The sequence below is a fragment of the Oryctolagus cuniculus genome, chromosome 2 (assembly GCF_051225735.1).
Source record: "Oryctolagus cuniculus isolate XC-2025 breed Fujian yellow rabbit chromosome 2, ASM5122573v1, whole genome shotgun sequence".
Classification (NCBI taxonomy): Eukaryota; Metazoa; Chordata; class Mammalia; order Lagomorpha; family Leporidae; genus Oryctolagus; species Oryctolagus cuniculus.
This window is the reverse complement of record NC_142868.1, coordinates 113,309,117-114,462,549: the sequence shown is the minus strand read 5'-3', so window position 1 is coordinate 114,462,549 and position 1,153,433 is coordinate 113,309,117. Positions and strand designations below refer to the sequence as shown.

Below are 1,153,433 nucleotides of genomic sequence, written 5' to 3'. Positions count from 1 at the left end.
AGGATATTTCCTGCTTTTGGCACATTACAGCCCCTAGGACATTAAGTTCACTGTATTTTTTTAAAAGATTCACAAGTCACTATAAAGTGAAGCTAGGATTAGGAATGACTGAAGTAATGAGACAATTAACAAATGTTATTTTTCTTATTGCTTGCCTCACATTTCAATCTGCACCGTAAGGAAGCAGATTTGACATGTGACAATATTGTGATTATCTTCCTGCCTGCAGATGTTACATTATTCCAATATTAACTCAATCCATGAATCACAGGATTATTTGGAATAAGGTCTACTATTGAAGAACACCTTGCATAATTTTTATTTTATAGGAACTGCACAATTATTACTTATTTATACTTAAATATTTTAATTGCATGTTTATCAGACAATTCTAAAGGTTGCTTATTTCTACAAACTGTTAAAACTGAAACATTAAGGAGCACCTAAATAAACTAGTCTGATGCTGTTTATAAAATATATTCTGCTTTTTTAATCCTATAATTACATAGATATCCTTTTTCCAAACTATAAAACATGTGTATTCCTCATAAAATTAAGGAATACTATTTCTACTAGAAAATTTACTGAAAGAAAGAAATTGATACACTTCATATTTTGTCAGTAATACAAAGTACCTCAAAAAAATCTGTAGAAAATATAATTAAAGTTTTATTTTGGTGCAAAAATACTGAAAATCATGGCTACAAGTGGTCTTTAAAAAGTTCATCAAAAATACATTTTTTTTGACAGGCAGAGTGGACAGTGAGAGCGAGCGAGCCAGAGAGAAAGGTCTTCCTTCCATTGGTTCACCCCCCAAATGGCCGATCCGAAGGCAGGAGCTAGGTGCTTTTCCTGGTCTCCCATGGGGTGCAGGGCCCAAGCACTTGGGCCATCCTCCACTGCACTCCCTGGCCACAGCAGAGAGCTGGCCTGGAAGAGGGGCAACCGGGACAGAATCCGGCGCCCCAGCCAGGACTAGAACCCGGTGTGCCGGCGCCACAAGGTGGAGGATTAGCCTAGTGAGCCGCGGCGCCGGCCCCAAAAATACATATTATGAAAAACTATGCATAGATTTAAAAAATGTTTTACATCAAAATAAGCATCTTTCAATTCCATTTTTCATGAACTTCTTTAAGTACCTTCACATCAGATGGCTGGGTGGATGAATTGCTGCCATCTACAAGGGAGACCTTGATTGAGCTCTGGGCTCTTGGCCTTGGCCTGGCCCAGCTCTAGGTGTTTTGGGCATTTGGGAGAATGAACTAGTAGATGAAAGAAATCTCTCCATCTCTCTGCCTTTAAAATAAAACTTAATAAAAGAATTTGGGGAGCTGAGAAGATTCTATATAAGGGCACAGCAAGGACTTATGAGGAAATATGTAGAAAAGGAGGAAATAGCAGATTCTTATGAGACTGATTTTTGAAATATATTTTAATAAATACCTGGATGCATAATTTCAAATAAGTTTTGAAGCATTTAAAAGTGATGAGAAACCCAAAGGCTTCCATTCATATTCTTTTTTCTTCTGCATCTTCAAGGTGAGTCATTTATAACCACAGTGGCCAGTATTCTTACAAAATGTCACGTAGACATTTTCTTTACATTATTAACATTTTTAGTTGATTCCATCTAAGTTTTTAGTAGCTAATACTACCAGAACATACACTTAGTTAACTCATTATGCATGTTGTTGCTAAATTATAAGAGGAATGAACCCTAACTGTCATAATCTAAAGATCAAAAATGTAACACGTGTTCTTTTTGAAATTTTAGCTTATGAACTTCAAATGGCACGCCATGCAAATGCTTTGCTTCTACTCTCAACAGAAAGTTGGATGACAGTTTAGATAAGCCAAAAACAAGACTAACGCCATCTTAGTGGTGCTTGAACTTCAAAATAGGATGTTTATACCAGGGATTCTGGATTTAACAATTTTCTGTTACACACTGTTGCTTCAACAGGAGTGTATGTTTTGTACTGACATGACACCTGGAAGCTGAAAGCTCTTTTTCAGGTGATTTGTCATCTAAGAAAGACTATGCTTGTTATAGTTTTTATATTGAGTTTGCATTAAGTAGTCTCTACTACATCAATGGGCTACTGAATATTTATAATTACATGATTAGAAAAAAAAATAATTACATGATTAGACTTTTATTTAAAACAAAAAATGTTCTTGAATATTATTACAAGCAATATTTTCTTTCAAGTTTTAACATAGAGGAGATCTGAAGTTTCCTTGGCCTTTGGATAATATTGGCCATATTTACCACATACTTTTCTTTTTAAATAGTCTGTAATTGATAGCACAAGTATAGCATATTTTTAATCAAGCATGAAGATATTTTCTTACATACATCTGTTCCTCTCATGCTGCTCTCCTTACATACTGCCCTGTACAGATGTGTTAAGTGCATATGACAAGTGACACTCAGCTCTTGGTCAGCTCTTCCACATGGACAGACTAAAATCAATGTTGTGATGACCTACTGCTAAGAATATGGAGGTCCCCAGAAAAGGTTAATTTTGTATATATATATCAATATATCATTTAATATTAGCAAGAACAACATTTTGGCATCTTATCCTTAAAATACATGTAAAAGGGTATCTTATTTTAAATTTTTCATTTTTAACCAATCTGTAAGGGACTATATTAAACTAGACGAGTAAACCTGAAGGTTTTCAAAAATGAAACTAAAGTGAATCTGCAGCATGAAATTATAGTAAAGCATCAGTGTGTAAATGATTAAATATGACTTAAATCAGGGCACTGTCCTACACACTATAGTCATACTGAAAAGTGACTAGATAAAATGAGAAATTATCTACATCATATGAATACTATTCATAACAGAATTTGTTTCTTTTATTAAAATGGCAAGAATACAAATAGCTTATATCAGTAAAATACAGTAGCATTCAGGCTCTAATATCAACATTAAATAAAAGCCTATGGACAGATAAGCAATTTAGGAAATTTTAAGAGGGGAAAAAAGGGAAACATCACTGAACTTGTTATTCCAGATTACAGACAGCTGCCACAGGCAAAAAATATAATTAAATGGCAATTAAGTTGATTGTAGTACTTTACTGTTTTAAAGAAAACTTATTCAAAATACAGATTTTTGAAAGTCTTACATTCTTGACAGATGTATCATCACCTACCTTTCTAAAAATAGCAGGAGTAAACACAATGTAGAAAATGTATGTTTATTAGTCTTTGAGTGGTACAACAGTATGGATTTAAAACCCTGACACACTCCTACTTTCTGCTGCTTTGAAGTCAGATTATGGCATGGAATTTATATCAGGTTGGTTCCAAAATGGAATATTGGGTCCCAGGCCAGTACTGGTAAACTGTGCCTATTTTGGCACAACTTCTTCAGCCATGAAAGCATAAATCACAATGAAAAAAAAAATCTAACCAACCAATTATTTGAGATACTAAGAAAGGAAAGGACATCAGTTTTGTAAAAACACTTTTCCCTCTTTTTTTTAAGTTTCTTTATTTACTCTGGATAGTTAACAAAACAGTGTTCAATAGTGAAGTAAGCAGATTTTACACTCACTATTACTGTATGGATAGAAAGAGCCATACACTTTTGTTTTATAAGTCATCTCGGATCACTGCGGCATGGCACATGAGAACAGATTCAGAGGCACAAAGTTAATAAAAACATTTAACACCATCACGTGTTCAAAAGATAAATGCAATCATATAGCAAAAAAATCAGTTTGTAACTTTGACTCTTCCAAGGATGTGAAGAATCTTTTCGCGTGTCAGAAATCTCTGTAGCAAAGATTCCTATGAGAGATAAAAATTATGCAGATTAATATTTTAATTTAACATTAACAATTTAATTTAACTGTTTCAGCATGTATAAAAATATATATTCTAACATTACTTTCACAACATTTAAGATTTCCCTCTAGCTTCTGTGAAGGGTATGATGTATTTTTTTCTACTCAGTTTTCACAGACTGTGGTACATGCATACTATGGAATGCTATTCACCAATAAAAGGAATGAACTAGTACTATATACAACTTGGGATGGATCTCATTATGAGAAATGAAAAGAGCCAATCCCAAAATGTTACATACACTATAGGAGTCCATTCACATAACATTCTCAAGATTACCAAAATAAAGAGAGAATAAATTTAGAGTTTGCCAAGGGATTGAGGAGCAAGCAGAGGGCTGCAAGGGATAGAGTCTACCAAGGGGTTTCAGGAGGGAGTGAGTTCTTTGCTGTCGATGGAAAAATTCAATAAGATACAAACCTCCATAAATACCATAAGCAGTTTTGTTTAAAAAGAGAGAATTAACCAAATATCACGTTACACGCAATAATAATAACAGAGTTGCAACCAAACGTAATAGTCACATAAATAATGTGAAAGATTTTAACTCATCTACCTTAAAAAGAGCATTTCAAAATGTCTCAAAGTAAATTCCAAATCCATACTGCATACATAAGAGATAGGCTTAAAACAAAACAGCTAAAAATAAAGATATTTACCAGGCAAATGGAGACAAAAGGAAAACAGGAGTTGCAACTCCAATGTAGTACCACTCCCTCTGCCCTCCAAATTTAAATGCATTAAGAAAAGGATACAGTATAAAATCTATGTTCCACAATGAAGAATGCAGTTCAAAATACCTATGCAACAAATAAAACAGCAAACCACCTATAGAAAACAAAATTAGAGATGCAAGTGGCATTGTGGCCTAGCAAGTTAAGCTGCTGCTTGTGATGTTGGCATCCTGTATTGAAGTGCCAGTTCCAGTCCTGGCTGCACTGCTTCTGATCCAGCTCCCTGCTGATGCTCCCGGGAAAGGAGCTGAAGATAGCCCAAATATGTGGGCCTCTACACCTCCCATGGGAGACCTGGATGGAGCTCTGGATCCCTGGCTTCAGTCTGGCCCAGTCCCAGTTACTGTCATTTGAGAAGTGAACTAGTGGATGGAAGATCTCTATCTTTCTCTCTCTATCATTCTGCCTTTCAAATTAACAAATAAATATTTTTCAACAAAGCAGAAGAAATAAAAACCTACAAATAACTGGAGACTTTAAAATGCTCTTAGTTTAAAACAGGCCAAGTGGATAAAAATTAAGCAATGATATAATAGATCTACAGAAAATCAAAAAGGTAAATCTTTTGGAAATATATTGGCTACTACTCCAATAAGAAGAGGCACATCTTCTTAAATGTATGTGAACTTTTCACAAAGCACAAAGAAAATATGAGTAGGTTCCACAAAACAGAAACACAATAGATAATATTCCTTAGTCACATGTAGTAAGACTAGAAATTAACAATGAAACTAAAACAAAACAAAAAGCCCTTCAAAATGCAAATTAAATATTTCCTATCAAACAACTCAGGTAAAAGTGAAACTATAAATAGAAATTACAGCATCTGAAAAGAATGAGAAGAAAATTATTATGTATCCAGACCTTTGGGATCTATTTAAAGCAGTGATCAGAGGAAAATTCATAGATCTAAACACTTATATCAATAAAATAAAAGAAGAACAAAGAATTAATTAAATTCTCCAACTGAAAAAGCCAGGAAAAACACAACAAATTAGAAGATAGGACAAGGGAGGAAATAATTTTAAAAAATTAGTAAGAGAAACAGGTGACCAAATCAAAATCCTGGTTCTCCGGTAGGCATCTGGCCTAACAGTTAAGTTGCCAGTTTAGATAGGCCTCATATCGGAGTGCCTTGGTTCCATAGCCAGCTTTACTCTTGATTGCAGCTTCCTGCTAACGCAGATCCTGGGAAGCAGTGAAGATGGCTCAAGTAATTGGATTCCTGTCAATCACTCGGGAGACCTGGATTGAGTCCCACGGTCCCAGCTTCAACCCCAGCTATGGCTGTTGCAGGCATTTGGGAGCTCTCTTTCTCGGTCTCTGTGTTTCTTTCTGCTTCTGAAATATTTTTTGAAGGATTTTTATCTTTACTTAGTATAGAGTTGATCTGTATATAAAGATAATTAAAAATGAATCTTAGTGAAGAATGGGATGGGAGAGGGAGTAGGAGGTGGGACAGGAGTAGGGGTGGGAGGGTGGGTATGGGGGGAAGAACCCCTATATTCCAAAAGTTGTACCTATGAAATTTATATTTATTAAATAAAAGCTTTCTTTAAAAAATATTTTTTTAAAAATCCTGGTTCTTTGATGCAATGAACAAAGTAAGCAAAGAACTAACTAATATAATGAGGAAAAAAAGTAGAGGGTGGCACATGGAGACCTGGAAGAAGCTCCAGGCCTGGCTTTGGATCAGCCCAGCTCTGGCTGTTGCAGCCATTTAGGGACTGAGCCAGCGGATATGAGACCTTTCTCTCTCTCTGCCTCTGTCTTTCTATAATTCTGCCTTTCAAATAAATAAAATCTTAAAAAAAAAAAAAGTAGAAGGTAGAACACAAATACACAAATAAAAAATGGTAACAGGAATGTAACTGTTGATAAAGAAGAAATTTAAAAATTCACAAATACTACATTGGTCACTCTCGTACAAATAAATTTGAAAACCTAGAAACAATAAATAATTCTTTAAGCCTATACAGACAGAGAGCTTTAAGAGATCAGTTTTTAAAGAAGAAAAATCAAGTTATCAAGGAAGGCACTCCACAAAAATGAAACAAGGCGACTCAGTTTCATACATGAGTTCAACTAAATCTTCAGAAACCAGATAGCTTCAAAGCAATGCAAATTGTTTTAAAGGATAGAAAACACAATTCAAGACACAGAAACAGAAGAAGACAGAAAGCCACCTCTTTTTGCAGATAACATACTTAGAAAAATCTAGAGAGTCAAAAACAAAACTTAGGCCGGCGCCGCGGCTCACTAGGCTAATCCTCCACCTAGCGGCGCCGGCACACCAGGTTCTAGTCCCGGTTGGGGCGCCGGATTCTGTCCCAGTTGCCCCTCTTCCAGGCCAGCTCTCTGCTGTGGCCAGGGAGTGCAGTGGAGGATGGCCCAGGTGCTTGGGCCCTGCACCCCATGGGAGACCAGGAAAAGCACCTGGCTCCTGGCTCCTGCCATCGGATCAGCACGGTGCGCCGGCCGCAGCGCGCCGGCTGCGGCGGCCATTGGAGGGTGAACCAACGGCAAAGGAAGACCTTTCTCTCTGTCTCTCTCTCTCTCACTGTCCACTCTGCCTGTTAAGAAATAAAAAAAAAAAAAAAAAAAAAACTTAATGAGACAATAAAAGAATTTAGTGAGGTAGCATGATGAAAAATTAACATACAAAAATAAATAGTGGGGCTGGCACTGTGGCACAGCAGGTAAAGCCACTGCTTGCAGTGGCAGCATCCCATATGGGCACCAGTTTGAGTCCCAGCTGCTCCACTTCTGATCCAGCTCTCTGCTATGGTCTGGGAAAGCAGCAGAGGATGGCCAAGTGCTTTGGCCCCTGCACCTGCATGGGAGACCTGGAAGAAACTCCTGGCTCCTGGCTTTGGATTGCTCAGCTCCAGCCATTGCGGCCATTTGGGGAGTGAACCATCAGGTAGAAGATGGAAGACTTTTCTCTCTCTCTGCCTCTGCCTCTCTGTAACTCTACCTTTCAAATAAATAAATAAATCTTGAAAAAATAGCATTTTCTGAAGATATAACAAATGAAACAGACATCTATAATAGCAACATAAAAGATAAAAATATTTAGGTATAAACTTAATAAAAAATGTTCAAAACCAATGTAAAGAAAACTACAAGAAATTCCTGAAAAGACACAAAAGTTAATTTGAACAAATTGATTAGGACATCTCAACATAATCAAGATGTCAGTTCTTCCCAAGTTAACTCATAAGTTTAGTGTGATCCTAATAAAAATTCCAATGGGATTTTTAAAAACAGAGCTAGACAAGTTGATTCTAAAGTTCATATGAAAAATAAAACTCCCAGGAAAATATAAACACTTGAAAAGAAGAACTGTTAAAGTGAACTAGCCCATTGCTGTGCTGGAGTTGGCTTACCACTGACGGTAAATACTTAAGGATTTTAGGACCTAGTTGTTAAATCATTGATGGCTTGAACTGGCCAGAGTGGGAGTATTTACACCACAGAGAATGGCAGGTGCTACAGATCAGAGCTTTGCCCTCCTCCCCGTTGAAGCACTTGTTCACCAGTGCACCTCTGGACTAGCCCTGCAAAAAGAAACGAAACAACAAAAACCTACCATGAAGCTTCCATAATCTAAACGGTGTAGGGCTGGCACATGATTATGCAGATCAATGGAACAGAAAGTCCAGAAAGACACTTGAATCACCAGATCAGAGAGCTTGTAATGAATGGTCCTGGGACAACTGGATAATCATTTGGAAAAAGATAAATTTAGATATATTCCTCAAACCGTACATAAACTCCAAAAGGATCAGAAACCAGAATATAAAAAGTTCTCTCTTGGGGCTGGTGCTGTGGCATAGTGGGTAAAGCTGCTGCCTGCAGAACCAGTATCCCATATGGGCGCCAATTCGAGTCCTAATTGTTTCACTTCTAATCCAGCTCTCTGCCATGACCTGGGAAAGCAGTGGAAGATGGTCCTTGGGACCGTGTACCCACATGGGACACCTGGAAGAAGCTCCTGGCTCCTGGCTTCAGATCGGCACAGCTCCAGCCGTTGCAGCCATTTGAGAAGTGAACCAGCAGATGGAAGACCTCTCTTTTCTCCCTCTCTCTGCCTCTGCCTCTCTGTAACTCTTCCTTTCAAATAAATAAATCTTTTTTAAAAAGTCTCTCTCCATGTGTCTCTCTGCCTTTCAAACAAAATACAAATAAATAAATACACATGTGTAAAACAGGAAAACTGTATAAATACTGAAAGAAAACAGTGAATTCCTTAATTATCTAGATACAGAGATTTTCTAACTATGAATAGAAATCTATATGTATTAAAGGAAAAGATTTTAAAATTTGATTACATAAAAATAACTTTCACATGGAAAAAACAGTACAGGTAAAGTCAAAATAGAAGTGACAAAAATGGGAAAAAATATTTGTGGCCTGTATCACTGCTGAATATTTCAAATTTATTCTAAAATTTTTTAACAAAAGGATCAAAACTATTAGAAAAATAGTAAAGAAGAAATGAACAGATAATTTTTTAAAAAGACACAAAAATAGCCCTTAAACCTATAAAGACATTCAGCTTCACTCATAATAAGAGAAACTGAAATTAAAAGTACACTGAAATACTATTTCTCACCTTCCATACTGGCACAAATTCAAAAGCTTAAGAGTACATTCTGCTGGTAAGGTTGTGGGGAAACAGGCACTCTCGCATATTGCTGGAGGAAATGCAAAATAGAGAGGCATTTGGCACTATCTAACGAAACTATACATGGGTTTACCCCTTGATCTAGCAATCCTACTTCTAGGAATTTACTCTGATAATATTTCTACAACTATATGAAGATTATTAATTACAGTCTTCTTTATAATCGCAAATTGTTATAAACTACTTAGGAGAGTGGTTAAATAACTATGGTACATCCACACAGTGGAATAGGCTGCTGTCAAAAGGAATAAAGAGAATCTCTATGAATCATTATGGAATAACTTATAGGATATATTAAGCAGGAAAAACATAGTGCAAATAAGCATCTATAGGGGGCAGGCCAGTGTTGTGGCACAGTGAGTAAAGCCACCACCTGTGATGCTGGTTTGAGACCCGGCTGCTCCACTTCCAATCCAGCTCCTTGCTGATATGCCTGGAAAAAGCAGTAGAGGATGGCCCAAATACCCATGTGAGACATCTACCATCTACCCACGTGAGAGACACAGAGGAAGCTCCTGGCTCCTGGCTTCAGCCTGGCCCAACCCTGGGTATTGTGGCCATAAAGCAGTGGATGGAAGATCTTTCTTTCTCTCTCTCTCCCTCTTTCCCTGTAACTCTGACTTTTAAAGCAAATAATTAAATCTTTAAAAAAAGCAGTAGCATCTAAAATATGCTACTTTTGCATAAGAAAAGAAAAATTTTAAAAAACATGTGCTTATCATTACCATAAAATTATTTTTATGTCAACATATCTTGGTAACCATGTTTAAGTACCACTATTAATATTGGACTGTTCCAATATTCATATTGAGTTCCCTTACTCTCAAATACTCCCTGAAAATATTGCTATATGGTTCCAAGAGGATCGACTCTTATACTGACTTACTCTTCTAATGATCGATCCAGGCCTCGGTCAGGAGATCGATGGTGAACACGTTCTGGTGAATGACATTTTGCGTTTGGCTTCATTGTAGAACTCAGATGATAAGCATTACTTGAGTAATTTTGGCGGCGAAGTTCTTGTACAGCCCTTTCCCTAAAGCAAAATAATGGTGCTTGTAATTGTAATATCCAGTGACCATTATCAAAGCTCATAAAACCGTAACTCAATTCATACCTTAAATTCAAACCCTCAGGAAAGCAGTTCAACCTACTGTTGTACCCAACAAACAATGTTTCCCAGACTGAAAGTGGCCATAGAAATAAACTTACCTTTCAAATCGCTCTGTCCCTAATTGTCTTTTGGTAATGTCTAAATCAGCTTCCAATTGCGTTACGACATTTCTGAACTGGGCCACGTCTCTACTCTGGATGGCCCTGTGCAAAACAAGATAGGAGTGGTTGCTGATTAAACTTAAGATAAGGCTATGACCCCTAGTCATAGGAATGGTTTCTCAGTTTGAGTTAATGTCACACTGATTTTTACAGAGAGATTTTATTAGTACTTCTAAAATTTGCCGATTTCAGATATCCAGAATGTACAAAGTTGCCTATTTGAAAGGCCTAAGCAATTCCAGCCTAACCACTCAATTGGTTAAACCTTCTCTATTTTCCTATATATAGATAGGATAATATATATTATCTATTTACTGCAAATTAGTTTTATAAAAGTACTTGGAAATATTATATAAGTGTTTAGTAGCATGATCAAGCAGCTAACACGGGGATTCATAAGCACAATAATTAATATGGTCTGCCTTATATGTACTTATATATAGAATGAAAAAAAATTTTTTTTGACAGGCAGAGTGGACAGTGAGAGAGAGAGACAGAGAGAAAGGTCTTCCTTTGCTGTTGGTTCACCCTCCAATGGCCGCCGCTGCCGGAGCGCTGTGGCTGGCGAACCATGCTGATCCGATGGCAGGAGCCAGGTACTTATCCTGGTCTCCCATGGGGTGCAGGGCCCAAGCACTTGGGCCAACCTCCACTGCACTCCCTGGCCACAGCAGAGAGCTGGCCTGGAAGAGGGGCAACCAGGACAGAATCTGGCGCCCCGACCGGGACTAGAACCCAGTGTGCCGGCGCCGCAAGGCGAAGGATTAGCCTAGTGAGCCGCGGCACTGGCCAGAATGAAATTTATATACATACAGTTAGAAACAAAAACTCTTCAACTTAACAGGATCTTCCTTAAGGGTAAACGAGGCCTCAAAACCCTGTAATAAGGTACAACTTCATAAGGAGACTGATGAGAGATGAAGGCTGCTGGCACAGAACATTCTGCCCTCTGGGCCTGCTATCAGGACAGCAGCACAGACTGCTGAAATGTTAACTCAGGGACTGAGAGCACAAGTTCATCATGCTAACCATCTCTTAGTGATAGTACTCATCAGCCAGGTACAGAGTGTCCCTCCTGGCGCGGGAGTTTTGGCATCCTTCACAAAAGTGGATTTCTACCTACCAGCTTGAGAAAGTGATCCTGCAGAACCAGCTGAAAGAACCACAACAGCCCAGCTCCAGGAACCAAAAGGAGTGGCTCAGTCATGGCTACCATGACCTGAAAGCAGTTTCAGAAGGAAACTGGTCCTGAGTCTGCAGCCTTAGGGGCTTCTAGGAGTGACTGGTGTCTGAGGTCACAATCTCTGTCCTTTGCAAGGTCTCAGGCATGGACGTGAGGGCAGAGCAAAAAAGTATTATGGATGGGACAAATAAGGACAGAAGCTAAGAGTCTGCCTCAGTTTTTTTTCTTTTTAAAAAATTTTATTTAATACAAGTTTCATGTATTTCCTATGTACAGATTTAGGAACACATAGATGATTCCCACCCTCTCCTCCCTCCCGCCAACGCTCCAACCCTTCTTTCTCCTCCCTCTCCCATTCCCATTCTTTATTTGTACAAAGACCTATTTTCAGTTTCTGTGAGGTGACCAAGTTTAATCATAAAATGTTTATAATCAAATAGGTATTTCCACCCATTCCTCAGCCAGGGGTCTTCTAATAAAGTACTAGTGAAGCTAGGGGTTACAAACACAACCCCAAATCATGTTCTGGGGAAGTGAGTGTAGTTCTTCCAATAGCCTCGGGAACATAAAGAAATACTAGGTGAAAAATGGAAAGACTAGATAGCAATGGCAGAAGGGTCCAGACATGTAAAACTCTGCTGGTTTCAGAGTGCTTAATTGCTTTTCTAATCTGATTATATTTTTAAAGGCAGTATTTTAGATCTGACATTCTATGATATCCAAAACTCTGATGGAAACAATGAATAGAGACTGCTAAACTCAAATTTATATAAAACAAAATAAAAATGAATACTAAGTCTTAGGCAAATCATAGTATTTCTGAACCCAGGTTAATTAATGGCAAATCATGGGAATGAAATTCTCTACATTGTAGCTTTAAAATTGTAATCGATAAATGCACCAGAAAATTAAAAACACGACTTTCTGTTATTATATTGCTAAACAACTCACATTTTATTTTCTGCCAAACAAAGGTGTTCCTTAAGAAGCTGAATTTCAGATTCTTTTTCTTGTAGTGCTATCTGAGACTGATACTCTTTGTCTCGGTTGGCCACCAGCAAAGCTTCTAGATTCTGCATGGAGATCCTCTCATTTGTCATTTGACTCCTGAGGAGTTCTATTTCAGAACGAGCAGAATCTAACTCATTCTCCATCTGTATAACAATATGAAGACATCTACACTTATCCCCATTCATTCATGTAACTGGTATATTATCAGGAATTCATAAAAATTGTTGTATCATGTTATAAACTGATAAATCACTTAATGAAATTTTATCTGCCTTCTTACCAAATACACACACCACACATACATGTATAATATCACTTTCTCCATCTCTCAGCTCCTATCACAAAATTCATTAAGTAAAGGCATATTAACCCCAACTGTAACCAATTTCCATTCCTAGCTTCTATATTTATGTTATGTTTCTACAAGGCTGACAGGCTGACATGGTGATCTCTGTGACTTTGCCCTGAGCTAGGTGAGTTCCAAACACCTATCTGAAGGAATGTACTGCACTCTAAGTTAAGGAATATAAGGAGGAATGGCACATTTGCTCTCTTGTGTAAACCTGTGAAGAGCTTCCTTTCTGAAGGTTATTTTGAGTCTAAATTATACTCTGTAAGCCACATGTTTCTTCAAATGGAGAAAGACCAGTCATTATCATTTGGAAAAAGTTATTCCATACCTCAAAATATATATTATAATAAATTCTACATGCATAAAAAATTTAAATGTGAAAGGCTTAAAATTCCAGTAAAGAAAATGAGTAAAAATGAAATTACAGGAGGTGGGAGTGGATAGGTATATAGTAGAACTAAGATACAACACAAAAATCTTAAAAATTTGATCAAATATTTTAAGTCAATAGAAACATGACCAAAATTTGAAAGAAAATAGCTGTAATAAATAAACACAGTACATAGTTAATATCTTTACTAATATGAAGAATACAGACAAGTTGATGAGAAATATCAACTAATTATACGAAATTTATGATATACAATGAAATGGAAAAAAATGATCCTTACTAGTAATACAAAAAATACAAATTAAAATAAGGTGCTATTTCTTGTACAGAGTTTCTTCTCTAGTAACTACTGACATTTTGGGTTGGTTAATTACTTGGTGTGAGGGACTACCTTACGCATGATAGGATAGTTGGCTATATTCCTGGTTTCTTCCCTCTTGATTCCACTAGGATTCCCTATCCTAGTCAGGACAATCAAAAACGTATCAAGACATTGCTAAGGCTGGCGCCGCGGCTCAATAGGCTAATCCTCCGCCTTGCAGTGCCGGCACACCGGGTTCTAGTCCCGGTTGGGGCACTGGATTCTGTCCCGGTTGGCCCTCTTCCAGGCCAGCTCTCTGCTGTGGCCCGGGAGTGCAGTGGAGGATGGCCCAAGTGCTTGGGCCCTGCACACCATGGGAGACCAGGATAAGTACCTGGCTCCTGGCTTCGGATCAGCGCAGTGCGCCGGCCTTGGAGGCCATTGGAGGGTGAACCAACAGCAAAAAGGAAGACCTTTCTCGATGTCTCTCTCTCTCTCTCACTGTCCACTCTGCCTGTAAAAAATAAATAAATAAATATCTACTGGGAAGCAAAAATACTCCATGGTTGAACCGGTGACACTTTTCTAATCTATCAAACTGGCAAATATTTTTAGCTTGTGTTGGACGAACACTAAGCTGTGCAATGGCGATGCCATATTTTCTAGCAGCAGTACAAAATGGAGCATGACTTTTTTTGGTAACAGTTTCATAATAACTCAATGTTTTTTTTTTAACATATTGAAAGAGCTGTGTAATCATTGTAACTATCTAATGTTAAGAACTTTTTCATCATTCACCCAAAAACCTTAGCACCCATTAGCAGCTACTTTGCCCTACCCTCCCTGGTCCTAGGCAATCCCTAACTTACTTTTTCTCTCTGTGACTTGTCTTATTCTGCAAATTTCAAACAAATGGAATCAAATACTGTTTGTGTGATCTTTCTGTGGCTGGTTTTCCTCATTTAGCATAATGGTTTCAAGAGTCATCAATGTTTTAGCAGATATCAGTGTTTCGCTTTGTCACTTTTATCATCTAATAATATCCCATTGCACAGATGTACCAGACATTCATTCATGAGACAGGAACATTTTATACTTTTAGAGGATTATAAATAGTTCTGCCATGAACATTTGTGTAAAGTTTTTCTTTTTTAACATTTTTTTTCATTAATTTGAAAGGCAGAATGGTAGCAAAAAAAAAGCAAGATCCTCCATCTGCTGGCTCACTCCACAAATGCCCACAAGAGTCTGAAGCCAGGAGCCATGTGGGTGGCAGGAAACAACGTGTTTGGGTCATCATCCACTGCTTTCCCAGGCACTTCAGCAGCAAGCTGGATCTGGGAGCACAGGAACCCGGCCTCAAACCAGCACTCCAACATGGGACCCGGCATCCCTAGCAGCAGCTTCACTTGCTGGCCACAACCCCATCCCCATACACAAGTGTCAAGTGTTCATTTCTCTTAGAAAAATATGAGTGGACTTCCTGGGGTCCATGGTAATCCTATTTTTAACATTCTGAGGAACTGCGAAAAACGTTTTCCAAAGTGATTTCACTATTTTATATTCCTACCAGCAATGAATGAGGGATCCACTTTCTCCCCATCTTAGTACTTTTATTTCATGACTTTCTGACTACAGAACACTAGTTTTTGTGAAATGGTATGGTTTTGATCTGCATTTCTCTTATCATTAATGACACTGAACAGCATTACATGTCCTTATTGTTTATTTATATGTCTTCTATAGAGAAAAATTAAGTTGTGGGAGTTCTGAATAAACTTTGGATACAAATCTCTAATCTGATGTATGATTCACACATGTTCTCTCCCATTCTGTGCATTGTCTTTTCAGTTTCTGGATGGTTTCTTTTGCAGCATAAAAAGGGTTTTTTTTAAAAAATTCATTTAGATGAAGTACCTTTATTTTTTTCTTTTCTTGCTTGAGATTATGATATGTATCTGGGAAAGTACTGCCTAACCCAAAGTCACTAAGATGTACTGGTTCTTACTTGCAGGCCTATGCTTCATTTCAAGTTAATCATTGCTATGGTATGAGGTAGGGATCCAACTTAATTAGTTTCCATATAGATACATATTTATCCCTGCACCATTTGTTGACAATACTACCCTTTCCTAGTGAACTGTCATAGCATCAGCTTTGTGAAACCATTTGTTCATAAATGTAAAAGAACCATTCTGTTCCACTATCATCATCATCTTCTTCTTCTTCTGACAGGCAGAGTTAGAGAGAGAGAGAGAAAGGTCGTCCTTCCATTGGTTCACCCCCTCAAATGGCTGCTACAGCCGGCACTGCACAGATCCGAAGCCAGGAGCCAGGTGCTTCCTCCTGGTCTCCCCTGCGGGTGCAGGGCCCAAGGACCTGGGGCATCCTCCACTGCCTTCCTGGGCCACAGCAGAGAGCTGGACTGGAAGAGGAGCAACCGGGACAGAATCCGGTGCCCCGACCGGGACTAGAACCCGGGGTGCTGGCGCCACAGGCGGAGGATTAGCCTAATGAGCCACGGCGCCGGCCTCCACTATCTTCTATGTCTTTCCTTATGCTATCTTGGTTAGCATAATTTTGCAGCCAGGTTTGAAATCAGGAAATGTGAGTCCCCTGACTTTGTGCTTCTTTTTAAAGATTGTTTTGGTATTCTGGGTCATTTGCGTTTCCATATGAATTTTAGACCACCTTGTCAATTTCACAACAGTGGACTCTGAGAGGCATTATATTAAATTTGTAGATGAATCTGGGGAGTATTGCCATCTTAATCATGAAAATTGTTATGACACATTAACATAGGATATCTTTCCATTTATATGAGGGTCCTTTAACATATTCATGAAAAAATGGAATTAAAAATATGAAGGGGAGGTGGTGTTGTGGTGTAGTGGGTTAAGCCACCACCAGCATCCCATATGGGTGCTGGTTCAAGTCCCAGCTACTCCACTTCTGATCCAGTTCCCTGCCGATATGCCTGGGAAAGCAGTGGAAAACGGCCCAAGTGCTTGGGCCCCTGTACCCACAGAGACCCAGAAGAAGCTCCTGGCTCCTGGCTTCGGACTGCTACAGCTGTGGCCATTGTGGTCATCATGCAGTGAACCAGTGGATGGAGGATCTCTCTGTCTCTCCCTCTCTCTCTAACTCTTTCCAAATAAAATAAATAAATCTTTAAAAAAATATGAAGGGGTAGGCATTTGGCTTGGCAGGTAAGCCAACAGTTAGGACATCCGTGTCTGACATAGGAGAACCTGGATCAAATTTCTGGCTCTGGCTCCTGATTCTAGCTTTCTACTAAACTAGCTCCTGGGAAGAAGTAGTGATGGCTCAAGTAGTTGAATTCTCCTTGCATTTGTCCCCCGCCCCCAGCTCTTGTGGGAATTTGAGGGGTAAACCAGCAAATGGGAGTTCAATGTTTCTCTCTACCTCAAGAAATAATTTTCTTTTAAAGTACAGGTTTATTTTAGTGTACAAAAGTTTTGCATGGGAGCTGGCACTGTGGCATAGTAGGCTAAGCATCCTCCTGCAGTGCTGGCATCCCATATGGGTGCTGGTTCGTGTCCCAGATGCTCCACTTCCAATCTAGCTCTCTGCTAGTAGCCTGGGAAATCAGTAGAAGATGGCTCAAGTGCTTGGACTCCTGTACCCGCATGGGACACCCAGAAGAAGCTCCTGGTTCCTGGCTTTGGATTGCCCTGGCTCTATCCACTGTGGACATTAGGGGAGTGAACCAGAAGATGAAAGACCTTTCTTTCTATCTCTCCCTCTCAAAAACTTTACAAAAAGTTTTTCATAATATGTAGAAAATGGTTAAGATGTGTATTATAAAAAAATTAAGCATGGATTGCAAAAATTCTTACTTGCCAAAATACATTCATATTTTTAATTCCATTTTTAATGAACTTTTTGAAGTACCTGCATATGGGTGTTCTTTAATTTCTTTTGACAATATTTTGTAGTTTCTATAAGTTTTGTACTTATTTTGTTATGTTTATTCCTAAGTATGTTGTCTTCTTCTGATGCTACCCTGTTTAGTGCAATTCTATTTGATAGCTTTCTTCATCAACTGCATGGAATTGTAATTCAAGGCCTGGTTCAAAGGCTGTTTGGATTTTTCCTTCTTCCGTGAATGCATTCTAATTGAATGTATTGTGCAATTTCTATATACTTGTGAATTTCCCAAGTTTTCTTTTTACTAATTTCTAACAATTGCACTGTGGTGCAAATACTGTGGAGAAAATAGTTAGATTTCAATCCTTTTGAATCTATTGAGGCTTGTTTTATCGTCTGTTCTGGAGGATCTTCCATATACAATTGAGAAGATTTTCTACTTATTGGCAGAGTGCTTTACAGATTTATGTTAAGCTGGTGAGGATGGATTAGTTAATTAGCTTGACAGAATCTATTCACAATGTAAACATAAATCAAAGTATTACAGGACAGGCATCTAGCATGGCGGTTAAGATGCCACACTGGCAGGGGATGGTGGTGCAGCAGGTTAAGACCCTGTTTATGATGCCGGCATCCCATATCAGAGTGCTTGTTCAAGTCCCGGCTATGCCGCTTCCAATTCAGCTTCTTACTAATGTATTTGGGAAGGCAGTAAAAGATGGCCTAAGTATTTGAGTCCCTCTCATCTATGTGGGAAATCAAATTAGAGTTCTTGGCTCCTGGCTTTGGCCCTGCCAAGTCCTGGTAGTTGTGGGCATTTGAGGAGTAAATCAGTGGATGGAAAAATCTTTTTTAGGTCTCTCCCTCTCTCTGCCACTCTGCTTCTCAGATAAATAAACAAATCTTAAAAAAAAAAAAAAAACAAGCCACGTGTGGAGTGGCCATTGTGATGCACCGGATGAAGCCATCATTTGGATTATGTGCATTCCATACTGAGTGTCTAGGATTGAGTCCCACCTCTGCTTTCTGATCCAGTTTCTGCCAATTGGGCCTAGGAGGCAGCAGATGATGAGTATTTGAGTCCCCGCTTCCCAAGTGGGAGACCTGGATAGAGTACCTGGAGCCTGGCTTCAGCTTGGCACAGCCCTGACTGTTGCAAGCATTTGGGGAATGAACCAGCAGGTGGAAGATCTCTCTCTCTTTAAAAAGATGCCACATGGTACTTCCACATTCCATATGAAAGTGCCTAGATTTGAGTCCCAGCTCCACTCCTGATTCCAGCTTCCTGCTAACGCATACCCTGTGAGGCAGCACAAGTAATCATCCTTACAGAAGACCCAAATTGAGTTCCTGGCTCTGACTTCAGCCTGTCCTTGTCCTGGTTATTGTGTACATTTGGAAAGTGAACCAGTAGATAAGAAATCTTTCTCTCTCCCACTTCTCCTTTTCAAATAAAATATATAAATATTTTAAAATCACAATTATTTTTAATTAAAAATAAAAGGCAGGGGAACAGCACTGTGGCATAGCAGATATACATCAATTCATCTTATAATTGAAAGTCAGTACCTTGTGACCACCAGTTTCTCTCTTCTTCTACCCTACAGACCCTGGTCACCACCATTCTACTCTCTGAAAAACTTATGCTAGCAGGCATAGTTTTGAGACAAATCTCTGAGACTTGCTCTGTCCCCAAGAGGGCTGCTCTCAGCTGTCTCTGTCTGCAGTTCTCTATTAAACTTATAGGAGGTTTATTGCTTCATTTCTTATTGTCACAAATCTACTAGCTTCCTCTTAAGTACTACTTTTTGAAAATTCTATGTCTATGCTAAAATTTTCATTTATGGGACTCCTATGAATATAATACAAAATGTGATACAAGCTTTATGCAACAAAATATTTTCCATCTTGTTTTATGTGCAAATAAGAAGCATGAAAACATTTATGCAAAAATGGCAAAAAGTAGGACAATCAGTACTAATATACTATTATTGCAAACATGCAATAAAATAAAAAAAGTCTGCACAGGGAAAGAAAAGAGCAAGAAGGAAATGTAACAAAATGCCTACAGCAATAGAAAGATCCTCATTCTAGTTTTAGGTTATGAAATCTCCTGTAGCCTAAGATGATGATTATAATTTTTAAAATCCTTTGCTTCATTCAAAAAATACATATATGTCTCCAAAGCATTTTTCAAATTTTCATAAGGAAATCATTGGTAAGTATTAATTAAAGGATGTTAAAGGAAGAATATTTGGAACTCATGATGTCAAAATCCTCTTGAGGAGAGTTAGTTAATTAAGCATATGAAGTATATTTATGATTTTAAAGATAGAAAACTAACACATGGGTGAATTGTGAACCTGTATGTATATTACAACCCAATAAATATATTTTTAAAAAGAAAATCAAACAGTTATGACTAAAAACATTTCTAGAATTCCTTATGTTATTGTATTAAGTCATTATGAATGAAGACAGAAATTTAGATCTTTTGTCCTTAATTTTTCCTTTCTCAATTAGAATTATTGGAGTGGTTCCAGGGATGAAAAGCTGGACCCATGTTCAAAAATCGATCAATGTAACCTATCATATCAACATGCTAAAGAAGAAAAATCATATGATCATGTCAATATGTATAGAAAAAGTACTTAGCAAAAATTCAAAAGCCATCAATTCAAAAGCATATCAATCAAGATAAAATCTTTAAGAAATACAGAGATAGAGAAGAACACCCTCAACTTGATAAAAAGAAACTACACATCACTACAGACATGAGTATACTAATTAAATGACACTGAAAATTGTCCTCTTATACTGGGAAGAAGGCAACAGGTTCACTTTTTTTTTTTAACCACTATTATTCAACCTAGTACTAAAGCACTCAACAGCATACAAAGATAAGAACAAGCAAACAGGGACCAGCACTGTGGCACAGCGGGTAAAGCTGCTGCCTTCAGTGCCAGCATCCCATATGAGCGCCGGTTCAAGTCCCTGCTGCTCCACTTCCAATCTAGCTCTCTGCTATGGCCTGGGAAAGCAGTAGAAGATGGCCCAAGTCCTTGGCTCCCTGTACCCACGTGAGAGACCCGAAAGAAGCTCCAGGCTCCTGGCTTTGGATCGGCCCAGCTCCAGCCATTGTGGCCATTTGGGGAGTGAATCAGCGGATGGAAGACCTCTCTCTCTCTCTCTCTGTAACTCTATGTCTCAAATAAATAAATAAATAAATCTTTGAAAAACAAACAAACAACCATACAGATTGGAACAGAATAACAGGGTTGTCTACAGAGAAAAACCCAAGAAATCTGCCTAAAACTTGTAGATCTAGTGAGTTTGGCAAGATCACAGGATATAATATAAATATGCAAAATTTGATAGTATTTCTATATTCTGGCAATGAACACACTGACAGTAGGATTAAAGCTAGAATACCATTTAAAATAACTCAAAAAAGAAGAGATACTTTGCATTTTGTTGGTGTAAATTTCATAAAACAAGTACAGAACTTGCATGCTGAAAGTTATACAAGGTTAATACAAGAACTTGGCTGGCACCGCAGCTCACTAGGCTAATCCTCCATCTGCGGCACCAGCACTCCGGGTTCTAGTCCTGGATGGGGCGCCGGTTCTGTCCCGGTTGCTCCTCTTCCAGTCCAGCTCTCTGCTGTGGCCCAGGAAGGCAATGGAGGATGGCCTAAGTGCTTGGGCCCTGCACCCGCATGGGAGACCAGGAGGAAGCACTTGGCTCCTGGCTTCAGATTGGCACAACGCGCCGGCCGTAGTGGCCATTTGAGGGGGTGAACCAATGGAAGGAAGACCTTTCTCCCTGTCTGTCTCTCTCTCACTGTCTGTCTCTGCCTGTCAAAAAAAAAAAAAAAAAAAAAAAAAAAAAAAAAAAAAAAAAACCAAAAACAAACAAAAAAAAAACCTAAAATACAAGAACTCAAAGAAAATCTAAATAAGAGGCTGGCGCTCTAACACAGTAGGTAAAGCTACCATTTGCAGTGCCGGCATCCCATATGGGCACTGGGTTGAGATCCAGCTGTTCCACTTCTTATCCAGCTCTCTGCTATGGCCTGGGAAAGCAGCAGAAGACGGCCCAAGTCCTTGGGCCCCTGCACCCATGTGGGAGACTGGGAAGAAGCTCCTGGCTCCTGACTTCAGATTGGCCCAGCTCCAGCTGCTGCAGCCATTTGGGGAGTGAATCAGAGGGTGGAAAATCTCTTTCTCTCTCTGCCTATGCCTCTCTGTAACTCTGCCTTTCAAATGAATGAATACATCTTTTTAAAAAAGAAAATGAAAATCTAAATAAAATACAACTTATTCATGGATTAGAAACCTCAACATGGTAAATATGTCAAGTCTCTCCACATTGTTTCACAGGTTTAATGCAATTCTTATTTTAAAAACCTCGGCTGGCACGCGGCTCACTAGGCTAATCCTCCGCCTAGCGGCGCCGGCACACCGGGTTCTAGTCCCGGTCGGGGCACCGGATTCTGTCCTGGTTACCCCTCTTCCAAGCCAGCTCTCTGCTATGGCCCGGGAGTGCAGTGGAGGACTGCCCAAGTGCTTGGGCCCTGCACCCCATGGGAGACCAGGAGAAGCACCTGGCTCGCGGCTTCGGATCAGTGCAGTGCGCCGGTGACAGCGCACCAGCCGCGGCGGCCATTGGAGGGTGAACCAATGGCAAAGGAAGACCTTTCTCTCTCTCACTGTCCACTCTGCCTGTCAAAAAAAAAAAATCAATTTAAATATAGAAAGATAGCTTTTTCAATAAGTGGTATTTGAGCAAATGGATAACCATAGGCAAAAAAAAAAAAAAAAAAAAAAAAGAAAGAAAGAAAAAAAAGTGAACTTTGGCCTAAACCTCACTCCTTATGAAGAAATTAACTCAAAAGGAATGATGGAATAAAAATAGAACTATAGGGGCCAGCATTGTGACACAGCAGGTAAAGCTACTACCTGCAATGCCAGCATCCCATATGGGTGTCAATTAGTGTTCCGGAGCCTCCACTTCTCATGCAGCTCTGGGCTCAGGCACCTGGGAAAAGCACTGGAAGACTGCCCAGTGCTTGGCCTCCTGCATCCATGTGAGAGACCGGAATAAAGTTCCTGGCTCCTGGCTTTGGCCTGGCCCAGCTCTGGCCATTGTGGCCACTTGGGGAGTGAACCAGTAGATGAAAAGATATCCCTCTCTCTCTTTAACTCTGTAACTCTCTCTCTCTGTAACTCTCTCTTACTGTAACTTTGCCTTGCATATAAATAAATAAATATCTAAAAAAAAAGAATTACAGCTAAAAGTATGATCCATAAAAGAAAAATTAATATATTAGAATTAATCAAAATTTGAAACTTCTGATCTGAGAAAGATCTTGTTAAGAGAAGAGAAGCTATAAGCTACAAAAGTGAGAAGATATATTTTCAAACCACGAATCTAATAAAGGACTGGTATCGAGAATAAAGAACTCTATAGTGAAAACGTTAAAGAAGCAAACAATCCAATGAGAACATGAACAAAATACATAAGGAGACATTTCACCAAAGATTTACAATTGGTAAAAACCACAAAAAAAGAATTTCAGCATCAATAGTCATTAGGAAAATGTATATTAAAACCATCATGATTAGCACTACACCCATATCAGAATGGTTAAAATAAAAAAACAGAACACCAAATGCTGGCAAGAATCTCGAAAAACTCGATTACTCACATATTGTTGGTGGGAATGCAAATTGGTATAGACACTCAGGAAAACAGTTATGCACTTCCTAGAAAAACTAATCATGAAACTGACACATGATACCAAAACCATGCTCCTAGGCATCTACAGAGAACTGAAGACCTAAACTCATACAAAAACCTGTACACAAGTGTTAACAGTACCCTCATTGGTTATGCTACTGTGGGGAGCAACCTGGACTAGACTAAGTTACTGGAATTAAGACTTATTCTATGCATCTGCTCTCCCACAATATGGCGCTGGGAGAGGAGAAAACAGCTTCTACACAGCTGCCTCCAGTTCAACCAATAAACACCAGGACCTGCTCCTGATTGGAGGAGAGCAGCGTACTCGGCGTGTGGGCAGCCGAGTTGGGATTGGCGGAAAGGACTATAAAGGAGGAGAGAGACAACATGCACCAGGAACATCTAAGGGGAACATCTGAAGGAACACCTGAGCAGCCCCCGAGAGAGCCGGCCGGCGGTGTGCCGCTCCCCCGCGGAAGTGGGGAAAGTGGCCAGGGGGAACCGCCCTTCCACGGAGGTGGAAGGGTCGGTAGCCAACCCAGGAAGAACCAGCAGCAAACCCGGGGAGGGCCGAGCAGACAAAAGAACAGCGCAGGGTCCTGTGTCGTTCCTCCACGAAGAGGGGGAGCAACATAATGGTGCCGTGACTCGGATATGAAGCCTAGGCAGGGTTTAGTGTCGCTCCTCCACGAAGAGGGGGAGTGACAGCTACAAAACTGAAAAAAAAAAAAAAAAACACACACAGATGTTCTTCAAAGGGTGAATGGTTAAACAAACTGTATTACACAAATAGTATGGAGCACTACTACTCAGCAATAAAAAGGAATGGACTATGTCAGAGAAAACAGCCTGGATGGATCTCTAGAGAATTATGTTGAGTGAAAAAAAAATCCAATCCCGAAGGGTTACATATTGTATGATTCCATTTATATAACACCCTTGAACTGACAAAATTACAGAATTGGAGAATAGATTAATGATGTTCTACATCTTACTCGCATCAATGTTCCTATCCTGGTTTTGGTGTTAGACTGTATCACCATCAGTGGGAACCAAGTAAAGGCTACACAAGATGTATCTGTTTTATTTCTTAAATAGGATGCAAATCTACCATTATCTTGAAGTCAAAAGTTTAATTCAGAAAAAAATGAGTGCTTCCCATATGCATATAGTAAAGCTAAAGAAACAGAAAAGTAAATAGGATGGTTCTAGCACCTAAGATTGCAGCTAATTGAGGATATAAAAACATATACACAAATAACTAAATTCCAAGACAAGAAAGGATTAATATAAGGAATATTTTGAAGTACTATGGAAATAAATAAACTATGAAACATGGAGTAAAAAAATTTCAAACTTTTAAAATTAGTATAAATTGTCAAGCTTTATATATAGTTATGTTAAAGACAATGACTTTAAAACCTTAAGAATATTATTAGAATATACCCTACTTGGTCATAGTGTATTGTCTGTACCAGCTTTGGTATGATAGCTTATGGTATTACACCTTTATATTGCTTTAGTTATTATAACAACATGTGATACTTTACTAATTTGAAAACATCAAGTAAAAAACAAGGAAATATTGTTTGGTTTTTAGAGTGAACATTTTTAATGAGTCACTTACATCACTAAAACATTCTTACTGAAATAAAAAATAATTCAAGGAAGGATCTGAGAAATTTGGCATATACCACTTCATTAAAACATTAATCATGGAATCTTACAGAAACAAGCCAGACATGTTATTCTCAAATGCATCATCAAACAATAGACTAACAAAATTAGAAATCTGATAAGGCTTGGTAACAACAGAAAACTAAATAATATCAAAATTTTCTGATATTTTAATTACACTGTATGTATATCCACCTCTCTAGCCATGTTCTCCCACGCATGCCACAGTTGCCATTATAAATTACTTATCATTCACTCAAGAATCCACACACATATCCATGTATGCCTAAATTGTTGTTCCCCTTGAATAGGATGCCTCATGCCTAGAGTTCAGTAGTACCTCTTTGAGACCCTCTCCCTGATACCCCTAAACTGAACAGGAATTTCTTCTATAAAACCTTAAGTATCTGTTGTTACTAGAACATTCATCTCTAAATATTTGTATGTAAATGCTGAGAGATCCTTGAGGACAGCAGCCTGTATCTTTGTGAATACTAAGTCAGGCACAAAGTAGATATAATCAATTGAATTACAGCTGAAAAGAATTCAGCCAGTTTGTAAATAAAGCTAGCTTTTAAAAGAATATCAGGGGCTGGCTCTGTGGCACAGTGGGTTAAAGCCCTGGCCTGCAGCACCAGCATCCCATATAGGCATTGGTTCTAGTCCCAGATGCCCCACTTCTGATTCAGCTCTGCTGTGGCCTAGGAAGGCAGTGGAAGATGGCAGAAATCCTTGGGCCCCTGCACCCACGTGGGAGACCCAGAAGAAGCTCTAGGCTCCTGGCTTTGGATCGGTTCAGCTCTGGCTGTTGCATTCACTTGAGGAATGAACCAACAGATGGAAGACCTCTCTCTCTCTCTCTGGCTGTACCTCTCTCTGTAACGCTTTCAAATTAAAAATGGGGACGTGCTGTGGCATAGCAGGATACACTGCCACTTGTAGCACAGTCTTCCATATGGGCGCTGGTTTGAGTCCCAGCTGCTTCACTTCTGATCCAGCTCCCTGCTAATGTACCTGGGAAAGCAGAGAGGATGGCCCAAGTGATTGGTCCCCTGCACCCACGTGGAAGACCTTGAAGAATCTCCCAGCTCCTGTTTTAACTTGGCTCCTACTTCAGCCTGGCCCAGCCTTGGCCTCTGTGGCCATTTAGGGAGTGAAACAGCAGATGAAGACTTACTCTCTTTCTCTCTCTCTCTAACTCTGCCTTTCAAATAAACAAAATATAAATCTTACAAAAAAAGAATGTCACTAAGGTTATAAACCAGCTGAATTAACCTCAAATTCACGGTTCTTTGCTGATTGTGATGTCAATGTTTCCTATAATTATTCTGGCTGAAAGTAAATGTAAGCATTACATGTTCAGAGGAAAACTTCCTGTTATATTTTTGGATTGCTTGCAAGATAGCTGTCATAAATTAATTTTTGGACTTAAAAAATAAAATCTAAAGTTGAAATACATGACTTGATGCAATATTTTATTTTAAAAAGGAACTTTTCTCTAAAATTATAGTAACTTTATAGAAATAGCCATTTTAAAAGACTTTTTAAAAATATTTTACATACCATTTCTATTTCTTGGTCTTTAGCAACCAGCTGTCGATTCAGAAGTTCTTTGCTAGAGTCAAGTTTAATACAGAGTTCCCTTGTGGAAGACAAATCTGCAAGGGCAGATACTTTTTCAAACTGAACTTTCTGAAGCTCCTCTTCCATCTTTACAACTGACTTGTGTAAGGTTGAAATCTGGGACTTGTAAGATCTTTCTGCATTTAGGTGCTGCAAGGACGAGATTTTATGGACATGTATATAAAAACTTGAAATAAACCACAACATGGAAAAAAAAAAGTAGGGTAAATCTTAATGAGAATATACTTAGACTGTTAGAAGCTTTAGATGGTACAGGTGGCTCAAAACACTCTGGGAAAGATAAATTCCAGCCTCAAATTTATTTCAATAAAATTAATGAGTAGTAGGGTAGTCAAATGATCATTCTTTTAAATGTATGTAGGAAAAAACCTTTTCCTATTTCAAATACGTTTAGTTTAAAATTCTATCTATACTTGCTACAATTTCAATGATTCTAAAATACAAATGTTGCTGTTGTTGCTAAAGAGAAATGCTAGCCACTGTTTTGTTCACAACATTTCTTTTTCAATTTTTGATTGGTATGTTGATATCAATCATAATATCATAAGATGAGATCCATAAATTCTCTAGCACTTCATTAATACGCTAAGAGAGAAAAAACTCTGAACAAGTATAAATTAAACACGCATACAGTCATGAGAAATATAAGCGTTTTAAAAAACCATGAGACTCAAGCTACACAAATGTTTTCAAATGTTAAAGGTGACTCCACTCCTCCCCTTTTCAAGAAAAATGTCATATGTAAGCGCACTGCCACCTACAGAGAAGTATTTGTTTGCTATAATGTGAAGATAACAGAACGGAGAGACAAAGACATTTAGGTGCTTTTACAAGTATAAAGCACTAAAAATTGCTGTTAGTGGAAATTATTTGGCGGCAATTCAGTCCTACCTTTCTCTGCCTTTCCTTCTCTTTCTTCCTCACTCATCTTTTTACTGTTTCATACCAACCTTCTATCCATCCATCCACCCATCCATCTACCCACCTGTCCAATATTTCTTGCATATATTCTATGTTCTAGTCTCTGTGCCTCAACATATATTTAATGGTAAGCAAAATGGTCTCTGATCTCATGAAATCTCCAGACTACTGGGGAAGTCATGCATCAATCAAATCAAGAAGCAGATGAACATAAACAAATATTAAGAAAATATTTTTGGAGGAAGAGTATATAAAAAGGAAATTGACCTAGACTGAGAGAGTCCAGGAAGTCAGGAAAGACTTTCTTGAGTAAAGCATACTTGAGCCAAGAAGTGAACAGTAAGTAGAGATGAACTGTGCTGAGGAGGGAGCTTTTCAAGTGGGAAGAATACTATACACAAAGGCACTGTGGCAACAAGAAGAACGACATGCTTTAATCACTGAGAGAAGGCTAGTGTGTCTGGAGCCTAGAATGTGAAGAAAAAAATGATATGAGATACAGTTGCAAAGATACAGAAAACATACAGGACAAAGCCTAGTAATGCATGTTAAAATTTTGATCTTTATTTTGTTGGGTTTTCCATGAAAACCCACTAAAAGATTTTAAATAGGGAGGTGATTTGATGATGTTTGTGTTTTGAAATGATTACTCTAGGCCGGCACCATGGCTTAACAGGCTAATCCTCAGCCTGTGGCACTGGCACACCAGCTTCTAGTCCTGGTTGGGGCACCGGATTCTGTCCCGGTTGTTCCTCTTCCAGTCCAACTCTCTGCTGTGGCCCAGGAGGGCAGTGGAGAATGGCCCGAGTGCTTGGGCCCTGCACCCGCAGGGGAAACCAGGAGGAAGTACCTGGCTCCTGGTTCAGATCGGCGCAGTGCACCAGCCGTAGCAGCCATTTAGGGGGTGAACCAACAGAAGGAAGACCTTTCTCTCTGTCTCTCTCTCTCACTGTCTAACTCTGCCTGTCAAAAAATATATGAAGTCTTAAGTATTTTATTATAGCAAAGAAAAACAGATTAACGTAGAAGCAATTTCAAGACAAAAAGGATAAGATCCACACACACACACACACACACATAAATAAAACCACATTGATTTAAAAAAGAATTGAATATAACTTCTGGAAAGAAAAGTAGTCATTGGAATTAAAAACACAACATATCAAAGAATATACTAATAAAACTAAACAGAGGAAGAATAAACTAGAAGATTAATCATAGGGCTGGCGCTGTGGCCTAATAGGCTAAGCCTCTACCTGTGGCGCTGGTGCCCATTCATGTCCTGGCTGCTCCTCTTCTGATGCAGCTCTCTGCTATAGCCTGGGAAAGCACTGAAGGATGGCTCAAATATTTGGGCCCCTGCACCCGTGTGGGAGACCCAGAAGAAGCTCCTGGCTCTGGGCTTTGGATGGGCCTGCAGCCATTTGGGGGGTGAACTAGTGGATGGAAAACCTTTCTCTCTGCCACTCCCTCTCTCTTTCTGTAACTCTACCTCTCAAATAAATAAATAAAATCTTTTTTAAAAAGGAAGACTAATAATAACACATAGAAACTATGAGAAAATGATTAATAAAACATGGGAACCAGAAGGAGAAGATTCCAAAAGTATAAGAGTTGAGGGAGATAGAATGAATTTGGAAGCAGCAGTAGTTAAATAAATAATATCTGAAAAATTTTTATAACTGATAAAAAGCATGACAGCTATGAAAAGGAGCATAAAACCAAAACCAGAAAAGCAAGTCAATACCTAGATTAAAATAGTGAAACTGAAAACAAAGGGGGAAGAATGGATTGTAAAGTGAACAAATGACAAAAGACAGATTTATAAATAACTATAATGAAAACAGACTTTCAACCAAAAAAATGACAAAAAAAAAATACTGCAATGGTACCAACAAAAAATTAACTTCTAACCTAGAGTTCTTTACTCAGCAAAACCATAAGTAAACTCATTTTCAGAGGTTAAATAAACTGATTTTCAGAGAGAGATTGAGAATATTAATTCACAGATCTTTGCTAAAAGGAAGTAATTTGAGGAAAGGAAACTGAATTAGAGGGAAGAAACAGAATGCAGGAAGCAATGACGAGCAAAGACTGTATAAACATATGGATAGATACAGATCAGCACTGACTGGAACACATTAGGATGCATTTGTGGGTGACATAAAAAAACAAGGTAGAACTAAAACAGTATACAACAGAGTGCTGTGCTCGTTATTCAAATAGTCTTGGTCCCTGTATTATTTAGAAAGAGTGTTGGAGGTATCAGTGATAGAATTTTGCTACAAATATGTTTATTAAAATTTTAACTTCTAAAATAATAAGGAATAAGAACTTCAAAGTCAGTGAGCATTGGAGTAGAAAGTGTATAAAGAACAAAAGCACATAGGACAGAATAGAAAGAAGCATAATATCACGGTAAATAGAAAACATTAAATGACTGGGTAATAATAAGTCTAAATATGATAGTAATATAAATAAATACAAGCAGATTAAACTTAACAGTTAATAGAAGGACATTCTCAATTTAAATTTTTTAGATAAATCCATATGACATTTATTATTAGAGATAAATAGTTGACAATAAAAAGCATTTTTTAAAAGATACGTCATACTTCTGCTTCAGGTCATGACAGGGTAACTGGGACAGAATGTATCATCCCACTGGAAATAACTAGAAAACTGGTTTCAGGAGAGAGAGAGAGAGAGAGAGAGAGAGAGAGAGAAGAAGTGGTGCAAGATGGCAGTTGAAGAAGACACTATTCACACACCGAGCTACTTTCACAGAGACAAGGGCTAGAGACCACAGTTTGTTATAATAATAAGCAAAGACATACTGAAGAAGGAAGGAAGAAAGAGTTACATGTGTCACTCCTATATCAGCTCCAAGGAGTACACAGACTAAGTCTCTGAACCCTCTTTAAGCAGGTGGACAAGAGACCACAGTAACCACCCCTTCCCCCCAACTTCCAGCAGACAGCAGAGCAAGACTCTGCCTGCTGTGAGTTCAGCAGAAAGTGAGCGCAGGACACTGCCTTGAACCTCAGTGCCAGTCCTGCTGCAATGAGACTCAGCACGACCTAAAGCTCAAAGGCCTGTATCCCCAGGACAGTGCTTACAAAGGAAGATTCTAGATCTGCCCAGCATCAGCTAGAGACCTGCACTCAGATGAGAGGGACTGGTTTAAGCCTGTACCACAGTTTTGTGCAGGCCTGACATGTACTTCCGAGACTGCTCAGGGCCTGGTGATGGCAAGATCCAGGTATCACACTGAGTATTAGTCTGGGCAACCAAGCACTGCCTCTACCACCCATCCCCTCTCAGAAGGAGCCTCTATACCAGCCCAGCATAAGATGAAGACCTATACCCTTGTGGCAACCCTCCCCCAACCTTGGACAGACAGTGAAGAGCAAGACTCCAGCTAGTGAGGAGTAGCACAGGAGCGTGTCTTAGACTTCAATGTCAGGCTGGTAAAACCCAACCCTGGGAAGATTTCATGTTGCCATCTATAGGTCAGTGCCTACAAAAGGAACCTCTGGACCTGCCCCAGTGCAAAGTTGGATACCCAAGGCCTTAGTAGATTAGATTTATATCCTGACCAGCATTATATATGGTAGGCTGCAGTGGCCCCAAACCCTAAGTCCACTTTGGCAGGAGGCAGCCCATAGCAACTTGAGCCTTGGCCCTACCCCATGCCATTCTGGTTTTGGCATGCTGTGGGCTCTGGGTACTATTGTGGCACTGAAGGCCACAGAACTGCTCACTCAATTCCTATCCCCACTCTCAGGCAACACAACTCAGAGAGAATAATTTTCCACTTGGGAGAAGAAATGGTAGGTGAGTGCCAAGACATTTCACAAAATCCTAGGACTATGGGCCTCAGCAGACTATAATATAGTTGCAGGATACAAAATCAACACACAAAAATCAGTAACATTTTCATGTACCAATAAAGAACTTACTAACAGAAATTATAAGAGCAATCCCATTCTTCAGAGCTACAAGAATAAAAGAATATATTGGAATAAATTTAAGCATGGATGCAAAAGATTTCCACAATCAAAAGTATAAAACACTAAAGAAAGAAATTGAAGAAGACACTAAAAAGAAAAAAATGAAATATTCCCCCATGTTCATGGATTGGAAGAATTAATATTGAAATGTCCTTACTATCCAAAGCAATTTACAGATTCAACACAATTCCTGTGAAAATGCTAATGACATTCTTTTCAGAATTAGAAAAAAATCCTAAAATTCATAAAGAAGCAAAAAAGATTCTGAATAATCAAAGCATTATTTTCTTAAACATTTTTGTTATTTTTATTTATTTTAAATAACATATGTTATTGCATATGTGCCCACACATGCACACACACACACAATCAGACAGAGACGATCAGAGCTCTTCCATTCACTAGTTCAATACCCAAGTGCCAGCAACATTCAGGGCTGGGCCTCACCAAAACCAAGAGCTGAGAACTCAATTCTGATTTCCCAAATGGATGGAAGGGACCCAACCACTTAAGCTATTATCTGATGCCTCCAAGGTTATTCATTAGCAGGAAGCTAGAATTAGGAGTGGAGCCAGAACTTCAACTGAAGCACTCTGATATGGGAAGTGGGCATCCCAAATGACATCTTAACCATGTCACCAAATACCTGCACTAGTCAAAACAATCTTGAACAAAAAGAACAAATCTGGGGGCAATAAAATACAGACATACTAAAGAGCCATTATAACCAAAATAGCAAATTAGAATAAAAACAGGGGTCTGTGCAATTGGCCAGGGCCCGCGCGAGCCTGCGAGCGAAGTGCGGCGGCCACAGAGGGCGATGGACCGGGCCGTGACCGCAGCCTCTCCCATGAGCCTTCCCTCGCCCTGGCGGGGTCAGCGCAGACCCACGAGAGGCGGCGACGGCCTTGGCAAGCTGTTTTTCTCCAGACTAGTATATATAGAACATCCTGGAATCCACCATGAATGGACAGTTGGACCTGAGTGGAAAGCTAATCATCAAAGCTCAACACGGGGAGGATATTCGACGAATTCCCATTCAAAATGAAGATATTACTTATGATGAATTAGTGCTAATGATGCAATGAGTTTTCCGAGGAAAACTTCTGAGTAATGATGAAGTTACAATAAAGTATAAAGATGAAGATGGAGATCTTATAACAATTTTTGATAGTTCTGACCTTTCCTTTGCAATTCAGTGTAGTGGGATACTGAAGCTGACATTGTTTGTTAACGATCAAACCAGACCCCTTGAATCAAGTCAGGTGAAATACCTCCTTCGAGAACTGATCGAGCTTCGAAATAAAGTGAATTGCTTATTGGACAGCTTGGAGCCACCTGGAGAGCCAGGACCTTCCACCAGTATTCCTGAAAATGGTACTGTGGATGGTAGGGAAGAAACCTACTGCTGGGAAACAGTCTACTCAGGGTAGGGCAGCAAGCATGTCAGCTTTTGACCCTTTGAAAAACCAAGATGAAATCAATAAAAATGTTATGTCAGCATTTGGCTTAACAGATGATCAGGTTTCAGGACCACCAAGTGCTCCTGCGAAAGATCCATCAGGCACTCCTGACAGCATTGCTTCCTCTCCTCAGCAGCTCACCCACCAGTTCAGCCGCAGCAGCCACCGCACACGGGAGCTCAGACACAAGCAGGTCAGACCGAAGGCCAGCTGTACCAACAGCACCAGCACCAGGCTGGTTATGGTGCGCAGCAGCCGCAGGCCCCACCTCAGCCACCTCAGCAGTATGGTGTGCAGTATTCAGCCAGTTATAGTCAGCAGACTGGACCCCAGCAGCCTCAGCAGTTCCGGGGATATGGCCAACAACCAACTTCCCAGGCGCCAGCTCCTGCCTTTTCTGGTCAGCCTCAACCAACAACTGCCTGCTCAACCGCCACAGCAGTACCAGGCGAGCAGTTATCCTCCACAAACGTACACTACCCCAGGGTCTCAGCCTACCAATTACACTGTGGCTCCTGCCTGTCAACCTGGAATGGCTCCAAGCCAACCTGGGGCCTATCAACCAAGACCAGGCTTTACTTCACCCCCTGGAGGTACCGCTGCCCCTCCTACAAGTGGGCCCAACCCTTATGTACGTTCTCGTCCTCCCTTTGGTCAGAGCTATGTCCAACCTGGACCTGGTTATCGATAAGGAGGCTCAGCTACACTGATGAATGTAGCTGATTGCTATCCCAAAAGACTCCAATACTATTTTATTTTAATTTGTATTGAAGTTCAGAAATTTAAAAAAGCAGAGCATTTTTTATAATTGAAGTATAAATTTTTTATAATTGAAGTATAAATTGCTGGAATATAAAACAAGACCAAAATCAAAGTTTTTTCTTTCCCTGCTTAAAAAATGTAGCAGCTTCCTAGTTATTTTGGAACACTATTCTTACATGTATGTAAAGTGATTGACCTTCTAGCTTCTCTTGTCCAGAGGATATTAAAATGCTGGGTTGAGATGTAGCCATCTTACTTGGCTTTTTACTAATAACTTGATGTACTTAAAGGTAGAGCCCTTTGAAAAAAATTAGATATTATGTATAAATGTAACATTGTAAGGTTAATAAAGATGATTGAATCAAAAAGAATAAAAACAGACATATGGACCAAAAGAATAGAGGTCCCAGAAATTAACCCATGCATCTAAAGTCAACTAATTCTTGACCAACTTGCCAAAAACATGTACTGAACAAAGTACAGTCTCTTCAATAAATGGAGTTAGGAAAATGAGATATTCATATGTATAAGACCAGACCATAGTTAGAAGTGATAAATTTTAGAGCACTACAGCACAGTGGGGCAACTAATAATTCACAGAAATGTATTATATACTGTATAAAGAACTGGAAGAGAGGTGTTGGTAGGTTCCAAACACAAAGAAAATGAAATGTTAATCAGTTTACATCATATGCATGTGTTGAAATATTGTACTGTGCCCCATAAAAATGTGTAGGGATTACATGTTTAATCAAAACAATTTTAGGGGCTGCTATTGTGGCACAGCAGGTTAAGCCAGAGCCTGCAGTGTCGGTATCCCACATTGGAATGCAGTTTCCAGTCCCAGCTGCTCCACTTCTGATCCAGCTCCCTGTTAATATGCCTGGGAAAGCAGCAGATTATTGAAGTACTTGGGTCCCTGCTACCCACGTTGGAGACCTGGATGGAGATCCAGGCTTTTAGCTTCAGTTTGGCCCAGCCCAGGTTATTGTGGCCATTTGGGGAGTAAACCAACAAATGGAAGATCTCTCTCTATTTCTCTGTTGTTCTGCATTTCAAATGAAATAAATAGTTAAAAAAATTAACTGTTTTCATTGTTATTTTTATAATTATTTTCAAAAATCTAAGATTTCAAGTCAAAATTTGTATTAAAAATTCTAAAATTTAACTTATTTGAAAGATGGAGAGGGAGAGAGGGACTCTACTTGAGCCATCACCTACTGCCTCCCAAAATGAACGTTTGCAGGAAGCTGGAATTGGGAGCACAGCTAGGACTTGAATCCATGCATTCCAGTAGGAGATGTGGGTGTCCCAAGTGGCATCTTAACCACTGTGCCAAACACTTACCCCCAAAACTATTTTTTTTTTGGTAGGACTTGCTCAACAGCATCTGAGGATGCTCATTACCCTGCATCCTCCCTCAATCCCTGAAATTATGGATATCTGCAGCAATTGATCCTTGGGACTGATGACCACCATTACATGTGTGTGTTTAATTAACCTAGGAATGTTATATGCATAAATTTAGTTTTTCAGTTAATTAATGATCCCCCCTCTCCATTTTAAAGGCATCAAAAGAAAACAATTGCTTTCAGACATTGACAACACACACCTGTGATCTTTGCAAGAAGGAAAACAAACGAGATAAACCCTATGACCATCCCAACTTTCCAAATGGAGACACTTCCCAGATTGGTTCAGGGAAGGAAACTCCAGTCAGAGCATAGTCATTTTGCTGAGTTGAGGAGACAGAGAGGTGTCTGATATTTGTGTGGTAGAGTTTCAGAAGCGAAGGACCTACACAAAGACCTCCAGAAATTTGCCAGCAATTTTCTTGAGTCTGATGCCATAAATGTATAGTGTCAAGCTCCAGAAAATTGGAAAACAAGCAATCAGGGAGTTACAAGATAAACAATCCTGTAGCTCACAGAGTTGGGGATGATGAGAGTTTGAATCTGCTCTGCAGAGTGAGTAAGGCCAACCTTGGGATGGGCCTTCAACAGAGACCCCAGAAGGATTACATCTAAACTATGCCTACCAAAAAGGCTACTTTACATGCTCTATCAAACCTTCAAAATTATCTGAAAATATTAATTGATTTGTAAATAACTTGTCTAACACTCTGTAAAGGAAGACAGAAAAACTAGCATTCAACAAAAAATGATTCACAATGTCTACTACTCAATTTTTAAAACACCAGGCATGCAAAGGAATAGGAAACAGCATCTACAACTAGAATAAAAATCAGCCAACAGTAAACAGGTATAAAAAAATGACAAATGACGGCATGAACAGAGAGAGCTTCAAAACAGCTATTATCTAGATAAAAGGAAGTTAAAGGTTTCTGAAATCAAATAAATTACCTTGTTTCTATAAATAACTAAAAATGGACAAAAAATAGAAGGGAAAGTCTGTTTTCAAATGGTGGGTAGCAGATGGTACAGAACTATGATACCTGAGTGAAGGAAAACCAGCAAGAGAACTCCTGGCTGCCACAGCATCTTGCCTAGACACAAATTCTAGATCATGAAGAAGGGACAATAAACCAAAATCAACCCAAAGATCTCACTAAGTTTAAAAGAAAAGAGCAGGGCCCGACACTGAGGTGTAATGGGTAAAGGCACCATCTGCAGTGCCAGCCTCCCATATGGGCCCTGGTTAAAGTTCTGGCTGCTCCACTTCTGATCCAGCTCTCTGCTATGGCCTGGGACAGCAGTAGAAGATGGCCCAAGTGCTCGGGCTCCTATACCCACGTGGGAGACCCGGAAGAAGCTCCTGGCTCCTGGCTTCAGATCCGCCCAGCTCTGGCCATTGCAGCTATTTGAGAAATGAACCAGAAAATGGGAGACTTTCTCTCTCTCTCTCCCTCTCTCTCTCCCTTCCTCTCTCCCTCTCTCTTTCTCTCTCCTCTATGCCTCTGCCTCTCTGTAACTCTGCCTTTAAATAAAATAAATAAATCTTAAAAAAGAAAAAGAGCAGAGCAGAATTTGGGGAAGGTGAAGTGGATAGAATTTGTGGAGCAAAAATTGAAGAGAGGTGGAAGCTATGCAGAGAAAGAGTAACAGAAATCTGCACACATATAGGTGAAACTCTGAGGCCAACCAAAACAACTTTCTAAGAAAGAACAATTATCAAAAACTAAACAAACAAAACAAAACAACAAAACCTGTAAGCCAAACAATTCCCACATTTCATACAGGCCCAGGAACTACTGAAAATCCCTTCAGCCACAATAAGGACACTTTGACACTGCACTGAATACACAGGGCATTCAAAAGAGACATAGGAAACATCACACTTCACAAGCTGGGATGCATTGGCCCTAGAAAAGAGAACTAAAAAACAATCCCAGAGTTGTAAAACATTCCTCCAAAGTATTAAATGGCCTGTAAGCAACTTAACAGTTTGTTCAAGATAAAACCTAATATTTTAAAATCTAGCACTTGGCCAGCGCCGCGGCTCACTAGGCTAATCCTCTGCTGCGGTGCTGGCACCCCGGGTTCTAGTCCTGGTCAGGGTGCCCGATTCTGTCCCGGTTGCCCCTCTTCCAGGCCAGCTCTCTGCTGTGGCCCGGGAGTGCAGTGGAGGATGGCCCAGGTGCTTGGGCCCTGCACCCGCATGGGAGACCAGGAGAAGCACCTGGCTCCTGGCTTCGGATCAGCGAGGTGTGCCGGCCACATCACACCAGCCACAGCAGCCATTGGAGGGTGAACCAACGGAAAAGGAAGACCTTTCTCTCTCTCTCTCTCACTGTCCACTCTGCCTATCAATAATAATAATAATAATAATAATCTAGCACTGAATGACGTAAAACTAACAACATCTAAAATCCCACCTGAAATTAAGATGGGCTCAAATATAGAAATATCAGACTCGGGGCCAGCACTGTGGTGTAGCGGGTTAAAGTCCTGGCCTGCAGTACTGGCATCCCATATGGGCACCAGTTCTAGTTCAGGCTGCTCCACTTCTGATCCAGCTCTCTGCTATGGTCTGGGAAAGCAGTAGAAGGTGGCCTAAGTCCTTGGGCCCCTGTGCCACGTTGGAGACCTGCGTGGAAGAAGCTCCTGGCTTCAGATCAGTGCAGCTCCAGCCATTGTGGCCATCTGGGGAGTGAACCAGTGGATAGAAGACCTCTCTCTCTGTCTCTCTTTCTGTCTCTACCTCTCTCTGTAATTATGTCTTTCAAATAAATAAATCTTTAAAAAAATAAATATAAGGCTTATAATTGAGAAAAAAGTCAATAGATTTAGAATCAGACATGGCAGACATGATGGAATTAGGAAACAGAGATTAAAATAATTATTATAAATATACTCAGTATGTCCAAGGATTTAAAGAGAAAAATAAAAATGAGTGGTAAAAAATACTAAAAAGGGCCGGTGCCACAGCTCACTAGGCTAATCCTCCACCTTGCGGTGCCGGCACACCGGGTTCTAGTCCAGGTCAGGGCGCCGGATTCTGTCCCGGTTGCCCCTCTTCCAGGCCAGCTCTCTGCTATGGCCAGGGAGTGCAGTGGAGGATGGCCCAGGTGCTTGGGCCCTGCACCCCATGGGAGACCAGGAAAAGCACCTGGCTCCTGGTTCCTGCCATCGGATCAGCGCGGTGCGCCGGCTGCAGCGGCGGCCATTGGAGGGTGAACCAACGGCAAAGGAAGACCTTTCTCTCTCTCTCTCTCTCTCTCACTGTCCACTCTGCCTGTCAAAAATTAAAAAAAAAAAAAAAAAAAAGGCTTATAATTGAGAAAAAAGTCAATAGATTTAGAATCAGACATGGCAGACATGATGGAATTAGGAAACAGAGATTAAAATAATTATTATAAATATACTCAGTATGTCCAAGGATTTAAAGAGAAAAATAAAAATGAGTGGTAAAAAATACTAAAAAGGGCCGGTGCCACAGCTCACTAGGCTAATCCTCCACCTTGCGGTGCCGGCACACCGGGTTCTAGTCCCGGTCGGGGCGCCGGATTCTGTCCCAGTTGCCCCTCTTCCAGGCCAGCTCTCTGCTGTGGCCAGGGAGTGCAGTGGAGAATGGCCCAAGTCCTTGGGTCCTGCACCCCATGGGAGACCAGGATAAGCAACTGGCTCCTGCCATCGGATCAGCGCGGTGCGCCGGCCGCAGTGCGCTGGCCACAGCAGCCATTGGAGGGTGAACCAACGGCAAAAGGAAGACCTTTCTCTCTCTCTCTCTCTCTCTCACTATCCACTCTGCCTGTAAAAAAAAAAAAAAAAAAAAAAAAAAAAAAAAAAAAAAACACTAAAATGATCCAAAAGGAATTTTTTATTTTGGGGGGGTTTTTTAAAATTAAAAAAAAAATTTAGACTATTTATTTATTTTAGACTTTTTTTTAAAAAAGATATATTCATCTATTTTAAAAGAGTTACAAAGAGAGGGAGAGATCTACTATTCACTGGTTCACTCCCCAAAGGGGTATAACAGCCAGCACTGGGCAAGGTTGAAGCCAGGAGCAAGGAGCTTCATCCAGGTCTCCCAAGGCCATTAGCAGGGAGCTGGATCAGAAGTCGAGCAGCTGGGATGTGAATTAGTGCTCACATGCAAAGCTGATGTCCCAGGAGGTGGCTTTACAGGCTACACCACTCTGCTGGCCCCGTTCTTTAGGTAATGAAATTTTGGTTTGAGATTAGTTTAATTCTTCTTTAATGTTCAGTAGAATTAACCAGTAAATCCATCTTGACCTGGTCTTTTCTTCATGAGAAGTCTTAAAATTGCTAATTAATTTCTTTGTTGGTATAAGTCTATTAAATTATAGGTCTATTAAACTCTATCTGGGAGTTCCAAGCTCCTGGATTCAGCTTGCCCAGAGCCTGGATGTTGTGGGCATTTGGAGGGTCTCTCTCTCTCTCTCTTACAAATAGATGAAAACAAGCAATTTAAAAATACAATAAAAAAATAAAGAAGGGGCTGGAGTCAGGGTGTAGTGGGGAAAGCCACCACCTGTAATGCCAGCTTCCCATATGGGTGCTGGTTCATCTTCCGGCTGCTCTACTTCAGATCTATCTCCCTTCTAATGGCCTGGGAAGAACAGAGGAAGATGGATATATGACCTAGGTGTTTGGGCCCCTGCCATCTACATGAGAGATCCAGATAAAGCTCCTGGCTCCAAGCTTCTGGTTGGCCCAGTGATGGCTGTTGCAGCCATCACAGGAGTGAACCAGCAAATGGTCTATCTGTCCTCCCTATCAAAGGTGACTCTTTCAAATAAAAAATAAATCTTTACAAAAACACACACCGATGATCTCAAAAGACAGTCGTAAATACAAATGTAAAAATCTTCAACAAGGGGCAGGTATTGTGGCATAATGGATTAAGCTGCCGTCTTCAATGGTGACATCCATATAGGCACTAGTTTGAGTCCTGGCTGCTCCACTTCTGATCCAGCTCCCTGCTAATGGCCTGGGAAAAACAGTGTAAGCCAAACTTGCAGGTGCAATCTGCCACCTGCAATGCTGGCATCCCATAAGGGTGCCAGTTGAGGGTCCTAGCTGCTTTACTTCCAATCCAGCTCCCGGATAGTGTGCCTGTGAAAGCGGTGGAAGATGGCTCAAGTCCTTGGGCCCCTGTACCCATGTTGGAGACCTGGAAGAACCTTGGGCCCTGGAACCCACATGGAAGACCTGGAAGAAGCTCCTGGCTCCGTTGTGAACCAGTAGATCTCTCTCTCTCTCTCTCTTTCTCTCTCCCTTTTTCTGTGTAACTCTAATTTTCAAATAAATCTTTAAAATTTTTCAACAAAATATTAGCAGTCTAATAATTATTTCTTTAAAAGACAATATTCTTATATCGTGACCCACTAGGGTTTATCTGAGGGGTACATTTTAAATATCAATGTATTATCCAAGTTGATAGACTAAAAGAAAATTATCAGCACAATAGAAACAGAAAAAGTATTTGATAAAATTCTATCTCCATTCATGATAAAAGTCCCAAGAAAATCTTGAATGAGAAGGGGATTTTTTAAAGAGATTTATTGTATTTATTGGAAAGAGTTACAAAGAGAGGTAGAGATGGAAAGAGTCTTCCATCCACTTGTTCACTCCCCAGATGGCCTCAACAGTTGGAGCTGAGTGGATCTGAAGCCAGGAGCCAGGAGTTTCTTGTGGTACAGGGACACAAGGACTTGGGCCATCTTCTACTGCTTTCCCAGGCTATCAGCAGGTAGCCGGATCAGAAATAGTGCAGCCGAAACTTGAATGGGCGACCATATGGGATACTGGCACTGCAGGCTTCAACCTGCTGCACCACAGCACTGCTCCCACCACACTCTTTTTTTTTTTTTTTTTTACAGTAACACTTATTTAAAAGATTTATTTGAAAGGTAGAGTGGCACAGAGAGAGGGAAAGACAGACTGAGATCTTTGCTGATTCACTCCCCAGATGGGTACAACAGCCAGCCCTGGGCCATGCTGAAGCAAGAAACTCCATCCAGGTTTCTCATGTGGGTGGCAAGAGCCAAGCACATGGGCTAATTTCCTCTGCCTTCCCAGGTGCATTAGCAGGGAGCTGGATAGGAAGCTGAGCAGCTGGAACTTGAACTGGTGCCCATATGTGATGTTGGCATCCCAAGCAGCAGCTTGACCCACTGCACCACAATGCCTGCCCCTCTGTTTAGTTTTTTTTTTTTTTAAGATTTATTTGGAAAGTCAGAGTTGCAGAGAAGAAGGAGAAGGGAATATTTTAACCTGAAAAAATGTCTCTACAAAAAAATCTGCAGCTAACATCATACTCAGTTGAAATACTGAATATTATTTCCTGTGACTATAAATGAAAGAAACACATCGACTCTCACCAATTTTATTCAATATTCATACTTGAAGTACTGGGTAGAATTAAAAGCCATTCAACTGGAAAAGAAGAAGGAAAACTATCTTCATATGCACAGAACATGATTGTATACATAGAAAATCCTTGCAAAGTCTGCTAGAAGTAAAATATTGAATTTAAGCAATGAAACAGAATAAAAACTCAGAAAATTTCATTCTATTTCTACATATAGGCTACCAGAAACATAATGTAAAATTTAATATAGTTTACAATGGTATTTTAAAAGCTCATGTGATAGATGAGATAAATTTAATAATATAAACTCAAACACACATACATATTATATATAATATATATTAATTTCATAAACTGAAATGTATAAAGATTGTTGAAAAAATAAAAGACAAAGGAGTTGGTTTTGTGATGTAGTGGGTAAAGCTGCCACCTGCAATGCTGGCATCCCATAAGGGTGCCAGTTGAGGGTCCCAGCTGCTTTACTTCCAATCCAGCTCCCGGAAGTGTGCCTGTGAAAGCGGTGGAAGATGGCTCAAGTCCTTGGGCCCCTGTACCCATGTTGGAGACCTGGAAGAAGTTTCTGGCTCCTGGTTTTAGACTGGCCCAGCTCTGAGTGTTGTGGCCATTTGAGTAGTGAACCAGCAGATGGGCGATTCTCTCTCTCTCTCCCTCCCTTCCTCCCTCCCTCTCTCTTTCCCCCTCTCTCCATCTCTCCTTCCTTCCTTCTCTGTCTCTTCCTCTGTGTCTAACTTTGCCTTTCAAATAAATAAACACATTTTTTAAAAAAGAAATAAGACTAACTGATATAAAGAAATGGGTGGATGTACCCTGTTGACAAGATTGGAAGACTCAAGACTGTTAAAATCTCAACTTTCTCCATATGGTTCTTTACATTCAAAACAATGCTAATCAAACCACAAGTAGTTTTTTTCTGTAGAAAATGGTAGGCTCGGGGCTCATTTGGTTAATCCTCCGCCTGCTGCACCAGCATCCCATATGGGTGCCGGGTTCTAGTCCCGGTTACTCCTCTTCCAGTCTAGTTCTCTGCTGTGGCCCGGGAGGGCAGTGGAGGATGGCCCAAGTGCTTGGGTCCCTGCCCAAGGGGACCGCATGGGAGACTGGGAGGAAGAAAATGGTAGGCTCATTCTAAATTTATATTGAAATACAGAGAATCAGTAATAGCCAAGCATATTGAGGAAGAACATATTTAGAGGACTAATGCTGACAGGAGCAAGTAGGTAGCTAGCAAAGAGGAGTTGAGATTTGATAGTACTATTGTGGTGTAGCTGCAACAGCTTTGCCCAGCTCATGCAGCAGCCCCAGCCAACTCATAGTTTGCAGTATAGATAGCCAGGCCTACTCTATCCAAATCCCCTTTCCAAAGCACTAATTGCCCAACTCCTTTCTATGTACCACTCCAAATCAGATGTGTCCTACCGTGTCTGAAAGGCTCATGAGAGAATGTTCTGGGTGTGGGAAACTGGAATATTTGCAAGGAATGTTCCCACCTGAAAAGCTTGCATGGAACCTACCCTCAAGGAAAAGGGCTATGAAAAAGGAATTACCCTCAGCTCTGAAAGGAGAGAAGGTCTCCCAGGTCCCTCATGTCCTTATTTGAAGACTGACCAGGCTGAGAACTCAGGGGGCTTCCACAACCCATTTAAAGATCACACTCCTGGAGCCCCAGCTGATCTTGTATGTCGCAGGTAACAATACCAATTTTCCAATGAATATGGGAACCACTTACTCTTTTCTAAATTTCCACATGGAGCCCCATCCCCAAAGAGCTGTGTAATCACAAAAGTTGATGGTAAGCCCCACTTTCGAAAATGTGCTTCTGGTTTGCCAGATAGAAGACATCCTTTTTTTTACAACTTGAACAGAAAAAACACAAGAAGTATCCAAAGTCCTACTAAAAGAAAAAATCCCATGTGTTGGGCTCCAGAAGTCCTTTTGATATGATAACAGCTCCTCCCTTGTCTCTAAAATAACTCAACAGATAACCACTGCTTTAGGAATCTCCTACCATCTCCATACCTCTATTCCTGCTGACAGTATAAAAGCAGTACTTCTTCTCTCTTTTGTTTATATCTCTTCCTTGAATTCCTTCTTGGAACAGAGAGAAGAATATGGACCAAGCTCACCCAGGGATCACCCCCATAACAATATTAATTCATTTCAAGACTTGCTATAAAGATATATTAATCAAGATATTGGTACTGGCTAAGTATAGACATATAATACATCCACAGAATAGAAGAGAATGCAGAAGTAGACCTACATATGTAAGAGGTTTCCAAAGGTTCACGGAAACGCAGAATTAAAAGCACACCCTTTCCATGACTTCTGAAGACCTCTTGTATATAATCATTTTATTTTTGCCAAAGGTTATTAGATAATTTACTGGTAGGAGGATGATTTTTTAAACAAATTTTACCAGACAACTTGATATCCACATGAGAAAAAGTAAACTTTGATCCTTATATACACACAAATATTAATTCAAAATGTATAACAATCTAGATATAAAATCTAAAAGTATAAAATTCCTAAAATAAAGTCTATGTATCTTTGTATTCAAAGATTTATGAGACAGGACATACAAGTACAAAGTATAAAATAAATTAGGCTCACTCTGTGGGTAGCGGGTGAAGCTGCTGCTTGTAGTGCCAGCATCCCATGCAGGCACTGGTTTGAGTCCCGGCTGCTCCATTTCCCATCCAACTCTGCTATGACCTAGAAAACCAATGGAGGATGGTCCAGGTCCTTGGGCCCCTGCACCCATGTAGGAGACCCAGAGGAAACTCCTGGCTCCTGGCTTCAGTTCAGTGCAGTTCTGGTCATTGCAGCCATCTGGGGAGTGAACCACTGGATGGAGGACCTCTCTCTCTGTCTCTCTCTGTCTCTCTCTCTGCCTCTCTGTAACTCTGCCTTTCAAATAAATAAATCTTTAAAAAATTGATAAATATAAAATAATGGATAAATTTGACTTTACCAAATTTAAAACTTCTCTTAGAAAGACTAAAAATAAAAAGGTGAACCAATGACTGGAAGAAAATATACAAAATACAAATACTTGACAAATAAACATTCATTGTATTTTTAAAAAATTCCTACAACTGGCCGGCGCCGTGGCTCAATAGGCTAATCCTCCACCTTGCGGTGCCGGCACACCGGGTTCTAGTCCCGGTCGGGGCGCCTGATTCTGTCCCGGTTGCCCCTCTTCCAGGCCAGCTCTCTGCTATGGCCCGGGAGTGTAGTGGAGGATGACCCAAGTCCTTGGGTCCTGCACCCACATGGGAGACCAGGAGAAGCACCTGGCTCCTGCCTTCGGATCAGCGCGATGCACCAGCCGCAGCACATTGGCCGCGGCGGCCATTGGAGGGTGAACCAACGGAAAAGGAAGACCTTTCTCTCTGTCTCTCTCTCTCACTGTCCACTCTGTCTGTCAAAAAAAAAAAAAATTCCTACAACTTAGGAACTAGACAACAAACATCCCAATAAAAATATGGGCAACAGATCTCAATGGACACTTCACCAAAAAGCATAGAATAGTGACCAATAAGCACGCTCAACATCAGTAGTCATGAGGGATATGCAAACTAAAACAACAAAGCCATAAGCCTACATACTTATTAACAATGCCAAGCACGGGAGAAGATATGGAACAACTAGAACTATCAAATAATGCCACAGGAAAGTGAACAGTGGTACAACAACTTCAGAAAACAATTTGTCAGTTTCTTTCAAAGTATACTTAACCATACAATCTAACAATTCCACTTCTAGTTATTCAAGAAAGATGAAAATGTATGTGCACATCAAGACTTCAATACAATGTTCACAGAAATTTTATTCCTAATAGCCAAAAATTAAAAACGACTTGTTATGGGCTAAATTGTGCCCTCTCCTCCCAACAATCTCAAATTAATATGTTGAAGCCCTATACCCCAGTATGGCTGTATTTGGAGACAGGATGATTTAAGAGATAACTAAGGTTAAATGGAGTCACCAGGGTAGGGGCTAATCTGATTTACTTCTTTGTAAGAAGAGGCAAGGATTCACATGCACCAGAGTAAAGGACACTGGAAAAGGCAGTCATTTATGGATTAAGGTACCAGGCCCCAGCAGAAATCAAACATGTTGGCACTGTGATCATGGAACTCCAGCCTCCAAAACTATCAGAAAATTTATTATTATTATTATTTAAAGCATCAGTCTGTGTTTTGACAGCATCTCATTTGGATGCCAGTTCAAATGCTGGCTGCTCCACTTCCATTCCAGATCCCTGCTATGGCCTAGGAAAGCAGCAGAGGATGGTCCAAGCGCTTGGGCCCCTGCAGCCATGTGGAGAGACTGAGAAGAAGCCTCTGGCCCCTGCCTTCAGCCTGGCCCAGCCTTAGTTGTTGTGGCCATTTGGGGAGTGAAACAGTGGATGAAAGAGCTCTCTCTCTCTCTCTCTCTCCCCCTTTGTTTCTGTCACTCTGCCTTTCAAATAAATACAATAAAGTTTATTTTTAAAATGTCGTTATGAACTTAAGTGATATTTAAAACTGACTGAAAGGGCTGGTGTTGTGGCACAGCAGATTAAGTGGCTACCTGAGACACCAGCATCCAGTATCAGAGCATGGGTTCAACACCCAGCTGCTCTGCTACTTCCTTATTTTCACTTTATTTATTTGAAAGGCAGAGTTACAGAGAGAGAAGGAGAGACACAGAGGGACAGGTCCTCCATTTGCTAGTTTATTCCCACAAAAGGCCACAACAGTCAGAACTGGGCCAGGCTGAAGCCAGGAGCCAGGAACCAGGAGCTTCCTCCAGGTCTCCCACGTGGGTGCCAGGGCCAAACACTTGGTCCATCCTTCATTGCCTTCCCTGATGCATCAGCAGGAAGCTAGACCAGAAGTGGAGCAGCCAGGACTCAAACCAGTACCATTTTGGCATGCTGGTGTGGCAGTCACCCTCTATGCCACAATGTCAATGCCCAGCTGCTCTGCTTCCGATCCAGTTCTTTGATAATATGCCTAGGAAAGCAGTGAAAGACTGGTCCCTGCTACACACATGAGAGACCAGAATGGAGTTCTTAGCTTGGACTTGGCCCAGCCCTAGCCATTTGGCAAGTGAACCAGTGGATGAAAAATTCATTCATTCATTCATTCTCTCTCTCCCTCTCCCTCTCTCTCTCCCTCTCTCTCTCTCTTTATTTTGGTAACTGCCTGTCAAATAAATAAGCAAATCTTTAAAAAACAAAGCAATGAGACAAAAGCATTACATCAAAACTTGTGGACTGCAGACAAAGAAATAGATAGAAATTTCCAGCCTTAAAAGCACATAAAAAAAAGAAAGAAAATCACGTAATGTGATGAATTTATTCTAAAATCATTTGAGAGAATTTAGTAAGGATCAAGCACAATCAAAATAATTTTGGAGATCATTAATTATCTCAGATAAAAGGAGTTAATATAAAAATACAGAAGCTACAAGAGTGCATGATGCATGGACATTTATTTTTATAATAAAGCAAACTGATAAGTGAAGAAAAGATGATGGATATCCATCGACAAAAAGAAAAATTATATCTCCACTTTAAATTGCAGACATCAATCTAAAGTGGATTAAAGATCTAAATGCCCTCAACAGTCCAAGTTCACACCACAGATAACCGAGGAAGGCACTGACCACTGGAGAACCCTGCGCCCTTGCAAACTCTGAGACCAATCTGAGGAGGCACTGAGTTATCAAACCACTGCATTGTCCTAGAGAAATTCCAGACTACGTATTGTACCCTCTTCACTTCTGAGGCTCTAGGGTTCTTTTTTTTTTTTTTTTTTGACAGGCAGAGTGGACAGTGAGAGAGAGAGACAGAGAGGCTCTAGGGTTCTTGCCACACAGAGCCATCTTGGTTCCTTGCCCACCCACTACCCTCCAGCCCTGGGAAGAACAGGAGCTGCATATCCTGAATGGTTCAGCCTGCAAAGACTCCCAGAAAACAATCAGGCAGCCCCACATCCCCACTCTTGGTGCCAGGGAACAGTCAGGCAACCCTGATCTACTGCTGCCCTGGAATCTGTCAGATAGCCTGGTCTATGAACACTTGGCTCTAGAAAACAACTAGGCAACCAGTCTTGAATGGCTAGTCACAGAGGCCCAGAATAGCCTACAAGCCATTCTGCTCACCCATCCACGACCCTTGGAAATAGTCTGTAGCCTTTTCTGAATGGTTTGGCCTGCTGAGGTCCTCAAGAAACATATGGGCAGTCCTATTCAGCCTGCTGTGATCCCAAGAAGCAGCTGAGCAGCCCATTCACAGATGATTGCCCTACTGAGGCCCTGAGAAGCAGGTGCTTGGCCCCTCCAACCCACCCTTCATCCCAGGAAGCAATTGGACAGATTTTTTTGTTTAATGTTTCTACATCCATTTTCATTTTTTCTTACTTGATCATGACAGCATTAGAGAGATATCTGTAGGTTTAGATGTGGTCATAACCTCAAGTTTTATATACATTAATATCTTTAATAGTCCATAATAATAGCTTTCATCTGCCTTTTAATTCAGCAGTTATACAGAAAATTGCTTCTTTCACAATTTCCAAATGAATTTTCCTTAAAACTGAGTGGTTGGAGAATTTGACCAGTGAATTTGAAATTGATTTTTAAATTTTCTATGATTCTTAAGAGGACACAAGGTACCCATGGCCCTGGGAAGCAACCAGGCAACCAGTCCTGAGCAGCTCAGCCTACAGAGGCCCAAGAAATGAGACAAGCCACCCTCCGTGACTGGTCATGATCTCGGGGGGAGCTAAGCAGCCTTTTCCTGAACATCTGAATCTGTCAAGGCCCCTGGGAAGCAACTGGAAATTCTCATAGGTCCTCCTGTTTTTGTAGCCTATAAAGTTTGAAACTAATACTAATCTTATGATAATAATCAAATTCTATATATCCATATTAACTCAATCCTTTTTCTACTTTATATGTGAAAGCCCAAAGGAATCTAATAGATCTAGTACAACATTGTGTTATTGATGATTTCTCATGGTGCTTTAAACACCCTTTGCATTACAGATTTCAATACATTTCATCACTATCAAATTGTATCTTTTATCATTGTTAAATTTTTTCCTATTAAATATTTTACTTAATAAAATGAAAGTAATAAAGGTTATTCTGGTTGTAGGATAGATAAGAGATTACAGAAGAACAAAACAGATATAAGAAGAATGATTAGAAAAATAGGTGGTGGAGCTCCAAGATGGTGGAATAGGGAGGGAGCACACTGATAGTCTGGGAAAAGACAGTTTAATAAAAGTGGAGATACTGTAGGTTCAGGAAAGAGTTAGGGAAAAAACAGCAGAGGAAACTCTTCCGGAACCAGTGGGACATGGTGGACCTACGTGGAGGGCATGGGTGCCCACGGCTCGGGACCCCAGCCACCAAATCTTCGCACCAGTGCTGGAAAGGGAGGTGAGGTGAAACCTCAGTAGCCCGAGACACTGGCAGGAAAATGGAAGGAAGAGTCTAGAGGGAACGAGGCTTGAAGCCCCATGGGGAAAGTTCACCAGCCTAACTAGAGGAGAGAAAAAAAATAAATAAATAAAAGGGACTGGTACGGACACGATTCTCTCTCTCCACTCACCTTACAAAGGCAAGCAAGACAAAGAGCAGGCGCCATTTTGGACATATGTAAAAGCTGTGCCTGCCATCAGCCAAGCAGAAAAACCTGACTCTAATGGGGAGAAATAACAAGAGGTTAGGACCTAGTGAATGTGTGGAGCTAATGAACTGAGACTGTGAAAAAAAAAATCGAGAGTGTGTGAGAGGACTCACGGAGTACCGGAGATGTGAGTACTCTCCGGAGACACCACAATCTCGGTAACCTTGGCAACCCGGTGGGAGATTGCAGGGGAGTTTGAGCTTACACTGAAGACTGCACAAATCCTTTGTGAGGTCCTTGGGACAGAGCAGACGAATATTATACCCACAGCAGCCAGAGCTCAGACACTGACTGCCTTCAACTCTGCTCAGCTGTGCGGATTTACTTCCCTTCTGAATAAAAAGAGAGAGAGAAAGAGAGAGAGAGAGAGAGAGAGAGAGAGAGAGATTTACCATGTCTAATCTGGTGTGTCACCATTGGCACAACCTTAACCCTGAAGAACCGAACAGAGCTTGCTGGTCACACCCTTCACAAGCCTCTAAGGATCCATCAAAAGCAGACAGTCCACTTAATCTAGGGTCATAGTATAACTAGAAAAACCACTACAGTGAAGAAACCAAAGAATATCTCCACAGTGCCAAGCAACAAACGCAGAAACCGAGAAAACAAGAACAAGGAAGACATTATGATGCCCCCAAATGAACAAGACACTCCAATTCAAGATTATGAAGATGATGAGACAGAAGAAATGCAAGATATGGATTTCAAAAAATTTATGATAAGAACATCTAGAAGTTATCAAAAACAAATTCTTGAACTACAGAAAGCCTTACTGGACAGGATAGAAAATCTCTCTCGTGAAAATAAAATCTTAAGGAGGAATCAAAATGAAATGAAGAAACTAGTAGAACATGAAACTGTGATAGTGAAGAGAAATCAAAATGAAATGAAGAATTCAATAGATCAAATGACAAATGCATTAGAGAGCCTTAAAAACAAAGTGAGTGAAGCAGAAGAGAGAATATCAGACTTAGAAGACAGAGCACAGGAAAGTATACAGTCAAACCAAAAAAAGAAGAGGAAATTAGAAATCTAAAAAAAATATTGTCAGGAATCTACAGGATACTATTAAAAAACCCAACATTCGGGTTCTAGGAGGTCCTGAAGACATGGAGAGGGAGAAAGGATTAGAAGGCCTTTTTAGTGAGATATTAGCAGAAAACTTCCGGGGTTTGGAGAAGGATAGAGATATCGTAGTACAGGAAGTTCATAGAACCCCTAATAAACATGACCAAAAGAGATCCTCACCACGACACGTGGTAATTAAACTTACCACAGTGAAACATAAAGAAAAGATCCTAAAATGTACAAGAGAGAAACGTCAGATTACTCTCAGAGGATTGCCAATGAGACTCACAGCACACTTCTCATCAGAAACCCTACAGGCTAGGAGGGAATGGCAAGATATAGCCCAGGTACAAAGAGAGAAAAACTGCCAGCCCAGAATATTATATCCTGCAAAGCTCTCATTTGTGAATGAAGGTGAAATAAAGACCTTTCATAGCAAACAGAAATTGAAAGAATTTGTCGCCACTCGTCCAGTCCTATAAAAGATGCTTAAATATGTATTACACGGCCGGCGCCGCGGTTCACTAGGCTAATCCTCTGCCTTGCAACGCTAGCACACCGGGTTCTAGTCCCGGTCGGGGTGCCAGATTCTGTCCCAGTTGCCCCTCTTCCAGGCCAGCTCTCTGCTGTGGCCAGGGAGGGCAGTGGAGGTTGGCCCAAGTGCTTGGGCCCTGCACCCCATGGGAGACCAGGATAAGTACCTGGCTCCTGGCTTCAGATCAGCGCAGTGCGCCGGCCGCAGCACACTGACCACGGCGGCCATTGGAGGGTGAACCAACGGCAAAGGAAGACTTTTCTCTCTGTCTCTCTCTCTCACTGTCCACTCTGCCTGTCAAAAAAAAAAAAAAAAAAAAAAGATGTATTACACACAGAAACATGGCCATCAATATGAAAGAAGGTAAAGGAATAAAACCTCACAGTAAAAGATCCCAGGAAGTTCAAAGCATATATTAGAAAATATCTTTGGGAAAATGGCAGGGCAAAGTTACTACTTATCAATAGTCACATTGAACACTAATGGACTCAACTCTCCAGTTCAAAGACACAGAATGGCTGAATGGATTAAGGAACAAAACCCATCTATTTGCTGCTTACAAGAAACACATCTTTCCAACAAAGATTCATGCAGACTGAATGTGAAAGGTTGGAAAAAGATATTCCATGCCAACAGAAACCAAAAAAAAAAAAAAAAAAAAAAAAAAAAAAAAAAAAAGCTGGCGTAGCCTTATTAATGTGTTAAATTATTATTTAACACAAAAACTGTTAAGAGAGACAAAGAGGGGCACTATATAATGATTAAGGGTTCAATTCAACAGGAAGTTGTAACTATTATAAATGTATATGCACCTAATTACAGGGCACCGGTTTATTTAAAAGATATGTTAAGGGACTTAAAGGGAGACTTAGACTCCAATACAATAGTACTGGGGGACTTCAACACTCCACTCTCAGAAACAGATCAACCGGACAGAAGATCAACAAGGAAACAGCAGATTTAATCAACACTGTAGCCCAAATGTATCTAACAGATATCTACAGAACTTTCAATCCTTCCTCTAATGATTTTACATTCTTCTCAGCAGTGCATGGAACCTACTCTAGGACTGACCACATACTAGGCCATAAAGCAAGTCTCAGCAAATTCAAAAGAATTAGCATCATACCGTGAAGCTTCTCAGTCCACAGTGGAATGAAGCTGGAAATTAGCAACTCATGAATCCCTAGAGCATATGCAAACACATGGAGGCTGAACAACATGCTCCTGAATGAACACTGGGTCATTCAAGAAATCAAAAGAGAAATCAGAAATTTTCTGGAAGTAAATGAGGATAACAACACAACATATCAAAACTTATGGGATACAGCAAAAGCAGTGTTAAGAGAAAAGTTGATAGCAATAGGTGCCTACATCAAGAAATTGGAAAGGCACCAAATAAATGAGCTTTTAATGCATCTCAAGGTTCTAGAAAAAATGCAGCAAACCAGACCCAAATCTAGTAGGAGAAGAGAAATAATTAAAATCAGAGGAGAAATCAACAGAATTGAATCAAAAAAACATTACAAAAAATCAGCCAAACGAAGAGCTGGTTTTTTGAAAAAATAAACAAAATCAACACCCCATTGGCCCAACTAACTAAAAAAAGAAGAGAAAAGACCCAAATCAATAAAATCAGAGATGAAAAAGGAAACGTAACGACACCACAGAAATAAAAAGAATCATCAGAAATTACTACAAGGACTTAAATGCCAGCAAACAGGGAAACCTATCAGAAATGGATAGATTCCTGGACACATGCAACCTACCTAAATTGAACCATGAAGACATAGAAAACCTAAACAGACCCATAACTGAGACAGAAATTGAAACAGTAATAAAGGTTCTCCCAACAAAGAAAAGCCCAGGACCAGATGGATTCACAGCTGAATTCTACCAGACATTTAAATAACTAACTCCAATTCTTCTCAAACTATTCAGAACAATTGAAAGAGAGGGAATCCTCCCAAATTCTTTCTATGAAGCCAGCATCACCTTAATCCCTAAGCCGGAGAAAGAAAATTACAGACCAATATCCCTGATGAACATAGACACAAAAATCCTCAATAAAATTCTGGCCAATAGAATGCAACAACACATCAGAAAGATCATCCACCCAGACCAAGTGGGATTTATCCCTGGTATGCAGGGATGATTCAATGTTCGCAAATCAATCAATGTGATTCACCACATTAACAGACTGCAGAAGAAAAACCATATGATTATCTCAATAGATGCAGAGAAAGCATTTGATAAAATACAACAATGATGAAAACTCTAAGCAAATTGGGTACAGAAGGAACATTCCTCAATACAATCAAAGCAATTTATGAAAAACCCACGGCAAGCATCCTACTGAATGGGGGAAAGTTGGAAGCATTTCCACTGAGATCTGGTACCAGACAGGGATACCCACTCTCACCACTGCTATTCAATAGAGTTCTGGAAGTTTTAGCCAGAGCCATCACACAAGAAAAAGAAATTAAAGGAATACAAATTGGAAAGGAAGAAGTCAAACTATCCCTCTTTGCAGATGATATGATACCTTATTTAGGAGATCCAAAGAACTCTACTAAGAGATTACTGGAACTCATAGAAGAGTATGGCAAAGTAGCAGGATATAAAATGAATGCACAAAAATCAACAGCCTTTGTATACACAGGCAATGCCATGGCTGAGAAAGAACTTTTAAGATCAATCCCATTCACAATAGCTACAAAAACAATTAAATACTTTGGAATAAACTTAACCAAGGACGTTAAAGATCTCTATGATGAGAATTACAAAATATTTAAGAAAGAAGTAGAAGAGGATTCCAAAAAACGGAAAAATCTCCCATGCTCATGGATTGGAAGAATCAATATCATCAAAATGTCCATTCTCCCAAAAGCAATTTATAGATTCAATGCGATGCCAATCAAAATATCAAAGACATTCTTCTCAGATCTGGAAAAAAATGATGCTGAAATTCATATTGAGACACAGGAGACCTCAAATAGCTAAAGCAATTTTGTACAACAAAAACAAAGCTGGAGGCATCACAATACCAGATTTCAGGACATACCACAGGGCAGGTGTAATCAAAACAGCATGGTACTGGTACAGAAACAGATGGATAAACCAATGGAACAGAATAGAAACACCAAAAATCAATCCAAACATCTATAGCCAACTTATATTTGATCAAGGATCTAAAACCAAGTCCTGGAGTAAGGACAGTCTATTCAATAAATGGTGCTGGGAAAACTGGATTTCCATGTGCAGAAGCATGAAGCAAGACCCCTACCTTTCACCTTACACAAAATCCACTTAACATGGATTAAAGATCTAAATCTCACCCAACACCATTAAATTATTAGAGAACATTGGAGAAACCCTGCAAGATATAGGCACCGGCAAAGACTTCTTGGAAAAGACCCCAGAAGCACAGGCAGTCAAACCCAAAATTAACAATTAGGATTGCATCAAACTGAGAAGTTTTGGTACTGCAAAAGAAACAGTCAGGAAAGTGAAGAGGCAACCGACAGAATGGGAAAAAATATTTGCAAACTATGCAACTGATAAAGCATTAATAACCAGAATCTACAAAGAAATCAAGAAACTCCACAAAATCAAAACAAACAACCCACTTAAGAAATGGGCCAAGGGCCTCAACAGACATTTTTTAAAAGAGGAAATCCAAATGGCCAACAGACACATGAAAAAATGTTCAATATCACTAGCCATCAGGGAAATGCAAATCAAGACCACAATGAGGTTTCACCTCACCCCGGTTAGAATGGCTCACATACAGAAATCTACCAACAACAAATGCTGGCTGAGGATGTAGGGAAAAAGGGACACTAACCCACTGTTGGTGGGAATGCAAACTGGTAAAGCCACTATGGAAGTCAGTCTGGAGATTCCTCAGAAACCTGAATATAACCCTACCATACAACCCAGCCATCGCACTCCTTGGAATTTACCCAAAGGAAATTAAATTGGCAAACAAAAAAGCTGTCTGCACCTTAATGTTTATTGCAGCTCAATTCACAATAGCTAAGACCTGGAATCAACCTAAATGCCCATCGACAGTAGACTGGATAAAGAAATTATGGGACATGTACTCTATAGAATACAGCAGTCAAAAACAATGAAATCTGGTCATTTGCAACAAAATGGAGGAATCTGGAACACATCATGCTGAGTGAAATAAGCCAGTCCCAAAGGGACAAATATCATATGTTCTCCCTGATTGGTGACAACTAACCGAGAACCAAAAAGGAAACCTGTTGAAGTGAAATGGACACTATGAGAAACAGTGACTTGATCAGCCCTTGTCCTGACTGTTGATGAACAACTTAATACTTTATCCCTTTTATTATTTTTTGTTCTACTTAATACTATTGGTTGAACTCTGTACTTAACACACAATTATGCTTAGGTGTTTTCATTTAACTGAAAAGTGATCCCTGTTAAATATAAGAGTGGGAATAAGAGAGGGAGGAGATATAAAATTTGGGACATACTCAATCTGACTTGCCCCAAATGGTAGAGTTAGAAACGTGCCAGGGGATTCCAATTCAATCCCATCAAGGTGGCATGTACCAATGCCATCTCACTATTCCAAGTGGTCAATTTTAGTTCACAACTGATCATACTGATAGGTCTAAGAGTCAAAGGGATCACATAAACAAGACGAGTGTCTGCTAATACTAACTGATAAAATTAAGAAGGAGAGAATGATCCAACATGGGAAGTGGGATACACAGCAGACTCATAGAATGGCAGATGTCCTAAACAGCACTCTGGCCTCAGAATCAGCCACTAAGGCATACAGTTCTGGCTGAAGAGCCCATGAGAGTACTTTAGGCATGGAAAGCCAAGACACCCTGTCAAAAAAAAAAAAAAAAAAAAGGACCTAAATGAAAGATCTCCGCGAGTGAGATCCCAGTGGAAAGAACGGGCCATCAAAGGAGATACCTTTCTCTGAAGGGAGGAGAGAACTTCCACTTTGACTATGACCTTGTCTAAACAAGATAAGAGTCGGAGAACTCAAAAGGCTTCCATAGCCTTGGTAACTCACGACAAGAGCTTAGGGTGATTACTGATGCCATAAACAAGAGTGTCAATTTGTTAAGTCAACAATAGGAGTCACTGTGCACTTACTCCTCATGTAGGATCTCTGTCCTTAATGAGCTGTACATTGTGATTTAATGCTATAACTAGTACTCAAAGAGTATTTTACACTTTGTGTTTCTGTGTGGGTGCAAACTGTTGAAAGCTTTACTTAATATATGCTAAATTTATCTTCTGTATATAAAGATAATTGAAAATGAATCTTGATGCGAATGGAATGGGAGAGGGAGCAGGAGATGGGAAGGTTGCAGGTGGGAAAGAAGTTATGGGGAGGGGGAAGCCATTGTAATCCATAAACAGTACTTTGGAAATTTATATTTATTAAATAAAAGTTAAAGAATGATTAATAGGCTATAAATCACAGTATATTTAAATAATTTAATTGCCTATTTATATATTTCATTTTTGGAAGACCAACAAAACTCTTCTTAATATGATACAGGATGTATTATACATATATTTTCCCAGACTTACTTGCTCAACTTCTCTGTTGAGGGAATCTACTTTTTCTTTTAATCTGTTACCCTCTGCCTCAGCAGTGATAAGTTCCAACTTAAGGGTATTGTTGTCCGCCTCTAATTGACGGGACTTATTTTCCCAGCTTTCAGCATCTTCATTGGCTTTTCGAAGTTGGTCCATCATTTGCCGATTCTCAGATTCCTAAAAAGTAAACCTTAGGTGTTACTTTAAAACTTTCAAAATGTTCAATATATGACATAAATCAAACATTTTCCAGGTAATTGGGAATTCACCTGCCATGTGCAGCATTTATAATATAAACTTCTGGAAACCCATCCTTACTCTAAGTTTAGAAAACTGGTTATCCTGCTATTTACAAAAGGGAATGAGACCAGGACCTTCCCTGCTTCCTGAGTCACATTCATCTTGCTAATAAATTACTCTTCTCTTTAGGACCTGAATGAATACATTCTTATATTTCCTCTGTTCAAACTAAATTTTTCATTGCTTTCATTTCCCATAAGTCTGTTTACTACTTGCTAGTCTGGTTTCTACACCAGACTAGTATTCCCTAGTTCCAGACCACTTCATTGGGTTGTACTGGCTCCAGACTTTACCACTGCTTGCATATCTTTTACAAATTTACTTATTTTCTTATTTATTTATTTATTTTTGAGAGAGAGTGTGTGTTATCCAGTGTTTTACTCCCCCAAATACCTTCAGTGGCTGGGATTGAGCTTGGTCTAAAGCAGGGAGCCAGAAAATCCACATGGGTCTCCCATATGGGAGGCAGGGATCAAACTTCTTGAGCCATCAGCACTGCCCCTACTGTCCACATCAACAGGAAGCAAGAGTCAGGAGTTGGAGCTAGGAACTCCCACGTGGGCCATCAGTGTTCCAATCGGTATCCTAACTTCTAGGCTAAATGCCCACTACATTCTTGTGTATCTTTCATGTCAATTTCTGATAATTCTCCTGGCTTGGCACATTCCCTGTGTCATTTCTGTCTTTCAATCAGAGCTCCAGTCTTAATTTCCTTTATCATGTACTGTTGCATGATTCACTCTTCCTGCTCTTCTAGTAACTTACCTGAAATTGTTCAGATGCAAAATACCCCACTAGTCATAAACAGTATGCACAAATCACAAATATACATTCATGTATAAATTGGGCACACAATACAGAATCAGATTTTTAAAACTTTTTAAGTTCTATTATAAGTAGACTGACTAAAGCAGGATCTTATTTCTACAGGGAAAAATTCAACTCTACAAACAATATACTGAGTCATATGCATTATGCTTTTTAAAATATTTACTTATTTATTTTAGAAGAGAGGAAAGAAGAAAAGAGAAGAAGAAAGAAAAATAGGAGAGATGTCTCATCATTCCCCAAATGCCCACAGTAGCTGGGACTGAGCCAGGCTGAAGCCAGGAGTCAGGAACTACATCCGGGTCTCCCAAATCGGAGGCATGGACTCAACTATCTGAATCATCACTGCTCTGTCCTACAGTCTGCATTAGCAGGAGGCTGGAGTCAGAAGACTGAGCCAGGGGCTTGAACAGCATTCTGGTAAGCGATGCAGTCATCCCAAATGGCAGCTTAACCTGCCATGCCACTAACCTGATTCAGAAGGCTTATGGAGTGATACATTATTTACTGCAATTTGGTCATTTCATTTAGCCCAGTTTTTCTGACAGGGAAATGTTCGATTTATTAACAGATAAAGTAGAAAGAGCTCTCTTGCAAGTTGGCCATATATCATAATACTAGAATATGCTTTTAAAAAATATAGCCCAATAGGTGTGGATGTTCAATCTAGTGATTAAGACACCAATGTCCCATATCCAAGTGCCTGGTTTGAGTCCCAGCTACTTTGTGCTTCCAATCTAGCTTCCAGATAACATGCCTGGGAGGCAACAGATTATGGTCCAAGTATGGGGGCTCCTGTCACCCTCTTAGAAGACCTGGATGGAGTTCCTGGTTCCTGGCTCCCAGTTTCAGCCTGCCTTAGCCTGGCTGATGTGGGAGTAAATTAGTGGATGGAAGATTGGTACCTCTTTCTGTCTCTCTCTCTCTCTCTCTCTAATAAATGAATCTTTTTTAAAAGATGTTTTATAGTCTTACAATTATGATTAGTAAGAGACTGGTTGAAATTCAGTGAATATTGGGGCTGGCGCTGTGGCACAACAGGTTAATGCCCTGGCCTGAAGCACCGGCATCCCATATGGGAGCCAGTTCAAGACTGGGCTGCTCCACTTCCAATCCAGCTCTCTGCTATGGCCTGGGAAAGCAGCAGAGAATGGCCCAAGTCCTTGGACCCCTGCACCCGCGTGGGAGACCTGGAAGAAGCTCCTGGCTCCTGGCTTCGGATAGGCGCAGCTCCAGCCGTTGTGGCCAACTGGTGAGTGAACCATTGGATGGAAGATCTCTCTTTCTCTCTGCCTTTCCTCTCTCTGTGTAACTCTGACTTTCAAATAAAATAAATAATCTTTAAAAAAAAAAAAAAAGAAGAAGAAATTCAGTGAATATTGCCACCTTGTGGCCTCTAATGTGAAAGAGCTTCGCCAAGTCTGTCAAATTTATATACTAAACTACTTTACTAGCTTTTAAGATTCAGATAATCCAAATGTTCCAGCAGGAATATGATGTATGGTTTCCCTGATTGTACTAAAACAGTTGGTTACAGAGTGTGTACTTGGGATTTTGTGGTACAATATACATTAGCTGAATTTTACTCTCATCAACCTTTCTCTTTTTTAACTCTGTTGTACTTATTGTCTATGTCACTCTCTTTGAACTGCCTTTCATTTCAGCTTTATGTAGTGTGGTGTGGAGGTCCTGCCTCCTCAGTAATGCCATGTATTTCATGAGGATAGGAACCACTAATAGCATTTAGTTTTGTGACCAGGTAACATGTGGCTCAGAGCAAAAAAAGATTACCATAAAATATCTCATGTCCTTCAACTACTCGGTGCCTCTCTCTCTTGGCAACCAGAGCCCATATTACTTCCCTTCTGAATGTTGCCCTTGAGGCTAGGACAGCGCAGATAACATCATAAAGAACATGAAAGAATTCTTGGGTATTCTCTGTGCTGTTTTTCAGAATCTCTTACTGTATGGTGCCAATCCCATCCTTTACAAGGCCCCCTCTGGCTGCCCACAGGCTCACTGCAAACACTCTACCTCTCTCAATTAGAGTCCTTTGCACTTTTTGCTTCAATTAGTGTTACAGCCTCCCTAACTGCTCCCCCTCATTCTCCTTGTTACCCTTCTGACTTATTCTCCCTAACATTTCCAGCATAATCTTTATAACTATTTTTTTCTAAAAGGCAATTCTCAAATAACTTCTGTGCTTAAGTTTAATGAAAGCTTTCACTTTAATGAAAAACGAAGTTTTAAGAAGGCCCTTCTTATTGCTCTCTTACCACCCACCCACACACTCCACTGTAGCTACAGGAACTGTACTCCCCTCTCCACCCCTCACATCTTCGCTCATGCTATTCCCACTTCTTGGGGAGCCACTCTGTTTCCACCGATCTTCATTTCTGGCACCTCAGCACCTAGCATACTGCAGTGTGAGTGAATGAAGTACCCCACACTACTTGATGGCCTTTCCCTATCAAAATGGACCTGTGATTCATTCTCTCCAGGCGGGTGTCTAGACTCATCAAGTGTTGTAAAGTCCAATCTCAAAAACAAATTCATGCCAGATGCTTTAGAGAAGCTTGATGTATAATGTCTAAAAATATAATTCTAGCTTCTAAAAGCTCCAATTCCTAAAGGTAAACTTTCAGGTAATATGACTGACAGACTAGAGAGACAAGGGAATTGTCTAACACAGGCTGAAAGCTTATGTTGTTTCAGATATTCACTTATTTATTTCTGACCTAATTCAGAATAGATTTAGATGGTTCTTTGTGCTCAGTCTTTTGCATACTGTATCTCTTGGGGCTGGCGCTGTGGCGCATCAAGTTAAAGCCCTGGCCTGAAGCGCCGGCATCCCACGTAGGTGCTGGTTCTAGTCCTGGCTGGTCCTCTTCCAATCCGGCATTCTGCTATGGCCTGGGAGAGCAGTAGAAGATGGCCTAAGTCCGTGGGAGACCTGGAGGAAGCTCCTGGCTCCTGGCTTCAGATTGGTGCAGCTCTGGCTGTTGGCGGCCAGTTGGGGAGTGAGCCAGAGGATGGAAGACCTCTCTCTCTGTCTCTCTCTCTCTTTCTGAAAATCTGTCTTTAAATAAATAAATAAATCTTTAAAAAATGAAACTTTAAAAATTATTTAAATACTGTATCTCATTTACTTGGATGTTCTTCCCAATTACACATGGAAAATGGAGACTCAGAGGAATTGCATAGCCCAGGTAAGTCCATGTCATTAGTGAGAAGAGGAACCATGTCTGTCTGAATCCCAGGGCTCCATCCTTTTACATATTACACTGAGGCATCTTAAAATCAAGAAGTATATGAAGCAACCTGCTTTGCCTGCATAACTCTGCTGTCTTACTGCCTCAAAGTATAGATCGTAATTTTGAAGTCCTTACAATCTCTTATTCCTGAAAGCCCTTAATAGTCGTATGTATACTATCAATAAACGCTTAAAATGTTTGTAAGGACAGGCATTTAATGCAATGGTTAAGACACTTCTTGCGGTATTTGCAACCCATATTGGAATACTTGGATTCGTCTTGGCTTTCCACCTCTGATTCTAGTTTCCTTGCTACTCTGGATGGAAGCAGTTGATGGCTCAAGAACTTGGGTCCCTGCCACCAACATGGGAAATCTGGATTGAGTTTCAGGCCTCTGGCTTCAGCCTGGCCCTGCCTCAGCTGCTGCAGAGATTTGGGAAGCAAATCAGTAGATAGAAGGTGTCTCTCTCTTCCAAATAAAATGTTTTAAAAAATTTAAAAAGATATGTTTGTGAATTGATACTACATGATACATTAAACAATAAACAGTTTGGAAGGAAACTATTCCCATTAATGGTTGAAGTTGTATGTAGGTAATACCATACCATAAAAATCCACCTGTACTATTTTAGATATTTTACGTAATGAACACATCTAATATTCTTTGCCAGGTTGTTTCTTCCAGGGTTGCCACACACGCACCCACACTTATTTGGAATCATCTGATGTCACATACATAAGTCTGGTCCACTGTTCACTAACAGACAATTGCAGAGAAGAGCCATCTGCTCTATGGTCCTAAGAAACAGATGGCTCCCTAACAGGGTGACCAGTCCTGATCTTCTACACAGTCAGGCAGAGTCTCTTCTGTTAGAGATCTGTAATAGAAAACTCCATTTTCAAATATAAGTGAGGCAAGTCAATTCTGACCCTTTGTCCTTCAATCAGTTTGGAAGATTTTGACTGTCTAGTTTGGCTGAGTAGCAAAGTAAAAGGGGAATATTCTTCTTTATTTTAATTTTTATTTATTTGAAAGCAGACACAAAGAGACAGAGACAGAAATACAGAGATCTTCCATCCACTGCTTCATTCCTCAAATACTCTGGGGCTGGGTCAGGCAGAAGTCAGCAGCTGGGAACCTAATTCAGGTCTCTCACGTAAGTGGCAGAAACCCAATTACTTGAATAATCACCTGCTGCCTCCTAAGGTGTGCATTAGCAAGAAGCTGGAGTCATAAGTGTGGAAGAGCTGGGACTGGAACGAGGCACTCTGAAACGGGATTGCAGACATCCTTGTCATCTTAACCAATGCACCAAATGCTTGACCCACATTCTTAAGCATTTCTGGACACTGGGGACATTCTAAATATACAGTTAATACACCATTGTCAAAACAAATATAAGATATGTATTAAAAGAAAACCTGATTCAACTGTCTTAATGAGTATAATTGATTACTAAATTAACTCTTATGAAATCTCTTGGGTATCATGAGCAAAGAGAAAAAACTGTATACATACTTCAGACTTCAATATATTCTTCAGCTTATTAACCTCCAAATTAGTATCTTGGACCTTCTGCTTTATGTCATTAAGCTCATTGTGAGTATCATTCAATTTTTTGGACAGTGCCTATGGTGAAAAAAAGACAGCTAGATTTGACTATAAAATATTTAAAAATTCCTATATGTTAAGATATCATAAATATTTTTAAAATATATGCTACAAGTATAACACTTTTTTAAGGTTCTAAAAGTTTTTATCATCACTTGTTGATTTATTTAAATACTGGCCCCTCAGTAAGGGAAGTACTTCTTAAATGTTTAGAACAAATCTTTTATGTCTCCATTCCTTCTTTTAATATTTAATACTTAGGTCTGAGAATTTCATTTAGAAATTGCATCTAGGTTTTCCTATAAAATAAAATGAGGGCTGTGCCTAGGAAATAACTGCATTCTTGGAGAACGAAACCCTTGGAACATGTGTACCTGGTTTTCTTGTTTAGCTTTAGCAAACTGTTCTTGGAGATTGTCATTGTCATGAGCCAAGATATCTCTTTCCCTGGCAATTTGGGCCAGCTCATCATTTGTTTCATCCAATTGTCGGCGCATTCTGGAAATGTCTTGTTCACACATAATTAGGGCTTCAGTAGACTGTCTATTCCACAAATCAAATAGCACATAAGAAGAGACATTTTACTGAAACAGAATAACAAATTCTCACAAGACAGAAGATGGACAGTTAGCATGAAAACATTTGAGGAGGTTTTTAATATATGTAAGTGCACAGGAATAAATTCTGCTGATACAGTACATTCCAATCTATGTTGCCATCATCTCACTATGAAGAGGGTACTAAATATACATAGCAGTCAACAACTTGCTATGCAGTTCAAAACTTTTGACACTCAAGGATAGGAAGACCTTCATCCCACCTATAGATGGAATGGCTCCGTTTCCTTTACAGAGTCCTCTTCCTCTGTCTCTTAAAAATCAACATTTTTGGCCAGCGCCATGGCTCACTTGGCTAATCCTCCGCCTGCGGTGCCGGCACCCCAGGGTTCTAGTCCTGGTTGTTCCTCTTCCAGTCCGGCTCTCTGAGTGTGGCCCAGGAGGGCAGAGGAGGATGGCCCAAGTGCTTGGGTGCCTGCACCCGCATGGGAGACTGGGAGTACCCGGCTCCTGGCTTCAGATCGGTGCAGCGCCGGCCATAGCAGCCATTAGGGGAGTGAATCAACAGAAGGAAGACCTCTCTCTCTCTCTCTCACTGTCTATAACTCTCTGTCTCTCTCTCTCACTGTCTAAGGCTGCCTGGCAAAAAATAAAAAAAAAAAATCTACATTTATCAGAACTCAAATCTTAGCCTCCTGGTTCTCACTCTGGCCCTTCTCTGATCAGATTGCATTCATGTTCGTAATTCCTAACCCCATCTATACCCAGATGACTCCGATGTCATTGTCTGCAGCCTTAGCCCCTCTGTTAGACTCCGGACTCAAATTTAACTATAACTGCTTACTTGACAGGTTTTCAGCAAGTGTCAAAGGCTCCTCAAATTCAGAGGTAAAACTATCTTTCTCGGCTGGCACCACGGCTCACTAGGCTAATCCTCCACCTGTGGCGCCGGCACCCGGGGTTCTAGTCCCGGTTAGGGCGCTGGATTCTGTCCCGGTTGTTCCTCTTCCAGTCCAGCTCTCTGCTGTGGCCCAGGAAGGCAGCGGAGGATGGCCCAAGGCCCTGCACTCGCATGGGAGACCAGGAGGAAGCACCTGGCTCCTGGCTTTGGATCGGCGCAGCGCACCCGTCGTAGCGGCTATTTGGGGGGTGAACCAACGGAAGGAAGACCTTTCTCTCTGTCTCTCACTGTCTAACTCTGCTTGTCCAAAAAACAAAACAAAACAAACAAAAAAAAAACCACAACTATCTTTCTTATTATGTTTCTGTCCTGTTCAGTATTCATCCCCATTCAGAAACACGACATTGTCCTAGAGTCTCTCCTACATAAGACCTTTGTCATCCCTAAACCCCAATTTACCAATAGCTCTTCTGCCTGGGCAGTCTCTTCAGAATTCTTTAATGATTTTTTATTGTCCAAAGGATAAAATCAAGACTCATTTTTCTGTAACATAGGCCTCTGTCTGCTTAGCCTCTCCTCCCTTGTAATTTAAGAGGCTCTTGAACAAATCTGTAGTTCTCTGTGGTTCTTTGCCTTTCTTTCTACTTTGAAATTCTTCAGTCTTTTATGTCCCTAAATAGATTTAGGTTTTCTTTTTCTTTTTTTATGCTTTATTTATTTATAGATTGGGGATTTTTTTGAATATTAGAGAGTTATTGCTTTATACCTCACACTATACCTCTTGTTTTTTACTATCTTTGTACCTAATATAGTATTCTGCCTCCAGTAAATTCTCAAATATTTGTTGAATGAATGATTTACCTTGATGCTTGCTCCATCTCAGCAATGATATTCTTCATGCCTGAAATGGTCTTTTCCTTGAAAAGTAATATAAGTATTACATTAAAAATTTATCTTCAACTTATTTTTTTAAAAACTGGATGAATAAAAAAATTCTCCTCCACTTTTGATTTCAATCTGATTTTAAACATTTATTGTCCTATTCTTCTTTTCTATACTTTAAATTTAGCATGTAAGTATGAATATTTGCATGTGGTAAAAACAATAGGTTATGCTCACGGACACGAAGCCTTCACTCAGATGTACTGATGTAAGATCAGTGTATCAAATATTTTGATAAAAGATGTTTTGTTGGGACAGGGAACAGGAAAGAAAACAGGAAGAGGGGAGAGAAAGTAGGTGGGAGGGCATGTATAGTGGGAAGAATTACTATGTTCCTGGAGTTGTATTTATGAAATGGGTGCAAACAAGTAAAAAAAAAAAACAAAAGATGTTTTGTGAATCATCCAACAACGCAAGAACCCCATAAGCCACTGTTTTTAGGCAAATTGACAGATTGGTACTACAGTGTCCTACCCTGGTAACAGGACAGATGTGCTTCCTTACCCTCTTCACGTTAAAAAGCTAGAGAAGTGAATGATGCATAACTAAAATTAGCTCTTAAAAATAACTTTCATCAGTTATATTCTTTATATTAGTCAGCAATAACATCTTCAAATAGCTGCTCCATGGAAGCACTCACAAACAGTATACTATTAATATTTTCAAGTTTTAGTTAATAAGGAGATAAAATTTGGTGTAGAAAAAAAGGTATAAGGCAGTAAACTATTTACATTCTCCTTTTGCCAAGATCTTGTGAGGGAGTAGAATTAGTGGAGTCGGTCAATGTTGAAGAGTTTGGATATCTTAGTATCTTCACTACCATTGTCATATCACCTTTTAAAACTTGAACTGAGCCTGAATTAGTCTAAGCCATAAGCAAACATTTACAGCTAACCTTAAGCCTAAAAAACAGTAGAGAAATCATTTTTTCACTAAATAATGACTAGATTTTACCCTGCTCTTTGAATTTTCAAACCCTGAATAACCAGGTAAAAAGATGAAAAATCAAAATTATATTTCTCAGTTCTGCTTCTGTCTTTTTACGGGCAGAATTTGTTTTTTGTGTGTGCCCACTACCTTCCTTTATCCATGTATTTCTTTCCAGGGTATTTTTAGCTATTCTTTCTCACCGTGTTTTCTGATAGGATGGTGGAAATTCCACACCTGGTAGTAATGGATATTGGAGTATAGCTAAAATACCCACTTACAAAACCAGTTACACTCCTTTAAGAAGGACAAGCCAGTGGAGGAAAAACCCAAAACCAAAATATCTCATAAAGCAGAATGTTTACATATTGAATTGAAACATAAATTAATATATTTTTAAACAAATTCTGAAGGATGAAGTGAATTTTTAGTGGCTCTAAAAATGTATTACCTGATTAAGTTTAAAATATACTTTAAATGCCTAAAAGTAATTATTTCTTTATCAATAAAAGTGCACCTTGAAAGTAAGACTCTCTAGGAAGATTGCAAAGTATCCAGGACAACAAAATTAATGGACAGAATTCAATAATATATCTTCTTAGTCTATTTTTCTCTTAATATGCCCCTGGTACCATTTCTCAAATTTACCATCATGAAACATTCCCATACAACCTCAGAATGCTTGTCCAACTGGGGATATATATTCAAGTTAACTGTTTAAATTCAGCCTGGACAGGATGGTCATAAATGTATTCAGAAAAAATTAACTGAAATTTTACACAAACAATTCTGGCTCATCTTCCTCAAAATTCTATGGACATGCTGCTGAGTTTTCTAACTGTAATTGACAGCAAGCAGTAAAACATATTCCAAAGCTATGGTGAGCAGAAAAATTTCACCTCATTCACTATACCTTATCACACCATACCATTTGCCATACCAATTTATTTCTATACTCTCTATAATCAATTGTAAAGTAGTACTACTTTTCCCTGAAGGGCATTTGTTAGTTCAGCTCTGAGATATTACAGAAGATACATGCTCTTTTGACTTTCTAACACTGTTTTAAAAGTTGTTTTCCCGTCAGAGGGTGGATGTATTCATTTATGCAAAGTCTTTGTGAGCTGGACTGAAACAGTATTCCTGCTGCAAGAAAGACACTGTCGGTACAGAGCAGAACGAAGGCAGCATTCATGTACTAGATATGGCAGGGGGAAGTGAGATTCAAAAGGATGTGAAGAATTACTTAGTGCTAGTGTTTTAAACAGAAATCATACTTAATTCAAAAATGTTTTTAAGATAAGGAGAAGCAAAATTCTACCTAAAAATCATAAAATTTCAAAAATAATCAATGAGCCTTATTAACAAGTTAGCTAGTATTTACTATCTCATACCTTTGATGACTTTCAGTTAGGCCCATGATACCAAATCTATTAGCCTCAATTTAATTTCCTCTCCAAATCTAAAAGTCAAAATCCTATGAATATTTTACCTGTATGTACCAAAGACAGTTCAGACTTAGAATGCCAATAATCTTCCTTGCTATACCTGTTTTCCTATGTTTAGAAACTATCCATGTAGTTTCCTAAATCGACATCTTGTCAATTTTACTTCTTTAATAGATCTATTTCTTTCTTTCTCTGATTCTGCCACCTTTCTGATACATGTCTCATCACTGTTCTCTTAACTGGTGTCATTGTCACTATTTTCATTTGCCTATCAGCCATCTTTAGGTGGATTTACAAGTAAAAATATATTTGATCTATAATAAAAATCTGATGTTAACATTTAATTTGCATTATTTCAAAGACCCTCCTCTGTATTCATAATAAAGTCTACACTCCACATCACATGTATTTTTATGATGTTTTTCTATCTCATCTCTTTTGTTCTTCTGTACAATCTTCTCTGCAATCTAATCTCTGGCCATACTAAACTATCAGGTAGTATTGCTGAATTCTCTCATGAAAGCCACTGGACTCTTATGTTAGCTGCTTGACCTGTCTGGATCACATTTCTCACTGTCCTCTCCCCTTAAAACTTTTCCTGGTTAATTTGTAGTCATTTTCCAGGGCATTACTTTCTGGAAGGCTTCCTCTCCTGATTAGTTCTAGGGCTGATCCCATTCAGGTGTGCTTCCGCCAAGCCCTAACAACACACTGTGCACATGTCTATCACAGCAGCATCTTCATTTATCTCTCCCCATTATACCACAGGTCCACTCACCCTCAGTTTGTAATATAATATCTAAAGCACGTCAAGAGGTGCTCATAAATGGATGGAAATCAATAGTTGGTTTCCACAGAGTGGATAAAGATTTTATTCCAATGATGCTGCCTTTGCCAAGAGATTTGTGAAAAACAGGTTTGGAATTGCCTTCAGAATCAGTGTATGAACTAGAAAAGAAACACCCTGTTAGAAACACCCTTTCTTTTACAAGCGAAAGGAAGGAAGGAAGGAAGGGAGAGAAAAGGAAGGAAGGAAGGAAGGAAGGAAGGAAGGAAGGAAGGAAGGAAGGAAGGAGAGAGAGAAAGGAAGGAAGGAAGGAAGAGAAAGAGAGAATGAAAGAAAGAGAATGAAAGAAAGAGAATGAGAGAAAGAGAGAGAGAGAGAAAGAAAGAGAAAGAAAGAGAAAGAAAGAGAAGGAAGGAAGGAAGGAAGGAAGGAAAAAAGGAAAGAAGGAAAGAAGGAAAGAAGGAAGGAGAGAGAAAGAGAATCCATGTGATATATTCTCAAAAGCAGAGGATAGTGTAGAATGTGTTTCTAGTTCTGAACAGAATCAGAAAGGCAGTTTCAATGGAATAAACATATTGCCTTCCAAGTTGACTACATGAAAATGTTTTTAAGAAGTAATCACTCTTGAGCCGCCGCCGCGGCTCACTAGGCTAATCCTCCACCTTGCGGCGCCGGCACACCGGGTTCTAGTCCCGGTCGGGGAGCCGGATTCTGTCCCGGTTGCCCCTCTTCCAGGCCAGCTCTCTGCTGTGGCCAGAGAGTACAGTGGAGGATGGCCTAAGTGCTTGGGCCCTGCACCCCATGGGAGACCAGGAGAAGTACCTGGCTCCTGCCATCAGATCAGCGCGGTGCGCCGGCTGCAGCGCGCCGGCCGCGGCAGCCATTGGAGGGTGAACCAACGGCAAAGGAAGACCTTTCTCTCTGTCTCTCTCTCTCTCACTGTCCACTCTGCCTGTCAAAAAAAAAAAAAAAAAAAAGTAATCACTTTTGCTACTTTATTGTCATGCTTTACATTTTGATATTAGAATTGGTAATTATCAGTGAATGGTAGTCAATGATTCATCATAGAAAATGTTGCCTAGTGGATTTGCACACATATTTCTAAGACTGCCTTAAAATACTCTTAAGTAAGATTTAAAATTTTCAGCTCTCTAAAAAAGACTGAGAAAATCCTACTGTTTTATTCAGATTTGAGCTCTTTTAGGCCAGTTTATAAACATTTAAATATTTCACTTAAACATTTCTTATAAACCACAGGTCTCAGAACATACTTTCATTGCCAAACTTTCTCCAAGGGATGCAATATTCTCAGATTTTTTATCCAAACATGCTTGCAGGCATTCCTTTTCTTTAGCCATATCATTGAGAGTTGCACCAAGAATGCTGATTTCTTCTCGTTGTGCAATACTTTGCCTCGTAAAATTATCTAAATATGTAATCATAAAGATGTAGTTTTAATCAAGACAAAACTTTTTTTTCCAGTGCAAGCAGATTTAAATACTTTTCCAAATGGATTCTCCCATATGATACTCAACAATTAAAAACAACAATACTATATTCCGAATAATGGCTTTAGAGGACAGTGGTTGGGGTTCCCATGTGATGTGCTGGAGTACCTGGATTCAACACTTGGCCCTACTCCCGACTCGAGCTTCCTGCTGATGCAGATTGTGGGAGGCAGCCATAATGGCTCAAGAAAGTGAGTTCCTGGGGCCAGCTCCGTGGCACAGCAGGTTAATCCTCTGCCTGTGGTGCTGGCATCCCATATGAGCGCCAGTTCTAGTCCCGGCTGCCCCTCTTCCAAAATCCAGCTCTCTGCTGTGGCCTGGGAAAGCAGTAGAAGATGGCCCAACTCCTTGGGTCCCTGCACTCGCATGGGAGACCAGGAAGAATCACCTGGCTCCTGGCTTCAGATCGGCACAGCTCTGGGGAGTGAACCAACGGAAGGAAGAGTTTTCTCTCTGTCTCTCCCTCTCACTGTCTGTAACTCTACCTCTCAAATAAATAAAATCCTAAAAAAAAAAAGAAAAAAGAAAAAAAGAAAGCGAGTTCCTGCCATCCATGTGGGAGACCTGGTTTGGGTTCCCAGTTTCCAGCTTTGGTCTGAGCCAAGAGCTGTTGCTGCCATTTGGGGAGTGAAACAGTGATTGGGAGCTCTCTCCCTCTCTGTCTCTCAAATAGATAAATAATTTTTAAAATTCTACCTTTAAAAAGAAAAAGATGGCTTTTTTGTGATTAAAAAAGCTACAATGAGTCATAAAGTTCAAAATGACTCATAAATGTTAAAGCACAATTTAGGCCGGCGCTGCAACTCACTAGGCTAATCCTCCACCTTGCGGCGCCAGCACACCAGGTTCTAGTCCCGGTCGGGGCGCCGGATTCTGTCCCGGTTGCCCCTCTTCCAGGCCAGCATTCTGCTGTGGCCAGGGAGTGCAGTGGAGGCTGGCCCAAGTGCTTGGGCCCTGCACCCCATAGGAGAACAGGAGAAGCACCTGGCTCCTGCCATCGGATCAGCGCAGTGCACTGACCGCAGCGCGCCAGCCGCGGCGGCCATTGGAGGGTGAACCAACGGCAAAGGAAGACCTTTCTCTCTGTCTCTCTCTCTCACTGTCCACTCTGCCTGTCAAAAAATAAAAAAAGAAAAGAAAAAAAAAAGCACAATTTATACCTATGAATTATGATAGCAAATGGAAACTCTTAATCACAAGTTCTCAAAGTAGATTTACATGTGTGGCAGGGGGAAGATGGGCAGATGAAGTAGGTAGAATATCAAAATGATCTGTGGGCTTTACCACCCTAATTTCCTCTATGCTCCCTCTAGCCTAGAATGACTATTGTATGTAAAGTTAGTCAATAACAGAATGTAATATTCAAGCAAGTAATCTTCAGAGTCAAATGTCTTCTAACAGTCTGATTTTTCTAAAGTAACATTACAAAAAATTCTATTAAAAAACCATCCAGGAAACCTGAATCAACTCGTGAGTACTCTGGCAAGCCTATGTCCATATTGAGGTCTAACTGGTTGGTAAAGAACAGTGGTTTTCAAACTGTGGTTTTTAAACAAATATCAACATCACCTGGGAAGGCAAATCCTTAGGCCCCTACCCCAGACTCACTGAATCAGAAATTCTTGAGGGGATGCACAGCAATTTATTTTGAACTCCCTCCCCCACAGTGATTCTAATGTACAATAAGGCTTAACAATCAGTGGTCTTGGGACTGGTGCTGTGGCACAGCGGGTTAACGCCCTGGCCTGAAGCGCTGGCATCCCATATGGGCGCCGGTTCTAGTCCTGGCTGCTCCTCTTCCAATCCAGCTCTCTGCTGTGGCCTGGGAAAGCAGTAGAAGATGGCCCAAGTCCTTGGACCCCTGCACCCACATGGGAGACCCAGAAAAAGCTCCTGGCTCCTGGCTTCGGATCGGCGCAGCTCCAGCCATTGCAGTCATCTGGAGAGTGAACCAGTGGATGAAAGACCTCTCTCTCTGTCTCTACCTCTCTATGTAGCTCTTTCAAAAAAAAAAAAAAAAAAAAAAAGAATCAGTGGTCTAGACCAGAGGTACTAACGTATCAGAATTACCCAGGGAAATTGGTAAAGATAAAAAAGTCTGGTCCCATCCTACTTCACAACTCTGGCTCCGGGGATCCTTGTTAGCTGTCCAGGTAATTCTGACACACGCCAAAGTTTAAGGGCCACTGGCCAAGAGCACTGTAAGAAGGCCCATACTTCTAGGTTAATCCCCACCAAAGGCATCTAGCCGCAGTACTTAAAGAAGTAATATCACAATCATAATGCCAACAGTAGGCTCTAAATAGTACTTGACAGTGCATCGTATCTCTTTTTGCAGGCAATACTGCCCTCATTATAAAATATATGTTTCAGATGTTCTTATATCTGAATTCATTCCTGTTAGCAATCAATCACTAAAATAGCTTAGCAGTGGCAATTTAAAAAACAAAATCCACCTCACATTCCACTCGAGCTACCACTCTATTTTCTTGCAACCCTTTAATAGCCAAACTTCCGTTCAGTATCCATTTCATTTCCCATTCATTCCTCAATCTACTCTATCTTCCACAGCCAACCCTCCATTCAAACTTTTTTTGTTTCTTATCAGAACTTCCAATGTGCTAAATACAATGCATATTTCTGTACCCTCATCTTATTTCATTCTCAAAAGTGTCTGACAATTGATCTCTGTAAAATACTTTCTTGCCTTCCAAAACACTCACTTCTGGGTTTTCTTCCTACGTCTTTGGTCTCTTCTTACCCAGTTCTGGATCCTCTTCTCCCTCATTCTTTATATTTTCTCAAGGTGATTTCATGGTTTTAAAATATCAAATATAGGGGCCGGAGTTGTGGTGTAGAAGGTTAAGCCTCCACCTGCATCCTATATTGGCACCAGTTTGTGTCCCGGCTGCTCCACTTCCGATCCAGCTCCCTGCTAATGCTCCTGGGAGAGCAGCAGAAGGTGGCCCAAGTGCTTGGACTCCTGTACCCACGTGGGAAACCTAGATGAGGCTCCTGAGTCCTGGCTTTGGCCTGGCCTAGCCCCTGGCTATTGTGGCCATTTGGGGAGTGAACCAGTGGATGGAAGATTTCTCTCTCTCTCTCTCTCTCTCTCTCTGTAGTTCTGCCTTTCAAATATATAAATTTTCTGCAAAAAAATCATTTATACGCTTATGTGTCCCTAAGAGATATCTTTGGTGTGGACTTATTTTCTGAAGCACAAACTTATATATTCAACTGCTTACCTTACATTTTTACTTAAATTTAAAATATAAAAAAAAGAATTCTCCTTCGATATTACTTTTACATTCCTTTTAAGATATTTCCTGTATTCATAAATAGCAGTTCCATCTACCTAATGATTTGTGTCAGACATTTTTGAACTTAAATAGCAGATTTTTTTTTTTTTTATTTTTATTTTTTGACAGGCAGAGTGGACAGTGAGAGAGAGAGACAGAGAGAAAGGTCTTCCTTTGCCGTTGGTTCACCCTCCAATGGCCGCCGCGGCCGGCGCGCTGCAGCCGGCGCGCTGCAGCCAGCGCACCGCGCTGATCCAATGGCAGGAGCCAGGTGCTTTTCCTGGTCTCCCATGCGGGTCAGGGCCCAAGCACTTGGGCCATCCTCCACTGCACTCCCTGGCCACAGCAGAGAGCTGGCCTGGAAGAGGGGCAACCGGGACAGAATCCGGCGCCCCGACCGGGACTAGAACCTGGTGTGCTGGCGCCGCAAGGTGGAGGATTAGCCTAGTGAGTCGCGGCGCCGGCTAAATAGCAGATGTTAAAAGTACTTCCTGTGCTCTAAAATAGGTTCTTTTATAGCCCTGACAAAATTTTACCTTAAAGGAAGATTAAGCTATGACCAAATTTTATTAGATCACTGGTAAGAAACTAGGAGACTTCATAAAAGTAATTTTCTCTATAAACCCAATATCACAGGCACAGCCAAACATATGTATACTTTTCCTAGAACTAATATAGATGCACTGTGTTTTACTACAATAGCTATGAACAAGCTATAATATCATTCAAAAAATTATAAATTTAAAAGTAATCATTATAATTTTACAGTGTTGCCCCTTTGTCTAGCTATTTTCTTTACTGATAAATTTTAAATAATTAACAAGTATCTGTGGTCCTAAATCTAAGTTAAAAAATTATATTACAAAAAATTTATTCATAAACTTTCAAGTGAAGTACTTGTTTCCAACTTTATTTATATTATAACTGAAGAAAAGAAAATGTATTTTCCTACTAGTCTTAAGCAAAAATAAATGTAACATAAGAAGGAAAAACACTCACCAATTTTTTCATCCAAGCACATAATTTTCTCCTGAGTAAGTTGTAGCTCATATTTTTTCTTAGCAAGGTGTCGCTGAGTATCAGAAAGATCTTTTTCTGTGTTTTCATATAAAAGTCTGCAAATATTTTAATAAAGCTAATTCTGAAATTTTTATGTTAACTTTTAGTGTATCTAAACATAAAAACTTCCAAGGATATTAATATACCTTTCCCTCTTTTTAATGTTTTCATTTTAAAATCAGACAACAGGAAATTTGGAAAACAAATGTTTAAAAGGGATCCTTAATCTACCACTCCAACATCAGTTACTATTAGCAGTTTTTTTGCTATACACATTTTAGAGTTACCATACTATAAATTTACATTTTTAACCTTCATTCCATCATTAATTTTAGTATTAATAATATAGCCCTCTAAATCATTAATTTCTGGCTTAAAACATTACATGACTGAGAGCAATCTACTTTTAAGCAGATGTAACCATTTAACTATTCCCCTATTATTAGATATTCAGGGTTCATTTTACTTTTTCACTTTTATTAATCTCTGTAATTAACAGAATTCCATTAATTCCACAAATGCTTATTAAGTGGCTAGTATGTACCTAGGACTAGGTGTTGAGGAAGCTGTGGTGAACCAGGTTGGTATTGGCACAATACTCATGAAGTTCATCGTTAAGACAAGTAAACAGAATTCAATTTCTGGAAACATAGAAGACTAAACAATCTGAACATTCTCTCACCATAAAAACCATACTGAATAAAAACATAATCATCCTTCTAAATGTACAGCAAAACTTGTATGGATTTGCACATAAATCCCCTTACAAATCAGACTAAGATTGTGAACTGATGTTAAATAGCTAGGATGGGGGTCTGTCTGTCTCAGTAACCTAGGTTTTTTATGCTTTCACTCAGAAGCATAATGTGAGGCCTTGCAGCACAAGGAATAGAAATAAAATGTCACACATAAAATGACTTAAGGCTACACTGTTAGTGGAAAGGCCAGACCTTTTAAATTGTTGCTAGCCTCAGAGAAATAAAAAGTACCCCCCCCCAGAATCATTAAACTTAAATAAAAAAATCAAAATAAAATTTGGTTCCAGGTTGTTCACATAATTTAAAACACTTGACCTGCACTCAACCCAGGCACAGGACTAAATCCCAGTTAAATGCCTTTAAAAATGATGTCACAATTCAAAATTACAAAATACACTAAGAAATGATAACACCTGGAGTAAAAGGTACATGGACTTCTTTGCATACTTCTGTGACTTCCTATGAATTAGCAAATAATTTAAAGTACTGAAAACAAATTTCCAAATCTGAGACAGGTCTTGTTGTGCAGCAGGTTAAGCAGCTGCGTGGGATACCCAAATCCAAATCAGAGTGACTGGATTTAGTCCCGGCTACTCTGCACTTCAGATCTAGCTACTGCTGATGTTCCTGGGAGGCCACAGATAGAGCCCAAGTACTTGGTTTCCTGACCCTGCACAGGTGAGACCCAGGTGGAATTCCTGGCTCCTGGCTTTGGCTATCTGGGGAGTGAACCAGAGGATGGAAAGTAACTTCTCTGTCTCTCCCTCTGTCACTCTGCTTTTCAAATAAATAATCATTTAAAAAATTTTTTAGATCCATGTACAACTAAACCAATTAAATCAAATTCTCTGGGAGCAGGAATTAGGCATCAGTGTTTTTTTGTTTGTTTGTTTGTTTGTTTTTTTTTAAGCCCCTTGTTTGATTCCATTATGCAGCCAAAGTTGTTAAGGTATGCCTCCTAACATCACTTCACCCAGGAGGGCAAAAGGTGAAAAACTTGTAACAGAGAAGGTGTTACATGAGGTAAAAGTCATTGTGGTTTTATGGCATCTGGGTCACTGCCTCCTCAGGACTGTTCTATCCATATACATTGGCAAAACCTTTCGGTATACACTGTGGCTACTCTTCTGCTGTTAAACTGCATTACCAGTATTTTCTAAAACAACAATAAAATCCCTGAAGAACACTGCAGAACCACTTAATTAGAAAAAAAGAAAATGGAAAACTATATGCATTATCAGAAGTCATTAAATCAGTTCATTAAATCATTGATTTAAAAAATAACTTCTGCAGCCAAGCAAGCGGAACAGGCTCCTTTCCATGCAGAGGCCTAGTGTGCAGTGGCTGTAAAGAGCAACCTTGTAGTAAGTGTATGAAGCCTGTTGCTTGTACTTGCTACCCTAAGTTTAGAACCCTTGGAGACAGCCCCTTTCAATGAACCTTCATGAGTCTTGCCTTGTGCTGCCTCCAATCTAGGTTCTACATAGGTTTGTGGGGAGCTTTTAGAAAGCCCCAGGGCATGGTGGCCAGAGCTCACATTGGCTAAGTCATTATGTTCATCCAAACTAAGCTGCAGATCAAGGAACGTACAACTGAAGCCTTGTGCAGGAGCAAGTTCAAGTGTCCAGGCTACCAGAAGATCCACATCTCAAAGAAGTGGGGCTTTACCAACATTAATTAGGGTGGATTTGGAGACACTGTGGCTGAAAAGTGGCTCCCGATGGCTGCAGGTTCAAATACATCCTCAGTCACGGTCCCTTTGGCAAGTTATGGCTTCTGCACGGATAAGGGCTTACACTGTGCTGTCCCCTTCTTAACCATGTCACCCAATAAATCCTGCTTCCTGTCCAAAAATCAGTAACTAAATCCTAAAACAGGCATTCAAGAAAGAGAAACTTTAGAAATAGTTTCTGGTAGCTTCTCTTGCAGAAACTTGCGACTCTAATGTCAGAAAACAGATGTAAAACATCCTTCAAGACGTATTTATAAATTGCTTTCACCAAATCCCAAAGGGGAAGCTCTTTTCCATGCTCATGTTTGGGCTTACAACCAGTATCTTTGTGTAGCCCGGGTAGCAGGTGTTTGTCACTACAGTGACAGAAAGCAGATCAGTAGTTGGTTGGAACTAGGGAATGCCAATCAGCAAAAGGGCACTAGGGAGCCCTGTGGAGTGCTGGAAATGTCCTACCTTAATTGTGGCAGTAGTTACTTGGGTGTAAACATTTGTCAGAAATCACTGCACTATTCTCTTAAAATGGCTATATAGTATTGTATGTAAATCACACACCAATAAAGCTGGTTAAAGATAACGAAGATAAAATAAGTGCAAGATTCATTATAAAGCTACAGTAATCAAGATATATTATGGTACTGTATAAAAACAGAGAAATAGATCAATAGAAACAGACTCTATAAATAAAATCAAACTTATTAAATTTATTCATTTTCAAGAAAGGTGTGAAAGGTATCTATTCAATAGGGAAAAGAAAATCTTTCAAATAAATGTTCATGGAAAAACTAAATATTCATACAGAAAAAAATGAACCATGGCCCCTATCATACCTCAAATCAAAAATAATTCAAGAAGTATCATAACCTACAGTAGCCTCTAGAAATTTTAAGCCTCTGGAAAATATGTAGTATTTCAAAAAACTTAGCATCAGCAAAGACTTTCCAAGATAGTAAAAATTACAAACTATTTAAAAAGACATTAAAAACAACTTATCAGAACTAAAAACTTCTCATTAAAAAAAAAAAACAAGACAATCAAAAACATAAAGCAAGCCACAGACTGGGAAAAAACTGATAACACATGTTTCAGAAAAAGGGCTCCTATCTACAAAAATTTCTACAAATAAAAGATAAGCAAACAAAAAATCACAGAATAATTGAACATAAAGTTCACAAAAGACATACAAATGGCACACCAAAAGGCACCAAACATTCGCAATCAATAAAATACAGATTAAAACCACAAAGAAATAACACTTGATATCCAATAGAATGGGTAGAATCAGAGAATGACAACAGCTAATGTTGGCAAGGATGTGAGGCAAATGAAACACACAACCTATCTCAAGTTGGGTTCTGTAACAGACTTAAGAATTAGATAATATATAGTATGTGGGGGCCGGTGCTGTGGTGTAGCGGGTAAAGCCGCCACCTGAGTGCTGACATCCCATATGGGAGCCGGTTTGAGTCCCAGCTGCTCCACTTCACTTCCGATCCAGCTCTCTGCTCTGGCCTGGGAAAGCAGTGGAAGATGGCCCAAGTCCTGGGCCTCTGCACCTGCATGGAAGACCTGGAGGAAGTTCCTGGATCCTGGCTCCAGATCAGCACAGCTCTGGCCGTTGAGGCCAATTGGGGAGTGAACCAGCGGATGGAAGACCTCTCTCTCTCTCTCTTTCTCTGTCTCTCTCCTTTTCTTTCTGTGTAACTCGGCTTTCAAATTAATTAATTAAATATATATATATATATATATATATATATATATAGTATGTGAGAGACCATTTTCTCAGTTACCTTAAGAAGAGTACAAAGCTAGTACCAGAAATCTAGAATCACAGAGAGATGGTAATTGGTAATTTATTACATACAATGGATACTTTAGTGGATTAGGCTCTCTCAGAGTCCCTACTATGAAGGGCTGCATTATACACTTTTATTGGGACTGTAAAATCATACAATCACCATGGAAAACATTTTGGTCATTTTTTTTTTGACAGGTAGAGTTATAGACAGTGAGAGAGAGAGAGAGAGAGAGAGAGAGAGGTCTTCCTTCCATTGGTTCACTCCCCAAATGGCCGCTAGAGCCGGCACTGCACCAATCCGAAGCCAGGAGCCAGGTGCTTCCTCCTGGTCTCCCATGCAGGTGCAGGGCCCAAGCACTTAGGCCATCCTCCACTGCCCTCCCGGGACACAGCAGAGAGCTGGACTGGAAGAGGAGCAACCGGGACTAGAACCCAGTGCCCATATGGGATGCTGGCACTGCAAGCAGAGGATCAACCAAACAAGCCACGGCGCCGGCCCCCCGGTCAATTCTTATGAAGTTAAACATGTACTTATTATGCAATCCAGCATTTCCACTCTGATTAACAGAATAGAAAAATACAACTACAAAAAAGTACAAAAAATTTACAGTGGTCTTAATCCTTATAGCCAAAATGGGTAATTAACCCAAATATCCATCAACAGGAGAATGAATACACAGGTAAGGTATATCTATACTATGGGATATGTTTTAGAAATTAAAAAGAGATTGAAACTTGTATGAGTAATGAGACAGATGACTCCAAAATATACCATGTAGTGGGTAAAAAAAAAAAAAAAAAAAAAAAAGAAGCCAGCCTAAAAAAGTACATTGCATCATCCATATACTAAGTCCTGGTTTCACAGCTGTATAGGAACACAAAAGCGACTACAGAAGCTGAGCATGCAAAACGATTAATCAACAATGGGGAAAACTGTTTTTACATCACCTTTATAAATTATTGTCAAGGGGCAGGCATTTGGCCTAGTGGTTAAGACACTATTTAAAGTAGCCATAATCTGGGGCTGGTGCTGTGGCATAGCGGTTTAAGCTGCTGCCTGCAGTGTCAGCATCCCATATGGATGATGGTTGATCCCAGCTGCTCCACTTCTGATCCAGCTCCCTGCTTATGTGCCTGGGAGAGCAGTGAAAGATGACTGAAGTGTGTGGGCCCCTGCACCCATGTGGAGATGCAGATAAAGCTCCTGGCTTTGGCCTGGCCCAGTCCTGGCTGTTGCAGTCATATGGGGAGTGAACCAGCAGATGGAAGATTCTCTCTCTCTCTCTCTCTCTCTCTCTCTCTCTAATTCTTTCAAATAAGTAAATAAATCTTAGAAAAAATAAAGTACCCATATCTTATACTGGAGTACCTGGGTTCAGTGCCCAGCTCCAGCTTCTGATTCCAGCTTCCTTCTGATATAACCCCTGGGAGGCAGTGGTGATAGCAAGTAGCTGGGTCCTTGTCACTCATAGGGGAGACCTGGATTGAATTCCCAACTCCCAACTTCAGCCTGGCACAGCCCAGCCCAGCCAAGCCCCAGTGTTGTCAGGCATCTGGAGAGTGAACAGCAGGTGAGAACTCTCTCTCCGTTTCTCTCTCAAATAAATAAAAAACTTAAGTTAAAAATAAAATTATTGTCAAAACAGGGCAAGTAAGCATCTTTTCTACACCTTGGCCAACTTTATATGCTTTTCTAAGTTTGGATCAGCTTCCATGTTATATCCTTTATGCTTTCCACATCATTAAATATCCACGAGAGTTCCTTTATTTTGATGTTTTGCCAGTGTCACTTGCTTTAGACCAAGGGTGGGGAATGTGTGGCCTGGGGCACATAGGCCCATAAAATCACATTGGTCTAGCCTGCCAAGGCAACTGCAGGGGACACTCAAAATTCAATCAATCTATAGCAGGCTAATTTTCAAACTGATAATTTTATATGGCCTGTGAATGATGTTATAAATATCTAAGTGGCCCTCAGAACAAAAAAGTTTCCCCACCCCTGCTCTAGACCACCTTCATCCTGTGTGTTGCAATCACTTTATTCATTTATGTTGATAAGGTTGCCTTTACTAAGTTCCCTTGACTGCATAACTAGAATCTCTTGACTGACAGCAGAGTCTACAATCCCATGGTCAGATATTTCTTCCAAAATACATTTACTGATTCAAATTTTACTTCCAGTATTATGACTTTTTGTTTATTATATTTTCATCATTGATGACCAACTGCCTCTTTAAAATATACATTTTATAAAATGTAGTGCCTGTTTATCATTGGGAGACTAAGAGGCACTGTAATAACATGCTTTGCTGTTGTACATGAATTGAATAACACGTGTCATTGAACAATCACCAAAGTATTTTGAAAGAAATGATGTGACTGGTCATTGTTCATGATCTACAGCTGTTATTCAATTAGTGATTTATGGTCTGAAAAACTAGAGGTTAAGTTTGTACTTCATTTAGTTACTCAATTTTACTGTGGTAAACAAAATATGAACTGTATGGATGGTGAAACTGATTTAGTTTACCTAAACCCTGTTAACCAAATTCATGCACAGAGAAGTCATGAAAAGTGAGGACTGCCTTAAATGCAATCCAAATAGAGGCAAAATTAATCAATCATAAGTGTTAGGAAATGGAAAGGAAAGGAACTGACAATAAAGGGGAAAGGAAAATAAGGTAATCATTTGGAGGAAAGGAAATGTTTTCTCTCAAGTGGTGGTTAAAGATACATAGAACTATCTGACTCATCAAATTGATCACATTTTATTGTATATTCTTAATCTAAAATATATAAGAGAATTTAAAAAGTAAAACAGAAAAAATTATAACAAATTCTGTAAAGTATTCTGATTGAAAAAAAAAAGACTCAGGGTCACTCAAAGGTGATGAGATAAAGGGATGCAAAAGATGAACGTATTAAGTAAACCTAAACAAATATTGACCAAGCAAACAATAACAGAATCTTAAGTTTATATGCATACATTTAGACATCCATAGGCAAACATCTGCCTTATTAAAATAGAGGACAATGGTGGTTGAGAAGGAGTTAAATGGAGTTCACAATCTAAGGTATTTGTAATCTCTCAGGTAATTATTAAAATAATAATTAAAAAGTTTATAACTTTTACGCTGATTTTTAAGCTGACAGAAAGCAATTGAATGGGGGTTGGTGCTGTGGTATAATGGATAAAGCTGCCATCTGCAGTGCCGCCATCCCATATGGGCGTCAGTTCAAGACCCAGCTGCTCCAATCAAGCTCTTTGCTATAGCCTGGGAAAGCAGTAGAAGATGGCCCACGTGCTTAGGCCCTTGCACCCACATGGGGGACCTGGAAGAAGCTCCTGGCTCCTGACTTTGTATGGGCCCAGCTCCAGCCTTTGTGGCCATTTGGGGAGTGAACCATTGATTGGAAGATCTCTCTCTCTCTCTCTCTCTCTCTCTTTCTGCCTCTGCCTCACTGTAACTCTACCTTTCAAATAAATAAATAAAACTTAAAAAGAAAAAAAGAAAGCAAATGAATGATTTTTTAAAAACCCTATCAGTCTTAAAGAAGGCAAGGAAGGGGAAATAAAGAATCATATAATAAAGAGTAATAATAAGAAGCATATATTGTTAAACTATAAAAATCACAAAATAAAATGAATATAAATGGAACAAATGATCAAGTTAAAATCAGAGGGGTCAATTTGGGTTAAAAATACTTAGCCACAGGCTGGCTGTGGCATAGCAGGTAAAGCTGCCACCTGCAGTGCCAGCATTAATATGGGTACTGGTTCAAGTCCCAGCTGCTCCACTTCATATACAGCTCTCTGCTATGGCCTGGTAAAGCAGTACAAGATGGCCCAAGTCCTTGGGCCCCTGCGCCCACGTGGGAGACCTGGAAGAAGCTCCTGGCTTCAGATTGGCTCAGCTCTGGCCATTGCAGCTAATTGAGGAGTGAACCAGTGGATGAAAGATACCCCCCCCCATAACTCTTTCAAATAAATAAAATCTTAAAAAAAAAACTTATCTATATACTATTTTTGAATGAAATCTAAAGCATAAGGATACCAAAAGGGATGACAACGGAGAAACAGTAAACATTTTTCATGGATATCATTACCAAAAGTAATCTGATAAAGCTATGTTGATATCAGGTAAAGGAGAACGTAAAAACATGATTTGTCACTTAGTAATATAAAAATTATAGGGGCTGGTTTAATGGGGTGGCAGGTTAAGCTGTTGCTTGCAATGCCAGCATCCCATATGGGCACAGGTTCGTTTCCTAACTGCTCTACTTCTGATCCAGCTCCCTGCTAATGGCTTGGGAAAAGCAGCAGAAGATGGCCCAAGTGCTTGCACCCCTGCTTCCCTGCTAGGAGACCTGGAAGAAGCTCCTGGCTCCTGGCTTAGGCCTGGCCCAATGCTGGCCATTGCGACCATCTAGAGAATGAACCAGTGGATGAAAGAACTCTCTCTCTCTCTCTCTTTTATCTTACCCTCTCTAACTCTGACTTTCAAATAAATATCTAAATTTACATATACATAGTAATTTATGTGCACTCTCAAAAAACAGAAAGAAAAAATTGACCATACAAGGATAGTAAAACAACAATCACAGTGGAAAAATTCAACATACTTATGTTGTACATTTATAATGGTATGTATATATAAAGCATATAGAAAATGTAGCATGAATATAGAATATCTGAATAAGATAATTACAAAACTCATCTCACAAATATAAAACACCACATCCAACTGTTTCAGAACGTAAAATTTCTATAAGTTACATAAAACATTGCCAGGGCTGGCGCCGTGGCTCACTTGGCTAATCCTCCACCTGAGGCACTGGCACCCTGGGGTTCTAGTCCCGGTCGGGGCGCCGGATTCTGTCCCAGTTGCTCCTCTTCCAGTCCAGCTCCCTGCTGTGGCCAGGGAGTGCAGTGGAGGATGGCCCAGGTCCTTGGGCCCTGCACCCACATGGGAGACCAGGAGGAAGCACCTGGCTCCTGGCTTCGGATCGGCGCAACGCAACGGCCATAGCGGCCACTTCAGTGGTGAACCAACAGAGAAAGGAAGACCTTTCTCTCTGTCTCTCTCTCACTGTCTAACTCTGCCTGTCAAAAAAAAAAAAAAAAATTGCCAGAAACTGGCCATAAAGTATAGGTCAACAAATGTCAGAAATATGAAATTTCTAAGAGTATATTTTTCAAAAACAATGTATTAAGTAAGAAATCAATCACAAATAGTAACTGGAAATTTATTGTGGCTTTGAACATTTAAAATAACACATGTAAATAATGTTCCAAATAAGAAATCATAACAGAAATTATAAATGTTTTATAAAGAAATTAGTATATTTCAAAGCTTGTAAATATCAAAAGAAGTATTTTGAGGAAAATTTATGGCTTTACATGGTTATATTCGGAAAAGAAGACATTAGGGAAAAAACGAAATCTAAGGAAAATAAATGAAAGAAAATAACAAAAATAAGAATAAAAGTTAGTGAAATAATAAAACAAGTTGTAGCAACAACCAAAAAAAAAAAAGCAAACATTTAGTCCCTTGAAATGACTAATAATAATCACCAATTCCAGACTACAAAAATAGGAAATTATTAGAGATTCGGTGGACATTAAGATTTTCACAGAATATTACAAATAGCATTATGCTAAACATTTAAAAATGTTTAGACAAAACAAATGGCATAAGAAGATTCTAACTGCTCTATTTTGTAAAATAAAAACTTCCGTTAAAAAGAAGAGAGGTGCAAGCGTTTGACCTAGCCATTCAGCCCACATCCAGTACTGCAGCATCTGGGTTTGAGACCCAGCTCTGCTCCCAATTCCTTCTTCCGGCTAATGCACACCCTGGGAAGCAGTAGGTGATGTGACAAGCAGTTAGGAGATCTGGTTACACTTCCGGTTTCAGAGAGCCATCTCCATGTCTCTTGTCCCTCTCTCTCCCTTTCTCACTCTCATATTCTCTCTCTGCCTCACAAATGCTTTAAAAGAAGTATTTTAATTTCTAATGAAAGCTCAGTTCTTAAAAAAAAAAAAGAAAGAAAGAAAATAGAGACCCAGGAGTTCACTAATACAACTTTCGGCTTATACAAACTTCCAAGTAACAAAAGACAAAATGAAGAGGAATGAATCAGAAAGAAAGCTATATTACCTTTATAAGAAAATCTGATAAAGAAGCCATAAGACAAATTATAAATCATAATTATAAAAAGAGATGAAAATATCCTTAACAAATTATTAGTTAATTTGGCTCAGTAATAAATAACAGGTATACTATGCCTTGACAAATTTGTATTTACTCTAAACTGTAAGGTTGGTTTAGTATCACAATAGTCACTATAATCCTACATTTTAATAGAATAAGAGAAAAATAAAGCTACCATTTCAAAATATAAACAAAAATAGATCATATGATCATTGTAAATATGTATAATTTTTAACATCAGGGCAAACTAGGAATAGAAGAAATACAGATGTTTACCAAAAAAAACTACAACAAATATATTTAAAAAGTTGAAACCTTGGAATACAGAACAAAATGAAAATGCCCACTAACAACATTTTGGTACACTACTAAGCCAAATCCAATGTAACAAAACAGGAAAAAGAAGTAAAATGTACAAAGGATTAGAAAGGCAGAAAAAAATTAATACTATTTGCAGATGGCATGAATATATGGAGCATAAATGAAGAGAATCATCTAAAGATAAGTTATTGAAATCACTGAGGTAAGTTATTGAAATTATCAAAAATTTAATGACTATTGGATACCAAACCAAAATACAAAAACCAATTTTATATAACAGTCACAAACAAAAAAAATTAACATAGTGTCAAAATACTGAGTACCTATGAACCTAATAAAATGAAAGCAAGACTGCTACACAAAAAAACTAGGAGAATTATTGAAAGAAATTAAAGAACATATAAATATAAGAAGAGATATACAATGTTTATGATCTAGAAGACTCAGAGTATAAAAATATAAATTCTTCCAAAGTTCACTTGTGGATTTAACTCAATGACAATCAAATCTTCCTAAGAGTTTTTTCTACTCCCTCCCCTGTGGAGTTTGACTAATTCACTCTAAAGTTCATATGGAAATTGGAAATGCAAAGGGCCAACAACAGCTAAGATTTTCTTATTGAACAACAATGTGGGCCGGCGTCACGGCTCACTTGGCTATCTTGCCTGTAGCACTGGCACCCCGAGTTCTAGTCCCAATTGGGGCACCAGATTCTGTCCCAGTTGCTCCTCTTCCAGTCCACTCTGCTGTGGCCCCGGAGGACAGTGGTGGATGGCCTAAGTGCTTGGGCTCTGCACCCGCATGGGAGACCAGGGGGAAGCACCTGACTCCTGGCTTCGCGCAGGCCGCAACACGCCGGCTGTAGCGGCCACTTATGGGGTGAACCAACGGAAAAAGGAAGACCTTTCTCTCTGTCTCTCTCTCTCACTGTCTAACTCTGCCTGTCGAGAGAGAGAGAGAGAGAGAGAGAGAGAGAGAACAATGTGGACTTGTCTTAATAAATACACCACTTACTACACACTTAATTAGAAGAGTTCTGTAAAATACAAATCAGATTATTGAGTCTAGCAACAGGAACATCTAATGAGTGAGAAAAATGGCTTTGCAGAGCAGTAGAGAAAAGGATAATCTCACAATATACTGCTGGAAAAACTGAGTAGCCATATATACAAAAATAAAACAGTATGTGACCACTGCCTCACAGCATATACAAAAGTAATTCTGGGTGAATTTCAGATATAAAAATGAAGATTATGCAGGAAAATACCTTCATGACATTAAGGTACAAAAATATTTCCTAAGTAAAACACAAACAAAAAACCATAAACTAAATGGGAAAGACTGATAAAGCTGATTATACAAGTAACTTCTGTTAATCAAAAGACTTTTAATTTTTTTTTATTTACTGTTTATTTGAAAGGCAGAGAGACAAAGACAGAGAGAAGTCTTCCATCTGTTGGTTCATTCTCCTAATGTCCACAATAGCGGGGGTTGGGCCAAGCTGGAGCCAAGAGCCTGAACTGAATCCAGGTCTCCTATGTGGGTGGCAGGAACCCAGGTACTTGGACATGCTGTTGCCTAGGGTGTGCATTAACAGGGAGCTGGAATTGGAAGCACAGTTGGGACTTTAAGCAGGCACTTCAGTATGGGATGTGGGCATCCCAACCAGCATCTTTTTAATTTTATTTTTTTTTTGACAGGCAGAGTGGACAGTGAGAGAGAGAGACAGAGAGAAAGGTCTTCCTTTGCCGTTGGTTCACCCTCCAATGGCCGCCGTGGCCGGCGCGCTGCGGCCGGCGCACCGCGCTGATCCGATGGCAGGAGCCAGGAGCCAGGTGCTTTTCCTGGTCTCCCATGGGGTGCAGGGCCCAAGCACTTGGGCCATCCTCCACTGCACTCCCTGGCCACAGCAGAGAGCTAGCCTGGAAGAGGGGCAACCGGGACAGAATCCGGCACCCCGACCGGGACTAGAACCCGGTGTGCCGGCGCCACTAGGCGGAGGATTAGCCTACTGAGCCGCGGCGCTGGCCCCCAACCAGCATCTTAACCACTGCTCCAAACACCATCCTCGAGAAACACTTTAAAGAGAGCAAAACAGACAAGTCAAGGAGAGAGAGAGAAGTTACAATCTGCAGGTATCCAGAATATATAAATTACCATAGAACATAAAGCACACTGTCTTCACCTTCTACAATTTCAAAAAGATAGGTATGTGGAGAAAGAATATGAATGAACACTTTACAGAACAATACAACCACATGGTGAATAAATACACTGAAAGGTGCTCAACCTGATCAGCAATACAAAGCATAAACCAAACCATTTGGCCTGCATACATGGGTGGCAAAATTATAAAGGAAAGGAAGGGAGAGGTAGTCATAAAAGTCAGAATGGTGATTACTTCTGTGGATGTTAAGTATCATGTGATTAAGTGCAGGCATAAGGGACTTATAAAGTGACTAAACCACTGCATTTCTTAAACTGAGAAAGGGATTTCACATTATAATAATTCATTGCTGCTCCTCCGCACACGGAGGAGCCGCACCGGACCGGACGCTTGTTGTTCCCCTTTTTTACAAGTCTTTTCTATAGTAAAGTAAGAATAAGTAAACAGCGAACTCCCAAAGCAAGAATGAGTAGAGAGAAATGAGAAAGAACGAAGCAACGAACTTCCCCGCGAATTCTCCAATGCACCCTCCAACCAACCCACACCACCATGCCGTCTCTCTCCTCCTGTATAGTCCTCTCCACCAATCCGTGCTCTGCTACCCACACGCTGAGCACGCTGCTCTCCTCCAATCAGGAGCAGGTCCTGCTGTTTATTGATTGAACTGGAGGCAGCTGTGTAGAAGCTGTTTCCTCCTCTCCCAGCGCCATATTGTGGGAGAGCAGATGCATAGAACAAGTCTTAATTCGAGTAACAGTCTAATCCGAGTTGCTCCCCACAATTCATTAAGGTATTCAGGTATACAATTATCATCTCCATTGTGTATATGTGTGTTAACTAAACTATTTTCATAAAAGCAGTGAAATAAATCACCAAGGAAAATAGAAATTTAAAAATAAGGAGTATTTATATATTAAAAGATGTAATAAAAGAAAAAACTTAAAATAGTTATCACAAATATGATAAAATTTAACCATTTTCAATACATCTTCTCTAAAAATACACTCAAATTCATTTAAATATCAATTACCTATCAGAAAAAATGATTTCAATAACTATATAAATGAAAAATTAATACATTTTTTTAAATCTTCAATTTCATTTTTTTAAGGTTTATTTGTTTTGAAAGTCAACATTACAGAGCAGAAGAGGCAGAGAGACAGAGATCTTCCATCCACTGGCTCACTCCAGATGGCCGCAAAAGCCAATTCTGGGCCAGGCCAAAGCCAGGAGCCAAGAGTTCCATCCAGGTCTCCCATGTAGATGGCAGGGCCCCAAACACTTGGGCCTTCTTCCACTGCCTTTCCCAGACCAATAGCAGGGAGCTAGATTGGAAGTACAGCAGAAAGGATGCAAACCTGTGCCCATATGGGATGCCATCATTGCAGGTGGCAGTTTAACCTGCTATGCCACAAAGTTCATCACCCTCAATTTCATAATTAAAGTGATTTAAAATGAGATTTTCCGGGGCAGGCACTGTGGCACAGCAGATTAAGCCACCTCCTGCAGGTGGCCCAAGCACCATGGCTCCTGTCTTCACCCTGGCCCAGTGCTGGTCATTGCGGCCATCTGGGGAGTGAACCAGCAGATAGAAGATCTCTTTCTTTGTTTCTCTGTCTCTCTCTGTAACTCTGCCTTTCAAATAAATAAATAATTTTTTTAAAAAACTAAATTAGAAAGTTTTTTATATTTATCTATTTTTTAAATTTCATTTGAAAGGCAGAGAGACAGAGGTCTCTGATCAATCTCTGGTTCACTCCCCAGATACCTGCACCAGACAAGGCAAGCTATGAGCCTGGAATTCCACCTGAGCCTCCATGTGGTTGGCAGGGAAATAAGCACTTGAGTCATTACCTGCTGCTTCCCAGAAGTAGCCCAGACTTGAATCAAACACTCCAATATGAGACGTGGGCGTCCTAAATGGCGATTTAATGACTGCACCAAATACCCACCTTTTTTTAAAAGGTTAATATTAATGCTCCTAAAGACCTAACAAAACTTGCCTTCTTATTTAAAATTTTTTTAATTGATAAATATTTCTTGAAAGGTAATACAGAAATAAAGGATGTAAAGTTTTTTAAGTACACCTCTACTTTTAGGAATCAATACAAAGAAAAATAAGTAGAACAGAAAAAGCAACAATTATCTATTCATCTAACAACAGAATGGTTCAGATAAAAATTACAGTTCAGTTAGCTAAAGTAAAAAAGTTATATGCCCACCTCAGTAAGTACAGAAAGAGAATTTGACAAAGTACAACATCCAATCCTAAAAACAATCTCTAAGTAAACTAGGAACTGAAGGTAATTTTTTCAACTTAATAGAAGACATCCATAAAAAAATCTATAACTAACATCATACTGTGTGTTTATAGTATGAATGCTTCCATGTTAAGATCTAGAATAAGACAAGCTTGTCCACTTCTTCACTATCCCTATTCAACATTGTACTAGATATTCTACCCAGGATAAAAAAGAAAAGCAGACCAGCATTATGGTATAGCAGGTTAAGGTGGTACCTGAGATGCCAGTAACCTGTATGGGTGCTGGTTTGAGTCCTGGCTGCTTTACTTCCAGTCCAGCTCCCTACTAATGTGGCTGGGAAAGCAGCGGGAGATGGCCCAAGTGCTTAGGGCCCTGCCACCACATGCGAGATGCAGATGAAGCTGCTAGCTCTTGGCTTCAGCCTGGCACAGCTAAAGCCACTGTGGTCATTTGAGGAGTGAGCCAGCAAAGGAAGATCTCTCTTTCTCTCTCTCTCCTTTTCCTTCTTCCTCTCTCTCTGCAACTCTGCCCCTCACATAAAGTATCTTAAAAAAAAAAAAAAAGGCAAGAAAAGGAGTGAAAAAGGCATCCAGACTAAATAAATAAAATTGTCCTTATTTATTTTCAGATGACATAATTGTCTATGTAGAAAAGTCAATGAATCTATAAAAAGTCTACAAGAAGCAAAAAGTAAACTTAGCAAGATCATAGAGCAGATCAATATATATAAATCAATATATACAATGAATACATAAAAAAATCAATTGTAGGATTTCCTGTTTTATCCCAAACGTGTAAAGAGCTTGCAATCCATCACTTTCATTCAAAACAAAGGTGAACAAACTGAAAATAAAAGATTTTCTTGGACACATCAGGGAACTGAGTTTCAGAGCAAACTGCCACCCCAAAATTTGAAAATAAAGGCAAGTACAGATGGTCACAGCCAAGATCTATTTGTAGGGTAATCTCAACTAAAATCCTGCCAAGCTATTTTGCAGACATTGACAAAGTAAATTCTAAAGTATATGAGAAGGCAAAAGACTCAGAATGGACAACAATGTTATTAACAAAGAAGATAATGTTAGAGGACTCATCATATTACCTGGTTTCAAGACTCAGAAGATTTTGTTGTTGTTGTTCAAGAGACAAACACAGACAGCGACAGAGCATCCATCTACTAGTTCACTGCCCAACAGAACTGGGGTGGACTGAAGCTGTAAACCAGGAAACTCAATCTAGATATATCATGAAGATGGCAGGAATCCAACCACTTGAGCCATCACCTGCTGTCTTCCAGCATTACCAGGAAGCTAGAATCAAAGCCAGAGCTGGGACCCAAACCCAGGAAAGCAGGCATCTTTAAATGGCATCATATCCTCTAGGCCAAATGCCCACCCCTGCTTTCAAGACTTACTATCAAGTTACAATAATCAAGACAGCATGATTTGGCAAAAGAAAAACAGACAAATGGAGCAGAATAGAGAGCTGAGAAAGAGACCCAAACATGTATAGGTAAGTGATCTTTGATAAAGGAGCAAAGGCAATTCAATGCAGAAAGAATAGCCTTTCAGCAAATGGTGAGGGAACAATTTGAGGCTGCTCATATACTAATTAGTGAACACAGACTTCACAACTTTACAAAAATTAAGTCAGACTGAATCACTGATCTTAGATGGAAAATGTGAAACTATTTCACTTTTAGAAGAAAACAAAAGAGAAAACTATCCACGCCTTTGGGTTTAGTGATATGTTTTTAAGTACAACATCAAAAGCACAATCCATGGAAGAAAAAATTGACAAGTTGGGCTTTATTAAAATGACAGATTTCTGCTCTGTAAAACACATGGTAAAAAGAAAGCAAAGACAAGGCATACATTGGGAAGATATATTTACAGAATAGATGTCTGATAAGAAAATGTATCAAAAATATACAAAGAATTCTTAAACAATAAGTACTTGTAAATAAATAATTAAAATAAACAAAAGATTTAAATAAAAGCTTACCAAGGAAGATATGCAAAAGAACTTCAAAAAGTTCATGGAACCATGGAGTTTAAAAATAAGTGTACTTTATTGCAAAAATTTGAAATGCACATATCTCTTTTTTTGGAATATACATTGTCCACAAATTTTCTGAAGACCCCTTGTCCAAATGGAAAATAAGTATATGAAAAAATGCTTCACATCATGTGTTATCTGGGAATTGCAATCATAACAATGCATCAGTTCACATTTATTATAATAGCTAAAAAAGATATCAAATCTTAGAAAGGATGTGGAGCTTGAGCAGGAATGCAAAATGTTCTGGTCACTTTGGAAAGAGTTTAGCAGTCTCTTATAAAATTAAATATAGTATTACTACTTGTATATGATCCTGCAATTGTGGTCCAGGTAGTTAATGAACTGATTTGAAAATTTATGTCCACACAAAAACCTGCATGTGAAAGTTCATAGTGTCTTTATTCATAATCACCAAAAACATGGAGTCAAACAAGATATCCTTCAATAAGTAAAGGATAAACAAAATGTAGTATATCTATACAGTGAACTACTACCCAGTGATAAGAGGAAATGAGTTATTAAGGTACAAAAGACACGGATGAACCTTAGATACACACTGCTTAGTAAAAGAAGCAAATATGAAAGGTCTACTTAATAGATGATTCCAAGTCTATAACATTTTGGAAAAGGCAAACACTACCTCAGCAAGGTGATCAATATAAAAACCAACAGTAATAAATCATATTGACCATATGTACTCTTGATACATATGTACCCTAAAATGGCAGTTTATCTCTGCGAACTTCTCCTAGAAACATATTACTGCAATCTAATCATGAGAAAAACATCAGATAAAACCCAATTGAGAGACGTTCTACAAAATACCTGATCAGTACTCTTCACAATTGTCAAGGTCATCAAAAACAAGGAAAGTCTGAGACTGTCATAGCCAAGAGAAGCCTAAGGAGACATGACAACTAAATATAATGTGGTATCCTGGATGGGACCCTGGAACAGAAAAAGGACATTAGGAAAAAACTAAGGAAATCTGCATAAGCATGGACTTTTGTCAATAATAATGTATTAGTATAGATTCACTAATTATAATAAAGGTACCACACTAATGTAAGATGCTAATGCTAGAGGAAATTAGATGTGAGGTGTGCATGAACTCTATACAATCTTCACACTATTTATATACACCTAAAACTGTTCTAAGATCGTTTTTAATTGAATTTTTATATGCTAAAAATAAACACTCAGAAATTGAAACATAAAACTCCATTACAACAGCATCAAAGAATATGAAACACATAAGGATAAATCTGACAAAAGATGTACAAGATCTGTACCCTGAAGACTACAAAACACTACTAAGGCAAATTAAAGGTCTAACTACATGGAGAGATGGAAGACAATTTTGTTACCATTTCTCCACAATATCAAATTCTCAAGGTTTGGGTTTTTTTTTTTTTTTTTTTTTTTTTTTTTTTTTTTAGTATCCTGATTTTTTGTGTGGGTGAAGTTGATTCTAAAATTTAATGAAAAGCAAAAGAACTGGATTAGCCAAAACAACTTAAAAAAACTAGAAAAAAAGATGAAAGATTAACACTATATAATAAGATTCTAAAAAAACTAAGGTAATTAAGATTGTAAAGACTCAAAATACATAAATAGATTCATAGAATAAAATAGATCAATCAAGAAATATACCCATAGAGATCAACAAAATTGGCTAACCTTTTCCTAGATTGAGAAATAATTACCCTATGAAAGAAAAGCTAATCTACAGGCCTTGCAGTTCCTGATTTCAAAGCATCTTACACAGCTACAATGATGGAACAGTCTAGTATGGACAAAAAAAAATATGGACCAATGGAATAGAAAAGAGAGTGCTAAAATAAACCACACGTATCTGGTCAAATGATTTTCAACACGGTATCAAAACTACATAACAGGATAAGGAGAGTCACTTCAATAAATGGTGCTGGGAATTCACTCACAAAAAAATTAAACTGTACCTTTATATTATACTATACACAAAAATCTACTCAAATGGATAATCAAAATATTACCTGAAACTATAAAATTCCTAGGGGAAAAAAAAGGATAAAGTTTCATTATATTGGTTTTGGCAATGATTTCTTGAATATGAGACCAAAAGCATTGGCAGGCAGAAAAAAGTCAAATGAGAATATATAAAACTAAAAATTTCTGGACAAAAAAAGTAAACAATCAACAGACTAAAACCCATGGGGCAAGCATTTAGCCTTGTGGCTGGAATGGTAATTAAGATACCTGCATGCTATATTGGAGTCCTGGGGTTAATACCTGGCTCCAGATTCTGACTCCAGCTTCCTGTTAATGTAGACCCTGGGAGACAACAGTGTTGGCTCAAACTAAGTAAGAGTTCCTTCCACATATGTGGTAGAGCTGGACTGAGTTCCCAGCTCCAGCTTTGGCCTGCCCCAGTGCTGGCCAATACAGGTGTTTGAGGAGTCAATCAGTGGCTGAGAGCTCTCTCTCAAATAAATGTCTCTTAAAAGACAATCACGGGGCCGGCGTTGTGGTGTGGCAGGTAAAGCTGCCACTTGCAATGCCTGCATCCCATATGGGCTCCAGTTTGTGCCTTAGCTGCTCCACTTCCGATCCAGTTCCCTAGTAATGGTCTGGTAAAAGCAGTGGAAGATGGCCCAAGTGCTTGGACTCCTACTTCTCATGTGGGAGACCTGGATAAAACTCCTAGCTCCTGACTTTAGCCTGACGCAACCCCAGCTGTTGTGGCCATTTCAGGGGTGAACCATGGGATGGAAGACCTCTCTCTCTCTCCCTTTCTGTAAATCTTTCAAATAAACAAATAATTTTTTTAAAAAAATAAAGGCGGCCGGCGCCGGGGCTCACTAGGCTAATCCTCCGCCTAGCGGCGCTGGCACACCGGGTTCTAGTCCCGGTCGGGGAGCCGGATTCTGTCCCGGTTGCCCCTCTTCCAGGCCAGCTCTCTGCTGTGGCCCAGGAGTGCAGTGGAGGATGGCCCAAGTGCTTGGGCCCTGCACCCCATGGGAGACCAGGAGAAGCACCTGGCTCCTGCCTTCGGATCAGGGCGGTGCGCCGGCTGGAGCGCGCCGGCCATTGGAGGGTGAACCAACGGCAAAGGAAGACCTTTCTCTCTGTCTCTCTCTCTCTCTGTCCACTCTGCCTGTCAAAATAAAAAAAAAATAAATAAAGGCAATCTACAAAATTAGAGAAAAATTCACAAAATACGTATCTAATAAAGGATTAATACTCAAAATACATAAAGAATCTATATAACTCAATAATAAACAAAACATGGGCAAAAGACTCGAATAGGCATTTCTCCAAAGAAGCCATATTCATACAAATGACCAACAGGTACATGAAAAGATGCTGAACAGCACCAATTATCAAGGAAATGCAAATCAAAACCACAATGAGGTAACTGGTTAGAATGGCCATTATAAAAATAAAAGACAAAACCCCCATCAAGACAGAAAATAAGAAAATAAAGGTTTAAAAGGATACGGAGGAAAATGTAACCCTTATGTGCTGCTGCTGGGAAAGCTGCCACTGAAAACAGTATGAAATCTCAAAACATTAAAAATAGGAAGTGTGACATTAGTAAGATGGCAGAAGAAATACCAGCCTTCATTCCTCAACATACACACACAAAAAAAAAACAACTGGCTATCCATGAAAAAAATACATTCCAACGAAACTGTAGGGGCCAATTAAGAATGTGCAGCAGGGCTGGTGCTGTGGTACAGTGGCATAGTGGGTAAAGTCACCAGCATCCCAAATAGGTTCCAGTTTGAGTGCTGGCTGCTCCACTTCCGACCCGTGGGCCCTAGGGTGATGTGTCTAGGAGGGCAGCAGAGGATGGCCCAGGTAGCTGGGCCCCTGCCACTCAGGTGGGAGACTCTGAAGAAGCTCCTGGCTCCTGGCCTTGGCCTGGCTCGGCCCTGACCATTGCAGCTATCTGGGGAGTGAACAAGTAGATGGAAGATTCTCTCTCTGTTCCTTCCTCTCTGTCTTTCTGTAACTGTGTTGTTCAAAATAAATAAATAAATAAATCTTTAAAAAAAAAAAAAAGTGTAGCGACAGAGTGGAGAGGAAAGAAAGGAAGGAAGGAAAAGAATGAAAAAAGAACAGCTAAGAAAAGATTGCTGGAGAGCTCAGCACACTTGAGACAACCAGAGGTCACTAGGAACAAATAAAACAGGAGCTATCAGTATCAAACGCACGGTGAATGCCACTGTGATCCTTAGCAGGCTGCTCTACAGAGGGCATTGGCAGTTTTTACCACTAAGGTAACCAACAGTCACCCTTGCCACAGGCCCCTCGGAGATGAAGAAGTTGCTCTGCCCTTACCTCCAAGGAGTCAGTATCGTTCTGTCCTGGAACCAGGTCCACTACCATCCCAAACCTGCATGTGTCCTACACAGTGGAGCCATGACTGCTCCATGCATGCCCATACATCAAATATCAAAGCCATATGACTATGGTCTAGCCCCATCCTAGGGTCCAGAGCCATGGACACTCTGTGTATGCTTGCACTATGGACCATGGTGCCACAACTGCTACTTGTGCATCCATTCTTCAGACATGGGAGGCACCAACCTGGCAAGCTAGAAGGCACCTAGGCCACAAAGCCACTGTCATCATATCTGTGACTACTTTCCAAACCCCAATCCCTCAGCCATTCTACAAATGCCAGCACTATGGACATTGGGGCCATTGCTGCAGCAGATGTCCCACGCCCCTCCCCAGAGCAATGGTAGCCTCTCTAGAGCATACCTGTGCTCTAGAGATCCTGTCACTGAAGCCATTCCATAACAGTCTGTTCACAGGACATCAATGTCACAACAAATATCTTTAGTTAAAATTTCCACCACAGGAGAAAAAGAGATCAGAAGAACCCTAACAGTCTTTGCCATCAAAGACCACAATAACTTTTGCACCGGAGCAGACATCCACAGACTTGGTTGCTTGAAGATCACAATCTCTGCTGATTCCAAACTCAGCTGAAAGAAATGTATGAGACTATGCTGCTGTGCTCTCCCTAGAGACTGAACCACTGCACTGTATCCAAATAGTGCCCTTTCACTCACTCACCTGTAGTTGAAGATCTTTCCCCACTGACACTAGGCCATAAAGCATCTGGTAGAAGTGACTGATTATTCCATTAAATGCGCAGACATTAATACAAGGCAACAACAAACAGAAAAAAAAAGCCAGAAAAATATGACACCACCAAAGGAAAACAAGAATTTCCCAGTAACTGATCCCAAAGAAATGGATTCTATGGACTGTTGGATAAAGAACTTGAAATAATAATTTTAAGAAAGCCAAGTCACAGAGAACATAGCTAATTTAGCAAAATTAGGAAACAACACAAAACAAAAACAAAATTTTCAACAGAGAGATAGAAATGATTTTTAAAAAAGGAATCAAATAGAAATTCTGGAGTTGAAAAAACACAATGAATGAAATGAAAAATGCAATGATTCATTGTTTGAGAAAAGTAACCCTGAAGTCAGTGCTGACACTGACAATGTTTCCAAAGGTCACATTTGCAATATCCATCAAACTTGCACTGGTAAAATTGGTAAAATGCTTGGTCATATGTGTAAGGTTCATTGTTTCTAAGACATCTGAACTTTGTAAGATGTCAAGAGTATTTCATCCCAAAATAGCCACCTTAGCATAAGGATTATTTTGAGTTCCATCAGCCTATGTGTAATACTATACTTACTGGTCACTTTAAGTCTGGCATAAAGAAAACAGTAAATTACCTAAGATCTCATAACCTTTTCTTAGAATTTCAAAAAAATTTTCTTACATGATGAACACTGGGGACTCATTATGACTTCAGTAAATAGTACCTTATCATTGCTTGCTGTGAATATTGCTTTTGAAAATCATACCTTTTAATTCCATTCTGGGCTTTTCTGTCTAAATGAGGCCCTCCCATAAAACTGTTTAATAATCCCAAGAATTCTTTTTCTCCTTCTTTAGTGTAAGTAAGTCCCTGAGACTGACTTAATTCTAAATGACCTATTCTTTGTGAATCCCAATCTTTGAAATTTTTGTAAATATTATGCACAGCCAAAAAGAAAAGAAAAGAAAAATGCAATGATGAAGCAGAAAAATGTCAGCTGAAAATTATCAGAGAGGAAAACAGAAAACCCACAGGACTTATGGGCTATGGTCAAGAGAGCCAATATTCATATTATGGGAATATAAGGAAAAGGGGCAGAAAGCATATTTAAAGAAATAATGGATAAAAGCTTCCCAAATCTGGGGAAAAATATAAACATCTAAGTATATGAAGCTCAAAGGTTTCCAATCAGTTTCAAATCAAAGACTTTTTGAAGACATAATATAATGAAACTGTTATAAAATCAAGACAAAGGGAAAATCTTGAATGCCCAAAGAGTAGTTTCCTCACATTCTTATAAAAGGGAATCTCCATATGGCTCTCAGTGGATTTCTCAGCAGAAAACTTTACATGCTGGGAGAAAACTGGATAATACATTCAAAGTGCTGAAAGTATAACAAAACCTGCTAACCAAGAATACTTTACCTGACATGACTGTCCTTCAGAAATGATGGAGAGATCAATCTTTCCCAGACAATCACAAGCTGAGAGAGTTCATCACACTAGACCTGCCTTACAAGAAATGCTAAAGGGAGTTCTTTGAGCTGAAATGAAAGGATGCTAATTAGTAAGATGAAAACATATTAAAATATAAAACTCACTGGAAAAAATAAATAAATGAGAGGACTTGATTTTCATTGAAAATGGTATTAAAAGATAAAAGTAAAAAAACTTAGGCTTTATTTCTCAACATAAGCTCAATCAAGTTGAAGATACTTTTGTAAGCAAGGATATCAGCCATTTAGTCTGTCACTAAAGAAATGAGAGTCCTAGAAATTTAACTATGTTAATGTAGTCTTTTGACATTACTAACTGAACAAAAATGGGTGCTTTTTAAAGGTATTTTTAAAGGGCTGTCATTGTGGCATAGCAGGTAAAGCCACCAACTAAGACAATGGCATCCCATATGGGTGCTAGTTTGTGTCCTGCCTGCTCCACTTCTGATCCAGCTCCCTGCTAATGGCCTGGGAAAGGAAGAAAGAAACTGGATCCTTATCTTACATCATACACAAAAAGTCAACTCAAAATGATTTTAAAAATTAAATATAAGACTTAGAACTATAAAACTCCCAGAAGAAAAAAGGGGAAAGTGCCATGACATTGGCTACAATTTTTTTAAATATGACACTGAAGGCACAGGCAACAAAAGCAGAAAACAGAAGAATGGCATCAGAGGGATGGGTGCTGTAGTACAGTAGTAAAGTTACTGCTTGGTACACCCACATCCCATATTGGAGTGCCTGGGTACAAACTTCTACTTCTGCTTCCAATCCAAATTCCTGCTACTACACCCTGGAGTAGTAGGCAATAGCTCAAGTACTTAGGGGCTCCTGCCACCCATGTGGGAGACCTGAATGTTCCAGTCTTCTGGGTTTAGCCTGGTCCAGCCCTTCCTGTTGCAGGCATTTGGGGAGCAAATCAGCAGATACAAGATTTTTCTTTCTCTCTCTCTCTCTTTTCCCAACCTCCTCCTTCTCCTTTGTCCCACTGTCACTGTCACTCTCACTCTGGCTTTCAAATAAATAAAACCTAAAAAAAAGAAAAATGGCACCACATAAAAATAAAAAGTTTCTGCACAGCCGGGGAAACAATCAATAAAAAGAAAAGGCAACTTACAAAATGGGAGAAAACATTTTTAAACTGGGTATCTGATAAGAAGTTAATATCTAAAGTATATAAAAATTCGTACAGCTTAATAGCAAAAGAACAACAAAAACCACAACAAATAACCCAATTAATAAATGGGCAAAGGACCTAAACAGACATTTTTCCTAGGAAGACTCACACGTGGCCAACAAGTATATGAAAAGATGCTCAACAATGCTAACCATCAGGGAAATATCCTTATACATGTGAGAATGGCAGTTTTCTTATTGAGAAGATAAAAGATAATAAGTGTTGACAAGGATACAGAGAAAAGAAAACACATTTGCACACTTGGTAGAAGTGTAACTTGGTATTGCTACTATGGAAAACAGTACGCACGCTCCTCAAAAAATTAAAGCAACTATATGATCTAGCAAACCCAATTCTGGGTATAAATATCAAAATGAAATAAAATTACTATATCAAAGACCCAATTCATTGCATCATTATTCACAATAGCCAAGACAGGGGAACAGCACAAATGTCAAGAAATAAATGGATAAAGAAGTGGATACAAGGAGTCTTCAAAAAATTCACAGAGGGTAGGTGGTTAATACACCTGTATTCCATATTGGAATGCCTGGGTTTTCTGCCTAGTTCTACTTCCAGTTCCAGCATCCTGCTAATGTACACCCTGGAAAGCAGCAGGTTCAAGCAGTTGGGTCACCTGCATGGGAGACCTGGATTGAGTTCCCAGCTCTGGCTTCAACTTGACCCAGTTTTCACTAAAGACATTTGGGGAGTGAATCAGTAGACAAGAGATACCTTTCTCTTCCTTTCAAATAATTAAACAAATAATTTTAAAATTTTCTCTTTAAAAGACACTATTAAGAAAATAAAAAGGCAAGGCATTCACGGGAGAAAATAACTGCAAACATAGATATGGCAAAGACTTATACACAGAATATAGAAAGAACTTCCACAATTTACCAATAAAAACAACTCATTATAATCACATAAAAGATTTGAGCAGACATGTAGCTAAAGGAGATAAATGGATGACAAATAAGAAAATGAAGATGTGCAAAATTATTAGTCAATAGGGAAAGGCAAATCAAAACAAGAATATATACCTATTAGAATGGCTAAAATTAAAAAGGCACTACATAACAAATGTTGGGGATGATAACTACTGAAACACTTCATGCACTGCTAGTGCAAATGTAAAATAAAAGTGTACAGACACTTTTGAAAGCAATTTAATGGTTTCTTCAAAAGTAAAACACAAATATCTATCATATGACTCAGCCATCATACTCCTAGGAATTAATCCAAGAGAAATAAAAGCATATGTCCACACAAAGACTTGTATGGAAATGTTCTTAGCAGCTTTATTTGTTATGGCCAAAGATGGGAAACAATCCAAAAGCCTATGGGTATATCTATATAATAGAATACTAGTCAGTAATCAAAAAGAATGAAATACTGATTACACACAACAGCAAGAAAAAATTTCAAAGTAATTATGATGAAGGTACACAGCCCCACAAAAGCATACATACTGTATGTTTTCACTCTCTTAAAATTTTAAAAATCCAAACAAATCTCTGACAGAAAGCAAATCACCAATTGTCTGGCAACGACAGGCGGGGGAGAGATAACAGAGGAACATAAGGACACTTCTGAGAATAGTAGAGAATATGCTCACTAAATTGATTGTGGTGATGGTTTTACAGGTGCATATATATGCCCAAACTTACTAGCTGAACACATGAAGTATGTCCAGTGTACTGTGTGTGCACTGATTATACTTCAATGAAACTGTTAAGACAAATTTATATACAAAACCCTAAATTATAACATATCTATCCATTAGAATATTTTTAAAGACTACTAGAATGCCTTTAAAGAGATTGTAATGACATGGAGAAATGCTTATGGCAAATAATTAAATGAAATTGACCAAATATAAAACTATATAAGGGTGATCTCAATTCTCCCCAGATTATGGAATCATGAGTAATTTAAATTCTCTCCCTACTTTTTTTTGTATTCCAAGGTTTTCTTTGTTGTCATATGTTTTATAATTTGCTTAATTTTTCCCAGGCTTAAAACACTCTTATAAGCAGGAAATTTTAAAATAAGTGAAAGGAATGAGTTTGAGTAACCATCTGTCCTGACAACTGATTCTAACCTATGTACTATGAGAAGATCAAAGAGAGACTTTGGGAGTTTGTATGCAAACCAAGTATTATCTGTAAATTTAATAATATACTTCTAAAGCATATGAACTCTTTCCAATATCCACCAATGCACTGAAATTCAGATATGCTCAACTTTTAGAACCTCTATTTCTCATATTAACAGATCTAAAGTAAAACTAGGAATGCAGAGATCTTCAAAAATGTATTCTCCCATACTTATCATCTGTAGGCATCTTTGGTATTTCTTCAGCTAGTATACCAAGTATATAGAAATGGCTAAGAACAATACTTGGCATTCAATTAACAGAAGCTCCATCCTTTTTCTCTAAGACTTTTAATTATAAGCTAAAGTACCCTTTTTCTAAGCTACTGTCCCATCTGTGCTTTCTTATTCTGTTAATATCCCAGAACAGAATTTAAGTTATAAAGGTACATTAAACAACCAAATACCAAAGCCAAATATGCTGTTTACTCAGAGGGCTTCGTAAAAGTTATTTTGGGGGCTGGCATTGTGGCATAGTGTATAAAGCCTCCACCTGCAATGGCTGGCACCCCATATGGGAGCCAATTCCTGTCCCGGCTACTCCACTTCAGTCAGTCTCCCTGCTAATGGTTCGGGAAAAGCAGCAAAGCATGGCCCACGTGCTTGGGCCCCTGCTACCCACGTGGATTCTGGCTTTGGTCTGGCCCAGCCCTAGCCATTTGTGGCCATCTTAGGAGTGAACCAGCAGATGGGAGACTTCTCTGTTTCTCCCTACTCTCTGTAACTCTTTCAAATAAATAAGTCTTTTTTTTTTTAATTATTTTGGTTAAACTTCAAGGCTTTTGCAAAGGAAGGTTAAAATTACTGCAAGTATAACTTTTAGCTACGTGTGGCATTACCAGTCTGACTGATTTTGGTGACATCGTTCAATGTGTGTTGAGGGTTCTAAAACTTCAAAACAGTCCTCTCAGAAATTAAAGTCAACAGCAATTTAATTTTCATTATAAAATATACAACAAAAATCAGAGTTATTACCTATAGAGTGAACTGTTAGTTGTTTAAAGGTCATTTAGTTTACCTCAAAGAATTATTCTCTGCTTTTTGTCTGCCAAGTTCACTTTCAGTATCCATTGCCTTTCTTGCTAGTGATTTCATTTCTTTTTCCACAGTAGTTATGGTTTCCTTCATCAAAGTCATATTTGACATTTGCTCCATACGTTCATCATCAAGCTATATTAAGTAGAATGACAAGGTTACTGCCATCACTAAAATGCCTTAGGTATGCTCCTGAAGAGACACATTCCCTCTGTGCAAACTGGTTTATGTCAAGATTTACAGGATGAGATGATCAGTTAGACCTGAATGGAAGGTTTTATGGACAAGGTATTACGTAGTAGAAACAAGAACAAGCCACTTAAATTCTTTTCTATAAAGCACATTATAGTATATCAGTCTGTATTTTTCGATCTTGTTCAACTAAACTATAGCATACGAGTCCTATCTGCAAAAGGATTTCTTAATTGTTGTCCAATGTTAATAGCCTACACATATAAAATGAGAGTATGAAAATAAAAATTATGGGCCAGCATTGTGGTATAGCAGGTTAAGCCAGTGCCTACAATACCAGCATCCCTCATGGGTGCCAGTTCCAGTCCTGGATGTTCCACTTCTGATCCAGCTCCCTGCTAATTGCCTGGGAAAAGAAGTGAGGATGTGGTCTAAGTGCTTAGACCCTACACCTACATGGGAGACCTGGAGGAGGCTCTTGGCTTCTGCCTAGCCCAGCCCCTTCCATTGCAGCATCTGAGAATAATGGAAGTGGATGCAAAATATCTCTCTCTCTCTCTCTCTCTCTCTCTCTCTCCACCCCTCCCTCCCTCCCACTCTCCCTCTTTGTCTCTCTCTATTTCTTTCAAATAAATGAAAATAAATCTTAAAAAAAAAGAAAAGTGGCCGGCACCGCGGCTCACTAGGCTAATCCTTTGCCTGCGGTGCTGGGTTCTGTCCCGGTCGGGGCGCCGGGTTCTGTCCTCAGTTGCTCCTCTTCCAGGCCAGCTCTCTGCTGTGGCCCGGGAGGGCAGTGGAGGATGGCCCAAGTGCCTGGGCCCTGTACCCGCATGGGAGACCAGGAGGAAGCACCTGGCTCCTGGCTTCAGATTGGCACAGCGTCAGCCATAGCGACCATTTTGGGGATGAACCAACAGAAGGAAGACCTTTCTCTCTGTCTCTCTTGCTCTCACTATCTAACTCTGCTTTTCAAAAAAAAAAAAAAAAAAAAAAAAAAAAGAAAAAAAGAAAAAAGAAAGAAAGAAAGAAAAAGAAAAAAATGTTTCTTTTTCTAGTGTTTTTTCTTCATTATAACAAAATGCTACATTTTGGGGAGTGAACCATTTGTCTGTAACTATACCTATCAAATAAATAAATAAAATCTTGAAAAAATAGGTTAGGGTCAGAGCAATTTTTTTACATTATGAACTGTGCACTCCAGCTCCTCTATCCTTTGTTCCAGGTGAGCCTTCTCATTAAATGCTGTCTCCTGGGCAATCTGTTTACAAAACAAAAACAAAACAAATCCTTTCAATGACAGTGCACCTGTGCTTCATATATATTAATACAGGTAAGATGCTTTCATACCTTTAGCCTTTCCCTCAGACTATCTCGTTCTGTGGTCATTCTTCGTAAATCTGTGAAGGCTACATCTCTTTCAGTCTCTACTCGCCGTAGAATAGCATGCGCTGTTGTGGATTTAGGAGATTTACAGCTTTTCATCATTTCTCGTCGAAGTCGGGCTATTTCCTCTTGTGCCTATTATTTAAATACATAGAAGAATTCAGTTTCATAAGCCTTAAGACAAACATAAATGTAGCTATCTTATATTTACCCTGTTAAAAGGCAAACTTATATAAATATGCATGTAGAAGAGTAATGGTATTTTTATTTTTAAATGAGTCTATATAAATAAAACGAATGTATTTAAGTAGAAATTCACTTTATAATATCTTGGCCAAAAATTTAAAATAAAATTAACTCGGAGTCAGTGCACCAGAAAATGTTTCACTAAGAAATTTATTTATTTAACATATTCTATTAATATATTTTAAAGCATAAATTTGAATTCAATACAATTGAAAGAGACTATTGTTTTGATGAATATCAACATGTTTTGGGGGCCGGCGCTGTAAGTGGGTAAAGCCACTGCCTGCAGTGCCAGCATTCCATATGGGTGCTGGTTCGAGTCTCGCTGCTTCACTTCCAACCCAGCTCTCTGCTATGACCTGGGAAAGCAGTAGAAGATGGCCCAAGTCCTTGGGCCCCTGCACCCACATGGAAGACTCAGAAGAAGCTCCTGGCTCCTGGCTTTGGATCGGCCCAGCTCCAGCCGCTGAAGTCAGTTGAGGAGTGAACCAGCAGATGGTAGACCTCTCTCTCTCTCTCTCTCTCTCTCTCTCTCTCTCAATGCCTCTCCTTCTTTCTCCATGTAACTCTTTCAAATAAATAAATAAATCTTTAAAAAAAAAAACATAGTGTTTCAATCTTTCTCTATTAAAAAAATGCAAATGTCATTCCCAAGTCTTGGCAACTAATGGAGTTGGATTGGAAGTGGAACAGCTGGGACTCAAACTGGTGCTCATATGACAGCAGCTGGAACTCAAAAAGGTGCTCATATGGGATATCAGTGTCACAGGCGGCAGCTTAAACCACTGCGCCACAATGCAGGCCCGGGTATGTGTTTTTTTAATTCCCAAACCCTTACTGTTTCACCTTGAAATCACAATGCCCTATCATTTAACACTTTCCCATTTGTCATTCTGAAAATTAGATTATATTTATACATGTATATGATCTTTGTGGAGGTATGGAAATACATGTGTGTACTCATACATTCACTATATTGTAAACATATTACATGTCATTAAGAGCATCTTAAGAACAAAAGCAATCCCCAAATGTTATATTAATTTGACTGACAGGTTTAAGAACTCTAATGGAGCTTAAAAAGGATTCCATATCTCTAGGATTATTACTTACATAATTTTCTTACTCATAAGTAAGCTTACTTGTTCATAAAGAAGGAAGGTCTTGTCTCTCTCAGAGGTAAGAACTTTGACATTACCCTGAATTTCTGCCAAATGACGCTCATATTTTTCCAGCATGCATTTAAGTTCTTCACGATCTCTTGTTGTTGACTTCAAAAGCTCTACATCACAATTTGCACCCTGCAATTATTATATAAGACATTTGAAATGCTTCTTTGACATAGGGCACTAATAAAAAGGTGCTACCGATAGCAATACACATCTCTACCAAGCAAACATGATGATATAAAGAAAGGAAGTGATAAAGACAAAGCCACAAAATCATCTCTTTTAAACAGCTTCATCCTAAATTGCTCCGCATTATCTGATTTACCTCCCAACTATTAACTATGCTGAGGATAAAGAACTAATTACAGGTAGTCTACTACAGCCATCAGAGACCTCGCTCTCCAAACCTCAACTCATATCAAATTAAAATGAATTATTTCCAGATTAGGTAAATCAAAGAATAAGAGTAGTATGTGAACAACAAACTCCAAAGTATTTATAAGTTTCTAAAACCTACCCGGGAAGATGGTGATGGGCGTCTCGGACTTTTAGATCTACTTCTGATCATCTTTCTCAAATTTTGTGCTTCACTCCTGTAGTAATCTCTGTCTGCTTCTAAAGTCTTGACAAAGGAATCAAGTCTGGAAGGAGATTTATTTTGTGCTTTTTCAGTCTCTAAAATTATCTTCCCAAAGAAGAAAAAAATCAGGTCATTATTTTAAGCTAAACTATAGTGTCCTTTTCTAAATGAAAGCTTTAATTTTTAATGGTATCCTTAAAAATATTAAATTTGGGAGTGGTAGTGCTGTGGCATAGCTGGTTAGGCTGCTGCCTACAGTGCTGACATCCCATTTGGGGGTGAGTTCAAGTCCCGGCTGCTCCACCTCTGATCCACCTCTCTGCTAATGTACCTGGGAAAGCAGCAAGGGATGACCCAAGTGCTTGAGCTCCTGCACCCATATGGGAAACTCAGAAGAAACTCTTGGCTCCTGGCTTTGGCTTGGTCCAGCCACAGCTGTGGTGGGCATTTGGGGAGTGGATCAGAGGATGAAAGACCTCTTTCTCTGTAACTTTGCTTTTCAGATAAATAAAATAAATCTTTAAAAAATACATTAAATTTGGTACTTTAAAGATAGAAAAATTTAAAAATACCTTGGCCAGCGCCACGGCTCACTAGGCTAATCCTCCATCTGCGGCACCAGCACTCCGGGTTCTAGTTCCAGTCGGGGCGCCGGGTTCTGTCCCAGTTGTTCCTCTTCCAGGCCAGCTCTCTGCTGTGGCCTGGGAAGGCAGTGGAGGATGGCCCAAGTGCTTGGGCCCTGCACGCGCATGGGAGACCAGGAGGAAGCACCTGGCTCCTGGCTTTGGATTGGCGCAGCACACAGGTCGCAACGTGCTGGCCGTGGCGGCCACTTCGGGGGTGAACCAACGGAAAAAAGAAGACCTTTCTCTCTGTCTCTCTCTCTCACTGTCTAGCTCTGCCTGTCAAAAAAAAAAAAAAAAATTAAAAAAAAATACCCCATAATTAGTTTTTGAAAAGCAGTTAGATGCCTTTCCTTTCCAGCATTTCTGGATGTGCTATATTTTTATTTAATTGAAAGCATCCCTAAATCCACTGAATAATTTTTAAGAAAAAATGGTTAAAAAACATTGATTGCCCAGAAATATCTGCCAACAGATTCCAAATCCCAGAAATGGAATTAATTTGTTTTAGGAAAACTTGTGTGCTATTATTAAAGCATCTGTTAAAATGTGTAAATTCTATTCAATTATTGTTCAATGAATGAATGAATGAATGAAATACTGGGTATTCCTTACTTACACATGCACTTTCAAGTGCATTCCCATGAATTTCAACCAAATTTGATATGTTTAGAAACATTTCTTGAACAACTCTGTTACCAATATGGAAGAAAACTACAGATTCTTTCAAAAAGTGTTTTAAGTATTTTAAATGATAAGACTGAAATGTTTAAGTACAATAGTTTTCATTTCAAGTTGCTGGATAAATAAAATGCATTACTTGGAATTAAGTAACAAAAATTAATGGCTTTAAAATATTACTAAGGGCAATGAAAGTTCATGTGTAGGCAAATACACCTTACATTTTGAGAATTAGCTCTTTCAGGGTCATTATTTTAAATCAAGAAACAGCTAAATGCATTAATAAAACCAAACAAAAATTGTTCTTTCCTTCCAGGAAAGAAAGTAGTGATGAAATGGAGCATGAAAAGCATCAGTCTGACAGACAGCCTGAGCTGTGAGTACTGATTTAAGAAAACAAAAGGTATGAGAGACAAAACATACATGTAATTTTTGTAGCTTACTAACCAGATACAAATGATTCTTTAACATTCACTTTTAAAAAAATGTACTTACAGATCTAAGCTTTTTTATAGTATCTTCCAATACTATTATGTTATTTTGCTGGCAAATGAGTTCAATCTAAAAATCAAGCAAAACAGTACATGTTACTTATATTAAAGATGTTTAAACTGATTTAACTGAAAGGAGAGCATATGAAAAAAAAACAAGACACTTACAAACATGAAGGTAGTAAATATTTTTAAGAAGAAAATAACCTACCTCTTATGTTGACCTACATTTAATGGTAAAAGAATCTACCATGAAATACAGCATTCCTTTAAATTATGCACTATTTTGCATAAAATATTAATTGACTATATTTTTTCAAACTATGCCCCACAAATGGTAATAAAATTTTAATACCAATTGTAATTCTAAAGATGGAAATATAGAAGTGATAAGAATGGTTGATGGGGCCGGCGCTGTGGTGCAGTGGGTTAATGCTCTGGCCTAAAGTGCCAGCATCCCATATGGGTGCTGGTTCGAGACCCAGCTGCTCCACTTTTGATCCAGTTCTCTGCTATGGCCTGGGAAAGCAGTAGAAGGTGGCCCAAGTCCTTGGGCCCCTGCACCCGCATGGGAGACCCGGAAAAATGACTTGGCTCCTGGCTTCGGATTGGCGCAGCTCCGGCAGTTGCAGCCATCTGGGGAGTGAAACAGCAGACAGAAGACCTTTCTCTCTCTCTGCCTCTCCTCTCTCTGTGTAACTCTGACTTTCAAATAAATAAAATAAATCTTTAAAAAAAAAAAAGAATGGTTGAAATAAAAGTTTTCCCAAGTTATCTCAATCATAATATACTAATTTCTCCTCTGAACTGCTTTAAATAGTTTATTTCAATCCAACCCAGAAAATATGGTTGAGTCAATTTTATGACATTGAACTTTCCCAGTCTTAAGGTGTATCTACCTGTAGACCTATATTTAGAATATGACTGCACTGTAAGTTCCTAAAGGCTGATAAGTTTTTATGCAAAGCAGTAAAGCTCTTTGCTAAAAATTAGCATAGTAACTTAATAAATGTATTTTTAAATTCGCCAACCATGTCCTCATTATATTAAAATAAAATTTGCCCTGATAATGCCTGCTAGAGTTTGAATTTGAATTTTCTGGTTTTACTGTTCTCCATTTATTTTTTACACCAAGGTTCTTGTCTAGGATGTCTCTGGTAATGACATTTAAGCTCATGAAGCATTAACGGATTCTAAAGTTTGCAATATAAGCTAATGTATAATTTTAAACAAATAATTTTCAATGTTTTAACTATGTAGACTCTAAAAAGACATGGGTGTATTTTGAATAACACGTGAAGATTTCCATACTAAATTAAGAATAAAAATTCACCCGGCAAAACAAGTATCTAGTATGACACATTCTCCTGAAAGTGTATATATACGCATCCTAGATATAGACAAAACAATATATAAACAGAAGAAGATAGATTATGTCTAGGTGTCAAGGTATGATTGTGATAGATGTTATTTTTCATTATACTTTCCTATATAGACTGAAATTCTTTTTTTTTTTTTTTTTTTTTTGACAGGCAGAGTGGACAGTGAGAGAGAGAGACAGACAGAAAGGTCTTCCTTTGCCGTTGGTTCACCCTCCAATGGCCGCCGCGGCCGGCGCGCTGCAGCCGGGGCACCGCGCTGATCCGATGGCAGGAGCCAGGAGCCAGGTGCTTTTCCTGGTCTCCCATGGGGTGCAGGGCCCAAGCACCTGGGCCATCCTCTACTGCACTCCTGGCCACAGCAGAGAGCTGGCCTGGAAGAGGGGCAACCGGGACAGAATCCGGCGCCCCGACCGGGACTAGAACCCGGTGTGCCGGCGCCGCTAGGCGGAGGATTAGCCTAGTGAGCCGCGGCGCCGGCCCTGAAATTCTTATAATTAAACATGTATTATTTTTATCATGATAAAAAATAATGCTAATCTTACTCTTAAAAATAAAATTATAACTGGCTCAAGTGAAAACATGCTATCTAGTGTTTTGATTTATTTGACAGTTATTCCACAAATGCATAGAGGTCATGTACCTATCTGAGGTTGGTGATTTCTTCATTTCAGGACATTCTACCCACCCAAAGGACCTAGTACTCTTTTGTCTCATCTTTTTTTTAAAGATTTTATTTATTTATTTGAGAGGTAGAGTTACAGACAGTGAGAAGGACAGATGGAGAGAAAGGTCTTCCTTCCATTGGTTCCCCCCCAAATGGCCGCAATGGCCAGAGCTGCGCTGATCTGAAGCCAGGAGCCAGGAGCTCCCAGTCTCTCACGTGGGTGCAGGGGTCCAAGCATTTAAACCATCTTTACTGCTTTCCTAGGCCATAGCAGAGAGCTGGATTGAAAGAGGAGCAGCCAGGACTAGGACCAGCACCCATATGGAATGCCAGCGCCACAGGCAGAAGATTAATCTATTACGCCACAGCGTCGGCCCCATTGTCTCATCCTTATTAAGTTTCTCATGTCTTTCCTGAATTGGAAATACAATCTCTATTCATAAATAGCTGCTGCCCACCTCTTCCTCAAATGGTTTTCTAGTTATTGAATACACCCAACATTCCACATTCTAATTGGATATCTATTTCCTACAAATATTCTTTTCTAAGTCAGGCAGAATTTCCACCTGCAAATTTAGTCTATTCAGTTTTAGGTAAATCCTAGCTCTTATATTTCGGAAGTTTTCCATTCCTGACATTCTTCCTTTCGACAGCAGAAAATTCACCCTGATATAGTAGCATTCATTCTTTCTCTTGAAGACAGATCCTAAGAAGCCTTTAGAACTGAGAAGCTCACTGGAATTCAGCCAACTATGCTTCCCTCTGTCTAGGAAGGAGTTCAATTATTTTTAATTTGAAGAGGAAAATAAGACATTAAAAATCTCTTCAATATAGTAATTTTTATAATTAAGACAAAAACTAAGCTCAATTTTCCACCAAATAATGAATAAAGGATAACTATTCATAGAGACAATAATAATACAAACAAAAAATTTGTTGAGAAATGTTTTCAATATCCAAGCTACTTCTAAATGTTCTTCAAATATTTTATTAACGGGGCCGGCGCTGTGGCTCACTTGGTTAATCCTCTGCCTGCGGCGCCGGCAATCCCTTATGGGCACCAGGTTCTAGTCCCGGTTGCTCCTCTTCCAGTCCAGCTCTCCGCTGTGGCCCGGGAGGGCAGTGGAAGGAAGGCCCAAGTGTTTGAGCTCCTGCACCCATGTGGGAGACCAGGAGGAAGCACCTTGCTTTGGATCACCACAGCGCCGTCCGTAGCGGCTATTTGGGGGGGGGGGGGGTGAACCAGCGGAAGGAAGACCTTTCTCTCTGTCTCTCTGTCTCTCTCACTGTCTAACTCTGCCTGTCAAATAAAAAAATTTTAGTAACAACCATTAAAAGATAAATAATTCACAAGGTGAAAAATAAACTACTCAAGCAGTTCTCCTAAACACTCTTCAAGCCAATACTGCTGGAGAAGCTCTCATCCTTAAAGCAATAAGCTTTGCGTATTTAAACTTTCTATTATTTGTTTGCTAATTTAGATTTATTCATCCTTCATGAGTGTAAATAAGTGAGGTCACTGAGTAAAAACACAACGCTCTAGAGTTCATCACCTGGGCTCTTATATTTCAACTTACTCTAACAAATAATGCCTTCATTAACATGTTCTTAGCCCTATCATTTATTGAATTAAATGCTTTATTAAATGCCACAGGCTTATTATTACTATTATTATTAATATATTTATCTGAGAGACCAAGAGAAACAGAAAGAAAGAGAGCATCCATCCACTAGTTCACTTTCCAAATGCCTGCAACAGCCCAGCTGGGCTGAAGCTAGGATCTGAAAAACTCAACCCAGGTCTCCCATGTGGGCAGCAAGAGCCTACCACTTCAGTCCTCACCTTTGCCTCCCAGGGTCTGCATTAGCTGGAGTCAAGGGCCAGAGCTAGAAATCAAACACAGGCACTCTGATATGGGACACAGGTATTCTAATAGGTGTCTTACTGCTAGGCCAAACATCTGCTCCTACCACAGGAATCTTGGTCCATTAAAAAGATGTTTAAGAAATGACATTTAGGGGGTGGGAATTGTGGAATAGCAGGTGGGTCACTGCTTGGGATGCTTGCATCCCATACTTCAGTGCCTGTTCAAGTCCCGGCACTTCTGCTTCCGATCCAGCTCCATCCTAATGCATCCTGGGAGGCAGCATCAGATGGGGAGAAAATATTTACAAGTTGCTTAGGTGACAAAAGGTTAATATACAGAATATATACCAGAAATCAAAGAACTCAACAACAAAAAATACAGCTAAGAAATGAGCAAAGGATCTGAATAGATAATTCTCAAAAGAAGAAATACTAGCGGCTAATAAATACACGAAAAAATGCTCAGCATCACCAGCCATTAGGAAAACGCAAATCAAAATCACAAGGCACTATCACCTCATCCCTATTAGAACGGCTACTATCAAAAAGAAAGTAATAGGACTGGCATTGTGGCACAGCAGGTAAAGTCCCCGCCTGCAATACTGGCATTTCCTGTCCCGGCTGCTCCACTTCTGATCCATCTCTCTGCTAATGGCCTAGGAAAAGCAGCAGAAGATGGCCCAAGTATTTGGGCCACTGCCACCCATATGGAGACCTGGACGAAGCTCCTGGTTCCTGGCTTTGGCCTGGCCCAGCTTTGGCCATTGTGGCCATTTTGGGAGTGAACCAGTGGATGGAAGATATCTCTGTCTCTTGCTCTCTCTCTCTCTCTTTCAAATAAATAAATAAATCTTTTTTTTTTTTTTTTTTTTTTTTTTTTTTTTTTTTTTTGGACAGGCAGAGTGGACAGTGAGAGAGAGAGAGAGAGACAGAGAGAAAGGTCTTCCTTTACCATTGGTTCACCCTCCAATGGCTGCCACGGCCGGCACGCTGCGGCTGGCGCACCGCACCAATCTGAAGCCAGGAGCCAGGTGCTTCTCCTGGTCTCCCATGCGGGTGCAGGGCCCAAGCACTTGGGCCATCCTCCACTGCACTCCCTGGCTAGAGCAGAGAGCTGGCCTGGAAGAGGAGCAACCGGGACAGAATCCGGCGCCCTGACTGGGACTAGAACCCGGTGTGCCAGCACCACAGGCAGAGGATTAGCTTATTGAGCTGCGGTGCTGGCAATAAATCTTTCAAAAAAGAAAGTAATAAGTGCTGTGGAGGATATGGAGAAAGGAGAACTCTTGTACAATGTTAGTGGGAATCCAAATTAGTACAGCTACTATGGGAGGCAGTATAGAGATTTTTTTTAAAACTAGAAATACAACTGCCACACGGGGGCCACTGCTGTGGCACAGTGGGTTAAGTTGCCACCTGCAGTACCAGCATCCTGTTAGGAGCCAGTTTGAGCTCTGCCTGCTCCACTTCCGATCCAGCTGTCTGCTAACATGCCAGGGAAAGCAGTAGAGGATGGCCCAAGTGCTTGGGTCCCTGTACCCTCATGGGAGACCAGGAAGAAGCTCCTGGTTCCTAGCTTCAGACCTGTCCTGCTTCAGACATTATGGCCACTTGGGGAGTGAACCAGCGGATGGAAGATCTCCCCCCCCCCCCGACTTTCAAATAATCAAATAAACCTTAAAAAAACAAAAAAGCAAACCTCAATCAGAATAGTGACTAGTAAGGGGCTGGTGGTGGCAGTGGTGGGGAAGGGGTTGGGGTGGGAATAGAGAGGAAATTAGGACAATAGGAACCAAGTCATAGTTAGATCTTTTCCTCCTCTTCTAATCCAGCTCTCTGCTATGGCCTGGGAAAGCAGTAGAACATGGCCTAAGTGCTTGGACCCTGTACCCGCGTGGGAGACCCGGAAGAAGCTCCTAGCTCCTGGCTTCCAATCAGCACAGCTTTGGCCGTTGTGGCCAATTGGGGAATGAACCATCAGATGGAGGACCTCTCTCTCTTTCTCTCTCTCTCTCTCTCTCTCTCTGCCTCTCCTTCTCTCTCTGTGTAACTCTGCCTTTCAAATAAAAATAAATAAATAAAAAGATAAGCAAGGTGATTATTTAAAAATAAATAAATAGATAGATAGATAGATAGATAGGCATTCGGCAAAGTGTTAAACTGCTGCTTGGGAAACCTGCGCCCCGTATTGGAATTTTGGTTTGAGTCCTGGTACCTCTATTTCTGACCCAGCTTCCAGCTAATCTGCACGCTGGGAGGCAGCAGATGGTGGTTCAAGTGCTTGGGAACCAGCCACCCACTTAGGCAGCCCAAGCGGTGACCCAATCACTAGGTCAAATTCTTGCCTCAGGTAATGAAGCAGAGCAGGACCCAAACCAAGGCACTGAGCTAACCAGATGGGGGTGCCCTAAGGGGCACCTTACGTGCTGCACCAAATATCTGGCCTGCCCTGGGAATTTTTGACCAAAAAATTTTAAATAAATAAAATATAACACAATCTAACCCTCAGAACACTTAAATAAAATGTCACATCTGAAAAGCTTCCAAATGATGTAAGAATTTCTTTTCTAATATATTTAATAATTACATGATATTTAAAGCAGAATTAAAATCCTGATCAGTAGTACCTTTGCTTCTTCAAGTTCCTTGTCAGCAATATTCACCACAAAATTCTTCTCTTTTTCTAGTTGCTGTGCTAGTTGGTCAATTTTAATCAATTCTTTACAAAGGTGCTCATTGTGGCTGGTTAAGTCGTCTACTTGACTGCTTACCACCTCTTTACTATCCAAGAGTTTCCTAACATATTCTTCTAAGCCATGATTTGTCTGTGTGAGGTCTTCAATCTGTTGTAATCAGAAAGAAAAAAAAATCACATTAAAAGATTCCCTCAACTTACTTCTGATGAGAGCAACTAGGTCATTGGAATCAGGGAGATTTGCTTGCCAGACAAGGAGACTTAACTGTACACCTTTATGTACCTTCTGAATATTGTAGCATATAAATATATTTATAAATATACATGAAGAATGAACATTTCAAATTTTAATACTTTTATATTTCCATATAATTCACAATTTATTTTTTAAAATAAGATTGTAACAATAGTATCAATAGTAACTATTGATTTCTAACCGAACTATTAGGAAAATGGCCAAATACTTTTATCTTCAACAAGTACATCTTGATCTTAAATTTAATTTTTTAAATTTATTTGACAGGTAGAGTTATAGACAGTGAGCGAGAGAGACAGAGAGAAAGGTCTTCCTTTCGTTGGTTCACTCCCCAAATGGCCACTACGGCCGGCACTGCGCGGATTTGAAGCCAAGAGCCAGATGCTTCCTCCTGGTCTCCCATGTGGGTGCAGGGGCCCAAGCACTTAGGCCATCCTCCACTGCCCTCCCAGGCCACAGCAGGGAGCTGAACTAGAAGAGGAGCAACTGGGACTAGAACTTGGCACTTAAATTTAATTTTAATGATTAACATCACGAAGAGTTCCTTAGAATTACATCTCTAATTTTGGTTATCAAAATATGTTAGCTCTTAAAGTTCATTTGAATGTATCAATAACTTACTTGACTAAACTAAATACCAAATCAATCAAGTATTTGCTGACTAATGTGGAGGACCACAGCTTTCCTTCCCAGCCCACTATCAAACCATCAACGGATGAAGAAAAGGGCCTTTCCTATCACGAAGGTATTCAAATGCCTTTAAAGAAAAAAAAAAAAACACACACATTAGACCTACTGAATAATAATTGCACGATTACATCAGGAACTATATTAAATTCCAAAGATTGCTTTGGTACCTGCCCTCAGAGAATTTTGTTTTCTTAAAGAAACACAAATGTATAATAACACAAACAGCTATGAGATAAAGTGGTGGCAAAAATACTTTTCCACAGTGTTCGTCTTTCATTGTGTATTTAATAAAAATTTAAATACTGTTTGGCATTCTGAAGAAGATACCAAACAAAAAACCCAGGAGAAATTGTCTGGAAGAAGCATCTCAAATTCCTAAACCCTTGATCTCTAGTTTCTAACACTGTTCTTGCCCTTTTCAAATAATATAAAGACACTTTCCCCAAAACTACCAAAATCAATGTTTTCTTTAAAAATGTAAAGTTTATCTATAATTTGACACTATAATAGGAATACCCTAGAGGTCATAAATTGTTTTTAACCAAATATGTTACAATGCGACTTACTCTACCCAATAAATACACACCAAGAAGCATGGTAAAAGTAATTAGTTTAATCCAATCCTTGCTTTGGCATTTTTGTATGGCACACTACTTACAAAACTCAAAAGAAAATTATCAAAGCCAGAAATAAGAAAGAATTTGAAGGAATTTTTAAAAACAGGGAAACTATAAATGCCCTATTTCATTAGTAGAGTCTTACCAAAACAATACTTCTACTCTCTTCTCTTTGGCCTTCTCCCATATGGGGCTAAAAAAGCTTTCAAAAATGCAAATTTGAGGTCACTCCCTTAACTTCATAGTCTATTATCATATGAAGACTTTTAAAAATGACATTTGTAATCCCAGCCTACTTATCCGTCCAGCCTAACCTCTCACTGTTCCAAATACATACCTAAGCTCCAGACACACTGTAAGAAACAATCTAAACTCATTTAAAAATTTATTTTAGGGAAATTATTTAATTGTTATATACTATATATTCAGAACCTTCTTTATGAGACTCCTCATGGAAAATCTTTGCTCAGACATCAGTTTCAGGGAAATACTTTTTTTGGTTTGTTTTTAAATATTTACCTTTATCTACATGATAGGTGATGATAAAGAGAAAGTGATCTTCCATCTGCTGGTTCACTCTCTGAATGCCTGGCCAGGGCTGGACCGAGTCAAAGTCAGGAGCACAGAACTCCACCTGGGTCTTCCAGGTGGATGGCAGGGGCCCAAGCACTTCAGTCATCCCCTGCTAGCTCCCAGGATGCCTCAGCAGGAAGCTGGATCAGAAGCACAGCAGCTGGGCTCTGAACCAGCACAACAGAGGATGCAGACATCCCAAGAGATGGCTGTGCCACAACCACTTCCCTGAAAATACTTCTTTTGCGTTCCCATTTTTTACCCTAATCACCATGAGTTACTTAATACATCCTTTTGGCCTCTGCCTTGAATTAATTTTATAGCTGAATCTGCAGCCCAACTCGAGTAACTTCTACAGAAATTGTGTGCAATGATCTGTTTGTTATTCTCATCCCACACTTCTACTAAGTTTGTTTTTCCCTATCCTAACAACTACAGGATGTGGGATGAACAGATAAATTTCAATTTATCTATCTACATTTTTTGTTTTTAGCTTCTACTATGCTACAGTTCTCAGCAGACACTAATAATGATGCTTGTTAACCTTCCACTACACCAGGAAAGGTTAAATGCTTCTCCTTTTCCATACAAGGGGTCTTCAAAGAGTTCATGGAAAATGCACATTATTTAAAAAAAAAAGCTATGCAAGGATTTAAAAACTTTTGCACAAAAATATATTTATCTTTTAATCCCATGTACCATAAACTCTTTGAATTGCCCTTGTACATACTCCCAAAGCCTGTTAAACGGCTTAATCTGAGTATTTTATGATATATTAAAATTATTTATTCAGGGGCCAGCGCTGTGGCACAATAGGCTAAGCATCTTCCTGTAGCACCAGCATCCCATGAAGGCGCAGGTTTGTGTCTCAGCTGCTCGTCTTCAGATCCAGCTCTCTGCTATGGCCTGGGAAAGATGACCCAATTGCTTGGGCCCCTGCACTCATGTGGGAGACTCAGAGGAGGCTTCTGGCTCCTGGGTTCAGATCAGCTCAGCTCGGGCCATTGGACCAGTGGATGGAAGACCAATTTTGAGATAAATTTTTTTTTTTTTAAATCATCTGTTCAGGGGTCAGTGTTGTGGCGCAGTGGGTTAAGCCATGGTTTGTAGCTTCAACATCCCATATGAGAGTTCCAGTTCCAGTCCTGGCTGCTCTGCTTCTGATCTAGTTTCCTGTTAATGTGCCTGGGAGAGGAGTGGATGACGGTCCTTGTATTTAGGTCTCTACCACCCATGTGGGAGACCAGGATGGAGTTTCTGGCTCTGGCTTCAGCCTGGCCCAGACCTGGCCTTTGCCACTATCTGGGGAGTGAACCAGTGGATGGCAGATCTCTTTCTCTCTCTCCCCATCACTCTGCCTTTCATATGAATGAATGAATGAATGAATGAATCTTTTAGAAAATCTCTTGTTCATTTCCCTATCCTTTCCAGTAAATTCTAAGCAACTTAAGGGATCACATCTCTCATCTATCAATGTAAGTCTGATTTCTATATCCTTTATTATACATCTTACACATAATGTTCAAGTTACATAAACAGATAATGAACCAATAAATGAACACTCCCTTCACCTCTGACAGCAAATCCATTTTTATTCCACTCTAAGGCAAAAGTACTTTAGATGAGGCCATATACAGTAATAGAAAGGATGTGGGCTTTGGATTTTAGCAGTTAGGCTTAACTCCTGTTGTATCTCTTTACTAGTGACATAACCTTGGGCAATTTACTATACTTTCTGGATCCTAGGAAATGCATCAGACTTCAGAAAAAATAAATGGGAAACTTTGGAGTCTCATTTGTTAAATGGAGAGAACACTTACAATTTGCAGGGTCGTAGTTAGAGATTATAAAATCTCAAGTAAAATTACTGGCAGGTAATAGGTACTCAAAATTAAGTTTTTTTAAGAAAAAAGCTTTTAGTTTTAAATAACTAAAGGCTCACATGCAAATTAATAGTTGCATCTTAAATACAGTACAGTATCTATTGCACTATAATTGCAATAATTGTGTGTATATTTTTCTATATAATTTTCTCACATGTGCAGATTGCTCTACCACCTGGAGATACAGAACTGTTCCATCACCACAAAGATAACCCTCTTAGCACCCCTGTATATTACAACCTCTCTTTCCCCATTACAACTTTTTAAAAAAGATTTATTTATTTATCTATTTATTTGAGAAGCAGAATTACAGAGAGAGGAGAAAGAGAGAGAGGTCTTCCATCTGCTGGTTTACTCCCCAGATGGCTGCAAAGGCTGGAGCTGCGCCAATCTGAAGCCAGGAGCCAAGAGCTTCTTCTGGCTCTCCCACCTGGGTGCAGGGGCCCAAGAACTTGGGCCATTTCCACTACTTTCCCAGACCATTAGCACGGAGTTGGATCTGAAGTGGAGCAGCCGGGATTCAAACTAGTGCCCATATGGGATGCTGGTGCTGCAGGCAAAAACTTAGCCTACTATACCAAAGCACTGGGCCCCCATGACAACTCTTAATAATCATTATCTGTGTAATTTTGTCGTTTTGAGAATATGTAAATAAACCCTTCAGTATGTGATTTTTTTTTTTTAATTTTTGACAGGCAGAGTGGACAGTGAGAGAGAGAGACAGAAAGGTCTTCCTTTACCCTTGGTTCACCCCCCAATGGCCGCTGATCCGAAGTCGGGAGCCAGGTGCTTCTCCTGGTCTCCCATGCTGTTGCAGGGCCCAAGCACTTGAGCCATCCTCCACTGCACTCCCGGGCCACAGCAGAGAGCTGGCCTGGAAGAGGGGCACTCAGGACAGAATCTAGTCCCTGACCGGGACTAGAACCCGGTGTGCCAGCACCGCAGGTGGAGAATTAGTCTATTGAGCCGTGGCGCTGGCCAAGTATGTGATCTTTTGAGATTGCCTTTTCTCACTCAGCACAGTGCCCTTGAGACCCCCACAAGTTGTTACATGGACCAACAATTCATTCATCTTTATTGCTGAGTAATATCTCCTATCTTCAACTATTCTCAGAGAAGACAAAACTTTGGTTGATTCCAGTTTTGGACTAAAACAAAGCTGCTATGAAAAAACGGTGCACAGTTTTCTCTGGAATAAATGCCTAAGAGTGTAATCATTGTGTTTTATGGTATATCTATGTTTAGTCTCATGAAAACGATTGCCAAACTACTTTCCAGAGTGGCTGTATAATTTACCATTCCTAGCAGGAATGTATAGGTAATCCAGTTTCTTCACAGCCTCGCCAGTATTTGGTATTTTTGCCAATTTTTAGTTATTCTTATTTAGTTGTTCTTATTTAGCTGTATTGCTATTTCATCATAGTCTTAATGTATATTTATCTGATGTTTGCAGAGAATCTCTATCATGTCAACCACACATCATTCGGTGAAGTATCTCTCCAAGCCTTATGCTAATTTTCAAATTGTACTGCTTTCTTTTTACTGTAGAATTTCGAGAGTTCTTCATATAAAATTCTTCAAGTTTTTCAGCACACATGGTTTGTAGCTTATTTTTTTCATCATTTTATCAGGAACTTTTGCAGAGCAAGACATAAATTTTGAAAAAGCTCAAGTTATCAATTTTTTCTTTTATGAATCATGCTTGTGAAGAACTCTGTCCTGAAAATTTTCTCCTTTGTTACCTTCTAGAAGTCGCACAATTTCATACTTAAATGACCCATTTTGAGTTAATTTTTGTATGAGGTATGAGGTGGCAGTAGAGGTTCAATTTTTTGCTGCTAAAACATCCAATTGCTCCATTACTGTTTATTAAGACCTCTTTTTTCCCATGAATTGAGTCTGCTTATGTCAAGAAAAAAAAAAAAAGCATCCAGCTCATGTATAAGACTATCTTTGAATTCTTTGTTCTGTACCACTGATCTATGTCTACCCCTCCCAAGTAGCAATGATTCTTGATTTCTATAGTTACATACAATAAGAGTTGAAATCAGGGAGAACCAGTCTTTATTCTTTGTTTTCAAAGTCATTTTGCTGGGGTTTTGACGGTTAATGCACCAAACCTCAAATTAAAATCTCTACTATGTTGATGCTACAATCCATGACTCTGATTCTCTCTCTTCATTTGTGTAGGTCTTCTGTGGTTTCTATCACTAGTATTTGTTTTGCTAGATTTAAATCTTTCAATTTCATTTTCTATTTGAATAGCAATAAATGATACTGTATTTAAAATTTTATTTCCATTTGTATCTAATACACAGGAATACAATGTTTATCTTGTATATTGCAATCCTGATGAACTCATTAATTCTAGTTTTTTTTTTTTTTTTTTTTTTTTTTTTTTTGACAGGCAGAGTGGACAGTGAGAGAGAGAGACAGAGAGAGAAAGGTCTTCCTTTGCCGTTGGTTCACCCTCCAATGGCCGCCGCTGCAGCCGGCGCACCGTGCTGATCCGATGGCAGGAGCCAGGATCCAGGTGCTTTTCCTGGTCTCCCATGGGGTGCAGGGGCCAAGCACCTGGGCCATCCTCCACTGCACTCCCTGGCCATAGCAGAGAGCTGGCCTGGAAGAGGGGCAACCGGGACAGAATCCGGCGCCCCAACCGGGACTAGAACCCGGTGTGCCGGCGCCGCAAGGTGGAGGATTGGCCTATTGAGCCACGGCGCCGGCTCATTAATTCTAGTTTTTGCATTGTAGATTTTGTATGATTTTTAAGTCAATAATGTCATCTGCAAATGGGCAGTTTTACTGCTTCAATTTAGGTCTATATGCCTTTCAATCTTTCAACCAAATTGCATAATCATATTTGAAGTAACTCCTGATAAACATATAACTAGGTCATTTTTTAAAATGTGCTTCTAATTATATTACTTGCTTTGTTTTTCCAACTTTTTTTTTTAAAGATTTATTTATTTATTTGAAAGTCAGAGTTACACAGAGAGAGGAGAGGCAGAGAGAGAGGTCTTCCATCTGATGGTTCACTCCCCAGTTGGCCACAATGGCTGGAGCTGTGCCGATCTGAAGCCAGAATCCAGGAGCTTTTTCTGGGTCTCCCAGGTGGGTGCAGGGGCCCAAGGACTTGGGCCATCTTCCACTGTTTTCCCAGGCCATAGCAGACAGCTGGATCGGAAGTGGAGGAGCCAGGTCTTGAACCAGCACCCATATTGGATGCTAGCACTTCCGGCAAGGGCGTTAACCCACTGTGCCACAGTGCCAGTCTCTAGGTCATGTTTTTTAAATCTACTCTGTCAATCTGTGCCTTTTAACTGCTGTATTGATTATATTTGATGTCATTATTTACGTATTTAGGCTTAATGTTTTTTTCTCTTCTGTTCTGCTTTTTCCTTTTTGTGGGTTATTTTAACAATTTTTAGAAACTCATTTTGATTTATCTTAGGGATTTTAAGTTATCTCTTTGTGTGTCTTTTATAATAGCTGCTCTAGGCATTACTTGATATACATATAACTTATCACAACCTATGTTTTACCAGTTCAAGGGTATGAACCTTGCTTCCACTCATCTCTACTAATAAAATAACCATATTAAATATTTCCTCCCTATATATTAAGAATCACTCTGGTCAAACATATTAAAAACTAAAAACAATTTTTTTGCATTTACCCATATTTTCTCTATATTATATATGTTGTTCATTCTTTCTTATTGAAGTGTTCCAAGATTCCTTCTTTCATCATGGTCAGCAAAATCTTTTTTTTCTTTTAGAGTAGCTCTGCTGACCAACAAATTCCGTTTTCCCCATTTTACAATGTCTTGATTTTCTTCTCATTCCTCAAAGATTCTTTTTCTGGATATAGAATACAGGGTTGATAGTTTTTTTCCTAGAACTTGAAAAATGTTGCATCACTTCCTTCTTACTGCTGCAATTTCAGATGAAAAATTATGTGTGTTTTTAAAAGTATCCTTTCTCTCTGGTTACTTTCAGGATTTTTTGTCTTGAGTTTTCAGAAATCTGATTATGAAGTGTCAGGATGTATTTCGCTGGGCAACTCCTGTTAGGTGTTCACTCACTTTTTAAATCTCTTTTACATCTTTCGTGCCAAACATGAGGAATTTCAGCTATCAATTCTTCCAATATTTTTTCAGACCACTCTGTCACTTTTTTTTAAGATTTATTTATTTATTGGAAAGAGTTACACAGAGAGAAGGAGAGGCAGAGAGAGAGGTCTTCCATCCACTGGTTCACTCCCCAGTTGGCCACAATGGCCAGAGTTGGGCTGATCCGAAGCCAGGAGCTAGGAGCTTCTTCTGGGTCTCACACACGGGTGCAAGGGCCCAAGGACTCGGGCCATCTTCTACTGCCTTCCCAGCCCATAGCAGAGAGCTGGATCGGAAGTGGAGCAGCCAGGACTTGAATCAGTGTTCATATGGGATGCCGGCACAGAAGACAACACTTTTACTGCTATGCTGCAGTGCCCACCCTTGTCACTTCTTTCTGGAATTCCAGTGAGTCAGATGTTAGAGTGGGTTTTTTTAAGATATTTATTTATTTGAAAGGCAGGGCAACAGAGAGGGAAAGACAGAAAGAGATCTTCCATCAGCTGGTTCACTCTCCCAAGTGGTTGCAATAGCCAGGGCTGGGCCAGGCCAAAGCCAAGAGCCAGGAACTTTATTGGGGGCCAAGCACTTGGTGCAGGGTGCAGGGGCCCAAGCACTTGGGCCATCTTGCGCTGCGTTCCCAACTGCATTAGCAGGGATCAGAAATGGAGCAGCCAAGACCCAAACAGGCACTCATACAAGATCCAGAATTGCAAGTGGGAGCTTAACCCACTTTACCACAATGTTGGCCCCCAAATGTTAGATCTTTTTGTTATAGTTTCAGCTGTTCCTGAGGCTCCAGTCACACTTTTTTCAACCTATTTTCTCTCTGGTGTTCAGATTAAATAATTCTGTTATCCTAGTCTAATGTTTACTGATTCAATTCCTCTACCTTTCATTCCATTGTTTCAGAACACTGAGTTTTTATTACTGTAAATGTTTTTAGCAATAAAATATAAAATTTACCATCTTAACCATAATTAAGTGTACTATTCAGTGGCATTAAGTATGTTCAGTGTGTGCAACCATCACCACCATCAGTTCCCAGAATTTTCATCATCCCCTTGGGCCGCTGCCTGCAGTGCCGGCATCCCATATGGGCGCTGGTTCAAGTTCCGGCTGCTCCTCTTCCAATCCAGCTCTCTGCTGTGGCCTGGGAAAGCAGTAGAAGATGGCCCACATCCTTGGGCCCCTGCACCCACGTGTCAGACCTGGAAGAAGCTCCTGGCTTCCAGCTTCGGATCAGTGCAGCTCCAGCCATTGTAGCCAACTGAGTAGTGAACCAGCAGATGAAAGATCTCTTTCTGTGTAACTCAAATAAATAAATAAATCTTAAAAAAAACCTCTACTTATTTAATACTAACTTTGTATGAATCTCTCTATTCTAGGTACAAGTAGAATCAGTTTTTGTCCTTTTGTGTCTAGCTTATTTTACTAAGCATGTTTTCAAGGTTCATTCATGTACCAGAAGGTTTTTTTTTTTTTTTTTTTTTTTTTTTATTTGAGAGGCAGAGTTACAGGATGGGGGAGGGATGAGAAAGAGTGTCTTCCATTTGCTGGTTCACTCCCCACATGCCCGCAATGGCTGGAGCTGGGCCTATCCAAAGCCAGGAACCAGGAGCTTCTTCTGGGTCTCACACGTGGGTGCAGGGGCTCAAGCACTTGGACTATCCTCCACTGCTTTCCCAGGCCATTAGCAGGTAGTTGGATTGGAAGTGGAGCAGCTGGGACACAAACTGGCACTTGTTTTAAGATGCTGGCACTAGAGATGGAGGCTTAACCTACTATACCACAGCACCAGCCCCAGGTCATTTATTCTTAAGGCTAATATTCCATTGTATTACATACCACGTTTATTCATTCATTTACTAATGTACACTTGGATTGTTTTCACCTTTTGGCTGTTGTGGACAATGCTGCTATGAACATCTCTGTGTAAGTGTCTGAGCCCCTGCTTTCAATTCTTTAGGGGATCTAAGAGTGAAATAGCTGGGTCATATGGTTATTCAATCTTTTTTTTTTTTTTTTAATTTATTTATCTGAAAGGTACAGTTACAGAGGGACAGAGAGAGGTCTTCCATCCGCTGGTTCACATACCAGATGGCTGCAATGACCAGAGCTGCGCCAATTCAAAGCCAGGAGCCAGGAGCTTCTTCTGGGTCTCCCATGCAGGTGCAGGGGACCAAGGGCTTGGGCCATCTTCTACTGCTTTCCCAGGCCATAGCAAAGAGCTGGATCAGAAGTGAAGCAGCTAGGACTTGAACTGGCACCCATATGGTATGCTGACACTGCCGACTGGGTCTTTAACCTGCTGCGCCACAGTGTCAGCTCCTGGTTATTCAAGCTTTAACATTTTGAGGAACCACCAAAACTGCTGCATCATTTTACATTCCCTCAAGCAACACAGAAGTCTCTTTATATTCTTTGTCCCCACTCATTTTATTATATTGATAATAGCCATCCTAATGATTATGAAGTGGTATCTCATTGTGGTTATGATTCACATGATGGTGAGTATCTTTTCATTTACTTGGTGGTCATTTGTATACTTTCTTTGGAGAAATTGTCCATTCAACCCTTGGTCCAATTTTGAATTAGATTGCTTTTTTTTAAAGATTTACTTGAAAGGCAGAGAGAAAGAGGGAGAGATAGAGAGAGATCTTCCATCCACTGGTTCACTCTCCAAATGCCCACAACAGCCAGGGTTAGGCCCAACAAGAGCCAGGAGCCCAGAACTTTCTTGGGTCTCCCATGTGGGTTCCCAAGTACTTGGGCCATCACCTGTTGCCTCCCAATGAATTAGCAGGAAGCTGAGTCAGAAACACAGACTAGCTAGGACTTGATCCAGGCACATAAGTCACCATGCCATAACACCTGCCTGTTTTCTTTCTTGGTTGAGTAGTAGATGTTTTATATCCTGGATATTAAGTTCTAACCAAATATATGAGTTGGAAATATTTTCTGCCATGTTATTTTTAATAGACTTTTTTAAAGAGAAGTTTATAGAAAAACTTGTCAGAAAGTCCAGTTCCCACATAAACTCTTTCCCTACAGTTTCTCCTATTAGATCTTATGTTACATTTGCTACAACAGTGTGTCCCTTTTATTTGCACCTTTTGCTACAAATAAACACTGATACATTATTAATATTATTATTATTATTGACAGGCAGAGTGGACAGTGAGAGAGAGACAGAGAAGAAGGTCTTCCTTTACCCTTGGTTCATCCTCCAATGGCCGCTGCGGCCGGCGCACCGTGCTGATCTGAAGCCAGCAGCCAGGTGCTTCTCCTGGTCTCCCATGCGGGTGCAGGGCCCAAGCAGAGAGCTGGCCTGGAAGAGGGGCAACTGGGACAGAATCCGGAGCCCGGACCAGGACTAGAACCCGGGTGCCAGCACTGCAGATGGAGGATTAGCCTACCGAACCGCAGCGATGGCCAATGATACATTATTAATGTTCACAGTTCAGAGGAGGCTTCACTCTTGGTAGACCTTATGGGTTGTGATGAAGGTGGAATGACATGCTAACTATAAACAAATACTGATACATTATTAATGTGAACAGTCCCCAGGAGACTTCACTCCTGGTAGACCTTGTGGGTTGTGAGGAAGGTGGAATGACATGCTAACTATAAACAAATCCTGATAGATTATTAATGTGAACAGTCCCCAGGAGACTTCACTCCTGGTAGACCTTATGGGTTGTGATGAAGGTGGAATGACATGCTAACTATAAACAAATCCTGATAGATTATTAATGTGAACAGTCCCCAGGAGACTTCACTCCTGGTAGACCTTGTGGGTTGTGAAGGTGGAATGGCATGCTAACTATCAGTGTGTCATACTGATAGCTTCACTGCCCTAAAAGTTGCTCTACTTGGTGTACTCATTCCTTCCATCTCCCAAATCCCTGAAAGCTACTGCTCCTTTTTTAGTTTCTATGGTTTTGTTTTGTTAGAATGTCACATAAATGGAATCACATAGAGTGAAGGCTTTTCACATTTTCTTTGACCTACTTAATGCTTTCAAGGTTATTTCATGCCTTTTTTTTCGCTTCATAGTTGATTTCTTCTTATCACTTATACTTTCCATTGTATAAAAGTTATCAAAGTTTGTTTATTCATTCACCTACTATTGAAGGATATCTTGACTACTTTCAGGTTTTTGCAATTGTGATAAAGCTGCTAGAAATATGTGTGTCAAGATTTTTTATGTGAGCCAATTGTCATTTTAGTTCTAAAATTCCCATTTTGTTCTTTATAACTTTAATTTCTTGGCTGAGACTTTCTATTTTGCTCTTTTGTTTCAAGCATGCCCATAATTATTTATTAAGCATTTTTTTATGACTGTTTTAAAATCTTCAACAGATAAAACTTTTTTTTAAAGATTTATTTGTTTATTTGAAAGAGTTACATAGAGAGAGGAGAGGCAGAGAGAGAGAGGGAGGTCTTCCATCTGCTGTTTCACTCCCCAATTGGCTGCAATGGCCGGAGCTGCGCCAATCCGAAGCCAGGAGCCAAGAGCTTCTTCCAGGTCTCCCATGTGGGTGAAGGGCTATCTTCTACTGCTTCCCCAGGCCATAGCAGAGAGCTGGATCGGAGGTGGAGCAGCCAGGACTCGAACTGGCACCCCTACGGGATGCTGGCACTGCAGGTGGTGGCTTTACCCACTACTCCACAGTGCAGACCACCAGATAACTGTTAACATCTGTTTCATTTCTCATATTTGCCTGATTTGTCTTTTCTCATATTTCTTATTATTGGGATGAGTGAATTTTTAATTGAGACCTATTGAGACTGTAAGACTGTGATCTTTTACTTTAGCTGGCCTCTTTTAATATTCCTTTCACTAGAAAAGGAAGACACTGCCTCATCAGTGCTAGGAAAGGGTACAAGTACAGTTTCTCTACCCAACCTCAGCTGACACCTGAGGAGGGCCAGGCTCCTAGGTACTCCTAGACAGGGGTGGGAGATCAGGTTCCCTCTAGGCCTCTGTTGTTACCACCAGAGCTGGGAGGAACAAAGGCTCCTCCTTAGGGTTCCTCCTGTGTCTATCACTGACATCATGAGTATGCGGCTTTGCTACTGCTGAGAGATGGCCAGTGTCCTGACTCTGCACCAGGTCTCCTCTCACACCATCCCAAGGAGGAGGAGGCTACCTCTTCCTGCAGGATAGGGAAGGATGTCCTGCCTCCCCATGTGGTCTCCACTTGGCATCGCCTACTGAGGACTTCAGTACTCAGCCCACAAAGGGGAGAGGGAACAGGAAGGCTTGGGAACCTCTGTCAGACCCTGGCAAGGGTACAAGCGTAGGCACAAGCACAGGCTTTCCACTTGTCCTGTGCTGGCAGGAATGGGGCTGTAGTTTTTTCTATGGTCTTTGTGTGGACAGGGCAGTTATTAGACATTGTCTAAATGTCATCTGCCTTGCTAGACAGCCCATTTCCTGGTCCTTTGGCCAGATAAGAATGGTTTTTCTAAGGTCTGTTTTTTCTGCACTCATTGTCATTTCCATTTGCCAGTTTTTCCTGCACCCTGTCTGAGACATATAGGGAAAAAGAAAATCCAGGAACTCAGTAGCATGTGTCCTGATGTCCCTCTACTTTTAGAGCATTCTTTTGTTTATTTTATATATAAAGTTCAGAGTGAGTTTTTAGGTGTATTTAGCAAAAGAAAGAAGTCTACTCCATTCCAAAGTTGTAATCTCTTTCACAGGCTTTATTAACAGTTATACCACATTAGACATCCTGAGAACAGGAACAACACTGAACTTGGGAGTTTAGAGAACTAGGTCCAAATCTCAGCTAACCTGGGAGTTCAGACAGATCCTAGCTGTCACTCATTCGCTGAATATCACAATTACTTAACCTACTGGAACTTCAGCTTCATGTCTATAAATGGAAATACCATCACTGTTTCAAAAGGTTCCTGAAAGCATCTGATTCACAAGTTGGCACAAAGTTTGCATTCACTCACTCTGAACCTGTTTATCCAAAAGGTTAAGATAAAAATTGAATGGTTTAGATTTAAATGAGCTGTGAATTAATAATTATTTATTCTATATCTTGTTTTATTCTTAAACATCTTTATTAATTTTTATTTACTTGAAAGGCAGGGCAACAGAGACAGAGACAAAGAGACTTCTTCCACCCACCAGTTCACTTCTGAAATGCCCAGCCAGCGCTGGGCCAGGCAAAAGCCAGGAGTCTGGAACTCCATCCAGGTCTCCCACACAGGTGCCACCCAAGTATTTGAGCCATCATCTGCTGTTTCTCAGGGTGCACACTAACAAGAAGCTGGATTGGAAGTGGAGTGGGAACTCAAACTCAGGCATTCCAACATGAGATGTGGTACCCCATGTTGCCTTTTTTTTTTTTTTTTTAATTAATTTATTTTTTTCTTGACAGGCAGAGTGGATAGTGAGAGAGAGAGAGACAGAGAGAAAGGTCTTCCTTTTGCCGTTGGTTCACCCTCCAATGGCTGCCACGGCTGGTGTGCTGCGGCCAGCGCACTGCACTGATCCGAAGGCAGGAACCAGGTGCTTCCTCCTGGTCTCCCATGTGGATGCAGGGCCCAAGCACTTGGGCCATCCTCCACTGCCTTCCCTGGCCACAGCAGAGAGCTGGCCTGGAAGAGGGGCAACCAGGACAGAATCCGGCGCCCCGACCGGGACTAGAACCCGGTGTGCCGGCGCCGCTAGGTGGAGGATTAGCCTATTGAGCCGCGGCACCGGCCCCATGTTACTTCTTAACCTCTGCCAAATGCCCACCCTGTCCATCTTGTTTTAAAGTAGGCTCCAATTCAAATTCAGAAAAATACATATGTAAACTAAAGGTAAACCTGTAATTTTAGTGTAGAGATGAATCTGTCTTGGTTTCTCACTTCTTGTTCTAGCTGCAGAGTCTTCTGGTATTTTTCAGCTTCAGAAACTGGAGCCCCTAGACCAAAATCATGTTCTTTGGTGGTAACCTAGTGGAAAGAATGGACAACAATGCACAAGCATTCAGTTAAAAACAGCTCTATGATTTTTTTCAGATCAATAAATTTTTAAAATAACATTATTAAATATGTTGTTTAGAACCATTTCCCACCAGCTAGGAGGATTAAAATTTCGTTACAAAATTTTGTGTTTTCCAAATATCAAACTATGACATTGAACATGCTTTTCAAAGAAGATATGCCCTGCCCTAATTCCCTTGTAATCACTATTCGAAGTAAACCCAGGTTGGTGGTAAATTAAATAGTCAATTTCTAGGCTTCTGTTGTCTGGTATAGTAGACATCAGCTACACATTTGCAGTTGCTATTGTATACTTAACAAAGGTTTGCTACCCATATAGTAAACGCTGATTTCCAGGAAATGTAATTTGCATAAATAAAAAAAAAAGAAATGAAACACTATAATATTCTTAAACAACTCTGGTGGCAGTGTGAATGGATACAATATTTATGGAGAACAAGTGTATACAAAAAATCTACTAATGGGCTGGCGCAGTGGCATAGCAGGTAAAGCTGCCACCTGCAGTGCTGGTACGGGCGCCAGTTTGAATCCTGGTTGCTCCACCTCCGATCCAGATTCCTGTTAATGCATCTGGGAAAGCAGCAGCAGATGGCCCAAATGCTTGGGCCTCTGCCACCCATGTGGGAGACCCAAAGGAAGCTCCTGGCTCCTGACTTTGGACCGGCCCAGCTTTGGCTATTGAGGTTATTTGTGGAATGAACCAGCGGATGGAAGGTCACTATCTCTTTCTTCCACCCCCTCTCTCTAACTCTGCCTTTCAAATAAGTAAATAAATCTTTTTAAAAATCTATTAACATTACAAATGCACATATGGCCTCTGTCCAAATAATCCGACTTCTGGGAATTTATCCTACAGATACGTTTGCCAATGTGCAACATTACAAACGTGAAAGACGTTTTATTATACATAATACTCTGCGTTGTGCTTTTTACCTGACAGTGTATCCTGGTGATTTTGCATATTAGCAAAATAACTTCTTTCTCTCAATCAAAGTTGCCATTATGTTGAGAAAGTAAGAGTTTGTTACGAACTTCCTATATATTTCCAGTGAACACAGCTGTTTTCTCCAAGATCTCAGGGAATTACTGGATCAGGATCACGCAAACAACTAACCTAAACTTGTACTCTGTGCAACCCAGCACTTAACACAGGCTGGCAGATTTACTTCCCTTTTTTCCTTTGTCTAAACAAGACAAAAACCTGCTTTTCTGTTCTTCATTCTCAAAGTTACTAGACATTTGGAGCATTAGCTTTCAGAGTACTTGAAATTATCAATTATTTAGGCTTTTATGGACTATATAAAAACCTTTACTATCATTTCTTAAATATTTTCTGTTGAAAAAATGTGTTCCCAGTTGTAAACATTTGACTTAGAATAACAGAATGACTCCTCCACTGTATTTTTCAAATTTTAGTGGATAAACGAAATCACCTGGGAATCACTTAAATGCAGAACCTTAGTCACTGTAGACCTGAGATTCTGCATTTCTGAAAAACTGCTGGGCAATCCCCATTTGTCTGTACAAGGACTACACTCAAAAGCAAACATCTATTCACTTAAAGTCTAAACCTATCAAACATTCAGAGTTCATAATTTGATCCCTTCCCATTTCTCCACACTTACCTCCTAAAACACTTCTAGTAACACATTAAATACTATTCTACACACTTTTAAACAGATTTATTTATTTGAAAGGCAGAGTTACAGAGAGGCAGAGGGAGAGAGATAGGGAGAGGTCTTCTTCCTGCTGGTTCACTCCTCACCCAAATGGCTGCAACGGCCAGAACTGGGCTGATCCGAAGCCAGGAGCCTGGAGCTTCTTCCAGGTCTCCCACGGGGGTGCAGGGGCCTAGGGACTTGGGCCATCTTCTACTGCTTTCCTAGGCCATCAGCAGTGAGATGGATGAAGTGGAGCAGCCGGGACTTGAACTGGCACCCATATGAGATGCTGGCACTGCAGGCAGTGGCTTTACTCACTACTCCACAGCACCAGTCCCTGTTCTACACATTCTTTTTTTTTTTTTTTTTGCCACGAGGTGTGTTTTATTTTCAGTAATCATACAAATAATTTTCTATAATATCCCAGGGCAAACCGGATAAATTTGGCAGTCCGATTGGGGGAGGGTCCCCTCGGAGACCCACAGGCCGGTGGCGGCGGCGCGGAGTGCCCAGGGTTCACAGTGCAGCTTGTGGCTCGCGTCCATCTTGCAGGTGGGTCATCTTCCACATCACGACTTGGGGTCTCCAAGATGACGGGGGTGGGGACTCCTCCAAGCTCTTAGGAAATTTCACTCCGTTTCTCCTGCTCAATGGTCTCTTTGGTCGGCAGGGTGTTCTTCTCCTGCGTCTCCGTCTTCTTCAGCTTGGCCTTATCGAAGCTGGCGATCTCCCCCATGTCCGGCTTGTCTGCCATTTTCTTAAACCCGCGGCGTCTCGCTCCGGTTCCCGGTTGCTGGAGATCCCACTCGCGTCGCTGCAGCAAGAGACCTCTACACATTCTTGATTCACTCAAAAGCACTTTACCTTTTACTCATAAGCCTTGCACTCACTCCTTTCTCCATTTAACTAAAGACACTTACAAGACTCAGCTTGACTGCCTTTCTCCAGATTTTCTGTCTTCTCCAAAGCATGATTATGTCTCCATTGAGACTTCTATATATACTGGCCACAAAATAATATAGCTATTTTTCTGTATGTATTCTTCACACTGTTGTTAGACTATTAAAAACAAGAAATATCCAAAAGCTCTCTGTATCTCCACTAGCCTGCCAAGTTTATAAATAATAGGAAGGTGTTAATAGAAATTTATGGAGGTTGCTAATGCAGTATGCCAGGAGAACTCTCTCCTCTAGCTCCTTCTGGCTGCCCCTTCTCATCCTCAGCTCTTTAGCTGCAATGTCAGAGGGTCTTCCTGCACTTCTTACCTAAAGTAGCCTTTCTCCCAGTCACTGGCTCATCAGGCTATCTGCACTTACCACTACCTGATATTATACCATTTACTTGCTCATTTCTTTATTGTCTGTCTCCCCCAATTAGAACATAAACTTGGGAGATGAAGGCTCTTTTCTGGTTATATCCTTAAAGCCTGAAAACTGCCCAGTATGAACTTGGGACTTAATAAAACACTTTCAAGACCACACACTTTAATTCAAGCAAATCCGTTTCAGTGATAGGTGTGGGTTAGAAGCAGCTTTGAAGAGGATTAATGAATAAAGGAACTGTAAAGAAAAGGAAACAGGGAACATAGGGAACATAGACTTCTTTCAGGAAGCATGCCTGTAGGAGCAAGAAAAGTAGAGAAAAAATCGGGGGCAGACGAATGCTGTGCCAGGTCCTTTCAAGAGTAGACACACTCATTTCTTAATTCTCTTTATATCAAGGACCCCTTTCAGAATCAAATAAAAGCCCTGAGTCCACTCCTCAGGAAAATGCATATTGTGCACACAAAACTTTACAATTTGGACAAGGTGGGGACAGTTCTAGAACTCCCTTAGGTCCTTGCATAATCTTATGACCTCAGGTAATGAAACCCTACAGTATTTTTTTTTCTGAAGATTTTACTTATTTATTTGAAAGAGTTACAGAGAGAGAGAAGGAGAAACAGAGAGATATTCCATCTGCTGGCTCACTCCCCAAACTGCCATAATGGCCAGGGCTGAGACAGACTGAAGCCAGGAGCTTTATCTGGGTGTCTCACATGAATGGCAGCTGTCCAAACAGTTGGGCCATCTTTCACTGCTTTTAACAGGCCATTAGCAGGGAGCTGGATCAGAAATGGAGCAGCTGGAACATGAACCAGCACCCATATGGGATGCTGGCCTCACAGACAGTACTTTTACTTATTATACCACAACACCGCCCCAGCCCTAGAGTATTAAAAAAAAAATATTCCTAAGACACAGTTAATGTTGACTGACAGAAAGACAGCTGGTTACTAACCTAATTAATATGGGTAGTGTAAAATGACAAAGAAAGACAGCTAAGGAGATCCAGGTAGTGTGCACTAGCAAGTATAAGTGACAATTTAAAAAAGGGACAGAAATCTGACAAAGTTCCTATCTGCTAGAATTTTAATTTTCCAGTGAGATAAGAGGTACTGAAAAATACCATCAATGTTGAGCAAAACATGAGACACATATGGGTCCAACAATGTCTACTGAATATTCTGACAGGCTAATAGAGACTACCAGAGTACTTTCACATGGGATTCTTCAATCATATTCCACAAAAGCTCAACTAGGATTGAATTTGTTTTCTTTTTTAAAAATTCTTTGCAGAGGCTGGTGTTGTGGAGTAACAGGTAAAACTGCCACCTGCAACACTGGCATCCTAAATGGACATCAGTTTGTGTCCCAGCTGCTCCACTTATAATCCAGCTCCCTGCCAACGGTCTGGGAAAGCAGAAGATGGCCAAAGTGTTTGGACCCCTGCATTCACATGGGAGATCAGGATGAAGCTCTTGGCTTTGGTCTGGCTCAGCCCTGGCCGTTGGGGCCATCTGGGGAGTGAACCACTGGATGGAAGGTCTCTCTCTCACTCAATCATTCTTTTAAATAATAAATCTTTTTTTTTTAATGATCTCCAGAAGTTTTTAGACTTATACACACTCTGAAGTAGAAATAGCCTTACTAACAGAAAGATGTGGAAAACCACACAGAATTTTTATATATAATTTTGACTCCTTTTATTTACAATAAACATAATTGAATAAATGTTTTGGGAATTCACGTCAGACAAAACAGTAAAGCCCCACTGTTCAATCCTTCTTAAGAAGAAGAACCTCCCTGGTCATTCCATCCAAACCCAAGCTCCTCTCTTTTCCACAATCCACACATAAGTGTAAAGAAATAACTTGTCTTTTCAAAGAAGCATAAAAAATGGCCACAGGAGAAATAATGTTTATCAAGACCTCTTGGAAACACAAAAAGGAATTACCAGGAAACAGACAGAGTATGAAGCCACAGCCAGGCCAGGCTTATTCAGAAGAATAAAGCCAGGGAGGGGCTCACTCCCAGGTGAACACACAGCAGAGAGAGCCCCTTCCCTTACAGACTAGCAGTTTATATAGTACAAAGTGGCAAAGAGGGCTTGGGGTCTGAGATACAGGGAGAGCTTGAGCTAGTTCTAAAGGTCCTGAGAGATTACGGTGTGAACTGGGAGGGGTCTGGGCTGAGGCTGGGCTGCTGAACCGAGGGAGGGGAAGGGAGAGAGTTTGGGAGGAGCGGGGCGAGCTCAGCCTGATAGCTGGACTCTTCAGATAGTGGAGTGTCCAGCAGTCCAGGCAGGGCAGGGCTGATCACAGCAGGGCGGGCTGTATTAGCAGGGCAGAGACAAGGGGGCTCGCTTGCTGTTATGTAGCTGAGACGTCAACATGGATCTAAGGCTTTTTGTCCTTGCTCCATCAGGGATTACACAGTTGTTTTCAAGAAGCTCTTCTGGGCTACAAGAATTTATTAACATAAAAGACTGATGTTAATAGCTTAACAAAAATAATTACTTTGCTAATGAGCTCACTTCGAAAGGTTATCCTGAAATACATGTATGAAAAGTTCATTGCAGTGTCATTCATCATTGCCAAAAACTGTAAAAACCTTAATGTCCACCAACAGTGCAGTATTTAAACTGTAATACACCCTTACAACAGAACATAGAACACTAGCCAGCAAACCAACTACAAGCAACAGCAAGAATACCTAAATACAATTCTATTTATATAAAGTTTAAAAAAAAAGGCAAACTAAACTCCCATGTTCACATATATAGTTTCAAACTGTAAGGAAAAATCCTATTAGAAGTTGAGATAGTTGCTACCTGTGGGGAGAGAAAGGGATGGATGATCTGAAGAGGATGAACAGTGACACCTGCTCCGATTGCCTCTGCGTACGGAGACTTTAAAAACCAAGCATCCTAAAGCAAACTGCTTCAAACAACTGAAAAAGACAGAAAGGAGAGCCCAACCAGTCTGGATACCTGATTATACTCCAGACAACAAGCAGTGACTTTTTTTTCTTTTTTCAGAAAGTTAACAGTTGTGATATATTTTGAAAGCCACCATTAAGTATTGCCTCAGGGTTTAATGTAAATTTAATAATAAATTAATAAAGTAAATTTCCCACTGATTAGGACTCAGGGATTGGGTTACAGATTACTTAAAATACAATTAAGAATTGGCCGGCGCCGCGGCTCACTAGGCTAATCCTCCGCCTGCAGCGCCGGCACCCCCGGTTCTAGTCCCGGATTCTAGCGCCGGATTCTGTCCCGATTGCTCCTCTTCCAGTCCAGCTCTCTGCTGTGGCCAGGGAGTGCAGTGGAGGATGGCCCAGGTGCTTGGGTCCTGCACCCCATGGGAGACCAGGAGGAAGCACCTGGCTCCTGGCTTCGGATCCGCGCAGTGCTGGCCGGCCGTAGCGGCCATTTGGGGAGTGAGCCAACGGAAGGAAGACCTCTCTCTCTGTCTATAACACTACCTGTCAAATAAATTAAAAAAAAAAAAAAAGGGCTGACAATCAGCAGAGGAAGTTTAAAGCATCGGATGTCGTGGTATACAAGCGCTGGAACTCTGTCCGACATGCAAAACTTCCTAAAGCCGCAATCCTTGACTTTATCTGACGGGCAAAAAAAACCCCCACACAAGTGTATCCCTGTGCATTTCAGTGTCAGGTCCCTGATCAACCAGGCTCAAGGATCTTTTCCGAACACAGCCCTGCTACCCTGCCTTCGCTGTAGTTTCTCCTGAAATTATACGAGGATTTCATGCAAATGCCTGCTACGGTCTCGGCCCCCGATTCCCTAAGTCTATGGAGACTCTGAAGAGAGACTGAGAGCCAGGCTGAACCTCCCCATCTCTCGCCTTCCAAATTCCTCAGCTCCGCTACAGAGTTCCCAAACAAAACCGCGTCCCCAACAACGGAGCGGGGAGCGACAGGAGGCGGGGCGGTCACCATAGGGACTAGGCTCCCAAGGCCGGACAACACGGACCCCGCCGCTCCGTCCGCTCCGGCCCCTCACCGCGGCTCGGGCAGCGAGGACCCTCCTCAGGTCGCCCGCAGCCCCCACGCCGACCACTCCCACCCTCCCGCGGCCGGGGCCTTCAAGCCCAGGAGAGCCCACCCCGCCACCCCGGCGCATCCTCCGTGCTTCTACCTGGCGCTCCGGGTCCCTCCTCGGGCTCCTGGGCCCCGCGTCCTCCGCGGAGCTCATCCCGGCGACTGCCGGGCTTCGGCCTCCGCCGGCGAGCCGGGGCCCTCCCCGCCTCCATCCTCCGCCCCTGTCCCCGCCCTTCCCACACCCCCAGTCGACCTGGCCCCGCCCCGGCGGAGTCGGAGGAGGGAGGGGACCCGGCGGCAAGCGGGCGGGGGCGGTTAGCGCCGGCCGGAGCCGCCCTCGGCCCCGCCCTCACGCTCTGTACCTGGGGCGGGCTCGTCTTCCACCTCAGCGGCGCCTTGGCTCCGCTTCCGTCCCACGCGCCTCCGGTCCCCGTGCGCACGCGTACCTGGCTCGACCCTCCCTCTCGACAGGACTACAGCCGTGCGCGCGCGCACCTACGCACGTAGCGTCGCGTACATCCACCTGCCCGCCGTACAGGGCGCCGAGGAGAGGCGTCTCTCTGGCCCATCCGCGCCGCGCAGGCGCACGCCCACGCAGCGCCCAGCTCCCGGCCCGAGCGTCCCGTCTCCTAGTAACCAGCCGCGAGACTTCTTTCCGTACCCGCGGCCCGGGCCGGTCGCACCTGGCGGGAACGCGCATGCGCAGGCGCCTCCGCTCCCTCTGGGACACCTGCTGCTTGGTGGCGGTGTCTTTGTGCTAGTTGGCCCCGGGAGCCGGAATCGTCTGGGACCTGAGTTCGGCGAGCCCATTACTCCTCAGAGCTGCTGTTGGCGCAGCCGCTGCCGCAGCCGACGGGGCCGGTTTCCAGGAAGCCTACCAGGTGGGGTTCTTCTTCGGCCTCGGGGAGTGAGGCGACCAGGCCTCGGTCAGCGCTGTGCCGCCGAGGCTGGGTTGATTTGGGAAGTGGCAAAACAAGCAGTGAAAACCCTGGTTCCTGCCCACTATTTCTTCTGCACATGCTGGTGCTTCGCCAGACCCCATTTCCGGAAAACCGGTGATGTTTAACGAAGAAAACGAAAAGATGTACAATCTCACTTCATATTTAATACTGGATCGTTTTCTGTTTAATACTATTTAAACTTTTTTATCTGGGAGCCTCTGGTCGGAGCTCACTCAGTAACTTAACCTTTTGTCGTCTTTTTGGCCATCCAAGTGCGTGAAAATGAACATGACCTTGAGGTTGGTAAATTAGATTTTTAGTGAAGAATGAGACTGGCGTGATTCTGCCAGTTTTTTAAGGGCCCAGCTTGAATAGGAATATTTCTTACTATTTAGTATGTCATCTTTCTTAAACAACCCAAGAACTTCTGAACCTCAGCGCTGACTTCATCCCCTTGCATTTTTCTACAGTTGAATTACAGATACTCGGTTTTTACAGCAGTCCTCTGATGCCCTAGATGTAATATACACCTGTGCGTTTTGAAAGTAAGATTTGTTTAAGGAGACAATTCCTGGTGAGTACTCTTCCCCCATCACACACACACACACACACACACACACAAACATAAAAAGGATAAGCAATTTTTAGGTTCAAACAGTTTCTTCATAAAAGTCCCTTATTTTTTCAGCTTCTTGTTGTTTTCATAGGGTGTTTGTGCCATAGTCTCATATATTGTATTTTATTTTCAGATACCATTTTTAAAGTATAACGACACTAGAAAGTTAAACTGAGTGTCTCTTTTATTGTTTTTTTAAATGTTCATTTGAGAGGAAACAAGGGAGAGAGAGGGATCCTATCTGCTCATTTACTCCCCCAAGTGCCCACAGCCACTGGGGACTAAGCTGGTGGCCAGGAACCCAGTCGGAAATGAGACATGAGTATCCCAGCTACCCATGAGACAATTGCCAACTGCTGCCTTTTATTTTCAGGTAAACATCTCAGAAGACCCAAGGAACACATTTGTCCTGAAATATAATTATACATAAGTGATAAAATAAGTGACAAAGAAGCAGTGCATTCTCAGAAATCGTTCTGAAAAATTATGTTCTGGGAATAAATGGATAATCTCATGGCGTCTTCAGATAACTGAAATTAGTTTGAATATAGGAATCTTGTTACCTAGCATTATTGAAAACTAATAAGAAAAATGTACTGTATAGAATTAAAAATGTGGAGAGGAGAGGATTATTAATAAAGTAGGTAGGAAAGTAATTCTATTAGGAAATGAGTGACAAAAGTTTAGGCAATGAAATATGCCATCTAGATATTCCTGAAAGTTCTATGGGAAGAATGTGGGAAAAAGATCATTTTCAGGTCAAACAGAGCATACAGATCTTCCTTTGTTTTTCCGTAGAGGACTCTTAACTTCCCTAACCTGGGAGGGAAATCCCTTCCCTCTATGGAATCCCAGAGAGTGGTGAGTGCTCCATCCTCCCCCACGTAAACCTTATTTAGTACTCTTGCTATCTCTTGATTCAGACACCTTCTGTCTCATTATAAGTTTTGGATTTTCTAGTGCCTTAGTTTCTCCATCATTTCATAAACTTCACTAAAAACCAGCTGTTTTGCCTTTTTTGTTTTTTCCTGGTCCCTTCCAAGAAAAGAAGGAAAAAAAAAACTAGCATTCCACAGCCTACTGATGCTGTTTTTTTTTTTTTTTTTAAGATTTATTTATTTATTTGAAAGAGTTACACAGAGAGAAGGAGAGGAAGAGGTAGAGGTAGAAAGAGAGAGAGGTCTTCCATCTGCTAGTTCACACCCCACTTGGCTGCAACGGCTGGAGCTGTGCCAGTCCAAAGCCAAGAGCCAGGAGCTCCGGGTCTCCCACGTGGGTGCAGGGGCCCAAGGACTTGGACCATCTTCTACTGCTTTCCAGGCCACAGCAGAGAGTGGCATAGGAAGCGGAGCAGCCAGGATTTGAACTGCACCCATATGGGATGCCGGCACTGCAGGCTTTACCTGCCAGCCACAGCGCCACTCTGTTCATTTTTAATTAGTTATTGTTTTAACAGATTCATTTGCTTATTTGAAAGGCAGAGTTAGAGAAAAAAAGAACTTCTATCTGCTAGTTCACTCCCTATATGACTGCAATGCCTGGGACTTGGCAAGGCCGGAGCCAAGAGCCTGGAACTCCAGCCATGTCTTCCTTGTGGGTGCCAGGGGCCCAAGCACTTGGGTTGTCTTCCGTTGCTTTCCCAGGCACATTAGCAGGGAGCTGGATTGGAAGTGGAGCAGCCAGAACTCAAACCGGTGCCCATATGGGATGCCAGCACTACAGGTGGCAGCTTTACCCACTATGCTGCAGCAACAGCCCTGTGGGTTGTACTTTTATGCTTCTTTTCATGCCTTCTGAGTTTTGATTGATTTTGAAAGAGTGAAGATTTTGCACTTTTGGATGCTATAGGATTGTTTTTGTTTTTTCCTTTAAAAATATTTGGCTTTCAGTAGAAGATGGTCCAAGTTCCTGGGCCCCTGCACCCACGTGGGAGACCCAGAAGCTCCTGGCTCCTGGCCTTGGATCCGCATAGCTCTAGCTGTTGTGGCCATCTGGAGAGTGAACCAGCAGATGGAAGACCTTTCTATCTTTCTGCCTCTGCCTCTCTGTAACCTTTCAAATAAATAAATATATTTTTTTAAAAAAAGGGAAAAAAATAAATATTTGGTTTTCTGGGGCCGGCGCTGTATATCAGCAGGTTAAAGCCCCAGCCTGCAGTGCCGGCATCTGGTTTGAGTACCGGCTGCTCCACCTCTGATCCAGCTCTCTGCTATGACCTGGGAAAGCAGTAGAAGATGGCCCAAGTCCTTGGACCCCTGCACCTGCGTGGGAGACCCTGAAGAAGCTCCTGGCTTTGAATCGGCACATCATCTGGGGAGTGAACCAGCAGATGGAAGACCTCTCTTTCTCTCTGCCTCTTCCTTTCTATAACTCTGCTTTTCAAATAAATGATTAAAAAAATTGGCTTTCTTCTGAGATGCAGTAAGTTTATTTGGAAAACTTAGATCTGTACTATCTCAAACGGAAGCCACTAGCTACATGTGGTTGTCTGAATTTATAGTAATGAAATAAAGTTTTTAAAATCATTTCCTCAGATGTACTATCTATATTTCAAATTCCGAAACCATATTTGGCAACTGGCTACCATATGGAATGGTGTAGATACAGAATATTTCCCTCGCTAGAGAAAGCTCTATTGCATAGTGCTATTTAGAGTCTCGCTTTTAAGGTTTATCATCAACTCCAGTATAATGTCTGGGGCAATTTTGCCTTTTTACTGAGCTGCTGCCTACATCAACATCAGAAGATCATTGTTCCATGTGTTTTGTCTGTTGTTATTTTTAAGATGTTTAAAGCATGAGGATAAATGTGGTCCCCATTCCTCCACTATGGATGGAAGCAGACGTCTTCCCCCATTCATAGCCGCAGGTCCCATGTCACTAGTTATCCCCAACTTCGAAGCGTTTGCAATGCAAAAATTGTTTCCAGCTGAGGAAACCAAGCACAAAGACCTTGAAACAGGAGAGGGTTTGGCACAGCACACAGTTGAGGAACAGCAATGAGTGCTGGCAGGAGCTCTGGCTGCTCCACTTCTGTCCCAGCTTCCTGATAATGTGTCTGGGAAAGCAGTGGAGATGGCCCAAGGACTTGGGTTCCTGCCACCCACGTGGGAGTCCTGGATGGAATTCCAGGCCCCTGGCTTCAGCCTGGCTCAGCCCTGGCTTGTTGCAGCCATTTGGGGAGTTAGCCACCAGATGGAAGATCTCTTTCTCTGCTTTTATTGCTCTCTGTTACTCTGCCTTTACAAATAAATAAATCTTAAAAAAAAAAAAAAAAGGAGGGGGGGAGATTCATTGGTAAATTGGGCATGGAACTCAAAGACAGGAGTTGGAATGACTCCTCCAGCAGTGTCCAAAGTTTCCTGTCCTCCTGTAGTCTTTTGAATACTTGATACTGTTTACCCTTGTAAAGTCCACCATTCTGGTGGCAGTACATTTGCATTTGTGTGATTTTTGCTAAATAGGAATATCTCTTTAATATGCTCATTATCTACTTGGAGTTCCCTACCCAGTGAATTATGTCTTTATATTCTTTGTCCAGTTTTCTACTAACTTTTCTTTTTTCCTTGTTGACTTTAAGTTCTTTTTTATATTTAGGTCTTGTTCAAGAAATCCTTCACCTGAAGGTAACAAATATATTTTCCTACATTTTCTTCTATTGCATTTACAGTCCTGCCTTTCATATTTAAATCTTTAATGCACTTGGACTCCACTTTTATATATATATATATATTTATATATATATATATTTATATTTATATATATATATATATATATATATGACAGGGATCTTTGCTTTACTTTTGTCCACATAATGAGCCAGTGGTCATAACATTGTCATACTAAGTCTGTTCTCTCTCCTTTGCCTAACAGTGCCGCCTGTGTCATATGTGAAGTTCCTGAACATAACCAAGTTCAAGTTGCAGTTCTGTCCTGTTTTATGGGTTTAACTGCACCTGACTAGTTGTGTTACTTTGGCTTTGTAACATATCTGTTAAGGCAAGTAGGCAAGTTTCTTTGTTCTTTTTGTCCAAATTGATGTAGCCTTTCTATTTAAAAAAAAAAAAAAAAAGCTTATTTATTTGAAAGGCAGAGTTACGGGGCTGGAGCGGGGCGGGGGGGGGAGGTGGGAGACAGAGAGAAAAAGATCTTCCATCTGCTGGTTCACTCCTCAAATGGCCTCAACAGCCGGAGTTGGGCCAATCTGAAGCTAGAAGCCAGGATCCAGGAGCTTCTTCCAGGTCTCCCACATGGGTGCAGGTGCCCAATTACGTGGGCCATCTTGACTGCTTTCCCAGGCACATTAGCAGGCAGCTAGACCAGAAGTAAGCACTGCAGTACAATGTCAACCCTGATTTAGCTTCTTATATTCTTTTATTCTTCCATGTACATTTAAGACTTCATGAATGGCAAGCAGGCCAAAGAAGCCCCATTAGACTTTTTCTTCCTGCAAGCCCTCTGGATTCTGGGGGAGGTAAGGTGAGATAATCCGCAGTGCCAAATCTTACCTACTTGGTTCCTCTTCAATCACACTATTAGATTGAAGTTTAATGTACAAACTGATAATTATGTCATTATTAGTTTACATTTGTTGCTTTCAGACACAGTATGACTGTAGAATTTGTTAGTGTTTTTTCAAACTGTTTTCCAATTTTGACATTTTGAAAGGCTTTAAACTTACAGAAATGTAACAAGAATAATATGCTTAGTTTTTTACTCTTTACTTCCTAGATTCAACAATTGTTAATATTTGGCATATTTTACTTTCTCTCTGTATTTGTCTTCCTATCAGTGTGTCTATTGCTAAACCACTTGAAAACAAGCTCAGATCTGATCCTTCACCCTTATTTCAGCATGTTTTTCCTAAGACCAAGGACATTCACCAGAACGTGAATAGAGTGGTCACATTGCAACATTATTATCTAAGAAACCCTCCATATCTAAGTTCTGAAATTGTTCAAGCAGTGACTTTATAGTACATTCTCCACCACCAACCTCAATTCAGGATCGTCCATTGCATTTGGAAGTCCTGCATTTTTATTATCCTTGAATCTGAAACAGTTCCTCTGCTTTTCTTACTTTCATGTTATTGATACTATAAAACAGATACAGGCATTTTGTTTAATAGACTGTCAATTTGGATTTCTTTGTTTTTTCATGAGTAGATTCAGATTATGCATTTTTGACAGGATGTTTTCTTTGTAATTTGTGGGGAGCAACCCGGACTAGACTGAGTTACTGGAATTAAGACTTATTCTATGCATCTGCTCTCCCACAATATGGCGCTGGGAGAGAAGTAAACAGCTTCTGCACAGCTGCCTCCAGTTCAGCCAATAAACTGTAGGACTTGCTCCTGATTGGAGGAGAGCAGCGTACTCGGCGTGTGGGCAGCCGAGTTGGGATTGGCGGAGGAGGACTATAAAGGAGGAGAGAGACGGCATGCACCAGGAACATCTAAGGGGAACATCTAGCTGAAGGAACACCTGTGCAGCCCCCGAGAGGAGCCGGCCGGCGGTGTGCCGCTCCCCTGCGGAAGTGGGGAATGTGGCCAGGGGGAACTGCCCTTCCACGGAGGTGGAAGGGATAGTAGCCAACCCGGGAAGAACCAGCAGCAAACCCGGGGAGGGCCGAGCAGACAAAAGAACAGCGCAGGGTCCTGTGTCGTTCCTCCACGAAGAGGGGGAGCGACAGTAATTAAAGAAGAAAAACCATAGAATAGAACAAAGCCAGTTTTATTAATTTGAAGGTAGTACTGGATATTACTTTGGTGAGGAAGAAAAATCCATCTTGACGTTACAAATCTAAGAAACAAGTGTACCTACGTTTTAGAATTTCATCAGAGACATTTACAAAATTAGTGAAATTGTATTTGATTCCCACAAAGCCAAATCATTACTATTTATCTAATTGTTAACATTTGTACAACTACAGTATTTAGAATACTACAATAGGCTAGATTAAACATCGGTATTCCATTATAGAAATGGATAAACAGGATTTCAAGATAATTAGGGCTTGAAGGGTATGGAATTGTAAACTATGTGAATTAATGGTAAAACTAGTACTCAAACATTTGAAAACAAGTTTTTTATACTTTGTGTATCTGTGTGGGTGCAAACTGTTGAAATCTTTACTTAGTATATACCAAATTGATCTTCTGTATATAAAGATAATTGAAAATGAATGTTGATGAAGAATGGGATGGGAGAGGGAGTGGGAGATAGGATGCTTGCTTGCGGGTGGGAGGGAGGTTATGGGGGGAAAAGACACTATAATCCAAAAGTTGTACTTTTGAAATTTATATTTATTAAATAAAAGTTTTTAAAAAAGAGAAATAAAATTTACATTAAAAAAAAACATTAGAGGGGCCAGCACTGCGTCACAGCAAGTAAAGCTGCCTCCTGCAGTGCCAGCATACAATATGGGCGCCGGTTCAAGTCCCTGATGCTCCACTTCTGACCCAGCTCTCTGCTATGGCCTGGGAAAGCAGTAGAAGATGGCCCAAGTCCTTGGGCCCCTGCGCTCATGTGGGAGACCTGGAAGAAGCTTCTGGCTCCTGGTTTCTGACTGATGCAACTGCGGCCATTGCGGCCATCTGGGGAGTGAACCAGCGGATGGAAGACCTCTCTCTTTCTCTCTCTATGTCTCTGCCTCTCTGTAATGCTGCCTTTCAAATAAGTAAAAATCTTAAAAAACATTATAGTAGCTAACTGTTAAAGCAAATATTCTAGCAAGTAGGTGAATGCCTTCATTCATAGCTGTGGAGTGTGCTTCAGATCTCAGCACCTTTGGTAGATTAGTATTCTGCAATAAGAACTGGGCTTCCTTGGGCCAGCATTGTGGCGTATCTGTTAAAGCCAATTTCTGCAGTGCCAGCATCCCATTTGGATGCCAATTCAAGTCCTGGCTGCTCCACTTCCAATCCAGCTCCCTACTAACGTGCCTGGGAAAGCAGCAGAGGATGGCCCAAGTGCTTGGGCCCCTGTACCCATGCCAGAGATCCAGGTGAAGCTCCTGCCTCCTGGATTCTGCTTAACACAGCCTTGGCTATTGCAGCCCTTTGGGGAGTGAACCAGAAGATGGAAGATCTCCCTTTCTCTGTAACTCTGCCTTTCAAATAAATAAAAATAAACCCTGTTAAAGAAAGAAAAAGAATTGGGCTTTCTCAAATATATTGTGCCATGAGTCCCTCCCCTTCTACCATCTTGGTCAACTCTTCCTAGAAAATTCCTGCCTGCCTTTCAAAGCCGCACCCTGACCTAGGCCCCCACTCCTTTGGGAAACTTTTTAAGGCCTCACTCAATGTTGCCTGCTCTCTACTATTAATAAATAGGGCATTCTTAATACCAAATACCATATCTTTATTGGACTTTTTTTTTTTCTTGCAGAATACCTAGCAGGGCCTGTGGTAATTATTTCTATAACCTAGTAATAATTAATTACACGTTTTTACTAACAAGATTGAAGGACAATTATAAGAAGTTCTATTTTTAGAAAGGCAACCAAACATAAAATTAGGCAAATCTCCTTTTAAAAAGAATTTCAGTGAGAATGTATAGAGCAAGTGCTCCCCCGAATATGTAAATGCTGAAGTGTGGAAGGCAATTTTATTCTGTGAATTTTTGTTATGACATTTTATCCAAACATTAACATAAAATTGATTGAAATTCCTATTGTATTCACTTGTTTCCTGTATTTTTTTTTCAGTAATAAAGCTGAAGAAACATTTCCACAACTTAAAAAGGTGCCTGCGAACCACTGTGGTATCTGTTCAGCAGTCCCAATGGGATTTTCACTCAGTAAATCTGTCACTCAGGTAACTGCTATGCATACTGATTCAAAAATGGATGACCACTTAATACAGGGGACTGAGAAAACGAAGTTGGGACCTGTGACTCAGTTATTTCAGAACACCAAGAAAATAAGGTTTGAAGATACAAACCAAGCCAACTTTTCAAGGAATGAAGGGACTGGCACAGGATATCTTTCAGAGAAAGCCTTGGGTTCAGTGGTATATGTTAAAGAAAGTGATGGAATAGAAATGACAGATGTGGAATGAAGTAATTTCTACATACTAACACAGAAACCAAAATCGCTTTTGAAAGAGGGGGTGTTGAATGAGAACTGAACTTTATTCAGGAAAGTTGACAAAATGAAGGAAGAATATTTATTTTTCACTATTTATGAGCCATCTTAGACTGCATTTTTTGATGATGTGTATTCAAAAGGCAGTTGCTTTAAGGAGAAAAAACCTTCCAAAATTTAAAACAGGTTTCTCTGGTAGTATATTCTATCCTTATTAAAAAAAAACAGAGTTTTTCAGTAAGAATATTTGAATGGCATCAACATTCACTGTATTTCTTTAGCAAGTGTTATTTTTTTTAAAGTGTGCAAGCAATTTGACTTCAGTATTTCACATGCTGTTTGGTGGACCAGTTCTGTATGTGACATTTCCAATTTGGGATTTTGCTTTGAGGTACTTTACCTTCCTACATTTTCCATTTCTATTCTGTATAAGATCACTGCAGACGAACTCTGCAAAAGACAGGCTAATTGTGTATCTTCAGAAAGAAGCATATCACATTTCACACTTTCCTTTTAAAGCTGTTATTTTCCTCACATTGAAATAATTTCAGTTATAAAATACTCTTTCCAATTGTAATGGTTTATCTTGCAGATGTTACCATTGTATACCACCAATATTTAATTTAAAAAACACAGTGTTTAAAAAAATGTTGAATATATTGGTTATTAAAATGTCTTGTGTGGAACAGCAATATTGTTAGATGAAATTAAAGCCATTTTTTTAACTGGACTATGGCCTGTAATTGTATTATATATGTTTTGAACATCTTCCTGTACTTTATTGATGCTGAACTGTGTAACCTCCTTAATAGTCATAACAAACGAAAAGGAAAAGAAATCTTCATTTGGGGGAGTCAGTATTTTATAAATCAGAAAAATACTGAGGAAATATATTTGTAGGTAGTAGTGGGCCTAGAGGAGGAAAAAAATGTTGAATGGAACACAAGCCAATAAGACCATGCTTTGTGTCGTTTACAGAACATCAATTTTTAGAAGAGAAAAATAGAAAAAACATACAAGTCTTTCATTGGCATATCTGCCCTGGCACTGTGCTTTGTGCTGGAGATAAGCAGTGAGTAAGCAGCCACGGCCTTCACAGCACTGTCCACCAGAGAAGACAAAAACATTACAGACTAACTGCAGAAGATAAAACTGACGTGCCTGGGAGAAAAACTGAAGCATTTAGAGAGAAATAATAGGAGGCACAACACATAAACTCGATTTTAATTGTGAGAACTAGGAAGGCTAGTTCTCACAATGTCTCTGAGGACATGACATTTATAGTTTTTGCATTGACATGCTTGTCCAAGTAGATTATGACAAGAGTCCAGGAGAACTTGGCAGATGTGGTGATGGTTGGGAAGTGGAAAGTAAGGAAGAAGAAAGGGTTTCTAGCAAGAAAGGGCAACACACGAAAATCCCCTGAGGGGAAGAGAGAATTCAGGTGCACGGATTTCGGACATCCTAGGTTTCTAAAGTAGTTATATATATGAACTAAAAAATATTTTGGGGGGCCTGCATGGTGGCTCAGTTGGTTAATCCTCCGCCTGCAGCGCCGGCATCCCATTTGGGTGCCGGGTTATAGTCCCGGCTGCTCCTCTTCCAGTCCAGCTCTCTGGTGTGGCCTGAGAAGGCAGTGGAGGATGGCCCAAGTGCTTGGACCCTGCACCCACATGGGAGACTAGGAGGAAGCACCTGGCTCCTGGCTTCGGATCCGTGCAGTGCCGGCCGTGGTGGCCATTTGGGGGGTGAACCAATGGAAGGAAGACCTTTCTCTCTGTCTCTCTCTCTCACTAACTCTGCCTGTCAAAAAAAAAAAAAAATGTGAAGTTGTATTCAGATGTGGTATTTATAAAGCCATAGGAATGAGGGAGATTGTTTAAGGAGAACACACAGTGTGAGATAAAAACCGAAACGGTTAGCAGCTGATGAGAACAGGAACAGCTGAGCGCTGAGGATTTGGCAATGGGGCTGGAGAAAAACCGGGGCAGGTGAACGTCAAGGTCACCCACAGGAGTCTTGCCAGGTAGAGGCCGTGAGCCGAGAGGTTAGATGAAGAACAGTGAAAGTCCGTTGGATCTGCCAACACGATGTCACCAGTGACCTGGGTCAGAAGCACTTCCGCTGGGACAGTGAGGCAAAAGCCATTTTAGAGCAGATTTGGAAGTGGGGAAGTAGAAGCAGCTCTGCTTTGAAGGGAGTGGAAGGATGAAGGTGGAAGAAGTGAGGACTGTTGAGATGAGACAGGGTACGCGTGTCTGAGTGTCACAGAGAGGCGAAGAGGTAGGAGAGGGAGTAAGAATAACCAAGGGACAGAAGCCTTAGAGGAGGGAGAAAGGCAGGGGACCCTTAACACCACCTCAGAAGACAATAGGGGCCGGGTACGGGGCGGGGGAGAGCCATCTTGATTTCCAAAGAAATGGCATTTCGCAGGGATATAAGCAGAGTAACAGTATTACGTGGTTATTTCAAATAGGAAAATGCCTATGGGAATTAAATTCTGGACACTAATCCCACGTGCATGATGCAAGACCGACTCTGGGTGACTGTTCACAGGTGTAATGATAAATGAGGGGTCACTGGGTCTTCACCGTAGCTCTATAGGACACCCTGGTCAGATGCAGTATTGGCACCACCAAGTGGTGAACCTTGATCACTTCTTACTCCAAGAGGCAAGACTTGTGTTCCACTGTCACTGAAAAAGAAGGTTTACTAAACTCTATGGGCCCATTACCCGACCCCTTCTCTCTGGGCTGGCTTTGTTGTTGCTTTGGCAAACAATGCAGCTGAAGGGCTGCTGCTAAGGCTCTGCCCAACCAGCCCAGTGCAGCCAGCCCTGGCCTAGGGAAGCCCGGGGAGAAGCTCTGGTGATACCAGCAGAGGAATCACCCAACCTGCCACATGATTGCTAGAGACCATAAGTCCTTGTAAGCCACTAATGTTGGTGGCAGTTTGTTAAGGCATGCAATAGTGAGTTGAAACTATGACCATGCTACCTTAGCAGCTGGGGGGATTTCCTGCCAAATGGTATGAGGGACACCCTAAACAAAGATCGCTAGGGGATGGCGCTGTGGCGCAGTGGGTTAAAGCCCCAGCCTGCAGCGTCGACACCCCCTGTGAGTCCCGCCTGCTGCACTTCCCATCCGGCTCGGCTCCCTGCTAGTGCGCTCAAGTCCTTGGGCCCCTGCATCCGCGTGGGAGACCCGGAAGAAGCTCCTGGCTCCTGGCTTCGGATGGTTCAGCTCCGGCCGTTATGGCCATTTGGGAAGTGAACCAGCGGATGGAAGATTCATTCTATTTACCTCTCTCTAACTCCATCTGTGAAATAAATAAAATAAACCTTAAGCAAAAAATCACTAGCCTCGGGGTGCGTTTTCCGCTCCACTCCATCCTACTTATTGCTATCTCTATATTGCGAATGCCTACGTTTATTCCTCCAAATGCAATTTCTTCCCAAGCCGATATGAGTGAGCTTCTTCACCTGTCAAGGGGAGTTAACCTGCCGTCTGGACAGTGGGAAGGCGATATGAAAGACCAGGGCGATACCTGCAGGGTCAGTGCTCGGGATGGGGTGAGAGACCCCTGCCCGACGGCCCTGGGTTTCCGGCGCCTCCCCCTGAGCTCGCTCCACCACACCACACAACACCGGCTTCTCCCACCTTCGCCTCCGGCTGGCGGTTAACTCCGAGCCGTCACGCACAGAACTCTCATTTGAACTGGGGATTTGTGACTTTTGTATTTTATTCCCATGTGTCCTGCGTCCCTGGGTGGGCTTGGCCCTCCCACAAGTGCCCTTGGAAGCCCTACGGGAGCCCCGGGCCCCAAGACCCCGGAAAGCCAAAGGGAGCACGGGCGCGCTCCGGGGACAGCCCCGCTTCCGCCGGCACTTCCGGCAGTCAGGCCTTGCGAGCGGTGGGGCGGGCCCTCGGGGGGCGGGCCCAGGCTAGACTCCGCCCCTGGGCGGAGCCGACAGGAGACCCAGGCCGGGCCCGACTGGGACGCCGGGAGCTCGCAGTCAGACGCGTCCTCGTCCCGCAATAACCCGTGAGAACACACAAGAAGCCCGGGACGCGACCGGAAGCAGCCGGTAAGTGAAACCGGAAGCAGATCTCCCGGGCTTTGGCGGGAGACCTGGGCCCCGGGTGCGTGCGCGGGTTTCCTCCCGCCGGAGGCACGGACCCGGAGACCTTGAGGGTGGGTCCCGCGTGCTGGCCGCCCGAGGCTCGCCGCAGCGTGAGCTCGGGGGTCTGTGGTTTGCCCTCCGCGCTTGGAACGACCTGATTTTCCCTGTTAGGAATGGTTGATCCTAAATCCAGTTAAGGAGGGTCTACAGCGTAAAACGTGCTAGCTGCTAGCTGCGTGCACGCCCGCAGAGAGCCTAGAGGCGCAGTAAAACAGGCGCACTCCCGGGATGAGATGCCGGATAGGTTGTGAATTCTCAGAGACGCAGCAAAATCATGGGGTCTTTGTGAAGCAGCTTGGCCTGCCTAGAAACATAGATAGCACTGTGCTTTGCTGTTTGGTGATAGAAAAGCGTGTTTGGCAGTGCGAAGCGGTAGCGAAGTGTCCCCAAGAACACAGCAATAAGAATGCCTTCCTAGGGGGTCTGGCGTTTGGCCTAGCGATTAAGGTGCCATGGCCGGTAAGACCCCCACGTCCGTTATTGGGGTACCTGGGATCCATTCCCCCGTTCGGCGCCCCCCTGACTCCAGCTTCCTGCCAGTGCCCACCTTGGGAGTCAGCAGGTGGGTTCCTGACTGCCCAGCCTGGTCATTGCCAGACTTTAGGGGGTGACCCAGCCAGTGGAAGAGAGCGCTGTCGCTGGCTCTCCCTCCCTCTCTCAAATAAATAAAATCAACCCCTCAAAGAGAAAACTGTAAAAACAAAACAGAGTATAGGGAAAGCAGAGATATGCAAAATGGCTTCAAACAAAGTATTACCAGGCATTCGAAGGCTTGACTAGATCCCAACAGCTAAAGAAAGGCCGTGTTGGGGCCAGCGTTTTGGCATAGGGAGTAAAGCGGCTGCCTTCGATGCCGGCATCCCATGTGGGCACTGGTTCTGATCCAGCGCCCTGCTGATGGCCTGGGAAAAGAAGTGGAACATGGCCCGAGTGTCCAAGCCTCTGCCATCCACGTGGAAAACCCCGGGTGAAGCCCCTGGCTTGAGCCTGGCCCAGCCCTGGCCATTGTGGCTATCAGGGGAGTAAACCAGCGATGGAAGACCTCTTTCTCTGTGTCTCCTCTGCTCTCTGTAACTCTGCCTTTCAAATAAATAAACAAATCTTAAAAAAAAAAAAAAAAAAGGAGAGAAGGAAAGGTGTACCCATCCCAGAAAAATCTAAGGAAACAGATATCTTGGTTTAACTCTCCAGACCCGGGTGTGGACATGATCTCCTCTGGTCCCCTCCAATCAGATATTGAAAGAGTAGAACTTAACCCTTTTGTTCTGATTGTATGTTCACCAGGTACGTTTGGGACAAATTGGTTTATCGGTATTCCCGCAGCCAGTAGCTGCGCAGGCTGATCTGAGTATCTGGCTGGTAGTCCGTAGTTCTCTTGGAAAATTGCATTCAGAGTTTGTGGAGCAACCCCTTTGTACTTTTTCTTACTTTTTTGTGTGACCCTTTCTAATTCTTCAGGGCTCAGTTAAAATGTTACATCCCCAGGCCTATTTATGGGTTCACATGTTCAGTTGCCTTGAAAACTGCTGGGCCAATAATAGGTACTCCCTCTAACTCCTCCATGGTTGCTCCCCTGTCAGCTTTTTAATGAGGGCCGTTGTATAACAACCCTACTCAGAACTCCAACCCAGTTCCTTCAGAGTACACATTTCCAGTCCTCGCCCTTTCCCTCCTCTGCTTTTTATTTTCACTTTTAATTGACCCAGTGATGAGTACCAAGTGCCAAGAACAATGCCTGTCAGGTAATAGATGCACAGTTTGTTAAATTCATTCCTCTGTTGTCTCATTCACACTGTACACATAATACCTAAATGAATAGAGATATTTTGAGCACTATTAAAAGACATGAATTACGGCCGGTGCCGCGGCTCACTTGGCTAATCCTCCGCCTGTGGCACCAGCACCCCAGGTTCTAGTCCCGGTTGGGGCCCCAGATTCTGTCCCAGTTGTTCCTCTTCCAGTCCAGCTCTCTGCTGTGGCCTGGGAAGGCAGTGGAGGATGGCCCAAGTGCTTGGGCCCTGCACCCGCATGGGAGACCAGGAGGAAGCACCTGGCTCCTGGCTTCGGATCGGCGCAGCACCGGCCGTAGTGGCCATTGGGGGGGCGGGGGTGAACAAACAGAAAAGAAAGACCTTTCTCTCTGTCTCTCTCTCTCACTGTCTAACTCTGCCTGTCAAAAAAAAAAAAAAAAAGACATGAATTAGATTAATATGTGATCCACAATGCATGAATTGAATTAATCCTGGAACCCCAACAAGATCATGTTTTTGGCTAATATATTGTGAACTGCAGTTAATTTGTCAAGGCAGATGTCAATTTGATGTGTCTTAGGAATTCTTGTACACTTGAGGAAAAGCTTGTTATACGACAGGAACAGTATGATCAGAATGAAGATGAGAAGGGAGGAAGCCTATAATATAATATAATGACAGTTAACATAGTGTATTTCATGTTTGCCAGACATGGATACTTTGTGCATTTTATTTTGATTTTTTAAAGATTTATTTGAAAGAGTTACAGAGAGAGGAGAGTCAGAGAGAGAGAGAAGTCTTCTATCCAATGGTTCGCTCCCCAATTGGCCGCAATGGCCAGAGCTGCGCCGATCCAAAGCCAGGAGCCAGGAGCTTCTTCTGGGTCTCCGATGCAGCACAGGGGCCCAAGGACTTGGGCCATCTTCTACTGCTTTCCCAGACCATAGCAAAGAGCTGGATGGGAAGTGGAGCAGCCGGGACTCGAACCAGTACCCATATGGGATGCTGGCGCTTCAGGCCAGGGTGTTAACCCTCTGCACCACAGTACTGGCTAACTCTGTGCATTTTAACACATTTAATTCTCAAGCATTCTGTGAAGTCTGAGGCATTTAAAGCAAGTAGAAGTTAATCACTTGCCTAAGGTTATTTAGTGCTAAGTGGCAGAGCCAGGATTAAAATTTTAAGCTCTTCAGTAATTTGCTATCCTGCTACAGGCTGCATTCGCAGACTAGTGTGAGAGCCTTAGCCTTAGGGAAGAATGTGCACAAGGTCTTTGAGGGTCTCCATTATAAACACCATCCAGCTTAGTAGCATCTACCACTCCTCTTTGTTACTGTTGCTCCCTTGGATCCCAGTGAAAGACTCCTTGGTGCGGGCAGAGGCTGCCTCCCTATCTGCACTTTGGATTCCAACACCATCACTTTTTCAGAGACCTGCCTCCACCAAGGTTGTCCTCTCATCTTCCATCTCTCCTACCGGGATCTAAACATACTCGGGTCTCTTATGTCGTAAGTCTTCTCCTAACTGCACATACCACTGCTGACTACTGCCCTAGATTTCCCACCTCACAGCTAGGATACACTCGCTCTCCACTGTGGGCTTCCCATTTGCCACAGCACATCTGGTTTTGGCCAAGATCACGAATAACCTTGATGCTGTTCATGCTAATAGATCTTTCCACTCCTTATCGTATTTGATCTGTTTTCAGCATTTGGCTCTGTTGCCCCTCTTGTTTCCTTGAAGCTTCCACAGTACCATATGCCTCCCTCATGCTTCTGTGGGTGAAGTTCAATTATTTCTCAAGGATTATTGTTTCCACAAGGATTTTAAGGCTTATCTTAATCTGACCTCTTCTATCTCTTTATCCCTTGCAACTCCCCAATTCTTGCAGTCATATATACTAGAGCGACTGGGATCAAATTCTTTGTATGAGTTCTGTCTCTTTTTCTTTTTCTTTTTCTTTTTTTGACCTTCTTTTCTTGAAGGCACTTTGATCCCTCTTTCTTGTAATATTTAGAAAGCAGAGACGGAGATAGAACTCTTCTATTTGCTGGTCCACTCCCAAATGCCAGTGACAGCCAGGGTGGGCCAAGCTAAAGACCGGAGCCCAGAACTCTGTCTGGATCGCCCCTGTGGGTAGCAGAAAACCAAGTCTTGAACCATCACCTGCTGCCTCCCAGGGTGGCTATCAGCAGATGCTGGATCAGAAGTGGAGTAGCCAAGACTCCAGCTCGACACTCCAATATGAGATGTGGCCATCCCAAGTGGGGACTTGTCTATTGTGCCAAACACCATTCCCTTCTCTCCCTCCCTCCCTCCCTCTCTCCCCCCTCACCCTGGTTCAGATCCTTGTTATCTTCAGCCTTGACAACTGCATTAGTCTACTAGCTGCTCTCCCTACTTCTAGTCTATCCTTTCTCTAACATGTTGTCAACCTGCAGCAGCAGGCTTATTTAATGGCCGACTTAACACTTTCCTGCTTAAAACATTTGTGAAGGTAATAGCTACTGTTCAGTCCAAATGTTACAGATTAGAAGAAATTTTCTTGTCCTCTCCTCTGTCCCCTTCCTGCTTTGTGCCTAGTAGGCATTCCTTAAATATTTGTTGGAGGAATTCAAATAGAACCAAGAATGATGAGACTTACCAAAGAAATGCAATCTGGATGCAGGGACTTCCTGGGATGGTGTAGCCAGAGGCTTCAGTGGAGTTAGAAGACTGATAATATAACTCTGTCCCTTAGGAAGGTGTCCCTAGAAGATGCCTTACTATTGGATGACTCTTGCCTTTGCCTGGAATAACCTCTGTGTGTATGTGTGTGCGTGCATGCGTATACACACACATATGGCCTGAAATAAAGTGGGTATATACTAAAATGTTAAATTTTGATCCTCTCCAGGTGGTGCGATTATGGATTCTTTTATTTTCTGTATTTTACTTATCAGTATCTTCTCATTTTTCTCAATGAACTTGTATTACTTGTGAATTCAAAATAATTTGCTTAGGTTTGATGGAGTGGGCATTTAGTCACGATGCTTGCATCCCACATCAGAGTATCTGGGTTTGACTCCTGACTTCAGCTTCTGACTCCAGCTTCCTGCCAGTGCAGTCCTGCCTCCTGGGAGGCAGCGGTGATGCCTCAAGTAATGAGGTTGCCTTCACCCCCATAGGAGACCTGGGTTGCATTCACAGTTTTGGCCCTGGCCCAGCCTGAGCCTATGCCTATGCAGGCACTTGGAAAGTGAACCAACAAATGGGAGCTAGCCCTCCCCGAACCCCTGCTTCTACCTCTCGAATAAAGAAATACTTTAAAATGATTTGGAGCAGGCCGGCGCTGCGGCTCACTAGGCTAATCCTCTGCCTTGCGGCACCGGCACACCAGGTTCTAGTCCCGGTCAGGGTGCTGGATTCTGTCCCGGTTGCCCCTCTTCCAGGCCAGCTCTCTGCTGTGGCCCGGGAGTGCAGTGGAGGATGGCCCAAGTGCTTGGGCCCTGCACCCACATGGGAGACCAGGAGAAGCACCTGGCTCCTGGCTTCGGATCAGCGCAGTGCGCCAGCTGCAGTGCGCTGGCCATTGGAGGGTAAACCAACGGCAAAAGGAAGACCTTTCTCTCTGTCTCTCTCACTGTCCACTCTGCCTGTCAAAAAAAAAAAAAAAAAAAAAAGATTTGGAGCAGGCATTTGGCCTAGTAGTTAAGATGCCAGCCAAGATGCTTACGGCTCACATCAGACTTTCTGGGTTCGACACCTGGCTCCCACTCCTGACTCTGGCTTCCTGATAATGTGCACCCTGAGAGGAAGCAATGTTGGCTCAAGAATTGAGTTTCTGGTACCCAGCTCTGGCTTCAGCCATCGCAGGCATTTGGAAAATGAACTAGTGAATGGAAGCTCTCTCTCTCTCTCTCTCTCTCTCTCTCTCTCTGTGCCTCTCAAAAGTAACAATAATAATAATAAATTTTCTCAGCTCTGAGATTTAGTACATAATGTATATGCTGTAGACTTACTGCTTGAAAACTATGTCAACTGAAATTATTTGGAGTTTGCTCTATTTACTTTTTTTTTTTTTTTTTACAGGCAGAGGGGACAGTGGGAGAGAGAGAGACAGGGAGAAAGGTCTTCCTTTACTGTTGGTTCACCCTCCAATGGCCACTGTGGCCGGTGTGCTGCGGCCGGCGCACTGCGCTGATCCGAAGCCAGGAGCCAGGTGCTTCTCCTGGTCTCCCATGGGGTGCAGGGCCCAAGCACTTGGGCCATCCTCCACTGCACTCCCGGGCCACAGCAGAGAGCTGGACCGGAGGAGGGGCGACCGGGACTAGAACCCAGAGTGCCGGCGCCGCAGGTGGAGGATTAGCCTATCAAGCCGCAGCGCCAGGACTGAACAGTAGCTATTACCTTCACAAATGTTTTAAGCAGGAAAGTGTTAAGTCGGCCATTAAATAAGCCTGCTGCTGCAGGTTGACAACATGTTAGAGAAAGGATAGACTAGAAGTAGGGAGAGCAGCTAGTAGACTAATGCAGTTGTCAAGGCTGAAGATAACAAGGATCTGAACCAGGGTGAGGGGGGAGAGAGGGAGGGAGGGAGAGAAGGGAATGGTGTTTGGCACAATAGACAAGTCCCCACTTGGGATGGCCACATCTCACATTGGAGTGTCGAGCCTGGAGTCTTGGCTACTCCACTTCTGATCCAGCATCTGCTGATAGCCACCCTGGGAGGCAGCAGGTGATGGTTCAAGACTTGGTTTTCTGCTACCCACAGGGGCGATCCAGACAGAGTTCTGGGCTCCGGTCTTTAGCTTGGCCCACCCTGGCTGTCACTGGCATTTGGGAGTGGACCAGCAAATAGAAGAGTTCTATCTCCGTCTCTGCCTTCTAAATATTACAAGAAAGAGGGATCAAATAGTACTTTCAGTACTGTGTTGTAGAGTTGCAGAGGACTAAGAATAAAGCTAAAAGGCATGAGAAGCAACTGAACTGGATACTTCAGAGAATTAGGTGTGTTTGGAATAAATAACCAATAATTGATAGTGAGAAAAGAGAATTTAATTTTCCTTGAATTTACTGGTTTGTATTCCATTTTTCAGAGCATGCGGACTCCATTTTCAATGAAGAATTGCCTCCAGTTACTTTGTAACCACAAGGTCCCAGTAGCTGGCTTTAAAACCACAGTAAAAAGTGGACTCATTTTACAGTCAGTTTCCAATGACGTTTATCAAAATCTGGCTGTGGAAGACTGGATCCATGACCATGTGAATCTAGAAGGCAAGCCGATTCTTTTCTTTTGGAGAAATTCTCCCTCTGTTGTAATTGGTAGGCATCAGAATCCTTGGCAGGAATGTAATCTGAATCTGATGAGAGAAGGAGGTATAAAACTGGCTCGGAGAAGAAGTGGAGGAGGAGCAGTCTACCATGATATGGGTAATATCAACTTGACTTTCTTTACAACCAAAAACAGGTATGATAGAATGAAAAATCTGACATTGGTTGTGAGAGCTCTGAATGCCATCCAACCCCAGCTGGATGTGCAGGCTACCAAAAGGTTTGACCTTTTACTCGATGGACAGTTTAAAATCTCAGGAACAGCCTCTAAGATCGGCCGGGTGACTGCCTATCACCATTGCACTTTATTATGTTGTACTGATAGGACCGCCTTATCTTCTTTGCTGAAGAGCCCTTACCAGGGGATCAAGACCAATGCCACCACTAGCATACCTTCCGTGGTAAAGAATCTTTTTGAAAAAGATCCAACTCTGACCTGTGAAGTGGTGATGAATGCCATTGCTGCAGAGTATGCTGCCTACCATCAACTTGATAATCACATTACCCTAATAAACCCAGCAGACGAGACACTGTTTCCTGGAATAAATAGCAAAGCCAAAGAGCTACAAACTTGGGAATGGATATATGGCAAAACTCCAAAGTTTAGTATAAACACTTCCTTTAATGTGTTGTATAAACACTCACACCTAGAAATTAAAGTATTCATAGACATAAAGAATGGCAGAATTGAAATCTGCAGTATTGAAGCACCTGATCATTGGTTGCCACTGGAAATATGTGACAAATTAAATTCAAATTTTATTGGCAGCAAGTTTTGCCCAATTGAAACTACCATGCTAACAAATATATTACTTAGAACATGTCCAGAAGACCATGAACTGCACAGTAAATGGAATATGCTCTGTGAAAAAATTAAAGGAATAATGTGATTCCTACATTTCTTAATACCATTTCAATGAGAAAATAAAAATTCCCAATGCATGTTTTGTGTCTGCTTTGAAAAACGAGAGAGTGCTTACTCTCCCAGTAACTCCCATTTGAAATGATCACCAATCCTTGTCCATTTCCTACCGTCTTCTAGAATACTCTTTCTTTCTTCACTGATTTAATACCTGGCACATATTTATATTCAAGCTTCTTCCTCATTTATTGACCTCGAGATGGGAACCATGTTAGACACTCTGAACTCTGAATTTGTTTTTTGCTTTTTTATTTCTAAGGATTATAACCCAGGCTTCTATTTTTCTTAAACTCTAAAATTCTCCCTTTTAGTTACACAGTTGACCCTCAGTATCCATGAAAGATTGGTTCCAGCACACCTGAAGGATACCAAAATTTGTGGATGACTGAGTTCCTTAAAGAAATGGCATGGTGAGGCCGGTGCCATGGCTCACTTGGTTAATCCTTCGCCTGCGGCACCAGCATCCCATATGGGCGCCAGGTTCTAGTCCTGGTTGCTCCTCTTTCAGTCCAGCTCTCTGCTGTGGCCCGGGAGTGCAGTGGAGTTTGGCCCAAGTGCTTGGGCCCCTGCACCCACATGGGAAACCAGGAAGAAGCACCTGGCTTCTGGCTTTGGACCGGTGCAGAGTCGGCCGTAGCAGTTATCTGGGGAGTGAACCAACGGAAGGAAGACCTTTCTCTCTGTCTCAAAAAATGGCATGGTGATGGCATATATCCTTTATGCGTATCTTCCCATATATTGTAAATCATCTCTAGAATGCAATGTAAAAGCTAGGTAGATAGCTGTTATACTGTATTGTTTAGAGCATAATGACAAGGACAAATGCCTAGACAAGTTCAGTAGGGATGCATTCCCTCCCCCCAATATTTTTTATCCCTCGTTGACTGAATCTGCAAATATTGGGGACTAAGTAGGTTTCATTGTCTTCATTCTCCCACTAAACGAAACCTACTGCTCTGTAAGATTAAAGAAGAGCCCTAACTCTTGCTTCACTTCCCTTCATATTCCAATCAGAATTACTGCAAGAATACTGTACTTTCTTACCTGTATTCTTTTACTTCTCTCCCTTCACCTCCTACTCACAGCCACATTTGCTGAATCCAAACACCTGTACCTAAATGTCAAGCAATGCTGGGGGGCGTGGGGATTATGTAATCACACATGTTAGTCCAATTTCATATCTTCTTGCTGTTAGTGTCATTCGGTTTGTCTCTGGTACACTCCCTCTTTCTTAAGAGGGATTATTGTTTCCACCGGTCTCCCACTCAGATTTCCACGAATCTCACCTTGTCCTAAACTTTCATTCCTAATTTGAGAGTTGCATGCAGTAAGAGTCCCTGTGGCCTCCATGCTTTCTACTTCAACATTTCTCATGCAGTCTCAGAAGTACCTTCTTTCCTTAATGCTGTCCTAATTGTACGCTGGATTCTGTTCTCTCCTGCTTGTGTTTGGACTTGCACTATCAATTTGTATTTTGTGTATCACATTTTCCCCTCTGTTCCTTTTTACTGTATCATTAACCATAGTTAGTGAACATACATCTCGGTCTCAGAACTCTCCTGCTTAAGACCCTTTCTCTCCATCTCTTCATTGCAAAAACTTGTAAGAGGAACAGGTGTTTGGCTTAGTGATGAAGACGCCTGCATCCTTTATTAGAGTATCTGGGTTCAAGTCCCAGCTCTGCTCCCAATTTCACCTTCCTGCTATGCGCATCCTGGGATGGCTCAGGTAGTTGGGTCCCTGCCACCTTGTAGGAGACCTGGATTGAGTTCTCAGTTTGGCTTTGGCCCCAGTGGAGAGCTGTTGCGGGCATTTGGGTACTGAACCAGTAGGCAGCAGCTCTGTCTCGCAAATAAGTAAAAACAAAAAATATCATTCTTGACCATTTCCTGTCTCTACAGTTCATTCATTCACTATGTTTATTTCAGAGTGGCTTCTATATGCCAGATATTACACTAGTCACTGGATGTTCATGAGTGTGTGTGTGTATTATATATATATATTGTAGCTTTTTCTTTATAGTGGGCCAGGTAAGTCTAGTGTTAGGTCTCCTTTGTCATCTGATTTGTAAGTTAATTTAGGGAGAACTGAAACTAACTTTTCCCTTTCAGGATATAATTTGTCTTTCCAGTTGCTCTGGTTTGCCTTTACATCTTTTCATAAAGCTTTTAAATATCCACGTAATTCTTGCACATCTCTTGATATATTTAAACTTGTACTTGGTAGCCTTCTGGTACTTTAATTTGATCTGGAGATAAAATTGCAAATATCTAAAATAATGGATAGTACACAGACTCACTTTCTTAAACGCCACTATCTCTTAGCTAGGATTTTTAAAGAAGTTGGATAAAAGTTGATTTCACAGGGCTGTGAATTACTCTCTATAGTGACAGATTCAAATGGCTTATAAATCAAATTGTTATTTTTAACAGGAAAAAGATAAAGAGGTCTACCACAGTTGTCCCCTGAATGAAAAGCCACTCCACCTGGCAATGGGTACTGGCAAGACAGGCTGGGGAACTGTGCAGAAGGGAACTTTTGATGGAGTTAAACACTTGTCCAATTGGGGCTGGAGCCATAGGGCAGCAGGTTAGGCTGCCATCTGCAGAGCCAGCATCCCATATGGGCATCAGTCTGAGTCCCAGCTGCTCCACTGCGATACAGCTCCCTGCTAATGTACCTGGGAAAGCAGCAGAGGGTGGCCCCCTGCTAGGACCCCTGCACCTACATGAGACCCAGTGGGTCTCCTGGCTTCAGCCTGGTCCAGCCCTGGTTGTTATGGCCCTCTGGGGAGTGAACCAGCAGATGGAAGATCTCTCTCCTCTCTCAGTCTTCCCTTCTCTCACTTTAACTCTTTCAAATAAAATAATCTTAAAGCAACCAAAAAAAAAAAAAAAAAACCAAAAAACTTGTCCAAGAGTTCTCCAGACACCCTTAATTTCCAGATAATCTTAGAAAAACTAGTTGGGTCTATTTTTCAGATTCAGCCTTATCAGCAACTGAACTTGAAAATATCAAAGAAAAACATCAGGAAATTTCCTGGAAGCCCTTCCTGTCTTTGAATGCCAATTCAAATACCTGTTGGACACAAAGACTAAACATAAACCCAGTGTCCCAGGCTGCCCAGGACCCCTGTCTAACCTTGTTCCAGTGGCCTTTACCTGGCTTTGGTCCACCACACTGTTGAATACTCTCTGCAAAACTGGTACTTCAGCTTTCCCTTAGGGACTTTGGCTTTGTTCTTTAAGCTTGTGGGCTGCCCCCTGCCGCCAGGATGCTTTCCCTCTTCCTGACCGTCTCCATGAGTCCTAATCTTTGTCCCTAGTCGCTCTACCAGCATCTGGATGGATTAATCCAGTGGATTCTGAGCTTCAAGGGTTTGCCAAAGGGAATGAGGGGCAAAATGCATCTGCATAACTGAGTCGATGTGCCTGTCTAGAGTCAGGTTCAAATTGAATGGAGTCATCCATATCAGACAACTGAACACTGGCGATTCTGCCAACGACAGTTAATTTAATCATAAAATTAATGTTGTGGTGTTTTGGTCTGGTTATTGGACTCCCAATGTCCACCTTTTAAAAATGTTTATTTTTTTATCTATTTGAACAGGCACGAGAGAGAGAAAAAATAGAGAGGGATCTTCCACCTACTCGTTTAACTCTCCAAATGCTTTCAACAGCCATGGCTGGGAGAAGCCAAAGCCAGGAGCCTGTAACTCCACAGGGGTATCCTACATGGGTGGCAGGAACCTAAGCACTTGGGCTATCACCTGCTGCCTCCCAAGATGATTAGCAGGATGGATGGGAAGCAGAGCAGCTAGGACTCGGGCTGCCACTCTGGTGTGGGATATGGACATCCAAGCAGTGGTTTAACCCACTAAGCCACAACATCTGCCTCCCATCTGTCTCTTAAGAGCACTCTAATCCAGGATAATTTTCCCTTTTCAGGGTCAAGATTAATATCTTCTTGATACCCACTTACTGTTTGTGCAATTATTTGCCAAAAAGTAAGAGAAAAACTGATGAAATGTTTAAATTGGCTGTGTGACCTGAAAAGAAACACTGTACTATGAATCTACTGAGAATAATATTCACAGAAGTACTCAGGAGTTCCTTCAAGTGAACAATGCAGCCGTAAATTACTAGAAATAGAGTTTATTGTTACATTCATACATTATAAAAGTCATCTGTTCAAATAAAAAAATAAAATCCAATAATCACTGGCTAAGGTTTGACCCAGAAGTTCAGGTACTGGAAATCTGGTCCCCACTGCAGCAGTGCTGGGCGATGACTGGGTTGCAGAGGCTCCTTTGTGATAATGGGTTATGGGCTGTTGCTGGTGTGGTGTGTTGTAGTAGCGAGCTCTCTCTGGCCAGAGATGCCACGGCCATGTTAATATGCAGGAAGGAGGCCTCCATCAAATGCCGGCACCTTGCTCTTGGACTTTGCAGCCTCCAGAATCATGAGCTAAATAAATCTCAATTCTTTATAAATTACCCAGTCTGGTATTTGGTTGTAGCAACAGAAAATAGACTAAGACATCACTTAGAGCAGAAACATATAAGGCTGCTACCCATCATATTTTTTTTGTGTGGGTGGTATGAAAAATATCCACTGTTGTTTCATGACATGGTCTTAAATCAAAATCACAATATCCAAGGGAAAAACGACCCTAAGAAGAGAAAAAAAAAAAGATACTGTTAAAAATGATATGAAAACAACACTATATATATACTCATAAGATTATATCCTACCTGTGGTTTCTTAAAATAATCAAGTCCCCTTCCAATCTTAATCATCCATCCATTGTTGAACCTATGGAAATTAGTATATAGCATTACACTGAAGACATTTAAATCAGACAATTATTCAAGCTATAGTGTATTAACTCTCAGCAAAATTTCCCACTGTTTCCTCCAGTGGCAGGAATTGCATCAAATCTGGAGTTAATCAGGGCCTCTGCATAGAATGAAACAAAACGGCCATCCTGTAGAAACAATCACTTGGTCTGATTAACTGGTAAAAAAAATTAACAATTAAATCAAAACTGACTCTTGAATTCAGCTTGTTGGTTAAAAGTCTCCCTGTCCTGCTGACGAGTGCAAGTGTGTTTAGGGGGACTGCTGGTGGTGCTCAGAGGCTCTCCTACTTGGATCTGGGGGAGGTGAGGAAGAGCCCTGGGCCTTGACCTCCACTTAAGCAAGTGGCTGCACTTGCATCTGCTTCGTTTATTTAGGTTCTGCTTAAGTTTTCACGGGTGGGCATTTGGCCTAGTGGTTAAGATGCAGGTTAGGATGCCAGTGTCCCTCATTAGAGTACCTATGTTTAATGCAAGCCTCTAGCTCCGGAGTCCAGCTTCCTGCTAATGTGAACCTGGGAGAAGGCAGTAATGGATCAAGGCATTGGGCCCTGCCACCCACATGGGAGACCTGCTTTGAGTTCCTGGCTGCTTGCTTCAGTAACTCCCCTGCCTATTTCAGGCACTGGGGAGTGAACCAGAGGATGAGAGTTACTCTCTCTCTCTCTGCCTCTAAAATAAATAATTTTTAAACAAGTTTTCATTAAAACCAAGGATGATATTGCCATAAACATATGAAAACCCTGCTAAAATAACTGTGTATGCTCTTTTCTTACAGACCCACAAACTACCAGGATATTTAATATCCAATAAGAAGTAAAACCACATTGAGTAAATATTAATTTCACTAGAAAATGAATTATTCCAACATAACATTACATAGAGAGTTGAACAGACAAGAAACTACTCATCTTTCTCACATGACACAGAACATGTAAATTTTATTCTACTAGGAAATATTAAATGCACACAAAGAACAGTTATTCAAGTATTTTCTCCTCAAGAAGTTACTCCAATTATTCAAATTTTCAATATTTAAAAATAGTAACATGCAATCATAAAACATTAACAGAAATTTAAAAATTAAAATATTGCACACCAACCTAATTTCTCGGTCATGTATTGAAGAAGAATATTCTACTTCCAACAATACTCCATGGTTCCTGAGTGACTCTTTTATTTCTTTTAGGCCACTACTTTGCTGCATGTTCCCAATGCCCTGTTAACAGCGAGAGTTAAATTTTTTGCCTGAATTATTAATGTATTTCTAAAGCTGTACTGTGTATATCATATGCAGATTACAATGGGAAGTTTCTATACTAGTTTCAATGTCTATTAATTCAAAGAAGCAATGAAGGAATGTGAAGCAGCTTATAAAACAACTGTCTTAATGAAAATAATTGCTCTCTTCTAATGTAAACATAACTCTCCTGTCTCCTTACATGTATTTTAGTGCTGATGTCTAGTCATCCACGTGGGGCTGCCTATGTCTTGAATTAATCCTAGAAACCATAATTACTTAGATTCATTCCTATTTAAGTTAAAATCGAGATGCCTGCTATGCTGCTATCACCCATATATAAAACTGGAAAAGAGACAAAGTTGTTGGGACCAGTATTGTGGCGCAGCGTGTTAACCCACTTGTGATGCCGGCATCCCCTACTGAGCACCAGCTTCAGTCCTTGTTACTCCACTTCCAGTTCAGCTCCCTGCTAATGCTCCAGGGAAGGCAACAGAAGACGGCCCAAGTACGTGGGTCCCTGCCACCCACGTGGAAGACGGGGATGTTCTTGGCTCTTGGCTTCAGCCCAGCCCAGACCTGGTTGTTGTGGCTATTTGGAGAGTGAACCAGTAGAAAGAAGATCTCTCTGTCTCCCTCTCTGTCAGTCTGCCTTTCAAATAAATCTTTTAAAAAAGAGAGACAAAATTGTCAGTAGTGCAGAGTGATCACCTCCTAGAAAATCCAACAGAGTAAATTGGTAAACTATTTGAACTAATAAGAGAGTTTAGCAAAGTGACCAGATAGAAACATCTTAAAATTCAGTACTTTTTTTTTTTTTTCAAAATGTGTTATACCTATCGTTAGATAATAAAATAAGGGGCCAGTGCTGTGGTGCAGCAGGTAAAGCCACCGCCTGCAGTGCCGGCATCCCATATGGGTGCCAGTGTGAGTCTCAGCTGCTCTACTTCCAATCCAGCTCTGCTATGGCCTGGGAAAGCAGTAGAAGATGGCCCAAGAGCTTGGGCCCCTGCACCCACTTGGGAGACCCGGAAGAAGCTCCTGGCTCACAGCTTCGGATCAGTCCAGCTCTGGCCTCTGTGGCCAATTCGGGACTGAACTAGCAGATGGAAGACCTCTCTGTCTCTGCCTCCCTGTAACTCTGCCTTTCAAATAAATAAATCAATCTTAAAAAAAAAAAGATAATAAATTAAGTCCCAATAAATAGATGAGCAGATCAAGCTAGAACACTGTACCCAGGTTTTCCTAGACTAGACTACATCTCATAACAGAACAACGGTAGTAAGTTAAGACAGAGTAAGTGTTTTTAGATGCTTACCTCATCCAGAGAGGTGAGAAGATGAATAGTTTTTACTTTACATGGTCTCTTAATAAGCATCTCACAAAATCGAAGGAAGTTATATAGCTGAAAAATATTAAGATAGATTATCAGTAACTCGTATATTTAAAATATTTCAGGGGCCAGCGTTGTGGCACAGTGACTTCTGAGGCCCTCTGAAACGTGGGCATCCCACGCCCATGTCCTGGCTGCTCCACTTCCAGTCAGTTCTCTGCTAATGACCTGGGAAAAGTAGCAAGGATGACCCAAGTACTTGGGCCCCTGTCATCCACATGGGAGACCTGGATGGAGTTCCAGGCTCCTAGATTTTGGCTTGGCCTAGAAGATCTCCCTCTGTCTGTGTAATTCTGCCTTTCAAATAAATAATAAATACTTAAAAAATAATATTTCAGAACATTTCACTTACCTGATGTGTCTGTCTAATATAAGGATCTTCTATCCAAACTTCTGTAACTGTCTCATTAAGGTATTCTTGAAAAAGTGACTCATAACTGAAACCTGTTGCATTCTCTTCTATTTTAATTTGCTTGTGATATTTTCCATCTACAAGACACAAGTTTACATTATGTAACCAGTGACCATTTTTAAAATACATTTTATATTTTGAGTATGCTGATTAATCAGAATCAGTTATACATTTTTGAACTTACTCACTTAGCAAATACTTATCAAATGCCTACCATATACCATGCACTTTGCAGGAAACTACATATACAGAGGTAAATAAGGCCAACTGCTCCATAAATGATTTCTGCCTTCACAGCGGCTAGGCAACGGGAAAACTTCCGAGGTTTCTTGTGAGGTTCCTGAGCTGGATCCTATAGACAGGCAGTTTATTCAAGGGAGGGCTACGTGGATTTGACAACTTCCTGTCCCCATGAGTAGAACCACAAGTTATAACTCAGTGGCTATCTGGTCCTCCTCTTCAGACTTGACCTACTATGTCTTGAAAGTCAACAGCTAAAGTGATTTTAAACATAACTGTAATGCCATATGGGGACTTCAGACATTGTTCTCAGCAGTTACTGAGTATTTTAAGCAGAAATTTTACAGTGCTTCTTAATAACACAAGCTAAAGACTGGGATGTTACAGTATCCACAGGATAGATTTCAACGTGGGGAGAAGGAGACACAATTTTATTACTAATCCACAGAGCTCAGTGAGGGAGGGGAGTCCTCAGGGTATGGGCTGATAACAGAATTGTAGGAAGAGGTGGGAAGAGGGTTGTACTAACAGAGAAAGGAAGGGCAGCGGAGGCCTGAGTGCCCTGGCTTCTCAGGTGTAGTATCTTTGGCCATAGAAAGCAGCAGTACTGTGCACTTCATGTAAGGGTGGCAAGGGCCAATTACACTGATCTTTGTCAACCAGATTCTTTTTTTTTTTTTTGTCATCCAGATTAGGCACTGCGAACTAATAACACAGGGAACCATACCTGCCTCATCCCTAATCATTAGCAATGCTTAACTCCGAAGTGTTTGATTCACAAGAAAATCTGAGGAGGCCGGCGCCGCGGCTCACTAGGCTAATCCTCTGCCTTGCGGCGCCGGCACACCGGGTTCTAGTCCCAGTCGGGGTGCCGGATTCTGTCCCGGTTGTCCCTCTTCCAGGCCAGCTCTCTGCTGTGGCCAGGGAGTGCAGTGGAGGATGGCCCAAGTGCTTGGGCCCTGCACCCCACGGGAGACCAGGAGAAGCACCTGGCTCCTGCCATCGAATCAGCGCGGTGCACCGGCAGCAGCGGCCATTGGAGGGTGAACCAACGGCAAAGGAAGACCTTTCTCTCTGTCTCTCTCTCTCACTATCCACTCTGCCTGTCAAAAAAAAAAAAAAAAAAAAAAAAAAAAAAAAAAATCTGAGGAGTCATAGGAGTTTCTTAGCTACTTTAATGATTTTGGTCAATTCATAAAGGCAAATAGAAACAGAATGCAAGATTTGCAGTCAGTATTTCTCTACAGTTCTTATAATGTGGTGTACACATAAGCTTCACAGGGATGTGAATTCCTTAAGAACAGCACGCAAAGTTCTGCAGTGTACGCAGCTCCCATCAGACGCTCAAAGAGGAGTCTGACCCTAACCCTGCCCAGCTTACTTAAAAAAAAAAAAGTTAAGAATAATTCTTGTATAAATCTGTCAGCTTCACGGACAAGAAGTCAAGGCCACACACAGCTCCTAAGGGCAGAGCCAGAAATCCCTGGTGAATGGGCTGGACCACAGGGGCTATGGGCAGCTTTCAAAGACAGCCTCTTTACCTTCTTTTACTTGATCCAAGTATTTCTTGATGTTTTCTGCTCTGTCCATATAGCCAGAAATTTTTTCTCTGAGACTACATCTCTTAGCAGGATCTTTGGTGCCTACAAATTTAAAAGAAATAGGTTCTCAAGTTTCAAAACAGTTTTTTCTATTTAGTTCAGGTATTACTTCCAGTGTCTGAGGTTTTCCACAGATTACCTATCTTCTAGCACAGTCTGCCTCAGTCCCAGAATTCTCAAGATGAGGGGCTTGGGCTCAGTTATCCAGGACCCTCATGTTAACCCTGAGCATCTGAAGCAGCTTTGTGCAGGGCTGAGGACTCTGAAACTGCGAAGGAGAAGGGTGGCTTATTTCATGTTGAATCCGAGCACTCACTCACCCTAATTATCCACAAGTTTGAAATTTTACCATAATCAAAAGACAGCAAAGAATACCTGCTCTCCACAAAAATACTTCTCCTCAAGACTTCTCCATTATGGTTAATGTTCATTTTCCCAACCAGCCAAAAAAACAGTTATTTTTGAATGTGTATTATCAACAGCATTTTATCCCAATCTCCCTTCCCCTGCAAATCAGTTTCCAAATCACTGCTCCTCCCTCTCTTCCCTCTCTCCTTCCTTCCACTACTACTTTTATTTTCTATAATTTCATTGTTAGTCGCCTATTTCTTATATTTTATTTTGAGTTAATTTTATATTTATAGAAGAGTTGCAAAGATGGTAGAGTTCTTTTCACCCAGACTCCTCTGGTATTAACGTATTACAAAACCAAAGCACAACAACCAGAGCCAGTTCTTTCTTCACCTTTTATGCCCTTGATGTTGAGTACTGGTCATCTTGTAGAGTATCTCTTGTCGTGGGCTGGCTGATGTTTTCTCATGACTACACATAAGTTTATCCATTTCTATCAAAATCACAGAAGTGACATGCCATTCCCTCTGGGTACTTGATGTTTGTGTCTCATTACTGATATTAGCTTTGATTCCTTGGCTGAAGTGTTGCTCACAGATTTCTTCACAGTTAATCATTATTTTCACCTTGGTAAGTAGTACAGATCTTATGGGAAGACATCCTGTTTCTCATCATTCTTTCTCCCAATGATTATAACACACATTGATGGTCCTTCCCTGCAACAACTATGACTGTGATGTTTGCAAAATGCAAATTTTCTATTTGCTCCTTTTTTAAAAAAAAAAGATTTAGTTATTTATTTGAAAGGCAGAGTTACAGAGGTAGAGGCAGAGAGAGAGAAAAGTCTTCCATCTGCTGGTTCACTCCCCAAATGGCCCCAACAGCTAGAGCTGGGCTGATCTGAAGCCAGGAGCCAGAAGCTTCTTCTGGGTCTCCTACGTAGGTGCAGGGGCCATTCCCATTTGGGAAGTGAACCAGTGGATGGAAGACCTCTCTCTCTGCCTCTCCTTTTCTCTCTCTGTAACTGCCTTTCAAATAAATAAATAAATCTTTTTTTTTTTTTTTTTTTTTGACAGGCAGAGTGGACAGTGAGAGAGAGAGAGACAGAGAGAAAGGTCTTCCTTTTGTCGTTGGTTCACCCTCCAATGGCCGCCACGGCTGGCGCGCTGGGGCTGGCGCACCGCGCTGATCCGAAGGCAGAAGCCAGGTGCTTCTCTTGGTCTCCCATGGGGTGCAGGGCCCAAGCACTTGGGCCATCCTCCACTGCACTCCCTGGCCACAGCAGAGAGCTGGCCTGGAAGAGGGGCAACCGGGACAGAATCCGGCGCCCCGACCGGGACTAGAACCTGGTGTGCCGGCGCCGCTAGGTGGAGGATTAGCCTATTGAGCCGCAGCGCCGGCTAATAAATAAATCTTAAAAGAAAAAAGTTTGAGTTTCTTTCTGTTATCTTTTACTGAATCCTTCTTAGAAAAGTAGACTGCATTTGCCCACTCAATTTAACTACTTGCCATTTGGTCTACAGAAACAAAATGCTTCTAAAAGCTGAAGTCATCAATGACCTCTGCTCTATAGATGGTATAGTCCTTTCTTTTTTCTTTTAAAGATTTATTTATTTATTTGAAAGTCAGAGTTACACAGAGAGAGGAGAGGCTGAGAGAGAGGTTTTCCATCTAATGGTTCATTCCCCAGCTGGCTGCAACGGGTGGAGCTGCACCAATCTGAAGCCAGGAGCCAGGAGCTTCTTCCGGGTCTCCCACATGGGTGCAGGAGCCCAAAGACTTGGGTCATCTTCCACTGTTTTCCCAGGCCACAGCAGAGAGCTGGATCAGAAGTAGAGCAGCCAGGTCTCAAACTGGCACCCATATGGGATGCCAGTGCTCCAGGCCAGGGCGTTAACCCACTGTGCCACAGTGCTGGTCCCAGAGTAGTCCTTTCTAAGTCACCACCCTTGGTCAATAATTGGCACTGTAGACCCACCCCCACCATAAAAATAAGCTGACAACACATGTACATTAGACTGTGTGGAGTGCAATTAAAAGACAATAAAGCGCTGGCATCGCAGCTCACTAGGCTAATCCTCCGCCTTGCGGCGCCGGCACACCGGGTTCTAGTCCCGTTCGGGGCGCCGGATTCTGTCCCGGTTGCCCCTCTTCCAGGCCAGCTCTCTGCTGTGGCCAGGGAGTGCAGTGGAGGATGGCCCAAGTGCTTGGGCCCTGCACCCCATGGGAGACCAGGATAAGGACCTGGCTCCTGCCATCGGATCAGCGCGGTGCGCTGGCTGCAGCGCGCCGGCCGTGGTGGCCATTGGAGGGTGAACCAACAGCAAAGGAAGACCTTTCTCTCTGTCTCTCTCTCTCACTGTCCACTCTGCCTGTCAAAAAAAAAAAAAAAGACAATAAAGCAAGGAAAGAGAAGAGGGAGTGTTACGGGTAGGTTGTAATTTTATACTAGAGGTCAGGGAAGGCTCCCCATGGGTGGTATTTGTGTAAAGAAAAGGAGGGAGAGGAGGGCATACTCCTAAGAGAGGCAAACCCTGAAGTGCATCTGTAACTATGTCACTCTTCTGTAAGATCCTTAAGTAGTATGTCTTTATCTGAGGAAGGGTTAAAATCTTTTGGCAGCCAAGGCAAACCACAGTGTGATCCAAGTCCCAATCTATAAAACTTGTCACTCTTCCTTACACATATGCTGGAACAAACTGAACTTCTTACTTAGTACAAAAGCACAGACAGGGGCCAGCACTGTGGCGCAGTGGGTAGAGCTCCACCTGCACTGCCAGTATCCCATCTGGGCGCTGGTTTGAGACCTGGCTGCTCCCCTTCCAGTCCAGCTCTCTGCTGTGGCCTGGGAAAGCAGCAAATGGCCTGAGTCTGAGGGTCCCTGCACCCATGTGGGGGATCTAGAAGAAGCTCCAGGCTCCTGGCTCCTGGCTTCGGATTGGCCCAGCTCCGGCCATTGTGGCCATGTAGGGAGTGAACCAGTGGATGGAAGACCTCTCTCTCTGTCTCTCTGCCTTTGTAACACTGACTTTCAAATAAATAAATAAATCTTAAAAAAAAAAAAAAAGCGCAGACAGAATCTGAATATTCTTTGCTGAATTTCTGACTTCTAAGATTCTAGCTTTTTCTCCAAAACCCCTATCAAATCACACCTCTCCCTGTACATCCCCACATGACCTCTGACTGTTAAATCCTCACTGCACTTGTCCACATCCCTTTCCGGTTCTTACTCCCAGTATTAGCACTCGTGTTTTGGGTCATAACCTGTCTCTGTCATGTCACTGTCTCTGTAACCCCCGTGTAATCACTGAAGCACCCCAGAGGAGAATTCCTGTGCCTGTCCTACTTCACATTCGAGAGCAGCCAGGACTTGAGCAGTGCTCCACCTGACAACACTGTACACGGTCTCTTTCTAGAATTCAGTGTAACAGTCACTGAGGCCTGGGGCTCCACTCACAGCTCTGTCACCACCACCAAGATGCAGAACTAGGAACACTTCTCCGTCACAGGGCAATTGTAAAGATGAAACCAGATGGTGCTTTTAATGTGTGCTGCACAGAGTCAGACCCTGAGCGCTCAGATGACGTAGCTACATTTGTTGTTGATTTGGTCATCATCACTATCATCACCATCCTCCTCATCACCTTCTTCATCTTCATCATCACCAAAAGGGCCCTGCCCACAGTGGAGTTTACAGTTCTGAGAAAAGCACCAAACCTTGGAGGATGCCTTCTGCTGTGTCAAAATCTCTGTAACACTTAAACTAGAACAAATTAGAAAGCAGAGAGAGAGCCAGATCTAGGCCTTACTGGGGTGAGGGAGCAGGGATCAATTTTTTTTATAATTTTTTCTTTTTTTAAGATTTATTTCTTTGAAAGGCAGAGTGACAGAGAGTTCTTCCATCAGCTGGTTCACTCTCCAAATGGCCACAACAGACAGGGCCGTGCCAGGCCAAAGCCAGGAGCCAGGAGCCCCTTCCTGGTCTCCCATGTGGGTGCAGGGGCCCAAACACTTGGGCCATCTTTCGCTGCCCTCCCATGCACATCAGCAGGGAACTGGATCGAAGTGGAGCTGCAGGGATTCCATATGGGATGCCAGCTTAACCCATCAGGCCACAATGCCAGACCTGATCATAATCAATTATACACACAATTACTAAGCGTCTTCGATGAGCCAGGGGTTGTGATACTTGGGTACTGCTCAACACTGAATAACTAGGTAATATGAAAAAACTGTATCCCCCATCTACAATCTTGCAGATTCCTCACAAGGAATTTCAGTACATCCATTTTATAAAACAACCTTTTCTCTTCTATCTCCATGATTTTTAGTTACTTTTACTGAAAATGTTCTAACTGAAGAGGACAAAGTAATGAACATCTTTATTACGCATTATCCAGATTTAAAATGCTTGGCATTTTTGCCTTAGTTGCTTCAACTTTTTTTTTTTTTTTTTTTTTTTTTTTTTGACAGGCAGAGTGGACAGTGGGAGAGAGAGAGACAGAGAAAGGTCTTCCTTTGCCATTGGTTCACCCCCCAATGGCTGTTCCAGCAGCGCGCTGTGCTGATCCGAAGCCAGGAGCCAGGTGCTTCTCCTGATCTCCCATGGGGTGCAGGGCCCAAGGACTTGGGCCATCCTCCACTGCACTCCCTGGCCACAGCAGAGAGCTGGACTGGAAGGGGCAACCGGGACAGAATCCGGCGCCCCGACCGGGACTAGAACCCAGTGTGCTGGCGCCACAAGGCGGAGGATTAGCCTAGTGAGCCGCGGCGCCAGCCTGCTTCAACTTTTTAATGTAAAGTTACAGATATCATGACATTTCTTTCCCAAACACGCCTGCATCTCTAAAAATTAAGGGCAGTTTTCGAAAAACATCACAATAACAAGGTTAATTTTGTCACCTAATTCATATTGCAACTGCACAAATTGATCCAAAAGTGTCTTTTTAACGTTCGTTAGGTCTCTTATATCTTTTTAAATCTTTACACCCTCTGTGGATTTCACCAACAGACTACTGAAGGAAATAAACCAGCCCAGCTGTCCAGCAGAATATCCCACTTTCTGTTTCGGGTTCCTGGCGGTGTGGAAGAATGGTGTTTAACTCTTTCATGGCATCCCGACACAAAGCAGCTCCTTTGCCCGGCTCCTCCCCTCCGCCGCTCACTGCTTACCTCTCAGAACCTGCAGGAGCAGGTCAATCCCCTCTTGGTAACACACCAGAGCGGGCTGGTACCGGGACTCCGAATCTAGTTCCACCGCCCGACTTAGCACAGTGACTGCAGCCGAGCTGTCCGGTTCGCGTCCCAGCCCAGACTTCGCCATAATCGCGAGCACTGCTCCCGGGCTCAACTCTGGCTGAAGTTCGGGGAAGCCCAGCTGCACTTCCGGGGTGGTCACGTGACATCCATGCGCCTGCGCTCTTTTCCTTTGGGCCTTGAGTGGCAGGATCTGCGCCGGAACTGAAGTGTCGCAGTTCAGCTGTCGCTGCGACGGAAGGTATGAGTGTCGGACCTGGTCGTCCTTCCTCCCCTCCTCTTCCCCTTGGTGGGGAGGTTCAAAGCGGGTGGTTGTCCAGCGTTGATGAATGGTGGGTGAGTGATGAAAATACTGCGTTTTCCGCCAGCAGTCTGAGTCTGGGAACTCTTTCCAAAGCAGATTGATCCCCCGTATTTCATTCTGCGTTGCGGTTCACGGCCGCCCAGGTAGGTCTGTTTCCTAGTCCCATCCCCGGTCGTTTGTCAGATTTCTCTACCATAAAGTTACTTTTTCCAATTTTCCTTCTGTACTCTGGGAGCAGGTCATTAAGCATGGCGCACACCGAGCGAGAAATAGTTTTGCTACACCTTTTAAAAATGAATTATTTGTTGCCTTTCAAAAATACTGATTGGTAGGGTACTTTGTTGAAATCAAAGTGATCAGAGAAGCTAAATGAGTTGCATCAATATAAAATGCTTAGCTCGGAAGGAAGAGGTACGGTGAAATAATTCAGCGTTAAATTGTTGCAGTTGCTGAGGAATTTCTCAGGTCTCTTTTTCAGGAGACACCCTGCTTTGATTCCCACAACTCCATTGTTTTGTCCACATCGCAGGACAATCCTGCAGGGCCTCACTGAGCTAGAATCTGTGGACACTGAAATACAGCGCTTAGCCTGTTTATTTCTCAGAGTATTATTAGCTTTGTGATCATGTAATAATTTCACTATAATAAGAACTGCCATTTATTGAGGACTTCTCATGTACCAGGTACTGTCTCAGGTAGAGTAATTCATTTACGAGACAAAAATTTTCTTTCTTTTCTTGGGGGAGAAATTGAAAAGCATAAGGCCACCTGCCCAAGGTGTGTGTGTGTATGTGTGTGTGTGTATGTATATGGTTCATAAACCTAATGTGTACATATGTGTATATATATATGTATATATGTACACATATGGTTCATAAACCTAATATTTCTGTTTTCAGTATATTAAGCTATAATTGTTTTGTGCCTTACTAGATAAACATGACCTTTTTAGATTATAGAAGTTTTACCTGCATGTTAGAAAATAGTTTAAAAATTAAGCAAGAATCCTTTTCCTTTTTTAGCAGTAAAGTGTTACAATTTAGTGAAAGTGCTGTAGACCAGGACTTAGGAGAAGGGGCTTCCGTGCTGCACACTCTCCTGATAGCTGGATGCACTTGGATGTGGGTAAACTTTCTGGCATGCATTTACTCCTGTAAATTAGGAGTAGTTGATTTCTAATTGTAGGAGTTGGGATTTTTTTAGTCCCTTCTAGCTCTTTAATTTTCTGTGATTCTGTGCCAAGTATCTTTTTAATCTGCCCTCATTGTTGAAGAAGACTTTTAAAATAATGGTAAATTCCCATTTCCTGGCTTTATGGAGTCACCCTTGGTGCTAATTCACTGGGTGAAAATGAGATGTGGTTACTGTATACTGTAGTTACTACCTGGAGTTTTGCAGAACTCTGAATAAAACATTTATTATAAATTAATTTATACCCTTCCTATATTAAAATAACCAAGATTTTACTGTTAAACTTCAACTGTTTATAATTAATTTGCTGCTTTTTAAAATGAGATTTATTTATTTATTTGAAAGGCAAAGTTAGAAAGAGAGATAGAGAGATCTTCTATCCACTGGTTTACTCCCCACATGGCCACAATGGCCAGAGCTGGGCCCATCTGAAGCCAGGAGCCAGGAGCTTCCTCCAGGTCTCCCACATGGATGCAGGGGTCCAGGTATTTGGGCCATCTTCTAGTGCTTTCCCAGGTGCATCATCAGGGAGCTGGATCGGAAATGGAGCACCATGAACCAGTGCCCATATGGGATGTCGGCACCACAGGTGGTGGCTTTGCCTGCTACGCAACAGCCCTGACCCTTGATTTATTTATTTGAAAGGCAGACAGAAAGGGAGCAAGAGAGAGACTTTTCATCCACTTGTTCATTCCCCAAATGCTCACAACAGCCAGGGCTTGGCCTGGATGAAACCAGGAGTCAGGAACTTTGTCTAACTCTCTGACAAGGGTGGCAGAAACCCAAGTATCAGGACCATCATCCGCTGCCTCTCAGGCGCATTAGCAGGAAGCCAGAACCTCGAGCGGAGCGTCACCAGGACGTCATCCAAGCACTGCCATAGGGGTTGTGGGTGTCCTAAGAAGCAGCTTAAACCTCTTTGCCACAATGCCCACCCTTTGCTTACTTTTTTAATATTAGAGAATGTGACACCTGTCTGTTTCCAAGACTTAACTGACCGACGTATCTGTGTTCTAGTCCTTACAGCCTCCCGAGAGAACAGTCATCATACCATGGCAGGCATTTTGTGCTCGCTAGTTCAGAGGCACCCGGGCAGATTGCAGGTAAGAGTTTCTTCGCAAGAAATAATCTTTTTGTTCCCTAACCCTTAGGAATTTTTTCTTTCTTATACAAGTATATTTGATTTGTTTACACATTCCTTTTATATGTTTTAGTGTTGGGGTTGATTTTGTTTATTACAGCTTCATCTGTTTCATCCCTAAAGATTTGGAATCACAGATGTTTTTTTCCTGAAAAACCTGTCAGTAAACAAAATGTACTGTTGATTCCCACTTGGTCTGTCTTAATCTTCTTAAAGTTTTAGGGTTTTTTCCCCTCTCAATTATGAAAGGAGTACATTTTCAATCATAGAAAATTAGAAAAATATAGGAAAACAGAAAGAAGAGAAACAGTCTTCCAGAAGCCATGAATGTTGGTGTTTTTATCTACTTCCTTCTGGTCTTTGTTTCAGAAAGTGTGATGGTGCAGCCTAATCTACTTGGGCCCGTCTAGGTATGCACCTGCTACTAGATGTAGATGATGATATCAGGGTTTTACATTATCTTACTCTCAGGTTAATCCTATGAGGTCAGTATTAAGTCCTTTCTAAAACTGAGGAAGCTGACTCTGAGAGGATGTCGCATGTCTCAGAGCTGGTAGGCAGCAGAACAGAGTTAGAGCCCAGTGTTCATGTTGTGTGAAAGCCCTGTCCTTCCTTTCCCACGTCCACTCCCTCCTGCCCATTCTCTGCGTGTTTATGCCATCTTCAGCCAAGTCCGACACAGGCTAAAACCAGGAGCCAGGAACTCCATCCTCGTCTCTCACACGGGCGGCAGGGGCCCAAGCACCTGGGCTGTGTTGCACTGCTTTCCCAGGGGCATTAGCAGGAGGCTGGATAGGAAGCAGAGTAGCTGGGACTGGAACTGGCCCTTTCATATGGGATGACAGCATCATAGGCAGCAACTTCACCTGCTGCACCACAGTGCCATTCCCAGTGAATATTTTTCTTCAGCAGCCTGAGAAAAATGGGATTGGACGAATACAAAACTCAAACAAGAGGTAGGAACTAGGAATGATGGCGTTTTTAGGACTAGAAAGAAAACTGAAACTCATTTTGGGTTTCTTCTAAATTGTTTGGTGAAGGTGAATTATTTTATATTCTAGTTTAGACCAAGGGTTGGTAAACTAATTCAGCCTCCACCTATTTTTGTAAATAAAGTTTTATTGAAACATAGCAGTGCCCATTAATTTACCTGTTGTCCATGCCGGCTTTCACCTGGTAATGGCAGAGTTGAGTCTTGACAGTGGAGCCTGTATAGCTCCGGAGCTGGAAGTACGTATCTAGTCCTTTCCAGAAAAAAGTCACCAACCCTTGCCCTGGAAGTTGTATTCATGTGCTTTTGGATTTATTATGTGTTCATGGGGAGATAGGATGTATTCATCTTGGGAGCTGAAATAAACCTTTAAAAATTATATGTTGGCTCAGAACAGATTTTCATAACCTAGAGATTGGTGAGTATGGATTTCTGCACAATACAGAGTTCTAAAAAATAAATATTTTATATTTTAGACTGTGACAAAAGGTGTGGAGTCTCTCATTTGTACAGATTGGATTCGTCACAAATTTACCAAATCAAGAATCCCAGATAAAGTAAGAATAATTTTTTAAATTTTACATATTATATTTAAATGATACCTATTTTTATAATATTGAAAACATATGTTAAATTTTATGTGGATATAGGTAGTAGTTGAGAGTTTTAAAACAGTAGGATTTGTAAAATGATTATTAAAAACAAAGAATGCTCTGTTATATATGCCAGTGGTATATGTTTACAATAGGTCTCACCTTTTAAAAAAATTATTTTTTTATTTATTTGAGAGACAGAGGGTTCATTCCCCAGACGCCTGCAATTACCAGAGCTGGACTGGGGCCAGTCCTTTTAGACTAGCTTTTTTCATTTAGCAGCATCCATTTAAGGTTCCTGCATGTGTTGTGGCCTAATAGTTTATTTCTTTCATTTCTGAATATCCTGTGGAGTGGATGAATATGGTTTCTTTGTAAATTTGTCAATTGAAGGAAATCTTAGTTGCTTCCAATTTGGGGCAATAATAAAAAAAAGGCTTTTTTGTAGATGTTATTTTTTTTAAGATTTATTTACTTATTTGAAAGGCAGAGTTACAGGGAGGCAGAGGCAAAGAGAGAGAAAGGTCTTCCATCTGCCAGTTCTCTTCCCAAATGGCCACAATGGCTGGAGCTGGGTGGATCCAAAGCCAGGAGCCTGGAGCTTCTTCTGGGTCTCCTACGTGGGTGCAGGGGCCCAAAGACTTGGGCCATCTTCTACTGCTTTCCCAGGCCATAGCAGAGAGCTGAATCGGAAGTGGAGCAGCCGAGACAAACTGGCATCCACATGGGATGCCGGCACTGCAGGTGGTAGCTTTACCGACTCTGCCACAGTGCTGACCCCAGGTAGATATAAGTTTTCCATTCATTGGGTAAATGCCTAGGACCATCCCTGGATTGTATGGTAAAGATTACGTTTAGCTTGGTTAGGCCTGGGTTTTGTTTGGTTTTCTAATTTTTTATTGTAATAAAAATCACATAATATAAAATATACTGTCTTACTCATTTTTTAGTGAACTGTTCAGTAGCATTAAATACATTCACGTTGTTTTACGTCCATCACTGTAATCCATCTCCAGCAAGCCTTTCTTCTTGCAGAACTGAGACTTTACACTCATGAAACACTAGGTCACCTTCCTCCATCTCTAGCCTCTGTCCACCACCATTCTCCATTGCTCTTTTTGAAAGGTAAAATAGTACTACTATTGTACTATTGTAGTACTACTATTGTACTATTGTACAATAGTACTACTATAGTAGTACTATTGACTACTTTGATACCATTAATGTACTTGATATGCTTTTGTCAGAAAGCTCTTTGTATTTCAAGTCACAGTCTTTCCATTACATTGTCTTACGTTGTTCCGTGTTTCTTACTCCACACTGTTAGACGTTAAGGATAGATACAAATGTTAGCATTCATTTTAAATTTGGGCAGGGCAGTGATTTCAATCATGAACTGTGGTAAGCATGAAGACTTTAAAACTTCACAGAAATGACCCAGAGGTGCGTACCTTCAGCCCCTGCCTATTTTCTGAACTTACTCTTGTATTCCTCACTGGGTTTCTGGATGTTGCCGCTTAGATAATTCGTGGGTATTTCCAGTTAAACATATCCAAAATCAAACTCCTCTTGCTTTCCCTCCAGACCACTGAACAAGGAAAGTGCTGCCCCTATGCTACTTAGGTCAGTTCACGCTGCTGCCCTCTCCCTGGCTTCCCACACTAGAGACGTCCGAGTCGAGCTCAAGCTCTGTCTCCTTTACCCACTACAGATCCATCCGTCTTACTGCTCTATGTCCCCAGATTCAGCCCTTTTCTGTTGGAATGGCTGTAGCTCAGCCGTAAGTCATGGCTATACATACTCCCTAACTGCGTTTCTTCTTCCAGTCTCTCAGCCTCGGTTCGTTTTATCCTCTTGTGAGAATTTTCTTTTTGAAGCTTTTTTTGAAATAGGTCACACTGCTTCCAGTCTTCAGTTGCTCTGTATTCCTGCTGGCACTTGCTAAAGGCTGAGCACAGCTGAGCGTAGTTTAACTTCACCCTCTTCGTGCTTCGTTCTGTGTTAGCCACAGTGAACCGCTTGCTTTCCCCAAGTGTTTCATGTCCTTGGAGACTTTTTTATAGTTTCTCCTTTTCTTTCATGCATCTGCCCCATTTTCTGATTTCTACCATTCTTCTCACCCTACATTTCTTCAAAGTCCAGAGAAAAATATAAGCAAAAAGAGCCAGAAAATACCCTTAATCTCACCTATCCAGAGACAGTTCTGTCAACTCCTTCAGTATCCTTTATGACTGTATGTTTATAAACCTGTGAGTCATCTCCTATATGTTTCCCTAGCTGCTTTCTGCTTATCAACATAATGTGAACCTCTCAGTGGATAAGTTTCTATAAAACTATTTGTAATCATTGAATAACACTGTTTTTTTAAAGATTTATTTTATTTATTTGAAAGAGTTACAGAGAAATGTAGAAGCAGAGAGAGATAGAGAGAAAGAAAATGAATCTTCCATCCCCTACTTCACTCCCCAAGTGGCCACAACGGCCAGAGCTGAGTTGATCTGAAGCCAGGAGCTTCTTCCAGGTCTCCCACATGGGTGCAGGGGCCTGAACACTTGGGCCATCTTCCGCTGCTTTCCCAGGCCATAGCAGAGAGCTGAATTGGAAGTGGAGCTGAATTGAACTGGCACCGATATGGGATGCTGGTGCTGCGAGCCAGGGCTTTAACCCACTGTACCACAGCACCGGCCCCTATACTGTTTTTTGTAAAAAAAGAAAAATTTGTTAGTCTAATTACAGAGATGTCTCCTTTTTTTTTAAGTTTTTATTTAATGAATACATTTTTTCATAGATACACTTCAGTAATATAGCGGTTCTTTCCCCCATTCCCACCCTCACCCTCCCACCCCAATTCCCATCCCACCTCCATCTCCCTCTCCCATGTCATTTTTAGTTTGATTTTGTATACAGAGGACCAACTCCCTGTTAAGCATAGATTTTCAACAGTTTGTACCCCCCCCACACACACACAACATATAGAGTACAGTTTGAGAACAGGATTTGCAGTAGATTCTCATAATACAGCTCATTACGGATGGAGGTCCTACATGGGGAGTAAGTGCACAGTGACTTCTGTTGTTGATTTAACAATTGACACTCTTATTTATGACATCAGTGATCACCCGAGGCTCTTGCCAGGGTCTGCCAAGGCTATGGAAGCCTTTTGTGACCATATTCTCCAAGAGATGTCTCTTGATCATCTGTCTTTGAGACGTTTATACATCTTACATGGTTCCTAAAAACATAGGCAGTCATGCACTTGGTACAGAAGATACAAATACCATCGTCTGCCAGGTATAGTGGTGTGGAAATCTGTTTTGTTTTATGGCTAGACTCAGGAATACTTGTGTTCCGGCCATCCTTCAGTGCTTGTACTTGCAAAGATAGTAGACCTTATTCATGTTTATGACAGCATTGTATCCTGTAGAATGTATCAGAGTTTATGATTTTTGTCATATATTATTCAGTTTTATTTGGAATAGCTGAATTGTATTATTCTATTGAGGAGCAATCTGTGTTGCCTTCAGATGTTTCAGTGGTAGTACAAATGGTGTTATACATCTCTGTTCAGTATAGTAGTGTATTCAATGGAGGGTTTCTATGTGGTAGCTTCCTGGAACCTTCAACTCAGAGACTAACAGTTGAGATGTCAGCTCTGTAGGGCTTGTTTCTCAGCCTGCACCAGCAGCCTTATCAGTCACTTGCTATACTCTCGTGAGTGGTACTTTGTACATACTCTTTGTAATTCGTGTTTCCTTTTTCTTTTTCTTTTTTTTTAAAGATTGATTTATTTATTTGAAAGGCAGAGTTACAGAGAGGTGTGGGGGGTGGGGAGAGACAGACAGAAAAAGAGATCTTCTGTCCACTGGTTCACTCCCCAAATGGCCGCAACAGCCGGAGCTAGACAGGTCCAAAGCCAGGAGCCAGGAGCTTCTTCCAGGTCTCCTGTGCGGGTGCAGGGGCCCAAGCACTGGGGCTATCCTCTGCTGTTTTGCCAAGTACACTAGCAGGGATTTGGATCAGAAGTTGAGCAGCAGGGACTCTAACCAGTGCCCATGTGGGATGCTAGCGTCTCAGGGAGAGGCTTCACCTGCTGTGCCACCACGCCGGCCCCTGTTTTCCTTTCTAATTTACATGTTCTCCCATTTGACGGTCAACACCTAGCTGAAGAACAGGGAGAGGGTGCAGCCCAGTGCCCAGCTTACATTGGTGCTAATGTATCCTCCAGACATTTGCATTCTTTAGTGTCATCTGCATGCTCCTGTGCTGTGGCATAGCGGGTAAAGCCGTTGGCTGCAGTACTGCATCCCATATGGTTGCTGATTCTAGTCCCGGCTACTCCACTTCCAGTCCAGCTCTCTGCTATGGCCTGGGAAAGCGGTAGAAGATGGCCCAAGTCCTTGGGCCCCTGCACCTGCGTGGGAGACCCAGAAGAAGCTCCTGGCTCCTGGCTTCAGATCAGCTCAGCTGTGGCCATTGTGGCCATGGTGGGGAGTAAACCAGAGGTAGAAGACCTCTCTCTCCCTCCCTCTCTGCCTCTGCCTCTGCCTCTGCCTCTCTATAACTCTTTCAAATAAATAAATAAATCTTTAAAGAAAAAAAAAGTTCTTGCCTGGGACCAGCGCTGTGGCGTAGTGGGTAAAGCCACTGCCTGCAGTGCCTGCATACCATATGGGCACTGGTTCGAGTCCCGGCTGCTCCACTTCCGATCTGGCTCTCTGCTATGGCCTGGGAGAACAGTAGAAGATGGCCCAAGTCCTTGGGCCCCTGCACCCACGCAGGAGACTGGGAAGAAGCTTCTGATCCTGGCTTCAGATAGGCTCAGCTTTGGCTGTTGCGGCCATCTGAGGAGTGGGCCAGCGGATGGAAGACATCTCTATGTGCCTCTGCCTTTCAGATAAATAAATAAATCTTTAAAAAAAAAAATCCTTGCCTGTGTGTGATGTTTCTTTCTTTCTTTCTTTTTCTTTTTCTTTCTTTCTTTCTTTTTTTTTTTTTTTTTTTTTTTTTGACAGGCAGAGTGGACAGTGAGAGAGAGAAACAGAGAGAAAGGTCTTCCTTTGCCGTTGGTTCACCCTCCAATGGTCGCACGGCCGGCGCGCTGCGGCCAGCGCACCGCACTGATCCGAAGGCAGGAGCCAGGTACTTATCCTGGTCTCCCATGGGGTGCAGGGCCCAAGCACTTGGGCCATCCTCCACTGCACTCCCGGGCCACAGCAGAGAGCTGGCCTGGAAGAGGGGCAACCGGGACAGAATCCGGCGCCCCGACCAGGACTAGAACCCGGTGTGCCGGCGCCCAAGGCGGAGGATTAGCCTAGTGAGCCGCGGCGCCGGCCACCTGTGTGATGTTTCTTAAGACATGAAATTCTTAGACTCTGAATAATCTGAATGGTAGAAATGTTTACCTTGAGGTTGAAGATTAGAAATGAGACTGTTTTTTGTAGTTGTGTGTGTGTGTGTGTGTGTGTGTGCACTTAAGAAGAAATGGAAGGCCGGCGCCGTGGCTCAACAGGCTAATCCTCCGCCTTGCGGCGCCAGTACACCAGGTTCTAGTCCCGGTCAGGGTGCCGGATTCTGTCCCGGTTGCCCCTCTTCCAGGCCAGCTCTCTGCTGTGGCCAAGGAGTGCAGTGGAGGATGGCCCAAATGCTTGGGCCCTGCACCCCATGGGAGACCAGGAGAAGTACCTGGCTCCTGCCATCGAATCAGCGCGGTGCGCCGGCCGCGGCGACCATTGGAGGGTGAACCAACGGCAAAGGAAGACCTTTCACTCTGTCTCTCTCACTGTCCACTCTGCCTGTCAAAAATAAAAAAAGAAGAAGAAGAAAAAGAAATGGAGATGCATAATAACTAAGCGTAAGTTGAAAAATGTGCCTTTTGTGCTTCTGCCGTTGCAGGTATTTCAACCTTCACCTGCGGATCATGAAAAATACGGTGGGGATCCACAGCACCCTCACAAACTGCATGTTGTTACCAGGATAAAAAGTACAAAACGACGTCCGTATTGGGAAAAAAATATAATAAAGATGCTTGGATTAGGAAAAGTATGTAGTGTTTTAGTTGTTGTTAATGTTGTTTAAATCTGCTGTAAATTTTATACTTTTTAAACCTTAATGTATACATTTATTGTTAGGGTATACATTTATTATTTCTTAGTTTAAATGTGTTACTAGTGTACTTGTTTGTAAATGCAATGTATTTGCATTTATTCCCTAGGTTTGTAAGTTTGAGTGAGCCCCCCATTTAACATTTGACTGAAACTTGGAGCCATCTGCTTTTTCAATTGACCCAAGCACTCTTTCTTTTATTCATAGGCACACACCCCTCAGGTTCACAAGAATATCCCTTCAGTGAATGCCAAACTGAAAGTGGTTAAACATTTGATAAGGTTTGTTGTTTATTATCTCAGGTTTTTTAAAAGATGTGTCACCTAGTGCAATCCTAAACACATTTTCTTATGTCCCAGAATCCAGCCCCTGAAGTTGCCACAAGGCCTTCCAACAGAGGAGAACATGTCCAGCACGTGCCTCAAGAGCACCGGGGAACTGGTCGTGCAGTGGCACCTAAAACCTGCGGAGCAGGGCGCGGTGAAGTCCTGAGCCAGAGCAGCGTGGGTGGACACCGAAAACCGCTTCCACTTACTGGTGGGGAGAAAGTGTGTTCCCTACAATGTATTAAATCCCAGTCATTGTCACTGCCTGACCTCCCTGTGATTCTTCCTTATCCTAAAGGCTTGGAGGGTCTTCTGCTATTATTTGGTTTAATGCTTTTCCTTTTCCCCTGATAGTTTGACTCCAAAATAAGTAAGGATAGCACTGTTCAAACAGTAGTTTCAGGTCCACTGCCACCATAGTTAGCAATCGTCATTAACTTTGTTTTGTTTCTTTGTTTTGAGAGGTAGAGTTACTGAGAGAGAGAGGGAGAGACAGAGAGAAAGGTCTTCCATCCACTGGTTCACTCCCCAACTGGCTGCAACAGCTGGATCTGTGCACATCCGAAGCCAGTAACCAGGAGCTTCTCCCGGGTTTCCCATGCCAGTGCAGGGGCCCAAGGACTGGGGCCATCTTCTACTGCTTTCCCAGGCCATAGCAGAGAGCTGGTTCCGAAGTGGAGCAGCCAGGACTAGAACCAGTGCCCATATGGGATGCTGGCACCACAAGTGGAGGCTTAGCCAACTACTACACAGCACCAGCCCTGTCATTAACTTTTTGTAAAAGTTGTTTTCTCATTTAATTGAATTCAGCAAATTCTGAATGGCTGTCTTTAGTCCATTTTGTGTAGCAAAAACACTAGGCACTTTTTAAGGAAGAAAGGTTTATTTGGGTTCACGGTTTTAGCGGCTGTGAAGTCCAACCTCAGGCAGCCACATCTGGCCATGGGTCACGCCCTGTCCTGTCGTGGCAGATAGCATCATGATAGGAACTTGTGTGCGAGAGATCCCATGGTGAGAGAGGTAGCAAGACAGCTAGCTAAGACGTCAGAGTCACTTCGTAATAGCTGCTCTCAGGAGAGCGGCAGCAATCCCGTCCAGAAGTGACCTAATCTGTGACCTAATCACCTTGCCCTAGCCCCGCTTGTTCAAAGTCCTGCCACTTCTCAGCACCATTGCATGGTGCACATGAACCTTGGATCGGGGGTAGGGGACAATGGAGGGGAACAAACCATATCAGATGTAAACTATAGCAGGCTCTTTGAGTGAACACTACTCTGTGTTGGAAAAATCCAAAGCTGACCAAAACAGAGTCCCTGGCCTGCAGGAGCTTGCTTCCAGTCTGTTCTGCTGAGAACGAAGATGCAGACAAACTCCAGCAACTCTGCGTGCACCTGGAGTGGCTGCCCCATGCTTGACTGTAAATACAGCCAGGGGCATGGGTTCATTTTATCCTGAAATTTCATACCAAAAGTACTATCTATTTCCTAATTGTCTAATTAGTCCTAAACTTTATTATTCCACTCTGGACAAAGTGTATTCAGCCCTGTGTAAGCTTTTTCCTCATAGAACAAGGATATGAAATGAAAGCATTTTAGGATTTATTCAGAAACAGACTATTTTCAGCTTCAAAATTAATCTTTTTTAAATTCCTAAGGAACCTCTGATAACAGATAAGGTTGCTATTTGAAATAAGAGAAAGGGTGGAGAAATCTTTTGAGGGAGGTTATTTTATTTCCCTTTTTTCTATTTCTGACCTGGAGGGGCGAGCGGAAGTCAGACTTTTAGGGAAGGCCTACTGCTGGGGATTCCTGTGGTAGCTAATTGAAGATGATGGTGAAGAACCACTGCATCCTAGTTAGCCTTTATTTCCTTTGGTCCTTGTAAAATTCTGCTTAGGCACCAACAACACATTGGTGGACTTAATATTTTTTTTCTTAATATCTTCCCTGTCCATATCAGAGTGCTGGTAGGCCTGGCTATTCCACTTCTGATCCAGTTTCCTGCTGGTACACATGGGAAGACAGTGGAAAGTGGCCAAAGTGCTTTAGCCCCTGCCACCCAGGAGGAGACCATGTAAAAATAGGCCAGTTTGTTGGTCTTCTGTTGTCAAGTAACAAGTTACCACAATTTACCTTAAAATAACACACACACCATTGTCTCTCAGTATCTATGGGTAAAAAATGTGGCCCTGGGGCCGGCACTGTGGCTCAGTAGGTTAAAGTCCCAGCTTGCGGTGCCAGCATCCCATATGGGTGCTGGTTTGAGTTCCGGCTCCTCCACTTCCAGCGTAGCTCCCTGCAAATGCTCCTGGGAAAGCTGCAGAAGATGGCCCAAGTGCTTGGGCCCCTGCACCCTTGTGAGAGACCCAGAAGAAGCTCCTGGCTCCTGGCTCTGCCTGGCTCAGTCCTGGCTGTTATGGCCATTTGGGGAATGAAGCAGAGATGGAAGGTCTCTGTCTCTGTCTCTCCTCTCTCTAACTCTGCCTTTCACACAAATAAATTAATAATAATAATTTAAAAAGTGGGCATGGCTTAGCTAGGTAGTGTGCTTCCAGTCTCACAGGTCAAGAGGTGTTCTCCAAGGCTGGGTTCTGGAGAGAGTCTCGACTGGGAGATCTGCTTCCACGCTCTTGGGCTGGCAGAACTGATTTCCTTATGGCTGTAGATTTCACAGCAAGTTGCTGCTTCAAAACCAGCATTGGGCAGACTCAAACAAGATGGGCCCTGTACACCCACATAATGCAGTTGTGTGTATCCCATCACCTCTGCTGCCTTCCGCTGGTTAGAAGCAAGCCTGGTCCTGCCCATGCTCAAGCAAGAAGAAAGCTACCCGAAGGCATGACTACCAGGAGACAGGGTTGATGGTGGCCTCCTTAGAGCCTATAGCCCAAACTGACAAGACCCCACAGAATTAAGCATTTGTATTTTATAATGACCTCTTTGGATCCCTCTCAGTGATGTCTTTTTGAGGCTTTTGTCTGATTGTTTGGTATAATGATCTAATAGAGTATTTCCTTTTGCTTTCATATCATCATTTTTTTCTATCAGTCTCAGCATAGATAATAGCCACCGTTCGAGGAAAGGGGAGTACCTTTAACAATTCCCTAACCTGTCTACTTTTTATGAGAATTCCAGCAGAGATAAGAAACACCTTGGTTCCGGTGCATTGCTACTCCAGAAGCATACCTGCTGTCTGTACCTATGCTTATTTTCCAGTCTGTGGCTAGTTGATGTCATCTGATAAGTACCAGAAGTTCTGTTCTCTGGGCTGACTGTACCGCAGAGGACCATATGAAGGATTGCCAGTCAGTTTGTGGAATATGCATACTATGAAAACACTGTACATGAATTCCAAAAAACTGTACCAAGATAAGCTTACCTTAATTCTGTTTTTCCAGGAACTTTTTGAACTACACTTGTATCATAAAGGAGAGTTTCAGTTAGGGATGACATTGCTTGATAGTCCTCCAATTCTGGCGTCAGGTATGATCAGATTAAGTAAAGGGGCTCAGTGACAGTACAGCAAGTCTCCCAAGTGAGGTAAGATAACGATGACATTGTCGGTCATTCCCCAGGGGCAGGAGCCTGGCGGGATTGATTTGCTGCAGTAAATAGTAGCAGTGTAAGTGGGAGGCAGTAACAAAACCTCCCAAGGTTGATTGGCTGGAAAGTACTGCAGGTTCTCAGTAGCAAAGTCTGAACTCTAAGAGGAACTGTGAGAACAAGCAAGGAGCCCAGAATTAGTTTGGCAGGAGCATCAAGAAGTTTCTCAGTTTCAGGAACTGCCCTAAGAGAAAGATAAGCTTCTGCAGCCAGGTGAAGGGAGAGGCTATGCTTTTACTAAGTGATGGCTTTTTTGATAATTCCCAGGACTTACTGCATGCCGTAGCCACCAATAAATAAAAGATTTTTGTAGTTAGGGCTAGAGGGGAAGAAGCTGTTGAAGAATCTTCAGGTCATAGAAGACCTGTTCTTTGAGTTCCCTACAGGTGTCAGTCTCAGAAAATATCATTATCCACTGTCTGAAATAACAGATTAAACCTAGAAATCCCCTCAACTGTCAATTTGGGAGCGGTCTAGGATACATCTTTTTTTAATGACATGACTATTAAAAATGTAACCAAAAGATGCTGTTATCCAAAGTCTTAGAGAAATTGTGAGTGGATCAATAAAAAAGAGCTGTATTTCTATAACTGTCATTTAGATTTTTGCCTTGTTACTTATTATAGCTTTTCTGCATGCAGACTGGGGAGTTGTTGCATTGGTGTCTGTCAGGTGTATTCTCAAAGGAGATGAAACAGAGGAGAGGTGGAGGAATCCTGTCACTGAGAATTTTCCATAGGTGCTGTGCTTCTGGTTTGGTTTTTTTGTTTTTGTTTTTTTACAATGTGCCTCCTTATTTTGGTGGAGCAATACCGTCTGGAGCTATTCATTAGCTCCTGGTCATCTGGTCATGCAGTTCTTTATCTTTTCCAGTTTGGAGATTCACAGTTCGGGATCAGATGGTCCCAATAGCCTGGCATCTGGTGAAGTCTGGTGGTGGCAGAGCAGGTGCATAGGAGCTCCCACGTGGTGAGCCAGGCAGCAGAGTTAGCATACATTTGGATAGTGTAGCCTATCAGGGGAAAAAGTTTGCCCTCCTTAAATAGAACATGCCGCACGTGTGAACTTCTGTTTTGGCAAAATTACAAATTATTTTTTCAACTTTTTGTCCCCATTCTGTTCATCCTGAGAGAAAGTCAATGATATCCTTTTTATGGGTTTGCCTTTGAACAAAGTAGGAGGGACCTCAGTGAACCCTTGCAGCCTGACTGTATTGACCCCTGGGGCACGAGTGTATCCAGGTGTGTTCACCTCCCTAGGAGAAGGCAGGAAAATATTGACTGTCCTGGTCTAGAGGCTCACAGGAAAAGGCAGAGCAGAGATCCATTCAGTGCAGCTAGTGGCTTCTGGAAGAACTGAAGGCAAAGTAGTATTTGGGTTAGTTCTGCCAGGAAGCAAACAATGCAATTTTTGCTAATAACCTTGAAGTCTTGAATAAATCTATATCCTTACCTTTTTAAAATTATTATTATTGGCAGGATTGAAGTTTTAAAAGAGCTAGTACAAGGTGTGAGAAGACATTTGGATATAAGGTCTTTAGCTATAGATTCGGGCCCCTCCTTCTGGCTTCGGAGAACAATGGCAAAAATTGGAGAAAGATTTGGTAGATCTATCAACTTTAAGAGGTTCTGCTCCAATTGTTTTTCCTGTGTCAGTGAAATGTGGAGTGTCAGTTTTGGCATCGAGATCTTTATGTGAGTTGTACACCTCATATGGTGGTGGCAAGGTATATCCAAGAGCAAACGCAACTTTATCATCAACAAGTAGTGTATTAGTTTCCTAGGACTACCATCACAATGTATCACTACCTGGGTGGCTTAAAACAACATAAATGTATTGTGTCTCAATGTGGAGATCAGAAGTCCAAAGTCTAAATGTTGGCAGGGTTGAGTCCTTTGAGAGGCCCTCAAGGAAAATCTGTTCCATACCTCTTTCCGAGCTTCTACGTCGGCCTCATTTTCACATGGCTTTCTTTCCTGTGTCCCCTCTGAGTCTAAATGTCCCTAGTCTTCTGAGGACATTAATCATTGAATAAACCCTCAGTCCCCAATTCCATGTCAACTCATCTTCATTGATTGTACCTGCAAAGGTATGGTGTCTGGTCAGAGAAGATACTTTGTATAATGTCTGGTACCCATTGAGACTTGTGTTCTTTCCTTAAAGATTTGCTTTTATGTATTTGAAAGAGTTACAGAGAGAGAGGGAGAGAGAGAGAGACCTCTCATCTACTGGTTCACTCCTCAAATGGCTGGAACAGCCAGGACTGGGCCAGGCCAAAGTCACGAGCCAGGAGCTTCATCTGAGTCTCCCACATGAGTGCAGGGGCCTAAGCATTTGGGCCATCTTCCACTGTTTTCCTAGGCACATTAGCAGGGAGCTGGATTGGAAGTGGAGCAGCCAGGACTCAAACCATGTCCCTGTGGGATGCTGCTGTCTCAGGTAGTGGCTTCACCTGCTACACCACAGCAACAGTCCCTCGAGACTTCTGTTCCAATACATCGTCTTGATCCTGGAGGACGTTCCGTAAAGTTCAGAAGAATAAATATTCTGATGCTGTTTGGGTGTTTTATATATGTATGTTAGATCTAGATAGTTTATGGTATTGTTTAAGTCTTCTTTTTCCATAGTGATTTTTTGTCTAGAGTGGATCAATTGAGAAAGTGGGATATTGAAATGTCTGCCTTATCGCAGAATTACTATAGAATTGATTGTTTCTTCCTCAGTTCTTTGCAGGCTTGTGTCCTCTGTTTTTGGGCTGTTTTATGAGGTACATGTCCGCTTATAATGTTATATTATCTTGGTGAATTGTCTCCTTGGTCATTACATACAGTGACCTTTTTGTCTGATGTAGCAAACTTTGTAGACAAAGTCTACTTTTTTCTGATGTTAAGGTGGCTACTACAGCTATTTTTTGTTTATTTGCATGAGAAATCTTTTTTGATCAAGTCACTTTCAATCTGTTTGTGTCTTTGGATCCAAAATGAGTCTCTTGCACACAGCATACAATTTATTCATTTTTTTATCCATTCTACCATTTTATATATATATATATATATATATATATATATATATATATATGAATTGAGGATGGTATCAAAAAGCATACTATACCATTGGAGGGTGAACCAATGGCAAAAGGAAGACCTTTCTCTCTGTCTCTCTCTCTCACTGTCCACTCTGCCTGTCAAAAAAATAAATAAATTAATTAATTAAAAAAAAGCATACTATAAAAAAATCAAGCATGAAACAAAGAATGTTGTAAGAATTGAGAAGCAAAAATGATATAGACATATAGGTAGCAAATAGCAGAATTGTAAAAGAAAATTATTTTTCATCAGCAATCAATTTAGATGTAAATGACTTCACCATTGGTTGTGATTATTGGTTTTAGTTGTCAACTTGACTAGATTAAAGAATACCTAGATGTGTGCCTGTTGAAGGTATTTCCAGAGATTACTGAGTGAGTCTGAGTGGACGCGGTAGGGATGATCCATGCTTATTGTGGGTAGGAACCATCCAGGTGGCCCAGAGAGAATAAATATGGAAAGTCAACTGGACTCTTCCCCACACATACTCCTCTGCCAGTTCTCAGGCCTTGAGTTTTGGAGCGAGAGGTATCCCATTGTCTTTCCTGGTTCTTAGGCCTTTGTACTTTAACTGAGCCATGCTGCTGGCATCCCAGGTCTCCAGCTTGCAGACAGTCTATCTTGGGATTTCCCAGCTGCCATAATTGTTTGAGCCCATTCCCCTAATAAATCACCTCTCGTATCTATGTATTATCTTATTGGTTCTGTCTCTTTGGAGAACCCTAATACATATCTGACATTCATGAAGTAGAAAAATTGATGTTGTGAATATAACCATTCTTCCTAGATTGGTATACAGTCAGTGTGATCCCTTTGAAATGTCTTAACATTTTGGTGGAATTTAGCTGATTCTAAAACTTGTATAAAGTTTTACATGACAGGACAGGTAAGACAATATTGAAGAACAAAGTAGGTGAAATTACACCACAGGATATCATAACTTATTGCAAAGATAAACAATGCAGTATTGGTAGAAGCAAAAAAAAAAAAAACTAATAGAATAAAGAATTTAGAAATGGACACATACATTTAAGTGACCTGATTTATGAAAAATATCATCAGTGCAATTCAGTGGAAAAATGATAGTGTTTGTAATAAGTGATGCTAGCTAACTTAATGGCCATATGAGAATGAAAAAACCAAACTTTGACTCTGATGCAAAATTAAGTCAAAATGAATTATGAGACTTAAAATGTGAAAGATAAACCACCAAAACTTTAGGAAAATAAAAACATCAAGTTGTCATCTTCATGTCTTAGAATATGCAAAGATTTCTTAAATAGGACATAAGAAAGTAAAAGGAAGTGTTGAAATAAAACTTTATTAAAATTAGCCACTCTGTTCTTCAAAAGATTCCATGAAGACTGTTAAAATGCAGAGCCCAAACTAGAAAAAGAGAGTTACAAGATATATATATATTTCATATATATATATTTCATATCTGGAATTTATAAAATAATCCTTAAAAAGCAGTTAGAAAAAGACCAAAAATCCCACCAACACTTGATGAAAGACTTTAAAAGCACAAGGCAAGGCCAGTGCTGTGGTGTAGTGGGCAAAACTGCCGCCTACAGTGCCAGCATCCCATATGGGCGCTGGTTCAAGACCCAGCTGCTCCACTTCTGATCCAGCTCTCTGCTATGGCCTGGGAAAGCAGTGGAAGATGGCCCAAGTCCTTGGGCCCTTGCCCCCATGTGGGAGACCCGGAAGAGGCTCCTGGCTCCTGGCTCCTGGCTCCTGGCTCCTGGCTCCTGGCTCCTGGCTCTGGATTGGTGCAGCTCTAGCCCTTGGAGCAATTGGGGAGTGAACCAACGGATGGAAGATGTCTCTTTCTCTCTCTCTCTCTCTCTCTCTCTCTCTGTCTGCCTTTCCTCTCTGTATAACTGTGACTTTCAAGTAAAACACAGAAATCTTTAGGGGAAAAAAAAAGCACAAGGCAAGAGGGGATAGTCAAATGGCCAATAAGCATGTGACAAGATTCTCATCATTAGCCACTAGGTAAGTGCAAATCAGAATAACATATATTATCACTGTGTAGCCATCAGTATAACAAGCATAAAGATTGACAGTAATAAAGGTACTCTGATACGGGATGTGGAGGGTTTCAGTTAGGGTCTTAACTGCTATTCCAGATGGTTGCCCCTCAAAGGCTAAATTATGTTGAACAAAAGAAGTCAGGCACAAAACAGTACAAACTGTATGATTCTATTCATATAACAGGCAAAACTACTCTATAGTATTATGAGGGTACTTCAAAACGTTCATGGAAATGGAATTTTAAGATGAATTTATTTTGACACAAAAATTTAGCAGTCCTTACATAATTTTTCATAATCTACATTTTTTATTAACTTTTTTTAAAAGATTTATTTTATTTGAAAGAGTTCCACACAGAGAGAAAGAGAAACAGATCTCTCCCTAATTCACTCCTCAAATGGCCTCAATGGCTGGGGTTCAGCCAGGCCAAAGCCAGGAGCCAGGAACTCCATCCAGGTCTCCCACATAGGTGCATGGGCTCAAGCATGGGCCATCTTGTGCAGCTTTCCTAGGCACAATACCAGGAACTGGATAATCAGTGGATCAGCCTTGATTTGAATGGATACCCACATGGAATGCTGGCATTGCAGGCAGCAGCCCAACCCACTGCACCACAACACCACTTCCATGAACCTTTTAAAAACCCCATGTATGCATTGATTTCAAATTTTTTTGTGCCAAAATAAACTGATTTTAAATCTGTTTTGTTATAAACTTTTTGTTCAAATTACCTTAGTACAAGTCAGAACCTCTTAGGGAAGGGATATATTGACTAGAAAGAGGCATGAAGAAAGCTTTTATGGTTTTGGAAATCTCTCTTATTACAGACATTATTTTCTGTTCTGGAATTACCATTTAGTTTTATCATTTCTATTTCTTTATTGAGATTTATAATCTTTTTATTCATCAGAAACCTAATTTCTTTTACATTCTTATTTATGAATGCAATGTAAACTAAATCAAGCTAATTAACATATTAAGTACTATTTTGGGGAATAAAAACATTTGGAATTTATACTCAGTGATTTTGAAATGTTCAATTAACTATTATTAACCATGGTCAACATCCTATGCAGTAGATCTAAAATATCCACCTTATTTGGGGGCTGGTACTGTGGCACAGCAGGTTAAGCCGCTGTATGCAGCAGCACTGTCACATATGGGCGTTGGTTCAAGTCCTAGTTGCTCCACTTCCAATCCTGTTCCCTGCTAATGTGCCTGGGAAGGCAGTGGATGGCCCAAGTGCTTATGCCCCTGTACCCATGTGGGAGACCTGGAAGAAGTTCCTGGCTTCAGCCTAGTCCACCCCTGACCATTGTGGCCACTTGGAGAGTGAACCAGCAGATGGAAGATCTCTGTGCTTCTCTCTCTGTAACTCTGCCTTTCAAATAATTTAATTAATTAAAAACTCAAAACCTTATTTGTCCTGATTAAGGCTTTGTGTGCTTTGCTCATCATCTCTATTTACCCCTGGGCTTTAAATATCAGTGTTGAGAACATTACACATATTAGAAAGAACAGATGCTGAAGCTGAAATGTCATTCCCTTGCCGCCTCTGCACAGTGCTGGATACCAAATACATATTTCCACTTATATCTCAGTTCTAGGATGTGAGGCATTGATGGCCAAAAAAAAAAAGGGGGGGGAGGGGGTAAGAATGTAATCATGAAAGATCCACGGGGGAAATGTTTTCAGATTTTTATTTTGAAAACTAGAAGACAATCTTTATTCATCTCCCAATGGAAGCCTAGTTTTTGAACTAATGGAAGAAGTGATGTTTTACGCAGTAGTATGCAGATATGAAATAATTCATTATCCATGAAAGGAGCACAAGCAAACAATATAAAGAAGTTGAGGGTTTCTGAAGACACAGGAATAGTTGGTGGTGCCACGCAAGTCCCACAGCTTTGACACTGTTCTCGGTAAATCCCGGAGGCCAGCTGTTGAGCTGGAGATGGGGAAGAGGATGAAGCAGGCAGTTCTGTTATATCTAATTTGTGTTTCTAACAGATTGTGGAGAAGCTTGCCATGGAAATCATAAGGCATAATGAGGCTTTTGTGTTATTCCCAGATTATTCTTAGCAAGTTGTTAAGTAATAGATGCAGGCAAACCATGTTGGAGGGATAGTCCAAACCTCCAGGTGTGCCTCGCCCTTGTGATGGAGATATCATCAGTACCTCCCATATTCCTGAACCCTTCAGAATTCCCAGTTGACCTCCAACTGCTGGTGTCTGCCTTTCTATCCCTGCAGCCTCTTTTACTTAGAAATGCAGTGAAGTGTGTTGCGTGCTTGCTTGTCAGCTCAGAGTAGCAGGGGATTAGCCCCACTCCCCAGCATTATCACTGTAGAGTGATTTTGCAGGTGCTGTTAATGAAGTGAATGCATGCTTGTGAGGAAAAGCCAAGAAGCATTTTTTTAAAGATTTATTTATTTTGGCCGGCGCTGCAGCTCACTAGGCTAATCCTCCGCCTTGTGGTGCCGGCACACCGGGTTCTAGTCCCGGCCGGGGCGCCAGATTCTGTCCTGGTTGCCCCTCTTCCAGGCCAGCTCTCTGCTGTGGCCAGGGAGTGCAGTGGAGGATGGCCCAAGTACTTGGGCCCTGCACCCACATGGGAGACCAGGAGAAGCACCTGGCTCCTGCCGTGGATCAGCGCGGTGCACCAGCCGCAGCGCGCCAATCGCAGTGGCCATTGGAGGGTGAACCAATGCCAAAGGAAGACCTTTCTCTCTGTCTCTCTCTCTCACTGTCCACTCTGCCTGTCAAAAAAAAAAAAAAGTTTTATTTATTTGAAAGTCAGAGTTACACAGAGAGAGAAGAGGCAGGGAGAGAGGTCTTCCATCTGCTGGGTCACTCTCCAGAGAGCCGCAACGGCTGGAGCTGAGCCCATCTGAAGCCAGCAGCCAGCAGCCAGCAGCTTCTTTCTGGTCTCCCACGTTGGGGCAGGGGCCCAAAGACCTGGGCCATCTTCCACTGCTTTCCCAGGTTATAGCAGAGAGCTGGATCTGAAGTGGAGCAGCCAGGACTTGAACTAGCGGTCATATGGGATGCCGGCACTGCAGGTGGCAGCCTTACCTGCTACACCACAGCGCTGGCCCCGAAGCAGTCATTCTTAATCGAAGTAGACATGTGGATTGCTCACTTGCCAGGATGGTGTTCACAATACTCAGCAGCTGTGACGTGGACCTCAAACTATCACAAGAGATGCAGGACTGTACGCTGTATCACTGCCACACTGACTGTTGGCTCTTCCTAGGGAAACAGTTATTTCTCATTCTGCCTGGTTCAGATCTTCAGGGTAGGTTGAGAAGTCATTGGGCAGGAAAGGGTTTACCTGGCATTCCCCAAAGTGGCTCAGAGGTAGGTGAGTATGATGTTGGTTGCTTCCGAGAGTAGTGATGGGTAGAAACATTCATTGAACTTAAACGCCTGGCCACGTCAGCAAGGATGTTGTGACTTTTCCACTCCAGCATACAATTGTTTGTATCCTCTCCTGATTATGGAAGTAAAGGCTACAAATAGCACCTGGTTTCCTTCAAGAAGAAGGAAAATTTTGGGTAGGTTGAGCAAAACCAAAGAACAAAGTAACCAAGGAGAATCAGTTCCTGGATCTTTTGAAAACGAGAGAAGGGGCCGCCACTGTGGTGTAGCAGGTAAAGCCGCCCCCTGCAGTGCTGGCATCCCTTATGGACGCCAGTTCAAGTCCCAGCTGCTCCTCTTCTGATCCAGCTCTCTGCTATGGCATGGGAAAGCAGTAGAAGATGGCCCAAGTCCTTGGGCCCCTGCACCACGTGGGAGACCCAGAAGAAGCTCCTGGCTCCTGGCTTTGGATCAGCATGGCATTGTAGCCAAGTGGGGAGTGAACCAGTGGATGAAAGACTTTCTCTCTCTCTCTTGCTCTCTCTCTCTCTCTCTCTCGCTCTCTCTGACATTCAAGTAAATAAATAAATCTTTTAAAAAAACGAGAAGACACAGGAGGTTGGTATGATTGAGGAATGTGATGGATGTGACTTGAAGATCACTTTATCGTGGTCAGCTCTGTGTTAGCCTGTGAAGCCACAGCTCCATCCCTAACTTCTCCCTTGTCCCGGGAGCTGGCTGACTGGTCTCGTAAGCAAAGCCACAGTGGTTTGGGAAGATAATGAGGAGAGGACAGAGGCTCATACCAGACTCACTTCACTTCTCGTTAGCAATTCTGGTAGAGGAGGAGTAGGGGACATTGAAATCATGGGTTATATGAGACCGCACAGGAGCATGTGGATGTCACCTGTCATGATGTTCACCGTGACTACAAAGCTATTATATGTACAAGGGTACTTCAAAACGTTTTTTGGAAGTGGAATTAAAAGACTTAAGGTTTTTTTTTGGTACAAAACATTTTTAATTCACACAAAATTTCTTGTAATACACATTTTCCATGAACCTTTTGAAGACTCTTTGTACATTTCTTGGGAATCATATTGTGAACGAGGAGGATTTTCTTTTCTTCCTTTCATGTCTGTTTGAGTCACAAAGACAAAGAGAGAGTTGTCTTTTGCTGGTTCACTCCCCAAATACACACAATGGCCAGGGAGCCAGGAACTCAATCCAGGTTTCCTGTGTGAGTGACAGGAACTCAAGTACTGGAGCCATCACTGCTGCCTCCCCGGGTCCACATTAGCAGGAAGTCATAGTCAGGAGCTGGAGCAGGTATCAAATACAAGCGTCTTAACTGGTGTTCACCACTAAGCCAACACATACCCCTAGGTGGGCTGGTTTTTTTTTTTTTAACTGCTTATTGTTTTCATTAAGGAAATTGGCAAATGAATTTTCTTTTATAATCTGTACCATTTCTTTGTCAGTGTTGAGTGCAACACATTCATATCAAACTTTCAAAGAGGCCACCTGGTACCTTGCCAACCTGACCCAATTACAGAGCTTTGCCTAGTAACCATGATGTCTATAAAATTTAGCTCTGGCAATAACATCATCGACGTAGTCATCATCTATGTCTGCAGGTGTGTCAATGCCTTCGATTCCTGACTTAAAGGCTGAGAGTCCACCTGAAATGAAACACAGAGGCTTACATTCACATATTAACTGTCAACAAAAATAAAATATGAGCATTCCTAGGATGCTGGCCGTCCAGGCAAATCTTATAAAGCAGGTAGACCCAAACCCTCCTTCTCCTTCACCCCTCCCTGAAAGGCTGCACTACCCAAAACTCACTAGGAAAATCCCCATTTGGTTTTCTCTCTTGTTTTTCTTGTTGCACACATTATGCTTGATCTTTGTGTAGTCTAGGCCTGGAAGAACTAAATCCCCAGCAAATCTTCATTCTGAGAAAGCTTTATTTGATAACGTACTCATTTAGGCACTCACTGAACTCATTATTCAATAAATGTTTCTGAATACCTACTGTGTGCCAGGAGAGGTGCCACACTGAATGCAAGGTACCCAAGGCATTCATTTCTTCATAGGATGTGTGTGTGTGTGTGCGTGTGTGCATGCGCACCTACATGCATGTGCTATTCTACCCTGCCATTTTATCTTCAATAATTATTTGTGTATTTAACATAATTGTACTCTGCTTTGATCTCAAGAGTAAAAGACTCCTTGCCTTTAATAATCTTGACACAGAGAAACTGTTCTGAATTAAGACTATCAAGGGTAGAAGAAGAGAGGCTTTACATATACTGGGGATCTATAGGAATTGATGCGGTTGGATGTGATAAGAGAAGGGACCAGAGGGCTTACAAAAACAGTCTGGCTTTCTGGCTGAGATTCCTGGCTATATGATGGTCCATCCAAAGACACGTGAAATGCAGAAGATGAGTAGATTTATGGTGGGAGTCCAGTGTGTTCATTCTGTCTGGACAGTACTGAATTTGAGGGAGGCTGTGGTCTGCCAATTGGAGATCTCTACTTGGGCTTCTCAGGGTACCTGAAACCCTGAGAATGCTTGCAGAGTCAAAGTTTATCCAAACAACCTGGAAAGTGGTTAACAGTATCTTGCATCACAAGAGATGCTACGAGAAGAAGGCAAACATTCTTTGAAGCCATCACATTGACTCTCAGGGCATCATTCAATGGTTTGGTCCGGATGAGAGAGATGCTGCAAGAAGCCCAGCATCTTAGAGAGGGGAAAGGAGTCTGTGGAAGAAGTAACTCAACAATTCACAAAATGCTAGTTCAGCCTTTCACAGCTCCCAGACCCACTGCTGACCCAACAAGGGAGGCCAAGGGTGCATCTGACCCTCAAGTCTCATTCCCTACTCATTTACACAGCACTACTTGTAAGGCCTACCTTTGAGATGTTGAACCATATTCCATGTGGGGAATTTTTTCTGGATTGCCTTAATTCTGTCTGCTAGTATCTCAACACCCTGTAAGAGGTGTTCTTTGCTGTCCCAGGCACCAATTGGGTGGCAAATCTGTTTATCAAGCTAGAAAATTAAAGTCATAATATCAGCATCTGGATGAGGCGACACATTTTTTTGCAGTTCCTAATTTCTCTTCCTTATCTTCAAGTTCAAAGACACTGGTCTTGACACTTTCCTTTATCCCAAGGAATCAATTCTGTTGTCCTTTCTTTAATATAGTGTCAGTGAAACAAAGAAAGGTTTGGGGCAAGTGGACGTGGCATACTTTTAGCTAAGCATTGTAAAATAACCAAAAGTATAATAACAAAAAGAATGTTGTTCTAAAGCATACAGTTAACACCCAAAGTCTGGACACTTATAGTAATAAATTATTATCCAGCTAATTAAGATAAAAATTTGTTTCTAACCAGAAAGGCTAGAAGTCTAAGTCTCTCTCTCTCTCTTTTTTTTTTTCCAAAGAAACCTTTTATTTAAGGGATACAAACTTCATACATTTCATAAGTACAACTTTAGGAATATACTTACTCTCTCTATATATCTATATCTATATCTATAGAGAGAGAGAGTTCAGCTCCCACCATACCCACCCTCCCAACTGAAGTCTAGGTTTCTTAATTTTTTTTTTAGATTTATTTATTTATTTATTTGAAAGTCAGACTTACAGAGAAAGAGAGGTCTTCCATCTGCTGGTTCACTCCCCAGATGGCTGCAATGGCTAGGGCTGGGCCAGGCCAAAGTCGGGAGCCCAGAGCTGCTTCTGGGTCTCCAATGTGGGTGGCAGAGGCCCAAGCACTTGGGCCATCTTTTGCTGCCTTTCTCAGGCCATTTATAGGGAACTAGATTGGAAGAGGAGCACTTGGGACTCATATGGGATGCCGATGTCAACAGGCGGTGATTTTACCTGCTATACCACAATGCCAGCCCCTCTACAAACAATTTAAAATGGAGCCTTAAAGCAAATATTCCAATAATTTGGATCCCTTTCTCCAATTTACCCAAAGGAACAAGTTGGTTCAAGAAGGGCTTAAAGTATTTTTATCGCCATGGATGAACTGTACTACTTCAAGAACCCCAAGAGGACACGTACAATAATAGTGTTCTTTAGAGTATGTTCTCAGTTAAAACAGAGGGCATATTATTTATTATAAAACTATAGAGGCCAGTGCTGTGGCGTAGCTGGTAAAGCCGCTGCCTGCAGTGCTGGCATCCCATATGGGCGCTGGTTCGAGTCCCGGCTGCTCCACTTCTGACCCAGCTCTCTGCTACGGCCTGGGAAAGCAGTGGGGGATGGCCCAAGTCCTTGAGCCCCTGTACCCACGTGGGAGAGCCAGAGGAGGTTCCTGGCTCCTGGCTTCAGATCAGCGCAGCTCCAGGCATGGCAGCCATCTGGGGAGTGAACCTTTGGATGGAAAACCTCTCTCTTTCTCTCTGCTTCTCCTTCACTCTGTGTGACTCTGACTTTCAAATAAATAAATAAATCTTTTAAAAAATTATAGTTATAAGCCGGCGCCGTGGCTCAATAGGCTAATCCTCCACCTTGCGGCGCCGGCACACCGGGTTCTAGTCCCGGTTGGGGCGCCGGATTCTGTCCCGGTTGCCCCTCTTCCAGGCCAGCTCTCTGCTATGGCCAGGGAGTGCAGTGGAGGATGGCCCAGGTGCTTGGGCCCTGCACCCCATGGGAGACCAGGAAAAGCACCTGGCTCCTGGCTCCTGCCAGGATCAGCGCGGTGCGCCGGCTGCAGCGGCGGCCATTGGAGGGTGAACCAGCGGCAAAGGAAGACCTTTCTCTCTCTGTCTCACTGTCCACTCTGCCTGTCAAAAAAAAAAAAAAAAAAAAAAAAAAAAAAATTATAGTTATAAAACTTATAAAACATTTCTCTGAAGATACCCAATAAATGATAAATCTTGTTACTAGAGATGTGTTACACAGATCTCAGAACAAAGTATAGCCAGATGCCTGAGTGATTCGGGGCCTGTAAGCATCGCAGACAGATTTCTAGTTTGTGCAAGGAAAGTTTTTGCAGAAGTGGGGCTGATGGAAAGTTTCTAGCTGAATACCTGCATCAGGCCGAATTTAAGGCCTCTGTGGTCCCAGCCGTTTTGCAGAACAGCTCCTCCGTGGCTTTCTCTGGAGATGATGGCTGCGACGAGAGCAGGGTCTACGCAATGCCTCTGTCCCACTTCTTTGATCAGAGTCTGGTAGGGCTTCAAGGTCCTCAAATCCATCTCAGCAAACATTTCTGAACCACGTATCCCTAAGTAAACAGAAGAGAAACTGCGTTTCCTCCATTCCCTAAGAGAATCCTTTCCCAAGTTTACTAAGTTGGCCACGTCTCTGACTACTGCCCATTCTAAGCCACCCCTTGGATCTATAGAAAACCAGACAGCCCCACACCCAATAACAGGACCACTTCTGCTCTGTTTGCCCTTCTCCTTCATGTCTTCTCATTCTGACTAGGAGTCAGCCAATCTGAGTTTTAATCTGGCCCTGCCACCACCTAGCGCTGAGCCTTGGGGAGTTTCTCTGCTGAGGCTCGGGGCTCACATCTGTACATTAACAGGATAGGGTTAGAGGTGACCTTGCAGTCACAGCTCTGACCCTCTGACACTAGGATGACAAAGGAAAGCACACACAAAGAACAAGAGGCCTTGCTAAAATGCTCATGCTGTCACACGGGTAAGCACAGCAGCAAACAAAGCCAGGATCTAGAACATTTACTTAAGGAATAGTTTCAATGGTAAAAGCAAATGTATGTGGCCAAGGTTTGGAAAGAATGGGCCAGGCCTGGGGGAAGTAAAATGGTTCGTTAGGTTGGTCAGCATTCTGGTATTTTTTCTAACTTGTAATTTTGATATTCCATGTTATAATAATGATTCCAGCTTTTCAAGATTAATTTTTAAAAAAGAATCTGAAAACAGGGGAAGGGGGCATGCCGGGATGTGCTTTGCTTTCCACTTACCGCAGTGAAGCAAACTCTTTATGTTACAGAGCGCCCCAGAGGTCTCCATGGTCATGATGTCCCCATAGCAGCCGTGGTACAGGCGAGGATGCAGGTGAGGGTTTATTGAGTGCAAGAAGGGAGACGAGGCCCTGGAAGTGCCTGGGGGCAGAATAGTAGTTCACATGAAGCTGGTGACTTGCTCTAAGAACAGTACTAAGCTAACCACCAAGGCCACAGGCCGAGTCTTCCCCAAGTCTTGTTTGCCATCCTTGGCTCATCAGACAAAACAGGGGCTCCCCTTTCCTACTCTACTCCAATCTTTTTTTCCCCCTTTTTAATACAGCACTCAATTCTAAAGCATCAGGCAAAATATTGTGAAAATCAGTTTTCATAAGCCTCAGATGCAGTCTTAATCAGAATTAAAATTACCACAGGAGTTTTAATCAGGAACTTTGACAGAAGCTTTATAATGCTGGGACACAAATGCTTCTGGAGATGTAAACATCCACTTAGCAATTTGCCTTTATTTAGCAAGGTAAAAGTAAAGGTACCACCGCATGTGAAATATATTACTTTTATCATGTTGCTGGGAAGTTGAGCTTCTAACTCTAATAAGAAATAGAATTTCAATTTACCATAAAATTTTAAGTTAGACCTATTCTTATTTTTTATTCTGCCACTATAAAGAGACAAGTCTATTTTCTATAGTGACAGGTTTGTTGAAAGGTTTGTTCTAATAGTCCCAAGAATTGTTGGCTTATACAGTAAGACTACAAATATCTGTTTTAAGAGGCTATCTTGGGGGCCCAGTGTCCTGGCACAGCAGCTTAAGCTGCCCCTGCTGCAACACTGGCATCCCATATGAGTGCCGGTTCAAGTCTAGGCTGTCCCACTTCTGATCCAACTCCCCTCTAATACACCTGGGAAAGCATTGGAAGATGGCCAAAGTGCTTGGACCACTGCTACCCACATAGGAGATGTGGATTGAGTTCCAGGTTCCTGGCTTCAGCCTGGCCCAGGCCTGGCAGTTGCCACTATTTAGAGAGTGAATCAGTGGATAGAAAGTCTGTTTCTCTCTCTCTGTAACTCTGCCTTTCATATAAATTAATTTTTAAAAAGGAAAAGAACTGTCTTTTATTGAAATGTTTGATGTAAAAAGGTATGTTCTCTCACTTGCAGATTTGATATACCCACTCTAGGTATAGTTCTGATTAACATCACAGTATTAAGAGACTGGATATTTACTTAGAATTAGGCATATGTGAATATTTATTTTGCAAAGAAAACCAGGCAACCCTAAAGATTAATTGAAATATGTGATCTTTTAAAAAGCAAAACTCACCAAACCAACAAAAATACAGGCATAACTCACTCTCTCCCACCACAAACAAGCACAAAAAGGTTTTGTGAATGGACCAGAAAATTAGGCAATGATCCTGTGACATGAACTTGGGGTTCCGAGAAAACCTAGAAGTGCAGACACCAGCAAAGCCATGAAGCTCTGTAAGAAGAGTGGATTTCCATCCGATCCAGAGGGGAGGAGCCATGAGGTCAGCACTCTCCCAGGTGCGCGGTTAGTACCTCTCACCTACAGCGTGTGTGTGAGTGGATGAGCGGCAGGTTCCCTCACAGAGATCACATGTAAGACTGAGGCCTGCTGTTGGGAGTGTCTTCAGGACCTAACCACCTGTCCCACCTTCGCTGCCACTGCGGGCCACATCGGCCTCGCGGCTCGTCTGAATCGTTGTGACTGCCTCCTGACCGACCTCCCTGCTCCAGCCTTGCAGTCTGCTCTGCACCGGGCAGCCAGAGGGCTCCTGTGGAAATGTGTGTGGAATCATCGGTTTCTCTCTTAACCTTCCAATGGCTTTCTCGTCACTCGGAGGAACGGCCAAGTCCACACTGCGGCCTCCAAGCCCCGCTGATCTGACTCCTTTTGCGAATTTCCTTTATCTCCCTTTTCTTGGTGCCTATCCTTCAACTGGCTGGGCAGGTTTCTGCCTCAGGGCCTTTACACCGGCAGTTCCTGTTGCCTGGAATGCCATCCCTATTGTCGATGTGATTTTCTGCCCCATTGCCTTCAGATCTCTGTTCAAATATCACTAAACCAGCAGAAGATATGAATAGACAGTTGACAAGCAAAAAGTGGCAATGATGCATACACACATAGACAGGTCCTCAATCACACTCAAAGAAGAGAAAGCCATCCTAAAGCATCACTAGGAGCATTTTTTTTTTTTTTTTTTGACAGGCAGAGTGGACAGTGAGAGAGAGAGACAGAGAGAAAGGTCTTCCTTTGCCGTTAGTTCACCCTCCAATGGCCGCCGCAGTCGGCGCGCTGCGGCCGGCGCACCGCACTGATCCGATGGCAGGAGCCAGGAGCCAGGTGCTTTTCCTGGTCTCCCATGGGGTGCAGGGCCCAAGCACCTGGGCCATCCTCCACTGCACTCCCTGGCCACAGCAGAGAGCTGGCCTGGAAGAGGGGCAACCGGGACAGAATCCGGCGCCCCGACCGGGACTAGAACCCGGTGTGCCGGCACTGCAAGGCGGATGATTAGCCTACTGAGCCGTGGCGCCGGCCCACTAGGAGCATTTTCAACTCTTCAACAGACAAAAGTTCACAAGTGTGAGTGGGGTTATGAAGAAATAGGCAATCTCCCACATTGCCATGGAAGGAAGTTTTGCAAATAGCAGTTTTGTAACAGCAAAGGACTGAAAACAATGCAAATGCCACCTGTGTAGAGACTGATTGAATCATGCAAGCTACAGCAACCCGTGGTATATTATGAGCTATAAAGAGGAAAGAAGACCTATATATACTTCTATAAAATTATCTCCACACACAGAATAGTATTTATAGAGGTATTCTGTTTGTGTAAGAAAGAGAAGAAAATGGATGTGTGTGTGTGTGTGTGTGTGTGTAATTTGCTTATTTAAAAAACAATACAAGGATGAGCCAAAAACTAATAAAAATGGTTATTTATAGGGAAAGGATTGAGGAGGGTACAGGGCTAGAGGCCAGACGTCTCTAAATATTCCTTATATGATTTTTATTTTGGAGCCATGTGAGTGTTATCATAAATACAAAAATTGAATAGGGAAGAAATGAATCATGAAAACAGAGGTATGTGTTGAGCCACGGTCATGAGTCTCTGGGCCACAGCATGGGCTTTGTTAAAGATGTCAAGAACAAGGCCTACTTTAGTAGATACCACATGAAAATTAGAAGGTGATAAGAGAGTACGTTGATTACTATGCCCAGAAGTGCTTGGTAATCCAGGATAAAAATAAGCACAACACACCCAAATCCAGGATGATAGTTCATGTAACAGAGAGATCACTTGTCAGATTGTTTGTGCCCATATTGAAGGGGATATGATAGTGGGCAGCTTATGCACACGAACTACCAAAACACAGTGTGAAAGTGGGTCTGATGGACGATGCTGCAGCACATTGTACTGGCCTGCTGCTGGCTCACCGAATTCTCAGTAGGTTTGGCATGGACAAGATCTATGCAGGCCAAATGAGGTGCCTGGAGATGAATACAATGTGGAAAGCATTGACGGTCAGCCTGGTGCCCCCACCCGCTGTTTGGATGCAAGTCGTGCCAGGACTACTACTGGCAGTTACGTTTTTGGAGTTTTGAAGGGAGCTGTGGATGGAGGCTTCTCTATCCCTTATAGTACCAAAATGATTCCCTATTTATGATTCTGAAAGCAAGCAGTTTAATGTGGAAGAACACCAGAAGCACACCATGGGTCAAAACATTGCAGATTATATGCATTACCCTAGTGGACAAAAATGAAGATGCTTACAAGAAACAGTTCTCTCAATACATAGAAAACAGTGTGACTCCAGAAGGATGGAGGAGATGTCTAAGAAAGCCCATGCAGCTACGCAAGAGAATCCAGTCTATGAGAAGATGCGTAAGAGAGAAGTTAAAAAGAGGAGGCAGAACTGTCCCAAAATGTCCCTTGCCCAGAAGAAAGATCGGGTAGCTCAAAAGAAAGCAAGCTCCTCAGAGCTCAGGAGCGGCTGCTGGGAGCTAAACCAGACAACTTTCTGTGAAGACTTCTCTGATAAAGATAATAAACATATTGACCAAGCCAAAAAAAAAAAAAAAGTAGCAACAAAAAAGAAAAACAAATAAAGTTAATTAACACAGAGGAGAATTATTGCATGTGACTAAACATGTCAATGTAAGTGTCTACAATTAGTAGATTACATCCTAAAAACCTAAGGAATGATAGGTGGGCATTTGACCTAATGGTTAAGAAGCTGGTCGGGACACCCACATCCCATATTGGAGTGCCTGGGTTCAAGTCCTGGCTCTGTGCCAGATTCCAACTTCCTGCTGATACACGTGCTGAGAGGCAGCGAATGACTGCTCAAGGAACGAGGTCCCTGCCACCCATTGGGAGACGTGGATTGAGTTTAGGATCCCAACTTCAACCTTGGCCAAGCCCTGGGTTGGTGGGTATTTAGGGAGTGAACCAGACAATGAGCGCTCACGCTCTCTCTCTCTCTCTCTCTCTCCCCTCTGTCTATCCAGTAAAAGTTAAAAATAAAACAAATAAGAAAATAATAAACTATATTCACTGTCTTGTTGGTCAATAATACTGTCATAATTATTTTGATGTTATTTTACATAAACAAGTAATGTTAATTCAATTAGAATTAAGATCTTTACTATAAAATAGCAGATGCAAATATAAAGCCCTTGTGTTCTGAAATATGAATGTGAGATATTTGTATGAATGCATAATTATGTTTCTTTAACTTAGAAGGATTTACAACCCCGAGGCAGTGGAGCACCCCTAGTATCCAAACTGTGATCCCTAAGTACCATTACCAGCTAAGAGGAGCCAGTGCTCCCCAGGAAAATGGCCAGAGCCTGGTCTGAACCAGGAAATGCTCAAGATGAGCCAGGACCGTCTTCTTGCACCAGAGCTGCAGCTTATGTGTTAGGCACACACAAAATAATTTATAGGTGAATGTTTAAAATCTTTTTTCTTTAAGGTTACAGCCTTATTTATATAGTGGCAGACAGACAGAGAGAGTGGTGGATAGACAGGGCTCCCATCCACTTATTCACTCCTCGAATACCCACAATGGCCAGGGCTGGGCCTGGCTGAAGCCAGGAGCCTATAAACAAATCAAGGCCCCCTCATGGATGATAGGGACCCACTGCTTGAGCCATCACCTGCTGCCTCCCAGAATGCACATTAGCAGGAAGCTGCGATTAGGGATCGGAGCCAGGACTTGAACTCGCACTCTGATATTGGATACAAGTCCCCCAGCCTGCATTTCAACCACTAGGCCAAACACCCATTCCAGGTGAAATGGTTTGATATGTTAGATTTGCTTTAAAATACACACACACACAGTAGGGATAAAGATCGGATAAAATAATAATGGCAAAATGTTGAACATTGTAGAAGTTGGTTGTGGGTACATGAGAGTTGAAAAAGTTCATGGAAAATGTGTATTATAAACTATGTATGGATTTCAAAAAACTTTTTTTGCACCAAAATAAACTTGGCCTTTAATTCCATTTCTATGAACCTTTTGAACCTTCCTTATGTGGGAGAATATATGTCTCTGTGTTTTGTATATGTGAAATTTTCTATAATAAAAAGCATCTTTAAAGTTACTTTATCTGAGAGACTTTCTTGTACACCCATATTAAAAAGACATTCATCTCTCATTCCTTATCCCCATGGTCTTAGATTATTGTATTCACACCTCTTACCGCCACTTTATTCTCCTTCTGTCCCTCCTTCCTTCCTTCCTTCCTTCCTAACTTCTTTCCATCCCCCCTATTCCCCACCCACTTCTCTCTCTATCTTACTCCATAGGGCAAGGACTCCATGCTTTTCTTGGCTGTACCCTCCTCCGCACCTGACACAATTCCTGACACAAAGCAGATATTCAATAGATATTTGTTCAGCGAATAACTTCATGGATGAAGGAAGGGGAAAGGGGTTTATCTAAACTATTTGGATTGTGTCAATATATTGACAGGTTCAATGTCCTTTTACTGGGGGGCCTTTGCCATGTTCACTCTGACCTGCAGACCAGAGTCATCAAAGTGACCTGGGCTGCTTATTAAAAATACAGATCACTACAGAATTCAACCAATAGCATTAAGTAGAACACACACACACAAAAATACTAAGAGGGATAACGTATTAAGTGGTTCATCAACAGTCAGGGCAAGGGCTGATCAAGTCACCGTTTCTCATAATGTTCATTTCACTTTAACAGGTTTCCTTTTTGGTGCTCGGTTAGTTGTCACCGATCAGGGAGAACATATGATATTTGTCCCTTTGGAACTGGCTTATTTCACTCAGCATATTTCTGTAATTAATACACAGTTATTCTTAAGTGTTGAAACTTAACTGAAAAGTGATCCCTGTTAAATATAAGAGTGGGAATAAGAGAGGGAAGAGATGTACAATTTGGGACATGCTCAAGCTGACTTGCCCCAAATGGTAGAGTTAGAAACGTGCCAGGGGATTCCAACTCAATCCCATCAAGGTGGCATGTACCAATGCCATCTCACTAGTCCAAGTGATCAATTGCTGTTCACAATTGATCATAATGATAGGACTAAGAGTCAAAGGGATCACATAAACAAGACTAGTGTCTGCAAATACTAACTGATAGAATAAAAAAGGGAGAGAACGATCCAACATGGGAAGCGAGATACACAGCAGACTCATCGAGTGGTGGATGTCCTAAACAGCACTCTGGCCTCAGAATCAGCCCTTAAGGCATGTGGATCCGGCTGAAAAGCCCATGAGAGTATTTCAGGCATGGAAAGCCAAGACACTCTGGCAAAAAAAAAAAAAAATGACCTAAATGAAAGATCTCCATGAGTGAGATCCCAGTGGAAAGAACAGGTCATCAAAGAAGGAGGTACCTTTCTCTGAAGGGAGGAGAGAACTTCCACTTTGACTACGAACTTGTCTATATATGATCAGAGTTGGTGAACTCAAAAGGCTTCCATAGGCCGGTGCTGCGGCTCAATAGGCTAATCCTCCACCTAGCGGCGCCGGCACACCGGGTTCTAGTCCCAGTCGGGGCGCCGGATTCTGTCCCGGCTGCCCCTCTTCCAGGCCAGCTCTCTGCTGTGGCCAGGGAGTGCAGTGGAGGATGGCCCAAGTGCTTGGGCCCTGCACCCCATGGGAGACCAGGAGGAAGCACCTGGCTCCTGCTTTCAGATCAGTGCGGTGCGCCAGCCTCAGCGTGCTGGCCACGGTGGCCATTGGAGGGTGAACCAACAGCAAAGGAAGACCTTTCTGTCTCTCTCTCCCTCTCTCTCTCTCACTGTCCACTCTGTCTGTCAAAAAAAGTGGGGGGGGGGGCTTCCATAGCCTTGGCAACTGATGACAAGAGCCTAGGGTGATTACTGATGCCATAAACAAGAGTGTCAATTTGTTAAGTCAACAACAGGAGTCACTGTGCACTTACTCCTCATGTAGAATCTCTGTCCTTAATGTGCTGTACATTGTGATTTAATGCTATAACTAGTACTCAAATAGTATTTTTCACTTTGTGTTTCTATGTGGATGTAAACTGTTGAAATCTTTACTTAATATATGCTAAACTGATCTTCTGTATATAAAGAGAATTGAAAATGAATCTTGATGTGAATGGAAGGGGAGAGGGAGCGGGAAAGGGGAGGGTTGCGGGTGGGAGGGAAGTTATGGGTGGGGGAGCCATTGTAATCCCTAAGCTGTACTTTGGAAATTTATATTCATTAAATAAAAGTTAAAAAAAATACAGATCACTGGGCACCTAATACCAGAATCTAGGTATCAGGTCAGACAGTCCACACTTTAACCAACTATCCCAGTTGACTTCTGTACATAAAGCTTGAGAAGCACTGCATTAAGGGAACTGGAATATGACCCTGGTCCCTGTACTAAACACCCAGGTCCATTTTTTATTAGAGTCACATGTCAGTTATACGCAGCTAGCATGGTAACTCATAATTAGTCTACTGGCTCTCTGACCCTGCTTCTATGCAGCAATTTAAAAAGGAATAAACAAATAAAAATATGTTTCCTCATCTTTGACCATAAGCAACAGGAAATCATTGCCTTTGAGTAACCTCCCTTCTCCAAATTTAGAATTAAACATTTGAGAAACAATTCCTTTTCAATCATCACCCTACAAATAAAGACAACTTGAACACTGCTTACAATGGCTCCCTATTTTTCTTAGACTTAAGTTTTGATCTCTTATTCAAGGTTCCTTACCATCTCACCAACCTACCTTTCTAGCCTTCCCCTTAGAAGTCCCCTTGTCTGTCCTGTCACAAGGACTTGCCTGCTATATCCAAAATGTATGTCATGCATTTCTTTTGCTGGAGTCATTCTTCCCTTCCAGCAGGCTCTTCCCTGGTCTTATTAAATCACTGAACTTCAACTTTTATGTCTACCACAACTGCAGCCTTTCAGATGTGAGCATCCAGGCTTGATATGAGCTCTTCCTTCCAAACTCCTTCCAGCATAGTGGTTTTATTCTGTTCACACTCGTTTAACTTTTATCTACTGCTTGGCATGGATAATTTTCTCTCTACGTATCTAGCCTCCCAAAGCACTCTTCATATACCTCTCAGTAAGATATCAAGCTTGGTAGGTGCACTGTCAGACAGGAAGTAAGCAGACCAATTGATACTTGATTATTTAAAATTTCCACTGATATCGACTTCTTGGCAAACCAAATACACATTATGTAAAAAAGCAGTTGGCTAGTGGTCAAGCTAATCAGGAGGAGTGCCCACTCTTCCATTACTTGCAGTCATTACTCTTTCTAATTCATGACAGCACTAGATGTTTTCGTGGAAACCCTGCAAACAATGGTAGATGTCAGTCAATGACTTACCAATGAGGGCAATAAATCCCAAAAGGATGACAGGGGTCAGCATGGACCTGTTCTAATTTGAAAGAGAAATGAGTTAATTTTAAAACTTGAATATCTTAAAGGAAATTTGCTTTGCTTAAAAAAAAATTGACTCGTTTCCAATTCAATACACATTTTCCAGTTCAAGATAGTATCTCATAGTCTCAGTGTGCTTCATCGGATCATTTTTCCCTAAGCATAATGACCCCACTCATCCGAACCCAACTTCACATTGACAAGGGTCCCATGCCCATTGTGTCTATGTGACCCCACACCCACTTTCATCCCTACGTGCCCTGTTCTTGTACTACAGTCTCCCTAGGGGAAACAAGACAGTAGATTAATTATGGCATCAGAGAACATGACTTGGAAGAGACTTTTCCCCATCAACTCTTTCCTAGGTTTCATTCAAAAGACAGCCCGTAAGTTTCATAAGATACAAGATGCTCAGCACTCACCTGGCTGTGCAACCTCACAGAGAAAATCTCCCCCTCGCTGAGGTCTTCTGTACTCAGCAGCAAGCTGCGCGTGAAGCCTTTACAAAGCCGTGATCTTTGTCCTACAGCATAGGTTCAACAGTTGGAGAATCCAGTGGTCATTGGATCCCTGCACCTCTGCTCTCACCTGAGCAGACCTCAGTGTGGCTCTGCTGCTGCGGAGGAAGCTTTTAAAAGCCAGCATGGAGACTCCCCTGCCTCTTTTTCCTTCACCTTGTACCAACGATTGGTAGAGGAGCTTTATAGATGGTTTTAAACCCCACATTTTAAACCACTGACCTCATTAGACCCGATTATAATAGTACTTTGTGTGTGGGTAGCCTCTTTAATAAAAGGACTTCAAAGTGTTTCCTATCCACTATTAATTAATAAAGCTAATGAACCCCCCAGATTGTACTGGAGGCATCTATTTTATGGATTGCTTCTGGATATCTAAAATTGTGCGAGGTAAATAGCTTCTAAATTTGAGAATAGGAAGAGATAAAAAGATAAATAAGCAGGAAGTACAAGCAGCTCTCATTCCTGGATTAGTTGTTTACCTACAAAGCTGAGTTCCCCATTCCAATGTCACACAATCCGTGATCCCCATGCCATATATCATATGATCTCATTCCACTATGTCACATGACCATGATAGGTGAACTTGGATCCTTGCTCCAATGCCACTTCAGACAAACAAGTGCAAGAGAGGCTGCCTGCTCTGGGAGACCAGCACAAAGCCAGGGAGTCACAACATGGGTGCTCAGGGCTGACATTTTCCCAGGATTTGGGTAAAACAGATCTGGCCAGGGATAAAAATGTCTTCAAGGATACAGTATGCTTCTTCATGCTTGTGCCTATTGTCAGTCTCAGAAATGGGAAATGGAAGGGACTTTTTTTTAAAAAAAGATTTATTTACTTATTTTGAAAGAGTTACACAAAGAGAGGGAGAGATAGGCAGAAAGAGATCTTCCATCTTCTGATTCACTCCCCAGATGGACACAATGGCCAGTTCTGGGCCAGACTGAGACAGGAGCCAGGAACTTCTTCCGGGTCTCCCATATGGTAGCAGAGGCCCAAACACTTGGGCCACCCTCTGCTGCTTTCCCAGGCCATAAGCAAGGAGCTGGATTAAAAGTGCAGCAGCTGAGATGTGAACCAGTGCCCTGGAACTTTTTTTTTTTTTTTTTTTTTTTGACAGGCAGAGTGGACAGTGAGAGAGAGAGACAGAGAAAGGTCTTCCTTTTCTGTTGGTTCACCCCCCAGTGGCCGCTCTGGCGGTGCGCTGCGGCTGGCGCACCGCACAGATCCAAAGCCAGGAGCCAGGTACTTCTCCTGGTCTCCCATGGGGTACAGGGCCCAAGCACTTGGGCCATCCTCCACTGCACTCCCTGGCCACAGCAGAGAGCTGGACTGGAAGAGGAGCAACCGGGACAGAATCCGGCGCCCTGACAGAGACTAGAACCTGGTGTGCCAGCGCCGCAGGTGGAGGATAATCCTAGTGAGCCGCAGCGCCAGCTCCTGGAACATTCTAGAAATAGGCTCATCTCCCAGAGAGGGAAGAAGTGTGGCCTGGATCCTTCCTCAAGTGTGAGAAGTTTCTTGGATTGCACGCAGTCCTTCCACACACCCACAGAGTGAAGAGCTGAGCAGGAAACAGCAGACCAAAGCTCTGAGTCGAGCACCTACTAAAGAAAGCGCAGCCAGGAGAACAGGGCCCCATCAAAGCGCATCTCTGCACCGCGTCATGGCACTCACTTCTGTCCTGTTGCTTCCTGCCTGTAGAACAGAAGACAGGCAGGGGTGTTCTGAGCCAGTGCGTGAGGGTGAGTCCTGCTTTGACTCTCTAGGAAAATGACTCATGCAGGGCCTGCTCCTCTGCCACCATTGACACTACAGTCAGGGCCACTTTTTAATAAGGGGTTTCCCAGGGTGCCCTGAGGTTGCCTTAGAAACAGGCCATCGCCGGCAGCATCACATTGAGGCTGACTCGTGGCCAAGCCCAGGCTGAGTTGAAGGATTTACGTGAGGCTTCCAGGCTAAGTACGATGAGAAAGTTTGCAAAAGGTGAGAGGGGAAGAGGTTAAGATTACGTAAAACCTAGTGGGTAGAGGTTGACGCTATGACTAGATGCTCCTGGGGAGGAAAAACAGTAAGATTATTGTATGGGAAGGATATTTCTCCCCCTGCTCTCGGCTGGTGGGGCCACATGTCCCTCCTGGTATGCGGATCCTAATTGTTTCCACACATGCTGGTCATTCTGCCTCACCCAAACTGTGAGAAAACAAATGAGCGTTTATTTGACCCCTGCTGCATGTCAGGTCCCTATGGGCATTCTGTTACTCCATTTCCCAACAGCCCTGAGAAGTAGATATAGGAAAATGAGCCTGAGCGAATATAAGCTTCTTAACAAAGATGGCACACTTAGCAGAGTCGGGACTTGAACCCAGGTCTCTAAGATCCCAAAATCTATGCCCCCCATTATGTCAGAGATACCAGCAATATGGATGTCTTAGTTCATTTTGTTGTTGCTATGAAAGACTATCCGAAGCTGGATACTTTAAAGAAATTCATTGAACTCACAGTTTTGGAGGCTGGAAGGTCAAGGCTGGACCCATCTTGGTGGCCTTTGGGAAGGGCTTTCTGGTTGCCTCTAAACATGGTGAGGGGTCAGGGCTGGGATTGTGGCGCAGCAGGGTGAGCCTCTGCCCGGCTGGGATCCTGCATGAGGGCCAGTGCAGGTCCCGGCTACTCTGCTTCCAATCCAGCTCCTTGCTAATGCTCCCGAGAAAGCAGCGGAATATGGTCCATTGCTTAGACCCCTAACACTCATGTGGGAGACCCAGATGGATTCCAGGCTCCTGACTTCAGCCTGGCCCAGCCATGGCTGTTACGGGAATTTGAGGAGTGAGCCTGAGAATGGAAGATCTCTCTCTCCCTCCCTCTCTCTCTGTAACTCTGCCTTTCAAACAAACAAATCAATCTTATGTTTTTATATAAAAGTATATATATATATATATATAATATATGGTGAATGGTATCACATCATGAGATCACATGGTGAGAGAAGCAAGATCACATGGTGGGGAGGAGCCAGGCTTGCTTTTGTTATAATACTTATTTTTATTTATTTGAAAAGCAGAGTTACAGAGAGGGAGAGACAGAGAAAAAGAGATTTTTTTCCATCCACTGGCTCACTCACCAAATAGCTTCAAGTGCTGGGGCTGAGCCAGGCCAAAGCCAGGAGCTGGGAGCCTCATCCGGGTCTCCCACATGGCTGCAGGGACCCAAGCACTCAGGCCATCTTCCACTGCTCTCCCAGGTGCATTAGCAGGGGGCTGGATTGGAAGCAGAGCAACCGGGACACGAACTGGTGTTCCTATGGGATGCTGACCTTGCGAGCATGGCTTAACCCACAGCACCACAACACCAGTCCCTGAATGTAGACATCTTTTTAAAAAATCTCTCCGAGTTCCCTCTTGCGGGCTGCACTTCTGATCCCCCGGAGAGGCCTTTATGTGCCTCTGCCTTTTGAGAGCTGCGGCTGGAAGGTTTTAGGAGCACTTCCCTAACTAGGAGGCAATGGTGACAGTGCAGACGGAGGCACTGTGCATGCCCAGGAAGTAGATTTTGGTGGGAGTTCTTTGAGGGCCTCCTCAAGTTATAGCACAGAACAAACTGCCCCCGTCCTCTGAGCCAGCTTTGGCCAGCACCCTCAGGAGCCAGAGGAGCGAAGCATCTCGAGCTTCCTTGGCCTCCTCTCCTTCATCCCCATCCACCAGCCTGTGACGATAGAGATCGGGAGGTCTCCACCATGTGGTCGCTTGTGAATCCCAGCCACAGCTCCCCTTTCTCAGGAAGAGCAGCTGAGGGAGGGTGACCATAGGCAGCTCACCCAACCCCTGAGCCTTTATTTCTCTCACTTGTAAAATGGAAATAATAATAATGCCCCACAACATTGTTTCAAAGATAAAAATAAATTACACTTATTATGTGGAGACTGGTCATACGCTGCGGTGCTTAAGATAGATCCAAGTGATTATCACGATGTGGCTGTACTCGTGTCCTTGTTTGGTCTCGCGTCTTTGTTTGTTTATCCATGGGCTCAGACAAAATAATGTAAGTGTTGCTTTATATATAGGGCAGGAGGTAGGCACGGAGCCTCGACAGAAATGGTAAGACAAGTAAGGACTCCTGCTGGAACGCTGCAGCCTGCCCGTGGGACTGAAGGGAAGACAACTTCAGAAATAGCCTTGCAAGACGCTACAGCCCAAGCACTTGCTGCACAGCTTAGAAGCCTATAGAAGGAAGGGAATGCCTGGGAATGACCACACAGGCAGCAGGAGACCCTGCCACAGGTTACACTAGAAGTGCAATGCAATCCCCGAGTGCTTCTAAAACATGTATGTATTTGAAAGGCAGAGTTACAGAGGGAGGGAGAAACAGAGAGAGAGAGAGAGAGAGAGAGAGAGAGAGAGATTGAGATCGCATCCACTAATTCACTACCCAATGGGCTGCAACAGCTGAGGCTGGGCCAGGCTAAAGCCAGGAGTCTGGAACTCCATCCGTGTCCCCCACATGGGTGGCAGGGACCCAAACATTTGGGCCAGCTTCCCCAGGCATATTAGAAGGGGGCTGGATCCAGTGTGGAGCAGCTGGGATTTGACCTTGTGCCCATGTGGGATGCTGGTATTTCAGGCAGCAACTTAACCCACTGTCCTCAATCCCCAAACACTTCAATGCCAGACTTGAAGGATGAGTGCTTTTCTTGTCTTGGGTTTAATCTACTATATGATAGGTAAAACGCCACTTGATAGGTTAAAAAAAAAAAACATTTGATGTGGTTACATCTCTGGTCTCCCAGGGTCATATATTTGACCAAAATTTCAGAAAATATTTAAAAATGGGCAACAAAGCTCACAAAAATATTGCTAAACTTCATTAGAAATTAGGGAAATACATGAGTGTTAATATCATGACTGAGTGTTTATTAAAAAATTATTGCCTACATGATTGTATAAAGTAGCCTATGAAGTGTTCTACCATGATTTCATATTTCTCAAATCCCCTTTTTAAAATGTAAATCATGGGGCCAGCACTGTGGTATAGCGGGTAAAGTTGGCTCCTGCAGTGCCGGCATTCCATATAGGTGCCGGTTTGAGTCTCAGCTGCTCCACTTCCCATCAGCTCTCTGCTATGGCCTGGGAAAGCAGTAGAAGATGGCTCTAGAACTTGGGCCCCTGCACCCACATGAGAGACCCAGAAGAAGCTCCTGGCTTTGGATTGGCGCAGCTCTGGTCGTTGCAGCCAATTGGGGAGTGGACCAGCGGATGGAAGACCTCTCTCTGTGTAACTCTGGCTTTCAAATAAATAAATAAATACATCTTTAAAAAAAAAGAAATCAGGGAAATGCAAATTTAAAAGACAATGAGATAATATTTCATGCTCTCTACCAAGGCTAAGATTAAAAACTCACCATAGCAAATGTTGGTGAGAAAATGAAGCAGGTAGACTTCTAGCACCTAACTGTCTGGAATACAGCATGGTGTGGTTGCTTTAGAGAACTATTTAGCAGTTTCCTATAATGTTAAACATGGATCAACCCTGTGACCCAAGAGCTCCATTCCTAAGCATTTACCCAAGAGAAATTAAAACAAATGTCTCCCAAAAGATTTAGACAAGAATGTTGATTGCAGCTTTTTTTGTAATAACCTCAGCCTTGAAACACCCCAAAAATTCAGCAGTGGAAGAGTGGATTAACAGTTAAGTATAGATGGCCGGAGCCGTGGCTCACTAGGCCAATCCTCTGCCTTGCGGCGCCGGCACACCAGGTTCTAGTCCCGGTTGGGGCGCCGGATTCTGTCCCGGTTGCCCCTCTTCCAGGCCAGCTCTTTACTGTGGCCAGGGAGTGCAGTGGAGGATGGCCCAAGTGCTTGGGCCCTGCACCCCATGGGAGACCAAGATAAGTACCTGGCTCCTGCCATCGGATCAGTGCGGTGCGCCCGCCGCAGTGCACCGGCCGCGGCGGCCATTGGAGGGTGAACCAACGGCAAAGGAAGACCTTTCTCTCTCTGTCTCTCTCTCTCACTGTCCACTCTGCCTGTCCAAAAAAAAAAAAAAACCAGTTAAGTATAGCTGTATAATGGGATAATACACAGATGAACTCAAGTTAACCTAGACGGGGTCACATGCCCACCTCTGGCACCTTCACCATCTCCAGGAATAGATCGGTTTAGAAAGAGGATTCATTGTGGTTTGAAAGTCTGATTTTTTTTAATGTGCCATAGTTGTTCACTCTACCTGTGATGGAGAGAAGCGCCAGGCTAATATCTAGAGAAGGGGCTTGCATCCAGGCCATTTTGCTCTGGTTTACAGGGCAGTGCATTGAACATATTCAGATGCTATAGAAGATAGTGAGGATGTCTGATCAGGCAAGGAAGGTTGGGGACAAGAGTTCAAAAGTATAAGAATTCAGGGCCGGCGCCGCGGCTCACTAGGCTAATCCTCCGCCTTGCGGCGCCGGCACACCGGGTTCTAGTCCCGGTTGGGGCCCCAGATTCTGTCCCAGTTGCTCCTCTTCCAGTCCAGCTCTCTGCTGTGGCCCGGGAAGGCAGTGGAGGATGGCCCAAGTCCTTGGGCCCTGCACCTGCATGGGAGACCAGGAGAAGCACCTGGCTCCTGGCTTCGGATCAGTGCAGTGGGCCAGCCATAGCAGCCATTTGGGAGGTGAACCAACGGAAGGAAGACCGTTGTCTCTCTCTCTCTCTCTCCCTCTCTCTCTCTCTCTCTCTCTCTCTCTGTCTAAATCTGCCTGTCAAAAGAAAAAAAAAGTATAAGAATTCAGGGGTGGCATTGTGGGGCAGTGGGTTAGGTTGCTGCCTGCAACATAGGCATCCCTTATCAGAGTGCTGATTCAAGTCCCATCTGGTTTGCTTCTGATCCAGCTCCCTGCTGATGTAGCTGGGAAGGCAATAGATGACGGCCCAAATATTTGGGCCTCTGTCACCTACGTAGGAGACTCGGATGGAGTTCTGGCTTGGCCCAGCCTCAGCTGTTGTGGCCATTTTGGGAATGAACCAGCAGATAGGAAATGGGACCACCTCTTCCACTATAACAGGAAGAGGGGAAAAAAACCAGATAGCAACACAGGCCCATTTATAGAGCTGAATGAAGAAAATTGAAGGTATTCTCAAATGATTCCCAATTCTTCTGTGAAACAGGAGGCCAAACCATGTGCTGAGAGTAAAAAACGATGTTGAATCAGGACATGGGGTAAATGTGGAAAAGTGAAGGGAGAATCGACAAAGTAGCCCAGAAGATTCCTGGGGTGCAGGTATGGGCTGAGGCTGGAGTCCTTACATGTTGGGAGTCATGGACGTGTTGAGAGGCAGTGAGTAAAGACAGGTAGAAAGCCCCCTAAGGAGACAGGGAGAAAGCAGAACAGACCAGAGCTGAGGGCAGCTCAGCAGGTGCAGTGCAAGGATAAAGGCACAAGTGACCTGGAGTGCTGGCAGGAGAACGGAAGTGGCAGTGGAGCGTGGAGTCAACCCCGGCGAGGGAATGAAGAAAGAAAGTAGTTGGTGTCAGGGGCCAGAGAGCAGACTTAAGTTGAAGGTGTGGAGGGGGAGTGTGTCCTATACTCTTTTCCTGCTCCTTGTGGTGCGTCAGCCTTGCCTCTTACTCCACCCACACCCACAACAGCCAGCTGCAAGCTTCACCCTATTTTGTGCCGGTTCTTCCCCAAGGCCCTGCTTCCTCCCGGGCCTCTCCTCCTGCAGTCTTGATTTCTAGGAGAGCTGGAAGCCCCTGTGGAGCTCCCTGGTGACACGAGTGACCCACAGGCAGGAGCGCTGTTTGGAGGTGCGGGGATGATTGGTGAGAGGAACACAGGGAGAGGAGGGTGTGGCTGTGGGCATCCTGGGCCGTGCAGGTAAAAGCTCCGGCGACATGTCATCAGGCCAGAGGCCCATGTGGTGTAGAGAGAGAGGAACAAGGGTTAGGGCCCTCCGCTGGAGGCTTTTTCAGCATGCATTTTCTTATTTAACAGCAGAAAAATGCTCATAATAAGCTCTTTAGAAGCAGGTCATTCCATGGGATTCATGAATATTTGCAATTTTAGGGGTGTGTGCTCACAGGCATGGAAAAGAAGCTGACCAGCGACTTCAGGTGCACCAGATGTTATAAAAGTGTTCTTCAGGCTGGCGCCATGGCTCACTAGGCTAATCCTCTGCCTGCGGCGCTGGCACACCAGGTTCTAGTCCCAGTTGGGGCACCGGTTCTGTCCTGGTTGCTCCTCTTCCAGTCCAGCTCTCTGCTGTGGCCAGGGAGTGCAGTGGAGGATGGTCCAGGTGCTTGGGCCCTGCACCCGCAGGGGAGACCAGGAGAAGCACCTGGCTCCTGGCTTCGGATCAGTGCAGCGCGCAGGCCATGGTGGCCATTTTGGGGGTGAACCAACGGACCTCTCTCTCTCTCTCCCTCTCTCTCTCTCTCACTGTCTAACTCTGCCTGTCCAAAAAATAAAAAATTAAAAGGCCGGCACCGCGGCTCACTAGGCTAATCCTCCGACTAGCGGCGCCGGCACACCGGGTTCTAGTCCCGGTTGGGGCGCTGGATTCTGTCCCAGTTGCCCCTCTTCCAGGCCAGCTCTCTGCTGTGGCCAGGGAGTGCAGTGGAGGATGGCCCAGGTGCTTGGGCCCTGCACCCCATGGGAGACCAGGAAAAGCACCTGGCTCCTGGCTCCTGCCATCGGATCAGCGCGGTGCGCCGGCCGCGGTGCGCCGGCCACAGCGCGTCGGCCGTGGCGGCCATTGGAGGGTGAACCAACGGCAAAGGAAGACCTTTCTCTCTGTCTATCTCTCTCATTGTCCACTCTGCCTGTCAAAAAAAATAAAATAAAATAAAAAATCAAAAAATTAAAAATTAAAAAAAAAAGTGTTCTTCAGAGTTCTATGCTCATTCACCTCTGGTGCAAGGTGGGAGCGCGTTCCTCATCTCCATCAAAGTCACTGTTACCAGACTTAAAGTGAATGGAAAAAGTCTCAGTTTTCTGACTGAAGTTGGGCACATTTTCTTGCCATTCTGAACTGCTTGCTTTTATCTTTTGATCACTTTTCACTGGGATGTTTGTCTTTCTCTAACTTTTTTTAAAAAATAGGAGTCCTAACATACTAACCCAATCTGGATCCTGGTCTAATCGTATGCAAAAAAAGAAAGAGAAAAAAGAAAAAAAGGAGTTGCATGACACAAAAGATTAAAGTACCCATGGGGGTGTAATCACAGTAACTCTCAAAAATTGTCAAGTGCTCTGCAGGGAACTCATATCAATTCAGTTGTCAGAAAGGAACGCTAGCCACGGCTCAATAGGCTAATCCTCCGCCTTGCGGCGCCGGCACACCGGGTTCTAGTCCCGGTCGGGGCGCCGGATTCTGTCCCGGTTGCCCCTCTTCCAGGCCAGCTCTCTGCTGTGGCCAGGGAGTGCAGTGGAGGATGGCCCAAGTCCTTGGGCCCTGCACCCCATGGGAGACCAGGAGAAGCACCTGGCTCCTGCCTTCGGATCAGCACGGTGCGCCAGCCACAGCGCACCAGCCGTGGCAGCCATTGGAGGGTGAACCAACGGCAAAAGGAAGACCTTTCTCTCTGTCTCTCTCTCTCACTGTCCACTCTGCCTGTCAGAAAGAAAGAAAGAAAGAAAGAAAGAAAGAAAGAAAGAAAGAAAGAAAGGCTGTTTTGAAACTTTTCAGGGCTCTCTAAAGTGCAGCCAAGTCTGCTCTCATGGTAACTGTTGTGTAGGGCTTCCCTGGACCCCTGGGATTTTATGAGAACGGCAAGGGCACCTTCCGACGGCTGGGACCGTGGGGCAGGCAGGGACCATTTAGGGTTGTTCACACTTCTGGCTCAGCTCCAGAGTCGAAGGGCTAGACTCGGGGTTGCAGTTCCAGATGTGGACAGTGACAGAAGGAGCCAAGGAAACGCTGGCCCTCCGAGGGCCCAGCCAGACAGCAAGCACTGGAGAGAGGCTGTCTCAGGAATCGTGGCCGTCAGTGCTGTGGGGAGCAATCCGGACTGGACTGAGTTACTGGAATTAAGACTTATTCTATGCATCTGCTCTCCCACAATATGGCGCTGGGAGAGAAGTAAACAGCTTCCGCACAGCTGCCTCCAGTTCAACTAATAAACTGTAGGACTTGCTCCTGATTGGAGGAGAGCAGCGTACTCGGCGTGTGGGCAGCCGAGTTGGGATTGGCGGAGGAGGACTATAAAGGAGGAGAGAGACGGCATGCACCAGGAACATCTAAGGGGAACATCTAGCTGAAGGAACACCTGTGCAGCCCCCAGAAAGCCGGCCGGCGGTGTGCCGCTCCCCTGCGGAAGTGGGGAATGTGGCCAGGGGGAACTGCCCTTCCACGGAGGTGGAAGGGATAGTAGCCAACCCGGGAAGAACCAGCAGCAAACCCGGGGAGGGCCGAGCAGACGAAAGAACAGCGCAGGGTCCTGTGTCGTTCCTCCACGAAGAGGGGGAGCGACATAATGGTGCCGTGACTCGGATAGGAAACCTAGGACGGATAGGAAACTTAGGAGGAAAGAAATGGGAAAATACCGGAGAGAGAGACTAGCAAACAGCCTAGGGAAAAGCTGGACGGAAAAGGTGCCGGAAGAAGCTATTGAAAGCCTAGGCATAGACTCGGATATGGACTGTGGGAAAGAAGTTAGGATTGAAAGCGAAAGTGAAAGCTTTCATAGACTCGGATGCGGACTATGGCGGGGAAGCTAGGAGATTGAAAGCGAAAGTGAAACCTGGAGGTGGCTTGGACTCGGATACGGACTGTGGGGAGTAGCCAGGAGAAATGAGAGGAATATTGTTGGAAGAAAACTTAAGGAAACATACCGGGTAGAGAAAAATGTTAGGAAGGATGAAGCCGCGAGTGCAGGCCAAGGCGGAGACATAAGCCACCTTGGAATTCTTCAAGTCACCCCGGGGAGCAAGAGGCGAAGATCTGGAACCAGAGGCAGAGACGTGGGCCGCCAGGTTGAAATTCGCCAGGTTAGTCCGGGGAACTTGGACTGAATGCCGGTGGTGGCGTGTGGGGAGCAATCCGGACTAGACTGAGTTACTGGAATTAAGACTTATTCTATGCATCTGCTCTCCCACAATATGGCGCTGGGAGAGAAGTAAACAGCTTCTGCACAGCTGCCTCCAGTTCAACCAATAAACTGTAGGACTTGCTCCTGATTGGAGGAGAGCAGCGTACTCGGCGTGTGGGCAGCTGAGTTGGGATTGGCGGAGGAGGACTATAAAGGAGGAGAGAGACGGCATGCACCAGGGAACATCTAAGGGGAACATCTAAGGGAACACCTGTGCAGCCCCCGAGAGAGCCGGCCGGCGGTGTGCCGCTCCCCTGCGGAAGTGGGGAATGTGGCCAGGGGGAACTGCCCTTCCACGGAGGTGGAAGGGATAGTAGCCAACCCGGGAAGAACCAGCAGCAAACCCGGGGAGGGCCGAGCAGACGAAAGAACAGCGCAGGGTCCTGTGTCGTTCCTCCGCGAAGAGGGGGAGCGACAAGTGCTATGGTGTGCGTATTACTTTGGTTGTCTCCCACAGGCTCATGGCTTAAAGGCTTTGTCCCCAGTCTTCTGTTAATGGTACTAAGAGGATGAGGACTGAATCCAATTATCTTGCTCAGAGGTAGGACCTTTGGGAAGTGATTAGATTGGATCAGGTTGTAGTGGGGCCCTTGATCGAATCACTGATGTCGTTATAAGGAGAGATTAGACACAGTCATACATGCTCCCTTGTGGCATGCAATGCCCTGCCCTGTCTCTGGACTCTGCTGGCCATAACATCATCACCGTTTGCTGAACCCATGGGACCCACCAGGTCTTGGACTTGAACCCACAAAACCATAAGCCAAAATCAACTGCTTTCTTTCTCAAGTAGCTTGTTGCAGGATTTCACTGTAGGAAGGAAGAGCTGGCCGATCCAGATACAATCCAACCTCAGCGGGTTGTCTTGAGGCTGGCACAAGGGTAGGAGTGTCCCAGGCGTGTTCCCCAGCATCTCCCTGGGACCTGAGGACTGCCTACAGTATTCCGTGGGAGATGGTCCTGTGGATCATGGCACTCTGCTACCAACACAGAGCTGCATTGCACTGTCTGCCTCTGAGAAGGGTGCGTGAAGGAAGGTGCTGACTTGGGCTGAGCTAACAGCTTGGCTAGAACATCAGCCTACTCATATACATGGATTTCTTTTCTTTTTTTTTTTTTTTTAAGGTTGATTTATTTATTTGAAAGTCAGAGTTACACATCCATCTGCTGGTTCATTCCCCAAATGGCCACAACGGCCAGAGCTGCACTGATCCGAAGCCAGGAGCCAGGAGCTTCTTCCAGGTCTCCCACGCGGGTGCAGGGGCCCAAGCACTTGGGCCATCTTCTACTGCTTTCCCAGGCCACAGCAGAGAGCCGGATTGGAAATAGAGCAGCCAGGACTTGAACCGGCGACCATATGGGATGCCGGTACTGCAACACCACAGCACCAACCCCAATATGCATGGATTTCAAGGTTTGGGGCACCAAAGTAAGCTTACCTTTTTTTTTTTTTTTTTGACAGGCAGAGTGGACAGTGAGAGAGAGAGAGACAGAGAGAAAGGTCTTCCTTTGCCGTTGGTTCACCCTCCAATGGCCGCCATGGCCGGCGCGCTGCAGCCGGCACACCGTGCTGATCCGATGGCAGGAGCCAGGTGCTTCTCCTGGTCTCCCATGGGGTGCAGGGCCCAAGCACTTGGGCCATCCTCCACTGCACTCCCTGGCCACAGCAGAGAGCTGGCCTGGAAGAGAGGCAACCAGGACAGAATCCGGTGCCCTGACCGGGACTAGAACCTGGTGTGCCGGCGCCACAAGGCGGAGATTAGCCTACTGAGCCATGGCACCGGACAAAGCTTACCTTTTAATTCCACTTTCCATAAACTTTTTTGAAGTACCCTAGGACAGCTCATTTTGTCCTGTTTTATTAATCTCAGCCTCATTAAATTAATTTTGCTAGGTTCCAGAACTTTGATCCAAATATCCCTTACTGGGTTGTAGTTTTAATAGAAAAAATAATAAATATGGAAGCTGCAGGTTTTACTTTTGCTTCCTCCTGCTTCTCTGTATTTGAGAAGACATCAACAAGAACACACTTAAGTGTTCACTGCTAAATTATCTGTAAATTGGTCACCCAGTTTGAAAATTGTCAACTATCTGTAGACGTATACTACTGAGCTAGGGCGGTAAAGCAGGCAACATGTGTTTAACATCTTGTATTTATACAGTACTTGGGAATTTTAAATGGGCTTTTGAATAAGTTAAAATAAGTGTGTGGTGTGGTGTGGTTTTACCCACATGGGAAACCTGGATTAAGTTCCCGGCTCTCAGCTTTGTTCCCAACCCTGCCCTGGCCACTGTGGGCATTTGGGGAGTGAACAAGAAGATGGCAGAGCGCTCTCTCTCGCTCTCTCTCTCTCCCTCTCTTCCTCACTCCCTCCAAAATAAAACAGAAATAACAATAATAACTGAAATAACTCTCCAAGGACAAGCAGGTTTTATCCATCCCATTAGACACACAAGAAAATAAGTTAAGTGATTGGCCCAAGATCTCCACCATAATAAATGCTGGAGCTGAGATGAGAACCTGGTCATTTGGATTCCGAGTCCATGGCTCCTTTCCACCCCTTATTGCATCAGTCGATTCGTAAGGTATTTGTTACTCATAAGGTATTTGGAATTCTAGGATGCGGTAATTTCTTTTGTCATTTTCAACACCCATCCGCTGATGCTCTCACATCTGGCTGCACAAAGACCCCTCCTCAGTGCCACATAGGTCCACCTGCATTTGGACATTGACGAACACTTGTCTGCTTGCTTCCAAAACCCCACCCCCAGACCTAGATCCAAAAACTGGCATCCTTAGAGGATGCACAGGGAAGGCCATGTGAGGACAGGCATGTGACAATTGGAGTGATGTGTCTGCAAGCCAAATGATGCCAAGAATCACTGGCAAGCTCCAGGAGCAAGGAAGAGGTAAGGAATGATTCTTCCTAAAGCCGACATCCTGATCTTGGATTTCCAGCCTCCAAAACTGACAATAAATCTCTACTGCTTGAGCCTTGAAGTTTGTGGTCATTTGCTACAGTAGCCCTGGTAAACAAATACACTCCCACATTTCAATTCTCTCTTCTGGTGGTTCCACCAATAGACTAACACCAATGTCCTGTCCTATCCACTTCCACACCCCCAGTACTTGGCTTCACGCAGTTGCTCTCACGTGAAATGAAAAAAGCACATGGGGGATGCCAAGTGCCTTTAGTCCACTGTGTGCTGCTTTAACAGAATGCTGTACACCGGGTAATTTATAATGAACAGAAACCTGTTGAGTTACCGTTCTGGAAGCTGGCAAGTCCAAGGTGGCGACCGCTGGTGGGGGTCTCCTGGCTGCATCATAACATGGTGGAAGGTTGGAGGGCAAGAGGGGGCGGCCTCACCCTTTTATAAGGGCACCGATCCCACCCATGGGGGTGGATCCCTCGTGGCCCAATCACATCTTAAAGGTCTCACCTCTTAATATTGTTTCAGTGACAATTAAATTTTAATATGGATTTGGAGGGGCAGATATTAAAACATAAGTATGTAAAGGTGCCTTTCAGCCCCTGGTAAATCTCCAAAAGCAATTTTCATGGACCAGGGGAAAAGGGCAAGTTTGAATAGCTCTGTGAGTGGGTGTGCTGGAGAGAAACCCATGGAATTCTGATGGGGGAGTTTGAAGGTAAGTCACAGAGAGGGACATGCCCCGTGGAGTAGCCAGAAGCTGAAAGGCCCACGGAGAGAGCGCAGTAAGCAGAGCCTTGAGGCAGAAGTCATGAGTGAGCAGAGAGGAGATCGGAGAGTAACCAGAAAAATCAGTTGGCTGTTAGAAGTGGTAGTTGCCGGGGCTGGCTCACTTGGTTAATCCTCTGCCTGTGGCGCTGGATTCCCATATGGATGCCGGGTTCTAGTCCTGGTTGTTCCTCTTCCAGACCAGCTCTCTGCTGTGGCCCAGGAAGGCAGTGGAGGATGGCCCAAGTGCTTGGACCCCTACACCCGCATGGGAGACCAGGAAGAAGCTCCTGGTTCCTGGCTTCGGATCGGTGCAGCGCCAGCCATAGCGGCCATTTGGGGAGTGAACCAACGGAAGGAAGATCTGTCTCTCTCACTGTCTATAACTCTATCTATCAAATAAAAAAAAAGTGATAGTTGCCAATTATGAGCTGCAAGGTTTCTGCGTCCCAAGATAGACCACCAAGAGCCATTGCTAGACCATTAGAAAATTCTAGCTCTCCCTTGGGGTTGGTGACGTGGCACAGAAGGTTAATCCTGTGGCGCCGGCATTCCATATGGGTGCCGGTTTCTAGTCCCGGCTGCTCCTCTTCTGATCCAGCTCTCTGCTATGCTTGGGAAAGCAGTAGAAGATGGCCCAAGTCCTTGGGCCCTTGCTCCAGCGTGGGAGACTGGGAAGAAACACCTGGCTCCTGGCTTCGGATAAGCACAGCGCCAGCGGTTGCGGCCATTTGGGGAGTGAACCAAGAAGGAAGGCCTTTCTCTCTGTCTCCCCCTCTCACTGTAACTCTACCTCTCTAATAAATAAATAAAAATCTTTTAAAAATTAAAAAAAATTCTCTCCCAAATGGTAATCTAGTTCTTTTTCTTTTTAAGATTTATTTATTTGAAAGAGTTACAAAGAGAGAGGGACATAGATTTTCCACCTGCACACTAGAGTTCTCCACCCCGGCTACACGGTGGACTCCCCTAAAAGCTCTAAAAACTGCTGCATCCCACCCCCAGAGAATCGGCTATAACGGCTCCCAGGTGTGGCACGCGTATGGCGACTTTAAATCCCAGGTCTCACTCCCCAGATTGCTGCAATGGCCAGGGCTGGACCAGGCCGGAGCCAGGAGCCAGGAGCTTCTTCTGGATCTCTCATATGGGTACTTGAGTCATCTGCTGCTGCCTTTCCCAGGCCATAGCAGGGAGCTGGAGGGGAAGTGGAGCAGCCAGGACTCAAACTGGCGCCCATCTGGGATGCCGGCACTGCAGGTGGCAGCTTTACCCACTACACTACAACTCCTTTATGAATCTTTACAACAAGCCACCATCATCCGGGGTAAGCGTTCAGTCTAGCAGTTAACATAGCTGTGTCTTCTTGGGCCAGTACTGTGGTACAGTGTGTTAAGGCGCTCCTTGTGACACGGGCAGTCCATATCAGAGTGCCCGTTCAAGCCCTGGCTTTCAAATAAATTTTTAAAACCTTAAAACACACACACACACACACACACACACACACAAAGAAGTGCCTCAGTCCCATCAGCCCACCCAAGTCCAAAAGGTAGCACACAGCATTGAAGAATCTGGGTTTGGAAAATCCTGCAAAGTGAGAGGAGGCTTTGGAGCCCTTCAGGTGGCTGTATAAAAGCACCCCCTCTACAGATTCTGTGTGTCCCCGTGATCCTGGAGAACCTGTGAGACAACAGTTCTCCCTCTTGGCTACACATTAGCATCACCTGGGAGTGAGCCCTGGGATTTAAAGTCGCCGTATGCATGCCACACCTGGGAGCCGTTATAGCCGATTCTCCGGGGGTGGGATGCAGCAGTCTTTAGAGCTTTTAGTGGAGTCCACCGTGTAGCCGGGGTGGAGAACTCTAGTGTGCAGGACACAGGACTCCCTTAGTGTGAAGAGTGAGCATCAGCTAACTTCCAGAGTCTCCAGAACTCCTTCGGCCCAGCGCCCATCCCTTCCAGAAGCCCCGCCTCCTGCTTGCACACCTGCCCTCATTCCCAGCCCTAACAGGCCTGACTCCCAGGGTTTTCATAGAGGAGATCGTCCACACGTTTGACTCGTTGCTCTGCAGGTGGATTTGAAGTTTTAGTCTTTGTCTTAACCACTGGCAACAGATCAAGTCCTTTCCAGGGACGAACGGGCAGGAAACCCCTGAAAAAATAACTGAGCAAGAATGAGATCACAAGAGAATAAAATCAATTCTGAAATCAAAATGATGTGGTACTGGCCCGTGTGCAGACAGAATACCGGTGGGAAAGAATGAACAGTACAGAAATTGACCAGATAAACAGGAATGGATAATGTTACAAGGTGACGCTTCGAGTCAAAGGGGAAAACATGGACTGTTTTACGCATAGCGTTGGGACAACCAGGTAGCTCTCCAGGAAGCGTAAGGTTAGGCCATGCTACAATTTGATCGCGCCCCCACCCAAAATTCAGGTGTTGCCAACATGATAGTAGTAACAGGTGGGAACTTTAAGAGGTGATGAGGCCTTGTGGGCTCCTCCCTCATGGAGATCAAGGCCCCTATAAAAGCAGCCTCACACATTGTTTGGCTCACTTGCCCTTGTGCCATGTGAGGGCGTGGTGTTCAGCCCCTGGAGGACACAGCAAAAGGCACCGTCATCCAGCTGCACCTGCTGCCTCCTGGTCTTGGACTTCTCAGCTCCAGAACTGTGAGAAAGACTTTTATTTTGTTTCCAGATGACCCAGGTTGTGGTAATCCTGTTCCAGCAGCCCAGATGCAGACAGACCACTGCCTTACACTGCAGCTGGGAAAAAGGGGGCGAGATCAGAATGTGAAGGCAAGAAATGAAACATCCAACCCTCTATGTGGTGAAAAAATTTAATGTTTAAGAAAGACAAAAGGCAGGATAAAATACCCAAAACTCTATTACAGAGGGCTGAGTGAGCGCATACAAAGTTTCTCCAAAGGTTAGGTAAGTAGGAAAAATGGACAAAGACTATGAAAAGTTTCCAGATAAATATAAATGGCTCTTAAACATCAAATATGTGTTTATCCTCATTCATAGCAAGAAAAAAAAATTAAAACTGACCTAGAATACCACTTCTCACTAATTGGTGAAAAAATTTAAAAATGCACTTTGTTTTGAGGCTGTGGAAAAATAAATACTCATATTGCTGATAAGAATGACATTAGTACAGTCATTATGGAGAGCAATTTATCAGTATCCTTCAAATGTATAAAAACACAAGCTATATGGTGAAATATTTTCAGCAGTCAAAAGTAAAATACTGACACATGCTATAATGTGGATGAAAATGGAAAGTACTGGCCGGCGCCGCGGCTCACTAGGCTAATCCTCCGCCTTGCGGCGCCGGCACACCGGGTTCTAGTCCCGGTCGGGGCGCCGGATTCTGTCCCGGTTGCCCTCTTCCAGGCCAGCTCTCTGTTGTGGCCAGGGAGTGCAGTGGAGGATGGCCCAAGTGCTTGGGCCCTGCACCCCATGGGAGACCAGGAGAAACACCTGGCTCCTGCCATCAGATCAGCGCAGCGCGCTGGCCGCGGCGGCCATTGGAGAGTGAACCAACAGCAAAAGGAAGACCTTTCTCTCTGTCTCTCTCGCTCTCACTATCCACTCTGCCTGTCAAAAACTAAAAAAAAAAAAAAAAGGAAAGTACTATGCCAAGTGAAACAGTCCAGTTAAATGATTCCATGTATATATTCTGTCCAGAACAGGCAAATCTACACAGATGAAAATCATATTAGTAGTTGCCTGAGGCAGGATTGGGAAGAATGAAAAGTGGCTGCTAAGGGGCATGGGGTTGCTTTTGGGGTGGTGAGAACGCTCTGAATTTAGACAACGTGGTAGCTGTACAACTTTGCGGATGTGCTGAAGAGGGGCTGAGTATCTACATAGAAAATGGCCAGTTCCATCCTAGAATATCACTCCAATCCCAACTCGCCCAGGAAACCAACCCATGTGTATAGTCAGCAGCCCAGGCAGCCAGATTGCCACCTGTAGGCCAGAGTTAAAGGAAGTCACACCATTATCCCTGGCGATGGTCCAGAAAGCCGAATCACAGACCCTGAAACAACTGGCACCAAACAGCCAGGACTTAATTAGTAGCTGACAGCTGCCCTAGTATTTGTCCCTGCTTCCAATTTCGGATCAACAAGAGAAAGACAAATATGCACCCCTCACTGGTCAAGAGACTCTCCCCCTCCATGTAGCCCCACTCCAGATTCTTCACGAGCAGCACCTGCTGCTTTCCCACTCCTTTGCCTGCCTTTGAGTCTCCCCCAAATACGGGAGAAGATGGCCGACAGCAAGCTCTGAATGAATAGCTGTGCTCGTTCCTGTTTGTTTGGTCTTTGTGTTTATTTCCCCACTAAAAATTACTGGAGAGTAAATTCATTGAGTTGCACTTGTACGCATGCACAATGACAGGTATGAGGTCATTCATGAAAACACCACATGCACAAAAGATGGGCAAAACCTAATCCTGCAAGAGAACCAGTTACTGATTTTACAAAATATATAAGGAGAGGAGGAGAGGGGGAGAGGGGGAGAGGGGTAGGTCGGGGGAGAGGGAGAGGGAGACCACATATTTTTATATTTGCCTCCATTTTGGGCTATATAACTATACATACTATTCTAATAACGAGGAAGAGAAGATATAACAGGGTTAGCTTTTTTTTTAAGTTAAAGAGCTATGCCCCAGGAAATCAACAAAAAGAACGGATTAAAATGTTTCACTCTGAGGAATTGTGACTGGGAACAGAGCAGGATGGAGAGGAGGACTTACATTTTTCATTATAAGCTTTGCTCCTTTTTTCTTTTTATTATTCTATGACACACATTGCTTTGATGTCAAATAGAAAGGCTACAAAAAATAAGGCAGAGGTGCAGGTGTGCTGAGATGGACAGATAGCTTCTTCCTCCAAGGTCAAGCCCTTAAGACCTACGGAAGGGAAAAGATGAGCAAGAACCCAGGAGATGCCCTTTGGGCATGGGTCGGGCTGTTTTTTCCTGATGTGTCTTGAGGTGGCTTCTGCATGGGTGGCAGCCCGGCAGGCAGTAAATAGGGCTAGGAGGGGGCACTGTTGGAGGTTGATCTTGCTTCATTCAGTATTCCCTTGAGGCAAACCGTGCCTGCCCACACCTGTCGCCTGGTCTGGGTGTCCCTGGGCATCACAGCAGCACAAAGGTCTTGGGATTTTGAGGAGACGCAGGTGGGGATGAATTAACCCTTTCCGCTCTGTCCCTCCTGTTCTAAGTCATTGGCTGCTGCCCGGGGCTCTCCTCTGGCCCCAGCGCTCACTGGGGCAGGTCTGTACTTCCACTGCTGTCCACAGGGACAACATCCCAGGGGCAGATGGATTCACAGGCTAAGTCTTCAGATGACTGAGTAACAGAGGCATTTCAGAAGGAAAGCAACAGATTCTGCCAACAGCAGAAATACTAGCAGAGACCAACAAATTTTTTTAAAAGACTTATTTATTTATTTGAAAGTCAGAGATACACAGAGAGAGGAGAGGCAGAGAGAGAGAGAGGTCTTCCAATTGGTTCACTCCCCAACTGGCTGCAACGGCCAGAGGAGTCAGGAGTCTCCCACATGGGTGCACGTGGAGAATCCCACAGGAATCTAAAAAAGAGTCACGGATCACCGCTTACTGACAAGGAGATGAACTGTGGAAACACAGTAAAACATTGAGTTAAGTTACCACCAGCCACAAAATAAAAGTAAAGTGGAGTTATAAGTTAGGAGTTAATGTATTACCTAACGGCTGTTAGGGAGACACTCCTAATCACACCAAGGAGACATCTCTGGTCAGTCCGATAACGGTGCACTACGGGCAGTACCCTCCCACCCACGCTGACTGGACCATTCCAACATAAGTAAGGCGGGAGCAGTATTGACTGGACTGTTCAACTATAAGCAAGGAGGAACCAGCACTGATTGGACAAGTCAGAGGATGGCAAGCTGGAGGACTGCCGAAAATGAGGATAAAAAGGGAGCCCTTGCTCCACTCTCCATCCTCTCGGGGATCATGGCCTGGTGTGTGTGAGCCTCTGGATCTCCACACATCCGGAGCTGAAGGGGCAGCCCGCTACTCTGCACGGGGCAGGTAGCGGCACAAGCCGACCTGCAGAGCTGTCCCTGAGCTGTAACCCCACTGTCTGTGTGAGTGTGAGTGTGTGTGTGTGTGTGTGTGGCCCAGTGCGAGCGAACCTCTGGATCTCCTCGCATTTGGAGTCAAAGAGCCAGCCCACTAGCTTTTGCTACGTGACACAAGGTGATGGCAGGATCAAGAGGCCATCTGGAGCTGCTGTGTTGCTACCCTGCAGCCGTGTCTGAGCAGCCGAGATGCCGCCTCACCGCCTGGCCTGGAGTCCTTATCGGCCTGCTGCCAGACCTGACCACAAAGCCGGACCAGGCCTCTCAGCAGGGGACCTCTCCAACTTCTCGCCTGGCCGTCCGCCTGGGAACTTTGAGCCTACTGCCCAGAGTGACAGCCTTCCCACGACTTCCTGCCTGTGAGTGATGATCCGAGATCCGTCTCTCCCGAGACATGGAGCTCTGGACCTTGAACACTGACACTCTTTTTTTCGTGACCGTGATGCGAGCCTAGATACGTAGCAAACCAATGTTGTGTATTGAATCTTTTGTTGTCCTTGTATTGTTCATTGTGATAGTACTTAAGATTATTTTAATAGTGTTTGTTGTGACTTGTGGTATAAGAATATTGATTTTCTGGCCAATAAGTGATATTGTTAAGATTAGGCATATATTAAGATAAGTAGTTATGTTAAGCTAAGTAATTCAGTAAGTGTGTTAAGTTAGCTATAAGTTATGATAAGTGATATTATTGACATTATTAGTGATATTGATAAGTGTGTTAAGTAATTATGGTAAGTTAGGTGATTAAGCTAAGTAGTTAAGCTAAGTAGTCACATTAAGCTAAGTAGCTAAGTTAAGTAGTTAAGTCATGATTAAGTAGTGGTGTTAAGTTTATTGATAAGTGTATTAATTAGTATAGATTGATAAGTGTATTGATCCCAATGAGCATGCTGATGAGTAGTGTGATATAAAACCCCTGGTGTGTCCCCAGTGTGTGAACAATAAAATGAGAAAAGACAGTCTTGTGTCCGTGTGTTCCTTTCTTACCCGTGACTGACAAGTCGTACGTCGCACTTGCTGCTGTTGAGCTACGTGACAGTAGGCGCTCACAACAGTGCAGGGACCCAAGGACTTGGGCCATCCTCCACTGCTTTCCCAAGCCACAGCAGGGAGCTGGATCGGAAGTGGAGCAGCCGTGACTCGAACCGGCGCCCATATGGGATGCCGGTGCTTCAGGCCAGGGCGTTAACCCGCTGGGCCACAGCACCAGCCCCAGGAGACCAACAGATAATTTTATTTTTGAAGAACCACTAACTTCGAACTAACTAGAAATGAAAGTGTTATCCGGTTATTAATCTAAATAGCAGATGTCCCAGAAAGACAGAAGAAATAAAAGTGATGAGAAGGACTTGGAGGAATACTGTGTATGGATTTCCTAGAATTAAAAGTGATGGTGGTGGGGGAGCCCTATGACCTAGTGATTGAGGTTCCTGATTTGGGTCAGAGCCTTCGCTCAGCTCTGGATTCCACCTACCTGCTAATACACACCCTTGAGAGGCAGCAGGTGATGGCTCAAGTAGTTAGGTCCCTGCCACACACATGGGAAGCCTGGATTGAGTTTTGGGCTCCCAATTTTGGCCTAGCCCAGCCCTGGCTGTGACGGTCATTTGAGGAGTAAACCAGCAGATGGGAGTTCCTGTCTGTCTAGCTGACACACTGCCTCTTTCTGTCACTTAAAAAAAAACTAAGTGGCAAATTTAAAATTGAAAGAACTCAGAGTGAAAATAAAGATAGGGACAAATTCACATCTAGATGCATTATAATTTAAGAATATTAATATTAAACTTAATATTTAAGACACTTAAAAATAACTCAAGACCTACAATTTGCGATCCAACCAAATATAAGGACATGATAAAAACATCTTCATGTATACACCGCCTCAGAAGATTTGCCTCACAAAGGCCCATACTGGAACATTTTTTAAAATTAGAACAATAAATCCAAGAGAAGCTGTAAAAAAATGCATGAAGGATGACATTTTTTAGTAAAGTTATTTGGTGCATAAAAAAATAAAAAAGCCAGGGATGGGGGTAGCACTGTGGCATAGCAAATAAAGCCTGGGACACTGGCATCCTGTCTGGGTGCTAATTCAAGTCCTGGCTACTCCACTTCAATCCCAGATCCCTGCTAATGTGCCTGGGAAAGCAGTAGAAGATGGCCCAAGTGCTCATGCCCCTGTCACCAATATGGGAGACACGGAAGAAGCTCCTGGCTTCGGAATGACCCAGCTCCCATCAGCACGGCCACTTGGGGAGTGAAACAGGGGATGGAAGATCTTCCTCTCCGTCTCTCACTGTCTCTCTCTCTTGCAAAATAACTCTTAAGGATTTCTTTTCCTTTTTTTAAAAAAAAAAACTAGAATTTAAACTCTATAAAATATTAGTTTGATAGCGATGCTATAGAGAAAGATTTATGAATGTAAGAATATGCTAATTTCTTATGTTATTAGGGTAAGGGATGGATATCAATTAATTTTTAAAATAAAGGAAATCAGAGCAGTTTGACCTAGTGATGATTCTGTTAGTTAGGACACTCACAACTCAAACCAAAGTGCCTGGGTCCATGTCCCAGCTCTGCTCCAAAACCCAGCTTCCTGCTTGTCACACTGTCTCCATGTGGGAGGCCTGGATTGAATTCCCAACTTGGGCTTCCAGCCTGGCCCTACCCTGGCTGTTGCAGGCATTTGGAGAGTGAACCAGCGGATCAATGCTCTATGTCTCTCACTCTCAAAAAAAAGAAAATTTAAGAAAAAGTTAAAAGGAGACATGAACCAAGATAAATCTAAAACCCGGAGTTACGAAAAAATTGTAGATAATGGGATAGAAATGACATCTGTGTCAAATATTAGCTAAAATAAAACTAGTATGGCTATAATATATCAGATAAAATAGGCCTAAGAACTAAAGCACATTATTAGGGATAGAAACATTCCATGAATGACAAAGATTAAATTTTAAGAAGATTTAGTAATGTTAAACATGTAAGCCTCTAATAAAATAACCTCAAATTATATTAAGTGAATTTTGACCCCTCTCTGTTCTGGGTTCAGACTTTAGGATAAAAATTCACCTGGGCCGGGCCAGCGCCGTGGCTCACTTGGTTAATCCTCCGCCTTGCAGTGCCGGCATCCCATATGGGCGCTGGGTTCTGGTCCCGGTTGCTCCTCTTCCAGTCCAGTTCTCTGCTGTGGCCCAAGTGCTTGGGCACCTGCACCTGCATGAGAGACCAGGAAGAAGTGCCTGGCTCCTGGCTTCGGTTGGCGCAGCTCTGGCCACAGCGGCCGTTTGGGGGATGAACCAACGGAAGGAAGACCTTTCTCTATGTCTCTCTCTCTCTCTCACTGTCTATAACTCTACCTGTCAAAGAAAAAAATATTAAAAAAAAAATTCACCTGGGCCTTGTGCCTGCATAAAGATAATAGCAACAGAAGACTGACTTCCTGCTAAAGGTCTTGCTGTCTCCTCTTTGTACATGATTCTGCTACAGCATGTCTTTTTGGGAGAAATGTTTGTTCAGGTCTTTTGCCCAGTTTTAAATTGATTTCTTGCTAGCTTTTTTTTTTCAAAGTTACAGGAGTTCTCCTACATTTTCTAGACATTAATCCCTTATCAGATAAATGATTTCCAAATTTTGCTTCCATTCTTTTGGTGCTTTTTCACTCTGTTGATATGGTCCTTTGATGCATGTATTGGGGTTCTCCAGAAAAACAGAGCACATGTGTATGTATGTGTGTGTGTGTAAGTGTGTGTGTGTGTATGAGAGAGAGAAGGGAAAGAGAGAGGATGAACTTTCCCTGCCTCTGCTTTTTTGGTCTTTCAGGCCCTCAATGGGTCTGAACCCACCTTGTGAAGAGCAGTCAGTCTGCCGATTCAAATTCTAATCTCAAGTGTTAGGGCTCTTTGTCGCCTAGTCAAATTGACACAGAAAATCAACCACCATGTTCCATGAAAAATTTTAATTTTAATGAGGTCTAATTTATTGATTTTTCTTTTGGGTTCATATTCAAGAATATGTTGACAAATTCAACATTGTAAATGTTCCTTCTATGTTTTCTTCCAGATTGTGTAGTCTGGGCTCTGATGTTATTGATTGTTTTGAGTGAATTTTTACATGCAGTGTAATGTGAAGGTCCATTTTCCTTGTAGTTGCATATGGATGTCCAGTTTGGCCCACAGCACTTATTGAAGATGGTCCTTTCCTCCATTGCATGGTCTTGGCACCCTTGTCAGAATCATTTAGCCGTAAATGCAAGGGACCCCCCATTTATTGTTCTTTCCGGGACATCTATTCTGAGATTTCTATTCTTATTTCCAGAATCTCTATTCTGATATTTCTGGGTACTCTTGTCTCTAAAACAAATCTGTATGTTGTCTTTATGCCAGTAAAGGATTTAAATTGAATCACCACAGTGATTCAATTACGATCACTCTGTAGTAAATCTTGAAATTGGGAAGTCCGACTCCTTCAGCTTTGTTCTTTTTCAAAATTTCAGGTCCCTGAAATTCCCCATGAATTTTAGGATGGGTTTCTCTATTTCTGAAAAAAAATCATCAAGATTTTAATAAATATCACATTGAATCTGTAAATTGCTTTGTGTAGCTGGCACCGTGGCTCACTAGGCTAATCCTCTGCCTGCGGCGCTGGTACTCTGGGTTCTAGTCCCAGTTGGGGTACCGGTTCTGTCCCGGTTGCTCCTCTTCCAGTCCAGCTCTCTGCTGTGGTCCGGGAAGGGAAGGCAGTGGAGGATGGCCCAGGTGCTTGGGCCCTGCACCTGCATGGGAGACCAGGAGGAAGCACCTGGCTCCTGGCTTCGGATCGGTGCAGTGTGCCAGCAGTAGCAGCCATTTGCGGGGGTGAACCAACGGAAGGAAGTCCTTTCTTTCTGTCTCTCTCCCTCACTGTCAAAAAAAAAAAAATTGCTTTGCGTAGTATAGACATGTTAATAGTAGTAAGTCTTCCAATTCATGAACATGGGCTATGTTTCCATTTATTTATCTTGTCTTAGTTTCTTCCAACAATGTATCATAGTTTTCATTGTATAAGTCTTTAGAAGTTAAATTTCTTTTTTTTTTTTAATTTATTTGACAGAGTTAGACAGAGAGAGAGAAGGTCTTCCTTCCGTTGGTTCACCCCCCAACGGCCGCTATGTCCGGAGCTACGCCGATCCGAAGCCAGGAGCCAGGTGCTTTCTCCTGGTCTCCCATGCGGGTGCAGGGGCCCAAGCACTTGGGCCATCCTCCACTGCACTCCTGGGCCACAGCAGAGAGCTGGACTGGAAGAGGAGCAACTGGGACAGAATCCGGCGTCCATATGGGATGCCAGTGCCACAGGCCGAGGATTAACCAAGTGAGCCACCGTGCTGGCCCCTAGAAGTTAAATTTCTAAGTCTTTTATTTGTCAAGCTAATTCCTAAGTATTTTTTTAATTCCTAAGTTTTTATTGGTTTTGAAGATATTGCAAATAGAATCCTTTCAGATTGTTAATGTGTAGCGATGTAATTAATTTTCGTGCTGACTTTGTGTACTACCATTTTTCTGATTTTATTTGATCTAGAAGTTTTTTGTAGAATCTTTAGAGTTTTATACATCTAAGATGATATCCGGGGCTGGCACTGTGGCATAGCAGGTAAGGCCACTGCCTGCAGTGTCAGCATCTCATATGGGCGCTGGTTTGAGTCCTGGCTGCTCCACTTCCCATCCAGCTCCCTGCTAGTGCACTTGGGAAAGTAGTGGAAGATGGCCTAAGTCCTTGGGCCCTTGCACCCATGTGGGAGACCAGGAGGAAAGTCCTGGCTGCTGGCTTTGGATCAGGGGAGTGAACCAGTAGATAGAGGATATCTCTCTGTCTCTGTCTGTCTGTCTGTCTCTCTAACTCTGCCTTGCAAATAAATAAATATTTTTAAAAAGATCATATCATCTGTGAACAAAGATAATTTTACTTCTTTTTTCACAATATGGATGTTATTAATTACTTTCTCCTGCCTAATTGCTCTGGATTGAAATTCTGCTTGTGGTTAAACAGCAGTGATGAAAGTGGGCATCGTCGCCTGATTTCTGATCTTAGAGACAAGCTTCATTCTCTGACCACTGAAGATGTTTACTGTGACTTTTTCATGTATGGCTTTTTAGTAGGTTGCAGCAGTTTCCTTCTCTTCATGGGCTGTGCTTTTAAGAGCTGCCACACAACTAATCACCAATTTATCAACGATCTCTTGTAAATCTCTTCCAAACCCACATCTTCCTTCCCATCCCCTGCTGCTTCCTCCTTTGGATCCTGTAAGCAGTAGCTTCCTCACCCAGCATTGCTCTTCCAGGCTGTGTCTATAGCACATGCCTCCCCACAGCTGGAGGGAGGAACGCTTGATCATATGCAAGGGTCAGAGTCTTTCAGTGCCTCTCTCCTACCTTTGGGACAAGCTTTAGCATCCTTGGAATTTCGTGAAGGGCTGGTTCTCAATCAGTTCTGCCCAAGTGTCCACTCCCATTTCCTGGAATTCCCCTTGCTCCTGCAATTCAGGTTCCAGCAAAGTACAATCACCTCTGTTTCTCCAAGAAGCACCTGCTGTTTCAAGCTACCAAGTCTGTTTATAATGTACCTAATGCCCAATATGCTCCTATTATTTCCTAAAATATTCTTCAGTTATTAGCTGAAATTTTAGTATGTTATGGTCATGATCCAGGTATCCATGGAAGGATGGTGGATGAATACATGCATAAAATTTTGAATCCTTCAAAATTCCACCAAAACTGCACTTAAGGAGTTGGTATTTAAAACATTACATGATTTGAATGTGTACTCCAAAGTTTGTGTGCAACAGCGTTGAGGGATGGCAGCTTCAATTGGTGACTAGGACTCGAGTGCTTTGCTCTTGTGAATGGACAGACATCATGATCATGGGAATGGGTTCATTATTGAATCAGTGGGTTTGTTACAGGAGTGAATTTGGACCTCGCTTGCTTCTCTCTTGCTCCTATGCTGTCTTGCCCTTCCACCTTCTGCCATGGGCTGAAGCAGCAATGCACCCCTCACCAGACGCTGGGCAGATGATGACTCCATCTTTTAGATGTTCCAGCATACAGAACCATGGACCAGATAAGTTTCTTCATCAGAAATATAACACTTAGTGGTATTCTGTGAGAACTATACAAAAATGAACTAAGACACAAGGCAGGCCAGCGCCAGGGCTCACTAGGCTAATCCTCCACCTGCAGTGCCGGCACCCCGGGTTCTAGTCCTGGTTGGGGCACCAGATTCTGTCCCGGTTGCTCTTCTTCCAGTCCAGCTCTCTGCTGTGGCCCAGGAGTGCAGTGGAGGATGGCCCAAGTGCTTGGGCCCTGCACCCCCATGGGAGACTAGGAGAAGCACCTGGCTCCTGGCTTCAGATCAGCACGGTGTGCTGGCCGCAGTGACCACTGGGGGGTGAACCAACGGAAGGAAGACCTTTCTCTCTGTCTCTGTCTCTCTCACTGTCCACTCTGCCTGTCAAAAAATAAATAAAAATAAAAATAAAATAAAATAAGACACAAGACATTAATCCACAGGAAAATGAATCTTCCAGACACACTTTGGATATGATACATAAAAAGAGAATAAATTCTGGTTGAAAACACCCAGACTTCAGACAAATCCCTAGATCATCAATAGATACAGCAACAAAATTGTAAAATGTAGAGAATTGGTAAACATGAGGTCATGGATAAGAGACATAAGAAAGTAAGATTTAATCTTGGCAGTGGGGAAGCAAAGAACTTGATTCATGCTACAAAATCCTCAAAAGACTTGAAAATGGACATCACGGGACTCCTGTTGAAATGAGGGCAAATGGAAATGAAGCGGGATGTTTAAGGCTGAAAGATGATTAAGAGGCAGCTGAAAACCTGGTTCCTTACCCTGATCCCAGAAGAGTTTTTGTCTCTAGGAAGGGCAGTACAGAAGGTCTCTGGGCAGGAAAACACCTGGAGCATTTGGGAGTTTGAACAGCAAACGGGGAGATAAAGTGTAAGACATACTGAATGTGAAATTCCTCAGCCTGCTACCTCCTGGGATTCACAGCACTGGCAGGCGGGTGCTTACCTTCCAGACAAAAAGCCAAGTATGTTTTCTCTTCGAATATGACCAGAAAGTATCTGAAGATACAGACAGAGAGGATCTCTTGATGAACAGCATAGCAAGGCCACCTGACAGCGACACTGATAACTAATAGTAAATCTCACCCATGTGCTCAGAGTTTCTGACATACTCTTTTTTTTTTTTCACTGAATACAAAGACTTTATTAAGAAGCTGACAAACTCTTTAGTCCCCTAATTTTTAAATCTGACCAACACCAAGCAATTCTTGAAATTTGAAGAAAGCCTCCAACAGGAAATAAAGAAACCAAAAGAAGCAGAGAAACACACGTAGGAAGGAACAGATTATGCAGGAAGACTTGAGGGAGATGGAGAGGACTCTCGAAAGCACCGCCGAGAAGATGTCATATTCCTGAAGCCTAAGCACAATGCTATAAAGGAAACATTTGAGGGTAGGTGGTCAGCCGAGGGTAAAGACCCCCACATCCCATATTGTTGGATTTGAGTCCCAACTCTGCTCCTGATTTAGGTTTTCTACTAATGCACACCCTGGGAGGAAGCAGGTGATGACTCAAGTATTTGGGTCCCTGCCGCCCATTTGGAAAACCAAGACTGAGTTCCTGGCTCCTGGTTTTGGCCTGTGCCCTCAGATGGGAGCTCACTTGTGTTCATGTTTCTCTCTCACTCTTGCTCTTCTTCTCTCTTTCTCTCCCTCAATCCCACCCTCTCCCTCCCCACCTTGCTGTGTATCATTTATCTATATCTCTACCTCAAATAAAATATTTTTTTAAAAAGAACATTTGGGGGGCCGGCGCTGTGGTGTAATGGGTAAAGCCACCACCTGCAGTGCTGGCATCCCAAATGGGAGCCAGTTCTAATCCTGGCTGCTCCTCTTCCAATCCAGCTCTCTGCTATAGCCTGGGAAAGCAGTGGAAGATGGCCCAAGGCCTTGAGCCCCTGCACCCATGTGGGAGACCTGGAAGAAGCTCCTGGCTCCTGGCTTCAGATCGGCACAACTCCAGCTATTGCTGCCAATTGGAGAGTTAAACAGCAGATGGAAGACCTCTCTCTCTCTCTGCCTCTCCTCTCTGTGTGTAACTCTGACTTTCAAGTAAATAAATAAATCTTTTTTAAAAAGAACATTCATAAAACAGCAAAGAACTCTTGGAAAATAGAAATATAACATAGAAAGACTTATTTCAAATTTTGGTAGGTTAGGAAACACATATTTGAGGAAATAAAAGAACTGAGGTGAGACAGAAAATATTCAGTAAATTAGAGGAGAATCCAGAGGTCCACTCTAAATGATGAAGAAAACAGAAAAAAGTGGAGTGTGGGGAATTGTCAGCAAGGAAAGTTTTAATGTTTACACATTGAAAGGACCAACTCGAGTGCCCATGATAGGGATAAAAGCAGATCCCAGCAAAGCACAGCATTGTGGAAGTCAAACAGGAGATGAAGAGAAGAGCCTACATTATTTTTTTATTTAATTTATTTATTATTATTATTTTTTTTTTACTTTTAAAGATATTTAGTTATTTAAAAGGCAGAGTGACAGAGAGGAGAGACAGCGAGAGAAATCTTCCCCCTACTGGTTTTCTCCTTAAATGCTCGCAACAGCCAGATCTCAGCCAGGCTGAAGCCAGGAGCCAGGAACTCCATCCAGGTCTCCCACATGGTGGCAGGGGCTCAAACACTTGGGCCATCTTCCTCCACTTTCTCAGGGGCATTAGTAGTAAACCGGGTCAGAAGCAGAGGAGCCGGGACTGGAACTGATGCTCTGATATGGGATACTGCCATCGCAAGCAGCGACTGAATCCACTGTGCCACAACACTAGTCCCAAGAGCCTACATTTCTACAGGCAAGGAGAGGAAACATCTTTTTAATGATTAAAATTAAAGTGAGTTTCAGTTTCTCAAGAGTAAATAAACCTCAAAGCCAGAAGAGAAAGGGAGCAATGCTTTCAAAATTCTGAAGGAAAAGTTATCTACAAGCTCAAATTCTGTACCAAGCCAAATCACCAGTTCATGCAAGAACAGAAAAAAATGGACTTGAAAGATTTCAGAAACTTCTCAGTCAGTTCTTAGAAAGCTGCTAGATGATGTGCTCCATGTACAAGGGAGTGAGTGAGGAAAAGCTGTGAAAACGGAAGACGCCACATCAGAAGCAGGAAGGCAACTGTGCACATTCACTGTACGGGATGGGGTCATTCCTTGTTGCACTCCACTGGAGAGAGCTGAGGGCCACAGGAAAGAAGAGGACGCACCCGGCTCCTGGATGCCTGCTCTAGGACCAATTCAGGGAAATGGCTTAACCCTTATACATGGTACCGCCTCTGCTGGTCAGTCAGGGCTTAACAGCTCCCTCCAACATGGAAAGTACCAATTAGCTTTCCTTGAAAATAACTTGTATAGCTTTCCCTGCCCTCATATCCTTTATTCAATGGGCATATCAGAGGCCACCCTCGTCACTTAATGCATGTCCTGGAATTCAATCCTATTCTCTATTTTAAAGAGTGATACTTTAAGAAAAATCTGTGTATTTGAGAGACAAAGAAAGGGAGCTCCCAGTTCTGGTTCACTTGCCAAGTATCTCTAATGTCTGGCATGACCAAAGCCGGGCGCTGGGAACTCAATTCCAGTCTCCCACGCGGGTGGCAGGAACTCAATCATTTGATCCATCACTGCTGCCTCCACTTTAGTAAGTAGCTGGAGTCAGGAGCCAGACCTCGCGTTGAACCCAGGCACTTCCATATGGAAAAAGGTTGTCCAAGCCAGTATCTTAACTGCTAGATTGCATGACCACCTTGTCTCTGTATATTTTTTTTAATTGAATTTGACACAGTACTGGTGAAGGGATTCAGCAATGCTGGGGAACTCTCTGGCTGACCTTAGACTGGAGGAGTTTATCAGAAATTTCCAGGAAAGACTTCATGAAAAAAAAAAAAAAATGGATGGCCTCCCTGATAAGAACTGCCAGTTGAGAAGAGACAGAACTGAACCAGTGATGAGTGCAGAGAAAACGAAGGCAGCAAGCAACTAAGGGTGACTATCAATTCCATGAAAACACAAAGTTGTTGGAGAAAACTTATGGGGCTGTTAGGTAATCTATACAAGTGAAACTAAACTTCAAGATGCAATGACTTTGAACAGCCCTTGCTCGACTGTTGAGGAACAGTTTTTTTTTTTTTCATACAACTTGTTGAACTCTTTACTTAGTATAGAGTTAATTGTATGTGTATAAAGTTAATTGAAAATAGATCTTAGCAAAAAATAAGAATAGGAATAGGAGAGGGAGGAGGAAGAGGGGTGGGAGTGTGGGTGAGAGGGCAGGTACAGTGGGAAGAATCACTATATTCCTAAAGTTGTATTTATGAAAAGCATGATGTTTGTATTCCTTAAATAAAAAGGTTTATGAAAAACAGAAAAAGAGTGTTAATTATACAATGATGAACAAATCCTATAGGACTCCTTGCGCCTGCCAGCCAGGGAGGTGTTAGAAACTGTAAAATGAAAATGCCAAGACCCACTCATTACTCACTGGACTCCTTTTCTAGGTAAGATACATGGGATGGGCTGGTGACGCGGCTCACTAGGCTAATCCTCCGCCTTGCGGCGCCAGCACACCGGGTTCTAGTCCCGGTCAGGGTGCCGGATTCTTTCCCGGTTGCCCCTCTTCCAGGCCAGCTCTCTGCTGTGGCCAGGGAGTACAGTGGAGGATGGCTCAAGTGCTTGGGCCCTGAACCCCATGGGAGACCAGGAGAAGCACCTGGCTCCTGCCATCGAATCAGCACAGTGCGCCGGCTGCAGCGCGCCAGCCACAGCGGCCATTGGAGGGTGAACCAATGGCAAAAGGGAGACCTTTCTCTCTGTCTCTCTCTCACTATCCAATCTGCCTGTCAAAAAAATACATAAATAAAATAGAGAAAAATAAGAAAATCAGAGGGGCAGTTCTGGAAAATTGCGCCTGACTTGACAGGAGAAGCATCAGGTGCTGGACTCTCACCCCAGCCCTGGCAGGGTGTGTCACTTTATCCCACTGAACAGACAAGAGAAGTGCCGACTGTACCTCATCGCCAGAAGCTGGCTTGAGGTACAAAACTGGTAAAGTGCAAGACCAAAAATCCAAACCCAGATGTCTTCATTTCTCAGACCTATCATTTTAAGTTTCTATTTCTGGAATTTAAACTGAACATCCTATATTTTTATTTGCTAAATCTGGCAACCCTCGTCAGTGTCCACTGACAGAAACATGACAGCTAACCTCCTTGGACATACCTTGAAACACACATGCACAAAACACACGGCCACAGCATGCAAGGAATCACCCTTTATTCCTTTATTGTGATTCATGTTAGACTTGAATGGGCAGGTCCGAGCCCCACCTGCTAGTTCATCTGTGTGACAGCGGGTGAGGCCTCCTTGGCAGGGATCTTGGAATTCAAGGGAACCACTAGAAGCCACGCCTCTTGAGGTACTTGGCTCGAGCAAGGACATCATTGCAGAAATCACAACTCAGGTCCTGGCTGCTTCGGACACGTCCAGCACCCTCACTATAGGCACACAGCCCACCTGGAATTCACGGAAGAGGTTAGTGCTGATCCCACGGCCCCTCATTGCTCCAGGGTGCTCAGTTCTCCCAAACTCTCTTCCCTAACTATGTATCCGTGGCTTGGGGGACTCATTTGTCCCTTTTAATTCTGTTTAGTGAAACCATTGGCCCATGGACACATACCTCTCAGGTACTGGTCAGGAGTCCAGGTGGGAAACCTCCTCTGGATTTCTTTGATTCTAGCAGTCAGAGTCTCGGTCATGTGGGAGACCTGGGGCTCGCTGATCCAAGGTGTGCTACCATGTATGGCAGGGTCCTGGAAGAAGGAAGGCAGAGGAAAAGCCAGGGGAGCTGGGTTGGCTTGGCGGGCAGGTGATGTGTTTGTCACAGGCTCAGCGCCGCTCTCTGATCCACCTGCCCTTCTCCGTCCACCTGTGGTGGGACCAGTGCCACCTTCAGCCTTCCTGGCGATAAAATGGTAAAGCTCCTCACCACTGACAGGAGGGCTGTTATCAAAAACACGAAAGAAGCCAGGGTCGGTGTGGAAGTGGAGAAACGGGAACCCTGATGCACTGCAGGCAGGAATATGAAATAGGACCGCCATCGTGGAGAAGGGTACGGAAAATCCTCAGAAAGATTAAAAACCCAGTGAGCATCTGATCCAGCAAGCCTCCCTCTGGGTGTTTACTGAAATCTGAATCTCAAAGAATCATGCGCATTTCCACATTCATTGCAGAGCTATTCACAATAGCAAGAGGTAGGGACAACCTAGATGTCGGTGATGGATGAAGACAATTCATGGAACATCATTCAGCCTTTAAAAGGAAGGAGAGCTTACGATATGGGACAAGTCCCAGCTGCTCCACTTCCAATGCAGCTCCTTGCTAATGTCCTGGGAAAACAGTGGAAGATGGTCCCAGTGCTTGGGCCCCTGCACCCACGTGAGAGACCTGGAGGAAGATCCAGGCTCCTGGCTTCGGATCAGCCCAGCTCTGGCCATTATGGCCATTTGGGGAGTGAACCAACGGAAGAAGACCTTTCTTTCTGTTTCTCCCTCTCTCTGTCTGTAACTCTGCCTCTCAAATAAATAAATAAAATCTTTTTTTTTTTTTTGACAGGCAGAGTGGACAGTGAGAGAGACAGAGAGAAAAGTCTTCCTTTTTCCATTGGTTCCCCCTCCAATGGCCACTACGGCCGGCGCACCGCGCTGATCTGAAGCCAGGAGCCAGGTGCTTCTCCTGGTCTCCCATGGGGTGCAGGGCCCAAGCACTTGGGCCATCCTCCACTGCACTCCCTGGCCACAGCAGAGAGCTGGACTGGAAGAGGAGCAACCAGGACAGAATCCAGCACCCCAACCAGGACTAGAACCCGGGGTACTGGCGCCGCAGGCGGAGGATTAGTCTAGTGAGCCATGGCACCAGCCATAAATAAGGTTGCAGGGAGGCAGAATGGGGAGTTGCCAGTCAACATGTATCAAATTTCAGTCTTGGAATGAAAAGTCTGGAAATCTGATGAACAAAATTATACCTGGAATTATCAAGACTGTATTGTACAGTATTTAAAATCTGATAACAAAGTAGACCTCTTGGAAGCGTTCTGAGTTTAAAAAGTATTAAAGTGGTGTTGTGCTGTGGGCTAAGCCAGTGCTTCTCTCACCAGCATCTCCCAGTGGAATGCCAGTTGGAGTCCTGGCTGCTGACCCTGCTCCATGCTAATACACCTGAGGAGGCAGTGGAGAACAGGCCCAGGTGGCCTGTGGGAGACCCAGATGGAGTTTGAGGCTCCTGGACCGGCCCTGGCCATTGTGGCCATTTGGGGAGTGAACCCCGGATGAGATACCTCTTTTTCTTTCTCTTTTCTCTCGCCTTTCTCTCTGTTACTCTGCTTTTTTTTTTTTTTTAAATACTTGTGAAGCTACAAGGTTTGGGCTAAGGAAGGGATGAATAAACATTTCACTGCTGCTTCAGTGTCACGGCGAGAGGCCAAATTGCAAGCCAAAGACAGGGTTAGCCTGGGTACCCATCTGATGCCTCCCCTCGATGCTGCAAACGCAAACCACCCGACAGTCGGGACTGGCTTCCGTGCTGGCAGTGATGCTTCTGTGATTCACCTTCTGCGAATCAGAGGACCTCTGTCCGATCCTTCTTACACAGCTTTAGTTACCACTTCCACGAAGGTCTCCTGATATTTAGGAGAAATTTCTGAACGTGCAGAATTTGCATTCCATCTTCATAGGAGATGGACTCCTTTTGCCAGGAAGCGTGCCTCACAAAGGAGGCAGAACGGGGCAGCAGGGATGATGCCAGCCCTAACAACGCCAGGTGTTCTTGGTTCTGGTTCTGCATTTTGGGTGTGGCTTTCCAGTAGCAGCTCCTTCCTTGTGGCTCCACTTGTTCAAATGTCATAGATAGATTACGTGTCCCCACCCCATCTCATCAGATTATTGGATGGGCCCCCAAATAGAAAGAAAAGTATTTGGAAGTACTTTTAAATTAGGTGTCATACAAAGCACTCACAGGAAGCCAACTGAAAAAAAAAAAAAAAGAGTCGATTTTCCTAAAAGCTTAAAAGCATGCATGAGGGGCTGGGGCCGGCACTGTGGCGCAGCGGGTTAACGCCCTGGCCTGAAGCGCAGGCATCTGATATGGGCGCTGCTTCGAGACTTCCCTGATCCAGCTCTCTGCTATGGCCTGGGAAAGCAGTAGAGGATGGCCCAAGTCTTTGGACCCCTGTACCCATGTGGGAGACCCAGAGGAGGCTCCTGGCTCCTGGCTTCGGATCTGCACAGCTCTGGCTGTTGCGGCCAGTTGGGGAGTGAACCAGCAAATGGAAGACTTCTCTGCCTCTCCTCTCTCTGTGTAACTCTGACTTTCAAATAAATAAATAAATCTTTAAAAAAAAAAAAAAGCATGCATGACCACAGTACTCAGTTTTTTCAACAGCAGCGTAAGATGCAATAGGAAAATTCGAGCCTCATTTGATTCCTGCCATCACTGATTGCCCAGCACAGATGTTATCCAACAATGGGGCTAATGGCCAATTCCCTGGAAATCGCCAACACATACGTGCCAAGAGGCAGAATTAGTGAAAAATGAAACTTGATCCTCAGAACTAAGAATTGTGTAGAAAGAAGACAAGGAAAAAGAAATTTAATATTTGTTGATATCCTACCAAATGTCAGGTACTTTTCCACATTATTTCACTGAATCTGCAAAATAATTCTCTAAGAATGGCATTTTACAGATGGGGGAACAGAGGTCCAGTTTAGTGACTAAGCAAGGTCACCTCGCTACCAAATGACCGAGCAAAGATGTAATCGGTGATCTTTTTCCTGGACCGTAGCCTTACTGGAAACCCAGAAGAGGATGGTCTCCTGGAAACACAGCATTATTTATTTTGAAAAGAAATTGTAGGGGCTGGCATTGTGGTATAGCACGTTAAGCCGCCACCTGCCATGCTGGCATCTCATATGGATGCCAGTTCAAGTCCCGGCTGCTCCACTTCCCATCCAGCTCCCATCCAGCTCCCTGCTGATGTACCTGGGAAAGCAGCAAAAGATGGCCCAAGTGCTTGGGCCCCTGCACCCATATGGGAGACCTGGAAGAAGCTCCTGGCTTCTGGTTTTGGCCTGGTCCATCCCCAGCTGATGCGGCCGTTTGGAGAATGAGCCAATGGATGAAAGGCGTCTCTCCCCCAACCCCAACTCTTTTTTTTTTTTTTTTTTTGACAGGTAGAGTTATAGACAGTGAGAGAGACAGAGAGAGAAAGGTCTTCCTTCTGTTGGTTCACTCCCCAAATGGCCGGTAAGGCCGGCGCTGCGCTGATCCGAAGTCAGGAGTCAGGAGCTTCCTCCTGGTCTCCCATGCGGGTGCAGAGCCCAAGCACTTGGGCCATCCTCCACTGTCTTCCTGGGCCACAGCAGAGAGCTGGACTGGAAGAGGAGCAACCGGGACTAGAACCCGGCGCCCATATGGGATGCCGGCGCTGTAGGCAGAGGATTAACCAAGTGAGCCATGGCGCCAGCCTCTAACTCTTTTAAATAAAAATGAACTTAAAAAAAAATTGTGGCTCTAAACAAAGCAGAAGTGAATGCCGCTGCTCATGTCTCAGGGCTGTGGCTCTCACAACCCCATGGAGTATCATTCACTCTCTGCTCAAGGGCGCTGGCAGTTAACCAAAAAGAAGTGTCCCCTTGAGGTTGTGCCGGGAAGTGGAAGGCCAACACGTCACATTAATGATGGAGCGTTACCTGCACCTCTCCGACTCCATCGTCCACGGTGCCCACGTTGACCGGAACGCCGCCACCCTGAGACTCCCGGGACACGATGGCAGCGACCACCGCGGGATCCACGCAGTACCTTTGGCCGACAGCGCGCATCATGGGCTGATGTCTCAGCAGGCGCGGCGTGTCTATTTCCGCCAGCCGTTCAGAAGCCCGAACTCCTACAGCAAACACAGCAGGAGGGCCGCAGCATGGAGCGACGCACCCTGAATCAGCAGCTCAAGGGGACAGAGAAAGGTCACTCCACGGATGGGGCGGGGCGGGGGGCAGTGGAGACCTGAGAAGGCCAAGTTTGGGGTTTAAGTCTCTAGCGGACAGTCTCAGACCTGAAAGTAGGACTCTCCTCCTGCGAGTCTGAGTCGGCAGTTCCCCTCTGCTGGGGCTCTCAGGGGCTGCTCTGACCTTCCCGGACAACCCCAGCAGCACCACTGGTCTGGCCCTGAGCTCCCCAGACAGGGTTACCCAGTAAGATGTCTCTGTCCCTCAGCGACGAAGGACGCCAGTGCGATGGAGGACGTCCCCCATCCCTTCTGCAAGTCCAGTCTTTCCAACCCTAAGGGGCAATTTAAAAATCACACGCGTTTAAGCCTTTATTTAACAAGAATGCAGAGCAAAAGGAAAGTGAACCCTTGGCCGGAGCCGCGGCTCACTCGGCTAATCCTCCACCTTGCGGCGCCGGCACACCAGGTTCTAGTCCCGGTCGGGGCGCCAGAATCTGTCCCGGTTGCCCCTCTTCCAGGCCAGCTCTCTGCTGTGGCCCGGGAGTGCAGTGGAGGATGGCCCAAGTGCTTGGGCCCTGCACCCCATGGGCGACCAGGAGAAGCACCTGGCTCCTGCCATCAGATCAGCGTGGTGCGCTGGCCGCAGCACGCCAGCTGTGGCGTCCATTGGAGGGTGAACCAACGGCAAAGGAAGACCTTTCTCTCTGTCTCTCTCTCTCACTGTCCACTCTGCCTGTCAAAAAAAAAAAAAAAAAAAAAGTGAACCCTAACTGACTTGATTGGCCACTTACCTTCTAAGGGACTCTATGATTTTAAAAGGCACTCTCATCCATATAATATAATATAATATAATATAATATAATATAATATAATATAATATAATATAATATAACAGTGCTGCAAATTGATTGCTATTATCCGCTCCACCACAGGCCTGGGGCAGCTAAGTGGCTTGTTCAAGAAGCAGAGCCAGGGCTCTGACGAGGTCTTTGGCGTCTACATCCAGTGTTCTCTCCACCCTCGGGTCTGTGGGACTGTGGGAGACAGTAGGCACCGAGAAGCCATGCTGAGAGGGCGAGAACAGACCAGAGGATTGTAATTACCACAGTAGCTCAGGCCGTGACGTCTTCCAACCCCGCAAGATGCTCCAGGGGTGTCCAGGGTGCGGATGTTGCCATAGCACCCCCAAGTGCTGCTTTCAGCTAAGGCTGCAAATCGAAGAAATTCAACCAAAAGTGTTAACTTGACTTGTTCTCATCATCCTTCTAGGGATGAAATGATATTAATACAAATAATAAAATCAGGAATTACAAAACTTCAGGGAGAAGGCATTTATCCTGGCTGTTAAGATGCCTACATCCCATACTGGAGTGCCTGGGGTTAACCCCTCCTCCAGCTCCTGACTCTAGATTTCTGTTAAGGCAGACACTGGGAGCAGCAGATGATTGGTCAAGTTCTTGGGTCCCTGCCAGCCACACAGGAGACCTGGATTGAGTTCCAGATTCCTGGCATCAGCCTGGCCCTGCCCTGGGTGTTGTGGACATTTGAAGAGTGAACTAGCAGCTGGAAGATCTGTCTCTCTCTCTCTCTCTCTCTCTCTCTCTCTCTCTCTGCTTTCAAATAAATGAAAATCAATAAAAACGTACAGGGATATGGGAGGTTGTGCATAGGTTCCGTGCAAATACTATGCCGGTGCATGATCCTCAAATGTTGCCATGTTGCCAGTCGTTAGTGCCTTGTAGGACTTAGGAATGTGCACATTTTGGTATATGGGGAGGTCCTGGAACCAATCTTCCAAAGGCAGCCAGGGCTGACTGTATTTACAGTTCATACCTGGAGAGGGTGGATGAGTCAATGACAAGATACCTGCAGGGGGCAGGATGGTGCTCCCTGTGAGAATCCTTTCACTATTACAAGCTTGTAGAAACTTCTCATCCAATCACTTTTTGTTTTATTCTGTGACTAAAGTAGAATAAAGATTAAGTTTTAAGGATTTGCAGGTTGTTGGAAATATATCCCTTGTATATTATCACATGAGTCCTGTAGGCTTACATAATTGCATTTTAAGGTTCTTTTTTCTTTTATTTATTTCTTTATTTATTTGAAAGTTAGAGTTACACAGAGAGAGATCTTCCATCTACTGGTTCACTCTCCAAGTGGCCGCAATGGCCTGGGGCTGGGCCAGGCCAAACCCAGGAGCCAGGAGCTTCTTCTGGGTCTCCCACATGTGTGCAGGGACCTAAGAACTTGGGCCATCTTCTGCTGCTTTCCCAGGCACATTAGCAGGGAGCTGGATCAGAAGTAGAGCAGGTGGGTCTCGGACTGGCACCCATATGGGATGCTGGTGCCACAGGCGGCGGCTTTACCCGCTACACCACAATGCCACACTATGGTTCTATTTTCTTACCAACATCTTCATGAGGTTAACATCTTAAAAAAAAAAAAAAAGTGTTCTGGAGAAAGCATCTCTACAGAATTTAGAAGCTGTGGTGAGTGACCTGAAAAATGTGGAAGTGACAAGGTCTGGTTGTTTACGAGTATGGTAAAAATTAAGCTACAGGTCCTTCTGACTTTTTTTTTAATAAGTGTACTTTTGTCTTTATGATTGGTGACTGCTGCCTGCCTTGTGGGCCCTTCTCTAACCACATCACATGATCCGCAGAGTTTCTTAGAGTCCCCATGGCTAGCACATTGTAGGAATGTTTAAGTGTTTGTTGAACGAATGGGCCAAGAGATAATAAATATGCAATGCCACCCAAGAGGCGGGCGTCGGGCTCAGCGGTTAAGACAGCACTGGGACACGCACACCCGTAATGGGGGTGCCTGGGTTCAAGTCTCGGTTTTGCGTCTGATTTTAGTCTCCTGCTGATGCACGTGCTGGGAGACAGCAGGCGATGGCTCAAATACTTTGGTCCCCACCACCCAGGTGGAAGATCAGGAGTTCCCGGCTCCTGGCTTCAGCCTGGCCCACACCTGCCTACTGCAGGTGGTTAAGGGGGGAACCCATGTTTGGGAGATGCCCCCTCTCTGTCTACCTCTCTGTCAAATAAATCAAAGTTTCAAGAACCAAGACCCCTCCTGAGAAATGTTTCTAATTGACAGCCAGGGGAAGTTTTGCTTCTCCCAAGGAACTATGCTTCTTCATTTTATTTATCAAAAGACAAATAGTTTCCCCTTTGTCTCAGCTGAAAGGAACCTTAGGACCAAAGCTGACATTCAGTCACAGTGGCCACTCAGCCTCAGTGGTCAGCCCACTCACATCTTGGTTTCTGGGACACTGCTTCTCTGGTCTTACATCCTAGTGGAAATACACAGTCCATAAACACATTCAGTAGATACTTGGGTGAAAGTTTTTGCAGTGGGCACAGAAAGGTTATTAGCAATGTGCTCATCTATTTGAAATCTGGCCTCAGGCCACTCTGATTTTAAGCCCACCCCAAATTCTGGAGAACCCCATCCTTGTGTCAGGCACTGGGGGAGGGCCTGCCTCTCAACAGCTGCTCCTAACTTCAGGATTTATTGGACAACTTAGGAGAAAAATGTTTTCCACTGAGTGGCAAGTGTCAGAAATACCATTCTGTTCCTGTGACTATCCTTTCCAATTCTAAAACCAATCAGAAAACATGGAATGGGGGCAGGCACCGTGGTGCAGCAGGTGCATCCCCATGTTGGAGTGCCTAGTCCCCATCCATCTCTGCTTCCGACTCCAGCTGCCTGCTACCGTGCAGATGATAGCTCAAGCAGTGAGGTGCCTGTCACCCATAGGAAGACTCAGATTGGGTTCCTGGTTCCTGGCTTCAACCTGGCCCTACCCAAGCTATTGTGGGTCTTTGGGGAGTGAACCAGTAGATGGGAGATTTCTCTCTCTCTCTCTCTCTCTCTCTCTCCCTTTCAAATGAATAAAAATAAATAAAACAAACATTAAGGAATAAAAACAGTGAAAACACTCACCAGTCAGTGCAAGGAGACCAAGGAGCAGCCACAGTGCAGACATATCGAGGATCCGACTCTTCGGCTCCTGAGACAATTTTTATATAGAAATTAGTTAGAAGTTGCAAAATTGTGATCAGTGTCACGGCGATATATAATGTTTCAGTTGAAGACAAGTATGAAAAGAACAAGTTCCTCCATATGCAGCAAATGGAGAAAACTGACAATTTAAGTCATAGTGAAAAAGCGAATATTGGACCAGTGCGCCATCCGTCCTTCCAGCTGGTTGAAAATGACGAGACTTCTACTCTGCCCAAGGGCTCCGCGCGCTGTCAAGTAGTAAGCAGATGCCCAGTATTTTAAGAAGCCGAGAGACTCTGACTCTCAGCACCCAGAAACACAGGGTCCTGACTCCAGACCTCAAAAAAGCAGATTTCTGGTGCCTGTGCCTTATTCCCAGAGCCCCTCCTTTGTCTAAAGAGAAAATGGAAGGGAGAATTTGGGAGGAATGCTTTCTCTAAATGCAGGCTCCTTTCCCTGTAGCTTTGAGGAACGGTCACCCTTTCCTCGGGGACTTGGAAGACAGACTGAGTCTTCGCTTTGGATAAAGGAAGGAGGCAGAAGACACCCCCCTCTCTCCTCCCCCCCGCACTGGGAATCCAAGATCCCCATTCTTCCTCCCTAGAACTCCAGGGCCAGAGCCCAAGGAGGATGCGGAGACAAATCCCTAGGAGGTTGGGTCGTGGGCGGAGTTTCCAGGACTGATTTTGCAAGGGGCTCACTAGCCTGGAGAACTGGCAACCGCCAAGCCTGGTCTCCAAGCCTTCTCTTTCTCATCCCAACCATTCCTCTCATCCCCTTCCACATGTACAAACTTCCCTGGTTCCCTCTCTAGCTACCATCCAAACACCAATGCCACCCAGAACAGTTTACCACTGACCCCAGGGAATGCTGGAGGAGCCAGCCCCTGCCCCCAATGCCTCCTCTTTCCCACCAGCACCTCCCACTGCAGGGCATGTCCACCACCTCCCCTGGACGGTGGAGCCAAGGTGTCAACACATCACCGAATTACTGTTGTCATTATGGGCAGGAAGGTGCATAGGAACGTGGCATTTGGCACTTGGATGTTGCTTTTCTCTCTTACACCCAGGAAGAGATGACATCTCAGCACGGCTCTCCACAAGTGAAGTCATTTGAATTCCATCTTCTTCATGTGCCTCACTTTCTGTGCTTGCCCCCACAACACTGAGATGATCTGATTTCACTGAGCGAAGCTAAGAATGTCACGCTCAGTTTTTGCTCTGGGTCTGCAGGAGCTCTCAGATTTAATCACCCACAAGAATAATTTATTCAGCACCCTGGCTCCCCAGCACTGAATGAGCGAGGACAATCCATCCCACAAGGAAGAGGAGAAGGAGCTGCACGGGTGCACAAGTGCTCACGGTCATGGTCTCATGACCACGGTCTTTACAGAGTCGTCTCCCTGCTTGGTAAAAGCAGTGCTTGCAATTCAAATGTCAAACCTCACGAATTCCCCCTCTTTTTGCTGTTGCTTTTCCAGGAAGAATATTTCTTGGGGCTGACATTGTGGCACAGTGGGATAAGCCACTGCTTTCAATAGCATCTTATACTGCAGTTCTGGTTTGAGTCTTGGATGTTCTGCTTCTGATCCAGCTTCCTGCTAAGGTGCCTGGGAAAGCAGTGGATGACAGCCCAGGTAGTTGGGTCCCTACCAACCACGTGGGAGACCCAGATGGCATTCTAGGATCCTGGCTCCAACTCACTTGCTCCCTCACTTGCTTGCTCACTCTCTGGCACACTGCTTTTCAAATAGGTAAATCTTAAAATAATAATAATAAAAAAAGAAGGAACCAACATTGTGGCTTAGTGGATTAAGTCGCCGCCTGCAGTGCTGGCATCCCATACTGGCATTGGTTTGAAACCCAACTGCTCTACTTCCACTTCCTATCCAACCCCCTGCTAATGTGCCTGGGAAAGCAGAGGAAGATGGCCCAAGTGCTTGGGCCCCTGCACCCACATGGGAGACCCAGAAGAAGCTCCTGGCTCCTAGCCCAGCCCTGGCTGTTGCAGCCATTTGGGGAGTAAACTAGCTAATGGAAGATCTCTCGTTCTCTTCCTTCTCTCTCACTAAGTCTGCCTTTCAAAGGAATAAATAAAGAAATATCTTTGAAACAAAACCAAAAAAAGTGCTTTCTCTTGGAAACCCAAGTAGAACTACTTAATTGCAATATGAGAGCTACCTCATTTTCTATGCATGAAACAAATATCTGTGTTGCTCTGGCCTCAGAATCAGCCCTAAAGGCACTCGGATCTGGCTGAAAAGCCCATGAGAGTATTTCAGGCATGGAAAGCCAAGACACTCTGGCAAAAAGATCTCTGTGAGTGAGATCCCAGTGGAAAGAACAGGTCTTCAAAGAGGGAGGTGCCTTTCTCTGAAGGGAGGAGAGAACCTCCACTTTGACTATGACCGTGTCTAAACAAGATAAGAGTCGGAGAACTCAAGGGGCTTCCATAGCCTTGGAAACTCATAACTGGTGCATAGGGGGATTACTGATGCCATAAACAGGAGTGTCAATTGGTAAAGTCAACAACAGGAGTCACTGTGCACTTACTCCTCATGTAGGATCTCGGTCCTTAACATGCTGTACATTGAGGCTTAATGCTATAACGAGTACTCAAACAGTATATTTCACTTTGTGTTTCTATGGGGGTGCAAACGACTGAAATCTTTACTTAATGTACACTAAACTGATCTTCTGTAAAAAAAAAAAAAAAAAGAAAGAAATTTTCAATTCCCAACTTGACTCTCACTGGGATTAAACATGACAATAGGTCTGATCTGATTTCATCATCATTTTAAAAAAATCATCTATTATTTTTCACTTTATGTTTCTGTGTGGGAGCAAACTGTTGAAATACTTACTTAAGGTATACTAAGCTGATCTTCTGTATATTAAGATAATCGAAAATGAATCTTGATGTGAATGGAAGGGGAGAGGGAGTGGGAAAGGGGAGGGTTGTTGGTGGGAGGGACGGTATGGGAGGGGAAGCCATTGTAACCCATGAGTCGTACTTTGGAAATTTATATTCATTAAATAAAAGATAAAAAAAAAAAAAAAAAAAAAAAAAAACAAATATCTGTGTTGAACAAGTGCTTGAATGACAAATGACAAGAGTATGTAAGACACATGCCAATTACTTAGGAACACAGAGTTACTTTCTGATTGCCCTGAGACTAGGTCTTCAAAAAACATTTTTTAAAAATTACATCAGGAAGTGTAAAAGTGATAACAGACTTCTTACAGTGATAGACAATGTGTTCTGTCCAAACGCGCAGCATGTAGAAGCAACCCAGACTCCATGGTCCAGCTTTACAGGTGCCAAAAACTACTCCACGCTTGGAAAGAACTGTTGAGGCATCACCAGGCTGTGCCCAAGGCGTGTCCATCAGCTGGTTGCCGTGACTCATTTGTTAATATCATGTCACTCCCTGCACTTGAAACCAGCATGAAAATGTGAGGCCAACACAGCACCATCGTTGTGATGCCAAGCCCAGTGTTCTCCCTCCCTGCAGAGCCAAACAGTAACAGCAAGGGGCTGCCAGCACGGAGCATCTCTCTCAAGGTCTAGTTCAAGTTCCTGGTGGCCTTGAATACAGTGTTTTCTCCTCCTTCCCCTTTTCCCCTGGGTGCTTTGTAATTCCCAAAGCACTGTTTAAATGCATAAGGTGTAATGGACTATTTCTTCCTCCATTCAACACATTTTCTGGGAAAGAGTGGCAATCAGGATGTTTGATTTTTTTCACCGTACAACTCCCTTTTCCCTGAATGCTCTCTATCCTCACTTTGACCTTGAACAATGATATCCCAGGTCACCAGGGTCCTCCAAGCTGCCTAAAAGTGTGCTGCACAAACACCCTGATGTGCTGACGGATGCGGGTGGCATGCTCCCATCTGGTCCTGGAAGACTAGAGAACTGCTCTGTGCATCTACGTTAAGGCGTGGTCATAGGCTCCAAGCTACGTTGTTGCCCTTGTTCGGCTAGTTCTTCTCTCCATCTGGTCCCTGTGAGCGCAGAGGGCTTTCCAGTAGCACCATAGCTTAGGCACACCCTCTCACTCTCCTGTGCACCAACAGACCTTAAATTAAAATAATAGCAGGCCGGCGCCGCGGCTCAATAGGCTAATCCTCCACCTAGCGGCGCCGGCACCCCGGGTTCTAGTCCCGGTCGGGGCGCCGGATTCTTTGCCGGTTGCCCCTCTTCCAGGCCAGCTCTCTGCTGTGGCCCGGGAAGGCAGTGGAGGATGGCCCAAGTGCTTGGGCCCTGCACCCCATGGGAAACCAGGAGAAGCACCTGGCTCCTGCCTTTGGATCAGCGCGGTGCGCCGGCTGCAGCGCGCCAGCTGTGGCGGCCATTGGAGGGTGACCCAACGGCAAAGGAAGACCTTTCTCTCTGTCTCTCTCTCACTATCCACTCTGCCTGTCAAAAAAAAATAGCAAATAAGGGGGGCTGGCCTTGTGGCATAGCAGGTAGAACTGCCCCCTGCAATGCCGGCATCCAATATGGGTGCCGGTTTGTGTCCTGGCAGCTCCACTTCTGCTCCAGTTCCCTGCTAATGGCTTGGGAAAGTAGCAGAGGATGGCCCAAGTTCTTGGGCTCCTGCCACCCGTGTGTGAGAACAGAATAAAGTTCTGGCCTTCTGCCTGGCCTAGTGCTGGCCATTGCAGCCACCTGGGCAGCAAACCAGTGGATGGAAGTTCTCTTCTCTCTCTGTGTGTCTCTCCTTCTCTCACTGTACTCTTTCACATAAATAAATAATTTTTTTTTAAATTAGTGAGGCATATAAAGCATCTGTTACCAGGATCGCATTTTTCTTGAGAAAAATCTTGCTGAAATATCAGGCAGCAACAGGACAGTTCGCTTGAAACTGTCACGTTTTGCAGATTCTATGATCTGTAAATATCCATTTACTAAATTTGAACCATGAGCCACGGCGACTGCACAGAAGAACCTGGAAGGCTTCAGTATTCTTCCCTCCCAGAGGCCGTGCCTGGAAGGAACCCCTTTCTCCCTGTGCCCCTCCAGGTGTGCTGCTTCTCTCATTAGCGTCCGGGTTTCCCGGAGTTGAGAACTTCAGGAAGGCTCTCCGTGTACTGGGGACTTGCCTGGGAATATCCCATTCTGAGCCAAAACCACGTCAGAGAAACCCTGGCCTGTCTCTTGCTGCCGAAGACTCGGGAAGCTTGTCTGTCTGTTCAGTTAGCCACGACTTACCCTGTTGTACGTGCTGGTCTGAGTGCCTTCTCCACTTCCAGAGAAAAGAGGACTCTATCACAAAGCTGCCACTAAGGTCTATGGGTACACGTAACATTGGCAAGATTGAGCAAGATTGGGCCAAGAAGAGATTACCCACCTGGCAAAATACAAACACTTTAGTCCGTCGGCTTTGAATCAACAAAACAGGCATCCCACTTGCCCCATTACAGCCACTGCTAAATGCCCATGCACTTGTTTGCCTGGTCTTTGTTTTACACTCGTGCATAAATCCAAATGTGACCAGAGTCGAGTTGGTGTTAAAAGAAATCGAGGGTCTAGCACTGTGGCGTAGCAGGTAAAGTCACTGCCTGTAGTGCCAGCATTCCGTATGAATACCGGTTCGAGTCCTGGCTGCTCCACTTCTAATCCAGCTCTCTGCCATGGCTTAGAAAAGCAGTGGAAGATTGCCCAAGTCCTTGGGCCTCTGCACCCATGTGGAAGACTCAGAAGAAGGTCCAGGCTTCTGGCTTCAGATTGGCCCAGCTCTGGCCATTGCATCTAATTGGGGGGTGAACCAGCAGGTGGAAGACTCACTCTCTCTCTCTCTCTCTCTTTCCCCCTCCGCTTCTCTGTAACTCTGCCTTTCAAATAAATAAATAAATAAAAATAAATAAATAAATAAAAAGTTGTGTAAGTATTGTATTCAACAGGAAACAAAAACCCATCCCATCAAGTACATATCTTGTCAAGCTTGGATTTTCCTGGCAGGGTTTCTAGGTTGCATCTGATCCAACTTTTCTTATTTACTCAGCAGCAGACACACTGTTTGCCAACAATGGCCATACTCTGGGATTTTCTTCCTATATAAGCCCCAGCACAGGGTCCACACCTGTTGCGTACTCACCTGTCGTCAGTCAGCTCTGTCCTTACACACGGTGAGTCCACAGCCCTTTATACACAGTCCAGGTCCTGCTTCCTCTTTTAAAAAGGGTTGACCTCATCTTATTGACAGTTATGGCTAAATCTCATAAATTAAAATAATAATCATAATAATTACAAATTCTTTGAACTTATATGAGGCCTTTTATTCAAGAATGGCCTGGCATTTTAAAAACACGAACCCATTAATTCTTTACCACTCTTCAGAGGGCAGGGCCTGGTTACAGTCCAACTTTGCTTTCATTCACACTAGCTTCTGCATATAGGGATGGGTAAGAAAGCAGGAAAGAAATGGAGAGAGAGAAGGGAAAGAAGGAAGGAAGGAATTGAATTTGGCATGTCAGAATCTCTCTCTCTCTCTCTCTTTTTTTAAATACATTTCTAGGTGTTTTTTTTTTTAAGATTTATTTATTTATTTGAAAGAGTTACACAGAAAGAGAAGGAGAGACAGAGAGAGGTCTTCTATCTGCTGGTTCACTCCCCCAGTTTGGCCGCAATGGCCACAGCTGCACTAATCTGAAGTCAGGAGCCAGGAGCTTCCTCTGGGTCTTCCCATGTGGGTGCAGGAGCCCAAGGACTTGGGCCATCTTCTACTGCTTTCCCAGGCCACAGCAGAGAGCTGGATCAGAAGTGGAGCAGCCAGAACTTGAATCAGTGCCCATATGGGATGCTGGCACTGCAGGCAGCGGCTTTACCTGCTACCCCACAGCGCCGGCACCCAGAACCTCTCGTTCTTGATCTGTATTTTGGGTGAACAAAGCTTCCAGATCATGGGCCACTGCTTCAGCATCCCCAGTTCAGACTTTGGGGATGAGGATTTTGTTGGCCTCTGTCCATGGCTGAGAAGATTGGGCCACAAGACAGGGCCCTGTGAGCAAGGATGCAGACGTGGATGTCTAGGGACTTCCTAAGCTATACATCTAGAGGGGTACGAGAATGCCAGGGGCCTCTCCACTGTTGACCAACTTGGGGTGAAAAGTAGAGAAAATGTGTACACCATTAAAAACCACATCCCACATCCAGAAACCTGAACCTTTTCTCGTGTTGTTCACCAAGGTCTAGCACACACCAATAATTAAAATTTAATACACGGTGAGGAAATTTGGGGATGCCTTGGCACCATCTACACAAGCACCACATCGTCAGTGCTGAGGGCCACGTTAGCGTCCTGGAAGTTTCTCCCAGGCCAGCAGTCACCATGTTGCCTGGCAATGCTTCACAGACGGTGTCCACCTGTGTCCTCAGGTTTGCTCCGTTCTCAACCAGGCCTCCTATGGACATCTTCCTTTTAAAGACCTGGATTACACTCAGAAATCATGAGTCCCATCAAAGCGAGAATCCTAGACATCAGGGCAGGTGTTATTGAAAGAAGTATTCTCAGATATTAATGCACCTGTGTGTAAGTAAGACTAAACAGCAATAGCTCAAGATATTTCCCATGACATCCAGTGGCCAGGCAATCTGTGAACAGCCAGGCACTCCTATGCCTGTCTTACCTTCTCAAACACAGGATCTGCTACCGAGCTTGAGATTCTGTCTCAGATGTGTTCAGTATTTGCTTTAATATTTATTTTATTTTATTTGAAAGACACAGTTACAGAGAAAGGTAGAGACACAGAGAGAGGTCTTTCATCCACTTGTTCACTCCCCAGATGGCTACAACGGCCGGAGCTGCGCTGATCCAAAGCCAGGAGCCAAGAGCTTTTTCTGGGTCTCCCACACAGGTGCATGGCCCCTAGGACTTGGGCCATCTTCCACTGCTTTCCCAGGCCATAGCAGAGAGCTGAATCGGAAGAAGAGCAGCCAGGACTAGAACCAGCACCATATGGGATGCCAGTGCTTCAGGCCAGGGCTTTAACCCACTGCACCACAGCTCCGGCCCCAAGTTCAGTATACTTATTCTCTGCAAGGTACCTGTCCAAGGAACACGGATTAGTCCCCAAAAGTCCCCAGAATGAATACAGAGCTTTACAGAAAACTATTTTGAGACACTCTGTGGGGAGCAACTCGGACTAGACTGTTACTGGAATTAAGACTTATTCTATGCATCTGCTCTCCCACCATATGGCACTGGGAGAGGAGAAAACAGCTTCTACACAGCTGCCTCCAGTTCAACCAATAAACAGCAGGACCTGCTCCTGATTGGAGGAGAGCAGCGTACTCGGCATGTGGGTAGCAGAGTTGGGATTGGTGGAAGAGGACTATAAAGGAGGAGAGAGACAACATGCACCAGGAACATCTAAGGGGGGAACATCTATCTGAAGGAACACCTGTGCAGCCCCCGAGAGAGCCGGCCGGCGGTGTGCCGCTCCCCCGCGGAAGTGGGGAAAGTGGCAGGGGGAACCGCCCTTCCACGGAGGTGGAAGGGACGGTAGCCAACCCGGGAAGAACCAGCAGCAAACCCGGGGAGGGCCGAGCAGACGAAAGAACAGCGCGGGGTCCTGTGTCGTTCCTCCACGAAGAGGGGGAGCGACAACACTCCAAAAGAAAACCATTCCAACACACCACAAAGCCAACCTTGCAAACCCATCTCTCCGAAGTTTCAGGAAGTGACTGCTCCCACCCACACTACATGGATTCCTCCTAAATACCATCCTTCTCCCCATTCATCTCTTTCTGGGACCTCTTGGCATTGTCTATCTCTCCAGCAATATCTCAAGAAGAGATTCTGCTGCATGCAACTCAAAAGCACATATCAAGCATATTTGATTCTTGCAAATGCCAGCTCTTTGATTTCTCCTTTAACCATCTGAGTTAGCAAATAAGGAAAATGGCTTCCTTGGGAGTGGAATGACTGGGCTAGGAATGCAGGACTAGGCTGACAACAAAACTGCTCTTCCTGTGGATGCTGTCCCTGGTGGCATTTGCCTCTTAAATTCCAGACAACCCTTTTTGGCAGCTACTTTCTGGACTCTTGCCTCTTCAGTCTCCTGCCCTGCCCTGTTTGGCCTTCCAACCACTTTCAGACCCCAGGAGATGTCTTTTATTGCTGTCCAAGTCTCTGAGAAATGGCATCTCATGGACACGGCCTCTCTATGATGACATCCAACTCCTCACCCGCTGTACCTGGTTACCCCAACCCTAAGAATCCTAGTGACCTAAGGGAGCATGCTCTATAGAGCAGAAAAATTACACCCAAGGTCAACATTGTGGAGCAGGTGGTTAAACCATTGCCTTCAACGCCGGCATCCCACATCAGCATGCTGGTTTGAGCCCAAGCTTCTCCACTTCCAACCCAGCTCCCTGCTAGGCTCCTGGGAAGTAGTAGGTAATGACTCAAGTACTTGAGTTCCTGCCATCAAAGTGGGAGACCTGGCTGGAGTTCCTGGCTCCTGGCCCTGGTCTGATCTAGCCTCAGCCATTGTGGCCATTTGGAGAGCGAACCAGTAGATGGAAGAGTTGTGTCCCCTCTCACTTCCTGTTTCTTCCTCTTTGACTCTGTCACTCTTCCTTTCAAACAAATGAATCTTTAAAAACAAAAAGGAAAGAAAAAAAAGTGTCTACTGGCTGTTGATTGAACCGGAGGAGAGTAAGAGTGAAGGGACTAGTTGGGAGACACTGCAGAAGACCAGATGAGAGATGACTGTTGGATTAGGATGATGGTTAGGAGACAGAGTGGATTTATTGGTGATCTAGTATAGAAATGGAATTAGAGGATGTCGTGTGAGACTAGAGGCCAAGGATGAGGGAAAGGAGAGAGCATAAATACTTGGAGAATGTCACAGAGTCTGAAATGTTGGAGAAGGAACAGGTCAGTGAAAGAAGATTACGAATTAAGTTTTAAATGTTGGAATTTTATAGCATTTTTTCCCAGTGAATTTCCCCTGTCTTGGTCTGTTCTCTTTTGCTAACAGCACATTACCATAGACCAGGTAAGTTACAAAGAAAAGAGATTTATTTTGGCTCATGGTTCTGGTCCAAGATCACAGGGCTGCATCTCATGATGGCCTTGCTGCTGATAGAATCCCAAGACAGTGCAAGGCAGCACATGGCAGGAGACAGGATACATGCATGTGTGTTCTCTGGCCTCACTCTTATAAACCCATCAGCATTCAGTTATGGGGGCTGTATGCTCACAATCTTATTTCACTTTAGTCACCTTCCAAAGGTCCCACCTCTAAACATCATAGTTGGATTAACTTTCCAACCTCCTAATACCTTACACTGGAGGTTAAACTCTAACAGGAGTCTTGGAGGGACCAAGCCAAACCACAATATCCTGCTACCCTCATCTTCAGTCCTCTTGCAGTACAGGTGAATGCCATGGAAGTAGCCACTTTGAAACATGACCTTGCTTCCTGGGCCATAGCCTCTTTCATCACAGAAGGGAAGATGACCTGAGTTTGGCCAAGAGACAACCTGGAACTATGCTGTGAACTTCTCTCTCCAGATTGCTGAACTGTTGACATGTGGATGTGATATCTGTTGGTCTAGAATAGGGGTTAGCAACCTACAGCCCAAGAACTACCACCATGCTATAAATAAGCTTTTATTGGAATACAGCCACAGCCGTCATTTATATATTATCTGCAATTATATTTGTACCACAGGGAAGCCATGGCCCCTGCCCCTATGAAACCTATATTCTTCTGTTTAATTTGTTTGAGAAGCAGAGACAAACAGGTAGACACACACACACACACACACACACATACACACACACACACAGAGCTCCCACTCACTGATTGTCACTCCAAATGTCCACAATGACTGGGACTGGGCCAGGGCCAAAGCTGGGAGCCAGGAACTCTATCCAAGTCTCCAATGTGAGTGGAAAAAACCCAACCACTTAAGACATCACCTGTTGTCTCCCAGAATCTGCCTTGACAGGAAGCTGCAGTTGGGAGCCAGAGCCTGGAATTGAACTCAGGTACTCCCATGTGGAATACAGGTGCTCTAACCAGCATCTTAACTGCTTGGCAAAATGACCTAATTTGGCCTTGCATTCTAATATAATGTGTTAGGCTTCAGGTGTCAGTGAGACTTCCAAGCAAGATGTCACAGTGGCAGTTGCAGCTCAAAAAACTAGGTTTGGAATGCAGACTATAAATCTGGGAGTTATTGCCATATAAAGAGATTTAAAGACAGGGAAATAGAAGGCATTACCTAGGAAGCCGGTGTGTCAAGTGAGAATTCAAGGGTGTGCCTATGACCAGTCCTTGAAGAACTCCCATATTTAGGGACTGAGCAGAGGGGGGAAAGCAGATGAAGGAGACTGAGTAAGAGAGGCCATAGAGGAGAATGAAAGCCAGTTGAGAATGGTGTCATGGAAGTCAGACTAAGACATTGTCTTAAGCAACTAATGGTGTGTTTGTCAGATGCCATTGAGAAGAGGTGAGACCAAGAAGAGATCACTGTAGCAAGCAATGCAGAGCTCAGTCATTAACTAGGTGAAAATAATTTTGAGACAAGTGTTTCAAGAATTTTTTTGTTGCAAGTAACTAAAAATGGGACTCAAATTGGCTATTTAATAAAGATTTATTAACTGATATACCAGGAAACTCAGAGATATGGTGAGTTTCAGGTATGGTTCAATTCAGCATTTAAATAATGTCATCATGCACCTGGATCATTTAACCTCTCCACTCTGTTTTCTTGAGTGTCAGCTTTCCCCTAAGGCTGCCCCCTTTCCACAACCCACCACCCAAGGTGGCTCCCAACAATTCCCAGGGTTCATTAATAGCTTAATTTTTCCCCCAGATACCTTTTATGTAAGGTATATAAACTTCATGCATTTCATAAATACAATTTTAGGAACTTAGTTATTCTTCCCACCATAACTGCCCTCCCACCCACACTTCCACCATTCTTCCTATTCCCTTTCCTATTCTCATTCTTATTTGTTACTAAGATATATTTTCAACTACCTATACACATCAGAATAACTCTCTACTGGCCGGTGCCGCAGCTCTCTAGGCTAATCCTCCGCCTTGCGGCGCCGGCACCCCGGGTTCTAGTCCTGGTCGGGGTGCCGGATTCTGCCCCAGTTGCCCCTCTTCCAGGACAGCTCTCTGCTGTGGCCAGGGAGTGCAGTGGAAGATGGCCCAAGTGTTTGGGCCCTGCACCCCATGGGAGACCAGGAGAAGCACCGGGCTCCTGGCTTCGGATCAGCGAGGTGCGCCGGCCACAGTGCGCTGGCCACAGCACGCCGGCCGCGGCGGCCATTGGAGGGTGAACCAACGCAAAGGAAGACCTTTCTCTCTGTCTCTCTCTCACTGTCTACTCTGCCTGTAAAAAAAAAAAAAAAAAAAGAATAACTCTCTACTAAGTAAAGAGTTAAATAAATAGTATGAAAAATAAAATTTGTTCCTCAACAGTCAAGACAAGAGCTGTTCAAAATCATTGCATTTCAAATAGTCATTTTCACTTCAATAGATTACCTTTTAGGTGCTCTATTAGTTACCACAAATCAGGGAGAACATATGGTATTTGTCCTTTTGGGACTGGCTTATTTCACTAAGTATAATATTTCCAGTTTCATCCATTTAGTTGCAAATAACAGTATTTCATTTTTTTAGCCACTGTGTTCCATGGTGTACATAGCCTATAATTTCTTTACCCAGTCTTCAGTTGATGGATATTTGGGTTAATTCCATAGCTCAGCTATTGTTAATTGAGCTGTAATAAACACGGGGGTACAGATAAGTCTTTAATGTGCTTATTTCATTTCCTTTTAGATAAATTCCCAGGAGTGGGATGGCTGGGTCATATGGTAAGGTCTATATGCAGATTTCTGAGCTATCTCCATATTGTCATCCAAAGTGACTGTACCAGTTTACATTCCCACCAACAGTGGATTAGGGTACCTTTTCCCCTCACATCCTCACCAGCATTTGTTGTCTGTTGATTTCTGTATGAAAGCCATTCTAATGGGGGTGAAGTGAAACCTCATTGTGGTTTTGATTTGCATTTCCCTGATGACTAGTGATCCTGAGCACTTTTTTGTGTGTCTGTTAGCCATTTGGATTTCCTCTTTGGAAAATGACTGTTTAAGTCCTTTTCCCATTTCTTAACTGGGTTGCTTGCTTTGTTGTTGTTGAGTATCTTGAGTTCTTTATATATTCTGGTTATTAATCATGTACATGACACGATTCTATATATAGGGGATCCAAAAGACTTCACTAAGATACTACTGGAACTCATAAAACAGTTTGGTAAAGTAGCAGGATATAAAATCAACACACAAAAATCAATAGCCTTTGTATACATAAACAATGCATAGTTTGCAAATAATTTCTCCCATTTTATCAGTTGCTGAGTGTTTCTTTTGCAGTGCAGAAGCTTCTCAATTTGATGTAATCCTATTTGTCATTTTTGGCTTTGATTGACTGTGCCTCTGGGGCCTTTTCTAAGAACTCTGCCTGTGCCAATGACTTGCAGAATTTCCCCAATGTTCTCTAATAATTTAATGGTATCAGATTGTAGATTTAGGTCTTTGATCCACGTTGAGTGGATTTTTGTGTAAGGTGTAAAGTAGGGGTCTTGCTTCATACTTCTGCATGTGGAGATCCAGTTTTCCCAGCACCATTTGTTGAAGAGACTGTCCTTGCTCCAGAGATTGATTTTAACTCCTTTGTCAAAGATAAGTTGGTTGTAGATGTGTGGGTTTATTTCTGGCCTTTCTAGTCTGTTCCATTGGTCTATCCATCTGTTTTTGTACCAGTACCAGGCTGTTTTGATTATAACTGTCCTGTAATATGTCTTGAAATCTGGTATTGTGAAACTTCTGGCTTTGTTTTTGTTGTATAAGATTGCTTCAGTGATTCAGGGTCTCTTGTGTTTCCATATGAATTTAAGCATTGATTTTTCTATATCTGAGAAGAATGTTCTTGGTATTTTCATTGGTATCACAGTGAATCTATAAATTGTTTTCTGTAGTATGGACATTTTGATGATACTGATTTTCAACCCATGAACATGGGATTTTTACCATTTTTGTGTCTCCTATTTCTTTATTTTTTTGTAGTTCTCATTGTAGAGATTGTTGACATCCTTGGTTAAATTTATTCCAAGGTATTTGATTTTTTTTGTAGCTATTGTGAATGGGATTGATCTTAGAAGTTCCTTCTCAGCTGTGGCATTGTCTGTGTATACAAAAGCTGTTGATTTTTGTGTGTTGATTTTATATCCTGCCACTCTACCAAACTCTTTTTATGAGTTTCAATAGTCTCTTAATGGAGTCTTTTAGATTCCCTGTATGTAGAATCATGTCATCTGCAAATAGGGATAGTTTGATTTTCCTCTTCCCAATTTATATCCCTCCAATTTATTTTTCTTGTCTAATGGCTCTGTATAAAACTTCCAGGACTATACTGAATATCAATGGTGAGAGTGGGCATCCTTATCTGGTTCTGGATCTTAGTGGGACTCTCTTAGTACTGCTTTTGCTGTATCCCATATATTTTGATATGTTGTATTGTCATCTTCATTCGTTTCCAGAAATTTTTTATTTCTCTTTTGATTTCTTCTATGACCCACTATTCATTCAGGAGCAAGTTGTTCGGTCTCTACATGTTTGCATATGTTCTAGAGATTCTTGAGTTGTTGATTTCCAGCTTAATTCCATGTGGTCCGAGAAGATGCATGGAATGATTTTGATTTTTTTTAATTTGCTGAGACTTGCTTTATGGCCTAGTATGTGGTCTATCCTAGAGAAAGTTCCATACACTGATGAGAAGAATGTGCATTCTGTAACTGTAGGATGAAAAGTTCTGTAGATATCCGTTAGGTCCATTTGGTCTATAGTATCGATTAGCTCTGCTGTTTCCTTGCTGATTTTCTGTCTGGTTGCTGTTCATTGTGAAAGTGGGGTATTGAAGCTCCCCATTACTACTGTATTGGGGTCTATGTCTCCCTTTAGATCCATTAACATTTCTGTTAAATAGATAGGCGCCCTCTAATTAGGTGCATATACATTTATTTTAGTGACATCTTCCTGTTGAATTGATCCTTTAATCAATATAGTGTTGCTCCTTGTCTCTTTTAAAAGGTTTTTTGTTGAAGTCTACTTTGTTTGATATTAGGATGGCTACACTCTTAGCATGGAATATCTTTTTCCATCCTTTTACTTTCAGTCTGTGTGTATTTTTGTTGGTGAGATGTGTTTTTGTAGGCATCAAATTGATGGGCTTTGTTTTTGAATCCATTTGGCCAGTCTGTGTCTTTTGACTGTAGAGTTGAGACCATTTACATTGAAGGTGACTGTTGATAAGTAATGATTTGGCCTTGCTATTTTTCCCTAACTAGTCCTGTTGTTTGGATTTCCTTTGTACTTTTACTGGGAGATTTTCTGCCTTCACCTTCTTTCATAGTGATGACCATGTTTCTGTGTTTCTGTGTTCAGCACATCCTTAAGCATTTTTCACAAGGCTGGACAGGTGGTGACAAATTCTTTCAATTTCTGTTTGTTATGGAAGGTCTTTATTTCACCTTCATTCATACATGAGAGCTTGGCAGGGTACAGTATTCAGGGTTGACGGTTGTTTTCTTTCTTTCTTTCTTTCTTTCTTTCTTTCTTTCTTTCTTTCTTTCTTTCTTTCTTTCTTTCTACAGGCAGAGTTAGACAGAGAGAGAGAGAGAGAGAGAGAGACAGAAAGGTCTTCCTTTTCCATTGGTTAACCCCCAAGTGGCTGCTTCGGCCGGCACGCTGCACTGATCCAAAGCCAGGAGCCAGGTGCTTCCTCCTGGTCTCCCATGCAGGTGCAGGGCCCAAGCACTTGGGCCATCCTCCACTGCCTTCTTGGGCCACAGCAGAGAGCTGGACTGGAAGAGGAGCAACCAGGACAGAACTGATGCCCCAACCGGGACTAGAACCTGGAGTGCTGGCGCTGCAGGTGGAGGATTAGTCAAGTGAGCTGCGGCGCCGGCCTTCAGTTTTTTTCCCTTAAGACTTGGACTATATCTTGCCATTCTTTCCTAGCCTGTAGGGTTTCTGATGAGAAATCAGCCATGAATATAATTAGAGATCCTCTGAAAGTAATCTGGTATTTCTTTCATGCACATTTTAGAATCTCTTCTTTATGTTTTACAGTGGAAAGTTTGTGTACAATGTATGGTGGTAAAGATCTTTTCTGATAATGTCTATTAGGAGTTCTATGTGCTTCCTATACTTGGATGCCCCTTTATCCAAATTGGGAAATTTTTCTGTAATTATTTCACTAAAAAGGCCTTCTAATTTATTATCTGTTTCTACACCTTCAGGGACTTCTAAAATCCGTATGTTGAGCTATTTGATAATATCCCATAAGTCTCCAACACTGATTTTTAGTTTTCTAATTTCTTTTTTGGTCTGACTGCATAACTTCCAGAGATTTGTCTTCTATCTCAGATATTCTTTCTTCTGCCTCACCGAGTCTGTTGGTAAGGCTTTCCATTGCATTTTTTATTTGATCTATTGAATTCTTCATTTCCAATATTTCATTTTCATTTCTCTTTAAAATCTCAATTTCATGGGAAAAATTTTCATTCATGTCATGTATGGATTCATTGATTGGCTTCTGATTACTTCCAAGTAACCATATGATCAATTTTTTGAATTCTATTTCTGGCATTTCTTCAATGTCTTCATCTTCACCTTCTCGTATTGAAGCATTGTTGTGTTCCTTTGTGGGCATCATGTAGTCTTCCTTATTCTTGTTTCTTGAATTGCTGCATTTACTTTTAGGTATTTGTGGAGATACCTGTTGGTTTAATTTTTTTCCCTGTGATGGCTTTATCTTTGGACTATGCCTCTGGAATTCTGAGTGTCTGCTCTTTAAGTGAATACCCAGAACTGTGTGCTGGGTGTGGCCAGAGAGCTCCATTTAGTGCTCTAGGGTGAGGGGAGTGTCCAAGGTGACACCCAAGTTGACCATGTTAAAGCTCCTTTTTTTTTTTTTTTTTGAGAGGGGATGTTTGATCAGTAGTCTCACGCCCACTGCCTCTCCTCCGAGGAGACCAATGCCTGGGCTCTAGCCCCAGTGGGTACAGTATTTATCCATGCTGCTACAAGAACCAAACAAAGGATCTGTGCAGCCCTTGGTGTGAGCACTGATCCCACAGCAATGACCCTCACCAGGAATCAGGGAGCCCCAAGCATTTGGAACTGCTCACAGTGACTGCCCAAAGACCAAGCCACACACTTCACCCTCCCACATAGCCACAGTGTTGTCACAGTCCAAGCACACAAGGCTTCCACAGTCACGAGCACCCATCCCCTGCCAATTCTCCCAGCCAGACTCGGACATCTCCTCTTGGCTGCTTGCTGGGAACAGGGACACAAGCTGGCAAAGCTGTTACCCGCGTCCAAATGGTGCCTACCCTCTCTAGTTACAGGATGCCAGTGCCGGGTGGTCAGGGAGAGAGAAACATGCCCCATTTTTTTTTTTTGACAGGCAGAGTGGACAGTGAGAGAGAGACACAGAGAAAGGTCTTCCTTTTCCATTGGTTCACCCTCCAATGGCTGCTGCGGCCAGCGCGTTGCAGCCGGCGCACCGCGCTGATCCGATGGGAGGAGCCAGGTGCTTCTCCTGGTCTCCCATGGGGTGCAGGGCCCAAGGACTTGGGCCATCTTCCACTGCACTCCCTGGCCACAGCAGAGAGCTGGCCTGGAAGAGGGGCAACCGGGACAGAATCCAGCGCCCCGACCGGGACTAGAACCTGGTGTGCCGGCGCCGCAAGGCAGAGGATTAGCCTAGTGAGCCGTGGCGCCAGCCAACATGCCCCATTTTTTGTCCTCTAGGTTGGCAGGTACACTGTCCCCACAGGGCTCCAAGCTGGACTCACACCAGGTTCTTCCCATAGCTTTATCACCAGTGGCTTGGGATGCTGCAGTCTGGTCTCACCTCACTCTCCAAAGCTGGTGCTGAGCCTCTTGGCTGCTGGGGTCCTGAGTTGTGCGTGCCCACATGCTCCACGTAGATCCACAGTGTCCCTCTAATTTGTGTGGTGTTTCCTCTGCAGATTTCTCCCTAACCCTTCCCTGAGACTGCACTCACTCTACATTTTTTTTTAACAATCTTCCCCTAGACTAGAGCAGTAAGCACCCTCCCTATTCCACCATCTTGGAATACTCTCTACAAAGAACTTCTTCTGGAAAAAGATTTTCAACATAAATTGGGGTCAACACATAATACAATCACACTCTTTTGCAATTAAAAGCTGGAAAACAGGCTAACTACTAGTTTAAATCTTGAGAGAGATAGAGATCATCGCTTTAGCAACACTTAGGAAAGTGAGAAAAACACCTTTCCTCGATACATCTGGTAAACTCCATGTCTATTGTATCATGTGTCTGTTCTTTACTGGTTACGAAAAATAGTACAAGGGTGAGCGTTTGACTTAGTAGTTAAGCTGCCTGTTAAGACACCCATGTTCCATATAAGAGTGTCCAGGTTCAATTCCCAGCTCCAGCTCCTGAATCCAGCTTCCTGCTAATGCAGACACTCAGAGGTGGTAAATGATAATTCCAGTGATTGTGTTTCTGCCTCTCATGTGGGAGATTTGGATTGAGTTACCAGCTCCCAGTTTTGATCCATCCCTGCCCTAGTTATTGTGGGCATTTGGCAAATGAATGAGTAGGTGGGAGAGTGTGTTCTCTCTGTCTGTCTCTCTGTGCATCTCAAATATGTAAAGAATCAAATTTTAAAGATTATTGATGTATTAGAAGGCCAGTATGAGAAAGAGAGAGATTTTCCATCTGTTGGTTCACTCCCTAAATGGCTGCAATGGATGAAGCTGGGCCAGGCTGAAGCCAGGAGCCAAGAGCTTCTTCCAGGCCTCCCACATGGGTGCAGGGGCCCAAGCACTTGGGACAGCCTTCACTGCTTTCCTAGGTCATCAGCAGGGTGCTGGATCGGAAGTGGATAAGCCAGGTCACAAACTGGCACCCACATGCCAGCAACATAGGCTGCAGCCTTATCCACTATACCATGGTGCCTGCCCCGTGATTTTTTTCTTAAACCAACAGAACTGTCAGTAGGGAAAGTGATATTATGATTAGTTAAGTGTTGTGTTGAGAGCCTGCATCAGCCTGGAGCCCACACTGGAGGCAGATTTCTTCAGAGCACCTGAACTGTGTCAGGCAGATGTAGATCAGATCAGTTGCAAAAAACAGAGGAGTTGATGTCACTGAGGCAGAAGCCAGATGAGAGAAGACCGAAGAGCGAATGGGGGTGTGTTCACGGAAACAACACATGGAGGCCATCCAAGAAACTTGGCTGTGAAGAGGAGTAGAGGGTAAAAGCTGTTGAGAGAGAGAGAGAGAGAGGGATGGAGGAGGAAGGAAGGGAGGAAGGGAGGGAGGGAGGGAGGGAGGGAAGGAAGGAGTGAAGGAGGTAGGGAAAAAACTCTCCAAGAAGGTAAGAGGCCATGCAAGGGCTCAGCTACCCCTAGGAAAGGGGGTGGAGGACTGGGAGCATGGACTGAAAATTAGCTGAATGACCTTGGGCAAGGTCTCCTCTTTGAGACGGTTTTGTTGGTTTTTAAAATGCTGCCACCTCACAGAGATGTGTGACAATGACAAGAGATAATATGCATAAGTGCCTCTGTGGTGTATTTTAGGTTTTGATAGACCTCTTCTCTTCCCCTTCAAACCCCAGTCATCTTTACCAACTCGTCCTAAGCTACTAACAAACATCTGATTTAATGCTGGATTGTCAGGGGCCAGCACCGCGGCTCACTTGGTTAATCCTCTACCTTTGGTGCCGGCATCCCATATGGGCGCCGGGTTCTAGTCCTGTGAAGTCCTGGTTGCTCCTCTTCCAGTCCAGCTCTCTGCTGTGGCCCAGGAAGGCAATGGAGGATGGCCCAAGTGCTTGGGCCCCTGCACCCGCAGGGGAGACCAGGAGGAAGCACCTAGCTCCTGGCTTCGGGCGCTGGTCGTAGTGGCCATTTGGGGGGTGAACCAACAGAAAAGGAAGACCTTTCTCTCTCTCTCTCTCACTGTCTAACTCTGCCTGTCTAAATAAATAAATAAATAAATAGATGCTGGATTGTCTTTTGGGGCTGAGGGACCTAGTGACACACTCATGGAAAGAGAGAAGAAAGGGGAGCAGGAAAAAAGATGATTTAGATGTATAGTTGTAAAGCTTTTTTCCCCTCTTATAGCCCCTAAGTTCTATACCAAAGAATCTGCAGAAAAATCTTGTGGAGTTTTCAGGTGGCGATTAAACAGGCGCTGCTGACAAGGCATTGGCTACCCGGAAAAGCCCAGTCAGCTCATCCTCTTCCCAGATTAAGGGAGGACAACGATGTCATTATTCCTTAGTCATTCTGACAGGTTCACTGGCTCATGGGTGGTTTCTGGTCACAGAGGCCAAGAAGCAGGTGGAAGGAAAGAGATCAGAAATAGAAAACTGGCCGGCGCCGTGGCTCACTAGGCTAATCCTCCGCCTGCGGCGCCGGCACACCAGGTTCTAGTCCCGGTCGGGGTGCCGGATTCTGTCCCGGTTGCCCCTCTTCCAGGCCAGCTCTCTGCTGTGGCCAGGGAGTGCAGTGGAGGATGGCCCAAGTCCTTGGGTCCTGTACCTCATGGGAGACCAGGAGAAGCACCTGGCTCCTGCCATCGGATCAGCGCAGTGCGCCTGGCTCCTGCCTTCAGATCAGTGCCGTGCGTCGGCTGCAGCGCACCAGCTGTGGTAGCCATTGGAGGGTGAACCAACGGCAAAAGGAAGACCTTTCTCTCTGTCTCTCTCTCTCACTATCCACTCTGCCTGTCAAAAAAAAAAAAAAAAAAAAAACAAAACACTAAGAATGCGCCATTAGTGTTGGCTTTAGGCACCACTGACCTGCTGTGCTTTATAGTGGAAATCTCTGACCATCTTGAACATTAGTTTTTTCTTTCCAAAAGACAAGAAAAAAGGAACATGAAACAGACTAATATGAAAACCGTACCTTCCTTCTACTTAGCTCACTGAAAGGGGCTAAACTGATTCCAAGTAAGGGTGTTTGGAAATATGGTATTGTTGAGTAGTCACAGTTCTGGGGTGTGCCCCGGCATCCAATGCCCCCTTGAGACACACTGTTGAACTTTTGTCCAGTTGCACATGTTGGAGTGCTGGGGCTGCTGGTTGCATTTGACAAGAGGCAGGAGCACGAGGTAGACCCTGCGGTGTGCTCAGCTAACACTTCCTGGGGGAAGTGACAGCTTTTGTTACACTCCCCAGAGGCGTTCCTAGACAGGAGTTTGGGACACAGCATCCTAGCTCACAGCACGTACCCAGCATAATACAGGGTGTGGCATGTAGTCGCGGAAGGCGCTCACTTGGCAGGCGTACTCAACAGGACTTTTCCGTGTCCTTATCTTGCAAAGACCCCGGTAGTCTTACTCAGAGCAAAGGAAGGAGCTGAGCTAATCTTGTGAGCAGCTACAGAACCTTTGAGTTTATTAGAAGACGTCCGTGGTCGTCTAACCTGTGGTCACGTGGCCTTGTCACTTTTCATCATAGATCCGCTGAAACATCAGCAACAGTAACATCTGCTTTTTCCATACTTGGAACACAGACTGTATGGGTTAGTATTACGATTGCTTTGCGTTTCTTTTCACACTGTGTAATGTCAGCTTCAGAAATCTTCATGTAGTTGGGTATTCAGATTGTAAAAGACCCCACACTTTCCAGTTTTCATGAAAATCATCCAAGGAAGGCGGTTCTTGAAGATTCAGGGTAAGAAAAGCTGTAATGTCTGCATGAAATTGACATTGGGAGACTTAGTTATTGTTTTCAGCCCTTGTCTGTATGTCTGAGGAACAGTGCTTTTTCTGCTTAGTACTTGTTTTTACTTAGAAAATCATTAAGCTTATAATTAGGAAGTAAATGGAAAATATGTGGTTGTAAAAATGAAAAGCAAAATAGAAAGGAAGGAGGCGGGAGGTGGTGGGGGCAAGAGGGGAGTGTGGGGAGTATCAGTACGCTTTTAAATCTCTAAGTATGAAATACATGAGATGTGTTCCCCTTATACAAATTAAAGAAATTAAAAGGAAACCTGGACTGTTTCAAACTGTTGAATGGGAAAGGTGCCGTATCCGAGCTTACTGCAGCTCGCTGCAAAGGCGACTGGGAACTCTTCCCACTCTTCTTGGGAGTGGGAGTGGTTGCTGGAAGAGGAGGAAAAGGTTGGTCTCAGAGGCTCAGCGAAGCCTCCTGCCAGCCTCAGGGCTCGGAGGTCCCTGACGTGTCGGTCACAGTGAAACCCCAGCTCATGCAGAGGGCGCAGCGTGCTCATGTGGGGGTTTGTTCCCCATGGGGTTTCAACTTGAATTTCTACTTTTCATCGTTGGTTGGGCACATGTGCTAAAGTGTGGAAATGCCTTTGTGTTAAAGGCAGTGATTAATCCCAACTTACAAATGTGTGAATACACATATAAATTTAAACATATAAACACACATCTTTTATTGGCTTTCCTCTTTACACCTAATAAAATCTCCAAGAGCAATACTTGTTACTTGTCAAGAAACTTTACATGGACCTGGAACTACCTTGGCCTGAAAGCAGTGGGGAGAATGGCTGTGAATCCCATTTGTTTTCTTTTTTTAAAATAAGATTTATTTTATTTATTTGAAAGACAGAGTTACAGAAAAAGGTACAGACAGAGAGACAGGTCTTCCATCCGCTGGTTCACTCCCCACTTGGCCGCAATGGCCAGAACCGAGCCGATCCGAAGCCAGGAGCCAGGAGCTTCTTCCAGGTCTCCCATGTGGGTGCAGGGGCTCAACTTGGGCCATCTTCTGCTGCTTTCCCAGGTCATAGCAGAGAGGTGTATTGGAAGTGGAGCAGCTGGGACTGCAGGCGACAGCTTTACCCACTACACCACAGTGCCGCCTGCATTTGTTTTCAATTTCTTCTGGTTTGTATGCAGGAAAAGGACAGTTGGGTGTTTGAATGATGAACCTAATTTAGGTACTATGCGTATATTTTCAATTTATTTTTGTTTAGTGCCTTTTCTCCAGTAAGTATGAGATAAAATATTGACCCTATATGACAAAAAAACAAAATACAAAAAGTGGTAGCGGCCAGGGTTGTGACATACTGAGTAAAGCCGCCACCTGTGTGATGCCAGCATTGCATGTGGGTGCCAGTTCAAGAGCCCACTGCTCTACTTCTGATCCAACTCCCTTCTAACGTGCCTGGGAAAGCAGCAGATGGCCCAAGTGTTTGGGCCCCTGCTATCCATGTGAAAGACCTGGATGAAGCTCCTGGCTCCTGGCTTCAGCCTGGCCCAGCCCTGGATATTGTGGCCATTTGGGGAATGAACCAGCGGATGGAAGACCTCTCTCTCTCTCTCTCTCTCTCTCTCTCACCTCCCACACCCCCTGTAAATCTACCTTTCAAATAAGTTAATTTAAAAAAAACAGTGGCAAATAATTGATGAGGACCTAGACTCGCTGTGGAGATAAGCAACTCCAGGAAGCAGGTAACAACTTCTAAAACGTGTGGACTCTGCAAAGTTTGCGGAAAGCAGAATTAAAAGTTTCTTAAGTACAAAAATGTTTGAGATCTATGCACAGTTGTTTCATAATGTGCATTTCCATCAACTTTTTGAAGACCTTCCATATTTCTGTGCATTGTGGGTACTCAATAAATGCATCTACAATGTGCCAAGCATGGAGCTGTATACCAGAAATAAAAGTTGAATAAGAGTAGCTGCAAATGGAATGGGAGAGGGAGTAGGAGGTATGATGGGAGTGGGGGTGGGAGGGCAGGAATGGGGGAAAGGGACACTCTGTCCCTAGATGCTGTACATATGAAATTTGTATTCATTAAATAAAAACCTTTTTTAAAAAAAAAAAAAAAAAGACATAGCTGCTTCCCTCAAGAAGCTCAGTGCCAGGTGGTGAATGGGTATTTACTGATATCTTCCACCTATTTTACGTTGGACTAAGGGGGTTAAACGGCTGACTGTCCCTGGAGCAAACATCAAACCCTTCATACACAGGTCGTAAAACTCCATCAGCCAGCCAGCCACTAACTGATGTGGTAACACTACGTAGAATTCCTTATTGTTCACAGGCATGGAAACGCGAGCTGTATCTAGGAATCAATAAAACTGGCTTCCATGCCATGACTCACGCCATCTGACTACATTCCCTCAAACGTGGGAACCTGCCTTGGGGATCACCCGGTCACACCTCCCAGCAGTTGACAGCTCCCAAGGTACAAAGCACTTTCACATATGCTATTGCAACACCCCTGTGATGCGCCCAGGGCAGGCAGAATGATTGCTCCGATTTTACAGGAAACTGTGGTGTTCAGGGATGAAGAGACTCACCCAAGTTTCCAGACCAGGGAGAGGCCAGTGGTTGCTGAGGTGGATTTGTTTGCCTTTAATCCTGTGTCCTGTGACTCTAGAACTTCGAGAGGTCCTTGCATAAATTTAGTGAGATCTCTGGGAATGCTGTGATGTGGGGACAGTCAATCAAGGCTACAGACAACAGGCTATTATGTGGGGACAAATGGTCCACCGTGGTTGTATGGGAGCAATGGTGTTCAGGTAGTGGCTGGGGTCCCAGCCACCCTAATGAGGCAGGGGACTTGGTGGTTGCCTCAGGCCAGGAAAAGGAGCAGCTATTGTTATTTTATTTGGGAGAAGGTAAAATTGGATGATCTGGGGGCCGGCACCGTAGCTCATTTGGTTAATCCCGACATCCCATATGGGCAGCAGGTTCTAGTCCCGGTTGCTCCTCTTCCAGTCCAGCTCTCTGCTGTGGCCCGGGAAGGCAGTGGAGGATGGCCCAAGTGCTTGGACCCTGCACCCCATGGGAGATCAGGAGAAGCACCTGGCTCCTGGCTTCGGACCGGCGCAGCTCCAGCCGTGGCGGCCATTTGGGGAGTGAACCAACGGAAGGAAGACCTTTCTCTCTGTCTCCCTCTCACTATCTATAATGCTACCTGTCAAATAAATTTTAAAAAAAATAAAGAAATTGGATGATCTGTAGAGGAGCATGCAGTACCTTGGGGTTCTTAACCAAAATCATACCATGGGGAGGCCCAGGTCATGAAGTTACAAATACCTGGTCTTTCCATGAGGGTTCTTTGTTGCTGGAGGGAGACCAAAGAAATTCTGAAATAGAGGCCTCATAGTGAGATTTGTTACCTTGGGAAGCAGATACCTGAGTCTCTTAAGTAACCAATAATTCCCAGGGATCTAGGGCCTTTTTCATGGTGGCTACTTGACTAAGGAACAAAGGAACTCTATAGTTTAATAGACAATGAGAAATAAGTGCTCAGGGCCTGTGTCTCAAGGAGCCTGCGCAGGCCTGGCTGCAGCTTCCCATCCATTGGGGTGTTCCTCAAGAAGACAGCCTTTAAAGCAAATTGTTCCCCTTAATCACTGTCTTTCCTGTAAGGTACTCCAGTTGTTGAGAACATGTGTGCCAATAACTGAAGTGCCGTAAACACCCAGTGAAGCAAGGGCAACGCCAGTCAGTCATTATACCCACGAGTCAGGGTGAGTAGACACTAGACACCTGTTTCATAGGTCTGCACCTTGAAAGAGGACCCGTATTTATCATTAGTCTGCTTTACAATTAGCCAAATGAGCTACAGTGTTCCCTGGTCTTTTAAGTGAGTCCAGTGTAGGGCATTTGGGCCACCTCTCCTAAGAGTTTATTCCACTGCACGCCATGGGCATTTTGCCCTATAGTCTTGAGGACTGGGGTCTTTGTTGTGGCAGAGATATGGGCAGCTGTGGTAGGAGAAGATTTCAGGGTCTGTATTACTCAGACCTCTCCAGAGAAAGAGAACCAATAGGATTGTATATTCAGAGAGATGGATTATGGGAATTACATGATTATGCAGGTTGGCAAGTCCAAAATCTGCGTGGTGTGCCTGCAGGCTGGAGTCAGAGGGAGAGCCAATGTTGCAGTTCAAATCCAAAGGCCATTATTAGAGGGAGGTCAGCCTTTTGTTCTATTCAGGCCTCCAAATGATCCGTTGAGTCATAATGCCCCATATGGAGGACAATCTGTTTTATTCAAAGTCTGCTGATCTAAACATCAAGCTTTTTGTTACTATAACTAAATACCTGAGGCAAGCTATTAATGAAGGAAGAAAGTTTATTTTCCCTCACATTTTTGGAGGTCCACAGTTCAAGATCAGGCCGGCCCCATCAGCTTGGTCATCCAGTGAGGCCAGAGAAAGGCAATGGTGGGAGTGTGTGGAGGAAGGACCACGCCCTGAGCCAGGAAGCAGGTAGCTTGACTAGGACTGACTCAGGTGCGTATAACCAACCCTCTAGTGAGAACTATCTTCTGAGGGAATGCCCCGGTTACCTGACAACCTCCCACTAGATCCACCTCCTTAATGTCATAATTGAATCAAGTCCAAGTACCATTGAGACTCTGGGGAATCACTCTTTTAACACATGTGTCTATCATTCAAAATAATATACAACCCATAGCATAATCCCAAAACACCCTCACAGAAACACCTAGAATAATGTTTGATCACATATCTGGGCTCTGTGGCCCAACCAAATGGACTTATAAAATTAACTATCACAGGATTTCAGCCATCTGCCTTAGAAGAATAGATCTTAGTGCATTGTATGATGACTTTTTCTCTCTCATGAGTGACCACCCAGTGCGTCCATGCGTCACACAGGGTGTCAGTCTTTCTCTGGAACATTCTGTAGGAAAGGAACCAAAGCCTGGCTGAGACACACACCCAACAGTCACAGGGCAGAGGTCTTCCCCTGAGCTTAGCTCAGTCACAGCTTAGGACAGAAATGAAATGTGCGATTCCATTGAGACACACAGATGTGTCCCAGCCAGAGCACTCAACACTGGCCTGCTTTACTGAGGGATTCAACCCAGGACTCCCTCTGAATGATCCAAACTTCCCAATGAGGTTGGCTAAGCCCACGAAGTTAACAGAGGCTCCGTAGAACTCGGCAAATTCAGTACAGTGCAGCACAACGCCCAGCGCATGCTCAGTGCACCCTGCAGAGCCATCCCATGTGCTCTGAGTGCCGCAGCTCCTACTCAGGGAAGAAATCCAGAGCAAGGGAAGGAATGTGGTCACAGCCTAGACCATCCTGTTCCTGCAGCCGGTTATTCTGCGGTCACTCTGCAGAAGACAGTAGACCCTCTCTCATGTAATAGGTGGGTCATTGAGGCTGCTGATGCTCCTCATGAGAGAACTTGAACAGAGAGCTTATTATTCACATGAGAGATTCCTGGGGAGAACAGAGTGGGCAAAGCAAGGCTGAGCCGGCTTGAGCGAAGGAGAGAGAATGCCTTGGACCTATGTAGTCGTTCAGTGGTGAGACTGGGCGGGGGGGACATTATCACAGGCCAGCTGGGAGCTTGTGAGGTTTGGACTGCTCAGTAATTCCAAAGGAGGGAGAAGTCTACTGAGTTGCCAGAATTGTATAGGTATTATAAAAACTATTATTTTTTTCTTATCTCATTCTTTCTTTTGCTTCCTGATAATGCATTTTTTGGCATATTTATTTTTTAATATATAAGGAGTCTTCAAAAAGTTCGTGGAAAATGTATATTATGTAAAAACTATGCATGCATTTCAAAATTTTGACACCAAAATGAAATTACCTTTTTATTCCATTTTCTATACACTCTTTTGAAGTATCTTCCTATTTTCCCACTTAAGGCTGTATTGCTAGGACCCATTTAAGGACTGGAAGATTTGCAGTGATAGATTTGTGGTCACTGTCCTGCACTGTCTGTGTCAGGCTGTGAGATCTGGTCACCATGCCACTGTGCCCAGCCACACCCCCATTGTGCCTGCCAGACACGATCCATGGCCACAAAGCATGGTCTTATCAGTGAGATCCATGGGGCCACTCATGCCCCTTCCACTCTCAAAGATGGCTTGATGTTGAATTGGCTGCCTGTGGTGTTGAATTAAGATTTCAGTAGGTGACTCCCCTTTAAGCTGGGTGTTTGGTTGGTGGACACCTTTGTGGGCTCAACATGGGTTGTGTTCAGGGCCCATCCACCCCAGTGTAAGGTTCCTTTGCAATGATTTCAAGGTGTTCAGATTCTGTAAATCTGAAATTTAAAAAAACTATATTTTTAATTTTTTCAAAGACTTTCTTATTCAAAAGAGTGGGGGTGGGGAGATCTTCCATATGTTGGTTCACTCTCCAAATGGATGCAATGACCAAGGCTAGGCCAAACCAAAGACAGGAGCTTTATCTGGGTCTCCCACATGGTAGCAGGGGCTGAAATACTTGGACCATCTTCTGCTGCTTTTCCCAGGACATCAGCAGGGAGCTGGATGAGAAGTGGAGCAGCCAGGACACAAACTGGTGCCCAGATGGGATTCCAACTGCTAGGCCACAACATTGGCCCAATAAAAATTTTTTTTTTATTTTTTAATTTATTTTTGACAGGCAGAGTGGACAGTGAGAGAGAGAGACAGAGAGAAAGGTCTTCCTTTTCCATTGGTTCACCCCTCAAATGGCTGCTATGGCCGGCACACTGCACCAATCCGAATCCAGGAGCCAGGAGCCAGGTGCTTCCTCCTGGTCTCCCATGCAGGTGCAGGGCCCAAGCACTTGGGACATCCTCCACTGCCTTCCTGGGCCACAGCAGAGAGCTGGACTGGAAGAGGAGCAACTGGGGTGGAATCCGGCACCCCAACTGGGACTAGACTGGGTATTTATTTATTTATTTATTACCAATAAAAACTTTTTAAAAAAGATTTTATTTATTTGAGAGGTAAAATTACAGAGAGAGAGGTAGAGGAAGAGAGAGGTCTTCCATCCACTGGTTCACTCCCCAGTTGGTCACAACTGCTGGAGCTGGGCCAATCTGAAGCCAGGAACCAGGAGCTTCTTCTGGGTCTCCCACATGAGTGCAGGGGTCCAAGCACTTGGGTCATCTTCCACTGCTTTCCCAGGCCACAGCAGAGAGCTGGATCAGAAGAGGAGCAGCCAAGACTCAAACTGGTGCCCATATGGGATGCCGGCACTGCAGACAAAGGCTTAGCTCACTATGCCACAGCACCAGCCCACCAGTAAAAACTTGCAAGATCAGGTGGACTAAAATATTCCAGAAAGCAGCTGATAAAGAGCTTATGGTGGATAATTCATTTGAATTTGGAAAATCAGAAAGGAACCTGTCAAATACCAGTGAAAGCTATTGAATAGAACTACTGATGCAATGAAGGAAGTTGGAGGGATCAAGCAGAGACACCAAGCTAAAATTTTAATTAGCAGATTAAAGAAAAATAAAGAACTACAGAAAGTTCAGGACACCAAAGAAATCAAGCAAAATATCCATGTTCTCTGGGTCTCTGTGGCAGGCAAAGGAAGCCAGCTGGAAGGACTGGAAGGAGGAATGGTGCCACGACTACCGCAGGATGTGGACCTGAGGATGTTTCTTAAACATACATGCATTCGAAAATCTCCTTTGGAGACTTAAGACTCCTTTTTAAAAAAAATTTTTTTTATTTGAAAGAGTCATAAAGCGAGATTTTCTATCTACTGGTTCACTCCAAATGGCCACAAAAGTTGGGGCTGGGCCAGGCTGAAGCCGGGAGCCAGAAACTCTGTCCAGGTCTCCCACATGGGTGCAGGGACACTAGCACTGGGGCCGTCCTCTACTGTTCCCCCAGGTGCATCAGCAGGGAGCTGGCCTGGAAGTAGAGCAGCCAGGACTCGAACCAGTGCCCATATGGGATGCCAGCACTGCAGGTAGTGGCTTTACCCACTACGCCACAGCGCTGGCCCCTGTAAATACTTAATACACAGGGTATTCCCTAAAAAATTTGTAGGGAAAAGGAAATTCAAAGTATAAGTTTATTTTTGTACAAAACAATTTTGGTAGTAATTTCATAATATGTTAAAAAAATGTTATAAAAAAACTATGCATGGCTTTCATATTGTTTTTGCATCAAAATATATATTTAATTCCATTTTCATGAACCTTTTGAAGTACTCTCATATATTTTCTATTTTTCTGTAAGTATGTATGTATGTATGTGGAAGGCAGAGCAACAGAGAAGGTGACACAAGGAGAGAGATCTTCCATCCACTGGTTCACTCACCAGGTAGTCACAATAGCCAGGGCTGGGCCAGGCCAAAGCAAGGAGTGAGGAATTCTCACACGTGGGTGGCAGAAACTCAAGCACTTAAGCCATCACCTGTTGCCTTCCTGATGCTTTGTAGGGAGCTGGATCAGAAGTGGAGTAGCCAGAACTCAAACTGGTTCACTGCCATGGGGTGCAAGAATTCCAAGCAGTGGCTTCACCCGCTGTGCCGCAATGCCAGCCTCCATTTCTGATTCTTAGTTCCTCTTCATCTATCTCCATGTGGGTATCCTCTCCTCTCTCCACCCAGCTACACACTTCTTGGCTTCCCTGGTTTGGTTAGAGAATGATCCAGGTGAGTTTGAAGAGTTAAAATTATATATGTGTGGGTGTAAAAAGTTAAGCTTAAGCTTACAGGTTTAAACCTTCCTGGTGCAGCTGTAAAAATAAGACAGAGTGAAGTAGCACCTTGACAGTAGGGACTCCATTTTGGAGCACTTGAGACTCCATTCTGAGAAAGCACCCCCCACCGTGAGACTCTGGTCTGAAACTATGATCTCAAATAGTCCGACAATAGCAGTGCACTACATCACCCTTGGCAGAGCACAAAAACCCCCTAGCATGATTGCTCAAGCTTAAAAGTAGAAAGGTTGCACTTGGGTTACCTGGGCTAATAATAAAGATGTGATTTGTCTGTGTCTTACATTAATGTCAAGTCCTAATTGCTAATTGTAATATTGTAACTGGTATTGTCAAGATTATGATAAATATTAATTTCACTTAGGTTTTAGGTTATGTTGACCCCAGTAACCATATACTCTTTTGATTTTATGTACTCTCTTTTGATTTTAGCAACTGTGTATAACAACCGTGCATAGCAACCATGTGTCGCTCCCCCTCTTCGTGGAGGAACGACACTAAACCCTGCCTAGGCTTCATATCCGAGTCACGGCACCATTATGTCGCTCCCCCTCTTCGTGGAGGAACGACACTAAACCCTGCGCTGTTCTTTCGTCTGCTCGGCCCTCCCCGGGTTTGCTGCTGGTTCTTCCCGGGTTGGCTACTATCCCTTCCACCTCCGTGGAAGGGCAGTTCCCCCTGGCCGCATTCCCCACTTCCGCAGGGGAGCGGCACACCACCGGCCGGCTCTCTGGGGGCTGCACGGGTTCCCTTAGATGTTCCCCATAGATGTTCCTGGTGCATGCCGTCTCTCTCCTCCTTTATAGTCCTCCTCCGCCAATCCCAACTCGGCTGCCCACACGCCGAGTACGCTGCTCTCCTCCAATCAGGAGCAAGTCCTACAGTTAATTGGTTGAACTGGAGGCAGCTGTGCGGAAGCTGTTTACTTCTCTCCCAGCGCCATATTGTGGGAGAGCAGATGCATAGAATAAGTCTTAATTCCAGTAACTTAGTCTAGTCCGAGCTGCTCCCCACAGATCCCCCTTTCTTTTTATTTTTTTTGGCGTTGATACGCGCCTGTCTTCGGTGTCCCGCAGCACACACTCTGCTCTACTTGCTAGAGTTGCCACAGGCTCTTACAAGTCCTATCCATCAGGCAAACCGAATCCGGGTCCTCTCTTCGCCATGTTGTGAGGAGGTTTTTAGGCGCTGATGCGTGCCTGTGTTCGGTGCCCTGCAGCGCATGCTTTGCTCTGCCTGCAGGGGCTTACAAGCTCTATCAGGCAAACCGAATCCAAGCCTTCTCATTGCCTTATTGTGGGGGAGACTTATTAGTGTTGGTTCGTGCCTATCTTCGGTGACCTGCAGCTCATACTCTGGTCGAGCTGCTTGCTGGCGCTTACCGCCTTAAATCAGGCAGACCGAATCCAAGCTTAATATTGTTGTATTGTGGGGAAGCCTTACTGATGTTAATTCGTGCCTGTCTTCGGTGACCTGCGGCGCATAAGCTGCTAGCTGCCCGCAGGTGCTCATCGCCTCACTTGATTAGGCAGACCGAATCCAAGCTCTCACATTGCAGTGTTGTAGGGAGGCCTTTTTATTTCTCTATTTCTCTATCTCCGGGCATTCCTATTTCTCCCATTTTACTTCTATCTTCCAGCATTCCTATTTTTCTCACTTTACTTCTAAACTTCTGTTTCTCTTATCCCTGCGGCTTCCCGCTCTCATTCTTATCCCCGCGGCTTCCCAGCTGCGCCCGCCCCGAGGCTGCTTCTCGGCAGCTTTCCGGCTGAGCCGCTTCAGCCCGCGCCTCTCTCATCTGCGCAGCTTCCCGGCTCCTCGCCCCGCCGGCGCCCGCCCCGCGGCGGCTTCACAGCTCTGCGCGGCTTCCTGGCGCCTCGCCCCGCCGGCGGGTTCCCGGCTCTGCGCGCACGCTCCGCGGTCTCCACGCACTTCGCGCCCGCACCACGGCCTCGCGCCAACGCCCCGTGCTCTCTCTGCACGCGGCGGCTTCCGCGAATGTTTCCGCCACCACCGGCATTCAGTCCAAGTTCCCCGGACTAACCTGGCGAATTCCAACCTGGCGGCCCACGTCTCTGGTTCCAGATCTTCGCCTCTTGCTCCCCGGGGTGACTTGAAGAATTCCAAGGTGGCTTATATCTCCGCCTCGGCCTGCACTCGCGGCTTCATCCTCCCTAACATTTTTCTCTACCCGGTATGTTTCCTTAAGTTTTCTTCCAACAATATTCCTCCCTCATTTCTCCTGGCTTCTCCCCACAGTCCGTATCCGAGTCTAAGTTTCTTCTAGGTTTCACTTTCACTTTCAACCTGCAGTCCGTATCTAAGTTTCTTCTTGCTTTCACTTTAAATCCTAACTTCTTTCCCACAGTCCATATCCGAGTCCAAGCCTCCTCCAGGTTTCACTTTCGCTTTCAATCTCCTAGCTTCCCCGCCATAGTCCGCATCCGAGTCTATGAAAGCTTTCACTTTCGCTTTCAATCCTAACTTCTTTCCCACAGTCCATATCCGAGTCTATGCCTAGGCTTTCCATAGCTTCTTCCGGCACCTTTCTCGTCTGGCTTTCCCCTAGGCTCTTCGCTAGTCTCTCTCTCCGGTATTTTCCTGCTTCTTCCCGTTTCTTCCCTCCTAAGTTTGCTATCCGTCCTAGGTTTCCTATCCGAGTCACGGCACCATTCTGTCGCTCCCCCTCTTCGTGGAGGAACGACACTAAACCCTGCCTAGGCTTCATATCCGAGTCACGGCACCATTATGTCGCTCCCCCTCTTCGTGGAGGAACGACACTAAACCCTGCCTAGGCTTCATATCCGAGTCACGGCACCATTATGTCGCTCCCCCTCTTCGTGGAGGAACGACACTAAACCCTGCGCTGTTCTTTCGTCTGCTCGGCCCTCCCCGGGTTTGCTGCTGGTTCTTCCCGGGTTGGCTACTATCCCTTCCACCTCCGTGGAAAGGCAGTTCCCCCTGGCCGCATTCCCCACTTCCGCAGGGGAGCGGCACACCGCCGGCCGGCTCTCTGGGGGCTGCACGGGTTCCCTTAGATGTTCCCCATAGATGTTCCTGGTGCATGCCGTCTCTCTCCTCCTTTATAGTCCTCCTCCGCCAATCCCAACTCGGCTGCCCACACGCCGAGTACGCTGCTCTCCTCCAATCAGGAGCAAGTCCTACAGTTAATTGGTTGAACTGGAGGCAGCTGTGCGGAAGCTGTTTACTTCTCTCCCAGCGCCATATTGTGGGAGAGCAGATGCATAGAATAAGTCTTAATTCCAGTAACTTAGTCTAGTCCGAGCTGCTCCCCACAACCATGTATTCCCCCCCTTCCCGGTTTTGTGGTTTTTGCCTTTATAAACCCTAACCTTTGGTTATTCGGGGCTGCTCTGCTCATGATGATCAGACAGCCCCAGCATGCTGGATAATCAATAAAGCTTCCCCTTGCTGTTTGCATAAGAGATGTCTCTTGGTGACGTTTTTCGGGCGGTCGACTCTCACAAGTTGTTTTCTTTCTCTTTCTTCCCACTCCAACACCTGAGCAGCCACATTTTCATACACGTTACTGTATCCTATTTCTAAATATCTCCTATAGCTTTTGTTGCTCTCTACTATCTCTGAGACAGCCCTGGGTGACGCTCACCCCCACTGCTATGCTTTCGGTCTGTCTGGTCACTGCTAACATGTTTTCTCCTGGGGGAATTCGGAGCTTTCATTCCATAAGGCAGGGCAGTTATTTAATCATATTTAGAGAGGGAGGTACTTCTCAGCTGGAATCTTAACTGAGTAAGTAGGGGGAAGAAATCCTAGACAGGGGAGTACTCTACTCTCAGCCATCATCTAGGAGGTCAAGACCTAGGTCAACTAGAGTGGGCAGAAGGGAATGTAAGAAAACAGGTTTCCCCAGAGCCACTTCCGGCTGCCGGCAGCAGTCCAGACACCCAGTGTGTTGTCCAGACCGCGGACTGACCAGCTGCTGGGGGATTCCTCTGTCTCAGTGGCTATGACTGAGAAGTAAGGTTGTTAAGTAGAACTGCCCTGTGACCTTTGTACTGGGAAGAAACTCTTCTTCCATTCCCTGAGAATTAGGTAAGACTAAGAAGTATATTCGGAAAGGAATATTTTTTGATGGCGATGCACACTGATCTCACAATCATGGCAAACAGTGTCCAAACACAAGGAGCTGCTTCTACCAATCTAACACGGGCAGGAAACCTACACAGAATTAGTGGAGTGGGGAAAAACGCGTGGGCCTTTCTCTCTGGTCTGAAGGGTTCACTGGTCAGTTTTCTGTGTTCTCTGCCTGTTAATTATTTTATTTGGCCACCATATTTATTAATCTGGTCTTGAGGGGGAAGGAATGAGATCTACAGTCTACATTGCATATACAACCTCTGTTCAGAGAGCAACCTCCTGAAAACAAATAATGATCCAGTTAAAAATGCCAATAGTGTAAGGTTGAAAAACTTCAATTTTGATGTTGTTTGCTTTTGGAAGACAGAGGTCCCGAGAGAGAGAGAGAGAGAGAGATCTTTGCTGGGTCACCCCCAAAATGTTTGCAAGAGCCAGGGCTGGACTTAATCTCTCTCTCTCTTGCGGGTGGCCCAGGGGCACAAGTGCTTGAGCCATCACCTGTTGCCTCCCAGGCTGCACATTATCAGGAAGCCGGATTACAAGCGGAGGAGCAGGGACTCACACATGGGGACTGTAGGATGAGACGTGAGTGTCCCAAGCAATAACTATCGCACCAAACACCCTCCCCAGAAAAACCTCGATTTTAACTGACATTTCCTTTTATTAGTGAACCTTTCTAGCTATGTGTGAAGGCTTTTCTCAAAGCTGATCTAGTTGGGGCAAGCATTGTGGCACAGCAGCTAGGACACCTGCATCCTATACCAAAATGCTGATTCAACTCCCAGCTATTCTGCTTCCAATCCAGCTTCCTGCTAATGCGTTTTGGGAGGGAGCACATAACACTCAAGTATTTGGGTCTCTGCCACCCAAGTAGGAGACCTGAATGGAGTTCCAGGCTCCTGGCACAACCCTGGCTGGTATGGGCATTGGTGAGTGAATCAGCAGGTGGAAGACCTCTCTTTCACTCTTTGTCTCGCTCACTCACTTGCTCTCTCTGCCTTTCAAGATAAAATAAACACTAAAAAAAGCCAAGCAATTCTAGTATTAAATATTTGTTGCACATGGCAGCTTTTAAAAATCTATTAAATTTTAAAATGAGATGCAAGAATGAAATCCTACCATTTTTAAAGGAAGCAAACTTACAGACCATGGGACTCTCCACTCCCAACCTCTTTCCAGGAATAGTCCTCAGAAAGTTCCTGGGAAATGTGTGCTTGGAATCTATGCAGGGATATCAGCATTTTTGTATCAAAATAAATTTCTTACAATTTCATTTTTCTACAAAATTAAAAATTTTTCAAAAATAATTTATTCAAGAGGGAGTGACATAGGTAGCCCAGAGAGAGAGAGAGAGAGGGAGAGAGAGAGCTCCACAAACTGGCCCATCCCGTCCCAGTCTTCTCGGGCCCTTGGGCTGGGATTACAGCATCAGCCCCTTGGTCCTCAGACCCCCAGGCTCAGGATCGAGAGCCGTCTCCAGCTTGCAGACAGAAGGTCATGGTGATGTGGCAGGGGAGGTAGTTAGTTGGCAGCACCTGCGCTACAGCCATGCTGCACTGCGGCCCTGGGTTCACCACCCAAACCCCACCCTGTTCAGAGCAGACCGAAGCTGCAGGGATTTCACTGCTTAAGAATCGACTGCTCCAGGTGAAAACATACAACACAGCTGCCAGCTGAGTCCCTGGGATGACCTTAGGCTCATTCTAATGTCATTATAATAGAAAAACCCAGACTCCTAACTCCCATCATAAATCTGATGCCACGACACTTCCAAGATTTCCAAGGAAGAGTGAAGAAATAGTTGATATGCAAGTCCTATCTGCCCCAAACTCTGCCTCCTTTGAATATTCAATTTCATTATCCCCCATGCCCTCAGATCAAATAAAAGGACTGCCCAGAAACCTGCTAAGTGTGGCTCTTTCTCTCCCTAGCTTGCCTGCACTCACTCAGGAACGTGTACTTTCACTTTAAATAAACCTTCCTTCTCTGCTGACCTTTCTCTATACATCCTGGGTTTTAATTCCTTTTCCCATGGAGACAGGGCCCTAGACCTAGCCAGCCAGGGGCCAAGCCACAAGAGTGGGGCGTCTCAGCCTCCATAATTAAAGGAGCCAGTTCCTCATAATAAATATCGCCCTCCATCAATCGAATCAGTAGGTCTCTATTGATTCTACAATCTACACAGGTAGATTGTGCAGTATGCGGATTACAACTCAAAGCTACAAAAAAGGGAAAGTTGGTGTCCAAGTGGAAGGTAACTTGTTATTTGCTATTGTCAGCAAGAGGTATTTTGATAGATGTTGTTCACATAGTCCCTCTCTTGATAAGAGGCTAAATTCTCTCACAGTTACCTAAGTCACACTACTTGGGGGCTCAGGGTGGGGATGAGGGGTGCAGGTTCTTGTTGCCAATTTAAGGCTGGGGCACAGACTAAAGGAAGATAAGAGTTATTGACAGAAAGAGTGCACAACCGACAGGCAGATTGCGGGCAGTGTTCAGGGGCTGGGATAGATTCTTTTATTAGGTTTTTCCAATACAGGACACACCCTTCACTAAAGGGAGGGTCCTTTACCATGTTCAGGGAAGGTCCTCCTGAGGGTGCGGTCGGTATACCATTCTCTATTATACATTGCATGTTTCATTGGCATCTCAAATCTCTTAAATTACTATTATATTGAAGCAAAGCTTGATCAGTAGTCAAGATGCCCAGTTGAGCTGGAAAAAAACTGGTTTTTTGCTGATCTGCCCCATGCATGGAAGGAGGTAGTTGGAGTTGGTTGCTTAATTATTGATGGTAAGGGCCTGTTTCTTGTCAAGAGATTGATGCTTGTTACATTAGTGTTTGGGCCACCTGCCTAGGCCAATTGTTTACCTATCCTGGCTCACTAAACCAGCTATCTATCCCTCCACTGCTTTGGCATGTAGAGAAATCACCTGAAGGCCAGGTTGCTGCAGCCCTAAAATTTTGATTCCATAGGTCTAGGATGGGACTTGAGCATGTGGGGGCTGGCGCTGTGGCACAGTGGGTTAACGCCCTGGCCTGCAGTGCTGGCATCCCATATGGGTGCTGGTTGGAGACCCGGCTGCTCCACTTCTGATCCAGCTCTCTGCTATGGCCTGGGAAAGCAATAGAAGATGGCTCAAGTCCTTGGGCCCCTTCTCCCACGTGGGAGACCCGGAAGAAGCTCCTGGCTTCAGATCAGCACATCTCCAACTGTTGCGGCCAACTGGGGAGTGAACCAGTGGATGGAAGCCCTCTCTCTCTCTCTCTCTCTCTGCCTCTTCTCTCTCTGTGAAACTCTGACTTTCAAATAAAAATAAATCTTTGAAAAAAAAAAAAAGAGAATGTGCATTTCTAACAAGCTCTCTAGTGTTGGTGATGCTGATACTGTTGTGGCCCACCCTGGGCAGCAGTGGCAGCATTGACTTAAATCACTTGACAAGACCAGGACTAAGGCAAATCTCGAGTTAAAGTAGTTCCAGACTAGGCTGGGCATTGGGCTCATTGGCTAAGTTGCCACTTGGGACACCCTCGAGTGTCTGATTCAAGTCCCTGGTACTCTGCTTCTGATCCAGTTTCCTGCTAATGTGTACACTGGAAGGCAGCGGATGATAGCTCAAGTCCTGGTACCCCTATGTGGGAGACCCAGACTGAGTTCCTGGATCCCAGCTTTGGCCTCAGCCAATCCTGGCTGTTAATTGCATCTGGGATGGAACCAACAGATGGAAGATCCCTATCTCTCTTTGTCTTTCAAATAAACAAAAATAAATAAAAAATTTTAAAAACATAAACATAAAATCAAACATAAAATCACACTCAATATTAGAATTTTCTTTGAATACAATTATCAGGGAACAGAATAGAAATAATATTTATCAGCTGTCACTGTGGCTCACCAGGCTAATCCTCCACCTGCGGCGCTGGTACTCTGGTTCTAGTCCTGGTTGGGGCGCTAGTTCTGTCCTGGTTGCTCCTCTTCCAGTCCAGCTCTCTGCTGTGGCCTGGGACTGCAGTGGAGGATGGCCCAAGTGCTTGGGCCCTGCACCCGCATGAGAGACCAGGAGGAAGCACCTGGCTCCTGGCTTCGGATTGGTGCAGTGCGCCAACCATAGCGGCCATTTAGGGGGTGAACCAACAGAAGGAAGACCTTTCTCTCTGTCTCTCTCTCTCTCTCTCACTGTCTAACTCTGCCTGTCAAAATAATAATAATAATAATAATAATAATAATAATATGTATCTGCATATAGCAAGTATCAGTGGTGAAAGCAAATTGGTCCATTTCTAATAAGGAGAGGCTAGGAAGTTTGAGAAAGAACTATTATAGGTCCCCTGCACACTGCCCAGTCAGACTCTGTGAAACATCTTTTGAGGATAGAAAGGATTTATTATTTTTATTTGCAAATAAGTAAGCAGGAGAAATTGTTTCAAATTGGTTTCTCTGATTGGGGGTGGCGGTGGGGGTAGGGGTTGGTGAAAGCTTTATGGATCAGGTGGGAGAAAGCTGGCATGCAGATATGCCTGGCAAGTTGGATCTTTTCTTGAGAAAGTTGGACACCTCTGTCCTCTGCGCATGCCCAGGCTGCCGCTCTCCACTCTGGATTCCTTATGCGCGGGCAAGCCCACGTCTTTAAAAACAGAAACAAGGGCCTGGCATTGTGGCGTAGCAGGTAAAGTTGCTGCCTTCAGTGCCAGCATCCCATACGAGTGCCGGTTCGAGTCTCAGGTGCTCCACTTCCAATCCAGCTCTCTGCTGTGGCCTGGGAAATCAGTGGAAGATGGCCCAAGTGCTTGGGCCACTGCCCCTTCAGGGAGATTTGGGGAAACTCCTGGTTCTTGGCTCCAGATCGGCACACCTCCAGCTATTGGGGGCTGGGAGTAAATCAGCAGGTGAAAGACACTCTCTCTCTCTCTCTCTCTCTCTCTCTGCCTCTGCCTCTCTGTAACTCTGCCTTTCAATCTTTAAAAACAAAATGTTTCTCTCTGTCTCTCTCTCTCACTGTCCACTCTGCCTGTCAAAAAAAAAAAAAAAAAAAAAAGGCTAGCATTGTGGCACAGCAAGTGAAAGGAAAGTTAGCACTTAGAATAGGGGCATCACATATTGGAATGCCTGTTTGGGTGCCTGCCACTCACATGGGAGACCAGGTTGAAGCTCTGGGCTCCTGGCTTCAGCCTGGCCCAGCCCTGCTGTCATAGCCCTTTGGGAGTGAACAGCAGATGGAAGATTTCTCTCTCCTTTTCTCTGTAAAGCTGCCTTTCAAATGAATAATCTTTAAAATTTTTTTTTTAATTTACATGAGAGACAGAGTTCCCATCTGCTGATTCACTCTCCAAATACCCACTACCACTTGGACCAACACCTGCTGCCTCCCAAGGTGATCATTAGCAGGATGATGGAATTACCAGCTGAGGAGGGGCGAGAACCCAGGTCCTCTAACGTAGATTGTAGATCTCTGAACTGGGAGCTTAGCCACGAGGCCAAACACCCGCCACAAGAGGCAAGTTCTTGCTTTGGAGAAGTGGTCCTTGGTAGACAGAGGCTGTGATGGTGGTGAGGATCATAACCGCCTACTGTCAATTTCCAATCTAAGTTTCCCAGACTCATACAACCTCCTAGGCAACGATGGTGCTCAACCCTGAGTGTGAAAGAACACTCAGAGGTTTTGTGCAAGGGGCTGATTCCCCGGTCTTAACCCTAGAGATGGAGTCTGTAGGTCTGCAGGGAGACTTTCAGTCCATTTACAACTGAGAATAATGCTGCCCCAAGGATTGTTAAGATCCTATGGCACATTCAAGGCGGTAGAACATGCTTTAGGAAGCCATGCGCTCGGTACCGGGAATCACTCTAACGGAATTGCTCTAATGGCTAGCAAATGCATTGAGAGACGTGGCGTATCTCTGCCAAAGGACAGAATCCAACGATTTAAAGACTTTAATTGGTTTGGGTTTTGATTCTAGAGTCAGGCAATTTTTCCTTCCATAAAATAGAATGGGTGTTCCAGTGGGCTGAGTGGACCAGGTTGGTTTTACAAATGAATGCAAAAACAAAAAAAGGTGTGGTCATTTCTAAATTATTCTCTTTGTAAAATAGGGACATCACAAGTGGCAAAATAACTGGTTAATATCGTATTCCTTTAGGTTTCTTTTTTTAAAAATTAAAAGCAGAGAAAAATGTCAGTATCCTGTGCATTGAATGTAGCCTGTTTGGGAAATTTGACTGTTATTTCTCATTTCTCCTGGCAAGGTCACATGACCAGCTTGGTTTCAGCTTGGTGAGACGGAACTTAGCATGGGTGACTCCATTTTGATTTTTAGTCTGGCCTGTTGGGGCCTAGCACAGGAGCTCAGTCCACAGGGATGACTTCCTGTGATAACTGAACACGCCTCACGTATGTGGAAGTTGATAACCACAACCGTAAAACTCAAACATAAAAAATACCTGGGTGGGGGCTGGCGCAGTGGCACAGCAGGTTAAGCTGCTGCCTGCAGTGCCAGCGTCCCATACGGGCACTTGTTTAAGTCCAGATGCTGGTTCAAGTCCACTTCTGATCCAGCTCCTTGCTAATGCACCAGGGAGAGCAGTGGAGGATGGACCAAGTCCTTGGGGCCCTGCACCCACATGGGAAACCCAGAAGCTCGTGGTTCCTGGCTTCTCTCTGCCAATGCCTCTCTGTAACTCTGCTTTTCAATAAATTAATATTTTTTTAAAAGAATCGGGTATTGATGTTAAAACAAACTTTTCAACTGGGATTAAGTAAAAGTCTGCAGCCACAGTAACTGTGACATACTTCACCGCCCCATGGAAGGCCTGGCACACTTGGCATTACAGTTGAGCTCAGTCATCATTTAGATAATGCCCCAGGGAAGGTGGAGAAGAGACTGCTGATCTTATGGAAGCGGAAGAGCTGAGAGGAATCCCACTCCTTGCTCCTTAGCTCGACTTCTAAACAGTTTACCCCGTGTGATTACTCTTTTTTCTTTTTTTCTTTAAAGTCTGAACAAAATTCCTAAATACTGGACATATGAGGTCATATTTTTCCAGTATGGATAATATCTTGATGTTTCATCTTATCTCAAGGGGTTGCTTTCCAGGAACTCTAGTCCTGGCATCAAAAGTTTCTACTCCCTGAATAGAGTCCCCAGAGTGAATGAAGCTTACAGTTACTGATATCCAATCAAAGGAAGGCCATCAGCACTGCCAACCAACCAGGGATCTGAACATGTGAGGAACACACACCTCTCAACCCCAGCTTCATCCCTGACCCCTCGGAGAGAAGAGGAATCAAGGGATTGCTGTCCGAGTCGGCACTTCATGATAAACACAGCTTTCTTCTACCACACAGGTGTCAGTGATTGGCTTGCTGTGTGTTGGGCAAGCAGCCCATTTTGGTTGGTTCTATAGCAACTCCTCCAACCAGTTTTGAGAGTTTTATTTATCAAAAGGGGGTTGGGGGAGGTAATGGGTTCAGTTGATTGACCATCAGTCAGGTTCCCAGGGGCAGTTCCAATAATCAGCTTGACGCAATTTATGTGGAGGTTACCTTGACGTAACGTTTGGCTCTTTACAGCTGGTTACTGTAAATTCATTTTTTAGAATTTATTTGAGAGCCAGCGAGAGCACATGTTCCAAAGTGCCTGATTAAATAATGTATTTTAATTAGTTAATTTGAAAAGCAGAGCAACACACAGAGAAATCTTCCATCTACTGGTTCATTCCCCAGATGTCCACAACAGCTGGGGCTGGGCAGGGCTGAGGCCCACTTGTCTGGGACTCCATATGAGTAGCAGCAACCCAGGCACTAGAGCCATCATCTGCTGCCTTCCCAGGTACATGAGCAGAAGCTGTATCAGAAGTGGAGGTGCGCCAGCATTTTGGCTCACTAGGCTAATCCTCCGCCTTGAGGCACCGGCACCCCGGGTTCTAGTCCCGGTCAGGGTGCCAGATTCTGTCCCAGTTGCTCCTTTTCCAGTCCAGCTCTCTGCTGTGGCCCAGGAGTGCAGTGGAGGATGGCCCAAGTCCTTGGGCCCTGCACCCGCATGGGAGACCAGGAGAAGTACCTGGCTCCTGGTTTCAGATCGGCGCAGTGCACCGGTCGCAGCATGCTGCTGGAACGGCCATTGGAGGGTGAACCAACAGCAAAGGAAGACCTTTCTCTCTCTCTCTTTCTCACTGTCCACTCTGTCAAAAAAAAAAAAAAAAAAAAAAAAAACCGAAGTGGAGGTGCTTGGACTTGAACTGGCACTTCATATGGGATGTGTCTATCTCAAGTGGTGGCTTAACTGCCTGAGCCACAACACCTGCCAGTGCCCAAGTTCTTGACCAGTGGTGGTGTCAAAACTAAGCTAAGTGGTCACAAATTCTTTCCTTCTCAGAGCTCTGTCAGGGAACCACTTCCCTGCAGTCGGTCCCTGGAATTTCTAGGGAGGTACTATTCATTCATTCATTCATTGAGCTGACAAGCATTCTGATTCCCCAGAACAGCAGTTGGCTTTTTGTTGTTGTTGTTAATTAAAACGTGAAAAGGAAAGGAAGATGCATTTAACAATTGAAGATGCAAGGTTAGTTAGAAGGTTAGAATGTGAAAAGAGATAGGAAGATGTATTCATTATGGTAACAATTATTTAGCAATATTCCTTAATAGAAATCCTGAAAATATTTGAATTAAAAATTCAGAAATAACTAATATGTAATAAAAAGTTTGTATATTTTTGTTCTCATGGTTATACTTACATAAAACTTGCTCTATTTTAGTTACTATTCCTTATTTTGAACAATGCTGAAGTTAGCCACTAATAATCTTTTCTTTCCTTTTCCTAGTTGCTAATTTTACATTTGTAAATGATGAGTTTAAGTATTGTATACTTTCATTTAAAAAAAAAGTGTATTTTATTTATATTGTGAGAGCACATAATGATTTACATACTGTTCTGTATCCTTTATTTCCATAATTTGGAATGAGTTTTTAAAATTGAGGTGAGGGGCCACTGCTGTGGTCTAGCAGTTAAAGCCTCCACCTGCAAAACCAGCATCCCATATAGGTGTCAGGTCAAGTCCTAGCTGCTCCACTTCCAATCCAGCTCCCTGCTAATATGCCTGGGAGAGCAGTGGAAGATTGCCCCAGTGGTTGGGCCCCTTCACCCACGTGGGAAACCTGGAAGAAGCTTCCTGGCTCCTGGCTTCAGCCTGCCCCAGCCCTGGCCATTGTGGCCATTTGGGGTGTGAACCAGCAGATGGAAGATCTCTCTCTTTCTCTCTCTCTGTCTGTCTTTCTCTGCCTTTACCTCTTCCTTTCTGTAACTCTTTCAAATAAATAAAATCTTTAAAAAAATAAAATTGAGATGAAATTCAAACAACATAAAAAAAATTAAAGTACACAGTTCACTGGCAGCGAGGACACTCACAGTGTTGTGTAGCCAGCATCACTATCCAGTGTCACGGTATTTCCACCATTCCAAAGGGATGTACTCATTAAGTCGAGACTACCCACTCCCCCACCCCCTTCCCCAGTCCCTTGCAGCCACCAATCCTGCTGTCTGTGTGGATGTACCTGTTCTGGAAACTTCATACAAATGGAATCATGAAGGTACTTAGAAAAGTCTGTGGGAAAAAATGGAATTAAAATGTTTATTTTGGTGCAGAAAAATTTGTAATCTGGTTTTCACCACATGTATTTACACGAACTTTTAGAAGATTCCCAGTCACATGACTTTTATGTCTCTGTACTTCCACTTTGAGTTTTTTTAAGAAAGCTTTTATTTTTAAATATTTTTAACTTTTATTTAATAAATATAATTTTCCAAAGTACAACTTTTGGATTATAGTGGCTTTTTCCTCCATAACCTCCCTCCCACCCGCAACCATCCCATCTCCCACTCCCTCTCCCATCCCATTCTTCATCAAGATTCATTTCCAGTTATCTTTATATACAGAAGATCAACTTAGTATATACTAAGCAAAGATTTCAACAGTTTGCACTCACATGGAAACACAAAGTATAAAGTACTGTTTGAGCACTAGTCATACCGTTAATTCACATAGTACAACACATTAAGGACAGAGATCCTACATAGGGAGTAAGTGCACAGTGACTTCTGTTGTTGATTTAACAATTGACACTCTTATTTATGAGGTCAGTAATCACCTGAAGCTCTTGTCATGAGCTGCCAAGGCTATGGAAGCCTCTCGAGTTCGCCAACCCAATCTTATTTAGACAAGGCCATAGTCAAAGTGGAAGTTCTCTCCTCCCTTCAGAGAAAGGTACCTACTTCTTTAATGGCCCGTACTTTCCACTGGGATCTCACTCACAGAGATCTTTCATTTAGGGTTTTTTTGTTTGTTTGTTTGTTTGTTTGTTTTTTTGTTTTGTTTTGTTTTGTTTTGTTTTTTGCCACAATGTCTTGGCTTTCCATGGGCTTTTCAGCCAGATCTGAATGCCTTAAGGGCTGATTTTGAGGCCAGAGTGCTGTTCAGGACATCTGCCATTCTATGAGTCTGCTGTGTATCCCACTTCCCATGTTGGATTGTTTTCTCCTTTTTAATTCTATCAGTATGATCAGACACTAGTCTTGTTTATATGATCCCTTTGACACCTAATCCTATCCTTATGATCAATTATGAACTGAAACTAATCAATTTAACTAGTGAGATGGCATTGGTACATGCCACCTTGATGGGATTGAATTGGAATCCCCGGCACGTTTCTAACTCTACCAGTAGGGGTAAATATGAGTGAGCATGAGTTAGAGTTAAGAAAGCTTTTATTTAATGAATACAAATTTCACAGGTACAGCTTTAGAAATATAGTGGTTCTGCCTGGCGCCGCGGCTCAACAGGCTAATCCTCCACCTAGTGGCACTGGCACACCGGGTTCTAGTCCCAGTCAGGGCGCCGGATTCTGTCCTGGTTGCCCCTCTTCCAGGCCAGTTCTCTGTGGCCCAGCAGTGCAGTGGAGGATGGCCCAAGTGCTTGGGCCCTGCACCTCATGGGAGACCAGGATAGCACCTGGCTCCTGCCTTCGGATCAGCGCAGTGCACCAGCCGCAGCGCGCCGGCCGCAGCGGCCATTGGAGGGTGAACCAAAGGCAAAGAAAGACCTTTCTCTCTGTCTCTCTCTCTCACTGTCCACTCTGCCTGGTAAAAAAAAAAAAAAGTTCTTCCCCCCATACACACTCTCCATCCCCACTCCTGTCCCACCTCCTACTTCTTCTTCCATCCCATTCCTCATTAAGATTCATTTTTAATTTTCTTTATATACAGAAGACCAACTCTATATTAAGTAAAGATTTCAACAGTTTTCACACACACAGACACATAAAGGATAAAATACTATTTGAAGACAAGTTTTACATTTAATTTTCATAGTACAACTCATTAAGGACAGAGGTCCCACATGGGGAGTAAGTGCACAGTGACTCCTGTTGTTGATTTAATAATTGACTCTCTTATTTATGATGTCAGTGATCAGCAGAGACACTTGACATGAGCTGCCAGGCTACAGAAGCCTTTTGAGTCCACAGAGTCTGACATTATTTAGACAGGGTCATAAGCAAAGTGGAAGTTCTCTCCTCCCCTCAGAGAAAAGTACATCCTTATTGGATGGCCCCTTCTTTCCACTGGGGTCTCACAGAGATCCTTCATGTAGATAATTTTTTGTCACAGCGTCTTGGCTTTCCATGCCTAAAATGTTCTCATGGGCTTTTCAGCCAGATCTGAATGCCTTAAGGGCTGATTTTGAGACCAGAGTGCTATCTAGGGTGTTTGTCATTCAATGAGTCTGCTGTGTAGCCTGCTTCCCATGTTGGATCATTCTCTCCCTTTTAATTCTACCTATTATTACTAGACACTTGATCTTATTTATGTGATCTCTTTGACACTTAATCTTATCTATATGATCAATTACACATTTTTTTTTTTTTTGACAGGCAGAGTGGACAGTGAGAGAGAGAGACAGAGAGAAAGGTCTTCCTTTGCCGTTGGTTCACCCTCCAATGGCCGCCGCGGCCGGCACGCTGCGGCCGGCGCACCGCGCTGATCCGATGGCAGGAGCCAGGAGCCAGGTGCTTTTCCTGGTCTCCCATGGGGTGCAGGGCCCAAGCACCTGGGCCATCCTCCACTGCATTCCCTGGCCACAGCAGAGGGCTGGCCTGGAAGAGGGGCAACTGGGACAGAATCCGGCGCCCCAACCGGGACTAGAACCCGGTGTGCCGGCGCCGCTAGGCGGAGGATTAGCCTAGTGAGCGGCGGCGCTGGCCCAATTACACATTCAATATGATCACTTTAATACATAAGATGGCATTAGTACCAGCCAGCTTAATGGGATTTGATGTCCCCTGGCAAGTTTTTAGCTTTATCCTTAGGGGTAAGTCTGTGAGAATCTGTGCCAAACTATACAGTGCCTCCCTCTCTTATTCCCACTCTCATTTTTTACTGAGATCAATTTTCTCTTCTTTTTTTTTTAAAGATTTATTTTATTTATTTGAAAGACAGAGTTACAGACAGAGTTAGAGACACAGAGGTCTTCCATCAGCTGGTTCATTCTCCAGATGGCCACAATGGTTGAAGCTGTGCTGACCTGAAGCCAGGAGCTTCTTTCAGGTCTCCCACATGGGTGCAGGGGCCCATGGACTTGGGCTATCCTCTACTGCTTTCCCAGGCCATACCAGAGAGCTACATCAGAAAGAGGAGCAGCTGGGACTAGAACCGGCGCCCATATGGGATGCCAGCGCTTCAGGCATGGGCTTTAACCTACTGCATCACAGCACTGGCCCTGGGATCTATCTTCAATTGGATTTATTCATCCTTGAATAATTCTATGTTAAGTAAAGACTTCAACCAACGGTGTTAAGTAGAAAAAGAAAATAATAAAAAAATAATAAACACTTCCTCAATAGTCAAGACAAGGGTTGTTCAAGTCATTACTTCTCATAGTGTCAATTTCACTTCTACAGGTTTCATTTTAGGTGCTCTTTTGTCACAAATCAGGGAGAACATACAATATTTGTCCCGTTGGGATTGGCTTATTTCACAAAGTATGATGTTTTCCAGATTCATCTATTTTATTGCAAATGTCCAGATTTCTTTTTTTATTTTTACCACTGTGTAGTACCCCATAGAGTACATATCCCATAATTTCTTTATCCAGTCTTCCATTGATGGGCATTTAGGTTGATTCCATGTTTTACCTATCGCGAACTGAGCTGCAATACACATAGAGGTGCAGATAACTCTTTTATTTGCTGATTTAATTTCGCTTGGGTAAATTCCAAGGAGTGGAGTGGCTGGGTCATATCATAGGTCTATATTCAGATTTCTGAGGTATCTCCAAACTGTCTTCCATAGTGGTTCTACCAGTTTGCATTCCCCCCAACAGTGGATTAGGATACTTTCTCCCCCACATCATCACCAGCATTTGTTGTTTGTTGATTTTTGTATGAGAATAATGTGTATTTTGTGGCTGTAAGATGGAAAATTATATATATAATATATATTATGTATAATACATATAAATTATATATATTATACATTATATATTATTATATAATAATATAGACCAAAAGGACCTAATATATATTATATATATAAAATATATAATATATAATAAAATATATATTTATTATATATATTAGGTCCTTTTGGTCTATAATATTAACTCTGTTGTTTCCTTGCTGATTTTCTGTCTGGTTGATCTGTCCATTGCTGAAAGTGGAGTATTGAAGTCCCCCATTGCTACTGTATTTGTCTATGTCTCCCTTTAGATAGCCAGGTGCCTTGTAATTAGATGGGTGTACGTTTATAATAGTGACATCTCCCTGTTGAATTGACCCACTAATCATTACATAGTGCCCTTCTTTGTCTCTTTTAATAGTTTTTGTGTTTATTTTGTCTGACATTTGTATGGCTACACCAGCTCTTTTTTGGTTTCTGCTAGCAAGGAATATCTTTTTCCATCCTTTCACTTTCAGTCTGTGTGTATCTTTGTTGGTGAGATGTTTCTTGTAGGCCGTAAATTGATTGGTTTTGTTTCCCAATACATTCAGCCTTTTAACTGGAGAATTGAGGCCATTTACATTCAAGGTGACTATTGATAAGTAAAGACTTTGCCCCGCCATTTTCCCATAAATATTCCTGTGTTTTTCTTTGAATTTCCTTTGTACTTTCACTGGGAGATTTTCTGCCTTTACTTTCTTTTGTGGTGATGACCGTGTTTTGTGTTTCTTTTTGCAGCACATACTTAAGCATATTTTGCAAGGCTAGACAGGTGTTGACAAATTATTTCAATTTCTGTTTGTTATGGAAGGTCTTTTTTTCACCTTCATTTGTAAATGAGATTTGCAGGGTACAGTATTCTGGGTTGACAGTTGTTTTCTCTTAAGACTTGGAATATATCTCGCCATTCTCTTCTAGTCTATAGGGTTTCTGATAAGAAGTCACCTGTGAGTCTAATTGGAGAGCCTCTGAAAGTAATCTGGCATTTCTCTCATGCATGTTTTAGAATCTTTTATGTTTTACTGTGGAGAGTTTGATTACAATGTGTCACGGTGGAGATCCTTTCTGGTCATGTCTATTAGGAGTTCTATGTGCTTCTTGTTCTTGGATGTCCCTTTCTTTCTCCAAATTAGGGAAGTTTTGTTATTTCACTAAAAAGGCCTTCTAATTCTTTCTTTCCACGCCTTCAGGAACTCCTAGGACCTATATGTTGGGTAATTTGATAGTATTCTGTGGATTCCCAATAATAATGTTTTTTGTTTTCTAATTTCTTATTGTTTTTGGTCTGATTGTATAATTTTCTGCAGTTTGTCTCCTGAGTCGAATTTTCTTTCTTCTGCTTCACCAATTCTGTTTTTAAAGCTTTCCACTGCATTTTTTATTTGTCCTATTGAGTTCATTTCCAAGATTTCATTTTGATCTCTAAGATCTCAATTTCATGGGAGTAATTTTCTTTCATGTCATATATGCAATTTATTAGTTCTTGCATTTGCTTCTGATTACTTCTAAGTAATCCTACAATAAATTTTTTGACTTCCATTTCTGGCATTTCTTCAATCTGTTCATCTTCACAGTCTAGTACTGAAATGTATCCTTTTGGGTCATCATGTTGTGTTCCTTATTCTTATTTCTTGAATTAAAGCATTTGTTATTCAGCATTTGTGGAGATACTCGTTGGTTTCTTTTTCACTGTGGCAGGTTTTATCTTTGGACTATGCCTCTGTGGATTAGTGGAGTATCTACCCTTCAGTGAACACCTAGAGGTGTGTGGTGGGTGTGGCCAGGGAGCTCTGTTCAGTTCTCTAGGGTGAAGGGAGTATCTAAGGTGACACCCAGGTTGGACATGGTAAATTTTTTTTTTTTTAATCAGAGGAGAAGTTTGTTCCGCTGTTGACATAGACTCAGCTCACCTCCTCCCCTCAAAGGAGACCAGTGGCTGAGAGCTAGCCCAAGTGGGTATAATAGTCACCTGTGTTGCCACAGGACCACGCAAATGATCTGTGCAGTCCTTGATGTAAGCAGATTCCCCAGCAATGTCCCTCATCAGGTAACCAGAAAGCCCTGAGCATGTCTAGTTTCCCACAGTGACTGCCCAAAGTCCCAGCCACACTCTGTGCCCTCACACACAGCCTCAGTGTTTTCACAATCCTGGCACACAAGCCTCCCATGGTCACAAGCACCCAGCCTCCTGTCAGTTCTCCCCACCAGACTCAGGAATCTCCACTCAGCTGGTTGCTGGGTGTGGACACGAGCTGATGCAGCTGTTATGTATGTCTAAAATGTACCCGCTCTCTACTGGCTTATTATGGGACACTGTTGCAGGGTGATCGGGGAAGAGAGAAATGTGACCCTCTTTTTTTCTCCTTTAGTTTGGCAGGTATGCTGTCTCCCACAGAATTTCAAGCCAGATTCCCTCCAGGCTCCTCCTGCAGCTTTATTGTCAGTGGCTGGGCTAACCTCACTCTCCAGCACTGGTGTGGAGGCTCTTGGCTGCTGGGGTCTGAGTTTTGTGCACCCCTGCCCTCCACATAGGTCCACTGTGTCCCTCTAATTTGTTTGGAGTTTCCTCTACTGTTTTCTCCCTAACTTCCTTGAGACTACAATCTCTCCACTTTTTAAAAATTATCTTTTCCTAGACTAGAGCAGTAAGCTCCCTCCCTACTCTGCTATCTTAATCCAATCTCTCTACTGTCTTTTGACATAAAGTGTAGTAGATAAAATTCCAAGGCTAATCCATTTTTCTTCCTCATAAAAATGACCTGAACTTTTTGACTGAATATCCCAAACTTTTCTTTTCCTTTAAAAGACAGTTTCGGGGCCGGCACCATGGTTCACTTGGTTAATCCTCTGCCTGTGGCGCCAGCATCCCATATATTGGCACAGTTGTTCTATCCAGTTGCTCCTCTTCCAGTCCAGCCATCATCTGCTGTCTCCCATGTGCACTAGCAGGAAGCTGGATTAGAAGTATAGGAATCAGGCCTTGAACTGGCATTCTGATATGGGGATGCAGGTGTCCAAACTGGCAGTGCAATCCACTGTGCCACAATATGTGCCCCAGGATCATGGTTTTAAAACCCACTGTGACATTCGCTTTATGATTAATTCATTGTACAATGTCACTATAATATGGTTGGATTTTTGTCAGTTTACTGTTTTCCAGTTGATTTCTGCCTTCTTTTATATGAGTGAACATATTCTGGTATATTTTAATTCCTTTAATGATTTTTTTCAGTATGTACTTTTTCAATTATTTCTTTAGTAGTTAACCTAGACTTTATACATTTTTTTTTTAATATTAAGCATACATTTCCACTTTTATTTTCCAGAGAATAATTTTTCTTCAACCTTTAAAGATCACATTCCTTACATGGGCTTTGGTGGAGGCTGTAGGGCAGCACCAGCAGGCCTAAATTGGGGTGGTGGTGTCTGGTCCTTGTAGGCTTCATGATATAGATTTCTGACCACCAGGCTGTGAACTGCGTCCACCCACACAATAATGTAACTTCACACAGCTTCAATGCACACAGGCATCGAAAACACTGCTATGGCAACGTCCCTGACGGCTGCAGCCTCCAGTTTCAAATGAAAAACTTCTTATTGGCCTTGTCCTTCAGCAAACAGTGACAGCAGTTTGCTGCACGTGGCCACAGCCCCTTTTAGCATGGCCATTGTTCCTTCACTTGTCATCTTGAAACCAAGGACCCAAAAGAATGATCTTATCAGAATCTACTCTACAGCTCTATTCCTTCTAGTCAGTTGCACACTTGTGTATCACTGCATCACAGTCTAAATGCATTAACACTTCTTATAATCCTAGGTCTTTCATAATACCTGAAGGGAGAGCAAGTACATTTGCTAGTCTTCTTATTTATCATTTCTCATTCTGTGCATTTCTTCCTGTAGATTCATTATTGCGATACAGGCGTCCACACACTTGATTTTTGCAAATACACATTTCTCTATGTTATATGCACACAGTTATGTTGTCTGATAGAACAAAGAGAAATAGACTAACTGCAACATCTTAAGTTTCTTTGTAATTTTCACTTAATTTTTTGAGGCAGGATTTGTCAGTGTGGTCTTGTTTTCACACTGAAAAAATTTCCTGCAACATTTTTTCTAGATGTGCGTGTCACAGGAATTCTCACTTCAGCTCACCTTGTCTTTACAAAAACAAAAACAACCTCATTTTGCCCTCACTTCTGATACTTTTTGAAATAAGATTCTTGGCTAGTGCCGCGGCTCACTAGGCTAATCCTCCACCTGTGGTGCTGGCACCCCAGATTCTAGTCCTGGTTGCTCCTTTCAGTCCAGCTCTCTGCTGTGGCCCAGGAGGGCAGTGGAAGATGGCCCAAGGTCTTGGGCCCTGTACCTGCATGGGAGACCAGGAGGAAGCACCTGGCTCCTGGTTTTGGATTGGTGCAGCACCTGCTGTGGCGGCCATCTGAGGGATGAACCAACGGAAAAAGGAAGACCTTTCTCTGTCTCTTTCTAACTCTGTCAAAAAAAAAAAAAAAAAAAAAAAAAAAAAGAAAGAAAAGAAATAAGATTCTTAGTTGAGAAGGCTTTTTTCCTTTGAGCAGTTCTTCCTGCTATTCTTCTGCCTTTGGGCCCCCATTGTTTCTGAGAAGTTAATTTCCACAGGGTTTTTCTTCTATATATTTAATCTTTCTTTTGTGGTTTTCAAGATTTTTTACTGTCCTGTGCAAGATGAGTGTTTTTTTTTTTCTTTTGATGTTTCAACATTTTTTTTTGCCATTCATAATTTTTTACTCCATCTGGGTATGGATCGGTTATCTTAAAATTGTTGATCTTGGGTTACCATTTTTCATCAATTTTGGGATTTTCAGGTATTTATAATTTTTCTTTCTCCTTTAACACCAGCACATATAAGTGATTTTAAAAGCATTTTAAAAAAAGATTTATTTATTTGAAAATCAGAGTTTCAGAGAGGGAGAAACCAAAAGTCTTCCATCTTCTGGTTCATGACCCAGGTGGCCACAATGGCCAGCACTAGGCCAGGCCAAAGCCAGGAGCCAAGAGCTTCATCCCATTCTTCCATCTGGGTGCTAGGGGCTCAAGCACATGGGCCATCTTCCGCCGTTTTCCCAAGTGCATTAGCAGGAAGCTGGATTGAAAGTGGAGCAGCCAGGACAGGAACCATCACCCAGCTGGGATGCAGGCATTATAGGTCAGCTTTGCCTGCTAGACCACAGCACCAGCCTAATAACTCATGTTTCATACTTTTCTTTTTTCTCTTGTATTTTTTGGATTGTGTTATCTGCATTCATACCGATTAATCTTTATTTCCAGATTCTTTTTACTAAAGGCTGATTTACTTTTGAGCACTTCTCAATTCATCATTGCAGTTTTTGTACCTTGTAATTCCAGAATTTCCACTTAGTTTTATTTTAATTCCTTAATTTACTGATATACTCCATTTGATGGAATATTGTCACATACCTTCTTTCACATCAGCATCAATTATTTCCTTTAGTTTCAACATGTTAATAATTGCACTTTGAGGTCTGCTTCCAACATGTGGGTTGTTTCTTCCTCTTGTTCTCTACGTATGGATCAATTTATTGTTTCTCTGCATGTCTGAATTTTTTATTGAAAACCGGGTATTTTAGATAACATGTCACAGCAGGTCTGCATATTCCTGTCTCTTTCTTCCCAAATTGGGCTTGTTTAGTTACTTGGCTAAACTGTTCCAGCTAAGTCCTTTTACCCTGAAAAGTGTGGCCTCTGCTGTTCTTCCTTAGACAATTAGGTCTGGGGGTATTTAATCACCCTAACTTCTCCCTCCAATTCCAAGCACAGGAGGATTTTTTCTTTTAGGAGAGGGTTCTGCTTCACTGTTTCCCTTCCTAAACTCCCTGGAAAGGTTCTAGCCAGTTTGCCTCTATTGTTACTACATCCTGCTGTTAGCAACTACTTTTTTTTTTTGACAGGCAGAGTGGACAGTGAGAGAGAGACAGAGAGAAAGGTCTTCCTTTTGCCGTTGGTTCACCCTCCAATGGCCGGCGCGCTGTGGCCGGCGCATCGCGCTGATCCGAAGGCAGGAGCCAGGTACTTATCCTGGTCTCCCATGTGGGTGCAGGGCCCAAGCACTTGGGCCATCCTCCACTGCACTCCCGGGCCATAGCAGAAATCTGGCCTGGAAGAGGGGCAACCGGGACAGAACCCGGCGCCCTGACCGAGACTAGAACCCGGTGTGCCGGCGCCGCAAGGCGGAGGATTAGCCTATCGAGCCACGGCGCCAGCCAAGCAAATACTTCTGCTAGCTAACCTCTATACTTCATTTGTCACTGTTAGCGGTGGGGGTGGGGGGAGTTGATTGCTTGATCCAATGAAATTCAGGCTCCTGTAGAGTATCTTTGAATCTTACTCTACCCTAGGACTCTGCCTCTGTCATTCTTTGTCGAACTTTTTGTTGGTCTTTTCTTGTTGCGATTGCCTGTTGCTATCATGGAGCTACCAGTCTCCTCTTCACTGCCATTACGTCATACCCCACAGCAACAATCCACTGTATTTGGCAACACCCTCATACTCTAACTTCTCCATTACTCTAATATACATAGTCAGGCCCTTTGGTGAATGTTATGGAGCTGTTTTTATAGCATGCCATTCCCACTTGATAGACTGCTGTGCTGTTGATACAGAGCCGAAGCTAAATAGTAGCCTTTTTCAGAAACGACACCCACAGCCTGCAAGTGGGGAAGTGAGTGGTAGTCTCTGGACTTTTCTGCTTGCCTCACCTTGTATGGAACCTCCACCCTATGGGTAAGCTGGGGCAAAAGCATTTGGAGTCCAATATTGTTGATGTGCCATTCCTGTGTCACAGCTTCTGAACTACAAGCAGGGACCAGAGAGAGGAAGCAGCTTTAGACTCCTTGGCTATTTTTGTTTGGCAAAGTGCTTCTGTAACACGAAACTGAGGGGAGTGAGAAGTAACATTAATCTACTCTTCAAAATGACAAGCTGTAGGCCCAGACTGGGATCTGAAGAGAGGGGAAGTGAGGTCAGGGCTCTAATGCCACAGACTTTTTTCTTTTAAGCCTAGATTTAGATTTTCTTGAATAAATATTTTGGCAGTTTGTACTTTTGACAACTTTCAGAAACTTAAACATTTTTTAAAAAACAATTTTTACCTGTTACAGTTGTTTCATTGAGGAGTCAGTGGATTTCCTCAGTTGCCGTTTCAAGTGTTTCCTGATTACTGTTTAATGCATGATTAAAATACAGGCAATCAGGACCTTTAAGGCAGTATGTTCACAACCTGAAATAGTGTTCTGCTGCCATCAGTTGATTCAACATCAACATGAAGCATCCAGAATAAATAAGCAGTATTTTAATAGTTACTTCAATATATTCCCAAAGTGAAGCGTGTTCATAGTTCATTTACAAGTGCAATGTTACACCAGTAAATGTTACATGACCTGCTGTAGAAAGTAAATAACGCTGATTAAGAATCAGTCCTGAAATAGTCTGCTGAATTTCTAATTCTAATAAATAGATTAAAAACACAATTCTGAATGGTATAAAGATGTAAGAAACATACGTGATAAAATCAACCTCAAAAATAGAGAATCCACACTCTTCCCAGATAATTTAGGAACTCAGACATTTTCCTCAGCTGAAACATGATGGCCACAGAGAATATGGTAAAGATGCCTTTCAATGGTTGGAGTATATAAATCTCCAGAATATGAGTACTGATGATCAATGGATCAAAAGCAACAGAATTTAGAAAACACATTTAAACCTGAAGTAATTGTAGAAATAAGAAGACGATTTACAAAGAATCATTGAGCTCTAATCATCATCAGAGTCTGAATCGTATTTCTTTCCTCCTCGGATAGTTTTCTTCTCCAGCTTTGTGAAGTTTGTTCCAAATTTCTTTTGGTTCTGAAATGGTGGCTCCATTAAATTTCCACTAAAAATAAAACACATTTGAATAGTATTTTATCCTTCATAGGTTAGAACAGTTGAGACACTAAGTTTTAGTAAAAAAAAAATCTTTTCTTTCTCTTAGAATATAACACAATTTCTTTGTAGTATGTATCATGGAAGAGGTATAATACCCACCTTGATGATTAATAGCTTTAAATCTCATTTTGTACCACTTAGGTAATTTTTTTCCCCATTTGTCACTAATTATTCATTAACATTTCAAGGTTCTGTCAACAGAATTTTTGATTGAAAAGCACAGAAGAGCATTTTGGTTTTATTGGTTCTGGATATGGCGAGCCTGTATTAGAAATTCTTTTTACTATTAGCTACATATTTCTTGATCTCTTCATGTTAACAACTGTGTAAAGCCATTTTCTCAATAAAATATAGAAAGATAATCAGAAAAAAAAAAGAAATTCTTTTTACTGTTAGAATGACAAACAATGCTACTCTACTTCTCATAGCTAACCTGCTATAACTAGCTTGATTCTGCTTAATATTCCTCAATATTCAGGTCTCTAGAGATATCAGCAAAACTTATGGAATTCAGTATCATTGGCCTGGAATTGGTATTAAACTTTTCAATGATGTCTGAGAAATAAAATGTGACATTTCTTTAAAAAAATATCTGGGGAGTATTCCTAGAAGCCAGATGTTAGTTTTGAAAAGTCATTTGTCACTAAAAGGAAGCACAGCCCCTTGCAGAAACAGCTGATTCAAGGGAGAATACAATGTAACCCCCAACACACCTTGTTTATACCAGAAAAGAAGTGCTCCAAGAATTATGGGGCTATGTCCAAAGAATACAGAGGCCAGCATGAATGAGGCCCTAGGTCAAATCTGGGGCTATGTGAATGTCAAAGTAAATAATAACAGTAAGACTACAACTCACTGAATACTAAGTGGAGGAGATGGGAGAGTTCTTCATTAAATTACCATTTGGCCTCAGAGAACAAGGGTTCATTTGACGTACAATTATCACTAGAAGTGAGACAAACCATCATCATAAACCTCCTGATGTGATGCACCAGAGAAAAGGGATCCAGCATCACTTCCATAAAATGCTTATCAAAAATGCATATTATGAACCAAATCTTGAGGAAATATTAGAAAACCCAAAGGAGGGATGTTCTATAAAATAATAACCTTATATAGAACCTTGTTCTATAAAATAATAACTCTTCAAAAATACCAAAGTCTTGAAAAATAAAGAAACTAACAAATTGTAAGTTACAAAAAGCTAAAGACATTTAAGTAGATGTGACACTTTTTTTTGTACAGAGGACATTACTGGGATAATGGTAAAGTGTCATAAGGTCTGTAAATTCCTGTCTATATAATTCCTATTTTAATACTGCACTGCATCTAAGCAAGAAAATGTCCCTCTTCCTAGGGAATACATATGGAAATATTTAGGAGTCAAGGGATATCCATAACTTCTACTCAAATGGTTCTGAAATAAAATTTTACTTGTATCTACAAACAGAATGATAAAGCAAACATAAAATGTTTAAAATAAGAGAATGTGGGTAAAGAGCATGCAATGTGTTAGAAGTGTGAAGTCTTTTCAAAGTATATAAATTTTAACATTAGTATTCTATGAATATTCATAAAATGAAACCAATTTACATAGCATAAGAATGAGGTAGGCACGTCTAGTAGAGGATTTAGAAAAAAGTAGGGAGGAAAAAGGGGAGAGAAAAGATGACAACTTTCTACTCACTATACCTTTGGAATGATAACTGCATAATTTTACCTGTTATTTTTGCAAATCACTAACAGGGGCAAGATTTAAGATGATGTTCTCCTTTGTGGAATTAGATAAATCATTTTTTTTGAGAAGTGGACAAAGAGATGAATGAGAAATGGACACTGCATTTTAGACTTTGAGACTTTTCTCCACAGAAATATAAACTAAGCACAGAACCCCTAAAAAATCTAACATTTCAAAATATAACCTTTATAGTAGCGTGTTTTAAATTTCCCCAAAGAGAATCACTTAAGTCATTGTCAACCGGAGTAACGGGGCCTCAATCTGAAACAGTCAACTTGTTATTTTGGGTTTCCTGACTAACACAGAATCAATTTCAATAGCATATTTAAAGGTTGAACACTTTTAGTCAGGTGTACTCTAAGACTCAGATTTATCTAGAAGTCTGGTATTTTTTTTTTTTTTTTTAAGATTTACTTATTTATTTAAAAGCAGAGTTACAGAGAGACAGAGACAAGGAAAGAGTGGTATCTTCCATCCACTGGTTCACCCCCAAACGGCTGCAATTGCTGGGCTGGGCCAGGCTGAAGCCAGGAGCTGGAACTCCAGCCAGGTCTCCCACATCAGTGGTAAGGGCCAAGCACTTGAGCCATCTTTGTTGCTTTCCTAGGCACAACAGCAGGGAGCTGATCGGTGGTGGAGCAGCCTGGACTTGAACCAACATCCATACTGGATGCCAGCATCACAGGCAGCAGCTTGCTTAGGTTGCTGCACCACAAAGCAAGCCTCCACAAATCTGATCTTTCTGTGCTAATCATTTTTTTTTTTTTAATTTATTTTAAAGACGGAGTTACAGAGAGGCAGAGGAAGAGGCAGAGACACTGACAGAGATCAATCTTCTATCCACTGGTTCATTCCCCAGCTGGCTGTAACTGTGCTGATCCGGAACCAGGAGTGAGGTGCTTCCTCTTGGTCTCCCATGCGGGTGCAGGGGCTCAAGGAGTTGGGCCATCCTCTATTGCTTTCCCAGGCCATAGCAGAGAGCTGGATTGGAAGTGGAGTAGCTGGGATGTGAACCGGCACCCATATGGGATGCCAGGACTGCAGGCAGTGGCTTTACCCACTATGCCATAGTGCTGGCCCCCCAATCACATTTTAAGAGTTATGCTTTTAAACTTTCTACACCTCAGTTAAAAGCTCTTAATTTAGTAAGATACAAGAAAGTGGGGCTGGTATCGTGGAATACTGAGCTAAGCTGCTGCCTGCAACTCTGGCATCCTGTATGAGTGTCAGTTATAGAGTCCCTGCTGCTCCACTTCTGACCCAGGTCCTTGCTAATGTACCTGGGAATGCAGCACAGGATGGCCCAAGTTGGGCCTTTGCCACCCATGCCGGAGATGGAGATGGAATTCTTGGCTCCTGGCGTTGGCCCGGCTCAGCTCCAGCCCTAGCCACTGCGGCCATTTGGGGAGTGAACCAGTAGATGAAGTTCAATCTCTTTCTCACTCTGCCTTTCAAGTAAGTAAATCTTGGGGGAAAAAAAAAGTTACAAAGAAACTTCTCTGAAAATGCCAACTAGATATGGATTAAATGTAATGTTTTTCTGATGAAAGTTACCTGTAGTTAAGAATATCAGAGCAACCGAGCCTCCATTCCAGAGTTTCCGTAGTGAAGTCATCTGAATTTCCTAGGTCGGTAAATCCAACAACATAATCTTGTGTTTTCCCGTCTTTTACCAGTGCCAGTGTGGGAATGACTTTGATACGCAGTCTCTCACAAAGGAAAGGTGCTTTTTCCACATTCAGCTTCAAAAATTTTGTCTCAAGATGTTTCTTGGACAATATCACCAAATGTCTGTCTAGTATTTTACACCTGTAAGTCACAAAATAAACATCAGTAAGGTACATCTTTATTGCTGTTTCCCTTATTCATGTTTCCTGGTACCTCAAACAGGAAACATTAAGGACAGATCTAAACTTCATAGTACCCAGAGACCTTTAAGAATCAGAAATGAGCACTGCTTGGGCTCCTGTACCCACATGGAGACCTGGAAGAAGCTCCTGGCTTTAGATCAGCTCAGCTCTGGCTGTTGCAGCCATCTGGGAAATGAACCAGTGAATGGAAGACCTCCTTCTTTCTGTCTCTACCTCTGTAACTCTTTCAAATAAACTAAATCTTAAAAAAAAAAAAAAAAAAAAGGATGCTGCTTGAGCCACCCATATTCCATACTGGAGTGCCTGAGTTCAGGTCATGGCTCTGCTTCCAATTCTGGCCCTGGAAGGCAACAGGTGATGGCTTAGTTACTTGGGACCCTATCTCTCTCGTGGGACACCTGGACTCCTTACTTGAGCCTGGCCCAGTCCTGGCAGTTGCAGGCATCTGGGGGGTGAATCAGCAGAAGAAAGAGCTCTCTTTGTCTGTCTGCCTTTCAATAATAAATACATCAAAAATTTTAAAAACCCAAAAAATGCAAGACTTATTATTTATAATCTACCTACTATAACCCAAGAAAAATTTACGGGAGAACTCAAGAAATATGGGATTACAACAGTAAGAATACATGAAGCAACTTAAGACACTATACTTACTTAAGGCATCATGTTTTCAAGTGGCCTCTTGATGGTGTCAAACCACCATCTAACCAGATTAGCTGAGGACTTGAAATTAGCTTTCGGGAAGAACCCAAGTGTTGTACTCCTGTTTTTGTGTTGCAGGCCTTAGAAGAGTCCCAGTGGCCTTTGCCCTACCACTAATTGAAGGTGGAATGAAATATGAAGATATACAACTCAAAAGACAAAAGCAGCATGGAGGTTTTTTTCCCCATTAAAAAAATTATTTTCATTTGACAGGCAGAGAGAGAGACATAGAGATATTCCACCAGCTGGTTCACTCCTCAGCTGCCCACAACAGTCAGGGCTGGGTCAGGTTGAAGCCAAAACCCAGGAACTCAATCCAGGTCTCTCACATGTGTGGCAGTACCCCAACTACTTGAACCATGATCTGCTGCTTCCCACTGCACTCATTAGCAGGAAGTTGGACTGGAAACAGAAGGGCCAGGACATGAACAGATATGGGATATAGGATCCCAAGTGGCAACTTAACCTCCGTGTCACATGCCTAACCAGACATGGGGCTTTTAACAGTCAGCAACTTTGGTATTTGGAGAAGTACTGTCCTAACACACAGGCAAGCTTAGACGATTCCAGTGGTCACAGAAATAACTGTTGCATTCTGTAAAATCCGGGTGCCTGATGCTATTATTTTGGAAGTGGAATTCAAGACAAGACTTGGGAATACTGAAAGAAAATACCAAGTCACAAATGTGACAGAACCACAATCTTTATGTTTAGATTATGATCAACCTATTTAGACATTTAGCAAAAGATTCTTGCTGTTCAGCAGTTAAAATACACTTATCATTTACACCAATGAACATCCTGTGGAATGTTGTCTTTTTTTTTTTTAAGATTTACTTATTTATTTATTTGAAAGTCAGAGTTACACAGAGAGAAGGAGAGGCAGAGAGAGAACTTCCATCCACTGGTTCATTCCCCAACTGCTGCAACAGCTTCACTGACCCAAAGCCAGAAGCCAGGAGATTCCTCCAGGTCTTCCCACGCGGGTACAGGGGCCCAAGGACTTGGGCCATATTCCAGTGTTTTCCCAGGCCATAGCAGAGAGCTGGAACGGAAGTGGAGCAGCTGGGACTAGAACCAGTGCCCATACAGGATGCTGGCGCTGCAGGCAGCAGCTTTACCCGCTATGCCACAGCGCCGGCCCTAGAATGTTATGTCTTTAAATCTATTCCCATGCCAGTACTTTATTAATAGGTAATTTAGAAAGATGAAGTGCAAAATAAGCAGCATAATCTGTGTACATTTTGGTGTAGCAGTAAAGAAGCTGCTGGGAACACCTGCATTCAATATTAGAGTACCTAGGCTCAAGTACTGGCTCTGCTCCTGATTCCAGCTTTCAGCTCATGTATACCCTGGAAGGAAGCAGGTGATGGCTCAAGTAATTGGGTCCTTGACACTTACATGAAATACTTGGATTGAATTTCTGGCTTCTGGCTTTGGCCTGGTTCAGCCTTGGCTGCTGTAGGCATTTGTGGGAAGTTAAATAGCAAATGGGAGATCTCTATCTCCCTACATCCAAACAAAGTAATTTAATCAAATCTTATAGTGATTATATATCTCCTTTTGTAATGTTATAGAAAAATCCTATTTTGATAATCTACATTGTATCACATGTCTTTAATGTCTTGAGACAAAAACATTAATTGCACTTGGAGGTTCAATTTAAAGGGAGGGCCTAGAAAAAGAATGGGGGCAGATTATTAAATATTTTTAGTAAAAATATTGCCTGTGTCTTGCTCAGAGTATGTAAAACATGCTCTTTAATTTGGCATATATATATATATATATATATATATACACACTTTTTTTTTTAAAGGCAGAGATAGAGAGAGAGAGATCTTCCAACTTCTGGTTTGCTTCCCAAATTGGCTGCAACAGCTGATGGGGTCTCCCACATGGGTACTGGGGCCCAAGTACTTGGATCATCTTTCATTGCTTTCTCAGGCATATTAGCTGGAAGCCAAATTTGAAGTGGAGCAGCTGGGATTCAAACCAGCGCCCACATGGGATGCTGGCACTACAGGTAGAAGCCTAGCCTTCTACATCACAGTGCTGGTCCCTAATTCGGCAAATACTTTTAAAAGGTATTTTGTTATTATAACTAAAACAATACTTACTATAAAATTTCTGAAATTCTTCTAATGCTTTTCTATACCTTTTAAGTTGTTTACCCACTTTATTTTTCTTTGAAGTCTAATTTTTCCCTTCTCTTCCCAACCTCTTGAAAAGATAAAAGTGTGTTTTTTTTTAAATGGGCAGACATTTATATTTTTAAATATGGTAGGCCTTTTGAACTGTGCAACTTAATTTTTGAGTATCTGAGAATTTGTTTTATTATGTAATTGATAAAATGCCTATGTGTACTGTTAGTTCAACCATATATTTATACTAAGTCTATGTGGTTATAGTCCCATGAGAAATCATTTGTCACAGTGTTCACCAGTTTATAAAAACTCAGGGTAGGAGCTTACACCTATAATAATTACGGCTGGACGTTTCGCCTAGCATTAAGATGTCACTTGGGACATCCACATTCCATACCAAGAGTGCTTGGTTAAGATTCTCAGCTCCACTTTGAGTCTGGTTGTTAATGTACACCCTGGGAAGTAGCAGTACTTGGGTCCTGTCACCCATGTGAGAAACCTGAATTGAGTTTCCAGCCCTGGACATATATCTTGCATGATGCAGACATTTGGGGAGTAAACCAGGGGATAGAGGATTTCTGTATCAAATAAAAACTGAGACAAAATTTAAAAAGCTGAACTGCCCATTAAAAAATTAAAAAACCATTTATTCACTGGTTCTTTCACCATTTTCCACCGAGATTTCATTACTGAACTACATATCTGATACAGGAAAGAAACTTTCAGGACACAGTAATCAGGCATCAAGATTACAAGAAACTTTTGCTAAACCCAATCTACTTGAGAAAAAAACTATACTAAGTACATAAAAGGCAAACTGACAAAAGACCCAAGAAGCATTTGGTGTCATACTCATCTAAAGCTTTTCTCAAACTTTACTGGTCATAACACCAGTACCTACCTTGAAGGGTTACTGTGAATATTCTAGCCTACAAGAAAGCATGTAGTCATATTAAGTACCAAGAACTTCGCTAGATAAACAGGTTAACTAAATGATTCGAATTTTGATCTTCAGCTCTGTCTGAAAAGTACTCCTGGTGCCACACTGTTTACACTTCTACCAAATACATTTACCAAACAGCTTCTATTTGTTGGGCACTGTTACTCTAGGGCAGGGGTGGAGAACCTTTCTTCTGCCAATGACCGTTTGGATATTTATAACATTCATGGACCATACAAACTTAGCAACTTAAAAATGAGGGTGCTACAGATTTACTGAATTTTGAGTCCTGCCTGCGGCAGCCTTGGCAGGGCCAGACCACATGCTTTCACGGGACAGATGTTTCCCCACCCCTGCTTAGTGCTACGCACTCAGGGCACAGTGGGCCACAATGCAATGAAACTCTGTGCCTTTCCGTAACTCTCTGATCACACAAGTGAACAAACAGTATCAATCATATACACTGATATGATACCAACATTTTACCTCTTGACGACTGGCAACTTAAGGAAGGTGTGCCAGTGGGAGATGACAGTGTACTACAAATGCAGTGTTTCTCTGAACCCTCCCCCCTTCCTAATCTCTTCCCTCCATGCTTCCTTACAGGGGATTTTCACCAACTCAAATGAAGCTGTGGGGCTGGTGCTGTAGCATAGTGGGTAAAGCCACCACCTGTGGTGCTGGCATCCTATATAAGTACATCGTATGTAAATACATAAATCCTATGTATTTATCTTAAAATAAATAAATAAAGATGTCCCAGATCCTTGGGCCCCTGCACCCATGTGGGAGACCCGGAAGAAGCTCCTGGCTCCTGGCTTCAGATTGGCCAGGTCTGGCCATTGCAGCCATCTGGGGAATGAACCCCCTCCCCCCACCCAGTAATTCTACTTTTCAAATAAATAAATACATCTTAAAAAAAAAATGAAGCTGTGGGTTGTCAGATGAAGACAAGAGCCAGCACGCAGCAGAGGCAAGAGGGCAGAGCTGAGACAGCAGTGAGTGACAGGGACCCTACAATATGGAAGATGTCCATCTAAGGCAGGTGGTTGCAACTCAGCAATGGAACAGTGCTATTGCAGTGAATTTCAGCTCTGCTACTTTCAAGTTTTCTGATTTTTTTTTAAAGAAAAGTTCTAAAATCTAGATTAAAACGAGGTTTCTCTCACTTTTTTAAATGCCATCACCTAATCAAATCTGTCGGCCAGAAAAAAGAGAAAGATTGAGTTCTCTGGTTTACGGTCTAATCTCTTCTGAGGCATGTTCACTTTCTAAGACATCTGGGTCCTCAGACAGGGCTGCTCAGCCAACAGAGCTGCCAGCTGGGGAGTGACTGAGCACCAACTGTGAAAGTCTGTGGGCATATTTTAAGTGTATTTTTCTCAGATGTTTTTAGCTAGTGAAAATATAATTCAGGAAGTATAGCTATTCATATGGGAATATTGTTGCTTTTCAGTAGTAGTCACACTTTCACATCACAAGTCTAAGTTAACTGTTAAAATAACATTAGTTTAACTTGAAAGTGCTGACGGACATTAAAGAAAGCACTGGAGTACATAGAGTACAATGAAACAACGAGAAGGTGGTTCTTTTAGTTTTCTCAGAATGTCTCTAGCCAAACATCTCATTCTATTTCAGAAAAAGTCACAGATGGAAATAAAGTTACCTGAATGTAGAATCTCTGTAGAAATGGCAAACCACTTTTTTGCTCTCCTTGACTTCTTGAAAAAAGTCTCTCTCACTAGGAATTTCTCTATATTCCCCATGTCCTTTAGAAAGCCATTCCTAAATTGGAGAGAAGCAAAGTATTACACATGTTCAGTATCTCTCAGTACCACCTGGCATCTCGAGTGTCCCAGTTGCCATAGTAATTCTTAAAGAAGCTGATTTTACCTTGCAGAGAAATGAATCGCTGGAGAGTTTACCACATTTCTAGTGTCAATGCAAAACCACCCATGGGCACTGACTGCACAGCACTGCCCAGACAGGAGACACGAACGTTGTAAGTCTTGGCAATTTACAACATTTGCTTTCTCAGAACTCCCAAAATAAAAATTGTGTCTCGAAAGACCCAGTAAACATCCATTTAATTTTTTTGCACTCTTGAACAAAAACCAGAAGTCACTACAAAGCATTTCGTAGTAATGCTAGGAGTCATGGCCAGGCAGCCCTGGAGAGAGCAGCACTGACACTGCGGAGCCCCACCTGCTCTTGCTGACCACCTCAGGGAGACACACACCTCTTCTACGCTAGCCACCAGTGGGTGGTGTCCTTGGAAGAAAAGGTAGTCTACTCACATGGTGCCCAGAACCAGTGAAGATCTCGCGTCCAACCCAACTCCCCAAATCAAATCAACAAGTCTGGTAACACCTTTCAGCTTCTGGAACCTTTTCTGCGGCAGGCAGCTGGACCCCATGGCTGGAAGCTGGGTCTAATGAAAAGGGGCACTGGGCTTATCTGCAGAAGGCATATGTATGAACACATGTACTACCATTTTTGGCTATGCCTTCCAGCAGCCTCTCTGAGCCTCCATCTCCTCATTTATAAAGTGCAGATGACAAAACAATTATCTCCTGTGCCGTGAAATGAAAATAAGGCAATCGATAGGAAAACACCTGAAAAGGTAAGTGGCTCGCGTGCTTCAAGGCATCTGTTTGCATCTATCTCATCTTTAGGAAGGTCTTTTCACATCAAACTGCAACACATCTCTAGCTTTGATCTGTGCGTCTCAGCTTGGTCTTAGATAAGTTTTACCTCTTTCACACATCAGCCTGTCAAATATCATCACCCATCCTGCCTAAGTCTTCCCTTCTCCTCAGTGAACATTTCCAGTTCTTTTTACCTTTTTCCTACATGAAGATTCCTAGATTTTCCTTTTCCCAGATGTCCTCCTCTGAATGTATTCTCATCTGCCCATGAACTTTCAACACACAGCAGAGGTCTGAATCTAGCCCTCCAGAAATGGCCCACCCAAGGAGGCCAGGAGTGCCATTTCTGTTCTGCCTCTGGACTTCAGCTGACACGGCTCGGACTGTATTGCTGGTTTTCATACAAATTTTTATCAGCTTACATTGAGCTCTCTCTCACAGGAGGCCCTGATAATGTCACCTTTTTTTTTTAAAGGTTTATTTGAAAGTCAGAGTTGCACAGAGAGAGGAGAGGCAGAAGCAGAGACAGAGAGAAGTCTTCCATCGATGGTTCACTCCCTAATTTGCCTCAAGGCCTGGAGCTGAGCCAATCAGAAGCCAGGAGCCAGGAGCCTCTTCTGGGTCCCTTGCAGGTACAGGGGCCCAAGGACTTGGGCCATCTTCTACTGCTTTCCCAGGCCATAGAAGAGAGCTGGATCGGAAGTGGAGCAGCCGGGTCTCAAACTGGCACCCAAATGGGATGCCGGTGGTTCAGACCAGGGTGTTAACCCACTGTGCCACAGCGCTGGCCCCCCTTACAATGTCTTCTTACGTGTATTCTCTATAAAGACTTTAAGTTCTCAAATACAGTTCCTCCACACTGTTTTCCTGACTCACCAAAGACACTTGCCTTCAACAGAAAGTGTTTAAAGTACTCTTAATTCTTTCATTACTTATCCTCATGTACTGAACCAAGACACTGAAGACCCGAGCCTGTCCAGATTCCTCTGAGGGTGTGCTCACTCTTCACCTTGGCCCATGCTCAATGCCTGTCCAGAGATACTCCCCATGCCCCTGGACTCCTAGCACAGAACCTCCCATACAGCACATGCTTCCCCAAAGTGGATGGGCCTGCTGAGGTGTGGCGGCTGGCAGCACCTGGCTCTCCCCGCGACACCTAAGCCTCTGCTAGGCTCCACTTCTCCTTATCCCTCTGTTCCCTTCCTTAGTGCCACATTTTTGGCTGCCATAAGGGTAGGAGGGTTGACACAGGAATCCATAGACTAGCAAAGGCCTATCGACTGCTGAGTACCAACCACTGCATTCAGATTTCCCCAATCCCTTCATGGATCCCATATGGCATTCCACATGAGCGCAGGTTTGAGTCTCAGCTGCTCCACTTACAATCTACCTCCCTGCTAATGTATCTGGGAAAGGAGCGGAAGATGGCCCAAGTACGTAGGCCCCTGACAGCCATGTATGAGACCCAGATGGAGTTCTGGCTTCAGCCTAGCCTGCTTTCCTGAACACAGAAGCCACATAATTACAAGATTATGCTGCAAATGCCTGAATTAATCCCTTCAACATAAATTGACTCAAAGCCTCTCATCTTCTTTGTCTTATCTCGTTTGCTTTGAAGACATCCAAATTCGGATGGACATAATACTCCTGGAAACTGCCAACTCCCCAGATCTTCGGACACTGTTTCTGGTCTACTGGCTCAACTAAACAAATCCAAACTCCGAAAACGATCTTGGGCAGTTCTTGCTTTTACCTTACTGTGGAGAGCAGCACTGATTTGGCTAATTTAAAAGTGTCTTTAAAACTTTTTTTTTTTCCTGGGCAAACTTTTAGCAGTGATAGGTACTTTGAATTCAAAAAACCCTAAACATGAGGACCAAAATATGCTACAGCACACATATATATAAGTTGTTAGGCGCATACTGTTATAGCAATGTCAGAAAGCAGGGCAGAGAGGTTACTTGTTTCTGCTGTTGAGCTTTCCTTAGTGCCTCAAGTCTCTTTTCTTTGAGGCGTTCCAATTCATCCTCGTCCATCTGATCCAGTTTCTGAATTTCAGAATCCAAATGTTCTTCCACCAGCTTGGTAGTCTGAAGCAACTGGTTCTCCAGGACTTTGGAAAACATGTCGACAGATGCGTCTGCTTCCATTCTTCTAAATGGCACAGTTCAGCCTTGGGCTGGGAAGAGAGTTTACAAAAACAGAGAAGCCAACAATCAGCAAGCAGATTTCTCTCTTACTTTCACAACTTCTGCAGTTGGTACTCTGTGTCAGCACCCGAGCATTTGACATTAGGCTTAATAATTTTCAATTAAACGTTCCACCCAAAAGCTTAGACAGTAATTGTAGGTGTTTCTTAGTCTTTGTCTAAACTGAAGCAAAGATAGACAAAGACAAATCTTTACAACCACAACCAGACCACAGAACCATGAGTTGTGAAGTGATAATTAGTGATTATACTGATAATCAGTATTCTTTACCAAATGGAAAGGGAAGCAAAACAGAAGTGGCTGTGAACAGTGATAATTTATAACTACTGAAGTTTTACACATACAGCATGTACATTTATCAAACCTTGGTCCAACAGAGAGTTCAGTCCATTAGATTGTTTTATGATCACTGCCCAAGTGAATTTCATGTCTTTAACTCCTAAGGAACCGTGTCAGAATTTGTGTAAGAGGGCAGCGTCAGGTGTTCTATAAGCGTTAGTGTCCGTTCCTACTCTCCTATACCTAACAGAATCTATGAGACTGTAAAAAGTAATACTGGATTCAATTTATTTAAAGCCAGTGTTCTTAGCTTTGATGTAAAATAAACACTTCAAATATGTTTAAAACATTGATGCCACCCCACAACCATCACTCCACTGTGTAAATGTCTTAAAATTCAATTCAGATGAGAAAAGATCTAAAGTGCAGCATGTTTTAAAAGAAATGGTGTGTTTTCTACCAGCAACAAAGGGCGATTTTATGTCTGAGTTATTACCATAGAAATACGATTTATAATTTGCCTGCCAAAGCAAATTATAAATGGGAGACCTGGAAGAAGTGAGCTACGGCACATTTACAAATATAGGCTGAGCATCTCTAATGCAAAAATCTGAAATGTTCTAAAATCTAACTTGTTGAGCAACAACATTATAGCAGCCACTTAAAGTCCCATACCTGATCTGATGTGATGTCAAAATGCAAGTGCACTAAAAATATTATACAAAATACCTTCAGGTTAGATGTATAAGATGAAAATAAAATGTAAGTAAATTTCATGTTTTGACTTGGGTCCCATTGCCAAGATAACTCATCATGTATATGCATATATAGTTCAAAATCTGAAAATAACTCATCGTGTACATGCATATACTCCAAAATCTGAAGAAAAAAATCCAAGATCCAATACGCTTTCAGTTCCAAGCATTTCAGATAAGGAACAGTCAGCCTGTATTACTGAAGATCTTAGAAATCTGAGTAAGAAACTGAATTAGCACAACATCAACGCTGGGAAAGAGACGGAGCTGCACTCCGACTACAGTAAGAGACTCTCCAGGAAGATGTCAGAGGCCTGCGCCGCTCGGGGCGGGGGCCAGCCCCAGGCGAGACGGACCCGGGCCTGGGCGGCAGCACCTGCTACCGCCAGGGGCTCGGCGACGCTCACGCCCGGGGTTTTCAAAGAACAAGCTCAGCACTGCGGAATCGTGGGGGCGGCTGGCGGTCGTGACCCCATCCCGGAGGGGGTCAGGAGACGGACGGAGGTCCTGGTAACTTTTCAGCCTCTGATTTCTCCTTTTCTACAGCTCCAGTGGAAGGGAGGGGCGCGGCCCCGCGGGTCCTCCGATCCCCGACCCACTCCCCTCCAGGCAGACGACCAAATGACCAAGGGCCCACGTCCTTAGCAGCAGCCCCGGGAACCAACAATAACCCCGCCACTCCCTGGGCCCCCGGGACCAGACCAGCGCTCAGTTCCGGCAGCCCTGAGGGCAACGCCCCCGGGCGCATGCGCCGAGCCGCCGCCGCCGCCGCCCGGACACCGGCGTCCCGGCCGCGCCCCTCCCCCAGCCGCAACGCTGAGCAGCGGTCTCTCACGTACCACCGGGCCGCGGTGGCTGGTTCTGCCGCACCACCCTCTGCCTCACCCAAGCTCTCGCCGATTCCTGAGAAGCGACGGTAACAGCCGCTTAACAAGAGCGGTCCACTCTGGTTTCAGCCTCTCAGCCGCTGCCGGCGGGCGCGGACATGCGTCACTTCCGCCTTCTCATTGGCTGCGGTCGTCTCGCGATACAATCTACATTGCCCGAGGGAGGGGGAGGCTGGGCGTATGGCAAGCGCCTCTACGCATGCGCCCTCCCCCCCCCGCCCTGTGGTCGGGACCTGAGGCTCCTCCCTCGGGGTAAACTGCACGGCGGGAAAGGCCGCAAAGTATCCTGGAACTTGTAGTTTCGTCGGGAACAGCTGGGGTTGTCCGACTTTCTTAGGCACCGTGCCTCAGCACTCATATTACATCAGAAACACAGGAGCTAGACCGTGCTCGGGAGCTGACACTCGAACTCGTTTCTGTTGTCTTTTGAACGTTGCCCTTTGTTCTAAAATGGTGGTCTAGCCTGTACAACAAGACAGAATTTCCCGTTAACACCCAAAAACCAAAGCCCGAGTCCAGAGATGGAACATTTCCACCCCTCCAGTAGGTTCTCCCGTGACGGGATTTATAGAACTCGTTCTGTAAATGTCCCTGTGCGCTTCTTGTAGTGACTGTCCATACTCGTCATTCATAATCCACGGACGTTGGCGAGAGGTTCCAATTTTGTCCTGGCACCTCAGAGGGGGCTCATTATGGGTTCATCGTGATTCTTTACAGAACTTCGTGCTTCTAAGAATACAGGGGCATAAAGGAAGCTCAGGACCTGCTTCTGAGCCGCCTGCCAGCCCCCCAGCCCTGCCTTCTCGCTCGGGGCCCCTGGGCTGACGTGGAGGAACCGGCAGCCTCATTGTCCCCCTCCGGGTTCTAGAACCTGGAAGGCGCGCGGGCGTCCGTGCAAGGCGCACGCGTGCGGGCAGGGGGCGCTCGGGCTCCTGCCTGGCCGCCCGGGCAGCTGCGGACGCTCTATCTGCCGCGCAGCTCTCGATGAGCCGCGCCCTGCGTCCCCACGCCGAGGCGGCGGGGCGATGCGCTTGCGCACTGAGAGCTCACACCATATGTGCCCTGTCCCAGTGCGCGCGTCTGTGGAGAGCCGGGTGCGAGAGGCGGCAGCGCGGAGCGGAGCGGAGCCCCAAGTCGGCGGGGGGGACGGTGGGTCTGTGAGAGACCGGATAGAGGGGTTGGAGTCGCGAGGACCGCTGACAAGCGATGGGGAAGAAGCAGAAAAACAAGAGCGAAGACAGGTAGCCACAGTGGCTCTGGGTCCGAGGGGCGCGGGGCTGGACCGGGGTGGAGGCTCGTGAGGAGGCTCGCGGGGCTCCGGGCCCGGCCCCACAGGCGGCAGCGCGGATCCCAGACCCCAGAGGCGGGCGGGCGGGCGCGGGGGGCTGCGGCGGCGGGCGGGTCCTCCCGGCTGGGCTCGGTCTCCCCGCCGCCCCTCGGCCTGAGGAGCAGGGCGGTCGTGCGGGGGCCCCGGGCCGGCCGCGCGGGGAGGGCTTGGGGCGGCCGCGGCGGGCCCGGGCGGGTGGGAGCTGGCTTTTCGGGCTGAGTTGGCGAAGAGTTCTTTCTGTGCCTTTGTGAGTAGTCGGGGGCAGAGAAGGGAGCCCGCAGCCCGCGGGGGCTTCCTCTCTGGGGCGCTGGAGTTGGGGAACCACTTAGGAGCGCGCTGCCCTTGCACTTCAGTGTGCTGTGCGCTGACTGCTGGAGGATTTACGGACTGATTGTCCGACTCCACGCCTCTCGCCTGCCTTCTTCCGGCCTGTCTTTTGGTAATTTTGCTCTCTAGCACCTCCCCTAAGACAGGACGGGGAGATGAAGCGAACCAACCAGGGTCGCTCGGTTCTGCCACTGAAAAGGTTTTTTTTTTTTTTTTGGTGGGTGGGGGTGGATAACGTTGCTATCCTATTTTTGGAACATTTCTGTGTGTTACGTTCGATGGAGTTCTCTCTCCTTTTCAACGAGAGTTTACTTCCTGGGAGTGAGCGACATCTGTTACTTTTCACCTTTGTACCAAACTTAGTTTAAATACCAGGGGACAGTAAGGTAGACTCGGAACACAGCAAAACGTGTGCTAATTCATCATTCGGACCCACAGGAAGAGGTCTTGAGGTTAAAATCAAGTTCCTAAGTAAAATGGGAATCCAGGATTGTTTGCTCACCTAGCACTTACGTGGTTGACAAGGAGCGCCCTCTGTTTCAGTTTCAGGTGTATCGGAGGAAGTTAATTGATTTGAACGTTTATTCAAACGAGAGGAACTTATTTCTGAGAGGTTTAGTGGACACACATTTCTGTACTTTGGATACGTTTCTGTTGCATGGGATACTTTTTTTTTAATAATCAGAAAAATTTTAGCTGTATACAAACGCCAGAATAATGAAAGTTCATGAATTAATTGTGTCATTGTTAGCACCGCCCGCGAATTCTGCTTGTTGCACTTGCTGGATATTTCAGAGCAGACCTGGGTAGCCTTTCATTTGTAGCTCTATCAGGTGTATCTGATAGAGAAACTCATGAAAAAGAAAGGCACAGAAATATAAAACACAACCATATGTCACCATCAGACCTAAAGAACATCGATAGTGATTCCTTAAATGTTATCAGACATTCAGTTTTCCAGTTTTCCTGATTGACTTATTAAAATTTGTTTTCCAGATTGGTTTCTTTGGGTCACAGTTGTACAGGTGTATTCTTTAGATTGAAAAATACATGCATATGTTATAGTTCCAGTTTGACGGTCCAGACTATTTTACGACAAGAGGAGGGCAGATATTTATTTTTGTCTGTATTTTTAGAGAAAATTGAATGTCTTATTGATTCATAAAGATTTCCCTGGATGGTGTGAAGTTCAAATTGCAAACACCAGAGCTTGTTAAATGATTGGTTGGATAGTGTAGGAGCAGTGCTACTGGGTTTTTCACCTCCTGAAACCAATCTGTGGTCTTTTTATTTTTTGGCTCATGCTTTAGGGAAAGCAGTTGCAGTGTAATTTAAAAACATGCATTTATCTTCTCACATATCAATATGACATTCATATATATATTTTAAAAAATGCTTCATGGACTTCTTTGCTTGAGTTTGAAATTGTACCTAAGAAATCCCGAAGTTGTGCCCCGTTGGCCGGAACTGCTTGGCTCTTTTGCTTTGGTTCTGCAGGAGTTATTAAAGGTGAGGAAAGGGAAGTTCTCCGGCGTTGTGAGTCTGTTTTTTCCCCATCGTGTTTGTCAATAGTCTTTCTTCAAGAGTATTTCACATATTTATCATAGGAACCCAAGTCTAGCCTGAGTAGAAAGTCTGGGGGAAAAGGTCCTGTTTGAGGATTACTGTTCTTATTAGACAAAATGAGAAAAATGTCCTAAATTCTCCTGTAGAAAGATCCCCGCTTTAAAGATTTTGCTGTCATCCTGCCTCCCCTCCCCAAGCTGAACATGTGGCTGGGCAGAACTGGGCGAGAAGTGAACTCTTGCTTGTTTAGTTACCAAGATGAGGCTTTAAAAAAGTTTTTGGAAAGAACTTAAAATAGTTGACTGTTCTTAACCCTTATGTGGAATTATTCCTTATTTTAGCTTGTTAGCCACTCGATGCTGATTTCTAGTTTTATTTCATCTAATTTTATTCGTATAACATGTTCTGTTGCATCAGTGACTGCGATGTAGTATTCTTGTCTACATTTTTTTCATTCTAGATCTTTGTTTAAAGATCAAATTCTATTGCATCTTCTGTTACTCTGACAATGAGATTGAAAAGATGTTTAGCGAGTTTTTCTTTTAATTGGGGAAACTCTTGAGACAAAGGATAGGATTCAGGTGAAGCAGTTTAAGGCAGTGCTTCCATTCCTTTCCAAAGCCTCCCTGTCCTGAGTTTGCCTGATGAAACCTTGGATGTTCCGGTGATATCCTGCTCTCCCTTTACACAGTACAGTGAATGTTCTGCTGGTGTGTGCAGAGAGGAAAGGATCAAGACCGACTTTTTTCTTTCTTACCATTAGTCTCCAGTTCTTCATTCTGGTATTTTTCTTTTCTTTTTCTTTTTTTTTTTTTTTTTTTTTTTTTTTGACAGGCAGAGTTGACAGAGAGAGAGACAGAGAGAAAGGTCTTCCTTTGCCGTTGGTTCACCCTCCAATGGCTGCCGTGGCTGGCGCACTGCGGCTGGCGCACCACGGCCGGCGCACCGCGCTGATCCGATGGCAGGAGCCAGGTGCTTCTCCTGGTCTCCCATGGGGTGCAGGGCCCAAGCACTTGGGCCATCCTCCACTGCACTCCCGGGCCACAGCAGAGAGCTGGCCTGGAAGAGGGGCAACCGGGACAGAATCCGGCGCCCCGACCGGGACTAGAACCCGGTGTGCCGGCGCCACAAGGCGGAGGATTAGCCTAGTGAGCCGCGGTGCCGGCCCTTTTCTTTTTCTTTTTTAAAGACTTATCTTATTTATTTGAAAGGCAGAGTTACAGAGAGGTAGAGCCAGAGAGAGGGAGGGAGGGAGGGAGGTCTTCCATCTGTTGGTTCACTCCCCAAATGACTGCAATGGCCAGAGCTGCACCGATCTGAAGCCAGGAGCCAGGAGCTTCTTCCTTGTCTCCCACGTGGGTACAGGGGCCCAAGGACTTGGGCCATCTTCTGCTTTCCCAGGCCATAGCAGAGAGCTGGATTGGAGGTGGAACAACCGACACTTGAACCGGCACCCATATGGGATGTGGTACTGCAAGCCAGGGTTTTAACCTGCTGCGCCACAGCACCAGCCCCTTTTTTTCTCTTTTAAAAGGATCCCTGAGTATTTAAAAGTGTTAACTAAATGGGGCAGTTAGATTTTTAGGTTTTGAGGACTGTTATGTTACCTTAATAACCAGGATTTATACAAATCACTCCCCCGCACTACCATCTTCCCCTTCTCTCCTCATTTTCCCCCAATGTAGAGAAAAAGAAGATGGTGTTTCAGTAGTCCTGCAGTCGGTTATGGAGGTGAGGATGTCATTTAGGAGCCATTCAGCACGTCATTGCTCTGGGCAGGATGACTCCACTATTTGCTTTTCAATACAGATAATATTCTGGTTATTAATGACGAAACTCCTTCCTTCTGTGGAAGTTCTGGTTGTTTGAGGCAGCTGCTCAACCTTTAGATGACGACAGTTGAGTGTGATCAGGGTAGCAGGGTCCCAGTGATAGAAAGCGCTGTGATCCACTTCAGGAACCTGTCCTGTAGATGGTGAGTGTAGCTGGCTCTGCAGAGCTACCCAGAGAGGGAACCGTCCACGGTGCAGTACTAGGCTGCGTGCGCCAAAATCCAAAGGTGTTTGACGCTGACAAATGCCACAGTGGAAAATTCCACACCGTGAAACTTGGTTTGATGTGCAAAGTTATTTAAAATGTTGTATAAGGTTTTCAGGTGTGTGTATAAAGTATATATGAAACACAAATGGACTTCGTATTTAGACTTGAGTCCTATGCCTAGGAGATGTCAGTTTGTTTATGCAAATATTTCAGAGTCCAAAAAAACTAAAAATACTCCTGGGTCTCATGCCTGTTGGAAAAGGAGACTCATCTTGTAGTTCATATAATCTAGGTTCAACAAAGGAATTAATTTCTCACTTGCATATATTTGAATTAATTTAAAATTTATCTACATATATTAGATTAAAAAAAAAAAACGGAAAAAGGTGGATAATCTGAGAGTTCCCTTGGTTTAGCTTGTTCCTAAACTGACTCGTTAGGAAATTGCTGGGGGAAGAAGTCCTGGTTTGCCATAGAAGAATAAGAAAGCAGATTAGAGACCTTTGTGGTAAGCCTTGCATGCTGATGGTGACCTCTGTGGAAAGAAGAATCGGCCACTGGCCACTTCTGATGTTACTTCCTGTTGTGCTTTGTTTATCCTTCTAAGTTTATTCCAGTCTTACAGTTATTAGGTAAGGTAGTGAGTGAGAAAGTGTCATTGCTTTTGTTAGAATAGCAGTTCTCAAACTTTTTGGTCTCTGGACTCCTTTGCATAGCTAGGATCACAAAAGACTTTTATTTGTGGATGTTTGCCATATTACAAATTAAAACAAAAGTATTTCTTCATTAAAAAATCACTTTTGGGGCTGGCGCCGCGCCTCACTAGGCTAATCCTCCGCCTTGCGGCACCGGCACACCGGGTTCTAGTCCCGGTTGGGGCGCCGGATTCTGTCCCGGTTGCCCCTCTTCCAGGCCAGCTCTCTGCTGTGGCCAGGGAGTGCAGTGGAGGATGGCCCAGGTGCTTGGGCCCTGCACCCCATGGGAGACCAGGACAAGCACCTGGCTCCTGCCATCGGATCAGCGCGGTGCGCCGGCCGCAGCGTGCTGGCCGCGGCGGCCATTGGAGGGTGAACCAACGGTAAAGGAAGACCTTTCTCTCTGTCTCTCTCTCTCACTGTCCACTCTCCCTGTCAAAAAATAAAAAAAATAAATAAAAATAAAAAAAAAAACACTTTTGTTAAATAAGTTTTCAAATATTGTGAGGAATGATATTGTTAAACATTTTTGTGAAATTATTATCTGACTGGATAGAAGATAGCAAGAGTCTCCTTTTGGCTGTGCCTTTGATCTGTATTATCACACTTCATGTGATCTCTGAAAAGTTCCCTGTACAGTTGTGGGAAAATGAGAATGAAAAAGACATCCTTTTGGTTACTATTTTGAAAATAGTTTTGATTGCCTTCGATTAGTTTACACCCCCTAAAGAGGTCTTGGGACAAAGTTGAGCTGCTGGTTTAGGGATTTCTAAATGAGATTTAAGCATTTGTGAGAAATTTTCCAAGCTGCTTGAATATCATTAATGTTTGATGCTTAGAATCCTTGTGAATCACTAGGGGCAACTGAGATGTTAGTGGGCATGGTAATGGCCTTGGGATTTTTTTCTTTGCTTGAGTATGCAAACTTACCAGCAGGTGCATACTGGACTCTGTGAGGTGGGCATTTGGTGCAGCAGTTAAGACAAAGCTCGTGATTCCACATCTTTTACCAGAGTGCCTGGGTTTGATTCCAGGCTTTGCTCCCAAGTCCACCTTCCTGCTAATGCATACCCTGGGCGGTAGCAAAAACATGGATCGAGTAGTTGGGTCCTTGCCACCTACATGGAAGACTCAGATGGCATTCTGGCTCCTGGCTTCAACCTGACCCAGTCTCAGCTGTCATGGGCATTTGGGGAATAAATCAGTAGATGAGAGGGCCATGTGTCTGTGTTTCAAATAAGTTTTAAAACTCTGTTGCAATTGATTTTAACTGGGAATACATTATTTAGATAATTTGAGGCACCAGGTATCTTTATGGTATTGAGTCATTCCATTCAAGAAATATATTTACTGTCTGAGCGCTTAAATGTGAGCTATTATTCTAGGTGTTAAAAATAGTGTAAAGGGCTGGCGCCGCGGCTCACTAGGCTAATCCTCCGCCTGCGGCGCCGGCACACCGGGTTCTAGTCCCGATCAGGGCACCGGATTCTGTCCTGGTTGCCCCTCTTCCAGGCCAGCTCTCTGCTGTGGCCAGGGAGTGCAGTGGAGGATGGCCCAAGTCCTTGGGCCCTGCACCCAATGGGAGACCAGGAGGAGCACCTGGCTCCTGCCTTCGGATCAGTGTGGTGCACTGGCCACAGCGCGCCAGCCACGGCGGCCATTGTGGGGTGAACCAACAGCAAAAGAAAGACCTTTCTCTCTGTCTCTCTCTCTCACTGTCCACTCTGCCTGTCAAAAAACAAAAAAAAAAAAGTGAAAAGATAACATGATATGCTTCTTAATTTGTATGATTGTATATCTGTAAGATTATTTTATTCATTTGTATCTCTAGGGTATATTTTTTAAATATTTATTTACTTATTTGAAAGGCAGAGTTAGAGGGAAAGATAGAGAAAGAAATCTTCCATCTGCCAGTTGGCTCCCCAAATGGCTGCAAAGGCCAGGGCTGGGCCAGGCCAAAGTGAGGAGCCAGGAATTTCTTCCACGTGCAGAGTTCAAGGCCCAGGCATTTAGGCTATCTTTTGCTGTTTTCCCAGACACATTAGTGGGAAGCTGAATTGGAAGTGGAGCATCCAGGACTCAAACCAGCACCCATATGGGAAGCTGGTGTTGCAGGTGGCAGCTTAACTCATTGTACTACAGTACCAGCCCTAAGGTGTTTTTTGTTAGACTTATTCCTAGATGTTATGAGTTTTGATTCTGTTATGTAACTATTTAATTCTTTGTGTTTGATAAATAATAAAGCTTTTTTCTATTATATTTATCTTGTGTCTGACTCAGTGAATTATTAAAAGTAGTTGTCTAAGGGTGAGGACTTGTGATATAGTTTATGATAATGGATAACTAAATAATGAGGGAGAGCAGGGAGAAAGACATTACAGCAGAATCCAAATGTTTTGATTAGTGATACATAGGTGACTTTCCCTCCCTTTCTTGTGCTTTGAGAGGAAAACGCACTGTTGAGAAACTATTTTATAAAATACGCAGTGCACTATTTGCCCTGCCATTTGCCACAATAGTTACATAATTTTAATAATAAAAATACTAAATGTGGAACCAGTAGCCTTGCTGTTTTAAGAATCTGGGAAGGAGGAGAAAGGTACATAGGAGCTTTACTGGGTGTTAGCACAGTACAGCGCTTTGAGGCTTAGAGCCTCTCAGGAATCAAGTGTGACTGCAGACATGACTTTTTTTGTCCTTGCTATTCTAGCTGGTTTAAGAAATCCTTATACTCCAAAATCCAGACTTCCTAAAGAAAAATTAATATCTACATAGACTCTTCACTGGTAAAGGAACTGTTACAGATTTTTAGGATTTTTTTTTCTTTTTAACTTTTATTTAATGAATATAAATTTCCAAAGTACAGAATATGGATCACAATGGCTTCCCCCCCATAACGTCCCTCCCACCCGCAACCCGCACCCTTCCCACTCCCTCTCCCCTTCCATTCACATCAAGATTCACCTTCTATTCTCTTTATATACAGAAGATCAGCTCAGCACACATTAAGTAAAGATTTCAACAGTTTGCTCCCACACAGAAACACAAAGTGTAAAATACTGTTTGAGTACTAGTTATAGCATTAAATCTCAATGCACAGCACACTAAGGACAAAGATCCCACATGAGAAGTAAGTGCACAGTGACTCCTGTTGTTGACTTAACAAATTGACACTCTTGTTTATGGCCTCAGTAATCACCCTAGGCTCCTGTCATGAGCCGCCAAGGCCATGGAAGCCCCCTGAGTTCACCAACTCTGATCATTTTTAGACAAGGCCATGGTCAAAGTGGAAGTTCTCTCCTCCCTTCAGAGAAAGGTATCTCCTTCTTTGACGACCCATTCTCTCCACTGGGATCTCACTCGTGGAGATCCTCCATTTAGGTTTTTTTCTTTTCCCCCAGAGTGTCTTGGTTTTCCATGCCTGAAATACTCTCATGGGCATTTCAGCCAGATCCGAATGCCTTAAGGGCTGATTATGAGGCCAGAGTGCTGTTAGGACATTTGCCATTCTATAGGTCTGCTGTGCATCTCACTTCCCATGTTGGATCATTCTCTCCCTTATTGATTCTGTCAGCTAGTATTTGCAGACACTATTCTTGTTTATGTGGTCCCTTTGGTTCTTAGTCCTATCATTATGATCAATTGTGAACAGAAATTGATCACTGGGACTAGTGAGATGGCATTGGTACATGCCACCTCAATGGGATTGAATTCGAATCCCCTGGTATGTTTCCAATAAAATTCTCGCCAATAGAATGCAACAACACATCAGAAAGATCATCCACCCAGACCAAGTGGGATTTATCCCTGGTATGCAGGGATGGTTTAATGTGCGCAAAACAATCAATGTGATACACCACATTAACAGACTGCAGAAGAAAAACCATATGATTATCTCAATAGATGCCGAGAAAGCATTTGATAAAATACAACACCCTTTCATAATGAAAACTCTAAGCAAACTGGGTTTGGAAGGAACATTCTTCAATACAATCAAAGCAAACTATGAAAAACCCACAGCCAACATCCTATTGAATGGGGAAAAGTTGGAAGCATTTCCACTGAGATCTGGAACCAGACAGGGATGCCCACTCTCACCACTGCTATTCAATATAGTTCTGGAGGTTCTAGCCAGAGCTATTAGGCAAGAAAAAGAAATTAAAGGGATACAAATTGGGAAGGAAGAACTCAAACTATCCCTCTTTGCAGATGATATGATTCTTTATTTAGGAGATCCAAAGAACTCTACTAAGAGACTATTGGAACTCATAGAAGAGTTTGGCAAAGTAGCAGGGTATAAAATCAATGCACAAAAATCAACAGCCTTTGTATACACAGACAATGCCACGGCGGAGGAAGAACTTCTAAGATCAATCCCATTCACAATAGCTACAAAAACAATCAAATACCTTGGAATAAACTTAACTAAGGACATTAAAGATCTCTACGATGAAAATTACAAAACCTTAAAGAAATAGAAGAGGATACCAAGAAATGGAAAAATCTTCCATGCTCATGGATTGGAAGAATCAATATCATCAAAATGTCCATTCTCCCTAAAGCAATTTATAGATTCAATGCAATACCAATCAAGATACCGAAGACCTCCTTCTCAGATCTAGAAAAAATGATGCTGAAATTCATATTGAGACACAGGAGACCTCGAATAGCTAAAGCAATCTTGTACAACAAAAACAAAGCTGGAGTCATCACAATACCAGATTTCAGGACATACTACAGGGCAGTTGTAATCAAAACAGCATGGTACTGGTACAGAAACAGATGGATAGACCAATGGAACAGAATAGAAACACCAGAAATCAATCCAAACATCTACAGCCAACTCATATTTGATCAAGGGTCCAAAACCAATCCCTGGAGTAAGGACAGTCTATTCAATAAATGGTGCTGGGAAAATTGGATTTCCACGTGCAGAATCATGAAGCAAGACCCCTACCTTTCACCTTACACAAAAATCCACTCAACATGGATTAAAGACTTAAATCTACGACCTGACACCATCAAATTATTAGAGAGCATTGGAAAAACCCTGCAAGATATAGGTACCGGCAATGACTTCTTGGAAAACACCCCAGAAGCACAGGCAGTCAAAGCCAAAATTAACATTTGGGATTGCATCAAATTGAGAAGTTTCTTTACTGCAAAAGAAACAGTCAGGAAAGTGAAGAGACAACCGACAGAATGGGAAAATATATTTGCAAACTATGCAACTGATAAAGCATTAATAACCAGAATCTACAAAGAAATCAAGAAACTCCACAAGATCAAAACAAACAACCCACTTAAGAGATGGGCCAAGGACCTCAATAGACATTTTTCAAAAGAGGAAATCCAAATGGCCAACAGACACATGAAAAAATGTTCAAGATCACTAGCAATCAGGGAAATGCAAATCAAAACCACAATGAGGTTTCACCTCACCCCTGTTAGAATGGCTCGCATTCAGAAATCTACCAACAATAGATTTTTAGGATCTTAACAAAGAAGGAAAAAGAAACATGGCAGCCATTGTCTACAGGTGCTGAAAGTTATTTAAAGAATGTGTCCCTTAACTTTATAACCACTGTCTCTGAGCTTGTCTGTTTAAAGTGAAAGCAGTAATGATTTAGTGTTTCATTTCTTCCCGTTTCAGACATGGAAATGAAACTTCAACTACATGTTTTTTCTACAGAGGAATCCCTTTTCATCCAGGTGGCAGTTTTTAGAATCACTAGTTTTTGAACCTCTCTTTGATGATAAAAGTATCTCTTATGTTGTCATGTAAAAAATTTACTTGATTTTTCTGTTTTTGAAACTTAAAGCTAGAAACTTTGTGAAACAGTCCCTAAATACTACAGTTGACTTACTATTTTAATGTAAATATAAGTCATTAGTTTCTGGTACTGAGCTTTGGTGAGATGTGACTAATGATGCTATAGTGGAATTTCTTCTAAGTCTAGAACTACATACTCTAAGATTCTGTTTTATGAAAATATTACTTGTCCATCAGTTGATGGGGTGGGCAGTGGAGTTATTAAACACTTTTTGGCTATTGTAAATAGTACCATAAAAATCACTGTACAAGTTTTTGTGTGAATGCAAACTTTAAAGTTCTGTTTGCTATACCTATTCCTAGGAGTGAAATTGCTGCATCCTAGGATAACTTGTACTCAGGAACTGCCGAACAGTTTAACTTTTTTCAGGAACTGCCAAAGTAGCTGCTCCCTATACAAACAACTGTGTAGGGTTCCAGTTTCTAACCTCATCTACGCTTACCGACTTAAAAACAAAAATTCCCACATATATTTCAAAGGCAGAGGGAGACATCTGTCTGTTGGTTCATTCCTCAAGTGTCCAGGGCGCACAGGACAGTGTCAGTCCAAAGCTGGGAGGCTGGAACTTAGTTCTGATCTCCCAGATGGGTGGCAAGGATCTTGGTACTTGAGCCATCTCCTGCATGTGTCCCAGGGAAACTGGGATTTGGAAGTGGAACTGGTATTCAAATCCAGGTACTCCAATACAGGAGGAGAGTTTAAAAACTGCTGTGCCAAATGCCTGCCCTAAATCTTACATTTTTTTTTTTTGACAAGATGATAGGGATGCTACTTGTTCTGCAACTCTGAGTAGTAATTTTTAAATGACTATTTCCTCTGTGGGTGTATTGACTTCTATAAATGACTTCATTTGAGTTCAGCTTACAGGTATAGCTCAAATTTTTTTAAAAACATTTATTTATTTACTAGGTAGCACTACAGAGAAGTAGAGGCAGAGAAAAAGAGAGGTCTTCCATCTGTTGGTTCACTCTCCAGATGGCTGCAACAGCTGGATCGGAGCCAGGAGTTTCCCCCGGGTCTCCCACGCAGGTTCAGGGGCTCAAGGGCTTGGTCCATCCTCCACTGCTTTCCCAGGCCATAGCAGAGAGCTGGGTGGGAAGTATAGCAACCGGTCTTGAACCAGCACCCCTATGGGATGCCGGCGCTCCAGGCCAGGGTGTTAACCTGCTGAGCCACAGCGCCGGGCCCTGAACTGGTGGTTTTGAACTTTATATTATATCATCTTGACAAGAAGACTTAGTTTATGTGTTAAGTCTATACCTGATTTTTTTTGTTTTAATCAACCTGAGACAACCTAGTGGAGATTTGTAAATGAAAGGTTGGACTGATGTTCTGTGACTGATCCATGTGGTACAGATTTGTTTTAAATCTATTTCCAAATTAAAAATAAAAGTGGATAAATTAAAAGTTACTTAGGATTTACAGGCTCCTAAAATCTCCTACAACCCTGTGTTCCTACCTCTCCTTCCCCCTACTTTTGTTGAGCATACTCTAGTTTGTAAAAGCTGTGCTAGACTTACTTTACTGTCAGATATGTTAGAATCTGTAATAAATAGGAACTTAGATTATGTATTTTGGGTCTACAAGATGATGCTTATACTTTTATTCTTTTTGTCACTTTATCAGATATTTAGAAAATAAGGGATTAGGTTTAATTTTGTGGTAGGCGATGTAGTACTTACCTCTTGCATTACATTGTACTATGTAATAGCATATGGCTTCACATTCCCTTTTAAAAAGTATGTATGTGAACAATAAAGTGACAAGACAGTTAAAGACGAGATGTCCTACATATGTTAACGCACTCCCCAAATGCTCAGAATAGCTAGGACTAGACTGGGCCAAAGGTGGTAGCCAGGAGTTCAATCCAGTTCTCCTGTGTAGGTGGCAGGGATCCAGCTACTGAGCCATCACCTACCTCCCAGGGTCTGCATTGGCAGGAGAATGGAGTTGGGAACTAGAGCCCTAGGTATCAAACCCAGGTACTCCTATATGACACTGGTGTATTAACCACTAGACCAAATGACCATCCCTGTTAACTTTTTTTTTTTTTGACTGGCAGAGTGGACAGTGAGAGAGAGAGAGAGAAAGGTCTTCCTTTTCCGTTGGTTCACCCTCCAATGGCCGCTGTGGCCAGTGCACCGCGCTGATCCGAAGCCAGGAGCCAGGTGCTTCTCCTAGTCTCCCATGTGGGTGCAGGGCCCAAGGACTTGGGCCATCCTCCACTGCACTCCCGGGCCACAGCAGAGAGCTGGCCTGGAAGAGGGGCAACCGAGACAGAATCCGGCACCCCGACCGGGACTAGAACCCGGTGTGCTGGCGCCACAGGCGGAGGATTAGCCTATTGAGCCGTGGCGCCGGCCCCTGTAACTTATTTCTAAACTGTTCTGTTTTTTTCCTATTTGAGAGGCAGAGTGGCAGAGACAGCTTCCATCTGCTCATTCATTTCCCAGATGTCCACCATGGCTAAGGCTCAGCCAGGATGAAACAGAGCTGGGAACTTACTCTACAGAATATCTCCCACATGAATGGCAGAAACCTAGTTGTTTGAGCCTCTGCTTCCCATGTTTGCATTAGCAGGAACCTGGAGTCATCAGGAGATGGTTATCAGACCTAGCCACTCTGATATTAGGTGCCAGCATCATTTTTTTTTTTTTATTTAAAGATTTGTTTATTTTTTGAAAAGCACAGTTACAGAGAGAGAGATCGATCTTTTATCTGCTGGTTCACTCCCCAGATGGCTGCAACAGGCAGCACTGAGCCAGTGAAACCCAAGAGCTTCATCCAGGTCTCTCACATGGGTAGCAGAGGCCCAAACACTTGGGCCGTCTTCTGCTGCTTTTCCCAGACCATTAGCAGGGAGCTGGATTATAAGTGGAACAGCCAGGACATGAACCAGCAACCATATGGGGTGCCCTTGTTAAAGACAGTGGCTTTTACCTGCTATGGCACAATGCCAGGCCCTCAGGATGCCAGCATCTTAACCACTCAGCAAAACACTTGCTCCATTAACTATTGGAATACTATTTCTAGAAATTGAAATTTAACACTTTTTTTCTTTTTGAGGCATGACTGAAATAAAATTCACATTTCATATGTGAGATCAGTTAAATGTATGCAGTAGCACATCTTTGTCGACAAGCATAATATACAATTTTTCTGTACCTCAGAAAGTTCTCTCATTACCTTTTATAGGCAATGTTTTCTCCTTAAACTGGCTTTTGACTGGTTAGTCACTTTACTTTGGCCTGTTCTAGCAATTCCTATGAATAGAATGTAGAATATATAGTCTGTTGGCTGACAGGGTTTCCCATGGTATAATGACAGATCCATCCATTTTTAGGGCATGTAACTAGTTTTTCCCTTTTATCACTGAGTAGTATTCCATTATATAAGTAAATAATGGTTTGTTTATAAGTCATCTGGTAGATGAAAATTAAGGTTGTTTCCAGCTTTTGATGATTATGAATAAAACTGCTTTGAACATTTGAGTACAAGTCTTTGTGTGGACATCCATTTTCATTTCTCTTAGGTAAATACCTAGGAGTGGGATTCCTGGGTCTTCTAGTGATGGCTTAACTTTGAGAAGCTGCCAAACTGTTTTCCAAAGTGGCTGTGCTGTTTTTATATTTCCTTGAAGGGATATGTGATTTTTCCAGTAGCTTCACATCATCTATCTACACTTTGAAATTAGTCCTTAATTTGAGTCATTCTAGTGGTTGCATGGTGATACCTAGTTGTGGTTGTGTATTTATGTATTCTTATTGGTCAAGGGTGCCCACTATTTTGTCATGTGTTTCTTTACCATTCTTGGATGTCATTGGTAATGTGTATATTCAAATTTTTCCATTTAAAAGTTTGTGTTTTTTGATTTAGGCTTGTAGGGATTCTTCATATTTTACAGACGAATCCTTCATCAGCATATTGCCAATGTTTTCTCAGTCTTTGGCTTACTTTTTATCTGAAGATAATTATATGTGCATTTGTGGAAAATAATACAAAGAGATCTGTATACCCTTTACCTAGTTTTCCCCAAAGGTTGTATCTTGCAAAATTGTGCTACATAATGGCTCAGATGTTGACAGTGCACTAAACGCCTGCCCCTTTGTTGAAAAGACTATCCATCCCACATTTAAAAAACAAAGATTTGTTTGAGAGAGAGAGCACGCAGGAGCGCTCCTTTCCATCTGTTAGTGCACTCCCCCAAAAGCCACAACAGCCAGAGGTGGTGGGGCAGGCTGAAGCCAGGAGGCAGGAACTTCGTCCATGACTTCCATGTGGGTTGGGACTCAAGTACTTGAGCCATCGTCCACTGCTTCCACAGCTTCTTGACCTTAGCAGGGAGATAAATTGGAAGTGGAGTAGCTTGGACTTGAGTCAGTGCGCCAGTGTGGGATGCAGGCATCTCAGTTGGTGGTTTAACTTGCTTGGCCTGCCTCAGTGCCTGCTCCTGTCCTTCCTATATTGTTATTTTTGTTACCTTTGTGAAAAATCAGTTGCCCAGAAAGTTCAGTGTGAACATTCAGTGGGTGCTTCCTCTGAAGGAAACAGTTACTACAGTTAGTGCGAGGGTTTTGAATTAAAGTAGTTGAAAGGCCGGAAGCTATACTGCAGATTGTGACCAACTTGGGATTTGCCATTTGTATAAATTGGATTCATGACAAAATTGAAAAAGGAAAAATTCCACTTAAGGTGTTTCAGCCTTCACCCAAAGATCATGAAAAACATAGTGAGGATCCACAGTGCCCTCATAAAGTACATATTGTTAACAGAATAAAAAGTGGAAAAGATGCAGTAAAGATACTTGGATTAGAAAAGAGCATTCACCCTCAGGTTCACCATAATATCCCTTCAGTAAATGCAGAACTGAAAGTAGTTGAATGCAAGAACTTTCAGCAGAGGATGGCCTAGAATATGCTCGAGCACTGGAGAAGCAGTAGTGCAGTAGCATCTGGACCCTGTGGAGCAGCAGGTAGTTAAGTCCTAAAGGCAGAGCAGTTTCTGGTTAAAATATAAATCCGTAACTAGTCTCCCTGCTTCCTGACTAAGCAGGATTCAGTCTTGCTACTCATACAATAGGTAGCCTCAAATTTGAAATTTGAGTATATTATCAGGATTAAGAGCTCTGGCTATGTAATCAGAATTATTGGTTTCAAATCCCACGTCTGTCTTGTGTTCCTGGGCAAACTGTGTTTAAAAAGAATACTCAGAGGGCTGGCGCCACGGCACACTAGGCTAATCCTCCACCTACGGTGCCAGCACCCCGGGTTCTAGTCCTGGTCGGGGCGCCAGATCCTGTTCCGGTTGCTCCTCTTCCAGTCCAGCTCTCTGCTGTGGCCTGGGACTGCAGTGGAGGATGGCCCAAGTCTTTGGGCCCTGCACCCACATGGGAGACTAGGAGAAGCACCTGGCTCCTGGCTTCGGATCAGCGCCCTGCGCTGGCCATAGCGGCCATTGGAGGGCGAACCAACGGAAAAGGAAGCCTTTCTCTCAGTCTCTCTCACTGTCCACTCTGCCTGTCAAAAAAAAAAAAAAAAAAAAAAATACTGGAGCCAGCACTGTGGCGCGGCTGGTTAACGCCCTGATCTGAAGCATCCGCATCTCATATGGGCACTGGTTTGAGCCCTGCCTGCTTCACTTCCGATCCAGCTCTCTGCTATGGCCTGGGAAAGCAGTAGAAGATGGCCCAAGTCCTTGGGCCCCTGTACTTGTAAGGGACCCAGAAGAGGCTCCTGGCTTCTGATTGGCTCAGCTCCAGCCCTTGAGGCAAATTGGGGAGTGAACCATCTGATGGAAGGTCTCGCTCTTGCCCTCTCGCCCCCTCTCTTGCCTCGCTTCTCTTTGTAACCCTGCCTTTCAAATAAATAAATCTTAAAAAAAAAAAAAAAAAAAAAAAAAAAAAAAAAACCTCAGGCTGGCGCCGCGCCTCACTAGGCTAATCCTTCCCCTTGCGGCGCCGGCACACCGGGTTCTAGTCCCGGTTGGGGTGCCGGATTCTTTCCCGGTTGCCCCTCTTCCAGGCCAGCTCTCTGCTGTGGCCAGGGAGTGCAGTGGAGGATGGCCCAAGTGCTTGGGCCCTGCACCGCATGGGAAACCAGGATAAGTACCTGGCTCTTGCCTTCGGATCAGCGCGGTGCGCTGGCTGCGGCGGCCATTGGAGGGTGAACCAACAGCAAAGGAAGACCTTTCTCTGTCTCTCTCTCTCTCACTGTCCACTCTGCCTGTCAAAAAATAAAAAAAATTTTAAAAAACATACTCAAATGTGGCACACAATTATCTGGAAGTACTAAAAACATTCCCTTGCTTTCTGATTGCCTACAGCTCATTAAGATACCAATACTGCACAAGGACTTCTTAGGTGGCTTAGATATCAGAAACTGTTTTGTTGACTTTATGTTTTTGTGCTTGCTTTGTCTAATAAGCAACCCTCCCTTTGCCTCTGTAACTTCTGCTCTTCCTTTAGTCCTTAGCTCTAGGTTTCTCTTCTGCTAAGAACCCTCTAACTTTCCCATTTGGTATTCTACAGCCATTCCGTGTTAAACTGTCTAAAGTATAGGAAAAATGGAATTTATGTCAGTTTTGGCCAGCTATTTATAAAAGCATTGAATTGCTTCACTTTGTGCTGCTTAGCATTTTGCAGTTCCTGGTTTACTGGTTTGCTGTTTATCTCCCCTGCTAAGCTCCTGGAGGATAAATCCTATATCCTCAATGTTTTGTTTTATAATTTTTGAATTACGTAGTTAGAAGTTACTTATATCTCATTAGAAACTGTCTTTACTGAAGTAAAGCATCTTTATAAGTCAGCCATCTGTGGAGTCATTTACATGAGCTCTTTGTTTTCTTATTGTGCCCTTGATTCATTGTGTAGCTCAGACTGACCTTTGTTGTCTATAGGTTTTGATTGGAAATAGCTTTGTTTACCCTCAAGTAATATTAGGGCAGAGGAGGGCATTTTAGAATGGAATCAAATTTAAAGCAGAAATATGAAAGATTAAGAGCACATTTGGTTCTGAGTTTTTGGTTTTAGGAGTTTTATTCAGTGAACTATTCCTATTAATTCAGACTTGACTGCATAGTCAAACTTTTCCCAAGGCATTTAGTCTTCTCGTTGGTAAAATGAGATAATACAGTAGGTGTTCTCTGAAGTTCTTTCTCACTGTACAGTTTCTGTAGTTAGAAGTAAAACAGTGGACAAGGGTCTAATATTTAGGTGTGTTATTGATATAGAAGAAATAAAACTTGTTTTAGCCAGTGCCGTGGCTCACTAGGCTAATCCTCCACCTGCGGCGCTGGTACCCCGGGTTCTAGTCCCGGTCAGGGTGCTGGATTCTATCCTGGTTGCTCCTCTTCCAGACCAGGTCTCTGCTGTGGCTCGGGAATGCAGTGGAGGATGGCCCAAGTGCTTGGGCCCTGAACCTGCATGGAAGACCAGGAGGAAGTGCCTGGCTCCTGGCTTCGGATCAGCACTGCGCGCTGGCCTGAATGCACTGGCCAAAGCGGCCACTTTGGGGGTGAACCAACAGAAAAAGGAAGACCTTTCTCTCAGTCTCTCTCTCTCACTGTCTAACTCTGCCTGTCAAAAAAAAAAACAAATAAAAATAAAACTTGTTTTATCTTTTACATTCTATCAATAATTCCAGTCAGATACACAGTGTGCTGCTAATGCCTGGAAAGGGTTAAAATGGTAAAAATTTCTGTGTAATTCTATGTGGTAGATTATTTTATTCTTGAGTAATATGTGGGTCTTTGTTTTCATTTAAGTGCCAAGGATGACATTGATCTTGATGCCTTGGCTGCAGAAATAGAAGGAGCTGGTGCTGCCAAGGACCAGGAACCTCAAAAATCAAAGGGGAAAAAGAAAAAGGAGAAAAAAAAGCAGGACTTTGAGTAAGTGTGTTTTAATATATCTGACTTTTATTAGTTTGGGCACTGGATTCACCTAGTCAACTATTACAGTGGTTCAAAATATATTTTAATCCTTTTCTAGTGAAGATGATATCCTGAAAGAACTGGAAGAATTATCCTTGGAAGCTCAAGGCATCAAAGCTGACAGAGAAACTGCTGCAGTGAAGGTGAAAGACAGATTGTTGTTACACATTCATATTTGATAATCTATTCATGCTTCTGGGAACTGGTCTAGAGAGTTGTATTTAGAAACTTTTGAGCAATGTACACAATGTCAAAGTCTGTATAAAATCTGATGCCAGATTAGGAAAAATAGTGTATTTTAAAATCTTTCACAGATAATAAAGATGCTGTGTACAGGAATCTAAAGGTATCCCATGGTATGTTGCCTGTTCATAAAATTGGTATATCTGAAAAAACATCTCTCATCTTTATCTCTAATTCTGTGTATTCTGTTTCACCTGTTGAATTTGGATAAGCCTCAAAATAATGGGAAAGTGATAGATAAGTTTTCCATTCTTCTGTTATGCTTCGTATGTCCTTTGAAGAAATTAGTAAATAGACTCATCAGTGTTTCATAGAGCCTGAATTCTGAAGTGTATAATGCCTTGAATATGAAATGCTTTCAAGGCTTATGGTAGCCACTGGTGCTTGGATGAGTTTTCTGTTCTTATTTAAAAATCCTTATTACAAAATTTTTTTGAGATGTTTTTAAAATGTTTAGGTGTTTTTAATGTTTAAGATGTTTTTAATGAAGCACATGACTGAGGGGCCTCAATTGTTGTTTTTAAAATTATTTATTTGAGAGGCAGACAGCACACACATTCCTATCCACTGGTTCACTCCCCAGATACCCTTAATTGCTGGTAGGGGTGAAGCTGGGAACTGGGAACTCACTCCAGGTCTCCCATATAGGTGGCAGGAAGCCAGTTACTTGAGCCATCATGTCTGCCTTCTAGGGTTGTGTTAGCAGGACGCTGGAGTTGGGAGGTAGAAATGGAAATTGAACCCATGTGGCATGTGGACGTCTTAACTGGTGTCTTAATCCCTAGCCTAAATACCTGCCCTTCGGTTATTTTTAAGGAATGAAATCCAGTTGTTAATGTTCTAATAGTGGACATTTTTTTAGCCAACAGAAAACAATGAAGATGAGTCCACTTCAAAACAAGATAAAAAAAAGAAAGGACAGAAGGGCAAAAAACAAAGTTTTGATGATAATGATAGTGAAGGATCAGAAGATAAAGATTCAAAATCTAAAAAGACTGCAAAAGCAAAAGTGGAAATGTACTCTGGGAGTGATGATGATGATGATTTTAATAAACTTTCCAAAAAACCTAAAGGGAAAGCTCAAAAGTCAAATAAGAAGTGGGATGGGTCAGAAGAGGATGAGGATAACAGTAAAAGGATTAAACAGCGTTCCAGGGTGAATTCTTCAGGTGAAAGTGCCGATGAATCAGATGAATTCTTGCAGTCTAAAAAAGGACAGAAGAAAAACCAAAAGAACAAGCCGGGTCCTAATATAGAGAGTGGGAATGAAGATGACGATTCCTCCTTCAAAATTAAGACAGTGGCTCAAAAGAAGGCAGAAAAGAAAGAGCGTGAGAGGAAAAAACGAGATGAAGAGAAAGCGAAACTGCGGAAGCTGAAAGAGAAAGAAGAGTTAGAATCAGGTAAAAAAGATCAAAGCAAACAAAAAGAATCTCAGAAGAAATCTGAAGAGGAAGCTGTAAAATCCAAAGTGGTCCTTGATGCTGGAGCAGCCCCTGCCTCTGAGGAGAGAGGAGAGACTCTGGCAGCTGCAGAAGGTTAGTGATGCAGAGGAAGGAGCCGAGGCTTCTGACTGATACCTGAGTGGTGACCTTGTGCCCCCTTGTTGTTTGTCCTTGGCTACAGAAATACTTGAATGTAGGAAATGTTTTAAAAAATACATAGAAGTACTCTTTGACTTGATTTTCATGGTTAAACATTTATATGCATAGTATGAAACATCATTCAAGTGGCTTGGGTACAGGTTGGACGTTTTATGGAATTTCACTGCAAACTTTCTTTGCTGTCGATAGACTGGAAGTTGCCAAATGAAAAATTTATTCTTATGACTTGGTGTCAGATAGTATCATTGAATTCTTCTGCTTTTTTCTTTCTTCCTTCCTTTAAAGATTTATTCACTTGAAAGAGCTACTGCACAAGAAGGGGTGTGGGAGAGACAGATCTTTCATCCCCAAAAGGCTGTAACAGCTTGGTTCTGGACATGCTGAAGCCAGGAATATTATCCTAATGGGCCCTCCTCTGCTGTCTTCCTGTTTATACAAGTAGAGGCTGGAAGGGAAGCAGAGTAGCAGAGACTTGAACTTGCGCTCTGACACCAGCTTCCAGAGAAGCAGGAGATGGCCTAACCTGCCATGCCGCAACTCACTCCTCTTCCCTGTTCTCAAAAGGCCAGTTGAACCTGTGAGATCAACAAACTTAGGCTGAAATGAATTAGTCTTTAAAGCAACATAAGCCAAGTTTTTGTACCAGAGCCAATTAAGAAAAAGAAGCATTCTAGCTAATTTCCTTCCTTTCTTTAGAATGAAAATAGTTAAGGACTGTATCTGCATGTAAAGACTATACAGTGAGGGCCAACTCTGGGGGGTAGTGGGCTAAGCCTCTGCCAGTAGCACTGGCATCCCATACGGGTGCCAGTTCCTGTCCCAGCTTCTGCTCTTCCCATCCAGCTCTCTGCTTATGGCCTGGCAAAGCAGGGGAAGATGGTGGAGTGCTTGGGCCCCTGCACCCATATGGGAGACTCAGAGGAGGGTCTGGCTCCTGGCTTTGGCCCAGTTCCACCATTGTGGCCATTTGGAGAGTGAACTAGCAGATGGAAAATCTTTCTCTCTGTCTCTCCTTCCTCCTTCCTGTAGCTCTGCCTCTCAAATAAATAAAATATAGAAGAAAAAAAAAGACTGTACAACAGAACTTTAGAAAGCTTGTGGAAAATGGAATTAAAAGATACATTTATTTTGGTGCAAAATACTTTGTGAGATCTGTATATTATGGATCTTAAAGAAATGCATGGAAAATGCATTTTTTAAAAGGAACTTAGCCATTTTCCGTGAACTTTTTGAAAAAGTTGTATTCTTAAGCTTGAGAATTGTTTTTCTTTGGAAAGAAAACCTTTAATGGGAAAATTGGCCTCTTTCGCTCACTAGGATTTTTATTGTTCATCTTTGAATAGAAACCATGAAAGTAGCTTCATAATTTTTATTTTTTTAAATTTTTGTTCACTTATTAGAAAGGCAGGGAGAGTGCCTGCACTTGCTCCTATTCTCTGGTTCACTCCCAAATGCACCTAATGACCAAGTCTGGGCTAGGCTGAAGCCTGGACCTGGGAGCTCAATCCAAGTCTCCCACATGGATGACAGGAACCCAGTTACTTGATGTATGTTGTTACCTCCCAGGATCTGCCTTCGTTTAGCAAGCTGATGTTAGGAGTTGGGTGCTCCAGTATGGACTGCAGGGGTCCCAACTGTGTCTTAACCTCTGCACCAAATGCCTACTCTCTGCTTCATAACTTTGAATTCTTCAGAGTTCTTGAAGATTAGTTATATTTTTGTATTTTATCCTCCTAATATCCTCTTACTCTAGACATAATTCTCATCTCCATTTTACGGAAGTAAAAACTCATACAGAACTTAGATGGGAATTAGTTCATTCTGTTCATTGGAACTTCAGACAAGTATTTCACATGCCAGCCACTCTGTTCAGGTGCCAAAAATGAAGAGATCCCTGATGTAGCGTATTGCCCTCTCCCTGCTGATGGGCTCCTTCTACTTCGTGATGTTTGTCGGGAACCCTCAGACGAGCGCCATCAGGTGAGCTGCTCAGCAGCTTTGGGTACTTAGGTGCTCAGGACACCTTCATGCCTTGAGACCCTAGCCTGCTGCTAGCATCAGCCATAGCCCTTTATAGTCTTTGAGTTCTGGATGGTCTTTGCCCATCATGTCATAGGAAATAACCATTTTTTTTCTTAAACACTTCTCTTTTTTTTTGTTAGATGACAATGAAGGAGACAAAAAGAAAAAAGATAAGAAGAAAAAGAAAGGGGAAAAGGAAGAGAAAGAGAAAGAGAAGAAAAAAGGACCTAGCAAAGCCACTGTTAAAGCTATGCAAGAAGCTCTGGCTAAGCTTAAAGAAGAAGAAGAAAGACAGAAAAGAGAAGAGGAAGAACGGATAAAGCGGCTTGAAGAATTAGAAGCCAAGCGCAAAGAAGAGGTATGTTTTCATAAAGTTGCCAAATTGATACTGTGCTTAACTTAAAATCTCTTTTCTATAAAATACCTCTAACCTTCTGACTCTCAAAATTTCAGTTGTATGGGAATTCAGTTATATTGTTCTGATGTGAATAAGATTAAGAGGTATAGAAAATCTTATTTTTATTTCATGTACAGACAAGTTCTTTAAATAAAGACATTTATTTGAAAGTCAGAAGTTAGGGAGAGACAGATTTTCTTTTTAAGATTTATTTACTTATTTGAAAGAATTACAAAGAGAAGAAGAGTCAAAGAGATCTTCCATCTGCTGGTTCACTCTCCAGATGGCCGAATCAGCTAGGCATGGCCAGGCTGAAACCAGAAGCCAAGAGCTTCATCCAGGTTTCCTACATTAGTGCAGGGGCCCAGTGCTTGGGCCATCCTGCACTACTTTCCCAAGCACATTAATAGGGAGCTAGATCAAAAGTGGAGTGGCTAGGACTGGAACCAATACCAAAATGGGATGCTGGTGTTGCAGGCAGCAGCCCAACCCGCTGTGCCAGAATGCCGGCCCAGAGAGAGGGAGATTTTCCATCCACTAGTTTACTCCCCAAAGTGGCCACAGTGACTGGGGCTGAGCCAGGCTGAAGCTAGGAGTTTAATCTGGGACTCCTATGGGTGAACAGTGGTCCAACCACTTGAGCCATCTTCTGCTTTTCCCAGGCACGTTAGCAAGGAGCTGGGTTGGAAGTGAAGCAGTCAGGACATGAACCTATAGGATGCTGGCATCGCAGGTGGAGGCTTAACTCGCTGTGCCACAATGCCACCCCTATAACGTTAATAATCGTGTACAACATTGAAATATTTTCGGCTGGCACCACGGCTCAATAGGCTAATCCTCCGGCACACCAGGTTCTAATCCCAGTCGGGGCACCAGATTCTGTCCCGGTCGCTCCTCTTCCTGTCCAGCTCTCTGCTGTGGCCCGGGAGTGCAGTGGAGGATGGCCCAAGTCCTTGGGCCCTGTACCCACATGGGAGACCAGGAGAAGCACCTGGCTCCTGGCTTCAGATCAGCGCGGTGCGCCAGCCGCGGCAGCCATTGGAGGGTGAACCAACGGAAAAGGAAGACCTTTCTCTCTGTCTCTCTCTCTCTCACTGTCCACTCTGCCTGTCAAAAAAATAAAAAAAATTTTTTTTTATTTGAAATCTACTTTTTATCTCAAGAGCTTTGATTGATGCTTGAGTTGCTTATATATTTCATTAATAGAATTTCTTGAATGTACTCATTTATAGGAACGATTGGAACAAGAAAAAAGAGAAAGGAAAAAGCAAAAAGAAAAAGAAAGAAAAGAACGCTTGAAAAAAGAAGGGAAACTTTTAACTAAATCCCAGAGAGAAGCTAGAGCCAGAGCTGAAGCTACCCTTAAACTCCTGCAAGCTCAGGGTAAGTGGTGCTCTTAGGGAACTGTACGGTGTGGGAGCTTCTCTGTTACATTTCTGCAGTGTTCAGAAGAAGACTTGAACTGAATTAGAAGGAGAATTCCTGTGAAAATGTCCAATAAAAGGAAGGAAGAGATGATTAATTTTATTGTTTAAGAAGATAATTTCTATTCTAGGACAAAAATTTTGTGTGAATGATAATATGTCTTCTGTAACTTTTTTCTTTTGGAACAAAAATGGAAATAATAATAAAATGAGTATTGAGGTACCCAGTTTCAACAGCATCTACATTTGTCATTTTTTGGTTTCCCCTGCCCACTTTTTTTTTCCTCTCAGGAAAAAAGGTAATCCTAGATGGCATACTGTCTTTTTTTTTTTTTTTTTGGCCCCCAAGTACTACAGTGTGTATCTATCAGATAAAGATGTTTTGTTTTTTATTGTAAGTATAATACATATCACATTTTTTAAGATTAGTCTTTTGTTATCATCTGACCTCTCTCTCTCTCTCCAATATTTTAGTGTCTTACAGCTGGTTAGTTCAGGTCAGGATCTGCACGAGATCCACACCTTGCATTTGGTTGATATGTTTCTCCCTCACAAACAATTTTTCTTCCTATAGCCCCCATTTTTTGGATGACATTTATTTATTGACAGTATTAGATACTTGGCTAGAATTTCTCATATTCGGAATTTGTTTAATTGCATTATTTTGTGCTGTTGAATCTAGTGATTACACAAGCACTTATCTATCCCTTAAAAAAATTTTTTGATTTATTTATTTGAAAGGCAGAAAGGGAGGGAGGGAGGGAAGGAGGGAGAGGAGAGAGATTGATTGATTGATTGATTGATTGAGATTCCATCCACTGGTTTACTTCCCATACGGCCACAGCAGCTGGAGCTGAGCTGATCCAAAGCCAGGAACCTGACACTTCCAGATCACCGAAGTGGGTACAGGGGCCCAAGGATTTGGGCCATCTTCTACTGTTTTCCCTGCCTTAGCAGAGAGCTGGATCTAAAATGGAGCAACCAGGACTCAAACCGCCACCCATATGGGATGCTGGCACTGCAGGCAGTAGCTTTACCCACTATGCCACAGTGTCAGTCCCCCTTTTATGATTTAAATCTAGCAGCTTGACTACTTAATTTGCTGTCTCAGGCTGGAATCAACTATTTTGCCTAGGGAGCCTTGATTGATTTTTGTGGTACATGGTGTTTTGAGACCATAATCTGGGCATACAATTAATTGCTTTTGATGGGATCTGATAATTTAAAATGGTATTTTTGCTCTACTTGACCTCGATTAGTTTCCTGTCCCTGTAGTCTACAGATTTTGATATATTGTCATTTTGGTACTTAGGCTAATAATTATAGTAATGGCTATCATTTATTGTGTGCTTAGTGTATAACTTATGCTGTAATAAAACTTTGACATTGCTTATTTTTTCCTTATAAAAATCTTATACATATTTTTACTCCCACGATATAGAAGAGGAAATGGTGAATCAGACAAGTTAAATAGCTTGCCCAGCATCCAAGAGCTGAAGTTCAAACTGGTTTATCTGACTGACTCTTTATTATATGTTGTTAGGGCACTTCAAAAACTTCTGGAAAATAGAAATGAAAGAAGTTTATTTTTGTTGGAAATTTTTAAATGGATACGAGGCGTCTTTGAAAACCATATTAAAATGTATATTATGAAGAAATGATGCACAGGTTTCAAAATTTTCTGCAACAAAGTAAACTTAGCTTTAATTTCATTTTCCATGACCTTTTTGAAGTCCTCGCAGTTATGTTTGGCTAGGAGCAGTAAATGCAGAGAAACATAGTACTCAGATTTCAGAAAATTTTATTTGAAAGTTGAGAGATTTGAAAGTTGGAGAGAGATACTCTGTCTGCTCACTCACTCCTCAGATACCAACAATGGCCGGAACTAAGCTAGGCTGAAACCTGGAGCTGGGAACTCAGTCTATGTCTCACGCTAAGTGGGTAGCAGGTACCCAACTAATTGAGGACCACCTGCTACCTCCTAGGACACATGTTAGCAGGAAGCAAAAATAGGGGGCAGAGCTTCGTATTGGACCCAGGCACTCCAATGTAGGAAGCTGGCTTCCCAACTGGCACAGTAACTGCTAAACCAAATGCCCAACCTGAAAGTTTTATTCTTGTATAAGATTTGTTATAATTTAGGTAATATTTTGGGTGTTCACCAAAAACCTAGATGTTAAAAGCTTGGTCTCCACAGAGTGTTAGTTTATTGGATTAAGGGTAGAATTTGATCCTGTTATGGTATCTGAAGATGGAGTTTTGATATGATTGGATTGGGTTGTATTGGTTGTTAAGGTAGAAGTCTTTAGGATCCAGTCATGGTAACAAGATTATGAAGAGTGGGTGCTGCTCCCTGCTTACCTCAGCTTCCTGGCTCACCACGTGATCCTTCCTCTGCATGCTCTCTGTGATCCATTGCCATCATCAGACTGACAGTGATGGGGTTGTTCGATCTTGGACTGTGAACCCCTAGAACTATGAAGTGAAAACAATACATTTGTGAATGTCATTTTACTGTATTTTTTGAAGACCAAAATCTCTTGATAGAGATCAGCACACATTACTCGGAAATGTGCCGCAGATTTTCTGGTGCTATTTATTTGCCTATAGGCAAAATATCTTGTCATCAGTCCTTAAATTTGAGCATTCAGACAAAACAGTTGGTTTGATCATTATTTAATCATTATTATGGCTGGTACTTACATACATGATGACGAATTTTATTACTGAGGAAGTTTCTTCTTGGTATTCCTGTGAGATTTCTGGAAATGCCTAACTCTGGAAGATAAAGGATTGGTTAGTGGTAGCACTTACCACCAGCCTTTCTAATGAGGTTCTGATTTGGCTTTTTTTTTTTTTTTGACAGGCAGATTTAATTTTGTGTTCTGTATCAGTCATTTATATCCCCAAATTTATGGAATTTGTACTGTTAATGCAGGAGGTCTTTTGGGGATGGGAAGAATTTTAAAAATTTCCTTTTCAGCTGTTAAATTTTTAAATTCTTTTGATCATTTTTGAATACATTGTTGGATAAACATAACATTAGAGTGGTGCAAACTCATTGTGTTACTTCACTTTGGCCATAGGAACCAAGGGAAGAGGTCTCTGTTATCTTAAAAAGTTTGAGGTGACTCCCTGTTAGTTATTTTGCCCCCCTCCCCTTTTTTTGATGGTTTAGCCAAATGATGGCTCTACTTGTGTAGAATTTTGCCACAACTTATCGCATAAAACGGAGAATCTCACCTTTTTGGCAGAGAAACTAAAAAGGAGTTCTTGGGATGCAGAGTGTGCAGGGATTTTGGAGAGATCCAAAAGAAAGTCTTGTTTTGTGAAGTAACATGTATCTCAGGCTCACCATGGAAGTATAGTAAAAGCTTCTAGAACTGAACTATGATACAAACTAGTGATCAGGACCCTGACTTCTTAGTGGCTCAATGCCAGGTAAAATATCGATTCCCAGTATACTGTTTTAAGATCAGGTATGAATAAGCTGAAAAATCAGTTTATAAGTTAAAGTGGAATACTAACCTGAAAGAAAATGCAGGAAATGAGGAAAAGAGGAACAGAAAATGGAATAACTAGATAAACCAAATAATAAAGTAGTAGGCCCATCTCTCACATATGATGGAATTGCAGTGCCGGCATTCCATATGGGTGCCGGTTCAAGTCCTGGCCTTTTCAACTTACGATCCAGCTCTTGGCTATGGCTTGGGAAAGCAGTGGAAGATGGCTCAAGTCCTTAGGCCCCTGCAGGTACGTGGGAGACCTTGAAGAAGCTCCAGGATCCTGGCTTCAGATCAGTCTAGCTCTGGTTGTTGTGGCCATTTGGGGAGTGGACTAGTGTATGGAAGACTTTTCTCTCCATCTCTGCCTCTTTAACTCCACTTTTCAAATCTTGAAAAAAAAATAAGATATATAAATTATAATAAAAATAAGGTTTTTTGGCCAGTGCCGTGGCTCACTTGGCTAATGTTCCGCCTGCGGCGCCAGCACCCCAGGTTCTAGTCTCGGTTGCTCCTCTTCCAGTCCAGCTCTGCTGTGGCCCGGGAGTTACAGTGGAGGATGGCTTAAGTGCTTGGGTCCCTGCACCCGCATGGGAGACCGGGAGGAAGTACCAGGCTCCTGGCTTCAGATTGGCGCAGCCCCGGCTGTAGAGGCCATTAAGGGAGTGAACCAACAGAAGGAAGACCTTTCTCTCTGTCTCTCTCACTGTCTGTAACTCTCTCTGTCTCTCTCACTGTCTAACTGCCTGGCAAGAAATCAAAAATAAATAAATAGATTTTTTTCATTGATTACTCTTATATTTTAGGGTATAGCTTTCAGGTAAAGGAAGTGTTATCTTTTTTAAATAATGTATCAGGTGACATGCAAGTATAATAAGCCTGAGTTTTTCTATTTTTAATCCCACAGGTGTTGAAGTGCCGTCAAAAGACTCTTTGCCAAAGAAAAGGCCAATTTATGAAGATAAAAAGAAGAAAAAAATACCACAGCAGATGGAAAATAAAGAAGGTTTGTGTATAAAATAGCTTCTGATTTAGAAACTATTTTGTTTGCCTTTTCCGCATAACCTTCAAAACAGAATGTGTTTTAAAAAGGAAATAACTCAGAATGGCATTTTGAAACTTAGTTCTATACCTTGCTTATTATTATTGCCATCATTCTCACCTGATTCGAATGTCAGGCTAATGGAAAAAGTAGTTGAGTTTGAAAAATCTGAGTCCTACTTTCTGAATAACATTGTTAACTTTAAAAAGTAAAGCTATCAGTCTTGTTGTTTCCTTCTCAGCCTTCTGTGGTTTTTATATTATGCCTTGAACAGAAAAGGTAGTTTCCTGTAAACATGCCTGATAGTTGAGCCTTATCTGAACTTACTGAAGAAATAGGCTTGCACTGCTGATTATTTTATTCAGTACTTAACAGAGTATCTTAACAGAAATTATTATGCTAAAACATTACTAACTTGATGTCTGCCCTTTTATTAGTTTCTGAACCAGTGGAATTAAGTGCTACTGTAGTTGTAGAACAAGGAGGACAAGAAAAAGAAGATACCCCACCTCCTGCTGAACCAGGTCAGTAGCATTCACCAGTTAATTCCTATCAAATAGTCTTAATGTGTCATAATCTTAGTTCTCGTTAAATAGTATGGGGAAACCAAGTAGGTGTCTGTTTGGGTGACTTTTCTTCCTTTCTTTTCATTTCAACTTTTAAGTATCCAGGTGCGACCTCAGTCAATTTTATGCTTTTTAGTAGTGTCAGTGAAATGTCCTCTAGAGAGGATAGAAAGTTTTGGATTTTCTTCTGGTGTTTTCATTTGTGGGTCAGAAATTTCAAAGAAGGCCTAAAGTTAATGCTTCAGAAGCAAACAATTATTTTTAATTAGAACTTTTTTTTTTTTTTTTTTTTTTGACAGGCAGAGTTAGACAGTGAGAGAGAGAGAGACTGAGAGAAAGGTCTTCCTTTCGTTGGTTCACCCCCCAAATGGCTGCTACAGCTGGTGCACTGCGCTGATCTAAAGCCAGGAGCCATGTGCTTCCTCCTGGTCTCCCATGTGGGTACAGGGCCCAAGCACTTGGGCCATCCTCCACTGCCTTCCTGGGCCAGGCAGAGAGCTAGACTGGAAGAGGAGCAACTGGGACAGAATCCGGCGCCCTGTACTGGACTAGAACCCGGGGTGCTGGCACCACAGGTGGAGGATTAACCTAGTGAGCTGCGGCACCAACCAATTAGAACTTCTTAAGAACCACAAAAGTTAACTTAAAAAATCCTTACAATTAGAAGACTAAAGTTATTCATTTTGTGTTTTGAGGTTTGAGGAAAATGTCTGGCTTTTTTTTTTTTTTAATTAAACATTATTGTAATTTATGAGACTAGATATTGATAGGAGAGCTGGAGCAAGCTAAATGTATGTTTCTAATTCATTAGAATCTCAAGGTTTAAAACTGGGATCAAGAGTGGAAATAGCTTTAGAGAATATCAAGAATCATTCACACTGGTGAATATCATTGATACTTTGTTTTCCTTTCTTCCTCCTTTTCTAAATAAATAGAATCATTTAACTTGAATAGACCTCGGCTTAGCATTAATAAGATAAAATTAGAGAAATTCAAGTTGGTCTACTGAGTAACAGTCCACTATTTTAGGTTCTATTTGTAACACCAGTAAGAAATGCTGTTTAGAGTGGTATTTTGTATGCCTGTCTGAGTCCCATTTTCTCCTCAAGTTGATTTATCCAGGCTTAGTGGTAAATAATAATTACGTGGAACCAGATAACCCATGTCCCACTCTCATCTTTATGCAAGAATAAGTTTGCTTCTTTGGACTTTAATAGAAAGAGTATTATTATTACAATATTAGGGTTTTTAATAGTGAAACAGCACTCAAAATTTCAGCTTTCTACCTATTTTGAAATTATAAACACAGCATTTTATGTTTTTTAATAGCATTCTGTTTTATTTTGAACTGGAGTGGTGGCAGTAGCTTTGTACCTTCAACTTTGGAATCTAGGCGGGATTTGGATGTGTTTGTAAAAGCTAAACAAAAAATAAAATTCTATATGAGTTGAAAGTTGAAAAAGAAGATATATATAAAGTTTCACTTAGGACTTAGTGCATTCATGTACCTTTTCAAGATCTAGAGGAACATTTCATTGGATGGATTTCAATATGTTAATTTTTCAAATACGAAATCTGAGTTGCTTTATATGATGTATTGATAGAAGTAGAAAATGGTGAAGAATTAAGTAACAGGAGCTTATAGCATGCTGTCTTTTTTGAGAAGATAGCTCCTAAGATAACCAAGTTATATACATTTTTTTGCATAATTAAAACAATATTTGTCAGAGCATAATTTCCTATTTTTTTCCAAAAGAAATCTCATGTTTCTAAATAATTTTTATTTGTTTAATGAACATTTATGTTTACAGAAGAAGAAGAAGAAGCTGAAGATGCTGGACTGGATGATTGGGAAGCTATGGCCAGTGATGAGGAAAGAGAAAAAGGTGAATCACTCATAAGCATAAAATATAAATCCAGTGATTATTAAGAGATTTATATATTTAAATGAGTAGTCACCTGATTATGAAGGTTATGTAGACACTCTTGGGGATAGGGACCAGTCTGCTCTCTCCATTGCCATCGTTTTCATATCTTCATGTGGATCTTCATTTTATGAATAAATGCATATTTGAACATCGTTTGTTAAGAACTACTTAAGATTCAGAATTTCTGTTTTTTTCAGAGTGATGATGTTATAAATAGGGTTGTTACTAAAGTTGGTCTACAAAAAGTCCTGATAACTTAAAATGTAATGAAAAGGCAAAAACCAAGAGTCAGGAGCTTCTTTGAGAGGTCCCATGTGGGTGCAGAGGCCCAAGCACTTGGACCATCTTTTGCCGCTTTCCCGGGCACATTGGCAGAGAGCTGAATTGGAAGTGGAGCAGGTGGGTCTCGAACCAGTGCGCATATGGGATGCTGGCATCACGGGTGGTGGCTTTACCTCCTTTGCCACAATGCCAGCCCCTGATATCCTATTCTTAACTTCAGGATCATGTTGACTCTGATTTTTCAGGCTTTTCTCCCAATCCTTGATTTTATGTGATTTTTTTTTTTTTTTTTTTTTTTTTGACAGGCAGAGTGGACAGTGAGAGAGACAGGTGAGAAAGGTCTTCCTTTTGCCATTGGTTCACCCTCCAATGGCCGCCGCGGCTGGCGCGCTGCGGCCGGTGCACCGCGCTGATCCGATGGCAGGAGCCAGGTACTTATCCTGGTCTCTCATGGGGTGCAGGGCCCAAGCATTTGGGCCATCCTCCACTGTACTCCCTGGCCACAGCAGAGATCTGGCCTGGAAGAGGGGCAACCGCGACAGAATCCGGCGCCCCAACCGGGACTAGAACCTAGTGTGCCGGCGCCACAAGGCAGAGGATTAGCCTATTGAGCCGCGGCACCGGCCATTTTATGTGTTTTTTTTTTTTTTTTTTTTTTTTTTTTTTATGGGCAGAATGGACAGTGAGAGAGAGAGACAGAGAGAAAGGTCTTCCTTTGCCATTGGTTCACCCTCCAATGGCTGCCGCGGCCGGTGCGCTGCGCTGATCCGAAGCCAGGAGCCAGGTGCTTCTCCTGGTCTCCCATGCGGGTGCAGGGCCTAAGGACTTGGGCCATCCTCCACTGCACTCCCTGGCCACAGCAGAGAGCTGGCCTGGAAGAGGGGCAACCGGGACAGAATCCGGCACCCCAACCGGGACTAGAACCCGGTGTGCGGGCGCCGCAGGCGGAGGATTAGCCTAGTGAGCCGCGGCGCCGGCCAATCCTTGATTTTAAAATTCTGTATTTTTCTTCAAGTATAACTTTAGCCAAAATCCACAAATTCTGATCTGTTCTTTTTTTTTCTTTTTCTTTTTTAAATACTTATTTTGTTTATTTGAAAGGCAGAGTTAGAGAAGTAGAGACAGAGAGAGAGGTCTTCTGTCTGCTGGTTCTCTCCCCAGATGGCCTCCACGGCCAGAGCTGTGCCAGTTCGAAACCAGGAGATTGGAGCCTCCTCTGGTTCTCCCACATGGGTGCAGGGGCCTGAGGACTTTGCCATCTTCTACTGCTTTCTCAGGCCATAGCAGAGAGCGGAATTGGAAATGGAGCAGCTGGAACTCAAACCGGCGCCCATATGGGATGCCCGCGGTTCAGGCCAGGGCTTCAAACTGCTGCGCCACAGCACCAGCCCCGTAATTTGTTATTTTCTAATTTCCATTTTGATACATTAACTTTTAACTATAACTAACAGTGTATTACTTAATATAGAAAAGTGAGAATTTTTGGACTACCTTTGTTTTACTTCATTGTGGTCATTCATTCCTGTTATTTGAAATCTTTACAGCGTGCCTGTAGCTGACAATATGTCAATTACTGTAAATGTTTCATATGTGATTGGAAAGTGTTTATATTCTGCATCATTTGAGGGCCTTGATAACTTCAGTTAGGTTTGCTGATCATTTTGTTCAAATCTTTTATTTTGAGATTTTTTTTTTCCAATGTGCTTTTTTTTGTTACTGAGACCAGTGTGTTAAGGTCTCCCAGCATGATTGTAGGTAGTCTGTTTCTCCCTGAGTTCTGTCAATTTTTGCTTTCAATAGGTGAGTACAAACTTACATCTTTCTGACAACTTAACTCCTACTCTTTTATGATGGATAAATAATTCATTTATCTAGCGATTCCCTTTGCCCTTAAAGTCTACTATTTCTGATATTCATATAGCTATGTCAGCTTTGAGTTATGTCATCTTATTCTATCTTTGTTACTTTCTCTGTTTTTAAATAGCATTTTCCTTTTTTGTATTATTGTAGCAAATTACCACTCGTAATTACAAAGAAAAGAAATTTATTTCCGTCAGTTAGGAAACTGGAGAGTCCAAGATAAGTGTGCCAGCTTCGTGTGTGGGAAGAACTATTGTCTGCATCAGAGGTGACCTCTTGTTGCTGTATCATCCAGAGTGGGGGACACTGTGTTCTCACGTGACCAAAGGGAGGGAAAACATAGCAGGGCAAATTCTCTGTGCCTTTTGTTTTAGAAAGGCGTTGATTTCAAGACCTTCAGCTCTCTTAAAAAAAAAAAATTACTGTTTATTTGAGAGGCAGAGTGACAGGAAGAGTCAGCTCTTTTCCATCCACAGATTCACTCCCCAAATGACTGTGGTCCAGACCAACGGTATTAGCTGAGAACTTCATCCAGGTTTCCCATGTGGGTTGCTGGTGCCCGCGTGTTTGGGCCATCCTACTCTACCTTTCTAAGAGAATTAGCAAGGAGCTGGATCAGAAGCAGGAACTCGAAGAGATTTTTAACATGCACCTTTGTACTAACACTGTCTGATGTTACTCCCTTGTCAGACGATGCCAAGACTCTGGAATACTTTTGAACATTCTCTAAACTTTAAGTTTATATGTGGGCACCTCAGAAAGTTTGTGGAAAAGTAGTTGAATTCCAAGATAAGTTTAGTGCAAAAATAATGAAATCCATACGTACTTCACAATGTACACTTCCCATAAGTTTTGGAGACCCCTGGAAGGTCACTGGTCTTTGTTGTTGTTCTTCATTTTGAATTTTGCATTGGCTTGTTCTTTTTTTATACAGTTGCTATTTACTGACATTTACCCACATTCTCAGTCACTTTGCTGTGCTTCTTTCTTCCTGGGTCTTTGACCTTCCATTTGAGATCATTTAGTCCCTGAAGAACATCTTTTCAAATTTCCTTTAGCATGAATCTGCTGGTGAGATGTTCCATTTTTTATTTTCTAAAAATATTTGTATTTCATGCTTATTCTTAAATGTATTTACTGAGTGAAGATTTCTCAGTTGAAATTTTATTTAATACTTTGAAGTTGTTATTCTTTTGTCTTGGCTATCATTGTTTTAGTTGAAAGATGAAGTATCAGCTTGACTTCTCATGTGTGTGTGGTTCTCATCAGTTTTGTTGAAATCTACTCATGATAGGTTTCTTTTTACTTACTAGGACTTTATGAGTTACGGTTTTTAGATCAATTTTATAATGTTAGGAGCTTTATCTCCCTGAAAGTTTCCCATTGTGATTGTGATAGACTTTCTAAACTGTTTCTTTGTTACCCTGTTCCTATATTTTCCACCTGTTAGTTCTCTATAGTAATTTTGAATTGTTTCTCTTGACTTCTATGTCATTAATTTTTGATTTCATAACTTGAATATGTTGTAGCCTTTCAGGTGTCTTAAATGCTGAGTTTCCTCATGTGGCTTGTTTGTTTATTTATTGAGATTATTTATTTGAAAGGCAGAGTTACAGAGAGAGCTTCTATTTGCTGGTTTACTCCCCAGATGGCCATAACAGCTGGGGCTGGGCAGGCTAAAGCCAGGACTCCCACATAATTGCCAGGGCTCCAAGCACCTGGGCTACCATGTTCTGTTTTCCGGGCAGATTAGCAAGTAGCTGGATCAGAAGTGTAGCAGCTGGGACATGAACTGGCACCCATATGTGATGCTGGCATCTCATGGAACAGGTTAATCCACTGCACCACAGTGCATTTTATGTATATTGGACTGTATGTTTTTCATACAGAACTGTAGAAATAATTTGAGATCAAGGATATCTTTTCACCAGAGCAATTTCTAACTACTTCAATAGGAGTTGTATAAACTAGCAATGTAAAATTATCTTATTCTAGATTTATAACTGAGAGGTTCTGAATGTGATCTGCCAATAATAGGGAGGTACTGTTCATTATTCATGCTTACTCTTGGGGTACAGCTCTTTAGAACTTTACCAAGCAGTAACTGTGTCTCCCCTCCTAGACACAACCCTCTCAATGCTTAAGCCCAGACTCCATACCTGTTCTCCAGCAGTGAGACATTTTCCAGAATCAGCAAATAACCAAGAGGGGAAGTGTTAGTCAATATTGTACTCACCTCCTTGGGTATATACGCTCCTTTGGATTCTGGCTCAGTAATGCCTTTCTTTGTTAGTAACTTACCATGGATTACTGCCTTCAGTTTTAATGTTAAATGACAGTCTTCATTATAGCACATTGGCAAACACATTGCATTTTTATGCATTTAAAATGTTGCTTTAATTAGCACACTTCCAATATTTTCCTTTTGCACTTTATTGCTTGATACTGGTCTATAATGTTCAATTTCATTCATTTTAAAATCTGTATTTACTTTTCTTAAAGAAAACACCGTTCATATAGAAGTAGAAGAAAATCCTGAAGAGGAAGAAGAGGATGAGGAGGAAGAGGAGGAGGAAGAAGAAAGTGAAGAAGAAGAGGAAGAGGAAGGAGAAAGTGAAGGCAGTGAAGGTGATGAGGAAGATGAAAAGCTATCAGATGAGAAAGATTCAGGGAAGACGTTAGATAAAAAGCCAAGTAAAGACATGAGCTCAGACTCTGAATATGACTCTGATGATGATCGAACTAAAGAAGAAAGAGCTTATGACAAAGCAAAACGTAGGATTGAGGTATTTATGTTTTCCTCCCACTTTTCTCCTTTCCTCCCAAATGCGTGGTCATTAGAACTGTGCTCTATAACTAAAGGCTTTGAGTATCACTGTTTATGTTTGTGTCTTGTCTAGTTTTTTTGTTTGTTTAAGATTCATTTTATTTATTTGAAAGGCTCAGTTATAGAGAGGCAGAGAGTGAGAGGTCTTCCATCCACTGGCTCACTCCCCAAATAGCTGCCACTGCTTGAGCTGGGCCGATCTGAAGTGAGGAACTTGGAGGTTTCTATGGGTCTCCCACGCAGGTACAGGGGCCCAAGGACTTAGGCCATCCTCCACTACCTTGCCAGGCCATAGTAGAGAGCTGGCTTGGAAGTAGAGCAGCTGGGAGTTGAACCTGCACCCATATGGGATGCCAGTACTGCAGGTGGTGGTTTTTACCCACTTCACCACAGCGCCAGCCCCCTTATATACATGTAGTTAGTTATTTATTTGAAAGTCAGTGTTACAGAGAAAGAGAGGCAGAGAGAGGTCTTCCATCTGCTAGTTCACTCCCCAGATGGCCATAAGCCAGGGTTGAGTTTGAGTAAAGCTAGGAACTAGGAACTTCATCTAGGTCTCCTACATGGATGGCAGAGGCCCAAACACTTGGACCATCTTCTGCTTTTTCCAGGCCATGAGCAGTAGTCTGGATTGGTAGTGCAGCAGCCAGGACTCAAGCTGCTGCCCCTACGGGATGCTGGTGTCAGAGGCGATGGCTTTACCTGCTTACATATTTTGCCTTAATTTCTCTTTTCTTACAGGCCCATGAACTTTTGAGGGAAACATTTTAATCTTTTGCTTCTCCTTTTTAAGGATATTCTTGTGGTTAAAAAGAAAAGGAAAGGCAAGGGTCAGGGGATGTAGGGCAAAGATGGATTCTTCAAGGTTGAGCAGCTTCCAATTAAGCTGAAGCCAGGAGCTTCATCCGGGTTTCCTACATGGGTAGCAAGAGCCCCAGTACTTGGGCCCTCTTCTTCTATATTTTCTAGGCCATAAGCAGGGAGCTGGATCAGGAGTGGAGCAACTGGAACACAAACATGATTTGGGGTGCCGGGATTGCAGGCGGGGGCTTTACCCACTGCACTACAACACCGGCCCCCTAAATTGTCATTAATACAGCATGAATAATAAACAGAGTTGCACAAATAGGGGTTTGTATACTTGTCTGTCACTGGTTCAGTCATAAAATTGTATGTAGAGGTAGAATTTCTGAGTCAGTGTCTCTATACCTCCTTGTAAATGCTAAAACGCTTTACCAAATATAGAAGAGATAGGCAGTTTATAATTAAATAAAATCTTAACTAAAAGCCGTATGTTCAGATTTGAGTTGTGCATACCGTAAGGTTCTTGTGCACTACATGGCAATAAAGTTCTGCTTTGTGGGCAGATAAGGCCTGTTTTGTGGTCAATATGAACATTTTACCTTTGACATTTGAAAAATAATTTTTGTTCTAATTTCAATGGAAAAATCTGATAACAAGTGCTAGAAATAAGGGAAAGGGCTCTTAGAAAAATGACATTGATGAAAATAGCTAATTTAAATGCCAGCTTTACTGTACTTGAATGATTGATAGCTTCATAGTAGAGCTGTGCTGGCTTGTGTTTTTATTTGGTCCTCAGGTAAATGCTACAAAGAAACGTGATTGAAGAAGGCTTTCTTATCATGACTGCTGTCCATGGACATGGTAGTGCCTTAGCAAGGCAGTAGATGTCATTGGATTTACTTAAGCTCAGGCTTAAACACTTTGCTCATTAGAGGTCTTGTGACATTTGTGCATTGGATAAAAGTATGAAATCATTTAAAAATCTTTACATTTAAGTAAAAATTTTTTCTTTCATGCAAACTTATCTCTCTTTATACAAGCCCCCACATATATTAGGGGTTATACTGTATGCTCTGGATGATATATTAATTTATTTCTATTTATTATTGTATTTCATTAAATTGGCTGCTTACAAAAATGTTCAGAAAGTTTGAGGTGACATTTCACAGCATTCTTATTTATATGTAGCAGTGCTACTCTGAAATCTGTTCTAATCAGATTTCTGCTTATTCAGAGGTGCTATGATGAGAATTGCAAACTTCTCATCGTAAAATGCAATTGCATGTAGTCAGTTAAGAATTTAGATGCAGATTGTGACATTGTCTTGCCAAGGCATAATAACTCAGAAGAAATGAGGAAAATGGGGGCTTGAGATAATAAGTTACTCTTCTGATTTTTTTTTTTTTTCGTTTCTAGAAACGTCGGCTTGAACACAGTAAAAATGTAAATACAGAGAAACTAAGAGCTCCTGTTATCTGTGTACTTGGACATGTGGACACAGGAAAGACAAAAATTCTGGATAAAGTAAGAAAACACTGTGTATTATTCATTGATAAAACTTTAAAATAAGTAAAGGGTACTCTATTAAAGTTTTTTTTTTATTTTTATTTTTTATTTTTTTTTTTTGACAGGCAGAGTGGACAGTGAGAGAGAGAGACAGAGAGAAAGGTCTTCCTTTGCCGTTGGTTCACCCTCCAATGGCCGCCGCGGCCGGCGCGCTGCGGCCGGCGCACCGCGCTGATCCGATGGCAGGAGCCAGGAGCCAGGTGCTTTTCCTGGTCTCCCATGGGGTGCAGGGCCCAAGCACCTGGGCCATCCTCCACTGCACTCCCTAGCCACAGCAGAGGGCTGGCCTGGAAGAGGGGCAACCGGGACAGAATCCGGCGCCCCGACCGGGACTAGAACCCGGTGTGCCGGCGCCGCTAGGCGGAGGATTAGCCTAGTGAGCCGCGGCGCCGGCCTCTATTAAAGTTTTAAAAATTTCTAGCACTTAAAATTGTATATAGTAAATTAATTTCTAATTTTTTATTGTTTTTGTGTCTGTTTTTCCATGTCAAAAAATACCGGTGTGTATTTACTGTCTTCTAGCTCCGTCATACACATGTACAAGATGGTGAAGCAGGTGGGATCACACAGCAAATTGGGGCCACCAATGTTCCCCTAGAAGCTATTAATGAACAGACTAAGATGATTAAAAATGTAAGTACATTGTATTCTTTGTGTATTTTATTCTCTATTTCAGATACAACTAAAAGAAAAACTGCTATAACAGATCTCTGTGTTCACCATTCAGAAGTAACATGTCTACTCTTTGACCATATCTTTTCTTCTGAAGAAGCAGAGCACTGCATATGGTCGGAGTGCTCACGTTCCATTCCCTCCTTTTCTCTCTCAGAGGCAACCTCTGTTCTGAAGTGAAAGCTTGTCATTCTTCTCTGTATTTTAAGTTGCTACAGATGTTCATCTAAAAATTCTGTTCTCTCCCTAATTCTTGTTTCCTTCTGTGACATTAATTCCTTTTTATGTATCCCCTGTACTTTCTCTACTCGTTTGATGGTATTCAGCTTGTCTGTGCTCAGTGTGACGCAGTAGCAAATGTAGAGCATAATGAGTCATAGTAATGCCAACACCATATAAGGCAGACACCTTTCTTAGGGGATAGGACCTGGCCGGTTAACTTAGGACTTTCCATGGTTTCCTCCCCAGTCAAAACCCTCTTCTTTACCCACAAGTAACTTTTTTTTTTTTTTTAAAGATTTATTTATTTATTTCAAAGTCACAGTTACACAGAGAGAGAAAGAGAGAGGTCTTCCATCTGCTGGTGCACTCCCCAGTTGGCTGCCATGGCCAGTGCTGTGCCAGTCTGAAGCCAGAAGCCAGGGGCCCAACAACTTGGGCCATCTTCCACTGCTTTCCCAGCCCACAGCACAGAGAGCTGGATTGAGAGTAGAGCAGCCGTGACTGCTCCATATGGGCACCAGTCTCTGGACAACGGCTTTAGCAACTCTGCCACGGCGCCAGCCGTGATATTGGCTATATGTTAATCCATTTTCTAATTTTGCTGATAGTTCCATGTTTGCCCAGTTGGCTTCTGGTCTTTTTGACAAAATTTTATTAGTTCTAGTTTTTGAGTGCGTCCCTGATGTCTGGTGTAGCAGGGAGTCCCACACTCATTTGATAGAGAAATGCCCCAGACCCAACACTAAGCCTTATAAATTATTCCCAAGTTCCATTATCACTGAGCAGGCAGAAGTGGTGAATTTGGAATTGCTAAGCAATAAATTGAAAAACAGTGTTTATTATAACATGCAAGCATCTCCCTTTGGTCCTTAATGTCATGTTTGTAAATCTGCTTGTAAATAGTCTCTGACCTTGTCTCTCCTGTTTTTGTTTGTTTTGATTGTGATTGAGTTTTGTGAAGGTTATTTTCTGATGGATTTCTAAGGAAGGAATTATGGAAATAACATTCTTTTAGTTTTTAAATGTTGAAGGATGATTTTCTGGCCTTAAATAGAAAGACATTTGACCACATACAAAATTCTGATCCATAGTGCTCCTTAAGTATCTGTATCTTGACTTTCCCATTTCTTGTATAAAGTGCTAGGGTTAAATTTGATCTCAAGCCAGTCTTCTTTATCTTACGAGATGTATGGACTTTTTGCCTCTTGTTCATGGGTTCTGTGGGTTAATTTTCTAGTTATGTGGTATACTGTTTCTTTGTATACTTTTGAATTTTTTAGCATAGTTTTTGAATTATACCTTTCCAAATTTAAAATTTAGTATCATTGTGTTTTAAATAGTAATTCTGTGTGTTAGTCATTGGAGGCTTCATAACAGCTTACCCTACCAGTTTCTAGAGCTTGAAATTTTGTGTTATTTTAGGCCACAAAGAGCACGATAATTATTAGCCCTGTGTTAAAGTTCTCAGGATAACCTTTATGTGACAATCCTAATTATTGTTTGCCATTGAGACACTGAACTGTAATTGTGGTACTCAGTGCTTGTTGATTTAAGACCTCCAGAATGCAATTTTGAAGTATTTCGTATTTCAGTCATTTTGACATGGGTTACCAGATAAAACGTTACAGAATCGTTGAAGATTAGCAGAAAATATAGTTAAGCAGAATGATAAAGTTGTGTTTAAGTTGTGTTTATGTGAGATTTGTTGACAAGTACTACTTTTTAGTTTAAAAGGGAATGTCCAAGTGAGGTCTCTTGCAATGTTCTCATTCATTTATATACTTTAGGTTTGGAAAAGCAAGTGTTTATGACATTTGAATAAAGCAAAGTATACATTTATTCTTCAGCACTTTTGATCAGTGTGGAAATTCTCTTTCAAATATAATATTGTGATATTTTGGGGACAGTAAGAATTGGTTTGCACACTGGACCAGATAAGCTTTGCAGATACTGAGCACCACCTCTAGCATGTCAGGTTGTTTTTTTTGTTTGTTTGTTTGTTTTTTGTTTTTTTGTTTTTTTTTTTTTTTGACAGGCAGAGTGGACAGAGAGAGAGAAAGGTCTTCCTTTGCAATTGGTTCACCCTCCAATGGCCACCGCGGCCGGTGCACCGTGCTGATCCAATGGCAGGAGCCAGGTGCTTCTCCTGGTCTCCCATGCAGGTGCAGGGCCCAAGCACTTGGGCCATCCTCCACTGCACTCCCGGGCCACAGCAGAGAGCTGGCCTGGAAGAGGGGCAACCGGGACAGAATCCGGCGCCCCAACCGGGACTAGAACCTGGTGTGCCGGCGCCGCAAGGCGGAGGATTAGCCTAGTGAGCCGCAGCGCCGGCTAGCATGTCAGGTTTTTACAGTTAATCTCAGGTGACTGCTGAGATTATTTATATCATTATTTAAGCTAAATAATATGCTCAAATTCAGACCATACCATAGTTTATAACTTTAATAGTGGGGATAGTTTTTCATTTCATTTTTCTCTGTAAAACTTATAAATGAATGAAGATATTAACTGTTAAGCTTTGTTGGTTAACTCACTTCTTTATTTGGCAAAGGAAGATGTGTTAAATTTTCATTTAAGTAGATTTGTTAAAGAAGCTCTCATTGTTATGGACACCTTCAGCTTTACCCTTTTCCCCACTGTCTTTAGTTTGATAGAGAGAATGTACGGATTCCAGGAATGCTGATTATTGATACTCCTGGGCATGAATCTTTCAGGTAAGACTGATTTGAGTCTTTTGTCTTCTGACTGCTTGGAATCATTAAGTACAGTGGAGTGATTAACCTTTGAGTAGTTATTTATTACCTGGAAAGTCAGTTACACAGAGAGAGAAGGAGAAGCAGAGAGAGGTCGGCCTCTATCTACTGGTTCACTCCCCAGATGGCTGCAGTGGTTGGAGCTGTGCCTATCCAGAGCCAGGGCTTCTTCCGAGTCTCCCATGTGGGTGCAGGGGCCCAAGCACTTGGACCGTCTTCTGCTATCCCAGGCCACAGCAGAGAGCTGGATCAGAAGTAGAGCAGCTGTTCTCGAATTGGTGTCCATATGGGATGCCAGCACTGCAGGCAGCGGCTTTACCTGCTACACCATAGCGCCAGCTCCAGAAACTTTCTTTAACACAAAAAATTTAGTTTATAAAATTGACAGCAATATTAATTTCTGGAATTAACTCATTCTAAAAGATACCAAGTCAGATTATAAGACAAGCATTTGACAAGTTAAGGGCTAATGGGACTTGTAAAATTTAGCATGTATATAGTTGGCCATCTGTATCCACAGATTATGCATAAATTGATTCAACCAAAAGCAAATTAAGAATACTTTTACAGGCGCCGTGGCTCACTAGGGTAGTCTCCGCCTGTGGCGCCGGCACCCCGGGTTCTAGTTCCGGTTGTGGCGCCGGATTCTGTCCCGATTGCTCCTTTTCCAGTCCAGCTCTCTGCTGTCTCCCGGGAAGGCAGTGGAGGATGGCCCAAGTGCTTGGGCCCCTGCACCTGCATGGGAGACCAGGAGGAAGCGCCTGGCTCCTGTCTTTGGATCGGTGCAGCGCACCGGCCATAGTGGCCATTTGGGGGGTGAACCAATGGAAGGAAGACCTTTCTTTCTCTCTCACTGTCTAACTCTGCATGTCAAAAAAAAATTTTTTTTACAAAACTTGTTTCTGGCATGGGCATGAGATAATGGCTTCAGTGCTCGAGTCTGTGCCACCCACGTGGGAGACCCAAATGTAGCTCCAGACTTTGGCCTGTCCTAGCCCCAGCTGTGTGGGCATTTAGGGAATGAACCAGCAGATGGACAATCTCCCCCTCTCCCTTCTTCTCTTGCCCCTCACCTCTCTCTCCCTTCCTCTTTCTACGTTTCAGATTTTCAAATAAATAAAAAATTGAATAAAAATAAATGGAAAAAAAAGGCACTGAACATGCTGAGAAATTTTTTCTTTTTACTAAACAAAGTTCAACAGACATTTATATAACATGTACATTGTATTAGGTACTATGAATAATCAGAGATGATTAAAATATTCAAGAGGGTGGTGTTTTCAGGCTATCTGTAAATACCAGAGTACTCGCAAAAGTTTGTAGAAAATAAGAGATACTTATTTTAGTGCAATAATTTTGATGTCCATGCATGTAAGTGCTAATGAGAATGTTGGTGGGAAATCTATATTTGAAAAGCTATGCAAAATATGTGCTACTGTATGTCAGGGACTTGAGCAACCATAGATTTTGGTGTCCTTGAAGGAGGGAGGGAATAGATCCAATCCCCAATGGATACTGAAAGATAGCTATTTTATTCTTTTTGTCTAGGTTTTATGAAGGAATTGTTTATTTTAATGTAAGAAATTTTTCAGTATTTTTTAATTTTACATCTCTTTCCTCTTTTCAACAGTAATCTGAGAAATAGAGGAAGCTCTCTTTGTGATATTGCCATTTTAGTTGTTGATATTATGCATGGTTTGGAGCCCCAGACAATTGAATCTATCAACCTTCTCAAATCTAAAAAATGTCCCTTCATTGTTGCACTCAATAAGGTAAGCACTTCCTCTCAGAATTTAATTGCAAAAGCATGCTTCGTAATTTTTTGTCATTAAATGTAGTATAACTAGCATAGGAAAATGGACTCTATACCAAGTATACATTTAATGTGTTTTGACAAATTTATATATTATTTAACCATTACTATTCAGAAAATAGATCACTCCATATTCCCAGAAAGTTGCCATGCTCCCATGCACAGTGTCTGATGTATTCCCAGGTAAACACTGATCTTTTTGTGACTGCACACTATTTTTGCCATTTCAGTTTCTTAAATGGAATCATAGTGTGTCATGTTTTGAGTCTGATTTTTTGTTGTTTCTTGTGTTATTATACCTTCATTAATGTTGTTGCATATATCGTAGGTTGTTCCTTTTTATTCTGAGTAGTTCATTATTCAGTGGTGGGGAACCTTTTTTCTGCCAAGGGCCACTTGAATATTTATAGCATCATTCATGAGCCATATAAAATTATCAACCTAAAAATTAGCCTGCTATAGATGTATTGAATTTTGAGTGCTACCTGTGCTTGTATTGGCAGGGCCAGACCAAATAATTTCACATGCCTTATAAGGCCAGCAGGCTGAGCATTCCCCACCCTTGAAATCATACCATACTTTGTTTGTCTATTGAAGAACATTTGGGTTGATTTCATTTTCAGATTATTTGTTAATAGGTTGAATGTATAAATTTCTATACAAATATTTGTATACGCATTTGTTTTTGCTTCCTTTGAGTAAAAGCTTATGAATAGTATTGCTGCATCATGTGGTATGTGTAATGTTTAGCTTGATGAGAAACAACAAATTTTTCCAGAGACTATTTTTTACGTTTTCATCAGCATTATGTAAGAGATCCGCTTTCAGGGACAGGCTTGCAGTTTTGGAGGTTATGTCAGTGCCTCACGTGCTCGCATCCCCTTCCCATCCTACTTCAAGTCTTGGCTACTGTGCTTCCAGTCTAGCTCCCTGCTAGTGTATACTCTGGGAGGCAGCAGATGGTGGTTCAGTACTGAGTCCGTGCCACCCCTGTGGAACACCCTGATGAGTTCAGGGCTCCTGGCTTCAACTGGTCCAGCCCTGCTTGTTACTGGCTTTTGGGGAGTGAACCAGAGGATGGATGGTCTCTGTCACGTATGTCTTTGTATCTTTGAATGAAATGAAAATAAGTTTGTTTGTTTGTTTTTTTAAATAGTCCAGGTCCTGGATGACATTTGTCTTTAGACATATTGTCTTCTAATAGACATATTGTACTTTTTTTATTTTTTGCTTTGGTTTCCATTTCCATTGTGGCTAATTGCATTAGTCATGCGGTAATACACTAATGCTTATGGAGATGACAGCATCTCTCTTTGAAGAGTCCATTGAAAATCTTTTGTTCTTTATTGGTTTGTTTGTTGATTTTTGAGTTTTTTTTAATACATGAGGGCTTCAAAAAGTTTATGGATATGTACATTATCTTTTCTAGATTATTTGTTTATTTGAAAGGCAGAGTTAAGAAATAAAGAAACAGATCTGCCATCAACTGGTTCACTCCCCAAATGGCCAAAAACAGCTGGGGCTGGGCTAGGCCAAAGCCAGGAGCTTTGAATTCCAACCAGGTATCCCTCGTTGGTAGCATGGGCCCAAGCAGTTGGACCATCTTCTGCTTCTTTCCCAAACATGAACAAGGAGCTGGATTGTAAGCAAAGCAACTGAGACACCAACCAGCACCCGTCCTATATAGATGCCACTGTTATGTAGGCAGCAGCTTAACCCTGTGCACCACAATATCAGCCCCCACATTATCTTTTTTTGTTTTAAAGGTCTATGTATTTATTTAAAAGCTAAAGTTATAGAGATTCTATCTGTTGATTTATTACCCAATTGGCTGCAACGGCCAGGGCTGGGCCAGGCTGAAGCCAGGAGCTGCGAGCTTCTTCCAGGTCTCCCATGTGGGTGCAGGGTTCAAGAACTTGGGTAATTGTTTTGAAGTGTTTGCTAAAGATTAATTGACCATATATGTCTGTTCGTAGCATTTATCTTTTGTTTCATTGATTTTTTTTTTTTTTTTAAGAATTATGTATTTATTGGGCTAGCACTGTGGCGTAGCAGTAAAGCCACTGGCATCTTGTATGGGCACTTGCTCAAGTCCCAGTTCCTCCACTTGGGATCCAGTGCCATACTGGTGGCCTGGGAAAGTGGGAGGATGCCCAAGTGCTTGGGCCCCTGCACCCACGTGTGAGACTTTGAGGAAGCTCCTGGCTCCTAACTTTGGAAAAGCTAAGTTCAGCTGTTGTAGCCATTTGCAGAATGAACCAGCAGATGGAAGAGCTCCCTTTTTCTCTTTTTCCACCCCCAACTCTCCTTCTTCCTCTGTAACCCTGCCTTTCAAGTAAATAAGTCTTTTTATTTAATTTTTAAACGATTTATTTATTTGAAAGTCAGAAATTATTCCCAGGGCATTAGCAGAGAGCTGGATTGGATGTAAAGCAGCCAGGTCTTGTACCAATGCCCATGTGGGATGCTGGCGTCACAAACAGCAACTTTACCTGCTGTGCCCCAGTGCCAGCCCCAATCCTCACTCTTGTCAAGTATTCACGAGACTGCATTGGAATTCTGACAACATTTTAATGGCCGTAGGATAATTTCTAGGATCTCATCTTTTACAAATAACAGCCCCTTGTGAACTTGTTGAAGGCTAACAGGTAGCTGGGTACCTCAGCAAGTTCCAATTTAAGAGAAGGTACAGTGGAGCTTTAGTTAGGTACAAAAAATATCTGAGTAAATCACATCCAGTATACATGAGGTATACATTAGGAATTTTCTGGAACTATTGATGTTAAATTTTAAATGTTCCTAAATTTTTTAGAAATGAAAACCCTTATGAAAACCCTTTTCCAGATTGATAGGTTATATGATTGGAAAAAGAGTCCTGACTCTGATGTGGCTGCTACTTTAAAGAAGCAGAAAAAGAATACAAAAGATGAATTTGAGGAGCGAGCGAAGGCTATTATTGTTGAATTTGCCCAGCAGGTAAGAAAGCTTTCCCTCCTCATGAAGGGCCTGTTTCATAGAATAGTTTTTTATTACATTATCTCTACAATGCAGTCAACATCTTCTCTAATACCAGTTCGGTTCCTCTGTTAACAAGATAGTGTTTTTATTTTTCCTTCATCCCTTTTTCCTCTTTAGTATCATAAAACTCTTTCGTAGATGAGTCTTTGTAGTCTGAATGTTCTAATGTAAAAAACTGAGTTGCGTAGAAACCACTTTTCTGTAATGTAATTAATGCCTACAGAATAAACATAACTGTTTCTAGAGTGTTTTTGCTTTTAGTCAGGCCTCCTCCAGGTGCCTCCTGTGATAGCTTGCCATTGTAGAATGATTTTTGCTTCCAGGGTTTGAACGCTGCTTTGTTTTATGAGAATAAGGATCCCCGTACTTTTGTGTCCTTGGTACCTACCTCTGCACATACTGGTGATGGCATGGGAAGTCTCATCTACCTTCTTGTTGAGTTAACTCAGACCATGTTGAGCAAGAGGCTTGCGCACTGTGAAGAGCTGAGAGCACAGGTGATGGAGGTAATGGTCAGCTTTTCAGCGTATTGCCCTCTTTTTTTTTTTTTTTAATAGAGAATTCATTGGATGCTCCAGTATTTACCACCTACACATTTAATGAACATGTGTGATGCACTGTATATTTTTTCTCTCCTGTCTGTCAGGTTAAAGCTCTTCCTGGAATGGGCACCACTATAGATGTCATACTGATTAATGGCCGTTTGAAGGAAGGAGATACCATCATTGTTCCTGGAGTAGAAGGACCCATTGTAACTCAGATTCGAGGCCTCTTGTTACCACCTCCTATGAAGGAATTACGAGTGAAGGTGAGCCAGGGTGGGAAGTGTGACACATAGGAGCTTTGGGTGCTTACAAATTCTGCTGAGGTGGTTTTTTCCTTTGAGAGTTGCTTGGCTTAATGCACAATGCACAGATCCCTCAGTCTCTGTTTCCCTTCAGTCACCCTAATAGACAGGGCCCATCTATCAGAATGGAAATAAATTTATTTCAGTGCAAAAAAATTTTGAAATCCAAGCATAATTTTGGCATCATATGCATTTTCTGTGACATTTTTGAATACCCTTTGTCGTTACTTACTAGACAAGGTCATTCCTAAAAATTGAACACATTGTTTTGGTTCTGCAATGCTAACTGATTTTTTTCATTACCTTTTTAAAATTATTAAATATAGGTCGGCGCTGCGGCTCAATAGGCTAATGCTCCGCCTGTGGCGCCGGCACACCAGGTTCTAGTCCCGGTCAGGGCGCCGGATTCTGTCCCGGTTGCCCCTCTTCCAGGCCAGCTCTCTGCTGTGGCCCAGGAGTGCAGTGGAGGAGGGCCCAAGTGCTTGGGCCCTGCACCCGCATGGGAGACCAGGAGAAGCACCTGGCTCCTGGCTTCGGATCAGCGCAGTGTGCCGGCCGCAGCGCGTGGACCACAGCGGCCATTGGACGGTGAACCAACAGTAAAGGAAGACCTTTCTCTTTCTCTACTTTGCCTGTCAGAAAAAAAAGGGGGGGGGGATTATTAAATATAACGTTCATACTTAAAAACTGCACAAAATATAAGAAAAGCTTAATCTTTAAGAAGCAACCAGATGAAGAATCAGAATATTGCCTCTTAGTGCTTCTCCCTGAGCATTATCAAAGTTGCATTTTTATGATAGTAACTAATATTATAGTTTGAGCACCTGAGGGCATTAAAAACATTTTGTGAACTTTATGTAAATGGAGTTATTCTCAGTGTTTATAAGGATACTTGAACAAGTTTGTGAGAAAAAAGTGTTTGTGTTAGTGCAGTATATTTGAAATTTATGTAAACTTTTTCATAGTTTACATTTTTCATGAGGTTTTTAAAAGTTTATTTATCTGAAAAACAAATTTTTCATCTGCTGGTTCACTTCTCAGATAGGTGCAATAGCCAGTACTGGGCCAGGCCAATGTCAGGAACTTCATCCGGGTCTCCCATGTGGGTGCTCGGGATCCAAACACTTGGACCTTCTCCTGCTGCTTTTTCTAGGCCATTAGCAGGGAGCTGGATTGGAAGCGGAGCAGCCTAGACTTGAACCAGCGCCCGTTTGGGATGCTGGCAACACAGATTTTGGCTTACCCGCTGCACCACAACACTTGATCCCTGCATGAACGTTTAAATATTTATTTGAGAGGCAGAAAGAGATGGACAGTGAGCTGCCATCTGCTGATTTATTCCCCCGCATACCTACAATATCCTGGGCTGCCGTGCAGCTAAAGCTAGGAGCTAGGAACCGGGTGACTTGAGCCACTACCACCCCTCTCTCCCGGTTTACATTGGTAGAAAATTGGAGTCAGGCGCTAACAATCAAACCCAGGTACTCCAGTATGGGATCTAAGTGTCCTGACCATTAGGTAGATGCCTGCTCCTGCGCAGACTTCCAAGTATCCTCATATCTGGCTCCTTCCAAACACATTTAAGATTTTTGTTCCATTTCGTGAATACATGATGATTTATCTATTACCCTGCTTATGGAAAAGTATTTTTTTATTTCTACTACTGATGTTGCTGCTGTGACATTCTTTTATTACATCCTACTGCATTTGTGTCCGTTTCTCAGGGTGTAGACTTCAGGTGAAAGTAAGTCCTCATTCGTGGATAGTTCCAGGTGTACTTTCTATGACCATACTCTTATCCACAGTGGGTGAAACAACTTAGATTCCAAACTGCAAGATTTTACTTTATATTATTTTATATCCTAATCAGCTCTATTTAATGCCATCAGATGTAAGTTTTCCCATTCTGGTGGGTACATACATAGCTCATTGGCTATCAGTTTCCATTACCTGTTTTTTTTTTTAAAGATTTATTTATTTGGAAGTCCAAGTTACACAGAGAGAGAAGGAGGGGCAGAGAGTGAGAGGTCTCTCATCTGTTGGTTCACTCCCCAGTTGGCCACAATGTCCAGAGCTGGGCTGATCCAAAGCCTGGAGCTTCTTCCAGATCTCCCACGTGAGCACAGGGGCCCAAGAACTTGGGCCATCTTATACTGATTTCTAAGGCAGTAACAGAGCTGGATCTGAAGTGGAGCAGCCGTGACTTGAACCAGCGTCCATATGGGGGTGCTGGCACTGCAGGTGGCAGCTTTACCTACTAAGCCGCAGTGCTGGCCCCTCCTGATTGTTAATGTTTGGCATTACTTTGCCATTCATTTCGTCCTCTACAAAATGCTCAGTTTTCTTCTGCATTGCCTTTCTTACAGATACATGGGAGTTGTTAATATTCAAGACAAGAGTATGTTGTGTATGTATTATACTAACCTGCTACTGACAATACTTTGTTTTTGAAATTCATTTGAGTCGGGAAGGTTAACTCCCATCCATTGGTTCACTCACTAAATGTACACAAAGGGCAGGCCTGGGCTAGATACACAGTTTAGGTCTCCCATGTGAGTGGCAGGAACCATTGCTGCTTCCCAGTATCTACATTAGCAGGAAGCTAGAATCGCGAACAGAACGGAGTACAGAATGTGCGGACTCCAGTATGGGTCACAGGTGTCTTAAGGGCTAGGCCAAAAAGCCACCTCAGGATTTTGTTAATTTTAATGTTGAATTTATCTGTCTTTTACTTCATGGTGATAGCTATTTGTGTCTAATTAAGAAATAAGTCCTAACTCCAAGGCCATGAAGATTCTCTCAAGTCATCTCCTACTACTAACCATTTTTCAGGCAAAAGGTAACGAAAGTTTTTCTCTCTGTAGAACCAGTATGAAAAGCATAAAGAAGTAGAAGCGGCTCAGGGAGTAAAAATTCTTGGAAAAGACCTGGAGAAAACATTGGCTGGCTTACCTCTCCTTGTGGCCTATAAGGAAGATGAAATTCCTGTTCTTAAAGTAAGTTGCTTCTCCAGAACTGTTCGCGCTCTGCTGTGTGTCGGCAGGGAATGTGCTAGGGATGCGGACTAAAATGGGAGCTCTGGTCTCTGTGAAGCTTGCAGTCTGCTGCTTAGCAGACTTGGTGCTTTTACATTACTGGAAGTTTGTAATATGAATTGGCATCAATAATGGTTATATACACTAGAATGCTGAAATTCAAGTATGAGTTGAGAGCTCCTATGAAGTTGCTTATTTATATTCTATTTTAGATATCCTATTATGTAGACAGGACTAAATAAAATTTTATTCTTACTAGGGGGTCATTTCAAAGCCCGTTTGCTCCTTCTTAGGAGCAGTTGGCTCCTGTCCAATGTAGTATCACAAAAGCAGACTTCATTCACTTGGCCAGGAGAAAATGTAGGCCGGCGCCGCGGCTCACTAGGCTAATCCTCCGCCTTGCGGCGCCGGCACACCGGGTTCTAGTCCCGGTCGGGGCGACGGATTCTGTCCCGGTTGCCCCTCTTCCAGGGCAGCTCTCTGCTGTGGCCAGGGAGTACAGTGGAGGATGGCCCAAGTGCTTGGGCCCTGCACCCCATGGGAGACCAGGATAAGTACCTGGCTCCTGCCTTCGGATCAGCGCGGTGCGCCAGACGCGGTGGCCATTGGAGGGTGAACCAACGGCAAAGGAGGACCTTTCTCTCTGTCTCTGTCACTGTCCACTCTGCCTGTTAAAAAAAAAAAAAAAAACACACACAGCATGTGGCCCGTGCAGGCCCTGGCTGTCTTTATTCTTTAAGCTGTATCAGGGACTCAGCCATCTCAGAGCCAGCGAAAACAGAGCAGACCTCTTTGCCTGGTCCTGACTTTGCAGTGGATTTGGGTGTCATGCTGGCATTCTTGTTGTACTTCTTTCTGGTCAAAATATCTTCTCCGTCTCCAGAGGAACAGTGATGGGAGAAAGAGCTGGTGGTGAGATTAGGGCATTTTATAGTTAAAACTGTCGCTCCCCCTCTTCGTGGAGGAACGACACTAAACCCTGCCTAGGCTTCATATCCGAGTCACGGCACCATTATGTCGCTCCCCGTCTTCGTGGAGGAACGACACAGGACCCTGCGCTGTTCTTTCGTCTGCTCGGCCCTCCCCGGGTTTGCTGCTGGTTCTTCCCGGGTTGGCTACCGTCCCTTCCACCTCCGTGGAAGGGCGGTTCCCCCTGCCACTTTCCCCACTTCCGTGGGGGAGCGGCACACCGCCGGCCGGCTCTCTCGGGGGCTGCTCAGGTGTTCCTTCAGATAGATGTTCCTCCTAGATGTTCCTTGTGCATGTTGTCTCTCTCCTCCTGTATAGTCCTCTTCCGCCAATCCCAACTCGGCTTGCCCACACGCCGAGTACGCTGCTCTCCTCCAATCAGGAGCAGGATCAGCTCCTGGAGGTCATCACTCAAGTTGGCAAGAGGCAGCTGCGTAGAAGCTGTTTTCTTCTCTCCCAGCGCCATATTGTGGGAGAGCAGATGCATAGAATAAGTCTTAATTCCAGTAACTTAGTCTAGTCCGGGTTGCTCCCCACAAAAACAGTCAAGCACAGCTTTGGGGCTATCACTACATTTGTGTGGTACTCCTACTGGGTGTTTGTTTCTGCCCACCGCATCTCCCATAGTTATCAAATGGAGCAGCGGTTAAATCTGTTATACAACCAGTAAACCCAAGACAGAAGGAGGTGAAGAACAGCAAGAATATGGCCCCAGGATCTCCTGTACAGTGTAGTTGTTACACAGGTCTTGCTTTCTCTAAGCCTAAGTTCTGTATCTTCAGATGAGTGCCTAACCAAAAAGAGCAACCATTTAATTCTAGGCTGCTGGGATAGGTAACCTTGTCAAATCTGATTGCATTTCAAGGATGAACTGATCCATGAATTAAAGCAGACACTAAATGCTATCAAATTAGAGGAAAAAGGAGTTTACGTCCAGGCATCTACACTGGGTTCTCTGGAAGCTCTACTTGAGTTTCTCAAGACATCAGAAGTGCCCGTAAGTAGCTGTACTCTGCTCCACAAGTCAATATTGGTCATAGTTTGGGGTAGTGCTACTATTAGCAGGTACATCCAGAAGCCCCTCTTTTTCAGTATGCAGGAATTAACATTGGTCCAGTCCATAAGAAGGATGTTATGAAGGCTTCAGTGATGTTGGAACACGATCCACAGTAAGTTCCCCTCCTGCTCAGAGGCTTTCGTGTTGCTTACCTGTTAACCATTCCTTTGTGGTACACTGTTTATTGAATGATCCTTGGTGTGTGTGTGTGTGTTTTTTTTTCCAGGTATGCAGTAATTTTGGCCTTTGATGTGAGAATTGAACGGGATGCACAAGAAATGGCTGATAGTTTAGGAGTTAGAATCTTTAGTGCAGAAATTATTTATCATTTATTTGATGCCTTTACAAAATACAGACAAGACTACAAGAAACAGAAACAAGAAGAATTTAAGTAAGTTAGTCTTTTATTTACATTGTATCTTGGAAATGAAATTAAGTAGTACTAGATAAGAGGGAGGGGTATGTGCAACAAAAGTGTGGCAACTGCTCACTCACCGGACATGGTATGTTGTAAACCAGGAATTCACACTGGCAACATTCCAGTAGCGTTTCAACAAGTCCTCTCTGTTTACTAAAATTGAATTTGGGAGCTTAGGTCTCATTGCTGGGTTAGCAGTTGTTAAATTTGGGGACTTCACCTTTCTGGAGTTGCTTATCTGGCATTGTAACAGAACTAGACTGGGGAGAATGAGGAAGCAGAGTGCTTGTGCTGGGGAGAGAGCCATTCTGCTGAGGCATGCCAAGGACTTTCAGTGCTGACACTGTGGCGAGCGCCGGAGGGGAAGGTGGCAGGAACCTGTACCAGGTTTCCTCCTGGAGGTTTGGGGCTCTCTTGCCTTGAAAGAGACAACTGATAAATGGGTAAGTAGGCAAAGGACTCGGGAAGAGAAATAAAGCAGGAAAGGCAGAGCGGTGGCGATGAGGGGACTGTACCACAGAGGTGTGTCCCAGTGTCCAGGCTAACAGCACCGTGAGGCAGGACTGGGTTCTGAGCTGGAAGGCCACATGGATGAGGCAGAGCAGCAAACTGGGGACGGAGAAGTTGGCAGGCCCGTATCACATAGGACCCTGTGTGGGCCTTAGGGAAGCCTTGGGCTTTTTCTCTGAGTTGTGCTAGATGCCATTGGCAAGGTTGTTGTGGTCAGCGTGAAACTGGTTGTGTTGTGAGGACCATGAGTTGTCAAGGAGTCAGTGACAGGTGTCTGTCAGGAGGCTCTGTAGTCAGACAGAAGATGGTCAGGTTTCAGACTGGACTGCCCAGAGTAAATGAGGGCTGAGTTTGGGGCACTGAATGGGAAATACTGAGATTCAGATTGTGATAGCATGATTTAGATGATGAGATCTGAAGGAAGTTGGAACACATGGGGTTTGAAGACTTCGATAAAGAGGTAAAGCACTTTAAGCATATGTTGGATAAATTAACCGCATTGTTGTCTTGGGATCAACATTCTGGGAACATGGTGAAGACTTGAATGGACAGACTTGACTCAACGTGCCAAATGACATGTCAGGAGCCACCTGGGTTTTAAGTCCCAGTGTGTGGCTGCAAAGTATATCATGTGGTCAGGGGCCAGGCTCAGTATTTGAGTCCGGGCAAAAGTGCCCCTGGGGTATGGCTCCTTTTCCACCCGAGACTCGGAGAGAGTATAAATAAAAGATGTGGGAAGTACGACAGGAATGGGGCCATGGGCTGCAGCCTCTGAGGAAAGCTGCTTCCAAATAACAGGAGAAACCCTGTTTATTTTCATGCTTCAACAGTTGTGTAAGGATAAGTTTAGAAGTTCCTGCTTTGTTTCTTCCTTACAGGCACATAGCAGTATTTCCTTGCAAGATGAAAATCCTCCCTCAGTACATTTTCAATTCTCGAGACCCAATAGTGATGGGGGTGACTGTGGAAGCAGGGCAGGTAAAACAAGGGACACCCATGTGCGTCCCAAGCAAAAACGTAAGTTGCAGTTAATTTAAAACTTGTTATTTCTGAAAGCAGAAAATGAGAATCCCAGAGTGCTGGTAACAGAGCTTTGCGCCTGTAGTTCACAGTGCTGTGTTCCATATTGAGTTGCTATCTACCTTTTTATATATTTATTTTTGCTTGAAAGAGTTAGAGAGGTAGAGACAAGGGATGAGAAAGAGGTCTTCCATCTGCTGGTCACTCCCCTCATGGCTGCAATGGCCAGAGTGGAGTGGATCCAAAGCCAGGAGCTCCTTCTGAGGCTCCAGTGTGGGTGCAGGGACCATGTTCCGTTGCTATCCCAGGCATATCAGCAGGGAGCCGGATCAGAAGAACAGCAGCTGGGACTGAAGCTGGTGCCCATATGGGATGCCAGCTGCTGCAGGCCAGGGCTCTAACCCCTTCTGCCACAGCGCTGTCCCTGCTATCTACTCTTTTTTTTTTTTTTTTTTGACAGGCAGAGTGGCAGTGAGAGAGACAGAGAAAGGTCTTCCTTTTGCCGTTGGTTCATCCTCCAATGGCCGCCGCGGCTGGTGCGCTGCGGCCGGCGCACCGCGCTGATCCGAAGGCAGGAGCCAGGTGCTTATCCTGGTCCTCCTATGGGGTGCCGGCGCCGCAAGGGGCAGAGGATTAGCCTAGTGAGCCGCAGCGCCAGGCCCTGCTATCTACTCTTAACGTCTTACAGTTATTACCGTGATAGAGAAAAAGCGTAACAACAAGCAGAGCTTGTCACCCTCTGTAACTTGTACTTTGGTACTGCTGTCAATCAGTGTTCATTCTTAGCACCTCATCTCATGTTTCAGTTACTGAGGGTCATAAGATACTTTGAATTATTGCCTTTTTTTTTTAAGATTTAAAACTTTGAAGACAGCAAAAATTTTAAAGTATGATGAGTGTCTGTATCTTGGCTTTATACCCACATACCCAAGAAAAATTCACTTCACTTCTGTGGTATTCTGTCATTTCCAGTTCTCAGTCACATTCCCCCGCTTGCTCCAAGGATGTTTTTGCTCTCAACATGCATTGTGTTGGGCTGTTAACCCTATCACTTGTGAAGAGTCTAACCCAGATGTTTTGAAAACTGTTGCTCCATTTGGATTTGTCTGATCACCCCGGCCTGTATCTAGTCAGGAGTTATTAGACAGGAGCCTCTTGCATAGCACCAACCTTAATTTCCTGGGGAAGTTGCTCTTCCATTAGAATCTCTCCGTCTTTTTCCCATTTATAATTACAAGTAGCCTCTGGGTACTCAACCTGTTTTTCAGAACTTCATCCCAGTGGTCTCTTTGCCTAAGTTACTACATAAATGGTTACAAAATTGTGTACCCTCGTCCCAGCAACTGCTCTAGTAACCATCCTGTATACTCAGTCTGTCATGGTAGTCTGTGCCCTTCTTTCTGATAATTATCCACTTGGTCCCGTTTTTAAGGGGGGCCTATAGCACCTGGAACGTTTTCTTCCTTTTCTGACTCAGTGAGATGCTCCAGGCTCACCTAACTCTTCCCTGTCCCAGATCTGGTTTCCTTAGTGGGACACAACCCTTCAAAAGTGTCCACTTATTAACCACATCAGTAGACCAAGCTCTAGGGTATTGTCGGCAGTGATTTTTTAGTGTGTGGCTTTGGCCTCCAACGTCAAAACAGACTCTTCATGTTCTCCCTCTTCCTGTCCTGTCGCTCCACATGGCGGCCAGGCGCTTTACCAAAACTGCATAGTTCCTTGGCTGCCTTGCAGACTTCACGGCCTGCTTCAGGCTCCTTCCTTAGAACCTGTATGTCGGCTTTTTGCTCATGAGATTCGTCACACAAAATGACACTGGGTCAGTACCATGGCCCTAACTATTTACAGCACATTAATGATGGCCATTGGCCCTTATGACTCTTGGGAAAGGTATAGTTTGGGCTGGTAGGCAGCCCTAGTTTACCAATGCGAAAATTAAAGTGTGGAGATGGTGAGTGATAAATGCAGGATCTTGATGCCAAAGCTTCAAAAGTAGGGTCCTTTGTTTCCATTCTTTAAGCTGCTTAGTCATGGCACCTGTGAGGGGTGCGAATTCCTCAGCATGCATTGCACTCTTTCTTATTTTACAGTTTGTTGACATTGGAATAGTAACAAGTATTGAAGTAAACCATAAACAAGTAGATGTTGCAAAGAAAGGACAAGAAGTCTGTGTCAAAATAGAACCTATCCCCGGGGAATCTCCCAAGATGTTTGGGAGACACTTTGAAGCTACAGACATTCTTGTCAGTAAGGTGAGTACTGCAGCACCCACAGCGAGGCAAGTCCCTGTTGTCTGGTTGTCACCTATTCCTAGCATACGGAGTGGGCTGCGTTTGGGCTTGTGGGATAGGCTCCTTCATTTGGTTCAGTCAGTAGCATGGTTCATCTTTGCTGAGAAAAGGTGTTTGCTGCATGGGGCGGCACTATCAGAGAATGCCAGGGCTTCCAGGTCTGTCTGGTGCTGAATTCTCCTTTAGCACTGCATTGGGTAGCCTGATAATGAGCAGTGTCTGGGGCCACCGAATTTCTCTGGTGTGTGTGTTACTTTGTTCACCCTATTTGTGCCTCTGGCGTTCTAGATCAGCCGGCAGTCCATTGATGCACTCAAAGACTGGTTCAGAGATGAAATGCAGAAGAGTGATTGGCAGCTTATTGTGGAGCTGAAGAAAGTTTTTGAAATCATCTAATTTTTCCACGTGGGGCAGAAATTGGAGTAAACGCAATATTCTGTTGTAATATCATCAAGACAAAAAATGGAACAGATGTATCTGAACATGGACAGACTGGTATGGAAGGAAAAAAAAAATAGGTGTATAAAATGTTTTCCATGAGAAACCAAGAAACTTACACTGGTTTGACAGTGGTCAATTACATGTCCCCACAGTTCCAATGTGCCTGTTCCCACACCCCCTCCTTGCCCTACCCTACTTGGCTGCTGTTTTAAAGTTTGCCCTTCCCCAAATTTGGATTTTTATTACAAATCTAAAGCTCTTTCACTTTTATACTGATTAAATCAGTACTGCAGTATTTGATTAACCAAGCTTCTGCAGATTTTGTGATTCTTGGGACTTTTTTGATGTAAGAAATACTACTTTATTTATGCATAATCCTCCCACAGTAATTTTCTTTCTGGCCTCCTTCTGCCATATGCTCTTAGGAAGTTTTTAAAATAGAAAATTAGGCATTCTGGTATTTCTATCTGCTTTTGTGTGAAACCATGGTGTAAAAGTGTAGCTGGCTGCTTTTTACTGCTTGTATAGTCCTGAGCGTCCACTGTAATCAGAGTTCCAAACCACCAATAAAGAAAACAGACATTGACCAGTGAGCTCTGGTAGGCTTCCATGACAGCGTAGCTGCTCATCTCCTCAGGACCAGCCTGGTCACCGAGCAGAACTCGGATACTGCCAGCACATGACAACAGCAGGGATTCTCTAGTCAGACGAGCAGCAGCGACAGGGCTTCACTTGTTGCTCTGGATATTAGTGCTTGAGCTCCTGTGGTCTGACTGTAGCTAAGTTTGGTTTTCCTGAAGAAAGTGGTTTTTGCAAGGAAGATACTGCATAAAATTACAAACTGTATTTTATGTCAAGGTCCAATCGAGGCAGAGGTGAACACCACCCCCAAACTATCTGGGACATACCCAGAAGTGGGCGGGGTGCTCTAGTTAGAAAAAACTGTGAACTTCTTCACGAGAGAAGTAAAGGGGATTTCCTCCTCATGCTCTTGGTTCATGCTCGGAGACAGTGGCTGCGAAGCTTTACCCTTTCTTGGAACAAGCAGAATGCCAGTCTGGGACCTCTCAGGAATTTCAAAGCTTAGCACGGAGCCTGCAACGTTCTGGCCTGGCGACTTTTCAGCCTTTAGTATAGTAAACAGTAGTTGCTTCCTAGAGTTGAGTTTTTAAGGATTCACAAAAAGGAGCCTGTACAAAATATACATACAGTTCTTTATTAAACAACTGTAAACACTTCACTGTAAAAATCCATAAAACTTTATAAACAAACGTTTTGTAAATAGAATCTATGCTACAGTAAAAGAATTAACACCATTATTTACATGCAATACGGACAGATTTGGCACTTTTTGAAAAGAAACGTACAAAACACTTGTTTAAAAAGAAATTTAAAATTATAAAAAAACTCAGAGCATCACTACCATGCACTTTGCAAATACCTCACAAGCACTTATGGCACAGCTAGCGGAGAGCCCCAGGCTCCCTGGCAATATTTATGTGACTTTTAATGTGCTTCCATAAGTCTGTTGTAAAACCACCTGAACGTTGTCAAGAATAAAGTCAAACGCCATATTCCAAACCGATTCCACTGACTGCTGCATCAACCTGAAGGTGGGAGGAGAAGCAGGTGAGGACGGAGCCCGGCAAGGATCAGTTCAGCCCACCTCCAGCACTGCACTATCTAACCTCCCCTGCCCCAACACCAGAAAACAGTATTTCCTACAGTTCTAGCCCCATGGCTGTAATACACCTTCATTTTCTGACTTTAATACATTTCCTTCTTTAGAATTCAAAAAGGATTTTGAATGTTTAAAACTTGCTCAGTATCTGTTGTGACATGCTATTCCCGGGGACAGAAGTGCTGAGGAAATGTACCTTTTCATGTATTTTATAACTAGATCGAGTTTTTCCAAATCTTTTTCCTCTATTAGATCGGTACAGTATTTCACGACTTGCAGGATGTCTTCTTCCATTGGATCTAGGGAGAGGGAAAAGCCTCAAATGAGGACCAGTTGTATCTTTCTGTAGGAGAGGGGCAGAGAGCTGAGGGCTGAAGGAAAACTGCATTTCTATAACCAGAGCTCTAAGTAACTTTTCAAAGCCCCAGAATTTAAAATATTGGGAGTAGCCGGTTACAGAAACAGGACCACTACACTTCCGTCTTGGGCCATCTAACCCAGGACAAGCCAACCTGAAATGGTGGTTATCCATTCTTTGAGCAAGTTCTTCACATCGCTGAATTCCACAGCTCCAGCTAGATTGGGTGCTGGGGGTCTCCCGCTGCTGCGTGACTCGGGCTGCAGACTGGAAGGGCCCGGCCCATCTGACGTGGAAGCAGCATGTTCCTATTAGGAAAACAAAGGACGGAAGTGCTACAGTTAGGCACTGCTTCAGGTACATTAAGGGCTGATAAAGGTCAAAGTGAAAGGAGCAGTAAACATTACCGGGAGTTTCTCAGCAGGTCCCTCATGCTTTAGAAACCCATCAATTAGCTTCTGGGGACTCACACAGGCCCCTGGCAGCGGTGCTGCAGGACTGTTGAGCTTGTTTTTCAAAGGACTCTGGATCTTCTTGTGGGGACTGATGGGGTTTTTTTTCTTGCTTCTCTTCTTTTCCCTAACTGCTGCTGGCTTTAAGTGAAGTAAAGGGTTCTTTGGCACTGGAAGAAGATGGATGTAAGATCCTCAATAAAGTCAATCTGGATAGTTCCATGGGTCTCTCTCCTCCTTCCAAACACATCCCCATGCCTCCTCCTCCTCTACCCCAACTCAGACCCACAATGTTTTTTCTGTGGAAGTTCATCAAGTAATTAGAATAGGGCCTGCTAAACTACAAGATCAAGGAATGTTATTTTTATTTAGTTGAAAGGCAAAGTTAGGGGGAGAGAGGGGCTGCTCTAGCATAGTGAGCTAATAAGCCTCTGCCTGCACTGCCAGCATCCCATGTGGGCATCAGTTTCAGTCCAGCTCTCTGCTATGGCCTCGGAAAGGGAAAGAAGGTGGCCTAAGTGCTTGGGCCCCTACACCTGTGTGGGAGACCTGGAAGAGACTCCTGGCTTCAGACTGGCTCAGCTCTGGCCGTTGCAGCCATTTGGAGTGACCCAGCAGATGGAAGACGATTCTTATTTGAGAGGTAGAGTTAGAGTTAATGAGATGACATCCTCCATCTCCAGTTCACTTCCCAAATGACCATAACAGTTGGCTCATATCAAAAGCAGTAGCCAGGAGCTTCTGGGTTTCCCACGTAGATGCAAGGGCCCAAGGACTTGGGCATCTTCCACTGCTTTCCTAGGCCATAGCAGAGAGCTGGATTGAAGAGGAGCAGAGGGGACTCAAACTCCCGATACGGGATGCTGGCGCTGCTAAGTCTGTGTTCAGGTATTTGTGATACATGTGCAGAAAGCTGTTCAAAAGATTGCTGATCATTTTCAGACTTCTCTGACAAGACTTAACGGTAACACTCCCCACAAATGAAGAGATCTTAAAATGCCTAACAGCTCAGACTGGCCATGGTACCTAATATCCACAATGACTTCTGCCGCCACCTGCCGTGTTCCAGCTTACCAGATGTGCCGGCTGGGGGCTGGGGAGGGGTGGTCTCTCCCTGCCGTGGCCGTGGATCGTAGGCTGCTTTCAGCTCCTTCTGCAGCTCAGCAGGAAGGGCGGCGAACACCTCAGGGTCCACCTGGTGGAAAAGGCAGGCCTCAACCCTCCAGATGGCACCTGGTTGGTATTTCTCACACAACAGACCTTGTTCTCAAGTACAAGTTCTTACTAGGTCAGTATCAAAGCTCATTAAATCTTCAAGAAGCTTAAGGTGAAAATAAGCCATCAGAGGACTTCTGAACTTGCAGAGCTGACACATGCACACATTGTGCAGAACCCACAGGGCAAAGACACTGGCAGAGGCAGCACGATGAGATCTGGGGGTTTGTACCGTCCCCTGCACGAGTGTGCATCTCCACCCTGTCCATGTCAAGTGTGGCCCAGCTGGGTGTTCTGGCCAAAGGGGAACAGGATGTGTTTACTTAATTTTGCAAGAAGCTTCTTTAAACACCCACGTAACAGAACCTCCCCCTCCTCTTTCCTCACGTGCTTTAGGGAGAGGCTGCAATGTCAGTCTGTTCCATACATGAGGTGGGGCAAAGCTAAGAGCTGCCCCATGGGCGCAGTGGAAGTCACTGGGCAGGAAGGTGCAGAGGAGAAAGGGAAATGAGGCACGCCGTAGGGAACGGGATGGGTACGAGGACTTCCAACACTGAAAAGGCCCTGAGGTTTAACTTGCCTGTGAAAATGCTGGAAGGGCTATTACATTGATTCCCATATCACCGTTAGACTCCTGAGGTTCTGGTATTTGCAACAAAACTGTCCCAACTGCTTGTGGCAAAATTCCGGTATTGCAGCCATTTGCTGGTTGGTTCTTGTGGTGGCCGTGGGACTCGCCTTGCTGAATAGCACAGGCGTGCTCTACTTGTTCCCGGAGATCAGGTGGAAGTGCTTCCAGAACAGACTGATCGAGCTACAAAATGCCAAACACACGAGTCTGAATTTACAGAAATGGGGTACTGGAGAGGTAACAGAGTTGGTTTGAACACCTAGAATAATGAATATAAGGTATAGAGGCTACAGGAGTAGGGAAGCTATCATCCCCAAATTAGTTCATTTCTGGAACATCTTGGCCTTTAGCCACTGGAGCCTTAGTGCAGAAGACAAGCAAACCCTGCCCACCAAGCATTCTGTGATCTGCAAGGTCCACATACAGCCACGGGGGTCTGGAATGGGAATCGCCAGGAAGACGGAACTTGTATCAATGGGCAGACTTGGATCAGATGTTCACGTTTCAGAAGGGAGACTATCCAAACCAACAGCAAACCCTAGTCTGCAAGCAGCAAGTTGGAACAGAGTTCCTGAGACCTAACTACTTAACCTGTACAGCATTATCGCCTGCCTACAGCCAGCTGTCTGCACATAAGCCCTTTGCAAACACTCAGTCCCACAACCTGGACAGGCCAGCCTTATCCTGCTAGAAGCAGCCAGTTTTGAATTAAGTGACCAAGCAACTGGGGTCCTATGCCAACATACCAGAACTGCTGCTTTCCCTAGTCCTCAGCCACCTCCCATGTTGGGGAACAAAGGTAGCCACAAACCTTTTCAAAATCGTTTCCAGTGCTATCCTAATGAAAAGGAGCAAAGGATACCAGGAGTACAACGCATTAGCAGCCCACACAAACTGAATTAGCTTTTATTATGAAAATGACTCACTCTACAGAAATAAGTGTTCTCAAATCCTGCCCAATCTTTTGACGTGGGCCTCTGCTTCCTTCCCTACTGCTCAGCAAAGCTGCTTTGTTGAACAGCGTGAGTCTGTGACATGACTGCTGACAAAGGGTGCAGCTCACAGAACTGCCTTTCAGCGAGGCTGTACAACTTGCAAGAGCTGCTAATCTCTGAAAAAGTGCTATCATTCACCTAGCCAACTGCTGCGTGCTGAGATTTCTGCAACACCATGACCCACCCTAACAAGTAATCCTCTCTCCCTTTCTTGGTTATGCTGAGCAATGAAAAATGTCATTTTCATTCGTAAACAACTTCTGTAAAACCAGCTGGGCCATGGTTTTCCGGTTGTATTTAGGATAAGAATGTACCTGAGAAGGTGATGGGACCTCTATACTCAGGTTCAGTCTGGACTGCACACCGAGGGGAGAATGCAGACCATTCCATTTCCCGGCAGACTCGGCTCTGCTGGTGTCAGGACTGGGAAACGCTGGCACACGTGCAGGAAGAGACGGCAACAAAGTGCAGGTTCTAGAGGCAGACGACATATCCCCATCCACAGCAGACAGGACCACTGCACGTACAGAACACAGATCAGACTCATCATAATTAAGAATGAAAATCTGTTTAAAAATGTCACTTGGAGCCATGCCAATATGAAAAAACGCACACCCTGGACCACCAACCTTCCTTGTGCTCCTCTTCTGTGGATTTCTGAGCTTTCTGGACTTGGAAGAGATCATGGACGGAACGCAGTCCACCAGGATGGTGGCTCGACTGAGCTGCTGAGTGCCTAGAGCATGTGGAGGGTGCCAGGTTAGCGGGCACCAACTGATTCACATGCATCCCAACCTGAAACCAGAATAAAGAGCATGTCACTAGAAAAAGGAACACTAAAAGCAAATGGAAGTTTAAGCAACATTCTTAATGATAAGATTATCTTATAGACCCTGTTTCTAAAACAGAGGTAAATAAAATCTGTCAAAACAGCCTAGTATATGATTTATTACAAAAACCACTTCCAGCCTAGCTAGTGAGCAATACATTCTACCTAAGTATACTGCAGTATCTTTAAAATACTATTCCAATGTATTCTAAATGTATTCCAATGACATTCTAGTCAACTAAGGTTTTAAACCAGACCTTTAAAGATGCTGAAAATATACCCTACTTAAACAGTTTTTTCCTTCATTTATTTTTTCTTTTTAAAAATTATATAATTTTCAAATCAAGAATGGGAGGGGGAAGAACAGCAAGTGTACCAGATTACCAAAACCATCCCATCGTAAAGCTCCAGTGTGCAGTATTTCAGAGAGCAGCTTCCATTACGCTGGCTTAGCGACTGTAATCCTTTAACTAAACCCACATCAAGCTACGTTCTCCACTCATGCGTCACGAAATTCAACCCACCACAACTCGTCTTTAAGAAGATCTAGAGTTTCAACATCCTGACGCCCTCTTTCCTGGCTGTTCCCAAGGTGCCTTCTCCCGTGGTTTGTTTCTCCCTTTTAGACTGTCATGCCGTAGACATCAGAATAAATTGCTGATTAAAAGGGCATTAAAGATACAACATTTTCTGATGTCCCATCTTTTAGGAAACAATAACAGGAAGAACAAGATATTGGGTTTAAAAGTAGCCTTTGAGAAAGAAAGGCACTACAGACACGCAGAAAATTCAGAAATGTCCTAACAAACCAGACTGGCATGAAGACTAAGGAGGTCAGCTCAGGTGGGAGTGGAGCTCACGATCTGCATAGACCTAACCTCCACCACAGGAACATCCAGAACAAGTCAGAATTCTGAAAGGTATCACACACTTACTTACCCCTCTCATATCCGATATATTGAGTTTCATGGTGTGAAACATGTTTAGTGCAGCCTTTCCAATTACTTTTGCACTATCTGTTGCCTGGTCAAGAGTCACAGTCCTGTAAATGACAGGAGTACTTTTTAGAGAAACAAAAGCCACCTTGCACATGGATTCACTGGTACTCCAGTGAATAGCACAGAACTATATAAGGAGTTACAGAGAAGTCAACCAGTTATGTAAACAGTACATAAAAATGAATGAGACAATTTCCCTCCAAGGAACCCAACAGTACCAAATGATACTGGCAGCAAGAGGGGGCTAAGTACACAGAACCTTGGGACTTCTAAGTAAAAACAATAATGGAATCTGTCAGCTAAAAATGAATTCAGAAGCCTAGAAAAAGACACAATTCTGGGTATGAATGAGCGATAAGCACAGGATGTTAGGTTCGGAGGTTACCGCTGCTGAGATGTAACTGATACACAGAAAAGAGAGGAATTCTCTGCATTTGGGTTACTGACTTCCACTGTGTTTAAAGCCACTGAGTAATTCACACATGTGAACATGCCTTTTAGAGGGCCCTAACACCCTGAGGGCGCCTGGTCTCATCTGGACTTAGGAACCAAGTGGTCAGCTACGAGACATGACATCCACTGTAACCTAATACCCAAAGACTGGAGTGTGAGTCTTAGAACTGGAAGACCAGGGGATCAGCCACCCATTGGTGGCAAACCCTGTGCTACGCTCACTCACTGTTTTCTTAAGGGCCTTCCTGGGGCTCTGGCATGAGCAGGGTAGCCCAATGCAAAGAGAAAACTACTAACTCAGTATCAATATATTGCTTCTGGTTCTCTTTTCAATGGAAAACTCAAGTGTTTTGATGATTCTTTCCGTGTATCTTAAATATTAAATTTCAGAAGTTAGAAAAACAACTTGTATTCCCAGAAAGGTATCATAAAATTGAATCTGATTTCCCTAAAGAAATTATGTTTACCAAGATAATACTCAGGGCTGGGGTTGCAGCATAGCAGGAAAGCAAATGCCTGCAGTGCCAGTATCCTATATGGGCACCAGATCAAGGCCATCAGAAGTACACACTTCCTGTCCAGCTCTCTGCTGTGGCCTGGGAAAGCAGCAGATGGCCCAAGTCCTTGAGTCCCTGTACCCACATGGGAGACCTGGAAGAAGCTCCTGGCTCCTGGCTTCAGATTGGCCCAGCTCTGCCTTTGCAACCATTTGAGGAGTGAATCACTGGATAGAAGAACTCTCTCTCTCTCTGTGCCTCTGCCTCTCTGTAACTCTTCCAAATAAAGAAAGCAATCTTTTTTTTTTTTTTTTTAAGGTACTACTCTTAGGGCTGGCACTGTGGTGCAGTGGTAAACCTGCCACGTGCAGTGCTGGCATCTCTCTCTCTGCCTCTGTAATACCACGTTTCAAATAAATAAATCTTTAAAAAATGATAATAGATAATAATCTTGAATAAAGGCCCAATAAATAGCTTATCATAGAAATGATCACTAACACTATATTGAACTATATTAAATAAACTACCGTTTGAAATATACATACATTTTAACACTTATTACAGGAGATAAAGGTAACAGTTCAAAATGACCAACTGCATAAAATGTTTTGTAGGTTCCTTTGTTTAATGCATACTTTATACTCCTGGTTTTCATGGTAAACAAACAACAATGAACTGGGGAGTGCCTGTGTCTGACAGCTGCCTAATGACATGGCAGCATCACCACATACATGAGCTACTCTGCACCAGACTCCAATTCCCTACATGTGGCTTCCAGCGTCGGAAGGCTTTACCTTTAGTTTGAAAGATATATTAAAATACACTGTATCATGCAGTATAAAATGACATGCAAAACCAATAATTTTTATTTTGGTCACATATCTTACATAAGTTTAGTAAGTGGCCCTCATGTTAAAAATCATCAAAACAGCTTTCAAACGTTTCCTCCCAGTTTTCAGAGACTGACTCTCTTCACAGAGTTCATACCTACAAATCACGGCTGAAAGGAGTGCGCAGAAACTTCCCTCAGGGAGAGCTGCCAAGTCCACAAACCCCAACTGTGCCCTGGTGCTGCACGTCTGCAGGCACTTCCTTCAGTGCACGCACTGACCACAGCAGTCTGGGAGCCCCAGCCCCAGCCCCACACCATTCCCATTCCACTTGTGATGGCCGAACCGGAGTGGATTTACCAATTCCGAAGGCCTTGGGCACAGGCCTGGACCTACAGAACATCAAATAACCCCAGACTTTATAGCTCTTTAGCTTTACAGCTCTTCCTGGGTTTTATGTTCTGTTAGTTACAGTAAGCTTCAGGGAAATAGAATTATCAAGCTCCTTTTGAAGCTTACCTGGCAATGTTATCACAAATTCCATGGCCTCCAAATTTTGCAGTCTCCACAGGGGCCCCCAGCTTTCGCACCATGATTTTCAGAGTCAGACGTTTGCCCTTCACGCCAGCAGACTCGAGTCGTCTTTGGATTTCTTCTGAAAGACTCAGAAGAAAAGCTTCTGCCTCTTTCGGCTATGTTTTGAAACACAAATGTGAGAAACTTCCATGTTATTTTCCTTTGGATCTTAGTAATTATTTTCAAGTATTTTAGTTCTTAATATCAAAGAGATCTATTATTTACTATCCCAATTAATTCTCTGTCACAAATAATCATTCTGGGGCCGGCGCTATGGTGTTGTGGACTAAGCCTCTGCCTGCAGTGCTGGCATCCCATACGGGCGCTGATTCAAGTCCTGGTTGCTCCTCTTCCGATCCAGCTCTCTGCTGTGGCCTGGAAAAGCAGTGGGAGATGGCTCAAGTGCTTTGGCCGCTGCACCTGCATGGGAGACCCAAATGAAGCTCCTGGCTTCGGATCAGCCCAGCTCCAGCTGTTGTGGCCATTTGGGGAGTGAACCTATGGATGGAAGATCCACTTCTACCTCTCTCTGTAACTCTACCTCTCAAATAAATAAAATATTGCAAAAACAAAAAAATCCTCGGAGGCCCAGCACTGTGGTAGAGCAGGTTAAAACTTGTGATGAGGAGCCAGCGCCATGGCTCACGTGGTTAATCCTCTGCCTGCGGCGCCGGCATCCCATATGGGCACTGAGTTCTAGTCCCGCTTGCTCCTCTTCCAGTCCAGCTCTCTGCTGTGGCCCGGGAGTGCAGTGGAGAATGGCCCAAGTGCTTGGGCCCTGCACCTGCATGGGAGACCAGGAGGAAGCTCCTGGCTTCGGATCCGCATAGCTCCAGCCGTTGCGGCCATTTGGGGAGTGGACCAACGGAAGGAAGACCTTTCTCTCTGTCTCTCTCTCTCACTGTCCATAACTTTGTTATGTCAAATAAATTTAAAACAAACAAACAAAAAACTTGTGACAAACATCCCGTATTATGTGCATCCCCTCTCAGAGTGCCAATAAAGTCCCGGCCGCTCCACTTCCCATCCAACCCCCCTGCTAATGCGCCTGGGAAAGCAGCAGAGGATAGCCCTAACACTTGGGCCCTGCTGCCCATGTGGCAGACCTGACGGAGTTTCTTGGCTCCTGGCTTCAGTCTGGCCCAGACCTGGCAGTTGTGACCAGGGAATAATATATCTCTCCCCTTCTCTCTGATACTCTGCCTTTCAAATAAATAAATAAATCTTAAAAGAAAAATCATTCTGTATACTCTAAATATTCAAAAGTTTCATCTTCCCAATAAAGCAAAAGGAATCACTTATAAATGCATTTCTTTTGCTTTTCTACACCATCACTGACCTGCTACAATTCTAAATTATTTGTTCTTATTAACAAGTTCTACTAATAAAATGTGCTCTCCAACATGACCTTAATTCCCACAAACAGTCCAAGCATGGTTTTCATTCTTAAGAAACTGAACTGGCTGAGTTCCACACAGTAGGCATGAGAGGGAAATTACCTCATCACATTTTAGGTCCTCACAGAACTTATTAAATTTCAAACACACATCCAAATACATATTCTGAAGGAAAATGGAAACTACTCATCTGTGCCATTACATCCTAAACCCAGGAATAATAAGGAAGTTGGCTACAACTTACTTGTAACTGTAGCTTAAAAATAACTTCAACACTGAAAACATTTTTAAGGTCTTTTTTCCCTCTTCATTGGAGATGAGAATTACAAAGTCTCCAGTTCTGTAAGAACTGACCCCCAACACGTCAACTTTATCCCCACACCCCCAGTCCAAGTTCTCTTGGTCTTATCTGAGCCCTACCTTATAGAGTATTACTTCTGAAAATTTTCCTGACGTTCTCAGAAAACCAGGTTTTAAGATTTCATTTCAGGCCGGCGCCGCGGCTCACTAGGCTAATCCTCCGCCTAGCGGCGCCGGCACACCGGGTTCTAGTCCCGGTCGGGGCGCCGGATTCTGTCCCGGTTGCCCCTCTTCCAGGCCGGCCCTCTGCTGTGGCCAGGGAGTGCAGTGGAGGATGGCCCAGGTGCTTGGGCCCTGCACCCCATGGGAGACCAGGAAAAGCACCTGGCTCCTGGCTCCTGCCATCGGATCAGCGCGGTGCGCCGGCCGCAGCGCACTGGCCGCGGCGGCCATTGGAGGGTGAACCAACGGCAAAGGAAGACCTTTCTCTCTGTCTCTCTCTCTCACTGTCCACTCTGCCTGTCAAAAAAAAAAAAAAAAAAAAAAAAAAGATTTCATTTCAAACATTAGGAGTCTTCTGGTTTAGACAGAGACAAGCCTGTAAGCTATAAACAGTAAGGCAAAATCTGTCATGTGGGCATGGAGCTGTAGTGTGGTTGGTTAAGCCTCCACCAGGAAGCTGGCATCCGGTACGAGTGCTAGTCCATGAGCTGGCTGTTTTGCTTCTGATCCAGCTCCCTGCTAATGCACCTGGGAAAGCAGCAGAGAAGGGCCCACATATTTTGGGCCCTTAATCCCACGTGGGAGGCCCGGAGAAAGCTCCCGGCTCCTGCCCTCAGCCTGGCCCAGCCTCAGCTGTTGACCATTTGGAGACTGAACCAGCAGATGAAATCTCTCTCTCTCTCTCTCTCTCTCCTCCTCTCTCTCTAGCTCTGGCTTTCAAATAAATAAAAATAAGTCTTAAAAAACAAAAGAAAAATCTGTCATGTGATCAGTACCTGTGTAAACCTTATTCCATAGTTGATCTCAGCTGAAACAGACTTTCTTTCCTTTTCAGTTCGAACTGGTCTGTCATCCAAACCACGGCAGAACCTATAGAGCATCTGACCTGTTTTGGGACCAAATTCTTTTTGGAGTTTTGCCATGGTCATATACTGCAAGTCTCCACAAGTTTTAATTCCCAAAGATGCCAACTTAGATTCCATTGTACGTCCAACGCCTAGGAAAGGGAACAGAGAGTTCTAGTTTTGCAGGACACACTTACTAAAAGTAATTTTAGTAATCTGAAATAACTATCATTCATGCACAACTAGTTTAAAATAATCTTTAAAAAGCTTAGTTAAGTGACAAAACTTAAGCATCTTATAAGACTGAATAAAGTTCTTTTAGTATAGTCATCACAGTAGTAGTATTTCTAGAATCCACCTGTCAATTTGGACTCTACAAAGACAGAATCCAGACTTAAATGTGAGGGTATTTCAAGGTGGTCACAGAAAATCAAATTAAGAGATGTATTTATTTTGGTGCAAAAAAATGTTTAAAGATTTATTCATTTATTTGAAAGTCAGAGTTGCAGAGACAGGGAGAAACACAGAGAGATCTTCCATCCAGTGATTCACTCCCCAGATGGCCCTAACAGCCTGGGGCAGGGCAGGCCAAAGCCAGGAGCCAGGAGCTTCTTCCAAGTCTCTCAGAGATCCAAGAAGTTGGGTCATCTTCCGCTGCATTTCCCAGGCCATCAGCAGGGAGCTGGAATGGAGCAGCCAGGGTACGAACCAGTACCCATATGGAATGCCTGTGTCACAGGAGATGGCTTTGCCACAAATCCATGCATACAAGGAATCTTCAAACAACTCATGGAAGTGGCCAGATAGGTAGTGCAGCAGGTTAAGCTGCCTGCTGTAACACTGGCATCCCTTATAGGAGCGCTGCTTTGATTCCCATCAACTCTGCTTCTGATCCTGCTCCCTGCCAATGAGCTAATGAAAGCAGACAATGGCTCCAGTGTTTGGTCCCTGGCCACCCACATGGGAGACTCAGCTGGAGTTTCAGGCTCCTGTGTGTAGCCTAGACTAGCCCTGACCATTTAGGGAATGAACCAGCAGATGGAAGATCTCACTGCCTTTCAAGTGACTTTTTTTTAAATTCATGGACAATATATATTATGGAAAAAATATGAATGTATTTCCAAAATGTTTTTCACCAAAATTAATGTTATCTTTTAATTCAATATTTCATGAACTTCTGGAAGTGTCCTTGTATGTGTAACTAAAGTTATCTAAAGAATGGGATATGGGGGCCAGCACTGTGGTTCAGCAGGTTAAGCCGCTGCCTGTGGTGACTACATCCCATATGAGTGCTGGTTCAAATCCCTCCTGTTTCACTTCCAATGCAGCTCCCTGCTAATGCCCCTGGGAAAGCAGTGCAAGATGGCCCAATTAGTTGGGCCCCTGGACTCCTGTAGGAGACCTGGACAGAGTCCCAGCCTCCTGGCTTTGGCATGTCTCAGCCCTGGCTATTGTGGCCATTCGGGAGTGAACCAAGGGATGGAAGATCTTTCTCTCTCTGTAACTCTGCCTTTCAAATAGTAAGTCTTAAAAGAACAAAACTCCCATAAGAGGTATTACGCACCCCAACAGCTAGCCCGGCAGCAGGTGCTATGTGCTACCCTGCAGATTTCTGTCCCCTCTGAAGGATGCTCATGAGCTCTGCTTCTCTAGGTTGGGATCTTGGTTTTCATCAGTCTGCCCTACAGGCTTTACAAAGATGGACATATCTAGCAAAGTGTTTTAGAGAAATCTAGGTAAACTGTAATTCTTAACAAAAATGGTTCCACAGCATCAAATAAATTATTTCCCACTGAAGATGAAAAGATCATGTGCATTTCTGGTGTTCTGTACTATCAAGAGTTTAGAGTGAAGTCTGCCCTCTTCTGCTCGTCACTGTTAATTCTAGCTCCTGTCCAGGGCTGCCTTTAGTAGCAGGTTCCGCCCAGAGAACCACCAGAAGCAGTGATGAACACCTCAACGTTAGATTGTGCATTTTACAAAGACCTATGTCCATAGCAGTGGGCCAGACTAGCTTAAACCAAGAAAGCTGGATGAAAGACGTTAAGGGGGCTGGCTCCTAATTGTGCCAATTTAATGTGTAAGTCAGATCAAAAGAATACCAGAGACTATGAATTGACAATTAGGAAAATCCTAGAGACCAACCACAAAAAGTTAAGATTCTAAGTGAGGTGTATGATGAATATTTCTCAATGTGGGGAGGAGAAATCCAACAGAATGGAAGAATCATGTACTACAAAAAAGGTAGGCAGCTATTTGTGTTCAGGAAAGATATTTTTTTCCCTTTCCCATGTTGCTTCACTCCCCACTCCCACAACCTAATCATAATCTGTTCTGCATAGATATGGGTGCCAATCTGTTCTTGTGGACTTGCAATACTAGCAAGAGGCAGTAATGATATTAGATTAATGTGTGTGTGTGTGTGTGTGTGTGTGTAGGAATCCATAGGTTTTATAGTGTCTTCCTGTAGCTGTACTTTTAAAGCTAGGAGTAAACACAGGAAGAAAACTCTTACTTACTAACAGGTACAAAAGAAAGGATGTTCTATTAAACATTATCAAATTAAACACAACCCAGGGGCCAGCGCTGTAGCATAGCACGTAAAGCCACCGCCTGAAGTGCCAGCATCCCATATGGGTGCTGGTTTGAGTCCCAGCTGCTCCACTTCTGATCCAGCTCTCTGCTATGGCCTGGGAAAGCAGTAGAAGATGGCCCAAGTCCTTGGGCCCCTTCACCCACATGCGAGACCCGGAGGAAGATCCTGGCTCCTGGCTTTGGATCGGCACAGCTCCAGCCACTGTGGCCATCTGGGGAGTGAACCAGCAGATGGAAGACCTCTCTCTCTCTGCCTCTCAAATAAATCTTAAAACAAAATACAATCCAATTCAACTGCACTGTCCCTTTAGTGAAGGAGAAAAGCTCTACTCCATGAAAGACAACGGCCTCAGGGGGAGATGATTGAGAGAGGTGGGGGGTGTGGCTGACCTCTACCCCTATTACTTGAAGGGTGAAAAAATAAACCAATCCTGGAGCAGCACCAAAATCCTGGAGAGGGCTGCTAGTTTTAACTGGATGCCTAATGTAAGTGTAAGAAAAGGATGACGTATTTAAAGAGAAAGTAAAGGAAGCACAGGGCCCAAACTGAATGTAGCCACCTAGAAAGGAAAATATGCTCACTTAGAACCACGTCTCCAAGAAGTAGAGAAGAAAATCAGAGCTACGGGAGCTGCTTGCTGGCAACTGGAATGAAGACTTGGTACTTAAAATGGCCAATAATGGCCCCACCTTGGCATCCAGACCTGGCTGTGCAATACAGACACAAGAAAGTTTCAAAGAATAACATTTTGCCCATCTACGTCCCTACCAAGCAAGAAAACACAAAAATGGAGATGTGGGCCGGCGCTGTGGCTCACTTGGTTAATCCTCCGACTGTGGCACTGGCAATCCATATGGACGCCGGGTTCCAGTCCTGGGTGCTCCTCTTCCAGGCCAGCTCTCTGCTGTGGCCCGGGAGGCCAGTGGAGGATGGCCCAAGTGCTTGGGCCCTGCACCCGCATGGGAGACCAGGAAGAAGCACCTGGCTCCTGGCTTTGGATTGGCACAGCACCGGCCGTAGCAGCCATTTGGGGAGTGGACCAACGGAAGGAAGACCTTTCTCTCTGTCTCTAACTCTACCTGTCCAAAAAAAAAAAAAAAAAAAAAAAAAAAAAGGAGATGTTCTGTGTGTGCCCTGCATGTGGCTACAGTGCATTTGAAATCTGGTCAGTGCAGCTCAGGAACTGACATGTTAATTCTGATGTTACTAGCTTCACCTGGCTACACTCCGATGCTAGTACTGGTCGTTGTGTCCACATCTGTGTGTGAAGTGTTTCAGAAGAGATAGAAATCACAGACCGAAGCCGTAAATCAAGCACAGGCTGAACGAGGTACACAGGGCTCTTAACTGGGGGCTCCCACACAGGGCAAAGGCCTGGCAAAGGCCCAGAGAACGTGTGGAGACATTCTTGGTACAGAGACATTGGCTGGGGACGGTCCTAGCTTTAGTTAGGTAAGATCAAGTTAGGGGATGTATCTGCTAGTTTAACATAAGCATTCTTCCGTGGTGTCCTCTAGAACAAACTTCGTATTGTAAATGTTTTTCCTCCTCATCTGGCCAGGAAGCAGATGAAGGGGAGTAGTAAGATTACTAGGTCAATAAGTTAAAAACTGTTTAAAAAAAAAAAAAGAAAAGAAAAAAATCTACAAAATTGGTTCAACGATGGTGTTTTGAACTGATTATGTATTCCCCAAACTTACATGTCTAACATTTAACTACCAGCATGTTTCACTGTGATTATCTATGGACACAGTCGTTTAAAGAGGTAACTAAGCTAAAATGAGGTCATGTGGGCAGGCTCCTATTCAATCTGACTGGTTTCTTTGTAAGAAATTGAGAGTCGGGGATGAGGGAATGGGGGAGGCCGGCTCCATCATGGCACTGGATGCCCACAACCCGCATCAGAATGCAAGTTCAAGTCCCAGCTACTCCATTTTGGATCCAGCTTCCTATTGATGCGTTCTGGGAGTGAACAGAACTGGGGTAAGGAATCTTCTTTCTGCCAAGAGCCATTTGGATATTTGTAGCATCATTTGTGGACCCTACAAAATTATCAACTTAAAGATTAGCCTGCTATAGATTTACTGAATTTCAAGTTTGGCTTGTAGTTGCCTTGGCAGGGTCAGATCAAATGATTTCTTTCTTTCTTTTTTGTTTTTTTAAAGATGTTATTTATTTGAGAGGCAGGGTTACAGACAAACAGGGAGAGATAGGTCTTCCATCAGCTGCTTCACTCCCCAGATGGCTACAACAGCCAAAGCTGGGCCGATCCAAAGCCAGGAGCCAGGAGCTTCTTCTGGGTCTCTCACATGGGTGCAGGTGCCCAAGCATTTGGGCCATCTTCCAGTGCTTTCCCAGGCCATAGTTGAGAGCTGAAATCGGAAGTGGAACAGCTGGGACTAGACCTGGTGCCCATATGGGATGCCAGCATCCCAGGAAGACTTAGCCTACTACACACAGCACCAGGCCTTCTGCTGGGTTTATATGGCCAGTAGGCCAGACATTCCTCACCCCTATTGTACATGATGGCTCAAGTCCTTAGGCCTATTGCCACCCACATCAAAGACCAAGATGGAATTTCCAAGTTCCTGGTTTCAGCCTGGCCTAGCCCTGGCTGTTTCAGGCATTTGGGGAGTGAACCAGCACACAGAAGACCTCTCTTTCTATCTTGCTCTGCCTTTCAAGTTGATGAAAATCAATAAACATTTTTAAAAATAGAAAAAAAGAAACCTGAGACACAAACACACAAGCATGCACACAGGAAAGCTCATGTGAGGATGGAGCAAGGCCATCTACAAGCCAAGGAGACAGGCCTCAGAAGAACAACCCCACTGACATCTTCATTCCCAGCCTCCAGAACCATGATAATATTTGTAACAATAAATTCCTGTGTAAGCCTCTGAGTTTGGGGCCCTTTGTTAAGGCGCTTCTTAGGAAATAACAGAGTTGGCTAGCATAATAAACTTTACATACACTGGTTCCTTCTTGAAGAAAACTGCATTAAAAAAGTAATTAAATCTAATAAGGTAATTTGCTACTTTGAATACATAATGCTATTTATTCTTCAAACTGAACCTCAAGATGACATCAAAAACATTATTTTTTGCCATAATACATTGTTTTAGGTCACACATCTACTAAGGGGTTGGGAATATTCTTCCACCACAAAATGGCATCTGAATGATTTCTTATTTTATGACCTATAATGGAAATTTCTAATTCAATTCCATATATTTCATTGGGTTTAAAATTACGCATTTAAAAATACCATTAAATCCACTTTTAACAAATGGATGAGTTTAAAAATCTTCAAAACAGATGGCCCAAGTACTTGGAGCCCTGCACCTACATAGGAGACTGGGAAGACGCACCTAGCTCCTGGCTTCAGATAAGCTGAATTCTAGCCATTATGGACATTTGAGAAGTGAACCAGCAGATGGAAGCCTGCTCTCACTCTTTCTCTCTCTCTGTACTCTGCCTCTCCAATAAAAATAAATCTTAAAAAACAAACAAACAAACAAACAAAAAAAACAACTTTACAACACAAATACCCAAGAGCTTTATGAAGTTGACACAGGTGGCTTAATAACACATAACACCCTTCCCCTAGCAAGGAAGGTATATATAGGAAGTTTTTCTTCAGTGTCTCAAGTTTACAAAAACACAACACCTCATATTTAGGTTTTATTTCTAATATAGTGCATACATTTTCTTTTACAATTATTTGTAAACTGTCCGTAGTCTTGCAGCATGATTTCATAAACAAAGATCTCCAAACTTTGCCTATTTCAATTAGTATTTCTTTAAAACACAACAGCAATTGCAGCATATTCCCTTTAAAATGATTTCTTAGAATCCTCAATCTTGCTACTTGAAAAACACCCATCACCAAACTAAGACGTAATACTATGGCCTAGAGAAAGCAATTGAGAAGATTTTCAATAAGAATTAAAAATTTTGTTTTCCATTACACTCAAGCAGACTCAAAAAAATATTTAATACTCATGTTTGGGAAATATATAGAACTAAGCAAAGAATTTATGAGTGCCTTCAGTAGACAAAAAATTAAAAAGATTTCTGCTTACCTGGTAGATTAATAACTAGCTGACCTCTGATAAAATCATCTACTTCTTCTGGTTTCAAGTGGTACTGTCCATCTGGTTTTGCTTTTCTAGTTGCCATTCTAGCAAGGAGAATGTTAGAACCTACAATATTAGAAGGAAAATCAAGAAATCTTTAGAATTTTAAAAATTTCCTAATAAAGACATCAATCATTTATGAAAATAAGATATAATTTTGATCGTTTGCAACAGTGCATAAAACTGGCAGACTTTGGTTAAGTATTCCAGATTACGACTGCAGGCTGCTGGACATAAAGGTTTGAGAGAAAGCAGTCCTGATTTAAGAGCAGGGTTTACAGGACACATACTGGGGAGGGAAATGCGGGCACAAGAATGCCACTGGGCTTAAGCAAGCACGCCCTGAGCACTGACACACAAGTGGTGGGAGGTGAGGCCAGGAGAGTCCACAGCAGGGACAGTCGTGGGCCAGGAAAGCTGCACAGAGAAGGTCACGATGTGCAATGCAGGGCTGCTACCCTCCCTGAGTATCTAACTCCTCCAGACATCAAGGGACACTGACAGCAAGGACACCTCTTGCTTTTATGGAGGACTTAATTGAAAACTGTATTTTTCCTAGGGTGATAAAGATTCTTGCAAAGAAAAAAGGCTCTGGAAAGTCACATCAAAATAGTGGTGAGTTCTGAGGAAAGTGGAAACATCAAGTTTGAATTACATGCTGGAACCTGAAAGAACACAACCACTTGTCAATTAAAAGTAAGTGCTATTAAAAGCAACCTCACACTGGGACACAGAAGCTGAGTCTGAAAGGAGAAGGCTCTTTGGGCCAGCAGGCGGAGTCAGAGGCGGGCTAGTGCGTCACCACAGGATTGCTCATGGAGTATTAATCATGTCAAATTATTTGTCTGTCTTAAGATATTCTGACATCTTGGATCTCGCTGGTTGGGGAGACACTGCCCTTCGCACGCCAACCCTCGCAGGGCTGGATAATTCCTGAACGTATTTCTCATACGCCACCCAGTAAGTCGCCCCTAATCACCTCCTTAACACATTCTCAAACCAAGCTCAATACATTTCCCACCCTAGGCAGCTCACAGCTATCTACCAGGCCACTAGAGACCACCCCCATAGGGCTAAAGCCCACCAAAATTACTCAGACTAGCCAACCCTAAACTGATTCCTCTGTCCTGCCTTGCTTTACCCAGGACCCCAATAATGGCTCTGGGTCAGCTGCCACCAGTCTTGCTACTGCCTCCTAGGCATCCTGCTGCTTTCTCTGCATGGTGTGGCCCTCCTCTTGGGAAATATAACAAATGTAAATGTAAAAGGCAATCTAACAAATCTTTCTTACAATGGCATTAGCCTTTGTGTCATCCCTTAGTGGGTACAAAGGAGACAAGGAGCCTCAGAGAAAGAAGGGTGTCTGAATAAGGATGGGAAAATAATTAGGTGCCAGTTTGAGTCCCGGCTGCTCCACTTCCAATCCAACTCCCCACTAATGTGACTGGGAAAGCAGGAGAGGTTGGCCCATGTACTGGGCCCCTGCACCCACATGGGAGACTCGAATATGCTCCTGGTTCCTGGCTTTGACCTGGCCCAGCCCCGGCCATTCTGGCCACTTGAGGAGTGAACCAATGGATGGAAGACACCAGTAGATGGAAGACATCTCTTTCTGTCTCTCTCTCTCTCTGTAACTCTACCTTTCAAATAAAGAAATTAAAAGTAGTAACAATTAAGAAAACATTATCTCTACTTCCCCAGTCTGTGAATACAGAATATGGCAGGGGCAAAATGGCTGCACTCAAGAAAATGGCAAGAACAGGGCTATCTCGGCAGAGGTGCTACAGAGGTTCAGAAAGGAAGAGGACACACAAAGAAGCTTAGGTCTGACAGCGAGCTCCAAGGGCACCAAAGGAAGAGTCAACAACAGACAGGTAAGTGGACCCAAAGCCCAGGCTGCGGCCGCAATGGGTGAGCTGCACAGACTGAGAGTACGAGTTAGCCAGACTTCCAGCACTGACAGAGCAGACAGGCACGGCTGTACTCTCCAGGAAGCTGTAGTACAGACGGTAACAGCGTAACAGGGAGACTGACTGGTATTGGCACTCAACTCAATCCCACACAGCACTCCACACCCCCTCTTTAGTTTCAATTCATTTTTGAAGAAAAAAAAACCTACAAAATAGAATTCAAATTGTTCCATTTTTGAAAGAACAAGTAAAATATTTAAACAGGTTTACTACAAAGCTATCAATCATTTACTTAGATTTCCAATATGCGTCATCTCATGTATCTCCTAAGAGTAAGCAACACTGAGACACCTTGAGGAAAAAGGCACTGGTATCAGGAAGCTCATGAAAACAAACATTGCTCAGAGCAATGGCATCCAAGGATCCTAAAGCAGTTCTACTGAATAAAAATAATAATCCAGAAAAAGTTAGATACTAACCAATTCCAACAGAGGCAGCACATTTAGTTTGGTCTTTGATTTCCATACGGACAGCATCGGCAAATTCCTCAGGAGTGAGTTTGGTCTCTGCAAGGATCTCAGTGATGTCGACCAGTGCTTCATCACAGCTGACAGCTTCGATATTATGAGTGTAACTATCAACACAAAGCAAAGGCAATGAACCACAGCCAGGAAGCCACGTGCTAGACACAATGCTGCAAAATAAAGTCATCTTCAACATTTCCTCACAAAACTTACATCACTAAAAAACAAAACAAAACAATAAAACAAAAAAAACCCACCCAGCATTTTAAATGAACTGCTTGAAGTACCATTTAGTCACCCAACTTCCAACTTCAAAGTTAGTGAGTTCTCTTTTTCCACAGTAACTATCAAAAATACAGCAGAAATCAACATTCCAGTTTCCCTGCACAGAGAATACTTTGTAAACCCTGGGGTAGTAAGTAGTAGATAGTAAGAGCTGTTAAAACATTTAATCTAAAAAATTTTCAAGCATGGTTAAAAAAATCCTTATGGACCAGAAAAACTATACAAATCAAATAACTAATTGCTGCTCTGGTAAAACAAAAATGTAACTAAATATCATTCTCAACAGCAGGTCCCAGGACCTGTAAGATCAGGTGGCCAATCATCCCAACACCTAAGAGAACCCTAACTACATCCAGTGGAAATCCTTTTTTTTTAAAAATCATTTTATATGACCTGCCCATCATGAAGGACTTCTTAACTCTACTACAGAAGGGAAGTTAAGAGCTGCCATGACTTTCCAATGCTAATTTATAATAAGCACTATGAAATCACAAAACAAAATTGTATCAGAAACGGGAGGCAACCAAAGAAGCCTTGGATCAAAACTGTGTCTTCAATAATACCTTTGGTAATGAATACACTAGGAAAATCAGGCCCTACCTCACTGACACCTTACAGTAGGTTACAAATCAGAATAATAGCCCTGTTTGTTCAAGAAACGAGAATGTTTTGTTTAGGCTACAATAAAAAAGCATACTTTTTAAGAACCGAACTGGTATACTTGATATGAGGATTTCTGCTTCAGAGTGAAAGCTGCTCTGAGGCAGGCAGACTAGGAAGTTGAGACAGGACTTCCAAAGGGTGGTAGGAGAATAACACTGTATTTTTTCCCTAAGAATAGAAACATGCCATTGACAATGCCTCCTCAGACTAAAATCCCACCAGGACTTGCACGTGTCACATCCTCCCTCATATCCTGATCCAAGGTCCAGGTTGGCAGTCTGCCTTAGGGTCTTGACACCCGGGACACAGCAGTCCCACTCCCTCACCGCAGTCACCCATTCATGGCCCCCACTGGGAAACTACCACTGGTCTCAGCTCTGGTGTGGGATTTAATGCACTCTCTACTTGGCAGCACAATGCCGTATTTTCTGGTCTTACACATAGCTGTGACCACACTCAGTCCTACAAACTGATGCCAGGTAACTTCATCCATCCTTTTATACTTTTTCTCCCTTACTGAAGATCCCACAAGGGCAGAGACTGGATTTCACTCCTCTCTGTGAAAGAGCAAGGAGCAGTGATATATGCATATTCAATACTCATGTTCAAAATGCAGCGTAAGAAAGAAGAGGTAGAAGTGGAGACAGAGACAAGAAATAAACATCTGTTGGAACATTACTATAGTCCTGGGGCCAACAACCCTCGGCCTAACCTCCAGATGCCTGTTTTGGTAAATAAAGCTTTACTGGCACAGGGCCTCATCCACTCAGTAGTAGCTCTATCCATGCACATTCTGGCTTACTAGGGAAGCTGAGGAGTTACAGCAGACAAAACTGTGCTGGCCCCCTGCTTTAAAGTACACACAGTATGTTAGATTTTTTTTAAATTTTGTTTCAAGTCAATATTAAAACATGCCTCTACAAAACATTTAAAAAATGAGCCACAAAAGACTAATTTTTCTAAAAACTAACTGTTGCTAAGTGTGTCTAAAAATTTAAGAAGATAAACTGTTTAATATAGGTTGTAATCAAGCTATCCATCCTAATTTTAAAGAAAACTACAAATAAAATACAATGAAAGAGATAAACAGGCTAAATAAGTTCCATTCATTCATCCATCTGGTCCCATGGGAGGAAAACTGGAACCACTGACTGTATGTTACAGAGGAACAGAAATCAAATTTTACACAGGCATCAGGAAGTACTGGAGTAATTTAGTAATGCAAAAAGGCTTCCTCCAGAATGAGCTGTCACCTTACTGAAACTGGTCAAAGAAAAGAAGGCCGGCCGGTGCTGCAGCTCACTAGGCTACTCCTCCGCCTGCGGTGCCTGCACTCCGGGTTCTAGTCCCGGTTGGGGCGCCGGATTCTGTCCCGGTTGCCCCTCTTCCAGTCCAGCTCTCTGCTGTGGCCCGGGAGTGCAGTGGAGGATGGCCCAAGTACTTGGGCCCTGCACCCCATGGGAGACCAGGATAAGTACCTGGCTCCTGCCATCGGATCAGCGTGGTGCACTGGCCGCAGCGGCCACTTGGCGGGGTGAACCAAAGGAAAAAGGAAGACCTTTCTCTCTGTCTCTCTCTAATTCTGCCTGTCAAAAAAAAAAAAAAAAAAAAAAAAAAGAAGAAGGCCATCCAACTGGGATGCTGATGCTGAGGAAAGGGATTCTGGGGATGTCTGGCAAAAGTGACCCTGACGGTGCTGAAGAAAACTGGATTACCTTTAACATTAGCTGAGAGAAGAATAACAACAGACATGAAATGACTATTATCCACTGTACCTTGCCAAGGTTTCATACATTGTTCTGGCAACCTCCTTATATGCATCAAAATCATATGGCACAGCCTGAAGATTAGGGCATAGCTGTTTAGCATACCCAAAGAACATTCCATTTTTAATGCCAACTTGTCTACAGAGAGAGAACAAAAAATAATAGAGATTATATTAGGAAGTTTCCAAAATGAACTATCAAATATATGGATATTTCCCCATGCCACTAATATATAATCTCCATTTAACCCCTTTCTCATTAGGGATTAAATATATAAATAGGCTTAAGAAAACTTACAGGTTTGTTTCCCCCCAAACAAACAAACAAAATAATCACGCAACTATGTGACTGGTATAAATGACATCTCTTCTCTGTCTGATGACTTCCTCCTAAGACTCAGACCTCTGGCCCCTTTGCAGAGATGCCAGCATGCCATATGCTGGTGATATCACAACCACCACAGAGCAGGAACGTGCTTCAAAAACAGGTTTTCTTCCCTTAATACAAGGCACAGTTTGGCCAGGGTTCATCCCCCAAAGACAAAGAATAGAAACGCAAGAACTACACAAAACAGCGCTATGTGACAAACACACAAAATGTACTCATCCTATTACCACCCAATTCCCAATTGACCAATTCCATGCTCCTGAAGTGGCTCCACAGTGGTTGAGATGCCAACAGCATTGTATATGGTAGGACATCACTCTGGGCAGGAGCCAGGGTTCCAGAACTTTGAGGGACCTAATTGAAAATGGTAAATTTTAAATCTACTGTGTGTCTCAATGCCCCACATTACCTTTGGTATTTTGGAGCATTCAGCACAAACTATAGTTATGGAATTATACATAATTAGTAAAATTCCATTTAATCACTGTGAAGAATAAAAAAAACCATACCATAGTAAAACCATAAGCAAATAATAAAGCACTGTTTCACCAGATTATGTAATATGAAAACAGTTATCCTACACATTTATTCAGTAAGCTTCTGTTAACAAAGGTCCACACACTCAGTCTTCAATTACTCAGAGGCTTGTGGCAGCCTCCCGGTATTCAGACCACTACTGAAAGCCAAGAAGGAAACAGTCCTCCAAGTTACTAAGAAGCACACACAAAATCACAGGTATTTTTTTGTGTACTCAAGAACAATAATAAGTCAGCTCACTGTTAAGTCCCTAATAGATGAGAAATATCCAACAGGAAGGAAAAATTACAATGAAAGAAGTGGCCACTGACAAACAGAATGAATTCTTTCACTCAGGTATTTTGTGAGGTGTTGAGTAAAGATGGTAAATAAAAGAGATCGTATCATGTTCACTGTACGACCCTGTATTCACCTACCAAAGGATGGATTATACTCAACAGGCCTTGTTAATGCAATTTTTAATTATATATAATTAGTATATACTTATATATAGCTTAGGTGTATATAAACAAACATATAAATAGAAGAGTAGTAAAAATTATTAAAGCAGAAAAAAGGTCAAGTATCAAAAAGAGTAAACTTCAGGTAATAATAGTGCCAGATATATAGGTTCAGCACATGAAATCCACATTTAACAAATTTAAGCTAAGCAGGGATGGGAAATTTTTTTTTTGCCAAGGGCCATTTGGATGTTTATGACACCAGTCACGGGCCATACAAAATCATCAATTTAAAAATGAACCTGCTACAGATTTATTGACGTTTTAAGTCCTGCCTGCGGTTGCTTTGGCAGGGCCAGTACAGATAATGTCCCAGACCTTATACAGCCCAGAGGCCAAACTTCCTTTGCCTGTTTGAATGGAATGTGATACATAACTGCTATATGATGTTCTTATATTTACAATACTTTCACTTTCAAAATTTTCATCTATAGATTGTTTTAAAGACACATTATTTATAAAAATATAGGGGTGCTGTAGTGCAGCGGTAGTGGCTACCATCTTCAATGCCAGCATCCAATATGGGCGCCGGTTTGAGTCCCAGGTGCTGCACTTCCCATCCAGCTCTCTGCTGTGGCCTGGGAAAGCAGTGGAAGATGGTTCAAGTCCTTGGCCCCTAGCACCTGCGTGGGAGACCGAGAAGAATCTCCTGGCTCCTGGCTTTGGATTGGCCCAGCTCTAACCATTGCAGCCATTTGGGGAGTGAACCAGTGGATGGAAGTCCTCTTTCTATCTCCAACTCTGCTTCTCTGTAACTCTGTCTTTCAAATAAATAAATAAATCTTTATAAAAAAAAAAATCAGTCACTGTCCATTCAACATATTAAGAGATCTCTATTATAAATAAGTAAGAATGGTGAAGGATTCTTATAAAAGCACATGAAAATAGAGGTTTAAAAGTTATTTGAGGGGGCCGGCACTGTGGTATAATGGGTAAAAGCTGCCACCTGCAGTGTTGGCATCCCATATGGACGCTGGTTCGAGTCCCGGCTGCTCCATTTCCAATCCAGCTCTCTGCTATGGGCTGGGAAAGCAGTAGAAGATGGCTCAAATCCTTGGGTCCTTGCACCCACGTGGTAGACCCAGAAGAAGCTCCTGGCTTCAGATGGGCGCAGCTCCAGCCGTTGTGGCCAAATGGGGAGTGAACCAGAGGATGGAAGACCTCTCCCTCTGCCTCTCCTCTCTGTACCTCTGACTTTCAAATAAATAAATGAATCTTTAAATAAATAAAAGAAGGTATTTGAGGGGCTGGCATTGTGGCACAGCAGGTTAAGCTGCAGCCTGTAACACTGGCATCCCATATAGGTATCAGTTCAAGTCCAGGCTGCTCCACTTCCAATCCAGCTCCCTCTGGTAATGGCCTGGGAAAAGCAGCAGAGAAATGATGGCCCCTTCACCCAAACGTAAGACCAAGAAGAAGCTCCTGGCTTTGGCTAGCTCATGCTTGGATGTCACAGCCATCTGAGGCGTGAACCAGCAGATGGAAGATTCTCTGTCTCCAACTCTGACTTTTAAAAAAGAATTTATTTGACCTAAAACCCATGATTAGGCTATCTATATCATTATCTATTCATCCACATGTACAATGCTTGTTCTTTCCAGTAAGTAAAACTAATGGTAACACACGCTGTGAACTGCTATACACATTCTACCTTAGTGGGACTCCTGTTCTCATATTTGTGCTTCATTCTTTGAAGACACTATTATCAGTTTATATCTATTGAAAACTCACTAATGCATAAAAGTCGAATGGCCATCCCTACAATCTGGTCCCCATGCCAATCTCAGAAACACTTCTCTAATACCATTTTTCATTTGTACTTTAAATTCTTTAAAAAACCTCTCATTAAGGAAAAAAATACCTGTTGGATAGGCACAAAAATGTATATACTACAAAATGGAAAATTTATAATTACAGGATAAAAATCGCATAGTTTTGGGGTTTGTTCCGAACCTAAATTCATTTTCATCACTTTGTGCATTTCCGTAGAAGAGACAGTTGTCATTGCTACATAATGTCTAGCTCGTACACTGTCACCCCAATTACTCTGTTAGGCATTCAGCTTGACAGTCTCCACCTGTGAGTCAATACAAACACACCATCCAGACTCCAATAGAAACCAAGAGCCTGGACAAAACTGAAGTTCCTAGAATCAAGCCTTCAGGAGCTGCTAACACGTCTCCCCTTGGGGCAGCTCTGGCACTTTCCAACCATCATTCATCTTGGGAGTGCTGGGTGTGGCAGGGCACCCTAGAGAGTTGGCACGGTAAGGGTGCAGATACAAAACCTAAAGACTGACTGACAGCCGCACCCTCTGGATGCTGAGCACAACTGTGACTGCCAGATGCAGAGGTCACCCTTCAATCACACACTGAAGCCTTTAACACTCGCCAACAATGTGTGCCTGCTGTTAGAAACCTAAAAATGTGTTCAGTTACCAAGAAAGAAAAAAGATTTCTAGTTTAAATTAGTTAATTATTGCTCCTTCTATTTTTATAGCTATTATTGGTTATAATTGGTTATTTCATTGTTTATTAACAAACCTATTACCAATTTTTAATGAAAAGAGTATCAGGTAAACCATTATGAAATTTTTACTTATAATTTAAAAAGTAATCAAGTTTTTATTTTTTTTATTTATTTTTTTATTTATTTATTTTTTTGACAGGCAGAGTGGACAGTGAGAGAGAGAGAGAGGAAGGTCTTCCTTTGCCGTTGGTTCACCCTCCAATGGCCGCCGCGGCTGGCGCACTGCGGCCGGCGCACTGCGCTGATCCGATGGCAGGAGCCAGGTGCTTCTCCTGGTCTCCCATGGGGTGCAGGGCCCAAGCACTTGGGCCATCCTCCACTGCACTCCCTGGCCACAGCAGAGAGCTGGCCTGGAAGAGGGGCAACCGGGACAGAATCCGGCGCCCCGACCGGGACTAGAACCCGGTGTGCCGGCGCCGCAAGGTGGAGGATTAGCCTAGTGAGCCGCAGCGCCGTCCTAAAAAGTAATCAAGTTTTAACATAATTGAAAACAACAGAGTGTTATTACAAGTTCTTCCAATCTGTAAAAAGATTAGAGTAGCTACATACTAAAGCTCTTTCTCATTCAAAAAAATTCTCTTTAATTTTATGTTTCAAAAGACAATAAAAACGACAGTGCTCCCTCTTTTTGGTTTTCACCTTAAGACAGACTGGTTCATCTGGAAATTATGAAGTTACTGATCTAGATGTGTGGTGGGTAAGGTCAGGGAAGAAGGCAGCTGAGGACTAAGACAAAAACATTTCTGTACATAGCAAGACTGCAAAACACTTAAATCAGAGGCCTGAGCAGCATGTCTGGATCCACTTCAAAAGATGCAAAGAAAATTAATTAAATCAACTTTTCACTAGGAATTGGAGCACACTTGACTTCTACATACCTGGCTTCGTAACTACAAGATGCAATTTCAGCCTTTGACAAAACAGAATCAATTCCATTGGTTTGTACAGAATCTTGAGTCTCCCACATTGATGAATCTGGTAAATCTGCTTTTAAAATAGTACAATTTAATGATTATATGATAAAAACTGATTTTTTCTTACTTAAAACATATTTTCCATTATTTTCATTTATAACTGTTCAGTAAATCCAGATAATAGTTATCTCCATTGGTATCATATATCCTTATTTACAAAGGAAAGCTGTTAACTAAAAATGGCTTACTTCCATTATACCTTTCATCAGCAGCCAATCAACTTATTACAATAAATTCAAAGTGCCCTATTTTAATAACAGATTTTTAAAAATACATGAAAAATAAAGATAAAATATTCTGTCCCTTGAGGCAGACAAGGATGCAAACTGATCCGGGAGATGAACTCCCTCCAATAGCCCTGAAAGGACTGTACAGTTCTCTGTAGTGAGAACGAACTCATGGCAAAAACGAATTTCTCAGAATAACCTTTGGTGTTTCCTAAAAGAACAATCAAAGCTAATTACCATGTTCAACACATGACATTCCCATCAGCTGTCTGATCAAACAATAATTTAGTAGGTCACATAACATGAAGAGGTTTCATCCTAAATTTAAGCTTTTCCTTTTGAACAGACATTAGGTAAAAAGAGCTTCACGATATGACCACTCCTTTCAAGTAATTCTACTTTTGATGTAATAGCGCATGTTCAGACGCTCAAGATGATCAGAATATCAACTGCTTCAATGAACACAACTCTAGCCTACACAGCACAGCTCACCAATATCTCTTCATACCTAAAACAAAGGTACAACTCTGCATTACCAAATAAAAGCCGCAGAAAGCCTACTGGTTACATGCCACTATACTTCTTTTCCACCTTCAGCTTCACCAGGAATTGAGAAATAGATTAAAACACAGTCAGTCATAGATTTCTGGGCATAATACTATCAGGCTGTAAGAAGCATATGCTGTAAAAAAGGATATTATATCCTAAAGACACAATCTCAGCCATATTTTTATTATAAACAAAACATCTCTTCAGCTAATTCTAGACAAGCCTATCTTGAGTACACTAATGATACACAACTAACAAACACAGCATTGTACTTCTGTTCATCTCAGAAGCTTAAAACATGACAAAGGAGCTGTCTTCATGTACTAAAATAACTCTTCCTGGTTTGACCAATCATCACCAACATCTCTTATCTAACTGTGCAACCCTATCCACACAAGCATTTCTGGAATCCAGCACCCACAAATGCACAGCAAAAATGCATACCAAATTTTGAGGATTAGCATCTAAGGTCAATTTCTACTGGTACCAAAAATAAAAACAGAGTACGTAAACTATGAATTCCGATCAAATGTAACAAACTGTACTAATATAAACTGAACACAGAATGCAGAGCGTATCACCCAGTGTTTCTGAAGGCTCATAAGAGACTACTAAATTTAAATTATTCTTAGCTGAAAATCTCTTAAGAATTCAACAGAGGGTGCTACTAGACAAAAAAAAAAAAAAAAAAAAAAAAAAAGTAGTGCTAAAGCTTGAACAGCCACAACCAACTGCCTTTCAAAGGTGTAAACTGGGAGTTATGCCCTGAAAGTTGGGGGGTTATGTGGCTTTTGTATTTTAAGGCATAATTAACCTAGGATAACCTGTCTGGGAAATCACAGAAGGCTCACACTCGAGGCAGGCGAGAACAGCCTGTGGTCCATGCGCCCCCAACGCCCTGGCCTGTGAGCAGCACCACGGTGCTCCTCTCTTCCCTGGGCTGGCTGACCTGTTCCACAGTGCAGCAGAGTGCGTGGGTCCCTCCACCAGCGGAGTGAGTTGCTTCCTGTGAGATTCAGGGAAATGCAGGGACACACTGTCCTCATTGGAGGGCAAAGTGGAGAACTGCTCATCAAAACTTGACAAACTAGACGGGCACATGGAGAATGTGGAAGAACGGTTGGAGAAATCAGAGGCCAGGACCCAAGTCTGTGAAAAAGAAATCGCTGAGAATAAATCTATGACTAGCACGATTTTTTAAACTGCAGTTTTAGAATGAAAACTGAGGCTGCTGACAGGAAACACTGTCTCCTGGGAATTCAGAAAGGGGGAAAAAGCTTCAGCCATAAGATCTGGGACATAAATGGTTCCAAAATGAGATCCTAAATGAGAAGTGTCGCTACTGGGTACTTCTCAAGAAGCAGCTTCCAAAGGAAGTTATGGCAGGATGAGATCTCCTGGTTATCCGGGCCGAACTATGGTGACTAAGAGACCAGTTTCTAAAAAGGACTCCCGATGATAATCTGTCCTAATACTTTTGCTTAGTTATATTGGTCAACCATGATTAGAAGTGATTTTTTTTTTTAAATCTAGTTTACAGGTTCTAATCCCTACACTGATTCTCAATGTTTTCATACTTGGGACCAGGCCTAATAATGACCCAGAGAAAGAAAGATGGAAGGACAGAAAGGAGAGAGCAACAAAAGCATAAAAAAAAAAAAGTTCTGAGCACAAGGTGAGTTGCAAACAAACATCATGAAAAAGTTCAGTCTACTTTTACATGTAGAAATATCTTGGTAAGCTCTTAATGGGTCAAAAAGGTTAGGAAGTAAAAGTAAATGACAAAGTTAAAGCACTAGTATTAAGTTCACGTTTCAACTTTTCTAGTGAAAGGAAAATCTTTTTTTTTTTTTTACAATTTTCAACAGTCAAGTGAAATTTAAGTATTTCTCCTTAAATTTACCAAATTTAACAATGAAAAGGGTTGTGAAATTATAAAACATCAAGATGTTATGAAAACCTGGTGGCTAAGCTGATGAGGGAAACTAAATAATGAACACCAGTATTCTGTTAATAAACCACCTATAGTGAGAACTGTGAAGGAATAAAAAACAAAGACTAACTTCTTGCTACTCAAAAAACACACTTGCCAAGGTTAAAACTCTAAATAAATATACGCTTTTGAACATACAGGATGAGTGTCACAAACTCAAGACTCCACCCACCAGACTGAGAACCAAGTAACTGAGATGCTGAACAACATACACAAGTAGTTTTTCCAACATTCTCATCCAGTAAGTGCCCACTGTGTGACAAGTATTGTGTACTTCCTAAAGTTACTATTTCTTGTCTCCTAGAATTTAATATTTGATCTTTCTGATAAGACCACATAGAAAATACAAGAGAAACCAACCTACTACAAAACCACACTAGTAATACCTAAACAACCCACACCAAAATAACTCACTCAACAAGCAGCTATTCCACTGCTCATGACATACAGAATTCTAAAATCTCAAAATCTTTAAAAAAGATTTTTAATGACAAGGAAAAGCTTTAGAAAAATCTGTAAAATGTATCTACACACAAGGTATAAATATGTGCCTAAAATTATTTTCTTTTGCACTTATACCATGTAAACAAGATAATCACAACCGACAAAAAGACCCTAATCCCAAAATAAGTTCTCATAAACACCTACTGGCTTTCCTTTTGCCTTACTTTCACTGAGGTAGTTTCTAGTAAGTCCAGTGTTTTTAACTAACTATAGAACTGAAATAATTGGGAGAAAATCAAGTGACATACCTTCCATTCCACTGCACACCTAATTTATGACATTTTTTTGATTAGTATTTTTCTGAAAGGCTAAGTTTTTAAGAACTTTTGTCTTCCAAGTCATTATGTGGAAACCAATCAGGATCAAACAATTAATTTCTAAGCAAACATTTCTCAGGGGAAAAAACAGAACATGCAAAATCTTAATGAATATTATAATTAGCATAACTTGATTTTTTTTAATTAATATCCATTTTTTAGTTATTTTAAAGGCAGAGTTCCAGGGAGGGAAACAGAGGGATCAATCTTCTATTCAACTGGTTCACTCCCCAAATAGCCTCAGTGGCCAGGAATGGGCCAGGCTGAAGCCAGGAGCCTGGCACTCCATCTGGGTCTCCCACATGGTGGCAATGGCCCAATCATGTGGGCCATTTTCTGCTGCTTTCTTAGGTACATTAGCAGGAAGCTGGATAGGAAGTGGAGTGGCCAGGACTTACTCATATGAAGTGCCGGCATCACTAGTGGCAGCTTAACCTGCCGGCCCCAATAACCAAAATCTAAAACCCCAGAGAGGAAAGAAAATGTTCTCATATGAAATAGGTTCTATAAAGGACACGGAGAATGATTACATAAATCTTGAGGAACATAAATTTTAATGTCCTTATTGTGATGGTATTACGAAATAATTAGTTAATTAACTCCTAAGTATATACAGATAGAAGCTTCTACAAAAAGATGTCCTTGGTTTTTGTAAGGTAAACTTAATCACACCATTCAAAACATTCTTCACTGCTCCAAAAAAAAAAAAATCACCATCCAATACAACGAAGAATAACTATACAACAAGTCATTTCTGTTAAATTCAGATTTTGCTTTAAAATATCACTGGCATCCTTAAAACCCTCAAATGGAAGAAAAGCTAATTACTGCAACTCCACTCTCTTTTCTGTAACAGGATCAACAGCAAATCTAGAAGTCATCACAGGAGCACTATGACTTTTCAAAGAGAGCTCACTTGTACCTGCTTTGCCTTTCAGGAGTTTATTCTGGTAATACTGCCACTCCAGCTGCGGGTTAGCACCAGGACGTAAAGGTGCCCTTCCTGTGCCTCTGTTACTTGTCACAGCCACTGGTTTTCCTGTGACGAGCAGAATAAATTTAGTCTGCATCTAAGAACAGAAATGTTATTAACAACATTAGCTTTATTTAGGTGTTTACCCCTAAAGAAGCTACTGTCTGTAAAGATTATCAACATGCAAACATCATCTACGCTTTTCAGCACTCTACAAAAAAATTATCTGTGATAATTTTGATACAACTGTTCAAGCTAAACGTAGCACTGTCACTTAGTTTTCTAAAGTTTTTTTTTTTTTTTTTTTTTTTTTTTTAATTTTTTGACAAGCAGAGTGGACAGTGAGAGACAGAGAGAAAGGTCTTCCTTTGCCATTGGTTCACCTCCAATGGCCGCCGCGGCTGGCGCACCGCGCTGATCCGATGGCAGGAGCCAGGTGCTTCTCCTGGTCTCCCATGGGGTGCAGGGCCCAAGCACTTGGGCCATCCTCCACTGCACTCCCTGGCCACAGCAGAGAGCTGGCCTGGAAGAGGGGCAATCGGGACAGAATCCGGCGCCCCGACCGGGACTAGAACCCGGTGTGCCGGCGCCGCAAGGTGGAGGATTAGCCTAGTGAGCCGTGGCGCCGGCTTTTTTATCTCTTTCAATACAAAATAGCCAACTGAGGTCTGAGAGTCAGACTGGGAAAGGGGAGATAGAAAAACTAAAATCCATATACATACATATATAAAACACTTCTTATGGTTCTGAAATCAGACAAATGGGCTAACATCTATATTCATCTTTCAGTTTCACAACGATATAAAAAAATAAGTCTACAGTCCTTGGGTTTTTGCTTTCATTACAAAATTACTTTCATTTCTTTTGTGTATGTGTTAAGTTACAAGATAACTAAAAGCAATATCATAGATGATTTATATGTATTTACTGAAACCATCTGCTGTAAGTACAAAAGAAAAACTCCCAACAATGCATTAAAGGTCTCTTGGGCTAAAATTAATTTTTAAACATTCTGAAAACTCCTTTCAGAGATACAGCAGGAAATATGCATGACAAAAATAAAGCCCTTGTATAAACTCAGCAGCCTCTGTGCCATAATTAGCTATTCTCTCTTTTTAAGGGGAATGACTCTCAGAAGAAAATACTAACATAGTTAATCTCTTCCAGACAGAAATAACTACTGAAAAATCCAGAATAAATACTTCAAAAAGTTTTTATGAGTTCAAACACCTGAGATTTCATTACAACAAATACTGCCTAAACAATCTGACATATTCTAGCAAAATTCAGTAATACAAAATGATTCTACTCACTTGCATCAGGACACTTAATCAAGTTACTCACTCAAGAGAAAGCCTAGTGAACCAAGTTTTAAAGATGGGGCTACCGTAACATTTCCACTCATTAATAAGGGAGAAATAACTATAAACAGAAATACAGAAAACACTCAATGCAGCCCCCTGCCTGTTTAATCCTAGATTGACAAGCTGAAGAGGAATATTCTTCCTTGCAGAGTTGCTCTCTGCAGCAATGGAGAGCTCCCTAACTTCTACACTGTTCTTAATAATGGGGAGCAAAAACTGAAGCAGGAACTCAACTGGCCTAGGCAAACCAGGGGAAAAAAATCTCTTCAGTGTTCTCTTAGAATACTTATTTGTTAACAATGTATCAATTTTCTTAAAACACAAACAAAGATACAGACCTTTGAGATCTGGTCTATTGCGTATACCCACTGACACAAAGAAGCAATCCATATCAACATGCATTATACAGCTCTGATGTCTGGGTGAACTCAATACCGACATATTTCCTGGAAGGAAAAAGAGAGTATTCAAACCCCAAACCACTTTTTTTTAATATATAAAAAATACTAGGTCTAGTGAATGTTAGAACTGTATTTAAAAGATGCTTACAAACAGAATGGAGTCTTTAAAAATACAGACTATTTATTACAGGGAACTTCTACTACCTTAACAGAAATCTAATTTGCTTCCAAACATAATTTCAAATCAATTCTGAAGATACCATGCTTGCCTCCTCTACATTCTAAAAACTAAGCCTCTACCTAAAATAGTTTGTTACACAGCTTATAGTAATTCCTATAATGCTGGCTTACAGAAATGTACCCAAGTGTCTTCATACCTGTAGTTACAGGGAGCTAATTAATGCTTCATGAGCACCGTCAGAGTCTACAAAACATTCCTTGACAAAATAACAATTAAAATGGCTACTACCATCCAGTGCTTGGTAGGTGTGATAGATGTTTACGTATATATCTAAGTCCTCACAAAACTATGAGGCAGGCAATTTTATCACCCATTTTACAGATTATAACCTGCTTCTCTTAACACAGCCTGAGCTGACATTCATTTTCATTTGATTTCAGAATTCTTAAAACTACCATGCTACTGGTCTGAGTAGATGTACTTCAGGAATACTATGTAAAACAGCCTGGGGCCAGCGTTGCTGCACAGCGGATTAGGCAGCTCCCTGTGATGCCGGCATCCCACTCGTCCGGACACTGTTTCATGTCCTGGCTACTCCACTTCTGATCCAGCTCCCTGCTAATGTGCGTGGGAAAGCAATGAGGGATGGCTCATGTGCCTGGGCCCCCGCACCCATGTGGGGGACCCCAAGCGGATGCAGCATGAACAGTGGATAGTAAACCTCTCTCCCTCTCTGTAACCCTGCCTTTCAAATAAATAAATCTTAAAAAACAATAACCCACAATATTCTGTGTATCAGTGGAATTTTTCCCCTATAAACAGCTCTGACACACACTTAAGGAGACAAAAGTGTCTTCTCCGCAGGACAACAGGTTCTAACACCCTTCATGAGGGTTATGTTAACACTAAGCCAGTCCCGGCCACTTTTCCTCCCTGATCAGTCTCATCCTTTGCCTTCCAGAGACCTAAGTCCTGGAAATAAGGACTCTGAATGTACAGAGCTTGAATCTCATACAGGAATTTTCCTCTAATAGGTTTCAGAATATCTTAGTACCTGAGAATAGTCTTTATAATAGGCTTCCAAAAATTTTAGATCGACCCTCTGTAAGTTATGGACAACTCCATTTGCCAGACTGCGAATGGGATGGCACTGACCTAGTTCTCACTATGTGAGAGGCACTGAACCTTTGTTCATGTTATCTTTCTTAAGCTTACAACCTCCTAAGGTGAGCAGAGGCAGTCACTCCTTGACAGAAAGGAAACAAGGCTGAGGGAGGAGAGCAGCCTTGCCCACGGTTCTGCCGTACAGAGCAGCAGAGCCAAGATGTGGACGCAGGCTAAGCTACTGAATTCCAAAGCCATGTATGTCCTTACCACCCTCCATATTTTCATGAGAAATGATTTAAAATCTTAATAATCACAATTCTGCTGTATTAAAGTATTACATAAACATAATGTAAACAACTCAAACTAATGATTTTACATGTTCACGTAGTTCAGAATGCATGAACCAAATACCTACTAACTGCTTTTAAGCAATATAATAATTTCTCACTTTATTCACATTCTTGAACTAACTCATAATAGTTCTTTGAAGCTTTCAAAATTAAATAACCAGGTGGGAAGAATCAAATATGTATTCATAAAATGCATGAAGTTTGTATATCTTAAATAAAAGATTTCTGGTGAAAAAAAAAATAACCTTCAGGTTTCAAGGCCAAGCCACGATGTAGGAAGACATCAAACATAGTCAAAGATAACAGAAAAAATCCACACCAAGAGTCTCTAACACTTACTAGTAAGGGCAGAACCAGGAGCTTCTCTCTTTACCTCAGTGTCCACCACTATGAATTAAAGGGTAGTATTAGATAATCTCTGAGATCTGTTTCTCTTAAGAAAAAAAAAAAAAAACCCTATATTTTAAAAAAAGGCAACTAAACCCTCAACCAGATAGTAACTTATAATAACTGGCACCACAATATAGCCCACTTACTGTTGGGTCTGTTTTTGATGAGAAGGAAAGTACAACAAAACAATATACAATTAACAGATCTACTTAAGATGTGAAAATACTTAATCTCACTATAAGTTTTTCACTATAATTACAGCAGTTATATGTCAAAGTTATTTGCTTTTGAAAAAATCACTATGATGTAATCTTCTAGAAATCAACAATTAGTCTTACCAAATCAATTTCATTCTTACAGGAGTTTAAGCACTGAATTAAAACATGTCAGATTTACACAGGTCAAAATTTCAACAACTGATAAGGTCTACATGAGCAACAGAATGCTCAGAATCCCAACCGTGTTATTATCCAAATTACCTGAAAATTTCCAGTGAGCCACAATTAAATCTGAAGTTAAAAAATTAATAAGGAAGCTTTCCATAATCTGCAGTATTTACTGTAACGTAAAACCTGATATCCGCAGAGACTTTATGAGTACTCAGCATTCATTAGAATACCAATGATGATATAAGGGCATAAAGATATAAAGATAAGGATCAAACATGACCGTTTCTTAAGAAAAACAATTTTAGTAAGTTATCTACCTGTGTCAGTTACAACAAGGGCAGACCTGCCTGATTTCATTTTTTTTAACTTTTCCCTTCCTGGAAAGATACCACTACTTTGTCTTTGTAGCATATTGACAAACTCAGTCAATTCACATTTCCATGTTGCTATGTGATGCAGTCTTGAATGAGAATAGAAGTCTGAAATAAAATTGCAGTCTGAGGGTTTGGATGGCACTGAAGGTGCTGCCTTGCTAACAGTAGGTACTAAAGAAGTGCTTTTTGTGCTTGAAGGCCCCTGAACAGTGGAATGGTGAGCACCATTGATTTTAATGTTACTGTGCAAAGATGAAGAGAAGGAACTAGTTCTGTGAGGATTCTGCAATGCATCTGCGCTTCTGGCGCTCTGCTGCGGCTGCTGCAGCGTGCAGTCTCTGAAATCAGCGCTGCTCTTCTCAGCTGCCTTCTCCTGGGCAGAGTCTGGAGAAAGCCTGCTGGCAACACTGTTGCCCAGGGGCACGGAGCAATCCTGTGTCTTTAAGGCACCATTAGAGCTATGAGTGTGTCCATTAAAAATGGCACTGCTGCCTCTGGGATGCAGAATTCCATTCTGATTCTTTCCTGGAAGGGTCTGCTCCAGATCCACAAAGCTAAAATCATTACTTGTATCTTCATTCCAACTATTCATTCCATTGATTTTGACTTCATTTTCTGTCTCAATCTTCTTAATTATGTGATTTCTAAAGCAAAAAAAACAATTATTTAAGTTAGTAATGTCTTTCAGGCTGAACAGTTTTTTCTTAAATTTTTTTTCTTAGAGTGATAAACACTTGGTTATCGCCCTCTTTACAAACAGCAAAGACAGGGAGTGGATTACTGGCTTAGCAGTTACGCCAACTGGTGGAATTCCTGTACCCTATTTTCATGTGCTCTGGTTCCTGGCTCCCAACTTCATCCTGGTTCACTTCTGTCTGGTGTAGTCCTTTGGGGAGTAAATCAAGACAAAATCTTTATTTCTGTCTCAAATAAAGTTAGGAGGGGAAAAAAAAGCTCTTGAAAATTAAACCAAAACTTTATATTCATTCTGTTCTGACAAATGATAATTCTTCACTAAATCACAGTAGCAAGATTACTAGAAAAATTCTAGAACACAGTCTGTTAGGTTTTGGGACTTATTTCCCCACTTCAGAGAGTCCAAAAGAAGAAATATGATTGAATCTTATTCATAGCTGAAGAAAAATGAAAGAAACTATTTTTAATCGCTTTTACCACAAAATCTTAATTGAATCTGTAAGCTCTAAATGCCGAATGTCCAAAGCACAGTGCTTGGCGTTTACAAAATCAGTAACTACTTGCTAAATTAACACACTATGATTAACTTCCACAAAAGTGGTTAAAAAACTTTATTTGAATTCTCATTTCTAGTTTCAGTTAGCTTTCCTGTAAAGCACTATTCACCATCTTAAATCCAATAATGCCGTAACAGGATTAAAGTACTGAGGGCAGTTAGTTTTAATCAGGAAAAAACTACCAACTGGGGGCCAGTGCTGTGCATGGCGGTGGAGCTGCCTGCAGTGCTAGCATCCCATATGGGTGCCAGTTCGAGTCCCAACTGCTCCACTTCCAATTCAGCTCTCTGCTGGTGGCCTGGGAAAGCAATGGAGGCTAGCCTGCCCCTGCTCCTGTGTGGGGACCCGAGGGAAGCTCCTGGCTCCAGATCAATGCAGCTCCAGCAGTTGCGGCCAGTTGGGGAGTGAACCAGTGGATGGAAGACCTCTTTCTCTGTCTGCCTCACCTTCTCTCTCTGTATGGCTCTGACTTTCAAATAAATAAAATAAATCTTAAAAAAAAAAATACCGGGGCCGGTGCTGTGGCACAGCAGGTTAATGCCCTGGCCTGAAGCAGCAGCATCGCATATGGGCACCGGTTTGAGACCCGGCGGCTCCACTTCCAATCTAGCTCTCTGCTATGGCCTGGGAAAGCAGAAGATGGCCCAAGTCCTTGGGCCCCTGCACCCACATTGGAGACGTAGAGGTAGCTCCTGGCTCCTGGCTCCTGGCTTCAGATCGGTGTAGCTCCAGCTATTGCGGCCATCTGGGGAGTTAACCAGCAGATGGAAGACCTCTCTCTCTGTCTCTACCTCTCTATCTCTGTCTTTCAAATAAATAAAATAAATCTTTAAAAAAAATTACAATTAACCCATCAACAGGGCTATTACACAAGCAGATTAAAAAATAAGAACCAGGGCTGGCGCCACCGCTCAATAGGCTAATCCTCTGCCTAGCGGCACCAGCACACCGGGTTCTAGTCCCGGTCGGGGCACCGGATTCTTTCCCGGTTGCCCCTCTTCCAGGCCAGCTCTCTGCTGTGGCCCGGGAAGGCAGTGGAGGATGGCCCATGTGCTTGGGCCCTGCACCCTATGGGAGACCAGGAAAAAGCACCTGGCTCCTGGCTCCTGCCATCGGATCAGCGCGGTGCGCCGGCTGCAGCGGCGGCCATTGGAGGGTGAACCAACGGCAAAAGGAAGACCTCTCTCTGTCTCTCTCTCACTGTCCACTCTGCCTGTCAAAAAAAAAAAAAAAAAAAAAAAAAAAAAAAAAAAAAAAAAAGAACCAGGTAAATGTTTCGGGGTAATTCAATAAAATTTACACCTAGAAGAATGAGAATACTTACACTATCGACAAGAAAAAAATGGCATTTTATTTATAAGAAATATATTTAAGATGCCAGGGTAATCCAAGGCAGTATGAACCAAGCTTCCCAGTGACAAGTTCATAAATAATAAATCTTAGGCTAAACTCACATCCCAGCTCCTCTACATGTTGCTGGTAATGCTCTGTAACAACAAAGTTAACTGGCATGATAAAATCATCTAAGCAACAAAATCAACCCTGCATTACAGGGCAATAATGCATTCTATTGAGAATGTCCACAGCTTAAGTACACTTACAGTTACAATCCAGATGACAGTGCCAGGGCATAGGTCAGAACACCACTGGATTACCAGGTTCTGGCTATAGTCTTGCACTCTAACACCAACTTGGTTTATCAGTAATGACAGGCTGACTACATAGAAAAGGCACACAAGTCAGATACAAAACATGACCAACCCACTTCTAGGTAGGCTTGGGCTCTGGCTAACCATCTCACAGAATATAACAGCCAATTCTGAGTAGATCCAATTCACATAGATGATCACACCAGCGAAAGGGAAAATAGAAGACAAAACTGGAAAGGATTAATAGAGGAAGGAAAGAAAATCTAATTTGTTACATGTCAAATAAAGTCTGTCCGTTGCAATAAACAGAAATCAAGAAAGCAAAAGTTCTTAAGAACATTTCAAAGAGATTTATAGGGGCTGGTACTGTGGCGTAGTAGGTAAAGCCGCAGCCTGTGGCATCCCATGTGGGTGCCAGTTCAAGTCCTAGCTGCTCCATTTCTGATCCAGCTCTCCGCTATAACCTGGAAAAGCAGTAGAAGATGGCCCAAGTCCTTGGGCCCCTACACCCACGTGGGAAGACCTGAGAAGCTCCTAGATCCTGGCTTCAGATCAGCGCAGCTCTGGCTATTAAGACAACTGGAGAGTGAATCAGCAGATCTCCTTCTCTGTGTAACTCTGACTTTTAAATAAATAAATAAATCTTTAAAAAAAAAAAAAAAACACCCAGATTTATAAAATGAATTGAACATAGCAAAAAAAAAGCACTAAAAATTATTTTAAAAAAATCTTACATTCAGTTTTCTGTGTAAAAATATGTTTCTAAAAAATTTTTTTTAAAGATTTATTTATTTATTTGCAAGGCAGTTACACAGAGAGAGGAGAGCCAGAGAGCGAGCGAGCCGGAGCTGCGGCTCAATAGGCTAATCCTCTGCCTCGCGGTGCCGGCACACTGGGTTCTAGTCTGGGTCGGGGAGCCGGATTCTGTCCTGGTGGCCCCTCTTCCAGGCCAGCTCTCTACTGTGGCCAGGGAGTGCAGTGGAGGATGGCCCAAGTCCTTGGGCCCTGCACCCGCATGGGAGACCAGGAGAGGCACCTGGCTCCTGGCTCCGGATCAGCACGATGAGCTCCCCATAGCGCGCCAACTGCGATGGCCATTGGAGGGTGAACCAATGGCAAAAGGAAGACCTTTCTCTCTCTCACTGTCCACTCTGCCTGTCCAAAAAAAAAGAGAGAGAGAGAGAGAGGTCTTCCATCCGATGGTTCACTCCCCAGTTGGCCGCAACGGTCAGAGCTGCGCCGATTTGAAGTCAGGAGCCAGGAGCTTCTTCTGGGCCCCCCACATGGGTGCAGAGGCTCAAGGGCTTGGGCCGTCTTCTACGGCTTTCCCAGGCCATAGCGGAGAGCTGGATTGGAAGTGGAGCAGCCGGGTCTCAAACCGGCGCCCATATGGGATGCCGGCACTTCAGGCCAGGGTGTTAACCTGCTGCGCCACAGCGCCGGCCCCTCTAAAAAATCTTAACAGTAGGGGCCAGTGCTATGGCATAGCAGGTTAAGCCACCACCTTCAGTGCCAGCATCCCATATGGGTACCGGTTTTAACAGTAACACATGCAACAGAAACACATATATTCAAGAAAACATATTGTTAATAAATATTTCTTGTGTTTCTATAGTTTCTAAGCCTAGGTAAATGGACAATTGTGAAGCAGCTATACTGGAAATATCACTGGTAGATAAGTAACTATTAGGGAATAGCATAAATCTATCAAGAAGTAAACCATGGGGTTAGCACTGCAGTATAGTGGGCTAAGCCTCCACCTGCAGCACAGGCATCCCAAATAGATGCCGGTTTGTATCTTGGCTGTTCCTCTTCCAATCCAGCTCTCTGCTATGCCCTGGGAAAGCAGCAGAAGATGGCCCAAGTGCTTGGGACCCTGCACCCATGTTGGAGACCTGGAAGAAGCCTCTGGCTCCTGGCTTCAGACTGGCCCCGCCCGACCCGGCCTAGCCCAGGCTCCAGCCATTGCAGCCATTTGGGGAGTGAACCAGTGGATGCAAGACTTCTCTCTGTCTCCCCTCTCTAAATCTACTTCACAAATAAATATATAAAATCTTAAAAAAAAAAAAAGGTAAAACTTAATAGGTAAATTCTTCTAAAATTGTCAGAAAGAAGAATTTGAAAAGATATCTACTGTCTCTTTAATTAGTGTAAGAAAAAAAGTGAATTCATATATATTCTATGGAAAAGCTTTCAGATATCAGGTTATATACCTTACTATTATCTAAAAAAGTAAAAGCTTTAGGTAATGAGAAAAACACTCCAATATGCTTGTTAAGTGAATACAAGTTAAATACCAAATAACCACAGAAATTAGAGAACATAGTGATTTTGGATCCTCCCATGTTAATTAACTTCTGATCTTTTGGAAAACAAAAAAATCAAACTCCCAAAGCAAGCAATTTAATAAGTAAGAAGACTAATGATAATGAATACCTGATATATAAGTTAAGGCAACACACCAATTACTTATGAAACCAATTTGCCCAGGACTATTGTGAATAAAGGTTAAATCAGTATTTTAAAAAAATGAGATAAATCACATCAAATAAAGTTTACATTCATTCCCAATTCTGTAACTCAGCATCAGCAACTAAACTATTATTAACATAAAATACTTGTATATTTAGAATTATAGATACAAATTCTGATTTTTCAAAAATAACCTAGAAACATTGACATCTTGTCTTTACACACAAGGCATACAACCAAAGTATGGTTATGTAGTTAGTTCAGTCTTCTGTGAAAGTAACACTCCATGTCAAATTACTTATGAAGAAATAATATTCAGGAAACTAAAAAAAATTTACTAATCATTTCATTTCATTTCACACAAAATCTAATGTATAACTGGAAAATTTTGTTTACATTTCATGAAACTTCTGTCAAAAAACTAGTTTTTAGGTAAGACACCCTTACATTATTTCAGTAAGTTTACTACAGGCCACAGCTTGTATTTTTCTCTATCTTCTTTGCTAAACATCAGGTATGTAGTATTCCCAAGCTAGATAAACTTACACCCTGTTGTTGAATTGTTTGGCTATACTGCTTGGACCTGGCAGGGGATCCTCAGGTTTACACGCAGCACTGAAGGTGAGACTTTTCTGCACAGCAGACTGCTTGTTGTACAGCTGATACGGAATGCAGGACAGGAGTCGCCCAGCTTTGATGCTGAAACAGAATAGCAATACTATTTTAGTTTGATAACTGGTGAATATGAGCTTTATGAAAACTCAGAGTTCTTGAAGATAGGATTTCACCAACAATACATCACCTGTCTTCTTAGTTTATTTCTTCTGTTTCCATTTCAGCGATCTTACTACAATATGATCTTATCTAACACTTAAGGACAAGACATTTCACCCATGAAAAGACATACATCTGTAATTTTAAAAATTAGTGGCCAACAATCTTACATGAGAGGTAAAAAAAAAAAAATCCAAACAAGAGTTGGATGAGAAAAACAGCAAGCACAGAGCTGGACTAGTCAGTATTTTATTTCTCATGACTTTAATATTTATCTTATCTCTATTCCCCCTCTGTTAACACAGAATGATTAAGGCTTTCTCAAATTGCAAGTCAGTTAATAAGCTTTTCTAGAAGGTAACCTGAATTGAGGATTCTAAATTTCCACAATTTGAAAACGGTAAAATAAAAATACAAGACAAAATAAAAATACAAGACAAAATAAAGAATCTCAACTTTAGAGTAATAACTGATTCATACTATTATTGTGTATATTATAATGATAAGAGGGGCCTGTGCTGTGGTATAGTGGGTTAAACCACCACCTGCAGCACCATCATCCCATATGGGCATTAGTTCAAGTTCCGGCTGCTCCACTTCCAATCCAGCTCCCTGCTAATACACATGGGAAAGTAGTGGAAGATGGTTCTAGCACTTTGTCACCTATACCCATGTGGGAGACTGGAAGAAGCTCCTGTGTTCTGGCTTCAGCCTGGCTCAGCCCCAGCCCCACTGTGGTCATTTGAGGAATGAACCAGCAGATAGAAGGTCTTTCCCTCTCTCTAACTCTGCCTTTCAAATAACACAGATAAATCTGGAGGAAGGCGGGGAAGAATGCTAAGAGACAGGAACTCTCAGAGGATAGAAGCTACCACATATATCCTATTCCCAACGTTTAACCACTGAAATCCAGGGCAATACCAACACTATGGAATTTTCTGGTACTGGCACTTTAACCAAAATTTCTAAACAAATTCCTTTTGTACTTCAGAATTAACAAATATTAATTTCATTAAGCTTTTGTTTAAGATTTATTTATTTACTTGAAAGGCAGACAGTTTCACAGATCTTTCATTAGCTGGTTTACTCCCCACTCCCCTAGATGGCCAGAATAGCTGGGGCTAAGGCCAGGCTAAGCCAGGAGCCTGGAACTCCATTCAGGTCTCAGGTCTCCCAGGTCAGCTGTAGGGCCCAAACACTTGGGCCATCTTCCACTGCTTTCCCAGGTGCAGGTTGCTGTATAGGAAGTGGAGCAGACTAGAAGCAAACTATTACTCCTATGGGATGCCAAGGTCATAGGCAGTGGCTTAACCTGCTGCATAAGGCAGGCACCTAAGCTGTCTTTAACTGATTTTTGCTTGGTAGAAAGTTGAGTTACAGGACTATTCCACCTCTTAAGGTATTTTTACCTCGAATTTTACAATAACCAAACAATATACTTATGCCAAAACCCATTTTTTAAAAAAACATTTTGATAACAAAAATGGTCTAGTAAATCGTTAGGTCAAAATTTCAAACTGATAGGTTTAAAATCAAAGTTGTCACACTCCTTAAATATGCAGGCACTTCAAAGTTCATGGGACAACACAGTGAAGTTTATTTTGCTGCACAAAAATCACCAAGCCCCTGTCTACTTTTTTCATATTTGCATTTCCATTAACTTCTTGAATACCTTCATATTAAGAAATATGAAAAAAACTAATTTGGGTTTTATAACTAAAGTTCAGGAAAAAATTAGTAAGAGCAAAGAACAGACTAAAATTACTTTTTAAAAGTCTCATAAATTCAAGAAGTTCAACATTTTCTTAAATGTTCACAAAACTTTTTAAAGCAATGAACTGAACAAACTAGATTACAGAAAACAAATTGAGAATATTGAGTCAACAGCTGTGAAAACAGTAAAACGCACTGATGACATATTCCAATAACAGAACTGTAAAAGACACAGACTATATCCTTAAGTAATTATGGCAATATGTAGTCAGTAATCCTATCTAAAAATAAAGGCTAAAATTACTGAATTATGACGATAAAGAACACACTAGTCACAAGACATTTCAATTTTCACTTTACTAAAATGGATTTATTATCAGGCTAAAAGTTTTATCAAAATTACAGATTACACTGAAATATTGGAATCAAATCCTCAAAATTAGATCCTTCATTATTTTACTTTATTCTTTCATCAAAGTAACTTTTCTTCCTTTAACAGATGGTCTCAATTACCCATCTATGGATCTTTTTCTTTTTTAAATTTATTTATTTGAAAGAGTTACACAAGAGAGAGAGAGAGAGAGAGAGATCTTCCATCTGCTGGTTCATTCCCCACATGGCTACAACAGCCAGGACTAGGCCAGGTTGAAGCTGGAGCCAGGAGCTTCTTCTGGGTCTCCCACATGGGTGCATGGCCCCAAATATTTGGGCCATCCCAGATACATTAACAGGGAGCTGAACTGGAAGTGGAATAGCTGGGATTTGAACCTGTACCCATATAGGATGCTGGTATTGTAGGAGGCAGCTTTATCTGCTACACTACAACACTGGCCACAGATCTCTCTTCTTACACTATTATGTACCTCAACTCACATGCTGCTCCCTGCATCGCTACTTTTTAACCCCCAACACGTACAGGTTCCATTAAGTAAATAGAAAAGTTTACTTAATAGTAAAAACCTAACCTTAGCTTTCCATCCTTTCCATCACAGATAGCTGTAACTAATGGATAATTTACCCACACAGGACACTGGGTGAAGATGTGAAATGTTGGTAAGCCCGAGTGCAAAGAGCAGACAAAGTGCCCCATGATGCCACTTCTCCCACTCCACTGCCAGCTTGCAGTGATACAGACTCTACAGGTGCTCTCTATGGTCAGCACAGTCACACAACAGTATGCGATCTCATCCACCTAATGAGCATCGTGACCCAGCAGAATTCTTAGGCTTATGTAAGTAAACCCATGGAGACTGTTATAAAATCAGAAGTGAGACCATGTCCACCTAATGAGCAATGTGACCTAGCAGAATTCTTAGGCTTATATAACAAACCCATGGAGATTGTTACAAAATCAGACAACTAATTTAAACACTGCAAGTCTCAAACTATTTATCCTCAGGATACTCAGTAAAAGGAACTAAAGTCCAATTTACTACAGTAACATTAGGATAAGAAATTCTTACCATTTGAAATCTAATACACCGTATACAAGTTGTAAACTCCTAATTATTCTTGTGCATTCATTTTTCTATCTACAGATACTTGTACATGAACAGAAATATTACCTGAAATATATTTTTAAAAGACCTTTAAAAAACCTCTCAGGGATAATTTCTAACATTAATTTCCCTAAACACACACAAAGTTACCTGGATTCTCTCTTATTCTTCTTACCAAAATAAAGAGGGGGTGGAAGCACCATATATCAAAATCTCAATTTCAAAACCAACACAATAGCATCCCCAAAATATGCACACTTGTAATTAAAAAAAAAAAAGCAGAAGCCAATATGGAAGGTATTCTCAGCAATAATCAAACAAATGTACTACAATCTAAAGATGCTTTTTCAGTCTGGCAGTACTCAAGAATGTTGACTAGAAGGTGACATGGAGTTCTCCCAGGCTGCAACTGAGGCTCTCAAAGTGGGTTGGATGATTCCCACATACTTCACAACTGAGTTCGCATTTTGGCACTATTCAATTTAGGGTCTACCATTTGGTTTTTAAGAAACTGCTATGGTACACAAATTAAAAACAAACAAGACTTTGAATGGTGTATTCAATAGTGAACACCTACATTCCAAAGAAATCTGTTAGAAAGGCTGGTCCAAAACTCTGCCCAGAGAGAAAAAAGGCTTCATTCCCTTTGCATTCGTCACTCGGTCATAGATGATTCCTTAAGAGCTACTTTCTATGGGCATGTACACCCAGGCTTTGCATTATGTACTTCAGATTTCTCAATAGTTAGGCAAAAGTGTGTACATTCAGATGTTTACAGATACCATTTTTTGGAAACCATTAACCACAGCATTAACTGTAAAAACCTAGTTTAAGGAATAAGGCAAAGAAGGGGGTTGTTCAGAGTTGTTGGGGAAGCAGCTGTTCAAAGCAGAGCCAGAGAACACCCAGATGGAACTCTGTTTCCAAAATCAGAACAGGAGGAAAGTCCAGTCCCCAACTTATGGTTCCCCAGGTCCTACACTCTGCACTTTTCTGTGAGGCCGGTCTCCAGCACAAAGTGCTGCTGGCTGAGGTGATTCATCAGGTAATGGCAGTCACCGTGATGGAATCTGAAGTTTTTTATTCAAAGAATCAGCATGAAGACAGAACTTCCTGATACCTACGCCAGACCCTGGGAGAGCGATTATACACAGGATTGCCACAGTGACCCACCCAGAGTTGCTGGGGAGAAGTCAAAGCTATGAATACATTTCCAGGAGTTACAGTGATACACCAACCATCCCTATTTCAATGTAGGTCTAAATTAAATTTCATTTGTATTCAGTGACTGCTTTGCCTAATACAGAGGGTTTTTAAATTTTATTTTCCTCACCTATCTGTTGGGACTTTTATGACTGCTGAAACACAGAAGACAAAAGGTTGAAGCAAATAAAGAGAAAAAATGGAGATAAAACACACAAGAACGGAAGCAGAAAGAAGCATGAATCTAAATGATGGCATGCAATATGAATTTAAACTCAGTATTTATTGATGGTTTACACAGCACACTGCTAGACAATGTTGACTTAACAAGTAGACAATGACACAGCCTTTCATCTTAAAAGAACTGAGTGGTAAACAAATCAGTAACATTTGCTTTTTCATTTTTTTTTGGTAATTTGTGCAAACCTCTGACACAATGTTAAACTGTCATATAAATGAAGCACTTTACAGGCTGTATCACTTTTAATCCCCATTACAGCGTGCGACTAAGTACTACTAGCATTCCTATTTTGCTGAGAAGGAATGTGAGGACCAGAAAATGTAAATAAGTTTGCCCAAGGTCACAAAGAACAGACAGGTAATCCAGGAATCCAACCCAGACCTTCTAAACTCAGGAATCACGTCCTTTAGGATTATGATACAGTGGTTCACCAGGGTACAATAAGTAATACTGAAAACAGCAGGAGGAAAAAGATCTGTGGGAAGACAAAGCAAAGAATTATGAATCCTGACCAGTTTCATTAGGAGATGCTTACAGATCCATGGCTTTGGTCAATGGCTTCAAGAAGTTAAGAAGAGTTACGGATGTCACCTTAAAGTGCCTACCCACATTCTGACACAGGGTGTAACACACAACAAGCAGAGGGCGGCAGAGCAGGCTTTGATCCGAGGGTATGCTTATGGCAAAGGTCTATTCCGTCCAGCACAACAGCTACCTGTATGTGGCTGCCAAGAACTTAAGATGTTACTAGGGGCCGGCACTGCGGCTCACTAGGCTAATCCTCCTCCGCCTTGCAGCGCCGGCACACCAGGTTCTAGTCCCGGTCGGGGTGCCGGATTCTGTCCCGGTTGCCCCTCTTCCAAGCCAGCTCTCTGCCGTGGCCCGGGAGTGCAGCGGAAGATGGCCCAAGTCATTGGGCTCTGCACCCATGGGAGACCAGAAGTACCTGGCTCCTGCCATCGGATCAGCACGCCGGCAGCGGCGGCCATTGGAGGGTGAACCAACGGCAAAGGAAGACCTTTCTCTCTGTCTCTCTCTCTGTCCACTCTGCCTGTCAAAAAAAAAAAAAGATGTGACTAGGGACATGGATAAAATGTTTTTAATGTTTTTATTTTTTTAATTAATTAATATATTTTTATTTGACAGAGTTAGTGACAGAGACAGAGAGAAAGGTCTTCCTTCCGTTGGTTCACCCACCAAACAGCCACCATAGCTGGTGCTGCGCCAATCTGAAGCCAGGAGCCAGGTGCTTCCTCCTGATCTTCCATGCGGGTGCAGGGCCCAAGCACTTGGGCCATCCTCCACTGGCCTCCCGGGCCACAGCAGAGAGCTGGACTGGAAGAGGAGCAACCAGGACTAGAACCTGGCACCCATATGGGATGCTGGTGCCACAGGCAGAGGATTAACCAAGTGAGCCATGGTGCCGGCCCGAAAATGTTTTTATTTTTAAGGTTTTATTTATTGATTTGAGAGGCAGAGTTACGTCTGGCTGTGAGAGAGAGGAGAGACAGAGGGAGGGAGAGAGGGAGGGAGGGAGGGAAGGAGACAGAGAGAGAGCGAGAGAGAAAGAGAGACTGAGAGAAATATCTACCATCCACTGGTTCACTCCCCAAATGGTCACAACATCTGGAGCTGAGCCAATCCAGAGCCAGGATCTTTTTCCAGATCTCCCAAATGGGTGCAAAAGCCTAAGCATTTGGGCCATCTAACATTGCTTTCCCAGGCCATAAGCAGAGTGTGGGATCTGAAGAAGAGCAGCCAGAACTTGAACCAGCAGCCATTTGAGACGCCAGCACAGCAGGCAGAGGCTTAGCCCACTATGCCACAGCACCAGCCCCAAAACTACATTTTTACATTTAATTAATTTGAACTTAGAAAGTGACTCTCAAATCCGTTACTGAGAACTGTTTTTGAAGATCTGGAACAATGTTGGTATGTGATTATTTTTCAACTGTAAATTTTATGAAATCTAAATACAGATTAAGTATTTATGATGAAAATTAACTTCTGACTGCAATTTTACCTTAAGCCAATATACAAAGTACTCATTAAAAGGACTCCCTCTGCCTTTTAGATGTCAGGGCCCTATAATCTTACCATTCTAATTCAGATTTAATGGCAAGTACAGAGATATCAGGGAGTTCTAATATATGCAACACTCCATACACTCAGAAGTGGCAGCTCCTTTTTAACTGCTCAAATAAAAACAGAAAAAGTAATTATAGAAGAGAATACCATGTATCATCCATTAAACAGCTAACAAAAGTTTGAGAATTAAAAGTATAACAGAGGGGTCAGTGTTGTGGCATAGCAGGTAAAGCCACAATCTGCAGTGCCAGCATCCCATATGGACGCCAGTTCGAGTCCTGGCTACTCCACTTTTGATCCAGCTCTCTGCTATGGCCTAGGAAAGCAGAAGATGGCCCAAGTCCTTGGGCTCCTGTACCCACGTGGGAGACCCAGAAGAAGCTTCTGGCTTTGAATCAGCCCAGCTCCGGTCACTGTGGCCACTTGGGGAATAAACCAGCAGATGGATGACTTCTCTCTCTCTGTCTAATTGCCTCTCAAATAAATAAATAAATCTTAAAAAAAAAAAAAAAGATAAAGTATAATAGAATTTCATTAAAATACCACTGAGAAAAGATCAACAAGATTGGGATTAAAGTCTAAGAGAAAATACACTGTGATCTAACCAGAAAGATTCCATGCTATACTGATATAATAGACACTTGGCATTTATTTTATATACTTTGACATAGACCCAAACTCCATTTCTACAAAGGCCAACACATCAATAACAGGTCAAGTCAGGAAACTTGAATTCTAAACTCTGCCCTGTTCTTAGGCAAATCAGTTATCTTACTAGCCTTGCCTTCTCACATACAAACTGTAGCCAACAGCCCATGAATTGACATGATGTCCTAGGTCACTTTCATTACTTAAAAACAAAGAATGAAGCCTGATTCCTAACTAAAACAAAACCTACTAAATTGTGTGCTCACTTTGGCAGCACATATACAAAACCTACTAAATTGCATTTCAGATATTTAAAACTGCCTCATTTGCATTTTCTATCCCTAACTGCACATGGAAATAAAGAAAAATGAGTACAAAGAAAATAGCTTGTAACACCATTTTCTAAGCAGATCAAGTCCTAGCCAAGAAGAGCCCTTTTACCCTACCTCCCTGCTGTCCATGGAGCTTCCCACTTCCCTCCAAAGCCCAATTATTACCTCCAGATCAAAATTCCAGCCATAGCACAATAATTGTATTGTCTAGGACTCAATTGTGGAATGACCTTAATGTCTTTTTTTTTATGATTTACTTATTTCTTTGAAAGGCAGACCTACAGAGAAGGAAGGAGAAAGAATGATATTTTCCATTTGTTGATTCACATCCCAAATTACCCTAACAATCCAGACTGGATCAGGCTGCAGCCAAAAACCAACAACTCTATCTGGGTCTCCCACATGTGATAGGGGCCCAAGCACTTGGGCCACCTTCTGCTGCTTTCCTAGGCTCACTAGCAAGGGAGCTAGATCAGAAGTGGAGTAGCCAACTTGAACCAGCACCCATATGGGATGCTGGCATTGCAGGCAGGGCTTAACCTGCTGTGCCACAGCGCTGGTCCCGATGCTAACGTCTTTTATATGAGAATGAGTTTCCCTGTATGCTAGAACATATAAGCCAAACATTTCTGTTACTGTCTAAAACCCATTTTCTTTAAATATTTTTGCTTATTTATTTCAAAGGCAGAGACACAGAGGAAAACAGACAAAGAGGCTGGCGCCACGGCTAATCCTCCACCTGCAGCGCCAGCACCCCGGGTTCTAGTCCCGGTCAGGATGCCAGATTCTGTCCCGGTTGCCCCTCTTCCAGGCCAGCTCTCTGCTATGGCCAGGGAGTGCAGTGGAGGATGGCCCAAGTGATTGGGCCCTGCACCCCATGGGAGACCAGGAGGAAGCACCTGGCTCCTGGCTTCGGATCAGCGCAATGCGCCAGCCGCAGCGGCCATTGGAGGGTGAACCAATGGTAAAGGAAGACCTTTATCTCTGTCTCTCTCTCTCTCACTGTCCACTCTGCCTGTCAAAAAAATAAAAAAAGAAAAAGAAAAAAGAAAAACAGATGAAGAGATTTTCCATATGCTGGTTCACTCTCCAAATGCCTCCAAACAGTCAGGACTGGTCTATAATGAAGATAACCTGGAAGATAACCCAGGTCTCCCAGAAAAGCAGAAAACCAAGCAGCTGAGCCTCCCAGGGTATGCATTAGCAGAAAGCTGGAATTAGAAGTGGACCTGGGACTCGAATCCAGCCACTCCCATAAGGGATGTGGGCTTCCCAGGAAGCATCTTAACTGCTGTGTCAAAGACTTGCCTCTGATGCTAACTTCTCATAGTGAACATTTCACAAGCCTTTTAGAAGGAAGCACAGCAAAAAGCCACCCTATTCAATCCCATATAGTGAATGGACAGTGGCTGGGAGAAAAAAGCAGAAGAGAACGAAGGTAAGGATAGGTCTTCAACTTTGACTATTCAAGGTTTACAGAATCCTTACTTAATCTGTAAGATATATCTGTCTTTCTGGAATTCGTAATGCACTTTTGAAATTCTCCCTCTCTCTGTAACTCTGCCTTTCAAGTTAAAAAAAATCTAGAATGTATTTTCTAACACTTAAGAATAAAGTAACAACAGTAGCTTCTTAGATTTCATGGCTCTACCACAGGGCAGGCAGGCATCAATGCTAAATACTTTGCTCAGTGACTTCTACTTCTCATATAACCACAGCACTTACACATTCTTACCCTATTTTAACGAATGAGGAAACAAGGTTCCAAGTGACTGAATAAAGCTTCCAAAGTTATACCAGGTTATACATATGAGAAGTTGCCAATTGTGAATGTCTACCCAAGTAGTCTCCAGAAACCAACTACAGCCTTTTCCACTACTATGTTGACTCTCCCTGAATTTTTGTGACTATAAACACCTTAAAAAGGAAATGAACAATATTGAAATTGTTAAAGTTAATGGAAGGTGTCAAGAATTAGTGAAAGCTAGAATTAGAAGTACGGAAAAGGACTTTTTTTTTTTTAAAGATTTATTTAGGCCGATGCTGCGGCTCACTTGGCCAATCCTCCACCTGCGGTGCTGGCACCCCGGGTTCTAGTCCCGGTTGGGGCGCCAGATTCTGTCCCGGTTGATCCTCTTCCAGTCCAGCTCTCTGCTGTGGCCCAGGAAGGAAGGGGAGGAGGGCCCAACTGCTTGGGCCTGCACCCGCATGAGAGACCAGGAGGAAGCACCTGGCTCCTGGTTTCAGATCAGCGCAGTGCGCAGGCCACAGCAGCCATCTGGGGGGTGAGCCAACGGAAGGAAGACCTTTCTCTCTGTCTCTGTCTAAATCTGCCTGTCAAAAAAAAAAAAAAAAAAAAGATTTATTTATTCAGGGGCTAGTGCAGTGGCGCTACCTGCGAAGCTGGCATCACACAGTTCAAGTCCTGGATGCCCCACTTCAAATCCAGCTCTCTGCTGATGTTCCCAGCAGACGATGGCCCAAATCCATGGGTCCCTGCACCCAAGGAGACCCAGAAGCTCCTGGCTTCGGATAGGCCCAGTTCCAGACATCATGTCCATTTGGGTAGGAAGTGAACTAACAGATGAAATTTCTGTTTCTCCCTTCTGTAATATTTTCAAATAAATAAATAAATAAATCTTTAATCTTTATTCATTTGCAAGGCAGAGGTAGAGAGAGAGCTCCGGCCATTGTGGCCCTTTGGGGAGTAAACCAGAGGATGGAAGACCTCTCTCCCTGTCTCTACCTTTCTCTGTAACTGTCTTTAAAAAAATTTTTTAAAATAAATTTAATATCTTCACTTCTATAAATATTTTAGTTTTTTTTTTTTTTTTGACAGGCAGAGTGAGTGAGTGAGAGAGTGAGAGAGTGAGAGAGTGAGAGAGTGAGAGAGTGAGAGAGAGAGAGAGAGAAAAAGGTCTTCCTTTTGCTCTTGGTTCACCCTCCAATGGCCGCTGTGGCCGGCACACCGCGCTGATCCGAAGCCAGGAGCCAGGTGCTTATCCTGGTCTCCCATGCAGGTGTAGGGCCCAAGTAGGGCCCAAGCAAATCCTCCACTGCACTCCCTGGCCACAGCAGAGAGCTGGCCTGGAAGAGGGGCAACCAGGACAGAATCCGGCGCTCCGACCGGGACTAGAACCTGGTATGCTGGTGCCGCTAGGCGAAGGATTAGCCAACTGAGCCGTGGCGCCGGCCCACTTCTTCTATAAATCTAGCAATCACTCACATATACTGTATATCTATGATTTCAAAGTACAAATTTCTTGGGTTTTCCTTTATCACCAAAGACTCAGATGACACATTTAAACGTAGAAAATTAGTATGAATGGTCACCATAGACTTAAAATTTATCATTTCCAAACCAAAAACAGAGAAAGCATAATTAAATAATAGTTAATAATACTGAAAACTGCTCTCACTCTACAATCCAGGTCCATGTTATTCTGATGTACTAACATGAAAAGGGAAAAAAAGCAACACAGTACATAAAACATGACAAAATCTGGTTGGATATTAAGTTCACGGTCTCTCTTAACAGAATGTAAGCTCCAAGAGGCTGTGGAGGCATCTTTGGCTCACTAGTGTGTCCCAGGTATACACAACACTGCCTAGCCCATAAGGAGTATGCACATATTCGCTGAATGAGTAACATGTTTGGTCAAACTCTTGCATAATTACTTCCTTCTGCTTATCTGAGTAATCCTCCTTGACTCCTGATAGCAAAGTTGCAAGAATACTCACATCATTTTTATAGGATGCCAAATCCTAGGCTACCTGAATTGTCAATGTGAGGTTAAAGAATATATTGGTGTTATTTAGACATTATTCACTTTTCATCCTGTCAATTAAGAAGCAATATGTTAGATAAGCATTTATAATAAAAAGTATTCTAGTTTTTAAAAAAAGTGCTAGCCTGATTAAATTTAATCAAAGTTTAAACTTACCTTTCCACAATCCATTCAGGTCGGATTACTTTTTCCCCTTTTAATTCTTTAATTTTGGCATTAGGAAGATTTGTGGCAATAATGTGTGTTGTTTTGGATCTGGAATAATACACGTGATATTGACCTCCATGCAACATCATTAGCTTTCTCAATTCTTCAGCAGAAGGATCTGTAAAATTAGTATTACAATAAATTCAATTTTATGTGTAAAAAAGTAAAATCCTACACTCAAAAAAATCCCATCAATAGGTCAACTTAAAGAATCACTCATTTACTTTCTCTCTGGCTGTGTTGCCAAAAAACACAGTGGGGAGGCAAATCACAGATGATAAAGCCATGTTGCCTTATAACCTCTTCCCACAGCTCCCAGTCAACCAACACCCAAATACCCACTACTGTGAGAGGTCCAGCAGAGCAAACAGGGACTAAGTAATGAATTGAGCACTAACAACATTTTTATTTTTGACCATAAGCAAGGAACCTGGACACTGGTAACTTACATTTTCAAAGATTAGTAACTGTAAGCACCATTATGGACCACTATACAGAGTCTCCAACTAATTCTTCAACTCCTTCAGAGTAATACAAGAGGACTCAGATAAACAAATTACTCACAGATTTACTGTAGGGCTTATTAACAGACCTTGCCCCTATGAAATTCAATCATTTTAATTTTTATTTAAAAAATATTTAAAAAGGATGAAATATCTCATCTTGTCCAGTTCTCTAATATAAAACTGCTTTATCTCAAAGAATTATTGTGGCTTATGCATTCCCATAAAAAGAAACATCTGCTTCACTAAAGTTACATTATTACCTGCATTACTGGTATCACATTAAGCTAATTATTCTCAAATACTTTGCTGTTTCTTTTAGCTAACATCATAATGAATACTCTAAATCACACCTCTCCTAGCAACAGTGATACCCAGGGGAAGTTTCCACAGGAGGCTAATATATCCACTTCTGTTATTCACCAACAGCTTTTCCTTAAACCAAACCTACAAAGGTTCAAGTATTTAAACAAATTTTTTATTTTGATAACTGTCTAATTAAGTGAATTTTAGCCTATAGAAGGAAAAATAAATAAAACAGCACATTTGAGACAACTTCAAAATATCTGTAGAAAAAATGAAATAAATGTTTATTTTCATGCAAAAAAAATTGAAATTCATCTAGAAAATTGCACAGTCCATTAACTTTTTAAAACCTCTCTTTTATAGATATGCTAAGTCTGTCTAATTCTTGGTAAGTTCTTGCAGCACAGAATTAGTAAGACTTTGCAGATTATACATACTGTCCAACAGAAATATAATGTAAATGGCAATGCAAGCTATGTACATAATTTTTTTAATTTTCTGGTAGCCTCATTAAAAATAGTGAAACACAAAATGAAATTCCTTTTAGTAATATTTTGCTTAGTCAATAGATTAAAAATACTTCCTATAATCAATATTTAAAAATTGAGATATTTTTTCTTTTGTTCATATTAAGTCTCCAGAATCCAGTGTTATTTTATATTTACAGTACACCTCAATTCAGACTAGCCACATTTCAAGTACTTAATACATGTAACTTACATGTTACCACAGCAGATAAGGTAAGCATACTTTTAAAGAAAATTCAAAATTCATAGTGAAAGGTGTTCAGGGATGACAGATCACAATATGTAAACTATAACATCACAACAATTCAATGTAAAACAACTCAATGTAAAATGGAAGATTTTCAGGAGAAGGATCACAAACACTAAACTATAACATCACAATGAATTCAAGGTCAAATTTTGCAAATTGTGGAAATTAAACAGCTAGCCAATTAGGAATCTATAGCATATTTTCTTTTTAAAAGAATCCAGCTGACCTTATTACAGAAGAAAGCACCAAATAAAAGGTTCAATTAAAACAGACTAATATGGACATCAAATCCAGTAAAATGTTCAGCACTTAAGGTCAGTGGTGCAGAGTACTAGGTTAAGCCTCTGCCTGTGGTGCCGGCATCCCATATTAGTGCCAGTTCGAGTCCTGGCTGCCCCACTTCTATCCAGCTCCCTGCTAATGGCCTGGAAAAGCAATGGAAGATGACGCAAGTGCTTGGACCCCGGCACTCACATGGGAGACCCAGAATAAGCTCCTGGCTCCAGATCAGCCTAGCTCTGACCATTTGGGAAGTGAATCAGTGGATGGAAAACCTTTCTGTCTCTCCCTGCCTCAGTCTGTAACTCTACCTCTCAAATAAATAAATAAAATCTTAAAAAAAAAAAAAAAAAATGTGGTGTAAGAGAAGTCTTTGGTTCTAGTTTGGTTCTGTCACAATCACCAAGATAACATTAACAAGTTTTCTACTACTTGTGCTTTTAATGACCGAAGTCAGATGAAATAAATGAAGCAAAAAACCTTGACCTCTGAGGTTCTTTCCAGACCTAAAATATTATCAATCTACTCAGCTTCCAAACAAATTCTCTACTCACCATTATTTAAAATCCATTGCAAGGAGAGTGCATCATATCAAACACCATCACAAAAATCAGAATTAGTATAGCAAGATCAATTCTACCACCCTTCAGTAAGTAAGAACACTGTGATGATCTGCTAAAATATACCAACATTTACAATGCTTTCCAGAGTCCTGATTTATTTTACTTTATACTCTACAACAGAAGTTCTGTATCCAGCACTGCTGTATGCTAACAGTAACTGTGACCAGAAAGATTTAAAGAGGGTCTTCAAACTTTTCCACAAGCAGTGTTATTCAACACCACTATGATGTGCACATATCCCAAACTACCTACAATGACTCCCAAACTGTCCACTTACAAAGATCTAATGTACATAAAGAAAGCTGTGCCGAACCTCTTTAATTGCTGCTTCACCAATGAGGTTAGGCAGCAGTGGTTAGAAGTATGATACATGAGCAATGCTCAGAAAAATCTCCTCGACAACAAAGTAATTTGGCAGTCACACAGAATTTTGTGATTTAAGAAAATAGTTTTGTTTTTTGGTTTTTTTTGACAGGCAGAGTGGACAGTGAGAGAGAGAGAGACAGAGAGAAAGGTCTTCCTTTGCCGTTGGTTCACCCTCCAATGGCCGCCGAGGCCAGCGCGCTGCTGCCTGCGCACCACGCTGATCTGATGGCAGGAGCCAGGTGCTTCTCCTGGTCTCCCCTGGGGTGCAGGGCCCAAGCACCTGGGCCATCCTCCACTGCACTCCCTGGCCACAGCTGAGAGCTGGCCTGGAAGAGGGGCAACCGGGACAGAATCTGGCGCCCCGACCGGGACTAGAACCCAGTGTGCCGGCGCAGCAAGGCGGAGGAGAAAATAGTTTTCTAAAAAGATACAACATATAAAACACATCCTGATATAGAGTAAGTGTTCTCAATAAATGTTTGCTAAACAAAATAGCAAAGTACTATTTTCTTTAAAGATTTATTTATTCATTTGAAAAGCCGAGAGAGAAACAGAGAGAGAGAGAGAGAGAAAGAGTCTTCCATCCACTGACTCATTCCCTATACAGCCACGTGGCCTGGGCTAGGCCAAGTAGAAGTCAGGAGCTCCATCTGGCTCTCCCATGTGGATGCAGAGGCCAAAGGACCCTCTTTCACTGCTTTAGGTGCATTAGCGGGGAGCTGATTGGAAGTTTAGCAGCTGGGACTGGAACCAGCACCCATTTGCGATGCAAGCATCACCAGCAGCATAACCGGCTGTACCACAATGCCAGCTCCAAAGGTACATTTTTATACATGTTAGTAATAAAAACTGAAAATCTTTTTATTTCCTGTAACTTGTAGATACCTATGTCCATTCTATTAATACCAGCTATGTCAATTTTATTAGAAACATCTACCTTTTCATATAGCAAAATAAAACTGCTATTAATTGCTTTAGAACTGTAACTACTCAAAAACTGAAGAAAGACAACATTAACTTAGAACCATTCCAGTCAGGTATTTTACATACCTTATCTCATTAATCCTCACCACTGGTATTTCCAATACTGGAATTCAATAGTACAGTTTCAGTTCAAAGTTCTCTGTGAGAATCCTTAATGTCTACACTGATCCAGTAAAAAGAAAAAAAAAAAAAAAAAAAACACAACACACATACAACCCACCCCAACCATTCACGGGGATAGCCATTTTGTAATTCAGCACTGCCAAGTGATTTCATGTGCAGGTCAATTACAAAGGTGCTGCTGCTGTTGTATAAAGTGCTTGTCTGTCATAGAGTAGCAGGAAAAAAAGGACAGAAACTAGAGGTATAAATGATGCACTTTCATCAAGTGAAGACCAAAAGATGTCATGGTCATTGTTCCAATGTAGATTCTATGATGGTAGTAGTCAGAAATGAAGAGCAGTGGGAAAATACACCATTTGAAACACCACATCAGGGGCTGGCGCCGTGGCTCACTGGGTTAATCCTCCGCCTGCAGCACCAGCATCCCATATGGGCACCAGGCTCTAGTCCCAGTTGCTCCTCTTCCAGTCCAGCTCTCTGCTGTGGCCTGGAAAGGCAGTGGAGGATGGCCCAAGTGCTTGGGTGCCTGCATCTGCATGGGACACCAGGGGGAGGCACCTGGCTTCGGATCGGCATAGTTCCGGCCGTGGCGGCCATTTGGGGAGTGAACCAACGGAAAAGGAAGACCTTTCTCTCTCTCTATTTGTAACTCTACCTGTCAAAAAAAATAAATCTTAAAAAAAAAAAAAAAAGAAAAGAAAAGAAAAAGAAAAACCACATCTGCTGGACTGAATAAAGATTCAAAGGATTCACTGGATTTGCACAAGAATGAAGTTGGCGTCCAGCGCTGTGGTATAGCCATTAAAGCTGCCCGCCTGCAGTGCTGGCGCCTCATATGGGTGCTGGTTCAAGTCCCAGCTGCTCCACTTCTGATCCAGCTCTCTGCTATGGCCTGTGAAAACAGTAGAAGATGCCAAGTCCTTGGACCCCTGCACCCACATGGGAGACCTAGAAAAGCTCCTGCTCTTGGCTTTGGATCGGCCCATTGTGGCCATTTGGGGAGTGAACCAGCAGATGGAAGATCTCGCTCTCTCTCTCTCTCTCTGCTTCTGCAACTCCACCTTTCAAGTAAACAGATTTTTTTTTTAAAGAATTAAATTAGACCTTCTCTTCCACTAGTGACAAAAATTAACAAGAAAGGGATCAAAGACCTAAATGTAAAACAGATGAAACCATAGAAGTTTTGTGAGAAAACACTGAGGAAAATCCCTAATAGGTTCTGAGATGTCAGCTTTAGCTCTTATCATTGTTTTTCTCTGTCACTGTCTTGGTCCCACCTGTGTTTTGAAACAGATTACTGGGGGAAAATAAAATGTAAATCGGGAAATATTCTGTTGCAAAATACTGGCCAGAAGCCAATGGTATCATCAAAAACAAAGTAGTGGGTTTAAAGAACTAGCTCCACTGTAATAAAAGGATTTCTGAAACTCTAAAAATTCACTTTTTAAACATTTTTAGTGCAAAATAATCAGTGTTCCTAATGAAAATGAAGGCACTCTAAAATTCTGAAGTGTTTTCTGAATGCAAGTTTAAATTTTATTCCACCATTACACTCCTAATGTTAGTTGAACTTTTCAATGTTCTTTGAGAACATTCTATATGCAACTAAAATTTCAGGATTAACTAACACCAACCACAATAACTTAACACTCGCAAAGTCGGGGCAAGTGTTTTACAGAGGTTAAGCTTCTGCTTAAGGTGCATGTATCCTGTATCAGAGTGCCGGGGTTGCAGTACCGGTCCCACTCTGGATTCCAGCTTCCTGCTGATGGAGACACCGGGAGACAAATGGTGATGGCCCAAGTCATTAGGTCCCTGTCACTGATGCGGGAGACCTGGATCTGGCTCTCAGCTCCTGGCTTCAGCCTGGGTCAACCCTGGACATTTTGGGAATTTGGGGAGTGAACCAGCAGAAGAGAGACATTTCTCAAACCCCCCCCCCCTTTTTTTTACAGGCAGAGTGGACAGTGAGAGAGAGAGAAAAAGGTCTTCCTTTTGCCGTTGGTTCACCCTCCAATCGCGCTGCGGCTGGCGCACCGCGCCTATCTGAAGGTAAGAGCCAAGAGCCAGGTACTTCTCCTGGTATCCCATGGGGTGCAGGGTCCAAGAACTTGGGCCATCCTCCACTGCACTCCCTGGCCACAGCTGAGAGCTGGCTTGGAAGAGGGGCAACCGGGACAGAATCTGGTGTCCCAACCGGGACTAGAACCAGGCCTATTGAGCCGCGGCGCTGGCCAAAAACAACCCTTTTTAAAAAGCACATACCATTCAAAGGACCACAAATCAGACCACATTTAGATTTAAAGCTTTACAAGTGGAATTCCACTACAGTAAACACTACCTCACAATACTAGAGTAACCATACAAAGACTGTTTTCACGTTTGAAGGCACAGCTTATAAAGATATTTGTTGATTTGGTTAAAACAAAGCCTATAAACAAAAATTTTTAATTTTGTGCAAAGGCTTTCTTACCTAGATCTTTGAGAAAATATTCATTATGTGCACCATTTTATGTCTGCAAAACCAAAGAACTTGATTAAATGTTGGTTGTGCTATACTACATAAATAGTAGAAAGAAGCCAAAGGCTCCTGTATCTCCTTTGGTCTCAGTGTAGCAGAACCTTCATTCTTTCATTAGTTTCACAATCCTATAAACTGGAAAAGATAACTTAGGACAGTTACTGGTGATCAAACAGAGAAAACCAGAGAGACTTCTCTGTAACCACAGATGTAGGGAACACCCCTATATTCTGACACCTGTGCTTGACTACCTCCAGTAGCCAGGCTCATTCTCTTGACTTCTCTTACCACAACTTTCTAACATTTACCAAACCAGTCACCACAATCTACTAAAAACCACTTATACTCACCAGACAAAAAATGAAGGAACACTTCAAAAGTTTACAGAACAAATTTCTGAGTACCTACTGGTGCGATACCCCTTGGGGTGCTGGTAAAAGTATGGGAGGTGGCACAAATGAATACAGTGGCATCTCTCTTGTGTGAGGGATTTGATTCCCACACCTCTGACTTTTAAGATCAGAGTTGTCCAGAAAGTGGAAAGAGATAATATATGCCCACAGAAAATAATTTCTGGAAGACATATGATTCCAAAAAATTAAATGGACTCCTCTCCTAAATTACCACATTCACATGTTCAGAAAACATCAGTGTAAGGCTGCAAACTTTCAAACAAATCCCTATCACTTGAAGTGGAAGTCTGCTACATTTGTACATTCCCTTGCTTCATTTTACTAACTGCAGCAAGGTGTTTGCCCACCTACCTGCCTTCCACAAACCTCAGGGTGTCAAAAATCATTAGACTAGGTCATCGTCGTCGTCGTCTTTTTTTTTTTTTTTTTTTTTTTTTTTTAAGATTTACTTCTTTGAAGGGCAGATAACAGAGAGAGAAGGTGAAATAGTGAGAGGGAAGAGAGAGAGAGATCTTCCATCTGTTGATTTACTCCACTCCAAAAATGTCCTCAATAGCTAGGGCTGGGCCAGGCCAAAGCCAGGAGTCAGTCAAGAACTCCATTCAAATCTCAAGCACTTCAGCCATCATCTGCAGCTCCCAGGTTGTGCATTAGCAGGAAGGTGGATCAGATGCTGAGTAGCCAGAACTTGAACCAGACACTGTTAGGGATGCAGGCACTCTGATATGGGATGAAGGCATCCACAGCAGTGGCTTACACCACTGAGCCACAACACTGGCCCCTAGATTTGGTCTTTTATCCACATACTGAAAAAAAGCAGAAAATAATTCAAACACCTCTTTGCAGATGAACTATCCTGATCCCACCCAACAGAAGGGTGTAGTTACTGTCCATTGAATCTGAAGCGCTGGCTCAGCTGGGAAGCTTTCACAAAAGTAAACAGACCCAGGGCCTGTCTCCCAGAGTATAATTATAATTCAGTATACCTAGAATGTGGTCTATTAAAAACCACAGATTGAAGAATTAACATACAAATGAAAACATATTAACATTCTGATATGCAAATACAAAAGTCTGCTATTCATTCATTTACTCAACTACTATTTATTGAGCATCTACAACTTGTCACCTACAGTTCTAGGATCTTGGGGGTACAGCAATGACCAAGACTTAACTTTGTGCTCTGTGGTATCCATATTTCCCCAGGAGACGCAATGTACTAGGTCAGATAAATACAACTAGATTAGGCAGAAATAAATGCAGTGAAGACCAACGATGCTGGATAAAAGGTTAGATAACAAGTAGATGACAAAACACATCTATTTTAGATAAGAGCAGCCAGACCAGTCACTCCAAAAAGTGGTAATATTTAACCAAGATCTGAATAAGAAAACAGAACAACAACAAGTTTAAGGCATTAAAAGCATTATTATCTTCATGTCTGGCAAGGGGTTATTGCATAAATGGGCTTGCTGACTCCAAAACTGTGAGATAAAACTCAGGTATGAAAATAAATGTTTCCATTAATAATGCTATGAAATTTAAATATGATGGATTGGCTTACAGAAGAAATCTAACTTGCATTGGGTCTTTTTTTTTTTTTTTTTTTTTTTAAGATTTATTCATTTGAAAGTATTACAGAGAGAGAAATATCTTCCATCCACTGGTTCATTCCCCCAGTGGCCATAACGGCCAGGGCTGGGACTGACAAAAGCCAGGAGCTTCATCTGCATCTCCCAAACCCTTGGACTATCTTCTGCTGCTTTCCCAGGGACATTAGTAAGGGGCTGGATCAGAGGTACAGCAACTGGGACACAAACCAGCATTCATTCAGAGTGCTGACTGACATAACAGGTGACAGCATTAGCTGCTATGCTGCAATGCCAGCCCTTTATATTGGAGCTTAAAGTGGATAAACAAGATTCCAATACACAGAATCAGGGAGAAAGGGAGTTTTTGTTTGTTTTAATCAGAAAGAAGCAAAAGAACAAACATAAGACTGAGAAAGTACCAAGATAAATCTAGAATAACAGAGTAAGTTTTCTGAACAAAATTAGAGAATGTAAGGGAGAAAAATAGATTAGGACTAGGATTAGTGCATCTTCACCCTTTAAGATACAGAAAACACCTAATTAAGACTTAGCGAAATCAATTCCTTTATGCAGGATTCATACCGTCTTTTTTCATACCATCAAAGACAACTGCTTCTCTCTTCTGTATTGCCACTCATTTTCCTCTATTCATGCTTAATTCCCAGAGATCACCTATTTGTTATAAAAATCCACATTCTCCATCAACCATCACCTCTTTTTAAACATATCCCTACTTCCTAACACATAAGCAGCTTGGGAAAGATACCTGTTCAATTAAGCACAACAGAATAAAATGGGATGGAAGGTCCACAGACTAACACAATAGTAAAAATGTTAATTCTCTCCAAAGTGGCCTACAGGTTTAATGTAATTATTTTCAAAATCCCAGCAAGATATTCTGCATTCACAAAACACACAGAATAGAACCTCAGAATTTTAGAATTTATTCTAAAATTTATATGGAAAGGTATAGGTCTTAGAACAGCTAAAATGATCTTGAAACAGAAGAATCCACTGGGCAGAAGCACTCTACTCAACATAAAGAACTGCTACAGACAACAGAGACAGACACATGCGATGGAACAGAACAGAGAACTCAGAAGCACATACACCCAAATACATCTAACTCATTTTTGATAAAATGCAAAATAAATTCAAGGGAAGAAGGATAGCCTTTTGAGCAAATGGTGCAAGAGCAACTAGACATCCATAGGCTGGGCGGGGGGGGGGGGGGGGGCAGGGAAGCAAAGCAACAAAAAAGTCTCCAAATAGGTCATGAACTTTAATGTAACACATAAAACTACAAATTTTTCTGAAAGAAAAAATTAGGGGAAAATCTCTGGGATTTAGCACTAGCATTGAGTTTTTAGACTTGAAAGTATAATCCATAGAAAAAAAGATAAATTAGATATTGTCAAAATTAAAAATTTTGCTCTGCAAAAGCTATGTCAAAAGGATGAATGACAAGCTACAGGCTGGGAGAAAATATTTGCAAATCATATAAATGTCAAAGGAGTAGAACCTGGAACATAAATAACTTTTAAAATTTAACAGTAAAAACAAAAACCCAAACAATTTAATTGTAAATGGACAAGGAAAGGCCGGCGCCGCCTTGTGGCACCGGCACACCAGGTTCTAGTCCCGGTCGGGGCGCCGGATTCTGTCCCGGTTGCTCCTCTTCCAGGCCAGCTCTCTGCTGTGGCCAGGGAGTACAGTGGAGGATGGCCCAAGTCACTGGGCCCTGCAACCCCTGGGAGTCCAGGATAAGCACGTGGCTCCTGGCTTTGGATCAGCGTGGTGCGCCGGCCGCAGCGGCCATTAGAGGGTGAACCAACGGCAAAGGAAGACCTTTTTCTCTGTCTCTCTCTCACTGTCCACTCTGCCTGTCGAAAAAAGAAAAAAGAAAGAAAAAAAGAAAAGAAAATGGACAAGGAAAAAAACCCTCTACAACAAACAATTCGCTGAAAATGAAATGACAGAAAAAAAACCTGAATAAATGTTCAACATTATTAGCCAAGATGTAAATGCAGATGAAAACCACAGTAACACATTCATTATACTATCTAAACTAAAAAACGAAAAAAACTTGAACTTAACAAATACTGCTGAGGATGTAGAGCAACTGGAACACATATGAAAGACACAATGAGATATCATTACATACCCATTAAAATGGATAAACAGAAAACATTAAATGCTAGTACAGATGCAAACATGCTAATGGTAATGTAAAACAGTACAGCCATTTTGGGAAACAGCTTGGCAGTTCCTTAAAAAAACTAAGGGTGTAACCACCACATAACTCATCAATTACACTCATGTTCACACAAAAACTTATACACAAATATTCATAAGCCAAAAACAGGAAACAATCCAAATGTCCCTTAACAGGTAAATGGTTAAGCTATAGTACATTCAGGTACACAATACAACTCAGCAACAAAAAGGAAAAAATTAGTGATATGTGCAACTTTCATGTATCTCCAGTGAATAAAACTGAGTGGGAAGAAGGCCAATCTGTCAGTTAAGTAAAAAGGTTTTTTAATTTAAAAAAAAAAAAAAAAAGTTTTTGAAGCCCAATCTCAAAAGGTTATATATTGTATTTTCTAGTTATACAACATCTAAAGATCTTTTAACTTTGTTTGGAAGGCAAGGAGAACTCCCATCCATTGATTCATTTCTACAAATGTCCAGAACTTGGGCAGCCAGGAGAGCTGGAGGGAGACCAGGCAGAAGCTGGGAGTTGAGAACCCAATCCCGCTAGTCTACCCAGGTCTGAGAGCCAATCGCCTGAGCCATTATTGCTGTGTCCCATGATCTACGATAGTATCAAGCTGGAAGTCAGGAGCCAAAGCGGGAATGAAACTCAAGGAACATATATGGTACACCTCCTAATGGCTAGGCTAATGTCCACCCACTATACAACGTTCTTGAAATGAAAAAATTAAAGAAACGTAGACTAGTTCAGAGATTGCCAGGGGTTAAGAGGCGGCCATGAGCGGAGAAAAGCAGGTGTGAGTCTAAGAGGTCGACAGGAAGGATCCTTGCCAGGAAGGTTTTGTAGCTTCACTGCATCAGGGTCAGTTCTCCTACTGTGATGCTTTCATCACAGTTAACAGATGATAGCATCACAGATGTCATCAGTGGGGGGAAACTGAGCAAAGGATTCACATTATCTCTGAATTATTTCTTACAACTTCATGTGAATGCACAACTTATCTCAAAAAATGGGATGGACGGATAAGAACTTAACCTCATTGAAGAAAAGACACTTTTTGGAGGTAGGAAAGACAGTCTAGGTTGACAGAGGCAGAGTACCCCGGGGATGGGGGAATCTTTTTCTCTAGGCTCAAGTTCAATGCTAATTGGGTTGGGAGAGATGGGGGCTATGAAGGAGCCTCAGATGGGAACTTTCAGGTAATCAAGAAAACTTACAATATTAAAGTCTGTAGGGAGCATGATTAAGACTCGACAACAAAAACAGCATCCCCTACTTATCCTACTGCATCTAAAGCATCATTTTCTACTTGCCAATTACATATATGGAAGTTAATTCTGTTTTATGTACAGAGTTGCAAAGTTTTCAGTAAAACTGAAAATGTTTCAAAGTAAAAATTCGTATTATCCCAATTTGTGTATCACTGCAAAATTAAGAAACTGGATTCCTGCTCCCAACATGGGAAATGTGAATTGTTTTCCTGGTTCCCAGCTCCAGGCCAGCCTCACCTGTTGTAAAAAAAAAAAAAAAAAAAAAAAAAAAAGGGCAGGGGTGACAGTGTCCTGGGGCAGCAGGTGAAGCTGCCACTCCCATCTAGGAATGTCAATTTGCTTTCAATCCAGCTTCTTGCTAATGCACTTTGGAGGCAGCAGACGATGTCCAAGTACTTGGGTCTCTGCCACCCACAAAGCAGACCTGAATGGAGTTTTTGGCTCCTGTTTTCAGTCTTGCCCAGCCCTGCATGTTGTTGGCATGTAGGAAGTGAACCAGTAGATGGAAGATCTCTGTTACTCTTGCCTTTCAAATGCATCAATCTTAAAAGAAAAAACTTAAAAAATTAATAAGAGTAAAATGATAATTACACATTCCCAATCACACAAGTAATTACTGTCACATTCATTTTTTCTCCCCTACATAAAGAACCTCCTTTCCTCCTCCTTATACGAATATGGGTACCTTTATAAATGGGGAACGTCCATGGTGGCTAATACAAGAAGCTTGCTTTTATTAACAATTTTAATCTTTTATAGTATATGTTAGAAAAGTCCATGAAGCCTGAACTAGCCAAGTTTTCTGCATGTGAACTTCCCAAAGCTGCATCAGCATTCACTTTGAGAACATTAAGACTAAATTCATTGTCAGGTGTCCTAATGAAAGTCTTAATTGCAATCGACTTGCTCAATTCTCACAACACCAGTCACATGTAGCAATTAATTCTTAGCTTCACTGCAGCAAATATTTACTGAATGGTTCTGCCCAATCACTGCAGAGGTAACAGGATACAACAGTGATGAAACGAAAAATGTAGCTAGCACTTTTTTTTTTTTTTTTTTTTTTAAACAGGCAGAGTGGACAGTGAGAGAGAGAGACAGAGAGAAAGGTCTTCCTTTGCCGTTGGTTCACCCTCCAATGGTGGCCGCGGCTGGCGCGCTGCGGCCGGCGCACCGCGCTGATCTGATGGCAGGAGCCAGGAGCCAGGTGCTTTTCCTGGTCTCCCATGGGGTGCAGGGCCCAAGCACCTGGGCCATCCTCCACTGCACTCCCTGGCCACAGCAGAGAGCTGGCCTGGAAGAGGGGCAACCGGGACAGAATCCGGCGCCCCAACCGGGACTAGAACCCGGTGTGCCGGCGCCGCTAGGCGGAGGATTAGCCTAGTGAGCTGCGGCGCCGGCCGTAGCTAGCACTTTAATCCTGTAAGGTCTAATGAAAACTGAGATGCACAGCTGTACATGGAGACTCAGTTCCAGAGGTCTTTAGCAAGAGCAGCCTCCTAAACTAGCACGACAATCAGTGAAGGGAATCTTAAGGATAAACAGGGAACAGCTAGCTGAGAAGAGGTGAAAAGAGAACACTGACAAATATTTAGGCATTCATTTATTTTTATTTTTATTTTTTACAGGCAGAGTGGACAGTGAGAGAGAGAGAGACAGAGAGAAAGGTCTTCCTTTTACCGTTGGTTCACCCCGCCAAATGGCCGCTGCGGCCGGCACACCGCGCTGATCCAAAGCCAGGAGCCAGGTGCTTCTCCTGGTCTCCTATGCAGGAGCAGGGCCCAAGCACTTGGGCCATCCTCCACTGCACTCCCGGGCCACAGCTGAGAGCTGGCCTGGAAGAGGGGCAACCGGGACAGAATCCGGCGCCCTGACTGGGACTAGAACCCGGTGTGCTGGCACCGCATTGCAGAGGATTAGCCTATTGAGCCACGTGCCAGCCTTTAGCCTTTCATTTAAAAATACATTAAAATGATTATAAGAAAAGAAATTCCAGGAAAATTATGAAAAACTTTTAAGAGTAAACTTGATAACCAACAGTCAGTGCATGATGCTGGCATTGTGGCATAGCAGATAAAGCTGTGGTCTGTGATGCTGGCATCCCATATGGGCACCAGTTCATGTCCTGGCTGCTCCACTTAAAATCCAGCTCCCTACTGTGGGGAGCAATCCGGACTAGACTAAGTTACTCGAATTAGGACTTATTCTATGCATCTGCTCTCCCACAATATGGCGCTGGGAGAGAAGTAAACAGCTTCCGCACAGCTGCCTCCAGTTCAACCAATTAACTGTAGGACTTGCTCCTGATTGGAGAGCAGCGTACTCAGCCGAGTTGGGATTGGCGGAGGAGGACTATAAAGGAGGAGAGAGACGGCATGCACCAGGAACATCTATGGGGAACATCTAAGGGAACCCGTGCAGCCCCCGAGAAAGCCGGCCGGCGGTGTGCCGCTCCCCTGCGGAAGTGGGGAATGCGGCCAGGGGGAACTGCCCTTCCACGGAGGTGGAAGGGATAGTAGCCAACCCGGGAAGAACCAGCAGCAAACCCGGGGAGGGCCGAGCAGACGAAAGAACAGCGCAGGGTCCTGTGTTGTTCCTCCACGAAGAGGGGGAGCGACACCTACTTTTCTGGGAAAAGCAGGGAAAGACAGCCCAAGCACTTGCCTCCTGAAAGCCACATGGGACATGGAGATGTAGCTCCTATCTCCAGGCTTTGGCCTGGCTCAGCTCTGGCCATTGCAGCCACTTGGGGGGTGAACCAGCAGATGGAAGATCAATCTCTCTCTCTCTTTCTCTCAATAAGTCTTTAAATAAAAAAAGTCAGTGAAAAATGACTGTAGATCAGAAAAAGATAAAAAGAATGCATGATGTCAGGAAAACAGAAACTCATGAAACAGAGGCATCAGGCAACTCCAAATGAATACAATATAGACAAGTCTTACAGTTTATGGTTGAAACTCTGTGTAAAAGGCAATTAGAATTTCCAAATTTCTTCCCCTATTCAGAAAGAAAAGACTACTCTACCTCTCCAGACACTGGACTCAGTAGTAACAGGTGTAGCAGGAAAAAAAGAACTGGGAGTTTCAGTGAAACTCTACTTCCTGCACTGTAAGCAACTTGGCCCTTTCCTTCCAAGCTGACATTCAAAAAGCAGGCAGTACGGTTTATACCTTTCTGCACACAAGAGAGCGAAAGATTCTTCTCTGCGATCTCTCTCTCACACACACAGGACCTACAGATAATTACAGCTGGAGATTTACTAATGAAATGCCCTTATCAGACACCATATAGTGAAGCTCATTTTATAAGCTCCACTCATATGCTATGAAGAAGTTTCCAATCAGCGATTTAAGAGGACTAGTGTTTTTCATTTTAAACTTCATTTTACATTTTTAAAATATTTATGTATTTCAGAGGCAGAAAAACAGACAAAGCAAGCTCCCATCTCTGCTGGTTCACTCTCCACGTGCCTGCAATGGCCAGAGCCAGGAACTAAATCCAGGTTTCCCACAGAGGTGTTAAAAAACCAACTACTTAAGCCATTATCATCATCATCTGTGTCTGCATTAGAAGGAAGATAGAAGCAGGAGCCAGAGCCAGAACTCAGGCACTCCAAGTGGGATGCTGATCTGAACTAACAGGCTAAACGCCCACTCCTCATTTGACTTTTTAATATGTTCTTTGATAAAAAGATAATAGGGAAAGGTAGACGGAAAGAAAAAGTGGAGGAGGAATTACCTAAGCAGACAGTATTATTTGCAACTTTAAAATTATTTTATACACATAATTAAAAACAAGCTTAAATAAATCACTCAACCTTAATAAAAATGCATGCCAAAGTAAGGTACCCAAAATAGAAAGTACTCAACCTGTAAATCCATTAACATAGATGGCAACTCCACTAAAAATCGAAGATGAAGTCCCATCCTTCTGCATAGCAGCATCTGATCGAAACTGTTCTTCCAACTTCTGGACCTTGGCAGCCATATAACCACCCTAGAATTAAAGAAAAGGTAAACCAATCACAAAAATTCCACCTACTTTCTTCCACCTAATTTTTAAAATTGAATATATTTAAAGTAATAACACATAAAAGCTCCTTATGCTGTGCTAGTACCCTAATGACCTCCTACACACAAACCACAAGGCATAGTAACAACACATACAGCAAAAAAAACTTTTCTGAACACAGTTTTTCACAATTTTACTACATTTTTAGAGTAAGTTAATGTTAAAGAGAGGAAAAATTTAATTCCACAAAACATTGTTCTTACATAAGTAATCTTTCATAAATAATTACATACCAATGTTTAAACAAATCAGATATTTGACAAGTGATCTAACAGCACATTCTAAACCGGATTCCACTATCTCTTATACATAGGGAGCTTAAGATGAATTACTTCAGGTAAAATAAAGCAATAAGGAAACAATGAATGACTCAGGATAAATTCTGGATTTCATCAACCTATCTATTATGATAGTATAAAAACTTTCATCAGATAATACCAACCTCAGAAGGAATATTTTAAAAATTATCATTTTTGCTAAACACCTTTAGGTAAGTGAATTCGACTATACCTTTTCTAATCTTGAAATAATTAAGCCTGATTGATCTGAATCATAAGGTCTTTAAATTAAAGCTGTAAGTGGCTACAAGTGACCCATACTTTTCCAAAATAGAAATTGTTTTTAGTCTTTATTAAAATATTACTTTTTCAGAATTTTCAGAAACTGTAGAAAGTATAAAGAAGTAAATTAAAACTGGAATGACTCCATTCATTAACATTTTGGGGTATTTTCAAACATTATTTTTGTGTCTCAGAGCATAGAGGTTTTACAAAAATAGGATCATACTTTTTTAACACACTGCTTTAATCAAGACTATCATTCTACCTCAAGAACTACACAGCTGCAGATCAGCATTGTGGCACAGTAGGTTAAACTGCTGCTATGATGCTGGCATCCAGTATCACAGCGCTGTTTTGAGTCCCAGCTGCTATACTTCCAATTCAGCTCCCTGTTAATGTACCTAGGAAAGCAGCAGAGGCTGGCCCAAATATGTGAGCCCCTGCCACCCATGTGGGAGACCAAGATGGAGTGCTTGGCTCCTGGCATTAGCCTGGCCTAATCCCAGGCCACTGCAGCCATTTGGGGAGTCAACCAGCAGATGGAAGATCTCTTTCTCTCCCCATTTCTGTCATTTTGCCTTTCAAATAAATAAAACTTTAAATATACACACATATATGGCTAAATAACAACTGCACAGTGTGCCCCAATAAATAACTTATTTGACAGTCCTTTATTCGAATAGTTCCCTATTATTGGATATGTATGTGTTTTCCTGTTTCTTAGCTTTGTTAATAACATTGCAATAAAAACATTCTCACTAAAGTTTTGTATGCTAGCATAGTTATTTCCTTAGGATAAAAATCCCTGAGAGTAAGATTTAGGGGTTAAAGTTTATGAACACCATTAAGGTATATGAAACACTGTGAAATTGTGAGGTGGTATCTAAAGCGATTTACAATTTAGAAAATGCTTTAAACCATTATATAAACTAAAAAAAAAAAAAAAAAAGAGAGCGAAATACCTAGACAGTTCAAAATAATTATTTTTATTCTTTTAAAACACACCCATTTTTCCCAGCCATCATTTTCAGCTCGTTTCCTCCATCCACCTCGCCTCATGGTGGAGCTTCTGCATTAGGGAAGAAAAAAATATGTCAATTTTATAACATGATGTATTCCTGACATATTTTAATATCAAGAAAGAGGAAGAAATTAAAATAAATCCAAATGTTCAATTAATGAAAGTCAAAAGTACAGTAAACTTTTTTCCAGAAAGTAACATTCCCATTCTTTACAAGTAAAATTTGTTCCTAAAACATTCTCCTATGTAAGCACAATGTTTAAATTATAAATTTCAAACAGGAAAAATTTTTATGTATTCTGAATACCAATCCTAACACCCATCTATATAAAACATAATCAAATTCAACTAACATGATCATGCCTACATAACTTGTTACTATTAATTCTGTTAATAATTAATCACTATTAATTCATTAACTGCCCCACATTATTGATCTTAAGGTCTGTCTTTCCCAGACACTTAAATAGTGTTACTCATAGCATAATTCAACTATTCGGGGGGGGGGGGGGGGGGGACCACCCTTTAAAATGTCAACCCAAACAATATACTGGTCCAAGTTTTTGGTATAATAGTTAAGTTACCACTTGGAAAACCTACATTTCATAGAGAAGTCCCTAGGTTCAAATCCTGGCTCCACTTCAAATCCAATTTCCTATTAATGTACATTCTGGGAGGAGGCAAGTGACAGCTCAAGTAACTACTTGGGTCCCTGCCACCCACAAGGGAGATCCAGACTGAGATCCCCAGTTGTTGTGAGCATTGGGAAGTGAACCATCAGATAAAAGATCTCTGTGTCTCTCTCTGCCCTTCAAATAAATAAAACAAATACAAAAATGTATTTGTCATAGACGACATGACGCAGAAAAAGGATCATTAACTATTAAAACGGTAAATCTGTCTTTCTCTACTATAAAACCTCCAAGATGACCCAACGATGGCTCATCTTAAGCAGCAGCTGACTCAGTGGCTATAGCAATATAAAAGGATTCCTAAGTCAAAGCAAGCACCTCATGGAACTCCCTGCAAAGTTAAATTCTTAACTGGTTACACCTTGGGACACAATTCCATTACCCTTCACAAAAGTACTGGAAGACTTCCACTCAGACATTTTTAATTCTGGTAACCATTTTAAAGCTTTGTCATATGAAGCCTTATATACTATTCAAAGTCAAAAAGTTTTAATACAATTTATAAGAATATTTTACTTAACACTGCCTTAAAACACAACCTTTGTCCATACATATTGATAGATACTTTCAATTATTTTTAGTATAGTACAGGATTTAGTTTTTTTTTAACTTAATTAGGAATTTTCACTATATTAATTTTAACATTTTCACTACATTTTTACTACATTAATTTAGTAATACATTTTTACTATATTAATAATTGTAAATTTTTCTATACCTAGAAGACGCCAGAAAGATTTGCGGAAATATTCTCAAAGACTTAAGTTCCATTAGAGAGACAAAATAATATTAATGTGTCAGGGGCATGTGGAAGTGCTCTGAGAACAGCAGGCAAACTGTTAACCCTGAGGAGAGAACTGCTGTGTTTTCTGTTAAATATTTCTTTTCTTTTCCAGAGGCTCATTTTGTCTAGTCTCTGAAGACTTCATCCCTTATCTAGTTTAAGAAATGTGTTAACATACAGCTCCTGCCTTCATATAAATTCTGAATCTATACACCTCTTACAATTAGAGTTTGGGAGTACCAGTCATTACACACTAAGGATACAGACTCAAAATAATTAGATACAACTATTAATCTGCTACAGGAAAGTAAAATAAATTTTAAAAGTTCACTTCATTTGCCCATTTACCTAAGAGCCCATTTATTTAAGATCCATGGGGTGTTTAACAGCAAAAGGCTAACATTAAAATTTTCTTGATGGTTACATTAGGATAGATATGAAAAGAAGTCATGATAAAAACCAAAGATACTAAAGGTTCTTTCCTCAAAACACAGTAATGAGAGTATCCCAGACAATGTTAGAAGCTTTGGAAGGTAAAAGGAAGAATGAACAAGGAAAGCTATAATTCAATCATTCCCATCTAATTTGACCCATGAACAGTAGAACTCTACTGACCCAAAGCTTAAGACAAAAGACTGCGAGAGGGGGTGAGGGTGACAAAACCCTATTTCATTTTATACATTCTAAACCTCTCAGTAGGACCGGCGCTGTGGTGTAGCAGGTAAAACCGCCACCTGCAGTGCCAGCACCCCATATGGGCGCCGGTTCAGGACCTGGCTGCTCCACTTCTGATCCAGCTCTCTGCTGTGGCCTGGGAGGGCAGTGGAGGATGGCCAGAGTCCTCGGGCCCCTGTACCTGCGTGGGAGACCCGGAGGAGGCTCCTTGCTCCTGGCTTAAGATCGGCGCAGCTCCAGCTATTGTGGCCAATTGGGGAGTGAACCAACGGGTGGAAGACCTCTCTCTCTCTGCCTCTCCTCTCTCTGTGTAACTCTGAATTTCAAATAAATAAATAAATCTTAAAAAAAAAAAAGAAAGAAAGAAAGAAAATCCCTCAGGACCAGCACTGCGGCTTAGTGGGTAAAGCTGCTACCTGCAGTGCTAGCATCCCATATGGGGCTCTGGTTCGAGTCCCGGCTGCTCCATTTCCAATCCCACTCTCTGCTGTGGCCTGGGAAAGCAGTAGAGGATGCCCCATGTCCTTGGGACCCTGAGCTCGTGTGTGAGATCTGGAAGAAGCTCCTGGCTCACTCCTGACTTCCAATCGGCTCAGCTCCGGCCATGCGGCCATCTGGCGAGTGAACTGGCTCTGCCCTCTGCCTCACAAATAAAATAAATAAATCTTTAAAAAAAGAAGAAGAAAAGAAAACCCCACAACAAATAATGAAATAGACCAACCCTCCTGCTGACCAAGAGGAAAGATAGACAAAAACATTGTTTTTGAAAAATGTCCAAGGTATGGAAGGGTTAGCAAATAATAAAAGACTGCTGGTCAAGAATCAAGAAGACAAAACTCTACAGAAGAGATCTGACACCTTCACTAACTGCTCTCCAAAATGAGACTGCTTTTCCTCCTGAGGCTATTTAGCAATTCTAGAAGAGTGGCTGAGAGCCTGGGCAATGTCATGGACAAACACTGTGCTTAAAAAAAAAGGGGGGGGGACCCCAAAAGTCTTCCAAAGCTACAGATCTCCACTAGGATTAGAACCCTAGGAACAAAGGTAAACTGAAAACAGACCAAACTACAGAGAAACCAAATCCTGCATCGTCTCAATCTTTGAAAGCAGATTAAGGTGACCCTGAACTTCCAGTGCCCTAAGGCACATGGTGGCAGAAGCAAATGTGAATTCTATATGGAAGATGATGACAACATTCTAAACTTCACATATTCCTACAAATAATTTTTGCAAACATGAGTGAGTCTTCCAAAAGTTTATGGAAAACATGCACTATGAAAAAGATATGCATGGATTTCAAGATTTTCTTGCACCCAAAATAAATATATCTCTTAATTCAATTTTCCATTCACTTTTGAAGTCCCCTTGTATAATGTTGGCACTCAAATAAAAATAACCAGGCACACAGAAGTTAAGATTACATGAGTAAGAACCAATAAAACAAAATAAACAGGCATACAGAGACTGTAGGTGCCAAATTTAACAGATTTTAAAATAACTATGCTCACTATGTTCAAGAAGATAGAAGACAAGAGTCCTAGCGTTACAGCCTAAAAAGAACTGAGCACAAGGCAAGGCAACACCAGCCCTACGTACAAACTTAAGGGCAAGGATTTGGGGCAGGACAAGTGTGTGCATGACAGCAGGGAATCCTCGAGCACCCAAGGAACTCCATGCCACTCCCCTTTAATGCTGGGTAAAAGCCTGTATCTGGCATTCAGCAAGGCCTTCTAGCAAATAAAAGGGAGACTCTGACAGCATGGAAACAATACACAGGTTTGTCAACACTTTGGTTGATACCCATTGTTCACACTTCACTCAGACCCCCATGCATCTCCTTGTAATACTCAAAATATTATATAATGAAAATATGAAAAATACTGATACATATAAAACTGCCATTAATCTTATGTATCACAAGAAGTCAATAAATACTTGTGGAAGACAATCAACTAGTATGTAACCAACTTGTATGGCAGCAACACAGTATTATGTCCCAAGGAGAGTGTCCCAATGTATCAATAATTAAACAGTACCTTACATATTTAGTTTAATCCTATCAATCTTTTCTCTTCCTTAAAAGCTTCTTTCCAAAAAATTGCAATCAAATTATGTGCTAATTGTTTTAACAGACAGCACTGTGATAGAAATCCCCTCCCCAAAAAGTGGTACCTAGACAGGATTAGCAAATAACATACACTTCTGACCTAACAAGTACCCACAACAGATGGAAATAATTTTAAGTCATTTAGAGGAATCAGAAGAAGCTAACAGAAATATCCACACTTGCAAACTGTGATGCATTATGAAATGAAGGTTTATGTTTCTGCTAACTAGTAAGGGCCCCCCTCCACTCCAAAAAAGGCTCTCCTAATGCCTCTCTAGCCTCATCCAGGGGAATGTTGAAATGTTCCTACTCTACATACCTGCTTCTTCACACAGGACCTTCCTGATAATGAAGGAGGGCAATGAGTCAGGAAACTCTCTCAGAAACAACACACTCCTTATTTTCATCCTCTGTTCACAGCAGTCTCTGGGACTTCATGTCCTCTTGACTAAATCTACTAAGAGGTGGCTCTATATTGATAAGCCATTTAATCACCAAGCTAGACTTGTAAAAACCTACCTTCTTATTTTCAGAGAAAACTCTTGGAGTCTGGGATGCCAATCTAATTCCACGGTGCTTGATGACACTGAGGAAAGTTTTTTTTTTTTTTTTTTACAGGCAGAGTGGACAATGAGAGATAGAGACAGAGAGAAAGGTCTTCCATTTCTGTTGGTTCACCCCCCAAATGGTTGCTACGGCCGGCTCGCTGCGCCGATCTGAAGCCAGGAGCCACATGCTTCCTCCTGGTCGCCCATGTGGGTTCAGGGCACAAGGACTTGGGCCATCCTCCACTGCCCTCCCGGGCCACAGCAGAGAGATGGACTGGAAGAGGAGCAACCAGGACAGAATCCGGCACCCTGACCGGGTCTAGAACCCGGGGTGCTGGTGCCACAGGCAGAGGATTAGCCCAATGAGCAGCAGCACCGGCTGGAAAGTTTTAAAAGTTTAAAAAACTACAATGTACAATTTAGGATAACCTGCCAACTTACAGAGGAGCCAATTATTGGCTTTCAAAAACTAATATAAAAAATGGGTGAGTCGGTGCTGTGGTACAGCAGGTAAAGACTCGTACTGGCAATGTTGGCACCCCATATATGGGTGCTGGTTCGTGTCCAGATTGCTCCACTTATTTATTTATTTTTTTTTCTGACAGGCAGAGTGGACAGTGAGAGAGAGAGACAGAGAGAAAGGTCTTCCTTTGCTGTTGGTTCACCCTCCAATGGCCGCCGGGGCCGGCGCACCGCGCTGATCCGAAGGCAGGAGCTAGGTGCTTCTCCTGGTCTCCCATGGGGTGCAGGACCCAAGCACTTGGGCCATCCTCCACTGCACTCCCTGGCCACAGCAGAGAGCTGGCCTGGAAGAGGGGCAACCGGGACAGAATCCGGCGCCCCGACCGGGACTAGAACCCAGTGTGCTGGCACCGCAAGGCGGAGGATTAGCCTAGTGAGCCGCAACACCAGCTCACTTATTTTTAATAAAAAGATTTTATTTATTCATTTGAGAGACAAAGTTAAAGACAGGGAGAGACAGAGAGAAAGGTCTTTCATCTATTTCACTCCGCAAACAGCCACAACAGCCGGAGCTGAGCAGATCTGAAGCCACGAGTTTCTTCAGGCCTCCCACATGGGTGCAGGGGCCCAAGCATTTGAGCCATGTTCCACTGCTTTCCCAGGCCAGAAGCAGAGCTGGACTGGAAGTGGAACAGCCAGGATATGAACCAGCACCCATATGGAATGCCAGCGCTGCAGGCAGAGGCTTAGCCTACACAGCGCCAGTCTCAGGCTGCTCAACTTTCAATCCAGCTTCCTGCCATGGGTCTGGGAAAAGCAGCAGCAGATGGCCCAATCACTTGGGCACTGCCACCCACAAGACGCAGATGAAGCTGGTGACTCTTGATCTCGGCCTAGCACAGACCCAGCCATTGCAGCCATCTGGGGAGTGAACCAGTGAGTGGAAGATTTTCTCCCCTACAGCCCCCATAACGCTTTCAAATAAAAAAAAAAAATTTTTTTAAATGGATGATGTGAATTGTATATATAAAATGGTTAATAGTCAATGTTTATGTTATATGCATTTTTTCTGAAGATTTATTTATTTACTTGAGAGGCAGTTACAGAGAGTAGGAGAGAGATAGGTCTTCCATCCACAGGTTCATTCTCCTAATGGCCACAATGGCCGTAGCTGGGCCTACCCAAAGCCAAAAGCCAAGAGTTTCTTCAAGATCTCCCATGTGAGTGCAGGGGCCCAAGCACTTTGGCCATCTTCTACTGCTTTCCCAGGCCATTAGCAGAGAGCTGGATCAGAAGTGGAGCAGCCTAGACTCAAACCGGCACCCATATGGGATGCTGGTACCACACGCAGATGCTGATCCTACTACACCACAGTGCCGGCCCCTATATATATGTATTCTATTGAAATTTTTTAAAAAATTTTAGAAGAGACAAGTTTAAAAAAGAAAAGAAAAAAATGAACTCTGAAGCTGGAAACATTCCATAGGCAGCTAGGATCAGAGATTGGAAAACTATAGAGAAGAGTTAATGGGGATGTTCAGCTGGAATGCAAAGCTGGGAAGAGTCCACCTCTCCAAGAACTGTGTACAGTGGTACCTGAGATTTTTTTTCTCTTGGAAGTGGGGGCAATGGGAGGACACGTGCAAACGCACTTTCAGAACCATGCATTGCCCTTATGAGTGACTAAATAAAAGTACTGGCACACAGATGCGGAGTCTAACAACCTCTGCTCCAGTGTGCTCTTACTTTGTCTTTAAATAGTAAAATAAACAGCTTTTTATGTAACATTTAGATACAAAAAAATACAGCTATTTTTACATTTTTGACCCAAGGACATACAACATCTTTAACTAAGGCTAACGTTCTCAGATTGCTAAGGTTTTAAGGGCACAACATAATTCATAACTCAGGGGCAGGCACTGTGGCAACAGTGGGTAAAGCTGCCAACTGCCATGCCGGCATCCCATATGGGCACCAGTTAGAGTTTCAGCTGTTCCATTTCCAATCCAGCTCTCTGCTGGGGCCTGGGAAAGCAGTGGAAGATGGCCCAAGTTCTTGGGCCCTTGAACCCATGTGAGAGACCCAGAAGAAGCTCCTGGCTCTGGATCGGCACAGCTCTGGCCATTGCGGCCAATTGGGGTTTTTTGGTTTGTTTGTTTGTTTGTTTGTTTTTTGACAGGCAGAGTGGACAGAGAGAGAGAGAGAGAGAGCCAGAGAGAAAGGTCTTCCTTTGCCGTTGGTTCACCCTCCAATGGCCGCCGCAGCCGGCGCGCTGTGGCCGGCACACTGCGCTGATCCGATGGCAGGAGCCAGGTACTTATCCTGGTCTCCCGTGGGGTGCAGGGCCCAAGCACTTGGGCCATCCTCCACTGCACTCCCTGGCCACAGCAGAGAGCTGGCCTGGAAGAGGGGCAACCGGGACAGAATCCGGCGCCCCGACCGGGACTAGAACCCAGTGTGCTGGCACCACAAGGCGGAGGATTAGCCTAGTGAGCTGCGGCGCTGGCCCAATTGGGGACTGAACCAGTGCATGGAAGACCTCTCTCTCTCTCTGCCTCTCCTCCTCTCTGTGTAACTCTGACTTTCAAATAAATAAATCTATCTTAAAAGAAAATAATTCATAATCCAGTAAAATACAACTACTTTCTACATACTATAGTCAAGTTTTTACTTTAAAGAGACTCTGAACAAGCTACTTGAAACAAAACAAGGACAGCCATTGTGGAACAGCAGGTTAAGCTGCCACTTCAAGGTAGACAGCCTGTATTTCACCACTCTGAGTATGAGCTGCTCCAATTGCACTCCAGCTCTCCGCTAATTCACCTAGGAAAGTAGTCAAAGATGGCTCACGTGTTTGGGCCCCTGACACCCACATGAGTGACCCAGATGGGACTCACATGAGTGACCCAGATGGGACTCTAGGCTCCTGGCTTTGGCTTGGTCCAGCCCCAGGTCATTGCGGCCATTTGGGGGAATAAACCAGCAGATGGAAAGATCTGTCTCTCCCTGTCACTCAGCCCTTCACATACATAATCTTCTAAAAAAGTACAAAAAAAAAAAAAAAATCAGACAACCAGGTAAAAGTGCCTTTACAACAACTTTCACAGAAGCACAGTCACTGGTTGTAGTCTTCAGCATACACTTGCTTACAGTTTACATTTTAACAAGTGATGGGTGTAAGCATTATATTTAATGTACTGAAGTTAGTTTTAAAAAACCATAAAAGTTCAAGAAATTTAGGTTACATTTTATTCCTACCTTAACTAAGCCCTTTTTACATGTTGTTTTCTCTCCTTCAGCACACTGAAACATTTTCCTGTTACAATGAAACAATTCCTGTACTAAATTAGATACCATCTTGATCAATACCAGAACTCAAAAGTATTTTAATCCATCAAACACAAGTAGTATACACCATTATCCAAAGGAAAAATTACAGGCTTTGGTATTTAAGACTTTTCTTGAACTTCTCCATCTTTTCTTGGGCCATTCTCAATTATGCCCCAATCCAATTTACATTTATAAACTGTTCTGTCACGCTAAGCATTAAGTCTTACTAGGTGCATGTCTTCTCAAAAATTTTTTCCTGCTCTATTTATAAAAGCAATAAATATTTACTGCAGAGTAGAATACAGAAAATAGAAAGGAGGGTGAAATTACCGTCTAAAAAATTCACCCCTTGCCTACAAGGTATACTGGGTTAAGCCACTGCCTGCATCCCATAAGGGCACTGGTTCAAGCCCTAGATGCTCCACTTCTGACCCAGTTCCCTGCTAATGCACCAAGGACAGCAGTGGAAGATGACCCAACCAATTGGGCCCCTGACCCACGTGGGAGACCCCTAAGAAGCTCTAGTTTACTGGCTTCGGCTTGATGCAGCTGTGACCTTTGCGGCCATTTAGTGAAAGAACCAGCAGATGAAGATCAATCTCTCTCTCTCTCTCTGACTCTCCTTCTCTGTGTAATTCTGTTTTTCAAATAATTTTTTTCAAAAAATTCACCTGCTGACTATTTTCTTTCATCGTTTTTAAATTTTTGACATTAACTTCCATTATTTAAAACACACCTCTGGGACAAGCATTTGGCATAGAGGTTAAATGCCAGCATCCTGTATCAGAGTACAAGGGTCTCAGTCTGAGCTCTGGCTTCTGATTCCAGCTTTCTGCTAAAGTAGACTCCAGGAGGCGGGGCCAATGGCTCAAGTGATCCCTGCCACCCATGTGGGAGACCCAGATTTCCCCAATCCTGGTTTCAGCCAGGCACAGTCCTGGCTGTTGCAAGTATTTGGGGAATGGAGCTCTCTGTGTCTTCCCTCCCTCTGTTTCTCAAATAATTAAGTAAACACACCACTAGTAATATCCTACAATTCCTTAGTTCTTTTAACAAAGAGCTTTTTTTAGAGTGAGGAGGCCAAGTCCTACTTATTTTGCATGCCATTGCCTTCTAGGGTAGAGAAGCCAACCAGCAGTGTAACTAGCAGTTACACTGCTAGTTTATTGGGTACAAAATCAGTTATCTTTTACAAAATTATGTTTCCAAATTTTCAATGGAGAAAACAACAAGGGTATCTATATAAATTGTTGAGGGGCCAGCACTATGGCACAGCAGGTAAAGCAGCGCCGGCATCCCATGAGGGCACCGGTTCACGTCCTGGCCACTCTGCTTCCAATCCAGCTCTCTGCTGTGGCCTGGGAAAGCAGAAGATGGCCCAAGTGCTTGGGTCCCTGCACCCACGTAGGAGACCTGGAGGAGGCTCCTTACTTTGGACTAGCATAGTGCGGGCCATTTCGGCCATCTGGGGAGAGCCTGCGGATGGAGGGGGTCTCTGTCAGCCTCTGCCTTTCAAATAAATAAATAAATCTTTAAAAATAAATAAATTGTTGAAGACGCTAAGAACACACCAGGGCCAGCACTGTGGCACAGCAGGGTAAGGCCACCATCTGCAGTGCTGGCATCCCATAGGGGTACCAGTTGGAATTCCAGCTACTCCACTTCCAATCCAGCTCCCTGATAACGTTCCTGGGAAAGCAGCAAAAGATGGTACAAGTGCTTGGGCCTCTGCATGTGGGTGATCCAGATGAATCTCCTAGCTTCTGTCTGGCCCAGCCCTGGCCATTGTGGCCATTTGAGAAGTGAACCAGCAGATGGAAGATCTTTGTCTCTCCTTGTCTCTGTAATTCTGCCTTTCCAGTAAATAAAACAAATCCTTAATCAAAAAGAAAAAAAAAAAAAAGAAAAAGAAAGAACACTCTTATTGAACTAGCTTAAAATAATTCAACAAAACATGCTTCTTCACTAGGTAATCTAGCACATATCTGGGTATGAGCAGCAACCATACATATAACACAAGGACTAAGGAAGACCCTACAAAGAGGCTTCATCAAGACAAACTCCAACTAGTCTGTAGTCACAAGAAGTAGAGATGTAAGAGTACCAAATCTGCTGCTGACTTTCTAAGCAAGTCATTATCAATCAGCTCTTAGTACTTGTATGTAGATAGAGCTGGACCCGACAATTTCTAATCTTGTACTTTTTTTTTTTTTTTTTTTTTTGACAGGAAGAGTTATAGACAGTGAGGGAGACAGAGAGAAAGGTCTTCCTTCCGTTGGCTCACCCCGCCAAATGGCCGCTACAGCCGGTGTTGCACCGATCCAAAGCCAGGAGCCAGGTGCTTCCTCCTGGTCTCCCACGCGGGTGCAGGGCCCAAGCACCTGGGCCATCCTCCACTGCCTTCCTGGGCCACAGCAGAGAGCTGGACTGGGAGAGGAGCAACCGGGACAGAACTGGCGCCCCAAATGGGACTAGAATCTGGAGTGCTGGCGCCACAAGCAGAGGATTAGTCTAGTGAGCCGCGGCGCTGGCCGCTTGATACTCATTTGAGTCATATTTTGTTGACATAAATTTGGTAGGTAGGGTTTAAGCTATATACCAAAAATGGTATTTTAAGAGTTCAGTAACTTGGCTGTGAAAAAATTTGATTTTGGGTCCATCTTTTTGACCTTGTGTTTTTAGACATAGATAGTTGTTTACTACTCTTAAGTGAAAGAAAACTAATATAGTAAGATTTTTATAGATGGGCTAGAAATTGGAGTGGAAGTATTAATAATCTGTCCTTAGAGTAGTGACTTTGTTTTAGAAACTTTGTATTACAGCACTTGAGTTTCTAATAGTGTTCAAGTTCATGATGTTGGAAGTTAGTATTCTTGCAAGTTTTTTATTCCCAACAGAAAAATCTTCTGATTGTCACTTGAAGACTACATTCTCTTGGGATTAACGGCATGATTCTCAGAGTCTATTAGTGAAAATATAATGTGCTAAATTATTACAGTGCATATTAATTAATATTGTCGCTCCCCCTCTTCATGGAGGAATGACACAGGACCCTGCGCTGTTCTTTCGTCTGCTCGGCCCTCCCCGGGTTTGCTGCTGGTTCTTCCCGGGTTGGCTACTATCCCTTCCACCTCCGTGGAAGGGCAGTTCCCCCTAGCCACATTCCCCACTTCCGCAGGGGAGCGGCACACCGCCGGCCGGCTCTTCTCGGGGGCTGCACAGGTGTTCCTTCAGCTAGATGTTCCCCTTAGATGTTCCTGGTGCATGCCGTCTCTCTCCTCCTTTATAGTCCTCCTCCACCAATCCCAACTCGGCTGCCCACACGCCGAGTACGCTGCTCTCCTCCAATCAGGAGCGAGTCCTACAGTTTATTGGTTGAACTGGAGGCACCTGTGTAGAAGCTGTTTTCTTCTCTCCCAGCGCCATATTGTGGGAGAGCAGATGCATAGAATAAGTCTTAATTCCAGTAACTCAGTCTAGTCCGGATTGTTCCCCACAGATCCCCCTTTCTTTTTATTTTTTGGCGTTGATACGCGCCTGTCTTCGGTGTCCTGCAGCACACACTCTGCTCTACTTGCTAGAGTTGCCACAGGTTCTTACACGTCCTATCAGGCAAACCGAATCCGGGTCCTCTCTTCGCCATGTTGTAAGGAGGTTTTTAGGCGCTGATGCGTGCCTGTGTTCGGTGCCCTGCAGCGCATGCTCTGCTCTGCCTGCAGGGGCTTACAAGCCCTAACAATCAGGCAAACCGAATCCAAGCCTTCTCATTGCCGAATTGTGGGGGAGACTTATTAGTGTTGGTTCGTGCCTATCTTCGGTGACCTGCAGCTCATACTCTGGTCGAGCTGCTTGCTGGTGCTTATCGCCTTAATCAGGCAGACCGAATCCAAGCTTTCTCATTGCCATGTTGAGGGGAGGCCTTTCTATTTCTCTATTTCTCTATCTCCGGGCATTCCTATTTCTCCCATTTTACTTCTATCTTCCAGCATTCCTATTTCTCTCATTTTACTTCTAAACTTCCCGCGGCTTCTCTTATCCTCGCGGTTTCCCGGCGGCGCTCGCCCCGAGGCTGCTTCTCGGCACCTCGCCCCGCGGCAGCTTCCCGGCTCTGCGCGGCTTCCCGGCGCCTCGCCCCGCCGGCGGGTTCCCGGCTCTGCGCGCACGCTCCGCGGTCTCCACGCACTTCGCGCCCGCACCACGGCCTTGCGCCAGCCCCGCGTTCCCTATCTATTCACGCCCCGTGCTCTCTGCATGCGGCGGCTTCCGCGAATGTTTCCGCCACCACCGGCATTCAGTCCAAGTTCCCCGGACTAACCTGGCGAATTCCAACCTGGCGGCCCACGTCTCTGCCTCTGGTTCCAGATCTTCGCCTCTTGCTCCCCGGGGTGACTTGAAGAATTCCAAGGTGGCTTATATCTCCGCCTCGGCCTGCACTCGCGGCTTCATCCTCCCTAACATTTTTCTCTACCCGGTATGTTTCCTTAAGTTTTCTTCCAACAATATTCCTCTCATTTCTCCTGGCTACTCCCCACAGTCCGTATCCGAGTCCAAGCCTCCTCCAGGTTTCACTTTTGCTTTCAATCTCCTAGCTTCCCCGCCATAGTCCGCATCCGAGTCTATGAAAGCTTTCACTTTCGCTTTCAATCCTAACTTCTTTCCCACAGTCCATATCCGAGTCTATGCCTAGGCTTTCAATAGCTTCTTCCGGCACCTTTCTCGTCCGGCTTTCCCCTAGGCTCTTCGCTAGTCTCTCTCTCCGGTATTTTCCTGCTTCTTCCCGTTTCTTCCCTCCTAGGTTTCCTATCTGTCCTAGGTTTCCTAATCCGAGTCACGGCACCATTATGTCGCTCCCCCTCTTCATGGAGGAACGACACAAGACCCTGCACTGTTCTTTCGTCTGCTCGGCCCTCCCCGGGTTTGCTGCTGGTTCTTCCCGGGTTGGCTACTATCCCTTCCACCTCCGTGGAAGGGCAGTTCCCCCTAGCCACATTCCCCACTTCCGCAGGGGAGCGGCACACCGCCGGCCGGCTCTTCTCGGGGGCTGCACAGGTGTTCCTTCAGCTAGATGTTCCCCTTAGATGTTCCTGGTGCATGCCGTCTCTCTCCTCCTTTATAGTCCTCCTCCACCAATCCCAACTCGGCTACCCACACGCCGAGTACGCTGCTCTCCTCCAATCAGGAGCGAGTCCTACAGTTTATTGGTTGAACTGGAGGCACCTGTGTAGAAGCTGTTTTCTTCTCTCCCAGCGCCATATTGTGGGAGAGCAGATGCATAGAATAAGTCTTAATTCCAGTAACTCAGTCTAGTCCGGATTGTTCCCCACAAATATGGCTATCTTAAAGAATACAGCATCTCTTTAGAGTATCATGTTTTAAATGGCATTTGTTTTAAAAATATAGAGAATTCTTTTTTTTTTTTTTTTTTTTGACAGGCAGAGTGGACAATGAGAGAGAGAGACAGAGAGAAAGGTCTTCCTTTGCTGTTGGTTCACCCTCCAATGGCTGCTGCGGCCAGCGCGATGTGGCCGGCGCACCGCGCTGATCCAATGCAGGAGCCAGGAGCCAGGTGCTTTTCCTGGTCTCCCATGGGGTGCAGGGCCCAAGCACCTGGGCCATCCTCCACTGCACTCCAGGGCCACAGCAGAGGGCTGGCCTGGAAGAGGGGCAACCGGGACAGAATCCGGTGCCCCGACCGGGACTAGAACCTGGTGTGCCGGCGCCGCTAGGCGGAGGATTAGCCTAGTGAGGCGCGGCACCGGCCAAAATATAGAGAATTCTTGTTAGGAAGCAAGAGAAGAGTGCAGAAGCAATGGCAGCTTCTGAAACATTTTCCCTTCGTGTTTACTTGCAGTTACATTTAATGTATGGACTTGTGAAAGACAGACCTAATTGCAGGTCCAGAAAAGAGTGTGTTTGCATTTGTTGTTGTTGTTGTTCTTAATTTATTTATTTGAGAGACAACTAACCACAGCTCCCATCTGCTAGTCCACTCCAGAAAAGGCCTAAAAGGCTAGGGCTGAGCTTCAGCCGAACTCATTCTAGGTTTCCTATGTGGGTAGCAGGAATCCAGTTACTTGAGCTGTCACTGTTGCCTGCAAGGGTCTGCAACAGTGGGAAGCTGGGATCTGGAACCAGAGGTGGAAACCAAACCCAGGCATTCCAGTATGGGATGCAGGCATCTTAACTGCTAGGCCAAAAGTCATCCCCAACCATATTTTTAATTGCAGTTACTCAAAGGGATTTGTTTTTAGTAGCAGCCATTTGGGGGGTGAACCAATGGAAGGAAGACCTTTCTGTCTCTCTAACTCTGCCTGTCAAAAAAAAAAAAAAAAAGAGTATCAACCTAATTTTGAAATATATTAGTAAAGGAAAATATTTTCTCAAAAAAGGGCAATCCCGTGATCTAAATTCAAATGCAACCTGTTCCACTGATCACCCAGCTACTACCCCTACTACTGGTTTCAGCAGACACAAGTTGGCTAAGTGTCTGTGCTAATGGTGGGAATCTGGCTTTTGTCCCTGGTTCATGGAAGACTCAACACTTGCAATTTCCCAAACGGTAGGAGTGTCCTTGTTACCCACACTAGGCCCCTTGACTAAACACCTGAGTTTATGTTAATAGGGTTACTCCCAGTGAGGCTCCCAGTTTCAGGATGATGGCTGGCCATGCTGGAAAGGCAAACTATGTGATCAGAAGGGTGACTGTCAGTTCAGCCACACTTCACAATCACAAAGGAGGATACACTGCCCTATTTCTCTTCCTAGGATTCCAATGAGAATTAAACAACAACAACAAAAAACTGAATGAAAGCACTCTTTAGGGTACAAAGGATTACAAAAGGTAAAAACAAATCTTTCTGGGGTGGAAGTGTTATTCTAAAATACTAAATAATTATCATGTAAGTATTTTTAAAATTCAGTATTGTTTCAGCTTAAATAACTGAACAAAAATGCTTGAAATGAAGAGTTAACAAGTCCTCAAGAAGTACAGCTGCTTATTATAAGCATAAAATTTTGCATTTTATGAAAAGCATTTAAAATAGCAAGGAATCTAAGAGTTGATGTTGTAGCGTAGAGGGCTAAGTGGCCACCTGCAATGCAGGTATGCCATCTGAGTCCTAGATGCTCCACTTCCAACCCAGCTCTCTGCTAATAAGCCTGAAAAAGCACAGAAGATGTCCCAAGTGCTTAGGCCCCTGCACCCATGCAGGAGACCTGGAAGAAGCTCTTGGATTCGGCCTGTCCCATCCCTGGTCATTGCAGCCATTTGGGGAGCGAACAGCAGATGGACAGTCTCTCTCCACTTCTCCCTTTGTAACTCGGTTTTTCAAATAAGTAAGTAAATCTTTAAAATTAAAGAGCAAGGAATCTAAGTCAAAATTTCAACTACATAATTCAGACTAGTGTATAGAAGAAAAATTAGGTCTACTGTTAGTAATCACAAATGTAAGAACAATGGGGTTTAGAGAATACAAAAATGCAGCCACTGCTTTCTGACTAATCTCCATAAGGGTTATTTTAGACTTGTGTGTGAGATTAGGAATACCGAAGCCCGTAAGCTTTTAACTAACATTCTGGTTACTCATATACTGGGTTGACCACAAACTATTCATACAACAATCAAATTTTCTGCCCATCCATACCTAATCTTTTTAATTCAAACATAAAGCCATGGAAACTCCACTGGCCTTTAAAATATTTCTCAAGCTATCCTATGTGGCTAAGACAGCTACTTGCCTACATGAGAAAAAGCCCAATTTCCAACTGCATTATATTATAAACAGAGAACAAGAATTTTTTCTATTAAAGCCTAAATCACAATTTTACAAGAATGTATCGTCCCATTATTCAATTTTCTGAGTTACTAGGTGTTGGTCTTTCCCTGGGTGATGTATGGGACAGCTTAGTGAAGCAGGAAAAAAAAAATGATCTTAGCAGGTAAAGCCGCCGCCTGCACTGCTGGCATCCCACATGGGCGCCGGGTCAAATTCCAGCAGCTCCACTTATGATCCAGCTCTCTGCTATGGCCTGGGAAAGCAGACAAGACAGCCCAAGTTCTTAGGCTCCTGCACCCATGTGGGAGACCTGGATGAAGCTCCTGTCTCCAGACTGGCGCAGCTCCAGCCATTGGGGTCAACTGGGGAGTGAACTAGCGGATGGAAGACCTTTTTCTCTGTCTCTGTCTCTCTTTGCCTCTCCTTCTATGTAACTCTGACTTTCAAATAAATAAATTAAAAAAAAAAAAGGAGTAAAGATAATATTTGCCCAAAAATCAGCAGAAATGCATCATTAACAATTTTGACTATTTGCTATCTTAGACATTTGTTTTCTTAAATCTGATATCACATATTTTACAGAAAACCTTTTCAAACTACAAGGCTGATATACCATTACAGATAATGCTTTGAGTTATTTCAATGACTTGTTAATAAAAATGAAAAACCATAAATGATTTTACGTATCAGCCTATTAAAATGTTTCACACTTAAAAAATACACAGCCATTTAAGTACAGTAATGGTAGTTAAATCTGTTAAAAATCTTAGCCATAAATAATGATGAAATTGCCAGCAGTTAAGAGGAACACATGCTCTTTATGGTAAAATGAAACCTTGTTTTTACTGTGTTCCATAGCACATTGGTCATGACCTTGAGTTACAGAATCAACTAGAACTAGGTTGAAATCCTGGGACCTTTTTTACCCATATGACCAGCCAAGTAACATCATGTCTCTAAATCTATTTCTTTATAACTCTGCCTATTTTACATGGTGGTTGTGAATACTAAATAAGACAATGCACTTAGCAAAGACCATGGCATACAGTACATTTTAATAATTTAGCAATTTTATTAAGTTTTGGAACCAATGTTAGAAGCAGTATTTTGAAATTTCTTAAGTTTAATGCAAAGATTTTAGGATCTTACTACTTGTTAAAGTTCAGACTGAAAAATAAAAAAAGCATAATGTTCCTAGGACCAAGTAAAAATAACTGGTTTTATGCAAGTGTAATTGTCACGGGCATAATCTTAATTTATAAGAATACAAAGCTGCAATAGCACAAAATATCTATCATTTCAAAGTCATTATTCGTCTCCATCAATTCTTTCCTCTCCTATTTCTGTAACTGCTAAAAAAAAAAATCACACTAAGAAACAAAAGGAAAAGGAAGATATAACCAGGCTACTTTAAACTCCAATTAAGAATTAAATACAATTTTTGGGGGGTGGGGAGAGATACCCATAATGAAAGGTGGCAGAAACATACTAAACATAATAAAATATTTCTTCCTTCCAAAATACCACAAGATTCATACTTTAACTAGATCTTCAAGGATTTTTCTGTCTAAAGACAGGAAGCCTCCAGCAAGTCTTTTCATCACCACAATCGTATCTGCAGTCGAACTTCAAAGGGAACTATATGAAAGACACTCTGGCGGGTGCCTATTGAGATAATCACTCTTAGCATCTTCCACAGATCGAAGAATAAAAAACCTGACTTACACATTAAGACCAAATACAGGTCACTATTCTCAGCAGTTTATTTTTTAATTTGTTCTAGACACCTATAAATCTATTTATTTTATAAATGACTTCCATAAATATAATTCTGGTAGCCAACAAAAATTCAGCAAAAAAGGTAATGCAAAGCTCAATTAGGGCCAGCGCTGTGCCGTAGTAGGTTAAGCCTCTGCAAATGCTGGCATCCTATATGAGCGCCGGGTTCCTGTGCCTGATGTTCCTCTTCAGATCCAGCTCTCTGCTATGGCCTGAGAAAGCAGTGGAAGACCTTTCTGCCTGTCTCCTCTTCTCCCTGTCTGTAACGCTCTCAAACAAATAAATTATTTTCAAAAACTCAATTAGTCATGTTTATCTTACATCAAAACAAATTATTTTTATTATTACTATCTAAAAAGTAGAGAATTAAAGAGACAATCAACCTTCCATTTACTAGTTCACTTCCTAAATCCCCAAAGTCAAGGAGCCAGAAACTCAATGCAGGCATTCCATGTGGATGACAGGGACCAGCGACCATCTCTGCTGCCTCCCAGAGTCTGCATCAGTAGGACACTAGAATTAAAAGACATGAGACATGGCTGTCCCAAGTGGTATCTCAACCGCTGTGCCAAACACACCAAAACAAGAGTCCTGGGACCAGCGCTGTGGCACAGCGGGTTACTGCCCTGGCCTGAAGCACCGGCATCCCATACGGGCACCAGTTCAAACCCGGCTACTCCCCTTCCGATCCAGCTCTCTGCTATGGCCTGGGAAAGCAGAGAAGATGACCAAGTCCTTGGGGCCCTGCACCCACGTGGGAGACCCAGAAGAAGCTCCTGGCTTCGGATTGGCGCAGCTCCGGCCATCAGGGGAGTGAACCATCGAATGGAAGACCTCTCTCTCTCTGCCTCTACTCTCTGTTTTGATTTTTATTTATTTGAAAGTCCTAATACTCCAATTTCAAATCATCTTTTAAAAGTATAAAAAACAGGGCCAGCACTGTGGCATAGCAGATATGGGCGCCGGTTTGAGTTCCGGATGCTCCACTTCTCATCCAGCTCTCTGCTAAGGCCTGGGAAAGCAGTAGAAGATGGCCAAGTCCTTGGGCCCCTGCACCAGTGTGGGAGACCCGGAAAAAACTCCTAGCTTCGGATCAGCTCAGCTCTTGCCGTTGCAGCCATTTGGGGAGTGAACCAGCCGATGGAAGACCTCTCTCTCTCTGCATCTCCCTCTCTGTAACTCTGCCTCGCAAATAAATATTATAAAAAACTGCATCGTAAGCACTTTACGATTAACCCAATGACTCACTGTAAGCCTACAAGATAGGTATTACAGTCACCTTACAGACAAGAAAAGCACCAAATTACTAACATGCCCAGGGACACACAAACAGTAAATGTTAGGAGCCAGGATATGACTGATTGCAGAGCCAACGTTCAAATCCACTACACCACTTATTCACTTAACAAGTTCTACTGAGAGCCTGTTACCTATCAGGCACAGCTCTAAGAACTGAAGACAGAGCTGGGAACAAATCAGGCCACCGTCCTCTAATTGGGAAGAGGCCTGGGATCAGAGTAGTATGGGGATGAGAGGAAATCAATAAATAATAAAATACTGTATCTTCACCTACTTATAAACAAAGAATCAAAAGTGATAGAGGGGGGCTGGCTTCTTCTCCTTTAGGGACCAGGGAGGGCCTCTCTCAGGTGACATTTGGGCAGCAAACTGAAGCTGCACTGGCAAGAGCCAAGACCACCTTGAGGCAGGAGTGGTCCAGCTAAGGGAACAGCAAGTCTAATATCCAAGGAAAGACCAGAGTAGAGATGAGTCATGTGGGAGGAGATGAGGGATGGAAGTCAGCAGGTGCCCAATCACCTCACGTCCAGATGGGTTGGGGTAAGGGACTGGATGCAATGTTAACAGGAAGCTTTCAGGAGACTCCGAGCTAGAAACAATCTGAGTTAGCTTTCAAAAGATCACACTGATTCTCATGTGGGGTAGTCAGCCATAAGGAATACCACCTCCAGCAAAGCCACTGTTTCACCAGGTCCAGCAAGAAATACTGGGGAAGTAGACTAGGATTCACGTGCAGCTGACAAGTAGATTAGATACTCAAAGGGCCTGCAAATTCATTGCCTCTGAAAAAGACTTTTTAACATCCTTCATTCCCCTCCCACCTCCTTCTGAGTTGCATTGGGAAAAAAATTATTCTTTAGTAGCAATTAATATCCATGTTAACTAAAGATTTATTTATGAATCTCAAAGTCAGAGTTACAGAGAGAGGGGGAGACCAAGTTCCTTCATCTGCTGGTTCACTCCCCAGATGGACGCCATCAACCAGGGCTGGGCCAGGCTGAAGCCAGGAGCCAGGAGCTAAATCCAGGTCTCCTATGCTGGTGGCAGGGGCCCAAATACCTGAGCCATCTGCTGCTGCTTTTCCTAAGTCATTAGCAGGGAGCTAGAGTGGAACTGGAGCAGCTGGGACAAGAACCAGCACCCGTAAGGGGATACCAGCTTTACCCGCTACAAAGGCCCCTCTTCATTCTTAAACGTTTTGTTTAATCTACCCTGTGATTTACAATATGCCACACATACACATTCTTGAAAGGCAGAATGAACCAGGGATATCCCAGTCTAGGACTTGTTCGGGTATTCATGCGGATGCAAACAAGAGTGCGGCTTTTCTCTTCCGGTTAGCTTTCCTCTCACACTTCCCCTCTAGAACACCTTGGTTCCTTCTAACTGTGGATTTCAGTAAGGAAGTATGACGATGGGAATATGGATTTATTGCACACCCACTATATACCACGGTCTCACTAGATGCCTTACATTGAAGAATTCACTTAATCCTCAGCTACCCAAAGTGGGAACTTAAGTTCTCATTTTATAAATGAGAAAAAAAAAAAATCAAAGATACCAGTAACCTGGTCCAAGGTCACATGGCTAATAAGTGGCAAAACCAGAATTCAAACCCACATCTAATTCTGAAGTTCTCGTCTTTCTATTACAGCAGCTGTCAAAAGAAAGCGGGGCTATCAAAACACACCTCCCATGCGACCCCTGTAACTTTAGCGACTAGGCTGCACCTGGGAGCGCAGGTCTCTTTCTTTCTCTCTTATGAAGTTAGGGGCGGGGGGCATGGAGAGACCCTACACAAGCACTTTATCTCGAAACATTATTTTCTACTTGAGCCTTCACAGACATGAATCCTAAAAAGTGACTCCCATGCCTTTAAAAAAAAAAACCTCTTAACAGAAATGTATTGTTTACCATAAAACAGGGCTAAACAGATGAAAGACAGAATCCGCGCCCTGAGAGCTGTTAGCAAGGAGACCCGTTCACAAACTGGGCACACGCAGAGCGCGCAGTGCACACGCACCGGCTGCACCGCGGCGGCGGCTGCGGGGGCCGCGGCAAAGGCGCCCAGCACGTGAGGGGACGGACAAGCCAGGAGTGCCCAAAAACTGTCCGGGGGTATTTCCCCGACGGGGTCCGGGACCCCGCGCGGGGGCCTGCGGGCCAGCGCCGGTCCCCGACAGCGCTCTGCGGACGCCCGCAAACGCGCACGAATGAATGGCGCGGGACGGAAGGGCCGGCCGGGCGCCGGCGCGACAGCAGGGGCAGCAGCGACGAGTTTGCGGCGCGGGGAGGTGTCCGCCGGCGGGACGCGCGGGGAGGGCCGCGGGCGCGCGGGGCCGACGGAGCGGTCGTGTGCGGGCGCCGGGGCCGGCCGCGCCATGGCGGCGGGGAAGCGGAGGTCACGCGTTACATAACCCGGCAGCTCCGGCGCGGGAGCGGGAGCCGCGGGGCAGCCGCAGGCCGCGCGAGGGACGCACGGGGCTGCGGGCCCCGCGGCCGGCGCGCCCCTCCCCCGCCCCGCCGGGCTTGAGGAGGCCCGCAGCCGCCAGGCGCGTCTCTGCGGCCGGCTCCGGCGACTCGTGTCCGGCCCTGCCCCTCCCCCACCCCGCCGCCGGCCGGGGGTCGCTCACCTTCCGCGTTGCCCCACACCACCATGCCCGGACGCGGCCGCCTGCTCCGGCTTCGCGGGCCCCGGGGCTGCGCCGCCGCACAGTGTCCTCGCCGCGGGAAAGCAGTCACGCCGCCGCGCCGCGGTCCACGCTCCCCCCACACTCGCGGCGGTCGGCCCGCGCGCGCTGACGCGCGCCGGCGCCACCTGCCCCTCCCCCCCGGCGGGCGCGCGCGCTGCAGTTCCGCCCCGCCCCGCCCCAGCTGCGGCGGCCGGCCCAGTGCGCGCACGCGCGCGCAGCCTACCAGCCGCGTCCCCCACCCCCACCAACGCGCACTCACCCCGCGCGGCGCACGCGCTCGGCTCGCGCACACACGCGCACGCGCGCGCGCGCGGCGGGGGCAACCGGGACGCCTGGCGCGGCGCGGCAGCCCGCCCCTCCCGGCCCCGCCCTCCTCTCGCGCCGCCGCCCGCAGGGGGCAGCGCCTGGGCGACACGTGACCGTCTCGCTGGCGGGGGCAGCGTGGGTCCGCCTCCGCATCGCGCCTTCCGCCCTGCGCGCTGTCACCGCCGCGCGTCCAGTTGTGGTCGCGGGCCCTCGGGGGTGGGGGCGTCCTCTGTTGACTCGGGGCTCCCCAGGACGGGAGGACACAAGTCCGGGGACTTGAAACCCTGGTGCTGTCTCAAGCCGGGCCCCCGGCACGAGCCTTTGATTCACAGCGACATCTAGCGGCGGGAGAGAGGCACGCGCTCTGACGCGCGCCTGGTCGGGGCGCCATGGAGACTCGGCCCACACGGCTCGGCCGCGGGCTCTGGGGGACTCGCGCGGTCTCCCGCAGGGCGCGGACGCCATGCTCCGTCCTGCGGGAGACCACGCGTCCCGCGTGGGGCCTGGATTTTGTCACACGAGGGCAGGGGTTCCGTCCCACACGCGGTCTTGGGGTTACACGGGAGAGCGGTCTTCTGATAAAAAGAGGAAAACTCGCGTGCGTGGCTCGTCACGGCTGCGTGAACAGTTCTGATCTGGGGCTTTCTACAAACAGCGCGCCGTCAGGACCGCGTCCCCGCGTCGGCCGTGCGGGTTTGTCGTTGCTCGCCGTGCGCGAGGGGAAGCCGGTGTCCGTGCCGCACTTTCCTTCGCCTCAGATACTCCGGAGGAGTTTGCCAGGGACGCGCGCCCTGGGGAGGCGCAAATATTCAGACTGCTTTTGGCTCCCTTCCCCCGCCCCATTGCTTCCGTTTTATTTTGCCATTTTACAGCCCTTGGTGAAACTACTTCGGCTTCAGTATTCTCATCGCTAACCCAGCACACTCCTGCTACTGTTCTGAGACGTCACAATTTCAAACAAGAGTGGATTTTCAACAGGTTTCCCACAAGCTGCCAACACCAGGAGGTCGTATGCTGAGATGGCCCCGAAAACCAGTGGCAACCCTCTGAATTCGGGGTGTATTTTATTTAAGGGTAATTTCTAAATGGTAGTATTTCCATTAAAAAATTGGCAAAACTGGATTTCGAATGAATGAGTGGTGATAATAAGAAATGAAGAGCTCAGGGCCGGCACCATGGCTCACTTCCGGCATCCCATATGGGCGCCGGGTTCTGTCCCGGTTAGGGCGCCGAATTCTGTCCCGGTTGCTCCTCTTCCAGGCCAGCTCTCTGCTGTGGCCCGGGAAGGCAGTGGAGGATGGCCCAAGTGCTTGGGCCCTGCACCCCATGGGAGACCAGGAGAAGCACCTGGCTCCTGCCTTCGGATCAGTGGGGTGCGCCGGCCACAGCGGCCATTTGGAGGGTGAACCAACGGAAGGAAGACTGACTCTCTCTCTCTCTCTCTCTCTCGTCTGTCTATAACTCTACCTGTCAAATAAAAAAAAGAGAGAGAGAAAAGAAATGAAGAGCTCTTAAGGAGCTAGCGCTGTGGTGTAGCAGATAAAGCTGCCGCCCAATTGCCAAGCTCCCATTGACATGTGATTTTCCACAGCATCTGTAACCCAAAAGAAATGCCCAACAGTTCTGTTTATTACAACCTGGTAACTGATTGAAGAAGATAATACACATACATTGAAGGCCAAAGTATTTTAATTTCTCTTTTTAAGATTTACTTATTTATTTGAGAGGCAGAGCACACACACACACACACACACATGGTTGGGGGGGGTCTTCCATTGCTGGTTTACTCCCCAAATGGCCTCAAAAGCAAGGGCTGGGCCAGGTAAGAGCTTCATCCTGGTTTCCTACATGGGTGTAGAGGCCCAAGGACTTGGGCCATCCTCTACTGCTTTCCCAGGTGCATTAGCAGGGAGCTGGATCGAAAGTGGAGCAGCTGGGACTTGAACCCGCGTCCAAATGGGATGAACTTGCAGGAGGCAATAATTTAACCACCCACTGCACTGGCCCCTTAATTTCATTCTTAAACAACCATCATCAGGAATAATGGCCTTACTAATGGAATATGTGAACCAACTGGACAACATACCACTTCTCATACTTCATAACCAGGTTGGATAGCCTCACCCTCATTTTCCATTCCACTTTGGCGAGAATGTGCCTACATACTGCTGGATACTTCACACTCTATCCTTGCCACAGGTTCTTGCCATACTAAGTGGGATCACTACAATGGAAAGCAACATTTTTTAAAAAGTATTTATTTATTTGAAAGAGTTACATACAAAGAGAAAGAGATGCAGAGAGAGAGAGAGAGAGGCCTTCCATTCACTGGCTCACTTCCCAACTGGCCACAACGGCCAGAGCTGTACCTATCTGAAGCCGGGAGCCAGGAGCTGTTTCTGGGTCTCCCATGTGGGTGCAGGGGCCCAAGGACTTGGGCTGTCTTCTGCTGCTTTCCCAGGCCACAGCAGAGAGCTGGACGGGAAGTGGAGAAGCCGGGTCTCAAACTGGCGCCTGTATGGGATGCCGGCACTGCAGGTGGTGGCTTTACCTGCTACACCACAGCCCTAGCCCCAGGTTACATTCTTAAGCTACATTTCCCACCATGTAAGCTGTGTAGCAGTGATTTTTTACCAAGAGATTATCCTCTTCAACAATCCTTTCACCTACTGGTGATCCAGGCCTGAATCAACCATTTTATTGGACTGTAAGGGATGTTTAACCAATCACATCATTCCTTCTGTTTTTATTACCTGCAATTCTTCCGAGAAGAATCCCAGTTTACCAACTAGGATAAACTCTAATTTCTCCTTAAAAATAAAGGCAATTGCTTCAATAGTGGTAAATGAGCTCGTTCTCTATTCTTTTTTCCTTAAAAATCCAATTGTACGGATAGGTTTTCATTTATTGATTAGAATCCTGCAATCAATTACCACATTTTTTTAAGTTTTATTTTATTTTTATTTGAAAGACAATTAGAGAGAGAGGTAGAGACAGAGAGAGAGAGGTCTTCCATCCGCTGGTTCACTCCCCAGATGGCCACAATGGCCAGAGCTGCGCCAATAAGTCAGGAGTCAGAAGCTTCCTCCGGGTCTCCCACGTGGGTGCAGGGGCCCAAGGACTTGGGCCATCCTCTACTGCTATCCCAGGCCATAGCAGAGAGCTGGATCGCAAGTGGAGCAGCCAAAACTTGAACCAGTATCCATATGGGATGCCGGTGTTTCAGGCCAGGGCGTTAACCCACTGCGCCACAGCGCCAGCCCCTACCGTATTCTTTTTATGAACAAATTGTCTCACATTTAGCCAAGGAAAGCCCTTCAAGCTGGGATGAGGCTATGCAGGTCTCCCAGACAGCAGCAGCATTCCAGGCACTGGGGACAGTGAGGTGAAAGGAACTTGATCTTGGTCTCCCACATGAGTGGCAGGACCCCAAGCACTTGAGCCGTTATCTACTGATTCATGGAGTGTGCTTTAGCAAGCTGGATCCGAAACAGAATCCCTGGGAGTCCAGTCAGGCACTCCAGTAAGGGATGCGGCTGTCCTAAGCAGCAACTTAAATGCTGTGTGAAATGCCTGCCCCGTGGTTGACTTTACTTAAAAAAATAAATAAAATAAAATAAAATAAAATAAAATAAAATAAAATCCCTAGGGCCAGTGCTGTGATGTAGTAGGTTAAGCCTCGCCTGCAGCTCTGGCATCCCATTTGGCACTGGTTCAAGCCCCGGCTGCTCTACATCTGATCCAGCACCCAGATATGGCCTGGAAAAGCAGTAGAAGATGGCCCAAGTGCTTGGGCACCTGAACCTACATGGGAGACCCCGAAAAAGCTCCTGGCTCCTGGCTTTGGATTGGTGAAGCTCTGGCTGTTGTGGCTATCCAGGTAGTGAACCAGCAGATGGAAGACTTCCCTCTCTCTCTCTTTCACTCTCTCTCTCTCTCTCTGCCTCTCCTTCTCTCTGTGTGTAACTCTAACTTTCAAGTAAATAAATCTTTAAAAAATAAATAAATAAATAAAATAATATCATGCAGTTGGATACAATCAACTAAGGAACGGGTAGAGAGAGAACACGCGTAATGATCAAGATTTGGAGCACACCTATATCTACGTGTTGCTGAGGCAATGGGGACACAGCAAAGGAGGTTTGGGACTGTGTGCTGTCAGTGAAATCAACGGAGAAGGAAAAGAGGGCAATGGTATGAAAACCAAAGCAGGGAGTGCTTCAAGGATGGAAGATCAACTGAGAGACACGCTGCTGATAACTCACTACGTTAAGGACTCAGAATGGCTATTAGCCTAGACAATGAGGATGTCACTAGGAACTTGGACAAGCCCTTCAGAGAGGAGGGGACAAAAATCTTGATTGACACAATAGAATATGAGAGGGGAGGAAGTAGATGGATCCAGGTCAGAGGTGACAGCATTTTGTCTAGCTTGCTTACTGCGGGAGGTAGTAGAAGTAGACTTTAAGAATGCTTTCCTTCCTTCCTTCCTTCCTTCCTTCCTTCCTTCCTTCCTTCCTTCCTTCCTTCCTTCTTTCCTTCCTTCCTTCCTTCCTTCCTTCCTTCCTTCCTTCCTTCCTTCCTTCCTTCCTTCCTTCCTTTTCTTTTTAGGATTATCTGTTTGAAAGGCAGAGTGACAGAAAGAGAAGGGGAGAGACACAGAGAGATCTTCCACCTGCTGTTTCACTCCCCAAATAGCCACAAAGTCCTGGGCTGGACCAGGCCAAAGCAAAGATCTTGGGACCCCATCTGAGTCTCCCACATGGATTGCATCCCAATCATTTGGGGCATCTTCCTCTGCTTTCCCAGAAGCATTGGCAGAGAACTGGATTGAAAGTGGAGCAGCCAGAACTCGAACCAGCGCCCATATGACATGTCAGCGTCGTAAGCAGTGGCTTGAGCTGCCATGCCACAAGATGATTTTAAGATAAAGTCAAAGGTTTTGCTGATAGGTTGCATGTAGGGTTTAGGGTGGAAGAAACTTCGTATTTTTAACCTGAACAACCAGAAGAAGGGTACTGCTATGTACAAAAATGAGAGAGTGCAGAGGAGCTGGCTTGCAACCAAGCCTCTTGGTTCTACTTGTACCCTCATTCCTAATTCCAGAGGCATTGGGTGCCTTCAACTCCTGGAGGGCCTTGGGTTGTTTCTCCTTCTTCCCCCCAGAGGTACTTAACTTTCAGTTTCTCCTCTTCAGCCAAGTATGTCCCCCAAGCCTTCAGGTTTCCAGCTTCCAAATTTTTTGTTGACATCTCTCCATTTTCATTCTCCTTTCCTTGTGTATTTAAGTCCCTTTAATTAAAATTTTCATTTATAGTTAGTTTTGTGATGTTTGGAAAGGGACAGAGAAAATAATGTGTGTTTAATGCAGAGTTTTAACAGCCAGCTTCCTTGTGTGATTTTTTTTAATTTAATAAATGCATATTTTCATAGTTTGGTCAGGTCAGGATCATCCATAGAGCTTACCCTAGGTAATCCAGGGACTTCTGGCTGAGATAGATCAGTGATCTGTCACAGTGAATGTTTCCTTCCTGCCTTCCTCCTCTCATTCTTTGATTCTTCTTCTCACATGTAAAGCAGTGTATTTGATTTGAGAGTTACCTGGGAATAGTACCACTTGGCCCCAACCTGGAAAAAGTCAAAGTGTGCAGTCACCATTTAAAATTGGACAACGTGAATGGGTGTGTCTGAATTTCAGGCCATACCCCCTTATGTACATTTATTCTTCGATCAGGTGGATGCTGGACTCACACATGACTTGCTTTCTAGAGAATTTAGAACTGGAACAGAGAGAAGGTGTTTCCATGTGACTTGTAACTTTGGGGATTCTGCATGAACTCAGGCCAGTGCAGACTTTTTTTTTTCTTTTCTTCTTCTTCTTCTTCTTTCTTTCTTTTTTTTTTTTTTTTTTTTTTTTTTTTTTTTTGACAGGCAGAGTGGACAGTGAGAGAGAGAAACAGAGAGAAAGGTCTTCCTTTGCTGTTGGTTCAACCTCCAATGGCCACCACAGCCGGCGCATTGCGCTGATCCGAAGCCAGGAGCCAGGTACTTATCCTGGTCTCCCATGCGGGTGCAGGGCCCAAAGACTTGGGCCATTGTCCACTGCACTCCCGGGCCATAGCAGAGAGCTGGCCTGGAAGAGGTGCAACCGGGACAGAATCTGGCACCCCAACCAGGACTAGAACCCGGTGTGCTGGCACCGCAGGTAGAGGATTAGCCTAGTGAGCGACGACGCCGGCCTCCAGTGCAGACTTTTACAGTGGATTCTTGGAGCAAAATGGTAGAAGGTGGAGAGACTCCTTCCTGTGTCTCCCCAGCCCCATCTCATGTCTGCCCTCAGCTCTACACCACAGGCCCGTGTCCTCAGAGTGCATTTCTCTCTCCTGCTTGACCTAACATTGCAGCCAAATGGCACTAACACAGAAGATGTGTGTTTCGCTGATCTGGAAGGTTAATCAAACTTTCTATGGAGACTTAAAGCTGTCCACCCCTCCCTGCGGACATCACAAAGAACCAAGGCCCCAGCTTAGAACCTACACCTCTCAACTCAACTTTCTTGGGGACAAGCAAATTTCCATTTGTGAGGCTTTAGCAGAATCCATCTCCAGGAGTGGCCATGTCCCATGAAGTGGAGAAAAGTTACAGAAGGGCTGACGCCGCTGCTCACTAGGCTAATCCTCCGCCTTGCGGCGCCAGCACCCCGGGGTTCTAGTCCCGGTCGGGGCGCCGGATTCTGTCCTGGTTGCCCCTCTTCCAGGCCAGCTCTCTGCTGTGGCCAGGGAGTGCAGTGGAGGATGGCCCAAGTGCTTGGGCCCTGCACCCCATGGGAGACCAGGAGAAGCACCTGGCTCCTGCCATTGGATCAGCGCGGTGTGCCGGCTGCAGCGCGCCAGCCGTGGCGGCCACTGGAGGGTGAACCAATGGCAAAGGAAGACCTTTCTCTCTGTCTCTCTCTCTCACTGTCCACTCTGCCTGTCAAAATAAATAAATTAATTAATTAATTAAAAAATTAAAAAAAAAAAAGCTACAGAAGGACCTAGACTAGTTTACCCCCACATCCTTTTTGCCCCATTCACCAGAACAGCGAGAAAACCAAAGAAAAGGTCCCAACTGCCCGAATTCTGGGCTAAGCGGGAGAGGCTGACAAGTGTACTCCAAAGGAGCATGTGCCACGTGAGGGACAAATTTCTGCATTAAAAGTAAGCACAGGGGACGGTGCTGTGGTGTAGTGGGTAAAGCTGCCAACTGCAGTGCCGGCATCCCATATGGGCGCTGGTTCGAGTCCAGCTCCACTTCTGATCCAGCTCTCTGCTATGGCCTGGTAAAGCAGTAGAAGATGGCCCAAATCCTTGGGCCCCTGCACCTGTGTGGGAGACCCAGAAGAAGCTCCTGGCTCCTGACTTTGGATTGGCACAGCTCCGGCCGTTGCGGCCATCTTGGGAGTGAACCAGCGGATGAAAGACCTCTCTCTCTCTCTCTGCCTCTCCTCCTCTGTGTAACTCTAACTTTCAAATAAATAAATATTTTTAAAAAAAGGTGGAGCCTGCTTCTGTGTTTTGTTGGAAGACTTCCCTTGTGTGGGTGTTTCAAGTGTGAATACTGAGGCGGGAAAAATACGTTCACATGATGTGCATGGTGACTTGTGCTGCTGGTATTCAAGTGTAACTGACACTTTAACTGGAAACGCAGTTCTGTTGTAGAAAGAGCATCGGCAGGAAGTCATGGACCAGGTTTCTGGTTCTGGGTTTACCACTAATGAGCTGCTTAATTTTGGACCAATAGTTTAACTTCTCTGGGCCTCAGGGTCCTGGTTTACAAAATGAAAGGGTTATGGTCAACAATGCTTTCCTCAGCTCCAGAATTCTATGAAAACCTTAATTGCAACGGTTTAAAAACAAAAAAGCAAAATAAATTGAAATGATTATTATACCATGAAATACTGAAATATTCAAAATAAGACAATTTATTTCATACAATCTTTAAAGCTAAAATGGTCACAGAAATACATTCAACTAAAGACAGAACAATAGAGAGAGCTTTTGTTTCGGGTCTTTTTTTTTTTTTTTTTTTTTTTTTTTAAGATACGAGGAAGCCAGAATAAAGAATAAAGATAAGGGAATTATGAGAGACAAGCAGAATTAATCATTATATGAGTTTAATCAGGGAAAGATTAAAAAAATCAAGAGGCTTAATATTGCAAGCAGCATTCATAATCACAGGCTTTTTAACCATATACACAAGACATCAAATATTATCACATAGGGAAGTAAAGGGCTCAGAGCACAAAAGGGATAAAGAAAGACCAGATTTTTAAAAAGACATTTTCCCTACTCACAGAGGGAGAGAGTGGAGACGCACCGAAAACAAGAGTATTATGTCTGGAAACAACAGCTGATGTTCAGAAGACTGAGGCAAAGGGTAGTGATAGTAAAAATGATTATTAGCCAGCAGAATACATTTCAGCTAAGCAAAACACCAAGCTCAGCTATTACTGTCTCAAGGGTGCACAGCAAATAAGCAGAGATATGAGTGAGCCTTGAAAAAATAGGAAATAAACAACCAAGCAACCAATGTGAAGACAGATTCCAAAATGGAAAGTAGCACATTTATCTTGAAGGGAAAAAACAATAAATAAAACAAAAAAACCACCAACAGAGTATATCAGAATATGCAACAATTCAGGCAAATGACAAATCTCTCGTGGGAAAATGACCAGCAAGAAATGTTTGCTATGGAAAAAGAAATTATTTAGAAGCACTGTTTGGACTCATTTTTATTATTCATATATTTATTTTAGAGAGAGGGAAAAACACTCCCACTCACTGGCTTACTCCCCCAAGTGCCTGTCATGGCCAGGAGCCAGGAGCTTAATCCAGGCCTCCCAGGTTGGTGGTGGGGACCCAGTGACTTGAGCCATCACCGCTGCCTCCCAGGGTCTATGTTAGCAGGAAGCTGGAGTCAGAAGCCAGAGCCAGGATTTGAATACATGCACCATGGTGTGGGACCTGAGTGTCACATCCTGCATCCTTTTTTTTTTTTTTTAAAGATATTATTTATTTATTCGAGAGGTAGAGTTACAGACAGTGAGAGGGAGAGACAGAAAGGTCTTCTGTCCACTGGTTCACTCCCCAGATGGCCGCAACGGCCGGAGCTACGCTGATCTGAAGCCAGGAGCCAGGAGCCTCCTTGGGGTCTCCCACACAGGTGTAGGGGTCCAAGGACTTGGGCCATCCTCCACTGCCCTCCCGGGCCACAGCAGAGAGCTGGATTGGAAGAGGAGCAGCCAGGACTAGAACGGGTACCCAGATGGGACGCCAGCGCCACAGGCGGAGGATTAACCTCCTGCGCCACAGCCCGGCCCCACATCCTGCATCCTAAACACTGGGTTAAACGCTCACTTCAGTCTCACTTGCAGACATGACCAGGTCACACTCAGCCAAACTTCAGGTGTTTCTGGAGGTCAGTGCTGTAATTGTGTAAGAACACCAGTGGCTAGGCCATTATGCACACACGGGTTTTTCTTAAGAGTCATTTGCAAATTCCTGCACAGGAAATTTAATTTCAAAGGCTGACTCAAAGATCAAGAATTTGCCCAATTTAAGAGCCACAAAAAGGTTGGAAGCTGGCCCCTCTGTGACCTTGGGACTAGGACACCACTGCTCAGAAACCCTCCCAGACACAAGAAGGGCACTTAGAAAAGGCAGCAGAACAGAGAAAGCAAGGAGGCAGAGCAATTTGAGGTGAAGAAATCTGAACCCGTGAGATCTGGTGGCCCTTCCTTAGCAAAATTCTCACCTTGGCATCACGGCACTGTGTCCCTTCCAATTTTGGGACGCTGTCCCCTTCACTCTCCACTGGACAGCCGAGCCTTCTGCTGGTCATTTTCTGGGTCTCAGGGTCTGATGTTCCCTCTGCCTGAAACACTCATTCTTGCTCTCTGTTGGGCCAGCTGCAGCTTCTCTCTGAGGTGCTCATCACCGCAGAGTGACCCTCCCTAGCCAAAAGCTGCCATCATCACCTTTTTGTTTAACTCTGTCCCGGTACCATCCCCTCTTTCACCTGCCCAAATAGCCTTTGTTATCATCCTCCCTTGTCGGGATGTGAGCAACTTAGAAAGGACTTGGCTGTCTTGACAGTGCTGTGCACCTGGCATGCACTGGCTGCACAAATAAACTCATGATAATTGGCCAACTCCTGCTGGTTCTTGCTCCAAAATGTCTCTTGGGATTTCCCCTCCAGCTTTATTCCTGTAACTATAGTCTTTGCATGAATCCTTTCTCTTTACTCATAAATGAGAACAATTGTTTCCTACCTTGCCTCTTTTGTTGGCTCATCTCACAACTTATTTCCAGATGATTCTTCCTAAAACAGCACCTTTGCTATGGCTGTCCCTGTGATGGCTTGGGCAGCACCAGCAATGCACCTGTAGAACAAGCTGGGTTTATCACTCATTCTTGTTGCATTCAAGGAGGACATGCTTGATGGGGGACCTTGGGGTATCTCAGACAGAGGATGGGAGAATGAACCCGTTCTGTGATTTGACTTTGGTTGGGTGACTGGGGAGAGGGTCTAAGGAAGTAGGGTACACTCTAGACTGGACATCATCAGATAGCAGGAGTAGTTTGCATGTCTCAGTAAATCTTACCTGAAGGGAGAGGAGACCAGAGGAGGATAAAGTTGTGATTGTTTGGCTGAGAAAGGGGGTGTTTGTTTTTTGGTGAGAGGTAAAGAGGTAAAGCGACTTTTTTTTTTTTTTTGCCTGTGCTTAGACACAATTATGAAGTGGCTTTGATTTTTGTCATATTATTGTGGTTCAGAATGAACTTGTGAGACTATTTATGTCTAGCAGGAGACTAATGTGTCTGGCCATAAGAATCAAGCCTGCTCTGAATATTAGGAGCTATTTCTTTCCTCCCTCCCTCCCTCTTTCCTTCCTTCCTTTTTTCTTTCTTATACCTACCTTTCAGCCAAGGGTCAAGAAAAGGCAGGCCACAGAACACTAATAATGATACCCACTGTTTCACCATTGCCAGGTTAATACTGTTTAAATACAGATAAATGATCCCTGAGTGTAGTCTATGGTTGATCCAGGGTTAATCTTTCCTCTTCCATCTGTTATAGGATGAGTTGTTCAACTTCTGGTGTGACTGGCTGCACACAAGCATTTGAGACTATGGACGGGAAACATCAGTCAAGCATAACACAGGCAATTATCAGAAGCAAAGTGATTGTTAGACTTTATAATGGGGCTTGAAGCTAAGGGTACAGATTATAAAACCCAGGCAATGAAAATATGTCTCATATTCCACCTATGAGAGCCAGATGGCTTTGTCTTTTAGTTAGCCATAGACTGTACTATTTACTCTGCTGTATTTAGATAGGTGCAACCAAAGTGTTGGCCAAGGGACAAACTTCTTGACTGGCTAAGAGAAAACCGAGGGCTACACGATTGTCCATGACAACTCGGCTGATAAATTTAGACGGGTTCCCTGGGTTTCCAGAGCAGAACGAGCGTTACATCTGACTTCTGCTGAAATCAGAGACCAGTTTCAAACCGCTTCACTAATGGGGTTGTTCTCATTGTGGAAATGAGGTATCCCTCCTGGAAGTTCTTGCAAATAACTCGTACTTGCCTCATTTGGAAGGTTTCTATGTATTTTTCTTGAGGAAATAGGATCCAGGGGGAGCACAATAGTTGTAAACATCTGGAGAGCTTGAACAATTGCTCCAAATACACAGGATCAGTAAGTGTGAGCTTGAGAGATATGCAGGAACTTCAAAGAGCTTGTGGAAAATTGAGTTAAGAGAATGAGCTTTTGTACATGGTTATTTTGCAGCTTTATTTGTAGTAGCCATAACCTAGAAAAAGGAAAAATGTCCTACAGTAGATGAATGTTTTTACAAAGTATACATCTTTCATAGAATGGGATGAATTAGAAGCCATAATACTGAGTGGAAAGTGCCAATCTCAAAAGGTCTCAAGCTGAAAAATTCCATTTATCTAGCATTTTTTTAAAAAAGATTTATTTATTTTAAAGGCATAGTTACACAGAGAGAAAATCAGAGAGACAGAGAGAGATCCTCTACCCACTGGTTCACTCCCCAAATGGCTGCAATGGCCAGAGCAGGGCCAATGCAAAGCCAGGAACAAGGAGTTCCATGTGGGTCTGAGATGCGGGTGCAGGGGCCCAAGGACTTGGGCCATCCTCTGCTGCTTTCCCAAGCACATCAGCAGGGAGCTGGATCAGAAATGGAGCAGCCAGAACTCAAACTGGTACCCATAAGGGATATGGGTGCTGCAAGTGGTGGCTTATTGCACTAAACCACAGTGCTGGCCACTATCTAACAGTTTTGCAATGATAAGATGGTAGTGGTAGAAAACAAATCAGTGGATGTCAGATTTTAGGGACAACTAGAGAGAGCAGTTAGCGTGATTCTATAATGGCAGCATGAGAAATATCTTGTAGTGATGGAACAGCCCTGTATCTTGATTGCGATTTTGGTTACACTAATCTACACTTGTGAAAATGTAACATAGAAATATTTATAAATATTATATCAATGTCAGTTTCCTAATTTTAATATTGTATTATAATTATGTAGGATGAAGTCTTTGAGAAAAACTGGGCAAAAGATACATATGATCGCTGTACTATCTTAGCAACTTCCTAGAAATCTGTAATTATTTCAAGAGAAAAAATTAAAAATTATAAATGATTATGGGTTTATTTTGCTACACAATTTTGAAATTCATTCATAGTTTTTCCATAATACACATTTTATATCATGAAAAGAAACCTTTTTTGCATCAAAAAAACCTCAATTCCATTTTCCATGAACTTACTGAAGTACCCTCATATAAGCCTGATGTCAATATAAGAAGTATCCATGGCGTCATAGGTTAAGCCTCTACCTGCAGTGCTGGCATCCCATATGCGCAGCGGTTTGAGTCCTCACTGCTCCTCTTCTGATCCAACTTCCTGCTAATGTACCTGGGAAATCAGTAGAAGATGGCCCACGTGCTTGGATCCCTGTACCCATGTGGGAGATCCAGAAGAACCTCCTGGCTCCTGGCTTTGGCCTGGCCCAGCTCTGACCATTGCGGCCATTTGGGGAGTGAACCAGAGGATGGAAGACTTCTCTCTCTGTCTCTGCATTCATCTGTAACTGTGCCTCTCAAATACATAAAAATAAATCTTTTAAAAATAAACAAATAAAAATTTAAAAAAAGAAGTAGTATCCTCAGTGGAACACAGATTGAATTCTCTACAGATGAACAAACTCCTTAAGCAGAATGGAACAGTTCCTGAAAAGCAGGGGGGAAGTGTCTCTGCAGAGGATGAACTGTCATAACCAGCAGAGCCCGATATGGGTGACTGTTCCTGATGGGCCAGGCTTTGCTGATTAGACTGTAATGAGGTCAGCAGAAGCATTTTGTTGATAACAGAGTCAAGGTCAAATCTTTATAAAATTAGAGGTTGAGATGAATGATCTGAGGAAAACGTAAGTACTCATGGGGTCTGTACAGGATTGGGGGGGTGGAATTATTATGTATTTGTCAACAGGGTCAATTTAGGGATTAAAGACTTGGCAATCCACTGGCCCTAGAACAGCAATTGTGGACTAGGAAATTCATGTAAGGGTTCTGCTTTTCTTAAGGGTTGGAAAGAGACCACAGGGGTCGGAAATAAAAGGATGACAGTAAGGATTCCATTGGCGTTCTAGATGGTACTGAAGCTCTACGTTGTTGTAGAGGAAAGGGAAATCAGAATATGGCTAAAGTGAAAACATCCTTTGTTCCATTATCTGGAGTAGAAGCTGTCCACCCCTGAAGTTAGTGACTGCTGGAGCATTCCTAAGAACGCCCTCTCAGTTGACGGTCTCCCTGGAATGGACATGCAGTAGCCGAAGGAACTGACATATGTCCTCTGAGCTGGGAAACTCCTGGCGGTCTCACTGCTGTTACCTCAACACTACCTGCTAAGCTCCTTTCTATTGTGATTCAAGGACTACTTTTCTCTAGTGTCTTTTCCAGAAGACCAAAAGTCCGTGCAGAAGTGTTTTAGGAGGGTGTTTCGCTTGTTGACATTACATGTGGAAGTACTGTTCTGAGTCCCTGGAAGTAATCAACTATTTCTCCTTAGGAGAACACAGTGTATTTGATCATCAGGGTTACCAGCATGAAGTGCCACAGACTGAGTGGCTTAACAGAATTTATCTTCTCACAGTTCTGGAGGCCAGACACCTGAAATCTGGGCGTCTCAGAGCCATGCTTCCTCTGACGGCTCAAGGGACGAATTCTTGCTTGCACCTCCTGAACTTCTGGTGGTGGCTGCCAACCCTCAAGGCTCCTCACCTTGTAGAAATATCACTCCAGCCTCTACGTCTGTTGTCACAAAGGCCTTTTTCCTCTACGTGCCTTCGTGTCTACGTTTCTCTCTTCTTTGAAGGGCACCTTTGGTTGGATGAGGGCAATCTCTCATCCAGTGTGGCCTCGTTTTGATTCTATCTTCAAAGATCCTATTTCAAAGTCACAGTCACAGGTATCAAGGTCAGGATTTGAACATTTTTTTTTTTTAGGTGAGACAATTCAACCCACAACAGATAGAATATAAAAATGGGAGGTGAAATTCTGAAACACATGGGGCCAGATAAGAGATAATCCATGGTTTTGGAGTGAGTTCATCTTACAGATGTTAGAGCTAGCAATAGAGCTAGACCAGGGGAATTAAGGGTGTCTTAGAGCATTGTTCATATAATGTGAGAATGTCATTAGTTTTTCTGAGAATCATGGATGATAAATTTCTGTGTGAAACACAAAACTTTACAAAGTTCATTCATAGCACCTGTAAAATGAATGTTAGCAGAGATTAGTGGGAATTTTGCAAATTGAGAAAACAAAAGCAAGAATTTTTGTTTGCTTGTTTCCATAGTTAGAGTGAAGTCTCTGGAAAGGATGCTCTGAGAAGAAATGGACTATAGCCAGAGCGCGTTCATCACCCAGTGCAGGAGGCCTTTAGATGAAGTCCATCTGGAGTGTTCAAAGGACCTCAACATTTGGTTCCTGTCCAGGTTTAATCTTTACAGTTTTGCCAGGATTCTGTTATTGGCAGGTAAGACATGTTTTGGAAACATCACAGTACCTCTAAAATTAGCCTGCTTGTGTTAAACTGTTGCCAATTTATTTCTGTTATTATGTGTCATATCACGAAGCATCTTTGTTAAACTCCATTTTCAGTTTTCTGGCATGCTCAGTTGACCATTCTGAAAGCACCAAATATTATCTGCATGCAATAAGCATCCTAATGCTTCCCAAATGCTTTTTTCCGAATCAGGAACTTATCTCTGGCAGTTAAAAATAGCCTCTTCAAATTCTTGCAAGGCCTCTCTTTTCTGTGTTATTACAGGAACAATTATCTTGCTTAATGTTGCCCTTTTTTGGCATACTGGACAGCTCAAACATTTCCATAAGATTCTGCATCTTCGCATTTTGAACGACCTTCCACTTTTATTATAGCTATTTCCTTACATAAAGGATAAGCATTAAAAGTTCTTTAATTTGCCATCTAGGTTTTTCAGGGATCCTTTCAATGGAAGAAAACCTTTTGGATTCCAAAATATTTCAAAGTCATGGACTACCTTCTCACCACCCCAAATATTTATCATCTGTAGAAATATTTACTTTTTAACTCTTTTTCCATTTGGTATGCCTTGATGAGGGCAATTAATTCAGCCATCTGAGCTGATTTGATTTCTGGTAATGGTTTATATTCCAGAGGTGAATTCAGGTTTGTGATAGTATAACATGCCTGCAAATTTCTATTTAAAATTTTTCTATTAATAAATTAACTTTTATTTGAAAGGCAGAAAGAGACACAGACACACAGACTCAGACAGATGTTTCTAATTCTGGTTCACTTCCTCAAAAATCCACAACAGCCAGGGTTGGGCCAGGCTGAAGCAGGGGACTTAGAACTCATTCTGGGACTTGCACATGGGTAGCAAGGGCCCAGGTACTTGAGCCATCACCTGCTGACTCCCAAAGCACACATTAGTAGGAAGCTGGAAGTGGAAGCGGAACCAGGATTCAAACCCAAGCACTCCAATATGGGATGTACCCAAATGCCCAACCCTCAAATTTCTATTTTTAAAAAGATACCATGCACAAATAAAATCAGGTCAATGATAGCTAGTGACCTTCTAACAAATCTATAAGAGATGTAAATACATCTATAAGGCAGACTTTGAACTTCTCCTCCAGGTAAAAGAAGAGGAGAGACTGGGTTTAGAGTATTACAACGATAGTGACATTGGAGAGAAAGTATAGCATTTCCTAGGGTGTCAAGCAACTAGCTGAGAAATGCAGAATAATTCCCACCTGTAAAAGAGTCCATTTATGGGTCATCATTAAATTTAGTGGAGAACTTAGACCTATGCCAGTTGAGGCTGCCATGGCTTTGCTTGCTGCTGCCACAGTTCTTAGGCAAGGGGACTGCATGTTAGCTACTAGATCTGATGAAAGACCGAGATTAGCAGCAGACTTCTCCCATCCAAGTACTAACCAGGCCCGACCCTGCTTAGCTTCCGAGATCAGACGAGATCGGGCGCGTTCAGGGTGGTATGGCCATAGACAAGCAGCAGACTTCTAAAAAGAAAACACAATTGATTTTATAGTAGAAAGTAGAAAAGTAGAGGCTGGCGCCACGGCTCACCTGGCTAATCCTCCATCTGCGGCGCTGGCACCCCAGGTTCTAGTCCATGTTTGGGCACCGGTTCTGTCCTGGTTGCTCCTCTTCCAGTCCAGCTCTCTGCTGTGGCCCAGGAGTGCAGTGGAGGATGGCCCAGGTCCTTGGGCCCTGCACCCCATGGGAGACCAGGAGAAGCACCTGGCTCCTGGCTTCGGATTGGTGCAGCGTGCCAGCCGCAGCGGCCATTTGGGGGGTGAACCAACGGAAGGAAGACCTTTCTCTCTGTTTCTCTCTCTCTCTAAATCTGCCTGTCCCCCCAAAAAGAGAGAGAGAGAGAGAGAGAGAGAGAGAAAGAAAGTAGAAAAGTAGAATCAGAAGCTGGAGAAGGAAAGTGAAGGGAGGAAAATGGGGAAAGAATGACCAACAAGGTAAAAATTACAGTTAGGTAGTTAGATAGTTAGATAGGAGAAATATTCCACCCTATTCCAATTAGGGGACTACAGATAACATTGTTGTGTACATGTTTCAAAATAACTTGGTGAGAGAGCTTTTGAAAGTTCTTGCCACAGAGAAATGATAAATAAGGTGATGGATAAGCCAGATACCCTGATTTGATATACACAAATACAATTTGATGTATACATTTGATGTATACAATATATACCAAAGCCTCATACTGTATCCCATAAATATGTATAATTATTATGTGTCAATTAAAAGAAAACTAATCCTTTAAAAATCACAATAGGTCTCTGATGATTCTCAGGTAATTGAAATAAGTATTCTAAGTGTTCACACTTTTCACAAACAAAAAAGGGAAAAGAGTTTGTGACAATCAGTCAAGTCCAGGCTTGGATGTTTTTGCAGAGCTTTTAATATGTTCCAAAAGACTTGTTTGTGTTTACCTTCCTAGGATAGAGGCTCAGGGACTAAGGACTGAATTCTTGCAAGGGGGATACGACAGCAGAAAAGGTTGGCATCCGTTGCCTATGGCATACAGTTACCCCAGGGATTCTCAAGGCTGCTGTGTAATAGTTGCTTTGGGAAAATTCAGAATCATTCGAAAATTTTATGTAGTGAGAGATTTGCCTTCTTGGAAAATTCTGTGCCCCAAGTAATGAACTTTTTGTTCTCACAGCAACATATTAATTTTGATTTGAAGGTTTTATGTGTTTTCCAAACTAAGCTCTTTAATAAATACACAGAATCAGTCTTAAAGCCTTGCTTGGTTTTTGAACATAGTAAAAGATCATCTACACATGGTTTAAAATAGACTCACGAGGAAATCTAAAATCCTTGAGGTCCCAATTAAGACTGAGAGAAATAAGAGGGGTGCTGCCGTAAATCCTGGAGGCAAAACAGTCCAGGTTGATTGTCCCATGAGAAGGGAAAGAAATATTGACTGCCTGGATCTAATGGGATACTAAAGAACATAAGCCCATCACAGTGAAGTGATTGGCTTCAGGTAGTATTGAAGATGAAATAGAATTTGGATTAAGGGCCACTGGGAAAAGAGGAATTGTGATCTTATTTACGGCCCTGTGGTCTTGCATAAATCAATATCTATGCCCATGAGGCTCTTTAGTGTGCAACACTGGGGTATTACAAGGCGTGGTGCAAGGAATAATGAGCCCCTGGTTTATAAAATCTTCCAGAGTGTGCTTCAGTCCTTTCTTAGCTTCAGGCCTCATAGGCTATCGGGCAAGAACAGGTAAGGGTTTAGAAAAGTCCATTTCTGCCTTAATGGGCTTGGTCCTTGGAATTCTTCCCATACCAGTAGAACCAGAGAGAATTAGGGACCTTATATAATTCATTACAGTGAGATTGGGTTAAATTTACAGGAATAAGCCAAGTATCACTGAAATTGCCCTATTAAAGTACCATGCATGGGAGAGCCTTTAGATGCTTTTAGAAATAGTCCCTGTGAGGAACATCTGAGTGGAGTTTAATTTACTTAAGAGATCTTCTCCCCCTCACCCCTAGATTTACTGGTATGGTGGCACAAAGTGGAAATACTCATTAGCAAAAGTATTGGATGCAGTGGGTTAAGCTGCTGCTTGTGATGCCAGAGTCCCATATTACAACGCTGGTTCAAGTCCCAGCTACTCCACTGCTGACCCAGCTTCCAGGTAATGTAGCTTGGAAAGCAGCATTGGGTCCCTGCCACCCATGTGGGAGACTCAGATAGAGTTCCTGGCTTCTGGCTTCTGGCTTTGGCCTGGCCCAGCCCCAGCTGTTGTGGGCATTTGGGGAGTAAACCAGCACATGGAAGATTCTCTCTGTCTCTCTCTGTCTCACTCTGCCTTTTTTTTTTTTTTTTTGACAGGCAGAGTGGACAGTGAGAGAGAGAGACAGAGAGAAAGGTCTTCCTTTGCTGTTGGTTCACCCTCCAATGGCCGCCGCGGCTGGCGCGCTGCAGCCGGCGCACCGCGCTGATCCGATGGCAGGAGCCAGGTACTTCTCCTGGTCTCCCATGGGGTGCAGGGCCCAAGGACTCGAGCCATCCTCCACTGCACTCCCTGGCCACAGCAGAGAGCTGGCCTGGAAGAGGGGCAACCGGGACAGAATCCGGTGCCCCGACCGGGACTAGAACCCGGTGTGCCGGCGCCGCAAGGTGGAGGATTAGCCTAGTGAGCCATGGCGCCGGCCCACACTCTGCCTTTTGAATAAATACTTTTTGTTGTTGTTGTTAAGAAATGTGTGTTGACTAGCAGGGGTCACAGGTTGAAGTCACAGCAAGATTGAGACAGAAGAAAGATCCAGAGAAGAGCTTGTGCTTGCTCTGCACATTGAAGACAGCAGGTCCAAATCACAGCTGTAGCCTGGGCCCCTGTGACTTAGCCCAGCATGACCAGACACCTGGCTACCTGTGGGGAGCAACTCGGACTAGACTAAGTTACTGGAATTAAGACTTATTCTATGCATCTGCTCTCCCACAATATGGCGCTGGGAGAGGAGTAAACTTCTACACAGCTGCCTCTTGCTAATTTGATTGAGCTGCAGGAGCTGATCCTGCTCCTGATTGGAGGAGAACAGCGAACTCGGCGTGTGGGCAGCCGAGTTGGGATTGGCGGAAGAGGACTATAAAGGAGGAGAGAGACAACATGCACCAGGAACATCTAAGGGGAACATCCGGATAACATCTGAGCAGCCTCTGAGAGGGCCGGCCGGCCGGCGGTGTGCCGCTCCCCCGCGGAAGTGGGGAAAGTGGCAGGGGGAACCACCCTTCCACCTGGGTCGGTAGCCAACCCGGGAAGAACCAGCAGCAAACCCGGGAAGGGCCGAGCAGACAAAAGAACAGCGCAGGGTCCTGTGTCGTTCCTCCACGAAGAGGGGGAGCGACAGCTACCTCTGGACATTCAAAGGGGAGAGAAACCAACTTCTTTCCTGATGAAACCTCTGTTAATTTTGGATCTCTGTTACAGCAGTGAAATCAATCTCCTCATTTTTAATTTGAGTCACCTTTCTCATGGGCAGACAGAAATTCCATCTCATTCACATGTGTTCGCACAACTTCGTCCAAGTTCTGGGGTCTCCATCAGGACCAGGCATGCCAGGGTCTTTGTTTTTTTTTTTAAAGATTGATTTTATTTTATTTGAAAGGCAGTGTGGTAGGTAGAGAGAGAAAGAGAGGAGAGAGGAGAAAGGAGAGAGGAGAGAGAGAGAAAGAGATCTTCCATATACTTACTGGTTCACTCTCTAAAGGGCCACAACAGCCAAGGGTAGGCCCGGCCAAAGCCAGGAGCTTGGAACTCCATCCTTGTTTCACACATGGGTGGTAGAGGCCCAAGCACCCAGGTCATCTGCTGCTGCTTTCCCAGGCACATTAGAAGGGAGCTGGATCAGAAATGGAGCAGCTGAGATCCTGAACTTGTGTGCTGACATTGGATACCAGTGTTGTAGGCAGCAAATTAACCCACTGAGTCACACCACTCGTCCTACGTCAGTGATCTTGGCAACATCTGTCTACACAGGCTGATTCCACTGCCATCCACCCAGGGCATGCATGTGCGTGTCATCCCTGAGCCTGGGCACCGTCATGCCTTTGCACTCTGGGTTTGCTGGGTCCCAGGCTCTGTCTGGGAGGAGGGCATAGCTACCCTCTACTCTTGGCTCCCACACACCCGTCTGGGGTTTCACTGTCTGTGGGGCTCAGCTCTGAAGCAAGAATGCTGGGCCCTCTTTCTGAATCCCATGTATGTCAACACGCACATTTTTTCCTCAGCTATACTTCTCCCAGCTGGTCTAAGCTCATTTTCTAGTCTCAAGTGGAAGCAAGCCTGCTCTTTAAATCCCCTACCCTTCCTGTTGCTAATTTTACGGCTATGCCCTAATGTCCTCTCCACTTCCTTTGGAGTTTTGGCTTTTGGGTCCTCCCTTCCTCTTTGCCTGACAAAGCCTTCCTTTGAGATGATGGACACAGACTTGAAAGAGTGCTTGGATTCTAAAGTGGGGGCAGGTAATAAGTTTTTTTTTTTTTTTAATCTAAATTTATTTTGAAAGAAAGAGAGAGGGAGAGAGAGAGATATCTTCTATCCACTGGTTCACTCCCCAGATGGCTGCAATGGCCAGGGCTGGGCCAGGCTGAAGCCAGGAGCCAGGAGCTTCTTCCAGGTTTCCCACGTGAGCAGTGGGGGCCCTAGTACTTGGACCATCTTCTGCTGCTGTTTTCAGGCACATTAGCAGGGAGCTGTGTGGTGGAATGAGGTGAAAAGGTCATATCAAGATGGCCGCTGAGGTGAAAAGGTCATGCCAAGATGGCCGCTGACAACAGAAACTGCCTGGAAACAGGCCGTGATTGGATGGTTTCAGAAACTGGCTGGTCTTGGCTACATAAGCTGTTGTACTAACTCAAATAAATGAGTCTGCGGGCTGCTTGCCTCAGGCCTGCTTTCACCTGACTCCGGGGGTCTGTGTGGTGACTCCGCGCCTCTTGCCCCCACCACACTCCTCCTCTCAGAAAGGAATCCACTGCAACATTGTTGAGAAATCAACTGCAACAGAGCTGGACTGGGAGTGGAACAGCTGGAACACAACAGGGCACCCAAAAGGGATGCCGGCATCGCAGGCAGTGGTTTTACCCACTACAACACAATGCTGGTCCCAGGTAATAAGTTTTAAACAACTGGCAAATACCCTTAAAAGGATTATTCCAACAGAAAGGGAAATATAATCACCCCTTCATATCTTAGGAGATTGGTTCCAGGATCCCCCTGAAGAAACCAAAGGTCTCACATGTTCAAGTCCCTTACATAAACCGGTATAGTATTTGCATAGAACTTATACATATTGTCCCATATGCTTTCAATCATCTCCAGATGACTTCTAATACCAAGCTGCAATGCAAATGCTATAGAAATGGTTGGTATACTACATTGTTTAGGGAACTACAAGAAAAAAATACATACAGGAGGCCAGTGCTGTGGTGTAGAAGGTTAGCCTCTGCCTGCAGTGCTGGAATCCCATATGAGTGCTGGTTTGAGTCCTGGCTGCTCCATTTCCGGTCCTGCTCCCTGCTAATGCCCCTAGGAAAGTAGCAGAAGATGGCCCAAGATCTTGGGCCCCGACACCCATGTGGGAGACCCAGAAGCAGCTCCTGTTTCCTGGTTTTGGCCTGGCCCAGCCCTGGCCATGGCAACCATTTGGGGAGTGAAACAGTGGATGGAAGATCTCTCTCTCACTGTCTCTCCTTCTTCTCTCTGTATGCCTGCACCTTAAATAAATTAAAAAAAACTTTTTAAAAAATACATATTTAGTACAGATACAATTTTGTTTTTAGGATAGTTTCCATCTTTAGTTGGCCGAACACCTAGACATGGTGGGCCGGCTGTGTATAATTCACTGTTGGTCCCACTGCTGATTTTCCTAGGTATACTTTGCTTAATTCTTCTGTGTTTGTATCTGCTCATCCATGCTGAGTTTTCTGTTCTGAGAACAGAGCCTGAATTTACACTGATACTGCTCCTTACTATTTCACTTCCAATAGGGGAGGATCTGACTGTTTCCCATTGAGAGATGTCCCAGTTCGGCTGTTTCTGGGAGTCTCCTGAGCTGTCCCCGTTGATGGTGGGATGTGGGGGTGGGGCTGTTGATTGCCTTAAGGCTTCAATGAAGCCCACAGATGGCTATCACGTGGCCCAGAATGGCTGTGAGTAAGCGGACTGGTCTGCAGGTGGGGAGCAATGCTGGTGGCAGAACAGCCGGGTATGCTTGGTGCGGGAAGCGAGGCCGAGGGACCTCGGTGGCTGTTGCTGGTCTCTGATGGGTTCTTCCACACACAGCAGGGCAGCCACAGGCCCGTCTCTATCTGAGCACAGTAGGCAAGAAGGGACAGTGAAGAAAGGCCAGTGTTTGAACAAGAACCATCTGGAATAAACGGTAATCGTCAGAGAAAGGGTAAAGTACTTAGGAGTGAAAAAAAAAAAAAGCCTCAGCAACAGATCTAAGTACTAAGGGCCTCATTTTATTGACGTATATCGTTTTTATGGCGGACCAGCATTTATTTTTATGGCTTAGCTAATGGACTTCTAGAAATAAAAGCCGAATGTTGAGAGCAACATTTACTACTCATGTAACATTAGGAAAATCTCTAATAGCCTTTCTCCTCTCTCTCTCCTTTCTTCCTTCCTTCCCTTCTCCCTTCTTGCACCTCCCCCTCCCCCCTGCTGTTCTTCCACATCTATTTACCAAGCATATTGCTGGCTATGGCAGATAAAGAGCCTGACCTCACGGTCTGGCTCACAGTCTGGTGCCATTAAGGTGCTGCACAGGTGACTGCCTGATGGACCTCCTCGAAAGGTGCTTTGGGAGTCCACAGGTGGGCCCCTCACCGAGATGGTGGGCTAGAGATCAAAGAAGCTTGGATTTGGAAGGTGGATGGCAGGGTGAGACCAGAGTGAGTTTTGAAAGCTCATAAGGAATTGGCTGAGTGAAGTTGGGAGAAGATGGTGTAGGGATCAGGAAGGTGGTGTTCGAAGGCACAGAGGCATTCACGGATGGTTTGTTCAAGGGACTCCCAGTGGGCTCAGAGTGACTGAAGGACATGGAGAGCGGTGAGGAGCTGAGAGAAGACAGGCAAGGGTCCTACACTTCAAGGAGGCTGGGTTTTCTTCTCAGAGCAGTGCTTCTCCACACGTGGTGATTTTGTCCCACAGGAAACATTTGGCAAGATCTGGGGACAGTTTTCATTGTCATAGCTTGGGCAGGGACTTGGTACCGGCTTCCGGTGGGTGGAGATCAAGGCTGTCACTAATCTTCCAATGGACAGGACAGGGCCACTGGTTCTAACGCTGACCATAGGATTTGCAAGGTCCAGTGCAAAATGAAAATATGGACTCCTTGTTCAAGAAGCTGTACAAAGGTGGTATTGAAAGTATTAAAATGTAGGCCGGCGCTGTGGCTAACTAGGCTAATCCTCTGCCTGTGGCACCGGCACCCCGAGTTCTAGTCCCGGTTGGGGTGCCGGTTCTGTCCCGGTTGCTCCTCTTCCAGTCTAGCTCTCTGCTGTGGCCCGGGAGTGCAGTGGAGGATGGCCCAAGTGCTTGGACCCTGCACCCACATGGGAGACCAGGAGGAAGCACCTGGTTCTTGGCTTCAGATCGGTGCAGCGCACCGGCCATGGCGGCCATTGAGGGGGGGGGTGAACCAATGAAAGGAAGACCTTTTTATCTGTCTCTCTCTCTCTCTCACTAACTCTGCCTGTCAAAAAAATTAAAAAATTAAAAATTAAAAATAAAAGAAAGTATTAAAATGTAAGTTTTTTTTTCTTTCTTTCACGGTCTGGTCTCTTTCTTGATTTGTCATGGCACTTTTCATTTTCTGTTTAATGTCATTCTAAATAAAGGAAAGTTAAAAATGTTATTATCAGCCTGCATTTCTCTATTCTTTGTATTGTGCAGTAGCACTTTTTTTTTTTTTTATTTGAAAGAATCGGTGGGGTGCGGGGAGAGAAGGAGAGAAAGAAAGAAAGAGAATATTCCTATTGACTGGTTCACTTCCAGATGCCTGCAATTAGCCTCCAACTGGAACTGAGGCCAGAACTCAATCTAGATGAGTAACAGGAACCAACTGCTTGAGATTTCACACAATCCGCACTAGCAGGAAGCTGGAGACAGACGTCAAACTTAATCACCCTGATATGGTTTGTGGGCATCCCAACCAGCATCTTAATTGCTAAGCCAAATGCCTGCCGCACACTGCCATGTTTAAACTGCAAAGACAAACATTAATTCACCAGCAGAGTCACTGAAACTGTACTACTCACATTTTGTAGTTCATGCATGCGTGTGCATTTTGCTGTTACCAGAACAGCAGCAATGTTGCACAAAACTAGTCCACCTGTTATTTCATTTCTTCACGTTGGCACATTCAATCAATATTTTTCCCACTTAGTAGTGAGCAAGAAAGGACCAAAAGGAAAAGGAATTGTGAGTTGCCCTGTTTTCCCCTTTCCTTTTATGTATGGTTACCAGATAAAATATAGGATTCCTAGTTACATTTGAATTTCAATAAAAAACAAATAGTTTTTGTAGAGTCTTTCTCAGGCATTATTTGAGACATACTTATTCTACTGATCTGAAATTAAAATTTAACAGGTATCCTGTATTTTTATTTGCTATATAATATCCTACTTCTCTGTCATCATTTTCAGCATACGTGGGTGTTTCATTCAGGAAAGCAACAGGAGTGATATGTTAGTTTCACAGCCGTTTGCATTTCTAAATAACCAATGCCTTCTTTCTGCGTTCATTCAAAGCAAGTTCTGATTGAAAAGCAGATCAGAGCTTTCAGGGACTCTGCCTACCCTACAGCAGACTTACACTTATTTTGTGCTGGCTTCGATTCCCACTGAACTTGTGTGCATCATGGGTGCACTGGAATTCTGACTTGATGGGGCATCCAAATGCTATTTTGCAAATGGAGCGATGAGACCCATAGATGTGCATAATGTATGTATCTTCTCTGCTTATGGGTATGCCCCATTGTTCCACTGCATTTCACTTTGAAGACATGGGTTTCAAGATAAGATATTAAGAATTTCACAGGGCCGGGAGGTTAAGTCACCACTTGTTACTTGCATCCCATGTGAGCGGTGGTTTGAGTCCTGGCTATTCCACTTCCAATTAAGCTCCCTGCTAACACTTCTGGGAAAGCAGCAAAAGATGGCCCAAGTGCTCATGTGGGAGACCTGGATGGAGTTCACGGTTCATGGCTTCAGCCCAACCCAGCCCTGGCTGCTGCCACAATTTGGGGAGTAAACCAGTGGATGGAAGATCTTTCTCTCCCTCTCTGTCTTTGACACTCTGCCTTTCAGGTAAATAAACAATCTGTTTCTTTAAAAAAATTTTTTTTCACAATGCTGAGAGCAGAGTATGAAAGGCAGTGCAGTGCCCTTCTGAGCGTGGGGCCCTGGGACTGCATAGGTTGCATGTCCATGAACCTCTGTATCTGGCCCAAAGCAGCAATAATGCTGGGGCTGCTAAATCCTTTTCTAAAGGAAATAAGGGGTGATTGAAAAATTTTAAGCAGTTGCAGAAGACTGAGGTCGGGGAGAGGTAGGTTAGGCTTTAAAGAGCAGGTTAAATTTTAGGACAGGCATAGGGAACATTTTTCCATGCCAAGGGCCATGTGGGTAATTATAGCATCATCCACAGGCCACACAGAATTATCAGCTTAAAAATTAGCCTGCTATAGATTTATTGACTTTCACGTCCCACCCTCGGTTGCCTTGGCAGGGCCAGACCAACAATTTCATTGTCCCTATTTGGCCCAAGGACTAGATGTTCCCTACTCCTGGTTTAGAAGAATCACTGGTAGACATAAAGCACTTGCGCTCACGTAGGAGGAGAGGAATCACAGCATAACTTCCTAGGGGCTGAATAGAAAATAATCAGTGTGGGTTGCAATTGCATGCAAATACACTTGAAGTCCCTCAGGGAAGGGCTGGTTGGTGACAGTCACACCTGCCTGCCTTGTGTCAGGCCCTGCTTCCTCAGCTTCGGTAGGGACTGTTGCTTTTGGCTAGTGGTGTGTGGTGGACTTGGTGGCTGATGGTTAGCATCAGTGTTGCATGGAAAATGTTTAAGCAGCAAAACTGCATCCAATATGGAGAAAAGGTCATACCAGGAGAAGATGTTCACACCATTGAGGCAGACTGAGACTTCTCTCTCTCTCTCTCTCTCTTTTTTTTTTTTTTTTTTTTTGACAGGCAGAGTGGACAGTGAGAGAGAGACAGAGAGAAAGGTCTTCCTTTGCCGTTGGTTCACCCTCCAATGGCCGCTGCGGCGGGCGCGCTGCGGCCAGCGTACTGCGCTGATCCGATGGCAGGAACCAGGTGCTTCTCCTGGTCTCCCATGGGGTACAGGGCCCAAGCACTTGGGCTATCCTCCACTGCACTCCCTGGCCACAGCAGAGAGCTGGCCTGGAAGAGGGGCAACCGGGACAGAATCTGGCGCCCCGACCGGGACTAGAACCCGGTGTGCCGGCGCCGCAAGGCGGAGGATTAGCCTAGTGAGCCGCGGCACTGGTGAGACTTCTCTTAGCAGCAGACTTTGTCTCTGTTTCATACTCACTCCAGGAGTGAGCTCCCCGGGCCCTGGGATGCACTGGTGGGTAGAAGTAGCCAGGCTCCTACATCCATTTTCTCTTCCCTCCATTATATCCCAATTATGTTTTTTTGGGGAATTGACCCCAATCCCAACTCCATAGATGGGTCTTGACTAACAGCCAATGAGGTTAGTCCCATCTTGCTAGCCACATTGATTGGCTTTGGTAATTCAAGTCTAAGCAACCAGACAATGGTTTTCCTGTGGTGAACTGGAAAGGAAAGTGGTAGCCTATTGACTTGATGCTTGGACTTTTACTCAGTGTTTAGACTTGCTTGCTGACTTTTCTCAGTAATAAACGACAGCCCCAATTGCTGCTGGCAGCCATGTTGTCACCAAGAGGGAAGTTATACTGGGAAGTGAGGCATGTCAAGGAAGGCAGAGCTGAGAGAATTGTAAATAAATGTGGCTGAATCATTGACTGAACCATGTCTGAAGTCTCCCGCATCAGGCTCCTAGCTTTCTAGGAAGGCTTAGTAACAGTTTCCTCCATTTTGAAGTAAACCAAAGTTGAGTTTTCTGATATTCTCAACCAGAAGTATCTTGTCTGGTGGACAGTGACTCTTCTGCACACAAGGAACAAAAACTCTGCCATCTTCCGAGGAAACAGGGAACTGACTGTTCGAAAGGGGTGAGGAAAAGGGCACTCTGGCACTTCAGTTGATTTACGCTCATTCTTTTTTTTTTTTTTTTTAATTTTTTAAAATTTTTTGACAGGCAGAGTGGACAGTGAGAGAGAGAGACAGAGAGAAAGGTCTTCCTTTGCCGTTGGTTCACCCTCCAATGGCCGCCACGGCCGGCACACCGCGCTGATCCGATGGCAGGAGCCAGGTGCTTATCCTGGTCTCCCATGGGGTGCAGGGCCCAAGCACCTGGGCCATCCTCCACTGCACTCCCGGGCCACAGCAGAGAGCTGGCCTGGAAGAGGGGCAACCGGGACAGAATCCGGCGCCCCGACTGGGACTAGAACCCTGTGTGTCGGTGCCGCAAGGCGGAGGATTAGCCTAGTGAGCCGCGGCGCCGGCCGATTTACGCTCATTCTAGCAGCTCCCTTTGGGGGTGTAGTGTCACAATTACGTCCACTTTGTGGGGGACTTTGTACTTACCCACCGTCAAATGGCAGACTGAAGTTACGTGACTCTATCCCATGTGCAAATGGCTTCCAGAAACCCAGTTATTCTTGCATCCCACAGAGAAGTAAGGTTGGCCAGATTCAGGGTGCACCTGCATGGGAGGTTATGCACAATAAGTCAGGATTCCTTCTCCCTACCCTTTGAACTCTCCATCTCTCTCCTGGATTCCATTCTGTTCACAGCCAGCTACTGCTTTCCATTTCCCATCTGGAAGGCAGAAATGCCAGAACAGCCCGCACCCCAAGATTGGCCCCCCCAATCTCTGGGACTGTGGCTCCAGTGAGATGATCTGCCCATAGTTACGCTACTGGCAAAATAGATTTTGAAGATGTCACTAAGGGTTAAAAATGACTTGGCTCTGAGTTCATCAAAAGGGAGATTATGCAAGGGGGCCGGACCTCATCACATCGTTTTAAAAGCAGAGTTTGAAAACGTCAAAGCACGAGACATATCTGATGTGCCCTTGCTGGCTTTGAAGATGGAGGGGGCCCAGGGCAAGAGCTGGAGAGAAGCTTCTTATGACTAAGGGTGACCCTTGACCAACAGCCAGCAAGAGTAGGGATCTCAGCTTTCTGCTGCACACGATGGAATCCTGCCAGCTACCACGAAGCACTTGGAAGTGGATTCCTCCCCCCGAGAACCCAGGTAAGAACTCAGCTGGGCCAACACCTTAATTTCAGCCCCATCAAAGTAAAGAGCGATCAAGTCTGCCTGGACTTCTGGTCCACAGGATAGTGAGATAATAAAGGATGTAGCTTTAGGCTGTTCAGTTCATAATGATTCATTACCCAGCAATGGAGCGCTGATCAAGATGTTACAGGGACGACAGCAGTCCCCCCGATCTGCTGTGTTGCCTACTGTGGTTTCAGTTACTGGAGGTTAACTGTGGTCCAAGCACATTACATGGAGAATTCCAGAAATAACTGAAATTTATTTTTATAAGGATTTGTTTTTGTTTACTACTTGAAAGGCAGAGGGATAGAGAGCGATCGTCCATCAGGGGGCCCCTCAGCCTCTCTCTGCTGAGGCCTCCTCATTCTTCCAGGAGGCATCTAAGGCCAGGATTGGGGTCAGACCCTCACACAAGTTCAGAGCAGCTCTCCTGCATGTGGTCCCATCTGATGCACAGGGGGCCGTGGGTTTGATCCAAGAACAACAGGAGGGTGACAATTACCTGCCAGACATGGCCCCTTCTTGCCTGCAAGAGTGAGAAATCACCATGCTCTCCCAACTGCAGAAACACAGGGCAGGCTGTCTCCATGGCCCCTTCCTTAGATCTGTGGTTAGGCTGAATCATCTTGCAGTGGGGGGGGGGGGGGGGCTCCTAGCACACGAACTCTTCTTCTCAATTCCAGCAAACCTCCCCCACCTTTTTAACATTTTATTGAAATACAGTCTACATACCAAGAAAGGCACATAAGTGTGTAGACAAATAAGCTTTGGCTCCTCTGATCACACTTCATAACCAACACCCAAATTAAGAACACATTATTAATACCCCAAGAGTCTTCACTATACTCCCTCTCTACTTCTTTTTATTTGTTTATTTATTTATTTGAGAGGCAGAGTTACACAGAGAGAGGGCGAGACAGAGAGAAAGGTCTTCCAACCACTGGTTCACTCCCCAAATGGCTGCAACGGCCGGAGCTGAGTTGATCTGAAGCCAGATGTCAGGAGTTTCTTCTGGGTCTCCCACGCTGTTGCAGGGGCCCAAGCACTTGGACCATCTTCTGCTGCTTTCCCAGGCCACAGCAGAGAGCTGGATTGGAAAAGGAGCAGCCAGGACACGAACCAGTGCCCATGGCTGGTGGATTAGCCCACTTTGCCACAGCGTTGACCTCTCTTTTCTTTTCTTTTCTTTTCTTTTCTTTTCTTTTCTTTTCTTTTCTTTTCTTTTCTTTCTTTTCTTTTCTAATGTGGGAAAGAAGAGTATATTGTTATTTACGTAATATGATTCAGTGAAGCAATATTTATAACTCCATACAAAATAATATGACTTTTTATTTTTTAAAGATTTATTTATTTAAAGGCAGAGTTACATAGAGAGAAAGAAAGACAGAGAGAGAGACCTTCCATCCATTGGTTCACTTCCCAAATGGCTGCAACAGCAGGACCTGGGCCGAGGTAAAGCCAGGAGCCAGGAGCTTCTTCCAGGCCTCCCACACGGGCGCAGGGACCCAAGCACTTGGGCCATCTTCCACTGCTTTCTCAGGCACATTAGCAAGGAGCTGGATCAGAAGTGGAGCAGCCTCAACTCAAACCAGTGCCCATATGGGATGCCAGTGCTGCAGGTGGAGGCCAAACCTATTATGCTATAGTGCGGGCCCCGACATACGATTTTAATATTCTCTGTTAACTACCACAAGTAAGAGAAAACATGTAGTATTTGTGTTTTGGGGTCTGGCTTATTTCACTTAGCATGATGATCTGCAGCTGACTCCTTCCTGTGGCCTCTCCTGCGTCCTTGATAAGCCCAAGGGAGAAGTCAGCTCAGGGGCTGAGCCGCGGCTCCGACATCTCTGCTGCCAGATGGGCTTAGTGGATCTCCTCACTGTGGGATGTGAAGCAGCTGGCACCTGTTGTCTTGGGGACTACTCAGAAATTGGAGGAGGGGTCCCATTTCAATCCCTGTTCTACTAGAATGAAGACCTGGGTGATCTGGGGTCTATCTTCCAGTTCTCCCAACCGTTGTTTATGCTATCTATTTGTCCTTTATCTTCTACTCCAGAATTCCTTGGCTCAGCCTTTCTACTTACTCTCTTATCCACTTCAACACTTCTGGCCACTTACAGAGATTTTTATTTCAATCATCAAATTTTTCATTTCCAGGATCTCTAAAATATTCCTTTTTATGGGTAAAATCTCATTTCTTTCTGAAGATTTTAATTATATATGTGCCAAATGCTTCTTCTGTTTGCCATATTAACTCTGCTGCTTTGGATGTAAGCTTTTCCATTTGTTGGGGTTGGTGCCTCTCTTCATGGCACTTTTTTTCTTTTCTTTTCTTTCTTTTTTCTTTTTTCTTTTTTTTTTTAGCATTTAAGAGTTACAACGGTGTGCTCAACCCTGCATTTGGCTTTCCAGCCTGTCTGACAATGCTCTTTCCATTTCCTGAATCTAATCTTCCACATGCAAGAAGCACCCCATCCCTCCCGAATGTCGCCAGGACTCCACCAAGTCTCTGCAGCCACACCAGGGACCTGCAGGTCCCTTGCCAGCTTTCTGGCCTGAGGGTGGACAGGCAGCTGCTCCTGTATTGCATCCCCAGTGACTGTCCCCAAGACAGCCTCCTCACTTTCCTGACCTCCTGGCTCACACGCATCCTTCAGCAGCCTTGACTTAACCAGCACAGAATACCGCAGACTGGGGAAATTATATGCAATAGAAGAAGTTTCATTTGACTCACAGTTCTAGGGGCAGGGGAGCCCAAGATCAAGGGGTTGTCGTCTGGGAAGGGTCATCTTGCTGTGTCCTAAGAGGAAGGAAGTCATCACAGAGTGAGAGAGTGAGAGGGACCCACATTCATATTTTTTTCTTTTCTTTTTTTTTTTTTTTTTGACAGGCAGAGTGGACAGTGAGAGAGAGAGACAGAGAGAAAGGTCTTCCTTTGCCGTTGGTTCACCCTCCAATGGCCACCGCGGCCGGCACGCTGCGGCTGGTGCACCGCGCTGATCCGATGGCAGGAGCCAGGTGCTTCTCCTGGTCTCCCATGGGGTGCAGGGCCCAAGCACTTGGGCCAACCTCCACTGCCTTCCCGGGCCACAACAGAGAGCTGGCCTGGAAGAGGGGCAACTGGACAGAATCCGGAGCCCTGACTGGGACTAGAACCCGGTGTGCCGGTGCCGCAAGGTGGAGGATTAGCCTATTGAGTCATGGCGCCGGCCCCCACATTCATATTTTATTACAAGGGATGCATTGCTCCAGGGCAATGGTGTCAAGCCACTTGTGAGGGCAGATCTCTCCTGACTTAAATTCCTCTTAAAAGTCCCCTCACTGTTGCGCTGGGCATTAAGTTCCCAGTGCATCAGCTCTGGCGGACACGCTCAAACCATAGCAGGCTCCTTCCCATTTCTCTGTGGCCTCCGAGCTCCTTCTTCATGATAATCCCAGGCTTCTGCCATCTTTCCAAGGTGCTTCAACTCCCCAGCTCCTTTTGTTTTAAAATATTTATTTGTTTGCATGCTAGCTCATTTGAAAGGCAGAGTGATGAGAGAGACAGAAAGAAAGAGACAGAGACAGAGACAGAGAGAGAGAGAGAGAGAGAGAGACCATCCATCCACTGGTTCACTTTTCAAATGGCTGCAGCAGCCAGGCAGGGCTGGGTCAGGCCAAAACCAGGAGCCGGAAACTCCATGCTTATCTCCCACATGGATGGCAGGGGCCCAAGTGATTGGGCCGTATTCTGCTGCCTTCCCAGGCCCTTAGCAGGAAGCTGGATTGAAAGAAGAGGAGCTGAGACTCGAACCAGTGTTCCAATCTGGGATACTGATGTGGCATGAAGTGGATTAGCCTGCTGTGCAGGAACGCCAGCCCCTCCCAGATCTTTTAAGATACTTCTTATTTTGGGTGTAGTCATAGATTCTTCTATTATTTTTATTGCTAGCCTTTCTCTCAAGGACCACTTGATCCCTCTCTTCTTTAATATACTCAAGTCCTTTGATATCATCAGAAGGCCCGTGCTGGACTCTGTCAGATTGTCAGGATGGTTTAACTAGAGGGAGTGGCCTCCCAGAGAATGGTGGAATAGTTTTCCTGGCCTCTAATAGACACCCATCTTAGCATTGTCACAGTCTTACTGAATTCATATGAACTACAAGAAATCAAGGAGAAGACACTGCTTGGAATACTGGCATCCCATATCAAAGTGCTTGGAGTTGGGTCACTTGCTCCTAATTCCAGCTTTCTTCTTCTTCTTTTTTTAAATATATTTTTTAAACTTTTATTTAATAAATATAAATTTCCAAAGTACAACTTTTGGATTATAGTGGCTTCCCCCGCCCCCATAACCACCTTCCCACTTGCAACCATCCCATATCCCACTCCCTCTCCCATCTCATTCTTCATCAAGATTCATTTTCAATTATCTTTATATACAGAAGATCAATTAGTACATACTAAGTGAAGATTTCAACAGTTTGCACCCGCACAGAAACACAAAGTGTAAAGTACTGTTTGAGCACTAGTCATACTGTTAATTCACATAGTACAACACATTAAGGACAGAGATCCTACATGGGGAGAAAGTGCACAGTGACTCCTATTGTTGATTAACAATTGACACTCTTATTTATGATGTCAGTAATCACCCGAGGCTCTTGTCATGAGCTGCCAAGGCTATGGAAGCCTCTCGAGTTCGCCAACTCTGATCTTATTTAGACACAAGGCCATAGTCAAAGTGGGAGTTCTCTCCTCCCTTCTGAGAAAGGTACCTCCTTCTTTGATGGTCCGTTCTTTCCACTGGGATCTCATTCACAGAGATCTTTCTTTTTTTTTTTTTTTTTTTTTTTTTGCCACAGTGTCTTGGCTTTCCATGCCTGAAATACTCTCATGGGCGTTTTAGACATATCCGAATGCCTTAAGGGCTGATTCTGAGGCCAGAGTGTCCAGCTTTCTTCTAATATGCACCCTGGGAGGCACCAGGCAACGGCTCAAGCACTTGGGTCCTGCTACCTTTGGAGGAGACCAGGATTGACTTCTAAATTCCGGGCTTTCACCTAGTCCAGCCCTGGCTGATGCAGGCATTTGGGGAGTGAAGCAGCAGAGGGAAGATCTCTGCGTATCTTTGTCTCTGTCTTTCAAGTAAAATGAAATCAGGCAGATCTGAAGACTTTATTCAGTGGTGCTACTCTTCCCTCCTTCCTTCCTTCCATATGTTCCTTCTTCCACTCCTTGTAGGAATCCTGGGTGCATGGCAATCAGCAGGTATCTCCTTCCATCACCTTGAGTTGTAGGGAAAGAGCCTAGGGCTATAAAGGGGGAAACTGGAGATAGGATTGATGCACATTCTAACAGTTCTCATCTTTCCTGGCCCGTTAGAAGTTAGGTGATGTGGTTAGAGAGCAGCCAGGCGAACGAGGAGAACACAGAACTGCCCATGGACTTCTGTCTTCCTAGTGGTCTAGAACCATTTGAAAGCCAATGCATAGGGTGGAGGGTAAATGTGAGAACAAGGCCCCAGCTGCCCCTCAGCTCTGCAACCATGGAGAAGCTGCACAATTCTAGTCACCATAAACAAGGTATGGCACCCTCAGCCGTGTGGCCTGTATGTCATGAGGGCTCCATGAATAGCAGGTGTAAGTGCACAGGTGTATTATAGGGAATGCCAGTGTGGGGAGGGTCTGGAGGGAACAACTCACCCAACCACCCAAACTCCTAGAGGCAGAGATCGCAGCCCACGGAAGTTAATGCACTTTTTCAAAGTTACAAGTGTGAGTTAGTGGCACAGTTCTCTGGATGCCAGATTCCCTGGTACCTCCTAAACGCTTCTTGGTGTGAACAAACACAAAAAATGCTGATAAAAATTTGTATTCATGTCTTGCAAATTTTCATTGGTATGTGTATTGGCCCTTGCTGAATGGTGGCTTTGAAGCTATCATTTTTATACCCCAGCAAAACAGAATAAAACAAAACAACCCATTCAAGATGATTTACAAATTGAAGGCACCTAATAATAATACCTCACATTGCTGGAGAGCCTTCTATCTGCCCAGCACTTCCCAAACAATAGCTAATGAATTCCCCAATCTCCCTTAGGACTAGAGACACACATATCCCCACATGCACTGGGAACTTAATTTACATGAAAAGAAGAAAAAGACATTAGGAAGAGGCATTTCACTAAATCACAATTACAACCTCAAGCCCGAGATAAGCATGTTGAACTCTCCCAGGAGGCTGCTACATTCACTGGAGGAGAGTCTCCCTTGGTTCCTATGCATCTACACGGAGAGGCCTGACTGGTGGGATTCACAGGAAGTCAACACCTCTGCGATCAGGGTCAGCTTCAGAAAAAAAGTTGCTAGGGGCAACTGATGATCAGATTTGACTGTGGGCCCCTGCCCTCCTCTCTGCCCCAGGCCCTCCCTCTCCACTGCCCCTTCTGCTGATTGGGGTAAGACAGTGTCATGGGACTTCATGGACATGGCAGGTAGCCATGTCATACTCAGAGTGCCTCTGGAAAGTCACAAGGAGAAGTGACTTCAAAGAATTAGCACGGTAGCCCCCACAAGTGGCAAATGATTCACGGTGGTCCTGAAGAGATAAGGCTCTGAGCCATGTGCAGGGCAGAAATGCAGATGTTGTGGGTGACCTCCTGACACATATTACCTGGGTACCATAGTCAGAGCAGACCTGACTTCCGAGTCTCTCAATATCCGAGTGGAAATGACGCCAACGTGGTGTGTGACAGAGATGACATTTTGGCTTCCAGAGCACATCTGGAAGGCCAAGTTAGGGGTGGGTGCCAAAAGTTCACATCACACTAGCCTCATGGTGTGGCTGAGACAACAAAGGCCAAAATCAGCTGGCAGGGAGAAGAGACCTTCCCGGAATCCCACTAGGTGCACTTGGAAGAGCCAGGATAAAGCAGTGAGGGAACCAGAAAGGCCTGGGTAACCAGAGCTGGTGAGCCGACAGTCACAGGAACGGGCAGGAATGTAGGCCACCAGCATGCAGGACAGGCAGCAGGAGCCTTCTGCGGAGTCTTCTGCCGTGGGCGAGCATTAGGACTTGATGACGTCAAAGGACAGAGGAGATCAAGGAGGTCAAGGAGAAAGAGTAGCAATAATTACAATGAAATCTACACCCATTCTAAAAACAAGAGGCACCTGAAAAGATGTGGGAGGGGCTGGTGTTCTGGCATAGCAGATTAAGCTGTCCTGCTGTGTTGGATAGTAGTGTTAGTGCAACACTAGTATCCCAGCTACTCTGCTTTCATTTCAGCTTCCTGCTAATGTACCTGGTAATACAGCAGAGGATGATCCAATTACTTGCACCCCTGCCATCCATGTGGGAGACCAGGATGGAGTTTCTGGCTCCTGGTTTTGGCCTGGCTCAGTCCTGGCTGCTGTAGCCATTTGGGGAATGAATTAGCGAATGGAAGTTTCTCTCCCTCTCTCTCTGTCACTCTGCCTTTCAAACAAGCAGGTAAGCATGAAAACAAATCTTTAAAAAAAATCTTGGAGAGTTGAGGCATCTCTGAAAGATGGCAGAGCTTGGGATTGTCATGGAAATAGAATCCCCGGTCGCAGTGTGTGTAGACCTAGAAAGATGGGAAGGAGCTTGCTATGGTTTGAACGTGTCCCCCCAAAGCTAACACATTGTGAATTTAATGCCCCATGCAACAGTGCTGAGAGGTGGGGCATTTTGATGTGTTTACATGGTGAGAGATCTGCCCTCAGAAATGGATTAGGGGCCGGTGCTGTGGCAGAGCAGGTTTAGCCCCAACCTGCGAAGCCGGCATCCCATATGGGTGCTGGTTTATGCTATGGTTGTTCCTCTTCCAATCCAGCCCCTCACTAATGGCCTAAGAAAGCAGTGGAAGATTGGCCCAAATGCTTGGAACCCAGCTACCCATGTGAGAGACCCAGAAGAAGCTCCTGGTTCTTAGCCTCAGCCTGGCCCAACCCCAGCCATTGTAGCCATCTAGGGGAGTGAAACAGTCGATGAAAGCATCTCTCTCCCTCCCTCTCTTTCTCTCTCTCTCTCTCTCTAACGTTGACTTTCAAGTAAATCTTTAAAAAGAAAAATTAATGGATTAACACAATCGGCTTAGGAGTATGTTACTGATAAAAGTATAAGTTCGGGGCCGGCGCCGCGGCTCACTAGGCTAATCCTCCGCCTTGCGGTGCCGGCACACTGGGTTCTAGTCCCGGTCGGGGCGCCGGATTCTGTTCCGGTTGCCCCTCTTCCAGGCCAGCTCTCTGCTGTGGCCAGGGAGTGCAGTGGAGGATGGCCCAAGTGCTTGGGCCCTGCACCCCATGGGAGACCAGGAGAAGCTCCTGGCTCTTGCCATCGGATCAGCGCAGTGCGCCGGCCGCAGTGCGCCGGCCGTGGCGGCCATTGGAGGGTGAACCAACGGCAAAGGAAGACCTTTCTCTCTGTCTCTCTCTCTCACTGTCCACTCTGCCTGTCAAAAAAAAAAAAAAAAAAAAAGTATAAGTTCAGGTCCTTTCTATCTCCCCATGTCATGACATCCTTTATGTTACCATGCAGAAAGATGGCCCGGACTCACCTGCCCCCAGAACACTGAGTCAAATGAAACTTCTTCTGTTGCATATAATTTACCAGTCTGCGGTATTCTGTGCTGGTGACAGAAAATGCTTTAAGTCAAGGCTACTCAGGGATGCGTGTGAGACAGGAGGTCAGGAAAGTGAGGAGGCTCTCTTGGGGACAGTCACTTGGGATGCAATACAGGAGCAGCTGCCTGTCCACCCTCAGGCCAGAAAGCTGGCAAGGGACCTGCAGGTCCCTGGTGTGGCTGCAGAGACTTGGTGGAGTCCTGGTGACATTCGGGAGGGATGGGGTGCTTCTTGCATGTGGAAGATTAGATTCAGGAAATGGAAAGAGCATTGTCAGACAGGCTGGAAACCCGAATACAGGGTTGAGCACACCGTTGTAACTCTTAAATGCTAAAAAAAAAGAAAAGAAAAGAAAAAAAGAATAGAAGAATGAAAAGAAGAAAATGCCATAGAAGAGAGGCACCAACCCCAACAAATGGAAAAGCTTACATCCAAAGAAGCAGAGTTAATAGGGCAAACAGAACAAGCATTTGCCGCATACATAATTAGAATCTTCAGAGAGAAATAAAAATGATATTATATCCATAAAAAGGAATATTTTAGAGATCTTGGAAATGAAAAATTTGATGACTGAAATAAAAATCTCTATAAATGGTCAGAAGCATTGAAGTGGATAAGAGAATAAGTAGACGGGACTGGCATTGTTAAGCCTTTGCCTGTGATGCCAGCATCCCATATGGGTGCCAGTTTGAAACCCAACTGCTACAGTTACGATCTAGCTCCCTGCTAACGCATCTGAGAAAGCCGAAGAAGAGGGCTCAAGTGCTTGGACCCCTGTACCCATGTGGGAGACTTGGGAAGAAGCTCCTGGCTGTGGCTTTGGCCTGGCTCTGCTGCAGCCACTGCGGTCATTTGTGGAGTGACACAGCAGATGGAAGATATTCTCTCTCTCTCTCTCTCTCTCTCTCTTTCTGTTCCCACCCTTTTCCTCTCTGTGTAACTCTGCCTTTCAAGTAAATTTTTTTAAAAAAGAATAAATAGAAGGCTGAGCAATTCTCTTGGAATAGAAAAAAATGGATAAGGAGATACCAAAGAAAATGGAAGATAGACCCCAATGATGTTGTAACAAAACTTCACAAGACAAGAACGGGGGGCATGGAGGAGGGCAGATACTGAGAGCAGCCAGGGAAGACAGGTCCCCAGAGTGAGGACAGGTGTGAGTCTTACTTGAAAGCCCCATGGATGGTTTCACAGGATCAGGGAGAAACAGACCCAGCAAGTCATTTCAGCAAGCTCTGTGGTCCGAATACCCCCCTTCCCCTTGTATCACGAGGTTAATGGTACTAAGAAGGGAAAACTTAATTCAGTGATGGTGTTTGGAAGTGAGGCCTTTGGGAGGTTATAGGATTGGATTGGATCGTTGGGGTGGAGACCCCATGATTAAATGCTGGTGGCGTTGTAAGAGAACACACAGACATGGACACACAGGCATTCTCTCTTGCCATGGGACATCCTGTACCACCGTGGGACTTTGCCAGCAGAAGCCAGATGCTGAATCAGTGGGAACCCCTGATCTTGGACTGTGATCCTCCAGAGCTACAGAACTGTTTTCTCTTCATAAGTTAACTACCTCATGCATTTCAGCAGAGTCTTGAAAAATTAATACACTAAGCTGTGTTACACTGACATTTCAAACTTGAAGGGAAATGGAAAACCCCAAATTCTTCCAAGGACAGGGAGTAGGAAGAGGAGGGACCAACCATGTTACTACAAAGGAACACTGAATGCAAGAAGGAGCAGTATCTTTCAACTTCAGAGGAGAATACTCCTGTATCAAAATTCCATGGCGAATGAACTATGACATAGAGCAGGTGCATTACCTGGGTTCAACCCTAGGCTCCATCTCCTGACTCCAGCTTCCTGCTACTGCAGACCTGGGAGGCAGCAGGTGATGGATCAAGTCACAAGGTTCCTCCTAACCACATGGGAGACCTGGATTGAGTTCCTAGTTCCTGGCTTTGGCCCCTGCCCAACCACAGGCATTGCAGGCATTTGGGAAGTGAGCTAGCAGATGGCACACACACACACACACACACACTCTCTCTCTCTCTCTCTCTCTGTCTTTCAAAGAAAACAAAAAGACTGAGAGCATTTGCAGACATGTGAGATGTTTTCAGACCTTCAAGGACTCAACAACTTTGCACCATCAGATTGGGTATGAAATAATTAAGAAATATGATACAAAAAGCAACAAAATAAAATAGAAGTTTCACTAAGTCTAAGTAAGTTTTAAGGAACTGGTGTGGCGAGTGGGTTAGGCTGCTGCTTGCAGCACTAGCGTCCCACTTCAGAGGGCTGATTTAGCTACTGGCTACTCTGCTTCCAGTCTAGCTTCCTGACAGAGTGTTTGGTAGGGCAGCAGAAGATGTCCCAGGCACTTGGGTTCCTGCTATCCATGTGGGAGACCAGTATGGAGTTCCTGGCTCCTGACTTCAGCCTAGTTCATACCTGGTTGTTGTGGTCATTTGGGGAGTGAACCAGCAAATGGTTGATCTCTCTCTCTCATCTCTCTCTCTCTCTCTCTCTCTCTCTCTCTCTCTCCTTTCTCATTTTCTTTCTCTTTCTCTCTCTTTCAAATAAATAAATAATCAAAAATATTTTACTTTGAAATTGATATAATTGACATATCGTAAAATGTACCCTCTTAACATGTAAAGTTCAGTGATTTTTAGTATGCTCATAAAGTTATACCACCATCACCACTTATCTAATTCTAGAACATCGTAATCACCCCACAAAAGAAACCCAATAGCTATCAGCAATCATTGCCAAGTCTCCCCTCCCCACAGCTCCTGGAAACCACCAATAGATTTGCCTGTTTGAGACACTTCATGGAAATTAAATCATACAGTATAAGCCTTTTGTGTCTGGCTTCTTATACTTAGCAAAATGTTTTCAAGGTTCATCCATGTAGTAGCCTGTATCATCATTCATTTTTTGTCCCATCATATGGGTGTATTAATCACATTTTTGTTACTGTAGCTATAATACCTGAGAGGAATTTCTTGGGAAGGAAAAGGTTTCCCTTGCCTTATGGTTTGCTGGGTCACAGCTCAGTATCAGGCAACCCCATTAGTCTGGCATCTGTTGCGGGCTGGCAGTGGCAGAGCTGGCCTGGAGGAGCAAGCGCTTGGTGAGCCAGGAAGCAGAGAGTGAGCCAGGCTCAAATCACCAATCCTCTTGCAAGACCGACCTTCTGTGGGCACAGCCCCAGTGACCTAAAGACCTCCCACTGGCCCCACTTCTTAGCCACCATGATTAGATCAAGTCTACCCCCCTTTGAGGCTTAAATGTCTGATTTCGGAGGAGCCAAGTGCTGTCCAATTCATAACTAAAGGCATATCCATTTTATTTACCCATTTATCAGTTGATGGATATTTGAGCTGCTTCCACTTGATGCTGCTATGAAAAATCCATGCACACATTTTTGTATGAGTAAGTATTTTCAAGTGTTTTGGGTGTATATTAGGTGTGGCATTTCTGGGTCATATGGCAACTCTAACTTTGGAGGAGCTACCATTTTCCCACAGTGGTTAGACTATTTTGCATTCCCAACTCCTGGACCAGCTCTCTGCTTGAGGAGTGGACAACTTGCTGGGCACTCTTCAAATTAAGCCTAGCTCAAAACCACGCAGGTCTTGATTCTAGTTTAACAGGGGTTAGGGTGCTCACTTTGGCGCCACATATAGTAAAACTGGAATGATAAAGAGAAGATTAGCAAGGCCCCTGTACAAGCACAACGTGTACATCTGTGAAACACTCCATATTTTTTAGTCAAATTTTCAAAAGTAAAACATAAAGACCCTAAAATGTGCATGAAAGAAATACCAGGTTATTTTCAAAGGATCTCCAATTAGATGGACAGCTGATTCCTCATCAGAAACCCTACAGGCTAGGAGAGAATGGTGAGCCTTAGTCCAAGTCCTAAAAGAAAGCAATTGTCAATTGTCAACCCTCCCACATGGATGCAGGGGCCTAAGCACTTGGGCCATCTTCCACTGCTTTCCCAGGCCATAGCAGAGAGCTGGATTGGAAGAGGAGCAGCCAGGACCAGAACCAGTGCTCATATGGGATGTCAGTGCTGTAGGTGGAAGATTAACCTACTGAGCCACAGTGCCAGCCCCTCTACTTACTATTTGTTGAATTCTTTATTTGGTAGAGGGTTAGGCTTGTGATTATGAAGTAAATTGAAAGTATGTGATTGTAAAACTTAAAAGAAAAATAAGAAAGAGGGAGGTACAAGGGAGGGAGGGTAAGGTGGGAAGTATCATTGTGCTCTTAAACCTGTATATAGGAAATACATGAAATTTGTCCCCCTTATATAAATGCAACAAATTAAAAACCAAACCAAACAGGGACCGGTGTTGTGGCATTGTGGGTTAAGCCACTCTCTGCAATGCTGACATCCCACATAGGTGCTGGTTCGAGTTCCAGCTGCTCCAGTTCTGCTCCAGCTCCCTGCTAATGGCCTGGGAAAGCAGCAAAAGATGGTCCCTGCCAGCCACATTCCAGGCTCCTGGCTTCAGCCTGGCCCAGCCCCAGCTGCTGTGGCCACTTGGGGAGTGAAGCAGTAGATGGAAAATCTCTCCCTCTCTGACTCTGCCTTTTTTTTTTTTTTTTTTTTTTGACAGGCAGAGTGGACAGTGAGAAAGAGAGAGACAGAGAGAAAGGTCTTCCTTTGCCATTGGTTCACCCCACAATGGCTGCTGCGGCTGGCACGCTGCACCAATCCGAAGCCAGGAGCCAGGTGCTCCCTCCTGGTCTCCCATGTGGGTGCAGGGCCCAAGGACTTGGGCCATCCTCCACTGCACTCCTGGGCCACAGCAGAGAGCTGGCCTGGAAGAGGGGCAACCGGGACAGAATCTGGCTCCTCGACCAGGACTAGAACCTGGTATGCCGGCGCCGCAGGTGGAGGATTAGCCTAGTGAGCTGTGGTGCCGGCCAACTCTGTCTTTCAAATAGTAAATAAATCTTTAACAACAACAACAAATGAGGAGTTAAAATGGGATCCTTCCTCTGTTTTATGAGTAGTCCCCAAGATAACAGGTGGCAGCTGCTTCACATCCCACAGTGAGAGGAGACCCACTAAGCAAGGCTGGCCACAGAGATGGAGAACTGTGGGTAATGGAGAGAGCTCACCTCTTTCTGCAGTGTGGAGAACACAGTGATTTTTCACTCTTGCAGGTAAGGAGGGGCCATGTCTGGGAGGTAATTGTGCCCTCCTGTTGTGCTTGGCTCAAACCCACATGCATCAGATGGGACCACATGCAGGAGAGGTGCTCTGAGCTTGTGTGAGGGTCTGACCTCCAGTCCTGCCCCAGATGCCTCCTGGAGGGATGAGGAGGCCTCAGTACAGAGAGGCTGGAGGGCCCCACGGGACTCCCAGATGCTGAGAAAGGGCTGTGTGTTTATTCACCTGGGCGGCCATGACAAAACAGCACAGCCTGGGGCTTTTATAGCAGCGCCATGCTGCTTCCCGCTTCTGGAGGCTGTCATTCAAGATCAAGGGCTGGCAGGGTTGGTTCCTTCTGCGGGAAGGACCTGTTCCAGGCCCTCTCCTTCCCACCCCTTCTTGTCGCCATCATCTGATGCATCTCAGGGTGTCCGCATTTCCTCTTTGTATAAAGACACTAGTCACATTAGGCCAGTCCTCTCCCTCATGGCCTTGTTTTAACTTAACTCTTGGCAGGCCCATCTCCAAATAACTCACCCGGAGGTACTGGAGGCTAGGACTTCCATGTATGAATCTGGAGCTGACACAGTTTAGCCCAGGTAAGTTGGTGCACTCACTCCTTCTGTCTTTTAGGGGAGCCACAGGTCACAGATCCCCTTGACAGGAGTGGAGGGGGCAGAGGAAGGGAGGAGCTTTCTTCCAAAGACCCCTTAAAGACATCTCTCTCTCTCTCTCTAAGATTTATTTTATTTATTTGAAAGACAGAGTTACAGAGAGAGAGAGAGAGAGAGAGAGAGAGGGGTCTTCCATCCGCTGGCTCACTCCCCAGATGGCCGCAACGGCCGGAGCTGTGCTGATCTGAAGCCAGGAGCCAGGTGCTTCCACCTGGTCTCCCGTGTGGATGCAGGGCCCAAGCACTTGGGCCATCCTCCACTGCTTTCCCAGGCCATAGCAGAGAGCTGGATTGGAAGAGGAGCAGCCGGGGCTAGAACCAGTGCCCATATGGGATGCCGGCACTTCAGGCCAGGGCTTTAACCTGCTGTGCCACAGCGTCAGTCCCAGAAACATCTTAAGATAGAGTAAGAGGCCAGCGCCGCGGCTCACTAGGCTAATCCTCTGCCTTGTGGCGCCAGCACACCGGGTTCTAGTCCCGGTCGGGGCGCCGATTCTGTCCCGGTTGCCCCTCTTCCAGGCAAGTGCTTGGGCCCTGCACCCCATGGGAGACCAGGAGAAGCACCTGGCTCCTGCCATGGGATCAGCTCGGTGTACTGGCCGCAGCGCGCCGGCTGCGGCAGCCATTGGAGGGTGAACCAACGGCAAAGGAAGACCTTTCTCTCTCTCTCACTGTCCACTCTGCCTGTCAAAAAAAAAAAAAAAAAGATAGAGAGTAAGAAACAGGCAAAGAGACCAAGCCCAGGTGCCTCCAGCCGGTGAAGGAAGAGCTCCCGCTGTCTCGGCTGGAGAAGTGACAAGTGACACCATGAAGGAACAACATGCAGGGACACAGCAAGAAGCCACTCACACCCTTAGCCAACCTCCCACTTTGCACTCTGTCTCTGTACACGCCCACCTCTCTCGCCGCTCTGTTTGTCCAAATTTTCTCTTTCTAAGAGGACACCAGTCAGGGTACCCAAGAGTACCACCTTCAAATGGAGCCCAGAGTCTGAACAATACATAAGCACATCGGAGCCAATGCTGTGGTGTAGTGGGTAAAGCTTCTGCCTGCAGTGCCAGCATCCCATGTGGGCTCCGGTTCAAGTCCTGGCTGCTCCTCTTCCCATCCACCTTTCTGCTATGGCCTGGGAAAGCAGTAGAAGATGGCCAAGTCCTTGGGCCCCTGCACCAGTGTGGGAGACCTGGAATAAGCTCCTGGATCCTGGCTTTGGATCAGTCTAGCTCCAGCTGTTGTGACCATCTGGGGAGTGAACCAGCGGATGGAAGACCTCTCTCTCTCTGCCTCTCTGTATCTCTGCCTTTCAAATAAATAATTTTTTTAAAATTTTTTTGACAGGCAGAGTGGACAGTGAGAGAGAGAGACAGAGAGAAAGGTCTTCCTTTGCCGTTGGTTCACCCTCCAATGGCTGCCACGGCTGGCGCGCTGTGGCCGGTACACCGCGCTGATCTGATGGCAGGAGCCAGATGCTTCTCCTGGTCTCCCATGGGGTGCAGGGCCCAAGCACTTGGGCCATCCTCCACTGCACTCCCTGGCCACAGCAGAGAGCTGGCCTGGAAGAGGGGCAACCGGGACAGAATCGGCGCCCCGACCGGGACTAGAACCCGGTGTGCTGGCACCGCAAGGCGGAGGATTAACCTAGTGAGCCGCGGCGCTGGCCAATAATTTTTTTTTTTTTTAAATACATAAGCAGAGCTCTTTAATGGCTGAGATGACATAGCTCTTTTGACTAGATGGCCTTGAATTGTCTGAGGATGCCTGGAGACATCTATGCGATAAACCCCGGATTTCATCCAAGAGCCTCAGAAGTATGGACCTCTCCATGATGTTTGAAGGGACCATGAAGGGACCATGTTGGCTGGGTGTTGGTGGTAGGAAACAAAGCTTTCTGATGGTTCCTTAATGAATTAACTCATTCTGCCTGTTCAACGAACACATGTCCCAGCAATGAAGTCAAACTCACATCTTTCATGATCACAAGAGAATCTATTAGACTCCAAGAAGATCTCAATAAATGGCCAGAAAGATACAAAGCATGCATGAGGCAAAGCCCCAAGGCAGGTCAAGCCTGCCCATCCAGCACTGGGAAAGCCAGTGGCCTCGGGCAGACCCGTGCCAGGCAGCACTTTCAGTTGGGACAGAGTGGTCAGAGTAGCAGGTGCACACTGGCATGGCAGTATCTGAGCATGGAGCACAGGGTGGGTGGGTGGAGGGAGGCTGCTCAAACCTGGAAGCGCAAAACTACTGGAACAACTTTGCACTTCTGTTTACCCTCAAGCTGCTGTAGCCGGAAAACATATGTGGATACATCAAAAAGCTCATCAAGAAATGGCACTGGGGCAGGCATTTAGCTTAGCAATAAGGATGCTAGTTAAGACCATATTGGGGTTCCTGGGTTTGATACTCTAACTCCTGACTCTGGCTTCTTGCTAATGTAGACCATGGGATGCCACAGTGATGATCCAAGGCTTTGAGTTCCTGCCACCCAAGTGGAAGACTTGGACTGAGTTGGCAGTTCTGGCTTCAGCCCAGCCTAGTCCTGGCCATTGCATTTGAAGAATGAATCAGCAGATTGGATATTTCTCTCTCTCCATATGTCTCTCAAACTAAAAAGAAGGAAACTATAATTAAGAGATTATTTTGGTACAAAAATAAAAATCCTTTTTTTATAATATGCATTTTCCTGAACTTTAAAAAATATCCTCTTGCATGCATAGTGTTTTCATTTTTTTTGTATAAAAAGAAACTTATTTTAAATTTTACTTCTGTATGAACTTTCTAAAGTACGCTCACACGTTAAATGCTCCAGTTCAGTAGGAGGCATATATGATGTCACTGTCTTCAAAGACATCCTAATTTAAAAGCACAAAGGATACATGTAGACATTTCTTCAAGGAGGTATAAAAGTGGCCAATAAGCCGGCGCCGCGGCTCACTAGGCTAATCCTCCGCCTTGCGGCACCGGCACACCGGGTTCTAGTCCCGGTTGGGGCGCCGGATTCTGTCCCGGTTGCCCCTCTTCCAGGCCAGCTCTCTGCTGTGGCCAGGGAGTGCAGTGGAGGATGGCCCAAGTGCTTGGGCCCTGCACCCCATGGGAGACCAGGAGAAGCACCTGACTCCTGCCCTAGGATAGGCGCGGTGCGCCGGCCGCAGCGCGCCGGCCGCAGCGGCCATTGAAGGGTGAACCAACGGCAAAGGAAGACCTTTCTCTCTGTCTCTCTCTCTCACTGTCCACTCTGCCTGTCAAAAAAAAAAAAAAAAAAGTGGCCAATAATCACATACAAGCGTGCTGCACACCTTTAGTCACTAGGGAAGTGCAAATCAAAGCCACACTGCAACACCAGTTTATACACACAGGGATGGCCACAGTAATACATACATTGACAACAGTGCTGGCACGCACGTGGAGAATGGGGAGCCCTAACACACTGCTGCCGGGAATGTTCAGTGGTCCCGCTTCTGTGGAAAGGTGCTGGCAACTCCTCAAACAGTTAAATATGGAGTCACCACCTGAGCCAGCAATGGCACAGCGAGGTATAAATACTCAGAACTGGAAGGAGATCTTCAGATAAAAATGTGTGCTACGAACATCCATGCCAGTGTGATTCATAGTGGCCAAAAAGTGCAAACAATCCAATGTCCGTCAACTGTTGAATAGACAAACAGGATGTATTTTGTTTACAACAGAATACCAGGCACCTATAGACAAGAACAAAGTGCTGATACTGCTTCAGTGTAGACGAACCTTGAGAACACAATGCTAAGCGAAAGAGGCAAGACAAAGACCGTGTGTTTTGACTCCATTTCTATGAACCCTCACAGAACAGGCAAACCCAGAGCCTGGAAGTGAGTCTGTGGTCACAGTGGGATGTGGAAAGGGAAGACTGGGGAGTGCTGTTAGGGTTTCTTTTGGGGTTGATAAAAATGTTATTGACTCAAATAGTGGTGATGGTTGTACAACCTTGTGACTATCTAAAGACCACCAGACTTCACATATTAAAAGGTGAATTTTATGGTTTCTGAATTACATCTCAATGTAAAAAAATGCTATGAGTCAACCTAAATATCCAATAGGGGATGTTAAATAAACTATGGCAGATGATACACCACAGATACTGTGTTTTCAATGGGGCAGATCTCTACATACTGACTCAAGATGTACTGCCAGAGGATAAAAATTTCAGAATAAAACAGCACAGTGTGATCCCATTGTGTTAAACACACACACACACACACACACACACACACCATGAAAATGGACAGATATATGCCGTCAACAAGATTGGCTCTCTTTGGGTGCAACTGGATGCGAACCCTTACCTATTTGTATTGTGTACATATTTTTAAACAATGCAAATATATTCTTACATTACCTGTTTGAAAATAAATTCCAAAAAAGGGGCAAAAAAGTAGTGAGCTAAATTAGTTTGCTAGCTTTTGCGCTGAATATGTTAAATGTTTGCTGTGTGTTGAACTATGTCATGGTACACTGCTTATGGTTGTGTATTACTCCACAGTACACAAAGCTTAGAGATGTATGTTTATCTCCCAGAAAACCAAAACAAAGAAACAGCCACAACTCTTGGCAAGAATATTCCAGGCCCTCCCAGGCTGTTTTCATTTCTCTTCCATTCTGAAGGGGTTCTTAGCATTTCCCTCCATAAACATTCTCTGAGAGTTGCCCCTTTCTCTAAAGGTAGTTTATTTTATGACTTGTTGATTATATTTAAAATAGAATGTTACAGCACAAGCAAAGGAACATTACACCTGGAAAGAAACTCAAGGAGCAGACAGTAGAATGCTTTTGAGACAGTGATTTCAGAGTTTATTAAGACATTAAAAAAGTAATTTCACTGGCGAATTAATATTTCCCCTTAAATACAAAAGTGCTTGTTCTTACAAATCCTTAAGGCTCATTCTTTTACAATACAATAAAATGTTTCCCCATTCCAGAAACTGTGTGCGTGTCATGTGAATTACAGACAGAGGAAAATCTCCAAATAGCAAACACAGAGTCAATAATTTCATCATCTGTACCTTTAAATTTCACACTCTGCAGCTCCTCCTAGACAACCTCCAAGTACCGCATGAGTTCTCCGTTCTTCCTACTATCTTACTGGGATACTTCACTGCAGAATTACTCACACGGTCAATGGGGGGCTTATTTGCTGTATGCTAAATACAGCTGTGTGGGAGCCACTTTTATTTGTATGTGAGAGAGGTGTGACTAACCGCCAAGACTTTGGACTGCCGGCGTGTAGATCATTTTGGAAGTAGGCCGGGAGATGAGACCCTGGTACAGGAATAGGAGATGTGGCTTCTTGGTAAAGACCACTGAAATTTCCTTGGAAAAAAGTATTCTTGAATTTTGGTAAGATAGGCTGGAAGATTTGCTCCTTACCGAAGCTGCTGGTCTTCATTAATTGTCTGGGTTAAGATTTTTGTCACATACTCAAAATCACAGAGAGGGCACCTAACTTGATCAGCACTGGTGTAGGTAATGCCCACACTATTTGGGTTAACAAAGTGACTGTCAACACAGGTTCTGGACTTTCTCCATAACAATGTCCAAATGCATTAACAAGAAACCCCAAACGAATATCACATAACAAAAATGAACTTGAGCTATTTTAACATAGTTAACTAGACAATGAAAACAGCATTGGACCTAGCCAATATAGTATATTCAAGGCTACAATATGTACATTTTTCACAATGTAAACTGCTGTACAGAATTGTCCCATGTAAAAATGCTTTTCAATTCTTGTTACCATCCTAAGACTGATTCCTGTACGAGAAGGTGAAGGCCTCATCATTGGCTTCTGTGGCTGCTACAGCTGCATCACTAGAAAAGTCTCATGGGAAACAAGCAGGCTCCCAAGTTGCTGATGGCTTTCCAAGACTGAGGTGTAGAATCTGCAATGGTGTTGGAGGTGACACACCAGGCATCTGACATTAGAGCACACTGAACTAGAGGTGCCAGCTCCATGAATAAACCTTCAAGATGACACAGTATAGGAAAAATATTGGAGCAACTTCAAAATTTTACAGAATCCTAAAAGCAGAGAACCATTATCCTGTAAAAGGAGTATGCGTTCCTTCACACCCCCTGTTGAGAACAGGTGAAGTCCAAGTGTCCAGCAGGTGCTCCTCCTCGTGCTGATGGACATCATGTTGTTGTCCAGGAATCTTTTTTACCTGAACGCCCAGGGTCCTAACAGGCAAGGTGTTGGGCTCCTGTAGAACGGACCTGAGCGTTGAATCGAGCTTCCTTTAGGCTGGATCTTCCAGCGTCTCCAGCCACCTTTCCTTTTCACTGGAGAAAGGCTGAGATAAGGATTTCTAGTGAGTATGAAAAGAAGGGGCTCCTTTGCCTATTTCATGATTATTTTGGTTAAGCGCCAAAGCTCTGACTTACGGATACAAGGAAGACACACTGGCCCTGAGTCTAAACCCAAGTGTCAGCTAAGAACTGGAAATGTCAATCCACCACTTAGGGTTTTGGCCCTAGTGATACGCAACACCAAGTTGACTGGTTGGGCTTTTCAGTCTTTGTTCAGATGTCGGGGTTGTTGAGTCCCTGGTTGGATATTGCAAAAGTCAATGAGGTCTCATGTTGATCTTCTCTCCTGGTACACTACCAAGCTTTTCCCGACAATTAAGTGATTATGCCTAACCCACAAGACAAAAACAAAACCATCTACGTTCTCAGAGGAGGTTTCCTCTTACCTGAAGCTCAGGTTATGATACACCCTAGTCCCTTCTGTCAGATCTCAGGTTGCAGGAACCAACCTCCCCGACAGCTGTCCTCCTCATCAACAGCTACAAAAAAATATTTCCCAGCAGAGACACAAGATTTGCATCAAGAGAACTCAGGGTTCCAGCCTACAAAGAAAAAACCATGCGAGAGCAGGACACGAGACTGTGCCAGAACCCAGGCTCTATGTCGGAGGCACGGTGTTCGGCAGGCAGTCTGTGTTCTCCTGGAAGATGACGGACATTGGAAGCTTGGATCCAGCGTTGTTTCTGCCCCTTTCCATCTGGGTACTTCCTGATTTCTTAAGGCCAAGGCTGGACAAAATAGCTTCGACTGCACTGCAGGGTATGTGCCAGCCCTGCCCCAGTGCTCTGAGAGTTGTGCCTGCAGCCCAGGAAGCATGCAAAGTGGTGATTACACAGGCAGAGGAGGGACTCCCCCATCATCGGCCCTGGCTGTTCCTGTCACCCTCCTGTGTCACGGGGGCCGGGTGGACCTAGAAATCACTAGGTTCCGCATTGCATATCTGTAAACCCCGGGGGCCTGCGGATAGAATGTATTCTTTTGCTTCTTACAGTAATGCTTCAATTCTTCCCAAAATGTCTGACCCTGTGGACCCTCATATTTGCTTGGCAAGGTGGTCCACGTGTGGAGTCATGGTTCGCACAGGGCCTGTAGGGCAGCTTTCAAGGAACAAGTGCAGCAGGGTGCTGGAAAAAGAGTGTCCCGACACCCAGTTCTTCTGCTGCTCCCCCCAGTATCAGTGAGCTCCCATACTGGAGCCCTCCTCGTGTTCCTAACTGTCCTGCTAAAGAGTTAGGACACCAGACCTGACACACAGAACTTGGAGGTGCAAAACCCCAAGGAGGAAAAAAGGAAGCCAACTCACAGACAGGAGACCATTCTGGGCTCAGCAGAAAGCCCTGGGAACTCCAGGGGATTAATAATCAGCTGCTGGATTACTCAAAGGAAAGTATTGATACTGCTACTTCACCACGTAAAAGGGGTCTCCATGGTAATCACTGAGCGACAAAAGCGTCTGTAACAAAAGAACAGGTTCTAGGCTTAGAGTGACACACATTTCCCCTACGTGGCCGGACTTCAGGCACTCATGCCGTATGAGCAAGGGAAGACAGACTCAAAGGCTGTTCTGTAAAGTCAAACACTCAGAGTTTTTCCTTGCTCATTTGGGAAGAGGTCGTAAGTCCTGGAGAAAATCAAGTTTTGTCTTAATGAAAAACGCAAAAAACCCCACAGAACAAGAAGGAAGCGAGATACCGTAACTACTTTTATAATCCAACGGCATTGCTTGAAAATGCTCCACACTGGTGCCATTTTACATCATGTCTGGATAGAAATATTTCCTGATCAGCGTCTCCCATTTTAAAAATTCCGAGTCCTTGATTTAGCTTTTCAGGCCTCCTCAGGACTTCTTGCTGCTTCAGGACAAATGCTGGTATTTGTGTTGACTTGCAATTAGTGCCTTGAATTCACTCCTCAGATCAATGTCTTGAAAATTGGCTTTAAGAGGTGGATTTTTAAGTAATGCACAGGGATTTAATCCCCTGCTTCCCATTATTGTAAGAGCTGTGAGTCTAAATCCCCTTGCAACTGACCCAAAATTTACCCTCTGCTGCCTCAGAGTGCCAATTAAACAGTGAAAACCCAAACCATGGTCAGATATAATTAGTTTGAGAACAGAGTTTTACCATTTTGCTCATGCCAAGCAAATTAACCCCTCTGATGGCACACACAGAATCATCTGGACAAAGGGAACACCAATTTCAAATCTAAACATGTCTCATGCTATTTGCCAGGATGTTGCAATATTAAAACACCGTGCTCTTTGGGCAGTGTGGGCAAACGAGGAAATAAACTCTGGCTGAAAATGACAGCAATTGAAGTATATACAGTTGGCTTTCCCCCCTCCATATATATATATATATATATATATATATATATATATATATATATATAAAAGTCTTCCAAGACACTAGTTGATCCAGGTTTCATAAAAAAAAATGTGTTACTTCTTAAAAATAATGACTTGGATAAGAATAAGACTTCAGTTGTGCAGCAAAAACCCCTAAGAGAAAGTTCTTGTGTGAAGACTGCTGGGTGTTTTTAACCCACTCTGGAGTATCCAGGTCAGTGGCCCCTGAACAAGCCAAGCCAAGCCAGCCAAGCCAAGCCTGGCCAACTTGTGGGATGAGGTGGTCCCTTTGGTGACCTAAGGCACCTGACCCAAGGCAGGGTTTGGCCACATCCCACATCCCTCTGCTCCACTCATAAGGACTCGACAACTGCCTATGTGGAAACAGACCCTTTGTGCATTTCCTCTGTCCACACTCAGCAGTGTGCAATGGTGTAGCAGGGAAAAGACAAGCTACGTTAGAACCTCAGGATCGGGGCTGGACAAGGTGAAGTCATTTTGCTTTTGTTGTTATTACTGCTTCTGTGGTTTGGGGAGAAGGGGAAGGAACAGAAAGGGAGATAAGGGTGAAAATGAGGTTAACAACCAACAAAAACCCTCCCACAGAGTGGCTACCTCACTCCAAGGCCCTGCCATCTTCATCAGTTTGAATTCCTCTTATTCGACTCAACCAAATGTTCCAAGTGTCACTGGGCCATGTTGGCCTGCGTTGCAGAAGCTTGACAAGTCAGCCAGGGAATTCACTGCGGCATTAAGGAACTGTGAGTGAAAGTGTCCCAAGGGTGGCAGTGAGCAGGTGTTCACACAGCTGTCAGTAGGAAGTTCCCAAAAAGCTTTCAACTGGGCACTCTCTGGGACACCAGAGGCTGTGTGCATGTGTGTATGCATTGAGATATGGGAAAGACAAGCATAAATCGCTGTTGTTAGAGAAATCCCTTCTTTCCCCAAGAAAAATATCAGGCTTATTCATGAGAATCTATGGGTGCTACACTGAAAACATTTGTGAAAACAACAAGGTTACTCCTAAAGGCATGATGAACTAGGAGCCAGAATACGGAGAGGAATGTCTTTTGATTCTCCAGTTTCCTTATAAAAATATACACAAAAATTCATGGACATTTTGTACGTACAACTCGATTTCTCTCATGTACAACATAAATCATTTAATGTAACATTTGCAACCTTAGAAAGGCAGACATATTTAATCCAAGTCCGTTTATAAATCCCAATGTCACATGGATTAAAAACTGCAGATAAATTAAGTCACAATAATATCCTGTACATGCATTAAGGCTGGTGATTGCTAAAGTCTCTTGGGTATCTACAAATAGGAAAGCACACGCAGATTACTGGGTCTGAAGGGTGTCTACATCATTAAAAAAATCTTGCTTTTTTTTTTTTGGTGATACAGATTTCAACAGTAACTCTGGAAAACTGTGAAAAATGTTATTTAAAAATATATATGTATATGCTACTGCACAGTTTCAAAGATGTGATTCATAAATAATGTTGGCTGCACTGATTCATTTTTTCTAAACAATTACTGCACTTCCAAGGTGATGAGAACACGCAGTGACTTATACTCAAGGTTAGGCACTAGTAATATCCGTCAGGCGTACTACAGTTTCATGTTAGCTGTATTGTACATATATATTTTTAAATGTATGCATTTATACAAACTGTGTATGTTACGTATGGGGTGTCAGAAATGTACACATCACTGTTATATAATACACACATCATTGTTGTACATAGCAGGATGAGTTTTAGTGCAGAAAGTCTCATTGCATTGCATTCCACGTGTTCAACCTAGTACACAATTTGTCAACTCTTCAGATTATTTTTTTTCCAGTACATTCCCTCAAGATAGTGGGTCTAAGTGGGTCCATTTGCATTACTTGAAAGTTTCTGGAAATATGCTGTAACCAAACCTCTCTCTCCAGGCATGATTCTGAACATGACTCCCGTCTGCGTGGAGCAGGAATGAATGCCAAGCTGTGGCTGGGGACATATTTGGCCTGCTCTCTTTGAAAGAGAATTTTAACCCGATTACAAAGGATGGCATCCACTCAGGTCATGACAGGAGAAGGTCAGCTGAACGTGTGCTGAGTGTCTGAGGACAGACGGAGTCTTCAAATAGAAAAGAAGTGAGAGCAAACATTGGTTGAATGGCAGGACTCACTGGAAGGAGACACATCCGACCATCAGTCGTGATCGTCCCCGGGGGATGGGGCAACCACAGATGTAGATAATTTACTTTCTACACTTCTGCATTGCTTGACTTTTTACAATGAGCAAAGTACGACATCTAAACCTGGAGCAAAACTAAATAAAAAGAACAGGTGAGCCTTGACCTTCACAAGCAAAAATCAGAAGATGGTTTCTGACCAAAATCATCTATGCCAAACCCAAGAGAAATCCACTGGCCCAGCAAGCTCTACCGATGAGAGGAGACAGTGACAGGCCTGGCACGCTCTGGGCAGCCCCCAACACAACCCCACGACACAAGACATCTGGTTGGGAACCACGGGTCATCAGAGTATTGATAAAGACACTGTGGACACAGCCACCAGGAGACCACCTGCATATCTCAGTGGGGTTTCCTGGATAAATACATCCAGGACCCTTACAACAAAGCCTGCAACTTTACAGATGGGTGGGCAGGATCAGGAGAGCTCCCTGGGGATGTGTGACAGACCCCATCGGTCAGCCCCCTATCTGATGGTTTAAAAGTTTCATCAGAATTCAACAGGAGTATGTAGAATAGTTGCAGTTCTGCCAACAAAACAAAAAACAACCAAAACTATACAACCCAAACTTCTCACTTAAGATTCAAATTTCCCACACAGGAGGGGCTCCTGAAGTCCAAGAACAAAGGGCTGTAAGGGACACCTCAGACGGAAGCAGGTGGGTGGAAACACTTCACCTTTCCCAATGCTTGGAGGCCAAGGCCAAATACCAGCTTCAGGGCTCTTCACTTGTTCATTTCCAATGAATTCCAAATCATCAGAGTGGCTCAATCATTTGTACAGTTTTTAATCAGTGCTCAGAACTAGTGAATTATAGCAATCTTGTTTCCCACCTACAGATCAGGCTGACAAAAACGTTAACGCTGCAAGCAAAGCTGTATCAGTGAAAACACGTATCAGCATCTCGTATACAAATCTCGTGCCATCAGCGCCTTGCCAAGTGGACTGCTCCACGTATAGCATCACCTGTCTCTCTCTCTCAGACCATCCTGGTGTAATTTTGTCAAATAAGAGGCCTTAAGGATATTATTTGTTTTTTTTTTTTTTTCTGAAGTGTGGTAACAAATACCCTTTTTTGGGAAGTTGTTTTAAGAGACTATTTTACATCAAAATACATTTAATAAGACTACATCTCAGGTATGACAAGACATTATCAAAGATAGAAACTTCAGACAAAAAAATGTAAACAAGATGTCAAAAAAGTAAAATGTAAACTTAATTGGAAAAAAAACAACAACAAAAGAACAGAAGGAAGGGCAAGGGGCACACAGACCAGATGCAAGTGATATAAGCGAGGTGCACTGATCGCTGCCACCCCAAACAAAATCGCAATCAATGCAGGAATAACTTCCCGTGTACTAAGCAGCTTGCCAATCAAAGCCGGAGAAGCAGTCCCCAAACCGAAATGCAGGGAAGGCCCGCCGTGACCCAGTCTGCATGAAGAGTGAGAGAGAATCAGACGGTATTGTAACAGCAGACCACCCTCAGCCTGATGAGCAACAGATACAGGCTCCCGGTGATGGGACACTCTAGGTCCACATCCCCATGTGGCCAAGGCAATTTGTAAGACAGCTATTGTAGAAATGAAAGACTTGCAACACTTTGGCTTACGAATGACACATGGCTTTGCAGCCACGGGGCCCCGGAGGCAGGGAGAAGTGCCTGTGGCTGCAGGCTTTACTGTCCCAGGTGCAGGAGACCACACTGTCTTAACCGAGTCGTTGTTTTCATGTTTAATTTTCAGACACCGAGTTTTTATCCAATCCTGGTGTCCTTTTCGTACCGTTTTGGGGGCGGAGTAGGGAAGCCTTGTAGGAGCAGATCCATTTGCTTGTAAAGCAGTTATCCAACGAGGATGTGGCACTGGGGCAGGGTCGGGGGCGGGGTGTAAGGGAAAGGGCAGGGTATTTGGTAACATGCAAACCTGTAAAGGCCTGGCACAAAAATAACCAAATGTTTTCATGTGTCAATCACCCATGGATACAAGCCAGTCAAAAAAAAAAAAAATCGGGAACAGTAAGTATTAATACTGAAAGTAATCAAGAATATAAGAGCTAGGGTCATCTGAAGCAGCAGGCACGCTCTGGGTGTGCGGTATTGCACCTGCTGACCTAACCCGGGAGATTTTGGTTGAACTTTCTAGGAAGTCATGGTTTAGCATTGAAACAGAAAGTGTGTGTGTGTGTGTGACTGCGTGGATGTATGCATGTGTGTGTTTCCTTCCATCAGGAACCTCTGATCACTCTGTCTAGCCCGGAGTCACGGAAACTAGATAGAGTGTGTGTTTTGAAGAGCTGTACCTTCACACACACACACACACGCACACGCGCACACTGAGAGACGGCTTCTTGTACACCCGCACATACAAACACACACGCCCTGGGAAAAACCACTGCTCGATGCTGCGGAAACTGTTCACCACCGCTTGGTAGCTGCTGTGGCTGGGAATTTCAGTAGCACAGTGTCCAGAAACAGTGAGCTGTCCGTGGGGACGAGAGCCCAGCCCCGCTCCAGGGCGAGGGCCCTAGGACAGGTGGGTGCTGTTCCGAAGCCAGTGCAGGCCCTGCTGGGAGTACTGGACCAGGTGCTCCATGCTGCTGTGCAGGGTGACAGGCCCCATGAGCAGATCCAGGTCGTTGAAGAATTCTGGGGACAGAGAGAACTGTTAAGAGTGCCACCCATGCTGCTCTGAGCTCAGGATCCGAGTGACTTAGGAAAAAAAAAAATCCCGTTCAAGTTCTCTGCACAGATCAAGGATTCTGTGTGTCGTCACGTGTCTGCAGCATTCCACTGAACAAAACCAAACCAAAGGGGGCGGGACTCACCCTCCAGCCAAATAATTAACTGAGCGGGATCTGCCATTTGTAATTGAAGTGAATAATGTCAACGTAGCCAAATGGCAAAGAAAATCCCAATTCTCAGACTGCATTCTCCCAGCGCAGTAACATTCCCTGTGCTCAGTGTCAATGCGGCTCTGTCATCCCTTATCCTGCGCTCAGGCGCTGCACACGCTGGGGCCTAACAGTGAGTCCAACTTTGGGGAGGCTCTGGGTTCCTGCGGGCAAATCTCAGCCAGGTGCTGAGCCATCTCTACTGAAGGTGCTGAGTCATCTCTACTGAAAGTCCTGAGTCATCTTTACTGAAGTGGGCCTTCTAGCTTCTGGAATGTTCTCTGTGTTTGCCCTTTCATGAAACAAGGCATCTTGTGGGGGCAGGGCAGGAATGGACCCCAGGTGGGCTCAGCTCAGTGACTGATAAAGACCGACAAGGTCATGTGGCCACTCTGCTGGCACAGGGGGGTCACTGAGTAACAGCAGTCGGAATCTGGGGCACATTGTACAAAGGTGCACACGAACGAGGGCACTTGAAGAAGCGCAAGGAAGGGGCTGCTGTTGTGGCCCAGAGTTAGGCCACAGCCTGTGACGCTGGGTGTGGGTTCGGTCCCAGCTGCTCTGCTTCTGACCCAGCTCCCTGCTAATGCGCCTGGGAAAGTAGCAGAAGATGGCCCAAGTGCTTGAGCCCCTGCCACCCACGTGGGAGACTTGGATGGAGTTCCTGGTCCTTGGCTTTGGCCTGGCCCAGCCTCAGCCATTGCAGCCATTTGGAGAGTGAACCAGCAGATAGAAGATCAATCTCTGTGTCATTTTGCCTTTCAAAGAGATCAATTTTATATAAAAAAAGTTATGGGAAATGGAATTAAGGAGTAAGTATATTTTGGTGCAAATAATTTTTGAAATCCATGCATATTGAGGGGGTCTTCAAAAAGTTCATGGAAACATATATTATGAAAAAACCAGGTCTGATTTCAAATAAACTTCTTCTAATTCTGTTGTCCATGAACTTTCTGAAGTCCCCTCATAAATACAGATGGAGTCCTGCTGGGGGAGGGGAGGGGAGGAGAGGAGAGGAGAGGGGAGGAGAGAGGAGGAGAGGGGAGGAGAGGGGAGGAGAGAGGAGGAGAGGAGAGGGGAGGGGAGGGGAGGGGAGGGGAGGGGAGGTGAGGGTCAGGAAGACTGTTGCAGGTGGCTGGGAAGACAGGCATGGCGGGGATCTGGGAGCGAGGAGGAGGAGAGGTGGAGCTGAGCTTGCCCTGGCACACGGCACTGAGCTCTCTGTAGCGTGGCCTCTCCAGGGGCTCCCAACCTGCATGTGTGTATTTCTATACGTTCGTCCCCTCTGGTTTGCTCCCCTGGCCCTTTCAGGCCCTCGGCCAGGCACTTCTGGAAGCGCTGTTCCACGCCTGCTCCTCTGGCGGGTCTGCTGGCCTCTGACTTCTGTGGCTCTCCCACTGGACTTCCAGGGTGCAGCAATTCTGTCCTGCACAGTGCTACACTCTCGGGCTCCACCTGGGCCAACCATTGCTCACGTGGACATCCTGCTCTTGTTCTCAGAAGCTAACACTCCCATGGGGACACTGGTAGCAATTACTGGCCCCAAAGTGAGCTCGGGTTTAGCCTCCCCCTTGTTGCAGATATGAGAGGAGTAAAGTGGTTAATCTTTCAGGAGTAGAGTTAACAGTGTTGATCAAGATGTTGCCTTACATAATTTATACTTATTGACCCACAACTCCCTCCTAAGAAAATAAGCAGAAATGTGGTGATGACTTCTGTAAGAATATTTATCACAACGCTGTTTGCCACAGTAGGAAAAAACTGGAAGCAGCCTACAGTCCAACAACAGGGACATGGTCCGAGAAATGGCACTTGACTGCTACATAGCCATCATGTTCCGACAGTATTAAAGAACCATGATAAAGGGTAGGTTTAAAATGTTTCAAATTTAATTTTTTTCAGAGAAATTGAGGAGAGAGAGGGAGGGAGGGGAGGCAGAGAGGGAAACAGTGAGAGAGAGAGAGAGAGAGAGAGCACACGAGAGAGAGTGCTCCCTCACCCACTGGTTCACTCCCCAAATGCCCACCATGGTTGGGGCTGCGGTGGGTATGCAGTCAGGAGCCAGACATGTAATCCAGGTCTCCCAGGCAGGTGGAAGGGATGCAATCACTTGAGCCATTCCTGCTACCTCCCAGGATCTGCATCAGCAGGGAGACAGATGAGGGTATATAAACCAGATACTCCATTATGGAACATGGTGGCATCTTAGCTGCTACGCTAAACACCATAAATGGTGTTTTGGAATTAGTGACATGAGAAAGTGTCTGATAAATGCTAATTGAACAGAAGATACACAGTATGATCTTACTCTGGTAAGCATAGCGCACATTTGGGGAAGAAAGACTAAAACTGGTAGAATGTTAACAGGAGTTACTTTTGGTGATAAGATTACTGCTGATTTAAAAACTTTTTTTGCTGTAGCTTTCTATTTGTTTTTAAAGATATATTTATTTATTTGAAAGGAAAAGTTACAGAGAGAGAGAGAGAGAGAGAGGGAGGGAGGGAGAGAGAGAGGGAGGGAGAGAGGGAGGGAATCTTCCACCCACTGGTTCACTCCCCAAATGGTCACAACAGCCAGGGCTGGGCCAGGCTGAAGCAAAGAGCCCAGAGCAATTCTTCCTGGTCTCCCCTGAGGGTACAGAGGCCCAAGCACTTGGGCCATCTTCCGCTGCTTTCCCAGGCACAGTAGCAGGGAGCTGGATGGGAAATGGAGCAGCCAGATCTTGAACCTGCACCCATATGGGCTGCCCACATCGCAGGTGGAGTCTTAGCCTGCTCTGCCACAATGCTGGTGCCTTGGGAGTTTGCACTAGGTCTTGAACTACAAATGTAGCCACAGTAAGTGTCTGTTACTTTTGTAACTAGTAAAAACCAATGTTATTTTGCGAGAGCACATAGGGATGGGTGTGTGGTACATTGGTTAAGATGCCTGCAGGGATGCCCGTGTCCCATACCGGAGAGCCTCTTTTGAGTGCTGGCTCCTCTTCCAATCCCAGCTTCCTACTAACGTGAGCCCTGGGAGGTAACAGGTGATGACTCAAATATTTGGGTTGCTGCCATCCATGTAGGAGATCTGGATGGAGTTCCTAGCTCCTGGCTGTGGCCCGGCACAGGCCTGACTATTGCAGGCATCTAGACAGTGAGCCAGTGCACGGCTGCTCTCTGTCTGTCAAGGACACCCTGCCTTTCAAATAAAATGAAAATAAGAAAAAATAAATATAGCTACATGTAAAACACTCTCTTTTCAATTGTAAGCAGCTGGTGCTTAAAGGCTTTTAACATTCTCATTCATTCATTCAATGTTTCAAGCTCTAACTGTGTTCCAGGGATTGTGCTAGGTTTTTTTTTTTTTTTTTTTTTATTTATTTATTTATTTATTTGAGAGGCAGAGTTACAGAGAGATCTTCCATCCACTGGTTTACTCCCCAAATGGCTGCAATGGCTGGAGCCGGGCCCATTCAAAGCCAGGAGCCAGGAGCTTCTTCAATGTCTCCCACATGTGTGCAGGGGCCCAAGCACTTGGGCCACATCTTCCACTTCTTTCCCAGACCATTAGCAGAGAGCTGGATGGGAAGAGGAGCAGCTGGGACACAAACCTGTGCCTATACGGGATGCCAGTGGCACAGGCAGAGGTTTAGCCACAGCGGCAGCCCCTATGCTAGGTCTTAGGACTACAAAGATGAATAATACAAGTACCTTCAAAAGAGCTTACTGTCCAAAGGGAAAACACATGTGTGTATATCTGTACCTGTTATCTGCACCAATACCCGCACACCTCTATCCACACCTCTAGCTACATCAGTGTCACACCTAAAACTCTGCTGTTGTCTGTAGTCCCTGAGTGAGGGGACAGGTCAGGAAAGGTGTCACCCAGCAGGTGCAGCTCCTGCTCCCTCTCCTTGGATGAACCAAGAAAACTGGAGAGTGGTGATGCCTGTGGGCCAGTCCGTCTCCCCAGCCAGGGAACCTTGCACACCTTCTGCCCCACTCCGCGCCCCCACCCCTCACCAGCGGTGCACCTACCTCTGTTTTCCTTGGCCAAGTTGTCGGCCATCTCCCAGTAGTCGTAGCTGTGCAGAATGCTGTTGGTGATGCTGACGTGGTTGGCCGCCATCTGGTGGATGCGCTGCGGGATGCTGATGATGGTGGTCGGGGACAGGGAGCTGGCGCTCGAGAGGCTGCCCTGAGACCCCACGGAGCTGGTGGGAGAGGGGTTGGGAGACATGGGGGATGGGGTTCCAGTGCTCCTGGAAGGGGAGAGGCAGAGAAACCAGAGTGGAGAGGCCCGGAGCAGGCGCAGTGGGGCAGCCCCTGGGGACAGTGAGAGCACCATGCATGGCCCTGCTCACCAATGGGTTACTTACTTTCCACTGGTGCTCCATGGGGACGGGGCCTGGGCGGCTTTTGATGAATTCTGCAGGAAAATAAAAACAGAGACGGTGAGTGCGGTGAGCTTAGGGGTCAACAGCGGCCAGTCAATGCGCGTGTGGGAGACGTGAGTGTTGAGGACTTCGCAGTCCCCACGCGGATTCAGAGACACTGGATGCGGGGCTCCACCAGGGCAAAGCTCCCTGCTCCTCCTTTCAAAGCAAGTCAGGGCAGCTGCCGGGGGCCCCACAGCGGCTAACGTGAAAGGCTCGGCCCACAGCTTGGGTTTCTACGTGTACATTTTAGATTCCCAATCAAAACAGAATCTTGAGAGCCTGTGCAATCCTGGCCCAGACTAACTGCTTTCCTTTTCTGAAAAGGAACAAATTAAATATTTGAACGGAGGGATTATTTGCTGGAACTATTGATACACATTTATTTAATGCCTGCAAAGAGACAAGCCATTGAATTCTATCGAGTTCATTTGTTAACTTTTAAAATTATCTGTCTTCAAAGAAGATGCTGGTGAACAGTCCTACAGGAAGAAATTAAAGTAGGCTCCCTTGACAGACAGGATGGCCGAAAATTCAGATATACCCAGAGATGCTGATTTAGGGTGTACATTGCATGAGCCAGGTGTTTACATCAGGCTTTTAAAATTGTGTCCACAGCAAGGAGAACGTCCCCTCTGAGAACCCTAGAATATCTTTCTGGAGAGAAGTCTACTGGGCTGTGAAGGGGGAAAATGATCTTTGTGATGCATAAATACGTACATCTTGCCACTGTTGATGAAAAATACACTAAAAATCAGCCTTTGATGAAGGGGAAAGACAAACGGCTCCTGGAAGGGACATGGCCAGGAGTGGGGAGGTTGGGTTTTCCACCCACTCTGCACACTCATGGGCTGCCTACACACACCCCGAGAATGTCTTAGATCCCTTAAAAGTTGTCATAACCTCTTGTGGCTCTCAGAATGCAGCTTCCTTTTTTATTGCAGCATTTTTTGATTGGAAGGCTTCTCTTTAGTATGAGCTCTTAGATTTTCTATTTCTGAAAACTACTGATCGTGACTCTCGGGGTGTGAAATCAAGGGAGGGCTCAACACCAGTGCAACGCACGACGCACCATGGGTCAAGACATGATCTCCTTCGCTTAGCACCTGGTGACTGTACAGGCACAACGAGGAAGGCAGCAGGGCACCCACAGTGCCATGGGGCCCAAGATAGCGCAGTCATCAGAGATAACTTTCAGGAAGTAGAGGCTGGGGATTCGAGGACCTGCAATGATGGCTGTGTAGCTGCAAAGGGGTGGCAGAGGCAGGCATGGTGCAAAGTTCTCATTTCTCTAGAGAAATAGCCCAGAAATCTCAAACAAATGACTAACTTCAGGTTCACCTTACAACGGTGCATTGGAGAAGGGGCTTTGCTCTTTGCAAAAATTCTCCCAGTGAAAGGAATTTTACTCCCTGAGACAAGCAGGCTTTGGCAATGCTTACTCTTGTACTTGCACGTTGCTACTGCCCTAGTGCCTCTGAGTTTCAACACAGGGTTTCTATCATTTTAAATAACCCCAACCTCTTTTAAAAAGTAAACGAGCTACTGGAGAGCAGGAGGAAGTGGCTCGAAGTTAGCTACTTCCCAGGGAAAGAAGCTCTGCGTGAATGGAGGAATTGATGTCTGCTATAAAGACGAATTTCCGGCCAGCGCCGCAGCTCACTAGGCTAATCCTCCGCCTTGCGGTGCCGGCATACCGGGTTCTAGTCCCGGTTGGGGCGCTGGATTCTGTCCCGGTTGCCCCTCTTCCAGGCCAGCTCTCTGCTGTGGCCAGGGAGTGCAGTGGAGGATGGCCCAAGTGCTTCGGCCCTGCACCCCATGGGAGACCAGGATAAGTACCTGGCTCCTGCCATCGGATCAGCGTGGTGCGCCGGCCGTGGCGGCCATTGGAGGGTGAACCAACGGCAAAGGAAGACCTTTCTCTCTCTCTCTCTCACTATCTGTGGGGAGCAACTCGGACTAGACTAAGTTACTGGAATTAAGACTTATTCTATGCATCTGCTCTCCCACAATATGGCGCTGGGAGAGGAGGAAATAGCTTCTACGCAGCTGCCTCTTGCCAACTTGAGTGATGACCTCCAGGAGCTGATCCTGCTCCTGATTGGAGGAGAGCAGCGTACTCGGCGTGTGGGCAGCCGAGTTGGGATTGGCGGAAGAGGACTATAAAGGAGGAGAGAGACAACATGCACCAGGAACATCTAGGGGGAACATCTATCTGAAGGAACACGTGTGCAGCCCCCGAGAGAGCCGGCCGGTGGTGTGCCGCTCCCCCGCGGAAGTGGGGAATGTGGCAGGGGGAACTGCCCTTCCACGGAGGTGGAAGGGACAGTAGCCAACCCGGGAAGAACCAGCAGCAAACCCGGGGAGGGCCGAGCAGACAAAAGAACAACGCAGGGTCCTGTGTCGTTCCTCTGCAAAGAGGGGGAGCGACATAATGGTGCCATGACTCGGATATGAAGCCTAGGCAGGGTTTAGTGTCGTTCCTCCATGAAGAGGGGGAGCGACACTATCCACTCTGCCTGTAAAAAAAAAAAAAGACGAATTTCTTAGGACACTGCCATGAGTGCCTGAACCTTCTTTCTCTTGAGGCCATACAAGTACTCAGACAAGAAGAGGGAGACATAAATTAGATGGGCTTGCAAGGACCATTCTGAGCCCAAAAGTCACAGGTGTGTCATATAGGGCTGGAGACCAGAGGTGGCGTGGACCAGCCCCGAAGCAGGGGTTCTCAAGGATGCCCTTGACAGTTAGCTCAATGCAAGGGAGTCTTTTGCTGATACACCAGGCAGCACCTTGAAATAGTCGATCAGTGCTTTCGAGTACTTGACAGCATGGTCCCTCTTGAGTCGAAACATCCGCCAGTACAGGAGAGCCAAGCATCGGTAACTGCAGCAGAGACAGAAAAGGGGCCCTTAGAAGATGACAAATGTGTTCAAAAAACATCACATGCCCAGGCACTCCGTGATTACACGGTTATGTATGCAAAATCTATCTGTAAGCTCATGGATGTCTGTGAGTACCTGTCCAAGGACTACAAGGAGGTACTTGATAAATATATTTACTGTTTGATCATTTCATGGAAGCTCTATTAGGACCTCTTTGTTGGGTGGCAAAGTCTGGCCGCTGTCTTCTCTGACCACCAGGGGGCAGTCTCTCCCCATGAGTGGCGCAAGGGACTTCTGGCCTCCTGGGCCAGCCATTGGTTCCCTTTGCTTTTTCATACTTTACTGGAGTAGGAAGGTACTTTCAAAAATACATGGAAAACAGAATTAAAAAGCAAGCTTACTTTGGTGCAAAAAATTTTTTGAACTCCATGTGTAACTTTTTTCTAAGAGGCATTTTCCATGAATGAATATTTTGAAGACCCCCCCCGCCCCATTGAATGAGTTCAAATCAAGTCACAGATATGAAAAAGCACTGAGAACAGTGGTCATCGTATTACTCCCCGTGGTATTCTGTAGTGGTTTACCTGCTAGTATGGCACCTAACACAACAGTAGTCATTAACAGTCATTATTTATCTCAATATGGAACTTGGAGAAAGGAGTGTAGCCAGCCTTTCCCGAGACCTCTTCTCTCCTTCTGGGTGCTTGTCACCCAGAATTACTGTCACCACTAAGATCCGGCACTGACACACCAGATCCTGTGACACGGTGTCAACGCTCCAGACTCCAGCTGATGTGATGCTGAGAGATAACCCAAGACTCTTTCGTGTGTGTTGCTGCTGAACTTTGTGAGACTTGATCTGACTTCCGAATGGACAACAAAATTTTTTTTTTTTAACAGAAGGAACCCATGAGAGATGTCCTATGACATCGGGAGTAGGGTGACAGGTCCCAGGGAGATGCCACAGGCAAAATTATTATTTTTATAATTACAAAATCATTATCATTGTAGTGATAAATATAGAAAGATATTGAAGGATGTGATTTTATTACTGTGCGGAGAACTTTAATGCATCATCATGCTGGAGTCATACTAATCCCCCCTTGACAACCAAACACATGAATTATTTTGATTGCATTTAAAATGTTAAACACAAGAGAAATTCCACTCATATTCAAATTGTTAAAACATAGACCCATCTGATTTTAAAATACACCCTCAGGCCGGCGCCGCGGCTCACTAGGCTAATCCTCCGCCTAGCGGCGCCGGCACACCGGGTTCTAGTCCCGGTCGGGGCGCCGGATTCTGTCCCGGTTGCCCCTCTTCCAGGCCAGCTCTCTGCTGTGGCCAGGGAGTGCAGTGGAGGATGGCCCAGGTGCTTGGGCCCTGCACCCCATGGGAGACCAGGAAAAGCACCTGGCTCCTGGCTCCTGCCATCGGATCAGCGCGGTGCGCCGGCCGCAGCGCGCCGGCCGCGGCGGCCATTGGAGGGTGAACCAACGGCAAAGGAAGACCTTTCTCTCTGTCTCTCTCTCTCTCACTGTCCACTCTGCCTGTCAAAAAAAAAAAAAAAATACACCCTCATACAGAAAACATACAGAAAACAATTATCCTTGTGTAATTGACCTGTCCCTCTTCAACCTCTGTGAGTTCAGATCACATGCAAGGAATGATCAGGACTCTCCTGGGTCAGCATTACCGGCCTGGGCTTTGGAAGTGAGAAGACGCGCATTTTAGCAGCTGGCTTGCAATGATGGCGTCAGAGTCTGGGGATACCACATCAGGCTGAGATGACACACTCACCATAACGCGGCCAGCTGCTTGTCCTCTGGTGTGGCATTGGGACCTGAGTGAGTTTTTAGTCTCATAGCATACCTAAAGAAGAAAGAAAAAAAAAAAAAGCAAAGAAATAAAAAAACAAAGCCTTCTTACTAACAACAAAACCTTCCCTGGGTGGTGGCATAGTGCAGTGGGTTAGACTGTTGTGTGGGACGCCAGCACCCAGACCAGAGTGCCTGGGATCGATTCCTGCCTCCGCGTCTGATCCATCTTCCTGCTAATACTCCTAGAAGGCAATGGATGGTGGCCCAGGAACTTGGGTCCCTGCCACCCATGTGGGAGACCCTGAGTTCCAGAATCCTGGCTTCTGCCCGACTCAGCCCTGGCTGTTGCGGGCATTTGTGGAGTGAACTAGTGGAGGGAAGATTTCTCTTTCTCCTTCTCTCTCTGTTACTCTGCCTTTCAAATTAATAAAAATGAATGCACAACCACTGAAAATATAAACAAAACCTATCCTAGGATGGTCGTTCTCCCTGCCCGATACTTACCAGTACTTGCTGACAATCCTTTCTGAAAAGCTAGCTGAGCCTGCTCCATTTTCCCCACGCATTACGTTGTCGTGATGGCTACAACAAAACGACTTTGATGATGCCTACCTGCTTTCTGCTTGTTAACGGTACAAGTTCAAATGCTACAGAGGGCTGAGAGTGCTACCAGCTCAAGAACCACTGATGTGTCCAGTAATGGGTCCATTTTCCCAAATGCTGATTTATGGCTGAGCGGCTGACAGAGGGAGGCCAAGGTCAATCCCTCTGGGGTTTTCTCGGGAAGAATTCTCACCCCTGGCACTCACGAAAGCCCAGACTGACCCCTTTTTTCTTTGCTGCACAACTCTTGTTTGGACCATGGTCTGCGTGTCCTGGGAGCACTTTCAGTCTATATTTGTTTCCATGGATGTGTTAGGAGAAACTAGTGGCTTTTATGGACGGCACTGAATTCCACTTAGTTCTCTGGATCAGAGCACTGGCAATTGCTTTCTCCCAATAACATACCAAGCTATGTACGCAGACTCTTTGAGAGAGCTGAGCTAATAGGTGTGATGGCCAGAGAGTCCCAGGTTGAAGCAAAGTGTATTTATTAGTGATGCGAGCTTAGATGTGTGTATTAGAGTATTTAAGCCTCCATTTCCTTATAAAATAAGACCAATATTGCTGATCACGTGGAACTGCCATTAGGATGACCCCAGTCAGTGTGTAAGGCACCCAGCATGGTGGGCCAGTCTACTGTTGCTCTGCTCAGGAAACGATACTGTTATCACAGCACGCACGTGTGTGGTACTTCTGGATGCATCTCTGTATCATTTTCATAGTGGTTCCTCTGGGCATTACAGATACACAGATGATCTGTGATTGATTAGTATCAGCAACATCTTTCCACTTTGAGTGACCCTAGGACTGCAGAGCTACAGCCAGGGAGAACTGCAGGCACGAGGCTCAAAACCAAGAGAGCTGCTGGGTGCACCGAGCCCAGCCAAGCCACAGGCGAAAGCCTGCCCAAGGCCTCGGGGGCCCACCCCCTGCCCAAGGGTGCCCAGGCTGTGCGACATAATGCAGAAGGGGGCTGCTTTCCAGGCTCAAGACTTATTGTTTTCCTTGTTGGGCTTTGGACCGGTTTCCCCTTCTTGGTGGCCACGTCTCCTTGTTGGAATGAGAATGTCTTATCTGATGTCTGTCCCCCCGCTGAATGTGGGAAGTGGGTGGCTTGCTCTGATGTCCCAGGCTCACAGCTGGAGGGGTCATTGCTTCAGACGAATTATGCTTTGAGTCTTACCCACATCTGATTTCGATGAGACTTCGGACCCTGGAGCTGATGACAGAGTTAAGACTTCTGGGGCTACTGGGATGGAAGGAAGGTACTACATGTAGTGAAGACATGGACTTGGGGACCTGAGGGTGGAACGCTGTAGTTTCGATGTGTGGTCCCCCCACCCCTATTTATGGGTTGAAAACTTAATCCACAATGCAACAGTACTCAGAGGCGGGAGCTTTCAGAGATGGTTAGGTCTCGGGACCTCTGTCCCCACCAATGGATTAATGCCAGCCTGTCGGAGTGAGTCGATTACTGAGGGAGTGGGCTTCTGACAAAAAGAGTGAGTTAGTCCCGAGTTATTTCTGTCTCAGGCAACATCATTTGTTATGATACAGCACGAAGGCCCAGCCAGATGCTGGTGCCGTGTTCTTCCGCTTCCCCGGCTCCAGCACTGTGAGTCGAATAAACTCCTATTGTTCATAAACTGCCTCGCCTGTCGTATTCCGTGGTAGGAGCAGAACACGGAGTAATTCAGTGCTTTAGGCTCTATTCAGTTTCCTTTTTTCAGTCCATTTCCTCTCTGTTGTTCAGACTGGAAAAATTCTATTTTCTGTCTTCAAGTTAATTGATTCTGTCTTCTGTCATCTCCGTTCTATTACTGAGTCCATCCAGGGAATATTTTTGTTTCTGTTATGATATTTTTCAGTCCTGTTACTTCCATTTGATTCTTTTTTAGTAACTGCCACTTTCTGGACAAAATTTTCCTATTTTTTTGCTTACTAAAGCATTTGCATGGTGGCTCCTTTTAAAATCTTTGTTAGGTAATTCCTACATCTGACTCATCTTGGGACTGGTGGGATGCTCCTGGTTCTTGGTATAAGGAGTGAATTCCTTTTGTATCCCAGGCATTCTGGCTATGATGTTAGGAGACTCTGGGTTGTCCGGCAGTCCCCCTGTTTAGGTTTTAGCAAGCAGGTTTTAGCCTATCTGGGAGGCAGGGGTTCCAATTGCATTGGACTTTTCCTGGTACTTCTTCGCTTGCCTGGTGGATCTGGTGTCACTGCTACTCCCCATGGGCCTGGATGGTACTGTCAGTGGTGAGGTGGGGTGGGAAGAGAGGTTTGCTGGGCTGGTTCTGGTGCTGGTGGAGCTCCAACTTCCAGTGTCCCTTGGCCCCTTGTGGAGAAAGGAATTCTCCCGACTGCGGGGTCCAAGGGTGCACCCTAGGGTAGACACTGCGATCACCCTCCTGTGCTCCTGGCTTCCCAGTGTCTCCCAGCCAGGGAGACGGGCCTCAGGCTTCGTAGGCAATGTGCAGGTTTAAGTGGAAAATTTCTAACTCAGGGGAGGAAAATTCCTTTTGTCTTAGAATTTCAGGTGGTTTAAGGGATTCTGTTCATTCGGAACTACCTTCAGGCCAGACTGCTCTCCACCAAGCAAGGTTACCTGCAGCAGCGGACACAGCACACGTAGCACTCAGCACCCCAGGCGCAACTGATCGGCACCTCTGATTTGTCTTTCTGTATTTCAAGTGGGAGTGCCTTTAAACAGCCATGATCCGCCAGTTCACTGCGGGCTCAATGGCTTGCTTCTCATTCCTCAGATACTTACGGAGCAGATACTAGGTGCTGGGAACTGTTCTAAGGACTAGGGATGCATCAGCGAACAAATCAGACCAAACACAAACGCAAAAACTAATTCCAGTGCTCAACACACACATATCCTGGAATATCTGACTGCACTGAGCCTGTCCAATCTCACTCACTTAACTTTTATTTTTATTTATTTATTTATTTTTTTACAGGCAGAGTGGACAGTGAGAGAGAGAGACAGAGAGAAAGGTCTTCCTTTTGCCGTTGGTTCACCCTCCAATGGCCACCAAGGCTGGTGCGCTGTGGCCGGCTCACTGCGCTGATCCGAAGGCAGGAGCCAGGTGCTTCTCCTGGTCTCCCATGGGGTGCAGGGCCCAAGCACTTGGGCCATCCTCCACTGTACTCCCGGGCCATAGCAGAGAGCTGGCCTGGAAGAGGGGTAACCGGGACAGAATCTGGCGCCCCGACTGGGACTAGAACCCGGTGTGCCGGCACCACTAGGTGGAGGATTAGCCTGGTGAACCATGGCGCCGGCTTATTTTTTTATTCTGTCTTATTCACTGCTGAAAATACTGTACCATTTTTTAAAAATCAGAATATAGACTAGTGATGACTACACGTTGAGAAGGGTGATGGTGGGGGATAGAGGAAGGTTGGATAATGGTGACTAAAGACAGCTGGATAGAAGGATTAAGTTACACAGCGTAGGGAAGTGACTCAGCTTACGATAATTCACTACATACTTTAAGGATAAATAATAGAGAGCAGCTTGAATGTTCAAAATATTCTTGAGGAGTGCTGTGCTTTTTGAAGGTGGTATGTTCTGTGATGTCAGGATGATAGTTTCAAAGGCTGCAGAGTGTTTTCTGGAGGGAGAATGGTGTGAGACACCACGTACCATCTTCAGGTCAATGTAGACCAGGACTATAACCTGAGATGGTTAGAAATCTTCCATTTGCAAAGGCAGGACGTGGCTAGAGGGGTCTAGGTCTAGGTAGCTCAGGATCTCAGGATCAGATAAGCCTCCGACAGTGAGTTTTAGGAGGGATCATTTCACATAATGAGTGTCAGATGTTATCTGCAGCAGTTCAGCCTGCTGAGAACATAAAGCTTATTGCAAAGTTTCTCCATAGGATCAGGGGATGAAGTTCTGGCCAGCGCTGCGGCTCACTAGGCTAATCCTCCGCCTGTGGCGCTGGTACCCCGGGTTCTAGTCCCGGTCGCTCCTCTTCCAGTTCAGCTCTCTGCTGTGGCCCGGGAAGGCAGTGGAGGATGGCCCAAGTGCTTGGGCCCTGCACCGGCATGGGAGACTAGCAGGAAGCACCTGGCTCCTGGCTTCAGATCGGCACAGCGCGCCGGCCATGGCAGCCATTTGGGGGATGAACCAACAGAAGGAAGACCTTTCTCTCTCTCTCACTGTCTAACTCTGCTTGTCAAGAAAAAAAAAAAAAAGGGATGAAGTTCCCCCTACAGGTCACTAGAGGGGTGTCCAGGTGTGCACTCCCCTCTCTCCAGCCTGGAGGGCAGGTGTCTTCCGGGGGCCACTGTGAGGCACCCTTGAGAAATCATGCTTCCTTGCGAGATGTGGACATCTTAACCACACCTCCCACTGGACAGCCTGGGTTCACTTCCCACATCCTCACTCCAGCTTCTCACTAAATGGACCCCAGGATGCAGTGGTGATGGCTCAAGCAACTGGGTTCTTGCCTCCCACTCGTGTGGGAGACCTGGACTGAGTTCCTGGTCTCCAGGTTAGGCCTGGTCCAGATCCAGCTGTTGCTGGCATTAGAGGAATCAAATCTGCAGATGGAAGCTCTCTGTCACTCAAACAAACAAAACTGCTTCTGCATGCATGGGGCTCAAGTCTGGGTTTTGAAAATTCCTTCCTTCTTTCCCTTCCTGTCATCTGACAAGCTGAGCGCCAGAGACAGGCAGAGACAGAGACAGAGACAGAGAGAGACACAGAGGCAGAGAGAGAGAGAGAGAGAGAGAGAGAGAGACAGACTGCCTTCACATATCTTTTGTTACAATCTACTGTGATAACTGATTGTGGTGAATCTCTTCTTGTGTCTATCTATAAATTAAACTTTACGTAGGCACACACATTTAGGAAAAAGCAGAGTATACATAGGGTTCAGTAGCAACCACAGTTTCCGGCACGCACAGGTGGTCTCGGAATGTATTTCCCATGGATAAGGAGCGCCTACTGTATATTAACCTGAACCAGGCTAAAAGATCAGAGAGCGGCTTAGAGGTGAAGTGCGTTTAAAATCTGCCACTTCCTAGCTGGGGGAAGCATGCATGTCATGGTCCACTGAGACTCGGCTTCCCCCCTGCAGCAGTTGGGAGGCACGGAGCTGCCCTGGCTGGGCTGGCCCCCAGAGAGGGCAGAGGAGACAGGGTGTGTGATGTGCCTTGCAGAAATCTCCCAATCTGGTTTTGGGTGGATGCACACTGGTCCCCGGGAACTCACGGTGCAGGCTGACCCAGCACTCCCAGGCCTTGCCCATCTGCTCCCAGCACTTGTCTCCCTGGCGAGGACACAGCGCCTACCTGATGAGCTCCACGGTTTCCGAGTACATGGTGTAGGGAGATTTGGACTCCATGGGGCCTTGTTCCATCGCATTTCCACATTCAATAAACGACAAGGCCGCTTCGGCATAGTTCAGGGCCTTCCCAAACTTCTCCACCTGGTTAAGAGAGAGGGAGAGCGCAGTGCCTTGGGTAAGGATCACTTGAATACAGTAGCACTACCACAGAGCTTATACACTTTCTTTGGGAAACCTGACTAGTGAGTTCCAAAATCCCATCAATGGAACCAAGAAGACAAACAGTGAGGACACAGTGACCAGTCTTCCGGCATCTGGTTTCACTTTCCAGCGTTTCAGTCACTTGGGTCAAGACTTCAGTCTGGAGTACTAAATGGAGAATTCCAGAAATAAACCATTTGTAACGTTTAAATAACTTTTTTTTTTTTTTTTTGACAGGCAGAGTGGACAGTGAGAGAGAGAGACAGAGAGAGAAAGGTCTTCCTTTGCCGTTGGATCACCCTCCAATGGCCGCCGCTGCAGCCGGCGCACCGCGCTGATCCGATGGCAGGAGCCAGGAGCCAGGTGCTTTTCCTGGTCTCCCATGGGGTGCAGGGCCCAAGCACCTGGGCCATCCTCCACTGCACTCCCTGGCCATAGCAGAGAGCTGGTCTGGAAGAGGGGCAACCGGGACAGAATCCGGCGCCCCAACCGGGACTAGAACCCGGTGTGCCGGCGCCGCAAGGTGGAGGATTAGCCTATTGAGCCACGGCGCCGGCTCACGTTTAAATAACTTTTATCATGGCCTATTGTTACACACGTTCTATTTTATTAGTTACTGTTGCTACCATCTTATTGTATCTAATTTACACACTGAACTTTATCATGGAGCAAACATACCTAACAAAGCAGTTTTAGCCATCCACTGGGGATGGCTGGGAACATTTCTCCCATGGATAATGGGTGGGGATGGGGCACTACACTTCCTTCTCTATAGTTGTTTCTCAACTGGTTGCTGGTTTAAGGTGAGTCGAGTGTTACATACAGAATCATACCAAATCTAGGTTGCAACGGCCAATCAACACAGCATAGAATGTCATGGCTTCTCTCATTTCTGCTTTCCTACTTCTAATGACTCCATGTCCCTCCAGGCTATGCTAAATATACATGGAAGTTGAACGGTCTGGTTCCATGAAAGAGTTTCCATACTTTTATTTTTTTTGCATCTCCCACTTTGGCTGGTCCAGGGCCCTGGCTAGAATCTTTCGTCTTACTTATGACATCTGTATATCCTTCCCCTTCACTTTGTGTTTTCCCCTTAACAGTCTGGCCCCCACTTGAGAGTGAGAGTGTGTGGGGGCACACACATTGAAAACAAGTAATAAAAATAATTTTTGGATCATCTACAGCTGGCTAAATTTATGTTAGTTTTTCCCTACATCAGAAAGGACAATTGTGAATCAGCTTTATATTCTTAAGTTCCATAAACCTAAACTTACATATATAATTCTTGGTTCCATACATTGCTACTCTTTGTGGTTAATTACTCTAACTTCGGACTGCAAAAAAAAAAAAATCACTCCAATTTCTAAATAATTCATTCATCAACCAAAAAAAAAATCAAACCAAACCAAACCAGCGACACAATACTCTAATTATTACTCTTGGCCTTGTTGCTAAAAAAGCAAAACAAAGTTTCATTAGTGATGACACCTTAGAAGAGAAAGAGGGCAAAACTCCTTTTCATGAGCAAATCAAATTTTTAAAAATACCTTACGCATGTCAAGCAGGCTATAAAGTAATGCTTTTTGGCTAACATCTTCAGATTCAGGAGATGACTTGATTTAATAAGTATTTCCTGAAGCCCTTCACGTGCACCTGCCACACAAAAAGCTCCTTCCAGGAACATGTAACGTGCTTGGAGAGAGGAGACTGGGGAGAGCTTGCAAAACACCAGCGAGGAGTCCAGTGCAGATGACGTGGTGGCAAGGGAGCAAGTGATGGAGGCGCCAGACAGGCCTCAGAGAGGAGACCGGGAAATGACGCTGGGGAGGCCTGGGGTGACTGGCTGGATTGGGGGTATGAAAGTGACAGAGACCGCGTGAGAGAGCATGTGTGAGCATGTGCGTGAGTGCGAATTTAGCAGGTGCAAAGCTGGCTGGCATGAGCAAGGGCGTGCGTAGAGGCTGGCGCATGATCAGTCTGGCCGGCCCAGGGGTCTCGCTCCTGGGAAATGATAAATTGGAAAGGCGGGCCTGAATGGATAGTTCTGTTAAACCTTGAATGATGGGCTTGAGCAGAAACGCTCATGGTGCTCAGAACTTCAGGCCTGTTCTCCAACAGGAGCCAAGCACCCCCCTCTCCAGGGAACCGGCGCTCCCCATCAGGCTGTGGGACTGTGTGGACTACTCTCCCTCCCACTCGGCGCCTGTGTTTTCTGACACTCAGCGGTTACTTCCCTTGCATCCCCATGTAGCTTGATAGTGGTACGAGTCAAAGTTGGAAGCATGACAGTGGGAGAGTGGCACTGTTACGGTTTCAACACCTTCACCACTGGAATAATGACAATACTATGCTGAAAGTCATTCCTACTGCCTTATTCCTCTCCAGCCTTCTGATCTCATTTATGGATACTGGAATGACAAGGTAGGAAGGAGACCCCTGGAATGAGACATTACGATGGAAAAACCTTATAATGTCTATTCTTGCTTGAAAGCTTCAAGTTTTCTAAAGCAAGAGATTATCCAAGAAAGCCAAGTTATTCATTGAAAATATCAAATGCTGGTGACTTTAGGGTGCTCCGTGCAGGTAACAGTTTCCGTGCTGTTGAGTTCAAAGCAAGCTTTCCTCTTCCAGATACACACGAGGAACACGAGGCTTTCAGAGAAAAGAACTTGATCTTGGGATTGAGCCAAAGGACGGCCATGTTAACAAGAGACAAAAATACAAATCTAGATTTAAAATAATAATCTACCAGGCTGGCATTGTGGTGTAGTGGGTAAAGCCACCACCTGCACCACTGGCATGCCATGTGGGCACCAATTCGAGTCCTGGTTACTCTACTTCCAATCCAGTTCCCAGCCAATGCACCTGGGAAAGCAGCGGAAGGTGGCCCAAGTACTTGGGCCCTTGCACACATGTAGGAGACCTGGAAGAAGATCCTGGCTCCTGGCTTCAGCACGGTCCAGCATTATGGCCATCTGGGGAGTGAACCAGTGGATGGAAGATCTCTGTCTCTCCCACTCTCTCTGTGACTCTGACTTTCAAAATAAACAAATCTTTAAAATCTATCTGTTTATCTAAGAGGGAGAGAGGGAGAGACAGAGAAGGATGGAAGGATGGAGGGAGGCAGAAAGAGAGAGAGAGAGAGAGAGAGCTCCCTCATCTGCTGCTCTACTCCCTGAATGTCTGCAATGGCTAGAGCCAGAAATTCAATCCAGGGCTCCCACATGGATGGCAGGAACTAAATTACTTAAGTCATCTTCCCAGGAAGCTAGAGTCTTGAGATGAAGTCAGACAGTGAACCCAGGTCCTCCCTTATGGGACACAGGCATTTTTTTTTTTTTAGATTTTATTTATTTATTTGAAAGGTAGAATAAGAGACAGAGGGAGAGGCAGAGAGGAAGGTCTTCCATCTGCTGGTTCACCTCTCAAATGGCTGCAACAGCTGGAACTGAGTTAATCTGAAGCCAGGAGCCAGGAGCTTCTTCCAGGTCTCCCACATAGGTGCAGGGCCCCAAGCACTTGCGCCATCTTCTACTGCTTTCCCAGGCCATAGCAGAGAGCTGGATTGAAAGAGGAGCAGCTGGGACATGAACTGATGTCCACATGGGATGCAGGTATAGGCTTAACTTACTACAACACAGTGTGGTCCCTGGGATAGAGGCATCTTAACCAGCATGTTAATCACTAGGCTAAATGTCCACTTTTAGATTTTCTTTTTTTTTTTTTAAAGGAAAAGAATACTACCACCCACTGAGTCCATCGGCTCTAGTGACTCTTCAAACCAGACTAAATTGAAATACTCATTTATCCAGGGCTTTCTCCTAGTCAGGCATTGTTGGTTGAAGTCACAATTTATTGGGCGATGAGCGGTTGATTGTACAAACATTTCTCCATTTAACAGACCCAGCCATCCTTGTAATAGATTTTATAATTACCCAGCTCTATTGCCCCCGTGATGGAGCTTCAGCACAGAGTTCGGAAGATCTTACCATTGCATCTGCTTTATGTTTCATCCGTTTAGCTTCCTGCATAAAATAATCGGCACTGCGAGGCCTACAAGGAGAATGAGATTAAATGTCATTATTGCTTAAGCACGAGATATTTAGGAAATATTTTCCTTTCAAACTTAAAGCACAATTGAAAAGCTCTGCTCAATATGGAATCAACTTTTTTGCATTTCCAACATTACTGCCTATATGTAAAATACTACATATTTTTCTCTTAACAATTCAAAACACACTCAATACATGCAATCCCCTTTTACAGAGGCTTTAACATGGCCCTCCAGTGTCTACTTTGTGATTGTTTTTTGATAGTACAGCTAAGGAAACAAGTGAAACCAGGTAAGAAGCCTTATTTCACACGATGTTTACACAAAACAACCTCCTTTTACTGTAAAGCCGGTAACTATGTCTTGTAATAACTGGGTGGCTGTAGTTGAGTGAGAGTGTATCCTTATGAGAGTGTCATCTCCATGCATGAATGGCAACTAGCATTTTATGGATATTTATTTAATTATTTTCAACCTGCACAGTGAGTAACGGTGTGTGATTACAATGCAGTCGTAATGAAGTTAATTGTCAAATGATATCTACCTTGTAACAACGCAAACACAGCGTGTATTCTCCTGAGTGCTGATTAGCTGCCTGGTAAACATTAACAGCAGACGTGTGCATCATTAAAGCAACAACCCTGGCCAGTACTCTTTTGGGAGATGAAGGTAATTTATCCAGAGACTGATCTGAGTGTGTGTGTGTGTGTGTGTGTGTGTGTGTGATGACCCCAACTCATACTAAGCTACTCACCAGACAACATCTTTAAATGAGTAGTCTGATGGATTGCTTTTTAAAAAAAGCTACATCTTTTAGGTGCCATCAGCATAAACTATTTTTGTATTATGGGTCTTTACGTAATCAAAAACTTGACCCACGCATGAATATCCAACAGGAGCCAAGGCAATTAATGACACTAATTGCAGACTGTTTGACCTACTGTGGCTTGCTTATTTTGAATAGCCTTATTACTAATGGGTCTTCACCTTACTATAATGCTGGGTAGTCAGAGCATCCCTTTATCCAAAGAGATACAAATGCTTAGAAAAACAAGGCAAACTCTAACAATGGCATTGTGCTTAATCAAACAAATAAGCAAATCAGAATCAAAGCCAATAATTCATTTCAAGTCAAAACCTCAGCACAGCAGCCGGCACTGTGGCATGGCAGGTTAAGCCACCACTTGCAAACACTGGCATCTTCTATGAGCACCCAGTTTGAGTGCCCACTGCTCCACTTTCGATCCGGCTTCCTGCTCGTGCATCTGTGAAAGTATCAGGAGATGGCCCGAGTGCTTGAGCCCCAGGACCCACATGAGAGACCCGGGTAGAGTTCCAGGGTGTTTTTTTCCATCTGTACCCAGATGTTGACTAAGTTGTCTCGGATTCCAAATCATCTGGCACTTTCCATTCATTTCACTGTTATCATTGCCTTTTTTTTTTTTTTTTTTTTGGGTAATAAGGTTCATTTTTTAGTGCTTCAAATTCCTAACCATATTGAGTAGAAAATGCAGAGTTCTCATAAACCTGCCCCCATCAACCTCCTGCACCAGAGAGGTGCATTTGTTACAATCAAAGAACCCACATGGATACACCATCATTGCCCGAGTCTACAATTCACATAAGCATCACTCTCAGTCTCGAGTGTCCTATGGGTTTGAACCACCACTGCCACGGCCCAGAGTCTGTGTTAGCTGCAGGCCGGGGTGAGCAGGCGGAGCTGGGACTCTAACGAGCACTGTGACAGGGGATGCGGTCGTCCCGAGCGGCATCTCGGCTGCTGCACCGAATGCCTGGGTTGCACCTCTGCTTCACAGCCTAGTGCGGAAGCACAGGCCCATCTCCAGCACAGCCCAGGTCTGACTCTCAGCTTCAGATGGGGCCTGCAGTCTGTCCATTCGGGAGAGGAATTTGGGTCAATTTATACATCTCTTCCTGTTGCCAAGTGCTTGTGATTTTTTTTTTTTTGCCTTTATTCTTCTGTTTTCTCCACGGCCACATCTACCCCCAAGCCCTTCTTCACTGGCTTCTACTCTGCCTGCCTCCACAATTGGTCCTGAGCAATGTTTGCAGCTTCTGCTCCAACGCCATCCTTCTCACAGATGTCAGATCAGTCTCCAGGGTCCAGGCGGCCAAATCTCAGTTGAGGTCCCCAACAATCCTGCTGCTTAACCATATCACTTATTGATCAAGGACCTTCAAAACTACAAGCAGGCCTGTTTCCTTGCTATCCCCCCAACTCGCCATGCCCATCACAGAAGCTCTGCTCAAGCTCTTCCGAGCCTGGGACGTCCTGCGGCGTGCTCATCGTGTGCTCACCGAGTGCCGCCTTTGCGCGCCCCGTGAACGGCACTGGATTCGTTCTGAGCTCAGCAAAGAGTGCTTCTTTCCGACGGGGGCAGCAACACGACCAATGAGCCAGAGAGTGTCTCCATGGCAACTTGAAATTCTCCACATCATTATCTGCTCCACGCTCTACTATAGAAGTTGGGTCATTTTTTTTTTTTTTTGCTTGCCCTGTTCTGTAGACCTTGCCACTAATAGATTGTCATTTCAAACGCATTTCGTTTTCACGAAAGGATTCTCTTGGTAATAAGCCATGGCATTTTAGCTCTCACTAGCCTTTTAAGTCACCCTCGTGGATGGCAGGGGCTCGTGAACCCTAACGCGGGTTCTTTAATCAGGGTTGCTTTCAGCTGCGGCATTTGCATGCCTTTTTTTAAACCTGATATGAAGGCTGAGTCACAAACTCTCACAGCAGCGCACCTGGCTATGTGACATCTCATTTTCTGTCTCCATCACAGCAGTTCCAATAGTAACCTGAGACCGGAAGGAAGGAAAAGGTAGCATCTGGTGGTCATTTACGAACATATTGTTAGAATTCTGTGCCTGTAACGGAGGGCTCACTCCACTAAGCCACTGACGAGTGCCTGGTGGGCTCATTTTCTGCTTTCAGTGCTACCTAATGCCACGCTCCTAGATTAGACCATTACAAAGCCATTGGGACCCAAGGGACACTCCCCAGCTTGGCCAGCACTGCACGGATGCAGGCTACCGTGAACACATCATTTCCCACAGCGACATGTGAGTCAGAAGGAAGAGCAAACTTGTTACCACTGCGGCAGTCACGGAATGTAATTCAGCAAACATGCCAACATAAAACCCTATTAACTCAGTTTTGCGAACATGTTTTCCACTCTACCTTACATTTTTTTTTAAGTAGAAAACCTAGAGCTATTTTTTTTTTTGTCTGTAATAAAATCCTTCACTCACATTGTTTTGCACAGTGCTGGCACTTCAGGATGAAATATGAATGAAACTAATAAATGTTCAATTACACTTCATACACCTTTCTGGCTCTGTATCTTGGGCTCTTAGGGAATGGGGCTTGAGTGATCTCAAAGCCACACCTTCACCACCTGTATCTTTGTCACAAGAGCTGTCTGCAACAAAAGCCATCAGAACACTGGATTGGAAGCAAAGGTTTCTTTTCGTCCCCTTGCCCACAACTCCCACCTACAAACGGCCTTGGTTCTGAGCAAAAGGGTGCAGGCTCCCCAGCATCTCTTCCGCCTGGGAGTACTGAGGCAACCAGGCTCTTTGTTCTGCTCTGTGGCTGTGATGGAGCGGGATGGGCTCCCAGGGAGAGGCTGGCGGGCTCCTTTCTGTATTTCCCACCTCTGTCTGTGAGAGCCAGCCTGTTTTGTGAAAACTAGCAGGATGAGACGGCTCTGTGCATCTGAGCAAACAGCTTCCTGGGCGCCATGGACTCCTGGATTTTTTTTGGGGGGGAAACTGAAATCCCAATCAGCACATAGTTAACGGTACTCCAGGTGAATCCATCGTCCTTGGATGATGGGTCTGATGTTGTCTTGTGAATCCAGGAGGTTTCACCTTGTCCAAACTTGGAGGTATGGAGTCTTTAAAGAGTTCATAGAAAACGCGCATCATGAAGAAACTATGCATGAAGATAGAGATATAGATGTGTGTGTGTGTGTGTGTGTGTGTGCGAGAGAGAGAGAGAGAGAGAGAGAGAGAAAGAAAGAATCTCCCATCTGATGATTTATTCCTCAAATGCTTGCAAGAGCCAGAGTTGGGCCAGGCTGAAACCAGGAGCCTGGATCTCAATCCAGTCTATGTGGGTAGCAAGGATCCAGCTACTTGAGCCATCGCCTGCTGCCTCCCAGGGCCTGCACTGGCAGGAAGCTGGAATTGGGAGTGGAGCCCATGCATTCTGGTACAGGATGCAGGTATCCAAAGAGGCACCTTAAGTGCTGTGCAGAATGTCTGCCCAGATTTCAACAAATATGTTTTAGCAGCAAAATAAACTCATATGTTAATTTCATTTTCCACAAGCTTTTTCAAATTTCCTATAGGAGGATGTATAAGAAGTCATTCTGGTTTTTTTTGAAGTATTTTTCCCCACATTTTTATACTATTAAAAAATACATACACGTAAGAAGTCATTCTTTAAAAAAATTTTTTAACTCATTTCATTTGTTTGAAAGGTAGAGAGGTAACTGGAAGAGTGATGGCGGAACTCAGATCAGAGGTCCTGGGTGCTGGTGCTGGCTTGCAGGTACTCGGCGTGGAAGCAGATGGATTGTGTTCAGGCAGCAAGGATTCAAACACAGCTTTGGTTTTCCCAACACTGATACTGGTTGGGGCCCCGGAGTCCCTGGACCCTCGCCGCTCAGAGGCAGGGGGAGTGGTTCACTGTGATTCTCACAGACCCTGGGCTTCTGTAGACATCCCGTCCATTCCCTCGGTCATGCCCAATTAGACTGTTCTTCTCCGGGTGAGACATTTCAAGTTAATTTTTACAAACCCCTGAAAAACTCAGACTTCACTCAGGGAGAAGTGAATGTCCTTGTGCCCTGCCAGCCAAGACCCCTTCTTGATTTTTCTTTCTTGCTTTCTTTGGTTTGAACAGAATAAGGCCCCGGCCGCAAGACAAAGATTTCATGATGGAAACAAGTGCATAGATAAGAAAGGCTTGCTAAGGGTCCCCTGGGGAAAAGCACACGGTGGGGTCCAGGTCTGAAGGGGCTGGGAAGGGGAGACTCTCAGAACAAGGCCTGGGCCCTCCCCAGGCTGGGGGCGCCAGCCTGGCTCTCGGACGCCTATGCAGGGATTTTGGTCCGTGTCCTCTGACCAAATCATACCGCCAAGAGAGCTGACCTTTTCACACTCAGGAATCTTCCCATCCTCTATAAAATTAAACTCCTTTTAGCTAGGAGACTGCTGTACACAACTGCATTACAAATGCCCACTCCGGGCCACGCTTCCCAAGCCCTGGCCCCCAGCGTCTCGTGGCTGATGGAGGAGTCTCTTCTCGGCGTCGTTGTCATCGTCGGGAGATCAGGAGGCTGGGCTCCTGTTACAGGTGTCACGGGGACAGATGGCGTGTTTGGTGGCTCGGCTGCACAGGGGCTGACGGTGACTGACAGTGAGCAGCGGGCAGCCCTGGCACGGGGAGTTCTCTGGCTTCTCAACACAGCAGTCTGCTGGCGGGAAAAAGGCGCTTCCTTCTCCGGCTAAGGATGTCACCGCTCAGGACTTCCGCATCGAGGCGTTCACAAAACACTAGCTCCCTCTCCATTTCTCCTGGCCAAGAACTCCCTGTCACTAATTATGACACCAGTCATATATGGCTTGTGGCTTTGCACTCGTGGGATCAATTTCCAGGCTCGGAGCTGGATCAAGTGCTGTCACTCATTGACATAGATTCTTACAAGATTTTTTTTCCCCTCCAAACCAAAGTTTGGTAATCACACCAGCGCCACCTTAACAGTGTTGTGCATCTGCTAGATGCCAGGGGTTGGGGTGGGAGTGGGTTGGGGGGGGGGGACACGCGCAGTCCCACTGCCACCAATCTGAGCCCGCAACTCCACAACACCACACTGACCTGGGTCACATTTCTTTTTTTATTTGACAGGCAAAGTTAGACAATGAGAAGGAGACCGACAGAGAGAAAAGTCTTCCTTCCATTGGTTCACCCCCCAAATGGCCGCTATGGCCAGCGCTGCGCCGATCCGAAGGCAGGAGCCAGGTGCTTCCTCCTGGTCTCCCATGGGGTGCAGGGCCCAAGCACCTGGGCCATCCTCCACTGCCCTCCCGGGCCACAGCAGAGAGCTGGACTGGAAGAGGAGCAACCAGGACTAGAACCCGGCACCCATATGGGATGCTGGTGCCGCAGGTGGAGGATTAACCAAATAAGCCATGGCGCCGACCCCCTGGGTCACATTTTTAAAATAAGTGCTATTCCCTTCACTCCCCGTCTGCACCCAAAAGGCAGAATACTGGTTGTGCTTGGTCAGGAATGCAGGAAAAGAGGTATGGAAGCTGACAGTAGTACAAGTACTCTCCTAGTGTAAGAACGGAGGAACGCGCAGGCAGCCCACCCTGGGAATGCTATTTATACTTCAGCCCGGCTCATTCAGCACTTGTGACTGAGCGCCCACTGGATTCAGCTGTTGTCGGGACTGCGTGTTTACCGAGTCATTAACGAGTATTTATAATACAAAAAGATGGGTTTACTTAAAAAAAAAAAAACAACACAATGACATGATGCCGTTTGAAAAATGAAATGACAGGATGGCATCTGTTACTTGTTGGAGCACTGTAACCAGATTTCCATCAAGTCTAAATTATTCTGGGGCTAATTATCTGGTCCTGCCTTCCCCCAGTGGCCTCTCTGCTAACGCCACTGCGTGTTGACACCCTCGGCAAGGAGAAGGGAAGAGAAGTGACAGGAGCCCAGATTCTCCTCTGACAAAGTGTCGCTGCCGGGGAAGCTGGGTTAGACTGGGGGAGGGGTGAGGTGGGGGTGGCTACTGAAACTGGGATGAAGGGGGAGGGGGAGGGCATAGGGTGGTTGAAATTTACTGATCCCAGGAAATTTTCCTTGGGCCATCAGACAAGGGCCGCCTCTCTGCTGTAAACAACTGTGAAGTAACTGATCTTGGCTCTGGCCCCGTCTCCGGGCATCTAGTTTGTGCTCAGTACCCACCAACTGAAGCTTGGAGACATTTTGCAGGATTTTAGGCCACTCTGGCCTCTGGAGGATAGCTTAGTTTATTGTCTAAAGGAAGAGACTGGGGGCTGGCACTGTGGCGCAGCGGGTTAATGCCCTGGCCTGAAGCGCTGGCGTCCCATAAGGGCACTGGTTCAAGACCCGGCTGTTCCTCTTCTGATCCAGCTCTCTGCTATGGCCTGGAAAAGCAGTAGAAGATGGCCCAAGTCCTTGGGCCCCTGCACCCACATGGGAGACCTGGAAGAAGCTCCTGGCTCCTGGCTCCTGGCTCCTGGCTTCAGATCGGTGCAGCTCCGGCTGCTGCGGCCAATCCTGGAGTGAACCATCAGATGGAAGCTCTCTCTCTCTCTCTCTCTCTTTCTCTCTCTCTCTCTGCCTCTCCTCTGTGTAACTCTGGCTTTCAAATAAATAAAATCTTTAAAAAAAAAGAAGGGAAGAGACCATGCCCAGTTTTGCAGGATTTTCCCACAACTTTTTCAGCGTAATGGTTGAGAGGCTCCCCGAGTTGTTTCTCTTAACTGTGACCAATTTCCAATCGACTGGGATGCAGGGCACCGGGAAGCAGCTCTCTCTCCATATGATGGAACTGTGAGAGCGCTTTTCTCTTTTATCTAGATCCATACACGGAGAAACAATTTTATTATAGCTGTCAGCCAGGAAAAACACATTATCTGTATTGCTAATGGAGAGAACCAATGACACCGAGATTCGCTGATATGGAGCGTGATGCACTTACGGCAGGCTCAGCCCAGCATGCTGAGAAACGTGTCTTTTAGGGAATGGCCCGAGACCTGCAGATGGGATTACACCCATGTCGCTGCGGCTGCTTCTCACTGAGCTCTCAGATCCACAGCTTAGAAACTGCATCTCGTTTTTCCATGCACTGGTTTTCTTTTCTTTTCAATACACCAAGCTCTTCAAACCATCCACTGAAGTTGTGGGGTTTGAGCCCCCTCTGCTTGGTCACAGGGTTAGGGAGGTTTGGGCTTCCAAATACAAGCTCCCCGTTGGCATTTCTAGAATCGTCTTTAACCTCCACTACCTAACCCTAATATCACAAATGCAGCTGGCCAAGTGATTCTGCGCTCATTCCAAGCCCTCCCTGGGGATTAATTACCACCCCCCCCCACTGCTTCTGGGGTGGTGGGGAAGATGAAGGAGGGGAGGGGGTGAGGGCCAGGAGCCTGTGGGGTGGGGTGTGTGGTCCAGCTGCAGCAGCCATGGGAAGTGGAGGAAAACACATGTCCTCCTGGGCCACCCTTGAACTTTCCGAAATCCAATTATCCTGGAATGTGTTCATTAAAGGAAACAAACAGACAAAAAATGTGGTTTTGGCTTTCCGCCCTCAAATTCTGCACCCTAATGAGCTCACCCATGTCCAAGGACTACTTGGAACCACGCCTTAGTACTCTCACTCCTCAGGGGAGTCGGCAGAGATGGACAGACCGCACCTGCGCCCCGGGTGAGGTCAGGGAGGGAGGTGGAGATGCAGGAGGATGAGGATGGATGGGTCCCTCCTTCTCCCGCTGTCATCTGTGTATCTTAGGTACCCCCCCCAGGGGGTGTGTCAGGGGCGGGGCTATCACAAAGGTCTTCCAGATGGTCCTAGAAATGTCTATCAGTACCAATACTAGGCGTGGATGTTTCACGTTTGTTGCACTAAAGTAAACTTCTTTTAATTCTGATTTTCCACAAACTGAAATACTCTCATTTTTGGGAAGCTGGGACTTGAAGTCTTTAGAACCATCCTATTTTCCAGCTTTCAGTGGGGGTCAGTCTTTAGCAGTGTGGCCCCGCTGCAGGCCACTAGAGGGCGGGCGCTCTCATCCCCGGGGCGGGGACTTCTGTTTCCTGCCTCCCAGGGACCCACACTCGATGTTCCCTGAACAGGACGGAACCTGGACCTCTGAAACTCCATCTTCTGCCTTCCATGCTGTCCTGGACACTTTTTTTTTTTTTCCCTTGAGAGCCTAAATATTGTCAGCATCATTTTATCATCTGTTGTTGCCAGTCTCTCAAGAGTGGTCCCGGGTACACCTCTTCTTCTGCTGATCTTCCTGCTTTGAAAACGTTACTAGGAATGACCTACACCCAGACTTCCATGCTAGAGTGGGGGAAAGATAAAAGATAACAGGGTTTTTTTTCCCATGTGAGAATCAGTTATATTATTATGAAGAATATCTCATTTTGGAAGGAAAAAAAACTTTAGGAGTGAATCATTGAATCATTTTTTTTTTGCTTATTATAATTTACAAAGCCAAAAAATGCTTCTCTTTCAGATAGAATAAAACTGTCAATAGGCCACAATACAGATACTTAGAAATCTAAGACTCATTAAGGCTGTTTGCATTTATGGGATGAGCTTTCATTTTTCCCTAATTTGTTTTCATTTTATTTGAAATGAGAGAGAGGGAGAGAGACATACACACTCACACACACACAGACAGACACAGGGTGGGTAGGGAGGGAGGGATACGGAGAGAGATCTTCCATTTGCTGGTTCACCTCCCAAATGTATACAACATCCAGGGCTGGGCCAAGCTGAGGCCAGGAGTCAGAACTCTACCTGGTCTCCCACATGGGTGGCAGGGACCCAGCATTTGAGCCACTTCCTGTTGCTCCCAGAGTGTGCGTCAGCCGGAAGCTGGATCAAAAGTGGAGCAGCTGGGTCTTGAACCAGTCATCCTGATACTGGATGCCGTGACATCACCTCTGTGCCAAATGCCTGTCCCCCAAATATTCTCAGCCTCTTGACACTCTGGATGCCAGCCCTATTAGCACTTGCTGTTCTTCCTATGTGTCCAAAAAACCCTACCAGGACTTACTGGGGTACATTCTGAAATAAGGCTTCCACTCCCTTTCAGAGGGGCATTTAAGACACCAAGTCCCACAACAGAAAATGGCCACACTGTATTCAGACATACCCACCATGCTTCTACCTGCGGTGCTTCCATTTTATCCTGCCCCTCGCCGCGTGCACAAAACAATCGTACTTACATGTCATCGAAGACAAGCTTCTGTCTCTTGCAGTCCCTGTGGCCATTGGATCCTGGGGACCAAGGCTCTGTCTGCGGCCGTGTCTTGCCATGGAGGAGAATGTTTTCGGAGCTGTGAGCTGCTTTCTAAACAACAAAAACACGTGTGTTTGAGACACTGGCCGACAGGCCGGAGAAGCAGCCCACTAAACAGAACACCTTTGGTTGTACAGAATATCTCTGTGTTAAGGGTGCATTTGTTTCTACGAGATACAAAGAAATACTCGTACCGGTTGAGACTCCCTTATCCAAAGTGCTGGGGACCAGAAGTGTTTCCGATGTTGGACTCCTCTGGGTTATGGAACACTTGCATTTACAAGGTGAGACAGCTTGGGAAAGGGGCCCAAGGCTAGACATAGAAGCTGAAGGTTAAGTTTATAGCATAGGTCCAGTGCACACTGATGTACACTGGGCTCCGGCCCATGAGGTCAGGTGTGGCATAGGGTTGGGGGCGGGGGTGAATACGTTTCGAGTTTTGGAGCATTTGGATTCTCAGATGCTCAGCTTGGACCTGCACCCCAGGGCGTGAGCTGAGGGCTCCTGTGCTCAGTGTCAAGGGGGAGTCTTACTATGCTGGGTCTCACAGGTTCAGAAACTGAGAGGCCTAGCAACCTGCTCCAGTCCAGCGGCACCATGGGTGGGGGCCCACAGGTTGGGACCCAGGCCCCTGTGTGTCCCCAGTCCTGTCTCACCAGGGCCACCGGGCCCTGTGGTGTGTGTGTGTCACAGTCACGCCAGCGCAGGTTCAAACACTGGCTTCCGGGCCCCACCTGAGGGTTTTAGAGTTAGCAGGCCTGGGCTGGGGCCTGAGAATCTGAATTTCTGACCCCTTCCCCGGGCAATGCTGAGGCTGCCGATTCAGGAAGCAAGTTCTCACAGCCACTGCACTGGAACTGCCCCCCGGTAAAAAAAAAAAAAAAAAAAAAAAGTCACTGAGCCCACAAATCACTGCCTGGTTCTCACGGCCTTTCTGTGAGAAACAGAAAAAGCCAGAGGAAGCCCCTTGGAATTTCTGAAAAGAGGAACAGGTGCATCTGTGGAGAAATTTAAACTTGACGTGGCCTGGGGCTACAAATATTCACATGACGCCTACTGTATGTTAACGCATGGATCAAAGAGCAAGTGTCTTTGGTTAGAAAAAGCGAGCTGACTGCGTTGAGGGTACACAGATGCCATCGTTAGGCTGACATTCTTTGTTTTTTTTTTTTTTTTTTTTTTTTTTTTTTTTTTTTACTTTTTGACAGGCAGAGTGGACAGTGAGAGAGAGAAAGAGAGAGAAAGGTCTTCCTTTTCTGTTGGTTCACCCTCCAATGGCTGCTGCGGCTGGCATGCTGTGGCCGGCGCACCGCGCTGATCCGAAGCCAGGAGCCAGGTGCTTCTCCTGGTCTCCCCTGGGGTGCAGGGCCCAAGCACTTGGGCCATCCTCCGCTGCACTCCCGGGCCACAGCAGAGAGCTGGCCTGGAAGAGGAGCAACCAGGACAGAATCCGGCGCCCCGACCAGGACTAGAACCTGGGGTGCTGGCGCTGCAGGCAGAGGATTAGCTTAGTGAGCCATGGTGCCAGCTCTTAGGAGATTTTTTAAATCCCCTGTTCTGACCAGGAAGATCAGATGTTACATTGCGAAGTTCTTCCTAAAATTTTTCAATGGTATCCACTCGCCCTCGGTAGAGGGGGCAACATCAGGAAAACTGTGTCTCCTGCCTGCATGGGTGGGTTTACTTTCCTCTTAGCCATGCCCCCTTTATTCCCTGCTCCTCAGACTCCTGGGCCAGTTCTTCTTCAGGACCTTTGCACATGCTGTCTCCTTTGGGAAGTTTTTTTTTTTTTTTTTTTTAATTATTCTTGCTTCACTGCTACTTGCCTTTTCTAGATTTTTTTTTTTTTTTTTTTTTTTTTTTTTTTTTTTAAATTTTTGACAGGCACCGCGCTGATCCGAAGCCAGGAGCCAGGTGCTTCCCCTGGTCTCTCATGGGGTGCAGGACCCAAGGACTTGGGCCATCCTCCACTGCACTCCCGGGCCACAGCAGAAAGCTGGCCTGGAAGAGGGGCAACCGGGACAGAACCCGGCGCCCCGACCGGGACTAGAACCTGGTGTGCCGGCGCTGCAAGGCGGAGGATTAGCCTAGTGAGCTGCGGCGCCGGCCGCCTTTTCTAGATCTTAATCAGGGGTCAGCAACCTATGGCCAGTGGATCAAACCTGGCCCTTCTTATAAATAGTTTTATCAGGAACTAGAGATGCCCATGAGCTCTGATCCTAAGGCTACAGATAACGGTTCCCAAACGTGGGTTTAGAAGAAGGCTACGTTCCTGAAGATCTGGGACGATTTACGCTCCTGCAGGAGCTCCCATCAACACGTTCCCATCTTTGATTCACTGGGAGGAAGTGTGAAATACCGCTTCCTCTCACATCTTTCTTTGCAGAAAATCCTGCGAGTGCATATGGAGTCACAACTTTTTTTTGCGCCTAAACAGATCTATCTTTTACTTCTACTTTCTATGAACTTGTTGAAGTGCTCCCACATTCTCCTCTCTTTCCTGGACCACGGAGCCCCACTGGTTTGGCTGGGTGAAGGGAGGGAGGGGGATTCAGAGGGGAGAGTCTGTGTTCACTGGGCTCCAGACAGGCTGAGCAGCCCAGGGTGCCAACAAGGGCCAACCACGAGTCTCGCAGATTTTGGTGTGGGGTTTCAATGCCAGATTTGCCCCTGCCACCGGGGTGAGGAATTTGTCCCAGTAAAAGATTGATTTACTCAAACCTCTCTGCTCTGGGATGGTATCATATGGTGGGCTTCTGCCAAGGGGCTTTTGGGGCAGAAGGGGCTTAGAATGCCCCTTCCCGGGGTAGGGGGGTGCTTCTTGGCCCAGAGTGTGTGTGTGGGGGGAGGCGCTGCAAGGGTGAGGCAGCCTACAGGGACCCTGTGCGGGCTAGGGACCGACTAAGGGAGCCTGTGCAACTTCATCCCATCCGGATCCCAGACTGGGACGGGCAGAGCATACACCAACCGTGAGGTCCGCGGCGTGCGACTGCAGCTGCCCGTCACCCTTGGGCTTCTTGTTGGAAGAGGCGGAGGTGAGCACGCTGTTGCCGTGCGGGCGGCCTGAGGAGGGCAAGTCCTCGCTGGGGTATTTGTGCTTCGACGTGTCTGAGACGGGGGAGATGGGCGGCCGGAGCAGCTTCTCATTTTTGTTGATTGGTATTGCCAAGCTGAAAGAGGAAGGACAGTTACAAGATGCAGAGGACAGCGACGGAACGCCACGCCGTGGGCACAGCCCAAGGTCAAGGTCTCCTATGTGACCTGGACTTCCCACTGAAGGCCTGCTGGCAGGGAGAGGTTTATGGGGAATGATTATACCAGGAAACAGCTTTATGGCATTAGGACCACAGCGAGTAATAAGCAAATAGCACTCGTTGTTTTCTTTGTTCTTCCTAGCAGGATGAAGAGAGTAATTCTGGAGTTAGCGCCACAGCAAATGATTGAGGATAAAAATACTTCGCACTTGTGAGTTTCCACCCCAGGATCTCAAAGTGCCCCAGTGCCAACAAGCAACTTTTCTCCCAACAAATGCGAGCAGTAAGTAATAGGAAAGCCAATCCACAGTGATACATGTTCTCCATCTGCGAAGGGACTTTTGCCAACTTCTGAGCTTGTATTCATGATACAGAGAGTAACAGAATCACAGAAAACATGCAAAGCATGAAGCCAGTTGTCACCTGTGGAGTTTCTGAGTTAACCAGGCACCAACCAGAATAAACAAAGGATACAAAAGTTGTCATTAAAAGTTATAATTTCTGGGGCTGGCGATGAGGTGTAGTGGGTAAAGCTGCTGCCTGCAGCGCTGGCATCTCATATGAGCACCGGTTCGAGTCCTGTCTGCTCCACCTCTGATCCAGCTCTCTGCTATGGTATGGGAAAGCAGCAGAAGATGGCCCAAGTGCTTGGGGCCCTGCATCCATGTGGGAGACCCAGAGGAAGCTGTTGGCCCCTGGCTCCGGCCATTGTGGCCATTTGTGGAGTGAATCAGCAGATAGAAGATCTCTCTCTCTCTGCCTCTGCCTCTCTGTAGCTCTGCCTTTCAAACAAATAAATAATTTTTTTAAAAAGAGAAAAAAAGTTATGATTTCTGGGGCCAGTGCTGTGGTATAGCAGGTAAAGCGTAGCCTGCAGCACCGTCATCCCATACGGGCACAGGTTCAAATCCTCGCTGCTCCATTTCTGATCCAGCTCCCTGCTTATGCACTTGGGAAAGCAGTGGAAGATGGCCCAAGTGCTTGGGACCATGCCACCCATGCCGGGGACCCAGATGAATCTCCTGGATCCTGGCTTCAGCCTGGCTCAACCCTGGTTGTTTTGGCCATTTGGGGAGTGAACCAACAGATGGAAGACTTCTCTTTCTCTCTCTCTCTCTGCCTCTCCCTCTGTAATTCTGACTTTCAAATAAAATAAATAAATCTTTAACAAAAAATATGCTACACTTTCTTGTGTCTCCAAAGTCAACCATCAGAGAGGAGGAATTCATTTCTATATGAGTCTCTGAAATGCACATGACATTCCTAATAAAAAAAGTATTATTTAGGGAAGACACTAGCTTGAAATAAACTCAATCAACTGCCAATTTAGGGCACTAACAGAGATCACCTCATAGAGTTTGTTAAGAAGGTACAGCTATTTATTTATTTTAAAATATTTATCTATGTATTTTAAAGGCAGAGTTACAGAGAGGCTGAGGCAGAAAGAGAGGTCTTCCATCCACTGGTTCATGGCCCAGACGGCCACAATGGCCAGAGTACCAGGCTTATCCTAAGCCAGGAGCCTAGAACCAGTAGCTTCCTCTGGACTTGGGCCAACTTCTACTGCTTTCCCAGGCCATAGCAGAGAGCTACAGCAGAAGTGGAGCAGCTGGGACTGAAACCGGCAACCGTATGGGATGCTGGCACTGCAGGTGATGGCTTCACCTGCTATGTATGTCACAGCAACAGCCTTGGTAGAGACATTTAACAAAGATGTTGTTATTATTCCTAGGGCTAGGATCTTTTCTTTCTTCCTTTTTTTTTTTTTAAAGATTTATTCATTTATTTATTGGAGAGGTACAGTTACAGACACAGAGAGGGAGAGACACAGAGTGAGAGGTCTTTTATCCACTGGTTCACTCCCCAAATGTCTGCAATGGCCAGAGCTGGGCCGATTTGAAGCCAGGAGCCAGGCGCTTCTTCCAGGTTTCCCACACAGGTGCAGGGCCCAAGCATTTGGGCCATCCTTCTGTGCTTTCCCGGGCCATAAGGAGAGAGCTGGACTGGAAGAAGAGCAGTTGGGACAGGAACCGGCACCCATATGGGATGCTGGCACCACCGGCAGAGGCGTAGCCTGCTACGTCACAGCGTCAGCCCCAGCTAGGATCTCTTAATTGCCTATGGCAGTTATCACGGCAAACAAGCCATTAAAGTCACTTCAAAAAGCAATCTCCTTAGCTGGCGGTCACAGAGGAGAAATTACAAACACAGGCCTCTAGAACAAATGACAAAGCCAAGGTTCTTAACGTTGGGTGAACAGATGCCCGTGGAGACAGAATTTCTGGCCACTTAGGAAGACGCGAGAAGCTATGTTATGGAAAAAGATTCCGGTGCATCCAAAGTAGTTCTTGTCCTGGTGGGGAAGAGAGCGATGTTGGAAATGGATGTGAGCAGCCTGAGCCTAATTGTTTCTGGAAATGTTAAGTGGGGGAGGGGGGATCCCATCTCTAAATCCCTTTTGCTTTACACCTGTAGTGATTTTTACTGTGCATGGGAAACCGAATTCCGACATCTGACACTGCTGTGGGTACACACCTGGGCCTCCTTCATCATGGCCGAGTTCGTGTATTCAACTTGCCCAAAAAAACCTTGTGTGGTTCTCCTCTCTGGGATGGGCGACCGCCTTGTCTCTGGGGTTGTTTCACTGCAACGGTGGAACCCAAGAGCCTTTGGAATCGCAATGCTGGTGGTGTACAGATCAGCCTGAACTCTAAGTATTCCCTATGCACTGAGCTAGGAGGCTTTGCCGGGCAATTTTTTTTTAAAGATTTATTTATTTAAGAGGCAGAGTTACAGAAAGAGAGAGAGACAGAGAGAGGCCTTCCATCTGCTGGTTCATTCTCCAAATGTCTGCAGTGCCCAGAGCTGGGCTGATCTGAAGCCAGGAGCCAGGAGCTTCTTCCAGCTCTCCTATGTGGGTGCAGTGGCCCAAGCACTTGGACCATTTTTTATCGCTGTCCCAAGTCCTAATGACTGATCCAGTGAGCTGGATCAGAAGTGGAGCAGCCAGGACTTGAACCGCCACCCACATGGGAAGCTTAACTTACGATGCCACATTGACAGCCCCGTGGACAAGAGTTTTTAACTTGGGCTCCAGGAACTTGGATAGAAAATGTGACAATTCCCTTTTCTCTAACCTCTCACCGAAAGAGAACCTTTCTTTGAATTATGAATGGAGGCAGGAAACCAGAGGAGGGTTCAGCCGAATCAGTGTTAGCAATACCTGAGGTTGCGTCACCGGTAGAAGTCAGAGTTATTTTCCTGTTATATTATAGTTGTTACGGACATCATCAAGTATTGTGTATATTGACTGCTTTATAGAAATTGTAGCTGTCACTAGATTGGCTGGAAATGTTGTTGCTAATGCAACAAGAAAGAAGCATGCACAGCGTGGATACTTCAAAAAGTTCACGGAGAAAACGGGATTAAAGGATGAGCTTATGTGAGTGCAAAGAAATTTGAAATCCATGCATAACTTTTTTTTGTTTCAAAATTAATTTTTGAATTGCATTTTGCAAACTTGAAAAAAAGATCTGAAAGGGAGGGAGGGAGGGAGGGGGAGAGAGAGAGAGATAGAGAGATAGATAGATAGATAGAGAGAGAGATTCGTTGGCTCACTCTCCAAATGCCTGCAATGGTTGAAAATGGGTCCAGGCTGAAGCCAGGAGCCAGGAACTCTATCTGGGTCTCCCACATAAGTGGTGGGGGCCACAGCACTTGAGCCAAACTCTGCTGCCTGCCTGAATGCATTAGCAGGGAGCTGGATGGGAAGCCAGGACTCAAACCAGCATCTAGGTATGGGGTACTGGGGTCCCAAAAGCCAGCTTAACCCACTGCTTCTATGACTGATGATATTCCACTTGCATAGAATAAATACTTAGGAGCTTGCCCTACTAGACCACCACCCACCACTCCTGGATTCAGGACACAGTGGGTGTACCTGAAACCCTTCCGAGAACAGTCTGGGAGGCCACTTCACGCTGAAAGCACAGATCCTGTCTAACGGCCCCGTCAGAGTCTGTATCCAGGAGCTGCAGGTGCATCACCTGCAGCTTCCATTCTAGGTGTGTCTTTAAACTTTTTTTTAAATTTATTTGACAGGTAGAGTTATAGACAGTGAGTGAGAGAGAAACAGAGAGAAAGGTCTTCCGTCCATTGGTTCACTCCCCAGATGGCCGCCACGGCCAGTGCTGCGCTGATCCAAAGCCAGGAGCCAGGTGCTTCCTCCTGGTCTCCCATATGGGTGCAGGGCCCAAGCACTTGGGCCATCCTCCATTGCCCTCCTGGGCCACAGCAGAGAGCTGGACTGGAAGAGGAGCAGCCGGGACTAGAACCAGTGCCCATATGGGATGCTGGTGCCGCAGGCGGAGGATTAACCAAGTGAGCCACAGCACCGGCCCCCTAGGTGTGTCTTTGTACATCCTTAACAGAAGCTGGAAGTTATGGGTTTAGCACTCACCATTAATCCTGGCTTGAGGGCCTGGCATTGCGGTGCAGCAGGTTCAGCTGTTGCCTGCAACACTGCCGTCCCATGTCAGAGCACTGGTCATATCCCAGTGTTGCTCTGCTTCCAACCCAGCTCCCTGCTAACGCTCCTGGGAAAGCAACGCAAGATGGCCCAAGGGCTTGGGTTCCTGCCACCCACATGCTCCCACTCCCAGGATGGAGTTCCAGGCTCCTGGTTTTAGCTGGCCCAGCCTGGACTGTTGGGGAGTGGACTGGTGGATGGAGCTCTGTCTGTCTCTCTGCCTCTCAAATAAAGAAATAAAAAGAAATCCGACTCTCCTCCCACGTGGCAGGCGATTTCGGATCCGGAGGGCCCTGCAGCCGCCTCCTTACTGAGGGAACACGCCTACCTGGTGATGTTCATGTTGCAGTGGTTCGCGGACAGAGCGGTATTGGCGGAGGCACTCAATCGCGAGGAGGTCTCTCTCTCCCCCTGGACTTTCTTCGGCTCCCGATAGTCGTCGTCGTTGTCAAGCTGCGCAAGAATAAGTAAAGGCCGATCAACTGTAGCTCTCTGGGGGCCGGTAGGTGCTCCCAGGCACTGACCTCCACAGAGAGGGCTCTCTGAATGCTGGCCTGAGCAGCAATGCCCTGGCGCGGGTTCCCGGCCAGCTCTTCAGCCAACGAGGAGGAACTCTGCTGGATTTACAGTCAACAGCTTATTGAGAGGAAAGGCACACGGCCGTGAACAAATCTGGGAGGCAACATTTTTTTGAATGACGATAACCAGTCAGGATTTCACTGTCCACAGCAGACCTGATATGCATTCACACGGTGACATCAGCGTCACTCACCCTGGTATTTTTGGGGCTTAATACTGTAAAGACGGTGGCAAGCAGGGGCCATTCTGTTTTGGAATTCATGCCTCCCATGAAGCGCACGCAGAGGCTGTCCCCTTGTGGTGTCTCTATCCCAGCTCACAATTAGCATCCCATGATGTCTTAGAGCCCGGATGCACCTGCTTATACAACAGGACTTGGACTGGTTCTTGTTGCCCTGGCTGTGCTCCACTTGAGCTATGTGTCAGGGTGTGATGCTAACACACCCACTCTGGGGAAAGCGCAGGAAGCCGGGCTGGGACTATGGGGCTTTCCAGGAGACGGGCGCCAGCACCCAGGAGACAAAGCCTGCCCTTCTCTCTCCAGCTGGGAACGTACCACCCAGCCTCTGCCACGGGGCACTCCTGATACTCACACTGTACTTGGACCCTTGCAAAGGGTCCAAACCAAAGTGCCAAAGCCCCCCATCCTCAGCTCTAGGGCTCCAGAAAGGTGAGACCCAGCATCTCTGACAGCCAGATCGGCAATACTGGCGTCTCAATGGCCCAGGGCACTGAGTAACCAGCACTAGGAAAATGTTCTTTCATTTTTCTTATGTCTGTGCCCAGGGATGATTCATTTGATTTTACAAGTAGAGCTGGGTGTCAGGCTTAGCCTAAAGTTTCCCAAGTGAAAATGAAAACAGACATGAGTAACACAACTATTTATAAAATATTTTGAGATTATATGTCTATTTGTACATTTCTTCCATACATGTTTGTCTCTATAGCTAAACACATTTCCAATCTATCTCTATGCTTGCCAATGTTTATCACTGTCTCTGCATATTTCTTATATATCTATAACCATATACCTATATAAAGGGATCTTCAAAAAATTCATGCAAAATGCACATTATGAAAAAAAGGATGGATTTCAGAATTTTTTGTATCAAAACATACTTCTTTTTGAATTCCATGAACTTTTTGAACCACCTTCCTAAATTTCCATTAGCCTAGTTATCCATCAATCCCAGAGGAAACATCCATACTCGTTGCAAAAGACTGAGGGATCCATTCATTCAACACAAACAGAGCATCGACACATTACCAGGCAGGCCGAGTGGCTGGAGGGCGATAGGAGGAGACACATCACAGTTTTACAGAAAGAAACCCGAGTTCAGAGATGGCAAGGCCACCTCCTAAGGTCACCCAGGAGGCGAGGCTTTCGGGGCCTAATGCAAAGCCAGAGAGCTGGGCTCCTCATCCGAAGTGCAGAAGAGTGATGTGACAAGTCCCCCAACGGGAAACAGGCTCCTCTCCTTTGCCGTCTCTCTCTCATCACGGCAGTGCTCATTTGCTATTTTATACCGCGCTCCTTGGGGGTACTGTAGCCTCCCAGGATCCGGGGCTGCCCCAGCACCAGCACGTGTGTGTGGCCCACTAGCACCTGGTTCCCCTCCTCCCACTCACAGGACTCACCTTTGAGGCTCGACCTGGGCCAGGAAATCCAGACAAGCATTTTCCCTTCCATGGCCCACCCCCTCCCAACCTGTGGGCCACAGGTGACCCCAGGGACCTGCATCCTCCCCTCCGAAACACTCACTACCCGCGTTGGGGTTGGGTGAGCCGGGGTGACTGGCCCTAGCCTGTCCTGTCCCTGCACCGAGACAGGGAGGGGAGGCTTCCTGGGGCTCTGCGTGCCAGGAGAATGAAGAGCGGGCAGAACCCATTCTGTGCAAACAGGCGGGAGCAGGGACCACACAGGCTCCCTCCCTTACTAAACCCACATTCAAAGAGCACATGAGGCATTCCAAGGTGGCACCTGTGTGACGGCAAGGATTGGACAAGGGCCTGAAGGAGGTGAAAGGTCAGCTTTTTTTTTTTTTTTAATTCATGCAGAGTTTTCTCACTGTGTGCATTTTCCCTTGGACTCTTTGAAGACCTCATTTGCCTCAAAAAGCTGAAAATAACTGATTTCACACAAATAATATACTTAGATCAGCATTCTTCCGAGGGACATATGTTAACAGTTGCTTTTTTAAAAAGCCTTAAAATTTTATTTATTTACTTAACAGCCAGAAACACACACATACACACACGGATTCTCTCATCAGCTGATATACTCCCCAAACGTGCACCTACAGCCGGGCCTGGGCTGGACTGGAGCCAGGAGCCAGAAACTCAATCCACGACTCCCAGGGAGATGGCAGGGGTACTGCCTCCCAGGACTGAAGCTGCAGTGGGGAGCAGAGCTGGGAACTGAACCCAGGCACTCCTCTAAGGGAGGCAGGCATCCTCACCACCGCGCCAGCTCCACTTATTAACGACTGGCCTGAATGTGGAGCCGTGCGTGAGCCCTGCATCTTCGATGGGTCGCCCGTTGTGTTTCTCACCATGGTCCAAAGGACTTCGTGAGACACAGGAACAGGAAGGGACGGAAATCTCAGAGCAGCCTTTAGGTTATGCTGCAGGTCCTGACTCGCTCGGATACCTTTGAAGCTGGCTCTGAGCGTCTAGCATCTTCTGCTGCGGCAGCTCCAGCTCTCCCAGCACTCACGCTGCCTTCCTCACCCCCGTACCTCTCAGATTTGACCCAGCTGTCTCTTCTGGTGCCACTCCATCCCTGAGCTTCTGTTTACTCAAATCTCTCTCTTCCTCAGATCCCTGTTCCCCAACCCTCTCCCCCAGGAAGCCCTCCCCGATCAGTGCTGCTGCTGGCTCTCGGGTGGCAGAAACCCATCTTGGCCTTGATTGCATGAGGCTGCCCAGTTCTCAGTGTGTGTGTGTCTGTGTGTGTGTGTGTGTATGCACACATCATCTCAATGTTAGCATCACCCATCCCGTCCCAGCAAAGAAGGGGCTTCTCTGTGTGTTGCACCCTCTCACAGGTCCAGCCACACACTCAACAAGTATTTCCTAAGTGCTGGTTTCAACACGCACAGGGACAGAGCTCCATTAGCTATAGCTACAAATCAGCAGCAATGGTACTTTGCTCACGGGGCATTTCTAAGGATTTGAACAACAGTATCTGCTGTTTATATAAAATAGTATCGTGTAAAACTGGTGGAGTCAGGACACACAGAAACCACAGTCCAGACCAGCGACCTACCTGTGCTGTGCCCCCTAGGCCACAGGTGACCGCCGAGTCCCCCACCCCCACACCTACCTTGCGTTTCCTCTTGGATTTTGGCAAAGTCTTTTCGGGCGGCGTGTCCAATGCTGGCAGTGCGCTCTCTGGGTCCTTAGCAGCAGGGCCGTTCAAGACCCCTGGCTCCTGGGGCAGGTGTTCCGGGATCCTGGACAGGAGGGTCAGGTCAATTTTCACCCAGAGAGACCTGACCTCATCGCTGTCCTTCAAGGGGGACAGAAGTTCGTTGCGGCCGAAGGGGACCAGCGTGTAGAACTGCTCCTCTAGCTCCTTGGCAATGTCACTGGTGGTCCTGGCGTTGATGGGGCCTGCGGGGGCCCGGGGTCCGCCCCCAGTGCTGATGCTGCTGGTAGCTTCCTTTAGCCTCTGGTCGCTGGCACAGGAGGAAGAGGAGGAGGAGGAGGAGGAAGCGGAAGAGGAGGAGGAGGAGGAGGAAGAGGAGGCGGCGGCGGCGGTGGCGGCAGCGGCAGTGGCGGCGGCAGCAGCCACGGTCTGCGCTTTGGTCAGAGGGTACTCCTCCTGTTCCGACTCCAGGTCCGAGTCGGAGGAGGAGGATGAGGAGGACGACTCAGTCTCGATGAACTCCTTGGATTTGGGGACGGTCCTGCTCAGCCCCCGGGTGCGCCTCTTCTCGCAGGGCACCGAGGGGCGCAGCTCCTTGCGGTGGCTTGTTCGGCCGTTGCCGCAGGGCCTGGCTTTGGTGGGCTCGGGGGCCACGGCCACGCTCGCCCCCAGCGTGTCTGTAGCCACGGGCTCCTCAGGGCGGTGGCAGTTGGCACTGTCCCCGGCTGAGGTCCTCTCCGTGCGTCTGGTGGGCTTCTTGCCCGCGGACCTGCGCGTGGGCGCAGGCGCGCTGTCCACCGGTGCGCCAGGCACTGCAGGCGGCGGGGCGGCTGCGGCCGCGGTCACGGCCACGGCCGCGGGAGGGGACTTCTGCTTCACTGCCTTGTTCCCAGGGGCCTTGTTGGCTGTCCTCGGCCTCTGTTCCTCCTTGCAGACGCTCTTGCTCTCCTTCTCCCTCAGGCTAGCTGGGCACACGTCGGGGAGCTTCCCGCAGTCCTGCGCCTCCTCTTTCACCGGGGTGTAGTACTGACTGCTATCGGGCCCGTGGTTTTCATTTTGGACCAGGACGGGAGGCTTGTGGGGATTAACTTTGTTGAGCCACTTATCCAACTGCCACTTGTTCGAGGACGCCGGCTCGGCCTGCAAACAAAACCAGGGACAGAGCACACAGCTGTCATTGCAGGCTCACAGAGAAGGGGTGGGCGGGCTGGCTGTATCGTGAACTCTTCTGAGTGTGGGAGCAGAAAAGGAATGGGCCGTAAGCAGCAGGAGAATGGGAGCAGCAGGTGAGTGTGTGGCCGCCCTGGGGGGCAGGGAGGGAGCCCTAAGGCCACCTGGACGGTGCTACCCTTCCAGGAACCTGACACCAAGGTGTCAGGGGATAGCATTGAGCCCTGTTAGAACCCACTCTCTCACACTTTTGAGTGTTAAACAATCCATACTGTTGATAATTATACTAGAGATGTAGACTTTGAGACTGTGAAACCTAGCTGGGGCGGGGGGGGCAGTTTTGAAGGCTGAGGATGAAAGTGATGTTTCTGTTTGTTTTTGGTGAGAATTAACACTCTGGGGCAAATCTGAAGGGAGCTGAGTGGAAGCTACAATCCTAAAGAAACCACAGAGCATTTATGGGATAAGGACAAGGAGGGCACAGCGACTGGGCGGCTGAAGCAGTAACTATGGGGAAATGCTTATCAGTATAGAACCCCTCCTTCGAAGGGGCTGGTGTGCATCCTCCATGCGCAGGCGGCCAGATCAGGAGAGCCCTGCCTGCCCCTGCTTCTATCACACGCTGCCAGAGACGTTTTGGGCCTGGAGGGGATGATGGAAACCCTTCCAGTTTTGCTAACTCAGACAAAGTCACAGACCTCACAGGTGTTTAAACTCTGGCCTGTGGATCGGTGCCAGGGGGTCGTGAACGGCCTGCAACGGAACGGAACATGTTGTGCGGATGCAGTTTTCTGAGAGAGGCTCCTAATTTTTTAGCTGAATTTCTAAGGATCTATGTCCCCAAAAAGGTTAAGGACCAATAATTTTACAGGGAGTAAATGTTGCTTCTTAATGAAAGTCTATGAATCCAGCATTATTATTCTGTTTTTTCCTAAAAAATAAAAAAAGATTTACTTATTTATCTGAAAGGCAGAGTTAGAGAGAGAGAGAGAGAGAGAGAGAGAGAAAATGAATCTTCCAAACACTGGTTAACTCCCCAGATGGCCACAACAGCTAGGGCTAGGCCAGATGGAAGCCATGAAAACCTGGGATTCCATCTGGGTCTCCCACGTGGGTGCAGGGGCCCAAGCACTGAGTCATCTTCTGGCTGCTCTCCCAGGTGCACCAGCAGGGGGCGGGATGGGAAGTGGAGCAGCTGGGACTTGAACCGGCGCCCCTATGGGATGCCAGTGCTGCAAGTGGCAGCCACTAGCATAATGATTCCTATTACAAAAAAAAGTGAAGAACCTTAGCCAGAGTAATTTCAGTGTATAACCATGAGTGAAATGGGAAAAGCATTCTGAGTGATCAGAGAGATCAATTTTCCCTCTCAGTGGCCTCCACACTCTGAATTGGTGGATTCCATTGCTGTAGTGGCAGGCTAGCACCAGCCTAGAATAAGAAGACATTGCTTAAGTTTGTATTTCAAATTTGGTTGAAATCTGGAGCGAATCAAGTTCCAGATTGGAAGAAAAAAACTTTAAAAAAAAAATAAATTCCCAAAGCTTGCTTGTAGGTATCAAGATTTGTTTTCTTTCTTTTCTTTTTTTTGACAGGCAAAGTGGACATTGAGAGAGACAGAGAGAAAGGTCTTCCTTTGCTGTTGGTTCACCCTCCAATGGCCGCCACGGCCAGTGCGCTGCGGCCTGCGCATCATGCTGATCGGATGGCAGGAGCCAGGTGCTTTATCCTGGTCTCCCATGGGGTGCAGGGCCCAAGGACTTGGGCCATCCTCCACTGCACTCCCTGGCCACAGCAGAGAACTGGCCTGGAAGAGGGGCAACTGGGACAGAATCTGACACCCCGACCGGGACTAGAACCCAGTGTGCCGGCGCTGCAAGGCGGAGGATTAGCCAAGATTTGTTTTCAACGGTCATGTCTGTGTGAATAACTCAGAGCAGACCTCAGGGCTGTGGGCCTAGCCACTAGATGTAAGGATCCGAGAGGGTGAGGTGGGGGCCGTATCTTAGACCCCAGGCTTCTGTCTAAATGTGCTAGAGCCTGTGACACAGTTCAGGGGAACAGAAAGCCCTGAGGTCCCAGAGGGGGCAGGGGCCCAGAGGAAGTGGCCAGAGAGTGGGTATCAGGCAACCAGAGCTATGGCAGGGACTGTGGCCATCTTGCCGACTGCCCCCAACAGACGACACTGACCACCCTCCGGGCATCCAGTGACCCGAAGGGCCAAGATTTCAGAGGCCAGAAGGAGCAGCTGAGGCTTTCCCTATGGGGCCATGGGGCTGCAGAAGCTTCACCCTGCACAACACAGGTGCAGGAAGGGAGACCCTCACACATGGCCCTGGTCTTGGCCTTGACCTTTGGCGCCAGGATTAAATCCTAGTGGCTCTGAGAGACCACACGGACACAGGCAGATGCAGGCACTGTCTCTTGCCCCATCAGGGGACTCTGTCAGCTGGAACGCCAGCACCTGAGGCCAGTCCCACGGGTCCTGACTGAGCTCAGACTGTGGACAGCTGGGACAGTGAGCCTAAATAAACTGCTTTCTTTTACAAAGTCAGGCTGCCTCGGGTATCGGCATAGTGATGAAACACTGACAAATACGCGATAGTGTAGCAATTCATGTACAATGACATGGTTTTTAACAGCCACAGCTAAAACAAACAGCTCATAAGAGGCTCAGCCAGGCACCTTGCCAAGCGCTGGCACCTTGGGGTGCGTGGCTACGTGCGTTCATGGGGGAAGGCAGTGGGGCACGTGGGTGCCTTGGGAGACCATGAGTGTCTCCTTCTACACCCATCTTGGGATAGTTCAGAAAGTTCGGGCCAGGAATGTTTTGCTTTAAAACAGTGGAATGTGAGGTGCGTGGTACCGAGAGCTCCCCTGTTACGTGGGGTTCAGGACAATGAGTCTCGTCGCTCCCTGTGCAGTGACTTCTCGGAGGTCACGCTGCTGCCAGTCCTCGTGAGGTTCGGTCTGCGAGCGTGTTGCTTTTCTACAAGGCGTGTACACGCCGACCTTGGGGAAAGCATTCCAAGAACCCTACTTCCGTTCCAGTGACGACACTGCTCTCCAGCAGGACATGGCAGGCAGCGTGGCTCACATAAGCATTACCGGTCTGCAGCCCCTTTGCACAGAGATCCGAGTAATGGAAGACTTGACCTGGCCTCAGGTAGCTCCTTCAGCGGATCCCTGCTGCTCCCTCTCCCGGGCAGGTGGGGGCGGGGGTGGGGAGCGCTCCTGATAGCTGCTGAAGAACCAGAACAGCCTGCCTTCTGTAGTCGGGGAGTTCAAGGCTTTGGAGTGATCTCAGTGACTTTTAGGAAGACTTTGCTTAAGGTGCTGTGCAACTGCACAGCTCCAGGCAAGGTTTTAGCCCATGCAAGGGCTCTAGGGTTCACATTTCAACATGAAAATAACCAGTGCTCATGAACTTAACCTGCAGAGTCACGGAGGAGAGCCTGGATGGGGTGGACTTCACAGACTTCGTACGTTTTTATCCATCCTCGTTACCTGGCTCGTGCACTGTCCTGCATTCACAGGTATTTCCTACAACTAAATATTCTGGAGTTTTCCAAGAAATGATAGCATACATCAGACTTCAAATAAGTCTGCTTAACTCCTCTAAGTGATCTTGTTTAACTCCGGTGTGTGTTTTTTTTTTTTTTTTTTTTTAAGCGGCAGGCATTGTAATGCAGCAGAAAAGATTAGAGAGACAGAGAGGAAATGCTCCCATCTGCTGGTTCACTCCTCAAATCCCTACAAGGGCCATGGGGCACCAGCAGGGAGCCAGGCACTCCATCCAGGTGCCCAACACGGGTGGTAGGGGCCCAATTCCTTTTTTTAATTTTTAATTTTTATTTTTTGACAGGCAGAGTGGACAGTGAGAGAGAGAGACAGAGAGAAAGGTCTTCCTTTTTGCTGTTGGTTCACCCTCCAATGGCCGCCGCGGCCGGCGCACCGCGCTGATCCGATGGCAGGAGCCAGGTGCTTCCTCCTGGTCTCCCATGGGGTGCAGGGTCCAAGCACTTGGGCCATCCTCCACTGCACTCCCTGGCCACAGCAGAGAGCTGGCCTGGAAGAGGGGCAACCGGGACAGAATCCAGCGCCCCGATCGGGACTAGAACCCGGTGTGCTGGCGCCGCTAGGTGGAGGATTAGCCTAGTGAGCTGTGGCGCCGGCCCAAGGGGCCCAATTCCTTAAGCTGTCTTCACTGCCTCTCAGCGTCCGCAGCGTCAGGGAGCGGCAGTTGGGAGTGGAGCCAGGACTTGGAGCCAGGCACTCGGATATGGGACAGTCGTCACGCGTGCCAGGCCAGATGCCCACCTCCGAAGTCCTGTGCTTCTCTTTGCTTGCCTCCAGTGGTCTCCGTTAGAATGGTAGCCTTGTGAAGACACGGACATTTCTGCTCATTTAGTTGCTGTATTCCAGAGCCAAGCACTGTGTCTGGGGCTGATATTCGATAACTATTCGCTGAATGAACACCGAGTAAATGAATCAATGAACAGATGGATGAGATGAAGAAGGAATGATAGTGCTTTTTCTGAGAAAGCCAGGTTACACCAACCTATGACTTTCATATGCTGATACTGGTAAGGGCCTTTCCCTGAGAGAGAGAGAGAGAGAGACGGGGAGGCAGGGACTCCCTGGAATGCAAAGTGCTGGGAGATGGCTGATTTGGGCACCAGTGGAGAGCTGTGCTACAGAGCAGCAGGTGCAGAGGAAGAGAGGTGGGGGGGGGGGGACAGCACTGCCCCTGGTGCTCAGTGCTCCTGAAAAAAACCCTGAGCTTCCCGCAAGGAGGGAGAGGAGAAGACGCTACCCAATGAAGCTGAGATGGGAACACACCCACTCCAGGCGTGGTGACATTTAAGGCACAGGTGACACGCTGGAAACGTACACCAGCCTGCAGTTGGTTTGGTCTCTTGTCAGGGTCTATTTAGAAACTTGACCCCCCACACGTACAGCGGCTTGTACGTGAGAAACCCACCGGCACAGTCCGAGGCAACGTCAAATGTTTACGCCGTCAGGAAGAAATTGTCCTGCTTCTTCCGTAGAAATCCAAGTCTGCCCTAAGAGCTCCAGGCTTGAGCAGCTCAGCGGCGCCCTTCCCCAAGCATCTTTGTACTCTGAATTACTATTTAATTTTCCCCTTTCCTCTTTAGAGGAGAAATAGCAATGGTTTTTATGGGGGGCTTATAATGTTTTTATACGAGGCCCCTAAATCTCCCTCGCAGATGCTTATCATACCTATAAAAGGCTCCATGATTATTTGCGGGCTGATGCTAATTTTTCTTTTTTATACTTTCACAAAGAAAACACAGTGTAGAAGGTTTTATTCATATTTACAGCCCTTGTTCTCTTGATCCGTGACAAACTGCAAAAAAAGGTAAGAGTCTAAACATGTCTAATCCATAAAACCCCTTCCTCAGTGGCTCACCGGGGGCCACACTTCCCTGTCTGCTGAGGGCCTTAGCTGACCCTAAGGGAGACCACAACCCCAGGGGATTTCCCGTCAGCCATGTCTACAGCATACAAGGGAGTTTCTGGAAGTCAAGGTCGAGACTTTGGGACAACGAAAGGTGATGTTTCTGAATTTCTCAGGAAGCTAATGGGGAGGAGGGGACAGACAAGCAAAAGCGAGGTGCCCAAGGCCCCACTAGACCCTTGTGTCTGGCCCTGAGGCTGCGAGAGGTGGGGGCATCAGGCTGGTGGGCTTGTGGGGCTTACCTCGGGGCTGGAGTAGTGGGGTGCCTTGCTGCCCTCGCTCTCGCTGGAACTGCTCTCGGTCTCCGAGTCGGATCCGGAGCTGCTCTCCGAGTCACTGGAGGAGCTGCTGCTGCCGCTGCTGCTACCGCTGCTGCTGCCCTGGCTGGAAGGCACGGAGGCTCCACAGTTGCTCTGCTGGACCACGGCGCTGCCAGCCCGCCAGGCCCCCCGGGAAGCAAAGGGAAGGAAGGCCAAGTGAGCAAACGGGAAAACAGCCCCGAAGGAGGCACACCACTCACACAGCTATCAACCGGGAGCTGGACCTCCACAGTCCCCAGCGCAGTCCCCGGCAGCCTAAAGGTCTACAGCAAATTACAGCTGCAAATGGAATTGGGCGTGAAAGTCGGCGCCCCGCAGTAGTCGGGCACGGGTTGCGTGTGTGGCCCTTCTAGTTGGGATGCTGGTGCAGTGTCTGAACGGCTGTTTCCATGCGGCTGCTATGCCGGGACCGGTGTTTCTAATGCATCCCTGAATCCCACCAGCTACCAAACACAAGGAAATCCAAGACGCTTGAAATATTTGCAAAGTGGGACGTGCATGCGTTGTTTGCTTCGTCTGCCCCAGGAGGGAATGTGGCAGCTGGCGGGGCTCAGGAAGACGGCTGGCGGGCAGGGTACAGCGGCTGCCCTGAGCTCCCGTGGCCTGCTGGAAGGTGCCAGTGACAGCGGGGCCATCCAAGTATGAGTCTTGCTGCTCCTCTTTTCCCGTCCATGGAGGTGAGGATGGGGCCGCTACAGGAGCTAGCCTGCTGTTTAAACAGTGACCTTCCTCTGAGCTCTCCGCCAGAGAACGGAAGATCCCTCCCTGACACCTTTCATGCATTCCAGACCTTAAAATTCACACCCAGCACAGTGCCTTTACAGAGACAGCATTTCAAATTTACACTCCATGTTCACATCCATGCTAAAACTCGCCAGCAAGTCATCGACGGGAAACAAGGACCAATGTTTTCCAACAGTCATTAATTAACCACCAAACACTCAAAAAGGCCACATCCACCCAAAAACTGCCTGAGCCAAGAAGAAAATCCAAGGGCGCACCTAGTCCTCAACATCTCCAAAGTCCTTTATTAACCGGATTCAAACTCACCTGAGTGTGTTCTTTTGCGATCAAGCTCTCAACCCACAAGTGCTGGGCACTTTTTTAGGGTGAGTCAGCAGACATCTGCTAGCTGCTGACAATGGAGACCCTTTCTTCAACAGGACTTGGTGACTACTACGTGAAAGCCAGGGCCCAGGGAACACGAGAGGGCTTGGGGGCTCCACTGTTAGGCAGCTCGGACAAGGAAAAGGGCCCTTCCCACCCATCCCTTAAATCTTGGACAAATGCTTTGCTCAAGGATAGACTCTCCTAAATCCTGGGTTGTGGGGATGGGAGGGGGCTCTTGGATTCTTGCTTCTCCTATAATAACTCCAAGGCAAGAAACGGTTTTGTGAGAAATCCCACAATGAAAGCACCCATTAGAGCAGTGGGGTGGTGGTGGGGAGTAATGGGAGTTTGAAGAGGCTCTACCTAGAGGTTTTCATCTCTTCCGACCAAGGTCATGCACGGTCCGTGCTGACCACCCGGCACAGTTCTTCCACGTCAGATAATACGTGCAGGCCCGGGCCTGCCTGAGCTCCAGAGACTGCACTGCCAGCCCCTCACTAGTGTTCGGGGTTGGCTGAGGAGTCCTGGAGCCTGAAACAGAGTAGGGGAGGGACAGTCAGCACACAAGGGGCTGTGATATCCTTTTCTGCCCTTATGGAGCAGGATCAGTCTTTCTAGTGGGGTGAATCAAGATGGCTATGATTGGTGAAATTCTGTATGTATATAATAAGACTATTGGGAGAAGGGCTGTCATTGTGCTGTAGCAGGTAAAGCCACCACCTGCAACACAGGCATCCCACATGAGCACTGGTTCGTGTCCCAGCTGTTCCACTTCCGATGCAGCTCCCTGTTGATGGCCCGGGGAAGAGCAGCAGAGGATGGTCCAAGTGTTTGGGCCCCTGCCACCCAAGTGGGAGACCCGGATGGAGTTCTGCCTGGCCCAGCCCCAGCTGTTGTGGTCCTCTGGGGTGTGAGCCAACAGATGGAAGATCTCTCTCTGTAACTGATTTTCACATAGATAGATAGATAAATAAATAAATCTAAAAAAAAAAAGACTATTGGGAGAGATACAGATGGACAGATGGAGAGAGCTCCCATTCTCTGGTTCACTCCTGATGCCCACAATGGCCAGGACTGGGCCAGGCTGAAGCCGTAAGTCAGGAGCTCAATCCAGGTGCCTCACTTGATCTATCACCTCCTGCCTCCCAGGGTGTGCACTAGCAGAAAGCTGGGCCCCAGAGTTAGAGCAGGGTATCAAACCCAGGCAATCCAATGTGGGATGAAGGTGCATTTTGCCTTTTTTTTTTTAAAGATTTATTTATTTATTTGAGAGGTAGAGTTAGAGACTGAGAGAGGGAGAGACAGAGAGAAAGGTCTTCCATCCGCTGCTGGTTCACCCCCCGGATGGCCGCAATGGCCAGAGTTGAGCTGATCTGAAGCCAGGAGCCAGGGGCTTCTTCTGGATCTCCCATGTGGGTGGAGGGGCCAAGCACTTGGGCCATCTTCTACTGCTTTCCCAGGCCATAGCAGGGAACTGGGTCGAAAGTGGAGCAGCTGGGACACAAACCAGCACCCATATAGGATGCTGGCACTGCAGGCAGAGGCTTAGTGCACTACATCATAGCACCAGCCCCAAGGGATGCAGGTGTATTAAGTCATGGCTTAACCCCTAGGTCATATGCATGTCCCACGACAATTGGATTCTGACCAAACATGAACTGGGGGCAAATCAGGGATTTGTCTCTAGGCCCCCAAAACACTGGCAGAGAAAACTAAGAAAAGCAAAACAAGACACCGTCTGCTAAAAGGAATGTGGGGAAAGATGCAGAAAACAGATGTGTCTCCAGGCAGCATTTGCTGAAGATCAGGAAATTAAGATAAAATAAGAGCATTTTGATTGATTTTATAACATGCTGATTAATCAGTAAATGGGGACTTCAAAAAGCAGGTGGATAAATGGAATTAAGAGTTAAGATTAGGGGGGCAGTGTTACAATATAAGGGGTTTAAACCACTGTTGAGACACTGAGATCCCACATGGGTGCAGGTTCGTGTCCTGGCTGCTCTACTTCTGATCTAGCTCTTGGTTAATGGTCTGGGAAAGCAGCAGAAGATGGTACACGTGTTTGGGCCCCTTCTACTTATGTTGGGGACATGGATGAAGCTCCTGGCTTGGGCCTGGACCAGTGTTGGCCATTGCAACCATTTGGGAAGTGAACCAGAGGATGGAAGTTTTTTCTCTCTCTAACTCTGACTTTTCAAAATAAATAAATCTTTTAAATCATTTTTTTAAAAAAACAAAGACATGGTCAGGAATCTTTTAGATTTACTTATTTATTTGGAAGGCAGAGCTAGAGAGAGAGAGAGAGAGAGAGAGAGAGAGAGCGCGCGCGCGTAAGATCTTCCATCCTCTAGTTCACTCCCTAAATGGCTGCAAAGGCTGGAGCTGGGCCAGTCTGAAGCCAGGAGCCAGGAGCTTCCTCCGGGTCTCCCACATGGGTGCAGGGGCCCAAGCACTTGGGTCATCTTCCGCTGCTTTCCCAGGAGCATTCGCAGGGAGGGAGCTGGATTGGAAGTGGAGCAGCTGGGACTCGAACCGGCACCCACATGGGATGCTGGCGCCACTGTCAGTGGTTTTACCTACCATGCCACAGCACTGGTCCCCATTTTCTTTTTTAAAGACATAAGATTATTTTGGTGCAAAAAACCCTTGCGATCCACACATAACTTTTTGGTAGTACATTGTCTTTTCCATGAGCATTCAGAAGACTCATGTACATACTACCTGCTGTCATTCAAACAACAAAGAACGCACGGTGTTCGCTGTGTGTGTCCCTGGGCTTTGTGTGTATACAGCAGAGGCAGTGACATGTGTGCAATTCCCATGTCCTGCACCACAGAACGACTGACTGTCTTCTGCAAAGCGGCCTTCATTCCTGGGGGGAATGTCCGTGAAACAGTCACTGTGCTGTCTTCCTTCAATGACTGCCATCCTGGAGTAAGGACACACGAGCCCAAGGAGACGGGATCTCGAGTAAGACCGACAGAGAGCCTTATGCTTTTACATGTGCCTTCCTTAAATTAGGAAATTGACTTAAAATGACAGCTTTACAGTCATAACTATTATTTATTTTTAATATAGCCGAGGGTGCCAAGAATCTAGGGTTTTCCTCAAGCTTTGCTTATCAGGGTTGAGAGGTCCATGATGTCTCTGAGCTCACAAATGAATACACAGATGGCTCCTGACATGAGACGGTCGCAGCTTAATGAGTTTTTGACTTTACGATGCTATGAAAGAGACGCACATGCAGCAGGAACTGACTTGGGTCTTTCCTTGGCAAGGGCCGTGCAGTCTAGGTAAATCAGCCACGGCCTACAGTGCACTGCCACTCAGCTGGGGTGCCCAGTGGGTTAGTTGTATTAAATGCATTTTTCTGGCTGGCGCCGCAGCTCACTAGGCTAATCCTCCGCCTTGCGGCGCCGGCACACTGGGTTCTAGTCCCGGTCAGGGCGCCGGATTTTGTCCTGGTTGCCCCTCTTCCAGGCCAGCTCTCTGCTGTGGCCCGGGAGTGCAGTGGAGGATGGCCCAAGTGCTTGGGCCCCGCACCCGCATGGGAGACCAGGAGCAGCACCTGGCTCCTGGCTTCAGATCAGCGCGGTGCGCCGGCCACAGCGGCCACTGGGGGGTGAACCAACGGAAAAGGAAGACCTTTCTCTCTGTCTCTCTCTCTCATTATCTTCTCTGCCTGTCAAAAAAAAAAAATGCATTTTCAATGTACAATGCACTTATCAGGACGTAGCCTCATAGTCAAGTCAAGGAGCATCTGGTATTTCAATGGGCCAGGTAGGAAGATGAAGCCAGAAATGATCCATGTCAGGGAGGGGGCAGGCCTGGAAGGACTCTGGGGGCTCCAGATGTGGGGTCAAGAGAATCAAGCCCACCTCCATGTAGGCAGCCCCACTAACTGGTCTCTATCCGGGTCCCTGGGACAAGTGATCCTTGTGGCCTCAGTATCATGCTGCCCTTGCTGTGGGTGTGTGCAGCTACTCGGCCTGTGCTACAGCAGCCATTGCAGCAAGGACAGCAAAATAAAGGTGAGGAAGCCAGGGCTGGTTATCTCTGCAGATGAGCACTAAGTAAAACACAAAAAAAGGGGCCGGCGCTGTGGCACAGCGGTTTAAAGCCCTGGCCTGCAGTGCCAGCATCCCATATGGGTGCTGGATCGAGTCCTGGCTGCTCCTCTTCTGATCCAGCTCTCTGCTATAGTCTGGGAAAGCAGTAGAAGATGGCCCAAGTGCTTGGCCTCTATACCTGTGTGGGAGATCCGGAAGAAGCTCCTGGCTCCTGGCTTCAGATCAGCTCAGCTCTGGCCATTGCGGTCATTTGGGGAGTGAACCAGCAGATGGAAGACTTCTCTCTCTCTGGCTCTACCTCCCTCTGTAACTCTTTCAAATGAATTAAATCTTTTTTTTTTTAAGGGTAGGTTCAGTTAAGCCAGCAAGGCTCTTTTGAATCACAGAATCCAGAAGATGGATTTACTGAAAGAAGATTTTAATTCTAAATTGCCAACTCAAAATTTTGGTGTGCTAACTAGTTGTCACATTTACATAGCAAAGATGATTAAAAATTAACTTTTGGGATTTCTCCTGAAATGCTAACACACACTATTGACAGAATGACACAGCCATGGGCAAGTTTCAAGATACTACCTACAAAGATCTTGGATCCTATGCCATTTAATGAATACGGTACCAATGACTGTGCAGATACAAAATATTACTGAGGTCAGGAATAAAAGTCCTTGTGTCACCAAAGCTTAGAACAGTGCCTGGCACCCAAGAAGCATTCCCAGGTGATTACAGAATGAAGAATAAACGGAGAAAGAGACGTTACTGAGTCATGGAGCTTTTGAGTTTTAAACAATCTTTCAAGAAGGTTATGATCTCTTTTCCAATTAAAAAAGAACACTGAGGGAGACTTCAGCCCCTCTGTGCTCGTCTAATAGTTCCTTTCAAAAAATATTTCTTTACATACACTCTAAATTTTATCTGCTAGCATTTATGCACAGTTCTCCTGGACACGGTTTGCTTACATTTAGTAATTCTGATTTCATGAAATGTTTTGCTGGTTTTGTCAGTGGCCAGGACTCGGATCCTTCAGACGCTGACACGTCTGAGAGAGGGCCAGCTTTATGTTAAGTCTAAATGATCTGTGTGCTGGGTCCTTTCCTTTGGCTGCGATGACACATTCTTTCAGAATTTGGCCCAGGCCAAATCTGAACACAAACCATAAAAGAAGAGATCTGGAACTGAAATGACAAATCCTGGATCTCACAGCCAAGCGTTTTCCTGCCTGCCAAGCGTATTGTGGGGCCTGGATAAATACCCAAAGTTGTCCACGAGCTTTTAACTGACAAGTAACTTGGAGACAGGCTCCCTGGCTGGTTGGCAGCTGTGCTGCCTAGCCTACGATGTGCAACCCGTGGCACTCCCCTGGTACTGACGGAACGATAATACTTAGCTCCATCTCACTCAACACTCTGTCAGAGCTCAACAAATGCTTATTTCCAAAAGATCTTTGCTGCCCTGCAATGGTATTCCTTGACGGATGGCAGCTCCACTGACATTAACTGCTCTAAAACAAAAAATACCTACTGAAAAGCAAAAATGGCAAAAGCTGATTAGGATTACTTTCTTTCTTTTTTTCTCTTCTCTTCTCTTCTCTTCTTTCTCTCTTTCTTTCTTTCTTTCTTTCTTTTGACAGGCAGAGTGGACAGTGAGAGAGAGAGACAGAGAGAGAGAGAGGTCTTCCTTTGCCGTTGGTTCACCCTCCAATGGCCGCCGTGGCCGGCGCGCTGCAGCTGGCGCACTGCGCTGATCCGAAGCCAGGAGCCAGGTGCTTCTCCTGGTCTCCCATGGGGTGCAGGGCCCAAGCACTTGGGCCATCCTCCACTGCACTCCCGGGCCACAGCAGAGAGCTGGCCTGGAAGAGGGGCAACGGGGACAGAATTCGGTGCCCCGAAGGGGACTAGAACCCGGTGTGCTGGCGCCGCAAGGTGGAGGATTAGCCTAGTGAGCCGCGGCGCCGACCAGCATTACCTTCTGAAAAGGGCTATTAATTCTACACTGTTCTGCTTCTGTTTGCCATCACACCTTCAGGAACAAGGGGGCTCAGTCAGGTCTCCAGCTTCACCCCTGCAGGTTGTCTCTGAACTTCAGGCACGATGCACTTCGCACTGTCTTCACTGGCTGTCTCTATTCAGCATTGGGGGCCCCTGCACATACTACTTTCTGTGCTAGGAAGTCTTCTCTCTCTTGCTTCTGGTTACCACTACCTCCTGCTCACTCTTGCAAGACTGAATCACACCCAGCTCCAATTCTGCAAAGTTTCCCCAATTCTCCCAGGCACAACTGATGTTTCCCCCAGGGCTGCTCTCCTGCATGTCCATTTTGTTATTGTAGCTTTTACCATGGTAAGGCCAGAAATTGTCCTAACGTATCATGAAATGTATCTCCAAAGCTCGAAGAGGGCCTGACATCAACAGATTGTCAACAAATGTTGAACGAATGCATAAAAGAAAAATGTCTTGGGATCGTGTGTGAGCCAGTGGATTCTGTTATACTACGAAACAGCCCATGAGACATTCACATATAAGGGGACTTCAAAAATGTTCATGGAAAACAGAGTTAAAGATAAGTGCTGTGTAAAAAATTTTGATATCCATGTATATGCATGGTATTCAACAAGTTCATAAATAATTTATATTATGAAAAAAATGCATGGACTGCATAAATTCTTTGCACCACAATAAACTTACCTTTTAATTCAAATTTCCCACAAACCATCTGAAGTACCCATGGATATACATATGTATTAAAAAACAGAAAACAGAAAAAGCTATTGCTTTGGGATGCCTAGGATTTCATAAAAGCTACCAACTATATAACAGACTGAAAAGTGAAAAAGTACAAGGGCCAGGCAAGCAGCCCAAGTATGTGACGTGTTCAGGCATAAGAAACATAAATGCCTAATGGTAATGATAAATGAGGGCGGATTCAAGTCTTCCATCTGCTGGTTCACTCCCCAAATGACCACAATGGCCGGAGCTGTGCCAATCTGAAGCCAGGAGCCAAGAACTTCCTCCGGGTCTCCCATGCTGGTGCAGGGCCCAAGCACTTGGGCCATCTTTTACTGCTTTTTTTACAGAGTAGCTTCTACAGCTACTCTGCCATAGCAGAAAGCTGGATTGGAAGTGGAGCAGCCGGGACTTGAACTTGTGCCTGTATGGGATGCCAACACTGCAGGTGGCAGCTTTACCCACTGCACCACAGCACTGGCCCCCAAAGCATTCTAACATCTGGATCATCTCAGTATTGACATCTGAGTGATTTTTTTTCTCATTCAAATTGAGATTTTCCAGGTTCTTAGTATGATGAGTGATTTTATATTTTATCCAGAACATTTGTGCTATTGTAATACTTTAGATGAAAAAAAAAAATAGCTGTTTTAACAGGCCTCCATTAAAATCGAGGCAATGGCGGGTTGAGGGAAATCTCTTAGCTAGTCCAGCATTCACTGTGGGTTTTATGAGGCATAACAAAAAGCCACGTCTCTGCTTAGTCCTGGGGTTCCCAGCTGGTCTGCGTTTCCTTCCTCTTTCAGTCTTCTTACATTTGCTTTATATACAAGGGCATCCCAAAAAGTTTGTGGAAGATGGGATTAAGATAGGCTTGGGGTGGGCATTTGGTACTGCAATTACAAACCACTTGGGGCTCCCATGGCCCATACCAGAGAGCTAGGTTCAGGTCCCACCTCTGCTTCCCATCCATCTTCCTGCTAATGGACACTTCAGGAAGCAGCAGAAGACGGCTCCTTTCACTGGGTCCCTGTCACTCAGGTGAAAAACCCAGGAGGAGTTCCTGGCTCCTGACTTTGGCCTGGCCCAGTTTTGACTGACAAGGGCATTTGAAGAGTAAACCAGTAGATGGAAGGTCTCTGTCTTTGTCTCCCTACCTTTCAGATAAAACTGAAAAAAAAAAAAAGCATATTCAAATATAGGAGAATAAAGCATACTTAAACACTTTTTAAGATAAAAGGCTTATTTTGGTGCAAAAAAGTTTTGGAAATCCTTGCATATGAACAGCCTTCAAGTATCAATGCAAAAATGTATATTAGGAAACACTGCATTGATTTCAAAATTGTTTTGAACCAGTGTAAATTTATCTTTTAATTTCCCTTTTCCATAACTTCTTTGAAGTATCTTCCTATAATGTCCAGATTTTAGTTGTATTTCGCAGGAGAAGTAGGGAGAAGTGAATTAACGTCTTGTCCCAGAACAGGAGCAAGTGGAAAGAACCCTCTCTCCACACCTCCACTCTCCAGGCCTGGTTAACTGTATTAAAAGCCGATGAGAGAAAAACCCCTGAAGGTCTCTGCTTCAGTCTGCCTTTTATCACCCGGTCAAATTAGGCATTAATCCATCCATTTAAAAACCACTTATTAAGGGGATTAAGCTCAGATTTCAAAAGGATGTAACCAAAGCTGAAAGGGACATGTCACTAAGCACGTGTGTATATGGCTTTGTGAGAAAATGACTCCAAGGAAATGAGGTTACACAACATTGGGGACAGAGAGGAAGGCAATTTCAGTGCTGCGTTTAGAGTGAGAATTTCTCTCCGGATATCAGTGAGGAAATGGGCTTTGCAGGATGCCGACAGAAGAACTGATGGGGCATATCCAGCTGCTGACTGAGTTTTTCTCCTGGGAGAGGTCAGGGTTCCGCTGACTCCGAGACCTGTTCAAGACTGCATTAGAACCTCTGCTGGGGACCCAGGTGGTTGTGCAGTGCACTGCGTCAGCTCAGGGGGGCACCTTTGCCACAGTCCTGGTTCTATGTCCTTTGTTCCATGAGCTGAAGACCTAATGTAAACTCACAGGGTGCATGTCTATTTTCTTTCCCAGGTCTACCACGTGGCTGGCAGGGGCCCAAGCACTTGGGCTGTTTCCTACTGCTTTCCCAGGTGTACTAGCAGGGAGCTGGATCAGAAGTGGAGCAACCGCGACTTGAACCAGAGCTCATACGGGATGTTGGCACAGCAGGTGGCAGCTTAACCCGCTGTGAAACAATACCACCACTGAGGATTAAATTTTTTTAAATTTTTGCATATTTTCAAAATTTTCATCAGAACACTTGTTACTCTTTCTAAATCTACTTGATTGTCGAAGATCATTCTATTCATGTGTTACAGAATTTAGCCTGCTATTATTTTATTTAAGAGTTTGAGAAGTGTTTATATTACAGGTGAACTTGATACACATTTATATTATTTTACATCTTGAGAGATACTTTTTGCCAGGTTTTGTGTCATGGTGGTTTTAAACTAAAAGAATAACTTGAATAGTATTTCAACTTTTTAATACAATTCTGGCAAAGTTTAAATAATATATAAATTTTTTGATCCTCAAAAATTTAAAAGATTTTATCACTACTAAGACTACCTAATTCAAGCACTGTTTAAAAAAAAGAATAATCAGAAATTACTACAAGGACTTGTATGCCAGCAAACAGGGAAATCTATCAGAAATGGATAGATTCCTGGACACATGCAACCTACCTAAATTGAACCATGAAGACATAGAAAACCTAAACAGACCCATAACTGAGACAGAAATTGAAACAGTAATAAAGGCCCTCCCAAACAAAGAAAAGCCCAGAACCAGATGGATTCACTGCTGAATTCTACCAGACATTTAAAGAACTAACTCCAATTCTTCTCAAACTATTCAGAACAATCGAAAAAGAGGGAATCCTCCAAAATTCTTTTTATGAAGCCAGCATCACCTTAATTTCTAAGCCGGAAAAAGATGCAGCATTGAAAGAGAATTACAGACCAATATCCCTGATGAACATAGATGCAAAAATCCTCAATAAAATTCTGGCCAATAGAATGCAAAAGCACATCAGAAAGATCATCCACCCAGACCAAGTGGGATTTATCCCTGGTATGCAGGGATGGTTCAATGTTCGCAAAACAATCAATGTGATACACCACATTAACAGACTGCAGAAGAAAAACCATATGATTATCTCAATAGATGCAGAGAAAGCATCTGATAAAATACAACACCCTTTCATGATGAAAACTCTAAGAAAACTGGGTACAGAAGGAACATTCTCAATACAATCAAAGCAATTTATGAAAAACCCACGGCCAACATCCTATTGAATGGGGAAAATTTGGAAGCATTTCCACTGAAATCTGGTACCAGATAGGGATGCCCACTCTCACCACTGCTATTCAATATAGTTCTGGAAGTTTTAGCCAGAGCTATTAGGCAAGAAAAAGAAATTAAAGGGATACAAATTGGGAAGGAAGAACTCAAACTATCCCTCTTTGCAGATGATATGATTCTTTATTTAGGAGATCCAAAGAACTCTACTAAGAGACTATTGGAACTCATAGAAGAGTTTGGCAAAGTAGCAGGATATAAAATGAGTACACAAAAATCAACAGCCTTTGTATACACAGGCAATGCCATGGCTGAGGAAGAACTTCTAAGATCAATCCCATTCACAATAGCCACAAAAACAAATACTTTGGAATAAACTTAACCAAGGACGTTAAATATCTCTATGATGAAAATTACAAAACCTTAAAGAAAGAAATAGAAGAGGATACCAAAAAATGGAAAAGTCTTCCATGCTCATGGATTGGAAGAATCAAAATCATCAAAATGTCCATTCTCCCAAAAGCAATTTATACATTCAATGCAACACCAATCAAAATACCGAAGACATTCTTCTCAGATCTGGAAAAAATGATGCTGAAATTCATATGGAGACACAGGAGACCTCGAATAGCTAAAGCAATCTTGTACAAAAAAAAACAAAGCCGGAGGCATCACAACACCAGATTTCAGGACATAATACAGGGCAGTTGTTATCAAAACAGCATGGTACTGGTACAGAAACAGATGGATAGACCAATGGAACAGAATTGAAACATCAGAAATCAATCCAAACATCTAGAGCCAACTTATATTTGATCAAGGATCTAAAACCAATCCTTGGAGTAAGGACAGTCTATTCAATAAATGGTGCTGGGAAAATTGGATTTCCACGTGCAGAATCATGAAGCAAGACCCTAACCTTTCACCTTACACAAAAATTCACTCAACGTGGATTAAAGACTTAAATCTACAACCCAACACCATCAAATTATTAGAGAGCATTGGCGAAACCCTGCAAGATACTGGCACAGGCAAAGAATTTCTGGAAAAGACCCGGGAGGCACAGGCAGTCAAAGCCAAAATTAACTATTGGGATTGCATCAGATTGAGAAGTTTCTGTACTGCAAAAGAAACAGTCAGGAGAGTGAAGAGGCAACCAACAGAATGGGAAAAAATATTTGCAAACTACGCAACAGATAAAGGGTTGATAACCAGAATCTACAAAGAGATCAAGAAACTCCACAACATCAAAACAAACAACCCACTTAAGAGATGGGCCAAGGACCTCAACAGACATTTTCCAAAAGAGGAAATCCAAATGGCCAACAGACACATGAAAAAATGTTCAAGATCACTAGCAATCAAGGAAATGCAAATCAAAACCACAATGAGGTTTCACCTCACCCCGGTTAGAATGGCTTACATACAGAAATCTACCAACAATAGATGCTGGAGAGGATGTGGGGAAAAAGGGACACTAACCCACTGTTGGTGGGAATGCAAACTGGTTAAGCCACTATGGAAGTCAGTCTGGAGATTCCTCAGAAACCTGAATACAACCCTACCATACAACCCAGCCATACTACTCCTTGGAATTTACCCAAAGGAAATTAAATTGGCAAACAAAAAAGCTGTCTGCACATTAATGTTTATTGCAGCTCAATTCACAATAGCTAAGACCTAGAACCAACCCAAATGCCCATCAACAGTAGACTGGATAAAGAAATGATGGGACATGTACTCTATAGAATACTATACAGCAGTCAAAAAATGAAATCCGGTCATTTGCAACAAGATGGAGGAATCTGGAAAACATTATGCTGAGTGAATTAAGCCAGTCCCAAAGGGACAAATATCATATGTTCTCCCTGATCGGCGACAACTAACTGAGCACCAAAAAGGAAACCTGTTGAAGTAAAATGGACACTATGAGAAACAGTGACTTGATCAGCTCTTGTCCTGACTGTTGATGTACAATGTAATACTTTATCAACTTTAGTATTTTGTTTTGTTCTAGTACTATTGGTTGAATTCTGTAATTAACACACAATTATTCTTAGGTGTTTTAATTTTAACTGAAAAGTGATCCCTGTTAAATATAAGAGTGGGAATAAGAGAGGGAGGAGATGTACAATTTGGGACATGCTCAATCGGACTTGCCCCAAATGGTGGAGTTAGAAACGTGCCAGGGGATTCCAATAGAATCCCATCAAGGTGGCATGTACCAATGCCATCTCACTAGTCCAAGTGATCAATTTCAGTTCACAATTGATCACACTGATAGGTCTAAGAGTCAAAGGGATCACACAAACAAGACTAGTGTCTGCTAATACTAGCTGATAGAATCAAAAAGGGAGAGAATGATCCATCATGGGAAGCGGGATACACAGCAGACTCATAGAATGGTAGATGTCCTAAATAGCACTCTGGCCTCAGAATCAGACCTTAAGGCATTTGGATATGGCTGAAGAGCCCATGAGAGTATTTTAGGCATGGAAAGCCAAGACACTCTAGGGGGAGGGGGGGAAGATGACCTAAATGAAAGATCTCTGCAAGTGAGATCCCAGTGGAAAGAACGGGGCCTTCAAAGAAGGAGGTACCTTTCTCTGAAGGGAGGAGAGAACTTCTACTTTGACTATGACCCTGTCAGAATAAGATCGAAGTCGGCCAACTCAAAAGGCTTCCATAGCCTTGGCAATTCATGACTAGAGCCTAGGGAGATAACTGACACCATAAACAAGAGTGTCAAATTGTTAAGTCAACAACAGTAGTCACCGTGTACTTACTTCTCATGTGGGATCTGTCCTTAATGTGTTGTCCAATGTGAAGTAATGCTATTTTACACTTTGTGTTTCTGTGTGGATGCAAACTGATGAAATCTTTACTTTATATATACTAAATTGATCTTCTGTATATAAAGATAATTAAAAATGAATCTTGATGTGAATGGAATGGGAGAGGGAGCGGGAGATGGGAGGGGTGCGAGTGGGAGGGAAATTATGGGGGGGAGGAAGCCATTGTAATCCATAAACTGTACTTTGGAAATTTATATTTACTAAATAAAAAAAATAAAAATGTATTTTCATTTTATTTGAAAGAGAGAAAGAGAGACGGTCAGAAATTTTCTATCCACTAGTTCACTCCCCAACTGCCTGCAATGGCCAGGCCAAAGCCAGGAGCCCAAAATACAGTCAGTTCTCCCCCATGGGAGGCAGGGACCCAAGTACTTGAGCCATCACCTGCCGCCTCCCTAGGTGCACTTTGGCAGAAAGCTGGGTCAGACAGGAAGGAACTGGGACTCAAAGCAGGCCTGGATGCAGGCTGTGAACAATGCAAACAGCACCCTGAAGATTGTGCCGAAACCCACCCCTCCTGGCACCTGTTAGAACGGCAACTCTTCTACAAGGTATTCCTTGGATATTATCCATTTCTTCTGTCAATTTTTAAAATTTATATTTTGTACAACAAATTCTATTTAATTAATATTTTCAAATTTATTATCACAACATATATAGTCTTCTCTTAAAATAAAAACATCATATAATTTCCATCACTTAAAATTTTCTCTTCCCCTTTTCTTCATTGTATTTGCCAAAAGGTTTGTTCATTGTAGTTTATTTTCAAAGAAACAGCTCTTGCTACCTACATAATAATTCTCACATTTTCTGGCTCGGCTTCCTCCCACATAATTAGATTGATTTGATCATACTTTTCAGGCTTCTTGAGTTGAAGGCTTATTTAAGCTGTTTTTATTCTTTCCTAACAATGGACGCATTTGTGAGTACCGTTTTGCCTCTGAGGGTAACTATGGCTGCAGATCATACTTTGTTGTGCTATTTGGTTTTTTTTTTTTTACTTTTTAAATGGATTGTCACAGCAGCTTTTAAATTCTTCTTTGATAAGTAGTTAGTGGGAAGACTGCTCTTCAACGTAGCTATTGGGAGGATTGCTTTTCGATAAGAGATGACAGTGAAGAGGGTAAACATCGCACTTAGGTCTCAAAATCAACTGCATGGGGACTGGGCTTAGCACTGCTGAAAACTTCAGGCAATCCCGGCTTCAGCCAGAAGGGGGCCCCTGAGAGCTCTCCGGAGAGGGTAGGGAAACGGGAGAGAAGGAGGGGCAGGCGGCACAGTTCATTTACACTGAACTAGGCATGGACCAGATTGGCACTGCCTGCAGAAAGAACTGAGACCAAAATAAAGAAGACGCAGGCAGCAGCGTGCACATCCCAGAGGGCCCGGACCCAGGCCTGGACTTAGGGAAATGGAAAAGCGGACAGAACTTGCCACAGTTAGAGAGAGACAACTCAGTCACACCGGGGGCCCACAAGCTTGCACGCTGAGTCTGCCTCCTGTAGCACCTGAAATTCTTGGTGTTACAGACCAGAGATCCTGCTGCTCGGCCCCCTAGCCATTCCCAGGGTCCTACCAGGGAGTGGGGCACAAATGCCCCAATTCCAATGTAAGAAGGCCTTAGGGACCCAGGGCTCAGCCTCCAACTTCTGAGAGCAGAGAGCAGAGCAGTCACCTTGCGAGGCCCTTGTCATTGCCTGGCTTCTACCCTTTATGGTGTCAGATGGGTGACAATCAGCCACCAGCGGTTAACCAGGTGTCTGACGCGCTGCTCTCCCAGCTCAGAGGGGTGCCACGGCTCCGGCGTCTGCTCCTGCAGCTCCAGAACATTCCTCAGTGTGGGGCTCCTGACCTGCTGTGATACGACTCATGATATCTGCCCAGAAATATAAATTCATTTGCTTGAGATCAGCCCTGTGTTTGCATTTCTCATTTTTTTCTTTTAAGGCTGGGTGAGGAATATTCTCTTCTAGATGGATCAAGAAAAAAAAAAAAAACAGTTGTTTAGAGCTCTGGGTTGCATTTGGACCAAAGTGTCACTTTCAGCTGAATAAGGATCCACTTGTGGCCCAACCAAGGAGAGAAGCATTTCACAAACAAAGGGAAAACACAATACCGTACAAAGACCCATTGGTTCCCAGTTATTCCTGGGCTTGTTGCTGGTTTTCCTGTTTGAGATATTTACTTATTTAATAATAAAGGCCAGAGAACTATTTCCATGGAGCATCTTCTCTGAACCAAACTGAACCCAGTGTCCCTAGAGCCTCCTCCTGAATGGGTAGAACAAGCGAACTTGGGGCGAGTCTTTCTTGTGTGTGTAACGGACATGATTTAAGCTGGGAGGCCGGATGGGTGAGGGCCCTGGGGGCTGTGGGGCTTGTCCCCTTGTAGAAGGCTTCTCTGCAAATCCTTGCCCATTTGGCCAGGTCACCTCTGCACCGTAGAGCCCAGCAGTGGCAGCCGGCAGCTCCATTTCCTTCCTGTCTGCACTCAGGTGGGTGGTGCCACTGGTGGCACTGGGTTGACAGTTGGCATGGGAGCTGCCACGTGGCTTGGGCCTATCCATCAGAAAGCTGGGAAGACACACAAGGATAATTACTTCCCTGGCAGAGAGAGCTGAAAACATGGAATGAGGGGATGGCCATCTGGTAGGGGAGTGGGGAGCCAGGGTGTGTGAAATAGAAGGCACTGGCCTCCGCCAAGCTGGAGGTGGCAGGGAGGAGGGGTCAGGAGGGCTGTGCTAGGTGCCAGTGTGTGCTCACTCCAGCTGCCACGAGCCAACAGTGCCTCTCCAGATGAGCCACCGCGGCAATGCTTCGTTCCACCAGCTCCAAAGACAGCTGCCACCCTTCTGACCTTGCAGCCACAGGAGGAGGGCATGGAGCCTTCCCCACGGGTCTGCTTTTCTGCCACCTGGTCTACCCGAAATGCTGAGATGCTCTGGGCTGGAACAATGTGCTGCTACTCTATGCTGCTTCTTAACCACAGCCCCTTCTGGACGCTAGGCCATACAGGATGTGATCTGACCCGTGAAGTGCAACATCTGAAATCCGTACTGCAGGGTGCTGAGTTCCAAGCTTCAGTATGATGCTCCCAGAAGCAAGGGGTTCTACTGTGATGAGGGTGTCTAGTACTGTCAAGCAATGGAGAGCATTTTACAACAATAACTCATTGGAGATCCTGCCACCAAGAACTCACTCACTTCTTAAATTTATTTGTATATATTTTCTGTTCCTGGAGGCTTTTAAGGTTTTTTTTTTTAAAGCCTTATTTTATTTATTTGAAAGGCATAGTGACAGAGATAGAAAAAGAACGAGTATGCGAGGGAGATCTTCTATCTACTGGTTCACTTCCCAAATGGCCTCAAGAGGCAGGGCTGGGCCAGGCCAAAGTCAGGATCCTGGAACTTCATCCTGGTCTCCCACATGGGTGGCAGGGCCTTGCACTTGGACTACAGTCTGCTGTGCTCCCAGGTACATCAGCAGGCAGCTGGATCAGAAGCTCGGCATTTGGGATTCAAACTGGTACTGTGATATGGGATGCTGGTGTGGCAAGCAGTGGTCTAACGCACTGTGCCACAATGCCGGCCCCTTAAGAAAGTTTTTAGACAGTGCAGCCCCAAACTGCTGTCTGCATGCAAGCCACAGCAATAAAAAATTCACCTAAAGTTGGGCATTGTGGCACAGTGGTTAAGGTGCTGCGTGGGATGCCTGCACCCCATATTGGAGTGCCTGGGTTTGCATCTTGGCTCTGTTTCTGAGCCAGCTTCCTGCTAATGTGCATGCTGGGAGGCAGCAGGTCATAGGTCAAGTAGTATGTACCTGCTACCTACATGAGGGACTTGAGTTTAAACCTGAGTGTACCTGCTACCTACATGAGGGACTTGGATTGAGTTTTGGGCTCCTGGCTTTGGTCTGTCCCAACCTTGGCTTTCGCAAGCATTTGGGGAATCAACCAGTCTCTATCTTAGCACCTTCTTTGGCTCTCTCTGTGTCACTCAGCCTTTTAGATAAATAACTAAGTGTTAAAAAATTTACCTCATTCTTTTTCTTTTTTTAAAGAAAAGTCTTCAGATATAATTTCTATATCACAAGTCACTCATTTCAAGTGCATAATTCAATGATTTTTAGTATGTTCACAGGCTCATGCAACCATTACCCCAATCTGGTTTTAGAATATTTCTGTCCCCCTTAAAGCAGGGTTCCTGTTAGCAATCAATCACCATTCCCTCTACTCCAAGTTCCCCTTGCCTCCATCCCTAAGAAAGCACTGATCTACTTCCTGTTGCTATAGATGCTGCCTACTCTGGGCATTTCACGTAAATGGGATCAAATACTACATGGTTTTTTGTGGCTGAGTTCTTCCTCATGGCATAATGTTTCAAGTCCTCCGTACTGTTGTGTCGATACTTCCTTTTCGTGGCTGAATAATATTCTGCTGTGTGGCTAGACCACATTTTGTGTATCCATTCATCTGTTGAAGGGGGTAGGTTGTTTTCACGGTTTGTTATATTCATTTGTAGGAAGAATTCCTCCTCTGAGCCTCGCAACAAGCCTAAGAGACGGGGAAGTTGGCTACAGTTATGTCTCCTTTCCAGAAGGCAAAGCAGAGAGGTTCAAGGACTCATGCGAAGTTGCACATCAGGTTAGCGGAAGACAGAGGCTGGAACCCAGATCCTGGGCTCCTAATGCTACCCAGCAAGTAGGGTCAATTATCAGTCTTGCTGGCCCCAGTCAGGCCCACAGAGATGATTTTGCCATCTGAGGCAGGGCTGTGTATAGGTTTCGGAATCACAGACCCAGACAGACATTTGACCTTCTCTGCTTGCTGGCTGTGCGACCTTTGGATGTCCCTTCATTTCCCAGAGCCTTAGCTGCCTTGCTGGTATTAGAGGGGATAATGACAAAGCACCAACCTCAAAGGGTTGCTAGGTTGGCTAAACGGGAAAACGTTCTGAACTCTCTCAGCATGGTGCCCAGCGTATATATAGCAAGTGCTCAGTCAAGAGTAGTTGACATTATTCTTTAATCTTTAACACTAATACCTTTTCCAATGCGGTAGCCTAACTGGGCTGATCTGCATTCTTACCTGGCATTACCTATCTGGTCATTTCATTATCAAACGCTTGCTCTAGAATCTGGGAACCTGGGAAACAGACTAGTCTGACACAGCATAGAAGGGGATGGGGTGGGGTGTGTCCAAGACCACACAGCAAACGAGGTTGCTCAAACTGCCCTCAGAAATCCAGCTGCTTCCGTGCGAAGCTCCAGATGGCTCTGATCTTGGACAAGGTCAATGGAAGCTCCCAGGGGAGGCTTGAGGCGCCCAGAGAGACAGCAGTGCCTGGATCTCAGTCTGACATCACGTTTGGCTCCTGTACACCCCCCTCCTCACCCGGCCTCTGTCTGAACAAACCAATTGCGTTTAGCTCCTGTGTTTAATGCAAAAACAGCGAGCTCCTGAATGTCAGCAGCATGTGGGGGTTTAATTTGCATCTCACCACGGAACCCAAGACTTAAGGATGATGAGCGAAAAGGATTTTTTTTTTTTTTTATGGAAAGCAAATTGCAACACGGGAGGCACAGGCCTGTGGCTGTAGCAGCTCAAGCTGTGATCTTGTTAGCTGTCGTAAACCAAGCGGGGTCTGATCCTTGGGTAAGGACTCTCAGGGCAAATGTGTAAAATATTATGCAGGTGTTTCTGCGGGGAGTGCTGTTCACCAGGGCCCTTTCAGAGAACTGCTGAGACTGTGTGTCTGGGGACTGGCAACAGGGATGGCAGCTGAAATAAGCAGAAACACAAGGACATGCAGGTCTCAGAGGCAGAAGCCCTGACCGGGGGGGGGGGGGCATTTCCAGGGTTGGGTAGTTCAGAGGCTCAGCGGCCTCACGTGGAAGCCAGCTCTGTCTGTCTGCTTCACTGCTCCCGCTGCCCTCGGACGCCTGCTACAGTCAGCACACACAGATGACAGCATCCAGGGAAGCGACGGTGACCCCTGGCTTCCCTTGTTAAGAGGATCACGCTTCACTTCTCACTGGCTTGAATTCCATCACACGCCCACGACTCAACCAGTTCCACAGCAAGGGAGACAGGGAAATTAACACTGGCATTGACCAATGACAGGTCACCCTGTAGAACGTGGAGAGTATACGACTTCCCCTGAGGAATGTGGTCATTCAGAATCGGGTGAAAACTGAACAGGGGTTCTTTTTGCAATAAAACAACAAGTGGCTGTTGGACAGGCGATCAATGTGTCTTTCTGCTCCACCAACAAGATCTTAGACATCCAGGATGGCCTGTATTAACCAGTCACCTGCCACGTGACTTCTACGGCATAGACGTGCTTTGAGTCCCAAAGGTTCATGTGCTAGAAACTTGGTCCCCAGTGGATTGATACTTGGAGTTGGTGGGTTCTTACAAGGTGGAAGGTGATTGGGTCACAGGGACACCACCCTTGGAAGGGATTAATGTTGGTCTCACAGAACTGGGTTAGTTCTTCCATGAGCAGATTGTTCTAAAAGACTAACTGACCCCTGCTGAGGCAATTGCTTCCTTACCCCAACAGGTGCCCCTTCTGCACATGGCTAGTTCCCTTTCTACTTCTCGACCACGTTGTGACAGCCAGGGGGCCCTTGGGACATGCCAGGGCTGTGCTGCTAAAGCACCCAGACTGAGGTATTGTGCTATGAAGACAATGGCCAGCAGAGTTAGCTGGAGACGTCACTATCCCAGCTCAGGGTCCAGGAGAGCGCCATTCAGTCTCAAGGGTTCATACCAGATTGTAATCTCACAAGTGTCCTAACAACCTCCTGTGGTACCCAACCTCCTTGTCTGTTAAGAACTGGACTAGGGTGAGATGACTTGGAAGGTCAGGTCCCTCTCACTTCTCAGACCCTTTGCTAAATCTGTAGCTCATTTAACACAACAACAACAAAACCTGCTGACCCCCAGTTCAGTGACCCATCCCTACAGATGCCTCACGCTGGCGTTTCCAGCTAGAAATTAGGTTAATTCGCATTTTCTAATTCTTTCCTTTCCCTTATTCAGGCTGATAAGCAGTGGGGAGGCCAAGAAACGACCAGAGAATGCTGGAGCCAGTCATGAGTGATTCAGTACTAGGAGTTCATCGTAAGTCGACCACAGTGTGCTGCCTTGTTATTTTCTTCCCAGACCTGCACACGGGAGTTAGCACCACCACTGAGTATAGACCGTGTTCCTGGCTTTGCTACCTGTAGGCATCTAGCTCATCACAGACAGTCCCTGGGCAACTACATTCTGAGCCTCTGATGCACCACGAGCTGTGTTGTGGGCACAGATTTCTTGAGTACAAAGTGGAATCTGCCTGCAGCCAGTCCTGCCAGGGCATTTTTGATTTCAGTTTAGGTCAAGGAGGATTTTTTTTTTTTTTTTGGTGTTTATTGTCTTGCACTGTTGTTCAGCACTCACCATGTCCCCAGCACTGTTCCATACGAGGCTACTCCATGCCCTCATGGGTGGAGGACCAGGGCAATGTTCACTAGAAGACAGGGTACACCCAGTGCTAAATTCTAGGACAGAATTCTCAGTCTGAATTCTTACCTAGTCCTGTGAATTTAGAGACCAGGGGAAGAATGAGGTGCAGAGTCCCCAAAGGAAGTGAGACTCAGGCAGGGTCCTGAACACCACACAGCATTTAGGTAGGAAACTAGAGAAGGGCAAGTTTCCAGCACAGGGGTGGGATAAGGGTGAGTGGGCGACCAGGATTCACACAGGCAGATGTACGACCGGGGGAAGTCAAAACAGACCCAGACCCACGGGACTGTTTCTCCTTTGTCTGAGTTTGTACAGTGCAACACCCAGCAGTCATTCCACTTAGATACATGGGTGGTGATGATGACAGATGGAGAAATTGAGTGGTTTCCTGTATCAGTGAAGCTAAAACTCTACAAGCAAATACGGCCACCTCTGGTATCTTTAGGGAATTGGTTCGAGCACCCCCAAGGACACCATAATTTGTGGATGCCCAACTCCCTTATATAAAATGACATGATATTTTCATAGAACCTATGCATATCTTCCTGGCTACTTAAAATCATCTCTAAACCGCTTATAATAGCTAATGCAACATAAATGCTATACAAGGAGTTGTTTTATTATTTGGGGGAGATTCTTGATGTGTGGTTGTTTGAATCCACAGATGAAGGCTATGGATATGGAGAGCGACTGTCCACATACCAGGGCACTTCAAAAGACTTCATGGAAAATGGAATGAAAAAATAAGTTCATTTGGGTGCAAAACTTTTGAAGTTCATGCAAACAAAAGGTCTTCAAAAAGTTCATGGAAATGCATGTTATCAAAATCTATGTATGCATTTCAACATTTTCTACATCCAACTAAAATTATCTTTCCATTGCATTTTTTCCAAGCAGTTTTTGAAGTCGCCTGGTATTTCAAGTAGTGCATACAAGTGGGATGCTCTGAGCAAAACACAGGACTGGGGGTGTCCAGCCCCACTTCTGGAGAGGGGGCACAGTGAGTCTCAGGCAGGTGGGTTCCCTTCCACCCACAGGGGCTCCTGTGGAATGCACTCTGCCGAGGCAGTGCCCCAGATGATGCCTGGGGGGCTCCTGCCTGAAAGTGACACCCACACGCAGGAGCTGAGAATGAGAAGGGATGATGACGCCAACATTTCATTCCAGGCAGGAATGCTAAGGCTGGGCTTTTGTTTCTTTAAGGTGTGCTGAAAATGGAGAGGCTGTTTTATGGGCAGGCTGAGCAAAGAGGGAGAAAGGAAGAAAAAGGGTGGTAAGAAAAAAAAAAAGAAGGAGGGGGGAGAATGAAATAAAGTAGAATGTGGTCAATATAATTTTATTTGCTTTATTATTCCTGAGTGTGGTGCCCATAAGTCTGGGCTGTGTGACTCCCAGCCCCACCATCACGGAGAATGCGAGCAATTCCACTGCCAGAAATAAGCTGCCCACTAAAGGGAAAAGCAGCAGCACATTGCAGAGCAGCTCAATAAAACTCTCTGCCCAGCCTGGTCTGATTTGATGGACTCCTCCCAGCTGCGTCTGAATGGCCGCTGCATCGGGGCTGGTGGAGAAGCCGGGGCTTCAGGGTGCTCCTTCATGGACACAGGCCCCCCGGGGGCAGGCCCTGACCAGCACCGGGAGAGGCAAGATGATGTTGACCAAGAGGCCTTGCACACAAGGAGCTCCCGGTGCAAACCTTGGCTCATTTCTGCAATCAGAATTACTCTGCTTTGGGGCCGGCATTGTGGCACAGCAGGTTAAGCTGCTGCCTGCAATGCTGACATCCCATAAGGGTGCCAGTGCCAGTTCCTGCTGCTCCACTTCCAATCCAGCTCCCTGCTAACAGCCTGGGAAAGCAGCAGAAGATGGCCCAGGTGCTTGGATCCTTGCCATCCGCATGGGAGACCCGGATGGAGTTCTAGGCGCCTGGCTTCAGCCTGGCCCAGCCCTGATAGCTGCAACCATTTGGGGAGTTAATCAGTGGACAGAAGATCTCTCTCCCTCTCTGTGTCACTCTGCTTTTCAACTAAACAAAATGAATTTTAAAGAGGAAGTGTCATAAAAATTATTCTGCTTCAAACAAAGGAAGTTTTGCTTTTTCCCCAGGAAGAAAAGATGAGGTGGAGAGTCTCCAAGGAGACTCAGTGGTCAGGGGTAGAGACAATGGGGGAAAGTATTTAGCCAGGCGTCAGGATGCCAGACAACATATGCTTCAGTTAATTCCAAGGATCCAACCACATGGGGAGACTTTAGGGTGTCACATGGGACATTCCAAAGAAGCACTCCATTAGGATTTTAAAACCTTAAAAGAAAGGCCTTTTCCAATGCCCACTAAGGGCAGGAACTGGTTTGCACATCCCTGGAGCCAGGATCTGGTACATCATTTGCAGGGCCCAGTGCACATTGGGAACGTGAGCTCCCTGTCCAGACAAACAGCACCCATTAAAACAGAAAGGCCATTTTTTCCCCCATGGTCTCCTGATTGGTCACAGCATTTTCATTTGCTATTCAATGTCTCCTTCTCTTGGTATCAGGATACGCCTTGAGGTGAGTTCAGACCCTCACAGGCACCTGGGCGCCTTACCCTGCAGCGTGGCACCTGTACAGGGGCCCTTTCCCCCTGACTGCAGGTTCCTCTCCTGCCAGCCTAGAATAGGCATGCAGTGTTCTGGCTGGGACTAGCAAAGCAAAGCCATGCATTTCTGCATCCCAACAGCCTAACCAACACGGGAGGATATGCACTGTGCAGCCAGCTTGGGCTGAAGCACTGCGGCCGGGCCCCAGGCCTGTGTGCCCTATCCTGACCCGGCATGCACCACTCCCCAAGCGGAAGAGGGGCCAGGTGGGTAGGGGGGCCAGGGCCCAGGTGAGGCACATGGCTGAGAACCCATCCCGGGACGTGGATTCCGTGCAAGTTGAAGCTCAACACACTGGTGCACGCTCCATTCTCCCTTTGGACCTCCCTTACGAAACACAAATTTGGGGTGTGCATTCGGCATATTGGTCAAGACACTGCTTTAGACACCTACATCCTCTATCTGAGTGCCTAGGTTTCAGTCCCCGGCCTACTCCCAATTCCAGTGTCCTGCTGATGTGAGCTCTGGGAGGCAGTAGGTGATGGCTCAAATACTTGGGTCCCCGCCACCAACGGGAGACACCTAGATTAAATTCACAACTCCCAGCTTTGGCCTGGTCCAATCCTGGCTGTTGCAGGGAGTGAACCACTGGACAGCAAATCTCTGTATATGTTTGTCTGTTTCTATCTGTCTGCCTTTCAAAATAAATAAATTTAAATCTACAGATTGAAAAAATATATTAGGATTTTCAAAATGGCCATCACAGAGCGTTAAGCCAGGTGGGACCCTCTAGCACGAGTCCCTGAGAGGCTGTACAGCAGCTGGCCCTAGGGGAGCCGTGGGTTTCTTTGGCCTTCGTGCCCCTCTGAAATACAACAACTCAGGTGCTGGCTGTGTGCCAGGATCCGGCAGAGCCCGGGCTCCCACTATCATCTACCCAGCTACTTCGTGGCTTGGCTCCCCAGAGCTTCTCCTAACATAAAAGTGGAAGAATATTCCCCAGACTATCTCCAGGTAACGAAGGTGGTGACAGTTTTAGAAACATACAGATGGCTCTGTGGAGACAGGATTTTAAATAAGCCGGAGTCCCATGTAATTAAAATAATTCCGAGTTAAAATTACCACTTCAGTAATTGCCTTTATAATATTTACTACCACCGCCATTGTGTAACCTATCTCATTAATTACTGTTGGAAAAAATTAGTCAATGAATAATTAATACAATGTGATAACCAAGGGGGTAACAGTGCTTAAGGAATAGAGCTTGAAATGGAATGCCACCCACTCCCGCCCTGTTCCTTAGGACTTCGAGGCCCCAAGGCTGAAATGACAGGAGAGGGGGAGGCCCTTGGCCCATCACCTGCTGTTAGCAGAGGTCAACAGAAAGGTCTCGTTAGCCTCGTCCCAGACGTGGAAACAGGTCTGGAATTCTTCTCCGTGGCAGCAAGAAAGAGCTCCCACTTTATCAAAACAGACAGCCCTTGGCACAAATAACTCAGCAAAAAATACAAATCTGAAAGTCGCACCAGAAGGTCAGCCCGGAGCTGAGGCTGCAGTCGCACGGGGTCTACAGAGAACAGGAGGGGGGTGGGGGCACCGCGGGAGCTCGGCCTGACGCCTCCCACGCTTGCACCACGCATGGCACACACTGCACGCACACACAGCCAACACCCCGATGGACAGAAAAGCCACAACGGTTGTGCATTGTTTCCGCCAAAAGTGACACGCTTGTTCTACTGTCTGAAAAACAGAGGAAACTAATTTCCCAGGAAGTTCTCTTGAAGGGTGACAAAGAATTTCGACTTCAGTTGCATTCACGGTTTATAAGGCAGATGGCTCTTCAACAGTCGTGCCATTTTCTGATGGAATTGCCAACAGATACTTCAAATACTTCACCAGAACATTTCTTTCTTACTGAATGGGTTTTCAATCAAAAAAAATGGTCTGTGTAGGTTTGTGCCAGATAAGATACAGGGCATCTCGAGAAATTTGAATTTCAGATAAATAATCAACAAGGAGTAGATTAGTGACACGTCCAAGTACTTATACTACAGCATTATTCATTCATTGTGCCTGCATTTTACCCTGGAAGTCTTAGGCTTGTGATCTTACGCATCCACAAGTAAAACATATGGTGCGGGGGATGCTTGTCGCAAGCACCGAGCACACACTCAGGGTGTCTTTGTGGATGAATGACTTATGGAAGATGAATGACACTTGGAAACAGCACGGCACAGAACAATGCACGTGAGATTTCTGACTGGAAATTCTGCAAAGTGTCTTCTGGGCTGTATGACAGGATTCTGGATGGAGTGACAGGGGAGAGGATTAATTACAACTTATCAATGATGGGGAAGTTTGGGGGCCCGTGAATTCATATTTCAGGTCGCTGGAGCCATATTTTAACAGTATCGTAATGCAATAGACATTGCGATGGAAGAACAGTCAGAAGATAAAAGAGAAGCCGTGATACAGTATCAATCTGAGTCTCTTTCAAAGTCACAGAACTCTGAGTCGTAATATTTCCCTTTAGAGCTTTTGAATGGATTGGAAAGGATGAAAGGCAAGCCTATGTAACCACTTTTTTTCCAATGAAATAAAACCTGTTTACATCTTGGTGACTGAAACTCCCTCTGGCTAATTTAGAACTCTAACGTGGCCACAATAAGAGACTGGGATTTCTATAAAAAGAAATGTACCAGCAGCGTCCCAGTGCAGGCGCACTGATGGCTAGCCACTGAAGGGTCTTCAGTGCAAAGTGGCCAAGCTCCGCCCAGCCTAAACAGCATTCGGTGGCCTTTGGACAACAGAACAGGCTTGGTATTAATGCTGGAGTAAGGCTTGGTATTAATGCTGGAGTTTACTAAAGGCGAGCGTGCTTTGTGGTGCTTGACTGAAAGCAAGCATTACCTGTAAGTTTGGAGATCATTTCCCAAGGTCATGCTCATTGTTGCAGCCAGCCTTACTCTTAGGCGACATCAAAGGTAGAAAACTCCCTTGGAAAGCAATGTGTCTTCCCTGGACAATGTCACCGAGACCTTCCTCTGTCTTGGAAGCAGTCTGCCTTTTTTAGGCCTGGGAGATGGGGTGGAGTCTTAGCCAACTCAAGCTGAAAATGCCTATGGACTGAGTGACTTAAACAACAGCCTTCATCCTCACACTCTTGAGTGGAAAGCCCAAGATTAACGTGCTGACAGATGGGGTTCCTGGGGAGCGTCCCCTTCCCGGCACGCAGGTGGCTGTCTGCTCGCTGCGTGCTCACGTGGCCTTGTCTCTGGATCCTCCTCTCCTTACGAGGATGCCAGTCTCTCTAGGGGGACACTTCCCTGTCACTCCTTCATTCTCCTCCAAAGGTCCCGCTTAACTGGGTCACACAGGCAATTAGGGCTTCAGCATGTGAATTTGGGGGGTACACAGCATTCAGCTCAGGACAGATGCAGAGTGGACTGCCCCAAGTGGCAGCAAGTGGGCCAACACCTCAGAAAGGCGACCACTGCAGCTCGCTCCTGGAGGGGAGCGCTCCTTTCTTTTAGCTTGGCCCCCCAGGATTTTAGCATCCAGACCTCCAGTGGACGATTTTCATCAGAAAGTTCATTGCCAGAGGCAAAGACAACAAAGGAAACACAGCACAAAGCTTGCATAGGAGAAGTTAACACAGAAATGCTAAACACTTATATAATGGCAATGCTATTAGAAGGCTTAAAATAGTCCATAAGGGCCTCTGGGAACACCTATGATGGAAATGTAGGGGCCAGGAAGTCTTCTTGATAGAGACTAGGCCCCGAGTAGGAAGGATTCCAGGCCTGGGGAGAATTGCAGGGGCAAGTGCTTCCACACAGCTGGGAGCAAAATGGCCAAACCTGGTCAGGTGTGCCCTGGGTCCACCCGCCAGGTACTGACCTTGGGGAACATGAGGCTTCAGCGGGGGCAGTGGAGATGAATGCAGGAGGGCACTGCGGGAGGAAGCAGCCACTAGCAGGTCTTGAAGATGGGGACGCTCTGGGGGCTGCCGCAGAGGACCCAGAGCAGCAGGCTGGGGAGTGGGCTCCTGTGTGCAGGCGCAGGGAGTCCCTGGGTGCCTGATGCTCCTCCCCAGCCTCCGAAGTCCCCGGAGCAAGCAGCCCAGAAACTTCCACGAGCCCTTCTCGCCAAAGAACCCCAGCTCCAGGTCAGTGGAAGGATTCAGTTGGGTTTCTCTTTATTGGTGGCCCAATTCTTGTGGGAACTGCCACCCATCAGCGCCCAGTCCAAACATTGTCCTTTGAACTTACCCCCATCTGCCTGCCAAGACATCAGTAGTGGTAAAATACACACGACATGAAACTTACCACTGTAACCATTTTCAAGGCTTTAGTTCCACGGTGTTAGGTACACAAACACTGTTGTGCAATCAGTCTCAGAAGCTCTTCATTTTCCCAAACTGAAATCCCATGCCCATTAAATAGCACTTCCTCATCCCTTCTCTCCCCCCAACCCCCGTCTTCTGGAGTCTGTGAATTGGAGCAGCCTAGGTACCTTCCAAAAGCAGAAGCATACAGTAGCTGTCTTTTTGTGCCTGGCTCATTTCAGTAAGTGTAATGTCCTCAAGGCTCATCCATGTGACAGAGTTTCCTTCCTTTTAAAGGCTGTATAATATTCCATGGCATAGATGTATCAATTGTGTTGGCTCATTCACCTGTCGTGGACACATGGGTTGCTTCTACCTCTCGGCTCTGGTGAATAGTGCTGCTATGAACCAGGGTGCCCAAACATCTGTTTCATGTCTCTGCTTTCCATCCAGCATGGGACTACTCTGGATCTCTGAGGAACCACCATCATCTTTTCTACAGCAGCTGCACCGTTTTACCATTCCTACCAACCGTGAACAAGGGTTCTAATTTCTACAGAATTTTCCCAGCATTTATTGATCTTCAGTTGCTGTCCCAATGGGTGTGGTATTTCATTGTAGCTTTTTAAAGATTTATTTATTTATTTGAAAGGCAGAGCCACAGAGAGGCAGAGGCAGAGGCAGAGAGAGAGAGAGAGAAAGAGGAGAGGAGAGGAGAGAGAGTCTTCCATCCACTGGTTCACTCCCCAGATGGCTGCAACCACCAGAGCTGCGCCGATCTGAAGCCAGGAGCCAGGAGCCAGGAGCCTCCTTCTGGGTCTCCCACGCGGGTGCAGGGGCCCAAGCACTTGGGCCATCTTCTACTGCTTTCACAGGCCATAGCAGAGCGCTGGATTGGAAGTAGAGCAGCCAGGTCTGGAACCAGCACCCATATGGGATGCCAGCACTGCAGGTGGCGGGTCTACTCACTATGCCACAGTTCCAGTCCCTCATTGTAGCTTAAAACAGGATGCTTTTAAGAGAGAAGGAAACACTACCCATGATTTTACTGGGGCATGGGCAGGGATTGAGGTGCACTATAATCAGTTCGGGGAATCACATAGGGAATGCTGCCCCTGTGCCCTCCTCAGACTCCCAAGGTCTGAGATGGAATAGAGATACCGATGCCCAGAGTGCCCGGCTTTGTAGAAGAGCTCCCAACAAGCCCTCTGGGGCCCCAGTGCCTGCTTATTGCCTACCCAGCTACCCAGGTGTTTGAATTCCCCTTGCTGATCACTCATCAAGGAACTCCAGAAGTTCATAGAAAATGGAAATAAAAGATAAGTGACTTTACTACAAAATTTTTTGAAATTCGTGCACATGAGTGTTCTTCAAAAAATTAATGGAAAATGTGTGTCATTAAAAAATAATCATGCCTGCATTTCAAATTTTTTTGCATCGAAAGTAAGCTTATCTTTGGGGCCATTTTGTGGTGTAGCAGGTAAAACTGCCACCTGCGATGCTGGCATCTGATAGGGGTGCCAGTTTGAGTCCCTGCTGCCCTACTTCTGATCCAGCTCCCTGCTAATAGCCTGGGGAAAGTAGCGGAAGGTGGCCCAACTCCTTGGGCCCTTGCACCCACGTGGGAGACCTGGAAGAAGCTCCTGGCTCCTGGCTTCAGCCTGGCCAAGCCCCTGCCATTTCGGCCATTTAGGGAAGTGAACCAGCAGATGGAAGATCTCTCTCTCTCTCTAACTCTGCCTTTCAAATACATACATACATAAACATTTTAAATGAAAACTGCCATGTCAGTGACTGCTTTTTTGACATAACATTGACTATCACTGCTCAATTGTGTACCTAATCACATTAGTCACTACTGGAGAGCAGTCACCTGCCATTGCTAAAAGGGGGTAAACGGGGGTGAGGGAGAAAGGCGTGGTTCACTTTACCCTCAGCACTCATCAAGGTAATCAAAGGGCTGACAACAATGCTATCACCTGACAGATGAGATAAACAGATTCTGAAAAACAAATTCTGGCCGGCGCCACGGCTCACTAGGCTACTCCTCTGCCTTGCAGCGCCAGCACACCGGGTTCTAGTCCCGGTTGGGGCACCGGATTCTGTCCTGGTTGCTCCTCTTCCAGGCCAGCTCTCTGCTGTGGCCAGGGAGTGCAGTGGAGGATGGCCCAAGTGCTCGGGCCCTGCACCCACATGGGAGACCAGGAGAAGCACCTGGCTCCTGCCTTCGGATTAGTGCAATGCGCCGGCTGCAGCGTGCCAGCCATGGCGGCCATTGGAGGGTGAACCAACGGCAAAAGGAAGACCTTTCTCTCTGTCTCTCTCTCACTGTCCACTCTGCCTGTCAAAAAATTCTATTCTGGGGCTGAGCACCAGCCGCTGTGCTGGGGGTTGAGATCTGGCGAGCCTAAGAAGGAACTCAAGGTCCCGGAAATGAAGCAGCTCCAGCCAACAGCGCTGAGCGCCACCAAGAGGCAGGCGGAGGGAGCTGCACGGGCAGACGGAGGGGAGTGGACTTGGGGAGATGTTTGAGCTGTGAGCCACCGTAGGGGTAGAGCAGGGAATCTGGGGGTGGGGGCAGGAAGGAGTGGACAAAGGGAACTGTTCCAACCAGAAGGAACAGCACAGGTGGGAGAATGAAAACTTCTGTCCTGGGAGTCACAAAACGTGTGGGACAGAGCCGAGGCTCAAAGGACGCCGAGCTAGTTGGTGGAGCTCCCTCTGTTGTGCCCCCCGGATACCCAGGGTCAGTGTGGCTCCCTTTGGCCTGGAGCTTCACTTCGCAGCGCCCACCCCCAAAGCAACCATATGTGGGGAAGGTTCCGGAGAAACACCGAACGATTTTAAGTCTCAGGAAAGAACGTCGGCTCGGCTCTCCTTTTCTCATCGAATAAATCTGTTTCAATGTGACCACCGCGCTTTTGAAGTGTTTTGCCTTCTATCTTAAGTGAACACAGAAGCTCAGCTGGACTCCCTACATCTATCTATGTCCTTGGATAGAAGAGGACTGGGTGAGACTCGTTCTACAGGCAAGCCCCCAGCAAGCATCCACCCACCTGAGCGGGAGAACAGAGGAGCCCTTGGCCCCATGAGAGGCGCTCAAGCTTGCGTGCTATAGGCACGACTTGGGACAGAGTTGGATTTTGCCCTATTGGCAGGGGATCCGGTAGGGTGGAGAAATGATACGACTCTCAGGCAATCAGCTCCGTCAGGTCCTCCCTGCCCAAGGCCACACTGTGACCCACAAGCCTGGGTCTAGCTGGCTCCACACCTTGCTGTGTGCACTCAAGGCCTCAGTCCCCCTATGTGTAGAATGGGGATAATGACACTTGCACCAGAGGGTGTCTGGGATGAAATGGGATGTACAGCAAGCCCCAGGGACAGGACCCAGGGCTGCCAGCATGAGGCCATGGGTGCGGGCTGGTGGGTACTGGGCCTACAGTTTAGGACATTGGTTGGCTGCCAGCATGAGGCCATGGGTGTGTGTGTGTGGGGGGGTACTGGGCCTACAGGTTAGGACATTGGTTGGAACACTCACATCCCATGTTGGAGAGGCTGACTTAGAACCTCAGTTCTACTCCTGATTCTAATTTCCTGCTGGTGTGTACCCTGGGAGGCAGCAGCTGATGTGGGAGACTCAGGTTGAGTCCCTGGCTTCTGGCTTTGACCAGCCCCAGTCCTGCCTGTTGTGGGCATTTGAGGAGTGAACAGAGGATGGGAGCTTTGTCTCTTTCTCCCTCTTTGCATCTCTAATAAACAAACAGATAGATCGATGGGTAAGTGGCCACGAGGCAACAAAATGCCCAAAGACAACCAGGCCTTGTGGGAGAAGGAAGGGTTATCACCTGGCTCTGTGGTCCTCTTCCAACAACAGCAGAGGCCCAGCCCACATCTTTCTATTAAAGAGCTCACGGCTGGGGCCATGACTCAGAGACAGCCTGGACCTCTTTCCCATACTTCCTCAGATGACTAACTGTGCTCACATAGTGTCCATGGCCGTGTTTTCCTTGGCTCCTCCCAGCACCAGGATTAGCCAGCTGAATCAGGGTGACTGTCTCCATTTAAAGATGAGGAACCCTGGCCTGATGTGGCTCCCCGACTCTCTGGCTGTGAACAGAGGCAACAGGGCCATTGGCAGGCCGAGGGGACGGCTGCCGGGGCTTCAGACTCTTGGCCTGGGCTGGACTTCATCAAGCTTGGTTCCAGCAAGCAGGTCAACTTGGTCTGAGATGGATGAAAGGGGCCACGGCCTGCCCTCTCCAAGTAGCTGCTCTGCCCTCGGCGCACTGGGCATGGCTATGCTGAGTGTGGGGGAAGCAGACAGAGAGGAGACTCCAGCTCAGACCTATGGGAGGATACCGCGGACAGCCGGCCCGGGACAGCACTGGGAGGGAGCGGGACGCAGTGGGAAAGGTCAGGGTGCTCCACTTCACGGGGAGCACGTTAACCTTGCCACAGCAGCAGGGGGGCTCAGAGGGCTCCAAAATGCAGTCATCGCGGGCGGCTGATCCAAGGCTGCCTCCGAGGGCGGGTCCCAGGAGGCGCAGGCCTGCATCCAGAGTCAGCAGCTGGAGGGGTGCTCACTCCAGCTGGCTCTGTGGCTCGTGTCCTGACAGCCAAATGGCCCCGGGGCAGGACGGGTCCAGGGTGGGAAAGGGGGCGGACAAAGGGGAGGGGGAGGTGCGGCTCTGAAAGGCTCTTAAAGCCAGAGGAAGAAGACGCCATGGACTTCGGCCAGTGTTGTCCAACAAAAGGAGATTTAAAACAGAACAGAGCTGCACTGGCAATGCAATTTAAATAAACTCCCATCTAAGCAGCTAAGTAGTTTGGTTTTAAACAAAAACAAAACAAAGCAATAAAAATGAAACAGAAACCAAAACCAGGCCCGCAACACCCCAGTCTATCTGTTGGCCTTAAACCCAGTCGCCAACCACAGATGTTCCTCCATCTGTACCTCCACGTCCCGCGGGCACAGACAGCCCGAAAGACTGGGGCATCGGCGGCTCAGTAACACACATGTGCACTTCGAATGCGACCCTCTGGTTCGCCTTTGATTTTCCCGTCACATATATTCTCTGTGGTCCTTGAGTTTCTTTTAGGTTCAGTGCCACTTCCGAGATCTGGGTTGGTGAGAATGATGGCCACGTGTGCAAAATGACACAGGCTTTATCTCCCCCACGGCATCAGCTGGAAGCGTCTGATGAACTGACCACCACCAGCCCCGCGTAGGCAGAACAAGTTCTTGACTTTTACTCAGAAAGGCACAGGTGTACAAATACACCTTACAAATACGATTTTTTAAAAAAAAGAATAGGGTAGGGGCCGGCGCTGTGGTGCAGTGAGTTAAAGCCCTGGTCTGCAGTGCCGGCATACCATATGGACGTCGGTTCGAGTCCCGGCTGCTCCACTTCCGATCCACCTCTCTGCTGTGGCCTGGGAAGGCAGTGGAAGATGGCCCAAGTCCTTGGGCCCCTGCACCCATGCGGGAAGACCCGGAGGAAGCTTCTGGCTCCTGGCTTCGTATAGGCACAGTTCTGGCCATTGCCGCCATCTGGGGAGTGAACCAGTGGATGGAAGAACTTTTTCTCTCTGCCTCTGCCTCTCTGTAATTCTTTCAAATAGATAGATAAATCTTAAAAAAAAAATTAGGGTAGATCGCAGTGACAAATATTGAAACCTATGCTAAGCACCCAGTAGTTTTATCTCAATTCTAACTTTGAAATGTCATGTGTACAGGGTCCATTGAAATTTTTTTTGGATCTAAATTTAAGTAAAAATGCTAATTAATCAGACACGTGAGACAGAGTATACCACTGCTGTTCATCAAGAAGAGACAGCCACGTGGTTGTTCAAAAAGAATGTGACACAGTGACAAAGACTAAGGAAAAGTGGATGGGTGGCTGAAGCATCTTACCTCCAGTAGCTTTAGCTATTTAATCTGAGAAGGTGAGCTGTGAAGAGGGAACACAGTGTGGGATGGCGCTGGGTCAAAGCCAGTGGCTAAAAGGATTGTCCTACTTCCTGTGCCAGTGACTTACCAAGAGCCTGGTGGACCTGGGAGTCGCCAGGTAGCTTTGTTTCCTCGTGGTCACAGGCACCCAGCTACAGGAGCAGGGCAGGGACGATGGGCTGATCACTGTCTGGATGCACCCCTCCACAGGGGGCCAGGGCTACCACCAGGGCTCTCTCTTCCAGTAGCAGAGAAAGCAAGGAGGAATGGCCAGGCTGAACCTCCGGCACTCTAGCGGGGGAGGGAGAGAATGGTGGCCACCCACTCCTGCACTGTGAGAAAGGAAGCCATCCTGAGAACTTCGAATCCTGCGCCGGGCTGAGTAGCCCTTATCCAAATACTTGGGACCAGAAGTGGTTTGGATTTTTTTATTTTTTAAATTTTGGAGTATTCATATTTACATAGTGAGATAGAGATATCTTGGGGATGAGACTCACATCTGAACACTCAATTTATTTATTTATTTTTATTTTTATTTTTTGACAGGCAGAGTGGACAGTGAGAGAGAGACAGAGACAGAGAAAGGTCTTCCTTTGCTGTTGGTTCACCCCCCCAATGGCCGCTGTGGCCGGCGCACCACGCTGATCCAAAGCCAGGAGCCAGGTGCTTCTCCTGGTCTCCCATGCGGATGCAGGGCCCAAGGACTTGGGCCATCCTCCACTGCACTCCCTGGCCACAGCAGAGAGCTGGCCTGGAAGAGGAGCAACCGGGACAGAATCCGGCGCCCCGACCGGGACTAGAACCCGGTGTGCCGGCGCCGCAAGGTGGAGGATTAGCCTAGTGAGCCGAGGCGCCAGCTCTCAATTCATTTATGCTTCATAAACATCTTCTGGACATAACCTGAAGGTAATTTCATGCAATATTTTAAAATCATTTTGTGCATGAAATGAAGCGGAAGGAAATTTTCCACTTGTGTCATTCTGGCAATCAGAAAGTGTTAGATTTTGGAGCACTTTGGGTTTTGGATTGGGGGTGTTCAACTTTATCTCCAGAGAGATCCATTTATTTCTTCTTTTCTTTTTTTTTTTTTTTTTAATTGTGGTAAAACACACACACCATAAACTTGGCCATGGTAACCAATTTCCAGTGTATACTTCAGCGACATTAAGGACATGCACACTGAATGTGCTCATTCTGCTTGTTTCCAAGGGGGCCTGGTAATTGTGTGCATTAACTCAAGGGGTTAAAGCTCCCTTGCACCCAGAGCCCCTCCTGCTGCCTCCTCCTGGGCCAACAAGTATGTATTAATCCTTAGACATCCCCAAACCCTCTTTGCCATTTTAAAGGGCTATTAACGGCTTTATGCAGCTCTTCTTTATTTACTCAAATGACTGTAACTTCTTCCAGCCTACTCTCTTCCATTGTTTAAAATACATGTTTGGGACCTTTTAAAATGTGTATTATTTACCTGTTAGAACTCAACAGCTTCTCTGGAGCCATTCCATTTTATTGTGGAAATTAGCACTAGCGGGGCTTTTTAAAGCTGCATGTGGACCTGACAGCCTACGCCTGCCCATGTTGTTAATACAGCTGCTGGAGCAAAGAGCCACCCAAGGGGTGTGAGGGACACGGGCGTGGCAAGGAGCAAGGGGGCTCAGGGGCTCCATTCCTACAGGTGGTCACATTGAGCCCTGCTACAGAACAGGGACCCACACAGCATCTCTCTCTCTCCCCACAAACCACAGCAGTTTCTACCGACGCTTCCCTATGCTACCTGAGAAGTGCTGCTTGCTTCTGCAACAGTAAGCATGATCGACCTTGCAATGAACAAAATGAGGCCAAGTCTTTGGACAGCAGCTGGAAAAGTGTCAGGAAATGACTTTTAGGATGCTTTTTCTGTCTGAGCCAAGTAGGAAGTCAACTCTACAGGCATGGCATGTACCTCGCCCAGTACCAGAGACTTGTGACTTGGGTTTCGGGGAGAACAGGTTCTATTAGAACGTGCTACAGATAGGCGTGCTATGAGCCACACAGCAAGGAACTCTCCCTGGGGATTGTTGATACGTGTTTTTCTAGAATGTCAAGGTGAAAACTCGGTTACTGTTTCAGACATTAAATTGTTTCAGTGATTAATTGTTTCAGACATTAAACCAATATTCTATTATTTTCCTCTCTTAAGCCTCTTTGTAGGACTGAATAATTTTTAATTAATTAATTTTAGAGACAGAGATAGCCAGAGTCCCTGGAAATGATTTCCTATTTTAAGCCCCAAGTCGCCATTGTATCACTACAAAGCACCGATGAGTCATTCACTCACGTGTCCCTGGCTTGCTTTCATTCAGCAAATACCTGATTATACTGCCTCATTCCCAGCTACCACGCTAGGTGCTAGAGATAAAAAGATAACCAGGGACGAGACAATGTTAAGATGCAAACTATGGCCCAAGCCACCTGCTCTACTGCTGTCAGAAAAGGGATGAGAGAACCCCACTGGCATCGAGTCCTAACTCTCTCTCTGCCACCCTGTGGCTCGAGGTGTCTCTTCACTTGTATAAGCCTCAGTTTTCTCATCTGTAAAATGGGTGTTCCCTTTCTGTTGGGGTTATAAGAGTAATAAGATAAACAGTAGATATGATAGTGCCTAAAGCTCTTTTCCACAGCTCAAGGTTTTTTTGTTTTTTTTTGTTTGTTTGTTTGTTTGTTTTTCACAGGCAGAGTGGACAGAGAGAGAGAGACACACAGAGAAAGGTCTTCCTTTTGCCATTGGTTCACCCTCCAATGGCTGTCGCGGCCGGCGCGCTGCGGCCGGAGCACCGCGCTGATCCGAGGGCAGGAGCCAGGTACTTATCCTGGTCTCCCATGAGGGTGCAGGGCCCAAGCACTTGGGCCATCCTCCACTGTACTCCCTGGCCACAGCAGAGAGCTGGCCTGGAAGAGGGGCAACCGGGACAGAATCCGGCGCCCTGACTGGGACTAGAACCCAGTGTGCCGGCGCCGCAAGGTGGAGGATTAGCCTAGTGAGCTGTGGCCGGCTAATTCTGAGGGTGTACTACAAAGCCTGCTTTATAAGGAGGCCTTTGCTTTGGGGAGAATGTGGGACCTAAAGGCACAGTTGACCCAGACCTGTCATTGTGCTACCTTAACATCTTCAAGTTGGAAGCGTAAACCTTTCTGAAAAGTGCCCCTCCTTTTTTTTTTTTTAAAAAACCCCTTTAAGAAGAGACCAGCTATTAGTAGTGCCTGGCAATTCTGACTGTCTCTTCACACTGGCAGGGACTGAGCGGCTGGGAAGGTTCTGGCTGGTCAGCTCCAACATGTTCCCTTTGCTTGGCTGAAGCTGGTCGTGTGGACAAGAGGTCAGGAAGGTGAAGCTGAAGACAGTCCTCCTGTCCTGCCCTCCCCACCTTGCTATGGAATCACATCCAGCTTCCACACCCCGCTCCTTTCTGGACACATTTTTTTTACCTACATGGAGATAAAACTCCCTTAATTTTAGGTTCTTTCTTCTATACCTATTTAATAACACCCTCCCCCAAGGGGAAACATGGGTACCTGATGCAGGAGATGTATTTGAGAAAAAGCAATTGCCTGAGCAGGAAGAGGGCCTTTTCCATACAAAGGCGACCCCCCTCTGGAGGGTGAAGCCATGAGCACAGGCACAGGGCTGCCTCTCACCACCGCACCCCCAGTCCCAGCATGACACCCCATACAGAGAGCCTGCTGGATGCACTCAGTAAATATTAGTGGAATAAATGAATAAACCAATGGCAGCTGTTTGGATTTCAATATAAATGGATCTTGGACCTGAGATATTGCCAGATGGGCAGACAGGTTACAGTCTGGCGATGCATCTCCAAGGCTATAAAAATGTGGCCACTGCTGGAGTTGCAGGCTGACATTTCAGAGGATGATTATATGCACAATTTAGCCACACGGCCATTCGTGCCCTCCGAGTGTCATCGCTTCAACAACTGCGTTCATGTTGGCTTTCTTGCTCATTTTTTTTTTTAAAGAACCATTTTTTGCAGCTTCTCCTATTTCCAGCTGCATGTGATTTATTCAGATGAAATTATGCTCCATTTTTATAAAACCCAAGTTACTACAAATGATGCTTGAGGTTTCACAGAAAAATATGAATTCCTGATCTGCTGCTATAAAGCACGCCTGCTCGCGGTGCGGCGGATCTGTCGCTCCGAGACAGATGGAAGTAGTCCAAGGCGATGATTAACTTCTTAGTCCCGGCAATTTCTTAGTGCTCCTCTTGCCCTAGATTTCAAGATTGACCTCCAGCGTCTCTGCAAATGCACAGCCGCTCAGCTTGATAAATCACGCGAAGCCCTTTTCTATCACGGTTATCTACTATTTACTACTTAGGAGGGGAAGTTAATCGTATTCAAGGCGCTTCATCTGCTGCACGCACAGCCTTCCGTCTCCCCAACAGCACTTTGCATATTTTCCACATTACCAGTGATGCAGCAGCTTCCGCCCGCCCTGCAGAGGGTTCACGCCAAAGACACACCTTTATAAACGAGCCTCAGGCTCATCTACCCCTTTTCTCCCCACCTCTCCCTCCCAGCATGGAATACGATGACCCGTGTGAAGAAAGAACACTGGGAGGTGCATAGGATTACAAGGAGTGGATAAGTAACAAGCACAGTGCCGCTTTGCCAACTGAGATTTTCTTGTAATTGGCTTGTTTACCCGGCCAAGAGTTTTTCCACCTCGTCCTGCTCTGGTTGTCCCCTTTTCCCAGTATTTGGGGGTACTAGCTGGCTCTCAATGAGATAAAACAAGGCAGATGAAACAATGCCACACTGAGGAGTGGAAGAGAACAAACCATGCACCATCCCTCCCCCATACAACCCTTCCCGTCCATGCAAGGCAGAAGGCATGAGTTAGCTGGGCTGCAGTTTGAATTCCCAGGTTGCCCTGCCACAGTGATCCCGTCAACCTGCAGTATTACTGTGGCTGTTCTCGCTGAAACGTGAACTCATTTAGGGAAAAGAAATAAGGCAAAAAGATTTTCTTTGGAAGTGATCACAGGTGGTTTTTTAAAATTTAGGTCAAGAAAGCATCAGGGCTTTAATTGTTTAAGAATGTATACTGATCACAAAAGACTTCATGAACCTAACTTCCTCTCTCCCACTCTCTAAGGTTTTTTTGTTTTTTAAATTTATTTGAAAGGCAGACAAGATAGACAAGACAAACAGAAAGAGATCTTATATCTACTGGTTGATTTCCCCAAATGCACCTAACAGCCAAGACTGAGCCAAGCAGAAGCCAAGAGCTTGGAACTCAATCCAGGTCTTCCACGTGGTTGGCAGCAAGACCTAACCATCTGAGACATCACACGCCGCCTTCCTGGGGGTGCACGGGCAGGAAGCTAGAATCAGAAGCAGAGCCGGGACTCAAACCGAGGCACGTTGATGTGGGATGCAGTGTCCCAAATGCCTACCTCAACTTCCTGAACCTTAAGGCACACAGTCTAAGCTGCCAGACGCTGGATTTGTGCTGGAAGCCTTTCAAGAAAATAAACTGGGAAACTCTGAGGGACGAGAAGGTGGACGGGACTGACCTCCAGAAGACATGTGGACATTCTCTAACCTCCAGCACCCCAAAGGGGTGAAATCCCTGTCCCCCCTCAGAAAGAGAAAGGGAAGCGATGCCTTCTCATCCTTACAATTGGCCTCATTAGGTTTGGTCTCAAAGCTCTGAAGGCAGCCTTCCTTACAGGGAGACAGAGACCAACAACCGGCTTCCTACACCCGTCCACCAACCCCAACCTTGCAACAAAACGGCTCTACTCTTGCGTAAGACTTTCTTGTGACTGGCTTGTTTACCAGGCTGAGAATTTTGCCACTTCTTCCTGCGCTGCTCGCCTCCTTTTCCCATTATTTGGGAAAGCAGTAAATCATCCTTGTGTACCTAGGCTATCAAGTTGAGGCCAAATCAAAGTAGAAATGGAAGAGCCAACTAGCAGGACACAGAGGCCCCGCAGGAGGATGGGGGCCTGTGCTGGCGTGGCCAGAGCCAGTGTGGGCTTTTCTGCCCTTTTCCAGAATTGCAGGATGCGGGAAGTCCATTTTCAGGTTTGAAAGATGTCTTTTTCCCTATGATGAATGTGGAAGTGCTGCCTAATCATGATGGAATTTTACAGAAAGAGGTGTAAGGGGCTGAAAACAAAAAACAGGTTAGCAAACGGAACTGTCTGTGAAAACACATGCATCACAGAGCAACGCCAAGCTCTGAGAAGCCAGCGGTATGGGGGGGGGGGGAGTTCCAGCTCGGGAAGGTGGGAAATCTTCACTCAACCCCATCCCCCTACCCCCGAGGTGCCTCTGAGAGAGAGACAGGGTATCAGGAGCGTCACACAGTAGGGTGACCCTGAGTCACCAGGGTCACTTTGCTAGAGAAAACTGGTTACTCGAAAGAATAACATGATAGATATGACATCAGTCACTTGATAAGTCAGCATTTTTTTTTTTTTTTTTTTTGACAGGCAGAGTGGACAGAGAGACAGAGAGAAAGGTTTTCCTTTTCCATTGGTTCACCTCCCAATGGCCCCTGCGGCTGGTGTGCTGTGCAGATCCGAAGCCAGGAGCCAGGTGCTTCTCCTGGTCTCCCATGCGGTGCAGGGTCCAAGGACCTGGGCCATCCTCCACTGCACTCCCAGGCCACAGCAGAGAGCTGGCCTGGAAGAGGGGCAACTGGGACAGAATACGGTGCCCCGACCGGGACTAGAACCTGGTGTGCCGGCGACGCTAGGCAGAGGATTAGCCTAGTGAGCCGCGGTGCCGGCTGTCAGCATTCTATAGACAGAAAAAACCCAAGCTCTTAGGGCAGGCATTTGGTGCAGTGATTTGCTAATGTGCTTCTTGGGAGGAAGCAGGTGACTGCTCAAGTGGCTGCATCCTCGCCACACACACAGGAGGGGAGGCCTGGACTGAGTTCCAGGTTCCTGGCTTCAGTGTGGCATAGCCCCAGCTGTTGTAGGCATTTGGGGAGTGAGTTAGTGGATGGAAGATCTCTCTCTCCCTTTCAAATAACTAACAAACAAACAAGTAACATGACTTCCCTTACTTATAAAAAAAAGTCCCGAAAATATGAGCCCAAATTAATTCCGTTGATGCTCTAAGTCATCATTTTGAAGGAGAGCTTAAAACTGCAGCACCGAATTATTACAAATAATATAACTTATAGAAATGACTTCCATGCCCTGAAATGAAAAGCCAGAGAGTAGGGCCGGTGCTGTGGTGGAGCAGGTAAAGCCGCCGCCTGCAGTGCTGGCATCCCATATGGGCACTAGTTCAAGTTCCGGCTGCTCTACTTCTGATCCAGCTCTCTGCTGTGGCCTGGGAAAGCAGTAGAAGATGGCCCAAGTCCTTGGGCCCCTGCACCCGCATGGGAGACCTGGAAGGAGCTCCCGGCTCCTGGCTTTGGATCAGCCCAGCTCTGGCCATTGCGGCCAATTGGGGAGTGAACAAGCAGATGGAAGACCTCTCTCTGTCTCTGCCTCTCCTTTTTCTCTCTGTGTAACTCTGCCTTTCAAATAAATAAATAAATCTTAAAAAAAATAAAGAAAACCACTGAAAGGCAGCCTTATAAAACTGCATCACTAGAACAGTAGCAGAAGTCGACCGATCACTGTGAAAGGAGCCAAACTCCTCCAGCCATGAACAGAAAACCCGCGAGGCTGACGGGCAGAGGTGCCCTATTATATTCAAAGAGAGAGAGAAGTTTACAGGAAGGGTGGTTGGTGGCGGTGGGAACCGTTGCTTCTGGGCAGAGAACAATCCTGTACAGGGTTTGGGTGACAGAGGAATGTCAAGGGCAAGGGCACAGCTTGCCATGAAAATCCATGCACATCTCCAACACAGGACAAAGCCCTGTGTCTTTGGGGAGGAAGCCTTTGAATGGACGAGCCCTAGTTTCTTTATATTTGCAATCATGCCTTCCAAGGGACCCCCCATTTTCCTTAAATAGGTTTTGGTTCATTTCCCCAAAGGTCATTGTGACATTTTGTATGTATCTATGTAGCTTTATTGAAATGTAATTTATAGACTATAAAGTTCACCCATTTAAAGGGTGTGATTCGTTGGTTTTGTTAAGCATATTAACAGGGCTCTACAACCACCACCCAAATCTAATTTCACAGCATTTCATCATCCCCCAAAAGAGTTCTTGTACTTGTTAGGAATGCCACAGCACTGTAAACTACGGGTTCTCCCTGCTTCTCAGTGCATTTTGTCGAAGGAATCGCTTGCTTAAGAAGAGAAATCAAAGGGAAAAAAGAAACATGTCTAGGAAAGGCATTCCTGTGTCCGATTTTACATGAGTTTTGATCCAGAGCCTCTCCTCCTTCCACCAACAGCCTGAGAAGCAGTAAGTCATCAGCTTTTATGAAAACCCCAGTAGCAACTCCAGTCGATCGCGGGCCAGCTAGTCTTTGAGCACGCAGGCTTGTGTGGTTGTCATGGGGAAGGGTTTTCCACTGAAATAAAAATACTCGGGCTCAGCCTGCCACCATCGAGAAAATGCTTTTCGCCCATGCCCACCAGGTAAGTCGCCTAAGTGACAGGTATTTTCCTTGGAGAAGCACTGAACTGGGCTGGTTTACGCAGTCAAATACTGATCACTTTACTAAGAGGAAGGGAGGGAGGGGAAAGGTTAGTGAGACAACACAGAGGCACCTGCCAGCCAGCGAGGGGATACTTGTAAGACTCCTGATGGGTCTTACACACACACACACACACACACACCTCACTAAGGAAAAAAAATCACCAAACCAAACCACAGGGTCTGTTCCACTTTACCCCTATCTCTCTGCTCCCTGGTCTTTCTGCAGTCTCTCAGGCAAAGTAGGATGTGCAACACAGCTCAAGTGTCTTTCTCGATGAGGCTTACGTCTTACTATCAGTAACGCAGGTGAAACTCAACAGTGCAAGCCAAAGCTAGCCGGGCCAACTCAGGTGCAGAGAACCTCATGCAAGAATCGAGAGCACCTGCTGACATGATACGGCAAAACCCGGCAGCAACCCCTCAGAGCAAAGGGAGCACTTCCGTCTGAAAAATGAGCCGAGCTCTCTGCCAGTTCCAAAGTCCATAATGCACTACGCCGTTCAGGCCTTTCCCCCTAAGTTTCTTGTCTCCTGTTTCACTGCACAACCAGGGATTCTTCATACTTTATATGAAATACAACAAGGCGATTTTTGCAGTAATAAACTCCACACATGCATGACAAATCCAAGCATGCAAAATGTTTAACATCCCAGTTCACAGATACTTTAGGGACAAAATCCGATTATGAATTATATGCCACAATAAATAGGGCTCAATGTTTCATAAAGCAATTTATAGTTCATAAAAATGACAAAATGTACCTGTCAGATAGAGCGCGGAGACCCGTTCTCTGGGCTGCCTGCTGGAAGAAAGGGCAGAGATGTTTATTTAATATTCTGACTTTTAAATTATGTGCTCAATCAACACTTTAAAAAAATCCGTACTACACACATTTTTGTCAGGTGGCCAAATTTTAAATTACTGGCAACGGTAGAGAGTCCTGTCTTGTTAGGCGAAGAACATTCTTGGTGCATTAACTGAAACAAGGCGCACCAGCCACCAGGGGGCGAGCTTGGGGCAGCGCCAAGTTCTTGACCTAGGTGAGGCTGGACAGGTCTCAGGAAACCTGGCAATGACCATAGTTATTTTGTTTTTACTCCCTGGAATCATTTTCCCATTCTTATATTCCGTTTCCTGTAAGAAAAAAAAATGTTTTGGTTCCTTACAAGTTTCTTTCCCCATGATGCTGGAATTTCTGACTTGCTTTTCAACTTCATTGAGAGACTTTATTTCACGGCTGGAAACTGGAACAATATCATGGGGTTATTGATTTTGGGGGGAATACGAATGACCCTGTGGCAACTTTTTTTTTTAATCACTTTAAAGATCTGTATTGAAATGTTTATGGGTTTGCTTTAAAATAAAACAGCATGGTGTCGGAGGGTGGGCCCAGCCCTGGGATGGTGACTGCTGATGTCAGATGGTGAGCTCTGGGGGGAGTCATTTATTCTGGGCATTTTTGTATGTGAAGTGAAAAAATTTTTTGCAATTTGTATTGCAAATGCACTGGTTTGGTTTTTGATTTTTCACTTCTTAGAGTTGGGTTGTGTGTGTATGAAGGGATTTCTGAATGGGGAAGAATGGAATGAAAAGGTGGTTTATTTTGGCACAAAAGTTTCTGATATCTGTGCACAGTTCTTTCATTTAGATTCCCCTTGACCTTTCTGAAGACCCCTTTTATATATGCACTGAAAATTTCCATGATAAACAATTAGTAAATAAAAAGACCTCTATTTCTCCGCTCGGTTCCCAGTTTTGTCCTCTCTTTTCCTTGTCTCTTGCCTATTCTATTTCCATCACATGCCTGCATCACAGGGCACCCCGAGGCTAAGGAAGATGAAGGGCATGCTGATGGCCATGGCTTCCTTGGGGTGCACCAGGAAATAAGCAGAGTGCCCGTGATCACTTCCACTTTGCACAAACCGCCTGTCCATTTGCTGTCTGCCAGGGACAGCAAAGTACTGCCCATACTGTTGCCTTATCACACCGAGACAGAAGACAGAACAAACTTCAGATTAGAAAAAATGACACATCAGAACCACTACTCCTGCTATAGAAACAAAACATCCACGAGGTGTCAGTTCCATGTCCTCCAATCAGTCCAATTTCTATAAGTGACACAACATTGATCAAGGAAGAACCACTGGATCTCATCAGCTAGGGACTGGGAGTCTGGCACCCTGGGACAGGTCTCACCAGTCATTTGTCTTGGGCCCTAACTGTGGCCCTCAACCATCGCCTCCATTTCCAAACTGCCCTCTCCTTCTCTGAAAGGGACGCGGGAGGATCCAGTAAGCCAACGTTACTGCCCCGTTCCTGTTCCCTGGACGCTGCGGCTTACGGCTCACTGTCCTGGCATTCTAGTGTCGCAAAACTACTTTAAGAAAGCACTGAGTTACAGTAACTGGGGTGCTTCCAAGTACTCGTGGAAAATGGAGATAAAGACCATTTATTTGGGCATTTTCGAATCTGTGTATGTGGGTGGGGGGCTTCAAAAAAATTGGCGGGAAATGTGTGGCATGAAAAAATGATGCATGGATTTCAAAGTCCACACCAGCTGCTGATGGGCGGCAGCAGCCACTGTCCCCCGGAGGCTCTGTTCTCATCCTGCAAGACAGCTTTCACTTCCGGCAGCTACACTGCAAAAGAACTACACTCTCTCTCCTCCTGACTCTGCTTGGCTGAATCGACATGAAGTGTTCAGAACTCCCGAAAAGAGGTGGAAGCTATTATTAGTCGTCTCTTTACATCAGATCAGCAGGGAGGCACAGGGGACAGAGTCTCCCTGGGGTAGCAGGCATCACAAGCGAGTTCCACTGAAGCCTCTGCCTTGGCCATGTGAATTCTCAGGCAGGGAGATGGACTCAGGCTGTCAGCATTTAAAAGACTATTGACTCTTTTCTCCCATGCCTTCACATACCTCCTGCTGACTTTTATGATAGGGAAAAAGTGCATGTTGATGTATAGCCTGCAAGAAAATGATTTAGAAAGCAATAGCAAAGCAAAGCAAAGACAAAACAAGAAACTGCTGCTGGACCACCGCTGAGCGCTTAGGAGTTGATGCCTTCCAGGTGGTGGTGCCTGCTGGGAGCGACTTCGCAGGACTGAAGTCACTCGGGTCTTCCAACACAGGGCACCTTAGAGAGCTCACGGAGAGAGGGACTTTAAAGACAAAGTTACCATTTTTTAAAAATGAGTTTTTAAAATTTATTTTAATGTATTTGAAAAGCAGGAAGATGGAGAGAGTGAGGAGAGAGAACACACACAATTTTCCATTTGCAGATTCGTTCTTCAAATGCCCACTATGGCCAGGGCTGCTCCAGGTCAAAGCCAGGAGCCTGGAACTCAATCCGGTCTCCCACATGGGTGGCAGGAGTCCACGTACTTGAGCCATCACCCTCTGCCTCCCAGGGGGAGCATTAACAGGAAGCTGAATAGGAAGTGTAGCCGGGACTTGAACCTAGTCACTCTGATATGGAATGTGGGCATCCCAACCAACATCCTAAACAGGTAAGTTTGATGCAAAACAAAACAAAACAAAAAAAAAAAAAGGAAAAATTTAACATCCATGCAGTTTTTCACGACATACATTTTCTGTGCACTTTTTGAGGATGTTTTGTATATACAAGTTTCAATTTTTTTTGCACCAAAACAAACTTGTCTTCTAATTCCAATTTCCACAAACTTTTTGAAGGCCCTTGTATAAGGTGGGCCGGAAGCCTGGAGCAGAGAACAAGAGGCCACTTCCCTATAGCAGACAGACAGCACTCTGGGACTGAAGGATCCTTCTGGACTATGCAACCAGGCTCCCCACTAGTCAGCACGCAGCATCTCTGTGTGTGTCCTCACTCATCTGCCTGCATGGTGCGCATTACCACACCCCCAACACAGTGCTTCCTGCTCTCATCAGTTGCTTGCACCACTATATTGTTAACGTCTGATTTGATTGTACGATTGAATTTGCAGTTACTCTACATTATTAAAAACTTTACAGAGAACAACTCACCATCCATCAAGAAAGGAGATGAGAATATGCTAAATATTTTAAATCATTCCTTGAGGGGAGTAATAAAAAAATACCCCTTTTGGCATTAGATTAAAATTGCATGTCATATGACAAAGTAAAGACCACCAAGATTATTTTACTGCCTCCCCTCTCACAAAACACCCTTCAGGTTTTGCACACTATTTTATTTTATTGCTGGAAAATAATAAAAGAAATAAACATTGGAACTAAACAGCAAAGAAAATAACCTAGGTGACTCATGATTGAAGTCTGAAAAATTACTCATAGTAAACTAGATGAATTGCCCAATTTCATTCCTTCAAGAGTTGTATGTTGCAGCAACCTTATTTTCTCTTCCTAAATCTCTCATCATCTCCTCCTCACAGCTTTCTTTTTACTCAGTTCTTGGCAAATTAGGTGGAGAGGGTTAATAGGAGGCTTCATTGATCTTTCTTGAGTTCATTATTCATTCATGAATGACTGAAGCTCAACTCCAGGAGACAAAACAAGCTTTCTGCCAGAAATAGTCATTTTCCAGGTTCTCCTTGAGAGATGACATCTCTCCTCTGTCTTTACTGTAGCAAGCTTGGTGCTTGGGAACATCATCAGTAGGTATTCAAGTTTCAATGTACGCTAAATGAATTACAAGTCACAATCTGTTATCGAAAGGAAATCAAAGGGGAAATTAAATGTCCTTACTGTAACTGAGTCGCGCGTAGAACAAGTTCATGGATACTGGATTTGGGGGGTGGGGGGGACAAAGCCAAGAGGCAGACACACAGAAGAGTCCCAGGATGACTCAATTTCTTACTCAACAGAAACAGAACTAACACCTGGACAGGTCTGTAATTCAATATGAAGGACTTACTATGTATAGACACTGGGCTCAGCCTGAATGACAGATAAAACAGACATAGCACTTGCCATAGCATGCTTAGAGTCTGGACATGGGGCAGACAAGAAAAGTCTCTCTCTCTCTCTCTCACACACACACACACACACACACACACACCCTATTCTTGATTACAAAGGCTATGACTGAAGAAGACAGGGTACTGTTAGGCTAATGAAGACAACCTCCTTTGGAAAGAATGATCAAGGTAGATTCACTAAACCAAAGAGTTACAAGGCTGGGATTTGAAGGAAAAGAAGAGTTATCAGATCAGAGAAATGGGAGTGGAAGGCAGAGAAATGGTTAGAGAGCCAAGACTGGAGGCAGGCCTAGACCCTGGCTCAGCTGAAGATCTGCAGAGGCCACTGCAGTGTGGTTCTGCAAGTTGTGGCCGAGAAGATAAGGACGATCCCAAGGGCTCTCTAGGTCAAGTGAAGGACTGTGGCTATCATCCATGAACAACAGGCAGTCCTTGAGGGTTTTATGTTATGGGAGCTGGATAAAGCAAGCATGGAAGCTGCTTGTATATTCTTCACAACGTCCTGGGGCCCCATAATAATTTTTGAAAAGAGTAGGAAGTGAGGAAGATGGCTTACATTCTGCAGCTGTCACTCTGGCTTCTGCATGGGGGAACGGGTTTGGGAGAGAAGGGACGGCATTTGAGGTCATGGCAGTCATTACAGGTAAGAGAAGGGCATGGCGACAGTGCAGATGGAGGGAGCCTGCATTTTATTTTGGAGGTCAAATTGAGGGAACTGGTGATTGACTGCATGTGGCAGGTATCTGGAATGAATTTCAGGTTTCTGGCTTCTATCTCGGGTCTGGATAGAGCAGCGGCTGCTGAAGACGGTGCAGGAGCAGGGAGGAGAAGTGGTTGTTTTGGGTGTGTGAAATTCTAGTTGCCTATCGAATGGGTATGTTGAATAGATAGTAGGATACATGAGACTGAAGCTGTTATATGTCAATAAAGCAAAACCCATCCATAACAGTCATGCAAAGGATGGTTTGAGATTTCTGGATGTACACTAGGTTGTGGGGAGCAACTTGGACTGGACTAAGTTACTGGAATTAAGACTTATTCTATGCATCTGCTCTCCCACAATATGGCACTGGGAGAGGAGTAAACAGCTTCTGCGCAGCTGCCTCTCGCCAACTTGAGTGATGACCTGTAGGAGCTGATCCTGCTCCTGATTGGAGGAGAGCAGTGTACTCGGCGTGTGGGTAGCAGAGTTGGGATTGGTGGAAGAGGACTATAAAGGAGGAGAGAGACAACATGCACCAGGAACATCTATCTGAAGGAACACCTGTGCAGCCCCCAAGAGAGCCAGCCGGCGGTGTGCCGCTCCCCCGCGGAAGTGGGGAAAGTGGCAGGGGGGCCCGCCCCTCCACGGAGGTGGAAGGATCGGTAGCCAACCTGGGAAGAACCAGCAGCAAACCTGGGAAGGGCCGAGCAGACAAAAGAACAGCGCAGGGTCCTGTGTCGTTCCTCCGTGAAGAGGGGGAGCAACACTAGGTTATCATTCCAAAAGAGGATAATGTAGGATTCAACTGCTTGGAATACATCTTTGGGTTTTCCTTCCCACATGTTGATAACCTCCATTATCCTGATAGGTTAATGACTGCTGCAGGAGGTATCAACCCATCAAAAATTGAAAATTCTGTTGTTAGAAAATACACTGAATATCCCTAACCCACTGAGCATCTCAGCAAAACTGTGTGATGTTTCCCCCACGACCTCAGAGTTGACGGGAGCTGTAGCTGTTACTGCCCAGCATCCAGGGGCTAGGAACACACAGCACTAGCCCGGGAAAAGAGCAACCCCCCAAATTCAAAGTATGGTTTGTCCCAAATGAGTACTGCTTATCCACCACTGTACAGTGGAAAACTCCCGAGTCACACCAGGACTATCATGTAGCAAGGGACCATCTGTATTCATCAACACCATCACAGCCAGTCTTAGTTCACTTGTGTTTTCTTGTTAACTGAAGTAGGCTGTGGAAAATTAGATCCAAACACATATTATTATGGGTAAAGATTTTACTTTTTTGCTGTCCTTTTTCCCAAACTGAGCCTTGTATTTGCTAAGTTACCTCACTGTTCAATTTTCTCCTTTATCTATTAACACATTATCTGCACTGTTTATCATTTTAGTCCTAGCTGACACATCTCCTAACTTTTTAATTTACTGTGCTTCCATTTAGTGTTTTTCAAACCACGTAGTAGTATCTGCAGGACAAAGGAAAAATTCTTACTTCTGCATCCCCCCTCCTTGGTAATAAGTATTTTGCATTTCCAGGTTCCTAGACATGGTGTCTAGAGAGCATTCTGTTCAGTACATTTGGACCTCATCTTGTTCTCTACAGGGCTCAGGCAGAGTCAGGGATGTCAGTCTAGCTTATCATCCAAGTAAGAACATCTGTGACAGGGATGGGGGATGCTACTACATGGGAGCCAGGAACAACAACTGACGCTGTACAAATACAGGCGACATCCAGCCCAGGCCCCGCTCTACCTCAAATCTGTGACTCTTCAAGACTGTGGAAGCTTTTGCCATCACAAATGAAAACGGAGCAGGAGAAACAAAGGGGCAGTGTGAGCACGTGCCCCAGGGGTCCTCCCCCACCTGCAGTGATGGCATTAGACTCCTCCCACACAGAGCCCAAGGGATACAAGACAGCCTGAGGCCAGAAGACTCTGGAGGAGGGCTGTGGGTCAGGAGGCTGCTGTGAGGCTGCTAAGAAGGAGAATGATGGCAGGGACACCCATGACTGTACGTTAGGCTATCATCCGGAACCACCATGCTGGCTGGGAAGTATGCTGGGAGACGGCCAGGTCCTGGGTGTGGGTGATCCTGCACCTGCCCAGCCCATGCAGGAGGTTAAGAGGGCATTCCACACCATGCCTCCTGGGAAAGACCTTGGTTGGGGACTCAGCACACTGGGACCCACACATGACCTGACTGCTGGCAGGTGGCAGGAGCCCCAGGTACATTTCCCACACCCCTGCTTCCTGTTGAGGGGCCTTGTAATTGTCAATCAGGTAGACAGCTTCCGGGTGTAGCCCAGACCCCTAAGGACCACCTGGAAGGCTGCATAGGCTCCGTGACCTTCAAGCTGATTGCAGAAGCACAGAGATGCCAGCATCAGCTTTCGCCTATAGAATTTGTGTTGCCCTGAACTAGCTACTCCCCTCTTTGCCTGCCCTTTAAAAGCTCGTGGCTGATTGTTAATAAATGGACATGTTCACCAAAACTTGTCTCTGGTGCTTCTTGTCAAAGAACGCCATTGCCCCACCATCCTGACAGTGTGGGCCTCGTAGGACAAGCCCGCACCTGGGGAGCAACCTGCAGGTGAAGGGGTGTGGCATCCCTGTGCTGCAGCAGGTAGCTGATGCCACATGGGCTGGAGGTAGGGAGACCAAGCATTAGCTCCTTGGAGACAGGAAGTGGGCACCAGCTACATTCCCGACCAACCCTGGGGAAGAGGTTCCACGAATAGCACGGAGCACACCAGTGCTTGGCAGATACCTGTTACTGGATGACAGAACTGTAAATGGGGAGTCCCTGAGGATGATGAGTTGGCCTTTAACTCATTCATTCATCCAATTCAGGCTCTTTCCAAAAACCTCTGTGTCACAGGAGGGGGCCACCAGACTGGTAACTGCGCTTTTATTCTTTGCCTCAACTTCTTTTTTTTATTATTTTTATTTTTTGTTTATTTTTTGACAGGCAGAATGGACAGTGAGAGAGAGAGACGGAGAGAAAGGTCCTCCTTTGCCGATGGTTCACCCCGCAATGGCCACTGTGGCCGGCACACTGCGCTGATCGGAAGCCAGGAGCCAGGTGCTTCTCCTGGTGTCCCATGTGGGTGCAGGGCCCAAGCACTTGGGCCATCCTCCACTGCCTTCCTGGGCCACAGCAGAGAGCTGGCCTGGAAGAGGGGCAACCGGGACAGAATCCGGCGCCCCAACCGGGGCTAGAACCCGGGGTGCTGGCGCCGCAGGCGGACGATTAGCCTAGTGAGCCGCGGCGCTGTCCTGCAACAACTTCTACAGTAGATTTGTTGTTGTTAGTAAAACTACAAACCAAGTATCCCTCTCCCTCCTCACACCCACTCCTGTTTTAAAGAAATGAATACGGCAGTGTTTTGCTTTTAAACAGGCACCATCTTTCAACTACCTTTCAGGAAAAAGGACCTCAGAAATCTTTGCTAAACTATTATTTTACTAAAAATAAGAATGGCCCTATGTATGACACTGCTTTCCTTATAATAATTTTATTATTTTTTTTTTTTTTGCAGCACTTTTCAAAAAAGCTTCTGTCAAGGTATTAGACAAGACACTGTTTCACTACAACCAGTTCTCACTGGATAGGTGGTAAAGTTGTCAGTCTTTACTCTTCTGTTCCAAATGCAACTATTTTACCCTCCTAAAGAACAGGTTTAGAAAACCCGGTGATCATGGGCTTTGCCTCATTAGAACTTGTGTTCTAACACTTTTTAGGTTGCTCTGGGAGGGAGATGATGGAGTTACACAAATAACAATAGGTAACTTCTAGCCAAAAGCCTTCAAGGGTCAAATCTCATCATTACTGTAGGCATATGATACAAGATGGTGGTGTGTGTGTGGGTGGGTGGGAGGGGGTAATTTTAAATCTGGATTCCGTCATCTTTATTATTATTTTCAATGACTTAAGTAGCAAATGCTCATCATAGAAAAAATAGCACATGTAACAAGTGAAAAATGAACAGACCTTCAACAAAACCAAACCACATCCCCCTCCATCTCAGCACTGCAGCGAGAGCTATCATTAGCAGTGGGGTATGAACCAATCTCTATTTTACACACACACACACCAAATAAATCAAGGCTGTCCTGGGCCCAGGCTGAGCATGGTGTTGCATCTGAAAGGAACACAAATATGCTGTAGAAGCCTTGAAAAATAATTGAAGTATCAATGGCTCTTTGACAAGAGAGGGGCAAGGGGGAATCAGACCGGGAAGCAGTCTGATTATAAAACTCTCCCAGAATCTTCTTTACTTCTCTGCCTTTTCCAAGCCCACACCACGTACATTGTGTGATTTCTCTTTCTTTCTGCCTCCTCCCCTCTTCTCAGGCTCTCCCCTGGAACTGTAGACCGCCACTCTTGCCTCTTTCTCCTACTACCTTCCGCTATCATGAGCTCCCTCACTTTCCTTATATAAGTCAACCTTCCCGACTTCCTCTGGAACACCTTTCTTTCTGTTACCAAAATAAGCAATGAAAACCAGTTCCAGCAATCACATAAAGAATAACTCCATGGAGAAGAGGAAGGAGGGAGAAGATATAAAGATGTCTATTTTAATAGTTTTATGCTGACATAGTTATATCATCATAGAATATTTTACATTTTTCTATTTTAACTTTTTGTCGAGTTATATCAAGAAGTTGAAACAGGGGCCAGTGCCATGGCTCACTTTGTTAATCCTCCACCTGCAGCACCAACATCCCATATGGGCACTGGATTCTAGTCCCGGTTGCTCCTCTTCCAGTCCAGCTCTCTGCTGTGGCCTGGGAAGGCAGTGGAGGATGGCCCAAGTGCTTGGGCCCTGCACCCATGTGGGAAACCAGGAAGAAGCACCTGGCTTCTGGCTTCGGATCGGTGCAGCACTGGCCGTAGCGGCCGTTTGGGGGATGAACCAAAGGAAGGAAGACCTTTCTCTCTGTCTCTCTCTCTCTCTTACTGTCTATAACTCTACCTGTCAAATAGAAAAAAAAGAAGTTGAAAAACAGAAGTTTGGTAGGCTTAACTTGCCCATGGTCACAAGGTCAAGAGTAGGACCAGGCCAGTGAGGGCTCCACAGAGTAATCCATCACTGCCTTGGCCACTCTATGGCTGCTGTGGCTGAAGGGTCCATGGAAAGAGGACCACATGATGTTGCGTTCCACCAGTCTCTGCAAAGAGGGCTTGTGGGACACTGGGCAGGTGCTGACAGACAGCAGAGAAGTTTACCAAAGGAGGCCATGGGGAAGAAGTGCAGGAATCAGCTCTTAGGTGTTTGCAAAGGAGGTGTCTGAGCCCAATGTCTTTCCCCAAGAAGCTTAAAAGGCAGAAGCATGCTGTTGATCTCAAAGGCTGTCTGAAATTCCTAGGGAAGAATTCTTTTAACCTCCAGGGTTCATTGTGACAGGACTACATTTGGAAGGGAAGGGCATGCCTGGGTTGGGTGTGGGTAGGAGCAAAGATCACGAGGGATTTGCAAGGCAAAGGGAGAAAATGTACAGGTGATCTTGAGCCAAGTTCAGCTGTCTGTTCTCAGAATTATGAGGGGTTTCTTCTGAGAGAGGTAGAAACATCTGGCTCCTGGGGAAGAGCATCAGCAAGGCAATTATTATTATTATTATTTTTTTTTGACAGGCAGAGTGGACAGTGAGAGAGAGAGAGAGAGACAGAGAGAAAGGGCTGGTTCACCCTCCAATGGCGGCTGCAGCCGACCCGCTGCGGCCGGCGTACCGCACCGATCCAAAGCCAGGAGCCAGGTGCTTCTCCTGGTCTCCCATGCGGGTGCAGGGCCCAAGGACTTGGGCCATCCTCCACTGCACAGAGAGCTGGCCTGGAAGAGGGGAAACCGGGACAGAACCGGCGCCCCGACCGGGACTAGAACCCGGTGTGCCGGCGCCGCAAGGTGGAGGATTAGCCTAGTGAGCCGCGGCGCCAGCCTCATTCATAACTTTCATATTTGGCCTAGCAGGTGAAGACTGGGATCAGTCATTTCCCACTAGGTTGAGTTTGCCAAATACCTTTGGGAGATTTAAAATAATCCTATGCTACCTGCATGGGATGCTTTGGTGGAGTCCCATTCACTTTCCATTGGCCTTCCTAGGTGGTTAATTACTGTGAAGGCAACCAGGGCCCAAGTTGTGGAATAAGAATGTTACTCTGTTTTTATATAAAGACCAGGTCAAAGTAACATACATGCTTTGGCAGTTTTGTTAAAAATGCAACCTGTGTTTAAAGATCAAAAATCAAAGCTTGGCTTTGTGTTTCATTTAAAGCTTTTTTATTCAGACAAAATAGCGATATTTGAAGATAGATCTGGGTTTGTCACAGTTAGGAAAGATTCTCCTAAGGGTGCTCTGCCGATTCTGTGTGTGTTCCAATTGGTGTGAAGATTTTCTCCTCTCAAGTGAATGAGGATTCAGTTTATAGATGAGAGTGCTTTTATCTAACACGCATCATGATCAAAAACCCTTCCTTGAACTGCTCTGGGCCTTTAAAAACCATTTCTTTTACTTATTTGATAGAGAGAACACGAGTGAGAGAGCAGTAGAGAGTGAGCATGCATGTTCCCCTCCACTGGCTCAACCCCCAAATACCTGCAACAGCTGGGCTGGGCCAGGCAGAAGCCAGTAGCCTAAAATGCAGTTGGGTCTCCCATGTGGGTAGCAGGGATCCAACTACTTGAGCCCTCACCTGCTGGCTCCAGGGTGTGCCTTAGCAGGAAACCAGAATTAGGAGCAGAGCTAGGACTCGAACCCAGGCACTCTGCTACAAATGCAGGTGTCCTAAGTGGTGTTGTAACTGCCACTGTCTTGGATTTTTTTTTTTTCTTGACAGGCGGAGTGGACAGTGAGAGAGAGAGAGAGAGAGAGAGAGAGAGAGAAAGGTCTTCCTTTGCCGTTGGTTCACCCTCCAATGGCCGCCACGGCCGGTGCGCTGCGGCTGGCGCACCACGCTGATCTAATGGCAGGAGTCAGGTGCTTCTACTGGTCTCCCATGGGGGGCAGGGCCCAAGCACTTGGGCCATCCTCCACTGCACTCCTGGGCCACAACAGAGAGCTGGCCTGGAAGAGGGGCAACCGGGACAGAATCTGGCGCCCCGACCGGGACTAGAACCCGGTGTGCCGGCGCCGCAAGGCGGACGATTAGCCTAGTGAGCCGCGGCGCCGGCCTGTCTTGGATTTTTAAAAAAAATATTTATTTATTTATTTGAAAGTCAGAGTTACACAGAAACAGAAGGAGAGGCAGAGAAAGAGAGAGAAAGAGAGAGAGAGAGGTCTTCCAAATGTTGGTTCACTCCCTAATTGGCCACAGCGGCCGGAGCTGTATCAATCAGGAGCCAGGAGCTTCCTCTTTGTCTACCATGCAGGTGCAGAGTCCCAAGGACTTGGGCCATCTTCTGCTGCTTTCTCAGGCCATAGCAGAGAGCTGGACTGGAAGTGGAGCAGCTGGGTCTCGAACCGGTGCCCATATGGGATGTAGGCACTGCAGACAGTGGTTTTACCTGCTAAGTCACAGTGCTGCTCCTCCCCCCCAACCCTGCCTTGGATTTTTAACAATGGAAGTCTAGGTTGAAGGAAGAGCCACGCAGAGGGCCATGGCTGAATCTGGAACCTTAACACTTTTCCAGTGTAGACGACCATATGTGGTGGTATGATATTTTAGCAGCTGCCTGATCTACTTCTTACAGGACGTCTTATTCTACTCAGCACAACCTGTTGGCTGCAAACTCCACTCAGCATGGAACTGGGAAGTGCCGGGGGTCTTAAATGACTGCCAAAGATTTCTCTCCATGAAGAAACAATGGACTAGGAGAGACTCCTGAGAAAAGCTGTGCTAATAAGATAACCAGTCCCACGCCGGCGAGATTGGGGGGAAAAAAAAACACAAAACTTTTCAGCTGCATATCTGGACCAGGCAGCCGAATAATTCTGATTCTGAGCAAACCCTTTTCTTTTCTTTGTAATATCCCCGAGTGTGGATAGGAGTGACAGCATATTCTCCAAGGAGTAACCACTCCTGAATGCCTACACATCCCCCAAAGCTATTGGAGACAAAACTGTTCAAGTCGAGGGACCAAGGGCTGTTCCCGGGAGGAAGCAGGAACACGGTGTGGAGGAAGGACTCCACTTCCTCCGCCAGCCAGCGGCCCGGCTAGAGGGTGTGGAGGAGACAGCGCGACCCTCAGTGAATGGTGGCTCTCCACCGTGGCTCCCTGGGTGCAGGCTGTGGAGGTGGGGCTGCCACCCTCCGTCCACACACACCTCATTGAGCCCAACAAAGGCGACGTCTCCCCACATTTGTGCTAACTGCACGTGTGCCAAAATGCAAGGCATTGTCTCTTAATTTTTATATAAATCTTTGTCTTTTCCAGATTTTCACTCAGGGTTCTCAGGCTGAAACGAGCCACATGCCCCGGTGCAGGCTGCTTGGATACAACGAAATCTACGTTAACCTCAACTGTGTTGCTGAAGGAGGTGAAGAAAATATTTTAGCTAATGGGGTTGTGAGCATCTGTGCTGAGGACTGGGGAGTTTTCAGTTGCTGAAGTGGAAAAAAAAAGTAGTGATGTTTTTGTGTATCTCCATTTATGTGTGTGCTTTTCACAAATGCTTACGGAGAGTGGCATGATGTAATAAAAGAATTGCGTGTTTCCTTTTGGTGACAATAAAATGTTATTTGTAAAAGATACTTACTTAACTAGCTAGGACAGTTAAATCTGCCAGCAGAACACTTGTCTCCTTGATGGTGACTAAGAGTTTATATGATTACTCCTACACAGATAATGACAAAGATCTGACAGGAAGGAGTTTTCAATTAGAATTATTACATTTCCACATTAAAAAGAAACCCAATTCATCATTATGATCAAACTGGGCATTCACCTCAGGTACAACACTGATGCAAGACTGAAAATAAAAACATAAACCATAAGCTGCTCTTTTATTTTAATACGCTGCTATTAGGATTAATATGAGTAATATATACTTTTATTAGATAGTCCTTCGGGGCAATGCACTTCTTGGCCTTGGAAAGGCATTTAAGAATTCTGTGGTTAAATCCACCATGATGAGCATGGCTAAGGTGTAATGCATCCAGACCAACAAGCCAGCATCATGCCTCATGTCTGGTGCTTAGTAGGTATTCAAGACTCTTCTCAGAATGACTGATGTGAAAATCACCTCTCTCTAGTTTGGCTACAAATCACATGGACAACACAGTTCATTTCGAATGTTGGAGAAACTCAGTTTTGGAGCCTTGCCCCCCCAAACCTGGTCCTGATTACTGTTTCAACTCCTGTTTATATAATTCTACACAATTTTGGCAGGACACAAGAGCACATACCAGGGTGCTGGCTTGTATGCATCTCCTGGGATATGAATGTCACGCTGACTGGATGAACTCTGGCCGCAAATCCCAGACAAGCACAATGACTCTATTTATTCAGACTTGGCTGCCTGAATGCAGATTGACTCTGTGGGTAATAAATTTTCACAGGCCAAGAACTTCAGCATCAACCAAGCCGATCCTGAGAAGAAAAATGCACCCCGGGACGGGGGAGCTGGACTGCAAAACCCTCCTGTGTTTTTATTCCACGTCTGTCTATCATTCAGCTAATTCATTTGGTCGCAGAAGGACAAGCACCATCAGTGGCTTCGGGGGTTCCTTCTTAAAGCTTTGCTTTTGGTTATGCATTGGTCACAGGCAAAAGGGGCAAGGGAAAAAAATGAAAGCTCCCTTGACAATGGGTAATCTATTTTCAATAGTACACCCCAAACTGATGTGAGCCATCAGGGACGAAGAGAGAAAGCAGCAGAGAATCCAGAGGACCATATCTCTTGTAGAAGTCCATAAGAAAGCACCAGAAACAGAAAGAGTGGCAGCTCCATGCACAGCACCCCCTCACCTATGAGCTTGACATCTTGATACAGACAGGTTTTAGATTCTTTCTGAGAGAGAAGAGTATTACTCTGCACATTATAAATAAGAAAATAATGGGCTCTTCAACGTGCAGATTTATGTTAATGACCTAGATATCTGCTACATTAATCGTATGTGCTCCAAATATTGATTGGGGAGTAAAAGGTAACTTTTCTTCATTGTGCGAGAAGTAAATGATGCCAATAGGGAAATTTCCTTCTACCGATTATATCCGATGATCGCTGCCTATAAAATTAAAATCGTCCTTTTGAGTGGATCAACTGCATTCATTTAAAGAGAAAAATGCAGTTATATAATTAAAATGAAAAGACTGCTCAATGTGTGTGGATAATGTAATTACTGGAAGCTGCAGGCACAGACGTAGCTATTCAATTTATGTCCCGGTTAGTTTCCTGAGCTATGTATTCGTCATCTTGGAAACCCTGCGTGCAGGTGACACTCTCTCAGCTCAGCCACTCCCTGCTGGAAAGTCTTCATCATGTGTCCCTCTCATGCCTTAGCCAGAACTCCATCCAGATCAGTGCTCTGACCTCAGAGGCCAAGGTCATCCTGTTTTGTAGCCAACGGGAAGACACACAATACCACTCATCTTTCTCTTCTAAATCCATTACAGGTTCCCTTAGTACTGAGAGCTTTCAGGAATACTTTTGAATTAGGTTTTCCCATTCCTTCACATTCTTCTATGCAAACACTGGCCTTTGGAATTGTTCAAACCCAGGGTTCCAGAAAAGAACTCAAACCAACTGCTGCATGTATCACAAACCCTTCACTTACTCCAATACAAAAAGCAGGTCTCTGATCTTTTTTGCTATTTCGCATTTGAACCTTATAAAGTATGAAAACTATGAGGGCACTTCAAAAAGCCCACAGGAAGATAGAATTGAAGGATGGTGTGCATTTTTGGTAAACTTTTTGAGGACTCCGTATAAAGGAACAACCCTGAGTTTGCTGCCTCTTCAACTTGATCTGCAAACTTTTTAAGTAAACCCTGTCACCACCGAGCTCCAAGCTCCTGGTCCATACTTCTGCTGTCTTTGAAATGGAAAGCTGCAGGAAAAGCCATCCTTCAGGCATTGGAGGCTTCTGTTGGACATGACTTAGACCAACTTCTAACCTCAGTATGGACTGATGTAGACATGTTGAGAAGTGGCATAAGGGGGCAGGCATTTGGACTGGCAGGTAAGAGGCCACATCCCACCGTTAAGTGCCTGGTTCAATCCCCAGATCCAGCTCCTGATTCCAGGTTCTTACCAGCATGCAACCCGAGAGACAGCATGAATGGCTCAAGCGATTGCTTTCCTATGGGAGATCAAGGTTTCATTTCTGGCTTATGGCCATAGCCCCCTGGCTGTTGAGGGCATTTAGGGAGAGAACCAGCAGGTGGGAGTGTTTCTCTCTCTCTCTCTTTCTCTCTCTCTGTCAAATAAGTAAATTTTTAAAAAAAGATTTATTTATTTATTTGAAAGGCAGAGTTACAGAGAGGCAGATGCAGAAAGAGACAGAGAGAAATGTCTTCCGCCTGCTGGTTCACTACCCAGATAACCACAAGGGCTAGAAATAGAGCTGTGCTGATCTGAAGTCAGGAGCTTCTTCCGGGTCTCCCACGTGGGTGCAGGGGTCCAAGCACTTGAGCCATCTTCTACTGCTTTCCCAGGCCACAGCAGAGAGCTGGATCAGAAGAAAATCAGCTGGGACTTGAACTGGTGCCCATATGGGATGCCGGCACTGCAGACAACAACTTTATTCACTACGCCAAAGTGCTGGCTCCAAATAAGTAAACTTTTAAAAATAGCTGTAGGCATTTCCTTGGCGATTGGATAGATTCTTTCCTCTTAAGTAGGTAGGTTATTTTTGCATTCATATATAGTCAATTTATGATTCTGTGTCATCTTTCTGTTGTCTGTGTCAATACTTTCAATGTGGGGGTCATATCAACTTGAAAAATCATAATGGGTTTGCAAAGAAATGAAGGTAGAGCAAACACCTCTTTCATGCTGGACAATGGGCACTGGGAAATGCTCTCAATTCAATGCAGCATCCATTAGCATCGATTTAGCAAACATTTAACACTTATGTTATGTCAGATACAGCCCATTCCCCTAGGAAACCTCCAGCTTAGTTGGTATACACTGATACTGAAAAGAAGTCAACACAGGTGGGCACCACAGTACAGTAAGCTGAGCCACCCCCTGGGGTGCCTCATTGTCTCAGGGTGCCTGGGATAAAGTCCTGCCTCCACTTCCAATCCAGCTTCCCGCTAACGCACACCCAGGGAGGCAGCAGGTGATGGCTCCAACACTTAGCTCCCTGCCACCCTCTGGGAGGCCTGGATGGAGCTCCTGGCACCCAGCTTTGGCCTGGCCCAGCCCGGGCTGTTGTGGGCATTTGGAGAATAAACCAGTGGATGGAAGATACCTCTCTCTGCCTTTCAAATAAATAAATGAATTTAAAAAAAGGAATATAACAGTAAACATGTAATATATAACTAATATGATAAGATCAAAGAAAAAAGATTAAGGTGACTATGAGAAAGACTATGTAGGGTTTGCTTTAGATGAGAGAGATCTCCTTGAAGAAATAAAAATTATGGTGCACCTCCAGGATGAGCAGGTGTCAGCCAGGCAAGTCTATGGAGGCCCTAAGCAGTCGAGCGTGGCTTGCTGAAAAAAGGCTCTATGGTTCAAGTTCTGTGCAGGAGCTTGTGGAAAGGGAAAAAGCAGACAAAGCCAGACTGCGCAGGGTAGCGTTGGGTATGCTCCGGGCTCTGGATTTGATCACAGCTGGAATGGAAAACTCATTTAAGATTTTAGACCAAGGAGTGACTTGATCTCATTTACATTTTTAAAAGATCACTGTGGGGAGATTGTATTATAGAGGGCGGGGGACAGAAACATGATAGTTTACACTAGGCTGGTGTAGACTAGCCAGGATGGAAAGAGGTAAGTGGACTAATATTTAACTTTTGAGGTTGAATTTATAGGACTTAGAGATGAAACGAATATCTGAGTGAGAACCAGCGAGTCATTAAGGATGAGACCTGTGCCTCTTGGCTTGGACATTCAGTTGGGCATCTGGCAGTGTCAGCTTTGGAAACAGGAATTATCACCAGAGGAATCTATTTGTGTGCCTGGATACACAGGGTGGCAAAGACCAGAAGCTCAATTTGGCACGGACTGAATTTGAAATGCTTGTGAGACAGCCAAGTGGAAAAGTCAAGTAGGTCCGCGGCGGTTCAGAAGAGAGCTCTGAGCTGAGGCTGGGACTTTGGAAATTGCCAGTCAATAAAAACTGAAGGTCATGGGAGCGCCTGAGATCACCCGGGAAGTGTGGAGGAGGAGAAGAAAAGTCAAAAGGCTGCAGCATTCTAGACTGGACAGATAAGGAACCTGGGACGAAAAAGCCAGAGGGGCAGGAGACAAGGCAGGGGCGTGTGGCGTCAGACTCCTCCAAGGAAGTGGGGTGACAGCTCTCTTCAGCACTGCAGCTCTCCTGCTAAGACACTGGACCAAAAAGAGTCTTGGTGGAGGTCTCTGGTGACTCAATGGGGAGCTGCTCTGTTGGAGATGGAGCACAGGGGAATCTCAAGAACAAGTCCCCAGGGGACTGAGAGGACGCGGGATGAACTCTGACAGCCCAGCAGACAGGAGGCAGAGGTGGGATCTCCTCTTGCAGGAGCGGGGGCAGGGAGGGGGGCAAGTGAATTCGATGGCAGTGTCTGGATGGGATGGTGGGTAGGTTTGGCTTTCCGTTTAGAAGCCAGTCAACCATGAGACACAACCACAGCAATAAAGTCTGAGCAAGACTCAGGCTGTTCACCCAAGAAGCCGGGAAGACAGAAAACCAAATAAACTAAATCCTATATTATCCACTATTTTCAATTCTGTGATAAAGGCAATTATAGGATATTGAGAGAAAATTATTTTGTATTAGCTATTTTATTTATTTGAAGAGAGAGAACGAGAGAGCGAGGGAGGGAGGGATATGAAACTGCGTCCCACACCCAGGTACTCTGATATGGTATATGCTAGTACTGCAGGTCAAAACACCTGCCCTGAGAAAACTTTAAAAATGACAGCATCTATTTTAAGTTATATACTTATACTGTAATGTCTAGAATAGCTAATAAAAAAGCTATAAAAAGCTATAGACACAAGAACAGACAAATCAACATGAATTCTTCAAAAATGCAGAGAAAGGCAGGAGGAAACAAATGAAAAACAAAAACAACAAACAGAAAACAAAGAATAAAGTTACAGATTCAAGTTTTAACATTTGAATAACCACACTAAATGTAAATGGCCTAAGTTTCATCAATTTAAACAGAAACAGGCACATCAGATAAATATGACTTAATTATATGCAATCTATAGGAAATTCACATCAAACGTAACAATACAGGTAGGTTGAAAGTAAAAAAATGGGAAAAAGTTATAGTATGCAAGCATAATCCAAAGAAAGGGCAGCAATACTGAAATTTGGAAAAGTAGATTTCAAAGCAAAGAAAATGACTAAAGATATGATCATTGCATGATGATAAAAGAGTTAAACTGCTAAGAAACAGTGACCCTAAATGTTTTATGTACCAAATAATAAAGCTATAAAACATGCGAAGTAAAAACTGATAGAAAAGGGAAGAGAAATAAATTAATCTACAACTATAGCCAGAGACTTCAGTATTCCTCTCTTAACAACTGATATTAGCAACTAGGGAGAAGGTCAGATACAAGAGAGAACTCACATCAAACAACAATATGTGCATTTAACTAATATTTATAGATCACTCTACCCAGCAACAGCAGAATATAAATTCCTTCAAGTACCCATTAAACATATACCATTACAGATTGTATGTTGGGCCAGAAAAAAATCTTCAACAAATCTATGAGAAATGAAATCATATAGAGTATGTTCTCTGAACATAATGGAATAAATTAGGAACCCATAAAACTGTGATTAAAGGAGATCCCTAAACACCTGGCAATCAAATAACAGACTTCTAAATAATCCATGAGTCATGGAAAGTGAAGTTTAAAAATAGATTTATTTTATTGCAGAAAGATCAATAAAATTGGTACACCTCTAAGCAAGACTGCCAAAAGGAAAAGAATAGGAGAAGTGATTAGGATCAGGAATGAAACAGGGGCTATTGTCATAGATCCTGCCATCATCAAAAAAATAGTAAAGTGATACTATGAATGACTCCACACACACAAACATGACCACTTAAATGACACAGATAGGCTAATTACTTGAAGAGCAAATGTTATCACAACTTAGGCAATATGAAATGTCTTACAGCTCTACGACTACTAAAGAAACAGAATTTATGAGTTTTAAAAGTCTCCAGACCCTGATGGCTTCACTTTTGAATCCTGCCAAAGAAAATTAACACCAGTTTTTACACAATCTCTTCGAGAAAAAAGAAGAGCAGGGAACACATCCCAAATGGTTTTATGAGGACAGTGTTACTCTGATGAAAACTAGAAAGACAGGGAGAAACAGCAAACCTCAGATGGTTACACTTAGGAACCTAAAAAGACAGATGCCTGGTGAGGACATGAAAGCAACCAGAATTCTCTTATGTTGCTGGCGGGAATGCCAGTTGGCACAACCATTTTGGAAAATGAGTGGAGATAACTTGCCAAAGCTGAACTTGCACATAACCTATGGCCCAACAGCAGAAATGTTTCCGTAACTCAACAAAAGACCCAGATGCTAAGACAGCAGCACCATTTTAGCAGCTTCAGACACTGGCGTGCCCATCAGCAGTGCAATGTGTATGTAGATTATGGTATATACACGTAACAAAACAAGGTATCTCAGTAAAGAAGGGCACACCTCAACCCCACGGAAGGACATGGGCTCTCACAATGCTGAATGGAAGAAGCTTGACGTAAAGGAGTACATGCTATTTGACTCCACCGACAGAGAGTTCAAAGACAAGGGACAATCACTCTACAGTGTCAGAAAACAGGAAGTTGGCTATATCTCTGGTGGTGCTGACTGGTAGGAACTTGTGGGCTCCTGGGAGGACGCTGTGGCTGTACCTTAATCTGGGTGCTGCTGATGTGAGTGTCTTTGTGTTATGAATACTTAACAAGTTGTATGTTTGCACTTAAGGCACACATACTTTTCTCTAAATATTCAATTGTATACTGATATGCATGAACGTATTTTTTTATCATTTAAACAAATTTAACATTCTTTTTTTTTTTTTTTTTGACAGGCAGAGTGGACAGTGAGAGAGACAGAGAGAAAGGTCTTCCTTTGCCGTTGGTTCACCCTCCAATGGCTGCCGCGGCCAGCGCGCTGCGGCTGGCGCACCGCGCTGATCCGATGGCAGGAGCCAGGAGCCAGGTGCTTTTCCTGGTCTCCCATGGGGTGCAGGGCCCAAGCACTTGGGCCATCCTCCACTGCACTCCCGGGCCACAGCAGAGAGCTGGCCTGGAAGAGGGGCAACCAGGACAGAATCCGGCGCCCCGACTGGGACTAGAACCCGGTGTGCCGGCGCCGCTAGGCGGAGGATTAGCCTAGTGAGCCGCGGCGCCGGCCAAATTTAACATTCTTCTATAAATAAAAAAAGCCTCATGGATCTAGCGACATGAAGATAGCAGGTGACTTCAAGTCCAGAGGAAGTGGCGGGCTTGGGAATCTCATGCTAACTTCAGATTCACAATGGAGACGCTGACACGGACAGTAGCTGGCTGGCTGGGTTTGAACCCCTGGGGAAGGGCTGCTTGGCTCTTCATCACAAATCCAGTCTGCGCCCTCAGCTTTAAGAGTGCAAAGGCAATGAGGAGAAAAGCACCACTGGATGGCAAGTACTCAGATGGACAACACTCTCTGCCCAGTTGGGGAGGACGAGCGGGTGTAGTGACCTGAAGCTCCTGTGGGCATCTGTTTATGACCACGGCTACCCAAGCCATTTCAACAAATGCTCACAGAGACAATCAGACGTAATGTCAGAAGAGGTTAAGAATCTTAATGCACTATATTCACTGAGGCGGGGAGTATAAAATGTTTCGGGTCAAGGAACAAACTCTGATTGTGTCTGCAAAAACTGTTTATGGTAAACCTTTAATCATTTCACAATGCCAGAGAAATGACGTGTGTGCATGTGTGTTACATGTGTGCACCAGCTACCCTCTGGCAGGGAAAAACCACATTTTGGTCTTAGGGAGAAAAAATACTGTATCACTAGTCTTTTTGAAAGTAAGGAAAATTATGATTTTGTGATTAGACCAGGGTAAAACCATAGGCCAAAGCAGGGCAACCCAATACAACTAGTGTTGCAGCAATGACTTAAATGACCATATACAAAACCTTTGTCTGGAGTCCAAACCATAAGGCAGGGAGTACTATATAAAAATCATTCATAAAAAAAGTTGTATATATATAAGGATTAAATACAAGAATAAATAAGTTGGCCGGCGCTGCTGCTCACTAGGCTAATCCTCTGCCTTGCAGCGCCGGCACACCTGGTTCTAGTCCCGGTCGGGGCTCCTGAATCTGTCCCGGTTGCCCCTCTTCCAGGCCAGCTCTCTGCTGTGGCCAGGGAGTGCAGTGGAGGATGGCCCAAGTGCTTGGGCCCTGCACCCCATGGGAGACCAGGAGAAGCACCTGGCTCCTGCCATCGGATCAGTGCAGTGCGCTGGCCGCAGCACGCTGGCCGCGGCGGCCATTGGAGGGTGAACCAACGGCAAAGGAAGACCTTTCTGTCTTTTTGTCTCTCACTATCCACTCTGCCTGTCAAAAAAAAAAAAAAAAATTAAAAAAAAATAAATAAGTTAACCTGTCTGTTCACAAGATGATATTATCAATAGGAAAGGAGTAGCTAATAAAGCCAAACAAGTCGAGTAAATGTTCTTACTGCCTTTAGAGTGTGTATCGTGCAACACTGAGAATGAGTTTTCTTTTATGTGCATGTGTTTTCACTGGAAACGGTGCAGGGAATTACTTCCAAATTAAGAAAAGCTTGCTAGTTGAAATGGTCTGAGGATCTTTTTCCAATATAAAGTATACACAATTTACACATTTGATACAACTTAGTTCATAATAAACACATTGAGACTCAGTGGGGGACAACAGAGAAAATCATTTGCTGTTAGATATATAAAAACACCTCAAGGGGCTGGTGCTGTGGCATAGTGGGTAAAGCCATGGCCTGCAGTGCCGGTATCCCATATGGGCACTGGTTTGAGTCCCGGCTGCTCGGGCCCCTGAACCCATGTGGGAGACTCTGAAGAAGCTCCAGGCTCCTGGCTTTGGATCGGTCCAGCTCTGGCTGTTGCAGCCATTTGGGGAGTGAACCAGTGGACAGAAGACCCCCACCCCCTATCTATCTATATATATAATCTGCTTCTGCTTCTCTATAACTCTGCCTTTCAAAAAAACCCAAAACTTCAAACAGTTCATGGGAAAATGGAGTTACAAAGGTAATTTTATTTTGGTGCCAAAACTTTAGAAATCCATGGATTTTTCGCAGTATGCATTTGCCAAGAACTTTTTGCAAGCCCCGTAGATGAAGAACCAAATGTAGCAGTGATCTGCTCTACCTCTTGCAGGTTGGCTATGTGGGTACCTGACTGCCCGGTGCGTACGCCTAGAAACAGACTCGTCACTCTCTACAAAATGCACAGCCCGACTGCTCCTCCTGGCCCAGCTGCCCAGCTAAGCTACTCCTTCCCTGCAGTGCTCTCTGCCTGCCAGTCTGGGTTCCAGACTCTCGCGGCCTTGGTGCCTCAGCTTCTCTCTCACGACCAGAAATCCCTTCTCTGACCTCACAGCCACGTTTCACTGACACAGTCTTTCCAGAGATCTTCCTTTGACCTCTATTTCTCCTGCCGCTCTCTCCCGACAGCCTGTGCACTGGCCTGTCCACATAGGGCATCACTTCCATAGCATTTCCCGACACCACGGCTTTAAGCTCCCTATTCCAGGATCACCTGGATGACCTATTTCTCATCGCATGTAAAACAACATGTAAAGAAGACCCCGTGGGCTTGCATTTCTGCCATCACCTTTACCCATACTTGAAAAAACACAGCACGGGTGGCGAGAAATAGGAACAAAAGTGTAGGAAAATCCAGCTTTCCTCTTTGCAAACTTGCTTTCAAATACAAACATTTCCTGAGATGCAGAGGGGAGCGTGATGAATGTTAAGTGGATGTTTTTTCAACTTAACTGACTGAGCAGAAGAGCATTTATAACCCCCTGACTGATGTCTGGAGCTGATAAATCAACACCACGGGAGAATATTTCAGGCGCATTTATCATGTAAGACAAACAGCCAAGATGGAGCACGATTATTTTTTATTCATCATTTTAACTCACCCCTACGTTTTTCCCTTCTCGATGTTAATAATACCTGCATAACACTTCTCAATATTTAATGTTACAGCTTGCCTGTTGCATGCTGACAAGGTTAAGGTCCCATGTCTGAGCTCCTGAAGGCCAGGTAGCTTGGACAAAAAAAAGAAAAGAAAAGGCTCCATTTCCCAATGAAGTCCAACCCTAGTTCATTCCTTGTAAATACCCATTGTTGGTGCCAACGCCATAAAAATTATGGCATTAAAGTGTCAGGAAAAATCAAGGCCGAGCTATTTGTACAGACTGGCCCGACTGCACGCAAGTGTATAATCAGAAGAGGAAAGCCAGCCTCCCAGAGCAACACAATTCAGAGTTTGCAACACCCGGGTACAGCACCCCCACCACCACCCTGGGGTGGCCTCTGAATGCATCCAAGGAGTGGTCTTGTGAAAGCAAATCTTACCTGCTCATTCTCTTCTTCATCACTACTTAGCTTCAGGTCATCTTCTAACATTCTGAAAGAAGGAACAAAGACGTACAGGCACTTAGCACTTGGAAATAATTCAGCACCACGACATCGCTGTTATTGGAGCAACACCTCAGTAATCCATCTATTTGATTTCCTATTTTTTTTCTTTCTCCTTTAAGCCATTTTCCTCCAATGCATGTGGGAAACAGCAGACAATACATTATGAAAAGTAACCTCACAACAGTCATAGGAAAAGGTGTCTGGTATCAAGAAAACGAGAGTATTTCAAAAAGTTCTTGGAAAAGGGAAGAAAAAGATATACTTGTTTTGATGCCAAAGACACTTGAAACCCATGCTCAACTTTATATAATATGCATTTTTCATAAACTGAAGACCCCATGTATGCATGGATTTCAAGGTTTCTTTGCACTGAAATAAACATCATTTAATTTGATTTTCTGTGAACTTCTTTTTGAAGTCTCCTTGTTCTGTTTTCAGAAGCTAAGTGAGGCTTTTCCTCCACTTTAATCTAATTCCACCACTTTAATTCCACCACTACTTGCTCTGTGTTTCCTGTCCCGGGTGCCGTGCTGCGTCGCCTGTCAGGGGTCCTGATGGTGCAGACAGTGGGAGAGGAAGTGGACTTTGCTGAGTCACACAGCAGTCAACTTGAGCTCTGAGCGACAGCCGCTCCGTCAGGCCTTCCCTCAGTCGAGGCGCTGGCACGCACACTGGTGGAAGATTCTGGCAAGTGGGGAATACCACAGGGCAGGAGCTTCCTGAAGAGCCTGCGAGGGCCACTCTGCACCCACTCGGAGCCCTGTGATCCGTCCTGAATGGGGAAAGCATACTTTTGGGGCCATAAAAATAAAAATAAAAAAAAAAGCAATGCAACTTCAGGCCCTACTACTTCTGAGGATGAAAAATTAAGATTCCTATCAGCATTGTTGAATTCTTTCTTTACAGACAGCAGTTTTCAGGTGAATTCATTTCAAAAAGGATGCGTAACCTAGAATCCATTCTGTGAAGACAGTCGGTTCCAGCAGGAGTGCTGTGCCAGGGAGCAGGGGCAAGTCCCTTGGGGCCCCGGACATCACCTAAAGGCCACTGGACCATGGTGCTCTCAGGCCCCAAGACAAAGACCACTCCTTAACTCGTGCCTACTGTCCTGTGCTAGCCAATGACAGACCGATCACCACTGCGTGCCTCTGAATGCGTTTCTAAGTCATCTCAGTGACTCTGGCTTGCACGGGGGTTCGGGGCTAATGGGACAAGACGTGGACCCGGTTCTGCCCTACTTGTCTTTGCACTTGGAGCATGTTGCCTAGAGTGGAGAGTTATGCTGAGCAACTGTTGAGGCCTACTTTGGCTTTAGATTCTGTGAGTCTACAAAATATGTGGGCGTCTCCCATTTTGTAAAGGGGAAAAGCGCTTCTGCTTTTTTTTTTTTTTTTTAGAGGACACAATCGAGAAACTTCGAAGTAGCTTTAGTTCCATTAGTACTGCTATTCTCTCGGCAGAGGCTGTGGAGCTAAACCCCACTCTGCTGTCCATCAGCATGTCCTGTGCCCTGAAACTCACCAGCTCCCACAAGAGGCTTCCAAGAGAAGGAACACCTTGGGGATGTGTGAGAACACCGTTTTAGATTCACCTTTTCTTTGACCTTGATTCCTCCGTGACTAGACTGGGATGTCAAGAGGGACAAGACTGTATCATTGGCTGGGCTGAGGCATCTTCTGCAAGACCATCTTTACACTAGAAGCAACAAATGTCTCTCTCATGAGAAAGATCTGCGTACGTGACAGTGTCTTACGTCAACCCCTTATCCCCTCTTTTGGGGTCAACTGCCATTGCGATTTAGTTTAATCTTGAAGACTTCCCAGCAAGCACTGGGTGTTGTCAATGTAGGTGGTCCCATGAGTGGACTGGAAGAGGGAGGGAGAGGGAGACACACAACCACCATGGAGAACAGCGCCCTCACTGTCATGTGGAATCAAGTCAGGGTGACCGGGAGGTTTGACTTTAACATGGATAGCAGTATGTACAGATCTGAAGGCTGTTGCCAACCAGAGCAGGCAATGCCTTGAAGTAAGGGGTCTTTGCTTGGCTGAAAGTCAGCCATGAGACTCATCACCACGTGAGCTGGCACTGCCGAAAGTCACCACCACAGCAGGAGCACTGGATGAGGCGCTATTTTAAGGCACAGGGTCCAGCTTATTTTCATCTAAGCATGTGCTACATGGGCGGCTGTGGTTTTAGTTCATCTCCCACAAAGTTCATGGGTTAGTGGTACCTGGAGGTGGGGCTGCCGGGAGGTAACTAAGAGGAGCTCATGTGGTTGGCATGCCTGGGATGGCATCAGTGGCTTCCTGGGAGGGAGAGTGGCCTCAGACAGCACCCTTGCTTGGTTCTCCACCCTCGCTGCCGCAGCATGGGACGCTCTCTGCCACGGGAGGATGCAGCTACAAGGTCCTCACCAGATGCAGAGGCCTGCTCCTGGCTTCCCTGCCTCCCATCCTGTGAGCCAATACACTTCCATTCTTTATTAATTACCCTGTCCAGGAGTTTGGTTGAAGCAACAGAAAACAGACGAAGACGCGCGTCAGCACTCACACACACATATCCGTCTGAATCTCATACCACCCCTCACACCCCCAGGTCCTGGGCCAAGGACACCTGTGGGCCTTGACACTTGACATTTCTATAATGGGACCTATCCATCTTGGCTGTCATTTCCAGGAGAAAAAGCAGCCTGGGGGCCACCGTGCTCTGTGCATAGCAATCACTCTATCAGAATTTAGCTTTCTTCTGTTTTTAAAAAAAAGATGGTATTTCTTGCTGAGTTCTAAAAATAAAGGATCACCTGCGTATTAGTCTGCCTTCTGTTGCTATGAAAAATATGGGAGGCTGCGTACTTTATAAAGAAAAGTGGTTTATTCTGATCACGGCTTTGGAGGCGGAACGTTCTCTGGTGAGGGCCTCATTGGCTATGTCCCAGCGTGGCGGATGGCATCAGGTGGGAGTGCATGCAAGAGGAAGAGAGCACCCGGGAGCCGGGAAGCCGGGGAGGCACCGCGGGGCTAGGCTTGCTCTGTTGCACCCAGTCACTCAGGTGTGTCCAGTACTGAAGGGCAGCACGTGGTGAAATTCTCCCAGGCTTGAGTGCAGGAAAGGGCGCATGCTCTGCGCTTTGCAAACCAAGTCTAGGGGATGTGCTTGCTGTCATCAGAATGAAGCTGAAGGGCTTGTGTTCTAGGCCGGCACTGGGTCGCCGTCACTCAGGGTGAACCTGTGCACCTGTTGGGGATGGGTACACAGCGTGGCCAGGGGAAACTGCCTCCATGAGATCAGCATTAATTCCTTCCAAGGGCTATGCCCCCAGGGACCTACCCACTGTCCACCAGGCTCCACCTCTTGAAGGTCCCACCAGCTCAACACAGCTACAGTGGAGAGGTAGAACTCTTCCAGTATGTGAACCCTTGGGGAACACACTGAAACCATATCCAAACCACAGCAACATATAACCACCACACTCTGCATTCAAGAGAACTTTCGAGAGAGGCTCAGATCCAAATTAAACGTCAGTATAGCTTAGCATAGAAGTAGCAATGGAAACACTAAATAAAGCAGCTTGTACATATTCCCAGAGTAATCGTGGGTGGTACCATGACCTGGAATAGATGGTCGCGGCCACACAGGGTTCCCCTCACCCCGCCAACAGGTGCACAGATACACTCTGAGGCGACCCAGGCCTGATGTGGTCTGAGCACACAAGCCCCTTGGCTTTGTTCTGATGGCTGCAAGATCCCCTCATCTCAATTTCCAACGCACAGGGCATGTTCCCTTTCTGCACGCAAGCCTGGTATGATGATCGTCAAGTGCTCCCCCTGAACCTGGACCCACCTGAGTGGTCTCTTAGAGCACCCGAGGAGCAGCCGATGTCACAGTGAATTCCGAGGTTACAGTGAAACAAGGAAATAAGGTTAGAGAGGAGCCCCAAAAAACTGTGACACTCACAGGCTCAAAAGACCTGTCCATACATGGTGGGTGGCAAGTGGACTAGACTGTGGTTGTCCCCACTGGAACACACAAATGACACCATTGTCCTCATGCTCCCTACCCCTGTGGAACAGTGTCTATCATCTGTCTGTTCCCTACTGGACGCAGGTACATGAAATAACAGTCCTATATTGGTCCCATTTTCAGTGCTATAATTAAATACCTGAGGCAACTAACTTAGTAAAGAGTTTATTAAGCTCAGTGTTCAAGTCCAAGATCCACTGACCCCACTAAGCTGGCTTCAGCAATGGCGTAGCAGGCATGGAGGGAAGCCCAAGGGCAGGCCAGGAAGCAGAGAGAACAGCTGGACCTGAACTTGGGCCTTGACAACCAACCCTCTTGAGAGAATGGCCTGCTTAGGGCACACCCCAATGACCCAAGAACCTTCCACCAGGCCTCATCTCCTAGAGGTCCTAACACTTCCCAAAAGCATCCCCCTGGAGACCATGCCTTTAAATATTCCCAGGCCTGGGGGGTACATTCAACACCCAAACTAATATCCAAATCATTGCATACGTCAAAGCAAGAGGAAGGGAAAAACGCAAATCAAGTGGTCAGGCTACTGGGTGGGGCTGGAGGCTCTAATTGTTTTTGGAAGAGGAGGGCAAGGAGCGCTGGTCTAAGGGTCTGGGGACAGAGTCTGAGACTGGTCATCTGCTTATAGGCTCAGGGCCTGTGCTGGGCTGTCACATCTGGCTCACAGGGACACCCTCAGGCAGCCCTGCTCTGCGTAACTCCAGGCCCTTCCTCCACTGAAGAACCCCACCCACCCAGAGCCATTCCCTTTCACACGCCTGCACGGCCCCCTGGAGCCCTCCTGTGTCTCTGAGAGGCAGCTGTCACTGTTGAATGGGTGACCTTGCCAGACCAGCTAAGCACTTTCTAGATATTATTCATGCAGTCTCCACAGCCGCTCCTCGCAGGCGGACACAAAGCCCTGCAGAGTGTGGACTTGGGGCCACACTGCTCAGGATGCATCCCAGCTCTGCCACTCAACTTCTCCAGGGGCCTGGCGTCTCCCTCCCAGGGCACTGCAGAGAATGCATCACACAGCCTCTGCAAAGTGCTTAGTACAGAACCTGGCACAGGGAGGCATTCAATCGGTGTTCATTTTTCCCCCTTTTTCCAATGAGGGAACCAGGCCTCAGAGCAGCGAAGGAACTTGCGTGGGTAAGCAAGTGTGGGACAAAGATGTCTTTGTGAAAATGCCTCAGACCTGAGCCATGTGCCCCACTCTCCGGCCATGGTGAAAAGAAACGCTGTTGTCCTCTAGAGACCTCGGAGGCAATGTCTTCTAGGTTAGAACTGCTTCCATGCTTGATTGGCCTGACGTGGCTCTGTGTATACAGAGCTTGGAAAACACGCCTGGCTGTCAGCTCCAGCACAGGATGAAGACTTGCTGGGAGTGAGGGGTTGGCCACACAGCCAGGAGCCCCCTCGGAAACCAGCTGCCTGATGACAGTGGGGTATGTTGAAATAGAAGACACGATACAGTAGAACAGTGTGCTCGGTGGCTAGCAAGCAGAGGTGCTGAGAGGCCTGGCCTCTGTGGCCTTGACACCCGGAGAGCTGACACAGTGCTGTCAAGGACTTCCCAGAGCGGCCTGACCCGAGAAACTAGGAACTGTGACACTCAGGACGCAAACAGCACTTCCTAACATGGGATTAAGGGATTGAGTGTCTACCCATTTTTTTTTTTTTTTAATTTGACAAGTAGAGTTATAGACAGTGAGAAATCTAGACAGAGAAAAAGGTCTTCTTTCCATTGGTTCACTCCCCAAATGGCTGCTACAGCCAGTGCTGCACTGATCTGAAGCCAAGAGCCAGGTGCTTCCTCCTGGTCTCCCATGTGGGTGCAGGGCCCAAGGACTTGGGCCATCCTCCACTGCCTTCCCGGGCCACAGCAGAGAGCTGGACTGAAAGAGGAGCAACCGGGACTAGAACCCGGCGCCCATATGGGATGCCAGCACCGCAAGCAGAGGATTAGCCAAGTGAGCCATGGCGCTGGCCCCTGAGTGTCTACCCATTTTTATATGGCAACCGTGTTGGCTGACATCTTCAAGGTATGGTCCCAGGCATGTTGTAGCACACTCCCTGATCATAGGAGCAAGGGTCAAGAGGTTCTGAGTCTAGAGTGTGAAAGTGTGAATGGGTTCTCTCTCTCTTGCGCGCGCGTGCACACACACACACACACACACACAGGGCCTTGTGTGAGCTCAAAGGAGGAAGCAAAGGCTGCCGTGGGAATGTCACCCAGGACTCCAGGGAGGGGCTTGCCACAGCATGGCTATGGTTGCCCGCCAGGGTGCCTGTGCTGCTCTCCGGTGTGGTGGTGTCCGGAGGTGGTGGAACCTTGAAGCAGTGAGGCCCAGAGGGAGGGAAGCCGGTCCCAGGGCCTCCACCTTCAGGAGGAGATGAGTGCTATCTGGGGGGAGTTCTTCCAGCACTACATTCCTTCTCTCTAGAGTGGATTGTCACAGGCAAGGCCAACTCGTGCATGAGGCCTCTTCTGCACAGGGCCAGTTCCCTTCCTCCCTGTCTGCTTGCAGCTGCAGGAGGGCGAGGCCCTCACCAGGACACACAGCTCCAGCAATGTGGGCCCTCCAACCACAACAACCGTGATGGGGCCAGCGCTGTGGCGGAGCAGGTCGAGCTGCTGCCTGCAGTGCCAGCATCCTATATGGGCACTGGTTCAAGTCCTGGCTGCTCCTCTTCCGATCCAGCTCTCTGCTATGGCCTGGGATAGCAGTAGAAGATGGCCCAAGTCCTTGGGCCCCTGCACCATATGGAAGACCCAGAGGAAGCTCCTGGCTCCTGCCATTGCAGCCATTTGGGGAGTGAACCAGTGGATGGAATACCTCTCTTTCTCTCTCTCTCTCCCTCTGCCTCTCTGTGTAACTGACTTTCACACACACACAAAAATCTTAAAAACAAACAAACAAAAAACAAAAATCTGTGAGCCAAATACGACTTACCCAACTTCACGTATTTTATTAGAGCAACACGAAATGCACTAAGCCAAGAACCAAGGACAAACTTGGTGTCGCTTTGAGACTTACCACATGCTACCTGCCTCAGGTGCACTTTCTCTCTCTGCTAGAGAAAGATGAATGAAACAGGCCTTACCGCCCACAGCAGACCCACCCTCCCAACCCTGTTGTTAACTTGTTCGCTTGCTCATGTGTTTATAACATGGTGAGCACCAATCCGCGGAACACAAACTGTCTCCCAGGACTGGGGTCCACTCATACATTATATTCAAATCAAAACTGCCGTAGTACCCATTTTTAAACGGCTTAACCTGAGGATGCTTTGGCATCCACAACTCCAGCAAAGTCCAACAGCCTTGTGAAGGTAAATCCACGGCTCTCGGAAATCCAATACAACTCTTGCAACTTTAACATGGGATTAATGTAACTTCCCTGTGTATGTTTATTTTCTTAATAGAGCAAAGGACAAATTTATATTGTAGCTGCTGCCTACATTTTTGATGCCAAAATTGCTCAGGAAGTAGAAGCAGCAGCCTACCCTGAACAGATGGCCAAATGCTTCCGCTGCTTGTTGTTACCCAGCCCAGGTACTGCACACAGGCACATAACTACCTTCAGGTGGAGCAGCGGCCATTTCACACAGCAGTGGTTTTTAATTAATAGGATTTCCCCCAAATTACTCACCATTTGGGGCCCTTAGCAGATACAAATCCTGCAATCCTTTCAAGTTAATTTCATTTTTCTTTGTCTTTTCCAGCTTCTTAGAAATTTGAGTTTTAATTGGGTGGCTTGATTTTCAGATTTGTTTTCATAGCAGGTGCTACTACTATCCCCACCTACTTGAGATTTAAAGCTCAAGACAAATGTTTATGGATCCCCATTAAACATATTCATATATGCAAATGTATACACCAGCAATTAGCATTGCATGATGGCCTCTTCATTATGCATGTCCACCCCTCTGCAGGTATTCCTGGAGCTATCATCTCCACAGTCTGCAACGTGGGAGGGAAAGTCAGACACCGCATTTCATTCCTTCTGAAGTCCATGGCTCTGTCAGGGTTGCTGCTACCATCTGCCTGGGGCTATTTTCATTAGAAAGTGCACATTGTCCTCTGTGTGAGTGTGAGAAGAACTTAGCGCGTGCTATTCCAGTGAACCAGGAACTCAGGCTACAGAAGGGCCTCGGAATATGTCCAAGGCACACACAAACTAACTTAGACAGGAAGCAAACAGAGACATCGCCAACAAGATGAAGGGGTGGTCCAGAGAGCCCAAGAGCTTCCAGATGCAGGGCTCCTTCCATTGTTCTGGAAGCAATTTTGGCTCAGAGTGAGACAGTGTTCGCTCACACCTTTCTCCATCCCTGGTTTCAATTGTTGGTGAAAACACACTTGCTTCTGCCACACTCACTGTGGGTGCACTGTATCCCTTCTGTTTATGACCTGTTTTTTTTCTCAGGGACAATGGTCTCCAATGGCCCTTTTACTCCCTAAATGCTAGGCCTACCTGCGGCCAGGGACCCTTGTTTCAGGGGGACAGCATTGCATTTTCTACCTTGGAAGAACCTCACAGTCGTTAACCTGCCAAATCCCAGTGGGATAGGAGATGAATGTGCGTACGACACGAGAATCTCAACCAACCGACTGCTTTTCCCGACAGGACCCACAGCTATATGTTAATATGGAACAAACATCAGTAAAAGGAAAATGGAAATCGACACTAATCAAAGAAAACAGCAGTGCCTGTGCAGGGGGCTGGGGTGGGGTGAGTTTTGAAACGGCAGCTGCCTGGCCAGCATTTCAGTCTAAATTCAGTCTCTACTCAGCTCTGGGAACGAGGGCAAATTATTTTCCCTCTCCGGATGTTGTTTCCACATAGCTAAAGTCAGAGCTGGTTCAAATGATCTCCACATCCTCTTGTGGCTCTGAATTCCAAGGCTCTGTGCTTTACCAACGGGTAGACAGTCCAGGAAGACTGCAGGGAAATGAAGCTCTGCAGAGGACCAGATATGGCTCAGCTGGAAGTAAAACTAACAGGTTGTAATCTGAGCAAAAGGTGCTAAGATCCCACAGGAGCCAGGAGCTGTGGGTGAAGTCCTCATTTCCTCCCACGTCAGGCGAGAAATTCCTAATGGTTTTTCTAAGAATTAAGAAGCAAATGGCTGCAGCAGTGCTGTGAGGCAGTAGAGTGTCTGGCTACCTTTTGGAGAATCTTCCCATGTAGTACAGTGTGTAAGACAGAATCTCGCCTCAGGTGCAACTCCTGTCAACCTGGAAGGCTGGAGAGGCTTCCCTGAGACACGGAGCTAAGGTGTTTCCCAGACCATACCGGGCTATGCTGACTACTCCGTGGAGAGATGATGCCAACTCCCCAGCTGGACTAGAGACTCTGGAAACATTTCTTCATGTTATAAACCATCCAATAATCTTCAGATTTTTCCTCCCTTAAGATTTATTTATTTTATTTGAAAGGCAGAGTTACAGAGAACGATGGAGAGACAAATAACTTCCATCCACTGGTTCACTACCCAAGTGGCAGCAATGGCTGGAGTTGAGCCACACTGAAGCTAGGAGCCTCTTCTGTTCTCCCTTATGGGTGCAGGGGCCCAAGAACTTGAGCCATCTGCTGCTGCTTTCCCAGGTGCATTAGCAGGGAGCTGGATTAGAAGTGGAGCGGCCGGGACTTGAACTGGCATCCATACGGGATGCTGGTGCTGCAGGCGGTGGCTTAACCTGCTATAGCACAGCACCAGCCCCATCTTTATTTTTAAAACATTTATTTATTTATTTGTAGGGCAGAATGACAAAGAGAGGAAGAGACAGAGAGACATCTTGCATCCAGTGGTTCACTCCCCACATGGCTAAAATAGCCAGAGTTGGGGCTAGGCTGAAGCCAGGAGCCAGGAATTCCATCTGGGTCCCCTACATGGGTGACAGGGGTCCAATCACTTGGACTATCTTTCTCTGCCTCACCAGGCACGTTAGTGGGGAGCTGGACTGGAAGCAGAGCAGCTGGGACTTGAACTGGTGCTTCCACATGGGACACCAGCATCGCAAGTGCAGCTTCATCTGCTGCACCACAATGCCGGCCTCAGTTTTAGTTATTCTTTGGAGTCTTCCTATTAGAGTGAAACATGACCCCCCCATCTCATGACTGATGGCTTTTAGGTGGCTTTAAAAAAAGATCACATGCACATATTCCCATGGGAGGATCTAAAAATAATAAAAGCAGATGACATACAAACAGATAATCTCAATTGAAGGCCGGTGCCGCAGCTCACTAGGCTAATCCTCCACCTAGCAGCGCTGGCACACAGGGTTCTAGTCCCGGTTGGGGCGCTGGATTCTGTCCCGCTTGCCCCTCTTCCAGGCCAGCTCTCTGCTGTGGCCCGGGAGTGCAGCGGAGGATGGCCCAAGTGCTTGGGCCCTGCACCCCATGGGAGACCAGGAGAAGCACCTGGCTCCTGCCATCGGATCAGCGCGGTGCGCCAGCCATGGCGGCCATTGGAGGGTGAACCAACGGCAAAAGGAAGACCTTTCTCTCTGTCTCTCCCTCTCACTGTCCACTCTGCCTGTCAAAAAAAAAATAATAATCTCAATTGATGCAGTAAAAGCATTTTTGACAAAATTCAACACCACTTCGGGATAAACACACTCAACAAATTAGGTAAAGAAAGACAGTGCTTCAACAAAATAAAGGCCACATTCGACAAGCTCTCAGCCCACATGATACTGGATGGTGAAAAACTAAAAGCTTTTCCCGTAAGACCAGGAACAAGAAAAGAAAGTTGGATCACACACCATTTCTATTCAATAATTCAATATAGCACTGGGCATCCTGGCCAAAGCAATTAGGCATGAGAAAGAAAGAAAAGGCATCCAAGTAGGAGAGGAAGAAGTAAAACAGCCTCTCTTTGTAGATGATGTAACATTACATTCAGAGAACCCTACAGACTCCAACAAAAATCCATTAGAACCAATAAATGAATTCAGATAACATATAAGAAAATGCTGAACAGACCGAACAAGTAACCTGCCAAGGTCCCAAAGGAGCTTTTAACAAGTTCCTGAAGCACTATTCCACAAATCACTGAACGTCTGTGCCTTCTCAAAAACTCCATTTCAACATGATCCTTCAGTCCCTCTAAAAAATACAGCTTGTTCCCCAGCTCCACCATGAAGCTACACAAAACTCTTCAAGGTAATTGAAACAGTAAGATGGTGAGTGTGGGGGAAAAGAAGTGAAGTCGTGTGGAGTACACTGCGTTCACCAACCTGTACAGAAAATACCGGAGAGAAGACCCCCACCACCACTCTCTTCCCCTGCCGACTTTTGCCAACAGTTAATCAGAGGTGACTGTCCTAAAAGCGAGCAGAGCCTGTTAGGGTGTCTCCGGGGCCACCTCTGAAGACACGTGGGGTGGTCTGGTGGGGGTCTGAGGCCTTGACACCCAGACACTGCCCTGGTGTGATTTCCTAAAAAGATCTCACCGACACTGTTTGCCTGCCCACAGGATAGGATCACGAAAGATCCCCTCTCTGTATCTGCTAAGGACTGCTGCTCAGTCATTTAATCAACCCAGCCCACATCACTGCAATGCAAGTTCTAGAAAGGGTAAGCACCTGTCCTCAAAAACATATGATCAGCAGAGGAAAACAAGTAATGCAATGATTTAAAAAAATTATTTGTTTGAGAGGCAGAGTTAGAGAGAGGGACATGGGGAGGGTGAGGTAGAAGAGGGTGAGAGGGAAAGAGAAGGAGAAAGGGAGATCAGGCCGGCCAGGCCAAAGTTAGGAGCTTGGGGAACTCCATCCGGATCTCCCACATGGGTGGCAGGGACCCAAGTACTTGGGCCATTTTCCATTGCTTTCCCATGTGCATTAGCAGGGAGCTGGATTGGAAGTGGAGCAGCTGGGACTCGAACCAGCACTCATATGCAATGCTGGTGTTGCCGGTGGAGGCTTAGCCTGCAGTGCTGCAACACTGGCCCCATGCAAAGACTCTTAACATGGCAGGATGGGCCCTAGAGCAGAGACGTGCTCCTGGAGACCAGGGGCTCAGAGAAAGCTCCCTGGAAGAGGATGTGTCTGCACTGTCTTCAAGGTCCTAGGGGAATCGGAAGAAGTCAGAGAAAGACAGCCCACCCTACAGAGGAAGGATAACAGCCGTCCAGGGAGTGCTGGGGATGGGGGAAGCTTATTTTCATCAGTCACATGCCATTATTTTTTCTTCCCAATTAACACAAACAGCACTTCAAAGTTTCATAGAAAATGGAATTAAAAGTTCATCTTGGGGGCTGGTGCTGTGGTGTAGCATGTATAACCTCCACCTGCGGTGCTGGCATCCCACATGGGAGCTGGTTCAAGTCCTGGCTGTTCCACTTCCGATCCATCTCTCTGCTATGCCCTGGGAAAGCAGTAGAAGATGGCCCAAGTCCTTTGGCTCTTGCACCCGCGTGGGAGACTCAGAAGAAGCTCCTGGCTCCTGGTTTCGGATCGGCACAGCTCTGACTGTTGCAGCTATCTGGGTAGTGAACCAGCGGATGGAAGACCTCTCTCTCTCTCTCTCTGCCTCTCCTTCTCTCTCTGTGTAACTCTTTCTAGTAAAATGAATAAATCTTTAAGAAAAAAAGTTTATCTAGGTGCAAAAGTTTTAGAATGAGTGTGTAAGAAGAGTCTCCAAAACAAATGTCCATGGAGACATGCATATTATGAAAAATACACATGGATTGCATTGAAACATGTGTTTGCAGCAAAACAAGTACTTTGTTCTGAAGTACAACCCCCCTCCCCACACACACGGCTTAAAACTCCCCACATAGAAAAAGTTATGCAGTGAGATGCCTCCCTCTCCTCCTTGTTCCTATAACCTGGTCACTTCCTACTCTCAGCTCCCACAGTCACCACTGTTTGCGGTGCTGTATTATTTCAGATTATTTTTAGGCATTACCAAGCAAATCTGATGTAGCACTTTAGGAAAATTAGAAGCACAGGACACTACAGGGTACCATGTGGTGGATGAACACATGCTAACTGGACTCCCTGTCTGCCCTAGAAGGCAGCTTCTGAGAATGACTCCTGCCTCCTGAGACCCACACCCTGTGCAGGGTGGACCAGTGCTGTGCCTGCAGTGAACAACAGGGCGAAGGTAAAGGGACGGCTGCCACTGTGCGCCCAGTAGCTTTTCTTGCTGGTTTGCTTTGATGGAGCAAGGGGCCATGCTGGGAGCTGCCTTATGGAGAAGTCCCCACAGGAAGGAGCTGTGGGCATCTTCTGAGCAACAGCCAAAGAGGAACTCGGGTTCTCAGTCCAACCAAGAGTGAACCTGGAAGCATGTTCCCCAGGCAAGCTTCTGGGATGACCGCAGCTGGAGGACCCCTATGTCACACTCATCCTGACCCACAGAAACGATGCCACGGGGATGTCGCTTTGAGCTACTGAGTATGCTGGTGGACAAGTCTAAATAATCAGGCTACCTCTTCTTCAAGGTCACCCCCAAGCACTTGAGCCAAAGCATTCACCTCTGCCATCCAAGTTGTCCAACAGAAGTCTAATCTGAGCAAATTGGTAAGATACAATTTTCCAAAAGTCGAAAGGAGCGAAATCAGTTAATTTTATTTAATCCAACATATCATTTCAACATAACACAAATATTTCAAGTGCTCTAAACAGGTACAGTTCCTAGTGACTCCTATTTGGACAATGCCAGCTCAGACCTTGCATTAGAGGGTGGGGATACCTGTATAACTAGGTTTTGTACCTTCGTAAGAAACCCGGAAAAAAACTCCTGGCTCCTGGCTCCTGCAACTGCAGGCATTTGGGGGGAATGAACCAGCTTGTGGGAGTTCCTTCTGCCTATCTGTCTCTGTCTTGAGGAGCAAAACACAAAGCCAAAGCCAAAACAGAACAAAAGAAAAAACTAGCCTATGAGCCTGTTAAGATGTCTGTGTCTCTTATCAGAGTACCAGAGTTTGGTTCTCAGCTCTGGTTCCAGCTTCCTGCTAATGCAGACCCTGAGAGGCAACAGTGATGGCTCAAGAAATTGGGTTCTTGGCACTTGAGTGGGAGGGCTGGATTGCATTCCTGACTCCTGGCTTTGGCCCTGGCCAGCCCCAAGCTATTGCAAGCATTTGGGGAATGATCCCATGCTCATGCTCTCTTTATTTCTCCTCTCAAATAAATTAATTACATGGAGAAAAATCCCAAATATTTGTATTAAAAATCACTAGCAACACATACCCTGGCTGACTGTTCTTTGAGGGTATCAGGATCTTAAAGATCCATGTTGAGTTAAATGTCAACGACCAATGTGGCTAACTGTGTCAACACTGCGTCCTTGTGTGACGGCACTCCAGCATGTACCTCTAAGCTCTAGCTAGATCTTAGAGGCTCTGAGAAGCAGAAACTAACCTGCAGCTTCTGAGAGCACACAGGAGGGGTCAGCCCTGGGAGATCAGAAGAGGGCTCAGTCTTGTAAACACCGCTCATCAAACGCTGACCATGTATGTAGCAAGAGAAGCCTGTGCACCTGTTCCTCTGATGGCTCTCCTGCCGATTTCTCTTGGATGCAGTAAAGGCACAAGGTAAGTCACCAAGGGTGTTTGGAATGTCCCAGGTTTTTTTTGTTTTGTTTTTAGAAAAGATGGTACATTGTACAAATCATGCTGGTTATTCTTTTCACTTGGAATTTTAATTCTAGCTGGGGAAGCTGAGCATCCCAGAATTTCTCTAAGAGACTGGAGATACTAGAACCCCTTGAACATGTCATAGCTCCTCTACCCAGAAAAATCTAAGTTGTCGCACAGGGTGTGTGCAGCTGTGAAAATATGAAAACGTCCCATCTTTTCCACGCGGGTCACCTCAGGCCACAGTGCTGAAGCAGCATTCTCTGGACATACCAGAATTTAAAAACTGCTTTGTCCTGCAGGACCCGCAGGAGAAGAGGGCCGGCTGCACCTCCACTTCTATCAAAAAACAACCCAGGCTGAAGATGCTGTACTGTAACAAGGAGTGCTTCCTCCCCAGAGAGGGACTTAACATTCTTGTCTTTATTTGTTACGAGGACTTGGAGAAAATTACCTTTCTGAATTCGATGTTCTGGGTATTAAAGGACTGGGTGTCTAAAGCTGGATGAATTCAAACACAGTGTAGGAAAGAACACGACTCCCTTATGGACAGAGAGCAGAGGAGAGGTCGGGGCAACACACCATGTTCCTGGCCGTCCCCGTCTGACGAGGGCCATTGGTTAAACCACTTTGAAAGCATTTTTGCAGCTAACCAGAGAGGAAATGAGATACGTGTGAATTATGTGGCTGAAGTTTGTGATGTCAAATACTAAATAATAACTGTCAGTGAATGAGTAAGCTGGCTGCCCCTCCTATTTGCTAACTAACGGTTTGTTTATTTAACTGAAAATCACTGACACTAAGAATGCACCCTGTAAGCTCCTTTCCTTGGTTCCAGACACCAGTCTTTGCATGTTTATGGCTATTGTTATTGACAAGTTGATTGCTACGAGAGCCCTTAATTAAGGAATTTATTTGAACAGATAAACTGACAGAAAAAAAAAGCCAGGCATAATCTAAGTATCAAGTTCATACACTTTAGACTACACCAAGAACCACTCACGGCTTGACTACGGCATAACACAGTGGAGTCTAAACCTGACTGCATACTGGAGTTGATTTGAGAGCTTTAAAAAGTATCAATGCTTGGGAGCTGGCGCTGTGGCATAGCAGGTAAAGCCACCACCTGCAGTGCTGGCATCCCATATGGGTGCTGGATCAAGTCCCAGTTGCTCTACTTCCAATCCAGCTCTCTGCTATGGCCGGGGAAAGCAGTAGAAGATGGCCCAAGTCCTTGGGCCCCTGCACTCCTGTGGGAGACCCGGAAGAAGCTCCTGGCTTCGATCGGCGCAGCTCCAGCTGTTTCAGCCAGATGAGGAGTGAACCAGCAGATGGAAGACCTCTCTCTCTCTCTCTCTCTCTGCCTCTCCTCCTCTCTCTGTGTAATTCTGACTTTCAAGTAAATAAATAAATCTTTAAAAAATAAATACATTAAAAATATCGATGCTTGGCTCCCACCATACCCCTACCTTCTGATGTAATAGGTTTGGGGTGCATTCTGGGTGTTCAGGTTTAAAAGTCCCTGGTGGCTCTGATTCACAGCAAGGCTTGGGAGCCACGGTGTAACACTGAGATCTGAGCTCGGCACTGAGGAAACGGAGCTGGAGGTCATGAAGAACTCTGAACCTTGGACCACGTCCCAGACTCCAAGTTTTTTGTCTATGAATAAAATGGGATGACAGCGGAGCCTCACATGAGTCAATAAAATATTATTAAATGTAAAGCCTTGGGCCGGCGCTGTGGTATAGCAGGCTAAGCCTTCGCCTGCAATGCTGGCATCCCATATGGGCGCCAGTTCTAGTCCTGGCTGCTCCACTTCTGATTCAGCTCTCTGCTCTGGCCTGGGAAAGCAGTGGAAGACGGCCCAACTGCTTGGGCCTCTGCACCCATGTGGGAGATGTGGAAGTAGCTCCTGGCTCCTGGCTTTGGATTAGCTCAGTTGCAGCCACTGTGGCCATTTGGGGAAGTGGGCCAGCAGATGGAAGATCTCTCTGTCTCTCTTTCCCTCTCTCTCTAACTCTGCCTCTCAAATAAATTGAATCTTTAGAGAAAAATGTAAAACCTCTTAGGGGTTCTCAGTAACGGGTTTAGCACTAGCTGGGTGCTTTAAAAAATCCTAATCACGGGCATCACCCCGAGATTCTGTTTCACTGGTCTTTGGCTGGCCACAGGCACTCATATTTTAGACAAGCTGCTCTGGTCTGAATGTGTGTGTCCTTCCAACATGTCTAAGTTGAAAGCTAAGCAGCAACCTGATGGTATTAGCAGGTAGGGACTTGGGAGGGGATTAAATCATGAAGACAAAGCCCTAAAGAATGGGATTTGTGGCCTTATAATGCAATCCCAAAGAACTTTTTCTACTGTGAGTCCTTGGCATCATATGAGAACTCGGCTAGCAGGTGCCATCTATGAACCAGAAAGTGGGCTCCTAGCAAACCTTGCACGTGTTTTCTTGATCTGGGACCTGTAGCCTCCAGAGCTGTGAGAACTAAGTCTCTGCTGTTTGTAAGTCAGTCTGTGGCACAAAAAGTGTGGTATTTTGTTAGAGCCGACTGAAAAGCCAAAGATAAAAGGAGCCCCGATGAGTTTACTGTTTGACCAAAACTGGGACCCACTGCGTTAATTCCAACTGTGCTACCACCTTCTCATTAAAGCCCAGGATGGAACTAGTCAGTTCTCATGTAATTCTGCACGTAACTAGTGCACTGTAGAACTATTTATTAACTTTTAAAAAAAGATTAATATTTATTTATTTTAAAGATTTACTTTATTTATTTTAAAGAGTTAAAGAGAGAGGTCTTCCATCAGCTGGTTCACGCCCCAAATGGCCACAAAGGCTGGAGCCAAGCTGATCCAAAGCCAGGAGCCAGGAGCTTCTTCTAGGTCTCCCAAGTGGGTGCAGGGGCCCAAGGACTTGGGCCATCTTCTACTGCTTTCCCAGGCCATAGCAGAGAGCTGGACTGCAAGAGAAGCAGCCAGGACTCGAACTGGCGCCCATATGCTGGCGCTTCAGGCCAGGGCTTTAACCCACTGCGCCACAGCGCCGGCCCCTATTTATTGATTTGAGTTACAAACAGGCAGAGGCAGAGGCGCAGAGAGAGAGAGAGAGAGAGAGAGAAAGTCTTCCATCTACTGGTTCACTCCCCAGATGGCCACAATGGCCGGAGCTGTGCCGATCCAAAACCAGGAGCTTCTTCCAGGTCTCTCACACAGGTGCAGGGGCCCAAGGACTTGAGCCATCTTTTACTGCTTTCCCAGGCCACAGCAGAGAGTGGGAGTGGAAGTGAAGCAGCTGGGACTCGATCCAGCACCCATATGGGATGCCAGCACTGCAGGTGGCGGCTTTACCTGCTAGGCCACAGGGCGGGCCCCTGTTTAGCTCACAAATAACTTATTATCTGGCTCTACCTCTTCCCCACATTCCATTTCAATAGCAGTTAAGAACACTTGAAGGGGAGGGGTTCGTTTCCTAGATGGCCAGGATAAGGCATAATCCCATAATTGCTGATAAGTTAAGGAAGTATCACGATGCATTTCAGAATTCTTCAGTGGTTGCTTTCAAAAACCACAGGCACTGCTGGGGAATCTGAGATCACTTCCTGGCCTGTTCTTTAGCCTCTGGGAGGAAACACAGAAGATTATATAGATTATCGCGCCTCTGCACAAGTTGCTAAGTCCTCTTCAAGACATAGCAGAATATGCTGGGTTTTCTGTCTGGTGGCAACTCAGCTCCATCTCCCCCGTGAAGAACCATCCTGCGTCACAGGGCTGGACGCCTGGGAACTCTATTTCCCAGAATGCCTGCCCAGAGAGTTTCTGGTTAGGTGTCACCTGAACGGATCTCAGGTTCCAGTGGGGGCGGCGTCCAGGCAGCCTTCTATGAACCATGCCTGTAGACCGCAGACATCTGAGACTCCTGTTAGTGGTTTTCTGCCATTGCTATATGCAGCGATTTTCTGCAATGACTGTTAGCAGGGATTACATTTCCCTGACCTTAGCTTCCTCGGCTCTCCTACGCTCAATGGCCTTCTACTTCAAGTACCAAGTGTGGTTTCTCTTCTCCAGATGGAACTGTGGTGGGTATGCCTTGTAACTATGATAACAAGCTCTGGAGTCACAAAGTCCGATGGACTGATTGGCAGCTAGGCTCTGCCATGCACTGCTTGTGCGTCCTTACCCAAAACAGCTCTGACCTCCGTTTCTTCATCTGTAGAATGGAGACAGAAGAACAGCCATCTCCTAGGGATATTGTGAGAATGATATGGGGAAAATGTATAAAATATTTTACATACTGCCTGTATGAATTGATAAATAGTTACCCACTATCTATCGATAAATAGTTACCACTATCACTGGTGTTTTATTACTCCTTCCATTTTGTAGTGGTGGCTGTGCTACAATTGCAATCCATCTCAACTTTTTCTAACAGAGAACACACACCTATTCATTTGTGACCACCTGCAAGGAACACAAGCTAGGTGTTCGAGTTGTAGGAGGGATCTTCAATAAGTCCATGGCTAGGCACAGATATAGAAACTTTCTAGGCCAGATAAATTTCTTTTATTTCCCTCTTTCCACGAACTTCTTTAGTATTCTTGCTAAGTTGAAAAACTCTTCAGCCTCAAGTGGCTCAGTGTTTACGGGGGATGGAGATAGAGAAGTAGAAAACGTGAGGGCGCACCTGTCACCATCTTTTTTCCTTGTCAGGCCATCCTTGCCCTTGTATCTATCTTTGTAGGTTTATTTTCTAGCTTAGCTATTAAGACACATCTATGGTTTTCTTCTGCATTGACTCTAAGTTCCCCAATGCTTGTCCCAGTTTATAGTCACACGTGGGGGAAATATATAGGTGATAGCCACATTAACAATGAGGAAGAACCACCTGCTTTATATAGGAAACCAGTGATTCTGAGAATTAAGGCCCAAGACTCACAAATTACAGCTTTCTCCACCTGAGCTCATTTAATTGCTCCTACTTCAACTACTATGACGTGTGGGAAGAAAGCTATTTGCCTGTGGTTCAGGCCATCCATAGAGTCATTTAATACTCACTGCAGAACCCTAACAACCTTGTCCCATGCAACCTGGAACTACATGACCATTCTGGCTCCTGTGATTGTGGTGGGGACCAAGCCAGAACTGGGTAACACAGAGATTCACCCCAGACCTCCAGCAAGTGTTCCCTGGGAATCTTCAGCTTCTGTGGGTAGAGGGAGACTTTTATACCAATCCACCAATCCCCTCTGCACCAAACAAAATAAGCTGATCATTTAAATGCAAAGAAAGGAGAAAACTTCCATGTTCCCTGTTGGCTGTCTGTTGGGCTGGGAGAGTGGTAAATGAGCCTCAAACCAAGGCACTGCCATGAATTCAGCTGGAACACCATCACTTTTGTAGTATTCTGCATTTTCTCTCTCATACTTTCAGAATTTTTCATTACAAAATTAATCCAGGCAGTCTGATTAAATCAATCAGAAAATAAGATAACCACAACCTTTGAAAGAAAGAAAGGAAGGAAGATGTGTGCCAGGACTATTTTCACCATTTTTTAAGGAGTAGGGTTGCAAATTAGGCCAACAATACTACATGCTCCAATCCCATTTTCCAATACGTAGTGACTTTTGCAGTGGAAAACTACCCACCAATTACACTCTTCTGGGCACTGTCTCATGGGGACACAGTGTGTCCTACCACCCATGGGAATTAAACCCTTCTGTGTCTATGGCAGAATAGAGAGCCATTTACTGGGCTGGAAACACGGTCCTCAGGACCAGTCAGGGACCCTCATAAAGAAGGCTTCAGGGTTTCCTCACCATTTTCCACCAGGTTCTTTTCAGGTTTAGAGAAGGAAGAGTAAAATTGCACAGCCAAGTTGCTACCTCTCCAGCTTTTTACGAATTCGTCTCTTTGTCTTTCAGGTGGCAGAAAGGAATCTCAAGTGCAAAGAAAGTAATTCATGTGAAAAATTTTAAGTGGGGATGCATATTTCTGAGACAGATTCTGGGACTGCGGAATAGTGCTGCTCCTACTTACGGCTTTAAGAAAAATAGCCAGGAAAGACATGGTAAATGTAGCTACTATCCTTGAAGTCATGGTATAAATCCTGCCCTACTGGCTCTACTCATTGATTGGGAGGGTGGGGTAGGGGCTGAGAGGAGAGTTGCAAACCAACAGCAGTCCAGTACAGACTTCTGATTTTTCTGTTTCAGATGAGTCAAGAGTCCTCGGCCATAGTTGTTAATTAAAATGTCAGAAAATCAATTGCTTTCAGGGCCAGCACTAAATCACACCGGGAAGTAGGTGAAGTTTATCTTTGAAAACCCCTGCCATGGTAGGTGAGCTCCCGCCCACCCCAGAGCTCATGCAGTTGCTGCCCTGTCCCTGCCCTTGACCTCAATCCCAGACCACTGCGATTCCCATTTCATTTGAAAACTGGAGAGACAAAGACAAAGACACACACACACACACACACACGGGGAGGAGAGATAGAGAGAGAGAAAAGATCTATATGCTGGTTCACTCTCCAAATGTCCACAAAAGTTGCTTACTCTGAATCTTGGCCTTGCTGCTCCTCCTGCCCGATGCCCTCCCCTTGTTCTCTATTAATCCTCCTTCAAACACCACTACAGCTGGTGTTCTGGCATAGTGGGTAAAGCCACCACCTGTAATGCCAGCATCCCATATGGGCACTGGTTCGAGCCCCAAATGCTCCACTTCCAATCCAGCTCCCTGCTAAAGGCCTGGAAAAGGCAGGGGATGATAGCTCAAGTGCTTAGGCTCCTGCTACCCATGTGGGAGAACTGGATGAAGCCTTTGGCTCCTGGCTTTAGCGTGGTCCTGTTCTGGCCACTGTAGCCAACTGGGGGAGTGAACAAGTGGATGGATGATTCTCCCTCTCTCTCCCTCTCTCTCTCTCCCTCCCTCCCTCTCTGTAACTGTTCCAAATAAATAAATACATCTTAAAAAGAATAAAAGCACTGCCAAGGGCACAGCTTCCTCCTGCTAGGTGACCTCTAATCCACCGCATACGTGTCGCCCCCTACTATAATTATGTGTCTCCAGGTCTATCTCATCCACCCGCCAGGAGCTCCTGCAGCAAGGGCCTGGGCCTCCTTTCTCTGACTCCGGCATCAGGGGACGTGGGTATTTATTTAATAGCCAAAACCTCAGTACATGCTCCTTAATGATAGGAGGCAAGCCTTGTAACAGGGCATAGAAAAAACGTGATGCGTGACTCCCAACAAAATGGGATACATTTTAGATGCACCTTTAGGGATCTGAAAAACAGCTCAAAAGAAGTTGCAAAAGCTTATTTTATAAAGTGACATTTGATTGGCAATCGTGACCACCTTTGAAGCTTACTGCTTGCTAACTTTAAAAACAAAATGTGGTTAGGACAACTTGCCTTTTATTTATTTGAAAGCCAGAGTTACACAGAAAGAAAAGGAGAGGCAGAGGTACAGAGAAGTCTTCCATTCATTCGTTCACTCCCCTGATGACTGCAATGGCCAGAGCTGAGTTGATCCAAAGCCAAGAGCCAGGAGCTTCTTCAACGTCTCCCACATGGGTGCAGGGGCCCAAGGACTTGGGCCATCTTCCACTGCTTTCCCAGGCCATAGCAGAGAGCTGGATTGGAAGTGGAGCAGCTGGGACTTGAACTGGCATCCATATGGGATGCCAGCACTGCAGGCGGCGGCTTTACCTGCTATGCCACAGCACCGGCCCCTAGGCCAACTTGCCTTCTACAGAATCAGACTCACAATGGGAATTAGAATCTACTGAGAATCACAGGACCACCACTGCACATGCAGCTGCTCATGAAAGAAACGCTGCGAGACTGAATGTGGCTACTACCCGAATCCAAGCCAGAAATGACAGGAGGCTGTGTGCTACTTCTTATCCAGGTGAGAGTACACTTCAAAAAGCTCATGGGAAAAAATGGAATTAAAAGTGTGACTTTATGTGGATGCAAAATAATTTTGAAATCCATGCTTTGCCTTTTCACAATATGCATTTGCCACTTAGCAGCTGTTGGTCAATCCTGGCCCTGGCCTCTCTAACCAGAATCACATGAGCCAGGGTCTTCTCTCCTCCCAGTAAATTGTACTCTGTGCTCCAGAAAGTCCTGAGGCTGTGGAACTACACCTGGTCCCCAAAAAGGGGACCATGCAGTGCATGCAGTCACTGCTCACACCCACCACGCAGAGGAAGACGTTGAGGGGGAACTGAGGTGTCATTTGCTTTTTTTTTTGACAGGCAGAGTGGATAGTGAGAGAGAGAGAGAAAGAGAGAGAGAGAGAGGCAGAGAGAAAGGTCTTCCTTTTTGCTGTTGGTTCACCCTCCAATGGCCGCCGCCGGCTGGCGCGCTGTGACCAGCACAACGCGCTGATCTGGAGGTAGGAGCCAGGTACTTCTCCTGGTCTCCCATGGGGTGCAGGGCCCAAAGACTTGGGCCATCCTCCACTGCACTCCCAGGCCACAGCAGAGAGCTGGCCTGGAAGAGGGGCAACAGGGACAGATTCCAGCGCTCCGACCGGGACTAGAACCCGGTGTGCCGGCACCGCAAGGCGGAGGATTAGCCTATTGAGCCGCGGCACCGGCCGTGTCAGTTGTTCTTGCTCTGGGGCCCCTGTCCCACCCAGCGTCCACTTCCATGAGCTGCCTTTCCCCTAAGACAGCTTCACAGAAGGCCAGAGTCAAAGGACTCACACAGTGAAGAGCTTGTGCCCCTGGGGAACTCTCTTAAGCGAGGAGCAACCAGGGGCTGCCTCATGCAATCTTCAAAATGCTTCGGCGGGGAATTTTGTGGAGGTGAAGGCATTGATGGGAAGCAGGCCCAGTGGTTTAGAAGCTTTTGTTGTGGAGGGTGACGCGCAGCTCTGTCTTCCAAGGAGCTTCGAGTTAAGGCCTTGCCGGCTACAGCCCCCTCCTGCAGGGAAGCAGCACTGCAACACTGCAAGTGGCCACCTGCTGTCCAGCGAGAGCACCGGGTGGTGGACAGTGGGTCACTGAGCTGGACAATGGGCCAGGGGTCACTGGCTGTCAGCGAGAGGGCGCTGGGAAATGGGCCGAGGCCTGCAGACCCTGAGATCGCACGAGTGGATGGGGAGAAAGCGGATTTAGGGAAGGGGATAAGGAGGAAGAAAAAAATGCCATTCCCAGTTTCGTCATGGTGATGGGCCAGGGAAGGACTCTGTTTGTGTGATGACCAATATGATTTTTTTTTTTTGACAGGCAGAGTGGACAGTGAGAGAGAGAGACAGAGAGAAAGGTCTTCCTTTGCCGTTGGTTCACCCTCCAATGGCCGCCGCCGCTGGTGCGCTGCGGCCGGCGCACCGAGCTGATCCAATGGCAGGAGCCAGGTGCTTCTCCTGGTCTCCCATCGGGTGCAGGGCCTAAGGACTTGGGCCATCCTCCACTGCACTCCCGGGCCACAGCAGAGAGCTGGCCTGGAAGAGGGGCAACCGGGACAGAATCTGGCGCCCTGACCAGGACTAGAACCCGGTGTGCCGGCGCCGCAAGGCAGAGGATTAGCCTAGTGAGCCGCGGCGCCAGCCGACCAATATGATTTAAACACAGAAAGCTTTCAGGACGTTTCTGAACAACCCTGCTTCCTTTCTGCAAGAAGCTCCTGGAGGCACTTGGACTCCAGGGCTGGGGGCAGAGGCTGCAGGCTTGGTGCAGCCCTGACAGCTTTGCTCACGCACAAGCGCAACAGGGAGATTGTGGCCACCTCGGCTGCCACTCTGTCTGCACTGAGGCCTCCTCCCGCCCAAGTCGAGAGGGGACAACTAACTCTCCCCATTGCAGGACCGGGTCCCAGGACACAGAAAGGACCCAGGTGCTAAATCTATTTCTGGTTCTGGATGTGGTCACCCATGGGCACGGTGGTCCCTGTGGCCAGGAAGAGAGGTGTGAATCCTTCTTGCCCCATGGTCTTGCCTTGTTCTTTATTTAAAATTATTGAAAGGCAGAGAGAGACAGAATGAGAGCTATCTTCCATCCCTTTCCATGCCATTCTCCAAATGCTGGCAACAGCTAGGGCTGGGATCAGGTAGAAACCGGAAGCCTGGAACTCAATCAAGGTCTCCTACATGGGTGGCAGGGACCCAAGTACTCAACTCATGACCTGCCGCCTCCCTGGGTGCACATTAGCGGGAAACTGGAATCAGAAACAGAGCTGGGATCTAAACCCAGGCACTCCGATGTGGGATGTGGGTGTCTTAACTACTACTCTAAATGCTCACCCCCATTTGTTCTTTTCTCTCATTCTTCTGTCTTACTGATGACAGCAAAAGTTAGGCAGAAGTCACCAGTTCCTGGGGGTAGGAAGCAGGGGTTGTGCCCGAGATACACAAGTGACATGTGCAAGACAGGCTGTGACGGGCTTGTCAGAGTTTTCTAGAAGAGGAGAGGAGGGGGCAGTGAGCCAGCCCTACAGCGCTGTCCGGTGTGCCTCACCTGCAATGCCTGGCCTTCATCCTCTGCCAGCTGCAATCTAACACACCTCTAGGGCTCATTCCAAGTAGCACTCCTCTAAGAATTCCTTCAGATACTCCCTCCTTCCTCACCTTCCCTCTTCCCTCAACTCCAGAAACGAAAAGGACCCTGGGAGGGCTTCTGCCTCCCCCAGACTTCCTCAGGACCGAGAGGAGGCACTAACTTCCCTTGTGTACTCCAGAGGGCCAGGTCATCGGGTACCAGGGTGGTGAGAAGGAGCTGGCTACTGCAAAAGTCTTGAGCCATGGCAGCCTTTGAAAAGCCAATGTGCTCTTGGGAGACGGGGCTCTGAGCTCAGCGGAACAGGCATGCATCCTCTCTCACACATCCTGCCACCTTGAACATGAAGGGACCAGTCACGTCCCAGCCTTGCCCTCTGCAGGGTCAATGTCTTTTGATCAGGCAACATGCTGTATTTGCATGCTTATTATGTTATTTCCAGGGCTTTGCGTGGGCTCCAGCCAGCACAGGAACTTATCAGACAAACTCCCAATAGAATCAAATGCAAATTAACAGACCACTGTGAAGTTACAGAGACAAGAACCATGTGATGGAATAAAAAACTGGGATTTTAAAGAGCAGAGGAGAAAATTCTGTTATTGACTGTGCCCAAAGTCATTATTAATGAATAGTTACACCATTACCCGGAGTGGGAAGCTTTCAATGTGATTCTGCAAGAAGAATCCCATTTTCCTTTGTGTACGGTTCACTCAAATCACTGGAAATAAACTTTCTACCTTCAGATATTGGAAAAGCTGAATGTGCTGAAATCTAATTTTCCTACAGAGTTTACATCCTGTTAGGATTTCTTATCTAGTCTCACAATTCATAGCAATTCAATTGTTTTCTACTAAAGAAAAATACTTATAGTTGTTTAAAAGTCAAGGTGATTTCAACCAAAATAAAATGAAAGAACTGATGAGTAGTACAGAGGTTGCACTGCTCCTGGGTCCTGCAGTGTCCAAGTTCCTTAATGACAGGGATGTGGCTATTTATGCTCTGGGTGTTACTCTTTTATCCTTTGACTTCAAGTACTTCTTTCTTTCCCTATTACCAAAAAACAGTATCACTAAAACATTTTTAAGGAATAGAAATGCAAGTTTTGATTCTTTATTGTTCTGTTAGGTTGAAAAATAAGAAAAGCACCCCAAACATTTCTCATTTCCTACCGCATCATTATTTCCAGGGTTAAGACGTCTTACATCAAACCCAGCCTCTTTGCTGTGCAAATACACATTTTTCACCCTTCAATGATTTCAGAACATTCAAGCCAAGAAGTCGTAGATGGATGTCTTGGACATTCAAAGGATTTTATGAGCTCAAGGTCAAATTCTCACTCAAGGGAAGACACGTTTGGGCATTCGTGCCCCACTAATTGGACAGCAGGTGTGCCAGCTATAGTGCATTGGGTGTGAGCTGAGGGCAGTAAGCCCCAGCTGCAGCCACAGGGAGTAAAAGACAGTGGGCATGAGTGGGGGGTGCTGGGAATAAGCTAAAGCTTCCAGAGGAGTCCAGGGAGATGATCCTGGGTCAGGAAGGGGACCGAGCGTCTCCTAAGAACGGGGTGCCTGGGAGCCACTTTGCAACTGTTTGCTTGGCTTTCTCCAGGTCCCTTCCTGGCACGGCCCACAGGCCAACAGATTTTCTAGAACTAGAACTCTATAGAACTGTAGTAACAGAAATGTCAAGAGAGATGCTTATGATGCTCATGTATAGCAAAAGGTAAAAAGAAACAGTGACATCAATTTTAAAAACACAGCCTTCTGTAGCTGTGGTTATTTATTCTTAGATTCAATCAAGAGCAGATGGAAATAAAACTCATAGCTTAACTGAATACCTACAGATTATTTTCTTATTATTCCTTAAATAATATGTAGTATAGAAACTATTTGCACAGCGTTTATATCGTCTTTGACACTATGTATCATCTAGAGAGGATGTGAAGTACACAGGACAATGTGCAGATTCTATGTAGATACTACGCCATTTATATAAGAGAGTCAAGCATCTGTGGATTTTGGTACCTGTGGGGGGACCTGGAGTCAATCCCACAAGGATATCAATGGATGACTATATATTTTACTTAATCCAATATATCCCAAATATCATGATTTTACCATGTATCTAAAAACATCAATGATAACATTTACATTTTTTTTTTTCCATAGGAAGTGTTTGAAATCCCATCTCCGTTCAGACTCTGCATTTCAGGGGCTCAACACTCACGCCTGGTGGCTCCTGGATGGGGCAGTGTAGCTCCAGTCTCCCCAGCTGGGCCAGTTCTTCAGGTATGCACTGGGTCATTCTCTCAGGGTGGCACCAAATACACTCAGTGCCTTCAGTTGTTGACAGCTTGGTTCACCTAATTCACTAGTTAGCAGCTTCCCAACAACCAGGGGACTTCCTGTCAGGTGCCTACATCTGTGAGCATAAATGTATTCTCTTTTTATTCGAGTCTCTTGAGAGTGTGCAGATGTGTGTCCTGAAGCTGCCAGGAAGTAGCTGGCACTTGGTGCAGCAGTTAAGACTGACTGGGAAGCCTACATCCCCTATCAGAGTTCCTGGGTTCGAACCCAGGCTCTGTGTTGATTCCAGCTTCCTGCTAATGTACACCTGCTAATGCAGCAACAATGGCTCAAATAGTTGGGTCCCTGTCCACACATGAGATTGAGTTCCAGGTTCCTGGCCTGGCTTAATTCCAGCTGTTGCTGCCATTTGGGTACTGAACCATTGGACAGTTTCTCTCTGTTTGCCTCTGTCTCTCTGCCCTGCAAATAAAAATTAAAAAAAAAGAAAACTATAAAGAAAAAAAATCTGGGAAATATATTTTCCTGGAAAAGTTGATTTTCATAAGAGTGCCTGCAGCCACCATCACGTAGCTGCCACACAGGACAGAGGACGTGCAGCTTCCCGCTCTGCATTTTTTTTCTCTGTATACACTAAGATGTTTTCACTATAAATGAACAACCACCTTGAACAAACAGAAACCTTACAACACGGTGCTGCATTTTCTTTTTCCTGTTTGTAAGCACTGGGACTTCATCTCATCTGTGATGTCTGATTCTGAGAGCCGCAGGCACTGCGATGCCAAAAATGAGGCGACAGACACTGAAATCCAGTATCTACAACGGCAAATCACAAGAGCTGATTTCCCGGGCCAGAGAACTTTCCAGAAGCTGTGAAGTGGGGGACAACAAAGCCCAAACAACACCAACAGTGCTGTCAAGAGAAGCCACTGCCTTGCAAGGTGCCACATCCACCCCTCACAGCCTGGCAACCTCAAACAGACAAAGCCTCCGAGCTTCCCACACACCCATTCAGACAAAATTATTATTATTATTATTATTATTTTGGTGACGGATGCAGATAACATTCACCAATGAGTTGCCTGAGAAGTCAGTCTGACATAATATCCCATAAAGCTTTCGCTGCTTGAACCGTAAAAGGTTTCACAGAGCTTCCTTCACTTCCAACTTCTCGAACCAAATTCATAGCAGGTTAGAGCAATCCGGCCCAGGTGATTTATACACAGGAGGCTAGATATCACACACTAACTTCCATGCATACAACGGGGGTTCAAAAAGCTCATGGGAGATGCATATTTTGAGAAACCTATCTATGGACTTCAAAATAGTTTTTTTGTACTAAAATAACCTCATCTTTCCATTGGGTTTTCCACGAACTTTTTTGAAGTACCTTTATACACAATTTTCACTCGGTCCATCCTATATTTCTGTTATTTAAACTTTGCACTGCAGACAGTATTTGGAAGTCTAATCCAGGGTGTTTTAGCAACCTACCCAGTTAGATCTGTACCCACTCTCTTCCTTTTCTACAAGAGGCGGAGAATCCAATTAGAGTTAGGATTATTATACAAGTCTTGCTCTGTCTTGTTTCTAAATTAGACATGCGGTCTCTGGAAGTCCAGAACTTAGACCAAAAACTTGCTCATCTTAAGAGCATACTGTGTGCTTTGGCTTTGTAAAATACAGGAAGACGAAATTCTAGACGGCAACATGGTGTTTCCCTTCACTTTGCTCTCTGCCATCCCGGGAGTGAGCCCTTGCCAGGCCTTGAAGTTCTGAAGGCTTCAAGTCTCTCCACCCAACTTCTCTTTCCACTCTAAAGACTTGAGTCCAGAGGAAAAAAAAAGTGCACCACTCAGCCTTGGATAAGCCGACTCTGGAGGAAGGAGAATGCCAGTGAGCAAGCGTCTCATGAGTTCAGATCAGGCTCCTGCAGATTTGAGAATCTCAAATTCCACAGGGAGTCCTGCACCTGCTCAGCCACCTACAGTAGCGGGTCTTCCTGCTGCCTTCTGTCCATCCCCGCCCTGGGTGTGCGCACGGTTGAAACAGTAGATATTCTACCTTGAAAACACTTTCCCACCCAAGACCAACTGTTGAAGAGTTTATGCTGAAAGAGAAAAACAATGCAAATTTCAGGCTAAGAGGAAATACAAGGAAAAGCAACTTGTAAGATACTGAATCAGTTTCCTTTGTGACTAACACTAATTACTGCAAAGAGGCAAGGCATTCTGCTACTGCAGAAAGGCCCAGGGGATCAGAGCAAGAGAAAAACAGGTGCTGGTATGGTTGTGAGGACACGTTTCTGGGTCTGACCGCTCTGATTGGGTTCAGAGCTGAGAATCACTGAGTCTGAGTTCCCGGCCTAGTGCTGTTGTTAAGTACTCACCATGAACTTCCTGTGGTTTCTTTCTTTCATTCCTTTTTTTTTTGTTTGTTTTAAAGATTTATTTATTTTTACTTGAAAGGCAGAGTTACAGAAAGGCAGAGGCAGAGGGAAAGAGGTCTTCTATCCGCTGGCTCACTCCCCAGTTGGCCGCAATGGCTGGAGCTGCGCCAATCTGAAGCCAGAAGCCAGGAGCTTCCTCCAGGTCTCCCATGCAGGTGCAGGGGCTCAAGGACTAGGATCATCCTCTACTGCTTTCCCAGGCCATAGCAGAGAGCTGGATCGGAAGTGGAGCAGCCAGACTCAAACCAGCGCCCATATGGGATGCTGGCACTGCAGGTGGCAGATTTACCTGCTATGCCACAGCACTGGACCCCACTGTGGTTTCTTTACAAGGAAAATAACAAAATCAACTCCACCCTCTTCACAGGCTGTTGTTAAAGACAACATGATATGGCAGAAGTGACAGCGTCTTCAAAAACACAGATAACATAGCACTTTGTGACCTTGCATTCTGCTAACGTATCTCTGGTCTACAATGCTCTTTCACATCTATTTTCTTTCTCTCCAGGTTGTATATATATTTACAGGCTGTTGAAATTATAACTCCAAGTTTGTATCTTCCGTAGGGCTGGCCAATGGCATTGTGCTACGTTAATTCCTGAACTTGACTCAAAGTTCCAAGAACTAGATCATCTCTACACTTCTGCCCAGCTTGAGAAGTCATCTACTCTATGCACCAATAATCTCTAGCCAGGCATCTCCCCATCCTGGACTTTGAACTACATTCAACAGCTGATCTGTATTTTTGAAAAAACTTTTTATTTCTTTTCACTTTGAGAAGCAGAGAGATGAGAGCGAGCAAGGCAGGAGGCCAGAATTCAATGTGGGTCTCCCACATGCGTGGCAGGGATCCAAGTATTTCAGTCATCGTTTGCTGCCTCCCAGGATAGGCATCAAAAGGAAGCTGGATTGCAAGTGGAGAAGCCAGGACTCAAACCAGATAACCTAACTGCAGAGCCCGATGCCTATCTGAGATTTTTGTTTCTTCAAGTTCACTGTCCCACCCTTGTGTTCCATCACCACTAATGATGGCGGGTTGGGGCCACACCAGGTATCTGCAGAGCACTTCCTTCCAAGAGCCTGCGTGACTCATGCCTGGGCCCGCCCAGCACTTGGGAGGTGCTCGGGGGTTGTTGTCGTAACATTTGCAAGACTTGGAAATTCTACTTCAAGCTCAGCTCTGGGGATGTTGATTCTGGCTAACAAGTTTCATGCAAAAACAATCCAAGCACTTAGACTCACTTTGGGAATCTAGCATTCTTGGGCTTTTGATACTGAGACAATGGAAAACTTTTCTATCAGCATAGGTGCTGCCAATAATTGTCATCCATTTAAGCACTTCATCGTTCACATCGTTGCCCTGCAATTTCCAAGGCCCCCATACATCAGAGGCTGTACCCAACACTCTCACCTCCCTGAGAGGGAAGACTGTCTCCTGGTTCAGCACTCTCCAAAGAAGCACATTTTAGGCATAAGCATTGTCTTGGTCTGTTCTGCACTGGTTTAATTAAATACCTGCTGCTGGGTGCTTCGTTAAGGAAAGAGGTTTCTTTTGGTTACAAATTTGGATGCCAGGAACATGGTATGGGCCTTGGCTTTTGAAGGTCTCTCATCACGTGGCAGGAGGGCCTAAGAGGGAACGGTCGCAGGCTGAGAGAGGAGGCCAGAGAGCTGAGGACACTGAACCCTCCGTAAATCAACACATTCTGGCGCTAATATTTTCGTCTAGTCTTGAGAGAGCAAGAACTCACTTCCCTAGGAAATGAATTGATCCCTATTACCTCACAAAGACACCTTCTCCCCACACCTCCATGCTGGGGCCTCGACATGAGTTTCAATGAGGAGAAACCATAGCTCTCTTCATTTTGTCTTTGCCTTTTAGACAGAGACAGAGACAGAGAGAGAATCCCTTTATCTATTGGTTCACTCCCCAAATACCAACAATAGCCAGGACCAGGCTGAAATGAGCAGCTGGGAACTCAATCCAGGGCTCCGACGTGGGTGGCAGGGAGCCAACTAGTTGAGCCATCACTGGTTGCTTCCAGGTCCCCAGTGGCAGGAAGCTGGAACCAAGAAGCAGAATTGGTAATGAAGCCCAGGCACTCCCATACAGGATGTGGCACCTTAATTGGCATCGTGACCACTAGAGCAAATTCCTACCTTTATTTTAACTAGTTGATAAGTAATGTTTATATTAATTAATGAAAAGAAACACAAATGTTACTGAAATGTTGTTTTTAATTTGCACCAAAACCCACAAAAATAATGCTTTTTAAAAAATGTTAGCATTTACATCTAAATAGAAAAAAATAATAAAGGGAAAGTTTCAGTATAAGAGAAGTGTATGACTTCATCAAAAAATACAGCTTTAGGAAACAGCATTGTACCACAGTGGGCTAAGCCACTGCCTGCCATGCCAGCATCCCATACTGCAGTGCTGGTTTGAGCTCCCCTGGGAAGGCAGCTAATGATGGCCCATGTACTTGGGCCTCCGCCACCCATGTAGGACAACAGAATGGCGTTCGAGGCTCCTGGCTTTGCTTGGACCAGCCTACTGTTGCAGCCATTTGGGGAGTGAATCAGCAGATGATAATACCTCTGTCTCTTCCCTTCCCTCTCTCACTCTGCCTTTCAAATAAATGAAAATAAACTCTTTAAGAAAACATAGCTTTGCTAAACAGATTTAAAAAAACCCTACTGCCTTCATGCACTCATGCCAGCATCTTACAAAGTTGCAAATCTGACCACGGACAAAGCTTCTGTGGATGAAACACTGAAAAGGTGCAATCATTCTAGAGTATTAATTACATGGGAGTACTTTTTAAAAAGTTCACAGAAAATAAAATTAAAAGATAAGTTGACTTTAGTGCAAAAATTTTGAAATCTGTGCATAGTCGTTATTTATTTGAAAGAGGCAGAATTACAGAATAAGAGAAAGAGAGAAATCTTCCATCTGCTGACTCACTCTTCAAATGCCAGCCACAGCCAGGGCTGGGCCAGGCCAAAGCTGGGAGCTGGAAACTCCATCTGGGTCTCCCACATGTGTGGCAGGGACTCTAGTACTTGATCCATCATTTGCTGCCTCCCAATTTGCCCAGTAGCAGGAGGCTGGATCTACAGCAGAGGTAAGAGTTGATTCTAGGTACTCTGATATGGGATACGGGCATAGCAAGCAGCAGCTTTAGCCCAATGTACTAACCTGCCTAGTTTTCTTTTTTTGAGATTTATTTATTTGAAAGGAAGTTAGAGAGAGAGGGAGAGACAGAGAGGTCAATCTTCCATCCACTGGTTCACTCCCCAGATGGCCAGGCTGAAGTTAGGAGCCAGGAGCTTCACCCGGGTCTCCCACTGGGGTACAGCAGCACAAGCACTTGGGCCATCTTCTGTTGCTTTCCCAGGCATATTAGAAGGGAGCTGGATCAGAAGTGGAGCAGCCAAGACTGGAACCCAGGGCCCATACGGAATGCCAGCATCAGGAGGTTTGATCCACTACACTACAACGCCAGCTCCCATAATCTTTTATAATACGCATTTTCCATGAACTTTTCTGAAGACCCCTTGTGAATTACAAAGGCCTCATATGACTGCACTTTAGCTGTCCCTGCTGACTGGGTTTTCCTAAGAACACTTAGAAAAACATGTTCAGGTGTCAGGGCTATGCCTCTCCAGCCACCTCCCTGTCTCCAACCTCCACCAACCTCCAACTTCTGCTGGGATCTCACAATTACCCTTTGGTGACCCGGGTCAGTTCAATTTGCTGGGCCCCTGACCCTTGGGCAAGACACGGGAATGTAAGAGGAGAGGCCCTGTGGCTCACGGAGATGAAGCTCACTTATGACCACCACCAAGGTGTGAGATGACCTGCAGTGGGGAGAGCAGGTCTCATCTTCTGGTGCACTTCACGGTCTTCTCCTAATGATCAAGTCAAGTTGCAGGGAAAAAGTAACCTGCCAGAGAATTTCCACCGAGATTGAATCTGAATGTCAGACTGCACAGCTGGGTGACCTTGACCGTCATTCCAATGTTTTTATGGGGACCTCAGCTCCTCCCCAACACACACACGTAGGAAACAGGGCGATGGCCACAGGAAGTGAGAATTCTCATCTGCACTAGAGCCTCACTCTTTGGGGCTGACACAAAGCCTTCCTTCTGTCCAGAATCATAAAGGCTTCCAGCCACAAATGATTTGGAGGCAGGGGCTTAAAGCAATCGACAAGGATAAGTGCAACCGTAACCAATCCCATCGAGTGCTACCCCAGGCTTTCTAACACACAGGAACCTTCTCGCTCTGGTCCCGTGGTCCCCTTCTGGAGTCCCATTTCCACCTAGAGCTCGCGCGCCCCACTTGGTAGGGGAGGAAGTGGCTTTGCTCAACAACACTCCTGAGGTTGCAGTCAGTGTCTGCCCCACCTCCGAGGTGACTAAGGAGGAGCTCATGGTGGGGCACTCAGCAGGTGTCTCGCTTCAGGCTTCTCTCTTGGTGGTTTGTCTTCGACACTCAACATCTCTGCGTTCATGCTACCTTTTTTTGGAAATGAAGGCATTCATTAAAACCTTCTGCTAAGACACAAATGGAGAGGAGGGAGATGCAGGCAGGGAGAAATTATATCCTTAGAAGCCATCCACACTTCGGCTTACAGAAGTCATTAACATGTCATTAGCCTGCCAGCTGAGTTGACCCGGACATGCCCGGAGGGGACAGCACACAGGGATGGGAGAAGGACGGCTCAGGAGTTGGGAGTTTCCAAAGCCTGGCACGGCATCCAGTACACAGACCTGCAAACTGTGCTGCAGAAGAGAAAGCAATGCCTGTCGGTGGATGAGGGGAGAGGGAGGAGGGAGGTGCACATGGGGAGACAAAAAGGCCCAGAGACAAAGTGTGCCTTCTGGGAGCAGGGCAGAGGTTGGCTCGGACTCAGCAAGAGAAACCCACCTGACCTTACAATTAACTGTGTGGCAGCCACAGGCAGCCACAGCTTGAAGGGGGCCAATGCCTCCACACTCTGTAAACCCCTGGAACCATGCCATACCTGTGCTGAGGACAAAGAGACCCTGTAGCACCACCTACATTATCTGCAAAGCCAGGGTACCACATGTTCTGGATGCCACGGCACCCAGAGTGGCCCACTGGCCAGCAGGACGGATGGAGCTGAATTGCAAAGAGGCAACAGGTGAGTGTGAGTGTGTGGATGTCCATGTCCACGCAAGCAGCAGGATGGGATAGCTGGAAACGCATCAGGTGCTTGGGTACAATTTTAGCTCAGACTACAAATGACAAGTGGAGCTGGGGTCACAGAGACAGGGAAAGCAAGGGCCCGCCTGCCAATGCCCAGGAAGCAGAAAGAAAAGAAAAATATCCCCACCAGACAGTGACCTTGTACCCAGCTGACATCTGCAACTCCTGGGGTGCTGGGGGAATACTTAGGATTCTCAACAGATATTTTATTTATTAGGTAAGGCTGGAACAAAATCCCACATTAAATAGAATAGCTGATTCTTCATCCAGTCCCTGCCAATGTTGGCTTCTTGCACAAATGTACTGCAATGTCAAAATTAGGAAACTGACACTGAAACAATCCATAGAACTTACTCAGATTTGATCGGTAGTGCATGGTGTGTGTGTGTGTGTGTGTGTGCACTGCTGATCCCACCAGAATTAGGATATTTAACTTCACCATCATTACAAAGTTCTTTCATCTAGCCTGTTATAACCATTCCCACATTCCTATCCCAAGCCACCAGCAACCTCTAATATGTTCTCCGTCTCTATAATCGTGTTATTCCACAAACATTATACATGGACTATGAAGCAGGTATCTTATTGGCTTTATACCTCCCAACATAAGTTCCTTGAGACGCCCCAAGTTGTGGTTGGCACCAGTAGTTCATCATTTTCATCACTGTGATGGGATTTAGGCAGCTGCAAGTTTCTGCATACAAATAATTTTTTTTTATTTGACAGGTAGAGTTGTAGACAGTGAGAGAGAGAGAGAGACAGAGAGAAAGGTCTTCCTTCCGTTGATTCAGTCCCCAAATGGCCGCAACAGCCGGTGCTGTGCCGGTCCAAAGCCAGGAGCCAGGTGCTTCCTCTTGGTCTCCCATGTGGGTGCAGGGGCCCAAGCACTTGGGCCATCCTCCACTGCCCTCCCGGGCCACAGCAGAGAGCTGGCCTGGAAGAGGAGCCACTGGGATGGAACCCGGCGCCTATATGGGATGCCGGCACTGCAGGCAGAGGATTAACCAAGTGAGCCATGGCGCCAGCGCCGGCCCCTGCCTACTACAAATAAAACTTCTGTGAATCTTCATGTGCAAGTTGTCAGGTGAAAATACACTGAGATACACCGAGAGGGCAACTGTTGATTCCATTTTTTTTTTTTAAAGCTATAGAAAGGACTGAGAAACTGTTTTTTGGAGTGGCTGTACTTTTACATTTTCACCAGCACTGTGTTATTGTTTCAGTTCTTCGGCATGTTGCCAACATTTGGGGTTATCATTCTTTTTTTAAAGATTTATTTACTTGAAAGTCAGAGTTATACCCAGAGATAAGGAGAGGCAGAGAGAGAGATAGAGAGAGAGAGAGAGAGAGGTCTTCCACCCACTGGTTCACTCCCCAGATGGCCGCAACGGCCAGAGCTGCGCTGATTTGAAGCCAGGAGCCAGGAGATTCTTCCAGGTCTCCCACATGGGTGCAGGGGCCCGAGGACTTGGGCCATCTTCTACTGCTTTCCCAGGCCATAAACAGAGCTGGATTGGAAATGAAGCAGCTGGGACTTGAACTGGCACCCATATGGGATGCCGGCACTGCATGTGGCAGCTTTACCTGCTTTGCCAGAGTGCCGGCCCCTACCGTTATTCTTTATTTTAGCCATTCTAAAATAAAGTTGTGTTCTGATAATGCACTGCACTTTTGGATTGCATTTCTTCCAGTGGCTAATGATGTTCTGTATCTTTTCATGTGCTTCTTTGCCATCTAGATACAAGCTCTAGTGAAATATCTCTGTATGTCTTCCTCCATTTTCCCACTGGTCTGTTTGTTCCTTTAATACTGGGAGTTCCTCATGTATTCTAGATCCAAGTCCTTTGTTGGATATGATTTACAACTATTTTCTCCCAGTCCATCATCTTGGCATCATCTCACCACATCTCTCACAGAACACAAGTTTTTAATCATTAGACAGTCTAATCAATTTTTCCTTCTGTGGATCAAGCTTTCTGGCACCAAGTTATTTCCCTAGCACTCACAGTTTCTCTGCATCCCTGCCAGTGGTTCCAGGTCCCAACAACTTTCTCCTATGTTTTCCTTTTAGTTTTTTTATGGCTGCTTCGAGAAATCACACAAATTTGGTGGCTTAAATCAACATACATTTAATGAGCATGCTGGGGGTCAGAAGCCCAAAATTTAGTCCCACTGGGGATAAGATCAAGGTGTCTCATGGCTGTGTTCATCTGGGGATTCTGGGAGAAGAACCTGCTTCCTTGCTCTTTCTAGCTTCTGGAGGTTGCCTACATCCCTCGGTCATGAGCCCTTCTTCTACTCTCAAAGCCAGGTCTCTCACTCATTCTGCAAAGTTCCTTTTGCCACAAAAGAGAGAATATCCACAACTTCTGGAGACTTTAGGATGCAGGCTTTGGGACCGCAGTCATTAGCTTATCAGTTTTTTTTTTCCCCATAGAGGTTTTATAGGTTTTTATTTCACCTTCAACTTCATAATACATTTTGGGTTAATTTTGAACAGGGTGTGAGGTTTAGGTTAAGGTTTATTCTTTTGCCTGTGAACATCCAATTGATCTCACCATTTATTAAAAGAACAATCCCATTTTAATCCACTTGACCAATCTCTGTATTTTCACTGGTATATTTAGAACTTAGATTAATTACGATATGCTAGGATTTCAGTCTGCAGTTTTATTCTTTGTTTATTGTCACTTTCCTGTGGTATGGCTTATTTTCTTCTTGCCTTCATGAGAGCTGCTTAAACATGTTTTAGAGTTCTATTTTGATTTATTTATAATGTTTTGGAGTCTATGACTGGCTTGGTCCATTTTCCATTGCTACAACAACATTCCTGAGACTGAAGTCGCTTCTAGTAGCTCCACCCTTACACAGTTTGAAGGACACTACAGTGGTGAGGAGCAGCAGCTTCTGTGGCCCGCGGTGCTGGAGCCTGGGAAGCCGCAGTGCCCGGTGCCAGCATCTGCGTGGCCTCCAGGGAGGGCCTCCGTGCTGCATGGCAACATGGCAGAGGGCATCACCGGTGACACAGCAACGCCAGCTCGGTCCCTCTCTCCATCTACAGCCCCCAGTGCCAACATGGAGGCTCCGCCCTCACCACCTCATCTCATCCTAATTACCTCCCAAAGGCCCTACTTCCAAATGCCAATTACACGCATTTGGGGATTAAGTTTCCAGTGCGCGAACATTTAAACCAGAGCGCTGGCTCTGGGAAGCATTGCCATGTGATGGCATCATTTTGGAGTGACGTGTCAACACCTTACTTCTGCTTCATTCCCTTTACTGTTTCCACTTCGATAACGTGACTGTCGCCAAGTGTTTCTTCCACACTCATTGATCAGCACATCTGATGGCGTTAATTCCTTCATTTCACTATAAAATACGATTAAAGGAACTCACAAGGAACACGGCTTATATTTTTTACTCATCCAATTTGTGATCCTTTTTTCAAAGTCCCAGCTCTCTGTGGTGCTACTTTCTTTCTGGTAGAGAACTTCCCTTAGCCATTCTGTTTGTTTATTTATTTGAAAGAGTTACAGAGAGAGAAGGAGACACAGAATGAGAAAGAGATGGATATATATTTATCTCCATCTGCTGGTTCACTCTGCAAGTGGCCACAAAGGTCACGGCTGAGCCAGTTGCAAACCAGGAGCTTCATCTGGGTCTCCCCAGTGGGTGGCAGGGGCCCCAACACTTGGGCCATCTTCTGCTGCTTTTCCCAGGGCATTAGCAGGGAGCTGGATCACAAGTGGAGCATCCTGGTCACAAACCGGCACCCATAAGGGATGCTGGCATCTCAGGTGGTGGCTTTACCGGCTACACTACAATGCCGGCCCCTCCTTTAGCCATTCCTTAGTGTAGGTCTAACCAGAAGCAAGTTTTCTCCGTTTTCCTGAGCTGTGCTGGACAGTTATCTGCCTTTTATCATCAATGGTGGAGCCTGTTGGACAAGAGCCAACTCATGCCCAAGAGCTACGCTGCAAACCCCTATTGCTGCTGGCCGAATGCCAGCTAGCCAGGCCCAAACTAAGATTCCTGCACCCAGATCTGGCCCAGTGCCCACAGAGATGAAGCCAGAGTCGAGGCCTCTCCTCGTGAGAGACTGAGCCCTTAGGAGGTCAATCAAAGCAAGGAGAGCTGTGTAGCCATCTTCCACAGCTCAGCTGGGAACTGAATAGCTTTAGAAGTTTGGGTCTAAACAATGTGAGCCCTGGGATCCTTGAACTTCTGATGTGACCCTGAGACATCCATTCCTGTATCCAGATACCACCTTGGCACAGGTACCAGGCCAGGGCTGTCCCACACAACACTCCCTCCCTTACACCCAAAGGTGTCCTTAAAGGACCACAGAATATAATGATCTTCCAGGCTCAGACCTCAGAGACAAAACGAAAGACCTTAAGTAGAAGGTCAACATCAATATATAGCCCTCTATCTGTGGCTATGATGGGGTAAGACAAAATCATAGATATAGGAAGGTGTTGATTTCATCCCACAAAGCCATTCCACTGTCAGGATTTGCTTCCTATCCTCTCTGAATTCTGAAAATTGAAACTAAAAAGCAGCTATAACCACACAGTATAGTCTTATGACTCTTCTATTTTATTATTGTTGTCAATCTCACTGCACCTAATCTGTAAATTAAACTTTATTTTAGGTATGAATGTATAGCAAAAACATCATGTAAATACAGGATTCTATACTATCTTTGGCTTCAGGCATCCATGGAGGATCTTGGAACTCCCCCCTGGAGAAAGTAGGAGGTACTACTGTAGTTACAGTGGTTGGTAGATGTAGCTGTTTCCATTCTGTGTGGAAATGCAGGACTACCACACGTCCAGGCAGAAAGAACAAGTAACTAAACAACAAGATAGAATGAAAGAAGAAGGATGAAGTCAAGTGCATCAGAGGAGAAAAGATCAGGCAATTCTCCCCTGGAATGGGAGAGAAGCAAGCATGGGTCAAGCAGGGAGAAAATTCAAGACGAAAATGACAGAAATTGAAGATGTTGCTCCAAATGCACTGTACTGATGACTAGATTTTTCTTTTTCAAGGTTGGTTGGTTTGTTTAAAATATAGAGGGTTAGAGAGGAAGATAGAGAGATCTCCAGTGCCCCAATGCCTGCAACAGCCAGGTCTGGGCCAGGCTGCGGCCAGGAGCCAGGAGCTCCATCCAGGTCTCCCAAATGGCTGGCAGATGCCCAGGCACTTTGACCACCTTCCACTTCCTTCCCAGGCACGTTATCAGGAGGCTGTATGGGAAGCAGAGCAGCTGGGACTTGGACAGCCAAGGGATGCCTGTGACCTAAGCTGCAGCTTAACCCACTGCAGCACCACACTTTTTCTTTTTAATGAAAGAAAAATTTTGAGTTACTGAAATCAATGCGATTCTGTCAGGATCATGGTGGTTTCCGAATCGAATCATCAAAATCATTGGAAAACTTCCCAAAAACACAGATTTCTAGGGCCAAACATGACCACATTCAATCAGAATCTGCTGGAGGGGCCCAGGAATCTGCATTTCAAAGTCTCTTCTGTGAGGTCTGAGTTCCGATGTTCAACAAAGGATGTGCATCAGAAACACGGAACCAGGCAGTGAGCAGACCCAGGCTCTTCCGAGCGTGGGCGTCCTTGCAGTTGTACCCGGCTGGACCACAGCACGTGTTCCGAGAAGTGCATCCCCGGGTGATTTCATCACCGTGGGAACCCACAGTGCATCTACACAAGCCTGGATGATGTAGGTCCATCACTTGCCTTGGCCTCTTGATAGGCTCACAAGACAAAGCATACAGGAGATGTTTAAGGCTGCTGCCAGGGTAACATGGCATATTGTTTTACAGTTGACATTTTTTTAAATTAAGTAGAAAGCATATATTCTAAAATAATGATAATAGTAATGAGAATAATGAAAATAATATAATCAATACATAAACAATAACATAGCTGTTTACGATCCAGTATTACGAGCTATAATTGTATGTGCTGTCCCTTTATGACTGGCAGTGCAACCAGCAGGTGTCTACACCAGCATCATTGCCAACACGTGAATCATGCATTCCATTGCAACATTACCACAGCTATGACATCACCAGAAAACAGCAAGTTTTCTGCTCCACTGTGAGACGAGGGGACCCTATCATATATGCAGTCCATTGTGAACCGAAATGTTAGTGTGACTGTATCTGAAGTTGCCCAGGAGACCCAATGTAAACTCTGATTATGAACCACAGTCCGGAGATTGGACTAGAAAGATAAATTATCCGGATAGGATCCTTGAGTTCAGCGTGCCCATTGATTTTTAGTTCTTTATATCACCTGACAGTTTCCTGTGCACATTCCACCCATCAAAATGGCACCTGCTTCCAACCCGGTTGTCGCCTGCGGGCTGATGTGGTTCCCTGCAGGTTCCTGGCAACCATGCCTGTGAGGAGACCGTGTCTGACTCTCTGCAAAGACACCGGCTGTGGAGTGAGTTTTGTTTGAAGTCTCCTTCAGAGAAAGCCTATCAATTAGTATCTCTGAACTAATCACCCAGTGCACCTTAAAAGAAAACAGCAGGCTGCAGGAGAGAGAGAGAGAGAGAGAGGGCAAAGGAAAGCAAGGACGGCTCTTGGGTCACTAATTGCAAGCAAAATATTTTCAGGTGGACTCACACTTAATTCGCTCAGGGACTCCCCTGCATCACTGCTGCTATTCTGATTCGGCAGCAACAGCACGACATCAATCACAGACCTGAGAGTCTCCTACCAGCTCTCGGACTTCGAGGCAAGCTGGAAGTCCAGCCTTTGCAAGATCTACCCTCTAAATATAAATTTTTCTTTCGTCCAAAAATGACAGGATGATCTAATTTTCCTGCTCCAGCAACCCCAACATATCATCTGCTGGATGCTAAGTTTACAGCATGGACAGAAACTGCCAGTTCCTGTCTTTTACTAGGACATTCATATTTGCAGGCTCGACAGACAGTACAAGCCTCAAAGGCCATTCCGCCCCCCACCCCCACCCCCACCCCGCAATGTATTAACCCCACTTTGGAAATACTCAAGATATAACAAGAACAGGAAAATATTCTTACCCCAACGAAGGCTGGCTCCAGCTGTGGCTCAGCAAGTCAAAAACTAGTAAACTTGTTTGCAACAACATCCTAAAAATTCCAAAGGTTATTTTCCCCCTACACAGTTACAAAGCCATCTCCTACGGAACAGTGTCACATCTGTGACGTGACCAGGATTAAGGCAAGACGCTTCCTGCTTATAGCAATTGCCTGGTTAGAGAATAGAGACAAAAAATGGGGCTTGAGGCTGTCAGCTAATATTTTTAACTTAAAAAAAAAAAGACTCCTTCACGCTTCTCGGCAGAACCGTGCGATTCTTCTGCAGAGGTCAATTCCTCTCTCTGTTGGGCACTGAATAGTTTTGTGCATTTCCCCATAAGACAAACAAAAGGTTATCCCTGAAGTTTTGACTGTGTCTGAGTGACTTAAACTGCAGTTAGGGAGTTTTTCTTTGATATCAAATTACCCGAAACATCTCACCAAAAAAAATCCTCCTTCCAATTAATAAACAATTGCGGTGTTCTAACCAGGTTCCAAAGGCAAGAACCTCACATTCCAAATCTTTCCATTCCTGGATGAGCTTCGGTATTCAGATGCTAACAGGATGCCCACTGATTTTTTTTTCTTCTTTGCTGTTTTTTTTGTTTTGTTTTTTGGCTAGTATTCAGGCTAAGGAGTTTGTGTAACAGACTTTTTTCCATCTTATGACCTCAGTTTTAGGATTTTTTTTTTTTGCAAAATTTATTTTGCTTGGCATGTTGCCAGGATCCAGGCTTATTTTTTCCCCCTTTTTCCTTCTGTCATGATCTCTCTTCTCTTTCTCTCCCCTTTTCCACCTATCTTTTATAAATTAAGAATGTAAAGTCCACTTCGCCGGCCATCTATGTGGTGTGCTGTAGGGTTGCTAGAATTAGCAGGTGAAAACACGGGCTACCTAGTTAATTTAGAATCCCAGGTAAACAACAAGTAATTTTTTCAGTGTAAGTGTGTCCCAAACAGGACACTGGTCATACAAGTATTTACACTAAGAACTATTCTCAAGTATGGCATGGGGACATACTTAGAGTAAAAAAAAAAAAAAATCATTGCTTGTTTATCTGAAATTCAAATGGAGCTGGGCTCCTTGTGTTTTATCTGGCAGCCGGGCTGGGAGGTTAACCAGAAGGAATAAAAAAGCAACAAAGGCATCCATTTACCCGTCTTGGAAGAAGAGAAATTTCCATGCCCGTCCTTCTGAGTGCTTTCTGTCTAGGTGTCAGGTTCTCTACGGCTTCCCTTCAGCTTGCTTTGACTCATCCTGTTTAACCACAAGCAGCTCACGCCCTAATACTGAAGACATTCCACCTCCGGCTCACTCAGAGCCACCCAGCCCAGCTGGGTCGCCGGCAACACGGGACCTCAGTGCAGCCACAGGACCGTACAAATAAATACTCCTGTTTTAATTGATGATTTTTTTCTTCAAACTTTTTTTTTTTTTTTTTGACAGGCAGAGTGGACAGTGAGAGAGAGAGAGACAGAGAGAAAGGTCTTCCTTTGCCGTTGGTTCACCCTCCAATGGCCGCCGCGGCCGGCGCGCTGCGGCCGGCGCACCGCGCTGATCCGATGGCAGGAGCCAGGAGCCAGGTGCTTTTTTTTCCTGGTCTCCCATGGGGTGCAGGGCCCAAGCACCTGGGCCATCCTCCACTGCACTCCCTGGCCACAGCAGAGAGCTGGCCTGGAAGAGGGGCAACCGGGACAGAATCCGGCGCCCCAACCGGGACTAGAACCCAGTGTGCCGGCGCCGCTAGGCGGAGGATTAGCCTAGTGAGCCGCGGCGCCGGCCTTCAAACTTTTGACATCAAATTTAGTATTTATAAAGGCACTGAAATGGTTTTGTTTCCCGAGTTCTGACTCTGAGGCGAGTGAACATGATTAGGAACAGTGACTTTTAGGAAAACCCACAGAATTCAAATTTCTGTATCTTTTCATTTTTCATTTATTTTTATTTGACAGATGAGTTAGACAGTGAGAGAGAAAGACAGAGAGAAAGGTCTTCCTTCCATTGGTTCACCCCCCGCAAATGGCCACTACGGCTGGAACTACGCCGATCCGAAGCCAGGAGCCAGGCGCTTCTTCCTGGTCTCCCATGCGGGTGCAGGGCCCAAGCACTTGGGCCATCCTCCACTGCACTCCCGGGCCACAGCAGAGAGCTGGACTGGAAGAGGAACAACCAAGACTAGAACCCAGTACCCATATGGGATGTGGGCACCGCAGGCAGAGGATTAACCTAGTGAGCCATGGCGCTGGCCCCAGATTCCTGTATCTTTAAAAAGGGAAGATAAAAATAGCAAAATGCTTCAGGTATCTAAAGAAAAGATGAAGCTGTTAACGATGCTAACTACTAACTCGAGCGTAGTTTTGGACATCGACGTGAACGCACACTGACACACTTCACCAGCATCCTCTGACCTGGATACACAAGACTGCTCAGTAGTTCGGGACTATTCTAAAGTATAATAGCCAAAATGGTGCCCGTGCCTGCCCGTGGCAGACAGCAGAGGTGCAGGAGTCAACCCAGCTCAAGTTCTAGCTCTGTCACAAACCAGCTCTGTGACTCTGGCCAGGTGTCTCAACCTCTCTGTGCATATACACCTTCACTGAAAATGGGGAGAGTCACCCCAGAGAGCTGTGAAAAGAGCAGGGGCGAAGTGCTGAGAGCAGCATCCAGAACAAGTCAAATTTGGGGGCTGGAGATCTTTGAGTAAGCCCACATGGACAACAGGAAAACACAGGTCATGAAATCAGACATCTCCATTTTTATAATTGGTGCTTGAGAGAAAAGAGCTTTGGATGATATATTATTTACAGAATGACAAATACCCATGTTTAATGTACTTATTGAAAAAAAAACCAACCTTTTGCTTCTAGGAGACATAATTTCTGGGGTTTTGTGAAATTAGCATCAAACTGTTCCAAGAATGAAGCTTCTGGTTAACAGTTCTATCAGTTATGGGTTATTTTTTTTGTTTTGTTTTGTTTTTCTTGTTCTTATCTCACCCTTTTTATTATTCTATTTATTCCTTGAAACTCAAAAAACAAATAAGTAACAGCCTTTCCCATTCCTCCCCCCAGTCCCCTGCGCAAGTCAGTTGATCTAACTCCATCCCTTAGCTTTGGGGTAAAACAGGTTTTCATGAGAAGCCATCCCTAACCACTGTGTTTTCCTGCCATCCTGGGCTTCTTCATTTGTCTATTTTGTGTTTTTCACGAAGTTGCAGTGTCTATAGTCTGAGTCAGTGTCACAAAGGGCAGTCCGGAGTCAGACACCTCTACAGTGAAATCTTGGCTCGGCCATGCTGTGTGTGTGAACTTGTGGAGCCTCAGTCTCTTCATCCGTAAAATGGGAGAATCTAATGTCTGCTGCTTGAGTTGCCATGAAGGTTCAAAGGGTTGATTCGTGTACAGAGTGAACCTGTGTCAGTTTACACCCATTGTCACATTACTTAATTATCCTATTTTTTTAAATCCTAATTTTAGAAAAAACAGTCTTCAATATTTGTCGCCTCTTAATCACAATATACCAACATCTGTACTGTTCTAACTAGAGGCATAAAATCCCAAGGAATCCTGGATTTTAAAGCAAGGATGGGCCGGCGCCGCGGCTCACTAGGCTAATCCTCCGCCTAGCGGCGCCGGCACACCGGGTTCTAGTCCCGGTTGGGGCGCCGGATTCTGTCCCGGTTGCCCCTCTTCCAGGCCAGCCCTCTGCTGTGGCCAGGGAGTGCAGTGGAGGATGGCCCAGGTGCTTGGGCCCTGCACCCCATGGGAGACCAGGAAAAAAAAGCACCTGGCTCCTGGCTCCTGCCATCGGATCAGCGCGGTGCGCCGGCCGCAGCGCGCCAGCCGCGGCGGCCATTGGAGGGTGAACCAACGGCAAAAGGAAGACCTTTCTCTCTGTCTCTCTCTCTCACTGTCCACTCTGCCTGTCAAAAATTAAAAAAAAAAAAAAAAAAAAAAAAAAAAAAGCAAGGATGCCCCCTCTGACAAGAAAAGTCACCGCTGCCAGCTCCTTAGCTCGTCTGATGGGTTCCAGACTGCAGCCTCTGCTCGTTCCCAGTGTCCCCACAGGAACACAGGGCTCACTCAGCACGCGTGGGCTGCAGCTGGGCTCCTACGTCCTCTCCCTCAGCCCCCTCCAAGGCTCCGAGGGACGATGGACGTCATTCTCTCACCAGGAGGGATGGAGGGCGGCTCTTAAAGGCTTTTAGGGAAACAGCAGCCCTTTGATCAGAACTGGGATTTCTTCCTTAACGCTTCTTCCACTCCATACGCCTCTGTGCCAGGCTACAAGCCCTCGAGAGGTGCCGCCAGCCCAGCCTGCGCTTGGCTCTGCCAATGCCCACTGTGAAACTTCTCGGAACCAATTCTCTTCCCCGAGACCGCGTCTGTTCCCTTCTGTAATAATGTACTGAGGCTGCTCACCACACCTCCCAGCCTTGTGCGGATTAAATAAGGTGTCGTGTCCAACAGACACATATAAATTCGTGGCAAGCAGGCAGCAGAGGAGAGAGGATCCGCCCGAGAGGCACAGGGTGGAAGGAGAAGTTGAGATCTGGGTGTCAGGGTACGCAGGGCGGGTGTTCAGTATGCAAATACACGAGTTCTACATTTTGGAGGTTTACATCTTAATTAGAATCTGCAGAAGAGAATGAACAAATCTCCCTAATGGTATTTTCGAAAGAAGATGTGCAAAACGCAGGGCAAATATATTCCAATCATCCTTTGTGTTCTGTGTTCGTTCATTTACTCACACCGACACTTTCGCACTGAGTAAGCATCGCATTATGAACGCTGGGAACAGCGCCAACACATGAGCACGCGGAAGCTCTATGAAAGATAATATTGGGAGGAAGCATAACCAGTCCGTTAACGTCAGGCAATATTTATTGATTACCCACTGCAGTCAATAAATATGTTAATAGGGACCACACTTCCCCACAGCCTGAGTGATTCAGAAAAAATGCTGCCATCTGCTAAAACCACCGTGAATACAGAGCAGCAAAAGTTGATTAATTAATGCCTCTGTAGCCTGAAGAATGCACTGCAAAGCTGCCCGACTCTTGGAGAGACTGTGTTCCTCCTCATCATGAATGAAGCAGGCAGTGGGTTATGGGGTGTCCTTGGGGGGTCCCTGACAAAGTAGCTTCTCCTATGACATGTGTCCCAAAGGCCTACCTCTACCCAAAGGGCCTGTGAGTGGGTCCTACAACTCTCGCAGTTGTCTGTCCTTTGAGTTACAGCTTTCCTAGGTCCTAGCGGAATGCTCCCGTGTTCTTGGAGGACAGCGCTGCAGGGAGATGCATGGGGTGGTCCCATCAGGGCGGCCTGGGCCACAGAGAGGGCCCATGGGGGCCCCGCACTCACTGGCTGTCAATCTTTCAGCCTCGTATCCTCATTTGGAAGACGCAGCAGGAAGAACACGATTGTGCTTCCAAGACTACGGAGGGGACTGAGAGGTCGTTTCTGAACAGTGAGCGAGCCAGGACTGGCATCGTGGTAGAGCCCAGTGCACCGGCTTTCTTCCCTGCTTCCTCACTCCTTTGGCACAGAGCCTCTCAGAACTTGCCCGTAACCTACACTGTGCTTTTGGGAATACTGCTTGACAGAAGATTTATGTGGTTATGACCTGCATTTAAAAGCAGGGACTAAGAATACAAATTGTCAGAGTAGTGGTAGATAATGCTTGCAAATGGTTCAGTAAACACATCCTCATAGGATATGATACAAGGTATTTTTGTGACTATGTAGAATGTACTAAAAAAAAAAGTTTAAAGGGGGCCAGCGCCGTGGCATACTAGGTTAATTCTCCACCTGCGGCTCCGGCATCCCATATGGGTGCTGGGTTCTAGTCCTAGTTGCTCCTCGTCCAGTTCAGCTCTCTGCTGTGGCCCAGGAAGGCAGTGGACGATGGCCCAAGTGCTTGGGCTCCTGAACCTGCATGGGAGACCAGGAAGAAGCACCTGGCTCCTGGCTTTGGATCGGCGCAGTGCGCCGGCCACAGCACACCAGCCATAGCAGCCATTTAGGGGGTGAACCAACGGAAGGAAGACCTTTCTCTAGTTTGAGAGGGTTATAGACCAAAAGAGAATTGAAAGCAGAGATTTGAAGAAGTATTTGCATGTCCATGTTCATAGCAGCAGTATGCACAATAAACCAAGAAGTGGGAGCAACCCAAGTGCCCGTCGACAGACATACAGATGCAATGAGGTTGTAGGTTAATAAATTCAGGACAAACCAAGCACGCACTGAGCACAGCTAACCCAGTGCTGAGTGAGCAACACAGCACAGTGCAGATGGTCAGTCGCTCCCTTGTGACTATGGGGCTGACCGGAGGCTGTGGCTGTGCTGCACAGCCCAGCTCTAGCCTGGATGAGATCCACGTCAACATCCTAGTATGGTTTCTGTGGAACGTGCGTCCCTTCTGCACCATGCCAAAGCTGCCAGGCAGGGATGGAAATTTTGACCTGTGACCCCACAGGAAGGGAATGGGAGGATGTTAAGTGAACTAAGCCTATCGTAGAAGGGCAAATGATACAAGATTCCATGGTAGATGAGGTACCTAGAGAGGAATGGCAGTTGTGAGAGGCTGGGCAATTACTGTTGAACGGGTACAGAGGTTCAGATTGCAATGATTAGAAGAGGGTTCTGTAGATAGACGTACTGATGGTAGCATCATATGCAAACGCACTGAAGTCACTGAACCACACACATAAAAATGGTCACGACACTACACCTTACATCACGTGCATTCTGCAACAGTGAAAATAAAAATTTATATTAGGAAAGGAAGTTTTAGGAACCGTGACCTAGACAACACCCTCAGAGGACGTATGCTTGGATGGAGCCCGGGGACAGAGCGAAGATGGAGAGTGAGCCTCTGGGAGTCTCAGAAGACAGCAAGACTCCCTCATTTTGCCAGAGAACGCTATGTATGGCCTCCAGGACCACGGCAGCCATCCAGTCTGTTTTAACAGCACACACATGGTCTGCAGTCTTGCTCTGGGATGGCACCATCTCCCATCGACAGTCTCGTGTCTGTGCGAGAGTACAGCCGACACTCAGTGTCCCTCTCGGGTGAAGCCGACGAGGGCACTCTCGCCGTCTCTCGTTCAGCCAGGCTGCCCAGCCCAAAGCCAAAGCTGGGTACCTGAGGCTGGTGAAAGTCTCTGTGTCTCACCCACTGGGTCAGCCACGCCCCGCTACGAGGAAGCAGGGGCGAGGAAGCTGTGCAAATCATCCCTGTTGTATTTCTTATTCCTGGCATCTAAAAGCTGCAGGGAGAGGGTCTGGTCAACCTTCTCCAGGTCAAGGCTTAGTGTTCGGTTTCTCATTTTCGTAGCTGACAGCATCCTGGCAAATCAGCTTCACTGATGCAGAAGGGAGGTCTTTGGGGACAGACGCCTCATAGACTAAAAGATCAGCCACAGTTCATCATTTTAGACACAGATCGCCACAGCCAAAAGCAGTATCGGGAAGGTTTCTAATTTCTCTGGGAACAAAAAAAGTGTCTTTTGGTAACAATGCTTGAGTTGCCTTTGATCTCTCAACTTCCAGGAGCTATTATATAAACAAGTTGTGTAACATTAAATGCAATTGTATGTTTAGAACACAATTGTGCTTCTGTGTATTTTTTCCTCCACACTGAACATTTTCTTTTTATTAATATATTTTTTTAAAAAGATCTATTTATTTATTTGAAAGGCAGAGTTACAGAAAGAGAGAGGGAGAAACAGAGAAAGATCTTCCATCCGCTGGTTTATTCCCCAAATGGCTGCAATGGTTGGGAGCTGTGCTGATCTGAAGTCAGGAGCCAGGAGCTTCTTCCAGGTCTCCCATGTGGGCGCAGGGGCCCAAGGACTTGGGCCATCTTCTACTGCTTTCCCAGGCCATAGCAGAGAGCTGGATCGGAAGTGGAGCAGCCAGGCCTCAAACCAGTGCCCACATGGGAAGCTGGCACCGCAGGTGGAAGCTTAGCCTAATAAGCCACAGCACCAACCCCATTTACTGAGCATTTTCTAAGATAGCTCTACAATGAGTGTAAGAATTTTTAATGAATCCTTTGTTGTGACTAGGTTGCCCTTTTCATCTTATTAACCATTCACAAAGTTCCGTGTTTGACACCTGGAAAGAATCTTTAGGCTTCACTAGACCCTTCCTGTTCTACAAGTCAGTGGTGCTCATGCCTTCCAAGAAGTTTTAAAATCGATGCCCGTGCTTAAAACAGAGGTCAGGCCAGCGCCGCGGCTCACTAGGCTAATCCTCCGCCTAGCGGCGCCGGCACACCAGGTTCTAGTCCCGGTTGGGGCGCCGGATTCTGTCCCGGTTGCCCCTCTTCCAGGCCAGCCCTCTGCTGTGGCCAGGGAGTGCAGTGGAGGATGGCCCAGGTGCTTGGGCCCTGCACCCCATGGGAGACCAGGAAAAGCACCTGACTCCTGGCTCCTGCCATCGGATCAGCGCGGTGCGCCGGCCGCAGCGCGCCGGCCGCGGCGGCCATTGGAGGGTGAACCAACGGCAAAAGGAAGACCTTTCTCTCTGTCTCTTTCTCTCTCACTGTCCACTCTGCCTGTCAAAAAAAAACAAAACAAAACAAAAAAAAAAAAACAGAGGTCAATCCTTTAGCATGCTCTAGGCTGTGCAATATCTCTGCAGAGAGGCAAACCCAAGCACGTCTGGCCAATGGTCTTAGCGTCTGAGGGCGGCTTCTCCACACTGATCACCCAGCTTTTCTTCTTGAAGACCTTTAAAATTTTCTAATAATTTGTGTTTTTACTACCCTTACCTTGAAGGCTTCTGAAGTATCACTATGTTCCTAAATCTATATATATGAAATACATGAAATTGTATAACTTGAATAAAATTTTAAAAAATAAACAAAAAAGAAGAGACAAATTCCAATAAATCTGTAATTACTACCAATTTTTCAAGCTGCTGTAGTCATAAATACTATCATAATAGCAGAAACAATGATTTATTGAGTGCCTACCAGATAACAGGAACTTCCCATATATTAATGCAAACTATTGTACTGACCTTTTAAAAGTTTTATTTATTTGAGAGGCAGAGATAGAAAGAAAGGCACACAGAGAAATATAGAAAAAGACAGCAAGAGACAGAGACAGTGGACTCTCAACTGCAGGTTCACTTCCCATGTGCCTGCAATAGCAGAGCCGGGCCAGGCTGAAGTCTGGAACTGAGGGCTTAATCCAGGTCTCTCATGTGGATGGCAGGCACTCAAGTACATGAGCCCTCACCTGCTGCCTCCCAGGGTCTGAAGCCAGAATCAGGAGAGGAGCCAAGACTGAAACTCAGGCATTCTGTATGGGACATGGGTGTCCCAATCACTGTCTCATCACTAGGCCAAATGCATGCCCCTGTCCTTCCTTTTTTTTTTTTTAATAGAAGTTTTAGAATCAATCAGACCCATTTATAAAAAAAAAAAAATGACCAGCTGGCCCCTGATGGAAATTGTTTTGAATGTATAGATCACTATGAAGAAAAACTGGCACATCCACATTATTGAGTTTTCCAATTTATGAGCATTTGCTCATTTGTTAGGTCTTAAATTTCTCTCATCAGTGTGCTAGTTTCCTTTGTATGGTCTTATGTGTCTTATCACTACATGCACTACATTGTTTTTTTTATGTTACTGTAGATGGAACTGCTTTTTAAATTTCATTTCCCAAATTCTTATCGCTAACAGTTAGTAACACAATAGATTTTTTTATATTGACCTTGGTACATCTACTTACTGAATAGTTTTTATTAGATTCAAGATATTCTTTGTACACAATTTTTTTTTAAATCTTCACATCTATGATTTCATTACTGCACCGTCCAGAACGTCCAGTGCAATAGAGAAGAAAGAAAAACTGACATCATTGCCACATTCCTGATCTTAGAACAAATGTGCCTGGGGCATCACCACCGAACATGATGTTAAGAAGGTGTGTTTTTCTTCTTCTTTTTTTTTTTTTTTTTGCGTCCATCACCAGATTAAGTAAATTCCCTTCTAATCCTAGTGTGTTAATTTTTCTTTTAAATTAAAAATAAGAGTTTGATTTTGCAAAAATACTTTTCCTAGATCTATTTAAATGACCATACGTTTTCCTCCTTTATTTCATCAGTACAGTGGATCACATCATTGACTTTGTAACATTAAACCAACCATGCATTCCTGGGATAAACTCTACTTAGTCACGGTGCATTATATCCTGTTCATTTATCATTGGATTAGACATGCTAATATTTTGTTAAGAATTTTTTTTTTTTTTTTTGGACAGGCAGAGTAGACAGTGAGAGAGAGAGAGAGAGAGAGAGAGAGAGAGAGAGAGAGAGAGAAAGGTCTTCCTTTGCCGTTGGTTCACCCTCCAATGGCTGCCGCTGCTGGAGCGCTGCGGCTGGTGCACTGCACTAATCCGAAGGCAAAAACCAGGTGCTTCTCCTGGTCTCTCATGGGGTGCAGGGCCCAAGGACTTGGGGCATCCTCCACTGCACTCCCGGGCCACAGCAGAGAGCTGGCCTGGAAGAGGGGCAACCGGGACAGAATCCGGCGCCCCGAGCGGGACTAGAACCCGGTGTGCCACCGCCGCAAAGCAGAGGATTAGCCTATTGAGCTGCAGCGCTGGTCGTTGTTAAGAATTTTATCTCAATGTGTATCAGAACTACTGGATAATAATTTTTATAAGATTTTCTTCAGGTTTTGTTACCAGGTTCCACTGACCTTCCACAGTGAGCTAGATAGATTTCTGACTTGAATTTTCTGAAAGTTTGTTAGAATAGTAGTTCATTTACTGGTATTTCATTGTACAAACATTTTTTATTTAAAATGTTGACAGAATTTATCAGTGAAACTATCTGGCCACTGAAAATTTTTTGATTTGATTTGAAAATGATTATGAATTCAATTTCCTTAATAGCAATAGTTAAGATTTTCTATTCTTGTGAAAATCATGACAAATTCCATTTTTCAATATATTAATTATTTCAGCTAAGCTATCAAATCGGAAGTAGTTCATAATATCCTCTTAAAAGCTATCTGTAAGATAGGTGGTGGTATCCTTTATTCTATCGTTGATGTTAGTAATTTGCATTTTCTGTTTCTCTTTTTTTTGATTATTCTCACTAGGGTTTTACTGATGAGGATTTATTTATTTATTTGAAAGGCACAGCAATGGTTGGGGGGTGTTAATGAGATTGACTGATTCCATCTGTTAGTTCATTCCCCAAATGGCCACAGCATCCAACTTCACTTGAAGCTGGGAGCCAGGAACTCCAAGCAGCTCTCCCCATGGGAGGGTGAGGCCAGGCACCTGAGTCATCTGCTGCCTTCTCAGGTGTGTCAGCCAGCGCTGACGTCAGAAGCAAAGGGCACTCAGAGCAGCACTCTGATGTGGAATGCCTATGGCAGTGCAACTCACTGGGCCATGACGCCAGCCTCGGTTTTGTTGATTCTAAGAATCTTTTAAAAGAATCAAATTTCACAGTCACATTCATTTTCTCTCCTATTTGTTAACCTCTATTCCTATCTTCACTGTATACTTCCTCCTAATTATTTTGGGTTTAATTTATCTTTTTTAGCTTCTTAAAATGAACCCATAAATTACTGATATTCAAGTTGGTTCTTCTCTAATATTATCACATAAAGCCATAAATTTTCTTTTGTTATGCTTACTGTCTTAGTGAATCCTAAAAAATTTCATAAATTATACTTTCATTTTAGTTCAGTTAAAATTGCTCTTTAATTTCCTTTGAGAGTTATTAAGTTAAAATCACTTAGAAATGTTACTTAACTTCCAAGTATCAGGGATCTTCTAGCTACTTTATTGCTATTGACTTGCAATGTAATTAAACTGCGATGACAGAAATACTCTAAGACTTTCATCCTACAAAATTTACTAGTTCTTCATATATATATGTATATATATATAATGGTCTCTCTCTATATAAAATGGTCTATATATATACATATATAATGGTCTATTTTGTTGAAAGCTTCATGTGTATATGAAAAGATTCTGTGTTTGGCACTTGTGGGTGCAGGGTTGTATAAATGTCAATTGGGGAACCAGGCTGAGGTTTGCTCAAATAGTCTCTAAAACATGTTGTTTAATAGTTTTACTAATTGATGAGAAACAGAGGTGTTAAAAACCTTTAATCATGGCTGAAGTCCATCAGTTTTTATTTTATGTATTCTGAAGGTGTGTTAGTAAGTACATACATGTTGATGACTGTTGTGTCTTCCCATTAACTGACCTGGATCATGTTAGGAACTGTTCCTTTTTTCCTACTATTTTAATCTTTGTCTATAAGTCTATTTGGTAGCATTAATACAGTAATACTAGCTTTCTTGTGCTTACTATTTACAGTTTTTCTTATCCATCTTATGACTTTAATATGTCTGTGTTTTTTTTTTTTTTTGAAAGAGTTAGACAGTGAGAGAGAGAGAGACAGAGAGAAAGGTCTTCCTTCCATTGGTTCACCCCCCAAATGGCCGCTAGGGCTGGAGCTACGCTGATCCAAAGCCAGGAACCAGATGCTTCTTTCTGGTCTCCCATGTGGGTGCAGGAGCCCAAGCACTTGGGCCATCCTCTACTGCCCTCCCAGGCCACAGCAGAGAGCTGGACTGGAAGAGGGGCAGCCAGGACTAGAACCCGGCACCTATACCAGATGCCGGCGCCACAGGTGGAGGATTAACCAAGTGAGCCATGGCGCCAGCCCTGTGTTTGTTGTTTTATATTTAAAGTATGTATCTTTTTTTTTTTTTTTTTTGACAGGTAGAGTGGACAGTGAGAGAGAGAGAGACAGAGAGAAAGGTCTTCCTTTTGCCATTGGTTCACCCTCCAATGGCTGCCACGGCTGGCACACTGTGCTGATCCGAAGCCAGGAGCCAGGTGCTTCTCCTGGTCTCCCATGGGGTGCAGGGCCCAAGCACTTGGGCCATCCTCCACTGCACTCCCTGGCCATAGCAGAGAGCTGGCCTGGAAGAGGGGCAACCGGGACAGAATCCGGCGCCCAGACTGGGACTAGAACCCGGTGTGCTGGCGCCGCTAGGCGGAGGATTGGCCTATTGAGCTGCAGCGCTGGCCTAAAGTATGTATCTTATAGTCAGCAGTTGGTCTTGATTTCACAGTCTGACAATTTTTTAAAATTTAATTGGAATTTTTAGTCTATTTTACATTTTATGCCATTAATGATATGGCTGGGGTCAGTCTTAATATTTTTCTTTGTTTTCTCTTGGTATCTTCTTTTTTTTAAAAAAATATTTGAGACACACACACACACAGATAGATAGACAAACAGCTCCCATCTACTGTTTCACTCCCCAAATGCCCACAATAAGTAGGGCCAGGCTGGGGCCAAAGCCAGGAGCCAGGAACACAAACTAGGTCTTCAACATGACTGACAGGGACCCAATTATTTAGGCCACTGCTGTTGCCTCCCAGGGTCTGCATTATCAGAAAGCTGGAGTCAGGAGCCAGAATCAAACCTAGGTACTCTGACGTGGCATGTGGGCATCATAGCCACCCTCTGTTTTCTGTGTTTTTCTTTTCTCCCATATTTTGTGTTAGTCTAATTTTTCAGAATTTTATTTCTTCCAATGACTTTTTAGCTATGATATTTTTGATATCTTTTTTGGTATCCTCTCTGGGTATTATACCATTACACCATGCATCCTTACTTTATGACCACTCTACTCAGATTTAATATGGTGCCAGATCACAGAACATGTAAAAACCCCACAGCTTCGTAATTCCATTTGTCCTCATCCTTTGTGGTATTTTTTCACATATTTTACGTGTGTTTTACATCTATATACATCTCAAATCTCACAATATTTTACTTCTTACAGATCTTATGTATTTCATAGGTACAGTTCTAAGATAACCATCCCTCTCTCCTTCCTTCAACCCCCCTCCAATCTTTCTTCTCTTTCTTTAAATTGTGCAAAGACATACTTTCAGTCCACTCCATAATCACAGCCTTAATTTGCCACTATCCATAATATTCAGCAAGTATAAGTAGGAAGACCACAGTTCCATAGAAGTACAAACAAAGGCTAAAAAAGACATCATACCACAAGATGCTCATTTCATTCCAATACATTTTTTTTGTATTCTACATTAACTGCCACATATCAGAGAAAGAATATATTTGTCTTTTGGGGACTAGCTTATTTCACTAAGCATAATGGTTTCCAGTTGTACCCATTTTATTGCAAAAGACAGGATTTCATTCTTTTTTATGGCTGAGTTGTATTCCATAGTGCATAAATACCACATTTTCTTTATCCAGTCACCAGTTGATGGGAATCTGGGTTGATTTCTTATCTTAGCTACTATGAATTAAGCTGCAATAAACATGGGGGTACAGATAATTCTTTCATATGCTGACTTCACTTCCCTTGCATAAATTCCCAGGAGTGGGACTGCATGGTCATATGGTAGGTATATTTTCAGATCTCTGAGGGATCTCCATGTTGTCTTCCGTAATGGTTGTATTAGTTTGCATTCTCACCAGCAGTGGATTAGGGTCCTTTTTCCCCCAACGTGCTTGCCAGTATTTGTTTTTTTTCCATTTTTGGTGACAGTCATTCTCACTGGAGTTAGGTGAAAACTCACTGTGGTTTTTATTTGCATTTCCCTGATGGCCACTGATCCTGAACACTTTTTCATGTGTGTCTGTTGAGCATTTGAATTTCATCCTTTGAAAAACGTGTATTGATGTCCTTGGCCCATTTCTTAATGGGACTGCTTGTTTTATTGTTGTTGAGTTTCTTGAGCTCTTTATATTATGGATATTAAATCTTTATCAGTTGTATAGTTTGCAAATATTTTCTCCCATTCTATTGATTACCTCTTCTCTCTGCTGAGTGTTTCCTTTGCATTGCAGAAGCTTCTTAGCTTGATGTAATCCCATTGTCTAGTTTTGTCTTTATTGTCTGTGTTTTCAGAGTCTTTTCCAAGAAGTCTTTGCCATGCCACTGTCTTGCAGAGTTTCCCCAATGTTTTCCTCTAGTAATCTGATGCTATCAGGTGATAGATTCAGATCCTTGATCCACCTTGAGTTGATTTTTGTGTAAGATGTAAGGTAGGGGTCTTGTTTCATACTTCCATATGTGTAGATCCAATTTTCCCAGCACGATTTGTTGAGGAGACTGTCCTGTGTCTAGGGATTTTAGCTCATCAATTAAAGAGTCATTGGTTGTAGACATGTAGATTAATTTCTGGAGTTTCTATTCTGGTCCATTGGTCTACATGTCTATTTTTGTGAGTATCAGACTGTTTTGATTATAACTGCCCTGTAGTATATTTTGAAATCTGGTATTGTAGCTGGTGCCATGGCTCACTAGGCTAATCCTCTGCCTGAGGCACCGGCACCCCGGGTTCTAGTCCAGGTTGGGGTGCCGGATTCTGTCCCAGTTGCTCCTCTTCCAGTCCAGCTCTCTGCTGTGGCCTGGGAAGGCAGTAGAGGATGGCCCAAGTGCTTAGAACCTGCGCCTGCATGGGAGACCAGAAGGAAACACCTAGCTCCTGGCTTTAGATCAGCACAGTGTGCCAGCCATAGTGGCCATTTGGGGGGTGAACCAACAGAAGGAACACCTTTCTCTCTGTCTCTCTCTCTCTCACTGTCTAACTTTGCCTGTCACACACACACAAAAAAAAAGACAAAAAAGAAATCTGATATTGTGATGCCTCTGGCTTTGTTTTTGTTGTTTAAGATTGCTTTAGCTATTTGAGTTCTCTTGTGTTTCCATGTGAATTTTAGAGGCATTTTTTTTTCTAGATCTGAAAAGAACATCCTTGATATTTTCATTGGGATAGCATTGAATCTGTACAGTGCTTTTGGTAGTATGGACATTTTGATGACACTAATTCTTCCAATCCATGAATACAGAAGATTTTTCCATTTATTTGTGCTTTCTTCTATTTTTTTCTTTAATGCTTCGCAATTTTCACTGTAGAGATCTTTCACATCCTGGATTAAATTTATTTCAAGGTATTTAAATTTTTTGTAGCTATAGTGATACTGATCTTACAAGTTCTTTCTCAGTCATGGCATTGTTTATATATACAAACAATATATTGATTTATGTGTGTTGATTTTATATCCTGCAACTTTAACAAACTCTTACGAGTTTCAATAGTCTCTTCATGGAGTCTTTTGGTTTCCCTATATATAGGATCATGTCATTTGCAAACAGGGATAATTTGACTTCCTCCTTTCCCATTTGTATCCATTTGATTTCTTTTTGCCTAATGTCTCTGGCTAAAACTTCCGGAACTATACTGAATAGTAATGGTGAAAGAGGACATCCTTGTCTTGTTCTGGATCTTAGTGGAGATGCTTCCAACTTCTCCCCATTTAATATTATGCTGGCTGTGGGTTTGTCATATATTGCCTCAATTGTGTTGAAGAATGTTCCTTCTATATCTAATTTGTTCAAGGTTTTTGTCAAGAAAGGATGTTGTATTTTATCAAATGTTTTCTCTGCATCTATTGAGATAATCGTATGGCTTTTATTCTTCATTTGTTAATGTGATGTATCACATTTATAGATTTATATATGTTGAACCATCCCTGCATACCAGGGATAAATCCCACTTAGTCTGGATGAATGACTTTTCTGATGAGTTGTTGGATTTCATTCGCTAGTATTTTGTTGAGGATATTTTGTATTGATGTTCTTCAGGGATATTGGTCTATAGTTCCCTTTCTTTGTGGTGTATTTTTCTGTTTCTGTAATTAAGGTGATGCTGGTCTATAGACAGAGTTTGGGAGGATTTTCTCCCTTTCAACTGTTTTGAATAGTTTGAAAAGAATTGGAATTAGTTCTTCCATGTGGGTGCAGGAGCCCAAGCATTTGGGCCATCCTCCATTGCTTTCCCAGGCACATTAGTGGGGAGCTGGATCAGAAGCAGAGCAGCTGGAACTCAAACAGGTACCCATATTGGATGCTGGTGTTGCAGGCAGCAGCTGAACCCACTACACCACAATGCTGTTCCTTAACAATATTTTATGTAAATAACTGCTCACTACTAATCACAGAGGGGTAAGCAGCCATCTGTAATGCTGGCATCCCATATCGGGACACCTATTTGAGTCCTGGCTGCTCTGCTTCTGATCCAACTCTGCTGGTCCCAGCCCAGTCACTGTGGTGATCTGAGGAGTAAATCAGCAGATAGAAGCTCGCTCTCTCTCTCTTCCTCCCTCCCTCTCCCTGCCCCTCCCTGTCTCTCCCCCTCTCTCCCTCTTTCAAAGAAATAAAGCTTCAAAAAATAAACCAATTTCTATATATTAATCATTTCCTAAAAATATTTTCTTTTTGTAGGTCTGAACTTCCTTCTGATATTACTGCCCTTCAGCCTGGCAAATTTGCTTCACCACTTATTACAGTGCAAATCTACTGCAAATGAATTATCAGATTTTATGTTCCCAAAAATGTCTTTTTTTTTTTACCTATAGTTTTGAAGGATTTTTTGCTTAATTTAGAATTTATGCACCTTGAAGTGTTTTTGCCTTGTATTATCTCCATATTTGTGATGGGAATTCTTGTATCATTACTTGTATATTAATTTCATCACTGTTCCCCTGTATATAAAATGCCATTTTTTTAGTTTTCTGCTATGTTGCAGGGTGTGGTTTTATTTATAATTACCCTGCTGAGCTTTCTGAGTCTTTAAGTTAACACTGTCACCGAAGGCAGGTGTTGTGGCACAATGAGTTACCACTTGGGACACACACCTCCTGTACTGGAGTGCCTGGTTTGAGATCTGGTTACTCCATGCTTTTGATCTGCCTTCCTGCTAATGTGCCTGGAAGACAACAGATGATGGACTTAGGTACTCAGATTCCTGCCATCCACGTGGGAGACCAGGATGGTGTTCCTGACTCCTGACCTCAACCTGGTCCCCACCTCACGTATTGTAGTCATTTGGGGATGTGAACCAGCAAGTTCAGATCTCTCTCTCTCTCTCTCTGACACACAAACACACACACAGGCACGTGCACATATAATGCCAAATAAAATAAATCTTTGAAAAAAATACTGTCGCAAAGTTCAAGAAGTTTTTTGCTATTATTTCTTCAAATGTTTTTTTCTGGCCTATTTTCTCTCTTCTCTCCTTTTTGGTATTTCACTGCATATATATTAGAATGCTTGACATTATACTTTTGATGTGTTATATTCATTATTTTAAATATTTTAGATATCATTTAAGTGATGATACATTATTTTAAAATCTTCATGTTCCGTGTTTTGCACACCGGATAATTCTTACCCATCGAGTTTGAGTCCACTGATACCTTATGTTGTCACTTTCACTGTCCCTGGCAGTGGAGAAGAGGGGAGTCACCTGGGCCTTGCCCTACGTGCTGACAGGAAGGCACCTGGGACTGCCACTTCCTGGGGTCCCAAAGGGGGCCCAGAGCAGCCTGCATCATGATGGCTGAGACCGCCAAGGACTGAAGGGGCCCAAGACCCCCTCTGGTTCCCAAGGAACACTTGACTATCTCTGCTGAGGAGTGTTAGGTAACCCCTGACATGGCCAGTAAGATAAATGAGTTTTTATAAGACACAAAAGTCACTTACTCTGTCACAGTCAACCACTCTGGACCCTTGACCTCTCACCCCTACACCATTACCGGAGTAGACGGGAAGTCAATGATTATTCCCCACTTACGCTGTGCAAGGGGAGATTTGCCATTTTCTCATAATTTCCTTGGAATGCCAGAATGTCTAGTATCACTCCTGGGGAGAGATCCATGGAGTCAACAAGGTACCCTAGTCCTCTTCTGCTGACTCTTATAGATGAGATGCAGGAGGGGTCACTTATTCCAGGATGCATCTTTTCCTGGGTCTCGAACACAGTTAGGGACACTAACAACCCCAGAGGGACAAAGAATATCCAGCTGTCAACATAAGACTCAAGGCTCCACCTCACATCCCTGCAAAAGAAAAATCCTATCCAGTTTGAAGCCAAACAGGACCACAACCCACAGTCTCCAAGTGCCTTTGATTTTCTAAGGCCTTGTCAAGCTCCCTGTAACTCACCTAACCTATCCATAAAGAAACAAAAGGGGGCATGCAGGTGTGTAGAGTATCTAAGCATGATAAATGAGGCTACAATCCTCATACACCTGACAGTTTCTAATCTTCGCACTAGCTCACCCAGACACCCGCAGCAGCCAAATGGTTCAGTTCTAGATCTAGAAGATGCATTCTTCTGTGTGCCACTGCATCCAATATCCCAGTATTTATTTGCCTTTAAACGGACTCATCACGACACACAAACTGTCCAGTAATGTACGTGGACAGCCCTCATTTGTTTGGAAATGCCCTGGCTGAAGAATGAGGACAGTTATATTTAGAGCAGGGAACCCACTTACAATACGTAGAGGATCATATTTGCAGCCCTACTTAAGAGGACTTTGATAACAATGCTATGAAGGCCTTAAATGGCTTGCGAGAATAGGGATGTAGGGTTTCCCCTGCTAAAGCACACATCTCATCCCAAAAGGTAAAGCACCTAGGACATTCAATTACTCCACGAAAATGGGCCTTGACAATTAGCTGCAAGGAAGCAATTCTCGCAGTCCCACCACTGCAAACCAGGACATTCCCGGGGATGGTGGGATTCAATCAGATCTGGACTCCTGCATTTGGACTCATAGCCATGCCCTTGGATATGACCCTCAGAGCATCCAAACAGGAGCTCCTCAAATGGATTGGGGGACTCCAGAGACCATTCTGAGAACTTAAGGAAAAGCTAAAAACAGCCCCTATCCTAGACCTCTCAGCTAAAAAGAGCCACTCACTTTGCTGTGGTGGAAGGGAAGAGATAAGCACTAGGCATCCTTACCCAGAACCTGGGTCAGATGCATTGGCTAGTGACTTGATTCTCTAGACAACTGGACCCTGTGGTAGCAGGATGGCCAGGATGCCTAAGGGCTATAGCAGCTAGAGCTGTAATGGTTGAAGAGGCAAACTAGTTAACTTGAGGTCAACTCCTCATCAAGCAGAGGGGGCCCTCAAAGCTAAAGATCATCCATGGTTAACTCAAGATGCAAAGCCTTGCTGTTACACTCCCTTGAGGTCATCCTCAAAACCTGCCATATCTTTTTTTTAAGATTTTATTTTATTTATTTGAGAGACAGAGTTACAGAGGTAGAGAAAGAGAGAGAGGTCCTCCATCCACTGGTTCACTCCCCAGATGATCGCAATGGCCGGAGCTGTGCCGATCCAAAGCCAGGAGCCAGGAGCCTCCCCTGGGTCTCCCAAGTGGGCGCAGGGGCCCAAGGACTTGGGCCATCTTTTACTGCTTTCCCAGGCCAGAGCAGAGAGCTGGATCAGAAGAGGAGCAGCTGGATCTTGAACCGGCACCCATATGGGATGCCAGCGCTTCAGGCCAGGGTGTTAACCTGCTGTGCCGCAGCACTGGCCCCAACCTGCCATATCTTAAATCCAGCCACCCATTTGCCTGAGCCAGATGATAGAGAATTAATACCCTCTTGCATAGAAACTATGGAAGGCCGGTGCCACGGCTCACTAGGCTAATCCTCCGCCTTGTGGCGCTGGCACACTGGGTTCTAGTCCCGGTCGGGGCACAGGATTCTGTCCCGGTTGCCCCTCTTGCAGGCCAGCTCTCTGCTGTGGCCAGGGAGTGCAGTGGAGGATGGCCCAAGTGCTTGAGCCCTGCATCCCATGGGACACCAGGAGAAGTACCTGGCTCCTGCCATCGGATCAGCGTGGTGCGCCGGCCGCAGCGTGCCGGCCGCGGCAGCCATTGGAGGGTGAACCAATGGCAAAGGAAGACCTTTCTCTCTGTCTCTCTCTCTCACTGTCCACTCTGCCTGTCAAAAAAAAAAAAAAAAAAAAAAAAAAAAAGAAACTATGGAAAATACTCTATTATGCCAGGTCTATAAAAGGATGAATCATTATTTAATCCTGATGCGGAATAGCTTAATGATGGAAGGAGTGACTTATGTAAAGTATCTGCAATGATCAGTCTATGGCAGGTTCTAAAGGCAAAGCCCTGCCACTCAATACCTCTGCCTGAAAGGCTAAACTTACTGTTCTTACTTGGGAAGGGAATATACATATACGTATACATATATATACACATATACATATACATATACTTATACTTATACTTATACATATACACACACACTCCAAATATGCTTTCTCAATCTTATCTTACATGCCCATGCAGCCATCTGGGTGTAAAAGGCAAGGAGTTCCCCAATTAAATATAAGGACACATTAAAATTAAAAGCAGTATTAATGTCCAAGGACTTCAAGATAATTCACTGCTGGGAGCATCAAAAGGGATATTCAGGGCTAGCTTTGTGGCACAGTGGGTTCAGCTGCTGCTTGTGATGTTGGTATCCCATACTTAGAGTGCTGGTTAGAATCCCAGATACTCTGCATGCAATCAAGCTCCTTGCTAATGTACCTGGGAAGACAGCAGATGATGGCCTAAGCAATTGGGCCCCTGCCACCTACTGGGGGACCAGAAGGGAGTTTCTGGCTCCTGGCTTCAGCTTGGCCAAGACCTGGCTATTGTGGCCATTTGGGGTGTGAACCAGTGGATGGAAGATTCTTTTTCTCTCTTTCTCGCTCGCTCGCTCTCTCTCTCTCTCTCTCTCTCTCTCCCCTTCCCTTTGTCACTCTGCTTCTCAAATAAATAAACAAACAAATAATAATTAAATCTTTAAAGGGAGGGGATATTCAGATCATTGAAAGAAATGGCCTAGTTGATGGAGCCGCCAAAATGGCAGCCTTACAAGCCATTGAGGCTCGGGCACCTTGATCCCCACTTAAAACAGATGCCAGAGGATGGTTAGAACAGGCTGAGAAGTTTTTTCCTCCTTTGACATAACAATGGAAAGTGCCCCTCATGGGGGAAGAGAGCCCGTGACTAGACTAGAGACACAGTTGCTCATAGGAGAGGGCCTTTCCAAGTTGTAAAAGAAGTAACGACGGCTTGTGAACGACGCCTTCAGAATGAGCCAGGTCATCGTCTCATGGAACCCATTCAACGTCAGAGTTCTCACCTAGGGGAAGATGGAGAAGTGGACTATACTCAAATGCCCTCCGATGGAGGCTCTGGGTCCCCCTTGTCTTTATGGATAGCTTCACTGGGAGGTGGAAGCCTGCCCAAGTCATACAGAAAAGGCAACAGAAGTGGCTACATTCTTACTAAAATATACTATCCCATGCTTTGGGTTACCACTCACTCTCCTGGGTGCCAATGATCCTTCCTTCACTGCTAAGATGGCTCAACAAAGATCGAAGGCCTCAGGAATTACTTACAAACCGCATTCTTCCTGGAGGCCACCATCTCCAGGAAAGGTAGAAAAGGAAAATCAGTTCTGAACAACCCTAGAAAAACTGCACTAAGACACTTCTAAGAACTGGGTAAGCCCATTACCCCTGGCCCTCCTGAAAGTAAGTATAGCTCCTACGGCCACTCCTGAACTTACCATACGCTCTCTTGTAATACATTAGCATGCTAAATGACACACCTACCAGCCTCCATGACAAGGAAACACTGACCACACAAGGAGAGAAAATGGGCAGTAGCTGGATTCTGGGAACTTTCCATCTACTTCCCAGCAAAATCATGAATATTATTCTTCCTTATTAGAATGTACCACGCTTTTATTAAAATGTACCTTCCCTTCCATTCAATGATCCATGTGACATCAAACACAGTTCAGAGATGGGACCGCTCTCCTCCGAGAAGGCCCTGCTCTGTCTGTGGAGTGTGTATCTGCTTTGTCAATACAATGCTTGCTGTTCAATATTCACAATCTCCAGCTCACTCCTGAATTCCTTCTTGCAGTCATGAACTTGGATGTGGGGCAGCCCTTACTGTCGATACCAATATTACTCAAAAGAACGGATTTTTTAAATGATTCTGCCCCTCTCAGTTCTCTAGAACGCCTCCAGATGGCATTCAAACCACTTTCCCACTATATTTTGCAGCACAAAATATTTAAGAATTAGTAATATTTCAACCACGTAAGATCAGTCACACTCAATATATCATCGGACATCAAAACAATGGAACTATTTAGAACTTCCAGGATAATATGAAAATCAAACATACAGTCACATTTCTAATGAAATCCATAGTTACCCTGTGTAAGCCTAGGGGTCTTTCTAGATTAAGAAACAAATCTCAGACAACACAAGACAATCACATCACAAACGAGGGCTTCTAAGGAATAACAGCACTTCAAATGTTTAGAAAGAGCAGCAATGACCTACATTTAAATAGATTTACAACTCTGTCTTATACTAAGGAAACGCATCTTACTCCTGAGAAGTGATACTTGTCCCTGATGAAGCTAAAACGAAGTCGTCTGATGGCTTGTGAATTATTTTATTTAAATGTTGGTGTAGCAGTTTGGGATCAAATTAATCATTAAAAATATACTTGGATTCCTTTAATATTGACAGGGAAAAGATAAAACACAGGATAAGGAACCCATGCTTTTATAATCACCTCTTCTTATTTTTTTTAAGACTGCTTAATTCAAAAACCTCCACAAGTTCTTGCAATTCCAGAGATAACTACAATTATATTTTTCATGCAACTGAGAGTTTAGGTTGTAGATGGCAGGCATCTCAAGTGGGATAGAGTGCCCTCCCCCCACCAAGTATGTGTGACAAGTCCTTAGCACAGTGCTGAAAGTCTTCTAAAGGACACCCCCTTCACCCTCAGCACATATCCTCATGTCTCAGTACTTTCCTGTTTTATAGAAAGTAGCATTCACATTTTTAAGAATCCTCTTTTTATGTTATATCATAAAAAAAAAAGAAGGCCTCAGGAGGCATCTGTACCCAGAGGCATTTAAAAATACCTAACTATGAGAAAAGGGAACCCAGGCTTCCTTCCATTATAACTATTACCAGATACTCAGGCTGTTTCATTTGCTAAGGCATCTTTAAGAACCGTCATCTCTGACGGAGACACAAAGAGACTTACGAGGTGTTGGACGTGCCATTGTCTGGACTCTCTGGCTCCGCGTCACCTTTCTCTTCAAAAGGAAGCAGGAAAAAAAAAAAAACAACAGGGACACATGAGTCTTACAGTCTTTAAGTTTTAAGAGAGATTAAATATATTTCCAAGCTCCTATTAACAATCTTTCAAGAGTGTGCAGCAGGAGGCTTTTAAAACATGTTTTATTGTCTGAGAACCCAGATTTGCAAAATAATTTCTTCTCTGCAACCCAACGGCCCAGGCACAGATCTGTGAGCAGGTACTTAGGAGCGATTTGCCAACAGAGGCTTGGAGAAGAGTCCTTGACAGAAGATGAATATCTGAACAGATAGAAGCTGTTTTCCTTCCACTTCATTTTCAGAAAATTTCAGGAAATGAATGCATTCGTATGCTACAGCCAAGGCACTTTGAACTTTGATCCCTTCTGCTAACACAAGTCAGACTGGGTCAGGCTGAATGACAGCCCGGATGACAGACTGTTCCATAGCACTGAAACTGTACCACTGGTCATGAGATCCCCCAAGAATGACACCCCATGGAGAGCTCATGGCAGGTTTTGTGATTCACACATTACCCAGAGTAAGATGTAAAAACCCCTTCCTGACCTTCCTGATGTAGGGGAACCAGGGAGGAAGGTTAGGTAGGAACAGGTGAGCAGGGAGATGTTTCTAGTAATTTCTGCCTCTAGCCCTGCACTGTAACTTCACTCCCTTACCTGTCAATCCAATACGCCCACCTTCCCAAGCTATCGCTGCTTCATCTAGGAGCAGGAAGGAAGAGACGCCATGGTGCCACCTGGAAGTTAACCTCCACGTGGAGGTGCTGTGAAAGTCTCAGGAAGCTTCACACACACTAGACTCCGCCCAGATTCCACCCTGCTTGTGAGTTCGATTAGGGTACCACCCCCTACCCCATAAAAGTGACTGTCATCCATGAGAACTCTCTTCTGCTTTTCGGTCCTGGACCTCACTTAAGAGTCCTTCTCTGGCCTCCTCCCGTGCTGGCTCCTCTGACCCACTCACAACGTCGCTCTCCATGTGGGGCTGCCCTCTCTCACCTGAATGTACATTCACTCTCTTGCTTTAAGATAAATCTTCCTCCTACTTGTGTACTATACTTATGCTTTGAAACTCATCTCTGGGATCATGAGCCTGGAATAAAAATTAGATTCCAATGCCCACCACAATCTGAAAGGCCAGTTAAAGAACCATTGAGGATTGATGGAGGACTGAATGGGTTTTAGTTAGGGGAGCCTGGAACCAGCTCACTCTTTTGTAGTTTTAAACTTGTCTTACAATAGGAACCACGCATTTCCTATCCTTGGCCACTGGTGGTTTCAACCACCCATCCTTGTTTTGTAAGGAGCTTCTTTTGACTTTGTGGAGGCTCAGGATGGAAAGAAGAGGATCTTTGAGAAAAAGAGTATGTTGGCTGTAGCTGCTGATGGTTGTGCAGTGATAGGCATTGCCTAGACCTCAGAGAAGGTTGTGCATGGCACAAAATGGAGCTGGTGTTGGCAACCTGCTTGGCTCTTTCAGGCCAGCCCTGGACATCTCCCAGAACTTTCTAGTCTTCTGGGTTCAGATCCTCCGGCTGAAACATGTACCAAGCCCCCTTCACCAGCCATGGACATTAGCTTGCGGTCACCAAGTTCAGACATGACTCTTTAAATGACACGATGAAAGTACCCCAAAGATACCTCCCACACTGAACTCAAGAGCAAACTGCATCTTTGCTTCTCCTTCCCTACAAAGAAGACACACCTCCAAGATGTAATTCTGTACCAGAACCACCATGGGGGACAGCCACGTGATCAAAAAGCCTGGGAGTTTACAGCAAAACCAAAAAAGCCACTAATATCCATTGAAACTGCCTTGATGATAATCATTGACCAGCTGGGTCCCCAAGAGGCAAGCAACCACAAGGAAGCAGAAGCAAAGGCAACAAGCTAATAAATTACTCTAAAGTTCTTATTTTTATATAATATTTTTTAAGTTCATGGAAATGGAATAAAAAATACATTCATTTTCTTGCCAAAAAAAAAAACACACAAACTATGAAGCCCACAGATAGCTTTTTCATAGTACACAGCTGCCATAAACTTTCTGAAGATTTGCTTGTATTTTGTCTTTTTGTGATGTGCTCATTTAAGAGACACTTCAGGGCCAGCTCACTGGTTTCCATGCTGGAAGATAATCTAATTTAGTTCTTTGCAGAATCTTTTCCCCACTGAGCAGTCGTAGTATCACTGAACAACAGAGTTATAACACGTGCATTAGGTAAGACAAAACTAAACAGACGTGGACTTTTTCTCCTTTGCTTTTCAGAAATCAGTTACCTTCCCCAGTTTAAATCTGCCAGTAGTTACATCACACACCATTATAATCAAGAATGCAGAACAGAAGGCTAAGCAGGCGCAGGCAACAACACTTCCAAACGACTTAGAACAGAAAACAGGAAATCAATAACAGAAACAAACACCTTGTTTGGATGCCTGAAGAAATAGATTTTACCTTGACCAAAAACGCTGTCAAATAACCCACAGGTGGAGAGGACCCAGGATTTACTGCACATGGGATCCGGGGGCTGCGGGAGGTATGGGCTGGCCTCAGCATGGGGACAAAGCTGTGGCTGATTATCTCTGCTCTTAGTAGCACTCATGTTGTGGCAACGGGGAAAACAGCACAGGTTCTTGCACACCGGAAAGATGCCAAGGGGCCACACAGGACATTTACCAACAGTCTGGGAGAGGGTGCTCTCAGCAGTTTTGGTGCCAACACCGAATCAGTCTTTCTGGGGAAATGCAAGTTCGGGGATTCAGACAGAGTTTAAGATTTTTTTTTTTTTTTGTCCTTCAGGAAGAATAAAACACAAAACTTTCCCCAATATCTTGACATTTTAGGTGATGCAATTTCTGAAATTCATTTGAAATGATGAAATGCATAAGCCACTGAGAATCACAGTCTCTTTATCAAGACCCAAGGGAAAATGATGAGTGTCAGCTAGAAAATTCTCAATAAGAGATTTTTTTTTAGCAGGGTTCTCAAGAGACATTTCTCAGTAGCCCCAAAGAGCACCGGTTGGGTCCATCTCGTCCTTGAGCCATTTTCACAATGGACTGGTCTCTGTGCAGGGGCCTGCACTGACCACTAATAGAATAGTGCTGGTACAGTGTGGTCACTGTGCACAGGAGAACGCAGAGAAGAAGAGGGAAAAAATGGGTCCCAGAGGGACACTCTCTCTGTGATGGATACGTGTTTCTGTAAATATACAGACAAGGGCATTTCAAAAAGCTCATGGGAAATGGAATTAAAATATGGTACAAAATCATTGAAATCCATGCAGACTTTTTTCTAATGTGCAGTTTCATTAACTTTTTGCACTGCACTCATATGCACACATTTTCCTTTTTTTTTTTGGCACCGAAATAACATTGTTTTTTAATTGCATTTCCCAGGAACTTACCTGGAAGAACCCTTGTATATTTGCAGTGTGACAATGGATCGGCCACTAACACAGAATCCCATGCTGCAGTGAGACAAGAGGTTCAAGTACACTCAGCACTGAGACCGGATACACAGTCTGAGGTGTGAAACACTTTGATGGTTCCAATAGGCCACTTAAGAAAACTACAACAGCTCCCTTTCTGCTTCAATAAATGCACGAGGACTCGGGGTGGTGAATATAAAGATAAATAATATCTAATTCATGCCCTTTAAACACTAAATTGGCTGCACTTCTGGAGTACCGCAGTCCCCATCAACAGTGCTCCAACATAGCTTAAAGACTTTGAGAAGGAATGAAAGAAGACAAGTATCACACTGAATTCTCTTGTAGAAGAAAATTTTGCTCTACAACTTAATGAGAATTATATTCCAAGTTGCCCTACAACTTAATAATGACATTAAAAGAAATTCATGTTTATGGTAAAAAAAAAAGTAAAGATAATGAGTTTGTCGCTTTTGTTTTTAACTGTTAGCCGTTCAGTTATTACCTCTAAGTGATACATGTATGTTGTTCTTTCTAGATGTATCAGCTTTAGACACGACCTGGTGCTTTCTGATATAAAAGATAAGAGATACAGTACCACCTCCCCTCCTCTTACAATTTGCATTAGTTCTATCATTTAGTGCCTCCAGTATTTGTAACTTTAAATGTATTTAATCTCCTATCTCTTGATTAATCATCTTATGACAGTATCTCTTTTTTATATAGTAATTTGAAAGGCAGAGTTACTGAGAGAAGAGGAGACAGAAAGACATACAACACACACACACACACACGAAGAAAAAAAATCTTCCATCCAATGGTTCACTCCCCAGATGGCCACAATGGTTAGCTGGCCCAGGACAAAGTCAGAAGCCAGAAGCTTCTTTGGGGTCTCCCACGTGGGTGTAGGGGCTCGAGGACTTGGGTCACCTTCCGATACTTTCCCAGGCACATCAGCAGGAAGCTGGACTGGAAGTGGAACAGCCGGGACTTGAACCAGTGCCCATGAGGATTGGCAGGGTTGCAGGTGGCGGCTTAACCCACTGCACCACAATGCTATCCCTTATACTATGCTTTTTAATCAATATTTTAGAATGCATTCTTTCTACTTATGGAAAGTTTACTATAAAACAATAAGCTATGTGTTTCATTTTGAGGCAGCCTCATACATTCTGCATTTACTATGTTTCTTGACTGCATTATTTTCTCTTGTGTTTGATGTAATCTTGTGTTGTTCATCACAGTCCCAGGAACAGGTTACATCATGGAGCAATAGGCTACATCGATAGGCTATGAATATATATATATTTGTATATGCCATATAGCCTAGGTGTATAACAGCTACACCATCGGGACCAGTGCTTTGGTGCAGCGGGTTAAAGACCCAGCCTGCAGCTCTAGCATCCCATATGGGCACCGGTTTGAGCACCAGCTGCTCCACTTCAGATCCAGCTCCCTGCTGTGGCCTGGGAAAGCAGCAGAGGACGACCCAAGTCCTTGGGCCCTACACCCATGTAGGAGACCCAGAAGCAGCTCCTGGTTCCTGGCTTCAGCCTAGCTCAGCTCTGGCCTTTGCAGCCATTTGGAGAGTAAACCAGTAGATGGAAGACCCCTCTCTCTAAAATAAATAAAATAAATCTTAAAAAAAAGCAGCTATACAATGTAGGTTAAGTATAATGTGTAATGCTTGCATAATAACAAAATCATGTAACAATACATCTCTCAAAATGTATCCCTGTTGCTAAGTTATTGTACTTGAACTGATATTTTCCTTTGACTTTTTTATTTAAGAAACATATAAGAAATATGCTCTATATTGTCTTCTGAAAGTGTGTATTTTTATTGGTCTTTTAAAAATACCTGGATTGGTTTCTGTATTTGGTTTTCAGTAAGAGTTAATTTTATTTTTCTGCTTAATTAATTATTCTTTTGTTTTTTTTTTTTTATTGAGAAGCATCCCATTCTTCCATGGATCTACATTATCAGCTCTGCTCTGAGACCACTTTTCATGCACTGGTCGGGGGGTCTGTTTCTAGATCCTCTGTTTCCTTGTTCAATTTATCTATTACTGCCTTTATATCTTAGCTTTAACTTTTTATATAAAAAGCATCTTTGAAACCACATTCAAAATGGAAAAGAATTATTCAATCCAAAAGTACAAAGTAACATTGTTAGGGGCCAGTGTTGTGACATGGCAGGTTAGGCTGCCTCCTGCAACACCACCATCCTATATGGTGTCTTCATCAGTCTTTCCAGGAAGTTCGCCAAATGTATTTATTCTCATACAACAAATTTTTGGCTCCACTGATACCTAAAATTTTATCTTTGTTATTTTGCTAATTCATGTTTTTGTCTTTTATTTGCAAAGTGAAACATGAAACACAGTCATGGGAGAATATGGTAACAAATACAGTTAAATCATTATTTATTTGAGAGGTACAGTTACAGACAGTGAGAGAGACAGGTTCACCCCACAAATGGCAGCAACAGCCGGAGCTATGCCGATCCGAAGCCAGGAGCCAGGTGCCTCTTCTTGGTCTCCCATGCGGGTGCAGGGCCCAAGCACCTGGGCCCTTCTGTGCCACAGCAGAGAGCTGGACTGGAAGAGGAGCAGCCGGGACTAGAACCAGCGCCCATATGGGATGCCGGCACCGCAGGCAGAGGATTAACCTTATGCACCACAGCACCGGGACCTATAAATCTTTTTCTCAAAGCCTTTGATTTATTTTGCGGTTCTCTTTCTGACCTTTTCATATACATGTTTGGTCTGTTAATATTTTCTATTCAAGTACAGCAATTTCAACTACAAATTTCCACTGCATTTAGTGAAACTCACATTTAAAATTTTTACATTTACTAATTTATTATTTTTTAATAATTTACTAATATCTGAAGTGCTTCTTAATTTATAAACATGCAGTTTTCATTCTTGTATTTTTCTTATCAATTTCTAACTTAGACCATGGCAAATATAACATTCATCCTCTGAAATTCACTAAAACCTGCCTTATAGTTGAGTATGTTGTGCTTGAAAATGATACATATTCGGGCCGGCGCCGCGGCTCACTAGGCTAATCCTCCGCCTAGCGGCGCCGGCACACCGGGTTCTAGTCCCAGTCGGGGCGCCGGATTCTGTCCCGGTTGCCCCTCTTCCAGGCCAGCCCTCTGCTGTGGCCAGGGAGTGCAGTGGAGGATGGCCCAGGTGCTTGGGCCCTGCACCCCATGGGAGACCAGGAAAAGCACCTGGCTCCTGGCTCCTGCCATCGGATCAGCGCGGTGCGCCGGCCGCAGCGCGCCGGCCGCGGCGGCCATTGGAGGGTGAACCAACGGCAAAGGAAGACCTTTCTCTCTGTCTCTCTCTCTCACTGTCCACTCTGCCTGTCAAAAAAAAAAAAAAGAAAATGATACATATTCAACAGCTGATGGATGATGAACTCTTTTTAACTATTATCTATATATCCTCCTGACTTTTTGGTTTACATAACATAAAAATTACTACTTTATATGTACATCTCCCAGGAAGATGACAGATTTTTCCTTGTAATTTGGTTAACATTTGATTTTGAAATTTATTTATATGGTAACTGTCACCCTTTCCTCACTGGGTAGGGACCGTATTAGTAATGTTTCTTGCTTGAATTTTATTTTTTTGGTATCAAAATCATGCCATCTCTTTATCATTATCTGCTTGACATACAGTGTTCTATCCTTTTTGTTTCTGAATGTGTTACTAAAATAGCATGGAACAGGGTTTTTATTTAATTTTAAAGATTTTATTTATTTATTTGTCAGGTAGAGTTACAGACAGTGGGGGGGGGGATGGGCAGAGGATCCTCCTTCCATTGGTTCACTCCCCAAATGGCTGCTATGGCCAGAGCTACGCTGATCCAAAGCCAAGAGCCAGGCACTTCCTCTGGGTCTCCCATGGGGTGCAGGGCCCAAGCACTTGGGCCATCCTCCACTGCACTCCCGGGCCACAGCAGAGAGCTGGCCTGGAAGAGGAGCAACCGGGACTAGAACCGGCGCCCATATGGGATGCCAGTGCTGCAGGCAGAGGATTAACCTAGTGCACCAGGGCGCCCGTACCAGGGGTTTTATTTTTAATCCCTTTGGACAATATCTGTCATTAAATCATGAGATCAAACCCGTTATAAACGCAGAAGACAGCCTCTCATCTGTGTCCCTTGGCCCAAGGTGCCCTTGCCTGTTCTTTAGGATCAATCAGTTATGAAAAAGGAATTCTCCGGGTTAAGGGTGTGGCACAGCTGGCCCTGCAACATGCCAATCACCATACTCAAGGGGTCACTTCTTTCTCCAATAGCTAGGAATCCTGATGACCAGCGTTGTCCCGGGTTGGCTTTGTTTAGTGGATTTCCAGTTTCAGGCCGACTGTAACTGCGACCTGCGTGTAACCCTTCAAACAACTGAAGCTCACCTGGCCATGATAACATTCCCTGAAGAGCACGACACTGCTGACCAGTCAAAGGAAGGCCACAAGCACCACAGACCAATCAGGAATGTGGACAGGAGCTCAACATGTACCTGCTGCTAGCCCCAGCTTCAGTGGGCAGCAACCTTTATCCCTAACCCCTGGGGAGCCCGGGAGTTAAGCAACAGCTGCCAGGTTTCTCTGTGCAAATAAATACCTACTTCCTGCTGCCACCCTGGCTTCAGAGAGTAGCTTTCTGTGCATCAGGGAAGTGGGCCCAGGTAAGCTCATTTTCTAGCAACACCTCCAACTAGTTTGGGGGATTGCTTTGCAAAAATCATATGTCTAATTCAGTTGTGTAAATTGCTGATTTAACTGTATTTGTTACCATATTCTCCCATTATTGTGTTTCATGTTTTACTTTGTACTTTTGGATTGAATAATTCTTTTCCATTTTGAATGTGGTTTCGAAGATGCTTTAAGTGTTAGGCTTCTAACTTAAACAGTCCTTCCCTATGGCTTAGTAATCACTCTGACAATTGCTTTGCTAACTCCAAAGTTAGTATTTTTACCCTTTCCCCAAGTGATTACAGTAACTTAGATGATTTTAATTTCAACTTCCTCTCTCCCTGATGCTATTGTTTTCATGTATTCCAATCATATTTTGTTACTTCATAAGGTATTAGTGTCACTGCTCCACAGTACCAATTAGTATGCAAATTTCCCCAACTTATTTGGCATTTAGCCCTTCTTGTACCTCGCATTCCTTCTCAGCACAGTGCATCTTGCAGAATTTCTTTGGTGCAGTGTCTACTGGTGGCACACGCTCCTAGTTTTTGCTTGTTTCAAAAACATCTTTATTCTTAAAACGCTTTTTGCAAGGTGCACAAATCTAAGGGACGGTCATTTCTCTCTCCGCTCAGCGAAGCTGTAATTTCACCGTCTGCTGGCTCCCACGGCTGTGTGGTGAAGTCAGCTGAAAGCTGCTTGCTGTTTTGAAGATATTAAAGGCCGTTTTCAGATTCTCGCCCTGTATCTGCGTGTTCTGCAGCTGAACTATAATGTGTCCATGTGGATTTCTCTCCATTTATCCTGCTCAGTATTCATTGGTTTTCTTTAATCTGTGGTTTAGTGTCTTTCAATTCTAGAAAATTCTCTTTCCCTGTCCCTTTCTGGAACTCTAGTTAGATGCACTGGACTTTCCCACTCTTTATCCCCCGTGTTTCCACACCCTAGTTTCCACTTCTGTGTCCAGGGCTGCATTCATAGTCCTTAATCTATCTTTCCCACTCATTCATTCTTTCTCAGCTATGTGTAATTTCTGTGAAAACTGCCCACGGAAACTTCAATGTCTATTTTTTTTTCCATTTCTACAAGTTCTGTTAGCACTTTCTCAAATCTTACTGCTCTTTACCACACCTCCAGTGCTCTCCTCGGGTTCCACAGATTAACACAGGGACTGTTTCTCTGCCAGGCCTGATACTTCCACTGACTAACGCATCAGCAGGCTGACGCTGCTGTCTGTTGCTTGTCCCTCCTTGTGCTCATGCTCTCTTTCTCCATCCCACATCTCTGTGAGTTGCTCATTTCCCCTCGAAGTCCATTTATTTAGATTCTTACTTTCTCCTTTCCATTTCCTTTGCTTTCTCTTGCCACTATTCCTAAGGCTATATTTCTATTTTCTTCGCGGATTGAGCTTCCTATCTTAACTCCTTTTCTTGTTTTTCTACTGATGTTTTTCTTAATATTCAGAAAAAATGTTTTCAACTTTATATTCCAGACTTCAGCTATTACCTGTATCTTCTACTAATGCATATTTTTTTTCTTTTGTTAACCATGTTTTTAATTTTCAAGTGCTCATTTATTCTGGAACTACTTATTTTTCATACCAATCTGTTCTCTTCATTTAATATGAGGTACTTCAAAAAGTTCATGGAAAAATGAAATTAAAAAATAAGTTTAGGGGCCAGTGCTGTGGTGTAGTAAAGCTGCTGCCTGCAATGTTGGCGTCCCTAACGGGCGCTAGTTTGAATCTCAGCTGCTCCACTTCTGATCCAGCTCTCTGCTATGGCCTGGGAAAGCAGTGGAAGATGGCCCAAGTCCTTGGGCCCCTGAAGCCAGGTGGGAGACCTGGAGGAAGCTCCTGGCTCCGGATCGGCACAGCTCTGACCGTTGCGGCCAATTGCGGAGTGAACCAGCAGATGGAGGACCTCTCTCTCTGTCTCTCCTCTCTCTGTGTAACTCTGACTTTCAAATAAATAAATAAACACTTAAAAAAAGTAAGTTTATTTTGATGCAAAAAAGATTTTAAAGTCCATACATACTTTTAAAATAATATGCATTTTTCTTGAACATTTTGAAGATCATACATATACATGGATCTCAAAATTCTTCTTATGCCTGGGGCCAGTGCTGTGCACAGTGGGTTAAGCCATAGCCTGAAATGTTGGCATCCTTGTATGGGCACCAGTTCAAGTCTCAGCTGCTCCACTTCTGATCCTGCTCTCTGCTACTGGCCTGGGAAAGCAGCAGAAAATGGTCCAAGTGCTTGGGCCCCTGCACCCATATGGGAGACCTAGAAGCATCTCCTGGCTTTGGTGTGGCCCAGCTTTAGCCATTGTGGACATTTGGGTAGTGAGCTAGAGATAGAAGCTCTCTCTTCCTCTCCCTCCCTCTCTCTCTCTCTTTTAAATAAATAAAACTTTAAAAAATTTTTTTTCTTGTGGCAAACTTATCTTTTAATTCCACTTTCTATGACCCTTATGAAGTTTGTACAAAAAATTTCAAATCTTTCTAAAGACTGTAATTAAAACTTTATTTCATTGAATTAGCTGGATTTCCTCTAGGGCTAGACCTTCTCATTGGTACTCACTGGTTATGCATTCATATTCAAAACTAACACATTGGGTGGTGCTGGCTCAGCAAGTTAAGCCACCGCTTGTGACACTAGCACCCTATGTCGGAGTAGCACTTCAAGTCCTCACTTTAGCCTGGACCAACTCTGGCCATTTTGGCCATTTGGGGAATGCACTAACAAGTAGAAGATCTCTCTGTGTCTGTATCTCCCTCTGTTTCCAACTCTGCCATTCAAATAAATAAATAAATCTTTAGAGGGGGGAAAAAAAAACCCATGTTGGTTAACAAAAGGAATTGGTGTGAATTTCCTGTTTCAGCACATGGATTGATTGTCCAACATACTTTGCAAAGAAGTTTCTCAACTTACATGGATTGGGTATATTGAGTGGAAGGCAAGAGAAACGAGGCCTCCAGGAAAAAACTAGGAGCCCAAACTCTCTCTTCTCCCAGTAAAATAGGAAGTGCATTGCTTTGGGAGAGTAGAGTTTCTTTTTTAAGATTTACTTACTTACTTACTTTTTATTTGAAAAGCAGACTAAAAGGGAAAGAGAGAGGGAGGGACAGAGAATCGTCCATCTGTGGTTCACTCCCCAAATGACCACAATAGCCAGGGCTGGCCCAGGTTGAAGCCAGTAGCCAGAAACTCCATCTGGGTCTTCCACATGGGTGGCAGGGACCCCAGTACTTGGATCATCACCTGTTACCTCCCAGGCACACTGGTAGGAACTGGTTTGGAAGTGGAGAAGTTGGGGTTCAAAACAGCTCTCCGATATGGGTATAATTGTTAATTTCCCCTTGAGAAAAAGTTGATTCTTCTTCCTCTAGCCATGACTTGAAATATCTCACTATGTCCCATAAGTATGTACAATGATTGCAGGATAATCTAACTATTATAAAGTCCTTGTGGAATGCAAAAATTGGAATTTTTCATAAATAGCACAGAGTGGGAGTTTTATTTTTAATCCACCTTCACAATGCTTGTTATTAAATCACTCATTCCATTTGTTTAAATTACTAACTTAATTTCACTTATGTCATCCTATTTTCCCATAGACCCTGATTCATCTTATATTCTTAACTTCCTCAGAATTAATTGGTAGGGTTTTCACTTTTCATTCATGTCTATTTTTATGATTGGGCAATATCTTGGAATCCATTCTATTTCTGTCTTACGTAATCCGTTTCCATCGAGGGAGTTGTAGTCAAGTGTTTACTTTCCAGCAAATTTTCCTGAGACTTTTAGCTTTTGGGTTTCTTGAAGGGGAAATCAAGCTTAGAGTTCTCATGAGAATCAGCTAGGAGAGGGGTAGAAGGGTCTCCGGAGGAGGAATGGGTCAGGTGTTCCCGACGCTGCTACAGTCCACACCTGTTCCCTGTGGGGTCTCTCCTGGCGCTCCTATGGGCTGACCCCACCACCACTCTGGCTTGTTCTTGTTTGTTTGACTCTTTCCTCTTGTGTTGGGCATGTGTCTCCATGCTCAGAATTATTTTTGAGAAAGGTCCTATCTACTTCCTATTTTCCAGAATCTCAACTGGATTCCTGGTTTGCTCATGGCATTTGGTCCTGGTCTCAGTGCTAGCATAGATTTATAGCCACTTGGATAGCATTTTAAAAATTACTTGTTCATCTATTTCAGAGGCAGAGAATAGAGAAATAGATGTACCCATCCCCACTGCCAGTCCCCTACCCCAGCTCCCATCCACCGATTTCACTTCCCAAATGCCCACAGCAGCCAAGACTAGGCTGAGCTGAAGCAGAGAGCTGGGGACTCAATCCAGGTTTCCAGGTGCATTGCAGGAACACGATTATTGGAGAAGAGGCTGGAGTCTGAAGCTGGAGGTTCATGTTGAACCCATGTTCTCTGATATGGGACACAGGCATCTTAACAGCATCTTGAATGCTAGGCTAAATGCCCACCCTGTTGTGATAGCTTTGTGATTACTAAGTGGAGATTCTAAAAGGAAGGATGAAGTACATTAGCGTGGTCTACTACCCAAAAAAGTACACTTTTGGAACTGTCCAAATGTAGACATAAATCATCTTTCTGATGTTTAAGCTTCTCAACAATCAGAAAGCTTTCATTTTTTAATACTAAGTTCAACAGGTCAGTAATTCAGCAAAATGATGGCCAACCTTTGAAAATATTTGGATTGAAAATCATTTTTTGGTTAATTTATACGCTCTTTTCTCTGAGTTTATATAACATTTTTAGCACTGACCTAAAGCAGTAAGAGTCAGTAGCCAATTCACACACACACACACACACACACACACACGTATATACTCAAATAAACACCCCACAAACATGAACACACACGTACACACATGTACATAAGCACACCTGCACAAACACATACTTGTGCACATGTACATATATGTACACAATACACACATGTACATATACACACATATACACATATACATACACACACACATATAGATGCACACACACTCAAACTTTGTGTGTTTGGTTTTTCTGAAGTTCAGTCTTTCTCTGCTTCCTAATGTTTATCCTAGAGTCAGGCTTCTAAAGCAAAACAGCACAGGAAATGCTTGTAGGATCAGGTCTCCAGCACTTTCAAATGTGCAGAAAATGCTTAGGTTTTTAGGTAGGGGTATTATCTTTTTATAAATGTGCTTGCCTTTGCAGGCAAGAGTTATTTGAAAAAAAAAAATAAATAAAAACAAACCCATTCTCCCAACTGAAACCTTTCCTGGACCATGAAACGCCAGAGGGTTTTGCCCACACTGGGGAACTGCCACATCATGTTGCACACAACATGGGTCTGTTTTCACAAAATCAAAATTGCCCTATGCATACTTCTTATGACAGGCAATAAAAATGTGCAAAATGCACAGCAAAGCCACAGTACATAGTTTCGGAAAACAATTCTATCTCACAATGGGGAGAGACGGAGGCAACCTTCTCGTTAGTCGACATGGTGAGATGGAAATCTGTGTCTTCAGGATAGAGATCCCTGAATTCAAACCCCATGGGTCACTTCAGAAATATCTTTAAACATTTAGATTTATTTGACATACCGAAAGACACAGAACACCCGTCTGCTGGCTCATTCTCCAAATAACCTGCAATAGTTGGGAATGGGCCTGGCCAAAGCTGAGAGTCCGAAACTGAAATGAGGTCTCCTACAAAGGTGTCAGGGACCCAATTCCGTGAGCTATCACCTGCTGCCTTCCAGGGTGCACACTGGTGGGTAGCTGGAACCCAGAGCAGAGCTGGGATGTGAATCCTGGCACTCTGATGTGGGATATGGATATCCCAACAAGCATCTTATCTCCGAGGCCAAACACCCACCCTCAACCCATCTCTTTTTAGCTATGTGACCTTGGGCAAGTTATTAACCTCAGGCTTTTCTTTTCTTCATGGGTAAAACTAAGAACATAATGCGACCTCATACAGCTATTGTGAGGATTTTGTGAATAATGTATGTGAAGACACTGGTCCTCAGTAGACACTGAATTACTGTTTCCTTCACCCTTCTTTCCAACAAAAACTCAAGGGGAGAGAAGGTACATTTATTCACCTACTATACAGGGTACTTCAAAAAGTTTGTGCAAGTGGAATTAAAGAATAAGTTTATTTTGGTACAAAACAACTCTGAAATTCATGCACAGGAAAAGACTTCAAAAAGGTTCATACAAAAAACTGTTAAATTCAGGGTTTTTTTTGCATCAAAACAAACACATCAATTCCCTTTTTCCATGATCTTTTTGAAGTACGCTTGTATCTTCTCTTGACCATGAATGCTTTCAATTCAAATGATGAAAGACAGTGAGGAAAGCACTGGCCACTGTTCAGAATGTTCTAGTCTCTGGCAAATGACGCTGATGCCTGCCCATGATGTGGAGTTAACTAAGCATTTCTTCTGATTCCTTTTCCTACTAATACTTTTTTTTTTTTCAGATTTCATTTTCCTTGGTATTTTGCTTCCACTCTGGTGCCTGTGCACACAGCAAATCGCAACAGAAAGAAGGGTAATCAAGGGACACTGGAAAGCATCTCTGTGCCATCATTGCCTGCACTGACCTCCAGCTGCGCATGACAATTCTGGGGCTTCCCAATGCAGTCATGTGGGCATCCTTCTTCCCCAATCTTTTTGCATCATGGATGCCCAGTGGGGAGCCTCTGTGTCACAGACACATCGCCTGGCTCAGGGTGGCCTTCATCTTCAAACACAGACTTGGAAGTGCCCAGGGCTGCTCTCAGCTCACTGGCGGCTCATGAGACCAACAAAATCCACTCTTCGTGAGTGGGCTTTGTAGGACAATGAGCAGGGTAGCTAATGTACTTTGAAAGCTCAAGACAACATTAATAGTAGTGCCAACTACTACTTCATGGAATGCAAACATTCCCTCTCTTTGACCACAAAGCCCATCTACTCAATGAGAAAATTCCTTCTTGGTCTTGTCTATTTCTGGAAGAGGGCATACACATACCAAGCCAGCTGTTAACTTTTCTTCATGGATTCCAAGGCCATTTATCTTGAGGTCTTCTGATTGATTGGTTTTCATTGCCTACTCATTTTCTTTTAGACAACTCATTATTTGCCTTAAAAATTTTTTCCCCTCTACATAGACTAGGACCCAACCATAAAAAAACTTAATGTTTCTTTTTCCTAGGAGCACTTTAAGACATAATATTTTTTTGACCCTCATTCCCTGAATAGGAGCACACAAAATCACTATGCAGCTTTCGCATTCACTTGGGTGGTACTTAAACAAATGGCCTCCTTTTTCCCCACTTGATTTTTAAAGTGAATTTCTTAAACCCTACTCTTCCCTCCTCTGCCCTCGGATTTCCCCCTTCTCCCATAGGAAGCTGTAGAAGAAAAGCATTTCTTACTTGGATTATTGTGTCCGGAGGATAAAAGCTGAGAGTCCTAAAAGAACAAGAAATACCAATTAATTATCTTATTTCGATGTTCCAAACCCAAGTTGAACACGGGATACATACTGATCATTCAGAATCAATTTGCTGCTCATAATCTCAGGCAGCTACTGTCTTGAGAAACATTTACACAAATGTGCTCGTTAAGAAGATCTCAGGACAGAGTTCACGGTCACTTTCAACTTTTTATTATTGCCTTGTTTTGTGTTGAGATAAAGCACATGTAACATCAGCTTAGCCACTTTAAAGTGAACAATTCAGTGCCATTTAGTATATTCATAAGGTTGGACAACGACCACCTCCACTTAGTTTTACAACACTCCCATCACTCCAAAGTAAAACTCATTACCCACTAAGCAGTGTTGCTCCCTTCACCACTCTCCTCTGCCCTCTTCTCCTCCTGTAACCACCAATTTCCATCCGTCTCAACAGAACTTCTGTATCGTATATTTCATACACACAGAATCATACAGCATGTGACCTTTTCACTCAGCATGTTTCGGAGTTCACCCACGTGGCAGTTAGCAGTTCATTCCTTTTAATGGCTGCATAATATCCCACTGTGTGTATAAGCAACCACCTACGTGTGCACCTGCTGTTGGGCAGTTGTGCAGTTTCCACCTTTTGGATCCTGTGAACAGCGCTGCTGCAAACACGCATGCACAGGTGCTTGTTTGAGCTGTGTTTCAGGGACTGTAGCAAGTCTATGCTAACCCATCTGAGGAACCATGTCGCGTTCCTACCAACGATGCATGAGGGGCCCAATATTTCCACATCCTTACCAATGCATGTTATTTTCCATTAAAAATAATTACAGACATCCTTGTGGGTGTCTCATTGTGGTTCTGATTTGTATTTCCCTAATAACTAATGATATCAAGTATCTTTTCATGTGTTTGGTGGTCATTTCTTTTTTTTTTTTTTTAATTTATTTGACAGGTAGAGTTAGTGAGAGAGACAGAGAGAAAGGTCTTCCTTCCATTGGTTCACCCCCTAAATGGCTGCTACAGCTGGTGCTGTGCCGATCAAAAGCCAGGAGCCAGGTGCTTCTTTCTGGTCTCCCATGCGGGTGCAGGAGTCCAATCACTTGGACCATCCTCCACTGCCCTCCAAGGCCACAGCAGAGAGCTGGACTGGAAAAGGAGCAACCGGGACTAGAACCTGGCACCCATATGGGATGTCAGCGCTGCAGGCAGAGGATTAACCAAGTGAGACACAGTGCTGGCCCCTGGTGGTCATTTCTACATCCTTTTTTTTTGAGGGGGGGGTAGAAATACGCATTGGATTACTTTACCATTAAAAAATTGTTGGTCGTTTTGTTGTTGAGTTGAAAGAGTTGTTTATATATCTGGATACTATGCCCTTACAGATCGGTGATGTGGAAATATTTATGCCATTATGTTTTACTGATGTTTTTTGATGCAAAAACATTTTAAATTTGATACAGTTTCATTTATGCAATTTTTCTTTTGTTGCTCATGATTTTGGTGTCCTAGCTAAGAACCCACTGCCAAATCCAAGGTCATAAATATTTAACTCTGTTTTCTTCTAGGAGGTTTATGGTTTTAGTTGTATTTAAGTCACTGATTCACATATTACTGACTTTTAAAAAAGATGAATTGATTTATTTAGAAAGAGAGAGAGAGAGAGAAGAACTCTCTCCTGGCCTTCAACTTGGGTCATCATCCACTGCCTTCCCAGGCATTTGAGTAGGAAGCTAGACTTTTGGAAGCAGAGTAGCCAGGACTCAAACCAGCCCTCAGACATGAGATGTGGGTGTCCCAAAAGACAGCTTAGCCTGCTGTGTCACAATGTTCACCACATATTATTTTCTTGTTTTTATCATTTTTTTGTTTAAAAATGTTTTCTTCTCACCTACTACTGACTTTTAATCTAACTCACTTCTCTTTGGAGGTACCTTTACTCCCGGTGCACCTCTGTGGCTGAGGCACCGTCTCACCAAACACTCTATCGAACAACTGCTGTGAATCTCACCCCGCTGATGAGAAGACTACTACAGACATATCTGCAATGGCATAAAGCCTGTGCTGCACAGTATTTTTAGTTTAATTACTACATCGGTAAATAGAAATTGAACCTGACTTTATTTGCATTAAAACAAACTTGAGAAATTACATTCTCTTCCTTTGCAAAATTATTTATCATGAAATAGGAGGGAGAGTTATAAAAGAATGAATTGAGCTGGTGGAAATGTAAAAAGAAGGAAATAGCAGCACTTAAAATCCAGGAAACCTCCTTTATAGTTCTGGTGTGTAGAACAAAAATCCAATGAAATGAGCTTTACTTCTATCACATGGCTTAACATACGTTACCTGAATTTTGCTCCACAAACATAGTTGTTATGGGCCAAAGGATGTTATTTAATGTGCCTTGTGGCATGTTCAAATACAAGTAATGATGTCTGGTTTAAAAATGCTTCCATTGGAAAAGTATAAAATCCAGGCTGGTGGGTAGGGGTTGGGTAGGGCAAGTGGGAGGGAAGGGATTCCCATCCAATAAAGCAGACTGAGTCCTACAGAGATGTCTAATAAATCTCTTCAATGTTGGTCTAAAGAAAAAGAAAACGCTCAAAGCTCACTCTGAGATTCAGCTTTTGGAAATAGTTACATGAAGATGACATATTGTTCCTGCAATGGTGGGCTACAATATTACAAAAATGACTTTGATCTATTTTGAATGGATACTGATACAAAGAGTATGTCCACAGTAAAACCCTCAAACAGACCTAATTTCACTTAATTAGTTTTAATTGTGGACCTGAAAAACATTTTGGGATGCATTTACTTAATGCCTCTATGCTGTCTCAGATGTTGGCCCTTTGGATGCATCGAGTCCTATAGAAGGGAAGACTCACTTGCCAACAAACTGACAGGAATGGCAACTGAGACAGTGACCAGTATTATGCTGATTCTTCAAAACAAGCAGCAACAGTGGGGGTTTTTTCCTAAGAGCCTGCTGACACAAAGGGGAAATGGAACTTTAAAATTTCTTAATGCATCCTAAAAACCTGGATGATGACTGCTGACTGTACATTTACAGCAGAGAGCCAAAGGTGAGCTGACATACAACCTGCAGTATGATTAGACACTGTAAGACCACGTATTTCATAGACAGCAAGCTTCCAATTTTAACTGAAACACCCATGTCATTAGAGATTCTTAAGATTTCTGTTTTGTGCAGGAAGGGAAGATAGGAAGAGAATGGTTACAGCAGTTATTGCAATATATACATTATATATATTATATAACACATATACTAATATTATAGATGATGTATTATTATATAATATGATATATAATAGTATAATTATTATATATAATATATGTGTGTATATATACATATATACATATATATAATATAAAATATCACTGTGCCTGCAATGTAATCTTGGGTTTCCAGCTAATGTCTCTGGGTGGTGCCCAGAATGGACAAATGCCAGCTCAGGATGATTCACTGTAACCTCACTCTGAAGGAAAATGCTGTCCCATCATCATTCCTACTGAAACGTGGCCAGACCTTTGCCAGTCTGTTCTTGGAGGCATCAATTACCTGATGAGCCTGCGTCCCAGTTCCAAACCACAGGACACCATCCTCACTGATAAGGTATCTGCTGGCCAAACCTGGGTCCATTGGCTGCTACATCTCGGAGTCCTGCCATACCCAAGCAATACAGCAAAGAGGAAAAGAGGACTACCAGCACCTGTGCCATGGCCCCACGGGCACTGCCCAAACCCCACCCACTTCCATGCAGATGCAGCTGCAGCTGCAGGAGTTGCCCAGGCCAGAAATGGCCCATATGGCTGCAGGCTGGGTGCCTGTGATAAATCACCCACTCCCATCATGCACCTGAATCTGGCATTCCTATCACGCATTTTGCACATGGCGCTTTTGAGCTTGCCAAAAAAGGGGTAAAGAAATGAATGGTACTCAAGTCCTGCCCCAAACTCCGCCTCTTTTGAATATTCAATTCAGCTTTGCCCCAGGCACCACACCCTAGGTGTAAAAGGAAGACCTCAAGCTTAGCTAATTGCATTACTCTCCCATGAGGTTGCCTGGACTCCCTCCTGAGCATATGCTTTCTATTGGCCTTTGAATAAATCTTGCTTTCCTGTTCACTTCTATGTCCCCTCCTTGAATTCTTTCTAACATGGAGGGAGATAAGAACCAAGGCCCACCGTAGTCAGGGGCTATCCTGAAATCCAAGGAGCTACAAATCTCTGCTCCCCAGTGGGAGGCTCCCACAGAGGATGTGGGTCCTTCATTCTTCCCAGAACCAGAGCCACGCTGGGCTCACAGGAGAAGGAGACAAAGGCTCCATCCTCAGAAGGGCCCAAGCACGGAGGTCCTTTCTGGTGTCATAGCTCTCACCCAGCCCCCTCTCCTGACACCCTCATGCCTATGGCTTCTGTCCCAAAGGCCTCCTGTTCCCCTGCCAAGGGCTTCTGTAAGTAGCCCCTTCGGACATGTCCATTTCGGACTCCTCTGGGAGTAGCTCACGAGGCTGGCAAGGTTCCCTACGAGGCTCTTCATGGGTTCCAGAAGGTTCCACCAAGTCACGAGTGGTAGCAACACGTGTACAAGTTATTATAACCTAGGGCTGAAAGTGAGGTCATGACCAGCGCAGGAGTGCTCTGTGCCTGTGCGTCCTGTCCTCGTCCCTTGGCTTGGAATGCACTGTTCTCTGCTTGGCAAACTCCTTTCCCTTCAGGGCTCTGCACAAGGGAGCACCACAAGGGCTACTTGTTCTTGGGAATCTTCTGCAGTCTCAGGAAGATTTAGCTGTGTCTACATCTTCATGCACTGTGTCACAGCTCCCACCATCCATGTTTTCAACCATGGCTTATTTTTATTGGTTCCTTAAAGAAAAGCTTTATTGATGTATAAATGACAGAACATAAACTGTGCATCTCTGAAGTAAATAACTCAATATTATATATCATAAAAAGAATGCTACTCTTTTTAGCATCTTGACCCAAGGATGGCTTTATAACATCATCTACTCATTAGAGAATATTCTAAAAAAAATTATGGTTGGCGCCGCAGCTCACTAGGCTAATCCTCCACCTGCGGCGCTGGCCACCCCAGGTTCTAGTCCTGGTCAGGGCGCCGGATTCTGTCCTGGTTGCCCCCTCTTCCAGGCCAGCTCTCTGCTGTGGCCAGGGAGTGCAGTGGAGGATGGCCCAAGTCCTTGGGCCCTGAACCCCATGGGAGACCAGGAAAAGCACCTGGCTCCTGCCATCGGATCAGCACGGGGCACTGGCCGCAGTGCGCCGGCTGCGGCGGCCATTGGAGGGTGAACCAACGGCAAAGGAAGACCTTTCTCTCTGTCTCTCTCTCTCACTGTCCACTCTGCCTGTCAAAAAAAAAAAAAAAGTATAAAAAAAGAAAAAAGTAGCTGTTGGGGCTGGTAAAGCCCCCGCCTGCAGTGCTGGCATCCCATATAGGTGCCAGTTCGAGTCCCGGCTGCTCCACTTCTGACCCAGCTCCCTGCTATGGCATGGAAAAGCAGTAGAAGATGGTCCAAGTCCTAGGGCCCCCGCACCCATGTGGGAGACCCAGAGGAAGCTCCTGACTCCTGGCTTCAGATTGGCACAGCTCCAGCCATTGTGGCTACTTGGGGAGTGAACCAGCGGATAGAAGACCTCTCTCTCTATCTCCGCCTCTGTAACTTTGCCTTTCAAATCAATAAATTAATCTTAGAAAAAAAAAAAAAGCAGCTGCCTACCACCCCATTTCAAGACTTCCAAAGCTAATCTGCTGCTTTTGGGTTGCCCCATAATTCCTCACACGTATATATTCTGACAGTCAAGTACACAAAGAACCACTTCAGGTGATTTAGGGTACAACCTACAGACAGGAATTCATATGCTTCTCTATCTTTAAATCCTGAAGTCTTACTCCTAAACTATTTGTTGACACATGGGGATGCTACAATTTCTGTAAGATTTATTTCTTTATTTGAAAAGCAGAGACTCAGAGAGGGAGATGAAAAGAGTGAGGGAGAGGGACTGATAGCAGAGAGGGAGAGGGAAGTTAAAGAGGGAAGGAAAAAGAGAGGGAACCGAAGCACTGGGCCTTCATCCACTATCTCTCAGGTACATTAGCAGGAAGCTGGTTTGGAAGTTCCCAGTAGCCAGGCCTCAAATTGGTACCCCAATATGGGATGCAGGGTCCAAAGCAGTAGCTTAACCTGTTATCTCACAATGCCCGTTATTAATTGTGCTATTGAGCTGAGCAGTATCGTTCATAGCAATCATTTTGCTTAAGACAGAAGCCTCTAGGCATACTGGTATGTGAGAAAGCCCTGCACTGAAGCACCCACCATAACAAATACCGTATTTCATCAAACGTAACCCGCCTTCCCAATCACATGAGGCTGCAATACTCTTGCATACTGCCATGAAAGAAAACTGTTCTCAATCAACTGTAAGATGCCATCAGCCCTAACACAAATCTCGATTTCTGGGATGCTAAAATGTGAGAAGACGTGCACCCTAGGTTGGTGACATACAGTAGCTTTCTAGTCAGGGTTCTCTTGGAGGAGTGCATTTATGCTGTGAGGGGGGATACTCAGAAATGCTTTTTGGAACCACTGGAGGATGCCTCTACTCATACCTCTCCTTGCTTGTCTATCAGTCCATCACCACAAATACAGAAGGCAGCAAATGTAAATTCCAGACCTCCATGGGAATCTAAACACTACAGCAAAACTGCTTGATTTGGCTGAGTTTCTCTCCCCCTCACCAACCACTTTCATCTCATTCTTTTTCTATAAAGCACAAAAGAGTTGATATATATATATATATATAATTTGTAATTAATGTACACGTTTAAAGAGAGAGAAGCATAATCAACTGTCCAACTTGGAAGCGCTTGGCTTTCACTCTCACCCCAGTGCACACAGACAAAGGCAAGAGGATTCTGCTTTCTGGAATGATGCTAGAAGAGTCTGCCTAAGGCTTTAAAAGTCAGTCACCAACAGCAGCCTCAGACCAGGTCAGATCCCACCAGGTTCAGCACTGGTGACCACTCCCCAGTGACAGTGAAATGCTAAGGGGTGGGACATAATACCTTCTTGAGGACACAAGATGTTTTAGAATTCTGACTTCCTTATGAGGGGACCTCAAAACGTTTATTGAAAACGTATATTATGAAAAAATATGTCTGACTTTACATTTTTTCTGCACCCAAATAAACTTTCCTTGTAATGCCATTTCTCACAAAGTTTCTGAAGCGTCCTCATATTTGCATTTCCACCCCTGTGAGATTGCTGTGGAAATGAAAACCAAAGGGCAGAGCAAATTCATTTTCTTCCTTGGTTGAAATACCTGATAATGGCAGCCCATTTAAGAGACTCGGCATTCTTTTCTTTACCAAATTCAATTACTTCTGAGATTTGAAGGATGAGGAAGAAATGCTGGTAGTGTTTGTCTAGGGAATTGTGACTTTAAATGAATTCCTCAGAGGAAAAAAAAATAGCCAAGTTCATTATCGATCGACTTTACTATATATTATGTCCTTCAATACGCGGACAAAAGGAGGGAATTCACGGAAGTATTTATTTAGCTAATTAATTTAGTGGCACTGGTAACTCGGAATGCAGTTAAATCGACTTCCCTGCCAAGGTCAGATGGCCCCCTTAATCTTAATAAGAACTTAATTTCATTGTTTATTAGTCATTTTGCAGATCTGTCCATCAGATTCCATAAACAACTCCAGCTCCAACACACCAGTGGTAATGGTAATGGCACCCATTTGCAGTCCACTTAATGAACCGCAATGTCCAGCTGTCAGAATACCAATTTGCTGAGATACAGGTGAAAAGAGGCCACTCCGTGTGGAAATCGGTAACCTCCCTCACAGCAGGCAAATACCAGCAGCCCCCAAGAATGTCTGTGTCTTACTTCCCAGGACTGTGATTGTGTACTTGCCAATGGGATTCCAGGTGTGACTGATGTATGATTTTTCAGGGTCAGTGCTGTGGCACAGTGGGTTAAGTCAGCCAGCAGCCCATATAATTACACCACTTTGAGTACCAGCTGCTCAACCTCTGATCCAGCTCTCTGCCATGGCCTGGGAAAGCAGCAGAAGATGGTCCAAGTCCCTGGGCCCCTGCACCCACGTGGGAGGCGTGGATGGAGGTCCTGGCTCCTGGTTTCAGCCTGGACCAGCCCTGGCTGTTGTGGGGCCATTCGGAGAGTGAAGATCTCTTTCTCTCCCTCTCTGTGGCATTCTACATTTCAGATAAATAAACTAAAACTTTAGATTTTGAGGTGGGTTGGCCCAATACAGTCATAAGGTAAAGACGGAGGCAAAGATTCATAGAAGGTAAGACACGAGGAAACAGGTTGGAATGACCTGAGTGGTGAGTCAAGGGACAAGAACGTCCCTAGAAGCTGGGAAAGGCAAGAGAAGGAACCTTCCCCCGAGCTTTCAGGAGCAGCACAGCCCTGCCCACACGTTCAGTGACACTGAGCAGCCTTCTGAGCTCCAGACTCGGAAGACAGTAAATCAGTGTTGTCCGAAGTCACCAAGTGTGGGACAATTTGTTACGTTAGAAAGGAAACGAACAAGAGATCTTGCTGCCTTTGTCAGTACCTATTATGATCTTTCTGCAAAAAAGATGATGAAATTCTTGCTTTCTAAAATCACTTACTTTTTCCTAGGAAAAAGGCCTAGAGATGGCTCCAAGTAATTCCTATAGCAGTCCCAAATAACACATATTTCTCATTTATATTTGAAATTATGTGTCCTACATGATAACAGTGTATGTTCTGAGTACAAAATAAGATACTTCTAACTTACTTTCTGTTTTAAAAGCCCAGTTTTTTAACTGTGGCTATGCTTCTGCACCCTGTATCTGCAGAATTTCTTCTCCTCATATAACTGAAACTATGTAGCTCCTGACCACCCTTACTCCCGCCCCAGCCCTCTCTATTCTCTGCACTCATGAGTTTGACTGTTTTAGATTCTACATGGCAGCAAGCTCATGTAGTATTTAACTTCTGTGTCCAGCTTATTTGACTTAGCTCAGTGTCCATGCTGTATATACGAGAGCATATCAAGAGTGCAAATACGTAATGTCTATAAATATGAATAAGAAGGTGTAGACCTCATCCGTGCTGAAGAAACCATCCACCCTGATTTCCCCATACTGAGGGGGCTGGGGGCCTCGAAGTTTCATATGGGGTCTGGCTGAAATTGCACCAATGAGGTGCCACACTCGTTCATTCAGGAGCTGTCTGCAAAGCCTTGACTATTCACTGTCTGAACCTTCAACGAAAAAGTTTGTTGACTCTGATTTAAACAGAAAGGTATTGGGAGAGAATGAAACACATATATTGAAAAACAGAACACAGCATCCTGAAACAAGACTATGTATTTCTGAGAAACTCTGCTATTGACACAGTCCTATTTCAACCCAGTAGGAGAAAAATGGGCTAATACGTTGATAGTGTTATAAAAATTTACTAACCATAGAAAAGAATAAAACTAGAATTCTTAATCATATCGTCCATGAAAAATCTTTTTAAAAGCCTAAAGAACATTATAAAAAACAGAATAAATTAGAGAACATTGTTAGCATTGGAGAAGGGAAGATCTTTCTGTGACATGAAAATTAAGTGCTTCACTAGTATTAAAGGCACAAAAATAAGATTGTGCTAAAATATTTGCATCTTATACAATAGACAAATGGCTAAGATATGAATTCCCACTTGTTAAAACTAGCCGTATGTATGAATGGGTAACTTGTACAGGAAAAAGGGCCAATGCTCAAGGTTAAAGGTAGTTGGGTAAATACAAATGAAAGCAATGTGAAATCAATTTTTCATCCATCATACAGATACAATGATAAAACAATCATAATATTCATCACTGGGTGAGACACATAAAAAACACTCTTGAAACACAGCTACAGGTAAATGTGGCTTCTGATGCCTCCAACTCCACAATTCCTCTTCTAGGTATCCTTACCAGAGACATTCAGTAGGAGATTATTCACAAAAACTGTTGGTTGTTAAGAGTGTGTGTAATAACAACAGACAACAGGCTTAATATTCACTCAAAGGAGCTTAAATTACTATATTATGGTAAATCCATACCATAAAATATTGTCCTGCTATTGAAAAGGATAGAGAAAATCACTCCAAATACATTTTGTTAAGGGAAATCAAAATCAACTTTTAGAATGGAATTTATCACTGAGATACCAGTCACAAGTGATTATTTTAATAACTGAGCTTGGAAATCTAGAAAGCTGAATATACACATATCTCTCCATAATGCCCAGGAAAAATGACTGAAATGGTACACATCAAAGCTTGATAGTAACCACTGGGTAGGGAAATAAACTCTGGCCTGGGAATATCACAGACTTCACATTTTGCTATCTTTCTATCTGCATAATCTGATTTTTTTTTTTTTTTTTGACAGGCAGAGTAGACAGTGAGAGAGAGAGACAGAGAGAAAGGTCTTCCTTTTCCATTGGTTCACCCCACAATGGCTGCTGCAGCCGGCGCGCCACGCTGATCCGAAGCCAGGAGCCAGGTGCTTCTCCTGGTCTCCCATACGGGTGCAGGGCCCAAGGACCTGGGCCATCCTCCACTGCACTCCTGGGCCACAGCAGTGAGCTGGACTGGAAGAGGGGCAACCGGGACTAGAACCTGGCGCCCCGACCAGAACTAGAACCCGAGGTGCCAGCGCCGCAGGCAGAGGATTAGCCTATTGAGCCGTGGTGCCGGCCCTGATCTTTTATAATGAGTATGCTATTATGTGTCAGTTGTAGGATTAAAAAGAAATTAAAAGAAAGCTTACTAGGTTTGCATATAAATGAAACACAGTTTGTGGCTGATTTTCTAGTGTGCTTTTCCTTAGAAAATACAGAAATTTTTTAAATATTTTCTAAAATATTAAAAATATCTAGAAAATATTTTAAGCTTTAAAATGGATATCCAAGAGAAATTAAATACTACATGTCTTCATTTCCAAGACATTGAGTTTTATCATATATCATTCATTTAATAAGTTTTTCAGGAAACACCGAATGTAAACAAGGATTGCAAGGTGCATTTCAACTTCACAAATGTATTTCGCTACAATGATTACAGTAAGTATCAAAATTTGCCCAGGAGGATGGAAGGATAGGAAGCAAGACTGCAGGCTCGGATCTCCTGCTTTGATGAATGAATACTTGCTTGCAATTGTTGCAGATCCAATTCATGTGCCTCTGCTAGGACTATGGGCAGAGGCAAGGAAAGTTCATGGTCAACTCACTGTCCACTACAAATGTCTACACGAGCACAGTGTACTCCCCTGAGTGCTGCAGGAGCTCACCTTATTTGGAAATGGAAATTTGCTTGGTTCCACTTTGCCAGGTGCTTGAATAGCAGAAAGTGGTGGAAGCCAGGTCATCTCCTAAAGCGGGGAAGAGGATAAAAACAAACAATACTGTGACACAGAGACCACTGTGAATTATCACTGAGCCCCTGCTCAGTGCCTTGAATGCAGATGCTAAATACCATCAGGTCCCATGCTAAAAGCAACCCACTGAATGAAGGGACAGGTGTGGCTGGCCCTTGGAGGTCCTTAATCACTAGCCCTAAAGATTCCAATCACTGGACACTGGAGGTCATTCATTTCCCCTCTAGAGGACATCTCCATGTTCTGTCTTGTTTCAAGGGGTTTGACCCTGAACACCTGCATGTAACACCTAGACTGGAGCTCACTTGGCCATCATTAACATTCCCTAAGCGACACGACATTGCTGACCAACAGAAGGAGGGCCATGAGCACTGCAGACCAACCAGGGACCTGGAGGAGAGCTGAACACACACCTCCTGGCCCCACCTTCTTTCTGGTATTTTTTGTTTGTTTGTTTGTTTGTTTGCCATTGGTTCACCCCCGCAGTGGCCACTGCGGCCGGCACACTGCGGCTGGTGCACCACACTGATCCGAAGCCAGAAGCCAGGTACTTTTCCTGGTTTCCCATGTGGGTGCAGGGCCCAAGCTCTTAGGCCATCCTCCACTGCCCTCCCAGGCCACAGCAGAGAGCTGGACTGGAAGAGGAGCAATTGGGACAGAATCCGGTGCCCCAACCAGGACTAGAACATGGGGTGCCAGCACCACAGGCGGAGGATTAGCCTAGTGAACCGCGGCGCCGGCTCGCCTTCAGTCTGTAAGGACCTCACTCTGGCCATGTGGGGAGCCAGGGAATTAGGGCACTGCTGACTGGCTCCTTTCTCTGGGCACTGCAACAAATGCTTCCTTTCTTCCACCACCCCGATGTCAGTGATTGGTTTTCTGAGAGCCAGGAGAGTGGACTGTGTTGGGGGTGGGGATTCAACAGCAAGTCCTCCAGTTTTGGGGGTTGCTCTACATCAAAGTCAGAAACATAAAGCAGCTGTGCAAGTACATCGTGATTAGGCATGAAAAGGGTAAGGAATGAGTAAGGGAGGAAAGGAAAATTTTTATATAAAAAAAAGACATGAAACCCACTTTTATGATTTATTTTCCTAATTTTACCAACCCTTGGTTCCATGGCTACCCCCATGTTCCCTTTCTACCTTGAAATAATCTACAAGGCCGGCCTATTTTCACTTCATTTAAGCCAGTGAGTAAAGGGACAAGCCAGTAGTGACAGTTCTATGGAAAACGCTGTTCAAAGGAACTTGGATTTGACCCTACAAAATTCACAGGGTGTCCCTGAAGAAATGCACAAAGTGCTTTGGATGTTAGGAGTCTGTATCAGAGTTATTTATACCATTAGAGATAAAGAATGAGTTTCCAATCAATTCCACACACCATTTTGGTCACCCATGAAGAAATTAGGAAACAAATCACACATATGAAATGAGGAAAGAGAATGGTGTCATTTTCATAACCCAGTATTAAGAACACAGCCTGAGTTCAACATGCAATAATTAGTCACATGCCTGATGACCTACACTTTCCCTAAGCTGGAGAGAGGCAAGGAGGAGTTGATTTGTTCACTTCTATTACTCTCCTTCAGTTTCAGCTCCTGAAAGATAGTTGCAATCAAGAAATGACGACAAGGGGCCAGTGCTGTGATGTAGTGGGTAGAGCCACCGCCTGCAATGCTAGCATCGCTTATGGGTACTGGTTTGCATTGCTGCTGCTCTACTTTAGATCCAGCACCCTGCTAATGGCCTGGGAAAGCAGCGGAAGATGGCTCAAGAGTTTGGGTCCCTGTCACCCACATGGGAGACCCAGATGAAGTTCCTGGTTCTTGGCTTCAGGCTGGCTCTACCCTGGCCATCTATCTCTGTAACTCTTTCAAAATAAAATAAATCTTAAAAACACACACAAAGGATTTTGAAATTAAACAGATTCCTAGTGATCAGGAAGCCAACTTGGAGCCTAAAAATAGGTTCAAAACACTACTTCTTGGTTTATTTGCACTTTGAAATCTAAGCATGAGTAGAGGCAGGAGTTGGTCCATTTTCAGAGGGATTATCTCACTTTGCTAGGAGGCTATGGTCTGACCCCCTTTAGTAGGTGGTTGGGGATTTAAAAGGGATTGCAAAGGGCTCTGTTGGGTTTTGGAAATGGAAGTGTTTCCTAAGGGTGGTCTCATGCCTTCTTTCCTTGGGTCACTCTCCTTCCTCCAGCAGAACCTCAGATGGGGCTGAGCCAACCTGGGCGCCAAGGGTAGGGGCAGGGGGTGAGCTGAAAGCCACCGGAGAAGGATTTCAGATCCTGCATTGCCTCTCCCCCATCATGACAAAGGCACCACATGCAGTAGGTGGGACACATGCATTCAAGGGATCTTTTCTTCATTGTGCAGCTACCAAGGTTCTTTCCAGGAAAGCAAACAAAGATTCAGTGGCCTTTTACGTCTCTCTCTGCTCCTATCTGCCAGTGTCTCACTGGCCCTTTTGAGGAGGCTCTCAGGTAGGACTTCCATGTTTGTATCCAGAGAGGAATCTGTCTTTAATTGGGAAAGCTATGATGAAACCAGTGGTTTTCCAGTACTTGGGGCATTTTTCAACAAGGGTCTACTTTTCAACATCATCCCTTTTTACTGCTTTACAAGTACTCTACTTGCTTCTTCTCATCTCTTCTCTTGGTGTATGAATGCCCTTCCCCTACATGGATTTGGATTCTTCTTTATCCATCAAGCCTCACCCCAAACACCATGTAGGTCTTGAGGCTTTTTCAAATTCTCCTTCTATTTCAATATGACAGTCCCCTGACAATGTGTCTCAAAAATATCTGTTTTTTTTTTCTTCTTTCTCAGTAACTTTTTTATGGTTTCATGTCATCGTTTCATGAGTATACAACTCAATCTACATCCTTTCTCTGACGTCTTTTCCTTAGTGATGAATAAAGATCACACTTAGGAATCTTAATCATCTCCTTCAAGAGCATTCAGTTTTATTAAACATAATCCCTAAACAGGACTCCTTATAATCCTTTTCAAGAGCACTTGGACTTACTAAATATAATCCCCCAAAGAAGGACTATGAATCCCTAAAGAGGGTTAGTGTCTACTTATCTTTGTGTAGAAGGGAACATCTTACAAGGTAAGTACTCCACATAAACAAGTTGAATTGAACTGAACACTCATGTTTCAATGCCAACTTGCTTGCTAATATTGGCTTAAGTGTAGCTAAGCATTTCCATGTAATTTTCCCATTTATCCTACTAAACACACAAAGGAATAATAAAGGCATTATATTTGCTCAAAACATTCAAGTCCTTGAGAATTTCCAAAAACACAAGAATTATCAGGATAAACTATCTTAGCTCATTTGTATAATATAATGAAATACAAAATATGTTATGCAATTACAAAATAACATGCAATTGATAATTTGCAATGGCTTTATAAGACTGAGTATCCATTACATTGAAATTCCACATTAGGGTTGCACGGAAAAATCAAGTGCAAATAAACTATTTCTGCTTCCTCTTCTGTCAGTAGCTTAGTGAGCGTGGGTAAACCTTGTACTCAGTAAATTTTAGATTTGTCCAGCTGTGTATTTTAGAATCAATAAGATCTCAGCTTCTGGTATCTTAAGGCCAGAGGAGATGGGGTGTTAACTAAACCATGGTTTAATCATGAAGATTAAATGAGATAATATACAAAGAAGATAGCATAACTCTCTTCACATTTAAATATTCAAAAGAAGAACTGATTGATACCAAGCTGGATTTCTGAATTCTTACCTCTAAAATGAGAAATACAATTTCTCCCCAAGCTGCATTTGTTAATGAAAGAGTACGTGGAGAAGTGTTTTCATAACAAATCATCATGTAAACGCAATCTGTAATTAAGCTGCTAAGTGTTAATACAAATGATGTATTACTAAAACATAGATCACTAGGATTCCTAAGGATGATTTGTACTTTATAGTGGAGAAAATGTCTTGAAGTTTTCTCATGGTAATAAACCTTTGACAAAGTAACAGCAGTCAGCGAGATGAGACTTGATAAAAGTATTTAACTTGTAACTTTATTTCTGGTACTTATTTAAAGTGTAGGCAAAGATAGAATCTATCATTCCTCCTAAAATTTTACTAGTTTGCCTTACACGATTTTCTTTACAGAGAAAGAAAGTGGTTTAATTGAAGGACACTGATCCTACCCCACTGCATACACTATCCCAATCCTAGTCCATGCTCCTGGTCTTCCCATCTAAACCATCCCTTGGTCACTGCTTTGTTCTATTCACAAAAGACCCCTCTGTCTGCAGAGGATATGTTCCAAGATCCCTGCCACATGCCTGAAACTGTGAATAATAATAATAATAAGGAATAGTATTTTTCCCTACATACACATACCAAAGATAAACTTTCACCTTTCCACTGAAAGCAAGCACTTTATAGCTTCTCTTTGGCAAATCCGAACTGCCAGCATTACTTCTCTTGTGCTTTGGAGCCATTGCTAAATAAATAAGAGTTCCTTGAACACAAGTGCTGCAACACGCCTCAGTTTGTCTGACATCTGAGATGGCTATGAACTAACAGGCAGGTAGCACACGCAACATGATACCGGACAAAGGGACGTTTCGTGTCCCAGGCAAGAGGAAGCAGAATATTGTGAGATTTCACCATGCTATTCAGAATGACATGCCATTTAAAGTTTATGAATTGTTTGCTGCTGGAATTTTCAAGTTAGTATTATTTCCAAATCATGGTGGACTGCAGGCAGCTGAAATGGCAGAAGGGAACAGTGAGTGAGAGGAGCACTGTACCAACTGCTCATCTATGAGTAGCTTCCTGGGTCACATAGAGGAGAAATGCAACGCTCAGGCTCAGTTACTCCAAAGTCTAGCCAGCTACCACCTGCCCTTCTGCTCTCCCCTTCCACCCCTGCACTTCCACTCTCCCCTTCCACCCCTGCCCTTCCACTCTCCCCTTCCACCCCTGCCCTTCCGCTCTCCCCTTCCACCGCCTGCACTTCTCTGCTCTGCTTCTTGCCCTTTTATTTTCTTGTCACTCAGGGATGGGGCCACATCCTACTTCCCCAGCACTGAGAGGCCTTCCGTTTTGAGCTTGGGTTTCTGAGCCTTTTAAATACTCCACGTGATAGGATTAGGAATCTACAGCTTCACCTGTCTCATCTCCCTAAACAAATGTCTAACCACCCAAGGGACAGACTGCAGAGTGAGTTTTTATTCCTAGCATAGGCATAAAATGCTGACTGCCTTTATAGTAAAGACTCACTTTTCTCCTAAAACGAAAGAACAGATGGCTCAATGATATAGGCATCAAATATTCCATTTCATTATCAGTCTGACTTTTTCTCTATCCTTTATACACCGACTTGTAGGAGGCCAAGAGGCACACGGGCCAGTTTGCCTTTTCACATCTACTGAACAGCAAGACTGACCGTGATCCCCAAGAATGCACAGTCTGCTGATGGGTGTATTTTGTACAGCACCCTTCTCCCTCTACACAGCTGCCTGTTTATTCTGATATCACTACATTAGCCTGGCTTAGATTTAAGGTACCCGTTCACCAGTGTAGCTCCCTGCTATTAAAGGAGAGAAGAAACAAAAATCGAATTTTAGCCTGAAGTCTAATGTTAGAGTTCAAAATGTGCAGCTATGAAGATCTGCAAAGTATATTTAGTTTGCTAACAGAAAACGCTTAATTCTTTAGAGTGCGATGTCCGTCTTGCCAGTGTGGACTTTAGTAGTGTGCGTGACTAAAGAGCAAATTAAAAATGAGTGATGCTGAGAAAGGCGAGATTTCTGCTCAGAAATGTGTCCAGTGCCACACTGTGAGAAAGGGGGGCAAGCCCAGGTCTGGGCAGAATCTCCATGGCCTGTTTGGGTGGAAGACAGGTCAGGCTGTTGGATTCTCTTACACAGATGGCAACAGGAACAAAGCCATCACCTGGGAGGGGGACATTCTGATAGAGTATTTGGAGAATCTCAAGAAATACATCCCTGGAACCAAATTTATTTTCATTGGAATTAAGAAAAGGAATGAAAGGGCAGACTTGATGGCTTATCTCAAAGAGGACTACTAATGAGTAATAGCTGGCACTGCCTTATTTATTACAAAAGAGGAACGTCTTGTGGCTTTATGTACACCATAACTTAATGCTCATATTCCAGAATCCAGATCACGAATGGCTGACAGGACTGACAGTCCTGAGTTAACTAAGATCGCCTGTGTGATTAAATAAATACAGCTGTGTTCATTGACATTTTGGTAGTAATTCCAGTTCAGCAACAGAGTCAGTATTCTAAGGCTATGTATGACTAGACTCAACTAGTCATGTTTAACTTTTTGCACAAATGGGGAATGCCATCTCAAAACCTGTTGGGAGACTGGATTTATATTTAAACACTGGGAAAATCTCTTCATTGTCTCAGAACCTTACTTGTGTTCTGACTGGTGTTCTTCTAAAGGCAACAACTGACAGGTAGAAATGTCTGGTCTTAACTACAACGACCTAATAAGAACTTCCTGTATGCAAACTGCTGCCTTTTACTTACTGAAAGGTGTTTTAGTGTGGTTTATGTATATCGAGTAAAGAATATTTAACACTTCTCACATTTTATAGATGATCTTTAAGGCCAGGTGCTTTGAAACTCAGCATGACCAGGCAGAGTGACACGTTAAGCTTCATTGTTGAATTCTTCCCTACCTTAGACTAAGTTATAATTCAGGATGGCCTATAAGAAGCCATTTGGAAACACATAAAATTGGGAACTACTCTATATTTTGGTTTAGTAACGGTGTTTTTGCCAACTCATTACAAGGACTAAGGTTGCAGAGATACAGCATCGGCACAAAATTTCTAAATTATGTGATCACAAGACTTAGCAGAATTAAAAACAAAATTACAGATCATAAAAAAGCTTAATTTATATTAAACTCAAAAGTTCGTAAACAATATTTTCATTTCCTTGCTAACATCAGTGAATAGAAATAAACTTTCCTGGGCTTTCTCCCTTGCTGATGGTCTCCCCACCACCATGCACATTGCCCTCGCTCAACGGCTTCCAGAGATTTCCGGTTGGGGTCCTCAATATGCTCTCTCACAAGGCACCATCAGGAAAGGCTGTGGTGTTTGTCAGTTGTCCATATGGTCTTCTACTACCCCCAATTGTTTTTCACTTTTCCTTCGTGTTACCCCAACTTAAGTTGCTTCTCTAGTCTTCCTTATCACAGCTTCGCTGTGGAGGTGACACTGCTAGGCCCCTGAGCCCTAGGCCCTCCATTCTCCATTAATAAATGAGCAATTTGTTTGGTGCTTTGAGTTCTCTTTTCGTATTTGAGCACTATTAGATTATAATTTGTACAATCCCTATGAGATTATAAACTCCAGGGGAAGGGGTCATATCTTACACTGTGTTGTGACTCCTAAAAATCCCAACACAGTGGATAAAATAATACAAAGTCATTTACTATCTCCAATGTTCTCTTTCCTTGTTTATGAAGTAATGGTGATCATAAATTGTAAATACAAGTTGAGTCACTCTCATCTGTAAAACTTGGAATTAGAGAAGTGTTTTGGGATTTTAAAAAAAATGTGAAAAATCTATATCCATTATGAGGTATCTTGGGAATGGGGTCCAAGTCCAAACACAAAATTTATTTATGTTCATGTACACACAGCCGAAGGTGACGTCATGTAGTATTTTCAGTGCACCTGCGTTTTGACTGTGAACCATCGCATGAGCTCAGGTATGGAATTTTCCACTTGTGGCATCACGTCAATAGCTGAGAAAGTTTTACAGCATTTTGGGTTTCCGATTTTTTGGATTCAGGCTGCTCAACCTGCGCTTGTCCTGTCAAGTACACCTGGCTGTGGCCAGGATCCAGAGAGATTAGGCGGCTTCCTTCTCTGTCAGCCTCCAAGAGGTGCTGGAAACGAGTGTCCACCTCGGCAGGGCTGGCCGATGACCACAGTTAACACCACAGTTCCTGTGCTCAGATTCTCACTCTTCTAAGTAAGACACGGAACTATGTCCACCACTTGACAATAAATGTGAGAAATGCCGAAGCTGGCATTTATGTGTGGCAGTGGCTGCGTCAGATGAGGCTGGGATTTCGTTTTCGGTTTTCTTAGCGGAAGGATCACTCAGCTTTTTAGTTCTTTCACACACATTATCTGTGTTATGACACTCTTCAGGTAAGTGCTGTGGCCACCAACAGAACACGGTCATTTTCATCACACCGTGTGTCTCCTAGGTGATGGCGGCTAACAGGAGCCACGTGTCCAGGGAAGGGGATGACAGACACTCTGCAGGCCTGGCCCTGGGCGGCTGAGCACCAGCCCTGGACTAGGAGAGAAACACACTCCTTCCCCAGTGGGACCGAGGAGCGCCTCCAGACTGCCCTGGCCTTGGGTGGCAACTACCTGACACTCTTCTTTAAGCACAGATTCTACGGTCAGGCTGGACTCAGAACAGGGAAATCACAGGCTAAACCTCAAGTTGGCTTCTAAATTAACAAAAATTCAAGAACATCCCTATTCTACCAGCCTGCAGAACAAACTATATTTTGAAAATTAATAATGAACATGATGCATTAATACCCAATAATAATCATTTTGGTGGAAACACTACTTATGGAAAGCTTTTGGAAAAATAGTGGCTTTTGGTGGGGGGAGAGAAGTCTCCCTCCCTCCCTCCCTCCCTCCCTCCCTCCCTTCCTCTCTCCTTTTCTATTCTTCATAGTAGAGCTTTGGCTGCTAAAAAAACAAGAAACCAAAAGTACAACTGATCCCAACACAGAAAGAAATAAGCAAATAAATAATAAGATCCTATAAAAACAGGGCTAACAAATACCGTAATGAGATCTCCTTTCTTTAAGCTGAAAATTCAGGAATATGCCCAATTTGAACCAAAACTGGCCTGAGAAAGGGATGTGCAGCAGCTGTGCAGCTGTCCCCAGGATGCTGGGGGATTGGTCCAGGACATGCAGCAGGTGCCGTAATCGAAGTGCCCCCCCCCCCCGAATGGTGCAGCATTTGCATACAACCTACACGCATCCTCCTACACAGTTTAAATCATGCCCGAGTCACTGGCGATACCTAATACAATGTAAATGCCAGGTGAAAGGAGTTGTCACACTGGATTGCTTATGGGACAACGATGAGACAAACCATCCATACATGTTCAATACAGACATGGTTTCTTTCAGTTTCATTTTTTTTTTTTTTTTGATCTACAGTTGGATGTGGAACTCACAGACAGGGAGACTCAATTGTCTAGGTGTTATCTGGCCTCTTCCATACTCCCAGGATGGCAGTGTCTCAGATGGGTCACCTGCCAAACTAGCTCATTGCGATGCCAGGGCTTCTGTACTTAACACCATCCCTTGCCCTCAGTGAGGTTAATCATCAGGAGATGAAGGGTGATGATCAAGGGGATCACTGGCTAGAGAAGAATTTTCAATTCAGGTTTTGCAGACTGACAAAAACAAAGGCAGGCCTGCACATAGAATCCCAGAGGGCATCCTCCAGGCATCACAGGGGCTCCAGAGTCCAACAATTCCCAGTTATGCAAGGCTGGGACCACACAGCATCTGGCCTTTCATGACTTCCCTAACATCACACACAAAAAAATACTTACTGCAAGGAAATCGATCCACCCCATCGGGGACACCCCAGCTGAACTTCAGCTATCTCTGCAAACTCAGTGCTCTCCACACTGAGCAAAGCCCAGACACAACCTTCACCTTTACCTTTTTCATGCTAGAGCCCTTATTTTCTAGAGATTTCTTGTTTGGGGTGAAATTCTGTTGCTTTCTCAGCTTTATTTTAGGGAGCGAGTGACTTGTCTTGTTTTGCTGTCCCTGTGTTAAGCATTGTCCCTGCTGCACCTATGTACTTGAAAACTTTTAGAATAAAAGGCATTCATTTCTAAAATTTATTTTTAGATTCATCTGGCTTTCCATGTTCACTTTATTATGGTGCTTAAAACATAATATGGTTACTAGTATTTATTTTGGGGGTTGTTTTTAGAATGGAACCTTGTGTTAAAATGTTAAAAGCAGTAAAATGTACACTGGGTCTCAGACATTAAGGAAGGTGGTAACAGTGCTACGGTGTGCACAGCTGCAGGGACCGAGTGGCTGTTGTTTAACCCAGATGACGACTTTGCCACCCAAGTCCTGCTGTAACACACAGACAGGCACCTGCTGGTGTCTGCCACTTTGAGAAATCCTGTGTTTCTGAGAAGGAGTAATGGTCTAATTTTAATTTTTTTAGAAGATTTCCTTGTTTGGAAGGCAGAGCAAAAAGAGAGAGAAAGAGAGAGACAGAGATCTCCCATCTGCTGCTCCACTCCCCCAAAATTTCCAAAGCTAGTTTGGGGCCAGGCTAAAGCCAGAAGCCAGGAACTCCATCCTGGTCTCCCATATGAGTGGCAGGATCCCACGTACTGTGGCCCTGCTCTGCTGCCTTCCCAGGCATGTATTAGGTGGGAGCTGGATTGACAGGAGAGCAACTGGAACTCCAATTGGCACTCTGATATGGGATGCCAGCATCACAAGCAGCCGCTTAGCCTGCCGCAGCACAATGCCAACCCCCAATTTTAAGTTTTAAAACACAACTTCAAATTAAAGCGTTAAATTTCAAGATGGGGCTGGTATTGTGGCACAGTGAGTTAAGCTGCTACCCGCAATGTCACTATCCCATATGGGTGCCGGTTCAAGTCGCAGCTGCTCCACTTCGGATTCAGCTCCCAGCTAATGTGCCTGGGAAAAGCAGTGGAAGATGGCCCAAGTGTCTGGGCCTCTGCTACCCATGTGGGACACCTGGATGAAGCTCCTGGCTTTGGCCTGGCCCTGTCCTGGCTGCTGAGGCCATCTGGGGTGTGAACCAGAAGATGGAAGAGTGAGCTCAATCTCACTATCTCCCTCTTTCTCTGCCCCCTCGCTTCAAATAAATAAAGCATTTTTCTTTTTGACAGGCAGAGTGGACAGTGAGAGAGAGAGACAGAGAGAAAGGTCTTCTTTTGCCGTTGGTTCACCCTCCAATGACCGGCTAGCGCACCGCGCTGATCCGATGGCAGGAGCCAGGTACTTATCCTGGTCTCCCATGGGGTGCAGGGCCCAAGGACTTGGGCCATCCTCCACTGCACTCCCTGGCCACAGCAGAGAGCTGGCCTGGAAGAGGGGCAACTGGGACAGAATCCGGCGCCCCGACCGGGACTAGAACCCGGTGTGCCGGCGCCGCAAGGCGGAGGATTAGCCTAGTGAGCCGCGGCGCCGGCTCGCAAATTTTTTTAGAAAAGTATTTCAAGGTAAGTGAAAGGAATTTTAAAATCCTGAATCTGGGGCTGGTGCTTCCCAGTGTAATTTCTGGGAATAAATCAGGTTACGTCTAGGTTTATAAGAAGTGAACTATGGTCGGCGCCGCGGCTCAACAGGTTAATCCTCCACCTAGCGGCGCCGGAACACCGGGTTCTAGTCCCGGTCGGGGTGCCGGATTCTGTCCCGGTTGCCCCTCTTTCAGGCCAGCTCTCTGCTGTGGCCAGGGAGTGCAGTGGAGGATGGTTCAAGTACTTGGGCCCTGCACCCCATGGGAGACCAGGATAAGTACCTGGCTCCTGCCATCGGATCAGCGCGGTGCGCTGGCCGCAGCGCACCGGCCATGGCGGTCATTGGAGGGTGAACCAACGGCAAAGGAAGACCTTTCTCTCTGTCTCTCTCTCTCACTGTCCACTCTGCCTGTCAAAAAAAAAAAAAAATGAACTAAATTTCTGAACAGCTCTTTAGAAAGGTCATGTTATTAATTGTCATTTTATTTCAGACTCACATGGTACCTCTTAGTGGTGGCAATAAACATCTGGAAATTAGCCCTTCTAATAGCCATGGAGATTACAATTAATCTTTGAATCGTCTGTGGTTTGCCATTATCAAGCTGTCCTTTCAGATGCATCAAAAGGGAAAGTCGGTGCTTTTTAGGACAGACAGAAGACTGCGGCAGCTAGAAGAGGTGGTAATTACATATTTGGCCATGTTTTCCATGTAACCTATTCCCGAACCCTTTTCATAATCCAGAAACGTGCATTCGACAAAAACCCTGTGTCAGATACAGAGCGGAACAGAACAAGCGTGGAGCTGGCTGTGTGACACTAACCACGCCACAGACCTGCAGGATGACCTTGAGCAAGCTTACTTTCCAATCAGTGAGTATCCTCCTCTGTAAATTGTGTTAATAATCCTTGCAGGATTACCTAAATGATTACTCATGAATATGCATGGTACCTAAGGTGATATCTGCCACATAGTAGGCAGTCAATAAAAAGTAATTATTGCTATATTATTAGCACTATAATCAGTGTTGGTGGCTATTGGCTTGGGCCTTGTGCAGAGAGGTCATGAATGCAGAAGACATTTATGAGTTTGTTTTTTTAATCTATTTCAGTCTGTTAATTATTTAATATTTAACTGGTTAATTATTCATAGTCAAATAGAAGGCATAAGAGAAGTGTGCTTATTAAGCAACAATTTGCTTCCCTTACTCCCTTGGCCACTGAAGCCCCGTGTGCACACAGATAAGGGACAATGTTCAGCTCAGGGCCTGGGATTTTCCTTAAAGGCGACAGTCGCTGGCAAGCAGGATCCATGTTCTTTCTCAAAGCACGTTTTGGGGTTCTAAAGTTCAGAGGCTCTGCATTTACACCTGTGGACCATCACTGGCGGCAGCGGTTAGGGTGGTCCAGCTAGTGCCCCTGCACCCGGATGACTGAAGGTGGTGGTGAGCAGGTGGGAGACACGCACAGAGAAGGTGAATGCAGGGCGAGAGGTGTCGTCCAGGCAGGCAGCAGGGAAGGCAAGCAGCCCAGGCAAGAATCTGGGGCCAGCGTAATCTGGGGGGACCTCTGGTCTACCAGAGGGAGGGTTAGGCGGACCCTGCTGAAGGCATACCTTACCTCCGTTCCCTTTCTTATGTTTCCCAGCATAGTTCATTTTCAATGCACAGACTTTTGTCTACAGCAGTCCTCCCCTTGTCCACAGGGGATTCATCCTAAAACCCTACCACGTGCCTGAAACCAAAAATGGTACTCAACTCCTCCTAGGCTATGCTTCCCCCTCTACATTTATATACACACTGTGCTTTTTCCATCTTAACTTCAGCACATAGCACACACCATGGCTGCACGTGACCAACGAGCACACGTATTTCTTTTTCCTTCTTCACAATTTCACACACAGATTAGTTTTCACAGTAGATCTTAGCAAACTCATATGACTCCTTCCCTTTCCAAAGTCAAGAACTTTCACTTTTTCACTTAAAGAACGCACTTCATGGCTTCTCCTTGACATAACCAAACCGCCAGCACCACTTCTCTTGTGTTCTGGGGCCATTATTAAGTCATGGCTTGAACACAAGCACTGTGACACTGAAGTAAATCAAGAATCTGGCCGGGGACCAGCAGTTCAGCAGCACATACGGTGTGGGGACACTAGACAGAGGGATGCCTCACATCTGCAGGACCCAGAGATGGTGGGGGATGTATCAGGCTACTTGGAACACACACAATTCAAAACTCAGGAATTTCTTATTTCTGGAATTTTCCATGTAATATTTTTGACCAGGACTGACTGTGGGAACAGAGACGCAGTTCCCTGTCCCGAGAGGAAGTGTGCACACCTGTGGAATAGGCGAAGACTTAGTAGAGCCTTCCTGTTAAGTTCCCGTGGTGCACCCAGGCATCCGTTCATCTGAACACTCACTTTGTGCCCAGTGCTACACTAGGTCTTGAGACACAACACAGAAAACAACAGACACAGCCCCACCAGGTTAGACAAGCAGCAAACGGTGAACAGATAAATGTTCAGCACTACAGGTCTATATCCCTCACAGTTGTTGTACAGGTCTAAGGGGTATAATTTGTGTTTTGGCGCAAAAAAAAAAGTAGGAAATAGAGTATGCATGCAGGGTCAGATATCAGGAGGCCTGGCTTGCAGACAAGATGCGTGGGTTGAAGCTACTGGGTAGACTGTGTTTCTAACAAGCTTTCTAACAATTTCTATCAGTAAGTGTTCTACAAGTGCTTCATGCAATGCACTACGTCAGTTTGGAGGATACAGCAGGAAGCTGCATTCTGGTGAAGTGAGACACAGCAGACATGGTGCAAGACTGTGTAGCGCCCAGCATAATGACGTAGACCACAATGGGCATTGCACCTGTGCATCAGAAGCCAGCACTGCAGGGCAGCAGGTCAGGTTGCCACCTGCAATGCTGGCATCCCACAGGGGAGTGCCTTCGAGTCCCAGATGCCCCTCTCCAGATCCAGCTCCCTGCTCATGTGCCCAGGAAGGCAGCAGATGATGGTCCAAGCACCGGGGTCCTTGCCGCCCACATGGGAGACCCAGATGCAGCTGCTGGATCCTTGCTTCAGCCTGGTCCAGCTCTGGTTGTTACAGTCATTTGGGGAGTGAACCAGAACATGGAAGATGTGTGTGTGTGTGTGTGTGTGTGTCCCTCTGTTTAAGTAACTGTGCCTTTCAAACACATAAATACATCTTAAAAAACAAACACAAAAACAAAAACAAAAAAAAACAGAACCCAAACCCTGTGTATCAGTACAATGGCCATCTCTTCAGATGGTGAATTGTGTTCCCTCAAATGTATTTGCAGTCCCAAGCAGATGGAAGGTCTTGGGACTCTCAAGCTTGCAGGGCCTGCTTTCCTAGACTTCAGCAGAGCCACGTGGGAGACCCTTACCCTCTATTTTGCCTCTGTGCTTGAACCCATGGCTTTGTCTCCAACATTCCTGAAGCAGTGGAGTCCTCTACTTTATATGGGATCCCTGTCGGGTTGGCGATCCATGGTTTCATTTTAATTTTTAATTTAATTAAGACAGTATCTTCATAGTATTTTTTGCTTACATAAATAATATATGCTTATTAAAAAGTTAAACATTGCAAAAAATACAAAATGCAGGGGAGTGAAAACCTCCCAAGATTCTGACACCTACAGATGAGGCCCACAGTGAACAGCATTAGACACCGAGTATTTATGCAACTTTTTACACACATACCAACGGGGGATTATGCATTTATTTTTAATGGGATCATACTGTTTGGTGACATAGTCTTTTTCACTGAACATCTTTCCCAACACAACATGTAAGCATATCTTCTTTCTAAAGGTCGCCACAGACCATCTCACGGTCTGGAAGTGCCAAGTTTATTTAATCAAGAGATGTAGGGTGGAGATGTTGCCATTTGTTAACCACTACAAACCACATGTCAGTGAAAATCTACATACATTTATCTCTTCATAGTTTTTCTGTAGGTTTAATTCCTTGAATAATTTTCTAGGTCAAGTGGCATAAGTATTTAACGTTTTAATATATTGTCCAATTGCTCCCACCAAATGGCCTACAACTCACATCTCTTCTAAGAGTATATGAGAACCCTATTTCTAAACACCTTTAACAACACTCTTTTTAAAAATAAGTTTTTAGGGGCAGGTATTTGGTAAAGTGATTAGGATGTTACTGTTTGGAATGTCTGCATCTCACATCAGAGTGCCTGGGTTCAAGTCCCAGCTCCACTGCTGGTTCCAGTTTCCTGCTAACACACACCCTGTGATTGAGGCAGCCGGTGACGGCTCCAGCACTTGGATCCCTGCCCTGATGTGAAAGATCTGGACTGAGTTCTCAGTTCCTGCACCTGCACCAGCCACTGAGGGCTTTATGAAAATGAGCCAGCAGATGGGAGATCCGTCCATGTGATTCTCCACCTTCCTGCTTTCAAATTAAAAAAAACGAATACAAATTTTAAAATACTTTTTCCATCATCACCAACCTTATCATAAAAATGATCTATTGCTTTAATCAAATCACTATTAGGACAACATAGTTATTAGACTATTCACCTGTTATTCATAAAAAGTTTATTCATATAATTTACTCATTCTGATGTCAGAGTTTGCTTTCTCCAGGCTGTTGTTTAAACAGTGCTTTGTGGGCTGGCACCGCGGCTCAATAGCCTAATCCTCCGCCTGCGGCGCCGGCACACCAGGTTCTAATCCCGGTCAGGGCACCAGATCCTGTCCCAGTTGCCCCTCTTCCAGGCCAGCTCTCTGCTATGGCCTGGGAGTGCAGTGGAGGATGGCCCAAGTCCTTGGGCCCCTGCACCCCATGGGAGACCAGGAGAAGCACCTGGCTCCTGGCTTCGGATCAGCGTGATGCACCGGCTGCAGCGCGCTGGCCGCGGCAGCCATTGGAGGGTGAACCAATGGCAAAAGGAAGACCTTTCTCTCTCTCTCTCTCTCACTGTCCACTCTGCCTGTCAAAAAAATTTAAAAAAAGAAAAAAAAAGTGCTTTGCATATCAGAAAATTAGTCATTTGTCTCACTTGCTGGCTGTCACATAAATATATTTTCTGTATCAGGGATATGTGGACGGAAATCCCGATATAAAGATGGATAAGAAAACTGGCCAGAAAATGGAACTGTTCTGAAGAAAACATGAGTACTACATTTTAACCAATATAATCATGAAAGCATACGGCGTTATTGCCTACGAGCAAAATTCTCTAAATTTAAGCCAAAGAAACCTGATGTCTAAAAATGTCTATTGTTAGGAAAGCCTCAATATGAATAGGCCAGGACAGTAGTGATGTTTCACATGAACCTGTAGACACGTGTGTGAGACAGGGAGTGTGTCTGTGTGTAACTGTTCCCCATAGACTCAGCCCAGTGTTAGCACCCACTGAGATAAAGAAGCCGGAGATGTGATTCGTGCACATGGAATATTCACAGAAGGGGGAATAAAAGCAGATCAAACAACAGAAGCCTATCGAGTGATACACACACACCCTACAGTATATGGGAGAAGCTTACTGGGTTGATGAAATGTTTTAAAACCTTATTAAAGTGATGGCTGCACTTCTTATCATTCGGTTGCACACTTGAAATGGGTTAGTCTTCTGATGCATAAACTATATTTCTATAAATTATAAAAGGAGAGACACATGGTGCTGAATTATATCCTGCACACTCTGAGCAGTGCCGTGAGCTGAGAAGAGAAAGACCCCTTGGACTCAGGGCAAGAAGTGAGCAGAGAAGGTGCGGCAGGTTTCTGAGGGAGGCTCAGCGACCACAAAACAGGACCCTTAGGATCATGGGGATGAGGAGCCTGGCATGCATGGGTAAGGGTGGTGCTGGGATGGGCGCAGAGGGCTCTGGTAATTGTCTCAGGAAGACGCAGATGATTAAAACCTTCCTCTGACCAACCTGAAGTGATGTAGTTAAGCCCACTACCATTTTCACTTCGGAGTTAAGCATGCTGTAATTCTCCAACTGCTTCCCCAGCCCAGGGAAATGAAGGCCCTCGTCTTTAATTCTAGTAGCATCAACAGTTGCGTGGAGGAACAGGGGGCATTTACAGCTAAGGGGAAAGCCAGCAATCCTGACGCCAGGGCAAGGATTTGGCACAGGAGTTAGGTGGTGTCTTGGGGATGCCCACATCGCACTTTAGAGTCCCTAGGTTTGAGTGTCAGCTCCGCTCTCTGACTCCAGTTTCCTGCTAATGCCCACCCTGGGAGGCAGCAGATGGCACAGGTAGTAGCATCCCTACCACCCAGGTGAGAGACATAGATTGAATTCCAGTCTCCCAGTTTTGGCCTGGGCCAGCTGCATCGCTTATGGAAAATTGAGGAGTGTATCAGTGGATGGGAGTTCCTTCTGCCCCTCAAAAAATTACAATTGATCAAAACAGCATTCCAAAAAGATCCTGATGCAAGACTAACCTCCCCCAGATACCTCTGCCCTCATACCACCTGCTACCCTAAGTCTTCACAGCCTTAGAAGGTCCCGGGTCAGCTGTGAGACCAGTCCAGGTTCTCAGCTTTGCATGCCTCCCAATGCTTCCCACAGGAGCCTGGGTTCAGGCTTGGCTGGTTCCCCCCTCGGGCTCCTAGGAAGGAAGCTCCCTGCATGCCACTCACAGGCTTTGCTTGGGCAGGTGCCCAACTGTCTCCACTTCCCTAACCACATCCTACCCCTTCCGTCAGCGCTTGGTCTCAAAACACCCACACCGTTCAGGAAGCTCTGTCCCCTGCCTCCTTTCCTGAGTCTTCCCTTTCTCTGAGCGCCTGGGGCAGGACCAGTTTGCAGCTCTCGATGCCCTGGCTGCGAGCACAGGGAAGCCTTCCTAGGGCAGAGATGCCCTCTGGTTTGTTCACCTCACAGAGCCCATGTGTCCTCCCTGACCCGCCTGGAGGCTCAGCTTGCATGGGATGAATCAAGCAGCCCCCAGGAACATTTACAAAAAAACACAAAGAACCTGGGAAAATTAGCTCCAGCACTGGCAGTTCAAATGGGCAGCATCCATGTCCAAATGGCCTGGCCCCTGCAGGTCTCACTGTACAGTGAAGCCACGTCTCAGTGTCTAGCTCAGCAAGGCACCTGCTAAAGTATTACAGAATGAACAAATGGGTACTTAACATGGGAGGCAGGGTAAGGCAATGGGACTGACGCGTGAAGCACCTGTTACGGCAGCCATGCATTAATTTTATGTCATTGAAAAGCAGTCACAGAGGCGGATGAATCTGCTTTGGGAACTGTGCTACCTTGCAGAGCTTTGAATTCCCAGGGATGGGATGGTGAGGTGGGAATCTCAGTGTCGGGGTATGTGATTTTAGAGAGAGCACAAAGTCACTCAAAGCCTTAACTGGCCTGCTCTGGATCCAGCCCCAGGTTAGGAAGCCAGTTAAAAAAAAATCTTTCTCTTTAGAAAATGAATCTGACCACCTGTGCATTGTAGGAACTCAGTCAATCCACGTTATCTGCAGTTGTGGCGGAACAACAGTTTGGTTCTTTGCAAATATAAACTTCAAAATAAATGTCATATTTTAATCTAATCGTCTACACTAGATCAATAAAACCGTGCCAGAGTAGGAGATGTGAGACAGTGCACGTTCACCTCTCAGTAGAAGGGAAAGCATGTGGAATGTTTAAAATGCAGTCCACGGAGGGGTTTCAAATAACAGGGAAAACATGCAATGTGTTGGATGGTTCTGGAGTTCCTTACAATGCTGTCCCTTTGGGTCCTCACAAAGAACCAGCAGTAGCGTCAGGATTACTTAGGGAAAAATCTCAAGAAATTAAAGGTTAAAAAAAAAGAAGCTGAGGGTCAGTCTGTTTACCTAGTACAGACAGATGGTTGTGTTTATGTAGTTACAGGAGTAATGCAGACAGACTTCCCAAGTTCCATACGAGGCCCATTTGCCAAGAAAACGCTTCAGGTTGGCAGAAGGTAGAAACCGAGTATTGGGTAAATATTTAGCAACACTGCAGAATTTTTAACACTAATATCTCATTTGCAGTGGAATATGCTTTACGACCGGAAATCTCTTTCCTCATTCTGTTGTGTAAGTGATGATAAAATTAACACATAGTCACCTGTCAAGGATGGGTGGCTACTGCTCCTGCAATTCAGACAAGCCAACTCCCTAATTACAATGGAAATGGACCGGCAGGAGGAAGCGAGCTTCCCTACCACTCCAGCGGTGGCTCCAGGCTCTCTGAGGCATCTGACAAAGCCCTGCCCCAGACCGAACGTGGCACCAAGGTCACCAGCTATGCAAGTTGATGGACAGCTGGTGAGGTGCAGGTCAGTGAGCTGAGCACATGGAGCAGTGGACTATCACAGGCTCTAAGGAGCATCCAGGACAGGTGGAGAGACAGGAATCCAGAAGCACATGTAGGCAGAAGCAGGACAGTCCCTCAGCCACGTGTGGCCAATTCTGGACGCGGGGGAGCTGCAGTGTCCAGTCCACGTGAAGGAGAAAGGGTGCGCACGTTTCTTCTGGACTTCCTGCATGCGAGGCTCTCTGCTGCTCTGACACGGGTCCTCCTACGTACCTGCTTTCTTGCCAGGAACATTCTGGGAGGTGCCAACAGGGCTTTCTGCACAGAGCAAACCTTCCACACCCCTCAAAGTATTGTCTGGTCCTACCTGCTCCGGGCCCATCACACCCAAGTCTTCTCCCTGCGGACTCTGCACCTACTGATACCAGACAGTATCCCAAAGGGTGGATGTTCAGAGCCCTGGGTCCTTAGGCTGTAGGTGTCCTTAGGCTCATGCTGCAGCGTCCTGGGTGCTGGGGCACCAGGAGTGGTCTTGGAACTGTTCTCCAAAGAGGAAGGTACTGCACCAGATCCAGGTGGCCTTGCTTTGCCATGGTTGGTTAAGCACAAAGTTCCTCAGTCCTAACTCTCTTAAAAAACCTTGACATAGATGGCGAGCTCTCCACCGCCCACATCTGGCAGGTTTTCCACTCATTACCTTTGCTTTCTACGTCCAGGAAAACACCCCTTTAGAGCTGGTCTCAGCCACACAACCTTTCTGCAGGCCCTGTCTCCGGGCACACAGTGGAGTCAGTTGTCTTGCACCAGCGTGGGTGGCCCCACAGAGCTGATGCACCTGCAGGCTGAGTCCTGCCTAGGTTGCCCCGGGAGCATAGGCTCAGTTTGTATGGCATTACTGAAGCAGCCCCCAGGAGTGCCACAAAACAATTAAAAACAAAGATCCTGGGAAAATTAGTTTCAGCTCTGCCACTTCAAAGAGGCAGTGTGTATGTGTCCACATGGCCTCGTAGGGCTGACCACATAGAAGAGAGGGTTCAGTTGGTTTGGTCCAGACCTGAGCACCAGGCGGCAGAGGCAGCAAAGCCAGAAGAACCACTGCATTGAGCATGCGCTACTGGGCCTGCCTGGGGCTCCCTCTCTGGGAGCAGAGTTCTTGTTCTCCCTCTGCTCCTCTCCATACCCTGAGCTCTCGCTCCTACAGGTCTGTGCTGTCCTGAGCACCTCACGTAGTCTCTGACCCAGAGAATCTGGACCCATATATGTTCAAAGAATGAGGAATGTTTCAGTGTTCAAGGCGAGTGCCCCCGAGAGGCAGTGACTGGGTGAAAGGGGAGGAAATCATGGGGACCGACAGCCCGTGTGGGACAACACTCCAACAGGATTCCACCCAACTCCCAGCAGTGACCAGCCGCACGGCATCCAGCAGCCTGTCTCCCCATATGCCCACCCCACCTTCACTTCTACATGAAAATCAATGTGATCTATGAGTATGTCTGCCTGTCCATCCATCTGCCCACCTACCTATCCACTGATATCATTTTTGTGACAGCATCTCTGTGTTCTACAGATGTGTGCCTACACATACACAAACACAGCAAAAGGGAGCTTAGAAAAGCCACTTCCTGCCGGCACCGCTCACCGGGTTCTAGTCCTGGTCAGGGTGCCGGATTCTGTCCCGGTTGCCCCTCTTCCAGGCCAGCTCTCTGCTGTGGCCCAAGAGTGCAGTGGAGGATGGCCCAAGTCCTTGGGCCCTGCACCCCATGGGAGACCAGGAGAAGCACCTGGCTCCTGGCTTCGGATCAGTGCGGTGCGCCGGCCGCAGCGGCCATTGGAGGGTGAACCAACAGCAAAGGAAGACCTTTCTCTCTGTCTCTCTCTCTCACTATCCACTCTGCCTGTCAAAAAAAAAAAAAAAAGAAACAAAAAGAAAGAAAAAGAAAAGCCACTTCCACATGCTAAGGTTTCAACATAATTTATGAACACAGGCAGACATTCAAATCTCAGCATAAGTTAATGGTATTAAGAGGATTATCGGGAACTTAATCCAATTACGGTGTTTAGGAAGTGGACCTAGTGGGAGGCCACTGGGCTTGAGCCCTGGGAAGGCAATTCTCTGTTGAGAGGTGTTCTAAAAGCCTGAGTTGGCTCTGCCTCTCTCTGATGCTGGGTTTGCCCTGTGATGCATCCTCCACATGCACTTTGCCATTGCCGTCTACTACTCTCATTAGAGGCCAAAGCAATGGGGCCACACAATCTTCAACTTGAACTTCCAAAACTGTTAGCTAAGAAAACCTCTTTCCTTTATAAGCAGTTTATCTCAAGTGTTTTGTTGTAGTGATGAAAAGCTAACAAATGTACCATCTAAGTATTTTCCTATTCAGACGTCTCCTTATAAGGCTATCTTTCTGATGTGTGACTTTTATGGATATGTAGTTTTAGAATTTGTTGGCTTCTGCCTGAAGCTAAGAGACAAACCATTCATAAAAAACAGTGCCAAATTACGAAACTCAACTAAGCTGAAGCAGGGGTGGATGTTGTGGTGTAGCGGGGTAAGCTACACCAGCATCTCATGCGAGTGCTGGTTCAAGTCCTGGATGCTCCACTTCTGATCCAGCTCCCTGCTAATGCACATGACAAAGTAGCAGAAGATGGTCCAAGTGCTTGGGCCCTTGCTACCCACGTGGGAGACCCAGATGGAATTCCAGGCTCCTGGCTTCCGCCTGGTCCAGCCCCAACCTTTGTAGCCACTGGGTAGAGACTGAACTAGTGGGTGGCAGGTCTGTGTCTCACTCAGCTCCTCCCTCTATGTAACCCTGTCTTTAAAATAAATAAATAACTCTTTAATAAATAAGTAGATAAATTGAAGCAGCGAGTGTGGAGCTCTTAGAACAAAAGTGTGAGGGGACACGGTGAGCATATCCATGATTGGCAGCTGATGATATGTGCTTTAATGTGATTTTCTGTATTTTTGCTTAATTTCACAATAAAAAAAAATTTTTTAAAGAATTTGTTTGCTAAGAAATGACTGAAAGTTACATGAATTTCAATAGCATCTCTAAATTAACAGCCACATTAAAAATTCACGGAGAAAAAGATATTAAAAAAAGCTCATAAGCTCCCCTTAGGGGTCATCATGAATTTAGTGATGAGAGAGGCACCAGGAACAAGTCTCACTGGACTCTCACTGAGGAAGCGGTGAAATGAATTAGGAACTCCAGCAGGTGGTTAACTGCACATGGCCAGCTGTGGTGATATTAAGACTCTTAGGTCACTTTCAATCCTAATTTCTAGGTATAGAAAGACATGTTGATTCGTGAGTCCCAGAACTTGACATTAACACAGGATTTGGGGAAAGAAAAGCATGGTAATGAAGTTATAAGGCTGAATTTACCACACATGGTTGGGGCAAACAGGCACCTAGCCTGGCCCAGGACTGCACTTTGTTTGCTAGGTAAAAGCTGTTTTTGTAGTATGTCTAAATGGTCCATCTGCACAGACGGAGGAAAAAAGCAGGCAAGAACATATGTCTGAGCTTGGAGTGTATGAATGTGTATTTGAGTGACTACCAGGGTACTTAAGAGGCTGCTGCTGTGGCGCAGAGCATTAAGCTGCTGCCTGCAGTGCTGGCATCCCATATGAGTGTGAGTTCAAATCCCAGCTGCTCCACTTCCGATCCAGCTCCCTGCTAATGCACTTGGGAAAGCAGCTGAGGGCAGCCCAGGTCCTTGGGCTCCTGCAGCCACGTGGCTGCAGGCTTTGGCCTGGCTCCTGGCTTTGGTCTTGTGCAACCCTTTCCATTTTTGGCCATTTGGGGAGTGACTCAGTAGATGAAAGACCTCTCTCTCATTGTCTCTCCCTCTCTCCCTCTATCTTGGCCTTTCAAGTAAATAACATCTTTAAAAAGAAAAAAATATTTTAAAAAGTTCATGAAAAATGTAATTGAAAAATAAAGCTTATTTTTGGTGTAAAGTAATTCCAAAATCCATGCATAGCTTCTCACAACACATATTTTCCATATGATTTTTAAGAGCCCTCGGTATGCGTGGATTTCAAATTTTTTTTGTACCAAAATAAACCTGTCTTAATTTCGTTCTTCACCACTTTTTTGAAATACCCTTTTGTCTGTTCAGAAGAGGCCAGTCCTGGAGAGCCTGGCTACATTGCAGTAAAGATGACACATGACAGTTTTATTTTTCTGGCACTAAGAAAGCCTGAAATCTCTACTGGGTTGTTTTTACTAGAAATTACAAAATAACTTTTTAAAAGCTAAGATAAAACTCATACAACACAAAATTAACTTAAAATATTTAAAAATGCACAACACAATGGTTTTGGTGCTTTCACAGAGTGGTATAAACGTTGCCACTGTCTAATTCCAGAACACTTCCACAATTCCCCAGAATTCCTGTCCCTCCCAGTTCTGGTCTCTCCCCACCCCTTGGCAGCAATTATCCACTTTCTGTCTCCATGGATCCATCTATTCTGAATACTTCATAGAAATGGATTCATAAAACATGCCGCCTTTCTTTTATTGTTGATTTTGATGTTTCTCACTCTAAATTTAGGTTTCTGATACATTTTGACTTAATTTTCACATATGGTGTGAGGTAGGGGTTTCATTTCCTTCTTTTGCATGTCGATACCTAACTGGCCCACCACCAAATGTTGAAAAGACTACGATTCCCCTATTAAACAAACAGCATCTTTGTCAAAGAAATCAACTGACCACAGAATCATGAGTTTATTTCTGGCTTCTCAACTCTATTCCATTGATCTATATTACTATCCTTAGGAAAATGCCACTGGCAAAGTTACAGAGACAGAGACAGACACACACAGAGAGAGAGAGAGAGAGAGAGAGAGAGAAAATATGAATGAGAATCTTCCATCTGCTGAGTCACTCCTCGAAAACCTGAGCTGGGCCAGGCCAAAGCCAGGAGCTTCCTCCTGGTCTCCCACATGGGTGCAGGGCCCCAGACACTTTACCTATGCTGCTTTCCCAGGTGCATCAGCAGGGAGCTGGCTCTGAATGGAGCAGCCAGGACTTGAACCTGTACCCATGTGGGGTGCTGGTGTCGCAGGCGGCGGCTTTATCCACCACACAATGCTAGCCCCTCTAGAACTTATTTTTAACTGTTAAGATGACCGTCTGGACTTTGTCACTTATTTTATAGTTATGGCACATCAAATTAATTTCAACACACAAGGGGGAATTCGAAAAGTTCATGGAAAATGCACATTATGCATAAATTGTGTGGATTTCAAAATATTTTGCAGCCCCAAATTTGTTTTTAATTCTACTTCCCATGAACTTTCTGAAGTCCCTTTGTATGAAAATCAATTTTGAATTCTTGTATAAATTCCTTAAACCTCTCATGAAATAACAAAGATGATCAGTATGTGAAAAATGTGATATTTTCCAGGGAATTTTCATAAGCAGAAAGCCCTGGGAAAGTGGCCACACAGTTAATTTGACTGATCTTCATTTTACAAGTGAAAAACCTGCTCAGGGATACAACACGGGGATATGCTGCAGCGAGGACCAAGGTTCAGGTCTTCGCAGTATTTCCAGGCAATACTCCCAGTCACACAGTCACAGAACCTTTCTTTTAATGATACGGAAAAGAGGCCTCTGCTCAATGCTGCTTTAGACGTGAGCTCATCCTCACCTGCTCTATTGTAAATTATACTTTCCCAGGAATTTTATGTTCCCTCACCTGGCCTTATTTTTTCTCTTAGCACTATCACCACCTATCCTTTAAAAATTCGTATTTATGTTAGTTGTATCTTGTTTCCCTCCACTAAGAGTTAAACTTCACCAGCACAGAGAACTCTTAATCTGTTGTGTTAGGATTGCCGCTGTGGTGCAGCAGGTAAAGCCACTGCCTGCAGTGCTGGCATCTCACATGGGCACAGGTTTGAGTCCTGGCTGCTCCACTTCTTTTTTGTTTGTTTTGACAAACAGAGTGGACAGTGAGAGAGAGAGGGACAGAGAGAAAGGTCTTCCTTTTACCGTTGGTTCACCCTCCAATGGCTGCTGAGGCCGGCGCACTGCGCTGATCCGAAGCCAGGAGCCAGGTGCTTCCTCCTGGCCTCCCATGCAGGTGCAGGGCCCAAGTACTTGGGCCATCCTCCACTGCATTCCCAGGCCACAGCAGAGAGCTGGCCTGGAAGAGGGGCAACCGGGACAGAATCCGGCGCCCCGGCCGGGACTTGAACCCGGTGTGCCAGCGCTGCAGGCAGAGGATTAGCCTGTTGAGCCATGGTGCCAGCCCTGGCTGCTCCACTTCTGATCCAGCTCTCTGCTATGGCCTGGGAAAGCAGTAGAAGATGGCCCAAGTGCTTGAGCCCCTGCACCTGTGTGGAAAGACTTAGCGGAGGCTCCTGGCTTTGGATCGGCACAGCTCTGGCCATTGTGGCCAACTGGGGAGTTAATCAACAGGTGAAAGACCTCTCTCTCTCTCCCTCCCTCCCTCCCTCCCTCTCTCTCGCTCCCGATCTCGCTCTCCTTCTCTCCCTATGCAACTATTTCAAATAAATAAACAAATCTTTTAAAAAAAAACTGTTATGTTGCTATAGTCTCAGAAAAGCAGAGAGCAATCAGTGGCTGCCTGCCTTCTGTCCCTGTGTTTTAGAATCAAGTGGGTTTTAAGATTTATTTATTTATTTGAAAGGCAGAGTGATAGGAGGAGAGAGAGAGAGAGAGAGGGAAAGAGTTTTCACCTGCTAGTTTACTTCCTAAATGGTTATAAGGCTAGAGCTGGGCCAGGTCAAAGCCAGAAGCCTGGAGCTCCATCCAGGTCTCCCACATGGGTGCAGGGACCCAAGCACTTGGGTCATCTTCCACTGCCTTCTCAGGAGCATTAGCAGGGAGCTGGATAGGAAGTGGAGTAGCCAACTCAAACTTCCACTCTGACATGGGATGCTGGTGTTGCAGGCAGTTGCTAATGGGCTGTTGCCACAATTGCAGCCCCCAGAATACAGTTTTATTGATACACAGCTTTACCCATTCATTCATGACACTTATCTATAGTTGCTTCGGAGCTACAAAGGCATGATCAAGTAGTCAGGACAGAAACCGCACGGTTTCACAAATCCCAAACCATTTTCCATCCTGCCCTTGACGGAAAAGGCACAATGATAGCTTATATATAACAAAGGCACTGAGCATATTTGTTCAAGGAATGAATGGATCAAACGGAAGAAAAAAAAAAGAAGCAGGACTAAGGGCATTTGCATTTGTTACTGAATTAACCAAGTATAACAAAATACTAATAGAGTAATTTGAACTTAATGTGAGTCTAAATATGGAGAAAATGTTACAATCCTATTTTCTGAACCTGGGAATGTAATATCATTAGCTTAAAGTGATGTTGAAGTTCATGCAGAATGTCACCCTCTGGGTGACACACACACACATCCCAATAACTACTGCTTCAGACACCTGAAAGTGTGTCTTCTTTTTTTCTTTAACCTATTCAGGCCAGTGTTTTGACTTCCATTTTTGACATTTCCCCCTTGGGCATGAAGACCATCTTTGCTGGGTCTCAGGTCTTCACACTCGTGTGCTTGGAAGGCTTAATGTAGACGTTACCCAAACGTCTGAAAATGCGAGTGAACATGATAAAGAAACAGCATTCCCTTTCCTACAAGGTTTTGTTTTAAAGGCACTACTTCCACCAGTGTGCAAGAGACTGCAACGAACAGAACCCAAAAAGGAAGAGGTCAGACTTAGAATTTTAGACGTTGGTACAAGGTCCCCGCTGAGCACTTAAGGGACACGCTGGCTGCCAGACGAGGAGCCTCCAATGGCCCTGCAAAGACCTTGTGTGGCAAAGCATTTGAAACAGCTCCTGACACTCTGCAAAGCCTTGATCTGCAGTGCTGGATCTCAAGAGAGCCAGCTTGAAAGCATGAACTCAACTCTTCCTAGGCTCCACGTTCAGGAAGACACCCAAGGCCTGTCGGGAAGTTTGAGCATTTCAGCTGGTAATTAGGTTTGTGGATGGATGCCTCCTCGCCAACAACTGCACACACAGAGAATTCAGAGACAGGATTCTGAAGGCACCAGCAGTGTTCCAGGCCCCACCACCGCACTCAGAATGTTTCAAATGAATGGCACTCGCATAGCCAGACGCAGAAAAGACCCAGACTCCCCATGTGTATGCAGAAGCTCTGTCTCTCAGGCTTGGGTATTTCTTGGGAAAATCACTTTAAATGTCCTGCAACACTGTCTTGCCTTGCTGTTTTAGAAAAGTGCCTGGAGTTTTCAAGGTTTCATGGGGGAACAAAGGCAGAGAATGGCCCTGGAGCCTAAGCTGTTTCTCTCTTCTCTTGGCATCTCTTTTGCAGAGGATAGCAGCGGATTGAGTCCACGACCCACAGAAGAAAAACAGGTAGTGGGCAGAGTTAAATTAGAAAACTTCACTATTTACTCAGCTTCAAAACAGCAATAAAGCTTTTGCTCTACTCCAGAGTTTGAGGATTGCCATGGACTGCTCACTCCTCCTTCTCAATTCCCGTTTAATTCCCTCCTCCAAACGCAGGGGTGTGGAGATCCCTGCTACCCTAGACCCTAGTTGCGGAGACTCTGAGAGGCTGTGGCACACTACCCCGCTGTGAAGCTGCCCGTCCTGCTGTGCTTGTGTGTGGGCAGGGTCACCGTCCAGGCAGACAACGCCAGAGCGGGCGGTACAGATGCAAATTCTGCAGTTGTAGTTCCAACAGCTGCCTCGCAGAGGGAGGAACTCAGCCTACGTCACCCTGGGTCATGGAGGCCTGTGTTCAGGCTCCCCAGCCCTGCTGACCAAAGAATCCGTGTGGGAGCAGAAGCTTCCACGACACAGAGGTCTCTCGAACTTCACGACGTCCTGAGGACTGGGTCAGATGCGGTCATGGGCTAAGTATGGTCCCCCCACACACCCACCCACAGCCAAGCGTCACCATCGTTCCAATCATCTTAGCAAAACCCTGTAGCTGTCTTTCCAGAACCCAGGCCTCCTGTGTGACGGGAGGGCTGTGCCTTGCAGGAAAGGGAAGAGCGACCACGTGACAGGATGTGGCGGAAGGGGCAGGTGATTCAAGGGGGTCTCCCATGTCTGACTGGGACTGGAAACCAGCACTCCTTTTGAGTGCCTACTATGTGCTAAGCATAGATACTGGACTTCCTCAAGCAGAGTATTGCAAGGATCTTTGAAAGCTGCCTTAACAAAACCCTTCTTTTTAGGTACATGCAGCATTCCTTAAAATAGATGGTTTGGGGGCATTACTGGATTCCTGGGCAGGAGTTCGCCTGTTTTGGTCACCCTATCCTGTCAAACCCTTGCAGGCTCCAGACCTGACCGTGTGTGGGTGGTCTCATGAAGAAGGTGTGGCACAGCACAGAAGAGAGAGGGCAGGCACTGAGCCTGAGCATTGCAATCCTACAGGGACCAGGAACACACTTGGAGCAAAGGGGAGCTTGGCAGTGAGTGGCAAATGGGCTTGCAAACAAGACAGCATGCACAGGGCCGGTGCTGTGGCTCAGTGGGTTAACGCCCTAGCCTGAAGTGCCGGCATCCCAGATGGGCGCTGGTTCTAGTCCCGGCTGCTCCTCTTCCGATCCAGCTCTCTGCTGTGGCCTGGGAAAGCAGTGGAAGATGGCCCAAGTCCTTGGGCTCCTGCCCCCAATGTGGGAGACCCAGAAAACCTCCTGGCTCCTGGCTCCGGATTGGTGCAGCTCTGGCCATTGCAGCCATCTTGGGAGGGAACCAGCAGATGGAAGACCTCTCTCTCTCTCTCTCTCTCTACCTCTGTCTGTAACTCTGTCTTTCAAATAAATAAAATAAATCTTAAAAAACAAGACTGCATGCACTCCTGAGCTGCATCAGTACCTATCACAGATGAGGCTAACACTAGCAGAGCACCGATCTTGGGCAAGGTTAAGAGTCTCTGTGTTCCAACTTTAAAATCCTACACTACCAGCATCGGGGCAGGGGTCCAGTTTTCTGTGGCATTGCCAACACAAGGGCAATTTTCTCCTGCTGAATAATGAGCACTTCCATGCTCTAAGCCACAGGATCGGAAGAAAGACCATACCAAACCTAAATGCACTGCTCTAAAATTCTGCCCTGACCCTTTAAATTACAGGTAGCTTCAGTTACAAGAGTTTAAAAATTAACAACCTGGTAAGGAGGCTGAATGAGACCTCTTTTTGCAACTTTGTCGCTGCCACTTTCTTTCGTGGTTCCTCATTCCATAACTCCGCACTGATCCTTGAGGGAATCCTAACTGTAGCTTCTTAGGCCGTTTGCATACTGCTTGGTGCTTTTGCACAGTGGCCAGGTATTATCTGCTATTGTCACTCACATCCCTGCCCGTGTCCTGCAGCCACGGAAGGACGCGGAAGCAGAAGAAACAGGAGACAAGGGAGCTGTAGTTACTGCAGGTCAGCCCTAATCCGCTTGTCTGTTCTATTCAAACCCCTGCAAGTTCTGACCTACGTGGACCTCTATGATGGAGGGCGAGTTACAAAGAGAACCCAGAATTACAGTGTCGGAGTCTATGAGACGAGAAATTATTTATCGCCACCTTAGTGCCACAAGCACACATTAAGCAGCCACATCTGAATGTAAAATAATAGCACAGAGGTGCCCTTTATGAGGCCAGTCGCGGTTCAAAAATTATATTCAAATCTCCTAAAATTATCGGTAAAGGTTACAACTGCTGAAGATGGAAAGATTAGCTCCGAAGGAATAAAACTTTTACTCCCTCCCCATTCCTTTTTTCTTTTTACAACAGGATCTCATGAGAAATTCTACAAGGACAATAAAGGAGGGGAGCATTTTTATGTCCCTCCCTGTGTTGGGGAAGTACTTAAAGTTCTGAGGAGTAGTGGAGATGGATGGCTTTTCTGCTTTCTTCCTCTATGAACGTGTGGGGTGGTCTGGAACTGCGCTGAAAACTCCCCGCTCTGTGCACATACTCCAGAAATCCTGGGAGTCTGCCAGTGCGGCTGAGTCACGGGGCCAGTGGGAGGCTGGCCTCGCAGTGTGGCACTAACGCCAATGGCCGCTACGGCCAGCACACTGTGCTGATCTGAAACCAGGAGCCAGGTGCTCCCTCCTGGTTTCCCTTGCAGGTGCAGGGTCCAAGCACTTGGGCCATCCTCCACTGCACTCCTGGGCCACAGCAGAGGGCTGGCCTGGAAGAGGGGCAACCAGGGCAGAATCCGGCGCCCCAACCGGGACTAGAACTCGGGGTACCAGCAGAGGATTAGCCTAGTGAGCTGCGGCGCCGGCCATAAATTCTTAATAACTTCAAAAAAAAAAATTGGTGGAAAATGAAACAAAAAGATAACTTTATTTTGGTATCAAAAAATCGTGAAATCCTTGCAAAGTTTTGTCATAGTATACATTTCCATGAACTTTTTAGAAACTCTGCATAGGCACGGATTTTGCACCAAAATACTTGTATCTTTATATTTTCCATGAACTTTTTGGAGAACCCTTGTATTGTTGTAATTGTTCTATTTTATGAGTCATTCTTGGTATATGTTTTATCATATTTAATTTATAAATTCTATTTCATCATAGAAAGGCATGTATAGGGCAAAAATGGTATATACAGGGTTTAGTACTACCTTTGGTTTCAGGTACCCAAGGGGTATCTTGGAACATATCCCTGGTTCTTGGAACATATCCCTGGTGGGTGGGGGTGGGGGTGGGGGTGAGGAAGGGGCTCCTGGATGTCCTTAGCCTTAGATGCGGCTTTTGCAATGGTCTGACATTAACACAATCATAAAATAAAGGACAGACTCTTGTATATCCAGATACAATGTTTCATTTCCAAAATGACAAGTTCTGTTTTTTTTTTTTTTTTTTTTTGCAGTTTTTTTTTATTTGTTTATTTGACAGGTAGAGTTACAGACAGTGAGAGAGACAGAAAGGTCTTCCTTCTGTTGGTTCACTCCCCAAATGGCTGCTACGGCCAGAGCTATGCCTATCTGAAGCCAGGAGCCAGGTGCTTCCTCCTGGTCTCCCATGCAGGTGCAGGGCCCAAGCACTTGGGCCATCCTCCACTGCCTTCCCAGGCCACAGCAGAGAGCTGGCCTGGAAGAGGAGCAACTGGTACTAGAACCCAGTGTCCCACCGCAGGTGGAGGATTAATGTAGTGCGCCACCGCACTGACCCCACAGTTCTTTTTTTTTTTTTTAATCAAGGTTTTCCATATTCCTGATTCTCTAAGATAAACTGTGAGTATGACTGAGCAAGCAGGAAGACACCCAGCAGGTAACATCTCTGACAACTGGGACTCTGCCCCAAGGTCAGGGCATGAGGGCCAGCGCGGAGACAAGACACTGCAAAGCACTTGCGGCTTTTCTGTCATTCGGTGCTATAAAGTCAGAGAGCAAGAAAATAAACCAGAGCTTCAGATGAATTTTTTCATGCCAACTTGCTGTAAAATATTTAGAGGATCCGGGCTGGTTTTAGTGACGGGTTCAATGTGCCATGGAGCTTGGTCGAACCTGAGCAGCAATGGCTGGATTCCCACCACGCCATCTGTTCGTGACACTTGGTCTCATTAGTACGACTGTTTTTATTGATACATGCAGGAATGCTCCTCATACCGTCTCAGCTAAGCATTATTTATTGTATCTATATATACAACAATATTAACACAGCCAAGCACCAGGATCAGTACTTTAGGGCATCATTAAAATCAGCCAGTGTTCAGCGAGAGATTTAATGATGGATTTAATAGTATTAAATGGGAAAAAATGCCCTTGGCCTTTACATTCTCATTTAAAAACATATAAAAGAGCAGTAATTCAGGCAGTTCTACTTCTCTCAAAGATTTTGCTCTAAATCACAGATGGCAATGGGGGCCATGCTGTGTGCTGGCTCATACCCCGCTCACTCTGACCGAGGCCAGAAGTGCCTCGTTGGGTCCTAATTAGCAAACTGCTCGCAAACTCAACTCTTTAAATCAGAGGACACCGAGTGCCAGGCTGGAGCACAGCGGGTGGAGCACAAACGGAAATGATCATCGAGGTGTTCTCCAGACGCTGCCCTCTCTGGGCAGCCGTTCCCCCAGGTCTCCCCAACCTTCCACGGCACCACGCTGTATCTGCACATGCACAATGTGAATGCTGTTCTTTGCTTCCAAAGGAGAGGCATCTTCAGGGTTTGGCTCTTTGGTTTATGGGGTTTCAAGGCAACACGCTTTCCCCATCAGCTCTGGCTCACTCTCCATACAGATCCTAAGTTTCTGTATTCAGAAATACATCCGTTAGCTATAGAATTATCAGTCCCCTAGGATGTATGAGGGGTACTCAGGATGTGCATGGAAAACACAAATTATAATGCTATGAATGGCTTCCAAAAATTTTTACACCAAAGTAAGCTTAACTTTCAGCACCATTTTTCCATGCACTTTTTGAAGTCCCCTACGGGAGAGCTCTGAGCAGGCGCAGCAGCTCTGGAAATCTGAACATTCCTGATGCAAGGCCACTAGCCTGGGCTTCAAATGTGAATGAAGACAATTTGGGCAGAGGGAAAAAAAAAGACAAAACCCCTCTGGAGTTCAGTTAGCAGCCTGGCTTTGCATTTGCTCTGACCTGCACCAGCTCTGGGTCCTGGGACCAGCCTCTGAATATTTTTCCTTCCTTTTAATGCCTCCTGGTGTTGCTATTGTACTTCTCACCCTTGGATAACAGACGTGACAAATTAGGTCACATAAATGAAATGCTTCATGCAAAGCATGGCAGTCATAATTTAAAAATAATTAATTAATTGAGAGACTGGCAGAGACAGAGACAGTCCCGTCCAATGGTTCACTCCCCTCAAAATGTCCACAACCACTGAGCCTGGACCAGGTTGAAGCCAGGAGCCAGAACTCCATCTGGGTCTCCCACATGGTTGGCAGGGATTCAACTACCTGTGCCATTACTGTTGCAAGCCAGGGTGCACTTGAGCAGGAAGCAGAGCTGTAATTGAAGCCAGGGACTCTGATACAGGATGCGGCATCCCAAGCAGTGTCTTAACCTCCGTGCCAAATGCCCACCCTAGCCTTCATGATTTTAATGAGAAACTGTTGGGGCCCTTTCCAAGGACTCTACCCGTCATGAAAATGTGACCAGGATGACTCCATGGCTGTCGTCTTTCAGAACCCTGCAGGCACTGACCCGCCTGGGTGGCAGCATCGTGTCTTCCAGCCTCCAGCATCAGCAGAGACTTAACACTCTGGAAGCACCGATGCCCAGCATCTGAATGGGTCACGTCAGGAGAGGCTGGGAGGGAGACTGCTCGAGGATTCTGCTTCCACCGGGAAGCTTCGGTGCCCAGTTCCCTCCCCACGCTGTTCAGTCTTGTCAGGAAAAATAAGCATCAGTGGCAAATGCACAAGCTCTGCAAATTAGGAGACAGCTACAAAATGATCTTCTTTGCATTTTAGAGCAAATTCCAGAATCATCCAACTAATTCCAACAACGAAAGGCAAGTAGACTCAGCATCACACAGACACGGACCCTGGTGATGACTCTAAAATTAGACTGTTGATGGCAGTCCCTGGGGAAAAAAAATGCAAACTGATTGCTCATCAGAAAGTACATACGGTCCCAGGCGAAAATCTCCTGCCTGCGATAAATTCATCCATCCAAACGACTACTCAAGCATTTACCAACCTGCCTTAGAAAATACTGCAAGCTAATGTTTCTTGTCCGAAAATGTGTACACAGCACAGATAAGGGAGGAAGTGTGACCGCAGCGTCAGAGCCCTGAGCTTTCTGAAAGACCTTACAGTAAATGCAGGGCCACAAGGACTGCCCAGAACGTGAGTGAGAACCAGGCTAAGGCGGTCACTGTACTGTTGACAGCAGCCTGCACAACAAGCCAAAGGAACGTTCGCTAATCAGACTACCATGTGCTTTCAACATTTGCAGGCAACGGCCTGTTGCTTTGGAATTTTTAAATGCAACCCATCAAGTAGAACCATTTGGGAATGAGTGTGAGATATAAGATTTGTTTCTCCCTGGCAGAGGAGCTCGGCACTACTAGTGTATCTGAGGGTAAAATGCTTCCTTTACGGGGCACTGTCTGCTGTTACAGATTTGAGTATCAGCACCCACTAAGCGGGTACTGGATTATACAGTTCTCAACCAGGGACAGGGTCTGGAGATAGTGTTGGTTTGCACAACTGAGGGCTGTAGCAGGGAGCTACTCAACATCACAAGGAACACACAATGACCTTCTCTCCCCACCAGCAAAGAATTATTTGGGCTGAAATGTCAACAATGCCCAACTGAGAAACTGCAATAAATACACAGCCCAGCAATTCTACTCCTAGTTATTTCCCCAAGATAAATGAAAACATACACATATACAAGGACTTCTACATAGTAGTACCTTTATTTATAGTAATCCGGAAATGGAAACTTAAAATATCTACTGACAAGTGAGTAATATAGGCAAACAGATTATTGCATGCCATTCACTGGAAAAACAATGAACTGAGATGAACTGAACACAAAACATGGGTGAATCTCAAAAACACCCTGACAGGTGGAAGAAGCCAGGCACTATTTCTGATCCTAGGTAGATGATCATTCTAGAACTAGCTAGGCACAACTATTCCATAAAGACTGAAAGCCCATGGGCTATAGTGTTGGGCTGAGGATGGGAAAGTCATGGTTGAGGTTTCTTTTTTAGTTTTATTTACTCATTTGAGAGGCAGTGAGACAGAGAGCGGTTGACAAAGGCCTGTGATGGCAGGGGCCAAGCCAGGCACCAGGAACTCAATCCAGCTCTCCTACCTGGGCGGGGGTGGGGGCAGCAGCCCTACTGCAAGCCAACACTACTGCCCCTCACCCAGGGTGTGCATTAGCAAGAAGGTGGTGTCAGCAGCTGAAGCCAGGGATCAAATGCAGGCATTTCAGTGTGCCTGTGGGTGTCCTAACAGCGACTTAACCACCAGGCCCAAATGCCCGCCCGCCTCCTGTTTAATTTGTTAATATCTCATTTTCTTTAGTATAGCCATCTAGACGTCCTATTACCATGTTCTGGAAACACCATCCTTGCCTCCTTTCATGACCATTACAAGCGTGTTGAAAATCAGTCTGTGATATACAGCCAATCTTCATTATTCATGGCTTCTGTGTGTGTGAATTCATTCCCCTGGCTAAGATTTACTTACAGCCCAAGTTCAACACTCACGTTGTTCTCACTGTCACAGACAGGGGCAGAACGGTGACAATTCCAAGTTGTCCAATGTTGTTTTAACTCTCAAACTGTAAACAAGTGTCCCTTTTTGCTGTATACTGTTTTTGTTGTGTTTTGTTGTGTTTTGTTTTGTTTTGTTTTTTTGCACTGCTACAATTTTTGATAGGGGTTTACCTGTTTAAAATAGTCTCCAAGCACAGGACAGAAGTGGTCTGTGTTCCTGAGTGCAACAACACTGCAACGTTCTTTACGGAGAAGACATGTACCAGACAAGCTCCATTTGGGTGCCAAACACAGTGCTGCAGACCCTGAGTTCAGTATTAATTAATCAATAGCATGAACACTTTTAAACACAGATATCAGTAAGACAAGGTTATGTATTGACTGACTGATGAAGATGTTGTGACCACAGGCTCACGGGATCCTAACCCTGCACCCCCCCACCCCCAGCTCAGTATTGGTGAATTCAGTATCCACAGCTATTTCATTAAACTCAACATCGTGGAAAATGAGCACGGACTGTATACGTGGGTCTTTTTCTGGACCCTACTATATTGGAATTATTTTCTGTGTGTTGGTGTCTGCTTCCCCAAGCACCATATGTTTCTCCATTCATTTTCTCTCATTTGCCTCTGTAGTTTTCAGAGATTTCACAATTCTGAATGGATTATTTTCTTTCATTTTTATACCGGCCACACTTAGATAGCAATGGATGAGAATGCGCACCTTTGTCTTCTTTATCTCTTAGGAGGACTGAAGACAGCACCACTGCAGAGTTTGTGTGGACACCTTTCGGCAAGCTGAGGCAGTGTCCTTGTTTTCTTGGTTTGCTGAGAGTTAATGAATATTAAATTTCTCAAATGCTCTTTCTGCATTTACTGAAATGATCTTACGATTTTCTCCTCTAAGTCTGTTAATATGGAAAATTATACTGATTTAAGTTTTCACGTCAAACTCTCCTGGCATTCCTGGAATAATCTCCTCCTTACGTATCTCTGGATTCAATGGCTAAATTTTTGTGAAGGATTTAGTCTATGTAAATGAAGGGTGCTGGTCTTTATATTTTTCTTTGCCCGGTCCTGATGTTAGGCTAATATTGCTCTTATAATAGCACAAGGGCAGTTCAAAAAGTCTGTGGCAGAATGGAAATTGCTCCTCTTGTTTGTGAAGTATTTCCTCCTTTTGTGTCTTCTCCATAATTTTGAACATGTTTAATATTATTTCTTAATTACATACTTAAAATTATGAGTGAACCCATTTGATCATGGAATTTGGGGGATTAAATGCTTTCAGTGCAGAGAGAAGTATGTAGATTTCTATTTTTCTGGCTAGTTTTGGTGATTTTTAACTTCATGTTTGTATATCTCATCTAAGTTGTTTAATCTGTTGGTGTAAAGTTGCTAATCACAATCTTTCCTTTGTTTTAATTTCTTTAATATCTATGGTGATGTCCTTTATTTCACTGTTGATAGGAATCGGTTGGGTTTTCTCATTTTTATGATTAGCTCATTCATAAATTTATTAATTTATTCAGAGTTTCAAGGATCAGATTTAAATTTCATAAAATTTCACTATTCTTTGTCAATTTTCTATTGTAGTGAGTTATGTTCTTTATCACCTACTTCCTTTTCCTTTCCTTGGGTGTAATTTGGTTTTTCCATCCAAGTTCTTAAGATGAAACAAGGAGCCAGCGCTGTGGCATAGCAGGCAAAGCCACCACCTGAAGCGCCAGCATCCGATACAGGAAATGGTTCAAGTCCTGGCTGCTCCACTTCTGATCTAGCTCTCTGCTATGACCTGGGAAAGCAGTAGAGCATGGTCCAAGTTCTTGGGCCCCTGAACCCACATAGGAGACCCAGAGGAAGCTCCTGGCTCCTGACTTCAGATCGGCGCAGCTCCTGTCATTATGGCCATCTGGGGAGTAATCCAGCAAATGGAAAACCTCTCTCTCTCTCTCTGCCTCTCCTTCTCTCTGTGTGTACCTCTTTCAACTAAATAAATAAATCTTTAAAAAAAAAAGATGAAGCAAAATGATTTTCAACCTTTCTTCCCTTTATTTTTAAGATTTATTTATTTATTTGAAAGGAAGAGTGACAGGCAGGGAGAGAGGGACAGATCTTCCATCTGCTGACTTATTCCCCAAATGTGCACAACAGCCAGGGCTGGGCCATCCCCAGGCCAGCAGTCAGAAACTCCAGTAGGGTCTCCCGTATGGGTGTCAGGGACTCAAGCAGGTGGCTCATCACGTGCTGCCTCCCTGTGCTTACAGGAATCTACATTGGAAGCAGAGGTGGGATCCATCCCAGCGACTGCAGTGAGGATGCTGGTGGTCCAAGCAGTGGTTTAACCCGTTGAGTCCAGCCTTCTTTCCTAACATGAACATTTCAAGCTATAACGTTTCCTGCAAACGCTGCCCTCGCTGCATTTCATACATACCTCTTCATTAATGTCAACCCGTGTCCTAATTCCTACGCATGGGTCATTGAGAAATACGTTGTTTAATTTCTCAATATTCACTTTCCCAGGTATCTTATTTAATTTCTAAGCTCATTTTGTTTTGGTTAGTGACCAGTTCAATCTTTCTGATTTATTGAGCTTTGTATTAGAGTCCAGAACCTGTTTAATTTTATCAGTATTGTGTGCGCATCTGCCAAAGATTGTTGGGTGTAGAATTGTTGGGTACAGGTTCTATAAGGTTACCCAATAAAACCATTAGGAGCGACAGTCCTATTTGGTGCCATGTCTATTAGGTAAAGTCCGATGTTACTGTGTTAAGGTCTTCTGTAATCCTACTAATATGCTGTCTACTTATTCTACCAAATAAGTGTTGATGTCTCCAATTAGAATTGTGCATTAGTCTACTTCTCTTTGCAGTTCTGCAAATTTTTGCTTTATGTAATGAAAAGCTCTTTTACTAAATAAATGCATAAGAAAGGTTGTTAACACAATTTTTATGACTTGCGATTTAATGTTAATAATTTTAAAACATAACTCTACTTCCTTGCATTCTACCTTGATAGTAATATAGCCATTCAACATTTATCCAGTTTAATTTATTCAGATTAATACCTATAAACCCTTTTACTTTATATTTAAAGCATGTAGTAGCACACAGTTGATTTTCTACTTTTATTAAAACCACCCTAACAATTTAATATCTTAATTAGGTGTTTAGGCCATTACCATTTAATATAATTATGAGGTTAGATTAACTTAAGTCAACACTAGACTAGATGGCATTCAAGCTGACCATGTTGATGGCTGTGTTTTATTTGTTCTGTACATTCTTTGTTCTTTCCTTCTCTTTTCCAGTCTCCTTGTGGATTCACTGAATCTCTTTTATTATTTTTTTCCTCCATCGTCAGCTTATTTGCTACACCTCTGTTTAATTTTTAGTAGCTGCTCCCTGGTTTATGGTAGTCACCTTTAGCTTATCTAGTCTGCCATCAAGTAATATATTATTGCACTTAGAGTGGTTTTGCAACAGTAACCTCTATCTCCTCCTCCTATTCTTTGTGCTATTGTTCTAATTCATTTTACTTCGACATACGTTATAAACCCTTCAGTACACTGTTAGCGTTTTGCTTTAGACTATCATTTAAGATAAAATTACAATTATTCCCTACTCTATCATTCTTGGAACTCTTCATTCTTTTATGTAGCCCCAGGTTTCCATCTGGTATATTTTTCTTGAGCCTGAAGATCCTTTGCTGATTTTTCTTTACTTATTTCTTTCTTTTTAAAGATTAATTTATTTGTTTGAGAGGTAGAATTACAGACAGAGATAGGGAGAGACAGAAAGAAAGATCTTCCATCTGCTGGCTCACTCCCTAAATGGCTGCAATGGCCAGAGCTGTGCCGATCCGAAGCCAGGAGCCAGGAGCTTCCTCCCAGTCTCCCATGTGGGTGCAGGGGCCCAAGGACTTGGGCCATCTTCCACTGCTTTTCCAGGCCACAGCAGAGAGCTGGATCAGAAGAGGAGCAGCTGGGGCTCAAACTGGCGCCCATATGGGATGCTGGAGCTTCAGTCAGTGGCTTTACCCACTGTGTTACAGCCCCAGCCCAAATGATACTTCGTTTACGCAATTCACTGGCAGGAAACTCTTTCACTTTTTGATTTTCTGAGTAACTTTTGTTGTTGTTGGCCTTTTTTTTTTTTTTTTTTAACAGGCAGAGTGGACAGTGAGAGAGAGAGACAGAGAGAAAGGTCTTCCTTTGCCTTTGGTTCACCCTCCAGTGGCCTCTCCGGCAGCACGCTGCAGCCGGTACACTGTACTGATCCGAAGCCAGGAGCCAGGTGCTTCTCCTGGTCTCCCATGGGGTGCAGGGCCCAAGCACCTGGGCCATCCTCCACTGCACTCCCGAGGCCACAGCAGAGAGCTGGCCTGGAAGAGGGGCAACCGGGACAGAATCCAGCGTCCCAACTGGGACTAGAACCTGGGGTGCCGGCGCCAGCGGCGGAGGATTAGCCTAGTGAGCCATAGCGCCGGCAACAACTTTCTTTTGTCTTCATTTTTGACAGATATTTTTGTGACATACATATTTCCAGGTTGATGGTACTTTTTTCTTAACATCTCAAAGATGCATTCCACTGTGTTGCTGCTTGTACCGTCTGCAACAATAAGGCTACAGTTATACAATTTATATCTCTGTGTGTAGCCTTGTTCCTACACTAGCTACTCTTATAATTGACTTGATTACTCATTTTTAACATGCTGGGGAGGATGTACTTGGTGTGGTACTCTGAGTTTATCTTGAGGTATGTAGAACTTCCTGGATCTGTAGCTCTTATCCTCTCTCTTCTCTTCTTCCGGAACCGATTTGCACATACGATAGATCCCTATGTATTGTGACCTGGTCACTGGGTTTCTGTCTTTCCTCCCCTCCAGTCTCTTGTTCCTTATGCTTCATTATGGATAATTTCCATGGCCATGTCTTTAACTTCATTAGATTTTATTTTCTGAAGTGTCCATTTATTTTTAAGTCTGCCTAGTGAATTTTAAATGTCACTAAATACACGAGTAGTGTATTTTTCATCTCTGGGAGATCCATTTTTATCTTTTTAAAAATTATTATTAGAAATGCATAAATTCAGACAGAGAGGTATCTTCCATCTGCCAGTTCATTCCCCAAATGCCCACAATAGCAGAGCCGGGTCAGGAGAGCGCCCGGAGCCTGAGACACCTTCAGCATCTCCCATGTGGGTGGCAGGAACTCAAGTACTTGAGCCATCGTCTGCTGCCTCTCAAGATACAGGCATCTCAAGGAGCAACTGAAGCCACTGAGCTAAACAGCCACTCCCGTTTTTATGTCTTATTTATCTCCTCATTGTGTTCATCTTTTCCTTTAAATCTCTTGAGTCCTTTTCCTTTAAATCTCTTGGCTATCGTAACAGCTTTGTCTGACAATTCCATCATCCTCTGGCTATGGGTGACTATGCTATGGAACTGCTGCCTTTGTGTATGGCCAACACTTTTGGAATGGCTGTCTTAACATTATGATGTTACCTTGGTAATTGCTTTAACTTTCTTTCTTCAGAAACCGACAGTTTGTTAGGAAATTAGGTTACTTGTATATTCAAGCTATTCTTTCAAAGCTCATTTTAAAACTTCGTTAGGGTGGGCCCAATCCCTTAACTCTAGGGACATTTTAGCTTTATTATGGAGGCAAGCCTCTTCTGGTGTTCCTCCTTAATGCTGTGTGTTTTTAATGAGGTCTTTCCATTATGGCATGTGAAAATTTAAATGCACCTCTGCTGTATGTGAATTCTGGGAATTGTTCAGCTCACAGCTCCATGGCAATTTGTATTTGCATGGCCTTCTGTAGCTTCATATTATGCATGTAAGGATTAGCATTCAGCCAAAGACTCAAGGGGCCCCTATGCAGATTTCTGAAACTCTTTCTCCAACAGGTCTACTTTTGTATTCTGCCTTGTGAATTCCAGCTGCCTAGGTCTCTCCAACTCTGTTGGGCTTCTCTGCAACTCAGTGGGACTCCCAGATTTTGCTAGAAGCCCCCCTTGAACAGTGCGCCTCTGAATGTAAATCTGAGCTGACTGTAGTAGCCACCTAATTTATTTCCCTTCTCAGGATCACAATTCTGGCGTGACTGTTTTCCAGTGTCTGGAAGTAGTAATTTCATAGGTTTTGCGTGGTTTGCTAGTTGTTTACGGCCGGAGGGCAGATTCTATGTCGTTTATTACTTCATCAGAGGAGCCAAAGCAATCTGTGATGATGTCACTCCTTGGCTTAACATCCGAGCAGGCTGTTTTATTGCCTACCCTGGGGTTCACTGAGATGCTAAAAGGTTAATCAGAAGGAGTGCTGGGCTAACTGGCCCAAAGACGGATGATCACGGAAAGCCGGGATCTCTGGCAAACTCCTGAGCTTCCCGCCCAGGATCCTAACCCTTTCCTCCTCATTCCCTCCCCAACAGTGGTCTGTGGAGCTTTAACCCCTCTCCTGTGATGTTCTCCTGTCTTCCTAACCCAGTGTACTCCTCTTTCATCCTCCAACTGGCTGGGTCTTCGCCTTCCTTTATGTCTACACAATGTTTCACTGGGCAAGGCTCTCATGGTATTCTATTAACCTGTATACATGTTGCCTCCTTTTACAGACTAGTTTTTTAGGAGGTGAGGGCAAAATCAAGGGGTAATGTTTTATAAAAATTAACCCAGAGCGATATTTGTGAAAAACTGGGTAAAGAGGTACAGGCAACTTAGGAGGTTAGCCAACATCTATTTGCTTATTTAATATTAACCTTCACAGCTAAAGAAGCTGAAGACATTTTCACACTAAGCTATCCTATTTTTTTTCCTCTTAAGCTCTACTCCGAAAAAAAAATAACAATTTTAGAACATGAAAAGCTCCGCATGGGATTCTCTGTATTTTATGATCTAAGCAAACCTGTCAACGTCTGGTGAGAATCAGTGTTGGCAAGCCTGCAACATTCCCACTGAACCACACTTAACATTCTACCCCATTACCCACTAAAACTGACATATGAACACACTGTGCACACAAACACATAATTTGATAGAAAACGCTACAGTTTAACACCCTGTATCACAAACGTGTTTTCCCTTTTAAGAAAATGCATTTTAAGCCAAAAACTCTTCCCATTTGAGACAAACTCAAGAAATAAAGGTTCTCTAGGCACCGGACGTTGAAACACCAGTGGCACCTATCTTCAGGAATGGACAACTAATGAGGCACGCTGTCCTACTGCCTGCCTCCAGCTTCCAGTTGCAGCACAAGGAAGGGAAACCCCAGGGAAACCCAGTGGGCATCCTGAGCTCAGGATCTGGGGAGAAGCTGCTGACTGGTGTTTGCAGGGCAGAGCACCGCGAGGGGACAGGTGCACAGACAGAACCCTGAACATTTGCAGAAAGCCCTCCTGAGTGGGCCGTGGAGCCCAAAGTAGCCACAGTGTGTGGAGAAACAGTCTGGAGAAAAAAAAATCATCTGAGAGGAGTAGGGGCCAAATACCAGGTGCTAACTAAGGCCAGGAACAGTGACTGTCCTCAGCAGCTAGACAGGAAAACATCATAACAAACAGGACACTGGAGACAGTACTCGAAAGAATCTTGCCTCTGTGTGTGCAATAATGAGCAATGGGCTATGTGATGTTCTTTCTTTCCTAATAAACTGTGAAAACAAGACTCGAAGGGAAAGAACTATTTCCAAGAAACATAACTGTCCCAAAACAAAGTTTAGGAAGATCTGTAGAAACACAGAAAGGCAACATTGTAATTGATATCCATTTAGATACCAGACATGCTAAGAGGCAACTCGCCTGGGGAAAATAATCAACCCAGCCCAGCCCAGAATGGATACACAAGTCACAGTTACCAGACAAGGATGTTAAAAAGGGACTAACTTGAAACCTATACATCCGAAGAGTTAAAAACAGATATAGGAAATTTAATTTTAGAGAAGAAAACTCTATGAGGTGAAAATACACACGAAATGCAAATGATGGCAAATAAGAGATTTCAGAATAAAAGACTAGTGAACTTGATGACAAGGCAATAGAAACTACACAAAATAAAAGAGAAAAGCTCAAAAAAAAAAAAAAAAAGAAAAGAAAAGAAAAAGCAAGCATCAGTGAACAATGGAAGGACTTCACAGGTGCTCTAAGGTACATGAAATTGAAGTCCCGAAGAAAGCGGAGGGTGGAAAGTTTATCTGAAGAAATGATCAGAGGGCCTAGCACTGTGGCGCAATAGGTTAATCCTCTGCCTGCAGTGCCAGCATCTTTTTATGGGTGCCTGTTCTGGTCCCGGCTGCTCCTCTTTATGATCCCACTCTCTGCTGTGGCCTGGGAAGGCAGTGGAAGATGGTTGGAGTGCTTGGGCCCCTGTACCCACATAGGAGACCGGGAGGAAGCACCTGGCTCCTGGCTTCGGATTGATTGGTGCAGCTCTGGCCATTGTGGCCATTTGGGAAGTGAACCAGCAGATGGAAGTCCTCTTTCTCTCTCTGTCTTTCCCTCTCATTGTCTGTAACTCTACCTCTCAAATAAATAAATAAAATCTTAAAAAAGGCCGGCACCGCGGCTCACTAGGCTAATCCTCCGCCTAGCGGCGCCGGCACACCGGGTTCTAGTCCCGGTCGGGGCGCCGGATTCTGTCCCGGTTGCCCCTCTTCCAGGCCAGCTCTCTGCTGTGGCCAGGGAGTGCAGTGGAGGATGGCCCAGGTGCTTGGGCCCTGCACCCCATGGGAGACCAGGAAAAGCACCTGGCTCCTGGCTCCTGCCTTCGGATCAGCGCGGTGCGCCGGCCGCAGCGTGCCGGCCGTGGCGGCCATTGGAGGGTGAACCAACGGCAAAGGAAGACCTTTCTCTCTGTCTCTCTCTCACTGTCCACTCTGCCTGTCAAAAAAATAAATAAATAAAAAAAATCTTAAAAAAAAAAAAACATGCGCACACATGCATTTACACACACACACACACACACATCATGGTTTAAAATACAGGTAAAAATAAAATATCAGAGAAAAAAATCCTTAAACTTTGACTAAAAGGAGATGCAAATAGCTCCATGAGCTGAGGCACAGGAGACATGAAAGAACCCTAGGTGAGGACAAGATATAAGCAAGTGGCTCAAACCTTGCGATAAAGGGAAAACTCATTATTTCAACAAGAATAATTTATTTGGAATTGATACCATGTAGAAGTAAAACATACGGCAACAGTAGGATAAAGGCTGGGAGGGGACACGGAGCAGTATGCTGTCTGTGAATGGAGGTCACATAGGCTGTGGATGTCCAGTGCCAAATAACACCAAGAGTTACAGCCCTGACACAACCAATTAGACAGGATGGGACAATAAAACAACTCCATGAGCACATAAACAGGCAGAAGAGGAGGAAAGGGCAATAAAGCACTGATAGGATGAAAGGAAAACCAGTAGAACACACAATTCCAACCCCACAATGATCACATTCAGCTGTAAATGCTCAGAAATCCCCATTAAAGGACAGAGATAGATTTCATAAAAGACTCAATTTCTAGCTGTTCTAAGAAACACACTTGAAGGCTGGCGCCGTGGCTCAATAGGCTAATCCTCCACCTTGCGGCGCCGGCACACCGGGTTCTAGTCCCGGTCGGGGCGCCGGATTCTGTCCCGGTTGCCCCTCTTCCAGGCCAGCTCTCTGCTATGGCCAGGGAGTGCAGTGGAGGATGGCCCAGGTGCTTGGGCCCTGCACCCCATGGGAGACCAGGAAAAGCACCTGGCTCCTGGCTCCTGCCATCGGATCAGCGCGGTGCGCCGGCTGCAGCGGCTGCCATTGGAGGGTGAACCAACGGCAAAGGAAGACCTTTCTCTCTCTCTCTCTCTCTCTGTCCACTCTGCCTGTCAAAAATAAAAAAAATAAAATAAAAAAAAAACACACTTGAAACATTAAGACCAGACCAGAGCACAGTGATAGAAGTATACATAAGATCTAACAAAAAAAGCTGGACTGTCTATATTAATATCAATGTAGATCAAGGAACAGATAAGGGTAAAGATTATATCATGATATTAAAGGGATCAATAAATCAAATGGGACATAAAAATCTAAATGCTCATGTACCTAATAACAGAGCTTCCAATTCTGAAGAGTAAAAACTAACTGAACTGTAAGGATAAGTATACAATTCCATAATTGCAGTCAGATATTTCAATATCTCTGCCTCCCTAAGTAGGGGAAATTAATCCAAAGGTAACCTTGAATGGCATTATGACATGGTGGCCTCTGTACAGCAGCCAATGGACTACACAAAAGAGCTACTAAGAGTAACGCTAGTTTCACAAAGCTGCAGGAAGTGAGATCACAAAGCAAACATAAGTCATACACTTGTATGCTAGCAAAAAGGTGAACACAATGTCATGTATAATAGTATCCAAAAAAACGGAACTACTTAGGGATACATCTGACAAAGGATGTTCAAGTCCTGTGTGCTAAAACCACAAAATGCTGTAGGGAAAAATTAAAGAGATCTAAGTAAATGCAGAAAAACACAATGTTCATAGTTTGGAATAATCAATATTAAGATGTTAATTCTTTCCATTTATTGATTTAATCCAAAATATGTCAATGGGATTACTACTGTACAAATTATAAAGTTGCTTCTAAAACTCACACAGAAATGCAAAAGTATTAAAATAACCAAAATGATTTTGTGAACTAAAAACAAAGTTGGAAAACTAGCACTATCTTATTTTTTTAATGACATTATTTGGCTTCAGTAAGCAAGACAGTTTTGACATTGGTATGCAGAATGAAAGACTCGAAAAAATAGGGAATCTGGAGATAAACCACACCTAAGAGGGCATTTCAAAAAGTTCATGGAAAATGGAATTTAAGGTAAGTTTATTTTGGTACAAAACTGTTTTTGAAATCTATGCATATGAAGGGCTTTCAGAAAATGGAAAATGTATATTATGAAAGGAAAACTTACAAAGAATATAAAGTCACCTCATTTTAGAGAAAATATTTGCAAAGTAAATACTGGTAAAGTATATAAATGATCTGTAAACAGAGTACAAGGGCACTTCAAAATCTTCATGGAGAGTGACATCATAAAAATCACCTGAAAATGGGTTAAAGACCTAAATGTGAGCACTTGAAAATTTGAGACTTTAAAAGAAAACTTACATAAAACATTTCAGGACATTGGAATGGACTTGGGAGATAAATACAAAGACAAATGGATTTTCCTCAAACTTAAGAGCTTTCACCAAGGCAAAGGAAACAATCAGGAGTATTTGCAAGCTATACATTTGACAAACAGTCAATCTCCAGAATAAAGAACTCACACAACTCAACAGCAAGCAAAACAAAAAACAAGAACAGCAAAAAACTCCAAGCAATTCAATTTAAAAATGGCCCATAGGCCTAAATAGACATTTCTCAAAGGAAGACATATAGATGGCCAACAGGTATATGAAAAAAAAATGCCCCAACATCACTAATCATCAGGAAACCACAAATCAGAACCACAATGACATGTCATCCCACTCCAGTAAGATCGGCTAGTATCAAAAAGTCAAGATAGCAAGTGTTGGCAAGGATGTGGCAAAATGGGAATCCCTTCCCAGTGTTGGTGGGATTTAAATTAGTACAGCCATTTGTGAAAAACAGTATGGCGGGTCCTCAAAATCTAAAAATAGAACTACCATATGATCCAGCAATCCCACTTCCAAGTATGTATCCAAGTGAAATGAAATCCATCTGTTGAAGAGACATCTGTACTCCCATGTTTATTGTAGCACTGTTTGATAGTCAGGAAATGGAAATAACCTACATGTCTGATGAATGGATAAGGAAAATGTACATGCACACAATGGGACTATTGATACCCACAATGGGAAGAGATCTAAAAATAACTACCCAGAGTGAACCACAGCAAAGCAATCAAGGGAGTGAAGATACAACCAAGAGAACAGAAAAAAATATTTATGAGCTACCTATACAACAAAGGATTAATATCCAGACTATATTAGCAACTCAAAAAACTCAACAACAATAACAAAAAAACCAGCCAATCAAGAAATAGGTGAAGGATCTCAATAGACAGTTCTCAAAAGAAGAAATACAGATGGCCAACAAATATATCAAACAATGCTCAACACCACTAGTCATCAGGGAAATGCAAATTAAAACCACAATGGGATATCACCTCACCTCCATCAGAATGGCTATTATCCAAAAGACAGAGAATAACAAATGCTAGCTAGGATGTGCAGAAAGGGGAACAGGTACACAAGGTTGGAGGGAACGTAAATTAGTGAGTGCTACCCCTGGGAAAACAGTGTGGCGATTTCCCTGAAAACTAGAAACAGACTTGCCACATGACCCAGCAATCCACTACTGGGGATGTACCCCAAAGACATGAACACAATGTATCAAAGAGACAGCTGCTCCAGCATGTTTATAAGAGCAGCACTGGGGCCCCTGCTGTAGTGTGGTAAAGCCACAGCTTGGGGTAAAGCTGCTGCTTGTAACACCACCATCACATATGGGTGCTGCTCCACTTCTGATCCAGCTCCCTGCTAATGCTCTTGGGAAAGCAGTAGAAGATGGCTCAAGTGCTTGGGCCCCTGCCACTCAGGTGAGAGACCTGGATGAAGCTCCTGGCTCTCTCCTTTTTCAACCTGACCCAGCCCTGGCAGTTGCAACCATTTGGATAGTGACCTAGCAGATTCCTCTCCCTCTCCCTCTCCTTCTCTATCTCTACCTCTCCCTTTCTGTAACTCTGCTTTTAAAATAAATAGATTAAAAAAAAAAAAGCAATACATTTCACAATAGCTTAAATACAGAATCAACCAAGATGTCCATCACCAGATGAATGGATAAAGAAAATGTGGTGTGTGTGTGTGTATTATAACACACACAATGAAATGTTATTATGCCTTAAAAAAGAATAAAATCCTACCTGTGCATCAAAATGGATGCAACTGGAAGACATCGTGTTGAGTGAAATAAGTCGGACACAGAAAGACAAATATCACATGTTTTCCCTTACATGTAGGAGCTAAAATTAAAAAAAAAAAATGCCCCTAGGTATCAGTACTGCTGCAAACATATTTTTGTCAAACTTTGTTTTGTATCTTTGTTAAACTAATGTTTAAGAATGTTATACTACTACAGTTTTAAAGACATGTTATTACTTTAAAATTTATATGGGTATATGGGTGAAATGGTCATTTCTCTATTTGATTATTGTTTATAGCTCGTCTATATTACTACTGAACTAGAGTCTTTTTTTTTAAAAAAAAATTATCTATTTATTTGAAAAGCAGAGTTACAGAAAGGCGGAAGGCGGAAGGTAGAGAGAGAGAGAGGTCTTCCATCCACTGGTTCACTCCCCAAATGGCCACAACGGCCAGAGCTGACCTGATCTGAAACCAGGGGCCAGGAGCTTCCTCTGGGTCTCCCATGCAAGTGCAGGGCCCAAGCCATCTTCCACTGCTTTCCCAGGCCAGGGCAGAGAGCTGGATGGGAAGTGGACAGCCTAGACTCCAACCCGCATCCATATGGGATGCCGGCACTGCAGGTGGCGGCTTTACCTGCTACATCACAGCTCCTTTACACAGTGCCATTACAGTCAAGAGCTTAATGCTAATTCATGTTAATTAAAAAATGTTATCTCAAAAACGATAAAAGAAAGAAGAAAGGGACTAAGGAAGGAAGCAAGAAAGGAAGAGAGGGAGTGACTATCATTATAGTCTTAGAATTGTATCTATGAACTACATTGAATTTGTTCTCTTTGTATGAATATTGCATTAACATAAAAATAAAATCTCAAAAAAACTTAAAAAAGTGAAATGATTAAAAACAAAAAAGACTGCATACTGCATGAGTCCATATATGCATAAAATTCTAGAAAAATGCTCTCACAGTGAGGGCACTTTAAAAAGTTCGTGGGAAACGAGTATAATGCAGTAACAATGGATGGATTTCAGGTGTCTTTGAATGCCACTTTCCATGAACTTCGTGAAGTTCTATTATATGTCATTAGCTCACTATCTACTTTTAGGAAGCCTTCTTTGTCATCCCCCTGAGTGCCGGCTCCTTAGCTCATGCATTTACCTCTGACCAGACAAGCAGAAATTATGGACACAAATGCTGTAGCGTACGCATATCTAACTGTGTGTGGGGTCTCACCATCACGCCAAGTCATAAATTAGTCAAGTTCCTTTATTTTCTGCAAATTAATCCTTTTGGTACTGTTCCCATAACCATCTCTAGCACAACCATTTCCTTTGTTAAATACATGCCTATGCAAGTTTTTACGTGTGCATTATGTATCAATTATAATATAATTACATAATTACTGTAATCGGATTTAACTGCATAATTAGAATGTGTAATTACATAATTAAAACATGTAATTACCAAGTTTAAAAAGTTATGGAAATTATTTTTTCAATGAATAATGCATGTATGAGGAGGGAACTTGCAAAGTTCTCTACGTAGGCCCTCTAAAAATTATTCAACTGTGGGCTGGCGTTGAGGCACAACTGTACCTAGGAAAGCAGAGGAAGAAGGCCTAAGTGCTTGGGGCCCTGCCACCCACATGGGAGCCCCAGATGGAGCTCCAGGCTCCTGGATTCAGGCCAGTCCAGGCCCAGCTGTGGTGGCCATTTGGGGAGTGAACCAGCAGACAGAAGATCTCTTTCTGTCTCCCCCCTCTCTCTCTATAACTCTTTCAAATAAATAAATAAGTCTAAATAATATTAATCATTAAATAAAATATTTTAACTAGAAACATGATTTGAAATCCAGTACAACAGTTATTTCACAAGATGCACTAAATACCTTAAAAAAAAATCAAATAGGTTTTTATTTTACTACCATATTAAAAACTTTCTAGGGGGGTGTGTTTGGCCTAACGGTTCAGACGTCTCTGAAGATGCCTGCATCCTACACTGTAGTGCCTGGGTTTGAGTCTCAACTCTACTTCCTATTCAACTTTCTCGCTAATGCACATCCTGGAAGCCAGCAGGTGACGGCTCAAGTAGTTGGGTCCCTACCACCCATGTGCAGCACTAGGATTGGGTCCCAACTGCTGGCTTCAGCCTGGCCCAGTGCCAGCTCTCGTACACATTTAGGGATGTCTGCCTGTTGTCTGTCTCTGTCTGCCTTCCAAATACATTAATTTTAAGAAGTTTGTGGGTTGGCGAGGCAGTATAGCAGGTCCCAATAAATTGATCTTTTATTTCTATAGTCCATGGACTTTCTGAAGTCTCCCCATACATATTAACTTTTTCCTTAACGTAACTGACTGCAAGGAATGAGTACCGATAACTGGTACAAAAGTCTTCACCCAGATGGTATTTTGGCAAATCCAGGAAATTGATTCTCTCCCCCAAAGCCATGCAATTTTAAAGTGTAAGTTTTTTTTTTCTTTGACAAGCAGAATTAGACATTGAGAGAGAGAGACAGAGAGAAAGGTCTTTCTTTTCTGTTGGTTCACCCCCTAAATAGCAGCCATGGTAAGTGTGCTGGCCAGGAGCCAGGCGCTTCCTCCTGGTCTCCCATCCGGGTGCAGGGCCCAACGACTTGGGCCATCCTCCACTGCCTTCCCAGGCCACAGCAGAGAGCTGGACTGGAAGAGGAGCAACTGGGACAGAATCCAGCACCCTGACCGGGACTAGAACCCAGGGTGCTGGCGCCGCAGGAGGAGGATTAGCTTAGTGAGTCGCAGCACCAGCCTGAAGTGTAAGTTTTAAGTCAGAAGGGTATTACATCAGGGGCCAGCATAGTGGTATACAGGGTTAAGTAGCACCAGTGTTGCCAGAATCCCATACAGGCACCAGTTCAAGTCCCAGCTGCTCTACTTCTGATTCAGCTCCCTGCTAATGTGTTGGAAAAAACAGCAGAGGATGGTCCAAGTCCCTGGGCCCCTGCACTCACACAGGAGACCTGGATGAAGCTTCTGGCTCCTGGCTTAGGCCTGCCCCTGCCCCAACAATTGCAGCCATCTGGGATATGAACCAATAAACCAATGGATGGAAGGTCCCTCTCCCTGTGCCCCCCGCCCCCCCCCCCCCCATAACACTGAGTTTCAGCTAAATAAAGAAATCTTCAACCAAGGAAGGGTATAAAGTCAGTGGTATGATGATAATAATTCAACTGTGCTCAATGTTAGAGATAAGAATCTAATGTGATCTCCAGCCATATATTGCTCATATAAGCCACTAAATAAAACACAGAGTATAAGCAGTACTGGTTTTGAAAATTTTTTTAAAAATCTAGTAAGTCATTATAATTTGGTGCCTGAAGACATAATTCTCATCCTCTAAGCCAGCAATCAATTATTGATTTTTCTGGCCATATCAACACAGAAGTGGTCACAGTTGATTACTCTCCAAGAAAGAAAATTCCTACTGGTCCTCAGGCCCTCCCACAATTTGTACCTAATTACAGGGCATGCATCCCATTATCTTGTAACTACGTGACTGCCTGCTGCTGCTTCAGAGAGTGAGTTCCAGGGGGGCAGCTGTTCAGGGCAGGAAGCATTTTCTCACCCGTGCTAAATGCTTGCAAGAGTCACACACACACACATACACACGCACACGCACACACACACGCACACAGCAAAGGAACATTTGCTTGCCCTTTCATGGAACAGAATGAATGTCTCTTGACCACGCATGTGACCAGTGCATTTTACAAAACCCAACAGTTTGGGCCAGTGCCATGGCTCAATGGGCTAATCCTCTGCCTTGCGGCACCGGCACACCGGGTTCTAGTCCCGGTCGGGGCGCCGGATTCTGTCCCAGTTGCCCCTCTTCCAGGCCAGCTCTCTGCTGTGGCCAGGGAGTGCAGTGGAGGATGGCCCAAGTGCTTGGGCCCTGCACCCCATGGGAGACCAGGAGAAGTACCTGGCTCCTGCCTTCGGATCAGCGCGGTGCGCCGGCCGCGGTGCGCCGGCCACAGAGGCCATTGGAGGGTGAACCAACGGCAAAGGAAGACCTTTCTCTCTGTCTCTCTCTCTCTCACTGTCCACTCTGCTTGTCAAACAACAACAACAACAACAAAAACCTCAACAGTTTAACTTGCACATATACAGAGATCATTCTCAAACGACCATGTACACTTAAAGAAGCATACACACAAAATCAATGTGCATGCCCCACAGAGATGGCAGCAACCAGCTAGAAGTTTTAGAAAACTACAAGCTGAATCTTTGTATAATGCACTACAGCGACCCTGATAAATAGGCCTGCTCGTGTCAGAACTGACCCAGCCTGGCTTCAAGAGTAGCCCAGTTGGAGCAGATTGCTCCAGCACTAATCATCTTGTGAATGCATCTGCAATTTTTTCATGTTCAATTCATTCATTACGTGTTCCTAACATCTATTGAACTTTCTTCTCCGTGACACAGCAGGCGAAGCACGGAAGACATAGCACAGAGCGCGGAACAGCCACTACTCTCCTGGAGTTCATGCTGCAGGAATGGAACAGGCACACAGACAAGCATGCACCGTGCTCACGCTCAGCTCTGTGAAGAGACGCTTGCCAAGGCCCACAGCATGGGTGTCAGCAGGGGCCACTCAACAAACTCAAACCACTGCACCAGGGATCTGGCTCCTCATTTGTTTCCTGGGGTCACCACTGTACAGTCAGAAACTCCAGCAGTAGTTCATGTAATAGAACAAGGCACTTAGAACAGCCCTGCAGTAGCAGTCCTATGGGTCTCAGGAGATCCATCCCCTCGACATACACACCCATCTCTATCCACCCTATCCTCACTCAAGACAAAAATTCCCTTGTCCTCCTGGGGACACCAATTGCCAGGCAGCTGCCCATCACGCTGTCCGGTAAATAAGAAACATTCTCATGAAATGCTGAATCATTATACGAATGCCACTTTTAATGCATGGTCTCACTATTTTTTCTTATGAATTTTCATCATTGCTGACTCAAGAGCCATACTAGTGAGGGTGTTGCCTTATGTGAAAGTCTCTTAGCTCGTCATGGAATTTATCAAAGTCACATCTAAGGGCTCAAAGCTCAGCTGTAGCCTTTGGAGGCCTAGGCACAGTGGCATAAACTCCCAAACATCTCCTGCTTGGTTTGTACAGAACTACTGGCACCACCGGGGGTGTTCCTTGCATCCTTCAACTAATACCGATAGAGCATCACTGGTGCCCACGGTGTGAATCAGAGTGCCCCATGAACATAAATCTGGATTGCTGGGTTTGCTGGCTGTCACTCGAAAGTGGAGAAGCTAACAGAGTGTGGGGCAGGTGAGGGAAGTGGTGTGGGGTATGGGCTGCCACTTGGTCCACCAGCTGACAGCTGGGAAGGACTCGGGACTGACCACGGCACTCAGGCATGAATTCCTTCCAGCTCACCTCGCTTCTCCCTGGCATGGAGGATGGCTATACCCCCATGGAGTGTTCCGTTCTCTCATTTTCAACTGGTAGAAAGGTCTTCCTCACACACAGCCCCACACTGTCAACACTACTCGTTGGGTTTTTGAGGTGCGAACAGTCAATCTTGTCATCAGGTGCTATGGTGCAAGCCCTGAGAGTCAGTATTTTGGCCTTAAAATTGAGGAAGGCTTTGAGCTACCCAACACACATTCTCCTCCCTACTCGGCCCCACCAGGTAAGGTCTCTCAGGCAAATACCCTTCTTAATCAGGGGGCCACGCACACTTCTTGCCTACTGTTGAGTAGCAGGCTTAGTTCCCTGGCAGCCCACAAAATTGTTTAAACAAGCCAATCACATCACCAGGTGGAAACCAGAGGTTACCCCACCTTCTGAGTAACACAAAACCTACCTCCTTCAGCCATTGCTGATTTATTCTGTTCCTGAGTGCAGCCCCCATGGGCCCCAAGTGCTCCTCTCCCAGGCTCTCAGTATAGGTGTCTAAGAAAACACTGCTGGGGCTGGCGCTGTGGTGCAGTGGGTTAGGCTGTTGTCTGCAGCGCCAGCATCCCATGTGGGCATCAGCTGGAGTCCCAGCTGCTCTACTTCCCATCCAGTTCCCTGCTAATGCACCTGGGAGAGCAGCAGAAGCTGGCCCCAGTCCTGGGCCCCTGCACCCATGTGGGAGACCTGGATGAAACTTCTGGCTCTGCCTTCTCTAATTGTGCCTTTCAAATAAATAGAGCAATCTTAAACAGAGAAAACACTGTCAACCTCACCTGTCCAGCATCAGGAGGCTGGAAAGAGAGAGAGGAAAGAGGGGAGAGGGAGAGAGAGAGCAAAGAGGAGAGAGAGGAAAGAGGGCAGAGAGAGGGAGAGAGATAGAGGAAAGAGGAGAGAGGAAAGAGGAAAAAGGAAAGAGGGGAGAGGAAGAGCAGAACTGTATTTCATGGGAATTAAAAACCCACACCTCCTTGCTCGTTGCACTTTCTCTAAACGTGACTTCTGAGTTTTCTTAAGTGACTGTGGACGTGGCTGCTGATATAATGCAACAGCAGGAAATATGAACAGGTGACAAAGGAGAGAAACGAGAAAAGCATACTTGGGGAAGAAGGAGAGAAGAAATACTCTGGGGTCTCCTAACCACCAGTAACAGGAAGCTTATTCCAGAAAACAGGTGTAGGGATGCACAGGATTCACCAGCAGACACAGTCCACATCTTACTCTACTTCTCTGGCTACCGCATCCCAGGATATTCTACTTGTCTCTGTATGAAAACAAACAGCGATGAACAAGAAAACTAATGATGAGTACTAATGCGTGGGTTCTGGCTACAGCTGCCAATCTGCCCCTTCCCCCCTCCCCGGCTCTGAATTAATGGATGAACCTCAATCAATACTGTCAGGAAAGACCACAGGATCAATACCAGGGCTAATTTAACAGAATTAAGAAGTGGCTTTGAAAAGGAAAGTAAGTAGACACAACTGCAACAACCGCATGCTCTGGCGTTGCCTAGCAACAAGATATAAAAATGATGTACAATGTCACTAACTTACTTTCACACCGCCCCCTGCCTTGGCAGTGCTATAATGTACTTTGCTCCAACTAGGACTCCACAGAGACTATTAACACTCCCATTTTCCATAATACACTCTGTTAAACAATCATGTGTTTTTGTTGGTGCATTAAAGCACCGCATTTGTTTAATGAGGACTCGGTGATGCAGCAGCTGGAGACAAGGGAGGGGTTTTTCTGGTTGCATCTGAAGCTCACAGGTTCATGCCCAGGCAGGAGAATTCAGCACATGGCAAGAAGATATGCACCAAAGCATTGTAATTCGTGTATAACAGGTAAGAGAAGCAAGGGGAAGGCAGGCCTGTGCGTGCGTGTGTGTGTGTGTTAAAGGAAGACAGAGAAGCTCAAGTGATGCATCAGTGCCTCTTGGTTTACATTTTTTCCCTTTAAGAACATGACAGAAGTTTCCAAAAGGCAAAAAAGCCTTTGAGGTTCTAAGGTGTAGCCTTGGCCATGGGAGTGAAGGTCCAAGAGACAGACCAAGGACAGCAGAGCAGCAGAGCAGGAGCACCCCGCCCACCCCGCCCCGCTGTGCCCACAGGGACAAACCCTCAGGGCAGGTGACCCTGGGCTCTGAGAGGCTAGCAGGGCCCAGGTGGGTACCCTGCTGGAGGCTTCATGCGCATTATCTCACTTCATGCCTCTGGGGCTTCAGGCCCATGGAAAGGAACCAGAGGTTAGGCTCAGTGAGATTAGGTGATTCATCCAGTGGCACTGAGCTGGAATGACAGCACTGGAATTCAAGACCTGTCCTTCTTCAAAACCACCACAGCCCTTTGCCTCAGTTTCCTGCTGCAGCCGGTTTCCTGCTCTGGAGGATGTTCTGGGCTGCTGCCACTGAGTGTGGAAGGAGTGCAGGTGAACAAACGACAAGGCCCACGTCACCTTGCACGATGTTTATGGAACCTGCAAGTGCTCAGGATTTCTTGCAAGCACCTTACTCACTGTTACAGGGGAGATCAGCAACTTCTTTAGTACAAGGCCGTGAATTATATATATATTTTAAAGATTTTATTTACTTGAAAGACAGAGTTACAGAGAGAGGTAGAGACAGAGAGAGAGGTCTTCCATCCACTGGTTCACTCACCAGATGGCCGTAACAGCCGGAGCTGCGCCAATCCGAAGCCAGGAGCCTCCTCCAGGTCTCCCACATGGGGGCAGGGGCCCAAGCACTTGGGCCATCTTCTACTGCTTTCCCAGGCCATATCAGAGAGCTGGATCAGAAGTGGAGCATCCGGGACTACAACTGGCATCCCTGTGGGATGCCAGCGCTTCAGGCCAGGACCTTAAACCACTGTGCCACAGCACGGGCCCATGAATTATATTTTGACAGGCAGAGTGGACAGTGAGAGAGAGAGAGACAGAGAGAAAGGTCTTCCTTTTGCCGTTGGTTCACCCTCCAATGGCCTCCGTGGCGGCGCACCGCGCTGATCCGAAGGCAGGAGCCAGGTGCTTCTCCTGGTCTCCCATGGGGTGCAGGGCCCAAGGACTTGGGCCATCCTCCACTGCACTCCTGGGCCACAGCAGAGAGCTGGCTTGGAAGAAGGGCAACCGGGACAGAATCTGGCTCCCCGATTGGGACTAGAACCCGGTGTGCTGGTGCCGCAAGGTGGAGGATTAGCCTAGTGAGCCGCGGAGCCGGCCGAATTATATTTTTTTAAAAACTATTTTGCAGTATTGATGGACAACTTGTAGGTAGGACCGAGTTCCCTTTGTTTTATGAAATCTTTGGAGGAATGGCTCTCACAGGGCTATCTTCAATTTCTGTGTTGGCATACAGTAAGTGCTCAATAAGTAGGCATAAGAGCAACTTGAAGCACTCGTTGACCAGAGAATTTTACTCTGAATCCTCTGGGGCTTGGATCAACACTGATACCTGCCCAATCATCTAGCAGAGATGAGCACACAGAACCATGGCCACTGGGTACTGATTTGAAGTGGAGTGCTGTGGTCTCGCGGGAAGGGCGCACGGTGATGAGCAAAGGCAAGTCCACAGCAGCTGAGCATCCTCTTGGTTGCTATGCAACGGAAGAGCAAGTCCCACATCCTGCCCGGCCTCTCTACACTCACCACACCTGTTCCCTCACCTCGGAAATAATTACTGTCAGGCAGGCAACTAGTCCTTACAGCATACCCACAGGGCACAGAGCAATAAATCCATTGCGTATTTAAGCCAGGAAATAAAGAAGCAAAGCAGAGGATTAGTCCGAACATCTGGGTAAATCAGGCACAAGTTGAAGCATTAGGTTCTTAAATCCTCCAGATAAATGTGGTCACACACAGTCTTGACTTTGGGGTATTTTAAAAGTTCTAGCTGAAAAATCTTGTCTATCCATTTGAGTCAAAAAGTGTGTGTGTGTGTGTGTGTGTGTGCGCATGTGTGTGTGTTGATTTTCCATCTCTGCTATAACCTATCACCTCAAACTTAGCACCTTAAAAACAAACAGATTCGCTGGCGCCGTGGCTCACTAGGCTAATCCTCTGCCTGCTGCACCGGCACCCTGGGTTCTAGTCCCGGTTGGGGCACCGGATTCTGTCCCGGTTGCCCCTCTTCCAGGCCAGCTCTCTGCTGTGGCCCGGGAGTGCAGTGGAGGATGGCCCAAGTGCTTGGGCCCTGCACCCCATGGGAGACCAGGAGAAGCACCTGGCTCCTGGCTTCGGATCAGCGCAGCACGCCGGCCGCAGCGGCCGTTGTGGGGTGAACCAATGGAAAAGGAAGACCTTTCTCTCTCTCTCTCTGTCCACTCTGCCTGTCAAAAAATAAATAAAAAATAAATAGAACCGCGGTCCTAATACACAATTACTCTTAGGTGTTTAATTAATGCTATAACTAGTACTCAAATAGTATTTTATACTTTGTGTTTCTGTGTGGGTGCAAACTGTTGAAATCTTTACTTAATATATGCTTAATTGATCTTCTGTATATAAAGATAATTGAAAATTAATCTTGATGTGAATGGAAGGGGAGAGGGAGTGGGAGAGGGGAATGTTGTGGGTGGGAGGGAAGTTATGGGTGGGGGGAAGCTATTGTAATCCATAAGCTGTACTTTGGAAATTTATGTTCATTAAATAAAATAAAATATACATTTAAAAAAATAAACAAACAAACAAGCAAACAACAAAAAGCAGATTCATGATCTTACAGTCTGGCAGCTGAGACATTCCGTGGATGAAAATCAAGGTTGAGATGGGGCCACGTTCTGTTCTGGAAACTCCGGGGGAGAACCTATCCCCTTCCACTTTCTTGGGGCCACCTGTGTTCCCTGAATGGAGCCCCTTCCTTCCTCTTGAACAGCCCGCAGCATCTGGCTGGTGGTCTTCTAGCTCCCATCTCTGGTTCTTTCTTTGCTTCCCCCTCCTACTAATGAGGACACTTGCGATTACCTTGTAGCCCCCACGTCCGCCCTCGGATGCTCCAGGGTCATCTCCACATGTCAAGGTGAGCTGATTTGCAACCTGAACGTCCCCCAGGCCGGCCACCTAGCATTCTCACGTGTTCTGGGGATTAGCACACGGGAAGGGGCACAGCATCATTCTGCCTACCACATTGTATGTCTGGAATAATTATTTATCTAGAGCTTAACGATGGCTCATGAATCCTCCAAGAACAACTCAGGGACTCAGATAAGACTGTCAACTGCCTTGAGAACTTTATGGTCTAAGAAAGGTGATAAATATGGAAAATTTTTAACTCTGCCCTACACAACCCTGACATCCATAACATGATTTATAGCTTGCAAAGCACTTTGGCATCCATCTTATTAGACCCTCATAACGACTTAGCAAGACGGACAAGGGAAGCGTTATTATCTCTGATTTATAGATGAATATGCCGAAGCATAGAGGGATTTTTCTCGAGGTCACAAAAACAGCAGATTGAAACCCAGGTATGTAGACTTCCAGTCCAATGCTCTTTCCCATTGCAAAACCCTTATGGTATGTGTCATATCATCATATGCTGCCAAGAGAACCAGGGAGAGATCTTGTTTCTATTCAATGGAAAGAAAACCAGATGTGAGATTGTTCAGAAACTTAATAGAGCACATAATGTCTGCCTCCTGCAGAGCCCAGGAGAGGGCCCGGATCCCCTCTCCAACAATTTCGTGCTCGTCTCTGATCCATGCTGTGGGCAGCAACAGACAACAGAGCAACCGCACAGGGAAAATTGTTTCGGCAAGCGAAGGGGCGGCATAGCAATGTGGACAGCACTCCTATGGTTAAAAAAAAGGCTTGCTTCCTATCCATCGCCATTGCATTTGTAAAAGACTGTAAACACAGGAAATAGCCTGTTCTTGCATGCACATCGGTAATCACGTCCATAAACACTGATAACCAGAGAAGTAGAGGAGCTTTGCTGAATTATTTCATTGTGTGCCACTGGGAGTTATTCTCCAAAACATGCATCATTTTAATGGCAACTCCAAGATCAGAAATTCATCCCCTCTAACCACAGTCTCACAGGTTGATCCTGATGTCTCACCTTACAAAGAAAACGGAGAACTTGTGCCCAAAGACAGGCTCTAATGAGCAGCAAAAGGTGGCTGGTTTGGAAGGCTGGGTTAGTCAATCAGGTGCTCCCTATCTCGCATTCTGTCTGTTTTTTTTCCAGTCACTTTCTAGAAGCTGGTCACTTCTAGAAGCCAACCACAGTGGCTTCTACAAGTAACATGGTACTTTGTAAGATACTATCTTCTGAGGCCGGCACTGTGGCGCAGCAGGTTAAAACCCTGGTCTGAAGTGCCAGCCTCCCATATGGGTGCCGGTTCATGTCCTGGCTGCTCCTCTTCTGACCCAGCTCTTTGCTGTGGCCTGGGAAAGCAGTAGAAGATGGCCCAAGTCCTTGTGCCCCTGCACAATGGGAGACCTGGAAGAAGCACCTGGCTCCAGATCAGCGCAGTTCCGGCCGTTGCAGCCATCTGGGGAGTGAACCAGCGGCTAGAAGACCTCTCTCCCTGTCTCTACCTCTCTCTATAACTCTGTCAAATAAATAAATCTTTAAAAAAATAGTTGGAAAAAAAAGATACTTTCTTCCTCCAATAACCTCTGAAGAAACCTCTGAAGGTGAAACACTAGTAGGGGTGTACACTCAAAATCATGGAACACCTCCCAGGGCCCAGGACCCCCATGGCTCACTGTGCTCTGTATCACTCACGACTCTGATGGTTAAGTTGGTGAAAAATAAGGAAAAAGATCGTCTCTGGTATAATAGAGGAAAATACATAAATGTAAATGCATAACGGGAAGTCAAGTGTGACTCCCTTCCTTAATTGCCTAACACAATTCCCACTAGATGCATAAATTGCAGTTCCTATTAACGGTACTATGAATAATAAGCAGTTTACTTTTTGACTGGTATCTAAATATACTTTCTATATGATTTCATCTTTTATTCAGCTGTTTAAAAGCAGAACATCTAATTACAGTTCCTATTCGTCAACATTATTTTTTTCCCCCTCTTTGCCATGGAGCCTGTGTGTTGACTGATTTTCTAAAAACAGAATTTTTAGCATATGGAACAAATCGTGTTATTATTAATGCATTCCCAGATGACTCTGCATTTCAATTCCCTTAATTATTTAGTCATTGCTGATTATGTCTTTTTACAATTCATTATCCCAATTCTTGCAACACAGGCATTTTATTCATTAAGTGTCAAAATGAAGGGCTTGACCTACCAAAAAAAAAAAAAAAAAAAAGAAAGATAATCAGAAAGGACTGACATATTTTTAAAAGTCTGTGCTTCCCTTCTCAAAAATGTTTATGCTATTTGATAGCCTGCTTTAAACAAGTGTTTCAAAAACATCGTTAGGTACCAGTGACTGCAGGCAGACGCTGGGGGGCACCCCGAAGGGGTCTGGAGTTCCTCACAGGAGACATCTGTAAACAAGAGACTGCACCAGTTCCAACCACAGCTCCGTCACACAGCCATGGTCTCATTTCAAAGAAAAAATCCCACTTGTGGCATAGGCGGCTGCACCAGCTTTATCCAGATGCTAACCTCAGGCTTCAACAACTCTTCGAGCAGTACTGGGAAGCCCAGGCTAAGCAACACGTACTACATTAAAGGAGAATCAGCTCTTAGTACGATTTACGTTGTCCTTGGGCTGATGCTCGTTATTTCAGAGAGGTATGTGTACCCTGACACTACATTCATGGTAAAAATAAGAGAGGCAAAAGGTAACTGCGAAAAGGTCAGGAAGGCTGAGAGCCCGGGGAAAGGAAAGGTGAGCAAGTACCACCTGGCTGACACCTGTCTCTAAGGAAGACGCTGGCTTTCAGAGAGAGGAGATCTCGGGTAGCGTTTCCCTAGGCTTCTTCAACATCTTTGCTCCTGGTAGCCTGGGTGGCAGACGCCACAGAAATGTGTATTCCACTCACGTGGCAAACGGCAGCAAACTCTACAGAAAGTATGAGTGCGCTTCAAAGTTTTGTGGAAAATGGAATTACATGTATTTTGGTGCCAAAAAAATACTAAAATCCATGCATACAAGGAGTCCTCCAAAAGTTCCCAGAAAATGCATAGCATGAAAAAAAAATCCACATAAACAATTTTTGCACCAAAACAGACTTATCTTTTAATTGCTTTCCGTGAACATTGGAAAGTACTCTCGTATACTCTGTATTTATTTATTTATTTATTTTTATTTCCTGATCACATTAAAGTGGAGTACGACTGAGCATGACACTGTAATGAATACTTTCTTCTTCCTGAGAAAAATAATCACAAAGGGGGTCCCGAGGCAGGGCAAACTTGCACGAGAAGGGTGCAAAGATGATGTCAGGATCCTCAACGCAACGCACTTCTGCAGGTCCAGCAGGCTTGCAGCTGAAGAATCCCAGGAAGACAATTTCTCTGGAGAAAGTTACCGTGGTACTGTGACATTTCCCATCCCCATTTCAAGTGGGTGAGGAGAAAGGGAGGTATTTTTTCCCCTCACCTCTAGCCTAAGTGAAAGGCCTTCTCTTTTTTTTTTTTTTTTTTTTTAAGATTTATTTGATAGATTTATTTTTAAGATTGATTTGACAGAGAAAGGAGGGGGAGAGAGAGAGGTCTTCCATCTCTTCCGTCTGCTGGTTCACTCCACAGTTGGCCACAACAGCCAGAGCTGTGCCCATCCGAAGCCAGGAGCCAGGAGTCTCCCACGCGGATGCAGGGGCACAAGGATTCAGGTCATCCTCTACTGCTTTCTCAGGCCACAACAAAGAGCTGGATTGGAAGTGGAGCAGCTGGCACTCAAACTGGCGCCCATATGGGATGCCGGCACTGCAGGCAGCGGCTTTACCCACCATGCCACAGTGCTGGACCCCTGTGAAAGGCCTTCTAAACACACATCCACACACAGAACAACCGCCCCCAGAGGACTTAATATTTCCTGCAGGAACTTGGGGATACCACTGCAAGTCTGGAGAGTCTACAGGGCAGACATGAATGTGCTGAGACAGCAGCGTGGGAGGCTACGCAGGATGCGAGCTGAGCTTGCATCCAGAGAAACATAAAATCCACCTGCAGAAGCTGGTCTGGAGCCAGGACAAGGAGAGGAGAGGGGCTCGGATGGAAGACGGAGAGAAAGGCCTTACTCTCAGCCTAGGACCTACAGGTGGATGCGCACAGTGGAGAAAATCGTTTTGGAACCAGGACAGGGTGCTGCGAGAGGACCAGCATTGCTACCTACCCAGCAGCAACAGTGCCCATTGTCAGCTCTTGGCAAGATCGGCCAAGTGAGATCCCTCAGCCCCTGCACGCTCTTTTCTCACCCCTATACCAGCTCCTGGAGAAGCCAGGAAGCCCAGCTGGAACAAAGCAGAGACACAGGGCAGCAAAACAGAGCAAGTGCCACTGGCTCCCGCCTCCCGAAGCCCGAATGCGGAAAGGAGAATGGTGACCTTAAATGAAGTTCAGAGCTTTGACTGTGCCCACTGATTGGGCATTTTAATTATTGAAATTTTCTGTCACTCACAGTGGCTGGAGGGCTTTTTAATTATCTAAGAATGCCTGCAAAAGCCATGGGAACTTGCCGGGACTTCATTCAACAGCAGGGGAAGGAGGAGACCAGGACAAGGGTCTTGAGAGGCGGTGAGAACAATGGCAGAGTTGCTTTATGATCGCACCCTACTGAGGTTTTAAAAAAGGCTATTTATTTATTTGAAAAACAGAGTGAGTCAGAGAGAGAAGGGGAGAGAGAGAGAGAGAGAGAGATCGATCTTCCACCTGCTGGTTCACTCCTAAAATGTCTGTAATGGTCGAGGCTGGGCCAGGCTGAAGCCCGGAGCCAGAAGCTTCTAGAAGCTTCTACCAGGACTCCCATGTGGTTGCAGGGGCCCAAGCACTTGGGCCATCCTCTGCTGCTTTCCCAGGTGCATTAGTAGGGAACTGGATGGGAAGTTGAATAACTGGGACTGTCACTGCCACCCATATAGGATGCCAGTGGTGCAGGCAATGGCTTTTACACACTATTCCACAACACAGGCCTCCTACTTCTTCAAGTAATCACAGTTGCTATTATAAACTAATGCATTCAAAAGTGACTTCCTGCCAGAGTTAAAAACAAAGTTTGTCATTCCTAATACCTTTGGATTTCAAAGAACACTGAAATTTCTGTATGCAAAACCCTAGTTCCTCTTCATTTCTGGGCTCTAAAAATCACTTACTTTTAAACAGTAATAATTCAAAACACAGAATACAATTTAACAGTGTGTCCAGTATGTGGAACTATGTAAGTTGTCTTTAATACTTAAAGAGCCAGTTGTTTCAGGAAGCTAGATTTTTCAATAAATCACCCAAGTATTTATTGAAACTGCTAGCTGGTTGCTAACAGACTCATCAGAAATGTAGGCACTTCCACTCTAACTGAAATTAAATCTGGGGGCCGGGGCTGGGGCTGTGGCATAGCAGGTAGAGTTGCCACCTGCTGTGCCAGTATCCCATATGGGTGCTGATTCGAGTCCCAGCTGCTCCACTTCTGATCCAGCTCTCTGCTGTGGCCTGGGATAGCAGTAGGAGATGGCCAAAGTCCTTGGCCCCTGCACTCACGTGGGAGACCCAGAAGAAGTCCCTGGCTCCTGGCTTTGGATAGGAGCAGCTCCAGCCGTTGTGGCCAAATGGGGAGTAAATCAGTGGATGGAAGACCTCTCTTTCTCTCTGCATAACTCTTTCAAATAAATAAATAAATCTTAAAAAAAAAGAAAGTAAATCTGTATTCATCAAGGAAAAATACTAAAAAGACAATTTTCCATACTTGGTGCAGGAATCTCAACCTCTTTTCCTTTCCTTTCGGGGTCTACCTAGTGGCTGGGATTTTCTGAATGCACCTCTTTGAATACTTCCACTATTTCAACTCACTGTTGAAGCCTCAACAGACTTCTGAGGTTTACATTGCTCTCCTCAGGGAAATCTTTATGTAGAAAGGACATCTATTTAAGCAAGAGGATCTATGTCATTTGCCACTAAGTAAAACAGTTGGTTCAAGCCATCTACCAAGTTTATTTCCATTTGAAAATACTGCAAATACTGCCATGAGACAGAAGTTAAGCACAATTTTTAATCCTTTGTGAGCTCTCCAAAGGAATCTTTAGAAACAGAGTGGCATAGAGCATACGTTACAAAAATTACTTTGCCTGAGTAATCTGGTTCATAATTAGGCATACTTAGTATAACCATATACTTGTAAAAGCAGCTTACAGGCCTAAGTTGATGTAAATGAACATAGTGCGACAATCAACTAAGGCAAAGAAATTCAAATAAGCACTTTGTACTTAAAGAGATAAAAAGCTATCAGCTACCTATCAAAGGAATGCTCCACCAGGGGGTGTCGTCTGCATTTATTCCCTCTGCAGTCACTTTGTGCTTGCCTCTGAACAGTTGCAGAAAAACCATATTTTGCAGAGTGATTTATAATGTCTCCTTGGCTTTCATTTTTACCCCCAAGGAAGGTTTATCTTTATATCTTATTGTTTGTCAATCAAGTTCCAAGTGATTTTCAACACTTTTATTTTTCAAACAAATGCCAAGTTGTATACAGACAGTAAGCAAATATCTATATTCTTTAGGGAAGTTTGCTACTAATACTAGGACAGTCCTTTCCTATAGGCAAGAATCTTTCAGCAAAACAATTGTTTCTTAGCGATATGAACGAGCTCACAAATATTCTACAACTGGATTTTTTTTTAAAGATTTATTTGAGAGGTAGAGAGATCGAGACTGATGGACTGGTCCACTTCAGATATATTCACAATAACTGGTGCTGGGTCAGGAAGCCAAATGCTAGGTACTCAATGTGGGTCTCTTATGTGGATGGCAGGGACCAAACTACTTGAGCTATCACCTCCCAAGTGTATATTGGCAGAAAGCCAGAATCAGCGGAGCACTCAAATCCAGGCACTCCTACACGGGATACACATGTCCCAACCTGGTGTCTCAACCACTAGGCTAACTGCTGGCCTCTGAATTTCAAAGATTTCTCGAAGTGAACCTCATGTCTAATGAATGTGAAAATACTGGATGATCCTAACAAGAAGAAGAATAGCAGCTAACAACCATCAATCCCCAAATAAAATGTTTATTTCAATCTCAGATGTACAAAATTGGTTTATCTCCAAAACCACATTTGATGAGTGAAAACATTTTGCTAGACATGTTGATTCACTGAGATATGTGTATTTGCAAATTTATCCGCCAATCAATGTTACCACAGGAAATAAAGCATGGGACCTACAGCTTTCTGTGCGCTGTGTTGAAACCTCTGCTGGTTCAGTGTCACACAGCCAGCGAGTGGCAGAGCTGCTGCAGGACACAGGAGTGTCTGATGCTAAGACTCGAGTTCCAGGGAACACTTACACTCCAGCAGTCAGGGGAGCTTTGAGCTTTTGGTCTCCTGATACTCCATCTTCATCCACCCTGCCCCTGGGGAAGAGGACTCGGCTTGGCTGTCGCTGCCCTTCGTGGGGGTCAGATGGACTCGATGCCTCCAACCAGCAGGTGCCAGTCATCACAGAGCTCCATGAAGGCAGGTGCAAAAAGAACCCAGAATTTCCAGATGCATTCCCCAATAACTAGATCACATGACTATGCACTTGAGATGGATGTGCATTGAACTATCGAAGATTTTCCACGCTCACTGGGCACCCCAGAAGTCTTCAGTCGAACTCCTCACCAACAATCTGCAGCTTCTTACCATTGAAGCGATGGACGCAGCCACAACAATGCATCCATTCATTCCTTTGAGGTTGTAAGAAAGAAGTGGTACAAATCCAAGAGTCTTCACATACACCCACAAGAAGAATTTACTCAGAACTTGAAGAACGCTCAGAATCGTACACAACTACGGTCAGCCCTCAGGATCCACTGGGGAATTGACTGTGGGACCCCTAGCAGGTGCCCAAATCTGCAGGTGCTCCAGTTCTTTATATAAGATGGCACAGTATTTGCATAGAACCTGTAAAATCCTCCTGCACTCAGACATTTCTAGAAGACTTATACCACCTCACACAAGGTATATGTTAGCTGCTGGGATGCATTGTTTTGAGGATAATGTGAGCGCATGTGCAGTAGGGATGCAGCCTTCGAGGGCTGACTTGGCTGCACAGTGCACAAACGAGGTGGAATGCGAACGAGGTGGAACGCGAACGAGGTGGAACGCGAACGAGGTAGAACGCGACTGGCGCTGGGGAGGCACGGAAGCAGAGGGCGCAGCAGGCTGGGCTCAAACCTCACTTCACTCATGTGGACTTAAGGTAGCGCTTGGCACATGGCAAGTTCAAGGGCTGTTTTTAGGAACTTTCTGCCTCCCCCCCCTTTTATTTCTAATCCTGAGATGGAGACTCCCCTGGGTCGGCCATACTCTATGTAGGATTTAGGAACACAGGAGTACGGGAGCCCTAAGTTCAAACCCTGTCTCTTCCTGGCTGTGTGTGGGTCACTTTCTCCGCCCCAGTGGGCTCCTCTGAGGACCAGGATGACATCAAACAGGGTTACTGTGGAGCTTAAAAGAGGACACAGATGTGAAGGGCACAAAGTCACCCGCACTGCTATGCAATGCCTGTGTCACTGCCATGTGGCTCTCACTCACGGGGTTGGTTCCACGATGACACGGCTGCTCATATCCCCGTGCCTCTGGGGAAGGGAGGCTGCCGTGCACCAGTGATGTGAAGCCCAGCTCCTTTCCATTCTTAGCGACAGAAGACCCAGCACACAGGCTTCCCGGGGGCTGGAGGTGGGGTGGGGAGGGCTGAGGCACGCCTTTGAAAAACGCTCAAACCAAAATCACCGCTGAGCTCGTGTCCCAAACGTTTCTTCCAAAGCACCAACTATTTCACTCACTTCTCTTTCATTTCATCTTCCTCCAGTCACATGTGCTGCGCGTTTGATGTGCCACACACTTTAAAAATACATTATTAACCAGACAAGCCTGTCACCCCCGGAGCTGACACTCTGTCCCCTGCTTATTCTTAACAAACCTCCCTTTGCGTTCCTTTGTGCGGAGGTGATTAATCATTTCAACTATCCCAGGGCTGCTGACAATCTTTCTAGATGATTCCAGCTGCCAGCCTCTCCCCCCACCCCATGCACACTGTTCGTGACATGGGAGGAATCTGCTCTGGGTCTGTTTTCCGAACACACGCGGCTCCCCACGCCCTGCAACCATAACCAGTGAGCCTCCAGAAGAGCTTGGTGTTTATTCCTCATCTTTTTCCCCCAGAGTTCAAGGTTGGGGGTGTGTAAGGAGGGGATGGTGACAGATCCAGACAGAAAACAAGCAGAGGGAATTGAGAGCACAATAAAAGTGCACTCAGCAGGTGAGGGGGGTGAGGGGAGAAGTCTTTATCCTGCTGTCAGGGGAGAATCCATGGCACCTGGTTTTTGGGACCCTGGCACCCTCTGCACCTCTGCGTGTGACTGGGTCTCCTCTCTTGCCTCTCTCCTTGCCTCTGGCTGCCTGTGACACCACTTTTAAACTCCCCAGGAGCTTAACCTGTAATGTGGCTTCCAGAGATGTAGATAGGGTCAGCTTGGCGGGTTGGCCATTGTTTTTACAAACTATTACTAGCATTTTTAGCTAGCTTTAAAGGTTCTGCTTTAAAATGCACATCCTGGGGCCGGCATTGCAGTGTGGTGGGTAGAGCTGCCCCCCTGCGACATCCTGGCATCCCATATGGATACTGGTTTGAGCCCCGGCTGCTCCGCTTCTGAGCCAGCTCCCTACTAGGGAGCCTGGGAAAGCAGGGGAAGATGACCCAAGTCCTTGGGCCCCTGCACCCCGAAAAAATTCCTGTCTTTGGCCTGGCCCAGCCCTAGCCATTGCAGCCATCTGGGGAGTGAACCAGTGGATGGATGGGAAGATCTCTGATCTCTCTCTCTTTTTTTTTTTAAGATGTATTTATTTATTTGAAAGTCAGAGTTACACAGAGAGGAAAGGCAGAGAGAAAGAGAGAGAGAGAGAGAGAGAGAGAGAGGGAGAGAGGGAGAGAGGGTGGGAGGGAGGGAGGGAGGTGTCTTCATCTGCTGGTTCACTCCCCAACTGGCTACAATGGCTGGAGCTGTGCCAATCTGAAGCCAGAAGCCAGGAGCCCCAACTTTTTCAAAATAAATAAATAAATCTTAAAAAAAAAAAACTAAGTATATCATTCTGTGCCCCCTCCAATCCTGGCAGGAATATACTTTTAAACTGAATTCAAAAATATATTTAAAGATGGCCTAAAATACTCTGTTAGGTCACACAAGCTACTGCAGAGAGGGGAAAGATACAGTGACTCACACATATAGACTCCTAGGCTGATCTGTTCAAAATACGCTCTTCCTAAGCAGAAATAAATCTGTATCTGAGGAACGGAGTTCTGTATTAATGCATAGCAAGTGGACAATAAGCATGCTCATCTTAAGATTTTTAACCAGATTTCAGAAACCTAAGCAATGTTCCCAGAAAGCTACTTCAAAAAAAAAATAGAATATAAAATCCATAATAGTTTTGATTTCCCAGAAAAACAAACCTCTAATTTCCAACTTTTCAGAGATAAAATAAAAAAAGGCACCAAAGTAAAAAACTTTACATAATGAAAAAGTTGGGATCATAAGCCACAAGCCACCTACAGGGTACAGCTTTTGGAACTTCCTAGTAAGTCCGGGGAGGGAGAAAACACACAGGTGCACATGAGGGTGGACTTGGTGCTGTGCACGTGGGCGCTGCAGTGAGTGAGTCAGCTGTTCGAGTGTGGTGCTGCCTTTTAAACTGACTCTCAGGAGACACACGAGGAGGCCCACCTATCTTCACTTACCCTCAGACACTAAAGGCGTTAAGAAAACCAGTACTTGCCGAGGAATGGGGCTGAGCAGGGCCCTTTTCTAGAAGTTCTAAAGCACAATCCATCCAGGGGTGGTGCCGGGGCAAAAGGCAAAGTTCCTCACATTCAAAACATAGTCGATTTGGAAGCTCAGGAATCCCATCAACGGGAGGCAGGCTATTCTGAAGTTATGGTCCATGCGGGCAGCTTTCAAAAACCCCAAGCAAACAGCACACAAAGAAACGCAGGAGCATGTTCTAGAAGTCCTAGAACACATCCGGGAGCCAAGCTCTGTAAATTCTCAATCTTTACATTTCACTGACTCCAACAAGCATAAAAACAAAGGAACTGTACACCTACCTATCAATCAAATTTATCAGAACTTCTACAAGAACACGTAAATGCAATGGTAATGGAAACAGGTTTCTAAATCTTTTAATGTTATAATGAGCTAAATATAAGATTATAAGAACCACAGGTAATTATGTCTTAAACTATATAATTTTTACTTAGATAGATGTTCTAATTTTTCAAGGCCTATATCTCTTCCATCCTCAAATTATCATTTTCTATCTTAGAAGCTATTTTTCTAAGATCTGTGTGTACAATAGTAATTTGCAGCAAATCAGTGTAATTTTATACCCCTCAATTTGAAAAAATAACAGAGAACGCTGTGTGTGGTTTCCATGATAATAAATACAATTTTAAAATGTATGTCTCGGGTTGATCACTTTGGATAGATGTGTTTTAATTGTTCCAGGAACGGCTTCTCACAGAGCACATTAGCAGTGGAAAAAGCTGTGACTTCCAGCCCTCGATTCTACCAGCAGCAACATGATAATTAACCAAATTACCCCTGCAAACTTATTATCTTGATTTCTTCAACTTGTAAAAATTCATTATCTCAAAATGAAAAACTCAGTCTCTGGAAAGATAATCAGGCTACAAGCAGTAGATACACAAGTTCTAAGCTTCCTGACAGTCACGGTTGGATTCCTTTCCATTTCTAACCATCGGGAGTTAGCAGGTGAATGTTCACCTCTCCAACATTTCTGCATTCTATGAGATGCAGTCAAGTGCTTCCAGGGAATACAAGTTTGACAGTCCTTAGAGAACTGGTGATTTGGGGGAGGGGGAAGCGGACAGACCCTTGGACTTTTCTGTTGTAGGGCTGGAAGGACAAGAGGGTGAAGAGCAAGAGGGCCACAGTCATTCATTCCTCATTCTGCATCCATTCATTCGGTATTCATTTAACATCTGCTGTGTGCCATTCACTACCCTTGCCTCTGCATGGCAATGGGAAGAGCCCAGTGGGAGAGAAAGGAGACCAGATCCTATTACTGTTATAATAAGAATGCTTGGGGAACATCCGATTCAGACTCTGAGAATCAGGAAGGCTTCGTGGAGGGAGGGACATCTCAAGTGAGACTTGGGAGATAAACAGCAATCAGTTGGTGGAAGTTCAGGTCAGGGATAGATAGGCAGAGTACATCCCAGAGGTGAGAAGGATGCCGAGTCAGGCAAGAGGTGGTAACCCTGCTGCTGACATGGCATATAAGAGCAAGGTGGAACTGGGGTAAGGTGAGGCAGGAATGACACAGGGCCAGAGCGCTATGGCTCTGCAAGTCACACCCATACATCTGATGACCCTGAGCTGGGGCTGGGGAGGGGAGCGGGGTGGGAGGCAGGCAGAGGTGCGGCACGAACAGCCAGTAAATGGGTTCATTTAATGCATGGTTTGAAAAGCTGGTAGTGCCAGCACTGTGCTAGCTGGGGAAGGCACACAGGAGCCCAGTGGGGAACTCTCTGGAGTAACCTAGGTGGGGAAGGATTGTGGCCTGAACCAGCAAGGTGGAAAGGCATGGACCCACTGGCGGGAGACAGAGCTCACAGGCTCAGGGGGGAGTGCGAGTGGCAGGGAGACAAAGACTCAGCGTCTTGGGCAGCCAGGAAAAGGTGCCAGAGGTGCAAGGCGACACTGAAGTGGAACCGTTTGTGGCACATCTAAGTGGAGCAATTTGGGGGCATCTGGACGGATGAACAGGAAACAGAGTTGGGTCCCAGACATAACACCGGCAACCCCGTTGGCACACAGAAGTCTCTGGAAGCCAGGGAAACTGTAGCCCGTGAGCAGGAAGACAGCCAAGACAACAACCCAAGGGACAGCAACACCTAGGGACAGTTACAAGAAGAGAAGTTCCCAAGCGAGGCCGAGAGAAATGGCCTCAAGGCTGGGAACCAGCCTGGGAGGGAAGATTCTGGAAGTGGGGCAAGATGGCAGTGAGTAAGACTGTTCAGGGAGCTCCTTACAGACACCAGTTTGAAGCACCACAGGGCCTGGTTTTAGCAATTAACGAGAAAAACACACTGAAGAAGGCAGGAAGGAGATGCCAGGTCACGTCTCCCACTTGTGGTAGGAAAAGGGAATAAAGTCGAGACCTGAGGCTTGAAACCTGGTACCAGGCCTGGCCCAGGGGAACACAGTGCTGGACAGGGCTCCACTGCCCGCCCAGGCTGGTACCTGAAGACCGAACCTTAGGCCAAGTGGCCACCTCCATGACCCTCCCCCAACCTCTGGTAGACAGCAGAGCAAGGCTCTGGCAGCTGGGGAGCTGTGTCCCACAGTAAACTCAGGGCTCAGGGCCAGCCCTGCTGGAATGAGACCCAGCACCACGCAGACACAGCAGCTAGGTCCACTCTGGCGTTGCGTGGAGATGCGTGCCCCCAGGGCACAGACGCGTCTGGCCTGTCTCACTCTCAGCGTTGTGAAGGACAAGCATGCATCCCCCCGGACTGTGCAGAGGGCCTGGAGTCTGTGAGACCCAGGTGTGACCCAGTTTCCTGTCAGCCACCACTCCTCCCCCAACCTCCAGCAGACAACACCGCTGGAGACTAGGGTGTTGGAAAGCGAGTTTAGGACATTGCATAGAAGCTCAGGAGCCGGGTTGGCCGTGGTGAGATCCAGCACCAGATAAATCCCAAAGACCCTTAGCCCCAGCTCAGTGCTTGCAGACAGAAGCCCCAGTCGGTGCCAGCATGAGCTGGAGTCTTGGACCTGGGTGGGACAGACCCATCTTGGCCTGTGTCACTGCCAGCATCATACAGTCCTGGTTACAAGCTAGGACTGCACAGAACCGGTAACTATGAGCCTCTGGCGTGACCCCACCTGCTGTCAAGATGGAAGGCCATGGACTGCCTCTATCGCCACCTTCCTGCCCCCGACCTCAGGCACACAGCAAGGAGTAAGACTTCAACCGCAGGCACGAAGGCAGCAAAGTGAGCTCAGGGTTTGGCTTGAGGTTCAGTGCCAGCCCCGTGGTAAAGAAACCCAGGATCAGAGAGAGCCAAGAGCTTGCTTTCCACAGGCAATACTTGAGACCTGCCCTGGCACGAGGCGGGGACCAGTGCCACGGAGGAAGGATGAGTGTTGCAGCCTGCATCACCCTGCTGCAGCCTCTTGCTGAATCCAGAGAGCTGGATCGGAAGTGGACCACATGGGCGTGCATTTGCAGGATACCACAAGGCCCTGCGGCCACGGGATTCAGGGGGCAAACAAGCTTAGTAAGCTTAGAGCCAGTCTGGGTGGCCACTCTTCCTCCAACCATGGGCAGACAGCAAGAAGCAAGACTCCAGCCACTAGGCAGTAGGACCCCCAGAGTGAGCAGAGGACATGCCTTGCATCTAGGTACTGACAGTTGCTGTCCCCAGGCCAATGTCTCTGGACAGAGTCCCTGGACCTGTCTCAGTCTCACGTAGAATCCTGTGGCCCCAGTCAGTTGGACTTACGTCCTCGCCAGCATCACTTGTGGTCGGCTGTAGTGGCCATGGACTGCAGGCCCGTCTCAGCCATAGGCATCCCACGTGGGCCTCGGCCCTACTGTGTGCTGAGCTGGTCTTGGGGAGCTGAGGTGCTCCAGATTAGATGTAGCCCTGCAGCTTGGGTGACCACAGGAGTGCTCATTCTATTCCTCCCCTGACCACAGGCAGCATAAAACACACAGAGAAAAAGTAATTGCCTGGGGGAAGGAAAGAGAGGAAGGTGTGAAGAGACTGTACAGGGGCCTGGCACTGTGGGGACTTGTGCTCCCCTGCTGTGACCCTGCCCAAGCCCTCTGAGCAATCCCTCCAGGACTTTGGACCGGCACTCCCCCAGCATCCACCACGGTGGAGGACCCTGCCCCATGGTTGCTGCTGAGACCCACACATCCTTATTGGGTCCCCACGCCCCCTCTGCCACTGCCATCAACTGCTCTGGAAGAAGCTAGAGAGAGATACACTACAGCAACCAACCGGAAATAAAGCCCAAATAGCCTACCAAGCCAACACCTGATGGCGCATCTTCGGGAAAAAGCCTTTCACCATGAAAGGCATTCATTAAAAGTGACAGAAACAACCACCCCGCCAGATGCACAAATGTCAACACAGAGACACAGACAGCATAAAAAGGCATGGCAATCTCGAGACAGAATCCCTATAATGCAAAGGCAGGGCCCAGCCTCTGTCTCCGAGGTGTCCTCGCCTGTCTTTTATTTATTTTTTTTTTTAAAGAATTTATTTGAAAGAGTTACAGAGAGAGGTAGAGACAGAGAGAGAGAAAGGTCTTCCATCCGTTGGCCCACTCCGCAGATGGCCACAATGTACAGAGCTGAGCTGATCTGAAGCCAGGAGCCAGGAGCTTCTTCCTGGTCTCCCATATGAATACAGGGGCCCAGGGACTTGGCCATCTTCTACTGCTTTCACAGACCATAGCAGAGAGCTGGACCGGGAGAGCAGCAGCCAGGACTTTCACAGGCGCTCACATGGGATGCTGGCACTGCAGGCTGGGGCTTTACCGGCCATGCCATAGCGCCACCCCCTTGTCTGTCCTTTGAATCAAAAGAAGTTCCTGAGTTGAGGCTATGAGATAGCTGGCCGGGCAAGGTTCAAATCTCTGGATTCAGGAAGTCATTCCTTCTCCAATGGGTGAAACCTGGCTGGCCAGAGATGTCCAGAGGCGTTTGTTTAGGGGGATACCAGGTACAGGCCGGCAAACTCCAGGTCTGCGGCAGAAGGTAACTACCACTTACCTGTAACCCTCTAGACTAACTGGAGCCACAGCATCACCAACCAATCAAAGGGAGGTCATGGGCATCACTGGCCAATCAGAACTTTGGGCACATGCTGAACCACACCTCTCTAACCACACCTTCCGTCTAAGTCCTTGGAGAACTCAGGAATTAAGCAATAGCTGCTCACTCCTCGCTCTGTGTTTTGCAATAAATACCTGCTTTCTTCCACCACCCCAATGCCCGTGATTGGCTTCCTGGGCACTGGGTGAGTGTATTCTGGTTTGGGGGTCCTACAGCAACACCTTCAAGTAGTTTGGTGTGTTGTTCTGCAACAATTGGATGCCCTCAAGGGAATACAATGCTTTGGGACCAGATTCCACAGGAACGGAGATTGAAGACGACCGAAGAAATGCCTGACAACGAATTCAAAAGCATGATAATAGGATGCTTGCATATATACAAGAGAATTTAGGCAGACACTTGCATGAAGTCAGGAAAACAATGCATAATGTGAATGGAGAATTCAGCAATGAGACAGACATCTTAAAAAAGAACCAGACAGGAGCCTTGGAAGTGAAGAACTCAGTGAGTCAGATGAAAAACACACAGCTCCATCTCAGTGATGGGCTAATCAAGCACAGAAAGCATGTATGAACTGGAAGACAGGCCTTCTGAAATATTCTATCAGCCAGATAATACAAGGATTAATGAAATGGATGAAGATAACCTCTGAGACCTTTGGGGCACCATGAAATGAACAGACACTTGAGCTGTGGGAACTCCTGAGGGTGAACAGAGAAGTAGAGGCTTTAACAAAAATCTATTCAATGACACAGTAGCTGGAAATTTCTCTCTTCTAGACAAAGACAAAAACACTCAAATAGAGGAGGCCTACAGGAACCCAGTTAGAACACAAATGATCCTCACTGTGACACCCCGTGGTCAAAAGCTCAAAAGTACAACACAGAGAATCCTCAAATTTGTAAGACAAAAGCACCAGGCCTCTTTTAAGGGAACCATCATTCTATTTCCTGCAGAATTTTCAACAGAAACATTACAGACCAGGAGGGACAGAATACTATATTCCAAGTTCTGAAAAACATAACTAACAACCAAGAATACTTTACCCAGTGAAGTGATCTTTCTAAATGAAAGAGAAATAATGATTTTACAAAACAAGCAAGAGCTGAGGGAATTCATCACCACCAGAAGGGCCTTAGGAAAGATGCTTCAGGGAGTCCTACACACAGAAGGAAAATGAAGATAGCACCATCCTGAAGACATGCAAAATTATAAAGTCCATTAGAAAGAGAATAAGGGAAATTCAAAGCAAACAGAAGAATTTTTTTCAATGTAAATGGACTAAATTCCCCAATTACAAGACTGGCTCAATGCATTAAACAATAAGACCCAATGATACACTGCCTATAATAAACTCACATCACCAGTGAAAACACACAGGCTAAGAGTGAAGGGATGCAAGATATTGCAGGCAAATGGAAAAACAAAAGCAGGCAGGAATAGTTGCAATGGAAAAAACCCAGACTTTAAGACAAAAACAGTAAAAAGAGACAAGGTCACTAAATAATGATCAAGATCAATTCAAGAAGACATAAGAAGTACGTTTAATGCCTTGGTGCCCTGGTGCAAAGCTGAAGAGCTCCAAATGCCTACTAAGAGCCTGTGACCCCTGCACAGTGAAATAGTCACACACACACACACACACACACACACACACACACACACCAGGCAGAACTGACTCAGGTTCTGAGATTATCTGAAGTCACCCTTTACTGTCAGGGTACAAGATTCAGATACTTGGGCTGCTAACATTTGCCTGGTCTTAATCCCTAATGGAATACATGAGAAGGAGACAGGCAAATTCTGAATGGCTAAGCCATGCACTCCCAACAGGAGTTTCCGGACCTCCAAGTGTTCTTCTGGCCATCACCCCAAATCTTGGAGCTCACAGCAGATTCAGAATGAGAGTATTCTCTTGTTAGAAATAATAGACTTACGGCCAGCGCCATGGCTCACTAGGCTAATCCTCCACCTTGCGGCGCCAGCACATCAGGTTCTAGTCCCGGTTGGGGTGCCGGATTCTGTCCCAGTTGCCCCTTTTCCAGGCCAGTTCTCTGCTGTGGCCAGGGAGTGCAGTGGAGGATGGCCCAAGTGCTTGGGCCCTGCACCCCATGGGAGACCAGGAGAAGCACCTGGCTCCTGCCATCGGATCAGCGCGGTGCGCCGGCCACAGCACGCCGGCCACGGCAGCCATTGGAGGGTGAACCAACGGCAAAGGAAGACCTTTCTCTCTGTCTCTCTCACTGTCCACTCTGCCTGTCAAAAAAGAAAAAAGAAAAAAGAAATAGTAGACTTCCAGGGTTGTCACACAGACTGTATAGCACAGCCAAATGGCCTTGGCAACACAGGTGCAGGCTGTGGCATATGCCTCACAGGTAGCAGGACATCTCTGGCTATTGAGGGAAGGCTTTTGGGATCAGTAAACAGAAATGGTATCACAGCATCTATTGAAAGTGCAGCTATAGATGCAAAACAAGCCAGAAAACAGTGATCTCTCTCCCTAACCACTCAGATGGCCAAATGCAAAAAGCAAACACAACGAAACATCACAAGTGAACTGATTTATCTTAGGTAAGATTTATTCATGGGCTTTGCTTGGTGAGTTTCTCTAGATCTATCTACAGCAGGTTTACTTCTGTTTTGATTTTATTTAACTACCAGTAGTAACGGGATCCAAGAATGAGGCTCCTCTACTGTTGTGTCAGCACCGACTTTGCCCCTGGAGGTTTTTTTTTTTTTGTCAGGAGTGAAATCCTTACTGTGTGAAACAAATGAGATAATTTATAAAGGAAGTGGTATGAATTAGGGAAGGAGCCTGTCTGGGCTGGAGCAGGGGCGATTTGACCTGGGTCTGGCTCTGCCGATGACCCAAGTAGGTCATTTAAAACAAGCCGTCTCTTTGTTCTCTGTTTTCCCATAGGCAGAGAGCTGCTCCTCTGTCTCCACTCGGGTCAAGAAGCACGTGGACACTTGAGCACAAGGCTTCCCTTGTGCCACCCGCCGGGATCCGTCCATCTGAGGCAGCAGAGCGATGTGCATTTTCTATGACAGATCTCCTGGGACCACAACTAAAAACCTTATCCAGAAGGCGCCTCAGTTTCTGGAAAACCAAGGAAAAACCATTCCCTTTACTTGCTTGAAGTCTGGTCAGTTAGAAAGCCAGACAACTAGCTTGGGTGTCTAGAATTGAAGAAGTGCCACTTCTCCCTTCATCTTCCCAGAAATGCAGCTCCATGTAAACATTCACTACGGACATCTCACAGCACGCTGGAATTAAGTTAGCAGCTACTGGCGAAAGCTGAGCAGGCAGCGTGCTCACATGAGTCACTGAGATTGTCTCTACATTCATTCCTTAAATCCCAGCTCAATCTCAAACACTGGGCTCTTCAGACAAAGGTGACGTGACAAAAGCTCCATGTCACGAGTGGAGCCTCAACAAATACCATCTCGACCTGTCTTGCATAAAACGTGTGCATCCTGCATTACAGCCTTGCAACACCCCTTTAAGTAGTAAACAGACTTTGCCGAAGAAATATACTATGTGAATGAGTAATGCCATCACAGAACCTACACGAGACAGCACTGGAACCTCTAAGGATGAAATACAGCAACTCAGAAAACTCTTGCTAGCAACACATCAGGCATGGGGGCTTCTAGCCCTTACTGCCCATCTTCAGAGAACCCCGATCTAATTTTGCAATTATACACAAATGTATTAGATCCTAGAATTAAAAGTCTCTGAGTAGGCCGGTGCCGCGGCTCACTAAGCTAATCCTCCACCTAGCGGCACCGGCACACCGAGTTCTAGTCCTAGTCGGGGCGCCGGATTCTGTCCCGGTTGCCCCTCTTCCAGGCCAGCTCTCTGCTGTGGCCAGGGAGTGCAGTGGAGGATGGCCCAAGTACTTGGGCCCTGCACCCCATGGGAGACCAGGAGAAGCACCTGGCTCCTGCCTTTGGATCAGCGCGGTGCACCGGTCGCGGCGGCCACTGGAGGGTGAACCAACGGCAAAAAGGAAGACCCTTCTCTCTGTCTCTCTCTCTATCCACTCTGCCTGTCAAAAAAAAAAAATTCTCTGAGTAAAAATTTTTAAAAATGGTCTATTAGAACAATAACGTAATATTCAAAGGACTTGCAAACAGTCACCTCAGCAGAAACAAGGGAACAGAGAGGAAGACGTTAAAGATGAGGCTGATAATGACGGCCACAGGTTTGAGGAGAGTTTAAGGGCACCCACGCGTGACCTGGTTCTTGCAAAGCATAAACAGTGGAAACAGGAAACCTCCTTTTCCCAGCAAAAGGTCCCAGTGGCTCCATCAACGCCCACGAGGACTTTTGCACTCAGGAAAACAGCACAGTAGCCGAGAGAGACTAGGCTGGTGCCACAGGCCTGTGTTAAAAATCCCCGCTCTACCACTAACTGCTGGCTGCATTATTTTGGGCAAGCTGCATGTTTTTAGCCTCCCCTCAGCTCAGTCTCTTCATCTGCAAAATGGGAATGTTAACAGTGGCTGCCTCCTACAACAGCCATGAAGCTTAACTGAGACTTTGAACAGTGTCTCAGACATGATGGGTGTTCCGTAGACGGCAGCACGGCTTCATCCGGTAACTGCCACCGGATCCAAGGACACGAGCCAGTGCACAGGGAGCGGAGGAGCAACTGCAGGCTCTCCTCACCAGTGCTCTGCAAGCTCACTGGCTTCTGTTACCTCTCGTCTGCATCCTGTCCTTTTGCAACCCTGCACCACAGCAACCACACTCACAAAGGTCACCAACGACCCCTCTGTTGTTCAGTCCACCGGATGGCTTTAGCACCGCAGCTTCCCTCCTCTCCCCCACCGGACACTGAACTTGACCTTCTCTCACCACTGACACTTCCCTATGCAACTTGCCCTCCGCATCTCTGAGCACTGCCTCCCACAGCTATTTGTCAGAGGCATCTTCCCGTCCTCGGCCTTCGCAAGTCAAAGTTGAGGCTGTCACTGCTTCGTGGTCTTCAGTCTCTCTCCAAAAAAAGTATGTACCTATTTCTAAGGTTTTACTACCAATGTTATGCTAACTCACCCAAAGTGTGAGCCTGCAGCTCGGACCTCTGGTCTCTGCTCTCCGTGTTCACCCCAGTGTCTCAGAGGCTGATCAAACTCTGCACGCTAAAAATGAGCTGATTCGACCGCTCCCTCCCACCCAAGCCAGGATCTCCCCTGAAGTTCCCCACATCTGAGGGCACCACCAGGCTCCCTGCCTGCCATAGCCTTCCACCCCCTCCTCCTCCTCCAGTCTCCACAGCAGCCAGAGGGTTGTGCTTCCATTGCCAGTAGGGACAGCATCATTCTCGGCTCAAATGCCTCACAGGCTGCCCACATGGTGAAGAAGGCCCCAGCATGCTCTGCTCCTCTCCCCTCCCTGGCCTGGCTTTAACTACCTGTGATCTGGCCACCCCAGCCCTCCCTGTCCTTCCAGGGCCTTGACCAGGCCATGCGCTTCCACGTCTCCCCTCCTTGGAACCCTCATCTCATGGTTTCCTGGGGGCAGACTCCCTGTTGGTCCTCCAACTGTCCCATCCTCAGGGAACCCATTCTTGATCCAAAGGTAGGACATGGACCCCACAGCAAGCTCTCATAAGACCCTGGGTATTTTCCATGAAGTTTTTGTTTTAAAACCCTTTTTCGTTTTATTGAAAGGTAAAGAGATAATGATAGAGAAAGAGAGAGAGATTGGGGCTGGAGTGGGGGGAGGGATATCTTCCATCCACTGGTTCCTTCTCCAAACGCCCACAAGAGTCAGGGACGGGCCAGGCTGAAGGCAGGAGCCTGGAACTCAGTCTGGCAGCCGGGTTTCTATGTGTGCAGCAGGGCCCCAGCCATCTGAGCTACTGTCTGCCGTCTCCGAGGGAGTTGGGTCCTAAGCAGAGGAACCGGAACTTGAACCAAGCTCCCGGATGTGGGATTCAGGTGTTGCAACTGGTGACCCAGCCACTGTACCACACGCCTGCCCTCTTTATTCCACACCTGATTCAAGGTAGGTCATGGCAGGGGCAGTGCCAGCAGTGGTAGGTATGAGAGGAGCTGTGGGAAGGCAGGAGTGGGGAAGGGGGGTATAAGGCGTCATCAGGGCTCCGCAGGAAAAATAATTAGAAAGCTTCAAACTCTTGCTGGCAGCCTTGGGTTTTATTGTAACTGAATTTTACTTTAGTTAAACCGTATCCTTTTGAGTAGATTGCTCAAGTCTTCATTCACACTTCAACCCCTGCTTGGAGAATGGAAGAGAAAGGTCAAATGACAGATTTTTACTTATTCCGTGCCATCAGCAAAACCAGTGAGTAGAATTTTTCTCATTAGAGAAACCGAACGGGGGATTGGTGTGTTCTGCTATGACAACCAATCAGAGAAGATGGCTTCAAAATAGACTATTTCAGGGCTGCTGTGGTGGCAGAGGCAGATAAAGCCACTGCCTGCGATGCTGGCATCCCATTTGGGCACCAATTCCTGTCCCAGGTGCTCCACTTGCAATACAGCTCCTTGCTAATGGCCTGAGAAAAAGCACTGGAAGATGGCCCAAAAGCTTGGGGCCCTGATGTGGGAGACCTGAATGAAGCTCCTGGCTCCTAGCTTTGGCCTGGCCCAGCTCTGGCTGCTGTGGCCATCTGGGGAACAAACCAGTGGATAGAAGATCTCTCTATCTATACCTTTCTCTGACTCTTTCAAATAAATAAGTAAATCTAAAAAAATAAAAATCCTTGGACTCCAAACATGAAAGTATGTTGAAAGCAAAAAGACCAGGCAAAGTTCTATCAGCATCTTATACTACTGATATACTCATTGTTTAACCTGAAACAGAACAGAGAAACAGAGATACAGAATGCAATATGGATTTTATTTAATATATACTTAAGTGCCAGAAATCAAGCGACCTGCTTTGACATTTGTTTTCTATAAAAGTCCCTGCCAAAAAGAAAACATAGTTTGCATTCAACGAATAAAAATGCAATGAGTTATGCTAGTCAACTTAAGAATTAAACAATTTATTTATGGAATAATGCTTCCCAGAAAGAAAAAAAATCCTGCTTTTGAAAAACAGCTTGTCAATGCAAAATTATATAGTATTGCTGTAACTCATTAGTGAGTCAAGAAAAAAGTGTGTAGGATGTCCAAACGTTGGGAACATGTTAAAATAAAGTTGTGTGTGTGTGTGTGTTTTCTTTTACAAGGAATTGCCCTACCATGTAGTCTAATTTGTCTTGGTATTTCGCCCAGTGTAGTATCAGTTTTCTGAGAACTATAAATCACTAGGTTACTCCTCTGAAAAAGTATGAGCGAAGAAAAGCCATGAGCTGATGCTGGTGTCCTGACTGCAGGCTTGAATACCCAGGAGAACACGAGTAAGATGGCGCAGCCCCACCTAGCTCAGTCAGGGCATGAAGCTGGCTCTTGGATGGGGTCTTCACTAGAGGGAATGGTGACAGGAGGCACAGACACGCAGAGAGCAACACGGGATAGAGTGACAGGCAGATCCATGGAGAAATAAGACAGGAACTCTGCCAGGGGCTTGTGGCTCCCATCACGTTCAGGAGCAAAGTCACAAGCCAGCCCCTTTCTGACTTGCAAAGTACAGGCTTGGAAGTAGCACCGAGACAGACAGTGCATCCAAATGTGAGTTTAACTGCAACTGTCACCTGAGTTCTGTTCTTCTGTCTTCCGGCTGAGTGTTTGAGAGCATGTTGCCCCAGCCTGTGCAAAGGCACTGGGGTGAGAGGAAACAAGATTCTACAAGAAGCATTTCACACAGTGTCATTTACATAAATGCCGAACAGCAAGCCAACCATGGCTCCCTGTGACAATGCAGCCAAGAGATGTTTAAGAGAACATCCTTACCCGAATTATTTCTTCAACACAGCTGTTGCTTTCTCCAGCTCTACTCTCCTGAAAGAAAAGAGAAAAAAAAAATAAGCCCAATGGAAGAAACCTAGGGTCACAAAGACAAGATGACAAGTAAGCTTTCAATTAGGGGGGAAGCCTGAGGGTCTGGGCTGAGGGTTGCTGAAACTGGGACTCGAGAAGAGCTCCGTTCCCTGCTGGCTGGCTCCCACTACACCTGCTGCGTTCCCCTGTCCCCGGCTTGGAGTGCCATACCCCCGTGCCCTAGAGTGTCAGGGCTCAGGCCCCATGGACAGTAAGCTGAGCAGGGGCCCTAGGAGTACAGAACACAACTCAGGAATGAGCTTGGTCCACCAAGGCCTCGATCAGAGCATGGCACCCATGGCCCCCCCTGTGAAGGTGAATGTGGTTTGCCCACCAAACACGTGCCATGGACGTGATGGGTGCAGAAGCTGCTACAGCTTAAGTAAGCCCGGTGAGGGGCGGGGAAGGTCCACAGTCCTCGACGCCTAGGTCCACTGGTTTCCTGGGCACAAAAGGAAACCTCAGCATGGCACCCTGGGTGTCACCCCTCGGGACCACTTCGCCTTCTTGTATAAGCCATGCTGCTCTGTGCTGTCGGGGAGTCCAGGGGCCCTGAGGCTTCAGGTAGCAGCTGACACTTGGGGAGCATCTATCAGAGGCCAGGATGCCCTGGCACCCCCAGGCCCTCTGCTGGGGTACAGCAATCCCTCTGACACAGCCCGCCCTCCACACTGGGTAAGAAGGCCAGCTTATCGCCCACGAGGCAGCCCCTTGTAAAGCTGAGAAGGTGCCAGAACTGAGTCTAGAAAAAGGGGCTCCCAACAACTGTCCCAGGAAGTCCTGGCCTTACGTCGCAGCACAGACGGTCTCTGCAAGCGAAACATATCGGATCTTCCCAGCCACGTTTTTGCCCGGGGACTCAAGAAAGGCACCGTGCTGGCTTGGATCCCCAGGGCCCCGCGTGGAGCAGAGTGGATCCACGGGGCACGGCACTACAGAAAGTTTGGATGGCACAGCACCTTGGACTCACTGCAGGCTTAACAGATGCAGAAACTGTGGGCTGATGAAGTGAGGGACTTGGCCCCAAGTCATTCTCGCGGCAAGAGGCAGTCGGGGCAAGGACCTACACGTTTGTCCAACATTATCAGTTCAGCAAATTTTCTACTTTTTCATACTCTCTGCCTGAGCTCAATTCTTAGAACTGCTTAAATTAAGGGAAGCTGCATGCTTCAGGGGGTGGGGTGGATAAAAGAATTCTGGGGCAGGTGTTGGGCCTAGCAGTTGAGACACCTGCAATCCTCTCTCAGACTGCCTGGCTTTGAGTCTTGGCTCTGCTTCCAATTCCAGCTTCCTGCTGCCAATGTGCATCCTGGGAGGCAGCAGGTGATGGGTTCCTGCAACCCTCCTGGGAGACCTGGAGTGCTTTCTCGGCTCCTGGCTTCGGCCTGGCCAACCCCAGCAACTGTAGGCAGTCGGGAAGCGAACCAGCAGATGGAGTCTTTACCTCACTTTCAAATAACTAAGTGAAGAAACCATTATGTTTTAAAAATTGATTGGTCAGCGAAGACTCACACATAACACATGAACTCCGATAGAATCTGGGTCAGTTTCCTCCTCCTTTCCTTGCCGCCAACTGTCCAACACACACTCTCTCACCAGCCTCCAATGTCATATGTGTCATATGACGTCATATGTGTAAACCCATGGGGGAAGATTGGGGCAGGAAGTAGTACCCCTTCTGTGAGGTTAAACAGTATGGGCTAAAGGTCTGTGTCTTCACGCCTTTCTCCATGCACAGAGGGGGCAGGCGGGTCAGGAGCACCTGTTTGGAATCTGGTTCCAGCTGCAGTCGTGAGCTCTGATTGTATTTACATTTCGAAAACTTTCTATGTTTATGTAGAAGATTAACACGTGCATTGTAATTTACATCTCCCAATTTGTGTTTATACGTTCACAATAAAGTTACTGCTTCCCTTGGAAAGGCACCCACTGAGAAGGAGGCTGCGCGAGGTAAATTTTAATTACTCTGTATTTTTTGAGGCTTTGTAGCTGTTGTTTCCCGCTGAGTTGCTAAGCTGTTGCTCCGCATTGACTCCGACTCTGATGAACCCACCTCATTTTCCTATCGTTCCATTTTGAAATCTGTCACAACAGTCTCACCTCATGCGACCTCTGACTACGCTTCAATTAGAAGCCAGCACCCGCCACTCAGCTCCTTCTCTGCAGCCGTGCCTAGCGTGTGCTCCCCCAAACCCTACCACTTGCAGGAGCCACACACTTGGCCAGGCAAATGGGGGTTCACACAGCTCAAGAACAGCCAGAAGCCCCCACCCCTGACAGCAGCAGCAATGTCTCATGGGCATACCCAGCCCAGGGCACTGGGAAAAGTGGGACTTCAGGAAAACCGCTTGATTAAATCAGTGGGAAACCCCAGGTCTTGCAAACAGTGTGACTCTAAGGCACATCTCAGATGGCGTTTGCATTTCAAAAACAGACCTAGGTGTGGTCTGGCCGTGTGGTTAAGATGCCTGCGTCACACATTGTGGGATCTGGGTTCGATTACCTGGCTCTTGGACTCCAGCTACCTCCTAGTGCAGACCCTGGGAGACAGTGCTGATGGTTCAAGTACTTGGGTCCCTGTCACCCATATGGGAGGCTCGGGTTGAGTTCCAGGCTACCGGCTTTGGCCTAGCCCAGCCCTGGTTGTCAGAACACAATGAGGTAAGCCCAAATTCAGAGACCCCATGATGCTATGGGAAGCCTCAGCCCTACAGCATCACTGTCAGTCTCCTCTTTTAGGACAGGGTCACCAGTGGACAGGAGGCAGTCAGTTCTCTCCCAAAGCCAGCCCACTTCACACCGACCCTCACATGTCTCCTTGCAAGGCTGCTCTCCACTCCCAGCTCCCCCAGCGGGAAGCCGGAGCTGCATCTGCTTAGCCCCTTAGTGCACCTGCTACTCAGACCCTGAGCTTCCTCTCTGCACCTATGGTCTCCACCACATTCTAGATATGTATACCAGAGAGGAATGATAGAAAAAAAAAACCACAAAAAAAACCAAAAATAACTGGGAAAAAAACAGACAAATTCTTAAACAGAATATATTTATGAAGCTTTTAGCAATTCATTTGACTTACCTAATCCTCACATTGGTACAGGTAAATTAAAAAACAAATATTAGCCTTCTACCAGCAGGTAGTATTAATAAAGAGTTACAGATTGATAGCATTCCTAATCTGAAAATCTAAAATCCAAAACACTGCAAAATCCAAAATTTTGTAAGCACCAGCTGAGGACACAAATGGAATATTCGACCACACCCACCATCATGCGACAGGTCAGTCAAAACACAGGTACATCAAAAATACTGTACAGCATTCCCTTTAGGCTACGGTGCAAGAAAAATAAATGACTTCATGTTTAGACTTGGGTCTCACACCCGTATTATGTATATGTTAATTTTCCGAAATCTGCAATATCAAAGACTTCTAGTTCCAAGTATCCTGGATAAAAGATGCTCAACCTATAGCAATCAATTTTCTATCAGACTCTTAGCCATAAGACAAAGCTGTTCAATTTTACTACTATTTTTAGAATGAAAATTAGAGATCCCACTGGAGCTCGCAGTTAAAAGCACATTTGGTTTTCAGAAACTTAAGTGGTCAGTGCGCTGACCTTGTCAAAAACGCACCGACGGGATAAAGAGATAAGAACCGGACACGGTTAACTCGGCATCCTGATCACTAATTGACACTGAGTCACGTCTCAATAAAGTGCCCGAGTGCTGTTACTGGGGTCATCTTCCACACTGCCTTGTCCACACTGGGTAAAGAAACCACAGGACAGTCATAACACACACGTGTTTCTCCAGGTAACTGACAATGACAGGAGGGCTACAAGATCTCCCATCCTATCAGCTACAACCCTGCAGCTGGTACTCCCAGTGCCATAGAGAGACAGACCATGAGGCCCAGGCAGGAGTGATAAGATTGGGTCTTGTAAGCCTAACGTGACAGGCAGACATCAGCGAGACTTCTACGATCTATCACATGCTTTGTCACACTGCCCTCAGTCTCACTGTGCAAATGATTTGCACAATCTAATGACAAATACTACTCTGCGATGTTCATGTGAGCAGAAGGCTGGCTGATGGGCTTTCCATAAGATGCATGCTCCCTACCCCACCACCAGAGGATGGATAGAGAAGTTGAGGGAAGAACACATTTTATTATTTATATCAGGAACGCGCTTTTCTTTTCTGATCATGGAATTCTGAACTTCAGCACAAGATGGAGAGAGTAATTCAGTGTGGCTGAAGAAATCAACCAATTAAAGAAATTTGGGACTGCTCCATTCCATGCCCCCCATTAAGACACATCATCAATTCTTTCAGCCATGAACGGGAATGACTGCTGTAAACGGGAGAAGTGGCATCACGTTATTTGACAATATTCTATTTGGCACATTCTATTAATTTCAGTTAAGCCTTCAGCCAAAAGAAAGGAAAGGCAGACTTGCGCCATGGTTAGAATGCCTCTACCAAAACTCATGCTGAAATTTAATTCCTGTGTGAGGTAGTAAGAGGTGGGACATTTAAGAGGTGACTGGGTCACAGCCAAAACGCAGGGCTCTCACGAGTGGATGAATCTGGTCACGGATTAGTGAGTGAATGGGTTATTTCTTGAGCAGATCTCCTACAAAAGCCACTTTTGACACTGTCTCTTCTCCAGGCCCTGATGTCATGGGACGCCCAGCACTGCCTTGGAACTCTGCAGAGGGTTCCCACCAGCAAGGGGGCCCTCACCAGATGGGGCTTGGGACCTGGGACCTCCCAGTCTCTGGAACTGTGGGTTGAGTAAACTTTGATTCCTTATTAATCACCCAGTCTGTCACATTTGCTTATAGCAACAGAAATGAACGACAACGGGTCTCTCTCTCTCTCTCTCCTGGCCTTTCCCAACACTGTCTCGGGTGTGTCTGACTCCCTGAACAGGGTTCTCTCTGTGCACACAACCAACATCAACTCTTTCCATGTGTGCTCTTTGAGGAGACAGGCTATAAATAAGTGCTGATTCGACAAATCCTGCTGATATCAGCTGGGGAGTAGGGAGAAGGCTTGTCTGAGAGGAGGAAGCAGGCAGCATTAGAAAACACAAGGGGCCGGCGTCGCGGCTCACTAGGCTAATCCTCCACCTGCAGCGCCGGCACACCGGGTTCTAGTCCCGGTTGGGGCGCCGGATTCTGTCCCGGTTGCCCCTCTTCCAGGCCAGCTCTCTGCTGTGGTCCGGGAGTGCAGTGGAGGATGGCCCAAGTGCTTGGGCCCTGCACCCCATGGGAGACCAGGAGAAGCACCTGGCTCCTGCCATCGATCGGATCAGCGCGGTGCGCCGGCCGCAGCGGCCATTGGAAGGTGAACCAATGGTAAAGGAAGGCCTTTCTCTCTGTGTCTCTCTCTCACTGTCCACTCTGCTTGTCAAAACAAAAAACAAACAAACAAAAAACACACACACACACACACACACAAGGGAAGAACTGGTCCCTATCATTGCCAGCTTTTCACTATCTGAAGTTATACATTTTTAAATAAATTTATAATATCGAATTTAAATGTTTTCTCTTAAATTTGTAATATAACATTTCATTCTTTTTAAACATTTATTCATTTGAATGGCAGAATTGGGGGGGGGGGCATTCCATCTTCTGGTTCACTCCCCAAATAACCACAATAGCCAGCAGTGAACCATGCTGAAGCCAGGAGCGTGGAACTCCAGCCAGGTCTCCCACGTGAGTGGCAGAGCCCAAGCACTTGGGCCATCTTCTGCCTCTTTCCCAGGCACACTAGTAGGGGAGTTGGATCAGAAGTGGAGCAGCTGGGACTCAAATCAAAGCCCATAGGGGATGCTGGCGCTGCGGATGGCACCTTCATCCGCTGAGCCCCAGTGCCAGCCCCAGCATTTTCTTCTTGCCTCTACTGTTGGAGCTTTCCCATTTCTTCTGGAAAATTTCTGTAGGGTATGTGAAAGCAAGCTATCAGAGTGGTAATGCATTTAGTTTTTCCCTTCCGCTCCCATAAGAGGCTCAGTTCCTTCAAAGGAAGCAGGGAGTACAGGACCTGAACCGTAATCTGCACAACTGCCCTTCCCTCTATGAGGGCGAGACTCAGACGCCTCCAGGATGTTCCAAGTAAGACATCCCCAGGTGCACTCATGTTCCGGTGATGTTCACTGGGCAACTCAGGAAAGGAAGCAATCCTACAGCTCCCTGCGGCTTTCTCCATCAGGAGGGCAGTCTGTCCACTGTGCTTATTCCAAAGCCTACCCTCCGACCCCGGGAGTTGGACCGGAAGGGGAGCAGCCAGGACTTGAACCGGCACCCATATGGGATGTCAGCACTGCTGGTGGCGGCTTTACCAGCTACGTCACAACGCCGGACTCTGATGTCACATTTTAAATACACTGCCATGGGGCCAGCGCTGTGGCATAGTGGGTAAAGCCATCGCCTGAAGCACCGACATCCCATATGGGCGCCAGTTTGAGTCCTAGCTGCTCCACTTCCGATCCAGCTCTCTGCTGTGGCCTGGGAAACCAGCGGAAGATGGCCCAAGTGCTTGAGCCCCTGCACCTGCGTGGGAGACCCAGAGGAAGCTCCTGGCTTCAGATCAGTGTAGCTCTGGCCATTGCAGCCAACTGGGGAGTGAACCAGTGGATGGAAGACCTCTCTCTATCTTTCTCTCTGCCTCTCCTCCTCTCTGTGTAACTCTTTCAAATAAATAAATATTTTTAAAAAATAAAAAATAAATAAATACACTGCCATTATTCAGAAGGAGTCTACTTGGACAGAATGCAGACTCCCTCGCCGATGTCCTCTAACACCATGTGTGAGACCGTCCCACCACAGGGGACAGCTGGAGAGAAAACCATCAGCTTAGCCCGCTTTGTCATTTCAGAGCCTCCAGCTTCTTCGCCGTCTCTTGAGAGATTACTATTGCATGGAACTGATCATAAGGCAAAATCCAGCATCAAGAGTCTCTCTCTTTGTAGGGGAGAAAAATGTTAACGGTGTTTATGGCAAAAAATAAAATAAAAATAAAAAGACTTGAAATCTAATAAACACACACCCGAGATTATGTTTGAATAACTTAATGAAAAATGATCACTTCGTGACAAATGCCAACAAGGGTAGTAAAATTCAGTCAGAAAGTGCAAATGAAAACCATCAAGGTTATTTTCTATCCAACACCACGGCTTACATGCTTACAGAAAAACAAATCACCCAGTTTTCCATCAACCCTCCTTTCTAGCATAACAAACACCCAAGAATAACATGCAACATTTGAATACAGACTTGGATGTCGAGCATTGGAAGAGTAGACAATTTTTATAAATAATTGCACTTTTTTTTGACAGGCAGAGTGGACAGTGAGAAGAGAGAGAGAAAGGTCTTCCTTTGCCACTGGTTCACCCCCCAATGGCCGCTGCAGCCGGTATGCTGCGCTGATCCGATGGCAGGAGCCAGGTGCTTATCCTGGTCTCCCATGGGGTGCAGGGCCCAAGCACTTGGGCCATCCTCCACTGCACTCCCTGGCCACAGCAGAGAGCTGGCCTGGAAGAGGGGCAACCGGGACAGAATCCGGCGCCCCGACCGGGACTAGAACCCGGTGTGCTGGCGCCGCAGGCGGAGGATTAGCCTAGTGAGCTGTGGCGCTGGCCTAGAGTAGACAATTTTTATAAACTGCTTCTTACAGGCATGAAACAAATGACATCCAGAGACTTGAGCAGCAGCAAAGGAATCATCGGCAGAGACTTCTGAAGGCATCTTCCAACCAAAGTGGCAGCCTGGAAAAGCTGCAGGGTCTAGAGGGTAAGAGAAGGCCGGCCACTGCGGAGGGACACGCGCTGTGTGAAACAGCCCCAAGCTAACAGGCGACAGAAGCAAGCATGACAGCCTCCAGCCTGCTGCTCCACGCACCAAGAGCTGTCTTCGAAGCAGGACTGCAGTCTCACAGGGCATTTGATAGCAATACCGAGAGAACGCCTCTTTACATTCAGCCACCAAAACCCTCTAGGGGGAGCTTGCTGATAGGGTCCCAGAAGCACCTCACTAGCAAACTGTTCTCATATCATTCCAGCTCTTCCTTGGGTGGGATCCTTAGCCCACAGACTTGTAAGGCTGTGGCTGGATCCCAGCGCTCACACTATGCACAAGGCTGTCTGGTGTTGCAGACAAGAGCATACGCTATTGCAGACCTAATTCTGCCCACTGTTACATGTGCCCCTCGGAGACAGTCACCTGACTTCTCTCTCTCTCTCTTTTTTTTTTTATATTAGGCAGAGTCAGACAGTGAGAGAGAGAGAGAAAGGTCTTCCTTCTGTTGGTTCACCTCCCAAATGGCTGCTACGGTCAGCACACTGTGCTGATCCGAAGCCAGGAGCCAGGTGCTTCTTCCTGGTCTCCCATGCGGGTGCAGGGCCCAAGCACTTGGGCCATCTTCCCCTGCTTTCCAAGGTGCATTAGCAGGGAGCTGGCCTAGAAGTGGAGCAGCTGTGAAATGAACTGGTGCCTATGTGAGACGCTGGCATTGCAAGCAGTGGCTTAACCGGCTGCACCACAGTGCTGGTCCCACATGTCTGGATTTCTGCTAGGCATCTATGAAGATCTTAGACTACTCACAGAGGGAGGATGGCAGTACACAAAGTGGCTGTTAGAGTTAGATGGACTGGCAGCTAACTGAATAACGAAGCCTCAAAACTACTGTCCAACAAATATTTCTTATGTGCTCATGCTGTATCGACATGTTCTAGATGGGACGGACAAAAACAGCTACCCTTGTGGAGTTGTGAGTGAGACAGGAGAATAATAAATAAGCTGTATGGTACAACAGAGATCCAATATTGTGGGCAAATGAATAAGACGGGATGCATTTGCAGGATAGGGCACTCTGCTTGGCATCTGTTCATCCGATGAACATGCGAACTCTGCCAGTCAGGACCTAGTTTAAGCCCGGGGTAAGTGAGCTCCCTCCTGCATTCCTCTCCCTGCCTATAAACCTGTAATGGTTTTTCTTCCCACTATGAAGACCTCCATACCCTGAGAAATCACAGTGTATTTCACGTTGGTGGCTGTGGCTGAATCTAGGAAGGACAGCACGGGGGATGGAGTCTGAACATCTGCGGAGGCTGGGAGCCCTGGAGATGTCTGTCGGGGAAGAAGAGCTGCATGGGCCAAGGGGGAAGCCCTCCCCAAGTTTAAAGGGCATAGTTACAGAAAAGGGCTCAAGTTTATTCTGGGTCATTCCTGACCAAAGCCCCAGCATCTTTCTAGTATCTGCAGAGCTTGATTTTTATTTTTAAGATTTATTTATTTATTTGAAAGGCAGAGTTACAGAGAGGCCGAGGCAGAGGCAGAGAGAGAGGTCTTCCATCCGCTGGTTCACTCCCCAAACGGCCATAATGGTGGAGCCAGGCCAATCTGAAGCCAGGAGCCAGGAGCTTCCTCTGGGTCTCCCACGTGGGGGCAGGGGCCCAAGCACTTGGGCCATCTTCTACTGCTTTCCCAGGCCATAGCAGAGAGCTGGATCAGAAGAGGAGCAGCTGGGACTTGAACCGGTAGCCATGTGGGATGCCGGCACTGCAGGTGGCAGCTTTACCACTATGCCACAGTGCTGGCCTCAGGACTTGATTTTATAAGAGTGCCATCCAATTAGAGAATGGGTATGACTGTCTTCACACTCAGTCGGAGGTTAAATGACTGAGTGGAAATTTGGTATTAACTCACAGCTATGAAATATGAGATTCTGCTGGTCATTTCCAACCAATTTTTAAAAAGATCTCTCTCTCTGTCTCTCAAGGAAGAGCCAGAGAAAGAGAAGGAGAGGGAGGGAAGTATAAGGGAGGGATGGGGAGACAGGAGGAAAGAGAGGGAGGGGAGAAGCCAGGAGCCTGTAAACTCCCTCCAGACCTCCAGTGTGGGTGGGAAGTGCACTAGCTGGGCGCTGGGTTGGAAACAGAGCAGTTGGAACTCGAATCAGCACTCATATGAGATGCAAGCATCGAAGGCAAGCTTAGCCTGCTGCACCATGATGGTGGCACAGACCACACATTTTTGATTAATAAAAGGTTGCAAGGTAAATTTCTCTATCCTCTGGGTTGATGTAGTACTGGAAGTCCATACAAACTATTTGTAAAGAAAACTCTTAAAGAGAACATAAAGAATATTTTAAAAGTACCAACCCAAGAGTATAAAATGAGTTATTACAATATCCAATAAACTAAATTGATTAATTAGGTCGAGATTTTGAAGATTATAATTAATAATAAATCAAAGAAAGTATTCAACATAATGCTCTATCACAATCCTATTGACATTGTTTAATTTCAAGCATTTCAGCTCATAATTAGCAAGCTATAAAAAATGCCATCCAGACCAACAAAATGAGGGCTGTTTATAACAATAATTTTTTATTTTTGCACACAGAGAAAGGTGAGCATGGCTACAGGTTACAGCGAAGGGTTCAACTTATTATTCAGGTAAAATACTATACTTCAGCAGTATTTATTACCCACTAAACCTCATCGTGCAAAGCCTTGCCTTAGAAAATCCATCAGAAGTAATGCTTGGTACAAAGTGGGCAGGATTTCCCGATACCAGGTAGCAAGTACCAGGAGCCCATGACTCTCTATAGAATCTATACATAGTTTGGCATAATACACATTTTCACAATTTTTGGAAGACCCTTTGTAGGTCAAAATTGCTTTGCACTGAAATAAATTTCTATTTTCATTTTCTAGGAATTCTTTGAAGTGACTTCCTCTAATATGCTGGACTGGACGAATCCTACCATCAATGTTGGTGTTTTCTCAGCTCCTCAACTTTGGCTGCATAACTATCTTACACAAAGTATGTTGGGTATCGTGAAGAGCAGTGGATAAGGATTTGTAAAAATTCATTTCTGCCTTCGGGTTGAGGTTTGTCTTCTATAGCACTCACTCTCCCACTCCAAACACCACTGGAGGATTCTTGTGGTCTTGCCAGTGGCAAAATCGAGATTCAGAGGTACAAAACGTAAGCCCATAGTACAAAGACCCTCACTTATTAGATCATTTTGTAATTTCCGGCTTTAAAAAAAAAAAAAAAAACACCTCAGTTTTCATTCAACAACATGAAGCTCCCGTCCTATTTCACGGGAACTCTTAATATCTATAAAAATCTACTCAGTAAAGCCTACAGTGTTTACAGGGACCCATGATGTGCAGAAATGTGGGTCTTCACCTCCCACCACACCTCTGTGCTGGTACACAGAGTTTGTGACTGTACTGACAAACAACCCGCTAACACTTCACAATAATTCGAGCAAATGGTGCTTTCTAGATACGGCACTGTGCAACCAGCATTAGGACTGTGATCTGAAAAGCAGACAGTGAGAAAGAGAGAACCCAAATAATGCAGCCACTGAGGCTGGGCCAGACCAATGCCAGGAGTCAGCAATTCAACCTAGGCATCCCTTGTGGGTGGCAGGGACCCAATTACTTGAGCCATCGCTTGCTGTCTCCCAGGGTGCATAAGCTAACAGAGAACTGGTAGCAGGAGCTGTGTTGAGACTTGAACCCAGGCACTTTGATATGGATGGGGGTGTCACTCACAGTGTCTTAAGTGCTGTGCCAAATGCCTGCCCTTCAACCACCACACCCACTTGTGCAGGCCTAAGACCTGTCGTAGCCTGAAGTCACAGACATTTAACTGAGGTGAGCTGGGAACAAGGATCAAAGACAAGCCCAGATAAGAATCCATGAGCCTGCAGTCAGTCGGTGGGGCCTACTGCATTAATCACCCTCTCTGCCAAGCAGGCACCCTAACAGCCCTCATCTCCAAAGAAAAAATCAGAGCTTTCACAGACACATTGGTGGGCCCACTTTTCATCATCACGTGTCTTTAAAAGATGGACCTGGAGTCAGCTCTGATCAATATTGCCTCCCCTGCTTCCTGCTTTTAATCAGATCAACACGAAAATGCCTGCAGGTTGGCACTGATCTCACTGTGTCCCCGAAGAAGAAAAGCTCCAGAGTGACTACTTAATAGCCACACCATCAGCCTCTACAAAAACCTCACACCCAGAACCCACCAGACAGACAAAGCCGAAGGAAGCCACAACTGACAGGGAGAGAACTCTGGGGACAACTCTCCTGAAATACACCTGAGCAAAACGGGAGTCACAAGATCAGAGAATGCATTTAGGTCCTGGGAGCTCACGGTCGGCTTGGGAAGGAATTCTAGTTTCTAGAAAGTCCTTTCTTAAGTCTTACGTTCATCTGTTCATCCATTCATGGATCCCCACTGTGCGCCATGACAGGGCCTATCATGGAGCTTAGGGATGCAAGAACAGACCTTGTTCTCATGGAGTTTCCATTCTATGGGGGAAGCTGGGCACGAAATAGATAAGCATGACCATTTTATGACAGGTGGCTTACAGGAAAATAAACAGGGTATCAAAGGTTTGGTATGACCATTATGATTTCCTACAGCTCTAAGGCCCTTCACATTACAGAGGCCCACCGAGGACCCGTAGCCTCCTGCAACTGGAAGTCCTACCAGTCAGTCAGTGTCAAGGCCAAGGACAGAACGACACAAAATTGAAAGCAACAGCAATATGCGATCCCAATTTCTACCACATCCTCAAGACCCCTGTAAGAACCCATTTATGGTTTCATTGCAGCCATTCTAAAAAGGTAGAGAAAGAATCACAGGTTTTTGAAAGGAAATTTTGCAAATAACATGGCAGTATTGCAAAATGCAAATGTGAATGCTGCCGAGCCATCTGTTCAATATTACGGCAACATTGGGAAAAGGCTCTGAAAGAAATGATGTTTGAAATCATTAAAAAAATAACATGTCAAGTTTAAAATACTCACGAATCTTAAAACCAGCATCAACACATTCAGCAACCATATGGCTCTACAGCAGGTTAAAAAAATTTGTCCTGCTTGCAATTTCTACTTCAATCCAATGGCTTCTGAAACCATTTATTTCTCTCATTTGAGTACCTTTTATTCCTCTATTGATTTCCTTGGTGTTTACAGGTTTTTGAATTATACCTTGATCATTATACATATTTCACCTTTTCTAAAGCAGGAGAAAATGCAATGAGGAAGATTAGGAGTCCACTGTTCCAGAACAAGGGATGCGTAAGAGACGATATGCAACTTGTTGAACACATCTCGTTTGGGGCTTATTTATTTGTCCACACTGATCACGCAATCTCAGGAATAACTGCTAACCTCAGTGAGTGTGATTTTCCATGCACTGTGCTAACTGCTTTACGTTCATCCAATCAGCCAATCACCACGATTGTTAAAAAGCAGAATCCATTATGATAATCTACATTTTGTAGATGAAGCACTTCCTCAAGGTCGCAGAGGTAGCACGTGGCAGGACTGCAGGCCAAATCTAATTATGTGGATCATGGCTGTATTCTGGACTGCTATTCTAGGCAATATGTCAGTATTCACATGTTTGTCTAGACAAACCTGCATTGACTTTTCAAGGTTAACAAATGAGTGATATTCATATCCATTCAATGGTAGAGCTAGCTCCCTTGTCTCATTAAAAAAAAAAAAATTTTAAAGAAGGTTAAGAAATAGAGCTGCATATAATGATCAATTTGTTTTTGATGAAGAAAATTTGCCAGAAGATAACTCAGTAAAAAAAAAGGTAATCTTTTCAAAAAGGGTGTTCGGGGTGGTTGTTAGGTGCAGTGGTTAAAATGCCTGTTGAGATGCTTGTATTCTGTACCACAGTGCCTGGGTTTGAGTCCCAGTCACATTCCTGATTCTGGCCTCCTGCTGATGTGCATACAAGTTCAAGTGCTAGGGTTCAAGTGCTAGAGTCCCAGCCACCAACGTGGGAGACTCAGATTGAGCTGTGAGCCCAATCCTGGCTTTGTGGGCATTTGGGGAATGAACACACAGATGTAAGATCTATCTCCCAAGTAAGTTATAAAAAATTTTAAAAAGAACAATGGTGCTACAACAACAGGATATCCATATACAAAACAGATGGACCTTGAACCTTGCCTTATAGAACACAAGTAAATAGTCTCAAAATGGATCTCAGATCTAAATCTAAGAGCTAGCCATGAAAATTCTAGAAGAGAACATAGGTGAAAATGTTAATGATCTTGGGCTAGGAAAACAGTTCTTAAGACACAAAAAGCATAATCTACAAGATAAAAAAAAGTAAGTCTGCTAAAAACTTTTCTTCTTCAAAAGGCATTTGCAGAGTGAACCAATAGATAGGAAATCTCTCGCTCTCTTTCTTTCGGCCTTTCAAGTAAATTTTTAAAAAGATACCATAAAAAAACAGAAAGATAGTCAAGGGTTTCCTTTGGGGGTAATGAAAACACTGAAGTATTGATTGCAGTAATGCTTGCAAAACTCCATGAATATATTAAAAACCATTGGCTTGTATAATTTTAATGAGTGAATTGTATGGAGTGTGAGTTGTAGGTTATATCACATAGAGCTGTTACAAAAAAAAAAAATCCTTAAAAGAACCCACAGTCTGGGAGAATATATTCGTAAAACATGTATTTGATAGAAGACTTATAACCAGACTAAGAAAATTCCTATTCACTAAGAAGACAAACAACCCAGTAAGATGAGAATAATGACACAACGATGGGGCATGACAAAGTGACACAGAAGCCAACTGACAGAGCTCCTCATGGCCAATGCTGGGCCAATGAAACAAAGTAGAATTTGATGATTATCACTGAAAGTATCAAAAATACCCGAATCCATAATGAACATAAATAACTACTAAAGGGGACAGAAAAGATAATCTTCTGTGCACAAGAATGAAAATAATTATTTAGCTTCTCCACCCTCATGGATGGAGAACGCAACTCCCTATTCCTTGAGTAGGAGCTGCAAAGGGTGACTTCCTTTCACAGTGCAGCAGCAAAGGAGGGGAAATAAGGCAGAGTGGAGAAACCTGGCAGACGCCACTTCAGCCAAGCAGTCCAGGTCACTGTCAACAGTGCTTCCGCATGCTGACAGCGCACGTCCTTGACACAGGTCAGGAGACCGGCCCAAAACCCATAAGCCCAGCCTAGCCATGAGAAAATCAGATCAATTCAAATAGAGAGACCGTCTACAAATGTGTGACCAGAATACCCCAAAGCTGTCAAACAAGGGAAGTCTAAGAAATAATCATGGTCTGTAGGAGTCTAAGATGTGACAATTAATTGTGCTATCCCAGATGCGGTCTTGGAACCCAAAAAAGGACATTAGGTAAAATGAAACAAATCTGAGTACCGGCTACACTTAATGCTATGGTGTCAACAATCATTCAATAGTTGTGACAAATACCATGAGGTCTTTGCAAAGTTCACAGGAAATGTGTATCATGAAGAAGACAGATTTAGGGGCCAGCATTGTGGCTCAGTGGGTTAAGTCTCCACCTGTGATGCCGGCATCCCTTATGGGCGCCAGTTCGTGTCCTGGCTGCTCCACTTCCAACCCTGCACCCTGCTAATGCACCTGGGAAAAACAGTAGAGGACACTCCTGGCTCCTGGCTCCTTGTTTTGGCCTGGCCCAGCGCTAGCTGTTGTGGCCATCTAGGGAGTGAACCAGCAGACAGAAGACCTGTAACTCTGCCTTTCAAATAAATAAATAAATCTTTAGAGCAGGACTTTAGAAAACTCTCCAAATGATGATTCAGGTATTGTGCTGACGATAGGGGGCATACAGAGAGAACTCTTAAACTCCTTCACTTCTTCAGGCACTGAAATTACTGTTAGAAATTAATTTGTTTGGCTTTTACACGATACCTCTCATTAAACTGTTCAGTCTTTTCCTAGAAAGAACCACAGAGAAAAATAATGTTCTGATTCTTAGTTTTACTTTTTACTCGACAACTTGCACAGGTACATAGGTTTTAAGAAGACTGCCAAATTAATATTTATTTTCTCAAAGAGGAAAAAAAAAGGTGTGAAACTGATCATCTTTCACTCTGAATAAATGAATAATCCAATTGGTTTCTATGTTTGGGAGCTCATTTACAAACTATTCCTATAATTGTGTTACTCTTACAGGCACAATTGAGCGAATCAGAACATAAAAACGGCACCCCACTTATTTGCATTAATTGTGATGAATTGTCACAGTTTGTTTATAAGACTGAATAATTTTTAATCCTAAAATAATGTGCTGATTATCAAATGATTCTGCATTATTTAGTCTTTAGGAAACATCTAATATAATCATTGCATTCTCAGATGTTGAACTACAGGGCTTTTGATTTCATTGTGTTTGTTTTATTTCCAAGAATGTAGAGGCTTTTCCAAGACATTCTACCCAGAGCACATTAGAATAATAAACCAGGGTAAATATATGTTGTGATTCTTTGAAGGTGCCATAAATATTAAGATATAACACAGGAACATGTGCACACACAAATCCCAGCTTGGATGACATGGACTTACAAACCCTGCTCCATTCAGCGTTCCTGGATGGTCCTAAAATAATCAGAGGTTCCTTTCTGTGCTCTATCTAGGGACTTGGTGCCCCCACGGTCAGATTTCTACCAGGCTAATTTTAACTTGAGAAAGTCTTTGTCCTAAACGTGACCTTAAACCTCACGCACTACAAAAATCTCATTAATGGCTTTTTGCCCTGACATCAACTAAGGAATAATATCTCTAGTTTTCTGTGCTATTCTGGATTCTCGTTCAGAAAAATACTTGCATTCACTGCCCTCTGCCTCCCACTGTGGATGACTGTCCTTTCTCACCCCCTGCCCCTTTGGCTGGCCAATGGGGTGCAGTGGATAGGATGGAAGCAGAAGCTCAAAGTGTTGCTTGCTCAGCAGGGCTTATTCTCCTCAACTCTCATCATCACCACCAAAAGGAAAGGCCCCAGCAATAAACATGGCTGCAGAACAGGTCTGAATCCAACGTTCACCAGGGAGCCGCGCCCGGCCCACTCCACTCTGGACTGCTGAGCCCAGAGACAGGCGCAAGAACCAGTGAGTGTGACTGTAAGCCACTGGGTGGGTTTTGCAGTGTTCTGTTCCTTGGGGGTAGCTGCCAGATGCACCTCTCTCATTAATATGGGCTTCATCTGCCATGAATATATCTGTGTTAAACTACATTTTGGGAAAACCTGGCAAAAAGAAAACAGCACTGCTTTTCCTATGTCCCAAGTATGGTGCTAAACTGAGATTGGATCACTTTCCTCTATTAGCAGTATCCAACACTCGCCCACGTTAGAGTGAGTGTTTCTCCTCCAGCCCACCCAGTCTTGCACAGTTGGCTTCCCGTGGCGAATCCTCGCCGCTCTGGTACGCTGGCCGTCAGAGGAGCAGCACTTATCCGCAGACTTGTCACTCTGCACTGTCTTCTAGATCACATCATTTTTAGTACAGATTTTTTTTTTCTTTTGAGAGGGGTCCAGGAACCAGCCCAGCACAATTATCTAGAACTGCCATTAAAATTCCCAATGGCTGGACCCCCTCCAGACCTACTGATTCAGAATCCCCGGGGTGGGATCCAAGAATTTACATTTTAACAAGCTCCCTAGGAACTTCTTAGATGACAACAAAGTTTGTGAAACACTGATTTATGAATATGTTAACTAAGCAGCCAAGTCCCAAGCCAACACCTAGTCCCAGAGGACTGAAACCATTATCTATCACCATCTAGAAACACGTCTGTTTATCCTCTACTTCTGTCTCCTGGAAGTTTGTTTTCCACCTACTTCAACACACTGCTTTTTCTTGCCTTCTCATCAAATCATGCAAAAACCTCATTTTTTTTCCTAAATAACCTTGGTACAGAATATTTTCAAAGACTTTTTGATAGTCTCAAGTAGCTAGTTCAACGGATTCTCTATTTCTTCTTGTATTAATTTTTATTTATGTATTTGAAAGACAGAGGAAGAGAAAGAGCACCAGAGAGAAAGTCATTTCCCATCTGTTATTCACTTCCCAGAATGTCTGCAACAAACAAGGCTGGGCCAGGCTGAAGTCAGGAGCCAGGAACTCACTCCAGGTCTCCAATTACGTGAGCCATCTCCATGGCCACCCATGGTGTGCACTAGCAGGAAGCTGGAACAGGAAGCAGAACTGGGTCTCCAGTTCAGGCACTCTGATATGGAATCGGTACCAAAAGCAGAATCTTTTTTTTTTTTTGCTTTTTTAAAATATTTTTTATTTATTTATTTGACAGGTAGAGTTATAGACAGTGAGAGAGAGTGAGTGAGAGTGAGAGTGAGTGAGTGAGAGAGAGAGAGAGAGAAAGGTCTTCCTTCTGTTGGTTCACTCCCCAAATGGCCGCTATGGCTGCCTATGTGCTGATCCGAAGCCAGGAGCCAGGTGCTTTTCCTGGTCTCCCAAGTGGGTGCAGGAGCCCAAGCACTTGGGCCATCCTTCACTGCCTTCCCGGGCCACAGCAGAGAGGTGGACTGGAAGAGGAGCAGCTGGGACTAGAACCCGGTACCCATATGGGATGCCAGCGCCGCAGGCAGAGGATTAACCAAGTGAGCCATGGCACCGCACCGGCCCCCAAAAGCAGCATCTTTAATCACTGCCAAAAGCCTACTCCCACTTCTCTTTATTAAGAAATCTATATATTCTCTAAAAAATAAGGGTCTTGGGTTAGTCAGATTATTTTCCACATAGAAACCACACTTTCCACACATTAGAGTTGCCTTCACATTTTTTGGTATGTGTGCATTTTTAGATATTTGATTCACAAATAAAAACTGCATATATATTCCAGGTGCATGTGATGATCTGACATACATGTACATCATGCAATGATTATCACCATCAAATGGACAAATATATTCAGGACTGCCCAAGGTTGTTATTATGTGCGTGTCTGTTTTCCTACCAAATTCCAAGTAAACCATACAGTGTTATTACCGACAGACCATATTCCACATTGAGTCTTCAAACCCTGTACATTTAGGATCCAACATCTGCATCTGTGCCCTATACCCCCCAGGGATTCTGGAGCTTGCTGGCGTGACTCACACACACTCATTCTTAGGGCATCTTATGGAAAGAAACTGTGTGGCTATCAGACCAGATTTCCAGCAACACTGCCAGATAAATAACGGCTTTTGGTGCAAAGCTTAACAATTGACCTTGCTGCCAACTCCTTCTCAGTCTGCAGCTTCCAACCTGTGCAACTGAAAGACAAGCTGAACCAATGCAAAGTTTTACTCCATCTCTTTACAGGGGTACTGCATGGGGAGTACAGAAAGGGGACCAAGAACATGGGCTCTGGGGCCTAAGAGCCAGGATCTGCACCCAGGCCAGACTCTGCACCTCTGTTTCCTTCTCCTCACCACTGAAGACAGCCACCCGCTGTGCAAACCCACGCATCACCAGAGTCACCACATCTACTGACGACGCAATAGAAGTCACTGAGATCTGCAAAAGCTGTTGTGAAGATTTCAAATCCTTGAGGGTATTCTTGGCACTCCCATTCTTTGCATTCACTTCCTCCTTCTGATTTCTTCAATGTTTTGTTTTGAAGGATATCATAATACTGAAGAGTATTCATACTGCCTATGTATATTTCAAATAATAAGTCAAATATCTGTGTAACAGACAGCGTCAGACCCACTAGGCTCATTTGCAGCCCCCAACTCTCCTCTGACCAGCTCAAATGTGGTGTCCTGCAATTTTTTGCTTTTTTCTGTAGTTTTACTACAGATGACTATTTTTAAAGAAACTTTGCAAGTTGCTTGCAACTTTTTTTTATGACCCATTTTCTGCTAGCACTCCCCATCTGTCACCTTTCTTAGGCTTTTCCCTTCTTCTGTTTGCAGGACTGTTGGAGATTTTACAAAGCGTTTTATTTTTCACATTGGTCAAACTGTTTTTCTTCACCGCTGGGTTCCTGAAGGCTTCCTTCGCCCTTCCCGGGACCCCGTGGTCATGATCCTGGGTAGCTGATGATAAACGATGCTAAAGCTTGCAGGCTTCCTTTTGACTTCTGTACTTGTGTAATTTGCTTCCTAAAAAGGTGAATTTTACTGCATCTGCTTTTTAAAAAACTTTCCGATCCAAGGGATAAACTTGGATCACCGACCCTACTAGAATGCACAAGCTCACTCCTAAGGAGTATTCTTGACAGCACAGTATTTCACCCTCGGCTAACTTGAGGGGTATTTTCTACTGACTGTGGCCAAGATGTGCCCATCTCATGGGTTCTAAGATTCACCCTGTAAAACAAAACCGTATGATCTACCCGAACACCTTACGCCAGCTGAGAGGTCACGTCTCAAACCCTGGATAACTGAGACTAATTTTTACATCCTCATTTAATTGTCCAGTGTCTGGAGTACATTTCTAGATAACGCCCAGCACCAGGGGCCCAGGCATGTGTTCCAAGGCATGGTCATCACACTCACCCAAATTACTGAGGCTGAGAATTTCCACAGTTCTATGTGCCACTTTGTTCTTCACCTGGCATGAGAGCTGAGTGTAAAACAATATTTTACAAACATAAAAGGGATCTTTGAAACCTATTTGATGTGTCAGTCTCCCAAAGGCTAAGGCATACAAAAGGGATCAAATGAGGTTGTGATTAAACTTATTCAGGTTTTTTTCTTCTCAATTAAAATCTAATGCCAGACACCAAAAGGTTCCCTCTTCCTGTCTTTCTTCTTTTAAATTGTTATAACGGCAATGAAAAAGACCCCTTTGGTCATTCGATGCTATACTCTACTCCAACCACTTCCTATAATTTAATGATGCTATTTTGGCACACTAATATTACAAGGATTTTTTTTTATTACAATAAAAAATAATTTTCAATGGAATACTCAATAAATTATCTCACCAGATGTTTTTCCTGCAAAGGAAATGGCCCCACAGAAATTCAGAACTAATTCATCCTCTAGACAGCTGTCTACCTTGCCCAATAAAGACTCCACTATTCATTCCCAACGGCCATTGATTTTTGCAAGTAATAACAGAGGTTGAGAAGAAAGCAGAGTGTATGCTTTTTAAAAGGTGGATGTTTCTTTCATTTGCCAAGGGCTTCTGCAATTGTCTATTTTAGAAGAAAAAGGCAACAATTTATCTTGTGCTTAAAGAGTAACCATTTCAGAATAAAAGTAATACTTTCGTGCTATAAAGATAACTATTTCAGGGTAAATATAATACTTTCTTGTGACCCATGGAGTCAGATGATGACTGATTTAAACCACACAAACATCAGGAGTCAGACCATTCTATTTATTTTAAGTCTTTCTTTAAAAATGAGTCTCAGAGAAGAGTTCACATAGCTTCCGTCCTAATTCTTTAGCCACTAAATAAAGTATCTTAAATAAATAGAAGTATGACGTGGAGACACTGGAAAATATTTAGATTCCTCTACTGATTTATGTTTTGTATGTGCAATGTCACTAAGAACACTTGAAAATCAGCTATTAATGTATATGCTATGCTTTGATCCTGGCATACAATAAATATTATTTAACAGAGACTAATTTAGCTCCACAGCAGACCCCTTTTAAAACAAGGGTATCCAGCAGTTATTGGAACGAACATGGCAGAAGTGGGCGATTCAGCTGACAGCATTCTCACAGCGCACCCCTGCACCACATCAGAGCGAATGCAACAGAAGAGAGAACAGGACAGCATCTTGCTTCTCACTTGACATCCATATGCTGCCTCTTCACAAGGGTGGCGCAAACTTTCCCCATTGGAAAAGCAGCATAAGATCTTCTAAGCCATCACAGTATTGGGCAAGAGGAACAGACAACAACTATCTATTTAGCACCTCAGTTTCACACTCACCTTCCAGTAGAAAACAGACAGCCAGCTGCTGCTGTATTCCCTATGACAAGCAACATTCGACTGGATCAGCTGCTTGCCATCTTACCCACTGCAGCCTTGTGCAGTGATGGCTTGTCTAGCTTGTCCACTGCAAAATTTATGATACACACAAATGACCGACGGCTACAGATCACTGAAAACGGGATGAAACCCAGGCTTCATCTCTGGAACGTCTCACTTTTACGTCTCACACCACTGGTGGACCTGGATTCGGGGTCCCCGATGGATTTCTCAATGTACCATAGTTGTCTTCCTTGACGATAAAGCCAGAGAGGCAACAATTGTCTGAATGCTATACCTACTGTGCCTGGATCAGAGTTCCACAATGCCTTCCCATTTGCTCAATCATGTTTTGTGTTTTCTTGTACAATTATTTTTAGAAGCATAAAAGCAGACCTGTGAATGGGTATAACTATGCATAAAGTCCTTTGGGAGAAATGTCTCAACAGGCTGCAAACACCACGAAGAGGCCTTCTAACCAGCCAGTGGACCAGGCATCCAAACACTGCCTACCCAACACGACTCTGCACGCAGCCCATATTACAGACTCAACCACCACTCTACTGGGAATGGTACCTGATGGATCAACAACGGATGATGAGATGTCTGGGGTGTGCATGTTGGCCAGCACCAGGAAATACTACAGGCTATCAAAGAAAGAACTTCTGAATTTCACCTCACCGTCCAATGTGTTCACTGGACGTGAACTATTAAGTAATGGCTAAGAGGTTCTTTGGGGTGTGACACAGTTTGGCATCATCCAGGCCTCCCAAACCTCCAAATTCGGCAAAGCACAACCAAGTCACGCTTTCTATGCGGCTGGAGTCTCAGTGGTGATGTGGATGCTGCTTCTTAGACTTGAAGTAGTCTCTCCCAGGAACCTTCCTTAGGATTCAACAGGCAGGAAAGAGGTTACTGTTGCAGTACTGTCAGAGCCAACAGTATTAGCTGAGCCCATGGTGCTGTGAACAGCAGACAATGGAGCAACAGCAATGCTCAATGAATGAACACTGGATGGGTAGATGCCAACGGCCCAGGATCACAGTGGCATAGCTAAATTTCTGCACCCCAGCCTCAAGTGCTGGAGGTGAGAAGGAGGGTGGGGGAAGTAACAGTGGAGGCTCCCAGCCAGAGGAAATGGAATAGTTTCTCTGAGCAGGTTCTTTGAAGCTTTCAAGGAAAAAAAATGAAGCAGCTTCAGCCCATGAGCAATGGTCCCTGGAGACAGAGAGTGGTGAAACAGAAAACCAAAGAATCATTTACACGGGCAGGGAAGGCCCTGGCTGTCAGACTGCTGTGTTAACCACACATAGCTCATGTGCTTGATGACAGAACTGGATTCAGGAAGATCCCATTAGGTTGGATGGGGGCAACGCAACAAAGTGGAATGTAATAGAGACAAATGAGCACAAATTTAGGTCCAAGGGTGCAACTCCAAGACTGTGCGAGTTACAGCTCAGCAGCTCCTGTGCGTCCCAGATTTAAGAGTTACAGCTGGGAGGCAAAAAGGAGGCAAGGTGGACCAAAAAAATCAACTTGATTAATTATGCAGGACAAACAACAGATTGAACACAGTCCACAGCATGGGGTCCTGGATGCCACCCATGGAGGAGGTGTCCACAGAAGAGGAGCACAGAAAGTCACTAAAAGTCCTTACTCAGGAGACCCAAGAACATTGCAAAGCTCTCACAGTTTTGAAAGGTTATAATGTGGACAGTGCCTCATTGCTCTCATGGACAAAATTCAAGCCAACGGACATAATAATTTAGCCATGCACTCACACGTATTTGTTGAGCACCTTCTATGCACCAAGCATCATGCTATGCACATGGGAAACTTTCCCAATATTTAGACTTTGTCACAGCAAATCACAGTGACACCACATTGAGGCTCATCATTTCTTACAAGGGAGCTGCCAGCCTGCCAGCCTAAATGGGCTATTCTCTAGCCATAAAGTTCCTGCGCTATCAGAAGCCATTCTAATAAGGTCTAAAACTTGTGTCTTCTATTGTTCTGTGCAGAGTAAGCCTTGCTACAGCTATGTCCACATCACCTGCTGTACCAGTCGAGAATCCCATATGCAAGTTCCCTTACTAAACATCATTTGTTCTTTTAAAATATATAGTTAACCTGCTTTACTTGAGGGACACAGCAGGAATGGGAGAGAGAAGGAGGGAGGGGAAGAGATCTTCTATCTGCTGGTTTACTCCCCAAATGCCTGCCATTGTCAGGGCTGGGCCAGGCCAAAGCAGGAGCCTGGAACTCCAGCAGGGTCTCCCACATGACTGGCAGGGGCCCAAGTCCTGCCGCCATCATCTGCTGCCTCCCAGGACGCATTAGCAGCAGCTGGAATGGAACCGGCACTCGGAAATGGGCTGCAGGCACTGCAGGGGGCAGCTTTCCCGCTGCACCACAACACTCACCCTAAAAATCCTTTATTCTTAGAGGGAGCTTCTTTCTTAATTTTTCAGTCTGAAGACTCCTGCTGAGTTTGGAGGCAGGCTCATTATGTACTCTGCCCTGCTGACAATCCACCCAGACACACAGATTTCCAGAAATAAATGAGGCCATTTTCTGGGGACAGTGAGAATAAGGTTTCAGAAGCGATGAAGCCAAAGTTGAAATTTCAGGCTTACATGGATTCGGAATGGAATAGATAGGCCGCAAGTTCCCTACCTCAGAGGAGTTCATGATCATCCACTCACTCTCTTATTTACATGTTCCACACTGCAAGGAAGATGTTGACTAACTCAATATGTATTTGGTAGAAGGTAACAGAAACCAATACAAGCAAATCTAAATAAAAATGGCATTTCTTTTTTTTTTCTTTTTTTTTTAAAGATCTTATCTACTTATCTTCCATCTGCTGGTTCATTCCCAGATGGCCTCAATGGGCTGGACCTGAGTTGATCCAAAGCCAGGAGCAGGAAGCCAGGAGCTTCCACTGGGTCTCCCACTTGGGTCATCTTCCACTGCTATTCCAGGCCGCAGCAGAGAGCTGGATTGGAAGAGGAGCAGCCAGGACATGAACCAGCATTCAAATGGGATGCTGGCACCACAGGTGGAGGCTTAGCCTAGTATACCACAACACCAGCCCCCAAAACAGCATTTCTTAAAGAAGATACCAGGGGGCTGGTGTTGTGGAGAAGCAGGTTCAGCCGCCACCTGTGGTTCTGGCATCCTATGAGCACTGGTTCTATTCCTGGCTGTTCCACTTCCAATCCAGCTTCCTGCTAATGCACCTGGGAAAGCAGCAGCAGATATTCCAAGGGCTTGGGACCCTTCCACCTACGGGGGTGACCCAGATGGAGTTCCAGACTCCTGGCTTCAGTCTGGCCAAGCCTTGGTCATTGCATTTGGGGAGTGAACCAATGGATGGAAGATCTCCCTCTCTGTCCCTATCACTCTGCCTTTCAAATAAATAAATCAAATCATCTTTTAAAAAGAGGATGCTGGGTTTCTCATCCACTCTGCAGGTGACCTGCAAAGCAAGGCTTGAAGACCCCATCAACAGAAGAGACACCCAGCTGTGCACAGCAGTGCTGGCCTGCAGGCGACACCTTTGCTGTGAAAGATGAGCTCACTTAGCCATCAAGGGATACCAGGTGGTGCTGTCAGGTAAGAGCAGCCTGGACACCAGGAGAAACTGCCACCATCGTCACCTTCCCCACGGCAGCGGGCTCCACGCATTCCCTATTCCTTTCTACATCAGCCTCCAGTTGCAAATCTGGAGGAGGTGACCTGGGTGGGGGCAGCATGAGTCACTGGCTCCGCTCCGAGCTTTAAGGCACAAGGGAAGACAAGGCATCTGGCTTCTTTGGCTTCCATGGGTAAGCGCTGCCTAATACACCAGAGGACTCTATCAGGTTGTTCAGACGCTAAACATCCCGAAACACTAATAAACACATACAAACACTCACTGGAAGATGCAGCAATTCTCCCATTAATAACTTAGCAAAACTCAATACCTAAAAAAGAAGGCAAAAGGTGAGAAAATTAAAGTTGGCAAAATAATCCTCCTAATTGCACAGGGAAGATTTTCTTCTACGGATCCATTTTGAGGAAGAATTCTGATGGTCATGATTACTCCCAAACGTGGTTAGCATCGATTGGGAATCCTCATAACTGGCTTGAGATAAGGTGGCTCACCACTGTACGGCACTGGCAACAGGAGAAAAACAACAGGGAAACCCAGTGCTTTCTGCTTGTATTGTAGCAGAGGAGTTTTGGGGCTGGCGCTGTGGCACAGTGGGTAAAGCTGCTGTCTGCAGCACTGGCATCCCATATGGGCTCAAGTCCCAGCTGCTCCACTTCCCATCCATCTCCCTGCTATGGGAAGGCAGTGGAGCATGGCCCAAGTGCTTGGGCCCCTGCCATCCTTGTAGGATACTCGGAAGAAGCTCCTGGCTCCTGACTTTGGCCTGGACCAGCCCTGGCTATTGTGGCCATTTGGAGAGTGAACCAGTAGACAGCAGATCTCTCTCCTTTCTCTCTGTCTCTCCCTTTCTTGCTATAACTCTGATTGTCAAAAAATAAACAAATCAATCTTAAAAAAAAAAAAAAAAAGCAGAGGAGTTTTTAAGTCACTCTGTTGGGAAACTAAGTGTCCAGGAATAACTTAGCAGCATCACAAGGCTGGAAGAAACCCCCAGCACTGGAGAAGTCCAGCACCCCATCTCCCCATGGCCTGCTGCAAAGGGATGGCTGGACCCCCTTTCTCTCAAAGCCTTGGGGGGCGGTCAGGTGAGAAGCCCTCTGGATCAGCGAGCACCACAGATGGTGAGGGTACCTGCTCTTCCCATCCGCGTCCTCCCAGCCCCGTAGTGCAGACAGACAGGGGGGGCTCACCATCTCTTCTTTCAGTGTCACTGTGGTTTCCAAAGGAGGGTGCAGGGCTCAGAGCCAAGGTAACCCCACTTGGTATACAGTGACACATCCACCAGGGCCTCTGGACTCTGAGCGACATTTCGGAACGCCAGACTTCCTCCAGGAAGCGTGAGCACACGGACCATGCTCTCGGGACAGGTGGGCACACGGGGAGACTGGCTCTCCCCCACAGCTGTCAAGCTGCGGCCCTCTCATTAACACCCACGTCTCTCTTTTTTTTTAAGTCCTTTGACTGCAGCACTTGTACTTGAAGTATGTCATTGAAAAATGCACAGATGGGATCAACCAGATCATGAGAATGTTTTAACAGCTTTTTGCAAGTGTTCTGGGTTTCTTTCCCTAAGAAGAAAAAAATTCTCATATTTTAATTTCTACCCAGTTCCCACTGGCTTCCTGCTTTAGAAAAAACTATCACAGAAGCCAATGTTCCAAATAGTAATAACCAATAGGGCAATAATTAAAATCTAGTTCTTTTGATTTTTTTTAATCTCGAAGCAGCTAATTGTATCTGCTAATCATGTCTTCGTAGTTCACAGAGAGGGCACAGCGTCTGAAATACATTCAACATTAGCTGCAACCCAGGAGGGGAGACAGCAGGGCAGGCATCAGGGGTGTGAGGCAGGTGGTACCCTGAGGCAAGATGTGTCCAGAAACAGGAGGAAGTGCTTTAGGGAGGGGACGCATTTCTCCTGTTCTCCAAACTCTGGACAAAGGAGTTGGGGAGTTTATTACGGAAGCATCAAGACAAGGAGGTGAGGAACAAGAGGAACACAGATCTTGAGTCTGCCTTGGATGACCCGGTGGCTTCTTGAGCATTTTAATCAGCATTATCTATGATCACTGGAATGACATCAGAGAGGCAAAAGCGGACAGGGCCATGCTTTCCTGGGGTGGGGTGGGGGCATCCTGGCTGTCTGTGTACAAAGGAATGGTAGCAATACCAGGTCCAACAGTTTTCATTCATTAATTAATTAATTGAGAAGGAGGAGAGAGAGAGAGACAGCAAGCGAGCGAGCGAGCACTTTCATCCACTGGTTGACTCCTCAGGGGTCCATAAAGCCGGTGACAGTGCTGAGAACTCAATACAGGTCTCCCATGTGAGTGAGAGGGACTCAATTACCTGGGCCATCCCAGCGTCTGCAGTATCAGGAAGGTGGACCCAGGTACTCCAAGTGGAATGTAGTGTCCCTATTGCCTGGCCAAATGCCTGCACCTCCCCCTCCTGCTCCAAACCAAGCATTTCTATTTGCAATCCTAGTTCTGGATTTCCAGGTGGCACATGCCACACCCAGGGAGCCCCAGTGAGCTCAGGCTCCTGCCAAAAAGACTGACCCCAACCAAAGTGGGCCCCGGGTAGCTGTAAGCCATAAACGTAACATGAGACTGATGCGCTGCCTACTGCGCTAAGGAGGCAACCCCCATAAACGTAACATGTGCCCAGGATTCAGCAAGCGTCCCAGGAAATTCTCAACAGAATTTATTTGTCATGGATTTGCTGCTTATAACATTATAGTACTTCTTAAGTCTCAGCAAGGGCCTTCCATAAAAATAAGGCCTTCACTCAATAACTGTTTATTCAGTACCAACTATCTCCACGGGTCAGGTATAGGCTAGGGGATGAGGGCAGGACGAAAACAAAGATGGCCAGAGATACTCCCTCTCCCATAGAATCCCATGATTGAAAATGCCACTATATAGTCTTTGAAATTATGACATCTGTCCCGAGGACAAGTCAGAACCAATGCAAAACTTTAGTAACTCCTAACGAATGTTTAAAAATACCCTCATATTTGACTGCTGTTTTTTCAAGAATTCTGAAGATTTGGGATGCAAATAATTTGGTGCAAAATTTGAAATCCACGCACAGTATTTTCATAATACACATTTTCCATTCACCTTTTAAAGACTTCGGAAATGCATAATTTAAATTTTCTTTGCATCAAATCTTTTCATTCCATGTGTCGCCAACTCTTTTTTTAATGTTTATTTATTTGAAAGGCAGACAGACTGAGAGAGAAAGACACCATCCTTCTGCTGCTTCACTCCCCAAATGGCTACAACATCCAGAGCTGGGCTGATCCAAAGCCAGAAGTCAAGCGCTTCCTCCAGGTCTCCCATGTGGGTGCAGAGGCCCAAGGACTTGGGCCATCTTCTACTGCTTTCCCAGGCACATTAGCAGGGAGCTAGATTGGAAGTAGAGCAGCCAGGACTGGAACTGGCACTCATATGGTATGCCGGCACTGCAGGCAGTGGCTTTACTGGCTAGGCCACAGTGCCAGCCCCTCACCAACTTTTTGAATTCTCTCTGTATGTCAGTTTGTCTCCTGCCCCATGTAGTTACCATTGTGGGATCTTTTAAAGGTCCTCAGAACAACAGAGCTTTCCCAGTGTACCACTGGGCAGTGCCACAGCATAAGCAGAGATGGGCCAGACAGCAGCGGAAACCAAAGCATATCAACGTGTCCTAGGGGGTAACTTTTATAAGATGCCTTAGAGGAATACATTATGTATTCCTAGCAACGTTGGGCGAATGCACTCCAAACCCTGGTATTCTCTCTGAGCTAATTTCAAGTCAGCTCCGAGAACCCTAAACGAATGGGAAATCTTGATGATTCACGGAGGCTAGGTTATGTAAGGGAGAAATCGACTGAGCAGAGGTGATGCCTGCTAAGGCTGTGTACTTCCGATTCCTTGGTATGTTTGCAGGGAGCCCTCTGGGAAGTTTCTATGAAATGAATTAGACCGTGCACCAGGTGGTCTGGTCTCTCACTGCAATGCCAGTAGTCGGTCTGAACAGAGCCAAACAGCCTCTGACCCTAGGCGTGCACCACCCTAGCCTCATCCTCTGGACCATTTTCTTGGCATCCTCTATTGCTGTTGCTCTGTCTGTGGTTAGCATCTTGCTACCACCCAGCTGTGAGCTCCCAGATACAACAGAGTAGCTCCTCCAAGGTTGAGGCCATAGTCCATCACCTGGTGAACCTATAACAGCTTCTTAGACCCTAGCCTTGTGACTTCCTGGTGATCCAGTTTCTGAATGAGGTGGCAAAGTCATTGAGAACACCAGGGACCACGTGACCATAACTGGCAGGTTGGGCAAGGAACCTGTGACAGGTTGGCCCTTTAGGATGACCCAGAGCAGAGCCTTCTCTCTCAGCTGTGGGATATGCAGGCACCAATATGGCTTTTTTTCAGAATACAAACACAAAACTAGAAATGATAAGAAACAGTATTTGAAAAAAAAATGACTAAATTATACATAGAAGTCATTCCGTCCTTTTAATGGGTTTAAATTTCATACAAGTAATTAAAAGCTTTGATTCTAGAATTACACTGCCTGAGTTTGAATGCTGAGACTATCACTTATTATGAGAGATCTTCAAAAAGTTATTTGGAAAATGGCATTGAAAGATAAGTTTATTTCTTGCAACAGATCTTGAAATCACACATACAAGGGGTTGTCAAAAGGTTCTTGGAAAATATGAATTGTGAAAAAATATGCATGGATTTCAACATGTTTTTGTACCAAAACAATCAGTGCATTCCATGCCATGAACGTTTTCCCATCTTCTCACAGTTCCTTAACCTCTTTGTATCCTCAGTTTGCTCACTGTGTGCAACAGGGAACACAAGGTTGTCCTCTTTGTTGGGATTCCCTAAGTATTAGGTAGCTAGGAAAGTGCCTGGCAGGCACTAAGATCTCACTCTCAAGAAATATTAGCATTGTTATTATTACACATTTATATATATCCTGGCACTATGGTTGGTCGTGCTTCTCAGTTCCATGAATTATTTTTTAGTGTTTATTTTCATCTACTTGAAAGGCAGAGTAGCAGAGAGAGAGAGGGAGAAAGAGATAGAACACAGAGGGAAAGAGAGAGAATGAGATAGAGAGATCAACCTCCCACCTGCTGATTCACTTCCCAAATGCCAGCAATAGCCAGGGCTGGAACAGGCAGAAGCCAGGAGCCCAGAAAACCATCCAGGTCTCCCACACAGGTGGCAGGGGCCCAAGCACTGGAAGCCTCACCTCCTGCCTCCAAGGGTACACTATTGCAGGACGCTGGAGCAGAAGCAGGAGCAGAAGCAGAGTAGGTATGACTGGAGACAGCACTCTAGTATGGGACATAGGTATCTCCATGGGAACCTTCACCTGCTGGGTCACAGTGTCTGCCCTCTCCTACACCTCAAAGCTCAATGAATTCACAATCCACCATAAAGACTGATTTTAAAACATGAGTAAGTTGAGTATAGTTCACCCAACAATAATGGGAACATGAGCAAACAAAACTGGGTTGTTCTGCACATATTTCAAAGCTCTCAGACAGAGTTAGAAGGCAGCATTACAGATGTTTTTACTTCACACGACAAATGGGTTTTGAAAAAAAAGGCAAAGCTTCGTGAACTTGGAAACTTTAGCAATGGGCTCTTCAAACTCTGTTACATTAAGACCCATTGGTCTATTCTGGACTCTGAATGAATTTTGTATGCATGCATACTATTACAACATCATGCATAGGTCATTTGGAAAACTTTGGTTCACCGCCTCATACAAATCTTCCATATGTTAACACGTTTTATTACACATGAAATGCACATGTGTTAATATCACCACCAATCTCATCAGAAAAATCCTTAACTATGACACTTTCAATTGAAGTAGTTGTTAAGCCCCTGGTGCCAGATACAAGTTTTCCCAAATTCTAATTTTTGCGTGAAAGCTCAAATTTTATCATTAGCAGCCAACACTGTCGGTTCATTTCCTTTAAATGACAATTTCACTCCACATATTTCCGAGCACATGGCTGCCAAACATCCAAGTTGGAAAACAGCAGTTCTTCTCAGCTACTCCTTAAGGTAAAATCCCACCCCTTCTCTCCCGTCATCCTACTTGAGTGGGTGAAAATGCCCCACATGCGTTTTACATTTCTTGAGTATTTTAGCAAAGACATGCACTCAGCTGTCTAGTTTGAATACCGTCAGTCACGTCTGATGCTTCATCAAGGGCCTTCTTTAGCAAGACCGGCGTCGTGAATGGAGAGAACATGGCGGTGGAAAAGCCGACACCTGCAAGAGGACTTCCCTGGTGTTGCTCTGCCTCCCATTGAGGCCCCTGCGGTTTTATTCACCATCATATTTTTCAAAAGAGTTATTTATTTGAGAGGCAGAGTTAGAGAGAGAGAGAGAGAGAGAGAGAGAGAGAGAGAGAGAGACTGACTGACTTCCATCCACTGGTGCACTCCTCAAATGGCCACAACAGCCAGACCTGGACCAATCCAAAGCCAGGAGCCAGGAGCTTCTTCAAGGTCTCCCACATGGGTGCAGGGGCCCAAAGACTTGGACCATCTTCTACTGCTTTCCCAGGCCATACCAGAGAGCTGGATCAGAATAGGAGCAGCTGGGACACAAACCAGTGCACATATGGGATGCCAAAGCTACAGGCAGAGGTTTAACCCTCAATGCCACAGTGCCAGCCCATCACTATCATTGCTATACTTCATGTAACATTACAATGAGTCAAGACAACTGCCATTTCTGCACTATTATGAAGATACTTTCCATCTTGCGAACCCATCCTAAGGGTCTGTGGGCCTGCAAAGATAACTAAGAACCACTGCTTTAGAGTCCATCACTTCTCTATGCCTCAGTTTTCTCATCTGTAAAATGGACATAACCTGGAGTATCTACCACATGGGGCTGTGGCAAAGATAAAGCAGAATCAATCACATAAAGCGCAATGCACAAAACTGGCCTACGTTGAGTGCCACGTGGGGACTGGCCGAAAGGCACTGAGACTTCACTGGACACTCTTAGCTGATTCAGGAGTGACAGAAAGCTCCATCTCAGTGGCTTGAAAAGAGAGTATTGATTCATCCTTGCCTCTCACGACATTCTTGTTTGAGTATCTCCCTGAGATCCTTAAAGAGAGCAACGGGGCCAGCGCTGCAGCTCACTAGGCTAATCCTCCGCCTGCAGCGCCGGCAATCCGGGTTCTAGTCCTGGTTGGGGCGCCGGTCCTGTCCCGGCTGCTCCTCTTCCAGGCCAGCTGTCTGCTGTGGCCCGGGAGGGCAGTGGAGGATGGCCCAGGTGCTTGGGCCCTGCACGCGCATGGGAGACCAGGAGGAAGCACCTGGCTCCTGGCTTCGGATCAGCGCAGCACACTGGCCGTAGAGGCTATTTGGGAGGTGAACCAACAGAAAAGGAAGACCTTTCTCTCTGTCTCTCTTTTTCACTGTCTTACTCTGCCTGTCAGAGAGAGAGAGAGAGAGAAAGAGAGAGAGAGAGAGAGATCAACAGGCCAGAGGCTCTTTCAAACCCAACCCGGGACTGGACCCCTCTTTAAAGTAACTCTGATCACTGTAGCTCCCTGATACAGCCCAACAACATGGCCCAGCCTACTTCTGCAAGGATTCTGAACACTTCTTGGAGGTTGCCTGGGAATCACTCAAAGCCCTGGAGGAAAGAAAAATGCTGACGTTTATACTCATGTCTTTCTGTGTGTCTGGGTTCTCAAAATATTTTGACACTGAGAGAGATGAGAAATTGCCTGACCCTGAACCTCACGTGCAGTGCAGTTCTCCGCTTAAGCGAGGCTTAAAAAACAGACAAACTCAGGACAAAATCATCTGCTCCTTTAGCCAAGAACCCCAGACACTCATCTGGGTTTTATTTTTTTTTCCTGACACTAAGTTGCTTTTTTTTCTCCTCCTAAATTAAAGCAGACATGGATGCATTATGCAATAAAGAAAAACTTGCATGGATTTTTGACACAGCTTTTTTGTGATCAAAGAAATATGGTACCTTACTGAAACAGGATCTTTATTTACCAGAATCTTTATTGGGAAAATTGGTGGAATGTGAATATATGGGTTAGAATTAGGGACCGGGAACGCCCAGCATGAGGGCTATTCTGAGGCCTGCAAATCATCTAGGCTGGCCCTGTGAGGCAACTGCAGGTGGGGCACAAACCCTGTCAACCTCTAGCAGGTGAAGTTTTAAGCTGATCATTTTGTATGGCCCGAAAATGATGTTATAAATACCCAACTGGCCCTTGGAGGAAAAAATGATGTTATAAATACCCAACTGGCCCTTGGAGGAAAAAAGGTTCCCCATCTCTGGCAAGGTTAAAGTACTGAGTACAATGAATCTGTGTGTATCGAAGAGAAAGTCCTCATTCTTGGGAATTACACTGAGACACTTAGCAGTAAAAGGGCCACGCCTCACCCTCAATCAGCAAAAAGATGGAGAGAGAGAAAGAGCAGACATTCTCAGTCTCTGCTTCCATGGAGCCAATCAACCAAGGGCTGAACTATTTTATTTTATTTTATTTTTTTATTTTTTGACAGGCAGAGTGGACAGTGAGAGAGAGAGACAGAGAAAAAGGTCTTCTTTTGCCGTTGGTTCACCCTCCAATGGCCGCCGCGGCAGGCGCACCGCACTGATCCGATGGCAAGAGCCAGGTACTTATCCTGGTCTCCCATGGGGTGCAGGGCCCAAGTACTTGGGCCATCCTCCACTGCACTCCCTGGCCATCTATACTGACCATGCAGAGTTTTTTTCTTGTCATCATTCCCTAAACAATACCACATAGCAAGTATTTACGTAGCATTTGCATGGTGTCCACATTATAAGCTGGGGTGATTTAAAGTACGCATGAGGATTGTGCACAAACACTACCTCACTTTCCAGGAGGGACTTGAGCATTTCCTTGGATATCCATGAGGGGTCCTGGAACCCGCCCCTGTGCACACCGAGGGACTACGGCATGGTAAAATGCTAAAAAGTGCTGAAACTGGACCAAGCGTATACAGAAATCCTTTTACTATGTGTGCACGTTTTCTATCAGTTTGAAATTATTTCAAAATGTTATAAAACATTTTTCTTGCTTTTGTTGTGAGTACCCATTAATGGCATGGCGCACAAGGCAATCTGCTCCCTGCTGCTCTCTCCAGCCTTCCCTGCACTGTCCCACCTTCTCTGGACACTGCAGCCACCACGCCCTCGGCTCTGACCCTCAAACAAGCGCAGATCCGTCCTCTGCCCGCAGACCGCTCTCCCCTGGCCTTGGCTCCCCTCCTGCATCCCTGCTCTTCCAGCTCCATCTCTAACCACATCCTCAGAGGCTCTTCTGACGCCAAATCCAAAACGCTCAAAAATCTCAAACTCTTTGAGTGCCAACATGACCCTGCAGGTGGAAAATTTCACAGGTGGCACTCAAATCGCAGGTGCACTATAGTAAATATTGTATGACGTTCACTCCGGTTTATGTGAATATCATGTATATGGAACATAAATGAATTCTGGGTCCCATCTCTAAGATATCCCATTATGGATAGCCAGACGTTCCAAAATCTGAAAAAAAAAAAAAATCCAAAGTGTGAAACACTTCTGGTTCCAAGCATTTTGGATAAAGGATGCTCAACCTGTAATATCATCATCATCTGAAATGATCTTAATTTGCAGCCATCTATCTTACTCCAGTAGGTTATTCCCCATGAGAGTAAAGACTTTCTATTCCTGGTCACTACTACTTTCCCAGTACATAGTGCCTGGAACATTGAAGACACTCACAAAATACATATTAGCAGAGTGAACAAGCAGATGTCCCCAGCCCTCAGGCAGTGGACAAACTCTTCCACCAGTAATGGAAGTGGGTGTGCGAAGAACTCAGGATACACTGGTTGACTGAACAACAGCATGTGGGTAGCTGGACACAATATAGTTTCTGGCTCCAAGCAGGACTGGATTCTAAAAGGTTGGTGGCCTCACTAACTACACACAGAGTCCCACAGTAACTCTCCAAACCACCTTGGCCTGGCCTTCGTCCCATCTCTCTGCAAAAGGGCACATTCCTGAGCCCCATGGTGTCGGACCCAGCAGGTTCCAAGGCACTCCATCCTGGGCCCTCTTCACGGCCCCCTTCATGTTCACTCCCTAGACCACACCATGTACTCCTCTGGTTTCCAAAGCCACGAACAGACTGACTCTGGACAGTCAGCCTCCAGCCCCGTTCTGTGACTGGAGTCCAGGCTCATTTATCCAACGACCTGGTTGGCACACCCACCCGGAATTCACCTAATCCCAAAACGTCTAAGACGGAACTCTGCTGTTATGGTTTTCCTTCTCCCGTGCTTCTCACCTGAAGCAATGCCCACCCCAGAGAGCCACTTGCTCTCCTACGGCACAGTCTCTCCACCAGGAAGTCACGGTCACTCTGCCTCTAAGGGACGCTTCAGGCTCCAAGGGCATCACTTTATCCTGAGGCACCACCACCCCTGCCCTCCCGTCTTCCCACCTGTGTCCCGGCTTCCCTTCTCACTCAACTCTTCACACAGGAGCCACGGTGTTCTTTGTAAAAGGGGAATTAGATCCTAGTACTCCCTTGCTCCACACCCTTCAAGGGCTTTCCGTGGCTTACAGATAGAAACAAAATTTCCTCACATAGCCCAGTTGTCTCCACCTTCTCCACCCTCATTCCCAGGTATGCTCTCTCGGCTCGCTAAGCTCCCGTTCCTTGGGTCTCCCTTCAGTTTCCCTGAAGTATAGATATTCACCCTTCCTAAGACCTGTGCACGTTGTTCCTCAACCTAAAATATCCTTCTTGGGACTTTCCCCTTACGTCACTCAGTAGGGCTCCGTTATAATGGGAATTTATTGGAAAAATGTTTAGTTGGAAAGTTTGGATTTTGTAATGGGAAAGGAATGGAAGATGAAGCAGGGTAGGGAGGAGGGGGAGGGAGAGGGGGAGGAGGGGGAGGAGGGGGAGGAGGAGGGGGAGGGGGAGGAGGAAGGGGAGGTTGTCTAACAACCTAAGAAGACCTCCAGGACTCCTATCCGTCATGGGAGATACACTTATCAAAGACAACCATGAGAACTGGTTCTCTCGGGGTCAGAAATGCTGAGGTCGTCCTCTTGGTTTCCTGCATGGATGACTGGTTGGACATTGATTGCATTGGGATGGGGGCACTGAGAAGGTCTGTTTGAGAGGCTCCATCTGGGGCGTGCATTTGGGACGCCAGGTAAAAGCGCCTAGCCCCCGTGGAAGACAGCTTTGGAGAGTGCTAACATCTGGAGTCACAACTCGGAGAAATGAGAAGGGGAATGCCAAGAACTGTGCACAAAGAGACCCTGAGGGCCCACGCGTGCTGGAAGCCATTACAATGGATGGCAGCACAGACAGGGAACCTCTTTCATGATGAGATCATTACCGGCTCTTTATTAAAAAACATCATTCTGCAGCCACAAGCTCATAGCATGTTCACAGAACACACGAAACCAGCATGACTATTTTTGGAATGCAATGAAAATTAAATGAAGACATAAAACTATTTTATGAATCTAATATACTATTTTGTTCTGGAAAACAAAAACCCACCTTTTGCTTGCCATTAGCACGAAGGTTGCTAAACAGACACTAAGACTAAGCACTATCATCTGGACATAAGGTATTAATTTTCTTCCACTCAAAAACAAAGTAATTCACAAAGTAAAATATCCTTCTTTCATGCAATAAATATTCACTGAGACCCACTGGGTGTCAGGTACTATCCTAGGTGCTGGAAAGAAAGTGCTAAGAATGATGCATGGAAGACACTTATAAAATGAATAAACCAAATCAAATCAACTCCACGATTCTATCACAGCTCTAGCTCTGCCCCACAAGTCCATATACGGGATACTGTGCATCAGCTTACCTTGATTAGTTACCATTAAATGATACAGAAGTTCTTAACAGTTCTACGGTGAAAATAGTAAGAGACCGAATGAAACACACTTTTGTAATTTTAGCAGGAGAAAATAAGCAGCAGAAAGAGAAGTCGGCACAACCTCCATGGTGATGTGTTCCCCGTCAACTCTGAGTGTTACCTGAATTGAGAAGAAAAACCAAAATCCTTGGGCCAAAGTTCTTTTGGTTGAATTTTTCTACTTTATGTGACAAGTGGAGGGGGAGGGGGCTGGGGGGAGAGGGAGAGAGGGGAGAGAGGGAGAGACACAGATCTCTCATCTGCTGGTTAACTCCCCAAATGCCCATAACAGGCAGGCTTAGGCCAGGCTGAAGGTAGGAGCTCAGGTATCGATCTGGGTCTCCAGGTGGCCTGACCCAAGTCCCTGAGCCAGCATCTGCTGCTTCCCAGGGTGTACATGCACAGGAAGCTGGAACAGGAGGCAGAGCCAGGGCCCAAATCTAAACACACTGACATGGGATGCAGACAGCCTAATCAGCATCCTAACTGCTGTGCCAACACCTGCTCTTCCTGGTTGCATTTTAAGTGGCTAAATTATAACTTTTTGGAGAAACAGTCCCTGCAATAGAACACTCTTCCCTGTGTGATTACACTTCATCAGACTTTCTTTGTACTTCAGGGTTATGGAAAACTCCCAACCTATAATCATGTACTTATTGGGATACGCTGAGTGCTTTTCCCTGTTCACGGTGGATTTTTAAACACTGAGAGTCCTCCACGAAACTCAAAGTCTCGTTATTTCTCCCTTTAATATGCTATTTTACAACAAGTTGATTTTAGTAGAAATGACGGAAAAGAGATTTCTTGGGGATCTGTGAATAGGTACTGACTTGTATTTCTTCCAGTCTCATGGTCTCTGGGACTACACGTCCATGAAAAGTAATAAAATCAAAAAATAATGAATGCAGCATATACATTTAGGAGCAGGTAGGGCATTGCCACCAATTACATGAGAAAACTAACTCTAAACCTTTGAACCGGAGACGTGGAGTCCCTGAGTAACAGGAGAGTGCCAAGTTATTTCCCCAATGATCCAACAAACTTATTTTAGAGCTTCCGGTTCAGGGCATCTGGTTAACGGCCTCCACATCACTATTATCACTCATCTTCTTAAAGATGGTCTGAAGTAAAGAAAACTAGACAAGCCTAAGGCTACTAAATGAGTTCTCTTCAGAGAGGATGTCAGGTTTCCTCTTGTGCTCAAAGCCTACCCTCATGGGTAGCCCAGGAATTTGCTGGGAAGAGCCATGAGTGATAACTCATAGGGCTGAAGAAATCCCAGAGCTGCTCACGGGGATGGAAACATAAAGCATGCATTGGAAAGCTGTTTTCCAGATTGTATTCCTTAACAAAGATACCTATTATTTATGCTTCTGAAAAAAGGCAGTGACGTCCCCACTCAGGCCATAATGAGTTCTGCAGATTCACAGAATTCCTTTCTTGAAGTCATTTCCTCTCCCTGAACTTTTCTGCTTCTGCCATTCATCTCCAAGCTTATTTAAATTCAGGCTGTGAACGGGAGCCATGTTTATGTCTTCTGAGCCATGCTCATCAACTTCCTAGCAGCTCCATAAATGTGTGGAACAATAATATTAGTGATATTAATGAAGTAATACCTAAAAACTAGAGTGTCTATCAGTTTCTCTTCCACTTCCTTGAGGTTACAACAAGCAATCTTTGTAGAATTTCTCTACCTATCTCAAGGGTAGGAGGTGGTCCCTGGTGAGGTAGTACTGAGCTTTTGGATAAGTTCCCCCAGAGTCAACTTGGCACAAACAACTGGTCTTCAGTCTCTTCTGGATTTTGCTAAAGGCCACAAAAGCAACCGGTTGTCCCCTCACATGCGGCCTGGTTCACCTGCCAGTTCTTGCCAGCGTGCCCAACCACATCTGTGCTCTGCACCTCCAATGTAGAAACGCTGGTCCTGATGTCTTCACTGCTCTCTTGAGTTTTTATGTTGTCCTTTTTGGTTATTCCAGATAAAGTAGCCACATGCTCTCTGAACAGGCATGAACTGAGACCACTGAGCATTGTTATCTTTGACTAAAATACAGAAGAGGCAAAGGACCAAGTAGAAGTAGTATCACTTAGTTAAGTTTAGCTAAAATAACAATGGAAGTGGTAAGACAGCCCTACGTTCATTCAATTGAGAAGGAAGCCTGACCCGTAACCCAAATCTGAATTCCCAGCAATGCACTGATTTGCAGTATTAGCAGCAAAGTTTAAAGATGAGGATTTCACTTTCCAGGAGCTCATTGCTGAATTTTCCAGGGTGCTAAGAAAAAGGGGGAGATCACCTGGGGGCAGGCAGGGTGAGTGTGGGAGGGAAATTAGGGTGAAACGGGAGCACATGGTGTTGACAGGAGGGGCTGCAATGGGTGCGGCATCTCCCCGGAGCAGGGCTCCCTCCAAGACCCCTGACAGCGCCAGGGCTGTTCTGTCTGTAGGCGAAGACCAGACAGACACCTGCCCTTTCATGGGGCCTCCAGGACGAGGCACAAGGACAATGCGCTGGCATTTTGGGGTGCAGGGGGGCCATCAGGCTTGAATTCAGGCCACGAGAAGGGCAGAAGCAAACTGGCTGAGCGGTGCTACCAGAACTCCTGGTCTGTATCTCCTCACACAGACAGGGCTCCCGCTCCATTTCAAAAGGATGCTGCCCACCCTCGGCGGGGAGGGGAGGGGAGGGGTGCGGAAACCCCAGCCCACTGGAGAGATGGGAAAATACGCAGGCAGGGAGACAGATGGTTCGGGAAGAAGCAATCTGGAATGAGAGTGAGGGTGTGGGAGTCTGGGCAAAGAGATCAGAGAGGAAAGAACGGGCATCAGTATGTGGCGACAGATGACGGAGTGTTGTTTGGGACGAGCAGTTGGAGGCGAAGGAAATGGAAGGAATGCATTTATGCAGAAGGGCTCCATCGTAATTAGGAAAATTCCCCTTCTGTCTGCTCCGGCGGCTCCGCGAGGCTGAGACGGAGGCAGACGGGGCCGGGAGCACTTGCTTTGCCCAGGGAGAAGGGGTCACGCGCTCCTCCACCAGACTCCACTTCTGATCGAAACACATCCAAACTGAGCTAATTTGTGTACAGCTGCAGGCACTATAAACATGGCTGTTGAGAATTCTTTATAGAGTGTAGGCCTTTGTACTCTATACTTCACGGAAGTTAATAAGTAGGTGTCAGACTCGGAATTAAAATCCCCAGAAGAGGACACAGCACAAAGGACGATAAAAATGATTTTTAAATAATCATAGGGATAAATAGCATCCACTTCTGACAAACGTAAGTGCTGGCATAAAATGTTATTAGGCGACCGAGACCGTCTTTTGTTCAGGAAGTATGTTTTATTCTTCAGCCTCGTCATTTATCATCCTAATGAGCCCTCAATATGTAAATTAAATAGCAAAGACAGATTCATTCGAAAAACATCTTTTCAAAAAAAAAAAAAAGCTAGGTGTTAAGTCATTTTTTTTACTTTTATTCTTACGTATTGGTTCATTTTTTCATTGGGGGAAAAAAAAAAGCCCTCAGCACTTGAACACTTGATGGGGTAAGTTCATATAATTCATATTTTCAGTAAACAGTTCATTCACTCCCCGGTTTTCTGGGATCAGCGATTTAAAAAGAAAAAGAAATTTCATTTTAAAATGGTATGCCCTATAAATTATGTTTGATCTGGAAAATCTTAGAAACATGTGCCTGCATTTGCTTTTTCATTTTACTCAGAAATGATTTTGTCCAGGAAAACCCTCAGTGAGGAAGGATTAGTGAAAATTTCAAATGGCTTTAGTTTACTGAACAGAATGCATTAATGGCTAAGCAAACAATGTTTCAGCCATTAATGATAAAAAGAATAAGGTCATGAGCCAAATTAGTCGCGATTTCTCGTTATGTATTGATAAGAACATTACCCGTTCCTGTGATGAATAGAGAAATCAGGCTTTCGTACTTGACCTGAATTTATGCATGAGCACACACAACAGAAGTAACTGCAGGGCTGTGCCGGGGAGGCACCCGGGAAAAACACACAGGAAAGGCAAAATAGCAGCAAATCACGTCTCATTTGGCATGATTGGCCCTCATTTGCCTCTCTCTCTCTCTCCTACTCTCCCTTCCTGCAACCCATAAATCATCCCTTGCATTCTTTGGCTGTCCCTGCTTATCTGGGAGCTCTGCTCACCCCTGCGTCTCTCCAGCTCCTGGCTCTGTGAGGGTGAACATATACGAGATGACGAGACCAGTAATCGCACTGTTGAGGGCTGCCTGGCATCCCTGGAACAGCCGTTAATCTGTGCAAGGTGGGGCTTCAAAATTACCAGTCTGCAGAATGAATTACCATGAACCCATCTAGGCATTCTAAAGACACCCCATTTTTAGGAGGTCAAAATGTTGCAAGGACAGGGCTGAAACCATCCAGCTGTGGCAGTAGCCACCTAGTCTGTGGCGCTGTGGGTGACCCTGGAGGCTGCAGACCAACCCAGGTCACTCCCCAGAGTCCACCTGGTGGGAACTGCTGCCTTCGGGAAGCGCCCATCCCCTAGTGGCGGCGTCCGGCATGCCATTTCCAGGTGGACAGCGCCTCTGTCTGTGACGGTCTGGCTGATGAATGAACGTGTCACACTGAACAGGAGCTCACGGCAGTCTCCTCATCCCGACAGACTGCCCGTTGCAGTTCACTTAGTTATTTTCACGTAGAGAATTCTTTTGAACGTGATCAAGCTAACTCAATGCAAGGTTCAAGGCTCTCACACCAGCTGTGCAAAGAAACCAATCTGAGTGCCGGTCACTTTGTCTCTCCCTATCCATTTCCCAGAATTGTGCATTCTGATGGACACACTGGTCTGTGATGGAGAGTCAACACCACTCAGCGAGGAAGAAGCAATGCTGTGTGTCAGTGGGATCTTTGAGACGTTCCAGTGAAAAGGGAACCCAACGATGGTGCAAGTTACAACCTGAGTGATGGAGTGAACGCTACAGCGAGGGTGATGAAGAAGGCATTATTCCACGCTGATATTTGGCTCTGATAAAGTGTTGAGGAGTGAGAGACATACTTCAAGGTGCAATCTAAGCCTCATCCAGAGTCCTGGAAGAGAACTGGTTAGGCTATCATTAAATCGTTTTATATGTCACCCCAGCCAGGAAAAACAATAAACAATCCAGAGAAGGAAAGGTGCCCTACTGTGAGAAAACGTGCGTTTTAACCTTTGCAATATGTTAATAATTAATATGAAGTCACACCAATATGATATCTTCAGGAAAACATGGAGCTCCCACACAGAAAACCTTTCAAGTATAAAGGAAATAAGCTACCCCCTAAAGGTTTTTCCGAGAACATTCCCGATGAAGAAGGATCTCGCGGGTTGAATGTATAGGCTTCTAACCGGATCTGAAATTCCTGCCGAGGGGCCCCGCGTGCAATGACTGACAGTACCACTAAGAACTCCACAAAATAAAATACACGCTTCATTAGTCCCCCAGCTGAACTCGGAATCCGCCAGCTCGGAATAAATCTCAGCCTTTAAAAATAAATCCTCTCCAGAATTAACATCTCAGAATCATCCATCTTTGGAGTGACCCCGCAATTTCGTTTGGAAGAGAACTACTGCATTTCTCCAAGGTCTTTTTTCTTTTGGCAAACTGCAATTTCATGGAGAGAAGGAAAGCAACCTGCTCTTCCTTTTGTCATTTCTCTATTCTCGCCCTCGGGTAGCTTTTTTCCTCCTCAAATGAAACATCCAAAACATAAAATCGACAGAGAGCCATGCACTGAGTCAGGAAGGGACTAAAATTCAGCTTCACATATAAGTGAAAGTCAAAACAAGGCCAGGTGGAATTGCAAATATAAATTGCAAGCAGAAAGCAACATCACTATTAACAGAATTTTCTTAAATTAAAATGGTTGGGACTTTATCACGGGGCCACCAAATATTAATGATGTGGATTTAACAGGCTAAATGCAAAGATAGCATTTGTGTGCAATTAGAGTGCATGTCGCATTGCTGTACTCAATTTGTTTGATACTAAAAGTATGGACAGTGTATCTATTGCACAAATAATAATTGTGCCTTTACAGGGCTACACTGTGATGTTCTGACTGGTATATTGAAGCTACTTCAGAAAGCACAGGGAAAATGGAATTAAAAGATACATTTATTTAGGTGGAAACTCCTTTTTGAAATCCATGCATACTAAGGGCCTTCAAAAAGTTCATGGAAAATGTGTATTATGAAAACGTAATTACATTTAAGAAATGTAATTTCTTAAAAGATTTATTTACTTGAAAGGCAGAATGACACAGAAATAACCACTAGCATTAATGAGGAGAAAGAGGGAGATGCACAGAGAAATCTTTGACCTGCTGGTGGTTCACTCCCCAAATGTCCACAACGACCCAGGCTAGGCCAGGCTGAAGCCAGGAGCCAGGAACTCCATCAAGTCTCTTTTGGGTGCAAACATCCACTTGGGCCATCATCGACTGCCTCTCAAGTATAATAGCAGGAAGCTGGATTGAAAGCATGGAGTAGCTGGGGCTCAAACCAGGCACTCAAAACAAGATACAGGTATGATACCCACGAAGCAGCTTAACCTTCTGTACCATGCCTCCATCTCCCATGAACTTTATTAAAATAAGCTAACTAATGTATCCATCATCTCCCACACATATCATCTCTTTTCAGGGTCTGACATTCCTAATCTACTCTTGTGGCAATTCTGAAAGACACCTTACATTATTATTAACCATAGTCACTGCCCTTAGTTATAGAGCTAGATTTTCAAAACTGGCTGTTTATGTAAGCAGAGCGTGCCTACTCTGCCTGTCAACTTTTCCTGGGAACACCACACAAGCAGGTTTCCCTAAGGAACCCTATTCTGGTTTAGGGGTTGCTGGGTTCTTTGTATGCATTTTCTGTAACCCCCCAGCCCCAGGGTATTCGCTGGAACAATCCGTGTGTATTACGAGTGGAGCACTCCCATGTGAAAACCCCAAATGCTTCAAAATCAGAAAGTTTTTGGCATCTACATGAGATCACAAGTGAATAATTCCATACCATGACATTTTTTTCACACAGGAAGTTACTAAAAACATTATATAAAATTGCCTTCAGCCTATGTGTAGAAAGGTGCATGAAACTCAAAAGAATTTCATGTTTGCACTTGGGTTCCCTCTCCAGGGTATCTCATCATGCATATGCAAATATTACGAAATCCAAAAGAATCTGAAATCTAAAACACTTCTGGTTCCAAGCATTTTTGGATGAGGAATGCTCACCCTGTACCGCATTTCTGGTGTTCTTTGGCCAGAAATGACTCCTGTGAAGCTTGCCAACTGCCCAGCCCTTCCAAACAACTCTGTTTCCTCGTGCTGGGTTAATTTTAAAACGTAATGTTCACTGGGTGGTTCTCCAAACTCCAAACTTTAATGGCTCCCCATCTCTTAGAGGGTAAATCTGCAGCCCATGTGGCCCCAGGCAGAGCCACGCTGAGGCTTCTGGGCATTTCTGCAGTCTCTGGGTGTGCCCACTGGGGGCACCTGTCCGTCCCTCCTACCTGGGATGTCCTGTCAACTCTGATTCAGATTCTTCCTCTGAAGCTCTGATGCTCTTCCAGACTGGGAAATGATAAATATTGGAACTGATAGATACACTAATCACCCTGATGTTGATCACAGTATACACATAGCAGAATGCCCCCCTGTACCCTATAGATGTCAATAATAAAAATTCTCCCTCTGGAGCTCAATCCAACCCTCCTTCACCAGCACTGGCTTTCTCTCATCTCCCTCCACAAAACCCAAACTCTCCTGATTTATACTACTTCTTGTCCTGAGCGCTTCAATTTTCCCTGGTTTAAGTCTTATCAATGCCACCTTTGACGGCAGGAGTTGAGTCCAGCACCCTCATGTGTCTAGCTGGCATAAAGCATAGAGCCTTACCCATAGCAGAGACTAAAACAACACCTTAATCATTTAAAAATGGGTTTTTTCATTCCTGCATAGAAGTGAAGAAGCATGCGGCTCAGAGATACTCCAGTCTCTCGTCTGGGTGCTGGTTTCAGGGACCCGAGTTCCAGGGGGAGGGTCCAGGGTCTGTTAAGCCCCAACGATTCCATCCTCAGTCCCTTGTTAAGTTTCAGAAACACTGAACCTTTGGGGTCCTTTGCAGGGACCACAGCCCATCTGCTCACTCACTGCATCATTCTTGCGGTTAGCAGAAACTCAACCACTCGCTTGGGTCACCTGGGCTCACATGGCATTGTCCTCCACACAGGTTCTGGGCAGGGTGGGCTTGGATCGCCCTGGGATAGGGCTTCTCCATCACCCTGTCTTGCTACCTTATAGGTGTGTGTGGGGGTGGGGTGGGGGAGCTTACTTAAGATAAACCAGTTTGAGTTCATCCCCCACTGTCTTCCCTGAGACAAGGAACCTGTCGACAGTGAATGTGGATTAATCCAGTTTAGTCTTCATGAACAAGCCCTGCACGAGGTATGGGCATCTTTCTTAGATCTCCAAGTATGTGAAGAAACTCTGTTATACACACGGCAGCGTACCCTCCACCTGACACCCAGCCCTGCTCTCTTCTGTTCACTTGCATTGTATCTTTTCCACTTCAAAAGGGTTGACACAGCCCTGAGGTGGAGACTTGGCCCCGGGCCAGCTAGCTCTGATCTTTACACTGTACACCTACATGTTCCAGCGCTGGTCCAGCACTTACCTTGTCCCTGGCCGGCTCCTGCTGGGGAACCCTTTGTTTAGACTGGCCTTAGCCTACCCCAACATACAGATGCCCCAAGACGCTCACAGCTCAATTAAAAGTTATTCAACCGGCGCCATTACACATTTTGTTTTTCAAGAACAAAGCAGACATGTGCAAGGTCAGCCAGCCTCCAAAAACAGAGTGGACACATTCCCACAATGGCAGGCCTGGGGGCAGAGTTAAAAGCAGCCACTGCTCTCCCAGGCTCCTCTCCCTGCACGCTGGCCATCACGGAAACCCCTGACTGCCTTCTGGACTACCTTAACCTCAAGTGCATTGAATCAAAGTCAGTTAAAAGGGCTCTGTGTGGCACACTTCCTGGAAGTTTTATTAGCCAAACTGAAAATTAATGGCAATAAGGCAGACATATGTTGCACTAGGAGGACCGCTGCAGATGAAACTCCATGATCACATTTGCTTTGTAGATTTCTTGAGTGGCAAAAGAATGAGGGGATTAATTTTTTTTCACTATATTAATTGGAATTCTTTCTTAAATGATTTGTTTCTCAAAGACTTCAATTAGGTAAAATAAAATACATTGAATTCAACTCAGACCTAACACTGTAGGAAATAATGCGTTTCCCTTCAGTAAATGTTCAGTTGTTCCTAACATTTAAAATTACATCGCCTGCCTCTTAATGTCCCCTAGGAGTTGGCCGAACTATCTCAGGTGGCTGCACCTGTACCATCCGTCTGTGTTTGAAACAGAAATGGTTCTGCCATCAGTTGGGGGCAGGACTCCACAAAGTAGCAGGTGTGCTGCTGGCAGGCAGTTGGGCTGATCTGTGCACCTGAAGCTCTCTGTCACGTTCAATTCAGACTCAACCCCCAGAAACCCAGTGCAGAAAGTCTAAGCCACTCATCATCCGGCAAACGCAGCCCCGAGCTGGAGAACCTGCTCCATATAGGCCAGGAGAGAGAAAACTGCACCGAACCTTTTTATTTCCTCACTGCTTCTTTTTATTTATTTCTTCAGAAATTTTATTTATTTGTGGCTGGCATTGTGGCTCAGCGAGTTAAGCCACTGCCCACGATGCTGCCATCCCATATAGGTACCGGTTCAAGTCCTGGCTGCTTTACTTCCCATCCATCTTCCTGCTAATGCATCTGGGAATGCAGGAGAGGATGGCCCAAGTGCTTGGACCCCTGTACCCACAGGGGAGACCTGAAAGAAGCTCCCAACTCCTGGCTTCAGCCTGGTCCAGGCCCAGCTGTTGCCACCATTAGGGGAGTGAATCATTAGATGGAAGATATTTCTGTCTCTCTGTAACTCTGTCTTTCAAATAAATAAATCTTTAAAATATTTTTAATTATTTGAAAGGCAGATACACACATACACACAGAGAGTGAGCTCCCACTTGCTGGTTTATTCTCAGAATGTTCACAACAGCCAGGGCTGGGCCAGGCCAATGCCAGGAACAGGGAATTCAATCTAGGTCTCCCATGTTGGTGGCAGGCACCTGACTACTTGAGCCATTATCGGCTGCCTCCCAGAGTGAGCATTTGCAGGAAGCTGGAATCATATGAGGGGCTGGAACTAGCATTGGGGCTGATGGGATGTGGGCATCCCCAATCGGGTGCTACCTGCTTGCTGAATGCCTACACCCTAATTTTTTTTAGAAATAAAAAATTAAAGGAGGGGTGGGTGGAGGCAACCTATTGTTAGGTACAAAAACAATGAACTCTTCTATTACCCTGTGCCCCCCTTTTGTTGTTCAATATTTATTTGAAAAACAGAGTGACACAGTGAGATAGACAGCGTGATAATGAGAGAATGAGTGTGAGAGACAGTTTGAGAGAGATCTTCCACCTGCTACTCACTCCCCAGATGTCTTCATAGCAGGTGGGACTGAGCCAGAAGCCAAGACCTCCAACCAGGTCTTACCTGAGGGTGGCAGGGACTCAAGTACTTGAGCCATCATCTGTTCCCTCCCAGGCACATTGGCAGGAGGCTGGATTGGAAGCAGAATAGCCGGGATTGGAACCTGGGGCTCCAGTGTTGGAGGCGGGAGTTCTGAGCAACGGCTTCACCTGCTGTGCCACAATGCCTGTCCCACCTGAGCCTTTCCAATGACTGACTATCATGCTTATTAACTCAGGATCTACTTACTTTATGAGGTTCATTTTTTAAGTGACACATTGTGCCTGCTCACAAAACACAGTGTGCATTACCAGGAACATGGCTGTCACATTGTAATTATCACCTAAATAACTTGTGTTCCTATCAGAAAGTACCTGCTTTTTCCATGTCAAGATATTTTCTTTTTAAATCCCAGTTGTTAATACAGTATTGGAACATATTTAGCATTCAATATATACGTCACTTTATTGCTGCTGTACTTATTATGAAGCCATTGTAATGATTGAGTTCTTACTTCTAAACGCACCCATGCTGAACTCTTCCCATACATCATCTGATTTACTCCACCATGGCTTCCCTAGGAGATGGGCATGCGACCCTGTGTTCACAGTGAGCACACAGGCTGGGTAAGGTAAGCAACTCGCTCTGGATCACCAGCTCTGAGCCAGGAAAGGCTCCCTTCCCTCTGGGGCTGCCCAACTCCAAACAGGCACACATCTAAAGGCAGCACCGAATAGCCACAGAAATGAGATGTTTTAAGAGCAAGCTCTCTGCACTTATCTGTAATCAAAATCGGCTTGTGCGATATTAATAACTTCACCCACACTTGTCCCCTATAGTCAAAATTTTCCAGCAACTGGTTTAATAATGAGCTTAATATTCAACATATTTTGGACAGTTCCAAAGCAAGGGATGAAAATGTCTATTCCCAATAAAATGCTGGGATGGGAAGGCGTACCTTTAAAAAGAAGATACAGTAAAGCTTCATTGGAAATTTGGAACAAGTGAACACAGCAGCTGACAGACACAGACGACGGGATAAACAAAAGAGCTCACCTATAAATGCACACAGGAGGACAACTTTATATCTAATTTTCAGGGAATAAAACTGTCAGCTAAACAGAGGCTGCAGCATATGTGCCATGTTTGAACTTTGCCATGTTAAAAGAGCATTTTGATTTCTGCATCACATCATCATGTTAAAAACTACATCTTGTATACACATTCAGGATTTCATAGCTACCAAACTGGAAATGTTTATTCTAATTAAATGTTATAATTACTCTAGTGCCTGTAGCTATTGTGTATTATCTTTGCCTTTCTCTTTTGAAGTTGTGTGAGTAGCAGAGGATTGGAACATCAGGATGTCCCTGTGACTTGTACTATAAGTCTTTCAGAGGGACATTAAAACCCATGTAGCCTTAAGAGTCCTTCTCTTTTGTGTATTTAAATCAATCATTCCTACTCCTGGAAAGAAGAAAGCATGTACATCAAAATTGTGTGTGTTTTTTTTAAAGCATGCAGCTGTCTTTGTCAAAGCACTGCATCTTTTCAAGGAAATGTCAGCCATGTTATTCTTGGGCCTCCTTCTGCCCAAGAGGCCAGGGAGGGCCGAACAATGAGGCCAATAAGACACTTAATCAATAGCAGTCACAGCTCCATTTTTTATCCCCCGGAATCTTCGTTTTCAATGAGGTTTACATCATTAAAGTAAGAAAACTGCCCTGTCAATCTCCATTGGTTTCAAGTGGTAGATGGAAGAATTAATTTGTCATAAAAAAAATAACGATGCAACTACATGCTTGAAGACTTTCAAAATCCATTTTTAGGCTTAAAACCTTGCAGCAGGGCAGACACGGTGCCTGGCAATAAAAGCTGTGATTTATCAACTCTTTCTTTTCCTCGCAGTCCAAACAGATTTCTAACAGATTTGCATCTCATAAAGAAAAGCAAAAGGTTTCCACGCAAGTCCCCTAAGATGTTAAGAATAATAGATTTGAAATACATTTATTAGCAGAGGTGCCAGTGCCATCGGTTTTGAATGATGTTGACACGTGTAGTTTCAATGTGTACTCTTATCACGACAGATTTATGTGGAAGGAGTAAAACCATCACATCACACCCATATAAGCTCTCCCAGGGGCGGAGGAAGGTTTTCTGGGCCCGTAAAAAAGGCTACAAAGCTGTCCTGGGAGGAAAAATAAGCAACAGGATTAGGTACAGGGCCTTGGAAAAAGGACCATGTGACCAAGGAGCCCAGAAATGGAAGCCCGAGTAAGTTCGTGGTAAATCTGCCCCTTCTATATCTGCTGGAAGACAGTTTTTCCTCTGCCTGTGCTTGGGCAACTGCTATAAGAGCCTGGCTTTGAAAGCATTTTTTTTAAAAAGAATTTATAATTTGGTTTATATTTGAAAGGCAGACAGACAGAGATCTCCCACCCACTAATTTTCTTCCCAAATGCCTACAACAGCCAGGGCCGGGCCAGGATGAACACAGGCATCGGGAACTCAATCTGTGTCTCCCACATGGGTGGTAGGGTCCCAACGACTTGAAACATCATTGCTTTCTCCAGGGTGAGAAGCTGGTATCAGGGTCTGAGCTGGGACTCCAAGCCAGGCACCCTGATAGAGAATGCAGGCACCCCAAGGGGCCCCTCAGCAACCACACCAAATGCTGGCCCGTGCACTAGGCTTTCTGTCTGGTCCTGCAACTCTCACTGCGGTCTCTCCCGACCTCCCCCAGAAAGCCTGTCGGGGTGCGTCTTGAGAGTGGTCGCAGGATGTGGGCTCCACCCACAAAGGGATGTCTTCTGTGAATGTCCTAGCAGCAGCGAGGGCCATGTCAGGGCCTGGAAGGGCTTCGTTCTTGGACCAGACAGCAAGCAGACAAGATTCATCTCTGGGCTCATGGTCTGTGCTTTCATAACCAGATGTATGTACTTGAGCCAGGGGCTTTTTCTGAAATCTAGAATTCAACTGACCGTGGACCAAAAATACCTCAAAAGAAAACTGCCTCAATACTGTGCATTTACAGACTTTCTTGTCATTATTTCCTAATCAATACAGCACAACAACTATTTACATAGCATTCACATGGTGTTCTAAGTAATTCAGAGATGACTTAAAGTATAGGGGAGCTTGTGTGTAGAGTCTCTGCAAATACTACGTCTTTTATATATAAGGGCCTTGAGCACGCATGGACTGTGGTATCTACAGCAGGCCTCGGAACCAATGCCTGATAGATACTGAGATGGATGCCTCCCCAAACTCCAAGAAAGCACACAAACCACACTGGGGGAGATGACACTGCCCCCGTTTTACAGAAGGAGAAACTGAGGCTCAGAGGATTTGGAAGGGCCTTTCCCCATGTTCCACCGCTAACAGCTGGTAGAGCCAGGACTGCACCCAGGTTCAAGAGCATTCTATCTCCTAGGCCTCTAAGTTTTTGAAAGTCCCACACAAATGTTCGAGATCTGAAGAATTAAAATATATGGGCTTCAAAACAAAAAAAAATAGAAAATTATAATGTCAAAATTCATGTGTTTAATTAAAATGCCTAAAATCAGTCATTTCTATTCATTATTCCATGTAGCATTCATTTAAAAATCCGCTACAATTAACACACAGCTTAGACTTCTTAGCTTTCCAAGAATTCTTGAGTTTGCTTGATGAGTACAGAAAAACCAATGGCAAATTAAATGGATTGTCCAAGTAACAGAGCTCCAAAAGCAGTTTCACAAAGGCTCCATCTGAGAAAATATGCTTAATGAGAAGGCATATTCTCATCTGGTTCATGGGACGGGGTGGAGCCTCCAGCAGGAAGCAGGCCCACGGCCTCAGTCTGCCTGCTCCCAAATGCCAGGTGCTGCCATTCCCATTCTGGAGTCAAGGGCAACCCCAGGCCCTGCAGGAATGGGCCCACTGCTGCGCATGGGACCCGTCACTGCTCCCCACAGCGTTCAAGACCAACAGCGTTGAGCAAGTCACTGCTGCTGTGCAAAGCAGGTGAGAAGGTTCAGATACAGGGCTGATTCCAAATGGGACTTCCAAAACGTCTGTCCAGAGCACTTACCAGGCCTAGGAGTTCCCATGGCAGGGGAACTGACCGGGACTGGGAGTTGCTTCTTGGCTGTCTGGACAAGTCTGACAGTGCCTGAGTAACGGATTGAATGGGAGGTTCTCTGACCTTGAGTCTTTTATTCTGTACTAAAAGCATATATAAAGGTCTCTTTGCAGGAGGACACTGAGCGGTGCACTTTCATAAGCTAATAACAATAGTGCATAAAGGCCCAATTTAAATAGAGGTCACACAGGGGAGCCATCAGGAACAGAATCCAGAGTCTCGCTGGATTCGAACCCCAGTAACTGAGACACTGGGGCGACTTAAGTCCCACTTCCTCATCCATAGAACGCAGAAACCAACTCCTACTACACAGGGCTAATGCTATCATTAAACTGAAATATTTCCAGCAATGCTTGGTACACAGTGAACTCTCAGTGCATGCTAATGCTATTGGCTTGAATTTTTAACTTTCCTAAGTTCAATTCCCAGCAATACAGACTGTCATTTAACAAAAGTGCCATTTGAAGCTTAAACACTGAAGATCCTTAGAACCTACAAGGCTTTTTTTGTAATGGTTCCTAGATTTCAAATGATTACAAATTTAGATCAGGTTTGGCAACTAAGTCAGTGTTTCCAAAACCCAATGATGCTCTTATTAAGTTTGAGAACAAGGTCACATCCCTTACTCAGAGTCCAAACATAAACGCACAACGATGGATCAAACACCACAATCCTGCCTATGTCACGAGGCCTTTCATGATTTCAATTAAGAAATGAACTTGAGAAAATCAATCACTTCAGTCTTGCAGCTGGTCTGTGGGAACACACCATGACTTACGGTCAGATCCAGCCCACCACCTGCTCTTGTAAATAAAGTTTTATTAGAACACAGGCACAGGCTTTCATTCACATGTTGTCTGTAGCTGTTTTCACATGGCTCTACCATGCAGAACTGACTACTTGCAAGGGACACCATATAGCCCATAAAGCTAAAATAGTTACTATCTGTGGAAACATTATTCTATGTTGTTCCTCTTCTACTTCCAGAATTGCTTAAAAGATGTTGGGGCCGGCGCTGTGGCAAAGTGGGTAAAGCCGCCGCCTGCAGTGCCAGCATCCCATATGGGCACCGGTTTGAATCCCGGCTGTTCCACTTCCAATCCAGCTCTCTGGAATAGCCTGGGAAAGCAGAAGAAGATGGCCCAAGTCTTTGGGCCCCTGAACCCACGTGGGAGACCTGGAAGAAGCTCCTGGCTCCTGGCTTCAGATCAGCCCAACTCCACCTTTGAGGCCAACTGGGGAGTGAAGCAGCAGATAGAAGACTTCTCTCTCTCCGCCTCTCTGCCTCTCTGCCTCTCCTTTCTCTGAAAAACTCTGACTTTCAAATAAATAAAAATAAATCTTAAAAAGAGATGTTATATACTACCATTCATGTTACTGCTTTAATGCAGCACTTATTTAATTCCATGTCTTAGGTTCTTTGGGATCAGTTTTCTTATGACATTTTCCTGTCTATTTTGAATCTCCTTTCAACTTGGTCTACTCAACAAAGGTGGCTGCTGCCTTGTTTCTGATAGTGTTGTCATAAAGTCAGGTCATTGTAAATCTATAGATGTGTCTTAAACTATTTCTTAGTATCTCTATGGATTTGGTATATCTGAGATGTCAATGTTCTGAACTTAACACAAATGTGGGGCGCACTAGTCTAGACAATTTACAACTAAGGTAAAATCATTAAAGTAAACAAACTCTTAAAGTGAGAAATGGTTTTTGGAGCATAAATTTCTTTAAAAAGGTTACATTCTGATTATTTTATGCCATTCACAGGACTCCCCTCGCCGAGACACCTGTACTCACAGCTACTACGTTAACAGCATCTGGCAGCCCCAGGACCTGTCCCCTCCAGGGTCCTTGACCCTTCTGGTCCAGATGCACACGTCCACGTACCCAGGTTGAGAGCCCCGTGAGATAACACGGAGCGGGTAGGACTACCCCAACTGCACTGGTGGTGGGAGCCGGGTGCTCCACCCTGCCCTCCCATCCTGTCCACAGCAGATGATCGACGCCAGGGACAAGGAGAAGCTGCATTGAGGCTGGGGGCAAGGGAGACATGAGGACGGCCACATGCTCACTTGTCCAAGGCACACATAAACCAAGGCGCCCATAAGGAAGACCAAGGCTGCGCTGGCCCACCTGGAGAGACACCGCAGGCGGAATCTTGACCACTGGCAGCTTTGCCAAAACCAGGAGAAGAAAGAAAATCCATCAAACTGTCTTTGTTACCCGTTGGCTGGCCAGCCCCCTGGGGCAGGGCAAGCCTTGTGCTCTGGATGACGGTGGTCCTACCTTCTTAGCAACATCTCCCAGGGACAGGAGTAACTTTTCTGAGATACACACAAGTCTGACGCGATGTCCTGGTGATCAGGCTGCTGTCTCTATAAGAAGACGCCCCAGAGACACAGCAGAAGGGGCAGTCACCCGAAACAACCCTGGCCTAGTTGGACCCTGGACCACACAGCAGGGCTGGGACTCCAACCCAGGCTCTCCAATGTGGGATGCGGGCTCCCGAGTGGCATCTTAACCACGGTGCCAAAGCCTGCCCCAGAGGCACTTGGGCTGTTTAAACTTTGCTCTAATGAAGTGTTAGGAAAATATTTTTCCACATGCTTAATTATCTAATTCACAAATATATGCTTGTTAAAATGTCACACAAAAGCACACAGATACAAAACTTTAAGTGCCTCTTTACTCATGCACCAGTCTGTAGCTCAGCTCCAAAATTAACCAATACAGAGTTCTGTGCACCATTATTTAAAACTAGGATCTTATTATATATTGGCTTTATTACTGCTTTTCTTTGAACATTTCCTGACATTCTTTCAATGTCAGCACACACAGCTTTGGTGCGTTTTGTGTAACTGACAAGTGGAAAACCATACTTTACTTTCCTCCCTATAGGAAAGCATTGACACTGTTGGCACTTTCCTCCCATTTCCAGCTCTTCATGTACACGTGTGGCCATTTCTACCACAGTCGTTCTTGGAAGCAGAACTGCTAACATGCAGGGCTCCTGCCTTCAAATGTTTCTAAATGCTGCCAGGCTGCACTGCAGAAAGAATGGCTGTTTGTGATGCCATCAACACACGCTGCCCCACGCTTCGGAGGAAAATTATGATAAAAATGAACAATTTCTATATGGGCTGTGAAATAACAATTTCCCATTTCTCAGAGGCTCACTCAATATTGATAACAATTCTGAAATTCATGTATCTCACTTTACTGGTCTTCTTTTTACTTTTATAAACATATTTTACATATACCTACACTTGTAATGATGTATAGGCATATATACATATGTGTTTTTAAAATTTAAATGTCAAATCATATAAGATAAATTTGTAGATTAACTGGTTTCTATTGTTTGAATTTATTGAGATTCTTTAATTGTGATATTTATAGGTGTAGTTCATTAATATCTTAGTTATCTAATATTCTGTCATACAAATCTAACATAGTTGATATCCATCTTTTTAACATTTTTTTAGAAATTTCATTTATTTATTTTAGAGGTAGAGTTATAGACAGAGGGAGAAACAGAGAAAGGCTCCATCCACTGGTTCACTCTCCAAACAGCCACAACAGCTGGAGCTGGGCCGATCTGAAGCAAGGCACTTCTTCAGGGTCTCCCACATGGGTTCAGGGACCCAAGGACTTGGGCCATCTTCCACTGCTTTCCCAGGCCATAGCAGAGAGCTGGATTGGAAGTGGGGCAGCTGGGACTCGAACCAGCGCCCATATGGGATGCCTGTGCTGCAGGCGGAAGCTTAGCCTGCTAGGTCATAGTGCCAGCACTAATGTCCATTTTAATGTCAGTAAATGTTTATTTCAACTATAATGCGTAGCTATTTCCAATGACATTTCTATAAACACTGCCATACACGTGTCCTTGTAACTGGGGGATTTTATCCAGATTTTACACCTAGCACTGAAATCATTATGTCAAAAGATGCTGTATTTAAATATACCGAGGCTTTACTTCATTCCAAAGTGTTTGTACCTATTCACACACTCACGACAATGGGTGAGGGTTCCTGGTGCACTGCTTCAAAACTGAAGACTTAATCCAAATTCTCAACTGTTACCACTATGATAGATTTGAAATGATTTCTTACTGAGGGATTACTTTGCATTTTCCTAATTATCAATAAAGTATTTCCTTTTAATGTAACTTTTGACATTGAGCTGCACTACAATTACACAGTGTCAAAGCATGATCTTTTCAAGAAATGATGCTGACGGGCAGAGACGTCCCTGCGGAACGGGGTGGCAGCCGTCACTTAGGTAGTACCGCACTGAATCCGCTCACACACGTCCGAAGTCGGTGTTACAGAGGCCACCAGGCTGGCTGCAGAGAGGGTCCTCACCTCCCATAAAGCCAGACCTTTAGCCTCAGTGTGTAGAACCCCTCAAGAGCGGACGACACAGGGAGGAGGGCGCAGCAGGGACTTTCAAGTGCACTGCTTACAGTAATAACCTGCGCGTGATCAGGCCCAGCAGCTCCTGCCACACTTATAACAAGGCCCTGTCATCTTCCTTCCTTCCATCCTTCCTTCCTTCTTATTTTAACCGAATCTCAGCTGAGACATCATCTAGCAATGGGAAACTCTGCCCACCTTGCTTCTGAATGATAAACAGCAGCAGCCCGAGTGGGCTGTACAATAAACCGAGCTTTCGTAGCACGTGGGCAGTTTGCATGAAACTGTGTGCTGTGCAATGAGCCACACATTTTCAGTCAACAAACTTCTTATGAACACCAGGAGCCTCCAAAGCACTCCCTGCTAGATACTCTTATCATCCCAAATTCCAGGAATCCAGAGAGCCCAGCCCAGCCCACTCCCCTGCTACAGCCCCCATCCACCACACCCCTCCTGCGCAACTCACAGTGGTCCCAGGTATATCTTCCCAGGGCAAGGCCCACTTTTTATTTTATTATTATTATTATTTACAAAATTTCACCTTAAGAACCTGTCAGAAGCTTCCATCTGAAGCAAAGCAATTCAAGGTGTTTCATCTGCTCATCTCCCCTGCAAGCCTCCCTCCCCCATTCAAACTACATCCTGGGTAGTGCAGACACTCCCGTCCCACACCACAAAGCCCGGGTTCAATACCCAGCCCTGGCTTCAGCTCCCTGCTAGCGTGCACCTGCCAGCCATGTGAAAGAGCTGGACCACAACCCAACTCCCACCCTGGATCTCTCAGACTCTGAGGAGTCCACGAGTGAATGTGAGATCTCCTTCTCTCAAATACATTTTTAAATATATTCTTATTTAGCAGTTCTCTCCCTAGGTGTGCATGAACTGTATTACCAGTGTCCCTTATAGAGAATAAACCCTTGTTTTTAGCATTTATTATGTAAGTGTACTGTGAAGGTTGACTAAAAACTCAATAGTGGTTGGTTGCTTGAGTTCCCAAGATTACCTGACAGGTGTATTTGTTTAAAATGAAAGGGAACTGAATTCTCCCTCCCATTCCATTATGCAATTAAACATGACCGCCACTGTCATTTCAACAGCATTTTGCAACTTTTTAATCAGCAGCAGAAGACAAATACATAAACATATACACTTCTGAATTTAATTTTTGGTCATGTGCAATTAATTTGCTTCACCTTCAAAGGAAAAAAAACAAAACCCTCACTTTCTTCCCCCCAAAAAGTCCTTGCAGTCAAATTTTTCTCAGAAACTTCAGAATGAAAGAGAGTTCTGTGGACTTAGGAAGTAACTCCTCCCTCCCCCACCCCAGGACTTAGTCAAAAGATCTCCGTGGCCAGGAGGGACTGCTCATCCCTGGGGGCAGACCCCAGCCCAGGCCGGCCTGGCCCTGCATCTCTCCACCGACTCGCCACCCACCGCCCCTGCCTCTCTGCTTCTGCCTGGCCGGCTCCTCTGCCGTTGGAAAGCCTTTTCCAGCGATTCCAGCATGATTCCAGCTTCTGACACTCTTAGGAGTGGAATACAACTCTCACACCATTTTACTTGCCCAGTCGAGGAAGGAGCATGCAGTTGGCAAATGCCAGTAAATGTTAAATTGAATGATTCATAAGAAAAAAACATGATGTAGGCAAAGTAATTTTACACATTGATGAGCCCTTGACGCATAAAGCACACATTATGAACTGCCGGTTTAAGAAAAAGATAATTGTGAATTGATAAGAAGAAAAAAACATAGCCTCTCAGATGATGAACTTTTGACCAATACTGGAGACTTCCAGTGAGCTGGGGTGATGGTTCTCAAGTCTCTCCACCTCCAGCTCTCTCTGGACTCTCCACTGAGTCTAAGATAAAGTTGTACGGGGCCCGCAGAACCACCAGCAGCTTCTCTGCCCTCCGGATAATTAGAAAAAAGATTTGCAGAGCTGGAGGCACCTGAGCTCTCACTCCTTTAGCTTTTGCTTTCCTAGGAATCAACACCTGTCTCTGTATCCCCTTTGCAACAGTGAGGACCCACAGTATCGGGCACCTCCCTGGTGCATGCTGCGCTAAGGATCCCTCCAATCCTATGGCCTGGTCCTCCTCTGAGGACAGCTGAGGCACTTGGGGCGGGGCGGGACTACTTCCTAAGCCTCAAGTATGCGCACTCACCTCCCTCTGGATGAAGTCCCCACCCTGGCCCCAGCACTGCTCTTCCCCACCCCCACACACAGACTGCCAGGCAGAACAAAGTGCTTCCTGGACCCCGGACGCCTCCTCTTCCACCACCGTCTCCCCTGCCCCAGGCCCTGTGACTGCTCCTTTTATCCCCAATCCTGCGCTTGCTCCAGGACGCACTTGGGGCCTGCGTGTGCTGCCCTTGGCCTGTGTGGCCGCACCTGGCGCTGGAGGCAGCCCATTGCCCCAGGAGCCCCTGTAGCAAGAGACTCTGCTTGCCTCCTGCCACCAGCTCAACTCCCCCCAGGCATGGCAGCCACAGTCCTGCTGACAGGGGCGGCCAACGCTGCCTCCCATGGCTGCCCTGCCCCACCAGGGGCTTGTCCACCTCCCTCGCCTCAGCCGCCAGCAGCCCAGCCTCCTGCCTGCTTCCAGTCCTCAGCACCTTCTCTTCCCTCAAACCTGCACTCAGGCTGCTCTCACCTTCCAATACCAGACCAGTGCAAAAGCCATTCCCTGCAGAGCCCTTGGCACAGGGGTAGGCGCCCAGGAGTGTTTAATACAAACACGTGCATTTGACGTGTCTGGATTTAGGCAAAACTGAAAATGCAGAATGCGGATTATGTAAGAAAGCCAAAAAATCTCCTTTGGGAAGTGAGGGTGGGGAATACCTTCTTTTTATTTCTTTCACTCCAAATTCACACACACACACACACAGACACGTCCTTCCAACTCCCCTAATCTCAGCAAGTTTAAGCTGCAGTTTTCCGAAACAAAGGTCACCCATTCAGCTACAGATAAATAAAAATTCACAAGCATCTCAAGGAAAATCAATACAGATACTAAAAAATCTAAGTTGATAATAAATTTTAGTTCCCTTTGCACATAGCTCAGGAATGTCACTGTTTACTGGAACTGCTGTAATATCAGCTATTTCAGAAGGGTATTGATTTTTACCACTGAAGTGTGACTAAAGGGATAAATAAACTGCTCCTGGGGTCAATCGATCCATTTATCTTCACTGGCATTTTATAAAAAGTCAAAGTAGCATAAACTTTGATAAATAAATGTTATCATCAAAGAAATACTGCTGACATAAGGATGTGAAGGCAGGAAGAGCAGCCAGTGCTGCTGTCTGCGAGCCACACAGCTGGATGGAGGTTGAAGCAGCTTTTAATAACGGCTACCTACGTAGAAACATCCTTTCGCAGCCACTCTACACAACCTGCAGGGCCTGAGGACACGTCTGAGCCGCAGGGCCAAGAGAAACAGGAGCCACAGGTGAAATCCCGGGGAGACAGCCAGCCAAGAGCAAGGGCCCACACTGCGGCAGAGCTGGTTAAGCCACCGCCTGGGATGCTGGCTTCCCATATCCGAGCACCAGTTTGAGTCCTGGCCACTCTGCTTCCTATCCAGCTCCCTGCTAACGTACCTGAGAAAGCAGCAGAAGATGGCCTCTCTCTGTATTTTTCTCTATTTTATTTTATTTTAAAGACAGAGTTACAGAGAGATAGAGAGAGGGAGACAGAAAGAGAGGTCTTCCATACCCTGGTTCACTCCCCAGATGGCCACAACAGCAGGAGCTACTCCGATCCGAAGCCAGGAGCCAGGATCTTCTTCCGGGTCTCCCACGTGGGTGCAGGGGCCCAAGGACTTGGGCCATCTTCTACTGCTTTCCCAGGCCACAGCCGAGAGGCTGGATTGGAAGAGGAGCAGCCAGGACTAGAACCAGCACCCATATGGGATGCCGGTGCTTTAGCCCAGGGCTTTAACCCGCTGTGCTACAGTGCTGGCCCTTCTTTCTCTCTTTCTCTGTAACTCTGACTTTCAAATTAATAGATAAAAATTCTAAAAAAAATGAATCTAAATTACATACCAAAATCTTTTTAAATCCATGTGCATTTCCCATGCATTACGAAGAAAAACTTTTTGTGCCAAAATAAGCCCATACGTTTAATTCCATTTTTCCACAAACTTTCTGGAATACCCTTGTATGTCTGGAAATGGCAGAGCTGCTTGGCCTTTAAGAGACCAGGATGAGGTACACTCTGAAGTGGCTTTTTAGAGCTTTATTGTTAAACCATGCTGCCCCAATAACCACTTAACTACATTGCAATGATCCCATAAAGATTTCAATGTAAGGCCACGGAGAGATCCAGCATCGTGGCTGTAACAGGCTAAGAAGGCGCCAAAAGAATTTTAATGCAAGTGCAGGAAAAGTGGGAGCCCTGTGGGGAGGCTGCAGCTTACCCTCGGGACATGTTCCTGGCCAGGTTTTACTGCAGTTGTGTGCAAACAGTACTACCACCTCGTGACACAACCAGTGCAGGCGATGAAAGAACACCAGTGGGCACTGTAACTGCGGCCCGAGAACCTCTTCAGCTCAACCACCACGCCCCAGGGAAACCCACAGCTGTGGGGATGGAAATTGCCACAGCTGGGAACTTGGTCGGGGTCACTGCAAAAGGGCTCTCAAACTTGCAAAAGGAAAAAAAAAAAAAACGGTTCCAATTCAAGTACAGAGCTCTTAAGATTCACTCGCACCCTGCTCTTCCTCCAAGCCTGGGTCCATTCAGGAGCTCCTTCCCCACAGGCCGCTGGGGCCACTGCCGCCTTCCAGGATCCTGCCCAGAGCTTTGCAGGCTCCCACCGGGGGAAAGCCTGCTCAGCATTTGGCCAGTTTAAAAGGGCCTGTAAGCCCCGGGGTCTGGTGTGGTGCCCAGAAGGACACAGTGGGCACTTGATACAATGGTATCTGCCGACTGGAAGTGTCTGGGTGGCCAGACCAGGGCTGGGATTCTTTGAGGCTCACAGGATGCTGGCAATGTGCTTCTAGCAGCTGCAGAAGCAAGCTACTGTGGGCAGAACAGAGCAGCAGCCATGGGCACAGTAGAGAGGGAACTGCCCAAAATGAAAGCTGTCTGGCAGGCGTGGACAACCTTCGTGAAACTGGGCTGGCACAGTTTCCGGGACGGAGGTGGTTAGAAAAGTCCACACAGGGTACAATGCTACTCTCTTTCCTTCTCCGCCTCCACCAGAGCAGGATCAGCCACACTCCTATGAATGCTTGCCTCCCTCCATGCCGCAGAAAGCAGAAGGTACACGCTCATGTGTGCAGGCGTGCATGCGTATGTGCTCAATGTGTGTGGGGGCATGCATGTTCCTGTGCACATGTGCAGTTATGGTTTTACTGCCCCAGGTCTCCCTGACAGTACAGCACGAGAGAGAAAACAAGGCAAGGTTGTCTGACAGTTTTCTTCTCTATTCTCCTCCCTCGATTCTTCTGAGTACCCTGTACTTGTTTTCCTAGCGCATTTTGTCCGATTACTGGAGCCTGCTAACTCCTCCGCGGTGGATGGCATCTCCATGCCGGTTCTGTCGCTCGTCTAGACAAGATCTAAGCATCACCTGGCAGGCTGCGGCTTCGTCTGGGTGCTCGGGCTGTGCTGCAATCTGGGTTTCTCTGCTCGCCGTTCTCCCCTCTCCAGCAGGTTGTGAGACAGGACAGAAATAGAACTGACTAAATCCAGCCCCTCCCCAACTGACTGCTTAGCCATCTCCAATGCTAAACCAATCAAGAGCAAGGAGCAGCCACACCCTAACTGCATGAGATCCCCTACTGCCCTGTTAGGGGATTTGCCCCACCCGCACGCATGCCTAGAAAAGCCCAGCACGACCTGTGCAGAGCACTGACTTAGGTGCAAACCCAAGGGGCCTGGTTGAGGAGGAAGAGCCAGAACTGCAGCCGGCTGCAGACGGAAGTGCTGTGTGCCGAGCAGGAACTGCCACGCTGCCCCAGCCCCACAAACGCACCTGTTCACCGCCAACAGAGAGCTCCTTGTTGGAAACTCTGCCTTCCCGTTCCCCCTGCGTCCCAGCGTGGGCCTCCAATAAACCTAGTCTGGGTTGCACGTTGGCCTCATGTCAATCTCTATTTGCAAGTGAGCCAAGCAACCCGTGGTGGGTCACAGCCGTGCCAAACCCTGCTGGCCCTGCTAAACCCTTGCTCTACCCCCTCCCTCCCTCATCAAGGCGACACCTCTGCCTAGAGGGAACTTGTTGTCTCCTCCAGACCCCAGCCCACTTCTCTTCACGTGGCCCCTAGCTCAGAGAATGGCACCACCGCCCTGCCAGCAGCCCCAGCTGGGCCCTGGGAGTCAGACGCTCCTCTGCCCACATTTCACTTCCGGCATCCAGGCCTCCGGAGCCCCCTTCTCCATCCCAGCCGTGGCTATGTCTTCCCCCAGTGGGTTCTCTCACTGCTAACATCCTGCTTTCTGTCACTCCGGTCTGATCGTGCTGCTCCCCTGCCTCAGGCACTGTGATGGCTGTGGTCTTAGAAGGGGAGGCCAATCGCCCATCACAGCTAAGAAGGACCTGGGTGCAGGGGTCCTGAGCACTTGGGCCACCTTCCGCTCCTTTCTCAGGCACGTCCGCAGGGAGCTGGATCTGAAGTGAAGCAGCCAGGACTCGAACCGGCACCCATATGGGATGTCAGTGCTACAGGTAGCAGTTGCTTTTCCAAATGTTTTTCCTGTGTCTCTGCACATCCTTTCAGCGAGTGCTTGCATATAATTTCCTTGTCAGTCTGAAATAAAGGTGCCTCCCAGGTGCTTCCTACAGAACCCTGTATGGGGCAGTCATTAATACTGTTCACCAAATACAGATTCTGGATATGTTTGGAAATGTATTTGCTCATGACTGTTCAAGCTGTAAGCCCATGTACTAGAAAATAGCATAAACTTTAATAAACAGTAGAAATAATTTATAGCTCCATAAATTCTTAAAATCTGGAAGCCAGAAGCTACAATTAGTACTGAAGTGCCATACATATACAATGGAGAAAAAGTACTTTCTCTTTAGTGGATACAGAAATTGAGCATTTGTTTAAAATGAATGAGTGATAAACTTAACTCCCAGTGGGCAGTGCGTCTGATGTGCCCGTGTGCACAAAACCACAGCGCTGGCCAACATTTCAATACATTCAGCCAAGTTCAGCTGTCAACCACTCATCAAGGCAGGTGTCGCTCATCAATGCAGGTGTTCTTCATTTGACATGATAGGTGTGCTTTTTAAAAACCCAGCAAACCGAATGTTCGTGAATTGAAGTTGATTTTTAAAGTCCCATTGGAGTAAACGCTATGGTAATTCTACGTTAAGGGGAAAATCAACTCCAAATTTCTTGAATAACCCAGAATTTCATAACTGGATTTACTTAAAGCAAATATTATAAGGTAATTGATTTTAGTCACAGAAAAAAACAGTGATACAAAGTATGCACATAGACATTACACACTGCTAACCCCCTTCAGAACACAAACACTGACATGATTAAGCTGTCTGCAAAACCTCTCATGTGTAACATGGAGGAAATACACCATGGTTAGCATGTACAGTGTCCTGAATCCCATTTTATGCGAATTCAAATTTCTTTCTTTTTTTTTAACCCTGAAATTATAATAGCCAAGGGCAGGCAGAGTATTCCAGATTAGAACCATTCTTTTTCCCCAAGAGGCACAAAAGTGAGTTTCTTAGAAGAATCTCAATTTCCTAAAAAAAAAAAAAGTGGTAAGTCAACAGTTGCTCAGGTACATCAGTTTGTAGGTGTATAATCGTATTACTACACCCTGTTTTGATGATCTTCAGATGCTACCAGTACATCATACCACAATGCTGTGTGCCATTTAGAAAGGGAAAAAACTACATTATGACTCATAAAAGACTGGAAGACACAAATTTCATAGATGCTAAAATGTGGCAAAAAGATGCACTTTGAAATCAGTGATATGTAATTATGGGCTCTTTTCTGCTTTATTCCAAGGATTCAGAACAGTGCTTACAAATGGACTCCAAATCACTTGTTGAGTGTATGAAATGAAAAATCAATATTTGAAACATAATATATAAATGTCTTGCATTTCAAAAACTTATGAAAATGGTGCACATTGATAGAGATTTTGCAAAAAGGTTTTAGCATCCCTTATCTGAAGTTCTTGGAACCAGAAATATTTCGGTTTTTGGACTTTGGAATATTTGCACCTATATAATATCTTGGGGATGGGACCCAAGTCTATGCATGAAATTCATTTATGTTTTGTGGCTGGCATTGTGGTCTAGAGGGCAAAGCTGCCACCTGCAGTGCTGGATTCCATGTGGGTGCCCCTTCGAGTCCAGGTGCTTTGCTTCCAATCCAACTCCCTCGTAATGGCCTGGGAAAAGCAGCAGAAGGTGGCCCAAGTGTTTGGGCCCCTGTTACCCACATTAGAGACCTGGAAGGAGTTCCTGCCTTTGGCCTGGCCTAGCCCAAACCATTGTGGCCACCTGCAGAGTGAACAGGCAAATATAAGATCTTTCTCTCTCTCTCTGGCTTTCAAATAAAGTAAAAGAAATCTTTTAAAAAAATCTATATTTAAAAAAATTCATTTATGCTTCATAAACACCTTAGAAACACAGACTGAAGGTAAACTTACACAATATTTTAAATAACTTCAGGCATGAAAATAAGTTGGTATGTGCAGAATCATCAAACTTACAGTATCATGTTGGTGCTCTAAAAGTTCCCCAGGGGAGCTGCGTGGTGTCTGGCCTGGTGATTAGAGAATGGTTAAAACCCTCACATCATCCCATATTAGGGATTCTGTCTCTGTTCACAATTCCAGTTTCCTGCTCCTGCGGGCACTGGGGAGCCAGGTTCAAGATCCCTCCCACTCAGTGTAGGAAGCCTGCATTGGGTTCTTGGCTCCTGGCTTCCACCTGGCCCACACCTGGCTGTCGTGGGTGTCAGGGGAGCAAACCAGTGAATGGGAGCTATCTGTATATCCAGATCCCCTTTTCCTGCCAAATCAATAAATACTGTTTAAAACGTTCTGGACTCTGGAGCATTTTGAGTTTTCAAAGTAGGGACCTCCACCTATAGCTGTTTTATATACCAAATTAATCTATGCAAAACTGCAGCTCAGGGGTCGGTGCTATGGCATAGTAGGCTAAGCCTCTGCCTGCAGACTCGGGATCCCATATGGGTGCCAGTTTGCGTCCTGGCTGCTCCTCTTCCGATCCAGCTCTCTGTTTCTGGCCTGGGAAAACAGTGGAAGATGGTTCAAGGGCTTGGGCCCCTGCAGCCACGTGGGAGACCCAGAAGCAGCTCCTGGCTCCTGGCTTTGGATCTACTCAGCTCCAGCTGTTGCAACCATTTGTGGAGTGAATCGGGATGGAAGGCCCCTCTTTCTGCCTTTGCTTCTCGTCTCTAACTTTGCCTCTCAAACTAAAAAAAGAAATATTTAAAAAACAAAAACCTACACCTCAGGAAATGATAAAGAATGGCTCTTTATAGACTTCCATTAAGTAGCTAACCATCAGGTTTAAGACACACAAATAAAGCATATACAAATATAATGAGTTTTTTAAACTCGATTTTGCAATGATTGTCTTATCATTGCTATGTGATGTAATGTACAATAGATTTCCCAAGTTTTACTTTAACACTGTTATTTATATCTTACTTATTTCAAAGGTGGGAAGAGTTCTGAGGAGGCTAGACAAACACTTGTTGATATATGTCTTGCCTCATGTCCATTTGAGTGGAAAATGGTGTATTCTACAATGGCTAACGACTCGCTGATGCTGCCTACGGCAAACCGTACTAAACGTACTCCAGGAACCTCTGTTCTATCGCGTGCTCCAGCTGACCTCCTTTCAAGACAGTCCTAGCGGCGAGTACTTTCCTAAAGGAAGAAACAATTCAGTAGCACATCGCACCTTGCTCAGATCTGCCAAACTTGATCAAGTGTTCACATGTCTTCATCATGCATGTTCATCTGAAGACTTCCCTCTCCTTCCTCAGGAGCTCTGCCCTCTTGAGCAGGAACTGGAAGCTGGTTATGTCACTTCTGATAGCTACCATTGGACCCTGCATGGGGACTGGAAGCTATCACCGTCCCAAGCCTCGAGCCTCAGGTACACAGGCTAAGTCTGTGGGGTCTCGGATAAATCGGTGTCTCCTCTCTGCTTACTACACCACACGAGGCAGGGCCTGCACTCCGGGGAACAGCTATGCAAGGACTCACGCTCCAGTTTGACACCAAATGTACATCTCCCAGTCACTGGCAGACCCTTCACTGCTAAAGGTTGAATCGTACACTACTTACAAATGAATTCCACTTGGTTCAACTTAGTGTTAGGGAAAAAAAAAAAAAAAAGAAAAATCCTATCCAAAAATACTCTCTAGTTGGGAGCCTTGATTTAACTTATTCTACACTCTTTCCTCCCAGTATCTCAGGAAGCAAACACCGGGTGATACAGCAATAGCAGGCCCTGCAAGCTGACACCCTCATGCTCTCATTTAGTTACCTCTTACAGCTGTCAATCAAAAGAGGACTTTCTTTTTACTGAGACTTTTTTTCTTTCCAGTACAAGCAATACTGGTAACTTGTTTGTTTCTTCAATCAACGGCTTTGGCTTTCTCCTGCCTCCTTCCCCAGAGCCAGGAGGAACGCTCCTTCCAGGCTGGGTCTGCAAGCCTGCCCCCTCCAAACGCTGCAACAGGAGACACCAATAGAACACGCCTGGGCCCCTCTCCCAGGCGCCCTGTGGGGCTACCGTCCAGCGCTTCCCACGGCACCAGTAGTTCTGTCCCTTCCCATGGTGAGGCCACGCTGCCCTGCCACCCTGACTTCCTTTTCCTCCGCTCTCCCCGTGCTGTGGGGACTTGAACCCAGGCCGAGAACCTGCAACAGTGGGCTCTGTTGAGCCTGTGTGTCACAGGACACTCCGGGACAGCTTCGCTTGCTACCCTGTACTCAGACGGGGCCACAGCCGCCGCCACCAAGGAAAGTGGCGAGAAACCCGTCCGAGCCGCCCACTGGACATTCAGTATATAAACGTGTGCATCGCAAGCAGGAAGGGCCTCTTGTTCCCCCTTTTCCACACCCCGGATGCTCCCCAGCCCTTGCAACCTGCCAGGGGACTCTGCCTGACCACTGCCTGCTTCACCAGCAGATAAAGCGTTTCTCCCAACAACTCCTGCTTGAGGTGGACAATCTTCCAGCACCTCTGGGCCGCCTCTGCTGCTGCCGTCACTCTCCTCCACTTCCTCCTCCTTACGCCCTGCCCACAGCATTCCAGGGAGCTTTGCCCTGCAACCCCCAGGGGCCTGATGGCGGCAGGTGGACTAGGACTCAGCTGTTCTTCGTCCCTCGGTCCCAAGTCTTCAGGAAATTGGCCTGAAGATGCTCGCGCGCAGGTTCCTGTTGGCCCAAGCCTGCCTGTTTGGGCAACAGCTTCCAATGGAAGCTTCCATAACTTACTCTTGGTCACGGTGACTCCTCCAAGCACAGGACCAAGCTCGGCTGCTCATAGACCCACCTTCCGTTCCCTGTCCAGATGCTTCTGGCCTGTCTGTCTGACCCATTCCCCCGCCCCGCCCCGACCTCTTGCTCAGAAATTAAGACTGTGACTTCAGGGAAGGTTTCTCTCCTTAGCATCTTGGATGCCGATTTCTGTCAAACTACCAAGGAGGGCTGCACGGGTTTACGTCTCGTTCCCTTTGCTCTCGGGTGTTTATTCCCAGCTACAGCCTCATGAAGAGAATCCCTTCGTGCACTTCAGTGCATTGGTACAAACGGCAATGTAAGGCTTTTGTTTCAATTTTATATTTTAAAAGCTATAACAGATATTCATGAGTTTAATTTAACTGTCTACTTACTAGCAGCCATGCTTGTTAAGGGCTGCAATAAACCAGCTGAAAAATTAAGTGCTCCACTTCCTCACATCCCAAGTAATACATTACTTTAAGAGTCCCGTCATTAGGAATTCAGTTGGTGCTCCTACCAGCAGCGCAGAGCCTAATGACTCCATTTGGTATTCACACAGATGTTATCATGCACCGTGCCCTCCACTGCCATTGCAGAATCACTCCCATTCTACAGTTTTTTTTTTAATTCTCTGTGTTTCAAAAATAAGCTGATAATCTTCACTCTGCACAATAAAAGAATATGAAAACCAGGCCAGACTAATGAACGTGTGGCTGATGATACAAGAGGAAAGAAAGTTCCAGTGGTCCCAGCACCAAAATACTCGCTCTGACCTCTTTGCCACTCCTGCGGCACTCTCATTTTTTGAGTATTCTTAGATTTCTGGATATCATTCCTAACAATGTGCAGGCAAAACTCCCGACTTTGCACAAAAATCTTCCAATTCTCCAGACCACGAGGAACACCTGTAACTGTGTACTTTCATCATGCCCGAGAATTACTTAATTGTCTTAAGAACTTCAGCAAATCAGCATTACTAACCTTATATATACACGAGGAAAAGAGAACTAAGAATTATGCTTCACAGCAGTACTAGGAGGTGGCAATTTCCAAGTGGGTACTTTAGGACGTGTGTCAACCAGCTGCTTAACGCTACCCGTATCCATCTGGGATGGTCAGTGCCATTTGTCCTTTGGTCAAGCAGAGATGTCGGTACAGGAGGTGCTGTGAGGGTATCGTATAGATATGATTCAAATCTACAGTCAAGTTTGAGGAGGAGCACACGAGATAACCCAGGCGACCTGATTCAGCCGGCGAAAGGGGCCGAGGAGCAGAACTGAGGCTTCTTGAAGGAAGAGATTCCTGGGTGGACTTTAGTGCGAGCTCCTTTCTGAAAATTATGTCGTCTACTACTTCTGCTTGCCTGCCCTATGGACTCTGGATTGGCACAGCCGTCTCCCGCAATTGAATATGCCAACTCCTTGCAACCTGTCTCCTCTATCATCTAACAAGCCAACTCCTTGTGGTCTAAAATCATGTAATTGGGTTTCTGGGACTCACATAAGAGACCTAAATTGATGTCCCGGCTCTTGGTTTGGGCCCCGGCCCAGGCCCAGCCCCAGACATTGCTAGCATCTGAGGAGTGACCCAGCAGATGGGAGCCTTGTGTCTCTTCTGCTTCTCAAAAAAAAAAAAAAAAAAAATTAATAATACTCAAGCTTCCTTAATTACAAATGGCATTGCAATTAATGGCAAGCAATTTAATTTTAGCACAATTATTTCTTCTTTTGTAGTTCAGGTATTCTTTTATCCTTAATGGAGGCAGAAAACAACCTCTCCTCCTCTTATATTTGAAGTCACTCATATGTAAAATCCGTGTAAGCTGTCTACCATTAGCTCAGCTCTGTTGCACTCTGTGTAATTTTACCATTTTACATAATTAACAAGTTCATGCAAAACTCAGTCATTCTACGTGCAAGATTAAAGTGAAGTATCTGTAGTATTACTTAAATATTACTCCTCAGACACTAGTTTAGAGAAGCCTATTCTTCTCTTCAGGTTAAATAACCCACATGCTCCTACAGCTTCACTGTGAATCACGAACCAGACTCGGAATGACTCCCTCTGCCTGTGTGGGAAGCCGTTAGTATTCACGTTACATCATCTCAAGGAGCTAACGCTGGGTTCAGCCTTCTTGTAAAAGATGCTGCACTGTGGAGGAATCCTGCTCTCGCTCTAAAACAAACACTACGATCAGCGCCCACACGCAGTCCTGGGGCCACTGCTCTCAGTCGCTCTCCTCCTCTCCTCCTGGCGCGCCGAGGCCTCTTGACCGCTGCTGTCAGTCCTGACTCCCATGAACGGCTATCCGTCTCCTGACTACGTGAGGCTCCCAGCTTGCCTCTGACAGAGCCGTCTATCTGATAGTTGTTACTATTCAGGTGGCTCACGTGTGTCCATTTTCTCCTATTTCTTGCAATCATTTTCAATCAATGCTGGCTATTTAACCTCGCATCTGCTGGTCTGAAACCAATCGTTGGTCATCTATCCGCCACTTAACTATAGTTTTCAACCCTCCCTTCGTGTCACTGGCAGAAAAATGTTTGGAAACGACCTTTTCATGACTGGCAGCAGTAGGTTCCCTCTGAGATGAAAATATGAAATGCGTTGATTTGGATTACAAAGAGCATAACTACAATGCTACCCCTGCCACAGACACTGCACTCCAAATATTAGTTGCATCCCCAAAAAAATCATTCAGGAGAAAAGCTCACTTACTGCTTGATTTGGGAAAAAAAATACTCTGTTCAGACAATGACAGAAAGCCATTCTCCCATTATTTATTCCCTAAGCATTGGTAGTTAACACTTTTATTGCTCGTTTGTTGCTCTTCCCACACAGATTTTTAAAAACTAGACTTGTTTAATAATTTAATACACCATATTATGAAGTAATATCTGGATAATGCATTAAAGCATTAAAGAAAGATCTAAACAGGAGACAGCAACGTGCCCCTCCTCCATCAGCACTGTACTATCCTTTTAGCACTCTGAACACTGCACACACAAATGAATGCAACAAAAACTTCTGGCTGCAAATTACCAGATGCAGCATGGGTGCTATAAGCAATCTTACCTTCTACATCACTGTCTAACAGGGCACACAGGAGTGGTATCTCCTGCACTGCTAATGGGAATCTTTGCTCCTCCTAAATTGTTGGTTACTCTTATATTTAAGTACAAAGTGACTCAATGCTGTTTCATTTTCTCTTTTTGATTCAGCCGCTAGGAAGCTTGAAACCAGCTCATAGGTTGCTCTTACCTACTGTGTCACGAGTAATTTGGATAGGTCATCTCGCAAACCTTTCTGAATAAGATACATACAAACAGCGCTGTCATAATTTCAGGAGCTCGGACAGCTTTGCTGTTAGGCAGGACAATTAAAGTTAACATCAGATACTCAGTAAGGGATCCAACAGGGAACGCGACATTTTTCCAGGTACTGGATCCTTCCTTCCTATCCAAGGTTACTGTGGTGACTGGTGAAGTTTAGTGGAAGAATCCTACGATAAAGTTCCCGTGTAAACGCTAAGAAAGGCACAAAAATGCTTCTGATTTGTGCACACAGCACGATCAACCAGCACAGAGTCTCGGTTGGAGCTGCTGGGGTGTGAGCTTCCGGAGGTGGACATTAGTCCACCTCTCTGCCAGCTTCCAGCAGCTTTGACCCTGACAAAGTTCTGACCTGCACTGTAGGCAGCGTGGCACTAAGGGTCTACATGGTTTTGCTTGTCGCTACCACATCCCATTCCCTTTCAATCATGGGTTGACCTCTTACCTCTACGAGGTTTTTTTTTTTGGAAGACTGAGCATGTACCAAGATTAAGTATGAAGAGAAGGTTTCTATAAGAAAAACACGCCTCTTAGAAACTCAGCACAAACAACTGCAAATTATGAAGCAGCTGCCTCCATAGAGCCAACTGCTGTTGCTGAACCTAGTGCCCATTTGAAATTTTACAAATGATGGGGCCTGGCTGTCACAATGGGTGGTGACCTTGCTAATACGGCATGATTCCAAGTAGGAAGGACTGGCAGTCACTAAGGATTTCTTGGGCCATGGAATTCGTTCCAATTCTTGCTGACCAACACACGAACTGTATGTAAAACCGGCCTGCAAATGCAGGGGTTATGTAGGATTTGTGCTAAAAGGTTCCTTCAGGAGCAGCTGCCATCAACTCCACCCGCAAGGAAGCTTGGCAGTAACGGAGTGGGGTGAACCAGGTTATGGCAGGCAGGCAGGCAGCTGGAGGAAAACATGACCACCATAAAATAGACGCACCACGGAGACAAAACCCACTGTGCCAGGTGTCCAAGACCTGGCAAATTCCAAGAACCACCAGGTACTGGAAAGCAATTTAGCAGCTTGCAAGCTCTGATGAGAAAGGTCAGCTTCTCTGAGGATCCACCAAGGCTGTCTTGCTGAGACAGGCAGAATTCCCAGGTACTGCATCCCAGCTGGCAAGCGGAAGGAAAGGGCCACAATCCCCGCACCAGCAGGACACCAAACCAGAGGATCAGGGCTCCCTGGCCGGCGGTGGTGACACACTGTCCCTAGTCCTGATGTCTCCACGTGATTCGCCTCTAAAAGGAGGGCCGCTCCATTTATTAACCTAAGAACACAGCATTATTAGAGGCCGAGGGAAAAAGACCACTGTGACCCACGAGAAAATATCTGCCCATGAAACTCACAATCGATAGTTCTACATTTCGCTCAAGTTTTATTATGCTTGATGACAAACACAGTCCATAAACGCCACTTTCTAATTTGCACTGGTAGAAATTATTAGCCAAAAGTCACACTTGGGGCATATGGGCTTCCAAACACCACATAACTTGCTACAACATATCCTCAAATTTATAACTACGTTGTGTTAAGACCCAATAAATAACTCTTCTGCATCATCACTTATGAAGATTTTTCCTCCTTGGGGTAGCGTTTTCAAATGGTCCTATTTTAAACCCAAATAAATGCACGAGGGTATGGAAGAGAGACAGACCTACAAAGTCAATGAAGAAATTGTAAATTTAATGAGAAGCAAAATCTCACAGGGTTATACATCCCTATATGATAACAGAGGGGAGCAAATTCTTAGCTTACTACCTACTAGGAATTCACAAGTGAAATAAATCATGTGATTACAAGCTATGCAGTTTTCAGGCAGCTTCTTATGCATCACTAGCTAACCCAAGCACTCCATGTAAAGACAGTCCAAAGACACATGTGCAGGGCCGCCCCTCCACAGAGACCAAGAGTGAGCAGATCTGGGGTTCTGGAATTACAGAATGAACATCCTATTGTACCAGAAAAAGCAATACTGAGGATATGTCCAATGGAATCCCACTGACCAATCCTAGGATAATATGCACACAGAAGCAGTAGGAATACTTGATTCCAACCTATCAAATAAAATAAAAACTCAGGAGTTCACAATGACTACATATACAAATATGGTAGACAAGAAAGGTCTTCCTCACAGGAGAGTGCCAGCTAACGGAAGCAGACGTAATGATGCGATGAGACAACCACAGTCTGGCAAGCTTGCTGCGTCATCAACGGATGCTGAAACGAGTGACTGGAAGCCTGATGAGAGGTGAGATGTCTGCATCGTTTCAAAGATACTTGAAACAGTATTTGTTAAAAATGTCAGCAGAAGACGAGCAGATGTCCTAACCAAGTGAGTGATGCTCACGTCCTGCGGACTGGGGCAAATCTGTCACTCTGGACATGACACATGGGGAAGAACCAGCATCTCTCCTGGTACTCCCGCCAAGATGGCAAAGTTGCATCTACTTATAAGAAAATATCACACAAGGCCAGCACCATGGCTCACTAGGCTAATCCTCTGCCTGTGGCACCAGCACCCTGGGTTCTAGTCCTGGTTGGGGCACCGGATTCTGTCCCGGTTGCTCTTCTTCCAGTCCAGCTCTCTGCTGTGGCCCGGGAGTGCAGTGTAGGGTGGCCCTAGTCCTTGGGCCCTGCAACTGCATGGGAAACTGGAAGGAAGCACCTGGCTCCTGGCTTCAGATCAGCGCGGTGCGCCGGCTGCAGCGGACATTGGAGGGTGAACCAATGGCAAAGGAAGACCTTTCTCTCTGTTTCTCTCTCTCACTGGCCACTCTGCTTGTCAAAAAAAAGGAAGGAAGGAAGGAAGGGAGGGAGGGAGGGAGGGAGGGAGGAAGGAAGGAAGGAAGGAAAAAAGAAAAAGAAAAAATTACCCAAACCTGCACCGAAGATGAATTGATGAAGTGCTCAAAGCCGTCAAGGTCATCAAGGACAAAGCAAGCCTGAGGAAACGATGCATGTTAAAGAAGCCTGCAGAGACACAGGAACTAAATGCAATGCAAGATCTAGGAGCAAATCCCAGGCCAAGAAAAGCAGAGAGACAACATCTCGAGCAACGTGAGAAATTAAAACAAGGTCTGCCGATGCCAGCACTGTACTGACATAGAATCGATCAGAATTTCCTGGTCTGGGTCATCGTGTTGTGCTTGTGTAAGGAAATGTTGGTAGGAAATAAACACTGACGTATCTGGGAATGACGAATGTCACGCCTGCAACTCAGAAGAAGTTCTATGCCCTTTTGCTAAGACGACCTACTTCATATTATACACACGTATCCTGAAACGAGAGGGGCAGGGAAGGAAAGAACGGGGCAAAAACAACGCAGCAAGGCATCAACGCTCGCAGAAACTCAGCCGAAGGTAGGGGAATTCTCGACTCCTCTTGTGACTTAAGTATGAAGTCTTTCAAAATAAAATTTTAAATTATATTTTAAATATAAAGTATATTTACATATAAATATATTTATATATTTATATAATATAAAAATCACAGAGAGATTAGAACAGAGGCAATAAACCTTATATATGTATGTATGTATAATATATATGTTATATACCCGGCAGCAGTTAACATGGAAGAAATATAAAGATGTGTGGATTAACAGGAAGAGACACTGAGAGTACAGAATACGTTGAACGAAAAGACAAGTTACACAGTGTCATGGGCAGAATAGTACCATTTCTGTCATTTAAAACACATGTATGGAACACTACTATATGTATTCATACATACATGTAAATGTAACAACACACATGTCAACCTGGCCTGGACACGGGTCAGTTTCATCATGCTAGTGATCTCAGGGGTGGGGAAGGAGCTGCAATTCATCTGAAGCTGGTGCCAGTTCCATGTGTGCTTAGCCTGCCCTGTCACACGGGGCCTTGTATTTGGTTTTATGCTCTACTTGGTATCTTGAGAAATTTAACAATTTTCTAAACTTCAGAACCAGAGACAGACAGAGTGATCTCCCATCTTGTGGTTCATTCCCCAGATTGCTGCCACAGCCAAAGCCCAGTATCAGGAACTCAACCCAGGTCTCCCATGTGGGTAACAAGGACTCAGCTACTTGACCCATCATCACTGCAGGACCTGATACCAGGCACCCTGATGTGGGATGTGGGTGGCCAGCTGGCGGCCTAGCCTTTAGGCCCAACACTCGCCCCAGATATTAATTTTTAAGTTGGAGTCACATTAATTCATTTATGGGGCTCCATTTTTGCACTGGGTCCCCTAAAATTATGTAGCCAGTCCTATTTGTAACATTTTAATGCTTTCATTAACAACAACCAAAATGAATTTATTTTTGGACTGTGCCCAGGTATTTACCATATAATTCTATGTATTTTTGGTATTTCATTTTTTTTTCAAGTTAAAAAGGATGTTTATCCTGAAGTTCATCTTGAGTTGCTGATGCAGCCTGTGGTGATAAAACTTAGGCGTTTAAGTGACGGGGAACTTGACATTCAGCATTTCAAAGCTGGGAACCCAAAAGCATAGTTTGGCTAAAAGACACGCTCTTTCCTGGCCTGTGTCCTTCACGCTACTTGGTTGAAGCACGACCTCTTCCGAAGTTCGGGGTCACCCCTGTCTACCCTTTCCTTCCTTCCTAGCTGACCACTCTAGCCCCCCACCCCATTTATATTTATGACAGCATTCACTGCTCTCTGGAACTCTATCACTGACCGACGGAGTTAAACATACTATCTTGCTTCTTTAGAACATCAACCCCAGAAGTTAGGGCTCTCTTTAGGCTGCCCTCTGCCATATCCCCAACACCTAAGACAGCACTTGACATACAGTAGGCATCTAATGTCTGCGGAAGAAATGCAGTTAGAATGAAAAGAAGAGATAGCCGAGCAGATGGCTGGCAAAGACATTGTGGAAAAAGCTCAGAGCAAGCTTTCCCAACAGCCTTCAAGGGACTCATGTGCAGAGACCCGGCTGCCACGGAGAAGGCCAGCAACGCAGCTTCTAGAACACTGGTTCCCACACTTAACACAGCAGCACTCCCTAAGCAAAATCAGGAGCTCCTGCTCAGGCGCCCAAACCTCCGTAGGCCATCAAGTGTGGATGCCTCAGACCCTCATTCCAAGGGGAAATGAGAGAGAACACTGCATCCCCATCAGGTGACAAGGCAACGATAATGCCAAGGTAAGGGCTTGAGCCTCACAGCCAGGACGCCCTGTGCCCTCCTCAGTATGGCTGGGATGCCAGAGATGGGCAGAGGATTTGCTCTTCTTTGTGACCCTGTGCCCACCCATGTGGCTCCCCAGTTCTTAGCACCTCCACACACACCACCCCCCCAAGCCTGACCTCAGCATCCCTTGAGAAATCTGCAGTGACTATCTGGCCCCACTGGATCAGTCTGGGTCCTGGCAGGTAAGAGTCTAGCAAAGGCACTGTTTGCATGCTCTGTTTCCGGAAATCAACAGACTGTGCAGCATCCTGCCTGAGGGGCAGTGACCAAGCTCTGGTAGGTAGGAGAGACCACTGAGACCAGAGCCCAGGGGCTCCCAGCAGAGGATGTGGGGAAGGGGGGACAACAGCTGCCAATCTCCCCCGGGACCTCATGACGCTCCTTGTTGGCAAAATTCATCAGGAAACCAGGGGGCAGGAGAGCCTGATGGATTTCCCTGGCACTAAGCAGTAGGGAACGTGAGGGGAGGGACCTGGGAGATCCTATAAGAAAGTCACACCCATGCACTCAGAATAACCCTTCCCTGCTCCAAACACTCCTAACAGAGACGACCCCACCTTGTCCTCTCCTGCTTCCCATGTGTTCATCCTGCCTCCCCCAGCTGGACACTAAGCACTTGTAGGGGGTGTGGCCACTCCCTAGAGCTTATCATCCCATCACATACCATAGAAACACAGTACCTTAGTGATTCGATGGTAGACCATGAGAAGGACTGTCAGTGTTGAATGGGGTGTGCGTTTGGCACAGTGGCTAAGCTGCCACTTGGGATGCCCGTATACCTTATGTCTAGGCTTGAGCTGCACCTGGCTTCCAATTTCAGCCTCCGGCTAATGTGTGCCTTGAGGGGCAGCAGGCGGTAGCTCATGCACTTGGGAGACCTTGATTGAGTTCTGGGCGGGCTCAGGCTTCAGCCTGGTCCAGACATAGCTGTTGTGAGCACTAGGGGAATGAACCAGCGGAGAGCTCTCTCTCTCTTTCTCCCTCCCCTTCTCTGCCTTTCAAATAAATTTAAAAATAAACAAAAATTTTTACAATACTCTGATTCTATGTGGAGAACGGGTATCTGTCCTCATTAATGGGAGCCAGAATTCTACAAAGAATTTACATTTCTACACAAGATACAGAATCACCTCGTAATAAAAGCAAATGATGGAAAGGAATTTGCTATTTGACAAGGAAACTATATTATCTGCCCCACAAAAAAATCCTGTTGGGTATTTATTACTTGGCTATTATATGAAAATATTACGGAAATAAAAATCCTAGAGAGAGAAAAAAATCCTAACAAATTCTCATAGAACTGAATGGCAATACGCTGGTAAACAATCAATTTTGATACAAAAAAGGGATAAAGGAAAAAATAGGTTTTTCTCTTGCAGTGTAATTTTCTAAGGGGAATAAATCATTTACTGTTCCTTCAACCAAGCAATTCTCCCCTATTATTTAAAAAATATACTCTGGTTGCAGTTACAAAACAAAATACAGTGCATTCTCTCTTCTTGGCTTCCCCTCCACGTTGCTATACAGCTTCTGATTATGAGGGTAACTCGGAAGTCACAAGGAAAAGTCTTTCAAAATGCCTTTTTGCTTTAGACACAACAAGGAAAAGCCAGTCAATCAAAATTTGATAAGCCCCAGCAATCACGTGGATGATCTTAAATAATTTGAGAAACAACTAAATCAGAACACTCCGTGGCCTTCCACGGCCTTACCAACCCTACACTCATCAATGTGTCTGTTCCCAGATTCCCCAGCACTCCGGGGGACACAGCAACAAGTCAGGTCACCACACGGTGCTCAGAGCTGCACCTGCCGCAAAGATGGCGCCACCAGCCCCAAAGCAGCAGCTGTGGTGTCCCTGTTTGTGAATGAACCCCTGCAATCTTTGATTCATTCACAACGTGGGCTTGGTGGATCCATTTCATTTACTCATTCTGACAACACATATGAATGAGGTGAAATGGACAAACACAATGCCGATAAATATCCAATGGCTGTCACACTAGGTGCTGACCTACAGGCTACCTCACAAAGGGCTGAGGGCAGCAGGGAGGCTGGGTACAAGCAGTTACTGGAAACCAAAACCCAGTGGAGGCAGCTTCCAACACTGGAGCACCCATGTGTTTGCATCCAGTACGCAAAAGAACAGCAGCAAGAAAAATACCAAGTTAGTAGGAAGACTAAACTTGGGTATCTTGACTCCTCCTTTGTCAACCCAAACCATCTGCGTACAAAACCCGTACGTCTCCATTATGGTCCGACAGAAAAGCCGATTTCACCTGGGCCATGAAAACGCCGGGCTATCACGCGTTGAGACGCAGGCGAGGGTAACCATCCTCGTCATTCCTGCTGCTGCTTTACGATACATCTTGTGCTCCTGTGCCATCTTCATGAACATAGACAATAATCATTAATTTCGCCCAGTAGTGGTACAGCATCATTTCTCTCCGCAGTAATGTGCTCTCTCATAAATGACACAGATGAAAAACACTTGGGACACCTAATTCTTCTTTTATGGATGATCCGTGAGCATAAAACTATTAATGTTTATCTCTTAAGTGTAATTACCATATTTCCCACATCAGTGCCCATGGCTGAACACATCAATTAAAAGCTAGGAGTACAGTTTTCATGTTTCAAATAAATTGAATTGTAAGAAGATGCATCGGATGGCCTCGGGTATATACGTTTCTGAAGGTGATACTTTGACAACTCCAGGCTGAGAAGTGGAGCACGGGGTGGTTCCATGAACTAAGCCCAAACTCCAGGTGGTTGTCGCTCACTCAGGGCAGCTACGCCTCTCCAGATGATCTTAGGTCTAGTGAGTGAGCTGTTTCATATTTAGAAAACTGATTAAGTTCAACTCATTTACCTATCTTATAAAAAAATTATTCCATACTAAGAATCTTTTTTTTTCCCTCCTTACTAATCAACTACTACTTCCTTTAAGGCAAAAGTTAGAAGGGATACAGTTTCTCAATTTAAACACAATATAAGTAGAAGAAAGGCACTGGGCATGACAGTTAAGATGCCCCTTGGGATGGTAGCATTCCAGATCAGAGACCCTGAGTTTGAGTTCTGCCTCTGCTTCCAATCCAGCTTCCTGCTGGTAACCATCCTGAAAGGCAACAGGTGATGGCTCCAGTGGTTCGATTTCTACCACCTACATGGAAGACCTGGGTTGAATTCTGGGCTCCTGGCTTCGGCCTGGCCTGGCCTTGGCTACTGTGGACATTTGGGTGAGTAAACTAGTGGATGGAAGATTCTCTCTCTCTCTCTTCCTCTTTCTATTTCTCAAATGAAATGAAAATAATTTAAAATGAAATACATTTTTAATACATTTTAATCCAATGTATTAAAAAATTACAGATCCCAATCCCTCCTGAACATAGATGGAATACAAAGTCCTTAAAATATTATCCTATCACCTAGAAATACATACCACAATCAAGCTGAGTTTAGTCCAGGAAACAAATTATCCACTAAGCAAGAGACAGGGGACAGGAAGAGACTCACAATTGGTTCAGTAGATGCAGATGAAGTATTTATTATGTAAGTTTATGATAAATACACAATCCCCTTGCATTGCCAAGCTCATCCAGGCTTCAAACCTCAGCAAGCTAGCAAGGGAAGAAAGCCTTCTCAGCTTGTAGTGGGCACCCACAGAAACATCTGCAGCCACCAGCCCTTCACCGGGGCTCAGGTTGGGAAGACACACAGGTCTGCTCTCATCACCTCTCTTCAACCCTGCAGACGTGATTCCAGCCAGGACAATCAGAGAAGCAAGAGAACTCGAGGGCACGGAGACCGGAAGGGAGGAAGTGAAACTCGCTGTATTCACTGTAAAACATCTGAGTAAATCTACAAGAAAACTACGAGAGCTCACAGACGAATTTAGCGATGTTTCAGAATAAATCGCTAGTCCATTAGCCATAAAAAAAACTGTTAAAACACTTTGCACAAAAAAGTAAAAAATGGCATATATTTACGGATGCATTTAAAACACATGCGAGCTCTTTATACTAAAGACTCTAAAATACTAATGAGTGAATAAGGAGGGCCTAAGGAGATGGAGAGATACAGCACAATGTATGAACTGGAAGACTCAGTATTGTTAGGATTCTCCCCTTATTGATCTAAGGATTCTACACAATCCCAGGTATTCAGTGAGCGAAACAGCAGATAGGCGCATGCTCTGAGTATTGCTGTCTACCTCTCAAAAAAGAAAGAAACCACACAATACGTCTACCAAAGCCCTACAATAAATGTCCATATCCGTTTTATCCTTAAAGAATCCGATACTACAAAGAGCTCAGATTAATGAGTATACCCAACCGTATATTGATACAGCGTACCACTACTCAACAATGAAAAAGGGAATTGCTGGTGCAATCGGCAATACGTATACATCTTAAAAAACGCCATGCTGGGCTGGTGCCACGGCTCAATAGGCTAATCCTCCACCTGCAGCGCCGGCACACCGGGTTCTAGTCCTGGTTGGGGTGCCGGGCTCTGTCCCGGTTGCTCCTCTTCCAGGCCAGCTCTCTGCTGTGGCCTGGGAGTGCAGTGGAGGAAGGCCCAAGTCCTTGGGCCCTGCCCGCCATGGGAGACCAGGAGAAGCACCTGGCTCCTGGCTTTGGATCGGTGCAGTGCCGGCTGCAGTGGCCATTGCGGGGTGAACCAATGGAAAAGGAAGATTTTTCTCTCTGTCTCTCTCTCTCACTGTCCACTCTGCCTGTCAAAAATAAAACAAACAAACAAACAAAAAAAGCCATGCTGAATGACAGGAAGCCGCAAACAGAAGTCCATGCTGTGTGAGGGACCACATTCAGATCAACGCCTGCAATGCGGACTGGACACACAGTGCAAAGGGGTATGGAGGCACCGCCAGAGGGGATGCTGGACATGTTTTGTATGTGGGGCCTTCAAACCTCTCATGGGTGATACATAGTGTAAAAAACACAAGGGGGGGTGGCCAACGCTGCAGCACAGTGGGACATGCCGCCACCTGCAACACCAGCACCCGTACCAGGGGCCCAGTGTGAGTCCCAGCTGCTCTGCTTCTGATGCAGCTCCCTGCTAGCATGCCTGGGGAAGCAGGGGAAGACGGACGGCCCAACCACGTGGGCCCCTGAAACCATGTGAGAGACTAGGATGTAGCTCCCAGCTCCTGCCCTGGCTATTGTGGTCATTTGGGGAGTGAACCAGCAGATGAAAGATTGATATTTCTCATTTTAACAGTGAACAGAGGGGCTGGTGCTATGGCTTAGAGGGTAAAGCCACCAACTGCGGTGCCAGCATCCCATATGAATGCAGGTTCAATTCCAGCTGTTCCACTTGCGATCCTGCTCCCTACTAATGCACCTGGGAAAGCAGCAGCAGATGACCCAAGTGCTTGGGTCCTTGCCACCCAGGTGGGAGACCTGAAAGAAGCTCCTGGCTCCTGGCTTCAGCCTGGACCAGCTGTAGCCATTGCAGCCATCTGGGGAGTGAACCAGTGGATGGAAGACCTCTCTGTGTGTCTCTCCCTCTGTCTCTCTAATTCTGCCTTTCAAAAAAATAAGTAAATCTTAAAAGATAAAGTGAACAGAGATTTATCCCTAAACTCTCCACCTCTGAGAGGGTTTAAAACCACCAAATGCAGTATGTTTTAAGAAAACTTTTTCCTTACCCCTCCCACAAAGCATGGCAGTGACCACTGTAGACAGCACAAGGGAAACTGAAGACAAGACAGGACTGGGATTCGGCTTAACTTCAACTCCCTGGAAGCTGCTTAGCGTTGTCATCCCTTCAGACCAAATGCCAGGCTGCCCACAGCGAAACGGCTCCTTCGAGAGCTCCCAGACTGCACGCACACGGTGTTGACGAGCACTGTGGCCTGCACATTTGTAATGCTTGTACTGGGGAACAGATTGTCAAATCTAGATATAGACTTCCAGGGCTGAAAAGCATACGGAGTAGCTGGAAAGAAAACATGCTCTGGGCTAAAGAACCAGCAGGTATTTTTATTCCAAGTTCTACCTACATAGTCTCAAGAGCCTCAATTACAAGTTCTGTAAACTTCAGAGCCAATTTGTATGTTTGCAAAAGGAACAATGGAGGACGGCTAGTATCTTCTGACCTGGAGCTGGGGGGAAGTGAGGGCAATTCATTTGTTCAAAGCCGATAAAGCATCAAGTGCCAACAGTTGTTCAAAACGGCATCTGAGCCTATCTGCGATGGTCACTGGATGTGTCATCTCAATCAGATATTTTAAAGGGGTGGCTTTGATATTTCTTTTGCAATAAAAATTCAGTTTTGCTTTGGGAAAAATATTTCCAAGACAGAAAAAAATTTTTGCATCCTTGGTTTACCACATTTACATAGCTTTTTTTAAAAAGCAAAAAGAAGCATGGCATTAGCATAAAAACGGATCCATTAGACAATGGAACATAACAAAGACCTGAGAAGCAAGCCTATGCATCCATAGCCAAATGATCTTTGGCACAGGTGCTAGGAACCTGCACTGGTAAAAGGACAGTGTTTTCAAATAAATGATGCTGGGAAAATCACCCACATATAGAAGAATGAAATGAAATGCCTGCCTCTCACCACCTACGAAAACTAACTCACGGGGCTGGAGCTGTGGTGTCAGGGGTAAAGCCACCATCTGCAACACCAACATCACATATGGATACTGGATCATGTCCTGACTGCTCCACTTCTGATCCAGCACACTGCTAACAGCCTGGGAAAAGCAGTGGAAGATGGCCCAAGTGTTTGGGTCCCTACCAACCACATGAGACCCAGATGAAACTCTGGCTTCCACATGGCCCAGACTAGGCTGTTGAAGTCATTTTGGGAGTGAATCCATGGATGGAAGATCTCTCTGTCTTGGGTTGGGTGTGTGTGTGTGTGTGTGTGTGTGTGTGTGTATGTCTTCCTTTCAAATACATAACAGAATATTTTCTTTAAAAAAATTTTTTTAACTTTTATTTAATGAATATAAATTTCCAAAGTACAGTTTATGGATTACAATGGCTTCCCCCCCATAACGTCCCTCCCACCCGCAACCCTCCCCTTTCCCACTCCCTCTCCCCTTCCATTCACATCAAGATTCATTTTCGATTCTCTTTATATACAGAAGATCAGTTTAGCATACATTAAGTAAAGATTTCAACAGTTTGCTCCCACACAGAAACATAAAGTGAAAAATACTGTTTGAGTACTAGTTATAGCATTAAATCTCAATGTACAGCACACTAAGGCCAAAGATCCTACATGAGGAGTAAGTGCACAGTGATTCCTGTTGTTGACTTTTTAAAAAGCTAAAAAAAAGGTCACAAATGTTAGTAAGGATGTGGAGAAAGGGGATCCCTTGGATACTGCTAGGGGGAGTATAAGTTATACAGTCATTGTGGAAAACAGCATGGAGATTGCTGAAAAAACTAAACAGGGAACAACATATTAAGCTACAGAAATCCTACTACTACATATACACCTAAGGGAAATGAAATTAATCCATAAAAAGACACTGGCACCCCCACATTTATTGCAGCACTATTCATGATAGCCTGGAAATGGAAACATCCTAAGTATTCACCTGCTGACGGATAAAGAAAACTTGGTACGAATAAACAATAGAAAACGACTCAGCCATAAAAGGGCTGGAATCTGTCATTCACAACCCGGATGGAGCTGGAGGAGGTCATCACCTTAAGCACAGACAGACAAGTATCACATGATCTCACCCATATGTGGAGTCAAAAAGAAAAAAAAAAGGTGCTCCCACAGAAGTTAAAAGGTAACAGTGGTGACCAGAAGCTGAGGAGGGAAGGAGGGAGAGTGGAATATGCAAAGGTTGATTGACCTGTACCGAGTCTCAGCTACACAGGAGTGAGAAGCTCCAGGGCTCTCCTGCACAGTAGGGTCACTTGCAGAAAGCTCATGCACTTTCTATTTCTGTAAAGAAAACACCTAGGAGGTAAGAGTTTTGGATGTTAATGCCATCAAGCAATGGTAAAAGCTAGAGATGGGCATATTTAACTTGACTGTGCAGTACACAATACGTACACATTGAAACATCACGTGGTACTCCACAAACGTGAACAGTTTCTAGATGTCTGTTCATTTTTAATTGAAAAAAAAAAAAAAGAGGAGAGAACTGGTCAAGGCATGCATCAAACATACTAAATCAGTTTGTTGGCTCTGTACTGTCACATCACAGGATTAATCATTAATGTGATCATTATCACAATGAAAATTAAAACAAGGTAAAGAATAAAATCACTAACTGCCACACATAAAGAGTAGCAAAGGCCGACATTAGGAAGTACGGAATGAGTAAGCCAGAAGTGAAACACAGGACTGCAGGACTCCTACAGTCACCCTTCCACCTATCACAGCCTGTCAGAAAGGACTCCTGTAGACAGAAGCAAGCATTTAGCCAACCCAATCCACTCCAGTACCTCTGCTGAAACCTCCACCACCACACCCTGGAGCTCACCTGGCCTTGCCTTCCCCGGAAGGGAAGTACCTGGAACAACCTCCCGTGCACCACAATGGATGGGGGGAGGGGGGATGGGGGGATTTCCTGTTCTCCAAAAGATAGGATCTCTGCTGCACACAGGCCCCTCGCCCCTCACTGAGCACACACCATATGTATCCCTCTTGGTTCCCCATGGACAAGTCACCTTCCTAGAGCCCACGCCCCAAAAAACAGATCCTGCTACTCATATCACAATTCATCTTTGCTATTATACCTCTTATCTACAGTTGAAGCCTAGAGTATATCTATCTCGAGTCTTCGCTGAATTCTTCCCAGAATGCTTAGCACAGCACCTTGCACACTGTGAGTGCTCACTAAGTAAGAGCTGAACTCCCGACCTTTTCGTTTAAATCTGCACTTCCTAAGAGGGCCGTCAATTATGAGTGTGTGTGGAATAGGAGGAAACCCTGCTTCTAATGAGTAGGAGCACCGTCTTCCGTCTGTCACATTACTTCCCTCTAGCTTTGCTCACTGCCAGCAATCAGTAACAGCATCAAGGAGCCAACCTATCACGTGCTATGTTTTAGATTTAGAAACTACCGAAATGATACATAAAATCTAAAATGCCATTTCAGCCACTTCAGGTGCCCATGTCCACATACTCCAAAAGGGATTTTTTTATCTTAGAACTATAGCATCTAATGTAAATGACTAAGGTTATTATTATTTTTAGTAGAGTTTTTTTTTCCCTTTGCTCATACTGGTTCATTAAAAATTTATGTCATGTTTAGATGATCAAGTCCTATTTTTTTTCAAGCTCACTGGTGTTATTTTCCTACAAAATATGCTTATAAATAGGTTTGCATGTCTGGAGTGCAAGCTTTTCTAAGGAATGATCCTCATCACCACAGGGCACAGTCTAAGAATTCCTGTCGATTGCTTTGAGCTCCTTCAGGTCAAGGACCACAGATTAAAGTCTCTCCATCCTCAGCACACAGCACAGAGCCTGGTGAGTGGTACACAGCGCCTGGTGAGTGGTACACAGCGCCTGGTGAGTGGTGCACAGTGCCTGGTGAGTGGTGCACAGCGCCTGGTGAGTGGTACACAGCGCTTGGTGAGTGGTGCACAGCACCTGGTGAGTGGTACACACTCCATGCAAATGTGCAGAACGAATGCTCTGCCATCAGACCCTGCATACACGCAAGGTCCATTCAGACCCGAAGCAGGACACTGCACTGGAATCCTGGCTTCCCACACCCAGGAGAAGCTGACTCGCGGTGCTCCCCTGGAGAACCAACCCCTGCCACCACAGAGCTGTCCAGGAGGAGTGCACTGGTCACAGGTCAAGCATGGGTGATGGATGCCACACCCCCAGACCATGAGAGACCCTGCCCCTGCTGTCTGCTCCGCACAGAGGAGATACTTGGTCAGTGCTTGGTCTGTTTAAGTTTCCTCTGGCCTGCATGCTGGGCTTCTGTTTCCTGGGAGGCACTGCGTTATCAGAGAATCAGCCATGAACTCACAGCTATGGATCGGGAATAGGTAATGGCGGGATCAGAAGCTGGAGTCCCTGGCAAGCTACGGAGGCATACAATTGTGCTGCCACAGTTTGATTACTATCTGAAAAGGCTGCTCCTAGGAAAATGAAGTCATCATTCACACACTGAGCAAACACGCATGGAGCCCCAATTCCACTGTGCAAGGCGTTGAGATATAAAAATAAATAATTCATAGTCTTAAATCCTCGTGGAACTCTCACAATTGTAACACAAAGCAGTAGGTATAATATCAGAATTCAAATATACACACCTAGAAAAGAGAGAGCGAGCTCCTGAGAGCACGAGAGAGTGAAGTAAAGGCACAAGGGGTGAGGGCGCAAAAGCAGCTTGCGCAGGGCCAGCCTTTGAGGCCACCTGCTCTTCTCAACAACAGCTGGCCCACCCCGAGGACGCATGTGGCTCTAGCTGGGGGCCTCTTATTCCCACGGTCAGGTGCAAGTTCTTTATGCTCCTCATTTCCCCACACTGAGCTGGATTCTACTATTCGAGGAGACAGATTTTTCATACCACAAAGTTCCTACACCCAAACCACCTACTTCATACATTATTAATTTATACATGCATATAACACACACACACACACACACACACGACTGGATATGCTGAAGTATGCATAAAGTGTTTTTTATGGGCGGTTTAGGCATCTCAAGCACAGTTCTGGCAGAATGCAATTTTCGCCTCACACACCGACTTTAAATCTAATGGTGTACAACGTGCCTCAGACACAGGGGGCCTGGAGTGAGGGGCAGGCCGGGCAAGCTAGCAGGGTTGCACAGGCTGAGAGGTCTGAACTGGCCTCATCTAACAGCTCCTTCAAAGATGCCCTGCACACTTGACAATGCTTTCACTGACCCCTTTCTGGGAACCCGATTTACTTCCTTTGCTTTTATCTTCAAGCTAGTTTTTAAAGTGCAATTTCTGGGATGGGCGCTTGGCAAGGTGGTTAAGACCTCACTTGCGATGCCCACATCCCACGTCCGAGTGCCTGGGCTGGAGTCCCAGAGTCGCTCCTGATTCTGGCTTCTCGCTGATGTGTGCCCTGAGTGGCAGCAGGTGATGGCTCTAATACTTGAGTCCCTGCCACCCATGTGGGAGACCTGGACGGACTTCCCAGGTCCTAGCTTTGGCCTGACCCAGCACCAGCTGTTGTAGCACCTGGGAGAATGAACCAGCAGAAAGGATCTCTCTCTCCCTCTCTCTCTGCCCTGCAAATAAATAAGTAAAAATTAAAAAAAATTATAAAACCTAATGTAAAACATAATCAGGATTTTGCTCACAGATATAAATCATCCAAAAATCTGAATAGCAGCATTACAGCTAGGTGCTTTCTACTGAGTCTCTTAGTGGGTCCTAGGATTTCACACAGGCTCAGAGCAAGAACTAATAAAAAACCGTACTTCCAAAAGCTCAAGGAAAAAAAATGGCTTAAAGTTTACTCTGGTGCAAAATAATTTGAATTTTTTGCATAGTTCTGTCATGATATGCATTTCCTATTATCTTTTTTGAAAACCCCATGTATGCATTTCTTTTGGCACCAAAATTAACTCTTCTTCTAATTCCATTTTCCATGAACTTTGTGAAGTACCCTCATACACGCAAGGAGGTTCTGGAATTCTGGGTGGTGTGGACACCAGCTCCTTGAAGGAAAGATACAATGGCACTTTCCACCCTTCTGCTTCCTATCGTGCCCCTACCTGCACAAGCCACGGCTCGCTCAGAAGTGTAAAGTGAGGAGATGAGCAGTTAAGCCATTTTCCAAAGGTTTCCAAGTGAGTGGGAAACAACCAACAGCCCCAGAGCCCCACCAGGGTTCTAAATCTCAAAGATACTGTATCCTAATCAGAGACTGTATAAACAGAGAGCCCACCGCACAGGTATTGTGGGACAGATGCACTAACATGGGAAAGGAAGCTAAGGTTCAAGATCAGTAACATCATGAAAACCCCTGCAGGGTAAATTACATTGTGTGAACCTTCTAAATATGTACACTATGAGGCAGAGGTTCTACCCTGAATAGAACTTTCCCCAAGCTCTCTGTACTCACATTAGTTACAAGAGGAGGCTGATATGTACAGGTCACATACATATACTCACTGTATCTACATAACCATACTCACATACTAACTATCTACATAACCATACTCACTGCATCTACACAACTATACTCACATACTAACTGCATCTGCATAACTTAACTATACTCACATAGTCACTGTATCTACACAACTATACTCACATACTCACTGTATCTGCATACCTATACTCATATACTCACTGCATCTACATAACTATACTCACATACTCACTGTACATACATACCTATACTCACATACTCACTGTATCTATACTATACTCACATACTCACTGTATCTACATACCTATACTCACATACTCACTGTATCTGCATAGCTATACTCACATACTCACTGTATCTGCATAGCTATACTCACATACTCACTGTATCTGCATAGCTATACTCACATGCTCACTGTATCTGCATAGCTATACTCACATACTCACTGTATCTGCATAGCTATACTCACATGCTCACTGTACATACATACCTATACTCACATACTCACTGTATCTGCATAGCTATACTCACATACTCACTGTATCTGCATAGCTATACTCACATGCTCACTGTATCTGCATACCTATACTCACATACTCACTGTATCTGCATAGCTATACTCACATACTCACTGTATCTGCATAGCTATACTCACATGCTCACTGTACATACATACCTATACTCACATACTCACTGTATCTGCATAACTTAACTATACTCATTGTATCTGCATACGCATACTCACATACTCACTGTATCTGCATACCTATACTCACATACTCACTGTATCTACACAACTATACTCACATACTCACTGTATATACATACCTATACTCACTGTACCTGCATACCTATACTCACATACTCACTGTATCTACACTATATTGACATACTCACTGTATCTACACAACTATACTCACATACTCACCGTACATACATACCTATACTCACATACTCATTGTACATACATACCTATACTCACATACTCACTGTATCTGCATACCTATACTCACATACTCACTGTATCTACACAACTATACTCACATACTCACTGTATCTACACAACTATACTCACATACTCACTGTATTTACACAACTATACTCACATACTCACTGTATCTGCATACCTATACTCACATACTCACTGTATCTGCATACCTATACTCACATACTCACTGTATCTGCATACCTATACTCACATACTCACTGTACATACATACCTATACTCACATACTCACTGTAGATACACAACTATACTCACATAGTCATTGTATCCACAGAACTAGAATAAGCTGCACTCTTTTCCTTCCAAAGCTCTGTAACTCTATCTGTATAAACTGAGGCAGGTTACTTTCTGTCCTGTCACTTTGGGTAAATTGAGCCAGTCCTACTTGGTCTGCAATAGGCAAAACAGACAGAGCCAGAAAGTGAGATACAGTTCCTGAGGCAGGCCTTGGCGCTGTGCAGGGTAAAGTATACCACAGTTGTGGCTAGACAAGACTCCAACATGGGTTCACGGGAACCAAGAGTGTGCCCGTGTGGACTGTCAGATGAGTCTGGAGTGCCCATCTGCTCTCCTGCCACTGTGACAGCCGGGACTGTAGTAACCTTGACCACATACACCCTACACACCAGTGTGAGAAATCACAGATCACACGAACGTTGCTGGAGCCAAACATCCACGGCCTGAATGCAACGCTGAGGACTTAGAGAAATCGGATGGCTTTCATGCACTCTGGACTACGACAGGAGAAATGGCTCACGAAACCTCAGTAAGCACGAGAGAACTCTTAACTCATGGTGTCACGTAACCAACATTAGACCTCAGCAACAACGCTCATGGTCCATTTCAGCGTTCAGTCTGACCTGCCCACCTTCCTCAGTTTATGTCGACTTTGGTTCTTTCTTTCTTTCTAATAAATCTAAGCTTTCATTCCCCTGGATTTCTCACATGTATCATTTGAGAGAACAACCTTACTTAACGCACAGGTTTTTACAGAATATCATTCTCTTAGAACTAAGTCTACCCTGATCTCTCACACTGTGTTTGCCTTCACTCCATGTAAGTTGTTTTTGAGAGAGATGAAAACAGATTAATGATATGCAGATTATATGGATTATATGCATATTACCACACACCTATACACTAGCACCACTTTTCTAAATTTGAAGAAAAAAAAAAAAGCCTCTCACTTCCATGCTGAGAGTATTCAGTGCTCCAGGGAGGTCTTGAAGATAAACTCAGTTTCTTGGAACCCCATGCCTTCCAGCCAAGAAATGATAAAAGAATGATTCATATCCATGGAATGAAACAAAAAGTCACATTTCTTTCATCAAGGACTACAATCTGTGAACCAGACAGACAAGAAGATCTGAACAAACAGCTGGTGCCCCAGAAAGGGCCTGGCAACGTTCACAGCCATGTGGATTGCCAGGACAGGTGGCCCTGCCATGGCTGCCCTGAGCCTGCACCATCAGCCGTGAGCACCCTCATCTCAGCCCCTCAAAGTTGAGACCACGCACCGATGCCAGCCACCTATGCCGTGTGCCATCTGGACGTGTCAGGAGCTTGCTTTGAGCAGGGTGGAGAAGACGATTCTGCCAAGTGGGACAAGCTCCTTTCCCTTGGTCTCTCTCTCCTAACCCCTACATTTCTGCATTCTGGGACAAACCAGGCTTCTGAGCAAGCGATCTGTGACCTGGGTTCAGAAGCTTTGATGAGTGCTTCTACTCCCTGCACTGCAGCTCAGGGTGTGTGGGGGGCAGCAAGGGAAAAAGAGAGATGAGCCTGAGGGCTTGGCACTTCTATAAGGCATCAGGCAGGCAATGGGCCCAATGTGCTAAGGAGACCCAAGAAGACAGGCCCCAAACACAAACACAAACGTACATGTTGCCCAATCCATGTTTTCAAAGACATGTTCCATTTGGAGAGGCTGTGGTGAGATCTGAGAGGTATGCTTTTTTTGCCCCCTTGAAGCTCACATTTGTAAGAGTTCCCACAGCATCTCTGGGTACAACGCAGTAACTTGTGCACGCGTACACATACCAAGGTTCCGATAAGCCTTAGTCTAAGATTCAGAATTGAGGTTCACATGGAAGAGGACCTGAAGTCCCAGAGTGAATCTCTGCTTGTCGCACAACCTTGTAGATGGATCCTGGTTTCAAAAATGCTAAATCACGGTGGCCCGTCAGTTTGCTTTACAACAAAATCAGCAAAATGATGAAACAGATACGACGCCGCTCTCCCCTACCTGATTCTTTTCCAAGGCTTATGCCCTGGCTCTGGCGAATCAGGACCTGGGAGTCACCATTCACTGAGGAGTGACCGAGCTCACGCCACTCTCTGGGGGTGCTGGACGGTGAGTTACACACTGCGCCCTCACGTGGCTCGCAGGCTCTGGCCACCTCCGGAATAGCCTAAGCAAAAGTCCCTTTTTCAGGGAGAGAGAAGAGACTGACGCCGACACCTGGAAAGACTGCCCCTGGCCTTAAGGACCAGCGGAGGTGTCGCGAGAACACGGATGCACTCTCTTGTCTTCCATTCTGCGTATGACACCGCCCTTTATCTGTTGGGGGTGCATTCCCCAGGAGATGCCGGAAACCATCATTCCAGCCATACAGGTGCTAAGCCTTTGCCCTATACATCTTTAGTTCAGTTTATCAGTTAGGCACAGTGAGCGACTGACAAATGCAACCATATACTGCAAAAGCTTTTTTTAAAACTGAGGAATTATTCATTTCTGAAATTCACCATTAAGAATTTTAAAACCATAGTTGACAGTGGCATCTGAAACCTTGGAACACTAAACCATGGGTGGGGGACATTGCTGCACTTCAGAGCACAATTATTTATGGGGACACTGAATCAAGACATCACTGTGACATTTTGTTGCCGTGCAACTTATACAAATACTAAGAATAAGTAATGCGAACCCTAAGGTTAGTGACCCTTGCCCGACCACAGACGTCCTGCAAGACAAGATGTTGTGCAGCACAGGGGTCCCCGACTATCCACGAAGTTGCACTTCTCTCCCTTCACTAAGCCCCAATCTCTGTATAGATGTAGAGAGCTCTCTCTGCTCATCTTTGTTCTTTCTGAAGGAGTGTTTCAGAGAGTATTTCTCCTCATCTCAGATTTCACGCTGCTTAAAGAAAACAAGATTTGGAAAGAGCACCCTCCAGTTCTTCAGGGCGAGTTAACAGTCATGGCCAAGAGAATGCTGTTTTGCAAGTGCACCTGTGTTAACCTCCCTTCCTCACACTACATCCAATACTTCGCTGCCAGTGAAATCCCCAGGGGACCAGCCACGGGTGCTGCCTCTCCTTGCCCAGGGACGATGCTGACCTGGAACTCTGTCACCATACAAACTCCACGGCAGTCTCATTCACTTGTCTGCCTCGCTGAACCGTAAGGGTGCAGGGTGTACAGACTGTATCTGGAATTCCTCCGAGTCTGGCACGCACGCAATGTTCTCCAGTGCTGGTTCCAAGCTCTTAGGAGAACAGAATGCGTTTTCAAGAGTGTAAAAGGCTGCAGAGAGAGGCTGGGAGGTAAACCAATTCCATGTGACCCCGCAGACTTCTCGGTTAATCCGAGTTTCCAATTAACTTTTTCATTGTGCTTCATAGATCTTCCTGTTCTACTCCTGATCATAACGTACAGTTTCAATAATGTGGTTTTTTTTTTATCGATGTTAAATATGCTCCTAGTAGCTGCACTGCAATGAAGCAATTTCACAGAAAGGCAAAGTGGATTTGCTTGTCAGATAAGAAATATGTGTGCTCATAATTAAAGCAGATTTATATTTCCAGAAAGGAGCATGGGGGGACACAGAAGGGGATGCAGCGATTTCAAGCTCTGTACTCCTGGGGATGAGTTTCCTGTCAGCTTGGGAATTCCTTGGGAGGAGGTCCTGGGAGAGATCCTTCAGCAAAGCAATGCATTTTAACTGAAGGTAGTGGTATGTATGTGAAGCCTTTGAAAGGCTCTCTCACATGGGAGACTGGGTGGGACAAATAACCAGAGGTGTCTGGAGGTGGGGAAGACCAGAGAGGAAACATGTCACTTCCAAGGTCAACCTCAAGTGACCACCAGCACCTTCCTCAGGTCCTCGAGGTCAGCTCTGCATAGCATGCACTGCACATTCCAGCCTCCAGAGGCAGCACTGACATCTGTCTCTAGGGCAGCCAATCGCGCCTCTAGAATGCTCTAGATGGACAGCCTTCAGTACATCTTGGTGAGTGAGGAGCAGGAAGTCCCACCCCAAGTCTGCCCACCAGAAGCTGGGCTTGCACTCGGAGTCCAGATGCATCTTCCTGGCACACAGCCGCAGGGGACAGGATCTGGACGGTGATGTCCAGAGCAGGGATGAGGGCTCCTGCCGATCTACAGGTCAGTCTTTGACACTGTCCCTCGGGGAGCAGAGGGGCAAGAGAAGGAAAGAGAAGGAATATCCTGCAAAACCTCCCATGGATGGATGGGCAAAGACACGCTGCCGGCTTGACAAAGCGAAGCATGTACTGGACCAAAGGAGGAGAGCTCAGATCCAGGCAGACTCTGTAGGACTCACGTCAGAGCACTGGTCCTCCCTGCCACATGACGGCCAGGCAGCCATCAACATCTCACTCGCACTGCAGCACCAACTACCAGCCATCTGGTACAGCTGACTTCCGTGTATCAGACATGGGCTGTGCCATCTTCGGAAGAACTCCTTACTGCACTGAGCCAGACGAACTATCTCAGGGATTGCTCTCGTTCATTCCTGCTGCCAGTGCTTTAAGGAGCATCACTCCGAAAGGGGGGAGGAAAGCAGGTGTATTCTTTATGGGACTTCTCAGAGACAACAGAGCATTGCACTAGAGTAACAAAATAACCAAGACCCTCACTGAGAAGACACATCCTGGATACACAAGTGGCGGCAGTTTAGAAAGAAAGAGACTGACAGATTTGCCTGATGGAAGCAAACAACAATCCTATGTGCCCTATGAGAAGACCACCAGTCCCACACAGCCCCTATGGAGCACACACAGCCCCCATGGAAAGGCCTATGGTCTCTTTTTCCCTGTGTTAAGTGTAATCACTTTTCCTCATTTCACATAAAGGTGTTAGAGTAAAGGTATCAGAGTAGGGGCTGGTATTATAGTATGGGGACTAAGTGACCACTTGCAACACTGTCATCACACACGGGCACTGGTTCAAGTCCTGGCTACTCCGCTTCCAATCCAGCTCCCTGCCAACACACCTGGGAAAGCCAAAGAGGATCCAAATGCTTGTGTCCCTTCACCCACGTGGGAGACCAGGATGGACTTCTGGCTCCTGGCTTCGGCCTGGCACAGACCTGGCCATTAGAGCTATTTGGGGAGTGGACCAGCAAATTGAAGATCTGTCTCTCTCTCCCTATCAGTCTGTTCTTCAAATAAATAATCTTTAAGAAAAGAATCAAGAACAAGTAGCAGGTAAGTGAGAATATTGATTTGAAACAATGTAAAGTCAAACAGTCTCCCCAGTAATGAATGCAGTCACTCCTCAGTCACAAGAACTACAGGATGCAACAGGGGACAGAAGCAAAGGCAAGAGGGGGCCGGCACTGCGGTGCAGTGGGTAAAGTCACTGCCTGTGACACCGGCATTCCATGTGGGCACTGGTTTGAATCCCCGCTGCTCCACTTTCGATTCAGCTTCTTGCTAACGTGTCTGGGAAAGCAGTGGAAGATGGCCCAAGTACTTTTATGAACCAACAGATGGAAGATCTCGCTCTCTCGCGCACTCTCTCTCTTTCAAATAAATAATCATTCTTTAAAAAAAGCAGTAGCAGCAGCAAAGGGAAAGAGGTAGGGAATTAGACCATGAGTTCAAACTAGTGCCTGGAGCCTACCCCCATTATCCACACTCTGAAATCAGAAGGCCCTCCGTGCTAACTGGCTGATCTTGGAGCCTGGAGAGATGGCACAGGCAAAGAGAAGGCAGAGGTGGAGACAGCAAAGGGAGAGGATTCTCAGGGAAAGGGCTGACAAGCGGGCCGAGCATGATCTAGCACCCAGGGCTTATTCTGTACTGCGCTGCTTTCCCTTCCACGTCTTCCTCTCACTCAGGACCTCAGCCCGCGGGGAAACAGATTTGGGTATTAGCTAGGTGCTAAGTAGAGGATCTACACTGACGGGACAGAAAGGTCAGCGGTCACAGGGTGCCTGGTCATCCCTCATCTGAGGCACCAGGAGCCAGGTGGGCAGCAGCTCCCGGGGAACACACAGGAGCACTTGGCGACAGCTTCGTGCGCTCAGCGCTGGCACCTGGCCTGTTCTGAGGGATTCTGCCCCATCAGGCCACCCGGCAGCTGAAGGGACAAGGAAGCTGGTTGAGTGCCCCAGCAGCAGCCAGGATTCCAGGATGAAGGCATTCCTGTCGTGGGCCACACTCCTACACATGCCTGCACAGACAGGTGTTGTATGCACACAGCAGGCAGCACCTGCTTCCCACGGCTTCAGGAGAAATGTCACCGCAGGGACGGGATAACATCCAAGAGCAAACTCAGAAGCCCGCAGGAAAGAAGGAATGAGAGTGCATTCATTCTCTTTTGGAGGCCCTGGTTCAGGGTGGGAAGTTACTGGACTCAGCAAGCAGAAACACACTTGTTAGAAAAGCACACACACAAAGTACCAACAACCTCCATCCGCAGTTGTCACTGGTGTGCACTTCCTTCCCTCTGCCCAGACGCTAGTTCAGGTTGCATTTAACCATGGCAGTGCCTGTAATCAAGGTCAACGCAGGACATCACAGTAAGTGTAGCCATCAGACACTGGGTGTAAGCTGGGGACATCAATGGGGATGCCCTTGTTGTACACTAAGGATGATGAAGAACTTAGTGCATTGATAACCTCAGGGAGCCTCTGTGCCACTTCTGCACTGCCCACCTCTAGACTTCACGGTATGAAAAACAGAACAGGAACGTTTTTCTGTTAAACAACTGATCTTCAGGTTATAGCCAATTGCATTTCCTAAGTGAACAGGGATAAACACATCCACACACATAGCCCTAAAACTGAAGCACCCTTTGAGATCAATCAATCAATTTTTAAAAGATCTACAGTTTGCCTCCTAGACAACTGCGGTCACCTTTTTCTCCAGTCACTTATTGAGCACCTACTGTAAGCCAAGGGCTGGATACAAAGGTGAATGAACCAGCTCTTTGAGGAGCTGAGAGTCTACTGGGGACATGTTCAGGTAGAGAGCTAGGTACCATTACTCGTCCATGTAACAGAAGCCCATTAAGGGGAGGGCATCTAGTCTAGCAGTTAAGACGCCCATGTGCCCCAGCAGGGGACATGGGTTCAATACTTGGCTCAGGCTCCTGAATCCAGCTTCCTGCTCATGTACACCCTGGGAGGCAGTGGTAATGGCTCAAGTAACTGGGGTCCTGCCAATTGAGAGAAAGTCATGGATTGAGCTCCCAGTTCCTGGGTCTTCGGTCCTGGCCCAGTCCTGGACATTGCAGGCATATGGGGGAGTTACCCAGCAGCTAGAAGCTTTCTGCTGTCTTCTACCTCTCAAATAAATCATATATAAGGAAGTATAGTAAGCACCTACAAAGTGCTAGGAACTCAGGAATACAACGGTGCACGTATACTCTAGATGACACACAGGTGAGAGCAAGCTGGAGGACGGAAGGGAACGAGAATGACTAAGACAATTCCAGAAAATCAGGGTGATGTGAGAATAAATGACTCCCAAAGGCTGTAAAGTCCTCTCTGTAAAGGTAAGATTCTGAAACAAGGGGAAATTATGAACTCTGTGCAGAGCTTGGAGAAGAACGCTCCCAGCAAAAGGAAGAGCAAATGCAAAGGTCCTGAGGCAGCAGGAGGTAAGGACGTTGGGGTGGTTCTAAGGACTCACAGAGAGAAGCACCCAGCCTCGACCAGGGGGAGGGGAAGTTTCCCAAGCTGGCGGTGGCTGTAGTCAAGGCTTCTTCCTCTCCAGAGCTGGGCGGTTCCCAGGGGAGGAACACAGGGACCGAAACTCCTTTCCTCCCTCCCAGCTCCAGCACTGACTCAGAGGCATCACGACCTGTGCCTCTCCTTCCCTGAGAAGCAACCTCCTGAGCCTCGGTGGAGGGATGGGAGAAGCCCCTCCTCCTCCTTGGGTATTAGAGGAAAGCATATTTCAACAGCACTGCCACTGCCAAAGTGGCTTCCCGAGTCACACGCAGCCTGCTCCCAGGTCAACAGCCGTGCAGAGAAGCTCAAAGGGCGCTAGTGCCTGGGCCCCTTGCCTCTCACATGAAAGTCCAGGATGCAGTTCCGGGTTCCGGGCTCCAGTCTGGCCGAGCCCTGGCCATTGTGGCCAGTTGGGGAGTGAAAGAGCAGATGGAAAATTTCTCCCTCCCTCTCTGACTCTTTGGGGGCTGTCAAATAAATAAACAAACAAACAAGCAAGCAAGCAAGCATTTATTTAAAAACATCTCACAGGGGCTGGTGCTGTGGCTTAGTGGGTAAAGCCACCGCCTGCAGTGCCAGCATCCCATGGGGTGCTGTTTCAAGTCCTGGCTGCTCCACTTCCAATCCAGCTCTGTGCTATGGCCTGGGAAAGCAGCGGAAGATGGCCTGATTCCTTGGGACCCTGCACCCGTGTGGGAGAACGGAGGAAGCTCCTAGCTCCTGGCTTTGGATCGGTGCAGCTTCAGCCATTGGAGCCAATCAGGGAGTGAACCAGCAGATGGAAGAGCCCTCCCTCTCTCTCTCCCTATCTCTCTCTCTCTGCCTCTCTCTGTGTAACTCAGACTTTCAAATACATAAATAAATCTTTAAAAAAAAAATCTCACAATACCCCTTCCATACTTGGGGGTTGTCTTGGCACCTCAGTTCAACAGCATCAACCCCATCTTCAATAACCATATGCCAAGCCAGTGTAATAGGGAAAAACCCTATACAATTGTGAGGCTGCTTAGAGTACCAAGGAAGAGAAATGGTTGCCACCCCATCCCCTTACCCCAAAACTCAGAGCCAGTCCCACTTGAGGGCCCATGAACACTCGTAAGCACGTGGACAGTGTCTGCAGTCCCAAGTACCCTTCAATGGCCTCATCACAAATCCCCAAAATATGTCTGCATTTCTTACCTTTGCGTTTAGGCCCCATCATTTAGCCATCGGGAAACACAAAAACACACGAGTCATGGACCCAACTCCCACTGAGTGATGGTATCACCCCGGCACACAGACACAGAGAACATGTGATACGGCCCTCTTCCCAAACCACAAGGAGCTCTTCTGCGCGGAAGACAAGTGAAGGGGCTTATCTTCATGTGAATGAAGACCCGCCTCTCCTTTCATAGACTGGCTGCACTCAGAAACTCTCAAAAGATTACCAGCTGGTCTATTTCTAATACATTCAACTTGGCTAAAAAATATTGTAGAATCATAATTCTTCACTAGTTTTCAAAGATTTATTTATTTATTTGAAAGGCGGAATTGAGAGAGAGAGAGAGAGAGAGAGAGATGTCTTCCATCTGCTGGTTCACTCCCCAAGTGGCTACAATGGCTGGGGCTTGCCCAGGCCAAAGCCAGGAGCCAGGAACCTCCTCTGAGTCTCCCACGTGGGTTCAGGGGCCCAGGGACTTGGGCCATCTTCTGCTGCTTTCACAGGCACATCATCAGGGAACTTTATCAGAAGTGGAGCAGCTGGAACTCAAACCAGTGCCCATATGAGATGCCAGCACTGCAGACAGTGGCTTAATCCACTGTGCCACAACACTGACCCCCATCTTGTGTCTTCAGAAACACAGTAGCTGGTCAAAGCTTCCCATTCATCCAATTCACACCACCTGCAGGGTCCCCACTACTGAATGGAACATGACAAGGGTCAGCCCCTCCTTGCATTGCAACTCACCAAGTTTACTTTCTAAGGAAGAGTCAACATACTCTGCAACGGTTTGCTTTAATTCTTCAGTATTTATGTGAGCCATGCTTAACCTTAGGGTCATTAAAGAAGGATAAGACGAGGCAGGAGGTGACAGAGCTGCCACGGGGTCTGACCACGGGGTCTGCAGCCAAGGGCCCAAAGGCCACACATGCAGGAAGAGTGCTCTTTTTGCCGCTGAAGCTCAATAATCAAAATCTAAAATACGCCTTAGTTTGCACTCCATCAAGCAAAGACATGGACTGGAAGAGCTTATTTACTAGATTTCTTTTTAAGAAAAAAAAAAAAAACAGACTAAAAGAAAGCAGAAGCAGTTACAAGGTGTTCAGGTGATTCTCTGGAATGCACCTGCTGAGGTCCTCCCCGTCCGTGCACCTGCTGCACACGGGCTGCTCACGCTCTAACGCCCAGTGATAGTGCTGCAGCAATAAAGGCAAGACGTGGCTCGTGCCCTCAATAAGACCGTGTCCTCAGAGATGAGTGAATGCAAAGACTCAAACACAGAATGACAAGGGCTGTGCAGAGATATAAAGCAAACGCACAGGAGCCGGTGATCAAAGAGTGACTTTTAGTCGGCTCTCTGAAGACCACATTAATATATAGGGATACCTTAAAAAGTTCCTGGTAAATGGAAATGAAAGGTAAGTTTATGTTGGTGCAAAAACATTTAGGAATCTATGCATACAAGGGACCTTCAAAAAGCGTATTGAAAACGCATATTATGGAAATAAACATGGATGGATTTCAAAATTTCTTTGTGCCACCCTAATTTTGTTTTCTAATTCCATTCCCACAAACTTATCGAAGCATCCTCCTATGTACTAGAAAAGATTCAAATGCTTAAATACCTGAGTCCAATTCATAGGACGAGCAGCAAGAAAGCAGTCGTGTGATCAGGTAAAACCACTCGGCCCGAGCAACTCCCGAGGGAACTTTCCTACTTTCCTGGCAGACTCAGGGCAAATAGCAGCCTCCTGTCTATTTCCGCTGCTGGGGTGAGGACGTGAGGTCAAAGGCCTCGCTGAGCATCCAGGTCCCCATGATGCTTTCCCAGTTACGAAAGCATCCCAGGGATCCCAACCAGAGAGGTCCCTGGGTCGAGCCCCTTGTCTTCTCTTCACGAACGCAGTGCACAAGAAGGCAACTGGCAACAGCTTTCGCTTTCCATCTGCTCAGTTCGTAGCCCCACTCCGTGGTGGGGAAAGAGGAGAACTCTCTGTCCTCAGCACCCTCACTGAGGAAGCTGATATGACTTCGGCGATGCAGACAACACTTCCTGCACACAGCTTCCTGCTGGCTGCATAACCTGGTCTTCCAGGTTATGCTCTGTAGATCGGTCATCATTCTACAGAAGCCACACTTCTGGCAAGTAAGCTATGCATGCGAACCATGCCTGGGGTTGGAAAGTACAGGTGGTCAACAAAATCGTTACAACTGCTCGATACTGCCAGAAATCCCATGAAGGATGTGGCAGAGGGACCTGATACACACCAGCAGAGGTCATAGGGACACCCAAGATACACTTGCTGGGGCAGGCATCTGACCCAGCAGTTAAAACACTGCATCCCATATAACGGAAACTCCTGGTTATAATTCCCAGCTCCTGCTCCTGACTCTGGATTCCTGCTGATGCAGACCCTGGGAGGCAGCAGTGATGACACAAGCAGTTGGGTTCCTGCTACCCACATTACAGACCTGGGTTGAGATCCCAGCTCTTGGATTCAGCCTGGTCCATCCCAGGCCAATGCAGGCATTAGGGAGTAAACCATTGAATGAGAGCTCCCTGTTCCTCTCTCCCTGCCTCTCATTTAAACAAAAAATTTAAATATGTATCTATACATCATTGTTGAATGATCAGCATGACTACATATATGCAAAGCAAGTTAACCAAATTTTGACAAATAGAGACCTATTTTAATGATGTTCAAAGAAAATTAAATTCATAAAACATGCATCCATCATGCAACTCTGCCCCTGGTTGGTTCTACCAGACACAGCTGCACCAGGGAGAGTCAGATCCTCTCAGGCAACAACACAGGCAGCAACAGAGGACTGAGAAGGTGGTGACGGTCCACAGAGGCTCTGGCTTCTGCCAGGGGGTTCAGGATCCCATCTCAGAAATCTCCTGGTAACATCTCACCAATTCAGACACGGCACTTGACTTGCAGACTAACCGTTACCAAGAATGGAGGGAAGTAAATTAACTGCTGTCACCCTAATTTGAAGTCAATGATAGATGTGGCCGGTGCCGCGGCTCACTAGGCTAATCCTCCGCCTAGCGGCGCCGGCACACCAGGTTCTAGTCCCGGTCGGGGCGCCGGATTCTGTCCTGGTTGCCCCTCTTCCAGGCCAGCCCTCTGCTGTGGCCAGGGAGTGCAGTGGAGGATGGCCCAGGTGCTTGGGCCCTGCACCCCATGGGAGACCAGGAAAAGCACCTGGCTCCTGGCTCCTGCCATCGGATCAGCGCGGTGCGCCGGCCGCAGCGCGCCGGCCGCGGCGGCCATTGGAGGGTGAACCAACGGCAAAGGAAGACCTTTCTCTCTCTCTCTCTCTCACTGTCCACTCTGCCTGTCAAAAAATAAAAAATAAAAAAAATAAAAAAAATAAAATAAAAAAAAAATGAAGTCAATGATAGATGAATACGAATTGGGCCCAACTTTCTATTTTTCATGACTTAGGTAAAATAACTACTACTATTTCAAGGAAACGACAGTACCTAGCACTGGTATGTGGACAGGTCATTCTTAGACTGCTTAGGAGGCTGAAGTATCCCGGGCACCTCTGAAGCCTCACTTACATACAAATAACTAATGAAGTAATTACACCATTAAGAGAGTGACTATCTTTCATTAGTATGTCACCCAAAGGGCCTCACATCGCCTTCTAGATAAAGTGATCCTTATTAAAATGTTACTTACAGGATTCTATTTGACAGTTTGTTGTTCACCCCAAGCAAGGGAATACATTATCTGATTTAATCACTTATCAGGTATTTCTACCATACCTATTATGGGCCAAGCTCTGTGTTAGGTACTGTAACCGAATGAGCAGATAAACAGTGTATCTAAATGAACGCATGGGACACAGCGTCCTAGCCTGGATGGATATATGCAGACACGCGGGGTGGTGACGTCACAAGAAGGTGAGGTTTTACGGGACCAAGGAGATCAGAGGGAGGGATCTAGGCTGAGATTGGGGAACGCATAGCATCCAGGTTCACAGCAGGGGATGGGTGGGAAAGCAGCTCAGGAAAGGTGGAAAGCTGCGTGCCAGGCGCACCGGGAACGCTGACACACAATAAACAAAGGGGTGGTATCCCAGGAATCAGACGAAAGAAGGCAGACTTAGCAGGGAGCACCCTGTAGCCGGGATCAGCTTTCCAGATCTGGCCATCCATATGCTTTTAAGCAGAATGTTCTCAAGCCAGGAAGGCCAGGGTAAGTGTACTTAAGAGCAATAAAAGCAGATTGCTTTTCTAGTCCTCAACGACTTAGGGGAGCCTCCCTCAGCATGGCTGCCTTCCCTCCTCCCACACCTGGCTGAGGCACTGGCCACTGTGCTGGGTGGACTCGGAGCCCTGTGACCTCTTGTGTCCACTCCTTCCTCCAGGGTGGCTGGCTACGCTCCACCTGCAGTCCTGGGTGCCTCCGCAGTGTCCGCCACAGCCCCCCATGCTGCCCCTGCCCCTGCCCCACTTCCACAGCGCCATCTGAGGGCCTTGCTTGGGAGGAGAGACCTGGAGAGACGTGGAGAGACCTGGAAAAAGCTCCAGGCTCCTGGCTTCAGCCTGGCCCAAGCCCAGCTACTGTGGCCATTTGAGGAGTGAACCAGTGGATGGAAGATCTCTCTCTCTCTCCCCTGCCCTCTCTGGACCTCTGTGTTTCAAATAATCTTTAAGAAAAATCCAATTTATAGATTAATAAAAACTAATGCTCAAGAAACCAGATAATAATGAGAATATCTGTCGACATCCAAACACATGTGCCTACATGCACGCATACACATATACACATTTTCCTCAGTATTTGATTTGGTACCCAAAATGGGAAGGGTAAAAAGCCACTAAAAATAGAGGCAAATGTTCTACACTAAATAGTGAAATGACCTTTTATTTAGGCTAAACACCAAGAAAGACAATTTTATACTGAATATTTTAATGTTCTAAGTGTAACCATGCATTCACTTTTTTTTTTTTTTTTTTGACAGGCAGAGTGGACAGTGAGAGAGACAGAAAGGTCTTCCTTTTCCGTTGGTTTACCCCCTAATGGCCGCTGCGGCCGGCGCACTGCGCTGATCTGAAGCCAGGAGCCAGTACTTATCCTGGTCTCCCATGCAGGTGCAGGGCCCAAGCACTTGGGCCATCCTCCACTGCCTTCCCGGGCCACAGCAGAGAGCTGGACTGGAAGAAGAGCAACAGGACAGAATCCGGTGCCCCAACCAGGACTAGAACCCGGGGTGCCAGCGCCGCAGGTGGAGGATTAGCCTAGTGAGCTGCGGTGCTGGCCCATGCATTCACTCTTAAAAATGAAATAATTTGAGGCTGGTGTTGTGGGGTAGCAGGTAAAGCCGTGGATGCTGTGGATGCTGGCATCCCATAGGGACACCGGTTTGTGTCCCAGCTGCTCCACTTCCAATCTGGCTCCCTACTGATGACCTGGGAAAACAGCAGAAGACGGCTCAAGTGCTTGGGCCCCGACCACAACATGGTTGAAGAAGCTCCTGGCTCAGGCCTGGCTCAGGCCTGGCTGTTGCAGCCATCTGGGGAGTGGGAAGATGGCAAGGATTGTAGAACCAGCACAGTGGGCTACGTTTACAGGTGAGCGAGAACAGTGTGGAGGACCCCAGGGAGTCGCTGGCCTCCCTCCCCCACCCCTCCCCAGAGCCTCTCTAGAATGTTCCTTTGATAAAGCCTGAAGCGGGAGAGACATGGCGCTCTCACCCATACTACTGAGTATGAGTCTCTGGGGTGATGTAAGGAACGCTTGGCAGGGACAAGTCTGTATTTTGGGAATTTGTTTGGCCAAGGTCAAGGCCTAACATTCCTTGTACTCTAATTCTGGGGACTTCCTGTCAATGTGTGTGAATGGAGCTCTAGGGATTCATTAGCACTTACTGAACACAAAAGAACCCAAACCCTCAAGGTGTAAGTCCTAGAAACAGAGGAACAGTGTGTCTTTTTGTACAGATTAGCAATGTATCAGTGCAAGGGAATTAAATTCCCATGGTATAAAACAAACTTCACTTAATCAACAATTTTCCAATCTGATAATCACACCAAGAAGGCATTTCTTAGTTTTTCTATCTTTACTTACAATTTAAGTCTATTCTGCCTTACAAGTATAGAAAAAGTGGATTTTTTATATTCCTGCAAGCAATGGTGATCCCGTAACTCTGTAGAAATGTTAACAAGGTAACAGGATCACAGACAAAACATTGTATGGAGTTACAGTGTTTAGAGATGCTCCAGTGATCACCAAGGTGATGTTGTAAAATGAGGATAATAAAATATAATTAAACATTCATTAAAGAAACAATCAAAAATAATTGACTTGTACAAAGCACAGCACTACTATTAAAAAGAAATGGACGGACAATAAAACATATACAGTACTGGGTCCTCTAGACATCATTACTCCAAGGCAGCAATGAAATTTATAGAAACTGTGAAGTTCCTTCTGCGACACTGTACTACTGTGAACAAGACATTTTAACAGAGAACTGCCTCCCCTAAAATTCTGAAGACTGTTCTATATCTTAATAGGAGGCACTGTCATAAACTCAAATACATGCGTTACATACAAAAGAAAGTGCATTTTTAACACACTTAGCATTCTGTTGCATTTCTCCTATTTCTAGTTCCCATTTTTGCTTTGGTTAGAAATGTCTGGTTCTCCTGAGCATAGTTATAATATTAGGGAAAAGTTTAATGTGAAAATAACATTTTGCAGTGCGACCGGCATCATATATTTTTACTACTAATAATCATGCCAAATTTTTTTTATGCTGGGTTATTTCTTCACCAGTTAAGGAACCAGGACACCATTCCATAAAACCATTCCCGTGTCCTGGAGGGAAGCATTAAGTTTTTAACAGGGTATAAAAATCTCTCCTTTTGGCCTTTATATGGCATATTCAGAGAGTCCAGAGAATTCTCTGCTTTCACACAATTGTAAACAAACTTCTCTATACATGCTGGAGGTGGAGAGAGGCTAGAATTAAAACAAAAAATTGGGGGTTGGTGTTTGGCCTAGCACTTGAGACACCAGTTAGAATGCCTGAGTCCCATATAGGACTCCCTGGATTCAATACTGGGCTCTGTTCCCGACTGTAGCTCCCTGCTAATACAAAGCCTAGGAGGCAGACAACGGCTCAAGTGGCTCAAGTTACTGGGCCCCTGCCACCCACGTGGGAGATCTGGACTGAGTTCCTAGCTTCTTGTTTTGGCCTGGTTTTGCCCCTGCTGTCGGAGGGATGCTGGGAGTGAATCCATGGATGGCAGGACACTCTGGCTACCTGTCTCTGCAATGCAAATAAGAAACAATTATACTGACACATCTTCTAACCACTGGAAAATGAAGCTGACTTGTGGCAAGCTAGGTGTGCAGAGGCATAAAAGCAGTAAATCTGAGAATTTTGTGGTTCTGAGTGTACATACAGAACAGCCTTCAAACACCCAACTGGATTCAATGTTTTCTTCATTTACTTTGTCTGCAAAAGATGATTTTACTGTTTTAGTCCAAAGATACCCTCAGCATGAGTGACGGTAACACAGCAAGCACATTAAACTGAGGAAGAAATCAGCCCTTGAGCAACTACAGGAGAACAGCCAAGGAGACAAACACTGAGCACAAACACGGCAGGCACTGACAGCAAACACGGGCCTCCTTCTCTGATGGAGAGGGGGAGGGGAGAAGTCTGTATCCTGGAGAGACTATTTCCTAAAGCAGACCTGGACTGGAACCATGACAGACAGCTTGGAAATCACAATGACAAACGTCACTGAATCAGGGGCTGTTTGTCACAGCAGCACAACTCATCGTGAGCTAACGGATGGATACAAACCTCATCACCCACCTCTCACAGGCACCCTCTGTTCTGAGGATCTGATTTTCTACAGCTCCGTAACTTAGCGCTCACTGGCAAAGCCTTGCTTTCACGTGAAGGGAAATCTAAATGATTTGGCAACATTTCTTCAATATGCTGAATTGTGACAACTCTAAATAGTACCCACCGCGTCAATTCCAAGGACTCATGCACTCATCACAAGGACTCATGCACTCATCACCCATTTCTATTTGTGATGGGACATGCCTGGAGTGTGGCGATGGGCAATGTCGGCAATGGGTTTCTGCGAGAGGAATGGGAGCGATCACAGACAACAAGAGCTCATGGCATTTCATCACGGTTGCCTTGGGCTGAAAAGGAAATGTAAGCTTTATGCCCCAAGAATCACAATGTAAAAGGAGGTGAAATGAAAAATAACATAAGCACCCTCCCCCAAGGGGGACAATTCGTGAAGATTCAGCACCAACAGCTCAGAGTGGTGCTCAATGAACACCAAGCCCAAGCCCCATGCTGACGCCTCTGGCTACAGAGCTAGGGTGCACGCCCCTGCCTGTGGAATCTGAAAAGGGGTCTACCAGGCATGAACTGCAAAGGCACCCTCACACCTACAGGCTGTGTGGGTGTGCACAAACACCCCTGCATCTTCAGGCAAGGGACCACTTAGGTATCTTATTAACTCAATGAAGACCTTTAAAAATCTGTTCTTTTTCAACCACTCATCCCTTCTTTATAGAGAAAGAAACCAATGACTCACACATCAGGGTTGCATATGGAGTTCAAATCCAAAGACAAGGATGCAGTGCAGTATCTCATTTATTACTCCACTGCCTGTCAACTTAGCTTAGGAAAGAAAACAGAAGCAAGTTGGTACACCTCTTCACGGCAGGCAAATGATAGGACGCCGTCCCAACACCACCAGCTTTCCGGGTGTCAGCCTCAACCCTGTTTACAAGACAGCGCCATCCAGTGGTGGGGTGAAGATTTTAAAAGGCCAACTGGACCAGCCTGGTTGGAAAGAGACTTCAGATATTGAAGACGCCAACTCTTGGGCCATCAGGATTCACAGAAGAGTAAAGTCAAGGGGAAGTCCTCTCCCCATGGGGAATTCGAGGTCTCTTCCTGTTCCGTCTGCTATAGTGCAAGTGCAGCAAGGCAGGCAGGTGCGTGTTTAGAAGGCGGCCCAGGACCTTCTAGAGGACTGGCTATCACTCGGGCACTGGGTTGGCTGCCTTTGCCAAAAGGCCTAACATGACTCATGCGTCGTGGTGCCCAAAGAATTCCTGGTTGATTGACTCTGCCCCAGCAATTACAACGAGACTCCCAGAGTGGTCAGCAGTTTTCCCCCAGAACGAGGACGCTGGTCATTGTACTGGACTCTGCTCCACTGACAACACTACTTTAACTTCTAGACTCACTGCAAGGGGAACAGAATGCAAACAAGAGGAACCAGAAAGACACAGCCTTCGGAAATGGTGTGTCTCCAGATGGACTGAACGGTTATCCACAACAACTGGGAAACAGCTGGATATAATTCAATTCGATAAACACAAGGGCACTTCAGAAAGTTCATGGCAAATGGAATCACAAGATAAGCTTATTTTAGTAGGAGAATATTTTGAAATCCATGCATAGTCTGTCATAGTATGTATTTTCCATAAATTTCACAAAAATTTTTTTTGTATCAAAGTTTACATTTTAAAGCAATTTCCCCCAAACTTTTTGAAATAATCTCAGACTTACTGAGCAACTTCCCATGTGGAGAGTCTTAGGCTGGGCACCCTGGGGGGCTCTGGAAAGAATGAGAAGGAACCCTGCCCACCCTAACGGAGCCTACAGCATAAAGGAGGGGACTGTGGGTGGGAACGCAAGGCCGTACAACCACTACGGAGGACACTGTGGCGATTCCTCAGAAGTCTGAGAGCAGACCTCCCATGTGGCCCAAAGGAAGTGAAATCAGCAAATCTGAAAGTTACCTCTATCCCCATGTACAACGGCTCAACTCACAATAGCTAAGATATGGAATCAACCCGCATGTCCTCCAACTGATGACCGCATAAAGAAATTCTGGCATATATACACGATGGAACGCTATGCGGCCATGAAAAAGAATGAAATTTTGGCGTATACACGTGATGGAATAATACACGGCCGCAAAAAAGCATGAAATTCTTTCGCAACAGAATGGAGGCAACTGAAGACCACTGTGCTTAGTGAAATAAGCCAGCCCCTAAAAAGACCAATATCATGTTTATTCTGATTTTTGGTAACAGATATACATGTCAATTTTTTACTCTGTGTAAGCAAAACTGACATTGTAAGATTTGATTATAGCACTTGTCTATACTCTTGAGCAACGGTGGTTTCTCTACTTACTTCTTGTTGAATTATTTAGTGGAGGATTAAGCTTCTAATTATAAATAAAAGTATGACATTGTAAAAATTAAAAGAAAAATAAGAACAGGAGAAGGAAGGAGGGTGGGAGTTGAGTGAGGGAGGGAGGGTAGGGTTGGAAGTAACATGCTCTTAAAACTGTGTATATGAAATACAAAAAATATGATACTGCAAAAATTAAAGGAAAAAAGAAAAGAAGGAGGGAAGTCTGAGGGGGGAGGGAGGCGAGTATGGTTATCTTCTTAGAGCTGTATCTATGGAATACATGCAATCTGCTATCTTTATATTAATAAAAATTTCAAAAGGCAAGTGCACAGCTAACTACCACAAGCAGGTGTGGGGAAGCACGAAGTTCCACAGGGACTCAAGGAAAAGTCAACCTTACATTAGACTGTATTTCTGAGGGATGGATAGGACTTTGACAGCCAGGGAGTTTTTGAGAGGAAGGCAAGGACTAAGAACATTGTCAGGAGGGGCCCGCGCTGTGGCATAGCTGGTAAAGGCGATGCCCCCAGGCCAGTATCCCATATGGATGCCAGTTTGAGTCCTGGCTGCTCCATTTCCTATCCAGCTTTCTGCTATGGTCCCTGCACCCATGTGGGAGACCCAGAAGAAGCTCCTAGCTCCCGGCTTCAGATCAGTCCAACTGTCGCCATTTGGGAAGTGAACTCCGCGGATGGAAGACCTCTCTCTGTCTCTACCCCTCTGTAACTCTGTCTTTCAAATAAAGAAATCTTTAAAAAAGGACATTATCAAGAATAGGTCAAACACGACTGGAAATAAAGAATACAATGATTGGGGTTGGTTTTCGAGAGAAGTCTGGTTTTGTCTAGAAAACAGGATGTGAAAAGAATGAAATAATCATGAAAGATTAGCATGCCCAAGATGTATTTCCAAGCATATTTATACTTACAATTACATTAATAGAATGCTTACATCATTAAGATAGAAAAACAAAGCAAAACAGTATCATCCTCACAACCCTTCCACTCCACACACTACTTCTTGGTGCAGTACATTGTAGGTGCTCAATGACAGATTGCTGAGCTGAATGGAAAAATGATAGTATAGAGCATAAATAATATATAAGTAATGAGATTATTAGCATTTTTCCTCTGAGTATCGGTCAAATACAAGAGCTCTTCAAAAAGTTCCTGGAAACAACACAATTAAAAGAGAAACTTACTGTGTATGGGTGAAATTTTTCTATTCAATTATTGTTCATAGCTGTTGCTTACATTCCGACTAAACTAGGGTCTTCTGGCTTTTTACTTGTTAAACTTTCTATTCGGTAAAGTACTAATGTAAAATTAAAATATGTTATTTCAAAAACTGAAAAAATGAAAGAAAGGGAGGAGGGTGGTGGGAGGGAGAGGGGGGAGGGAGGAAGAGAGTATCAATCTGTTCTTAGAAATTTATCTAGAAATCACATTGGATCTGTTAAAACTAATTAAAATAAAATATAAACATTTTTAAAAAGAACTTTATTTTGCATAAAAATTTTTGAAATCTATGCATAGTTTTTTCATAATATGCATTTCCTGGTATCAACTTCCTGAAGACCTCCCATACTGTTCCCCACTCTGTAAACACAGCCCACTCTCGTCAAATGCATGTTCATTCCTGTCTTTCCCATGTTTAACTCTGCATCAGCTCGCTTGACACCTGGCACAGTTCATGGCTTCTCTCTACCCCACCCAAGCACATCCATTTTTCAGCAGGAAGACGGAGATTCTAGGAGTACCCTAAACAGAACAAACAAGGAGAGGGATTTTTTGTGGGCTCTGTCCACCGTTACATTCTCAGAACAGAACCCAGCACAGACTGTGTGATCGATAAATATTTTGTTGTTGAACAAAGTAAACAGATTTTAACTTATGCGGAATAAGCCAAAATAAAAGTCTGTCTGCTGTTTACTTGTTTATCTGCTATTTAAGGATGCCCAGGATACTAATGGAATCGCTCAATCAGGGTTTAACAGTAACTGCGGCACAAAATCGTACGCTAACACAGAGCGCACCCTTTTCTCTTTGATGAGCACTGGTGTTAACACCTGAGCAACCACTGCTCCACCATTCATCTCAGGGTTTAACTGTATTTAAACAATAGCGGTAAAATAATAGTAATAGTAACATGCACTGGTTTCCACGTCATTTTTAAATTCTAGAAATTTCTGCTCATATACAACCTCACGTCTTCTAATTATTAAAAGGAAAACAGTCTTTCGGATGTTTCATTTGTTATTGTCATTAATATTATTTTATGTTTGCTGAGAAAAACCCTTGCAGTGTATGGACTAGTCCAAAGATATCCAGGTGGGGTGGTACATTTTATCAACAATAGGCAAAATGCTGCTATCCTTATGTATCCCCCAGAGTCCCTTCTATCAAATGTTGTGCTTCACTCTACAATTTCTTATTAAAATGCCAAGCCTGGGGGCCAGCACTGTAGGCTAAGCCACCACCTGCAGCGCCAGCATCCCATATGGGCACCGGTTCATGTCCCAGCTGCTCCACTTTCAATCCAGCTCCCTGCTTATGGACCTGGGAAAGCAGTGGAACGTGGCCAAGTACTTGAGCCCCTGCACCCATGTGGGAGACCCAGATGAGCCTCCTGGCTTTGGCCTGGCTCAGCCCTGGCTGTTGGGAAGTGAACCAGCAGAGGGAAGAGCTCTATCTTTCCCCTTCTCTCCAACTCTGCATTTCAAAAAAAATAAAATAAATCTTAAAAAATAGTACTTTTTAAAAAATTATTTATTTATTTGAAAGTCAGTTACACAGACAGAGAAGGAGAGGCAGAAGAGAAGGAGAAACAGAGACAGAGAGTGAGTTCTTCCATCCGCTGGTTCACTCCCCAATTGGCTGCAATGGTCAGAGCTGAGCTGATTCAAAGCCAGGAGCCAGGAGCTTCTTCCAGGTCTCCCACTGCTTTCCCAGGCCATAGCAGAGATCTGGATCAGAAGTGAAGCAGCCGGGACTTGAACTGGCACCCATATGGGATGCCGGCACTGCAGGTGGCAGCTTTACCCGCTGTGCCACAGAGCCGGCCCCCACCTATGTACTCTTTTTTTTTTTTTCTTGACAGGCAGAGTGGACAGTGAGAGAGAGAGACAGAGAGAAAGGTCTTCCTTTGCCATTGGTTCACCCTCCAATGGCTGCCGTGGCCGGCACGCTACAGCTGGCGCACCGCGCTGATCCGATGGCAGGAGCCAGGTACTTATCCTGGTCTCCCATGGGGTGCAGGGCCCAAGCACTTGGGCCATCCTCCACTGCACTCCCGGGCCACAGCAGAGAGCTGGCCTGGAAGAGGGGCAACCGGGACAGAATCCGGCGCCCCGACCGGGACTAGAACCCGGTGTGCCGGCGCCGCAAGGCGGAGGATTAGCTTAGTGAGCCGCGGCGCCGGCCCCACCTATGTACTCTTACCTCTTACCTCTTATCTTTGCCTCCCTCCCCTCTTCTTTCCTTTGCACCTGTATGGATCTGCCTGCGGTCCCTCCAACTTCAGCAAGGGGTGTGGGAGAGCTGGGCAGAGGGCATTGCAGGTTCCACCATAGAGCAGGTATCTGAGGCAGCACACAGCAGGAGTGCTCGGGGATCCACCTGATTCCTGTCCCCGTGCTGCGCCCACCCCGGGCTGTCTGTGTGTAGCCGCCAGCCCTGTGACCTACGTATTATTATTATTTTTTTGACAGACAGAGTTAGACAGTGAGAGAGAGAGAGAGAGAGAGAGAGAGAAAGGTCTTCCTTCCGTTGGTTCACCCCCCAAATGGCCACTATGAACAGCGCTGCGCCAATCCAAAACCAGGAGCCAGGTGCTTCCTCCTGGTCTTCCATGCAGGTGCAGGGCCCAAGCACTTGGGCCATCCTCCACTGCCTTCCCGGGCCACAGCAGAGAGCTGGACTGGAAGAGGGGCAACCGGGACAGAACTGGCGCCACCGGGACTAGAATCCAGGGTGCCGGCGCTGCAGGCAGAGGATTAGCCTAGTGAGCTGCGGTGCAGGCCCTTGTGACCTACTTTCACACAGCCCTGTCCTTTGGCTTCCCCACAGCCAGTGCCCGTCCAGGTGGCCAGCCTGCTATCTGTCTTCTCAGCACAGGAAACCACCACGCTGAGCCGGCCTGGTGCCTTTGAGCTGTCCAGGCGCGGCCTGACGTGGTTCAGCCACCGCATGTGGGGATCTGACAGCCACAGTCTGCCCACTGCTCTCTCCCCACCACCCGTGGGGAAGCAGGGGGGGCGGCAGTCGTGACTGCAGATGTCACTTTCCGGCCTCCGTTCCCTTCCAACACCAGAGGCCTCTTTCGTCTTCAGCTCATACCCTGCGAGGCATCACAGCCGCTGCAGATCTGCGGTTATTAATTGCTCCCGTCCGGCTGGGAGATGGATTGATATTTCCTCCCTCTGAGCCCCAGTGTTTCTTGCTCCTGCCACTCACTTGGCAATTAATCACATTTTGCCTTAAGTCATTTGCGGTTTCACTTCTGCCATTATTTTTTAGCTTTCTATTCCCAACTGGCCAGCGCACTTCACACACACACACACACACACACACACACACACACAATTTGTAGACCCCGCAGAAGCCACATTTTCCAGACCTACACACACACTGGGTCTCAAACATATATTTGGACTCACACATGGGCTTTTCTGGTCTGGACAACACGTAGATGCGTTTCTTCCTGCTCCTCCCTGCTGCGCACAGTGATAAACCTTGGCAGTAAGACCAAGGGCAACCTGAGGCTAAGTCTGAGAGATGGAGAGAGGAAGGGGAAATCAGTGTGGGACCCTAGGACCAATGGGTGAGGCTTCTTATAGCTGACGGGGAAACAGAAGGCAACTCCGATCTAGCACTTCTCAATCCACAACCAAGAGCAGCAGACACCAGCCCAGGGTGTCTCTCTCCACAGATTGAAGAAGGACCCCAGGGCCACAGCAGGTAAGACAGAACTGCCATGAGAAAGAAACTGATCATACCACTGCCAAAACTGGCCACAGGAATCCCTCTCCGGGCCACAGATACCCCTCTGCATTGCAGAAACCCCATGCAAGGGGGAACTCCCAACTCCAGACCAGACCAGGGAGGGCTCTCACAACTCAGCACACCGGAAACAGGGATCCCACCATAACTAGCACCCAACCCCGGAAGCACTCCTCACTGTGGGCTGCACTCTCGTTCCCTCACCTGGAAGTACCAGGGCCCACCTACTGGAATCACCCTCAAGCAGCAGCGCGAGTGGCACCAAATAAACCAAGTGGCTAAAAACAGCAAAGCAAAGGCTGTGCATGTTACACAAACAAAGAAGTAGCCCAAGTGTTAAACCTACAAAGAAAGACTCTTCATAAATCAGCCAGAATGACCGGACACAGGGGTGGGCATTAGCACAGTGGTTAAAGGTATCACTCATGATGCCGCATCCCACGTCAGAGTGCCTGGGCTCTAGCCCTGGCTCTACTTCCAAATTCCAGCTTCCTGGTGACGTGCACCCTGAGAGGTAGCAGGCGATGGCCCAATTAGAGGAGTCCCTGCCACCTGTGTGGGAGACCTGTCCTGAGTTCCAGACTCCTGGCTTTGTCATGGCTCAGTTCTAGCTGTTGCAGGCACTTGCAGGGTGAATTAGCAGATAAGAGATCCCTGACTCTGTCATTCTGTCTCTCTGCCTTTCAAATAAAATACATTTTTAAAAATAAATGACAGCATGCAATAAAAATTCACACATCTACCTGACAACCAGGAAGCAGGACAATCACAACTTGAATGACAAATCAACTCACACCAACACTAAAACGATCAGACGCTGAAACTGTGATGAGGACTTTAAAGCTGCCGTCGAAATGTTTCAGCAACAAATGATAAAGGCTTCAGAAACAACTTTGAAAAACAAAAGTTTGGCAAAAATGTTTATAAAGCAAAACAAATTGTATAATTAAAAATGCTATAACAGAAATAAAAACTTACAGAGGAGCTCAGTTTTAATGAAACTGCAGACAACAGAAGACAGAATGTGTGAACTTGAAGACTTAGCAACAGATTTTGCTCAATATGAACGAATGCCGGGGTGGGTGTGTGGCCCAGTGATTCAGACACTGCTTGAGTGCCTCGGTTTGAGTCCTGGCTTCGTTCTCTATTCCAGCTCCCTGCTGACGCACAGCCTGGGCAGTAAGAGCAGTGGCTGGAGCACGTGGGTCCCTGCCACCCACATGGGGGACCTGCACTGGGTTCCCTATTCCTTACTCTCACTTTCTCGCTCTCCCTCTCTCTCCTTTTCAAATAAACTTTTAAAAAGTTTTTTTTTAAACTCCACCATAAATACACAAACACAGAATAATTTTCTGAGTGTTCAAATACCTCACAGAAAAGAAAGAGGAACAAGTAACAAAGACACAGATTGTCAGTGTTCATAAAATAACATGATCTAAACTGACTCTATATATAATAGTAGAGATATTAAAAGATGGAAAAAGTTATCATGCAAACATCAACGAAAGACAGACATGGTGATATTAATACCTGATAAACTGACGAGCAAAGGAAAACCCTGGAGACCAAGAACACTGCATGGTAAGGAAGCCATCAATTCACTGACATACATAAGAGTCTTAAAAGTCCAAGACACAAACAAGTCAACCTGAAAATTCATGAAGCAAAAACTGAACAGAGAGGAGAAACAGAAAAACCCACAGTTTTAACTGGGGACTTGAACACTCACTTGGAGCAAGAGTTAGAACCATGAGACAGAAAATTGATATGGACACAGAAGAAATAAACAAAATAATCAGCCACCAAGATCGGATATACATGAGGCTACTTTTTTAAGTCTGTGGATGGGGCCAGCGCTATGGCATAACGGGTTAACGTCCTGGCCTGAAGCACTGGCATCCCATATGGGCACCGGTTCTAATCCTGGCTGCTCCTCTTCCGATCCAGCTCTCTGCTACGGCCTGGGAAAGCAGTGGAAGATGGCACAAGTGCTTGGGCCCCTGCACCCACGTGGGAGACCTGGAAGAAGCTCCTGACTCCTAGCTTTGGATCGGCCATTGTGGCCAACTGGGGAGTGAACCATCAGAAGGAAGACCTCTATCTCTGTCTCTACCTCTCTCTGTAACTCTTTCAAATATATAAAATATTTAAAAAAAATAAAGTCTGTGGAAAAACTGAACTAAAAGACAACTTTACTGGGGTGCAAAATACTGAAATCCAAACACTTTTATTCATGATACACATTTCTCATGAACTTTTTGAAGACCGTGAGTGCAGAAAGCTCCCCTGAACAACAGTAAAATGCGTGTTTTTTCAATTGTCCACGGAACATTTGCATGGAAGAGTACAACTTGTGCCATAAAACATACTTCTATAAATTTAAGAGAATTATAATCATACAAAGAATATCTTCCAATTCATAACAGGCTCAAACCAGACATCAGTAACACAAAGCCAACAGGACAATCTCTGGACACTTGAAAATCAGACAACATACTTTTAAATATTTAATGAATATGAAACGATCACACACCAAAACACAGCACATAGCTAACGCAATGGTGAGAGGGAAACTTACAGTGCTAAATGCCAACTTTAGAAGAGAGGAGAGAGCTAAAGGATCAGATGTAAAAGCCCTCAATAAAATATTGGCAAATCATATCCAGCAGTGTGTAAGAACTGTGCACCATGACGAAGTGGAATTTATCCTGGGACACACAGGCAATATGAAATATCTGCATGGCGATCTTGACTATGTTCACATCAACATCCTGGTTGTGATACTGTACTACAGCACTGCGAGATGCTCACGTTGACGGCTACAACGGATCTCTAGTAGTGTTTTTCACAGCTGCATGTCAACCTACAGTTCTTTCAAAAGTTTAATTAGGAGTCAGCGCTGTGGTGCAGTGGGTTAAGCTGCCAACTGCAGTGTCGGCATATGGACGCTGGTTTGAGTCCCAGCTGCTCTGCTTCCAATCCAGCTCCCTGCTGATGCGCTTGGGCAAGCAGCAGAGGCCCTGCACCCACATGGAAGACCCAGAAGAAGCTCCTGGCTCCTGACTTTGGACTGGCCCAGCTCCAGCCACTGTGGCCATTTGGGGAATGAACCAGCAGATGGAAGACCTCTCCCTCTCTCTGTGTCTTCTCTCTGTGTTTAACTTTTGACTTTCAAATACATAAATAAATCTTAAAATTAAGAACAAGTTTAATTAAAATATTTGTGGATGATGATATATTCCAATTCAATCATCAAGGTTTAAGTCATCTTGTGTTACACAGACTGAAACTGTTGTCTTTGGGGGTAAGACTCCTCAGTACCAGGCTTTTCGATTGCTCTCTTGGGTTTCATCTTTATGAAGAACACAAGAGGAATGGAAAATGAAACAAAAATCAATCTTTAAAAATCCCTCTGAATGCTAGACACAGCAAAGGTTCTGCCAAATGTCCATGAAAAGTGGAATTAAAAGATGGGATTTTGATGCAAATAATTCTGAAATTCTTGCATAGTTTTTCCATAACATGCATTTTCCTTGAACTTCGCACAATACACTCACGTGAAGACGACACTGCAATCTGGTAGAGACTACCCAGCTACAGGAAGGACCTGTGGCTCAGCAGGGCGGTGGAGCAGCCATGTGCACACAGGAACAACTCAAGGAGGAGACCTTGGCTCTCTCCAGGGAGGAAACACCCTTCAATTTAGGATTAGCACTCTGTTAGCAAGGCCTTTCTGCACTGAGATGGAGGCACAGAACTGCATTTGGCAAAAGTCCTATCTGTATGATTTCAAATCTTCCAGCACTGCACTCCCTCCTGGGAAGCTGGTAGATGCAAATATTTCACCAGCCACAGTGACCCGGCACGGGGAAAGGCCGGCCATCTTGGTGCCAGTCACTGCATGCATGTCGGCCTCTCAGCCACCCCAATATTCCTTCCTAAACGTCTACTCTTTTTTTCCTGCTAAAATGAGTAAGTTGACATTCTGGTTTCCTCCATCAGTATTGTTAGTGTAGTTTACAGGAGTCCATTCTTAACAAAATGAGCCTTCTAGGCCCAGCCTTCCTCAGTTTCCCGGTGCGAGTTCGCTGCAGTTTTCTGAGTATTTTTATGTCCCAGGCCTCCCAGGGCAGAGCGCAAGGCTGCGATATTCGCAGTCCAATGAGCACCATTCTGTGCGCCCATCCTGATGGTACAAAGCCTGTGGCATATTCATCATCGGCATGACACCAGCCGCAAGCAGCCTTGTAGAAGCCAGGCTGACGCTGATGGTGGTGGACGGCCCCTCTGTCTGTCTTGTGGTCCAGTACAATCTTTCTGAACCTACACGTCATTCCTTCCACCAAAACCACCCAATTAGCCACAGCGCTTTGCTCTTTGGCAATATTAATGGTACTGCTGCAAGATGAATAGAAATGTACATGAGGATTTTATTATTATTTTAACTAGAAAATGAAATAATTCATTTTTATTTTAAAGCACTATGTAACTTCAAAAGTTTTAAAGATTGTAACAGAAACAATGAAATGACCTTCTTCCAACACAGGACTCTCAGTATGACTTTTGTGAACAAATTTACAGTGCGTATATGAAGTGGGAGACCTTTCTCAACCACTCCTCTCTTTCTCCACTGGGATCCTGACCTGGTCTCCTAATGCCCAGTGCTCAAGAAAACTGTCAGGAAAAAAACAAAAACAAAAACAAAAACAAAAAAACCACTAACTTACTAATGTGGGCTTCACAGGTTTGCATGTTAAGACAGGGTAAAACTTACATGGCTATATGCCCACAGATTAAAATTTATACAGACGAATTGTTGCAGGTTCATTACTTGTTAATGGCAAAACAATAACCCAGAGAAAACGAACTCAGAAATGCTGGCCTTGAAGGAAAACAAAGAACAGCAGAGGATATAATCATGTTATCGATAAATCAAACCTCTATCATATTTACAAGGAAAATAATTGATTCTGATTTTAATAATTTTATTAAGATAAATATGAAAAAGGGAAGCATTGGAAACAGATTAACAGCACTCTATGCAAAATTGATTACGGGAAGGAATTAAATTGGCCTAATGATGTTCCCTTAGGAACATCATGAAAATTAGTTCATGCTGGGCCAATTCTGATTCAAGCATTTATATTCATAAACTGAGAGTCCACAGGGCCTACACTCCTGATGAGATCACTGGGTCTCTGAACTCCACGCTCCCTAAGACACTGAGATTACACTTGCTTCCAACTCCCATTCCAACCCTTTCTTGTTCCCAGTCCTTCACTTCAGCTTTCTTGTTTTGTTTTTTAAAGATTTATTTATTTTTTGAAAGTCAGAGTTACAGACAGAGAGATCATGTATGTATTCAGTGGGTCACTTCCCAAATGGCAGTACCAGCTAAGGCTGGGCCAGGCTGAAGGCAGGAGCCAGCTGCTTCTTCCAGGTCTCCCATGTGGGGTGGCAGGGGTCTCAGTACTTGGACCACCTGCATTGCTTTTCCAGGCCACTAGTAGGGAGCTGGATCGGAAGTGGAGCAGTGAGGACACAAACTGGCTCCCATATAGGATTCTGGCATTGCAGGCGGAGGCCTTGGCTACGGCACAATGCCGGCCCCTCACTTGCGGTTTTCATTCCCCATCTCACAGTTACATTCCCACTTGTCATCCCCATTCTCAGCCCTCTTGTCTACAGTCTACCCCATTCCCCTCCTGCCTCCTCCCACATTAACGCCGATGATCTCCAGCTTCCCATGCTGCCCTGCCCTTTCTCGAGTACCAGCGCTGAGTTATCAATGCCCACTAGACCCTTTCCATATGCCTGTCCCCCTGATGCACTGATCTCAAACCATCCAAAGACGACACCCAGTGTCTTCTCGGCACCTGCTGGATCCCACAGTGAGCTGGAACCAGCTCAAGGCTGCCTGGAACTGCCGCGGGCATCTGCTCCCAGCCCCACACTCAGTGACACCATCCTGGTAGTGGGTGAGAAGGCACCACCGTGAGCTGCTACACAGGACCAAAACTCAGAGCTACCTCTGGGACCTCACCAACCTTTCCCCTCCGCATTCTGATAACGACCAAGTTGCCCGTACTCTACGTCTGAACTCTTGGGTCTCACTTTCTTTTCAGACTGAATGACGTGGCCTTAGTTCAAGGCATCATCAGGTTGTTCCCTAACTACTACAGCCCCATCTTTCATCGTACACTCTATCCTTTGCACAGCCACAGGGTTCTCTCCCTTTAAATATCGCTGGGAACCTAACATCCTGCTTCAACATCTCCCTGTTCCCTAAGGAATGAAGTCACAAGTCCCTGCAGCTACATTGGATTATTTGGAGTCCCCTGAGCACAGACACACACACCAACACACAGCCCCCTACACCGTGTCCCCCGTTCCCCCTTCCCCTGAAACCCCAATGCCATTCCCCTCCCTTCCTCTCCTGGCACACGCAGCCAGGGAGGCCCCCTTTCCTGCTTGCTCCCCACCCCTCAGTAGGAACGAACTTCCCTTCCTCCATGCCTACCCAACCTCGGTTTGCATTACCGCTGTGCTCTTCTTGGCCTCATGCCACGGTGTCTCACGTGGGCCAAACTTGGCCAACAATTGACTTAATATCCATCCATTCTCAAAACCTGCTTTTGCCCTTAAGGGATGGAGATTCTATTTTCCTTTCAACTCGGTATTTTCTTCATTTTACTTCCCTAACCCAATTTTAATTATCCTCAAACCATAAGCATTTACAGAGTTAAGAATGCCTACTCTGTCTGCCATAATCATGCAAGATGAAAGGATATTTAACCCCAGGCTGGGTGTTCCAAGTGCCTGCAATTAAAGCAAATCTTTTTCCAACCCACCCCCCTTTGGTTGACTCTATGATTAAAAAAGAACATGATTTCATTAAAGATAATTTAGTTGACATTTCTGCTTTGGTACAACTTGGAGTTGGGAAGACTTGCACTGCCCTGGAATCGTTCCTCATGCGGTATCATCAAGAAACCAAAAGCAGGAAAGGCATCCACATACATGAGTCATGAGTGAGGCACGAGGTAAGGCCCGGGGAGCTAGGTCTGCTCTGTCACAGACACCTGTGGGAGGCCATGGCAGGCTAAAGGAGTGTCCACTCTCCACCTACTGCCCTCTGCCCTCCGCAGCCCCCGCCCAATAACCCTGGTGAACATTTTTAAATCAGTAATACCCACCAATGCAAATAACTTTAATATTTCTCAGTCTGGATACCCACTTGATCACAACAGCATCATATATTTTGTGAACATTTTCCTCCTGAGAAACAGAGACCGTTCCCAACAGCCTTTGGGGGCTGTTCTCTGAGTGCTGGTGTCAAGGAACAGTGTGCGAGTGCTGCGTCTGCACCGAGAGGTCAGGGAATTTTCTGATAAGGGACAAGAGAAGAAAACAGCGAAAGGCACAGACACGGAGCCACGTGCTCTACAGCTGACACTGAACTGCAGCCATCACAGGCGGCCCCATCTTCCCCGGGAAACCCACAGCAAGTGGCCGAGAGTCATCCTTCTTTCCTGTCCATCATGTGGGCCCTCCTCCGCCCCAACAGCACTTCCTCCCAAACCACCACAGTTCCACAGCTTGAAAACCCCAGGTGATCTGGTGGTCTTCTAGAACCTTCCTCCCCAGTCTTTCCCTCTCTGCCTCTTTCCTCCCCTCCCTTCATCGCTGAACTCAGTTTAGCATCACGCCCATTTCATCACCACCACCACCTACTCGCTCCAAATTCCTTTACCTCCTGGCTTCGGATCTTCTCATCAGACTATGCTTACTGCTTCCACGAAAGTCGACAATGGCCTTTTTGCCACTTTCTGCCCTTTCTCATAGCCTCTCGAGGTGTGTGACCCTGGTGACCCCTCCTTAGCACACTTGTTCACTGCTTTCTGCACTTGAGACCCCCTCCCATCTTTTCTCTCCTGCCCCTAGGGTTACTCTCTGTGGAAGTCTGCCACTCATTAGTAATGTGGGGGCGCCATAGCAGACCCTCAGCCTCCTACTCCACCCTCCACCTCCTTCCTGCAGGAGTGTCTGCTGAATTCTGTGGACTCGACGCCCACAGACAGGACTTGTGTCTCTTGCCTCCGTCTACCTTCACTGGCCAGCTTCCTCGGCATTCCACTGGGACCTCTGACCATCAGTCATGAGGCCTTGTACTTCCTAAGAAATTGCTTCTAGGGAGAGTTGAAATCTCTTTCCTGCTTGGTCCAGGGGATTGTTAAAATGATCAGGTGATTTGTAAGTCTACAGAATACCATGAAGACACAAAGTCCCATGATAACGAATCTCCTCCCACCCCTCAGCCAAAACAGCTCTACCGAGTCACAAGATCAAGGTCTTCTCTGATTCTCCCCTCAGCCAGAGGCTCCATCTCAGGGTCCTCTCTCTCTCTCTCTCAAGCCCACTCTTCCCTTTCTAGTTCACCCTTCTTCTCGCCCTCAACCCACGTCCCCCTCCACTCAGCCTGTCTCCTGCAATGGCTTCTAATCCAGACTTTTCCCATTTTTCCCTCCTCACCCCACGCTGCTACCCTCTGGAATAATCTTCCTAAACCTTAACTTCTACCACATCTCTTCCCCATTTCCTAAACTTATTATGGTTCCCACATGCCCAGGAAAATATCCAAACTCCTCTGGATGACTTTCAATTTCCCCACAATCTGACTTTTCTCTCCAGTCAAGATTATCTCCAACGAATCCAAAACCACAACCTGCTACTCCTAAATGTAAATGTCATGTCTCCCCTCCAGGCTGAGAGCTCCTTGAAAAAAAAAATGTATATATAATCACATCTAAATAAAACATGTCAAGTTTGTTTTGTGTAATTCATAGTGTATAGTCCACTGTTGTCTGAGCACACAGTATTTGATCTATCTTATGCTGAAAACCCTCAGCTGCGTAATATGATCATAAAACATCATCTGAAGGTCATTTTGGTTTAAATAAGAAGTCATCATCTAGCTCTACATAAGGGAGTCAGGCCCAAAGCCAAACCAAAAAAAAAAAAAAAAGAGAGAGAGAGAGAAAGACAGCAACAAAAGTCACTGTACCAGTAGGAGTAGGAGGCCTGAACTCATATCATATCCTGAGGCCCAGCTAATGAAGCTTTATAGGGCAAAGGAAAAAAAAAAAGGTTCAGATTGAACTCCACTGTCTAAATTATGACCATAAAACCTCAAAAATCTGACAAACCTGTATATTTTATAGATAGAAGTCTAGACCTAGTAACAGGGGCCACGACTCAGGCTGGATCCAGCCAAGTGCTTCCCAGAGGCACAGAAATCTCCCAGTCTAGGGCCAGCTGACCATTTGCCAGGTGGCCAGGAGTTCCAGTACATCCTAGGAAAGTGCTGGCAGTATTATGACGCCGGGCTTCACCCAGACTCTGGAGCTGGGGCCGGTGACGGTCACAAGGAGGGACTCTCCGTGTTCGAGAGATGGGCTGGCTTTCCACAGTCATCCATGCCTCCACCCCTGCCATCCTCAGGGCCACAGGGAGACCAAAGACTGTGCAGCAGAAACGTCTGGACGAGAGGAAGTTCAAGGGAATTATTCACATGAGTGGTGCTCTGGTAGTTACCTCCTGATTTCAGAATCCCCAGACGATGCCCTTCCTCCTGCCTCCTCTACATAGGCACAATTTTGTGGGAAGCACGGAGTGAGGTGGAGGTGAGGAGTTCAAAAAATGACAAAGAAGGGGCTGGCGCTGTGGCGTAGCAGGTAAAGCTGCCGCCTGCAGGGCCAGCATCCCACACGTGCACTGGTTCGAGTACCGGCTGCCCCACTTCCCATCCAGCTCTCTGTTGTGGCCTCAGAAAGCAGCAGAAGATGGCCCAAGTCCTTGGGCCCTGTACCCATATGGGAGACCAGGAAGAAGCTCCTGGCTCCTGGCTTTGGATCAGCTCAGCTTCTGCCCTTGTGTCCATCTGGGGAGTGAACCAGTGGATGGAAGACCTCTCTCTCTTTCTGTAACTCTTTCAAATAAATAAATTAAAAAAAAAAATGAAAGAGTGACACCATGCAAAGACTTTCATGGACTATCCATATTACCTTGCTTTTCATTATGGATGGTATTTTGATTCATTCGTACATTTACCTGGCACATAGTTACTGGCCATTTATACTATGCTAGACACCTATAGGTATCAGGGTTACAGCTACAAGACAGACAGCCCTTGATGTCTCCAGGAGGAAGGCCAACAACCAGCCAATGGGTCAGATAACTGCAGGTGGCACTCTATGATGTGAACAACCTCTAACAGCATAGAAAAAAAAAAAGAAAAAGATGGAGAATAAAGAACAACAGAGACGTTAAGGAAGAAAGCTAGGATAAGTTCCCAACCCCTCACCACTCAACCAAGCCTGGAGGTGGGAGTCACCCTTTGGCGATATCCCTGTAGCTACATGTGTTCCGCAGAAATTCTGCACTGTTCTTCTTCCTCCTCTGCTAAGCCTGGCCCCATCACAGCAAGCCCTGCCCCATCTATCTATGCACACACAAGCCGGCCTCTTCCAGTGATGTTGTGGGAACAGTACACTCTTTGACACACCCGATCTGATCAGAAATGAATCCTCCAACGGCATATGATACCTTATTCTTTCCCTGACTTCCCTTGTGTAATTGCCAAACAATCAGATTCGCATGACCCCGGGCTGCTCTACCCTGAGTGTTCACTGAGATAAGGTGCTCTTCTTAGCGGTGCAGGGTAGCCCTGACCTCTCTCTCTGCTCCTGGGTCTTATCACGGTGCAGGGGCAGCAGGCTGCATTCCACCCACTCCCTGCAGAAGCAGCTCTGTGTCCAGACTTGATAGGAGAAGCAAAAAAACACAGGTGCTCACCGTGTCTACTCTGCTGTAACCATTTTTTACACAAGGTGGGAAATGGGAACAGGTGCAAAATTGGCCCAAATTTCTCTTAAGTTCAATGCCCCCAAATCTGTGCAGCACAGAATTTAATTACAAATTCAGGTTCACTGAAATAATTCTCACCATTTCAACTCGCGTGTGTAAGATTGCACCGCCTAAGCCCCCTAATTGCCTAATTTTAATTCTCAATGCTTTTCACTTTCTAGATAGAGTCTTCTGTTTTTCTTAAAATGAGACCTTTAATGGAAAATTATGGCTCCAGGTACAGGCCTATCCATGGGCCTGCTGTCCCTGCAGCCACTGTTTTAATTAGTTTGCCAGCTTGTAAGCTGCCCTTTGTTACGGCCTGCTCTGGGGCAGGGGCGTCTGCAGAGGGTTCGTCTTCTGGAACACAGGCCTTAATGAGCCCTTTCACTCCTAAGAGCCTTGTATTGAGCCAGAAGCCTGAGCACCCCAGACGCCCCAAGCAGCAGAAATGCTCATGAATTTCTGAAGTTGCCTTTCCAATTTGCATTTAAACACAACAACTGAAGAGGAACAATTTCACCTGTAATTTTCCAAGCTGGGGAGTCAGGGACTTCCGATGTTGAATATGTCCACATTATGTAAATACAAAGGAGGTAAATGCAAGTCAAGTGCATTGTCATGTAAAACGCATGTGGCTGCTCTAAATGTCTGTTTTCCACCAACGCTGGCTTTAGTTTCCCCTCCAAGTGAGACGTGATGGAAACATGTTTTTTAATTAAATGAATCTTTATGATTCTTATTTGATTAAAACTCTCCGATTAATCCTCATTTTCCTGTAACCCAGAATCCGGCACCCTTCCTGGGCTGGGGATTAGTTGGTGCCTGGCCACTTCAGACAATGGATTGAAACCAACCTAATTTAACACCTGTGTGCTCATCAATAAGTGTGCTCAGCCACAAAAGTGAGCACGGTGTTGAGCGATTCTGACACCGACTGCATGACAACCAGAGACTCTGTATCCAAACACTCCCAGACAAGATGCTAATTGCAGTGATGAAAGGCACACCACTACAGGCATGAGTAATCGCTGTCATGATCCAAAGATAGCCTGCTCTCCCTTGCTGCCTGCTGGGAGCTGCAGCATTTATCTAGAGCCTGTCTCTACCCAATCTGACAACCTTTTGTCTCTCTGACCACCGCAAAAGGGAAATGATTTTTCACCACTCCTCTGCAACAGGGAAGAGTGTCTTCCGAGTGCAGCGGCCTCATACAAAATAAACGCGAATGCTGACACTTGTCATCACGCTGCAGAAATGCAAAACTAATGAATGAGGCCTGGCTGAATCCCTTCTCCCCTAACCCAGCCTTTGGTACCCACTGAGAATGCACACTGCCTTCCCAGGTTGTGCAACGTGTAACAAACCCTACCAGGGCAAATGATACAGCCCCGTGGTGACAAGGAGACAGATTATCAGGCTGCAGTTCAAGGTAGTGGAACTTCGTAATAAGCTTCCTGCGACACACAGCTCAACAGCTGAAGGAATAGAAGAGTGTTCGCTTGAAATATCCAGGGTTATGGAGGCCAGCCCAGTTGCCTGCTGAATCAACGCATCCACAGCCTGGCACAGCCCAAGGCCAATGTGATTCTGTGTTTCATCGAAGCTCCTTGGGTCTTCTCTCCTGATGGCCATCAGGCTACGAAGCGAAACAGGAGCAATGGGGACCTGGTACCAACCCTGTCCCACCAAACTGCTGAACTGTGGCAGAACTAGATACCCTGAAGTATCTACACAAAGCTGAGAAAACCCACCAATGGGGGCAAGCCTTTGGTGCAGCGACTCAGGCGCAGTGGGTTAAGACACCACGAGGAATACTTGCATCCCACATCAGAGTTCCTGGTTGAGTCCTGGCTCTCTGCTTGCATGCTAGCTGCCTGCATAGGCCCACCGTGGGACACAGAAGGAGACAGCTCAAGTAGTTCAGTCCCCGTCACCCACATAGGAGATGTGGGTCAAGTTCTGGGCTCCTGGCTTTGGCCTGGCCCCACCACTCTGGCTATTGTGGGGAGCATTTAGGGAGCGAATCAGCAGATGGAAGATGCCTCTCTGCCTTTCAAATACAATGAAATTGTTTTTAAAGATTTTATTGATTCATTTGAGAGGCAGAGCTAGAGAGAGAGGTCGTCCATTAGCTGGTTCGATCCCCAAGTGGCCAGAATGGCCAGAGCTGAGCCGATCTGAAGCCAGGAGCTTTTTCCAGGTCTCCCACGTGGGTGCAGGGGCCCAACCACCAGGGCCATCTTCCACTGCTTTCCCAGGCCACAGCAGAACCCTGGATCAGAAGAGGAGCAGCTGGAACATGAACCGGTGCCCATAAGGGATGCTGGTGCTACAGGTGGAGGCTCAGCACACTTTGCCACAGCACTGGCCCTGAAATTTTTTTCTTTCTTTTTTTTTTTAGAAAAAGAAAACCCAACCATTGACTGAAGTTATCCAAGCATCTGAGCTGAGTAACTTCACTTGGATAGGATATACCTGCTTATGAAACACTGCTGATGCCATCAAGAAAGTCTTCCAACCTACAACGCCAATATCTAAATTGTTTGTAAATCAAATCATTTCCTATGGCATTTTGCTAATTAACCAGGGACAAAAAGAAGCCTGCTTATTATAAAGTCTGGATTTTCACATTCCCTGTCTACTTAAAGGATGTGTGAGGCAGGAAGGAGGCGGCATTTGCATTTCCATGTCACAGGTGCTTCCAGGCCACTGAGGACACAGCCCTGTATGCCAACATTGCCTTCCACTCTCTACTGCACTCACTTTTTTTGCCAAGCTACTCTACTAAACTGTAAGACAGCCTTGCATCAAGGAACACCGATTCCAAAAGCAGCACTTACTGCTAAGGCGGCCAGCAAGGTGACGGATGATGAGCCAGGTCCATGCGAGCAGCCAGCAGCAGAGCCCAGAGAACCCACTCTGCTGCGCCACCCAAGGCCTTCCCACCGGTCACCGTGCTGCCAGGATGCGCACAGCACCTCCGCTTAGGCAAGATTAGACTCCGCTAGACTTTATGGATTTCTGGTGGGGATACTTCAGAAATGAAAAGCATTTTCAATTTAAATTAAATTCCCATTTATGTTGAACTGTACTTCAGTAGAAATCTGTTTCACTTTACCCCTTTATAAAAAGAAAAAAAATCACTTGTTCTTCCTGGTCATAAATTAAGAATCTTACATAAAATAAGTGCTTTCCACCTCTGATGAAGAGGCATCCCACTCTAGGTTTGGAGATTACGATCCGAGGCCCAAGGATTTGTTGAAACAGCACAGAACACTTCCTACAGGAAAATATACACATTTCTGGGGGACATTTATCAGATTTTCAAATGGGTCTATAACTCCTCCAAAAGATTAATAACTTCTGTTCTAGACAGACCTGAGGTTTTGGCATAAGAAACCCTTACTCCAGAATCCTGCTTCTCTCAGCAGCCCCTAAATCTCTTCAAGTCACATAATTGCTTTTAAATTCACAAAGGAAATCCTAAGACCTAAATGGAAGAGTAAACGTGGGCTCTTGCTGGAAGAGGAATGGGCAACAGTTGATTCATTCCACAGTGATGAAAATTGAATATAAAACTTTTTACTTCATTTCACGTGGTCTGAGCTTCAGGTGGGATGTTGTCAGCAGAGAAATCATTTCTGTTTTTGTTCCTCTCTATTTCTTTTCCTCGAAAAAGACGTATATTGACTAGGCTTGAATATGTTAGCACGCTTTTTCTTCTGAATTCAAGTGACTGGAACTAAAATTGGTTCACCTGGGGAGAAGAGAAAGCTGAAAGCCAATTTAATATTGGTTTTAAAATACATGAAGGTACTCAGAGGGTGATAGCCAAAGGAAACGGCGTTTGAACTGAAGTACGAAGAATCCGAGCTTGCTCTAAAGCTAAATCTCCTGATGGAAAGAGTTCAAAACATTAAACGGAGAGGCTGAGGAATCCTTGAGACTTCAGATATAGGATAGGGGTGAGCATCTGGCCTGGCGGTTAGGCTGCCCACTGGGATGCCCGCATCTCGTATAGGAGTGCCTGGGTTTGGGTCCCAGCTCTGCTCTCGATTTCAGCTTCTTGCTAATGTACACCCTGGAGACGGGGGTGATGACTCTAGCAGGTGCGTCCCTGCCACCACCCATGCAGAAGGCAGACGTTGAGTTCCAGCTCCTGGATTCAGCCTGGCTCGCTGCAGGTATCTGGGAAGTGACCCAGTGGAGGGAAGCACTCCCTCTTTCTCGCTCCCTCTCCCAAGTAAATTCATCAATGGAACAGACTCATCTCACATCTGGGGTGGCTTGGACAAGGCCTTGCCTCAGGTCAGGATGCTGAGTGTGCTCTGCTGGTCTGTGAATCTAAGGGCGAGCTGGAGTGGCAGGTGAGACGTTAGGATGCAAGCCCAGGATGGCTGGAGGCCCCTCTGCAAGGAGCAGCCATCAGTCAATCTCACAGCCAGCAGCAGGGCTAACCACAGGCTGCCTGTCTGAGGCTGGGGCAGCCTCTCCAACGGGGAGGAGAGGTTCAGCACCTGCAGGCTCCACCGATCCCTCAGATGCTACACTTTCAAGAAAAACAAGAACAGGTCTCTCATGTACCACAGCAGAAAAAGACATAAATGTCAATTTTTAAAAATTAGCGTTTTAATTTTGTAGCACTCCCTTTCTCCTCTCTGGAAGAAAGAAGAGAGCCGAGATCTACTTCCAAAACACAGGCCTTGAAGACTCGGCTGGTCCTTGCCTCCCTTTTGGCTGGACAACCTGCCCCAACGTAGAGCGGAGGTGATATCCTTTACTTTAGACCTTAAAAACGGGCTCAAGAGTCTCTGTGTGAGTCCTAAAGGGGAATCCCAGGGACACCCACGGAGCTGGAAGCTCAGCTGCCCCCGAATTCCTACCAGCCCTGTCCTAAGAGGCTCAGAAATGCTCCCGTGTCCAGGAATCCTACAAAACGCCTGGTCAACCCTTCTCCGCCAATACAGGCACCTATCCTCAGTCACCGCTCCCAAGAGATCATCCCGCTCTTGCCGGGGCTTCCCCAGGAGGAGGCACTCATGACCCCCAACCAAGCCACCCCAAGCTGTCCCGCTCCGAAGAGGAAGTACTCAGGTCAAATCCGCCTCTGCCTCTGGTCCACACACATCCACTTCTCTCGGGTCTGTAAAACTCTCAAAGACCTACCCGTAGCAGAGAATACTCACCCGTGCGCCGCAGTGCAAAGACAGCTGCACCGTCCAGGGACTCGAGACTGAACAGCAGAGCTCTTGTTCAGTTAGGCTGCTTCCTCCCTCTTTTTTTAAGAAACCAAATAATCTGAAAACCATGTCAGAAATGCACATTCCGAGCAAAGTCCACTTCACAGAACGCTGACCCACAGGAACTACTAACCCAAGCAGCATAAACGTGTTAAAGGTATGGGTGCCTACTAACAGCCCAGAATACCACCACATATTCTAATAAACTCAATGAGCAAAAAAAAATTTAGAAAATGTTCATGCTATGATTTTAATAGTATCATCAATGTCAAAATTACTTGCTGTTTAATGAAAAAAAAAAAAAAAAAGAAAACAAACACTGGCGCAGCGGCTCACTTGGCTAATCCTCCGCCTGTGGCGCCGGCACACCGGGTTCTAGTCCTGGTTGGGGCGCCGGATTCTGTCCCGGTTGCTCCTCTTCCAGGCCAGCTCTTTGCTGTGGCCCGGGAGTGCAGTGGAGGATGGCCCAAGTGCTTGGGCCCTGCACCCGCATGGGAGACCAGGAGGAAGCACCTGGCTCCTGGCTTCGGATCGGCACAGCGCTGGCCATAGCGGCCACTTAGGGAGTGAACCAACAGAAAAAGGAAGACCTTTGTCTCTGTCTCTCTCTCTCTCACTAACTCTGCCTGTCAAAAAAAAAAAAAACTGCAAAGCATCAATGAGTGTGAAACAAAGTGTAAGTCGTCATTTACCTCTGAGAGCAGCCATAAGGACAAGGAGAGGAGCTCGATGCTCCCAGGACACTGGGGACACCTCCTCCCCACACACAAACCCAGGGCACCAGGAGTATGCACCGTGTGGCAGGGACGGGAGCCCAACTGCTAGCATCTGAATGTTGTTTTCCCCCAAAGTTCAAGGACTGAAACCTGACCCCACACACACACACACACACAACATGATGGTGCTGAGAAGTGGGTTCTGTGGGAGGCTAGGATATCATAATGGGGGGGGGGGGTTAGCGCTCTTATAAAAGAGGCTGCAGGGACACAGCTGCCCTGCCACCACTCCTGGACAGGGACAAGGCTCCCTCTACAGGGGGCGGGCCCTAGACAGGTGCGGCATCTGCCAGCTCCGCCACTCAGACTCCCCAGCCTCTAGAGCCGTAAGAAGTCAATGTCTGCTGTATTGCTGTTGTATGTATCAGGCAGTACAGACCAAGGCAGCAATTGGTATGACCAAGAACGAGACTATGAGGACAGAGGCTTCTCCACTGGAAGAGATGACTGCCGTGAGGGAGGACCATGGCAGTCACTCAGAACTCTGGCAGGGGCGCACGCAGGGCGGAATCTACTACCAGATGCGTTCATCCGCGCCGCCAGCATCCCCAAGGTGAGGACTGGGATGTAGTTACCCTCAGACCACACAGGGACCCTGCAGTGCCTTGTGCACGGCAGGTGCTCAACACAGGTTTGTACTGAATCGAACTGCATTTTTAACCAAGGGAAAAGCCAGTGCCTGAGAACTAGCTATTTTAATTAATCTACTTATTTGAGAGACAGCCATTTGTTTGTTTACCTCTCAAATGCCTTCAATGGCCAGGGCTAGGCGAGGACGAAGCCAGGATGCAGGAACTCAACCCACATCTCCCATGCAGGGGGCAAGGACCCAACTACTGGAGCCATCACCTCTGCTTTCCCTGGTGTGAATAACCAGGCAGCTGCATTTGGAAGCAGGGCCAGGATTCGAACCCCGACACGCCCATAGGGGATGTGAGTGTCTTAGCCATTAGGCCAAGTACCTGCTCCCGAGGTATTTTAGGAAGAGGTATCCTAGGTGAACAGCCTTTGTAGCAAGTAAGAGGACTGATCACGAGCTCGGAGCAGCCGTGGATCTGAGACCGGGTGAGAAGATGTAGCCTCAGGCAGAAGTCTCATAAACCACGCAGCAGGCGCACACAGCACCTACGGAGAGGAGGACAAGCATCCTGTCTCCTCCTCGAAGCTTCTTTTTTCTGTTCTTTACCTTTGAAAGAAAATCACTCCTTAGTTCTACATCTTCTACATTCAATTTTTCTCTTTTTTTTTTTTAAGATGTATTTATTTACTTGAAAGAGTTAGAGAAAGAGAGGCAAAGAGAGAGAGAAAGAGAGAGAGAGGTCTTCCATCTGCTGGTTCACTCCCCAGTTGGCCTCAACAGCTGGAGCTGCGCCGATCCGAAGCCAGGAGCCAGGAGCTTCTTCCGGGTCTCCCACATGGATGCAGGGGCCCAAGCACTTGGGCCATCTTCTACTGCTTTCCCAGGCCATAGCACAGAGCTGGATCGGAAGTGGAGCAACCAGGACACAAACCAGCGCCCATATGAGATGCCGGCACTGCAGACGGTGGCTTTACCCGTTAGGCCACAGCACTGGCCCCCTACATTTTATATTTTCTTTCCCACTGCAAATCCACCAAGTTAACTCCCAGTATCACTAAGAACTTGTATCCCATGAAGTACAAGCAATGTAGATCACAAACACTTCTCTGAGTATCTCACTGTTTCTATTTTTCATCATTATCAATTGCAGGTCCTACTGTAATGGTGTGTCCTTAATTAAACCAAAGTTTCTGGCCATGTTTTTTTTCATGCAAAAACTCATGACTACGCCCTTGGGTTTTCAGCACCACTATTGTTACAGCAGGCTATCTGGGAGAACTTCATAGCACTCACATCGGTTAAGGAGACAAATGCTGTGTTGTCTGCCTTTCTCCTCTGCTCGGCACTCTCATTTCAGCCCCCAGGGATGTCTGGCACACTCAGCTGTAGTACCGGGACGGAAGACACAAGGTAGGTCCCCAGAGACACGGTGCCAGCGAGTCACTGCTTCCCCTCCTCTCACGGTGGGTAGAACGACACTTTGGCACGAGTGTGCACAAGGTGGCAATTAGAAACACGGCACGTCTCAGAAACCACTGCTCCGGAAGAACGCGAGAAGAGGCAGTGATTTCTCTTTCTCAATATGTGGTAATTTTTAGATTTCAAAGGAATAATAGATGGCTACACTCCATGAAAGGATTTGATTTGTAGCCATTGCTTTTATTTTCCTGATTCTATTAATGCCAGGTTTGTAGGCCGTAAGCACAGGGCCAGGTGTTTTCTTCTTATTTAGTACTCCCTGGACAGTTATTATCTGTATCAATTTTCTTTTATCCAGATCAATTCTATTAAAAATATGTGCCTTTAAGTCACTATATTTTATTTCACTGAAATACTGGTTAGAATTGCATGCTTTGAGAGTCAATCTAAGGCACCTTTAAGCCAATGAGTTATTTTTAAAATATGAGTTGTTTCTGACTATAAAAATAATTCAGGTTCACGTTAAGCATACACTGGAAAAGAGTAAAAACAAAGAAAATAACCCACAAGTTATTGCCACAAGTTTAATCAAGTTAAGTTCTGGCAATAATAGATCATGTATTTATAAAACTGGAATCATCTACTGTTTTATGTACTAATTTTTAAGTTCACATCTCATGAACACTTTCTCTTGACATGAATTCTTCTTTGAAATCATGTTTTAAGGCCATACATCCCATATTTTTTCCAGTGCCTTCAAACTCTGATACATGTTCCTGGTCACAATCTTTTTAAAAAACTGATGAATATAAACTCCTATCTGTGTCCTTTCTCATATCAACTTCAAAATTTCATTGGAAATTAGCCTACTTATAATTATCATACTCATTTTAAGTTCTGAACTTGTCTACTGACCGTTAACCACTTGAATTTTCTCAAAAGAGACTTCTATTGCCAACCAAGCAAAGACAAAAACACCACTGCTAAGAGCAGGCATTTATTTACCCTCGTGGTTAAGACACCCATCGCCCACCATGCAGTAACTGGGCTTCAGTCCCGGCTCCACTCCCAGTTCCAGCTTCTTCTTGTATGAACCCAGGGAGGCAGCAAGTGACAGCCTCTGCCACCCACGTGGGAGCCCTGGATTGAGCTCCAAGCTCGAGGTTTTGCCTGGTCCAGCCACAGCCATTGCAGGCATTTGGGGTGGGAACCAATACATGAGACGTGTCTCTTTCTCTCCCTGTCTGTTGCTTTCTGTCTACCTCTCAAATAAATAAATGACTTTTTTCTTTTAAATGCCAGAACTTTCCATCGCTATTTTCCTGTTCAGGATGCAGGGCATTCAATGCCCCAGAGTTGTTATCCTTGCACGAGGCCCTCCCTCAAACCAGGGAAGCCACACACAAGCAGACAAAAGCAATGTGGGACCAAGCTACCACCTTCTGGAATTCAGTCTGGAGTTGTAAAGCAAACCAAGCAGAAGAGCATAAGCCTAAGAGAAATGCAGCGCAGCTCATTAGGTAACCACAGACCCTCCCGCGGTTATACTCGGATGTCTGGGTTTCACTCTGGCACTTCACTACTGGAAATACCCCCGATGCCTCTCCAGGTCTGCTGTTCCAACTTCCCTCCCACTATGGACCCAAGGTATTGGGTTTACTACAAATGGGTGGAAAACTCGAAACACAGAGCATTTAACTTGTCATAAAACTGTACACCAAGCAATCAGGAAGAGAATTATGATAAATAAAAAAATAACGGAAAATCAGAAAGGACAGGGAAAAAAAAAAAACTTTCCAAAGTGAAGACAGGGAGGTGACAGCAGCAGAGGAAACGGAGGGCCTGTGTGTGGGCTGCCGCATTCTGGCGCGCTCTGCCAGAGACAGGACAGAACCTCTGTCACATGTCTAAGTAACTCATCCACACTCCACGTACACCATCAGCCGTACACAGGATAATCTGCAAATGGCTTTAATGAAAACCCACGTCTCAGCCCTTCTAAGAATTATTCATGTGTGGGAAGCATCAGGATACAACCCTAAGACCTTAGAAGAGTGTTAGATAAAATCCAAGTTCTGCCCAATCAGGATAGCCCAGTACCCTTGTGTAATTAATTCATAGTCATCATCCATACCAATGGCAGAGAAAGCAGAGCCAAATAGAGCCTGCTCTATACTGGGCCTATGGAAACCATTCTACTTCGAAAGGCTTTTCAATAATTCATACAAAAGATGATCCCCACATATCCTGGTCACGTCTGGGTTTTTTCTCCTTAATTGAAAATGATACAATCCTTCCTCATTTTTTTTTTTTTTAGTATATTACTTGTGAATTGTTTGATTTTCAAAGATTGATTGATGGACTAATTTGAAAGACAGCAATAGAGGAAGAGACAAGAGACAGATGGGGATCTTCCCTCCAGGGGTTTACTCCCCAAATGCCCACGACAGCCAGGACTGGGCCCAGTCAAAGCAAAGAGCCACAGACTTCATCCAGGTCTCCCACGAAGGTGGCAGGGACTCAAGCACTCACGTCATCTTCTGCTGCTTTCCCGGGCTTGTTACAAGGAAGCTGGATCAGAAGTGGAACAGCCGGGACTCAAACCAGTGCTCCAATATGGAATGCCAGCATTGCAAGCAGCTGCTTCACCCACTGCTCTGCACACTGGCCTCTTGTGCATTGTTCTAAAATATCTTTGTTATTACTTTTAATGTTAATAATATCAAATAATTGACAAAATCTCTGCTACCCGGGCAAAGGTTGACCTTCAAGGGTCTATGTTGTTGACTGCCTGAAGAGCAATGTGGAGGGGTCTCTTTATCTTCTGGCTTCAAAAGGGCCAGAAGGCAAAAAAAAAAAAAAAAAAAAAAAAAAAAAATCGTAATTATTTGGGAAGTTCGGGTAAGAGAAATTCACTTTTCCCTGAATTCTTTGTATAAAGAGGCCTTGCTAGGCAGAGGTACTCAGGTAACTGTACTGCACTGGTCTGAATTTAATTAAAATAAGAAAGGGGGAAAATGCTGTGAGGGAAGCAGTTTTCAGGAAGTTTAGAGTTTTGCAATAGCACTACACAGCTCCACAAAGTGCCAAGCCGAGCACAGAAAATAATCCAAATAACATTAGTTTTAATTTCACTCATTCTGGCATAAATCCACTTCACAAAGCCTGTAAAACATTGGTTTTCAAGCACGAGAAAGAAAAGCGGTTGCCTCTTTTCACATAAAATAAAACAAAATATAAAGGTATGTTCCTCCAAGATTTTGAGAGTAGGCGTTGTTGTCACATTTTTGTTTTAGTTTTTTATTTTTTAATTTTACAACATGTTATAAGATGTCTTAAATATTTAAAATGTCAAACTTCACATGCATAAATCAAAACTTTACAAAGTCCCTCATAAATAAGTGCAATTACGTGTCAGTCAACAAAATAAATTACTTTCTACAAATGTCAGTCTTCAAGTGTTACGGCGACAATGACTGGAGTTGAAATAACATGGAAGGTGAGCAAACACACAGTGCATCTCAGATTGATATACGGGTATCAATCACTCTGACGAAACAAGTCATTGACGTGTCTGTAGGAAAGCCATCTATGAAGCCTTCAAAATCAGGCCCGTGTAGGAAATTTTAATAATGAAACATATCACCTTCACCTGGCTTCCATTTCCAGTTTCGTGCAAAATGCTTGTTTTTAATACGCTACGAAATATCACATACGCAGAGGCCTGAGCTGAGCACGCACGCAGGCGGCGTTAAGAGCAAACCTGAGGGATTGCCTAAACGCATCGTGCTTTGCAGGGTAACCCACAGGGCCACTAACATGCTATGATTCCACAGACAGGAAAAGGGCTGAATAGCACAAGGAAGAGGTGTGTTAATAAATCTAGAAACCTAAAACAAAACAGTGTATTAATCCCATCTGTTCCACTTTTCCACTGCCCACCAGCACCCCCAGCCCCATCAGAAGGATCCAGTTAATACCCAGGAACTGCCTGCTGCCTGAGATTCGTGCCAGAACACTTCAGAGCCCCATTGCTGGCCAGGTGATTTTACAGCTCCCTGGTGCTGAGCGCCGGCAGGACGGGTGTGCAGTGTGTGAGCAGGAGAGATACAACCACCCTGCTGTGTGCACCAGTCCATTTGCACTGGCTCTCACACAGAAAACAAATTGCAGCCTCTCACAAAGGGGCCCCTTTCTGCACTAGCAACCCTGAAAAATGCAGGCAAAAACGAGTAAATCAGGCAACCTCACATCAGGAAGAAGAAAAAAAAAAGAAAAGAAATGGCTACGACTCCAACAGCTGCTCTCATAATTAAGAACAGATTTCATTGCTAAACTCTTGCTAGTTACGTCTGCAGCAAAACAAATACACAGATGTGAGGCATTCACGTACACAAGACTCTACTGGGTAACCAAACCAAATTTACCTTTTCTGTTTTGAAATAGTCCCTTAAAAATATCCTCCAGTCAATGATCAAGTGCAAGGCAATGTCTCAACATCGGTACAACCGTATTTCTGCTGTCGTCCTGCAACTCAATTTGTTTTGGCTTTCTACCAAATCCACTTTCTTTTCACATAGTCGGGGTTGCAACGGACTGCCATGGACACGACCTCTCTCAACTAACGAAAATGTGCTGCCCGTTTCTCTCACTCATAAAAATTTGCGAGATTTACTGCCACCTCATTTATCCATCATGTTTTAAAAGGCAGCACGGCACAGGCAGGAAAAGGAATCACATTTGACCTTTGTAAAGGTAGGCTGGTGAGAAGTTAAATCAGAGAAACACAATTAGTGGAATGACGAGGAACAGTGACAGGAGAAAGGGGAAATTAACGGGCGGCCACTCCGGTGCCTTGAGGAAGAGCCGCCAACAGCCCACAGAACGACATGGATGAGTCTCACAAACAAATGGTGAACGAAAGAAGCCTATCACACACAGGGCGAATAATTATTTTGCTGATAGAAGTCAACAGAGTGGTCAACCGCGGATCAGTGGGGTGGTCCCCGACAGGGCTTCTGTGGGTGTAGCCATGCTTAATGGCCACACATGTATTCATCCGAGCAACGGGTACACATGTAAGCTTGAAAAATTCTCCAATATGCCAGAAAGCTTGCAGAAAATGGAATTAAAAGATAAGTCTGTTTCAGTGCAAAAAAGATCGACCTCCATGCCCACAAGGGTCTTTAAAAAAGTCACAGGAAAGACGTGTTACGAGAAAACCGGGCAAGAATCTCAATTTTTTTTTTTTTGCATCAAAGTAAACTTACATTTTAATTCTATTTTGTCCGTGAGCCTTCTGAAGTATCCCCACTTACTTAGGATCACTCTTCCGTAAACGAATGGCGCTTCCATAAGAAGGAACCCACAGGCACCATGGTGGGCTGCAGCGGGTGAAGCAGCCACTTGCAATGCCAGCATCCCACCTGGGAGCTTTGTTTCAAGGCCCAGCTGCTCCACTTCTGATCCGGCTCCCTACTCATGCGCCTGGGGAAAATGGCCCAAGAATCTGGGTCCATGGCATCCACATGGGAGGCTGGATGGAGTTCCTGGCTCCTGGCTTCATATCTTGGTCCAGCCCTGGCCATTGTGGTCATTTAGGAAGAGAACCTATAGATGGAAGATCCTTTCTCTTGTTCTCTCTCTCTCTCTCCCTCCCTCCCTCCCTCCTTCCCTCCATCTAATAAACCAATCTTTTTAAAGTGAATCAAAAGCAACAGGTAAGGCATGCGTTGCATTTCATTATTTTCAGCATCGCTTCGCAATGCTTGCTCAGCATGTTTAGCCGCTGCCTTTTCAAGCACCATAGTCTATTCTGGGTACACAGATCCTCATGCCCCTGTAGCAACAGTATCCATATCAATGATCTTTAGGCCACAAGTTGTAGCTTCTAAATGAACTAGCCAAGAAAAATTAATAGCACAGTGATCTAAGAGATCACTTTGTCTAAAAACCGTAAAATGATTTTCCTCCCAAGATGTGTGAACAAATAATTTTTATTGTGAACTGTGTTATCACTACTATCATTTAAGCCAATGTTCAATAAAATGTGATTCTAAGGTCATTTATAAACAGACTTACTGTCTGGTTTACCTATGGAGCCATAATCTATACCGAAATTCACAGCTGAATAAATGGGAATAAAGACAGAAAACCCAAGATAATCCCTGCTCCAGATGACTTGGTAGTTTCTGAGATCCTGAAGACTTTTTTTTTTTTTTTTTTTTTTGGTCAGACAGAGTGGACAGTGAGAGAGAGAGACAGAGAGAAAGGTCTTCCTTTGCCATTGGTTCACCCTCCAACAGCCGCCGCAGCCGGTGCACCACGCTGATCCGATGGCAGGAGCCAGGTGCTTCTCCTGGTCTCCCATGGGGTGCAGGGCCCAAGCACTTGGGCCATTCTCCCCTGCACTCCCAGGCCACAGCAGAGAGCTGGCCTGGAAGAGGGGCAACCGGGACAGAATCCGGCACCCCGACCGGGACTAGAACCCAGTGTGCCGGCGCTGCAAGGCGGAGGATTAGCCTAGTGAGCCACGGCGCTGGCGAGATCCTGAAGGCTTAACACTAAATCAGAACACATGCAGTGGAGAGCTCAGAGAGGTGGGCTGGCGTTTAAACAGTGGCGTGCGCATTCAGGAGCGCACTTTCCCAAGTCCAGATGAAGATTTTGAGTAACCACTCAGCTGTTAGAGTCCCTGGAGAAACAAACGCAGGACACAGGTTGTGGCTGTTGACGATGAGGGTGGTGAGAAAGCGCGACAGGCTCTCTCCATGCTCCATCCTAGTTAGGTCTTCGGAGAATGTGAGGGTTCATGGTTACAGACATAATCACACACACTTCACTCTGAGTGGCTTCCCAGCTAGGAACTTTCTTTAAGAGGAGGGTCCCTCTGACCACACCCTTTTTGTGTTCCCTCATCTATTTCAACATTGTTGCAACAGCTGGCTTCCCTTCTGATAGCTGGATCCTTTGCAGTCATTACTGCTTAAACCATTAAACCTAAAAAAGAGGGTGGCGTGGACCTTATACACAGGCTTTGCATTCATCTATTTGGGGTCCTCACTGATAGGCGCAAAGTCCTGGAGAATCTGTGTCCAGGACAACGAAACCCTCCACCAACGAGGTTGCTCAAGTGATCTGAGGCAGCCCTCGTGGAGTCTGCTGTCTGTCACGAGTCTTGCACACTACACGGACGCTCGTCCACATGTACCCACAGACCCGCCCATGAGTGCCGGTGTGACACAGAGCTGAGGGCCCAGGGCAGCGCTGGGCTCATTTAATTTTAATTTTTTTCTTGACTCTAGCTGCAACAAGCTTGTTATGTGGACTTTGACTTATGCCTAACCATGTGCGTTTGTGTTTTTTAAAGCCACCATTTGAGGGAACTAGGTCTGTACCCTTACTGAGATTGTAAGCTTTCCAAGTCCTATTCACGCTCAGGGTGTAGACGCTTTCCTACTGATCATCTGCTACCCCAAAGAAAGGATCTCTCTATGAGCTTACACTGGCAATACCCATATATTTTTAAAACGTATTCTCTGATGTTTAAGAACTTAATGCCGGCCAGAACCCTGACAGGATGTAAGATATAAAGTATACTGCATTCTCCATCTCCAGTCTTGGCCAATGCTTGCTTAAAAAACACCATGAACCTTCATGAAAAGGACTGCTATGAGATTTTTTAAAAGCTTTTTTATTTAATTCAACATTAATTTATGATGCACCTGCACATTAAGCACTACACTCAGTGCCTAGTATAGAAAAATGAATAAGAGAAGGTGCCAGCCCTCTTAGGAGCTCACAGACCAATCAAAGAGGCGGCTATGTGAACCTAATTAAAATACACAGATGCATGGCTGGATGGAAGGAAGGATCGAGGGAAGCAGGGGAGGAGGAGGAGAAGAGGAGGAAGGGGAGGGGGGAGGAAGGGAGAGACAAGCCAGAGGCAGGCAAAAGAAGAGATAGGGAAAGCAACTCATTCCATGTGGATAGAACGGGTTTGCGGAAGAAGTGGTAGCAGAAGGTTCAGGGATCATTCACCTGGACAGGTCAGGGGGCATGAGTGCAGATTTCCCGTGTGCAGAAACTCGCAACAGAAGCATGAAGATGTGAAAGCGCTCGCTGTCTCAGCGGGGCAACCATTAGGTTCTGGCTCGCTCTTGTGTGGTGTGTGTGGTGCAGTGTCTCGAGCTACAGCTAGAGGGGTTCTGATGTCAGACTGTGAAGATTCTGTTTGCTGGGCCCAGATCTCCAGATCATTGTTTTTATAGGTCAGTATTTGCAGGCATGTGTTTCCCAGAATACAGATATAATGAGTTGCTGGGGGGTGGGGGGGTGCAGTCAAGCACATTTGTGAAATGCTGCATCCTATGGTATACTTTCTGAGGTTCATAATACACACTGGTATCGGGAGGGCTGAGAAGTTCAACAGAGAAGCCAGTTTCTCCTGAGTATGATTTTCACAGAGCTGCAAGTATTGCTCCAAATCAAATTCTGCAGAATACACATGGGAGATCCCGAACCCACCCTGGGGAGCGGGAACTGCCGGAGCATGAACAGAGCGTGATCCGACGTATTCTCTCCTTTTCTGTACTGCAGAAAACATCTTTCGTGGCAGTGTGTGTCTGGTTGTGATACAGAGGTCGAACTACGCTTGGAAGAGAACAATGGCGAGAAGCCAAGTGGCAATGAAACACAGGCCTGAGGGCCCCACTTGGGGACTTCCTAAGAGGAAATGAAAAGAATCAATGATGGAATCAAGGTGGAATGACCTGAGGGTTCTACTCCAGAGACGAGTGGAAAGCCTTCCTTTAACCAAGACCCGGGACTGGGGAGGAGCATCTGCTCTGCAGAAGAGGTGGCGAGCTCAGTGCCTGCCAAGCGTCCACGGACACATCCAGAAAACTCTCTGAAATACGGTTTCTCGGCCCAGCAGCAAGCTTGCGATGAGAGACACACCCAGGCATCATACAGACTGTACGGAAAGTACAGAAAGTCACCAGGACCAAGGCCTTCTGGGAGAACACCCAGGGCCACGAGGCACAGCACACAGAAGGCCAACATTCCAACGTATAAAAGGGATTGCCAGCTGACGGACAGCAGGCATTCCTGGACACTGTAATACCAGGCTTGTTCTGTATTATCCACAGCAGAATACACTTTGGGGGTATTCGTACTTATTTTCAGCCTACTGATGTGTATGTATTTTCAGAAATATTATTTGAAATGCAGAGCAATAGACCACACACACACACAGAGAGAGAGAGAGAGAGAGAGAGAGAGAGAGAGATCTTCCATCCAATGGTTCATTTCCCACATAACAGCTGGGAGTGGGACAGGTCAAAGCCAGCAACACGGAATTCAATCCCAGTCTCCTCCATGGGTGGCAGGGACTCAAGTATTTGCGTCATCACGTGCTGCTTCCTAGGACGCGTGTTCACAGGAAGCTATAAAGTGGCCAGGACTCACATCTCCAATCAGGCACCCTGGTGTGGAAGGCATGACTTCAGCTGCTGTGCTAAAGGCCCACCCCTTGTGTCCCATCGTTAATACTGGTTTTGGTAAAGACTGTAAAGGAACCAGAATATGGTTGGAGAATGGGGTCTGATTAAACACAGCTGCAATGCCAGGACACTCAGGAGAACTGACCAAAGCCATGAGGCCAGTCAGCCTCATCTGTGTCTGGTCTAACAATCTGAGGGCCGGGCATGGGGGGCACGGAAGGAGGGAGGGAGGGCAGACGTAGGTCTGGAATGAAGCCTTGGAGGCCCATTCATGAACTGCAGTGAAAATCAGTTTTTTAAAATCCTATGGCAAAGAGTTGCCAATCAGTCCAGGACACATTTCCGTTCACCTTACTGTCTCTAGAACACAGATACAATCAGCTAGCCCACTTGAACGGTGGGGTCGCGAGCAGATACTGGAAAAGCGTCTTGCTGGGGTCTCCTGTTCTCTCTCCACTTGGATTGTGCCGCCCAGAGAGCACTCACAGCATCAGCTGTTGTGGAATTGTGTTTCCTGGGGACGCCAGCGGAAGGAGCCTGTGTTCCTGCAAGCCTGGACATGGACAGAGAGATCCTGACCAGGCTCCTAGTGGCCCTCGCGTCATCCAGCAGGCACTGCGTGGTCCTGAACGTGACTGAGGCCCAGTCCTCACTCAGAGAGCAGACGCCCAGGACACAGAGAAGGGGAAAGCTTACTGGAGCAAGGTTCCTATGGCCACCACCTCACCACAAGTGGACAGGAGGAAGTCCTTAAACACTTCGGCCAACAGCACGTCCCATCCCTCCTAGGAAATGCAGCAGGGTCTGTGCCTCTGGCGAGGGAGGGAACCTTCAAGGGTTATGAAACTGTTGCCCAACAACGTGAATACTGCATTCCTAACATGATTGAAGTATATCCTTAGAAATGGTTAGGATGGTACATTTTTATACTGTGTGTTTTTTTTATCACAATTTAGATTTTTTTTTAAATTGTGAAATTATCTTTACATTATTTAACGTTTGTCCCTACCGTGTGTGCTTTATATCCTACAGGGAATAGAGAGGCTGCCAACTTTTTGAGCTGGGAAGGAAGAGTTGAAGCTAGATGATTAATCAAATATTGCTGCTCAGGGCTTATGAAACAGAAATTGACCGGACAGGCATTCAAAAGCTAGGAAAGCAGGGTGGGCGTATGAACTAGCAGGTCAGACGCTGGTTAGGGTATCTGCATCCAATAGAATGCCTGCTCAGGTTCTGGCTCTGGCTTCCTTCCAGCTCCCATGCATGTGCACTCTGGGAAGCACTGGTGATAGCTTCCTGTCACCCATGGGGAGATCTGGATTGGGTTCCTGGTTCCCACCTGTGGCCCAGCCACTGCAAGCACTTGTGAGAGTGAACCAGTGGGAGAGTTCTCATCTATCTCTGTGTGTGTCTGTCTCTCCAATAAAGAAATTTTTTAAAATTAGAAAATTAGTATGCGAGCGCCATATTTTAACTAGGAAGGCAACATTAAGATTTGGAAGAAAGCATCCATAGTCATTTTGAGACGCTCAATCAGTAAGGCATGAGGGAAGAAGAATGGTACAGAGAGAGAAGAACCCAAGGGGACTCCAGGCTACCAGGTTTCAGCAGGAATGTGGAACCCACTGTTATAGTCAATCTGAGCTTAAACAAATACAATGAAAACACAGGGAAGCAGTCGGCGACAGACCACGGTCCGCCTGCTACTTAGCCACGAATGCCCTCAAGGTGCCAACCTGTGGTGTGTGCCAGCAACGGGAGCCACCAACTCAGAGGAAGCCCAGCTTGAATCAGCCCTTCGTCACCGAGGGAGCCGCCACGTTTTCCCCCCAAGAGGTCTCCCTGCTCGCTCTTCCCTGCGTGGTCTTTACGTGAACACTACTGGTTCAAGAAGGGATTAACAGAGAAAGGTAAAAACCTTTGCACTTCAAATCTGATGGCAAAAAAAAAAAAAATTTTTTTTTTTCTTCGAGAGGATGAAAGTCTTCCCTGAAATTCTGCCCTGCTCTAAGAGCAACCAGAGCAGAACTGAGAAAAATCAAGTCCCTCACCGGCGTTCCGCCTTTGGGAGCCTGCCAGTGGAGCGCCTTTCTTCCGCTGTGGATATGGGCACAGCAGGCTGCACGGGAACTCTCCTGTCGGGGTCTGTACAAAAGGGTCGCTTGGTGCTTCTGGATCAATCTCAGTGCCACTCCTTTTGAGAAAGCAGCAGGTGAAATACAGCTCTGCTGGTCAACACCTACAGGGTCTGCGAGTATCTCCTCTCCACCCCCAGCCCTGGGAGGCAAGGGCTGCGTCACATCATCGTATGAAGCTGGAGAATCTTACCGCGATGTACAGTGTTTAAATAAAGAACATGGAAGAGAAGGCTCCAAGCTTTAATTAAAACATTCGGCACCTTATCACTAAATGTTTCAGTCTTGCAGGATTAAATAGGACGTACCCACTTACACGAAGCATAGCCAATTTCCAGGGAGGGAAAAAACAGGACTTGGCAAAGTAAAATAAATTTATTTTCATTAGAATATATACCTTTCGACTATCTTATCTCTCTCCTTTAAATTTAACCTTCAACATTTATTTTTCATTTAAAACGTGGGCATGTTTTAATTTCCAATCCAAGGCTATTATGGTTTACTAAATAATTGATTTTATTTTTTTTACTTCTGTAAGCTACTTAATCTGTGACATACAGCTTAGGGGAGAAATGCAGTCATAAAACCTGTTGGTATAAAGATAAGCAGTTTATTTAATATCTAATTAAATGTGGTCACCAGAGAAATCACAGCTTATGAAACTTTATCAGGAGAAGATTAATCCATTTCAGGCTTAACCCAAATGTCGTAAGAGAACTCATGAATTTAGATAGGAATCCACTTACTATCCAAAGACATTTTCATATTGAGTAAGAAAAGCCTATATTACTGGCTATATTTATACTTACTTCAATCAAATTTATATATTTCACAGCTATCATTGATTTCAGGGGCAATTATCAAGCTAAAATCATATAATGGGGAGCTTTTCTGTAAAAATTTCTAGACTCTTCTATAATATATTGTGAACTGTTTATATCCTTTTCAGAAATTCAAAACGCAACTCAAAAACAATTATGTAGCCAATAAATACTGAACATTTGTTACACACTAGCCCAGGCACTGGGGAAATGCTGAGGGGGCCACAACGCCTTCCTTGGAGGGGCTCATGGAGCCATGAAGAGAAGCCCTCAGCAACCCACCACTGACACCACGCGTGACTGCTGTGGGGCAGGAGCTGCTCGCGACTTCTACAGTACCGAAGGCACCATCAGGACACTCGGGGACTCGCTCTGCCCAGGGGCATGTGATGCTCATAGTTCCTGCCCCTTCCGCATTGCACCTGGAACCGGCACTACACGCCTGCCCATTTCCTGCCCCTCCTCCCAAAGCAAGAAAGGCACAGGACCTGCGGCCAAAGGCTTTCCACACCTGACCCAGTGCTTCTCCGGCTCTCTTTCCGGATGTGGCCAAGCAGGAGGTACTGTGATGGAAGGCAACATTTGCCACAACAAGAACCAAAAGGTTCAGCCCAAGGAGCCCAAGAGCCAGGGCATCTGCCTAAGGCTGTTGGTCAAGCTATACGGGTTTCTGGCCAGACGAACCAACTGCACCTTCAAGTAGGCTGTGCTTAAGGGATGGCTTAGGCATACCACCCGGCCACACCCCCGTCCCTGTTCCGGATGACCCAGAAGACAAAGCTTCCTGGCCTGCAAACCTCAGCCGAGGTTGCAGGGACCATAATGGATGACGCGCAGGTTCAGGAACTGGCCCTGGGAACCCCCACAGCCACACCAAACCCTAAGTCTGCTCCAGCACACCAGAGGCAGAAAGGGCAGCTGTGGCTGCACAAACTAACCCCGTGTTCTGTGCTGTTAATAAAAATATTTTGGATGCTGGTAAGAAAAAAAAAGAAAAAGAAAGGAACAGGGCCCATCTTGGGTCACGTGGATACTTTTAACAGGAATGCCAATTAGTGCAGCCATTATGGAACACAGTAACACAGTCAAGAGGTTCCTCCAAAGAAAAAGAAACAGAAAACGATCACCTCGGATCACCTCCGTGTGATCCCGCCACCCCAGTGCCAGGAGCACACACAAAGGAAATGCGCTCAGCACGCTGAAGACGCGTGCCCATTTCCAAGCTCTCTGTAGTGTTAAAGATACAAAGTCAACCTCACTGCCCATCAACAGGCCAAGACACAAAGCCAATGTGGCATGGACGCAGACCGAGTCTTACTTAGCCATAAAGAAAGCATGAGGTCCCATCACTGGAAGTAACCCGGATGAGCCTGCGGGACATTTGTTAAGTGAGGCACCGAGACACCAACACTGCATGGTTTCACTTAACAGAAGGCTGACCTCTGCACGAAGAGAAGAGTGGCTACCAGAGGCTGGGGGAAGGGAGGGCGCTGGTCAGCGGGCAGGAGAAATGCATTCTGCTGTTGTAGAACACGTGGAGGGGCTCTGGTGAATGCCAGCTCCCTGACTTTCCAAATAGCTAGCAGAGAGGAGGCTGACGGGCCTCACCACAGGGAAATGGCAAAGCGCATGAGGTGACGGACACGCTGCCCACCCTGATCTGAACAGCACACACTGTACACCTGCACCACAACGCCCACTGCAATCAGTATGGCCAAGCAGAGAGAAAAGAGTGACCCTGAGGTGGCCGAGCAACAAAGCGAAAGCACCCACGTCCACGACCCATGTCCTAGCTCAGAGCCTGCGTCACCACCTCAGATTGCAGTGGCAAAACTCCCCTCTTCTCTCGGGTTTCAAGACACTGATACTTGGAGTCCATCATAAAAAGCAACCCAATGCTCTATTACTGTATAACAGAGTTATTTGTTTTCCTAGGGATTTCTGGTGCTTGGAAAGTCCACCTTAAAAGGAAGAACCAAACAGTGAAGAAAAATTCAATTCCTAACTTTTCCATGAAAAACAAAACCTCAAATTGTGACAATAAATTCATCTTATAATTAACACAATCAACTATAATTAAATCTTACACATTCTAAGAATGATTCAAATGCTCATTGGAGATATAATTTTTAAAATAAAACCATGATTGCATGATAAAACTTATTCTAAATATTAGAAAATTAATTTAAAACTGATTTCTCAAACTAAAGAAACTAGCTTAAAAAAAAAAAAGCAGAGGTAGTAGGAAACAGATTAAATGCCAAAAATGTAATCATTGATGTGGGAAAGGCTTAGGAAAATAATAGCAAATTCAGCTGAAAAAATACAGATCACAACAATCAGAAAGGAGCTAACATATGAAAGACAAAAACTAGTTAACATAAGGGTAATTCCCTTAAGGGGTAAATAAAGAACACTACGTGGAAATCCTTATTATTTGAGAGAATTTATGAACCGGAAGAACAAACTGATCAGCAGACTGGAAGAACACAGGATGTTTAAGAAATGCTTCAGGTTGAGTCACATTTTGGTAAAGCTGCAGAAATTTAAAGGAAGAATTCTTCAGCCGTCCAAGGAGAAACGGCAAGTCACCTACAAGTAGCAAGATGGGTAAATAAAAAGAATATACAGCAAAGCTTAGCAGAGGCTCAAAATTTGATTATGAGAGAGAGAGAGAGAGAGAGAGAGAGAGAGAGATGGAGGAAAAGAGTGAGAGAGGGAGAAGGAGAGGGAGGAGAGAGAGAGGTGGAAGAAGAAATACAAAATGCTATCTGGAATGAGGTTCATCTCCTATCTATGATGTTTTCTGAATTGGGATTTGAATTGACATTTAAATTTCATTTTTCTCTGTTAAGTTATTTAAACAAGCATATAACCTGTTGATAAAAACAATCAGTAATTAAACAGAAAAAATATCAAAATTACATAGAAAGCAAATATGCCAAGATTTAGCATTGATCAGTTTCCAAAGATGATGGTTAGTAAGAGTAACTGGCAGGAGAACAAGGAGAAGATAACACTCTAGGTCTAAGCAAAGACAAAAAAAATTTTAACAAACTGATATGCTTAGGGAATAGCAGGAGGTCTGGTAGAGTAGAGCAAATGCCCAGGTCAGACTATATGCTATGCTTGAATTTCATTCCAGTTTTTATTCTTTTTAACATTTTTTATTACTATACAGAGAACAGATTTCATGTATGTCATTGGTACAATTCTAAGATAACCATACTTCCCTCCTTCCCTCTCTCCCTCCTTCCTTCCCTTTTTAATTTTTCGCAAAAATGTAATTTCCATTTACTTACGATCACAGTTTTAATGCACCACTCATAACATTCAACTAGTTTTTATTCTTTCGTTTTGCCACTGATGCACCAAACATCATTCGAACCACACTAATATAGCCTGCATTGACACCATAGAATTTAGAACCGGGCTCTCTGACGGGTCGAGGAGTCCGAGGGACTGGCAGGACTTAGATTAGGTGCTGAACATAGTGGCAAGTGTTTTTATACAATTTCCAGTTTCCTAAGGATCCCTACCTATAGCAAGGATATGTGGGGTACTTTTTTTTTTCCTTGTAAAATTATAAAGAAACCAAAGTCCAATAAATCTGACAATTTGAAAAAAGAAACATATCAAAGTAAGTCCCAGATGGATAACTTATCTGCTTCTTCATGGCTTCATATATTAGATTTAACTCATATATCATGGGAACATCTAATAAGAAGCAAAAGAGAAAAAGAGACAAAATTTAATTACTCCGCTAAGAAATAGTTTAATCAACAAATTGGGGATATTGTTTATAATATTACTTAGGAAAGGTCAACTTTCTTAATATTTAAAAAAACTGCTTTAATCCAGTTTTTAAAATCTAAATATTTCAACAATGACACAAAAAAAGTTCACAAGATTGTAACTGATCATCTTTTGCTCATTTTGAAATGATAAATTAGACACCTAAAATTTTTTCTTTGAAACAAATCCTATCTACACACAAAATTTACTTATAAAGCCATTCATTACAGAATAATATAAAATGGGGGGGGGGGAGAGGAAACTCTTAAAACAGCTTAAATGCCCAACAAAAAGTTTTTTAGGTAATACATAGTGTGGCTTGCATAAACGCATTATGGGATAAAACCATTAACACTGACCATCTAAAGAGAGGTGACCCCGAAGCACCACGCACCAAGCATTGCCAAAGACTGCTCAGTGACAAGGCAGAGGGCGAGGAAATGCGTGGAAACCACTGGAACAACTGCATATAATATTGTATCTCAATTCAATGAAGAATAGAAAAAAGCCACATGACTCTATACTAAAATGTTAAGTGTGATTATTTCTAGATTATAGGAGCACATGTGATTTTTTCATTTTAACATTATAACCCAAATTTTTACAGTTTTTCAAAATCTTTGCTGTCCTTTACAGCAAAACCCCTGCAAACACTTGCCTATGTGTAACATCACTAATTCCTCTAATTTTTCTTGAGCCCAAAGGGCACTGGCCCCAAATCTCTGATCAAGGCAAGCAGTGACTTCCAGATACCTCACTGTTTCCTCTTCCCAATCCCCTTCTCCATCCACACCTACGCCTTCCGGCAGGAAAACATCAGGGTTCAGCCCGCCTCCTCACCTACACGCACCCCTGGACAGCCTTACCCAGGTTCAGGAGGGAGACATCAGGTACATGCTGAGAAACCACAAACATACACCTCCTTTTTATTTTATTATTTATTTATTTATTTGACAGGCAGAGTAGACAGTGAGAGAGAGAGACAGAGAGAAAGGTCTTCCTTTTGCCGTTGGTTCACCCTCCAATGGCCGCCGCGGCCAGCGCGCTGTGGCTGGCGCACAGCGCTGATCCGATGGCAGGAGCCAGGTGCTTCTCCTGGTCTCCCATGGGGTGCAGGGCCCAAGCACTTGGGCCATCCTCCACTGCACTCCCGGGCCACAGCAGAGAGCTGGCCTGGAAGAGGGGCAACTGGGACAGAATCCGGTGCCCCGACCGGGACTAGAACCCGGTGTGCTGGCACGGCTAGGCGGAGGATTAGCCTGTTGAGCTGTGGCGCCGGCCCACAAACCTACACCTCCAACCCAGGTGGGTCCAATGCCAGTTCCCCTTGTCACCTCTTCCTGGAGGTCTACTAAACACGCCCACTTCACCAGCTCCAGGGAATTCTTGCTCTTCCTCCCAAGAACCTGCTCCACATGTAGCCTTTCTCACCTCAACTGAAAATAACGTGTTCCTTTCAGCTGCTTAGGTCAAAACTATGTCAAGTTCCCTCTGTCTGTCACCCAGGCTGTCCCTTAAAATATAAGCAGAATCCAACTTTCTCACCATCTTTGCTACTCACACCTCTGGCCCAAACAACTGTCTCATCTCTCCTGTAAGTGCAATCGGAACCTGCCAACTGAGCTGCTGCTTCTAGCCCTGCCCCAACACAACAGCCAGGCTGACCCCAGTGAGGTCTAAGGCAGGTTAAGACTCCACTCTGCGCTGAACCCTTCAATGGTCTCCCACCGGCATTCCCATTCGCGGTGGAGCCACAGCCCTCCCGGTGGCCTATCACGCTTTATGAGACGTGGGGAGCCCTCCCGTTTCTTTATTCCTCCAACACCCAGCCTTGTCAGACTCCAGGGCAAGGACCTGGCTCCCCCTGGGCCTTCGTTCCAGCTACCCTCTGTTCTGCCCGGCAGGTTCTTTCTCCCACTGTCCTCCCAGCTACCCACCCGCGTCCTGCTCTGTCTGTCTCCTTATTCACATACCACTCTCCGTGAGGCTGACCTAAAGCACCCTTCCTAGCATCTCACCCCACCCCCTACCCACCAGCCTTACGTGCACACCAAGCCCCTCCCCCACTCCGCTCTGCTTTCTGCTTTGCCAGTTACACTCATCTCAAACTATAAAGGGACTGAAAGCACAAACTGCAAAGAGGAACCAAGGCAGGCTACTCTGAAAACTCACACGGAAGGGCACTTGCTGTCTCTATGGGACCACAGGATCACACAGCCCCGTGTGAGTCACGTCCAGAGGTCACAGAGAGGCTCTAACCCATAGGAATTAACCACAGACAGACAAAAATGAAACTTCCCACAATTACGAAATCCCAGGAGCCTGGGTTACAGAGAGGTGCATTTGCAGGTCAACCTAAGGAAGGCTCCGAGTCTCCCTTCTCTGGGGTCCACGAGACAGGGTAAGCCTCCACAGGCCTCCCACAGTGGGCTGGGGGAGACTTCCCATCACTGATGCTCTCTGCAAGATTCAGCTCCATGACCCACTTCATATTTGCTGCATTTATATAATCACTGAATATGGCTCCCACTTCTCACTGAAACTGTGCCTATAAAGTGTACGCTGGAAGCGACTGGATCCACTCTTCCCCTAAGAGGAGGAACTGGGGCCCCAGCCCAAGAAGGTCATTGATCACAGGGAAGTGATGTCTGCTCAAATCCCTCAATTAATTAGCCCACCTGGTAGGGATCCATCGAGCACAAACTATGTGCCAGGCACAGCCACAGACATCAATCAACAAAACAGCAAAAACAGAACAAAGTGAGACAAAACTCCCGCCCTTACGGAATTTACAGTCTAGTGAGATTCAAGCACCTGGTCCCAGTGTTCATTCACACTCTGAGCAGTCAATTCATTCCAGGTTGGGCATGTTACAAGGTCAACACGGGGGCCGCTGTTTACAGCAGGTAAAGCTGCTGCCGGCAACACCAGCATCCCACATGGGTGCCAATTAGTGTCCCGGCTGCTCCACTTCCAATCCAGCTCCATGCTAATGACCTGGGAAAAGCAGTGGAGGATGGTCCCAGTGTTTGGGACCCTGCACCCACGTCAAAGACCCAGATGAAGCTCCTGGCTCCTGGCTTCAGCCTTGCCCAGCATTACCTGTGTGGACATCTGGGGAGTGAACTATAGGATGGAAGATCTCACTCTAACATTCAAAATAAACAAATTTTTTTAAAGGTGAACATAAAGCAAAATGAATTACAGTAAATTATTATAGGGGCCATCATTACAGTACAGATTAAGCTTCTGCCTGTTACACCATCATCCCATGTGAGCACTACTTGGGTTATAGTTCCAGCTGCTCCACTTCCAAACTAGCTCCCTGCTAAAATACCAGGGAGAGCAGCAGCAGGCGAGCTGAGTGATTGAGCCCCTGCTACATGTGTGGGAGATCTGGAGGGAGTTCCTGGTCCAGCTCCAGCTATTGAGGCCACTGGGGGACAGAACCAGTAGATGGAAGCATTCTCTCTCTCTCTTTCAAATAACTAAATTTTTAAGAAAATTATTATTACGGATTTTCATTGAGTGTTTACTGTGTGCCAGCCACTGTTCTAAGCACTGCCCAGGCATTAACTCATTTTATGGTCATTAAAATGTTATTGCTAGGTCCTAGCACCATAAGACAGTGGAGGCCCAGGATTCCCAGGGTCCCCAGGCTAGTTAGCAAATGGAGCGTCAAACTCAGGCCACCCCATAAGCCACAGCCCTCACAGTGCTCTGGAGCAGGGCCGGGGACAGCTGAGTGGCGAGTTCGGCTCGGTGCTGCTTCCAGAAACACCTGTTGGTGCACAAGTCTGACCGCTGATCAAAAAAGAACAACTGTGGAGTGTGTGCAAGGGGTCACTGGGCCACTGGTTACACCTGCAGCTCTGGAGTGGGATTTGGGGGAAAAAAAGCACCAGGAAGACCCTAAGGTCAGCCAGCAGCAAGGTGCTGCTGATGCTGGTGGATCACGTGAATGGAGATCCATGATCCCACTGCGTGGGCCAATCAAACATGCTCTTTCCTACCTGGTGGCTTCAAGCAGATCTGTCTCAATGAATCATTCTAAATACTCACTGCGTGAGAATGCTAACATTCTTCCTCGGCCCACATCTTGTGGATTTCATGTTTCCTTTAATGGGATGTAAAGCACACAGGTAGCACATTCCACTATGATCAGAGTAGCTCAGGACCAACAGATACACAGAAAAAGGGACAAAACGCCGAACTGGATCTGGGAATAAAATCCCAGGAAGGAGGTGAACAAATAAGGAAGGCTCATGTCACTTGGGCCTTGTGAAAATGAATCCAGGACAATCTAGGTCCTCAAGGTTTCATTATTTCTAATGAATAAATGCAAAAGAACTTTCACAATATTTTCTTTTTTCTCCATCTCTTCTTGTAAGTCACACAAACTCAAAACCACCCCCGGTATTACACCCATGTTTTAATTTTGTTTGCTTTTGTATTATGTTTAAATAGCAGGAATATGTAGCTAATGCTTATTAAATGCTTACTCTGAGGGTATTGCAAAAAGCTCATGGAAACAGTAACCACAAGATGAGCTCGATAGAAAAAAGTCCGAAATTCCATCACACCTATTTTCCATGAACTGTTTGAAGACTCCTCCCATGTATGCATCTCAAATTTTTTTTTTCTGCCAACATAAACGTTTGTTGTAATGAAGTTCTCCATGCACTTCGGGAAGTAGCTTGTGCACTGTCGCCGGGCCGAGAGCATCACACACCACCTCACTGACTCCTCTCTCTGCCACTTTCTGCCCACCACACGTCAGAGCATGGAGGCTCAGGGTGGGGTTAAACCAGGTCACAAACCCCACAGTGGGCAGCAGACCCAGTGCCTGCTTGTCTGCAGAGCTGTGACCGTGCCACTGCGTTCTCCCTCCACCTTGCACCTGTCACAGATGAAGCCTGGTGTCTGACCACGAAATGCAGGAGGAAGAGGTGCTTCCCACAGGCCTGAAGAGTGGCACCTGTTTCAGGGAGGAGGAGATGCCCCATCTACACACCAGCTTCTCAGGGACTCCAAACTCAGGGGGCCCAGGGCTCCTGGCGAACCCCAGTCTGTGAGTCCACAGCCGCTCCTGACGCTTTCCAGGCAGGCTCCTCCCTCCAGGCCTCCAGCCCGCTCAGGCCAGGAAACTCGCCTTTCTAATATCAATCTGCAGAGGCTGAGAGAGGAGCCGGAACGGAAAAGGACCCAGGCGCCTTCGCACCACGGGACACATTTCAATAGCTCCCTTCAAAGTTTTCAAGAGAGGCGGGCAGAAACTGAAATCATTCTACGTTATTAAGTGCCTTACTTAGGGCCCTGCTGGCTGAACATACAAAGACATAAAAAAAAAATGTAGAAATGTTTCCACGTGCCAGCCTCCCCCCATGACCTTCAAAATGACCTCTCTGTGAATGAAAAGGTGCTTCTAGCCAGCATCTGAGATCCCAGTTGGAGCACTCAGGGTTAAGCACCCCGGGTCCTCCCTAAGCAGGTGGGGTCACGGCATCAGTGCTGTTGCTGAGACACGCCCTCCTGTGTAAGGGGGCCTCCCCCTGCCACGGCTGAGCAGGGGTGGGGGGCAAGGGGCCAGGCAGGATGCCATCCCGCCAGAGGAGCCTCCAGGCTGCCACCCGCCCTCGCTCCTCCAAGGAGCGGTGTGATAGGCACTTTGATTTGAAGACATTATCCATCTCAAATGTAATTAAGAAACTTCGACGGGCATGAATATGTAATGGACACGTTGGCTCTGTAGATGCCTTTTTCGCCTGACAGGCTGGTGCTGACTTTAATTTGGAAGAAATCCATTTTCATACAAAGGTAGCCAAGAGTGACAGGATACAGGAAGCCTCCATCATTTATCTTCTCTGAACTTTAAAAAAAAAAAAATCAGTTAATTGCTTTTCTAGGAAGCTATTTTGTGGAATCACGGCACTTCATCTTTCTGCTCTTATCTGGAGCATCTGCAGTGATTCTAAGCCGCCCCTCATGAAAATGCTCTGATTAATCAATACATCTCCAACTATTTAATCACTTAGTTCCACAAATAAAATCTGATCAACTAAAAATGGTGACGGTGTTCCCGGGGATGAATTACCCACTACTAACACTCCTCACACGCGGTCTTACTCATTGATTTTCAAGTTCAGGTGTCTCTTTCCTTATCGACTAAGCTGTAGGCGGCAGCCCCTGGTTTCTTTGCTCCCTTGGCTTTTCAAATGCATTTTATTCCTGGCCAGTGGTGCCCTCTGCAATGGCAGAGTCAACTCATCCCTATCTATCAAATTAAGAGAACACAGCAACTGAAATGTGCGGGTTTTTGGAATCCCGCTGCTGCAGCTGCGACTTGCCAAGCACACCCCTGTGCAGCCAGCAAGGCCCAGGGTTCGCTGCCAAGGCTCTGTGAGGCTTTTCACAGCATCTTCCTGCGTGTGCCTCACCCGGATCACCTAGTATGTAAACAGGTATTTCCATATCCTATCGAGTCTCAGGCTAACACACAGCACTTTTGTGGGTCAAAAATTATTTTGATTACAATTTCTTATTAGTCTACAAAAGACAGACGAAGCTTGAAGCTAACGATACTTATACTCCAGGGCTTCCAAGGGCCCAGGAGGGGCCCTACCCCAGCAACCTGGGAACGCGGTGACATGGTTTGTAAAAACCCCAAGCACAAGGTATTTTCCTGCTCTCTGCCAATTGTAGGTTCCATAAAACCTGTATCTGCCCCTCTAGGTTAACAGTTACCAATGTCTGCAGCAAAACACTTGTGTGTGTGTGTGTGTGTGTGTTGTGTGAAAGAGAGAGAGAAACAAGAAACAAAAACAATTCACTTCCTTTGGAAAGAAAATCGAGGGTGCCTCGCCTAGAACGTTCTAGAATGCTGCTTAGCCCATTTGTTAGGGCCCTTGTCTCTCACACCTTTGAAATGGTGCTGGGGGGGGGGGGGTTCACTTAATGAGGGTGGCTGTGAGAATAAGACTCAGCTATCTCAGCTGTATCAACAAAAATACGCTTTTCCTTAAGCACAAAACCGAGCACAGAGGCAGGTAAACCAGTGCAGGAATCCTCGTGGGGTCTGTGACTTCCACATCAAATTGCACTGGATTCTTCTACGCTAATTACCGATTGCCAGGGACTAAAGAATTCTAAAAAATAACTCACCATGGCAGCCAAGTGCAGATGTTGCAGGGCAAAGAACGAAGGGTACGTGAAGTATAAAACCAGGCAAAAAGGAGTCACAAATTCTTAATTTTTAAAAATAACGTAGATTTATTTTTCTATGGCACAGATGATGAAAGTGAGGGAATTCTCCTGGGGCTGGAAGGCCAATTTTTAAATGCACTTTGGACTGTGAGAGAAATTACAAATTAAAAGCTTAGTGCTGGAGTCTAATTTATTCAATTCATGTAAATTTCCTGGAGGCAGAGGTCACAACTTCATTCTTTTTGCATCTCCTGCTTCCCGCTGCACCTGGTCACTGATCCCACCTTCTTGGGAGAAACGCACCCACACGGCACCAGCAGCTCTGGCACGCACCTCTCTACTGGTTCTGATGTCGCATTTACCCAGTGCCTCCTTTCAGACCTCGCACTGTTTGACATTCGTCACCATCCCCGAAGAGTGGAGCTAAGTACTCCAAGCACCCTGTAGGTCATGTTCTCTGTCCATTTCCCTGTGAGAAGCAACACCGTCCCTGGCTCACTGGACACTAATGACAGTGCTAGCCAAGAGGCATTTTCATACTGGCAGGGCCACCGGCAAGAGTTCATGGAAAATGTACATTATGCAAAGATCAGACATGGATTTGGAAAAATCTTGTACCCAAACAACTATATCCTGTAATTCCATTTCCATGAACTTTATGAAGTCTCCTTGAACACTTGGCATAAATATTTTCGAAACTGTTTTCCACATTGTTTTTTTGTTTACTCCTTTCAAATAATAAAAACTTAGATCCCCTTAAAAATGCAATCTACTAGATAAAATTCTTCAGCATCTATGTTATGACTGTGGATTTTATAGCAACGATCTATAAATACTGAACAGTGTATTGTAAAAGGTTATTTCTTCATCTTCTGGAATAGTATAATTAAAAAAAAATCCTAAGTTTGAAAGATAGGAAAAGTAACTCACACAACACCAGCTGTCTGCTCCACATGAAAGGGTCCCTTTCTGATTGTGATGGTGGGCTGACTGAATAGGCAGATGTTACAAGATCCAAATTCCAATATTGTTCCTAACATGTCAAGCTTTTCCCACTCCCCCCCCCCACCAAGAGCCACACACACACAAATACCAGTTGAAAGTTTCTTCCATAAACATCTCTATTTATCTCTCTTTAAGAATCAATGCGTGACTGTCATCTTTGAAATGCTCAGCATAGCATGGCAGGAGGGGAGTGGGATGGGTGGCTCAGTGTAATTACACGCAGAGGAAGTGAAACACTTCCAGAGAAAAGCTCTCCTCTCTGGCAGTTCCCTCTTTCTGTGATAACCCAACACGAGGACAGCGTGTCATTCCCAATCTCAGGTCCTCAAAGGGAGCCCTGAGAGTGCCCCCGTGATCACCAACACACCCAAGCCTCATGCAAAGGGTACAGTTACTTGCATGCACCTGGACTGGTTCACCAACAAATCCATCGTCTCCTTACAACCAGAGATTTCTCAACTTACTGGGTTACAGACTAAATCAATCAATCGATCAGCACTTAGTAAGTCAGAAGTCTCTTTGCTAGATGGAAAGTTATTTTAACAAGGCACAAACAGGATTAAAGTCACAGAGGGATTCCTAGTGACCGTCCAAGTCAGTGGCCACTGCTGCAGGGGAGCCGTGTCAGCTCTGCCAGGACAAGCAGCGGGCGATGACTCGGGACAAACCACCTCGCGGATTCCATTTTGTAAGACGGTGTCTGCCATGTGTGCTTCCTAACAGTTTCTTGAAAGAGAAGGACCTGCAGAATGACGTTTTGCTCACATTAATTCATAATGAAATCTTCCTCAAATCCATCATGAATGCATTGGCATGGTCTCCCCTGCACCCTGTGTGCACATCTCACAGAGGAAGACCCTACCTTCTCTAAGGGGGAGCATCCTGGTCTCCCAAGCCGGTCCACGGGGCTCTCTGAGATGACAACTCAGCAGTTTACCCTCAGCCTTGCCAGGAGAGCAACAGGAAGTGTCAAACCATTTACTTCTCTTGGTTATTAAATCAAATTACCATACAATGATTACTCTGGTTCTATTGTTACTCCATCTTTAAAGAATATGTCAAAAATGGAAAATCTGAAAAAAAAACACAACCTTGAACAGTTGCTAAGTTTGACATTCTAGAACACACGGGATTTCAGTGAGGGTCACACCACGGCAGGACAGCAGCACAGGGCCCAGTCTTCTTGGTAACTGTCCTCAATCGGGAATAAGCTGTGAGATGCACGTCTCCAAAACAAAGTTTCACTTTCCATCCGGGTTTACCATTCAATCAACTAGCCTCTGCCTCTTTGTCACCTCTGTGATAACACAATTTCCTCATTTGAGACTCTAATATTCAATACATCCACTCTACACATTCTGCAACTCAGCAAATACTTCAAAGTCAACACGTAAGCCAGGAAAAATACGAACCAAAATATTTCATTCTGTTCCTAAGGCCTGAGACCATTTTTATAGGTCAAGAATAGTTCAATACGAATGGGGAATTTAATACACTTGAATATCCACCACAGTCGATACTGAATCATTTAAATAAGTATTTAAAAAACACTATGAGGTTTCCTTTGTATTGTGTCTTAGAACATTTCAAAACACATGAAAATGTTTTAAAGGTTTCTAAACTCTATTACATAAAAATTAACCTCTTCATATATTAAGAATTATAGTCTTTGAAATGTTTGTTGTTTCTAATATGTAGCATCAGAATCAACATCAGCTTGTTCGCAGAACAATCCTCTAAACTAAACTGAGAAGGCATTTCCCTCCCTGACTCACACAGATACACACACACACCCACCTGCACCTGCTGGTACCTTTCAAATGATAATACATTTGAGATTTTAAGATCATCATTATTGATGTTTACCTCCCCACTTACAGATTATAAATCATACAAATTTATTCATATCACCAAAAAAAGAAACACGGAGACTGAATTATACATCCCTTCAGACATTCCGTTAGGACTTCCCAGTCGCGTAGGTGGTATGGAGCGAGACTCACCTCTGCTTGCTTGGGGATGCTGAACTTGGAAAGCTTGGCCTTGGCTCTGGCCGACTCTGGCTTGGTGGCGGGGACTCCCCTGTACGATGTGCAGTGCACGCCGGTTTCCGTAGAGGACTTAAGCTTGGGAGACTCATCAGGAGCCTGATCTTGGCCGTCCATTGGGCGCACATACGCGGTCGGTTTCTGCTGCAGCAGGCTAGGCTTCGAAGCCAGAGACGAGGGAAAGTTCTGAACGCAGTGGCCGCCACTGCTGTGCTTGGTGGCCATAGCGGGCGGCCTCTCCTGGGTCTGAAGCCCCACCTCGACATTGCACACTTGTTTGGTCCGTGGCTGCTGTCTGCCAACGCCATCTCCAAGCAGTGTCCTGAGAGAGCCCTGTTGTGCTGAGATGGAAGAAGGAGAGGAAGAAAAAGAAGATGAGGATGAGGGATGGGCATACAGGGATTAGGACTTATCGTGGTTCTGAGGGTTGGTGCAGAGCGAGCGACCTGTGCCGGGGCTTACTTGTCCTCTGATGGCCGTCGGGCGGTGGCGGGTGCCCCGTCTTCTGCCAGCCCATGGTGCTCCTCTTACTCTGTGGCACAGGCACAGCCGCTGGTGTGGCAGAGGTGGTGCTGCAGACCGATGAGGGCTGGGTCTGGGCTCTTGAGTCGGCAACAAAATGCTCATGGATCTTGTTCACGGGGGTCTGCGGAACCCCGGGTTTGGGGACGCCAACAAGATGACTCTGGTTGGAGCGATCAGTTAAAAAATCTTTCATCTCGTCATAATTGCCTAAAGTATTCTGGATCCGGTTGGAGAGCTCATCCCCCTTGTTAGTCTGCAGAGCGAAAAAATACACATCCACATTCTTGTTAGAGACTACAGAAACACAGGAAGTGACGGACAGGTGCACTTACTGATCACGGAGCCGGGGCTGCCCCCGTCACAACGAGACATCAAACCTCTCATTACCCCTGCAGACACGCCCGTATTCTGTCAGCATCACCAGAACTGGAGGCCTGTAACAGCCCTAGCGCACCTAAAACGGGAACCGAGGCTTGCTGTTGTGTGAGAGCTAAAACGCATGACGTGGAAATCGGAAAATGTACCACTGCACCTTCACAAAGTGGTCTGGTGTTGGTCTTTCCAGGATAGGATTCTCTCTTCTATTTTGTAGCTCCATTGGAAGCTTTTCTTGAGAATTCCGATTTGACCCGGATTGATCTGCTTCCAGTTTCTAAATGTATGGTTACTTTTGCCAAAATCGCAGAGTGAAAGGGTGAAACTCAAAAGGAACGTGGGGCTACATGTGTGAGAACTGACTGGCCTGAATTGGCTAGAGCTCTATGTAGCTGAAGATACCAGGGTACTTGAAAAAATTCATAGAAAATATAGAATTAAAAGACAAGCTTGTTTCTGTGCAAACAGATTTTGAGATCTATGCATAGTTTTTTCCTAAGACTCATTTTTCTCCAAACTTTTTGAAGACTCCTCATATGGATGGCTTTCAAATTTTCTTTCTACCAAAATAAACTTAACTTTTAATTCCATTTGCATGAACTTTTTGAAATACCTGCATATGAGCCGAATCTGGGAAGGTGATTTTGGACGAGAGGTTATATTTCTGTTCTGTGGTATAAAGTAGAAATAATCTGTGTTTTTTTTTTTTTTTTCCTCATTGGCCCCAACAGGCACCCTAATCCTAGCAATGGCCCATGCCAAGAACAATATCTAACTCCTTTTTAACAAGGTCCATTTCTTGATAACTTAGAAAGCATAACCAATGGCATTGACTTTGAAATATCAATGGAGAAATGAAGCCTGTGTCACTGATAAAAGTCACAGCAAGCAGATCTCAGAATGAAACAAAAGTTACATTTGACTCAGGGAGTAAGCCGGCAGAGAACCTTCTAACTCAGACGTCAACCTTTGCGGGCAAGTTCCATTCTCAGCACCTGAGCCAGCGCCAGCTCCCCCAGCTGAAGCGGCAGTAAAGTCAATGAGGTTGGGCCGGTCAACCATTCTAACTGTGGCTGTCGCTGCAGGGGCTTAGGGGTACAATCAAGGGAGGGGAGATGAACTACTGAAAGCGTCTACCTTGTAGGGCTCACTGAACAGAGAGTAACTGGACGCGAACGTGCTGACATCCTGCTGCGTCTCCTGGTTTCTTCTCTCCCGTTCTTTCCTCCGTAGGGCATTTCTATCAGGTTCATACACGCTGCAGCAGGAGAGAGGACAAACAACAACCGGGTTCGAAAACATTCAAGGGCCAAACCCAACGTCACATTGGTCCCAGTGCAGCAGTCTGGCCTGCGGATGGCAGTGATGACAGCGCGAGCGCGGGTCAGACTGAAGTCAGTGTGGCCCGGCTGTATGTGAGCTCGGGTGTCTGATAACTACTCCCTTCAGCAGGGCAGGCTGAGGGGGATAAGACATCCTTAGGGCAAGTTTCAGCCAGGGCCCGATACATGAAAGAGGAGCCACTGAACCATCTTTGATGGGGGACGACGTAAAGTAATCCTATAGCACAAAGTATTTACAGTGCTGTGCAATTAGAAATGATGAGCATATTTCCTTGTAAGAGAACACGGCCTCTGAGCACTACACGGGAAGGCTCCTATTTGGGGTTTTTTGTTTTGTTTTTGCATGGCTGTGCTCTGTAGTGATTCTTTCATTAACCAGCTCCCCAAAGAGCTGTTAAACCTCCATGCTGCAGCGGTTCTCACAGTTACAAGCCTCCTTCTGATCTCTGTTAATCCGCCGAGTCGTCCAGCCACCACGGAATCCTTCTGACCCGATGACCCCTCCTAACCATGAAGACATGCGCCAGAAGGAAGAGGGGTGGGCGACAGGGAGACAGAGCAGAAACTGAGTGTCACCGAAGAAGTTGACCTTTTTGTTGAGCAAAATTAACCTCTCTCCTCCCAAAACGTAATTATGAAGCAGGCAGGTGCCAGACAACAGTAGGAGCCGAGGGAGGACGGAAGTGCTGCTTCCCCCTAACAAGGGCGAGATGGAGGGGCGCACTCAACCAGGGCTCAGGAAGGGACCTGCTCACTGAACGGAGGGAGTGCACCTGCACATGGAGCTCACAGGTGGTCTCAGTGCGCACTGCAGAGCTCACACTGCTGATCAGGAAGAACGGCCACCTCCCTCCCCATCAGCACCCTATTCCTTTCCCAACAGAAGTAGTCGGTGCCCACGACTTCACCAGCATTTCCTAGCAGCTCCCATGATTGGTCTGCGGGGCCCAGGCTGGGGAGCCAAGTCACCCACCTACCAGCTACCAGGCCGAGACACAGGGAGAAGCCACTCCCCCGCCCTCCACCCCTGGGTCTTCACTGTCAGGCAGGGCCATCTCATGGCATGGGTGTGGCACAAGGGTCAAACATGAATGTAACCTATACGAGGGCTTGGGCACAGCTTTAGGCACCACAAATCCCCAATGCCACACCATTAGAATACGGTTAGTAATAAAAGGATATGTGGGCTTAAAGTATTTTATGAAAACAGTGCTGTTTAGTTTAAAAAGCTAAACAGGTATCAAAGAAAGATGCAGCTGCAGGGCACACAAATAAAATAATCATAAAATAAATATTCCTATCCTGGTCGGTCTGTGCAGCCAGAATCTATTTGAAATTCTCTAAGAGGGGATGCTAACCATGCTTCTGGCAAGGCTGCTACAGCACCTACAGCATTTAATTTAAATTTAAAATTAGGGAATGTTAAAATATCCAGAACATGGAGACTATTAGCATTTTAATGCATCCTTAGTACATTACCCAAAGTTATTAGGCTTGGGAGTGTAACCAGTGACCTTCATATCATGGGAGGCTACTGCCTCCGGAACCTCCCACCAGCTCAGGGGCTCCCAGCTTCAACATCACAGTCACAGATCTCTGTACAGTGGCTGAGTGACAGTGACCGGCATGGCGAGGCTTGTGATGGAAGTGGCCCTACTCACAGAGCCAGGCCTTTACTGTAGAGGAGAGGACACGGGTGGCCCCCTGTACACAGACACCTGCAGGTCGCACAAACATTCCATGGGCCACAAACGGAGATTGTTCTGACGCATGCAAGGACCGGGCTTTCACCCACAGGAGAATTCTAGTTTACCGTGAACTTCTAACTTTTGAACCAAACATGGCACGGGTGGCTTAACAGAAACCAAGTTTGCATTGCATGCACTACACAGTTGCCCTCCTGTGGCATGCGCCACATCTGTGAAGCACCAGCGATGCCAAATTTCACAGAGAGACTTCTGCACGAACACACACGCTGCACTCGGGCAGGCCAAGCCAACCGCACACACAAGACAGGTGCGACACAGAGTGGCCTGCTGTGGGATGCAGCAGGACGGCGGTCACTCCGGATGACTGCTGTGCTTCTGAGGAGTGCCCCGTGCTCCAAACAGTACCTCCTGCATCTGCTGGCCGAGGACTGGAATTCCACAACTAGAGAGTCACTCCTCTGGTTTAAGATGTCTTCGCCCCTGCAAGAAACAACACCACAAGAAGGGAAAACACTTTCAGCCTGGTCAGCCTTTTTATGTGCTTGAGTATTTTAACATTTTTCCCACAAAGGGAAGAAGTCCAAGAATACCAGGGGTCCAAACAGGAGGCATGGTAAAAAAGGATGAGGCGACGGCTAGAGTGTAGCCATGAAATGTTATAAACTCCTCTTACTTTGCAACATGGCTTGGATACGTAAGACAAGGTGACCGGATACGGGATAACAGGCACACTCAGCAGGGCAGATTATCAGATTCAATACATCTTCCAGGGCCTGGCAGTAAGGACTGTATTACAACTTGGAGAAGCTGGAGGTGAGTGGGAAGCTGCTCCTCTTTATACTTTCCCAGTTCCGTTAAGCTAGAAGATACCCAGCCTACCAAGACGCGGGTTAGAACTGGATAAAAATTTCTGTTGAGGTCTTGCCTGCCTTAACCAGCCCGTGGCTTCTAACACTAAGAAGGATTAAACACTCAGGAGCACGTGCACACGATCTGCTACGAGAAAGGCGCTGGCCGTCTGCCCACAGAGCCTCCATGATGCTTGTGGCATGCCTTTCCACACCGGCACATAAAACCAGAATGCCCCGGCGACAATCATCCCCACATCTCCAAAGAGGACTAAGGGAAAAATAGCCAGAGACGCGATGCTCCCTCAAAGGCGTCTTTTGAGTTTCTCTCCTCCATCATTGTAGGCGGCTCTGCCGCCTCTCTTGAGCACGGAGCCCCTCCTAAAGTAACCCACCCCCTCCCCCTCCTTAACTCGATGTGCAGCCCCCACATGCCACTCCACAGCTAGGGAGCTAAAATATCACCTGCTCAGAGCAAATGTGACTGGAAGACCAAGTCTGGACTGCCCACTCTCATCTTTCCCTACGCCTCAGAACTTGAACCTTTCCATCAGCGCTCAATGTTTGGAGGCACAGAGACAGCAGCTTCTCCACAGGGAGTCCACTGTGCCCCTAATTACGGGTGAAATTGGTGCAGGTACTCGCAAGCCTACAGAGCAACTCTCTCTTCACCTTTCGCCATGAAAGCTCCGCTCTCTTCGTTCCTCTGCACGTGGAGCAACGTGAAGACCATGCCACCTGCTTCAGAAGGAAAGAGGCCTTTCCCCTAACATGCTCAAAGTCAGGTCAGCTTCCCTGGGGACAGCCGACTACGTTTTAGAGAATACGGATGCCTAGCACGCCGATACAGACATTACACTCAGCAAGCACTGTGTGTTACGGGCTGTTTCTTTGTTACCAGCAGATGGTAAAATCTCTATCATCTGTAAAGTTGTGCCTTATTTCTGTAAAAATGACAGGAATTGCATTTCTCGAATGTATGTCACCAAATGTATTTATTTATTTTGCATGAAAGTGCAAGGCAGCCAACTGCCACATTATTATTTATTGCAGATGCATAACATTTCCAGAAAATGAGTCTTTTTAATTAACTCCTTAAGAGATGTATTTATTTGCACAACTAAAAGAAAACATTTCTGATCAGCTCCCAAGAATTTATGTGTAATCTATAATTTGAGATACCTTGTAAATAAAAAGCTCAGGCCAAAGCCAGTCGTGGTGGGTGAGTAGGAAAATGAGAGATCTTCCTCCAAAAATCCTTGGAAACTAGAATTAAAAGTTAGTTCTGTTGAAATCCATGCACATAGGGGATCTTCCTAAAGCTCTGGGAACGTGTGTACTAAGAAAAACTCATGAATTTCAAACATTTTCTGCACTCAAATTTTTTATTCCATTTTCCACGGACTTTCTGAAGTACCTTCCTAGATGGCTTAATATCTAATATCATCATTTCCAAAATGAGTCTATTTACATGCTATCAGCATGAAAACTAAGCAGCGGCGAGGCCTGGGGCGGGTGTTTGGGCTAACAGTTAAGACGCTGCTCGGTGCACCGCATTCCACACGGGAGTGCCCAAGTCCCAGCCTCACTTCACTTCGAGTCTGATTCCAGCCTCCTGCCACTACACCCTGGAAGGCAGCAGGTGACGGCCCAAGCGGGTTAGTCACGCACATGGGAGACCTGGATTGTGCTCCAGGCTTCCAGGGATTTGGGGAGGGAACCAGCTGTGTGTGTGTGTGTGTGTGTGTGTGTCTTTCTACCTCTCAAATAAACAAATACTGATGATACTGTAAGCCTCACAGCTTCTCCTTTTCAGCGAACTCCAAACATTTCACCAATATATCCCTTCAGTAGCCTTACCATATTGCCTGGAGAAAGACAGGTATGGTGGCTATTACAAAAGATACATCAAAAAATTCATGGAAAACAAACTTAGAAGATAAAAATATTTTGGCGCAAAACATTTTGAAATCCATTTATACAAGGTGTTTTCAAGAAGTTCATGGAATCCTGTGTTACAGAAAACCTATGAGTGGATTTCAAGAATCTTTGTACCACAAATATATATATATATATATGTATGTATGTATATTGCTTTGACAGGCAGAGTTAGACAGTAATAGAGAAAGACAGAAAGGTCTTCCTTTCCGTTGGTTCACCCCCAAATGGCCGCTACGGCTGGCGCTGCGCTGATCTAAAGCCAGGAGTCAGGTGCTTCCTTCTGGTCTCCCATGCAGGTGCAGGGCCCAAGCACTGGGGCCATCCTCCACTGCCTTCCCGGGCTACAGCAGAGAGCTGGACTGGAAGAGGAGCAACCGGGACAGAATCCGGCACCCCAACTGGGACTAGAACCCGGTGTGCCGGCACCGCAGGCGGAGGATTAGCCTAGTGAGCCTCACCTTTAATTCCATTTTCCATAAACTTTCAAAAAAAAATTTGGCTTTGAGAGGCAGTTATATAGAGGGGAGAGAGAGATTTCACCCATCTGCTAGTTTACTCCCCAAATGCCTGTGATGTTTGGGGCTGGGCTGGAGGTGACCCCAGGATGGACCCAATGTCTTGAGCCGTCATTGCTGCCCTCAGGACCTGTCTTAGCAGGAGGCTGGAGTCCAGAGCTGCAGCTGGGAACCACCCAGAAGCTCGAATATGGCTGAGGGCATCTTTACCCCAGGCTAAATGCCTACTCCCCTGGACTTCTTGAAGATCAAGGAACTTGGGATAAAAATCCGTTCATCAAACAGTGTCATAAAGAAGACATCTTGGAGAAGAAACAGCCACACCCAAAGCACTTTACTCACATCTACCCGGGGGAAAAGAACTGTCCACAAGCCAAGAGGTGACCAGGGATCCTAACATTGATGTCTACAAGCCCAGTATTAATAAATAATCAGCCCAAGCCCCACAGAAACCCAACAGGACACACAGAAGCCATTTCCCATTCAGAGAGAACCTTAGGGAGAACCCTGGAATAAATCTCAGCTGTAATAATGTTTCACAGATCCCAAACAAGCAAACATCAGTTTCATTCAACAAAACCCACACAGAGCACAACCATACACCTGTGTCTCCCAGGATCACGCACTAGAATATGAGTGAGCAAGGGAGGACATTGTAAATTCTAAAGCCATGGCTGATGGCATCACCATTTGCATCAAACGCAGTCTGTTCAGCAGTCTACTCCACTCACCCGCCAGGCTGCCCAGCTGCAGGAAAAGGTGCTAAAGCGACCATGCTCTGCCCCTCCAGCTGAGCCCCGGCCTGACCCAGCAGACCCAGCGGGCCAGGAGGCATGGCTTCCCTCCCTCCTGTCCTCTCCTGCTGCCTGCTGACATCTGAGGCCCACGCCAAACAAGCTGCATTTCAGCCAAGAGGATTCAAAGCCAGTTTCACTCGGTCAGAATAACCAGTGTTTTCTTCTTAAAATATTTTCCAAAATAATCCTACCTACCAGCGTGTGTCTCTAGGGCTGGGGTCTAAGAAATTCTAAATTCTAAAGTGAATTCAAAGGGAAGAGGATGAACAGCCAAGCTTTTGGAGAAAGTTCTCGCGACTTTCACGTTTTACAAATATTGTCCTTTTCAAACAAGAAAAACACAACTCCATTTAGGCCAAAAGCATTTCCAGAATGCTACTGTGTCCAGATGCTGGGGAGACAAGCAGGGCCATGACCGGCCTACCTTGCTGCTGAGAAGTGAACGGTCTGGGGAGAAGACAGAAAGGAGAAGGGGACTGTTGGTGAGCAACTGGGCACCAGGTGGCCAGGGCGCCGGCGGCAGGAGCACAGGGAATGCGGGCTGCCTCTGCAGGAGATCCGATTTGAGCTGGGTCTGCAGCAAAGGGACAGTGAGAACAGGGGAGGGAAGAAGAGGAGCCGAAAGCTACAAGACACTAGATCATGAGACCACGCCCAGCAAGGGAGGAGGTGGCCCGCATCATCATTTATCACACCACCTCGCTTCTTCAACAAGCCAAGGTCCTACATTTAAAGCTTTACTTCCTGGCCGGCCCCGCGACTCACTAGGCTAATCCTCCGCCCTGCAGGGCTGGCACACCGGGTTCTAGTCCTGGTTGCCCCTCTTCCAGGCCAGCTCTCTGCTGTGGCCAGGGAGTGCAGTGGAGGATGGCCCAAGTGCTTGGGCCCTGCACCCCATGGGAGACCAGGAGAAGTACCTGGCTCCTGCCATCGGATCAGCGCGGTGCGCCGGCCGCAGTGCGCCAGCCGTGGCGGCCATTGGAGGGTGAACCAACGGCAAAGGAAGACCTTTCTCTCTGTCTCTCTCTCTCACTGTCCACTCTGCCTGTCAAAAAAAAAAAAATTAAAAAAAAAAATAAAGCTTTACTTCCTGGTGTTTCCCACTGCTAACTTGTCACTGCTACCTCACCCTAAATAGGCTCATCCAATTCCTTCCCAAAAGCAGATCAGGTTTCGAGTGAATGAGTGCAGCGTGGATGTAGGGAATCTCTCTCCCCTTCGTTCAGGTTTGCATCAGAGATGGTCCCGAGTAGCCTGGCCACAGAGAAAATGATTTTTCAGACAATTCCAGTCTTGGGACGTCATGCTATCATGCCCCCAGGCACACCCTGAGGGCACAGCAGAAGACAAGCAAGGCAAGGGGTGGAGGGGGAAGAACTCTTCTAGAAACAGCTCTCTGCAGTGGCAGCACCAGCAACTGTGTATAATTAAAGAAATTTAATCAGATGCGCCAAAATTGTAACAATTGTTTGAAATTTAATGAATCAAGCTAATTAACAGCTTTTGTTATTTGTAGGGAAAATGACAAGAGATCAGTAATTCTTTCTGAAATGAGAGGAAAGCAAAGCTGTTGAAATACACTTGGAAATTCCCTCCTGAGACTACAGAGCTGTAGCACGGAGAGGCACAAAAGTAGTCAGGAAGAGAGCAGGTGACAGGGAAACTCAGATGGGAAAGCCCAAGCTAGAGCTTGTAAAGTGCCAACCATCTCCCACCGGGGGTCTTTCAGGGCCCTGCAGTGTTGTGGTTATGTTCCTGGAGGTACAGCGGTCACAGCGGTGGTGAGAATGCTGACAGTGATGGCTGTCACGGTGAGCGGTGGTGACAGTTAAGAGTGCCAAGTGATGGCCGGCGCCACGGCTCAATAGTCTAATCCTCCGCCTGCGGCGCCTGATTCTGTCCCAGTCACTCCTCTTCCTGTCCAGCTCTCTGCTGTGGCCCGGGAGTGCAGTGGAGGATGGCCCAAGTCCTTGGGCCCTGCACCTGCATGGGAGACCAGGAGAGGCACCTGGTTTCTGGCTTTGGATGGGCGCGGTGCGCTGGCCACAGCGCGCCAGCTGCGGCGGCCATTGAGGGGTGAACCAATAGCAAAGGAAAACCTTTCTCTCTCTCTGTCCACTCTGTCTGTCAAAAAAAAAAAAAAAAAAAAAGTGCCAAGTGGATGGTATTGGGAGTACAAGATCTGCTGAGTGAGAACTGCTCAACTGTGCATACAACAAACCCTTAAATCTTGAAGGACAGTACTATGCAGTACTATGTCACTGCCCACTGACTTTTTCTTTTTGAATCATTATTTCAGTCCCACGTCCCCCCATCCAACCCCCAACATGGCATCACAGGCTCAGCAACAGCTCTCGAAGCACAAGGACCCATTATGGGTTATTTCCACAGTGAACTCCAAAAGGTCAGTGCAACCTTTAATTGTCTGTCTCTGACCACAAAGGTCACCTCAGTCTTAATTCAATCTTGAAACCATCTTCTGGGAGCCTTTACAGATCCCTGCCTTCGATCTCCCAACCCAGTCTACCAGCACAGGACTCAGAGGGTGAGTGGCACACTTCTTGAAACCATGACATAAAAGGGAGCTACCGAGTGAAACACACCTAGAGACAAACCCAGCAAACATCTCGCGTGATTCCGAGCATGACCTAGGCCATCTTCCCAGACCCATCAGACCCGTGTTAGAGTTTGCTAATAACAACTACGACTCTGGGTGGCCTGTGCATGAATTATTTCATTTAATAATCTTTAAAACCCCAAGAGACAGCATCCCCATTTACCAGCGAGGAAACAAGAAGTTACAAGATTGACTAATGTATCCAAGGCCCACCGCTTAGGTGCAAAGCCAGGCTGTCTGGCTCCAGAGACAGAATTCTTAGAGTCTGTTCTCTGCTTCCCCAGGGAACTGCTCACTGACAAGCTTTGACAAATGCAGCCCCGTCCTTTGTCAGTGAACGCCAGCAGGAAGGGTGTTAATTTTCAGATAGCTACTATTTCAGTTCATCCTTCTAAGATCCTCCTTACTTGATATACATTCACTTTAAGGGTTCTTCTCAAACCTATAAAACATAACCGAGATACCCCATTCAAATGAGACAGGGCTAGCCATTAACTCATATTCCAGTCCCTGAATTTCTTCAGACAGACGATTACCAGAGATGCAAGGTGCATGGATTTCTCCAACTCTATCTGTATTCAAATATGGAATTCTGTACACCAAATACACCACAGAACACCAAAGCCCGTGCATTAGCCTTGCTGAGCTGCTGAGACCTGGGACTGGACACTTGTCCTTTTTCACTGATCATGTACTGAGTCCCAACTCCATCTGGAACTGATGACTGTTTTGAACCTCTCTTGTAAATACACTCCAGTGGGTTTTCGAGAGATGACAGACAAATGACAGCTTTGCATTTCCAAGGGTTAAATGCTTTTCCTGAGGGATCCAAGTCTTGGTGCCAGGAGATCAGGTGTCAGGCTGTAATGGAATTGTTCCATGATAAATAAACCGCCAGGCCGCGTGACAAGCAGCTTTCCAAGAGGCTTTCCACACAGTATAAACAGCACAAGTTAATTTGAGTTTCTTAACAGGACCTTTTTCCTTTACACTCTAAACGTGTCTTGGGATGAAGCAATTACTCTGATTTACCATCTTCTCCTTGGTAGAATATAAAGATGCAGCAGAGCCTCACAAAAGCAGGAACTTCTGCACAAGAGACCCTCTTGCAAAATCCCTACTATGCTATTTCTTTTTTTTTTTTTTCAAAGATTTATTTTATTTATTTGAAAGACAGAGTCACAGAGAGAGGTAGAGACAGACAGAAAGGTCTTCCATCTGCTGGTTCACTCCCCAGATGGTCGCAACAGCTGGAGCTGCGCCGATCTGAAGCCAGGAGCCAGGAGCTTCTTCTGGGTCTCCCATGTGGGTTCAGGGGCCCAAGGACTTGGGCCATCTCTACTACTAACCCAGGCCATAGGAGAGAGCTGGATCCAAATAGGAGCAGCCAGGACTTGAACCGGTGCCCATATGAGATGCTGGCACTTCAGGCCAGGACGTTAATCCACTGCGCCATAGCGCTGGCCCCCCTACTGTACTATTTCAAAGCGCTCCCTCGCTGGCAGCAGCACAGAGCTGTTGTGGATCCCAGGTGCTTGTGATGAGAAGGATGCTGGCTTCCAGGGATTTTCATGTTCAACCCAATACGTTATCTTTCCACCAAATGCTCAGTTAAATTTCATTTTCACTTTGCAGTAACATTCTCTGAACTTCAGCTCCTAGGAATTTTAAAAGCCACATACGTGATGTCTCATTTTTTCTAGCATGCCTATGCTTTAGCTACGGTGCCCTTCCAGACGACCTTGGCCGTGGCCACTCGGGGTCATGGGCTGGTGCCTTAAGTTGGAGGGAAAAGGATGGCTGAGGTTGCTTATCTACCTTGGTGAAGTTTCAGGTGGGCCAGGTCTCTGCACACAGAAAGCCGGGAGACTCTGGCTTTTAGCCACTGGAGAACGGCTGGTGTGCTGAGTTGAATTCACCTCGACTTCTTTTCCTCCCAGAATCACTGTGGAGAAAAGCACTGCGGGCTGGACAGCAGTCAGAGTCAACGCAGGTTGCTGCTATCATTGCACTGCATCAGTCTACCCAGGAGGTACAGAACTAGCCCAAGGCTAGAACGGTAGCAAATAGAGATGACTTCACCAAAAGGCAGAATGCAGAAGACAGGTGTGGCCCCAACTATGTTGTCATATCCAGTCAACGTGCTGGCTGACCACCCTCTTCTGAAGATGGGAATGACCTGTTTGGGTGCAGGGCAGAAGTCTTGTAGGTCAAGAGGGTAGGGAGGAACAGGGGTCAGAAAACAAAATCCCTGAATGAGAACAGGGAGCACTTTGAGAGGGGGAGCCTCTGTGATCACCGAGAAGGCAGAATCAGGGCATGAGATTTGAGGTTCAGTTGCTGGGTCACAGAGGCAGATGCTCCCTCAACTTTCCGACGCCCAGCCTTGACCCCTTGCCTCCCCCAGCCCCACCCCCCCACACACCAGGCCCACACTGCCAAGGATGCCACTTTCTCCTGCTTACCAATGTCTTGACTCAGCTGGCTTTATTTCATGAGTGAATAAACCCACTCAAGGACCCCTGTCTGTGGGAGGGAGCGGGGGGGGGGGGGAGAGAAGGAAGAGGAGGGAGAGAGAGCAGGGGAGAGGAGAGGGGAGGAGGGAGGAAAGGAGGCAGATGTGCAGCCTAGTGGGTACTGGGCTTTGAGGCCCAGCCGCACCTGCTGATTGCAGTTTCCTGCCCTGGGAGGCAGGTGATTCAAGACCTGGATTGAACTCCTAGCTCCACGCTAGCCATTACAGGAATTTGGGGAGTGAACCAGCAGATAAGAGATCTCTCCTTTCTCTCTCTCTCTCTCTCTCTCTCTCTCTCGTGTGTGTGTGTGTGTGTGTGTGTGTGTGTGTTTTGTGCCCACGCATGCCTCTTGAATAAATACAGTTTTTAATCAACAGAAGAAAAAGGCTCAGCCCTCCCTGACCGTCCTCCTGCTCTTGCTCCTCTCTCGTGGGTCCCGTCGTCTCTATGGTCTGGTTTTCCTGAACCCACACCATCCAGTTCTGCTGTGGGCTGCCAGGTTTCGACTTTGGTGTGGGACCCTCCACGGAGACTTAGTCCCACTGCCCGACCGCTGCACGGCCTGGAGGAGCGTCCCCCAGTGCCTCTGCAGCACTGCGTGTGCCCAGCCTCCCTCTGGCCTCTCAGCCTCCTCTGTAGCTTGCTTTGAGTGTCCTAGGTGACAGCCTCCCTGGGTGAAGTCACTCATGCCTCGTCTTCTATCGATGCCCTATGAGGCTCCAGGAGCAGCCCCGATCTCTCTTCTCAGCTCCCGACTCCTCAAGTGGGCTTCTCCAGTCAGGGTTCTCCCAGAGCCCACACCGAGCTCACCACTCATTCCCCACCCATCTCTGCACCTGACTGGCACCACCTGCCAGGCCGCCTGGCGCATAGACCTGGGCTCCTTCTTCACCCCACTCTTCCCCCTGTCCTGTCAGCTCCACTCCCTGCACGTGGCTCCAGCTTGTCCAACTCCCTCCCCCACTGCCACCTCCTCACTCCGGTGACATGGGCTCTCTCAAATCCCTGCAAGTTCCTCCTGCCCGGGCCGATTCTCCTGAAGCCAGGGGGGGTGCTTCCCAAAGACAAGCGCGTCCTTATCACAGCTCAGCCTTCGGGACACGTCCAGACCTGGGAGCCAGGAGCCTGCAGAACCCAGACTCCAGCCCACGGTCTCTCTGTGTGTCTCCAACACCTCTGCTCTCCACCTGCCTACCTCCTCTTGATCCTGAAGGTCTCAGTGGCACACAGCCTCCCTCTCAGCAACGTCCTCAGATGCCCCTGGGCGGATCCATGGCCTTCCCTCCGTCTACATGGCACCCCACACTCTCACCCATAGTCATACTCATTACGCTAATCACCTGACTTCTCCATCCATCTCTAAGGAGGTCTCTCTGCTTGCCATCGGACTCCATCTTCAGCACCTAAAGAGTACTGGCATAGTAGGCAATGCAAAAACTGCTGTACTTTAGAATGTTTTAAAAAATGCATGGTAAAACAACATCCCATTTTTTTTTCTTTTCAAAAGGAAATCTGAACAAACCAGAATACAAATCCATTCAGATCCTGGGCGCTCAAGTATGCTTTATGGTTCCAGAATGCAACAATAATGGGAATCCTAACAGCAGTAATTCAGAACAAAGGCCTGCTGATGGACGGCTTGTGGACTAAGTTCGTATTTGTTAACACGTTTGTCCCTGTCAACTAACATGTCAGGTAGCCCCTACTTACGCAGAATACAAAATTTTAATAAATGACCACACAAATTTAAAAATGAGATAAGGTCTGTGCTATAAACATTACTATGCTCATTTTACAGAAAAAACTTTTCACTCACACACACACACACACACACAAATAATAGGACTTAGGAAATCTAAATTATTTGCCCAAATTCATGCAGTCACTATTAGCGTCAGTATTCAACTTCCAAGTTCTTTGAAAATTGTAGATTTTTAAAAAATATTTGAGTTTAAAAAAGATAGTTCTTAATTCAAACAATATTCACTTTGTTTAGTGGAGAATGTTACCTAGACATGAAAAAAAAAAAAAAAAAATGGCCAGGACCCCAGCCTCTACACAGGTCTCTGGAGAACATTTCTCCAGCTTCCTATGGTGACAATACTGTAGTCAATCAAGCCTGACTTGGAGGAAGACATTAAGAATTATGAATTATTTGAACTCTTCGGGTCTATAATTCATTCTGTACTAGTGACACTAAAGATGATTAATTTTAAATATCCATATAACACAGTGACAGGAACCTGAGGGGGGTCTTCTGATAGCCGCTGTGTCACTCATGAGTTCCCAATTTCAATTAGACACGTAATCTATCACCGAAATCTTGTATTTTATCCCTAGAGCACTGGCAATAGTATGTGTCGAGGGCTGCCGGGGCATGAGGATCCCCATCCCGACTCTGTAAGAACTGTCGCACAGGAGACAGGAAGCCTACTCTGATGACATGTCTGCTCCACGTCACCTTGGAATGTCTTCACCCCATCCTCCCCTCCTCCATTCTGCTCCTGTTTCACGTTTCCCTCGCACACCCATACATAGCAGAGTCCAATGTCCCATGTACATGTGACCTGAGGCCACAGAACAACAGCCTCAAGTCCTCTCCAGTAAGCAGGGCTGGACGCTGACTGGCACACAACACCGGGAGAGACACCTCGCCGCTCCCCTAGTCTCTGAGCTCCGCCAAGGCAACACCTGTGAGCCCACTGCTGAGTCAGCAGCACAACTTCGTTCTCTGAGCCCCCACCCTGGTTTTGTAGCTCCCTGAGCCCTGTACGATCTCCTTCTACAGGGACACCAACTGCCTCCCAGGTGGCACCAATTACCACTTGTGGAATGGCTGCATGAATGAACCAAGGCGCTATTTTTCTTTTTAAAGATTTATTTATTCGAGAGGTAGAGTTACAGAGAGTGAGAGGGAGAGACAGAGAAAGGTGGTCCTTCTGTTGGTTCACTCCCCAAATGGCTGCAATGGCCAGAGCTGTGCCAATCTGAAGCCAGGAGCTTCTTCCGGTCTCCCAGGCGGGTGCAGGGGCCCAAGGACTTGGGCCATCCTCCATTGCTTTCCCAGACCACAGCAGAGAGCTGGATTGGAAGAGGAGCAGCAGGGACTAGAACCGGTGTCCATATGGGATGCCGGCACTGCAGGCAGAGGATTAACCTACTGTGCCACCGTGCCACGGCACTATTTTTCACTCAACTCTTCCTTCCACTGAGTCTGGAGGGATAAGCGACACTGTGAGTAGATTTGTTCGGTCTCCCTAAGACAGAGAATCACGTGCCTTAATACACCAAGGCCCCTCACGCACCTTCTGAAAGCAGCCAGCTCAAGGAGTTGAGAAGGCAAGATTGAAGACCACTCCCCCAATTTTTATGACGGACACAAATAAACATCAGAGTGTCATATTTCCTTTTTTTGCAATTAAAAGTTGCCATGCACTAATGGAAGATGTTGTTCATATACTAATGGGAAACCACACTACCGGTCCAGAATCGCTAGTTGGACAACCTGAAATGCTCTCAAACATGAAGTTTCTGAGGGCTGACCTAACATGGCAAGTGGAAAGTGCCACAGTGGACCTCCAGGGATGGGCCGCAGTGAAAAGGCGAGCGCACTAACAATACCCTATCAAGCTACCTTGAGGGGCCGACACTGTGGTGCAGCAGGTGGAGCTGCCTCCTGCAGAGCAAGCAGCCCATGTCAGAGTGCCAGCTGCTCCACTCCCAATCCAGCACCTGGGAAAGCAGTGGCTGAGGACCCAAGTACCTGGGCTGCTGCACCCACCTGAGAGACCAGAAAGGCACTCTTGGGTCTTGGCCTCAATCTGGCCCCCATCTGGCTGCTGCTGCAGGCATTTGGGGAGTAAACCAGAACAGAGCTGTCTGTGTGTTTATGTATGGCACTCTGCCTTGAGAATTAAAAAAAAAAAAAAACTTACCTGTAGGCTATGTACACTAGATGTATATGACACATAAAGGAATATTCTGTTCAGACTTGGGTGCTATCCATAGGATATGTTATGATGTATATGCACATACTCCAAAATCTCAAAGAATCCAAAAATCCAAAACAGTTCTATTCCCAAGCATTTCAGATAAGAGATATTCAAAGCCACAGAAAATATCTAAACTTAAAGATTTGTTGAATAAGAAGCAAACAATTCAACTTAGAATCATAGAAGAGGAAGATACAAGAAAGCCTTCCACTAACAAGAACATTTCCTATCACCAGGATCACCATTTCCCGAGACTCTCCACCACTTTTTTTTTTTTAAGTTTATTTATTTATTTTAAAGTCAGTTACACACAGAGAGAGGAAAGGCAGAGAGAGAGAGAGTCTTCCACCCATGGTTCACTCCCCAATTGGCCCCAATGGCCAGTACTGCGCCGATCCAAAGCCAGGAGCCAGGAGCTTCTTCCAGGTCTCCCACGCGAGTGCAGGAGCCCAAGGACTTGTACCATCTTCTACTGCTTTCCCAGGCCACAGCAGAGAGCTGGATCGGAAGTGGAGCAGCCAGGTCTCGAACCCGCGCCCATATGGGATGCCAGCACTTCAGGCCAGGGCATTAACCCACTGTGCCACAGTGCCGGCCCCTCCACCACTTTCAAAGATATGAACAGGGAGCCAGGAATGAGGAGACCCAGCTAAGGACCAGGCATGGACAAGGCAGGAACCCCCCAGTGCCCTAGCACAGGGAGTCAACAGAAGGTTGTAAGAAGTAAATGAGGTAACAAGCACAGAAGTGTTTGAAAATGTTCAAGTGCTCTGCCGAGGTAAAGGAACACCTGGAGAAAAGGTGACTGAAACACCCTCTGTGCAGAAAGAAACACCATTCCTCACCCTCCTCAGACAGGAAGCTCAGCAGCAGTAACACTGACTCTGGCCCAGCAGCGTCACGCAAGGGAGCTTCAAACAAGAGTGGCTAAATGGAATGTAAAGGTAAGTTCATGTTGATGCAAAAAAACTGAAACTCCTACATTTAAGGGTCTCCAAAAAGTTTATGGGAAATGTGTATTATGAAAAACCTATATATGGATCTAAAATTTTTTTGCAACAAAATTAATTCTATTTTTCCAGAAACTTCCTGAAGTATTCATATATTTAGGAATCTAACACTCATATTTAGGATTTCACTGCAGCATCATTCCTTACTGTAAAACAAGAATTTAAAACCAGTTAAATATTCACTCTGGGAGACTGGTTAACAAATGACAATACTCTGCAAGGGAAGACGATGTACTCATTGACTAAAGTGGATAATTTTCCATATCATATTTATGTCCAAGACATTTACATTAGGTAAAGAGTTAGTTGTAAAGGAGCATGGATGGCATAATCTGTTTCACATAAAATAACCTGTGTGTCAGCTGATACATGAAAATTAAAAGACAGCTGCCTCTGTGGTGAGATGGATTGGTAGGGAGTGAGGAGGATGTTGCACCCCTCTGCTTCACTTAGAGGTGTAACACAGATGAGAAAGTCTCCAAAAAGTTGGTGAAAAGCACAGATTAGGGAAAAATAATCCCTGGATTCAATATTTTGCACCAAAATAAACCTATAATGACTTCTTGTATCTAAACAGGATATAATTTGATGCACCAAGAAAGGTCAGATATCAGTTTGAAAAGAAACCCTATTAGAGCCATGTGAACCCTGCTAAAACTGAGATAAGAACAGACATTAAATTTATGGGGAAACTTGGCTGGAAGAATGAGCAACTCACTGATGCTGTACAAAAACTTTGAGGACAATGCCCCAAAGAAGTCAGGAGATACACAAATGGGTGACCACTTTAAGAACGAGAGACTGTTGAAGCCCACAGCAGCAGATCATCCATATCAACATGCAAGGAAAAAATTCACCTTGTTTGCATCCTAAATGAAAAGGACCAGCGATGAACAGCAGAAACAAAAGCCATCTCAATCAGTTCAACTTACAGAAATTCTAACTGAAGAATTCAGTGGAACAAATGTTCCACTCAATGGTGCCAAAACTGTTGCACCCAGATGAACTGCAGACAGGAAATAAACTTTCAATGGAAATTTTCAACAAGTGTAATTATTATCCTGAAGCACTTCCTCAAAGAACTGAAACATGAGATGAAACACGGCTTTACTGGTACAATCCTGAAGACAAGGCACAATCAAAGCAGTGGCTACAAGTGGTCCAGCTAAGCAAAAACAGACCAATCAAGAATGAAGATCACAACACTTTTTTGGGGGATGCTCAAGGCATTTTTGCTTGTTGACTTATTGGAAAGCTACCAAAAAAAATAACAAAAAAAAATCATAGTACCATCTGCTTATTATGAGAAAGTTAACCAAAGACTGGGCAGAAAAACCCAGGAGAGCTTCACCAGAGTCCTTCTGTACCAAAACGATACTCTTGCTTCTTATTCTCATCCGAGGAGAGCAACTTGGTGAAAACTGTAAGGTGGATGCCTAATAATTTTCCATCCTAGTCCTTACTTGGCTCCTTCTGACCTGTTTCTGATTCTAAAGAATTCTTTCAAGGTACTCATTTTCCTTCAGTTAGTGTTGCAGAACAGACTGGAGCAACTTAGTTAAATCTGCAGGACCGTCAGCTCTATGGGATGGACTACATGGTAGGTACCCTCATTTACAAAAGTATCTTGAACTTGATGGAGCTTATACTGAGAAATAAAGCTTGTATTTTTTTTTAATCAAACTGTACATTTCCACAAACCTTGTGAAATCCTCTCATATTGCTTTAGAATAAAGCATTATATTTTAAGAAGACTGACAACAATTTTATTTATTCTTCTCATTCTGAAGTTTTCACTGAAAATGTAGAACTAAGGCTATTATTAAATACAGCCAGTATCCTGTGCTACCTTATAGCAGGATTCCAGTTCTTCCTATCCAGACAGATCTATTTTCTCCACTCCCTCCTCAAAGATGAACTAAACCAATCTCTCAGCAAACCTAACCTCTAGTCTTGAATTCCAATCAGACTCTCTATTGATCAATAACATTTTGAATTTCTCAGCAATTCCCTTGTATTTAGCATGCAAAATGATAAACAGTAAAAATCACTGCAATCATCCAGATAGCATCTATCTGCACCTGGTCTATTATAATCTGTGTCTCAGATAAATCATCTGTACTATTTCAAGGATAACACAGAAGACAGCAGGTCTTCTGATACCAGCCCTGGGAGTTTCTCTTTATGAACTTGACTTATATCTCACTTCCAAGAGATATGGGACCTCAAGAGTACGAACCTGGTACAGAGACCCTTGGAGCTTTTGATTTATAGTGAGACAACACTTTACTGAACTTCCAAGGCCATCCAGGACTCTAAACTCTACCTTCCTGGTTACAGATTTGCTAACTGTCCATTCTCCTCCCCTTGACACATCCCCATCCAAATCTCTCCTACCTTAACAATTGCATTCATACTTTCTTCAGTTTTTCAAAGATAATATCCCTCATCTCCCATCTAATGCAACCTCATTTGCTGTTGGAGAAATAGTCATTCTTTTCAAGTTAGTAAATAATTAAACTGGAATTTTATATAAAAATGAATAGTTCTTCATTTTATGTGTATTCTTTTCCAAATATTTACATGTAATGCAGGTGTTTCTGACAAGTTGTACATAGCAAGAAAATTATCATTAATGAATGCAACATCATCTCTCAATATTCTATTAAAATAAAGCAAATCACATTTTCTCAAACATTAAATGGAATGTAAATAGTCTCATTCTTTTACTATGAAAATAGTGATAATTCCACAAATTCAACATGCCAACTCCTACCCATGTGAGTTATTTTATTAGACACTTTAAATTCATGAAAGAATAATATGTGAAAATGGAACATCCTGATTAATAATCAAAGGAATGCAAACTAAGTCACAGTAAAAACATTTCTATCCACCTAATTGGAAAATATTTTCTAAATGAGTTGGAAAGATGTTTGATATTGGGAAGCATCTGGTGACAGGAGCGTCCTCCACACAGCTGGAGACAGAGAAAGTAAATCAAAATTTCCAAAACAATTTAATTTTTTTGCAATACACAGAACCTTTAAAAAAGAATTTTACCTAATCTCCTCCTATGAATCTCAATGTGACCAAAGGAAATCTTGAGAAATGCAAAGATATGAACCTTCATTAGGAAATTGTGTATTAGAGGGGAACCAGAAGAAACCTAACGTGCAATAATCAGAAAATAATTAAATAATTATTTATGGAGCCATTAAAACTCATTTACTTCAATAATACTTAATGACACGGAAAATGCCCATAATGTAATGCTAAATGGAAAATAATTATATAAACAATATGATCAAAATTTTGTTCAAATTATATAAAGCCATGTGTTTGCATGTAAATGTATACACACACAGAGAAAATTTTAAAGAGCACTTCAGATGTTAACACCACAAATTCCTAAAATATGAGAAGTAAACTTTTCTTTTTGCTAGTCATTTTTAATTTCTTACATTAAGCATTTATTTTTCCTTGTATCCATTAGGATAGTTACTTTGAAAAAACTAGAAGAAAACTAATTTTGGTGAAGATGGGTAAGTCCCTCATGTACAGTTGGTAGAAATATAAAATGGTACAGTTACCATAGAAAACAGTATGATGAATTCTCCCCAAACTTAAAACTAGAATTACATTATGATGCAACAATCCTACTACTGAATGTACTGAAACAGGCTCTTGGCAAGATATCTGTCCACCTATGTCCACAGCAACATCAGTCCTAGTAGGCAAGAGGAAGAAAGAACCCAAGTATACAGGGAAGAATAGAAGGGAGAATAATGTTTATGTTCATACAATGGAATTTATTTAAGCTTAAAATAGAAGGAAACTGAAACGTGGTACAATCTTATGGGATGGATTATGCCCCCTCCCCAAATTCAAATGTTGAAGCCCTGACCCCCGACACGGGAGGAAGCCCACTGCAAGCCTGGCCAAGAGCTGTTGGAGGAAACCAGGCTTGCCAGCACCGTTATCTTGGACTGCAGACTCCAGAACAGCGAAGGAGAAGTTTCTGTTATGCCACCCAGTGTGTGGCATCACGTCAGGACAGCAGGGGTGTACCCTGAGGACACTGTCCTGAGGAACAGTGAGCAGTCACACCAACGGCAAGTACTGCATGTGCAACTCACATGAGACACCTGCAGTGGTCCAATTCATTGAGACGGAAAGTAGAAGGGCGGGTGCTGAAGACTGGGGAGTGGGAAATGAGCACCTGCTGTTCAGTGGATACTGTTTCAGTTCTGAGAGAGAAAAGGAGTTCTAGAGATTGGTCTACATCAAGAATGTCCTGAGCACACTGAATTGCACACTTGAAATGGTTAGGATGCACCAAGCTTTTAGCCTAGCATTTAACACAGCTAAGACACCCATGTCACCCATCAGAGGATCTGCGTTCAATACCCGTCTTCAGCACCTGATTCCAGCTTCCTGCTAGTGCAGACCCTGGAGGAGGGCAGGTGATGGCTCTAGTAGTTCAGTTCATTACACCCACGTGGGAAGCTTCAATTGAGTTTTTAGCTCCTGGCTTCAGCCTGGTGCAGGCCCAGTTGTGCTCATTTGAGGAGTAACCCAACAGAACAGACTTTTCCTTGTCCTCTCCCACTCTTTACCCTCCCCCTCCTCCTTCTGTCTCTCCTTCTCCCTGTCTCTCAAATAAATAATTTAACATACAGTTAAATGATGAAATGCATCATTTTGTATGCATTTCACTACAACTTTTAAAAGTAGCAGATTGAGCTGGAAAAACATTTCATAATTATAAACATCACATATAATATTAAATATTACATATGTAATTTTTAAAAGATTTATTTATTTATTTAAGAGGTAGAGTTACAGAGAAGGGCGAGACAGAGAGAAAGGTCTTCCATCCACTGATTCACTCCCCAGATGGCCACAATGGCCAGAGCTGAGCCAATCCAAAGCCAGGAGCCAGGAGCCTTCCCCAAGTCTCCCACGTAGATGCAGGGGCCCAAGCACTTGGGCCATCTTCCGCTGCTCTCCCAGGCCATAGCAGAGATCTGGACTGGAAGAGGAGCAGCCAGGACTCAAACTGGTGCCCATATGGGATTCTGGCACCACAGGTGGAGGCTTAGCCCACTGTACCACAGCGCTGGCCCCTCTATGTAATTCTTTTACCAATCATCAACAGTAAAATAACAGTATTCTACAAGTTCACTCCAATTTTGCAATATCATTTGCATCATGGAGTTGTAAAATGAGATACCACTACACACCTACCAGAATGACTAAAGTGCAAGAAGCGGACATCAGCCACAGGGAAGACATGTAGCTGGTTGGGATATAAAATGGGAGAGCTGCCTGGGAAGACAGTTGTGCAAGTTCTTAGAAACTAAACATAGCCTCACCAGACAACACTGCAATCATGCGCCTAGGTATTTACCCAATTCCATAAAACTTACGTCCACACATAAGTCTACAGGCAAATATTTATAGAGGTTTTATTCATCATCACCAAAAACTGAAAGCAACCAAAATGACCTTCAGTAAATGAATGGATCAACCATCTGTGAGCATCCATAATGGAACATTACTCGGACATAAAAAGAAATGAGTTATTAAGCCACAAAAAAATATGTGACTCTTAAATGCACACTGCTTAGTGTGAGAAGCCAATCTAAAAAGCTACATATTCGATCATTCCAACAATATAATATACTGGATAAAAGCCAAAATACAGGGTGGTTTACAGGGGCTTGTGATGGGAAATTAGAAAGGGTTGAATTTGGGGCAGTGATACTATTCTATATGATGCTGTAACGGTGAATACAAGATATTAGGCATTTGTCAAAATTCATAGAATTTTATAGCCCAGAGAGTGAGCCTTCAATTTTAGGAGACCTGGGAATCCCCAGAGGGACAACAGAATGTGACAAAAGAATTTACCTGTGTTTAAAACATAGGACAAAACCTCAGTGAAGGGCTGGAGTAGATGATGACCTAACACTGGAAATAAGTGAAGCCTGTATGAAAAGGCAAAAGGAGGCCGGTGCCACGGCTCACTAGGCTAATCCTCCGCCTTGCAGGGCCAGCACACCTGGTTCTAGTGCCGGTCGGGGCGCCGGATTCTGTCCCGGTTGCCCCTCTTCCAGGCCAGCTCTCTGCTGTGGCCAGGTAGTGCAGTGGAGGATGGCCCAAGTGCTTGGGCCCTGCACCCCATGGGAGACCAGGAGAAGCACCTGGCTCCTGCCATCGGATCAGTGTGGTGTGCCAGCCGCAGCGGCCATTGGAGGGTGAACCAACAGTAAAGGAAGACCTTTCTCTCTGTCTCTCTCTCTCACTGTCCACTCTGTCAAAAAAAAAAAAAAAAAAAAAAAAAAAAAAAAAAAAAAGGCAAAAGGAGCTGAAAATAACTGCTGTGTTCTAGCTGGTCAAGCTCCTTCCCTATGGGACCACGGCATGATAAGTCCACTGCACATACATGCTGAAACTACTATGTAAACAGGTAGCAAATGATGGGGCCCCAGGCTTCTCGATGTTGAAGTGGGAGGTTACGTGATGCAAGGGAAGAAGGCAGAATGTATGTGATAAACAGATTCAAGTCACAAGCCATCAGTTTGAATTCATGTTTAGCTTAATATGGAGCTCTACAGAGAAAATTTTTAGATTTGTACATACACAGGTCATTCCCTGCTCCTTCAGTTGAACAGACCTGGAAGCACAGACGTGCCTGTAGCAAGGACCACACCCGCATCCAGACCTTGCTTTCTCTAATACCTGTCTCTAAGAAAAGGAAACAGGGTTACTTGGAGAAACGGCTGACTTAAGGGTTGGGGCAAAATACATACAAAATAGGCCTGAAGGGGTGGCGGGGGGGGGGGGGCAGCGTCATGGCATCATGGGTTCAGCTACCACCTGCAGCGCCATAGGACCCCACACTGCAGTACCAATTCAATTATGGATGCGCCTCTTCTGAGGAGCTAATGTTCCTAGGCGAGCAGCAGAAGGCAGCCTAAATGCTCAGGCCCCTGCCTCCCACGTGGGACACCTGGATAGAGCCCCAAGCTCCTAGCTTCAGCCTCGCCCAACCCTGGCTGTTGAAGCCATTTGGGGAGTGAATCAGCAGATGGAAGGTCTCTTTCTCTCTCTCTCCCCCTCTCTTTCACTCTGCCTTGCAAACAAACAAACATATCCTTGAAAAAGGTACCCAAAAATTAACAGTAATGGATATGTATCAAGGGAGATATAGGAGCCAACTGAAAAAGTTTCCAATGGCTAAAGCTGAAGCAATCTGAGTAGCAAGAAAAAAAGTATTCAGTTATAATCCAAGTAAAAAGAAATATCCATGATCTTGCATTGATTAAACAACGCTTGAATAAACGATTAATCTCCTATGCAGAATTCCATATCATTTCTCTGGATGTTCCAGCCTTAAAGCAGTGAAGCACTTAAGAACTACATTTTATATGGGGCTGGTGCTGTGGCTCACTTGGTTAATCCTCCGCCCGCGGCGCCAGCATCCCATATGGGCGCCGGTTCTAGTCCCGGTTGCTCCTCTTCCAGTCCAGCTCTCTGCTATGGCCCGGGAAGGCAGTGGAGGATGGCCCAAATCCTTGGGCCCCTGCACCCACATGGGAGATCGGGAGGAAGCACCTGGCTCCTGGCTTTGGATAGGCACAGCGCCGGCCGTAGCAGCCATCTGGGGAATGAACAAACGGAAGGAAGACCTTTCTCTATGTCTCTCTCACTGTGTCTATAACTCTGCCTGTCAAATAAAAAAAAAAAAAAAACTACATCTATATACAACACAAATTAATCTCACAAACATAATATTGATTGAAAGAAGAAACAGAGAAGAATACCTATTATGTAATTCTGCAACATACAAACCAAGTCAACAGAAATGGGTCTTGGCATTCGGCATAATGATTACCTCTGGAGAGAAGAGAGGGGGAACGCTTAGAAGGATGCCTAAGAGAGGTCTGTGGGGAGTGTGGTAATGCTCTAACAAACCTGATCAAGGATCTATACTCCAATCAACTCAATGAATTAAAACTCAACCCCTACCTCACGCTATATACAAACACCCCCCCACACACACACAAAAAAAACCAAAAACACCTGACATCAACTCTGCTAACCCTTGTCATAAATCGAGTCTATATATTGAGGCAAGGAACCTTTTTTCCTGCCAAGAGCTACTTATATATTTATAACATCATCCATGGACTGTTACAAAATTATCAAATCAAAATCAGCCTGCTATAGATTTATTGACTTTCAAGCTCTGTCTGCTGTTGCCTTGGCAGAGCCACACCAAAGCCTTTCACAAGCTCAAGAGCGTTATGTGGCCCATGGGTTGCGCGTTCCCCATCCTTGACTGATTGACAGCTAGCTAGCTAGCTATTCCTGAGCTGTGTTTTCAATTCTATTTGTCTATCTGCCTATCCTTGCACTCACACTATTGTCTTCATTACTACAGATTTATAATAAAGTCTTCTTTAAGATTTATTTTACTTATTTGAAAGGCAGAGTTACAGAGAGAGAGGGAGAGACGGGGGAGGGGTCTTCCATCTGCTGGTTCATTCCTCAAATGGCTGTAATGACCAAAAGAGCTGGGCCAGGCCAAAGCCAGGAGTCAGGAACTCCATCCTAATTCCTCACGTGGGTGCAGGGGCCCAAGGACTTGGGCCATCCTCTGTTGTCTTCCCAGGCCCATTAGCAGAGAGCTGGATCAGAAGTGGAGCAGCCAGGTCTTGAACCAGTGCCCATCTGAGATGCCTGGCACTGTAGGCATCTGCTTCACCCGATACACCACAATGCCAGCCCCTATAATGAAGTCTTAGTACCCAGTAGAATCAGTTCTACCACCTTACTCATTTTCTAGATTGAGCTGGTATTCCTGACCCTTTGTATTTTTCATACATATTTTGTAATCAACCTGCCAGTTGACACACACACAATTCTACACTCAACCGTTGTGATCTAGTTTGGAAACAAGTATGCCACAACTTTGCATGCTACGTATACATACTTCTTCCTTGCCAAACATGGTCATGGGAAGAAGGAATTTCCCTCCCCCTGGGTCCCAAGGTGGGGGACAGAGAGCTTCCACCTCCATCAACACAGTATGAACAAGCAATGGGAGCAAGACATTTTATTTAAAAAATAAATTCTATCGTACTAAAACTCGGAGTGGGAGGAAGGGTTAGAAGAAAAAAGCTTAAGATTAATTGTGGATTTGTTTTAACTATGAACTATAATATGTGCATACATATATTCATGCACACAAATATGAGACACAGGAGTGGTTAATTCTATATGAAACATCTGAGTTACGTGCAACTCTCTGAAATTAACTCAAACCATTTGCCAGATGGCAAATTCTGGAAATAAAATTTAAAATATGCAAAACAATACTGACATGTGTATGAAACACAAAGTACCTAACTGTAAATTCACATTTCAATTTTGAGAAGAGGAAACAGTTTTTTGTGTGGGTTTTTTTTTTTTTTTTTTTTTTGAGAGTTAGAGAGAAATACAGACATATAGTAAGCTTCCACCTGCCGGCCCATTACTCAAATGCCTACATCAAGGCCAAAGGAGCCAAGAACTCAATCCAGGTTGCCCATGTGGGTGACAGGGACCAAAGCACTTGAGCCATCACCTGCCTAGCCAGGTCTGCAAGAGCAGGAACATGGAACTCTGAGAGGAGCTGGGACTTACTGAAGCGCTAGGTCAAATGTGTACCTCTAGAATTTTCATCTCTATTATTTCCTTTGAATGAAATCAATTCTGATTTGTAAAAGGTCTATGTTCTGTTAACAAATCGGCATTTCCCATATATTATGTTTACTGACCAATAAAAGCTGCACTGGCTAAGAATTCATCAGGATTAATAAGAATATGCAAATTCTCATCACACAATGTTCCAGGGAACTTTTTAAAACCTCTGCAACAGCTTTTTGTGTATATCAAATTAAGATTTACTGTATAATAAAATTATATAGTAATAATACATAAGCCTTATCTAAAGTCTCATGGTTTTTCAAAATTTATCCACTACTATGCTGTAGTGCATGAATCATGCAAAGGAATTCTCATGATACATAATATACAGGGCACAAAATTTTTTTGATTTAATTCTCAATAAGAAGGGAAGCAGTAAGTTGTTACTTTAGACTGGCAAATCAATATCAAATGCTTGTTCTAAGATTGCTTATCACTCCAGCCATGTAAGTAGCTCGAAAAACTGACATATTAGCGTTGACAAAGGGATTGCTCTATTTGTTTTCCAAAGGCTTTCCTGCATGACTATATACTTAGTTTTATGTCAAGAAAAATCAATTTCTTTATTCAACTTGTCAATCAGAAAACATATATAGGAACAATGGTTTTATTGCAACACATAAAAGTATACTGAAAAATAAAATGAAATAGAAATATAAAATGGCATAAAATATAAGAGAATTAACAAGCACATAACAGAATTAACATATATTTGAATATAAAAATAAATTCAAATACAGAAATTAAACCTGACAAAATCAGTTCAATAGACCACATTTCTCAAGTTTCAAATTCACCCATCTCTTTTCACTTCACAACACAACAAAAATCCTCAGAAAACTAATTTTTCTTCCTTTTTTGTTAATCTGCAAAGGCTGTTTTCTAGATGGATGTTAATGCTGCTAAGTTTGTATCAGCATAACCATTAAGATAATACTGCTTTTTAAACCAAGAATTTTGAGGGACTCTAAATAAACTTTATGTAACAAAGAACCGAGACACATCAACACCTGGCTTTTGATCTAGCATCTGTAGGAGCCCTGAGAAGGTATACATTGGATACCAAGGTAGAAAGCAACCTAATACACAGATCTAATCATCCCCTAAGTCACTGCCTTCCATCAAGGTCACCCAGGTTCACCATGCATGAAGTATTAAATGTCACTCAGGTTAACTGCCTCCTGTGAGCTGCCTTTTACTTTAATGGATGATGCTGGCAAGCCCCAGGGCCTGGCACTAAAAGGGGAAGTCAGACCCAGGAAAGGAGTCAGATCCTTGTCCCCGTGCCCATTTACCCTGGGGATCACTACGACCCCAATCCACAGCAGCCTGTATCCTCAAGAACACCAACAAAGCCGGAAGTACCACTCCACACCACCACGTGAACCAGACGCCTGTGTGTCTCACTCTCCCCACAGTGGCTACATTCAACTTCCTCCGTTCTCATTCCAGTGTCTAGATGCACACTCGGGCACAGTGGACCATGCTCCGAGGATGCTCCAGGCCAACCTCACTTCACCTCCATTGCATGAAAACAAGGATGCTCAGGAAGCGTCTGTGTCCCCCTTCCCTGAATCCTCAGAGTCAGTAGCCTTCCTCCCTGTTCAGGATTACTGCCGGCAATGCAAGGGCCTTGCTAGGGTGAACAGATCACATTTGCCGAACAGGATGAAGACTTACTAATTGTGACTATATACAACTGCTGCAGAGTCTGATGCCTCTGTACAGAATAAAGAATGACCACGAAGTTCCTATAAAGGAAGCAACCTAATCACTTCTTGACCAGTCTTAGCCAAGAAGCTCGTGGGTACGTGCACCAGAGGGCATGGTGCAGTGGAACGTGCCGGTGCGGAGTCACAGGTGCAGGCTTTGCATCCAGCTCTGCCCTTCTGCAGCACTTGATCGGCCAGAACTTCCCTCGCATTTACGGATCTTCAATACCCAGCAGTGTCTGCAGTACGATAGGCCCTCGATGACTGTCTGCTCAATGAAGAACAAGAGGACAAACAACATGTATGGCCTTGAGCACCTAACGTCTTTGGGTCTAAGTTTCTAGATCTTTAAAAACTAGACAGGCCAGCACCGTGGCTCAATAGGCTAATCCTCGCCTGTGGTGCCAGCACACCAGGTTCTAGTCCCGGTTGGGGTGCCGGATTCTGTCATGGTTTCCCCTCTTCCAGTCCAGCTCTCTACTGTGGCCCAGGAAGGCAGTGGAAGATGACCCAAGTGCTTGGGCCCTGCATCCGCATGAGAGACCGGGAGGAAGCACCTGGCTCCTGGCTTTGGATTGCTGCAGCGTGCCAGCCATAGCATCCGTATGAGGAGTGAACCAACAGAAGGAAGACCCTTCTCTGTCTCTCTCTCCCTAACTCTGCCTGTATAAAAAAAAAAAAAAAAAAACAAAACTAGGACAGAATGATGCAATATACACTTTCACACTGGCTGCTGTGAGAACCAAGTGAACTAGCAGCCACGAAGGTATTCCAAATACACAGTCAAGGCTGGTGCCGCGGCTCACTAGGCTAATCCTCCGCATGCGGCACACCGGGTTCTAGTCCCAGTCGGGGCACCGGATTCTGTCCCGGTTGCCCCTCTTCCAGGCCAGCTCTCTGCTCTGGCCCGGGAGGGCAGTGGAGGATGGCCCAAGTGCTTGGGCCCTACACTCCATTGGAGACCAGGATAAGTACCTGGCTCCTGGCTTCAGATCAGCGCGGTGCGCCGGCCGCGGTGGCCATTGGAGGGTGAACCAACAGTAAAGGAAGACCTTTCTCTCTGTCTCGCTCTCTCACTGTCCACTCTGTCAAAATAAAAAATAAAAATAAAAATAAAAAAAATATTCAAATACACAGTCATGTGTTCTGTAAGGACATTCTGAGAAATGTGCTGTTAGGAATCTTATGGTTATGCAGGCATCACAGTGTACACTTACACAAACTAAGATGGTTACAATGTCATCAGCTGATAGAACCTTATGGGACCACCATAATACTGACCAAAATGTTATGAGGTATGTAACTACCTAAGAAGAAACATAGAAGCACACCTTAGGAAAGCTGGGTACTTGCAACACCCACAACCCATGTGAGAACACCAGTTCAAGTCCTGGCTCCACTTCCAGGCCGGCCTCCTATATCACGTGCCTGGCAAGGCAGAAGATGTTGGCTGAGCACTGGCGCCCCTGCAACCCCTGTGGGGGACCTGGATTCAGTTCCCTCTTCCTGGCTTCAACCTGGCCCAGCCATGACTGCTGAACGCATTTGGAAAGATGCAAGATCTACCTGTCTCTCTCTCTCCCTCTGTCTCCTCCACCCCACCATCACCTCCCTCTTTCTCTCCCTTTTAGATAAATAAAAACTAAAAACAAAACACACACACACACACACACACAAACAACAAGCAGATCACTTGTCTGCTTAGCTCATTCTCTCTGGCTTTCTGGCATCAATAAAGTCGTGTTAAACCTTTCTAACAAGAAAATCTGGAGATATAATCAACTTCACCCCCAAACAACGTCAAATGCCTATCTACCAAAAAGCAAAGGGCTGGGGGCGGGGGGTGGTGTAGCCTAGCAATTAAGATGCCAGTCACGGTGCTGGTGGGGCCTGGGTTCCATACTTTGTTCTGGCTCCCGCCTCCAGGTTCCTGCTAATGCAAACCCTGGGAACAACAATGATGGCTCAAGGAACTGGGCTCCTGGTGCTTTTGGGCAAGACCAGGATGGAGCTGCCTGCCCATGGCGTGGTCCGCCCAGCCCGGGCCACTGCAAGCATTTGGGGAGTGAACCAGCAGACGAGAGTGCTCCCTTTCTCCATCTGTCTCACTCTTTCTGCCTCTCATATTGAGATGGAAAAAAAATTTAAAGGGAAGGGTTGCGCAGAACAAAGGGTGTTTTACAGAAAGACACAAAAAAGAGGGAACAATCTCACTCATCTTGTGAGCTAATAATACAAAGAGAGCTTTGATTTTATTTCTCATATATTTCATAAACACTGAGGCGTGTGAATGGAGGACATCACACGGCCTGCAGTCGGGGCAGGGCAGTGGGGTGGGAGGAGAGGTTGGGCACAGGTCCAGAATCTCCCCGTGATCTTCCCCGGGACACAGATATGCACAGAAAAGTCTGCCATGGAACAAAGCATAAAACGATTTCATTTGTATCTATGGGTCATGGGACTACACAACATGTTTATTTTCTTCTTTATAGCTTTTCCACTCCTGAACTTTCCTGAAATTAACCTATTTTACTTCTGTAATGAGAAAGAAACCTGAGAGTGGTGTTTAAATTTTTTAATTAAATGAAGCCCTACCTCCATTATATCACCATGACTTCCTTAAAGCTGTTCTATCAAAGCCACGCTCCTCCAAGTATTTTCTACCAGACTTGCCGTCCAGAACTCTTAGCATGACACAAAAGGTCCCCATGATGTACCCTGGCCCCCTCATTAACTCTACCCAAGTTATTCCTCTGCATGTACCCACAGAGCATTCTGCATTTCCAGGGCCGCTCTCTTCACATTGTATTCCTTTACACCTACATGCCTTTGCTCACCTTCTTACTTTGCCTGAAAGTCCTCCTCGCTCTCTCCCCACGTTCCACCTCCCAGCTGGCTCCGCAGGCGGGTTCCCAGCTCTCCAGAGCCGCCCCCGACATAACCCCCTGGTACCTCCTCCTCATCACAGCTCCTCGTGCCCACATGTGTTACAGATGAGCTTGCATTTTCTCTCTAGAGCTCATTTTTGTTCTCTCCCGCACCAGGCTCAGCGCCTAGCTCACGTGAGCCCTGGATAAAAGTGTTAAACTGAGTTTCCGTCTCAACTGTTCTGTTTCTCATACAGTCTCATACAGACTCACCACGTCAGCCCAGCCGACATCAGCCTGCACATGAGCAACCATTACAGATGCAATCACCATGTGGGCCATGCTTTCTAGCTAGACTTCCATCTACCCTAGTGACCCATAACTTTCTCCCCTCCATAGGAAGCTCCCACCTGACCCCTCCCACCTACTCCTCAGGCCTTATTTTCTCAGCTGGACCTGCCTAGGTTTTGTCATTTAGACCCTGGTTTGCTGAGCATTACTAAGTATTGTGGCAATTATTGCTTACAACACCCCCATCAGTTACCTGCTTAAAGAAAACGTGACCCCACTTCCCCTTCGTCCTTTATACAGTACACCGGACAAAGAGGTCCAACCCAGCCGCTGCAGTGTTCCTCGACTCCAGGAAACAATGCCATTCAGTGGAGAAACAAGCACTTCACCAATTCACTAATGCACACCAGTGCGTGTCAGAAGCTCCCAATGGTCCTAGGGATCGCCCTCTCCTCCATGACTTGTTTTCTGGTCATGAGCAGTAGGACAGTAAGCATGCCCGGGTGTCATCAATTACATAGAGGACCTCCAAGGAAAGCCCTGAGACAACAGGATGCCACGGCAGGATTTCCACATCACCTCCTGCTGAGATGCCGGCAGAGCTGGGGCTCTGGAAGTAGGTGCTTCCTGGACCTGCCACTCAGCAGCCTGCTAAGGGTTTGCTCGTGGACTGCGACACAAGCTCAAGCAGTGTGAGAAACCCGGCCTCAGGCTGGGGGGAGGTAGGGTTGTGTTGGACTGGGCCAGGCCAAAGCCAAGAGACAGGAACTTCTTCCAAGTCTCCCACCAGTGTGCAGGCACCCAACTACTTCCATTGCTTTTTTCCAAGCCACTGGGGGTGGATAGGTTGGAAGTAGAGCAGCTGGGACCCTAACTGGCACCTATATGGGATGCTGGCATCACAGGTAGTGGCTTTACCTGCTATGCCACAATGCCAGCCCCAGATCAAGTCTCCACCTTAACCCCCCCAAACCATTAGCATGACTCCATTAATGGCTAACATAAGCTTTGGGGTTTAAACATCTGCATGAGTCTGGGGACCCAAGTTCTGCTCAGTTCATCACATCCTGATATGTCCTTGATTCAAAACGTTACAGCGAGAACTGTTACCGACTCTAACCGATGGCTCTTTCCACACCTAACAGTGTGCATGCAGCTTCCTGGATGATGCTCTCAAGAGCACCATCCATGCCAGAAAGCGAGGCAAACACCAGGTTCTCACCAGGCTGTGCTGCAAAGTGATCACTGGGCCTTCGGGGGTGACGGTGAAGCAAGGGATATCAGTAAATTTGCAATCATGAAGGATCACAGAGCTGAGACAACCGTTGTGGACCTCACAGGCAGGTTAAACACTAAGTCTCGGGCACGATAAGCCTGAGAATCAATACACTGAGGGAGGATCTAGGAAAAATAGAGTAATTTGCTCCCAACCTGTCAGTTTGGTTTCACTGTACTGACATCATCCACTGGCATCTTGGGCCAGGAAGAAGCCAAGACAAAAACAAAACAGGATAGAAAATCACCTTTCTGAAGGGATGTATACACATAAAATGTCTCAATGGACAGAATAAGAAATTCTAGTCCATGAATTCTAAAATGATGGACTCCAGTATCAACACAAACAGCTCCTAATCCTATGGAGGGCTGTAGCCTTCTTCATCACCTTGAACGTCCTACCCAACCAGCAGAAAAGAGATCCTAATGCACTGTGCTATGTGACTATCCCAGGCCTCCCTTCTAAAACCAGAAAGAATGCAACTTGTTGACTTCTGCATTTAGCAATTTCTTCCTGCAAGGAGGAATGGGGAGAGACACACAATGCTGAGTGTCAGTGGCACATCTGGACTGGGGCTCAGTTCCTCAACTTGGGATACACCCTCCTCAGAAAAGCACTCAGTGTCTTCATGAGGCGACTTCAACCATCTACTGAAAAAGGCACTTAAAAGTCATTTTGCTGCATAGGATTTTTGAAAGCCATGTGGTTTGTTCATATGCACATTCTCCGTAAATACTACGAAGGCCCCCTATTTAAGGTGAGCGGAATGATGCCTGCCCAAAATGCCTTTTGCATTTCTGAGACAACAAAGCAAGAGTCTCTCTTATACTGTAAAACATTGTTCAAGTAAAAAAAAAAAAAAAGTGGTTTAATTCAGTTCTGCAATAGAAGAAAAACTGCTAACAGCCACAAAACATCTGTAGGATAGGTTCTGCTCAGAGCTCTGTTTCAACAATTGCTAAATTTTCTTAAGCTTCTAAAAAGTCACCAAGTTTTAGAATTCAAAACAACATAGACACTAAATTAGAATGTGTCCGGAGGATCTCCTTATTGGTGGTGGAAGAATGTAGATTACCAGCTGGGAAAGTCTCATGGTCCCTATTTCCTTCACTCCCTGGAAGTGAGGAGTGAACACACCCAACGCCAGCTCTTCAGGCCCTGGGCACAGCTTCCCAGTGGGTGAGGGGGTGCATGGGTTCAGTCAGCACAGTCAAGCCATCACCAATGCTTTTGCCTCCGCTTCACTAGAAAGTTCAGCCACTCCCCTTCTCTGGGCCTTCTCAAACAAGTCCACCTAGAACCAGAGCTATTTGCAAAGGCATAACTGTATGAGGACCACAGTTGTGCATGACTGACAGCTCGACCAATAACGTCCGAGCAGCAGAGTCCAGGTAGGAGCTCCCCAGCTCAGGACACTCTCCAGTGCCACCGAAGAGGCTGGTGGGTTCGTCCAGAAGCCATCCAATGGGCCTTCTGGCAAAGGCCTGGCTTCAACTGCAGCCGAACTTCAGGAAGCAGTGTGTTCACAAAGCTCTTGTAAAATGCAATTAAAAGCTAAGTTTATTTTGGTGCAAAACAATTTTGAAACCCATGCACAGTTTTTTTTCTATATTATGTTCCTTTGATGAGCCTTTATAAGATCCCTTGTATGCATAGCTTTAAAAAAATTCCACCAAAATAAACATTTTAATTTCGTTTTCCACGAACTTTTTTCAAGTCCCCTCTTATACCTTGGAAAAGGTGCAAAGATTACATGTGCAAGGGTATTGCCAAAGCTTACCTAAAATGTAGTGTCATGCTAAGCAAAATATTCTGAAAGAATTATGATGATTTTATTTCTGAGGAGCAAAGTTACCCAATCTTTAGTGTTTCATGTTCAAATGACAAGCAGGAAGCTGATGCCGAGTTTATGCTTGTCCAATTAATCAAATAACCTCCGTGCCACTTATCCTTTGAATTGGCATTAAGAAAGTCCCTATGTGCCCCCAAATCATATAAATTCCATGGTTTCCTATTCATTAAATCCAGGTTGGCCTGTGCTGATATGTCATATTTTGACATGTAGCCACAAGGGATGCACAGTCAAAATTAAGAAGGAGACCTTAGCTAAAACTGGCATGCCCTACTCAAATGAGCAATTTATGCCTACATGTGGATAAAACTGCATATATCTCCTCCAAATGATGAATATTAAACTGTTAAAATACAGAGAAATATAATCCAGATTCATTTTCCATAAAACATTTCTCTTTCACCCCAACCTACAGAAGGGATGTTTGCATCATACCAAACACAGGCTATTAATGCATGTAATTACACACAGGTTTTCAATAAATGATACTTAGTGAATAAACCTGCAGCATTAACAAAATCATACCCCCCACCCCCACCCACAAACACAGGCACTTTAAACCTCGTGGCTTCCCTCTCTGCATTCAGAATAAATAGCAAGCGTCTGACATCACCCCCAAGGCCCTGTAGGATCTCGCCCACCTGGGTGCTGCTCTCTGCACTCATCTAAAGCCCCCGCCCCTCCCACAACCTCTCCAACCCCTGGCCCTACCCCACCATCACTCATTCTTCCCCTGCCACACTGGCTTGCTTTCTTTGTTCTTTGTTCCTCAAATGAGCTCCGAGAAAAACCCGTGTCCCTGCCGATTCCTTTGTTCGCAGGGCCTTTCCCCCAGTCCTCCGTGTGGTTCACTTTTCCCATCTCAGGTCAAATGTCAGCTCACCAGCTGCTTCTCCAGAGCCCCAGTAGTCGCTGCCCTTCCACCCACAATCACTCTATCATGTCCTTGTCACCCCGTTCATTTTCTCTAGAACACAAAGATATGCCAAACTGAAGTGTACTTTTTGCCTATTATCCTATCTGCCAAGACAGAGGCTCTGGGAGCAAAGTGGTTCTCTTTCACAGCAGTGTGTCCCCCAGTAGGTTCTGCTCTAGGCGTTTGTTAACATGAATGAAAGCCATGCTACCAGACGCGGAAGGCAAGCCACAGGCACAGCCACCCAGTCCCTTGCTGCTCTCTGATCCTTGAGAAACAAATGCACAAATATCCAAGAAACACAGAAGAAAAACACTTAACAGTCACATACTGACTTATGATTACACAATCCAAGTCAGGTGCGTGCATGCATGCAACCTGAATTATTTGATGAGACGAAGATGAGTCAGTAGAAACGCTAACCGACCTGTGCTACCATCTGGATAGGGCTGGAGCATGTGCTCCAGGAGTGCATGTGTTGGAAGCTCTGGCTCCTGTGTGTGGATGTTGAGAGGTGGTGGGAGCATTGTGAGTCGGGGCTGTTCAGGTCTTTGGGAGAGCATCACCCGTAGAGGATTAGCCTCGTTCTCAGGGGACCACTTAGTGCTTGTGAGAGAACCGTTGTGAAAAACAAGCCTGCTCCTGCACTTATCCTCACCATGTGATCGGTGTCTTCCTCTCTCACTTGCTCCCACCTCCATGCCATCCGCCATGACATGAGGCAGCCCAGGGGGTGGGAGGCGGGGGAGGGGTCACGTCTGTGCCCTGCAGCTTGACTCTGTCTCCAAAACACAGAATTAAAGTAATCTCTGGTCTTTACAAAGGACCCTGCCTCCGATACTTTGTTACAGCTATGGAAAATGCACTAACAACATGCAGGCTGGCTGGGAAGGCTCTCTAAGGTGTTTTTAAAGACCATCATTGCTACTGATGTTTCCTTCTGGCATAAACACCAAATATGTAGATAGTAAACTCAGGCAGTAGAAAAGTTATCCAAGAATGCAGGCAGGACACAATTCAGAAAAAAAAAAAATTAAGCGGGGAGACTATTTTTTATCCCTACAAATTTCAAAGAGCTTTGCAAGTGCAAACAGACTTCAGCTTTTTTACGTTCCTCATGCCCAGAAACTGGGACATGAAAATGCCAGAAACTCTTTCAATATCTAAACCATGTGATAAATGCACGAGAAACTCTCCAACAAGCAAGATGACTCCTGCGGAGTTGCCCAAGAACCAGATGCTGCCTTCATAAGAATATCAATTTGGCTTTGAAAAGACCTGTGGCCTCAGCCCCACACAGGAAAGGCAGGTGCTGTGGCGGGATGACTGGGTGAGGGATGCAGGTTCCCAGCTGCCTCGCAAGCATCATCTCCTGACTGTGCAACTGTGCTGCTCCAAAGCCTGGACGCCTGTGCAAATGCACACGTAGCACGTGGCTCTGCAGCCATGGGGGTAGGCACTGGAAAGGTATGGGGCCTGCAGAATGCATTCCATGGATGGGGACACTGTGATATTGAAAAACATGCAAAATAGCGTCGCCACACCTGAAACTTACATTTTCTGAAGGAACTCAACATAAATGCAGGAGAAAAAAAAAACAGCAGCCTTCAAAAAAGTTGTACCATGTAAGACACCAGAAGATAAAACTTTTTCTTAACCTATGCATACAACAAATAGTGGCTAGTTTTTATTGTTGCCATGTATCAAACGAACAACTGGGAGATCTTTCGCCTTCACCATGAACTTTTGAAAGTCCTATTCACGCATGTGCATTTTCACACACTGGCAAAACGAGCATGATGGTCCAGTTTGAAGTAATAAATCCAAAGGGTTTTTGTAGAAGTCACTGTTGAGGGTTTTTTTAGAAGTCACTGTTGAGGCTTTTTGCATTTTTTTTTAAAGCAAGCCCAAATTCCATTTCTACATGTGCAGCGCCTTGTGGAGTTCATCCAGGTTTATATTCGCTGCTAAAATTATTTTGTCAGTATCTTTAACCCTGGCTGGTCCCCCGGGAGCATATGTGCACTGGGCTTTCGTAATTAGCCAGCTTGCACCTGTGCAGTCCCCATCGCTCGTAATTAGATCTCACCCAGCAGTCCCTTTTCCACCCAATCTGGCCACGGGGGCCAGAACCAAATGCATCCGAGAGCTCTGACTGTGCCCTCCATTCCACCCTGCACTGCCTCAGCATGGTGGGGTCCCCAGTCACCCCATGGATGCCTGAAGGACAGTAGCCACACCTTCATTCCTGCCCACTCAGCACCGCAGGCCCCACAAGCGGGGAGGGTGGTTCCCATTCATTTACAGGCAAGATCAGTATGCTCACGTGCACTTACGTGATTTAAGGGAAGCAGCTCTTCCTTGTTTTCATTGGCCACAGTCCACTACGTCACAAATACCGGAGATGGCACAAAAAGAGAACCCCTTCCTGAAACTCCTGGATGCATTCAGAAAACCCCTTCTCCTTCCTCCTATGTATCTGCGTTATAGAGTGCAACGAGCCTCAGTATCATTTTCAAGATTTTTTTTCATTCTTAACACCCCAAGTTCATTTTCCCAAGCTGCTGCAGTAAGCCAACAGCTAAAAAATAAAATTCCTAGACAATAAACAGAACTGCACAGCTGTCTCATTAGTTTCTGTGATGCTTGCTGCTTCACAGGTCAGTGGGTCATGGGTGCAGCATTCAGTATAAACACAGGGTAGGACCTAGCAGCTAAGACACTTGCATCCCATATCCAAGTCCTGGGTTCAAGTCCTAGCTGCATGCCCAGTTCCAGCTTCCTGGGCCACAGGCAGCCCAAATCCTTGTGTCCATCTCTGCCACCCATGTGGGAGGCCTGGATTGAGTTCCCAGCTTCTAGCTTGGTTATAGCCCAGTCCTGGCCATTGTGGGCATTTGGAGAGTGAACCAGAGGTCTGCCTGTTGTCACTCTCTAATAAATAAGTAAAATGAATAAAACTAAATGCATAAACATATCAACTACCTCAACACTTATGTTCCTTTAAAAATAACCTATAGGGGGCCAATGAAGAAAAACAAACAGTTCTGTGCACCCAGGGGTGCCCTCGACCCTTTGCAAGCACTCAGGACATTCCACTAGCATCCTGCTGTCCATCTGGTGGATGGCCACACTAGGCAGTGGCGTGTATGTGAGGAGACAGAGGGGAACGAGTGCAGGCGTGGTAGGGACACAGTGCACCTGGGGAGAAAGCACCTCAGCCCAGGGGATCACTTTCAGTCTCACCAAGAGAGACCCCCAGGCATCTCCTCTTCACCCTGACAAAACACAGGGCTGGGAAGGCGCTGGTGTGAAAGGAACATAAAAGGAACATCGGACAAGGGACAACCAAGCAGTAAACGTGGAGAATGAGAGGAGCGGAGGTCACCAGCGGACACTGTGAAGTCGCTGCAGAAACCTGAGCAGCTGAACGCCTGCAGGCACCATCCACCAGCAACGCCACGATTCGATCCGTGCTGTGTACTGACCACGAGCATCACAGAAAACAGCCACACAGGTACAGACATTCCTCAGAAGAGCAGCTACCACCACAGCTCTCACGGTGCATCAGGGACTCGGCCAAGACCTGCCGTAAAGCGTCCACGTATGGATATCAATAAACATTTACCATTTTAAGTGAGGGCTTCTAGAATGTACGACTCCTTTCCAATATATATCACTCCTGGGTTCCAAAGAGCAGCTCTAGCACTACTGAGCATATTGGTGCAACTCAATCTTCAAACACCTCTTTTCAACAAACAAAAGCTATGTATTTAAGCATTTGGAAGGCAGAGAGAAAAAGAGACAAAGAGCACGCCCCTCCAGTGAATGACTCCCTCAGTGCCTGCAATGGGCTAGGCCAGGCCAAAGCTCAGAGCTAGGAACTTCGTCCAGGTTCCCCACAGGAACGGCAGGGACCCGGCTCTAGGAGCCCTCAAAGCTCCTTCTCAGCGCACGTTAGCAGGAAGCCAGAGGCCGAAGGGGAACCAGGACTGAAACCCAGGCATACGGCACAGGGCCATCGCAAGCAGCGTCTCCATCACTGGGCCAGCTGCCCACCCTAAAAATCTCCCTTGATCATAAAATAGATACAAGTCGAACAAATCCTAATCTGAAAATCCAAAACCCCAAAATGATCCAATAGCTGAAACTTCCAATCGAGATAACGCCCAAAATGTTGCAGATGTTAGAGCATTTCAGGCTTAGGGATTTTGGATTAGAGAGGCTCAACTGGTAAAGCGATGCAAATATTCCAAACTCTGAAAAACTCGAAATCTGCAACATTTCTGGTTCCAGGCATTTCAGATAAGGCATACTCAACCTGTAATGGGATTAATAATGCATGTAAGGCATAGACTTAGCGTGAGGCAGACAGTAATTATGATTATAATAGCTAACATTTACATAATACTATATTTACTCTGTATCTCCACACACTCATATAACAAGGCACAAGACAGTGTCAATATTTTGTCCAATTCCACTGCCAGTTTGTGGAGCATCAAGATTTCAACTCAAGCAGTTGGTACCAGAGTCCATGCTTGTTTGTTTTTTCTTAAAGAGTTATTTTATTTGAGAGGTAGAGTTACAGAGAGCAGCAGAGACAGAGATTTCCATCAGCTGGTTCACCCCCCAAATGGCTGCAACGGCTGGAGCTGAGCTGATCTGAAGCCAGGAGCCCCGAGCTTCTTCCAGGTCTCGCACACAGGTGGCCGGGGTCCTAGCATGTGGGCCATCCTCCACTGCTTCCCCAGGCCATCAGCAGGGAGCTGGATCTAATGTGGAGCAGCCTAGACTTGAACCAGTGTCCCCGAGATGCCGATGCTGCAGGAGGAGGCTTAACCTGCCACGCCACAGTGCCGGCCACAGAGTTCTTAACCGTTGTACTAGAAGGCCTCTCAAGCGAACACCCAATACAAGCTACGTGTGAGGTACAGCAAAGAGAAGTAACACAAGGGAGAGGAAAAGCAACCTCAGGTGAAAATCAGCTTTCAACTGTCACTGTCGTCAGACTGGATCCTCCCACTGCCTGGTCACCCCCTGAACTCCTGGAGCTCTGTTTTTCCCCTCTATGAAGTGTGAGGGAGGGCTATCTTACCATCTGATATGTACATTAGGGTAGGTCTAAGGGTAAATAATCACTTCAGGGTTACTGAAGCAATACTTGTAATATTGAAACCTAGAGAAATTGCTATTTTCAATTGTGTGCACTTTTGGTCAAAGCCAAATAAAATAATGAATGTATAAAAGCAGATGGAGCTGGCGCTGCGGCTCAATAGGCTAATCCTCCGCCTTGTGGCACCGGCACACCGGGTTCTAGTCCCGGTCGGGGCGCCAGATTCTTTCCTGGTTGCCCCTCTTCCAGGCCAGCTCTATGCTGTGGCCAGGGAGTGCAGTGGAGGATGGCCCAAGTGCTTGGGCCCTGCAATCCATGGGAGACCAGGAGAAGCACCTGGCTCCTGCCATCGGATCAGCGCAGTGCACTGACCGCAGTGCGCCAGCCGCGGCGGCCACTGGAGGGTGAACCAACGGCAAAGGAAGACCTTTCTCTCTGTCTCTCACTGTCCACTCTGCCGTCAAAAAATAAAAATAAAAAAAAAAAAGCAGATGGGGGAAGCAGGCCTCTCTGAGCCAAGGATCTTCATGGGGAACCAGCCCTTGTTCTGAAGCTATGGAAGAGAGAGGACACACGTCTCATGGAGTTGTGGTCTACTCAGTGCCTTTATGGCTCCTGGCTTCAGATCAGTGCAGCACTGGCCGTAGCAGCCATTTGGGGAGTGAACCAACAGAAGGAAGACCTCTCTCTCCGTCTCTCTCACTGTCTAGAACTCTGTCAAGTAAAGAAAGAAAGAAAGAACATTCAGGCTGAGCATCCCTAATACAAAATGCTCCAAACCTGCAATGTCAAAATTTGGTGCTGTGTTGATATTCAGCTTTTGGATTTGGGAATTAGGGTCGTTTAACCACCATCTACACAAACATGCCCAGATCTCAAACACTTCTGGTTCCAAGCATCTGGACAGGCCTATTCAACCTGTACAGAACTATACTTCCTTTTACAGTAGTCACTAGACACATAGCTATTTCATCTGAGGGGTGAACCAGCTCTTGGGAAATCGTTTGCAAGCTTGCTTCTTGGCTCTTGCTCACTCTCTGCCTTTCAAACAAACAAAATAATTCAATAAATATTTAAATAAACTGAAACTCAGGGGACAAGACGCTAGGCAAAGCAGTGCAGATACCACCTGGGCCACCCGCACCCCATACCAGAGTGCCTAGGCTGGAATCATGATCTGCTCCCAACTCCAGCTTCCTGCTAATGCACACCCTGGAAAGCTATGTGATGACTCAAGTAGCTGGGTCCCTGCCACAAATAGAGGAGACCTGGACTGAGTGTCCAGCTTCCAGCTTTGACCTGGCCTAGCCCTGGCTATTGTGGGCTCTTGGGGGAGTAAATCAGTGGCTGGGCACTCAATCCCTCTCAGTCTCACGCTCTGCTTCTCAAATAGATAATCTTTGTTAAATCAACTGAAGAAAAGTCCAACTTTATCAAAGTTCTTCATTCAATGGTTCGTACACCAATGAAATTATTATAAGGAGTAAAACATCATGTACTTCATGACCAATGGAGCTGCAAAGCTCTTTCCTCTGTCCTCCGATTTCTAGTTTATATTAACTAGTGCCATAAAAGAGAGCCTTTAAGATAATATTTATCTGCAGAAAGACACATCGATTCAAGGCACTTAGAAGCACACACATGTACTGAGGGGAGCTCCCAAGGGAAAACTAATATTTTATCACGTCACAGACATTATTGCCACTGCACCTGCCTATCTCCATACTCAACCTGCTCTCAATATTTCATGTCAAGCTCTCCCCTGGCCACAGCCACTCTGGTGGCATACCTGCATATCACCCGTGATAATGACACCAGTAAATATCACGTTTTACCCTTTGTCAGAACTGTCTGCGATTACATAAACATGACATGTTTTAAGAAGGAATGCATCTCTGTTGTTTGCAATGTAACAAAGATAAAGCCGCGACAGACATCATAAGCTATAAATAAAGACATCTACCATTATACTATACTTAGTCATCTCTGGGTTGAACAAATGTTAATTATAGAGAATTTGAAAATGGGACTTGTTCATGTCATTTTTAATTTAGCGTGTTATGGTATAAATGTTTTCCATTGTGTTAATTTACACCTGTTATCACAAGCTTCATTATTAGGTTTATAGTGGAACAGCACTCAGTGACTCTGAAATTTGCTTAAAATGGCAGAAACAATTACTAATTAGCAGGGCATGTTTACTTTAATTATATTTATTTCCTAGTCTAGTTTTATATGTAATCTACTATGGAAGTGCATGATTTAATTAGTGAAACCCACTTATCACAAGCAATTTCTCAAATGAGACCTGATTTAAAAATATAATATTCAGTATTTCATAAATATTTGCAAGATATTTCTACACAAAAGCATATCTACGTGGAAATCTCACTCCTGACTTGAGACCACTTTCCTAATTCTGTCCCGAATGTGGCAGTAATGATCAGTAACAAGAATCCAAGTCTAGGAATTCTTCATGCAAATATTTCTCAGTATGCAACACTGAGAAATTTATAATCACAATTTTAAAAATCTGTATTCAAAATTAACACGAGCTTTTATTTTTGATCGTCACACTTGCAAATATCACTGAAAACTCAATTTTAAAAACACAAAAATAAATTTGAGTTTAAAAAAATGTCAGGATACTTCAAGAAGTACATGGAAAATAGGATAAAAGGTAGGTTTATTTTTGTGCAAAAAATTTGAAAACCATGAATTTTTTTAATTATATGCATTTTCCACACATTTTTTGCCTTTTTTTTAAAATAAATATGAATTTACAAAGTGCAACTTTTGCATTGTTGTGGCTTCCCCCCCAACCTCCCTCCCTCCCGCGGCCCTCCCCTCTCCCACACCCTCTCCCATCCTGCCCTTCATCGTGTTTCATTTTCAATTACCTTTATATACAGAAGATCAACTTAGTATATACTAAGCAAGGATTTCAACAGGCTGCACTCACACAACCGCACAAGGTATAGGGTATTGTTCGACTAGTAGTGTTGTTTTTAAGTTTCATAGTAAAACACATTAAGGACAGAGATCCTACATGGGGAGCCTGTACCCAGTGACTCCCGTTGTTGATTTAACAATTGGCACTATTGTTTGTGATGTCAGCAATCACCCGAGGCCCTTGCCATGAGCTGTCAAGGCTATGGAAGCCCCTTGAGTTCACCAACTCTGAACTTGTTTAGTCAAGGCCGTATCACAGTGGAGGTTCCTTCCCCCCTTCAGGGAAAGGTGCCTCCTTTGATGGCCCATTCCTTCTGCTGGGGTCTTATTCACCGAGATCTTTCATTCAGGTTGTTTTTGCCACAGTGTCTTGGCTTTCCATGCCTTGAGACTCTCATGGGCCTTTTAGCCAGATCCAAATGTCCCAAGGGCTGATTCTAAGGCCAGAGTGCTGTTTAGGGGGGTATTTGCCATTCTATGAGTTTGCAGTCCACACACTTTCTAAGACCCACTATATGCATGAATTTCAATATTCTTGCACTAAAATAAACTTATCTCCTAAACCACTTTCCACACATTTTTTGAAGTATCCTCATAAAAAGGATCTGGCCTTTTCTCTCCCTAGAGTCATTTCTCTGGCATCCAAAGATGACTCTTTTTGGGTCAAATATTGGGCAGTGATTACCAATGCAATGAATGATTCATGCAAATATCAGTAACAGATGTGAAAACTGGGAAAGACTGTTGGAGAAAGCGATATCCCTCTAGTCCCAAAAGATCACCCTGCAGCTTCCTTAACCAAATGCAAACACGTATCCTCACAGCAGAGCAACCTGGCGACACTGCTTTCATAGCATGACCAAAGAACATCACCAACCATGGCACAGACCCGCTCCCTATCCCACCTGCAGTGCCACCCTGGGATAGCCCCTGTCCCTGTCCCACACTCTTCAGTCTCGTAAGAGAACAGAGATGGAGTCACAGAACATTCCACAAGAGCCGTCATGGACTTTGACCTTGACAAAGTCTATTCAGGATTAAAAGGAGATAAGTAAGGGGATAACTAAATCCAATGATTGCAGTTAAACAAAAAAATAAAGCATAGGGAAAATTACTGGGAACAACTGGAGAAATTTGAATACATACTGTACACTAGATAATACTATACAAATGTTGAAATTTCCTGATGTATTGATGGTGATAGTGTAAGAGAATAAACCAATTCTTAACAGATACACTGGGGGACTGGTGTTGTAGTTCAGCAGTAAAAGCTGCCACTTGAGACACTGGCACCCCATATTTGGGCGCCAGTTCCAGTCCCAGCTGCTCCACTTTTGATCCAGCTCCCTGCTAATGCACCTGAGAAAGTATCGGAAGATGGTCCAAGTGCTTGAGCCCCTGCCACCTGTGTGGGAGACCCAGATGAATCACAAGCTCTCAGCTTTTGCATGGCCCGGCCCTGGCTGTTACAGCCATTTGGGGAGTGAACCAGCAGATGGAAAAATCTCTGTGGCTCCCCCTCTCGCTATGTCACTCTGTCTCTGTCCTTCAGATAAAAGATTTACAGAAGAGGGTGGGCAGTAGTGCACTCGAAATGTTTCAGGATGAACATTCGATCTGCAACATTCATTCTGATGAGATTAATTTGTTCTATTTCTGATTTCTCCCCATGGCAGAGGCTGCTGCTTCCACCTCAAACAAGCAAGCAGCCTTCTTCAAATACATTTATCCTGCTGGTCTGGCTAAGTATCAAGCCACTTGCTTTAAATGTGCACCCACTCTCTCCCCAGCCCTAGATCTTAACCTTCAGGGCAAACCTGGCCCAACTAAGCAAGTAAAAAGATGCCTTAAAAAAGACCTGGGAAATACTAGCCTCTCGGGAAAACAGGGAAGGCTGCTAGCAAAGGCAGGAGCTGGTTAAAACAGGGGAGCTGATCCATAGAAAAATCAGCAGCTCAGCGGCTCTCAACTACAGTCTTCAAACATCGTGCACTTGCAATGTTCTGAGGCTGAAAATAGATCTTCTGTCTCCAGAAAAGGAAAGAATTAGGATGAAGGAAAGCTTGTTAGGAGAAACAAGAGAGGCTGGTATTGAACTTGATTTGACGGCAGCATCTCCCTACTCCTCTCCCCAAGCTGCACAAGTTAAAAGGAAGAAAACTAGCAGGGTTCATGTACCTCATCTAGTGTAATGCACAGGCAACATTTAAACCCAGGGAGCTCTCCAGGGACAGATGACCGTGTGCACATGCAACTCTGAGTTCCCAAATGTGCACCAGACACTGTGTGCGTGTTTCAAGACGGAATAAGAAGTCACCCAAGGAGCAATTTCATCGAAATGTAACCTTCGCCTTAGAAACCAGGAACCAGAGTAATTAGATTACAATCTTGCCAACACAGTGGGAGAGATCTGATCAATTAGAGCCCAGATCAGTTACATTATTTGGTTTACCTAAGTAATGGACCCTTAAATGCAATCAATACTTCCCTGTGCTGTCTGGAAGACCTGAGATGCACTGAACAAAAAACACTGCTGCATTTTCCAGGGGCCTCAGGATGTTTAATCACTGCCTGGGAAAGGGGAGTGCACACAACTGGGGGAAGGAGAGAGACAGATTTTCCAGCTAGCCCCAAGGATTCTGCATGGCTTCCCCCCATGCGTGTGCTGTTTTCACGTTTGCTTATATGTGCAGTTCCCCAGTGAATTTGGTTTATCCAAGATCTTTACTGCAGGTGACATGGGGGAACCAAGCTGGGAGTCAGGTAGGAACAAATGAAGCTGGAAGAGTCTTTTTCCATAATTTCTGCACACTTCTACATTCTAACTCCACCCCCTTACTCATCAATGCAGTAGGCCCACTTTCCCATAGTGCTCCCGTGTCTCATCCATAAGCAGGAAGGAGTGGAAGCCGTGATGGTCACGTGGAAGTTAAACTCCCCATGGAAGCTCCATGGAACGCCCGGAAAGCCTCCCACAGTCAACTCCAACACATTTGTATGTCCAGTTAGGGTGCCACCCCCTACCTTGTGAAAGGGACTGGCAGATGTGGGCACAGCCTTCCCTTTTCCTTTATTGGCTGCTGGCACCTGCTGGTCCATCTCTGGCCTCCCACACCCTCTCCCCATAGGCGACTCTCTGGGTCCCTCTCCAAGTGCAGCTGCCCACACCACACAGTCACGTCAATGTGCATCCACTTCCTCCCTCACTTATGCTCTGCTCTGAATTCTCCTCTCTATGGGGGCAGGAGCTTGGAATGAAAATGGAGATACTTATCCCTGTGACCCAGGGATGTACAGCCATGATCTTCGATACTTTTAGAATTTCAGTAAAATTTTATTATCTCGGGGAAAGAACGAGATTAGGCTTTTTGTTTGTGTTTTAAAGAAACCTATGAAACTGACGTTGCAGCGTTATGAAAATTGCAGGAGGCACTCCAAATCTTCTCTCTTCTCTCCCTGCCACCCCTCTCCACAGTGTCGATCCAAGGAAGGGGAACACAGCTGTCAGGCCCAGTCGGCTTGAGAACTGTCTAGAGCTGTCCATTCCCTGCCTTCTTAGGACAACCTCTGCTTAGAAGGGATCCAGAAGAGACCCATGGGAGCACCCAACCTTCAGTTGCCTACAGAATTTGTCCCCTCCCTCTCTACTCCACGTCCAAGAGCATGCCATTCAATTTGGGAAGGTCATGACATTTAAAGCCAAAAAATCATATATTTGTACATGCAGACAAAGTACTCTTAAAAGTGCCTTTTCCCAGGCTGTTCATCATCACTTCCAATTAAATCTCCTGAGGGGCAGGGCAGAGACAGCAGCACCTGCTACTCTGTTCCCCTTGCAGCCTTCTTGTGCATTGTGTGGGCATGCGCACCTGCTACACGCAGGACTCTTACCAACGATTTGTTTAACATACTCGTAATAATTAGAAAGTGAAGCAACTAATTCCTGACTTCCCCAAGAGTAGGACTTCTGTTAAGAGCTGGGGGAAATGTGACAAGAGGGGAAGTGAAGAGGGGAAATTTACACTGAGCATTTACTTTGCATAGCTTTGAAGTCTCTGCAGTAATGATGGAGGGAAGTGGGGTAATCTCAAACAACAGGTAATCAAGAAGTCATTTATATTTGCCTTTCATCGTCAATTATCTTCCTCTTGGCAGCTGTTGAAAAATTATGTTTTACTCAAAAGTCAGCCTGTTACCTTTATTTATACAACACCCGAGCTGTGTTGGGTGTCAGCGTGTTAGCCACAGTGGAATTTTGAGTGCTGCTATCTGCTGGCACCTGAGAGCCAACTTGGAGGAACAATTTTCAGAAGGATATGTGGGGCCAGCACCGCGGCTCACTTGGTTAATCCTCTGCCTGCAGTGCCAGCATCCCATATGGGCACTGGGTTCTAGTCCCGGTTGCTTCTCTTCCAGTCCAGCTCTCTTCTGTGCCCTGGGAGGGCAGTGGAGGATGGCCCAAGTGCTTAGGTGCCTGTACCCACAAGGGAGACCGGGAGGAAGCACCTGGCTCCTGGTTTCAGATTGGCATAGTTCCAGCCATAGCGGCCATTTGGAGGGTGAACCAACAGAAGGAAGACCTTTCTCTCTAACTCTGCCAAAAAAAAAAAAAAAAAAAAAAAAAAAAAAAAAAAAAAAAGGATGTGTGTTTTCCGTCCCTAGACTCAGATGTCCTTTTTGCAAGTTAGGGGACCTACATTCTGTGTGTGTGTGTATGTGTGTTGTTCTGTAAGGCAGTTACAGATAGAGGGAGAAAACAGAGCGACCTTCTATCCACTGGTTTACTCCCCGCCATGGCTGGATCAGACCAAAGTTGGGAGCCCAGAATCCCACCCAGGTCTCCCACATGGGTGTAGGGGCTCAAGCACTTGGGTCACCCTCTGCTGCTTTCCAAGACACACCACCAAGTAGCTGGATGGGAAACGGAGCAGCCAGGACTCAAACCAACGCCATATGGGTTTCTAATGAGTGTCGCAGGCAGCTTCCCAACCCACTACGCCACAATGCCCATCTCAGGAGACCTACATTCTGAAGTCACTACAGCCACTAACCAAGCTGGGGCACCTTGGGGAAAGTTACATCCACTGAAATTCTGTTTTCTCATCCACAAAATTAGGGTGTTACATTAAACGATCATGGCAATGGCTAATTTTGGGTATCAACTTGGACTGCTCTGTTGGTCAAACGTGATTCTGGGGGTTTGAGGAAGGTGTTTCTGGATGAAAACAGTAATTCAATCTGAGTACAGCAGATGGCCCTCCATATGTGGGTGGGCCCCACCCCATCAAGCTGAAAGCCTGAACCAACAGGCTGACCTTCCTGAGGAACTTCTTCCTGACTGCTCGGAGCTAGGACATCCGTTTTCTTCCTGCCTTTGGAGCTGTACTGAGACACCTGCTTTTCCTGGCCCTCAAGCCTGGCAAGCCTTCAAACCAGCTCTGCACCACTGGGTCTGCTGGGTCTCCACAGCCTGCAGACGCAGCCGGCAGATCTTGGAACTTGTCAGCCTGCACACACTCATGAGCCAATTCACAGTCAATCCCTGGGTGGATAGACCGATCCATCCTCTTGGTTGCGTCTCTGGAGAGTCCCAACACAATCCCCAGGGTCGTCTCCAATTCTGCTCTCTGCAGAGGGTCATCTAATCTCAGCCTGAACACTGCCCTGGGACAAGACCTCCCTGCCTCACAGGCAGCTCATCCTGCTCTCGAGAGAGGGGAAGTTGCCCTCATGTAATGACCACCCCTCAGCCAGAACCCACAGATGAGTCAGCCATGTTCCCACCCACAAAGAACTCATATCTGACAGCTGTGACCTGGTATGAGCAGAGCGATCTATTATTTATAATTATTTATAACTGCATCAATTACGATGATGATGATATTTATAATTATTTGAGTGATAGTAAAGGGGGGAGAAAGAAAGAGCACTCTCATCTACTGGTTCTCTCCCTAAATGCCCACAATGGCTGGGCCTGGGACAAGCCAAAGCTGGGACTTGGGAATTCAATCCAGGTCTCCTGTGAGGGTGGCAGACACCCAACTACTTGAGCCATCACCACTGCCTCCCAGGGTCTGCATTAACAGGAAGCTGGAGTCGGCAGCCAGAGTCCAATACTGAATCTGATGGGGGATGTGGACATCCTGACATCTTTACCACTAAGCCAAATGCCCACCCCCACTGTAAAACTCGCACCCATGCTTTTGATTTTAAATATGTCAGAGTAGGCTGAGGTTGCCTTGGTGGCTCATTTACCTTCCCAATTGTACCACACTGTTGGTCAATACTGAGTGTGCAGCTAACATTTAACTTATTTTCCCATGCACTATAACGAGGCCAGATCACCATTCAGAGCTTCTGCAGGGGACCTCTCGTTCCTAAGTTCAGGACTTTGCATATGGTTTTGACTGTAACCAACATCATCTTGTTACCTTGGGGCCAGAAAATGTGCACATCCTATCCCCTCACCCAGGACCAGCCCCCTCCTCTCTGCATCCTCTAGACACTGCATTACACCTCAGCAGCTGTCGCAGAAATCCTGAGTCGGCACCTGCCCCGTGCAGCACCTCCCGCTGCAGTCCTGCTCCTCTGTGTGACTGCACACGACAATCCCTGGAGATTCTTAAAGGGGAGAAAACGCCAGCCCAACCTCAGAGATTCTGATCCAGCTGGAGGGGGCTGGAGCAAGGATGGGGAAGGAAACAAGCGAGGGTGCCGATGGCTTTTTTTTTTTTTCCTAGGTGATTCCAACATGCAGCAACCCAAGAGCCGTGGTCTGTCTAAGCCAGGAGTCAGGAAATTTTTCTGTAAAGAGCAAAGGAGCAAACTTTTCAGGCTTTGTGGGCCAAATGGTCTCTGCAGTCTCTGCTCAACTCTGCTGCTGCAGTGTGACAGGCAACATGTCAACAAATGGGCACGTGTCCCAATAATACTTTATTGACAAAAACAAGTGCTAGGGGCTGGCGCTGTGGCATAGCAGGTAAAGTGACCGCCTGCAGTGCCAGCATCCCATATGGGCTCCTCTTCTGATCCAGCTCTCTGCTATAGCCTGGGAAAGCAGTAGAAGATGGCCCAATCCTCGGGCCCCTGCACTCGTGTGGGAAAACCGGAGGAAGCTCCTGACTCCTGGTTCCGGATCGGCGCAGCTCCGGCCCTTGTAGCCAATTAGGGAGTGAACCAGCGGATGGAAAACCTCTCTCTCTCTCTGCCTCTCCTTCTCTGTGTACCTCTGATTTTCAAATAAAAAAATAAATCTTTAAAAAAATAAAGTGCTAAGCCAGACTTGGCCTGGGGGCCACAGTCTGCTGATGAATCCAATCGCCACCACCCAGTTTAAAAACATAAACCCTTTCGAACTGTACAAGCATCACTATGCCGCTCACATGTCTCCACCTTGTCCATGACACATGAGACTCTCCAGTGGCCTAGTGAAATCAATGTTCACTCCATGTCTGGCATTCCCTTGGTCTATCAGATTAATGATCCCATCTGCACAAGAGAAAAAAACAAACTTCTTAGACAATCTTTTCTGCCTTCCGGTACTCACTGCTGCCTTCTCCTATGTTCACAAACATCTGCTTAAAGCTGTTTCTAGAATTCCATCAGAAACTGGCTTAGTCTCACCCGTCTGTAGCATCTGTAGTTTCTAAACTATGCTCCCCTGACCTTGAAAACCGGGGCACATGGGGCACGCTGGCCGACAGCACTTACAGTCTCCTGCCATTCTGCTCTCCTCAATTCATGAAACAGCACCCACTGTTCCCCAAGCACATCTGTAAGTTCTCCCCCAGCCCCCGAGGCCGCCCCGTCCTCATCATCTCTTCTGCCGAGAGCTTTCATTTCTCCTCACCCTGTTTATTCTGCCCTTTCCAACGAAAAGATCCCTTTTCCTGATAAAGCTGATAAAAATCAAAATAGGAGTCGGGCAGTTCTGCATTCTCCATGTCGTCTGTTTACACTCCACCATCTGTTCTACATAAGCGATGTCCATTTTTATTTCTTTGGCTCCAAATACAACCACTTGAAAACTTCCACCTCCAGGTGACCACGCCCTCTGGGCTTTGTGGGGGAAGCACTGGTCTCTCACTCTATCTTTAAATGCCCTGGGGTAAATGAAGATGCCCACAGAGCCATCTTCACTCTAAAAAGGATCTAGCGAACGAAGGTTCCACAGGTGAAGCTGAGGAAGTAGGAAAGCATTTCCCAGGTTCAGGGGGCTCTCCGGTCTGTTGCACCCCCAAGAAAAAGAGAGCAACAATTCTGTTGCAAGCTCTGGGCATGCTGGATTCATCCCGGGGCCTGGCCTTTACTAGCTGTGTGATCTTAGAATAAGCAATCTCTTTCTAACTCTCAGCTCTTCTCTACGGAAACCTTGTACCTATTAAATGACTAAATGCATGATTAAAGCAGGAAGCACAGTGCATATCACACAGGAAACGCTCAACAGATGCTACTGATTATCATTACCAGTATTATCTTCGATATCATCGACTCCCTTGTTCCTCTCCCCAGCGTCACGGTATTTGTCAACCTCTCTGGGTGCACTCTTGGCCTTCCTTTTTGCTTACGTCACTTCCTTCTCACCCACTTCATACTGCTGGTTTAAACGCAACTCTCCCTCCCCACCATCTTGTAGGTTCTTTCCCATGTCGTCGAAGAAAGCTCTGTCTTCGCTCTGCCTCTCCTCTGGCCAAGAGGCAACCTGCATTTCTAACTACGTAATTCAGGCGCTGCTCTGGTAGGAATGGGAACACAAACTCCGCCAATGCCTTCCTTAGCAGCCGCATCTCCAGGAATCCAGATAAACTGCTGGCCAATGCAGTTCCCTAGGGAACACAGCTGGAAAACCTAGGAGATTTCAACTCTTGAATAAGTCAAGTAAATCGTCCTGGTTAAAAAATAAAAGGACCAGGTTACTTTTCAGAGAAGATGCCTGAACCAAGGCATATTCACATAGGAGCATCAGAAAAGGGGGCATGCAGAAAAAAGATTACTGGAGTTTTGGTATCAACTACAAAAATAGCAACCATTTATTGAGTAACCACAATATGCCGAGAAATGACACACCAGAGGACAGCAGCCTGAACAAGGCTACTGCATGGACGGTTACCACAATGAGGTAGATGTTCAGCAAACCGAAAATAGGTATAATCTGACATCCTGTGCACCAGAGGAGTGGTGGATAAGTATCATAAAGTGGCCCAGGACAAAACATGTTTGCACTATATTTAGAAGATGGGGTTCCTATCACACTCCAGATACAAAGGGTCTTCAAAAAATTCATGGAAAAGATGCATATATATAAAAAAAAACTACGCATGAGTTTCAGGAAATTTCCACACCAAAACAGGCTTATCTTGTAATTCCATTTCCCACAAACTTTTTGGAAGCACCGTTGCATTTGCTACATGTGTGACGTTACGTAAGACCTTCAGCATTCCTGAGATTTCAGGAGTTAAATTTAGGTTTGAAACTGTATGACCCGTTTCAACACATGATGCTGGGACAACTGCACATCCGCACACAAGTGGATGAAACTGGATCCCGTGTCAGGGAGCCCTACGACCACCCCCACGTTCAGGTATTTCTGGAAGGACACAGGACTCAGCATATGGTGGCACTCGTGGCTGAGACTTACTGCAGCCACGTGGTCGGTACAGACAGCTGGACCGTAAGGGGAAGAGACACGGGCAAAGTCTGGAGGAATCCACGTGCGCCTTCCTTCTGCTCCTGCTCTACCACAAGGAGCTGCACGGAACACACTCGTCCCTTAGTAATGGCAATGCATTGCAATGTTTTTGCCCATGGAACCTCAGACACTCAGAAGCCAAAATCTGTAGTGGGAGGTAGCTAAGTAGGTACCCTCTATCTATCTCAGAACAAAGTTACAGAACCCAGTAAGAACACAAGGGATTCCTTCCTCATGCCTTAAACAAAATAGATCACAGACCTAAATGTAAGAACTAAATATAAAACTTAGAAAATGTAGGAGTAAACCTTTGTGGCTGTGACTGCAAAGCCTTCTTAGATGTGATAACCAAAGTACAAGTAACAAAAGGAAAAAAATAAAGTGCTTTTCATTAAAATCAAATACCTTTTGTGCTTCAAAGAATGTTATCACAAGAGTGAAAAGACACGCATAGAATGGCAGAAAATATTTGCAAATCGTTTATCTCATAAGGGACATGTACCTAGAATAACGAATTCTTACAACTCAATAATAAAAAGGAAAACAGCCGAATTTAAACGGACAAATGATCTGAAAAGCCATCTCTCCAGAGAGGATAAACAGTCTATAAGCACCTAATAAGGTGCTCAACATCACTGCTCATTGGTCAAACACAGATCAAGACCACTAGGTGCTTCCACTACACATGGGGCATCCGGATGCCTAGAATCCGACGAATACTAACAAGTAGCAGCATGGACGTGGAGAAACTGGAACCCTCACACACTGCTCATGGGGCCGTGAGAACCCCCCACACTGATGGCTGCACGGCTCTCTGAACAGACCGAATCCACCACGGTGTTCATGGTCAAGGGATGAGCTGTATGGGATATGAACTGTATCTCAACACAGCTCGTTCGTCCTTTACACACAAGAGAACTGCTTCCTATATCCCCATCTCTTCCAAACTCAAGGAAAGCTAGGAGAGGGACGGTGCGGAAAAACAAAAGGGCGAATTTTGATCCAGAGGCCACATCCATGCTCCCATCTGGCTGGAGACTCAGCCAAGCAGCCAGATGCCAGGGGTGGAAGAAGATGAACCGGGACCTGGCAGAGACCGCACAAATGCTTTTGAAAAGCAGACGATGAGAAACTGTCTGGCACGAAAGGCAGCAATATCCCAAGAGCAAACTTTGATGTTGCCAGCCATAGGATGTGTTTCTTTAAGATCACAGATAACGTTCCCCTAACAAAAACAAAATGGCTATGACTGCACGTATTTATCTGATCTGTTCATGAACGTTTAACGAGCACCCACAAGGCCCAGCACACAGACGCGGAGGTGCTATTACCCAACAATGCAGGAAACATGCTGTCCGCGCCATCTGCCCCGCCCGGGTCTGAGAACAGACCCCTCATAGGGACCTGCTCACCTTGGTGTTAACCACAAACTCCTGAGCTGCATTGTCACTCGTACAGGCTGTAATCAGAATGTCAGAGCAAACAGAATGGAGGTTCTGGCACTCCAAGAGGCATGTGGCACACACTAGATTAGCCTCACCTGAGCCCCCTCATCAGCCCTCACAACCCACTCCCGTGGGATGATAACCTTAGGGACAGGGATACTGAGGCACAGGTCAGAGAATGAGGAGGAACAAAGTGTGGCTTCAAATCCAGTTTGGATCCAAAGGTCAAGCCCTTGACCACTCTGCTAAGTACCATCTGCTTAACTGTGCTACCTTTTCCCTCCACAGTTCCTCACCTCTCCCACAGGATGGTCCAAAGCTTCGCTGAAATACGGAAAACAGACTGGCATCGTGGCTCGGCGGGTTAAACGTCAACATCCCGTATCTGATCCATGGTTCAAGTCCCAGCCCCCTGCTAACGCACCGGGGGAAGCAGCGGAAGATGGCCCAAGTGCTCTGGCCCCTACACCCATGTGGGAGTCCCAGGTGGAGTTTCTGGCTCCAGGGTTCAGCCACTGCACCCATCTGGGGAGTGAACCAGCAGATGGAAGATAACTCCTTCCCTGTCCTCTGCCTTTCAAATGAATGAAAACTGATCTTTAGGAGGCAGCACCTGGCTCCTGGCTTCAGATCAGCGCAGCGCGCCAGCCATAGCAGCCATTTGGGGGGTGAACCAACAGAAAAAAAGACCTTTCTCTCTAACTCTGTTAAAAAATAAAAATAAGAAAAAAATATATAGATAACATTATTCGCAGGGCTTCAAAAAGTTCTTGAAAATGTGTACTATGAAATAAAATGACACACAGATTTCAAAATTTCTGCACCAAAATCAACTTGGCTCTTTAACTCCATTTTTCCACAACTGAAGGGCATTTGTATATATAACATTTCTCTGAGCTATCAGGAAAGTTACTGAAGTATTTATATTTTATTGAACAGTATTTCTTAAAAATTCTACTCTATGACAGCTTGAGACTTACAGAAACATTACACAAACAGTCCAGGGAACCCTGTAGTTTACGGACCCATGCTGCTGCTGCACTAGACTTGGCCACCCCGCTCTGGGCTCTGCAGAATCTTCCTCTCCTGTCCTCTTCTATCCAGGATCCCAGCACATACAGTAGCCCCGGCTGTCACTCCTCTGGGCTGTGACAGTTTGCTCAGACTCCCCTCATCAGGGGGAAATGGTCAGGCATTTCCTTCAAGCATCCTTCAACTTCTCACTGCTTGCTTCCTTCACTCAACATTCACCTGAGACCCTGGGCTCCTAGGGGAAGACCAAAGCAGCAAGTGCCCTTCTCAGCGCCTCTAACCCAGGGTGTGTGCCCTGCCGGTCGCTGGCTGGGCTGTGTGCCAGGCTTCTCCACCACAAAGTTCCTGGCTCTCTCTTGCCACACTCTGCTCTTCAGAAGTAAACCCCAATGGCAATGGCAATTCCAGTTCCACTTCCTGGAGGAGGAGTAGCTATATACAAACCCGTTTTGAATGAGGTTCATCTGCTATGGCATTTTGAAAAGCAAAACAAGCCAACAGACAGTGCATGGCCCCACCCTGCTCTTAGGGGATCTGCTGGCTTTCTGCTCACCCTTTTTCTTTTCTAGGTCATCTTTATTTTGTGTGTGTGTGTGTTTTTGTTGTTGTTGTTGTTGTTTGTTTTTTTGACAGGCAGAGTTAGACAGTGAGAGAGACAGAAAGGTCTTCCTTCTGTTGGTTGACTCCACAAATGGCCGCCACAGCCAGCGCGCTGCACCAATCCGAAGCCAGGAGCCAGGTGCTTCTTCCTGGTCCCCCACGCGGGTGCAGGGCCCAAGGACCCGGGCCATCCTCCACTGCCTTCCCAGGCCATAGCAGAGAGCTGGACTGGAAGAGGAGCAACCGGGACAGAACCCGGTGCCCCAACCGGGACTAGAACCCGGGGTGCCGGCACCACAGGCAGAGGATTAGCCTAGTGAGCCACAGCACCGGCCCATCTTCCTTTATTTTTATGATAAAGTATCCCATACTTTATCCCATACATGTAAATGGATTTATTTGCAATCCAGAACACCTGTCATGAGTTGCATCAAGACATTTCAGGCAAGAAAGGACCCCATATACAACAGACGTCCCATGGCTTATAATGGAGCTAAGAACATTCCTACTGCCCAACGACCTCATGGCACAATACTATGGAAGCAAAACACATTATTCACAGGGCTGTGCGATGCTGGTGTTAACATTCCTACCGTGCTATCAGTCACATAAACGTAAGGCACCTATTTACCTCAAGTCCCTTACGCTTGATGATGGTAATACAGGACAATGTTACAGGCTTATGTTGTATTGACACTGCCCAGCATTCTTAGGCCTCAGAATCGCTGTGGGCCACAGGTGCATTCTGCACGGTAATAAAAATGTGAACCAACTGGCTTATATGAAAAGTAGGGGGGCTGGTGCTGCGGCGTAGCGCCAGCATCCCACATGGCTACCGGTTCAAGTCCCAGCTGCTCTACTTCCAATCAGCTCTCTGCTATGGCCTGGGAAAGCAGTGGAAGATGGCCCAAGTGCTTGGGCCCCTGCACCCACGTGGGAGACCTGGAAGAAGCTCCTGGCTCCTGGCTTCGGATCGTCACAGCTCCAGCTGTTGAGGCCAATTGGGGAGTGAACCAGGAGATGGAAGACCTCCCTCCCTCCCTCCCTCTCTCTTTGTGTGTATGTTAACTCTTTCAAATAAATAAATCTGAAAAAAATAGATAAAAATAAACAAAAAAGTAGGAAACCCATTGCATTCCAGAAAATGCTAACAATAGAGGGTTAGAGAAAGGAGAAAATGTGTTTGCTGACAAGAGGCAAAGCAGCTGTTATACCAACAGATATTTAACTGATGCTTTCAAATGACTTAGCAAGCTACAAGTAATGCAAGTTTGCAAAGTGAAGTTGTAGTCTTCTCAAAGGAACTTTTCAGAGTTATTGGGTCATCGTGGATTGCATGACTTTTGTTGTTCGTGTTTTGTTTTTCTGTGTGTGTGTGGTTTTTTGTTTGTTTTTTTGAGTAGTAACAGTGCAGATGAGAACTTTTTTTTTTTCCTGTGTGACTTTTTATGCCTTTCCATCACTTTGGGGGAAGGAAGATGTCAGCGTCAGGAGAAAATGTGCTTTTTTAAGGCAAAGAAGCTGTGCTATGTTTCCCACCACCACCAAAGTCTAGTGGGCAAGGCTTCAAAGCAGAAATGCATAGTGTTTGTACAGTCTCCCTAGAATTTGGGAGGCCTACTGGGTTAGCATGGGTGCACACCTAGTGGGCCAGAGGCCAGCCAGAAAGGACGTGCTGGTATCCTTTTCCCTCCACAGTGAGGGAGCCAGATGTGCCATCTATGGTGGGGATGCCAGCCAGAGGTCAACCTTCGCATGGGGACTGCGTCCAGGTCAGGTGACGCCCACAGGGTCTGACGGAGCTCAGCTCCGCAGAGTCAGAGGCAGTGAGAGACCTGGGAGGAGCTGAAGGCGCAAGCGGCCCAAGCCAGGGGGCTGCAGGTGAGGTGCCCACATCAAAGTCCTGCAAACACCAGTCCAGGCTTCCAGAAGTACGGCTGCCTGAACACCTGGGGAGGTTTACCAGTCAGACAACTGGAACCGGAATGGAAGGCAGCAATGCATGTTTTGCTGGGCTCAGAGCAGCAAGAACAATTTCTCTAAGAGGTAATGAGGAAAGCAAACAGCACCCACAAAACCTCTGGGCAACAAGTGCAGCAAAGTTAAGGGTCCTGGGAGGCAAAGGCTGATTTCCACGGAGGCTCTGGGAGACCAGGCCTGGGGCCTGTGGTCGGACAAAGGACAAAACTAAAACTCGTGAGTGACTCAAGACGGCCTGGAAGGTGATGGGCTGGTCTCGGACCAGCACCCCCCAGTGACCTGCATAACCAACACAGCAAACACTCTCAGAGAAGCATGCTTGCTTTAGGCCCAGAGGCTGTTTCTACAGAGACCAATCAGATAAGAGCTGGCCATGAAAAATGTATGGCACACACTTGGAAGCACAGCAGTGTCACAGGTTTGAATCTAAAGAAATAACACACAATGCTCGAAGCATACTACCACAGAATTCAACCAGAAAAGACGGCCAAACGACTGTATGAGATGTTAAAGACGCAGAAGACAGGACCACAAAAATAAGCAACCTGCAAAGAATACTGAAAATGACCAGTAGTTCAGTTTTGCAAGACAAGAAGAGTTGTGGAGATGGCTGCACAGTATGTGAATGTCCTCCATGTGAACTGACCTTAAACTTGAAAGTAGCTAAGATGGTGAAGTTTATGTTAGGTGTATTTAACCATATTTCTAAAAAAAAAAATAAATAAAAAATAAATAAAAAAAAAACAAAAATTACTAAAACAAACAAACAAAAAAAAACAAAAAAATTCAAGAGCACCATGGCATATTAGTCAAATCTGAAAACAGAATTAATGAAATGAATGAAATGGAAGGAAAAGCTGAAGAAGTTACCCAGTAAGCAGTACAGATAAGAAGATGCAAAATATAAAGGAAAAGTTAACCCAGATGGAGAATCCAAGGGGAGTTCTAAAATACCTACAGTCAGAATTCCAGAGCCCAGAACATAAAGGAAGGGCGAGAGGGAACTATTAAGGAGACAGTATCTGAGACTCCACCAGGAGAGTTAGGACATCAATCTTACAGATAGCCTAGGCAGGGTGAAGGAAATTCAACCACTGTATTGTAATAAAACTAAAGAGCAAGGAGAAAGACACGGTGAGCAGCAACCGAGCCTGGCAAACACACAGCTTATGATTAGATCAGTCAGGCAAGAAATCCCTTCTAACAGTTACCTTCCTTTCCCCAACTCCTGAACTCCCCAGCACACAAAGACAAAGAGCAGCTAGGGTGATGGGGTAAAATAGACACTAAGCCCACCCATCCCCGCCATCAGATGGATGCCGACAACCACGCATCCAACAGGCAAGGAAAATCCTACCCGTGAGCGACTGAAGTTCTTATTAATATACATGATTCAATATCCTAAGGCCGCTAAGTTGAGATGGTACGTTTGCAGCTCAAAATATACCTGGCCAACGCAGGAAGAAAGGGCCAGCAGTTAGCTTTCCTCAACAAAAAGCCCGTGATGAATCCCTATTACTTCCACAGTGCATCACAAAAGTTGTGGAAAGAGGAATTGGAAGATAAAGTTTATTTCATCGCAAAAAAAAAAAACAAAAACAAAAAACAAAAACTGAAATACATGCATGCGAGGGGTCTACACAAAGTTTGTGGAAAAATGTGGATTACGAAGAACGTCTGCATGGATTTCCGTTCTTGCATCTATTTTACTTGTCTTTTCAGTCCATGTTTTCCATGAATTTTGTGAAACACCTTCATCTATTGCAAGCTGCAGGAGAGAGTGTGTATCTCCCGTCATTTATTTTCCCAGGGTCAGAAACCATAGTCAGCTGGATAAACTCGGCCTATGCAAGTACAAAACTATCACGATGCGGTGATCGTCTCGATGCCTACACCCCCTCCAACCTGATTTCTAATGTGCAAAGTATTCGTCTGCCAACTCGCCGTGAAAAGCACCTAGGTGGTGCCCCTTTTTGATGAATTCTATAGATGCACTGCGATCAGACACTCTCCTTATACATCAGCTAACCAGAAAAGCGGGTGAGAGAATGGATAATACCCAAGGGAAAGAGAATCCCTTTTTCAGCTGGTTTAAGTCATGCTGATAATGGGCACACAGTATTGTGCATTTACCATAAAGCTTTTCAATTAGTTCATAGACCAGTTAACCTTCTCACTCCCAGAAAATATAATTCATGTACATTTTATTCCATGCAGCATCCTGCTAGCTATTATCCATCATTTACAAGTGTTATTTGTCTATAAAAATGACACTAAATTTTTGAAAAATGAGACTGCTCTGCTGCTTCTGGCTGTGTTTTAACAAATGGCACCAAGGCAAAAGGTTTTAAGTCACATAAAAAGCAATTAGTCAAAGAAGCAATAAATATTTTTTAAAAGGATATAAATGATGGCTTGTCCAGAAAGCCAAATGTCCAAAGGCTGATACACAATAAAATAAGGGTTAACATAAAAGAGCATACGCCATTATTTATTGTTAATAAAGTTAATCAAATTCAGGGCTTCAGACTCCTGTGTGCATTTAAACAGAAACCAAAGTATGATATGCATATTTATGGAAATTAGCCCAAAAGATCATTATCTCTAAAGGAAAACCCAGCAAAGACAGAGATGCATAAAATGTAGCTCTTACCCTTTTACAACATAAACTGTTTTGCTTAAAACACATTTATCTTCATTAAAACTATTAAGCTAACAATATTTTCCACAACTGACAACCATGACTGAAACATGAATTCTAGGATTAATGCTAAAATAATTTGGGGAGGCAGAAAAACACAGTCAGAATTCTTCAAATTCTCTTTTGCTGGCATCTCACCCACGTATTCTGGGGTATTTTTTGTACTTCCAGTCAGAAAAAAATATTCTCAAAAGATATATTAGGATTTTTTAAAACAAAATTAGATAATGCATTTAGAAATTGCTGATTGATGAGCTTATGCTTATCTTCAAGTGGTTTGGTCTTTTATGTCATTTATCTGCTTAAAATTAAGTATAAGAGTTTCCTAGAAAAGAAGATATAAAAATAACTTCATTTCATAGTAAGTTCTCCAATCATGCCAGGAGACAGCTGACATTATTATAGCTCACACTTATAAATCAGTGATTATATACTAGTTAAGCAAGAAAAGAAGTGAAGAAGGCAATTATAGAGTGGTGGAATTCCCAAGAAGCGCATTTGGAGTCAATGTTGCTAAACAGCAGTTCACTTGTGGTTAAAATAAAAGCCCTCCCTCCAGATATTTTGGGGGTTGTGATTTCTGAAGGGAGCAAAGTCAAAAACCTGTGCAATTTGTCTTACACGTGAAAAAAGCCAATGAGAAATCAGTGAGTTATAATTTTAACTCATTTGTTTGTCTTGAAGTTGTACTCTAAAATTTTCATTTGCCATGAACCTCTAGCACAGTGTGGTCCTAGGAGGAGAATTCCTTGCAGGAATGATTGATAACCAAGTATCTACCTTTAGCAATAAACAAGCTGGTGACCAAAGACACAGTAAGGGAACTGAGCCGAGTTCCCACACCTACTTCTGCTCCTTGCCACGTGCGTTGGGGCCAAAATGCCCCTTCCAATGTTATTTTCCATTTCTCAGATGTGTTTTATTAACTGCTTTTTTATGGCCCAGTTAAATATTCTAATTGGCACGTTGCAGACACACAGCCACGAGACGTCGATCGCACTTTAATGGGTCTGGCACAGCCAGTGCAGTCTCATTTATCTCTGCACTTGTAGTGACTGCAGGATAACACGACCCAACCGCGCATCAGAACTCAGTAGTTGGTCTCACTGCAAGCCCAGCAGCATTCCCTTTCCCATCTGCTCTGTGGTGCTTTGAAGACGTGAGAACCAGTGCTCATCACTTCTGAAGGGCCTTTTGATTTTCAAAACATTTCTTAGTAACCTATTACTCGTCCCTCACAACACCTCTGCAAGGACGGCCACAAGAAATATGAGGGTACTTCCAAAAAGCTCATGGAAAATGGGATTAAAGGTAGTTTATTTTAATGCAAAAAAACCCCCTGAACTACATGCACATACAGGTCCCCAAAGTGTTCATACACGACATGTATTAAGAAAAAACTATACCTAGATTTCAATAGTTTTTTGCACCATAATAAACTTTTTATTATTGGAGAAAGACAGGTAGAATTCTCATCCACTGGTTCACTCCCCAAACGCACAAAATGCTGGGACTGCAGCAAACAGAAGCGAGGAGCAAAGAGTTAGAAACTCAATCCAAGTCTCCCTCATGCGTGGCAGGAATCCAACTACTGGAGCCACAGCCACTACCTCCCCAGATGTGGGCAGCAGGGAACCGGAACGGGTCACAGAGCTGGGACTCGTACCCAGGCACTGTGGTGTGGGTGCGGATGTCCCAACCAGGCCTTTCTTTTAATTCTGTTTCCAAGGACTCTTCCCCTCACACTCTCCAATGCTGCAATTTTTAATGAGAAGTAGAGAGACAATGTTGACAAAGGTCCGAGAGCCTCTTACAAATGGACCCTGGACAATCTGTCACTTGATTCACATCTCGAGTGCAGGGTTACACATCCTGAAGGGCACACTACTCATGCTCAGGTGGAACTGTGATGGGCTGACCGGTATCGTCATCTAAACCATCCTACGCGGAGTCTGTCCTCTCTCACTTGACAAACGTGCACACGTTCTGTTCATACTGCTACTGGGTTAAAAGGCCAGACAGATAACCCCAGGCCCCCTCCACCCCAGAGGGATATAAAAAGCTCACTTCTTCCAGCCCAAGCTACAGCCAAGGGAGGAGCTGGATAACATACAAGGGGAAGTATCTCTTATCTGCTTCCTTCCTGCAAACAAATGGAGCAAGCACACAAGCACGAGGGTGCCCCTGCGCACAGACATAGGCCCCACTCAACGTGCATCTGAAGTCAATTAGGAGTCGTTTCTGAGTGGTCAGGATTTTCTGGTAAGTATGTCTGATAACCCCATCCTGTCTGAACTAATGGCAGCAACAAATTCTTTAAACATTTTTTAATGTATTTGAGAGGTAGAAGACAGAACTCCCACTCGCTGGTTTACTCCCCGAATGCCTGCAACCTAAGAGCCAGGAACACAATCCAGGTCTCCCACTTGGGCGGCGGGACCCAATTACTTGAGCCATCACTGCTGTGTCCCTGAGCATGGATTAGCAAGAAGCTGGAATCCAGAGCCGGAGCCAGGAATCCACCCAGGCACTCCAGTGTGGGACCTGGGCATCCTAATTCCTATTTTCACTTCTATGCTAAATGCCTGCTCCCAAGTTGTTTTATTAATTAACAACACTAGAAGAGTCTAAGCTCCACACTGATAAGCTGATAACATAATTAGTCAACACGGAAATTAATAATCAACAATAATAGGGCACTGGCTTCTGTAACACATTTCCCTGGCCATCTCAAGACTCTGTTTGGGTAGCCAATATTTTTATCATCCCTCTCCAGAAGAAAGGGTACTTATTAACCCTATTTCATAAGAAGAACTTTGACCTGGAAAATTAAAAGATTTGTCTAAGCTCTAAATTGATGACAAGCTAGAGACATGAATTCAGGGCTCCAAACTCTACTAACTAAATAACGGCCCAGAAGAGACACACAAAAGTCAACACAAACAGAGTGCCAGCTGTTATTTACACTGGCTACAATAAATGTTTGTTCCAGAAAAAATAGTTCAAACAAGAAGGGAAAGAGTTTAAACACAAAAGGCTGAAGGGTTCAATATAGGAGAAAAAATATGTTTGCTTTTAATACAGTGGAGGAACTGTTCAGAACAGCGTGTTCCGTCAAGGCTGGCCTTGCTGGACCGCCGAGGGCCACAGGATCACCAGCCACCTGGAATTGAGACACCAGCTCGCTTCAGCACAACTCACTCTCGCTTCATGCCCGAGTCCCTGTTCTTGTCAATTCTTCCGTCTTTGACCTGAAACACGAGGGATCCTTTCTTTCTTTATTTACACAAAATGTCAATGTGTCATAAACACCGAGCACGCTTGTAAGCACTGAAGACAAAGGGGGACTAACAGGGGAACCAGGGAGGTGGAGAATGTAGGATACAAGGCAGACACAGCCACAACAAGGGCTAGCTGACCAGCAGGGGACGTTCTGTGGTTGATGCCAAGGTTGGTTGTTGAGGCTGTGACGGGATTTCTTTTGGGGTGGGGGCAAGTGGGGAGCTCCAACTTGGCATCCGACAGAGGGAAGAGGACAGGTCCCTCCAACAAAGGCAGGAGGAGGAGGGCTGGTCTTACCCTGGGGCGCTCCAGACAGCAGGCCAGTAAGGAAAAGGCAGGGATGCACATGCCCAGAGGGGAACAGAGCTTGCTGACAATCCAACTGCCCGCCAAGAGCAAAGACTCACTGGGGACACAGGAGGCTCGCCTTCCCTGAGCTGGTTCCAGGGCAGACTTGGGGGCCCACCGTCAGGGATGCAGCTGAGGGAGGAGCCCACGGCAGAGAAGCTAAGCACCAGGATAAGCACAGGCAAGGTAAGCACTAGGATTCTTTCAAATGCTGTGATCTGGGGATGATACCCAGGGCTCCCACGGTGGCCACTTCCAGACCACAAGCTGTGCAGTCACGTGGAACTGAATCCCCATCTCGGCTCTGTCAGTGTAACTGAGTGCCATCAGCCAATTGTGTCCTCTTCACCTACCCATTTCTTAGAATCCGCTAGGAAGACTACTTATCCGTAAGGATACTCAGAACCGTATTCTAGAACTTCTCGATCTCCCTCCAGTTTTTTTTTTTTTTTTTAAAAGCTTCTCACAGATTGCAAAAGCAAGTCCATTTGGGGAACCACTGATCAACTTTGGTTCATTTGTAAAACTGGAAATGGGATAATCTTGGCCTGGGGATTATCAAATCAGACAACATGTAGAACACTTAGCATAATACCCACATACAGTAAACAGACACGGCTCCTGTTCTGTGCAATGCAAAATCAAACTGAAGAACCACCGCTGACCACAACTGAGGATGAGTGGACTTGTGGAGAGGTGATGTTCAGCTGTCTCCGGTTTTCTTACCCTGTTTTGTTCTTTAAGCAACACGCACACACAAATCTGACATAATTTGAGCCAGTGGAATCAAATGCCTTTCCCATGTGAATACTGCCTTAAAATTAACTTATCATCCAGATCTGGAAGTTGACTGCAGGAGCAGGCCACCAGGGCAGCGACTGGGACACTGCTGCAGACCACTCGCCACCCTCTCAGACGAGAGCCTGGGTTGGAGTCACCACTCTGCTCCCGACTCCCGCTTCCTGTCGATGGGCACCCTGGGAGGCAGCAGTGATGGCTCAGGTAACCAGGTTTCTGAGACCCAAAAAGGAAGGCATGGATTGAGTTCTGGGCTCCTGGCCTCAGCCTAATCCTAGCTGTTATGGGCATCTGGGAACTGAACCAGAGGAAAGCAGACCTCTGTGTCTCCATCTCTCCCTTTCTGCCTTTCAAATAATTTTTTTTTTATTTTTTCAAAGTTGAAATGCAGTAGTAATAGCCTATGACTTTCTGCTCTTTTGAACAATTAGAAGCTCAGGACATAAACTCTTCACTCTGCAAAGCTTAAAATTCATATTTATTCCCATCTACTCGGGTAAAGACAAAAGATCCCATTTCTCTTCTCGATCTGAAGTAGAAGCATTTAAAACCCTGCAAGGCATCCAGGTGGAAGCATCATCCCGTTCTGACACTTGTATCTCCACAAATGGCTTCGACTCTTTAATTGTGAAGCTGCTTCTAGACATTAGGGTGAGTGTTAAAATACCCCCAGCCACAAAGCGAGAAAGCAGGTAATTGGAACAATTTATATCAAGTGAAAGAAACGTCTCCTGGATTTCTGTGTTCTGGTTGCAAGTTATTAGACTGTTTCTGTTTGGGTGGTTTTATACAAAAAAACTTTAAAGCGTGGTTGCTTAAGCGCATCTAAAGGTTAAACCCCAAGCAGCTAATCTGTATGTGAGAACAAGTAACTGTCAAACACTTAACCTTTAGCAGATTAAAACCGTCTGACTAACAGATGTGAAACCCTCAGTGCTGTGATTGCTCTAAGTAGAACTCTCGCCGGTTTTAGAAAACACACCGCTTTTTGGGGCAGTCCTGTTTATGCCCCAGGTCAACGTCCCTGCTCGCGACTGAGACAGAAGCACCGCCTTTCACTGACCATAGCCCTCCGAGTCTCCGGAATTGACAGCCAGTGTTCACCCACCACTTACAGACGCGCTCTCGGACGGCAATGCCGAGTTCTAATCATCAGTGATATTTTCAAGTTGGTCCCTCCATGCTCATTTCAGAAATGCCTTATCTCCATTTCCGAGGGATCCTAACTGGCCGCGGCTCCTAGGAGTCTCTGTTCCCTTCGCTTCTCTCCGCTCATTTGCCACACAATTCCAAGTGTCGGCTCATAGTAGATGCTCAACCAAGATGTGAATGAGTAGCTATCTTCCGCACCGACAAGAGCTACTCCCGGCCGGCGCCGCGGCTCACTAGGCTAATCCTCCGCCTTGTGGCGCCGGCACACCGGGTTCTAGTCCAGGTCGGGGCGCCGGATTCTGTCCCGGTTTTCCCTCTTCCAGGCCAGCTCTCTGCTGTGGCCAGGGAGTGCAGTGGAGGATGGCCCAAGTGCTTGGGCCCTGCACCCCATGGGAGACCAGGAGAAGTACCTGGCTCCTGGCTTCAGATCAGCGCAGTGCGCCAGCTGCGGCGGCCATTGGAGGGTGAACCAACCGCAAAGGAAGACCTTTCTCTCTGTCTCTCTCTCTCACTGTCCACTCTGCCTGTCAAAAAAAAAAAAAAAAAGAAAGAAAGATCTACTCCCTGAAGGCGTCTTCCAAGGAAGTATTTGTGTATCGTAAATTGCCATCTCTAGCAAACCTGTTGGGTAATTTTTACTTTTAATAAATGAGACTTTTCATATATTGTATCCAGTTCTCAGTACTAAGATTATGCAAGTACAGGATAGAGTCCTGCGCCAGTTCCTGCCCAGTAGAACACAGGTTCTCTACTATTTGTTAAAAGTCCTTCTACATCTTAGAAGTCGTAGTGTTGAAACACTCGACTTGAAACATACCACACCTTAATGCTAAATTTCTTATCAGCAACAGTCTAACAGTACAGGAGCTGCTTCTAAAGAAGAAACAGAACGTGTGCAACAACACTTAATTCTCAAACTGTCATCAGATAAAATAGAGAACATCTTAAAAAAAAAAAAAGACAGCTGACACAAGAAAAAAATCTGAGGTGTCTTTTAAACAAACGTATAAACGAGATGGGGGGTCAAGTCTCCAAATTCTGTTGTACACAAAACACAAGCTGTGAAATCGACATCCGTCCACCTGTGAATGACACCACTCCGTCTTGCCATAATTTCAAATCTGCACGTGGGTTTGAAGGAAACAGCCAGGGCGCACTGAAACACAGGTTCACTCGGAGAGCGAGTGGGATTCTGTGAGGCCCCTGGTCTGCAGACACAAACCTCCCAGCCCTGGCTCCTGCCCGAGGCTGCACAGATCAGGAGACTGGCTACGAACTGGTTCAAGGTACAGGCGCTGGCGTGGGGATTAGCAGACATTAGAAAGGGTGCGGCTAAACACGCTTCGAGTGAGTCCTAGGTAAATACCAACTCGTGCAGTCAACGGTCCTCTTGAACCCCAAGTGCATCTCATTTTTCCTTTTTCGGGCTCCAGGGAAGACCCGCCCCATCTGGGAGTCTCGGGGAGTACAGGCTCCAGGCACACACGACCGGCAGATGTGGTTATCTGCAGGTAGCATAGTCTGTGGGCCCAGCTTGCTCTGCGCAACAAGCGAAGAGTAGCCAGAAACGGGATTTCCACTCCAGGAGAAATCCCACTGTTGGTAAAATCACCCCTACTCCAACCACTGAATGAGATGCTGTGACCTCCCCAGGTCCAAGTGCTCAGACAGTCCCCCCAATGGTCTCTTGGCCTTTTGGGGAACAGGCACACAGAGTTAGAGCAAGACCTCAGAGAGCAGAGCACTGGGCTGGGCCCCACCAGGATGGGCCTGTCCTGCTGGCCCAAACAGCAGCCCCTGAGAAAGTGCCTGTCTAGACTAGGAAAGCAGGTGTTAACAATGACCACAGGGCCAGAGTTGTGGTATAGTGGGTAAAGCCACCACCTGCAGGCCAGCATCCCATATGGGAGCCACTTCTAGTCTGGCTGTTCCACTTATGCTCCAGCTCCCTGCTAATGTCCCTGGGAAAATAGCAGAGGATGACCCAAGTCCTTGGGCCCCTAAACCCAAGTGGGAGACCTGGGAGAAGCTCCTGGCTTCTGGCTTTGCCTGGCCCTGCCCTGGCTATTGTGGCTATTTGGGGAATGAACTAGTGGATGGAAGATCTTTCTGTAACGCTGCCTGTCAAATCAATAAACCCTAAAAATAAATAAATAAATAAAATAAACATCTCCAAAGTACTGCTTCCAGTCATACCTTTGTTCTTGTTTATTAAGGGTAGGATTGAGGCCATGAATGCCCCTATCTGGGGCTGGAGCTGTGGTACAATAGTTAATCCTCTGCCTGCAGGGCTGGCATCCCATATGGGCACCAGTTTGAGTCCCAGCTGCTTCTCCTCTGATCCAGCTCTCTGCTATGGCCTGAGAAAGCAGTAGAGGATGGTCCGAGTGCTTGGGCCCCTTCACCCACAAGAAGCTCCTGGCTCTCGCTTTCAGATCGGTGAAGCTCTGGCCACCGCTATTGTAGCCGTTTGGGGAGTGAACCAGCAGAAGGAAGACCTCTGTCTCCTTTCCCTGTCTGTAACTCTACCTTTCAAATAAATAAATAAAATCTAATTTAAAAAAGAGAGCGAATCCGTCCTATCACAAAATTTACCCATTGGATTGTATTACAATGAAGGGACTGCAACACTCTATCGGCTTTCTGCCCCCAGAAAATCCCACATAAAACAAGCTCCCCAAATACCCATCACTGCTGTTTCCTCCCCTTCCCTCCCATCCCACTTAGCTCAACAGAGCCTCCGTTGGGTGCTCTTTCTATTGCTCTAGCCACTGGTTTGCTTATCTAATTTACAGACTGAGGCTGTAAAGAAATCACTGTCAGACTTGACTGAAAGGTCATTTTTGTCAGTGCAGTGCAAAATAAAGTCCAACAGGTTACCCCCGAACATAGGGGGGCCACATCCCTCATCCCAGCCAGAAGCCTTTGCAATGCTACTGTTTATCTTGCTGCTATGCACTCAATCTTCTCTCCCCCACCACTCCCAAAAGCCCAGCTGTGGAAATCCTAACTGGGGGTTAGCTGCAGGACATGGGCTGATCTGGAAATAGGGTCCACGCATTTGGTAAAGATGAGGCTATGTTTGTACTTCAGGAGGGTGGCCCTGTAGCCAGCATGACCGACATCCTTACAAACAGGGCATATTTGGACACAGGCACACACAGGGAAAGGGTTGGGAGAGCATAAAGGCAGAGATGGGGATGATGCACCCACGAGCCAAGGAAAGTCACAGACAACCACCCAACCCCCAGCAACTCGGCAAGAAGCAGGGGGCACAGGTGCCCACACAGCCATCAGAAGGGAGCCACCCTGTCCACGTCTCAGCCTCAGGTTTCCAGCCAGGATGAATTTCTGCTGTTTCAGCTGCTGGGTCTGTGGTACTTCATAAGGGCAGCCTGCGCAAATTCATGTGCTCACCACGCGTTCTGTCCATCTGGAAGTTCAAGAAATGTGTTGTTGGGTCAAATAAAACACAACATGGAGCCATCACTGACCTCTCTCTCAAATAAAGGCATGCTCACATTATCACGTCCAGCAGTTCCAAACGAGGCAGCATGGAGAGAGAGCACTTAGAAAATGGGTTGTCTGTTGGTGTGTCTCTTTAAGAAAGTTACCCCAGCCCAGCATCTCGTTAACAGCACTGGTTGGTCTGGCAGGGGCTTTTGTCTCTGTGTGGTGCAAAGTGGAAACATCAGTGTCTCTGAATTCTGAGTCAGAGGCGGAATGACAGCAGGCCAAATGCTTTCAACAGCAGCCCAGCTGAGGACACACACACGGGTCCTTCCTAAGACTCATCACCTGGGAAGAGGTAGGGCAGGAAACCGCCCTGACAGCACAAACTCCAACCTGGAGAACTTAAGAATATTCTGCAAACAATTACTGCTACCGGGAGGTCGATGGAATTGCAAAGTTGCACCCTGGAGGAGAGGAAGGTAAGGAGCTGGAAGGGTAACGGCACCTGAACTTGAATGTTCAGGAGGCCAATCCCGGTGTCTTCAATCCTTCTGGCAAACAGAGCACCTAGCTCTGTGAGCTATAAATACACCCACTCCAGAAAGAGCAGGGGACCTCTCTGTTCCAGAGGACATCCTTGGCCTTCACCTGAGTGACCTGAGCTAACTGCTCAGGTGTCCTGGTGTGCAGGGGGTCTGGAGAAGAACGATTTAGGGGGACAGTAAGGAAACAGAAACAGGCCAGGACCTACAGACTGAGTCAAAATTCAAAGCTCCAGGTAGGCCTTGACAGATAGCCCCATCTCTCTTAAAACCCTGGGAAAAGCTGCCACCTGAAGCGCCGGCATCCCATGTGGACGCTGGTTTGAGTCCTGGCTGCTCCACTTCCGATCCAGTTCTCTGCTATGGCCTGGGAAAGCAGTAGAAGATGGCCCAAGGACTTGGGCCCCTGCACCCACATGGGAGACCCGGAAGAAGCTCCTGGCTCCTGGTTCCGGATTATTGGCCCAGCTCCGGCTGTTGCAGCCAACTGGGGAGTAAACCAGCAGATGGAAGATCTCTCTCTCTTTGCCTCTCCTTCTGTGTAACTCTCACATGCAAATAAATAAATACATCTTAAAACCCTCTTAAGAAACACCACGGTCAACACTGTCTTTAACAGGCCTTCAAGGCCCAAACGACTCGAATCCGAGGCAGTTACTTCTGCCCCTCTGCTGGGGGACTACCCCTTTTTATTAGGACCCAAGAACAAGAGGACAACAGGCAGTGAGAGCGACACGCCACCACCCAGGAGGTGCTTCTCTTGCTCAGCAGGCTGTCACCATGCTTTTGCCACCGTCCCATGTGTCAGTTTAGAGAACAAGCACTTCAGATTCCCCAAAACTGTCAGACCAGAAGAGTCCTATTGCTACACAGGCACATGAGAGTTGCCGGGGCGGAGTGGGGTGGGGGGGAGTCACGAATGAAAGAAATAACTGGAAATTTCATTATCATTAGGAAAAAATAATCAAATTCTGTACTTTCATAAATGTTTCTAACCCTTGCTTTTCCTTATAGATTCTGGCCAAGTTCCCAGCATGCATTTACCTGATGATGTCGCCAATGATGGCAAAACACAGACTACTATTTTCTAGTTGTTGCCACAGCTTGTTTCTCTGTGGCTCCCTCCCCCTCTAAAACTTCTGTGCATTTGACGGGCTGCATGGCAGAACCTATACCCAATGGCAGCTCACACCCCTCCTGGAGACACCTGTCAATGTGTCTGTGCCACTCTAGGTAGCACAGCTCTGTTCTGGGGGTAGGTGAGCATGCCTCTATAGAAGTACTCCAGCAAGTGAGGATGGGCCAGAGAAAGATACTATGTCTCCAACAGCCAGGCCAGTTTCTTCCGAGCAGACAGGTGTCTCTGTGTAGAGTACGGAGGGGCTGCTTCTGGAGTGGCAGGTGAGAGAGGTGTGCCCACAGCATCGCTCCCTGAGGACAAGGCGGGGTTAGGGCGAACCAACCACATCGCTAACAAAAAACCGAGACATCTTCTTGCCTGATTCAGCAACAATTACAATGTCACCCTTGAGACGAGAGCATAGCTGCTTTGGGCATCTGCTGCAGAGAACCAGAAGACAGGCAGTGTCACACAGGCACTGTGGGCTGGGATTCCTTTCCCCAGGGCTGGGAAACTGCCCAGAATGTCAAGAAAGCCTCGCTGGCAGAAGGTCAATCCATGGAAGGCAACGTGCAGCTGCAGGTGACCTCAGAGAATTCAAACCCTCAAACCTACTATCCCACCACACTTCCTGGGAGACAAGTTTCACGATGCCTTGTGCTCCTGGCCCAGGGAACCAGCCAAGAGGCTGCAGCAGGGAAGCTCCAGGTCTCTCACAAATGATGAAAGTGATTTCATCTGCTAGCAATATTTCTTTCTGGAAGGACAAGTGTGGTCTCCCAGGCCATGCAATGCTATTGACATCATACATGTACGGCACCTGAGAACAGCACCCCCAAAGTAGCCTACATCTTAATCCCCAGAATCTGCCATGGCAAAAGGGGGTGTGCAGATGTGATTAAGAAGCTTGAGCTGCAGAGAGCACCCTGGATTGTCCCAGGAGGCCCAATACAGTCAGCAGGATCCTTAGAAGCAAAGAAAAGCAGCAGAAGGCTCAGGGAAGCAAAGGCCAGCCACGGAGGGAGCAGGTGGTTGGCTCTCTCCAGATAAAGTAGGGACCAAGAGTTACAGAGCGTGGGAAGCCCTAGAAGCTGGAAACAGCAAGCAAAGACTCTCAAGACCTCGTGTCCTCTGGAAGGAGCATAAGCCACCTTGATTTTAGCCCAGGGAAACCCATATTGGACTTCTGACCTTCAGAACCAAGAGAGAATAAATCCATGTTGCTCAAAACCGCTACGTGGTTTATAGCAGCAACAGAAAACAAATATATTCCATTAGTTCCTCTACCCTGATCTAATCCAGTCTAGGGGTTTGGGCAGCAGAGAGGAAATATCTGGCTAACACATTCTACCTCTTTACTACATCAATGCCCAATCACCTGTTCCATTAAGAGAAACCAACCAGTGACACTGCCTGCATTTGAAGATCACCCAGTACCACAAAGTTAAGGTTAGACAGACTACGGGCCATTTAAACCAAGACCGATTTTACCCAAGAGGAAAACAACAGAGGGGCTCAAGGAATGCTCACACACCCAGCTGACTGGGGACTTCTGCAGGCCTTCTAGCCCAGTTCTGTAAATTTCTCATCTCTCGCTTGTACTGTTGACAACCCAGTCCTCCAGAAACACTTTCTCCTTCCCTAAGCTGCTTAACCTCAGCCCATGTCCCTCAGAAGTAACTACTTCAATGACAAAGATAGACACAGTTTGCAAATCCACCTGGCGAGTAGCAGGCTCTGGCCAGCACATTCACACCAAGCCAGACTGACTTCCTATCAGGACAAGTGTGGTCTCCCAGGCCATGCAATGCTATCGACATCATACATGTACGGCACCTGAGAACAGCACCCCCAAAGTAGCCTACATCTTAATCCCTGGAACCTGCCATGGCAAAAGGGGGTGTGCAGATGTGATTAAGAAGCTTGAGCTGCAGAGAGTACCCTGGATTGTCCAGGGTTGGGCTGAGACAGAATGCGATGCAGCCAACGCCAGGAATCTCGCAGCCTGCCGAATTCAGGCTCTGCTGAAATGCAGAAGACACACTGTGAGTGAACAGGCAGGCTTGTCAAGTCCCACCCAAAACACTCAGGCAAGTTCTCACCACCTCACAGTCCCAGCTTTTACAAGGCTTGTTTGTTTACATTATTTGGAGCCAGAAATCACATATTTAAAGCTGGAAGTGTCCTGAGAAGCCATTATTTCCCCCCCTCCTCAGGCAGGCGATTCTCTGTACAAGAGCATCCAGAGAGCTTGGAGCTGACCCAGAAGCACACATCAGGGTCGCCTCAGCAGGCCCTCCACCCCTGGCCAGGGCACCAAGTCTTTTTTTTTTTTTTTTTTTTTTTTTTTTATTGCATTAGTAGCATAAATGACAACAGAGCGCAGGCTCGTTCAGCTACAGAATGAACGGAGTAGACGGACTTGCAAACATCTCTGAATGAAAAAATAAATAATCAAATGCAAAATAATGTATGTCAAATGGAGTTCTAATTGCAGGGGAGACCGTCAACCCCCGTATCTGTGGAGGTCTGGGTCCAGAGACACGCCCCCTCCATGGGTACCAATATCCGTGGATGCTCCATCCCCCATGCAAAATGAATATTACTTCCATGTCACTTACAAACACTTCCCCATATACTTCGTCATCTCTAGAGGACTTTTAACACCCAACACTATGTAAATGATATGTAAATAGTTTTACTGAATCGTTTGGGTACTAATGACAAAAAATTCCGTACACATTTAGTACAGTGCCACTTGTGTTCTAATATTTTTGATGCACGGTTGGTTGAATGTCTGGATGCAGAACTTACAGAAACAAAAGGTCAACTGCATAATTAAGCTAAAACCAGAAGCCAACTAGAAATCCTCACCCAGGTTGTAAGCCCCTCAAGGCCAGGCACTGTGTGAGCTTACCACTCTCCTGCCCACTCTACCACAGCGCACACCCAGTAGGTACTCAGCACTCAAAAGCGGTGAGCCTCTCTAGAAAACCGTTACAAGGTGCACAGTACTTTCTTCTGGCCTTCAACGAAGCACGTACCTTCCCAGCTTCCCAAGCACTGGAAGATACAACGGGACTGTCTCCTGATGGCCCAGGTTCCCAGGTCAGCGCTTGTCCCTTGGTCTGAAGCTTATTTTCCTAGCAACGTGGCTGTGATGTCCACATGGTCTGCGTGAATGGGGCCGACCCAGGCTCACGGCGTGGCAATATCAGCAGGGCAGTGTCCCTGACGCTTGGTGGTCCTCGTGCTCCTGGCCATGAAGACCACACTCTGCCCTCGGTCCCATGCTCTTGACTGCTCATGGACTTCTCTGTAACTCTGTCACGTTCACCGCTACACAGCATCTCAAACAGTGGCACAGAGCAGCCCAGCACTCAGACCCAGCACACCACCCAAGGATCAGAACCGCAACTGACGCGTGTTTCTTAAAAGAACTGCACGATCCTTTCAAGGTAACAGAGTACCTGCTCTGCTTCAAAAATCAGAACAGCAGAGAACTGCACCACGTCCAGTGTCATAACTGGGCTGACACGCAGCTGTGTTGTGGTTTCCATCTGCAACAGAAGCAACAATGCCTACCGTGTTTAATCATGAGAATTAGAGAGAACGCAGGTGAGGTGCTATTAGTTATTAGTTCTCAACTGTTAGTGCTACCTGTATGGCATGTAATGGATGCTTATTCCAGTTTTGCTGAGTTCTGTCGTATTCCACTTCTAATTAAAACAATACAGCTCTCTCTCTCACTGTCCACTCTGCCTGTCAAAAAAAAAATATAGCTTATCTTGAAAATTTTCCTTTCCTGTACTTTAAAAAGATTTAGTCATTTTCATTTATTTGAAAGGCTTAGTGACAGAGAACTTCAGTCCACTCATTCACTCCCCAAATGCCTACAATACCTGGGGCTATGCCAAGCCAAATCCAGGAGGCCTGGAACTCCAGTCAGGTCTTCCTCACAGGTGGCAGGGACTCGCCTACCTGAGCCATGTATCTGTTGCCTCCCAGGCACATCAGCAGGAAGCTGGATTGCCAGGCGGAAGTGGGACTGGATCCCAGGCACTCCGATACGGGTGCAGGTGTTCCAAGTGGAAGCTTGGTGGTTTAACCGGCTGTGCCACAAGACCTACCACTCCTGTACCTTTTCATGGCCTTAGCTGCAGCCCGAAAACAGTGCTATGCAGATCAACCTGTCACCCTCATAAGTCTTTTTCTTAAAACCTAGACACACGAGGCAAAAGGAGAGCCTGCAGTCTCAGCCACAGGGAGGAGGAAGGGAAGAACGTAAGCAAGATAGATCTGCAAAACACAAAATAAAAAAGTAAACTCCGGAAAACCGAGTGCATAGACCAAGCACTAACCAGTTTGTCTCAGGTGTTCTAGAAGGAACGAACGTGTGTTGCTCGATTCAAATGACCGATTACAGATCAAACTGAGACCCAGTACATCGTGCAGGCTTCTCAGTGCGTTTCCACTTCAGAGCATGAGGACACTGGTTGCCCACGCTGGAGACAAAGGGAACAAGGCCTTCTGCCTATCAGCCAGAACAAGGGATCCAGCCTGACCCCGCCACTCACCAGCCATGACGCTCCACTGCCTAACCCCTCAGTGTCCCACCTTCCCCAGCTGCCAGCAGGGGCCGTCAGAGTGCCTCCCACGCAGAGCTGGCAGACCCGCCTGCATCCCGTTCCCTCGACCCTCCAGGAGACCATGTAAGTACCACCTGTACCCCATTAGCCAGGATGCTGCCAAAAGACCAGGATAACAAATGCCTCATTTCCCCAAAAGAGAATGGCTCTAAGTAGAGTGGACACTCCAGGTGAGAGCCACGCTGTGGCTGGGAACCACACGTGGGGCTGTGGTGGGTCCAGGAGCAGACGAAGGACTACACAGCAGCTAGCTACACAGGCTAGGGCGGAAGCCGGGATGCCAGTTAACAGCAGGGGAGCATGTGGCTTAGCAGAGCAGATGCTGTCTCGGACTAACGCATCCCGCAGCAGAATGATTGGGTTAGAGTCTCTGCTCCGATTCCAATTCCAGCTTCCTGCTAACTTGCACATGGGACATGGGGGACTCGACTTGATTTCCAAGCTTTTTGCCTTAGCCTGACCCAGCCGCAGCTGTTGCAGGCATTTGGTGGGAAAAAAAAAAAAAGGAATAAATCAATGAATGAAAAAAAAAAATCCCCCCCCTGACTTTTCTAAGTCCAGCAATAGTAGAGATGTGGGACCCACACAGAGGCCCTGAAGAAGTGGGATCCAAAAGGCTGCAATGCAGCCCGGGGAACAGGCAGAAAGCCAGAGCAGCACCAAAACCTTACACTTCTGAGTCTTCTGCTGGGGGCAGGAGCCGCCCACGGGGTAAGACAAGCCCAGCCTACAGGTACAGTCAGGTCAGTGTCCTCAGGAAGGAGGACGAGAGCTGGAGATAAGATCTTGATACAGAGGCTGGCTGTCTCTCCAGCCATGAAGTGGTTTCCAAACTACAGCAGGTGGATTCTTTTCCCTGGGTAGCCATGCCTAGCAAAGCTGGACAAGCAAGAAAATCCCTACCTTTTCAGGACCCCCTGCTAACCCAGGGACTTCCTCCAACCGAGACCCTTCTGCTGAACCCCACGCTGTGTTCCGCCTCTCTGAATGTCCTCTCACCCGCATTAGGAACTCTCTGTCCCATGTCTAACCTCCGCCTTCACAGATCGAAGAACAGGAACCTGGACCAGGATCACGAGTCCTCTGCAACTGACACTGATTCGCCCTTCGCTCCTCTAAGCACAGCCTCGTGGGGGTGGGGGTGAGGCTGCCGATGGAGTGAGTGCTGGGTGCTAGGTTAGCTGGGAATGGCATTCATTAAATTCTCGCACGACCTTATGATGGAGATGGGACAGTGCCCTCACCCTCACTTTATAGAGGCCACAACTTCAACAATCAAGTTCTGAGTGGCAAGAGCAGTGGAAGCCTGGGTTTGGCCTCTCGATGATGGGCAGCTCTCAGGAGGCAGGCCCCACCAAGGAATCACATCTCTGAGGAAAGAGTGAGGAGATGGGATTTCACAGAGCTCTCGTGTGCGTGTGTGTGTGTGTGTGTGTGTGTGCGTGCGCCGTGTATTCCTTTAAAGAAAGAAATTCCCATTGACATTTATTTCCTTAATTTAGTAATTTTTCCAATCTGCTTCTTTAGAAGGATTTCTAAAAAGAGTCTGCCAAGTTACATAAATCATTTTCTTATTTTTAATTTATCATGAGACTCTCTCATCAAAAATAACTCCGATCCTTCTGAAAATGCCCTGAAAGATAATGCCAAGGAAAACTGAGATGTGTTGAAATGGGAACGAATATAGGGACAGTGCACCATGGAACCATGTATCTAAATTATCCCAACTTCAACAAGAACCACAGCTGGAAACTCCCATCCCATGATGGCACCACAGCGACTCCCAGACGCTAGCTATAGACAAGGCCCAAATCCCCAAGGGCTAACTCTGGCTTTATCACACACACTGCTGAAGAATGCTACCCCAGTAATGCTCTCCTGTCTGGCCATGCTTAACTGAACATCCCAGCACGTCCTGTCTCCCCCATGACTGCCAGCAAGGAGACACATCCCTTCTGAATGCCCGGCGCCCAGCCAGACTACATCCCAAAGTCCTTGATCCTGGCACAGCAAGAACGAGTGCATTGCCATCAGCCATGGTAAAACTTCCTGCGCAATGCAGGAAGGCACCAAGGGCCATGTTAGAGCTCTCCAAGGGGTAGAGAAAGCTAACTGGCCATGACTCGATCATTTACTAGTGACCCTCAAGATAATACAAACTACAACAAATACTTGAAAAGCCCCTGGGATACCGTGTGATACACATTCTCATCAAATAGCTCTTACAATAATGCATTTAAATTCTTAAGCTCTTATTTCCCATACTTGTCCCTTAATTGCACACGGAGAACAAGCACATTCTTCCTGCAGCAGCTGTGCCCTCCCTGGGAACGTCCATGTCAATCAGCTCCCTTGCAATGAAGGCTAACACAAGCCACCTGATTCCCCCCATGCCATGAGGAAGGGACAGAGGAACAGAGTGCCCACGGGCCATGAGGTTTCAGTGGCTGACTCTGGAGACCGCAGCCTGTGCGGTGAGGACGCTCGAGCTGCACCCCACGAGCCTTTGCCAGTGTAAGCCGTCACAAGGAGATGCCCGATCCACTCACTCCTGCCCATGGCTCCACCAGGCTTCCCTGCCAGCACCCACCGGCTTCCTCTGCAGCTGGAAGCACAAACAAAGGAATACAACGCCTGCCGTTCTCAGCCTCGGCTCAGCACGGAAAACGGCTTCCACCCCGGTGGATATGGGCTCACAGATGTCTCTGGGGGTCTGCTGAAAGCTCCAGGGGTCTGCACTCAAAGACAGAAAGGAAAGCAAGGGAAGCGCACCTAGGATGTGAGGGTTTCCTGACCACTGGGTTAGCAATCTGTGGCCTCATAAGGCTAAGAGAGGAATGAGCTTGATAAGGAGATGGACAGACAGACACGCCCAGATGAAGTGACAGGCCACTAATAGGAGTGTTCATCTCCCTTCACCTGGGAACCAGGTGGGCTAGATTCTGGACCTCACTGTAACTTCCTGGTGAAAGCCACAAAGTTCCGTGGATCACGCAAAATGCTCCCTTGTCCAGAATGCCATTAGCTAGTCCCTGTGGTCACTCAAGTCTTCTGACCAAAACATCCATTCTCACCACTACCAACTGGTGGTGCTTTGGGGAACACACATGATGGAAACAACTTAAGAAAAAATATTTTAAGAAAACTTCACAGTAACTGTTTCAGTCCCTCGTTTTTTCAATAAACACTCAATGACCACAGCCAGGTGACAGGTCCTAAGCCAGGTGCAACTGATCATGACAGCTACTACTGCTACTAAAACAATAAGGGATGGGCATCGACGCAGTAGTTGGGCCACTGGTTAGAGAACCCGCATCCCGCAGTAGAGTGCCCGAGTTCATATGCTGGCTCTGGCCCCTGACTTCAGCTTCCTGCAGGTGCACACCCTGACAGGCGGCAGGTAATGGCTCAAGTACTTGGGTCTCTGTCACCCACGTGGGAAACTCCCTCTCACCCCTGCCCCAACCATTCCTATCCCCTTCTCTCCCCCACTTCCCAAAAGATAATTAAAAACTGAACTAAAAAATAGCTAAACACATACTTTACTCTATGTGTAAGGCATGCTGTCAAACATTTTACACATACAAGAGGACTTCAAAATGTTCGTAGAAACGAATTAAAAGTTAGTTCTGGTGTGAAAAATTTTTAAATCCATGCATAGTTTTTTTCATAATACACATTTCCAGTGTTTGAGGTAGGTATTATTATTCTTTACCACAACTCATAACTGGCAAAATAGTTACCCACTGCTAGCAAGTGATGCAGCAGGAGACAAGAACGCTGACTTATGCTCACTACCGTTTGTTTCCCGCAGCTAACTCGCACACCGGGGACAAATGTTAGCAGTACCAAAAAAATACTGCTTGTGTTGACAGTTTGACAGTGAAATCAACACAATGACACATACCATACACAACTATATATTTATGTACAAATATAAAATGGATTTCTCACAAAAGGAAATTCTGTTTGATGCCTTATTATATACACTGCACAAATTTACTACGAAGGAAGCTGTATAGATACTGCCCAATTTAATCTATCTGAATAAGACCTAAAACCTCAAAAACAGGACTCACTTTCTGGAGGTAATAAAAGGAATTCCAGCAAATAATGTGTGCATCTTAAATGTGTTCACTTGCTGTCACTGTGCACCTGTTTACCTAGATACATTTATGAGCACACTGCATGTCAACTACATTTGCACCAAGAAGTACAGTAACACTGCACACAAAATTGTCAGTGCTGGCTCAGAACAACTTGACGAAGGTACTGAAGATGATAACCATGATACTGGTGGTAAACTAGAGGGGAAAGTCACAAATATCATGAATCTGGCATGGCAGAATTACTTATAAAGCAGCTCACTACTTTCATAAAACTTCATTTAAAAAAGTCAGAGGGACTGGCACCACGGCTCAATAGGCTAATCTTCCGCCTGCGGCGCCGGCAGCCCGGGGTTCTAGTCCCAGTCAGGGTGTCGGATTCTGTCCCGGTTGCTCCTCTTCCATTCCAGCTCTCTGCTATGGCCCAGGAAGGCAGTGGAGGATGGCCCAAGTGCTTGGGCCCTGCACCCGCAAGGGAGACCAGGAGAAACATCTGGCTCATGGCTTCGGATCAGCGCGGTGCACCAGCCGCAGTGCGCCAGCCGCAGCGGCCATTGGAGGGTGAACCAACAGAAAAAGGAAGACCTTCCTCTCTGTCTCTCTCACTGTCCACTCTGCCTGTAAAAAAAAAAAAGTCAGGGACCGGCACTGTGGTGTAGCAGGTAAAGCGGCTGCCTGCGGTACCAGCATCCCATATGAATGCTGGTTCTAGTCCTGGCTGCTCTACTTCTGATCCAGCTCTCTGCTATGGCCTAGGAAAGCAGTGGAAGATGGCCCAAGTCCTTGGGCCCCTGCACCCATGTGGGAGACCCAGAAAAAGCTCCTGGCTCCTGACTCCTGGCTTTGGATTGGTGCAGCTCTGGCCATTGTGGACATCAGGGAAATGAACCAGCAGATGGAAGACCCTTGCCCTCTCCCTCTCCACCTCTCTAACTCAGCCTTTCAAATAAATAAATAAATATTTTTAAAAAAATACCATGAATTTGGCACTGCAGAATTACTTCTAAAGCAGCTAACTACTTTTTTAAAACTTCATTAAAAAAAAAAAAAGACAAAGTGACCATCAGGATGTCTTGAACAGAAATATGAGTATATTCATAGCTCTTTGCCAAAGTCAGTGTACTAAATCCCCTGTGCTCCTCTGCCATCCAAGACAGTCATGGGACATAAAACATCTTTCACATCACCTTAACCTTGGCAGCTCACAACTCCATGCTCTCATTGCTCCCCACCCAAGACCCTAGTCCACCCCACTCTTACTCATCCTTTATACAACACACATGTCCTCCATGAGGCTCTTTCTCAGCTTTTCACCGAGCTCCCTACACCCTAAACTCCAAAAGCACCCTCAGCCCGACTGCTCACCATTCTCAAATCCAGTAGGGAACGCTGAGCATTCTGTACCCTGAAATACACTGCAGGTCCCTGGATCCCCAGCTGCTTCTGGGACGCAGCTCAGTTTGAAAAGCCCTAAACTCACCCTAAGACATTAGCATTTAGTTTCAGGTGTCGGTTTTTTTTTTGTTTTTGTTTTTGTTTTTTTTTTTTTTTTTTTACAGACAGTGAGAGGGAGAGAGAGAGGTCTTCCTTCCATTGGTTCACTCACTAGATGGCCGCAACGGCTGGAGCTTCACCAACCTGAAGCCAGGAGCTTCTTCCAGGTCTCCCACGCAGGGGCAGGGGCCCAAGCACTTGGGTCATCTTCCACAGCTATCCCAGGCCATAGCAGAGATATGGACTGGAAGACGGGCAGCCAGGACTTGAACCTGCTCCCATATGGGATGCCGGTGCTACAGGCGGAGAATTAACCTACTGCACCACAGCACCGGCCCCAAGGTATCAGTTTTCTCTGTTGTAGGCAAGATGATCTGGAAGGTCCCTTTCAGATAGTCTATGCGCCCAGGCTCTATTGGTGTTTCAAGGATGCTAGTTTCTCTCTAACCAGACTTCACACCTCTTTAGAGCAGCAGCCACACACTACTCACCATGGCTTGTGTGTTCTCTAGCTAACACAGTGCTTCGTACGTGGCAGGAGTGAAGGAACCTGGGATTCACGAGTTTCTCTGACTGTACCCTGCAGACGGAGCCACTGCCGTGGGTGAGCTACTAGGCAGATCTCGTGCAGATGCTGGGTCAGTATTAGGCCCGAAGAACCTCCGGCAGAGGCTTCAACTTGTCACATTAGATGGACTGAGGTCAGGAAGCTGTAGAAATCAAACGCTCTCAAATTCTAGGATGCCAACAAAGTACAAGCTCCGACTTTGTTTATTTGGTAAGGAAACCACAGAGAGTCCAGATTGATAAGCTATCTGGTTTGGGAGAATTACAAAGCACATCGTTGTCCTGTGAGAAGAGCTCGCCTCTCTAACAGAGCCTAATGGTGGGAAGCACATGACAAGGGCTCTTTTCACTGGATGGTAATGGGCTGAGCCAGGTAAGGATACAAGCCTGGGCACTGTATTAAATGGGCTTGCATCTATTACCAAGCTCATGCTGTTGCCAGGAGGTTATTTCTGGCTGGTCTTTGGGAGTGTTCAGGGTCTGGCTACTAACCCTTAAGAAGACAGCTTTGTCAGAAAGTTATGATGTATACAAACAAGAAACCAGTATCCCTTACGTTTCATGTGGACTTGATAGTCTGAGTCACTTCCAAGTGCTATCTCATCTCAACGTCTCACAACTACTCTCAGAGCCCGGCAAGATGTACATCATTTTACACGTGACCAAATGAAGCTTTGGAGAAGAACTTTCCCAGGGGCAGAGTTGAAACTGGACCGTGGCACCTTCTTCCCTGTCACCGACCTCTGAGCAAGGGGTCCCATAAAGAAGGGAGGCGGGATGTGTGTTATCTGCCAAGATAGTGGAGTTCTGGATTTGTTTCTGGCTCATTCTACTCTGTCTTATTTTGACTGGACTGAAGCAAGGTTGCTGAGTTTCCAATAGGCCACATCACATGCAGCTCCAGACATTTACTTGGTCTAGTTGGCCCTGAAGCTATTTAAATGTGTGACCCCATGCTAAATAATATTTACATACTCATACAAATAATTATATCTTCCCATCATGTAATATACTATGTGCAATTCACATGTCATATTTTTACTTGCTTATCACAATCCTGTTTACTAATTAGGACACTAAATTATAAAAACATTCAGTGACTTGCAGAAGATCAAGGGCCTATAATCTAAATCTGTCATGTAAGAAATATGTAGGAATTTCTTAAGTATGTGCCAAGTCAAAATTCTTTAGAAAATCATCACATAGAAGCTTCTGTGGGAGGCACTTGGAACAACTCTGAAGAAGCCGCTTAGGATGCCTGTATCTCATATAGGAGGTTCCCAGGTTCAAGTCAGGGCTCTGCTTCCAATCCTTGCTTCCAGATAACGCACACCCCGGGAGGCAGCAAGTGACGGCTCAAGTAGTTATGTCCCGACCACCCAGATGGGAGGCCCAGATGGGATTTTTGGCTCCCAAGTATTTGGGGAGTAAACCAAGGGAGGGGAGGTCTCTTTCTGTCTCTCTGCCTTTCTTTCTTTTTTTTTTATTTGACAGAGTTATAGACAGTGAGAGAGAGACAGAGACAAAGGTCTTCCTTCCCGTTGGTTCACTCCCCAAATGGCCTCTACGGCCAGCACTGCGCCGATCCGAAGCCAGGAGCCGGGTGCTTCCTCCCGGTCTCCCATGCGGGTGCAGGGACCCAAGCACTTGGGCCATCCTCCACCGCCCTCCTGGGCCATAGCAGAGAGCTGGACTGGAAGAGGAACAACCGGGACTAGTACCCGGCACCCCAACCGGGACTAGAACCCGGGATACCAGTGCCGCAGGCAGAGGATTAGCCAAGTGAGCCACAGCTCTGGCCTCTCTGCCTTTCTAAACAAAAAAATTTAAAAAAACAATTCTAAGTTTCTGAACTTGGGTACTCAGGTAGGCAAATTCCGAGATGTGATTGTCCCTACTTAATAGACAGTCATTCAGGGAAGGGGAGAGGGAGTGGGAAAGGGGAGGGTTGTGGGTGGGAGGGACGGTATGGGGGGGGAAGCCATTGTAATCCATAAGTCGTACTTTGGAAATTTATATTCATTAAATAAAAGTTAAAAAAAATAGACAGTCATTCAGAATATGCACAGAAATGAAGCTTTCGCATGAGGGTACTTCACAAAGTTCATGGAAGATGGAAACATGCTTATTCTACTGTAAAAAGATTTAATCTACACAGCTTCTTCATAACCTGCTTTTCCATTACATTTCTGAAGATCTCTCATATGCATGGATCTCAGAAGTCTTACACCAAAACAAACTCATCTTTTAGTTCCATTTTCCACAAATTTTTTAAAGTACTCACATATCTCCTTGCAGAAGTTCTGGGAAAGTTCCATCCCTTCCTTTTCTAATCCTATTTTCTGGATCTTGCAATATCAAGGAAGAAATTGAGAAAAAGTTTATTTTCAAAAAAGGAAATTATTCAACAAAAATCTAGCAAAATGAATCCATCAACATTCAAGCATAAAAGGATTATGATACACCATAGCCAAGAGAGCTAGTCCAGCAAAGCAAGGTTGGTTCAAGGTAAGGTAGTCAGTGTATTAAACCACACTCCTAGAATTAAGGACAAAATCCACACAATCATTTCAACATAAGCAGTTAAAAAAACCTCTGACCAGACCAAACACTTTTTCTTGATAAAAACACTCAACAAACTAGGAATAGAAGGGAACATCCTCAAACTGATGAGTGAGTCTATGGGAATCTAGAGAGAATATCATTCTCTTAAGTTAGAGACCAAAACCTTTCCTCCTAAGATAGGAACAAGCCAAGGCTGTCCACTCTCACCACTGCTATTTGATACTCCACTGGGGCTTCTGGCCAGGCCAGTTAGGCAAGGAAAACACATAAAAGGTAACCATATGAAAAAGGAGAAAGCAAAGCTATTTCTACTTGCCAATGGCATGACCTTGTAGAGGCTCTTAAAAGAGCCTAAAGATTGGCACACGCGCGCGCTCACACACACACACACACACACACACACCCCTAGTGGGACCAATATATTCAGCAAGCTCATAGGATACAAGACCATACACAAAAAATGAAAGTGCAACTCTCAGTGACCTATGACCCAAGAACACCTTAAAAGCTTGCTCATGAATTTCGACCCGAGCCGCAGCATTCAGAATGTACCTTAGCTTTTTGAACTACCTGTGATATGTGGTTAAGAGAAATTATACACAGCTCTGCAAAATGTGGAGGAAAGATCCTTCTGTTTATATAGCCAAGGAGGTTAAGTGAAGAGAATTAGCAAAGATTTTGAAGCCAGCCAGAAATGATCTTCTGCTAGGCCCATTAAAGCACAACTAATCTGTTCAAGTTTTAATTCTCTTCTAATGGGTTTTCTTCAAAGTTGTAATCAGTTCAAAATATTGCCTCTTGATGCTCATACAAACTAGAAAGTAATGATAACATTGTCACTTATGTTGTTCATGTTTTTACTTTGTCGCAACCTTCCAGAGATTTTAAACCCCTATTAAGGGCTTCACAATATTGTTGTGGACTATTTCCTGCTTCAATTCCATTAGAATTAACATAGAAATAGTATTTTTTCCAATATTACTGAGCATACTTCTTAGGTAATATAAACTAAACGTGCATAGCAAGGGAAATTGTTCTACTTTTTGGAAAACTATTATTGCATTCATTTCCTTCCTGAAGACTTGAATACAGACCCTGCCTGCTCTAAAACTTTTTTTTTTTTAAGATTTATTTATTTTACTTGAAAGTCACAGTTACACAGAGAGAGGAGATGGAGAGAGAGAGAGAGAGAGACAGAGAGAGGTCTTCCATCCACTGGTTCACTCCCCACATGGCCGCAACAGCCAGAGCCGAGCCGATCCGAAGCCAAGAGCCAGGAGCCTCCTCCAGGTCTCCCATGTGGGTACAGGGGCCCAAGGACCTGGGCCATCCTCCACTGCCTTCCCAGATCACAGCAGAGAGCTGGATCGGAAGTGGAGCAGCCGAGTCTCGAACCAGCACCCACATGAGATGCCGGCAATGCAGGCAGCAGCTTCACCCACTACACCACAGCACCGGCCCCTGCTCTAAAACCTTCAAGGTACAAAGTGAGCCAGAGGTATTTCTAGACTCTGAAAGTTCCTTTGGAGTTTTCCTTTTACAGCCTCGGTCACTGTAGGATGACCGTACACGCATCATGCATCCATTCCCATCAATAACCAATTAGCATTCCCAATTTATTTGTGGGTTCATTTTTTTTTTTTTTTTTTGCTTAAATTTTTCAAAGATCAAAATCTGACTCAAGATACAGGTGAAGCTTACATCAAAGAAAGCCATTCTTTGTCTATGCCTTTCAATAATAATTTTTAAAAAACAATTATATAGTTGATTCCTTTCCAATTTGTACACAGAGTTTACTCTTCATTGAGAATTTGATTCTAATTTGTCAGTAGCACGTGAGGCCAACATACTGAGGACAAAATGGGACATCAAGTATTCTCTACATGGTGAAGGTCAAGTGTTCGCAGACAGATGAAACACTGAGTAAACGCACACTTTCAGGAACAATTTCCCTGATGCTTTACATCTACCACATGGAAACTCCGGCTCTCTGGCTGGAAACATTTCACTAACTTGTTTCACCAAGCGTCTATTTTGCTGCAAAAATTCAAGCAAACTGATCAATTCCTGTAAACAGAAAATGACAGATCAAAAGGCAAAGATCTTCTGTAAGAAAACATGCTGTCAGTTCTATAAGTTCCTTTTTGAATCCTGCAGTTTTCCTTTCATTTAAAAATACTAATCAACAAAAAGAAAAACAGTATCGATTAACCACACAGGTGACTCTCATTGTGTCCAACTTCGTGCTGCCCTTCCTGTGCGAGGACAGGCACCCCTGCCGGTTTCCACGGGTCTTGCACACCTGCTTTGTAAAGGGAGATTTTCCCACTCTACTGGAGTCAGGGTCTCCCTGAGACCACGTGGGCCCATGGCACATCGGTAGGAGCTCCTGTTTCCCCCCAATCAGGGACGCCACGCTCCAAAATTGTGGCACCTGGGTCCTGGAAGAGAAAAGACACTTGAGCAGAGCTGCCCCTGTCTTCCACGTGACAGGAACCAGAACCACCTACCCCTGTCAACTGCAAGCCGGGGCGTTCTGGGTGTCATTCAGAGGAAGGCTAACTGTCCACACAAGCGCCAGGGCTGATGCTTCATCTATCTGTAGGCAGGCAAGCCTCACGGGTGCCAGAAAAAGCCCTCGGGGGATCTCATTTCCCCCTCCAGCATGAAAGAATATAATGACTCATCTCCCAATTTGCCAAAACCAAGCAATTTGACGTTAAGCTATCCTCGGTTCTCTATCAACAATTACTCCAGTGATGAGAAAAGACCCAAATCAACAGAACAGAGAGCGCTCGAATCTGCAATCTACAGAACACTGGATACCTGCCTTAGCATCACTAGATCTGGATCACAACGTGCTGTGCTCCCACTGGAGAATCCGCAGTCATTCCAAGTCCAGAAAAAGTCAGCAAGCACGTGGGAATGGATCAAAGCATAGAGAGCAGATAAGGGATAGACGCCCATCCAAAACAGCAAAGAGGCCTTGGCTTAGTACTGGCAGAAAAGCATTCCTAGAAATTCTGTCATCTGGGCTGTCCAAAGTCACTGGTCCTAAAGTTCACCTCAACCAGTTAATTCAATGATGTACTATAATAATATAATGGCATCACCAATTTCCAAGCTCTATGTTACAGCTGTATTTAATTAAAATATACACATATGCACTATATGCACATAGTTTGTTTATTAGCACTGAGACACATTATGAAGTCACAACCCAGAATTCCTGCTTTCAGTACAAGAAGCTATTACACCATCTTCTAAGCCTATCTGTTATAGTTATTAAATCAGTACAAGCCCAGACCCGGAAAAAATTACCAAATAAAAAAACTCAAATGACAGGGCTGATGCTACAGCCTAGAAGGCTAAGCCTCCGCCTGCAGTGCCAGCATCCCATATATGGGTGACAGTTTGAGTCCTGGCTGCTCCTCTTCCAATCCAGCTCTCTGCTGTGGCGAGGAAAAGCAGCGGAAGATGGCCCAAGTGCTAGGGTCCCTGCATCCAAGTGGGAGACCCAGAGGAAGCTCCTGGCTTCGGATCAGCTCAGCTCCCACCATTGCAGCCATCTGGGGAGTGAACCAGCAGATGGAAGACCTTCGTCTCTCCCTCTCTCTGTCCCTCTCTGTGTAACTCTACTTCTCAAAGAAATAAAAATCTTTAAAAGAAGAAACAAACAACTCATAGAAATACTTCTAAATAAATGGATGTGGCCCTTGAATAAAACTGCTAACAAAAACGTTTTATAAAGTTATCATGAGGTCCTACACTGTGCCAGACTATTTTTATATATTGTCTCATTAAATCTGCATCACAAATCTGTAGCAGTATTACCTTCATTTTATACATAAAAAAAGGCTCAGAGAGGTTAAATTACTGCTCAGGGTAGCACAGGTACGAGTGGATGTTTCGTATGCTGCTTAGGATGCCAGCGTCCCACAGTGGAGTGTTGGGTCCTACCCCAGCTTCCTGCCCCTTGGGTCCCTGTCACCCACATGGGAGACCTGGATTGCATTCTCAGTTCCTGGCTTTGGCCCCAGTTGCTAAGAGAATTTGCAGAGTGAACAAGCAGATGGATGTACACGCTCTGTCTCTACCTACCTGCCTGCCTCTCTCTCTCTCTCAAAAGAAAAAAGATGACAGTAAATGGCACACAGAATTCGAACCCACCGCAGGCTGCCTCTGAAGCCCTTCCCCTTCCCATGATCGAATGGTGCCTTCCTGGAATTTTGCCAGTCAAGTAGATTTTTTTAAACTATATTCAATTTTAATTTGTCTCATTCTCCAAGATTTTGAAGGAAGACATTTAAAGTTGTTTTTGTCATCTGTTTCAGTATATGTCACAATCCCTTATGCCAAGAATCTATTCCTTTCACTTCACTCAACTATCTCAGACCGTAAACCCGTCTACTCGTTCCATGTCACCAAAGCAACACTGTTACAGAACCGGAATCACACAGCTAGAAGGGACAGTCAGCAAGCACGGAGAATGCAAAAAGAAACTGCAAGATGAGCTACATGGGAGGGGGAAAAATAATCATTGATGTGCCATTTCAAAGGACTTTCACAAGGCACTTGCGTCAATTTTATTTCTGCACCATCACTGTCATTAATAAAGTTATACTTAGGTGTGTTGGGAGATGTGACCAGCTGTGGTGAGCAGTTGTCACCATTTTCCTCGTCCATAAAACTTGTCAAATTGATGGTTTTACGAGTTGACAAATAATTAAAGGAAAATATATAGACACAGTGTTATTATACATTTTAAAACTGACAAAACCAGCAGTACCTAAAAATGACAATGCGTTACATACAATTCATGCACAGCGAAGCCTTTTTAACAGGAATCCCACTAGACTACAACACATAAAAACTTGGAACAAGCATACTTTATTGTTCATCCTGACTTTAAAACGTTCAACACAGGGGCCAGCGTTGTGGCACAGGGGGTTAAGCCACCGACCTGCAATGCCCATGTCCCGTATGAGTGCAGGTGTGAGTCCTGGCTACTCCACTTCTGATCCAGCTCCCTGCTAATGTGCCAAGGAAAGTGCTTGGGCTCCTGCCACCTACATGGGAGATCCAGATGGAGTTCCAGGCTCCTGGCTTCAGCCTGGCCCAGCCCCAGCCTTTGGGGCCATGTGGGGAGTCAACCAGTAGATGAAAAACCTCTCCCGCTTCCCCTCCTCATCTAACTCTTTCAAATAAAATAAAACTTTAGAAAAGTCCAAAATAAATTTCAAGATGATCTTCCGTATCTCACTGTTCCTAGGAGACACCATTTCTACATTCAACCTAAATGTGAAGGTTCAATGGCACCCCAGAACGCAGGCCCTTCTGCTCTGTCATGCAGAGACATTACAGGATGGAAGTTACCCGGAAGGACTCCAGAGCCATACTGCCTGTATGAAAAAATCCCAACCCTGCCACGTTAGCTGTGGGACCCTGAGCAAATGACTCTGCTTGTTTCCTTCTCCATGAGCCAGGCAATGATACAAATAGATATGGAGCTTAAATAGACTGTATGGTACCCAGACAGGGCTCAGCATCAAACAGCCTCACAGATGAGACCGTGGAGACACCCTGAGCAGCTGGCCTGGCCACCCTTCTGGGGACACGCCATCAGCAACATTGGAACGACCCGCTGGCGCTCCTGACTGTCAGGATCTCATGTCTGAAAGCAGTTTTTAAACATCCACTTAAAATAGTCCACAATTAGACAAGTTCACTAATTCTTCCCCGCGCTGTAACCTCACCCAATTACTTCCGAATCAAAATTACCTTACAAAAACACCCTAATTAAATTACAGAGAGAATGACAGAGACTTATGCTAAAGTGGCTTGTGCAGACTTTTCACTGATTAAGTCATTTATTCAAAAATAACTATGAAGCACCTGTTAGTTACATTTTACAGTCGAACACTTAATACTATACTCAAGTCTGTGATCTACAGACAATAAGCAAAAAAAATCCCCCTCTGCCCAGGGCACCTGCAGCACCCTCTTATCCCTCCTCTTAACCTGCCCCCAGCACACCCACTTCCTCCTGTGGCTCTCGCCATCTTTCCCAACTCCTCTTCATTCTTCCACCCCCACTGCCCACCCCAAAAGCCTCCCCAACGCCCTCTTGCCCAGGACCGTACCGTCTCTCCCCGGTCCGGCTTATCAACTTCCATCCCAAGCGGCCTGCAGCACCCCAGCCTTTCTCATTCTCTCCCCACTCCTCGTCCAATCCCCATCCTCTTCACCCGTATGCTGACAGCTCCGGAGTCTTTATTTCTGCCCCCAGCTTCCTCGCGAGTGTCAGCATCACCCGGTACACGTTCTAAGGCAATTCCACCTGCACGGCGCTCAAGGCACCTGAACAGAACCCATTCAAGTCCAAACACTTCACCCTTCCCTGCTCAGTCAGCCCCTCATGCAAACGCCCCACTGTACCACCCAAGCCGTGTACCCTAAATGCATCTCGGGCCCCCCATGCTCCCTTCCTCCTAGCCCATCAGCAAGTTCTGTCCACGAAGCCCCCTAAGGACCTCCTCTCCAACCCACCTACCTCCCTGCCTCTGTCCTCCCTCGCCTGCTCTGGCCTTGCCAGCCATCGCTCCTCATCTGACCTCGTGTTGCCCCAGGTACGGCCCCCCACACCCACCAGACTCTAGTATGCGCAATGCCTTCCAGCAAGAACAAGGCACAGATGTGACCGCTCTGCTCAAAGTCCCCAGCGGCAGGCCACCAGCTGCTGGAGATGGCTCAAGCTCCTTAGAATGCCACCAGGGGCCCTCCAAGAACAGGTCGCCACTCCACTCCCTACCGCCTCTCCTGCTGCTCCCTGTGTGAACACCCCAGGCCTGCAGCTTACCTGTGGTAGACTCTGCTACTTTGCACCACTTTGCCTTCGCTCACATGCAGCAGCTGCTAGGTCCCCATCCACTCCCAGCCTAGCCAACTCCGAGTCCTCCTTTAATTCCCAAATCAGATGTCACCTCCTCCAGGAGATCCTCTCTCACACCTCCTGGCCAGGGTCCCCTTGCATATACCCCAAAGGCTTTCAGGCCACTAAAAACTCTATGTTTGTGTCCACTTGAAATAATCTGGTACAGGCTAACACATAAACACATCAAGGGCTAGAAACATGATCTTACTTTTCTGCCTACCTCAATAAGTGACTGCTCATCTCAACACAGAAATCTAGAAAGCTGGAAAAAGAGCTCTACGGAGAGCCCTGGGAAGCCCTCAGCACTGGCTACGCGCTGTGACGCATTATCGTACGCGATGCCATTCCGGGGCTCATACACGGCTCCCATTCCACTAAGCGCTAAGAGTGAAGAACAGAACAGAAATTTGTTATGCAACTAATTACTCAGGTCTTCACAATTCAAATACCATACTTTCCGACTATAAATACTAACTCCTATTCTTGGAACTTGTTCACTCAGTTTTGGGGGTCTAATTCAAGGTAGGCCTGAGATGAGGGTACCCAGCTAGTCGTAAAGATGCACCAGCTTTCTCAGCAGACTTTGCTCAGGTGTTCTGCTCACACTGTGGCACAGCAGGCAAAGACACTGCCTGGACTCCAGCATCCCATAAGGGCACCAGTTCAAGTCCCAGCTGCTCCACTTCCAATCCAGATCCCTGATAAGAGCCCAAGAAAGAAGAAAATCGCCCAAGTGCTTGGGTCCCTGCACCCACATAGGAGACCCATATGGCGTTCCAGGCTCCTGGCTTCAGCCTGGCCCAGCCCCAGCTGTTGTAGCCACTTGGGGAATGAACCACAGAATGGAAGGTATCTCTCTAATTGGGCCTTTCAAATAATTAAAACAAATCTTAAAAAAAAAAAAAGATGAAACTCTACTTAATAACAAAAATAAATAGTCACCTAAAAGATTTAATTCCGAGACAAAGCTATACTACATACATTACAGGGAAGGTACCAACCATCAACAAAAAAAGGCACACGGTAGGAGTGCCCTGAGGCACCACTGGCTGCCTGTCCCGCAAGCCACAATTCTTCTACAGGTACTGTGGGCACCCCTGTCCTGGGCTGCAAACTGTCCCTTGGCTTGCACGAGCCTGACCCATGTCACCATGACCTGAGCCCAGACAACGCAGGCGACGCCAAGGGCTTCGGCCTCGATGGGCACACAGCTAGTTCTGCAATGGCAGACCACAGGGAATCAAGGTCCTGTTAGCTTTTCCTTCCACACTCAGAAGCCAGAACAGTCCCGCGTTTCCATTCCTCAGAGTGCCAGCTCGTCCACCGTGTTCCCAGGATCTCCAAAGCTACACCTTCCCCTCGGGTGAGGCCTCCTGCCCACCACTGCTACAGAACAGAAGGGACTAGAGCGAGGATGCTTCAGAACGCACAAAGACCCAAATGGGAAGAAGGCCTGCAAGGAAGCACTCCCCATCTGGGTCCGAGGAGCCCCAAGTCCCCACTTCAGAAAGCTACAGGGGCCCCGGGCCAGGACTGAGGCCCAGTCGCCAAGCTCCATGGCATCTCCCCGCGCAGCAGTGCACACAGAAATCACACCAGCAGGCTCCCTGGCCTGGGCCGTGGCTGGGACGAAAGGGTGCAAGCAGGACCACGTGGACAACCCATGGAGTGGTCAACCAGGAGTCCTGGGCCAATGGCCTGCGAGACACAACTGCACGTCAGCATTCAGCCGGCCCCAGTCTGCCGCTTCCATTGCTGCTAAGGAATTCCTGAGTGTTCTACTCAGCACCCAATGGGACAGAGCTCTGGGTCCAAGAGAGGCCATTTGTTCTTGATCCAGAGTCGTCTACATCACCCCTCTCTTGTACAATGCAGCAGTAGCCGATTAGCTACACCAAGCACCACCTTCCCCCAGCTCACACATGTCCCAGGGCCCCAAGATTTAAATTTGTCCTACTGGTCCTGAAAATTCAGCTTTCATTTCCAAATCGGAAATACTCAACAACGGCTTACATCCCACGTGCCTTTCTGTTCTAACAACCTTCTCTGCCCGTGTCAGACAGCAGAAATGCGTAGGAACGTGCATGCATACCCTCATTAAGACAATAAAGCAACAGACTCCCCACCAGTGTCCCAGCACACATACAGTCAGTTACACTACAGATTCTCATGGCATCAGTCCTATATGCCTATTTATCTACTGGAATCAAACACGGAGTCTTTAGCTAAGGTGGACCACCCAACAGGCTCAGGGTACTCTGTGGTGATGGCCGTGTGGGGACAGATCTGAGACCTGCTGTTGGTTCCACTTGGAGTCAGGGTTGTGACTTCTGGAGAAGTCACTAACAACTCAGGCCAGTCATTCTGCACACAGCTGTCCCCACTCCCACTCCTCAACCTCCACTCTACCCCAGCACCACTGCCCTCCCAATCAGAGTGGCCAGGAGGGACTGGGGACATTGGTCTAAACCCTAGGCAGCCACAGGAGTAACTGTGACAGCCCCCACAAAGCTGGACATGTCAGCAAGACCATCGCCCGTGATACAGCACAGGACCAACTGGAAAGCTGTAAGAAGTGGTCAGCCTGTTGATTACAAATTGTGTTTATTCAGGTCTTCGTGCTTATGTCCCACCATAGCCTCACCTGGATACAATTAAGCGCCCCCTGCCCTCGCTCGTCAGAACTGTATCAGAAAGCCTCACAAAAATAAGCACTGCATCCCACTGAGACCTTCCGGCTCTACGGAGTCCAGTGTGATCACACAAACAGGGAGGAGGAAAGACGGGTTCTGAAGGACTGTCTTTTCAGAGGAATTGTTTTTAATCCATTTAGTCCCTGCAATCCAAAGCTGGATCTGTGGACCAGCACTACTTCTCACCTGGGAGCTGGTTAGAAAGGCCCAACGAGGGTCCCACCCCGGCCCTGTAAGGTAGAACCTGCGGATTTTAACAGGATGCCCTAGGTTATGGGGAGGCACGTGCAACCTGGAGAACACACCCCGCGTGAGAGGTAAGTCCTCTGACCTAGGCTCTCAAAACAGCTGTCTGTACCCCGCCCTCCCCTTCTGCCATAAACAGTCTTCAAAAAAACAAACAAACATATTCTTAAATTTAAAAAAAAAAAAAAAGGCATTTCCCAGAAATGGCAATGATCACTGGCAGAAGAGACTTTTTTCTATCAAAACTGCCATGTAATTAATTAGCATTTCAATGAACAGTGACAGAAAATGTGTCCTGTCACTTCCTAAGTCAGGTAAACAGTACACGTATGACAAGGAAAATCTAACAGACTCATACTACAGACCTCGAGGGGATTTCTGAAAACTAATTTCCTGTCCACAAAAAAGCAAAAAAAATAAAATTATTTTCAGCATGAAGTTAAGCACATAACTCTAAGCCCAGTTGCTGTGTTAGAGTGGTCTCCAAATTACAGTCATTTTGTTTACCTCGGCCAACAATGGGCCTCCTGGGAAGAAATTATGTGAAGAAGTTTAAGTACCCTCGGTGCCTTTCTCCACAGGTGAGTGCAGAAATTGCAGAGGGGGAAATCCACAAGTGAATACGATTAATGACTTCTGCAGCTCAGCTTCCCGCTCCCCTTCCACGCAAAGCACAACAGAATTTCCAAGTCGGAAGGCTCTCTCTCGGAGACAGCCTGCTGCTGCTGGCCCACCTGCCCAGGAACGCATCTCCTCACTGAATCCGAGACAGCCCACGGCGCATCACACCCACTGGCCTCACAGCCTTGGGGCCCCCTGGAAGGCAGAGAGGCCCCTTCAGACAACGGAGGGCCTCCACCAGGGCCCCAGCTGTTAGCTTCTCGACATTAACCCGTTTGCGTTTCGTGGGTGGTGTGGAGTCCTCTTCCCCTGGTGTAGCTGTGCATTCTGCTTCTAGTGAAACTAAATTATGATTAGCCTGACATAATTTAATGAGACCCTCGGTGCCAAATGAAGTCATTTGATGTAATGGTTGCTAATACAATGCATTCTCAGTGCAACATCAAAGATTATGTAATGGTTCACATGTCTACATATGTTAGCCGTGCAACCCTGGGTAAGGGCATATTTGTCCGCTGGACTGTGAGCACCACCGAGACAAACTACCAGCCTCTACTGGAAATGTCCCCAGGGCCCAACCCCGGGGATGCGACTTGCAAGGCACAAGGCACAGAATGCTGAACCTGACCCAACATGGCCTTTGCATATGCGTCCCTTGTTTATGAAAGGGAGACATTTTACAGGAAGCAGAGGGTATAAAAGAACTGCATTTGGCATTCACAGAGCAATTGACACTTTTATTACTTAACATCACAACCTTACGAGGTAGGCCAGCATAAGTGCTGTCATTTTATAAGTGATTAAACCAAGCCTGAGAATAGGAAATGAGAAAAACCGTGAGCTGCCCAGGGCCAAAGAGAAAGCAAGGTTGCAGCCAGCTGAATTCTGAAACCTCAATTAAGTTCCCAGACAAAGGGGAACAGCCAACACTGCAAGTAAGTTTTATGGATTTCACTTTGAAATAAAACAAGAAAACATTATGTTACCATTAAATGATATTAAAATTGTCTTTTATGGCCTTGATTTGGCCACCACGGCTTTATCCTCAAAATAAAGACAATTTCAACAGGCAAATCTATTCCAGGTTCAAAATCCCACTCTCACACACAAAAACCTTGCATTTCCTCTTAAGAAATTATTTTTTCTCTGAAGTTGATTATCGTCTCCACCTGCATCCAGCCAAAGGGCTTCATTCAAGCGGCTAAAGCGTCGCCGATTAGCCCCATTGTGGATCACAGGAACGCTCTCCCAGAATAGACTGTTGGCATTTCATAACCCTCCTACATTTTCACAGTGAGAATCTAGAGCACAGGAAGGAATCGCTCCCCCCACACGACTCGTCCTCCCAGAGAGCTGCACATCCAACTCTCAACCTCCCTGGTACCCTCTCGGCCCCCAGCCGAGCCTGCACCCTCACCTAACCAGTCTCCCCACCTTCCCCTCTCCAAAACACACCCCACACAAGGCCCCGGGCTGGAACTACTCACCAGTGGCTACCACGCCCCCTCTCCACCTCCTCCATGCAGGCCACCAGCCCCTTCAGCACCGCAGCCCACACTCGCTAACCCTGGCCGCCAGGCCTCTCAAAAACACCCCTGCCCTTGCTCAGGGCGCTTGCTCTGAGGCTCTCAGCAAGTGAGAGAGCCGCTGCAGCCAATCACACGGTCCTTCTGGCCCATGAGAGTGAGCGTGGCCAACCAGCGGCTCTCAAGAAGCACACCTGGGGCTCAATCCACCTGAGCTCTCCCTCTCTGCTTTGACACAAAAGGGCAAAAAAAAAAAAAAAACGGGGAGGGGGACGGGGTAGGCCTTACCATGTTTGCTTTATTACAGCTGGAGGAAAGAGTCGTGGCACCTGAGGGCCAAGAGCAGGGCTGCGGGGAGTTTTCTAGTCCTGTGACGGCCACGGGTGGTTGAGTAGAAGGGAACTCAAGCACCACTGGGAAGTGTCCTACTGAGCCCAAGCTCTGCTGGTTCAGCTTCGCTCCCCTCCCCCTTAGAGGAGTGCAGTGCATCCCCACCCTGCTCTAGTTACCACCACTGTGTCCCTCAGCAAGCCCCACACCTCAGTCCCGCCATACTCCTAGCCTCTGTCTTCCCTCCATGTGCTTTCTCCCTCTCTCTTAAGTTCCACTTCTCCGGGATCCGTTTCAAACGCCACTCAGCCGTGGGGACCTGACTCCCTGGACAGGAGCTGCCCCCCCACCCCCCCACCCCCACCCCAGCAATGGGCAGTGCTGGCTTTGCGGTACAGACACTCAGGTGCAGGGCTGATTCTCCTGTCTTCCCAACAGGCTCAGTCTCTCTCCTCTGCATGCCCTGACAGTAGAGGGTTTAAAGCTCTATGCTTCAACCCAGAGATGAGAAATGCCCGGGACAAAAAGAAACAGATGCCAGTCTCAAAGTGCATCACACACAGCAGGACTAAAGGTTACTTCCTGCCACTTGTTTCAGTCCTGTGTTCACGTGCACACCTGAGGGGTTGGGCTACATAATGTTCAGCGTATGTGTTGCTGTGCTTCATGGTCTAAAGCCACTGTGCTACAGTAACACCTAATCACCTGCAGATCTTACTGAATAAACTGATGAGTATGAGACAATCCACTGGTTGCCATTTCAAGGGTTCCAGTTTGAGAGGAGACACACTACAGTGCCCGATTAAACAAGAGGGTATGGATTCTGACTTATTCATAAAGCTAGGGGGAGGGAAAGTGGCAGGGAGGGTCTGATTGTTAACTACAGCATCTCAGCAGACTTTCTGCCCAACAACAACGTGCCCCCAGCTGAGGAGGATTCAACGCAAACTCGATTAAGTACATTTTGGAAAACTCTCCTCATTCACTGAAACCACGTTTGACGACAGCATTCTGCAGCTTTAAAATACACGGTACAGGTAATTCCACTATGACTCATGGAAAGATCTTGCAGAGACACCACGAGAGCCTTCGTTCAGGCTCTTCCCTTGGCCAAGATGCCTCCATGTCCTCTCAATGGCCCTCTCCCCACTGTCTGCAAAAATCCCATTCATCTTCCAAGGCTTGGTTCAAAGGCCACCTTTTCCATGGAAGCTGCCTTAAAAAAAAAAAAAAAAAAAAAAAACAAACTCAATGTCTCCTCTCTCCTTCCCCCAGCACCCATCCCAGTCCCAAATACGGTCTCTTTGCTGAATCACCAGTGTTGAGAATTTCCTTCTTCGTCTACGTGCCTGTCTCATTCCCCTACTCGACAAATCATCTGCACAGCCCATGTTTCACTCATCTTTGTATCCCCCACAGCAGCCAGCACACCGTCCGGTACTTAAGAAATGATCAATAAACATTGTGAAAGGAATAAAGGAAAGCAACAGGTGGCCAGTTAAAAAGGACCCTCATTACATTAAAGGCCCTGAGGAATGGCTGCTGTGTCCAGCAGCTGAGCCAAAGCCGGCAGAACACAGGGAGAAGAGAAGGCTGAGTGGGAACCCTGCTCCTGGGTACCTGTGCCCCCGTACATGGGCCGAATCTCCAATTCTTCAGGACCCTGTTCCACAAGAAGCTGTGGAACTGAGCACAGAGCGAGCGCACTCCCCTTATTCCAAGTTCTCCATTCTAGTGGCGAACCACAGATGGGCAGTGGTGGGTCCAAGGGCCATCCTTCCCAACATCAAGGTAAGGTGGAAAAGAAAAAAAGTGAAACGGCAATCTGGATAATTCAGGCTCCAAAGACCTACCTCGAGAAATAAGTGTGGGTGACTCTGAGTGTGGGGGGAGGGTATGCAAAGAGGCAGGGGGGTGGCTCCTGGATTGTAAACCGATTGTCTGCCTTGATCACACTCAACAGTCCCCAACTCTTTCCTTCGTATTGTCCCTAGGCTCACGGAGGACATTTTCTGTGACAACCAGAGTGAGTGAGGTCAGGTTCAAAGCCACAGCCGCAACTAATAAACGGCAATGTGTTTTACTGGAAAACAGCATCTGCCAATCAGAAAAAGTTGTGAGGATTTAGAGCAAGATTCTCTCCTGTGCTTAAACTGCACATCTTCCTTACTCCTCGACAGAAAAGTGTCTATGGTAAATTAAAGGAAGACATTTTCCATGGTCTTCACTTAAAATGTGTATCCTACTTCGCAAGTTAAAACATCACACACAGGCATAATCGTGGTCTTTGTTTTCAAACGTTTGATTTGAGGTCATTACCACTTAGGGCCCTGACTCTCCCTTTCCTTGATATTTTATCAGAAACTTCACTTCCTGTCCTTCAAGATTTTGCTCTGCAGTTAATTTCATAGCTGCCCTTATAAATGAGGAGACAGCTTCAGGATTTAGGACGTCCACTGGATCTGAAGACAGAAAACAGGGCTTTAAGGGGAAGTTCTTGGTCCTAATATGCGACACTGGGCAGGTCCTCTGATCTCCCCAGTCTTCAATGACTCGATCTGTAAAATGGGACTAAAGACAGTACTTGCTTCATAAACCGCTGTGACAACTGAATGGATTAAAACATGCAATGGCCCAAGAACAGTGTCTGGTGACTAGCAAGTGTTCTGAACATGTTCACTTTTTAAAGTCTGCTGTCATCTGTTTTATGGGCCCAGTGAAATCTTTAATGGTTCAAATCCTACATTCCCTACTCTGTAGAACGAGAATACCAGCACTTAACCACATCCAGGATGGCAAGGAAATGCATGTGAGAAAACTATGGGCATGAAAATATCAGACACACAGAACAGACTCAAATATTAGCTATTTGAGATCCTCTCCAAACTTCAAAGTAACCCATAAACCTGAAAATTTAAGTCAGCCATGCAAATGCATTAAAAGATACCATCCAAGTATTCAACTACAACTGAGAAGATGTCTGACCACATTACAAACACATACTGAAGGAGTCTGGTTTACCTTTAACAGCAGACACCTAGAAGCTTCTGCAAAATCTAAGTGTTACATCTGCAAAACAAGAGAAAGCGCTCCCTCCATCAACCTAACCTGTCCTTTACTGCGAACGAGAAAGCCTGTCTGCTTTCCTGGGCCAAAAACCGACGCGCAGATTCCAACCGGACTTCAAGCCCAGCTCCTTTTAGAAACACTCAACTCCTGTCTTTGTTCACAACAATAACGTACTGCGGCTAATATATAAATTTCCAGCCCAATTCAACAAAGATTTCTTCTGTGACGGTGTCCCAGGTACACTCAGCTGGACACGGAGGGGGCAAAGGGAAACAGAGCAGGCTGTGAGCAGCAACGGCCCACCAACCAAGGCTGACCATCTCACAACACCACTCACAAAAGACACGGGGGTGCACAATTTGAGTCGGCAACCAGACAAGCGGCAGAAAAAGGATGCCACAGTGCTGAGTTCTTCCCTTCGACTCTCAGCCTGCCCTTTTAAAAAGGCACAAGTCATTTTTAAGGTACGGCTTCTATCGGGAAACCTACTGAACATGCGCCAGAAACCAACATTTGTAAATGCAAACCTGTAAAATAACAGGTATCCGTAAATGAAAGGCTGAAATAACCCCAGGAGCAGCAACACGGTAATTAGCAACTTTTATAGAGTAATAACATGTTTCATATTCTTCCTCCACTGGCGCTTTGAAGTTTGCAGCATAATATGTACAGGTTTTATTGCATTAGGGCCCATCTTGTGTGTTTTACAGGCGCCAGCACTACGCAAAGCGGTACTTCCTCATCTTCGGATCTTTGACAAAAAACTGCTCGATAATGCACTCGCCTTGTGTCCAGTGTATTTTGTTACACCTGTCTCTAGGCAAATAACTCAATGGCCGTCTAAATCACCGAGAACATACACATACCACACATCATCTATAGGAGCCATAAATCATAAAGCAACTTAGCTCTAAAACGGTGCCTTGCATATTCATCTGCACACCACTCGCAGTTGTAGACACATGTGAACTCTTTAACGAATTATAAAAAAAAAAAACTAACAACAAGCTCAGTTCTACAATAAGGGATTAGCAGAGGCAGAACACAGTTGCAGTTAATGTGCTTGTTCCAGCAGATGTTCATCGTCGTAAATATTAAACGCAACCCAAGTTCCTCCAGGAATATGCAGGCGGTAACTGTACCCCCACAGCAGGGCTGGTTGGGCACATTTAGGAATAGAGGGGTGGGGGCGGGAAGAAGGGGGGAATAAGAGGGACGCTGAAGCAGCCAATGGGATATTATGGAAGACACCCGCAACTGGAATTAAAACTGCGTCTCGCGGCGATTGACCTACAACAACTCCTGCGTGTGAGACTCGCCACGCACACAACCCGGGAGAGCCCCGCAGACTGCGGGCTGCGCGCGCTGTGAGCTTGGCATAAAGGGACCTAAGGGGCGCGCGGAGGACCAGGAGGACGAGGAGTGGTGCAACTGAGCAGAGGTGTGAAGAACGGGCCCAGAGGCATCGCAGGAAAGGATCGTCCCTGGGCCAAGGCCTCTGGAATGCTGCACGGAGAAGCCATCGCCCGGTGCCCCGCGTGCTCACTTTCCCAGCTCCGGTGGGAGTGGGTGGGACAGACAGGCAGGATGCAGCCGCCGAGACCCGGCGCGGTGCGGACCGGGCTCGAGCATCCTCGAAGGGCACTTCGCAAGCAGCACCAACTCCAGGGGGTCGCCGGTGTGCGCCCGGGTCAGACAGAGCCAGGCGGCGCAGCCAGAGGCAAGGAAGCACCCCCCCTGCCCGGGGGTGGGGGGGCTGCGGGCCGAGGGGTGGGTCCCCAGCCATTAGTGACACGTTCTAAAAATCGCTGCTTTCTCCCTGGCTGCGCTCTGCCCGCGGCTCCCCGGATCACCGGCCCCGGGACTGGAGCGGGCAGCACCGAAGGGAGGGGACGGGGGGGGGGGGTGCGGACAGAAAGACGGAGGCGGCCGCGCATGCAGCCGGGGGAGGCAGGCAGGAACCGGCGAGGCGGGCATCCCCGGCCCACCCCACCCCCAACGGCGGCGGCCGCCCGGAGCCCCCGGCCCAGGTGAGGGCGCGCGGGCCGCCGCGGCCGCTCCTTGCCGCTCCCGCCGGCCCCAAGCGGCCGGCCCGGGGACTCACCACAGCGACTCGAGGTCCCATTCCTGAAGCAGGGCTAAGTCGAAGCTGTCCATGGTGGGAGGTGTCAGCGCCGCCGCCGCTCCCGCTGCCGCCGCTCGCCGAGGTCCGGGCCGCCCGCGCGCTGCAACGAAAGGCGCCGCTCAAGGTGCATCCCGGCCGCGCCGGAGCGGCCGCCACCGCCCGCCGCCCGCCCCCGACTCGGAGCCTCCCGGCGTCCCCCACCCCCGACTCCCGGGCGGCAGCGGCCAGCACACTCACCCGCTCGCCGGCTCGCGCGCAGGCACACTCACGAGAGAGCGGCGAGCTCGCCGCGCCGCCGCCGCCCCCTCCCCGGCGCTGCGCCCGCCCCTCCTCCCCGCCCTCGCGGCGGCCCGGCCCGCTGCAGCCGCCGCCGCGGTGCTGTGCGCCCGCCCGCCCGCCTTTCTCCTCCGGGAGGCGCGTGTGCGCGGGCGAGGCCGAGGCGCGCGCGCGCGCGCGCCGTGAGCCCCGCGCCGCGCGCGCCCCTGCGCTCCGCGCGGCTCCTCGGGGTCCCGCGGCGCTCGCAGGCCGCGCGGCGGGATCGGCCCTCTGGGCAGCCTGGGGCCCGGCGGCCCGCCTGACCCTCGGCCCCCCGCGGGTGTCCTGGGTCGACCTGCGGGCGCGAGCGCAAGGCAAGGGGGAGATGCAGAGCCGAGCGCCGGCCTGCGCATCCCTGCGCCTCTCGCGGTCGCCCGGCCCCACCCGGCCCTGCCCCCGGCTGCACGCACTTCTTGCGCGGCCCGGGATCCACTTGACCCCGCCGGGTGCTCCGACGCGCGATGCGCGGACTGCAGACCCTGGGTGGGCGCTGGGCGATGCCCAGGCCGCCCGGGGCACGGCGGTAGTTCGCTGTGCAGCCCACGGCAGCGCCGTGCACGATTCGTTTCAAATGTCTGGAGTCAGTAAGTTAGGTGAAATAAAGGGGAAGCGACGCGGGGCGGAGGGTCGGGGGGAAACCTGGTCCAAGAGGACCGGCTTTGGAGCAGCGCTGGCCTGCAGCGGGGTCCCCAGGCTGGCCGGCCCCTGTGAGCCCCCTCCCGGCTCTTTATTCCCTACAGAGGAGGGGGCGAGGCCGCTGCCAACTTCCTGCCCCCTCTGCGGTCCGGATAGTGGCTGATTGTCCGCTGAGAGAATGATACTGGATCCCTCCTTGGAGCTCCGGAAAAATCAAGTCCTTGTTTTGTTACCTTCCTGCTTTTAAAGAAATGTTGGAGCCCGTTGTCCCGTGTCACGTACTTTTTGCAGACCCGCCGAGAAAACAGCACACGTCCAGGGGAGGGCTGGAGCTCCGTGTCTCCTCTGCTGGCCTAGCACCGTGCAGCCCTCCCGGCCTGGCCCCCCGGAGCCAGCCCTCGGTGCTGGGGATGGCCCCGAATTCCTGGAGAGAGCAGCCCAGCGGGAAGCGATTCCGCCTCGCCACGGGTCTCAAACCCCACGCCCCCCGCCGTGAGGGCAGGAGGCCTTCCCACTCCTCGCCCTTTTGTTCCTTTTCTGGACAAGAACCACTAATGACCCGGGCCGCTAGAAATTAAGACCTTGGGGAGAAGTCACAGGACCCCTTCCTGGGCCAAAATCTACACGCTGCCCCCCACCCCCCACCTCCCACCGCACGCCCTCCCTCCCTCCTCCTCGGGATGAGGACTAACAAACTTAGTTGTGGACACAGGTAGGAGACCCAAAGGCCGGTGAGGATTCGGTCTTGCTTGAGATTGAATGGCTAAATGCTCAGCCCCACCCCCCTCCCAAGCTAGGAAACAGCGTGTTAGCATCCATAACTAATGTGCAAAAATGTAAAAACGCCAAATCAAGGCAGACTCTGCATCGACACAGTCTGAGAAGTCGGGATTTTTACAAGCTGACAACTCCCAGCCTTTAAAAACCTCCGTCAGGAGTTGAAGGTAAATCACAAGGCCACAAAAGAACAAAGAGAATATGAAGACAGGAAAAAGTGCAGGTGTGAGGGCTGGCTTCCCCGAATCCCAGGCCACTGCGCGTTTTGGGAGACGTGGGGAAGAAACAGCCTGCCTCCTCACTCCTCTGCATCAGCCTGGCTGGAAATGTTTGCTCTGGCACAAGGGAGATGGAGACAGCATTCCCAGGAACAAAGGCTGGGAGTGGAGGGTGGAGGAGAGAGGGGGAGGAAGAACTGCAAGTTCCAAGGTTCTGAACACCGAGCGCAACGTGTGCTCTTCCTGATCCTGTGCTCCTGGCCCCAGCTGGGAAGCTTCTGCAGGAAAGAGACCTCCTCCCACCCCTCACCAGGGCCTGGCCCGCCCTCCCTTCCCCTTCCCCACCACGGCCATTCATTGCTCGTCCCACGTGGGCTTTGAAGGAAGCGGAAGATATATACGTGGTCCCAGGAAAGGACGGGGCGAAGGCACTCGGGGTGCAGAGCTGGAGGAGGGGTTGCTCGTAAAAGACCTCTCTCCACGCCACGTCGTCGAGGGTAGATTTAGACTTGGAACTCTGCACATACTCCAGCCATTGCACTGTGGGTATTTAAAAATGCTTCCTTAGCAGTATCTGTCCTGTTCTGTTTGGGACCTCTACATGAGAGGCCTGTTGCCTTGAGACTTTCATTTCCAGGGTCTGGTTTTATGATGCCCAGTGTCCACTTGAAGAACGAGGGATTTTGAAGAAACCCAAGTAACAGTTGTAGATACCATTTTTTACTAAGCTGTCATGGAAATAAATCTAAATTAATAGTTTCTACAAGGAAACTATAGAATGGTGAATGAGAGTTTATGGGGGAGATCTTTTCATTATTATTTATCTGGTTTATGAAGATGTCCCCATTGTCCTCCAGTCTCTGAGTACACGAACCAAAACAAGCACTTAATCTAGTTGTCAAAATTTTAAATCCTTAATACAAAGCATAAAAAGGGATTGGACTTTCTGGGATTAGAAGGCCAGAAGTAAAAGGGAAGATTTTTTTTTTTTTGTAAAAGAGCAAGAGACTGCTTAAATTAAAATAGAAATTTTAAATGATGTTTCCTAAAAAGCTGTTAGAACTTTCGTGCATCCCATAAACCTTGTGACCTGTGACCTGTGGGTTTGGCTTTGTTTTTTTTCCCCCTGCCTAGATACATGTAAGCAATACACCCTAGGTCAGGGTTGTTGGTTTGTTGAGGCTAAGCCTTCAGTGAGAAAAAGGGACCAAGACATGAATCCCGCTCAGTCTGGGGCCAGGCATGTGTGTGCGCTTAGCAGGGGCCGCATCAGATCCTGCCAGCCTGGAACTGGGACCTGCCCCATGGCCCCAGCAGCACCCCACCGCATCTTGCTCAGACTTCTCTGTAGACAGGAATGGAAAGGGGAGGAACCTTGAGGGATTTATGAACACATGCCTTATTCTGAAGACACAGCTGCAACTCAGGGGTGGCCTTGGTGAGCAGGTGCCATTTGTCCTCTCTCTAGAGTCCTGCTGGTCCTCTAGAAAAATATGTCAGGCCACAAGCCAGCTCTGCAGGATGTCTCACTGCAAGGTGGTGGGCTGACCACTAAGCTTCCCAGCCCTGACTCCCTCCCCTGCTCTGTCTGTCACAACACCTGTTCCGGCAAAGCCACTGCTACATCACTTGGCCTGCTTCTCCTTCCAGTGGCTTCTTGGGTGTTTGGGACTGTATCTAGAGATTGCAGGGTAAACCCTCTAGGCTTTCAGCTGGCAAAAAAAAAAAAAAAAAAAAAAGCATGGGGCTCCCGGACAGCATGGATTTCAAATCTACCAGGAGCTCTGGCATCTTAGGCCTTCCCCTGTCTCCACAGGTATGTCCCCATGGTTCTAGCCTGGGATCTGAGGTGCCTTTCCTTTCTGTATTTTTTTTTTCTCCATCATTCACCAGGTCCCAAGCAGATGGTGCAGCAGTGCTAGCTGTCATCACTCCTCCTATGTTTCCATGGAAACATGGGGCAGAGGGACCGCCTTGAGCTCTCTGACAGTATCCTCTGGCGGAGAACTTCCTTTGGCTCTTGGCCTCTCCCTCCTTGCCCTCCCCCCCCCCACCCCCAGGCACACCTCTGCTATCCTGGAGACTTAAAGAGTTGGGGGCCTCGGGGAGACGGGTTCTTGACGGAGATCATCTAGGGACACACCGCACACAAATGGTTGTGAACTGGCTGGAAAAAGGAGGGAGATGGCCTGGGGGCTGGTGCCCGGGTGGGATGGTTAAGACCAATTTGCAATGGCAGCGTATTTGGACAATCTGCCCCCTCAGCTGGCTTCCATAATGGCTAGTGATGGCCCAGATGTCAAAAGAGATGCTGGGAAGATTGCACCTGCTCATCCGGGAACAGATATGTGTGGAGTGTAAGTACATTAGGGAGGCTTTACCTGTCTGTCACTGACATTCTGCCCCCCGGGAATGTGCATTCCTGTAAAAACAACCAGGCTTTCCCTAAGGAATGCACAAAGTTTCCAACATCCTCCTGCCCACATAACTCACTTATACAGCCGCTAAGACATTAATTAGATTCAGAAGTCCCTGGAAACAGCAGAGCTCAGCAGGGTCAGAGGGCAAACAGGGCAGAGAAAAGAGGGGAAAATGACCCCTGGGAGAGGGTAAGGAAGTAGAGGGAAATTTTTCTTGCCTTTCAAGTATGAAACAAGACAAAGATAATTTCAAAATCTGATCAACTTCCATCATGTTGTTTAGAGAATTAAAATATTGCCAAATTAGGAATACTTTAAAAGGGGGAGGGGTTTCTGCTGGGCATAAGAATTCCGTGTATACATATCTTTTCTCTTAGTTGGTTCTTATACAGATGGCACAAAAGACTTGTGGGTGAAGCCTGCCACATTTTGCAAAGGAAAAACAAAAAGAATAAAGCAACTGCACTGATGAAGATGCAGACCAGAAAGATGGACTTTTAGAAAAGCCTCTCCTAGCACAGATCACATATTTAATGCCATGCCGAGCAGTTTCGGGAGCAGTCCCCTTGGTGCTGGTAACTAAAACCAAATGCCCTGACTTACAAACTTCATGTCCCCCCTGGCTCTGTCTGTGTGCAGGATGGGCCCAGGCTATCTGAGCAAGAACCTGCTGAGGACAGGAGGTGAGAATCACAACAACAGGCAGCATCTCCCCTTTGCTTTCTACTGGATGCTGTTCTGCATACCGACTCCACTTAGTCCTCTCAAAAGCAACAAAATGTGTTCCCATTGTTTTTATTCTGCAGGTGACTACAGTAAGGAACACACCAAAGCATGGCCGATCAGGGGTTGCGGTCACCTCGTTCCTCCCATAACTTTACCCTTAATTATCTACAGCATCGGAGCGTTCCTATGCTCACAGGCACTTCAGTAATGGATCTAACAGGTTCAGCCAAAGGGAAAGAGAGCCTGTGCCCAGCTGTCTGCAGTTCTTCTTGTCCCAGAGCTTGGCCATCACCAGACCTGGAGCGAGGCACCCAGTCTCTCCAGGCCTCCGTGTCTTCCTCCACAACACCAGATCGGCTCGGTGACTCTTTGTTTCTGTCGGTTTTTGTCTCTGACAGCCCTCCGATGTCAGAGTTCTGTTTTCCGTTGTTCTTCCTGAGCGGTGCCAGACAGGAATCCCTGGAGTCTGTCAGGAGAGCCATAAACCTTCTGTTGTTTGAAGGTGGGACCTCCTTTTTGGCTTAAACAACTCTCGCGGTATTGGTGTGTTCCACACGGGAGTGCTGTGCCATCTGTGACGTGTTAACAGACAGCAGGAGAGCAAAAGACCTGTGCAAAAGAAGCCGCCACGCACCTGTGGGGGTCGGACTCCCAAGTGTGTTCAAGCACTCAGAGGACCCTGAAGCTGTAAGTGGAGCACAAACCAAAAACAGACATTCCAGAGTTGTATCTTAATGGGTTAAAAATGGAAGGGCAGCAGGGGCAGGCTCAGAGGTTAACCAACTGCTCGCCATGCCTGCAGCCCACATTGGCAGTGCCTTGGTGTCAATCCCAGCTCCAGCACAATTCCGGTTTCCTGCTATTGTGCACCTGGGGAAGCAGCGGGTGAGAGCTAGCTCAAGTAGCTAGCTCCCTGCCACCCACACGTGGAAGACTAAGATTGAGTTTCTGGCTCCCTGCTCAACCCGGCTCAGCCTGTGCTTTTGTGAGTAAGTTAGGGGGTAAACCAGCAGGTGAGAGCTCCCTCTCTCTGTGTGTCTCCCAAAGTATAAACAGGTAAGTTTGCTTAAAACCAAAGTTGAAGGGCAGGTTACAAGCCTCACAGGCCTGGAGGAGGAGGCCTGGCCCACAGCCCAGTGTTCACACTGGAGATCCTCAAGTCCAGAACGGGAAGCCACAGAGGGCAGTGTCAGCTCCTTGGGGGCAGGAGAGAAAAGATGGCACACACTTCTGGTCACCCACCCAGCACCCATCGCCTCTCCCTTGGTGCCAAGACCCGAGTCTGGTTTTGAGAAGTCATGAACCTGGCTGAAACAGCTGTATTTTCTCAGGGTAACAACTAGCCATGCGACATACAAAGACTCCTCCAAAGGGTCGTGGAAAATGCATACAGTGAAAACACTATGCATGGACTTTGTGTGTGTGTGTGTTCCCATGGAAATAAACTTCTCTCTTAACTCCATTTTTTTTTTCTCCCATGAGCCTTTTGAAGCTTCCTGACATTTCTGGCCAATGAGACCTTTGTTTATGTCAGACTTTCTCAGCAGATCCAGCTCTCCTGAAATAGGTGCCACCCCTTCCTCCAGGTCACTTCCTCCCTCTTCCTGCCTGGAAGGCCAGTTGAGGCCCGCAGTACGGCAGCCACTCGGACTACAGGCCCACCGTAGCGGATCCAGACTACAATGGTGGATCTGAGGTTGAAAGGAAGCCAGATCCTTGATGACTTCTTCACATCATTGTGTTCCCTTTAGATCACTTACCTAGACCTGGGCTTTTTGCAGCCAAGTCAGCTCCTGTGTTTTGATTAGCACAGCTAACTGACTCCAGAAGTCACAGCACCTTGCCAGGTACAGTCAGGTCTACCAGGTGTCCCATTGTGTCCCAACAGAGGCAGCCCCAACACACAGCCCACTGACATTTACAAAAATCTATGTTTACGTCCTTAAATATCATCTTCCCTTCTGGGGTCACTCCAACTGCAAGAAAGTCAGTTAATAAGAAACTCATGTTCAGTTGTATGAAGACAGATTAATCTGGCTCCAGCCTTTTTGAATATTGCACATTATTAATTGTTTCTCTAGTTGCATGTTATTCATTAACCTGCCTAAGTTGCTGTTCCGTCCTCACAGGAATACTGAAGGATCTCAGTTATGGAAAATAGTACAGGAATAATAGCAGTCAGCCTTTCTGGTGTCCTTGCCACAAACACAAAAATATGCATGTTTCAGACTCTGTCATTGTTTCTACCAATAAACTAATTACTGCTGTATGAAATGGATTTACTTCAGAAGGAGGTTAGAAAAAACAACTCATTAAGTGCAGTAGTTTGAAATACAAACTGCATTATGGGGTGAGAACCCTATAATAAAATCACAGAAGCCTGGAAATCAGGAGAAACCAGAAAAACTGTCTCCAGCTAACTTCCAGATCCACCGTGGCACAGGCAGCTTCCACGTGAACACTTCTAACAGGGGGTGGGGGCAGCTCACTCTCTCAAAAGGCTTTCCTATTCCATTTTTAAACAGCTCAGCTCGGGTTGGAACAGCGTTCTTCCATCTATGTATGGATCCCAAATGGATTTCCCCATGGCATCCTAGCACATCACTAGCCTGCAGTAAGTACTCAATTAGAGCTTAGTGTCACTGAATTCCTTCTACTCGTTGTCCATACACTGACACTTATGAGTTCAAGGGATTCCCTCGGCTCATGGCGGAGAGGAAACTTTGTTCAGTTGTACAGAATAAGGAGGAGGGGTCTGTTTCTTCCAAGGCGCACCTGGGTGAGGGGTGGGCATTTGGCCTAGTGGCTAAGATGCCTGCTGGGATGCCCCCATCCCCTACTGGAGTGCCTGAATTCAAATCTCAGCTCCAGCCTTGAGTCTAGGTTCCAGCTAATATGCACCTTGGGAGGCAGAGGGCAATGGCTCAAGTAGTTGGGTCCCCACCACCCACGTGGAGACCAGGATTGACTTCCCAGCACCTAGCCTTGGTCTGGACCAGTGGAAACTATTGAAAATATTTGGAGACCAGACCAGCAGATAGAACATCTTTCTCTCTCTTTCTATTTCTCTGCCTCTCAAATAAATTAATGAGAATTACAAAAAAAAAAAAAAAAAAAAGCATGTGGGCGTGGAAATGAGAGGAGCTCTAACTTCTTCTCAGTATGGCTGATTTCCTGGTTGAAAGGAGCTCCAAAGAGAAGTTGGAGCTGGCCGGAAGAAGGGAATGCCTGTCACAAAGTAGGGAGGCAGGAAACTCCCGTAAGCAGGAAGAGTGGCTCTTTCCAGGGTTGGTTCCCAGTGCTCCTCCGAAGCGCCAACTCTCCGGTGATACTTATTGTCATTCTCCATACTTGGCACAGACAGTAACAATTTTATGAATTTAGCATTGCTTTCTGTCACTCTCTAGACAACAATATGAAGTTTATTACAACATAAAGGGAAATTCATCCCCTTGGACCTCGGGGAGTGTCAGCCCAGACGCCTATGCAGCCGTCCCTTGAAGAATGCTACCTCGATGCACCTGGGGATGCTTCCCCAAGCGTGGGCCTGGGGGTCAGGCCTCAGAGGAGGGTCTCAATGATCACATACATCATTTCAGAGTGATTTACAGAGTAAATATTACTGTGTACCTGGAATGCACAAGCAGTGGGTTAAGAAAGGAGATGAGAAGGACAAGTTTAAAAAATCCACAAGACCACAGCCAACAGGGTAATCTCTCTCCACCTATCTTTCTTGAGTATCACTAATGTCTGTGGAGCCAGTTATGTCCTCAGAGCTCTGCGAGGCCCTAAGGTTACTACCGTAAGTGAAACAGACGTGGTCTCATGGGAGGGGTTGGTGCTATGATGAGAGAAGTGCAGGTGCTCAGGGAGATCTTTCTAGAAAGAATGACAGACCTGTAATCCAAGTCAAGAGCTAATTTATCAGCTGGTGCCGCAGCTCACTAGGCTAATCCTCTGCCTGTGGCGCCAGCACCCTGGGTTCTAGTCCCGGTTGGGGCTCCAGATTCTGTCCCGGTTGCTCCTCTTCCAGTCCAGCTCTCTGCTGTGGCCCGGGAGTGCAGTGGAGGATGGCCCAAGTGCTTGGGCCCTGCACCCGCATGTGAGACCAGGAGGAAACACCTGGCTCCTGGCTTCAGATCAGCGTGGCACGCAGGCCGCAGCTCGCCAGCCATAGTGGCCATTGGGGGGTGAACCAACGGAGGGAAGACCTTTCTCTCTGTCTCTCTCTCACTGTCTAACTCTGCCTGTCAAAAAAAAAAAAAAAAAAAAAAGCTAATTTATCAAGAAGAAGGGAGTAATTGGGGTGGGTATTTAGCCTGCCAGTTAAGATCATTGACCCACATCAGAGGACCTGGGTTCTATTCCCAGCTCCAGCTCCTGACTCCAGCTTCCCACCAATGGAGACGCTGAAAGGCAGCAGGAGATGGCTCAAGTGACCGGATCCCTCTCACTGCTGTGGGAGACCTAAGATGACTTTACTGCCTCCTGGCTCCCATCCCACTCAGTGTGGGGCATCTCTGCCTCTAATTAATTAAAGAAAAGAGAACAAGGGAAGTAGGGAAGGCTGGAGAGAAAAACAAACTCTGTATACGCTCATGTGTCACCTGCTACGGACAGAGGCAGATCTACGGAGCGAGAGAAGCAAGGGCAAATGGGTGATGACTGAGGCACCCCTGAGGGGCTTGGCAGGGAAGTTAACGGTTGGTCTGCAAGCCCAAGTGAGAGGGAGATGGCAGTGCTGGCAGAACATTCTGGCGTGACGGAGCACAGGCAGATCCCGCTCCCAGAGCAGTCTTGATGTGGTCAGAGCCTGGCTGTGCAGTGGGGGCTTGTAGAAGACACAGGTCAAGTGCAAAGTCAAGAAGCAGAATGGGCCGGGGGGGTAGGGGGAGGGCAGGGTGGTGGGAGGAGGAGCAAAAGTCAGGACCAGAGATCAGGGCCAGGTGGTGAAGAACCTGGTTTTGGGGGCTGGAAAAACAATTTAAGTGAGCAGGAAGCAAACATCAGAGGTTAGCAATGCGGCTATACTGACCCAGCTGACGAACCCAAGGGGACAACTGAGAGCCAAAAAGAGGGAAACGGCTTCTGAGAAACCAGAGAAAGTTTTTCACACGGTTTTCCTTTGAGTTGGTACAAAATCAAGCACGTCTGTGGGCAGACAGCCGGCCGCATCACGCACAGGCAGGACCCGACGCAAGACGACCGTGTGGAGTGCCTCGGTTAGCCCTTATGAAGAGGAAGCAGAGCTTCCAAGACAGGGCCCTTTTCCGTGGGGGCGCCTGGTGGCTGCATAGGTTGCACACTGGAGAAGCCAGGCACGCCTCTCTGCAGCCCCGCAGGCATTCCTCCAGCAGTGAGGGTGGGTGCTGGCTCTTTGAAGCCTGGTGTTACCAGGACTGGTTGAGCTGTGCGTTTAGAACTCTGAGGCACACTAAAGCAGTCTGCATCACCCAAGCCTCCCATGTGTGGGTTCATTCCAAAAGGAATAAGATTCCAGATCATACCGATAATACACTCAAGAAGGCATTCCAAGTCGAGCAGAGCAGTCCAAGTACTCTTCAAAAAGTTGGAAGAAAATGGGATTAAATGATAAGAGTAGAAGTGAGTGTTTGGATCCTCAGGTACCCGGGTTCAACACCTGCACTGGCTCCTGACTCCTGCTTGGTGCTAACATGGACCCTGGGATTGAGGCTCAAGTCGTTGGGTTTCTGACACCCACAAGGGAGACCTGGACTGAGCTCCTAGCTCCAAGTTTCAGGTGGGGGAATGAGCCAGCAAACGGGAACTCTCTCTCTCTCTGCCCCTCAAATAAAATAAATTTCTTAAACATAAAAGAGAAAAGCAATACTTAGGCACTGCAAAAGAGAGTGATTTTTAAATTATTTTTTTATTTTGAAAATCAGAGTTACAGAGAGAGAGGGAGATGCAGAGAGAGAGAGAAACACATCTTCCATCAGCTGGTTCACTCCCCAAATGCCCACAAGGCCTAGAGCCACAACAAATCCAGGATCCAGGAGCTTCATCCTGGTCTCCCACATGGGTGGCAGGGGCCCAAGCACTTGGGCCATCTTCTACTGCTTTTCCCAGGCACATTAGCAGGGAGCTGGATTGGAAGTGGAGCAGCCAGGACAGGAACCAGCGCCCATATAGGATGCTGTGTTACAGGCTATGTCACAGTGCTGGCCCCCAAAAAGTGGTTTTGACGTCAAGGGATTACTTTCTTTCCCCATTTGATGAGATTCTGCAAGAAGCCTTGTTTGCTAAGCAAGTGATGGTAGAGCTGTAAGTGAGGGAAACTGAGGAAAAGCAGAAATGTTTCCACAAAGTTAAAAAGAAAGAAAGAACAAGAGCACAGAAAGAAATGAAGAGCTTGGCCAACAGACTAAGGAGACACTCATTTATGGGAGTGGGCATTGGGTGGAGGGAGACAGAAATACTCACATGGGATTTCAGAAAGTTTTACAATAGAATATACTCCCACTTTCCATTTTCCTAATAGACTTTAAATTACAAAAACTGCATTGCTCTCCAAAATTTAGGAAGCCAGAGGGCTGTGGTATGTGTGCAATTGCACTTGCATGCATGCAAGTGTTGCAGGGGGTGGTTTACAAGCAACGTTGCCTGGAGAGAACATTCCAATGACCTGCCACATCCCAGGGTACTGATTTCACTTCTGTGAAGGGAATGTGAGGAGCACCTGATTTAGACGACACAAGCCTGGGCCAAGGATGAAGCTGGGAGTTGGGACCTCAAGCCGGCTTCCCCATGTGCAAGGCAGGAGCTCATTCTCTTAGGCTATCTCAGCTGTCTCCCAAGGTCTGTGACTCGGCGGGTAAAGTTGCTGCCTGCGACACCAGTAGCTCATAAGGGTGCTGATTCGAATCCCGGCTGCTCCACTTCTAATCCTGCGCCCTGGTAATGCGCCTGGGAAAGCAGTGGAAGATGACCCAAGTCCTTGGGTGCTGTACCCACGTGGGAGACCCAGAAGATGCTCCTGGCTCCTGGCTTTGGCCTGCCCCAGCCCTGGCTGTTGCAGCCATTTGTGGAATGAACCAGTGGGTGGGAAGATCTCTCTCTCTCTCTCTCTCTCCCTCTCTCTCTCTCTCTCCCTCTGTAACCCTGCTTTGAAATAAAATAAATCTTTAGAAAAGTACTTTAATGTTTGTATTAACTGCAATATTAAGCGACTTACTTAAACTCTCCTATTCTCATTTCCTTCACTGGTAAAAAGGTCTTTTGTTGATTAACAAATGAAACTAACATTACCAAGATAAAACAGGGTTGGCCTCTAGTATAAGTATCAATCCAACGGCACCTAATATGACCCATGTTAATGTTGAATAATATCTGTAAGTAATAAGTATCTTGGGTTGAAAGTGGTTCTAATTTCGGGGTTTCCCCCCGGCCATTGTATTTCAGGAAGGATTGATCAGGTGAAGATTTGGGTCCTGGGAATTGTCTGCCTTGTGATTTCTCCATTCCTGACACTCAGCAGCGTTTATGCGGTAGAACTCAGGGGCCCAGTGGAATCCTTCCTTGCACTCTGGGCTTGATTATAAACTCCAACTAAGCAAACGTCTGGCTTTGCCCACATGTCACCTGTAAGTTTATACTTCCACCTAGAGATGCAAAAGACTCCTGGTTATGTGTCTGTTTCTGCAACCCACGCAGTCGTCTTAGGCATCTACCAGCCCCCTGCTCACCCACAGGTAAGACCCAAGGTGTGCTTGTGAACACATACATCACATGATTCCCCCAGGAGACCTGCTCTAAGCCACGCAGCCCGGTTTCACAGGTCTGCAGATTCCCCCTTCTCAGGAGACGGCGCCTGCCAATTCCCACTGCTGGGCATTTGAAAGCAGGTTCTATAAACATCAGCAACTGGGAGTCCTCATTGACCTCATGCTGCTTAATTCCTAACCTGGTCTTGACCCCAGAGTCAAGGCCCTGTGAAAAGCCAATAAAAGCAGCAAACAATGTTACGTTATTCTTGGCACACTTTGCAAAACAATGAAAGAGTTTAACAATAGTTAATTACAGCTTAATAGTCCTTAACAAGCATTGAGTGTTAACACAGTGGCAGGCCCTATGCACACATTCTTTCATCTGACTCACGAAACAACCAAATGAGGTAGGCACTGTCATTACCCGGTTTACAGGGGAGAAACCGGTTTACAGGGGGCAAACTATTAACCCAAGGCCACAAGCCAGCAACAATGTCCACGCCTGCCATTCCTGGCGGCTGTGGGCTCCTCCTTCAGAACAGTAAGCTGGGAAACTCAGACCCTCTGCTGGGTGTTGCAAAGTTGTAAAGGAACATGCAACAGATGTGAGGTAACAACAGGTCTGCGGTAACTAACAGAATCCCCGTCCCCCCTGGGGTAGATTATACTCCTCAAGACTACCCTGGTGATGACGGTGTCTCAAGCACTTCAGTAAAACAAACAGGTCTGCAGACATGGAAGCCAACTGATCAGAACAGGGGGAGAAGACTCTGGCAAGAGGATGTCACCTTGTCACAGAAGTGATGGCGTTTCCCAAAGGGGCCAGTGTTGTAGTGCAGCGGGTTAAGCCACCTACTGCAAAGCTCGCATCCCATATCAGAGTTCTGGTTTGAGTTCCGGCCGCTCCAATTCTGATCCAGCTCCCTGCCAATGCACTTGGGAAAGCAGTGGAAGATGGCCCAAGTGCTTGGGTCCCTGCTTCCCACGTGGAGGAAGGACTTGGATAAAGTTTCAGGCTCCTGGCTTTGACGTGGCCCTGGCCCTTGTGGGCATTTGGGGAGTTAACCAACCGAAGAAAGATTCTCTCTCTCTTTCAAATAAATAAAAATACATATCTTAAAAAATTAATCTGCAAGGGGCTGGCGCTGTGGCACAGCGGGTTAACGCCCTGGCCTGCAATGCCAGCATCCCATGTGGGCGCCGGTTCTAGTCCCGGCTGCTCTACTTCCCATCCAGTTCTCTGCTATGGCCTGGGAAAGCAGTAGAAAATGGCCCAAGTCCTTGGACCCCTGTACCCATGTGGGAGACCTGGAAGAAGCTCCTGGCTCCTGGCTTTGGATTAGCTCAGCTTCTGCCCTTGTGTCCATCTGGGGCACTCCACCAGCTGATGGAAGACCTTTCTCTCTGTCTCTACCTCTCTCTGTAACTCTGTCTTTCAAATAAATAAAATAAATCTTTTAAAAACATTAATCTGCAAGAAGAAGCATAGCACGGTCTTAAGAAGCTCTGAGAGAGATTCACCATAGACAGATGGAAGGCAGCACTCCCACAAGTGTAGGTCTGTACAAGTTATCCCTGGGAAGGGTTCTAACAGCCCAACCAAGGCCTTGCACAGAAATCCTTGCACTTGCAGCTTGTTCCAGGAGGCAAAGTGAAATTAGAATAAGAATAAACTTCAGTAAGTCTGAGTTGTCTGGCTGATTTACCTTTTTTTAAAAGATTTTTTTTTTATTTATTTGAAAGGCAGAGTTACAGAGAGAGAGTCACAGAGCGAGAGATCCTCCACGCACTGGTTCATTCCCCAAATAGTGGAAATGGCCAGGGCTGGGCCAGACTGCTGCACCACAGCGCCAGCCCCCTGCTTTACCTTCTTAGGCAAGTTTTCTTTTCTTTTCTTTTTTTTTTTTTTTTTTTTTTTTTTTTTGCCCTGTGAGTACTTATCCCACTGCAGCCTGAAGGGAGAGGCCCACATTCACCCAGATACTTCTGTGACTCTCCATTATCTGAGGGTCAGAAATCAATTTTCCCCTTAAAGTCTTGGGAAATTAAATGAGGTGAACGAGTCCTGAGACTGAAGGTCCTTCCCTTCACCGCATCCCACCATTCTCAGTGTGGCTAGGAAAAGATTCAGGATTGTCAAAGCCAAGGTTGAATTGGGAAGGCAAGATGTTCTAGAACACTGGCGATGAAGGAGGCACGGCCATGTCTACAGCAGTGGTGAAGAACGTAGGTGAAGTTCCCCCATGGGCTTGCTGTATGCACTGGCAGTCAGCAATCCTGGGCTATACCTGACACAGCCAGTACTCAACATCTTTGTGTTGAGCGAATGGATTGATCAGAAAATGCCTGAGCTGGGTAAGGCTTTGAGTTGGATCTTGAAGGCTATGTATGGAGTGGAGAAGGGATTGGTTTCGGTCAGAGCAGAAGGCACCTGGGAAGGAGGGTGGCTGTGAGGTTCCTGCTCAGATAGATGGGCAGGTGCCTGCCAGTGCCGAGGCTCACTAGGCTAATCCTCTGCCTTGCAGTGCCGGCACACCGGGTTCTAGTCCCAGTCGGGGCGCCGGATTCTGTCCCGGTTGCCCCTCTTCCAGGCCAGCTCTCTGCTGTGGCCAGGGAGTGCAGTGGAGGATGGCGCAAGTGCTTGGGCCCTGCACCTGCATGGGAGACCAGGAGAAGTACCTGGCTCTTGCCATCCGATCGGCGCGGTGCGCCGGCCGCGGCGGCCATTGGAGGGTGACCCAACGACAAAGGAAGACCTTTCTCTCTGTCTCTCTCTCTCACTGTCCACTCTGCCTGTCAAAAATATATATATATATATATGGGCAGATGAACGGCACACCCAAGAGTCTTTGCCGCCAATTGAGGCAATCACTGGTTAAGAGACCATCATCATGACCGTCTCTGTCTCAAGTTGTCTCTTTCCTACATTTACACACAGCTTCAACCCTCCAGCCACTTTTAAAAACATGTTAATCCATTTGAGAGCCAGAAAAAAAAAGGGGGTTGCTCTCATCCTCTAGTTAACACCCCACATACCCACAATGACCCAGGAGGCTGAAGCCTGAAGCCTCAGCCCAGGTCTCCCCCATGGAGGGCAGGCACTCAATCACTTGAGCAGTCACTGCCTCCCAGTCTGCACTAGGAGGATCTGCAGTGAGGAGCTGCACCCAGGGATCAAACCCAGTCATGCTATGGGATGGGGGAGTCCACACTGGTGCCCCAAGTGCTAGGCCAAATGCCCACCCGGGCCACCTTGGCTTTTTTTTTTTTTTTTTTTTTGGACAGGCGGAGTGGATAGTGAGAGAGAGATACAGAGAGAAAGGTCCTCCTTTGCCATTGGTTCACCCTCCAATGGCTGCTGCGGCCGGCGCACTGCAGCCGGCGCACCGCGCTGATCCGATGGCAGGAGCCAGGTGCTTCTCCTGGTCTCCCATGGGGTGCAGGGCCCAAGCACTTGGGCCATCCTCCACTGCACTCCCTGGCCACAGCAGAGAGCTGGCCTGGAAGAGGGGCAACCGGGACAGAATCCGGTGCCCCGACCGGGACTAGAACCTGGTGTGCCGATGCCGCTAGGCAGAGGATTAGCCTAGTGAGCTGCGGCACCAGCCACCACCTTGTTTTTATTGGTACATTCTTTGTCCTGGAGCCCAGGTCTTTGGTCATTGTCAATTTGTCTTTTACCATAACAGGGTATTATTTGCCAAAGTTTGAGATGAACATGGGAGAACCCTCGGAACGCAGAAACCTCAATTCACATCCATTCATTATTTCTTTCATGTAATAGGTAGGCTGTTGTTTCCTTTCTTCACTGACCACTAAAGCTTAATGTGTTACGGTTCTGCAGGTGTGGGGATGAAGCCATCAAAACACAGCCTCATTCAAGGATGGGCAGGGGAAACTGAGTGATGGTCACAGCAGGGAGGCCAAGATTGAAGGGAAGTAAGTGTGGGAACTTGTCCCACTGTCAACCCAAAGGCTGCCCAACCCAAAGCAGTGAAACAACACTGCACGCCGCCACGTCGTGGCCCAGGCGTGAGTAATTGAGAACAAGGCTGTCTCTGGAGAGCAGGGGACAGCAAAATGGCTCTTTAATAAATTCAGTGTTTCTCAGAATGTGAGTTTTCTAAATTGGATGTTTCCCAATTTTTTGCAATTCCCAAATTTTAAGTCTTCTGGAGATTCACAATGCAGATTGGTAACGAAAGGCTTCGAGAAGACCCGAAACAAAGAAAACTTCTTAGCTTCATCTAGCCCAACGTGGACCAAGCGTATTTGATCTCAGGATATATTTTTCATGGAACGTCTGTTAATCGCTCCAGGAAAGCGCAGGGAATGTTGAATGAATGAAGCATGTTTAATTTCATAGGTGATCAACACACGCTTATTTTCTGAAATTTTGGGGGGAGTAATTTGCTACTACAATCATGTGTTGTCAACAGCTGCTCAAAAAGTGGATGTGAAATAAGAGAAGCAGTCATGACTTCCAGAATCAGAAAAACTCGGAATTAGGAAGAACGCAGCTTCCTTAGCGTCGACTAAAAATAATCCACACACGTCTGTTATCTCATGGCTTGACCAATCAGGGATAAATTATTCCCTGTTTTATAGCACATAGTTCCTCTGAAACTAAATTATGCTTAGATGCCTTCTGATTGAGAGTGAAACCTAATTGTCTCATTTTCTTTAACACCAGAGAGTAGATTAATTGCTTAAGAGGAAAAACACAATGGCTGTTGCCCAGGTGGAAAGGTATGGAGTTCCTGGCGCACTACCAACCACCCAGGTGGAAGCTGGAACTATACACGGCTTGTGCCGAGCTAATGATTCGTATAACGCCATTTTTCATTTTACACTGACATTCTCTTGGTTTTGTGGAATGAGAATAAATGTATTCATCAGGCAGCTTCCGTTCAAATTTTGGCTCCATCTCTTGCCAGCTATCTAACTATAGGCAAGTTTCTTGCACTTCGGTTTCCTGTTTGTCAAGCAGCACTAACAGTGCTACAACCACTAGAATAAACCTTGCGCTTAGAAATCTCCAGGATGCTTGTGGCTCAGCATCGTCCCAACCTAAAGCACAGTTTCTTAGCACACGTGGCCTGCCCCATCCCGCTCACTGTTCTAAAGGAGAGCCGTCAGAGCCCAAACATAGATCTACAACAGCAAGCATATGAAACATGGTCACTTAATCCTTCTCACTTAAACAGAAGCACAAAACCAAGAATCACCAAACATATGAAGAGCAGCTTGAAAGAGAAAGACCAGACGATACAAGAATGACCCGGAATCATTAAATCCATCATACTGAAATCCATCGTATCCTACGGTCCTATATATGGAACACTTGTAAAGACTTAAATCCAGCAATAAATATACCATGTATGGCAATTTGACAATTAATGTTATGTCGTTGAAATATTTGCTGGAAGGAGGCCAGTGTTGTGGCACAGAAGGTTAAGCCGCTGCCTGCAGTGCCAGCATCCCCTGGGAGCCTGAGTTCAAGTCCCGGCTGCTATGCTCCTAATCTGGCTCCCTGCTAAGGTACCTGGTAGCATAAACAACGCAAGTGCTAGGGCCCCTGCTCCCATTGTGGGAGACCTGAATGGAGTTCTTGGCTCCTGGCTTCAGCTTGGCTCAGCCCTGGCTGTTGCAACTATTTGGGGAGTGAACCAGTGGATGGAAGATCTCTTTCTCTCTGTCTTCCCCCTCTCTCTGTAACTCTGCCATTCAAATACATAAATAAATACATCTTTAAAAAAGAGATAAATATTTGCAGGATTCAAAACTTGGGACTTAACCCTGTTAACCCAGTCTAATCCACACATGCCAGGGGGATTTTGGAAAAAGCACTGCTCTCTTACACTTAGAATAAAATGCTGAGAGAAGGAAACAAAGAACAAAACAGAGTACTCACAGATTTAAAAAAAAAAAAAACAATGGATTGCAAAAATTCAAAGAAAGGAAACTTCCAAGACTAGGAAACAAACCTGAGGACTCTCTTCTGCTCTCAAAATGTAGGGAGAGAGCAACAAAGGAATTGAAAACTATGCAATTCTAGAAGATCAGTCTAGGAGGGCTGGAGAAGAAAAGAGATTACCAAATACTTGAAGAAAAATGTCTAAAGCTGAAGGACAAAATTCTTCGGAATGGAAAGGGCTTCCCAAGTGCCCAGTGAGGAAGCAGCCCTCCCTGGATGCCTCTGATGCGTCAGAGTGTCAGGGACAGAAAGAAACTTCTACAGGCTTCTCTACCCAGACAGATGCCAAGCAACGGTGAGGGCAGAACAAGGAGAGATCCGAGAAAGTCTGTTTTCCAAGTATCCTTTTCTTTAAGAAATTTGAAGCGATACTCCAGAAAACAAGAGTGGGATAAGAAGGCGGTTCTAGGGTCTTGCCAACTCTGATCCCATCCAGGTTCCTGATAGCAATGGAAACATTACAGCATGAATTGTGTAGCAGGCTCAGATGGAACAGAAGGAGGGGGTGGGGCTGGGGAATCAGGGATCAGGGTCTGCAGGGAAAAGGAGAAAAGACAGACGTGGAGAAAATTAATCACAAGAGCGAGTCCTGCAAGGAAAACAAGAGCATGAGTTGGAAATTCTGAGAACTGGGATTTAAATCCCAACATATAGCAGGGCCATAATATGTGCATGAAACAAACTGAAATACAGCACCAGAAGAGTATCAACACAAAGAGAGAAATTCTATTGATCTCTGATTCTGGGAACCCAGATTGGCCCAGGAGTCATATGTTCTACATATTAAAAGGAACATACTGCTAATGCGCAACTTGATCTGACTGTGGACAAATCATGGAGGCTTGGTTGCAACTTTAAGACAAAATGGGTAAATTTCTATCTGAAATTACGGGATGTGGAAGGTGGGGCTGGAAGATGGAGAGGAGGGGGCACTTTATCTTTTAGAATGGAGAGCCAAGAGAGAGATTTCCAAATGCTGAACCAGTGCAAAATGCAGATTTAATAATATGTTTTACATTACAAATACCAACAAAAGAAAAAACCAAAACTCACACAAGTGTCGGTCACTGGGACTGCCCAGGGTTCTGGGAAGAGAGCACTGTCATGTTTTAGCCAAATCTTCAGCTTTTATATTGAAGAGTTTATAAATACATTCTATTAATGACAAGTGAAAGAAAATGGAGGTAGAGCGTATGTCTGCATGGAGGGAATACCAGAAGAACAGAGAATGGGAATAGCTCCGAGCAGCGACCATGTCTTTCTCATTTGCTGGATGTATCCCTAATGTCTGAGTGGTTCTGTGTCCAGCCCACCTGCTTAGTAAGTAGAGAAGGAAAGTAAGCCATGCTGGAGACTGGTCCTGGAGGTGTGGGGGCAAGGACCAAAGGCTGCTGCTCTCCAACACTGAGGGGTGACCAGATGAAGGTAGCATTTTAATGAAAGAAAATTATAATGATGAAAAACAGGTGGAGAAGGGAGCGTATCATTAAGGGGCTAGGGTTCACAGGGCGAAGGGAAATTGTGAGAAGACGTGAGGAGGAATCAGCCAGGTGCGCAAACAAGATGTGAAGACGAGGGCTAGGAATGAGATCCAGAAAGATGGCCAAAGGGCTCCCCTGAGCCTGGCAAGGCGGGCAGGGGCTGTGTCTACAGGAGATCCGTAGTCCACGTTAGGGATACTGATGAATTGTTCAAGAAATACTTGGCTTATGCACTCGGGACCAGAGTTGATATGTCGGAAATGGACTGGGCTTTCGGATTTGAATTTTAGTTATCTGAAATCTCTGAGCTACCAAAGAAGAAGAATAAAATGCTACCCGTTAGACAATGAAGTAGAATGTGCTCAAGTTACCATGCAAGATGTGTGCTTACTGCACACACAGAGCAGGGTGTGATGGGAATACTGGGGTAAGTGACTAGATTTTCTCCTCACCGGGTGCTTGTCGGGAAGTGATGGTCCTGTTTTTAGCAGGGAGGCAGAGAAACATTATCAGGACAATTTGGGCATTGATCAGTGGCAAAGCATGTTCTATTCAAGAAACTCGAGGAGTGTTTACTGGGCTCTCAGGAGCATGGGGCTGGGCCAGCTGCCAGCAGTAATTGTAAAGATATGGGCTCTACTCTTGAAGAGGTTCCCATTCTTAGAAGACAGAAATAGATGGCGCTGAACACAGATCCAGGATCTCACAGAGCACAAGTGCTGTACAGGGATTAGGCTCAGGGCTCTGGGAACTGAATTAACTCTTCCAATCCACCAGGGTCCTTGTTAGTGCATCGAAGCAGTAATTTACTCAATGACAAGAGTTCACGTCGCTTTCTAAGGCACTTAACTCACTCCCAGGATGTTGGTTGCCCACCAGGGGAATCTGGCTCGCTAATCTTTAAGACTTGTCATAATTATTCTTCTTTCAATAATACTATTTCCCCCCTGAGAAACTCAAAGTTTTTACATAAGAAATGTAGAAATATAAGTGTATAGTGTTCTTTATTTTACATTTTTTATTTATGTAAAGGGAACCAATTCCATGTATTTCATATATACAGTTTTAAGAGCATGATTCTTCACACCCTACCCGCCCTGCCTCCCTCCCACCCTCCTTTCTTATTTTCCTTTTAATTTTTACAATGACATTTTTAAATAAAATATAGTCAGTGGCCCCAGGGAACTCAGGCAGCAAAAGCTTCTCAAATCAATTATATTTTTCTCATTTCTGTTTCCAATGATTGAATATTTTATTCCTATATTTATTTAAGTTCTCTGAAAATGAACAGGTGGGGGGGTGTTGACACACTGGGAAAGGAGAATATTATTAATTAAAGTTGTTTAAAGTCGAAGATGAAAGCAGCGCAGATGCATATAAATTTGATTCAGCGAGCTCTCAGCCTGCTCCACGAGGGTCCAGGAACGCTGTGGGCCACCCTGGGTGCTGGTTCTACTGTTCGCATCATCCTCTCTGTAATCACAGCCCATCCGGTCAGAGGGAAAGTGAATGCCGTTTCCCCTTATCTTAGTGCCCATGGCTCAGCTGCTTAGAAAATCCAGGACCTGCGTTTCCCCCGTTTGAATCCAAATCTTCAGTCCCGCTTCCTCTTCCCTCTCTCTTCAGACAGGTCCTTCATCATCGCTTCCATGGTCTCACCTGCCCCTGATGTCACTGCTGTGACGTGAGAGAGGCAATTGTGCTGTTCATAGAGATGGAGGCCATTTGTCCCCCTGAGCTTGCGGGGCTGCAGGGTGCTGGAGCCAGCACCACACTGGGGATCCTGTGCCTCCCTGCAGGTCCTTCGTGCTGTCTCCCTGGCCCCAGGCCCTTGTTGTGTCTGAGCCTGAGTTCACCCCCTGCTCCAGGGGCTCTGAGTATCTGAACAAACACATCCTGGGATGAGCAGCCCGAGGAGCCCCCAGCTGTGGGCAGGAGCCTGCGGACTTGTGCAGCAGGTGGATCTGAACCCCTGTCCTGCCAGCTCCCTTTCTCAGCAGGAAGCCCCTGTAGAGGAGGTCTGGCCAGTGCCACGCCCACTCCCCCATCTGTCTCTCCCCTCGCCCACTCTCCAGGGACCCCCTCCAGAGGCATCTGATGTTTCCGTGGTTGGTTCCGGGAGACCAGCGTGACCCTCTTAAGGAAGGTTAATTTCCGAGTGCAATGGCGTTTCCCAAGGCCACCTCTTGGAACCCTCGGCGCTGGAGATTAATAAACGTTGGTTATTGTTATTTGACCCAGAGGAGGCTTTCGATTCAGCGAATTATGACCTGCTTGCCTAAGCCAATCTCGTCGTCCGCAATTCATTCACTGGGAATCCAGAAGTCACGATGGAACACAATGGTGGAAAATTCCAAAGAGACTGATCTCTGTCTGAAATGAACTCCTGGACACACGAATGGCCCTGGGAAGGGCAGTGGGCTTTGTGCTGCCAGAGGGGTTACACAGATTCGACGACTTCGTACCCAAATGAGCCGGCAAAGTAGGCGGCGGGCAGAGCAGATGACCTGTCCGGTCTCAGCGCTGAGAGGTTTCGTTTGGCCATACTGCTGGCACACATGGGGGAGGGACTGGGGTCAGAGACCAAGGCAAAGGGTCAGATTCCCCTGGTCCATCTGTCACCCTCATCAGCTGGGGCCGCTTGTCCACTGGGTCCAGCTAGGAATGCCACAGGTCGCAGCGCCCAGGACAGGAGCAGAGTGCAAGGCAGGGCTGCAGCTAAGAGGCCTGGGCATCTCTCGATCTCCCTGAAGTCATCCGCCTCGACACACAGACGCTCATGCAGAGCAGCCACTTAACCAAAGGCTCTATTTTGATGAGATTCTGAAACGAGCCTCTCTAATGATTTTTCCCCCTCCAGAATCACAGGAAATGGTGACAGGGGTATCATCATATCATTTGAATGTGTACCCACGTGCCAATTACTCCGGATTGATGCTTCCTGTAAACAATCAGCTGAACATAAACTCTAAATCATATATTTGACACTTGATTCAAGGCAAAAAAAGATTGGCTATTTGGGCACAAACATCAGCCTAGTAGATTTCTTGGCAAATGTACTATAACTATATATATATATGTAACAGTCCTCATTGTGAACAAGTAATGGTCAGGCCATTCCAATGGGCAATTTACTCTCCAGGAAACTAACAGGGCCTGTGCCACATGCGTGCTCTTTTCTAGGTTACTCAGAGCCATTTAGAAAATTACTATTGAGATTCACAATACGCTCCGCCAGTCGGAGGAATTAACCCTACTCCTAATACGTCTAATTTACTTGTTCTTCAAGTAATTGGCATGCTAAAGTTGATGCAGGTCCGGTATCTAAATAATCCAAAACAGCTTCTTTTTATTGAGGGCTTGGTATGTTCCGGGCACTCTAAATGCATTGCATACAAGCTCATTAAATCCGTGCCGCAACCTAAATGAGAGATGTAGTTTATCCCTATTTTAACTGAAGAGTAAATTGAGACTCAGAGAGAGAAGTAATTTGCCCATGGCCACCTAGTTTCGAGCACCTGGCGCGCGGAACATGCTCAAGGAGTGATGAGTAGTATTATTTTATACCAGGAGGCACAGCTGGGATTTGAGTCCAGGCGGAAACCTGGAATTGTGTGTGGTTCTCTCTCACACAATTTGTACTGTCCACAAAAAGGAGACATGCTCGGGCGCAGTGTCGCTGGTAGGACACTTGTAGTTGCTCCCTATCAGCTGAGAGCAGGTGGCATAGAAAACAGAATGACTGGGGCCAGCATTGTGGCACAGCATATCAGGCACTGCTTTCAACACCAGCATCCCATTTGGGTGCCAATTTGAATACTGTCTGCTCCACTTCTGATCCAGCTCCCTGCCAATGTGCCTGGGAAAGCAGCGGATGTGGGAGACCCATAATGAGTTCCAGGCTTCTCGCTTCAGCCTGGCCCAACTCTGGCCAATGCAGCCAACTGGGGAATGAACCAGGGTATGGAAGATATCTCTCTCCCCCTGCCTTGCCCCTCTGTAACTCTTTCAAATAAAAATTAACAAATCTTTAAGATCTCTGTGTGTGTATGTCTCCTCCTCCCTATAACTTTTCTTTTCTTTTCTTTTTTTTTTTTTTTGACAGGCAGAGTTAGACAGTGAGAGAGAGAGAGAGACAGAGAGACAGAGAGAAAGGTCTTCCTTTTGCCGTTGGTTCACCCTCCAATGGCTGCCTGGCATGCGCGCTGCGGCCGGCACATCGCGCTGATCCGAAGCCAGGAGCCAGGTGCTTCTCCTGGTCTCCCATGCAGGTGCAGGGCCCAAGTACTTGGGCCATCCTCCACTGCTTTCCCGGGCCACAGCAGAGAGCTGGCCTGGAAGAGGAACAACCAGGACAGAATCCGGTGCCCCAGCGGGGACTAGAACCTGGTGTGCCGGCGCCGCAAGGCGGAGGATTAGCCTAGTGAGCCGCGGCGCCGGCCATCTTTTCAAACAAATAAATAAATCTTTAAAAAGAAAACAATGATTAAAACGGTCATCTCCAGAATTGGGAAGAGTGTGTGGAATTTAATATTAATATTTAGTATTAATAAACATTACAATAATATTTATTATAATAAATACATGAAATATTAATTAATATTGATGTTAATGGAATCTCTGGATAGGTTCTCAGCTTGCAGGTGCCGTCCTTTGTAAAGCTGCTGTGACCCCAAGTGCTCTGTGGGCAAGGCTCCATGTCAGCTCCGCCCCTCCACACCACTGATTTCTCCCAGGCCAGCAGGTCGCCTTCCCTGGGCCTGTCCCACACACAGAAGTAAGAGACACCTGATCCCCAGGGCGCAGCCCATGGGCACATGGCGTGGTGAGATGCAGCTGTGGCTTGAATGTGGTTTGTCCCACTAAAACGCATGTTAGGCTCGCCGCTCCCTGTGGCTGTGCTTGGAGGTGGTGCCTTTGAGAGGTGCTGGGGCCTTGAAGTGGGGGTTAAGGCTTCTCTCAGAGGGGTGAGTTCTTGTTCTCCAGGGTCGGTTATCAGAAAGCAGGCCTGGCACCCCCGCCCCCACCCCTGGTGTCTCCACACCTGTCTCTCTCCCCTTCCCCTTCCCCACATAGCGGTGCAGCGGGGCCTCAGCAGGCACCCACACCATGCCATCCAGACTTAATCATAAGCCAAATAAGCTGCTTTTCCTTATGCCTGACCTAGCTGCAAAACACACTAAGCCACAGCACACAAACCAGACTAAGGCAGATGCTGAGGCTCGGTGGGAATTAGAACAAGTCAAGTGAGTGTGCTCATGGACAGGGCACTCCTTGCACACATCTCACTTGATAGCAGCTCCTTGCAGGTGCACTGCCCCAGAAATACATGCCCCTGTCCCAGGCGCCCGTGGGGCAGTTTGAAATGCTGATCTCTGGCCGGTGCCACAGCTCACTAGGCTAATCCTCCGTCTGCGGCGCCGGCACTCCGGGTTCTAGTCCCAGTTGGCGAGCCGGATTCTGTCCCGGTTGCCCCTCTTCCAGGCCAGCTCTCTGCTGTGGCCCGGGAGGGCAGTGGAGGATGGCCCGGGTGCTTGGGCTCTGCACCTGCATGCGAGACCAGGAGGAAGCACCCGGCTCCTGGCTTCGGATTGGCACAGTGTGCCGGCCGTAGCGGCCATTTTGGGGGTGAACCAAGACCTTTCTCTCTGTCTCTCTCTCTCACTGTCTAACTCTGTCTGTCAAAAAAAAAAAAAAAAAAAAAAAAAGAAAGAAAGAAAGAAAGAAAGAAAGAAAGAAAGAAAGAAAGAAAGAAATGCTGATCTTTCCCATATGCTGATTTCATTTCCCTTGGGTAAGTTCCCAGGAGTGGGATTGTTGGGTCACACGGTAGATCTGTTTTCAGCTTTCCATCTTGTATCTGTATCATCATGTTTATTGCAGCTCCATTCACAATAGCTAAGATATGGAATCAACCCCGATGTCCATCAACTGATAAAGAAATTACGGTGTATGTACACTATGGAACACTACTCAGCTATACAAAAAAGAATGAAATCCTGTCTTTTGCAACAAAATGGACACAACTGAAAACTATTATGCTTAGTGAAATAAGCCAGTCCCCAAAAGACAAATACCATATGTTTTCTCTGATCTGTGCTAACTAATAGACTACCAAAAATGTAATGTATTAGAGTGAAATGGACATTTTGAGATTTGATGATTGTTTACAGCCCTTATCTCTACTGTTGAGGAACAGTGTTTTTTCTTCTTACTCTTTGTTGAGCTCTTAGTGTAAGGTTAATCTTATGAGTATAAAGTAAACTGACAGTAGATCACTGTAAAAATTACAAAAGGAAATAAGAGAGTAAGGAGGAGGAACAGTGGGAGCCTGGGAGGGAGAGAGGGTAGGGTAGCAAATATCACCATGTTCCTAAATCTGTATATATGAAATACATGAAATTTGTGTACCTTAAATAAAACAGTTATTTGGGGAAAAAAATTCAGTATCCTGATTTAAAAAAAGAAAAAAAATACTGATCTCCAAGAAGTGTTGGAATATAGAGTTTCCTGGAGTCTTCTCGGAGGTTTGTGGGGAGAGGCGGCCACTGGGCTGCCATCACAACTCCCCCACGCACCTGCTGCCTTGGGGACACCCAATGGAGGTATGGGTGGCTCGGAAAAAAACCTCAGTGACGATCACAGTCGTGACGTTTGCTCGTCAAGAAGGTGAGGTACTCACTCTTCATCCCTAAAGCAAAGATTGCCAAGCATCTCCTAAAGTACAAAAATATAATTGCAGGCCAGACCACAATAAAGGCCAGAGCACACACGGTGGTATATTCAGGCCTGCATTTCTGGAGCCCTTGCTTTTTTTAAATTTATTTGACAGGTAGAGTTATAGACAGTGAGAGAGAGAGAAACAGAGAGAAAGGTCTTCCTTCCGTTGGTTCACCCCCTAAATGGCCGCAATGACTGGTGCTGCGCCCATCTGAAGCCAAGAGCCAGGTGCTTCCTCCTGGTCTCGCATGCAGGTGCAGGCGCCCAAGCACTTGGGCCATCCTCCACTGCCCTCCCGGGCCACAGCAGAGAGCTGGACTGGAAGAGGGGCAACCGGGATTAGAACCGGCGCCCATATGGGATGCTGGCGTCACAGGCGGAGGACTAACCAAGTGAGCCATGGCGCCGGCCCAGAGCCCTTGCTTTTAAATACACTATTTAAACAAACAAAAAAGATGTCCTCTAAAGTCCAGTTCCACTGTAACATCAGGGGATCTGAACTGTGTGAAACTCAGACCCTGAGACTCAGAAAGTGCCCTTCAAAAAGCTGGTGGAAAAATGGAATTAATACATACATTTATTTGGGTCAAAAATTTTGGAACCTATGTATAGTTTTTTCATAATGCGCACTGTCCGTGAACTTTTTTAAGACCCCGCACATGCATGGATTTCAAAGTTTTTTCGGCACCAAAATAAACTTGTCTTGTAATTCCCTTCTCATTGACTTTTTCAAGTACTCTTGGACTTGATTACTTTTTTAGCCAAACTGAGGCTGAGTCGGGTTGGAGTGTTCTCCATGCTTTCTCAGCCCTTCAGTTACTTGAATGAGTATGATTTTCAGGTTAGTATCACTGATAGGATGTAAGTGCAGTTTTCCTAGGAGAGGCTGCCTTTTAGAATAGATTTCTCGAGAATTAAAGAGCTCTTCTCTGTTATATTTATGAGTCAAAGGGTGAAAGGAAGCAGACTGCTATCCCTCAAGTGGTGTAACACACATACCCCAGGGAGTGAAAGAACGAGTGAGAGAATGGAGAAACATTTTCACATTCCATCTATGTGCCGTGCGTGGCCCTGGAAGATAACAGTAATACTCAAAGCTGCCGTTGACTGGGCCTCTACTGTATGCCCAATGCTGATCTGAGAAAAGTACATTTATTTGTTCATTAAATGTGTACTGCATGCCTTTTTTTAAAAAAAGATTTATTTATTTATTTGAAGGCAGACCTAGAGAGAGAGAGAGAGGAGAGATTGATCTTTCATATACTGGCTCACTCCACAAATGGCCACAACAGCCAAGGGGTAGCTATGCCAAAGCTTGGAGCCTGGAACTCCATCCGGGTCTCTCATGGTGCCAGGGGCCCAAGCACTCAGGCCATCTTCTGCTGCTTTCACAAGCGCATTAGCAGGGAGCTGGATCAGAAGCAGAACAGGCCGGCACCGTGGCTCACTAGGCTAATCCTCCGCCTTGCGGTGCCGGTACACTGGGTTCTAGTCCCGGTCGGGGCGCCGGATTCTGTCCCGGTTGCCCCTCTTCCAGGCCAGCTCTCTGCTGTGGCCAGGGAGTGCAGTGGAGGATGGCCCAAGTGCTTGGGCCCTGCACCCCATGGGAGACCAGGATAAGTACCTGGCTCCTGCCATTGGATCAGTGCAGTGCGCCGGCTGCAGCGGCCATTGGAGGGTGAACCAACAGCAAAAGGAAGACCTTTCTCTCTGTCTCTCTCTCTCACTGTCCACTCTGCCTGTCAAAAAATAAATAAATAAATAAATAAATAAATAGAAGCAGAACAGCTAGGACTCGAACCAGTGCTCATCTGGGATGCCGGCATTGCCAATGGCAACCTAACCTGCTGTGCCATGATGTTGGCCCCTGAATCCTCTTTTGTGGCAGCCATTACCCAGCCAGTGAACAGAGCGAGAGGAAAACAGAGCCTCTGGGAGCTTACCACACTGTCCACCGGCTCTGAGGCATGACCACTGGCTACACACCCAACCCTAGGGCAGAGCTTTCTTAGTGCCATATCTTGGAGAATTGGCTCCTGATCTCGGCCTACAGGTCACACCTAGGGTTCTTCTGTTCAAATGGAGGGGTGGGCATTTGGCCAGGTGGTTAAGCTATCAGTCAGGATACCCACATCCCTCACTGGACTAGTTCATTTCCCAGCTCTGGCTCCTGATTCCAGCTTCCTGCTAACACAGAGCCTGGGAAGCCATGGGGATGGATCAAGTAATTGAGTCCCTGTCACCCATGTAGGCGATCTGGATTGAGTTCCCCACTCCTGGCTTTGAGACAGCTCTGGTGATTTGCAGAGTGAACCAGTGGATGGGATCTCTCTCTCTCTCCATCTCTCTCTCTCTCTCTCTCTCTCTCTCTCTCCATCTCTCTCTCTCCCCTCCATCTCAGCCTTGCAAATAAATGAACAAATAAAATTTTAACAATTGTACTATGCTGCAATTAGGCAGGAGGAATAAATTCTAGAGATTCATTCTACAGCTGATGGCATTACTGTACAAATATACTTGAAAATTGCTAAGAGAATAGATTTTAAGTATTGTCTCAAAAAATTGCTAAGCATATGTTAATTAACTTGAATGAGCCATTCCACAATGTATGCACATATCAAAACATCATGTTGCACTCTATCAATCTGTACAATTTTTCTTTGTCAACTGAAGAAATAAGCACTTTTTAAAAAGAACTAAAACAGGAACTAGCCCAACTCTGGAAACAACAAAACAAGGTCAATATTACTAAGAAGACAGAAAACGTGGTTTCAGTGTTTTTCTGCTTGAACAAAGAGAGACATCAGTGAGATATGATGGCTTAAGAAAGAAAGAGAGAAGAAAAGGACTAAGGAAAGTTAGAGAAGTTAATACAAAGAGAGGGAAAGGACACAATCTCTCGCCTCTCTCCATCTTCAGCTTTAGTTTAAAATCAGGTGACGAGTCAAGGCAGAAAATACTAAATCCTCACTGTTCAAGGTGGCAGTCACTAACTACATCTGGCTATTGCTAGTCCAATGTGAAGACTTAGTACTAAAACAGAATATAAAATACTGCATTCAGAAATTTACAGTGATTACACTTTGAAATAAGAACACAGCAGTACTTCAAAACATCTGTGGCGAGTGAAATTGGAAGCTAAGTCTGGGGGTGAGCATTTGGTGTAATGGCTGCCCTCATCCTGTATCCCAGCGCCTGGCCTGAGTCTGCCTCTGCAGCCTGTCCAGCTTGCTGCTAAGGCATGCTAACGCTGGGAGGCAGTAGTGGTCGTTCAAGTGCATGGATCCCTGACACCCACCGGTGAGCGCTGGGTTGACTGCCAGGCTCCTGGCTTGGACTTGCCCAGCCGTGGCTGTTGAGGGCATTTGGGAAATGAACCAATGAATAGAAGCTCGCTCTCTCTCTCTCTCTCTCTCTCTCTGAATTTTTTAAAAGATAAGTTTGTTTTGGTGCAAGAAACTTCAGAAATGCATGCATAGTTTTTTTTTTTCCATAAAAAAGTTCATGGATATTACATTTTACAAAAAAACTGTATAGACTTCGAAACTCTTGCACTAAAATAAACTCATCTTTTAATTGCATTTTCCATGACCTTTATGAAGCACCCTCAAACTTAACATTTTTGTGGTGAGAATACTTAAATGCACTTTCTTAGCTTTTTCAAGAACACCAGATATCACTAACTACAGTCACTGCATTGTACAATAAGTTTCTTGAACCTTTTCCTCTTATCTAACAGAGACGTTGTGTCCTTTGATCAGCAATCATATGTTTTGACTTAAGTTTTATGAGAATTCTCTGGGGCTGTGCTGAGAAGAGCCGGGGGGTGGGGGGCGGGGGAGTGTGAGAGGAAGGAGACCCGCTTGGAGAGCAGGAGAGACCACAAGTCTCAGACAACGGAGGTGAGAAATTACTCTACTCAGGATATATTTCAAAGGACACGCAGACAGGATCTGCTGAGGGATTAGAGATGGGTTGTGAACGAAACGAGGGAGGCATAGTTCCAGGGTGCTGAGCTGACCTGGAAGTAGGAGGGGAGTTGGGGAGCTTTGAGACAACTGCAGTAGACTGGGGCTGGAGCTGGAAAACTGAGCAGTTCCGATTGGATGCGTTAAGACGGTGAAGCTGAACACACATTCGCTAAGCGAGGCAAGCACAAGGTGTCACAGGCAGCTGGGGCTGTCGTCAGGCAAAGAAGTCAGGGCTGGGAGAGGTAAGTTTGAGCATCCTCCGTGTTCCAGTGGCCATACTGGACCAGATCACCTGGTGCGTGAATGTGGCTGAAGAAAGAAGTCAGGTGGCGGGGGGGAGGGGGGGGGGCTCTGCCACCTGCAGATGCGGATGAGTTGGGAAAAGACCCAAAGAGGAGACTGAGAAGGAGCTGCCCATGAGATGGGAAGAGCAGCTTGACCATGAGGTTCTGGGAGGCCCGGGAGGGAGGTGTTTCAAGGGGGAAGAGGAGTCGAGTCAGACGAGGACTGCCCATTCTTGATCTTACCATCCTCATTCTTGATCTTACGGGCTCCAGGAGGGGCTTTTCTCATACTCTAAATTTGCACACGTGTGGGTGTGTGTTTCCACACTTTCTCTTCTCTCTCGTCGATCTGTTTATCCCACTGGGGCTCTGTGACCACTCAAGCTTTGATACTTGGCAAGGCAAGCCCCACATCTCCCCTGTTCTTCCTTTTTCAAAAGTACCTTGGTTATTCTTCTCTAAAATGCATTTGGAATTCTAGATTGGAATTTTATGAAGTCCCCTTCCTCCCCAAATGCATTGGGATTTTAAAAAAAGCTTACATATGAATTCGTTTGATGAGATTTAATATCGAGTCTTTTACATGGTATGTATTTCTGTTTATATGTTTTATGTAGGTTTTTCCAATTTTTTTCATATACCTATTGTGTATTTCCTCTTAAGTTCTTTTCTAGATATTTAAATTTTGGTGACTTTTGTGAATGGATCTTTTTCCCCATTGTATTTTCTTCCTGAATTATTTTTTCATAAGCAATCTATTTATATACAAAGAATTTTCTTGTTACTTCTAATGATATTACAGTTGATGCAAATAGATCACAATACCTTGTTATTTTCATGGGCCTGGGGTCTCACAGCTATGGGATTGTACAACTGATGTACAAGATTATCCCGATTTCTGCAGGTAAAAATCATTCCTAGTTTGGAGGGCGAGGTTTAACAGGCCAATCTTTCATGGTGTTTCCCAAAGAACTCCATGATTTCCAGGTGCTCTAGGAATGATTGCAAAATGTCCCAGATCTGCCCAATTCCAACTATTTTTTCCTTTGTTAACCCATGAGTCAGACCATATGTCCTTTGATCTTTGCTTTAGAAAATATTGTCATGGTATTTAGAAACAGGGACAGCCCATGGAAAGTTAGAACATCTGGTAGCCCCTAACTTTCCTCTGAGCATTCTTCCTGGTTATGTGTGCCTGGTGCACACAGGCACATGTGCGCGTACACACACACACAGAGTGGTGTCCTAGAGGAACGAGATTTCATTAAAATAATACCATATGTGCTGCTGCTTTGCAACCTGGACTCGGGATCACCCTAAAGCAGCTCATGTGGGCAGCGTTGCAGTTGGGCAGCCTGGGCTTGAGCCTTCTATCTAACTGTGTGCACCAGGACAGGTCCCTAACTTCTTAGAACCTAACTTCTTAGAATTTCTTTCTCTAATACGTAAAAGGCATCCATGCTGTCTACTCTGTAGGGATATGGGGGGACTCAGCAAATGTCCACAAAATGCCCAGTGTAGAGTAGGAGCTGGGGAAATAGCCCCCGACTATGATGTAGAGGGGATCTCCATATAACTAATTGCTCAGGTCCTTGCAAAAATACCTTGGCCTCATTTTCCACTCTAGCTTTAGAAGCAAAGCAGCGGAATAAGGACAAAGGGAGTGCTAGAACAGCCACCTCCTTCCTGGTCCTTCCAGTTTGTGCAGAAAATCCTCTGTATAATAAACCACCCGCCTGCCCTGCCATGGCTGGGTGAAAGGCATTGTGGGCTTTAGCTGTCCCCATCACCCTTCCCATGATCACCCCCGTCTTCCTTTTGGGGAAGCCTCACTGGGCAGAGCTTTGAAAGGTAGGACATGAAGTCCAACAGACAGGTCTGGCTGTTTTCCCGGGACAGCAACGTGGCCTAAATGCATCTCATCACTCTCTCTCTGCTTTCTGGAATTTTAAGTAAGTGGCAGCTCAAAGTGGGGCTAACTGAGGTCGCACCTGTGGCAGGGGTGGCCAGGTTCCCAGTCCTGTGTTTCTCAGGGGTGCTCTCCCTGGTTCTCATCACCTGGCTTTCAGATCCCGGTTTCCTGCTGTACGTTAGGTCTCGTCAGCGCCCAGTGTTGTTCCAATAGCTTGGCTTTTTCTGTAGCACAGCCTGGTTCTGTTTCCCTCCTTCCTAAGAGGCTCACTGTCTGCTATGATCCCCAGAGGAAAATAAGGAAAGAGGGCTCAGTCCTCTTAAAAAGAATTCTCTCTTGAGGTGGTCAACACCCCAAGCTTGGGAGAAAGATGGAATCCGGGGGCTGGCGCTGTGGTGTAGCCGGTAAAGCCACCACTTGCAGTGCTGGCATCCCATACGGGCACTGGTTCTAGTCCCAGCTGTTCCACTTGCCATCCAGCTCCCTGCTGTGGCCTGAGAAAGCAGTAGAAAATGGTCCAAGTCCTTGGGTCCCTGCACCCACGTGGGAGACCTGGAAGAAGCTCCTGGCTCCTGGCTTCGGATCAGCCCGGCTCTGGCTGTTGCGGCCAACTAGAGAGTGAACCAGCGGATGGAAGACCTTGCACTCTCACTCTCTCTCACTCTCTCTCTCTGCCTCTGCATCTCTGTAACTCTTTCAATTAAAAGAAATAAATGTTTTTTAAAAGAAAGGAAGAAAGAAAGATGAAATCCTAAAGCATGTCTCTCAATGGGACAAGATGACCAAGCTGAAGTTATACATCTTCACACAGAGCAAGGGCTCAGAATCAAGATGCCTTTCTGTTGGAAAGTTTATTGTGGGTGTGTGTATGTGGTATATGGTGTGTGTGAATGTGTGTGTGAGTGTGTGTATGTGTGTGTGTTGGGGGGAGGGGCATAAGAGGGGTGATGAGTATCAGTGTAGACAACCACGGCCCAAACAGAAACTCTATGTGGTTTAGGAGAACTTAAAATATTTCCATTTTCAGGATGGGTTCAGATCAAGGCTCTGTTTGTTCTTTCCGTCGTTATTACCCATTGTGTCAGCCTTGCTCCTTAGCCCTGAGACGGCTGCCACAAAGCATTTTACTAGTTATCTGATTGTCATCCCACTTAACATGTTCCCTGGGCTGCTGGCTGATGGTAGTTTAAGCAGGATCTAATTGGTAACATATTGTCGACTGAATTAAGTGCCATATGATAGAGATTTAAACCATGGTAATTTTTCCATAAAGAAAAATCTGTCAACAGACTATAGCAGAGGAACAATAATAAATCAAATTGTCATGTTTATTAGTGATTGCAGAAGCCTAGTTGTCTTGTAGTCATTATAACCCCCCCATTTTTAGCATAGATAAAAGCTATAAACAGGAATATTTGTGCAAGATGTTTTTAATAGGCTTATATTTGTATACAAACACCTGCTTGTATTTTAATCATGAAGGGAAAATGGTGCTATTTGACTTTAAAAGGAATATGTATCTCAGCTGTTTTCTGAATAAAGGATGATGTGTTTAGGTTTTTGCAAAGCTACGTATGTTTTCAAACACTGAAAATCAAACTCACTAATACTAAAAGGAGGGCCAATAAAATAATAATAATAAAAGAAGGGCCAACAAAAATGAAATCACATCATTTGATTATCAGACTTGCAGAAATTGGAAGAACAGATAGGATGACTGCAGTAAATGATGTGTGTTATACTCATGGTGGTTTGAGTTGTAATCTTCAAAATGTGGAAATAAATGAAGCTTCTGTCCTTGGCTATGATTTGGCAAATTATGGAACATCAGTACCAGACAGTGTCAAGAGAGAATCTAAAAGAGCAAGTTAGATCATACTCAGGTCAGGAAGAACCAACACCACTTGTACTTTTCTTCCCTTTTAATTTGCCTTTCCTGAAAACAGCATTCAGCACTCTCCCCGCTGTGAATCAGAACAGTGTTTTATGCACAGAGCCTCACTGGACCATCATAAAACCCCATGCGCTACGTGGGACAGGTTACGATACCCACTTTACAAATGAAAAAACCAAAGTGTGGAGATAAAAGTGATTCATTGGAGGGGTCCTGCAGCCGCCAACCTCGCGAAACAGGACCTACAGAATAAAGGATGTAGAAGCCAGAGACCAGCATCTGGCTCCCCACCAGACCTTTCACTCTCACTGTGACGCTGAACATGCAGCTTCCCCTCCGTAAGACTCACTTTCTCATCAGTCACATTTCATTGCCACTTAATCTGTATTCTAGACAGGACGCCTGGGGGCTCAGGACACAGGACCCGGAGACAGACCCTCTGCTGCACTCCCAGGCTCTGTGCTCTGAGGCCATCCATATGCCTCTTTCCTCAAATAGGCTCACGACGGCTCAGGTGCACTGACTGAGAGAACGCGTGTAAAACGCTGAGCACGATTCTCGACAGACGGGAAGCACTGAACACATGCTAGGCACTGTCATTTGGATGTCATGGTCATGTGTATCTGCTTTCTAAGTTGCTGTGCACGTGGGCGTCCAAAATGTGCATGCACAGCTTCCTAGAGAGGGCCCTTTCTCTGCCTCCTGCTCACTAACCCTGCAGTGTAAGGACTGTGGCGTCATTGTTTTAGCCTTCAGTGTCTGCAGCTAAACCTATTTTACACACCCCCAACACCCATGTCGCCCAACTTGCCACCATTTCCCTTAAAGTTAACTGCATAAAAGGTGAGGTGGTCATCATTGTCATTGTCAATGTCATCATCATCACAGTTGCTAATACTTACTAAGCCCATTTGAAGTACCAGGCACTCTTCTAAGCACTTTGCATGGAGCAGCAGGTTTAACCCTTACTTAAGAGATAGGGATTATTATTGCATCCATTGGGAGGTCCAGGGACTCGCCCAAAGCCATCCTGTTTGAGTAGGGATTTGAACCCTGAAGTCTAGGAAGTGCATAAACATTCCCACTTTCTAATTGTAATTTAAATAAAAGTATGCATGACACAACTAAACACAAAGCGTGGAGCAAGGGAACAGCAGTGGGCAGCGACAAAAGCAAAAGCCCAAAACTGTGGGGTGTCAGAATCACTTCTACTGCGGCGATTCCACGTCAGCAAACTCATCTCCATTCTCATCCAAGGAGCAAGCGCTTTAGATCAAAGCAGAGACAATAACTTTTTCTTTCTTTCTTTCTTTCTTTCTTTCTTTCTTTCTTTCTTTCTTTCTTTCTTTCTTTCTTTCTTTCTTTCTTTCTTTCTTTCTTTCTTTTTTTCCAGTTTGAGCAACACACTCAATGAGTTTACTGACACTTTATTACTGGGAACATTTGGGGCTTTTAGCTCTTCTTATGCAATAGCAGGTCCCAGGTTACCTGAACCATCTCAGACTAAAGGGATTGCTCCCCTCTTTGAATAAAAAGGATTATGAAATGCATATCCAAACATGATTTCACTTTTATATTGGTGAAGACTTGAATAGCAAGGAAATCACATATCAGAAAGAAGAATTCCTTGTCATATTACTAGTTCTCTCTGATTTCAAAGACTAGGTACTCCACGCTATTTGGTGTTAGAGGATATGCATGTTGATGAGTATATAAGGCACTGGGTATAAATATATGATGTGTGTGCGCATACAAGGGGACTTCAAAAAAGTTCACAGAAAAGTAGAATTAAAAGATAATTTAATTCTGTACAAACATATTGCAACCCATGCATGGTTTCTTTCATAATACACATTTTCCTTGAACTTTTTTAAGAATTCCTCATATGCATGGGGTTCAAGATCTTTTTTTTGGACCAAAATAGCCATTGTGTAATTCCACTTTCCACAAAGGTTTTGAAGTACTCTCATATGCACATATATTCCTGTGTACAGACACACATACAAATGCGTGGATCAGAGACAGCCCCCGACAGTGAGGAAAGCTCTCGCATTCTGCATTATTTCTGCAGGAGTCACGGCGGCCTAAGGCAGGATCCACCATGGTGTCTCCCCTCCCTGTGTTCAGGCCTCTGCGAGTTCGCTCACTCCCCAGGGCCATTCACCGGGCTCCAGCCTGTGCTGCACTGAGGCATCACCCATGGCCTACATGAAGCCCAGACACACTCTTCCCAAGGCCTAGGTGCCCGGCCGGCAACCTAGGTGTACTGGGCATGTTCTGTGCCTTCTGTGCTTGCCACACACACACGCATCCTGGGGCCTGCTTTGCTCACTTGCTACCTCTGCCTTCTCGGTCCTTCTAGCAGCGTGCCCAGGGCTGGATGATCTCAGTGGGGGAATGAAGAATGTTCCCTGAGGAGCAGGTGCCCAGCCATTCCGCGTCCTACCCTGCAGAGTACAGAGTCACTTCCCTTCCACCCAAGGCAGCCTGAGGGCCCTACCGTGCCCCAGCTTGATCTTACCTCTCTACTTGCACGCGACTCTTCTTTCTCTGCCAAGGAAGTCACCCAGCTTCTTTCTTCTGAGGCTGAGAGTGGGGCTCCGGGCTCACTGGCAGGCTTTCTGAATGACACTTTCTGTACAAACAGGAAGAGTGTGTGTGGTCACCACCCAAGTGTGCAGGTGTTCATAGAGGATGTGAAAGTGTGGAGGCGAGTAGCAAAACCAGACACCCAACCGGCCTCTTCACACTCGCTGCAGTGCATGGTCTACCAGAAGGCTGGGAACGGGAGCCTGGGGTGACCACTGACAAAAACCAGAAGAAAGTAGGCAGGCTTTAGCGGACAAGGCAGAAGGCCTCCGTGCCCTGCTGCTCTGTAACCTTATATAGACTTCTTTTTTTTTTAACTTTTATTTAGTAGATATAAATTTCCAAATATAGACTTCTTAAAAGCGTCCCAGCAACATGTCAGAGTCCCTTAAATATGTTCTGATCATCAGGTATGCTGATTTCAATAGGCCACTCATCTTGTCCGAAGCCCAAGAGACATGGGCCAACAGCTCAGCCTGTCTCGACATTTTAATAAGTCTTCTAGAGCTCTCTAGGACAAGGGTACATTGGTGAATGAGGAAAGGCACTAGTCAAGTAATCAGATGCCCCCAGGGCTGTCTAGTTGAATGGTCTCCGTCATTGGTTCACCCACAGCCACTGGGCTTCCTACCCATACACTTCCTTTCTGCTCATTCACCTCTGCAAGTAATTTTGCTCATGAGAGCAGGGAGTTTAGACAATGGACACCTTTTCTGTTCCTGTCTTATTTAGCCTCTACAGCGGTTGACATCAGTGACTGGTTCTTCTGGAAATTTCCCCTACCCCATTGAATCCACATTCCTCTGCTTCTTGTCAAGTGAGCTCTCATTGCTTCCATTGTTGAACCAATGTCTTAGATTTGTCCTTCCCCGGGCTCCATTCTCAGACTACTGGTTCCTATTCTCCACGGGTGGCCTCTGCCACTTTGTGCGTGCTACTTGCCAAGCCCACGTTCACGTATTCACAAGCTTGCTGGGCTGGTGGGCTGTCATCCAGGCAATGAAGCCCTGGTCTGTCCAGAAGCCACCCCGTCCCTACTCATGCACCACGAATCCCTCCCTCCCTTGTTTCCTACTTCGTCCTTGGCGTCTACTCTCCTCCTGAGCTGACCTTCTGCCTCCTGCTAATTGGCTTCTTCAGGTCGGACTCTCTGTTGTGCTCTTCCAAGCAGTGTTGTCTGTATAATCACACCAGACTCACTTCTGGACATGTCTGGAAACTTCCCCACCCGATCTGATCCCAACTACCGAGATATTATCCCCGTATTTGACCACATCAGGTCCCTGGTAAAGGGAAAACTTTTCTTTCTCCATATCCAAATCGGAATTGGGCAGTCTTGTGGCATTTTTCCCTTCCTCAAATACTCTTTAACCTTCACTCCCTGAGCTCTGTCAATTCTGCCTCTTAAACCACTCCAGTCTTTTTCCCGTGTCCCGACCCCGTCGCTGAGCCCTCACTCCAGGGATCCCCACTGCTGACCTAATCTCCGAAGGGGCATGTGTAATGTGTCAATTCAGGTGTCTATTGCTTGAGAAGAATCAGCATCTGCTGAGAATATGTTGCAAAGATTTTTTTCACTGAATAAAGTACAAAATGGAAAACGTGGAGACGTGTCAACGCCTAACTCATCTCTCCCATGTCAGAGCACGAGGGGACTTCAAAAAGTTTCTGGAGAAAGTGAAATGCAAAGACAAGTTTATTTGGGTACAACTTTTGAAATTCATGCGTGGTTTTTGCATAATGTGTATTTTCTATGGATTCCTCGAAGGCCTGTCATATTTTCCAAGCTGCCTTCATTTTCTTTATTAAAGATGCAAAAATGATGCCAACATACTTCCTTCACCCCACTCCCAATCCTAAAACTGCAGGGAGATCCCAAACCGAATGCAATGGCTTCTGCTCTCTCCCCAGAGACATCTCCTGCCACCCTCACCGCCCGGCAGTACCACACCACTGGGGTTCTTGCATATCCAGGCTGCTTTGGGTCACTGTTTGCGTGTGCTGTCTCTTCTCTCTGGACACCCTTGCTTCTGTTGCCTTCCTGACAAATCCCTTTGGATGCTAACGGCCCTTCCTGAAACCATTTGCCACTGTGCTGGAAGGTACTGGAATGAGCTTGGAAGAAGAGCAGGGGTTCTGTCATCCAGGAGACCTGGCTGTGAGTCCTGCCTCCACCATTTACCAGCAGGGGTACCTTGGGGACGTTGGTTCCAGCATCCTCATTTCTACAGTACCCCCCTGCTGTGGTGGTTTGTCCCCCAGAGGTTCGTGTACTGGAAGCTTGGGTCCCAAGGTTCCTGAGAGGCTGGACCTTTAAGAGTGGGAGGCGAGTAGGTCATGGACCCTACCCTCAGAAGCCATGAATGCGCTCCTTGCAGGAGGGGGTTAGGTCTCGAGGGACTGTTTTGGTTACTTCAGGAGCCTGTCATACAGCCAGCCTCACTTTCCCAGGCTGCCTCGCTTGCTTCCTCTCTCAGCATCTTTTCTCTCTCTACCACCATGTGCTGCCATCCACCACAAGGCCCGCATCAGAAGCCAATGCTGGTTCCACACTCTTGGCCCTCCAAACTGTGAGCTACATCAGCCTCTTTCCTTTATCAGGTACCCAGCGTCAGGCATGCTGTTACAGCCACAGCAACAGGGCTCAGGCACACCTCGTAGAATGACTGTGGAAATCAAGAGGTGTGCTCTATGTGCAGCACGTGGGGATGACCATGATGGCTGCTCTGGTTGTTTATCTTACTGTTCTGTGAACCTATTGGCAGAGTCGCAAGTGTCCTACCAAGGAGAGCTACTACCCATAAGGTGGAATCTTTTCTTTTCTTTTCTTTTTTTTTAATTTATTTGACAGAGTTAGAGAGAGAGAGAGAGAGAGAGAGAGAGAGAGAAAAGGTCTTCCTTCCGTTGGTTCACTCCCCAAAAGGCTGCCACTGCCAGCGCTGCACCGATCCGAAGCCAGGAGCCAGGTGCTTCCTCCTGGTCTCCCATGCGGGTGCAGGGGCCCAAGCACTTGGGCCATCCTCCACTGCCCTCCCGGGCTACAGCAGAGAGCTGGCCTGGAAGAGGAGCAACTGGGACTAGAACCCATATGGGATGCTGGTGCCACAGGCGGATTAGCCAAATGAGCCATGGTGCCCACCCCTGTTCCTTCCTTCCTTCCTTCCTTCCTTCCTTCCTTCCTTCCTTCCTTCCTTCCTTCCTTCCTTCCTTCCTTCCTTCCTTCCTTCCTTCCTTCCTTCCTTCCTTCCTTCCTTCCTTCCTTCCTTCCTTCCTTTCTTTCTTTCTTTCTTTCTTTCTTTCTTTCTTTCTTTCTTTCTTTCTTTCTTTCTTTCTTTCTTTTTTAATGCAGTCAATAATTCAGTGTTCAGTTGCAGCAGAAATTCGTAGAGTGCATTTTCTGCCAGCTGTTCCTGCCTAGGCCTCTGCAAACCTCCCCAGCCATGCCTCCCCGCCGCTTTGCCTCACTCACCGCCTCCCCAACACCCCCCTCAGCAGCAGCCCAGCACGAGCAGGTGCAGAGCATGCTGGGTGCATCCTGCCACTACGCTTCTGTGCAAAGTCTCTGCTTTCCCCGCGCTGTCCGGGAGGACTCCAGGGTGCACATTCCCACCTGCGCCATCAGCGGCTCTGTCCTGGGCAAACGCGGGGCGAGGTGAAGGCAGACAAGGAACGTGAGCAGCAACAGGTCCCTGGAGGCAGGGCTAGTCACAGGATTCACTCATTCAAATTTATTTCCAGCCCCTGGCAGAGTATCTGCCCGATATTTAATAAATGTACTTCCTCTGCCACAACACACACCACACTTAATTACAGTCAATCACATACTCCTGCCTCCTTACCTGGGACTGGAGGCTACCGTACGTCTCCATCTACTGTTTAGTCCTGTGACAACAGAAATACAAGAGACTTCAAAAAGTTCGTGGAAAATGGAATTCAAAGAAATGTTTATTTTGGTGTAAATTTTTTTTTTGCCATCCATGCATGTGAAGGGTCTCCTACATGGTCCATGATAGATGCTTAGAATGTTCACAGTTTCTAACGACAAAACTATGCATGGATTTCAAAAATTTTTCTGAGCCCAAATAAATGTATCTTTTAATTTCCCATCTCCATAAACTTTTTGAAGAATTCTCATAGATGAGGTTTGTTGAAACTTCCTATGCATAAAGAAACACTTTGCGGGTTGGTGCTCACTAGGCTAATCCTCTGCCTGTGGTGCCAGCCCACCGGGTTCTAGCCCCGGTCGGGGCGCCCAATTCTGTCCCGGTTGCCCCTCTTCCAGGCCAGCTCTCTGCTGTGGCCAGGGAGTGCAGTGGAGGATGGCCCAAGTGCTTGGGCCCTGCACCCCATGGGAGACCAGGAGAAGCACCTGGCTCCTACCATCGGATCAGCGCGGTGCGCCGGCCGTAGCGGCCATTGGAGGGTGAACTAACGGCAAAGGAAGACCTTTCTCTCTGTCTCTCTCTCTCGCTGTCCACTCTGCCTGTCAAAAATAAAAAATACTTTGTGGCATTATTTCATCCTCATGAAAACCTCGTGAGAGAGATCCTATTCCCATCTTCATTGTGCTGACAACAAACGTGAGGCACTGAAGTTCAAGAAATTTTCCACAGTCAGATAATTAATAATAGATAATTAATAATAATCTAGGGTTCAAATACAGGCATTGCTGTCTCTGAATGTACAGACTCTCTCTGTCTCTCTCACACACATTTTATTTACTTACGCTGTGTGTGCCAGTATATGTAAAGACAGGTATACACATTGTGTTTATATTTCTATGTAAATCTATACGCATAATGTTTATTCCTGGCATGACTGTCTCACATGAAATTTTCATTAGATTTCTCAGCCTTCCTATAAACAACCCAAAACAGACACACGTATATAAAGTAATTTTACCCCACATTTTACTAGCGTATAAATCAAACCAAGGCAGAGAGTAGGAAGAGGCTGAGTCCAACAACTCGTCTCTGTTAGAATCAAAGACCGCAATTGTTTTAATTCACAAGAAAGGAAACCAACAAAAATGAAAGAGCAGGTCGCCCTTGTTCGGTCTGTAAGGAACACGGCGGGAACGGGGAACGGGCTCTGCAGGGCTTTGCAGGGGCAGCAGCCCCCGCATGTATAAGGAAATGTGCATGACTGGCACAGGACGCAAGGAATGCAGCAGTGACATCAAAAGGAACAAATAGGGCAGCTAGGCTGGGAACATAATTACAGAGACACTCAATCTGCCTGTAGCATTTACCAGAGTCAGTTGCATACAAGAAAATTTGCATACAAATAAGATAGCGAAAGACCAGGAACAAGATGGCGATAAGACCTCACACGTGTTCTGAGAACACATTGTAGCATGTCGCTGGGCCAAACACCCAGAAAACGTGACACTGACACCCCACAGGTTTAGCTGCATTACCAAATTAGTCTCCAATGGCATACTGAACTTTAAACAGGTTTTCAATTCAGAACGTTAACTCTTATTTTGTGCGTGTGTCTGTCTTGGTATTTTCGTATTTGCAGTATTACTTTAGGAACTAATGTTTTTAAATAAATACTAAATTGCCATTGTTCTCATTCTGCTGTGACAGGCTGCGTGAGATCCCTAGACAAGACTTTTTAAGAACAACTTCTTCAGATGCTTCGTGGTTCCCGATGACTAAAATTTTGTTTCTACAAATAGGCAAGAAAAATGTAAACTTTTGTAAATCACCGAGCAAAACTTCACAAGAGATAGAATCACGCTTGAGGACTCTAACGGCCTTCCTTTGCTGCTACTGAGAAATGCATTATTGAAATAAAAAATGCAAAATGGGAAATGGGTTTTATATCAAACTCAGCTTTCTATTAATGCTTTTCAGGAGTGAGGAAGCTCTCCCTTGCAGTCTGCCTACACTGCAAGAGTTCTTCTACTGGTAGCAAAGAAAGGCACATCAGCCACACAAAGACAGATGTTTCCCAAATACGTCATCATGCAGATTTAGGGCTGAGACCCAGACGTGACCCTGTTAGGTCCCCGCGGACACCCAGCCTCACCCTTGCTGCGTGACGCGCTCCTCGGGGACCCCTCCCCACCAAGGGAACTTGCCAGCTGCATGACAGGCAGCCGTACTTTGCTCTTTGGGTGGCTGTTGAGTCCAAAGCCCAGGTTGAACACACCCCTTCCTGGCCCGTGCTTGCTACCTTATGGTACAGTCGAGAGCTCCTTGTATTCTCTCTCTCTGGTGTCAGGGACTGCAGGCCACGTGGTCAAGTTCCTGTTTCTGAGGAGTCCAGAAAAAGCTGTGCAAGGCTGGAGTTCCCTAAGCTCTGCAGATGACCTAAAGGTTCACGTGATCCCATGGCACGCGCCAGCCTGTTGGCTGGGCAGCTCTGCTCAAATGTCTAAAGCCATGAATTGGCTATGATTTTCAAACTCAGTATTGTGTTAGTGGACCCTTCCATTTGGCATTTATTAATTACTTCCTGTCTTCAAATTTTGGCTTTATGCATTTTGATGCTATATTGAGGGGGTACGTACATATTTGTGTCAACTTTAATTGTGTCACTGACCATACTTTTAACCATTTTTTTAATTAATTAATTTTTTTTGACAGGCAGAGTGGACAGTGAGAGAGAGAGAGACAGAGAGAAAGGTCTTCCTTTTGCCGTTGGTTCACATATCACGCTGATCCAAAGCCAGGAGCCAGGTGCTTCTCCTGGTCTCCCATGTGGGTGCAGGGCCCAAGGACTTGGGCCATCCTCCACTGCCCTCCCGGGCCACAGCAGAGAGCTGGCCTGGAAGAGGGGCAGCTGGGACAGAATCCAGCGCCCTGACCGGGACTAGAACCTGGTGTGCTGGTGCAGCAGTCGGAGGATTAGCCTAGTGAGCTGCGGAGCCAGCCACCTTTAACCAATTTAAACGAATTCATTTTTCATTGTAATTATAACGCATTTTAAATCAAATTTGACCTTATGGCATAGAAATGCTCCTTTAGCATTTTCCTAAGAGTCTTGATTCTTTTCATTTTAATATTTGTCATCTAGGAGCCCAGAGAGTGAGTTAGAGTTTATGTTTTACATAGTATTTGTATTTCAGGAAAGGAATTTCTCCCATTTGCTTTATTGTCCCAGTTAATTTACTTAACTTTTCTCTTGCTATTTTTTCAGGCTTCTCCCTGATGTGGTTGACACATTTCTTCTTTTTATATTTCTATATGAATTATGCATTTCTTTCTTTGAAATGTAGCGATCTGTGTTTTGGTTCTCTTTAGTCTTTTTAATCTTTTTGAAACTGGTAAAAATGTAAGCACTATTTACCGGTTGGAATTTGGTAAAATGGATATTCTAGTTAACAGTGTACACATTAAGAACTACTAACAGCACAATAATTCGAGTAATTCTGGTAAAAGTTAGCAATAACTGAATGTTGCCCTGTGCTAAACCTGGGCAAAGTTTCAAAGACATGCCTCAGTGATCGGGGGTTTCCAAGGCCAAAGGGGCATTCAGGGGATGGGCTGGAACCTGATTCTAGAAGCCAACCCCAATCCTGCAATCTGGTAAGAGATAAAAACTCCCCTCTCCCATGCCGGCTCTGCTGCTCCCACAGGGAAGGAGAAAGGTCCCAGTAGTCAAGGATAATTGGTCTTGGAGGAAGGCGACTGAGAGTGGCATCAACATTTGACATTTGACAGGAGAATTGTTTAATTACAACTTTCTCTTTAAAAAATAGAGCGGTGGTCGGAGTTTGGACAGCAGTAAGAAGCGGCTTGGGTTGCGTTGCTTTGATCTGCTCTTGGTTCCAGCTTCCTGCTGATGTGGATCTGGGAGGCAGCAGGTGAGGGCTCAAGTACTTGAGTCCCTGCCACCCACCTGGGAGACCTGGACTGAGTTCCCAGCTCTTGCCTTCTGCCTGACCCAGTCCTGCCTGTTGTGGGTATTTGGGAAGCTAACCAGTGGATGGGAGATCTCTTTCTCTCTCTCTCTCTCCCTCTCTCTCTCTCTCTCTCTTTCAAATGAATCCAAATAAAATTTTAAAAATTGAGTAAAAATCATGCAAATGAACTTATCTTACATTTATTAAAATGTAATCCTGTGCTAAAGCTTAAGATAGAAAACAGAACAAACAGTACCATTTGTGTGACTTTGGGGTACAATATTCCTGAACAAAGACTAGGATAACTCATCATAAAGGACGTCCTTTATACAGGGCTTCATGTCACAAGCATCAAGTGTCTCTTTTATGTAAAACAAAAAAAGACACAATGGGTTCATGTGTTTCCCTGGTGCCTCGCTTAATCCTTCAACATTAAAGTCGCTCTTGCTTTTCCAGGGTCAGTGTTGCTTTCCTCTTTGATTTTTACCCGTAGCATGTGATCTGGATTTAAATGTTTTATTTTTATTTTCATCACTTGAAAGGCAGAGAGAGAGAGAGAAGTCTTTCACCCATGGGTTCACTCCCCAAATGCCTGCAACAGCCAAGACCTGGCCAGGCTGAAGCCAGGAGAAGGGTCCCCAGCCAAGTCCTCTAGGTGGGTAGAAGTGGCCTGAGCACTCCAGCTGCCATCTGCCACCTTCCAGGATGCACTAGCAGGAAGCTGGATCAGAAGAGAGAAGCCAGGACTTGAATCGCCATTCCCTGACACAGGAGGCGGGCACACCAAACAACGGCTTAACGCGCTGCACTCTGGCACTGCGCCGTACACGAGATGTGAACCAGTCTCCATCATCAGTTTATTGTGCTTCATGGATCCCCCCCCCCCAAATGTCTCTTGCAGGATGTGTATTGTACTCTGCAGTGGGCTTGCACCGCCTAGCCGTGGGACTGCACCTCCTTGCACGGCTCAGATAGGGAGGAAGGCTCGTGGTGCGCCAGCGCCAGTTCTCTGCAGGAAACAGATGGCATGCTCACGCAGACTGCATAATTGAGGAGGGTTTATTAAGAAGCCTTGAAACATGTTGGACAGGGTTAGGGAAAACCAGCAAAGGATGCTGAAGTCTATCTGGGTTAGCAACAGCAGGAAGCCATCACCAGCCACTGCCCATCCCCCATCCCCACCTGTGACCCACAAAGCTACAGCCAGTGGGGGGACGGCTGCCTCCAGGAGCTGTGTCTTGGGTACAGACACAACTCATTCACAGCAGCCCATCTGAGAGGGAGCTAGGAGAGCAATTACCCTGATTTGCCTCTCATCCAGTCTTCTGATCTCCTGCCAGCGACTCCCCTTGGCCAAATCCAAATGGAATCCAGAGAGCAAGGGAGCCTCCTTGATTCATCTCCAAAGCTCAGCCTCCCAGGACACAAAGCAGGGAGGGAAGGGAGACATCCAATCTGGAGGGGCAAAGCAAAATATTTCTATGACTAAATTTTTTATAAAAATATATAGATATTTCTTTGAGGGGCAGAGAGAGACAGCAAGAGCTCCTCTCTACTGGTTTATGCCCCCAAAATGCTCACAATGGCAGGGCTGGGCCAGGGCTGACGCTGGGAAGGGAGAACCCGACCCAGGTCTCCCACGCGGGTGGCAGGGACCAGCCTCTGTAAAGTCCTCATCACGGCCTCCACGGTTCTGCATTAGCAGGAGGCTGGAGTCAAGAGCCAGAGGCAGACATCAAATCCAGCCACTCCGATATGGGATGTGGGTGGCAACCACCATGCCAACTGCCAACCATGAACAGGGAAAAATTTAATAGGTGCTCCATCCATCATGGATTTTCTAGCTATACAACCTGCCTTTCTCCATGTCCTCATCACAGCCATTTGGATAACGAGTTCTCGGACCTCCTACATTGCTCTTCTAAAGGAATACAGAGGAAAGTGTCCCTTCTACTTTGAAGAGAGAATAAGCAGTAAACTGACTTCTGTGTTTGGGGGCATATCCGTGTGTGTGTGTGTGTATTTTAATATATATGGGATCATAAAGAGATTAAGTAGGGAGTCACTCATACATTTAGTGGGCTAAGAGAAAAATCAACTTCTGATGCCTTTTTAAAGTCTATTAGAAGGTCTGACACGAGTGTCATCTAGAACAGATTACAATGTATCTGGTTCTATCCTTTCAGGATAATTTCCCCGTCTTTGAACATTTTGATGATAATTAACAGAGGTCAGATGTGGGCAAAAGCAGCAGACACATCATACTGATAAAAAGCTTCATCCAGGCTACACTTGGAAAGAAAAGCACCCTTGGGCGCAGCTGGTGGGCCATTCACTTGTTTTCAAGAGTAGCCCATCAGGGCCGGTGCCGCAGTTCACTAGGCTAATCCTCCACCTAGCGGCGCCGGCACACCGGGTTCTAGTCCCGGTCAGGGCGCCGATTCTGTCCCGGTTGCCCCTCTTCCAGGCCAGCTCTCTGCTGCTGGCCAGGGAGTGCAGTGGAGGATGGCCCAAGTGCTTGGGCCCTGCACCCCATGGGAGACCAGGAGAAGTACCTGGCTCCTGCCATCGGATCTGCGTGGTACACCGGCCGTGGTGGCCATTGGAGGGTGAACCAACGTCAAAGGAAGACCTTTCTCTCTGTCTCTCTCTCTCTCTCACTGTCCACTCTGCCTGTAAAAAAAAAAGTAGCTCATCAGTACCTGCCCAACCAGGAAAGAGACCACTGGCGAGCGGAAAGGATTCTTTTAAGTTTGACACCTCTTCAGGTAACAGTCTTGGAGATATCTGCCAGCCTGCCCAGGTCCCACCACTCAAGGCTTTCACGTGGCCTCTGCCTCTCCTCTGCAGAGTCTCACTGTTGCCTCTGTTTGCTGTCTTGGAGCCAGGCCCCAGCACATCTTCACCATTCCAAGCCATAAGTCTCAGCTTGAGTTCCCCCACAAGTAGACTCTGAGACCAGAGTTCTCTGCAAAGAACTTCTCTGGGAACTGAAGGAAATACCAGCAGGGAAGTTCGGAGAGGGAGAGGGAGAGAGAGAGAGGGAGAAGAATAGAGATAGAGAGAAGGAGAGGGTATTAACAGGTCATCATGACCATCTGGGTTCCCTGGATGACCTGGGAAGCCAGTGTAGGACCCACAACTCAGTGGGTTAGGACCTGAAGTATTTACCTCCCAACTCATATTAGTTGAAGCCTATTTGCTGCTGGTGGTCATTCTTTGGCATTTGCGGTCTGCCACAGAGGAAGGCAAGGTGGGATCTGGAGGACAGAGAAAGTGCTTAGGTAAAGAGGCTCAGGTGGGAGACAGGTTGGCACATCCCAATGTGGCTACTGAGGTCAGGGGCTGGGGCGCAGCACCAATAGCATCGGCCACACCATGGCTGCCACAACACAGCACTGCTTGCACACTCTCTCCCATCACCCCCAACTCAGGGGACTTTCTTTTTTTGTCTTGGAGTAAGGAGATCTCTACTCTCTCTACTCTGCTGCTCTCAAAAATATTGTTAAGGGGCTGGCACTGTGGCCCCGTGGGTTAACTGCCACCTGTGACGCCAGCATCCCCTGTGAGTGTCAGTTTGTTTCTCAGTGGCTCCACTTCTTCTTTTTTTTAAGATTTATTTATTTATTTGAGAGGTAAAGTTACAGACAGGGAGTAGGAGAGATGGAGAGAAAGGTCTTCCATTTGTTGGTTCACTCCCTAAAAGGCTGCAACAGCTGGAGCTGGGCTGATCCGAAGCCAGGAGCCAAGAGCTTCTTCTGGGTCTCCTGTGTGGATGCAGGGGCCCAAGATTTTGGGCCATCTTCTACTGCTTTCCCAGGACATAGCAGAAAGTGGGATTGCAGAGGAGCAGCCGGGACTTGAACTGTTGCCAATGTGGAATGCCGGTGCCAGAGTCAAAGGCTTAGCCCACTACGCCACAGCGCCAGACCCAGGCTCCATTTCTTATCCAGCTCCTTGCTAATACTCCTGGGAGGAAAGCAACAGAAGATGGCCCAAGTGTTTGGACCCCTGCTACCCATGTAGGAGACCCAGATGGAGTTCTAGTCTCCTGGCTTCAGCCTGGCCGTGTAGAGAGTGAACCAGCAGATGGAAGCTCTCGCTCTTGCTCTCTCTTTCCCTCCCTCTCTCTCTGTACCTCTGCATTTCCAGTACATAAATAAATCTTTTAAAAACATCTGTGAGGCCTCGAATCCTTCAAGTATTATTAACAGACTCGGCTTCTGAAACACCAAAGTCAGAGACTTAATAGGACTCTGGGTCTCTATTCTATCAAATTCTCACAGGGATGATAGACACTGACAAACCGTTTGTATAAAAGCAACAGGTGGGAATATTGAGAGGTGTAATTTCTCAAAGCTTCATGCTATCATAGAATCTGCTGTTGCTATCACACCATTAGTTATTCCATTACGAGTACAACTCAACGATATCATGCACTCATGAGCACTAGCGTTAATGTGGATAAAAATGGTTTAAAAATACGCATTGCTTGACATCTGATTGCTGGTAATTCAAACCTCTTCTTATTAAAATCTTACAAGGCATTTCTCAAGCTGTGATGGAATGACTCAGAGTAGACGAATATTTCAGCTGAGAACAAGTAAAAAACCTGGAGCAAGGACAAAATAAAGTTTCTGCAGGCATTGCAGAGATGTTGCGGGCAGGTGTCAGGGCTTCAGGCACCAAGTCCTGGAGGATAGGGAAGCTGACTCCGGAGAACTCAACCATCTGACTCCACTCTTCCTCCTAGGACATTTGCTGATGAGAGAGAGAAAGGGCGACCCAGGCAGAAGGAGGAGGCTGTGAAATCTAGAAAGTTAGGAGAGTTTTTGGTAACCTCACAGGGTGGAAAGGCAAGACAGGAGGTCCGGGCTTCCAGGGCAACCAAAACTTGAAGGAAGAGGGATGGGTACCTAAAGGGCAGAGGAGCTTAGAAAAGTGATCCTAATCCGCCACACTGCTTCTTGCATTGAGGCACTTGCTGATCCTCAACAAGTGCAACGCAAAAGGCTCAGAAACTTCCAGAAAAAAGGTGTAAATTACAACAGAGCTTTTAGAGTTGTGTTTAGCTGGGAAGACGGAAGTTAGATTGTGGTACCCTCTGTGTTCTGGGAAACACACAAGCTCTTAGTTCAGAGTATGGGAAATATACAAATGCAGATTTGAACCAAGATAGACGCAGCCTTATAAAGCTGCCACTTAATTTTGAACAAAGGACTAAGGCAAACTGAGCACATGTGTGCTCTCTGGCAGAGGAGATGCTCCTCTCTGGAGCAAGATAAGTTATTTTCATACATAATTAAAATATCAGGTGTGTATGAAACGGGACCAAGAGAAAAACAGGCAATACAAGTAGAAACAAATATGATCACGAGGGGCGGGTGCCGTGGCTCACTTGGTTAATCCTCCACCTGTGGCGCCAGCATCCCATATGGGCACCAGGTTCTAGTCCCAGTTGCGCCTCTTCCAGTCCAGTTCTCTGCTGTGGCCCAGGAAGGCAGTGGAGGATGGCCCAAGACCTTGGGCCCTGCACCCGCATGGGAGACCAGGAGGAAGCACCTGGCTTCTGGCTTCGGATGGGTGCAGTGCCGGCCATGGTGGCCATTTGGGAAGTGAACCAACAGACCTTTCTCTCTGTCTCTCTCTCTCTCACTGTCTAACTCTGCCTGTCAAATAAATAAAAAAATATGATCACGATATGTCAGCTGCTAGGCGAGATATTCACATATCCAACACATACATGGGTACTTCAAAAAGTCTGTGGAAAAATGGAATTAAAAGATACGCTTTTTTGATATGAAATCTTTTAAAATGCATGCATAGGTTTTTCACAATTTGTATTTTACATAAACTTTTTAAATATCTTTTGTATGCCTGGCTTTCAAAAATTTAAAAAGAAATTTGTCTTTTTGTCCCATTTTCATAAGCTTTTGAAGTATTCTTGTACATCCACATCAAGACTTTTACACAAATACCTACCGTAGCTATATTTGTCAGTTTGCCAAATTGGAAACAACTTAAATATATATCAAGAGGTAACTGGTTAAACAAATTGTGGTATATTCATACAATGGAGTACTGATCAGCTTAAAAAAAGAATTATCAGTTCAGAGCACAAGGCAGATGAATCTCAAAATAGTTATGCCGAGTGCAAGAAGACAGTTAAACACAGAACAGACTGAAAGTCTCCACGTGTAGTAAATTTCAAGAAAATGCAAGTGATCTAAAAGGACATGAAGCTAAGTGGTGAGGAGTGTGGAGGGCGGGAGGAAGGGAGTGCAAAGGAGTGTGAGGAATGTTTTGGAAATAATAGATGTTTCCATTATCCTGATTGTGGTCACTGGTGACAGTCTCAGGGGTATATACATATGTTAAAACTTATCAAATTATTTAAGTATGTGCAGTTTCATATCTACCAATTCAACTCAATGGACCTATAAAATCTAAAAATGTGGTTTTTCCCACAAAGAAATGTTCAGGCCGAACAGTAGTCACTGGTAAATAATACTACACATGAAAGAAGAAATAATACAAATCTCACGCAAACCCCTCTGGAGAACAGATAAGAAGGAAATACTATTCATCTTGTTCTATGAGGCTAGCACACCGTTGAGAGCAAACCCAGACAAATAAGACAATACAAAAATTAAAAATATTGTCCGCTAATCTCCCTTATGATGAAAATCCCAAGGAAAAATTAGCAAATTGAATCCTGGATTTTATAAAAAGTGTAATATATCACAAAGAAGTTGAGTTAAATTAACATTGTATTTCAGTCAATGTCATTCACTATCAAAATAGAAGTAAAACCAAAATATTCTTTTAACTCTATATATTCTAATATATAAACAGCATTTGAACAAATCCAATAGGTGTTTATTAAAAAACACAACAGTTGGCAAACTCAAAATAAAAGGGAAGTCTTTAATACAATAGAGTGTTTATAAAAATTCTATAATAAACATCGTGTGTAATGGTGACGTGGGGAAAGCTGTTACCCCATGGTCAAGCATGAAAGATGGATGCCCACTGTCACTGCTTCTATTCCATATCCTACTGTACAGCGTGGCCAGTACAGGAGATTTGGAAAAAAAGTTAGAAGAATCAGAAAGGAAATAATAAAACTGCTACTTTCCACAGCAACATGACTGTATACACAGAAAAGACTCTACAAACTGTTATTAGAATTAATAATGAATTTAGCAGGACTATTGAAAATGGAGTCAACATATAACAATCAATTGTATTTCTTTTTTTTTCTTTTTTTTTTTTTTTACAGGCAGAGTGGACAGTGAGAGAGAGAGAGAGAAAGAGAGAAAGGTCATCCTTTTGCCGTTGGTTCACCCTCCAATGGCCGCCGTGGCCAGCACACTGCACCTATCTGAAGGCAGGAGCCAGGTACTTATCCTGGTCTCCCATGGGGTGCAGGGCCCAAGCACTTGGGCCATCCTCCACTGCACTCCCGGGCCACAGCAGAGAGCTGGCCTGGAAGATGGGCAACTGGGACAGAATCCAGTGCCCCAACAGGAACTAGAACCCCAGGTGCCGGCGCCGCAAGGCGGAGGATTAGCCTATTGAGCCGCGGCACCGGCCGTCAATTATATTTCTATATACCAGGAACAGTCACAGAATAAAATATTAACAAGCTAGCATTTAAAATATCATCACCACCAAGGATTATATAATCAGGAATAAATCTGCTTGAAGCTGTATGGTTCCTCTGTGTCGAAGATCACATGATGGGTATATAGAGAAATTAAAGACCTGAGTAAATGAACTATATGCCATATTCATTTTAATACTATAAAATCTCATTTCTCTTCAGATTTGTCTGTTGATTTACATGGGAATGCAAAGAACCAAGACAAGTGATGACCATTCTGAAGAATACAAAGAAGGCTCAAGTTCTTGTTCAACCATGGGCAAGCTCCTATGCAACACAACAGCACCCAGAAACAGAACTGCACACATACTCTCGCTGCTTTATGACAAAGGTGAGACCTCAGTGCCTACCGAAATGATTTATTTTTTAAGCAAAAGCAGCGCTGAACCAACTGGCTACCCATAATGGACAAAAACCTTGACATCTACCTCACACCATACAAAGAAAACAATTCCAGATGAATTGTAGATACAAATATGAAGGGTAAAAATAAAACTTCCAGAAGAAAACACTGGAGAATAATTTAATGACACAAAGGTAGGCAGAGATTTCTTAAAGGGGACACACACATGTACCAGCTAGAAAAGAAAATTGGTAGATTATACAATGTTGAAATGAAGAATGTCTTGCTCCCCAAAAGATACTACTAGGGAGTTAAGATACAAATCGCTGATTAGAACAAGGTTCTTGAAATTTAGATTTGATAAGAATTTTTTAAAGATTTATTTATCTATCTATTTGAAAGGCAGAGTTACAGAGAGGCAGAGGCAGAGAAAGAGAGAGAGAGAGGGAGAGAGAGAGAGAGAGAGAGGTCCTCTATCTGCTGGTTCACTTCCCAAATGATCGCAACAGCCAGAGCTGGGCCGATCCAAAGCCAGGAATCTGGAGCTTCCTCCAGGTCTCCCATGTGGGTGCAGGGACCCAAGGACTTGGGCCATCTTCTACTACTTTCCCAGGCCACAGCAGAGAGCCAGATAGGAAGTGGAGCAGCCAGGGCTCGAACCGGCACCCTTATGGGATGCTGGCACTGTAGGCGGTGGCTTAACCTGCTATGCTACAGCGCTGGCCTCTTGATAAAAATTCAATAAAGAACTCATATCAATCAATGAGGGAAATATAAACCTTGGACAAAACATGGAAGCACCTGTATCGCAGAAGGAATACATAAATGCTGAATATTAATAGGGAAAAGGGCTTAGCATCATCCCAGGCTAAAAGAGGACACTACCACATATACAGCAGGATGATTCAAGCTTAAAACACAGACAATAGCAAGTGCTGACAAGCGTATTTTATTCAGCTTTGCATCACTATAACAAACCCCTGAGAGAAGCTAGTTTTGAAGGGAAAGGGTTTATTTTGGCTCTCGGCTTTGGAGGTTCATAGCCCAAGACTGGGTGGCCCCGTGACCTGACATCTGATGAGGCCAGTGTCTGGTGGACTACACACAGAGAGGGGACCACAAGGACAGCCAGGGGGCAGAGACAGCATACTTGTCACCTACAGCTCTGTGGTCCCTCCTTACAGAGTCACCATGTTTTGCTCACTGGGGCTCCACCCTAACCATCCCCTCCAATCTAACCACTCTCTCACCTCTGGACACCATAACTGGGTTAAGCCCCATCCTTCACCCATCCACACAACACTCCAGGGCTCGTGCCTTTAACAGATGGGCCTGGGAGGGATGCCCAGACTGTTACCCAAACCACAGGATATGGAGCAACTGGAACTCCCAATCCCTGCTAAGGAGTGTAAATTTGTGCAACCATTCTGCTGTATTTGTGAACGCTGTCTGCATACTTTCTGGCATTCTGCCCTCAGTGTATCCCCAGCATAAATGTATTGAGCAGAACACCTGTACAAGTTTCATGGAAGCACTCCTCGTGAATGCCACAGCAGGAAACAACCCAAATGCCCCAGCAGTAGAATAAATGGCTACATTGTGCTGCAGTCATACAGAGTATTCTACAGAGAGCTATTTCCATCAAGGGTCAGATAGTAAATACACTTTGAACATTTTTAATTATTTGAGAGGGAATGAGATTAAGGGAGGGAGAGATCCAACCACCAGTTTGCTCTTTCAATGTCTACAACAGCTGGAGCTGGCGGGGCTGAAACCTGAATCAGGAACTCAATCCAGGTCTCCCACATGGGCGCCAGGAACCCAGTCACTTCAGCCACCACTGCTGCCTGCCGGGGTGCACACTAGCAGGAAGCTGGAGTCAGGAGTGGAGCCAGGTATTGACCCCAGCCCCCCGATAATAAACATTTCAGGTTTTGCAGGCCACTTATTATCTCTGCTGCAGTTTCTTATTTGGTATGTTTTACAATCCTTTGCAAAAGTAAAAGCCAGACTTAACCCATGAGTCATACAGAAACAGGCCATGGTCGGATGTGGTCTGTTTGTCCCTGCTCTAGACCCATGGCAATGAATGCATTGTTGCTGCATTCAGTACCGTGACTGAGTTTCACAGAGGCGTATCTGGGAAAACCCATTCACAAAAGAACGCATCCTTACAATTCTAGGCAAAGGTGACGGCCACGGGAATCCGGACAGCAGTCACCTTGGGGGACAATGGTGGTGACGAAAGAGCCACAGAGAGGGCACAGGAGAGGCAGCAACACCGTCCCTGGATCTGGGATGTGGGTGGTAGTTACACATGCGCACGAATGCAGTGAAAACCTACTGGACTGTGCACTTGTGCTATATATGGTGTGTGTATACATAATATATATACACCTTTGTAATTTTACTTAAGAATCCCATGAAATCACTGGAGTCCAGTTCCCCCCTCCCCCTGCCTACACACACACATAATTTAATTGCTTTCTCCTAACTGCCATTTTACACCAGGTCCTTTGGAGCTGCCCAAATTAGTAAAAATCTTAGCCCACCAAAGTTTCTAAGCTCCGTCTACAGCATTCGCCAGTGGCCTGGTAGGTTACATGTGTGTCTCACAGTCGCTGCGCCGTTATTAAATAAAAGCACCCCAAATATCGACCTTCCTGTTAACGAGTGGAGGAGGGCAGGAGACGGAGAGGCAGCGAGAGGCACCACGCTCCGGCATGTGGTCCCGGCACTCAGATTTCAGCGGAGGAGAATTAAGAGCACGGTTTAGTCAGACACACAAAGGCTCACTGAACACATTTTTCTCATTTGGGCTTTATCCTAAACATTTGTCAAGATTTAGCAGCTCCCTCCAGCAAGCCCTTTTTAATGCACATTCCAGTAATAGCCATTTCAGAAATGCTTTCTGAAGGCCGCTGTTGTGTCCTGGCTCCAGCAAAGACAAGTGACTTCATTCTCAGGGGCGTGGGGCAACCTGGTGATCGGGACCCACGGGACAGGCGAGAAGGTGATCTCTCCAAGTGTGGCGTCCTCGTGCCCGGCTCCGGCTTCCCCCAGGAGGGGGCCAGGGCAGGGGGGGAGGGGGGCAGGGGTGGGAGAGAGAAACGTAGAAAACAGGTAAAAGTTGTCTTCCCCTGTAGGAAGTGCGGCTGGGCCTCAGCTCTGGGTGGAAAAACTGATGCATCCTGACTTTCCACTCCGTGCAGATGAACTGGAGATGCAACAGAATTAGGCTGCTTAGAACAAAAACAACAACGGGTTGACATAAAGAGAGAGATCTACTGGGAGGTACTAAGCGGGGAGCCCCTGGGAGGGGCAGGGGAGATGATGAGAAGCATGTGGGTAGGCAGGAGGTGGGATATGGGGAGAGAGAAACAGAGAGTGAAACAGAAATGAAAGGCCAGAAGGAAGGTGCCAGGGCCAGCACCCCATGACCCCCCAGGGCCTCCTTGTCTGCCGATGGAAAAGACAGGGGCCATGTGACATCTCAAACTCACCTCCTAAGCAGAGCGGGCTAGCGCTCCCTCGCCAGTGATCTGAGCCCCGCTATACGCCATTGTGCTATGCCCATTAATGGAACTCAGGAGGCAGGAAGGGCAGAAGTAAGAATAATACGTGGGCTGGCACCGTGGCTCACTAGGCTAATCCTCCGCCTTGCGGCGCTGGCACACCGGGTTCTAGTCCCGGTCGGGGCGCTGGATTCTGTCCCGGTTGCTCCTCTTCCAGGCCAGCTCTCTGCTGTGGCCCGGGAGTGCAGTGGAGGATGGCCCAAGTGCTTGGGCCCTGCACCCCATGGGAAACCAGGATAAGTACCTGGCTCCTGCCATTGGATCAGCGCGGTGCCCCAGCTGTAGCGCACAGGCCGCGGCAGCCATTGGAGAGTGAACCAATGGCAAAAGGAAGACCTTTCTCTCTGTCTCTCTCTCTCTCACTGTCCACTCTGCCTGTCAAAAAAAAAAAAAAAAAAAAAAAAGAAAGAAAGAAAGAAAGAAAGAGTAAGAAGCCAAGACATGGATGCTGTCCGACTTGCCCGAGGCTACCCAGCCACGAGTGGTGTCATTTGAGATTTTAGGACTTCAACTTACTGCCCCCCCCCCAACAAAAATGCCTATCGCACAGATGACCAGAACTGGTACTGAGGAGGTCTTTTCCAAAGCGTGCTCCATTCTGCCTACCCCCCCCAATTCCACTGGAGACTCATTGCAGTGGGATTTGTTGCAAAGAGCTCCTACACAAGCTCCTTAAGGTTTAAACCAATGGTTCTCGAACTTCAGTGCGCATGAGTCAAATGTGTGGCAATAACGAGGAATCCAATTGAGAGTCTTGAGTGGGATTGGGGCTGGGGGTAAGGGTGTGGACGTGGTGGCACCGTTCAATACTTTGAAGGGTGCACCCACTCAAGGGTTTACAGGTGGGTGGGGGACTGACTGAGAGATGGGTGACCATGGCAACGAGCTGCCATGGCAATGTATTACATTTTTTTAGGGCTCTCATAACAAACTACACAAACTAGGTAGCTTAAAGCAACAGAAACTAACTCTCTCAGAGTTCTGGAGCCTAAAAAGTCCAAAAGCAAAACAGAGGAAGGCTCCTCCCAACGCTCCCTCACCTCTTCCAGCCTCTGGTGGTTGTCACAAATGCTTGGTGTTCCTTGCTTGTAGAACCATCACTCCAGCCTGTTTCCCTCTTCTCCTGGCCTCCCCTCCTTGCATGTGTGTGTGTGTGTGTGTGTGTGTGTCCAAATTCCTCTCTTGTTATTACAACGACACTGGTCATATGGAATTGAAGGCTCACCTTAATTCAGTATGCCCTCCACTTCATTATAGCTGCAAAGGCCCTATTTCCGAATAAGGTTCCATTCACAAGTTCCGAGAGGACATGAATGTTAGGGGGCACTATACAAACTCAATTCGGACAATGATAGTAATTATACACGTGGGTTTCTCATAGATCTAAGCAGTGTCTGTAAAGGAAAGAAAACCCAGAACACTCAGAAAAATCATGAAGTTTCTATGGCAGCATTGAGGGAATCCCTTAATTCCTACAACTGTAGGACCACTGAGGACTAAAGCATGGGTCTGGATGTAGCAATTAAGTGTTGCTGCATCCATAAAGTGCTTGGCCCTACCAGGTCTCTTTATAACAGGTGTCTCAGGCCACTGCACTAGGGCACCGCTGGGAATGAGATGGGCTTTAAGAAATGGGATGAGGACATTGGGCAGACATGGAGCAGCTGAGAGTTTTGAGCCATTAAATCCCCCTTAATTTATTGACAGTAGAAATCAGACCCTGGCCCTCCCCATGGGGTAAGGGGTGGTGTCACAAGACCTACTGCTACCATCCCTCCTGACTTCCAGGCCCCAAACAGAGTTCCATTGCACTACAGACTTAATGATAGTATGTAAGGCCTGTTGCAGAAGGCAATAAATGATACACCCAAAAGAATTGTAGAACTTTGCTGGGTTTCACTTGCAAGCAACCAGGAAGTATGTAAGAAGAAAACGTTTTGAGTGTAAAGCTAAGAAAGAAGGTATATAAAACATGATTGGACCAAATTAATTGTGATGTATAGATCAAGGATTTGGGATTTAAGATAATGGCTTGTGCACCTAAGGGTGGCATTCAGCATTGGTTAAGAGTAATTTAAGTCTGGACTCAAAATGGTAGCCTGTGGGGAGCAACTTGGACTAGACTAAGTTACTGGAATTAAGACTTATTCTATGCATCTGCTCTCCCACAATATGGCGCTGGGAGAGGAGTAAACAACTTTTACACAGCTGCCTCCAGTTCAACCAGTAACCTGCAGGAGCTGATCCCGCTCCTGATTGGAGGAGAGCAGCGTGCTCGGCGTGTGGGTAGCAGAGTTGGGATTGGTGGAAGAGGACTATAAAAGAGGAGAGAGACAACATGCACCAGGAACATCTAAGGGGAACACCTGAGGAACATCTGAGCAGCCCCCGAGAAGCCCCCGAGAGAGCCGGCCGGCGGTGTGCCGCTCCCCCGCGGAAGTGGGGAAAGTGGCTAGGGAGAACCGCCCTTCCACGGAGGTGGAAGGGACGGTAGCCAACCCGGGAAGAACCAGCAGCAAACCCGGGGAGGGCCGAGCAGACAAAAGAACAGCGCAGGGCCCTGTGTCGTTCCTCCGTGAAGAGGGGGAGCGACATAATGGTGCCGTGACTCGGATAGGAAACCTAGGCAGGGTTTAGTGTCATTCCTCCACGAAGAGGGGGAGTGACAGTAGCCTATGGTCAATGAGGCTAAACTCTAGTGGCAATGCTTTGAACACCTCAAACCCATAGGAGGGGACTGGTGCACAGCTCTGAGGTGGCCAGCCTCTGCAGGCGGGAAGTATTTGTAGGAGTGCCAACTTAGTGGATTTTCTTATCTCAATTGAAACTGGAAGTTTCAGAAGGAAGATGGCTGTATTAGGGTGCAGAGACAGACAGCTACAATGAGTACCATAAACAACAGAGACACAGCTGTTTTAAGAATGTTTTGACCTACATATGAAAAGAGCTACTAGATGGGCAGCCTTTGATGGTGTTGCTTTACAAGAATATGTAGGAAGCGTCTAGGTCTGATGAAAAGAAACCTAACTTGAGTCCCCACAGTAGGAATCGAAAGGTTCCTATGAAGATCCCAGGCACAAGCCAGCTCATAGCTCAAGAACTTCTCCTTTGAGGGGAAGACTTGGCTCCTTTGAAGCAGGACTTGGCAATGCACATGCAGAGGTGTGGAATCCTGTGTGCATTCTTTCATAC

At 45.1% G+C, this 1,153,433-nt stretch overlaps 11 protein-coding genes, 2 long non-coding RNA genes, 2 other non-coding genes and 3 pseudogenes across 82 annotated transcripts; 10 read left to right on the top strand and 8 right to left on the bottom strand.

Moving 5' to 3' along the window:
* Nucleotides 1-2,857: 2,857 nt before the first annotated feature.
* On the bottom strand, nucleotides 2,858-137,088 carry TSGA10 (testis specific 10). Of its 9 annotated transcripts, none has more exons than XM_089325997.1 (20): nucleotides 136,972-137,088; nucleotides 129,298-129,426; nucleotides 114,260-114,475; nucleotides 107,724-107,789; nucleotides 105,862-106,029; nucleotides 105,318-105,476; nucleotides 103,894-104,064; nucleotides 103,727-103,804; nucleotides 102,338-102,489; nucleotides 73,995-74,110; nucleotides 69,460-69,614; nucleotides 64,946-65,001; nucleotides 63,001-63,169; nucleotides 62,534-62,644; nucleotides 56,624-56,809; nucleotides 26,681-26,890; nucleotides 12,701-12,903; nucleotides 10,504-10,608; nucleotides 10,178-10,327; nucleotides 2,858-3,810 (listed from the first exon to the last, which is right to left on the bottom strand). In XM_089325997.1, the coding sequence occupies exons 5-20, from the start codon at nucleotides 105,910-105,912 to the stop codon at nucleotides 3,786-3,788; spliced, it is 2,097 nt and encodes a 698-aa protein (XP_089182123.1). In that variant the 5' UTR covers nucleotides 105,913-106,029; nucleotides 107,724-107,789; nucleotides 114,260-114,475; nucleotides 129,298-129,426; nucleotides 136,972-137,088; the 3' UTR covers nucleotides 2,858-3,785. The 9 variants fall into 9 exon arrangements, with proteins under 9 accessions (XP_089182123.1, XP_089182122.1, XP_089182126.1 ...); XM_089325996.1 differs by having other exon boundaries at nucleotides 136,888-137,012; XM_089326000.1 differs by lacking the exon at nucleotides 136,972-137,088 and adding an exon at nucleotides 136,888-136,907 and having other exon boundaries at nucleotides 129,340-129,426.
* Nucleotides 32,658-33,960, top strand: LOC138848807 (protein TFG pseudogene; annotated as a pseudogene).
* LOC127490444 (small nucleolar RNA SNORA70) lies at nucleotides 76,100-76,239 on the top strand. Its single transcript, XR_007918394.2, has one exon. It is a non-coding gene; the product is annotated as a small nucleolar RNA SNORA70 (small nucleolar RNA).
* LOC138848553 (thymosin beta-10) lies at nucleotides 131,670-131,958 on the bottom strand. The gene has a single exon (XM_070068761.2). The coding sequence runs from the start codon at nucleotides 131,890-131,892 to the stop codon at nucleotides 131,758-131,760; it is 135 nt and encodes a 44-aa protein (XP_069924862.2). The 5' UTR covers nucleotides 131,893-131,958; the 3' UTR covers nucleotides 131,670-131,757.
* Nucleotides 137,000-146,896, top strand: LOC103347070 (chromosome 2 C2orf15 homolog). Of its 17 annotated transcripts, none has more exons than XR_016229163.1 (7): nucleotides 137,000-137,406; nucleotides 137,937-138,040; nucleotides 138,881-138,943; nucleotides 141,679-141,707; nucleotides 141,955-142,080; nucleotides 142,479-142,555; nucleotides 145,789-146,896. It is a non-coding gene; the product is annotated as a chromosome 2 C2orf15 homolog (long non-coding RNA). The 17 variants fall into 17 exon arrangements; XR_011386472.2 differs by having other exon boundaries at nucleotides 138,456-138,943; XR_016229164.1 differs by lacking the exon at nucleotides 142,479-142,555.
* A 1,924-nt stretch (nucleotides 146,897-148,820) lies between these two features.
* On the top strand, nucleotides 148,821-158,355 carry LIPT1 (lipoyltransferase 1). The gene is made up of 2 exons (XM_002709986.6): nucleotides 148,821-150,253; nucleotides 157,179-158,355. Exon 2 carries the CDS (start codon nucleotides 157,182-157,184, stop codon nucleotides 158,301-158,303), a length of 1,122 nt encoding a protein of 373 aa, XP_002710032.3. The 5' UTR covers nucleotides 148,821-150,253; nucleotides 157,179-157,181; the 3' UTR covers nucleotides 158,304-158,355.
* A 4,118-nt stretch (nucleotides 158,356-162,473) lies between these two features.
* MITD1 (microtubule interacting and trafficking domain containing 1) lies at nucleotides 162,474-173,804 on the bottom strand. 3 transcript variants are annotated; one of them, XM_002709983.6, is made up of 7 exons: nucleotides 173,602-173,804; nucleotides 168,019-168,120; nucleotides 166,178-166,314; nucleotides 165,751-165,837; nucleotides 164,296-164,411; nucleotides 163,089-163,149; nucleotides 162,474-163,006 (listed from the first exon to the last, which is right to left on the bottom strand). In XM_002709983.6, the coding sequence occupies exons 1-7, from the start codon at nucleotides 173,750-173,752 to the stop codon at nucleotides 162,911-162,913; spliced, it is 750 nt and encodes a 249-aa protein (XP_002710029.1). In that variant the 5' UTR covers nucleotides 173,753-173,804; the 3' UTR covers nucleotides 162,474-162,910. The 3 variants fall into 3 exon arrangements, with proteins under 3 accessions (XP_002710029.1, XP_017195153.1, XP_089182128.1); XM_017339664.4 differs by lacking the exon at nucleotides 168,019-168,120; XM_089326002.1 differs by lacking the exons at nucleotides 162,474-163,006; nucleotides 163,089-163,149; nucleotides 164,296-164,411 and adding an exon at nucleotides 164,834-165,097.
* MRPL30 (mitochondrial ribosomal protein L30) lies at nucleotides 173,446-184,594 on the top strand. 2 transcript variants are annotated; one of them, XM_008253487.5, is made up of 6 exons: nucleotides 173,446-173,926; nucleotides 176,198-176,283; nucleotides 177,789-177,869; nucleotides 183,798-183,944; nucleotides 184,215-184,288; nucleotides 184,367-184,594. In XM_008253487.5, the coding sequence occupies exons 2-6, from the start codon at nucleotides 176,233-176,235 to the stop codon at nucleotides 184,497-184,499; spliced, it is 486 nt and encodes a 161-aa protein (XP_008251709.3). In that variant the 5' UTR covers nucleotides 173,446-173,926; nucleotides 176,198-176,232; the 3' UTR covers nucleotides 184,500-184,594. The 2 variants fall into 2 exon arrangements, with proteins under 2 accessions (XP_008251709.3, XP_002710026.3); XM_002709980.6 differs by having other exon boundaries at nucleotides 173,891-174,132.
* A 3,657-nt stretch (nucleotides 184,595-188,251) lies between these two features.
* On the bottom strand, nucleotides 188,252-212,315 carry LYG2 (lysozyme g2). The gene is made up of 6 exons (XM_008254684.5): nucleotides 211,734-212,315; nucleotides 211,258-211,309; nucleotides 202,381-202,521; nucleotides 201,479-201,675; nucleotides 199,345-199,483; nucleotides 188,252-198,100 (listed from the first exon to the last, which is right to left on the bottom strand). The coding sequence occupies exons 2-6, from the start codon at nucleotides 211,298-211,300 to the stop codon at nucleotides 197,982-197,984; spliced, it is 639 nt and encodes a 212-aa protein (XP_008252906.4). The 5' UTR covers nucleotides 211,301-211,309; nucleotides 211,734-212,315; the 3' UTR covers nucleotides 188,252-197,981.
* On the top strand, nucleotides 202,516-208,015 carry LOC103347020 (large ribosomal subunit protein uL18 pseudogene; annotated as a pseudogene). The gene has a single exon (XR_016229162.1). The product of XR_016229162.1 is annotated as a large ribosomal subunit protein uL18 pseudogene (transcript).
* Nucleotides 212,316-245,127: 32,812 nt separating the features above from the next.
* On the bottom strand, nucleotides 245,128-276,211 carry LYG1 (lysozyme g1). The gene is made up of 8 exons (XM_089327054.1): nucleotides 276,022-276,211; nucleotides 275,208-275,311; nucleotides 253,817-253,883; nucleotides 253,125-253,163; nucleotides 250,969-251,073; nucleotides 249,612-249,805; nucleotides 245,546-245,678; nucleotides 245,128-245,382 (listed from the first exon to the last, which is right to left on the bottom strand). Exons 1-8 carry the CDS (start codon nucleotides 276,209-276,211, stop codon nucleotides 245,264-245,266), a joined length of 951 nt encoding a protein of 316 aa, XP_089183180.1. The 3' UTR covers nucleotides 245,128-245,263.
* Nucleotides 276,212-309,335: 33,124 nt separating this feature from the next.
* Nucleotides 309,336-324,263, bottom strand: TXNDC9 (thioredoxin domain containing 9). 3 transcript variants are annotated; one of them, XM_008253400.5, is made up of 5 exons: nucleotides 324,122-324,263; nucleotides 322,000-322,217; nucleotides 319,057-319,175; nucleotides 313,288-313,542; nucleotides 309,336-309,942 (listed from the first exon to the last, which is right to left on the bottom strand). In XM_008253400.5, the coding sequence occupies exons 2-5, from the start codon at nucleotides 322,186-322,188 to the stop codon at nucleotides 309,822-309,824; spliced, it is 684 nt and encodes a 227-aa protein (XP_008251622.1). In that variant the 5' UTR covers nucleotides 322,189-322,217; nucleotides 324,122-324,263; the 3' UTR covers nucleotides 309,336-309,821. The 3 variants fall into 3 exon arrangements, with proteins under 3 accessions (XP_008251622.1, XP_002709997.1, XP_017195123.1); XM_002709951.6 differs by having other exon boundaries at nucleotides 324,168-324,263; XM_017339634.4 differs by lacking the exon at nucleotides 324,122-324,263 and adding an exon at nucleotides 323,203-324,026.
* A 988-nt stretch (nucleotides 324,264-325,251) lies between these two features.
* On the top strand, nucleotides 325,252-385,735 carry EIF5B (eukaryotic translation initiation factor 5B). Its single transcript, XM_051842650.3, has 24 exons — nucleotides 325,252-325,410; nucleotides 343,720-343,845; nucleotides 343,946-344,030; nucleotides 344,993-345,668; nucleotides 347,897-348,114; nucleotides 349,386-349,536; nucleotides 353,988-354,086; nucleotides 354,560-354,646; nucleotides 356,500-356,574; nucleotides 361,261-361,544; nucleotides 363,806-363,913; nucleotides 364,478-364,588; nucleotides 367,496-367,563; nucleotides 369,233-369,374; nucleotides 372,260-372,391; nucleotides 372,757-372,939; nucleotides 373,080-373,241; nucleotides 376,145-376,276; nucleotides 378,150-378,281; nucleotides 378,377-378,453; nucleotides 378,568-378,732; nucleotides 380,148-380,286; nucleotides 382,383-382,544; nucleotides 382,872-385,735. The coding sequence occupies exons 1-24, from the start codon at nucleotides 325,376-325,378 to the stop codon at nucleotides 382,977-382,979; spliced, it is 3,657 nt and encodes a 1,218-aa protein (XP_051698610.1). The 5' UTR covers nucleotides 325,252-325,375; the 3' UTR covers nucleotides 382,980-385,735.
* On the bottom strand, nucleotides 384,222-479,239 carry REV1 (REV1 DNA directed polymerase). 30 transcript variants are annotated; one of them, XM_089325980.1, is made up of 24 exons: nucleotides 479,131-479,227; nucleotides 456,712-456,775; nucleotides 454,945-455,071; nucleotides 439,049-439,217; nucleotides 427,153-427,305; nucleotides 421,176-421,876; nucleotides 420,419-420,466; nucleotides 418,379-418,486; nucleotides 416,626-416,742; nucleotides 412,018-412,126; nucleotides 407,196-407,324; nucleotides 404,428-404,582; nucleotides 401,985-402,104; nucleotides 395,235-395,455; nucleotides 392,483-392,655; nucleotides 390,125-390,227; nucleotides 388,986-389,151; nucleotides 388,671-388,873; nucleotides 387,311-387,544; nucleotides 386,590-386,710; nucleotides 385,471-385,685; nucleotides 385,218-385,371; nucleotides 384,902-385,004; nucleotides 384,222-384,631 (listed from the first exon to the last, which is right to left on the bottom strand). In XM_089325980.1, exons 2-24 carry the CDS (start codon nucleotides 456,763-456,765, stop codon nucleotides 384,520-384,522), a joined length of 3,795 nt encoding a protein of 1,264 aa, XP_089182106.1. In that variant the 5' UTR covers nucleotides 456,766-456,775; nucleotides 479,131-479,227; the 3' UTR covers nucleotides 384,222-384,519. The 30 variants fall into 30 exon arrangements, 26 of the variants coding, with proteins under 26 accessions (XP_089182106.1, XP_089182107.1, XP_089182110.1 ...); XM_089325981.1 differs by having other exon boundaries at nucleotides 412,018-412,123; nucleotides 479,131-479,226; XM_089325984.1 differs by having other exon boundaries at nucleotides 456,669-456,775; nucleotides 479,131-479,190.
* Nucleotides 479,240-520,565: 41,326 nt separating this feature from the next.
* On the top strand, nucleotides 520,566-520,672 carry LOC127490414 (U6 spliceosomal RNA). Its single transcript, XR_007918372.3, has one exon. It is a non-coding gene; the product is annotated as a U6 spliceosomal RNA (small nuclear RNA).
* Nucleotides 520,673-532,488: 11,816 nt separating this feature from the next.
* Nucleotides 532,489-1,130,889, bottom strand: AFF3 (ALF transcription elongation factor 3). Of its 8 annotated transcripts, none has more exons than XM_051842640.3 (24): nucleotides 1,130,735-1,130,889; nucleotides 1,093,135-1,093,255; nucleotides 993,518-993,592; nucleotides 991,198-991,318; nucleotides 989,623-989,938; nucleotides 989,116-989,501; nucleotides 829,601-829,648; nucleotides 746,478-746,558; nucleotides 735,078-735,114; nucleotides 719,424-719,475; nucleotides 653,165-653,216; nucleotides 628,557-628,597; nucleotides 584,599-584,785; nucleotides 577,660-578,844; nucleotides 574,084-574,208; nucleotides 568,942-569,143; nucleotides 565,900-566,024; nucleotides 555,805-555,868; nucleotides 551,616-551,752; nucleotides 545,686-545,757; nucleotides 543,790-543,883; nucleotides 540,941-540,990; nucleotides 540,600-540,823; nucleotides 532,489-536,331 (listed from the first exon to the last, which is right to left on the bottom strand). In XM_051842640.3, exons 2-24 carry the CDS (start codon nucleotides 1,093,185-1,093,187, stop codon nucleotides 536,210-536,212), a joined length of 3,849 nt encoding a protein of 1,282 aa, XP_051698600.2. In that variant the 5' UTR covers nucleotides 1,093,188-1,093,255; nucleotides 1,130,735-1,130,889; the 3' UTR covers nucleotides 532,489-536,209. The 8 variants fall into 8 exon arrangements, with proteins under 8 accessions (XP_051698600.2, XP_089182103.1, XP_089182101.1 ...); XM_089325977.1 differs by having other exon boundaries at nucleotides 540,600-540,775; XM_089325975.1 differs by having other exon boundaries at nucleotides 628,557-628,594.
* Nucleotides 752,334-752,642, top strand: LOC149128004 (cytochrome c pseudogene; annotated as a pseudogene).
* LOC149128003 (uncharacterized) lies at nucleotides 1,089,427-1,091,409 on the top strand. Of its 2 annotated transcripts, none has more exons than XR_016230244.1 (2): nucleotides 1,089,427-1,089,752; nucleotides 1,090,323-1,091,409. It is a non-coding gene; the product is annotated as an uncharacterized LOC149128003 (long non-coding RNA). The 2 variants fall into 2 exon arrangements; XR_016230243.1 differs by having other exon boundaries at nucleotides 1,089,956-1,091,409.
* Nucleotides 1,130,890-1,153,433: the final 22,544 nt, after the last annotated feature.

Bases quoted from the DNA above. Each gene is read 5' to 3' on its own strand.
- LYG1 (XM_089327054.1), bottom strand. From the start codon at position 276,211: ATGAGCACGCTGCGCCCTCTGCATGAGCTGGGGTTTCACTGTGACCGA. The intron at 251,074-253,124 runs GTGAGTGGGCTG...TTCGATTTGCAG, and splicing joins AGTGTCCCAGAAACCAAGAT to CCTTAGCTGAAAGCAGCACT. The intron at 249,806-250,968 runs GTAATTACAATC...TGTTTGCTGTAG, and splicing joins TCACGGCCTGAGCTACTGTG to GAGTTCGGGCTTCTGAACGG.
- LYG2 (XM_008254684.5), bottom strand. From the start codon at position 211,300: ATGCTGACCCCTGTCATCCTTTTGGGATTTATTGCCCTCATTG. The intron at 199,484-201,478 runs GTATTCAGCTAG...TTAATTTTCTAG, and splicing joins TTAAATTCGGCCTGATGCAG to CTTGATAAACAGATTTGCCA. The intron at 198,101-199,344 runs GTAGGCCTTACA...GTTTCATTTCAG, and splicing joins TATGGTTCAACATCTCAAAG to GTGGACTCTCAGCCTTTAAG.
- LIPT1 (XM_002709986.6), top strand. From the start codon at position 157,182: ATGCGGACTCCATTTTCAATGAAGAATTGCCTCCAGTTACTTTGTAAC.
- TXNDC9 (XM_008253400.5), bottom strand. From the start codon at position 322,188: ATGGAAGCAGACGCATCTGTCGACATGTTTTCCAAAGTCCTGGAGAAC. The intron at 319,176-321,999 runs GTAACCTCTCTG...TCTCCAATTTAG, and splicing joins AAGCTCAACAGCAGAAACAA to GAATGGCTTTCTAAAGGACA. The intron at 313,543-319,056 runs GTAACTTTATTT...TGTGACTTACAG, and splicing joins TACAGAGATTCTACATTCAG to GTGTAAAATACTAGACAGAC.
- EIF5B (XM_051842650.3), top strand. From the start codon at position 325,376: ATGGGGAAGAAGCAGAAAAACAAGAGCGAAGACAG. The intron at 348,115-349,385 runs GTATGTTTTCAT...ACTCATTTATAG, and splicing joins AAGCCAAGCGCAAAGAAGAG to GAACGATTGGAACAAGAAAA. The intron at 354,647-356,499 runs GTCAGTAGCATT...TTATGTTTACAG, and splicing joins CCCACCTCCTGCTGAACCAG to AAGAAGAAGAAGAAGCTGAA.
- MRPL30 (XM_008253487.5), top strand. From the start codon at position 176,233: ATGGCAGGCATTTTGTGCTCGCTAGTTCAGAGGCACCCGGGCAGATTG. The intron at 176,284-177,788 runs GTAAGAGTTTCT...TTTATATTTTAG, and splicing joins GGCACCCGGGCAGATTGCAG to ACTGTGACAAAAGGTGTGGA. The intron at 184,289-184,366 runs GTTTGTTGTTTA...CTTATGTCCCAG, and splicing joins GTGGTTAAACATTTGATAAG to AATCCAGCCCCTGAAGTTGC.
- MITD1 (XM_002709983.6), bottom strand. From the start codon at position 173,752: ATGGCGAAGTCTGGGCTGGGACGCGAACCGGACAGCTCGGCTGCAGTC. The intron at 168,121-173,601 runs GTAAGCAGTGAG...TTAAATTTGTAG, and splicing joins GCTCCTGCAGGTTCTGAGAG to GCACCAAAGATCCTGCTAAG. The intron at 163,150-164,295 runs GTTGGTGTGCAA...TAATTTCCATAG, and splicing joins ATACATGACCGAGAAATTAG to GTTCAACAATGGATGGATGA.
- AFF3 (XM_051842640.3), bottom strand. From the start codon at position 1,093,187: ATGGACAGCTTCGACTTAGCCCTGCTTCAGGAATGGGACCTCGAGTCG. The intron at 569,144-574,083 runs GTAGGCGTGTTC...TTCCTCTTTCAG, and splicing joins TGCAACATGAACATCACCAG to CTTGGCAATACCAATCAACA. The intron at 540,991-543,789 runs GTGCTGCCTGGT...ATTTTCCTGCAG, and splicing joins CACTGATCGACTATTTCAAG to AATTCATCAAAAGCCGCCCA.
- TSGA10 (XM_008253519.5), bottom strand. From the start codon at position 136,679: ATGAGCTCCGCGGAGGACGCGGGGCCCAGGAGCCCGAGGAGGGACCCG. The intron at 26,891-56,623 runs GTAAGTCTGGGA...TCGTCCTTGCAG, and splicing joins TCAACAGAGAAGTTGAGCAA to CACCTAAATGCAGAAAGATC. The intron at 12,904-26,680 runs GTATGTAAAATA...ATTGTTATACAG, and splicing joins AAGACCAAGAAATAGAAATG to ATGGAGAATGAGTTAGATTC.
- REV1 (XM_089325980.1), bottom strand. From the start codon at position 456,765: ATGAGGCGAGGTGGATGGAGGAAACGAGCTGAAAATGATGGCTGGGAA. The intron at 427,306-439,048 runs GTAAGTTTAAAC...ATTCTGTTTCAG, and splicing joins CCTGAATGGATTGTGGAAAG to CATCAAAGCTGGGCGACTCC. The intron at 402,105-404,427 runs GTTAGTATCTAA...CTAATATTGTAG, and splicing joins TGCTGCCTCTGTTGGAATTG to GTTCTAACATTCTCCTTGCT.
- LOC138848553 (XM_070068761.2), bottom strand. From the start codon at position 131,892: ATGGCAGACAAGCCGGACATGGGGGAGATCGCCAGCTTCGATAAGGCC.